The sequence below is a fragment of the Taudactylus pleione genome, unplaced genomic scaffold (genome assembly GCF_031769625.1).
Source record: "Taudactylus pleione unplaced genomic scaffold, aTauple2 ptg000112l, whole genome shotgun sequence".
NCBI lineage: Eukaryota > Metazoa > Chordata > Amphibia > Anura > Myobatrachidae > Taudactylus > Taudactylus pleione.
Window position 1 is genome coordinate 2953 of NW_028284514.1, and position 1053064 is coordinate 1056016.

Genomic DNA, 1053064 nt, shown 5'->3' on the forward strand with positions numbered 1-1053064 from the left:
TATGGGAGACTGCGCTGAGTAATGTGATATGTGACACCTGTATATCTGTGTGCTCCTGAGTCTGTATATAGGAGACTGTGCTGAGTAATGTGATATGTGACACCTGTATATCTGTGTGCTCCTGAGTCTATATATGGAGACTGTGCTGAGTAATGTGATAGGTGACACCTGTATATCTGTGTGCTCCTGAGTCTGTATACAGGAGACTACGCTGAGTAATGTGATATGTGACACCTGTATATCTGTGTGCTCCTGAGTCTGTATATAGGAGACTGCGCTGAGTAATGTGATAGGTGACACCTGTATATCTGTGTGCTCCTGAGTCTGTATATGGGAGACTGCGCTGAGTAATGTGATATGTGACACCTGTATATCTGTGTGCTCCTGAGTCTGTATATGGGAGACTGCGCTGAGTAAAGTGATATGTGACACCTGTATATCTGTCTGCTCCTGAGTCTGTATATGGAGACTGCGCTGAGTAATGTGATAGGTGACACCTGTATATCTGTGTGCTCCTGAGTCTGTATATAGGAGACTGCGCTGAGTACTGTGATATGTGACACCTGTATATCTGTGTGCTCCTGAGTCTGTATATGGGAGACTGCGCTGAGTAATGTGATATGTGACACCTGTATATCTGTGTGCTCCTGAGTCTGTATATGGGAGACTGTGCTGAGTAATGTGATATGTGACACCTGTATATCTGTGTGCTCCTGAGTCTGTATATGGGAGACTGCGCTGAGTAAAGTGATATGTGACACCTGTATATCTGTCTGCTCCTGAGTCTGTATATGGAGACTGCGCTGAGTAATGTGATAGGTGACACCTGTATATCTGTGTGCTCCTGAGTCTGTATATAGGAGACTGCGCTGAGTACTGTGATATGTGACACCTGTATATCTGTGTGCTCCTGAGTCTGTATATGGGAGACTGCGCTGAGTAATGTGATATGTGACACCTGTATATCTGTGTGCTCCTGAGTCTGTATATGGGAGACTGTGCTGAGTAATGTGATATGTGACACCTGTATATCTGTGTGCTCCTGAGTCTGTATATGGGAGACTGCGCTGAGTAATGTGATATGTGACACCTGTATATCTGTGTGCTCCTGAGTCTGTATATGGGAGACTGCGCTGAGTAATGTGATATGTGACACCTGTATATCTGTGTGCTCCTGAGTCTGTATATGGGAGACTGTGCTGAGTAATGTGATATGTGACACCTGTATATCTGTGTGCTCCTGAGTCTGTATATAGGAGACTGCGCTGAGTAATGTGATATGTGACACCCGTATATCTGTGTGCTCCTGAGTCTGTATATGGGAGACTGCGCTGAGTAATGTGATATGTGACACCTGTATATCTGTGTGCTCCTGAGTCTGTATATGGGAGACTGTGCTGGGTAATGTGATATGTGCCACCTGTTAATCTCTGTTCTCCTGAGTCTGTATATGGGAGACTGCGCTGAGTAATGTGATATGTGACACCTGTATATCTGTGTGCTCCTGAGTCTGTATATGGGAGACTGCGCTGAGTAATGTGATATGTGACACCTGTATATCTGTGTGCTCCTGAGTCTGTATATGGGAGACTGTGCTGGGTAATGTGATATGTGTGTACCCCTCAGGATAGTGAGTATCAGTGCTGTAGGAGATGGTATAAATGAAGTCTCTGCAGTTCCTCTCTCTCTGTTCCCTGTCACACAGCTGCTGTTTCGCCCCTTGTGGTATTGAGCAGAGGCTGAGCTCTGTGTGAGGGGAAGGTCAGGGGTATAGTGTAGATCTCTGTGATCACTGTACCACACGCACACTGGCTGGATAACAATACATTGTCTTTGCTTTTAGATGGCCCTTGAGGGGCACGATGATTACATCCATTGCCTGGCCCTCAGGGACCAGCAGAGTGAGTGTGTGTCCGGGAGTGAGGACGGCTCTGTCAGGCTCTGGGGTAAGTCCTGTCCTGTCTTCACCTGGGGACAGACGGACCTGTAATGTATCTCATCACCCATTAGTGTTTCCTTCCGCCAGATCTCCGGACAGGATCACAGAACCACAAGATTGAGGTGTATAAATATGAGGTAACGTCCCCCGCGCTGTCGCCTCGCACTTTTGCCCCCATGTGATCATGTCTCACTCTCCTGTATTCTTCCTAGGAATGTGCTCGGCCGCAGTATGGGAAATGGATTAGTTGCCTGGCGACAGATTCAGACTGGATGGTGAGGGGCAGAGTCTGGGGTCTTTGATAAGGGGACTGGTAATATATACTGATATCGATGGTAAAATGGCTTCCGTTTAGGTCTGCGGGGGAGGCCCGATGTTGTCTCTCTGGCACCTTCGCTCAGTCACTCCGACTACTATATTCCCAATCCAGGAGAGCCAGCAGCAAGTGATGTTCTATCAGGACTTGGTAAGTGTGAGCTCAGTCACCGTTCCTCTCACCACCCTGGGGCGCCTGGTCCTCCACTCACAATGCTCTGTCCTCAGATCCTGTGTGCAGGGCAGGCGCCTCACATCAATCACTGCCAGATAAACGGAGAGGTCCGCGCCCGCATCCCCTGCAGCCCCTGCTCCATCTACTCTCTCTGCATCAATGAGACTTCCCAGGAAAACAAGGTAGGATTTGCTTGCGTAGAGGGAGGTGACTGCAGAGCTGACGCAGTGTGATGGGCAGAGCCCTGGGTCATGGTGTGCGGGGAGAGGGCTGGGTCATGGTGTGCGGGGAGAGGGCTGGGTCATGGTGTGCTGGGAGAGCCCTGGGTCATGGTGTGCGGGGAGAGCCCTAGGTCATTGTGGTGGGCAGGGTGTTGGGTTAGCGTGATGGGGAGACTGGTGTTATGCAGGAGAGAACTGTCAGCTTGACGGGAGGGAGCTCGGTAAGTAACAGGGGAAGCTGAACCAGTGTGAGCGCAAAGCCAGCGTTAGGGGTGGGAGCGCACGGCCAGCTTGTAGGGAGAAGTGCACGGGGGGGGGGAGAGTGTACAGTCGGTGTGACCGTTGAGATCGCACAGCTAGCGTGAGGGGGAGCACTTGGCCAGCCAGCATAAGTATAATGGGGGGTATCGTACGGTCAGCGTGACGGGTAGCGTGTACTCTCAATGTGATAGGGAAAGCATGCAGTCAGCGTGATTTGAGGGAGCGCATGGCCAGCATGGTGAGGAGGAGTGCACGTTCCGCGTGAAGTGGAGAGCGCACGATCAGTAGGAGATGAATCCTTATTCTTTTTCCGCAGGTCCTCACAGCCGCCGGTAGCAGCTCCAAGATTGATGTTTACACCAATTTCAGATACAGGGCGTTCTCGCTCACATTTACCTGAGTTACCTGGCCTGGCTCCTCCCCCAGCAATGTTCCTTTTCTTACATTTATAATAAAAGTGTTGACATTCACCGTGTTGTGACTGGTGTTTGATTGTATAGAGGAGAGGACCCTCCTCACAGACACAGTACAGTGAATCTGATCTGGTGATGACATGCGGTGTAGTGATGGTTCCTGCGCAAAGTGCTCCAGTCAGAACCCATGGACTTGCATGATAGTAATGTGACGCCTGTCAGCTGAGCCCTCAATTCTGCTGCAGCATAGAATGGCATGGGTTAGTATTCCCCATGGCAGCCTCATCTGAGATACAAGGTAGAGAGAGGTTTCTGTGTAGAGAGGTAAAACGCGTCATATAGAAACCACACAGCACATGGAAGATACTGCAGCATAGAATGGCATGGGTTAGTATTCCCCATGACAGCCTCATCTGAGATACAAGGTAGAGAAATGTTTCTGTGTAGGGAGGTAAAACGTGTAATATATAGAAACCACACAGCACATGTACACATGGAAGATGCAGCATAGAATGGCATGGGTTAGTATTCCGCATGGCAGCCTCATCTGAGATAGAAGGTAGAGAGAGGTTTGTGTAGGGAGGTAAACGCGTCATATGGAAACCACACAGCACATGTACACATGGAAGATACTGCAGCATAGAATGGCATGGGTTAGTATTCCGCATGGCAGCCTCAGCTGAGATAGAAGGTAGAGAGAGGTTTGTGTAGGGAGGTAAAACGCGTCATATGGAAACCACACAGCACATGGAAGATACTGCAGCATAGAATGGCATGGGTTAGTATTTCCCATGGCAGCCTCAGCTGAGATAGAAGGTAGGGAAATGTTTCTGTGTAGGGAGGTAAAACGCATCATATGGAAACCACACAGCACATGGAAGATGCTGCAGCATAGAATGGCATGGGTTAGTATTTCCCATGGCAGCCTCAGCTGAGATAGAAGGTAGGGAAATGTTTGTGTAGGGAGGTAAAATGCGTCATATGGAAACCACACAGCACATGTACACATGGAAGATGCAGCGTAGAGTGGCATGGGTTAGTATTCCGCATGACAGCCTCATCTGAGATACAAGGTAGAGAAATGTTTCTGTGTAGGGAGGTAAAACGTGTAATATATAGAAACCACACAGCACATGTACACATGGAAGATGCTGCAGCATAGAATGGCATGGGTTAGTATTCCTGATGGCAGCCTCAGCTGAGATAGAAGGTAGAGAAATGTTTCTGTGTAGGGAGGTAAAACGCATCATATAGAAACCATACAGCACATGTACACATGGAAGATGCTGCAGCATAGAATGGCATGGGTTAGTATTCCCCATGACAGCCTCATCTGAGATAGAAGGTAGGGAAATGTTTGTGTAGGGAGGTAAAATGCATCATATGGAAACCACACAGCACATGTACACATGGAAGATACTGTAGCATAGAATGGCATGGGTTAGTATTCCTAATGGCAGTCTCATCTGAGATAGAAGGTAGGGAAATGTTTGTGTAGGGAGGTAAAACGCGTCATATAGAAATCAAACAGCACATGTACACATGGAACATACTGCAGCATAGACTTGTCCAAACCGGTGTCAGTCTATCATATGCTCTTTTATAGTGTCCCATTCAATACAATCTGTGCGTCTATAATCTACATATAATATTACCCCGTGGCAGGTAATAGGGGTGTGGTTTGCACTAGTCACTGTAATAAGTAGTGTAATAGTTACTATAGTATAATCTTCCTGTTACAGTTGTAGATATTAGGCTGTGGTGACGCCAGGCTGATGCCCTCCTTTGTCAAATGACTAATATGGGGCAGTCCTAGTGACAAATGAGGATTCTCAGTTTAGGAGGACTCGGCAATCCTGCACCCCAATATAAAGTCAGGACAGCAGCTCGGACCCCATCCTCTGCCCCAGCATTTGCCATTTACAGTTTGGGGGGGAACTAACCAGAATGTAACATTGAGCAAAACAACCTTTGTACATTATTGCAGCACGTAATGTAATTATCTGTGTAACCCAAACAGACCAGTATCTGCGATTAGCCCCTTTACTGCTGCGTATTCCCCATAGATTACAACAGGCAGGAAAACTGCAGAGTAAATATAATCCCGTCACACAGTGCTTCAGTCATGGATCAATCCCTTACCAGAGATCCCTGGAGTCTGGGCTTTGTAGACCCCCAGTAATGAGTATACAGCAGGCAGGGGACTGGGGGGGTATAGGAATAGACACTATATATACATCAGACTGGGCTTCCCCTGAGGCAGTAACTGAGAGGGGCTCGGTGTACCCCCAGTGATGTGTATACAGCAGGCTGGGGGGGATAGGAATAGACACTATATATACTGTACATCAGACTGGGCTTCCCCTGAGGCAGTAACTGAGAGGGGCTTGGTGTACCCCCAGTGATGTGTATACAGCAGGCAGGGGGACTGGGGGGATATAGACACTATATATACATCAGACTGGGCTTCCCCTGAGGCAGTCACTGAGAGGGGCTTGGTGTACCCCCAGTGATGTGTATACAGCAGGCAGGGGGACTGGGGGATATAGACACTATATATACATCAGACTAGGCTTCCCCTGAGGCAGTCACTGAGAGGGGATTGGTGTACCCCCAGTGATGTGTATACAGCAGGCAGGGGGACTGGGGGATATAGACACTATATACATCAGACTGGGCTTCCCCTGAGGCAGTCACTGAGAGGGGCTCGGTGTACCCCCAGTGATGTGTATACAGCAGGCAGGGGACAGGGGGGATATAGACACTATATATACATCAGACTGGGCTTCCCCTGAGGCAGTCACTGAGAGGGGCTCGGTGTACCCCCAGTGATGTGTATACAGCAGGCAGGGGGACTGGGGGGATATAGACACTATATATACGTCAGACTGGGCTTCACCTGGGGCAGTCACTGAGAAGGGCTCGGTGTACCCCCAGTGATGTGTATACAGCAGGCAGGGGGACTGGGGGGATATAGACACTATATATACGTCAGACTGGGCTTCACCTGGGGCAGTCACTGAGAAGGGCTCGGTGTACCCCCAGTGATGTGTATACAGCAGGCAGGGGACTGGGGGGATATAGACACTATATATACATCAGACTGGGCTTCCCCTGAGGCAGTCACTGAGAGGGGCTCGGTGTACCCCCAGTGATGTGTATACAGCAGGCAGGGGGACGGGGGATATAGACACTATATATACCTCAGACTGGGCTTCCCCTGGGGCAGTCACTGAGAGGGGCTCGGTGTACCCCCAGTGATGTGTATACAGCAGGCAGGGGGACTGGGGGGATATAGACACTATATATACATCAGACTGAGCTTTCCCTGAGGCAGTCACTGAGAGGGGCTCGGTGTACCCCCAGTGATGTGTATACAGCAGACGGGGACTGGGGGGATATAGACACTATATATACATCAGACTGGGCTTCCACTGAGGCAGTCACTGAGAGGGGCTCGGTGTACCCCCAGTGATGTGTATACAGCAGGCAGGGGCACTGGGGGGATGTAGACACTATATATACATCAGACTGGGCTTCCCCTGGGGCAGTCACTGTGAGGGGCTCGGTGTACCCCCAGTGATGTGTATACAGCAGGCAGGAGGACTGGGGGATATAGACACTATATACATCAGACTGGGCTTCCCCTGAGGCAGTCACTGAGAGGAGCTCGGTGTACCCCCAGTGATGTGTATACAGCAGGCAGGGGGACTGGGGGATATAGACACTATATACATCAGACTGGGCTTCCCCTGAGGCAGTCACTGAGAGGGGCTCGGTGTACCCCCAGTGATGTGTATACAGCAGGCAGGGGGACTGGGGGGATATAGACACTATATATACGTCAGACTGGGCTTCACCTGGGGCAGTCACTGAGAAGGGCTCGGTGTACCCCCAGTGATGTGTATACAGCAGGCAGGGGACTGGGGGGATATAGACACTATATATACATCAGACTGGGCTTCCCCTGAGGCAGTCACTGAGAGGGGCTCGGTGTACCCCCATTGATGTGTATACAGCAGGCAGGGGGACTGGGGGGATATAGACACTATATACATCAGACTGGGCTTCCCCTGAGGCAGTCACTGAGAGGGGCTCGGTGTACCCCCAGTGATGTGTATACAGCAGGCAGGGGACTGGGGGGATATAGACACTATATATACATCAGACTGGGCTTCCCCTGAGGCAGTCACTGAGAGGGGCTCGGTGTACCCCCAGTGATGTGTATACAGCAGGCAGGGGGACTGGGGGGATATAGACACTATATATACATCAGACTGGGCTTCCCCTGAGGCAGTCACTGAGATGGGCTCGGTGTACCCCCAGTGATGTGTATACAGCAGGCAGGGGACAGGGGGGATATAGACACTATATATACATCAGACTGGGCTTCCCCTGAGGCAGTCACTGAGAGGGGCTTGGTGTACCCCCATTGATGTGTATACAGCAGGCAGGGGGACTGGGGGGATATAGACACTATATATACATCAGACTGGGCTTCCCCTGAGGCAGTCACTGAGAGGGGCTTGGTGTACCCCCATTGATGTGTATACAGGAGGCAGGGGGACTGGGGGGATATAGACACTATATATACATCAGACTGGGCTTCCCCTGAGGCAGTCACTGAGAGGGGCTCGGTGTACCCCCAGTGATGTGTATACAGCAGGCAGGAGGACTGGGGGGATATAGACACTATATATACATCAGCCTGGGCTTCCCCTGAGGCAGTCACTGAGAGGGGCTCGGTGTACCCCCAGTGATGTGTATACAGCAGGCAGGGGGACTGGGGGGGATATAGACTCTATATATACATCAGACTGGGCTTCCCCTGAGGCAGTCACTGAGAGGGGCTCGGTGTACCCCCAGTGATGTGTATACAGCAGGCAGGGGACTGGGGGGATATAGACACTATATATACATCAGACTGGGCTTCCCCTGAGGCAGTCACTGAGAGGAGCTCGGTGTACCCCCAGTGATGTGTATACAGCAGACAGGGGGACTGGGGGATATAGACACTATATATACATCAGACTGGGCTTCCCCTGAGGCAGTAACTGAGAGGAGCTCGGTGTACCCCCAGTGATGTGTATACAGCAGGCAGGGGCACTGGGGGGATGTAGACACTATATATACATCAGACTGGGCTTCCCCTGGGGCAGTCACTGAGAGGGGCTCGGTGTACCCCCAGTGATGTGTATACAGCAGGCAGGGGGACTGGGGGGATATAGACACTATATATACATCAGACTGGGCTTCCCCTGGGGCAGTCACTGAGCGGAGCTCGGTGTACCCCCAGTGATGTGTATACAGCAGGCAGGGGGACTGGGGGGATATAGACACTATATATACATCAGACTGGGCTTCCCCTGAGGCAGTCACTGAGAGGGGCTTGGTGTACCCCCAGTGATGAGTATACAGCAGGCAGGGGACTGGGGGGGATATAGACTCTATATATACATCAGACTGGGCTTCCCCTGAGGCAGTCACTGAGAGGGGCTCGGTGTACCCCCAGTGATGTGTATACAGCAGGCAGGGGGACTGGGGGGATATAGACACTATATATACATCAGACTGGGCTTCCCCTGGGGCAGTCACTGAGCGGAGCTCGGTGTACCCCCAGTGATGTGTATACAGCAGGCAGGGGGACTGGGGGGATATAGACACTATATATACATCAGACTGGGCTTCCCCTGAGGCAGTCACTGAGAGGGGCTTGGTGTACCCCCAGTGATGAGTATACAGCAGGCAGGGGACTGGGGGGATATAGACACTATATATACATCAGACTGAGCTTTCCCTGAGGCAGTCACTGAGAGGGGCTCGGTGTACCCCCAGTGATGTGTATACAGCAGACAGGGGGACTGGGGGGATATAGACACTATATATACATCAGACTGGGCTTCCCCTGAGGCAGTCACTGAGAGGGGCTCGGTGTACCCCCAGTGATGTGTATACAGCAGGCAGGGGCACTGGGGGGATGTAGACACTATATATACATCAGACTGGGCTTCCCCTGGGGCAGTCACTGAGAGGGGCTCGGTGTACCCCCAGTGATGTGTATACAGCAGGCAGGAGGACAGGGGGATATAGACACTATATACATCAGACTGGGCTTCCCCTGAGGCAGTCACTGAGAGGAGCTCGGTGTACCCCCAGTGATGTGTATACAGCAGGCAGGGGGACTGGGGGATATAGACACTATATACATCAGACTGGGCTTCCCCTGAGGCAGTCACTGAGAGGGGCTCGGTGTACCCCCAGTGATGTGTATACAGCAGGCAGGGGACTGGGGGGATATAGACACTATATACATCAGACTGGGCTTCCCCTGAGGCAGTCACTGAGAGGGGCTCGGTGTACCCCCAGTGATGTGTATACAGCAGGCAGGGGACTGGGGGGATATAGACACTATATATACATCAGACTGGGCTTCCCCTGAGGCAGTCACTGAGAGGTGCTCGGTGTACCCCCAGTGATGTGTATACAGCAGGCAGGGGACAGGGGGGATATAGACACTATATATACATCAGACTGGGCTTCCCCTGAGGCAGTCACTGAGAGGGGCTTGGTGTACCCCCATTGATGTGTATACAGCAGGCAGGGGGACAGGGGGGATATAGACACTATATATACATCAGACTGGGCTTCCCCTGAGGCAGTCACTGAGAGGTGCTCGGTGTACCCCCAGTGATGTGTATACAGCAGGCAGGGGGACTGGGGGGGCTATAGACACTATATATACATCAGACTGGGCTTCCCCTGAGGCAGTCACTGAGAGGGGCTCGGTGTACCCCCAGTGATGTGTATACAGCAGGCAGGGGACAGGGGGGATATAGACACTATATATACATCAGACTGGGCTTCCCCTGAGGCAGTCACTGAGAGGGGCTTGGTGTACCCCCATTGATGTGTATACAGCATGCAGGGGGACTGGGGGGATATAGACACTATATATACATCAGACTGGGCTTCCCCTGAGGCAGTCACTGAGAGGGGCTTGGTGTACCCCCATTGATGTGTATACAGCAGGCAGGAGGACTGGGGGGATATAGACACTATATATACATCAGACTGGGCTTCCCCTGAGGCAGTCACTGAGAGGGGCTCGGTGTACCCCCAGTGATGTGTATACAGCAGGCAGGGGGACTGGGGGGATATAGACACTATATACATCAGACTGGACTTCCCCTGAGGCAGTCACTGAGAGGGGCTCAGTGTACCCCCAGTGATGTGTATACAGCAGGCAGGGGGACTGGGGGGATATAGACACTATATATACATCAGACTGGGCTTCCCCTGAGGCAGTCACTGAGAGGGGCTTGGTGTACCCCCAGTGATGTGTATACAGCAGGCAGGGGGACAGGGGGGATATAGACACTATATACATCAGACTGGGCTTCCCCTGAGGAAGTCACTGAGAGGAGCTCGGTGTACCCCCAGTGATGTGTATACAGCAGGCAGGGGGACTGGGGGGGATATAGACTCTATATATACATCAGACTGGGCTTCCCCTGAGGCAGTCACTGAGAGGGGCTCGGTGTACCCCCAGTGATGTGTATACAGCAGGCAGGGGGACTGGGGGGATATAGACACTATATATACGTCAGACTGGGCTTCCCCTGAGGCAGTCACTGAGAGGGGCTTGGTGTACCCCCAGTGATGTGTATACAGCAGGCAGGGGACTGGGGGGATATAGACACTATATATAGATCAGACTGGGCTTCCCCTGAGGCAGTCACTGAGAGGGGCTCGGTGTACCCCCAGTGATGTGTATACAGCAGGCAGGGGACAGGGGGGATATAGACACTATATATACATCAGACTGGGCTTCCCCTGAGGCAGTCACTGAGAGGGGCTCGGTGTACCCCCAGTGATGTGTATACAGCAGGCAGGGGTACTGGGGGGATATAGACACTATATATATATCAGACTGGGCTTCCCCTGAGGCAGTCACTGAGAGGGGCTTGGTGTACCCCCATTGATGTGTATACAGCAGGCAGGGGGACTGGGGGGATATAGACACTATATACATCAGACTGGGCTTCCCCTGAGGCAGTCACTGAGAGGGGCTCGGTGTACCCCCAGTGATGTGTATACAGCAGGCAGGGGGACTGGGGGATATAGACACTATATATACATCAGACTGGGCTTCCCCTGAGGCAGTCACTGAGAGGGGCACGGTGTACCCCCAGTGATGTGTATACAGCAGGCAGGGGGACTGGGGGGATATAGACACTATATATACATCAGACTGGGCTTCCCCTGAGGCAGTCACTGAGAGGGGCTTGGTGTACCCCCAGTGATGTGTATACAGCAGGCAGGGGACAAGGGGGATATAGACACTATATATACATCAGACTGGGCTTCCCCTGAGGCAGTCACTGAGAGGGGCTCTGTGTACCCCCATTGATGTGTATACAGCAGGCAGGAGGACTGGGGGGATATAGACACTATATATACATCAGACTGGGCTTCCCCTGAGGCAGTCACTGAGAGGGGCTCGGTGTACCCCCAGTGATGTGTATACAGCAGGCAGGGGACTGGGGGGATATAGACACTATATACATCAGACTGGGCTTCCCCTGAGGCAGTCACTGAGAGGGGCTCGGTGTACCCCCAGTGATGTGTATACAGCAGGCAGGGGGACTGGTGGGATATAGACACTATATATACATTAGACTGGGCTTCCCCTGAGGCAGTCACTGAGAGGGGCTAGGTGTACCCCCAGTGATGTGTATACAGCAGGCAGGGGGACTGGGGGTATATGGACACTATATATACATCAGACTGGGCTTCCCCTGAGGCAGTCACTGAGAGGGGCTCGGTGTACCCCCAGTGATGTGTATACAGCAGGCAGGAGGACTGGGGGATATAGACACTATATACATCAGACTGGGCTTCCCCTGAGGCAGTCACTGAGAGGAGCTCGGTGTACCCCCAGTGATGTGTATACAGCAGGCAGGGGGACTGGGGGATATAGACACTATATATACATCAGACTGGGCTTCCCCTGAGGCAGTCACTGAGAGGGGCTCGGTGTACCCCCAGTGATGTGTATACAGCAGGCAGGGGGACTGGGGGGATATAGACACTATATATACGTCAGACTGGGCTTCACCGGGGGCAGTCACTGAGAGGGGCTCGGTGTACCCCCAGTGATGTGTATACAGCAGGCAGGGGGACTGGGGGGATATAGACACTATATATACGTCAGACTGGGCTTCACCTGGGGCAGTCACTGAGAGGGGCTCGGTGTACCCCCAGTGATGTGTATACAGCAGGCAGGGGACTGGGGGGATATAGACACTATATATACATCAGACTGGGCTTCCCCTGAGGCAGTCACTGAGAGGGGCTCGGTGTACCCCCAGTGATGTGTATACAGCATGCAGGGGACAGGGGGGATATAGACACTATATATACATCAGACTGGGCTTCCCCTGAGGCAGTCACTGAGAGGGGCTTGGTGTACCCCCATTGATGTGTATACAGCAGGCAGGGGGACTGGGGGGATATAGACACTATATATACATCACACTGGGCTTCCCCTGAGGCAGTCACTGAGAGGGGCTCGGTGTACCCCCAGTGATGTGTATACAGCAGGCAGGGGACAGGGGGGATATAGACACTATATATACATCAGACTGGGCTTCCCCTGAGGCAGTCACTGAGAGGGGCTTGGTGTACCCCCATTGATGTGTATACAGCAGGCAGGGGGACTGGGGGGATATAGACACTATATATACATCAGACTGGGCTTCCCCTGAGGCAGTCACTGAGAAGGGCTCGGTGTACCCCCATTGATGTGTATACAGCAGGCAGGGGGACTGGGGGGATATAGACACTATATATACATCAGACTGGGCTTCCCCTGAGGCAGTCACTGAGAGGGGCTTGGTGTACCCCCATTGATGTGTATACAGCAGGCAGGGGGACTGGGGGGATATAGACACTATATATACATCAGACTGGGCTTCCCCCGAGGCAGTCACTGAGAGGGGCTCGGTGTACCCCCAGTGATGTGTATACAGCAGGCAGGGGGACTGGGGGATATAGACACTATATATACATCAGACTGGGCTTCCCCTGAGGCAGTCACTGAGAGGGGCTCGGTGTACCCCCAGTGATGTGTATACAGCAGGCAGGGGGACTGGGGGGATATAGACACTATATATACGTCAGACTGGGCTTCACCTGGGGCAGTCACTGAGAGGGGCTCGGTGTACCCCCAGTGATGTGTATACAGCAGGCAGGGGGACTGGGGGGATATAGACACTATATATACGTCAGACTGGGCTTCACCTGGGGCAGTCACTGAGAGGGGCTCGGTGTACCCCCAGTGATGTGTATACAGCAGGCAGGGGACTGGGGGGATATAGACACTATATATACATCAGACTGGGCTTCCCCTGAGGCAGTCACTGAGAGGGGCTCGGTGTACCCCCAGTGATGTGTATACAGCATGCAGGGGACAGGGGGGATATAGACACTATATATACATCAGACTGGGCTTCCCCTGAGGCAGTCACTGAGAGGGGCTTGGTGTACCCCCATTGATGTGTATACAGCAGGCAGGGGGACTGGGGGGATATAGACACTATATATACATCACACTGGGCTTCCCCTGAGGCAGTCACTGAGAGGGGCTCGGTGTACCCCCAGTGATGTGTATACAGCAGGCAGGGGACAGGGGGGATATAGACACTATATATACATCAGACTGGGCTTCCCCTGAGGCAGTCACTGAGAGGGGCTTGGTGTACCCCCATTGATGTGTATACAGCAGGCAGGGGGACTGGGGGGATATAGACACTATATATACATCAGACTGGGCTTCCCCTGAGGCAGTCACTGAGAGGGGCTTGGTGTACCCCCATTGATGTGTATACAGCAGGCAGGGGGACTGGGGGGATATAGACACTATATATACATCAGACTGAGCTTCCCCTGAGGCAGTCACTGAGAGGGGCTTGGTGTACCCCCATTGATGTGTATACAGCAGGCAGGGGGACTGGGGGGATATAGACACTATATATACATCAGACTGGGCTTCCCCTGAGGCAGTCACTGAGAGGGGCTTGGTGTACCCCCATTGATGTGTATACAGCAGGCAGGGGGACTGGGGGATATAGACTCTATATATACATCAGACTGGGCTTCCCCTGAGGCAGTCACTGAGAGGGGCTCGGTGTACCCCCAGTGATGTGTATACAGCAGGCAGGGGGACTGGGGGGATATAGACACTATATATACGTCAGACTGGTCTTCACCTGGGGCAGTCACTGAGAGGGGCTCGGTGTACCCCCAGTGATGTGTATACAGCAGGCAGGGGGACTGGGGGGATATAGACACTATATATACGTCAGACTGGGCTTCACCTGGGGCAGTCACTGAGAGGGGCTCGGTGTACCCCCAGTGATGTGTATACAGCAGGCAGGGGACTGGGGGGATATAGACACTATATATACATCAGACTGGGCTTCCCCTGAGGCAGTCACTGAGAGGGGCTCGGTGTACCCCCAGTGATGTGTATACAGCATGCAGGGGACAGGGGGGATATAGACACTATATATACATCAGACTGGGCTTCCCCTGAGGCAGTCACTGAGAGGGGCTTGGTGTACCCCCATTGATGTGTATACAGCAGGCAGGGGGACTGGGGGGATATAGACACTATATATACATCACACTGGGCTTCCCCTGAGGCAGTCACTGAGAGGGGCTCGGTGTACCCCCAGTGATGTGTATACAGCAGGCAGGGGACAGGGGGGATATAGACACTATATATACATCAGACTGGGCTTCCCCTGAGGCAGTCACTGAGAGGGGCTTGGTGTACCCCCATTGATGTGTATACAGCAGGCAGGGGGACTGGGGGGATATAGACACTATATATACATCAGACTGGGCTTCCCCTGAGGCAGTCACTGAGAGGGGCTTGGTGTACCCCCATTGATGTGTATACAGCAGGCAGGGGGACTGGGGGGATATAGACACTATATATACATCAGACTGGGCTTCCCCCGAGGCAGTCACTGAGAGGGGCTCGGTGTACCCCCAGTGATGTGTATACAGCAGGCAGGGGGACAGGGGGGATATAGACACTATATATACATCAGACTGGGCTTCCCCTGAGGCAGTCACTGAGAGGGGCTTGGTGTACCCCCATTGATGTGTATACAGCAGGCAGGGGGACTGGGGGGATATAGACACTATATATACATCAGACTGGGCTTCCCCTGAGGCAGTCACTGAGAGGGGCTTGGTGTACCCCCATTGATGTGTATACAGCAGGCAGGGGACAGGGGGGATATAGACACTATATATACATCACACTGGGCTTCCCCTGAGGCAGTCACTGAGAGGGGCTCGGTGTACCCCCAGTGATGTGTATACAGCAGGCAGGGGACAGGGGAGATATAGACACTATATATACATCAGACTGGGCTTCCCCTGAGGCAGTCACTGAGAGGGGCTTGGTGTACCCCCATTGATGTGTATACAGCAGGCAGGGGGACTGGGGGGATATAGACACTATATATACATCAGACTGGGCTTCCCCTGAGGCAGTCACTGAGAGGGGCTTGGTGTACCCCCATTGATGTGTATACAGCAGGCAGGGGGACTGGGGGGATATAGACACTATATATACATCAGACTGGGCTTCCCCTGAGGCAGTCACTGAGAGGGGCTTGGTGTACCCCCATTGATGTGTATACAGCAGACAGGGGGACTGGGGGGATATAGACACTATATATACATCAGACTGGGCTTCCCCCGAGGCAGTCACTGAGAGGGGCTCGGTGTACCCCCAGTGATGTGTATACAGCAGGCAGGGGGACAGGGGGGATATAGACACTATATATACATCAGACTGGGCTTCCCCTGAGGCAGTCACTGAGAGGGGCTTGGTGTACCCCCATTGATGTGTATACAGCAGGCAGGGGGACTGGGGGGATATAGACACTATATATACATCACACTGGGCTTCCCCTGAGGCAGTCACTGAGAGGGGCTTGGTGTACCCCCATTGATGTGTATACAGCAGGCATGGGGACTGGGGGGATATAGACACTATATATACATCAGACTGGGCTTCCCCTGAGGCAGTCACTGAGAGGGGCTCGGTGTACCCCCAGTGATGTGTATACAGCAGACAGGGGGACTGGGGGGATATAGACACTATATATACATCAGACTGGGCTTCCCCTGAGGCAGTCACTGAGAGGGGCTTGGTGTACCCCCAGTGATGATTATACAGCAGGCAGGGGGACTGGGGGGATATAGACACTATATATACATCAGACTGGGCTTCCCCTGAGGCAGTCACTGAGAGGGGCTTGGTGTACCCCCATTGATGTGTATACAGCAGGCAGGGGGACTGGGGGGATATAGACACTATATATACATCACACTGGGCTTCCCCTGAGGCAGTCACTGAGAGGGGCTTGGTGTACCCCCATTGATGTGTATACAGCAGGCATGGGGACTGGGGGGATATAGACACTATATATACATCAGACTGGGCTTCCCCTGAGGCAGTCACTGAGAGGGGCTCGGTGTACCCCCAGTGATGTGTATACAGCAGACAGGGGGACTGGGGGGATATAGACACTATATATACATCAGACTGGGCTTCCCCTGAGGCAGTCACTGAGAGGGGCTTGGTGTACCCCCAGTGATGAGTATACAGCAGGCAGGGGGACTGGGGGGATATAGACACTATATATACATCAGACTGGGCTTCCCCTGAGGCAGTCACTGAGAGGGGCTTGGTGTACCCCCAGTGATGTGTATACAGCAGGCAGGGGGACGGGGGATATAGACACTATATATACATCAGACTGGGCTTCCCCTGAGGCAGTCACTGAGAGGGGCTTGGTGTACCCCCAGTGATGTGTATACAGCAGACAGGGGGACTGGGGGGATATAGACACTATATATACATCAGACTGGGTTTCCCCTGAGGCAGTCACTGAGAGGGGCTTGGTGTACCCCCAGTGATGTGTATACAGCAGGCAGGGGGACAGGGGGGATATAGACACTATATACATCAGACTGGGCTTCCCCTGAGGCAGTCACTGAGAGGAGCTCGGTGTACCCCCAGTGATGTGTATACAGCAGGCAGGGGGACTGGGGGGGATATAGACTCTATATATACATCAGACTGGGCTTCCCCTGAGGCAGTCACTGAGAGGGGCTCGGTGTACCCCCAGTGATGTGTATACAGCAGGCAGGGGGACTGGGGGGATATAGACACTATATATACGTCAGACTGGGCTTCCCCTGAGGCAGTCACTGAGAGGGGCTCGGTGTACCCCCAGTGATGTGTATACAGCAGGCAGGGGACTGGGGGGATATAGACACTATATATAAATCAGACTGGGCTTCCCCTGAGGCAGTCACTGAGAGGGGCTCGGTGTACCCCCAGTGATGTGTATACAGCAGGCAGGGGACAGGGGGGATATAGACACTATATATACATCAGACTGGGCTTCCCCTGAGGCAGTCACTGAGAGGGGCTTGGTGTACCCCCAGTGATGTGTATACAGCAGGCAGGGGGACAGGGGGGATATAGACACTATATACATCAGACTGGGCTTCCCCTGAGGCAGTCACTGAGAGGAGCTCGGTGTACCCCCAGTGATGTGTATACAGCAGGCAGGGGGACTGGGGGGGATATAGACTCTATATATACATCAGACTGGGCTTCCCCTGAGGCAGTCACTGAGAGGGGCTCGGTGTACCCCCAGTGATGTGTATACAGCAGGCAGGGGGACTGGGGGGATATAGACACTATATATACGTCAGACTGGGCTTCCCCTGAGGCAGTCACTGAGAGGGGCTCGGTGTACCCCCAGTGATGTGTATACAGCAGGCAGGGGACTGGGGGGATATAGACACTATATATAAATCAGACTGGGCTTCCCCTGAGGCAGTCACTGAGAGGGGCTTGGTGTACCCCCAGTGATGTGTATACAGCAGGCAGGGGACAGGGGGGATATAGACACTATATATACATCAGACTGGGCTTCCCCTGAGGCAGTCACTGAGAGGGGCTTGGTGTACCCCCATTGATGTGTATACAGCAGGCATGGGGACTGGGGGGATATAGACACTATATATACATCAGACTGGGCTTCCCCTGAGGCAGTCACTGAGAGGGGCTTGGTGTACCCCCATTGATGTGTATACAGCAGGCAGGGGGACTGGGGGGATATAGACACTATATATACATCAGACTGGGCTTCCCCTGAGGCAGTCACTGAGAGGGGCTTGGTGTACCCCCATTGATGTGTATACAGCAGGCAGGGGGACTGGGGGGATATAGACACTATATATACATCAGACTGGGCTTCCCCCGAGGCAGTCACTGAGAGGGGCTCGGTGTACCCCCAGTGATGTGTATACAGCAGGCAGGGGGACAGGGGGGATATAGACACTATATATACATCAGACTGGGCTTCCCCTGAGGCAGTCACTGAGAGGGGCTTGGTGTACCCCCATTGATGTGTATACAGCAGGCAGGGGGACTGGGGGGATATAGACACTATATATAAATCAGACTGGGCTTCCCCTGAGGCAGTCACTGAGAGGGGCTTGGTGTACCCCCATTGATGTGTATACAGCAGGCAGGGGGACTGGGGGGATATAGACACTATATATACATCAGACTGGGCTTCCCCTGAGGCAGTCACTGAGAGGTGCTCGGTGTACCCCCAGTGATGTGTATACAGCAGGCAGGGGACAGGGGGGATATAGACACTATATATACATCAGACTGGGCTTCCCTTGAGGCAGTCACTGAGAGGGGCTTGGTGTACCCCCATTGATGTGTATACAGCAGGCAGGGGGACTGGGGGGATATAGACACTATATATACATCAGACTGGGCTTCCCCTGAGGCAGTCACTGAGAGGGGCTCGGTGTACCCCCAGTGATGTGTATACAGCAGGCAGGGGACAGGGGGGATATAGACACTATATATACATCAGACTGGGCTTCCCCTGAGGCAGTCACTGAGAGGGGCTTGGTGTACCCCCATTGATGTGTATACAGCAGGCAGGGGGACTGGGGGGATATAGACACTATATATACATCAGACTGGGCTTCCCCTGAGGCAGTCACTGAGAGGGGCTTGGTGTACCCCCATTGATGTGTATACAGCAGGCAGGGGGACTGGGGGGATATAGACACTATATATACATCAGACTGGGCTTCCCCTGAGGCAGTCACTGAGAGGGGCTTGGTGTACCCCCATTGATGTGTATACAGCAGGCAGGGGGACTGGGGGGATATAGACACTATATATACATCAGACTGGGCTTCCCCCGAGGCAGTCACTGAGAGGGGCTCGGTGTACCCCCAGTGATGTGTATACAGCAGGCAGGGGGACAGGGGGGATATAGACACTATATATACATCAGACTGGGCTTCCCCTGAGGCAGTCACTGAGAGGAGCTCGGTGTACCCCCAGTGATGTGTATACAGCAGGCAGGGGGACTGGGGGGGATATAGACTCTATATATACATCAGACTGGGCTTCCCCTGAGGCAGTCACTGAGAGGGGCTTGGTGTACCCCCAGTGATGTGTATACAGCAGGCAGGGGGACGGGGGATATAGACACTATATATACATCAGACTGGGCTTCCCCTGAGGCAGTCACTGAGAGGGGCTTGGTGTACCCCCAGTGATGTGTATACAGCAGGCAGGGGGACAGGGGGGATATAGACACTATATACATCAGACTGGGCTTCCCCTGAGGCAGTCACTGAGAGGAGCTCGGTGTACCCCCAGTGATGTGTATACAGCAGGCAGGGGGACTGGGGGGGATATAGACTCTATATATACATCAGACTGGGCTTCCCCTGAGGCAGTCACTGAGAGGGGCTCGGTGTACCCCCAGTGATGTGTATACAGCAGGCAGGGGGACTGGGGGGATATAGACACTATATATACGTCAGACTGGGCTTCCCCTGAGGCAGTCACTGAGAGGGGCTCGGTGTACCCCCAGTGATGTGTATACAGCAGGCAGGGGACTGGGGGGATATAGACACTATATATACATCAGACTGGGTTTCCCCTGAGGCAGTCACTGAGAGGGGCTTGGTGTACCCCCAGTGATGTGTATACAGCAGGCAGGGGGACTGGGGGGATATAGACACTATATATACATCAGACTGGGTTTCCCCTGAGGCAGTCACTGAGAGGGGCTCGGTGTACCCCCAGTGATGTGTATACAGCAGGCAGGGGGACTGGGGGGATATAGACACTATATATACATCAGACTGGGCTTCCCCTGAGGCAGTCACTGAGAGGGGCTCGGTGTACCCCCAGTGATGTGTATACAGCAGGCAGGGGGACAGGGGGGATATAGACACTATATACATCAGACTGGGCTTCCCCTGAGGCAGTCACTGAGAGGAGCTCGGTGTACCCCCAGTGATGTGTATACAGCAGGCAGGGGGACTGGGGGGGATATAGACTCTATATATACATCAGACTGGGCTTCCCCTGAGGCAGTCACTGAGAGGGGCTCGGTGTACCCCCAGTGATGTGTATACAGCAGGCAGGGGGACTGGGGGGATATAGACACTATATATACGTCAGACTGGGCTTCCCCTGAGGCAGTCACTGAGAGGGGCTCGGTGTACCCCCAGTGATGTGTATACAGCAGGCAGGGGACTGGGGGGATATAGACACTATATATAAATCAGACTGGGCTTCCCCTGAGGCAGTCACTGAGAGGGGCTCGGTGTACCCCCAGTGATGTGTATACAGCAGGCAGGGGACAGGGGGGATATAGACTCTATATATACATCAGACTGGGCTTCCCCTGAGGCAGTCACTGAGAGGGGCTCGGTGTACCCCCAGTGATGTGTATACAGCAGGCAGGGGGACTGGGGGGATATAGACACTATATATACGTCAGACTGGGCTTCCCCTGAGGCAGTCACTGAGAGGGGCTCGGTGTACCCCCAGTGATGTGTATACAGCAGGCAGGGGACTGGGGGGATATAGACACTATATATAAATCAGACTGGGCTTCCCCTGAGGCAGTCACTGAGAGGGGCTCGGTGTACCCCCAGTGATGTGTATACAGCAGGCAGGGGACTGGGGGGATATAGACACTATATATAAATCAGACTGGGCTTCCCCTGAGGCAGTCACTGAGAGGGGCTCGGTGTACCCCCAGTGATGTGTATACAGCAGGCAGGGGACAGGGGGGATATAGACTCTATATATACATCAGACTGGGCTTCCCCTGAGGCAGTCACTGAGAGGGGCTCGGTGTACCCCCAGTGATGTGTATACAGCAGGCAGGGGGACTGGGGGGATATAGACACTATATATACGTCAGACTGGGCTTCCCCTGAGGCAGTCACTGAGAGGGGCTCGGTGTACCCCCAGTGATGTGTATACAGCAGGCAGGGGACTGGGGGGATATAGACACTATATATAAATCAGACTGGGCTTCCCCTGAGGCAGTCACTGAGAGGGGCTCGGTGTACCCCCAGTGATGTGTATACAGCAGGCAGGGGACAGGGGGGATATAGACACTATATATAAATCAGACTGGGCTTCCCCTGAGGCAGTCACTGAGAGGGGCTCGGTGTACCCCCAGTGATGTGTATACAGCAGGCAGGGGGACTGGGGGGATATAGACACTATATATACGTCAGACTGGGCTTCCCCTGAGGCAGTCACTGAGAGGGGCTCGGTGTACCCCCAGTGATGTGTATACAGCAGGCAGGGGACTGGGGGGATATAGACACTATATATAAATCAGACTGGGCTTCCCCTGAGGCAGTCACTGAGAGGGGCTCGGTGTACCCCCAGTGATGTGTATACAGCAGGCAGGGGACAGGGGGGATATAGACACTATATATACATCAGACTGGGCTTCCCCTGAGGCAGTCACTGAGAGGGGCTCGGTGTACCCCCAGTGATGTGTATACAGCAGGCAGGGAAGTGGAGTATATACTATATAGATACTATATGTAATATGTAATGAGGTTGTGCCGGCTCCCTGCCCTGCAGTGTGTCAGGGATAGGCTTACTGACGGCCTGTGTATGAGGAAGGGGGGTGATTGTGTATAAGCCGTCTCCTCCTGTACTAACCACACCTGTTATTTGTGTACGTTGTGGTGTAGGGAGGTGGAGAGTGAGACACAGGGAGTAAGAGACCGCTCACCTGCAGCTCTGACGGACATGCTCTACTCTGAGAGACATCCTGACCCACCAGGTGAGAGACTCTGCTTTATAGCCACATGCTGTGTGTGTGTCTTATACTGTGACAAGTAGTGTGTGTTATACTGTGACAAGTAGTGTGTCTTATACTGTGACAAGTAGTGTGTCTTATACTGTGACAAGTAGTGTGTCTTATACTGTGACAAGTAGTGTGTGTTATACTGTGACAAGTAGTGTGTGTTACTCTGTGACAAGTAGTGTGTGTTATACTGTGACAAGTAGTGTGTCTTATACTGTGACAAGTAGTGTGTGTTATACTGTGACAAGTAGTGTGTCTTATACTGTGACAAGTAGTGTGTCTTATACTGTGACAAGTAGTGTGTCTTATACTGTGACAAGTAGTGTGTCTTATACTGTGACAAGTAGTGTGTCTTATACTGTGACAAGTAGTGTGTGTTATACTGTGACAAGTAGTGTGTGTTACTCTGTGACAAGTAGTGTGTGTTATACTGTGACAAGTAGTGTGTCTTATACTGTGACAAGTAGTGTGTGTTATACTGTGACAAGTAGTGTGTCTTATACTGTGACAAGTAGTGTGTCTTATACTGTGACAAGTAGTGTGTCTTATACTGTGACAAGTAGTGTGTCTTATACTGTGACAAGTAGTGTGTCTTATACTGTGACAAGTAGTGTGTCTTATACTGTGACAAGTAGTGTGTCTTATACTGTGACAAGTAGTGTGTGTTATACTGTGACAAGTAGTGTGTGTTACTCTGTGACAAGTAGTGTGTGTTATACTGTGACAAGTAGTGTGTGTTACTCTGTGACAAGTAGTGTGTGTTATACTGTGACAAGTAGTGTGTCTTATACTGTGACAAGTAGTGTGTGTTACTCTGTGACAATTAGTGTGTGTTATACTGTGACAAGTAGTGTGTGTTATACTGTGACAAGTAGTGTGTGTTATACTGTGACAAGTAGTGTGTGTGTCTTATACTGTGACAAGTAGTGTGTGTTATACTGTGACAAGTAGTGTGTGTTATACTGTGATAACTAGTGTGTGTGTTATACTGTGACAAGTAGTGTGTGTTATACTGTGACAAGTAGTGTGTGTTACTCTGTGACAATTAGTGTGTGTTACTCTGTGACAAGTAGTGTGTGTTATACTGTGACAAGTAGTGTGTGTGTCTTATACTGTGACAAGTAGTGTGTGTTATACTGTGACAAGTAGTGTGTGTTATACTGTGACAAGTAGTGTGTCTTATACTGTGACAAGTAGTGTGTGTTATACTGTGACAAGTAGTGTGTGTTATACTGTGACAAGTAGTGTGTGTTACTCTGTGACAAGTAGTGTGTGTTATACTGTGACAAGTAGTGTGTCTTATACTGTGACAAGTAGTGTGTCTTATACTGTGACAAGTAGTGTGTCTTATACTGTGACAAGTAGTGTGTGTGTTATACTGTGACAAGTAGTGTGTGTTATACTGTGACAAGTAGTGTGTGTGTTATACTGTGACAAGTAGTGTGTGTTATACTGTGACAAGTAGTGTGTCTTATACTGTGACAAGTAGTGTGTGTTATACTGTGACAAGTAGTGTGTGTTACTCTGTGACAAGTAGTGTGTGTTATACTGTGACAAGTAGTGTGTCTTATACTGTGACAAGTAGTGTGTGTTACACTGTGACAAGTAGTGTGTGTTATACTGTGACAAGTAGTGTGTGTTATACTGTGACAAGTAGTGTGTTACTCGGTGACAAGTAGTGTGTGTTATACTGTGACAAGTAGTGTGTCTTATACTGTGACAAGTAGTGTGTGTTACTCTGTGACAAGTAGTGTGTGTTATACTGTGACAAGTAGTGTGTGTTACTCTGTGACAAGTAGTGTGTGTCTTATACTGTGACAAGTAGTGTGTGTTACTCTGTGACAAGTAGTGTGTGTCTTATACTGTGACAAGTAGTGTGTGTTACTCTGTGACAAGTAGTGTGTGTCTTATACTGTGACAAGTAGTGTGTGTTACTCGGTGACAAGTAGTGTGTGTGTTATACTGTGACAAGTAGTGTGTGTTATACTGTGACAAGTAGTGTGTGTGTTATACTGTGACAAGTAGTGTGTGTTATACTGTGACAAGTAGTGTGTGTGTTATACTGTGACAAGTAGTGTGTGTTATACTGTGACAAGTAGTGTGTGTTACACTGTGACAAGTAGTGTGTGTTACACTGTGACAAGTAGTGTGTGTCTTATACTGTGACAAGTAGTGTGTGTTATACTGTGACAAGTAGTGTGTGTTATACTGTGACAAGTAGTGTGTGTTACACTGTGACAAGTTGTGTGTGTTATACTGTGACAAGTAGTGTGTTATACTGTGACAAGTAGTGTGTGTTACTCTGTGACAAGTAGTGTGTGTTACTCTGTGACAAGTAGTGTGTGTTACACTGTGACAAGTTGTGTGTGTTATACTGTGACAAGTAGTGTGTGTTACTCTGTGACAAGTAGTGTGTGTTATACTGTGACAAGTAGTGTGTGTTACACTGTGACAAGTAGTGTGTGTTATACTGTGACAAGTAGTGTGTCTTATACTGTGACAAGTAGTGTGTCTTATACTGTGACAAGTAGTGTGTGTTACACTGTGACAAGTTGTGTGTGTTATACTGTGACAAGTAGTGTGTTATACTGTGACAAGTAGTGTGTGTTACTCTGTGACAAGTAGTGTGTGTTATACTGTGACAAGTAGTGTGTGTTATACTGTGACAAGTAGTGTGTGTTACTCGGTGACAAGTAGTGTGTGTTACTCTGTGACAAGTAGTGTGTGTCTTATACTGTGACAAGTAGTGTGTGTCTTATACTGTGACAAGTAGTGTGTGTTACTCTGTGACAAGTAGTGTGTGTTATACTGTGACAAGTAGTGTGTGTTACTCTGTGACAAGTAGTGTGTGTCTTATACTGTGACAAGTAGTGTGTGTTACTCGGTGACAAGTAGTGTGTGTGTTATACTGTGACAAGTAGTGTGTGTTATACTGTGACAAGTAGTTTGTGTGTTATACTGTGACAAGTAGTGTGTGTTATACTGTGACAAGTAGTGTGTGTTACTCTGTGACAAGTAGTGTGTGTTATACTGTGACAAGTAGTGTGTGTTACTCTGTGACAAGTAGTGTGTGTTATACTGTGACAAGTAGTGTGTGTTACTCAGTGACAAGTAGTGTGTGTTACTCTGTGACAAGTAGTGTGTGTTACTCTGTGACAAGTAGTGTGTGTTACTCGGTGACAAGTAGTGTGTGTTACTCTGTGACAAGTAGTGTGTGTTACTCTGTGACAAGTAGTGTGTGTTACTCTGTGACAAGTAGTGTGTGTTACACTGTGACAAGTTGTGTGTGTTACTCTATGACAAGTAGTGTGTGTTATACGGTGACAAGTAGTGTGTGTTACTCTGTGACAAGTAGTGTGTGTTATACGGTGACAAGTAGTGTGTGTTACTCTGTGACAAGTAGTGTGTGTTATACGGTGACAAGTAGTGTGTGTCTTATACTGTGACAAGTAGTGTGTTTTACTCTGTGACAAGTAGTGTGTGTTATACTGTGACAAGTAGTGTGTGTTACTCTGTGACAAGTAGTGTGTGTTATACTGTGACAAGTAGTGTGTGTTATACTGTGACAAGTAGTGTGTGTTACTCGGTGACAAGTAGTGTGTGTTATACTGTGACAAGTAGTGTGTGTTATACTGTGACAAGTAGTGTGTGTGTTATACTGTGACAAGTAGTGTGTGTTATACTGTGACAAGTAGTGTGTCTTATACTGTGACAAGTAGTGTGTGTTATACTGTGACAAGTAGTGTGTGTTACTCAGTGACAACTAGTGTGTGTTACACTATGACAAGTAGTGTGTGTTACTCTATGACAAGTAGTGTGTGTTATACTGTGACAAGTAGTGTGTGTTACTCTATGACAAGTAGTGTGTGTTATACTGTGACAAGTAGTGTGTGTTACTCTATGACAAGTAGTGTGTGTTACTCTATGACAAGTTGTGTGTGTTACTGTATGACAAGTAGTGTGTGTTACTCTGTGACAAGTAGTGTGTGTTATACTGTGACAAGTAGTGTGTGTTATACTGTGACAAGTAGTGTGTGTTACTGTATGACAAGTAGTGTGTGTTATACTGTGACAAGTAGTGTGTGTTACTGTATGACAAGTAGTGTGTGTTATACTGTGACAAGTAGTGTGTGTTATACTGTGACAAGTAGTGTGTGTTACTCAGTGACAACTAGTGTGTGTTACTCTATGACAAGTAGTGTGTGTTATACTGTGACAAGTAGTGTGTGTTACTCAGTGACAACTAGTGTGTGTTATACTGTGACAAGTAGTGTGTGTTACTCAGTGACAAGTAGTGTGTGTTACTCAGTGACAAGTAGTGTGTGTTACTCTGTGACAACTAGTGTGTGTTACTCTATGACAAGTAGTGTGTGTTACTCTATGACAAGTAGTGTGTGTTATACGGTGACAAGTAGTGTGTGTTACTCTGTGACAAGTAGTGTGTGTTACACTGTGACAAGTAGTGTGTGTTATACTGTGACAAGTAGTGTGTCTTATACTGTGACAAGTAGTGTGTGTTACTGTATGACAAGTAGTGTGTGTTATACTGTGACAAGTAGTGTGTGTTACTGTATGACAAGTAGTGTGTGTTATACTGTGACAAGTAGTGTGTGTTATACTGTGACAAGTAGTGTGTGTTATACTGTGACAAGTAGTGTGTGTTACTCAGTGACAACTAGTGTGTGTTACTCTATGACAAGTAGTGTGTGTTACTCTATGACAAGTAGTGTGTGTTATACTGTGACAAGTAGTGTGTGTTATACTGTGACAAGTAGTGTGTGTTATACTGTGACAAGTAGTGTGTGTCTTATACTGTGACAAGTAGTGTGTATTATACTGTGACAAGTAGTGTGTGTTACTCAGTGACAACTAGTGTGTGTTACTCTGTGACAAGTAGTGTGTGTTATACTGTGACAAGTAGTGTGTGTTACTCAGTGACAACTAGTGTGTGTTACTCTGTGACAAGTAGTGTGTGTTATACTGTGACAAGTAGTGTGTGTTATACTGTGACAAGTAGTGTGTGTTATACTGTGACAAGTAGTGTGTGTTACACTGTGACAAGTAGTGTGTGTTATACTGTGACAAGTAGTGTGTGTTACACTGTGACAAGTAGTGTGTGTTACACTGTGACAAGTAGTGTGTGTTACACTGTGACAAGTAGTGTGTGTTATACTGTGACAAGTAGTGTGTGTTATACTGTGACAAGTAGTGTGTGTTATACTGTGACAAGTAGTGTGTGTTACTCAGTGACAACTAGTGTGTGTTACTCTGTGACAAGTAGTGTGTGTTATACTGTGACAAGTAGTGTGTGTTATACTGTGACAAGTAGTGTGTGTTATACTGTGACAAGTAGTGTGTGTTACTCTGTGACAAGTAGTGTGTGTTATACTGTGACAAGTAGTGTGTGTTATACTGTGACAAGTAGTGTGTGTTATACTGTGACAAGTAGTGTGTGTTACTGTATGACAAGTAGTGTGTGTTATACTGTGACAAGTAGTGTGTGTTATACTGTGACAAGTAGTGTGTGTTACTGTATGACAAGTAGTGTGTGTTATACTGTGACAAGTAGTGTGTGTTATACTGTGACAAGTAGTGTGTGTTATACTGTGACAAGTAGTGTGTGTTATACGGTGACAAGTAGTGTGTGTTACTCAGTGACAAGTAGTGTGTGTTACTCAGTGACAACTAGTGTGTGTTATACGGTGACAAGTAGTGTGTGTTATACGGTGACAAGTAGTGTGTGTTATACTGTGACAAATAGTGTGTCTTATACTGTGACAAGTAGTGTGTCTTATACTGTGACAAGTAGTGTGTGTTATACTGTGACAAGTAGTGTGTGTTACTCAGTGACAACTAGTGTGTGTTATACTGTGACAAGTAGTGTGTGTTATACTGTGACAAGTAGTGTGTGTTATACTGTGACAAGTTGTGTGTGTTACTCAGTGACAAGTAGTGTGTGTTACACTGTGACAAGTAGTGTGTGTTATACTGTGACAAGTAGTGTGTGTTACTCTGTGACAAGTAGTGTGTGTTATACTGTGACAAGTAGTGTGTCTTATACTGTGACAAGTAGTGTGTGTTACACTGTGACAAGTAGTGTGTGTTATACTGTGACAAGTAGTGTGTGTTATACTGTGACAAGTAGTGTGTGTTACTCTGTGACAAGTAGTGTGTGTTACTCTGTGACAAGTAGTGTGTGTTACTCTGTGACAAGTAGTGTGTGTTACTCGGTGACAAGTTGTGTGTGTTACTCAGTGACAAGTAGTGTGTGTTACTCAGTGACAACTAGTGTGTGTTATACTGTGACAAGTAGTGTGTGTTATACTGTGACAAGTAGTGTGTGTTACTCTGTGACAAGTAGTGTGTGTTATACTGTGACAAGTAGTGTGTCTTATACTGTGACAAGTAGTGTGTGTTATACTGTGACAAGTAGTGTGTGTTACTCTGTGACAAGTAGTGTGTGTTACTCTGTGACAAGTAGTGTGTGTTACTCGGTGACAAGTTGTGTGTGTTACTCGGTGACAAGTTGTGTGTGTTACTCGGTGACAAGTTGTGTGTGTTACTCAGTGACAAGTAGTGTGTGTTACTCAGTGACAACTAGTGTGTGTTATACTGTGACAAGTAGTGTGTGTTATACTGTGACAAGTAGTGTGTGTTACTCTGTGACAAGTAGTGTGTGTTATACTGTGACAAGTAGTGTGTCTTATACTGTGACAAGTAGTGTGTGTTACACTGTGACAAGTAGTGTGTGTTACACTGTGACAAGTAGTGTGTGTTATACTGTGACAAGTAGTGTGTGTTACTCTGTGACAAGTAGTGTGTGTTACTCTGTGACAAGTAGTGTGTGTTACTCGGTGACAAGTTGTGTGTGTTACTCAGTGACAAGTAGTGTGTGTTACTCAGTGACAACTAGTGTGTGTTATACTGTGACAAGTAGTGTGTGTTATACGGTGACAAGTAGTGTGTGTTACTCAATGACAAGTAGTGTGTGTTACTCTGTGACAAGTAGTGTGTGTTATACTGTGACAAGTAGTGTGTGTTACTCTGTGACAAGTAGTGTGTGTTACACTGTGACAAGTAGTGTGTGTTACTCAGTGACAACTAGTGTGTGTTATACTGTGACAACTAGTGTGTGTTATACTGTGACAAGTAGTGTGTGTTACTCTGTGACAAGTAGTGTGTGTTACTCTGTGACAAGTAGTGTGTGTTACTCTGTGACAAGTAGTGTGTGTTATACTGTGACAAGTAGTGTGTGTTACTCAGTGACAACTAGTGTGTGTTATACTGTGACAAGTAGTGTGTGTTATACTGTGACAAGTAGTGTGTGTTACTCTGTGACAAGTAGTGTGTGTTATACTGTGACAAGTAGTGTGTGTTATACTGTGACAAGTAGTGTGTGTTATACTGTGACAAGTAGTGTGTGTTATACTGTGACAAGTTGTGTGTGTTACTCAGTGACAAGTAGTGTGTGTTACACTGTGACAAGTAGTGTGTGTTACTCTGTGACAAGTAGTGTGTGTTACACTGTGACAAGTAGTGTGTCTTATACTGTGACAAGTAGTGTGTGTTACTCTGTGACAAGTAGTGTGTGTTACTCTGTGACAAGTAGTGTGTGTTACACGGTGACAAGTTGTGTGTGTTACTCAGTGACAAGTAGTGTGTGTTACTCAGTGACAACTAGTGTGTGTTATACTGTGACAACTAGTGTGTGTTATACTGTGACAAGTAGTGTGTGTTATACTGTGACAAGTAGTGTGTGTTACTCAGTGACAAGTAGTGTGTGTGTTATACTGTGACAAGTAGTGTGTGTGTTATACTGTGACAAGTAGTGTGTGTTACTCTGTGACAAGTAGTGTGTGTTACTCAGTGACAAGTAGTGTGTGTTACTCTGTGACAAGTAGTGTGTGTTACTCTGTGACAAGTAGTGTGTGTTACTCGGTGACAAGTAGTGTGTGTTACTCTGTGACAAGTAGTGTGTGTTACTCTGTGACAAGTAGTGTGTGTTACTCTGTGACAAGTAGTGTGTGTTACACTGTGACAAGTTGTGTGTGTTACTCTATGACAAGTAGTGTGTGTTATACGGTGACAAGTAGTGTGTGTTACTCTGTGACAAGTAGTGTGTGTTATACGGTGACAAGTAGTGTGTGTTACTCTGTGACAAGTAGTGTGTGTTATACGGTGACAAGTAGTGTGTGTTACTCGGTGACAAGTAGTGTGTGTTACTCGGTGACAAGTAGTGTGTGTTACTCAGTGACAAGTTGTGTGTGTTACTCTGTGACAAGTAGTGTGTGTTATACTGTGACAAGTAGTGTGTGTTACTCGGTGACAAGTAGTGTGTGTTGCTCGGTGACAAGTTGTGTGTGTTACTCTGTGACAAGTAGTGTGTGTTATACTGTGACAAGTAGTGTGTGTTACTCGGTGACAAGTAGTGTGTGTTACTCTGTGACAAGTTGTGTGTGTTACTCTATGACAAGTAGTGTGTGTTATACGGTGACAAATAGTGTGTGTTATACGGTGACAAGTAGTGTGTGTTACTCTATGACAAGTAGTGTGTGTTATACGGTGGCAAGTAGTGTGTGTTACTCGGTGACAAGTAGTGTGTGTTACTCGGTGACAAGTAGTGTGTGTTACTCTGTGACAAATAGTGTGTGTTACTCTGTGACAAGTAGTGTGTGTTACACTGTGACATGTTGTGTGTGTTACTCGGTGACAAGTAGTGTGTGTTATACTGTGACAAGTAGTGTGTGTTACTCGGTGACAAGTAATGTGTGTGTTACTCTGTGACAAGTAGTGTGTGTTACTCTGTGACAAGTAGTGTGTGTTACTCTGTGACAAGTAGTGTGTGTTACACTGTGACAAGTTGTGTGTGTTACTCTATGACAAGTAGTGTGTGTTATACGGTGACAAGTAGTGTGTGTTACTCGGTGACAAGTAGTGTGTGTTACTCTGTGACAAATAGTGTGTGTTACTCTGTGACAAGTAGTGTGTGTTACTCTATGACAAATAGTGTGTGTTACACTGTGACAAGTTGTGTGTGTTACTCTATGACAAGTAGTGTGTGTTATACGGTGACAAGTAGTGTGTGTTACTCTGTGACAAGTTGTGTGTGTTACTCTGTGACAAGTTGTGTGTGTTACTCTGTGACAAGTTGTGTGTGTTACTCTGTGACAAGTAGTGTGTGTTACTCTGTGACAAGTAGTGTGTGTTATACTGTGACAAATAGTGTGTTATACTGTGACAAGTTGTGTGTGTTATACGGTGACAAGTAGTGTGTGTTACTCTGTGACAAGTTGTGTGTGTTACTCAATGACAAGTAGTGTGTGTTACTCTGTGACAAGTAGTGTGTGTTACTCTGTGACAAGTAGTGTGTGTTACTCTGTGACAAGTAGTGTGTGTTACTCAATGACAAGTGTGTGTGTGTGTTACTTGGTGACAAGTAGTGTGTTTTACTCAATGACAAGTGTGTGTGTTACACTGTGACAAGTAGTGTGTGTTACACTGTGACAAGTAGTGTGTGTTACTCTGTGACAAGTTGTGTTTGTTACTCTGTGACAAGTAGTGTGTGTTACACTGTGACAAGTTGTGTGTGTTACTCTATGACAAGTAGTGTGTGTTATACGGTGACAAGTAGTGTGTGTTACTCTGTGACAAGTTGTGTGTGTTACACTGTGACAAGTTGTGTGTTTTACTCAATGACAAGTGTGTGTGTTACACTGTGACAAGTAGTGTGTGTTACTCTGTGACAAGTTGTGTTTGTTACTCTGTGACAAGTAGTGTGTGTTACACTGTGACAAGTTGTGTGTGTTACTCTATGACAAGTAGTGTGTGTTATACGGTGACAAGTAGTGTGTGTTACTCTGTGACAAGTTGTGTGTGTTACACTGTGACAAGTTGTGTGTGTTACTCTGTGACAAGTAGTGTGTGTTACTCTGTGACAAGTAGTGTGTGTTACTCTGTGACAAGTAGTGTGTGTTATACTGTGACAAATAGTGTGTTATACTGTGACAAGTTGTGTGTGTTATACGGTGACAAGTAGTGTGTGTTACTCTGTGACAAGTTGTGTGTGTTACTCAATGACAAGTAGTGTGTGTTACTCTGTGACAAGTAGTGTGTGTTACTCTGTGACAAGTAGTGTGTGTTACTCAATGACAAGTGTGTGTGTGTGTTACTTGGTGACAAGTAGTGTGTTTTACTCAATGACAAGTAGTGTGTGTTACTCTGTGACAAGTAGTGTGTGTTACTCAATGACAAGTGTGTGTGTGTGTTACTTGGTGACAAGTAGTGTGTTTTACTCAATGACAAGTAGTGTGTGTTACACTGTGACAAGTAGTGTGTGTTACACTATGACAAGTAGTGTGTGTTACACTATGACAAGTAGTGTGTCTTACACTGTGACAAGTAGTGTGTTACTTACCACACACACCTACTTACCACACACTCACACCTACTTACCACACACTCACACCTACTTACCACACACTCACACCTACTTACCACACACTCACACCTACTTGCCACACACTCACACCTACTTGCCACACACTCACACCTACTTACCACACACTCACACCTACTTGCCACACACTCGCACTGACTTTCCACATACTCGTACCATCTTGCCACAGACTCGCACCGACTTACACCCCACAAATGGCTTGCCAGGAAACTTCTGATGAAACTTTAGAAGAAGTTGAGGTGCATGAAAATCCGAGGCCTTAACCCAACATCGTTCTTCCGGACCGTATCCTTTCCCATCCACCAGGAATTTAACTGAACCTCGGGATATTCTGGAGTCCAAAATCTGTTCCACTTCATACTCCTCTTGGTGATCCACTGGATTCGCAGAGGGAGGATTGCAATGTCTCGAATATTGATTGATCACCAATGGTTTGAGGAGAGAGATATGAAACACGTTGGGAATCCTGAGAGTACCAGGAAGTTTTACGTGAACAGCTACTGGATTGATTACCTGAAGGATCTGGAAGGGACCAATGAATCTAGGAGCAAACTTCATGGTGTGAACTTTCAATTGCAAGTGCTTAGTGGATAACCAGAGTTTATCAACAGGGTTCAGCACAGGACCCTCCCTTCTCTTCTTGTCCGCCACCCAATTCTTTACCAACAGCTGGAAGGGATACGGACTGAAGAGCTGGCAACTCCGGTATCACAGGATGCTGCCCATGGCGCCATATAAATAAAGGATAATAATAATACTGAATGAAGAATGGAGAGTACCCCGATGCCTCATGGTACAAATTATTGTGTGCAAATTCAGCCCATGGGAAATCCAATCACCTTGATTGGCTGAGACATACATTTCTCCAGATCTTGATTTACACGCTCCGTCTGACCATTACTCTGATGGTGGTACGCAAAAACTCAGGTTGATATCAGAGCATTTACATAACGCCCTCCAGAACCTGGAAGTAAATTGCACCACACGGTCTGAGACAATGGTCTTTGGGAAATTCATGTAGCCTGAAGATTTCTTTTATAAATACATCAGACAATTTTGGAACCAACGGTAAACCTTTTAATGGGACAAAGTGACCTTGTAGAACCTACCCAGATTGTATTGAAACCCGGCAGGATGGTAGGTCAGTTACAAAGTCCATTGAAATGAGACCAAGGACGATCAGGTACCGAGTGGACATAAAGAACCCAAGGGAAGTTGAGGAGGCACCTTGTGTTGAGCACAGATGGTATAAGCTGCCACAAAGTCCTTGACATCGCGATGCACAGTCGGCCACCAATAATTCCTGAGGATCAACTCCAGAGTTTTTCCCACTCCTGCATGACCAGAGAAACGTGAAGATTGGGCCCAGCGAAGTAATTTAGTTCGGAGTTCAGGTGCTACAAATGTTTTCCCTGGCGGAATCTTGATCTTAGTAACTGCAACAAAGCACGCAGGATTCAGAATTGGCTTGTCCTCCCGTACTTCGTCTTCCTTGGCGGAATTAAATGATCGAGACAGAGCGTCTGCTGTCACATTTTTGCAACCTGGACCATAGGTAATAATCAGGTTAAAATGATCAAAAATCACTGACTAATCTGAACTGGTGATAATTCAGGCAATGAGCAGTTTTGAGATAAGTGAGGTTCTTGTGGTCTGTGTAAACCGTCAATGGAAATTTTGCCCCCTCCAGCAGATATCTCCACAGCCTTCTCACTGAATACGTCCCTGAAGGACTGGTACAGAGCGGGTAGAGCAGGGATGGAGAACCTCAGGCCCGAGGGCCACATAAGGCCTGTGGAATCATATGGTCTGGCCCTAGGAGCTTTTTCTGCTAGCCTCATCTGGCTAGCTGAGAGCCTAGAATGGCACCCTGCAGCCAGAATCTATGCAGCAGTGCCACCTGGAGCATCCTTAGGACGCTTCAGACGGTCACACTGCTGCCCTTACAGCTCCTCTGAGCATCCTGAGGATGCACCGGGCACTGCTGTAATCACTGTGACATCACACGGAGGGGCCGTGTCCTGCACTGGGCCCATGAATAATGTTATATATATCAAAATGGCCCTCGGCAGAAAATGGGTTCCCCACCCCTGGTCCGGAGGATCATCTGGAATGATGTACGTACTCTGGATGAACCGATATGGAGGTCTGATTGATGGTAAACATCTCTGATAACACTGAAACCCCCCATGACAAAATTTAGGGCTCACTCCAGTCTAATGTAGGAGCATGGTTGTGTAACCACGGAAGACCCAGGATAATTGTACTGTCAGCCGATGGAATTATGTAGAAAGAAATGAACTCTGTGAGGAGCGCCTACTTGCATGGTGATCTCTGGAGTCCTGGAGCAAATGGTGGCCATAGGAAGTTTATTCACATCTAACCCAATGACGCAGAGTGGACTTTGTAAAGGCACGCTGCTACGTTCCCTAATTCCTGGACCTTTTTACTAGTGATAACATTTCCATCGGCTCCTGAATCCAAAAAGGCCTTAGAGTCTCGGTGGGTTTTTCTAACCGCAGGATCACAGCGATCGCAAACTGTGATAAAACTTTCTCAGTTGGGGTGTGCTGGAGCGCAACTAAGCTGACCACCCCTCGATCAGTTAGGCCTTGTTGTTTCCTGGACATGTAGGACACTGAATGAGAAGATGATCAGGGTCACCACAGTACAAGCACAATTTATTCTTACATCTCCTTTCCCTCTCCGTGACTGGCAAACGTGATTTCCCAATCTGCATAGGCTCTTCCGGAGACTCTACTGGAGCAGTAAAACGAGGTGCGAGTTTGAAGCTGAAGCGCCTGGACTGCTCCCGCTCTCGAGTTCTCTCTCTGTGGCGCAGATCTATGCGGATGCATAAGGAGATTAAGTCGTCCAAGAACGTTGGCATCTCTCTGAACGCTAAGACGTCTTTAATTTGCTGGGAAAGACTCTGCATAAAGGCTGCAACTAAAGCTTCATTGTTCCATCCCAATTCAGAGGCAAAGGTTCGGAATTGCACTGCGTATTGACCTGCAGTCTGGCTGCCTTGTTTTAACTGCAGAACAGCTGATGAAGCTGACGATACCCGGCCGGGCTCATCGAAAACCCTTTTGAAAGCTTCGAAGAATTTAGAGCTGTCGTTGACCAAGGAATCATTCCTCTCCCATAGTGGGGAAGCCCAGGCAAGAGCCTGTCCGGGCAACTAGGAACATGACGTAGACCACCTTGGTTCTCTCAGACGAAAAGTTTGGATCTCGATTTAGATTGAGCACTGGTTCTGAAAACCCCGACAACTTTTGGGATCCCCTTCATATTTGGAGGGATTTGGAATCCGCAATGGTGCGGATGCCCCAGCAGCTGGTACACACACCGTAGGAGGCGATGTAGATTGTGCAGGCAGAGAACTCAGATTGCCAACCTGTTGCAGTAACGTCTGCAGGCACTGCATGATTTGAGCCTGGTCTCGTTCTTGCTTTTCCACTCGACCGATCAAATTCTCCAATAGGTCACGTGACTAGGGTTTACCAGCAGCATCCATTTATTTTTCTTGGGCCAGAGTATTCTGTCACACTCACGGGTGGATAATGGACGCAACCTGTATTTGGGGATTGGCGAGACCTATTTCTGAGAAGCGGAGTCTAATGTGCCCGTGGTGTTCACCAGGGACCCTCGCAAGAAGGTATGGACTTGGCTGCTTCCGAGACACAGGGCGCGGCCCTCAGAATAGGTTCCCCTATACAGGTGCTGGCGAAACTCTGGACGGAGCGGAGAAGACTTTCGGCGTAGTCGACAAGCTGGGTCAGAAGTACGAGAAGTACGAGACGGTACCAGGTAGCAGACGTATGCAGGTCACAGAGGATAGCCAAGGCCAGAACCAGATATCAAACGCAGTACCAGGGGTCAGACGAAATCGGAGTCACAAACAAAGCCAAGGTTAGGAACAAGTAACGAGATATACACAGGAACGCTGGAATGAGGTAATGGTGCCTATACTCTGGCACAGGAGTGCTCCCAGGAACTTCCTCATATGAATCGGAGTTCAAACAGCCCCAATCAGCATCTTCCTACGCCTGTCCCTTTAAATCTTTGACAGAGCGGCGCGCGTGTCCCTATGGGAGCCGCGGCCGCCTGCACACAGAGCCACCGGAGGACAAAGAGCAGCTGACAGCAGGCATTGGGAATCTCCCGCCCGCTGTCCTTCGCCAGCCTGGATACCAATGCCGCCAGACTCGATATGTGAGCATCGGGTTCGGCTGCACTGTGACACCCGCACCTCAATGTGTGTCCTCTCCACACCTTACTCACACCTCAATGTCTATCCTCTCCACACCTTACTCGCACCTCAATGTGTGTCCTCTCCACGCCTTACTCGCACCTCAATGTCTGTCCTCTCCACACCTTACTCACACCTCAATGTGTGTCCTCTCCACGCCTTACTCGCACCTCAATGTGTGTCCTCTCCACACCTTACTCACACCTCAATGTGTGTCCTCTCCACACCTTACTCACACCTCAATGTGTGTCCTCTCCACGCCTTACTCGCACCTCAATGTGTGTCCTCTCCACACCTTACTCGCACCTCAATGTGTGTCCTCTCCACACCTTACTCACACCTCAATGTCTGTCCTCTCCACGCCTTACTCGCACCTCAATGTGTGTCCTCTCCACGCCTTACTCGCACCTCAATGTGTGTCCTCTCCACACCTTACTCGCACCTCAATGTGTGTCCTCTCCACACCTTACTCGCACCTCAATGTGTGTCCTCTCCACGCCTCAATGTGTGTCCTCTCCACACCTTACTCGCACCTCAATGTGTGTCCTCTCCACGCCTTACTCGCACCTCAATGTGTGTCCTCTCCACACCTTACTCGTACCTCAATGTGTGTCCTCTCCACACATTACTCGCACCTCAATGTCTGTCCTCTCCACGCCTTACTCGTACCTCAGTGTGTGTCCTCTCCACGCCTTACTCGCACCTCAATGTGTGTCCTCTCCACACCTTACTCGCACCTCAATGTCTGTCCTCTCCACGCCTTACTCGTACCTCAGTGTGTGTCCTCTCCACGCCTTACTCGCACCTCAATGTGTGTCCTCTCCACACCTTACTCGCACCTCAATGTGTGTCCTCTCCACGCCTCAATGTGTGTCCTCTCCACACCTTACTCCCACCTCAATGTGTGTCCTCTCCACACCTTACTCACACCTCAATGTCTGTCCTCTCCACACCTTACTCCCACCTCAATGTGTGTCCTCTCCACACCTTACTCACACCTCAATGTCTGTCCTCTCCACACCTTACTCACACCTCAATGTGTGTCCTCTCCACACCTTACTCGCACCTCAATGGTGTGTCCTCTCCACACCTTACTCGCACCTCAATGTGTGTCCTCTCTCCACACCTTACTCGCATCTCAATGTGTGTCCTCTCCACACATTACTCGCACCTCAATGTGTGTCCTCTCCACACCTTACTCACACCTCAATGTGTGTCCTCTCCACGCCTCAATGTGTGTCCTCTCCACACCTTACTCGCACCTCAATGTGTGTCCTCTCCACGCCTTACTTGCACCTCAGTGTGTGTCCTCTCCACGCCTTACTCGCACCTCAATGTGTGTCCTCTCCACACCTTGCTCGCACCTCAATGTGTGTCCTCTCCACGCCTCCATCTAGGGTTTGGTTGGTTGTATGGAAGCCCAGTGAGGGGGGCACATTAATAGCCATTGCTGGGGTGTCACAGGGGGGATCCATGTGTATTAATGTGACGCCATGGAAAAGTGGTCTGTGACAGAGAGGTCTGAGATTGCTACGGCCATCGTTCCATGTGTAGTGCAACATATGTACATAGGGCCTGATTCAGAGTTGGGAATAGAGAGAGAGATAGCACTTAACTGTGTACCTGGACAAACCATGTTGCAATGCAAGGGGTGTAAATACATTTTTATTTTTTTTTTGCATGTAGGGTAAATACTGGCTGCTTTTGTATGTAGCCCACAAATACTGCACAGCTTTATTATTACTCTACAATTTACATGTCAGTTTGGACACCTCCCACATCTAAATCTCTCTGCACATGTTACATCTGCCTCCCCCCCCTGCAGTGCAGCATGGTGTCACCAAGATGATCAGTTGAGAGAGATATCTCACTCTATTCCCAACTCTGAATCAGGCCCTGAGTACTGTATATATCTGATAGGAGAGCGTCTGTTTATGTTTCTGATGCGCAGTGTGAGGTAGTGTTGTGTGTTGCGCAGTGTGAGGTAGTGTTGTGTGTTGCGCAGTGTGAGGTAGTGTTGTGTGTTGCGCAATGTGAGGTAGTGTTGTGTGTTGTGCAGTGTGAGGTAGTGTTGTGTGTTGCGCAGTGTGAGGTAGTGTTGTGTGTTGCGCAGTGTGAGGTAGTGTTGTGTGTTGCGCAATGTGAGGTAGTGTTGTGTGTTGCGCAATGTGAGGTAGTGTTGTGTGTTGCGCAGTGTGAGGTAGTGTTGTGTGTTGTGCAGTGTGAGGTAGTGTGTGTTGCGCAGTGTGAGGTAGTGTTGTGTGTTGCGCAGTGTGAGGTGTGTGTTGCGCAGTGTGAGGTAGTGTGTGTTGTGCAGTGTGAGGTAGTGTTGTGCAGTGTGAGGTAGTGTTGTGTGTTGCGCAGTGTGAGGTAGTGTTGTGTGTTGTGCAGTGTGAGGTAGTGTGTGTTGCGCAGTGTGAGGTAGTGTTGTGTGTTGCGCAGTGTGAGGTAGTGTGTGTTGCACAGTGTGAGGTAGTGTTGTGTGTTGCGCAGTGTGAGGTAGTGTGTGTTGCGCAATGTGAGGTAGTGTTGTGTGTTGCGCAATGTGAGGTAGTGTTGTGTGTTGCGCAGTGTGAGGTAGTGTTGTGTGTTGCGCAGTGTGAGGTAGTGTTGTGTGTTGCGCAGTGTGAGGTAGTGTTGTGTGTTGCGCAGTGTGAGGTAGTGTTGTGTGTTGTGCAGTGTGAGGTAGTGTGTGTTGCGCAGTGTGCGGTAGTGTTGTGTGTTGCGCAATGTAAGGTAGTGTTGTGTGTTGCGCAGTGTGAGGTAGTGTTGTGTGTTGCGCAGTGTGAGGTAGTGTTGTGTGTTGCGCAGTGTGAGGTAGTGTTGTGTGTTGCGCAGTGTGAGGTAGTGTTGTGTGTTGCGCAGTGTGAGGTAGTGTGTGTTGCGCAGTGTGAGGTAGTGTTGTGTGTTGTGCAGTGTGAGGTAGTGTTGTGTGTTGCGCAGTGTGAGGTAGTGTGTGTTGCGCAGTGTGAGGTAGTGTGTGTTGCGCAGTGTGAGGTAGTGTGTGTTGCGCAATGTGAGGTAGTGTGAGGTAGTGTTGTGTGTTGCGCAATGTGAGGTAGTGTTGTGTGTTGCGCAATGTAAGGTAGTGTTGTGTGTTGCGCAGTGTGAGGTAGTGTTGTGTGTTGCGCAGTGTGAGGTAGTGTTGTGTGTTGCGCAGTGTGAGGTAGTGTTGTGTGTTGCGCAGTGTGAGGTAGTGTTGTGTGTTGCGCAGTGTGAGGTAGTGTTGTGTGTTGCGCAGTGTGAGGTAGTGTGTGTTGCGCAGTGTGAGGTAGTGTTGTGTGTTGCGCAGTGTGAGGTAGTGTTGTGTGTTGTGCAGTGTGAGGTAGTGTGTGTTGCGCAGTGTGAGGTAGTGTTGTGTGTTGTTTAGTGTGAGGTAGTGTTGTGTGTTGCGCAGTGTGAGGTAGTGTGTGTTGCGCAGTGTGAGGTAGTGTTGTGTGTTGTGCAGTGTGAGGTAGTGTTGTGTGTTGCGCAGTGTGAGGTAGTGTGTGTTGCGCAGTGTGAGGTAGTGTGTGTTGCGCAGTGTGAGGTAGTGTGTGTTGCGCAGTGTGAGGTAGTGTTGTGTGTTGCGCAATGTGAGGTAGTGTGAGGTAGTGTTGTGTGTTGCGCAATGTGAGGTAGTGTTGTGTGTTGCGCAGTGTGAGGTAGTGTTGTGTGTTGCGCAGTGTGAGGTAGTGTTGTGTGTTGCGCAGTGTGAGGTAGTGTGTGTTGCGCAGTGTGAGGTAGTGTGTGTTGCGCAGTGTGAGGTAGTGTGTGTTGCGCAGTGTGAGGTAGTGTGTGTTGCGCAGTGTGAGGTAGTGTGTGTTGCGCAGTGTGAGGTAGTGTTGTGTGTTGCGCAGTGTGAGGTAGTGTTGTGTGTTGCGCAGTGTGAGGTAGTGTTGTGTGTTGCGCAGTGTGAGGTAGTGTTGTGTGTTGCACAGTGTGAGGTAGTGTTGTGTGTTGCACAGTGTGAGGTAGTGTTGTGTGTTGCGCAGTGTGAGGTAGTGTTGTGTGTTGTGCAGTGTGAGGTAGTGTTGTGTGTTGTGCAGTGTGAGGTAGTGTTGTGTGTTGTGCAGTGTGAGGTAGTGTTGTGTGTTGCGCAGTGTGAGGTAGTGTTGTGTGTTGTGCAGTGTGAGGTGGTGTTGTGTGTTGCACAGTGTGAGGTAGTGTTGTGTGTTGCGCAGTGTGAGGTAGTGTTGTGTGTTGTGCAGTGTGAGGTGGTGTTGTGTGTTGTGCAGTGTGAGGTGGTGTTGTGTGTTGTGCAGTGTGAGGTGGTGCTGTGTGTTGCACAGTGTGAGATGGTGAGACGGGTGTATTCTGCCCGATGACATATAGGCGTGTGTTACACTGTGACTATTGTATTGTGTAATCTGTAGAGTATCGTCACACTGGTTCTGCTGGTCTGACCTGTCCCAGACCGTCCTCACACCCTCAGTCCTGCACGACGAGAACTCTGTAGTCCTGGAAACTCTATCACACGCTTTACTCCAGGACACGTTTATCACATACAGTGACACAGGCTCCAGATGTCCTCACATCTCTTACTCCAGGACACGCTTATCACATACAGGGACACAGGCTCCAGATGCCCTCACATGTCTTACTCCAGGACACGCTTATCACATACAGTGACACAGGCTCCAGATGCCCTCACATGTCTTACCCCAGGACACGCTTATCACATACAGTGACACAGGCTCCAGATGTCCTCACATGTCTTACTCCAGGACACGCTTATCACATACAGTGACACAGGCTCCAGATGTCCTCACATGTCTTACTCCAGGACACGCTTATCACATACAGTGAAACATGCTCCAGATGTCCTCACATGTCTTACTCCAGGACACGCTTATCACATACAGTGACACAGGCCCCAGATGTCCTCATATGTCTTACTCCAGGACACGCTTATCACATACAGTGACACAGGCTCCAGATGTCCTCACATGTCTTACCCCAGGACACGCTTATCACATACAGTGACACAGGCTCCAGATGTCCTCACATGTCTTACTCCAGGACACGCTTATCACATACAGTGAAACATGCTCCAGAAGTCCTCACATGTCTTACTCCAGGACACGCTTATCACATACAGTGACACAGGCCCCAGATGTCCTCACATGTCTTACTCCAGGACACGCTTATCACATACAGTGACACAGTCTCCAGATGTCCTCACATGTCTTACTCCAGGACACGCTTATCACATACAGTGAAACATGCTCCAGATGTCCTCACATGTCTTACTCCAGGACACGCTTATCACATACAGTGACACAGGCCCCAGATGTCCTCACATGTCTTACTCCAGGACACGCTTATCACATACAGTGAAACAGGTTCCAGATGTCCTCACATGTCTTACTCCAGGACACGCTTATCACATACAGTGACACAGGCTCCAGATGCCCTCACATGTCTTACCCCAGGACAGGCTTATCACATACAGTGACACAGGCTCCAGATGTCCTCACATGTCTTACTCCAGGACACGCTTATCACATACAGTGACACAGGCTCCAGATGTCCTCACATGTCTTACTCCAGGACACGCTTATCACATACAGTGAAACATGCTCCAGATGTCCTCACATGTCTTACTCCAGGACACGCTTATCACATACAGTGACACAGGCCCCAGATGTCCTCATATGTCTTACTCCAGGACACGCTTATCACATACAGTGACACAGGCTCCAGATGTCCTCACATGTCTTACCCCAGGACACGCTTATCACATACAGTGACACAGGCTCCAGATGTCCTCACATGTCTTACTCCAGGACACGCTTATCACATACAGTGAAACATGCTCCAGAAGTCCTCACATGTCTTACTCCAGGACACGCTTATCACATACAGTGACACAGGCCCCAGATGTCCTCACATGTCTTACTCCAGGACACGCTTATCACATACAGTGACACAGTCTCCAGATGTCCTCACATGTCTTACTCCAGGACACGCTTATCACATACAGTGAAACATGCTCCAGATGTCCTCACATGTCTTACTCCAGGACACGCTTATCACATACAGTGACACAGGCCCCAGATGTCCTCACATGTCTTACTCCAGGACACGCTTATCACATACAGTGAAACAGGTTCCAGATGTCCTCACATGTCTTACTCCAGGACACGCTTATCACATACAGTGAAACAGGCTCCAGATGTCCTCACATGTCTTACTCCAGGACACGCTTATCAGATACAGTGACACAGGCTCCAGATGTCCTCACATGTCTAACTCCAGGATGTGTCCAGATGTTTGGAAAATATATATATATATATATATATATTATATATATATTATTATACACTGGGATTATATATACACTGGGATGTTGGGGTCACTATGGTGATGGGATTACATATTATACACTATGATGTATATATTATTATACACTGGGAGTATATATTATACACTGATGTTTGGAATACATATTATACACTATGATGGGATTATATATTATACGCTATGATGGTGGGATTATATATTATACACTATATTATATATATTATACGCTATAATGATGGGATTATATATTATACACTATGATGCTGGGATTATATATAATACACTGGGATGCTGGGATCACTATGTGATGGGATTATATATTTTACACTATGATGTTGGAATATATATATATTATACACTATGATGATGAGATTATATATTATAATATAATGATGGGATTATAATTTCATTATATTTTATATATTATAATATAATGATGGGATTAAGGCGAGCTCAAGCAGGACAGAAACCTCCCGTGGAGCAGAAGGGCAAATGATGGTATTATATATTATAATATAATGATGGGATTATATATTATACACTGTTATATATTATAATATAATGATGGATTATATATTATACACTATGATGAGATTATATATTATACACTGTAATGCTGGGATTATATATTATAATATAATGATGGGATTATATATTATAATCTAATTATATTTTATATATTATAATATAATGATGGGAACGCAGGTGAGCTCAGGGAGTACAGAAACCTCCCGTGGAGCAGAAGGGCAAATGATGGGATTATATATTATAATATAATGATGGTATTATATATTATACACTGCTTTATATTATAATATAATTATGGGATTATATATTATAATATAATGATGGTATTATATATTATACACTGCTTTATATTATAATATAATTATGGGATTATATATTATAATATAATGATGGTATTATATATTATACACTGCTTTATATTATAATATAATTATGGGATTATATATTATAATATAATGATGGTATTATATATTATACACTGCTTTATATTATAATATAATTATGGGATTATATATTATAATATAATGATGGATTGTTTGGAATATATATATATTATACACTATGATGTTTGGAATATATATTATACACTTTCATGGGATTATATAATGCTGGGATTATATATTATACACTATGATGTTTGGCATATATATTATAATATAATGATGGGATTATATATTATACACAATATATATGATGATGGTATTATATATTATACACTATATATATGATGATGGGATTATATATTATACACTATGATGATGGGATTATGTATTATACTATAATGATAGGATTATATATTATAATATAATTATGGAATTATATATTATAATATAATTATATTTTATATATTATATAATATAATGATGGGAACGCAGGTGAGCTCAGGGAGGACAGAAACCTCCCGTGGAGCAGAAGGGCAAATTATGGGATTATATATTATAATATAATAATGGGATTATATATTATACACTGATGCTGGGATTATATATTATACACTGATGATGGGATTATATATTATACATTATGATGTTTGGAATATATATTAGACACTGTTATATATTCTAATATAATGATGTGATTATATATTATAATATAATGATGGGATTATATATTATACACTATGATGTTTGGAATATATGTTATACGCTATGATGATGAGATTATATATTATACACTATGGATTAAAATATTATACCCTGTAAAACTGGGATTATATATTATACACTATGATGCTGGGATTATATATTATACACTTTTATGATGGTATATATTATACACTATGATGATGGGCCTATATATTATACACTGTAATGCTGGGATTATATATTATACACTATGATGCTTGGAATATATATTATACACTGTAATGCTGGGATTATATATTATACACTATGATGCTTGGAATATATATTATACACTAAAATGCTGGGATTATATATTATACCCTGTAAAGCTGGGATTATATATTATATACTATAATGATAGGATTATATATTATACACTATTATGATGGTATATATTATACACTATGATGATGGGCCTATATATTATACACTGTAATGCTGGGATTATATATTATACACTATGATGATGGGCCTATATATTATACACTGTAATGCTGGGATTATATATTATACACTATGATGCTTGGAATATATATTATACACTGTAATGCTGGGATTATATATTATATACTATGATGATGGGCCTATATATTATACACTATGATGATGGGCCTATATATTATACACTGTAATGCTGGGATTATATATTATACACTATGATGATGGTATTATGTATTATACTATAATGATAGGATTATATATTATACACTATTATGATGGTATATATTATACACTATGATGATGGGCCTATATATTATACACTGTAATGCTGGGATTATATATTATACACTATGATGATGGGCCTATATATTATACACTGTAATGCTGGGATTATATATTATACACTATGATGCTTGGAATATATATTATACACTGTAATGCTGGGATTATATATTATACACTATGATGATGGGCCTATATATTATACACTGTAATGCTGGGATTATATATTATATGGTATGATGATGGGATTATATATCCCACCCGGGTCCAGGATACTCCTGGACATCCCACTCTAACCCATTGTAATGGTTGTCAGCCTCCTGGTAATGGTTGTCAGCCTCCTGGTAATGGTTGTGAGCCTCCTGGTAATGGTTGTCAGCCACACGGTAATGGTTGTCAGCCACACGGTAATGGTTATACCTGTCTGACCTTACAGAGTCTCTCCTGAACTTTCCTGATCCTTCATTCCAGGCCCTGAGACACTGTGTCTTCTCCAGACGATGATTAGCTGCACATCTGGTGTAATGTGGCCCAGGCCACAGGTATTACGCAGTAAATGGTTATACTGGCAGAACTGGCTGTTCTATGTAATATATTATTACTGGTGGGTGTCTCTGTTATGGCTGCCAGGACTATGGTTCCTCTCTCCTTAGTCATGCTCTGTCTCTGGAATGTAAGGAGACTGAGAAAGTCCCAGGTGAGGTCCCGGCAGTGGCAGCAGCATCACTATAACAGCTCATTGTTGTTCTGGGCTTACTGGGAATGTTTATCCCTGACTGGGATTCCTAGAATCGCACCAACCTGCCAGGTACCCTAGCGGAGGCTGAGTAACCAGTATAACATGTAGCCAAACAATACACAACGCTACTGGGGGTGACATGTACAAAGAGAGGACGAAAAGGACTTTTATTCCCTCTGTTCTCCTCTCTAGCAGACAAGTCCCCACCGCTAGTACTGTACAGCCTGTGTTACAGCTCTCCTCACTGTACTGTAAGAACGTGTACTAACCAATCAGAGCAGCGTTCTCACACTCCGACCAATCAAAGTGAAGCCACTCTATAACTGTGAGTGCAGACCTGTCATTCACGTAGCGGCTCTGCCAGGAGCAAGCCTGCGCCATATGTGCTTATCCTCGTATATTACTTGTGGCTGAGAAGCCTGAAGGTAAAAAAGGATCCCTATGGATTTAGCACATGAATAAAGGGTTGGAGAATCTAGATTTGAAGGCTGGCCCCGGGTGCAAGGACATGCTGGTTATTGTAGTTCCGCTTAAGCAAGTATGGGTCACGCAGCCGGGTGATGGTCCACAGAGTATCCGATGCTGCGTTAGACAATGAAGCCTGGATACGTAATGCAGCAGGAGGCGTGATGCCCCCTGCAGCAGTGCCACTATAGTAATACCCCCTGAGGTAGTGCCCCTGTAGTACTGCACATATGGTAATGCCCCTTGCAGTAGTGCCCATATAGTAATGCCCCTGTAGTAGTGCCGATAAGGTAATGCCCATATAGTAATGCCTCTGTAGTAGTGTCCATATGGTAATGCCTCTGTAGTAGTGCCCATATAGTAATGCCCCTGTAGTAGTGCAGATAAGGTAATGCCCATATGGTAATGCCCCTGTAGTAGTGTCAATATGGTAATGCCTCTGTAGTAGTGTCCATATGGTAATGCCCCTGTAGTAGTGCCCATATAGTAATGCCTCTGTAGTAGTGCCCATATGGTAATGCCCCTTGTAGTAGTGCCCATATGGTAATGCCCCTTGTAGTAGTGCCCATATGGTAATGCCCCTGTAGTAGTGCCCATATAGTAATGCCCCTGTAGTAATGTCCATATGGTAATGCCTCTGTAGTAGTGCCCATATAGTAATGCCTCTGTAGTAGTGTCCATATGGTAATGCCTCTGTAGTAGTGTCCATATGGTAATGCCTCTGTAGTAGTGCCCATATAGTAATGCCTCTGTAGTAGTGTCCATATGGTAATGCCTCTGTAGTAGTGTCCATATGGTAATGCCCCTGTAGTAGTGTCCATATGGTAATGCCCCTTGTAGTAGTGCCCATATAGTAATGCCCCTGTAGTAGTGCCCATATAGTAATGCCCCTGTAGTAATGTCCCCATAGTAATGCCCCTGTAGTAATGCCCATATAGTAATGCCCCTGTAGTAGTGCTGATAAAGTAATGCCCCTGTAGTAATGTCCCCATAGTAATGCCCCTGTAGTAATGCCCATATAGTAATGCCCCTGTAGTAGTGCTGATAAAGTAATGCCCCTGTAGTAGTGCCCATATAGTAATGCCTCTGTAGTAGTGTCCATATGGTAATGCCTCTGTAGTAGTGTCCATATGGTAATGCCCCTTGCAGTAGTGCCCATATAGTAATGCCCCTGTAGTAGTGCCGATAAGGTAATGCCCCTGTAGTAGTGCTGATAAAGTAATGCCCCTGTAGTAGTGTCCATATGGTAATGCCCCTGTAGTAGTGTCCATATGGTAATGCCCCTTGTAGTAGTGCCCATATAGTAATGCCCCTGTAGTAGTGCCCATATAGTAATGCCCCTGTAGTAATGTCCCCATAGTAATGCCCCTGTAGTAATGCCCATATAGTAATGCCCCTGTAGTAGTGCTGATAAAGTAATGCCCCTGTAGTAGTGCCCATATAGTAATGCCTCTGTAGTAGTGCCCATATGGTAATGCCCCTTGTAGTAGTGCCCATATGGTAATGCCCCTTGTAGTAGTGCCCATATAGTAATGCCCCTGTAGTAGTGCCCATATAGTAATGCCCCTGTAGTAATGTCCCCATAGTAATGCCCCTGTAGTAATGCCCATATAGTAATGCCCCTGTAGTAGTGCTGATAAAGTAATGCCCCTGTAGTAGTGCCCATATAGTAATGCCTCTGTAGTAGTGTCCATATGGTAATGCCTCTGTAGTAGTGTCCATATGGTAATGCCCCTTGCAGTAGTGCCCATATAGTAATGCCCCTGTAGTAGTGCCGATAAGGTAATGCCCATATAGTAATGCCCCTGTAGTAGTGCTGATAAAGTAATGCCCCTGTAGTAGTGCCCATATAGTAATGCCTCTGTAGTAGTGCCCTTATGGTAATGCCCCTGTAGTAGTGTCCATATGGTAATGCCCCTGGAGTAGTGCCCATATAGTAATGCCTCTGTAGTAGTGTCCATATAGTAATGCCTCTGTAGTAGTGTCCATATGGTAATGCCCCTGTAGTAGTTCCCATATAGTAATGCCTCTGTAGTAGTGTCCATATGGTAATGCCCCTGTAGTAGTGCCCATATGGTAATGCCCCTGTAGTAGTTCCCATATAGTAATGTCCCCATAGTAATGCCCCTGTAGTAGTGCCGATAAAGTAATGCCCCTGTAGTAGTGCCCATATAGTAATGTCCCCATAATAATGCCCCTGTAGTAGTGCCGATAAAGTAATGCCCCTGTAGTAGTGCCCATATGGTAATGCCCCTTTAGTAGTGCCCCTGTAGTAGTGCCCATATAGTAATGCCCCTGTAGTAGTGCTGATAAAGTAATGCCCCTGTAGTAGTGCCCATATAGTAATGCCTCTGTAGTAGTGCCCATATAGTAATGCCTCTGTAGTAGTGCCCATATAGTAATGCCTCTGTAGTAGTGTCCATATAGTAATGCCTCTGTAGTAGTGCCCATATAGTAATGCCCCTGTAGTAGTGCCCATATAGTAATGCCCCTGTGGTAGTGCCCATATAGTAATGCCTCTGTAGTAGTGCCCATATGGTAATGCCCCTGTAGTAGTGCCCATATGGTAATGCCCCTTGAGATGCCACTTACACAAAAAAAAACCCCAAAATAATACTTACCTTAAACCTCGCTCCTGCGTCCATTGCCGTCCGATCCGCTCAGCTGCTCCTCAGAACTGTGGGGGAGACATTATGACGTGTCTCCCATAGTACCTATGGGGAGAGGCGGAAGCTGGCGTTCAGGAGAGAACTTCAGCCTCCGGCTAGCGCCTGCTGGAAATAAAATCTCAGCGGGCGCCCGGCTTGGAGCCTGCCTTCGGCACCGGGCTGGAGGACACTAGCGGCGGGTGCACCTCCAGCCCCTCCCCCTAGTTGCGGCCCTGGTCACCCCAATGTATGAAGGAGGGGCCGCGGCAGATATTGGAGATTTCCGACAGCAGCCGCAGGTTTCTATGGTGGATATTTGTGAGTTTAATCTGCAGCTCCCTCACAAAAGACGTCTTTCATCTCAGCTTTGTATTGTCCCTTAAATAAGAATAATTCTTCTGAACGTGTCAGGAACATGTTACAAGAGACACGTGTCCACACAGAAATTCTGTATCTGACATTCTTGTGTTCTACACCTGTACAAGCCTCGGAGACAAATGGGGGAGGGGGGGGCGCTACCTGACATGTAGAATCAAAGATGTTCCCGATAACGCCAAAGACCCCATCCCCCAATCACCCCCCCGAGTCACGAGTCATTTATTGCAGACTAAATGCTGTTGTGTTGTAAGGGGAGAACTGATAGATGTATCGCATGCCACACAGTGTGTCATATATATATATAATACTGTATAACACGCACACACACACACACACACACAAAATAATGGTTCTCAATGTTATCGGTGTTTTGCTAACTAAGGCCCTCATTCAGAGCCACTCGCTAGTGGCAGTACGCTCGTTCCGAGCGATGTTCGCACATCCGCGCATGCGTACGGTTTTTAGTACGCATGCGCGAACCAGTCAATGCGGCCGAAAATCGTTGGTACGCAATATAGCGAGGGCCTGCTATTTTGAGTGACAGAATGAGGCGTATGTGGGTGGTAACAGGGGAAGGTGCTTGAAAACGGGGAGTGGAGATCAGAACGCAGGCGTGCTTAAAGGTCAAAACGGGCGTTTTAAGGGAGTGCATAATTAACAAAGCAGCGTCATTGACCACGTCACTTGGTTTTTTTTAACTCAGAACTGCTCGCAAAATAGCGGTTGAAAACACCAACCACAAGAATAGCGAGCAGTTCATACGCTGTACGATGTACTCGATTAATCTAATAAATAGCGGACATAATGTATGGTGCGTGCGGCCAGGGGGCGTTTTTATCAAATAAACGAGCGTATGTTTTGCTCGCTCGTTCAGACTTAGAGGTGTGAACAGACTGCAATTTGCGAACGGATCATTTGAATAGCCACCCCTTGTTTTTGAACGAACGACCGCAAATAGCGAACGGCTCTGAATCAGGCCCTAAGTGAGGTGTAGAGGGCGGCTTTATGTAGTGCTGGGTGTCTGCATCTTGGGCTGCGGCAGCAGTGCGATCACATTCATTAGCATATTTTCGCAAATACCGGGTGCGTGCGAATGCAGCCTTGCGATCCATCCTGAATCAGGCCCATATATCCAAGAGCAGTGTAATCAGATATAACTATGGACAGATGTTACAGGACACACAGCGTATCTTTTATATCTATAAATATATATACACTATGTACCCCAAAGTGATTGGACCCCCCCCTTCGCAAGTGGAATGGTCCCACACACACCATTGCATACGAGTTCCAAATGGCCACTAATGTGGTTTCGACAGGAATACTTGGTAGGGAGGCCCATGCACTTGTAGTTCTACGGGAACAATGAATGTATTTATATGTGTCTGAGGGTCTCTTGCACCTAGCGTGGGACTGATACTAGTGATGGCGGCTGTGGACGGAATATCAGTGGCTGTACGGATCCTCGCATTAGCATAAGGTGGTGAATCTGGCTTCCGCAGCATCACGCAATCACCGCCACTGCGTCCCCTATATATATCTCTCCTAGACGAGGGTCAGTACACTCTGAATAGTCTGTCTAATTGTTATCTATCTCTGTCTCCCACCAGCTTTAACCATCTAATGACCTCAGGAGAGGCAGAGACCCGGGAGGGGGTCCGCTGTGGTTGGAATGGTGTTCTGTCTTCCCCCAGTATGGAGGAACATTTCTATCCATTCCTGATAGAGAGAAGAACCTCGTACTTGGGAGAGGATGAGGAGGATCAGAGGGAAGAGAACCTCAGTCTGGTCCTGGAGAGTAAGGAAAAGGACCTGCTTCTGGCAGCAGAGCTGGGAAAAGCTCTGCTGGAGAGAAATGATTATCTGGTGAGGGAAAGAGAAGCACTTGAGGAGGAACTGAGAGAGACACGAGAGGTGAGGACATGGCTAAGGGTGAACAGGAACAGCCAAATGCATGGGAGGAGATATAGATGGTGAGGATATACAGGGGTGGTCAGAATCATGAAAGCTAAGATCATAGATGGTGAGGACATGGATATGAGGAGATACGGGGTGGTCAGATACATGGGAGGATAAATCATAGATGGTGAGGACATGGATATGAGGATCTACGGGGTGGTCAGATACATGGGAGGATAGATTATAGATGGTGAGGACATGGATATGAGGATATACAGGGGCGGTCAGATATATGGGAGGATATATCATAGATGGTAAGGACATGGATATGAGGATATTTGGGGTGGTCAGATACATGGGAGGATAGATCATAGATGGTGAGGACATGGATATGAGGATATACAGGGGTGGTCAGATACATGGGAGGATAGATCATAGATGGTGAGGACATGGATATGAGGATATACAGGGGTGGTCAGATACATGGGAGGATAGATCATAGATGGTGAGGACATGGATATGAGGATATACAGGGCTGGTCAGATACATGGGAGGATAGATCATAGATGATGAGGACATGGATATGAGGATATACAGGGGTGGTCAGATACATGGGAGGATAGATCATAGATGGTGAGGACATGGATATGAGGATATACAGGGTGGTCAGATACATGGGAGGATAGATCATAGATGGTGAGGACATGGATATGAGGATATACAGGGGTGGTCAGATACATGGGAGGATAGATCATAGATGGTGAGAACACGGATATAAAGATATACAGGGGTGGTCAGATACATGGGAGGATAGATCATAGATGGTGAGGACATGGATATGAGGATATACAGGGCTGGTCAGATACATGGGAGGATAGATCATAGATGATGAGGACATGGATATGAGTATATACAGGGGTGGTCAGATACATGGGAGGATAGATCATAGATGGTGAGGACATGGATATGAGGATATACAGGGTGGTCAGATACATGGGAGGATAGATCATAGATGGTGAGGACATGGATATGAGGATATACAGGGGTGGTCAGATACATGGGAGGATAGATCATAGATGGTGAGGACACGGATATAAAGATATACAGGGCTGGTCGGATACATGGGAGGATAGATCATAGATGGTGAGGACACGGATATGAGGATATACAGGGCTGGTCAGATACATGGGAGGATAGATCATAGATGGTGAGGACACGGATATGAGGATATACAGGGGCGGTCAGATATATGGGAGGATAGATCATAGATGGTAAGGACATGGATATGAGGATATTTGGGGTGGTCAGATACATGGGAGGATAGATCATAGATGGTGAGGACATGGATATGAGGATATACAGGGGTGGTCGGATACATGGGAGGATAGATCATAGATGGTGAGGACACGGATATAAAGATATACAGGGGTGGTCAGATACATGGGAGGATAGATCATAGATGGTGAGGACATGGATATGAGGATATACAGGGCTGGTCAGATACATGGGAGGATAGATCATAGATGATGAGGACATGGATATGAGGATATACAGGGGTGGTCAGATACATGGGAGGATAGATCATAGATGGTGAGGACATGGATATGAGGATATACAGGGTGGTCAGATACATGGGAGGATAGATCATAGATGGTGAGGACATGGATATGAGGATATACAGGGGTGGTCAGATACATGGGAGGATAGATCATAGATGGTGAGGACACGGATATAAAGATATACAGGGCTGGTCGGATACATGGGAGGATAGATCATAGATGGTGAGGACACGGATATGAGGATATACAGGGCTGGTCAGATACATGGGAGGATAGATCATAGATGGTGAGGACACGGATATGAGGATATACAGGGGCGGTCAGATATATGGGAGGATAGATCATAGATGGTAAGGACATGGATATGAGGATATTTGGGGTGGTCAGATACATGGGAGGATAGATCATAGATGGTGAGGACATGGATATGAGGATATACAGGGGTGGTCAGATACATGGGAGGATAGATCATAGATGGTGAGGACATGGATATGAGGATATACAGGGGTGGTCGGATACATGGGAGGATAGATCATAGATGGTGAGGACATGGATATGAGGATATACAGGGCTGGTCAGATACATGGGAGGATAGATCATAGATGATGAGGACATGGATATGAGGATATACAGGGGTGGTCAGATACATGGGAGGATAGATCATAGATGGTGAGGACATGGATATGAGGATATACAGGGTGGTCAGATACATGGGAGGATAGATCACAGATGGTGAGGACATGGATATGAGGATATACAGGGGTGGTCAGATACATGGGAGGATAGATCATAGATGGTGAGGACACGGATATAAAGATATACAGGGCTGGTCGGATACATGGGAGGATAGATCATAGATGGTGAGGACACGGATATGAGGATATACAGGGGTGGTCAGATACATGGGAGGATAGATCATAGATGGTGAGGACATGGATATGAGGATATACAGGGCTGGTCGGATACATGGGAGGATAGATCATAGATGGTGAGGACATGGATATGAGGATATACAGGGGTGGTCAGATACATGGGAGGATAGATCATAGATGGTGAGGACACGGATATAAGGTTATACAGGGGTGGTCGGATACATGGGAGGATAGATCATAGATGGTGAGACATGGATATGAGGATATACAGGGATGGTCGGATACATGGGAGGATAGATCATAGATGGTGAGGACACGGATATAAGGTTATGCAGGGGTGGTCGGATACATGGGAGGATAGATCATAGATGGTAAGGACATGGATATGAGGATATACAGGGCTGGTCAGATACATGGGAGGATAGATCATAGATGGTGAGGACATGGATATGAGGATATACAGGGGTGGTCAGATACATGGGAGGATAGATTATAGATGGTGAGGACATGGATATGAGGATATACAGGGCTGGTCGGATACATGGGAGGATAGATCATAGATGGTGAGGACATGGATATGAGGATATACAGGGCTGGTCCGATACATGGGAGGATAGATCATAGATGGGGAGGACATGGATATGAGGATATACAGGGCTGGTCAGATACATGGGAGGATAGATCATAGATGGTGAGGACATGGATATGAGGATATACAGGGCTGGTCAGATACATGGGAGGATAGATCATAGATGGTAAGGACATGGATATGAGGATATACAGGGGTGGTCGGATACATGGGAGGATAGATCATAGATGGTGAGGACATGGATATGAGGATATACAGGGGTGGTTAGATACATGGGAGGATAGATCATAGATGGTGAGGACACGGATATAACAATATACAGGGCTGGTCGGATACATGGGAGTTAGAAAGGTATGATACACAAATCACGATCGGTCAGTGGCTTTGTTATTGCAGCACTTGGAGCAGGAGAAGCACGCCTTGCGTCTCAGAATGGAGGCACGGGAGAGCGAATGGAAAGCGCAGATTACAGACCTGGAGAGTGATCTGGCTGAGGCCAGGCATCAGATGAGACAGCTCATGTCAGAGCAAAAAGAGTGTGGACGGGAGACGGCCTGCGCCGTAAATGAACTGTCGGAACAGAACCAGCGCCTGCTGGAGCAGATAACGCAGGTGAGATGGCGTATTGTACCCTGCCCCTGCTCACAATGCTGGCCAATTACCAACCCATAATAACACATCAGGGTGAGATCTGTCCCGTATCCAGCTGCTGCTGCCTCCCCCGGATTCTGGGCCTGAACCAGGCCTGGGGTACTGCACATCTGCGTGGAAGCCACCGTGCATTGCTCTCCAGCATATATTACTGGCGTAGGCGCCTATAGGAAGCAGACGCTTCCTGACAGCCATAGTGATCCGATTACACTGTCCATAGACGCTGCCTGGGATCACCATCGCGACCATCGGTTTCCATGGTGGCAGCATCGGCCAGTCCGAGTAATCTTCAGCTATCAGTCTGCGAGGCCAGGAAACCTATGTCCACCAACGCAGACCCCGGCACCGACACTCCTGGAAAACAGGGACAACAGACCCCCGTTTCCAGGAACGCTGGCCAGGTACACCCCCTCTCTGCCCCCCAAATGCTGCAGCATGTCAGTCATGATATGATATAGATGTGTCCTCTTACATCCCTGCAGATCGCGCTACAAACGTGCACATCCCTGCAGCAGCATACGCTACAGTACGCACTGTGATCGTACCATGCAATCCTATGGAGTCGAGGGTGCAAACGCAGTGCGCGTATCCGGTCATTGAGAGCGCAGGTGTCACGATTTGCTGCGTACGCAGCAAAGATGCAAGAGGACGTACCTGTAATTCGCAAAACTGTGTGAGGCCACGCGTTATCTTCCGTACCTGAATCAGGCCCTCAATAAGGGCGTTACCCCAGCTCCTATCACACTCATCCTGTATACACAATATATATATCTATATCAGCTGTGGACAGCTCAGTGTGTTGGACTCTCATAGGCCGAGTTCTGATTTGTACCTGAAGCCTGGCTGCACTCAGTACCAGTATGTACAGAGCATAACCCCCCACAGGAAGGCACAATCCTATTAGCCGTGATCCCATAATCCTCTCACACGCAGAGGGACAGCTGGCCGGGCCGTAGTCGGCTCTGTGACACTAATCTGACCATTCCCCAACACAGTGCTGGGACGTGTTCTGTGTCTCAGGGAATCTATATAAACCCACAAAGGTAACACGAGCATTGTCCCAATAGGAAGTGGTGAATCTCCCATTAGTCATGTCAGGCAGGTGCCTAAGGGCAGCACACGTTTGGGGGGCGCCACTTTCTGGGGGGGGGGGGCTGCACTTGGATGCTGGTGTTAGTACTAATGTACCAGTAAGTACGGAATATTTCCCCTCTGCTCGGCCATACGCCATCTGCAGGTCTCCTGCGTAATAAGCATCAGTACATAATTATAGCAGACTAAACACAATGTCATAGTGCATATGGGTATTTCTATTGTCAGTCATCAGATGGGGGCTTATAAGCAAACAATGATAATAAAATAGGGCAGAAGGGCCGGCCATTAGTGACCCCTAAATCTGCCCCTGCAAATAGGCACTATATATATATATATATATATATATACACATACATACATACATAAATACATACATATTACAGCATGAGACAAAGCAGCTGTGTCCACATTCACATATATGTATTATTACTACAATATTTTAACATCGCTATGTAAAGACCATGAGAATCGCGGGATGGGTATGAAATACCGGCAGTAGGGATGTCAGCTGTCAAAATACAGACAGCGGCACCCCGATGCTCAGTATCCTGATAGGGGTACGTAAGTATGCTAACCCCCCTCTCCCCCTAACCATAACCCTCTGTTCCTGTATCCTAACCCTAACCATACCTGCCCGCACCCTGACCCTCCCCGTTAGTGTTTAAAACCAACCCTTCCCCCTTAGTGATGAAGCAAAACCGCCCCCCCCCCCCCGCGCACCCGTCCTCAGCGGTGCCTAAACCTAACCCTGCCCCCGCCGCGGCTAACACCTAACCCGACCTGCTATACTTGCCTTCGGGGTGCCGGTCGTCTGGATTCCGGCGTCGATTTCAGTGCCGTGTTCTGTCCCAGGTCGGGATTCCGGTACCAGGATTTCATCAGCAGGCATCCCGTACGTAAAGTAGGTATCATTACTACATCCCAGAATAACTAAAAAACCAACACTTAAATCTACGATATATACGCCATGTCCACAATGACCTCAACCAGAGACAGGCAGGATACAGAGGGGACCCTGCAGAGATATATCACCCAGAGACAGGCAGGATACAGGGGGGACCCTGCAGAGATATATCACCCAGAGACAGGCAGGATACAGGGGGGACCCTGCAGAGATATATCACCCAGAGACAGGCAGGATACAGGGGGGACCCTGCAGACATATATCACCCAGAGACAGGCAGGATACAGAGGGGACCATGCAGAGATATATCACCCAGAGACAGGCAGGATACAGAGGGGACCCTACAGAGATATATCACCCAGAGACAGGCAGGATACAGGGGGGACCCTGCAGAGATATATCACCCAGAGACAGGCAGGATACAGGGGGGACCCTGCAGACATATATCACCCAGAGACAGGCAGGATACAGAGGGGACCCGGGGGGACCCTGCAGAGATATATCACCCAGAGACAGGCAGGATACAGAGGGGACCCTGCAGAGATATATCACCCAGAGACAGGCAGAATACAGGGGGGACCCTGCAGAGATATATCACCCAGAGACAGGCAGGATACAGAGATATATCACCCGGAGACAGGCAGGACACAGAGGGGACCCTGCAGATATATATCACCCAGAGACAGGCAGGATACAGGAGGACCCTGCAGAGATATATCACCCAGAGACAGGCAGGATACAGAGATATATCACCCAGAGACAGGCAGGATACAGAGGGGACCCTGCAGAGATATATCACCCAGAGACAGGCAGGGTACAGAGGGGACCCTGCAGAGATATATCACCCAGAGACAGGCAGGATACAGGGGGGACCCTGCAGAGACATTTCACCCAGAGACAGGCAGGATACAGAAGGGACCCTGCAGAGATATATCACCCAGAGACAGGCAGGATACAGGGGGGACCCTGCAGAGATATATCACCCAGAGACAGGCAGGATACAGGGGGGACCCTGCAGAGATAGATCACCCAGAGACAGGCAGGATACAGAGATATATCACCCAGAGACAGGCAGGATACAGAGGGGACCCTGCAGAGATATATCACCCAGAGACAGGCAGGATACAGAGGGGACCCTGCAGAGATATATCACCCAGAGACAGGCAGGATACAGAGGGGACCCTGCAGATATATATCACCCAGAGACAGGCAGGATACAGGGGGGACCCTGCAGAGATATATCACCCAGAGACAGGCAGGATACAGGGGGGACCCTGCAGAGATATATCACCCAGAGACAGGCAGGATACAGAGGGGATCCTGCAGAGATATATGACCCAGAGACAGGCAGGATACAGAGATATATCACCCAGAGACAGGCAGGATACAGAGATATATCACCCAGAGACAGGCAGGATACAGAGATATATCACCCAGAGACAGGCAGGATACAGAGGGGACCCTGCAGAGATATATATCACCCAGAGACAGGCAGGATACAGGGGGGACCCTGCAGAGATATATCACCCAGAGACAGGCAGGATACAGAGGGGACAATGCAGAGATATATCACCCAGAGACAGGCAGGATACAGGGGGACCCTGCAGAGAGATATCACCCAGAGACAGGCAGGATACAGAGGGGACCCGGCAGAGATATATCACCCAGAGACAGGCAGGATACAGAGGGGACCCTGCAGAGATATATCACCCAGAGACAGGCAGGATACAGAGATATATCACCCAGAGACAGGCAGGATACAGAGGGGACCCTGCAGAGATATATATCACCCAGAGACAGGCAGGATACAGAGATATATCACCCAGAGACAGGCAGGATACAGGGGGGACCCTGCAGAGATATATATCACCCAGAGACAGGCAGGATACAGAGATATATCACCCAGAGACAGGCAGGATACAGAGATATATCACCCAGAGACAGGCAGGATACAGAGGGGACCCTGCAGAGATATATATCACCCAGAGACAGGCAGGATACAGAGATATATCACCCAGAGACAGGCAGGATACAGAGATATATCACCCAGAGACAGGCAGGATACAGGGGGGACCCTGCAGAGATATATCACCCAGAGACAGGCAGGATACAGAGGGGACCCTGCAGAGATATATCACCCAGAGACAGGCAGGATACAGGGGGGACCCTGCAGAGATATATCACCCAGAGACAGGCAGCATACAGGGGGGACCCTGCAGAGATATATCACCCAGAGACAGGCAGGATACAGAGATATATCACCCAGAGACAGGCAGGATACAGAGGGGACCCTGCAGAGATATATCACCCAGAGACAGGCAGGATACAGAGATATATCACCCAGAGACAGGCAGGATACAGAGATATATCACCCAGAGACAGGCAGGATACAGAGATATATCACCCAGAGACAGGCAGGATACAGAGGGGACCCTGCAGAGATATATCACCCAGAGACAGGCAGGATACAGAGGGGGACCCTGCAGAGATATATCACCCAGAGACAGGCAGGATACAGAGTGGACCCTGCAGAGATATATCACCCAGAGACAGGCAGGATACAGAGGGGACCCTGCAGAGATATATCACCCAGAGACAGGCAGGATACAGGGGGGACCCTGCAGAGACATTTCACCCAGAGACAGGCAGGATACAGAGGGGACCCTGCACAGATACATCACCCAGAGACAGGCAGGATACAGAGGGGACCCTGCAGAGATATATCACCCAGAGACAGGCAGGATACAGGGGGGACCCTGCAGAGACATTTCACCCAGAGACAGGCAGGATACAGAGGGGACCCTGCACAGATACATCACCCAGAGACAGGCAGGATACAGAGGGGACCCTGCAGAGATATATCACCCAGAGACAGGCAGGATACAGAGGGGACCCTGCAGAGATATATCACCCAGAGGCAGGCAGGATACAGAGGGGACCCTGCAGAGATATATCACCCAGAGACAGGCAGGATACAGGGGGGACCCTGCAGAGATATATCACCCAGAGACAGGCAGGATACAGGGGGGACCCTGCAGAGATATATCACCCAGAGACAGGCAGGATACAGAGGGGACCCTGCAGAGATATATCACCCAGAGACAGGCAGGATACAGAGATATATCACCCAGAGACAGGCAGGATACAGAGGGAACCCTGCAGAGATATATCACCCAGAGACAGGCAGGATACAGAGGGGACCCTGCAGAGATATATCACCCAGAGACAGGCAGGATACAGAGATATATCACCCAGAGACAGGCAGGATACAGAGATATATCACCCAGAGACAGGCAGGATACAGAGATATATCACCCAGAGACAGGCAGGATACAGAGGGGACCCTGCAGAGATATATCACCCAGAGACAGGCAGGATACAGAGGGGGACCCTGCAGAGATATATCACCCAGAGACAGGCAGGATACAGAGGGGACCCTGCAGAGATATATCACCCAGAGACAGGCAGGATACAGAGGGGACCCTGCAGAGATATATCACCCAGAGACAGGCAGGATACAGGGGGGACCCTGCAGAGACATTTCACCCAGAGACAGGCAGGATACAGAGGGGACCCTGCACAGATACATCACCCAGAGACAGGCAGGATACAGAGGGGACCCTGCAGAGATATATCACCCAGAGACAGGCAGGATACAGGGGGGACCCTGCAGAGACATTTCACCCAGAGACAGGCAGGATACAGAGGGGACCCTGCACAGATACATCACCCAGAGACAGGCAGGATACAGAGGGGACCCTGCAGAGATATATCACCCAGAGGCAGGCAGGATACAGAGGGGGACCCTGCAGAGAGATATCACCCAGAGACAGGCAGGATACAGAGATATATCACCCAGAGACAGGCAGGATACAGAGGGGACCCTGCAGAGATATATCACCCAGAGACAGGCAGGATACAGAGGGGACCCTGCAGAGATATATCACCCAGAGACAGGCAGGATACAGAGGGGACCCTGCAGAGATATATCACCCAGAGACAGGCAGGATACAGAGGGGGACCCTGCAGAGAGATATCACCCAGAGACAGGCAGGATACAGAGGGGACCCTGCAGAGATATATCACCCAGAGACAGGCAGGATACAGAGGGGACCCTGCAGAGATATATCACCCAGAGACAGGCAGGATACAGAGGGGACCCTGCAGAGATATATCACCCAGAGACAGGCAGGATACAGGGGGGACCCTGCAGAGATATATCACCCAGAGACAGGCAGGATACAGGGGGGACCCTGCAGAGATATATCACCCAGAGACAGGCAGGATACAGAGATATATCACCCAGAGACAGGCAGGATACAGGGGGGACCCTGCAGAGATATATCACCCAGAGACAGGCAGGACACAGAGGGGACCCTGCAGAGATATATCACCCAGAGACAGGCAGGATACAGAGGGGACCTTGCAGAGATACATAACCCAGAGACCGGCAGGATACAGAGGGGACCCTGCAGAGATACATAACCCAGAGACAGGCAGGATACAGAGGGAGACCCTGCAGATATATATCACCCAGAGACAGGCAGGATACAGAGGGGGACCCTGCAGATATATATCACCCAGAGACAGGCAGGATACAGAGGGGACCCTGCAGAGATATATCACCCAGAGACAGGCAGGATACAGAGGGGGACCCTGCAGAGATATATCACCCAGAGACAGGCAGGATACAGAGGGGACCCTGCAGAGATATATCACCCAGAGACAGGCAGGATACAGGGGGGACCCTGCAGAGACATTTCACCCAGAGACAGGCAGGATACAGAGGGGACCCTGCACAGAGACATCACCCAGAGACAGGCAGGATACAGAGGGGACCCTGCAGAGATATATCACCCAGAGACAGGCAGGATACAGAGGGGACCCTGCAGAGATATATCACCCAGAGACAGGCAGGATACAGAGGGGGACCCTGCAGAGATACATAACCCAGAGACAGGCATGATACAGAGGGGACCCTGCAGAGATATATCACCCAGAGACAGGCAGGATACAGAGGGGACCCTGCAGAGATATATCACCCAGAGACAGGCAGGATACAGAGGGGGACCCTGCAGAGATACATAACCCAGAGAGAGGCAGGATACAGAGGGGACCCTGCAGAGATATATCACCCAGAGACAGGCAGGATTCAGAGGGGACCCTGCAGAGATATATCACCCAGAGACAGGCAGGATACAGAGGGGACCCTGCAGAGATATATCACCCAGAGACAGGCAGGATACAGGGGGGACCCTGCAGAGATATTTCACCCAGAGACAGGCAGGATACAGAGGGGACCCTGCAGAGCTATATCACCCAGAGACAGGCAGGATACAGAGGGGACCCTGCAGAGATATATCACCCAGAGACAGGCAGGATACAGAGGGGAACCTGCAGAGATATATCACCCAGAGACAGGCAGGATACAGGGGGGACCCTGCAGAGATATATCACCCAGAGACAGGCAGGATACAGAGGGGACCCTGCAGAGATATATCACCCAGAGACAGGCAGGATACAGAGGGGACCCTGCAGAGATATATCACCCAGAGACAGGCAGGATACAGAGGGGACCCTGCAGAGATATATCACCCAGAGACAGGCAGGATACAGAGGGGACCCTGCAGATATATATCACCCAGAGACAGGCATGATACAGAGATATATCACCCAGAGACAGGCAGGATACAGAGGGGACCCTGCAGAGATATATCACCCAGAGACAGGCAGGATACAGAGGGGTCCCTGCAGAGATATATCACTCCGAGCCCCTTTATCTGTATTGTATGTCCTGATGAATGGATACAGTTCCTGAATAGCTGATACACAGTCCCATTTCTGTCTGTCTCTCCAGGCTTCTCACATGGAGCAGTCTCTCACGCTGCAGTTGCAGTCTCTGACAGAAGAGAACCGGGAACTAACATTAAATCGAGGACAATTTGCCCCCTGTCTGCAGAGTCTAAAGAGTGAGGTAAGGGGCACAGGTGTCAGCAGGTATGAAGAGAGATATCTCAAAGGCTGGAGAAAGTGAATGGTAAGGTGAGAGGTCCGGTGAGATTGCGCTATAAGGTGTGAGGTCTGATAAGTCAGAGTGCATGGTGAGGTCTGGCAGGTGAGATGTGAGGTCAGACAGGTGAGGTTGCACTATGAGGTGTGAGGTCTGACAGGTGAGAGTGCAGGGAGAGGTGTGATGTTAGACAGGTGAAAGTGCATAGTGTCAGGTAAAAGTGAGTGGTGAAGTCTGACAGGTGAGCGTGATTGATTAGGTATGAGGTCTGGCAGGTGAGAGTACAGAGTGAGGGCGGGCAGGTAGGAGTGCAGGATGAGGTAGGAGGTCACACATGTGAGGTTGCGGTATGAGGTGTGAAGTCAGGCAGGTGAGAGTAGTGTGAGGTCGGGCAGGTGGAAGCACAGGATGAGGTGTGAGGTCACACAGGTGAGGTTGTGCTATGAGGTGTGAGGTCACACAGGTGAGGTTGCGCTATGAGGTGTGAGGTCACACAGGTGAGGTTGCGCTATGAGGTGTGAGGTCACACAGGTGAGGTTGCGCTATGAGGTATGAGGTCACACAGGTGAGGTTGCGCTATGAGGTATGAGGTCACACAGGTGAGGTTGCGCTATGAGGTCACACAGGTGAGGTTGCGCTGTGAGGTCACACAGGTGAGGTTGCGCTATGAGGTATGAGGTCTGTCAAAGTGCATCCTATGAGCTCTCTTGTTTGCCCTGCAGAACGCTCTCTTGCTGGAGAAGAAGAGGGACCTGGAGTCTCAGGTTAAAAAGCTCAGAGAGGAAAGTGAGAGTGCGCACAATATGGAGTTATCTCTGAAAGAGACAGTCTTCCAGCTGGACATACAGAGACGTGAGACTGAGGCCAGGGTAAGAGAAACATGGGAAATGAGACTATGAGGCACGGTATAGACTGCCATGATGGGAATCCAGGTGCACAGTGCTCCAAGGCTGCTATTTCCGCCGTACGGATGGCGTTTTGTTCAGATCTCACCTGTGTGAGCCCGGCAGCTGCTCTTGTGGGTTGTTGAGGTTGTGAGGAATTGCTGTACATAATCTCCTTATAGAGATTCAGAATGAGCTCCTATCCTATATATCACAGAGCTACTGATTAGGTAGTATGATGAAGCAGGGGTAACCTATAGCGGGGGACACATAGAGGGGCTTATTCTGCTTCTGTGCGCACAGTGGCCATAGCTGCCAATACGATGTGGACAGCGACGCATTTCAGTCATAATGCGATGAGGACAGCGACGCATTTCAGTCATAATGCGATGAGGACAGCGACGCATTTCAGTGTGATGAGGACAGCAACGCATTTCAGTCATAATGTGATGAGGACAGCGACGCATTTCAGTCATAATGCGAAGAGGACAGCGACGCATTTCAGTCATAGTGTGATGAGGACAGCGACGCATTTCAGTCATAGTGTGATGAGGACAGCGATGCATTTCAGTCATAGTGTGATGAGGACAGTGACGCATTTCAGTCATACTGTGAGGACAGCCACGCATTTCAGTCATAGTGTAATGAGGACAGCGACACATTTCAGTCATAATGTGATGAGGACAGCGACGCATTTCAGTCATAGTGTAATGAGGACAGCGACGCATTTTAGTCATAGTGTGATGAGAACAGTGACGGATTTCAGTCATAGTGTGATGAGGACAGCGACGCATTTCAGTCATAGTGTGATGAGGACAGCGACGGATTTCAGTCATAGTGTGATGAGGACAGCGACGCATTTCAGTCATAGTGTGATGAGGACAGTGACGCATTTCAGTCATAGTGTGATGAGGAAACTGATGTATTTGAGTCATAGGGTCCTATTCATCAACACTAACAATAACGGTTTTAAAGACATTTTCCTTAATTACCATTTTTTTTTGTATTCATGAAGAGACTTAACACAGGAGATATCTCCTGGTTAAGTCCGCCTGCGTTAATTTCTACACTCCCCATACATTAGTACGGGTACATTAGTATGGGTACATTAGTACATTAGTATGGGTACATTAGTATTAGTACATTAGTATGGGTACATTAATATTAGTACATTAGTATGGGTACATTAGTATTAGTACATTGGTACATTAGTATGGGTACATTAGTATTAGTACATTAGTATGGGTACATTAGTATTAGTACATTGGTACATTAGTATGAGTACATTAGTATGGGTACATTAGTATATTAGTATGGGTACATTAGTACATTAGTATGGGTATATTAGTATGGGTACATTAGTATGGGTACATTAGTATGGGTACAGTAGTATTAGTACATTAGTATATTAGTATGGGTACATTAGTATTAGTACATTGGTACATTAGTATGGGTACATTAGTACATTAGTATGGGTACATTAGTATTAGTACATTAGTATATTAGTATGGGTACATTAGTATGGGTACATTAGTATTAGTACATTAGTATGGGTATATTAGTACATTAATATGGGTACATTAGTATATTAGTACATTGGTACTTTAGTATTAGTACATTGGTACATTAGTATGGGTACATTAGTATAGGTACATTAGCATAGGTACATTAGTATGGGTACATTAGTATTAGTACATTAGTATATTGGTACATTAGTATGGGTACATTAGTATTAGTACATTAGTATATTAGTACATTAGTATGGGTACATTAGTATAGGTACATTAGTACATTAGTATTAATACATTAGTATGGGTATATTAGTACATTAGTACATTAGTATGGGTACATTAGTATATTAGTACATTGGTACATTAGTATTAGTACATTAGTATTAGTACATTGGTACATTAGTATGGGTACATTAGTATGGGTACATTAGTATTAGTACATTAGTATATTAGTATGGGTACATTAGTATTAGTACATTAGTATGGGTATATTAGTACATTAATATGGGTACATTAGTATATTAGTACATTGGTACTTTAGTATTAGTACATTGGTACATTAGTATGGGTTCATTAGCATAGGTACATTAGTATGGGTACATTAGTATTAGTACATTGGTACATTAGTATGGGTACATTAGTATTAGTACATTAGTATGGGTACATTAGTATATTAGTACATTAGTATGGGTACATTAGTATAGGTACATTAGTACATTAGTATTAATACATTAGTATGGGTATATTAGTACATTAGTACATTAGTATGGGTACATTAGTATATTAGTACATTGGTACATTAGTATGGGTACATTAGTATTAGTACATTAGTATTAGTACATTGGTACATTAGTATGGGTACATTAGTATGGGTACATTAGTATTAGTACATTAGTATATTAGTATGGGTACATTAGTATGGGTACATTAGTATTAGTACATTAGTATGGGTATATTAGTACATTAATATGGGTACATTAGTATATTAGTACATTGGTACTTTAGTATTAGTACATTGGTACATTAGTATGGGTACATTAGTATAGGTACATTAGCATAGGTACATTAGTATGGGTACATTAGTATTAGTACATTAGTATATTGGTACATTAGTATGGGTACATTAGTATTAGTACATTAGTATGGGTACATTAGTATATTAGTACATTAGTATGGGTACATTAGTATAGGTACATTAGTACATTAGTATTAATACATTAGTATGGGTATATTAGTACATTAGTACATTAGTATGGGTACATTAGTATATTAGTACATTGGTACATTAGTATGGGTACATTAGTATTAGTACATTAGTATTAGTATGGGTACATTAGTATGGGTACATTAGTATAGGTACATTAGCATAGGTACATTAGTATGGGTACATTAGTATTAGTACATTAGTATATTGGTACATTAGTATGGGTACATTAGTATTAGTACATTAGTATGGGTACATTAGTATATTAGTACATTAGTATGGGTACATTAGTATAGGTACATTAGTACATTAGTATTAATACATTAGTATGGGTATATTAGTACATTAGTACATTAGTATGGGTACATTAGTATATTAGTACATTGGTACATTAGTATGGGTACATTAGTATTAGTACATTAGTATTAGTATGGGTACATTAGTATGGGTACATTAGTATTAGTACATTGGTACATTAGTATGGGTACATTAGTACATTAGTATTAGTACATTAGTATATTAGTATGGGTACATTAGTATTAGTACATTGGTACATTAGTATGGGTACATTAGTTTTAGTACATTAGTATGGGTATATTAGTACATTAGTATGGGTATATTAGTACATTAGTATGGGTACATTAGTACATTAGTATATTAGTACATTGGTACTTTAGTATTAGTACATTGGTACATTAGTATGGGTACATTAGTATGGGTACATTAGTATTAGTACATTAGTATATTGGTACATTAGTATGGGTACATTAGTATATTAGTACATTAGTATGGGTACATTAGTATAGGTACATTAGTATTAGTACATTAGTATGGGTACATTAGTATATTAGTACATTAGTATGGGTACATTAGTATATTGGTACATTAGTATGGGTACATTAGTACATTAGTATATTGGTACATTAGTATTAGTACATTAGTATGGGTACATTAGTATGGGTACATTAGTACATTAGTATATTGGTACATTAGTATGGGTACATTAGTATATTAGAACATTAGTATGGGTACATTAGTATATTGGTACATTAGTATATTGGTACATTAGTATTAGTACATTAGTATATTGGTACATTAGTATATTGGTACATTAGTATTAGTACATTAGTATGGGTACATTAGTATATTGGTACATTAGTATGGGTACATTAGTACATTAGTATATTGGTACATTAGTATGGGTACATTAGTATATTGGTACATTAGTATTAGTACATTAGTATGGGTACATTAGTACATTAGTATATTGGTAAATTAGTACATTAGTATATTGGTATATTAGTATGGGTACATTAGTATTAGTACATTAGTATAGGTACATTAGTGCATTAGTATATTGGTACATTAGTATGGGTACATTAGTATATTAGTACATTAGTATGGGTACATTAGTATGGGTACATTAGTATATTGGTACATTAGTATATTGGTACATTAGTATATTAGTACATTAGTATATTAGTACATTAGTATGGGTACATTAGTATGGGTACATTAGTATATTAGTATGGATACATTAGTACATTAGTATGGGTACATTAGTATATTAGTATGGATACATTAGTACATTAGTATGGGTACATTAGTACATTAGTATGGGTACATTAGTATATTAGTACATTAGTATGGATACATTAGTACATTAGTATGGGTACATTAGTACATTAGTATATTAGTACCTTAGTATGGGTACATTAGTATGGATACATTAGTACATTAGTATGGGTACATTAGTATATTAGTATGGGTACATTAGTACATTAGTATGGGTACATTAGTATATTAGTACATTAGTATGGATACATTAGTACATTAGTATGGGTACATTAGTACATTAGTATGGGTACATTAGTATATTAGTACATTAGTATGGGTACATTAGTATATTAGTACATTAGTATGGATACATTAGTACATTAGTATGGGTACATTAGTATGGATACATTAGTACATTAGTATGGGTACATTAGTATATTAGTATGGGTACATTAGTACATTAGTATGGGTACATTAGTATGGGTATATTAGTATAAGTACATTAGTATGGTTACATTAGTATAGGTACATTAGTATGGATACATTAGTATGGGTACATTAGTATTAGTACATTAGTATGGGTACATTAGTATTAGTACATTGGTACATTAGTACATTAGTATAGGTACATTAGTATGGGTACATTAGTACATTAGTATATTAGTATGGGTACATTAGTATTAGTACATTGGTACATTAGTATGGGTACATTAGTATTAGTACATTAGTACATTGGTATGTGTATATTAGTACATTAGTATGGGTACATTAGTACATTAGTATATTAGTACATTGGTACATTAGTATGGGTACATTAGTATATTAGTACATTAGTATATTAGTACATTAGTATGGTACATTAGTATGGGTACATTAGTATATTAGTATGGGTACATTAGTATGGGTACATTAATATATTAGTACATTAGTATGGGTATATTAGTACATTAGTATGGGTACATTAGTATATTAGTATGGTACATTAGTATGGGTACATTAATATATTAGTACATTAGTATGGGTATATTAGTATGGTACATTAATATATTAGTACATTAGTATGGGTATATTAGTACATTAGTATGGGTACATTAGTATTAGTACATTAGTATGGGTACATTAATATATTAGTACATTAGTATAGGTACATTAGTATATTAGTATGGGTACATTAGTATATTAGTACATTAGTATGGGTACATTAGTATGGATACATTAGTATATTAGTACATTAGTATGGGTATATTAGTATGGATACATTAGTACGGGTATATTAGTACATTAGTATGGGTACATTAGTACATTAGTATGGGCACATTAGTACATTAGTATGGGTACATTAGTATAGGTACATTAGTATGGGTACATAATACATTGGTATGGGTACATTAGTATGGGTACATTGGTACATTAGTATGGGTACAATAGTACATTAATATGGGTACATTGGTACATTAGTATGGGTACATTAGTACATTGGTACATTAGTATGGGTACATTGGTACATTAGTATGGGTACATTAGTATATTAGTACATTAGTATGGGTACATTAATATATTAGTACATTAGTATGGGTACATTAGTATGGGTACATTAGTATATTAGTACATTAGTACATTAGTATGGGTATATTAGTATGGATACATTAGTACGGGTATATTAGTACATTAGTATTAGTACATTAGTATGGGTACATTAGTATAGGTACATTTGTATGGGTACATAATACATTGGTATGGGTACATTAGTATGGGTACATTGGTACATTAGTATGGGTACAATAGTACATTAATATGGGTACATTGGTACATTAGTATGGGTACATTAGTACATTGGTACATTAGTATGAGTACATTGGTACATTAGTATATTAGTACATTAGTATGGGTACATTAATATATTAGTACATTAGTATGGGTACATTAGTATGGGTACATTAGTATAGGTACATTAGTATATTAGTATGGGTACATTAGTATATTAGTACATTAGTATGGGTACATTAGTATGGATACATTAGTATATTAGTACATTAGTACATTAGTATGGGTATATTAGTATGGATACATTAGTACGGGTATATTAGTACATTAGTATGGGTACATTAGTACATTAGTATGGGCACATTAGTACATTAGTATGGGTACATAATACATTGGTATGGGTACATTAGTATGGGTACATTGGTACATTAGTATGGGTACAATAGTACATTAATATGGGTACATTGGTACATTAGTATGGGTACATTAGTACATTGGTACATTAGTATGGGTACATTGGTACATTAGTATGGGTACATTAGTATAGGTACATTAGTACATTAGTAAGGGCACATTGGTACATTAGTATGGGTACATTAGTAAGGGCACCTTGGTACATTAGTATGGGTACATTAGTATGGGTACACTAGTACCTTAGTATGGGTACATTAGTATGGGTACATTAGTACCTCATTATGGGTACATTAGTATGGGTACATTAGTACCTTAGTATGGGTACATTAGTATGGGTACATTAGTACCTTAGTATGGGTACATTAGTAAGGGCACATTGGTACATTAGTATGGGTACATTAGTATATTAGTATAAGTACATTAGTATGGTTACATTAGTATAGGTACATTAGTATGGATACATTAGTATGGGTACATTAGTATGGATACATTAGTATGGGTACATTAGTATTAGTACATTAGTATGGGTACATTAGTATTAGTACATTGGTACATTAGTACATTAGTATGGGTACATTAGTATAGGTACATTAGTATGGGTACATTAGTACATTAGTATATTAGTATGGGTACATTAGTACATTAGTATATTAGTATGGGTACATTAGTATTAGTACATTGGTACATTAGTATTAGTACATTAGTACATTGGTATGTGTATATTAGTACATTAGTATGGGTACATTAGTACATTAGTATATTAGTACATTGGTACATTAGTATTAGTACATTGGTACATTAGTATAGGTACATTAGTATGGGTACATTAGTATAGGTACATTAGTATGGGTACATTAGTACATTAGTATGGGTACATTAGTATATTAGTACATTAGTATGGTACATTAGTATGGGTACATTAGTATATTAGTATGGGTACATTAGTATGGGTACATTAGTACATTAGTATGGGTACATTAGTATATTAGTACATTAGTATATTAGTACATTAGTATGGTACATTAGTATGGGTACATTAGTATATTAGTATAGGTACATTAATATATTAGTACATTAGTATGGGTATATTAGTACATTAGTATGGGTACATTAGTATATTAGTATGGTACATTAGTATGGGTACATTAATATATTAGTACATTAGTATGGGTATATTAGTACATTAGTATGGGTATATTAGTATGGTACATTAATATATTAGTACTTTAGTATGGGTATATTAGTACATTAGTATGGGTACATTAGTATTAGTACATTAGTATGGGTACATTAGTATATTAGTACATTAGTATGGGTACATTAATATATTAGTACATTAGTATGGGTACATTAGTATGGGTACATTAGTATGGGTACATTAGTATATTAGTATGGGTACATTAGTATATTAGTACATTAGTATGGATACATTAGTATATTAGTACATTAGTATGGGTATATTAGTATGGATACATTAGTACGGGTATATTAGTACATTAGTATGGGCACATTAGTACATTAGTATGGGTACATTAGTATAGGTACATTAGTATGGGTACATAATACATTGGTATGGGTACATTAGTATGGGTACATTGGTACATTAGTATGGGTACAATAGTACATTAATATGGGTACATTGGTACATTAGTATGGGTACATTAGTACATTGGTACATTAGTATGGGTACATTAGTATGGGTACATTGGTACATTAGTATGGGTACATTAGTACATTAGTATGGGTACATTAGTATAGGTACATTAGTACATTAGTAAGGGCACATTGGTACATTAGTATGGGTACATTAGTAAGGGCACCTTGGTACATTAGTATGGGTACATTAGTATGGGTACACTAGTACCTTAGTATGGGTACATTAGTATGGGTACATTAGTACCTCATTATGGGTACATTAGTATGGGTACATTAGTACCTTAGTATGGGTACATTAGTATGGGTACATTAGTACCTTAGTATGGGTACATTAGTAAGGGCACATTGGTACATTAGTATGGGTACATTAGTATATTAGTATGGGTACATTAGTATGGGTTCATTAGTACCTTAGTATGGGTACATTAGTATGGGTACATTAGTACCTTAGTATGGGTACATTAGTACATTAGTATGGGTACATTAGTATGGGTACATTAGTATGGGTACATTAGTATGGGTACATTAGTACATTAGTATGGGTACATTAGTACATTAGTATGGGTACATTAGTATGGGTTCATTAGTACCTTAGTATGGGTACATTAGTATGGGTACATTAGTACCTTAGTATGGGTACATTAGTATGGGTACATTAGTACATTAGTATGGGTACATTAGTACCTTAGTATGGGTACATTAGTAAGGGCACATTGGTACATTAGTATGGGTATATTAGTATGGGTACATTAGTACCTTAGTATGGGTACATTAGTACCTTAGTATGGGTACATTAGTAAGGGCACATTGGTACATTAGTATGGGTACATTAGTATGGGTACATTAGTACCTTAGTATGGGTACATTAGTACATTAGTATGGGTACATTAGTAAGGGCACATTGGTACATTAGTATGGGTACATTAGTATATTAGTACATTAGTATATTAGTACATTAGTATGGGTACATTAGTATATTAGTACATTAGTATATTAGTACATTAGTATGGGTACATTAGTACATTAGTATGGGTACATTAGTACATTAGTATGGGTACATTAGTACATTAGTATGGGTACATTAGTATGGGTACATTAGTACCTTAGTATGGGTACATTAGTATGGGTACATTAGTACCTTAGTATGGGTACATTAGTATGGGTACATTAGTACATTAGTATGGGTACATTAGTACCTTAGTATGGGTACATTAGTAAGGGCACATTGGTACATTAGTATGGGTACATTAGTATATTAGTATGGGTACATAGTACCTTAGTATGGGTACATTAGTACCTTAGTATGGGTACATTAGTAAGGGCACATTGGTACATTAGTATGGGTACATTAGTATGGGTACATTAGTAAGGGCACATTGGTACATTAGTATGGGTACATTAGTATGGGTACATTAGTAAGGGCACATTGGTACATTAGTATGGGTACATTAGTATATTAGTACATTAGTATATTAGTACATTAGTATGGGTACATTAGTATATTAGTACATTAGTATATTAGTACATTAGTATGGGTACATTAGTACATTAGTATGGGTACATTAGTACATTAGTATGGGTACATTAGTATGGGTACATTAGTACATTAGTATGGGTACATTAGTTTGGGTACATTAGTTCATTAGTATGGGTATATTAGTAAGTGTACATTGGTACATTAGTATGGGTACATTAGTATGGATACATTAGTACCTTAGTATGGGTACATTAGTATGGGTACATTAGTATGGATACATTAGTACCTTAGTATGGGTACATTAGTATGGGTACATTAGTATGGATACATTAGAACATTAGTATGGATACATTAGAACATTAGTATGGGTACATTAGTATGGGTACATTGGTACATTAGTATGGGTACATTAGTACATTAGTATGGATACATTAGTACCTTAGTATGGGGATATTAGTACATTAGTATGGGTACATTAGTACATTAGTATGGGTACATTAGTACATTAGTTTGGGTATATTAGTATGGATACATTGGTACATTAGTATGGGTACATTAGTATGGATACATTAGTACATTAGTTTGGGTACATTAGTATGGATACATTAGAACATTAGTATGGATACATTAGTACATTAGTTTGGGTATATTAGTATGGATACATTAGAACATTAGTATGGGTACATTAGTATGGATACATTAGAACATTAGTATGGGTACATTAGTATGGGTACATTGGTACATTAGTATGGGTACATTAGTACATTAGTATGGGTACATTGGTACATTAGTATGGATACATTAGTACCTTAGTACGGGTACATTAGTATGGATACATTAGAACATTAGTATGGATACATTAGAACATTAGTATGGGTACATTAGTATGGGTACATTGGTACATTAGTATGGGTACATTGGTACATTAGTATGGGTACATTAGTACATTAGTATGGGTACATTGGTACATTAGTATGGATACATTAGTACCTTAGTATGGGTACATTAGAACATTAGTATGGGGATATGGAAATTAGGCTATTCCTCAAATTCCGAAAATGATGTATTTTCGGAATTTGATGATGCTGCTCTATGCGCCACTCAGGTGGCGTATAGCGGGTGATACTTACCTTCCTTCAGCTGGGCAGGTCCTCCTCGCTTGGTCTGTCACTCCCTGGTCCCTCCTCCGGCTCTGGCTGGTGATCTGACATTGTGTTCTCCCGGCAGAACACAGTAAAGTTTAGAAAAGAAAAAGTTGTTCAAAACTTTACTGTGTTCTGCCGGGAGAACACAATGTCAGAGCAGCAGCAGGAGCTGGAGGCGGCTGCAGTGGCCAGGTAAGAGGGGGACACACACAGAATTACCGCAGCTGTAGGCAGTGCTGCGCATGCGCTGGCTTTACTGATTACAGCTGCGGTAAGGTCAGTATAGGCAGGGAAAGCATCTATTTCCCAACAAGCTGTCATCGCAAAAATATCAGCTACCGGAATAGATAGTGATGGGGAGGAGGAATGATGGATCCTCCGGTAATTAGATAGAACTCAGCCAGCTCTAACCCTAATTACCGCCAGAGAATATTTAGTAATGATGAATAGGCCCCATAGAGTGATGAGGAAAGTGACGTATTTCAGTCATAGGCGTCAATCAAATTAGGAGCGAGTTTATTGATGAAACTCTCAGATATTGCAAGAATGTGCACTATCCAGAAATGAGAGATCCCATTAAAATGACCTATTCCCGGTATTTGCGACAAGTGTGTGCGATATTTCTATAACATTCAACCTGGGGGAAGGGCATGAAAAAGTGGGGAAACCATCTTGGACGCCAATTCACTGACAACTGATCATATACAGTGTAAGGAAAGTTCTGGAGATTTTTAAATGGTGTGAAATGGCTGATGAAAAAAAAAATTATAAAAAAAACTAAATGTAATCACAAATGCATTAAATGAAAAATGACAAAAATGTAAAAAAAAAAAAAGTGATTTTGTGGTCATTTAAAATTAAAAATAATTGTTTAATTAAATGTGAGGTGCCTAAACTAACACACTATGGGCCTGATTCAGAGCCGCTCGTAAGCGGCCGCTCGTTCGCTCCGAGTGATGTTTGCACATCTGCGCATGCGTATGGGTTGTAATGCGCATGCGCGAACCAGTCAGTGCGGTCGGAAATCGTGTGCTCGCAAAATAGCGAATGCCTACTAATTTGAGTGACAGAATGAGGCGTTTGTGGGTGGTAACAGGGGAAGGTGCTTGAAAACGGGGAGTGGAGATCTGAACGCAGGCATGCCAAAAGGTCAAAACGGGCGTTTTAAGGGTGTGCATAATTACTAAAGCAGCGTCATCGGCCACGTCACTTGGTTGTCTTTTAGCCTGAACTGCTCGCATGATTGCGGTAGGAAAATGCTACCACAAGAATAGCGAACAGTTCATACGCCTTTCGATGTACTCGATTAATCTAATAAATAGCGGAGATGACATATGATGTAAGCGGCCAGGGGGCGTCTTTACAAAATAGCAAGCACATGTTTCGTTCGCTCGTTCAGACATAGAGGCGTCAACAAACCGCAAAGAGCGAGCGCTTAATTTAAATATCCGGCCCCTTTTTCAGAATGACCGTCCGCAAATAGCGTCCGGCTCTGAATCAGGCCCTGTGTTCTGACATTTTTAACTTACAATAAAGATTTTCCTTTTCACCCTCTCAAGGGGTGCGCACAAAAAGGAACTGGATTGCAACTACGTTTCGCAGTGCGAGTTCCCCGTGAGAACTGTTCGCACGAGACACCTCGCACCTATCTGGATTGCCTTTCATAGTGTCATGAGTACATCAATGCATTTCAATCAGAGGGTCTATTTATCATTAATTAATTGCAACATATTGTCCGAAAACATCAGTTTTCGGGGCATACCCGCAATATTAAGTATCACCTGAATATATTATGTAGGGGCCGCAGCAGGTATCTCTGATATCTGGTGTGGTCCCTCCATTTCCGCCAGCAGCATTATGGGGGATACGATGCTGTCAGATATATCACGTTTCGCAGTTTAAGCATTCCAGAGATTGGCTAACGCCATCTGAAGATGTCATTGTACCGCTGTAGACTATGGGCTACACTTCGCATAATTAGCCAGGAGAGGGTTTCACATTACAGCGCTGAGGTGTCTCACGTCATTACTCCGGTGAGGTGTCTCACGTCATTACTCCGGTGAGGTGTCTGAGGTCATTACTCCAGTGAGGTGTCTCACGTCATTACTCCGGTGAGGTGTCTCATGTCATTACTCCAGTGAGGTGTCTGAGGTCATTACTCCGGTGAGGTGTCTGAGGTCATTACTCCAGTGAGGTGTCTCACATCATTACTCCGGTGAGGTGTCTCACATCATTACTCCGGTGAGGTGTCAGAGGTAATTACTCCGCTGAGAAGTATCATGAATTTGCCCTCATCATCGTGTTACTTGGATGGTTATTATGTCCTATATCCAGGTGCTATCAGGCAACAAATTTCCCTGGGATCACATTGTGACAGACACTAACAGTCATCTAGAAAGTGACAGTCTGTTGGAGAGTTAGACAATCATAAAATGTCTCTCTTAGTTGCAGGAAGTACTGTTGGAAGCGCAGGGTCTGAGAGACAGTCAGCGATCGCTGCAGATACAAGTGAATGAGTTCCAGGATGAGCTGAAGATGCGAGACAGCCACACTCTACAAGACAGTCGCTACTCTCTGCATTCTGAGATGCAAGATACAATTGATGGCCGGGAAAATGAGGTGAGGAACAGTCTATCACTATACATCTGTGGAAGATGTTGTAGAAGTTTCATGTGGAGTAAAGATTTCCATGGTTCTAAAGATTTCTTTGTTAGAGAATGAGACAGTTTCCCAGAGAATGAGACTGTATCCCAGACAATGAGACCGTAACCCAGACAATGAGACCGTAACCCAGACAATGAGACCGTAACCCAGACAATGAGACCGTAACCCAGACAATGAGACCGTAACCCAGACAATGAGACCGTATCCCAGACAATGAGATCGTATCCCAGACAATGAGATCGTATCCCAGACAATGAGACCTTATCACAGACAATGAGACTGGAGTGATGTATTAGTTAGTGTTGGATAAAAGCTACAGACTGGAATAGAAACTCTATAAAGAATCATATTAAAATAATCTTTGGTACGTAAAAGGATGGACAAATCTATGTGTCACGACCAGGGTCTCTCGGCATGGTAGTCGACGGTTAATACCTGTGAGGACGCTATGGCGGGGGGCGTCTGGCGGTGGTGCCTGGCGAAGAGCATTGGCTGTGCGTGGTTCTGTGGGGGCATACTGTCATTCTGGTCTGGTTAGGCCTGGGGGTGCTTCCGTTCCGTTCTGGCATGGGCACCGCCATCTTGTCTCCGGTCAGGTGACCTAGTTGCCCTATCCTGTTGTGTCACATGCTCCTCTCTGACCATTCACGGCTGAGCACTGGGGATTTAAGGGAGTTCAGAGCTCCCTTGCATTGCCAGTGCAACGTGTATCTCAGCCTAGCTGAGAGGGAGTTCTCTGTGCTTATCCTGTTCCTGTGAATTCGCTGTCTGCCAGTCTGCCTGTCAGCTCTTAGCTTCCGCTGGACTACCCCGCTTCCTCCATCACCCTTGCCCATACCTGAGTGCCTGAGCCTGCTGACATCCTGCTCATTTGCCTTAGTTCACTACCTGCATACCTGGCTTAATATTTCCTGCATACCTGCTTGATCATTTTCAGTCTCACTACCTGCACACCTGGACAGCTCTAATTGTTTCTGCCTGGACATTAACCCATTGCTCCCACCACATAACTTTTGTGCACATTTATATATTCCTGGACTTTTATTTACTGCCATAGTTTATGTCTACTCAAGCACATATTAAAAAACCTAGTTTTTTATTCAAACCCGCTTCTGTGATCGCTCCTGCTACCACCCCGGTTCCACAAACAACCCAGAACATAACACTATGTACATATATCCCTAAAATTATTAATCCATTAATTTCCATCTCTGTATATGCCCATTATAAAATATATCTGACTAAATACAGAGGTGTCCCTACTCTCAGGCCACCAGTAGTATAATGACCCCTACTCTTAGGCCACCAGTAGTATAATGACCCCTACTCTCAGGCCACCAGTAGTATAATGACCCCTACTCTCAGGCCACCAGTAGTATAATGACCTCTGAGCTCAGACCAACAGTAGTATAATGACCCCTGAGCTCAGGCCAACAGTAGTATAATGATCCCTACTCTCAGGCCAACAGTAGTATAATGACCCCCTACTCTCAGGCCACCAGTAGTATAATGATCCCTACTCTCAGGCCAACAGTAGTATAATGATCCCTACTCTCAGGTCACCAGTAGTATAATGACCTCTGAGCTCAGGCCACCAGTAGTATAATGACCCCTACTCTCAGGGCACCAGTAGTATAATGACCCCTGATCTCAGGCCACCAGTAGTATAATCACCTTTGATCTCAGGCCACCTGTAGTATAATGACCCCTACTCTCAGGCCACCAGTAGTATAATGACCCCTGATCTCAGGCCACCAGTAGTATAATGACCCCTGAGCTCAGGCCACCAGTAGTAAAATTACCCCTACTCTCAGGACACCAGTAGTATAATGACCGCTGAGCTCAGGACACCAGTAGTATAATGACCCCTGAGCTCAGGTCACCAGTAGTATAATGACCCCATAGTCTCAGGCCACCAGTAGTATAATGACCCCTGAGCTCAGGCCACCAGTAGTATAATGACCTCTGAGCTCAGGCCTCCGGTAGTATAATGACCCCATACTCTCAGGCCACCAGTAGTATAATGTCCCCTGAGCTCAGGCCACCAGTAGTATAATGACCCCTACTCTCAGGACACCAGTAGTAGAAATACCCCTGAGCTCAGGACACCAGTAGTATAATGACCCCTGAGCTTAGGCCACCAGTAGTATAATGACCCATGATCTCAGGCCACCAGTAGTATAATGACCCCATACTCTCAGGCCACCAGTAGTATAATGACCCCTGAGTTCAGGCCACCAGTAGTATAATGACCCCATACTCTCAGGCCACCAGTAGTATAATGACCTCTGAGCTCAGACCAACAGTAGTATAATGACCCCTGTGCTCAGGCCAACAGTAGTATAATGATCCCTACTCTCAGGCCAACAGTAGTATAATGACCCCTGAGCTCAGGCTAACAGTAGTATAATGACCCCTACTCTCAGGGCACCAGTAGTATAATGACCCCTGATCTCAGGCCACCAGTAGTATAATCACCATTGATCCCAGACCACCAGTAGTATAATGACCCCTGATCTCAGGCCACCAGTAGTATAATGACCCCTGAGCTCAGGCCACCAGTAGTAAAATGACCCCTACTCTCAGGACACCAGTAGTATAATGACCACTGAGCTCAGGACACCAGTAGTATAATGACCCCTGAGCTCAGGCCACCAGTAGTATAATGACCCCTGATCTCAGGCCACCAGTAGTATAATGACCCCTGATCTCAGGCCACCAGTAGTATAATGACCCCTGATCTCAGGCCACCAGTAGTATAATGACCCCATACTCTCAGGCCACCAGTAGTATAATGACCCCTGAGCTCAGGCCACCAGTAATATAATGATCTCTGAGCTCAGGCCTCCAGTAGTATAATGACCCCATACTCTCAGGCCACCAGTAGTATAATGACCCCTGAGATCAGGCCACCAGTAGTATAATGACCCCTACTCTCAGGACACCAGTAGTATAAATACCCCTGAGCTCAGGACACCAGTAGTATAATGACCCCTGAGCTCAGGCCACCAGTAGTATAATGACCCATGATCTCAGGCCACCAGTAGTATAATGACCCCTGATCTCAGGCCACAAGTAGTATAATGACCCCATACTCTCAGGCCACCAGTAGTATAATGACCCCTACTCTCAGGCCACCAGTAGTATAATGACCCCTGAGCTCAGGCCACCAGTAGTATAATGACCCCTGAGCTCAGGCCACCAGTAGTATAATGTCCCCTGAGCTCAGGCCACCAGTAGTATAATGACCCCATACTCTCAGGCCACCAGTAGTATAATGACATCTGAGCTCAGGCCACAAGTAGTATAATGACCTCTGAGCTCAGGCCACCAGTAGTATAATGACCCCTACTCTCAATCCACCAGTAATATAATGACCCCTACTCTCAGGCCACCAGTAATATAATGACCCCTACTCCCAGGACGCCAGTAATATAATGACCCCTACCCTCAGGCCACCAGTAGTATAATGACCCCTGAGCTCAGGGCACTTGTGATAATGATCCCTAATTTCTGGCCACCAGTAGTATAATGACTCCTACTCTCAGGCCACCTGTAATATAATGACACCAATCCTCAGGCCACCAGTAGTATAATGACCCCTGAGCTCAGGCCAACAGTAGTATAATGATCCCTACTCTCAGGTCACCTGTAATATAATGATCCCTACTCTCAGGTCACCTGTAGTATAATGACCCCTACCCTCAGGCCACCAGTAGTATAATTACCCCTGAGCTCAGGCCACTTGTGGTAATGATCCCTAATCTCTCTCCACCAGTAAAATAATGACCACTAATCTCAGGCCACAAGTAATATAATGACTCCTTATCTCAGGCTAGCTGTGAGATAATGAGCCCTAATTCCAGACCACCTGTGAGATAAAACCTCAATTTCACCACCTGTGAGGTAATGACCCCATATCTCAGGACACCAGTAGTATAATGACCCCTGAGCTCAGGTCACCAGTAGTATAATGACCCCATAGTCTCAGGCCACCAGTAGTATAATGACCCCTGAGCTCAGGCCACCAGTAGTATAATGACCTCTGAGCTCAGGCCTCCGGTAGTATAATGACCCCATACTCTCAGGCCACCAGTAGTATAATGTCCCCTGAGCTCAGGCCACCAGTAGTATAATGACCCCTACTCTCAGGACACCAGTAGTAGAAATACCCCTGAGCTCAGGACACCAGTAGTATAATGACCCCTGAGCTTAGGCCACCAGTAGTATAATGACCCATGATCTCAGGCCACCAGTAGTATAATGACCCCATACTCTCAGGCCACCAGTAGTATAATGACCCCTGAGTTCAGGCCACCAGTAGTATAATGACCCCATACTCTCAGGCCACCAGTAGTATAATGACCTCTGAGCTCAGACCAACAGTAGTATAATGACCCCTGTGCTCAGGCCAACAGTAGTATAATGATCCCTACTCTCAGGCCAACAGTAGTATAATGACCCCTGAGCTCAGGCTAACAGTAGTATAATGACCCCTACTCTCAGGGCACCAGTAGTATAATGACCCCTGATCTCAGGCCACCAGTAGTATAATCACCATTGATCCCAGACCACCAGTAGTATAATGACCCCTGATCTCAGGCCACCAGTAGTATAATGACCCCTGAGCTCAGGCCACCAGTAGTAAAATGACCCCTACTCTCAGGACACCAGTAGTATAATGACCACTGAGCTCAGGACACCAGTAGTATAATGACCCCTGAGCTCAGGCCACCAGTAGTATAATGACCCCTGATCTCAGGCCACCAGTAGTATAATGACCCCTGATCTCAGGCCACCAGTAGTATAATGACCCCTGATCTCAGGCCACCAGTAGTATAATGACCCCATACTCTCAGGCCACCAGTAGTATAATGACCCCTGAGCTCAGGCCACCAGTAATATAATGATCTCTGAGCTCAGGCCTCCAGTAGTATAATGACCCCATACTCTCAGGCCACCAGTAGTATAATGACCCCTGAGATCAGGCCACCAGTAGTATAATGACCCCTACTCTCAGGACACCAGTAGTATAAATACCCCTGAGCTCAGGACACCAGTAGTATAATGACCCCTGAGCTCAGGCCACCAGTAGTATAATGACCCATGATCTCAGGCCACCAGTAGTATAATGACCCCTGATCTCAGGCCACAAGTAGTATAATGACCCCATACTCTCAGGCCACCAGTAGTATAATGACCCCTACTCTCAGGCCACCAGTAGTATAATGACCCCTGAGCTCAGGCCACCAGTAGTATAATGACCCCTGAGCTCAGGCCACCAGTAGTATAATGTCCCCTGAGCTCAGGCCACCAGTAGTATAATGACCCCATACTCTCAGGCCACCAGTAGTATAATGACATCTGAGCTCAGGCCACAAGTAGTATAATGACCTCTGAGCTCAGGCCACCAGTAGTATAATGACCCCTACTCTCAATCCACCAGTAATATAATGACCCCTACTCTCAGGCCACCAGTAATATAATGACCCCTACTCCCAGGACGCCAGTAATATAATGACCCCTACCCTCAGGCCACCAGTAGTATAATGACCCCTGAGCTCAGGGCACTTGTGATAATGATCCCTAATTTCTGGCCACCAGTAGTATAATGACTCCTACTCTCAGGCCACCTGTAATATAATGACACCAATCCTCAGGCCACCAGTAGTATAATGACCCCTGAGCTCAGGCCAACAGTAGTATAATGATCCCTACTCTCAGGTCACCTGTAATATAATGATCCCTACTCTCAGGTCACCTGTAGTATAATGACCCCTACCCTCAGGCCACCAGTAGTATAATTACCCCTGAGCTCAGGCCACTTGTGGTAATGATCCCTAATCTCTCTCCACCAGTAAAATAATGACCACTAATCTCAGGCCACAAGTAATATAATGACTCCTTATCTCAGGCTAGCTGTGAGATAATGAGCCCTAATTCCAGACCACCTGTGAGATAAAACCTCAATTTCACCACCTGTGAGGTAATGACCCCATATCTCAGGCCACCTGTAATATAATGACCCTTAATTTCAGGCTCTCTCTTTATTGACCCCTAATCTCTGGTCTCCTGTAATATAATGACCCCTAATCTCTGGTCTCCTGTAATATAATGACACTTAATCTCTGGTCTCCTGTAATATAATGACCCATAATTTCTGGTCTCCTGTAATATAATGACTCCTAATCTCTGGTCTCCTGTAATATAATGACCCATAATTTCTGGTCTCCTGTAATATAATGACCCCTAATCTCTGGTCTCCTGTAATATAATAACCCCTAATCTCTGGTCTCCTGTAATATAATGACCCCTAATCTCTGGTCTCCTGTAATATAATGAGCTCTAATCTCAGGCCACCTGTGAGATAATGACCCCTAATCTCCACAACCTGTTATATAATGACCCCTGATCTCAGGCCACCTGTTATATAATGACCCCCTGAGCTCAGGCCACCTGTTATATAATGACCCCTAATCTCCACTACCTGTTATATAATGACTCCTAATTGTATGCCACCTGTGAGATAATGACCCTTATTCTCTGGTCTCCTGTGAGATAATGATTCATATTCAGTGAGATCACCAGTGAGGAAAGTATCATGATATTGTACCTTATTTCAAGTCAAAAGTGAATGTATTAGAGATGTTCCCAAATCTCAAACCATCAATGAGGTAATGATCTGGAGATGTAACTAATCAGAGGCCACCGGTTTTTCTAATAACCAATGAGATAACAATACAGAGATGTCCCCAATATCCGGTCACCAGTGGTATAATGATCCAGAGATGTCCCTAATATCCTTTCCCCAGTGATATAATGATCCAGAGATGTCCCCGATATCCGATCACCAGTGATATAATGATAGAGATGTCCCCGATATCCGGTCACCAGTGATATAATGATACAGAGATGTCCTCCTCAATATCCGGTCACCAGCGATATAATGATCCAGAGATTTCCCAATATCCGATCAACAGCGATATAATGATCCAGAGATGTCCCTAACAGGGGCGTAACTTGAACTTTTTGGGCCCCATAGCAACATTTTTAAGGGGCCCCCCTAACTTAGATCTTACACAATAACCACAGTAGTTCCCCTAAAACATTAAATGCCCACTGTAATGGTGCCCCTTATGCAATGCCCACTGTAATGGTGCCCCTTACGCAGTGCCCCCAGTAGTGAGCCCCTTGTAATTGCCCCCAGTAGTGAGCCCCCTGTAATGCCCCCAGTAGTGAGCCCCTTGTAATTGCCCCCAGTAGTGAGCCCCCAGTAGTGAGCCCCTTGTAGCTGCCCCCAGTAGTGAGCCCCCTGTAATGCCCCCTGTAGCTGCCCCAGTAGTGACCCCCTGTAGTGAGCCCCCAGTAGCTGCCCCCAGTAGTGAGCCCCCTGTAATGCCCCCAGTAGTGAGCCCCCTGTAGTGAGCCCCCAGTAGTGAGCCCCCAGTAGAGAGCCCCCTGTAATGCCCCCAGTAGTGACCCCCTGTAGCTGCCCCCAGTAGTGAGATCCCAGTAGCTTCCCCCCACGCGCGCGGACACACACACAAAAAAAACAAACAGAAAAAAAACTTACCTTTATCCCCGCTCCTGTGAAGCCGCCGACTGCCCCGTCGCCCGCTCCTTGGCACTATGGGAGTGACGTCATGACGTCACTCCCATAGTGCACTGCGGGACCCGGAAGACGGAGGGAGCTCCGTCCTCCGGCTGCCGCCGGGGGTTTGAATAGGAGCCAGGTGCCCGCTGGTAACACAATTTCAGCGGTCGCCCGGCATATGGAAGGTGCAGGGGGTGCGATCGCTGGGCCGGCGGGCCCCTTAAACCGCCGGGCCCCATAGCAACCGCACCCCCTGCACCCTCCATAGTTAGGCCACTGGTCCCTAATATCCTTTCACCAGTGATATAATGATACAGAGATGTCCCCAATGTCCGGTCACAGTGATATAATGATACAGAGATGTCCCCAATGTCCGGTCACCAGTGATATAATGATACAGAGATGTCCCCAATGTCCGGTCACCAGTGATATAATGATACAGAGATGTCCCCCATATCCGGTCACCAGTGATGTAATGATACAGAGATGTCCCCAATATCCGGTCACCAGTGATATAATGATACAGAGATGTCCCTACTATCCTGTCACCAGTGATATAATGATACAGAGATGTCCCTAATATCCGGTCACCAGTCATATGATACAGAGATGTCCCAATATCCGGTCCCCAGTGATGTAATGATACAGAGATGTCCACAATAACCGGTCACCAGTGATATGATACAGAGATGTCCCCCATATCCGGTCCCCAGTGATATAATGATACAGAGATGTCCCCAATATCCGGTCACCAGTGATATAATGATACAGAGATGTCCCCCATATCCGGTCCCCAGTGATATAATGATACAGAGATGTCCCCGATATCCGGTCACCAGTGATATAATGATACAGAGATGTCCCCAATATCCGGTCACCAGTGATATAATGATACAGAGATGTCCCCCATATCCGGTCACCAGTGATGTAATGATACAGAGATGTCCCCAATATCCGGTCACCAGTGATATGATACAGAGATGTCCCCCATATCCGGTCCCCAGTGATATAATGATACAGAGATGTCCCCCATATCCGGTCACCAGTGATATAATGATACAGAGATGTCCCCAATATCTGGTCACCAGTCATATGATACAGAGATGTCCCCAATATCCGGTCACCAGTGATATAATGATACAGAGATGTCCCCAATATCCGGTCACCAGTGATCTAATGATACAGAGATGTCCCCCATATCCGGTCCCCAGTGATATAATGATACAGAGATGTCCTCCATGTCCGGTCACCAGTGATATAATGATACAGAGATGTCCCCAATATCCGGTCACCAGTGATATAATGATACAGAGATGTCCCCAATATCCGGTCACCAGTGATATAATGATACAGAGATGTCCCCAATATCCGGTCACCAGTGATATAATGATACAGAGATGTCCCCAATATCCGGTCACCAGTGATATAATGATACAGAGATGTCCCTAATATCCGGTCACCAGTGATATAATGATAGAGATGTCCCCAATATCCGGTCACCAATGATATGATACAGAGATGTCCCCAATATCCGGTCACCAGTGATATAATGATACAGAGATGTCCCCAATATACGGTCACCAGTGATATAATGATACAGAGATGTGCCCAATATCCGGTCACCAGCAATATAATGGTACAGAGATGTCCCCCATATCCGGTCACCAGCGATATAATGGTACAGAGATGTCCCTGATATCCGGTCACCAGTGATATAATGATACAGAGATGTCACCGATATCCGGTCACCAGTGATATAATGATACAGAGATGTCCCCCATATCCGGTCACCAGTGATATAATGGTACAGAGATGTCCCCGATATCCGGTCACCAGTGATATAATGATACAGAGATGTCACCGATATCCGGTCACCAGTGATATAATGATACAGAGATGTCCCCGATTTTCGGTCACCAGTGATATAATGATACAGAGATGTCCCCGATATCCGGTCACCAGTGATATAATGATACAGAGATGTCCCCAATATCCGGTCACCAGTGATATAATGATACAGAGATGTCCCCCATATCCGGTCACCAGTGATATAATGATACAGAGATGTCCCCGATATCCGGTCACCAGTGATATAATGATACAGAGATGTCCCCGATATCCGGCCACCAGTGATATAATGGTACAGAGATGTCCCCCATATCCGGTCACCAGTGATATAATAATACAGTGATGTCCCCAATATCCGGTCACCAGTGATATAATGATACAGAGATGTCCCCGATATCCGGTCACCAGTGATATAATGATACAGAGATGTCCCCGATATCCGGCCACCAGTGATATAATGGTACAGAGATGTCCCCCATATCCGGTCACCAGTGATATAATAATACAGTGATGTCCCCAATATCCGGTCACCAGTGATATAATGATACAGAGATGTCCCCGATATCCGGTCACCAGTGATATAATGGTACAGAGATGTCCCCCATATCCGGTCACCAGTGATATAATGATACAGTGATGTCCCCAATATCCGGTCACCAGTGATATAATGATACAGAGATGTCCCCGATATCCGGTCACCAGTGATATAATGATACAGAGATGTCCCCGATATCCGGTCACCAGTGATATAATGATACAGAGATGTCCCCGATATCCGGTCACCAGTGATATAATGATACAGAAATGTCCTAATTGAGGTTACATTGTATTGTGATCGTGATTATTCTTTCCCCTCCTTTAGGCCCCTGTATAATATCCCTACCATTACAATATAAAAATATATCTAAGTCCCTCTATGGAATAATATATCTCACTCCTTAAGTCAATTTTGTATCTCCTCTCTTAAAGGGAATATCTACCCTGTATGAATATATAGAAGAGGTTACAGGGACATAGGCCCTCATTCAGAGTCGCGATCTCTGAATGAGGGCGGCCGCTTCTTTTTTTAAGTGCGGCCTCCTGGTCGCTAGCTAAGCTGTGGGTTACCACCCACAGCTTAGCGACCGACCAGGTTGATGGTTGCGATGGACAAGACCATCGGGGCTTGCGACAAGACCCTAAGGTTGGGTCTCGGCAGCCTCAAGCCTCAGGGAGTTTCCTGCTCTGATCGAGCAGGAAGCTCCCCACTGACATCACTGCTGATGTCAGTGCAGCCGCCCACAAAACGGCAGGCGTTCGCTTGGGAACGCCTCCGTTTGTGTAGCCACCCCCCCCCCCGCCTACAAAACGGGCCAAGTTGTCGATCAACATCGACAGCCGTCCCTTTTGTAGTGAGCTCCGGAGCGAGGGAGTTTCTCTCTCGCTCCGGGGCTTGCGCACGCGTAGTGCGGCCGCTGCACGTGCGCTGGGCCTAACCATCGACCCGGTTGCGAGCGCTCAGCTCTTGCGACCGGGTCTGAATGCGGTCCAATGTGTCTTTCACAATCGTCTCACAGAACATGTCTCTTACTCACAGCAGACAGCCTCATTGGACCCCTCTATCCAGTTTGGTGAGCACCCGGCAGGTATTCCGGGCGTTGGTCACCTGTCAACGTATCTGGTCGAGAGAGAGAGGGATCTCATACAAGAAAAGGACAAGGAGGTCGGGAAACTGCAGGACCAGGTAACACCGCTAAATACAATGAGATCGATCTATCTATCTCATATCTATAGCTAATATCTATCTATCTCACATCCATCTATCTATCTATCTCATATCTATCTAGCATCTATCAATCTATATCACATCTATCTATCTATCTATCTATCTATCTATCTATCTCATATCTATCTATCTCACATCTATCTATCTCATATTTATCTATCTCATATCTATCTATCTGACATCTATCTATCTCATATCTATCTATCTCATATCTATCTATAGCTAATATCTCTCTATTTCATATCTATCTAACATCTATCTATCTATCTATCTCATATCTATCTATCTAATATCTCATATCTATCTATCTATCAGTCTAACACTTCTATTTCATACTTTGCAGAGTTTTTTCCACACCTGCCTAAAACTTTTGCACAGTACTGTATGTGACAAAAACACTGGAGAGTTTGTCAGGGGTAGATATATATGCCCCAGATTCTTAGCTTCTGTCTGGTAGACAGAAGCTGATTAGCAGCCTTGTTTGCCAGACCACCTGTGAGAGGTTAATAAAGGTTGTGTCAGTCTCTCACTGCCTGGGGAACAGGTCAGATTCCTGTGATTACTGAATGTAAGTGCTGTGCTAAAGTCTTCTGTTCTGTGAGAGGGACGTTAGGTCCTTCCACTCAGAGAGGGAACAATTTGCTTTAGTTAGAGCCGGACAGACCAGGACTTAATTTTAAGTTTTGTTTATGTTTGTGCTGTTAAATATACAAATCTATAAAACCTAAGAGGGAATAAGTACACACACAAGCATCACTACATACCCCACCCCACGTGCACATTACACTCTTTGTATCTTCTCTCCCCTCAGGTGACTCTTCAATATGTAGAGATAAACTCTCTGCGAGAGGAGCTTCAGAGGCTTCGTGACTTGTCACAGCAAAATGACCTAGACAGTGTCCTACGACAAGCTGTGTGTGACCGGGATGAGGCAATTATGAAGTAAGTCACCTGTAGACACACAGACACACTGTTATTTGCAAACTGCAAATAAAATGTCCCGCAAACTACATTTAAAAATATTCACATCCTTTTTCCTCCATAAATGGAGTTTGGGGACATTTCCAATCTCTGTCTACTATAATTCTATTTTTAGGACTGGGTGACTGCTGGACTGTGCGGTACTTAGGACTGGGTGACTGCTGGACTGTGCGGTACTTAGGACTGGCTGACTGCTGGACTGTGCGGTACTTAGGACTGGCTGACTGCTGGAATGTGCGGTACTTAGGACTGGGTGACTGCTGGAATGTGCGGTACTTGGGACTGGGTGACTGCTGGAATGTGCGGTACTTAGGACTGGCTGACTGCTGGACTGTGCGGTACTTAGGACTGGCTGACTGCTGGACTGTGCGGTACTTAGGACTGGCTGACTGCTGGAATGTGCGGTACTTAGGACTGGGTGACTGCTGGAATGTGCGGTACTTAGGACTGGCTGACTGCTGGACTGTGCGGTACTTAGGACTGGCTGACTGCTGGACTGTGCGGTACTTAGGACTGGCTGACTGCTGGACTGTGCGGTACTTAGGACTGGGTGACTGCTGGACTGTGCGGTACTTAGGACTGGCTGACTGCTGGACTGTGCGGTACTTAGGACTGGGTGACTGCTGGAATGTGCGGTACTTGGGACTGGGTGACTGCTGGAATGTGCGGTACTTAGGACTGGCTGACTGCTGGACTGTGCGGTACTTAGGACTGGCTGACTGCTGGACTGTGCGGTACTTAGGACTGGCTGACTGCTGGACTGTGACTGGTGGAATGGGCGATACTAAAGACTAGGTGACTGCTGGACTGTGTGGTACTTAGGACTGGCTGACTGCTGGACTGCGTGGTACTTAGGACTGGCTGACTGCTGGAATGTGCGGTACTTAGGACTGGCTGACTGCTGGAATGTGCGGTACTTGGGACTGGGTGACTGCTGGAATGTGCGGTACTTGGGACTGGGTGACTGCTGGACTGTGCGGTACTTAGGACTGGGTGACTGCTGGACTGTGCGGTACTTAGGACTGGGTGACTGCTGGACTGTGCGGTACTTAGGACTGGCTGACTGCTGGAATGTGCGGTACTTGGGACTGGGTGACTGCTGGAATGTGCGGTACTTGGGACTGGGTGACTGCTGGAATGTGCGGTACTTGGGACTGGGTGACTGCTGGACTGTGCGGTACTTAGGACTGGGTGACTGCTGGACTGTGCGGTACTTAGGACTGGGTGACTGCTGGACTGTGCGGTACTTAGGACTGGGTGACTGCTGGAATGTGCGATACTTAGGACTGGCTGACTGCTGGAATGTGCGGTACTTAGGACTGGGTGACTGCTGGAATGTGTGGTACTTAGGACTGGCTGACTGCTGGAATGTGCGGTACTTAGGACTGGGTGACTGCTGGAATGTGCGGTACTTAGGACTGGGTGACTGCTGGAATGTGCGGTACTTAGGACTGGGTGACTGCTGGACTGTGCGGTCCTTGGGACTGGGTGACTGCTGGACTGTGCGGTACTTAGGACTGGGTGACTGCTGGAATGTGCGTTACTTAGGACTGGGTGACTGCTGGAATGTGCCTTACTTAGGACTGGGTGACTGCTGGACTGTGCGGTACTTAGGACTGGCTGACTGCTGGAATGTGCGGTACTTAGGACTGGGTGACTGCTGGACTGTGCGGTACTTAGGACTGGCTGACTGCTGGAATGTGCGGTACTTGGGACTGGCTGACTGCTGGAATGTGCGGTACTTGGGACTGGGTGACTGCTGGACTGTGCGGTACTTAGGACTGGGTGACTGCTGGACTGTGCGGTACTTAGGACTGGGTGACTGCTGGACTGTGCGGTACTTAGGACTGGCTGACTGCTGGAATGTGCGGTACTTGGGACTGGGTGACTGCTGGAATGTGCGGTACTTGGGACTGGGTGACTGCTGGAGTGTGCGGTACTTGGGACTGGGTGACTGCTGGACTGTGCGGTACTTAGGACTGGGTGACTGCTGGACTGTGCGGTACTTAGGACTGGGTGACTGCTGGACTGTGCGGTACTTAGGACTGGGTGACTGCTGGAATGTGCGATACTTAGGACTGGCTGACTGCTGGAATGTGCGGTACTTAGGACTGGGTGACTGCTGGAATGTGTGGTACTTAGGACTGGCTGACTGCTGGAATGTGTGGTACTTAGGACTGGGTGACTGCTGGAATGTGCGGTACTTAGGACTGGGTGACTGCTGGAATGTGCGGTACTTAGGACTGGGTGACTGCTGGACTGTGCGGTCCTTGGGACTGGGTGACTGCTGGACTGTGCGGTACTTAGGACTGGGTAACTGCTGGAATGTGCGTTACTTAGGACTGGGTGACTGCTGGAATGTGCCTTACTTAGGACTGGGTGACTGCTGGACTGTGCGGTACTTAGGACTGGCTGACTGCTGGAATGTGCGGTACTTAGGACTGGGTGACTGCTGGACTGTGCGGTACTTAGGACTGGCTGACTGCTGGAATGTGCGGTACTTGGGACTGGCTGACTGCTGGACTGTGTGGTACTTGGGACTGGCTGACTGCTGGACTGTGCGGTACTTAGGACTGGCTGACTGCTGGACTGTGCGGTACTTAGGACTGGGTGACTGCTGGAATGTGCGGTACTTGGGACTGGGTGACTGCTGGAATGTGCGGTACTTAGGACTGGGTGACTGCTGGAATGTGCGGTACTTAGGACTGGGTGACTGCTGGAATGTGCGGTACTTAGGACTGGGTGACTGCTGGACTGTGACTGGTGGAATGGGCGATACTAAGGACTAGGTGACTGGTGGACTGTGTGGTACTTAGGACTGGGTGACTGCTGGAATGTGCGGTACTTAGGACTGGCTGACTGCTGGACTGCGTGGTACTTAGGACTGGCTGACTGCTGGACTGCGTGGTACTTAGGACTGGCTGACTGCTGGAATGTGGAGATCTTAGGACTCGGTGACTGGTGGAATGTGCGGTACTTGGGACTGGGTGACTGCTGGAATGTGCGGTACTTAGGACTGGCTGACTGCTGGAATGTGCGGTACTTAGGACTGGCTGACTGCTGGAATGTGCGGTACTTAGGACTGGGTGACTGCTGGAATGTGCGGTACTTAGGACTGGCTGACTGCTGGACTGTGCGGTACTTAGGACTGGCTGACTGCTGGACTGTGTGGTACTTGGGACTGGCTGACTGCTGGACTGTGCGGTACTTAGGACTGGCTGACTGCTGGACTGTGCGGTACTTAGGACTGGGTGACTGCTGGAATGTGCGGTACTTGGGACTGGGTGACTGCTGGAATGTGCGGTACTTAGGACTGGGTGACTGCTGGAATGTGCGGTACTTAGGACTGGGTGACTGCTGGAATGTGCGGTACTTAGGACTGGGTGACTGCTGGACTGTGACAGGTGGAATGGGCGATACTAAGGACTAGGTGACTGGTGGACTGTGTGGTACTTAGGACTGGGTGACTGCTGGAATGTGCGGTACTTAGGACTGGCTGACTGCTGGACTGCGTGGTACTTAGGACTGGCTGACTGCTGGACTGCGTGGTACTTAGGACTGGCTGACTGCTGGAATGTGGAGATCTTAGGACTCGGTGACTGGTGGAATGTGCGGTACTTGGGACTGGGTGACTGCTGGAATGTGCGGTACTTAGGACTGGCTGACTGCTGGAATGTGCGGTACTTAGGACTGGCTGACTGCTGGAATGTGCGGTACTTAGGACTGGGTGACTGCTGGAATGTGCGGTACTTAGGACTGGCTGACTGCTGGACTGTGCGGTACTTAGGACTGGCTGACTGCTGGACTGTGCGGTACTTAGGACTGGGTGACTGCTGGACTGTGCGGTACTTAGGACTGGCTGACTGCTGGACTGTGCGGTACTTGGGACTGGCTGACTGCTGGAATGTGCGGTACTTAGGACTGGCTGACTGCTGGAATGTGCGGTACTTAGGACTGGGTGACTGCTGGAATGTGCGGTACTTGGGACTGGCTGACTGCTGGAATGTGCGGTACTTAGGACTGGCTGATTGCTGGAATGTGCGGGACTTAGGACTGGCTGACTGCTGGAATGTGCGGTACTTAGGACTGGCTGACTGCTGGAATGTGCGGTACTTAGGACTGGCTGACTGCTGGAATGTGCGGTACTTAGGACTGGCTGACTGCTGGAATGTGCGGTACTTAGGACTGGCTGACTGCTGGAATGTGCGGTACTTAGGACTGGGTGACTGCTGGACTGTGCGGTACTTAGGACTAGGTGACTGCTGGACTGTGCGGTACTTAGGACTGGCTGACTGCTGGAATGTGCGGTACTTAGGACTGGGTGACTGCTGGAATGTGCGGTACTTAGGACTGGGTGACTGCTGGACTGTGCGGTACTTAGGACTGGCTGACTGCTGGACTGTGCGGTACTTAGGACTGGCTGACTGCTGGAATGTGCGGTACTTGGGACTGGGTGACTGCTGGAATGTGCGGTACTTAGGACTGGCTGACTGCTGGAATGTGCGGTACTTAGGACTGGCTGACTGCTGGAATGTGCGGTACTTAGGACTGGCTGACTGCTGGAATGTGCGGTACTTAGGACTGGGTGACTGCTGGAATTTGCGGTACTTAGGACTGGGTGACTGCTGGAATGTGCGGTACTTAGGACTGGGTGACTGCTGGAATGTGACTGGTGGAATGGGCGATACTAAGGACTAGGTGACTGGTGGACTGTGTGGTACTTAGGACTGGGTGACTGCTGGAATGTGCGGTACTTAGGACTGGCTGACTGCTGGACTGCGTGGTACTTAGGACTGGCTGACTGCTGGACTGCGTGGTACTTAGGACTGGCTGACTGCTGGAATGTGGAGTTCTTAGGACTCGGTGACTGGTGGAATGTGGAGTTGTTAGGAAGCAGTGACTGGTGGAATGTGGAGTTGTTAGGATGTGGTCACTGGTGGAATGTGGAGGTTTTAGGACACGGTGACTGCTGGAATGTGCGGTTCTTAGGACTGGGTGACTGCTGGAATGTGCGGTTCTTAGGACTGGCTGACTGCTGGAATGTACGGTATTTAGGACTTGGTGATTCCTGGAATGTGCGGTACTTAGGACTCGGTGATTCCAGGAATGTGCGGTACTTAGGACTGGCTGACTGGTGGATTGTGGAATTCTTAGGTCTCTGTGACTGGTGGAATGGACGGTACTTAGGACTGGGTGACTGGAGGAATGTGCATTTCTTTGGACGCAGTGACTGGTGGAATGTGGAGTAGTTAGGAAGCAGTGACTGGTGGAATGTGAAGTTGTTAGGGTAGGATGACTGGTGGAATGTGGAGTTGTTAGGGTACGATGACTGGTGGAATGTGGAGTTGTTAGGACGCGGTGACTGGTGAAATGTGTGGTACTTAGGACATGGTGACTGGTGGAATGTGGAATTCTTAGGTCTCTGTGAGTGGTGGAATGTGTGGTGCTTATGACTGGGTGACTGGATGAATGCATTTCTTTGGACGCAGTGACTGGTGGAATGTGGAGTTGTTAGGACACGGTGACTGGTGGGATGTGGAGTTGTTAGGAAGCAGTAACTGGTGGAATGTGGAGATGTTAGGAAGCAGTGACTGGTGGAATGTGGAGTTGTTAGGGCACGGTGACTGGTGGAATGTGGAGTTGTTAGGGCACGGTGACTGGTGGAATGTGGAGATGTTAGGAAGCAGTGACTGGTGGAATGTGGAGATGTTAGGACACGGTGACTGGTGGAATGTGGAGATGTTAGGACACGGTGACTGGTGGAATGTGGAGATGTTAGGAAGCAGTGACTGGTGGAATGTGGAGATGTTAGGAAGCAGTGACTGGTGGGATGTGGAGTTGTTAGGAAGCAGTGACTGGTGGAATGTGGAGTTGTTAGGACACAGTGACTGGTGGAATGTGGAGTTGTTAGGACACGGTGACTGGTGGAATGTGGAGTTGTTGGGGCACGGTGACTGGTTGAATGTGGAGTTGTTAGGACACAGTGATTGGTGCAATGTGGAGTTGTTAGAACGTGGTGACTGGTTGAACGTGGAATTCTTAGGTCTCTGTGACTGGTGGAATGTGGAGTTGTTGGGGCACGATGATTGCTGGAATTTGGCATTCTATAACACCAGATGACTTTTGGAGTGAGTTCCACAAGACTCCATGAATGGACAGGGGTCATGTCTGCCTGGATAGTTGATCGAACTCAATTAAGGAGGTTTTGATAAGCGGAGCTTTATTGATGTAAGGAGATATGATGGAGTCAGCTATACATGGAACTCGTTACCCCAGCAATAAAGCACTTATGGTGCGGAATGCTGTAGATATATTTTCTGTGTGCAGGAAAGGAGAGCTGGAGCTGGAGTTGGCAAAGTGTCGGCTGGAGAAAGATTCCATGAGTCGGCAACTACTAAGCGCGGTTGAACAAAAAGTGTTACTGAGCCAGGAGCTGGAGGCTTGGCAGGTGAGGGGACTGGGGAACGGGATCACTTGTTACTGTCTTGTACCCCAGTAGTGTCTGCGTGGCGCACTACGAGACGGGAGCATAACGCCAGTTGCGTCATCCGTTGTTGCTCTCTCCTCACAGGATGACATGCAGATTGTTATTAGTCAGCAGCTGAAGTCCCAGAGAGAGCAGGAGACCCAGAGAGACTCGGACTCCTCTCCATCCACCCCCACCAGAAGAGAGAGTGCGAGACGAGCGCGAGACTCCGGCAGTGGCCTCCTCTCATTCTTCAAGAGAATCTGACAGGACAGAAGATGAGACACAGTGAGGCCGACACAGAGGGAGTACTGCGCCACTCAGCACAGCGCATCTTGTGAGAATGTGCCCCGCACATGCCCAGGACAGAGGACACACGCCCACGCATATTTGTGCCATGCTGCCACTTACACCTGTCTGACATGGAGCAGACGGATCGGTGGCGTTCTGGTGTAGGGCAGCAAATATACCAGGCATGTACTGTACATCTCGCAGCGGAGGATGATGGTGGTGGTGACGTCACCGGCACTAGTGAACCATTGCGATTGGCTGCTTGAGAACGCTCTGCTGACACTGATTGGTGCGTTCGCCACCTGCCGTTTCTGATGAGGTGTAATTGTCACCTGATAGCGAGGGAGTTTGCTGCTCATATAATAAATGGTTTATAGTACTGTGGGCACAGTAAGGGTCTGTGAGGTGCAGACATATATATACCGCTGCTGCCGACAGGAACGCATCTGCACTTCCGCGTCTGTGTCCGTCAGCCCCCGCGTCTGTGTGCGTCAGCCCCCGCGTCTGTGTCCGTCAGCCCCCGCGTCTGTGTCCGTCAGCCCCCGCGTCTGTGTCCGTCAGCCCCCGCGTCTGTGTCCGTCAGCCCCCGCGTCTGTGTCCGTCAGTCCCCGTGTCTGTGTCCGTCAGTCCCCGCGTCTGTGTCAGTCAGTCCCCATATCTCCAGCTACTCTATCATCCTTCCATGGAAACTGAAGACAATAATTCCATGTCTCCACATACAGGTGTACTGTATATGTCACCCTACGCGTGACAGGAAAAGACGCCTCAGCTCACAGCAACACCCAATGGGTGACAGAAATACACTTCATATTCCACAGTGACACCCAATGGGTGACAGGAAGACTCTGTATCCCACAGTGACACCCAGTGGGTGATAGGAAGACTCTGTATCCCACAGTGACACCCAATGGGTGAGGCAGGTCCACACAAGACTCCCAGATCTCTCTACTCCATTAGTTAGTGGGAGAACAAATCAAACAGTCTATATTTGTCTTTTATATCCATGAGTTATAATAGCACACCCCATGTGTCATAGCCTCCCTCTGTCACCCTGCAGTGGGAGGGGCACACCCCATGTGTCATAGCCTCCCTCTGTCACCCTGCAGTGGGAGGGGCACACCCCATGTGTCATAGCCTCCCTCTGTCACCCTGCAGTGGGAGGGGCACACCCCATGTGTCATAGCCTCCCTCTGTCACCCTGCAGTGGGAGGGGCACACCCCATGTGTCATAGCCTCCCTCTGTCACCCTGCAGTGGGAGGGGCACACCCCATGTGTCATAGCCTCCCTCTGTCACCCTGCAGTGGGAGGGGCACACTCCATGTATTATAGCCTCCCTCTGTCTGTCACCCTGCAGTGGGAGGGGCACACCCCCTGTCTCATAGCCTCCCTCTGTCACCCTGTAGTGGGAGGGGCACACCCCATATGTCATAGCCTCCCTCTGTCACCCTGCAGTGGGAGGAGCACACCATGTATTATAGCCTCCCTCTGTCTGTCACCCTGCAGTGGGAGGGGCACACTCCATGTATCATAGCCTCCCTCTTCTGTCACCCTGCAGTGGGAGGGGCACACTCCATGTATCACAGCCTCCCTCTTCTGTCACCCTGCAGTGGGAGGGGCACACCCCATGTATCACAGCCTCCCTCTTCTGTCACCCTGCAGTGGGAGGAGCACACTCCATGTATCACAGCCTCCCTCTGTCACCCTGCAGTGGGAGGAGCACACTCCATGTATCACAGCCTCCCTCTGTCACCCTGCAGTGGGAGGAGCACACTCCATGTATCACAGCCTCCCTCTTCTGTCACCCTGCAGTGGGAGGGGCACACTCCATGTATCACAGCCTCCCTCTTCTGTCACCCTGCAGTGGAAGGGGCACACCCCATGTATCACAGCCTCCCTCTTCTGTCACCCTGCAGTGGGAGGAGCACACTCCATGTATCACAGCCTCCCTCTGTCACCCTGCAGTGGGAGGGGCACACTCCATGTATCACAGCCTCCCTCTTCTGTCACCCTGCAGTGGGAGGGGCACACTCCATGTATCACAGCCTCCCTCTTCTGCCACCCTGCAGTGGGAGGGGCACACCCCATGTATCACAGCCTCCCTCTTCTGTCACCCTGCAGTGGGAGGAGCACACTCCATGTATCACAGCCTCCCTCTGTCACCCTGCAGTGGAAGGAGCACACTCCATGTATCACAGCCTCCCTCTGTCACCCTGCAGTGGGAGGGGCACACCCCATGTGTCATAGCCTCCCTCTGTCACCCTGCAGTGGGAGGGGCACACCCCATATGTCATAGCCTCGCTCTGTCACCCTGCAGTGGGAGGAGCACACCATGTATTATAGCCTCCCTCTGTCTGTCACCCTGCAGTGGGAGGGGCACACTCCATGTATCATAGCCTCCCTCTTCTGTCACCCTGCAGTGGGAGGGGCACACTCCATGTATCATAGCCTCCCTCTTCTGTCACCCTGCAGTGGGAGGGGCACACTCCATGTATCACAGCCTCCCTCTTCTGTCACCCTGCAGTGGGAGGGGCACACCCCATGTATCACAGCCTCCCTCTTCTGTCACCCTGCAGTGGGAGGGGCACACTCCATGTATCACAGCCTCCCTCTGTCACCCTGCAGTGGGAGGGGCACACTCCATGTATCACAGCCTCCCTCTTCTGTCACCCTGCAGTGGGAGGGGCACACCCCATGTATCACAGCCTCCCTCTTCTGTCACCCTGCAGTGGGAGGGGCACACTCCATGTATCACAGCCTCCCTCTTCTGTCACCCTGCAGTGGGAGGGGCACACCCCATGTATCACAGCCTCCCTCTTCTGTCACCCTGCAGTGGGAGGAGCACACTCCATGTATCACAGCCTCCCTCTGTCACCCTGCAGTGGGAGGAGCACACTCCATGTATCACAGCCTCCCTCTGTCACCCTGCAGTGGGAGGAGCACACTCCATGTATCACAGCCTCCCTCTTCTGTCACCCTGCAGTGGGAGGGGCACACTCCATGTATCACAGCCTCCCTCTTCTGTCACCCTGCAGTGGGAGGGGCACACCCCATGTATCACAGCCTCCCTCTTCTGTCACCCTGCAGTGGGAGGAGCACACTCCATGTATCACAGCCTCCCTCTGTCACCCTGCAGTGGGAGGGGCACACTCCATGTATCACAGCCTCCCTCTTCTGTCACCCTGCAGTGGGAGGGGCACACTCCATGTATCACAGCCTCCCTCTTCTGTCACCCTGCAGTGGGAGGGGCACACCCCATGTATCACAGCCTCCCTCTTCTGTCACCCTGCAGTGGGAGGAGCACACTCCATGTATCACAGCCTCCCTCTGTCACCCTGCAGTGGAAGGAGCACACTCCATGTATCACAGCCTCCCTCTGTCACCCTGCAGTGGGAGGGGCACACCCCATGTGTCATAGCCTCCCTCTGTCACCCTGCAGTGGGAGGGGCACACCCCATATGTCATAGCCTCCCTCTGTCACCCTGCAGTGGGAGGAGCACACCATGTATTATAGCCTCCCTCTGTCTGTCACCCTGCAGTGGGAGGGGCACACTCCATGTATCATAGCCTCCCTCTTCTGTCACCGTGCAGTGGGAGGGGCACACTCCATGTATCATAGCCTCCCTCTTCTGTCACCCTGCAGTGGGAGGAGCACACTCCATGTATCACAGCCTCCCTCTTCTGTCACCCTGCAGTGGGAGGGGCACACCCCATGTATCACAGCCTCCCTCTTCTGTCACCCTGCAGTGGGAGGAGCACACTCCATGTATCACAGCCTCCCTCTTCTGTCACCCTGCAGTGGGAGGGGCACACTCCATGTATCACAGCCTCCCTCTTCTGTCACCCTGCAGTGGGAGGGGCACACTCCATGTATCACAGCCTCCCTCTTCTGTCACCCTGCAGTGGGAGGGGCACACCCCATGTATCACAGCCTCCCTCTTCTGTCACCCTGCAGTGGGAGGGGCACACTCCATGTATCACAGCCTCCCTCTGTCACCCTGCAGTGGAAGGAGCACACTCCATGTATCACAGCCTCCCTCTGTCACCCTGCAGTGGGAGGGGCACACCCCATGTGTCATAGCCTCCCTCTGTCACCCTGCAGTGGGAGGGGCACACCCCATATGTCATAGCCTCCCTCTGTCACCCTGCAGTGGGAGGGGCACACTCCATGTATCATAGCCTCCCTCTTCTGTCACCCTGCAGTGGGAGGGGCACACTCCATGTATCATAGCCTCCCTCTTCTGTCACCCTGCAGTGGGAGGGGCACACCATGTATCACAGCCTCCCTCTTCTGTCACCCTGCAGTGGTGGGGCACACCCCATGTATCACAGCCTCCCTCTTCTGTCACCCTGCAGTGGGAGGGGCACACTCCATGTATCACAGCCTCCCTCTGTCACCCTGCAGTGGGAGGGGCACACTCCATGTATCACAGCCTCCCTCTTCTGTCTCCCTGCAGTGGGAGGGGCACACTCCATGTATCACAGCCTCCCTCTTCTGTCACCCTGCAGTGGGAGGGGCACACTCCATGTATCACAGCCTCCCTCTTCTGTCACCCTGCAGTGGGAGGGGCACACCCCATGTATCACAGCCTCCCTCTTCTGTCACCCTGCAGTGGGAGGAGCACACTCCATGTATCACAGCCTCCCTCTGTCACCCTGCAGTGGGAGGAGCACACTCCATGTATCACAGCCTCCCTCTGTCACCCTGCAGTAGGAGGAGCACACTCCATGTATCACAGCCTCCCTCTTCTGTCACCCTGCAGTGGGAGGGGCACACTCCATGTATCACAGCCTCCCTCTTCTGTCACCCTGCAGTGGGAGGGGCACACTCCATGTATCACAGCCTCCCTCTTCTGTCACCCTGCAGTGGGAGGAGCACACCATGTATTATAGCCTCCCTCTGTCACCCTGCAGTGGGAGGGGCACACTCCATGTATCACAGCCTCCCTCTGTCACCCTGCAGTGGGAGGAGCACACCATGTATTATAGCCTCCCTCTATCTGTCACCCTGCAGTGGGAGGAGCACACCATGTATTAAAGCCTCCCTCTGTCACCCTGCAGTGGGAGGAGCACACCATGTATTAAAGCCTCCCTCTATCTGTCACCCTGCAGTGGGAGGTAAACACTCCATGTATCATAGCCTCCCTCTTTTGTCACTCTGCAGTGGGAGGAGCACACCCCATGTATCATAGCCTCCCTCTATCTGTCACCCTGCAGTGGGAGGTGCACACTCCATGTATCATAGCCTCCCTCTTTTGTCACCCTGCAGTGGGAGGAGCACACTCCATGTGTTATAGCCTCCCTCTATCTGGCACCCTGCAGTGGGAGGAGCACACTCCATGTGTCATAGCCTCCCTCTAGTGGTCACCCTGCAGTGGGAGGGGTTGGTTCTTGATCGCATATCACCCTTCTGTCCCTGTTACCCTGCAGTGGGAGGGGCAGGTTTCATACTTCATATCACCCTTCTGTCTGTCACTCTGCAGTGGGAGGGGCAGGTTCCCGGTCTCATATCATCCTTCTGTCTCTCTCACCCTACAGTGGGAGGGGCACACTCCATGTGTCATAGCCTCTGTCACCCTGAAGTGGAAGGGGCACACTCCATGTGTCATAGACCCCTCTGTCACCCTGCAGTGGGAGGGGCAGGTTCCTGGTGTGATATCACCCTTCTGTCTGTGTTACCCTGCAATGGGAGGGGCAGGTTCCTGGTGTGATATCACCCTTCTGTCTGTGTGTTACCCTGCAATGGGAGGGGCAGGTTCCTGGTGTGATATCACCCTTCTGTCTGTGTTACCCTGCAATGGGAGGGGCAGGTTCCTGGTCTGATATCACCCTTCTGTCTGTGTTACCCTGCAATGGGAGGGGCAGGTTCCTGGTCTGATATCACCCTTCTGTCTATGTTACCCTGCAGTGGGAGGGGCAGGTTTCTGGTCTCATATCACCCGGTTGTCTGTGCACCCTTCTGTCTGTGTTACCCTGCAGTGGGAGGGGCAGGTTTCTGGTCTCATATCACCCGGTTGTCTGTGTCACCCTGCAGTGGGAGGGGCAGGTTTCTGGTCTGATATCACCCTTCTGTCTGTGTTACCCTGCAGTGGGAGGGGCAGGTTTCTGGTCTCATATCACCCGGTTGTCTGTGCACCCTTCTGTCTGTGTTACCCTGCAGTGGGAGGGGCAGGTTTCTGGTCTCATATCACCCGGTTGTCTGTGTCACCCTGCAGTGGGAGGGGCAGGTTTCTGGTCTCATATCACCCGGTTGTCTGTGTCACCCTGCAGTGGGAGGGGCAGGTTTCTGGTCTCATATCACCCGGTTGTCTGTGTCACCCTGCAGTGAGAGGGGCAGGTTTCTGGTCTGATATAACCCTTCTGTCTGGGAGGGGCAGACGCCTTAGTTCTCTCCCATATACAATTATTTTGTGTACCTTTATATAATGTGTATATACTGCCTGTTATCCATTATGTATATAATATAGACCTATTTTGAAGTGTTTGTGTGTCTGTAAAGTATGTGATTGGGAGACCTGTAATGTCAGGAAATATACCAGAGATATGATCCAGGCCTGAATGTACAGGCAGCAAAATGGTAGATGTAATGGGAGAGTGTAATGGTGCATACAGTACACACGGGACGATGTACAGCGATATCGACGTACGATCTCCCTGCACCTTCCTGGATGACCGATAGTGATCCTCCAGCACACGACCAACCCCGCAACGACGGGCCAGCGAGCCTCAATCGCGGGTCCCTATGTCACCTGGTTGATATCGACCAGGTTGGCCTGCATGCACGGGCGATGGACAATATCGCTATCGTCCATACGTGTCCACGCATTGCAGGTCGTTGCGGGGTTGGAAGGGGCCAAAAATGCACAATATTAAAGTTAACTGTCGTTATCGTGCATTTTAATCTACCGTGTGTATGCACCATAACCGTGCATGGGAGGCAGATCTATAAGTAACAGTGCATGGGGGGGGCAGAATAGAACTATAGGGGGTGGCGTAACAGTGCATGCGAGGAAGAGCTATAAGTAACAGTGCATGGGGGGGCAGAATAGAACTATAGGGGTGGAGTAACAGTGCATGGGGGGCAGAACTATAAGTAACAGTGCATGGGGGGGCAGAATAGAACTATAGGGGGTGGAGTAACAGTGCATGGGGGTCAGAACTATAAGTAACAGTGCATGGGAGGGCAGAATAGAACTATAGGGGGTGGAGTAACAGTGCATGGGGGTCAGAACTATAAGTAACAGTGCATGGGGGGGCAGAATAGAACTATAGGGGGTGGAGTAACAGTGCATGGGGGTCAGAACTATAAGTAACAGTGCATGGGGGGGCAGAATAGAACTATAGGGGGTGGAGTAACAGTGCATGGGGGTCAGAACTATAAGTAACAGTGCATGGGGGGGCAGAATAGAACTATAGGGGGTGGAGTAACAGTGCATGGGGGGGGCAGAATAGAACTATAGGGGGTGGAGTAACAGTGCACGAGGGGCAGAACTATAGAGGGTGGAGACTCCCCAGCCGTGTCTTCAGCTCCAAACCCCCCTCCTTTACACTAGTCAGACAGATTTATTAAAGTATAAATCTCCTTACACTGCTGTGACACAGTCAGCATTGGCGGGACGGCGTTGGCTCCTGTCTGTGTGTACTGTGCAGGGCTGCTGCTGTGTGTACAGGGAAAGCCACAGACGGGGCTGGAGGCGGAACAGTCAGTGGTGACCGACTGCTCCACAAAGGCTTATGGTAGGAGCTGCTGCGTGGACATGCGCAGCAGCTCCCCCGTCGGCCATGTTTTTTTAAATTAGTAACATTGCCCGATCGGCAGCCAGGCCGGCTGAGCAGAGCAACAGGGTTGAATGAAGGGCTCCGGGCTGGGCCGCATAATCAACACTGTTGGGCAGCATAAAATATTTATTTGGGCCGCATGTTTGACATGCCTGATGTAAGTACTTAGCGGCTTTTATATTAGAGCAATGACAAGCCAGTTTACACAAATAAATATATATTTTTCCTTCAGCAATGCAGGGGTTAAACAGAACACAGGAAAAACAAACCGGGCTTTTCTTTTTCAGCACTGCAGTATGTGTGTCTTGCTTTGTTCAAACAACAGGTGAACTTAATTAGACAGCATGAACACTAGCTGGTGAACATACTAATCTAAACTTATATATCTTAAGCACCTTAGTAAAAAAAAACTAAGAAAAGGAAAGTAATTTTTTTTTCTCAGTATACAGTACACACAAACAGCTTTTCCTTACAGTGCACAGCAAGTTACTTACAGTGTCCTCAATATAACTGTGTTTTTTCTGGTTCACAAACCTTACTCACATATACTGATCGTTCTGCCTTGTCAGATCCTTTGCTAGGCTGGAAGCGGCTGGCATTTGCACTGCAAGACAGCAGCGCAGTTCACCATACTGGCACAACACAGGGTGTTGAAATGAGGATTCCAGACAGGCAGGTACTCGGTAAGCAGTGTCTTTAATGGCAGCAAACACTGCACTTCAGCATACATGAGCTTAGGCCTGGACACACACGGGCACATAACACAAATAAATCAACAAAGTAAAAGTCCCAGCACTCCTCATGCTTAGCAGTCAGCAGTGGCTTGTAGCCACAATTGGTCATGGTCTCCCAGCATAGCACTTGATCCCTGGCACTACAACACTATAGCCTACTAACTGGCCGCTAGTCAGCATCAGTGCTCAGAGCAGTGGGTTTGTGAGAGTTCTAAACTCTTCCTCTGCTGCTCAGTGATGAGTTTCAGCTGGGCCTGTGCAACCGTGAAAACCTGAAGTTCCCCACCTCCACTGCTAATGCAGAATGCACAGGCTTCACTCCACCAGAATGTGGGTAATTCAGGTGAGACACACCACACAGTGCATGGGGCAGAAGTATAGGGGGAAGAGTAACAATGCATGGGGGCAGAACTATAGGGGAGGAGTAACAGTGCATGGGGTAGAATAATAGGGGGAGGAGTAACAGCGCATGGGGCAGAACTATAGGGGGAGGTGTAACAATGCATGGGCGCAGAACATTAGGGGGAGGAGTAAGTGCATGAGGCAGGACTATAGGGGGTGGAGTAACAATGCATGGGTGCAGAACATTAGGGGGAGGAGTAAGTCCATGAGGCAGAACTATAGGGGGTGGAGTAATAGTGCATGGGGGCAGAACCATCGGGGGAGGAGTAGCAGTGCATGGGGGCAGAACCATCGGGGGAGGAGTAGCAGTGCATGGGGGCAGAACTATAGGGGGAGGAGTAGCAGTGCATGGGGGCAGAACTATAGGGGGAGGAGTAGCAGTGCATGGGGCAGAACTATAGGGGGGAGGAGTAGCAGTGCATGGGGGCAGAACTATAGGGGGGAGGAGTAGCAGTGCATGGGGGCAGAACTATAGGGGGGAGGAGTAGCAGTGCATGGGGGCAGAACTATAGGGGGGAGGAGTAACAATGCATGGGCATACTAAGATTTGGGAAGATGCTGGGACATCCAGGAGGAGGGGGCAGATAGACAAATAAGAGAGAAAAGGGGTATATTTGTCTGTCGCCAGCATAGAGGTGGGGGCTGAACGTGCGTAATATACTGAGAACAGGTATAATGTGAGATAAGGGGGCCAATAGCAGAGCACTGAAGGGAACTGCTAGAGGCGGGGAGGCGAGGATGTGTCAGTAATGGAGGCCTGGTTCAGAGGTGGACGCAGCGTCGAACGGCCGATGTTTTAGTCTGCGCATGCATCCTAGTTGCACTGTGCATGGTCCCGATGGTTACCGCCAGGGGATGCAGAACAAATTTGGGTGCAGAGAGAGGCAATTTCAGTGGGCGTTCCTGAGTGGTAATAGGAGGGGGCTAGGGAGACGGGCACATTGCGGCCAGCGACTCTGTCTTTTTTCCCGTTGCCCCGGCAGCCATGTTCCAACTGACATTCTGAGCTACTATAGGGCTGCTCTAATGTTAAATGGTGCCATTTGTGTCACAGCCAGTGGGCATCTCTGTACCAATCCCATCGGCTGTGGCATTAGCAGAAAGACCCAGTTGTTGCTGTATTACCATCCACCTCTAAATCTGTCCGGAAACGGTATGTCATGACGGCTATCAGGATAGCCTATGTCACAGTACCGACAGCGGCATCCCGATGGTTGGTATCCTGACCGGGATCGAGTAAGTATACCCCCCCTCCCCCTCCTAAGCCTCCCTTCTTGTAGCGTCCTTGACTACATCCCATCTGGCCCAGCGTCACTGCAGGAATAATCAGAAAGGCAGAAGCTGCACCTGGCGTGGACACTGCTGCAAAGGACAAGGGAGTGAAGGGTGCCGACGAGAAATGAGCCTCCCATGAGTAATCATTGGTCACTGTAGTTAGTCTCGATGGACTGTAGAGGGCAGAAGCCAAATTGTAGTGAGTTGGGAGGAGACAGTAGGGTCATCATTATATAAAAGACACTCAAGTAGTTTGTTTGGAAGGAAAGGTGAGAAGAGACATGGAGCTGTAGCTGGAGAGAGAAGTAGGGCCGTAAGGTGGGTTCTTCATGATCGGAGAGATGAGTGCATGCTTGACGATGGAAGGAAAGGTGCCAGCGAAGAGGTGCTGGATACTGCTAACCATTGCTTAGGTGGCATTAAAGTGTTGGGATAAGGGACAGGTTGAGGGGCAATAGAGGGCAGTATGAAAACCTTGTCATCAGTAATAGCAGAGAAAGAACTGGGGATAGGTAGATGATTGGAGAAGGTGGGTGGATCTGGCGAGAGAGAATTGAGGCAGGACTTCTGCACTGGTGCTTGGAGCTTTGTTGCTATTGGTTCTGCTGGGATTGCCAGGGCTGACGTTTGGCTCGTTGAAGACATGTGTTGGGTCGTGAGTAGCTCATCTAGGGATGAGGGTTCTAGAAAGAGATTGCAACAATAGGGCAAAACAGAGTATCAATAAGAATAAGAAGAGGTTGAAGAAGGCTGTGAAGAGGAGTGGGTGGGGACCACTCAGTTGTCGCTGTCTAAGAATAGATTTGGGTGCACAATGGGGGTGTAGGAGGCAGTGTGAGGTAGAAGCAAAGGTTAGGAGACCAGTCTGGTGGAGTATGAGAAGCTGGAGATGTGCAGAGAAGCATGAGTTCCAGAGAGTGTTCATCCGATGGTTGGGAGATGACGTCCACTGGGAGACATCGCAAGAGAAAGAAGACAGGAGGAGATGAGAGGTGGCAATAGGGGGTAATCTCCCAGAAGAGCGGATGTGACAATAAAGCAAGACATAAATCTTGTGAGGAATTTTGAAACTGGACTGCAGATGACTGCAACACGGTGGAAGAGAAGACAGTAGAGACATATGATGTAGAATTTAAAGTCGGCGAATGAGAGAGAGGGTTCAGGGAGGGGAGATGCAGAAAGTGTAACCAGGGGAAAGTAGCAAACCAACTACACCACATGGCCGGTCACATGTTCGAGGAGTAGTGTCAGAGGGGGCCAAGCTTCAGTAATGGAAAGGAGAGTCAGAGAGGGAAAGGCTGTGCACAGAAAAATTGGGAGGTGAGAGATAGAGGTGGTTAGAGTGAGGAGCCAGGTGAGGGAGACAGAGGGGGGGGGGCGAGGAGCCAGGTGAGGGTGACAGAGGGGGGGGCGAGGAGCCAGGTGAGGGTGACAGAGGGGGGGGGCGAGGAGCCAGGTGAGGGTGACAGAGGGGGGGGGGCGAGGAGCCAGGTGAGGGAGACAGAGGGGGGGGCGAGGAGCCAGGTGAGGGTGACAGAGGGGGGGGGGCGAGGAGCCAGGTGAGGGTGACAGAGGGGGGGGGCGAGGAGCCAGGTGAGGGTGACAGAGGGGGGGGGGCGAGGAGCCAGGTGAGGGTGACAGAGGGGGGGGGCGAGGAGCCAGGTGAGGGTGACAGAGGGGGGGGGCGAGGAGCCAGGTGAGGGAGACAGAGGGGGGGGGCGAGGAGCCAGGTGAGGGTGACAGAGGGGGGGGGCGAGGAGCCAGGTGAGGGTGACAGAGGGGGGGGGGGGCGAGGAGCCAGGTGAGGGTGACAGAGGGGGGGGGCGAGGAGCCAGGTGAGGGTGACAGAGGGGGGGGGGCGAGGAGCCAGGTGAGGGAGACAGAGGGGGGGGGGCGAGGAGCCAGGTGAGGGTGACAGAGGGGGGGGGCGAGGAGCCAGGTGAGGGAGACAGAGGGGGGGGGGCGAGGAGCCAGGTGAGGGTGACAGAGGGGGGGGGCGAGGAGCCAGGTGAGGGTGACAGAGGGGGGGGGCGAGGAGCCAGGTGAGGGTGACAGAGGGGGGGGGCGAGGAGCCAGGTGAGGGTGACAGAGGGGGGGGGCGAGGAGCCAGGTGAGGGTGACAGAGGGGGGGGGCGAGGAGCCAGGTGAGGGAGACAGAGGGGGGGGGCGAGGAGCCAGGTGAGGGTGACAGAGGGGGGGGGGCGAGGAGCCAGGTGAGGGAGACAGAGGGGGGGGGCGAGGAGCCAGGTGAGGGTGACAGAGGGGGGGGGCGAGGAGCCAGGTGAGGGTGACAGAGGGGGGGGGCGAGGAGCCAGGTGAGGGAGACAGAGGGGGGGGGCGAGGAGCCAGGTGAGGGTGACAGAGGGGGGGGCGAGGAGCCAGGTGAGGGTGACAGAGGGGGGGGGGGCGAGGAGCCAGGTGAGGGTGACAGAGGGGGGGGGCGAGGAGCCAGGTGAGGGTGACAGAGGGGGGGGGCGAGGAGCCAGGTGAGACATAAGGGGGGACAGGTGAGAGGCAGAGGGAGGACAGTGAGGTGAGAGACGCCGGGACATGGGCGGGGTGAGAGCTCCGGGATGAGGGAGATGATGAGCGGCCTCCGGGGAGGGGATAAGTCGCAGCTGAGAGGAAGAGGAGGAGCAGAGACTGCAGGAGAGAGAGAGAGACAGCCCGGAGCGGTGAGTAACGGGACCCTGAGAGACTGCGCTACATCCGGGTACTGGAAGTGACAGCATAGAGACAGTGAGGAGAAGGTGTGAGACAGCCGGGTGCTGGGAGTGATAGGAGAGAGACAGTGAGGAGACGGTGTGAGACTGCCGGGTGCTGGGAGTGATAGGAGAGAGACAGTGAGGAGACGGTGTGAGACTGCCGGGTGCTGGGAGTGATAGGAGAGAGACAGTGAGGAGACGGTGTGAGACAGCCGGGTGCTGGGAGTGATAGGAGAGAGACAGTGAGGAGACGGTGTGAGACAGCCGGGTGCTGGCACTGATAGGAGAGAGACAGTGAGGAGAAGGTGTGAGACAGCCGAGTGCTAGGAGTGATAGGAGAGAGACAGTGAGGAGACGGTGTGAGACAGCCGGATACTGGGAGTGATAGGAGAGAGACAGTGAGGAGACGGTGTGAGACAGCCGGGTACTGGGAGTGATAGGAGAGAGACAGTGAGGAGACGGTGTGAGACAGCCGGATACTGGGAGTGATAGGAGAGAGACAGTGAGGAGACGGTGTGAGACAGCCGGGTACTGGGAGTGATAGGAGAGAGACAGTGAGGAGACGGTGTGAGACAGCCGGGTGCTGGGAGTGATAGGAGAGAGACAGTGAGGAGACAGTGTGAGACAGCCGGGTGCTGGGAGTGATAGGAGAGAGACAGTGAGGAGACAGTGTGAGACAGCCGGGTGCTGGGAGTGATAGGAGAGAGACAGTGAGGAGACGGTGTGAGACAGCCGGGTGCTGGGAGTGATAGGAGAGAGACAGTGAGGAGACAGTGTGAGACAGCCGGGTGCTGGCACTGATAGGAGAGAGACAGTGAGGAGAAGGTGTGAGACAGCCGAGTGCTAGGAGTGATAGGAGAGAGACAGTGAGGAGACAGTGTGAGACAGCCGGATACTGGGAGTGATAGGAGAGAGACAGTGAGGAGACGGTGTGAGACAGCCGGGTGCTGGGAGTGATAGGAGAGAGACAGTGAGGAGACGGTGTGAGACTGCCGGGTGCTGGGAGTGATAGGAGAGAGACAGTGAGGAGACGGTGTGAGACAGCCGGGTGCTGGGAGTGATAGGAGAGAGACAGTGAGGAGACAGTGTGAGACAGCCGGGTGCTGGGAGTGATAGGAGAGAGACAGTGAGGAGAAGGTGTGAGACAGCCGAGTGCTAGGAGTGATAGGAGAGAGACAGTGAGGAGACAGTGAGACAGCCGGATACTGGGAGTGATAGGAGAGAGACAGTGAGGAGACGGTGTGAGACAGCCGGGTGCTGGGAGTGATAGGAGAGAGACAGTGAGGAGACGGTGTGAGACAGCCGGGTGCTGGCACTGATAGGAGAGAGACAGTGAGGAGAAGGTGTGAGACAGCCGAGTGCTAGGAGTGATAGGAGAGAGACAGTGAGGAGACGGTGTGAGACAGCCGGATACTGGGAGTGATAGGAGAGAGACAGTGAGGAGACGGTGTGAGACAGCCGGGTACTGGGAGTGATAGGAGAGAGACAGTGAGGAGACGGTGTGAGACAGCCGGATACTGGGAGTGATAGGAGAGAGACAGTGAGGAGACGGTGTGAGACAGCCGGGTACTGGGAGTGATAGGAGAGAGACAGTGAGGAGACGGTGTGAGACAGCCGGGTGCTGGGAGTGATAGGAGAGAGACAGTGAGGAGACAGTGTGAGACAGCCGGGTGCTGGGAGTGATAGGAGAGAGACAGTGAGGAGACAGTGTGAGACAGCCGGGTGCTGGGAGTGATAGGAGAGAGACAGTGAGGAGACGGTGTGAGACAGCCGGGTGCTGGGAGTGATAGGAGAGAGACAGTGAGGAGACAGTGTGAGACAGCCGGGTGCTGGCACTGATAGGAGAGAGACAGTGAGGAGAAGGTGTGAGACAGCCGAGTGCTAGGAGTGATAGGAGAGAGACAGTGAGGAGACAGTGTGAGACAGCCGGATACTGGGAGTGATAGGAGAGAGACAGTGAGGAGACGGTGTGAGACAGCCGGGTGCTGGGAGTGATAGGAGAGAGACAGTGAGGAGACGGTGTGAGACAGCCGGGTGCTGGCACTGATAGGAGAGAGACAGTGAGGAGAAGGTGTGAGACAGCCGAGTGCTAGGAGTGATAGGAGAGAGACAGTGAGGAGACGGTGTGAGACAGCCGGATACTGGGAGTGATAGGAGAGAGACAGTGAGGAGACGGTGTGAGACAGCCGGGTACTGGGAGTGATAGGAGAGAGACAGTGAGGAGACGGTGTGAGACAGCCGGATACTGGGAGTGATAGGAGAGAGACAGTGAGGAGACGGTGTGAGACAGCCGGGTACTGGGAGTGATAGGAGAGAGACAGTGAGGAGACGGTGTGAGACAGCCGGGTGCTGGGAGTGATAGGAGAGAGACAGTGAGGAGACAGTGTGAGACAGCCGGGTGCTGGGAGTGATAGGAGAGAGACAGTGAGGAGACAGTGTGAGACAGCCGGGTGCTGGGAGTGATAGGAGAGAGACAGTGAGGAGACGGTGTGAGACAGCCGGGTGCTGGGAGTGATAGGAGAGAGACAGTGAGGAGACAGTGTGAGACAGCCGGGTGCTGGCACTGATAGGAGAGAGACAGTGAGGAGAAGGTGTGAGACAGCCGAGTGCTAGGAGTGATAGGAGAGAGACAGTGAGGAGACAGTGTGAGACAGCCGGATACTGGGAGTGATAGGAGAGAGACAGTGAGGAGACGGTGTGAGACAGCCGGGTACTGGGAGTGATAGGAGAGAGACAGTGAGGAGACGGTGTGAGACAGCCGGATACTGGGAGTGATAGGAGAGAGACAGTGAGGAGACGGTGTGAGACAGCCGGGTACTGGGAGTGATAGGAGAGAGACAGTGAGGAGAAGGTGTGAGACAGCCGGGTGCTGAGAGTGATAGGAGAGAGACAGTGAGGAGACAGTGTGAGACAGCCGGGTGCTGGCACTGATAGGAGAGAGACAGTGAGGAGAAGGTGTGAGACAGCCGAGTGCTAGGAGTGATAGGAGAGAGACAGTGAGGAGACAGTGTGAGACAGCCGGATACTGGGAGTGATAGGAGAGAGACAGTGAGGAGACGGTGTGAGACAGCCGGGTGCTGGGAGTGATAGGAGAGAGACAGTGAGGAGACGGTGTGAGACAGCCGGGTGCTGGCACTGATAGGAGAGAGACAGTGAGGAGAAGGTGTGAGACAGCCGAGTGCTAGGAGTGATAGGAGAGAGACAGTGAGGAGACGGTGTGAGACAGCCGGATACTGGGAGTGATAGGAGAGAGACAGTGAGGAGACGGTGTGAGACAGCCGGGTACTGGGAGTGATAGGAGAGAGACAGTGAGGAGACGGTGTGAGACAGCCGGATACTGGGAGTGATAGGAGAGAGACAGTGAGGAGACGGTGTGAGACAGCCGGGTACTGGGAGTGATAGGAGAGAGACAGTGAGGAGACGGTGTGAGACAGCCGGGTGCTGGGAGTGATAGGAGAGAGACAGTGAGGAGACAGTGTGAGACAGCCGGGTGCTGGGAGTGATAGGAGAGAGACAGTGAGGAGACAGTGTGAGACAGCCGGGTGCTGGGAGTGATAGGAGAGAGACAGTGAGGAGACGGTGTGAGACAGCCGGGTGCTGGGAGTGATAGGAGAGAGACAGTGAGGAGACAGTGTGAGACAGCCGGGTGCTGGCACTGATAGGAGAGAGACAGTGAGGAGAAGGTGTGAGACAGCCGAGTGCTAGGAGTGATAGGAGAGAGACAGTGAGGAGACGGTGTGAGACAGCCGGATACTGGGAGTGATAGGAGAGAGACAGTGAGGAGACGGTGTGAGACAGCCGGGTACTGGGAGTGATAGGAGAGAGACAGTGAGGAGACGGTGTGAGACAGCCGGATACTGGGAGTGATAGGAGAGAGACAGTGAGGAGACGGTGTGAGACAGCCGGATACTGGGAGTGATAGGAGAGAGACAGTGAGGAGAAGGTGTGAGACAGCCGGGTGCTGAGAGTGATAGGAGAGAGACAGTGAGGAGACAGTGTGAGACAGCCGGGTGCTGGGAGTGATAGGAGAGAGACAGTGAGGAGAAGGTGTGAGACAGCGAGTGCTAGGAGTGATAGGAGAGAGACAGTGAGGAGAAGGTGTGAGACAGCCGGGTACTGGGAGTGATAGGAGAGAGACAGTGAGGAGACGGTGTGAGACAGCCGGATACTGGGAGTGATAGGAGAGAGACAGTGAGGAGACGGTGTGAGACAGCCGGGTACTGGGAGTGATAGGAGAGAGACAGTGAGGAGACGGTGTGAGACAGCCGGGTGCTGGGAGTGATAGGAGAGAGACAGTGAGGAGACAGTGTGAGACAGCCGGATACTGGGAGTGATAGGAGAGAGACAGTGAGGAGACGGTGTGAGACAGCCGGGTACTGGGAGTGATAGGAGAGAGACAGTGAGGAGACGGTGTGAGACAGCCGGGTGCTGGGAGTGATAGGAGAGAGACAGTGAGGAGACAGTGTGAGACAGCCGGGTGCTGGGAGTGATAGGAGAGAGACAGTGAGGAGACAGTGTGAGACAGCCGGGTGCTGGGAGTGATAGGAGAGAGACAGTGAGGAGACGGTGTGAGACAGCCGGGTGCTGGGAGTGATAGGAGAGAGACAGTGAGGAGACAGTGTGAGACAGCCGGGTGCTGGCACTGATAGGAGAGAGACAGTGAGGAGAAGGTGTGAGACAGCCGAGTGCTAGGAGTGATAGGAGAGAGACAGTGAGGAGACGGTGTGAGACAGCCGGATACTGGGAGTGATAGGAGAGAGACAGTGAGGAGACGGTGTGAGACAGCCGGGTACTGGGAGTGATAGGAGAGAGACAGTGAGGAGACGGTGTGAGACAGCCGGATACTGGGAGTGATAGGAGAGAGACAGTGAGGAGACGGTGTGAGACAGCCGGATACTGGGAGTGATAGGAGAGAGACAGTGAGGAGAAGGTGTGAGACAGCCGGGTGCTGAGAGTGATAGGAGAGAGACAGTGAGGAGACAGTGTGAGACAGCCGGGTGCTGGGAGTGATAGGAGAGAGACAGTGAGGAGAAGGTGTGAGACAGCGAGTGCTAGGAGTGATAGGAGAGAGACAGTGAGGAGAAGGTGTGAGACAGCCGGGTACTGGGAGTGATAGGAGAGAGACAGTGAGGAGACGGTGTGAGACAGCCGGATACTGGGAGTGATAGGAGAGAGACAGTGAGGAGACGGTGTGAGACAGCCGGGTACTGGGAGTGATAGGAGAGAGACAGTGAGGAGACGGTGTGAGACAGCCGGGTGCTGGGAGTGATAGGAGAGAGACAGTGAGGAGACAGTGTGAGACAGCCGGGTGCTGGGAGTGATAGGAGAGAGACAGTGAGGAGACAGTGTGAGACAGCCGGGTGCTGGGAGTGATAGGAGAGAGACAGTGAGGAGACGGTGTGAGACAGCCGGGTGCTGGGAGTGATAGGAGAGAGACAGTGAGGAGACAGTGTGAGACAGCCGGGTGCTGGCACTGATAGGAGAGAGACAGTGAGGAGAAGGTGTGAGACAGCCGAGTGCTAGGAGTGATAGGAGAGAGACAGTGAGGAGACGGTGTGAGACAGCCGGATACTGGGAGTGATAGGAGAGAGACAGTGAGGAGAAGGTGTGAGACAGCTGGATACTGGGAGTGATAGGAGAGAGACAGTGAGGAGACGGTGTGAGACAGCCGGATACTGGGAGTGATAGGAGAGAGACAGTGAGGAGACGGTGTGAGACAGCCGGGTGCTGGCACTGATAGGAGAGAGACAGTGAGGAGAAGGTGTGAGACAGCCGAGTGCTAGGAGTGATAGGAGAGAGACAGTGAGGAGACGGTGTGAGACAGCCGGATACTGGGAGTGATAGGAGAGAGACAGTGAGGAGACGGTGTGAGACAGCCGGGTACTGGGAGTGATAGGAGAGAGACAGTGAGGAGACGGTGTGAGACAGCCGGATACTGGGAGTGATAGGAGAGAGACAGTGAGGAGAAGGTGTGAGACAGCCGGGTGCTGAGAGTGATAGGAGAGAGACAGTGAGGAGACAGTGTGAGACAGCCGGGTGCTGGGAGTGATAGGAGAGAGACAGTGAGGAGACAGTGTGAGACAGCCGGGTGCTGGGAGTGATAGGAGAGAGACAGTGAGGAGAAGGTGTGAGACAGCCGAGTGCTAGGAGTGATAGGAGAGAGACAGTGAGGAGAAGGTGTGAGACAGCCGGGTACTGGGAGTGATAGGAGAGAGACAGTGAGGAGACGGTGTGAGACAGCCGGATACTGGGAGTGATAGGAGAGAGACAGTGAGGAGACGGTGTGAGACAGCCGGGTACTGGGAGTGATAGGAGAGAGACAGTGAGGAGACGGTGTGAGACAGCCGGGTGCTGGGAGTGATAGGAGAGAGACAGTGAGGAGACAGTGTGAGACAGCCGGGTGCTGGGAGTGATAGGAGAGAGACAGTGAGGAGACGGTGTGAGACAGCCGGGTGCTGGGAGTGATAGGAGAGAGACAGTGAGGAGACGGTGTGAGACAGCCGGGTGCTGGGAGTGATAGGAGAGAGACAGTGAGGAGACAGTGTGAGACAGCCGGGTGCTGGGAGTGATAGGAGAGAGACAGTGAGGAGAAGGTGTGAGACAGCCGGGTACTGGGAGTGATAGGAGAGAGACAGTGAGGAGAAGGTGTGAGACAGCCGGGTACTGGGAGTGATAGGAGAGAGACAGTGAGGAGAAGGTGTGAGACAGCCGGGTACTGGGAGTGATAGGAGAGAGACAGTGAGGAGACGGTGTGAGACAGCCGGATACTGGAAGTGATAGGAGAGAGACAGTGAGGAGAAGGTGTGAGACAGCCAGGTACTGGGAGTGATAGGAGAGAGACAGTGAGGAGAAGGTGTGAGACAGCCGGATACTGGAAGTGATAGGAGAGAGACAGTGAGGAGAAGGTGTGAGACAGCCGGGTGCTGGCAGTGATGGGAGAGAGACAGTGAGGAGATGGTGTGAGACAGCCGGGTGCTGGCAGTGATAGGAGAGAGACAGTGAGGAGACAGTGTGAGACAGCCGGGTGCTGGCACTGATAGGAGAGAGACAGTGAGGAGAAGGTGTGAGACAGCCGAGTGCTAGGAGTGATAGGAGAGAGACAGTGAGGAGAAGGTGTGAGACAGCTGGATACTGGGAGTGATAGGAGAGAGACAGTGAGGAGACGGTGTGAGACAGCCGGATACTGGGAGTGATAGGAGAGAGACAGTGAGGAGACGGTGTGAGACAGCCGGGTGCTGGCACTGATAGGAGAGAGACAGTGAGGAGAAGGTGTGAGACAGCCGAGTGCTAGGAGTGATAGGAGAGAGACAGTGAGGAGAAGGTGTGAGACAGCCGGGTACTGGGAGTGATAGGAGAGAGACAGTGAGGAGACGGTGTGAGACAGCCGGATACTGGGAGTGATAGGAGAGAGACAGTGAGGAGACGGTGTGAGACAGCCGGGTACTGGGAGTGATAGGAGAGAGACAGTGAGGAGACGGTGTGAGACAGCCGGATACTGGGAGTGATAGGAGAGAGACAGTGAGGAGAAGGTGTGAGACAGCCGGGTGCTGAGAGTGATAGGAGAGAGACAGTGAGGAGACAGTGTGAGACAGCCGGGTGCTGGGAGTGATAGGAGAGAGACAGTGAGGAGAAGGTGTGAGACAGCCGAGTGCTAGGAGTGATAGGAGAGAGACAGTGAGGAGAAGGTGTGAGACAGCCGGGTACTGGGAGTGATAGGAGAGAGACAGTGAGGAGACGGTGTGAGACAGCCGGATACTGGGAGTGATAGGAGAGAGACAGTGAGGAGACGGTGTGAGACAGCCGGGTACTGGGAGTGATAGGAGAGAGACAGTGAGGAGACGGTGTGAGACAGCCGGGTGCTGGGAGTGATAGGAGAGAGACAGTGAGGAGACAGTGTGAGACAGCCGGGTGCTGGGAGTGATAGGAGAGAGACAGTGAGGAGACAGTGTGAGACAGCCGGGTGCTGGGAGTGATAGGAGAGAGACAGTGAGGAGACGGTGTGAGACAGCCGGGTGCTGGGAGTGATAGGAGAGAGACAGTGAGGAGACAGTGTGAGACAGCCGGGTGCTGGGAGTGATAGGAGAGAGACAGTGAGGAGAAGGTGTGAGACAGCCGGGTACTGGGAGTGATAGGAGAGAGACAGTGAGGAGAAGGTGTGAGACAGCCGGGTACTGGGAGTGATAGGAGAGAGACAGTGAGGAGAAGGTGTGAGACAGCCGGGTACTGGGAGTGATAGGAGAGAGACAGTGAGGAGACGGTGTGAGACAGCCGGATACTGGAAGTGATAGGAGAGAGACAGTGAGGAGAAGGTGTGAGACAGCCGGGTACTGGGAGTGATAGGAGAGAGACAGTGAGGAGAAGGTGTGAGACAGCCGGGTACTGGGAGTGATAGGAGAGAGACAGTGAGGAGAAGGTGTGAGACAGCCGGGTGCTGGGAGTGATAGGAGAGAGACAGTGAGGAGAAGGTGTGAGACAGCCAGGTGCTGGGAGTGATAGGAGAGAGACAGTGAGGAGACGGTGTGAGACAGCCGGATACTGGGAGTGATAGGAGAGAGACAGTGAGGAGACGATGTGAGACTGCCGGGTGCTGGGAGTGATAGGAGAGAGACAGTGAGGAGACGGTGTGAGACAGCCTGGTGCTGGGAGTGATAGGAGAGAGACAGTGAGGAGACGGTGTGAGACAGCCGGGTGCTGGGAGTGATAGGAGAGAGACAGTGAGGAGACAGTGTGAGACAGCCGGGTGCTGGGAGTGATAGGAGAGAGACAGTGAGGAGACAGTGTGAGACAGCCGGGTGCTGGGAGTGATAGGAGAGAGACAGTGAGGAGACGGTGTGAGACAGCCGGGTGCTGGGAGTGATAGGAGAGAGACAGTGAGGAGACGGTGTGAGACAGCCGGATACTGGGAGTGATAGGAGAGAGACAGTGAGGAGACGGTGTGAGACAGCCGGGTACTGGGAGTGATAGGAGAGAGACAGTGAGGAGACGGTGTGAGACAGCCGGGTGCTGGGAGTGATAGGAGAGAGACAGTGAGGAGAAGGTGTGAGACAGCCAGGTGCTGGGAGTGATAGGAGAGAGACAGTGAGGAGATGGTGTGAGACAGCCAGGTGCTGGGAGTGATAGGAGAGAGACAGTGAGGAGATGGTGTGAGACAGCCGGGTGCTGGGAGTGATAGGAGAGAGACAGTGAGGAGACAGTGTGAGACAGCCGGGTGCTGGGAGTGATAGGAGAGAGACAGTGAGGAGACGGTGTGAGACAGCCGGGTGCTGGGAGTGATAGGAGAGAGACAGTGAGGAGACAGTGTGAGACAGCCTGGTGTTGGGAGTGATAGGAGAGAGACAGTGAGGAGATGGTGTGAGACAGCCGGGTGCTGGGAGTGATAGGAGAGAGACAGTGAGGAGACAGTGTGAGACAGCCGGGTGCTGGGAGTGATAGGAGAGAGACAGTGAGGAGACAGTGTGAGACAGCCGGGTGCTGGGAGTGATAGGAGAGAGACAGTGAGGAGACAGTGTGAGACAGCCGGGTGCTGGGAGTGATAGGAGAGAGACAGTGAGGAGAAGGTGTGAGACAGCCGGGTACTGGGAGTGATAGGAGAGAGACAGTGAGGAGACGGTGTGAGACAGCCGGATACTGGAAGTGATAGGAGAGAGACAGTGAGGAGACGGTGTGAGACAACCGGATACTGGAAGTGATAGGAGAGAGACAGTGAGGAGACGGTGTGAGACAGCCGGATACTGGGAGTGATAGGAGAGAGACAGTGAGGAGACGGTGTGAGACAGCCGGGTGCTGGGAGTGATAGGAGAGAGACAGTGAGGAGACAGTGTGAGACAGCCGGGTGCTGGGAGTGATAGGAGAGAGACAGTGAGGAGAAGGTGTGAGACAGCCGGGTACTGGGAGTGATAGGAGAGAGACAGTGAGGAGACGATGTGAGACTGCCGGGTGCTGGGAGTGATAGGAGAGAGACAGTGAGGAGACGGTGTGAGACAGCCGGGTGCTGGGAGTGATAGGAGAGAGACAGTGAGGAGACGGTGTGAGACAGCCGGGTGCTGGGAGTGATAGGAGAGAGACAGTGAGGAGACAGTGTGAGACAGCCGGGTGCTGGGAGTGATAGGAGAGAGACAGTGAGGAGAAGGTGTGAGACAGCCGGGTACTGGGAGTGATAGGAGAGAGACAGTGAGGAGAAGGTGTGAGACAGCCGGGTACTGGGAGTGATAGGAGAGAGACAGTGAGGAGAAGGTGTGAGACAGCCGGGTACTGGGAGTGATAGGAGAGAGACAGTGAGGAGACGGTGTGAGACAGCCGGATACTGGAAGTGATAGGAGAGAGACAGTGAGGAGACAGTGTGAGACAGCCGGGTACTGGGAGTGATAGGAGAGAGACAGTGAGGAGAAGGTGTGAGACAGCCGGGTACTGGGAGTGATAGGAGAGAGACAGTGAGGAGAAGGTGTGAGACAGCCGGGTGCTGGGAGTGATAGGAGAGAGACAGTGAGGAGACGGTGTGAGACAGCCGGATACTGGAAGTGATAGGAGAGAGACAGTGAGGAGAAGGTGTGAGACAGCCGGGTACTGGGAGTGATAGGAGAGAGACAGTGAGGAGAAGGTGTGAGACAGCCGGGTACTGGGAGTGATAGGAGAGAGACAGTGAGGAGAAGGTGTGAGACAGCCGGGTGCTGGGAGTGATAGGAGAGAGACAGTGAGGAGAAGGTGTGAGACAGCCAGGTGCTGGGAGTGATAGGAGAGAGACAGTGAGGAGACGGTGTGAGACAGCCGGATACTGGGAGTGATAGGAGAGAGACAGTGAGGAGACGATGTGAGACTGCCGGGTGCTGGGAGTGATAGGAGAGAGACAGTGAGGAGACGGTGTGAGACAGCCTGGTGCTGGGAGTGATAGGAGAGAGACAGTGAGGACACGGTGTGAGACAGCCGGGTGCTGGGAGTGATAGGAGAGAGACAGTGAGGAGACAGTGTGAGACAGCCGGGTGCTGGGAGTGATAGGAGAGAGACAGTGAGGAGACAGTGTGAGACAGCCGGGTGCTGGGAGTGATAGGAGAGAGACAGTGAGGAGACAGTGTGAGACAGCCGGGTGCTGGGAGTGATAGGAGAGAGACAGTGAGGAGACGGTGTGAGACAGCCGGATACTGGGAGTGATAGGAGAGAGACAGTGAGGAGACGGTGTGAGACAGCCGGGTACTGGGAGTGATAGGAGAGAGACAGTGAGGAGACGGTGTGAGACAGCCGGGTGCTGGGAGTGATAGGAGAGAGACAGTGAGGAGAAGGTGTGAGACAGCCAGGTGCTGGGAGTGATAGGAGAGAGACAGTGAGGAGATGGTGTGAGACAGCCAGGTGCTGGGAGTGATAGGAGAGAGACAGTGAGGAGATGGTGTGAGACAGCCGGGTGCTGGGAGTGATAGGAGAGAGACAGTGAGGAGACAGTGTGAGACAGCCGGGTGCTGGGAGTGATAGGAGAGAGACAGTGAGGAGACGGTGTGAGACAGCCGGGTGCTGGGAGTGATAGGAGAGAGACAGTGAGGAGACAGTGTGAGACAGCCTGGTGCTGGGAGTGATAGGAGAGAGACAGTGAGGAGACGGTGTGAGACAGCCGGGTGCTGGGAGTGATAGGAGAGAGACAGTGAGGAGACAGTGTGAGACAGCCGGGTGCTGGGAGTGATAGGAGAGAGACAGTGAGGAGACAGTGTGAGACAGCCGGGTGCTGGGAGTGATAGGAGAGAGACAGTGAGGAGACAGTGTGAGACAGCCGGGTGCTGGGAGTGATAGGAGAGAGACAGTGAGGAGAAGGTGTGAGACAGCCGGGTACTGGGAGTGATAGGAGAGAGACAGTGAGGAGAAGGTGTGAGACAGCCGGGTACTGGGAGTGATAGGAGAGAGACAGTGAGGAGACGGTGTGAGACAGCCGGATACTGGAAGTGATAGGAGAGAGACAGTGAGGAGACGGTGTGAGACAGCCGGATACTGGAAGTGATAGGAGAGAGACAGTGAGGAGACGGTGTGAGACAGCCGGATGCTGGGAGTGATAGGAGAGAGACAGTGAGGAGATGGTGTGAGACAGCCGGGTGCTGAGAGTGATAGGAGAGAGACAGTGAGGAGACAGTGTGAGACAGCCGGGTGCTGGGAGTGATAGGAGAGAGACAGTGAGGAGAAGGTGTGAGACAGCCGAGTGCTAGGAGTGATAGGAGAGAGACAGTGAGGAGAAGGTGTGAGACAGCCGGGTACTGGGAGTGATAGGAGAGAGACAGTGAGGAGACGGTGTGAGACAGCCGGATACTGGGAGTGATAGGAGAGAGACAGTGAGGAGACGGTGTGAGACAGCCGGGTACTGGGAGTGATAGGAGAGAGACAGTGAGGAGACGGTGTGAGACAGCCGGGTACTGGGAGTGATAGGAGAGAGACAGTGAGGAGACAGTGTGAGACAGCCGGGTGCTGGGAGTGATAGGAGAGAGACAGTGAGGAGACAGTGTGAGACAGCCGGGTGCTGGGAGTGATAGGAGAGAGACAGTGAGGAGACGGTGTGAGACAGCCGGGTGCTGGGAGTGATAGGAGAGAGACAGTGAGGAGACAGTGTGAGACAGCCGGGTGCTGGGAGTGATAGGAGAGAGACAGTGAGGAGAAGGTGTGAGACAGCCGGGTACTGGGAGTGATAGGAGAGAGACAGTGAGGAGAAGGTGTGAGACAGCCGGGTACTGGGAGTGATAGGAGAGAGACAGTGAGGAGAAGGTGTGAGACAGCCGGGTACTGGGAGTGATAGGAGAGAGACAGTGAGGAGAAGGTGTGAGACAGCCGGGTACTGGGAGTGATAGGAGAGAGACAGTGAGGAGACGGTGTGAGACAGCCGGATACTGGAAGTGATAGGAAAGAGACAGTGAGGAGAAGGTGTGAGACAGCCGGGTACTGGGAGTGATAGGAGAGAGACAGTGAGGAGAAGGTGTGAGACAGCCGGGTACTGGGAGTGATAGGAGAGAGACAGTGAGGAGAAGGTGTGAGACAGCCGGGTGCTGGGAGTGATAGGAGAGAGACAGTGAGGAGAAGGTGTGAGACAGCCAGGTGCTGGGAGTGATAGGAGAGAGACAGTGAGGAGACGGTGTGAGACAGCCGGATACTGGGAGTGATAGGAGAGAGACAGTGAGGAGACGATGTGAGACTGCCGGGTGCTGGGAGTGATAGGAGAGAGACAGTGAGGAGACGGTGTGAGACAGCCTGGTGCTGGGAGTGATAGGAGAGAGACAGTGAGGAGACGGTGTGAGACAGCCGGGTGCTGGGAGTGATAGGAGAGAGACAGTGAGGAGACGGTGTGAGACAGCCGGGTGCTGGGAGTGATAGGAGAGAGACAGTGAGGAGACAGTGTGAGACAGCCGGGTGCTGGGAGTGATAGGAGAGAGACAGTGAGGAGACGGTGTGAGACAGCCGGGTGCTGGCAGTGATAGGAGTGAGACAGTGAGGAGACGGTGTGAGACAGCCGTGTGCTGGCAGTGATGGGAGAGAGACAGTGAGGAGACGGTGTGAGACAGCCGGGTGCTGGCAGTGATAGGAGAGAGACAGTGAGGAGACGGTGTGAGACAGCCGGGTACTGGCAGTGACAGGAGAGAGACAGTGAGGAGACGATGTGAGACAGCCGGGTGCTGGCAGTGATAGGAGAGAGACAGTAAGGAGACGGTGTGAGACAGCCGGGTGCTGGCAGTGATAGGAGAGAGACAGTGAGGAGACGGTGTGAGACAGCCGGGTACTGGGAGTGATAGGAGAGAGACAGTGAGGAGACGGTGTGAGACAGCCGGGTACTGGGAGTGATAGGAGAGAGACAGTGAGGAGACAGTGTGAGACAGCCGGGTACTGGGAGTGATAGGAGAGAGACAGTGAGGAGACGGTGTGAGACAGCCGGGTGCTGGGAGTGATAGGAGAGAGACAGTGAGGAGACGGTGTGAGACAGCCGTGTGCTGGCAGTGATGGGAGAGAGACAGTGAGGAGACGGTGTGAGACAGCCGGGTGCTGGCAGTGATAGGAGAGAGACAGTGAGGAGACGGTGTGAGACAGCCGGGTGCTGGCAGTGATAGGAGAGAGACAGTGAGGAGACGGTGTGAGACAGCCGGGTACTGGCAGTGACAGGAGAGAGACAGTGAGGAGACGATGTGAGACAGCCGGGTGCTGGCAGTGATAGGAGAGAGACAGTAAGGAGACGGTGTGAGACAGCCGGGTGCTGGCAGTGATAGGAGAGAGACAGTGAGGAGACGGTGTGAGACAGCCTGGTACTGGGAGTGATAGGAGAGAGACAGTGAGGAGACAGTGTGAGACAGCCGTGTGCTGGCAGTGACTGGAGAGAGACAGTGAGGAGACGGTGTGAGACAGCCGGGTACTGTTAGTGATAGGAGAGAGACAGTGAGGAGACAGTGTGAGACAGCCGGGTACTCGGAGTGATAGGAGAGAGACAGTGAGGAGACGGTGTGAGACAGCCGGGTACTGGCAGTGACAGGAGAGAGGCAGTGAGGAGACGATGTGAGACAGCCGGGTGCTGGCAGTGATTGGAGAGAGACAGTGAGGAGACAGTGTGAGACAGCCGGGTACTGGGAGTGATAGGAGAGAGACAGTGAGGAGAAGGTGTGAGACAGCCGGGTGCTGGCAGTGATAGGAGAGAGACAGTGAGGAGACGATGTGAGACAGCCGGGTGCTGGCAGTGATAGGAGTGAGACAGTGAGGAGACGGTGTGAGACAGCCGTGTGCTGGCAGTGATGGGAGAGAGACAGTGAGGAGACGGTGTGAGACAGCCGGGTGCTGGCAGTGATATGAGAGAGACAGTAAGATTACGGTGTGAGACAGCCGGGTACTGGGAGTGATAGGAGAGAGACAGTGAGGAGACGGTGTGAGACAGCCGGGTACTGGCAGTGACAGGAGAGAGACAGTGAGGAGACGATGTGAGACAGCCGGGTGCTGGCAGTGATAGGAGAGAGACAGTAAGGAGACGGTGTGAGACAGCCGGGTGCTGGCAGTGATAGGAGAGAGACAGTGAGGAGACGGTGTGAGACAGCCGGGTGCTGGCAGTGATAGGAGAGAGACAGTAAGGAGACGGTGTGAGACAGCCGGGTGCTGGCAGTGATAGGAGAGAGACAGTGAGGAGACGGTATGAGACAGCCGGGTACTGGGAGTGACAGGAGAGAGACAGTGAGGAGACGATGTGAGACAGCCGGGTGCTGGCAGTGACAGGAGAGAGACAGTGAGGAGACGATGTGAGACAGCAGGGTGCTGGCAGTGACAGGAGAGAGACAGTGAGGAGACGGTGTGAGACAGCCGGGTACTGGCAGTGATAGGAGAGAGACAGTGAGGAGACGGTGTGAGACAGCCGGGTGCTGGGAGTGATAGGAGAGAGACAGTGAGGAGACGGTGTGAGACAGCCGGGTGCTGGCAGTGATAGGAGAGAGACAGTGAGGAAACGATGTGAGACAGCCGGGTGCTGGCAGTGATAGGAGAGAGACAGTGAGGAGACGGTGTGAGACAGCCGGGTACTGGGAGTGATAGGAGAGAGACAGTGAGGAGACGGTGTGAGACAGCCGGGTACTGGCAGTGACAGGAGAGAGACAGTGAGGAGACGATGTGAGACAGCCGGGTGCTGGCAGTGATAGGAGAGAGACAGTAAGGAGACGGTGTGAGACAGCCGGGTGCTGGCAGTGATAGGAGAGAGACAGTGAGGAGACGGTGTGAGACAGCCGGGTGCTGGCAGTGATAGGAGAGAGACAGTGAGGAGACGGTGTGAGACAGCCGGGTGCTGGCAGTGATATGAGAGAGACAGTAAGATTACGGTGTGAGACAGCCGGGTACTGGGAGTGATAGGAGAGAGACAGCCGGGTACTGGCAGTGACAGGAGAGAGACAGTGAGGAGACGATGTGAGACAGCCGGGTGCTGGCAGTGATAGGAGAGAGACAGTAAGGAGACGGTGTGAGACAGCCGGGTGCTGGCAGTGATAGGAGAGAGACAGTGAGGAGACGGTGTGAGACAGCCGGGTGCTGGCAGTGATAGGAGAGAGACAGTGAGGAGACGGTGTGAGACAGCCGGGTACTGGCAGTGACAGGAGAGAGACAGTGAGGAGACGATGTGAGACAGCCGGGTGCTGGCAGTGATAGGAGAGAGACAGTAAGGAGACGGTGTGAGACAGCCGGGTGCTGGCAGTGATAGGAGAGAGACAGTGAGGAGACAGTGTGAGACAGCCGGGTACTGGGAGTGATAGGAGAGAGACAGTGAGGAGACGGTGTGAGACAGCCGGGTGCTGGCAGTGATATGAGAGAGACAGTGAGATTACGGTGTGAGACAGCCGGGTGCTGGCAGTGATAGGAGAGAGACAGTGAGGAGACGATGTGAGACAGCCGGGTACTGGCAGTGACAGGAGAGAGACAGTGAGGAGACGATGTGAGACAGCCGGGTGCTGGCAGTGATAGGAGAGAGACAGTAAGGAGACGGTGTGAGACAGCCGGGTGCTGGCAGTGATAGGAGAGAGACAGTGAGGAGACGGTGTGAGACAGCCGGGTGCTGGCAGTGACAGGAGAGACAGTAAGGAGACGGTGTGAGACAGCCGGGTACTGGGAGTGACAGGAGAGAGACAGTGAGGAGACGATGTGAGACAGCCGGGTACTGGGAGTGACAGGAGAGAGACAGTGAGGAGACGGTGTGAGACAGCCGGGTACTGGGAGTGATAGGAGAGAGACAGTGAGGAGACGGTGTGAGACAGCCGGGTACTGGGAGTGATAGGAGAGAGACAGTGAGGAGACGGTGTGAGACAGCCGGGTGCTGGGAGTGATAGGAGAGAGACAGTGAGGAGACGATGTGAGACAGCCGGGTGCTGGCAGTGATAGGAGAGAGACAGTGAGGAGACGATGTGAGACAGCCGGGTGCTGGCAGTGATAGGAGAGAGACAGTGAGGAGACGGTGTGAGACAGCCGGGTGCTGGGAGAGAGACAGTGGGGAGACGGTGTGAGACAGCCGGGTGATAGGAGAGAGACAGTGAGGAGACGGTGTGAGACAGCCTGGTGCTGGGAGTGTTAGGCGAGAGACAGTGAGGAGACGGTGTGAGACAGCCGTGTGCTGGGAGTGATAGGAGAGAGACAGTGAGGAGACGGTGTGATACAGCCGGGTGCTGGCAGTGATAGGAGAGAGACAGTGAGGAGACGGTGTGAGACAGCCGGGTGCTGGCAGTGATGGGAGAGAGACGATGTGAGACAGCCGGTTGCTGGGAGTGATAGGAGAGAGACAGTAAGGAGAAGGTATGAGACAGCCGGGTGCTGGGAGTGATTGGAGAGAGACAGTGAGGAGAAGGTGTGAGACAGCCGGGTGCTGGGAGTGATAGGAGAGAGACAGTGAGGAGACGGTGTGAGACAGCCGGGTGCTGGGAGTGATAGGAGAGAGACAGTGAGGAGACGGTGTGAGACAGCCGGGTGCTGGCAGTGATAGGAGAGAGACAGTGAGGAGACGGTGTGAGACAGCCGGGTGCTGGGAGTGATAGGAGAGAGATGATGTGAGACAGCCGGGTGCTGGGAGTGATAGGAGAGAGACAGTGAGGAGAAGGTGTGTGACAGCCGGGTGATAGGAGAGAGACAGTGAGGAGACGGTGTGAGACAGCCGGGTGCTGGGAGTGATAGGAGAGAGACAGTGAGGAGACGGTGTGAGACAGCCGGGTGCTGGCAGTGATGGGATAGAGACAGTGAGGAGACGGTGTGAGACAGCCGTGTGCTGGCAGTGATGGGAGAGAGACAGTGAGGAGACGGTGTGAGACAGCCGTGTGCTGGCAGTGATAGGAGAGAGACAGTGAGGAGACGGTGTGAGACAGCCGGGTGCTGGGAGAGAGACAGTGGGGAGACGGTGTGAGACAGCCGGGTGATAGGAGAGAGACAGTGAGGAGACGGTGTGAGACAGCCTGGTGCTGGGAGTGTTAGGCGAGAGACAGTGAGGAGACGGTGTGAGACAGCCGTGTGCTGGGAGTGATAGGAGAGAGACAGTGAGGAGACGGTGTGATACAGCCGGGTGCTGGCAGTGATAGGAGAGAGACAGTGAGGAGACGGTGTGAGACAGCCGGGTGCTGGCAGTGATGGGAGAGAGACGATGTGAGACAGCCGGTTGCTGGGAGTGATAGGAGAGAGACAGTAAGGAGAAGGTATGAGACAGCCGGGTGCTGGGAGTGATAGGAGAGAGATGATGTGAGACAGCCGTGTGCTGGGAGTGATAGGAGAGAGACAGTGAGGAGAAGGTGTGAGACAGCCGGGTGATAGGAGAGAGACAGTGAGGAGACGGAGTGAGACAGCCGGGTGCTGGGAGTGATAGGAGAGAGACAGTGAGGAGACGGTGTGAGACAGCCGGGTGCTGGCAGTGATGGGATAGAGACAGTGAGGAGACGGTGTGAGACAGCCGGGTGGTGGCAGTGAAAAGAGAGAGACAGTGAGGAGACGTTGTGAGACAGCCGTGTGCTGGCAGTGATAGGAGAGAGACAGTGAGGAGATGGTGTGAGACAGCCGGGTGCTGGCAGTGATAGGAGAGAGACAGTGAGGAGACATTGTGAGACAGCCGTGTGCTGGGAGTGAAAGGAGAGAGACAGTGAGGAGACGGTGTGAGACAGCCGGGTGCTGTCAGTGATAGGAGAGAGACAGTAAGATTACGGTGTGAGACAGCCGGGTGCTGGGAGTGATAGGAGAGAGACAGTAAGGATACGGTGTGAGACACCCGGGTGCTGGGAGTGATAGGAGAGACAGTGAGGAGACGGTGTGAGACAGCCGGGTGCTGGCACTGATAGGAGAGAGACGGTGTGAGACAGCCGGTGCTGGGAGTGTTAGGAGAGAGACAGTGAGGAGACGGTATGAGACAGCCGGGTGCTGGGAGTGATAGGAGAGAGACAGTGAGGAGACGGTGTGAGACAGCCGGGTGCTGGGAGAGAGACAGTGAGGAGACGGTGTGAGACAGCCGGGTGCTGGGAGAGAGACAGTGAGGAGACGGTGTGAGACAGCCGGGTGATAGGTGAGAGACAGTGAGGAGACGGTGTGAGACAGCCTGGTGCTGGGAGTGTTAGGCGAGAGACAGTGAGGAGACGGTGTGAGACAGCCGTGTGCTGGGAGTGATAGGAGAGAGACAGTGAGGAGACGGTGTGAGACAGCCGGGTGCTGGCAGTGATGGGAGAGAGACGATGTGAGACAGCCTGGTGCTGGGAGTGATAGGAGAGAGACAGTAAGGAGAAGGTATGAGACAGCCGGGTGCTGGGAGTGATGGGAGAGAGACAGTGAGGAGACGGTGTGAGACAGCCGGGTGCTGGCAGTGATGGGATAGAGACAGTGAGGAGACGGTGTGAGACAGCCGGGTGCTGGCAGTGATAAGAGAGAGACAGTGAGGAGACGGTGTGAGACAGCCGTGTGCTGGCAGTGATAAGAGAGAGACAGTGAGGAGACGGTGTGAGACAGCCGTGTGCTGGGAGTGATAGGAGAGAGACAGAGAGGAGACGGTGTGAGACAGCCGGGTGCTGGCAGTGATAGGAGAGAGACAGTGAGGAGACTGTGTGAGACAGCCGGGTGCTGGGAGTGATAGGAGAGAGATGATGTGAGACAGCCGGGTGCTGGGAGTGATAGGAGAGAGACAGTGAGGAGAAGGTGTGAGACAGCCGAGTGATAGGAGAGAGACAGTGAGGAGACGGTGTGAGACAGCCGGGTGCTGGGAGTGATAGGAGAGAGACAGTGAGGAGACGTTGTGAGACAGCCCGGTGCTGGGAGTGATAGGAGAGAGACAGTGAGGAGATGGTGTGAGACAGCCGGGTGCTGGCAGTGATAGGAGAGAGACAGTGAGGAGACGGTGTGAGACAGCCGTGTGCTGGGAGTGATAGGAGAGAGACAGTGAGGAGACGGTGGGAGACAGCCGGGTGCTGGCAGTGATAGGAGAGAGACAGTAAGATTACGGTGTGAGACAGCCGGGTGCTGGCACTGATAGTAGAGAGACGGTGTGAGACAGCCGGGTGCTGGGAGTGATAGGAGAGAGACAGTGAGGAGACGATATGAGACAGCCGACAGCTGGGGGTGATAGGAGAGAGACAGTGAGGAGACGGTGTGAGACAGCCGGGTGCTGGGAGAGAGAGTGAGGAGACGGTGAGAGACAGCCGGGTGATAGGAGAGAGACAGTGAGGAGACTGTGTGAGACAGCCTGGTGCTGGGAGTGTTAGGCGAGAGACAGTGAGGAGACGGTGTGAGACAGCCGTGTGCTGGGAGTGATAGGAGAGAGACAGTGAGGAGACGGTGTGAGACAGCCGGGTGCTGGCAGTGATGGGAGAGAGACGATGTGAGACAGCCGGGTGCTGGGAGTGATAGGAGAGAGACAGTAAGGAGAAGGTATGAGACAGCCAGGTGCTGGGAGTGATTGGAGAGAGACAGTGAGGGCATGGTGTGAGACAGCCGGGTGCTGGCAGTGATAGGAGAGAGACAGTGAGGAGACGGTGTGAGACAGCTGTGTGCTGGGAGTGAAAGGAGAGAGACAGTGAGGAGACGGTGTGAGACAGCCGGGTGCTGGGAGAGAGACAGTGAGGAGACGGTGTGAGACAGCCGGGTGCTGGGAGAGAGACAGTGAGGAGACGGTGTGAGACAGCCGGGTGATAGGAGAGAGACAGTGAGGAGACGGTGTGAGACAGCCTGGTGCTGGGAGTGTTAGGCGAGAGACAGTGAGGAGACGGTGTGAGACAGCCGGGTGCTGGGAGTGATAGGAGAGACAGTGAGGAGACGGTGTGAGACAGCCGGGTGCTGGCAGTGATGGGAGAGAGACGATGTGAGACAGCCGGGTGCTGGCAGTGATGGGATAGAGACAGTGAGGAGAAGGTATGAGACAGCCGTGTGCTTGCAGTGATGGGAGAGAGACAGTGAGGAGACGGTGTGAGACAGCCGGGTGCTGGCAGTGATAAGAGAGAGACAGTGAGGAGACGGTGTGAGACAGCCGTGTGCTGGGAGTGATAAGAGAGAGACAGTGAGGAGACGGTGTGAGACAGCCGGGTGCTGGCAGTGATAGGAGAGAGACAGTGAGGAGACGGTGTGAGACAGCCGGGTGCTGGGAGTGATAGGAGAGAGACAATGAGGAGACGTTGTGAGACAGCCCGGTGCTGGGAGTGATAGGAGAGAGACAGTGAGGAGACGTTGTGAGACAGCCGGGTGCTGGCAGTGATGGGATAGAGACAGTGAGGAGACGGTGTGAGACAGCCGTGTGCTGGCAGTGATGGGAGAGAGACAGTGAGGAGATGGTGTGAGACAGCCGGGTGCTGGCAGTGATAGGAGAGAGACAGTGAGGAGACGGTGTGAGACAGCCGTGTGCTGGGAGTGATAGGAGAGAGACAGTGAGGAGACGTTGTGAGACAGCCCGGTGCTGGGAGTGATAGGAGAGAGATGATGTGAGACGGCCGGGTGCTGGGAGTGATAGGAGAGAGACAGTGAGGAGAAGGTGTGAGACAGCCGGGTGATAGGAGAGAGACAGTGAGGAGACGGTGTGAGACAGCCGGGTGCTGGGAGTGATAGGAGAGAGACAGTGAGGAGACTTTGTGAGACAGCCGGGTGCTGGGAGTGATAGGAGAGAGACAGTGAGGAGACGTTGTGAGACAGCCGGGTGCTGGCAGTGATGGGATAGAGACAGTGAGGAGACGGTTTGAGACAGCCGTGTGCTGGCAGTGATGGGAGAGAGACAGTGAGGAGATGGTGTGAGACAGCCGGGTGCTGGCAGTGATAGGAGAGAGACAGTGAGGAGACGGTGTGAGACAGCCGTGTGCTGGGAGTGATAGGAGAGAGACAGTGAGGAGACGGTGTGAGACAGCCGGGTGCTGGCAGTGACAGGAGAGAGACAGTAAGATTACGGTGTGAGACAGCCGGGTGCTGGGAGTGATAGGAGAGAGACAGTAAGGATACGGTGTGAGACAGCCGGGTGCTGGGAGTGATAGGAGAGACAGTGAGGAGACGGTGTGAGACAGCCGGGTGCTGGCACTGATAGGAGAGAGACGATGTGAGACAGCCGGGTGCTGGGAGTGATAGGAGAGAGACAGTGAGGAGACGGTATGAGTCTGCCGGGTGCTGGGAGTGACAGGAGAGAGACAGTGAGGAGAAGGTGTGAGACAGCTGGGGGTGATAGGAGAGAGACAGTAAGGAGACGGTGTGAGACAGCCGGGTGCTGGGAGTGATAGGAGAGAGACAGTGAGGAGATGGTGTGAGACAGCCGGGTGCTGGCAGTGATAGGAGAGAGACAGTGAGGAGACGGTGTGAGACAGCTGGGTGCTGGCAGTGATAGGAGTGAGACAGTAAGGAGACGGTGTGAGACAGCCGGGTGCTGGGAGTGATAGGAGAGAGACAGTGAGGAGACGGTGTGAGACAGCCGGGTGCTGGCAGTGATAGGAGAGAGACAGTGAGGAGACAGTGTGAGACAGCCGGGTGCTGGCAGTGATAGGAGAGAGACAGTGAAGAGACGGTGTGAGACAGCCGGTTGCTGGGAGTGATAGGAGAGAGACATTGAGGAGACGGTGTGAGACTGCCAGGTGCTGGGAGTGATAGGAGAGAGACAGTGAGGAGACGGTGTGAGGCAGCCGGGTGCTGGGAGTGACAGGAGAGAGACAGTGAGGAGACGATGTGAGACAGCCGGGTGCTGGGAGTGACAGGAGAGAGACAGTGAGGATACGGTGTGAGACAGCCGGGTGCTGGGAGTGACAGAAGAGAGACAGTAAGGAGACGGTGTGAGACAGCTGGGTGCTGGCAGTGATAGGAGAGAGACAGTGAGGAGACAGTGTGAGACAGCCGGGTGCTGGGAGTGATAGGAGAGAGATGATGTGAGACAGCCGGGTGCTGGGAGTGATGGGAGAGAGACAGTGAGGAGACGGTGTGAGACAGCCGGGTGCTGGGAGTTATAGGAGAGAGACAGTGAGGAGACGGTGTGAGACAGCTGGGTGCTGGCAGTGATGGGATAGAGACAGTGAGGAGACGGTGCGAGACAGCCGGGTGGTGGCAGTGATAAGAGAGAGACAGTGAGGAGACGGTGTGAGACAGCCGTGTGCTGGCAGTGATGGGAGAGAGACAGTGAGGAGATGGTGTGAGACAGCCGGGTGCTGGCAGTGATAGGAGAGAGACAGTGAGGAGACGGTGTGAGACAGCCGGGTGCTGGCAGTGATAGGAGAGAGACAGTAAGATTACGGTGTGAGACAGCCGGGTGCTGGGAGTGATAGGAGAGAGACAGTAAGGATACTGTGTGAGACAGCCGGGTGCTGGGATTGATAGGAGAGACAGTGAGGAGACGGTGTGAGACAGCCTGGTGCTGGCACTGATAGGAGAGAGACGGTGTGAGACAGCCGGGTGCTGGGAGTGATAGGAGAGAGACAGTGAGGAGACGGTGTGAGACAGCCGGGTGCTGGGAGTGACAGAAGAGAGACAGTAAGGAGACGGTGTGAGACAGCCGGGTGCTGGCAGTGATAGGAGAGAGACAGTAAGGAGACGGTGTGAGACAGCCAGGTGCTGGGAGTGATAGGAGAGAGACAGTGAGGAGACAGTGTGATACAGCCGGGTGCTGGGAGTGATAGGAGAGAGACAGTGAGGAGACGGTGTGAGACAGCCGGGTGCTGGCAGTGATAGGAGAGAGACAGTAAGATTACGGTGTGAGACAGCCGGGTGCTGGGAGTGATAGGAGAGAGACAGTAAGGATACTGTGTGAGACAGCCGGGTGCTGGGATTGATAGGAGAGACAGTGAGGAGACGGTGTGAGACAGCCTGGTGCTGGCACTGGTAGGAGAGAGACGGTGTGAGACAGCCGGGTGCTGGGAGTGATAGGAGAGAGACAGTGAGGAGACGGTGTGAGACAGCCGGGTGCTGGGAGTGACAGAAGAGAGACAGTAAGGAGACGGTGTGAGACAGCTGGGTGCTGGCAGTGATAGGAGAGAGACAGTAAGGAGACGGTGTGAGACAGCCAGGTGCTGGGAGTGATAGGAGAGAGACAGTGAGGAGACAGTGTGAGACAGCCGGGTGCTGGGAGTGATAGGAGAGAGATGATGTGAGACAGCCGGGTGCTGGGAGTGATAGGAGAGAGACAGTGAGGAGACGGTGTGAGACAGCCGTGTGCTGGGAGTGATAGGAGAGAGACAGTGAGGAGACGGTGTGAGACAGCTGGGTGCTGGCAGTGATGGGATAGAGACAGTGAGGAGACGGTGCGAGACAGCCGGGTGGTGGCAGTGATAAGAGAGAGACAGTGAGGAGACGGTGTGAGACAGCCGTGTGCTGGCAGTGATGGGAGAGAGACAGTGAGGAGATGGTGTGAGACAGCCGGGTGCTGGCAGTGATAGGAGAGAGACAGTGAGGAGACGGTGTGAGACAGCCGTGTGCTGGCAGTGATAGGAGAGAGACAGTGAGGAGACGGTGTGAGACAGCCGGGTGCTGGCAGTGATAGGAGAGAGACAGTAAGATTACGGTGTGAGACAGCCGGGTGCCTGGAGTGATAGGAGAGAGACAGTGAGTAGACGGTATGAGACAGCCGGGTGCTGGGAGTGATAGGAGCGAGACAGTGAGGAGAAGGTGTGAGACATCTGGGGGTGATAGGAGAGAGACAGTGAGGAGACGGTGAGAGACAGCCGGGTGCTGGGAGAGAGACAGTGAGGAGACGGTGAGAGACAGCCGGGTGATAGGAGAGAGACAGTGAGGAGACGGTGTGAGACAGCCTGGTGCTGGGAGTGTTAGGCGAGAGACAGTGAGGAGACGGTGTGAGACAGCCGTGTGCTGGGAGTGATAGGAGAGAGACAGTGAGGAGAGGGTGTGATACAGCCGGGTGCTGGCAGTGATAGGAGAGAGACAGTGAGGAGACGGTGTGAGACAGCCGGGTGCTGGCAGTGATGGGAGAGAGACGATGTGAGACAGCCGGGTGCTGGGAGTGATAGGAGAGAGACAGTAAGGAGAAGGTATGAGACAGCCGGGTGCTGGGAGTGATTGGAGAGAGACAGTGAGGAGAAGGTGTGAGACAGCCGGGTGCTGGGAGTGATAGGAGAGAGACAGTGAGGAGACGGTGTGAGACAGCCGGGTGCTGGGAGTGATAGGAGAGAGATGATGTGAGACAGCCGGGTGCTGGGAGTGATAGGAGAGAGACAGTGAGGAGAAGGTGTGAGACAGCCGGGTGATAGGAGAGAGACAGTGAGGAGACGGTGTGAGACAGCCGGGTGCTGGGAGTGATAGGAGAGAGACAGTGAGGAGACGGTGTGAGACAGCCGGGTGCTGGCAGTGATGGGATAGAGACAGTGAGGAGACGGTGTGAGACAGCCGGGTGGTGGCAGTGATAAGAGAGAGACAGTGAGGAGACGTTGTGAGACAGCCGTGTGCTGGCAGTGATGGGAGAGAGACAGTGAGGAGACGGTGTGAGACATCCGTGTGCTGGCAGTGATAGGAGAGAGACAGTGAGGAGATGGTGTGAGACAGCCGGGTGCTGGCAGTGATAGGAGAGAGACAGTGAGGAGACGGTGTGAGACAGCCGTGTGCTGGGAGTGATAGGAGAGAGACAGTGAGGAGACGGTGTGAGACAGCCTGGTGCTGGCAGTGATAGGAGAGAGACAGTAATATTACGGTGTGAGACAGCCGGGTGCTGGGAGTGATAGGAGAGAGACAGTAAGGATACGGTGTGAGACAGCCGGGTGCTGGGAGTGATAGGAGAGACAGTGAGGAGACGGTGTGAGACAGCCGGGTGCTGGCACTGATAGGAGAGAGATGGTGTGAGACAGCCGGGTGCTGGCAGTGATAGGAGAGAGACAGTGAGGAGACGATGTGAGACAGCCGGGTGCTGGGAGTGATAGGAGAGAGATGATGTGAGACAGCCGGGTGCTGGGAGTGATAGGAGAGAGACAGTGAGGAGACGGTGTGAGACAGCCGGGTGCTGGGAGTGATAGGAGAGAGACAGTGAGGAGACGGTGTGAGACAGCCGGGTGCTGGCAGTGATAGGAGAGAGACAGTGAGGAGACGGTGTGAGACAGCCGGGTGCTGGGAGTGATAGGAGAGAGATGATGTGAGACAGCCGTGTGCTGGGAGTGATAGGAGAGAGACAGTGAGGAGAAGGTGTGAGACAGCCGGGTGATAGGAGAGAGACAGTGAGGAGACGGAGTGAGACAGCCGGGTGCTGGGAGTGATAGGAGAGAGACAGTGAGGAGACGGTGTGAGACAGCCGGGTGCTGGCAGTGATGGGATAGAGACAGTGAGGAGACGGTGTGAGACAGCCGGGTGGTGGCAGTGAAAAGAGAGAGACAGTGAGGAGACGTTGTGAGACAGCCGTGTGCTGGCAGTGATGGGAGAGAGACAGTGAGGAGACGGTGTGAGACAGCCGTGTGCTGGCAGTGATAGGAGAGAGACAGTGAGGAGATGGTGTGAGACAGCCGGGTGCTGGCAGTGATAGGAGAGAGACAGTGAGGAGACATTGTGAGACAGCCGTGTGCTGGGAGTGAAAGGAGAGAGACAGTGAGGAGACGGTGTGAGACAGCCGGGTGCTGGCAGTGATAGGAGAGAGACAGTAAGATTACGGTGTGAGACAGCCGGGTGCTGGGAGTGATAGGAGAGAGACAGTAAGGATACGGTGTGAGACAGCCGGGTGCTGGGAGTGATAGGAGAGACAGTGAGGAGACGGTGTGAGTCAGCCGGGTGCTGGCACTGATAGGAGAGAGACGGTGTGAGACAGCCGGTGCTGGGAGTGATAGGAGAGAGACAGTGAGGAGACTGTATGAGACAGCCGGGTGCTGGGAGTGATAGGAGAGAGACAGTGAGGAGACGGTGTGAGACAGCCGGGTGCTGGGAGAGAGACAGTGAGGAGACGGTGTGAGACAGCCGGGTGCTGGGAGAGAGACAGTGAGGAGACGGTGTGAGACAGCCGGGTGATAGGAGAGAGACAGTGAGGAGACGGTGTGAGACAGCCTGGTGCTGGGAGTGTTAGGCGAGAGACAGTGAGGAGACGGTGTGAGACAGCCGTGTGCTGGGAGTGATAGGAGAGAGACAGTGAGGAGACGGTGTGAGACAGCCGGGTGCTGGCAGTGATGGGAGAGAGACGATGTGAGACAGCCTGGTGCTGGGAGTGATAGGAGAGAGACAGTAAGGAGAAGGTATGAGACAGCCGGGTGCTGGGAGTGATAGGAGAGAGACAGTGAGGAGACGGTGTGAGACAGCCGGGTGCTGGCAGTGATGGGATAGAGACAGTGAGGAGACATTGTGAGACAGCCGGGTGCTGGCAGTGATAAGAGAGAGACAGTGAGGAGACGGTGTGAGACAGCCGTGTGCTGGGAGTGATAGGAGAGAGACAGAGAGGAGACGGTGTGAGACAGCCGGGTGCTGGCAGTGATAGGAGAGAGACAGTGAGGAGACTGTGTGAGACAGCCGGGTGCTGGGAGTGATAGGAGAGAGATGATGTGAGACAGCCGGGTGCTGGGAGTGATAGGAGAGAGACAGTGAGGAGAAGGTGTGAGACAGCCGAGTGATAGGAGAGAGACAGTGAGGAGACGGTGTGAGACAGCCGGGTGCTGGGAGTGATAGGAGAGAGACAGTGAGGAGACGTTGTGAGACAGCCCGGTGCTGGGAGTGATAGGAGAGAGACAGTGAGGAGACGTTGTGAGACAGCCGGGTGCTGGCAGTGATGGGAGAGAGACAGTGAGGAGATGGTGTGAGACAGCCGGGTGCTGGCTGTGATAGGAGAGAGACAGTGAGGAGACGGTGTGAGACAGCCGTGTGCTGGGAGTGATAGGAGAGAGACAGTGAGGAGACGGTGGGAGACAGCCGGGTGCTGGCAGTGATAGGAGAGAGACAGTAAGATTACGGTGTGAGACAGCCGGGTGCTGGCACTGATAGGAGAGAGACGGTGTGAGACAGCCGGGTGCTGGGAGTGATAGGAGAGAGACAGTGAGGAGACGGTATGAGACAGCCGGGTGCTGGGAGTGATAGGAGCGAGACAGTGAGGAGAAGGTGTGAGACAGCTGGGGGTGATAGGAGAGAGACAGTGAGGAGACGGTGTGAGACAGCCGGGTGCTGGGAGAGAGACAGTGAGGAGACGGTGAGAGACAGCCGGGTGATAGGAGAGAGACAGTGAGGAGACTGTGTGAGACAGCCTGGTGCTGGGAGTGTTAGGAGAGAGACAGTGAGGAGACGGTGTGAGACAGCCGGGTGCTGGCAGTGATGGGAGAGAGACGATGTGAGACAGCCGGGTGCTGGGAGTGATAGGAGAGAGACAGTAAGGAGAAGGTATGAGACAGCCAGGTGCTGGGAGTGATTGGAGAGAGACAGTGAGGAGAAGGTGTGAGACAGCCGGGTGCTGGGAGTGATAGGAGAGAGACAGTGAGGAGACGGTGTGAGACAGCCGGGTGCTGGGAGTGATAGGAGAGAGACAGTGAGGAGACGGTGTGAGACAGCCGGGTGCTGACAGTGATAGGAGAGAGACAGTGAGGAGACGGTGTGAGACAGCCGGGTGCTGGGAGTGATAGGAGAGAGATGATGTGAGACAGCCGGGTGCTGGGAGTGATAGGAGAGAGACAGTGAGGAGTAGGTGTGAGACAGCCGGGTGCTGGGAGTGATAGGAGAGAGACAGTGAGGAGACGTTGTGAGACAGCCGGGTGCTGGCAGTGATGGGATAGAGACAGTGAGGAGACGGTGTGAGACAGCCGGGTGGTGGCAGTGATAAGAGAGAGACAGTGAGGAGACGTTGTGAGACAGCCGTGTGCTGGCAGTGATGGGAGAGAGACAGTGAGGAGACGGTGTGAGACAGCCGTGTGCTGGCAGTGATAGGAGAGAGACAGTGAGGAGATGGTGTGAGACAGCCGGGTGCTGGCAGTGATAGGAGAGAGACAGTGAGGAGACGGTGTGAGACAGCCGTGTGCTGGGAGTGAAAGGAGAGAGACAGTGAGGAGACGGTGTGAGACAGCCGGGTGCTGGGAGAGAGACAGTGAGGAGACGGTGTGAGACAGCCGGGTGCTGGGAGAGAGACAGTGAGGAGACGGTGTGAGACAGCCGGGTGATAGGAGAGAGACAGTGAGGAGACGGTGTGAGACAGCCTGGTGCTGGGAGTGTTAGGCGAGAGACAGTGAGGAGACGGTGTGAGACAGCCGGGTGCTGGGAGTGATAGGAGAGACAGTGAGGAGACGGTGTGAGACAGCCGGGTGCTGGCAGTGATGGGAGAGAGACGATGTGAGACAGCCGGGTGCTGGCAGTGATGGGATAGAGACAGTGAGGAGAAGGTATGAGACAGCCGGGTGGTGGCAGTGATAAGAGAGAGACAGTGAGGAGACGGTGTGAGACAGCCGTGTGCTTGCAGTGATGGGAGAGAGACAGTGAGGAGACGGTGTGAGACAGCCGGGTGCTGGCAGTGATAAGAGAGAGACAGTGAGGAGACGGTGTGAGACAGCCGTGTGCTGGGAGTGATAAGAGAGAGACAGTGAGGAGACGGTGTGAGACAGCCGGGTGCTGGGAGTGATAGGAGAGAGACAGTGAGGAGACGGTGTGAGACAGCCGGGTGCTGGGAGTGATAGGAGAGAGACAATGAGCAGACGTTGTGAGACAGCCCGGTGCTGGGAGTGATAGGAGAGAGACAGTGAGGAGACGTTGTGAGACAGCCGGGTGCTGGCAGTGATGGGATAGAGACAGTGAGGAGACGGTGTGAGACAGCCGTGTGCTGGCAGTGATGGGAGAGAGACAGTGAGGAGATGGTGTGAGACAGCCGGGTGCTGGGAGTGATAGGAGAGAGACAGTGAGGAGACGGTGTGAGACAGCCGGGTGCTGGCAGTGATAGGAGAGAGACAGTGAGGAGACGGTGTGAGACAGCCGGGTGCTGGGAGTGATAGGAGAGAGATGATGTGAGACAGCCGTGTGCTGGGAGTGATAGGAGAGGGACAGTGAGGAGAAGGTGTGAGACAGCCGGGTGATAGGAGAGAGACAGTGAGGAGACGGAGTGAGACAGCCGGGTGCTGGGAGTGATAGGAGAGAGACAGTGAGGAGACGGTGTGAGACAGCCGGGTGCTGGCAGTGATGGGATAGAGACAGTGAGGAGACGGTGTGAGACAGCCGGGTGGTGGCAGTGAAAAGAGAGAGACAGTGAGGAGACGGTGTGAGACAGCCGGGTGCTGGCAGTGATAGGAGAGAGACAGTAAGATTACGGTGTGAGACAGCCGGGTGCTGGGAGTGATAGGAGAGAGACAGTAAGGATACGGTGTGAGACAGCCGGGTGCTGGGAGTGATAGGAGAGACAGTGAGGAGACGGTGTGAGACAGCCGGGTGCTGGCACTGATAGGAGAGAGACGGTGTGAGACAGCCGGTGCTGGGAGTGATAGGAGAGAGACAGTGAGGAGACGGTATGAGACAGCCGGGTGCTGGGAGTGATAGGAGAGAGACAGTGAGGAGACGGTGTGAGACAGCCGGGTGCTGGGAGAGAGACAGTGAGGAGACGGTGTGAGACAGCCGGGTGCTGGGAGAGAGACAGTGAGGAGACGGTGTGAGACAGCCGGGTGATAGGAGAGAGACAGTGAGGAGACGGTGTGAGACAGCCTGGTGCTGGGAGTGTTAGGCGAGAGACAGTGAGGAGACGGTGTGAGACAGCCGTGTGCTGGGAGTGATAGGAGAGAGACAGTGAGGAGACGGTGTGAGACAGCCGGGTGCTGGCAGTGATGGGAGAGAGACGATGTGAGACAGCCTGGTGCTGGGAGTGATAGGAGAGAGACAGTAAGGAGAAGGTATGAGACAGCTGGGTGCTGGGAGTGATAGGAGAGAGACAGTGAGGAGACGGTGTGAGACAGCCGGGTGCTGGCAGTGATGGGATAGAGACAGTGAGGAGACGGTGTGAGACAGCCGGGTGCTGGCAGTGATAAGAGAGAGACAGTGAGGAGACGGTGTGAGACAGCCGTGTGCTGGCAGTGATAAGAGAGAGACAGTGAGGAGACGGTGTGAGACAGCCGTGTGCTGGGAGTGATAGGAGAGAGACAGAGAGGAGACGGTGTGAGACAGCCGGGTGCTGGCAGTGATAGGAGAGAGACAGTGAGGAGACTGTGTGAGACAGCCGGGTGCTGGGAGTGATAGGAGAGAGATGATGTGAGACAGCCGGGTGCTGGGAGTGATAGGAGAGAGACAGTGAGGAGAAGGTGTGAGACAGCCGAGTGATAGGAGAGAGACAGTGAGGAGACGGTGTGAGACAGCCGTGTGCTGGGAGTGATAGGAGAGAGACAGTGAGGAGACGGTGTGAGACAGCCGGGTGCTGGGAGTGATAGGAGAGAGACAGTGAGGAGACGTTGTGAGACAGCCCGGTGCTGGGAGTGATAGGAGAGAGACAGTGAGGAGACGTTGTGAGACAGCCGGGTGCTGGCAGTGATGGGATAGAGACAGTGAGGAGACGGTGTGAGACAGCCGTGTGCTGGCAGTGATGGGAGAGAGACAGTGAGGAGATGGTGTGAGACAGCCGGGTGCTGGCAGTGATAGGAGAGAGACAGTGAGGAGACGGTGTGAGACAGCCGTGTGCTGGGAGTGATAGGAGAGAGACAGTGAGGAGACGGTGGGAGACAGCCGGGTGCTGGCAGTGATAGGAGAGAGACAGTAAGATTACGGTGTGAGACAGCCGGGTGCTGGCACTGATAGGAGAGAGACGGTGTGAGACAGCCGGGTGCTGGGAGTGATAGGAGAGAGACAGTGAGGAGACGGTATGAGACAGCCGGGTGCTGGGAGTGATAGGAGCGAGACAGTGAGGAGAAGGTGTGAGACAGCTGGGGGTGATAGGAGAGAGACAGTGAGGAGACGGTGTGAGACAGCCGGGTGCTGGGAGAGAGACAGTGAGGAGACGGTGAGAGACAGCCGGGTGATAGGAGAGAGACAGTGAGGAGACTGTGTGAGACAGCCTGGTGCTGGGAGTGTTAGGCGAGAGACAGTGAGGAGACGGTGTGAGACAGCCGTGTGCTGGGAGTGATAGGAGAGAGACAGTGAGGAGACGGTGTGAGACAGCCGGGTGCTGGCAGTGATGGGAGAGAGACGATGTGAGACAGCCGGGTGCTGGGAGTGATAGGAGAGAGACAGTAAGGAGAAGGTATGAGACAGCCAGGTGCTGGGAGTGATTGGAGAGAGACAGTGAGGAGAAGGTGTGAGACAGCCGGGTGCTGGGAGTGATAGGAGAGAGACAGTGAGGAGACGGTGTGAGACAGCCGGGTGCTGGGAGTGATAGGAGAGAGACAGTGAGCAGACGGTGTGAGACAGCCGGGTGCTGACAGTGATAGGAGAGAGACAGTGAGGAGACGGTGTGAGACAGCCGGGTGCTGGGAGTGATAGGAGAGAGATGATGTGAGACAGCCGGGTGCTGGGAGTGATAGGAGAGAGACAGTGAGGAGAAGGTGTGAGACAGCCGGGTGCTGGGAGTGATAGGAGAGAGACAGTGAGCAGACGGTGTGAGACAGCCGGGTGCTGACAGTGATAGGAGAGAGACAGTGAGGAGACGGTGTGAGACAGCCGGGTGCTGGCACTGATAGGAGAGAGACGGTGTGAGACAGCCGGGTGCTGGGAGTGATAGGAGAGAGACAGTGAGGAGACGGTGTGAGACAGCCGGGTGCTGGGAGTGATAGGAGAGAGACAGTGAGCAGACGGTGTGAGACAGCCGGGTGCTGACAGTGATAGGAGAGAGACAGTGAGGAGACGGTGTGAGACAGCCGGGTGCTGGCACTGATAGGAGAGAGACGGTGTGAGACAGCCGGATGCTGGGAGTGATAGGAGAGAGACAGTGAGGATACGGTGTGAGACAGCCGGGTGCTGGGAGTGATAGGAGAGAGACAGTGAGGAGACGTTGTGAGACAGCCGGGTGCTGGCAGTGATGGGATAGAGACAGTGAGGAGACGGTGTGAGACAGCCGGGTGGTGGCAGTGATAAGAGAGAGACAGTGAGGAGACGTTGTGAGACAGCCGTGTGCTGGCAGTGATGGGAGAGAGACAGTGAGGAGACGGTGTGAGACAGCCGTGTGCTGGCAGTGATAGGAGAGAGACAGTGAGGAGATGGTGTGAGACAGCCGGGTGCTGGCAGTGATAGGAGAGAGACAGTGAGGAGACGGTGTGAGACAGCCGTGTGCTGGGAGTGAAAGGAGAGAGACAGTGAGGAGACGGTGTGAGACAGCCGGGTGCTGGGAGAGAGACAGTGAGGAGACGGTGTGAGACAGCCGGGTGCTGGGAGAGAGACAGTGAGGAGACGGTGTGAGACAGCCGGGTGATAGGAGAGAGACAGTGAGGAGACGGTGTGAGACAGCCTGGTGCTGGGAGTGTTAGGCGAGAGACAGTGAGGAGACGGTGTGAGACAGCCGGGTGCTGGGAGTGATAGGAGAGACAGTGAGGAGACGGTGTGAGACAGCCGGGTGCTGGCAGTGATGGGAGAGAGACGATGTGAGACAGCCGGGTGCTGGCAGTGATGGGATAGAGACAGTGAGGAGAAGGTATGAGACAGCCGGGTGGTGGCAGTGATAAGAGAGAGACAGTGAGGAGACGGTGTGAGACAGCCGTGTGCTTGCAGTGATGGGAGAGAGACAGTGAGGAGACGGTGTGAGACAGCCGGGTGCTGGCAGTGATAAGAGAGAGACAGTGAGGAGACGGTGTGAGACAGCCGTGTGCTGGGAGTGATAAGAGAGAGACAGTGAGGAGACGGTGTGAGACAGCCGGGTGCTGGGAGTGATAGGAGAGAGACAATGAGGAGACGTTGTGAGACAGCCCGGTGCTGGGAGTGATAGGAGAGAGACAGTGAGGAGACGTTGTGAGACAGCCGGGTGCTGGCAGTGATGGGATAGAGACAGTGAGGAGACGGTGTGAGACAGCCGTGTGCTGGCAGTGATGGGAGAGAGACAGTGAGGAGATGGTGTGAGACAGCCGGGTGCTGGCAGTGATAGGAGAGAGACAGTGAGGAGACGGTGTGAGACAGCCGTGTGCTGGGAGTGATAGGAGAGAGACAGTGAGGAGACGTTGTGAGACAGCCCGGTGCTGGGAGTGATAGGAGAGAGATGATGTGAGACGGCCGGGTGCTGGGTGTGATAGGAGAGAGACAGTGAGGAGAAGGTGTGAGACAGCCGGGTGATAGGAGAGAGACAGTGAGGAGACGGTGTGAGACAGCCGGGTGCTGGGAGTGATAGGAGAGAGACAGTGAGGAGACTTTGTGAGACAGCCGGGTGCTGGGAGTGATAGGAGAGAGACAGTGAGGAGACGTTGTGAGACAGCCGGGTGCTGGCAGTGATGGGATAGAGACAGTGAGGAGACGGTTTGAGACAGCCGTGTGCTGGCAGTGATGGGAGAGAGACAGTGAGGAGATGGTGTGAGACAGCCGGGTGCTGGCAGTGATAGGAGAGAGACAGTGAGGAGACGGTGTGAGACAGCCGTGTGCTGGGAGTGATAGGAGAGAGACAGTGAGGAGACGGTGTGAGACAGCCGGGTGCTGGCAGTGATAGGAGAGAGACAGTAAGATTACGGTGTGAGACAGCCGGGTGCTGGGAGTGATAGGAGAGAGACAGTAAGGATACGGTGTGAGACAGCCGGGTGCTGGGAGTGATAGGAGAGACAGTGAGGAGTCGGTGTGAGACAGCCGGGTGCTGGCACTGATAGGAGAGAGACGATGTGAGACAGCCGGGTGCTGGGAGTGATAGGAGAGAGACAGTGAGGAGACGGTATGAGTCTGCCGGGTGCTGGGAGTGACAGGAGAGAGACAGTGAGGAGAAGGTGTGAGACAGCTGGGGGTGATAGGAGAGAGACAGTAAGGAGACGGTGTGAGACAGCCGGGTGCTGGGAGTGATAGGAGAGAGACAGTGAGGAGATGGTGTGAGACAGCCGGGTGCTGGCAGTGATAGGAGAGAGACAGTGAGGAGACGGTGTGAGACAGCTGGGTGCTGGCAGTGATAGGAGAGAGACAGTAAGGAGACGGTGTGAGACAGCCGGGTGCTGGGAGTGATAATAGAGAGACAGTGAGGAGACAGTGTGAGACAGCCGGGTGCTGGCAGTGATAGGAGAGAGACAGTGAAGAGACGGTGTGAGACAGCCGGGTGCTGGGAGTGATAGGAGAGAGACATTGAGGAGACGGTGTGAGACTGCCAGGTGCTGGGAGTGATAGGAGAGAGACAGTGAGGAGACGGTGTGAGGCAGCCGGGTGCTGGGAGTGACAGGAGAGAGACAGTGAGGAGACGATGTGAGACAGCCGGGTGCTGGGAGTGACAGGAGAGAGACAGTGAGGATACGGTGTGAGACAGCCGGGTGCTGGGAGTGACAGAAGAGAGACAGTAAGGAGACGGTGTGAGACAGCTGGGTGCTGGCAGTGATAGGAGAGAGACAGTGAGGAGACAGTGTGAGACAGCCGGGTGCTGGGAGTGATAGGAGAGAGACAGTGAGGAGATGGTGCGAGACAGCCGGGTGGTGGCAGTGATAAGAGAGAGACAGTGAGGAGACGGTGTGAGACAGCCGTGTGCTGGCAGTGATGGGAGAGAGACAGTGAGGAGATGGTGTGAGACAGCCGGGTGCTGGCAGTGATAGGAGAGAGACAGTGAGGAGACGGTGTGAGACAGCCGGGTGCTGGCAGTGATAGGAGAGAGACAGTAAGATTACGGTGTGAGACAGCCGGGTGCTGGGAGTGATAGGAGAGAGACAGTAAGGATACTGTGTGAGACAGCCGGGTGCTGGGATTGATAGGAGAGACAGTGAGGAGACGGTGTGAGACAGCCTGGTGCTGGCACTGATAGGAGAGAGACGGTGTGAGACAGCCGGGTGCTGGGAGTGATAGGAGAGAGACAGTGAGGAGACGGTGTGAGACAGCCGGGTGCTGGGAGTGACAGAAGAGAGACAGTAAGGAGACGGTGTGAGACAGCCGGGTGCTGGCAGTGATAGGAGAGAGACAGTAAGGAGACGGTGTGAGACAGCCAGGTGCTGGGAGTGATAGGAGAGAGACAGTGAGGAGACAGTGTGAGACAGCCGGGTGCTGGGAGTGATAGGAGAGAGACAGTGAGGAGACGGTGTGAGACAGCCGGGTGCTGGCAGTGATAGGAGAGAGACAGTAAGATTACGGTGTGAGACAGCCGGGTGCTGGGAGTGATAGGAGAGAGACAGTAAGGATACTGTGTGAGACAGCCGGGTGCTGGGATTGATAGGAGAGACAGTGAGGAGACGGTGTGAGACAGCCTGGTGCTGGCACTGATAGGAGAGAGACGGTGTGAGACAGCCGGGTGCTGGGAGTGATAGGAGAGAGACAGTGAGGAGACGGTGTGAGACAGCCGTGTGCTGGGAGTGATAGGAGAGAGACAGTGAGGAGACGGTGTGAGACAGCTGGGTGCTGGCAGTGATGGGATAGAGACAGTGAGGAGACGGTGCGAGACAGCCGGGTGGTGGCAGTGATAAGAGAGAGACAGTGAGGAGACGGTGTGAGACAGCCGTGTGCTGGCAGTGATGGGAGAGAGACAGTGAGGAGATGGTGTGAGACAGCCGGGTGCTGGCAGTGATAGGAGAGAGACAGTGAGGAGACGGTGTGAGACAGCCGTGTGCTGGCAGTGATAGGAGAGAGACAGTGAGGAGACGGTGTGAGACAGCCGGGTGCTGACAGTAAGATTACGGTGTGAGACAGCCGGGTGCCTGGAGTGATAGGAGAGAGACAGTGAGTAGACGGTATGAGACAGCCGGGTGCTGGGAGTGATAGGAGCGAGACAGTGAGGAGAAGGTGTGAGACATCTGGGGGTGATAGGAGAGAGACAGTGAGGAGACGGTGTGAGACAGCCGGGTGCTGGGAGAGAGACAGTGAGGAGACGGTGAGAGACAGCCGGGTGATAGGAGAGAGACAGTGAGGAGACGGTGTGAGACAGCCTAGTGCTGGGAGTGTTAGGCGAGAGACAGTGAGGAGACGGTGTGAGACAGCCGTGTGCTGGGAGTGATAGGAGAGAGACAGTGAGGAGAGGGTGTGATACAGCCGGGTGCTGGCAGTGATAGGAGAGAGACAGTGAGGAGACGGTGTGAGACAGCCGGGTGCTGGCAGTGATGGGAGAGAGACGATGTGAGACAGCCGGGTGCTGGGAGTGATAGGAGAGAGACAGTAAGGAGAAGGTATGAGACAGCCGGGTGCTGGGAGTGATTGGAGAGAGACAGTGAGGAGAAGGTGTGAGACAGCCGGGTGCTGGGAGTGATAGGAGAGAGACAGTGAGGAGACGGTGTGAGACAGCCGGGTGCTGGGAGTGATAGGAGAGAGACAGTGAGGAGACGGTGTGAGACAGCCGGGTGCTGGCAGTGATAGGAGAGAGACAGTGAGGAGACGGTGTGAGACAGCCGGGTGCTGGGAGTGATAGGAGAGAGATGATGTGAGACAGCCGGGTGCTGGGAGTGATAGGAGAGAGACAGTGAGGAGAAGGTGTGAGACAGCCGGGTGATAGGAGAGAGACAGTGAGGAGACGGTGTGAGACAGCCGGGTGCTGGGAGTGATAGGAGAGAGACAGTGAGGAGACGGTGTGAGACAGCCGGGTGCTGGCAGTGATGGGATAGAGACAGTGAGGAGACGGTGTGAGACAGCCGGGTGGTGGCAGTGATAAGAGAGAGACAGTGAGGAGACGTTGTGAGACAGCCGTGTGCTGGCAGTGATGGGAGAGAGACAGTGAGGAGACGGTGTGAGACATCCGTGTGCTGGCAGTGATAGGAGAGAGACAGTGAGGAGATGGTGTGAGACAGCTGGGTGCTGGCAGTGATAGGAGAGAGACAGTGAGGAGACGGTGTGAGACAGCCGTGTGCTGGGAGTGATAGGAGAGAGACAGTGAGGAGACGGTGTGAGACAGCCTGGTGCTGGCAGTGATAGGAGAGAGACAGTAAGATTACGGTGTGAGACAGCCGGGTGCTGGGAGTGATAGGAGAGAGACAGTAAGGATACGGTGTGAGACAGCCGGGTGCTGGGAGTGATAGGAGAGACAGTGAGGAGACGGTGTGAGACAGCCGGGTGCTGGCACTGATAGGAGAGAGATGGTGTGAGACAGCCGGGTGCTGGCAGTGATAGGAGAGAGACAGTGAGGAGACGATGTGAGACAGCCGGGTGCTGGGAGTGATAGGAGAGAGATGATGTGAGACAGCCGGGTGCTGGGAGTGATAGGAGAGAGACAGTGAGGAGAAGGTGTGAGACAGCCTGGTGATAGGAGAGAGACAGTGAGGAGACGGTATGAGACAGCCGGGTGCTGGGAGTGATAGGAGAGAGACAGTGAGGAGAAGGTTTGAGACAGCTGGGGGTGATAGGAGAGAGACAGTGAGGAGACGGTGTGAGACAGCCGGGTGCTGGGAGAGAGACAGTGAGGAGACGGTGTGAGACAGCCGGGTGATAGGAAAGAGACAGTGAGGAGACGGTGTGAGACAGCCTGGTGCTGGGAGTGTTAGGCGAGAGACAGTGAGGAGACGGTGTGAGACAGCCGTGTGCTGGGAGTGATAGTAGAGAGACAGTGAGGAGACGGTGTGAGACAGCCGGGTGCTGGCAGTGATGGGAGAGAGACGATGTGAGACAGCCTGGTGCTGGGAGTGATAGGAGAGAGACAGTAAGGAGAAGGTATGAGACAGCCGGGTGCTGGGAGTGATAGGAGAGAGACAGTGAGGAGACGGTGTGAGACAGCCTGGTGATAGGAGAGAGACAGTGAGGAGACGGTGTGAGACAGCCGGGTGCTGGGAGTGATAGGAGAGAGACAGTGAGGAGACGTTGTGAGACAGCCGGGTGCTGGCAGTGATGGGATAGAGACAGTGAGAAGACGGTGTGAGACAGCCGGGTGGTGGCAGTGATAAGAGAGAGACAGTGAGGAGACGGTGTGAGACAGCCGTGTGCTGGCAGTGATGGGAGAGAGACAGTGAGGAGACGGTGTGAGACAGCCGTGTGCTGAGAGTGATAGGAGAGAGACAGTGAGGAGACGGTGTGAGACAGCCGGGTGCTGGCAGTGATAGGAGAGAGACAGTAAGATTACGGTGTGAGACAGCCGGGTGCTGGGAGTGATAGGAGAGAGACAGTAAGGATACGGTGTGAGACAGCCGGGTGCTGGGAGTGATAGGAGAGACAGTGAGGAGACGGTGTGAGACAGCCGGGTGCTGGCACTGATAGGAGAGAGACGATGTGAGACAGCCGGGTGCTCGGAGTGATAGGAGAGAGACAGTGAGGAGACGGTATGAGACAGCCGGGTGCTGGGAGTGATAGGAGAGAGACAGTGAGGAGAAGGTGTGAGACAGCTGGGGGTGATAGGAGAGAGACAGTGAGGAGACGGTGTGAGACAGCCGGGTGATAGGAGACAGACAGTGAGGAGATGGTGTGAGACAGCCGGGTGCTGGCAGTGATAGGAGAGAGACAGTGAGGAGACGGTGTGAGACAGCTGCGTGCTGGCAGTGATAGGAAAGAGACAGTAAGGAGACGGTGTGAGACAGCCGGGTGCTGGGAGTGATAGGAGAGAGACAGTGAGGAGACGGTGTGAGACAGCCGGGTGCTGGCAGTGATAGGAGAGAGACAGTGAGGAGACAGTGTGAGACAGCCGGGTGCTGGCAGTGATAGGAGAGAGACAGTAAGATTACGGTGTGAGACAGCCGGGTGCTGGGAGTGATGGGATAGAGACAGTGAGGAGACGGTGTGAGACAGCCGTGTGCTGGCAGTGATGGGAGAGAGACAGTGAGGAGATGGTGTGAGACAGCCGGGTGCTGGCAGTGATAGGAGAGAGACAGTGAGGAGACGGTGTGAGACAGCCGTGTGCTGGGAGTGATAGGAGAGAGACAGTGAGGAGACGGTGGGAGACAGCCGGGTGCTGGCAGTGATAGGAGAGAGACAGTAAGATTACGGTGTGAGACAGCCGGGTGCTGGCACTGATAGGAGAGAGACGGTGTGAGACAGCCGGGTGCTGGGAGTGATAGGAGAGAGACAGTGAGGAGACGGTATGAGACAGCCGGGTGCTGGGAGTGATAGGAGCGAGACAGTGAGGAGAAGGTGTGAGACAGCTGGGGGTGATAGGAGAGAGACAGTGAGGAGACGGTGTGAGACAGCCGGGTGCTGGGAGAGAGACAGTGAGGAGACGGTGAGAGACAGCCGGGTGATAGGAGAGAGACAGTGAGGAGACTGTGTGAGACAGCCTGGTGCTGGGAGTGTTAGGCGAGAGACAGTGAGGAGACGGTGTGAGACAGCCGTGTGCTGGGAGTGATAGGAGAGAGACAGTGAGGAGACGGTGTGAGACAGCCGGGTGCTGGCAGTGATGGGAGAGAGACGATGTGAGACAGCCGGGTGCTGGGAGTGATAGGAGAGAGACAGTAAGGAGAAGGTATGAGACAGCCAGGTGCTGGGAGTGATTGGAGAGAGACAGTGAGGAGAAGGTGTGAGACAGCCGGGTGCTGGGAGTGATAGGAGAGAGACAGTGAGGAGACGGTGTGAGACAGCCGGGTGCTGGGAGTGATAGGAGAGAGACAGTGAGCAGACGGTGTGAGACAGCCGGGTGCTGACAGTGATAGGAGAGAGACAGTGAGGAGACGGTGTGAGACAGCCGGGTGCTGGGAGTGATAGGAGAGAGATGATGTGAGACAGCCGGGTGCTGGGAGTGATAGGAGAGAGACAGTGAGGAGAAGGTGTGAGACAGCCGGGTGCTGGGAGTGATAGGAGAGAGACAGTGAGCAGACGGTGTGAGACAGCCGGGTGCTGACAGTGATAGGAGAGAGACAGTGAGCAGACGGTGTGAGACAGCCGGGTGCTGACAGTGATAGGAGAGAGACAGTGAGGAGACGGTGTGAGACAGCCGGGTGCTGGCACTGATAGGAGAGAGACGGTGTGAGACAGCCGGATGCTGGGAGTGATAGGAGAGAGACAGTGAGGATACGGTGTGAGACAGCCGGGTGCTGGGAGTGATAGGAGAGAGACAGTGAGGAGACGTTGTGAGACAGCCGGGTGCTGGCAGTGATGGGATAGAGACAGTGAGGAGACGGTGTGAGACAGCCGGGTGGTGGCAGTGATAAGAGAGAGACAGTGAGGAGACGTTGTGAGACAGCCGTGTGCTGGCAGTGATGGGAGAGAGACAGTGAGGAGACGGTGTGAGACAGCCGTGTGCTGGCAGTGATAGGAGAGAGACAGTGAGGAGATGGTGTGAGACAGCCGGGTGCTGGCAGTGATAGGAGAGAGACAGTGAGGAGACGGTGTGAGACAGCCGTGTGCTGGGAGTGAAAGGAGAGAGACAGTGAGGAGACGGTGTGAGACAGCCGGGTGCTGGGAGAGAGACAGTGAGGAGACGGTGTGAGACAGCCGGGTGCTGGGAGAGAGACAGTGAGGAGACGGTGTGAGACAGCCGGGTGATAGGAGAGAGACAGTGAGGAGACGGTGTGAGACAGCCTGGTGCTGGGAGTGTTAGGCGAGAGACAGTGAGGAGACGGTGTGAGACAGCCGGGTGCTGGGAGTGATAGGAGAGACAGTGAGGAGACGGTGTGAGACAGCCGGGTGCTGGCAGTGATGGGAGAGAGACGATGTGAGACAGCCGGGTGCTGGCAGTGATGGGATAGAGACAGTGAGGAGAAGGTATGAGACAGCCGGGTGGTGGCAGTGATAAGAGAGAGACAGTGAGGAGACGGTGTGAGACAGCCGTGTGCTTGCAGTGATGGGAGAGAGACAGTGAGGAGACGGTGTGAGACAGCCGGGTGCTGGCAGTGATAAGAGAGAGACAGTGAGGAGACGGTGTGAGACAGCCGTGTGCTGGGAGTGATAAGAGAGAGACAGTGAGGAGACGGTGTGAGACAGCCGGGTGCTGGGAGTGATAGGAGAGAGACAATGAGGAGACGTTGTGAGACAGCCCGGTGCTGGGAGTGATAGGAGAGAGACAGTGAGGAGACGTTGTGAGACAGCCGGGTGCTGGCAGTGATGGGATAGAGACAGTGAGGAGACGGTGTGAGACAGCCGTGTGCTGGCAGTGATGGGAGAGAGACAGTGAGGAGATGGTGTGAGACAGCCGGGTGCTGGCAGTGATAGGAGAGAGACAGTGAGGAGACGGTGTGAGACAGCCGTGTGCTGGGAGTGATAGGAGAGAGACAGTGAGGAGACGTTGTGAGACAGCCCGGTGCTGGGAGTGATAGGAGAGAGATGATGTGAGACGGCCGGGTGCTGGGTGTGATAGGAGAGAGACAGTGAGGAGAAGGTGTGAGACAGCCGGGTGATAGGAGAGAGACAGTGAGGAGACGGTGTGAGACAGCCGGGTGCTGGGAGTGATAGGAGAGAGACAGTGAGGAGACTTTGTGAGACAGCCGGGTGCTGGGAGTGATAGGAGAGAGACAGTGAGGAGACGTTGTGAGACAGCCGGGTGCTGGCAGTGATGGGATAGAGACAGTGAGGAGACGGTTTGAGACAGCCGTGTGCTGGCAGTGATGGGAGAGAGACAGTGAGGAGATGGTGTGAGACAGCCGGGTGCTGGCAGTGATAGGAGAGAGACAGTGAGGAGACGGTGTGAGACAGCCGTGTGCTGGGAGTGATAGGAGAGAGACAGTGAGGAGACGGTGTGAGACAGCCGGGTGCTGGCAGTGATAGGAGAGAGACAGTAAGATTACGGTGTGAGACAGCCGGGTGCTGGGAGTGATAGGAGAGAGACAGTAAGGATACGGTGTGAGACAGCCGGGTGCTGGGAGTGATAGGAGAGACAGTGAGGAGTCGGTGTGAGACAGCCGGGTGCTGGCACTGATAGGAGAGAGACGATGTGAGACAGCCGGGTGCTGGGAGTGATAGGAGAGAGACAGTGAGGAGACGGTATGAGTCTGCCGGGTGCTGGGAGTGACAGGAGAGAGACAGTGAGGAGAAGGTGTGAGACAGCTGGGGGTGATAGGAGAGAGACAGTAAGGAGACGGTGTGAGACAGCCGGGTGCTGGGAGTGATAGGAGAGAGACAGTGAGGAGATGGTGTGAGACAGCCGGGTGCTGGCAGTGATAGGAGAGAGACAGTGAGGAGACGGTGTGAGACAGCTGGGTGCTGGCAGTGATAGGAGAGAGACAGTAAGGAGACGGTGTGAGACAGCCGGGTGCTGGGAGTGATAGGAGAGAGACAGTGAGGAGACAGTGTGAGACAGCCGGGTGCTGGCAGTGATAGGAGAGAGACAGTGAAGAGACGGTGTGAGACAGCCGGGTGCTGGGAGTGATAGGAGAGAGACATTGAGGAGACGGTGTGAGACTGCCAGGTGCTGGGAGTGATAGGAGAGAGACAGTGAGGAGACGGTGTGAGGCAGCCGGGTGCTGGGAGTGACAGGAGAGAGACAGTGAGGAGACGATGTGAGACAGCCGGGTGCTGGGAGTGACAGGAGAGAGACAGTGAGGATACGGTGTGAGACAGCCGGGTGCTGGGAGTGACAGAAGAGAGACAGTAAGGAGACGGTGTGAGACAGCTGGGTGCTGGCAGTGATAGGAGAGAGACAGTGAGGAGACAGTGTGAGACAGCCGGGTGCTGGGAGTGATAGGAGAGAGACAGTGAGGAGATGGTGCGAGACAGCCGGGTGGTGGCAGTGATAAGAGAGAGACAGTGAGGAGACGGTGTGAGACAGCCGTGTGCTGGCAGTGATGGGAGAGAGACAGTGAGGAGATGGTGTGAGACAGCCGGGTGCTGGCAGTGATAGGAGAGAGACAGTGAGGAGACGGTGTGAGACAGCCGGGTGCTGGCAGTGATAGGAGAGAGACAGTAAGATTACGGTGTGAGACAGCCGGGTGCTGGGAGTGATAGGAGAGAGACAGTAAGGATACTGTGTGAGACAGCCGGGTGCTGGGATTGATAGGAGAGACAGTGAGGAGACGGTGTGAGACAGCCTGGTGCTGGCACTGATAGGAGAGAGACGGTGTGAGACAGCCGGGTGCTGGGAGTGATAGGAGAGAGACAGTGAGGAGACGGTGTGAGACAGCCGGGTGCTGGGAGTGACAGAAGAGAGACAGTAAGGAGACGGTGTGAGACAGCCGGGTGCTGGCAGTGATAGGAGAGAGACAGTAAGGAGACGGTGTGAGACAGCCAGGTGCTGGGAGTGATAGGAGAGAGACAGTGAGGAGACAGTGTGAGACAGCCGGGTGCTGGGAGTGATAGGAGAGAGACAGTGAGGAGACGGTGTGAGACAGCCGGGTGCTGGCAGTGATAGGAGAGAGACAGTAAGATTACGGTGTGAGACAGCCGGGTGCTGGGAGTGATAGGAGAGAGACAGTAAGGATACTGTGTGAGACAGCCGGGTGCTGGGATTGATAGGAGAGACAGTGAGGAGACGGTGTGAGACAGCCTGGTGCTGGCACTGATAGGAGAGAGACGGTGTGAGACAGCCGGGTGCTGGGAGTGATAGGAGAGAGACAGTGAGGAGACGGTGTGAGACAGCCGTGTGCTGGGAGTGATAGGAGAGAGACAGTGAGGAGACGGTGTGAGACAGCTGGGTGCTGGCAGTGATGGGATAGAGACAGTGAGGAGACGGTGCGAGACAGCCGGGTGGTGGCAGTGATAAGAGAGAGACAGTGAGGAGACGGTGTGAGACAGCCGTGTGCTGGCAGTGATGGGAGAGAGACAGTGAGGAGATGGTGTGAGACAGCCGGGTGCTGGCAGTGATAGGAGAGAGACAGTGAGGAGACGGTGTGAGACAGCCGTGTGCTGGCAGTGATAGGAGAGAGACAGTGAGGAGACGGTGTGAGACAGCCGGGTGCTGACAGTAAGATTACGGTGTGAGACAGCCGGGTGCCTGGAGTGATAGGAGAGAGACAGTGAGTAGACGGTATGAGACAGCCGGGTGCTGGGAGTGATAGGAGCGAGACAGTGAGGAGAAGGTGTGAGACATCTGGGGGTGATAGGAGAGAGACAGTGAGGAGACGGTGTGAGACAGCCGGGTGCTGGGAGAGAGACAGTGAGGAGACGGTGAGAGACAGCCGGGTGATAGGAGAGAGACAGTGAGGAGACGGTGTGAGACAGCCTAGTGCTGGGAGTGTTAGGCGAGAGACAGTGAGGAGACGGTGTGAGACAGCCGTGTGCTGGGAGTGATAGGAGAGAGACAGTGAGGAGAGGGTGTGATACAGCCGGGTGCTGGCAGTGATAGGAGAGAGACAGTGAGGAGACGGTGTGAGACAGCCGGGTGCTGGCAGTGATGGGAGAGAGACGATGTGAGACAGCCGGGTGCTGGGAGTGATAGGAGAGAGACAGTAAGGAGAAGGTATGAGACAGCCGGGTGCTGGGAGTGATTGGAGAGAGACAGTGAGGAGAAGGTGTGAGACAGCCGGGTGCTGGGAGTGATAGGAGAGAGACAGTGAGGAGACGGTGTGAGACAGCCGGGTGCTGGGAGTGATAGGAGAGAGACAGTGAGGAGACGGTGTGAGACAGCCGGGTGCTGGCAGTGATAGGAGAGAGACAGTGAGGAGACGGTGTGAGACAGCCGGGTGCTGGGAGTGATAGGAGAGAGATGATGTGAGACAGCCGGGTGCTGGGAGTGATAGGAGAGAGACAGTGAGGAGAAGGTGTGAGACAGCCGGGTGATAGGAGAGAGACAGTGAGGAGACGGTGTGAGACAGCCGGGTGCTGGGAGTGATAGGAGAGAGACAGTGAGGAGACGGTGTGAGACAGCCGGGTGCTGGCAGTGATGGGATAGAGACAGTGAGGAGACGGTGTGAGACAGCCGGGTGGTGGCAGTGATAAGAGAGAGACAGTGAGGAGACGTTGTGAGACAGCCGTGTGCTGGCAGTGATGGGAGAGAGACAGTGAGGAGACGGTGTGAGACATCCGTGTGCTGGCAGTGATAGGAGAGAGACAGTGAGGAGATGGTGTGAGACAGCTGGGTGCTGGCAGTGATAGGAGAGAGACAGTGAGGAGACGGTGTGAGACAGCCGTGTGCTGGGAGTGATAGGAGAGAGACAGTGAGGAGACGGTGTGAGACAGCCTGGTGCTGGCAGTGATAGGAGAGAGACAGTAAGATTACGGTGTGAGACAGCCGGGTGCTGGGAGTGATAGGAGAGAGACAGTAAGGATACGGTGTGAGACAGCCGGGTGCTGGGAGTGATAGGAGAGACAGTGAGGAGACGGTGTGAGACAGCCGGGTGCTGGCACTGATAGGAGAGAGATGGTGTGAGACAGCCGGGTGCTGGCAGTGATAGGAGAGAGACAGTGAGGAGACGATGTGAGACAGCCGGGTGCTGGGAGTGATAGGAGAGAGATGATGTGAGACAGCCGGGTGCTGGGAGTGATAGGAGAGAGACAGTGAGGAGAAGGTGTGAGACAGCCTGGTGATAGGAGAGAGACAGTGAGGAGACGGTATGAGACAGCCGGGTGCTGGGAGTGATAGGAGAGAGACAGTGAGGAGAAGGTTTGAGACAGCTGGGGGTGATAGGAGAGAGACAGTGAGGAGACGGTGTGAGACAGCCGGGTGCTGGGAGAGAGACAGTGAGGAGACGGTGTGAGACAGCCGGGTGATAGGAAAGAGACAGTGAGGAGACGGTGTGAGACAGCCTGGTGCTGGGAGTGTTAGGCGAGAGACAGTGAGGAGACGGTGTGAGACAGCCGTGTGCTGGGAGTGATAGTAGAGAGACAGTGAGGAGACGGTGTGAGACAGCCGGGTGCTGGCAGTGATGGGAGAGAGACGATGTGAGACAGCCTGGTGCTGGGAGTGATAGGAGAGAGACAGTAAGGAGAAGGTATGAGACAGCCGGGTGCTGGGAGTGATAGGAGAGAGACAGTGAGGAGACGGTGTGAGACAGCCTGGTGATAGGAGAGAGACAGTGAGGAGACGGTGTGAGACAGCCGGGTGCTGGGAGTGATAGGAGAGAGACAGTGAGGAGACGTTGTGAGACAGCCGGGTGCTGGCAGTGATGGGATAGAGACAGTGAGAAGACGGTGTGAGACAGCCGGGTGGTGGCAGTGATAAGAGAGAGACAGTGAGGAGACGGTGTGAGACAGCCGTGTGCTGGCAGTGATGGGAGAGAGACAGTGAGGAGACGGTGTGAGACAGCCGTGTGCTGAGAGTGATAGGAGAGAGACAGTGAGGAGACGGTGTGAGACAGCCGGGTGCTGGCAGTGATAGGAGAGAGACAGTAAGATTACGGTGTGAGACAGCCGGGTGCTGGGAGTGATAGGAGAGAGACAGTAAGGATACGGTGTGAGACAGCCGGGTGCTGGGAGTGATAGGAGAGACAGTGAGGAGACGGTGTGAGACAGCCGGGTGCTGGCACTGATAGGAGAGAGACGATGTGAGACAGCCGGGTGCTCGGAGTGATAGGAGAGAGACAGTGAGGAGACGGTATGAGACAGCCGGGTGCTGGGAGTGATAGGAGAGAGACAGTGAGGAGAAGGTGTGAGACAGCTGGGGGTGATAGGAGAGAGACAGTGAGGAGACGGTGTGAGACAGCCGGGTGATAGGAGAGAGACAGTGAGGAGATGGTGTGAGACAGCCGGGTGCTGGCAGTGATAGGAGAGAGACAGTGAGGAGATGGTGTCAGACAGCTTGGTGCTGGCAGTGATAGGAGAGAGATAGTAAGGAGACGGTGTGAGACAGCCGGGTGCTGGGAGTGATAGGAGAGAGACAGTGAGGAGACGGTGTGAGACAGCCGGGTGCTGGCAGTGATAGGAGAGAGACAGTGAGGAGACGGTGTGAGACAGCCGGGTGCTGGCAGTGATAGGAGAGAGACAGTGAGGAGACGGTGTGAGACAGCCGGGTGCTGGGAGTGATAGGAGAGAGACATTGAGGAGACGGTTTGAGACTGCCAGGTGCTGGGAGTGACAGGAGAGAGACAGTGAGGAGACGGTGTGAGACCGCCTGGTGCTGGCAGTGATAGGAGAGAGACAGTGAGGAGACGGTGTGAGACAGCCGGGTGCTGGCAGTGATAGGATAGAGACAGTGAGGAGACGGTGTGAGACAGCCGGGTGGTGGCAGTGATAAGAGAGAGACAGTGAGGAGACGTTGTGAGACAGCCGTGTGCTGGCAGTGATGGGAGAGAGACAGTGAGGAGACGGTGTGAGACAGCCGTGTGCTGGCAGTGATGGGAGAGAGACAGTGAGGAGACGGTATGAGACAGCCGTGTGCTGGGAGTGATAGGAGAGAGACAGTGAGGAGACGGTGTGAGACAGCCGGGTGCTGGCAGTGATAGGAGAGAGACAGTAATATTACGGTGTGAGACAGCCTGGTGCTGGGAGTGATAGGAGAGAGACAGTAAGGATACGGTGTGAGACAGCCGGGTGCTGGGAGTGATAGGAGAGACAGTGAGGAGACGGTGTGAGACAGCCGGGTGCTGGCACTGATAGGAGAGAGACGGTGTGAGACAGCCGGGTGCTGGGAGTGATAGGAGAGAGACAGTGAGGAGACGGTATGAGACAGCCTGGTGCTGGGAGTGATAGGAGAGAGACAGTGAGGAGAAGGTTTGAGACAGCTGGGGGTGATAGGAGAGAGACAGTGAGGAGACGGTGTGAGACACCTGGGTGCTGGGAGAGAGACAGTGAGGAGAAGGTGTGAGACAGCCGGGTGATAGGAGAGAGACAGTGAGGAGACGGTGTGAGACAGCCTGGTGCTGGGAGTGTTAGGCGAGAGACAGTGAGGAGACGGTGTGAGACAGCCGTGTGCTTGGAGTGATAGGAGAGAGACAGTGAGGAGACGGTGTGAGACAGCCGGGTGCTTGCAGTGATGGGAGAGAGACGATGTGAGACAGCCTGGTGCTGGGAGTGATAGGAGAGAGACAGTAAGGAGAAGGTATGAGACAGACGGGTGCTGGGAGTGATAGGAGAGAGACAGTGAGGAGACGGTGTGAGACAGCCGGGTGCTGGCAGTGATGGGATAGAGACAGTGAGGAGACGGTGTGAGACAGCCGGGTGCTGGCAGTGATAAGAGAGAGACAGTGAGGAGACGGTGTGAGACAGCCGTGTGCTGGCAGTGATAAGAGAGAGACAGTGAGGAGACGGTGTGAGACAGCCGTGTGCTGGGAGTGATAGGAGAGAGACAGTGAGGAGACGGTGTGAGACAGCCGGGTGCTGGCAGTGATAGGAGAGAGACAGTGAGGAGACGGTGTGAGACTGCCGGGTGCTGGGAGTGATAGGAGAGAGATGATGTGAGACAGCCGGGTGCTGGGAGTGATAGGAGAGAGACAGTGAGGAGAAGGTGTGAGACAGCCGGGTGATAGGAGAGAGACAGTGAGGAGACGTTGTGAGACAGCCGTGTGCTGGCAGTGATGGGAGAGAGACAGTGAGGAGATGGTGTGAGACAGCTGGGGGTGATAGGAGAGAGACAGTGAGGAGACGGTGTGAGACAGCCGGGTGCTGGCAGTGATAGGAGAGAGACAGTAAGATTACGGTGTGAGACAGCCGGGTGCTGGGAGTGATAGGAGAGAGACAGTAAGGATACGGTGTGAGACAGCCGGGTGCTGGGAGTGATAGGAGAGACAGTGAGGAGACGGTGTGAGACAGCCGGGTGCTGGCACTGATAGGAGAGAGACGATGTGAGACAGCCGGGTGCTCGGAGTGATAGGAGAGAGACAGTGAGGAGACGGTATGAGACAGCCGGGTGCTGGGAGTGATAGGAGAGAGACAGTGAGGAGAAGGTGTGAGACAGCTGGGGGTGATAGGAGAGAGACAGTGAGGAGACGGTGTGAGACAGCCGGGTGATAGGAGAGAGACAGTGAGGAGATGGTGTCAGACAGCTGGGTGCTGGCAGTGATAGGAGAGAGACAGTAAGGAGACGGTGTGAGACAGCCGGGTGCTGGGAGTGATAGGAGAGAGACAGTGAGGAGACGGTGTGAGACAGCCGGGTGCTGGCAGTGATAGGAGAGAGACAGTGAGGAGACGGTGTGAGACAGCCGGGTGCTGGCAGTGATAGGAGAGAGACAGTGAGGAGACGGTGTGAGACAGCCGGGTGCTGGGAGTGATAGGAGAGAGACATTGAGGAGACGGTTTGAGACTGCCAGGTGCTGGGAGTGACAGGAGAGAGACAGTGAGGAGACTATGTGAGACAGCCGGGTGCTGGGAGTGACAGGAGAGAGACAGTGAGGATATGGTGTGAGACAGCCGGGTACTGGGAGTGACAGAAGAGAGACAGTAAGGAGACGGTGTGAGACAGCCGGGTGCTGGGTGTGATAGGAGAGAGACAGTGAGGAGACAGTGTGAAACAGCCGGGTGCTGGGAGTGATAGGAGAGAGATGATGTGAGACAGCCGGGTGCTGGGAGTGATAGGAGAGAGACAGTGAGGAGAAGGTGTGAGACAGCCGGGTGATAGGAGAGAGACAGTGAGGAGACGGTGTGAGACAGGCGGGTGCTGGGAGTGATAGGAGAGAGACAGTGAGGAGACGGTGTGAGACAGCTGGGTGCTGGCAGTGATGGGATAGAGACAGTGAGGAGACGGTGTGAGACAGCCGGGTGGTGGCAGTGATAAGAGAGAGACAGTGAGGAGACGGTGTGAGACAGCCGTGTGCTGGCAGTGATGGGAGAGAGACAGTGAGGAGATGGTGTGAGACAGCCGGGTGCTGGCAGTGATAGGAGAGAGACAGTGAGGAGACGGTGTGAGACAGCCGTGTGCTGGCAGTGATAGGAGAGAGACAGTGAGGAGACGGTGTGAGACAGCCGGGTGCTGGCAGTGATAGGAGAGAGACAGTAAGATTACGGTGTGAGACAGCCGGGTGCTGGGAGTGATAGGAGAGAGACATTAAGGATACGGTGTGAGACAGCCGGGTGCTGGGAGTGATAGGAGAGACAGTGCGGAGACGGTGTGAGACAGCCGGGTGCTGGGAGTGATAGGAGAGAGACAGTGAGGAGACGGTATGAGACAGCCGGGTGCTGGGAGTGATAGGAGAGAGACAGTGAGGAGACGGTATGAGACAGCCGGGTGCTGGGAGTGATAGGAGAGAGACAGTGAGGAGAAGGTGTGAGAAAGCTGGGGGTGATAGGAGAGAGACAGTGAGGAGACGGTGTGAGACAGCCGGGTGCTGGGAGAGAGACAGTGAGGAGACGGTGTGAGACAGCCGGGTGCTGGCAGTGATAGGAGAGAGACAGTGAGGAGACGGTGTGAGACAGCCGGGTGCTGGCAGTGATGGGAGAGAGACGATGTGAGACAGCCGGGTGCTGGGAGTGATAGGAGAGAGACAGTGAGGAGAAGGTGTGAGACAGCCGGGTGCTGGGAGTGATAGGAGAGAGACAGTGAGGAGACGGTGTGAGACAGCCGGGTGCTGGGAGTGATAGGAGAGAGACAGTGAGGAGACGGTGTGAGACAGCCGGGTGCTGGCATTGATAGGAAAGAGACAGTGAGGAGACGGTGTGAGACAGCCGGGTGCTGGGAGTGATAGGAGAGAGATGATGTGAGACAGCCGGGTGCTGGGAGTGATAGGAGAGAGACAGTGAGGAGACGGTGTGAGACAGCCGGGTGCTGGGAGTGATAGGAGAGAGACAGTGAGGAGACGGTGTGAGACAGCTGGGTGCTGGCAGTGATGGGATAGAGACAGTGAGGAGACGGTGTGAAACAGCCGGGTGGTGGCAGTGATATGAGAGAGACAGTGAGGAGACGGTGTGAGACAGCCGTGTGCTGGCAGTGATGGGAGAGAGACAGTGAGGAGATGGTGTGAGACAGCCGGGTGCTGGCAGTGATAGGAGAGAGACAGTGAGGAGACGGTGTGAGACAGCCGTGTGCTGGCAGTGATAGGAGAGAGACAGTGAGGAGACGGTGTGAGACAGCCGGGTGCTGGCAGTGATAGGAGAGAGACCGTAAGATTACGGTGTGAGACAGCCGGGTGCTGGGAGTGATAGGAGAGAGACATTAAGGATACGGTGTGAGACAGCCGGGTGCTGGGAGTGATAGGAGAGACAGTGAGGAGACGGTGTGAGACAGCCGGGTGCTGGCACTGATAGGAGAGAGACAGTGTGAGACAGCCGGGTGCTGGGAGTGATAGGAGAGAGACAGTGAGGAGACGGTATGAGACAGCCGGGTGCTGGGAGTGATAGGAGAGAGACAGTGAGGAGAAGGTGTGAGACAGCTGGGGGTGATAGGAGAGAGACAGTGAGGAGACAGTGTGAGACAGCCGGGTGCTGGGAGAGAGACAGTGAGGAGACGGTGTGAGACAGCCTGGTGCTGGGAGTGTTAGGCGAGAGACAGTGAGGAGACGGTGTGAGACAGCCGTGTGCTGGGAGTGATAGGAGAGAGACAGTGAGGAGACGGTGTGAGACAGCCGGGTGCTGGCAGTGATAAGAGAGAGACAGTGAGGAGATGGTGTGAGACAGCCGGGTGCTGGCAGTGATGGGAGAGAGACGATGTGAGACAGCCGGGTGCTGGGAGTGATAGGAGAGAGACAGTAAGGAGAAGGTATGAGACAGCCGGGTGCTAGGAGTGATAGGAGAGAGACAGTGAGGAGAAGGTGTGAGACAGCCGGGTGCTGGGAGTGATAGGAGAGAGACAGTGAGGAGACGGTGTGAGACAGCCGGATGCTGGCAGTGATAGGAGAGAGACAGTGAGGAGACGGTGTGAGACAGCCGGGTGCTGGGAGTGATAGGAGAGAGATGATGTGAGACAGCCGGTTGCTGGGAGTGATAGGAGAGAGACAGTGAGGAGAAGGTGTGAGACTGCCGGGTGATAGGAGAGAGACAGTGAGGAGACGGTGTGAGACAGCCGGGTGCTGGGAGTGATAGGAGAGAGACAGTGAGGAGACGGTGTGAGACAGCCGGGTGCTGGCAGTGATGGGATAGAGACAGTGAGGAGACGGTGTGAGACAGCGGGGTGCTGGCAGTGATAAGAGAGAGACAGTGAGGAGACGGTGTGAGACAGCCGTGTGCTGGCAGTAATGGGAGAGAGACAGTGAGGAGTTGGTGTGAGACAGCCGGGTGCTGGCAGTGATAGGAGAGAGACAGTGAGGAGACGGTGTGAGACAGCCGTGTGCTGGGAGTGATAGGAGAGAGACAGTGAGGAGACGGTGTGAGACAGCCGGGTGCTGGCAGTGATAGGAGAGAGACAGTAAGATTACGGTGTGAGACAGCCGGGTGCTGGGAGTGATAGGAGAGAGACAGTAAGGATACGGTGTGAGACAGCCGGGTGCTGGGAGTGATAGGAGAGACAGTGAGGAGACGGTGTGAGACAGCCGGGTGCTGGCACTGATAGGAGAGAGACGGTGTGAGACAGCCGGGTGCTGGGAGTGATAGGAGAGAGACAGTGAGGAGACGGTATGAGACAGCCGGGTGCTGGGAGTGATAGGAGAGAGACAGTAAGGAGAAGGTGTGAGACAGCTGGGGGTGATAGGAGAGAGACAGTGAGGAGACGGTGTGAGACAGCCGGGTGATAGGAGAGAGACAGTGAGGAGATGGTGTGAGACAGCCGGGTGCAGGCAGTGATAGGAGAGAGACAGTGAGGAGACGGTGTGAGACAGCCTGGTGCTGGGAGTGTTAGGCGAGAGACAGTGAGGAGACGGTGTGAGACAGCCGTGTACTGGGAGTGATAGGAGAGAGACAGTGAGGAGACGGTGTGAGACAGCCGGGTGCTGGGAGTGATAGGAGAGAGACAGTGAGGAGACAGTGTGAGACAGCCGGGTGCTGGCAGTGATGGGAGAGAGACGATGTGAGACAGCCGGGTGCTGGGAGTTATAGAAGAGAGACAGTAAGGAGAAGGTATGAGACAGCCGGGTGCTGGGAGTGATAGGAGAGAGACAGTGAGGAGAAGGTGTGAGACAGCCGGGTGCTGGGAGTGATAGGAGAGAGACAGTGAGGAGACGGTGTGAGACAGCCGGGTGCTGGGAGTGATAGGAGAGAGATGATGTGAGACTGCCGGGTGCTGGGAATGATAGGAGAGAGACAGTGAGGAGAAGGTGTGAGACAGCCGGGTGATAGGAGAGAGACAGTAAGGAGACGGTGTGAGACAGCCGGGTGCTGGGAGTGATAGGAGAGAGACAGTGAGTAGACGGTGTGAGACAGCCGGGTGCTGGCAGTGATGGGATAGAGACAGTGAGGAGACGGTGTGAGACAGCCGTGTGCTGGCAGTGATAGGAGAGAGACATTAAGGATACGGTGTGAGACAGCCGGGTGCTGGGAGTGATAGGAGAGACAGTGAGGAGACGGTGTGAGACAGCCGGGTGCTGGCACTGATAGGAGAGAGACGGTGTGAGACAGCCGGGTGCTGGGAGTGATAGGAGAGAGACAGTGAGGAGACGGTATGAGACAGCCGGGTGCTGGGAGTGATAGGAGAGAGACAGTGAGGAGAAGGTGTGAGACAGCTGGGGGTGATAGGAGAGAGACAGTGAGGAGACGGTGTGAGACAGCCGGGTGCTGGGAGAGAGACAGTGAGGAGACGGTGTGAGACAGCCTGGTGCTGGGAGTGTTAGGCGAGAGACAGTGAGGAGACGGTGTGAGACAGCCGTGTGCTGGGAGTGATAGGAGAGAGACAGTGAGGAGACGGTGTGAGACAGCCGGGTGCTGGCAGTGATAGGAGAGAGACAGTGAGGAGATGGTGTGAGACAGCCGGGTGCTGGCAGTGATGGGAGAGAGACGATGTGAGACAGCCGGGTGCTGGGAGTGATAGGAGAGAGACAGTAAGGAGAAGGTATGAGACAGCCGGGTGCTAGGAGTGATTGGAGAGAGACAGTGAGGAGAAGGTGTGAGACAGCCGGGTGCTGGGAGTGATAGGAGAGAGACAGTGAGGAGACGGTGTGAGACAGCCGGGTGCTGGGAGTGATAGGAGAGAGACAGTGAGGAGACGGTGTGAGACAGCCAGGTGCTGGCAGTGATAGGAGAGAGACAGTGAGGAGATGGTGTGAGACAGCCGGGTGCTGGGAGTGATAGGAGAGAGATGATGTGAGACAGCCGGTTGCTGGGAGTGATAGGAGAGAGACAGTGAGGAGAAGGTGTGAGACTGCCGGGTAATAGGAGAGAGACAGTGAGGAGACGGTGTGAGACAGCCGGGTGCTGGGAGTGATAGGAGAGAGACAGTGAGGAGACGGTGTGAGACAGCCGGGTGCTGGCAGTGATGGGATAGAGACAGTGAGGAGACGGTGTGAGACAGCCGGGTGCTGGCAGTGATAAGAGAGAGACAGTGAGGAGACGGTGTGAGACAGCCGTGTGCTGGCAGTAATGGGAGAGAGACAGTGAGGAGTTGGTGTGAGACAGCCGGGTGCTGGCAGTGATAGGAGAGAGACAGTGAGGAGACGGTGTGAGACAGCCGTGTGCTGGGAGTGATAGGAGAGAGACAGTGAGGAGACGGTGTGAGACAGCCGGGTGCTGGCAGTGATAGGAGAGAGACAGTAAGATTACGGTGTGAGACAGCCGGGTGCTGGGAGTGATAGGAGAGAGACAGTAAGGATACGGTGTGAGACAGCCGGGTGCTGGGAGTGATAGGAGAGACAGTGAGGAGACGGTGTGAGACAGCCGGGTGCTGGCACTGATAGGAGAGAGACGGTGTGAGACAGCCGGGTGCTGGGAGTGATAGGAGAGAGACAGTGAGGAGACTGTATGAGACAGCCGGGTGCTGGGAGTGATAGGAGAGAGACAGTGAGGAGAAGGTGTGAGACAGCTGGGGGTGATAGGAGAGAGACAGTGAGGAGACGGTGTGAGACAGCCGGGTGATAGGAGAGAGACAGTGAGGAGATGGTGTGAGACAGCCGGGTGCTGGCAGTGATAGGAGAGAGACAGTGAGGAGACGGTGTGAGACAGCCGTGTGCTGGGAGTGATAGGAGAGAGACAGTGAGGAGACGGTGTGAGACAGCCGGGTGCTGGCAGTGATAGGAGAGAGACAGTGAGGAGACGGTGTGAGACAGCCGGGTGCTGGCAGTGATGGGAGAGAGACGATGTGAGACAGCCTGGTGCTGGGAGTGATAGGAGAGAGACAGTAAGGAGAAGGTATCAGACAGCCGGGTGCTGGGAGTGATAGGAGAGAGACAGTGAGGAGAAGGTGTGAGATAGCCGGGTGCTGGGAGTGATAGGAGAGAGACAGTGAGGAGACGGTGTGAGACAGCCGGGTGCTGGGAGTGATAGGAGAGAGACAGTGAGGAGACAGTGTGAGACAGCCGGGTGCTGGCAGTGATGGGATAGAGACAGTGAGGAGACGGTGTGAGACAGCCGGGTGCTGGCAGTGATAGGAGAGAGACAGTGAGGAGACGGTGTGAGACAGCCGGGTGCTGGCAGTGATAGGAGAGAGACAGTGAGGAGACGGTGTGAGACAGCCGTGTGCTGGCAGTGATGGGATAGAGACAGTGAGGAGACGGTGTGAGACAGCCGGGTGCTGACAGTGATAAGAGAGAGACAGTGAGGAGACGGTGTGAGACAGCCGTGTGCTGGGAGTGATAAGAGAGAGACAGTGAGGAGACGGTGTGAGACAGCCGGGTGCTGGCAGTGATAGGAGAGAGACAGTGAGGAGACGGTGTGAGACAGCCGGGTGCTGGGAGTGATAGGAGAGAGACAGTGAGGAGAAGGTGTGAGACAGCCGGGTGATAGGAGAGAGACAGTGAGGAGACGGTGTGAGACAGCCGGGTGCTGGGAGTGATAGGAGAGAGACAGTGAGGAGACGGTGTGAGACAGCCGTGTGCTGGCAGTGATGGGAGAGAGACAGTGAGGAGATGGTGTGAGACAGCCGGGTGGTGGCAGTGATAAGAGAGAGACAGTGAGGAGACGGTGTGAGACAGCCGTGTGCTGGCAGTGATGGGAGAGAGACAGTAAGGATACGGTGTGAGACAGCCGGGTGCTGGGAGTGATAGGAGAGACAGTGAGGAGACGGTGTGAGACAACCGGGTGCTGGCACTGATAGGAGAGAGACGGTGTGAGACAGCCGGGTGCTGGGAGTGATAGGAGAGAGACAGTGAGGAGACGGTATGAGACAGCCGGGTGCTGGGAGTGATAGGAGAGAGACAGTGAGGAGATGGTGTGAGACAGCCGGGTGCTGGCAGTGATGGGAGAGAGACGATGTGAGACAGCCGGGTGCTGGCACTGATAGGAGAGAGACGTTGTGAGACAGCCGGGTGCTGGGAGTGATAGGAGTGAGACAGTGAGGAGACGGTGTGAGACAGCCGTGTGCTGGCAGTGATGGGAGAGAGACAGTGAGGAGATGGTGTGAGACAGCCGGGTGCTGGCAGTGATAGGAGAGAGACAGTGAGGAGATGGTGTGAGACAGCCGTGTGCTGGCAGTGATAGGAGAGAGACAGTGAGGAGACTGTGTGAGACAGCCGGGTGCTGGCAGTGATAGGAGAGAGACAGTAAGATTACGGTGTGAGACAGCCGGGTGCTGGGAGTGATAGGAGAGAGACAGTAAGGATACGGTGTGAGACAGCCGGGTGCTGGGAGTGATAGGAGAGGCAGTGAGGAGACGGTGTGAGACAGCCGGGTGCTGGGAGTGATAGGAGAGAGACAGTGAGGAGACGGTATGAGACAGCCGGGTGCTGGGAGTGATAGGAGAGAGACAGTGTGGAGATGATGTGAGACAGCTGGGGGTGATAGGAGAGAGACAGTGAGGAGACGGTGTGAGACAGCCGGGTGATAGGAGAGAGACAGTGAGGAGATGGTGTGAGACAGCCGGGTGCTGGCAGTGATAGGAGAGAGACAGTGAGGAGACGGTGTGAGACAGCCTGGTGCTGGGAGTGTTAGGCGAGAGACAGTGAGGAGACGGTGTGAGACAGCCGTGTGCTGGGAGTGATAGGAGAGAGACGGTGAGGAGACGGTGTGAGACAGCCGGGTGCTGGGAGTGATAGGAGAGACACAGTGAGGAGAAGGTGTGAGACAGCCGGGTGCTGGGAGTGATAGGAGAGAGACAGTGAGGAGAAGGTGTGAGACAGCCGGGTGCTGGGAGTGATAGGAGAGAGACAGTGAGGAGACGGTGTGAGACAGCCGGGTGCTGGGAGTGATAGGAGAGAGATGATGTGAGACAGCCGGGTGCTGGGAATGATAGGAGAGAGACAGTGAGGAGAAGGTGTGAGACAGCCGGGTGATAGGAGAGAGACAGTAAGGAGACGGTGTGAGACAGCCGGGTGCTGGGAGTGATAGGAGAGAGACAGTGAGTAGACGGTGTGAGACAGCCGGGTGCTGGCAGTGATGGGATAGAGACAGTGAGGAGACGGTGTGAGACAGCCGTGTGCTGGCAGTGATGGGAGAGAGACAGTGAGGAGATGGTGTGAGACTGCCGGGTGCTGGCAGTGATAGGATAGAGACAGTGAGGAGACGGTGTGAGACAGCCGTGTGCTGGGAGTGATAGGAGAGAGACAGTGAGGAGAATGTGTGAGACAGCCGGGTGCTGGCAGTGATAGGAGAGAGACAGTAAGATTACGGTGTGAGACAGCCGGGTGCTGGGAGTGATAGGAGAGAGACAGTAAGGATACGGTGTGAGACAGCCGGGTGCTGGGAGTGATAGGAGATTCAGTGAGGAGACGGTGTGAGACAGCCGGGTGCTGGCACTGATAGGAGAGAGACGTTGTGAGACAGCCGGGTGCTGGGAGTGATAGGAGAGAGACAGTGAGGAGACGGTATGAGACAGCCGGGTGCTGGGAGTGATAGGAGAGAGACAGTGAGGAGAAGGTGTGAGACAGCTGGGGGTGATAGGAGAGAGACAGTGAGGATACGGTGTGAGACAGCCGGGTGGTGGGAGATAGACAGTGAGGAGACGGTGTGAGACAGCCGGGTGATAGGAGAGAGACAGTGAGGAGACGGTGTGAGACAGCCGGGTGCTGGCAGTGATAGGAGAGAGACAGTGAGGAGACGGTGTGAGACAGCCGGGTGCTGGCAGTGATGGGAGAGAGACGAGGTGAGACAGCCTGGTGCTGGGAGTGATAGGAGAGAGACAGTAAGGAGAAGGTATGAGACAGCCGGGTGCTGGGAGTGATAGGAGAGAGACAGTGAGGAGAAGGTGTGAGACAGCCGGGTGCTGGGAGTGATAGGAGAGAGACAGTGAGGAGACGGTGTGAGACAGCCGGGTGCTGGGAGTGATAGGAGAGAGACAGTGAGAAGACAGTGTGAGACAGCCGGGTGCTGGCAGTGATGGGATAGAGACAGTGAGGAGACGGTGTGAGACTGCCGGGTGCTGGCAGTGATAGGAGAGAGACAGTGAGGAGACGGTGTGAGACAGCCGGGTGCTGGCAGTGATAGGAGAGAGACAGTGAGGAGACGGTGTGAGACAGCCGTGTGCTGGCAGTGATGGGAGAGAGACAGTGAGAAGACGGTGTGAGACAGCCGGGTGCTGGCAGTGATAAGAGAGAGACAGTGAGGAGACGGTGTGAGACAGCCGGGTGCTGGCAGTGATAGGAGAGAGACAGTGAGGAGACGGTGTGAGACAGCCGTGTGCTGGCAGTGATGGGAGAGAGACAGTGAGAAGACGGTGTGAGACAGCCGGGTGCTGGCAGTGATAAGAGAGAGACAGTGAGGAGACGGTGTGAGACAGCCGTGTGCTGGAAGTGATAAGAGAGAGACAGTGAGGACACGGTGTGAGACAGCCGGGTGCTGGGAGTGATAGGAGAGAGATGATGTGAGACAGCCGGGTGCTGGGAGTGATAGGAGAGAGTCAGTGAGGAGAAGGTGTGAGACAGCCGGGTGATAGAAGAGAGAAAGTGAGGAGACTGTGTGAGACAGCCGGGTGCTGGGAGTGATCGGAGAGAGACAGTGAGGAGACGGTGTGAGACAGCCGGGTGCTGTTAGTGATGGGATAGAGACAGTGAGGAGACGGTGTGAGACAGCCGGGTGGTGGCAGTGATAAGAGAGAGACAGTGAGGAGACGGTGTGAGACAGCCGTGTGCTGGCAGTGATGGGAGAGAGACAGTGAGGAGACGGTGTGAGACAGCCGGGTGGTGGCAGTGATGGGAGAGAGACAGTGAGGAGATGGTGTGAGACAGCCGGGTGCTGGCAGTGATAGGAGAGAGACAGTGAGGAGACGGTGTGAGACAGCCGTGTGCTGGGAGTGATAGGAGAGAGACAGTGAGGAGACGGTGTGAGACAGCCGGGTGCTGGCAGTGATATGAGAGAGACAGTAAGATTACGGTGTGAGACAGCCGGGTGCTGGGAGTGATAGGAGAGAGACAGTAAGGATACGGTGTGAGACAGCCGGGTGCTGGGAGTGATAGGAGAGACAGTGAGGAGACGGTGTGAGACAGCCGGGTGCTGGCACTGATAGGAGAGAGACGGTGTGAGACAGCCGGATGCTGGGAGTGATAGGAGAGAGACAGTGAGGAGACGGTATGAGACAGCCGGGTGCTGGGAGTGATAGGAGAGAGACAGTGAGGAGAAGGTGTGAGACAGCTGGGGGTGATAGGAGAGAGACAGTGAGGAGACGGTGTGAGACAGCCGGGTGATAGGAGAGAGACAGTGAGGAGATGGTGTGAGACAGCCGGGTGCTGGCAGTGATAGGAGAGAGACAGTCAGGAGACGGTGTGAGACAGCCGGGTGCTGGCAGTGATAGGAGAGAGACAGTGAGGAGACGGTGTGAGACAGCCGGATGCTAGGAGTGATAGGAGAGAGAAATTGAGGAGACGGTGTGAGACTGCCGGGTGCTGGGAGTGATAGGAGAGAGACAGTGAGGAGACGGTGTGAGACAGCCGGGTGCTGGGAGTGACAGGAGAGAGACAGTGAGGAGACGATGTGAGACAGCCGGGTGCTGGGAGTGACAGGAGAGAGACAGTGAGGAGACGATGTGAGACAGCCGGGTGCTGGGAGTGATACGAGAGAGACAGTGAGGATACGGTGTGAGACAGCCGGGTGCTGGGAGTGACAGAAGAGAGACAGTAAGGAGACGGTGTGAGACAGCTGGGTGCTGGCAGTGATAGGAGAGAGACAGTAAGGAGACGGTGTGAGACAGTGGGTGCTGGCAATGATAGGAGAGAGACAGTGAGAAGACGGTGTGAGACAGCCGGGTGCTGGCAGTGATAGGAGAGAGACAGTGAGGAGACAGTGTGAGACAGCCGGGTGCTGGGAGTGATAGGAGAGAGATGATGTGAGACAGCCGTGTGCTGGCAGTGATGGGAGAGAGACAGTGAGGAGATGGTGTGAGACAGCCGGGTGCTGGCAGTGATAGGAGAGAGACAGTGAGGAGACGGTGTGAGACAGCAGGGTGCTGGCAGTGATAGGAGAGAGACAGTGAGGAGACGGTGTGAGACAGCCGTGTGCTGGCAGTGATGGGAGAGAGACAGTGAGAAGACGGTGTGAGACAGCCGGGTGCTGGCAGTGATAAGAGAGAGACAGTGAGGAGACGGTGTGAGACAGCCGTGTGCTGGAAGTGATAAGAGAGAGACAGTGAGGACACGGTGTGAGACAGCCGGGTGCTGGGAGTGATAGGAGAGAGATGATGTGAGACAGCCGGGTGCTGGGAGTGATAGGAGAGAGTCAGTGAGGAGAAGGTGTGAGACAGCCGGGTGATAGAAGAGAGAAAGTGAGGAGACTGTGTGAGACAGCCGGGTGCTGGGAGTGATCGGAGAGAGACAGTGAGGAGACGGTGTGAGACAGCCGGGTGCTGTTAGTGATGGGATAGAGACAGTGAGGAGACGGTGTGAGACAGCCGGGTGGTGGCAGTGATAAGAGAGAGACAGTGAGGAGACGGTGTGAGACAGCCGTGTGCTGGCAGTGATGGGAGAGAGACAGTGAGGAGACGGTGTGAGACAGCCGGGTGGTGGCAGTGATGGGAGAGAGACAGTGAGGAGATGGTGTGAGACAGCCGGGTGCTGGCAGTGATAGGAGAGAGACAGTGAGGAGACGGTGTGAGACAGCCGTGTGCTGGGAGTGATAGGAGAGAGACAGTGAGGAGACGGTGTGAGACAGCCGGGTGCTGGCAGTGATATGAGAGAGACAGTAAGATTACGGTGTGAGACAGCCGGGTGCTGGGAGTGATAGGAGAGAGACAGTAAGGATACGGTGTGAGACAGCCGGGTGCTGGGAGTGATAGGAGAGACAGTGAGGAGACGGTGTGAGACAGCCGGGTGCTGGCACTGATAGGAGAGAGACGGTGTGAGACAGCCGGATGCTGGGAGTGATAGGAGAGAGACAGTGAGGAGACGGTATGAGACAGCCGGGTGCTGGGAGTGATAGGAGAGAGACAGTGAGGAGAAGGTGTGAGACAGCTGGGGGTGATAGGAGAGAGACAGTGAGGAGACGGTGTGAGACAGCCGGGTGATAGGAGAGAGACAGTGAGGAGATGGTGTGAGACAGCCGGGTGCTGGCAGTGATAGGAGAGAGACAGTCAGGAGACGGTGTGAGACAGCCGGGTGCTGGCAGTGATAGGAGAGAGACAGTGAGGAGACGGTGTGAGACAGCCGGATGCTAGGAGTGATAGGAGAGAGAAATTGAGGAGACGGTGTGAGACTGCCGGGTGCTGGGAGTGATAGGAGAGAGACAGTGAGGAGACGGTGTGAGACAGCCGGGTGCTGGGAGTGACAGGAGAGAGACAGTGAGGAGACGATGTGAGACAGCCGGGTGCTGGGAGTGACAGGAGAGAGACAGTGAGGAGACGATGTGAGACAGCCGGGTGCTGGGAGTGATACGAGAGAGACAGTGAGGATACGGTGTGAGACAGCCGGGTGCTGGGAGTGACAGAAGAGAGACAGTAAGGAGACGGTGTGAGACAGCTGGGTGCTGGCAGTGATAGGAGAGAGACAGTAAGGAGACGGTGTGAGACAGTGGGTGCTGGCAATGATAGGAGAGAGACAGTGAGAAGACGGTGTGAGACAGCCGGGTGCTGGCAGTGATAGGAGAGAGACAGTGAGGAGACAGTGTGAGACAGCCGGGTGCTGGGAGTGATAGGAGAGAGATGATGTGAGACAGCCGTGTGCTGGCAGTGATGGGAGAGAGACAGTGAGGAGATGGTGTGAGACAGCCGGGTGCTGGCAGTGATAGGAGAGAGACAGTGAGGAGACGGTGTGAGACAGCCGGGTGCTGGCAGTGATAGGAGAGAGACAGTGAGGAGACGGTGTGAGACAGCCGTGTGCTGGGAGTGATAGGAGATAGACAGTGAGGAGACGGTGTGAGACAGCCGGGTGCTGACAGTGATAGGAGAGAGACAGTAAGATTACGGTGTGAGACAGCCGGGTGCTGGGAGTGATAGGAGAGAGACAGTAAGGATACGGTGTGAGACAGCCGGGTGCTGGGAGTGATAGGAGAGACAGTGAGGAGACGGTGTGAGACAGCCGGGTGCTGGGAGTTATAGGAGAGAGAGAGTGAGGAGACGGTATGAGACAGCCGGGTGCTGGGAGTTATAGGAGAGAGACAGTGAGGAGAAGGTGTGAGACAGCTGGGGGTGATAGGAGAGAGACAGTGAGGAGACGGTGTGAGACAGCCGAGTGCTGGGAGTTATAGGAGAGAGAGAGTGAGGAGACGGTATGAGACAGCCGGGTTCTGGGAGTGATAGGAGAGAGACAGTGAGGAGACGGTATGAGACAGCCGGGTGCTGGGAGAGAGACAGTGAGGAGACGGTGTGAGACAGCCTGGTGCTGGGAGTGTTAGGCGAGAGACAGTGAGGAGACGGTGTGAGACAGCTGGGGGTGATAGGAGAGAGACAGTGAGGAGACGGTGTGAGACAGCCGGGTGCTGGGAGAGAGACAGTGAGGAGACGGTGTGAGACAGCCGGGTGATAGGAGAGAGACAGTGAGGAGACGGTGTGAGACAGCCTGGTGCTGGGAGTGATAGGAGAGAGACAGTGAGGAGACGGTGTGAGACAGCCGGGTGCTGGCAGTGATAGGAGAGAGACAGTGAAGAGACGGTGTGAGACAGCCGGGTGCTGGCAGTGATGGGAGAGAGACGATGTGAGACAGCCGGGTGCTGGGAGTGATAGGAGAGAGACAGTAAGGAGAAGGTATGAGACAGCCGGGTGCTGGGAGTGATAGGAGAGAGACAGTGAGGAGAAGGTGTGAGACAGCCGGGTGCTGGGAGTGATAGGAGAGAGACAGTGAGGAGACCGTGTGAGACAGCCGGGTGCTGGGAGTGATAGGAGAGAGACAGTGAGGAGACGGTGTGAGTCAGCCGGGTGCTGGCAGTGATGGGATAGAGACAGTGAGGAGACGGTGTGAGACAGCCGGGTGCTGGCAGTGATAAGATAGAGACAGTGAGGAGACGGTGTGAGACAGCCGTGTGCTGGCAGTGATGGGAGAGAGACAGTGAGGAGACGGTGTGAGACAGCCGGGTGCTGGCAGTGATAAGAGAGAGACAGTGAGGAGACGGTGTGAGACAGCCGTGTGCTGGGAGTGATAGGAGAGAGACAGTGAGGAGACGGTGTGAGACAGCCGGGTGTTGGGAGTGATAGGAGAGAGATGATGTGAGACAGCCGGGTGCTTGGAGTGATAGGAGAGAGACAGTGAGGAGAAGGTGTGAGACAGCCGGGTGATAGGAGAGAGACAGTGAGGAGACGGTGTGAGACAGCCGGGTGCTGGGAGTGATAGGAGAGAGACAGTGAGGAGACGGTGTGAGACAGCCGGGTGCTGGCAGTGATGGGATAGAGACAGTGAGGAGATGGTGTGAGACAGCCGGGTGGTGGCAGTGATATGAGAGAGACAGTGAGGAGACGGTGTGAGACAGCCGTGTGCTGGCAGTGATGGGAGAGAGACAGTGAGGAGACGGTGTGAGACAGCCGGGTGGTGGCAGTGATAAGAGAGAGACAGTGAGGAGACGGTGTGAGACAGCCGTGTGCTGGCAGTGATGGGAGAGAGACAGTGAGGAGATGGTGTGAGACAGCCGGGTGCTGGCAGTGATAGGAGAGAGACAGTGAGGAGACGGTGTGAGACAGCCGTGTGCTGGGAGTGATAGGAGAGAGACAGTGAGGAGACGGTGTGAGACAGCCGGGTGCTGGCAGTGATATGAGAGAGACAGTAAGATTACGGTGTGAGACAGCCGGGTGCTGGGAGCGATAGGAGAGAGACAGTAAGGATACGGTGTGAGACAGCCGGGTGCTGGGAGTGATACGAGAGACAGTGAGGAGACGGTGTGAGACAGCCGGGTGCTGGCACTGATAGGAGAGAGACGGTGTGAGACAGCCGGATGCTGGGAGTGATAGGAGAGAGACAGTGAGGAGACGGTAAGAGACAGCCGGGTGCTGGGAGTGATAGGAGAGAGACAGTGAGGAGAAGGTGTGAGACAGCTGGGGGTGATAGGAGAGAGACAGTGAGGAGACGGTGTGAGACAGCCGGGTGATGGGAGAGAGACAGTGAGGAGATGGTGTGAGACAGCCGGGTGCTGGCAGTGATAGGAGAGAGACAGTGAGGAGACGGTGTGAGACAGCCGGGTGCTGGCAGTGATAGGAGAGAGACAGTGAGGAGACGGTGTGAGACAGCCGGATGCTGGGAGTGATAGGAGAGAGACATTGAGGAGACGGTGTGAGACTGCCGGGTGCTGGGAGTGATAGGAGAGAGACAGTGAGGAGACGGTGTGAGACAGCCGGGTGCTGGGAGTGACAGGAGAGAGACAGTGAGGAGACGATGTGAGACAGCCGGGTGCTGGGAGTGACAGGAGAGAGACAGTGAGGAGACGATGTGAGACAGCCGGGTGCTGGGAGTGATAGGAGAGAGACAGTGAGGATACGGTGTGAGACAGCCGGGTGCTGGGAGTGACAGAAGAGAGACAGTAAGGAGACGGTGTGAGACAGCTGGGTGCTGGCAGTGATTGGAGAGAGACAGTAAGGAGACGGTGTGAGACAGTTGGTGCTGGCAGTGATAGGAGAGAGACAGTGAGAAGACGGTGTGAGACAGCCGGGTGCTGGCAGTGATAGGAGAGAGACAGTGAGGAGACAGTGTGAGACAGCCGGGTGCTGGGAGTGATAGGAGAGAGATGATGTGAGACAGCCGTGTGCTGGCAGTGATGGGAGAGAGACAGTGAGGAGATGGTGTGAGACAGCCGGGTGCTGGCAGTGATAGGAGAGAGACAGTGAGGAGACGGTGTGAGACAGCCGTGTGCTGGGAGTGATAGGAGAGAGACAGTGAGGAGATGGTGTGAGACAGCCGGGTGATAGGAGAGAGAGAGTGAGGAGACGGTGTGAGACAGCCGGGTGCTGGGAGTGATAGGAGAGAGACAGTGAGGAGACGGTGTGAGACAGCCGGGTGCTGGCAGTGATGGGATAGAGACAGTGAGGAGACGGTGTGAGACAGCCGGGTGGTGGCAGTGATAAGAGAGAGACAGTGAGGAGACGGTGTGAGACAGCCGTGTGCTGGCAGTGATGGGAGAGAGACAGTGAGGAGATGGTGTGAGACAGCCGGGTGCTGGAAGTGATAGGAGAGAGACAGTGAGGAGACGGTGTGAGACAGCCGGGTGCTGGCAGTGATAGGAGAGAGACAGTGAGGAGACGGTGTGAGACAGCCGTGTGCTGGGAGTGATAGGAGAGAGACAGTGAGGAGACGGTGTGAGACAGCCGGGTGCTGGCAGTGATAGGAGAGAGACAGTAAGATTACGGTGTGAGACATCCGGGTGCTGGGAGTGATAGGAGAGACAGTGAGGAGACGGTGTGAGACAGCCGGGTGCTGGGAGTTATAGGAGAGAGAGAGTGAGGAGACGGTATGAGACAGCCGGGTGCTGGGAGTGATAGGAGAGAGACAGTGAGGAGAAGGTGTGAGACAGCTGGGGGTGATAGGAGAGAGACAGTGAGGAGACGGTGTGAGACAGCCGGGTGATAGGAGAGAGACAGTGAGGAGACTGTGTGAGACAGCCGGGTGCTGGCTGTGATAGGAGAGAGACAGTAAGATTACGGTGTGAGACAGCCGGGTGCTGGGAGTGATAGGAGAGAGACAGTAAGGATACGGTGTGAGACAGCCGGGTGCTGGGAGTGATAGGAGAGACAGTGAGGAGACGGTGTGAGACAGCCGGGTGCTGGCACTGATAGGAGAAAGACGGTGTGAGACAGCCGGGGGTGATAGGAGAGAGACAGTGAGGAGACGGTGTGAGACAGCCGGGTGCTGGGAGAGAGACAGTGAGGAGACGGTGTGAGACAGCCGGGTGATAGGAGAGAGACAGTGAGGAGACGGTGTGAGACAGCCTGGTGCTGGGAGTGATAGGAGAGAGACAGTGAGGAGACGGTGTGAGACAGCCGGGTGCTGGCAGTGATAGGAGAGAGACAGTGAAGAGACGGTGTGAGACAGCCGGGTGCTGGCAGTGATGGGAGAGAGACGATGTGAGACAGCCGGGTGCTGGGAGTGATAGGAGAGAGACAGTAAGGAGAAGGTATGAGACAGCCGGGTGCTGGGAGTGATAGGAGAGAGACAGTGAGGAGAAGGTGTGAGACAGCCGGGTGCTGGGAGTGATAGGAGAGAGACAGTGAGGAGACCGTGTGAGACAGCCGGGTGCTGGGAGTGATAGGAGAGAGACAGTGAGGAGACGGTGTGAGTCAGCCGGGTGCTGGCAGTGATGGGATAGAGACAGTGAGGAGACGGTGTGAGACAGCCGGGTGCTGGCAGTGATAAGATAGAGACAGTGAGGAGACGGTGTGAGACAGCCGTGTGCTGGCAGTGATGGGAGAGAGACAGTGAGGAGACGGTGTGAGACAGCCGGGTGCTGGCAGTGATAAGAGAGAGACAGTGAGGAGACGGTGTGAGACAGCCGTGTGCTGGGAGTGATAGGAGAGAGACAGTGAGGAGACGGTGTGAGACAGCCGGGTGTTGGGAGTGATAGGAGAGAGATGATGTGAGACAGCCGGGTGCTGGGAGTGATAGGAGAGAGACAGTGAGGAGAAGGTGTGAGACAGCCGGGTGATAGAAGAGAGACAGTGAGGAGACGGTGTGAGACAGCCGGGTGCTGGGAGTGATAGGAGAGAGACATTGAGGAGACGGTGTGAGACAGCCGGGTGCTGGCAGTGATGGGATAGAGACAGTGAGGAGACGGTGTGAGACAGCCGGGTGGTGGCAGTGATATGAGAGAGACAGTGAGGAGACGGTGTGAGACAGCCGTGTGCTGGCAGTGATGGGAGAGAGACAGTGAGGAGACGGTGTGAGACAGCCGGGTGGTGGCAGTGATAAGAGAGAGACAGTGAGGAGACGGTGTGAGACAGCCGTGTGCTGGCAGTGATGGGAGAGAGACAGTGAGGAGATGGTGTGAGACAGCCGGGTGCTGGCAGTGATAGGAGAGAGACAGTGAGGAGACGGTGTGAGACAGCCGTGTGCTGGGAGTGATAGGAGAGAGACAGTGAGGAGACGGTGTGAGACAGCCGGGTGCTGGCAGTGATATGAGAGAGACAGTAAGATTACGGTGTGAGACAGCCGGGTGCTGGGAGCGATAGGAGAGAGACAGTAAGGATACGGTGTGAGACAGCCGGGTGCTGGGAGTGATACGAGAGACAGTGAGGAGACGGTGTGAGACAGCCGGGTGCTGGCACTGATAGGAGAGAGACGGTGTGAGACAGCCGGATGCTGGGAGTGATAGGAGAGAGACAGTGAGGAGACGGTATGAGACAGCCGGGTGCTGGGAGTGATAGGAGAGAGACAGTGAGGAGAAGGTGTGAGACAGCTGGGGGTGATAGGAGAGAGACAGTGAGGAGACGGTGTGAGACAGCCGGGTGATGGGAGAGAGACAGTGAGGAGATGGTGTGAGACAGCCGGGTGCTGGCAGTGATAGGAGAGAGACAGTGAGGAGACGGTGTGAGACAGCCGGGTGCTGGCAGTGATAGGAGAGAGACAGTGAGGAGACGGTGTGAGACAGCCGGATGCTGGGAGTGATAGGAGAGAGACATTGAGGAGACGGTGTGAGACTGCCGGGTGCTGGGAGTGATAGGAGAGAGACAGTGAGGAGACGGTGTGAGACAGCCGGGTGCTGGGAGTGACAGGAGAGAGACAGTGAGGAGACGATGTGAGACAGCCGGGTGCTGGGAGTGACAGGAGAGAGACAGTGAGGAGACGATGTGAGACAGCCGGGTGCTGGGAGTGATAGGAGAGAGACAGTGAGGATACGGTGTGAGACAGCCGGGTGCTGGGAGTGACAGAAGAGAGACAGTAAGGAGACGGTGTGAGACAGCTGGGTGCTGGCAGTGATTGGAGAGAGACAGTAAGGAGACGGTGTGAGACAGTTGGTGCTGGCAGTGATAGGAGAGAGACAGTGAGAAGACGGTGTGAGACAGCCGGGTGCTGGCAGTGATAGGAGAGAGACAGTGAGGAGACAGTGTGAGACAGCCGGGTGCTGGGAGTGATAGGAGAGAGATGATGTGAGACAGCCGTGTGCTGGCAGTGATGGGAGAGAGACAGTGAGGAGATGGTGTGAGACAGCCGGGTGCTGGCAGTGATAGGAGAGAGACAGTGAGGAGACGGTGTGAGACAGCCGTGTGCTGGGAGTGATAGGAGAGAGACAGTGAGGAGATGGTGTGAGACAGCCGGGTGATAGGAGAGAGAGAGTGAGGAGACGGTGTGAGACAGCCGGGTGCTGGGAGTGATAGGAGAGAGACAGTGAGGAGACGGTGTGAGACAGCCGGGTGCTGGGAGTGATAGGAGAGAGACAGTGAGGAGACGGTGTGAGACAGCCGGGTGCTGGCAGTGATAGGAGAGAGACAGTAAGATTACGGTGTGAGACATCCGGGTGCTGGGAGTGATAGGAGAGACAGTGAGGAGACGGTGTGAGACAGCCGGGTGCTGGCACTGATAGGAGAGAGACGGTGTGAGACAGCCGGGTGCTGGGAGTTATAGGAGAGAGAGAGTGAGGAGACGGTATGAGACAGCCGGGTGCTGGGAGTGATAGGAGAGAGACAGTGAGGAGAAGGTGTGAGACAGCTGGGGGTGATAGGAGAGAGACAGTGAGGAGACGGTGTGAGACAGCCGGGTGATAGGAGAGAGACAGTGAGGAGACTGTGTGAGACAGCCGGGTGCTGGCTGTGATAGGAGAGAGACAGTAAGATTACGGTGTGAGACAGCCGGGTGCTGGGAGTGATAGGAGAGAGACGGTAAGGATACGGTGTGAGACAGCCGGGTGCTGGGAGTGATAGGAGAGACAGTGAGGAGACGGTGTGAGACAGCCGGGTGCTGGCACTGATAGGAGAAAGACGGTGTGAGACAGCCGGGTGCTGGGAGTGATAGGAGAGAGACAGTGAGGAGACGGTATGAGACAGCCGGGTGCTGGGAGAGAGACAGTGAGGAGACGGTGTGAGACAGCCTGGTGCTGGGAGTGTTAGGCGAGAGACAGTGAGGAGACGGTGTGAGACAGCTGGGGGTGATAGGAGAGAGACAGTGAGGAGACGGTGTGAGACAGCCGGGTGCTGGGAGAGAGACCGTGAGGAGACGGTGTGAGACAGCCGGGTGATAGGAGAGAGACAGTGAGGAGACGGTGTGAGACAGCCTGGTGCTGGGAGTGTTAGGCGAGAGACAGTGAGGAGACGGTGTGAGACAGCCGTGTGCTGGGAGTGATAGGAGAGAGACAGTGAGGAGACGGTGTGAGACAGCCGGGTGCTGTCAGTGATAGGAGAGAGACAGTGAGGAGACGGTGTGAGACAGCCGGGTGCTGGCAGTGATGGGAGAGAGACGATGTGAGACAGCCGGTTGCTGGGAGTGATAGGAGAGAGACAGTAAGGAGAAGGTATGAGACAGCCGGGTGTTGGGAGTGATAGGAGAGAGACAGTGAGGAGAAGGTGTGAGACAGCCGGGTGCTGGGAGTGATAGGAGAGAGACAGTGAGGAGACCGTGTGAGACAGCCGGGTGCTGGGAGTGATAGGAGAGAGACAGTGAGGAGACGGTGTGAGACAGCCGGGTGCTGGCAGTGATGGGATAGAGACAGTGAGAAGACGGTGTGAGACAGCCGGGTGCTGGCAGTGATGGGAGAGAGACAGTGAGGAGACGGTGTGAGACAGCCGGGTGCTGGCAGTGATAAGAGAGAGACAGTGAGGAGACTGTGTGAGACAGCCGTGTGCTGTGAGTGATAGGAGAGAGACAGTGAGGAGACGGTGTGAGACAGCCGGGTGTTGGGAGTGATAGGAGAGAGATGATGTGAGACAGCCGGGTGCTGGGAGTGATAGGAGAGAGACAGTGAGGACAAGGTGTGAGACAGCCGGGTGATAGGAGAGAGACAGTGAGGAGACGGTGTGAGACAGCCGGGTGCTGGCAGTGATAGGAGAGAGACAGTAAGATTACGGTGTGAGACAGCCGGGTGCTGGGAGTGATAGGAGAGAGACAGTAAGGATACGGTGTGAGACAGCCGGATGCTGGGAGTGATAGGAGAGACAGTGAGGAGACGGTGTGAGACAGCCGGGTGCTGGCACTGATAGGAGAGAGACGGCGTGAGACAGCCGGGTGCTGGGAGTGATAGGAGAGAGAGAGTGAGGAGACGGTATGAGACAGCCGGGTGCTGGGAGTGATAGGAGAGAGACAGTGAGGAGAAGGTGTGAGACAGCTGGGGGTGATAGGAGAGAGACAGTGAGGAGACGGTGTGAGACAGCCGGGTGATAGGAGAGAGACAGTGAGGAGATGGTGTGAGACAGCCGGGTGCTGGCAGTGATTGGAGAGAGACAGTAAGGAGACGGTGTGAGACAGCCGGGTGCTGGGAGTGATAGGAGAGAGACAGTGAGGAGACGGTGTGAGACAGCCGGGTGCTGGCAGTGATAGGAGAGAGACAGTGAGGAGACGGTGTGAGACAGCCGGGTGCTGGCAGTGATGGGATAGAGACAGTGAGGAGACGATGTGAGACAGCCGGGTGCTGGGAGTGACAGGAGAGAGACAGTGAGGAGACGATGTGAGACAGCCGCGTGCTGGGAGTGATAGGAGAGAGACAGTAAGGAGACGGTGAGTTAGCCGGGTGTTGGGAGTGATAGGAGAGAGACAGTGAGGAGACGGTGTGAGACAGCCGGGTGCTGGGAGTGATAGGAGAGAGACAGTAAGGAGACGGCGTGAGACATCCGAGTGCTGGGAGTGATAGGAGAGAGACAGTAAGGAGACGGTGTGAGACAGCCGGGTGCTGGGAGTGATAGGAGAGAGACAGTAAGGAGACGGTGTGAGACAGCCGGCTGCTGGCAGTGATAGGTGAGAGACAGTAAGGAGACGGTGTGAGACAGCCGGCTGCTGGCAGTGATAGGAGAGAGACGGTGTGAGACAGCCGGGTGCTGGCAGTGATAGGAGAGACAGTGAGGAGACGGTGTGAGACAGCCGGGTGCTGGCAGTGATAGGAGAGACAGTGAGGAGACGGTGTGAGACAGCCGGGTGCTGGGAGTGATAGGAGAGACAGTGAGGAGACGGTGTGAGACAGCCGGGTGCTGGCAGTGATAGGAGAGACTTTGAGGAGACGGTGTGAGACAGCTGGGTGCTGGCAGAGATAGGAGAGAGACGGTGTGAGACAGCCGGGTGCTGGGAGTGATAGAAGAGAGACAGTGAGGAGACGGTGTGAGACAGCCGGGTGCTGGGAGTGATAGGAGAGAGACAGTAAGGAGACGGCGTGAGACATCCGGGTGCTGGGAGTGACAGGAGAAAGACAGTGAGTAGACGATGTGAGACAGCCGGGTGCTGGGAGTGATAGGAGAGAGACAATGAGGAGACTGTGTGAGACAGCCTGGTGCTGGCAGTGATAGGAGGGAGACAGTAAGGAGACGGTGTGAGACAGCCGGGTGCTGGGAGTGACAGGAGAGAGACAGTGAGGAGACGATGTGAGACAGACAGCCGGGTGCTGGCAGTGATAGGAGAGAGACAGTGAGGAGACGGTGTGAGACATCCGGGTGCTGGGAGTGAAAGGAGAGAGACAGTAAGGAGACGGTGTGAGACAGCCTGGTGCTGGCAGTGATAGGAGAGAGACAGTGAGGAGACGGTGTGAGACAGCCGGTGCTGGCAGTGATAGGAGAGAGACAGTAAGGAGACGGCGTGAGACATCCGAGTGCTGGGAGTGATAGGAGAGAGACAGTAAGGAGACGGCGTGAGACATCCGAGTGCTGGGAGTGATAGGAGAGAGACGCTGTGAGACAGCCGGGTGCTGGTAGTGATAGGAGAGAGACGGTGAGATAGCCGGGTGCTGGGAGTGACAGGAGAGAGACAGTGAGGAGACAATGTGAGACAGACACCCGGGTGTTGGCAGTGATAGGAGAGAGACAGTGAGGAGACGGTGTGAGACAGCCGGGTGCTGGGAGTGATAGGAGAGAGACAATGAGGAGACGGTGTGAGACAGCCGGGTGCTGTCAGTGATAGGAGAGAGACAGTAAGGAGACGGTGTGAGACAGCCGGGTGCTGGGAGTGACAGGAGAGAAACAGTGAGGAGACGATGTGAGACAGACAGCCGGGTGCTGGCAGTGATAGGAGAGAGACAGTGACAAGACGGTGTGAGACAACCGGGTGCTGGGAGTGATAGGAGAGAGACAGTAAGGAGACGGTGTGAGACAGCCTGGTGCTGGCAGTGATAGGAGAGAGACAGTGAGGAGACGGTGTGAGACAGCCGGGTGCTGGCAGTGATAGGAGAGAGACAGTGAGGAGACGGTGTGAGACAGCCGGGTGCTGGCAGTGATAGGAGAGAGACAGTAAGGAGACGGTGTGAGACAGCCGGGTGCTGGGAGTGATAGGAGAGAGACAGTAAGGAGACGGTGAGATAGCCGGGTGCTGGGAGTGATAGGAGAGAGACAGTAAGGAGACGGCGTGAGACAACCGGGTGCTTGGAGTGATAGGAGAGAGACAGTAAGGAGACGGTGTGAGACAGCCGGGTGCTGGGAGTGACAGGAGAGAGACAGTGAGGAGACGATGTGAGACAGACAGCCGGGTGCTGGCAGTGATAGGAGAGAGACAGTGAGGAGACGGTGTGAGACAGCCGGGTGCTGGGAGTGATAGGAGAGAGACAGTAAGGAGACGGTGTGAGACAGCCGGGTGCTGGCAGTGATAGGAGAGAGACAGTAAGGAGACGGTGTGAGACAGCCGGGTGCTGGGAGTGACAGGAGAGAGACAGTGAGGAGACGATGTGAGACAGACAGCCGGGTGCTGGCAGTGATAGGAGAGAGACAGTGAGGAGACGGTGTCAGACAGCCGGGTGCTGGGAGTGAAAGGAGAGAGACAGTGAGGAGACGGTGTGAGACAGCCGGGTGCTGGCAGTGATAGGAGAGAGACAGTAAGATTACGGTGTGAGACAGCCGGGTGCTGGGAGTGATAGGAGAGAGACAGTAAGGATACGGTGTGAGACAGCCGGATGCTGGGAGTGATAGGAGAGACAGTGAGGAGACGGTGTGAGACAGCCGGGTGCTGGCACTGATAGGAGAGAGACGGTGTGAGACAGCCGGGTGCTGGGAGTGATAGGAGAGAGAGAGTGAGGAGACGGTATGAGACAGCCGGGTGCTGGGAGTGATAGGAGAGAGACAGTGAGGAGAAGGTGTGAGACAGCTGGGGGTGATAGGAGAGAGACAGTGAGGAGATGGTGTGAGACAGCCGGGTGCTGGCAGTGATTGGAGAGAGACAGTAAGGAGACGGTGTGAGACAGCCGGGTGCTGGGAGTGATAGGAGAGAGACAGTGAGGAGACGGTGTGAGACAGCCGGGTGCTGGCAGTGATAGGAGAGAGACAGTGAGGAGACGGTGTGAGACAGCCGGGTGCTGGCAGTGATAGGAGAGAGACGGTGTGAGACAGCCGGGTGCTGGGAGTGACAGGAGAGAGACAGTGAGGAGACGATGTGAGACAGCCGGGTGCTGGGAGTGACAGGAGAGAGACAGTGAGGAGACGATGTGAGACAGCCGCGTGCTGGGAGTGATAGGAGAGAGACAGTAAGGAGACGGTGAGTTAGCCGGGTGTTGGGAGTGATAGGAGAGAGACAGTGAGGAGACGGTGTGAGACAGCCGGGTGCTGGGAGTGATAGGAGAGAGACAGTAAGGAGACGGCGTGAGACAGCCGGGTGCTGGGAGTGATAGGAGAGACAGTGAGGAGACGGTGTGAGACAGCCGGGTGCTGGCAGTGATAGGAGAGACTTTGAGGAGACGGTGTGAGACAGCTGGGTGCTGGCAGAGATAGGAGAGAGACGGTGTGAGACAGCCGGGTGCTGGGAGTGATAGAAGAGAGACAGTGAGGAGACGGTGTGAGACAGCCGGGTGCTGGGAGTGATAGGAGAGAAACAGTAAGGAGACGGCGTGAGACATCCGGGTGCTGGGAGTGACAGGAGAAAGACAGTGAGTAGACGATGTGAGACAGCCGGGTGCTGGGAGTGATAGGAGAGAGACAATGAGGAGACTGTGTGAGACAGCCTGGTGCTGGCAGTGATAGGAGGGAGACAGTAAGGAGACGGTGTGAGACAGCCGGGTGCTGGGAGTGACAGGAGAGAGACAGTGAGGAGACGATGTGAGACAGACAGCCGGGTGCTGGCAGTGATAGGAGAGAGACAGTGAGGAGACGGTGTGAGACATCCGGGTGCTGGGAGTGAAAGGAGAGAGACAGTAAGGAGATGGTGTGAGACAGCCTGGTGCTGGCAGTGATAGGAGAGAGACAGTGAGGAGACGGTGTGAGACAGCCGGGTGCTGGCAGTGATAGGAGAGAGACAGTAAGGAGACGGCGTGAGACATCCGAGTGCTGGGAGTGATAGGAGAGAGACAGTAAGGAGACGGCGTGAGACATCCGAGTGCTGGGAGTGATAGGAGAGAGACAGTAAGGAGACGGTGTGAGACAGCCGGGTGCTGGGAGTGATAGGAGAGAGACAGTAAGGAGACGGTGTGAGACAGCCGGCTGCTGGTAGTGATAGGAGAGAGACGCTGTGAGACAGCCGGGTGCTGGCAGTGATAGGAGAGACAGTGAGGAGACGGTGTGAGACAGCCGGGTGCTATCAGTGATAGGAGAGACAGTGAGGAGACGGTGTGAGACAGCCGGGTGCTGGGAGTGATAGGAGAGACAGTGAGGAGACGGTGTGAGACAGCCGGGTGCTGGCAGTGATAGGAGAGACAGTGAGGAGACGGTGAGATAGCCGGGTGCTGGGAGTGACAGGAGAGAGACAGTGAGGAGACAATGTGAGACAGACACCCGGGTGCTGGCAGTGATAGGAGAGAGATAGTGAGGAGACGGTGAGACAGCCGGGTGCAGGGAGTGATAGGAGAGAGACAGTGAGGAGACGGCTTGAGACATCCGGGTGCTGGGAGTGACAGGAGAGAGACAGTGAGGAGACGATGTGAGACAGACAGCCGGGTGTTGGCAGTGATAGGAGAGAGACAGTGAGGAGACGGTGTGAGACAGCCGGGTGCTGGGAGTGATAGGAGAGAGACAATGAGGAGACGGTGTGAGACAGCCGGGTGCTGGCAGTGATAGGAGAGAGACAGTAAGGAGACGGTGTGAGACAGCCGGGTGCTGGGAGTGACAGGAGAGAGACAGTGAGGAGACGATGTGAGACAGACAGCCGGGTGCTGGCAGTGATAGGAGAGAGACAGTGACAAGACGGTGTGAGACAACCGGGTGCTGGGAGTGATAGGAGAGAGACAGTAAGGAGACGGTGTGAGACAGCCTGGTGCTGGCAGTGATAGGAGAGAGACAGTGAGGAGACGGTGTGAGACAGCCGGGTGCTGGCAGTGATAGGAGAGAGACAGTGAGGAGACGGTGTGAGACAGCCGGGTGCTGGCAGTGATAGGAGAGAGACAGTAAGGAGACGGTGTGAGACAGCCGGGTGCTGGGAGTGATAGGAGAGAGACAGTAAGGAGACGGTGAGATAGCCGGGTGCTGGGAGTGATAGGAGAGAGACAGTAAGGAGACGGCGTGAGACAGCCGGGTGCTTGGAGTGATAGGAGAGAGACAGTAAGGAGACGGTGTGAGACAGCCGGGTGCTGGGAGTGACAGGAGAGAGACAGTGAGGAGACGATGTGAGACAGACAGCCGGGTGCTGGCAGTGATAGGAGAGAGACAGTGAGGAGACGGTGTGAGACAGCCGGGTGCTGGGAGTGATAGGAGAGAGACAGTAAGGAGACGGTGTGAGCCAGCCGGGTGCTGGCAGTGATAGGAGAGAGACAGTAAGGAGACGGTGTGAGACAGCCGGGTGCTGGGAGTGACAGGAGAGAGACAGTGAGGAGACAATGTGAGACAGACTGCCGGGTGCTGGCAGTGATAGGAGAGAGACGGTGTGAGACAGCCGGGTGCTGGCAGTGATAGGAGAGAGACAGTGAGGAGACGGTGTGAGACAGCCGGGTGCTGGCAGTGATAGGAGAGAGACAGTAAGGAGACGGTGTGAGACAGCCGGGTGCTGGGAGTGATAGGAGAGAGACAGTAAGGAGACGGTGAGATAGCCGGGTACTGGGAGTGATAGGAGAGAGACAGTGAGGAGACGATGTGAGACTGACAGCCGGGTGCTGGCAGTGATAGGAGAGAGACAGTGAGGAGACAATGTGAGACAGCCGGGTGCTGGGAGTGATAGGAGAGAGACAGTAAGGAGACGGTGTGAGACAGCCGGGTGCTGGGAGTGACAGGAGAGAGACAGTGAGGAGACGGTGTGAGACAGCCGGGTGCTGGCAGTGATAGGAGAGAGACAGTGAGGAGACGGTGTGAGACAGCCGGGTGCTGGCAGTGATAGGAGAGAGACAGTGAGGAGACGGTGTGAGACAGCCGGGTGCTGGCAGTGATAGGAGAGAGACAGTAAGGAGACGGTGTGAGACAGCCGGGTGCTGGGAGTGATAGGAGAGAGACAGTAATGAGACGGTGTGAGACAGCCGGGTGCTGGGAGTGATAGGAGAGAGACAGTAAGGAGACTATGTGAGACAGCCGGGTGCTTGGAGTGATAGGAGAGAGACAGTAAGGAGACGGTGTGAGACAGCCAGGTGCTGGCAGTGATAGGAGAGAGACAGTGAGGAGACTATGGGAGACAGCCGGTTGCTGGCAGTGATAGGAGAGACAGTGAGGAGACGATGTGAGACAGCCGGGTGCTGGCAGTGATAGGAGAGAGACGGTGTGAGACAGCCTGGTGCTGGCAGTGATAGGAGAGAGACAGTAAGGAGACGGTGTGAGACAGCCGTGTTGTTGGAGTGATAGGAGAGAGACAGTAAGGAGACGGTGAGTTAGCCGGGTGTTGGGAGTGATAGGAGAGAGACAGTGAGGAGACGGTGTGAGACAGCCGGGTGCTTGGAGTGATAGGAGAGAGACAGTAAGGAGACGGTGTGAGACAGCCGGGTGCTGGGAGTGATAGGCGAGAGACAGTAAGGAGACGGCGTGAGACATCCGGGTGCTGGGAGTGATAGCAGAGAGACAGTAAGGAGACGGTGTGAGACAGCCAGGTGCTGGGAGTGATAGGAGAGAGACAGTGAGGAGACGATGTGAGACAGTCTGGTGCTGGCAGTGATAGGAGAGAGACAGTAAGGAGACGGTGTGAGACAGCCAGGTGCTGGCAGTGATAGGAGAGAGACAGTGAGGAGACTATGGGAGACAGCCGGTTGCTGGCAGTGATAGGAGAGACAGTGAGGAGACGATGTGAGACAGCCGGGTGCTGGCAGTGATAGGAGAGAGACGGTGTGAGACAGCCTGGTGCTGGCAGTGATAGGAGAGAGACAGTGAGGAGACGGTGAGTTAACCGGGTGCTGGGAGTGATAGGAGAGAGACAGTAAGGAGACGGTGAGTTAGCCGGGTGTTGGGAGTGATAGGAGAGAGACAGTGAGGAGACGGTGTGAGACAGCCGGGTGCTTGGAGTGATAGGAGAGAGACAGTAAGGAGACGGTGTGAGACAGCCGGGTGCTGGGAGTGATAGGCGAGAGACAGTAAGGAGACGGCGTGAGACATCCGGGTGCTGGGAGTGATAGCAGAGAGACAGTAAGGAGACGGTGTGAGACAGCCAGGTGCTGGGAGTGATAGGAGAGAGACAGTGAGGAGACGATGTGAGACAGACAGTCTGGTGCTGGCAGTGATAGGAGAGAGACAGTATGGAGACGGTGTGAGACAGCCGGGTGCTGGGAATGATAGGAGAGAGACAGTAAGGATACGGTGTGAGACAGCCGGGTGCTGGGAGTGATAGAAGAGAGACAGTAAGGAGACGGTGTGAGACAGCCGGGTGCTGGGAGTGATAGGAGAGAGACAGTGAGGAGACGGTGTGAGACAGCCGGGTGCTGGGAGTGATAGGAGAGAGACAGTGAGGAGACGGTGTGAGACAGCCGGGTGCTGGCAGTGATAGGAGAGAGACAGTAAGGAGACGGTGTGAGACAGCCGGGTGCTGGGAGTGACAGGAGAGAGACAGTGAGGAGACAATGTGAGACAGACTGCCGGGTGCTGGCAGTGATAGGAGAGAGACGGTGTGAGACAGCCGGGTGCTGGCGGTGATAGGAGAGAGACAGTGAGGAGACGGTGTGAGACAGCCGGGTGCTGGGAGTGATAGGAGAGAGACAGTGAGGAGACGGTGTGAGACAGCCGGGTGCTGGCAGTGATAGGAGAGAGACAGTAAGGAGACGGTGTGAGACAGCCGGGTGCTGGGAGTGACAGGAGAGAGACAGTAATGAGACGGTGTGAGACAGCCGGGTGCTGGGAGTGACAGGAGAGAGACAGTGAGGAGACTATGTGAGACAGCCGGGTGCTGGGAGTGATAGGAGAGAGACAGTAAGGAGACGGTGTGAGACAGCCAGGTGCTGGCAGTGATAGGAGAGAGACAGTGAGGAGACTATGGGAGACAGCCGGTTGCTGGCAGTGATAGGAGAGACAGTGAGGAGACGATGTGAGACAGCCGGGTGCTGGCAGTGATAGGAGAGAGACGGTGTGAGACAGCCTGGTGCTGGCAGTGATAGGAGAGAGACAGTGAGGAGACGGTGAGTTAGCCGGGTGCTGGGAGTGATAGGAGAGAGACAGTAAGGAGACGGTGAGTTAGCCGGGTGTTGGGAGTGATAGGAGAGAGACAGTGAGGAGACGGTGTGAGACAGCCGGGTGCTTGGAGTGATAGGAGAGAGACAGTAAGGAGACGGTGTGAGACAGCCGGGTGCTGGGAGTGATAGGCGAGAGACAGTAAGGAGACGGCGTGAGACATCCGGGTGCTGGGAGTGATAGCAGAGAGACAGTAAGGAGACGGTGTGAGACAGCCAGGTGCTGGGAGTGATAGGAGAGAGACAGTGAGGAGACGATGTGAGACAGACAGTCTGGTGCTGGCAGTGATAGGAGAGAGACAGTATGGAGACGGTGTGAGACAGCCGGGTGCTGGGAATGATAGGAGAGAGACAGTAAGGATACGGTGTGAGACAGCCGGGTGCTGGGAGTGATGGAAGAGAGACAGTAAGGAGACGGTGTGAGACAGCCGGGTGCTGGGAGTGATAGGAGAGAGACAGTGAGGAGACGGTGTGAGACAGCCGGGTGCTGGGAGTCATAGGAGAGAGACAGTGAGGAGACGGTGTGAGACAGCCGGGTGCTGGCAGTGATAGGAGAGAGACAGTAAGGAGACGGTGTGAGACAGCCGGGTACTGGGAGTGACAGGAGAGAGACAGTGAGGAGACGATGTGAGACAGACAGCCGGGTGCTGGCAGTGATAGGAGAGAGACAGTGAGGAGACGGTGTGAGACAGCCGGGTGCTGGGAGTGATAGGAGAGAGACAGTAAGGAGACGGTGTGAGACAGCCGGGTGCTGGCAGTGATAGAAGAGAGACAGTGAGGAGACGGTGTGAGACAGCCGGGTGCTGGGAGTGATAGGAGAGAGACAGTGAGGAGACTGTGTGAGACAGCCGGGTGCTGGCAATGATAGGAGAGAGACAGTGAGGAGACGGTGTGAGACAGCCGGGTGCTGGCAGTGATAGGAGAGAGACGGTGTGAGACAGCCGGGTGCTGGGAGTGACAGGAGAGAGACAGTGAGGAGACGATGTGAGACAGCCGGGTGCTGGGAATGACAGGAGAGAGACAGTGAGGAGACGGTGTGAGACAGCCAGGTGCTGGGAGTGATAGGAGAGAGACAGTAAGGAGACGGCGTGAGACATCCGAGTGCTGGGAGTGATAGGAGAGAGACAGTAAGGAGACGGTGTGAGACAGCCGGGTGCTGGGAGTGATAGGAGAGAGACAGTAAGGAGACGGTGTGAGACAGCCGGCTACTGGCAGTGATAGGAGAGAGACAGTAAGGAGACTGTGTGAGACAGCCGGCTGCTGGCAGTGATAGGAGAGAGACGGTGTGAGACAGCCGGGTGCTGGCAGTGATAGGAGAGACAGTGAGGAGACGGTGTGAGACAGCCGGGTGCTGGCAGTGATAGGAGAGACAGTGAGGAGACGGTGTGAGACAGCCGGGTGCTGGGAGTGATAGGAGAGACAGTGAGGAGACGGTGTGAGACAGCCGGGTGCTGGCAGTGATAGGAGAGACATTGAGGAGACGGTGTGAGACAGCAGGGTGCTGACAGAGATAGGAGAGAGACGGTGTGAGACAGCCTGGTGCTGGGAGTGATAGGAGAGAGACAGTGACGAGACGGTGTGAGACAGCCGGGTGCTGGGAGTGATAGGAGAGAGACAGTAAGGAGACGGCGTGAGACATCCGGGAGCTGGGAGTGACAGGAGAAAGACAGTGAGGAGACGGTGTGAGACAGCCGGGTGCTGGCAGTGATAGGAGAGAGACGGTGTGAGACAGCTGGGTGCTGGCAGTGATAGGAGAGAGACAGTAAGGGCACGGTGTGAGACAGCCGGGTGCTGGGAGTGACAGGAGAGAGACAGTGAGGAGACGGTGTGAGACAGCCGGGTGCTGGCAGTGATAGGAGAGAGACAGTGAGGAGACGGTGTGAGACAGCCGGGTGCTGGGAGTGATAGGAGAGAGACAGTAAGGAGACGGCGTGAGACATCCGGGTGCTGGGAGTGACAGGAGAAAGACAGTGAGGAGACGATGTGAGACAGCCGGGTGCTGGGAGTGATAGGAGAGAGACAATGAGGAGACTGTGTGAGACAGCCTGGTGCTGGCAGTGATAGGAGAGAGACAGTAAGGAGACGGTGTGAGACAGCCGGGTGCTGGGAGTGACAGGAGAGAGACAGTGAGGAGACGATGTGAGACAGACAGCCGGGTGCTGGCAGTGATAGGAGAGAGACAGTGAGGAGACGGTGTGAGACAGCCGGGTGCTGGGAGTGAAAGGAGAGAGACAGTAAGGAGACGGTGTGAGACAGCCTGGTGCTGGCAGTGATAGGAGAGAGACAGTGAGGAGACGGTGTGAGACAGCCGGGTGCTGGCAGTGATAGGAGAGAGACGGTGTGAGACAGCTGGGTGCTGGCAGTGATAGGAGAGAGACAGTAAGGGCACGGTGTGAGACAGCCGGGTGCTGGGAGTGACAGGACAGAGACAGTGAGGAGACGATGTGAGACAGACAGCCTGGTGCTGGCAGTGATAGGAGAGACAGTGAGGAGACGGTGTGAGACAGCCGGGTGCTGGCAGTGATAGGAGAGAGACAGTAAGGAGACGGTGTGAGACAGCCGGGTGCTGGGAGTGATAGGAGAGAGACAGTGAGGAGACGATGTGAGACTGACAGCCGGGTGCTGGCAGTGATAGGAGAGAGACAGTGAGGAGACAGTGTGAGACAGCCGGGTGCTGGCAGTGATAGGAGAGAGACAGTAAGGAGACGGTGTGAGACAGCCGGGTGCTGGGAGTGACAGGAGAGAGACAGTGAGGAGACGGTGTGAGACAGCCGGGTGCTGGCAGTGATAGGAGAGAGACAGTGAGGAGACGGTGTGAGACAGCCGGGTGCTGGCAGTGATAGGAGAGAGACAGTAAGGAGACGGTGTGAGACAGCCGGGTGCTGGGAGTGATAGGAGAGAGACAGTGAGGAGACGGTGTGAGACAGCCGGGTGCTGGGAGTGATAGGAGAGAGACAGTGAGGAGACGATGTGAGACAGCCGGGTGCTGGCAGTGATAGGAGAGAGACAGTGAGGAGACGGTGTGAGACAGCCGGGTGCTGGGAGTGATAGGAGAGAGACAGTGAGGAGACGGTGTGAGACAGCCGGGTGCTGGCAGTGATAGGAGAGAGACAGTAAGGAGACGGTGTGAGACAGCCGGGTGCTGGGAGTGACAGGAGAGAGACAGTAATGAGACGGTGTGAGACAGCCGGGTGCTGGGAGTGACAGGAGAGAGACAGTGAGGAGACTATGTGAGACAGCCGGGTGCTGGGAGTGATAGGAGAGAGACAGTAAGGAGACGGTGTGAGACAGCCAGGTGCTGGCAGTGATAGGAGAGAGACAGTGAGGAGACTATGGGAGACAGCCGGTTGCTGGCAGTGATAGGAGAGACAGTGAGGAGACGATGTGAGACAGCCTGGTGCTGGCAGTGATAGGAGAGAGACGGTGTGAGACAGCCGGGTGCTTGGAGTGATAGGAGAGAGACAGTAAGGAGACGGTGTGAGACAGCCGGGTGCTGGGAGTGATAGGCGAGAGACAGTAAGGAGACGGCGTGAGACATCCGGGTGCTGGGAGTGATTGCAGAGAGACAGTAAGGAGACGGTGTGAGACAGCCAGGTGCTGGGAGTGATAGGAGAGAGACAGTGAGGAGACGATGTGAGACAGACAGTCTGGTGCTGGCAGTGATAGGAGAGAGACAGTATGGAGACGGTGTGAGACAGCCGGGTGCTGGGAATGATAGGAGAGAGACAGTAAGGATACGGTGTGAGACAGCCGGGTGCTGGGAGTGATAGAAGAGAGACAGTAAGGAGACGGTGTGAGACAGCCGGGTGCTGGGAGTGATAGGAGAGAGACAGTGAGGAGACGGTGTGAGACAGCCGGGTGCTGGGAGTGATAGGAGAGAGACAGTGAGGAGACGGTGTGAGACAGCCGGGTGCTGGCAGTGATAGGAGAGAGACAGTAAGGAGACGGTGTGAGACAGCCGGGTACTGGGAGTGACAGGAGAGAGACAGTGAGGAGACGATGTGAGACAGACAGCCGGGTGCTGGCAGTGATAGGAGAGAGACAGTGAGGAGACGGTGTGAGACAGCCGGGTGCTGGGAGTGATAGGAGAGAGACAGTAAGGAGACGGTGTGAGACAGCCGGGTGCTGGCAGTGATAGAAGAGAGACAGTGAGGAGACGGTGTGAGACAGCCGGGTGCTGGGAGTGATAGGAGAGAGACAGTGAGGAGACTGTGTGAGACAGCCGGGTGCTGGCAATGATAGGAGAGAGACAGTGAGGAGACGGTGTGAGACAGCCGGGTGCTGGCAGTGATAGGAGAGAGACGGTGTGAGACAGCCGGGTGCTGGGAGTGACAGGAGAGAGACAGTGAGGAGACGATGTGAGACAGCCGGGTGCTGGGAGTGACAGGAGAGAGACAGTGAGGAGACGGCGTGAGACATCCGAGTGCTGGGAGTGATAGGAGAGAGACAGTAAGGAGACGGTGTGAGACAGCCGGGTGCTGGGAGTGATAGGAGAGAGACAGTAAGGAGACGGTGTGAGACAGCCGGCTACTGGCAGTGATAGGAGAGAGACAGTAAGGAGAGTGTGTGAGACAGCCGGCTGCTGGCAGTGATAGGAGAGAGACGGTGTGAGACAGCCGGGTGCTGGCAGTGATAGGAGAGACAGTGAGGAGACGGTGTGAGACAGCCGTGTGCTGGAAGTGATAAGAGAGGGACAGTGAGGACACGGTGTGAGACAGCCGGGTGCTGGGAGTGATAGGAGAGAGATGATGTGAGACAGCCGGGTGCTGGGAGTGATAGGAGAGAGTCAGTGAGGAGAAGGTGTGAGACAGCCGGGTGATAGAAGAGAGAAAGTGAGGAGACTGTGTGAGACAGCCGGGTGCTGGGAGTGATCGGAGAGAGACAGTGAGGAGACGGTGTGAGACAGCCGGGTGCTGTTAGTGATGGGATAGAGACAGTGAGGAGACGGTGTGAGACAGCCGGGTGGTGGCAGTGATAAGAGAGAGACAGTGAGGAGACGGTGTGAGACAGCCGTGTGCTGGCAGTGATGGGAGAGAGACAGTGAGGAGACGGTGTGAGACAGCCGGGTGCTGGCAGTGATGGGAGAGAGACAGTGAGGAGATGGTGTGAGACAGCCGGGTGCTGGCAGTGATAGGAGAGAGACAGTGAGGAGACGGTGTGAGACAGCCGTGTGCTGGGAGTGATAGGAGAGAGACAGTGAGGAGACGGTGTGAGACAGCCGGGTGCTGGCAGTGATATGAGAGAGACAGTAAGATTACGGTGTGAGACAGCCGGGTGCTGGGAGTGATAGGAGAGAGACAGTAAGGATACGGTGTGAGACAGCCGGGTGCTGGGAGTGATAGGAGAGACAGTGAGGAGACGGTGTGAGACAGCCGGGTGCTGGCACTGATAGGAGAGAGACGGTGTGAGACAGCCGGATGCTGGGAGTGATAGGAGAGAGACAGTGAGGAGACGGTATGAGACAGCCGGGTGCTGGGAGTGATAGGAGAGAGACAGTGAGGAGAAGGTGTGAGACAGCTGGGGGTGATAGGAGAGAGACAGTGAGGAGACGGTGTGAGACAGCCGGGTGATAGGAGAGAGACAGTGAGGAGATGGTGTGAGACAGCCGGGTGCTGGCAGTGATAGGAGAGAGACAGTCAGGAGACGGTGTGAGACAGCCGGGTGCTGGCAGTGATAGGAGAGAGACAGTGAGGAGACGGTGTGAGACAGCCGGATGCTAGGAGTGATAGGAGAGAGACATTGAGGAGACGGTGTGAGACTGCCGGGTGCTGGGAGTGATAGGAGAGAGACAGTGAGGAGACGGTGTGAGACAGCCGGGTGCTGGGAGTGACAGGAGAGAGACAGTGAGGAGACGATGTGAGACAGCCGGGTGCTGGGAGTGACAGGAGAGAGACAGTGAGGAGACGATGTGAGACAGCCGGGTGCTGGGAGTGATACGAGAGAGACAGTGAGGATACGGTGTGAGACAGCCGGGTGCTGGGAGTGACAGAAGAGAGACAGTAAGGAGACGGTGTGAGACAGCTGGGTGCTGGCAGTGATAGGAGAGAGACAGTAAGGAGACGGTGTGAGACAGTGGGTGCTGGCAATGATAGGAGAGAGACAGTGAGAAGACGGTGTGAGACAGCCGGGTGCTGGCAGTGATAGGAGAGAGACAGTGAGGAGACAGTGTGAGACAGCCGGGTGCTGGGAGTGATAGGAGAGAGACAGTGAGGAGACGGTGTGAGACAGTGGGTGCTGGCAATGATAGGAGAGAGACAGTGAGAAGACGGTGTGAGACAGCCGGGTGCTGGCAGTGATAGGAGAGAGACAGTGAGGAGACAGTGTGAGACAGCCGGGTGCTGGGAGTGATAGGAGAGAGATGATGTGAGACAGCCGTGTGCTGGCAGTGATGGGAGAGAGACAGTGAGGAGATGGTGTGAGACAGCCGGGTGCTGGCAGTGATAGGAGAGAGACAGTGAGGAGACGGTGTGAGACAGCCGGGTGCTGGCAGTGATAGGAGAGAGACAGTGAGGAGACGGTGTGAGACAGCCGTGTGCTGGGAGTGATAGGAGAGAGACAGTGAGGAGACGGTGTGAGACAGCCGGGTGCTGACAGTGATAGGAGAGAGACAGTAAGATTACGGTGTGAGACAGCCGGGTGCTGGGAGTGATAGGAGAGAGACAGTAAGGATACGGTGTGAGACAGCCGGGTGCTGGGAGTGATAGGAGAGACAGTGAGGAGACGGTGTGAGACAGCCGGGTGCTGGGAGTTATAGGAGAGAGAGAGTGAGGAGACGGTATGAGACAGCCGGGTGCTGGGAGTTATAGGAGAGCGACAGTGAGGAGAAGGTGTGAGACAGCTGGGGGTGATAGGAGAGAGACAGTGAGGAGACGGTGTGAGACAGCCGAGTGCTGGGAGTTATAGGAGAGAGAGAGTGAGGAGACGGTATGAGACAGCCGGGTTCTGGGAGTGATAGGAGAGAGACAGTGAGGAGACGGTATGAGACAGCCGGGTGCTGGGAGAGAGACAGTGAGGAGACGGTGTGAGACAGCCTGGTGCTGGGAGTGTTAGGTGAGAGACAGTGAGGAGACGGTGTGAGACAGCTGGGGGTGATAGGAGAGAGACAGTGAGGAGACGGTGTGAGACAGCCGGGTGCTGGGAGAGAGACAGTGAGGAGACGGTGTGAGACAGCCGGGTGATAGGAGAGAGACAGTGAGGAGACGGTGTGAGACAGCCTGGTGCTGGGAGTGATAGGAGAGAGACAGTGAGGAGACGGTGTGAGACAGCCGGGTGCTGGCAGTGATAGGAGAGAGACAGTGAAGAGACGGTGTGAGACAGCCGGGTGCTGGCAGTGATGGGAGAGAGACGATGTGAGACAGCCGGGTGCTGGGAGTGATAGGAGAGAGACAGTAAGGAGAAGGTATGAGACAGCCGGGTGCTGGGAGTGATAGGAGAGAGACAGTGAGGAGAAGGTGTGAGACAGCCGGGTGCTGGGAGTGATAGGAGAGAGACAGTGAGGAGACCGTGTGAGACAGCCGGGTGCTGGGAGTGATAGGAGAGAGACAGTGAGGAGACGGTGTGAGTCAGCCGGGTGCTGGCAGTGATGGGATAGAGACAGTGAGGAGACGGTGTGAGACAGCCGGGTGCTGGCAGTGATAAGATAGAGACAGTGAGGAGACGGTGTGAGACAGCCGTGTGCTGGCAGTGATGGGAGAGAGACAGTGAGGAGACGGTGTGAGACAGCCGGGTGCTGGCAGTGATAAGAGAGAGACAGTGAGGAGACGGTGTGAGACAGCCGTGTGCTGGGAGTGATAGGAGAGAGACAGTGAGGAGACGGTGTGAGACAGCCGGGTGTTGGGAGTGATAGGAGAGAGATGATGTGAGACAGCCGGGTGCTGGGAGTGATAGGAGAGAGACAGTGAGGAGAAGGTGTGAGACAGCCGGGTGATAGGAGAGAGACAGTGAGGAGACGGTGTGAGACAGCCGGGTGCTGGGAGTGATAGGAGAGAGACAGTGAGGAGACGGTGTGAGACAGCCGGGTGCTGGCAGTGATGGGATAGAGACAGTGAGGAGACGGTGTGAGACAGCCGGGTGGTGGCAGTGATATGAGAGAGACAGTGAGGAGACGGTGTGAGACAGCCGTGTGCTGGCAGTGATGGGAGAGAGACAGTGAGGAGATGGTGTGAGACAGCCGGGTGGTGGCAGTGATAAGAGAGAGACAGTGAGGAGACGGTGTGAGACAGCCGTGTGCTGGCAGTGATGGGAGAGAGACAGTGAGGAGATGGTGTGAGACAGCCGGGTGCTGGCAGTGATAGGAGAGAGACAGTGAGGAGACGGTGTGAGACAGCCGTGTGCTGGGAGTGATAGGAGAGAGACAGTGAGGAGACGGTGTGAGACAGCCGGGTGCTGGCAGTGATATGAGAGAGACAGTAAGATTACGGTGTGAGACAGCCGGGTGCTGGGAGCGATAGGAGAGAGACAGTAAGGATACGGTGTGAGACAGCCGGGTGCTGGGAGTGATACGAGAGACAGTGAGGAGACGGTGTGAGACAGCCGGGTGCTGGCACTGATAGGAGAGAGACGGTGTGAGACAGCCGGATGCTGGGAGTGATAGGAGAGAGACAGTGAGGAGACGGTATGAGACAGCCGGGTGCTGGGAGTGATAGGAGAGAGACAGTGAGGAGAAGGTGTGAGACAGCTGGGGGTGATAGGAGAGAGACAGTGAGGAGACGGTGTGAGACAGCCGGGTGATGGGAGAGAGACAGTGAGGAGATGGTGTGAGACAGCCGGGTGCTGGCAGTGATAGGAGAGAGACAGTGAGGAGACGGTGTGAGACAGCCGGGTGCTGGCAGTGATAGGAGAGAGACAGTGAGGAGACGGTGTGAGACAGCCGGATGCTGGGAGTGATAGGAGAGAGACATTGAGGAGACGGTGTGAGACTGCCGGGTGCTGGGAGTGATAGGAGAGAGACAGTGAGGAGACGGTGTGAGACAGCCGGGTGCTGGGAGTGACAGGAGAGAGACAGTGAGGAGACGATGTGAGACAGCCGGGTGCTGGGAGTGACAGGAGAGAGACAGTGAGGAGACGATGTGAGACAGCCGGGTGCTGGGAGTGATAGGAGAGAGACAGTGAGGATACGGTGTGAGACAGCCGGGTGCTGGGAGTGACAGAAGAGAGACAGTAAGGAGACGGTGTGAGACAGCTGGGTGCTGGCAGTGATTGGAGAGAGACAGTAAGGAGACGGTGTGAGACAGTTGGTGCTGGCAGTGATAGGAGAGAGACAGTGAGAAGACGGTGTGAGACAGCCGGGTGCTGGCAGTGATAGGAGAGAGACAGTGAGGAGACAGTGTGAGACAGCCGGGTGCTGGGAGTGATAGGAGAGAGACAGTGAGGAGATGGTGTGAGACAGCCGGGTGATAGGAGAGAGAGAGTGAGGAGACGGTGTGAGACAGCCGGGTGCTGGGAGTGATAGGAGAGAGACAGTGAGGAGACGGTGTGAGACAGCCGGGTGCTGGCAGTGATGGGATAGAGACAGTGAGGAGACGGTGTGAGACAGCCGGGTGGTGGCAGTGATAAGAGAGAGACAGTGAGGAGACGGTGTGAGACAGCCGTGTGCTGGCAGTGATGGGAGAGAGACAGTGAGGAGATGGTGTGAGACAGCCGGGTGCTGGAAGTGATAGGAGAGAGACAGTGAGGAGACGGTGTGAGACAGCCGGGTGCTGGCAGTGATAGGAGAGAGACAGTGAGGAGACGGTGTGAGACAGCCGTGTGCTGGGAGTGATAGGAGAGAGACAGTGAGGAGACGGTGTGAGACAGCCGGGTGCTGGCAGTGATAGGAGAGAGACAGTAAGATTACGGTGTGAGACATCCGGGTGCTGGGAGTGATAGGAGAGACAGTGAGGAGACGGTGTGAGACAGCCGGGTGCTGGCACTGATAGGAGAGAGACGGTGTGAGACAGCCGGGTGCTGGGAGTTATAGGAGAGAGAGAGTGAGGAGACGGTATGAGACAGCCGGGTGCTGGGAGTGATAGGAGAGAGACAGTGAGGAGAAGGTGTGAGACAGCTGGGGGTGATAGGAGAGAGACAGTGAGGAGACGGTGTGAGACAGCCGGGTGATAGGAGAGAGACAGTGAGGAGACTGTGTGAGACAGCCGGGTGCTGGCTGTGATAGGAGAGAGACAGTAAGATTACGGTGTGAGACAGCCGGGTGCTGGGAGTGATAGGAGAGAGACAGTAAGGATACGGTGTGAGACAGCCGGGTGCTGGGAGTGATAGGAGAGACAGTGAGGAGATGGTGTGAAACAGCCGGGTGCTGGCACTGATAGGAGAAAGACGGTGTGAGACAGCCGGGTGCTGGGAGTGATAGGAGAGAGACAGTGAGGAGACGGTATGAGACAGCCGGGTGCTGGGAGAGAGACAGTGAGGAGACGGTGTGAGACAGCCTGGTGCTGGGAGTGTTAGGCGAGAGACAGTGAGGAGACGGTGTGAGACAGCTGGGGGTGATAGGAGAGAGACAGTGAGGAGACGGTGTGAGACAGCCGGGTGCTGGGAGAGAGACCGTGAGGAGACGGTGTGAGACAGCCGGGTGATAGGAGAGAGACAGTGAGGAGACGGTGTGAGACAGCCTGGTGCTGGGAGTGTTAGGCGAGAGACAGTGAGGAGACGGTGTGAGACAGCCGTGTGCTGGGAGTGATAGGAGAGAGACAGTGAGGAGACGGTGTGAGACAGCCGGGTGCTGTCAGTGATAGGAGAGAGACAGTGAGGAGACGGTGTGAGACAGCCGGGTGCTGGCAGTGATGGGAGAGAGACGATGTGAGACAGCCGGTTGCTGGGAGTGATAGGAGAGAGACAGTAAGGAGAAGGTATGAGACAGCCGGGTGTTGGGAGTGATAGGAGAGAGACAGTGAGGAGAAGGTGTGAGACAGCCGGGTGCTGGGAGTGATAGGAGAGAGACAGTGAGGAGACCGTGTGAGACAGCCGGGTGCTGGGAGTGATAGGAGAGAGACAGTGAGGAGACGGTGTGAGACAGCCGGGTGCTGGCAGTGATGGGATAGAGACAGTGAGGAGACGGTGTGAGACAGCCGGGTGCTGGCAGTGATGGGAGAGAGACAGTGAGGAGACGGTGTGAGACAGCCGGGTGCTGGCAGTGATAAGAGAGAGACAGTGAGGAGACTGTGTGAGACAGCCGTGTGCTGTGAGTGATAGGAGAGAGACAGTGAGGAGACGGTGTGAGACAGCCGGGTGTTGGGAGTGATAGGAGAGAGATGATGTGAGACAGCCGGGTGCTGGCAGTGATAGGAGAGAGACAGTAAGATTACGGTGTGAGACAGCCGGGTGCTGGGAGTGATAGGAGAGAGACAGTAAGGATACGGTGTGAGACAGCCGGATGCTGGGAGTGATAGGAGAGACAGTGAGGAGACGGTGTGAGACAGCCGGGTGCTGGCACTGATAGGAGAGAGACGGTGTGAGACAGCCGGGTGCTGGGAGTGATAGGAGAGAGAGAGTGAGGAGACGGTATGAGACAGCCGGGTGCTGGGAGTGATAGGAGAGAGACAGTGAGGAGAAGGTGTGAGACAGCTGGGGGTGATAGGAGAGAGACAGTGAGGAGACGGTGTGAGACAGCCGGGTGATAGGAGAGAGACAGTGAGGAGATGGTGTGAGACAGCCGGGTGCTGGCAGTGATTGGAGAGAGACAGTAAGGAGACGGTGTGAGACAGCCGGGTGCTGGGAGTGATAGGAGAGAGACAGTGAGGAGACGGTGTGAGACAGCCGGGTGCTGGCAGTGATAGGAGAGAGACAGTGAGGAGACGGTGTGAGACAGCCGGGTGCTGGCAGTGATAGGAGAGAGACGGTGTGAGACAGCCGGGTGCTGGGAGTGACAGGAGAGAGACAGTGAGGAGACGATGTGAGACAGCCGGGTGCTGGGAGTGACAGGAGAGAGACAGTGAGGAGACGATGTGAGACAGCCGCGTGCTGGGAGTGATAGGAGAGAGACAGTAAGGAGACGGTGAGTTAGCCGGGTGTTGGGAGTGATAGGAGAGAGACAGTGAGGAGACGGTGTGAGACAGCCGGGTGCTGGGAGTGATAGGAGAGAGACAGTAAGGAGACGGCGTGAGACATCCGAGTGCTGGGAGTGATAGGAGAGAGACAGTAAGGAGACGGTGTGAGACAGCCGGGTGCTGGGAGTGATGGGAGAGAGACAGTAAGGAGACGGTGTGAGACAGCCGGCTGCTGGCAGTGATAGGTGAGAGACAGTAAGGAGACGGTGTGAGACAGCCGGCTGCTGGCAGTGATAGGAGAGAGACGGTGTGAGACAGCCGGGTGCTGGGAGTGATAGGAGAGACAGTGAGGAGACGGTGTGAGACAGCCGGGTGCTGGCAGTGATAGGAGAGACTTTGAGGAGACGGTGTGAGACAGCTGGGTGCTGGCAGAGATAGGAGAGAGACGGTGTGAGACAGCCGGGTGCTGGGAGTGATAGAAGAGAGACAGTGAGGAGACGGTGTGAGACAGCCGGGTGCTGGGAGTGATAGGAGAGAGACAGTAAGGAGACGGCGTGAGACATCCGGGTGCTGGGAGTGACAGGAGAAAGACAGTGAGTAGACGATGTGAGACAGCCGGGTGCTGGGAGTGATAGGAGAGAGACAATGAGGAGACTGTGTGAGACAGCCTGGTGCTGGCAGTGATAGGAGGGAGACAGTAAGGAGACGGTGTGAGACAGCCGGGTGCTGGGAGTGACAGGAGAGAGACAGTGAGGAGACGATGTGAGACAGACAGCCGGGTGCTGGCAGTGATAGGAGAGAGACAGTGAGGAGACGGTGTGAGACATCCGGGTGCTGGGAGTGAAAGGAGAGAGACAGTAAGGAGACGGTGTGAGACAGCCTGGTGCTGGCAGTGATAGGAGAGAGACAGTGAGGAGACGGTGTGAGACAGCCGGGTGCTGGCAGTGATAGGAGAGAGACAGTAAGGAGACGGCGTGAGACATCCGAGTGCTGGGAGTGATAGGAGAGAGACAGTAAGGAGACGGCGTGAGACATCCGAGTGCTGGGAGTGATAGGAGAGAGACAGTAAGGAGACGGTGTGAGACAGCCGGGTGCTGGGAGTGATAGGAGAGAGACAGTAAGGAGACGGTGTGAGACAGCCGGCTGCTGGTAGTGATAGGAGAGAGACGCTGTGAGACAGCCGGGTGCTGGCAGTGATAGGAGAGACAGTGAGGAGACGGTGTGAGACAGCCGGGTGCTATCAGTGATAGGAGAGACAGTGAGGAGACGGTGTGAGACAGCCGGGTGCTGGGAGTGATAGGAGAGACAGTGAGGAGACGGTGTGAGACAGCCGGGTGCTGGCAGTGATAGGAGAGACAGTGAGGAGACTATGTGAGACAGACACCCGGGTGCTGGCAGTGATAGGAGAGAGATAGTGAGGAGACGGTGAGACAGCCGGGTGCAGGGAGTGATAGGAGAGAGACAGTGAGGAGACGGCTTGAGACATCCGGGTGCTGGGAGTGACAGGAGAGAGACAGTGAGGAGACGATGTGAGACAGACAGCCGGGTGTTGGCAGTGATAGGAGAGAGACAGTGAGGAGACGGTGTGAGACAGCCGGGTGCTGGGAGTGATAGGAGAGAGACAATGAGGAGACGGTGTGAGACAGCCGGGTGCTGGCAGTGATAGGAGAGAGACCGTAAGGAGACGGTGTGAGACAGCCGGGTGCTGGGAGTGACAGGAGAGAGACAGTGAGGAGACGATGTGAGACAGACAGCCGGGTGCTGGCAGTGATAGGAGAGAGACAGTGACAAGACGGTGTGAGACAACCGGGTGCTGGGAGTGATAGGAGAGAGACAGTAAGGAGACGGTGTGAGACAGCCTGGTGCTGGCAGTGATAGGAGAGAGACAGTGAGGAGACGGTGTGAGACAGCCGGGTGCTGGCAGTGATAGGAGAGAGACAGTGAGGAGACGGTGTGAGACAGCCGGGTGCTGGCAGTGATAGGAGAGAGACAGTAAGGAGACGGTGTGAGACAGCCGGGTGCTGGGAGTGATAGGAGAGAGACAGTAAGGAGACGGTGAGATAGCCGGGTGCTGGGAGTGATAGGAGAGAGACAGTAAGGAGACGGCGTGAGACAGCCGGGTGCTTGGAGTGATAGGAGAGAGACAGTGAGGAGACGATGTGAGACAGACAGCCGGGTGCTGGCAGTGATAGGAGAGAGACAGTGAGGAGACGGTGAGACACAGCCGGGTGCTGGGAGTGATAGGAGAGAGACAGTAAGGAGACGGTGTGAGACAGCCGGGTGCTGGCAGTGATAGGAGAGAGACAGTAAGGAGACGGTGTGAGACAGCCGGGTGCTGGGAGTGACAGGAGAGAGACAGTGAGGAGACAATGTGAGACAGACTGCCGGGTGCTGGCAGTGATAGGAGAGAGACGGTGTGAGACAGCCGGGTGCTGGCAGTGATAGGAGAGAGACAGTGAGGAGACGGTGTGAGACAGCCGGGTGCTGGCAGTGATAGGAGAGAGACAGTAAGGAGACGGTGTGAGACAGCCGGGTGCTGGGAGTGATAGGAGAGAGACAGTAAGGAGACGGTGAGATAGCCGGGTACTGGGAGTGATAGGAGAGAGACAGTGAGGAGACGATGTGAGACTGACAGCCGGGTGCTGGCAGTGATAGGAGAGAGACAGTGAGGAGACAGTGTGAGACAGCCGGGTGCTGGGAGTGATAGGAGAGAGACAGTAAGGAGACGGTGTGAGACAGCCGGGTGCTGGGAGTGACAGGAGAGAGACAGTGAGGAGACGGTGTGAGACAGCCGGGTGCTGGCAGTGATAGGAGAGAGACAGTGAGGAGACGGTGTGAGACAGCCGGGTGCTGGCAGTGATAGGAGAGAGACAGTAAGGAGACGGTGTGACACAGCCGGGTGCTGGGAGTGATAGGAGAGAGACAGTGAGGAGACGGTGTGAGACAGCCGGGTGCTGGGAGTGATAGGAGAGAGACAGTGAGGAGACGGTGTGAGACAGCCGGGTGCTGGCAGTGATAGGAGAGAGACAGTGAGGAGACGGTGTGAGACAGCCGGGTGCTGGGAGTGATAGGAGAGAGACAGTGAGGAGACGGTGTGAGACAGCCGGGTGCTGGCAGTGATAGGAGAGAGACAGTAAGGAGACGGTGTGAGACAGCCGGGTGCTGGGAGTGACAGGAGAGAGACAGTAATGAGACGGTGTGAGACAGCCGGGTGCTGGGAGTGACAGGAGAGAGACAGTGAGGAGACTATGTGAGACAGCCGGGTGCTGGGAGTGATAGGAGAGAGACAGTAAGGAGACGGTGTGAGACAGCAAGGTGCTGGCAGTGATAGGAGAGAGACAGTGAGGAGACTATGGGAGACAGCCGGTTGCTGGCAGTGATAGGAGAGACAGTGAGGAGACGATGTGAGATAGCCGGGTGCTGGCAGTGATAGGAGAGAGACGGTGTGAGACAGCCGGGTGCTTGGAGTGATAGGAGAGAGACAGTAAGGAGACGGTGAGTTAGCCGGGTGTTGGGAGTGATAGGAGAGAGACAGTGAGGAGACGGTGTGAGACAGCCGGGTGCTTGGAGTGATGGGAGAGAGACAGTAAGGAGACGGTGTGAGACAGCCGGGTGCTGGGAGTGATAGGCGAGAGACAGTAAGGAGACGGCGTGAGACATCCGGGTGCTGGGAGTGATAGCAGAGAGACAGTAAGGAGACGGTGTGAGACAGCCAGGTGCTGGGAGTGATAGGAGAGAGACAGTGAGGAGACGATGTGAGACAGACAGTCTGGTGCTGGCAGTGATAGGAGAGAGACAGTAAGGAGACGGTGTGAGACAGCCAGGTGCTGGCAGTGATAGGAGAGAGACAGTGAGGAGACTATGGGAGACAGCCGGTTGCTGGCAGTGATAGGAGAGACAGTGAGGAGACGATGTGAGACAGCCGGGTGCTGGCAGTGATAGGAGAGAGACGGTGTGAGACAGCCTGGTGCTGGCAGTGATAGGAGAGAGACAGTGAGGAGACGGTGAGTTAGCCGGGTGCTGGGAGTGATAGGAGAGAGACAGTAAGGAGACGGTGAGTTAGCCGGGTGTTGGGAGTGATAGGAGAGAGACAGTGAGGAGACGGTGTGAGACAGCCGGGTGCTTGGAGTGATAGGAGAGAGACAGTAAGGAGACGGTGTGAGACAGCCGGGTGCTGGGAGTGATAGGCGAGAGACAGTAAGGAGACGGCGTGAGACATCCGGGTGCTGGGAGTGATAGCAGAGAGACAGTAAGGAGACGGTGTGAGACAGCCAGGTGCTGGGAGTGATAGGAGAGAGACAGTGAGGAGACGATGTGAGACAGACAGTCTGGTGCTGGCAGTGATAGGAGAGAGACAGTATGGAGACGGTGTGAGACAGCCGGGTGCTGGGAATGATAGGAGAGAGACAGTAAGGATACGGTGTGAGACAGCCGGGTGCTGGGAGTGATAGAAGAGAGACAGTAAGGAGACGGTGTGAGACAGCCGGGTGCTGGGAGTGATAGGAGAGAGACAGTGAGGAGACGGTGTGAGACAGCCGGGTGCTGGGAGTGATAGGAGAGAGACAGTGAGGAGACGGTGTGAGACAGCCGGGTGCTGGCAGTGATAGGAGAGAGACAGTAAGGAGACGGTGTGAGACAGCCGGGTGCTGGGAGTGACAGGAGAGAGACAGTGAGGAGACAATGTGAGACAGACTGCCGGGTGCTGGCAGTGATAGGAGAGAGACGGTGTGAGACAGCCGGGTGCTGGCAGTGATAGGAGAGAGACAGTGAGGAGACGGTGTGAGACAGCCGGGTGCTGGGAGTGATAGGAGAGAGACAGTGAGGAGACGGTGTGAGACAGCCGGGTGCTGGCAGTGATAGGAGAGAGACAGTAAGGAGACGGTGTGAGACAGCCGGGTGCTGGGAGTGACAGGAGAGAGACAGTAATGAGACGGTGTGAGACAGCCGGGTGCTGGGAGTGACAGGAGAGAGACAGTGAGGAGACTATGTGAGACAGCCGGGTGCTGGGAGTGATAGGAGAGAGACAGTAAGGAGACGGTGTGAGACAGCCAGGTGCTGGCAGTGATAGGAGAGAGACAGTGAGGAGACTATGGGAGACAGCCGGTTGCTGGCAGTGATAGGAGAGACAGTGAGGAGACGATGTGAGACAGCCGGGTGCTGGCAGTGATAGGAGAGAGACGGTGTGAGACAGCCTGGTGCTGGCAGTGATAGGAGAGAGACAGTGAGGAGACGGTGAGTTAGCCGGGTGCTGGGAGTGATAGGAGAGAGACAGTAAGGAGACGGTGAGTTAGCCGGGTGTTGGGAGTGATAGGAGAGAGACAGTGAGGAGACGGTGTGAGACAGCCGGGTGCTTGGAGTGATAGGAGAGAGACAGTAAGGAGACGGTGTGAGACAGCCGGGTGCTGGGAGTGATAGGCGAGAGACAGTAAGGAGACGGCGTGAGACATCCGGGTGCTGGGAGTGATAGCAGAGAGACAGTAAGGAGACGGTGTGAGACAGCCAGGTGCTGGGAGTGATAGGAGAGAGACAGTGAGGAGACGATGTGAGACAGACAGTCTGGTGCTGGCAGTGATAGGAGAGAGACAGTATGGAGACGGTGTGAGACAGCCGGGTGCTGGGAATGATAGGAGAGAGACAGTAAGGATACGGTGTGAGACAGCCGGGTGCTGGGAGTGATAGAAGAGAGACAGTAAGGAGACGGTGTGAGACAGCCGGGTGCTGGGAGTGATAGGAGAGAGACAGTGAGGAGACGGTGTGAGACAGCCGGGTGCTGGGAGTGATAGGAGAGAGACAGTGAGGAGACGGTGTGAGACAGCCGGGTGCTGGCAGTGATAGGAGAGAGACAGTAAGGAGACGGTGTGAGACAGCCGGGTACTGGGAGTGACAGGAGAGAGACAGTGAGGAGACGATGTGAGACAGACAGCCGGGTGCTGGCAGTGATAGGAGAGAGACAGTGAGGAGACGGTGTGAGACAGCCGGGTGCTGGGAGTGATAGGAGAGAGACAGTAAGGAGACGGTGTGAGACAGCCGGGTGCTGGCAGTGATAGAAGAGAGACAGTGAGGAGACGGTGTGAGACAGCCGGGTGCTGGGAGTGATAGGAGAGAGACAGTGAGGAGACTGTGTGAGACAGCCGGGTGCTGGCAATGATAGGAGAGAGACAGTGAGGAGACGGTGTGAGACAGCCGGGTGCTGGCAGTGATAGGAGAGAGACGGTGTGAGACAGCCGGGTGCTGGGAGTGACAGGAGAGAGACAGTGAGGAGACGATGTGAGACAGCCGGGTGCTGGGAGTGACAGGAGAGAGACAGTGAGGAGACGGTGTGAGACAGCCGGGTGCTGGGAGTGATAGGAGAGAGACAGTAAGGAGACGGCGTGAGACATCCGAGTGCTGGGAGTGATAGGAGAGAGACAGTAAGGAGACGGTGTGAGACAGCCGGGTGCTGGGAGTGATAGGAGAGAGACAGTAAGGAGACGGTGTGAGACAGCCGGCTACTGGCAGTGATAGGAGAGAGACAGTAAGGAGACTGTGTGAGACAGCCGGCTGCTGGCAGTGATAGGAGAGAGACGGTGTGAGACAGCCGGGTGCTGGCAGTGATAGGAGAGACAGTGAGGAGACGGTGTGAGACAGCCGGGTGCTGGCAGTGATAGGAGAGACAGTGAGGAGACGGTGTGAGACAGCCGGGTGCTGGCAGTGATAGGAGAGACAGTGAGGAGACGGTGTGAGACAGCCGGGTGCTGGGAGTGATAGGAGAGACAGTGAGGAGACGGTGTGAGACAGCCGGGTGCTGGCAGTGATAGGAGAGACATTGAGGAGACGGTGTGAGACAGCAGGGTGCTGGCAGAGATAGGAGAGAGACGGTGTGAGACAGCCTGGTGCTGGGAGTGATAGGAGAGAGACAGTAACGAGACGGTGTGAGACAGCCGGGTGCTGGGAGTGATAGGAGAGAGACAGTAAGGAGACGGCGTGAGACATCCGGGTGCTGGGAGTGACAGGAGAAAGACAGTGAGGAGACGGTGTGAGACAGCCGGGTGCTGGCAGTGATAGGAGAGAGACGGTGTGAGACAGCTGGGTGCTGGCAGTGATAGGAGAGAGACAGTAAGGGCACGGTGTGAGACAGCCGGGTGCTGGGAGTGACAGGAGAGAGACAGTGAGGAGACGGTGTGAGACAGCCGGGTGCTGGCAGTGATAGGAGAGAGACAGTGAGGAGACGGTGTGAGACAGCCGGGTGCTGGGAGTGATAGGAGAGAGACAGTAAGGAGACGGCGTGAGACATCCGGGTGCTGGGAGTGACAGGAGAAAGACAGTGAGGAGACGATGTGAGACAGCCGGGTGCTGGGAGTGATAGGAGAGAGACAATGAGGAGACTGTGTGAGACAGCCTGGTGCTGGCAGTGATAGGAGAGAGACAGTAAGGAGACGGTGTGAGACAGCCGGGTGCTGGGAGTGACAGGAGAGAGACAGTGAGGAGACGATGTGAGACAGACAGCCGGGTGCTGGCAGTGATAGGAGAGAGACAGTGAGGAGACGGTGTGAGACAGCCGGGTGCTGGGAGTGAAAGGAGAGAGACAGTAAGGAGACGGTGTGAGACAGCCTGGTGCTGGCAGTGATAGGAGAGAGACAGTGAGGAGACGGTGTGAGACAGCCGGGTGCTGGCAGTGATAGGAGAGAGACGGTGTGAGACAGCTGGGTGCTGGCAGTGATAGGAGAGAGACAGTAAGGGCACGGTGTGAGACAGCCGGGTGCTGGGAGTGACAGGACAGAGACAGTGAGGAGACGATGTGAGACAGACAGCCTGGTGCTGGCAGTGATAGGAGAGACAGTGAGGAGACGGTGTGAGACAGCCGGGTGCTGGCAGTGATAGGAGAGAGACAGTAAGGAGACGGTGTGAGACAGCCGGGTGCTGGGAGTGATAGGAGAGAGACAGTAAGGAGACGGTGAGATAGCCGGGTACTGGGAGTGATAGGAGAGAGACAGTGAGGAGACGATGTGAGACTGACAGCCGGGTGCTGGCAGTGATAGGAGAGAGACAGTGAGGAGACAGTGTGAGACAGCCGGGTGCTGGCAGTGATAGGAGAGAGACAGTAAGGAGACGGTGTGAGACAGCCGGGTGCTGGGAGTGACAGGAGATAGACAGTGAGGAGACGGTGTGAGACAGCCGGGTGCTGGCAGTGATAGGAGAGAGACAGTGAGGAGACGGTGTGAGACAGCCGGGTGCTGGCAGTGATAGGAGAGAGACAGTAAGGAGACGGTGTGAGACAGCCGGGTGCTGGGAGTGATAGGAGAGAGACAGTGAGGAGACGGTGTGAGACAGCCGGGTGCTGGGAGTGAAAGGAGAGAGACAGTGAGGAGACGATGTGAGACAGCCGGGTGCTGGCAGTGATAGGAGAGAGACAGTGAGGAGACGGTGTGAGACAGCCGGGTGCTGGGAGTGATAGGAGAGAGACAGTGAGGAGACGGTGTGAGACAGCCGGGTGCTGGCAGTGATAGGAGAGAGACAGTGAGGAGACGGTGTGAGACAGCCGGGTGCTGGGAATGATAGGAGAGAGACAGTAAGGATACGGTGTGAAACAGCCGGGTGCTGGGAGTGACAGGAGAGAGACAGTGAGGAGACTATGTGAGACAGCCGGGTGCTGGGAGTGATAGGAGAGAGACAGTAAGGAGACGGTGTGAGACAGCCAGGTGCTGGCAGTGATAGGAGAGAGACAGTGAGGAGACTATGGGAGACAGCCGGTTGCTGGCAGTGATAGGAGAGACAGTGAGGAGACGGTGTGAGACAGCCAGGTGCTGGGAGTGATAGGAGAGAGACAGTGAGGAGACGATGTGAGACAGACAGTCTGGTGCTGGCAGTGATAGGAGAGAGACAGTATGGAGACGGTGTGAGACAGCCGGGTGCTGGGAATGATAGGAGAGAGACAGTAAGGATACGGTGTGAGACAGCCGGGTGCTGGGAGTGACAGGAGAGAGACAGTGAGGAGACTATGTGAGACAGCCGGGTGCTGGGAGTGATAGGAGAGAGACAGTAAGGAGACGGTGTGAGACAGCCAGGTGCTGGCAGTGATAGGAGAGAGACAGTGAGGAGACTATGGGAGACAGCCGGTTGCTGGCAGTGATAGGAGAGACAGTGAGGAGACGATGTGAGACAGCCGGGTGCTGGCAGTGATAGGAGAGAGACGGTGTGAGACAGCCGGGTGCTTGGAGTGATAGGAGAGAGACAGTAAGGAGACGGTGTGAGACAGCCGGGTGCTGGGAGTGATAGGCGAGAGACAGTAAGGAGACGGCGTGAGACATCCGGGTGCTGGGAGTGATTGCAGAGAGACAGTAAGGAGACGGTGTGAGACAGCCAGGTGCTGGGAGTGATAGGAGAGAGACAGTGAGGAGACGATGTGAGACAGACAGTCTGGTGCTGGCAGTGATAGGAGAGAGACAGTATGGAGACGGTGTGAGACAGCCGGGTGCTGGGAATGATAGGAGAGAGACAGTAAGGATACGGTGTGAGACAGCCGGGTGCTGGGAGTGACAGGAGAGAGACAGTGAGGAGACTATGTGAGACAGCCGGGTGCTGGGAGTGATAGGAGAGAGACAGTAAGGAGACGGTGTGAGACAGCCAGGTGCTGGCAGTGATAGGAGAGAGACAGTGAGGAGACTATGGGAGACAGCCGGTTTCTGGCAGTGATAGGAGAGACAGTGAGGAGACGATGTGAGACAGCCGGGTGCTGGCAGTAATAGGAGAGAGACGGTGTGAGACAGCCGGGTGCTTGGAGTGATAGGAGAGAGACAGTAAGGAGACGGTGTGAGACAGCCGGGTGCTGGGAGTGATAGGCGAGAGACAGTAAGGAGACGGCGTGAGACATCCGGGTGCTGGGAGTGATTGCAGAGAGACAGTAAGGAGACGGTGTGAGACAGCCAGGTGCTGGGAGTGATAGGAGAGAGACAGTGAGGAGACGATGGACAGACAGTCTGGTGCTGGCAGTGATAGGAGAGAGACAGTATGGAGACGGTGTGAGACAGCCGGGTGCTGGGAATGATAGGAGAGAGACAGTAAGGATACGGTGTGAGACAGCCGGGTGCTGGGAGTGATAGAAGAGAGACAGTAAGGAGACGGTGTGAGACAGCCGGGTGCTGGGAGTGATAGGAGAGAGACAGTGAGGAGACGGTGTGAGACAGCCGGGTGCTGGGAGTGATAGGAGAGAGACAGTGAGGAGACGGTGTGAGACAGCCGGGTGCTGGCAGTGATAGGAGAGAGACAGTAAGGAGACGGTGTGAGACAGCCGGGTACTGGGAGTGACAGGAGAGAGACAGTGAGGAGACGATGTGAGACAGACAGCCGGGTGCTGGCAGTGATAGGAGAGAGACAGTGAGGAGACGGTGTGAGACAGCCGGGTGCTGGGAGTGATAGGAGAGAGACAGTAAGGAGACGGTGTGAGACAGCCGGGTGCTGGCAGTGATAGAAGAGAGACAGTGAGGAGACGGTGTGAGACAGCCGGGTGCTGGGAGTGATAGGAGAGAGACAGTGAGGAGACTGTGTGAGACAGCCGGGTGCTGGCAATGATAGGAGAGAGACAGTGAGGAGACGGTGTGAGACAGCCGGGTGCTGGCAGTGATAGGAGAGAGACGGTGTGAGACAGCCGGGTGCTGGGAGTGACAGGAGAGAGACAGTGAGGAGACGATGTGAGACAGCCGGGTGCTGGGAGTGACAGGAGAGAGACAGTGAGGAGACGGTGTGAGACAGCCGGGTGCTGGGAGTGATAGGAGAGAGACAGTAAGGAGACGGCGTGAGACATCCGAGTGCTGGGAGTGATAGGAGAGAGACAGTAAGGAGACGGTGTGAGACAGCCGGGTGCTGGGAGTGATAGGAGAGAGACAGTAAGGAGACGGTGTGAGACAGCCGGCTACTGGCAGTGATAGGAGAGAGACAGTAAGGAGACTGTGTGAGACAGCCGGCTGCTGGCAGTGATAGGAGAGAGACGGTGTGAGACAGCCGGGTGCTGGCAGTGATAGGAGAGACAGTGAGGAGACGGTGTGAGACAGCCGGGTGCTGGCAGTGATAGGAGAGACAGTGAGGAGACGGTGTGAGACAGCCGGGTGCTGGGAGTGATAGGAGAGACAGTGAGGAGACGGTGTGAGACAGCCGGGTGCTGGCAGTGATAGGAGAGACATTGAGGAGACGGTGTGAGACAGCCGGGTGCTGGCAGAGATAGGAGAGAGACGGTGTGAGACAGCCTGGTGCTGGGAGTGATAGGAGAGAGACAGTGAGGAGACGGTGTGAGACAGCCGGGTGCTGGGAGTGATAGGAGAGAGACAGTAAGGAGACGGCGTGAGACATCCGGGTGCTGGGAGTGACAGAACTAAGACAGTGAGGAGACGATGTGAGACAGCCGGGTCCTCGGAGTGATAGGAGAGAGACAATGAGGAGACTGTGTGAGACAGCCTGGTGCTGGCAGTGATAGGAGAGAGACAGTAAGGGCACGGTGTGAGACAGCCGGGTGCTGGCAGTGATAGGAGAGACAGTGAGGAGACGATGTGAGACAGACAGCCGGGTGCTGGCAGTGATAGGAGAGACAGTGAGGAGACGGTGTGAGACAGCCGGGTGCTGGCACTGATAGGAGAGAGACGGTGTGAGACAGCCGGGTGCTGGGAGTGATAGGAGAGAGAGAGTGAGGAGACGGTATGAGACAGCCGGGTGCTGGGAGTGATAGGAGAGAGACAGTGAGGAGAAGGTGTGAGACAGCTGGGGGTGATAGGAGAGAGACAGTGAGGAGACGGTGTGAGACAGCCGGGTGATAGGAGAGAGACAGTGAGGAGATGGTGTGAGACAGCCGGGTGCTGGCAGTGATTGGAGAGAGACAGTAAGGAGACGGTGTGAGACAGCCGGGTGCTGGCAGTGATAGGAGAGAGACAGTGAGGAGATGGTGTGAGACAGCCGGGTGCTGGCAGTGATAGGAGAGAGACGGTGTGAGACAGCCGGGTGCTGGGAGTGACAGGAGAGAGACAGTGAGGAGACGATGTGAGACAGCCGGATGCTGGGAGTGACAGGAGAGAGACAGTGAGGAGACGATGTGAGACAGCCGGGTGCTGGGAGTGATAGGAGAGAGACAGTAAGGAGACGGTGAGTTAGCCGGGTGTTGGGAGTGATAGGAGAGAGACAGTGAGGAGACGGTGTGAGACAGCCGGGTGCTGGGAGTGATAGGAGAGAGACAGTAAGGAGACGGCGTGAGACATCCGAGTGCTGGGAGTGATAGGAGAGAGACAGTAAGGAGACGGTGTGAGACAGCCGGGTGCTGGGAGTGATAGGAGAGAGACAGTAAGGAGACGGTGTGAGACAGCCGGCTGCTGGCAGTGATAGGAGAGAGACAGTAAGGAGACGGTGTGAGACAGCCGGCTGCTGGCAGTGATAGGAGAGAGACGGTGTGAGACAGCCGGGTGCTGGCAGTGATAGGAGAGACAGTGAGGAGACGGTGTGAGACAGCCGGGTGCTGGCAGTGATAGGAGAGACAGTGAGGAGACGGTGTGAGACAGCCGGGTGCTGGGAGTGATAGGAGAGACAGTGAGGAGACGGTGTGAGACAGCCGGGTGCTGGCAGTGATAGGAGAGACATTGAGGAGACGGTGTGAGACAGCAGGGTGCTGGCAGAGATAGGAGAGAGACGGTGTGAGACAGCCTGGTGCTGGGAGTGATAGGAGAGAGACAGTGAGGAGACGGTGTGAGACAGCCGGGTGCTGGGAGTGATAGGAGAGAGACAGTAAGGAGACGGCGTGAGACATCCGGGTGCTGGGAGTGACAGGAGAAAGACAGTGAGGAGACGATGTGAGACAGCCGGGTGCTGGGATTGATAGGAGAGAGACAATGAGGAGACTGTGTGAGACTGCCTGGTGCTGGCAGTGATAGGAGAGAGACAGTAAGGAGACGGTGTGAGACAGCCGGGTGCTGGGAGTGACAGGAGAGAGACAGTGAGGAGACGATGTGAGACAGACAGCCGGGTGCTGGCAGTGATAGGAGAGAGACAGTGAGGAGACGGTGTCAGACAGCCGGGTGCTGGGAGTGAAAGGAGAGAGACAGTAAGGAGACGGTGTGAGACAGCCTGGTGCTGGCAGTGATAGGAGAGAGACAGTGAGGAGACGGTGTGAGACAGCCGGGTGCTGGCAGTGATAGGAGAGAGACAGTGAGGAGACGGTGTGAGACAGCCGGGTGCTGGGAGTGATAGGAGAGAGACAGTAAGGAGACGGCGTGAGACATCCGGGTGCTGGGAGTGACAGGAGAAAGACAGTGAGGAGACGATGTGAGACAGCCGGGTGCTGGGAGTGATAGGAGAGAGACAATGAGGAGACTGTGTGAGACAGCCTGGTGCTAGCAGTGATAGGAGAGAGACAGTAAGGAGACGGTGTGAGATAGCCGGGTGCTGGGAGTGACAGGAGAGAGACGGTGAGGAGACGGTGTGAGACAGCCGGGTGCTGGGAGTGAAAGGAGAGAGACAGTAAGGAGACGGTGTGAGACAGCCTGGTGCTGGCAGTGATAGGAGAGAGACAGTGAGGAGACGGTGTGAGACAGCCGGGTGCTGGCAGTGATAGGAGAGAGACGGTGTGAGACAGCTGGGTGCTGGCAGTGATAGGAGAGAGACAGTGAGGAGACGGTGTGAGACAGCCGGGTGATAGGAGAGAGACAGTGAGGAGATGGTGTGAGACAGCCGGGTGCTGGCAGTGATTGGAGAGAGACAGTAAGGAGACGGTGTGAGACAGCCGGGTGCTGGGAGTGATAGGAGAGAGACAGTGAGGAGACGGTGTGAGACAGCCGGGTGCTGGCAGTGATAGGAGAGAGACAGTGAGGAGACGGTGTGAGACAGCCGGGTGCTGGCAGTGATAGGAGAGAGACGGTGTGAGACAGCCGGGTGCTGGGAGTGACAGGAGAGAGACAGTGAGGAGACGATGTGAGACAGCCGGGTGCTGGGAGTGATAGGAGAGAGACAGTAAGGAGACGGTGAGTTAGCCGGGTGTTGGGAGTGATAGGAGAGAGACAGTGAGGAGACGGTGTGAGACAGCCGGGTGCTGGGAGTGATAGGAGAGAGACAGTATGGAGACGGCGTGAGACACCCGAGTGCTGGGAGTGATAGGAGAGAGACAGTAAGGAGACGGTGTGAGACAGCCGGGTGCTGGGATTGATAGGAGAGAGACAGTAAGGAGACGGTGTGAGACAGCCGGCTGCTGGCAGTGATAGGAGAGAGACAGTAAGGAGACGGTGTGAGACAGCCGGCTGCTGGCAGTGATAGGAGAGAGACGGTGTGAGACAGCCGGGTGCTGGCAGTGATAGGAGAGACAGTGAGGAGACGGTGTGAGACAGCCGGGTGCTGGCAGTGATAGGAGAGACAGTGAGGAGACGGTGTGAGACAGCCGGGTGCTGGCAGTGATAGGAGAGACAGTGAGGAGACGGTGTGAGACAGCCGGGTGCTGGCAGTGATAGGAGAGACAGTAAGGAGACGGTGTGAGACAGCCGGGTGCTGGGAGTGATAGGAGAGAGACAGTAAGGAGACGGTGAGTTAGCCGGGTGTTGGGAGTGATAGGAGAGAGACAGTAAGGAGACGGTGTGAGACAGCCGGCTGCTGGCAGTGATAGGAGAGAGACGGTGTGAGACAGCCGGGTGCTGGCAGTGATAGGAGAGACAGTGAGGAGACGGTGTGAGACAGCCGGGTGCTGGCAGTGATAGGAGAGACAGTGAGGAGACGGTGTGAGACAGCCGGGTGCTGGGAGTGATAGGAGAGAGAGTGAGGAGACGGTGTGAGACAGCCGGGTGCTGGCAGTGATAGGAGAGACATTGAGGAGACGGTGTGAGACAGCAGGGTGCTGGCAGAGATAGGAGAGAGACGGTGTGAGACAGCCTGGTGCTGGGAGTGATAGGAGAGAGACAGTGAGGAGACGGTGTGAGACAGCCGGGTGCTGGGAGTGATAGGAGAGAGACAGTAAGGAGACGGCGTGAGACATCCGGGTGCTGGGAGTGACAGGAGAAGGACAGTGAGGAGACGATGTGAGACAGCCGGGTGCTGGGATTGATAGGAGAGAGACAATGAGGAGACTGTGTGAGACTGCCTGGTGCTGGCAGTGATAGGAGAGAGACAGTAAGGAGACGGTGTGAGACAGCCGGGTGCTGGGAGTGACAGGAGAGAGACAGTGAGGAGACGATGTGAGACAGACAGCCGGGTGCTGGCAGTGATAGGAGAGAGACAGTGAGGAGACGGTGTCAGACAGCCGGGTGCTGGGAGTGAAAGGAGAGAGACAGTAAGGAGACGGTGTGAGACAGCCTGGTGCTGGCAGTGATAGGAGAGAGACAGTGAGGAGACGGTGTGAGACAGCCGGGTGCTGGCAGTGATAGGAGAGAGACAGTGAGGAGACGGTGTGAGACAGCCGGGTGCTGGGAGTGATAGGAGAGAGACAGTAAGGAGACGGCGTGAGACATCCGGGTGCTGGGAGTGACAGGAGAAAGACAGTGAGGAGACGATGTGAGACAGTCGGGTGCTGGGAGTGATAGGAGAGAGACAATGAGGAGACTGTGTCAGACAGCCTGGTGCTGGCAGTGATAGGAGAGAGACAGTAAGGAGACGGTGTGAGATAGCCGGGTGCTGGGAGTGACAGGAGAGAGACGGTGAGGAGACGGTGTGAGACAGCCGGGTGCTGGGAGTGAAAGGAGAGAGACAGTAAGGAGACGGTGTGAGACAGCCTGGTGCTGGCAGTGATAGGAGAGAGACAGTGAGGAGACGGTGTGAGACAGCCGGGTGCTGGCAGTGATAGGAGAGAGACGGTGTGAGACAGCTGGGTGCTGGCAGTGATAGGAGAGAGACAGTGAGGAGACGGTGTGAGACAGCCGGGTGATAGGAGAGAGACAGTGAGGAGATGGTGTGAGACAGCCGGGTGCTGGCAGTGATTGGAGAGAGACAGTAAGGAGACGGTGTGAGACAGCCGGGTGCTGGGAGTGATAGGAGAGAGACAGTGAGGAGACGGTGTGAGACAGCCGGGTGCTGGCAGTGATAGGAGAGAGACAGTGAGGAGACGGTGTGAGACAGCCGGGTGCTGGCAGTGATAGGAGAGAGACGGTGTGAGACAGCCGGGTGCTGGGAGTGACAGGAGAGAGACAGTGAGGAGACGATGTGAGACAGCCGGGTGCTGGGAGTGATAGGAGAGAGACAGTAAGGAGACGGTGAGTTAGCCGGGTGCTGGGAGTGATAGGAGAGAGACAGTGAGGAGACGGTGTGAGACAGCCGGGTGCTGGGAGTGATAGGAGAGAGACAGTATGGAGACGGCGTGAGACATCCGAGTGCTGGGAGTGATAGGAGAGAGACAGTAAGGAGACGGCGTGAGACATCCGAGTGCTGGGAGTGATAGGAGAGAGACAGTAAGGAGACGGTGTGAGACAGCCGGGTGCTGGGATTGATAGGAGAGAGACAGTAAGGAGACGGTGTGAGACAGCCGGCTGCTGGCAGTGATAGGAGAGAGACAGTAAGGAGACGGTGTGAGACAGCCGGCTGCTGGCAGTGATAGGAGAGAGACGGTGTGAGACAGCCGGGTGCTGGCAGTGATAGGAGAGACAGTGAGGAGACGGTGTGAGAAAGCCGGGTGCTGGCAGTGATAGGAGAGACAGTGAGGAGACGGTGTGAGACAGCCGGGTGCTGGCAGTGATAGGAGAGACAGTGAGGAGACGGTGTGAGACAGCCGGGTGCTGGGAGTGATAGGAGAGACAGTGAGGAGACGGTGTGAGACAGCCGGGTGCTGGCAGTGATAGGAGAGACATTGAGGAGACGGTGTGAGACAGCCGGGTGCTGGGAGTGACAGGAGAGAGACAGTAAGGAGACGGCGTGAGACATCCAGGTGCTGGGAGTGAAAGGAGAAAGACAGTGAGGAGACGATGTGAGACAGCCGGGTGCTGGGAGTGATAGGAGAGAGACAATGAGGAGACTGTGTGAGACAGCCTGGTGCTGGCAGTGATAGGAGAGAGACAGTAAGGAGACGGTGTGAGACAGCCGGGTGCTGGGAGTGACAGGAGAGAGACAGTGAGGAGACGATGTGAGACAGACAGCCGGGTGCTGGCAGTGATAGGAGAGAGACAGTGAGGAGACGGTGTGAGACAGCCGGGTGCTGGGAGTGAAAGGAGAGAGACAGTAAGGAGACGGTGTGAGACAGCCTGGTGCTGGCAGTGATAGGAGAGAGACAGTGAGGAGACGGTGTGAGACAGCCGGGTGCTGGCAGTGATAGGAGAGAGACGGTGTGAGACAGCTGGGTGCTGGCAGTGATAGGAGAGAGACAGTAAGGGCACGGTGTGAGACAGCCGGGTGCTGGGAGTGACAGGAGAGAGACAGTGAGGAGACGATGTGAGACAGACAGCCTGGTGCTGGCAGTGATAGGAGAGACAGTGAGGAGACGGTGTGAGACTGCCGGGTGCTGGCACTGATAGGAGAGAGACGGTGTGAGACAGCCGGGTGCTGGGAGTGATAGGAGAGAGAGAGTGAGGAGACGCTATGAGACAGCCGGGTGCTGGGAGTGATAGGAGAGAGACAGTGACGAGAAGGTGTGAGACAGCTGGGGGTGATAGGAGAGAGACAGTGAGGAGACGGTGTGAGACAGCCGGGTGCTGGGAGTGATAGGAGAGAGACAGTAAGGAGACGGCTTGAGACATCCGAGTGCTGGGAGTGATAGTAGAGAGACAGTAAGGAGATGGTGTGAGACAGCCGGGTGCTGGCAGTGATTGGAGAGAGACAGTAAGGAGACGGTGTGAGACAGCCGGGTGCTGGGAGTGACAGGAGAGAGACAGTGAGGAGACGATGTGAGACAGCCGGGTGCTGGGAGTGACAGGAGAGAGACAGTGAGGAGACGATGTGAGACAGCCGGGTGCTGGGAGTGATAGGAGAGAGACAGTAAGGAGACGGTGAGTTAGCCGGGTGTTGGGAGTGATAGGAGAGAGACAGTGAGGAGACGGTGAGAGACAGCCGGGTGCTGGGAGTGATAGGAGAGAGACAGTAAAGAGACGGCGTGAGACATCCGAGTGCTGGGAGTGATAGGAGAGAGACAGTAAGGAGACGGTGTGAGACAGCCGGGTGCTGGGAGTGATAGGAGAGAGACAGTAAGGAGACGGTGTGAGACAGCCGGCTGCTGGCAGTGATAGGAGAGAGACAGTAAGGAGACGGTGTGAGACAGCCGGCTGCTGGCAGTGATAGGAGAGAGACGGTGTGAGACAGCCGGGTGCTGGCAGTGATAGGAGAGACAGTGAGGAGACGGTGTGAGACAGCCGGGTGCTGGCAGTGATAGGAGAGACAGTGAGGAGATGGTGTGAGACAGCCGGGTGCTGGGAGTGATAGGAGAGACAGTGTGAGACAGCCGGGTGCTGGCAGTGATAGGAGAGACATTGAGGAGATGGTGTGAGACAGCCGGGTGCTGGCAGAGATAGGAGAGAGACGGTGTGAGACAGCCTGGGGCTGGGAGTGATAGGAGAGAGACAGTGAGGAGACGGTGTGAGACAGCCGGGTGCTGGGAGTAATAGGAGAGAGACAGTAAGGAGACGGCGTGAGACATCCGGGTGCTGGGAGTGACAGGAGAAAGACAGTGAGGAGACGATGTGAGACAGCCGGGTGCTGGGAGTGATAGGTGAGAGACAATGAGGAGACTGTGTGAGACAGCCTGGTGCTGGCAGTGATAGGAGAGAGACAGTAAGGAGACGGTGTGAGACAGCCGGGTGCTGGGAGTGACAGGAGAGAGACAGTGAGGAGACGATGTGAGACAGACAGCCGGGTGCTGGCAGTGATAGGAGAGAGACAGTGAGGAGACGGTGTCAGACAGCCGGGTGCTGGGAGTGAAAGGAGAGAGACAGTAAGGAGACGGTGTGACACAGCCTGGTGCTGGCAGTGATAGGAGAGAGACAGTGAGGAGACGGTGTGAGACAGCCGGGTGCTGGCAGTGATAGGAGAGAGACAGTGAGGAGACGGTGTGAGACAGCCGGGTGCTGGGAGTGACAGGAGAGAGACAGTAAGGAGACGGTGAGATAGCCGGGTGCTGGGAGTGATAGGAGAGAGACAGTAAGGAGACGGCTTGAGACATCCGAGTGCTGGGAGTGATAGTAGAGAGACAGTAAGGAGACGGTGTGAGACAGCCGGGTGCTGGGAGTGATAGGAGAGAGACAGTAAGGAGACGGTGTGAGACAGCCGGCTGCTGGCAGTGATAGGAGAGAGACAGTAAGGAGACGGTGTGAGACAGCCGGCTGCTGGTAGTGATAGGAGAGAGACGGTGTGAGACAGCCGGGTGCTGGCAGTGATAGGAGAGACAGTGAGGAGACGGTGTGAGACAGCCGGGTGCTATCAGTGATAGGAGAGACAGTGAGGAGACTGTGTGAGACAGCCGGGTGCTGGGAGTGATAGGAGAGACAGTGAGGAGACGGTGTGAGACAGCCGGGTGCTGGCAGTGATAGGAGAGACAGTGAGGAGACTGTGTGAGACAGCCGGGTGCTGGCAGTGATAGGAGAGAGACAGTAAGGAGACGGTGAGATAGCCGGGTGCTGGGAGTGACAGGAGAGAGACAGTGAGGAGACAATGTGAGACAGACAGCCGGGTGCTGGCAGTGATAGGAGAGAGATAGTGAGGAAACGGTGAGACAGCCGGGTGCTGGGAGTGATAGGAGAGAGACAGTGAGGAGACGGCTTGAGACATCCGGGTGCTGGGAGTGACAGGAGCGAGACAGTGAGGAGACGATGTGAGACAGACAGCCGGGTGTTGGCAGTGATAGGAGAGAGACAGTGAGGAGACGGTGTGAGACAGCCGGGTGCTGGGAGTGATAGGAGAGAGACAATGAGGAGACGGTGTGAGACAGCCGGGTGCTGGCAGTGATAGGAGAGAGACAGTAAGGAGACGGTGTGAGACAGCCGGGTGCTAGGAGTGACAGGAGAGAGACAGTGAGGAGACGATGTGAGACAGACAGCCGGGTGCTGGCAGTGATAGGAGAGAGACAGTAAGGAGACGGTGTGAGACAGCCGGGTGCTGGGAGTGACTGGAGAGAGACAGTAAGGAGACGGTGAGATAGCCGGGTGCTGGGAGTGATAGGAGAGAGACAGTAAGGAGACGGCGTGAGACAGCCGGGTGCTGGGAGTGATAGGATAGAGACAGTAAGGAGACGGCGTGAGACATCCGGGTGCTGGGAGTGATAGGAGAGAGAAAGTAAGGAGACGGTGTGAGACAGCCGGGTGCTGGGAGTGATGGGAGAGAGACCGTAAGGAGACGGTGTGAGACAGCCGGCTGCTGGCAGTGATAGGAGAGAGACGGTGTGAGACAACCGGGTGCTGGCAGTGATAGGAGAGACAGTGAGGAGACGGTGTGAGACAGCCGGGTGCTGGCAGTGATAGGAGAGACAGTGAGGAGACGGTGTGAGACAGCCGGGTGCTGGGAGTGATAGGAGAGACAGTGAGGAGACGGTGTGAGACAGCCGGGTGCTGGCAGTGATAGGAGAGAGACAGTGAGGAGACGGTGTGAGACAGCCGGGTGCTGGGAGTGATAGGATTGAGACAGTAAGGAGACGGTGTGAGACAGCCGGCTGCTGGCAGTGATAGAAGAGAGACAGTGAGGAGACGGCGTGAGACATCCGGGTGCTGGGAGTGATAGGAGAGAGACAGTGAGGAGACGGTGTGAGACAGCCGGGTGCTGGCAGTGATATGAGCGAGACAGTGAGGAGACTGTGTGAGACAGCCGGGTGCTGGCAGTGATAGGAGAGAGACAGTGAGGAGACGGTGTGAGACAGCCGGATGCTGGGAGTGACAGGAGAGAGACAGTGAGGAGACTATGTGAGACAGCCGGGTGCTGGGAGTGATAGGAGAGAGACAGTGAGGAGACGATGTGAGACAGACAGCCGGGTGCTGGGAGTGACAGGAGAGAGACAGTAAGGAGATGGTGTGAGATAGCCGGGTGCTGGGAGTGATAGCAGAGAGACAGTGAGGAGACGGTGTGAGACAGCCGGGTGCTGGCAGTGATAGGAGAGAGACGGTGAGGAGACGGTGTGAGACAGCCGGGTGCTGGCAGTGATAGGAGAGAGACGGTGTGAGACAGCCGGGTGCTGGGAGTGACAGGAGAGAGACAGTGAGGAGACGATGTGAGACAGCCGGGTGCTGGGAGTGACAGGAGAGAGACAGTGAGGATACGATGTGAGACAGCCGGGTGCTGGGAGTGATAGGAGAGAGACAGTAAGGAGACGGTGAGTTAGCCGGGTGTTGGGAGTGATAGGAGAGAGACAGTGAGGAGACGGTGTGAGACAGCCGGGTGCTGGGAGTGATAGGAGAGAGACAGTAAGGAGACGGCGTGAGACATCCGAGTGCTGGGAGTGATAGGAGAGAGACAGTAAGGAGACGGTGTGAGACAGCCAGGTGCTGGGAGTGATAGGAGAGAGACAGTGAGGAGACGATGTGAGACAGACAGTCTGGTGCTGGCAGTGATAGGAGAGAGACAGTATGGAGACGGTGTGAGACAGCCGGGTGCTGGGAATGATAGGAGAGAGACAGTAAGGATACGGTGTGAGACAGCCGGGTGCTGGGAGTGATAGAAGAGAGACAGTAAGGAGACGGTGTGAGACAGCCGGGTGCTGGGAGTGATAGGAGAGAGACAGTGAGGAGACGGTGTGAGACAGCCGGGTGCTGGGAGTGATAGGAGAGAGACAGTGAGGAGACGGTGTGAGACAGCCGGGTGCTGGCAGTGATAGGAGAGAGACAGTAAGGAGACGGTGTGAGACAGCCGGGTACTGGGAGTGACAGGAGAGAGACAGTGAGGAGACGATGTGAGACAGACAGCCGGGTGCTGGCAGTGATAGGAGAGAGACAGTGAGGAGACGGTGTGAGACAGCCGGGTGCTGGGAGTGATAGGAGAGAGACAGTAAGGAGACGGTGTGAGACAGCCGGGTGCTGGCAGTGATAGAAGAGAGACAGTGAGGAGACGGTGTGAGACAGCCGGGTGCTGGGAGTGATAGGAGAGAGACAGTGAGGAGACTGTGTGAGACAGCCGGGTGCTGGCAATGATAGGAGAGAGACAGTGAGGAGACGGTGTGAGACAGCCGGGTGCTGGCAGTGATAGGAGAGAGACGGTGTGAGACAGCCGGGTGCTGGGAGTGACAGGAGAGAGACAGTGAGGAGACGATGTGAGACAGCCGGGTGCTGAGAGAGACAGTGAGGAGACGGTGTGAGACAGCCGGGTGCTGGGAGTGATAGGAGAGAGACAGTAAGGAGACGGCGTGAGACATCCGAGTGCTGGGAGTGATAGGAGAGAGACAGTAAGGAGACGGTGTGAGACAGCCGGGTGCTGGGAGTGATAGGAGAGAGACAGTAAGGAGACGGTGTGAGACAGCCGGCTACTGGCAGTGATAGGAGAGAGACAGTAAGGAGACTGTGTGAGACAGCCGGCTGCTGGCAGTGATAGGAGAGAGACGGTGTGAGACAGCCGGGTGCTGGCAGTGATAGGAGAGACAGTGAGGAGACGGTGTGAGACAGCCGGGTGCTGGCAGTGATAGGAGAGACAGTGAGGAGACGGTGTGAGACAGCCGGGTGCTGGGAGTGATAGGAGAGACAGTGAGGAGACGGTGTGAGACAGCCGGGTGCTGGCAGTGATAGGAGAGACATTGAGGAGACGGTGTGAGACAGCCGGGTGCTGGCAGAGATAGGAGAGAGACGGTGTGAGACAGCCTGGTGCTGGGAGTGATAGGAGAGAGACAGTGAGGAGACGGTGTGAGACAGCCGGGTGCTGGGAGTGATAGGAGAGAGACAGTAAGGAGACGGCGTGAGACATCCGGGTGCTGGGAGTGACAGGACTAAGACAGTGAGGAGACGATGTGAGACAGCCGGGTCCTCGGAGTGATAGGAGAGAGACAATGAGGAGACTGTGTGAGACAGCCTGGTGCTGGCAGTGATAGGAGAGAGACAGTAAGGGCACGGTGTGAGACAGCCGGGTGCTGGCAGTGATAGGAGAGACAGTGAGGAGACGATGTGAGACAGACAGCCGGGTGCTGGCAGTGATAGGAGAGACAGTGAGGAGACGGTGTGAGACAGCCGGGTGCTGGCACTGATAGGAGAGAGACGGTGTGAGACAGCCGGGTGCTGGGAGTGATAGGAGAGAGAGAGTGAGGAGACGGTATGAGACAGCCGGGTGCTGGGAGTGATAGGAGAGAGACAGTGAGGAGAAGGTGTGAGACAGCTGGGGGTGATAGGAGAGAGACAGTGAGGAGACGGTGTGAGACAGCCGGGTGATAGGAGAGAGACAGTGAGGAGATGGTGTGAGACAGCCGGGTGCTGGCAGTGATTGGAGAGAGACAGTAAGGAGACGGTGTGAGACAGCCGGGTGCTGGCAGTGATAGGAGAGAGACAGTGAGGAGACGGTGTGAGACAGCCGGGTGCTGGCAGTGATAGGAGAGAGACGGTGTGAGACAGCCGGGTGCTGGGAGTGACAGGAGAGAGACAGTGAGGAGACGATGTGAGACAGCCGGATGCTGGGAGTGACAGGAGAGAGACAGTGAGGAGACGATGTGAGACAGCCGGGTGCTGGGAGTGATAGGAGAGAGACAGTAAGGAGACGGTGAGTTAGCCGGGTGTTGGGAGTGATAGGAGAGAGACAGTGAGGAGACGGTGTGAGACAGCCGGGTGCTGGGAGTGATAGGAGAGAGACAGTAAGGAGACGGCGTGAGACATCCGAGTGCTGGGAGTGATAGGAGAGAGACAGTAAGGAGACGGTGTGAGACAGCCGGGTGCTGGGAGTGATAGGAGAGAGACAGTAAGGAGACGGTGTGAGACAGCCGGCTGCTGGCAGTGATAGGAGAGAGACAGTAAGGAGACGGTGTGAGACAGCCGGCTGCTGGCAGTGATAGGAGAGAGACGGTGTGAGACAGCCGGGTGCTGGCAGTGATAGGAGAGACAGTGAGGAGACTGTGTGAGACAGCCGGGTGCTGGCAGTGATAGGAGAGACAGTGAGGAGACGGTGTGAGACAGCCGGGTGCTGGGAGTGATAGGAGAGACAGTGAGGAGACGGTGTGAGACAGCCGGGTGCTGGCAGTGATAGGAGAGACATTGAGGAGACGGTGTGAGACAGCAGGGTGCTGGCAGAGATAGGAGAGAGACGGTGTGAGACAGCCTGGTGCTGGGAGTGATAGGAGAGAGACAGTGAGGAGACGGTGTGAGACAGCCGGGTGCTGGGAGTGATAGGAGAGAGACAGTAAGGAGACGGCGTGAGACATCCGGGTGCTGGGAGTGACAGGAGAAAGACAGTGAGGAGACGATGTGAGACAGCCGGGTGCTGGGATTGATAGGAGAGAGACAATGAGGAGACTGTGTGAGACTGGCTGGTGCTGGCAGTGATAGGAGAGAGACAGTAAGGAGACGGTGTGAGACAGCCGGGTGCTGGGAGTGACAGGAGAGAGACAGTGAGGAGACGATGTGAGACAGACAGCCGGGTGCTGGCAGTGATAGGAGAGAGACAGTGAGGAGACGGTGTCAGACAGCCGGGTGCTGGGAGTGAAAGGAGAGAGACAGTAAGGAGACGGTGTGAGACAGCCTGGTGCTGGCAGTGATAGGAGAGAGACAGTGAGGAGACGGTGTGAGACAGCCGGGTGCTGGGAGTGATAGGAGAGAGACAGTAAGGAGACGGCGTGAGACATCCGGGTGCTGGGAGTGACAGGAGAAAGACAGTGAGGAGACGATGTGAGACAGCCGGGTGCTGGGAGTGATAGGAGAGAGACAATGAGGAGACTGTGTGAGACAGCCTGGTGCTGGCAGTGATAGGAGAGAGACAGTAAGGAGACGGTGTGAGATAGCCGGGTGCTGGGAGTGACAGGAGAGAGACGGTGAGGAGACGGTGTGAGACAGCCGGGTGCTGGGAGTGAAAGGAGAGAGACAGTAAGGAGACGGTGTGAGACAGCCTGGTGCTGGCAGTGTTAGGAGAGAGACAGTGAGGAGACGGTGTGAGACAGCCGGGTGCTGGCAGTGATAGGAGAGAGACGGTGTGAGACAGCTGGGTGCTGGCAGTGATAGGAGAGAGACAGTGAGGAGACGGTGTGAGACAGCCGGGTGATAGGAGAGAGACAGTGAGGAGATGGTGTGAGACAGCCGGGTGCTGGCAGTGATTGGAGAGAGACAGTAAGGAGACGGTGTGAGACAGCCGGGTGCTGGGAGTGATAGGAGAGAGACAGTGAGGAGACGGTGTGAGACAGCCGGGTGCTGGCAGTGATAGGAGAGAGACAGTGAGGAGACGGTGTGAGACAGCCGGGTGCTGGCAGTGATAGGAGAGAGACGGTGTGAGACAGCCGGGTGCTGGGAGTGACAGGAGAGAGACAGTGAGGAGACGATGTGAGACAGCCGGGTGCTGGGAGTGATAGGAGAGAGACAGTAAGGAGACCGTGAGTTAGCCGGGTGTTGGGAGTGATAGGAGAGAGACAGTGAGGAGACGGTGTGAGACAGCCGGGTGCTGGGAGTGATAGGAGAGAGACAGTATGGAGACGGCGTGAGACATCCGAGTGCTGGGAGTGATAGGAGAGAGACAGTAAGGAGACGGTGTGAGACAGCCGGGTGCTGGGATTGATAGGAGAGAGACAGTAAGGAGACGGTGTGAGACAGCCGGCTGCTGGCAGTGATAGGAGAGAGACAGTAAGGAGACGGTGTGAGACAGCCGGCTGCTGGCAGTGATAGGAGAGAGACGGTGTGAGACAGCCGGGTGCTGGCAGTGATAGGAGAGACAGTGAGGAGACGGTGTGAGACAGCCGGGTGCTGGCAGTGATAGGAGAGACAGTGAGGAGACGGTGTGAGACAGCCGGGTGCTGGCAGTGATAGGAGAGACAGTGAGGAGACGGTGTGAGACAGCCGGGTGCTGGGAGTGATAGGAGAGACAGTGAGGAGACGGTGTGAGACAGCCGGGTGCTGGCAGTGATAGGAGAGACATTGAGGAGACGGTGTGAGACAGCAGGGTGCTGGCAGAGATAGGAGAGAGACGGTGTGAGACAGCCTGGTGCTGGGAGTGATAGGAGAGAGACAGTGAGGAGACGGTGTGAGACAGCCGGGTGCTGGGAGTGACAGGAGAGAGACAGTAAGGAGACGGCGTGAGACATCCGGGTGCTGGGAGTGAAAGGAGAAAGACAGTGAGGAGACGATGTGAGACAGCCGGGTGCTGGGAGTGATAGGAGAGAGACAATGAGGAGACTGTGTGAGACAGCCTGGTGCTGGCAGTGATAGGAGAGAGACAGTAAGGAGACGGTGTGAGACAGCCGGGTGCTGGGAGTGACAGGAGAGAGACAGTGAGGAGACGATGTGAGACAGACAGCCGGGTGCTGGCAGTGATAGGAGAGAGACAGTGAGGAGACGGTGTGAGACAGCCGGGTGCTGGGAGTGAAAGGAGAGAGACAGTAAGGAGACGGTGTGAGACAGCCTGGTGCTGGCAGTGATAGGAGAGAGACGGTGTGAGACAGCTGGGTGCTGGCAGTGATAGGAGAGAGACAGTAAGGGCACGGTGTGAGACAGCCGGGTGCTGGGAGTAACAGGAGAGAGACAGTGAGGAGACGATGTGAGACAGACAGCCTGGTGCTGGCAGTGATAGGAGAGACAGTGAGGAGACGGTGTGAGACTGCCGGGTGCTGGCACTGATAGGAGAGAGACGGTGTGAGACAGCCGGGTGCTGGGAGTGATAGGAGAGAGAGAGTGAGGAGACGCTATGAGACAGCCGGGTGCTGGGAGTGATAGGAGAGAGACAGTGACGAGAAGGTGTGAGACAGCTGGGGGTGATAGGAGAGAGACAGTGAGGAGACGGTGTGAGACAGCCGGGTGATAGGAGAGAGACAGTGAGGAGATGGTGTGAGACAGCCGGGTGCTGGCAGTGATTGGAGAGAGACAGTAAGGAGACGGTGTGAGACAGCCGGGTGCTGGGAGTGACAGGAGAGAGACAGTGAGGAGACGATGTGAGACAGCCGGGTGCTGGGAGTGACAGGAGAGAGACAGTGAGGAGACGATGTGAGACAGCCGGGTGCTGGGAGTGATAGGAGAGAGACAGTAAGGAGACGGTGAGTTAGCCGGGTGTTGGGAGTGATAGGAGAGAGACAGTGAGGAGACGGTGTGAGACAGCCGGGTGCTGGGAGTGATAGGAGAGAGACAGTAAGGAGACGGCGTGAGACATCCGAGTGCTGGGAGTGATAGGAGAGAGACAGTAAGGAGACGGTGTGAGACAGCCGGGTGCTGGGAGTGATAGGAGAGAGACAGTAAGGAGACTGTGTGAGACAGCCGGCTGCTGGCAGTGATAGGAGAGAGACAGTAAGGAGACGGTGTGAGACAGCCGGCTGCTGGCAGTGATAGGAGAGAGACGGTGTGAGACAGCCGGGTGCTGGCAGTGATAGGAGAGACAGTGAGGAGACGGTGTGAGACAGCCGGGTGCTGGCAGTGATAGGAGAGACAGTGAGGAGACGGTGTGAGACAGCCGGGTGCTGGGAGTGATAGGAGAGACAGTGAGGAGACGGTGTGAGACAGCGGGGTGCTGGCAGTGATAGGAGAGACATTGAGGAGATGGTGTGAGACAGCCGGGTGCTGGCAGAGATAGGAGAGAGACGGTGTGAGACAGCCTGGGGCTGGGAGTGATAGGAGAGAGACAGTGAGGAGACGGTGTGAGACAGCCGGGTGCTGGGAGTGATAGGAGAGAGACAGTAAGGAGACGGCGTGAGACATCCGGGTACTGGGAGTGACAGGAGAAAGACAGTGAGGAGACGATGTGAGACAGCCGGGTGCTGGGAGTGATAGGTGAGAGACAATGAGGAGACTGTGTGAGACAGCCTGGTGCTGGCAGTGATAGGAGAGAGACAGTAAGGAGACGGTGTGAGACAGCCGGGTGCTGGGAGTGACAGGAGAGAGACAGTGAGGAGACGATGTGAGACAGACAGCCGGGTGCTGGCAGTGATAGGAGAGAGACAGTGAGGAGACGGTGTCAGACAGCCGGGTGCTGGGAGTGAAAGGAGAGAGACAGTAAGGAGACGGTGTGAGACAGCCTGGTGCTGGCAGTGATAGGAGAGAGACAGTGAGGAGACGGTGTGAGACAGCCGGGTGCTGGCAGTGATAGGAGAGAGACAGTGAGGAGACGGTGTGAGACAGCCGGGTGCTGGGAGTGACAGGAGAGAGACAGTAAGGAGACGGTGAGATAGCCGGGTGCTGGGAGTGATAGGAGAGAGACAGTAAGGAGACGGCTTGAGACATCCGAGTGCTGGGAGTGATAGGAGAGAGACAGTAAGGAGACGGTGTGAGACAGCCGGGTGCTGGGAGTGATAGGAGAGAGACAGTAAGGAGACGGTGTGAGACAGCCGGCTGCTGGCAGTGATAGGAGAGAGACAGTAAGGAGACGGTGTGAGACAGCCGGCTGCTGGCAGTGATAGGAGAGAGACGGTGTGAGACAGCCGGGTGCTGGCAGTGATAGGAGAGACAGTGAGGAGACGGTGTGAGACAGCCGGGTGCTGGCAGTGATAGGAGAGACAGTGAGGAGACGGTGTGAGACAGCCGGGTGCTGGCAGTGATAGGAGAGACAGTGAGGAGACTGTGTGAGACAGCCGGGTGCTGGCAGTGATAGGAGAGAGACAGTAAGGAGACGGTGAGATAGCCGGGTGCTGGGAGTGACAGGAGAGAGACAGTGAGGAGACAATGTGAGACAGACAGCCTGGTGCTGGCAGTGATAGGAGAGAGATAGTGAGGAGACGGTGAGACAGCCGGGTGCTGGGAGTGATAGGAGAGAGACAGTGAGGAGACGGCTTGAGACATCCGGGTGCTGGGAGTGACAGGAGAGAGACAGTGAGGAGACGATGTGAGACAGACAGCCGGGTGTTGGCAGTGATAGGAGAGAGACAGTGAGGAGACGGTGTGAGACAGCCGGGTGCTGGCAGTGATAGGTGAGAGACAGTAAGGAGACGGTGTGAGACAGCCGGGTGCTGGGAGTGACAGGAGAGAGACAGTGAGGAGACGATGTGAGACAGACAGCCGGGTGCTGGCAGTGATAGGAGAGAGACAGTGAGGAGACGATGTGAGACAGACAGCCGGGTGCTGGGAGTGACAGGAGAGAGACAGTAAGGAGATGGTGTGAGATAGCCGGGTGCTGGGAGTGATAGCAGAGAGACAGTGAGGAGACGGTGTGAGACAGCCGGGTGCTGGCAGTGATAGGAGAGAGACGGTGAGGAGACGGTGTGAGACAGCCGGGTGCTGGCAGTGATAGGAGAGAGACGGTGTGAGACAGCCGGGTGCTGGGAGTGACAGGAGAGAGACAGTGAGGAGACGATGTGAGACAGCCGGGTGCTGGGAGTGACAGGAGAGAGACAGTGAGGATACGATGTGAGACAGCCGGGTGCTGGGAGTGATAGGAGAGAGACAGTAAGGAGACGGTGAGTTAGCCGGGTGTTGGGAGTGATAGGAGAGAGACAGTGAGGAGACGGTGTGAGACAGCCGGGTGCTGGGAGTGATAGGAGAGAGACAGTAAGGAGACGGCGTGAGACATCCGAGTGCTGGGAGTGATAGGAGAGAGACAGTAAGGAGACGGTGTGAGACAGCCAGGTGCTGGGAGTGATAGGAGAGAGACAGTGAGGAGACGATGTGAGACAGACAGTCTGGTGCTGGCAGTGATAGGAGAGAGACAGTATGGAGACGGTGTGAGACAGCCGGGTGCTGGGAATGATAGGAGAGAGACAGTAAGGATACGGTGTGAGACAGCCGGGTGCTGGGAGTGATAGAAGAGAGACAGTAAGGAGACGGTGTGAGACAGCCGGGTGCTGGGAGTGATAGGAGAGAGACAGTGAGGAGACGGTGTGAGACAGCCGGGTGCTGGGAGTGATAGGAGAGAGACAGTGAGGAGACGGTGTGAGACAGCCGGGTGCTGGCAGTGATAGGAGAGAGACAGTAAGGAGACGGTGTGAGACAGCCGGGTACTGGGAGTGACAGAAGAGAGACAGTGAGGAGACGATGTGAGACAGACAGCCGGGTGCTGGCAGTGATAGGAGAGAGACAGTGAGGAGACGGTGTGAGACAGCCGGGTGCTGGGAGTGATAGGAGAGAGACAGTAAGGAGACGGTGTGAGACAGCCGGGTGCTGGCAGTGATAGAAGAGAGACAGTGAGGAGACGGTGTGAGACAGCCGGGTGCTGGGAGTGATAGGAGAGAGACAGTGAGGAGACTGTGTGAGACAGCCGGGTGCTGGCAATGATAGGAGAGAGACAGTGAGGAGACGGTGTGAGACAGCCGGGTGCTGGCAGTGATAGGAGAGAGACGGTGTGAGACAGCCGGGTGCTGGGAGTGACAGGAGAGAGACAGTGAGGAGACGATGTGAGACAGCCGGGTGCTGAGAGAGACAGTGAGGAGACGGTGTGAGACAGCCGGGTGCTGGGAGTGATAGGAGAGAGACAGTAAGGAGACGGCGTGAGACATCCGAGTGCTGGGAGTGATAGGAGAGAGACAGTAAGGAGACGGTGTGAGACAGCCGGGTGCTGGGAGTGATAGGAGAGAGACAGTAAGGAGACGGTGTGAGACAGCCGGCTACTGGCAGTGATAGGAGAGAGACAGTAAGGAGACTGTGTGAGACAGCCGGCTGCTGGCAGTGATAGGAGAGAGACGGTGTGAGACAGCCGGGTGCTGGCAGTGATAGGAGAGACAGTGAGGAGACGGTGTGAGACAGCCGGGTGCTGGCAGTGATAGGAGAGACAGTGAGGAGACGGTGTGAGACAGCCGGGTGCTGGGAGTGATAGGAGAGACAGTGAGGAGACGGTGTGAGACAGCCGGGTGCTGGCAGTGATAGGAGAGACATTGAGGAGACGGTGTGAGACAGCCGGGTGCTGGCAGAGATAGGAGAGAGACGGTGTGAGACAGCCTGGTGCTGGGAGTGATAGGAGAGAGACAGTGAGGAGACGGTGTGAGACAGCCGGGTGCTGGGAGTGATAGGAGAGAGACAGTAAGGAGACGGCGTGAGACATCCGGGTGCTGGGAGTGACAGGACTAAGACAGTGAGGAGACGATGTGAGACAGCCGGGTCCTCGGAGTGATAGGAGAGAGACAATGAGGAGACTGTGTGAGACAGCCTGGTGCTGGCAGTGATAGGAGAGAGACAGTAAGGGCACGGTGTGAGACAGCCGGGTGCTGGCAGTGATAGGAGAGACAGTGAGGAGACGATGTGAGACAGACAGCCGGGTGCTGGCAGTGATAGGAGAGACAGTGAGGAGACGGTGTGAGACAGCCGGGTGCTGGCACTGATAGGAGAGAGACGGTGTGAGACAGCCGGGTGCTGGGAGTGATAGGAGAGAGAGAGTGAGGAGACGGTATGAGACAGCCGGGTGCTGGGAGTGATAGGAGAGAGACAGTGAGGAGAAGGTGTGAGACAGCTGGGGGTGATAGGAGAGAGACAGTGAGGAGACGGTGTGAGACAGCCGGGTGATAGGAGAGAGACAGTGAGGAGATGGTGTGAGACAGCCGGGTGCTGGCAGTGATTGGAGAGAGACAGTAAGGAGACGGTGTGAGACAGCCGGGTGCTGGCAGTGATAGGAGAGAGACAGTGAGGAGACGGTGTGAGACATCCGGGTGCTGGCAGTGATAGGAGAGAGACGGTGTGAGACAGCCGGGTGCTGGGAGTGACAGGAGAGAGACAGTGAGGAGACGATGTGAGACAGCCGGATGCTGGGAGTGACAGGAGAGAGACAGTGAGGAGACGATGTGAGACAGCCGGGTGCTGGGAGTGATAGGAGAGAGACAGTAAGGAGACGGTGAGTTAGCCGGGTGTTGGGAGTGATAGGAGAGAGACAGTGAGGAGACGGTGTGAGACAGCCGGGTGCTGGGAGTGATAGGAGAGAGACAGTAAGGAGACGGCGTGAGACATCCGAGTGCTGGGAGTGATAGGAGAGAGACAGTAAGGAGACGGTGTGAGACAGCCGGGTGCTGGGAGTGATAGGAGAGAGACAGTAAGGAGACGGTGTGAGACAGCCGGCTGCTGGCAGTGATAGGAGAGAGACAGTAAGGAGACGGTGTGAGACAGCCGGCTGCTGGCAGTGATAGGAGAGAGACGGTGTGAGACAGCCGGGTGCTGGCAGTGATAGGAGAGACAGTGAGCAGACTGTGTGAGACAGCCGGGTGCTGGCAGTGATAGGAGAGACAGTGAGGAGACGGTGTGAGACAGCCGGGTGCTGGGAGTGATAGGAGAGACAGTGAGGAGACGGTGTGAGACAGCCGGGTGCTGGCAGTGATAGGAGAGACATTGAGGAGACGGTGTGAGACAGCAGGGTGCTGGCAGAGATAGGAGAGAGACGGTGTGAGACAGCCTGGTGCTGGGAGTGATAGGAGAGAGACAGTGAGGAGACGGTGTGAGACAGCCGGGTGCTGGGAGTGATAGGAGAGAGACAGTAAGGAGACGGCGTGAGACATCCGGGTGCTGGGAGTGACAGGAGAAAGACAGTGAGGAGACGATGTGAGACAGCCGGGTGCTGGGATTGATAGGAGAGAGACAATGAGGAGACTGTGTGAGACTGGCTGGTGCTGGCAGTGATAGGAGAGAGACAGTAAGGAGACGGTGTGAGACAGCCGGGTGCTGGGAGTGACAGGAGAGAGACAGTGAGGAGACGATGTGAGACAGACAGCCGGGTGCTGGCAGTGATAGGAGAGAGACAGTGAGGAGACGGTGTCAGACAGCCGGGTGCTGGGAGTGAAAGGAGAGAGACAGTAAGGAGACGGTGTGAGACAGCCTGGTGCTGGCAGTGATAGGAGAGAGACAGTGAGGAGACGGTGTGAGACAGCCGGGTGCTGGGAGTGATAGGAGAGAGACAGTAAGGAGACGGCGTGAGACATCCGGGTGCTGGGAGTGACAGGAGAAAGACAGTGAGGAGACGATGTGAGACAGCCGGGTGCTGGGAGTGATAGGAGAGAGACAATGAGGAGACTGTGTGAGACAGCCTGGTGCTGGCAGTGATAGGAGAGAGACAGTAAGGAGACGGTGTGAGATAGCCGGGTGCTGGGAGTGACAGGAGAGAGACGGTGAGGAGACGGTGTGAGACAGCCGGGTGCTGGGAGTGAAAGGAGAGAGACAGTAAGGAGACGGTGTGAGACAGCCTGGTGCTGGCAGTGTTAGGAGAGAGACAGTGAGGAGACGGTGTGAGACAGCCGGGTGCTGGCAGTGATAGGAGAGAGACGGTGTGAGACAGCTGGGTGCTGGCAGTGATAGGAGAGAGACAGTGAGGAGACGGTGTGAGACAGCCGGGTGATAGGAGAGAGACAGTGAGGAGATGGTGTGAGACAGCCGGGTGCTGGCAGTGATTGGAGAGAGACAGTAAGGAGACGGTGTGAGACAGCCGGGTGCTGGGAGTGATAGGAGAGAGACAGTGAGGAGACGGTGTGAGACAGCCGGGTGCTGGCAGTGATAGGAGAGAGACAGTGAGGAGACGGTGTGAGACAGCCGGGTGCTGGCAGTGATAGGAGAGAGACGGTGTGAGACAGCCGGGTGCTGGGAGTGACAGGAGAGAGACAGTGAGGAGACGATGTGAGACAGCCGGGTGCTGGGAGTGATAGGAGAGAGACAGTAAGGAGACCGTGAGTTAGCCGGGTGTTGGGAGTGATAGGAGAGAGACAGTGAGGAGACGGTGTGAGACAGCCGGGTGCTGGGAGTGATAGGAGAGAGACAGTATGGAGACGGCGTGAGACATCCGAGTGCTGGGAGTGATAGGAGAGAGACAGTAAGGAGACGGTGTGAGACAGCCGGGTGCTGGGATTGATAGGAGAGAGACAGTAAGGAGACGGTGTGAGACAGCCGGCTGCTGGCAGTGATAGGAGAGAGACAGTAAGGAGACGGTGTGAGACAGCCGGCTGCTGGCAGTGATAGGAGAGAGACGGTGTGAGACAGCCGGGTGCTGGCAGTGATAGGAGAGACAGTGAGGAGACGGTGTGAGACAGCCGGGTGCTGGCAGTGATAGGAGAGACAGTGAGGAGACGGTGTGAGACAGCCGGGTGCTGGCAGTGATAGGAGAGACAGTGAGGAGACGGTGTGAGACAGCCGGGTGCTGGGAGTGATAGGAGAGACAGTGAGGAGACGGTGTGAGACAGCCGGGTGCTGGCAGTGATAGGAGAGACATTGAGGAGACGGTGTGAGACAGCAGGGTGCTGGCAGAGATAGGAGAGAGACGGTGTGAGACAGCCTGGTGCTGGGAGTGATAGGAGAGAGACAGTGAGGAGACGGTGTGAGACAGCCGGGTGCTGGGAGTGACAGGAGAGAGACAGTAAGGAGACGGCGTGAGACATCCGGGTGCTGGGAGTGAAAGGAGAAAGACAGTGAGGAGACGATGTGAGACAGCCGGGTGCTGGGAGTGATAGGAGAGAGACAATGAGGAGACTGTGTGAGACAGCCTGGTGCTGGCAGTGATAGGAGAGAGACAGTAAGGAGACGGTGTGAGACAGCCGGGTGCTGGGAGTGACAGGAGAGAGACAGTGAGGAGACGATGTGAGACAGACAGCCGGGTGCTGGCAGTGATAGGAGAGAGACAGTGAGGAGACGGTGTGAGACAGCCGGGTGCTGGGAGTGAAAGGAGAGAGACAGTAAGGAGACGGTGTGAGACAGCCTGGTGCTGGCAGTGATAGGAGAGAGACAGTGAGGAGACGGTGTGAGACAGCCGGGTGCTGGCAGTGATAGGAGAGAGACGGTGTGAGACAGCTGGGTGCTGGCAGTGATAGGAGAGAGACAGTAAGGGCACGGTGTGAGACAGCCGGGTGCTGGGAGTAACAGGAGAGAGACAGTGAGGAGACGATGTGAGACAGACAGCCTGGTGCTGGCAGTGATAGGAGAGACAGTGAGGAGACGGTGTGAGACTGCCGGGTGCTGGCACTGATAGGAGAGAGACGGTGTGAGACAGCCGGGTGCTGGGAGTGATAGGAGAGAGAGAGTGAGGAGACGCTATGAGACAGCCGGGTGCTGGGAGTGATAGGAGAGAGACAGTGACGAGAAGGTGTGAGACAGCTGGGGGTGATAGGAGAGAGACAGTGAGGAGACGGTGTGAGACAGCCGGGTGATAGGAGAGAGACAGTGAGGAGATGGTGTGAGACAGCCGGGTGCTGGCAGTGATTGGAGAGAGACAGTAAGGAGACGGTGTGAGACAGCCGGGTGCTGGGAGTGACAGGAGAGAGACAGTGAGGAGACGATGTGAGACAGCCGGGTGCTGGGAGTGACAGGAGAGAGACAGTGAGGAGACGATGTGAGACAGCCGGGTGCTGGGAGTGATAGGAGAGAGACAGTAAGGAGACGGTGAGTTAGCCGGGTGTTGGGAGTGATAGGAGAGAGACAGTGAGGAGACGGTGTGAGACAGCCGGGTGCTGGGAGTGATAGGAGAGAGACAGTAAGGAGACGGCGTGAGACATCCGAGTGCTGGGAGTGATAGGAGAGAGACAGTAAGGAGACGGTGTGAGACAGCCGGGTGCTGGGAGTGATAGGAGAGAGACAGTAAGGAGACTGTGTGAGACAGCCGGCTGCTGGCAGTGATAGGAGAGAGACAGTAAGGAGACGGTGTGAGACAGCCGGCTGCTGGCAGTGATAGGAGAGAGACGGTGTGAGACAGCCGGGTGCTGGCAGTGATAGGAGAGACAGTGAGGAGACGGTGTGAGACAGCCGGGTGCTGGCAGTGATAGGAGAGACAGTGAGGAGACGGTGTGAGACAGCCGGGTGCTGGGAGTGATAGGAGAGACAGTGAGGAGACGGTGTGAGACAGCGGGGTGCTGGCAGTGATAGGAGAGACATTGAGGAGATGGTGTGAGACAGCCGGGTGCTGGCAGAGATAGGAGAGAGACGGTGTGAGACAGCCTGGGGCTGGGAGTGATAGGAGAGAGACAGTGAGGAGACGGTGTGAGACAGCCGGGTGCTGGGAGTGATAGGAGAGAGACAGTAAGGAGACGGCGTGAGACATCCGGGTACTGGGAGTGACAGGAGAAAGACAGTGAGGAGACGATGTGAGACAGCCGGGTGCTGGGAGTGATAGGTGAGAGACAATGAGGAGACTGTGTGAGACAGCCTGGTGCTGGCAGTGATAGGAGAGAGACAGTAAGGAGACGGTGTGAGACAGCCGGGTGCTGGGAGTGACAGGAGAGAGACAGTGAGGAGACGATGTGAGACAGACAGCCGGGTGCTGGCAGTGATAGGAGAGAGACAGTGAGGAGACGGTGTCAGACAGCCGGGTGCTGGGAGTGAAAGGAGAGAGACAGTAAGGAGACGGTGTGAGACAGCCTGGTGCTGGCAGTGATAGGAGAGAGACAGTGAGGAGACGGTGTGAGACAGCCGGGTGCTGGCAGTGATAGGAGAGAGACAGTGAGGAGACGGTGTGAGACAGCCGGGTGCTGGGAGTGACAGGAGAGAGACAGTAAGGAGACGGTGAGATAGCCGGGTGCTGGGAGTGATAGGAGAGAGACAGTAAGGAGACGGCTTGAGACATCCGAGTGCTGGGAGTGATAGGAGAGAGACAGTAAGGAGACGGTGTGAGACAGCCGGGTGCTGGGAGTGATAGGAGAGAGACAGTAAGGAGACGGTGTGAGACAGCCGGCTGCTGGCAGTGATAGGAGAGAGACAGTAAGGAGACGGTGTGAGACAGCCGGCTGCTGGCAGTGATAGGAGAGAGACGGTGTGAGACAGCCGGGTGCTGGCAGTGATAGGAGAGACAGTGAGGAGACGGTGTGAGACAGCCGGGTGCTGGCAGTGATAGGAGAGACAGTGAGGAGACGGTGTGAGACAGCCGGGTGCTGGCAGTGATAGGAGAGACAGTGAGGAGACTGTGTGAGACAGCCGGGTGCTGGCAGTGATAGGAGAGAGACAGTAAGGAGACGGTGAGATAGCCGGGTGCTGGGAGTGACAGGAGAGAGACAGTGAGGAGACAATGTGAGACAGACAGCCTGGTGCTGGCAGTGATAGGAGAGAGATAGTGAGGAGACGGTGAGACAGCCGGGTGCTGGGAGTGATAGGAGAGAGACAGTGAGGAGACGGCTTGAGACATCCGGGTGCTGGGAGTGACAGGAGAGAGACAGTGAGGAGACGATGTGAGACAGACAGCCGGGTGTTGGCAGTGATAGGAGAGAGACAGTGAGGAGACGGTGTGAGACAGCCGGGTGCTGGCAGTGATAGGTGAGAGACAGTAAGGAGACGGTGTGAGACAGCCGGGTGCTGGGAGTGACAGGAGAGAGACAGTGAGGAGACGATGTGAGACAGACAGCCGGGTGCTGGCAGTGATAGGAGAGAGACAGTGAGGAGACGGTGTCAGACAGCCGGGTGCTGGGAGTGAAAGGAGAGAGACAGTAAGGAGACGGTGTGAGACAGCCTGGTGCTGGCAGTGATAGGAGAGAGACAGTGAGGAGACGGTGTGAGACAGCCGGGTGCTGGCAGTGATAGGAGAGAGACAGTGAGGATACGATGTGAGACAGCCGGGTGCTGGGAGTGATAGGAGAGAGACAGTAAGGAGACGGTGAGTTAGCCGGGTGTTGGGAGTGATAGGAGAGAGACAGTGAGGAGACGGAGTGAGACAGCCGGGTGCTGGGAGTGATAGGAGAGAGACAGTAAGGAGACGGCGTGAGACATCCGAGTGCTGGGAGTGATAGGAGAGAGACAGTAAGGAGACGGTGTGAGACAGCCGGGTGCTGGGAGTGTTAGGAGAGAGACAGTAAGGAGACGGTGTGAGACAGCCGGCTGCTGGCAGTGATAGGAGAGAGACAGTAAGGAGACGGTGTGAGACAGCCGGCTGCTGGCAGTGATAGGAGAGAGACGGTGTGAGACAGCCGGGTGCTGGCAGTGATAGGAGAGACAGTGAGGAGACGGTGTGAGACAGCCGGGTGCTGGCAGTGATAGGAGAGACAGTGAGGAGACGGTGTGAGACAGCCGGGTGCTGGTAGTGATAGGAGAGACAGTGAGGAGACGGTGTGAGACAGCCGGGTGCTGGCAGTGATAGGAGAGACATTGAGGAGACGGTGTGAGACAGCAGGGTGCTGGCAGAGATAGGAGAGAGACGGTGTGAGACAGCCTGGTGCTTGGAGTGATAGGAGAGAGACAGTGAGGAGACGGTGTGAGACAGCCGGGTGCTGGGAGTGATAGGAGAGAGACAGTAAGGAGAGGGCGTGAGACATCCGGGTGCTGGGAGTGACAGGAGAAAGACAGTGAGGAGACGATGTGAGACAGCCGGGTGCTGGGATTGATAGGAGAGAGACAATGAGGAGACTGTGTGAGACAGCCTGGTGTTGGCAGTGATAGGAGAGAGACAGTAAGGAGACGGTGTGAGACAGCCGGGTGCTGGGAGTGACAGGAGAGAGACAGTGAGGAGACGATGTGAGACAGACAGCCGGGTGCTGGCAGTGATAGGAGAGAGACAGTGAGGAGACGGTGTCAGACAGCCGGGTGCTGGGAGTGAAAGGAGAGAGACAGTAAGGAGACGGTGTGAGACAGCCTGGTGCTGGCAGTGATAGGAGAGAGACAGTGAGGAGACGGTGTGAGACAGCCGGGTGCTGGCAGTGATAGGAGAGAGACAGTGAGGAGACGGTGTGAGACAGCCGGGTGCTTTGAGTGATAGGAGAGAGACAGTAAGGAGACGGCGTGAGACATCCGGGTGCTGGGAGTGACAGGAGAAAGACAGTGAGGAGACGATGTGAGACAGCCGGGTGCTGGGAGTGATAGGAGAGAGACAATGAGGAGACTGTGTGAGACAGCCTGGTGCTGGCAGTGATAGGAGAGAGACAGTAAGGAGACGGTGTGAGACAGCCGGGTGCTGGGAGTGACAGGAGAGAGACAGTGAGGAGACGATGTGAGACAGACAGCCGGGTGCTGGCAGTGATAGGAGAGAGACAGTGAGGAGACGGTGTGAGACAGCCGGGTGCTGGGAGTGAAAGGAGAGAGACAGTAAGGAGACGGTGTGAGACAGCCTGGTGCTGGCAGTGATAGGAGAGAGACAGTGAGGAGACGGTGTGAGACAGCCGGGTGCTGGCAGTGATAGGAGAGAGACGGTGTGAGACAGCTGGGTGCTGGCAGTGATAGGAGAGAGACAGTAAGGGCACGGTGTGAGACAGCCGGGTGCTGGGAGTGACAGGAGAGAGACAGTGAGGAGACGATGTGAGACAGACAGCCTGGTGCTGGCAGTGATAGGAGAGACAGTGAGGAGACGGTGTGAGACTGCCGGGTGCTGGCACTGATAGGAGAGAGACGGTGTGAGACAGCCGGGTGCTGGGAGTGATAGGAGAGAGAGAGTGAGGAGACGCTATGAGACAGCCGGGTGCTGGGAGTGATAGGAGAGAGACAGTGACGAGAAGGTGTGAGACAGCTGGGGGTGATAGGAGAGAGACAGTGAGGAGACGGTGTGAGACAGCCGGGTGATAGGAGAGAGACAGTGAGGAGACGGTGTGAGACAGCCTGGTGCTGGCAGTGATAGGAGAGAGACAGTGAGGAGACGGTGTGAGACAGCCGGGTGCTGGCAGTGATAGGAGAGAGACAGTGAGGAGACGGTGTGAGACAGCCGGGTGCTGGGAGTGACAGGAGAGAGACAGTAAGGAGACGGTGAGATAGCCGGGTGCTGGGAGTGATAGGAGAGAGACAGTAAGGAGACGGCGTGAGACATCCGAGTGCTGGGAGTGATAGGAGAGAGACAGTAAGGAGACGGTGTGAGACAGCCGGCTGCTGGCAGTGATAGGAGAGAGACAGTAAGGAGACGGTGTGAGACAGCCGGCTGCTGGTAGTGATAGGAGAGAGACGGTGTGAGACAGCCGGGTGCTGGCAGTGATAGGAGAGACAGTGAGGAGACGGTGTGAGACAGCCGGGTGCTATCAGTGATAGGAGAGACAGTGAGGAGACTGTGTGAGACAGCCGGGTTCTGGGAGTGATAGGAGAGACAGTGAGGAGACGGTGTGAGACAGCCGGGTGCTGGCAGTGATAGGAGAGAGACAGTAAGGAGACGGTGAGATAGCCGGGTGCTGGGAGTGACAGGAGAGAGACAGTGAGGAGACAATGTGAGACAGACAGCCGGGTGCTGGAAGTGATAGGAGAGAGACAGTAAGGAGACGGTGTGAGACAGCCGGGTGCTGGGAGTGATAGGCGAGAGACAGTAAGGAGACGGCGTGAGACATCCGGGTGCTGGGAGTGATAGGAGAGAGACAGTAAGGGCATGGTGTGAGACAGCCGTGTGCTGGGAGTGATAGGAGAGAGACAGTGAGGAGACGGTGTGAGACAGCCGGGTGCTGGGAGTGATAGAAGAGAGACAGTAAGGAGACGGTGTGAGACAGCCGGGTGCTGGGAGTGATAGAAGAGAGACAGTAAGGAGACGGTGTGAGACAGCCGGGTACTGGGAGTGACAGGAGAGAGACAGTGAGGAGACGATGTGAGACAGCCGGGTGCTGGCAGTGATAGGAGAGAGACAGTAAGGATACGGTGTGAGACAGCCGGGTGCTGGGAGTGATAGGAGAGAGACAGTAAGGGCATGGTGTGAGACAGCCGTGTACTGGGAGTGATAGGAGAGAGACAGTAAGGATACGGTGTGAGACAGCCGGGTGCTGGGAGTGATAGAAGAGAGACAGTAAGGAGACGGTGTGAGACAGCCGGGTACTGGGAGTGACAGGAGAGAGACAGTGAGGAGACGATGTGAGACAGACAGCCGGGTGCTGGCAGTGATAGGAGAGAGACAGTGAGGAGACGGTGTGAGACAGCCGGGTGCTGGGAGTGATAGGAGAGAGACAGTAAGGAGACGGTGTGAGACAGCCGGGTGCTGGCAGTGATAGAAGAGAGACAGTGAGGAGACGGTGTGAGACAGCCGGGTGCTGGCAGTGATAGGAGAGAGACAGTGAGGAGATGGTGTGAGACAGCCGGGTGCTGGGAGTGACAGGAGAGAGACAGTGAGGAGACTATGTGAGACAGCCGGGTGCTGGGAGTGATAGGAGAGAGACAGTGAGGAGACGATGTGAGACAGACAGCCGGGTGCTGGGAGTGACAGGAGAGAGACAGTAAGGAGATGGTGTGAGACAGCCGGGTGCTGGGAGTGATAGCAGAGAGACAGTGAGGAGACTGTGTGAGACAGCCGGGTGCTGGCAGTGATAGGAGAGAGACGGTGTGAGACAGCTGGGTGCTGGCAGTGATAGGAGAGAGACAGTAAGGAGACGGTGTGAGACAGCCGGGTGCTGGCAGTGATAGAAGAGAGACAGTGAGGAGACGGTGTGAGACAGCCGGGTGCTGGCAGTGATAGGAGAGAGACAGTGAGGAGATGGTGTGAGACAGCCGGGTGCTGGGAGTGACAGGAGAGAGACAGTGAGGAGACGATGTGAGACAGCCGGGTGCTGGGAGTGACAGGAGAGAGACAGTGAGGAGACGATGTGAGACAGACAGCCGGGTGCTGGCAGTGATAGGAGAGAGACAGTAAGGATACGGTGTGAGACAGCCGGGTGCTGGGAGTGATAGAAGAGAGACAGTAAGGAGACGGTGTGAGACAGCCGGGTGCTGGGAGTGATAGGAGAGAGACAGTGAGGAGACGGTGTGAGACAGCCGGGTGCTGGGAGTGATAGGAGAGAGACAGTGAGGAGACGGTGTGAGACAGCCGGGTGCTGGCAGTGATAGGAGAGAGACAGTAAGGAGACGGTGTGAGACAGCCGGGTACTGGGAGTGACAGGAGAGAGACAGTGAGGAGACGATGTGAGACAGACAGCCGGGTGCTGGCAGTGATAGGAGAGAGACAGTGAGGAGACGGTGTGAGACAGCCGGGTGCTGGGAGTGATAGGAGAGAGACAGTAAGGAGACGGTGTGAGACAGCCGGGTGCTGGCAGTGATAGAAGAGAGACAGTGAGGAGACGGTGTGAGACAGCCGGGTGCTGGGAGTGATAGGAGAGAGACAGTGAGGAGACTGTGTGAGACAGCCGGGTGCTGGCAATGATAGGAGAGAGACAGTGAGGAGACGGTGTGAGACAGCCGGGTGCTGGCAGTGATAGGAGAGAGACGGTGTGAGACAGCCGGGTGCTGGGAGTGACAGGAGAGAGACAGTGAGGAGACGGTGTGAGACAGCCGGGTGCTGGGAGTGATAGGAGAGAGACAGTAAGGAGACGGCGTGAGACATCCGAGTGCTGGGAGTGATAGGAGAGAGACAGTAAGGAGACGGTGTAAGACAGCCGGGTGCTGGAAGTGATAGGAGAGAGACAGTAAGGAGACGGTGTGAGACAGCCGGCTACTGGCAGTGATAGGAGAGAGACAGTAAGGAGACTGTGTGAGACAGCCGGCTGCTGGCAGTGATAGGAGAGAGACGGTGTGAGACAGCCGGGTGCTGGCAGTGATAGGAGAGACAGTGAGGAGACGGTGTGAGACAGCCGGGTGCTGGCAGTGATAGGAGAGACAGTGAGGAGACGGTGTGAGACAGCCGGGTGCTGGGAGTGATAGGAGAGACAGTGAGGAGACGGTGTGAGACAGCCGGGTGCTGGCAGTGATAGGAGAGACATTGAGGAGACGGTGTGAGACAGCCGGGTGCTGGCAGAGATAGGAGAGAGACGGTGTGAGACAGCCTGGTGCTGGGAGTGATAGGAGAGAGACAGTGAGGAGACGGTGTGAGACAGCCGGGTGCTGGGAGTGATAGGAGAGAGACAGTAAGAAGACGGCGTGAGACATCCGGGTGCTGGGAGTGACAGGACTAAGACAGTGAGGAGACGATGTGAGACAGCCGGGTCCTCGGAGTGATAGGAGAGAGACAATGAGGAGACTGTGTGAGACAGCCTGGTGCTGGCAGTGATAGGAGAGAGACAGTAAGGGCACGGTGTGAGACAGCCGGGTGCTGGCAGTGATAGGAGAGACAGTGAGGAGACGATGTGAGACAGACAGCCGGGTGCTGGCAGTGATAGGAGAGACAGTGAGGAGACGGTGTGAGACAGCCGGGTGCTGGCACTGATAGGAGAGAGACGGTGTGAGACAGCCGGGTGCTGGGAGTGATAGGAGAGAGAGAGTGAGGAGACGGTATGAGACAGCCGGGTGCTGGGAGTGATAGGAGAGAGACAGTGAGGAGAAGGTGTGAGACAGCTGGGGGTGATAGGAGAGAGACAGTGAGGAGACGGTGTGAGACAGCCGGGTGATAGGAGCGAGACAGTGAGGAGATGGTGTGAGACAGCCGGGTGCTGGCAGTGATTGGAGAGAGACAGTAAGGAGACGGTGTGAGACAGCCGGGTGCTGGCAGTGATAGGAGAGAGACAGTGAGGAGACGGTGTGAGACAGCCGGGTGCTGGCAGTGATAGGAGAGACAGTGAGGAGACGGTGTGAGACAGCCGGGTGCTGGCAGTGATAGGAGAGACAGTGAGGAGACGGTGTGAGACAGCCGGGTGCTGGGAGTGATAGGAGAGACAGTGAGGAGACGGTGTGAGACAGCCGGGTGCTGGCAGTGATAGGAGAGACATTGAGGAGACGGTGTGAGACAGCAGGGTGCTGGCAGAGATAGGAGAGAGACGGTGTGAGACAGCCTGGTGCTGGCAGTGATAGGAGAGAGACAGTGAGGAGACGGTGTCAGACAGCCGGGTGCTGGGAGTGAAAGGAGAGAGACAGTAAGGAGACGGTGTGAGACAGCCGGGTGATAGGAGCGAGACAGTGAGGAGATGGTGTGAGACAGCCGGGTGCTGGCAGTGATTGGAGAGAGACAGTAAGGAGACGGTGTGAGACAGCCGGGTGCTGGCAGTGATAGGAGAGAGACAGTGAGGAGACGGTGTGAGACAGCCGGGTGCTGGCAGTGATAGGAGAGACAGTGAGGAGACGGTGTGAGACAGCCGGGTGCTGGCAGTGATAGGAGAGACAGTGAGGAGACGGTGTGAGACAGCCGGGTGCTGGGAGTGATAGGAGAGACAGTGAGGAGACGGTGTGAGACAGCCGGGTGCTGGCAGTGATAGGAGAGACATTGAGGAGACGGTGTGAGACAGCAGGGTGCTGGCAGAGATAGGAGAGAGACGGTGTGAGACAGCCTGGTGCTGGCAGTGATAGGAGAGAGACAGTGAGGAGACGGTGTCAGACAGCCGGGTGCTGGGAGTGAAAGGAGAGAGACAGTAAGGAGACGGTGTGAGACAGCCTGGTGCTGGCAGTGATAGGAGAGAGACAGTGAGGAGACGGTGTGAGACAGCCGGGTGCTGGCAGTGATAGGAGAGAGACAGTGAGGAGACGGTGTGAGACAGCCGGGTGCTGGGAGTGATAGGAGAGAGACAGTAAGGAGACGGCGTGAGACATCCGGGTGCTGGGAGTGACAGGAGAAAGACAGTGAGGAGACGATGTGAGACAGCCGGGTGCTGGGAGTGATAGGAGAGAGACAATGAGGAGACTGTGTGAGACAGCCTGGTGCTGGCAGTGATAGGAGAGAGACAGTAAGGAGACGGTGTGAGATAGCCGGGTGCTGGGAGTGACAGGAGAGAGACGGTGAGGAGACGGTGTGAAACAGCCGGGTGCTGGGAGTGAAAGGAGAGAGACAGTAAGGAGACGGTGTGAGACAGCCTGGTGCTGGCAGTGATAGGAGAGAGACAGTGAGGAGACGGTGTGAGACAGCCGGGTGCTGGCAGTGATAGGAGAGAGACGGTGTGAGACAGCTGGGTGCTGGCAGTGATAGGAGAGAGACAGTGAGGAGACGGTGTGAGACAGCCGGGTGATAGGAGAGAGACAGTGAGGAGATGGTGTGAGACAGCCGGGTGCTGGCAGTGATTGGAGAGAGACAGTAAGGAGACGGTGAGTTAGCCGGGTGTTGGGAGTGATAGGAGAGAGACAGTGAGGAGACGGTGTGAGACAGCCGGGTGCTGGGAGTGATAGGAGAGAGACAGTATGGAGACGGCGTGAGACATCCGAGTGCTGGGAGTGATAGGAGAGAGACAGTAAGGAGACGGCTTGAGACATCCGAGTGCTGGGAGTGATAGTAGAGAGACAGTAAGGAGACGGTGTGAGACATCCGGGTGCTGGGAGTGATAGGAGAGAGACAGTAAGGAGACGGTGTGAGACAGCCGGCTGCTGGCAGTGATAGGAGAGAGACAGTAAGGAGACGGTGTGAGACAGCCGGCTGCTGGCAGTGATAGGAGAGAGACGGTGTGAGACAGCCGGGTGCTGGCAGTGATAGGAGAGACAGTGAGGAGACGGTGTGAGACAGCCGGGTGCTGGCAGTGATAGGAGAGACAGTGAGGAGACGGTGTGAGACAGCCGGGTGCTGGCAGTGATAGGAGAGACAGTGAGGAGACGGTGTGAGACAGCCGGGTGCTGGGAGTGATAGGAGAGACAGTGAGGAGACGGTGTGAGACAGCCGGGTGCTGGCAGTGATAGGAGAGACATTGAGGAGACGGTGTGAGACAGCAGGGTGCTGGCAGAGATAGGAGAGAGACGGTGTGAGACAGCCTGGTGCTGGGAGTGATAGGAGAGAGACAGTGAGGAGACGGTGTGAGACAGCCGGGTGCTGGGAGTGACAGGAGAGAGACAGTAAGGAGACGGCGTGAGACATCCGGGTGCTGGGAGTGAAAGGAGAAAGACAGTGAGGAGACGATGTGAGACAGCCGGGTGCTGGGAGTGATAGGAGAGAGACAATGAGGAGACTGTGTGAGACAGCCTGGTGCTGGCAGTGATAGGAGAGAGACAGTAAGGAGACGGTGTGAGACAGCCGGGTGCTGGGAGTGACAGGAGAGAGACAGTGAGGAGACGATGTGAGACAGACAGCCGGGTGCTGGCAGTGATAGGAGAGAGACAGTGAGGAGACGGTGTGAGACAGCCGGGTGCTGGGAGTGAAAGGAGAGAGACAGTAAGGAGACGGTGTGAGACAGCCTGGTGCTGGCAGTGATAGGAGAGAGACAGTGAGGAGACGGTGTGAGACAGCCGGGTGCTGGCAGTGATAGGAGCGAGACGGTGTGAGACAGCTGGGTGCTGGCAGTGATAGGAGATAGACAGTAAGGGCACGGTGTGAGACAGCCGGGTGCTGGGAGTGACAGGAGAGAGACAGTGAGGAGACGATGTGAGACAGACAGCCTGGTGCTGGCAGTGATAGGAGAGACAGTGAGGAGACGGTGTGAGACTGCCGGGTGCTGGCACTGATAGGAGAGAGACGGTGTGAGACAGCCGGGTGCTGGGAGTGATAGGAGAGAGAGAGTGAGGAGACGTTATGAGACAGCCGGGTGCTGGGAGTGATAGGAGAGAGACAGTGACGAGAAGGTGTGAGACAGCTGGGGGTGATAGGAGAGAGACAGTGAGGAGACGGTGTGAGACAGCCGGGTGATAGGAGAGAGACAGTGAGGAGATGGTGTGAGACAGCCGGGTGCTGGCAGTGATTGGAGAGAGACAGTAAGGAGACGGTGTGAGACAGCCGGGTGCTGGGAGTGACAGGAGAGAGACAGTGAGGAGACGATGTGAGACAGCCGGGTGCTGGGAGTGACAGGAGAGAGACAGTGAGGAGACGATGTGAGACAGCCGGGTGCTGGGAGTGATAGGAGAGAGACAGTAAGGAGACGGTGAGTTAGCCGGGTGTTGGGAGTGATAGGAGAGAGACAGTGAGGAGACGGTGTGAGACAGCCGGGTGCTGGGAGTGATAGGAGAGAGACAGTAAGGAGACGGCGTGAGACATCCGAGTGCTGGGAGTGATAGGAGAGAGACAGTAAGGAGACGGTGTGAGACAGCCGGGTGCTGGGAGTGATAGGAGAGAGACAGTAAGGAGACTGTGTGAGACAGCCGGCTGCTGGCAGTGATAGGAGAGAGACAGTAAGGAGACGGTGTGAGACAGCCGGCTGCTGGCAGTGATAGGAGAGAGACGGTGTGAGACAGCCGGGTGCTGGCAGTGATAGGAGAGACAGTGAGGAGACGGTGTGAGACAGCCGGGTGCTGGCAGTGATAGGAGAGACAGTGAGGAGACGGTGTGAGACAGCCGGGTGCTGGGAGTGATAGGAGAGACAGTGAGGAGACGGTGTGAGACAGCCGGGTGCTGGCAGTGATAGGAGAGACATTGAGGAGATGGTGTGAGACAGCCGGGTGCTGGCAGAGATAGGAGAGAGACGGTGTGAGACAGCCTGGGGCTGGGAGTGATAGGAGAGAGACAGTGAGGAGACGGTGTGAGACAGCCGGGTGCTGGGAGTGATAGGAGAGAGACAGTAAGGAGACGGCGTGAGACATCCGGGTGCTGGGAGTGACAGGAGAAAGACAGTGAGGAGACGATGTGAGACAGCCGGGTGCTGGCAGTGATAGGAGAGAGACAGTGAGGAGACTGTGTGAGACAGCCTGGTGCTGGCAGTGATAGGAGAGAGACAGTAAGGAGACGGTGTGAGACAGCCTGGTGCTGGCAGTGATAGGAGAGAGACAGTGAGGAGACGGTGTGAGACAGCCGGGTGCTGGCAGTGATAGGAGAGAGACAGTGAGGAGACGGTGTGAGACAGCCGGGTGCTGGGAGTGATAGGAGAGAGACAGTAAGGAGACGGTGAGATAGCCGGGTGCTGGGAGTGATAGGAGAGAGACAGTAAGGAGACGGCTTGAGACATCCGAGTGCTGGGAGTGATAGTAGAGAGACAGTAAGGAGACGGTGTGAGACAGCCGGGTGCTGGGAGTGATAGGAGAGAGACAGTAAGGAGACGGTGTGAGACAGCCGGCTGCTGGCAGTGATAGGAGAGAGACAGTAAGGAGACGGTGTGAGACAGCCGGCTGCTGGTAGTGATAGGAGAGAGACGGTGTGAGACAGCCGGGTGCTGGCAGTGATAGGAGAGACAGTGAGGAGACGGTGTGAGACAGCCGGGTGCTATCAGTGATAGGAGAGACAGTGAGGAGACTGTGTGAGACAGCCGGGTGCTGGGAGTGATAGGAGAGACAGTGAGGAGACGGTGTGAGACAGCTGGGTGCTGGCAGTGATAGGTGAGACAGTGAGGAGACTGTGTGAGACAGCCGGGTGCTGGCAGTGATAGGAGAGAGACAGTAAGGAGACGGTGAGATAGCCGGGTGCTGGGAGTGACAGGAGAGAGACAGTGAGGAGACAATGTGAGACAGACAGCCTGGTGCTGGCAGTGATAGGAGAGAGATAGTGAGGAGACGGTGAGACAGCCGGGTGCTGGGAGTGATAGGAGAGAGACAGTGAGGAGACGGCTTGAGACATCCGGGTGCTGGGAGTGACAGGAGAGAGACAGTGAGGAGACGATGTGAGACAGACAGCCGGGTGTTGGCAGTGATAGGAGAGAGACAGTGAGGAGACGGTGTGAGACAGCCGGGTGCTGGGAGTGATAGGAGAGAGACAATGAGGAGACGGTGTGAGACAGCCGGGTGCTGGCAGTGATAGGAGAGAGACAGTAAGGAGACGGTGTGAGAAAGCCGGGTGCTGGGAGTGACAGGAGAGAGACAGTGAGGAGACGATGTGAGACAGACAGCCGGGTGCTGGCAGTGATAGGAAAGAGACAGTGAGGAGACGGTGTGAGACAACCGGGTGCTGGGAGTGATAGGAGAGAGACAGTAAGGAGACGGTGTGAGACAGCCTGGTGCTGGCAGTGATAGGAGAGAGACAGTGAGTAGACGGTGTGAGACAGCCGGGTGCTTGCAGTGATAGGAGAGAGACAGTGAGGAGACGGTGTGAGACAGCCGGGTGCTGGCAGTGATAGGAGAGAGACAGTAAGGAGACGGTGTGAGACAGCCGGGTGCTGGGAGTGACTGGAGAGAGACAGTAAGGAGACGGTGAGATAGCCGGGTGCTGGGAGTGATAGGAGAGAGACAGTAAGGAGACGGCGTGAGACAGCCGGGTGCTGGGAGTGATAGGATAGAGACAGTAAGGAGACGGCGTGAGACATCCGGGTGCTGGGAGTGATAGGAGAGAGAAAGTAAGGAGACGGTGTGAGACAGCCGGGTGCTGGGAGTGATGGGAGAGAGACCGTAAGGAGACGGTGTGAGACAGCCGGCTGCTGGCAGTGATAGGAGAGAGACGGTGTGAGACAACCGGGTGCTGGCAGTGATAGGAGAGACAGTGAGGAGACGGTGTGAGACAGCCGGGTGCTGGCAGTGATAGGAGAGAGACAGTGAGGAGACGGTGTGAGACAGCCGGGTGCTGGGAGTGATAGGATTGAGACAGTAAGGAGACGGTGTGAGACAGCCGGCTGCTGGCAGTGATAGAAGAGAGACAGTGAGGAGACGATGTGAGACAGACAGCCGGGTGCTGGGAGTGACAGGAGAGAGACAGTAAGGAGATGGTGTGAGACAGCCGGGTGCTGGGAGTGATAGCAGAGAGACAGTGAGGAGACGGTGTGAGACAGCCGGGTGCTGGCAGTGATAGGAGAGAGACGGTGAGGAGACGGTGTGAGACAGCCGGGTGCTGGCAGTGATAGGAGAGAGACGGTGTGAGACAGCCGGGTGCTGGGAGTGACAGGAGAGAGACAGTGAGGAGACGATGTGAGACAGCCGGGTGCTGGGAGTGACAGGAGAGAGACAGTGAGGATACGATGTGAGACAGCCGGGTGCTGGGAGTGATAGGAGAGAGACAGTAAGGAGACGGTGAGTTAGCCGGGTGTTGGGAGTGATAGGAGAGAGACAGTGAGGAGACGGTGTGAGACATCCGAGTGCTGGGAGTGATAGGAGAGAGACAGTAAGGAGACGGTGTGAGACAGCCGGGTGCTGGGAGTGTTAGGAGAGAGACAGTAAGGAGACGGTGTGAGACAGCCGGCTGCTGGCAGTGATAGGAGAGAGACAGTAAGGAGACGGTGTGAGACAGCCGGCTGCTGGCAGTGATAGGAGAGAGACGGTGTGAGACAGCCGGGTGCTGGCAGTGATAGGAGAGACAGTGAGGAGACGGTGTGAGACAGCCGGGTGCTGGCAGTGATAGGAGAGACAGTGAGGAGACGGTGTGAGACAGCCGGGTGCTGGGAGTGATAGGAGAGACAGTGAGGAGACGGTGTGAGACAGCCGGGTGCTGGCAGTGATAGGAGAGACATTGAGGAGACGGTGTGAGACAGCAGGGTGCTGGCAGAGATAGGAGAGAGATGGTGTGAGACAGCCTGGTGCTTGGAGTGATAGGAGAGAGACAGTGAGGAGACGGTGTGAGACAGCCGGGTGCTGGGAGTGATAGGAGAGAGACAGTAAGGAGAGGGCGTGAGACATCCAGGTGCTGGGAGTGACAGGAGAAAGACAGTGAGGAGACGATGTGAGACAGCCGGGTGCTGGCAGTGATAGGAGAGAGACAATGAGGAGACTGTGTGAGACAGCCTGGTGCTGGCAGTGATAGGAGAGAGACAGTAAGGAGACGGTGTGAGACAGCCGGGTGCTGGGAGTGACAGGAGAGAGACAGTGAGGAGACGATGTGAGACAGACAGCCGGGTGCTGGCAGTGATAGGAGAGAGACAGTGAGGAGACGGTGTCAGACAGCCGGGTGCTTGGAGTGAAAGGAGAGAGACAGTAAGGAGACGGTGTGAGACAGCCTGGTGCTGGCAGTGATAGGAGAGAGACAGTGAGGAGACGGTGTGAGACAGCCGGGTGCTGGCAGTGATAGGAGAGAGACAGTGAGGAGACGGTGTGAGACAGCCGGGTGCTGGGAGTGATAGGAGAGAGACAGTAAGGAGACGGCGTGAGACATCCGGGTGCTGGGAGTGACAGGAGAAAGACAGTGAGGAGACGATGTGAGACAGCCGGGTGCTGGGAGTGATAGGAGAGAGACAATGAGGAGACTGTGTGAGACAGCCTGGTGCTGGCAGTGATAGGAGAGAGACAGTAAGGAGACGGTGTGAGACAGCCGGGTGCTGGGAGTGACAGGAGAGAGACAGTGAGGAGACGATGTGAGACAGACAGCCGGGTGCTGGCAGTGATAGGAGAGAGACAGTGAGGAGACGGTGTGAGACAGCCGGGTGCTGGGAGTGAAAGGAGAGAGACAGTAAGGAGACGGTGTGAGACAGCCTGGTGCTGGCAGTGATAGGAGAGAGACAGTGAGGAGACGGTGTGAGACAGCCGGGTGCTGGCAGTGATAGGAGAGAGACGGTGTGAGACAGCTGGGTGCTGGCAGTGATAGGAGAGAGACAGTAAGGGCACGGTGTGAGACAGCCGGGTGCTGGGAGTGACAGGAGAGAGACAGTGAGGAGACGATGTGAGACAGACAGCCTGGTGCTGGCAGTGATAGGAGAGACAGTGAGGAGACGGTGTGAGACTGCCGGGTGCTGGCACTGATAGGAGAGAGACGGTGTGAGACAGCCGGGTGCTGGGAGTGATAGGAGAGAGAGAGTGAGGAGACGCTATGAGACAGCCGGGTGCTGGGAGTGATAGGAGAGAGACAGTGACGAGAAGGTGTGAGACAGCTGGGGGTGATAGGAGAGAGACAGTGAGGAGACGGTGTGAGACAGCCGGGTGATAGGAGAGAGACAGTGAGGAGACGGTGTGAGACAGCCTGGTGCTGGCAGTGATAGGAGAGAGACAGTGAGGAGACGGTGTGAGACAGCCGGGTGCTGGCAGTGATAGGAGAGAGACAGTGAGGAGACGGTGTGAGACAGCCGGGTGCTGGGAGTGACAGGAGAGAGACAGTAAGGAGACGGTGAGATAGCCGGGTGCTGGGAGTGATAGGAGAGAGACAGTAAGGAGACGGCGTGAGACATCCGAGTGCTGGGAGTGATAGGAGAGAGACAGTAAGGAGACGGTGTGAGACAGCCGGCTGCTGGCAGTGATAGGAGAGAGACAGTAAGGAGACGGTGTGAGACAGCCGGCTGCTGGTAGTGATAGGAGAGAGACGGTGTGAGACAGCCGGGTGCTGGCAGTGATAGGAGAGACAGTGAGGAGACGGTGTGAGACAGCCGGGTGCTATCAGTGATAGGAGAGACAGTGAGGAGACTGTGTGAGACAGCCGGGTTCTGGGAGTGATAGGAGAGACAGTGAGGAGACGGTGTGAGACAGCCGGGTGCTGGCAGTGATAGGAGAGACAGTGAGGAGACTGTGTGAGACAGCCGAGTGCTGGCAGTGATAGGAGAGAGACAGTAAGGAGACGGTGAGATAGCCGGGTGCTGGGAGTGACAGGAGAGAGACAGTGAGGAGACAATGTGAGACAGACAGCCGGGTGCTGGAAGTGATAGGAGAGAGACAGTAAGGAGACGGTGTGAGACAGCCGGGTGCTGAGAGTGATAGGCGAGAGACAGTAAGGAGACGGCGTGAGACATCCGGGTGCTGGGAGTGATAGGAGAGAGACAGTAAGGAGACGGTGTGAGACAGCCAGGTGCTGGGAGTGATAGGAGAGAGACAGTATGGAGACGGTGTGAGACAGCCGGGTGCTGGGAATGATAGGAGAGAGACAGTAAGGGCATGGTGTGAGACAGCCGTGTGCTGGGAGTGATAGGAGAGAGACAGTGAGGAGACGGTGTGAGACAGCCGGGTGCTGGGAGTGATAGAAGAGAGACAGTAAGGAGACGGTGTGAGACAGCCGGGTGCTGGGAGTGATAGAAGAGAGACAGTAAGGAGACGGTGTGAGACAGCCGGGTACTGGGAGTGACAGGAGAGAGACAGTGAGGAGACGATGTGAGACAGCCGGGTGCTGGCAGTGATAGGAGAGAGACAGTAAGGATACGGTGTGAGACAGCCGGGTGCTGGGAGTGATAGGAGAGAGACAGTAAGGGCATGGTGTGAGACAGCCGTGTACTGGGAGTGATAGGAGAGAGACAGTAAGGATACGGTGTGAGACAGCCGGGTGCTGGGAGTGATAGAAGAGAGACAGTAAGGAGACGGTGTGAGACAGCCGGGTACTGGGAGTGACAGGAGAGAGACAGTGAGGAGACGATGTGAGACAGACAGCCGGGTGCTGGCAGTGATAGGAGAGAGACAGTGAGGAGACGGTGTGAGACAGCCGGGTGCTGGGAGTGATAGGAGAGAGACAGTAAGGAGACGGTGTGAGACAGCCGGGTGCTGGCAGTGATAGAAGAGAGACAGTGAGGAGACGGTGTGAGACTGCCGGGTGCTGGGAGTGATAGGAGAGAGACAGTGAGGAGACGGTGTGAGACAGCCGGGTGCTGGCAGTGATTGGAGAGAGACAGTGAGGAGACGGTGTGAGACAGCCGGGTGCTGGGAGTGACAGGAGAGAGACAGTGAGGAGACTATGTGAGACAGCCGGGTGCTGGGAGTGATAGGAGAGAGACAGTGAGGAGACGATGTGAGACAGACTGCCGGGTGCTGGGAGTGACAGGAGAGAGACAGTAAGGAGATGGTGTGAGACAGCCGGGTGCTGGGAGTGATAGCAGAGAGACAGTGAGGAGACGGTGTGAGACAGCCGGGTGCTGGCAGTGATAGGAGAGAGACGGTGTGAGACAGCTGGGTGCTGGCAGTGATAGGAGAGAGACAGTAAGGGCACGGTGTGAGACAGCCGGGTGCTGGGAGTGACAGGAGAGAGACAGTGAGGAGACGATGTGAGACAGCCGGGTGCTGGGAGTGACAGGAGAGAGACAGTGAGGAGACGATGTGAGACAGACAGCCGGGTGCTGGCAGTGATAGGAGAGAGACCGTAAGGGCACGGTGTGAGACAGTAAAGGTGCGTATACACTGGGCGATTAAAGTGGACGACTGAACGATATCGTTAACGTTCAGTCTTCCACTTTATCTTCCATTTTTAACACAAAAACGATGAACGATAACGACAACGCGCGTTCCCGCGGATCGTTCGTCATCATCGTTCATCGGGTTAACATGCAGGCCAACCTGCCGATGTCGTCAGGTTGCCTTATGTTGGGGAATGGGGGAGAGAGCGCGGCGCTGAAGGATATCGTTAATGATATCGTTCAGCGTGTGTGCTCAATATCATGAACGACACCGAGCACAGCCTGCCGGGGACACACTACACGATATCGCTCAGGGAGCATATCGTGTAGCGTGTACGCACCATAAGTGTACGGTATGAGACAGGCGGGGAGTAATACAGTGTTATATGCTATGGTGTCCGACACTTGGGGCGTATTCATCCATATGATCGGGCCGGTTATACGCGGACGGCTTTTCATGTACCACGATATGGTCACACAGAGGAATTTAGCGGCGCAGAAGATATCGCTGGAGCCTGTTGCGCGCATTAGAGGCTACGCAGCCCCATACAGTAATATAGAGCGTTTCCATAGCTTGTCTGTGATAACTAACGCCATCTTCTTATGGGAAGGGCCTCTTAGATCCCTCCGCCGCCTCTGTCCCTCGCCGTGCGCATCCCTGACCTCAGGCCCCAGATGTGCCGTATTGCGGCTAGAGTGTGGATGGTAGGGGTCCTCCAGTCAGCACCGGTCCCGACATCGGAGCAAGAATGAAATCCTGATGTAGATTTCTGTCTGTCGTCTTCAGTCGCGACGAGTTAGACCCGTAACTTGTGTTGGCCATGGCAGTTTTTGCTGAATAAGCCCCTTAATGAGATACATTACACAATGGCATCAGAGCGCTCCTCGCCTCAATAACCCCCTACGTATCGCTCACAGACACAACCAGCTACATAGCCCCCTGTACAGTGTATAACTCCCCGACACCGTATCGCTCACAGACACAACCAGCTACATAGCCCCCTGTACAGTGTATAGCTCCCCGGCACCGTATCGCTCACACACAACCAGCTACATAGCCCCCTGTACAGTGTATAACTCCCCGACACCATATCGCTCACAGACACAACCAGCTACATAGCCCCCTGTACAGTGTATAGCTCCCCAGCACCGTATCGCTCACAGACACAACCAGCTACATAGCCCTGTACAGTGTATAGCTCCCCAGCAGCATATCGCTCACAGACACAACCAGCTACATAGTCCCCTGTACCAGTGTATAGCTCCCCGACACCGTATCACTCACAGACACAACCAGCTACATAGCCCTGTACCAGTGTATAACTCCCCGGCACCGTATCACTCACAGACACAACCAGCTACATAGCCCTGTACCAGTGTATAACTCCCCGGCACCGTATCGCTCACAGACACAACCAGCTACATAGCCCCCTGTACCAGTGTATAACTCCCCGGCACCGTATCGCTCACAGACACAACCAGCTACATAGCCCCCTGTACCAGTGTATAGCTCCCCAGCACCGTATCGCTCACAGACACAACCAGCTATGTAGCCCTGTAGAGTGTATAGCTCCCTGGCACTGTATCACTCACAGACACAACCAGCTACGTAGCCCTGTACCAGTGTATAACTCCCCGGCACCGTATCGCTCACAGTCACATTCAGCTACATAGCCCCCTGTACCAGTGTATAACTCCCCGGCACCGTATCGCTCACAGACACAACCAGCTACATAGCCCTGTACAGTGTATAGCTCCCTGGCACCGTATCGCTCACAGACACAACCAGCTATGTAGCCCTGTAGAGTGTATAGCTCCCTGGCACTGTATCACTCACAGACACAACCAGCTACGTAGCCCTGTACCAGTGTATAACTCCCCAGCACCGTATCGCTCACAGACACAACCAGCTACATTGCCCTGTACCTGAGTATAACTCCCCGGCACCGTATCGCTCACAGACACAACCAGCTACATAGCCCCTGTACCAGTGTATAACTCCCCGGCACCGTATTGCTCACATACACAACCAGCTACATAGCCCCCTGTACCAGTGTATAACTCCCCAGCACCGAATCGCTCACAGACACAACCAGCTACATAGCCCCCTGTACCAGTGTATAACTCCCCGGCACTGTATCGCTCACAGACACAACCAGCTACATAGCCCTGTACCAGTGTATAGCTCCCCGGCACCGTATCACTCACAGACACAACCAGGTACATAGCCCCCTGTACCAGTGTATAACTCCCCGGCACCGTATCGCTCACAGACACAACCAGCTACATAGCCCCCTGTACCAGTGTATAACTCCCCGACACCGTATCGCTCACAGACACAACCAGCTACATAGCCCTGTACCAGTGTATAACTCCCCGGCACCGTATCGCTCACAGACACAACCAGCTATATAGCCCCCTGTACCAGTGTATAGCTCCCCGGCACCGTATCGCTCACAGACACAACCAGCTACATATCCCTGTACCAGTGAATAACTCCCCGGCACCGTATCGCTCACAGACTCAACCAGCTACATAGCCCTGTACCAGTGTATAACTCCCCGGCACCGTATCGCTCACAGACACAACCAGCTATATAGCCCCCTGTACCAGTGTATAACTCCCCGGCACCGTATCGCTCACAGACTCAACCAGCTACATAGCCCCCTGTACCAGTGTATAACTCCCCGGCACCGTATCGCTCACAGACACAACCAGCTACATAGCCCCCTGTACCAGTGTATAGCTCCCTGGCACCGTATCGCTCACAGACACAACCAGCTACATATCCCTGTACCAGTGAATAACTCCCCGGCACCGTATCGCTCACAGACTCAACCAGCTACATAGCCCTGTACAGTGTATAGCTCCCCGGCACCGTATCGCTCACAGACACAACCAGCTACATAGCCCCCTGTACCAGTGTATAACTCCCCGGCACCGTATCGCTCACAGACACAACCAGCTACATAGCCCTGTACAGTATATAACTCCCCGGCACCGTATCGCTCACAGACACAACCAGCTACATAACCCTGTACCAGTGTATAACTCCTCGGCACCGTATCGCTCACAGACACAACCAGCTACATAACCCCCTGTTCCAGTGTATAACTCCCCGGCACCGTATCGCTCACAGACACAACCAGCTACATAGCCCCCTGTACAGTGTATAACTCCCCGGCACCGTATCGCTCACAGACACAACCAGCTACATAACCCTGTACCAGTGTATAACTCCTCGGCACCGTATCGCTCACAGACACAACCAGCTACATAACCCCCTGTACCAGTGTATAACTCCCCAGCACCGTATCGCTCACAGACACAACCAGCTACATAGCCCCCTGTACCAGTGTATAACTCCCCGGCACCGTATTGCTCACAGACACAACCAGCTACATAGCCCTGTACCAGTGTATAACTCCCCGGCACCGTATCGCTCACAGACACAACCAGCCACATAGCCCCCTGTACCAGTGTATAACTCCCTGGCACCGTATCGCTCACAGACACAACCAGCTACATAGCCCCCTGTACCAGTGTATAGCTCCCTGGCACCGTATCGCTCACAGACACAACCAGCTACATAGCCCTGTACCAGTGTATAACTCCCCAGCACCAGCTGCCTCAGCCTCTCCAACTTCCCTACGGCTTAATGACCTAATTTTATTCCTGCTTGGGGGTTAGTTCATTTAGCCGCAATGGGCGACGCGAGTCACTGTTGCAGCGCGTAATACGGCCAGCTACGGCAGATGACCTCGCGCCTCTATCTCGTCCTGGACTGGCATTTTTTTGTTTGCAGCCCTATAAGGCTGCAAATAGTGAGTTGGGAGATACCGTAAGTGCGTGGTATAGCGGCACTTATTTATGGGGCGAGCTCCCACCCATGCTAATGAAATTACGCCTTTATGCTAAAACACTAACCCACCCCCCCACCCCCCATCTCTGTATACACACCAGTCCCCGTCCACGTATACACTGACCCCCCCCTCTCTATACACACACCAGTCCCCTCCAAGTATACACTGACCTCCCCCCCCTCTGTATACACCCATAGTCCCCTCTTAGTATACACTGATCCACCACCCTGTGTACACGCACCAGTCGCCTCTGTGTACACATACCAGTCCCCTCTAGTTATACAGTGACCCTCCGTGTACACAGAACAGTTACCTGTTGCTGCATGTTTTGCTATATACACAGCTGGGGAAGAGGTGTACATTTGTTTTCTCTCTCTGTACAGGAAACTCTGGGATTTCCTTCCTCTGTTACTGAACGGGAAAACATCACATGCAGAAGGACTGAGCAGGGGAGAGGGAAAGTGAGAGAGTGAAACGGGTTAGAGGAATTTTAAGCCCCTTCGGGAGTAATATAAGGTGCCAACCAATACAGGTGTAGAGTCGGGGTGACAATTGTTGGCGAGCAGGGCTGACGTCCCCAGGTGGAGGGAGAGCAGGGCTGACGTCCCCAGGTGGAGGGAGAGCAGGGCTGACGTCCCCAGGTGGAGGGAGAGCAGGGCTGACGTCCCCAGGTGGAGGGAGAGCAGGGCTGACGTCCCCAGGTGGAGGGAGAGCAGGGCTGACGGCCCCAGGTGGAGGGAGAGCAGGGCTGACGGCCCCAGGTGGAGGGAGAGCAGGGGGTTACAAGACGGGGAGGAAGAAAGAGTGTGGCACCCCCAGGGGTAAGGAAAGAGAAGGGCGACAGTCTCGGGTGGATGGAGGGGTATGTGACAGTCTCGGTTGGAAGGAGAGTTTGACAGGCCAAGTGTGAGCATCAGACATTGGAAACCGTGACTGCAGCACCTCTTCCAGTTCCTGGGCGAACGCCAGCTGCTTTCTGTCATGGCTACAAAGGATTATGATCATTTATTCAAACTTCTACTTATTGGGGATTCGGGTGAGTGTAGTGAAAACTGTCCTGTACAAATCAGATCAGGCGATGAGCAAATCTGTGTCCTTCTCTCTCGGTCACCCTTGTTTCGTGCCCTCCTTTCTCTCACTGGCCTCGTGGCCTTCCTCCTTCTCGATCTAGCTCCCCCTGGCCCCACCATTTTTTTCTTGGTGACCCTAGCTCTGTGCCCACCGTTTCTCTCACTCTAGCCCTGTGCCCACCATTTCTCTCGCTCATCCCGACCCTATGGGCTCTCTCTATCTCTCTCCCTCACCGGGTGGCCTCCTTTTCGCTGTCTTCTCACTTTGGCCTTGTGGCCTCTCTCTTGCTTGCTTACTCTGTCCACGTGACCGCTCTCTCTGGTTCTGTGGCCTTCCCCTCTCTCTTGCTCACCATGGCCCCGTGCCCTCCTCTCTCTCTTTCTCGCTCACCCTAGCCTCGTGCCCTCCATTTCTCTCTCGCTCACCCTGGCCTCGTGCCCTCCATTTCTCTCATACTCGCCCTGTGCCCTCCATTTCTCTCTTGCTTAACCTGTCCCAGTGGCCTAACTTTATCTCTCTCCCTCACCCAGTGGCCTCCTTCTCTCTGTCTCGCTCACTCTGGCCCAGTGGCCTCTCTCACACTCTCTCTTGCTTACTCACCTTGTCCACATGAACTCTCTCTCTGGCCCTGTGGACACTCTCTCTCTCTCTCTCTCTCTCTCTCTCTCTCTCTGTGGCTCATCCGGGCCACCTGACTTCTCTCAGTAGCCTTCCTCTCTCTTTCCCTTGCCCCGTTGCTGCCTTCTCTCTCTGGCCCTGTAGCCTCCCTCTTTCTCGTTGACCTTCGCCATGAGACTTCTGTCTCTGTCGCCCAGTGGCCTCGCTCACCATTCCCTTCTCCCTCTTTTTCTCTTTCTCCCCCCCCTGGCCACGTGACTTCTCTCTCTGGCCCTGTGGCCACCCTCACTCTCTCTCTCTCGCACATATCGTGGCCTGTATCTCCCAGCTCATGGAATAGTGTATAGCGCACATCTCACTGGTTATGTTTCCTCCTAGGTGTGGGGAAAAGTAGTTTGTTACTGAGGTTCTCTGACAATTCGTTCTCTGGTGAGTATGACCTGTCTGATTCCTCTGCCTCTTACAAAACTCTCTATTTACTGTCTTTACTGCTCGTTACCATCTGCGTTCTGAGCCCTGACTGCCGTCCACAGGTAGTTACATAACGACGATTGGAGTTGACTTTAAGATTCGAACTCTGGTTCTGGATGGAGAACGTGTAAAGCTCCAGATTTGGGACACTGCTGGTCAGGAGAGATTCCGGACGATCACATCAACGTGAGGAGCAAATGGGAAAAATCAGTGTTAGATCGAGCTGGAGGGTGGAAGGTGCTGGTTATTGGGGGGCAGTAGCAACAGAGAGCAATCGTCATTAGTAGCAGTAATGGGAAGTGGGTAGTTATCAGTAGTATGTAAGAGGGAGGTTGAATGGAAGATAGTAATCAGCACTGTGGAGTAATATCAGAACGGGGTGTTGGGGCTAATCAAAGATCGAGTACTGATTGCAGATTAATGAGGAGCAGTATCAGAGCTGGTGGATGGAAGATAGTAATTGGGGAGTAATGAGGAGCAGTATCAGAGCTGGGGAGGATGGAAGATAGTAATTGGGGAGTAATGAGGAGCAGTATCAGGGCTGGGGAGGATGAAGAATAGTAATTGGGGAGTAATGAGGAGCAGTATCAGAGCTGGGGAGGATGGAGGATAGTAATTGGGGAGTAATGAGGAGCAGTATCAGAGCTGGGGAGGATGGAGGATAGTAATTGGGGAGTAATGAGGAGCAGTATCAGAGCTGGGGGGGAGGATGGAGGATAGTAATTAGGGAGTAATGAGGAGCAGTATCAGGGCTGGAGGTGTAGGATGGAGCATAGTAATTGGGGAGTAATGAGGAGCAGTATCAGGGCTGGAGGTGTAGGATGGAGCATAGTAATGGGGGAGTAATGAGGAGCAGTATGAGGGCTGGGGGAGGATGGAGGATAGTAATGGGGGAGTAATGAGGAGCAGTATCAGAGCTGGGGGTGTAGGATGGAGGATAGTAATGGGGGAGTAATGAGGAGCAGTATGAGGGCTGGGGGAGGATGGAGGATAGTAATGGGGGAGTAATGAGGAGCAGTATCAGAGCTGGGGAGGATGGAAGATAGTAATTGGGGAGTAATGAGGAGCAGTATCAGGGCTGGGGAGGATGCAGGATAGTAATTGGGGAGTAATGAGGAGCAGTATCAGGGCTGGGGGTATAGGATGGAAGATAGTAATTGGGGTGTAATGAGGAGCAGTATCAGGGCTGGGGGTGTAGGATGGAAGATAGTAATGGGGGAGTAATAAGGAGCAGTATCAGAGCTGGGGAGGATGGAGGATAGTAATTAGGGAGTAATGAGGAGCAGTATCAGGGCTGGGGGTATAGGATGGAAGATAGTAATTGGGGAGTAATGATGAGCAGTATCAGAGCTGGGGAGGATGGAGGATAGTAATTGGGGAGTAATGAGGAGCAGTATCAGAGCTGGGGGTGTAGAATGGAGGATAGTAATTGGGGAGTAATGAGGAGCAGTATCCGTGCTGGGGAGGATGGAGGATAGTAATTGGGGAGTAATGAGGAGCAGTATCAGAGCTGGGGAGGATGGAATATAGTAATTAGGGAGTAATGAGGAGCAGTATCAGAGCTGGGGAGGATGGAAGATAGTAATTGGGGAGTAATGAGGAGCAGTATCAGAGCTGGGGAGGATGGTGGATAGTAATTGGGGAGTAATGAGGAGCAGTATCAGAGCTGGGGAGGATGGAGGATAGTAATTGGGGAGTAATGAGGAGCAGTATCAGAGCTGGGGAGGATGGAAGATAGTAATTGGGGAGTAATGAGGAGCAGTATCAGAGCTGGGGGTGTAGGATGGAGGATAGTGATTAGGGAGTAATGAGGAGCAGTATCAGGGCTGGGGGTGTAGGATGGAAGATAGTAATTGGGGAGTAATGAGGAGCAGTATCAGAGCTGGGGAGGATGGAAGATAGTAATTGGGGAGTAAATGAGGAGCAGTATCAGGGCTGGGGGTGTAGGATGGAAGATAGTAATTGGGGAGTAATGAGGAGCAGTGTCAGAGCTGGGGAGGATGGAGGATAGTAATTGGGGAGTAATGAGTAGCAGTATCAGAGCTGGGGAGGATGGAGGATAGTAATGGGGGAGTAATGAGTAGCAGTATCAGGACTGGGGGTGTAGGATGGAGGATAGTAATTTGGGAGTAATGAGGAGCAGTATGAGGGCTGGGGGTGTAGGATGGAGGATAGTAATTTGGGAGTAATGAGGAGCAGTATGAGGGCTGGGGGTGTAGGATGGAAGATAGTAATTGGGGAGTAATGAGGAGCAGTATCAGGGCTGGGGAGGATGGAGGATAGTAATTGGGGAGTAATGAGGAGCAGTATCAGGGCTGAGGAGGATGGAGGATAGTAATTGGGGAGTAATGAGTAGCAGTATCAGAGCTGGGGAGGATGGAGGATAGTAATTGGGGAGTAATGAGGAGCAGTATCAGGGCTGAGGAGGATGGAGGATAGTAATTGGGGAGTAATGAGGAGCAGTATCAGAGCTGGGGGTGTAGGATGGAAGATAGTAATTGGTGAGTAATGAGGAGCAATATCAGGGCTGGGGGTGTAGGATGGAAGATAGTAATTGGGGAGTAATGAGGAGCAGTATCAGAGCTGGGGGTGTAGGATGGAGGATAGTAATTGGGGAGTAATGAGTAGCAGTATCAGAGCTGGGGAGGATGGAGGATAGTAATGGGGGAGTAATGAGTAGCAGTATCAGGGCTGGGGAGGATGAAGAATAGTAATTGGGGAGTAATGAGGAGCAGTATCAGAGCTGGGGAGGATGGAGGATAGTAATTGGGGAGTAATGAGGAGCAGTATCAGAGCTGGGGAGGATAGTAATTGGGGAGTAATGAGGAGCAGTATCAGAGCTGGGGGGGAGGATGGAGGATAGTAATTAGGGAGTAATGAGGAGCAGTATCAGGGCTGGAGGTGTAGGATGGAGCATAGTAATTGGGGAGTAATGAGGAGCAGTATCAGGGCTGGAGGTGTAGGATGGAGCATAGTAATGGGGGAGTAATGAGGAGCAGTATGAGGGCTGGGGGAGGATGGAGGATAGTAATGGGGGAGTAATAAGGAGCAGTATCAGAGCTGGGGGTGTAGGATGGAGGATAGTAATGGGGGAGTAATGAGGAGCAGTATGAGGGCTGGGGGAGGATGGAGGATAGTAATGGGGGAGTAATGAGGAGCAGTATCAGAGCTGGGGAGGATGGAAGATAGTAATTGGGGAGTAATGAGGAGCAGTATCAGGGCTGGGGAGGATGCAGGATAGTAATTGGGGAGTAATGAGGAGCAGTATCAGGGCTGGGGGTATAGGATGGAAGATAGTAATTGGGGTGTAATGAGGAGCAGTATCAGGGCTGGGGGTGTAGGATGGAAGATAGTAATGGGGGAGTAATAAGGAGCAGTATCAGAGCTGGGGAGGATGGAGGATAGTAATTAGGGAGTAATGAGGAGCAGTATCAGGGCTGGGGGTATAGGATGGAAGATAGTAATTGGGGAGTAATGATGAGCAGTATCAGAGCTGGGGAGGATGGAGGATAGTAATTGGGGAGTAATGAGGAGCAGTATCAGAGCTGGGGGTGTAGGATGGAGGATAGTAATTGGGGAGTAATGAGGAGCAGTATCAGAGCTGGGATTTAGGAAGGGAGATAGTAATTGGGGAGTAATGAGGAGCAGTATTCGTGCTGGGGAGGATGGAGGATAGTAATTGGGGAGTAATGAGGAGCAGTATCAGAGCTGGGGAGGATGGAATATAGTAATTAGGGAGTAATGAGGAGCAGTATCAGAGCTGGGGAGGATGGAAGATAGTAATTGGGGAGTAATGAGGAGCAGTATCAGAGCTGGGGAGGATGGTGGATAGTAATTGGGGAGTAATGAGGAGCAGTATCAGAGCTGGGGAGGATGGAGGATAGTAATTGGGGGGTAATGAGGAGCAGTATCAGAGCTGGGGAGGATGGAGGATAGTAATTGGTTAGTAATGAGGAGCAGTATCAGAGCTGGGGAGGATGGAGGATAGTAATTGGTGAGTAAATGAGGAGCAGTATCAGAGCTGGGGAGGATGGAAGATAGTAATTGGGGAGTAATGAGGAGCAGTATCAGAGCTGGGGGTGTAGGATGGAGGATAGTGATTAGGGAGTAATGAGGAGCAGTATCAGGGCTGGGGGTGTAGGATGGAAGATAGTAATTGGGGAGTAATGAGGAGCAGTATCAGAGCTGGGGAGGATGGAAGATAGTAATTGGGGAGTAAATGAGGAGCAGTATCAGGGCTGGGGGTGTAGGATGGAAGATAGTAATTGGGGAGTAATGAGGAGCAGTGTCAGAGCTGGGGAGGATGGAGGATAGTAATTGGGGAGTAATAAGTAGCAGTATCAGAGCTGGGGAGGATGGAGGATAGTAATGGGGGAGTAATGAGTAGCAGTATCAGGACTGGGGGTGTATAATGGAGGATAGTAATTTGGGAGTAATGAGGAGCAGTATGAGGGCTGGGGGTGTAGGATGGAGGATAGTAATTTGGGAGTAATGAGGAGCAGTATGAGGGCTGGGGGTGTAGGATGGAAGATAGTATTTGTGGAGTAATGAGGAGCAGTATCAGGGCTGGGGAGGATGGAGGATAGTAATTGGGGAGTAATGAGGAGCAGTATCAGGGCTGAGGAGGATGGAGGATAGTAATTGGGGAGTAATGAGTAGCAGTATCAGAGCTGGGGAGGATGGAGGATAGTAATTGGGGAGTAATGAGGAGCAGTATCAGGGCTGAGGAGGATGGAGGATAGTAATTGGGGAGTAATGAGGAGCAGTATCAGAGCTGGGGGTGTAGGATGGAAGATAGTAATTGGTGAGTAATGAGGAGCAATATCAGGGCTGGGGGTGTAGGATGGAAAATAGTAATTGGGGAGTAATGAGGAGCAGTATCAGAGCTGGGGGTGTAGGATGGAGGATAGTAATTGGGGAGTAATGAGTAGCAGTATCAGAGCTGGGGAGGATGGAGGATAGTAATGGGGGAGTAATGAGTAGCAGTATCAGGGCTGGGGGTGTAGGATGGAGGATAGTAATTTGGGAGTAATGAGGAGCAGTATGAGGGCTGGGGGTGTAGGATGGAAGACAGTAATTGGGGAATAATGAGGAGCAGTATCTGGGCTGGGGAGGATGGAGGATAGTAATTGGGGGTAACGAGGAGCAGTATCAGAGCTGGGGGGTAGGATGGAGGATAGTAATTGGGGAGTAATGAGGAGCAGTATCAGAGCTGGGGAGGATGGAGGATAGTAATTGGGGAGTAATGAGGAGCAGTATTAGAGCTGGGGAGGATGGAAGGTAGTAATTGGGGAGTAATGAGGAGCAGTATTATAGCTGGGAGGATGGAAGGTAGTAATTGGGGAGTAATGAGGAGCAGTATCAGAGCTGGGGGTGTAGGATGGAAGATAGTAATTGGGGAGTAATGAGTAGCAGTATCAGAGCTGGGGAGGATGGAGGATAGTAATGGGGGAGTAATGAGTAGCAGTATCAGGGCTGGGGGTGTAGGATGGAGGATAGTAATTTGGGAGTAATGAGGAGCAGTATGAGGGCTGGGGGTGTAGGATGGAAGATAGTAATTGGGGAGTAATGAGGAGCAGTATCAGGGCTGGGGAGGATGGAGGATAGTAATTGGGGGTAATGAGGAGCAGTATCAGAGCTGGGGGGTAGGATGGAGGATAGTAATTGGGGAGTAATGAGGAGCAGTATCAGAGCTGGGGAGGATGGAGGATAGTAATTGGGGAGTAATGAGGAGCAGTATTAGAGCTGGGGAGGATGGAAGGTAGTAATTGGGGAGTAATGAGGAGCAGTATTATAGCTGGGAGGATGGAAGGTAGTAATTGGGGAGTAATGAGGAGCAGTATCAGAGCTGGGGGTGTAGGATGGAAGATAGTAATTGGGGAGTAATGAGGTGCAGTATCAGAGCTGGGGAGGATGGAGGATAGTAATTGGGGAGTAATGAGGAGCAGTATCAGGGCTGGGGGTGTAGGATGGAAGATAGTAATTGGGGAGTAATGAGGAGCAGTATCAGAGCTGGGGAGGATGGAGGATAGTAATTGGGGAGTAATGAGGAGCAGTATCAGAGCTGGGGGGGAGGATGGAGGATAGTAATTGGGGAGTAATGAGTAGCAGTGTCAGGGCTGGGGAAGATGGAGGATAGTAATTGGCGGTTAATGAGGAGCAGTATTATAGCTGTGGGGGATAGAAGATAGTAATTGGGAAGTAATGAGTAGCAGTATCAGAGCTGGGGGTGTAGGATGGAGGATAGTAATGGGGGAGTAATGAGGAGCAGTATGAGGGCTGGGGGAGGATGGAGGATAGTAATGGGGGAGTAATGAGGAGCAGTATCAGAGCTGGGGAGGATGGAAGATAGTAATTGGGGAGTAATGAGGAGCAGTATCAGAGCTGGGGGTGTAGGATGGAGGATAGTGATTAGGGAGTAATGAGGAGCAGTATCAGAGCTGGGGGTGTAGGATGGAGGATAGTAATGGGGGAGTAATGAGGAGCAGTATGAGGGCTGGGGGAGGATGGAGGATAGTAATGGGGGAGTAATGAGGAGCAGTATCAGAGCTGGGGAGGATGGAAGATAGTAATTGGGGAATAATGAGGAGCAGTATCAGGGCTGGGGAGGATGCAGGATAGTTATTGGGGAGTAATGAGGAGCAGTATCAGAGCTGGGGAGGATGCAGGATAGTAATTGGGGAGTAATGAGGAGCAGTATCAGAGCTGGGGAGGATGGAAGGTAGTAATTGGGGAGTAATGAGGAGCAGTATTAGTACTGGGGAGGATGGAAGATGGTAATTGGGGAGCAATGAGGAGCAGTATCAGGGCTGGGGAAGATGGAGGATAGTAATTGGGGGGTAATGAGGAGCAGTATTATAGCTGGGGGGGATAGAAGATAGTAATTGGGGAGTAATGAGTAGCAGTATCAGAGCTGGGGTGGATGGAGGATAGTAATTAGGGAGTAATGAGGAGCAGTATCAGAGCTGGGGAGGATGAAGGATAGTAATTGGGGAGTAATGAGGAGCAGTATCAGAGCTGGGGAGGATGGAAGATAGTAATTGGGGAGTAATGAGGAGCAGTATCAGAGCTGGGGGTGTAGGATGGAGGATAGTGATTAGGGAGTAATGAGGAGCAGTTTCAGAGCTGGGGGTGTAGGATGGAGGATAGTAATGGGGGAGTAATGAGGAGCAGTATCAGAGCTGGGGAGGATGGAATATAGTAATTAGGGAGTAATGAGGAGCAGTATCAGAGCTGGGGAGGATGGAAGATAGTAATTGGGGAGTAATGAGGAGCAGTATCAGAGCTGGGGAGGATGGAAGGTAGTAATTGGGGAGTAATGAGGAGCAGTATCAGGGCTGGAGGTGTAGGATGGAGGATAGTAATTGGGGAGTAATGAGGAGCAGTATCAGAGCTGGGGAGGATGGAAGATAGTAATTGGGGAGTAATGAGGAGCAGTATCAGAGCTGGGGGTGTAGGATGGAGGATAGTAATAGGGAGTAATGAGGAGCAGTATCAGGGCTGGGGGTATAGGATGGAAGATAGTCATTGGGGTGTAATGAGGAGCAGTATCAGGGCTGGGGGTGTAGGATGGAAGATAGTAATGGGGGAGTAATAAGGAGCAGTATCAGAGCTGGGGAGGATGGAGGATAGTAATTAGGGAGTAATGAGGAGCAGTATCAGGGCTGGGGGTATAGGATGGAAGATAGTAATTGGGGAGTAATGATGAGCAGTATCAGAGCTGGGGAGGATGGAGGATAGTAATTGGGGAGTAATGAGGAGCAGTATCAGAGCTGGGGGTGTAGGATGGAGGATAGTAATTGGGGAGTAATAAGGAGCAGTATCAGAGCTGGGATTTAGGAAGGGAGATAGTAATTGGGGAGTAATGAGGAGCAGTATCCGTGCTGGGGAGGATGGAGGATAGTAATTGGGGAGTAATGAGGAGCAGTATCAGAGCTGGGGAGGATGGAATATAGTAATTAGGGAGTAATGAGGAGCAGTATCAGAGCTGGGGAGGATTGAAGATAGTAATTGGGGAGTAATGAGGAGCAGTATCAGGGCTGAGGAGGATGGAGGATAGTAATTGGGGAGTAATGAGTAGCAGTATCAGAGCTGGGGAGGATGGAGGATAGTAATTGGGGAGTAATGAGGAGCAGTATCAGGGCTGAGGTGGATGGAGGATAGTAATTGGGGAGTAATGAGGAGCAGTATCAGAGCTGGGGGTGTAGGATGGAAGATAGTAATTGGTGAGTAATGAGGAGCAATATCAGAGCTGGGGGTGTAGGATGGAAGATAGTAATTGGGGAGTAATGAGGAGCAGTATCAGAGCTGGGGAGGATGGAGGATAGTAATTGGGGAGTAATGAGTAGCAGTATCAGAGCTGGGGAGAATGGAGGATAGTAATGGGGGAGTAATGAGTAGCAGTATCAGGACTGGGGGTGTAGGATGGAGGATAGTAATTTGGGAGTAATGAGGAGCAGTATGAGGGCTGGGGGTGTAGGATGGAGGATAGTAATTTGGGTGTAATGAGGAGCAGTATGAGGGCTGGGGGTGTAGGATGGAAGATAGTAATTGGGGAGTAATGAGGAGCAGTATCAGGGCTGGGGAGGATGGAGGATAGTAATTGGGGAGTAATGAGGAGCAGTATCAGGGCTGAAGAGGATGGAGGATAGTAATTGGGGAGTAATGAGTAGCAGTATCAGAGCTGGGGAGGATGGAGGATAGTAATTGGGGAGTAATGAGGAGCAGTATCAGGGCTGAGGTGGATGGAGGATAGTAATTGGGGAGTAATGAGGAGCAGTATCAGAGCTGGGGGTGTAGGATGGAAGATAGTAATTGGTGAGTAATGAGGAGCAATATCAGAGCTGGGGGTGTAGGATGGAAGATAGTAATTGGGGAGTAATGAGGAGCAGTATCAGAGCTGGGGAGGATGGAGGATAGTAATGGGGGAGTAATGAGTAGCAGTATCAGGGCTGGGGGTGTAGGATGGAGGATAGTTATTTGGGAGTATCGAGGAGCAGTATCAGGGCTGGGGGTGTAGGATGGAAGATAGTTATTGGGGAGTAATGAGGAGCAGTGTCAGAGCTGGGGAGGATGGAGGATAGTAATTGGGGAGTAATGAGTAGCAGTATCAGAGCTGGGGAGGATGGAGGATAGTAATGGGGGAGTAATGAGAAGCAGTATCAGGGCTGGGGGTGTAGGATGGAGGATAGTAATTTGGGAGTAATGAGGAGCAGTATGAGGGCTGGGGGTGTAGGATGGAACATAGTAATTGGGGAGTAATGAGGAGCAGTATCAGCGCTGGGGTGGATGGAGGATAGTAATTGGGGGTAATGAGGAGCAGTATCAGAGCTGGGGAGGATGGAGGATAGTAATTGGGGAGTAATGAGGAGCAGTATCAGAGCTGGGGAGGATGGAGGATAGTAATTGGGGAGTAATGAGGAGCAGTATTAGAGCTGGGGAGGATGGAAGGTAGTAATTGGGGAGTAATGAGGAGCAGTATTATAGCTGGGAGGATGGAAGGTAGTAATTGGGGAGTAATGAGGAGCAGTATCAGAGCTGGGGGTGTAGGATGGAAGGTAGTAATTGGGGAGTAATGAGGAGCAGTATCAGTTTGGGAGGATGGAGGATAGTAATTGGGGTGTAATGAGGAGCAGTATCAGAGCTGGGGAGGAGGGAAGGTAGTAATTGGGGAGTAATCAGTAGCAGTGTTAGGGCTGGGGAGGATGTAGGATAGTAATTGGGGAGTAATGAGGAGCAGTATCAGAGTTGGGGGTGTAGGATGGAGGATAGTAATTGGGGAGTAATGAGGAGCAGTATCAGAGCTGGGGAGGATGGAGGATAATAATTGGGGAGTAATGAGGAGCAGTGTCAGGGCTGGGGAGGATGGAAGATAGTTATTGGGGAGTAATGAGGAGCAGTATCAGGGCTGGGGGTGTAGGATGGAGGATAGTAATTGGGGAGTAATGAGGAGCAGTATCAGCTGGGGAGGAGGGAAGGTAGTAATTGGGGAGTAATGAGGAGCAGTATCCGTGCTGGGGAGGATGGAGGATAGTAATTGGGGAGTAATGAGGAGCAGTATCAGAGCTGGGGAGGATGGAATATAGTAATTAGGGAGTAATGAGGAGCAGTATCAGAGCTGGGGAGGATGGAAGATAGTAATTGGGGAGTAATGAGGAGCAGTATCAGAGCTGGGGAGGATGGTGGATAGTAATTGGGGAGTAATGAGGAGCAGTATCGGAGCTGGGGAGGATGGAGGATAGTAATTGGGGGGTAATGAGGAGCAGTATCAGAGCTGGGGAGGATGGAGGATAGTAATTGGGGAGTAATGAGGAGCAGTATCAGAGCTGGGGAGGATGGAGGATAGTAATTGGAGAGTAAATGAGGAGCAGTATCAGAGCTGGGGAGGATGGAAGATAGTAATTGGGGAGTAATGAGGAGCAGTATCAGAGCTGGGGGTGTAGGATGGAGGATAGTAATTGGGGAGTAATGAGGAGCAGTATCAGAGCTGGGGAGAATGGAGGATTGTAATTGGGGAGTAATGAGGAGCAGTATCAGCTGGGGGTGTAGGATGGAGGATAGTAATTGGGGAGTAATGAGGAGCAGTATCAGGGCTGAGGGTGTAGGATGGAGGATAGTAATTGGGGAGTAATGAGGAGCAGTATCAGTGCTGGGGAGGATGGAGGATAGTAATTGGGGATTAATGAGGAGCAGTATCAGAGCTGAGGATGGAGGATAGTAATTGGGGAGTAATGAGGAGCAGTATCAGAGCTGGGGGTGTAGGATGGAGGATAGTAATTGGGGAGTAATGAGGAGCAGTATCAGAGCTGGGGGTGTAGGATGGAGGATAGTAATTGGGGAGTAATGAGGAGCAGTATCAGAGCTGAGGATGGAGGATAGTAATTGGGGAGTAATGAGTAGCAGTATCAGGGCTGAGGGTGTAGGATGGAGGATAGTAATTTGGGAGTATCGAGGAGCAGTATCAGGGCTGGGGGTGTAGGATGGAAGATAGTTATTGGGGAGTAATGAGGAGCAGTATCAGTGCTGGGGAGGATGGAGGATAGTAATTGGGGAGTAATGAGTAGCAGTATCAGAGCTGGGGAGGATGGAGGATAGTAATGGGGGAGTAATGAGTAGCAGTATCAGGGCTGGGGGTGTAGGATGGAGGATAGTAATTTGGGAGTAATGAGGAGCAGTATGAGGGCTGGGGGTGTAGGATGGAAGATAGTAATTGGGGAGTAATGAGGAGCAGTATCAGGGCTGGGGAGGATGGAGGATAGTAATTGGGGGTAATGAGGAGCAGTATCAGAGCTGGGGGGTAGGATGGAGGATAGTAATTGGGGAGTAATGAGGAGCAGTATCAGAGCTGGGGAGGATGGAGTATAGTAATTGGGGAGTAATGAGGAGCAGTATTAGAGCTGGGAGGATGGAAGGTAGTAATTGGGGAGTAATGAGGAGCAGTATCAGAGCTGGGGGTGTAGGATGGAAGATAGTAATTGGGGAGTAATGAGGAGCAGTATCAGAGCTGGGGAGGATGGAGGATAGTAATTGGGGAGTAATGAGGAGCAGTATCAGGGCTGGGGGTGTAGGATGGAAGATAGTAATTGGGGAGTAATGAGGAGCAGTATCAGAGCTGGGGAGGATGGAGGATAGTAATTGGGGAGTAATGAGGAGCAGTATCAGAGCTGGGGGGGAGGATGGAGGATAGTAATTGGGGAGTAATGAGGAGCAGTGTCAGGGCTGGGGAAGATGGAGGATAGTAATTGGCGGGTAATGAGGAGCAGTATTATAGCTGTGGGGGATAGAAGATAGTAATTGGGGAGTAATGAGTAGCAGTATCAGAGCTGGGGAGGATGGAGGATAGTAATTGGGGAGTAATGAGGAGCAGTATCAGAGCTGGGGAGGATGGAGGATAGTAATTGGGGAGTAATGAGGTGCAGTATCAGAGCTGGGGAGGATGGAAGATAGTAATGAGGAGCAGTATCAGAGCTGGGGGTGTAGGATGGAGGATAGTAATGGGGGAGTAATGAGGAGCAGTATGAGGGCTGGGGGGGAGGATGGAAGATAGTAATTGTGGAATAATGAGGAGCAGTATCAGGGCTGGGGAGGATGCAGGATAGTAATTGGGGAGTAATGAGGAGCAGTATCAGAGCTGGGGAGGATTGAGGATAGTAATTGGGGAGTAATGAGGAGTAGTATCAGAGCTGGGGAGGATGGAGGATAGTAATTGGGGAGTAATGAGGTGCAGTATCAGAGCTGGGGAGGATGGAAGATAGTAATGAGGAGCAGTATCAGAGCTGGGGGTGTAGGATGGAGGATAGTAATGGGGGAGTAATGAGGAGCAGTAAGAGGGCTGGGGGGGAGGATGGAAGATAGTAATTGGGGAGTAATGAGGAGCAGTATCAGAGCTGAGGAGGATGCAGGATAGTAATTGGGGAGTAATGAGGAGTAGTGTCAGAGCTGGGGAGGATGGAAGGTAGTAATTGGGGAATAATGAGGAGCAGTATCAGAGCTGGGGAGGATGGAAGGTAGTAATTGGTGAGTAATGAGGAGCAGTATCAGGGCTGGAGGTGTAGGATGGATGATAGTAATTGGGGGGAGTAATGAGGAGCAGTATCAGAGCTGGGGAGGATGGAAGATAGTAATTGGGGAGTAATGAGGAGCAGTATCAGAGCTGGGGTGTAGGATGGTAGATAGTAATTGGGGAGTAATGAGGAGCAGTATCAGTGCTCGGGAGGATGGAAGATGGTAATTGGGGAGCAATGAGGAGCAGTATCAGAGCTGGGGAGGATGGAGGATAGCAATTGGGGAGTAATGAGGAGCAGTGTCAGGGCTGGGGAGGATGTAGGATAGTAATTGGGGAGTAATGAGGAGCAGTGTCAGAGTTGGGGTGGATGGAGGATAGTAATTAGGAGTAATGAGGAGCAGTATCAGAGCTGGGGAGGATGGAGGATAGTAATTGGGAGTAATGAGGAGCAGTATCAGAGCTGGGGAGGATGGAAGGTAGTAATTGGGGAGTAATGAGGAGCAGTATCAGAGCTGGGGAGGATAGAGGATAGTAATTGGGGAGTAATGAGGAGCAGTGTCAGCTGGGGAGGAGGGAAGGTAGTAATTGGGTAGTAATGAGGAGCAGTATCAGTTTGGGAGGATGGAGGATAGTAATTGGGGAGTAATGAGGAGCAGTATCAGAGCTGGGGAGGAGGGAAGGTAGTAATTGGGGAGTAATCAGTAGCAGTGTTAGGGCTGGGGAGGATGTAGGATAGTAATTGGGGAGTAATGAGGAGCAGTATCAGAGCTGGGGAGGATGGAGGATAATAATTGGGGAGTAATGAGGAGCAGTGTCAGGGCTGGGAAGGATGGAAGATAGTAATTGGGGAGTAATGAGGAGCAGTATCAGGGCTGGGGGTGTAGGATGGAGGATAGTAATTGGGGAGTAATGAGGAGCAGTATCAGCTGGGGAAGGAGGGAAGGTAGTAATTGGGGAGTAATGAGGAGCAGTATCAGGGCTGGGGGTGTAGGATGGAGGATAGTAACTGGGGAGTAATGAGGAGCAGTATTAGAGCTGGGGAGGATGGAAGATAGTAATTCTGGAGTAATGAGGAGCAGTATCATAGCTGGGGATGATGGAGGATAGTAATTGGGGTGTAATGAGGAGCAGTATCGGAGCTGGGGCTTAGGAAGGGAGTTAGTAATTGGGGAGTAATGAGGAGCAGTATCAGGGCTGGGGGTGTAGGATGGAAAATAGTAAATGGGGAGTAATGAGGAGCAGTATCCGAACTGGGGTAATGTAGGAAGGGAGGTAGTAATTGGGGAGTAATGATGAGCAGTATCAGAGCTGGGGAGGATGGAGGATAGTAATTGGGGAGTAATGAGGAGCAGTATCAGAGCTGGAGGGTAGGATGGCGGATAGTAATTGGGGAGTAATGAGGAGCAGTATCAGTGCTGGGGAGGATAGTAATTGGGGAGTAATGAGGAGCAGTATCAGAGCTGTGGAGGATGGAAGATAGTAATTCGGGAGTAATGAGGAGCAGTATTCAGCGCTGGGGGAATGTAGGAAGGGAGGTAGTAATTGGGGAGTAATGAGGAGCAGTATCAGAGCTGGGGAGGATGGAGGATAGTAATTGGGGAGTAATGAGGAGCAGTATCAGGGCTGGGGTTTAGGAAGGGAGATAGTAATTGGGCAGTAATGAGGAGCAGTATCAGAGCTGGGGAGGATGGAGGATAGTAATTGGGGAGTAATGAGGAGCAGTATCAGGGCTGGGGTTTAGGAAGGGAGATAGTAATTGGGGAGTAATGAGGAGCAGTATCAGAGCTGGGGGTTTTGGAAGGGAGATAGTAATTGGGGAGTAATGAGCAGTATCAGAGCTGGGGGTTTAGGTAGGGAGATAGTAATTGGGGAGTAATGAGGAGCACTATCAGGGCTGGGGGTGTAGGATGGAAGATAGTGATTGGGGAGTAATGAGGAGCAATATCAGTGCTGGGGAGGTTAGTAATTGGGGAGTAATGAGTAGCAGTATCAGAGCTGGGGAGGATGGAGGATAGTAATTGGGGAGTAATGAAGAGCAGTATCAGTGCTGGGGAGGATAGTATTTGGGGAGTAATGAGGAGCAGTATCAGAGCTGGGGAGGATGGAAGATAGTAATTGGGGAGTAATGAGGAGCAGTATCAGAGCTGGGGAGGATGGAGGATAGTAATTGGGGAGTAATGAGGAGTAGTATCAGAGCTGGGGAGGATAGTAATTGGGGAGTAATGAGGAGCAGTATCAGAGCTGGGGAGGATGGAGGATAGTAATTGGGGAGTAATGAGGAGCAGTATCAGTGCTGGGGAGGATGGAGGATAGTAATTGGGGAGTAATGAGGAGCAGTATCAGTGCTGGGGAGGATGGAAGATAGTAATTGGGGAGTAATGAGGAGCAGTATCAGGGCAGGGGAGGATGGAGGATAGTAATTGTGGAGTAATGAGGAGCAGTATCAGTGCTGGGGAGGATGGAGGATAGTAATTGGGGAGTAATGAGGAGCAGTATCAGGGCTGGGGAGGATGGAGGATAGTAATTGTGGAGTAATGAGGAGCAGTATCAGTGCTGGGGAGGATGGAGGATAGTAATTTGGGTGTAATGAGGAGCAATATCAGTGCTGGGGAGGATGGAGGATAGTAATTGGGGAGTAATGAGGAGCAGTATCAGTGCTGGGGAGGATAGTAATTTGGGAGTAATGAGGAGCAGTATCAGTGCTGGGGAGGATAGTAATTGGGGAGTAATGAGGAGCAGTATCAGAGCTGGGGAGGATAGTAATTGGGGAGTAATGAGGAGCAGTATCAGAGCCGGGGAGGATGGAGGATAGTAATTGGGGAGTAATGAGGAGCAGTATCAGTGCTGGGGAGGATGGAGGATAGTAATTGGGGAGTAATGAGGAGCATTATCAGTGCTGGGGAGGATGGAGGATAGTAATTGGGGAGTAATGAGGAGCAGTATCAGGGCTGGGGGAGGATGGAGGATAGTAATGGGGGAGTAATGAGGAGCAGTATCAGGGCTGGGGAGGATGGAGGATAGTAATTGGGGAGTAATGAGGAGCAGTATCAGTGCTGGGGAGGATGGAGGTTAGTAATTGGGGAGTAATGAGGAGCAGTATCAGTGCTGGGGAGGATGGAGGATAGTAATTGGGGAGTAATGAGGAGCAGTATCAGAGCTGGGGGTGTAGGATGGAGGATAGTAATTGGGGAGTAATGAGGAGCAGTATCAGAGCTGAGGATGGAGGATAGTAATTGGGGAGTAATGAGGAGCAGTATCAGGGCTGGGGATGTAGGATGGAAGATAGTAATTTGGGGATAAATGAGTAGCAGTATCAGTTGTGTGTGGGATGTGGTTGATGGAAAACAGAATTTGGGGTGTAATAAGTAGCAGCAGGACCGGTAAAGGGGTGCTGGACTGGATATAGGGGATAAATAGACGCATAAGAACTGCGCTGATCACTCTGATCCTTATACTACGGTTACTGTCTTCATAGGTATTACCGGAACACTCATGGGGTCATCGTGGTTTATGATGTCACCAGCCCAGAATCCTTTATAAATGTGAAACGATGGCTGCATGAGATCACCCAGAACTGTGACTCTGTGTGTACTGTGCTCGGTGAGGATATTGCTAACTGCTGCTGGGCCTGGAATTTGGGATGGAGGGACGGGCAGGTTCCTTTGGTGTGACTGATAGAAGATTGCTCCCTATGGTACAATTTCTGGGCCCTGACCCTCACTCCATATAGAGTGGTTTCTGGTCTGTTTAGTCCCCTGTTGCACAGATCCTGGTCCCTGGCCACGCTCCATATAGATTGGTTTCTGGTCTTTTTAGCGCCCCATAACACAGTTCCTGGGCACTGGCCCTTTCACAGTCTTGTGATGCCCGGGATCTGGTCCTTGCTCGCTCTCACGCGATTCCTGGTTCTCGCTCCCTCTCACGCGATTCCTGGTCCTCGCTCCCTCTCACGCGATTCCTGGTCCTCGCTCCCTCTCACGCGATTCCTGGTCCTCGCTCCCTCTCACGCGATTCCTGGTCCTCGCTCCCTCTCACGCGATTCCTGGTCCTCGCTCCCTCTCACGCGATTCCTGGTCCTCGCTCCCTCTCACGCGATTCCTGGTCCTCGCTCCCTCTCACGCGATTCCTGGTCCTCGCTCCCTCTCACGCGATTCCTGGTCCTCGCTCCCTCTCACGCGATTCCTGGTCCTCGCTCCCTCTCACGCGATTCCTGGTCCTCGCTCCCTCTCACGCGATTCCTGGTCCTCGCTCCCTCTCACGCGATTCCTGGTCCTCGCTCCCTCTCACGCGATTCCTGGTCCTCGCTCCCTCTCACGCGATTCCTGGTCCTCGCTCCCTCTCACGCGATTCCTGGTCCTCGCTCCCTCTCACGCGATTCCTGGTCCCTTGGCCTCGCTCCCTCTCACGCGATTCCTGGTCCTCTTTCCCTGGTGTGATTCCTGCTCCCTGCTTCCTCTGGTGCGGCTCCTGTGCTCTATTCCTGCGTTGTGATATGTGATTCAGTCTGGTCTTCCCTTTTGGAGGAGTTTATTCTGACCACCCAGAGTTATCATTGTTCTCGCTACAAGATGATGCGCCAGCTAACGCCCCTCTCCTTATCCTTTATCAGTGGGTAATAAAGACGATGACCCATCTCGAAAACGTGTTGAAACTGCGGATGCTAAAAGATTCAGTGATCAGATGGGAGTCAGACTGTACGAGACGAGTGCGAAGGAGAATCGGAACGTAGAGGAGGTGAGACCATGGTTCCCTGTCACAGTGTATAATCCTGTATCTATAGGACGTACGCTCTGTGTATCACTGTATATGTACTGTATGTATGATAGCGTGTGATGGAGAATCAGAACGTAGAGGAGGTGAGACCATGGTTCCCTGTCACAGTGTGTAATCCTGTATCTATAGGACGTACGCTCTGTGTATCACTGTATATGTACTGTATGTATGATAGCGTGTGATGGAGAATCAGAACGTAGAGGAGGTGAGACCATGGTTCCCTGTCACAGTGTATAATCCTGTATCTATAGGACATACGCTCTGTGTATCACTGTATATGTACTGTATGTATGATAGTGTGTGATGGAGAATCAGAACGTAGAGGAGGTGAGACCATGGTTCCCTGTCACAGTGTATAATCCTGTATCTATAGGACGTACGCTCTGTGTATCAGTGTATATGTACTGTATGTATGATAGCGTGTGATGGAGAATCAGAACGTAGAGGAGGTGAGACCATGGTTCCCTGTCACAGTGTGTAATCCTGTATCTATAGGACGTACGCTCTGTGTATCACTGTATATGTACTGTATGTATGATAGCGTGTGATGGAGAATCAGAACGTAGAGGAGGTGAGACCATGGTTCCCTGTCACAGTGTATAATCCTGTATCTATAGGACATACGCTCTGTGTATCACTGTATATGTACTGTATGTATGATAGTGTGTGATGGAGAATCAGAACGTAGAGGAGGTGAGACCATGGTTCCCTGTCACAGTGTATAATCCTGTATCTATAGGACGTACGCTCTGTGTATCAGTGTATATGTACTGTATGTATGATAGCGTGTGATGGAGAATCAGAACGTAGAGGAGGTGAGACCATGGTTCCCTGTCACAGTGTATAATCCTGTATCTATAGGACGTACGCTCTGTGTATCACTGTATATGTACTGTATGTATGATAGCGTGTGATGGAGAATCAGAACGTAGAGGAGGTGAGACCATGGTTCCCTGTCACAGTGTATAATCCTGTATCTATAGGACGTACGCTCTGTGTATCACTGTATATGTACTGTATGTATGATAGCGTGTGATGGAGATTCAGAACGTAGAGGAGGTGAGACCATGGTTCCCTGTCACAGTGTATAATCCTGTATCTATAGGACGTACGCTCTGTGTATCACTGTATATGTACTGTATGTATGATAGCGTGTGATGGAGAATCAGAACGTAGAGGAGGTGAGACCATGGTTCCCTGTCACAGTGTATAATCCTGTATCTATAGGACGTACGCTCTGTGTATCACTGTATATGTACTGTATGTATGATAGCGTGTGATGGAGAATCAGAACGTAGAGGAGGTGAGACCATGGTTCCCTGTCACAGTGTATAATCCTGTATCTATAGGACGTACGCTCTGTGTATCACTGTATATGTACTGTATGTATGATAGCGTGTGATGGAGAATCAGAACGTAGAGGAGGTGAGACCATGGTTCCCTGTCACAGTGTATAATCCTGTATCTATAGGACATACGCTCTGTGTATCAGTGTATATGTACTGTATGTATGATAGCGTGTGATGGAGAATCAGAACGTAGAGGAGGTGAGACCATGGTTCCCTGTCACAGTGTATAATCCTGTATCTATAGGACGTACGCTCTGTGTATCACTGTATATGTACTGTATGTATGATAGCGTGTGATGGAGAATCAGAACGTAGAGGAGGTGAGACCATGGTTCCCTGTCACAGTGTATAATCCTGTATCTATAGGACGTACGCTCTGTGTATCACTGTATATGTACTGTATGTATGATAGCGTGTGATGGAGAATCAGAACGTAGAGGAGGTGAGACCATGGTTCCCTGTCACAGTGTATAATCCTGTATCTATAGGACGTACGCTCTGTGTATCAGTGTATATGTACTGTATGTATGATAGCGTGTGATGGAGAATCAGAACGTAGAGGAGGTGAGACCATGGTTCCCTGTCACAGTGTATAATCCTGTATCTATAGGACGTACGCTCTGTGTATCACTGTATATGTACTGTATGTATGATAGCGTGTGATGGAGAATCAGAACGTAGAGGAGGTGAGACCATGGTTCCCTGTCACAGTGTATAATCCTGTATCTATAGGACGTACGCTCTGTGTATCACTGTATATGTACTGTATGTATGATAGCGTGTGATGGAGAATCAGAACGTAGAGGAGGTGAGACCATGGTTCCCTGTCACAGTGTATAATCCTGTATCTATAGGACGTACGCTCTGTGTATCACTGTATATGTACTGTATGTATGATAGCGTGTGATGGAGAATCAGAACGTAGAGGAGGTGAGACCATGGTTCCCTGTCACAGTGTATAATCCTGTATCTATAGGACGTACGCTCTGTGTATCACTGTATATGTACTGTATGTATGATAGCGTGTGATGGAGAATCAGAACGTAGAGGAGGTGAGACCATGGTTCCCTGTCACAGTGTATAATCCTGTATCTATAGGACGTACGTTCTGTGTATCACTGTATATGTACTGTATGTATGATAGCGTGTGATGGAGAATCAGAACGTAGAGGAGGTGAGACCATGGTTCCCTGTCACAGTGTATAATCCTGTATCTATAGGACGTACGTTCTGTGTATCACTGTATATGTACTGTATGTATGATAGCGTGTGATGGAGAATCAGAACGTAGAGGAGGTGAGACCATGGTTCCCTGTCACAGTGTATAATCCTGTATCTATAGGACGTACGCTCTGTGTATCACTGTATATGTACTGTATGTATGATAGCGTGTGATGGAGAATCAGAACGTAGAGGAGGTGAGACCATGGTTCCCTGTCACAGTGTATAATCCTGTATCTATAGGACGTACGCTCTGTGTATCACTGTATATGTACTGTATGTATGATAGCGTGTGATGGAGATTCAGAACGTAGAGGAGGTGAGACCATGGTTCCCTGTCACAGTGTATAATCCTGTATCTATAGGACGTACGCTCTGTGTATCACTGTATATGTACTGTATGTATGATAGCGTGTGATGGAGAATCAGAACGTAGAGGAGGTGAGACCATGGTTCCCTGTCACAGTGTATAATCCTGTATCTATAGGACGTACGCTCTGTGTATCACTGTATATGTACTGTATGTATGATAGCGTGTGATGGAGAATCAGAACGTAGAGGAGGTGAGACCATGGTTCCCTGTCACAGTGTATAATCCTGTATCTATAGGACGTACGCTCTGTGTATCACTGTATATGTACTGTATGTATGATAGCGTGTGATGGAGAATCAGAACGTAGAGGAGGTGAGACCATGGTTCCCTGTCACAGTGTATAATCCTGTATCTATAGGATGTACGCTCTGTGTATCACTGTATATGTACTGTATGTATGATAGCGTGTGATGGAGAATCAGAACGTAGAGGAGGTGAGACCATGGTTCCCTGTCACAGTGTATAATCCTGTATCTATAGGACGTACGCTCTGTGTATCACTGTATATGTACTGTATGTATGATAGCGTGTGATGGAGAATCAGAACGTAGAGGAGGTGAGACCATGGTTCCCTGTCACAGTGTATAATCCTGTATCTATAGGACGTACGCTCTGTGTATCACTGTATATGTACTGTATGTATGATGGCGTGTGATGGAGAATCAGAACGTAGAGGAGGTGAGACCATGGTTCCCTGTCACAGTGTATAATCCTGTATCTATAGGACGTACGCTCTGTGTATCACTGTATATGTACTGTATGTATGATAGCGTGTGATGGAGAATCAGAACGTAGAGGAGGTGAGACCATGGTTCCCTGTCACAGTGTATAATCCTGTATCTATAGGACGTACGCTCTGTGTATCACTGTATATGTACTGTATGTATGATAGCGTGTGATGGAGAATCAGAACGTAGAGGAGGTGAGACCATGGTTCCCTGTCACAGTGTATAATCCTGTATCTATAGGACGTACGCTCTGTGTATCACTGTATATGTACTGTATGTATGATAGCGTGTGATGGAGAATCAGAACGTAGAGGAGGTGAGACCATGGTTCCCTGTCACAGTGTATAATCCTGTATCTATAGGACGTATGCTCTGTGTATCACTGTATATGTACTGTATGTATGATAGCGTGTGATGGAGAATCAGAACGTAGAGGAGGTGAGACCATGGTTCCCTGTCACAGTGTATAATCCTGTATCTATAGGACGTACGCTCTGTGTATCACTGTATATGTACTGTATGTATGATAGCGTGTGATGGAGAATCAGAACGTAGAGGAGGTGAGACCATGGTTCCCTGTCACAGTGTATAATCCTGTATCTATAGGACGTACGCTCTGTGTATCACTGTATATGTACTGTATGTATTATATGATTCTGTAGCCGCCTCACTGAGTCTCGTCTAAATCCTCCTGTCTGATCTCTGCCCCTCCCCTGCCTGTGTGTTTTGGGGATGGCGCAAGTGGGCATTTTGCCCCATGTGGGAGCCTTACCTGCTCCATGCACTGAAAGGAGTCTGGGAACAGTCCTGGGCATGGTACAGCGCTGGCTGGATAAAAATATGCATCTTACAGCATTATGTAGATCTATAGATACATTATATGGACAAAAGTATGTGACCACACCTGTTAATTATTGAATTGAGGTGTTTCAATCAGACCCGTTACCACAGCGGTATAAAATCAGGCACCTAGCCATGCAGTCTCCATTTGCAAACATTTGTGATACAAAATGGGTCGTATTGAAGAGCTCAGTGACTTCAAGCGTGGTACTGGTATAGGAAGCGTGGTACTGTGATAGAGTGCCTGGTACTGTGATAGAATGCCTGGTACTGTGATAGGAGGCGTGGTACTGTGATAGAATGCCTGGTACTGTGATAGGAGGCCTGGTACTGTGATAGGAGGCCTGGTACTGTGATAGGAGGCCTGGTACTGTGATAGGAGGCGTGGTACTGTGATAGGAGGCGTGGTACTTTGATAGGAGGCGTGGTACTGTGATAGGAAGCCTGGTACTGTGATAGGAGGCGTGGTACTGTGATAGAATGCCTGGTACTGTGATAGAATGCCTGGTACTGTGATAGAATGCCTGGTACTGTGAAAGAATGCCTGGTACTGTGAAAGAATGCCTGGTACTGTGATAGGAGGCCTGGTACTGTGATAGGAGGCCTGGTACTGTGATAGGAGGCCTGGTACTGTGATAGGAGGCCTGGTACTGTGATAGGAGGCCTGGTACTGTGATAGGAATCCTGTGATAGGATGCGTGGTACTGTGATAGAATGCCTGGTACTGTGATAGGAGGCGTGGTACTGTGATAGCATGCCTGGTACTGTGATAGGAGGCGTGGTACTGTGATAGGAGGCGTGGTACTGTGATAGGAGGCGTGGTACTGTGATAGAATGCCTGGTACTGTGATAGAATGCCTGGTACTGTGATAGAATGCCTGGTACTGTGATAGAATGCCTGGTACTGTGATAGGAGGCCTGGTACTGTGATAGGAGGCCTGGTACTGTGATAGGAGGCCTGGTACTGTGATAGGAGGCCTGGTACTGTGATAGGAGGCCTGGTACTGTGATAGGAGGCCTGGTACTGTGATTGGAGGCGTGGTACTGTGATTGGAGGCCTGGTACTGTGATTGGAGGCCTGGTACTGTGATTGGAGGCCTGGTACTGTGATTGGAGGCCTGGTACTGTGATTGGAGGCCTGGTACTGTGATAGGAGGCGTGGTACTGTGATAGGAGGCGTGGTACTGTGATAGGAGGCGTGGTACTGTGATAGGATGCCTGGTACTGTGATAGAATGCCTGGTACTGTGATAGGATGCGTGGTACTGTGATAGGAGGCGTGGTACTGTGATAGGAGGCGTGGTACTGTGATAGGAGGCGTGGTACTGTGATAGGAGGCGTGGTACTGTGATAGAATGCCTGGTACTGTGATAGGAGGCGTGGTACTGTGATAGGAAGCGTGGTACTGTGATAGGAAGCCTGTGATAGGATGTGTGGTTCTGTGATAGAATGCCTGGTACTGTGATAGGAGGCGTGGTACTGTAATAGGAGGCGTGGTACTGTAATAGGAGGCCTGGTACTGTGATAGGAGGCGTGGTACTGTGATAGGAGGCGTGGTACTCTGATAGGAGGCGTGGTACTGTGATAGGAGGCGTGGTACTGTGATAGGAGGCGTGGTACTGTGATAGGAGGCGTGGTACTCTGATAGGAGGCGTGGTACTGTGATAGGAGGCGTGGTACTGTGATAGGAGGCGTGGTACTGTGATAGGAGGCCTGGTACTGTGATAGGAGGCCTGGTACTGTGATAGGAGGCCTGGTACTGTGATAGGAGGCCTGGTACTGTGATAGGAGGCCTGGTACTGTGATAGGAGGCCTGGTACTGTGATAGGAGGCCTGGTACTGTGATAGGAAGCGTGGTACTGTGATAGGAAGCCTGTGATAGGAAGCCTGGTACTGTGATAGGAAGCCTGGTACTGTGATAGGAGGCCTGGTACTGTGATAGGAGGCCTGGTACTGTAATAGGAGTACCACGCCTCCTATCACAGTACCACGCCTCCTAACACAGTACCAGGCTTCCTATCACAGTACCAGGCTTCCTGTGATGGGAGGCCTGGGTACTGTGATGGGAGGCCTGGGTACTGTGATGGGAGGCCTGGGTACTGTGATGGGAGGCCTGGGTACTGTGATGGGAAGTGTGGTACTGTGATGGGGAGCGTGGGTACTGTGATGGGAAGTGTGGTACTGTGATGGGAGGCCTGGGTACTGTGATGGGAGGCCACCTTTGCAATAAGACAGTTCATGAAGTTTCATCCCTGCTGGATATTCCACGCTCAGCTGTAAGTGATATTATTAGAAAGTGGAAGCATTAGGAACAGCAGCAACTCAGCCACGAAGCGGAGACCACTTAAAATCACAGAGCAGGGTCAACGACTGCTAAGGCGCATGGTGCATAAAAGTCGCTAACGCTCTGATTCCATAGCTGAAGAGTTCCAAACTTCCACTGGCATTAATGTAAGCGCAAAAACTGTGCGGCGGGAGCTTAATGGAATGGGTTACCATAGCCGAGCAGCTGTATGCCAGCCTCAGGTCACCCAGTCCAATGCCCAGCGTGGGATGGCGTGGTGTAAAACACACTGACACTGGACTGCGGAGCGTGTTCTGTGGGGTGGCTAATCACATTCTCTGTTTGGCAGTCTGATGGGCGAGTCCGGGGTTTTGCGGATTCCGGGAGAGCGTTACCTGCCTGACTGCATTGTGCCATCTGTGACGTTTGGTGGAGGAGGGCTGAAGTTACATGTGTCAGGGTTTGGGCCAGGCCCCTTATCTCCAGTGAGGGGCAGTCTTAGTGCTTCAGCATACCAAGGCATTTTGGACAATGCTATGCTCCCAACTTTGCGGGAATGGAATTGGTATGATATCCCAGCAGCGGCAGCCCGACAAACCAGCAGCAGAAGCCTGACAGCGCTGGAAATCCCGATCGTGGTAAGGTAAGTATGAACTAATCTAACCTAACCCCCCTAACCCTAACCCTCCTTAGGGGTGCCTAACCCTAACCCCCCCCTTCCCCGCTGCCTAACCCTAAGTCCCCCCCCGGGTGCCCTAAACCTAACCCAACCCCCCCCCCCCTCCACCCCGCGGCTGTCCGCTCGCGGTGTCCGGCATCCCTTCGATCGGGATGCCGGGTGCCGGTCTACCGGCATCAGGAAAATGACAGGCGTCTAGATATAGACGCCGGTCATTTATCCCACACCGGGATAAAGCATTCGGGAAGCTGGCTGTCAGGATTCCGGCAGCCGGCTTTCCGATTTATATACCGCGGGAACAGTTTGGGGAAGGTCCTTTTCTCCTTCATCCACTAAGAGGACACTGGAGGCCAAAGGCAGTGGGGTATAGACGGTGGGAGCTGGCACTTTAGATTTCAAGAAGTGTGACTAGCTCCTCCCCCTCTGTACCCCCCTACAGGCCTCAGTCTAAGGCTGTGCCCCCGTGGAGCTGGGTGTGTATACACAACTCTCCTCTGGGTTTTTTAATTGAAAGAGCGCTGCTGTGTATATATATATATCTCTATCTCTGTCAGTGTATATCTATCCCCTTTCTTTACAATCTGCCCTAATACAGCTGTACTTAGGGTGGTTCTGAGACCTCACATTTATATACTTGTCAATATTTGTGAGGTTTGTCACACACTGTTGCGTGCTGCACGTTGCCATATATTAGATGGAACTGTGTGTTGCATACGCTGATAATGGGTCCCTGCAGCTAATCCTAGCGCCAGTGAGGACCAGTATAGCACTGCTTGATATTTGCACAATGATGGTTGGTCAGATATGTCTGACCAGGAGATAGAGCGTTATACTGCACCCATTATACTATCCTGCCTGTCATGTGCTGCAGGTGTCAGTGCGGAGGATTTGACTCATAAAGGGTTCTGTCTAAGGTGCCATCAGGGGCCGGGCCCCTTACAGGACCCCCTTGGGCGGTCTATTTCTCAGGACCCTGGCCTTCATTGCGCATCGCCTGGCGGCCCCCATAGTTGTAAACCCACTTGGGGCTACCTCAACATGCTACCCTTCCCTCTCAGGGTATCTCGCAGTTCTTGCGATTTACTCCTGTGACACAGACTATCGCTCCCTTCCGGGGTGTTTCACAGTACATGGAATTCCCTCAGGTACCAGAACAGTCTGTCATTTCCCTAGCAGGGATTACCACAGCAGTCACCCTGGCAGGGATTACCACAGCAGTCACCCTGGCAGGGATTACCACAGCAGCCACCCTGGCAGGGATTACCACAGCAGCCACCCTGGCAGGGATTACCACAGCAGTCACCCTGGCAGGGATTACCACAGCAGTCACCCTGGCAGGGATTACCACAGCAGTCACCCTGGCAGGGATTACCACAGCAGTCACCCTGGCAGGGATTACCACAGCAGTCACCCCGGCAGGGATTACCACAGCAGCCACCCTGGGTGGATGTCGTTTGTAGGAAACACAAGATGGCGTAATATACGCCCTGTGTTGTCTCCTCAGTCTGTATGGCTGTCTAACACAGATCGTCAGCCTAGGGGAGAACTGGATCATGTATCGGACTCCTTCACACGAGGGGGAGCCTAAATGAAGTATTGTTATCCCTGCTTTGGTGCTGGCGGTCATGTCCATCCTGGTTGTAGAGGATGTTGAACCTGCACCTAAATCACATCACCCTCAGTTTAAGCATTAAAGTGTCTGCGGCTGTTTTCCCCCTCTCTGACCAGCGGGTGGATCTCATGGCGTCTGACCAGCGGGTGGATCTCATGGCCTCTGACCAGCGGGTGGATCTCATGGCCTCTGACCAGCGGGTGGATCTCATGGCCTCTGACCAGCGGGTGGATCTCATGGCCTCTGACCAGCGGGTGGATCTCATGGCGTCTGACCAGCGGGTGGATCTCATGGCGTCTGACCAGCGGGTGGATCTCATGGCGTCTGACCAGCGGGTGGATCACATGGCGTCTGACCAGCGGGTGGATCTCATGGCGTCTGACCAGCGGGTGGATCTCATGGCGTCTGACCAGCAGGTGGATCACATGGCGGGGAGCATGTTTTTTAGTTTTATTAGACAAGTGTGGTGGCTCCCTCCTGCCTCTCTGTATCGCAGCTTCTTACTTTGACCTTTCTCACTACACCTTACTGTTGTGTGTGGGGGGTCTGTATGTATCAGGAGGCTCTAAGGCGTCTCTACGATTATTTACCTGTAAATATTGTGCAGGATAGTTTACACAGGGGCAGTCATCTAACGCCCATTTGTGTAGCATGGATGGTGTAGTGGTTGGCATTGCTGCGTCGCAGCGCTGGGGGTTCTGAAACCACTGCAGCTCTGGCTGTGTGGAGTTTGTGTGTTCTCCCTGTAATTTAACCTACGGCCACACCACCCTGAATACACCCTGGGAATACCAGGTGCCGTAGGCTTTATGCATCCTGAACAATAATCTTCAGAGATGGCAGATTCGCCGTCTTGGATGGTGCAGGTTACACTAACAAAGCAACTGAGCTATGGACAATTGGCTGACTGCCCTTACGGAGCTTATTCCGTTAGCATAACCTATGGGAGAAGCGCATCTTACCTTGGCGTCCAGTTACGTTTGGAGAAATGGAGGAGCTTCCATGTCAGGGACTCTAGGAGCAATGACCATGGCTTAAACTATGACTCTTTCCCGTACCTGATGCGATAGTGCAGAGGTTCTCAAACTCAGTCCTCAGAACCCCACACAGGTCACATTTCCCAGGTCACCCAGCAGGAGCACAGGTGTATTCATTACTCACTGACACATTTCCCAGGTTACCCAGCAGGTGCACAGGTGTATTCATTACTCACTGACACATTTCCCAGGTCACCCAGCAGGAGCACAGGTGTATTCATTACTCACTGACACATTTCCCAGGTCACCCAGCAGGTGCACAGGTGTAGTCATTACTCACTGACACATTTCCCAGGTCACCCAGCAGAAGCACAGGTGTAGTCATTACTCACTGACACATTTCCCAGGTCACCCAGCAGAAGCACAGGTGTAATCATTACTCACTGACACATTTCCCAGGTCACCCAGCAGGAGCACAGGTGTAATCATTACTCACTGACACATTTCCCAGGTCACCCAGCAGGTGCACAGGTGTAGTCATTACTCACTGATACATTTCCCAGGTCACCCAGCAGGAGCACAGGTGTAATCATTACTCACTGACACATTTCCCAGGTCACCCAGCAGGTGCACAGGTGTAGTCATTACTCACTGATACATTTCCCAGGTCACCCAGCAGGAGCACAGGTGTATTCATTACTCACTGACACATTTCCCAGGGCACCCAGCAGGTGCACAGGTGTAGTCATTACTCACTGACACATTTCCCAGGTCCCCCAGCAGGTGCACAGGTGTAGTCATTACTCACTGACACATTTCCCAGGTCACCCAGCAGGAGCACAGGTGTAGTCATTACTCACTGACACATTTCCCAGGTCCCCCAGCAGGTGCACAGGTGTAGTCATTACTCACTGACACATTTCCCAGGGCACCCAGCAGGTGCACAGGTGTAGTCATTACTCACTGACACATTTCCCAGGTCCCCCAGCAGGTGCACAGGTGTATTCATTACTCACTGACACATTTCCCAGGGCACCCAGCAGGTGCACAGGTGTAGTCATTACTCACTGATACATTTCCCAGGTCACCCAGCAGGAGCACAGGTGTAATCATTACTCACGGACACATTTTAAAAGATCCCCCAGGTGGAGCTAATTATTTCACTAGTGATTCTGAGAGGAGACCTGGAAAACATGCACTGTTTGGGGTCCTGAGGACCGAGTTTCAGAACCTGTGCGGTGGAGGCTTTATTTTCTGCACTACGCCAGGTATTGCAGTAACAGGAGGAGGACACTAGTCCTGCTCCACCGTATTTCTTTTTAAAGAAATAAAAGACAAGCGATTGCATTTCCAGTTTCAGTAAAACTGGATTTTGTTCTGATGTTAGCTTGGAAACATCCGGATAAACAAATTTCAGATGTCCCGGCGGTTATTATCTTTTTCATGCATGTAGCAGGAAAACTTATCCCACTACAGTAAGTCCATCGGTTTTCGTGGTTGTCGACGTTACCGGTTCCTGAGACCATGTCTGTTAAAGACACCGGGCTGGAGTTTGAAGTATACTGCTGAAGGCGGATGTGGAATTGAGACGGCTGTGAAATCACTTCCATTGGCGGATAGTGTATTACTTGCAGTGGATCTAGATAAATGGATTTCTCAAGGTACTGGGGGTAACTACTTTTATTTTCCGATTGCGGCTCCTCCTAGAAGTTCTATCTCAGGACCCTCGCCTTGGTCCTTTTAGTGCTCTGGGTTGTTCACGGGACCATCAACTTCCCGTGGTTCCGGAGGTCGGGGCAGAGTCGCAACAACAGCTACTCATCATGAGGTTAAGTACACTACTAAGCCTAGTGCATGCTGGGGGTCCCCAAAGTGGGAGTGCATCTGATGGTCTTCAGAGTAGCAGGGACAGAATCTGGTACGGACGCTTGGGTCTGGGTTCTCAACACTCGAGATACAAGCTTGACTTTTTAGTCTCCTCTATCTTTGTTTATTTATTAATTTTTTATATATACCACAGGTTTGCCACGACAGGAATATCGTTTTACAGTAAACTATACGCTAGCTTCTAGCCACGAGAGTGGTGGTCAAGGTTCCCAGATATCTGACCGGGGAAGAAAGCTTTACTCTAGTCACTTCGTGGTTCCGAAGCCGGACGGCTCGGTCAGACCTTCTCCGAATTTGACGAATCTCAATCCATTCCTAAGGATAGAGTTCCCTCCCTCGGGGAGTGCGGGATTAGGAACGGCGATTTCACGATATCTCTAGATTTAAAAAATCCCTATCTAGTCGACTCTGCAGGCGTTTCTGAGTTTAGTATTTCAGAACTCTCATTTCCAGAGTCAGGCTTTACCCTTCGGCTTATTATTTAGCCCCCAGGGTATTCACAAAGGTCATGGCTGTGATGAGGACTCTCCTTCGGTTACAGGGGATCACTATCATCCCTTACTTGGACGAATCTGCAGAAGGCCCATTCCAGGGTCCAATTACTGCAAAACATCACAGTGACTCATAGCCGTCTCATTCGTCATGGGTGGATTCTGAATTTTTCCCAAGTCTCATCTGCAACCAGTAGACGCTACACCTTATGTCAGCGAATGTTCCTCCCTCAAAAAGCAACTTCCATTCAGGAGATGGTGAGAACGCTCTTTCAATGTCCTCTAGTTTCGGTGCATGTTTCCATTCGCCTCCTGGGGAAGATGGTTAAGGCATTCGAGGCCTTTCCTTACGGACGATTTCACTCCTTGACGTTTCAGCTTCACCTCCTCTCTCAGTGGACAGAATCCCATCTTTTCCTTCACCAATGGGTAAGGTTAAGTTCCAGAACTCGGATATCTCTTCTCTGGAGGTTGAACTTAGTACACCTACTGGAGGGAAAAGATTAGAAGTGTGGGATTGGACTCTTCTTACCACAGAAGTGCGTCTGAGAGGATGGGGGGCTGTAATTAAGGATACAAGACCGCTGGACATCACAGGAAGCGAGTCTGCTGATTAAATATATTGGAATTGCGGTGTTCTACACTATTCAGACAGCAGATCACCTGTTGCGGGGCCGAGCAGTCAAGGTCCAGTCGGACTTTGCCACGACAATGGCATACATGAAAGACAGCACCAGAAATCAGGCGGCTATGAAAGAAGTAAGCCGGATTCACACCTGGGCGACTAAGTTCGCAATGGGAGTAGAAAATTGGTTGGCAGACTACCACAGCCGGCAGGATGCATCCAGGGGCTACATCCGCAGGTTATTCAACAGCTGGTCTAATGGTGGGGTCCATCGAGACAAAATGATCAACTGCCTCTCTACCCGGTGGTTGTGGCAGGGTACGCACTGTCAACGCCGTGGCAGTTCCAATTTGGTCTACCTGTTCCCTCCGTTTCCTCTTCTCCCTTGGATTCTACAATGTGTCAAAAGGGAGACTGCTAGGGTTCTATTGGTAGCTCAGGATTGGCCTCGCGGAGCTTGGTATTCCAACCTTCGAGTTCTGCTGATCAATGATGATGAGAGAACATCTCTTACTACAGGGTCCTTTAGTCTATCCAGACTTAAAGCGGCTACGTTTGACGTCGTGGCTGTTGAAAGGGCCATCTTAGGATGTAAAGGGATCCCATCCAGGGTGATCCCTACTATGCTTAGAGCTCAGAAGGCAGTTACTTCGAAACATTACCACTGTTTTTGGAAGATTTATGTTTCAGGGTGTCAACGTAGAGTGGTTCTCCCTACAGAATTAAATCTAGCCAGATTTCTGCTTTTCATGCAAGCTAGTTTCTCAACACGGCTGGGTTCTCTCAATGTTCAGATTTCAGCTCTGACGGTTTCCTTCCAGAAGAAGCGCGAACGTGTACAGCCTTTTCTACAAGGTGCGATTTGATTTCATCCACCCTCTGTTCCTCCTACTGCTCCATGGGACTTGGATCTAGTACTTTCCTTCTTACAGTTTCCTCTGTTCGAATCTCTGGAGTCAGTGGAGTTTAAAATCCCTTTCGTGGAAGGTAACTCTTCTTCTCGCACAGGCCTCAGCCAGAAGGGTGTCGGAAATTATCTAGGAGCTCTATCCTGTAGTCCTCCTGACTTGGTTTTTCACAAGGATAGAGCGGATATCCGTACAACAATGGACTTTCTTCCAAAGGTGGTTGCGGCTTTACCACATCAACAACTGATTGTGGTACCGGTTCTTTCACAAGATTCACCAAGATTCTAGATCCTTAGATATTAGGGCTCTTTGTATTTCTGTGGAGAGGACTGCAGCCATTTGTAAAGCAGGCACTCTATTTGTTTTGTATGATGCTATCGTCCTGGCTATGCAGCCTCCAAATAGTTGCTGGCCTGCTGGAGTTGTCTGACCTTCAGACAGGCGGATATGGCATCTAGGGAGCCTCTGTCTTTTTTATTACAGAGCATTCCTCTCGCTCAGTCGATTCCTCGTGGGCGATTGCTCGCTGAGTTTTCCATGGAGTTTCTTTGCCGAACGGCTACTTGGTCTGGCCGGCATATCTTTATTATGTTTTATAGATTTTACATGTTTGCGGCCTCTGCAGCGCAGTATGGCCGGTCTGTTTTGCAGGGTTTTCGGTGCTTTCCCGCCCGTGATGGGAGCTCTGGGACGTCCCCGCTGTCTGAAGCCTCCAGTGTCCCCTAGTGGATGAAAGATTTTGGTACTTACCGATAAATCCCTTTCTCTGATTCCATAGGGGACACTGGACGCCCACCCTGCGCTATTCCTTCCTGCCAGGGTTGGGGTCATTTTATGTTATGACTATTAGAGAACTGTTTGATGTCTCTTGTTGTCTTACTGTTATTTCAACCTTTTCTTATGTTCTGTGTACTGGCTTCACCACCTCCTCCTCTTCCATTTTGCATTTTCTCGGCTCCCCTCGGTTCCAGTTTCCTAAGACTGGTGGTTGAAGGGGGGTATAGAGGGGGAGGAGCTAGTCACACTTCTTAAAATTTAAAGTGCCAGCTCCCACTTAGCACCGTCTATACCCCACTGTCATGGAGCCTCCAGTTTCCCCTATGCTATGGAATCGGAGAAGGGGATTTATCGGTAAGTACGAAAATCCTGTTGTCTTTTCCAACATGACTGTGCCCCAGTGCACAGAGTAAGGACTATAAAGACATGGCTTGATGAGTTGGGTGTGGAAGAACGTGACTGGCCCACACAGACCACTGACCTCAACCCCATTGAGCACCTTTAGGATGTACTGGAATGGAGATTGTGAGCCAGGCCTTCTCCTCCAACATGCCGAGAGGCATTATAGTGTTATAAAGTGGCCGGGTGGAGTTATGAAGTGGGGCACGGTTATGATCGGCAGAGCTATGTATGACCGGTCAGTTTGCCTGACCGTTCCGCCAGCTGCAGCTATCGCTATCGACAGCTGCAGCCTGGTGATGTCCTATCCCCACGTCAGGGACAGCGCTGTCCCTGCTGCGGTGGCTGCCGGCTCCAGGGCTGCCCACGACACTTGCGAGATCCCGCGCATGCTCAGTAGAGCCGGGTGGGAGTGATAGACAGCACTAGACTGCTGCGCTGTGGTCTCTAGCTGTGGTCACCACTCCTCCGGTCGATGAGATGTACATACGTTAATGCTTCATGCTTCTCCTCGGTAAAGAGGCGAAGCAGGTGGTGTTATAGCGGCACAATACATACATGATACATATGATGCAACACAGACGCTAAATGAAGACAGAAATACATGTCTGGGAATCGCTACCCGTGGCGGAACGTCAACGTTTTACCAGGTGTCTCGCGCCATATGGCACAAAAAGGACGGAAGTATGAGGACAGATCTGTATATAGTGACCAGAGAGATTCCACATTAAATGTTCTGCTCTCACCAACACATACATAGATCAATTATCAATTTCTCTACAACAGGGGGAACCAGCCCTGGTCCTCCAGAGCTACCAACAGTGCAGGTTTTCCAGCTCTCCTCACAGAATCGCAAGTGAATTAATTAGCTCCACCTGTTGATCTTTTCAAATGTATCAGTGAGTAATGACTACACCTGTGCACCTGCTGGGTGACCTGGGAAATGTGTCAGTGAGTAATGAATACACCTGTGCACCTGCTGGGTGACCTGGGAAATGTGTCAGTGAGTAATGAATACACCTGTGTTCCTGCTGGGTGACCTGGGAAATGTGTCAGTGAGTAATGATTACACCTGTGCTCCTGCTGGGTGACCTGGGAAATGTGTCAGTGAGTAATGAGTACACCTGTGCACCTGCTGGGTGACCTGGGAAATGTGTCAGTGAGTAATGAATACACCTGTGCTCCTGCTCGGTGACCTGGGAAATGTGTCAGTGAGTAATGAATACACCTGTGCTCCTGCTGGGTGACCTGGGAAATGTCAGTGAGTAATGATTACACCTGTGCTCCTGCCGGGTGACCTGGGAAATGTGTCAGTGAGTAATGAATACACCTGTGCTCCTGCTGGGTGACCTGGGAAATGTGTCAGTGAGTAATGACTACACCTGTGCTCCTGCTGGGTGACCTGGGAAATGTGTCAGTGAGTAATGAATACACCTGTGCTCCTGCTGGGTGACCTGGGAAATGTGTCAGTGAGTAATGACTACACCTGTGCACCTGCTGGGTGACCTGGGAAATGTGTCAGTGAGTAATGACTACACCTGTGCTCCTGCTGGGTGACCTGGGAAATGTGTCAGTGAGTAATGACTACACCTGTGCACCTGCTGGGTGACCTGGGAAATGTGTCAGTGAGTAATGATTACACCTATGCTCCTGCTGGGTGACCTGGGAAATGTGTCAGTGAGTAATGAATACACCTGTGCTCCTGCTGGGTGACCTGGGAAATGTGTCAGTGAGTAATGATTACACCTGTGCTCCTGCTGGGTGACCTGGGAAATGTGTCAGTGAGTAATGATTACACCTGTGCACCTGCTGGGTGACCTGGGAAATGTGTCAGTGAGTAATGATTACACCTGTGCTCCTGCTGGGTGACCTGGGAAATGTGTCAGTGAGTAATGAATACACCTGTGCTCCTGCTGGGTGACCTGGGAAATGTGTCAGTGAGTAATGACTACACCTGTGCACCTGCTGGGTGACCTGGGAAATGTGTCAGTGAGTAATGATTACACCTATGCTCCTGCTGGGTGACCTGGGAAATGTGTCAGTGAGTAATGAATACACCTGTGCACCTGCTGGGTGACCTGGGAAATGTGTCAGTGAGTAATGATTACACCTGTGCTCCTGCTGGGTGACCTGGGAAATGTGTCAGTGAGTAATGATTACACCTGTGCACCTGCTGGGTGACCTGGGAAATGTGTCAGTGAGTAATGAATACACCTGTGCACCTGCTGGGTGACCTGGGAAATGTGTCAGTGAGTAATGATTACACCTGTGCTCCTGCTGGGTGACCTGGGAAATGTGTCAGTGAGTAATGACTACACCTGTGCACCTGCTGGGTGACCTGGGAAATGTGTCAGTGAGTAATGATTACACCTATGCTCCTGCTGGGTGACCTGGGAAATGTGTCAGTGAGTAATGAATACACCTGTGCTCCTGCTGGGTGACCTGGGAAATGTGTCAGTGAGTAATGAATACACCTGTGCTCCTGCTGGGTGACCTGGGAAATGTGGCAGTGAGTAATGACTACACCTGTGCACCTGCTGGGTGACCTGGGAAATGTGTCAGTGAGTAATGATTACACCTATGCTCCTGCTGGGTGACCTGGGAAATGTGTCAGTGAGTAATGAATACACCTGTGCTCCTGCTGGGTGACCTGGGAAATGTGTCAGTGAGTAATGAATACACCTGTGCTCCTGCTGGGTGACCTGGGAAATGTGTCAGTGAGTAATGATTACACCTCTGCACCTGCTGGGTGACCTGGGAAATGTGTCAGTGAGTAATGATTACACCTGTGCACCTGCTGGGTGACCTGGGAAATGTGTCAGTGAGTAATGATTACACCTGTGCTCCTGCTGGGTGACCTGGGAAATGTGTCAGTGAGTAATGAATACACCTGTGCTCCTGCTGGGTGACCTGGGAAATGTGTCAGTGAGTAATGAATACACCTGTGCTCCTGCTGGGTGACCTGGGAAATGTGTCAGTGAGTAATGAATACACCTGTGCTCCTGCTCGATGACCTGGGAAATGTGTCAGCGAGTAACGAATACACCTGTGCACCTGCTGGGTGACCTGGGAAATGTGTCAGTGAGTAATGAATACACCTGTGCTCCTGCTCGGTGACCTGGGAAATGTGTCAGTAAGTAATGAGTACACCTGTGTACCTGCTGGGCGGTCTGGAAAATGTGAACTGTTAGTAGCTCTCGAGGACCGTGGTCGGCTACCCCTGCTCTAGATCCCTATAGAGCTGCCAATGACATATAGAGGCCATCCCTTTACTATTCTGCTCTATGTGGGTACCACTGATATGATATACAGTGCATCCGGAAAGTATTCACAGCGCTTCACTTTTTCCACATTTTGTTATGTTACAGCCTTATTCCAAAATGGAATAAATTCATTTTTGTCCTCAAAATCCTACACAGAATACCCCATAATGACAACGTGTAAGAAGTTTTCTTTGAGATTTTTGCAAATTGAATAAAAAAAAATAAAACTCAGAAATCACATGTACATAAGTAGTCACAGCCTTTGCTCAATACTTTGTTGATGCACCTTTGGCAGCAATTACAGCCTCAAGTCTTTTTGAATATGATGCCACAAGCTTGGCACACCTATCTTTGGGCAGGTTCGCCCATTCCTCTTTGCAGCACCTCTCATGCTCCATCAGTTTGGATGGGAAGCGTCGGTGCACTGCCATTTTCAGATCTCTTCAGAGATGTTCTATCGGATTCAAGTCTGGGCTCTGGCTGGGCCACTGAAGGACACTCACAGAGTTGTCCTGAAGCCACTCCTCTGATATCTTGGCTGTGTGCTTAGGGTCGTTGTCCTGCTGAAAGATGAACCGTCGCCCCAGTCTGAGGTCAGGAGCGCTCTGGAGCAGGTTTTCATCCAGGATGTCTCTGTACATTGCTGCATTCATCTTTCCCTCTATCCTGACTAGTCTCTAAGTTCCTGCCACTGAAAAACATCCCCACAGCATGTGCTGCCACCACCATGCTTCACTGTAGGGATGGTATTGGCCTGGTGATGAGCGGTCCCTGGTTTCCTCCAAACAGAACGCCTGGCATTCACACCAAAGAGTTCAATTTTTGTTTCTCATGGTCTGAGAGTCCTTCAGGTGCATTTTGGCAAACTCCAGGCGGGCTGCCATGTGCTTTTTACTAAGAAGTGGCTTCCGTCTGGCCACTCTACCATACAGCCCTGATTGGTGGATTGCTGCAGAGATGGTTGTCCTTCTGGAAGGTTCTCCTCTCTCCACAGAGGAATGCTGTAGCTCTCACAGAGTGACCATTAGGTTCTTGGTCACCTCCCTGACTAGGGCCCTTCTCCCCCGAACCTTCAGTTTAGATGGCCGGCCAACTCTAGGAAGAGTCCTGGGGGTTCCGAACTTCTTCCATTTACGGATGATGGAGGCCACTGTGCTCATTGGGACCTACAAAGCAGCAGATATTTTTCTGTACCCTTCCCCAGATTTGTGTCTCGAGACAATCCTGTCTCAGAGGTCTACAGACAATTCCTTGGACTTCATGCTTGGTTTGTGCTCTGACATGCACTGTCAAGTGTGGGACCTTATATAGACAGGTGTATGCCTTTCAAAATCATGTCCAATCAACTGAATTTACCACATGTGGACTCCAATTAAGCTGTAGGAAGATCTCAAGGATGATCAATGGAAATAGGATGCACCTGAGCTCAATTTTGAGCTTCATGGCAAAGGCTGTGAATACTTCCGTACATGTGATTTCTTAGTGGTTGTGTTTTTTTTTTTTGTTATTAAATTTGTAAAAATCTCAAAAATACTTTTGACACTGTCATTATGGGGTATTGTGTGTAGAATTTTGTGGACAAAAATGAATTTATTCCATTTTAGAATGAGGCTGTAACATAGCAAAATGTGGAAAAAGTGAAGCGCTGTGAATACTTTCCGGATGCACGGTAACCTGGTTGTGCTGGCTCAGGATGGAAATTGGTCTGTGAGAAATGCGTTCCTTAGGGGTTTAAGGCCGTATAAAGGGAATGCGGGAGGTGATATGTGTAGGAATAGTTGCACTGATTTCGGAAACCCGGGGTATTGGCCATTTATTATTCCTAGGACATCAATGGGTTACTGTGGGGGGGAGTGTTCAGAGTTTGGCCACTAGATGGCAGCAATAAGCTGTGTATATGGAGTATATGGAGCTGTATACTGTCACCATCCCCTCCTGTAAGCGCTCTCTTCATGTCACACTATAGATAACTCGCTAGGAACACGGCTGATAGCGACTATTTGCTGGGTGCTTACTTGACAGTACGGTCTGCGTAGGGGTTAGCATTGCTGCCTCACAGCTCCAGGGTCATGAGTTCAGTTCCTGGTCAAGGGACTATATGTGTGGAGTTTGTATGTTTTCCCCGTGTTTGCGTTCTTCCTCCGGGTGCTCCGGTTTCCTCCGACACTACATAATCATACAGGCTGTGTATATTGGATTCTGCCGAAAACAAATGACCCCTAGTGTGTGCGTCCGTGTGGTAAGGAATAGAGTGTAAGCTCCTCTGGGGCAGGGGCTGATGGCAATGACTGGTATGTTCTCTGTAACGCGCTGCGGCATATAATAGTCACAGAGTGACCTCCCTGATATTCTGGGGTACAGTACCCTCTTGCTGCTGCCTCGGATACTCTGATTGTTCATCCCTTAGGGCTGAATGTAATGGCCGCCATTTGCGGGAGCCAGCTTTGTTTTGCCCATAAACTACAGATGTAGCTGCCGTCATCGTTGCAGCAATGCGAGCGCACAGCGTCACGCATCACGGCATAGCGCAGCTCTCGCCGGGCTGTGACTAGGCACGGCCGGCGATCTCCCCATTGAAGTCTATGGCGTGCGCTAGTAGCGTTATCCATGCCGCGATGCACTCTCATAGCGGCAGCGATGACGGCGGGTACATCTGTAAATGCCGCTTTAAATCTGCGCCGGCTCCCACAAATCATTGGCGATTTATATTTGTCTCTGAACATCCGCAGCTCTGTTCCTGCACCAAATTCCTCTCTGTTCCTGAGATCCTGACGCTGCGACATTGCTGCAATAATCCTGGTTCTCCGAGAGACGTAATATCAGACAGGGAAGGGATTGTGTGATGTGCGGAGGCGGAGGACACAGTGTCCATTATATCCCGCTACAGCGGGGGCAGGGAACGCCGATTGTTCACACATCATTCAGAGAGTAATTATGTACAATGTATGTGTGTATGTATATAGGAAGTGTATATAACCTGTATATGTGTATTATGTATCTATCTGCATCTACAAGTGTGTGTGTGTGTGTGTGTGTGTATCTATCTATACACAGCCATGGCCAAAAGCTTTGAGAATGAGTATCGGGGTTTTCACAAAGTGTTTCTGCTTCTGGTCACCATACAGTCACTGTACCCCAGGTATGTCACCGTACAGTCGCTGTACCCCAGGTATGTCACCGTACAGTCACTGTACCCCAGGTATGTCACCGTACAGTCACTGTACCCCAGGTATGTCACCGTACAGTCACTGTACCCCAGGTATGTCACTGTACCCCAGGTATGTCACCGTATAGTCACTGTACTTCAGGTATGTCACCGTATAGTCGCTGTACCCCAGGTCTGTGTATATATGTGTGTGATGTGTACGTGAAGTGACAGCAGCCACAGATGGCGCTGAGCGGTGTGAATACATAGATGTCCGTACACTGAGAGCGGGAAGTGTCCCCCGGTCGGTGACCCTGAGTGTGGAGTAATTGCTGCTTCGTTGCGTCCTCTGACTCACGTCCGTTACATGTGCTTTGCCTTCAGATGTTCCTGTCTGTTACACGTCTGGTCCTGAGGATGAAGAAGGACAACCAGGCCAAGCTGCGGCCCAGCGAGGTGGTCACCATCAGCAAGACCAAGAAGAAGCCGCACGTGAAGCGATGCTGCTGAGGCCGCGCCTGGACGAGCGGACGTGGACTGTTATGTGAGAGCGGATTGTTTGTGTCCTTCCATCGTACACAAAGTGACCACGGTGTGCGCGGGGAGCCGATCCCTACAGGATCCCTGCTGTATATACAATGTATGGGACCGTCTTCAGGCTGCAGCCAGGCCTGGTGTATTGTTATGTATATCAGGGGGGGGGGCAGTGTCTAATACAATACAGTAATAGGGAGGGGGTGCTGTGACGTTACAGGTATAGCAGAGGGGGCGTCAGTATGTGTATGATGCTAGTGATATCTGTATGAGGTCTTTACAAGCATTCTGTAGCAGAGACTGCAGTAGTGCGGGAGGTGTACTGAGTGTCCTGGGCATGGATAGTACAGGAATAGCAGAGCTGTGTGTTTGTGTGCATGGTACAGATTGTGTGGGGGTATATCAGAGCGCTGTGTGTGTGCACGGTACAGGAGTAGCAGAGGTGTGAGTGTGTGGGCAGCACAGGAGTAGCAGAGGGGTGAGTGTGGGGAAGGTACAGGAATATTAGGGGGTGAGTGTGTGGGCAGTACAGGAATATTAGGGGGTGAGTGTGTGGGCAGTACAGGAATATTAGGGGGGTGAGTGTGTGGGCAGTACAGGAGTAGCAGAGGGGTGAGTGTGTGGGCAGCACAGGAGTAGCAGAGGGGTGAGTGTGTGGGCAGCACAGGAGTAGCAGAGGGGTGAGTGTGTGGGCAGCACAGGAGTAGAAGAGGGGTGAGTGTGTGGGCAGCACAGGAGTAGAAGAGGGGTGAGTGTGTGGGCAGCACAGGAATAGCAGAGGGGTGAGTGTGTGGGCAGCACAGGAGTAGAAGAGGGGTGAGTGTGTGGGCAGCACAGGAATAGCAGAGGAGTGAGTGTGTGGGCAGTACAGGAATATTAGGGGGTGAGTGTGTGGGCAGTACAGGAATATTAGGGGGTGAGTGTGTGGGCAGTACAGGAATATTAGGGGGGTGAGTGTGTGGGCAGTACAGGAATAGCAGAGGGGTGAGTGTGTGGGCAATACAGGAATATTAGGGGGGTGAGTGTGTGGGCAGTACAGGAATAGCAGAGGGGTGAGTGTGTGGGCAATACAGGAATAGCAGAGGGGTGAGTGTGTTTAGCAATGACAGCACCTCAGACCTTATTGTGTGGGATACAGAATAGGACACTGTAGTCTCGATAATTAACCACATGTATAGTATCTTTTATTGACCGCCATCTTTAACCCAACCCAGTGCTTCACATTGACCAATCAGACGAGCCCCACTTGTTTCTCCCCTGATAGTATATTTATATATATGTATAACAATTCCCTCTGTATGGATATATAAAGCTTATTTTTGCATCTAACTGAATAATAGACAATAAAGAGACATTTTGTATGTAAGACTCCTCTTCTTGCCATCACTCCTGCGCTCCGCTGGTCTCTGGCTCGCCGGCAGTCTCTGCGTTTTCTACGCTCTCTTCTGCGCTCTCTTCCAGCATCTCCTTATACTGACGCTTGAAGAACCCAATCTGTCGGTGGGGGGAGGGAGTGTCAGTGATCACATTCAAGATATCGGTTCCCCCATTAACATAACCCATTGTCGTTCTCCCCAACACAAGGAGCACAGGAATGAATTACACAAGTAATACAAGAACTGGCGCATTTTGGAGCTTCCCAGGTGAATCTGTCAGTCTCTCATCTGCTTTCCTTATGTACAGTACGAGGGTTGTTCAAAAAGTAATGCCTAAATGCTCACAACTCAAATTTTATTATACAGATTTGAAAATTTGCAGTAAAATACTTTGAAGTCTTAGTAACAGAATGACTCTACTCAAAAAATTCACCATCTGCCCTCGAACATTTTCTCCACCTCTCAACCCAAGCTGTGAATCCACTTTGGAAAAATTCCAGTGGTTGGTGTGTGACCCAGGAACGTATGACATTTTTAACAACCTCTATGTCTTCAATATGTTGACCTCGGAGACAGTATTTAAGAGGTCCAAACAGATGAAAGTCAGAAGGGGCCAAATCAGGACTCTATGGTGGATGTGGCATTAATGCCCACCCCATTTTGGCAATGGCAGCAGATGTTGCCATCGAAGTGTGAGGTCTGGCATTGTCGTGGTGTAAGATGACATTTGACAGTGGAATTGTTGACCTTTTTTTGCGGATGGCTTCTTTCAGCTTCTTAAGTGTAATAATGTATCAATCACTGTTGATTTATTGGTTTGCTTCCAAGTAATCGATGAGCATAACACCTCGGCTATCCCAGAAGACTTTGTTTAAAGATGGCTGTGAATTAAACTTTTTTGGCCTAGGTGAACTTGGGTGTTTCCATTGCTTTGATTGGGCCTTTGTTTCTGGGTCATAAAGGAATACCCAAGTCTCATCTCCTGTAATGACATTTTCCAAAAACGTCTCAGGGTTGGCTTCAAAGTTGGTCAAAAGGTCATTGCACACTTCCACCCTCTGGGCCTTATGATCCCTGGTTAATTGCTTTGGAACCCATTTAGCACACACTTTACGATATCCCAAATCATTGATTAGTGTTTTTACAGTGCCATGGCTACATTCATGTTCATCACTGATATCTCTGATGGTCACACAATGGTCTTTCTGAATCATGGCATCGACTTCGTAGGTTTTCTGCTGTCACTGCAGTTGATGGTCTGCCACCACGAGGTTTGTCGCACATGGACGATTCTACCGATTGATAACACTTCATCCACCTTCTCACATTGCTATAGTCACTTGGACGCTCACCATACACTGTTTTCAGTCTTCTGTGGATTTCTGTAGCACTGCAGCCTTCTTTTTCCAGATATTCAATGACTGCTCTTTGTTTCATCTTGGATTCCATGGTATTTCTTGGACGACCTAAACAAAAATACATATATAGCTAGCAGACATATTAATCTACAAACTGACCGTTGCAAATAAATATTGCATATTATTTCAGAGTTATGAGCATTTAGGCATTACTTTTTGGACAACCCTCGTATGTTCCAAAACTGACGCAACCTCATAGGTGTATAGTTCTGATTATTAATGTAAATTGATATCTGATACAGAGTTATACTGGAATGCATGACAAAGAGCACACAATCTAATGTATTCCCACTATGATAGCCACACGCCGTACTTATGTCACGTTTGGATGTTGTGACATGTTCGCAATCGCTTAATGCTTCTTTGATTAGAGCTTCTCCCAGCGTTATTCCAGGGTCTGCTGTCTGCTCCTCAGCTTTACAGAACCAAACCTGGTTTATCTGCTGACTGGTTCATCGGATTTACTTGTAGACAACAATAACATTTAACCTTCAAGTTTAAATGGCAACGTTAAATGCTCTTCGCGAGACGTCAAATAATCTGGTAGAGAGGATCGTTTGATGGCTGGAGGAGGTTTTATAGTGCTAAATAGGGGGTTAGGATTGTATTCGTTCTCCATATGTTGTCAAAATGGCATAGCCATGGTGGTTGTACAGGGAGATCGGAGTCTTGTGGGAGTAGAGAGAAAACAACGGTCACTGAGTTGGGTGGGGTTGAGGGTGTGCAGGAGATGAGGGTGAGGAACCGTGTGCAGAACGGACAAGTTGCAGGAGTATGGAGAAGCAGCCATCAGACTTCGCTGTGAGTAGATCACTTGTGTAAGGGGAGAAAAAACCAGGTAGGTGGCTGCTTATAAGTCACTTCAGGGCTGGATTCTGAGTCGTGCACACAGTAGCAATGTCTACGCGAATGGCCTACAAACTCCTTCCCATGTGTAGATCCGTGCGGCCTAATGTGCACTGCTGAATGCAGATTCTCCATTATTGGGAATCTGCACATGCACAGCAGAACGAGTCCTCGTGCGCAAAGCGGCAGCAGTGATTGACAGTCTGCTGCCATTTGTGGGCGAGGAGGGGGCATCAACGACCTCTGTTTACCAAAACAGCGGTGGTAGTTCACAGACAGCGATAAATCTCAGCCTTACCCAGAGTTCTCAGTAGAAACAAGCTAGAACCAAGTGGAGTTACAGATACATGGAGTGAACTTGCGGACAGGTTGGAAGTGAGAGTGCACCCTTTTGACCTTTACCCCTAGAATTAGGGCATCGGGATTCAGTGCAATACAGTAATGGTGACTACGTATTTGGAGATCAGGGGAAAATGCTGCTATAGAGGATGATACATATAACTAGCATGACCGTGAATATCCCCAAGGAATTTAGTGTCAGCTCTTGGGTAACAGCAGTGATGTACTGCTATTTGTTATTTAAACTGATAGGAGTGTGTTGGAGGTGTTTAATAAAAAGTGGGCCTTATAGGGGTATGATCTGGTGCCCATTACTGTACCAACTGTACTGTCCATTCACCTTTTAAACTTGTGCATACAAGGTGCCCCAGGGTTAAGAATGTCAGCAAACTCGGAGATTGAGGGGAGGGGGCAGTGATGGCCTCTGTTCACCACAACAGTTGCTGCCATTGGGGTGAGGAAGAGAGGTGGGGGGGACAGGATCTCTGTTGGTTACACTGAGCTTTCCAGGCCTCTTGTCCCATCTGTGACTGCTGGATTGCATGACCCCATAGTTCCTCAGCTAGCCAAGAATCGCGCAGATGATCAGATGCTGCGTCCAAAGTCGCAGCTTGGATCATTAGTGCATGCAGGAGCCGTTACTCCTCATTACCAAATTAGCAAGGACGGAATTGCTAAGCTGCTTGTGTGCGGCTTTGCAATTCTGTCCTTTGCTGAATCAGGCCCTGAGACCCCCACTTTCAGCGCCTGTGCATGCTGTAATACCAATTAGTGCGTCCTTATATGCCGCCATCATTAGCACCATCAAAACTTGAACCAGCCTTATGGCAGCAGGTGCAGCGCCTCTATCTGCCCTTGTCTGTGTCCATGAATGCAGCTGATGTCACTGAATCGCCTGCGACACTCCCATGACACGCCCACTGAATGGCCTATTTTTGCGTGCAATCCTAGCCATCACGCCCATCACATCTCTGCCACCTTTCTGATGCCGCCTGAGTGGATAGTAACCGCGCCTTCATGCGTACGCTCTGTGCGACACATGCGCTGTCCCGGTTTGCAGAATCTTCTGCTCATGCACAGTTACAAATAACTGCTCAACTGAACAGCTGGATTGCAGGGGGCTCTGCATCAGGCCCAAGGGGTATGTGTGTAAACAGAGCGGTAGCTGAAGAAGGAGACACCTTAGCTATCTTAGGAAACAGGGTATTCCTGTAATTAGATGGTATTATTGGGCAAGCGCAGTCCACCCACCAATGGACTGATACACAAACTATCGGGTTGGCGTATGTCTGTATTGTGCCCAATGTTACATACAGTGAAAATATAAAATGTTCATTCCTAAACCTCATTCAGTAGCGCTGTCAGTGTCCTGTAAATTACTAGATACTTCCACTGACAAGTTACTGTTACCAGCAGCCATCTCTCTGGATTAAACAGTATGCTTAAAACAAATCAATATTTTAAAGACTTACAGTGCATCCGGAAAGTATTCACAAGGCTTCATTTTCTGTTACAGCCTTATTCCAAAATGGAATAAATTCATTTTTATCCTCAAAATTCTACACACAATACCCCATATTGAAAATTTGTAAAGTTTTTTTTTAGATTTTTGCAAATTTAATAAATACTAATAAAAAAAAAAACACTAAGAAATCACATGTACGGAAGTATTCACAGCCTTTGCCATGAAGCGCAAAATTGAGCTCAGGTGCATCCTGTTTCCACTGATCATCCTTGAGATGTTCCTACGGCTTAATTGGAGTCCACCTGTGGTAAAATCAGTTGATTGAACATGATTTTGAAAGGCATACACCTGTCTATATAAGGTCCCACACTTGACCAACACTTGAAAGTGCATGTCAGAGCACAAACCAAGCATGAAGTCCAAGGATTTGTCTGTAGACCGAGACAGGATTGTCACGAGGCACAAATCTGTGGAAGGGTACAGAAAAATATCTGCTGCTCTGAAGGTCCCAATGAGCACAGTGGCCTCCATCATCCATAAATGGAAGAAGTTCGGAACCACCAGGACTCTTTCTAGAGTTGGCCGGCCGTCTAAACTGAGTGATTGGGGGAGAAGGGCCCTAGTCAGGGAGGTGACCAAGAACCCGAGGGTCACTGTCAGAGCTACAGCATTCCTCTGTAGAGAGAGGAGAACCTTCCAGAAGGACAACCATCTCTGCAGCAATCCACCAATCAGGCCTGTATGGTAGAGTGGCTAGACGGAAGCCACTTCTTAGTAAAAAGCACATGGCAGCCCACCTGGAATTTGCCAAAATGCACCTGAAGGACTCTCAGACCATGAGAAACAAAACTCTCTGGTCTAATAAGACAAAGATTGAACTCTTTGGCGTGAATGCCAGGCGTTATGTTTGGAGGAAACCAGGCACCGCTCATCACCAGGCCAATATCATCCCTACAGTGAAGCATGGTGGTGGCAGCATCATGCTGTGGGGATGTTTTTCAGCGGCAGGAACTTAGAGACTAGTCAGGATAGAAGGAAAGATGAATGCAGCAATGTACAGAGACATACTGGATGAAAACCTGCTCCAGAGCGCTCTTGACCTCAGACTGGGGCGACGGTTCATCTTTCAGCAGGACAACGACCCTAAGCACACAGCCAAGATATCAAAGGAGTGGCTTCAGGACAGCTCTGTGAATGTCCTTGAGTGGCCCAGCCAGAGACCAGACTTGAATCCAATTGAACATCTCTGGAGCGATCTGAAAATGACTGTGCACCGACGCTTCCCATCCAACCTGATGGAGCTTGGGAGGTGCTGCAAAGAGGAATGGGCGAAAGTGCCCAAAGATAGGTGTGCCAAGCTTGTGAAATCATTATCAAAAAGACTTGAGGCTGTAATTGCTGCCAAAGGTGCATCAACAAAAGTATTGAGCAAAGGCTGTGACTACTTATGCACATGTGATTTCTAAAACTGCATACACACACAACGATTTTTTTAATGAACGATTTGAGTAAACTATTTGTTCCCTTGAAAAAATTTACTAAAATCGTTTACTAAAGTTGTTCATTTACTAAATGTCATGAACGATTTTTATGAACTACAAACGATTTTTGCATATTCCCTTAATGAAAATCGTTGAGTTGACAAGTCTGACTGAACGACAAATGACAAACTACAAACGTGAACGCGCATGAACGATAATCGTTCATCGTTTGACTCAGAATGTGAATGATTTTTGCCATCAATTATCGTTAAACGATAATCATTAAAAAAATCGTTGTGTGTGTATGCAGCTTCAGTTTTTATTTCTTTTTATTTTTTTTTTAATCAAATTTGCAAAAATCTCAAAAAAACTTTGTCATTATGGGGTATTCTGTGTAGAATTTTGAGGACAAAATTTAATTTATTCCATTTTGAAATAAGGCTGTAACATAACAAAATGTGGAAAAAGTGAAGCGCTCTGTGAACACTTTCCGGATGCACTGTATAAAGCCAGTTGAGAGGAGCACAGACCACGACCCCTCTTGTTGGAAGAAGCACTTTTAAAGACAGAAAGAAAATTTATTCAAATATTTTCTGTACATCAAAAATTAAACAAAAATAATAAAATTGCTTTCAGGTTGAAAGTATATTTGTGGGTTATTTTAACGAAGAAGATATCGTTAGAGAACACATGAAATGGCTTCACAGAAACCTGCCCCATTGCCTGTGTGCTCAGAGCATGTTATAACTAGTACGTGTGCTCGTATATTGTGCCAGGAAATCCGAGAGAGCCGCTTCCATTCCCAATTAGTCCAGGGCAGGGGTGGCACTGTCATGGTGTGGGGTGTTCTCAGCTGGGGCACATTAGGACCCCTGATACATCTGCCGACATCACACAACAGCGGACGCTACGTAAGCATCTGTGTGGATGTCATGCATTTACTCAGATGGTAGCAGGCTCGTAAGGTGCGTACACACTAACACACTAGACGCTAGAGGAACGACTGTATGATTACGACATTGTAATCGTACAATCGTTTATCTTCCTGTGGGATAATGTGCCTACACTGATATGGCGTTCAGTGCTGGCACGCTCCATCATCCCCGAACATGCCCAACCTGTCGTTATCAGGTTGGCCGGCATGTTCAGGCGATTATCGTTGTCGAAAACGACCAACGGGAGCGCGTATCGCTGACCGTTTTTGACATTATACTGCATGATTACTGAACGATTAATAAGCGATTGAACAATTACGATGTCGTAATCGTTCGCTCATTTTAATCGCCCAGTGTGTACGCACCTTTACAGCACCATGCAGGTCCGTAGCCACCAAATTATTGCTGGGGGAGCATTCCTCTAAATTCGGCATCATGATTTGATCTCCTGAATCGCCATCTTTGAACCCAATAGAACTGTGAAGCTGTTCAATGTGCCAGAAATAACAGTGCTCCACCCCCGGCGGCGAATATCAGGTATCGCAGCAGCAATGCTAAAATGAAAGCTACAGTAATGCTGCAGGAGGCGTATAAAGGTAAAAGACGTCCGCTGCTGACATTGCAAATCCGAGCGCCGCGTCCTAAAATCCCCATTGTGACCATCGGCCATCTGAGTAAGCCTCCGCTCATTCCCAATGACTGGTGGAACTGTTCAGCCGCGGTCAGGAAGTCTGCGTACAATCCGGCCCATAGACGGGTGTTTTCCTGGCACATGACTGGTGAAACGGCTGCCACTTACCTTGTATAAAGCAGCAGCGATCAGTCCTAACACCACCAATCCCCCAACGCTGCTTCCGATAATCACAGGGTAGTAATTATAGTCCGTGTAGATCTCCAGCACCGTTTGGGCCTGTAACATGAGCGGAATGGGGAAGGTTTACTAATACTCTATCAATGTGCAACAATCTGCTAAACATTTGTATTTCTCTACATATTTATAATGACTAAGGTTTCCCCATCCAGGGAGGACTTTCAGCTTCATCCATGATTCACCATTTCTACTACAGGGTCCATAGGGGTCCACAGGGTGACCTTGGGGGTATAGGTGATGCAGAGTCATCCAGGCACCTTACACAGTAAATTTTTCTCTCAGGATGCACTTGGGTCTCCCTCTATACCCCGGCCCCCGGCCAGAGGCACCTCCGTTTCGTTGGGTGCCCGGTCGGAGTCGGATCACAACGCGGCGGGGCTGTTAACAGCCCCTGAAGATTTTTTATTTTAAAGAAGACACTTCACTGGACAGTCCAGGGGACGTCCGCGCTGCTGCTCAGTCACCCCGCTGGCACCAAGACGCCGGTACTGATCCAGGAATCGGGGCGGGAGCTGGGGTATGTGCTAGCTAGACCCCGGAGGACTGCAGTCGGATTAACGGGGACGTCAGGTAAGCCACGGATCACCATTTTTGCAGTCCTGGGGACGGACCGGGGGATGACGGTGGTGGAGCCAGGCCATAGACACCTGCGCTTCCACTAAAGACCTGCCTGGGGGCAAGCGGGGCGCAGTGCTTGGGAAACATTGTGCTTCCAGTGCCCAAAGGGTTAATCACCGGCCAGGGGAGGCTGCCTTCCCTGTTTACAGCTGGCTCCTCCCCTCTGCACAGCGCACCTTCCACTGCGGTCTGGCTTAGCTGTAGCGGCTCCCCTCCCACAGGAACGCCTCTTCCTTGATCTCTGGTGGCCAATTTCTCCTTGGCAAGGGCACAAATCTCTGGAGCGCGGAGCCTGGCTCCCCCTACATACCTCTCCCTAGTGTGTGGTCAGTGTATATAGCACTATATCCTACCAGACACTAAGGGCCTGATTCACAGGCGATCGCTATTTGCGAGTGCTCGCTCTGAATCAGGGCGGGGAGGAATTTTTTTTTTTTCCTGTCCGCTCGCAAAGCTGTGGGTGCCCACCCACAGCTAGTGTGAGCGGGCAGGAGATGGTCACGATTATCGCGACCATCGGGCTTTCGAGGAGACCCTGTGGTAGGGTCTCAGGTCTCGCGAGTCCGAGTGGATTTCCTGCTCTAATAGAGCCGGAAGTCCGCTACTGACATCACTGGTGATGTCAGTAGGTCCGCCCGCAAACGGCAGGTGTTCCTTCGGGAAAGCCTCCGTTTGTTCAGCCACCCCCCCCCCCTCCCCGCCTACAAAACGGGGCGAGCTGTCGATCAACATAGACAGCTGCCCCGTTTTGTTGCGAGTCCCGGAGCGAGTGATTTCTCACTCGCTACGAGGCTTGCTCACGCCGCGCGTGTGCACTGGCCCACCATCGACCCGCTTGCGAGCGCTGTGCGCTCTCGAGTGGGTCTGAATCAGGCCCTAAGTCTGTGTAGTTGTTTGGTAGTGCCATTAAGTGTAGTAGTTATTATTCTGCATTGTATGTGACTGTATACTAGCGCTGTCTGAGTTTCACTTTCTTGTGTCAGCCATTTTACTTTCCCTGTGACTTTTTCTCACTGAGCCCTAACACAGGTGTTGTCACACTCTGTAGTTTCTGTGCAGGGGGTCACATACAGTATACTGGTATCCTCCTCACCATGTCTGGTAGTGAGAGTGATGGGTCACATACAGTATACTGGTATCCTCTTCACCATGTCTGGTAGTGAGAGTGGTGGGTCATATACAGTATACTGGTATCCTCTTCTCCATGTCTGGTAGTGAGAGTGATGGGTCACATACAGTATACTGGTATCCTCTTCTCCATGTCTGGTAGTGAGAGTGATGGGTCACATACAGTATACTGGTATCCTCTTCACCATGTCTGGTAGTGAGAGTGATGGGTCATATACAGTATACTGGTATCCTCCTCACCATGTCTGGTAGTGAGAGTGATGGGTCACATACAGTATACTGGTATCCTCTTCTCCATGTCTGGTAGTGAGAGTGGTGGGTCATATACAGTATACTGGTATCCTCCTCACCATGTCTGGTAGTGAGAGTGATGGGTCACATACAGTATACTGGTATCCTCTTCTCCATGTCTGGTAGTGAGAGTGATGGGTCACATACAGTATACTGGTATCCTCTTCTCCATGTCTGGTAGTGAGAGTGATGGGTCACATACAGTATACCGGTATCCTCCTCACCAGACTTTTGCCGTCGTCTCAATCTACTCTGTATGATTACGACGATATGTTATCTGATGACGGGGCGCTCCCGGATGACTCTGACTCCTAGTCCTCTGCACGTGAGGTAGAGTCAAAGTCAAAAATACATATCCCGGGTCTGATACAAGCTGTCCGGGTGGCCTTGGTTATAGAGGAGGACGAACCTCCAGCACCTAAGTCCAAACATGCATATTTCAAGGACAGAAAGGTGACCGCTGCCATATTTCCTTTGGCATGGAAAACACCTGGAAAGTGTTACCAGCCATAGAAGCATCTGTCCTACGCTTACCCTTTTGCTGAGGATTATTTTACTAAATGGGAAACTTCACCGGTGTAACACGCTTGGTTAAAAGTGCGACACTCCTTATGCCTTCCATGTCGTCCCTAAAGGATACTACGGATAGGAAGGTGGAGGTTTGCCTGAAATCCATTTATTCCCTTTCAGGTGCCGTATACAGACCGACCATGGCTATCTGCTGGGTGGCTCAGGCTATGGAATGTAGGGCTAACACCCTGGAAAAGTCCTCGTCTTCGAATGCTACTAGGGAGCAGTTGAATCTTGTGGGCAACCTCCGAGATTCAGCTACCTATATTAATGAGGCTGCCTTGGATGCCAGTTTATTGAATACCTGACGACAAGCAGCCTGACGGGACGGGCCTCCCTTTGGGGAATCCCAGGGTGGGAGGCCAACTTCTTCAGTTCGCTCAATGCTGATATCAGACTATCACAGACACCTGGCTGAGAGAAGTGGTCTCTCAGGGGTACACCATTTACTTCCACAGATGGCCTCCCAATCAGTTCTTCTTCACAGGCCTCCTGTCAAACAAGGTCAAGGCCTTGGCTATTCAAAAGTCCCTGAACAAATTCCTCAGGGTACCTCGGTTCAGGATGGAAACCCTACGCTCAATCATACTGGCTTTTTCTCAGGTTTGCTGTTTCACAACAACATTTCCAGTTTTGGGCTCTGCCGCTTGGCCTCTCTACTGCACCTCGGGTGTTACAAAAATGATGGCGGTAATGGCAGCTCATCTGCAGCTGCACGGAGTCCACCTGTTATCATACCTGGATGACCTCTTACTGTTAGCAGGGTCTCCAGAGATACTTCACACCACCTACAGCTGACAATATCTGTGCTACAGATGCACGGGTGGTTGGTCAATTGGAAGAAGTCCTCCCTGATCCCATCTCAAAGGATGCTCCATCCGGGGGCTCTGTTGGACTCACAACAGCAGAGGATTTTTCTGACAGCAGACAAGATCTCCACTTTTCAGACGCGAGTGCGCAGATGCCTCCACAGTCACCGAGTGTCCATACACTCAGCAATGCAGTTATTGGGATCCATGGTATTGTCGTTCGACATGGTGGAATATGCCCAGTTTCATTCCCTGCCTCTGCAGAAATTGATTAAGGTGGGCTGGATTTCCCCATCGGATGAGGACACAAATGATGGTGCTCTCTCCGGAGGTGCGTCTATCTCTGACTTTGTGGCTGCAGACGGTCCACCTCACCAGGGGGCGCCCCTTTTGGATTCTGGACTGGGTCCTTCTGACAACAGATGCCAGTCTCTGGGGTTGGGGCACAGTGACAGGTCCACACTCCTTTCAGGGACAGTGGACAGCAGAGGAGTCTTCTCTGCCAATCAACATATTGGAACTTCGAGCAGTCTTCAGGGCCCTGCAACAAGCCCAACTCATACTTCACGAAAAGCCCATTCAAGTTCGGTCAGACAGCGCCACAACCGTGGCTTACATAAACCATCAAGGAGGGACTCACAGTAAGGCGGCAATGACAGAGGTGTCACGCATCGGGACATGGGCGGAAGGCCATCTACCAGCCATATCGGCAGTGTTCATTCCAGGAATTCTCAATTGGGAAGCAGCCGCCACGATGTGCATCCCGGGGAATGGTCTCTTCACCAAGAAGTGTTTCAGCTCCTAGTGGACAGGTGGACCTTCTGGACGTGGATCTCATGGCCTCTCGACAAAATCACAAACTGCCACTGTATGGGTCCAGGACAAGTGATGCCAAGGCTCTCTTGGTAGACGCTCTGTCAGTCAATTGGTCCTTCCAGTTTTGCTTACCTGTTCCCTCCAATCTCCCTTCTTCCTCGAGTACTTCGGAAGTTCAAACAAGAAGGAAGCACTGTCCTGGTGGCTTGAGCATGGCCCAGACGTCACTGGTACTCAGATCTTCAGAGTCTCTCCATTGACACTCCGTTGCTGTTGCCTCAACGTCCGGACCTGTTGTCTCAATGTCCTTGCCTTTACCCGGACCTGGGTCATCTGTCTTTGATGGTGTGGCTCTTGAGGCATCCCTCCTAAGGTCCAAGGGTTTTTCCAGCTCTGTGGTTAACACTTTGCTCAGAGCACAAACACCTTCCTTTGCCAGGATTTACCACAAGGTGTGGCATACCTACTTTGAATGGCATCATCCCAGAGGTTACAGCCCCCAAGTGTTTAGGATATCCAGAGTTTTGGCTTTCCTGCAGGCAGGTTTGGACCATGGTCCCTGCCTTGCTTCCCTGAAGGTGCATGTCTCTACCCTTTCAGTGTGGTTCCAGCGAAGGATCGCTCCTCTTCCTGATATCCGCACTTTCCTACAAGGGGTTCTTTGCATTCAGCCTTCCTTTGTCCCTCCTGTGGCTCCTAGGGATTTGGCTGTTGTTCTTCAGACCCTTCAGGGCCCTCCATTTGAACCCCTGGAATCAGTGGATCTCAAATGGCTTACTCCTAGCACAATTTTTCTTCTGGCTATTGCATCTGCCAGAAGAGTGTCAGATTTGGGGGCTCTCTCTTGTCTTTCCTCATTTCTGTTTTTTTACCAGGCCAGGGCAGTGCTTTGGACTCGCCATGGTTTCCTTCCTAAGGTGGTCTCTAGTTTCCACATTAATGAGGAAATTATTGTGCTGGCCTTTAATTCCCCAGACCTCTCGGGCAGGTGAGGCCTCATTGGATGTGGCACGTGCCCTCAGGATTTATATGGACCGTACCAGATCTCTTCAGAAGTCAGACTCCATGTTTGTACTCTATAGTTTCCACAAGAAGGGTTGGCCAGCCAATAAACAAGCTTTGGCTCGATGGCTTTGCATGGTGATGTCTGAGGCTTACACTCATGAGGGCCTTCCAGTGCTGCCCTCTGTTACTGCTCATTCTACTCAGCCTGTGGGTCCTTCGTGGGCAACTCGCCATGGCGCATCAGCTGGTGAGCTTTGTAAGGTGGCCACGTGGCCTTCTGTCCAGCATTTTTTTCAGGTATTATGCTTTTAATACTTTTTGCCTCTCAGGATGCTTCCTTCAGGCGGCGGATTCTCCTCTCTGCACAGGAGTGTCCCGATCCTTGAAGGTACTGCTTTGGAACATCCCCAAGGTCACCATGTGGACCCCTATGGATCCTGTAGTAGAAAATGAGAGATATAGTAAGAACTTACATTTGTTATCTCTCTTTCTATGAAGTCCATAGGGTCCACAGGGCACCCACCCTGACGCACCTGTGCTTCAGATGCGCTTAGCTCTGGTCACCGGTTTTCCATCTCCTTCTGTGTGAGAATGTGATTCTTGAGTGTTCCAGACTTTCTTCTTCTCTCTGTTATCCTCCTCCGGCCTTTGGCTTGCTATGAAACTGAGGTGCCTCTGGCCCGGGGACGGGGTATAGAGGGAGACCCAAGTGCATCCTGGGAGAAAAATTTACTGCGTAAGGTGCCCGAATGACTCTGCATCACCTATACCCTCAAAGTTCACCCTGTGGACTTCATAGAAAGAGAGATAACAAAGGTAAGTTCTTACCATATCTCTCGTTTTACGAGGATGGGTAATCTGAGCGCATCCAAGGTCAAGCCGTGTATCTGACAAGTAAAGGAAGGAATGGAATCAGTGCATCCGAGGCCTCGCCATATATCCGATCAGCAACAGAAGGAATGGAATCAGTGCATCTGAAGCCTCGCCGTGTATCCGATCAGTAACGGAAGGAATGGAATCAGTGCATCCGAAGCCTCGCCATGTATCCAACCAGTAACGGAAGGAATGGAATCTGAGCGCTTCCGAGGCCTCACCGTGTATCCAACCATTGAATGAAGGAATGGAATCTGTGCATCCACGGCCTCGCCGTGTATCTGACCAGTAACGGAAGGAATGGAATCTGAGCACATCCAATGCCTCGTCGTGTATCCGACCATTGAATGAAGGAATGAAATATGGGTTTAGTTGAGAGGTTCTCAAACTCTGCCATTACAGTCCAGGCCAGGCTATCCATTCTTGAGTCCAGATGGGTAAATAAAATTCACTGAGGTACTTATTAATTCACCTGTGCGCAAGCATGGATGTCTTTAAAACATGGTCTGTAATGGCTGAGTTTGGGAACCTCTGGTCTAGTCCAGTGGTTCTCAAACTTTGTTCTCAGGGCCCCACACAGGTCACGTTTTCTAGGTCACCCAGCAGGTGTACAGGTGTACTCATTACTCATTGACACATTTGAAAAGATCCACAGGTGGAGCTAATTAATTTACTTGTGATTTTGTGAGGAGACCTGGAAAACATGCACTGTTTGGGGTCCTGAGGGCCGAGTTTGAGAACCTGTGGTCTAGTCCATTAGTCACCCTATTTCCAGAAGTAATGGAATCTAAATCTAATCGAGGGGTCCCCTTGTATCCAGATTTAGTTCGCAAATACCACCAACAGGCCATGTTTTCTGGATATCTTTAATCATGCACAGGTGACTTAATCTATATTCCTGGGTCAGTAATTCTCTCACCAGCTTTCACAGACAGAACTCATGAGTTAAGTTGTGCCCAGGTGGGGGAGACTCTGGCCAGCACCCATGAATTGTCCTGTTTCCAGACCGGGATTAATCTGAGAAGAGTCCATGAGGAACCCTAGTCTCAGGCAGAGGGAATGAGACTTACCCATGAAGTTGCCCTGTTATCAGATGGATGATTCTTGGGCCCTGATGAAAAACCCTGAGCTCAGGAAGGGAATGGAATATGATCCTTGCCCATGAGTTGCCCAGTGATGAATCTAGGACTAGTCCATGAGGAACCCTGGTCTCAGACAGGAATATGAGCCTCTCCCATGAGTTGCCCTGTTACCAGCCAGGGATAAATTTGAGACTAGCCCATAAGGAAAACTGGTTTCAGGAAGGGAATAGAATCTGAGTGTCACCCATTAGTTGCACTGTTACCAGTCTGGGATGAATCTGCCACTAGAATAAGAGCATGGGGATTCAGTACAGTAGAGTAATGGTGACTACATATTGTGGAGATCAGAGGGAGATGCTGCTATAGAGGATTATACAGAGTGGGCTTTATAGAGATATGTTCTGGTGCCCATTACTGTACCAACTGTACCGTGAACATAAAATAATGGTCTTCTGTCCATTTGCTTCTTAAACTTGTACATACAATGTGCCCTCTTCAACACACACACACCCCCCCCCCTCTCTCTCTCAGGGTTTGTGCACCATCCTCGGGTACCCTGAGCAGAAGATAGGTCTGCTGCCACACAATGGTGAGAACCCACAGCATGCAGATCGCAGCCCGAACCCACATCACCAACATCTGTGAATTATCTGTTGGATACCTGAGCTCGGATAAAACGCTGGTTCTGCTCCAGGATGTACCGATATGTATGAGAATCGTAGTCAATTTCTGCTGAACTCTGGAGATAAATTTTCTCATTTTCTGTCTGGAAAATAAACATCTAACATCAGTGTGTAGAACATAAATATACCACATTCATATAGACGTGTTATCTAAATACATACAGTATGTGTACCCAAAGACAAAAATATTCACAGTCACATCACACTGCAGTGTAAGGATGAATAAGATAATCTCTAGCTCTTCTGTATGGCATCACCCAGCTGCTGGGGCAATCAGTGTCGCTGAAATCACCATACAGGTGTTTGTGTTACCTGTGGTGCACGTCCCATCTGATCTACACAAAATACAGGATTGAGATTTAGGCCACCTGTGATTTAAGTTTGGTGAAATAACATGGCTCTAAGATTACACATAAAATCTGCAAGTGACACCGGTAAGACGGTCATTTACTTTTCTTTGCACAGTGAATACAACTGACTAAAGTTAGGAACACACCAAGGACCTCATTCAGAGTCTGTCGTAAGGGAAAAGGGGCCGGATATGCAAATGATGCGCTCGCAAGTTGCGTCGTTAAGATGGGATCGTTAGCTGGACAAGCGAGGGGAGGATGCGGCCGTCAGACTAAAAACACGCCCACTTCTCGATCGCAAAACACGTCATCTCCGGGCATATAAGAATTAATCGAGACCAACGGGAACCATGGAGCTGCTCGTAGAGCTTAAGGTTGACCATAGCCTCTCTTAAGCACTACGATCTAGTCAGTGTAAAAACCTCCCATGTCACATGTGCCATGACACTACTTTGTTAATTATGCACTCCCATAAAACGCCGTTCGCATAGTCAGGCACGCCTGCGTTCGGATCTCCACTCCCCCGTTCACAAGCACCTTCCCCTGTTACCACCCACAAACGCCTCATTCTGTCACTCAAACTAACGACCTGGCCGAGTTCAAGGAGAGAGAAACTTCCGATCGTAACAGCTAGTTTGCGCACGCGCATTGCGAAACTTACACATGCGCAGTTTAGCGAACATCGCTGGGTACAACCGAGTGGCCGCATACGACCGACTCTGAATGAGGTCCTAAGAACTGATTGGGACAATCAGCAGATTGTCAGCAGCTCGGTAAGAATCTCAGACTCCGTACACAGCAGCCAGGGTCAATTATTGTTCCAAAATCAGTCGTATTGGGTGATTGGATCTGACCTGCTGCATGACGTTTGTCGGAAACGAGCCGCTATCGTGCACATGTTAGTGTGTCTGACATCTCTGGCCATGGTCTGCTTCAGGACAGATAAATGTTGGGATCGGAATGGTCTTCACTAGCGTGTACACTGAAATCGGATGAAAATTGCCAAACCAGCTGGAGCGTGAGTAAAATCATTCAGGTGTGTACCTAGCTTTAGCCCAGCATCGGATGGGGGCATGATGAAGGGCACACGGGGTGGATGCAGTTATAGGAGCCCATACTAAGGAGTGTGGCCAGCCTCCAGAGGAGGTTTAGGAACCTTTACATATTTTAATATAGTAAATATTTCGAGTGAATGCGTGATAATGCCCCAGATTAATAACAGCAATATATTGTAGAAAATACAGCATAGACCTGTGCAGTGTAATTCATGTGCATAGTCTGTAATGTGATCCCTAGAGGTAGGGGTGGGCCGTGAGGTAGCTGGGCCACTGGGGGTTACCCCTGTGGGCCGGTCCGACCCTGCTTTAGCCTGTGGGAATCCAGAAAGCCTGCCCTGCCAGGTGAACTTATAACAGAGATGGGTGTCTGGCGTAGTGCAGTTCTCAGTCCTCAATGAGAAATGACTCGTTTCTCCACCCAGGAGAGCACATACAGTATATAACTGCCTGAAGCAGTTATGAGGCCAACTTTTCACATATAAACATGGTTAGCATATAGCATGTGAGTGATTACAGGAGACATTGTTAGTATATAGCATGGGAGTGATTACAGGAGACATTGTTAGCATATAGCATGGGAGTGATTACAGGAGACATTGTTAGTATATAGCATGTGAGTGATTACAGGAGACATTGTTAGTATATAGCATGTGAGTGATTACAGGATACATTGTTAGTATATAGCATGTGAGTGATTACAGGAGACATTGTTAGTATATAGCATGGGAGTGGTTACAGGAGACATTGTTAGTATATAGCATGGGAGTGATTACAGGAGACATTGTTAGTATATAGCATGTGAGTGATTACAGGATACATTGTTAGTATATAGCATGTGAGTGATTACAGGAGACATTGTTAGTATATAGCATGGGAGTGGTTACAGGAGACATTGTTAGTATATAGCATGGGAGTGATTACAGGTGACTGTTAGTATATAGCATGTGAGTGATTACAGGAGACGTTGTTAGTATATAGCATGTGACTGATTACAGGAGACGTTGTTAGTATATAGCATGTGAGTGATTACAGGAGACGTTGTTAGCATATAGCATGTGAGTGATTACAGGAGACGTTGTGAGTATATAGCATGGGAGTGATTACAGGAGACATTGTTAGTATATAGCATGGGAGTGATTACAGGTGACTGTTAGTATATAGCATGTGAGTGATTACAGGAGACGTTGTTAGTATATAGCATGTGAGTGATTACAGGAGACGTTGTTAGTATATAGCATGTGAGTGATTACAGGAGACGTTGTTAGTATATAGCATGGGAGTGATTACAGGAGACATTGTTAGCATATAGCATGTGAGTGATTACAGGAGACATTGTTAGCATATAGCATGTGAGTGATTACAGGAGACATTGTTAGTATATAGCATGGGAGTGATTACAGGAGACATTGTTAGTATATAGCATGGGAGTGATTACAGGAGACATTGTTAGTATATAGCATGGGAGTGATTACAGGAGACATTGTTAGCATATAGCATGTGAGTGATTACAGGAGACGTTGTTAGTATATAGCATGTGAGCGATTACAGGAGACATTGTTAGTATACAGCATGGAAGTGATTACAGGAGACATTGTTAGTATATAGCATGGGAGTGATTACAGGTGACTGTTAGTATATATAGCATGGGAGTGATTACAGGTGACTGATAGTATATAGCATGGGATTACAGGAGACATTGTTAGCATATAGCAGTGAGTGATTACAGGAGACATTGTTAGTATATTAGTATATAGCATGTGAGTGATTACAGGAGACATTGTTAGCATATAGCATGTGAGTGATTACAGGAGACATTGTTAGCATATAGCATGTGAGTGATTACAGGAGACATTGTTAGTATATAGCATGGGAGTGATTACAGGAGACATTGTTAGTATATAGCATGGGAGTGATTACAGAAGACATTGTTAGTATATAGCATGTAAGTGATTACAGGAGACAGTGTTAGAATATAGCATGGGAGTGAATACAGGAGACAGTGTTAGTATATAGCATGGGAGTGATTACAGGTGACTTAGTATATAGCATGGGAGTGATTACAGGAGACATTGTTAGTATATAGCATGGGAGTGATTACAGGAGACATTGTTAGTATATAGCATGTGAGTGAATACAGGAGACACTGTTAGTATATAGCATGGGAGTGATTACAGGTGACTGTTAGTATATAGCATGGGAGTGATTACAGGAGACATTGGGCCTGATTCAGAGCCGTTCGCTATTTGCGGTCGTCCGTTCAAAAACAAGGGATGGCTATTCAAATGATCCGTTCGCAAATTGCAGTCTGTTCACACCTCTAAGTCTGAACGAGCGAGCAAAACATACGCTCGGTTATTTGTTAAAAACGCCCCCTGGCCGCACGCACCATACGTCATGTCCGCTATTTATTAGATTAATCGAGTACATCGACCAGCGTATGAACTGCTCGCTATTCTTGTGGTTGGTTTTTGCTACCACAATCTTGCGAGCAGTTCTGGCTATAAAATAACCCAGTGACGTGGTCAATGACGCTGCTGTATTAATTATGCACACCCATAAAACGCCCGTTTTGACCTTTAAGCACGCCTGCGTTCGGATCTCCACTCCCCATTTTCAAGCACCTTCCCCTGTTACCACCCACATACGCCTCATTCTGTCACTCAAAATAGCAGGCATTCGCTATATTGCGAGCACATGAATTTCGGCCGCACTGACTGGTTCGCGCATGCGTATAACGATCCGTACGCATGCGCAGATGTGCGAACATCGCTCGGAACGAGCGTACTGCCGCTAGCGAGTGGCTCTGAATGAGGGCCATTGTTAGTATATAGCATGTGAGTGAATACAGGAGACACTGTTAGTATATAGCATGGGAGTGATTATAGGTGACTGTTAGTATATAGCATGGGAGTGATTACAGGAGAAATTGTTAGTATATAGCATGTGAGCGATTACAGGAGACATTGTTAGTATATAGCATGTGAGTGATTACAGGAGACATTGTTAGTATATAGCATGTAAGTGATTACAGGAGACACTGTTAGTATATAGCATGTGAGTGAATACAGTAGACATTGTTAGTATATAGCATGTGAGTGATTACAGGAGACATTGTTAGTATATAGCATGTGAGTGATTACAGGAGACATTGTTAGTATATAGCATGTGAGTGATTACAGGAGACATTGTTAGTATATAGCATGTGAGTGATTACAGGAGACATTGTTAGTATATAGCATGTGAGTGATTACAGGAGACATTGTTAGTATATAGCATGGGAGTGATTACAGTAGACACTGTTAGTATATAGCATGTGAGTGATTACAGGTGACTGTTAGTATATAGCATGTGAGTGATTACAGGAGACATTGTTAGTATATAGCATGGAGTGATTACAGGAGACATTGTTAGTATATAGCATGTAAGTGATTACAGGATACACTGTTAGTATATAGCATGTGAGTGATTACAGTAGACATTGTTAGTATATAGCATGTGAGTGATTACAGGTGACTGTTAGTATATAGCATGTGAGTGATTACAGGTGACTGTTAGTATATAGCATGGGAGTGATTACAGGCGTAGCATTACCACCTGTGTGGTCCAGGCTTTAGTCACAGAGCCGCTGATTGTGAAGGTCACCGATGTCTGATTCCCCAGATCACTGATGTTACAGACGGTCCTGAGACAGGTCCCCACCGAACAGTCCTGTGAAATTAGATAAAAGAGACAGGCAGGGGAAGGAGTGCTGAATAATGCTGAGGAGAGGGAGGACGAGACTGTTTATAAAATGGAGAGGAGGGATTGTGCAGGACAGGTAAGAAGGCTGTCACAGATCTCTGGACAGTGGCCCCATGAGGGCACATCTTACTCTCAGACATGGCACAGAATACCTGGACACCACCTACCAGAGTCTGACTTTCCTTTATGAGCTGCTGGTAACTCCTGGCCCCCGGGGTCTCACCTGTCACCTTGCAGGTAGATAGTGATGGCTGGAAAGGAGGAGAATAACGTGATAAGTGTTGATATGGAGTCCACCATGGTGTGAGCTGGATCATGGTCAGGTTTCTGCCAATAAGACACAACTCTGTGATTGGAGCATTCAGCACTTGGTCCATGTAACAAATCTCTTCTGGCATTAGTGGGACTTGTTCATTTCATGCCTATGTACTAACATGCTACAATATTGCACCAATACCTGATATAGGTGCAAATGTCACAGCTCATATGGCTGGAAGTCTGTCTATGTCCACTCGCCCCTTGTTAGGCACAATAATCCTGTTAGAGCCCTGTGCAGATGAGCCCCCTACCACACATCAGGACGACGGTGTAGATTTATTCTCATATACTGTTGCTCAAGTTGCACCAAATAGCTTATCTTGGCGCCAGGATTCGGGAAGACTCAGCAGAGCCGAGCGTCTTTCTCTCTGAAAATGGCTGTCATATTCCCATAAATAAGACTACTGGGAGCAACAAAGCTACGATGCTGGCGCACACTGATCAGTCTGATGTGTGACATTTGTACATCTGTGTGCGGCTGAGTCTGACTCTGTGAGAAGTGGCCGATGTCCGTGGCGGTGGCTTTTCCTACGCCACGTTCTGTTCTATTCATTTGCGACTTTCTACATACTTAAAACTAAGGGGTTTATGTATCAAGCAGTGAAAAGCACAGAGAAGTGGCCCATAGCAACCAATCAGCTGCTACCTATTATTTTATAGACTGTACTAGATTAAAGCTGATTGGTTGCTATGGGAAACATCTCCACTGGTCACTTCTCCACACTTTTCACTGCTTGATACATAAACTCCTGATTCCTGAGCAGTTTGTCACAGCCCAGCGCCTCCAGTACACTGTGCTCAGCTCTTCCCCATGCTAGGTCCTGGTATCCCCCATCTGTGACTATGTACATGTACTATACTGATTCCTGTACAGTTATAGTCACAGCCCAGCGCCTCCAGTACACTGTGATCAGCTCTTCCCCATGCCAGGTCCTGGTGTCCCCCATCTGTGACTATGTACATGTACTATACTGATTCCTGTACAGTTATAGTCACAGCCCAGCGCCTCCAGTACACTGTGATCAGCTCTTCCCCATGCCAGGTCCTGGTATCACCCATCTGTAACTATGTACATGTACTATACTGATTCCTGTACAGTTATAGTCACAGCCCAGCGCCTCCAGTACACTATGATCAGCTCTTACCCAGGCCAGGTCCTGGTATCCCCCATCTGTGACTATGTACATGTACTATACTGATTCCTGTGCGTTCATAGTCACAGCCCAGCGCCTCCAGTACACTGTGCTCAGCTCTTCCCCATGCCAGGTCCTGGTATCCCCCATCTGTGACTATGTACATGTACTATACTGATTCCTGTACAGTTATAGTTACAGCCCAGCGCCTCCAGTACACTGTGATCAGCTCTTCCCCATGCCAGGTCCTGGTATCCCCCATCTGTGACTATGTACATGTACTATACTGATTCCTGTACAGTTATAGTTACAGCCCAGCGCCTCCAGTACACTGTGATCAGCTCTTCCCCATGCCAGGTCCTGGTATCCCCCATCTGTGACTATGTACATGTACTATACTGATTCCTGTACAGTTATAGTTACAGCCCAGCGCCTCCAGTACACTGTGATCAGCTCTTCCCCATGCCAGGTCCTGGTGTCCCCCATCTGTGACTATGTACATGTATTATACTGATTCCTGTACAGTTATAGTCACAGCCCAGCGCCTCCAGTACACTGTGATCAGCTCTTCCCCAGGCCAGGTCCTGGTATCCCCCATCTGTAACTATGTACATGTACTATACTGATTCCTGTACAGTTATAGTCACAGCCCAGCGCCTCCAGTACACTGTGCTCAGCTCTTCCCCATGCCAGGTCCTGGTGTCCCCCATCTGTAACTATGTACATGTACTATACTGATTCCTGTACAGTTATAGTCACAGCCCAGCGCCTCCAGTACACTGTGCTCAGCTCTTCCCCATGCCAGGTCCTGGTATCCCCCATCTGTGACTATGTACATGTACTATACTGATTCCTGTACAGTTATAGTCACAGCCCAGTGCCTCCAGTACACTGTGCTCAGCTCTTCCCCAGGCCAGGTCCTGGTATCCCCCATCTGTGACTATGTACATGTATTATACTGATTCCTGTACAGTTATAGTCACAGCCCAGCGCCTCCAGTACACTGTGATCAGCTCTTCCCCAGGCCAGGTCCTGGTATCCCCCATCTGTAACTATGTACATGTACTATACTGATTCCTGTACAGTTATAGTCACAGCCCAGCGCCTCCAGTACACTGTGATCAGCTCTTCCCCATGCCAGGTCCTGGTGTCCCCCATCTGTAACTATGTACATGTACTATACTGATTCCTGTACAGTTATAGTCACAGCCCAGCGCCTCCAGTACACTGTGCTCAGCTCTTCCCCATGCCAGGTCCTGGTGTCCCCACCAAAGGACAAGGCTATCTTCTGGTCATATAATCCTGGTGAGGGGATGGAACTCTGGTACTGGGCAGACAATGTGCATGGAGAAAGGAAGCAGCAGTGGTTGGCTGGTGAGGACTATAAGTGTTGTTACAGATGCAGGTAGGTGATATTAGGTGCTTCTGTAGTACATTCTCTGTGATGAATCTGGTGTGTAGGAATTTGTGAGGACTGATAATGCTGGTAGATGGTATAAGAGATATTGGATGGTGTAGTTGGGACCAGATAATTATGAAGGGGTTGGCAGATAACAGGGACACCAGAGACTTCATTAGATACCTGTGAGCTGCTGATATTTGTCTTCTCCCAAACATCAGTGTCTCCCAGTCTAACCGGGACCAGGAAGATGACGGAGAGAGGGAGACGACGATTCCCCAGATTAATGACCTAAAGGAGGGATAGACTGTAACATTGTACTTCACACAATCATATTCCCAGTATCTACAATAAGAAAACAAATCAGAACAGTCCAGAACACTTGTGCTTGTGTCCCAGCAATGGGTCTATGTTCAGGGTCTGGTGGTAATGATAGTAATCTGTGGATCAATAGGGCAGTAATAAGCATTTGATGCGCTTCCTGCGCCGATGGTATGTATAAGCGAAGTTACGTGCATATATTGATTTGCGCACACCTCTCAAAAGCGCCGGCATCCCCTGAGATAATGAATGTATCCACCCTCGAGATAGGTCCAACTCAAAAACAGCATGTATACAAATTAGATTTGTCCCCACAGCTAACGTCATCTGAAGATGCCACTCTAGCCTGTGCTGTACACATTGCTGATTTAGCCAGTGGACGGTTCCCCGGCAATTGCAGATGTGCGCTCAGCGTGATTGTGCATGCGCAGTAGCCCCGGCAGCACTCAGAGCGTATCACAGGGATGGCTGCTTACGGAGTCCCTGTCCTTACATGTGCCGGATGTTACATTCCAGTGATATGATTGCATGTCTCAATGCGATACTGGGTGGTACTGTCATACCCGGCTCACAATGCCATCATTGGCGGTACTGTCATACCCGGCTCACAATGCCATCATGGGCGGGTACTGTCATACCCGGCTCACAATGCGATCATGGGCGGTACTGTCATACCCGACTCACAATGTCATCATGGGCGGTACTGTCATACCCGGCTCACAATGCGATCATAGGCGGTACTGTCATACCCAGCTCACAATGCGATCATGGGTGGTACTGTCATACCCGGCTCACAATGCGATCATAGGCGGTACCGTCATACCCGGCTCACAATGCGATCATGGGCGGTACCGTCATACCCGGCTCACAATGCGATCATGGGTGGTACTGTCATACCCGGGTCACAATGCCATCATGGGCGGTACTGTCATACCCGGCTCACAATGCGATCATGGGCGGGTACCGTCATACCTGGCTCACAATGCGATCATGGGCGGTACCGTCATACCCGGCTCACAATGCGATCATGGGCGGGTACTGTCATACCCGGCTCACAATGCCATCATGGGCGGTACTGTCTTACCCGGCTCACAATGCGATCATGGGTGGTACCGTCATACCCGGCTCACAATGCCATCATGGGCGGTACTGTCATACCCGGCTCACAATGCCATCATGGGCGGTACCGTCATACCCGGCTCACAATGCGATCATGGGCGGTAAGTGCATTGCCAGGTCACCTGGCAAGACTGGGAACGTGGGAGTTACCTTAGGGGCCGTTTTCCAAATGGTTTTTAGCTCAATCCTTCAGGATTTATCAAACTAATATTTTCTATTTAATAGCCTGACAGCCAATCAGGAGTGTTCTCACATCTGATTGGATGCCTGGGTAGGCATTAGGTTTCTGGAGTGTATAATAACTGATCTTGCTTTGCCAGCTCTTCGGGCCCAGTCCACCTCATCTATTGGGGTTTTTCTTATTTCCATTTGGATTACGTCAAGGAAAGATTTCATGTAGATATCAATTATGATGACAACCTAGTTCCATTTTAACAATGTGGGCAATTTATATTCCTAAATTGGCAGTATTATTTATTCCAACAATATGGCCAATATTATTATATATTCTAACAATGGGGGCAATATTACTATTCATTCTAACAATGAACACATATTATTAATCATTCTAACAATGCAGGTAATATTTATTATTTAAGGGCAATATTAATATTCCTTCTAACAATGGGTGCAATATTCATTGTATTTAAAGGGGCAATATTATTATTTATTTAACACTTGGGGCAATATTAATATTTTCTCTAACAATGGGTGCAATATTATTCATTATATTTAAAGGGCAATAATATTATTTATTTAACAATTGGGGCAATATTCATATTTTATCTAACAATGGTGCAATATTATTTATTTAAACAATGGGGCAATAATAGTATTCATATTAACAATGGTGACAATATTATTATTCATTCTAACAATGGGGCAATATTATTCATTCTAACTATAGGGACAATTTTATTACTTTATATTAATTGTGTAATATTATTATTCATACTAGCAGTGGAGCCAATATTATTCATTTTAACAATGGGATACAATTATAATTCATTCTATCAATGGGGACAATATCATTATTCATTATATTACTAGGGGCAATATTATTATTCATTAAATGATGGGCCAATATTATTATTAATTTTAACAATGGAGACAATATTATTATTCATTCTAACAATGGGGCTATATTATAATTTATTCTAACAATGGGGCAATACTATTATTCATTTTAACAATGGGGTAATATTATTAATTTTAACAATGGAGACAATATTATTATTCATTCTAACAATGGGGCAATATTATTCATTCTAACTATAGGGACAATTTTATTACTCATATTAATTGTGTAATATTATTATTCATACTAGCAGTGGAGCCAATATTATTCATTCTAGCAATGCAGCCAATATTATTCATTTTAACAATGGGATACAATTATAATTCATTCTAACAATGGGGACAATATCATTATTCATTATATTTCTAGGGGCAATATTATTATTCATTTTAACAATGGGACAATATTATAATTTATTTTAACAATAGGGCAATATTATAATTCAATCTAATAATGAGGCAATATTATTTATTCTAACAATGGGGAAATATTATTATTCATTTTAACAATGGGGACATTATTATTATTATTCATTCTAACAATGGGGCAATATTATTATTCATCCAAACAATGGGGGCAATATTATTAGTCATTATAACAATGGGGCAATATTATTCATCCTAACAATGGGGCAATAATGTTATTCATTCTAACAATGAGGGCAATATTATTAGAAATTCTAACAATGGGGACAATATTATTATTCATTCTAACAATGGGGACAATTTTATTATTCATTCTAACAAAGGGAGCAATATTATTCATTATATTACTAGGGGCAATATTATTATTCATTAAATGATGGGCCAATATTATTATTAATTTTAACAATGGAGACAATATTATTATTCATTCTAACAATGGGGCTATATTATAATTTATTCTAACAATGGGGCAATACTATTATTCATTTTAACAATGGGGCAATATTATTAATTCTAACAATGGGGACAATATTATTAATTATTCTAACAATGGGGCAATATTATTCTTAATTATAACAATGGGGTGATATTATTTACTGTAACAATGGGGGCAATATTATTATTCATTCTAACAATGGGGCAATAATATTAATCATTTTAGCACTGGGGACAATATTATTATTAATTTTAACAATGGGGCAATGTTATTAGTCATTCTAATAATGGGGCAATATTATTATTTATTCTAACAATGGGGCAATATTGTTATTCATTCTAACAATGAGGCAATATTATTATTTATTCAAAAAATGGGGCAATATTATTAATCATTATAACAATGGGGAAATATTATTATCATTCTAACAATGAGGCAATATTATTATTCATTCTAACATTGGGGACAATATTATTATTCTAACAATGGGGCAATATTATTATTTATTCTAAAAATGGGGCAATATTATTAATCATTATAACAATGGGGCAATATTATTATCATTCTAACAATGAGGCAATATTATTATTCATTCTAACATTGGGGACAATATTATTATTAATTCTAACAATGGGGTCAATATTATTCATTCTAACAATGGGGACAATATTTTTATTCATTCTAACAATGGGGCAATATTATTATTAATTCTAACAATGGGGCAATATTATTAGTTATTCTAACAATGGGGTCAATATTATTCATTCTAACAATGGGGACAATATTTTTATTCATTCTAACAATGGGGCAATATTATTATTCATTATATTAATGGAGCAATATTATAATTCATTTTAACAATGGGGTAATATTATTAGTCATTATATTAATGGTGCAATATTTCTTAGTCCAATGAATAAGGGCAACTTTCATATTTAATATGGGTACAACGCTAGTGCTCGCTGACACCCATGTGCATTCTGGTATTTGTAGTGTCACAAGTATATGATGCACTGCATTTACCAAATATTTTCTGTATAGCAATGCTTTATGTATTTATTTATTACCAGTTATTTATATAGCGCACACATATTCAGCGCTGTACATAGGATATTTGGCCATTCACATCACTCCCTGCCCCCAGTGGAGCTTAAAATCTATATTCCCTATCACATGCTAACATACATACACACTAGGGCTATTTTCTGTTAGAAGCCAATTAACCTCCCAGTATATTTTTGGCGTGTGGGAGGAAACTCGAGCACCCGGAGGAAACCCACGCAAGCACAGGGAGAATATACAAACTCCACACAGGTAGGGCCGAAGTGGGAATTGAACCCACAACCTCAGTGCTATGAGCCAGTAATGCTAACCATTACACCATCTGTGCTGCCCAATGCTTGATATGATTGTTACATTCATAACTGTATAAATGAAACAAAGTAATACTACTACACCTGCTACATTCTTACCGTATACACGTGTTCTTACCTTGTACACGTGTTCTTACCTTGTACACGTGTTCTTACCTTGTACACATGTTGCACGCTGGAGTCACTGGCGGAATAGTTATGGTATTTGCTGGACTCTTCTAGGCTGTAACAAGTACAAATAGTGACTGCTGTGTACGTGTCAGAGCGCTCTAATACATAGACAGTCTTATTACAGAGTTACAGAGCTCTATCTGTCTGTATTATATCTTTACAATATAGATCTTATTGTGCCCTAAGATGGTGCTGGATATAAAGTGAGAGATGATATAAAATGTCTCTATAGTTATTCTATTATTATCATTATCTTAGGAGACCCTTTATTCAAAGGGCTTCAATATGGACGCCACACTCCTGGACATATTTTTAAGTTCCATTTCCCGTGTATATGAAAGACACGCTATAGACGCGGGATGTCACTTCCGGTGATTCCGGAAGTCAAGACTGTACCCTCGAAACCTACCCGCTAGGACGCATTAACGGATATGATCAAGCTCCGGGTAGACGTCAGAAGTGCGCGCCGCAAGACACGTGGGTGTACGGAGAATGCGGCTGCCGGAAGTGTTCCTGTCGAGCAGGAGGACAAAAGGGAGAGGGACTTATACAGCCGGGAATCTGGATTCTTCAATACTTTTATAATATATGTAAAGGAGTTTGTATATACATACATGGTGAGATCTGGAATTTAATTGGTAATTAACTACGTGATTGGAAGGGGTACTTAAGGTACCCACTGTTAGAGTGTCCCATACACCTTGAAAAAGATCCGAATGAACGGATCTAAACGCGTTGGTTACGGGACCCTGGCTATGAAAGAGTTTCTATATTAGACTATTAAGATACATTAATCTGGTTGAAGGCGATAGTGGATTCCGGACTTCACTATCACAAGTTCACAACACATCGGGTCGTGATCTTTTATCTTAAATTTTTTATGTTTTGTCTCTTGTAATAAAATTGCTGTTCTGCTACATAGATCATCCCTTTTCTTTCTATGATGAGGATGTATGGCTGAATGATGGAAAAATGAAGGGACAATGAATGACATCTAAAAAGAAACCATTACGGGCACTGATAGCGTACACTGAATGTGAGTAAGGTACGCAGTACCATCTTGATGCTGGGTTGATTACTTATTTTGACTAGACGCATGGTTATCACATAAAGCAGGAAGATAAAGATACCTAGATATACACAGATTCACACTTAGATATTTTGCGTACCAGACTCACATAACAATGACATCCTGACCCAAAAATATAGACGAAGTTGATATATTTTATTTCTATATTGTTAAGAATTGTTTGTTATATTTTTTTTTACATATGTACCATATGGAGCCCTCTGTGAGCATTTGAAATAACAAAAAAGGACAGTGGGCGATAAAGACAATTAAGACTTCCTTCAAAAAGGATTAAGTATTGCCTCAACATTTTATATCATCTCTCACTTTCTATCCAGCGCCATCTTAGGGCACAATAAGATCTATATTGTACTGTATTTTCTGAGTTTAGTGAGACTCTCGTTTTGTGCCTATAGGGGCTGCAGGTGTTGCGCACCATATACGTGGCCTTTTTTCCTTTGTATTATATCTTTGTCTCTCTTTTATGTGTCTCTGCATCACGTCTGTCTCTCTGGGCCTTATCTGCAATAACTAGATGGGCCGATGCGCAGTGCAGGATTTCCTGTAGAGATGCCATTAAAGTGCATGAGTTTTAAAGATGGCGGCATTTTCGGAGGGTTATAAGTTTGCATTGTCCAATTGGAGGGAATGGGCAGAATATCCTTTACATTTAATAGCTCACATGACGCGCGGTCCATTTCGCATTTCTGCAATACACAATTCCATGCACAAAATAATGCATACAGATTGCGATATGTTTTGCACTTATGTTGGGTACTCCCTTAACGATGTGTACCCAGCCGGTGTCGAGCGGCGAGTTCTGGCGGGGGTGCTGGCATCAGCAAGTGCGTACACACTTAGAGATGCCAGGAGCGATGGCGCGAGAGCGGGGGCCATGCTGCAGATTGGCATCATGGCCCCCACTGACAATATCGCCTGTTGGTCCTGCATGCAGGTCTGAGGGGTGAAGTCACTGAGGAAGAAAAGATGGATTTTAAAAAATAATACACCACCACGCCATTAGTGGACAAATTGAATGTTCTATGAAAGGGGTTCCCAAACAGTTTTGTTGAGAGTCTCATATGGCGGGACTCAGTATGAAAATAATGGGGGCTGTTTAGTCGGTTCAAATCCCGATGGGAGGAGATCCCGACGCTGGCTGGTAAGTACCCTAACCCTCCCCTCTCATCCCCAAACCTCCCTTAGGGGTGCCTGACCGTAAAACTTCCGGGGTGGTGCCTAACCCTAAGTCCCCCCTGGGGGTGCCTAAACTTAACCCCCCATTCTCGCACCCTAAACCTAACCCTCCTGGGGGTGTGCCTAAACCTAACCTACCTGCCGGGGGTGCCTAACCCTAACCCTCCCCCCTAGGGTTGCCTAACCCTAACCTTCCACCCCAAAACCTAACCCTAACCCCGCTACACTCCCTAAACCTAACCCTCCCCCCGCGCGGCTAACGCTAAGGATGCCCCGGACTTACCACGTTCGGGCTGACGTCCATCGGCATTCCGGAGTTGGGATATAGATAGGCATAGGTATTTTGACGCTATCTTAAGTCCCCCGTCAGGCTTCTCCTGTCGGGATATAGACTGGCGGCATTTAGTCCGCCGGTCTATAAACTGCATCCCATATGGCGACCATGAGTATAGGTCAAATACCACTTTGCAGAAGTGACGTATTTATAAATAGGTAAGGCATTCATTCTATATATGACATAGACCTTTCAATTGTCCCTCTCACCCAACCCCTCCAAACATTTCTCACTGACGCTCCACAGGTTTCTATCTGTCCCCCCCACAGTCCTCTCTCTGTCTCCTCCACAGACCTCTATCTGTCTCCTCCACAGACCTCTCTCTGTCTCCTCCACAGCCTACTGTATATTCACTGCCATTCACTACCGTATGTGTATATATAACTCTCTCATCTGCCATCCATTACCATATGTGTATATATAATGCTCTCATCTGCCATCCACTACTGTATATATCGCACAGCAGAAGTTGAGAGGACATTCCAATTATGTCTATATTCTCAAACCTTTTTCATTCATGGTACTTTATATCAATCAGTGTCATTTTAGCGGGATTCCGTGTATTAAATGTGAGATAAGAAACTTTCTTAATTGCTTAAACTACTGTAGGACATGTATTTTGTCCACTGATTCTAATCAAACTGGTTTTTGTTGTGGTGTATTATTTTGGTGTTTTCGCTTACTTTTTATGTATTCAACTGCAAAATTTGTCTTGTTTTCCGGACTCATTCTATTCCTCCATTTTTTTTCATTCATGACCTGAATTTCTTACCAATTTGTCTCCTAACCAGTGGTGGCTCCTACTTGGATTCACCAGGGAGGGTCTGTTGTGTAAATGTGCTTGTGAATGAGATCACGATCCAGCGCATAAATCAACAAAACGTCTTCTAGGGACGGCATCGGGTGCAGCACTTAGCAGGTAGGTAGGTCTGCCGTGATAGCATGGAAGTGGCTTCCCAATGACAGTGTTTTCTGCTATCGCAGACCCAGGGGTGAATTAACACTTTCTCCCAGGTCTGTCCAGTGTGTGAGTAGCAGAAAATGCTTCTAATTGGATGATACTGCCCCCGCCAGGCAGTCACTGAATGAGGGAAGGGGAGGGGGCTTTTAGGTAAAATCCACCACTGCAGTCCTATCATTTATTCTGTCATCTCTGTCTGTCTAATGTTTCTCTTTAGTTGTCTCATTCTCTGTCTATTTAGTGTCTCTACTCACATCAGTGGGTCTGTCTCTCTTACCTGCTGACGGTCACGTAGATTGCGTACATCACTCTTACACGAGACATAGATTTCATTTGTTCAGTGGCAGTTCCTCCATTATCACTGTGGGGAGAGAGCGGAATCCTCGTGGTAAACTGCATTAGTGATCACAGGCGTGGCATGAAAGTAACACAACGCTCATAGGGGTCTATTACTAAGCCTTGGATGGAGATAAAGACCCAACCAATCAGCTCCTAACTGTCATTTTTCAAACACAGACTGTGACATGGAAGTTAGGAGCTGATTGGCTGGTACTTTATCTCCATCCAAGGTTTAGTAAATAGACCCATAGAGACAAATATTCCTTATCCACAAAAGGCAGATAAGAAGCATTTCCTCTGGCTGACAAGGATATTGCATGACTGATTGTGGTCCATGACCCACAGGTCACCAGCGCACAGGAGCCTGTATCACATGGATAAATGGCACAGGAGCCCGTATCACATGGAGAAATGGCACAGGAGCCCGTATCACATGGAGAAATGGCACAGGAGACCAGATCACATGGATAAATGGCACAGGAGCCCGTATCACATGAATAAATGGCACAGGAGACCGTATCACATGGATAAATGGCACAGGAGCCCGTATCACATGGATAAATGGCACAGGAGCCCGTATCACATGGATAAATGGCACAGGAGCCCGTATCACATGGATAAATGGCACAGGAGCCCGTATCACATGGATAAATGGCACAGGGGCCCATATCACATGGATAGATGGCACAGGAGCCCGTATCACATGGATAGATGGCACAGGAGCCCGTATCACATGGATAGATGGCACAGGAGCCCGTATCACATGGATAAATGGCACAGGAGCCCGTATCACATGGATAAATGGCACAGGAGCCCGTATCACATGGATAGACGGCACAGGAGCCCGTATCACATGGATAGACGGCACAGGAGCCCGTATCACATGGATAGACGGCACAGGAGCCCGTATCACATGGATAGACGGCACAGGAGCCCGTATCACATGGATAGACGGCACAGGAGCCCGTATCACATGGATAAACGGCACAGGAGCCCGTATCACATGGATAGATGGCACAGGAGCCCGTATTACATGGATAGATGGCACAGGAGCCCGTATCACATGGATAAATGGCACAGGAGACAATAGCACATGGATAAATGGCACAGGAGCCCGTATCACATGGATAGATGGGGTGGGAGCTGGACAAGAAATTAGGGAGATTTTCCCATAGATCAAATGTATTTTAAAAGCTGTACGAAAGAGACCGCTCCCCACAACAGGAACTGATAGCGGTCCGTCTGTCCGCAGAAAATGTCAATCGATGTGCTTTGTACGCTCTCCTCTACAACAAGCATCATCAGGAAACACATCCCGTTATATAGGTGGTTTCTCGTTATATAACCCTCATTGGCAAAATAATGAATTAAAAGTAAATAATTACACGACAAAATGAGATAAAAAAGATGAAAAACACATTATAATAAATACACTGAAGTCAGTCATAAATTAATTAACAAAATAATTAAAATACCTATAACTTCCCTGTATTATTAGATTTAATTTTGTGTGTCATTTTTCTTGCAATTAAATACTATGCAATTGATGTTTCTTCAATAAGGAGCCCTCACCCCACACCTCTCTACTGGTGTGTCCTGACCCTCTCTACTGGTGGGTCCTGACCTTCTCTACTGGTGGGTCCTGACCCTCTCTACTGGTGGGTCCTGACCCTCTCTACTGGTGTGCCCTGACCCTCTCTACTGGTGGGCCCTGACCCTCTCTACTGGTGGGCCCTGACCCTCTCTACTGGTGGGCCCTGACCCTCTCTACTGGTGGGTCCTGACCCTCTCTACTGGTGTGCCCTGACCCTCTCTACTGGTGGGCCCTGACCCTCTCTACTGGTGTGCCCTGACCCTCTCTACTGGTGGGTCCTGACCCTCTCTACTGGTGGGTCCTGACCCTCTCTACTGGTGGGTCCTGACCCTCTCTACTGGTGGGTCCTGACCCTCTCTACTGGTGGGTCCTGACCCTCTCTACTGGTGGGTCCTGACCCTCTCTACTGGTGGGCCCTGACCCTCTCTACTGGTGGGTCCTGACCCTCTCTACTGGTGGGTCCTGACCCTCTCTACTGGTGTGCCCTGACCCTCTCTACTGGTGTGCCCTGACCCTCTCTACTGGTGTGCCCTGACCCTCTCTACTGGTGTGCCCTGACCCTCTCTACTGGTGTGCCCTGACCCTCTCTACTGGTGTGCCCTGACCCTCTCTACTGGTGGGTCCTGACCCTCTCTACTGGTGGGTCCTGACCCTCTCTACTGGTGTGTCCTGACCCTCTCTACTGGTGAGTTCTGATTTCTGTACAAGAGGAGAATCCTCATAAAGCGTTGGTTGGATGACGTGCCGGCACTGTGGTAAGGAGCAGTCTCTTTTATGCTGTATACATGTAATTTATTCATTATTGATTTTGGTTTTATCTTATTCATCATTGGGAGTCTCCATTGTTCATCCCAGTGCATAGAAAAAAAGCCAGCAATCAGCGGAGTTTAGGTAGCCTGACACCCTCTCCATACACAGAAGGGTGCACATGCTGCCATATCCCGTGGGACGATTTCCTTTGTCACATCATTAATGAATCAGCTAGTGGCTGTTTTTATGGATATACTACAGAGGTGCTAGAAAGCTTGTGAGCCCTTTACAATTTTCTGAATTTCTGCATAAAATGTACCATAACCACATAAATGACAAATATTTATCCAAAACATGTCCATTAGATTGTTGATTTTTTTTTATTTATTCAGGTAAATCATATCAATTTAAAAGCTTGTTGGATAATATTTTTGCAAAAGATATGCCTAAGGCTTGACTAGCAGCCCACTGGCCATTATGGCATTACCCATTCCCCTCCCCCTGGCAATAGATCCCCTTATAGCTTTATCCTCTCCCCCAGTCACCACAGACCGCCCTGCACATATGCAGAACTTGGTGGACAGAAGCGAGGCTGTGGTCGCATGCAGGGGTGGCTCCAGAGGTGGGGCTGCAGCACAGTCCAAAATTCAAATAGGGGAGCCACACCAACTGCCACCCAAAACGCTGCCAAACATCACTGGCTGGGACTCACTGGCAGTTGGTGTGACTCCCCCATATGAATTTTGGACTGTGCTGCAGCCCCACCGCTGGTTGCATGAGAAGCCGGTCGCATCTTATGTGACTGCACCACTAAAGTGGTTAAATGTAGTCCGCTCTTCATCTAAGTCGTAAAACTAAAGAGCCGAATAAATAAACTAGCGCACTAAATGATTGTGATAATGCATTGCTTAAAATAATCCAGCATTATATTTCTGAAAACATATGTAGACCTTTAGGATCAGCAGCTGATGTGACTCCTCGTATCCCAGTGGGCAGCAGAGACTTCAATCAAATATTTTCAGTCATTGTTGAAGAGTCTGACACATGGGATTGGAGGAATTTGGGGCTATTTCTCCTTAATCCTGAGTGTGTTAGGGAACTTCAGCCGAAAGGCGACAGGACTAATCTGAGAGATGATTCTGAACGGACCAATGTATCTAGGACCCAACTTCTGTGAACGTTGGTGAATGTTGATGTTCTTAGAGGACAGCCAGACCAAATCTCCAACCTTGAACCTGCATGGCTTGCGGTGTCTATAGCGGAATAATGCTTTGAATAGACACTGACTAACCTTTTTCCAAACAGAACGGAGCCTAGAGACTGAATTTGAAAATAAAGTTCTTCCTGAATTAGTTTCAAACGAGTTAACTCTAGGATTCAATCCGGAGTTACAGAAAAAAGGAGAAATCGTGGAAGATGGATGACAAGAGTTACTGAAAGCAAATTCTGCCAATGGTAAATAAGAGACCCAGTCATTTTGATATTTGGAGACAAAACACCGGAGATATTGCTCCAAGGACTGATTGACCCGCTCCGTCTGTCCTTTAGATTGAGGGTAATATACAGAGGAAAGACTGAGACTGATGCCAAGAGAGGAAGAAAAGATTTTCCAGAAACGAGCAATAAATTGAGTTCCTCGGTCTGAAACGATGTCTACTGGAAGTCCATGAAGTCGGAAAATGTGTTGAATGAACAAAACAGATAATTATTTGGCAAAAGGCAGTTTGGAGAGTGGAATGAAATTAGCCATCTTACTGAAATGGTCAACTGTCCAAATGACTGAGCAGTGAGAAGAAGAAGGTAAATCAACAATAAAATCCATTGCATTATGAGTCTAGGGTTTGGACAGAGTTGATAGAGGAAGAAGGAGGCCAGAAGGAGCGGTGTGAGGAGATTTATTACGAGCACAAACATCACAGGCCATGACAAATTCACAAACATCCTGGAATAACGATTGCCACCATACTGAGCGGGAGTGAATTTCAGAAGTTTTAGATATGCCCAGGTTACCAATGGCTCTAGAAGAATGAAAATCCATCAGAACAGCTTTGCGGAACCTCTCAGGGACAAAGAGTAATTCCAGCGGCTTTCCAGAACGGGCTTCAGACTGACAGGAATGGAGGGCATCAGCTAAATTCCTGGTCAAGGCCAAATGAATGTGAGAAGCTGGAATGATGGTTTCTTCGGAAGGTTTGGCAGGTTGAATGGGTTGGAAGCTTCATGAAAGAGCGTCTGCCTTGAGATTCCTGGAGCCAGGTTGGAAAGAAATAATGTAGTTATAACGGGTAAAGAATAAGGCCCAACGTGCTTGTCTAGCATATAATCTCTTTGCAGTTTCAATATATGACTTCTTATGGTCGGTCAAGACTGTGACCAGATGTTTAGCTCATTCTAACCAGTGCCTCCAGTCTTCAAAAGCCCATTTGATGGCCAACAACTTTCGATTCCCGATGTCATCATTTTTCTCTGCCAGTGTAAATTTACGAGAGCAGAAGGCACATGGATGAAACTTGTTGTCCCGGGGGTCCTTTTGCGCCAGAATGGCAACAACATCAACTTCAGAGGCATCCACCTCAACAATAAACAGAAGATCCGGATCAAGATGACGGAGAACAGGAGCAGTGATAAAAGCTACCTTCAGGGAATTGAAGGCGGTTAGAGGAGAAGAAACTTGAGTATCCTCAACCCAGAGAGGCAGTTCTTGAACCTTTTGGGTTAAGGCTTGAATTTGAGCTGCAAGGACTTGAGCCGGATTTTGAGTGGGTTCCATGATAAAGTAATAGTACCTCTATGAACAGTTTCAATTAACTTATTTTTTGGGCCGGCTATAATGTTATAAATCCCTGGGGAGATTCACACAGTAGAGGTAGGAGGAACCCCAGGTGACTGGATGTTATGAATCTGGGATCAGATTAATCTCTGACAAAAGCAATAGTGCTGAGGATTATATGCAGCGATGGGGTCAACTGAAAAGGAAGTCCTTATCTGAGATCAGGCCCTCTGGCCAATTCGTAGCCTTGGAAGCTGATTGATACTTGGCAAGGTTGAGGTCTAGAGACCAAGTCACAGCCTTGAGGGCGGATATGTACTTGGCTGGCTGCAGCCTTGAGGGCTGATGTGTACTTGGCTGGTTGCAGCCTTGGGGGCTGATGTGTACTTGGCTGGTTGCAGCCTTGGGGGCTGATATAGTTAATTGAAAGTCCACACAGATGCTGAAGTGCATCAGAATGTCCTCATAGACACAGAAGTGCGGCAGAGACTGCTGCGATGTACTAGCAGATAGTCCACACATATGCTGAAGTGCGGCGGAGACTGTTGATACACACTGTACACGAAGAGCTGGACACACAGGAGCATGAACTACTCACAGGAACTGGAGCGCTATAGCCAGCATCAGAGCACAGAACCAGCGGGGGTAAAAAAAAGAAGAAGATCCAATCAGTGCAGGGCGGAGGTGACGGAGCAGTCGGGTAGGAAGACCTCGTGGAGTGGCAGCACGGCGTCCTCGTCTCCTAACAGGTGTGAGAGAGCCGCCTGGAGTACTGACATCAACCACGACGCTGCGGCGGCTTGTGACATCGACAAAAATATTCTTCCAGTAGCCTCCTGGCCCATCTAGGTGGTAGGGAATCAGCGATGATCTCTGATAGTCCTAAGGGTTCACACTTTTTCCAACAAATTTCGTGTTTGTTCATTTTCATAAATGAATTAATATATAAATATATATTTTGTATGTGATTGATTTTTTGGGTTCTAGTTAAGTTTTCTTTTATTTACTTAGATGAAAAACGGAAACGATTTATGGTCACATTTATACAGAAATTCAGAAAATTCCAGTGGGTCCACCAACGCAGTTACTTATGGCAGAAGACTGAGCAATTATACTAAATTCTCTCTTTGCCATCACTGTACACCTGGGACTGCGCCTGTAAATGAATGTAAATGGATCAGTGCGCAGTGGTCCCAGAACGTCCTTCCCATTGGACATCCCCAGCTTTAGAAGCCTAAGTTTATACATCTCACCCAGTAGTCCCAGTGGTAGGTTACCTGGTCACATTGGCGGTCATCGTTAGAGAGTCTCCCAGCTCCGCCGTCAGTGCAACATGAAAACTCACCATGAAGGTCACCTGAAGAAGACCCCAGAAGGTGAGTGTCAGCTGTGAGTGTGAGTGGAGGAGGGGCTTGTGGGCATAATTCTGAGTCGCACGCAGCTCCGTATGTGCGGCTGCATCTAGCGAATCTCTGCGTATCTCCGGGCGAGTCTCAGCCATGCAGAGCTCAGATCTTCCTCTACGTTGGTGAAATGGGCATTTCAGAGTTATTCCAGGTCTTGCATATGCCAAGGTGTCGCCTGATTCAGATGGCGCTCCTGCACCCATATGGGTGGGTAGAAGTGGCATTGCTATTGGTAATGGCTATAAGACATACCTATAGTCGCATTAGCATGTGCAATCTGTATGCGGCCAGATACAGGGGGGGGGGGGGGGGGGTGCGTGCGTCTCAGAATCAGGCCCTGTATCTGCAGCTTGGGGTGACATGGAATAGGGGACCCCATGGACGGTCAGCAGGTGACAGATTGCAGATGTTACATTACTGGGGCATTTACAGCTAGTAGGAAAAACACAGATTAATAATATTTTCAATCACATGAAGCTATTTCCGGGTCTCATTTTGGTATATGTATAGGGGCAGTGGCTGTCCGTGTGTAGGGGCGGTGGCTGTATGTGTGTAGGGGCGGTGGCTGTACTTGCGGTAGAGGTGTCTCTGGGACCATGGCATGGGCGATATATTACCAGCGACCTGCGCATGTGCGGTAGAGGTGTCTCTGGGACCATTGCACGGGCGCCATATTACCAGAGACCTGTGCATGTGCAGTAGAGGTGTCTATGGGACCATGGCACAGACGCCATATTACCAGAGACCTGCGCATGTGTGGTAGAGGTGTCTCTAGGACCATGGCACGGGCACCATATTACCAGAGACCTGCACATTTACGGTAGAGGTGTCTCTGGGACCATGGCACAGGCACCATATTACCAGAGACCTGTGCATGTGTGGTAGAGGTGTCTCTAGGACCATGGCACAGACGCCATATTACCAGCGACCTGCACATGTGCGGTAGAGGTGTCTCTGGGACCATGGCACAGGCACCATATTACCAGAGACCTGTGCATGTGCAGTAGAGGTGTCTATGGGACCATGGCACAGACGCCATATTACCAGAGACCTGCGCATGTGTGGTAGAGGTGTCTCTAGGACCATGGCACGGGCGCCATATTACCAGAGACCTGCACATGTGCAGTAGAGGTGTCTATGGGACCATGGCACAGACGCCATATTACCAGAGACCTGCGCATGTGTGGTAGAGGTGTCTCTAGGACCATGGCACGGGCACCATATTACCAGAGACCTGCACATTTACGGTAGAGGTGTCTCTGGGACCATGGCACAGGCACCATATTACCAGAGACCTGTGCATGTGTGGTAGAGGTGTCTCTGGGACCATGGCACGGGCACCATATTACCAGAGACCTGCACATGTGCGGTAGAGGTGTCTCTGGGACCATGGCTCGGGTGCCATATTACCAGAGACCTGCACATGTGCGGTAGAGGTGTCTATGGGACCATGGCACGGGCGCCATATTACCAGAGACCTGTGCATGTGTGGTAGAGGTGTCTCTGGGACCATGGCACGGGCGCCATATTACCAGAGACCTGTGCATGTGTGGTAGAGGTGTCTCTGGGACCATGACACGGGCGCCATATTACCAGAGACCTGCGGATGTGTGGTAGAGGTGTCTCTGGGACCATGGCTCGGGTGCCATATTACCAGAGACCTGCACATGTGCGGTAGAGGTGTCTCTGGGACCATGGCACGGGCGCCATATTACCAGAGACCTGCGGATGTGTGGTAGAGGTGTCTCTGGGACCATGACACGGGCGCCATATTACCAGAGACCTGCGGATGTGTGGTAGAGGTGTCTCTGGGACCATGGCACGGGCGCCATATTACCAGAGACCTGCACATGTGCAGTAGAGGTGTCTATGGGACCATGGCACAGACGCCATATTACCAGAGACCTGCGCATGTGTGGTAGAGGTGTCTCTAGGACCATGGCACGGGCACCATATTACCAGAGACCTGCACATTTACGGTAGAGGTGTCTCTGGGACCATGGCACAGGCACCATATTACCAGAGACCTGTGCATGTGTGGTAGAGGTGTCTCTGGGACCATGGCACGGGCACCATATTACCAGAGACCTGCACATGTGCGGTAGAGGTGTCTCTGGGACCATGGCTCGGGTGCCATATTAACAGAGACCTGCACATGTGCGGTAGAGGTGTCTATGGGACCATGGCATGGGCGCCATATTACCAGAGACCTGTGCATGTGTGGTAGAGGTGTCTCTGGGACCATGGCACGGGCGCCATATTACCAGAGACCTGTGCATGTGTGGTAGAGGTGTCTCTGGGACCATGACACGGGCGCCATATTACCAGAGACCTGCGGATGTGTGGTAGAGGTGTCTCTGGGACCATGGCTCGGGTGCCATATTACCAGAGACCTGCACATGTGCGGTAGAGGTGTCTCTGGGACCATGGCACGGGCGCCATATTACCAGAGACCTGCGGATGTGTGGTAGAGGTGTCTCTGGGACCATGACACGGGCGCCATATTACCAGAGACCTGCGGATGTGTGGTAGAGGTGTCTCTGGGACCATGGCACGGGTGCGATATTACCAGAGACCTGCGGATGTGCAGTAGAGGTGTCTACGGGACCATGGCGTGCAGGTGTAATAGGTATAATGCCAGAGTCTACTGTACCACAGAGGGGCGGGGGCCCATGTGCAGAATACTCTGTGCGAGCCTCCTCCTCTCTCTTATACCGCCCTGCCAGCATGTGCTATGGTCAGACTCTAAGGAATCAAGTGTGTATGTGTTTCTGCCAGAGTTTCCCAGAACAATTTGCCAGCTACGTGGCCATGAACAAGGCTGTAGACTAGGTGCTTTCACACCGGTCACAGAACTCACTGGTGATGCGCAGTATCCAGGGTAACATGTTGCACCTCTACCATTTGTCTTTTTTTACATAATGTAATGAAAGTAACATCATGTGATCCATGTAACCCATAACACGCCAGTGACATCATGTGATCCATGTAACTCATAACACGCCAGTGACATCATGTGATCCATGTAACCCATAACACGCCAGTGACGTCATGTGATCCATGTAACTCATAACACGCCAGTGACATCATGTGATCAATGTAACCCATAACACGCCAGTGACGTCATGTGATCCATGTAACTCATAACACGCCAGTGACATCATGTGATCCATGTAACTCATAACACGCCAGTGACATCATGTGATCAATGTAACCCATAACACGCCAGTGACGTCATGTGATCCATGTAACTCATAACACGCCAGTGATGTCAATCTCTAGTATATTCAGGGCGTACAATAGTCTTAGGCTGTCTCATTGATGCAAGCGTACCCGTCTCTCACAGTTCTGATTACGCTCACTAGCAGTCTCTATTTACACTCTCGGGCGGTCTCTCCTTACCGTAGTATTGGGTCTCAGTAGCGGGTTGTTCACTCCGCAGGTCACAACTCTCTGACTCTCCAGCGTTATACATAATACGGTCACTTGCTTGTTACTCTGCGAGACAGACACATAAACCAAGATTTACTCTCATCCATTCCAAGGAGAGAACCCCAACCAGCCAGCACCCTGGTACCTGAACGAGGGACACCCTCCGATAAGAGAGACCAGAGGGGAAAGGGATAAGGACACGGGTGTTGTATGAATCAGCCCCTTCATTCTTAACAGAGACTGTTACATTGACATCCAGAGACGTCCCAACCACCAGCTGTGCGAGACTGTCAGGGAGACAGAAGAGACTGTCAGGGAGACAAAAGAGACTGTCAGGGAGACAAAATAGAAGGTTGTTATTGACCCAGGGCCTGATTTGGAGAGGTGGGCGCTAATCTACTCAGCTATGATCCTGTACGCAGCCGCTGTGTGAATATACGCTAATGCTGCAGCCGCTGTCGTAATATACGCTAATGCTGCAGCTGCTGTGGGAATATACGCTAATGCTGCAGCCGCCGTGGTAATAAATGCTAATGCTGCAGGCGCTGTGGTAATATCTGCTAATACTGCAGCCGCTGTGGGAATATACGCTAATGCTACAGCCGCTGTGGTAATATCCGCTAATGCTGCAGCCGCTGTGGGAATATACGCTAATGCTGCAGCCGCTGTGGGAATATCCGCTAATGCTGCAGCCGCTGTGTGAATATACGCTAATGCTGCAGCCGCTGTGGAGCCGCTGTGGGAATATACGCTAATGCTGCAGCCACTGTGTGAATATACGCTAATGCTGCAGCCGCTGTGGGAATATACGCTAATGCTGCAGCCGCTGTGGGAATATACGCTAATGCTGCAGCCGCTGTGGGAATATACGCTAATGCTGCAGCCGCTGTGTGAATATACGCTAATGTTGCAGCCGCTGTGTGAATATACGCTAATGCTGCAGCCGCTGTGAGAATATACGCTAATGCTGCAGCCGCTGTGTGAATATACGCTAATGCTGCAGCCGCTGTGGGAATATACGCTAATGCTGCAGCCGCTGAGGGAATATACGCTAATGCTGCAGCCGCTGTGTGAATATACGCTAATGCTGCAGCCGCTGTGTGAATATACGCTAATGCTGCAGCCGCTGAGGGAATATATACGCTAATGCTGCAGCCACTGTAGGAATATACGCTAATGCTGCAGCCGCTGTGGGAATATACGCTACTGCTGCAGCCGCTGAGGGAATATACGCTAATGCTGCAGCCGCTGTGGGAATATACGCTAATGCTGCAGCCATCTGGACATGTATTGAGATGCTCACCAGCGACTTTCCAGATTCAAACAAGTGCGTGTAAACAAGCGTATTCTTCGATAATCGCCCACCTGGGTAACCCTATGATCATGCAGAATGGCTGCTAGAACGGAGACACTTACGGAAAGTTTTCTGCGTACGAGATCGCAGCAGTATGCAGAGACACTCCCCAAAAATGGCTGCAACACTCATTGCGATCAGCATCACTATAGTATCTTGGCACATGCGCAGTGCGGCCGCGATGCATGGGCTGGAGGCCGATAATCACTCAACTGTGTAAATTCCAGCATTACACCCACATCATAGGGTCTCTCCCACTCACTATTAATTCCCAGGTTCTGCCACCACTTAAGGATGATACAAGTGCTACTCAGTCCAAACAAGTAGCCTTAAGTTCCCTCTTCAATTACAATTAAGTCCTAGTTATCATTACCCAATTATTAATGTGCTGTACAGATATGTAGCGTGCATTAGGCAAATCCACAGGCAAAATGGATCTGATAAGAACCACAGAGACCAATCTTATTAAATTAAGTTTAATATGAGAAAGATACTCACAATACTTAAAATATCTGCAAAAACAATTAATAAGAATGGCATACAAATATAGTCTTAGGCAAATAATTACAAAGTTTAAGAGCTGTACATGGTAATTGATGCCTGCCTTGGCTTGTGAAGATGCTAATTGGGTTTTATGGCCCTGTGTACCAAGCATGCTGTGGCTAAGGTGGTGACACTCGCTAGGCCAACCTCATGTTGGGCAAGTCCATAATTTTATCTTTTTGTTGGATCATTTGTTGGCAGTCCTAATGGGCTATAAATAAATCTCCCAACCTCTGCATTACATGGAATCTTTTCAAATAATAGGCCAGCAGCTGGACGTTATACCTCAAGGGTCAATCGCAGGTCACCATGTTGGTAATTAAAATAAATATACTTAAACTCAAAGGGTTAGACGCTGCCTAATAGCTCGTGATCCATAACATAATCATGACAATAGTCATGAAATGTGTTCCATGATCAGCTGGAGAGAAAACAGATTGTCCCATCTTTTATAATAGGTAAAAACCACAGAAAGGAAAAAACATACTCTGAGAGACAGACGTGTTTGGGATATAAGGGCATCTATAAAGGTAATAAAGCTCAGATGGCACCATGGCACTGACAGAGAGTGGCTCTATTCCTTACCCAGCAAATGTGAGGTTCACACTGAGATCATCCACACATGTATCATCGCCTCCACAATTCTTCTCAAATAAAATCTGCAAAGAGGTAAATTTATATCACCAAGTGCTACCGAGATCTGTGTGAAGGGGGAGATCAGGTGTTGAGGGGAGGAGATCAGTGTGAGGGGAGGAGATCTGTGTGAGGGGAGGAGATCTGTGTGAGGGGAGGAGATCAGTGTGATGGGAGGAGATCAGTGTGAGGGGAGGAGATCAGTGTGAGGGGAGGAGATCTGTGTGAAGGGAGGAGATCAGTGTGCGGGGAGGTGGAGATCAGTGTGAGGGGAGGAGATCAGTGTGAGGGGAGGAGATCTGTGTGTCAGTGTGAGGGGAGGAGATCTGTGTGAAGTGAGGAGATCAGTGTGTCAGTGTGAGGGGAGGAGATCTGTGTGTCAGTGTGAGGGGAGGAGATCTGTGTGTCAGTGTGAGGGGAGGAGATCAGTGTGAGGGGAGGAGATCTGTGTGATGGGAGGAGATCAGTGTGAGGGGAGGAGATCAGTGTGAGGGGAGGAGATCTGTGTGAGGGGAGGAGATCAGTGTGAGGGGAGGAAATCTGTGTGAAGGGAGGAGATCAGTGTGAGGGGAGGAGATCTGTGTGAGGGGAGGAGATCAGTGTGAAGGGAGGAGATCAGTGTGAAGGGAGGAGATCTGTGTGAAGGGAGGAGATCAGTGTGAGGGGAGGAGATCTGTGTGAGGGGAGGAGATCAGTGTGAAGGGGGAGATCAATGTGAGGGGAGGAGATCTGTGTGAGGGGAGGAGATCTGTGTGTCTGTGTGAGGGGAGGAGATCTGTGTGTCAGTGTGAGGGGAGGAGATCAGTGTGATGGGAGGAGATCAGTGTGAAGGGGGAGATCAGTGTGAGGGGAGGAGATATGTGTGAAGGGAGGAGATCAGTGTGCGGGAGGTGGAGGAGATCAGTGTGAGGGGAGGAGATCAGTGTGAGGGGAGATCTGTGTGAGGGAGGAGATCAGTGTGAGGGGAGGAGATCAGTGTGAGGGGAGGAGATCAGTGTGAGGGGAGGAGATCTGTGTGTCAGTGTGAGGGGGGGGAGATCTGTGTGAGGGGAGGAGATCAGTGTGAGGGGAGGAGATCAGTGTGAGGGGAGGAGATCTGTGTGAGGGGAGGAGATCTGTGTGTCAGTGTGAGGGGAGGAGATCAGTGTGAGGGAAGGAGGTCAGTGTGAGGGGAGGAGATCAGTGTGAGGGGAGGAGATCAGTGTGAGGGGAGGAGATCTGTGTGTCAGTGTGAGGGGAGGAGATCTGTGTGAGGGGAGGAGATCAGTGTGAGGGGAGGAGATCAGTGTGAGGGGAGGAGATCAGTGTGAGGGGAGGAGATCTGTGTGAGGGGAGGAGATCTGTGTGTCAGTGTGAGGGGAGGAGATCAGTGTGAGGGAAGGAGGTCAGTGTGAGGGGAGGAGATCAGTGTGAGGAGAGGAGATCAGTGTGAAGGGAGGAGATCGGTGTGAGGGAGGAAATCTGTGTGAAGGGAGGAGATCAGTGTGAAGGGGGAGATCAGTGTGAGGGGAGGAGATCTGTGTGAGGGGAGGAGATCTGTGTGAAGGGAGGAGATCAGTGTGAGTGGAGGAGATCAGTGTGTCAGTGTGAGGGGAGGAGATCTGTGTGTCAGTGTGAGGGGAGGAGATCTGTGTGTCAGTGTGAGGGGAGGAGATCAGTGTGAGGGGAGGAGATCTGTGTGAGGGGAGGAGATCAGTGTGAGGGGAGATCAGTGTGAGGGGAGGAGATCTGTGTCAGTGTGAGGAGAGGAGATCTGTGTGAGGGGAGGAGATCAGTGTGAGGGGAGGAGATCTGTGTGAGGGGAGGAGATCTGTGTGAGGGGAGGAGATCTGTGTGTCAGTGTGAGGGGAGGAGATCAGTGTGAGGGGAGGAGATCTGTGTGAGGGGAGGAGATCTGTGTGTCAGTGTGAGGGGAGGAGATCTGTGTGAGGGGAGGAGATCTGTGTGTCAGTGTGAGGGGAGGAGATAAGTGTGAGGGGAGGAGATCAGTGTGAGGGGAGGAGATCTGTGTGTCAGTGTGAGGGGAGGAGATCAGTGTGAGGGGAGGAGATCTGTGTGTCAGTGTGAGGGGAGGAGATCTGTGTGAGGGGAGATCAGTGTGAGGGGAGGAGATCAGTGTGAGGGGAGGAGATCTGTGTGAGGGGAGGAGATCTGTGTGAGTGGAGGAGATCTGTGTGAGTGGAGGAGATCAGTGTGAGGGGAGGAGATCAGTGTGAGGGGAGGAGATCTGTGTGAGGGGAGGAGATCTGTGTGAGGGGAGGAGATCAGTGTGAGGGGAGGAGATCAGTGTGAGGGGAGGAGATCTGTGTGAGGGGAGGAGATCTGTGTGTCAGTGTGAGGGGAGGAGATCAGTGTGAGGGAAGGAGGTCAGTGTGAGGGGAGGAGATCTGTGTGAGGGGAGGAGATCTGTGTGTCAGTGTGAGGGGAGGAGATCAGTGTGAGGGGAGGAGATCTGTGTGTCAGTGTGAGGGGAGGAGATCAGTGTGAGGGAAGGAGGTCAGTGTGAGGGGAGGAGATCAGTGTGAGGAGAGGGGATCTGTGTGTCAGTGTGAGGGGAGGAGATCAGTGTGAGGGGAGGAGATCTGTGTGTCAGTGTGAGGGGAGCAGATCAGTGTGAGGGAAGGAGGTCAGTGTGAGGGAAGGAGATGTGTGTGAGGAGAGGATATCTGTGTGGTCAGTGTGAGGGGGAGGAGATCTGTGTGAGGGGAGGAGATCTGTGTGAGTGGAGGAGATCAGTGTGAGGGGAGGAGATCAGTGTGAGGGGAGGAGATCTGTGTGAGGGGAGGAGATCTGTGTGAGGGGAGGAGATCAGTGTGAGGGGAGGAGATCTGTGTGAGGGGAGGAGATCTGTGTGTCAGTGTGAGGGGAGGAGATCAGTGTGAGGGAAGGAGGTCAGTGTGAGGGGAGGAGATCTGTGTGAGGGGAGGAGATCTGTGTGTCAGTGTGAGGGGAGGAGATCAGTGTGAGGGGAGGAGATCTGTGTGTCAGTGTGAGGGAAGGAGGTCAGTGTGAGGGGAGGAGATCAGTGTGAGGAGAGAAGATCAGTGTGAGGGGAGGAGATCAGTGTGAAGGGAGGAGATCGGTGTGAGGGGAGGAGATCAGTGTGAAGGGAGGAGATCAGTGTGAGGGGAGGAAATCTGTGTGAAGGGAGGAGATCAGTGTGAAGGGAGGAGATAAGTGTGAAGGGAGGAGATCAGTGTGAGGGGAGGAGATCTGTGTGAGGGGAGGAGATCTGTGTGAGTGGAGGAGATCAGTGTGTCAGTGTGAGGGGAGGAGATCTGTGTGTCAGTGTGAGGGGAGGAGATCTGTGTGTCAGTGTGAGGGGAGGAGATCAGTGTGAGGGGAGGAGATCTGTGTGAGGGGAGGAGATCTGTGTGTCAGTGTGAGGGGAGGAGATCAGTGTGAGGGGAGGAGATCTGTGTGAGGGGAGGAGATCTGTGTGTCAGTGTGAGGGGAGGAGATCTGTGTGAGGGGAGGAGATCTGTGTGTCAGTGTGAGGGGAGGAGATAAGTGTGAGGGGAGGAGATCAGTGTGAGGGGAGGAGATCTGTGTGTCAGTGTGAGGGGAGGAGATCAGTGTGTCAGTGTGAGGGGAGGAGATCTGTGTGAGGGGAGATCAGTGTGAGGGGAGGAGATCAGTGTGAGGGGAGGAGTTCTGTGTGAGGGGAGGAGATCTGTGTCAGTGTGAGGGGAGGAGATCTGTGTGAGGGGAGGAGATCTGTGTGTCAGTGTGAGGGGAGGAGATCAGTGTGTCAGTGTGAGGGGAGGAGATCTGTGTGAGGGGAGATCAGTGTGAGGGGAGGAGATCAGTGTGAAGGGAGGAGATCTGTGTGAAGGGAGGAGATCAGTGTGAGGGGAGGAGATCAGTGTGAGGGGAGGAAATCTGTGTGAAGGGAGGAGATCAGTGTGAAGGGAGGAGATAAGTGTGAAGGGAGGAGATCTGTGTGAGGGGAGGAGATCTGTGTGTCAGTGTGAGGGGAGGAGATCAGTGTGAAGGGAGGAGATCAGTGTGAAGGGAGGAGATAAGTGTGAAGGGAGGAGATCAGTGTGAGGGGAGGAGATCTGTGTGAGGGGAGGAGATCTGTGTGAGGGGAGGAGATCAGTGTGAGGGGAGGAGATCAGTGTGTCAGTGTGAGGGAAGGAGATCTGTGTGTCAGTGTGAGGGGAGGAGATCTGTGTGTCAGTGTGAGGGGAGGAGATCTGTGTGAGGGGAGGAGATCAGTGTGAGGGGAGATCAGTGTGAGGGGAGGAGATCTGTGTCAGTGTGAGGGGAGGAGATCTGTGTGAGGGGAGGAGATCAGTGTGAGGGGAGGAGATCTGAGTGAGGGGAGGAGATCTGTGTGAGGGGAGGAGATCTGTGTGTCAGTGTGAGGGGAGGAGATCAGTGTGAGGGGAGGAGATCTGTGTGAGGGGAGGAGATCTGTGTGTCAGTGTGAGGGGAGGAGATCTGTGTGAGGGGAGGAGATCTGTGTGTCAGTGTGAGGGGAGGAGATCTGTGTGAGGGGAGGAGATCTGTGTGTCAGTGTGAGGGGAGGAGATCAGTGTGAGGGGAGGAGATCAGTGTGAGGGGAGGAGATCTGTGTGTCAGTGTGAGGGGAGGAGATCTGTGTGAGGGGAGATCAGTGTGAGGGGAGGAGATCAGTGTGAGGGGAGGAGATCAGTGTGAGGGGAGGAGATCTGTGTGTCAGTGTGAGGGGAGGAGTTCAGTGTGTCAGTGTGAGGGGAGGAGATCTGTGTGAGGGGAGATCAGTGTGAGGGGAGGAGATCAGTGTGAGGGGAGGAGTTCTGTGTGAGGGGAGGAGATCTGTGTCAGTGTGAGGGGAGGAGATCTGTGTGAGGGGAGGAGATCTGTGTGTCAGTGTGAGGGGAGGAGATCAGTGTGTCAGTGTGAGGGGAGGAGATCTGTGTGAGGGGAGGAGATCTGTGTGAGGGGAGGAGTTCTTTGTGAGGGGAGGAGATCAGTGTGTGGGGAGAAAATCTGTGTGAGGGGAGGAGATCAGTGTGTGGGGAGGAAATCTGTGTGAGGGGAGGAGATCTGTGTGAGGGGAGGAGATCAGTGTGAGGGGGGAGATCTGTGTGAGGGGAGGAGATCTGTGTGTCTGTGTGAGGGGAGGAGATCTGTGTGAAGGGGGAGATCTGTGTGAGGGGAGGAGATCTGTGTGAGGGGAGGAGATCTGTGTGAGGGGTGGAGATCTGTGTGTCTGTGTGAGGGGAGGAGATCTGTGTGAGGGGAGGGGAGGAGATCTGTGTGAGGGGAGGGGAGGAGATCAGTGTGAGGGGAGGAGATCTGTGTGAGGGGAGGAGATCAGTGTGAGGGGAGGAAATCTGTGTGAAGGGAGGAGATCAGTGTGAGGGGAGGAGATCTGTGTGAGAGGAGGAGATCAGTGTGAAGGGAGGAGATCTGTGTGAAGGGAGGAGATCAGTGTGAGGGGAGGAGATCTGTGTGAGGGGAGGAGATCAGTGTGAAGGGGGAGATTAATGTGAGGGGAGGAGATCTGTGTGAGGGGAGGAGATCTGTGTGTCAGTGTGAGGGGAGGAGATCTGTGTGTCAGTGTGAGGGGAGGAGATCAGTGTGATGGGAGGAGATCAGTGTGAAGGGGGAGATCAGTGTGAGGGGAGGAGATATGTGTGAAGGGAGGAGATCAGTGTGCGGGGAGGTGGAGGAGATCAGTGTGAGGGGAGGAGATCAGTGTGAGGGGAGATCTGTGTGAGGGGAGGAGATCAGTGTGAGGGGAGGAGATCAGTGTGAGGGGAGGAGATCTGTGTGTCAGTGTGAGGGGAGGAGATCTGTGTGAGGGGAGGAGATCAGTGTGAGGGGAGGAGATCAGTGTGAGGGGAGGAGATCTGTGTGAGGGGAGGAGATCTGTGTGTCAGTGTGAGGGGAGGAGATCAGTGTGAGGGAAGGAGGTCAGTGTGAGGGGAGGAGATCAGTGTGAGGGGAGGAGATCAGTGTGAGGAGAGGAGATCAGTGTGAAGGGAGGAGATTGGTGTGAGGGGAGGAGATCAGTGTGAAGGGAGGAGATCAGTGTGAGGGGAGGAAATCTGTGTGAAGGGAGGAGATCAGTGTGAAGGGGGAGATCAGTGTGAGGGGAGGAGATCTGTGTGAGGGGAGGAGATCTGTGTGAGTGGAGGAGATCAGTGTGTCAGTGTGAGGGGAGGAGATCTGTGTGTCAGTGTGAGGGGAGGAGATCTGTGTGTCAGTGTGAGGGGAGGAGATCTGTGTGAGGGGAGGAGATCTGTGTCTCAGTGTGAGGGGAGGAGATCAGTGTGAGGGGAGGAAATCTGTGTGAAGGGAGGAGATCTGTGTGTCAGTGTGAGGGGAGGAGATCTGTGTGAGGGGAGGAGATCTGTGTGTCAGTGTGAGGGGAGGAGATCTGTGTGAGGGGAGGAGATCTGTGTGTCAGTGTGAGGGGAGGAGATCTGTGTGAGGGGAGGAGATCTGTGTCTCAGTGTGAGGGGAGGAGATCAGTGTGAGGGGAGGAGGTCTGTGTGTCAGTGTGAGGGGAGGAGATCTGTGTGAAGTGAGGAGATCAGTGTGTCAGTGTGAGGGGAGGAGATCTGTGTGTCAGTGTGAGGGGAGGAGATCTGTGTGAGGGGAGGAGATCTGTGTGAGGGGAGGAGATCAGTGTGAGGGGAGGAGATCTGTGTGAGGGGAGGAGATCTGTGTGTCAGTGTGAGGGGAGGAGATCAGTGTGAGGGAAGGAGGTCAGTGTGAGGGGAGGAGATCTGTGTGAGGGGAGGAGATCTGTGTGTCAGTGTGAGGGGAGGAGATCAGTGTGAGGGGAGGAGATCTGTGTGTCAGTGTGAGGGGAGGAGATCAGTGTGAGGGAAGGAGGTCAGTGTGAGGGGAGGAGATCAGTGTGAGGAGAGAAGATCAGTGTGAGGGGAGGAGATCAGTGTGAAGGGAGGAGATCGGTGTGAGGGGAGGAGATCAGTGTGAAGGGAGGAGATCAGTGTGAGGGGAGGAAATCTGTGTGAAGGGAGGAGATCAGTGTGAAGGGAGGAGATAAGTGTGAAGGGAGGAGATCAGTGTGAGGGGAGGAGATCTGTGTGAGGGGAGGAGATCTGTGTGAGGGGAGGAGATCAGTGTGAGGGGAGGAGATCAGTGTGTCAGTGTGAGGGAAGGAGATCTGTGTGAGGGGAGGAGATCAGTGTGAAGGGGGAGATTAATGTGAGGGGAGGAGATCTGTGTGAGGGGAGGAGATCTGTGTGTCAGTGTGAGGGGAGGAGATCTGTGTGTCAGTGTGAGGGGAGGAGATCTGTGTGAGGGGAGGAGATCACTGTGAGGGGAGATCAGTGTGAGGGGAGGAGATCTGTGTCAGTGTGAGGGGAGGAGATCTGTGTGAGGGGAGGAGATCAGTGTGAGGGGAGGAGATCTGAGTGAGGGGAGGAGATCTGTGAGAGGGGAGGAGATCTGTGTGTCAGTGTGAGGGGAGGAGATCAGTGTGAGGGGAGGAGATCTGTGTGAGGGGAGGAGATCTGTGTGTCAGTGTGAGGGGAGGAGATCTGTGTGAGGGGAGGAGATCTGTGTGTCAGTGTGAGGGGAGGAGATCTGTGTGAGGGGAGGAGATCTGTGTGTCAGTGTGAGGGGAGGAGATCAGTGTGAGGGGAGGAGATCAGTGTGAGGGGAGGAGATCAGTGTGAGGGGAGGAGATCTGTGTGTCAGTGTGAGGGGAGGAGATCTGTGTGAGGGGAGATCAGTGTGAGGGGAGGAGATCAGTGTGAGGGGAGGAGATCTGTGTGTCAGTGTGAGGGGAGGAGATCAGTGTGTCAGTGTGAGGGGAGGAGATCTGTGTGAGGGGAGATCAGTGTGAGGGGAGGAGATCAGTGTGAGGGGAGGAGTTCTGTGTGAGGGGAGGAGATCTGTGTCAGTGTGAGGGGAGGAGATCTGTGTGAGGGGAGGAGATCTGTGTGTCAGTGTGAGGGGAGGAGATCAGTGTGTCAGTGTGAGGGGAGGAGATCTGTGTGAGGGGAGATCAGTGTGAGGGGAGGAGATCAGTGTGAAGGGAGGAGATCTGTGTGAAGGGAGGAGATAAGTGTGAAGGGAGGAGATCAGTGTGAAGGGGGAGATCTGTGTGAGTGGAGATCAGTGTGAGGGGAGGAGATCAGTGTGTCAGTGTGAGGGGAGGAGATCTGTGTGTCAGTGTGAGGGGAGGAGATAAGTGTGAGGGGAGGAGATCAGTGTGAGGGGAGGAGATCTGTGTGTCAGTGTGAGGGGAGGAGATCATTGTGAGGGGAGGAGATCTGTGTGAGGGGAGGAGATCAGTGTGAGGGGAGGAGATCTGTGTGAGTGGAGATCAGTGTGAGGGGAGGAGATCAGTGTGTCAGTGTGAGGGGAGGAGATCTGTGTGAGGGGAGGAGATCTGTGTGAGGGGAGGAGATGAGTGTGAGGGTAAGAGATCTGTGTGAAGGGAGGAGATCAGTGTGCGGGGAGGAAATCTGTTTGAAGGGAGGAGATCAGTGTGAGGGGAGGAAATCTGTGTGAGGGGAGGAGATCTGTGTGAAGGGGAGAGCTGTGTGAGGGGAGGAGATCTGTGTCAGTGTGAGGGGAGGAGATCTGTGTGTATGTGTGAGGGGAGGAGATCTGTGTGAGGGGAGGAGATCTGTGTGAGGGGAGGAGTTCTGTGTGAGGGGAGGAGATCAGTGTGTGGGGAGAAAATCTGTGTGAGGGGAGGAGATCAGTGTGTGGGGAGGAAATCTGTGTGAGGGGAGGAGATCTGTGTGAGGGGAGGAGATCAGTGTGAGGGGGGAGATCTGTGTGAGGGGAGGAGATCTGTGTGTCTGTGTGAGGGGAGGAGATCTGTGTGAAGGGGGAGATCTGTGTGAGGGGAGGAGATCTGTGTGAGGGGAGGAGATCTGTGTGAGGGGTGGAGATCTGTGTGTCTGTGTGAGGGGAGGAGATCTGTGTGAGGGGAGGGGAGGAGATCTGTGTGAGGGGAGGGGAGGAGATCAGTGTGAGGGGAGGAGATCTGTGTGAGGGGAGGAGATCAGTGTGAGGGGAGGAAATCTGTGTGAAGGGAGGAGATCAGTGTGAGGGGAGGAGATCTGTGTGAGAGGAGGAGATCAGTGTGAAGGGAGGAGATCTGTGTGAAGGGAGGAGATCAGTGTGAGGGGAGGAGATCTGTGTGAGGGGAGGAGATCAGTGTGAAGGGGGAGATTAATGTGAGGGGAGGAGATCTGTGTGAGGGGAGGAGATCTGTGTGTCAGTGTGAGGGGAGGAGATCTGTGTGTCAGTGTGAGGGGAGGAGATCAGTGTGATGGGAGGAGATCAGTGTGAATGGGGAGATCAGTGTGAGGGGAGGAGATATGTGTGAAGGGAGGAGATCAGTGTGAGGGGAGGAGATCAGTGTGAGGGGAGATCTGTGTGAGGGGAGGAGATCAGTGTGAGGGGAGGAGATCAGTGTGAGGGGAGGAGATCAGTGTGAGGGGAGGAGATCTGTGTGTCAGTGTGAGGGGAGGAGATCTGTGTGAGGGGAGGAGATCAGTGTGAGGGGAGGAGATCAGTGTGAGGGGAGGAGATCAGTGTGAGGGGAGGAGATCTGTGTGAGGGGAGGAGATCTGTGTGTCAGTGTGAGGGGAGGAGATCAGTGTGAGGGAAGGAGGTCAGTGTGAGGGGAGGAGATCAGTGTGAGGAGAGGAGATCAGTGTGAAGGGAGGAGATCGGTGTGAGGGGAGGAGATCAGTGTGAAGGGAGGAGATCAGTGTGAGGGGAGGAAATCTGTGTGAAGGGAGGAGATCAGTGTGAAGGGGGAGATCAGTGTGAGGGGAGGAGATCTGTGTGAGGGGAGGAGATCTGTGTGAAGGGAGGAGATCAGTGTGAGTGGAGGAGATCAGTGTGTCAGTGTGAGGGGAGGAGATCTGTGTGTCAGTGTGAGGGGAGGAGATCTGTGTGTCAGTGTGAGGGGAGGAGATCAGTGTGAGGGGAGGAGATCTGTGTGAGGGGAGGAGATCAGTGTGAGGGGAGATCAGTGTGAGGGGAGGAGATCTGTGTCAGTGTGAGGGGAGGAGATCTGTGTGAGGGGAGGAGATCTGTGTGAGGGGAGGAGATCTGTGTGAGGGGAGGAGATCTGTGTGTCAGTGTGAGGGGAGGAGATCAGTGTGAGGGGAGGAGATCTGTGTGAGGGGAGGAGATCTGTGTGTCAGTGTGAGGGGAGGAGATCTGTGTGAGGGGAGGAGATCTGTGTGTCAGTGTGAGGGGAGGAGATAAGTGTGAGGGGAGGAGATCAGTGTGAGGGGAGGAGATCTGTGTGTCAGTGTGAGGGGAGGAGATCAGTGTGAGGGGAGGAGATCTGTGTGTCAGTGTGAGGGGAGGAGATCTGTGTGAGGGGAGATCAGTGTGAGGGGAGGAGATCAGTGTGAGGGGAGGAGATCTGTGTGAGGGGAGGAGATCTGTGTGAGGGGAGGAGATCTGTGTGAGTGGAGGAGATCTGTGTGAGTGGAGGAGATCAGTGTGAGGGGAGGAGATCAGTGTGAGGGGAGGAGATCTGTGTGAGGGGAGGAGATCTGTGTGAGGGGAGGAGATCAGTGTGAGGGGAGGAGATCAGTGTGAGGGGAGGAGATCTGTGTGAGGGGAGGAGATCTGTGTGTCAGTGTGAGGGGAGGAGATCAGTGTGAGGGAAGGAGGTCAGTGTGAGGGGAGGAGATCTGTGTGAGGGGAGGAGATCTGTGTGTCAGTGTGAGGGGAGGAGATCAGTGTGAGGGGAGGAGATCTGTGTGTCAGTGTGAGGGGAGGAGATCAGTGTGAGGGAAGGAGGTCAGTGTGAGGGGAGGAGATCAGTGTGAGGAGAGGGGATCTGTGTGTCAGTGTGAGGGGAGGAGATCAGTGTGAGGGGAGGAGATCTGTGTGTCAGTGTGAGGGGAGGAGATCAGTGTGAGGGAATGAGGGGAGGAGATCAGTGTGAGGGAAGGAGATGTGTGTGAGGAGAGGATATCTGTGTGTCAGTGTGAGGGGAGGAGATCTGTGTGAGGGGAGGAGATCTGTGTGAGTGGAGGAGATCAGTGTGAGGGGAGGAGATCAGTGTGAGGGGAGGAGATCTGTGTGAGGGGAGGAGATCTGTGTGAGGGGAGGAGATCTGTGTGAGGGGAGGAGATCAGTGTGAGGGGAGGAGATCAGTGTGAGGGGAGGAGATCTGTGTGTCAGTGTGAGGGGAGGAGATCAGTGTGAGGGAAGGAGGTCAGTGTGAGGGGAGGAGATCTGTGTGAGGGGAGGAGATCTGTGTGTCAGTGTGAGGGGAGGAGATCAGTGTGAGGGGAGGAGATCTGTGTGTCAGTGTGAGGGGAGGAGATCAGTGTGAGGGAAGGAGGTCAGTGTGAGGGGAGGAGATCAGTGTGAGGAGAGAAGATCAGTGTGAGGGGAGGAGATCAGTGTGAAGGGAGGAGATCGGTGTGAGGGGAGGAGATCAGTGTGAAGGGAGGAGATCAGTGTGAGGGGAGGAAATCTGTGTGAAGGGAGGAGATCAGTGTGAAGGGAGGAGATAAGTGTGAAGGGAGGAGATCAGTGTGAGGGGAGGAGATCTGTGTGAGGGGAGGAGATCTGTGTGAGGGGAGGAGATCAGTGTGAAGGGAGGAGATCAGTGTGAAGGGGGAGATCTGTGTGAGGGGAGGAGATCTGTGTGAGGGGAGGAGATCAGTGTGAGGGGAGGAGATCAGTGTGTCAGTGTGAGGGAAGGAGATCTGTGTGTCAGTGTGAGGGGAGGAGATCTGTGTGTCAGTGTGAGGGGAGGAGATCTGTGTGAGGGGAGGAGATCAGTGTGAGGGGAGATCAGTGTGAGGGGAGGAGATCTGTGTCAGTGTGAGGGGAGGAGATTTGTGTGATGGGAGGAGATCAGTGTGAGGGGAGGAGATCTGAGTGAGGGGAGGAGATCTGTGTGAGGGGAGGAGATCTGTGTGTCAGTGTGAGGGGAGGAGATCAGTGTGAGGGGAGGAGATCTGTGTGAGGGGAGGAGATCTGTGTGTCAGTGTGAGGGGAGGAGATCTGTGTGAGGGGAGGAGATCTGTGTGTCAGTGTGAGGGGAGGAGATCTGTGTGAGGGGAGGAGATCTGTGTGTCAGTGTGAGGGGAGGAGATCAGTGTGAGGGGAGGAGATCAGTGTGAGGGGAGGAGATCTGTGTGTCAGTGTGAGGGGAGGAGATCTGTGTAGATCAGTGTGAGGAGGAGATCAGTGTGAGGGGAGGAGATCAGTGTGAGGGGAGGAGATCAGTGTGAGGGGAGGAGATCTGTGTGTCAGTGTGAGGGGAGGAGATCAGTGTGTCAGTGTGAGGGGAGGAGATCTGTGTGAGGGGAGATCAGTGTGAGGGGAGGAGATCAGTGTGAGGGGAGGAGTTCTGTGTGAGGGGAGGAGATCTGTGTCAGTGTGAGGGGAGGAGATCTGTGTGAGGGGAGGAGATCTGTGTGTCAGTGTGAGGGGAGGAGATCAGTGTGTCAGTGTGAGGGGAGGAGATCTGTGTGAGGGGAGATCAGTGTGAGGGGAGGAGATCAGTGTGAAGGGAGGAGATCAGTGTGAAGGGAGGAGATCAGTGTGAGGGGAGGAGATCATTGTGAGGGGAGGAGATCTGTGTGAGGGGAGGAGATCAGTGTGAGGGGAGGAGATCAGTGTGTCAGTGTGAGGGGAGGAGATCTGTGTGAGGGGAGGAGATGAGTGTGAGGGTAAGAGATCTGTGTGAAGGGAGGAGATCAGTGTGCGGGGAGGAAATCTGTGTGAAGGGAGGAGATCAGTGTGAGGGGAGGAAATCTGTGTGAGGGGAGGAGATCTGTGTGAAGGGGAGAGCTGTGTGAGGGGAGGAGATCTGTGTCAGTGTGAGGGGAGGAGATCTGTGTGTCTGTGTGAGGGGAGGAGATCTGTGTGAGGGGAGGAGATCTGTGTGAGGGGAGGAGTTCTGTGTGAGGGGAGGAGATCAGTGTGTGGGGAGAAAATCTGTGTGAGGGGAGGAGATCAGTGTGTGGGGAGGAAATCTGTGTGAGGGGAGGAGATCTGTGTGAGGGGAGGAGATCAGTGTGAGGGGGGAGATCTGTGTGAGGGGAGGAGATCTGTGTGTCTGTGTGAGGGGAGGAGATCTGTGTGAAGGGGGAGATCTGTGTGAGGGGAGGAGATCTGTGTGAGGGGAGGAGATCTGTGTGAGGGGTGGAGATCTGTGTGTCTGTGTGAGGGGAGGAGATCTGTGTGAGGGGAGGGGAGGAGATCTGTGTGAGGGGAGGGGAGGAGATCAGTGTGAGGGGAGGAGATCTGTGTGAGGGGAGGAGATCAGTGTGACGGGAGGAAATCTGTGTGAAGGGAGGAGATCAGTGTGAGGGGAGGAGATCTGTGTGAGAGGAGGAGATCAGTGTGAAGGGAGGAGATCTGTGTGAAGGGAGGAGATCAGTGTGAGGGGAGGAGATCTGTGTGAGGGGAGGAGATCAGTGTGAAGGGGGAGATTAATGTGAGGGGAGGAGATCTGTGTGAGGGGAGGAGATTTGTGTGTCAGTGTGAGGGGAGGAGATCAGTGTGAGGGGAGGAGATCAGAGTGAGGGGAGGAGATCAGTGTGAGGGGAGGAGATCAGTGTGAGGGGAGGAGATCAGTGTGAAGGGAGGAGATCAGTGTGAGGGGAGGAGATCAGTGTGAGGGGAGGAGATCTGTGTGTCAGTGTGAGGGGAGGAGATCAGAGTGAGGGGAGGAGATCAGTGTGAGGGGAGGAGATCTGTGTGAGGGGAGGAGATCTGTGTGAAGGGAGGAGATCAGTGTGAGGGGAGGAAATCAGTGTGAGGGGAGGAGATCAGTGTGAGGGGAGATCAGTGTGAGGGGAGGAGATCTGTGTGTCAGTGTGAGGGGAGGAGATCAGAGTGAGGGGAGGAGATCAGTGTGAGGGGAGGAGATCTGTGTGAAGGGAGGAGATCAGTGTGAAGGGAGGAGATCAGTGTGAAGGGGGAGATCAGTGTGAAGGGGGAGATCAGTGTGAGGGGAGGAGATCAGTGTGAGGGGAGGAGATCAGTGTGATGGGAGGAGATCAGTGTGAGGGGAGGAGATCTGTGTGAGGGGAGGAGATCTGTGTGAGGGGAGGAGATCAGTGTGCGGGGAGGAGATCAGTGTGAGGGGAGGAGATCTGTGTGAGGGGAGGAGATCAGTGTGAGAGGAGATCTGTGTGAGGGGAGGAGATCTGTGTGAGGGGAGGAGATCTGTGTGAGGGGAGGAAATCTGTGTGAGGGGAGGAGATCTGTGTGAGGGGAGGAGATCAGTGTGAGGGGAGGAGATCAGTGTGAGGGGAGGAGATCAGTGTGAGGGGAGGAGATCAGTATGAAGGGAGGAGATCTGTGTGAGGGGAGGAGATCTGTGTGAGGGGAGGAGATCAGTGTGAGGGGAGGAGATCAGTGTTAGGGGAGGAGATCTGTGTGAGGGGAGGAGATCTGTGTGTCAGTGTGAGGGGAGGAGATCTGTGTGAGGGGAGGAGATCTGTGTGTCAATGTGAGGGGAGGAGATCAGTGTGAGGGGAGGAGATCAGTGTGAGGGGAGGAAATCTGTGTGAAGGGAGTAGATCAGTGTGAGGGGAGGAGATCTGTGTGAGGGGAGGAGATCAGTGTGAAGGGGGAGATCAGTGTGTGGGGAGGAGATCAGTGTGACGGGAGGAGATCAGTGTGATGGGAGGAGATCAGTGTGAGGGGAGATCTGTGTGAGGGGAGGAGATCTGTGTGAGGGGAGGAGATCTGTGTGAGGGGAGGAGATCAGTGTGCGGGGAGGAGATCAGTGTGCGGGGTGGAGATCAGTGTGCGGGGAGGAAATCTGTGTGAGGGGAGGAGATAAGTGTGAGGGGAGGAGATCTGTGTGAGGGGAGGAGATCAGTGTGAGGGGAGATCTGTGTGAGGGGAGGAGATCTGTGTGAGGGGAGGAGATCTGTGTGAGGGCAGGAGATCTATGTGAGGGGAGGAGTTCTGTGTGTGGGGAGGAAATCTGTGTGAGGGGAGGAGATCTGTGTGAGGTGAGGAGATCTGTGTGAGGGGAGGAGATCAGTGTGAGGGGAGGAGATCTGTGTTAGGGGAGGAGATCAGTGTGAGGGGAGGAGATCAGTGTGAGGGGAGATCTGTGTGAGGGGAGGAGATCTGTGTGAGGGGAGTAGATCAGTGTGAGGGGAGATCTGTGTGAGGGGAGGAGATCTGTGTGAGGGGAGGAGATCAGTATGAAGGGAGGAGATCTGTGTGAGGGGAGGAGATCTGTGTGAGTGGAGGAGATCAGTGTGAGGGGAGGAGATCAGTGTGAGGGGAGGAGATCTGTGTGAGGGAAGGAGATCTGTGTGTCAGTGTGAGGGGAGGAGATCTGTGTGAGGGGAGGAGATCTGTGTGTCAGTGTGAGGGGAGGAGATCAGTGTGAGGGGAGGAGATCAGTGTGAGGGGAGGAAATCTGTGTGAAGGGAGGAGATCTGTGTGTCAGTGTGAGGGGAGGAGATCTGTGTGAGGGGAGGAGATCTGTGTGTCAGTGTGAGGGGAGGAGATCTGTGTGAGGGGAGGAGATCTGTGTCTCAGTGTGAGGGGAGGAGATCAGTGTGATGGGAGGAGATCAGTGTGAGGGGAGGAGATCTGTGTGAGGTGAGGAGATCTGTGTGAGGGGAGGAGATCAGTGTGCGGGGAGGAGATCAATGTGCGGGGTGGAGATCAGTGTGAGGGGAGGAGATCTGTGTGAGGGGAGGAGATCAGTGTGAGAGGAGATCTTTGTGAGGGGAGGAGATCTGTGTGAGGGGAGGAGATCTGTGTGAGGGGAGGAGTTCTGTGTGTGGGGAGGAAATCTGTGTGAGGGGAGGAGATCTGTGTGAGGGGAGGAGATCTGTGTGAGGGGAGGAGATCAGTGTGAGGGGAGGAGATCAGTGTGAGGGGAGATCTGTGTGAGGGGAGGAGATCTGTGTGAGGGGAGGAGATCAGTATGAAGGGAGGAGATCTGTGCGAGGGGAGGAGATCAGTGTGAGGGGAGGAGATCTGTGTGAGGGGAGGAGATCTGTGTGAGGGGAGGAGATCTGTGTGTCAGTGTGAGGGGAGGAGATCTGTGTGAGGGGAGGAGATCTGTGTCTCAGTGTGAGGGGAGGAGATCTGTGTGAGGGGAGGAGATCTGTGTGTCAGTGTGAGGGGAGGAGATCAGTGTGAGGGGAGGAGATCAGTGTGAGGGGAGGAAATCTGTGTGAAGGGAGGAGATCAGTGTGAGGGGAGGAGATCTGTGTGAGGGGAGGAGATCAGTGTGAAGGGGGAGATCAGTGTGTGGGGAGGAGATCAGTGTGAGGGGAGGAGATCAGTGTGATGGGAGGAGATCAGTGTGAGGGGAGATCTGTGTGAGGGGAGGAGATCTGTGTGAGGGGAGGAGATCTGTGAGAGGGGAGGAGATCAGTGTGCGGTCAGGAGATCAGTGTGCGGGGTGGAGATCAGTGTGCGGGGAGGAAATCTGTGTGAGGGGAGGAGATAAGTGTGAGGGGAGGAGATCTGTGTGAGGGGAGCAGATCAGTGTGAGGGGAGATCTGTGTGAGGGGAGGAGATCTGTGTGAGGGGATGAGATCTGTGTGAGGGGAGGAGTTCTGTGTGTGGGGAGGAAATCTGTGTGAGGGGAGGAGATCTGTGTGAGGGGAGGAAATCTGTGTGAGGGGAGGAGATCAGTGTGAGGGGAGGAGATCAGTGTGAGGGGAGGAGATCAGTGTGAGGGGAGGAGATCAGTGTGAGGGGAGATCTGTGTGAGGGGAGGAGATCTGTGTGAGGGGAGGAGATCAGTGTGAGGGGAGGAGATCAGTGTGAGGGGAGATCTGTGTGAGGGGAGGAGATCTGTGTGAGGGGAGGAGATCAGTGTGAAGGGAGGAGATCTGTGTGAGGGGAGGATGTGTGAGGGGAGGAGATCAGTGTGAGGGGAGGAGATCAGTGTTAGGGGAGGAGATCTGTGTGAGGGGAGGAGATCTGTGTGAGGGGAGGAGATCTGTGTGTCAGTGTGAGGGGAGGAGATCTGTGTGAGGGGAGGAGATCTGTGAGGGGAGGAGATCTGTGTGTCAGTGTGAGGGGAGGAGATCAGTGTGAGGGGAGGGAGATCAGTGTGAGGGGAGGAAAATCTGTGTGAAAGGGAGGAGATCTGTGTGTCAGTGTGAGGGGAGGAGATCTGTGTGAGGGGAGGAGAATCTGTGTGTCAGTGTGAGGGGAGGAGATCTGTGTGAGGGGAAGGAGATCTGTGTCTCAGTGTGAGGGGAGGAGATCAGTGTGAGGGGAGGAGGTCTGTGTGTCAGTGTGAGGGAGGAGATCTGTGTGAAGTGAGGAGATCAGTGTGTCAGTGTGAGGGGAGGAGATCTGTGTGTCAGTGTGAGGGGAGGAGATCTGTGTGAGGGGAGGAGATCAGTGTGAGGGGGAGGAGATCTGTGTGAGGGGAGGAGATCAGTGTGAGGGGAGGAGATCAGTGTGAGGGGAGATCTGTGTGAGGGGAGGAGATCTGTGTGAGGGGAGGAGATCAGTATGAAGGGAGGAGATCTGTGTGAGGGGAGGAGATATGTGTGAGGGAGGAGATCAGTGTTAGGAGAGGAGATCAGTGTTAGGGGAGGAGATCTGTGTGAGGGGAGGAGATCTGTGTGAGGGGAGATCTGTGTGAGGGGAGGAGATCTGTGTGAGGGGAGGAGATCAGTGTGAGGGGAGGAGATCAGTGTGAGGGGAGATCTGTGTGAGGGGAGGAGATCTGTGTGAGGGGAGGAGATCAGTATGAAGGGAGGAGATCTGTGTGAGGGGAGGAGATCTGTGTGAGGGGAGGAGATCAGTGTGAGGGGAGGAGATCAGTGTTAGGGGAGGAGATCTGTGTGAGGGGAGGAGATCTGTGTGTCAGTGTGAGGGGAGGAGATCTGTGTGAGGGGAGGAGATCTGTGTGTCAGTGTGAGGGGAGGAGATCAGTGAGGGGAGGAGATCAGTGTGAGGGGAGGAAATCTGTGTGAAGGGAGGAGATCTATGTGTCAGTGTGAGGGGAGGAGATCTGTGTGAGGGGAGGAGATCTGTGTGTCAGTGTGAGGGGAGGAGATCTGTGTGAGGGGAGGAGATCTGTGTCTCAGTGTGAGGGGAGGAGATCAGTGTGAGGGGAGGAGATCTGTGTGTCAGTGTGAGGGGAGGAGATCTGTGTGAAGTGAGGAGATCAGTGTGTCAGTGTGAGGGGAGGAGATCTGTGTGTCAGTGTGAGGGGAGGAGATCTGTGTGAGGGGAGGAGATCTGTGTGTCAGTGTGAGGGGAGGAGATCAGTGTGAGGGGAGGAGATCAGTGTGAGGGGAGGAAATCTGTGTGAAGGGAGGAGATCAGTGTGAGGGGAGGAGATCTGTGTGAGGGGAGGAGATCAGTGTGAAGGGGGAGATCAGTGTGTGGGGAGGAGATCAGTGTGAGGGGAGGAAATCAGTGTGATGGGAGGAGATCAGTGTGAGGGGAGATCTGTGTGAGGGGAGGAGATCTGTGTGAGGGGAGGAGATCAGTGTGAGGGGAGATCTGTGTGAGGGGAGGAGATCTGTGTGAGGGGAGGAGATCTGTGTGAGGGGAGGATTTCTGTGTGTGGGGAGGAAATCTGTGTGACGGGAGGAGATCTGTGTGAGGGGAGGAGATCTGTGTGAGGGGAGGAGATCAGTGTGAGGGGAGGAGATCTGTGTGAGGGGTGGAGATCAGTGTGAGGGGAGGAGATCAGTGTGAGGGGAGATCTGTGTGAGGGGAGGAGATCTGTGTGAGGGGAGGAGATCAGTGTGAGGGGAGGAGATCAGTGTGAGGGGAGATCTGTGTGAGGGGAGGAGATCTGTGTGAGGGGAGGAGATCAGTATGAAGGGAGGAGATCTGTGTGAGGGGAGGAGATATGTGTGAGGGGAGGAGATCAGTGTGAGGAGAGGAGATCAGTGTTAGGGGAGGATATCTGTGTGAGGGGAGGAGATCTGTGTGTCAGTGTGAGGGGAGGAGATCTGTGTGAGGGGAGGAGATCTGTGTGTCAGTGTGAGGGGAGGAGATCAGTGTGAGGGGAGGAGATCAGTGTGAGGGGAGGAAATCTGTGTGAAGGGAGGAGATCTGTGTGTCAGTGTGAGGGGAGGAGATCTGTGTGAGGGGAGGAGATCTGTGTGTCAGTGTGAGGGGAGGAGATCTGTGTGAGGGGAGGAGATCTGTGTCTCAGTGTGAGGGGAGGAGATCAGTGTGAGGGGAGGAGATCTGTGTGTCAGTGTGAGGGGAGGAGATCTGTGTGAAGTGAGGAGATCAGTGTGTCAGTGTGAGGGGAGGAGATCTGTGTGTCAGTGTGAGGGGAGGAGATCTGTGTGAGGGGAGGAGATCTGTGTGTCAGTGTGAGGGGAGGAGATCAGTGTGAGGGGAGGAGATCAGTGTGAGGGGAGGAAATCTGTGTGAAGGGAGGAGATCAGTGTGAGGGGAGGAGATCTGTGTGAGGGGAGGAGATCAGTGTGAAGGGGGAGATCAGTGTGTGGGGAGGAGATCAGTGTGAGGGGAGGAGATCAGTGTGATGGGAGGAGATCAGTGTGAGGGGAGATCTGTGTGAGGGGAGGAGATCTGTGTGAGGGGAGGAGATCAGTGTGAGGGGAGATCTGTGTGAGGGGAGGAGATCTGTGTGAGGGGAGGAGATCTGTGTGAGGGGAGGAGTTCTGTGTGTGGGGAGGAAATCTGTGTGACGGGAGGAGATCTGTGTGAGGGGAGGAGATCTGTGTGAGGGGAGGAGATCAGTGTGAGGGGAGGAGATCTGTGTGAGGGGAGGAGATCAGTGTGAGGGGAGATCTGTGTGAGGGGAGGAGATCTGTGTGAGGGGAGGAGATCAGTGTGAGGGGAGGAGATCAGTGTGAGGGGAGATCTGTGTGAGGGGAGGAGATCTGTGTGAGGGGAGGAGATCAGTATGAAGGGAGGAGATCTGTGTGAGGGGAGGAGATATGTGTGAGGGGAGGAGATCAGTGTGAGGGGAGGAGATCAGTGTTAGGGGAGGAGATCTGTGTGAGGGGAGGAGATCTGTGTGTCAGTGTGAGGGGAGGAGATCTGTGTGAGGGGAGGAGATCTGTGTGTCAGTGTGAGGGGAGGAGATCAGTGTGAGGGGAGGAGATCAGTGTGAGGGGAGGAAATCTGTGTGAAGGGAGGAGATCTGTGTGTCAGTGTGAGGGGAGGAGATCTGTGTGAGGGGAGGAGATGTGTGTCAGTGTGAGGGGAGGAGATCTGTGTGAGGGGAGGAGATCTGTGTCTCAGTGTGAGGGGAGGAGATCAGTGTGAGGGGAGGAGATCTGTGTGTCAGTGTGAGGGGAGGAGATCTGTGTGAAGTGAGGAGATCAGTGTGTCAGTGTGAGGGGAGGAGATCTTTGTGTCAGTGTGAGGGGAGGAGATCTGTGTGAGGGGAGGAGATCTGTGTGTCAGTGTGAGGGGAGGAGATCAGTGTGAGGGGAGGAAATCTGTGTGAAGGGAGGAGATCAGTGTGAGGGGAGGAGATCTGTGTGAGGGGAGGAGATCAGTGTGAAGGGGGAGATCAGTGTGTGGGGAGGAGATCAGTGTGAGGGGAGGAGATCAGTGTGATGGGAGGAGATCAGTGTGAGGGGAGATCTGTGTGAGGGGAGGAGATCTGTGTGAGGGGATGAGATCAGTGTGAGGGGAGATCTGTGTGAGGGGAGGAGATCTGTGTGAGGGGAGGAGATCTGTGTGAGGGGAGGAGATCTGTGTGAGGGGAGGAGTTCTGTGTGTGGGGAGGAGATCTGTGTGAGGGGAGGAGATCTGTGTGAGGGGAGGAGATCAGTGTGAGGGGAGGAGATCTGTGTGAGGGGAGGAGATCAGTGTGAGGGGAGGGGATCAGTGTGAGGGGAGATCTGTGTGAGGGGAGGAGATCTGTGTGAGGGGAGGAGATCAGTGTGAAGGGAGGAGATCTGTGTGAGGGGAGGAGATCAGTGTGAGGGGAGGAGATCAGTGTTAGGGGAGGAGATCTGTGTGAGGGGAGGAGATCTGTGTGTCAGTGTGAGGGGAGGAGATCTGTGTGAGGGGAGGAGATCTGTGTGTCAGTGTGAGGGGAGGAGATCAGTGTGAGGGGAGGAAATCTGTGTGAAGGGAGGAGATCTGTGTGTCAGTGTGAGGGGAGATCTGTGTGAGGGGAGGAGATCTGTGTGTCAGTGTGAGGGGAGGAGATCTGTGTGAGGGGAGGAGATCTGTGTCTCAGTGTGAGGGGAGGAGATCAGTGTGAGGGGAGGAGATCTGTGTGTCAGTGTGAGGGGAGGAGATCTGTGTGAAGTGAGGAGATCAGTGTGTCAGTGTGAGGGGAGGAGATCTGTGTGTCAGTGTGAGGGGGGGAGATCTGTGTGAGGGGAGGAGATCTGTGTGTCAGTGTGAGGGGAGGAGATCAGTGTGAGGGGAGGAGATCAGTGTGAGGGGAGGAAATCTGTGTGAAGGGAGGAGATCAGTGTGAGGGGAGGAGATCTGTGTGAGGGGAGGAGATCAGTGTGAAGGGGGAGATCAGTGTGTGGGGAGGAGATCAGTGTGAGGGGAGGAGATCAGTGTGATGGGAGGAGATCAGTGTGAGGGGAGATCTGTGTGAGGGGAGGAGATCTGTGTGAGGGGAGGAGATCAGTGTGAGGGGAGGAGATCTGTGTGAGGGGAGGAGATCTGTGTGAGGGGAGGAGATCAGTGTGAGGGGAGGAGATCAGTGTGAGGGGAGGAGATCAGTGTGAGGGGAGGAGATCAGTGTGAGGGGAGATCTGTGTGAGGGGAGGAGATCAGTGTGAGGGGAGGAGATCAGTGTGAGGGGAGATCTGTGTGAGGGGAGGAGATCTGTGTGAGGGGAGGAGATCAGTATGAAGGGAGGAGATCTGTGTGAGGGGAGGAGATATGTGTGAGGGGAGGAGATCTGTGTGAGGGGAGGAGATCAGTGTGAGGGGAGGAGATCAGTGTGAAGGGAGGAGATCTGTGTGAAGGGAGGAGATCTGTGTGTCAGTGTGAGGGGAGGAGATCTGTGTGAGGGGAGGAGATCTGTGTGTCAGTGTGAGGTGAGGAGATCAGTGTGAGGGGAGGAAATCTGTGTGAAGGGAGGAGATCTGTGTGTCAGTGTGAGGGGAGGAGATCTGTGTGAGGGGAGGAGATCTGTGTGTCAGTGTGAGGGGAGGAGATCAGTGTGAGGGGAGGAGATCAGTGTGAGGGGAGGAGATCAGTGTGAGGGGAGATCTGTGTGAGGGGAGGAGATCTGTGTGAGGGGAGGAGATCTGTGAGAGGGGAGGAGATCAGTGTGCGGTCAGGAGATCAGTGTGCGGGGTGGAGATCAGTGTGCGGGGAGGAAATCTGTGTGAGGGGAGGAGATAAGTGTGAGGGGAGGAGATCTGTGTGAGGGGAGCAGATCAGTGTGAGGGGAGATCTGTGTGAGGGGAGGAGATCTGTGTGAGGGGATGAGATCTGTGTGAGGGGAGGAGTTCTGTGTGTGGGGAGGAAATCTGTGTGAGGGGAGGAGATCTGTGTGAGGGGAGGAAATCTGTGTGAGGGGAGGAGATCAGTGTGAGGGGAGGAGATCAGTGTGAGGGGAGGAGATCAGTGTGAGGGGAGGAGATCAGTGTGAGGGGAGATCTGTGTGAGGGGAGGAGATCTGTGTGAGGGGAGGAGATCAGTGTGAGGGGAGGAGATCAGTGTGAGGGGAGATCTGTGTGAGGGGAGGAGATCTGTGTGAGGGGAGGAGATCAGTGTGAAGGGAGGAGATCTGTGTGAGGGGAGGAGATCTGTGTGAGGGGAGGAGATCAGTGTGAGGGGAGGAGATCAGTGTTAGGGGAGGAGATCTGTGTGAGGGGAGGAGATCTGTGTGAGGGGAGGAGATCTGTGTGTCAGTGTGAGGGGAGGAGATCTGTGTGAGGGGAGGAGATCTGTGTGAGGGGAGGAGATCTGTGTGTCAGTGTGAGGGGAGGAGATCAGTGTGAGGGGGAGGAGATCAGTGTGAGGGGAGGAAATCTGTGTGAAGGGAGGAGATCTGTGTGTCAGTGTGAGGGGAGGAGATCTGTGTGAGGGGAGGAGATCTGTGTGTCAGTGTGAGGGGAGGAGATCTGTGTGAGGGGAGGAGATCTGTGTCTCAGTGTGAGGGGAGGAGATCAGTGTGAGGGGAGGAGGTCTGTGTGTCAGTGTGAGGGGAGGAGATCTGTGTGAAGTGAGGAGATCAGTGTGTCAGTGTGAGGGGAGGAGATCTGTGTGTCAGTGTGAGGGGAGGAGATCTGTGTGAGGGGAGGAGATCAGTGTGAGGGGAGGAGATCTGTGTGAGGGGAGGAGATCAGTGTGAGGGGAGGAGATCAGTGTGAGGGGAGATCTGTGTGAGGGGAGGAGATCTGTGTGAGGGGAGGAGATCAGTATGAAGGGAGGAGATCTGTGTGAGGGGAGGAGATATGTGTGAGGGGAGGAGATCAGTGTTAGGAGAGGAGATCAGTGTTAGGGGAGGAGATCTGTGTGAGGGGAGGAGATCTGTGTGAGGGGAGATCTGTGTGAGGGGAGGAGATCTGTGTGAGGGGAGGAGATCAGTGTGAGGGGAGGAGATCAGTGTGAGGGGAGATCTGTGTGAGGGGAGGAGATCTGTGTGAGGGGAGGAGATCAGTATGAAGGGAGGAGATCTGTGTGAGGGGAGGAGATCTGTGTGAGGGGAGGAGATCAGTGTGAGGGGAGGAGATCAGTGTTAGGGGAGGAGATCTGTGTGAGGGGAGGAGATCTGTGTGTCGGTGTGAGGGGAGGAGATCTGTGTGAGGGGAGGAGATCTGTGTGTCAGTGTGAGGGGAGGAGATCAGTGAGGCGAGGAGATCAGTGTGAGGGGAGGAAATCTGTGTGAAGGGAGGAGATCTATGTGTCAGTGTGAGGGGAGGAGATCTGTGTGAGGGGAGGAGATCTGTGTGTCAGTGTGAGGGGAGGAGATCTGTGTGAGGGGAGGAGATCTGTGTCTCAGTGTGAGGGGAGGAGATCAGTGTGAGGGGAGGAGATCTGTGTGTCAGTGTGAGGGGAGGAGATCTGTGTGAAGTGAGGAGATCAGTGTGTCAGTGTGAGGGGAGGAGATCTGTGTGTCAGTGTGAGGGGAGGAGATCTGTGTGAGGGGAGGAGATCTGTGTGTCAGTGTGAGGGGAGGAGATCAGTGTGAGGGGAGGAGATCAGTGTGAGGGGAGGAAATCTGTGTGAAGGGAGGAGATCAGTGTGAGGGGAGGAGATCTGTGTGAGGGGAGGAGATCAGTGTGAAGGGGGAGATCAGTGTGTGGGGAGGAGATCAGTGTGAGGGGAGGAAATCAGTGTGATGGGAGGAGATCAGTGTGAGGGGAGATCTGTGTGAGGGGAGGAGATCTGTGTGAGGGGAGGAGATCAGTGTGAGGGGAGATCTGTGTGAGGGGAGGAGATCTGTGTGAGGGGAGGAGATCTGTGTGAGGGGAGGATTTCTGTGTGTGGGGAGGAAATCTGTGTGACGGGAGGAGATCTGTGTGAGGGGAGGAGATCTGTGTGAGGGGAGGAGATCAGTGTGAGGGGAGGAGATCTGTGTGAGGGGTGGAGATCAGTGTGAGGGGAGGAGATCAGTGTGAGGGGAGATCTGTGTGAGGGGAGGAGATCTGTGTGAGGGGAGGAGATCAGTGTGAGGGGAGGAGATCAGTGTGAGGGGAGATCTGTGTGAGGGGAGGAGATCTGTGTGAGGGGAGGAGATCAGTATGAAGGGAGGAGATCTGTGTGAGGGGAGGAGATATGTGTGAGGGGAGGAGATCAGTGTGAGGAGAGGAGATCAGTGTTAGGGGAGGATATCTGTGTGAGGGGAGGAGATCTGTGTGTCAGTGTGAGGGGAGGAGATCTGTGTGAGGGGAGGAGATCTGTGTGTCAGTGTGAGGGGAGGAGATCAGTGTGAGGGGAGGAGATCAGTGTGAGGGGAGGAAATCTGTGTGAAGGGAGGAGATCTGTGTGTCAGTGTGAGGGGAGGAGATCTGTGTGAGGGGAGGAGATCTGTGTGTCAGTGTGAGGGGAGGAGATCTGTGTGAGGGGAGGAGATCTGTGTCTCAGTGTGAGGGGAGGAGATCAGTGTGAGGGGAGGAAATCTGTGTGAAGGGAGGAGATCTGTGTGTCAGTGTGAGGGGAGGAGATCTCTGTGAGGGGAGGAGATCTGTGTGTCAGTGTGAGGGGAGGAGATCTGTGTGAGGGGAGGAGATCTGTGTCTCAGTGTGAGGGGAGGAGATCAGTGTGAGGGGAGGAGATCTGTGTGTCAGTGTGAGGGGAGGAGATCTGTGTGAAGTGAGGAGATCAGTGTGTCAGTGTGAGGGGAGGAGATCTGTGTGTCAGTGTGAGGGGAGGAGATCTGTGTGAGGGGAGGAGATCTGTGTGTCAGTGTGAGGGGAGGAGATCAGTGTGAGGGGAGGAGATCAGTGTGAGGGGAGGAAATCTGTGTGAAGGGAGGAGATCAGTGTGAGGGGAGGAGATCTGTGTGAGGGGAGGAGATCAGTGTGAAGGGGGAGATCAGTGTGTGGGGAGGAGATCAGTGTGAGGGGAGGAGATCAGTGTGATGGGAGGAGATCAGTGTGAGGGGAGATCTGTGTGAGGGGAGGAGATCTGTGTGAGGGGAGGAGATCAGTGTGAGGGGAGATCTGTGTGAGGGGAGGAGATCTGTGTGAGGGGAGGAGATCTGTGTGAGGGGAGGAGTTCTGTGTGTGGGGAGGAAATCTGTGTGACGGGAGGAGATCTGTGTGAGGGGAGGAGATCTGTGTGAGGGGAGGAGATCAGTGTGAGGGGAGGAGATCTGTGTGAGGGGAGGAGATCAGTGTGAGGGGAGATCTGTGTGAGGGGAGGAGATCTGTGTGAGGGGAGGAGATCAGTGTGAGGGGAGGAGATCAGTGTGAGGGGAGATCTGTGTGAGGGGAGGAGATCTGTGTGAGGGGAGGAGATCAGTATGAAGGGAGGAGATCTGTGTGAGGGGAGGAGATATGTGTGAGGGGAGGAGATCAGTGTGAGGGGAGGAGATCAGTGTTAGGGGAGGAGATCTGTGTGAGGGGAGGAGATCTGTGTGTCAGTGTGAGGGGAGGAGATCTGTGTGAGGGGAGGAGATCTGTGTGTCAGTGTGAGGGGAGGAGATCAGTGTGAGGGGAGGAGATCAGTGTGAGGGGAGGAAATCTGTGTGAAGGGAGGAGATCTGTGTGTCAGTGTGAGGGGAGGAGATCTGTGTGAGGGGAGGAGATGTGTGTCAGTGTGAGGGGAGGAGATCTGTGTGAGGGGAGGAGATCTGTGTCTCAGTGTGAGGGGAGGAGATCAGTGTGAGGGGAGGAGATCTGTGTGTCAGTGTGAGGGGAGGAGATCTGTGTGAAGTGAGGAGATCAGTGTGTCAGTGTGAGGGGAGGAGATCTTTGTGTCAGTGTGAGGGGAGGAGATCTGTGTGAGGGGAGGAGATCTGTGTGTCAGTGTGAGGGGAGGAGATCAGTGTGAGGGGAGGAAATCTGTGTGAAGGGAGGAGATCAGTGTGAGGGGAGGAGATCTGTGTGAGGGGAGGAGATCAGTGTGAAGGGGGAGATCAGTGTGTGGGGAGGAGATCAGTGTGAGGGGAGGAGATCAGTGTGATGGGAGGAGATCAGTGTGAGGGGAGATCTGTGTGAGGGGAGGAGATCTGTGTGAGGGGATGAGATCAGTGTGAGGGGAGATCTGTGTGAGGGGAGGAGATCTGTGTGAGGGGAGGAGATCTGTGTGAGGGGAGGAGATCTGTGTGAGGGGAGGAGTTCTGTGTGTGGGGAGGAGATCTGTGTGAGGGGAGGAGATCTGTGTGAGGGGAGGAGATCAGTGTGAGGGGAGGAGATCTGTGTGAGGGGAGGAGATCAGTGTGAGGGGAGGGGATCAGTGTGAGGGGAGATCTGTGTGAGGGGAGGAGATCTGTGTGAGGGGAGGAGATCAGTGTGAAGGGAGGAGATCTGTGTGAGGGGAGGAGATCAGTGTGAGGGGAGGAGATCAGTGTTAGGGGAGGAGATCTGTGTGAGGGGAGGAGATCTGTGTGTCAGTGTGAGGGGAGGAGATCTGTGTGAGGGGAGGAGATCTGTGTGTCAGTGTGAGGGGAGGAGATCAGTGTGAGGGGAGGAAATCTGTGTGAAGGGAGGAGATCTGTGTGTCAGTGTGAGGGGAGGAGATCTGTGTGAGGGGAGGAGATCTGTGTGTCAGTGTGAGGGGAGGAGATCTGTGTGAGGGGAGGAGATCTGTGTCTCAGTGTGAGGGGAGGAGATCAGTGTGAGGGGAGGAGATCTGTGTGTCAGTGTGAGGGGAGGAGATCTGTGTGAAGTGAGGAGATCAGTGTGTCAGTGTGAGGGGAGGAGATCTGTGTGTCAGTGTGAGGGGGGTAGATCTGTGTGAGGGGAGGAGATCTGTGTGTCAGTGTGAGGGGAGGAGATCAGTGTGAGGGGAGGAGATCAGTGTGAGGGGAGGAAATCTGTGTGAAGGGAGGAGATCAGTGTGAGGGGAGGAGATCTGTGTGAAGGGAGGAGATCAGTGTGAAGGGGGAGATCAGTGTGTGGGGAGGAGATCAGTGTGAGGGGAGGAGATCAGTGTGATGGGAGGAGATCAGTGTGAGGGGAGATCTGTGTGAGGGGAGGAGATCTGTGTGAGGGGAGGAGATCAGTGTGAGGGGAGGAGATCTGTGTGAGGGGAGGATATCTGTGTGAGGGGAGGAGATCAGTGTGAGGGGAGGAGATCAGTGTGAGGGGAGGAGATCAGTGTGAGGGGAGGAGATCAGTGTGAGGGGAGATCTGTGTGAGGGGAGGAGATCAGTGTGAGGGGAGGAGATCAGTGTGAGGGGAGATCTGTGTGAGGGGAGGAGATCTGTGTGAGGGGAGGAGATCAGTATGAAGGGAGGAGATCTGTGTGAGGGGAGGAGATATGTGTGAGGGGAGGAGATCTGTGTGAGGGGAGGAGATCAGTGTGAGGGGAGGAGATCAGTGTGAAGGGAGGAGATCTGTGTGAAGGGAGGAGATCTGTGTGTCAGTGTGAGGGGAGGAGATCTGTGTGAGGGGAGGAGATCTGTGTGTCAGTGTGAGGTGAGGAGATCAGTGTGAGGGGAGGAAATCTGTGTGAAGGGAGGAGATCTGTGTGTCAGTGTGAGGGGAGGAGATCTGTGTGAGGGGAGGAGATCTGTGTGTCAGTGTGAGGGGAGGAGATCAGTGTGAGGGGAGGAGATCAGTGTGAGGGGAGGAAGTCTGTGTGAAGGGAGGAGATCTGTGTGTCAGTGTGAGGGGAGGAGATCTGTGTGAGGGGAGGAGATCTGTGTGAAGGGGGAGATCAGTGTGAGGGGAGGAGATCAGTGTGATGGGAGGAGATCAGTGTGAGGGGAGATCTGTGTGAGGGGAGGAGATCTGTGTGAGGGGATGAGATCAGTGTGAGGGGAGATCTGTGTGAGGGGAGGAGATCTGTGTGAGGGGAGGAGATCTGTGTGAGGGGAGGAGATCTGTGTGTGGGGAGGAGATCTGTGTGTGGGGAGGAGATCTGTGTGAGGGGAGGAGATCTGTGTGAGGGGAGGAGATCAGTGTGAGGGGAGGAGATCAGTGTGAGGGGAGGAGATCAGTGTGAGGGGAGGAGATCAGTGTGAGGGGAGGAGATCTGTGTGAGGGGAGGAGATCAGTGTGAAGGGAGGAGATCTGTGTGAGGGGAGGAGATCAGTGTGAGGGGAGGAGATCAGTGTGAGGGGAGGAGATCAGTGTTAGGGGAGGAGATCTGTGTGAGGGGAGGAGATCTGTGTGAGGGGAGGAGATCTGTGTGTCAGTGTGAGGGGAGGAGATCTGTGTGAGGGGAGGAGATCTGTGTGTCAGTGTGAGGGGAGGAGATCAGTGTGAGGGGAGGAAATCTGTGTGAAGGGAGGAGATCTGTGTGTCAGTGTGAGGGGAGGAGATCTGTGTGAGGGGAGGAGATGTGTGTGTCAGTGTGAGGGGAGGAGATCTGTGTGAGGGGAGGAGATCTGTGTCTCAGTGTGAGGGGAGGAGATCAGTGTGAGGGGAGGAGATCTGTGTGTCAGTGTGAGGGGAGGAGATCTGTGTGAAGTGAGGAGATCAGTGTGTCAGTGTGAGGGGAGGAGATCTGTGTGTCAGTGTGAGGGGAGGAGATCTGTGTGAGGGGAGGAGATCTGTGTGTCAGTGTGAGGGGAGGAGATCAGTGTGAGGGGAGGAGATCAGTGTGAGGGGAGGAAATCTGTGTGAAGGGAGGAGATCAGTGTGAGGGGAGGAGATCTGTGTGAGGGGAGGAGATCAGTGTGAAGGGGGAGATCAGTGTGTGGGGAGGAGATCAGTGTGAGGGGAGGAGATCAGTGTGATGGGAGGAGATCAGTGTGAGGGGAGATCTGTGTGAGGGGAGGAGATCTGTGTGAGGGGAGGAGATCAGTGTGAGGGGAGATCTGTGTGAGGGGAGGAGATCTGTGTGAGGGGAGGAGATCTGTGTGAGGGGAGGAGTTCTGTGTGTGGGGAGGAAATCTGTGTGAGGGGAGGAGATCTGTGTGAGGGGAGGAGATCTGAGTGAGGGGAGGAGATCAGTGTGAGGGGAGGAGGTCTGTGTGAGGGGAGGAGATCAGTGTGAGGGGAGGAGATCAGTGTGAGGGGAGATCTGTGTGAGGGGAGGAGATTTGTGTGAGGGGAGGAGATCAGTGTGAGGGGAGGAGATCAGTGTGAGGGGAGATCTGTGTGAGGGGAGGAGATCTGTGTGAGGGGAGGAGATCAGTATGAAGGGAGGAGATCTGTGTGAGGGGAGGAGATATGTGTGAGGGGAGGAGATCTGTGTGAGGGGAGGAGATCAGTGTGAAGGGAGGAGATCTGTCTGAGGGGAGGAGATCTGTGTGTCAGTGTGAGGGGAGGAGATCTGTGTGATGGGAGGAGATCTGTGTGTCAGTGTGAGGGGAGGAGATCAGTGTGAGGGGAGGAAATCTGTGTGAAGGGAGGAGATCTGTGTGTCAGTGTGAGGGGAGGAGATCTGTGTGAGGGGAGGAGATCTGTGTGTCAGTGTGAGGGGAGGAGATCAGTGTGAGGGGAGGAGATCAGTGTGAGGGGAGGAAATCTGTGTGAAGGGAGGAGATCTGTGTGTCAGTGTGAGGGGAGGAGATCTGTGTGAGGGGAGGAGATCTGTGTGTCAGTGTGAGGGGAGGAGATCTGTGTGAGGGGAGGAGATCTGTGTCTCAGTGTGAGGGGAGGAGATCAGTGTGAGGGGAGGAGATCTGTGTGTCAGTGTGAGGGGAGGAGATCTGTGTGAAGTGAGGAGATCAGTGTGAGGGGAGGAGATCTGTGTGTCAGTGTGAGGGGAGGAGATCTGTGTAAGGGGAGGAGATCTGTGTGTCAGTGTGAGGGGAGGAGATCAGTGTGAGGGGAGGAAATCTGTGTGAAGGGAGGAGATCAGTGTGAGGGGAGGAGATCTGTGTGAGGGGAGGAGATCAGTGTGAAGGGGGAGATCAGTGTGTGGGGAGGAGATCAGTGTGAGGGGAGGAGATCAGTGTGATGGGAGGAGATCAGTGTGAGGGGAGATCTGTGTGAGGGGAGGAGATCTGTGTGAGGGGATGAGATCAGTGTGAGGGGAGATCTGTGTGAGGGGAGGAGATCTGTGTGAGGGGAGGAGATCTGTGTGAGGGGAGGACTTCTGTGTGTGGGGAGGAAATCTGTGTGAGGGGAGGAGATCTGTGTGAGGGGAGGAGATCTGTATGAGGGGAGGAGATCAGTGTGAGGGGAGGAGATCTGTGTGAGGGGAGGAGATCAGTGTGAGGGGAGGAGATCAGTGTGAGGGGAGATCTGTGTGAGGGGAGGAGATCTGTGTGAGGGGAGGAGATCTGTGTGAGGGGAGGAGATCTGTGTGTCAGTGTGAGGGGAGGAGATCAGTGTGAGGGGAGGAAATCTGTGTGAAGGGAGGAGATCAGTGTGAAGGGAGGAGATCTGTGTGAGGGGAGGAGATCTGTGTGAGGGGAGGAGATCAGTGTGAGGGGAGGAGATCAGTGTTAGGGGAGGAGATCTGTGTGAGGGGAGGAGATCTGTGTGAGGGGAGGAGATCTGTGTGTCAGTGTGAGGGGAGGAGATCTGTGTGAGGGGAGGAGATCAGTGTGAGGGGAGGAAATCTGTGTGAAGGGAGGAGATCTGTGTGTCAGTGTGAGGGGAGGAGATCTGTGTGAGGGGAGGAGATCTGTGTGTCAGTGTGAGGGGAGGAGATCTGTGTGAGGGGAGGAGATCTGTGTCTCAGTGTGAGGGGAGGAGATCAGTGTGAGGGGAGGAGATCTGTGTGTCAGTGTGAGGGGAGGAGATCTGTGTGAAGTGAGGAGATCAGTGTGAGGGGAGGAGATCTGTGTGTCAGTGTGAGGGGAGGAGATCTGTGTGAGGGGAGGAGATCTGTGTGTCAGTGTGAGGGGAGGAGATCAGTGTGAGGGGAGGAAATCTGTGTGAAGGGAGGAGATCAGTGTGAGGGGAGGAGATCTGTGTGAGGGGAGGAGATCAGTGTGAAGGGGGAGATCAGTGTGTGGGGAGGAGATCAGTGTGAGGGGAGGAGATCAGTGTGATGGGAGGAGATCAGTGTGAGGGGAGATCTGTGTGAGGGGAGGAGATCTGTGTGAGGGGATGAGATCAGTGTGAGGGGAGATCTGTGTGAGGGGAGGAGATCTGTGTGAGGGGAGGAGATCTGTGTGAGGGGAGGACTTCTGTGTGTGGGGAGGAAATCTGTGTGAGGGGAGGAGATCTGTATGAGGGGAGGAGATCAGTGTGAGGGGAGGAGATCTGTGTGAGGGGAGGAGATCAGTGTGAGGGGAGGAGATCAGTGTGAGGGGAGATCTGTGTGAGGGGAGGAGATCTGTGTGAGGGGAGGAGATCTGTGTGAGGGGAGGAGATCTGTGTGAGGGGAGGAGATCTGTGTGTCAGTGTGAGGGGAGGAGATCAGTGTGAGGGGAGGAAATCTGTGTGAGGAGAGAAGATCAGTGTGAGGGGAGGAGATCAGTGTGAAGGGAGGAGATCGGTGTGAGGGGAGGAGATCAGTGTGAAGGGAGGAGATCAGTGTGAGGGGAGGAAATCTGTGTGAAGGGAGGAGATCAGTGTGAAGGGAGGAGATCTGTGTGAGGGGAGGAGATCTGTGTGAGGGGAGGAGATCAGTGTTAGGGGAGGAGATCTGTGTGAGGGGAGGAGATCTGTGTGAGGGGAGGAGATCTGTGTGAGGGGAGGAGATCTGTGTCTCAGTGTGAGGGGAGGAGATCTGTGTGAGTGATAGATATATACAGGACTATTTTTCTGGTAACGGGGAGTGGAGATCAGAACGCAGGCGTGCTTAAAGGTCAAAACGGGCGTTTTAAGGGTGTTCATAATTAACAAAGCAGCGTCATTGACCACGTCAGTTGGGTCAGAACTGCTCGCATGATTGCGGTAGGAAAAACCAACCACAAGAATAGCGAGCAGTTCATACGCTGTTCGATGTACTCGATTAATCTATTAAATAGCGGACATGACGTATGATGCGAGTGGCCAGGAGGCGTATTTTTCAAAATAACGACCGCATGTTTTGTTCGCTCGTTCAGATATAGAGGCGGCAACAGACCGCAAAGAGCGAACGGTTCATTTAAATAGCCTCCCCCTTTTTCTGAACGAGCGAGCACAAATAGCGTCCGGCTCTGAATCAGGCCCTAAGTTCCTGCTTGTTCCTGCTAAAATATAGTCCTGTGTATATCTTGTATGTACAGTATTTATATATATATATATATATATATATATACACACATCAATGTGGGGCCCCAAGCCAGTATCTTTCCTAGGACCCTTTGGAGCCCTAATCCAGCTCTGCTTTGTACCTCTCTAGAGTAATTGGTTTGCGAATTCTCCATCAGGGCGACATTTCCACTTATGGAGAAATTTAGGGCGACCCGTAGCGGGTAGAGGGCGTCAGTCACACACTCCTGAGATGCAGAGAGAGAAGATGTGAGGTTAGTGATATCACCCTGTACGGTGGGTTTAGTACATACAGGACGTTACTTACTGGCAGGTGGATGGAGTGATTGTGGCACCTGTCATCATGTGTTAGGCTTGCGCTGATGGAGCGGCCAGCGTTTGGGAATAAAGCCCGAGTGTTTTTCCGCCCGGCGTCTAGCAGCAGGGTGTATATCATCTGCCCCACGTACCCACCTGGTAACATGAAACATTTGTTATACTCATATATACATTGGTGTAATGTCTGTTATTGTACATAACCTCTCACTTCCATGTACAGTAATAAGAGTGATCTATGTTTTCCATAAGTCCCTTAACATCAGCTACTGAACAAATACACAACAGGGTACATTTACTAACGGGCCATTTAGCTTTGTAGTGTGATTTGCCATCTAGTTAGCAAATCTCAAATTTATTAAAGTCAAAACTGACGCAAAACCGACCACAAATCCAACTTTAGAGCAGTTTAGAAAATCGGAGCAACTTTCGGTATTTTTACACAGATTATAGAACAAGAAATTTATTACCGATCGGTTTGTAAAGTGACCAGAAACTGACGGGAAACTGACCAATACTGACGGGAAACTGACCAATACTGACGGGAAACTGACCAATACTGACGGGAAACCCGCCCAAACAATAGCGATTATCGTCAGTCTGTGATTTACATTTGATCGAGGTAACCGGGAGTGGCAGAAAAGAATACAGACGTGTTGGAACCATTTTTGGGGCATGTCACAGTCTGCGTCCATGATCCCGTACGCAGTGATAGTGGCTCCAGCGACCGGTGTCTCAGTACACACGGCCATTCTACGCAATCACAGGGCTACTTAGAAGTCTGATTATCGAAAGATCTGCGAGCGATGCTGTGTCTTTGTACGCAGATGCTTGGATTTGCAAAGCCGCAGGAGGGCGTCTCATTATATATCCCGGCGGCTGAGACATTTACAGCTGCTGCGATGGCGTTAGCGTTCATCTCTGAATCAGGCCCATTGTTCATCAAGACGTCAGAGAGAGAGCAAAGAATGAGGCTTAATAGACGTTTATTTCCCAGGTGCGATAATGGGTCCTAACCACCTCCCCAGTAGCTAAGTACATGGGAGGAGACTCACCTAAAACTCCTCCTCTTCCATCACCTGGAGCTGGGTGTGGGCGGGGCTTGATGATGCCCCCCCCACAGCTAAGTACATGGGAGGAGAAACTCACCTAAAACTCCTCCTCTTCCATCACCTGGAGCTGGGTGTGGGCGGGGCTTGATGATGCCTCCCCGGCAGCTAAGTACATGGGAGGAGAAACTCACCTAAAACTCCTCCTCTTACATCTCCTGGGGCTGGGTGTGGGCGGGGCTTGATGATGCCTCCCCCGCAGCTAAGTACATGGGAGGAGACTCACCTAAAACTCCTCCTCTTACATCTTCTATCTCCTGGGGCTGGGTGTGGGCGGGGCTTGATGATGCCCCCCCGTAGCTAAGTACATGGGAGGAGACTCACCTAAAACTCATCCTCTTCCATCACCTAAAGCTGGGTGTGGGCGGGGCTTGATGATGCCTCCCCCACAGCTAAGTACATGGGAGGAGAAACTTACCTAAAACTCCTCCTCTTACATCTTCTATCTCCTGGCGCTGGGTGTGGGCGGGGCTTGATGATGCCATTTCGCTGTTGATATAATTAGGTCATTGAGCCCCTCCCCTTCTAGGCAAAATGCAGCACACATTGTTACCAAGGAGGAAATAGGGGACATCCATTCCCCAGACTCAGGGGTAACTCTTTAAGGTGACTTGTCGTGCTCATAGGTAATCACCAGGGGCCAGCCCTGCACCTCAGAAATCCATTTGAAGTCCAGAGATGGGGGAATATTAGCTTTAATAAACTCAAGGACCCTTTATTTGCAAGAAGGGAGTCCCCTATGATGTGGCCCCTCCGGGTTATTGTCTGGTGATCTCTCTATACTACAAACAGCAAAGTGGATAAAGAAGGGAAAATATTGGATTTATGAATTACAAAAGTTGAAATGGACATTTGGATCTAACGAAGATCTCTGCATATGTGCATTTAGGATTTCCACCCCACCTGGGATCCCTCTGTACAGTCTGGAAATCAGCAGCTCTGATTGGAGCCTATGTAATCCCTGATGGGTGGTGTATGGGGATCCCACGATGGGAGCTTGGTGATGTCACTGTGAGTGGATCGTAGCCGACTCCTCTGAGACAGGACGAGTCAGTGTGTGCAGCATAGCCAGAGGAGAGAGCTGGCGTAGATGTGAGCGCTGAGTGGTGAGGGTCTGAATTCGTGCCAAGGCCACAGCTCTTCTTCAAGATATCGGGGTGAAATAGGCAACTTATCTCCCCGGCATCCTTACCTGCCACCAGAATCTCCACCACTACGTGTGTTGACTCTGTAGGAGCATTGAGCCTCCAATATACACATACAGTAAACAGCAGTAATATACATACTCAGACTCCTTTTCCCTCACACACATCTGACATACCCTCAGAATTGGCTCCCGTCAGACCCATTCCGGGATTGCTACAGACACCAATATGGTGAGCGCTTAGTACACTCCTACCCTACAGTAACAGGTCTTCTTCAATCACATCTGAAAATTGTCAGCAGACACTTTGGAGAGTGGTGAAGCAGATAAGCCAAGGCCAGGACACGAGGGACCTCTGGCTGGTCAGGCATACATGTAAAGGAGCATCAGGGGGATCTGGGCAAATATATATGGGCATCAGGGGGCTCTGGGCATATAAAGTGAAGGGCTCTGAGTCATGTAAAATAAATAACCCTATATCCATTATAGTATACTTTATATTGTAATATAGTACATCTTCCCCCAGTAACTTATATCATACGTAACAACTCTCCTGGAATGTTTGGCATAGTCACAAAGTGTTGGTGCTCTCTTGGACTCCCAGGAGAAGGGGCCAGTCTCTTGCATGCTGTCTGTGTCCTGGTGGAAGTGTGGATCTGATGGATTATAATGCCAGGAACAGGCAAGGGGGCCAGCGATGACTCTATTGTGACACCACGGCCCCCTACACCTCCAACATCGCTGCCTTCTCTGGGACTTTGTCAAGTTGACAAGTGTGACTTATGCATACCTTCAGGGCCGGATTAAGGCTTGTGGGGGCCCCAGGGCAACTAAGTCGCGGGGGCCCCCTTCAAGCCACACAGAGCCGAGCCGAGTCCAGCCTACCTGCCACCCCGAAAGCCCCACACGGAGGCCCCCCCCTGACCACATGAAGACAGGAGCAAACACACATACACATATACAGCAGCATACCCACACTAACACATATACACACATTGACACATACATACACAGTATACACATATACACAATAACACACTCATATACACACACACTAAAGCAGTACACATACATTCTTACTATTGATGCAGCAGTTGCTGCTGTTGCAGACTGCAAACAGAGCCGGGCTTCTCCTCCAATCATTAGGCATGACCCGGCACACGTATTCCCCACTGCCCGCATTGGGGGCGGAGCCAATATGGCAAGCCTCACCCCCATATTCCCGTGAATCGCATCATACACCACGGGGGCGGGGCTTGTCATATTGGCTCCGCCCCCAATGCGGGCAGTAAGGGAGGGAATGTGTGTTGGGTCCCGGGGGTCATGCACTAATGTGAAGCCGCTGGCCCCCTCTCCCCCTTAGAAAACTGACGCAGCAGCACTGAGTGTGCTGCTGCATGCAGAAGAATAGCCGCAGCTGCAGAGCCTCCTCCCGGGAACAGGTGCTGCCGGCACCTCCACACAAATGGGAGAGGAGGAGAGGGACGCATTGCAAAAAGGCTTGTGGCAGCAGCCATACATCAGAGGGACACCCCCCAGTACAGCTCTCCCATGGGACACTGCGACCTGCAAAGGGACAGCGGGATAGTGCCGGAAATATACCACTTGAGATTGTGTCAGTGAGGACAGGGCTGCATGTGACAGGGGCAGTGACATGATGTGAGGAGGGGAATGGAGGCAGCAGGAAGTCACAGACTGAGAGTTATATAGTGGGAGGACCAGGGTCCCCAGCAGCACAGAGTATATCAGGAGATGAGTGATGTGTCAGTAAGGACAGGGCTGCATGTGACAGGGGCAGTGACATGATGTGAGGAGGGGAATGGAGGCAGCAGGAAGTCACAGACTGAGAGTTATATAGTGGAAGGAGCAGGGTCCCCAGCAGCACAGAGTATATCAGTAGATAAGTGATGTGTTTGGGGACAGGGCTGCATGTGACAGGGGCAGTGACATGATGTGAGGAGGGGAATGGGGGCAGCAGGAAGTCACAGACTGAGAGTTATATAGTGGGAGGAGCAGGGTCCCCAGCAGCACAGAGTATATCAGGAGATGAGTGATGTGTTAGTGAGGACAGGGCTGCATGTGACAGGGGCAGTGACATGATGTGAGGAGAATGGAGGCAGCAGGAAGCCACAGACTGAGAGTTATATAGTGGGAAGAGCAGGGTCCCCAGCAGCACAGAGTATATCAGGAGATGAGTGATGTGTTAGTGAGGACAGGGCTGCATGTGACAGGGGCAGTGACATGATGTGAGGAGGGGAATGGAGGAAGCAGGAAGTCACAGACTGACAGTTATATAGTGGGAGGAGCAGGGTCCCCAGCAGCACAGAGTATATCAGGAGATGAGTGATGTGTTAGTGAGGACAGGGCTGCATGTGACAGGGGCAGTGACATGATGTGAGGAGGGGAATGGAGGCAGCAGGAAGTCACAGACTGAGAGTTATATAGTGGGAGGAGCAGGGTCCCCAGCAGCACAGAGTATATCAGGAGACAAGGTGTCAGTGACTTGATGTGAGGAGGGGAATGGGGGCAGCAGGAAGTTACAGACTGTGAGATATATAGTGTGAGGAGCAGGGTCCCCCAGCAGCACAGAGTATATCAGGAGATAAGGTGTCAGTGACAGGATGTGAGGAGGGGAACAGAGGCAGCAGCAAGTCACAGATTGAGAGTTATATAGTGGGAAAAGCAGGGTCCCCAGCAGCACAGAGTATATCAGCAGATGTGTAATGTAATAGTGAGGACTGGGCTGCGTGTGACAGGGGCAGTGACATGATGTGATGAGGGGAATGGAGGCAGCAGGAAGTCACAGACTGAGAGTAATATAGTGGGAGGACTAGAGCCCCAGCAGCACAGAGTATATCAGGATATGAGCGATGTGTCAGTGAGGACAGGACTGCATGTGACAGGGGCAGGGACATGATGTGAGGAGGGGAATGGAGGCAGCAGGAAGTCACAGGCTGAGAGTTATATAGTGGGAGGAGCAGGGTGCCCAGCAGCACAGAGTATATCAGGAGATGAGTGATGTGTTAGTGAGGACAGAGCTGCATGTCATAGGGGCAGTGACATGATGTGAGGAGGGGAATTGAGGCAGCAGAAAGCCACAGACTGAGAGTTATATAGTGGGAGGAGCAGGGTGCCCAGCAGCACAGAAGCCACAGACTGAGAACTATATAGTGGATGGAGCAGAGTCTCCCAGCACCACGGTAAAATGTTGCAGATAAAACTAGTGCATGATGTCTTTGGTGAGAAGCGGCGTGAAGTTCATAATCCAACTTGTATTAACATGTGGCCACATTTTCAATACTGGCATTTGCTGGCATTATATATAATGATATGACCTTGAATGTTTTGTACCCTGTAAATGAATTGTTGTGTAATTGTCTCTGCCTTCTTAACTCTTTACTCACCTGAGACTCCTATGTTCTTCAGGTGTCTGGCAATGCACACAGTAATTGTTATCACAATCTCTGGATTATGAAGGTCGGCACATTCATAGGAATGAAGGGGAATCTCACTCGGGTCAAAACTCATAGACACTGAGACTTCCAAGACTGGACGGGACCTGTATGAGAGACAGACAGTGACATCATGCAATGACCATGGCAGAGTCAGGAAGTGATAAGCAGGATATATATGATCTGATAACTGAATGCAGCATTTGCCTTCATCACCTTGTGTTCCAGTCCACTGACAACCAATACAATGCCTGATAGGTGACACAAAGGCGACTCCGTTCATTGTGTGATCACATTCAGTGGTGCACAGGAATATGGGTAAGTAATTAATAATAAGGAAATACATTGGAGGGAGGACACTTAGAGTAGGCTATGGAGAGAGATCAGGGCCAGAGCCATGGAGGGAGATCAGATAGGGTAGTAAGGGCCAGAGCCATGAAGGAGATCAGATAGGGTAGTAAGGGCCAGAGCCATTGGAGGGAGATCAGATAGGGTAGTAAGGGCCAGAGCCATGGAGTGAGATCAGATAGGGTAGTAAGGGCCAGAGCCATGGAGTGAGATCAGATAGGATAGTAAGGGCCAGAGCCATGGAGGAGATCAGATAGGATAGTAAGGGCCAGAGCCATTGGAGGGAGATCAGATAGGGTAGTAAGGGCCAGAGCCATTGGAGAGAGATCAGACAGGGTAGTAAGGGCCAGAGCCATTGGAGGGAGATCAGATAGGGTAGTAAGGACCAGAGCCATGGAGGGAGATCAGATAGGGTAGTAAGGACCAGAGCCATGGAGGGAGATCAGATAGGGTAGTAAGCGCCAGAGCCATTGGAGGGAGATCAGCTAGGGTAGTAAGGGCCAGAGCCATGGAGGAGATCAGATAGGGTAGTAAGTGCCAGAGCCATGGAGGGAGATCAGATAGGGTAGTAAGGGCCAGAGCCATTGGAGAGAGGTCAGACAGGGTACTAAGGGCCAGAGCCATTGGAGGAAGATCAGATAGGGTAATAAGGACCAGAGCTATGGAGGGAGATCAGATAGGGTAGTAAGGGCCAGAGCCATGGAGGGAGATCAGATAGGGTAGTAAGGACCAGAGCCATTGGAGGGTGATCAGATAGGGTAGTAAGGACCAGAGCTATGGAGGGTGATCAGATAGGGTGGAAAGGACCAGAGCCATTGGAGGGAGATCAGATAGGGTAATAAGGGCCAGAGCCATTGGAGGGAGAAAGGATAGGGTAATAAGGGCCAGAGCCGTGGAGGGTGATCAGATAGGGTAGTAAGGACCAGAACCATTGGAGGGAGATCAGATAGGGTAGTAAGGAGCCATGGAGGGAGATCAGAGAGGGTAGTAAGGACCAGAGCCATGATGGAGATCAGAGAGGGTAGTAAGGACCAGAGCCATTGGAGAGAGATCAGATAGGATAGTAAGGGCCAGAGCCATTGGAGGGAGATCAGATAGGGTAGTAAGGGCCAGAGCCATGGAGGAAGATCAGATAGGGTAGTAAAGACCAGAGCCATTGGAAGGAGATCAGATAGGATAGTAAGGGCCAGAGCCATTGGAGGGAGATCAGATAGGGTACTAAGGGCCAGAGCCATGGAGGGAGATCAGATAGGGTAGTAAGAACCAGAACCATTGGAGGGAGATCAGATAGGAAAGTAAGGACCAGAGCTATGGAGGGTGATCAGATAGGGTAGTAAGGGCCAGAGCCATTGGAGGGAGATCAGATAGGGTAGTAAGGGTCAGAGCCATTGGAGAGAGATCAGATAGGATAGTAAGGGCCAGAGCCTTTGGAGGGAGATCAGATAGGGTAGTAAAGGCCAGACCCATGGAGGGAGATCAGATAGGGTAGTAAGGGCCAGAGCCATGGAGGGAGATCAGATAGGGTAGTAAGGGTCAGAGCCATGGAGGGAGATCAGATAGGGTAGTAAGGGCCAGAGCCATTGGAGGAAGATCAGATAGGGTAGTAAGGACTAGAGCCATGGAGGGAGATCAGATAGGGTAGTAAGGGCCAGAGCCATTGGAGGGAGATCAGACAGGGTAGTAAAGGCCAGAGCCATGGAGGTAGATCAGATAGGGTAGTAAGGGCCAGAGCCATTGGAGGGAGTTCAGACAGGGTAGTAAGGGCCAGAGGCATTGGAGGAAGATCAGATAGGGTAATAAAGACCAGAGCCATTGGAGGGAGATCAGACAGGGTAGTAAGGACCAGAGCTATTGGAGGAAGATCAGACAGGGTAGTAAGGACCCGAGCCATGGAGGGAGATCAGATAGGGTAGTAAGAACCAGAACCATTGGAGGGAGATCAGATAGGAAAGTATGGACCAGAGCTATGGAGGGTGATCAGATAGGGTAGTAAGAACCAGAACCATTGGAGGGAGATCAGATAGGAAAGTAAGGACCAGAGCTATGGAGGGTGATCCGATAGGGTAGTAAGGGCCTGAGCCATTGGAGGGAGATCAGATAGGGTAGTAAGGGTCAGAGCCATTGGAGAGAGATCAGATAGGATAGTAAGGGCCAGAGCCTTTGGAGGGAGATCAGATAGGGTAGTAAAGGCCAGACCCATGGAGGGAGATCAGATAGGGTAGTAAGGGCCAGAGCCATGGAGGGAGATCAGATAGGGTAGTAAGGGCCAGAGCCATGGAGGGAGATCAGATAAGGTAGTAAGGACCAGAGCCATGGAGGGAGATCAGATAGGGTAGTAAGGGCCAGAGCCATTGGAGGGAGATCAGATAGGGTAGTAAGGGCCAGAGCCATTGGAGAGAGATCAGACAGGGTAGTAAGGGCCAGAGCCATTGGAGGAAGATCAGATAGGGTAGTAAGGACTAGAGCCATGGAGGGAGATCAGATAGGGTAGTAAGGGCCAGAGCCATTGGAGGGAGATCAGATAGGGTAATTAGGGCCAGAGCCGTGGAGGGAGATCAGATAGGGTAGTAAGGACCAGAGCCATTGGAGAGAGATCAGATAGGATAGTAAGGGCCAGAGCCATGGAGGGAGATCAGATAGGGTAGTAAGGGCCAGAGCCATTGGAGGGAGATCAGATAGGGTAGTAAGGGCCAGAGCCATTGGAGAGAGATCAGATAGGGTAGTAAGGGCCAGAGCCATTGGAGGGAGTTCAGACAGGGTAGTAAGGACCAGAGCCATTGGAGGGAGATCAGATAAGGTAGTAAGGGCCAGAGCCATGGAGGGAGATCTGATAGAGTAGTGAGGGCCAGAGCCATGGAGGGAGATCAGATAGGGTAGTAAGGGCCAGAGCCATTTTAGGGAGATCAGATAGGGTTGTAAGGGTCAGAGCCATGGAGGTGTCACGGCTTGTTTATTTTATAGATCTCGCTCGGTACACCTGGGTCTAGCCGACATGCATGAGAGACGAGATGGCTTGATCAACTCTTGTTCATGAGTAACACAGGAAGCTGGTCACTAATGTCAGTGTAGGAACCACAGACTTGTGCTATGCAAGGAAGCTATTATGGAACTGTGGCGATTACCCAGCTTACTGGGCACCTCCATTGCCTAGTGACCTCAGGAGGCCAACTAAACCAGGGAAATGCTCAAGCAACAAGGGTGACCCCAGAACTCAGAGTAGCATAGTACTGGCAAATAGGAACTCAGAACAGGAATTGGAGTCTTATCTATCCAGGGGACAACTTGAGGAAGTTGAATCCCTGGCACCACTCCGACACAAGACCTGGGACTGGAATCAGTGTCGAACTCAGTAACTGCGTGTTAGGAAAGTAGTACAGCTACTGAATACCCTAATGTTCAGACTGTAAACCTCACACTGACCTACGGCTCTGGAACCAGCACCCTTCTCTGACCCAGCCCAAGACAACAGCACACAGTGCAGGGAAATCAATACCACTTAGCATAATAGTATATTATATACCTGTATAACCGCTGAGTACAGAGTAGAACAGCAAAACAAGTAACATGCAATATCCCAGCGGATATATGGCATAGACCACAGGTGAATACAGGTCACAGGTAAATAGCAGAGTGTACTTGCAGGCTGGAGTGCGATGGTAAGCTGACTTATGGGCACTGCAGGCCTAGCAGGTAACAGAGCACACTGGTGGATGGTTCCAAGGTGTTGAATAGAGGGAACGCTGTAATGCTGGCGAAGTGAAGACACAGCAGCAGGTGAGCAGCAGATCCGTGCGCAGCGTGGAAGCTGCAACGCTGACAGAACCGGAACACAGTGGCAGGTGGAATACAGGAGGCTAGCGTGGACGCTGCGGTGCTGGTAGTTGATAATATCCCAGCAATAGATGGAGAGCAGGTCTGCAGCAGAGTGGACGCAACACTCAGGAACAGGTTATAACTTAGCTGGAATAACGGAGTAGCAAGAAGTCATGGAGGACACAGTACAGGATACAGAGCACTCTTGGGGCCTTCAACTTGTCACGACCGGCTGTGTGGAATCCCCTGCTGAGGGGATGAAAGCTGAGGTCCTGGGCTGAGGAAGGATTCAGAGGTGTGGGGCCTGTATGTAAGATCTCCTCATCCACGAACACCAGACGTTGACGAGACCTGACCAATGGTGCGGAGTCTAACCAACCAGGAGGTGTTCACCAGTGACCCCCTCCAAGCGGGATATGGGTTTAGCTGCACCCAGCTGGCAGCTCGCGGTCCTTTGGTCAGGTGTCTGGTACCCACGGGAATTCCCCATGGGAATAGAGAACTTACTACGGTGGCCCTGGAGAACTACTTCTGTACAAGTAGACTTCACCAATGAGGAGATTTGCAATTTGAGCACTGAGGAAGTCCTCTGATGCACAATTGCGCCGAGAGGTGGCACTTGTAATAATACTCAAGGAAGGTAGTTTGACACAGAGTTGCGCCAAGGGTTGCTGCTGATGATACACTCCGGGGTGGTTTCCACACGCAAGATTGCGCACAAAGAGGGTACTAGATAGGTACACATGGGGAATGTTATGGGACGCACTTCTGCACAAGGAGTTGGTATTAGTCAGCACACAGGCTAGATGTTAGGACGCTCTGTTGCACAAGGAGTTGGTATTAGCCAGCACACAGGCTAGATGTTATGATGCTGTGTTGCACAAGGAGTTGGTATTAGTCAGCACACAGGCTAGATGTTATGACGCTCTGTTGCACAAGGAGTTGGTATTAGTCAGCACACAAGGATATCATGAAAAGGGAACCTGGAACGAGGTAGCAGCAGTAAACACTGGATAGCAGCAACATTGCACAGGCAACTTCCTTCCGTCCAGAGAGGCTTTATACCCTAAGGTGCAAGCAGAGGTCTATAAATGAATATAGAGGGCGCTGACAAGAGGTGCTTCTCACAGCAGCTGCAACACGGAGACAGTTAATCTCCAATAAATATGGAAAAACAAAATACAAACAGCGCTGATTGACAATAGATAAGTAACACTTTAATTAACTAAAAAAACTTAAAACACAGATGAATATAAAACCAACAAAGTCAGCATAGATGTTGAACCCTGGAGCACTAATGATGTATATTGTCCTGAAGCACTAATGATGAATGGCAGTAAATATTCCTGAAATGCTATTTGGTCAAGGCAGTCCAATTCAGCAGCACACCGGTGCTGTATTATTACCCACGAGATGAAAAGGTCCACACTGTCCTGAATTAGCGATGGTCCCACACTGAGGTTGGCCAACGCAGATGACCGGACCAGATAGTTAAACGTGGGTGATGTTAATGATATAATCCAAAATCCAAAGCGGCAGCCACCAAGTGAATAGTGCCAATGATGCCAAAAGCCAGGTGATATTGATATCAAGTCCAAGTGTCCAGGGTCAGCTGATAGTCACCTACGCGTTTCACTGCTCTAGGCAGCTTTTTCAAGGTCTATATACCCTAAGGTAGCAGATCATAAGTGGACATCGTCAGCTGACCACTACCCTGCTACCATTGGGTAGAGGGTAGTCAGGTGATGTGAACTGTCATGGCCGCGTCCTTGATGGCGACCACAGTCACCAAGGCACGACGTGGCACACGGATGTCCACATGGCACTAAGAATAATGCTCAGCGTGTTACCCGCCGCTGCACCTGGCGTCTGACCACCCGAAGGATCAGGGGAAGCCGGGCACTGCGGTGAGTAACAGCTGATCCTAGGCCGCAACCTGACAGAACTACAGTATCCAGGCTAGGAACACAGTGTTCAGGGAGTGGGTTACACACAGGAGTTAGCTGATATAGGGAGGGGTCTCTACCCATTGGCCTAGCAGAACAGGTGAGTGCATCAGGTGCAGCAGTAATCACAGGGAGATGTTCCTGTGATGTTTTGAGACAGAAATAAATGAATGTCTGGTTTTCACAGGGATGCTAAGACCCCAATGAGTGACAGGAGGGATATCAGATAGGGTAGTAAGACCCCAATGAGTGACAGGAGGGATATCAGATAGGGTAGTAAGACCCCAATGAGTGACAGGAGGGATATCAGATAGGGTAGTAAGACCCCAATGAGTGACAGGAGGGATATCAGATAGGGTAGTAAGACCCCAATGAGTGACAGGAGGGATATCAGATAGGGTAGTAAGACCCCAATGAGTGACAGGAGGGATATCAGATAGGGTAGTAAGACCCCAATGAGTGACAGGAGGGATATCAGATAGGGTAGTAAGGCCACAGAAATTAAAGGGCGGTCAAAAAGAAATAAGAAAGATATGCCATGGAGAGGAGGTCACAAAGTGGTGGGGTCTGTTTAGACCACACAGCTGATTACTGGGACCGACTCCCGGCTCTGCTCTCCCCGTTAGAGCGGAGCAGGAGGCCAGTAACCGGGGGAGACCCTGGATAACGCCACCTCCAGGTGGCGTTATTATCACAGAGCTTTCCCCGGTATTTTTTTACAATTTATTTTTAGTAACTTTGGTCGGATCACATTTCCCATTACAGTTATGGGAAATGCGATCTGCTTTACTAAAAATAAGTGATAATCAGGGGTTGGAGTAGAATTTTACGAATTCTACTCCAATTGCCCTGTAATAACTACAGGTGATACTAACATAATGTGACAAGGGTGTGACAACACAAAACCGCATTTATCACTTTATTTTAGTAAAAATAATGTTAATAAATAGAGCCCTTATCTCCAGCATTTTCTGTGCTGTGTGTCCCAGACCTGGCCTGCTCTGACCTCTGTCTCCTAAGGATCTGCCCAGGCCCCTGAATTCTGGAGCAGACAACCAGGAGCAACATCTCATACAATGCCTCCATTGGCTGGCATTCTGCTTAAATTCCTCCCGCCTGCTGGAAATCCTGGTATATCTGCGGCTTTGCTTAGTATCCGGTTGCAGCCGCTACAGTTTCTATACTAAAAATTCAAAGCCTTCCTAAAGAAGACTGTGATCATGCAGTGAGTTACTGAATCATTGCGCTATACACTGGGAGCTGTTGCTGGGGATTTTTTGCCCTAAAAAAGACAAATTGGCATTCAAGCTTTGGAGTGGACCTCTCCTCTTGCTCTGTTACATAATTGTTCAGCTTTTATAGATTGCTTTTTGTAGAGTCATTATGAGCCCGGCTGGGAGTCAATGGCTGCAAGTTTCCATCAACAGTCAAAAGTCCAATCAGTGCAGGACTTCTGAGGCTTCAGACAGATTCTCCCATATTATGTGGGCAAACTAGTGAGGTCCTGGCCTGGGGAAACAGCTGCCATGGTTCTTGCCTCAATAAAGTCAGTTCCCTCAAAACTAAACTTGTTGGGGTTAGGATTGTGCCATAGATATGGTACCAGGTATGTCTCCAGCCTGTGGTCGGGTTCACCCACTGCCTGTACCTGAGACCTAAGCCATACATGAGTCCATTAATGAGAACGTTGAAAGAATATTTACCCAGCCATACACTTATCCAGCTGAGGCTAAATTATTTGTGAAAATAAGAAAAGGATGGAGACTTCTGGAAATGTACATATTATTTATATCATATCGCTAAAATAACAAATTTAATCTTCCATTGATCTCACATATATATATATATGTGTGTGTGTGTGACACACGCAGCAAACATGCACACATAACATACACACACAACATACTTGCATACATGCACATAGCAGATTTACACACACCCTAGTTGCCAGGCTGCTGCTCGGGTGGCCGTACTGATCCTCCCTTTTCCCTGGGACTCCTATGTCTCACACACATACATCCCAAACACCCTTCCCCCTCCAGGACTTCAATGTCACACACACACACACATACATACATCACACACACACACACATACATCACACACACACACACACACACAAACACATACAACACACATACCACCTACCCGGGCCAACACTAGTAACAAGAGTGAACTGACCTGACTCTTCAGGGTTTGAGCCTCTCAGTGACTTGCCGCCTTCCCGCGCCGCGCCGCGCCCAACAGCTCCTCCATCCCTCGTCAGCACTGTGGGAGTTCTCTGGAGAGACGTCATGACTCTCCTCAAAGCCAGTGCGCCAAGCTGGAGTCGGGGGAGGCGGAGCTCGCAGAAGGGTTGTGGATAGATCCCCTTCCGTAGATGTACCTATGGAAAGGGGATCTAGCATCAACCTTCACAGTAGCCAGGACAGCCGGGTGCACCGCTGATATACAACACAGCGGGCGCCCGGCAAATACACATTGCAGCAGCTGCCGGACAGACCTCTCTCCAGAGAACTCCCACAGAGCATTTCCCCCTCTGTACGGCCACCCGGGTTACAGCCCGAGACGGAGACAAGACTGTCTCCGTCTATAAAAAAAAAAATTTGGTTGGTCAGGGGGGGTTTCTGGGTACTCGGAAACCCCCCCTGCGTGCGCTAGTGATTTATAGTAAATTGTATTTCCGGAGGGCGTACAAACTCAACGTCATCAAACCAGTGATGAATGGAAGATGGCATTCAATACCAAGGTTGGCACCATCACCAGGTATGCCTTTTAGATTTGGCAACACCACAGTTGTGTTTCAGAGACTTCACCAACAAGGTCTTCTGTATAAATTTGTTTTCATTAACTTAGACAACATTTTAAACTTTTCTCAGTATTTGTCAGATCCTAGAAACCACGCGAGTCCTCGCTTCCCTTTGAGAGAATCAGTTGTGTTCTAAAATTCAGTAATGTCACTTTGAACAATCCTCGGTTTCATTCACGGGCTATTGTACATCCGCTCTTGCACTGGCCTTCAGATGGATTTGAAGAAACTGAAAGCCTTCAAAGGTTGACCACAACCATTTGGATTAAAGTTTACTCAACATTTCCACATGTTCACCATTTATGACAGACAGTTCATTAAAAGATAAAAAGACATTCCACTCCGATTAGCAAATCTGTGTAGTCTAAAATATGGCCAGTCATAGTCATTGAATCTTTCCAACAGTTGGAAAAGCTTTTACGGTATGTTTGCGCCAATCCTCAGTTAAGGAGACTCTAATCTGCCTTTTTATCTTGAAATCGATGCTTCCGCTTTAGATTTTGGTGAGGTCCTGTTCCAACACTTAGTACCTTGTACAGTAAGTTACACCGCTGTGGGCTTTTTCTAAGAAGTTTTACACTGCAGAAATGAATTACGGGATCGTACAAAGGAAGTCTTTGCTTTTAATCTCTCAAAATACAAATTGAAACATCTCCTTGAGGTTGCTACCTGTACTGTAATAATTTTCATGGACCTCAAAATCTATTGTATTTAGAATCTACCCAATGACTTTACCCCCATCAAGCCAGATGGTCCCTCTTGTTCTCCCCACTCAACTGGTCATCACATTCCAACCAAGGACAAAGAATTCCAAGGCTGACTTTTGTCTCCAACTGCTCCTGTCCAAGTTCAAAAACAAGAGGAATACAAAGTCAAAAAGATCCTGGATCCCAATTTCTATAAAATGAACCTCTGTTTCCTTGTGGACTGCAAGAATGAGCTTGGATAAAAGCCTCTGACATTCATACTCCTTGCCTCCTCAAGCAATTCTATGTCCAATTTCCAGAAGAGCCATTTATAGAGTGTTCAGAGTCATCTCTAAGAAAGTTGTGAACGTCTATAACTTACTTAGCCCATTGGAGGCTTCCTGCCCCTAGTCATGCCTGGGCTCCTGCTTGGTATGGTGAGCTCCCTACAGCATACAGCCATCCTTCCTTGTCCAGGGTCACTTTGGGGGCTGTACAAGATCTGTAATAACTTAAACAATTATTTAGCTAACCTCTGATGTCAGAAGGGCATGAAGTCTGATCTAGACACTGCCTATGTAAGTCTCACACAGTGGCAGGATGCTGTCAGAGAGTCAGATCCCTCAGCCTTACTCCAGTGTACTCCTGTATTTATGCTGCTGACTAACCATATTCCACACCTTACTGGTTCCCTATCTACGCAATCTTTCCTGTGGGCTCCGGTTAGTGTAAGGCTGCAGTTAGGATTAGGGTTAGGCTGCGATTAAGGTTAGATTTAGGCTGTGGTTAGTGTAAGGCTGCAGTCAGGATTAAGGTTAGGTGATGGTTAGTGTAAAGCTGCAGTCAGGATTAGGGCTAGGTGATGGTTAGTGTAAGGCTGCAGTTAGGATTAGGGTTAGGTGATGGTTAGTGTAAGGCTGCAGTTAGGATTAGGGTTAGGTGATGGTTAGTGTAAGGCTGCAGTTAGGATTAGGATTAGGTGATGGTTAGTGTAAGGCTGCAGTTAGGATTAGGGTTAGGTGATGGTTAGTGTAAGGCTGCAGTTAGGATTAGAGCTAGGTGATGGTTAGTGTAAGGCTGCAGTTAGGATTAGAGCTAGGTGATGGTTAGTGTAAGGCTGTAGTTAGGATTAGGGTTAGGTGATGGTTAGTGTAAGGCTGCAGTTAGGATTAGGTGATGGTTAGTGTAAGGCTGCAGTTAGGATTAGGGCTAGGTGATGGTTAGTGTAAGGCTGCAGTTAGGATTAGAGCTAGGTGATGGTTAGTGTAAGGCTGTAGTTAGGATTAGGGTTAGGTGATGGTTAGTGTAAGGCTGTAGTTAGGATTAGAGCTAGGTGATGGTTAGTGTAAGGCTGTAGTTAGGATTAGGGTTAGGTGATGGTTAGTGTAAGGCTGCAGTTAGGATTAGGTGATGGTTAGTGTAAGGCTGCAGTTAGGATTAGGGCTAGGTGATGGTTAGTGTAAGGCTGCAGTTAGGATTAGAGCTAGGTGATGGTTAGTGTAAGGCTGCAGTTAGGATTAGGGTTAGGTGATGGTTAGTGTAAGGCTGTAGTTAGGATTAGGGCTAGGTGATGGTTAGTGTAAGGCTGCAGTTAGGATTAGGGCTAGGTGATGGTTAGTCTAAGGCTGTAGTTAGGATTAGGGTTAGGTGATGGTTAGTGTGAGGCTGCAGTTAGGATTAGGGTTAGGTGATGGTTAGAGTTAGGCTGCAGTTAGGATTAGAGTTAGGTGATGGTTAGTGTAAGGCTGCAGTTAGGATTAGGGTTAGGTGATGGTTAGTGTAAGGCTGCAGTTAGGATTAGAGTTAGGTGATGGTTAGTGTAAGGCTGCAGTTAGGATTAGGGTTAGGTGATGGTTAGTGTAAGGCTGCAGTTAGGATTAGAGTTAGGTGATGGTTAGTGTAAGGCTGCAGTTAGGATTAGGGTTAGGTGATGGTTAGTCTAAGGCTGTAGTTACGATTAGGGTTAGGTGATGGTTAGTCTAAGGCTGTAGTTAGAATTAGAGTTAGGTGATGGTTAGTGTAAGGCTGCAGTTAGGATTAGGGCTAGGTGATGGTTAGTGTAAGGCTGCAGGCAGGATTAGGGTTAGGTGACGGTTAGTGTTAGGGCTAGATGCAGAATGAATGCTAATACACTCTGTAATGTGTGTTGTTTGTGGCACACCCCGGGAAGATGGAGAAAGCAGGTGACAGTAATAATTCCTTTTTCTCACCTCAGTATAAGAACTCTCCCATCACCCCCCACAGCCAGCTCAGTGAGGTTGTCCTGTTTGTTTAAATTTCCAGTTACTGATCTTCCAAAGTACATGATATTTTCAGTGACCTGCCGGCCAGCAATGCGCTATGAAAGAGATTGAGAGGTTAGTGTGACAACCCTATATGTGCAGCACATACTGTATTGTGTGTGAGGGGGTATACACAGCATCTAAGGGGGTGCATAAGGTTATTGTGCAGTGTGTGAGGGGGTATACACAGCATCTAAGGGGGTGTATAAGGTATTGTGCAGTGTGTGAGGGGGTATACACAGCATCTAAGGGGGTGTATAAGGTATTGTGCAGTGTGTGAGGGGGTATACACAGCATCTAAGGGGGTGTATAAGGTATTGTGCAGTGTGTGAGGGGGTATACACAGCATCTAAGGGGGTGTATAAGGTATTGTGCAGTGTGCAAGGGGGTATACACAGCATCGAAGGGGGTGTATAAGGTATTGTGCAGTATGTGACGGGGTATAAACAGCATCTAAGGGGGTGTATAAGGTATTGTGCAGTGTGTGAGGGGGTATACACAGCATCTAAGGGGGTGGATAAAGTGTTTGTGCAGTGTGCAAGGGGGTATACACAGCATTTAAGGGGGTGTATAAGGTATTGTGCAGTGTGTGAGGGGGTATACACAGCATATAAGGGGGTGTATAAGGTATTGTGCAGTGTGTGAGGGGGTATACACAGCATCTAAGGGGGTGTATAAGGTATTGTGCAGTGTGTGAGGGGGTATACACAGCATCTAAGGGGGTGTATAAGGTATTGTGCAGTGTGTGAGAGGGTATACACAGCATCTAAGGGGGTGTATAAGGTATTGTGCAGTGTGTGAGGGGGTATACACAGCATCTAAGGGGGTGTATAAGGTATTGTGCAGTGTGTGAGGGGTTATACACAGCATCTAAGGGGGTGGATAAAGTGTTTGTGCAGTGTGCAAGGGGGTATACACAGCATCTAAGGGGGTGTATAAGGTATTGTGCAGTATGTGACGGGGTATAAACAGCATCTAAGGGGGTGTATAAGGTATTGTGCAGTGTGTGAGGGGGTATACACAGCATCTAAGGGGGTGTATAAATTGTTTGTGCAATACAGCACTTGCTGTCCAATGGTGCATGTACTATTCGAAAGCACCAAATTGGGAATCCTTTGTATGGTATCTCTCTCCCAAAAAAGTCAGCACTGGGTAGTGCATGGGCTTACTAGAGGCTAACGGGTGTGGATTAAGATCTACAGTAAAAAGGTTGACAGTGTCTAGGTAGACACCAACTGGTAGACAGTCAGTAGGTTGACAGGTACAAAAGGTTGACATGGTCAAAATGGTCAACTTATTTTCTAACTCTAATCTTCACTCTAACCCTCCCCTTGGAGCATAGCCCTAACTGATCCTCCTAGTGCCTAACCCTAACTGTCCCTCCTAGTGCCTAACCCTCCTAACTGTCCCTCCTAGTGCCTAACCTTAACTGTTCCTCCTAGTACCTAACCCTAACAGTCTGTCCCAGTGCCTAGCCCTAACTTACTCTCCTAGTGCCTAACCCATTCTCCTAGTGCCAAACCATAACTGTCCTTCCTAGTGCCTAACCCTAACTGTCCCTCCTAGTGACTAACCCTAACTGTCCCTCCTAGTGCCTAACCCTAACTGTCCCTCCTAGTGCTTAACCCTAACTGTCCCAACTAGTGCCTAACCCTAAGTGTCCCTCCTAGTGCCTAACCCTAACCGTCCCTCCAAGTGCCTAACCCTAACCCTCCCTCCTAGTGCCTAACCCTAACTGTCCCTCCTAGTACCTAACCCTAACTGTTCCTCCTAGTGCCTAACCCTAACTGTCCCTCCTAGTACCTAACCCTAACTGTCCCTCCTAGTGCCTAACCCTAACTGTCCCTCTTAGTGCCTAACCCTCACTGACCCTCCTAGTACCTAACCCTAACTGTGCCTCCTAGTGCCTAACCCTAACTGTCACTCCTAGTGCCTAACCTTCACTCCTATTGCCTAACCCTAACCCTCCCTCCTAGTGCCTAACCCTATCCGTCTCTCCTAGTGCCTAACCGTCCATCCTAGTGCCTAACCCTGCTAACTGTCCCTCCTAGTGCCTAACCCTAACTGTCCCTCCTAGTGCCTAACCCTATCTGTCCCTCCTAGTGCCTAACCCTAACTGTCCCTCCTAGTGCCTAACCCTAACTGTCCCTCCAAGTGCCTAACCCTAACCCTCCCTCCTAGTGCCTAACCCTAACTGTCCCTCCAAGTGCCTAACCCTAACTGTCCCTCCTAGTGCCTAACCCTAACTGTCCCTCCTAGTGCCTAACCCTAACTGTCCTTTCTAGTCCCTAACCCTAACTGTCCCTCCTAATACCTAACCCTAACTGTCCCTCCTAGTGCCTAACCCTAACTGTCCTTTCTAGTCCCTAACCCTAACTGTCCCTCCTAATACCTAACCCTAACTGTCCTTCCCAGTGCCTAACCCTATATGTCCCTCCTAGTGCCTAACCCTAACTGTCCCTCCTAATAGCTAACCCTAACTGTCCCTCCTAGTGCCTAACCCTAACTGTCCCTCCTAGTGCCTCACCCTAACTGTCCCTCCTAGTGTCTAACCCTATCTGTCCCTCCTAGTGCCTAACCCTATCTGTCCCTCCTATTGCCTAACGTCCCTCCTAGTGCCTAACCCTAACTGTCCCTCCTAGTGCCTAACCCCAACTGTCCCTCCTAGTGCCTAACCCTAACTGTCCCTCCTAGTGCCTAACCCTATCTGTCCCTCCTAGGGCCCAACCCTAACTGTCCCTCCTAGTGCCTAACCCTAACTGTCCCTCCTATTGCCTAACCTTCCCTCCTATTGCCTAACCCTAACCCTCCCTCCTAGTGCCTAACCCTATCCATCTCTCCTAGTGCCTAACCCTAACTGTCCCTCCTAGTGCCTAACCCTTACTGTCCCTTCTAGTGCCCAACCCTGCTAACTGTCCATCCTAGTGCCTAACCCTAACAGTCCCTCCTAGTGCCTAACCCTAACTGTCCCTCCTAGTGCCTAACCCTATCTGTCCCTCCTAGTGCCTAACCCTAACTGTCCATCCTAGTGCCTAACCCTAACTGTCCCTCCTAGTGCCTAACCCTAACCCTCCCTCCTAGTGCCTAACCCTAACTGTCCCTCCTAGTGCCTAACCATAATTGTCCCTCCTAGTGCCTAACCCTAACTGTCCCTCCTAGTGCCTAACCCCAACTGTCCCTCCTAGTGCCTAACCCTAACTGTCCTTCCTAGTGCCTAACCCTCCTAACTGTCATTCCCAGTGACTAACCCTATATGTCCCTCCTAGTGCCTAACCCTAACTGTCCCTCCTAATACCTAACCCTAACTGTCCCTCCTAGTGCCTAACCCTAACTCTCCCTCCTAGTGCCTAACCCTTACTGTCCCTCCTATTGCCTAACCCTTACTGTCCCTCCTAGTGCCTAACCCTAACCATCCGTTCTAGTGTCTAACCCTATCTGTCCCTCCTATTGCGTAACCCTAACTGTCCCTCCTAGTGCCTAACCCTAACTGTCCCTCCTAGTGCCTAACCCTAACTGTCCCTTCTAGTGCCTAACACTATCTGTCCCTCCTAGTGCCCAACCCTAACTGTCCCTCCTAGTGCCTAACCCTATCTGTCCCTCCTAGTGCCCAACCCTAACTGTCCCTCCTAGTACCTAACCCTAACTGTCTCTGCTAGTGCCTAACCCTAACAGACCCTCCTAGTACCTAACCCTAACTGTCCCTCCTAGTACCTAACCCTAACCGTCCCTCCTAGTGCCTAACCCTAACCGTCCCTCCTAGTGCCTAACTCTAACCCTCCATCCTAGTGCCTAACCCTAACCCTCCCACCTAGTGCCTAACCCTATCCGTCTATCCTAGTGCCTAACCCTAACTGTCCCTCCTAGTGCCTAACCCTTAATGTCCCTGCTAGTGCCTAACCCTAACCCTCCCTCCTAGCGCCTAACCCTAACTGTCCTGCCTAGTGCCTAACCCTAACTGTCCCTCCTAGTGCCTAACCCTAACTGTCCCTCCTAGTGCCTAACCCTAACCATCCCGCCTAGTGCCTAACCCTAACCGTTCCTCCTAGTGCCTAACCCTAACCCTCCATCCTAGTGCCTAACCCTAACCCTCCATCCTAGTGCCTAACCCAAACCCTCCCTCCTAGTGCCTAACCCTATCTGTCTCTCCTTGTGCCTAACCCTAACTGTCCCTCCTAGTGCCTAACCCTATCTGTCCCTCCTAGTGCCTAACCCTAACTGTTCCTCCTAGTACCTAACCCTATCTGTCCCTCCTAGTGCCTAACCCTAACTGTCCCTCCTAGTGCCTAACCCTAACTGTCCCTCCTAGTGCCTAACCCTAACTGTTCCTCCTAGTACCTAACCCTAACAGTCTGTCCCAGTGCCTAGCCCTAACTTACTCTCCTAGTGCCTAACCCTTTCTCCTAGTGCCTAACCATAACTGTCCCTCCTATTGCCTAACCCTTACTGTCCCTCCTAGTGCCTAACCCTTACTGTCCCTCCTAGTGCCTAATCCTAACCATCCGTTCTAGTGTCTAACCCTATCTGTCCCTCCTATTGCCTAACCCTAACTGTCCCTCCTAGTGCCTAACACTAACTGTCCCTCCTAGTGCCTAACCCCAACTGTCCCTCCTAGTGCCTAACCCTATCTGTCCCTCCTAGTGCCTAACTCTATCTGTCCCTCCTAGTGCCTAACCCTAACTGTCCCTCCTAGTGCCTAACCCTAACTGTCCCTCCTATTGCCTAACCCTCCCTCCTATTGCCTAACCTTAACTGTCCCTCCTAGTACCTATCCCTAACTGTCTCTCCTAGTGCCTAACCCTAACTGTCCCTCCTAGTACCTAACCCTAACTGTGCCTCCTAGTGCCTAACCCTAACTGTCACTCCTAGTGCCTAACCTTCACTCCTATTGCCTAACCCTAACCCTCCCTCCTAGTGCCTAAACCTATCCGTCTCTCCTAGTGCCTAACCGTCCATCCTAGTGCCTAACCCTGCTAACTGTCCCTCCTAGTGCCTAACCCTAACTGTCCCTCCTAGTGCCTAACCCTATCTGTCCCTCCTAGTGCCTAACCCTAACTGTCCCTCCTAGTGCCTAACCCTAACTGTCCCTCCAAGTGCCTAACCCTAACCCTCCCTCCTAGTGCCTAACCCTAACTGTCCCTCCAAGTGCCTAACCCTAACTGTCCCTCCTAGTGCCTAACCCTAACTGTCCCTCCTAGTGCCTAACCCTAACTGTCCTTTCTAGTCCCTAACCCTAACTGTCCCTCCTAATACCTAACCCTAACTGTCCCTCCTAGTGCCTAACCCTAACTGTCCTTTCTAGTCCCTAACCCTAACTGTCCCTCCTAATACCTAACCCTAACTGTCCTTCCCAGTGCCTAACCCTATATGTCCCTCCTAGTGCCTAACCCTAACTGTCCCTCCTAATAGCTAACCCTAACTGTCCCTCCTAGTGCCTAACCCTAACTGTCCCTCCTAGTGCCTCACCCTAACTGTCCCTCCTAGTGTCTAACCCTATCTGTCCCTCCTAGTGCCTAACCCTATCTGTCCCTCCTATTGCCTAACGTCCCTCCTAGTGCCTAACCCTAACTGTCCCTCCTAGTGCCTAACCCCAACTGTCCCTCCTAGTGCCTAACCCTAACTGTCCCTCCTAGTGCCTAACCCTATCTGTCCCTCCTAGGGCCCAACCCTAACAGTCCCTCCTAGTGCCTAACCCTAACTGTCCCTCCTATTGCCTAACCTTCCCTCCTATTGCCTAACCCTAACCCTCCCTCCTAGTGCCTAACCCTATCCATCTCTCCTAGTGCCTAACCCTAACTGTCCCTCCTAGTGCCTAACCCTTACTGTCCCTTCTAGTGCCCAACCCTGCTAACTGTCCATCCTAGTGCCTAACCCTAACAGTCCCTCCTAGTGCCTAACCCTAACTGTCCCTCCTAGTGCCTAACCCTATCTGTCCCTCCTAGTGCCTAACCCTAACTGTCCATCCTAGTGCCTAACCCTAACTGTCCCTCCTAGTGCCTAACCCTAACCCTCCCTCCTAGTGCCTAACCCTAACTGTCCCTCCTAGTGCCTAACCATAATTGTCCCTCCTAGTGCCTAACCCTAACTGTCCCTCCTAGTGCCTAACCCCAACTGTCCCTCCTAGTGCCTAACCCTAACTGTCCTTCCTAGTGCCTAACCCTCCTAACTGTCATTCCCAGTGACTAACCCTATATGTCCCTCCTAGTGCCTAACCCTAACTGTCCCTCCTAATACCTAACCCTAACTGTCCCTCCTAGTGCCTAACCCTAACTCTCCCTCCTAGTGCCTAACCCTTACTGTCCCTCCTATTGCCTAACCCTTACTGTCCCTCCTAGTGCCTAACCCTAACCATCCGTTCTAGTGTCTAACCCTATCTGTCCCTCCTATTGCGTAACCCTAACTGTCCCTCCTAGTGCCTAACCCTAACTGTCCCTCCTAGTGCCTAACCCTAACTGTCCCTTCTAGTGCCTAACACTATCTGTCCCTCCTAGTGCCCAACCCTAACTGTCCCTCCTAGTGCCTAACCCTATCTGTCCCTCCTAGTGCCCAACCCTAACTGTCCCTCCTAGTACCTAACCCTAACTGTCTCTGCTAGTGCCTAACCCTAACAGACCCTCCTAGTACCTAACCCTAACTGTCCCTCCTAGTACCTAACCCTAACCGTCCCTCCTAGTGCCTAACCCTAACCGTCCCTCCTAGTGCCTAACCCTAACCCTCCATCCTAGTGCCTAACCCTAACCCTCCCACCTAGTGCCTAACCCTATCCGTCTATCCTAGTGCCTAACCCTAACTGTCCCTCCTAGTGCCTAACCCTTAATGTCCCTGCTAGTGCCTAACCCTAACCCTCCCTCCTAGCGCCTAACCCTAACTGTCCTGCCTAGTGCCTAACCCTAACTGTCCCTCCTAGTGCCTAACCCTAACTGTCCCTCCTAGTGCCTAACCCTAACCATCCCGCCTAGTGCCTAACCCTCACCGTTCCTCCTAGTGCCTAACCCTAACCCTCCATCCTAGTGCCTAACCCTAACCCTCCATCCTAGTGCCTAACCCAAACCCTCCCTCCTAGTGCCTAACCCTATCTGTCTCTCCTAGTGCCTAACCCTAACTGTCCCTCCTAGTGCCTAACCCTAACTGTCCCTCCTAGTGCCTAACTCTAACTGTCCCTCCTAGTACCTAACCCTAACTGTCCCTCCTAGTGCCTAACCCTATCTGTCCCTCCTAGTGCCTAACCCTAACAGTTCCTCCTAGTACCTAACCCTATCTGTCCCTCCTAGTGCCTAACCCTAACTGTCCCTCCTAGTGCCTAACCCTAACTGTCCCTCCTAGTGCCTAACCCTAACTGTTCCTCCTAGTACCTAACCCTAACAGTCTGTCCCAGTGCCTAGCCCTAACTTACTCTCCTAGTGCCTAACCCTTTCTCCTAGTGCCTAACCATAACTGTCCCTCCAATTGCCTAACCCTTACTGTCCCTCCTAGTGCCTAACCCTTACTGTCCCTCCTAGTGCCTAATCCTAACCATCCGTTCTAGGGTCTAACCCTATCTGTCCCTCCTATTGCCTAACCCTAACTGTCCCTCCTAGTGCCTAACACTAACTGTCCCTCCTAGTGCCTAACCCCAACTGTCCCTCCTAGTGCCTAACCCTATCTGTCCCTCCTAGTGCCTAACTCTATCTGTCCCTCCTAGTGCCTAACCCTAACTGTCCCTCCTAGTGCCTAACCCAAACTGTCCCTCCTATTGCCTAACCCTCCCTCCTATTGCCTAACCCTAACTGTCCCTCCTAGTACCTATCCCTAACTGTCTCTCCTAGTGCCTAACCCTAACTGTCCCTCCTAGTACCTAACCCTAACTGTCCCTCCTAGTACCTAACCCTAACTGTCCCTCCTAGTGCCTAACCTAACCATCCCTCCTAGTGCCTAACCCTAACCCTCCTTCCTAGTGCCTAACCCTAACCCTCCCTCCTAGTGCCTAACCCTATCCGTCTCTCCTAGTGCCTAACACTAACTGTCCCTCCAAGTGCCTAACCATAACTGTCCCTCCTAGTGCCTAACCCTAACTGTCCCTCCTAGTACCTAACCCTAACTGTCCCTCCTAGTGCCTAAACCTAACCCTCGCTCCAAGTGCGTAACACTATCCATCTCTCCTAGTGCCTAACCCTAACTGTCCCTCCTAGTTCCTAACCCTAACTGTCCCTTCTACTGCCTAACCTTAACCCTCCCTCCTAGTGCCTAACCCTATCCGTCTCTCCTAGTGCCTGACCCTAACTGTCCCTCATAGTGCCTAACCCTAACTGTCCCTTCTAGTGCCCAACCCTCCTAACTGTCCCTCCTAGTGGCTAACCCTAACTGTCCCTCCTAGTGCCTAATCCTAACTGTCCCTCCTAGTGCCTAACCCTAACTGTCCCTCCTAGTGCCTAACCCTATCTGTCCCTCCTAGTGCCTAACCCTATCTGTCCCTCCTTGTGCCTAACCCTAACTGTCCCTCCTAGTACCTAACCCTAACTGTCCCTCCTAGTACCTAACCCTAACTGTCCCTCCTAGTGCCTAACCCTAACCGTCCCTCTTAGTGCCTAACCCTAACCCTCCATGCTAGTGCCTAACCCTAACCTTCCCTCATAGTGCCTAACCCTAACTGTCCCTCCTAGTGCCTAACCCTAACTGTCCCTCCTACTGCCTAACCTTAACCCTCCCTCCTAGTGCCTAACCCTATCCGTCTCTCCTAGTGCCTAACCCTAACTGTCCCTCATAGTGCGTAACCCTAACTGTCCCTTCTAGTGCCCAACCCTCCTAACTGTCCATCCTAGTGCCTAACCCTAACTGTCCCTCCTAGTGCCTAACCCTAACTGTCCCTCCTAGTGCCTAACCCTAACTGTCCCTCCTAGTGCCTAACCCTAACTGTCCCTCCTAGTGCCTAACCCTAACTGTCCCTCCTAGTGCCTAACCCTTACTGTCCCTCCTAGTGCCTAACCCTAACCCTCCTTCCTAGTGCCTAACCCTAACCCTCCTTCCTAGTGCCTAACCCTAACCCTCCCTCCTAGTGCCTAACCCTATCCGTCTCTCCTAGTGCCTAACACTAACTGTCCCTCCTAGTGCCTAACCATAACTGTCCCTCCTAGTGCCTAACCCTAACTGTCCCTCCTAGTACCTAACCCTAACTGTCCCTCCTAGTGCCTAAACCTAACCCTCGCTCCAAGTGCGTAACACTATCCATCTCTCCTAGTGCCTAACCCTAACTGTCCCTCCTAGTTCCTAACCCTAACTGTCCCTCCTACTGCCTAACCTTAACCCTCCCTCCTAGTGCCTAACCCTATCCGTCTCTCCTAGTGCCTGACCCTAACTGTCCCTCATAGTGCCTAACCCTAACTGTCCCTTCTAGTGCCCAACCCTCCTAACTGTCCCTCCTAGTGCCTAACCCTAACTGTCCCTCCTAGTGCCTAATCCTAACTGTCCCTCCTAGTGCCTAACCCTAACTGTCCCTCCTAGTGCCTAACCCTATCTGTCCCTCCTAGTGCCTAACCCTATCTGTCCCTCCTTGTGCCTAACCCTAACTGTCCCTCCTAGTACCTAACCCTAACTGTCCCTCCTAGTACCTAACCCTAACTGTCCCTCCTAGTGCCTAACCCTAACCGTCCCTCTTAGTGCCTAACCCTAACCCTCCATGCTAGTGCCTAACCCTAACCTTCCCTCATAGTGCCTAACCCTAACTGTCCCTCCTAGTGCCTAATCCTAACTGTCCCTCCTACTGCCTATCCTTAACCCTCCCTCCTAGTGCCTAACCCTATCCGTCTCTCCTAGTGCCTAACCCTAACTGTCCCTCATAGTGCGTAACCCTAACTGTCCCTTCTAGTGCCCAACCCTCCTAACTGTCCCTCCTAGTGCCTAACCCTAACTGTCCCTCCTAGTGCCTAACCCTAACTGTCCCTCCTAGTGCCTAACCCTAACTGTCCCTCCTAGTGCCTAACCCTAACTGTCCCTCCTAGTGCCTAACCCTAACTGTCCCTCCTAGTGCCTAACCCTTACTGTCCCTCCTAGTGCCTAACCCTATCTGTCCCTCCTAGTGCCTAACCCTATCTGTCCCTCCTAGTGCCTAACCCTAACTGTCCCTCCTAGTGCCTAACCCTAACTGTCCCTCCTAGTGCCTAACCCTAACTGTCCCTCCTAGTGCCTAACCCTAACTGTCCCTCCTAGTGCCTAACCCTAACTGTCCCTCCTAGTGCCTAACCCTATCTGTCCCTCCTAGTGCCTAACCCTATCTGTCCCTCCTAGTGCCTAACCCTAACTGTCCCTCCTAGTGCCTAACCCTAACTGTCCCTCCTAGTGCCTAACCCTAACTGTCCCTCCTAGTGGCTAACCCTAACTGTCCCTCATAGTGCCTAACCCTAACTGTCCCGCCTAGTGCCTAACCCTAACTGTCCCTCCTAGTGGCTAACCCTAACTGTCCCTCATAGTGCCTAACCCTAACTGTCCCTTTTAGTGCCTAACCCTAACTGTCCCTCCTAGTGCCTAACCCTAACTGTCCATCCTAGTGCCTCTGCCTACCTGTCCCGCCTAGTGCCTAACCCTAACTGTCCATCCTAGTGCCTAACCCTAACTGTCCCTCCTAGTGCCTAACTCTATCTGTCCCTCCTAGTGCCTAACCCTTAATGTCCCTGCTAGTCCCTAACCCTAACTGTCCCTCCTAGTGCCTAACCCTAACTGTCCCGCCTAGTGCCTAACCCTAACTGTCCCTCCTAGTACCTAACCCTAACTGTCCCTCCTAGTGCCTAACCCTAACTGTCCCGCCTAGTGCCTAACCCTAACCGTCCCTCCTAGTGCCTAACCCTAAACCTCCATCCTAGTGCCTAACCCTAACCCTCCATCCAAGTGCCTAACCCTAACCCTCCCTCCTAGTGCTTAAACCTATCCGTCTCTCCTAGTGCCTAACCCTAAGTGTCCCTCCTAGTGCCTAACCCTAACTGTCCCTCCTAGTGCCTAACCCTAACTGTCCCTCCTAGTGCCTAACCTTAACTGTCCATCATAATGCCTAACCCTAACTGTCCCTTCTAGTGCCTAACCCTAACTGTCCCTCCTAGTGCCTAACCCTAACTGTCCCGCCTAGTGCCTAACCCTAACTGTCCCTCCTAGTGCCTAACCCTAACTGTCCCTCCTAGTGCCTAACTCTATCTGTCCCTCCTAGTGCCTAACCCTTAATGTCCCTGCTAGTGCCTAACCCTAACCCTCCCTCCTAGTGCCTAACCCTAACTGTCCCGCCTAGTGCCTAACCCTAACTGTCCCTCCTAGTGCCTAACCCTAACTGTCCCTCCTAGTGCCTAACCCTAACTGTCCCGCCTAGTGCCTAACCCTAACCGTCCCTCCTAGTGCCTAACCCTAACCCTCCATCCTAGTGCCTAACCCAAACCCTCCCTCCTAGTGCCTAACCCTATCCGTCTCTCCTAGTGCCTAACCCTAACTGTCCCTGCTAGTGCTTAAGCCTAACTGTCCCTCCTAGTGCCTAACTCTAACTGTCCCTCCTAGTACCTAACCCTAACTGTCCCTCCTACTGCCTAACCCTAACTGTCCCTCCTAGTGCCTAACCTTAACTGTCCATCATAGTGCCTAACCCTAACTGTCCCTTCTAGTGCCTAACCCTAACTGTCCCTCCTAGTGCCTAACCCTAACTGTCCCGCCTAGTGCCTAACCCTAACTGTCCCTCCTAGTGCCTAACCCTAACTGTCCCTCCTAGTGCCTAACTCTATCTGTCCCTCCTAGTGCCTAACCCTTAATGTCCCTGCTAGTGTCTAACCCTAACCCTCCCTCCTAGTGCCTAACCCTAACTGTCCCTCCTAGTGCCTAACCCTAACTGTCCCTCCTAGTGCCTAACCCTAACTGTCCCGCCTAGTGCCTAACCCTAACCGTCCCTCCTAGTGCCTAACCCTAACCCTCCATCCTAGTGCCTAACCCAAACCCTCTCTCCTAGTGCCTAACCCTATCCGTCTCTCCTAGTGCCTAACCCTAACTGTCCCTGCTAGTGCTTAACCCTAACTGTCCCTCCTAGTGCCTAACTCTAACTGTCCCTCCTAGTACCTAACCCTAACTGTCCCTCCTACTGCCTAACCCTAACCCTCCCTCCTAGTGCCTAACCCTATCCGTCTCTCCTAGTGCCTAAACCCCAACTGTCCCTCCTAGTGCCTAACCCTAACTGTCCTTCCTAGTGCCTAACCGTCCTAACTGTCATTCCCAGTGACTAACCCTATATGTCCCTCCTAGTGCCTAACCCTAACTGTCCCTCCTAATACCTAACCCTAACTGTCCCTCCTAGTGCCTAACCCTAACTCTCCCTCCTAGTGCCTAACCCTTACTGTCCCTCCTAGTGCCTAACCCTAACTGTCCCTCCTAGTGTCTAACTCTATCTGTCCCTCCTATTGCCTAACCCTTACTGTCCCTCCTAGTGCCTAACCCTAACCATCCGTTCTAGTGTCTAACCCTATCTGTCCCTCCTATTGCGTAACCCTAACTGTCCCTCCTAGTGCCTAACCCTAACTGTCCCTCCTAGTGCCTAACCCTAACTGTCCCTCCTAGTGCCTAACACTATCTGTCCCTCCTAGTGCCCAACCCTAACTGTCCCTCCTAGTGCCTAACCCTATCTGTCCCTCCTAGTGCCCAACCCTAACTGTCCCTCCTAGTACCTAACCCTAACTGTCTCTGCTAGTGCCTAACCCTAACAGACCCTCCTAGTACCTAACCCTAACTGTCCCTCCTAGTACCTAACCCTAACCGTCCCTCCTAGTGCCTAACCCTAACCGTCCCTCCTAGTGCCTAACCCTAACCCTCCATCCTAGTGCCTAACCCTAACCCTCCCACCTAGTGCCTAACCCTATCCGTCTATCCTAGTGCCTAACCCTAACTGTCCCTCCTAGTGCCTAACCCTTAATGTCCCTGCTAGTGCCTAACCCTAACCCTCCCTCCTAGCGCCTAACCCTAACTGTCCTGCCTAGTGCCTAACCCTAACTGTCCCTCCTAGTGCCTAACCCTAACTGTCCCTCCTAGTGCCTAACCCTAACCATCCCGCCTAGTGCCTAACCCTAACCGTCCCTCCTAGTGCCTAACCCTAACCCTCCATCCTAGTGCCTAACCCTAACCCTCCATCCTAGTGCCTAACCCAAACCCTCCCTCCTAGTGCCTAACCCTATCTGTCTCTCCTAGTGCCTAACCCTAACTGTCCCTCCTAGTGCCTAACCCTAACTGTCCCTCCTAGTGCCTAACCCTATCTGTCCCTCCTAGTGCCTAACCCTAACTGTTCCTCCTAGTACCTAACCCTATCTGTCCCTCCTAGTGCCTAACCCTAACTGTCCCTCCTAGTGCCTAACCCTAACTGTCCCTCCTAGTGCCTAACCCTATCTGTTCCTCCTAGTACCTAACCCTAACAGTCTGTCCCAGTGCCTAGCCCTAACTTACTCTCCTAGTGCCTAACCCTTTCTCCTAGTGCCTAACCATAACTGTCCCTCCTATTGCCTAACCCTTACTGTCCCTCCTAGTGCCTAACCCTTACTGTCCCTCCTAGTGCCTAATCCTAACCATCCGTTCTAGTGTCTAACCCTATCTGTCCCTCCTATTGCCTAACCCTAACTGTCCCTCCTAGTGCCTAACACTAACTGTCCCTCCTAGTGCCTAACCCCAACTGTCCCTCCTAGTGCCTAACCCTATCTGTCCCTCCTAGTGCCTAACTCTATCTGTCCCTCCTAGTGCCTAACCCTAACTGTCCCTCCTAGTGCCTAACCCTAACTGTCCCTCCTATTGCCTAACCCTCCCTCCTATTGCCTAACCCTAACTGTCCCTCCTAGTACCTATCCCTAACTGTCTCTCCTAGTGCCTAACCCTAACTGTCCCTCCTAGTACCGAACCCTAACTGTCCCTCCTAGTACCTAACCCTAACTGTCCCTCCTAGTGCCTAACCCTAACCATCCCTCCTAGTGCCTAACCCTAACCCTCCTTCCTAGTGCCTAACCCTAACCCTCCCTCCTAGTGCCTAACCCTATCCGTCTCTCCTAGTGCCTAACACTAACTTTCCCTCCTAGTGCCTAACCATAACTGTCCCTCCTAGTGCCTAACCCTAACTGTCCCTCCTAGTACCTAACCCTAACTGTCCCTCCTAGTGCCTAAACCTAACCCTCGCTCCAAGTGCGTAACACTATCCATCTCTCCTAGTGCCTAACCCTAACTGTCCCTCCTAGTTCCTAACCCTAACTGTCTCTCCTACTGCCTAACCTTAACCCTCCCTCCTAGTGCCTAACCCTATCCGTCTCTCCTAGTGCCTGACCCTAACTGTCCCTCATAGTGCCTAACCCTAACTGTCCCTTCTAGTGCCCAACCCTCCTAACTGTCCCTCCTAGTGCCTAACCCTAACTGTCCCTCCTAGTGCCTAATCCTAACTGTCCCTCCTAGTGCCTAACCCTAACTGTCCCTCCTAGTGCCTAACCCTATCTGTCCCTCCTAGTGCCTAACCCTATCTGTCCCTCCTTGTGCCTAACCCTAACTGTCCCTCCTAGTACCTAACCCTAACTGTCCCTCCTAGTACCTAACCCTAACTGTCCCTCCTAGTGCCTAACGCTAACCGTCCCTCTTAGTGCCTAACCCTAACCCTCCATGCTAGTGCCTAACCCTAACCTTCCCTCATAGTGCCTAACCCTAACTGTCCCTCCTAGTGCCTAACCCTAACTGTCCCTCCTACTGCCTAACCTTAACCCTCCCTCCTAGTGCCTAACCCTATCCGTCTCTCCTAGTGCCTAACCCTAACTGTCCCTCATAGTGCCTAACCCTAACTGTCCCTTCTAGTGCCCAACCCTCCTAACTGTCCATCCTAGTGCCTAACCCTAACTGTCCCTCCTAGTGCCTAACCCTAACTGTCCCTCCTAGTGCCTAACCCTAACTGTCCCTCCTAGTGCCTAACCCTAACTGTCCCTCCTAGTGCCTAACCCTAACTGTCCCTCCTAGTGCCTAACCCTTACTGTCCCTCCTAGTGCCTAACCCTATCTGTCCCTCCTAGTGCCTAACCCTATCTGTCCCTCCTAGTGCCTAACCCTAACTGTCCCTCCTAGTGCCTAACCCTAACTGTCCCTCCTAGTGCCTAACCCTAACTGTCCCTCCTAGTGCCTAACCCTAACTGTCCCTCCTAGTGCCTAACCCTTACTGTCCCTCCTAGTGCCTAACCCTATCTGTCCCTCCTAGTGCCAAACCCTATCTGTCCCTCCTAGTGCCTAACCCTAACTGTCCCTCCTAGTGCCTAACCCTAACTGTCCCTCCTAGTGCCTAACCCTAACTGTCCCTCCTAGTGGCTAACCCTAACTGTCCCTCATAGTGCCTAACCCTAACTGTCCCGCCTAGTGCCTAACCCTAACTGTCCCTCCTAGTGCCTAACCCTAACTGTCCCTCCTAGTGGCTAACCCTAACTGTCCCTCATAGTGCCTAACCCTAACTGTCCCTTTTAGTGCCTAACCCTAACTGTCCCTCCTAGTGCCTAACCCTAACTGTCCCTCCTAGTGCCTCTGCCTACCTGTCCCGCCTAGTGCCTAACCCTAACTGTCCATCCTAGTGCCTAACCCTAACTGTCCCTCCTAGTGCCTAACTCTATCTGTCCCTCCTAGTGCCTAACCCTTAATGTCCCTGCTAGTCCCTAACCCTAACTGTCCCTCCTAGTGCCTAACCCTAACTGTCCCGCCTAGTGCCTAACCCTAACTGTCCCTCCTAGTGCCTAACCCTAACTGTCCCGCCTAGTGCCTAACCCTAACCGTCCCTCCTAGTGCCTAACCCTAAACCTCCATCCTAGTGCCTAACCCTAACCCTCCATCCAAGTGCCTAACCCTAACCCTCCCTCCTAGTGCCTAAACCTATCCGTCTCTCCTAGTGCCTAACCCTAAGTGTCCCTCCTAGTGCCTAACCCTAACTGTCCCTCCTAGTGCCTAACCCTAACTGTCCCTCCTAGTGCCTAACCTTAACTGTCCATCATAGTGCCTAACCCTAACTGTCCCTTCTAGTGCCTAACCCTAACTGTCCCTCCTAGTGCCTAACCCTAACTGTCCCGCCTAGTGCCTAACCCTAACTGTCCCTCCTAGTGCCTAACCCTAACTGTCCCTCCTAGTGCCTAACTCTATCTGTCCCTCCTAGTGCCTAACCCTTAATGTCCCTGCTAGTGCCTAACCCTAACCCTCCCTCCTAGTGCCTAACCCTAACTGTCCCGCCTAGTGCCTAACCCTAACTGTCCCTCCTAGTGCCTAACGCTAACTGTCCCTCCTAGTGCCTAACCCTAACTGTCCCGCCTAGTGCCTAACCCTAACCGTCCCTCCTAGTGCCTAACCCTAACCCTCCATCCAAGTGCCTAACCCAAACCCTCCCTCCTAGTGCCTAACCCTATCCGTCTCTCCTAGTGCCTAACCCTAACTGTCCCTGCTAGTGCTTAAGCCTAACTGTCCCTCCTAGTGCCTAACTCTAACTGTCCCTCCTAGTACCTAACCCTAACTGTCCCTCCTACTGCCTAACCCTAACTGTCCCTCCTAGTGCCTAACCTTAACTGTCCATCATAGTGCCTAACCCTAACTGTCCCTTCTAGTGCCTAACCCTAACTGTCCCTCCTAGTGCCTAACCCTAACTGTCCCGCCTAGTGCCTAACCCTAACTGTCCCTCCTAGTGCCTAACCCTAACTGTCCCTCCTAGTGCCTAACTCTATCTGTCCCTCCTAGTGCCTAACCCTTAATGTCCCTGCTAGTGCCTAACCCTAACCCTCCCTCCTAGTGCCTAACCCTAACTGTCCCGCCTAGTGCCTAACCCTAACTGTCCCTCCTAGTGCCTAACCCTAACTGTCCCTCCTAGTGCCTAACCCTAACTGTCCCGCCTAGTGCCTAACCCTAACCGTCCCTCCTAGTGCCTAACCCTAACCCTCCATCCTAGTGCCTAACCCAAACCCTCCCTCCTAGTGCCTAACCCTATCCGTCTCTCCTAGTGCCTAACCCTAACTGTCCCTGCTAGTGCTTAACCCTAACTGTCCCTCCTAGTGCCTAACTCTAACTGTCCCTCCTAGTACCTAACCCTAACTGTCCCTCCTACTGCCTAACCCTAACCCTCCCTCCTAGTGCCTAACCCTATCCGTCTCTCCTAGTGCCTAACCCCAACTGTCCCTCCTAGTGCCTAACCCTAACTGTCCTTCCTAGTGCCTAACCCTCCTAACTGTCATTCCCAGTGACTAACCCTATATGTCCCTCCTAGTGCCTAACCCTAACTGTCCCTCCTAATACCTAACCCTAACTGTCCCTCCTAGTGCCTAACCCTAACTCTCCCTCCTAGTGCCTAACCCTTACTGTCCCTCCTAGTGCCTAACCCTAACTGTCCCTCCTAGTGTCTAACTCTATCTGTCCCTCCTATTGCCTAACCCTTACTGTCCCTCCTAGTGCCTAACCCTAACCATCCGTTCTAGTGTCTAACCCTATCTGTCCCTCCTATTGCGTAACCCTAACTGTCCCTCCTAGTGCCTAACCCTAACTGTCCCTCCTAGTGCCTAACCCTAACTGTCCCTCCTAGTGCCTAACACTATCTGTCCCTCCTAGTGCCCAACCCTAACTGTCCCGCCTAGTGCCTAACCCTAACTGTCCCTCCTAGTGCCTAACACTATCTGTCCCTCCTAGTGCCTAACCCTAACTGTCCCGCCTAGTGCCTAACCCTAACTGTCCCTCCTAGTGCCTAACCCTAACTGTCCCTCCTAGTGCCTAACTCTATCTGTCCCTCCTAGTGCCTAACCCTTAATGTCCCTGCTAGTGCCTAACCCTAACCCTCCCTCCTAGTGCCTAACCCTAACTGTCCCGCCTAGTGCCTAACCCTAACTGTCCCTCCTAGTGCCTAACGCTAACTGTCCCTCCTAGTGCCTAACCCTAACTGTCCCGCCTAGTGCCTAACCCTAACCGTCCCTCCTAGTGCCTAACCCTAACCCTCCATCCAAGTGCCTAACCCAAACCCTCCCTCCTAGTGCCTAACCCTATCCGTCTCTCCTAGTGCCTAACCCTAACTGTCCCTGCTAGTGCTTAAGCCTAACTGTCCCTCCTAGTGCCTAACTCTAACTGTCCCTCCTAGTACCTAACCCTAACTGTCCCTCCTACTGCCTAACCCTAACTGTCCCTCCTAGTGCCTAACCTTAACTGTCCATCATAGTGCCTAACCCTAACTGTCCCTTCTAGTGCCTAACCCTAACTGTCCCTCCTAGTGCCTAACCCTAACTGTCCCGCCTAGTGCCTAACCCTAACTGTCCCTCCTAGTGCCTAACCCTAACTGTCCCTCCTATTGCCTAACTCTATCTGTCCCTCCTAGTGCCTAACCCTTAATGTCCCTGCTAGTGCCTAACCCTAACCCTCCCTCCTAGTGCCTAACCCTAACTGTCCCGCCTAGTGCCTAACCCTAACTGTCCCTCCTAGTGCCTAACCCTAACTGTCCCTCCTAGTGCCTAACCCTAACTGTCCCGCCTAGTGCCTAACCCTAAGCGTCCCTCCTAGTGCCTAACCCTAACCCTCCATCCTAGTGCCTAACCCAAACCCTCCCTCCTAGTGCCTAACCCTATCCGTCTCTCCTAGTGCCTAACCCTAACTGTCCCTGCTAGTGCTTAACCCTAACTGTCCCTCCTAGTGCCTAACTCTAACTGTCCCTCCTAGTACCTAACCCTAACTGTCCCTCCTACTGCCTAACCCTAACCCTCCCTCCTAGTGCCTAACCCTATCCGTCTCTCCTAGTGCCTAACCCCAACTGTCCCTCCTAGTGCCTAACCCTAACTGTCCTTCCTAGTGCCTAACCCTCCTAACTGTCATTCCCAGTGACTAACCCTATATGTCCCTCCTAGTGCCTAACCCTAACTGTCCCTCCTAATACCTAACCCTAACTGTCCCTCCTAGTGCCTAACCCTAACTCTCCCTCCTAGTGCCTAACCCTTACTGTCCCTCCTAGTGCCTAACCCTAACTGTCCCTCCTAGTGTCTAACTCTATCTGTCCCTCCTATTGCCTAACCCTTACTGTCCCTCCTAGTGCCTAACCCTAACCATCCGTTCTAGTGTCTAACCCTATCTGTCCCTCCTATTGCGTAACCCTAACTGTCCCTCCTAGTGCCTAACCCTAACTGTCCCTCCTAGTGCCTAACCCTAACTGTCCCTCCTAGTGCCTAACACTATCTGTCCCTCCTAGTGCCCAACCCTAACTGTCCCTCCTAGTGCCTAACCCTATCTGTCCCTCCTAGTGCCCAACCCTAACTGTCCCTCCTAGTACCTAACCCTAACTTTCTCTGCTAGTGCCTAACCCTAACAGACCCTCCTAGTACCTAACCCTAACTGTCCCTCCTAGTACCTAACCCTAACCGTCCCTCCTAGTGCCTAACCCTAACCGTCCCTCCTAGTGCCTAACCCTAACCCTCCATCCTAGTGCCTAACCCTAACCCTCCCACCTAGTGCCTAACCCTATCCGTCTATCCTAGTGCCTAACCCTAACTGTCCCTCCTAGTGCCTAACCCTTAATGTCCCTGCTAGTGCCTAACCCTAACCCTCCCTCCTAGCGCCTAACCCTAACTGTCCTGCCTAGTGCCTAACCCTAACTGTCCCTCCTAGTGCCTAACCCTAACTGTCCCTCCTTGTGCCTAACCCTAACCATCCCGCCTAGTGCCTAACCCTAACCGTCCCTCCTAGTTCCTAACTCTAACCCTCCATCCTAGTGCCTAACACTAACCCTCCATCCTAGTGCCTAACCCAAACCCTCCCTCCTAGTGCCTAACCCTATCTGTCTCTCCTAGTGCCTAACCCTAACTGTCCCTCCTAGTGCCTAACCCTAACTGTCCCTTGTAGTGCCTAACTCTAACTGTCCCTCCTAGTACCTAACCCTAACTGTCCCTCCTAGTGCCTAACCCTATCTGTCCCTCCTAGTGCCTAACCCTAACTGTTCCTCCTAGTACCTAACCCTATCTGTCCCTCCTAGTGCCTAACCCTAACTGTCCCTCCTAGTGCCTAACCCTAACTGTCCCTCCTAGTGCCTAACCCTAACTGTTCCTCCTAGTACCTAACCCTAACAGTCTGTCCCAGTGCCTAGCCCTAACTTACTCTCCTAGTGCCTAACCCTTTCTCCTAGTGCCTAACCATAACTGTCCCTCCTATTGCCTAACCCTTACTGTCCCTCCTAGTGCCTAACCCTTACTGTCCCTCCTAGTGCCTAATCCTAACCATCCGTTCTAGTGTCTAACCCTAACTGTCCCTCCTACTGCCTAACCCTAACCCTCCCTCCTAGTGCCTAACCCTATCCGTCTCTCCTAGTGCCTAACCCTAACTGTCCCTCCTAGTGCCTAACCCTAACTGTCCCTCCTAGTGCCTAACTCTATCTGTCCCTCCTAGTGACTAACCCTAACTGTTCCTCCTAGTGCCTAACCCTAACTGTCCCTCCTATTGCCTAACCCTCCCTCCTATTGCCTAACCCTAACTGTCCCTCCTAGTACCTATCCCTAACTGTCTCTCCTAGTGCCTAACCCTAACTGTCCCTCCTAGTACCTAACCCTAACTGTCCCTCCTAGTACCTAACCCTAACTGTCCCTCCTAGTGCCTAACCTTAACCATCCCTCCTAGTGCCTAACCCTAACCATCCTTCCTAGTGCCTAACCCTAACCCTCCCTCCTAGTGCCTAACCCTATCCGTCTCTCCTAGTGCCTAACACTAACTGTCCCTCCTAGTGCCTAACCATAACTGTCCCTCCTAGTGCCTAACCCTAACTGTCCCTCCTAGTACCTAACCCTAACTGTCCCTCCTACTGCCTAACCCTAACCCTCCCTCCTAGTGCCTAACCCTATCCGTCTCTCCTAGTGCCTAACCCTAACTGTCCCTCCTAGTGCCTAACCCTAACTGTCCCTCCTAGTGCCTAACCCTAACTGTCCCTCCTAGTGACTAACCCTAACTGTTCCTCCTAGTGCCTAACCCTAACTGTCCCTCCTATTGCCTAACCCTCCCTCCTATTGCCTAACCCTAACTGTCCCTCCTAGTACCTATCCCTAACTGTCTCTCCTAGTGCCTAACCCTAACTGTCCCTCCTAGTACCTAACCCTAACTGTCCCTCCTAGTACCTAACCCTAACTGTCCCTCCTAGTGCCTAACCTTAACCATCCCTCCTAGTGCCTAACCCTAACCATCCTTCCTAGTGCCTAACCCTAACCCTCCCTCCTAGTGCCTAACCCTATCCGTCTCTCCTAGTGCCTAACACTAACTGTCCCTCCTAGTGCCTAACCATAACTGTCCCTCCTAGTGCCTAACCCTAACTGTCCCTCCTAGTACCTAACCCTAACTGTCCCTCCTAGTGCCTAAACCTAACCCTCGCTCCAAGTGCGTAACACTATCCATCTCTCCTAGTGCCTAACCCTAACTGTCCCTCCTAGTTCCTAACCCTAACTGTCTCTCCTACTGCCTAACCTTAACCCTCCCTCCTAGTGCCTAACCCTATCCATCTCTCCTAGTGCCTGACCCTAACTGTCCCTCATAGTGCCTAACCCTAACTGTCCCTTCTAGTGCCCAACCCTCCTAACTGTCCCTCCTAGTGCCTAACCCTAACTGTCCCTCCTAGTGCCTAATCCTAACTGTCCCTCCTAGTGCCTAACCCTAACTGTCCCTCCTAGTGCCTAACCCTATCTGTCCCTCCTAGTGCCTAACCCTATCTGTCCCTCCTTGTGCCTAACCCTAACTGTCCCTCCTAGTACCTAACCCTAACTGTCCCTCCTAGTACCTAACCCTAACTGTCCCTCCTAGTGCCTAACCCTAACCGTCCCTCTTAGTGCCTAACCCTAACCCTCCATGCTAGTGCCTAACCCTAACCTTCCCTCATAGTGCCTAACCCTAACTGTCCCTCCTAGTGCCTAACCCTAACTGTCCCTCCTACTGCCTAACCTTAACCCTCCCTCCTAGTGCCTAACCCTATCCGTCTCTCCTAGTGCCTAACCCTAACTGTCCCTCATAGTGCCTAACCCTAACTGTCCCTTCTAGTGCCCAACCCTCCTAACTGTCCATCCTAGTGCCTAACCCTAACTGTCCCTCCTAGTGCCTAACCCTAACTGTCCCTCCTAGTGCCTAACCCTAACTGTCCCGCCTAGTGCCTAACCCTAACCGTCCCTCCTAGTGCCTAACCCTAACCCTCCATCCTAGTGCCTAACCCAAACCCTCCCTCCTAGTGCCTAACCCTATCCGTCTCTCCTAGTGCCTAACCCTAACTGTCGCTGCTAGTGCTTAAGCCTAACTGTCCCTCCTAGTGCCTAACTCTAACTGTCCCTCCTAGTACCTAACCCTAACTGTCCCTCCTACTGACTAACCCTAACTGTCCCTCCTAGTGCCTAACCTTAACTGTCCATCATAGTGCCTAACCCTAACTGTCCCTCCTATTGCGTAACCCTAACTGTCCCTCCTAGTGCCTAACCCTAACTGTCCCTCCTAGTGCCTAACCCTAACTGTCCCTCCTAGTGCCTAACACTATCTGTCCCTCCTAGTGCCCAACCCTAACTGTCCCTCCTAGTGCCTAACCCTATCTGTCCCTCCTAGTGCCCAACCCTAACTGTCCCTCCTAGTACCTAACCCTAACTTTCTCTGCTAGTGCCTAACCCTAACAGACCCTCCTAGTACCTAACCCTAACTGTCCCTCCTAGTACCTAACCCTAACCGTCCCTCCTAGTGCCTAACCCTAACCGTCCCTCCTAGTGCCTAACCCTAACCCTCCATCCTAGTGCCTAACCCTAACCCTCCCACCTAGTGCCTAACCCTATCCGTCTATCCTAGTGCCTAACCCTAACTGTCCCTCCTAGTGCCTAACCCTTAATGTCCCTGCTAGTGCCTAACCCTAACCCTCCCTCCTAGCGCCTAACCCTAACTGTCCTGCCTAGTGCCTAACCCTAACTGTCCCTCCTAGTGCCTAACCCTAACTGTCCCTCCTTGTGCCTAACCCTAACCATCCCGCCTAGTGCCTAACCCTAACCGTCCCTCCTAGTTCCTAACTCTAACCCTCCATCCTAGTGCCTAACACTAACCCTCCATCCTAGTGCCTAACCCAAACCCTCCCTCCTAGTGCCTAACCCTATCTGTCTCTCCTAGTGCCTAACCCTAACTGTCCCTCCTAGTGCCTAACCCTAATTGTCCCTTGTAGTGCCTAACTCTAACTGTCCCTCCTAGTACCTAACCCTAACTGTCCCTCCTAGTGCCTAACCCTATCTGTCCCTCCTAGTGCCTAACCCTAACTGTTCCTCCTAGTACCTAACCCTATCTGTCCCTCCTAGTGCCTAACCCTAACTGTCCCTCCTAGTGCCTAACCCTAACTGTCCCTCCTAGTGCCTAACCCTAACTGTTCCTCCTAGTACCTAACCCTAACAGTCTGTCCCAGTGCCTAGCCCTAACTTACTCTCCTAGTGCCTAACCCTTTCTCCTAGTGCCTAACCATAACTGTCCCTCCTATTGCCTAACCCTTACTGTCCCTCCTAGTGCCTAACCCTTACTGTCCCTCCTAGTGCCTAATCCTAACCATCCGTTCTAGTGTCTAACCCTATCTGTCCCTCCTATTGCCTAACCCTAACTGTCCCTCCTAGTGCCTAACACTAACTGTCCCTCCTAGTGCCTAACCCCAACTGTCCCTCCTAGTGCCTAACCCTATCTGTCCCTCCTAGTGCCTAACTCTATCTGTCCCTCCTAGTGCCTAACCCTAACTGTCCCTCCTAGTGCCTAACCCTAACTGTCCCTCCTATTGCCTAACCCTCCCTCCTATTGCCTAACCCTAACTGTCCCTCCTAGTACCTATCCCTAACTGTCTCTCCTAGTGCCTAACCCTAACTGTCCCTCCTAGTACCTAACCCTAACTGTCCCTCCTAGTACCTAACCCTAACTGTCCCTCCTAGTGCCTAACCTTAACCATCCCTCCTAGTGCCTAACCCTAACCATCCTTCCTAGTGCCTAACCCTAACCCTCCCTCCTAGTGCCTAACCCTATCCGTCTCTCCTAGTGCCTAACACTAACTGTCCCTCCTAGTGCCTAACCATAACTGTCCCTCCTAGAGCCTAACCCTAACTGTCCCTCCTAGTACCTAACCCTAACTGTCCCTCCTAGTGCCTAAACCTAACCCTCGCTCCAAGTGCGTAACACTATCCATCTCTCCTAGTGCCTAACCCTAACTGTCCCTCCTAGTTCCTAACCCTAACTGTCTCTCCTACTGCCTAACCTTAACCCTCCCTCCTAGTGCCTAACCCTATCCATCTCTCCTAGTGCCTGACCCTAACTGTCCCTCATAGTGCCTAACCCTAACTGTCCCTTCTAGTGCCCAACCCTCCTAACTGTCCCTCCTAGTGCCTAACCCTAACTGTCCCTCCTAGTGCCTAATCCTAACTGTCCCTCCTAGTGCCTAACCCTAACTGTCCCTCCTAGTGCCTAACCCTATCTGTCCCTCCTAGTGCCTAACCCTATCTGTCCCTCCTTGTGCCTAACCCTAACTGTCCCTCCTAGTACCTAACCCTAACTGTCCCTCCTAGTACCTAACCCTAACTGTCCCTCCTAGTGCCTAACCCTAACCGTCCCTCTTAGTGCCTAACCCTAACCCTCCATGCTAGTGCCTAACCCTAACCTTCCCTCATAGTGCCTAACCCTAACTGTCCCTCCTAGTGCCTAACCCTAACTGTCCCTCCTACTGCCTAACCTTAACCCTCCCTCCTAGTGCCTAACCCTATCCGTCTCTCCTAGTGCCTAACCCTAACTGTCCCTCATAGTGCCTAACCCTAACTGTCCCTTCTAGTGCCCAACCCTCCTAACTGTCCATCCTAGTGCCTAACCCTAACTGTCCCTCCTAGTGCCTAACCCTAACTGTCCCTCCTAGTGCCTAACCCTAACTGTCCCGCCTAGTGCCTAACCCTAACCGTCCCTCCTAGTGCCTAACCCTAACCCTCCATCCTAGTGCCTAACCCAAACCCTCCCTCCTAGTGCCTAACCCTATCCGTCTCTCCTAGTGCCTAACCCTAACTGTCGCTGCTAGTGCTTAAGCCTAACTGTCCCTCCTAGTGCCTAACTCTAACTGTCCCTCCTAGTACCTAACCCTAACTGTCCCTCCTACTGACTAACCCTAACTGTCCCTCCTAGTGCCTAACCTTAACTGTCCATCATAGTGCCTAACCCTAACTGTCCCTTCTAGTGCCTAACCCTAACTGTCCCTCCTAGTGCCTAACCCTAACTGTCCCGCCTAGTGCCTAACCCTAACTGTCCCTCCTAGTGCCTAACCCTAACTGTCCCTCCTAGTGCCTAACTCTATCTGTCCCTCCTAGTGCCTAACCCTTAATGTCCCTGCTAGTGCCTAACCCTAACCCTCCCTCCTAGTGCCTAACCCTAACTGTCCCGCCTAGTGCCTAACCCTAACTGTCCCTCCTAGTGCCTAACCCTAACTGTCCCTCCTAGTGCCTAACCCTAACTGTCCCGCCTAGTGCCTAACCCTAACCGTCCCTCCTAGTGCCTAACCCTAACCCTCCATCCTAGTGCCTAACCCAAACCCTCCCTCCTAGTGCCTAAACCAAACCCTCCCTCCTAGTGCCTAACCCTATCCGTCTCTCCTAGTGCCTAACCATAACTGTCCCTGCTAGTGCTTAACCCTAACTGTCCCTCCTAGTGCCTAACTCTAACTGTCCCTCCTAGTACCTAACCCTAACTGTCCCTCCTACTGCCTAACCCTAACCCTCCCTCCTAGTGCCTAACCCTATCTGTCTCTCCTAGTGCCTAACCCTAACTGTCCCTCCTAGTGCCTAACCCTAACTGTCCCTCCTAGTGCCTAACCCTAACTGTCCCTCCTAGTGACTAACCCTAACTGTTCCTCCTAGTGCCTAACCCTAACTGTCCCTCCTATTGCCTAACCCTCCCTCCTATTGCCTAACCCTAACTGTCCCTCCTAGTACCTATCCCTAACTGTCTCTCCTAGTGCCTAACCCTAACTGTCCCTCCTAGTACCTAACCCTAACTGTCCCTCCTAGTACCTAACCCTAACTGTCCCTCCTAGTGCCTAACCTTAACCATCCCTCCTAGTGCCTAACCCTAACCATCCTTCCTAGTGTCTAACCCTAACCCTCCCTCCTAGTGCCTAACCCTATCCGTCTCTCCTAGTGCCTAACACTAACTGTCCCTCCTAGTGCCTAACCATAACTGTCCCTCCTAGTGCCTAACCCTAACTGTCCCTCCTAGTACCTAACCCTAACTGTCCCTCCTAGTGCCTAAACCTAACCCTCGCTCCAAGTGCGTAACACTATCCATCTCTCCTAGTGCCTAACCCTAACTGTCCCTCCTAGTTCCTAACCCTAACTGTCTCTCCTACTGCCTAACCTTAACCCTCCCTCCTAGTGCCTAACCCTATCCATCTCTCCTAGTGCCTGACCCTAACTGTCCCTCATAGTGCCTAACCCTAACTGTCCCTTCTAGTGCCCAACCCTCCTAACTGTCCCTCCTAGTGCCTAACCCTAACTGTCCCTCCTAGTGCCTAATCCTAACTGTCCCTCCTAGTGCCTAACCCTAACTGTCCCTCCTAGTGCCTAACCCTATCTGTCCCTCCTAGTGCCTAACCCTATCTGTCCCTCCTTGTGCCTAACCCTAACTGTCCCTCCTAGTACCTAACCCTAACTGTCCCTCCTAGTACCTAACCCTAACTGTCCCTCCTAGTGCCTAACCCTAACCGTCCCTCTTAGTGCCTAACCCTAACCCTCCATGCTAGTGCCTAACCCTAACCTTCCCTCATAGTGCCTAACCCTAACTGTCCCTCCTAGTGCCTAACCCTAACTGTCCCTCCTACTGCCTAACCTTAACCCTCCCTCCTAGTGCCTAACCCTATCCGTCTCTCCTAGTGCCTAACCCTAACTGTCCCTCATAGTGCCTAACCCTAACTGTCCCTTCTAGTGCCCAACCCTCCTAACTGTCCATCCTAGTGCCTAACCCTAACTGTCCCTCCTAGTGCCTAACCCTAACTGTCCCTCCTAGTGCCTAACCCTAACTGTCCCGCCTAGTGCCTAACCCTAACCGTCCCTCCTAGTGCCTAACCCTAACCCTCCATCCTAGTGCCTAACCCAAACCCTCCCTCCTAGTGCCTAACCCTATCCGTCTCTCCTAGTGCCTAACCCTAACTGTCGCTGCTAGTGCTTAAGCCTAACTGTCCCTCCTAGTGCCTAACTCTAACTGTCCCTCCTAGTACCTAACCCTAACTGTCCCTCCTACTGACTAACCCTAACTGTCCCTCCTAGTGCCTAACCTTAACTGTCCATCATAGTGCCTAACCCTAACTGTCCCTTCTAGTGCCTAACCCTAACTGTCCCTCCTAGTGCCTAACCCTAACTGTCCCGCCTAGTGCCTAACCCTAACTGTCCCTCCTAGTGCCTAACCCTAACTGTCCCTCCTAGTGCCTAACTCTATCTGTCCCTCCTAGTGCCTAACCCTTAATGTCCCTGCTAGTGCCTAACCCTAACCCTCCCTCCTAGTGCCTAACCCTAACTGTCCCGCCTAGTGCCTAACCCTAACTGTCCCTCCTAGTGCCTAACCCTAACTGTCCCTCCTAGTGCCTAACCCTAACTGTCCCGCCTAGTGCCTAACCCTAACCGTCCCTCCTAGTGCCTAACCCTAACCCTCCATCCTAGTGCCTAACCCAAACCCTCCCTCCTAGTGCCTAAACCAAACCCTCCCTCCTAGTGCCTAACCCTATCCGTCTCTCCTAGTGCCTAACCATAACTGTCCCTGCTAGTGCTTAACCCTAACTGTCCCTCCTAGTGCCTAACTCTAACTGTCCCTCCTAGTACCTAACCCTAACTGTCCCTCCTACTGCCTAACCCTAACCCTCCCTCCTAGTGCCTAACCCTATCCGTCTCTCCTAGTGCCTAACCCTAACTGTCCCTCCTAGTGCCTAACCCTAACTGTCCCTCCTAGTGCCTAACCCTAACTGTCCCTCCTAGTGACTAACCCTAACTGTTCCTCCTAGTACCTAACCCTAACAGTCTGTCCCAGTGCCTAGCCCTAACTTACTCTCCTAGTGCCTAACCCTTTCTCCTAGTGCCTAACCCTAACTGTCCCTCCTATTGCCTAACCCTTACTGTCCCTCCTAGTGCCTAACCCTTACTGTCCCTCCTAGTGCCTAATCCTAACCATCCGTTCTAGTGTCTAACCCTATCTGTCCCTCCTATTGCCTAACCCTAACTGTCCCTCCTAGTGCCTAACACTAACTGTCCCTCCTAGTGCCTAACCCCAACTGTCCCTCCTAGTGCCTAACCCTATCTGTCCCTCCTAGTGCCTAACTCTATCTGTCCCTCCTAGTGCCTAACCCTAACTGTCCCTCCTAGTGCCTAACCCTAACTGTCCCTCCTATTGCCTAACCCTCCCTCCTATTGCCTAACCCTAACTGTCCCTCCTAGTGCCTAACCCTAACTGTCCCTCCTATTGCCTAACCCTCCCTCCTATTGCCTAACCCTAACTGTCCCTCCTAGTACCTATCCCTAACTGTCTCTCCTAGTGCCTAACCCTAACTGTCCCTCCTAGTACCTAACCCTAACTGTCCCTCCTAGTACCTAACCCTTACTGTCCCTCCTAGTGCCTAACCCTAACCATCCCTCCTAGTGCCTAACCCTAACCCTCCTTCCTAGTGCCTAACCCTAACCCTCCCTCCTAGTGCCTAACCCTATCCGTCTCTCCTAGTGCCTAACACTAACTGTCCCTCCTAGTGCCTAACCATAACTGTCCCTCCTAGTGCCTAACCCTAACTGTCCCTCCTAGTACCTAACCCTAACTGTCCCTCCTAGTGCCTAAACCTAACCCTCGCTCCAAGTGCGTAACACTATCCATCTCTCCTAGTGCCTAACCCTAACTGTCCCTCCTAGTTCCTAACCCTAACTGTCTCTCCTACTGCCTAACCTTAACCCTCCCTCCTAGTGCCTAACCCTATCCGTCTCTCCTAGTGCCTGACCCTAACTGTCCCTCATAGTGCCTAACCCTAACTGTCCCTTCTAGTGCCCAACCCTCCTAACTGTCCCTCCTAGTGCCTAACCCTAACTGTCCCTCCTAGTGCCTAATCCTAACTGTCCCTCCTAGTGCCTAACCCTAACTGTCCCTCCTAGTGCCTAACCCTATCTGTCCCTCCTAGTGCCTAACCCTATCTGTCCCTCCTTGTGCCTAACCCTAACTGGTTCTCCTAGTACCTAACCCTAACTGTCCCTCCTAGTACCTAACCCTAACTGTCCCTCCTAGTGCCTAACCCTAACCGTCCCTCTTAGTGCCTAACCCTAACCCTCCATGCTAGTGCCTAACCCTAACCTTCCCTCATAGTGCCTAACCCTAACTGTCCCTCCTAGTGCCTAACCCTAACTGTCCCTCCTACTGCCTAACCTTAACCCTCCCTCCTAGTGCCTAACCCTATCCGTCTCTCCTAGTGCCTAACCCTAACTGTCCCTCATAGTGCCTAACCCTAACTGTCCCTTCTAGTGCCCAACCCTCCTAACTGTCCATCCTAGTGCCTAACCCTAACTGTCCCTCCTAGTGCCTAACCCTAACTGTCCCTCCTAGTGCCTAACCCTAACTGTCCCGCCTAGTGCCTAACCCTAACCGTCCCTCCTAGTGCCTAACCCTAACCCTCCATCCTAGTGCCTAACCCAAACCCTCCCTCCTAGTGCCTAACCCTATCCGTCTCTCCTAGTGCCTAACCCTAACTGTCCCTGCTAGTGCTTAAGCCTAACTGTCCCTCCTAGTGCCTAACTCTAACTGTCCCTCCTAGTACCTAACCCTAACTGTCCCTCCTACTGACTAACCCTAACTGTCCCTCCTAGTGCCTAACCTTAACTGTCCATCATAGTGCCTAACCCTAACTGTCCCTTCTAGTGCCTAACCCTAACTGTCCCTCCTAGTGCCTAACCCTAACTGTCCCGCCTAGTGCCTAACCCTAACTGTCCCTCCTAGTGCCTAACCCTAACTGTCCCTCCTAGTGCCTAACTCTATCTGTCCCTCCTAGTGCCTAACCCTTAATGTCCCTGCTAGTGCCTAACCCTAACCCTCCCTCCTAGTGCCAAACCCTAACTGTCCCGCCTAGTGCCTAACCCTAACTGTCCCTCCTAGTGCCTAACCCTAACTGTCCCTCCTAGTGCCTAACCCTAACTGTCCCGCCTAGTGCCTAACCCTAACCGTCCCTCATAGTGCCTAACCCTAACCCTCCATCCTAGTGCCTAACCCAAACCCTCCCTCCTAGTGCCTAACCCTATCCGTCTCTCCTAGTGCCTAACCCTAACTGTCCCTGCTAGTGCTTAACCCTAACTGTCCCTCCTAGTGCCTAACTCTAACTGTCCCTCCTAGTACCTAACCCTAACTGTCCCTCCTACTGCCTAACCCTAACCCTCCCTCCTAGTGCCTAACCCTATCCGTCTCTCCTAGTGCCTAACCCTAACTGTCCCTCCTAGTGCCTAACCCTAACTGTCCCTCCTAGTGCCTAACCCTAACTGTCCCTCCTAGTGACTAACCCTAACCGTCCCTCCTAGTGCCTAAACCTAACCCTCCCTCCTAGTGCCTAACCCTATCCGTCTCTCCTAGTGCCTAACCCTAACTGTCCCTCCTAGTGCCTAACCCTAACTGTCCCTCCTAATGGCTAACCTTAACCCTCCCTCCTAGGGCCTAACCCTATCCGTCTCTCCTAGTGCCTAACCCTAACTGTCCCTCCTAGTGCCTAACCCTAACTATCCCTTCTAGTGCCCAACTCTCCTAACTGTCCCTCCTAGTGCCTAACCCTAACCCTCCCTCCTAGTGCCTAACCCTATCCTTCTCTCCTAGTGCCTAACCCTAACTGTCCCTCCTAGTGCCTAACCCTAACTGTCCCTCCTAGTGCCTAACCCTATCCGTCTCTCCTAGTGCCTAACCCTAACTGTCCCTCCTAGTGCCTATCCCTAACTGTCCCTTCTAGTGCCCAACCCTCCTAACTGTCCCTCCTAGTGCCTAACCCTAACTGTCCCTCCTAGTGCCTAACCCTAACTGTCCCTCCTAGTGCCTAACCCTATCTGTCCCTCCTAGTGCCTAACCCTATGTGTCCCTCCTAGTGCCTAACCCTATCTGTCTCTCCTAGTGCCTAACCCTATCTGTCCCTCCTAGTGCCTAACCCTAACTGTCCCTCCTAGTGCCTAACCCTAACTGTCCCTCCTAGTGCCTAACCCTAACTGTCCCTCCTAGTGCCTAACCCTAACTGTCCCTCCTAGTGCCTAACCCTAACTGTTCCTCCTAGTGCCTAACCCTAACTGTCCCGCCTAGTGCCTAACCCTAACTGTCCGTCCTAGTGCCTAACCCTAACTGTCCCTCCTAGTGCCTAACCCTAAATGTCCCTCCTAGTGCCTAACTCTATCTGTCCCTCCTAGTGCCTAACCCTTAATGTCCCTGCTAGTGCCTAACCCTAACCCTCCATCCTAATGCCTAACCCTAACTGTCCCTCCTAGTGCCTAACCCTAACTGTCCCTCCTAGTGCCTAACCCTAACTGTCCCTCCTAGTGCCTAACCCTAACTGTCCCTCATAGTGCCAAACCCTAACTGTCCCTTCTAGTGCCTAACCCTAACTGTCCTTCCTAGTGCCTAACCCTAACTGTCCCGCCTAGTGCCTAACCCTAACTGTCCCTCCTAGTGCCTAACCCTAACTGTCCCTCCTAGTGCCTAACTCTATCTGTCCCTCCTAGTGCCTAACCTTTAATGTCCTTGCTAGTGCCTAACCCTAACCCTCCCTCCTAGTGCCTAACCCTAACTGTCCCTCCCAGTGCCTAACCCTAACTGTCCCTCCTAGTACCTAACCCTAACTGTCCCTCCTAGTACCTAACCCTAAGTGTCCCTCCTAGTGCCTAACCCTAACCCTCCCTCCTAGTGCCTAACCCTATCCGTCTCTCCTAGTGCCTAACCCTAACTGTCCCTCCTAGTGCCTAACCCTAACCCTCCCTCCTAGTGCCTAACCCTATCCATCTCTCCTAGTGCCTAACCCTAACTGTCCCTCCTAGTGCCTAACCATAACTGTCCCTTCTAGTGCCCAACCCTCCTAACTGTCCCTCCTAGTGCCTAACCCTAACTGTCCCTCCTAGTGCCTAACCCTAACTGTCCCTCCTAGTGCCTAACCCTAACTGTCCCTCCTAGTGCCTAACCCTAACTGTCCCTCCTAGTGCCTAATCCTATCTGTCCCTCCTAGTGCCTAACCCTATCTGTCCCTCCTAGTGCCTAACCCTAACTGTCCCTCCTAGTGCCTAACCCTAACTGTTCCTCCTAGTACCTAACCCTAACAGTCTGTCCCAGTGCCTAGCCCTAACTTACTCTCCTAGTGGCTAACCCTTTCTCCTAGTGCCTAACCATAACTGTCCCTCCTATTGCCTAACACTTACTGTCCCTCCTAGTGCCTAACCCTTACTGTCCCTCCTAGTGCCTAATCCTAACCATCCGTTCTAGTGTCTAACCCTATCTGTCCCTCCTATTGCCTAACCCTAACTGTCCCTCCTAGTGCCTAACACTAACTGTCCCTCCTAGTGCCTAACCCTATCTGTCCCTCCTAGTGCCTAACCCTATCTGTCCCTCCTTGTGCCTAACCCTAACTGTCCCTCCTAGTACCTAACCCTAACTGTCCCTCCTAGTGCCTAACCCTAACCGTCCCTCTTAGTGCCTAACCCTAACCCTCCATGCTAGTGCCTAACCCTAACCCTAACCCTAACCCTAACTGTCCCTCCTAGTGCCTAACCCTAACTGTCTCTCCTACTGCCTAACCTTAACCCTCCCTCCTAGTGCCTAACCCTATCCGTCTCTCCTAGTGCCTAACCCTAACTGTCCCTCCTAGTGCCTAACTCTAACTGTCCCTCCTAGTACCTAACCCTAACTGTCCCTCCTACTGCCTAACCCTAACCCTCCCTCCTAGTGCCTAACCCTATCCGTCTCTCCTAGTGCCTAACCCTAACTGTCCCTCCTAGTGCCTAACCCTAACTGTCCCTCCTAGTGCCTAACCCTAACTGTCCCTCCTAGTGACTAACCCTAACTGTTCCTCCTAGTACCTAACCCTAACAGTCTGTCCCAGTGCCTAGCCCTAACTTACTCTCCTAGTGCCTAACCCTTTCTCCTAGTGCCTAACCCTAACTGTCCCTCCTATTGCCTAACCCTTACTGTCCCTCCTAGTGCCTAACCCTTACTGTCCCTCCTAGTGCCTAATCCTAACCATCCGTTCTAGTGTCTAACCCTATCTGTCCCTCCTATTGCCTAACCCTAACTGTCCCTCCTAGTGCCTAACACTAACTGTCCCTCCTAGTGCCTAACCCCAACTGTCCCTCCTAGTGCCTAACCCTATCTGTCCCTCCTAGTGCCTAACTCTATCTGTCCCTCCTAGTGCCTAACCTTAACTGTCCCTCCTAGTGCCTAACCCTAACTGTCCCTCCTATTGCCTAACCCTCCCTCCTATTGCCTAACCCTAACTGTCCCTCCTAGTGCCTAACCCTAACTGTCCCTCCTATTGCCTAACCCTCCCTCCTATTGCCTAACCCTAACTGTCCCTCCTAGTACCTATCCCTAACTGTCTCTCCTAGTGCCTAACCCTAACTGTCCCTCCTAGTACCTAACCCTAACTGTCGCTCCTAGTACCTAACCCTAACTGTCCCTCCTAGTGCCTAACCCTAACCATCCCTCCTAGTGCCTAACCCTAACCCTCCTTCCTAGTGCCTAACCCTAACCCTCCCTCCTAGTGCCTAACCCTATCCGTCTCTCCTAGTGCCTAACACTAACTGTCCCTCCTAGTGCCTAACCATAACTGTCCCTCCTAGTGCCTAACCCTAACTGTCCCTCCTAGTACCTAACCCTAACTGTCCCTCCTAGTGCCTAAACCTAACCCTCGCTCCAAGTGCGTAACACTATCCATCTCTCCTAGTGCCTAACCCTAACTGTCCCTCCTAGTTCCTAACCCTAACTGTCTCTCCTACTGCCTAACCTTAACCCTCCCTCCTAGTGCCTAACCCTATCCGTCTCTCCTAGTGCCTGACCCTAACTGTCCCTCATAGTGCCTAACCCTAACTGTCCCTTCTAGTGCCCAACCCTCCTAACTGTCCCTCCTAGTGCCTAACCCTAACTGTCCCTCCTAGTGCCTAATCCTAACTGTCCCTCCTAGTGCCTAACCCTAACTGTCCCTCCTAGTGCCTAACCCTATCTGTCCCTCCTAGTGCCTAACCCTATCTGTCCCTCCTTGTGCCTAACCCTAACTGGTTCTCCTAGTACCTAACCCTAACTGTCCCTCCTAGTACCTAACCCTAACTGTCCCTCCTAGTGCCTAACCCTAACCGTCCCTCTTAGTGCCTAACCCTAACCCTCCATGCTAGTGCCTAACCCTAACCTTCCCTCATAGTGCCTAACCCTAACTGTCCCTCCTAGTGCCTAACCCTAACTGTCCCTCCTACTGCCTAACCTTAACCCTCCCTCCTAGTGCCTAACCCTATCCGTCTCTCCTAGTGCCTAACCCTAACTGTCCCTCATAGTGCCTAACCCTAACTGTCCCTTCTAGTGCCCAACCCTCCTAACTGTCCATCCTAGTGCCTAACCCTAACTGTCCCTCCTAGTGCCTAACCCTAACTGTCCCTCCTAGTGCCTAACCCTAACTGTCCCGCCTAGTGCCTAACCCTAACCGTCCCTCCTAGTGCCTAACCCTAACCCTCCATCCTAGTGCCTAACCCAAACCCTCCCTCCTAGTGCCTAACCCTATCCGTCTCTCCTAGTGCCTAACCCTAACTGTCCCTGCTAGTGCTTAAGCCTAACTGTCCCTCCTAGTGCCTAACTCTAACTGTCCCTCCTAGTACCTAACCCTAACTGTCCCTCCTACTGACTAACCCTAACTGTCCCTCCTAGTGCCTAACCTTAACTGTCCATCATAGTGCCTAACCCTAACTGTCCCTTCTAGTGCCTAACCCTAACTGTCCCTCCTAGTGCCTAACCCTAACTGTCCCGCCTAGTGCCTAACCCTAACTGTCCCTCCTAGTGCCTAACCCTAACTGTCCCTCCTAGTGCCTAACTCTATCTGTCCCTCCTAGTGCCTAACCCTTAATGTCCCTGCTAGTGCCTAACCCTAACCCTCCCTCCTAGTGCCTAACCCTAACTGTCCCTCCTAGTGCCTAACCCTAACTGTCCCTCCTAGTGCCTAACCCTAACTGTCCCGCCTAGTGCCTAACCCTAACCGTCCCTCATAGTGCCTAACCCTAACCCTTCATCCTAGTGCCTAACCCAAACCCTCCCTCCTAGTGCCTAACCCTATCCATCTCTCCTAGTGCCTAACCCTAACTGTCCCTGCTAGTGCTTAACCCTAACTGTCCCTCCTAGTGCCTAACTCTAACTGTCCCTCCTAGTACCTAACCCTAACTGTCCCTCCTACTGCCTAACCCTAACCCTCCCTCCTAGTGCCTAACCCTATCCGTCTCTCCTAGTGCCTAACCCTAACTGTCCCTCCTAGTGCCTAACCCTAACTGTCCCTCCTAGTGCCTAACCCTAACTGTCCCTCCTAGTGACTAACCCTAACCGTCCCTCCTAGTGCCTAAACCTAACCCTCCCTCCTAGTGCCTAACCCTATCCGTCTCTCCTAGTGCCTAACCCTAACTGTCCCTCCTAGTGCCTAACCCTAACTGTCCCTCCTAGTGCCTAACCTTAACCCTCCCTCCTAGGGCCTAACCCTATCCGTCTCTCCTAGTGCCTAACCCTAACTGTCCCTCCTAGTGCCTAACCCTAACTATCCCTTCTAGTGCCCAACTCTCCTAACTGTCCCTCCTAGTGCCTAACCCTAACCCTCCCTCCTAGTGCCTAACCCTATCCTTCTCTCCTAGTGCCTAACCCTAACTGTCCCTCCTAGTGCCTAACCCTAACTGTCCCTCCTAGTGCCTAACCTTAACCCTCCCTGCTAGTGCCTAACCCTATCCGTCTCTCCTAGTGCCTAACCCTAACTGTCCCTCCTAGTGCCTATCCCTAACTGTCCCTTCTAGTGCCCAACCCTCCTAACTGTCCCTCCTAGTGCCTAACCCTAACTGTCCCTCCTAGTGCCTAACCCTAACTGTCCCTCCTAGTGCCTAACCCTATCTGTCCCTCCTAGTGCCTAACCCTATGTGTCCCTCCTAGTGCCTAACCCTATCTGTCTCTCCTAGTGCCTAACCCTATCTGTCCCTCCTAGTGCCTAACCCTAACTGTCCCTCCTAGTGCCTAACCCTAACTGTCCCTCCTAGTGCCTAACCCTAACTGTCCCTCCTAGTGCCTAACCCTAACTGTCCCTCCTAGTGCCTAACCCTAACTGTTCCTCCTAGTGCCTAACCCTAACTGTCCCGCCTAGTGCCTAACCCTAACTGTCCGTCCTAGTGCCTAACCCTAACTGTCCCTCCTAGTGCCTAACCCTAAATGTCCCTCCTAGTGCCTAACTCTATCTGTCCCTCCTAGTGCCTAACCCTTAATGTCCCTGCTAGTGCCTAACCCTAACCCTCCATCCTAATGCCTAACCCTAACTGTCCCTCCTAGTGCCTAACCCTAACTGTCCCTCCTAGTGCCTAACCCTAACTGTCCCTCCTAGTGCCTAACCCTAACTGTCCCTCATAGTGCCAAACCCTAACTGTCCCTTCTAGTGCCTAACCCTAACTGTCCTTCCTAGTGCCTAACCCTAACTGTCCCGCCTAGTGCCTAACCCTAACTGTCCCTCCTAGTGCCTAACCCTAACTGTCCCTCCTAGTGCCTAACTCTATCTGTCCCTCCTAGTGCCTAACCTTTAATGTCCTTGCTAGTGCCTAACCCTAACCCTCCCTCCTAGTGCCTAACCCTAACTGTCCCTCCTAGTGCCTAACCCTAACTGTCCCTCCTAGTACCTAACCCTAACTGTCCCTCCTAGTACCTAACCCTAAGTGTCCCTCCTAGTGCCTAACCCTAACCCTCCCTCCTAGTGCCTAACCCTATCCGTCTCTCCTAGTGCCTAACCCTAACTGTCCCTCCTAGTGCCTAACCATAACTGTCCCTTCTAGTGCCCAACCCTCCTAACTGTCCCTCATAGTGCCTAACCCTAACTGTCCCTCCTAGTGCCTAACCCTAACTGTCCCTCCTAGTGCCTAACCCTAACTGTCCCTCCTAGTGCCTAACCCTAACTGTCCCACCTAGTGCCTAATCCTATCTGTCCCTCCTAGTGCCTAACCCTATCTGTCCCTCCTAGTGCCTAACCCTAACTGTCCCTCCTAGTGCCTAACCCTAACTGTCCCTCCTAGTGCCTAACCCTAACTGTTCCTCCTAGTACCTAACCCTAACAGTCTGTCCCAGTGCCTAGCTCTAACTTACTCTCCTAGTGGCTAACCCTTTCTCCTAGTGCCTAACCATAACTGTCCCTCCTATTGCCTAACACTTACTGTCCCTCCTAGTGCCTAACCCTTACTGTCCCTCCTAGTGCCTAATCCTAACCATCCGTTCTAGTGTCTAACCCTATCTGTCCCTCCTATTGCCTAACCCTAACTGTCCCTCCTAGTGCCTAACACTAACTGTCCCTCCTAGTGCCTAACCCTATCTGTCCCTCCTAGTGCCTAACCCTATCTGTCCCTCCTTGTGCCTAACCCTAACTGTCCCTCCTAGTACCTAACCCTAACTGTCCCTCCTAGTACCTAACCCTAACTGTCCCTCCTAGTGCCTAACCCTAACCGTCCCTCTTAGTGCCTAACCCTAACCCTCCATGCTAGTGCCTAACCCTAACCCTAACCCTAACCCTAACTGTCCCTCCTAGTGCCTAACCCTAACTGTCTCTCCTACTGCCTAACCTTAACCCTCCCTCCTAGTGCCTAACCCTATCAGTCTCTCCTAGTGCCTAACCCTAACTGTCCCTCATAGTGCCTAACCCTAACTGTCCCTTCTAGTGCCCAACCCTCCTAACTGTCCCTCCTAGTGCCTAACCCTAACTGTCCCTCCTAGTGCCTAACCCTAACTGTCCCTCCTAGTGCCTAACCCTAACTGTCCCTCCTAGTGCCTAACCCTAACTGTCCCTCCTAGTGCCTAACCCTTACTGTCCCTCCTAGTGCCTAACCCTATCTGTCCCTCCTAGTGCCTAACCCTAACTGTCCCTCCTAGTGCCTAACCCTAACTGTCCCTCCTAGTGCCTAACCCTAACTGTCCCTCCTAGTGCCTAACCCTAACTGTCCCTCCTAGTGCCTAACCCTATCTGTCCCTCCTAGTGCCTAACCCTATCTGTCCCTCCTAGTGCCTAACCCTAACTGTCCCTCCTAGTGCCTAACCCTAACTGTCCCTCCTAGTGCCTTACCCTAACTGTCCCTCCTAGTGGCTAACCCTAACTGTCCCTCATAGTGCCTAACCCTAACTGTCCCTTTTAGTGCCTAACCCTAACTGTCCCTCCTAGTGCCTAACCCTAACTGTCCCTCCTAGTGCCTCTCCCTAACTGTCCCGCCTAGTGCCTAACCCTAACTGTCCATCCTAGTGCCTAACCCTAACTGTCCCTCCTAGTGCCTAACTCTATCTGTCCCTCCTAGTGCCTAACCCTTAATGTCCCTGCTAGTCCCTAACCCTAACTGTCCCTCCTAGTGACTAACCCTAACTGTCCCGCCTAGTGCCTAACCCTAACTGTCCCTCCTAGTACCTAACCCTAACTGTCCCTCCTAGTGCCTAACCCTAACCGTCCCGCCTAGTGCCTCACCCTAACCATCCCTCCTAGTGCCTAACCCTAACCCTCCATCCTAGTGCCTAACCCTAACCCTCCATCCAAGTGCCTAACCCTAACCCTCCCTCCTAGTGCCTAAACCTATCCGTCTCTCCTAGTGCCTAACCCTAAGTGTCCCTCCTAGTGCCTAACCCTAACTGTCCCTCCTAGTGCCTAACCCTAACTGTCCCTCCTAGTGCCTAACCTTAACTGTCCATCATAGTGCCTAACCCTAACTGTCCCTTCTAGTGCCTAACCCTAACTGTCCCTCCTAGTGCCTAACCCTAACTGTCCCGCCTAGTGCCTAACCCTAACTGTCCCTCCTAGTGCCTAACCCTAACTGTCCCTCCTAGTGCCTAACCCTAACTGTCCCTCCTAGTGCCTAACTCTATCTGTCCCTCCTAGTGCCTAACCCTTAATGTCCCTGCTAGTGCCTAACCCTAACCCTCCCTCCTAGTGCCTAACCCTAACTGTCCCGCCTAGTGCCTAACCCTAACTGTCCCTCCTAGTGCCTAACCCTAACTGTCCCTCCTAGTGCCTAACCCTAACTGTCCCGCCTAGTGCCTAACCCTAACCGTCCCTCCTAGTGCCTAACCCTAACCCTCCATCCTAGTGCCTAACCCTAACCCTCCATCCTAGTGCCTAACCCAAACCCTCCCTCCTAGTGCCTAACCCTATCCGTCTCTCTTAGTGCCTAACCCTAACTGTCCTTGCTAGTGCTTAACCCTTACTGTCCCTCCTAGTGCCTAACTCTAACTGTCCCTCCTAGTACCTAACCCTAACAGTCCCTCCTAGTGCCTAACCCTAACCCTCCCTCCTAGTGCCTAACCCTATCCGTCTCTCCTAGTGCCTAACCCTAACTGTCCCTCCTAGTGCCTAACTCTAACTGTCCCTCCTAGTGACTAACCCTAACTGTCCCTCCTAGTGACTAACCCTAACCGTCCTTCCTATTGCCTAAACCTAACCCTCCCTCCTAGTGCCTAACCCTATCCGTCTCTCCTAGTGCCTAACCCTGACTGTCCCTCCTAGTGCCTAACCCTAACTGTCCCTCCTAGTGCCTAACCTTAACCCTCCCTCCTAGTGCCTAACCCTATCCGTCTCTCCTAGTGCCTAACCCGAACTGTCCCTCCTAGTGCCTAACCCTAACTATCCCTTCTAGTGCCCAACTCTCCTAACTGTCCCTCCTAGTGCCTAACCCTAACCCTCCCTCCTAGTGCCTAACCCTATCCTTCTCTCCTAGTGCCTAACCCTAACTGTCCCTCCTAGTGCCTAACACTAACTGTCCCTCCTAGTGCCTAACCCTATCTGTCCCTCCTAGTGCCTAACCCTATCTGTCCCTCCTTGTGCCTAACCCTAACTGTCCCTCCTAGTACCTAACCCTAACTGTCCCTCCTAGTACCTAACCCTAACTGTCCCTCCTAGTGCCTAACCCTAACCGTCCCTCTTAGTGCCTAACCCTAACCCTCCATGCTAGTGCCTAACCCTAACCCTAACCCTAACCCTAACCCTAACTGTCCCTCCTAGTGCCTAACCCTAACTGTCTCTCCTACTGCCTAACCTTAACCCTCCCTCCTAGTGCCTAACCCTATCAGTCTCTCCTAGTGCCTAACCCTAACTGTCCCTCATAGTGCCTAACCCTAACTGTCCCTTCTAGTGCCCAACCCTCCTAACTGTCCCTCCTAGTGCCTAACCCTAACTGTCCCTCCTAGTGCCTAACCCTAACTGTCCCTCCTAGTGCCTAACCCTAACTGTCCCTCCTAGTGCCTAACCCTAACTGTCCCTCCTAGTGCCTAACCCTTACTGTCCCTCCTAGTGCCTAACCCTATCTGTCCCTCCTAGTGCCTAACCCTAACTGTCCCTCCTAGTGCCTAACCCTAACTGTCCCTCCTAGTGCCTAACCCTAACTGTCCCTCCTAGTGCCTAACCCTAACTGTCCCTCCTAGTGCCTAACCCTATCTGTCCCTCCTAGTGCCTAACCCTATCTGTCCCTCCTAGTGCCTAACCCTAACTGTCCCTCCTAGTGCCTAACCCTAACTGTCCCTCCTAGTGCCTTACCCTAACTGTCCCTCCTAGTGGCTAACCCTAACTGTCCCTCATAGTGCCTAACCCTAACTGTCCCTTTTAGTGCCTAACCCTAACTGTCCCTCCTAGTGCCTAACCCTAACTGTCCCTCCTAGTGCCTCTCCCTAACTGTCCCGCCTAGTGCCTAACCCTAACTGTCCATCCTAGTGCCTAACCCTAACTGTCCCTCCTAGTGCCTAACTCTATCTGTCCCTCCTAGTGCCTAACCCTTAATGTCCCTGCTAGTCCCTAACCCTAACTGTCCCTCCTAGTGACTAACCCTAACTGTCCCGCCTAGTGCCTAACCCTAACTGTCCCTCCTAGTACCTAACCCTAACTGTCCCTCCTAGTGCCTAACCCTAACCGTCCCGCCTAGTGCCTCACCCTAACCGTCCCTCCTAGTGCCTAACCCTAACCCTCCATCCTAGTGCCTAACCCTAACCCTCCATCCAAGTGCCTAACCCTAACCCTCCCTCCTAGTGCCTAAACCTATCCGTCTCTCCTAGTGCCTAACCCTAAGTGTCCCTCCTAGTGCCTAACCCTAACTGTCCCTCCTAGTGCCTAACCCTAACTGTCCCTCCTAGTGCCTAACCTTAACTGTCCATCATAGTGCCTAACCCTAACTGTCCCTTCTAGTGCCTAACCCTAACTGTCCCTCCTAGTGCCTAACCCTAACTGTCCCGCCTAGTGCCTAACCCTAACTGTCCCTCCTAGTGCCTAACCCTAACTGTCCCTCCTAGTGCCTAACCCTAACTGTCCCTCCTAGTGCCTAACTCTATCTGTCCCTCCTAGTGCCTAACCCTTAATGTCCCTGCTAGTGCCTAACCCTAACCCTCCCTCCTAGTGCCTAACCCTAACTGTCCCGCCTAGTGCCTAACCCTAACTGTCCCTCCTAGTGCCTAACCCTAACTGTCCCTCCTAGTGCCTAACCCTAACTGTCCCGCCTAGTGCCTAACCCTAACCGTCCCTCCTAGTGCCTAACCCTAACCCTCCATCCTAGTGCCTAACCCTAACCCTCCATCCTAGTGCCTAACCCAAACCCTCCCTCCTAGTGCCTAACCCTATCCGTCTCTCTTAGTGCCTAACCCTAACTGTCCCTCCTAGTGACTAACCCTAACTGTCCCGCCTAGTGCCTAACCCTAACTGTCCCTCCTAGTACCTAACCCTAACTGTCCCTCCTAGTGCCTAACCCTAACCGTCCCGCCTAGTGCCTCACCCTAACCGTCCCTCCTAGTGCCTAACCCTAACCCTCCATCCTAGTGCCTAACCCAAACCCTCCCTCCTAGTGCCTAACCCTATCCGTCTCTCTTAGTGCCTAACCCTAACTGTCCCTCCTAGTGACTAACCCTAACTGTCCCGCCTAGTGCCTAACCCTAACTGTCCCTCCTAGTACCTAACCCTAACTGTCCCTCCTAGTGCCTAACCCTAACCGTCCCGCCTAGTGCCTCACCCTAACCGTCCCTCCTAGTGCCTAACCCTAACCCTCCATCCTAGTGCCTAACCCTAACCCTCCATCCAAGTGCCTAACCCTAACCCTCCCTCCTAGTGCCTAAACCTATCCGTCTCTCCTAGTGCCTAACCCTAAGTGTCCCTCCTAGTGCCTAACCCTAACTGTCCCTCCTAGTGCCTAACCCTAACTGTCCCTCCTAGTGCCTAACCCTAACTGTCCCTCCTAGTGACTAACCCTAACCGTCCTTCCTATTGCCTAAACCTAACCCTCCCTCCTAGTGCCTAACCCTATCCGTCTCTCCTAGTGCCTAACCCTGACTGTCCCTCCTAGTGCCTAACCCTAACTGTCCCTCCTAGTGCCTAACCTTAACCCTCCCTCCTAGTGCCTAACCCTATCCGTCTCTCCTAGTGCCTAACCCTAACTGTCCCTCCTAGTGCCTAACCCTAACTATCCCTTCTAGTGCCCAACTCTCCTAACTGTCCCTCCTAGTGCCTAACCCTAACCCTCCCTCCTAGTGCCTAACCCTATCCTTCTCTCCTAGTGCCTAACCCTAACTGTCCCTCCTAGTGCCTAACCCTAACTGTCCCTCCTAGTGCCTAACCTTAACCCTCCCTCCTAGTGCCTAAACCTATCCATCTCTCCTAGTGCCTAACCCTAACTGTCCCTCATAGTGCATAACCCTAACTGTCCCTTCTAGTGCCCAACCCTCCTAACTGTCCCTCCTAGTGCCTAACCCTAACTGTCCCTCCTAGTGCCTAACCCTAACTGTCCCTCCTAGTGCCTAACCCTATCTGTCCCTCCTAGTGCTTAACCCTATGTGTCCCTCCTAGTGCCTAACCCTAACTGTCCCTCCTAGTGCCTAACCCTAACTGTCCCTCCTAGTGCCTAACCCTAACTGTCCCTCCTAATGCCTAACCCTAACTGTCCCTCCTAGTGCCTAACCCTAACTGTCCCTTCTAGTGCCTAAACCTATCTGTCCCTCCTAGTGCCTAACCCTAACTGTCCCGCCTAGTGCCTAACCCTATCTGTCCCTTTTAGTGCCTAACCCTAACTGTCCCTCCTAGTGCCTAACCCTAACTGTCCCTCCTAGTGCCTCTCCCTAACTGTCCCGCCTAGTGCCTAACCCTAACTGTCCATCCTAGTGCCTAACCCTAACTGTCCCTCCTAGTGCCTAACTCTATCTGTCCCTCCTAGTGCCTAACCCTTAATGTCCCTGCTAGTCCCTAACCCTAACTGTCCCTCCTAGTGACTAACCCTAACTGTCCCGCCTAGTGCCTAACCCTAACTGTCCCTCCTAGTACCTAACCCTAACCGTCCCTCCTAGTGCCTAACCCTAACCGTCCCGCCTAGTGCCTCACCCTAACCGTCCCTCCTAGTGCCTAACCCTAACCCTCCTTCCTAGTGCCTAACCCTAACCCTCCATCCAAGTGCCTAACCCTAACCCTCCCTCCTAGTGCCTAAACCTATCCATCTCTCCTAGTGCCTAACCCTAAGTGTCCCTCCTAGTGCCTAACCCTAACTGTCCCTCCTAGTGCCTAACCCTAACTGTCCCTCCTAGTGCCTAACCTTAACTGTCCATCCTAGTGCCTAACCCTAACTGTCCCTTCTAGTGCCTAACCCTAACTGTCCCTCCTAGTGCCTAACCCTAACTGTCCCGCCTAGTGCCTAACCCTAACTGTCCCTCCTAGTGCCTAACCCTAACTGTCCCTCCTAGTGCCTAACCCTAACTGTCCCTCCTAGTGCCTAACTCTATCTGTCCCTCCTAGTGCCTAACCCTTAATGTCCCTGCTAGTGCCTAACCCTCCCTCCTAGTGCCTAACCCTAACTGTCCCGCCTAGTGCCTAACCCTAACTGTCCCTCCTAGTGCCTAACCCTAACTGTCCCTCCTAGTGCCTAACCCTAACTGTCCCGCCTAGTGCCTAACCCTAACCGTCCCTCCTAGTGCCTAACCCTAACCCTCCATCCTAGTGCCTAACCCTAACCCTCCATCCTAGTGCCTAACCCAAACCCTCCCTCCTAGTGCCTAACCCTATCCGTCTCTCCTAGTGCCTAACCCTAACTGTCCCTGCTAGTGCTTAACCCTAACTGTCCCTCCTAGTGCCTAACTCTAACTGTCCCTCCTAGTACCTAACCCTAACAGTCCCTCCTAGTGCCTAACCCTAACCCTCCCTCCTAGTGCCTAACCCTATCCGTCTCTCCTAGCGCCTAACCCTAACTGTCCCTCCTAGTGCCTAACCCTAACTGTCCCTCCTAGTGCCTAACCCTAACTGTCCCTCCTAGTGACTAACCCTAACCGTCCCTCCTATTGCCTAAACCTAACCCTCCCTCCTAGAGCCTAACCCTATCCGTCTCTCCTAGTGCCTAACCCTGACTGTCCCTCCTAGTGCCTAACCCTAACTGTCCCTCCTAGTGCCTAACCTTAACCCTCCCTCCTAGTGCCTAACCTTAACCCTCCCTCCTAGTGCCTAACCCTATCCGTCTCTCCTAGTGCCTAACCCTAACTGTCCCTCCTAGTGCCTAACCCTAACTATCCCTTCTAGTGCCCAACTCTCCTAACTGTCCCTCCTAGTGCCTAACCCTAACCCTCCCTCCTAGTGCCTAACCCTATCCTTCTCTCCTAGTGCCTAACCCTAACTGTCAATCCTAGTGCCTAACCCTAACTGTCCCTCCTAGTGCCTAACCTTAACCCTCCCTCCTAGTGCCTAAACCTATCCATCTCTCCTAGTGCCTAACCCTAACTGTCCCTCCTAGTGCATAACCCTAACTGTCCCTTCTAGTGCCCAACCCTCCTAACTGTCCCTCCTAGTGCCTAACCCTAACTGTCCCTCCTAGTGCCTAACCCTAACTGTCCCTCCTAGTGCCTAACCCTATCTGTCCCTCCTAGTGCCTAACCCTATGTGTCCCTCCTAGTGCCTAACCCTAACTGTCCCTCCTAGTGCCTAACCCTAACTGTCCCTCCTAGTGCCTAACCCTAACTGTCCCTCCTAATGCCTAACCCTAACTGTCCCTCCTGGTGCCTAACCCTAACTGTCCCTTCTGGTGCCTAACCCTAACTGTCCCTCCTAGTGCCTAACCCTAACTGTCCCGCCTAGTGCCTAACCCTAACTGTCCGTCCTAGTGCCTAACCCTAACTGTCCCTCCTAGTGCCTAACCCTAACTGTCCCTCCTAGTGCCTAACTCTATCTGTCACTCCTAGTGCCTAACCCTTAATGTCCCTGCTAGTGCCTAACCCTAACCCTCCATCCTAATGCCTAACCCTAACTGTCCCTCCTAGTGCCTAACCCTAACTGTCCCTCCTAGTGCCTAACCCTAACTGTCCCTCCTAGTGCCTAACCCTAACTGTCCCGCCTAGTGCCTAACCCTAACCGTCCCTCCTAGTGCCTAACCCTAACCCTCCATCCTAGTGCCTAACCCTAACCCTCCATCCTAGTGCCTAACCCAAACCCTCCCTCCTAGTGCCTAACCCTATTCGTCTCTCCTAGTGCCTAACCCTAACTGTCCCTGCTAGTGCTTAACCCTAACTGTCCCTCCTAGTGCCTAACTCTAACTGTCCCTCCTAGTGCCTAACCCTAACAGTCCCTCCTTGTGCCTAACCCTAACCCTCCCTCCTAGTGCCTAACCCTATCCGTCTCTCCTAGTGCCTAACCCTAACTGTCCCTCCTAGTGCCTAACCCTAACTGTCCCTCCTAGTGCCTAACCATAACCGTCCCTCCTAGTGACTAACCCTAACCGTCCCTCCTATTGCCTAAACCTAACCCTCCCTCCTAGTGCCTAACCCTATCCGTCTCTCCTAGTGCCTAACCCTGACTGTCCCTCCTAGTGCCTAACCCTAACTGTCCCTCCTAGTGCCTAACCTTAAACCTCCCTCCTAGTGCCTAACCCTATCCGTCTCTCCTAGTGCCTAACCCTAACTGTCCCTCCTAGTGCCTAACCCTAACTATCCCTTCTAGTGCCCAACTCTCCTAACTGTCCCTCCTAGTGCCTAACCCTAACCCTCCCTCCTAGTGCCTAACCCTATCCTTCTCTCCTAGTGCCTAACCCTAACTGTCCCTCCTAGTGCCTAACCCTAACTGTCCCTCCTAGTGCCTAACCTTAACCCTCCCTCCTAGTGCCTAAACATATCCATCTCTCCTAGTGCCTAACCCTAACTGTCCCTCCTAGTGCATAACCCTAACTGTCCCTTCTAGTGCCCAACCCTCCTAACTGTCCCTCCTAGTGCCTAACCCTAACTGTCCCTCCTAGTGCCTAACCCTAACTGTCCCTCCTAGTGCCTAACCCTATCTGTCCCTCCTAGTGCCTAACCCTATGTGTCCCTCCTAGTGCCTAACCCTAACTGTCCCTCCTAGTGCCTAACCCTAACTGTCCCTCCTAGTGCCTAACCCTAACTGTCCCTCCTAATGCCTAACCCTAACCGTCCCTCCTAGTGCCTAACCCTAACTGTCCCTTCTAGTGCCTAACCCTAACTGTCCCTCCTAGTGCCTAACCCTAACTGTCCCGCCTAGTGCCTAACCCTAACTGTCCGTCCTAGTGCCTAACCCTAACTGTCCCTCCTAGTGCCTAACCCTAACTGTCCCTCCTAGTGCCTAACTCTATCTGTCCCTCCTAGTGCCTAACCCTTAATGTCCCTGCTAGTGCCTAACCCTAACCCTCCATCCTAATGCCTAACCCTAACTGTCCCTCCTAGTGCCTAACCCTAACTGTCCCTCCTAGTGCCTAACCCTAACTGTCCCTCCTAGTGCCTAACCCTAACTGTCCCTCATAGTGCCAAACCCTAACTGTCCCTTCTAGTGCCTAACCCTAACTGTCCTTCCTAGTGCCTAACCCTAACTGTCCCGCCTAGTGCCTAACCCTAACTGTCCCTCCTAGTGCCTAACCCTAACTGTCCCTCCTAGTGCCTAACTCTATCTGTCCCTCCTAGTGCCTAACCCTTAATGTCCCTGCTAGTGCCTAACCCTAACCCTCCCTCCTAGTGCCTAACCCTAACTGTCCCTCCTAGTGCGTAACCCTAACTGTCCCTCCTAGTACCTAACCCTAACTGTCCCTCCTAGTACCTAACCCTAACTGTCCCTCCTAGTGCCTAACCCTAACCCTCCCTCCTAGTGCCTAACCCTATCCGTCTCTCCTAGTGCCTAACCCTAACTGTCCCTCCTAGTGCCTAACCCTATCCATCTCTCCTAGTGCCTAACCCTAACTGTCCCTCCTAGTGCCTAACCATAACTGTCCCTTCTAGTGCCCAACCCTCCTAACTGTCCCTCCTAGTGCCTAACCCTAACTGTCCCTCCTAGTGCCTAACCCTAACTGTCCCTCCTAGTGCCTAACCCTAACTGTCCCTCCTAGTGCCTAACCCTAACTGTCCCTCCTAGTGCCTAATCCTATCTGTCCCTCCTAGTGCCTAACCTTATCTGTCCCTCCTAGTGCCTAACCCTAACTGTCCCTCCTAGTGCCTAACCCTAACTGTTCCTCCTAGTACCTAACCCTAACAGTCTGTCCCAGTGCCTAGCCCTAACTTACTCTCCTAGTGCCTAACCCTTTCTCCAAGTGCCTAACCATAACTGTCCCTCCTATTGCCTAACCCTTACTGTCCCTCCTAGTGCCTAACCCTTACTGTCCCTCCTAGTGCCTAATCCTAACCATCCGTTCTAGTGTCTAACCCTATCTGTCCCTCCTATTGCCTAACCCTATCTGTCCCTCCTAGTGCCTAACACTAACTGTCCCTCCTAGTGCCTAACCCCAACTGTCCCTCCTAGTGCCTAACCCTAACAGTCCCTCTTAGTGCCTAACCCTATCTGTCCCTCCTAGTGCCTAACCCTATCTGTCCCTCCTAGTGCCTAACCCTAACTGTCCCTCCTAGTGCCTAACCCTAACTGTCCCTCCTATTGCCTAACCCTCCCTCCTATTGCCTAACCCTAACTGTCCCTCCTAGTACCTATCCCTAACTGTCACTCCAAGTGCCTAACCCTAACTGTCCCTCCTAGTACCTAACCCTAACTGTCCCTCCTAGTACCTAACCCTAACTGTCCCTCCTAGTGCCTAACCCTAACCATCCCTCCTAGTGCCTAACCCTAACCCTCCTTCCTAGTGCCTAACCCTAACCCTCCCTCCTAGTGCCTAACCCTATCCGTCTCTCCTAGTGCCTAACACTAACTGTCCCTCCTAGTGCCTAACCATAACTGTCCCTCCTAGTGCCTAACCCTAACTGTCCCTCCTAGTACCTAACCCTAACTGTCCCTCCTAGTGCCTAAACCTAACCTTCGCTCCTAGTGCCTAACACTATCCATCTCTCCTAGTGCCTAACCCTAACTGTCCCTCCTAGTGCCTAACCCTAACTGTCCCTCCTACTGCCTAACCTTAACCCTCCCTCCTAGTGCCTAACCCTATCCGTCTCTCCTAGTGCCTAACCCTAACTGTCCCTCATAGTGCCTAACCCTAACTGTCCCTTCTAGTGCCCAACCCTCCTAACTGTCCCTCCTTGTGCCTAACCCTAACTGTCCCTCCTAGTACCTAACCCTAACTGTCCCTCCTAGTACCTAACCCTAACCGTCCCTCCTAGTGCCTAACCCTAACCGTCCCTCAGTACCTAACCCTAACCCTCCATGCTAGTGCCTAACCCTAACCTTCCCTCATAGTGCCTAACCCTATCCGTCTCTCCTAGTGCCTAACCCTAACTCTCCCTCCTAGGGCCTAACCCTAACTGTCCCTCCTAGTGCCTAACCCTAACTGTCCCTTCTAGTGCCCAACCCTCCTAACTGTCCCTCCTAGTGCCTAACCCTAACTGTCCCTCCTAGTGCCTAACCCTAACTGTCCCTCCTAGTGCCTAACCCTAACTGTCCCTCCTAGTGCCTAACCCTAACTGTCCCTCCTAGTGCCTAACCCTATCTGTCCCTCCAAGTGCCTAACCCTATCTGTCCCTCCTAGTGCCTAACCCTAACTGTCCCGCCTAGTGCCTAACCCTAACTGTCCCTCCTAGTGCCTAATCCTAACTGTCCCTCCTAGTGCCTAACCCTAACTGTCCCTCCTAGTGCCTAACCCTAACTGTCCCTCCTAGTGCCTAACCCTAACTGTCCCTCCTAGTGCCTCTCCCTAACTGTCCCGACTAGTGCCTAACCCTAACTGTCCCTCCTAGTGCCTAACCCTAACTGTCCCTCCTAGTGCCTAACTCTATCTGTCCCTCCTAGTGCCTAACTCTATCTGTCCCTCCTAGAGCCTAACCCTTAATGTCCCTGCTAGTCCCTAACCCTAACTGTCCCTCCTAGTGCCTAACCCTAACTGTCCCGCCTAGTGCCTAACCCTAACTGTCCCTCCTAGTGCCTAACCCTAACTGTCCCTCCTAGTGCCTAACCCTAACTGTCCCGCCTAGTGCCTAACCCTAACCGTCCCTCCTAGTGCCTAACCCTAACCCTCCATCCTAGTGCCTAACCCTAACCCTCCATCCAAGTGCCTAACCCTAACCCTCCCTCCTAGTGCCTAAACCTATCCGTCTCTCCTAGTGCCTAACCCTAACTGTCCCTCCTAGTGCCTAACCCTAACTGTCCCTCCTAGTGCCTAACCTTAACTGTCCATCATAGTGCCTAACCCTAACTATCCCTTCTAGTGCCTAACCCTAACTGTCCTTCCTAGTGCCTAACCCTAACTGTCCAGCCTAGTGCCTAACCCTAACTGTCCCTCCTAGTGCCTAACCCTAACTGTCCCTCCTAGCGCCTAACTCTATCTGTCCCTCCTAGTCCCTAACCCTTAATGTCCCTGCTAGTGCCTAACCCTAACCCTCCCTCCTAGTGCCTAACCCTAACTGTCCCGCCTAGTGCCTAACCCTAACTGTCCCTCCTAGTGCCTAACCCTAACTGTCCCTCCTAGTGCCTAACCCTAACTGTCCCGCCTAGTGCCTAACCCTAACCGTCCCTCCTAGTGCCTAACCCTAATCCTCCATCCTAGTGCCTAACCCTAACCCTCCATCCTAGTGCTTAACCCAAACCCTCCCTCCTAGTGCCTAACCCTATCCGTCTCTCCTAGTGCCTAACCCTAACTGTCCCTGCTAGTGCCTAACCCTAACTGTCCCTCCTAGTGCCTAACTCTAACTGTCCCTCCTAGTACCTAACCCTAACTGTCCCTCCTAGTGCCTAACCCTAACCCTCCCTCCTAGTGCCTAACCCTATCCGTCTCTCCTAGTGCCTAACCCTAACTGTCCCTCCTAGTGCCTAACCCTAACTGTCCCTCCTAGTGCCTAACCCTAACTGTCCCTCCTAGTGCCTAACCCTAACCGTCCCTCCTAGTGCCTAACCCTAACCCTCCCTCCTAGTGCCTAACCCTATCCGTCCCTCCTAGTGCCTAACCCTAACTGTCCCTCCTAGTGCCTAACCCTAACTGTCCCTCCTAGTGCCTAACCTTAACCCTCCCTCCTAGTGCCTAACGCTATCCGTCTCTCCTAGTGCCTAACCCTAACTGTCCCTCCTAGTCCCTAACCCTAACTATCCCTTCTAGTGCCCAACTCTCCTAACTGTCCCTCCTAGTGCCTAACCCTAACCCTCCCTCCTAGTGCCTAACCCTATCCTTCTCTCCTAGTGCCTAACCCTAACTGTCCCTCCTAGTGCCTAACCCTAACTGTCCCTCCTAGTGCCTAACCCTAACTGTCCCTCCTAGTGCCTAACCCTAACTGTCCCTCCTAGTGCCTAACCCTAACTGTCCCTCCTAGTGCCTAACCCTAACTGTCCCTTCTAGTGCCTAACCCTAACTGTCCCTCCTAGTGCCTAACCCTAACTGTCCCGCCTAGTGCCTAACCCTAACTGTCCGTCCTAGTGCCTAACCCTAACTGTCCCTCCTAGTGCCTAACTCTATCTGTCCCTCCTAGTGCCTAACCTTTAATGTCCCTGCTAGTGCCTAACCCTAACCCTCCCTCCTAATGCCTAACCCTAACTGTCCCTCCTAGTGGCTAACCCTAACTGTCCCTCCTAGTGCCTAACCCTAACTGTCCCTCCTAGTGCCTAACCCTAACTGTCCCTCATAGTGCCAAACCCTAACTGTCCCTTCTAGTGCCTAACCCTAACTGTCCCTCCTAGTGCCTAACCCTAACTGTCCCCCCTAGTGCCTAACCCTAACTGTCCCTCCTAGTGCCTAACCCTAACTGTCCCTCCTAGTGCCTAACTCTATCTGTCCCTCCTAGTGCCTAACCCTTAATGTCCCTGCTAGTGCCTAACCCTAACCCTCCCTCCTAGTGCCTAACCCTAACTGTCCTGCCTAGTGCCTAACCCTAACTGTCCCTCCTAGTGCCTAACCGTAACTGTCCTTCCTAGTGCCTAACCCTAACCCTCCCTCCTAGTGCCTAATCCTATCCGTCTCTCCTAGTGCCTAACCCTTACTGTCCCTCCTAGTGCCTAACCCTAACTGTCCCTCCTAGTGCCTAACCTTAACCCTCCCTCCTAGTGCCTAACCCTATCCGTCTCTCCTAGTGCCTAACCCTAACTGTCCCTCCTAGTGCCTAACCCTAACTGTCCCTTCTAGTGCCCAACCCTCCTAACTGTCCCTCCTAGTGCCTAACCCTAACTGTCCCTCCTAGTGCCTAACCCTAACTGTCCCTCCTAGTGCCTAACCCTAACTGTCCCTCCTAGTGCCTAACCCTATCTGTCCCTCCTAGTGCCTAACCCTAACTGTCCCTCCTAGTACCTAACCCTAACTGTCCCTCCTAGTGCCTAACCCTAACCGTCCCTCCTAGTGCCTAAACCTAACCTTCCCTCCTAGTGCCTAACCCTATCCGTCTCTCCTAGTGCCTAACCCTAACTCTCCCTCCTAGTGCCTAACCCTAACTGTCCCTCCTAGTGCCTAACCATAACTGTCCCTCCTAGTGCCTAACCCTAACTGTCCCTTCTAGTGCCAAACCCTCCTATCTGTCCCTCCTAGTGCCTAACCCTAACTGTCCCTCCTAGTGCCTAACCCTAACTGTCCCTCCTAGTGCCTAACCCTAACTGTCCCTCCTAGTGCCTAACCCTATCTGTCCCTCCTAGTGCCTAACCCTATCTGTCCCTCCTAGTGCCTAACCCTAACTGTCCCTTCTTGTGCCAAACCCTCCTAACTGTCCCTCCTAGTGCCTAACCCTAACTGTCCCTCCTAGTGCCTAACCCTATCTGTCCCTCCTAGTGCCTAACCCTATCAGTCCCTCCTAGTGCCTAACCCTAACTGTCCTTCCTAGTGCCTAACCCTAACTGTCCCTCTAAGTGACTAACCCTAACTGTCCCTTCTAGTGCCTAACCCTAACTGTCCCTTCTAGTGCCCAACCCTCCTAACTGTCCCTCCTAGTGCCTAACCCTAACTGTCCCTCCTAGTGCCTAACCCTAACTGTCCCTCCTAGTGCCTAACCCTAACTGTCCCTCCTAGTACCTAACCCTAACTGTCCCTCCTAGTACCTAACCCTAACTGTCCCTCCTAGTGCCTAACCCTAACCCTCCCTCCTAGTGCCTAACCCTATCCTTCTCTCCTAGTGCCTAACCCTAACTGTCCCTCCTAGTGCCTAACCCTAACTGTCCCTCCTAGTGCCTAACCTTAACCCTCCCTCCTAGTGCCTAACCCTATCCGTCTCTCCTAGTGCCTAACCCTAACTGTCCCTCCTACTGCCTAACCCTAACTGTCCCTTCTAGTGCCCATCCCTCCTAACTGTCCCTCCTAGTGCCTAACCCTAACTGTCCCTCCTAGTGCCTAACCCTATCTGTCCCTCCTAGTGCCTAACCCTATCTGTCCCTCCTAGTGCCTAACCCTAACTGTCCCTCCTAGTGCCTAACCCTAACTGTCCCTCCAAGTGCCTAACCCTAACTGTCCCTCCTAGTGCCTAACCCTAACTGTCCCGCCTAGTGCCTAACCCTAACTGTCCCTCCTAGTGCCTAACCCTAACTGTCCCTCCTAGTGCCTAACTCTATCTGTCACTCCTAGTGCCTAACCCTAACTGACTCTTCTTGTGCCCAACTCTCCTAACTGTCCCTCCTAGTGCCTAACCCTAAATGTCCCTCCTAGTGCCTAACCCTATCTGTCACTCCTTGTGCCTAACCCTATCTGTCCCTCCTAGTGCCTAACCCTAACTGTCCTTCCTAGTGCCTAACCCTAACTGTCCCTCCTAGTGCCTAACCCTAACTGTCCCTCCTAGTGCCTAACCCTAACTGTCCCTCTAAGTGCCTAACCCTAACTGTCCCTTCTAGTGCCTAACCCTAACTGTCCCTTCTAGTGCCCAACCCTCCTAACTGTCCCTCCTAGTGCCTAACCCTAACTGTCCCTCCTAGTGCCTAACCCTAACTGTCCCTCCTAGTGCCTAACCCTAACTGTCCCTCCTAGTACCTAACCCTAACCGTCCCTCCTAGTGCCTAACCCTAACCCTCCCTCCTAGTGCCTAACCCTATCCGTCTCTCCTAGTGCCTAACCCTAACTGTCCCTCCTAGTGCCTAACCCTAACTGTCCCTCCTAGTGCCTAACCCTAACCGTCCCTCCTAGTGCCTAACCCTAACCGTCCCTCCTAGTGCCTAACCCTAACCCTCCCTCCTAGTGCCTAACCCTAACCTTCCCTCCTAGTGCCTAACCCTAACTGTCCCTCCTAGTGCCTAACCCTAACTGTCCCTCCTAGTGCCTAACCTTAACCCTCCCTCCTAGTGCCTAACCCTATCCGTCTCTCCTAGTGCCTAACCCTAACTGTCCCTCCTAGTCCCTAACCCTAACTATCCCTTCTAGTGCCCAACTCTCCTAACTGTCCCTCCTAGTGCTTAACCCTAACCCTCCCTCCTAGTGCCTAACCCTATCCTTCTCTCCTAGTGCCTAACCCTAACTGTCCCTCCTAGTGCCTAACCCTAACTGTCCCTCCTAGTGCCTAACCTTATCCCTCCCTCCTAGTGCCTAACCCTATCCGTCTCTCCTAGTGCCTAACCCTAACTGTCCCTCCTAGTGCCTAACCCTAACTGTCCCTTCTAGTGCCCAACCCTCCTAACTGTCCCTCCTAGTGCCTAACCCTAACAGTCCCTCCTAGTGCCTAACCCTAACTGTCCCTCCTAGTGCCTAACCCTATCTGTCCCTCCTAGTGCCTAACCCTATCTGTCCCTCCTAGTGCCTAACCCTAACTGTCCCTCCTAGTGCCTAACCCTAACTGTCCCTCCTAGTGCCTAACCCTAACTGTCCCTCCTAGTGCCTAACCCTAACTGTCCCTTCTATGCCTAACCCTAACTGTCCCTCCTAGTGCCTAACCCTAACTGTCCCGCCTAGTGCCTAACCCTAACTGTCCATCCTAGTGCCTAACCCTAACTGTCCCTCCTAGTGCCTAACTCTATCTGTCCTTCCTAGTGCCTAACCTTTAATGTCCCTGCTAGTGCCTAACCCTAACCCTCCCTCCTAATGCCTAACCCTAACTGTCCCTCCTAGTGGCTAACCCTAACTGTCCCTACTAGTGCCTAACCCTAACTGTCCCTCCTAGTGCCTAACCCTAACTGTCCCTCATAGTGCCAAACCCTAACTGTCCCTTCTAGTGCCTAACCCTAACTGTCCCTCCTAGTGCCTAACCCTAACTGTCCCGCCTAGTGCCTAACCCTAACTGTCCCTCCTAGTGCCTAACCCTAACTGTCCCTCCTAGTGCCTAACTCTATCTGTCCCTCCTAGTGCCTAACCCTTAATGTCCCTGCTAGTGCCTAACCCTAACCCTCCCTCCTAGTGCCTAACCCTAACTGTCCTGCCTAGTGCCTAACCCTAACTGTCCCTCCTAGTGCCTAACCGTAACCGTCCTTCCTAGTGCCTAACCCTAACCCTCCCTCCTAGTGCCTAACCCTATCCGTCTCTCCTAGTGCCTAACCCTTACTGTCCCTCCTAGTGCCTAACCCTAACTGTCCCTCCTAGTGCCTAACCTTAACCCTCCCTCCTAGTGCCTAACCCTATCCGTCTCTCCTAGTGCCTAACCCTAACTGTCCCTCCTAGTGCCTAACCCTAACTGTCCCTTCTAGTGCCCAACCCTCCTAACTGTCCCTCCTAGTGCCTAACCCTAACTGTCCCTCCTAGTGCCTAACCCTAACTGTCCCTCCTAGTGCCTAACCCTAACTGTCCCTCCTAGTGCCTAACCCTAACTGTCCCTCCTAGTGCCTAACCCTATCTGTCCCTCCTAGTGCCTAACCCTAACTGTCCCTCCTAGTACCTAACCCTAACTGTCCCTCCTAGTGCCTAACCCTAACCGTCCCTCCTAGTGCCTAAACCTAACCTTCCCTCCTAGTGCCTAACCCTATCCGTCTCTCCTAGTGCCTAACCCTAACTCTCCCTCCTAGTGCCTAACCCTAACTGTCCCTCCTAGTGCCTAACCATAACTGTCCCTCCTAGTGCCTAACCCTAACTGTCCCTTCTAGTGCCAAACCCTCCTATCTGTCCCTCCTAGTGCCTAACCCTATCTGTCCCTCCTAGTGCCTAACCCTAACTGTCCCTTCTTGTGCCCAACCCTCCTAACTGTCCCTCCTAGTGCCTAACCCTAACTGTCCCTCCTAGTGCCTAACCCTATCTGTCCCTCCTAGTGCCTAACCCTATCAGTCCCTCCTAGTGCCTAACCCTAACTGTCCTTCCTAGTGCCTAACCCTAACTGTCCCTCTAAGTGCCTAACCCTAACTGTCCCTTCTAGTGCCTAACCCTAACTGTCCCTTCTAGTGCCCAACCCTCCTAACTGTCCCTCCTAGTGCCTAACCCTAACTGTCCCTCCTAGTGCCTAACCCTAACTGTCCCTCCTAGTACCTAACCCTAACTGTCCCTCCTAGTACCTAACCCTAACTGTCCCTCCTAGTGCCTAACCCTAACCCTCCCTCCTAGTGCCTAACCCTATCCTTCTCTCCTAGTGCCTAACCCTAACTGTCCCTCCTAGTGCCTAACCCTAACTGTCCCTCCTAGTGCCTAACCTTAACCCTCCCTCCTAGTGCCTAACCCTATCCGTCTCTCCTAGTGCCTAACCCTAACTGTCCCTCCTACTGCCTAACCCTAACTGTCCCTTCTAGTGCCCATCCCTCCTAACTGTCCCTCCTAGTGCCTATCCCTAACTGTCCCTCCTAGTGCCTAACCCTATCTGTCCCTCCTAGTGCCTAACCCTATCTGTCCCTCCTAGTGCCTAACCCTAACTGTCCCTCCTAGTGCCTAACCCTAACTGTCCCTCCAAGTGCCTAACCCTAACTGTCCCTCCTAGTGCCTAACCCTAACTGTCCCGCCTAGTGCCTAACCCTAACTGTCCCTCCTAGTGCCTAACCCTAACTGTCCCTCCTAGTGCCTAACTCTATCTGTCACTCCTAGTGCCTAACCCTAACTGTCCCTTCTTGTGCCCAACTCTCCTAACTGTCCCTCCTACTGCCTAACCCTAAATGTCCCTCCTAGTGCCTAACCCTATCTGTCACTCCTTGTGCCTAACCCTATCTGTCCCTCCTAGTGCCTAACCCTAACTGTCCTTCCTAGTGCCTAACCCTAACTGTCCCTCCTAGTGCCTAACCCTAACTGTCCCTCCTAGTGCCTAACCCTAACTGTCCCTCTAAGTGCCTAACCCTAACTGTCCCTTCTAGTGCCTAACCCTAACTGTCCCTTCTAGTGCCCAACCCTCCTAACTGTCCCTCCTAGTGCCTAACCCTAACTGTCCCTCCTAGTGCCTAACCCTAACTGTCCCTCCTAGTGCCTAACCCTAACTGTCCCTCCTAGTACCTAACCCTAACCGTCCCTCCTAGTGCCTAACCCTAACCCTCCCTCCTAGTGCCTAACCCTATCCGTCTCTCCTAGTGCCTAACCCTAACTGTCCCTCCTAGTGCCTAACCCTAACTGTCCCTCCTAGTGCCTAACCCTAACCGTCCCTCCTAGTGCCTAACCCTAACCGTCCCTCCTAGTGCCTAACCCTAACCCTCCCTCCTAGTGCCTAACCCTAACTGTCCCTCCTAGTGCCTAACCCTAACTGTCCCTCCTAGTGCCTAACCCTAAATGTCCCTCCTAGTGCCTAACCTTAACCCTCCCTCCTAGTGCCTAACCCTATCCGTCTCTCCTAGTGCCTAACCCTAACTGTCCCTCCTAGTCCCTAACCCTAACTATCCCTTCTAGTGCCCAACTCTCCTAACTGTCCCTCCTAGTGCTTAACCCTAACCCTTCCTCTTAGTGCCTAACCCTATCCTTCTCTCCTAGTGCCTAACCCTAACTGTCCCTCCTAGTGCCTAACCCTAACTGTCCCTCCTAGTGCCTAACCTTATCCCTCCCTCCTAGTGCCTAACCCTATCCGTCTCTCCTAGTGCCTAACCCTAACTGTCCCTCCTAGTGCCTAACCCTAACTATCCCTTCTAGTGCCCAACCCTCCTAACTGTCCCTCCTAGTGCCTAACCCTAACAGTCCCTCCTAGTGCCTAACCCTAACTGTCCCTCCTAGTGCCTAACCCTATCTGTCCCTCCTAGTGCCTAACCCTATCTGTCCCTCCTAGTGCCTAACACTAAATGTCCCTCCTAGTGCCTAACCCTAACTGTCCCTCCTAGTGCCTAACCCTAACTGTCCCTCCTAGTGCCTAACCCTAACTGTCCTTTCTAGTTCCTAACCCTAACTGTCCCTCCTAGTGCCTAACCCTAACTGTCCCGCCTAGTGCCTAACCCTAACTGTCCGTCCTAGTGCCTAACCCTAACTGTCCCTCCTAGTGCCTAACCCTAACTGTCCCTCTTAGTGCCTAACTCTATCTGTCCCTCCTAGTGCCTAACCCTTAATGTCCCTGCTAGTGCCTAACCCTAACCCTCCCTCCTAATGCCTAACCCTAACTGTCCCTCCTAGTGCCTAACCCTAACTGTCCCTCCTAGTGCCTAACCCTAACTGTCCCTCCTAGTGCCTAACCCTAACTGTCCCTCATAGTGCCAAACCCTAACTGTCCCTTCTAGTGCCTAACTCTATCTGTCCCTCCTAGTGCCTAACCCAAACCCTCCCTCCTAGTGCCTAACCCTATCCGTCTGTCCTAGTGCCTAACCCTAACTGTCCCTCCTAGTGCCTAACCCTAACTGTCCCTCCTAGTGCCTAACTCTAACTGTCCCTCCTTGTACCTAACCCTAACTGTCCCTCCTAGTGCCTAACCCTAACCCTCCCTCCTAGTGCCTAAACCTATCCGTCTCTCCTAGTGCCTAACCCTAACTGTCCCTCCTAGTGCCTAACCCTAACTGTCCCTCCTAGTGCCTAACCCTAACTGTCCCTCCTAGTGCCTAACCCTAACCGTCCTTCCTAGTGCCTAACCCTAACCCTCCCTCCTAGTGCCTAACCCTATCCGTCTCTCCTAGTGCCTAACCCTAACTGTCCCTCCTAGTGCCTAACCCTAACTGTCCCTCCTAGTACCTAACCCTAACTGTCCCTCCTAGTACCTAACCCTAACTGTCCCTCCTAGTGCCTAACCCTAACCCTCCCTCCTAGTGCCTAACCCTATCCGTCTCTCCTAGTGCCTAACCCTAACCCTAACTGTCCCTCCTAGTGCCTAACCCTAACCCTCACTCCTAGTGCCTAACCCTATCCATCTCTCCTAGTGCCTAACCCTAACTGTCCCTCCTAGTGCCTAACCATAACTGTTCCTTCTAGTGCCCAACCCTCCTAACTGTCCCTCCTAGTGCCTAACCCTAACTGTCCCTCCAAGTGCCTAACCCTAACTGTCCCTCCTAGTGCCAAACCCTAACTGTCCCTACTAGTGCCTAACCCTAACTGTCCCTCCTAGTGCCTAATCCTATCTGTCCCTCCTAGTGCCTAACCCTATCTGTCCCTCCTAGTGCCTAACCCTAACTGTACCTCCCAGTGCCTAACCCTAACTGTCCCTCCTAGTGCCTAACCCTAACTGTTCCTCCTAGTACCTAACCCTAACAGTCTGTCCCAGTGCCTAGCCCTAACTTACCCTCCTAGTGCCTAACCCTTTCTCCTAGTGCCTAACCATAACTGTCCCTCCTATTGCCTAACCGTTACTGTCCCTCCTAGTGCCTAACCCAAACTGTCCCTCCTAGTGCCTAATCCTAACCATCCGTTCTAGTGTCTAACCCTATCTGTCCCTCCTATTGCCTATCCCTAACTGTCCCTCCTAGTGCCTAACCCTAACTGTCCCTCCTAGTGCCTAACCCTAACTGTCCCTTCTAGTGCCCAACCCTCCTAACTGTCCCTCCTAGTGCCTAACCCTAACTGTCCCTCCTAGTGCCTAACCCTAACTGTCCCTCCTAGTGCCTAAACCTATCTGTCCCTCCTAGTGCCTAACCCAATCTGTCCCTCCTAGTGCCTAACCCTAACTGTCCCTCCTAGTGCCTAACCCTAACTGTCCCTCCTAGTGCCTAACCCTAACTGTCCCTCCTAGTGCCTAACCCTAACTGTCCCTCCTAATGCCTAACCCTAACTGTCCCTCATAGTGCCAAACCCTAACTGTCCCTTCTAGTGCCTAACCCTAACTGTCCCTCCTAGTGCCTAACCCTAACTGTCCCGCCTAGTGCCTAACCCTAACTGTCCCTCCTAGTGCCTAACCCTAACCCTCACTCCTAGTGCCTAACCCTATCCATCTCTCCTAGTGCCTAACCCTAACTGTCCCTTCTAGTTCCCAACCCTCCTAACTGTCCCTCCTAGTGCCTAACCCTAACTGTCCCTCCTAGTGCCTAACCCTAACTGTCCCTCCTAGTGCCTAACCCTAACTGTCCCTCCTAGTGCCTAACCCTATCTGTCCCTCCTAGTGCCTAACCCTAACTGTCCCTCCTAGTGCCTAACCCTAACCGTCCCTCCTAGTGCCTAAACCTAACCTTCCCTCCTAGTGCCTAACCCTATCCGTCTCTCCTAGTGCCTAACCCAAACTCTCCCTCCTAGTGCCTAACCCTAACTGTCCCTCCTAGTGCCTAACCATAACTGTCCCTCCTAGTGCCTAACCCTAACTGTCCCTTCTAGTGCCAAACCCTCCTATCTGTCCCTCCTAGTGCCTAACCCTAACTGTCCCTCCTAGTGCCTAACCCTAACTGTCCCTCCTAGTGCCTAACCCTAACTGTCCCTCCTAGTGCCTAACCCTATCTGTCCCTCCTAGTGCCTAACCCTCTCTGTCCCTCCTAGTGCCTAACCCTAACTGTCCCTTCTTGTGCCCAACCCTCCTAACTGTCCCTCCTAGTGCCTAACCCTAACTGTCCCTCCTAGTGCCTAACCCTATCTGTCCCTCCTAGTGCCTAACCCTATCAGTCCCTCCTAGTGCCTAACCCTAACTGTCCTTCCTAGTGCCTAACCCTAACTGTCCCTCTAAGTGCCTAACCCTAACTGTCCCTTCTAGTGCCTAACCCAAACTGTCCCTTCTAGTGCCCAACCCTCCTAACTGTCCCTCCTAGTGCCTAACCCTAACTGTCCCTCCTAGTGCCTAACCCTAACTGTCCCTCCTAGTACCTAACCCTAACTGTCCCTCCTAGTACCTAACCCTAACTGTCCCTCCTAGTGCCTAACCCTAACCCTCCCTCCTAGTGCCTAACCCTATCCTTCTCTCCTAGTGCCTAACCCTAACTGTCCCTCCTAGTGCCTAACCCTAACTGTCCCTCCTAGTGCCTAACCTTAACCCTCCCTCCTAGTGCCTAACCCTATCCGTCTCTCCTAGTGCCTAACCCTAACTGTCCCTCCTACTGCCTAACCCTAACTGTCCCTTCTAGTGCCCATCCCTCCTAACTGTCCCTCCTAGTGCCTAACCCTAACTGTCCCTCCTAGTGCCTAACCCTATCTGTCCCTCCTAGTGCCTAACCCTATCTGTCCCTCCTAGTGCCTAACCCTAACTGTCCCTCCTAGTGCCTAACCCTAACTGTCCCTCCTAGTGCCTAACCCTAACTGTCCCTCCTAGTGCCTAACCCTAACCGTCCTTCCTAGTGCCTAACCCTAACCCTCCCTCCTAGTGCCTAACCCTATCCGTCTCTCCTAGTGCCTAACCCTAACTGTCCCTCCTAGTGCCTAACCCTAACTGTCCCTCCTAGTACCTAACCCTAACTGTCCCTCCTAGTACCTAACCCTAACTGTCCCTCCTAGTGCCTAACCCTAACCCTCCCTCCTAGTGCCTAACCCTATCCGTCTCTCCTAGTGCCTAACCCTAACCCTAACTGTCCCTCCTAGTGCCTAACCCTAACCCTCACTCCTAGTGCCTAACCCTATCCATCTCTCCTAGTGCCTAACCCTAACTGTCCCTCCTAGTGCCTAACCATAACTGTTCCTTCTAGTGCCCAACCCTCCTAACTGTCCCTCCTAGTGCCTAACCCTAACTGTCCCTCCAAGTGCCTAACCCTAACTGTCCCTCCTAGTGCCAAACCCTAACTGTCCCTACTAGTGCCTAACCCTAACTGTCCCTCCTAGTGCCTAATCCTATCTGTCCCTCCTAGTGCCTAACCCTATCTGTCCCTCCTAGTGCCTAACCCTAACTGTACCTCCCAGTGCCTAACCCTAACTGTCCCTCCTAGTGCCTAACCCTAACTGTTCCTCCTAGTACCTAACCCTAACAGTCTGTCCCAGTGCCTAGCCCTAACTTACCCTCCTAGTGCCTAACCCTTTCTCCTAGTGCCTAACCATAACTGTCACTCCTATTGCCTAACCGTTACTGTCCCTCCTAGTGCCTAACCCAAACTGTCCCTCCTAGTGCCTAATCCTAACCATCCGTTCTAGTGTCTAACCCTATCTGTCCCTCCTATTGCCTAACCCTAACTGTCCCTCCTAGTGCCTAACCCTAACTGTCCCTCCTAGTGCCTAACCCTAACTGTCCCTTCTAGTGCCCAACCCTCCTAACTGTCCCTCCTAGTGCCTAACCCTAACTGTCCCTCCTAGTGCCTAACCCTAACTGTCCCTCCTAGTGCCTAAACCTATCTGTCCCTCCTAGTGCCTAACCCTATCTGTCCCTCCTAGTGCCTAACCCTAACTGTCCCTCCTAGTGCCTAACCCTAACTGTCCCTCCTAGTGCCTAACCCTAACTGTCCCTCCTAGTGCCTAACCCTAACTGTCCCTCCTAATGCCTAACCCTAACTGTCCCTCATAGTGCCAAACCCTAACTGTCCCTTCTAGTGCCTAACCCTAACTGTCCCTCCTAGTGCCTAACCCTAACTGTCCCGCCTAGTGCCTAACCCTAACTGTCCCTCCTAGTGCCTAACCCTAACCCTCACTCCTAGTGCCTAACCCTATCCATCTCTCCTAGTGCCTAACCCTAACTGTCCCTTCTAGTGCCCAACCCTCCTAACTGTCCCTCCTAGTGCCTAACCCTAACTGTCCCTCCTAGTGCCTAACCCTAACTGTCCCTCCTAGTGCCTAACCCTAACTGTCCCTCCTAGTGCCTAACCCTATCTGTCCCTCCTAGTGCCTAACCCTAACTGTCCCTCTTAGTGCCTAACCCTAACCGTCCCTCCTAGTGCCTAAACCTAACCTTCCCTCCTAGTGCCTAACCCTATCCGTCTCTCCTAGTGCCTAACCCAAACTCTCCCTCCTAGTGCCTAACCCTAACTGTCCCTCCTAGTGCCTAACCATAACTGTCCCTCCTAGTGCCTAACCCTAACTGTCCCTTCTAGTGCCAAACCCTCCTATCTGTCCCTCCTAGTGCCTAACCCTAACTGTCCCTCCTAGTGCCTAACCCTAACTGTCCCTCCTAGTGCCTAACCCTAACTGTCCCTCCTAGTGCCTAACCCTATCTGTCCCTCCTAGTGCCTAACCCTCTCTGTCCCTCCTAGTGCCTAACCCTAACTGTCCCTTCTTGTGCCCAACCCTCCTAACTGTCCCTCCTAGTGCCTAACCCTAACTGTCCCTCCTAGTGCCTAACCCTATCTGTCCCTCCTAGTGCCTAACCCTATCAGTCCCTCCTAGTGCCTAACCCTAACTGTCCTTCCTAGTGCCTAACCCTAACTGTCCCTCTAAGTGCCTAACCCTAACTGTCCCTTCTAGTGCCTAACCCAAACTGTCCCTTCTAGTGCCCAACCCTCCTAACTGTCCCTCCTAGTGCCTAACCCTAACTGTCCCTCCTAGTGCCTAACCCTAACTGTCCCTCCTAGTACCTAACCCTAACTGTCCCTCCTAGTACCTAACCCTAACTGTCCCTCCTAGTGCCTAACCCTAACCCTCCCTCCTAGTGCCTAACCCTATCCTTCTCTCCTAGTGCCTAACCCTAACTGTCCCTCCTAGTGCCTAACCCTAACTGTCCCTCCTAGTGCCTAACCTTAACCCTCCCTCCTAGTGCCTAACCCTATCCGTCTCTCCTAGTGCCTAACCCTAACTGTCCCTCCTACTGCCTAACCCTAACTGTCCCTTCTAGTGCCCATCCCTCCTAACTGTCCCTCCTAGTGCCTAACCCTAACTGTCCCTCCTAGTGCCTAACCCTATCTGTCCCTCCTAGTGCCTAACCCTATCTGTCCCTCCTAGTGCCTAACCCTAACTGTCCCTCCTAGTGCCTAACCCTAACTGTCCCTCCAAGTGCCTAACCCTAACTGTCCCTCCTAGTGCCTAACCCTAACTGTCCCGCCTAGTGCCTAACCCTAACTGTCCCTCCTAGTGCCTAACCCTAACTGTCCCTCCTAGTGCCTAACTCTATCTGTCACTCCTAGTGCCTAACCCTAACTGTCCCTTCTTGTGCCCAACTCTCCTAACTGTCCCTCCTAGTGCCTAACCCTAAATGTCCCTCCTAGTGCCTAACCCTATCTGTCACTCCTTGTGCCTAACCCTATCTGTCCCTCCTAGTGCCTAACCCTAACTGTCCTTCCTAGTGCCTAACCCTAACTGTCCCTCCTAGTGCCTAACCCTAACTGTCCCTCCTAGTGCCTAACCCTAACTGTCCCTCTAAGTGCCTAACCCTAACTGTCCCTTCTAGTGCCTAACCCTAACTGTCCCTTCTAGTGCCCAACCCTCCTAACTGTCCCTCCTAGTGCCTAACCCTAACTGTCCCTCCTAGTGCCTAACCCTAACTGTCCCTCCTAGTGCCTAACCCTAACTGTCCCTCCTAGTACCTAACCCTAACCGTCCCTCCTAGTGCCTAACCCTAACCCTCCCTCCTAGTGCCTAACCCTATCCGTCTCTCCTAGTGCCTAACCCTAACTGTCCCTCCTAGTGCCTAACCCTAACTGTCCCTCCTAGTGCCTAACCCTAACCGTCCCTCCTAGTGCCTAACCCTAACCGTCCCTCCTAGTGCCTAACCCTAACCCTCCCTCCTAGTGCCTAACCCTAACTGTCCCTCCTAGTGCCTAACCCTAACTGTCCCTCCTAGTGCCTAACCCTAACTGTCCCTCCTAGTGCCTAACCTTAACCCTCCCTCCTAGTGCCTAACCCTATCCGTCTCTCCTAGTGCCTAACCCTAACTGTCCCTCCTAGTCCCTAACCCTAACTATCCCTTCTAGTGCCCAACTCTCCTAACTGTCCCTCCTAGTGCTTAACCCTAACCCTCCCTCCTAGTGCCTAACCCTATCCTTCTCTCCTAGTGCCTAACCCTAACTGTCCCTCCTAGTGCCTAACCCTAACTGTCCCTCCTAGTGCCTAACCTTATCCCTCCCTCCTAGTGCCTAACCCTATCCGTCTCTCCTAGTGCCTAACCCTAACTGTCCCTCCTAGTGCCTAACCCTAACTGTCCCTTCTAGTGCCCAACCCTCCTAACTGTCCCTCCTAGTGCCTAACCCTAACAGTCCCTCCTAGTGAATAACCCTAACTGTCCCTCCTAGTGCCTAACCCTATCTGTCCCTCCTAGTGCCTAACCCTATCTGTCCCTCCTAGTGCCTAACACTAAATGTCCCTCCTAGTGCCTAACCCTAACTGTCCCTCCTAGTGCCTAACCCTAACTGTCCCTCCTAGTGCCTAACCCTAACTGTCCCTTCTAGTTCCTAACCCTAACTGTCCCTCCTAGTGCCTAACCCTAACTGTCCCGCCTAGTGCCTAACCCTAACTGTCCGTCCTAGTGCCTAACCCTAACTGTCCCTCCTAGTGCCTAACCCTAACTGTCCCTCTTAGTGCCTAACTCTATCTGTCCCTCCTAGTGCCTAACCCTTAATGTCCCTGCTAGTGCCTAACCCTAACCCTCCCTCCTAATGCCTAACCCTAACTGTCCCTCCTAGTGCCTAACCCTAACTGTCCCTCCTAGTGCCTAACCCTAACTGTCCCTCCTAGTGCCTAACCGTAACTGTCCCTCCTAGTGCCTAACCCTATCTGTCCCTCCTAGTGCCTAACCCTAACTGTCCCTCCTAGTACCTAACCCTAACTGTCCCTCCTAGTGCCTAACCCTAACCGTCCCTCCTAGTGCCTAAACCTAACCTTCCCTCCTAGTGCCTAACCCTATCCGTCTCTCCTAGTGCCTAACCCTAACTCTCCCTCCTAGTGCCTAACCCTAACTGTCCCTCCTAGTGCCTAACCCTAACTGTCCCTCCTAGTGCCTAACCCTAACTGTCCCTTCTAGTGCCAAACCCTCCTATCTGTCCCTCCTAGTGCCTAACCCTAACTGTCCCTCCTAGTGCCTAACCCTAACTGTCCCTCCTAGTGCCTAACCCTAACTGTCCCTCCCAGTGCCTAACCCTATCTGTCCCTCATAGTGCCTAACCCTATCTGTCCCTCCTAGTGCCTAACGCTAACTGTCCCTTCTTGTGCCCAACCCTCCTAACTGTCCCTCCTAGAGCCTAACCCTAACTGTCCCTCCTAGTGCCTAACCCTATCTGTCCCTCCTAGTGCCTAGCCCTATCAGTCCCTCCTACTGCCTAACCCTAACTGTCCTTCCTAGTGCCTAACCCTAACTGTCCCTCCTAGTGCCTAACCCTAACTGTCCCTCCTAGTGCCTAACCCTAACTGTCCCTCTAAGTGCATAACCCTAACTGTCCCTTCTAGTGCCTAACCCTAACTGTCCCTTCCAGTGCCCAACCCTCCTAACTGTCCCTCCTAGTGCCTAACCCTAACTGTCCCTCCTAGTGCCTAACCCTAACTGTCCCTCCTAGTACCTAACCCTAACTGTCCCTCCTAGTACCTAACCCTAACCCTCCCTCCTAGTGCCTAACCCTATCCTTCTCTCCTAGTGCCTAACCCTAACTGTCCCTCCTAGTGCCTAACCCTAACTGTCCCTCCTAGTGCCTAACCTTAACCCTCCCTCCTAGTGCCTAACCCTATCCGTCTCTCCTAGTGCCTAACCCTAACTGTCCCTCCTAGTGCCTAACCCTAACTGTCCCTTCTAGTGCCCATCCCTCCTAACTGTCCCTCCTAGTGCCTAACCCTAACTGTCCCTCCTAGTGCCTAACCCTAACTGTCCCTCCTAGTGCCTAACCCTATCTGTCCCTCCTAGTGCCTAACCCTATCTGTCCCTCCTAGTGCCTAACCCTAACTGTCCATCCTAGTGCCTAACCCTAACTGTCCCTCCAAGTGCCTAACCCTAACTGTCCCTCCTAGTGCCTAACCCTAACTGTCCCGCCTAGTGCCTAACCCTAACTGTCCCTCCTAGTGTCTAACCCTATCTGTCCCTCCTAGTGCCTAACCCTATCTGTCCCTCCTAGTGCCTAACCCTAACTGTCCCTTCTTGTGCCCAACCCTCCTAACTGTCCCTCCTAGTGCCTAACCCTAACTGTCCCTCCTAGTGCCTAACCCTATCTGTCCCTCCTAGTGCCTAACCCTATCAGTCCCTCCTAGTGCCTAACCCTAACTGTCCTTCCTAGTGCCTAACCCTCACTGTCCCTCCTAGAGCCTAACCCTAACTGTCCCTCCTAGTGCCTAACCCTAACTGTCCCTCTAAGTGCCTAACCCTAACTGTCCCTTCTAGTGCCTAACCCTAACTGTCCCTTCTAGTGCCCAACCCTCCTAACTGTCCCTCCTAGTGCCTAACCCTAACTGTCCCTCCTAGTGCCTAACCCTAACTGTCCCTCCTAGTACCTAACCCTAACTGTCCCTCCTAGTACCTAACCCTAACTGTCCCTCCTAGTGCCTAACCCTAACCCTCCCTCCTAGTGCCTAACCCTATCCTTCTCTCCTAGTGCCTAACCCTAACTGTCCCTCCTAGTGCCTAACCCTAACTGTCCCTCCTAGTGCCTAACCTTAACCCTCCCTCCTAGTGCCTAACCCTATCCGTCTCTCCTAGTGCCTAACCCTAACTGTCCCTCCTAGTGCCTAACCCTAACTGTCCCTTCTAGTGCCCATCCCTCCTAACTGTCCCTCCTAGTGCCTAACCCTAACTGTCCCTCCTAGTGCCTAACCCTAACTGTCCCTCCTTATGCCTAACCCTATCTGTCCCTCCTAGTGCCTAACCCTATCTGTCCCTCCTAGTGCCTAACCCTAACTGTCCCTCCTAGTGCCTAACCCTAACTGTCCCTCCAAGTGCCTAACCCTAACTGTCCCACCTAGTGCCTAACCGTAACTGTCCCTCCTAGTGCCTAACCCTAACTGTCCCTCCTAGTGCCCAACTCTCCTAACTGTCCCTCCTAGTGCCTAACCCTAACTGTCCCTCCTAGTGCCTAACCCTATCTGTCCCTCCTAGTGCCTAACCCTATCTGTCCCTCCAAGTGCCTAACCCTAACTGTCCTTCCTAGTGCCTAACCCTAACTGTCCCTCCTAGTGCCTAACCCTAACTGTCCCTCCTAGTGCCTAACCCTAACTGTCCCTCTAAGTTCCTAACCCTAACTGTCCCTTCTAGTGCCTAACCCTAACTGTCCCTTCTAGTGCCCAACCCTCCTAACTGTCCCTCCTAGTGCCTAACCCTAACTGTCCCTCCTAGTGCCTAACCCTAACTGTCCCTCCTAGTACCTAACCCTAACTGTACCTCCTAGTACCTAACCCTAACTGTCCCTCCTAGTACCTAACCCTAACTGTCCCTCCTAGTACCTAACCCTAACTGTCCCTTCTAGTGCCCAACCCTCCTAACTGTCCCTCCTAGTGCCTAACCCTAACTGTCCTTCCTAGTGCCTAACCCTAACTGTCCCTCCTAGTGCCTAACCCTAACTGTCCCTCCTAGTGCCTAACCCTAACTGTCCCTCTAAGTGCCTAACCCTAACTGTCCCTTCTAGTGCCTAACCCTAACTGTCCCTTCTAGTGCCCAACCCTCCTAACTGTCCCTCCTAGTGCCTAACCCTAACTGTCCCTCCTAGTGCCTAACCCTAACTGTCCCTCCTAGTGCCTAACTCTATCTGTCACTCCTAGTGCCTAACCCGTAATGTCCCTGCTAGTGCCTAACCCTAACCCTCCCTCCTAGTGCCTAACCCTAACTGTCCCGCCTAGTGCCTAACCCTAACTGTCCCTCCTAGTGCCTAACCCTAACTGTCCTTCCTAGTGCCTAACCCTAACTGTCCCGCCTAGTGCCTAACCCTAACCGTCCCTCCTAGTGCCTAACCCTCCATCCTAGTGCCTAACCCTAACCCTCCATCCTAGTGCCTAACCCAAACCCTCCCTCCTAGTGCCTAACCCTATCCATCTCTCCTAGTGCCTAACCCTAACTGTCCCACCTAGTGCCTAACCCTAACTGTCCCTCCTAGTGCCTAACTCTAACTGTCCCTCCTAGTACCTAACCCTAACCGTCCCTCCTAGTGCCTAACCCTAACCCTCCCTCCTAGTGCCTAACCCTATCCGTCTCTCCTAGTGCCTAACCCTAACTGTCCCTCCTAGTGCCTAACCCTAACTGTCCCTCCTAGTGCCTAACCCTAACTGTCCCTCCTAGTGCCTAACCCTAACCGTCCTTCCTAGTGCCTAACCCTAACCCTCCCTCCTAGTGCCTAACCCTATCCGTCTCTCCTAGTGCCTAACCCTAACTGTCCCTCCTAGTGCCTAACCCTATCTGTCCCTCCTAGTGCCTAACCCTATCTGTCCCTCCTAGTGCCTAACCCTAACTGTCCCTTCTTGTGCCCAACCCTCCTAACTGTCCCTCCTAGAGCCTAACCCTAACTGTCCCTCCTAGTGCCTAACCCTATCTGTCCCTCCTAGTGCCTAACCCTATCAGTCCCTCCTAGTGCCTAACCCTAACTGTCCTTCCTAGTGCCTAACCCTAACTGTCCCTCCTAGTGCCTAACCCTAACTGTCCCTCCTAGTGCCTAACCCTAACTGTCCCTCTAAGTGCCTAACCCTAACTGTCCCTTCTAGTGCCTAACCCTAACTGTCCCTTCTAGTGCCCAACCCTCCTAACTGTCCCTCCTAGTGCCTAACCCTAACTGTCCCTCCTAGTGCCTAACCCTAACTGTCCCTCCTAGTACCTAACCCTAACTGTCCCTCCTAGTACCTAACCCTAACCCTCCCTCCTAGTGCCTAACCCTATCCTTCTCTCCTAGTGCCTAACCCTAACTGTCCCTCCTAGTGCCTAACCCTAACTGTCCCTCCTAGTGCCTAACCTTAACCCTCCCTCCTAGTGCCTAACCCTATCCGTCTCTCCTAGTGCCTAACCCTAACTGTCCCTCCTAGTGCCTAACCCTAACTGTCCCTTCTAGTGCCCATCCCTCCTAACTGTCCCTCCTAGTGCCTAACCCTAACTGTCCCTCCTAGTGCCTAACCCTAACTGTCCCTCATAGTGCCAAACCCTAACTGTCCCTTCTAGTGCCTAACCCTAACTGTCCCTCCTAGTGCCTAACCCTAACTGTCCCGCCTAGTGCCTAACCCTAACTGTCCCTCCTAGTGCCTAACCCTAACTGTCCCTCCTAGTGCCTAACTCTATCTGTCCCTCCTAGTGCCTAACCATTAATGTCCCTGCTAGTGCCTAACCCTAACCCTCCCTCCTAGTGCCTAACCCTAACTGTCCCGCCTAGTGCCTAACCCTAACTGTCCCTCCTAGTGCCTAACCCTAACCGTCTTTCCTAGTGCCTAACCCTAACCCTCCCTCCTAGTGCCTAACCCTATCCGTCTCTCCTAGTGCCTAACCCTTACTGTCCCTCCTAGTGCCTAACCCTAACTGTCCCTCCTAGTGCCTAACCTTAACCCTCCCTCCTAGTGCCTAACCCTATCCGTCTCTCCTAGTGCCTAACCCTAACTGTCCCTCCTAGTGCCTAACCCTAACTGTCCCTTCTAGTGCCCAACCCTCCTAACTGTCCCTCCTAGTGCCTAACCCTAACTGTCCCTCCTAGTGCCTAACCCTAACTGTCCCTCCTAGTGCCTAACCGTAACTGTCCCTCCTAGTGCCTAACCCTATCTGTCCCTCCTAGTGCCTAACCCTAACTGTCCCTCCTAGTACCTAACCCTAACTGTCCCTCCTAGTGCCTAACCCTAACCGTCCCTCCTAGTGCCTAAACCTAACCTTCCCTCCTAGTGCCTAACCCTATCCGTCTCTCCTAGTGCCTAACCCTAACTCTCCCTCCTAGTGCCTAACCCTAACTGTCCCTCCTAGTGCCTAACCCTAACTGTCCCTCCTAGTGCCTAACCCTAACTGTCCCTTCTAGTGCCAAACCCTCCTATCTGTCCCTCCTAGTGCCTAACCCTAACTGTCCCTCCTAGTGCCTAACCCTAACTGTCCCTCCTAGTGCCTAACCCTAACTGTCCCTCCCAGTGCCTAACCCTATCTGTCCCTCATAGTGCCTAACCCTATCTGTCCCTCCTAGTGCCTAACCCTAACTGTCCCTTCTTGTGCCCAACCCTCCTAACTGTCCCTCCTAGAGCCTAACCCTAACTGTCCCTCCTAGTGCCTAACCCTATCTGTCCCTCCTAGTGCCTAACCCTATCAGTCCCTCCTACTGCCTAACCCTAACTGTCCTTCCTAGTGCCTAACCCTAACTGTCCCTCCTAGTGCCTAACCCTAACTGTCCCTCCTAGTGCCTAACCCTAACTGTCCCTCTAAGTGCATAACCCTAACTGTCCCTTCTAGTGCCTAACCCTAACTGTCCCTTCCAGTGCCCAACCCTCCTAACTGTCCCTCCTAGTGCCTAACCCTAACTGTCCCTCCTAGTGCCTAACCCTAACTGTCCCTCCTAGTACCTAACCCTAACTGTCCCTCCTAGTACCTAACCCTAACCCTCCCTCCTAGTGCCTAACCCTATCCTTCTCTCCTAGTGCCTAACCCTAACTGTCCCTCCTAGTGCCTAACCCTAACTGTCCCTCCTAGTGCCTAACCCTATCTGTCCCTCCTAGTGCCTAACCCTATCTGTCCCTCCTAGTGCCTAACCCTAACTGTCCCTCCAAGTGCCTAACCCTAACTGTCCCTCCTAGTGCCTAACCCTAACTGTCCCGCCTAGTGCCTAACCCTAACTGTCCCTCCTAGTGTCTAACCCTATCTGTCCCTCCTAGTGCCTAACCCTATCTGTCCCTCCTAGTGCCTAACCCTAACTGTCCCTTCTTGTGCCCAACCCTCCTAACTGTCCCTCCTAGTGCCTAACCCTAACTGTCCCTCCTAGTGCCTAACCCTATCTGTCCCTCCTAGTGCCTAACCCTATCAGTCCCTCCTAGTGCCTAACCCTAACTGTCCTTCCTAGTGCCTAACCCTCACTGTCCCTCCTAGAGCCTAACCCTAACTGTCCCTCCTAGTGCCTAACCCTAACTGTCCCTCTAAGTGCCTAACCCTAACTGTCCCTTCTAGTGCCTAACCCTAACTGTCCCTTCTAGTGCCCAACCCTCCTAACGGTCCCTCCTAGTGCCTAACCCTAACTGTCCCTCCTAGTGCCTAACCCTAACTGTCCCTCCTAGTACCTAACCCTAACTGTCCCTCCTAGTACCTAACCCTAACTGTCCCTCCTAGTGCCTAACCCTAACCCTCCCTCCTAGTGCCTAACCCTATCCTTCTCTCCTAGTGCCTAACCCTAACTGTCCCTCCTAGTGCCTAACCCTAACTGTCCCTCCTAGTGCCTAACCTTAACCCTCCCTCCTAGTGCCTAACCCTATCCGTCTCTCCTAGTGCCTAACCCTAACTGTCCCTCCTAGTGCCTAACCCTAACTGTCCCTTCTAGTGCCCATCCCTCCTAACTGTCCCTCCTAGTGCCTAACCCTAACTGTCCCTCCTAGTGCCTAACCCTAACTGTCCCTCCTTATGCCTAACCCTATCTGTCCCTCCTAGTGCCTAACCCTATCTGTCCCTCCTAGTGCCTAACCCTAACTGTCCCTCCTAGTGCCTAACCCTAACTGTCCCTCCAAGTGCCTAACCCTAACTGTCCCACCTAGTGCCTAACCCTAACTGTCCCTCCTAGTGCCTAACCCTAACTGTCCCTCCTAGTGCCCAACTCTCCTAACTGTCCCTCCTAGTGCCTAACCCTAACTGTCCCTCCTAGTGCCTAACCCTATCTGTCCCTCCTAGTGCCTAACCCTATCTGTCCCTCCAAGTGCCTAACCCTAACTGTCCTTCCTAGTGCCTAACCCTAACTGTCCCTCCTAGTGCCTAACCCTAACTGTCCCTCCTAGTGCCTAACCCTAACTGTCCCTCTAAGTTCCTAACCCTAACTGTCCCTTCTAGTGCCTAACCCTAACTGTCCCTTCTAGTGCCCAACCCTCCTAACTGTCCCTCCTAGTACCTAACCCTAACTGTCCCTCCTAGTACCTAACCCTAACTGTCCCTTCTAGTGCCCAACCCTCCTAACTGTCCCTCCTAGTGCCTAACCCTAACTGTCCTTCCTAGTGCCTAACCCTAACTGTCCCTCCTAGTGCCTAACCCTAACTGTCCCTCCTAGTGCCTAACCCTAACTGTCCCTCTAAGTGCCTAACCCTAACTGTCCCTTCTAGTGCCTAACCCTAATTGTCCCTTCTAGTGCCCAACCCTCCTAACTGTCCCTCCTAGTGCCTAACCCTAACCCTCCCTCCTAGTGCCTAACCCTAACTGTCCCGCCTAGTGCCTAACCCTAACTGTCCCTCCTAGTGCCTAACCCTAACTGTCCTTCCTAGTGCCTAACCCTAACTGTCCCGCCTAGTGCCTAACCCTAACCGTCCCTCCTAGTGCCTAACCCTAACCCTCCATCCTAGTGCCTAACCCTAACCCTCCATCCTAGTGCCTAACCCAAACCCTCCCTCCTAGTGCCTAACCCTATCCATCTCTCCTAGTGCCTAACCCTAACTGTCCCACCTAGTGCCTAACCCTAACTGTCCCTCCTAGTGCCTAACTCTAACTGTCCCTCCTAGTACCTAACCCTAACCGTCCCTCCTAGTGCCTAACCCTAACCCTCCCTCCTAGTGCCTAACCCTATCCGTCTCTCCTAGTGCCTAACCCTAACTGTCCCTCCTAGTGCCTAACCCTAACTGTCCCTCCTAGTGCCTAACCCTAACTGTCCCTCCTAGTGCCTAACCCTAACCGTCCTTCCTAGTGCCTAACCCTAACCCTCCCTCCTAGTGCCTAACCCTATCCGTCTCTCCTAGTGCCTAACCCTAACTGTCCATCCTAGTGCCTAACCCTAACAGTCCCTCCTAGTGCCTAACCTTAACCCTCCCTCCTAGTGCCTAACCCTATTCGTCTCTCCTAGTGCCTAACCCTAACTGTCCCTCCTAGTGCCTAATCCTAACTGTCCGTTCTAGTGCCCAACCCTCCTAACTGTCCCTCCTAGTGCCTAACCCTAACTGTCCCTCCTAGTGCCTAACCCTAACTGTCCCTCCTAGTGCCTAACCCAAACTGTCCCTCCTAGTGCTTAACCCTAACTGTCCCTCCTAGTGCCTAACCCTATCTGTCCCTCCTAGTGCCTAACCCTAACTGTCCCTCCTAGTACCTAACCCTAACTGTCCCTCCTAGTGCCTAACCCTAACCGTCCCTCCTAGTGCCTAACCCTAACCCTCCATGCTAGTGCCTAACCTTCCCTCCTAGTGCCTAACCCTATCCGTCTCTCCTAGTGCCTAACCCTAACTCTCCCTACTAGTGCCTAACCCTAACTGTCCCTCCTAGTGCCTAACCCTAGTGCCTAACCTAGTGCCTAACCCTATCCGTCTCTCCTAGTGCCTAACCCTAACTCTCCCTCCTAGTGCCTAACCCTAACTGTCCCTCCTAGTGCCTAACCCTAACTGTCCCTTCTAGTGCCCAACCCTCCTAACTGTCCCTCCTAGTGCCTAACCCTAACTGTCCCTCCTAGTGCCTAACCCTAACTGTCCCTCCTAGTGCCTAACCGTAACTGTCCCTCCTAGTGCCTAACCCTATCTGTCCCTCCTAGTGCCTAACCCTAACTGTCCCTCCTAGTACCTAACCCTAACTGTCCCTCCTAGTGCCTAACCCTAACCGTCCCTCCTAGTGCCTAAACCTAACCTTCCCTCCTAGTGCCTAACCCTATCCGTCTCTCCTAGTGCCTAACCCTAACTCTCCCTCCTAGTGCCTAACCCTAACTGTCCCTCCTAGTGCCTAACCCTAACTGTCCCTCCTAGTGCCTAACCCTAACTGTCCCTTCTAGTGCCAAACCCTCCTATCTGTCCCTCCTAGTGCCTAACCCTAACTGTCCCTCCTAGTGCCTAACCCTAACTGTCCCTCCTAGTGCCTAACCCTAACTGTCCCTCCCAGTGCCTAACCCTATCTGTCCCTCATAGTGCCTAACCCTATCTGTCCCTCCTAGTGCCTAACCCTAACTGTCCCTTCTTGTGCCCAACCCTCCTAACTGTCCCTCCTAGAGCCTAACCCTAACTGTCCCTCCTAGTGCCTAACCCTATCTGTCCCTCCTAGTGCCTAACCCTATCAGTCCCTCCTACTGCCTAACCCTAACTGTCCTTCCTAGTGCCTAACCCTAACTGTCCCTCCTAGTGCCTAACCCTAACTGTCCCTCCTAGTGCCTAACCCTAACTGTCCCTCTAAGTGCATAACCCTAACTGTCCCTTCTAGTGCCTAACCCTAACTGTCCCTTCCAGTGCCCAACCCTCCTAACTGTCCCTCCTAGTGCCTAACCCTAACTGTCCCTCCTAGTGCCTAACCCTAACTGTCCCTCCTAGTACCTAACCCTAACTGTCCCTCCTAGTACCTAACCCTAACCCTCCCTCCTAGTGCCTAACCCTATCCTTCTCTCCTAGTGCCTAACCCTAACTGTCCCTCCTAGTGCCTAACCCTAACTGTCCCTCCTAGTGCCTAACCTTAACCCTCCCTCCTAGTGCCTAACCCTATCCGTCTCTCCTAGTGCCTAACCCTAACTGTCCCTCCTAGTGCCTAACCCTAACTGTCCCTTCTAGTGCCCATCCCTCCTAACTGTCCCTCCTAGTGCCTAACCCTAACTGTCCCTCCTAGTGCCTAACCCTAACTGTCCCTCCTAGTGCCTAACCCTATCTGTCCCTCCTAGTGCCTAACCCTATCTGTCCCTCCTAGTGCCTAACCCTAACTGTCCATCCTAGTGCCTAACCCTAACTGTCCCTCCAAGTGCCTAACCCTAACTGTCCCTCCTAGTGCCTAACCCTAACTGTCCCGCCTAGTGCCTAACCCTAACTGTCCCTCCTAGTGTCTAACCCTATCTGTCCCTCCTAGTGCCTAACCCTATCTGTCCCTCCTAGTGCCTAACCCTAACTGTCCCTTCTTGTGCCCAACCCTCCTAACTGTCCCTCCTAGTGCCTAACCCTAACTGTCCCTCCTAGTGCCTAACCCTATCTGTCCCTCCTAGTGCCTAACCCTATCAGTCCCTCCTAGTGCCTAACCCTAACTGTCCTTCCTAGTGCCTAACCCTCACTGTCCCTCCTAGAGCCTAACCCTAACTGTCCCTCCTAGTGCCTAACCCTAACTGTCCCTCTAAGTGCCTAACCCTAACTGTCCCTTCTAGTGCCTAACCCTAACTGTCCCTTCTAGTGCCCAACCCTCCTAACTGTCCCTCCTAGTGCCTAACCCTAACTGTCCCTCCTAGTGCCTAACCCTAACTGTCCCTCCTAGTACCTAACCCTAACTGTCCCTCCTAGTACCTAACCCTAACTGTCCCTCCTAGTGCCTAACCCTAACCCTCCCTCCTAGTGCCTAACCCTATCCTTCTCTCCTAGTGCCTAACCCTAACTGTCCCTCCTAGTGCCTAACCCTAACTGTCCCTCCTAGTGCCTAACCTTAACCCTCCCTCCTAGTGCCTAACCCTATCCGTCTCTCCTAGTGCCTAACCCTAACTGTCCCTCCTAGTGCCTAACCCTAACTGTCCCTTCTAGTGCCCATCCCTCCTAACTGTCCCTCCTAGTGCCTAACCCTAACTGTCCCTCCTAGTGCCTAACCCTAACTGTCCCTCCTTATGCCTAACCCTATCTGTCCCTCCTAGTGCCTAACCCTATCTGTCCCTCCTAGTGCCTAACCCTAACTGTCCCTCCTAGTGCCTAACCCTAACTGTCCCTCCAAGTGCCTAACCCTAACTGTCCCACCTAGTGCCTAACCCTAACTGTCCCTCCTAGTGCCTAACCCTAACTGTCCCTCTTAGTGCCCAACTCTCCTAACTGTCCCTCCTAGTGCCTAACCCTAACTGTCCCTCCTAGTGCCTAACCCTATCTGTCCCTCCTAGTGCATAACCCTATCTGTCCCTCCAAGTGCCTAACCCTAACTGTCCTTCCTAGTGCCTAACCCTAACTGTCCCTCCTAGTGCCTAACCCTAACTGTCCCTCCTAGTGCCTAACCCTAACTGTCCCTCTAAGTTCCTAACCCTAACTGTCCCTTCTAGTGCCTAACCCTAACTGTCCCTTCTAGTGCCCAACCCTCCTAACTGTCCCTCCTAGTGCCTAACCCTAACTGTCCCTCCTAGTGCCTAACCCTAACTGTCCCTCCTAGTACCTAACCCTAACTGTACCTCCTAGTACCTAACCCTAACTGTTCCTCCTAGTACCTAACCCTAACTGTCCCTCCTAGTACCTAACCCTAACTGTCCCTTCTAGTGCCCAACCCTCCTAACTGTCCCTCCTAGTGCCTAACCCTAACTGTCCTTCCTAGTGCCTAACCCTAACTGACCCTCCTAGTGCCTAACCCTAACTGTCCCTCCTAGTGCCTAACCCTAACTGTCCCTCTAAGTGCCTAACCCTAACTGTCCCTTCTAGTGCCTAACCCTAACTGTCCCTTCTAGTGCCCAACCCTCCTAACTGTCCCTCCTAGTGCCTAACCCTAACTGTCCCTCCTAGTGCCTAACCCTAACTGTCCCTCCTAGTGCCTAACTCTATCTGTCACTCCTAGTGCCTAACCCGTAATGTCCCTGCTAGTGCCTAACCCTAACCCTCCCTCCTAGTGCCTAACCCTAACTGTCCCGCCTAGTGCCTAACCCTAACTGTCCCTCCTAGTGCCTAACCCTAACTGTCCTTCCTAGTGCCTAACCCTAACTGTCCCGCCTAGTGCCTAACCCTAACCGTCCCTCCTAGTGCCTAACCCTAACCCTCCATCCTAGTGCCTAACCCTAACCCTCCATCCTAGTGCCTAACCCAAAATCTCCCTCCTAGTGCCTAACCCTATCCATCTCTCCTAGTGCCTAACCCTAACTGTCCCACCTAGTGCCTAACCCTAACTGTCCCTCCTAGTGCCTAACTCTAACTGTCCCTCCTAGTACCTAACCCTAACCGTCCCTCCTAGTGCCTAACCCTAACCCTCCCTCCTAGTGCCTAACCCTATCCGTCTCTCCTAGTGCCTAACCCTAACTGTCCCTCCTAGTGCCTAACCCTAACTGTCCCTCCTAGTGCCTAACCCTAACTGTCCCTCCTAGTGCCTAACCCTAACCGTCCTTCCTAGTGCCTAACCCTAACCCTCCCTCCTAGTGCCTAACCCTATCCGTCTCTCCTAGTGCCTAACCCTAACTGTCCATCCTAGTGCCTAACCCTAACAGTCCCTCCTAGTGCCTAACCTTAACCCTCCCTCCTAGTGCCTAACCCTATTCGTCTCTCCTAGTGCCTAACCCTAACTGTCCCTCCTAGTGCCTAACCCTAACTGTCCGTTCTAGTGCCCAACCCTCCTAACTGTCCCTCCTAGTGCCTAACCCTAACTGTCCCTCCTAGTGCCTAACCCTATCTGTCCCTCCTAGTGCCTAACCCTAACTGTCCCTCCTAGTACCTAACCCTAACTGTCCCTCCTAGTGCCTAACCCTAACCGTCCCTCCTAGTGCCTAACCCTAACCCTCCATGCTAGTGCCTAACCTTCCCTCCTAGTGCCTAACCCTATCCGTCTCTCCTAGTGCCTAACCCTAACTCTCCCTACTAGTGCCTAACCCTAACTGTCCCTCCTAGTGCCTAACCCTAGTGCCTAACCTAGTGCCTAACCCTATCCGTCTCTCCTAGTGCCTAACCGAAACTCTCCCTCCTAGTGCCTAACCCTAACTGTCCCTCCTAGTGCCTAACCATAACTGTCCCTCCTAGTGCCTAACCCTAACTGTCCCTTCTAGTGCCCAACCCTCCTAACTGTCCCTCCTAGTGGCTAACCCTAACTGTCCATCCTAGTGCCTAACCCTAACTGTCCCTCCTAGTGCCTAACCCTATCTGTCCCTCCTAGTGCCTAACCCTATCTGTCCCTCCTAGTGCCTAACCCTAACTGTCCCTTCTTGTGCCCAACCCTCCTAACTGTCCCTCCTAGTGCCTAACCTTAACTGTCCCTCCTAGTGCCTAACCCTATCTGTCCCTCCTAGTGCCTAACCCTATCTGTCCCTCCTAGTGCCTAACCCTAACTGTCCTTCCTAGTGCCTAACCCTAACTGTCCCTCCTAGTGCCTAACCCTAACTGTCACTCATAGTGCCTAACCCTAACTGTCCCGTCTAGTGCCTAACCCTAACTGTCCCTCATAGTGCCTAACCCTAACTGTCCCTTCTAGTGCCTAACCCTAACTGTCCCTCCTAGTGCCTAACCCTAACCCTCCCTCCTAGTGCCTAACCCTATCCGTCTCTCCTAGTGCCTAACCCTAACTGTCCCTCCTAGTGCCTAACCCTAACTGTCCCTCCTAGTGCCTAACCCTAACTGTCCCTCCTAGTGCCTAACCCTAACTGTCCCGCCTAGTGCCTAACCCTAACTGTCCCTCCTAGTGCCTAACCCTAACTGTCCCTCCTAGTGCCTAACTCTATCTGTCACTCCTAGTGCCTAACCCGTAATGTCCCTGCTAGTGCCTAACCCTAACCCTCCCTCCTAGTGTCTAACCCTAACTGTCCCGCCTAGTGCCTAACCCTAACTGTCCCTCCTAGTGCCTAACCCTAACTGTCCTTCCTAGTGCCTAACCCTAACTGTCCCGCCTAGTGCCTAACCCTAAACGTCCCTCCTAGTGCCTAACCCTAACCCTCCATCCTAGTGCCTAACCCAAACCCTCCTTCCTAGTGCCTAACCCTATCCGTCTCTCCTAGTGCCTAACCCTAACTGTCCCTCCTAGTGCCTAACCCTAACTGTCCCTCCTAGTGCCTAACTCTAACCGTTCCTCCTAGTACCTAACCCTAACCGTCCCTCCTAGTGCCTAACCCTAACCCTCCCTCCTAGTGCCTAACCCTATCCGTCTCTCCTAGTGCCTAACCCTAACTGTCCCTCCTAGTGCCTAACCCTAACTGTCCCTCCTAGTGCCTATCCCTAACCGTCCTTCCTAGTGCCTAACCCTAACCCTCCCTCCTAGTGCCTAACCCTATCCATCTCTCCTAGTGCCTAACCCTAACTGTCCATCCTAGTGCCTAACCCTAACTGTCCCTCCTAGTGCCTAACCTTAACCCTCCCTCCTAGTGCCTAACCCTATCCGTCTCTCCTAGTGCCTAACCCTAACTGTCCCTCCTAGTGCCTAACCCTAACTGTCCCTTCTAGTGCCCAACCCTCCTAACTGTCCCTCCTAGTGCCTAACCCTAACTGTCCCTCCTAGTGCCTTACCCTAACTGTCCCTCCTAGTGCCTAACCCAAACTGTCCCTCCTAGTGCCTAACCCTAACTGTCCCTCCTAGTGCCTAACCCTATCTGTCCCTCCTAGTGCCTAACCCGAACTGTCCCTCCTAGTACGTAACCCTAACCGTCCCTCCTAGTGCCTAACCCTAACCGTCCCTCCTAGTGCCTAACCCTAACCCTCCATGCTAGTGCCTAACCTTCCCTCCTAGTGCCTAACCCTATCCGTCTCTCATAGTGCCTAACCCTAACTCTCCCTCCTAGTGCCGAACCCTAACTGTCCCTCCTAGTGCCTAACCCTAGTGCCTAACCTAGTGCCTAACCCTATCCGTCTCTCCTAGTGCCTAACCCTAACTCTCCCTCCTAGTGCCTAACCCTAACTGTCCCTCCTAGTGCCTAACCATAACTGTCCCTCCTAGTCCCTAACCCTAACTGTCCCTTCTAGTGCCCAACCCTTCTAACTGTCCCTCCTAGTGCCTAACCCTAACTGTCCATCCTAGTTGCTAACCCTAACTGTCCCTCCTAGTGCCTAACCCTATCTGTCCCTCCTAGTGCCTAACCCTATCTGTCCCTCCTAGTGCCTAACCCTATCTGTCCCTCCTAGTGCCTAACCCTAACTGTCCCTTCTTGTGCCCAACCCTCCTAACTGTCCCTCCTAGTGCCTAACCCTAACTGTCCCTCCTAGTGCCTAACCCTATCTGTCCCTCCTAGTGCCTAACCCTATCTGTCCCTCCTAGTGCCTAACCCTAACTGTCCTTCCTAGTGCCTAACCCAAACTGTCCCTCCTAGTGCCTAACCCTAACTGTCACTCATAGTGCCTAACCCTAACTGTCCCTTCTAGTGCCTAACCCTAATTGTCCCTCATAGTGCCTAACCCTAACTGTCCCTTCTAGTGCCTAACCCTAACTGTCCCTCCTAGTGCCTAACCCTAACCGTCCCTCCTAGTGCCTAACCCTAACCCTCCCTCCTAGTGCCTAACCCTATCCGTCTCTCCTAGTGCCTAACCCTAACTGTCCCTCCTAGTGCCTAACCCTAACTGTCCCTCCTAGTGCCTAACCTTAACCCTCCCTCCTAGTGCCTAACCCTATCCGTCTCTCCTAGTGCCTAACCCTATCCGTCTCTCCTAGTGCCTAACCCTAACTGTCCCTCCTAGTGCCTAACCCTTACTGTCCCTTCTAGTGCCCAACCCTCCTAACTGTCCCTCCTAGTGCCTAACCCTAACTGTCCCTCTTAGTGTCTAACCCTAACTGTCCCTCCTAGTGCCTAACCCTAACTGTCCATCCTAGTGCCTAACCCTAACTGTCCCTCCTAGTGCCTAACCCTAACTGTCCCTTCTAGTGCCTAACCCTAACTGTCCCTCCTAGTACCTAACCCTAACTGTCCCGCCTAGTGCCTAACCCTAACTGTCCCTCATAGTGCCTAACCCTAACTGTCCCTTCTAGTGCCTAACCCTAACTGTCCCTCCTAGTGCCTAACCCTAACCGTCCCTCCTAGTGCCTAACCCTAACCCTCCCTCCTAGTGCCTAACCCTATCCGTCTCTCCTAGTGCCTAACCCTAACTGTCCCTCCTAGTGCCTAACCCTAACTGTCCCTCCTAGTGCCTAACCTTAACCCTCCCTCCTAGTGCCTAACCCTATCCGTCTCTCCTAGTGCCTAACCCTAACTGTCCCTCCTAGTGCCTAACCCTTACTGTCCCTTCTAGTGCCCAACCCTCCTAACTGTCCCTCCTAGTGCCTAACCCTAACTGTCCCTCCTAGTGCCTAACCCTAACTGTCCCTCCTCGTACCTAACCCTAACTGTCCCTCCTAGTACCTAACCCTAACTGTCCCTCCTAGTGCCTAACCCAACTGTCCCTCCTAGTGCCTAACCCTATCTGTCCCTCATAGTGCCTAACCCTATCTGTCCCTCCTAGTGCCTAACCCTAACTGTCCCTCCTAGTGCCTAACCCTAACTGTCCCTCCTAGTGCCTAACCCTAACTGTCCCTCCTAGTGCCTAACCCTAACTGTCCATCCTAGTGCCTAACCCTAACTGTCCCTCCTAGTGCCTAACCCTAACTGTCCCTTCTAGTGCCTAACCATAACTGTCCCTCCTAGTACCTAACCCTAACTGTCCCGCCTAGTGCCTAACCCTAACTGTCCATCCTAGTGCCTAACCCTAACTGTCCCTTCTAGTGCCTAACCCTAACTGTCCCTCCTAGTGCCTAACCCTAACTGTCCCGCCTAGTGCCAAACCCTAACTGTCCCTCCTAGTGCCTAACCCTAACTGTCCCTCCTAGTGCCTAACCCTAACTGTCCCTCCTAGTGCCTAACCCTAACTGTCCCTCCTAGTGCCTAACCCTAACTGTCCCGCCTAGTGCCTAACCCTAACTGTTCGTCCTAGTACCTAACCCTAACTGTCCCTCTTTTAGTGCCTAACCCTAACTGTCACTCCTAGTGGCTAACTCTATCTGTCCCTCCTAGTGCCTAACCCTTAATGTCCCTGCTAATGCCTAACCCTAACCCTCCCTCCTAATGCCTAACCCTAACTGTCCCTCCTAGTGCCTAACCCTAACTGTCCCTCCTAGTGACTAACCCTAACTGTCCCTCCTAGTGCCTAACCCTAACTGTCCCTCATAGTGCCTAACCCTAACTGTCCCTTCTAGTGCCTAACCCTAACTGTCCCTCCTAGTGCCTAACCCTAACTGTCCCGCCTAGTGCCTAACCCTAACTGGCCCTCCTAGTGCCTAACCCTAACTGTCCCGCCAAGTGCCTAACCCTAACTGTCCCTCCTAGTGCCTAACCCTAACTGTCCCTCCTAGTGCCTAACCCTAACTGTCCCTCATAGTGCCTAACCCTAACTGTCCCTTCTAGTGCCTAACCCTAACTGTCCCTCCTAATGCCTAACCCTAACTGTCCCGCCTAGTGCCTAACCCTAACTGGCCCTCCTAGTGCCTAACCCTAACTGTCCCGCCAAGTGCCTAACCCTAACTGTCCCTCCTAGTGCCTAACTCTATCTGTCCCTCCTAGTGCCTAACCCATAATGTCCCTGCTAGTGCCTAACCCTAACCCTCCCTCCTAGTGCCTAACCCTAACTGTCCCTCCTAGTGCCTAACCCTAACTGTCCTTCCTAGTGCCTAACCCTTATTGTCCCTGCTAGTGCCTAACCCTAACCCTCCCTCCTAGTGCCTAACCCTAACTGTCCCGCCTAGTGCCTAACCCTAACTGTCCCTCCTAGTCCTTAACCCTAACCTTCCCTCCTAGTGCCTAACCCTAACCGTCCCGCCTAGTGCCTGACCCTAACCGTCCCTCCTAGTGCCTAACCCTAACCCTCCATCCTAGTGCCTAACCCTAACCCTCCATCCTAGTGCCTAACCCAAACCCTCCCTCCTAGTGCCTAACCCTATCCGTCTCTCCTAGTGCCTAATGCTAACTGTCCCTCCTAGTGCCTAACCCTAACTGTCCCTCCAAGTGCCTAACTCTAACTGTCCCTCCTAGTGCCTAACCCTAACCATCCCTCCTAGTGCCTAACCCTAACCCTCCCTCCTAGTGCCTAACCCTATCCGTCTCTCCTAGTGCCTAACCCTAACTGTCCCTCCTAGTGCCTAACCCTAACTGTCCCTCCTAGTGCCTAACTCTAACTGTCCCTCCTAAAGCCTAACCCTAACCGTCCCTCCTTGTGCTTTACCCTAACCCTCCCTCCTAGTGCCTAACCCTAACTGTCACTCCTAGTGCCTAACCCTAACTGTCCTCCTAGTTCCTAACCCTAACTGTCCCTCCTAGTGCCTAACCCTAACTGTCCCTCCTAGTTCCTAACCCTATCTGTCCCTCCTAGTGCCTAACCCTAACTGTCCCTCTTAGTACCTAACCCTAGCTGTCCCTCCTAGTACCCAACCCTAACCGTCCTCCTAGTGCCTAACCCTAACCGTACCTCCTAGTGCCTAACCCTAACCTTCCATCCTAGTGCCTAACCCTAACCTTCCCTCCTAGTGCCTAACCCTATCCGTCTCTCCTAGTGCCTAACCCTAACACTCCCTCCTAGTGCATAACCCAATCTGTCCCTCCTAGTGCCTAACCTTAACTGTCCCTCCTAGTACCTAATCCTAACTGTCCCTCCTAGTGCCTAACCCTAACCCTCCCTCCTAGTGCCTAACCCTATCCTTCTCTCCTAGTGCCTAACCCTAACTGTCCCTCCTAGTGCCTAACCCTAACTGTCCCTCCTAGTGCCTAACCCTATCTGTCCCTCCTAGTGCCTAACCCTAACTGTCCCTCCTAGTGCCTAACCCTAACTGTCCCTCCTAGTGCCTAACCCTAACTGTCCCTCCTAGTGCCTAACCCTAACTGTCCCTCCTAGTGCCTATCCCTAACTGTCCCTTCTAGTGCCTAATTCTAACTGTCCCTCCTAGTGCCTAACCCTAACTGTCCCGCCTAGTGCCTAACCCTAACTGTCCGTCCTAGTGAAGAACCCTAACTGTTCCTACTAGTGCCTAACCCTAACTGTCCCTCATAGTGCCTAACCCTAACTGTCTCTTCTAGTGCCTAACCCTAACTGTCCCTCCTAGTGCCTAACCCTAACTGTCCCGCCTAGTGCCTAACCCTAACTGTCCTTCCTAGTGCCTAACCCTAACTGTCCCTCCTAGTGCCTCACCCAAACTGTCCCTCATAGTGCCTAACCCTAACTGTCCCGCCTAGTGCCTAACCCTAACTGTCCGTCCTAGTGCCTAACCCTAACTGTCCCTCCTAGTGCCTAACCCTAACTGTCCCTCCTAGTGGCTAACTCTATCTGTCCCTCCTAGTGCCTAACCCTTAATGTCCCTGCTAGTGCCTAACCCTAACCCTCCCTCCTAATGCCTAACCCTAACTGTCCCTCCTAGTGCCTAACCCGAACTGTCCCTCCTAGTGCCTAACCCTAACTGTCCCTCCTAGTGCCTAACCCTAACTGTCCCTCATAGTGCCTAACCCTAACTGTCCCTTCTAGTGCCTAACCCTAACTGTCCCTCCTAATGCCTAACCCTAACTGTCCCGCCTAGTGCCAAATCCTAACTGTCCCTCCTAGAGCCTAACCCTAACTGTCCCTCCTAGTGCCTAACCCTAACTGTCCCTCCTAGTGCCTAACCCTAACTGTCCCGCCTAGTGCCTAACCCTAACTGTCCGTCCTAGTGCCTAACCCTAACTGTCCCTCCTAGTGCCTAACCCTAACTGTCCCTCCTAGTGCCTAACTCTATCTGTCCCTCCTAGTGCCTAACCCTTAATGTCCCTGTTAGTGCCTAACCCTAACCCTCCCTCCTAATGCCTAACCCTAACTGTCCGTTCTAGTGCCTAACCCTAACTGTCCCTCCTAGTGCCTAACCCTTAATGTCCCTGCTAGTGCCTAACCCTAACCCTCCCTCCTAGTGCCTAACCCTAACAGTCCCGCCTAGTGCCTAACCCTAACTGTCCGTCCTAGTGCCTAACCCTAACCGTCCCTCCTAGTGCCTAACCCTAACCGTCCCTCCTAGTGCCTAACCCTAACCGTCCCTCCTAGTGCCTAACCCTAACCCTCCATCCTAGTGCCTAACCCTAACCTTCCCTCCTAGTGCCTAACCCTATCCGTCTCTCCTAGTGCCTAACCCTAACTCTCCCTCCTAGTGCCTAACCCTATCTGTCCCTCCTAGTGCCTAACCTTAACTGTCCCTCCTAGTACCTAACCCTAACTGTCCCTCCTAGTGCCTAACCCTAACCCTCCCTCCTAGTGCCTAACCCTATCCTTCTCTCCTAGTGCCTAACCCTAACTGTCCCTCCTAGTGCCTAACCCTAACTGTCCCTCCTAGTGCCTAACCTTAACCCTCCCTCCTAGTGCCTAACCCTATCCGTCTCTCCTAGTGCCTAACCCTAACTGTCCCTCCTAGTGCCTAACCCTAACTGTCCCTTCTAGTGCCCAACCCTCCTAACTGTCCCTCCTAGTGCCTAACCCTAACTGTCCCTTCTAGTGCCTAACCCTAACTGTCCCATCTAGTGCCTAACCCTAACTGTCCCTCCTAGTGCCTAACCCTAACTGTCCCGCCTAGTGCCTAACCCTAACCCTCCCTCCTAATGCCTAACCGTAACTGTCCCGCCTAGAGCCTAACCCTAACTGTCCCTCCTAGTGCCTAACCCTAACTGTCCCGCCTAGTGCCTAACCCTAACCGTCCCGCCTAGTGCCTAACCCTAACCGTCCCTCCTAGTGCCTAACCCTAACCCTCCATCTTAGTGCCTAACCCTCACCCTCCATCCTAGTGCCTAACCCTAACCCTCCCTCCTAGTGCCTAACCCTATCCGTCTCTCCTAGTGCCTAACCCTAACTGTCCCTCCTAGTGCCTAACCCTAACTGTCCCTCCTAGTGCCTAACCCTAACCGTCCCTCCTAGTGCCTAACCCTAACCGTCCCTCCTAGTGCCTAACCCTAACCGTCCCACCTTGTGCCTAACCCTAACCGTCCCTCCTAGTGCCTAACCCTAACCCTCCACCCTAGTGCCTAACCCTAACCCTCCATCCTAGTGCCTAACCCAAACCCTCCCTCCTAGTGCCTAACCCTATCCGTCTCTCCTAGTGCCTAACCCTAACTGTCCCTCCTAGTGCCTAACCCTAACTGTCCCTCCTAGTGTCTAACTCTAACTGTCCCTCCTTGTGCCTAACCCTAACTGTCCCTCCTAGTGCCTAACCCTAACCCTCCCTCCTAGTGCCTAACCCTATCCGTCTCTCCTAGTGCCTAACCCTAACTGTCCCTCCTATTGCCTAACCCTAACTGTCCCTCCTAGTGCCTAACCCTAACTGTCCCTCCTAGTGCCTAACCCTAACCGTCCCTCCTAGTGCCTAACCCTAACCCTCACTCCTAGTGCCTAACCCTATCCGTCTCTCCTAGTGCCTAACCCTAACTGTCCCTCCTAGTGCCTAACCCTAACTGTCCCTCCTAGTGCCTAACCTTAACCCTCCCTCCTAGTGCCTAACCCTATCCGTCTCTCCTAGTGCCTAACCCTAACTGTCCCTCCTAGTGCCTAACCCTAACTGTCCCTTCTAGTGCCCAACCCTCCTAACTGTCCCTCCTAGTGCCTAACCCTAACTGTCCCTCCTAGTGCCTAACCCTAACTGTTCCTCCTAGTGCCTAACCCTAACTGTCCCTCCTAGTGCCTAACCCTAACTGTCCCTCCTAGTGCCTAACCCTAACTGTCCCTCCTAGTTCCTAACCCTATCTGTCCCTCCTAGTGCCTAACCCTAACTGTCCCTCTTAGTACCTAACCCTAGCTGTCCCTCCAAGTACCTAACCCTAACCGTCCCTCAAAGTGCCTAACCCTAACCGTCCCTCCTAGTGCCTAACCCTAACCCTCCATCCTAGTGCCTAACCCTAACCTTCCCTCCTAGTGCCTAACCCTATCCGTCTCTCCTAGTGCCTAACCCTAACACTCCCTCCTAGTGTCTAACCCTATCTGTCCCTCCTAGTGCCTAACCTTAAATGTCCCTCCTAGTACCTAACCCTAACTGTCCCTCCTAGTGCCTAACCCTAACCCTCCCTCCTAGTGCCTAACCCTATCCTTCTCTCCTAGTGCCTAACCCTAACTGTCCCTCCTAGTGCCTAACCCTAGCTGTCCCTCCTAGTGCCGAACCTTAACACTCCCTCCTAGTGCCTAACCCTATCCGTCTCTCCTAGTGCCTAACCCTAACTGTCCCTCCTAGTGCCTAACCCTAACTGTCCCTTCTAGTGCCCAACCCTCCTAACTGTCCCTCCTAGTGCCTAACCCTAACTGTCCCTTCTAGTGCCTAACCCTAACTGTCCCTTCTAGTGCCTAACCCTAACTGTCCCTCCTAGTGCCTAACCCTAACTGTCCCGCCTAGTGCCTAACCCTAACTGTCCGTCCTGGTGCCTAACCCTAACTGTCCCTCCTAGTGCCTAACCCTAACTGTCCCTCCTAGTGCCTAACTCTATCTGTCCCTCCTAGTGCCTAAACCTTAATGTCCCTGCTAGTGCCTAACCCTAACCCTCCCTCCTAATGCCTAACCCTAACTGTCCCGCCTAGTGCCTAACCCTAACTGTCCCTCCTAGTGCCTAACCCTAACTGTCCCGCCTAGTGCCTAACCCTAACTGTCCCGCCTAGTGCCTAACCCTAACCGTCCCTCCTAGTGCCTAACCCTAACCCTCCATCCTAGTGCCTAACCCTAACCCTCCATCCTAGTGCCTAACCCTCCCTCCTAGTGCCTAACCCTAACCGTCCCTCCTAGTGCCTAACCCTAACCGTCCCTCCTAGTGCCTAACCCTAACCCTCCATCATAGTGCCTAACCCTAACCCTCCATCCTAGTGCCTAACTCTAACCCTCCCTCCTAGTGCCTACCCCTAACCGTCCCTCCTAGTGCCTAACCCTAACCGTCCCTCCTAGTGCCTAACCCTAACACTCCATCCTAGTGCCTAACCCTAACCTTCCCTCCTAGTGCCTAACCCTATCCGTCTCTCCTAGTGCCTAACCCTAACTCTCCCTCCTAGTGCCTAACCCTATCTGTCCCTCCTAGTGCCTAACCTTAACTGTCCCTCCTAGTACCTAACCCTAACTGTCCCTCCTAGTGCCTAACCCTAACCCTCCCTCCTAGTGCCTAACCCTATCCTTCTCTCCTAGTGCCTAACCCTAACTGTCCCTCCTAGTGCCTAACCCTAACTGTCCCTCCTAGTGCCTAACCTTAACCCTCCCTCCTAGTGCCTAACCCTATCCGTCTCTCCTAGTGCCTAACCCTAACTGTCCCTCCTAGTGCCTAACCCTAACTGTCCCTTCTAGTGCCCAACCCTCCTAACTGTCCCTCCTAGTGCCTAACCCTAACTGTCCCTTCTAGTGCCTAACCCTAACTGTCCCTTCTAGTGCCTAACCCTAACTGTCCCTCCTAGTTGCCTAACCCTAACTGTCCCGCCTAGTGCCTAACCCTAACTGTCCGTCCTGGTGCCTAACCCTAACTGTCCCTCCTAGTGCCTAACCCTAACTGTCCATCCTAGTGCCTAACTCTATCTGTCCCTCCTAGTGCCTAACCCTTAATGTCCCTACTAGTGCCTAACCCTAACCCTCCCTCCTAATGCCTAACCCTAACTGTCCCGCCTAGAGCCTAACCCTAACTGTCCCTCCTAGTGCCTAACCCTAACTGTCCCGCCTAGTGCCTAACCCTAACTGTCCCGCCTAGTGCCTAACCCTAACCGTCCCTCCTAGTGCCTAACCCTAACCGTCCCTCCTAGTGCCTAACCCTCACCCTCCATCCTAGTGCCTAACCCTAACCCTCCCTCCTAGTGCCTAACCCTATCCGTCTCTCCTAGTGCCTAATCCTAACTGTCCCTCCTAGTGCCTAACCCTAACTGTCCCTCCTAGTGCCTAACCCTAACTGTCCCTCCTAGTACCTAACCCTAACTGTCCCTCCTAGTGCTTATCCCTAACTGTCCCTCCTAGTGCCTAACCCTATCCGTCTCTCCTAGTGCCTAACCCTAACTGTCCCTCCTAGTGCCTAACCCTAACTGTCCCTCCTAGTGCCTTACCCTAACTGTCCCTCCTAGTGCCTAACCCTAACTGTCCCTCCTAGTGCCTAAACCTAACTGTCCCTCCTAGTGCCTAACCCTATCCATCTCTCCTAGTGCCTAACCCTAACTGTCCCTCCTAGTGCCTAACCCTAACTGTCCCTCCTAGTGCCTAACCCTAACTGTCCCTTCTAGTGCCCAACCCTCCTAACTGTCTCTCCTACTGCCTAACCCTAACTGTCCCTCCTAGTGCCTAACCCTAACTGTCCCTCCTAGTGCCTAACCCTAACTGTCCTTCCTAGTGCCTAACCCTATCTATCCATCCTAGTGCCTAACCCTAACCTTCCCTCCTAGTGCCTAACCCTATCCATCTCTCCTAGTGCCTAACCCTAACACTCCCTCCTAGTGTCTAACCCTATCTGTCCCTCCTAGTGCCTAACCTTAACTGTCCCTCCTAGTACCTAACCCTAACTGTCCCTCCTAGTGCCTAACCCTAACCCTCCCTCCTAGTGCCTAGCCCTATCCTTCTCTCCTAGTGCCTAACCCTAACTGTCCCTCCTAGTGCCTAACCCTAACTGTCCCTCCTAGTGCCTAACCTTAACCCTCCCTCCTAGTGCCTAACCCTATCCGTCTCTCCTAGTGCCTTACCCTAACTGTCCCTCCTAGTGCCTAACCCTAACTGTCCCTTCTAGTGCCCAACCCTCCTAACTGTCCCTCCTAGTGCCTAACCCTAACTGTCCCTTCTAGTGCCTAACCCTAACTGTCCATCCTAGTGCCTAACCCTAACTGTCCCTCCTAGTGCCTAACCCTATCTGTCCCTCCTAGTGCCTAACCCTATCTGTCCCTCCTAGTGCCTAACCCTAACTGTCCCTTCTTGTGCCCAACCCTCCTAACTGTCCCTCCTAGTGCCTAACCCTAACTGTCCCTCCTAGTGCCTAACCCTATCTGTCCCTCCTAGTGCCTAACCCTATCTGTCCCTCCTAGTGCCTAACCCTAACTGTCCTTCCTAGTGCCTAACCCTAACTGTCCCTCCTAGTGCCTAACCCTAACTGTCACTCATAGTGCCTAACCCTAACTGTCCCGTCTAGTGCCTAACCCTAACTGTCCCTCATAGTGCCTAACCCTAACTGTCCCTTCTAGTGCCTAACCCTAACTGTCCCTCCTAGTGCCTAACCCTAACCCTCCCTCCTAGTGCCTAACCCTATCCGTCTCTCCTAGTGCCTAACCCTAACTGTCCCTCCTAGTGCCTAACCCTAACTGTCCCTCCTAGAGCCTAACCTTAACCCTCCCTCCTAGTGCCTAACCCTATCCGTCTCTCCTAGTGCCAAACCCTAACTGTCCCTTCTAGTGCCCAACCCTCCTAACTGTCCCTCCTAGTGCCTAACCCTAACTGTCCCTCCTAGTGCCTAACCCTAACTGTCCCTCCTAGTGCCTAACCCTAACTGTCCCTCCTAGTACCTAACCCTAACTGTCCCTCCTAGTGCCTAACCCTAACTGTCCCTCCTAGTGCCTAACCTTAACCCTCCCTCCTAGTGCCTAACCCTATCTGTCCCTCCTAGTGCCTAACCCTATCTGTCCCTCCTACTGCCTAACCCTAACTGTCCCTCCTAGTGCCTAACCCTAACTGTCCCTCCTAGTGTCTAACCCTAACTGTCCCTCCTAGTGCCTAACCCTAACTGTCCCTCCTAGTGCCTAATCCTAACCCTCCCTCCTAATGCCTAACCCTAACCGTCCCTCCTAGTGCCTAACCCTAACTGTCCCTCCTAGTGCCTAACCCTAACTGTCCCTCCTAGTGCCTAACCCTAACTGTCCCTCCTAGTGCCTAACCCTAACTGTCCCTCATAGTGCCTAACCCTAACTGTCCCTCCTAGTGCCTAACCCTAACTGTCCCTCCTAGTGCCTAACCCTAACTGTCCCTCCTAGTGCCTAACTCTATCTGTCCCTCCTAGTGCCTAACCCTTAATGTCCCTGCTAGTGCCTAACCCTAACCCTCCCTCCTAGTGCCTAACCCTAACTGTCCCGCCTAGTGCCTAACCCTAACTGTCCCTCCTAGTGCCTAACCCTAACCGTCCTTCCTAGTGCCTAACCCTAACCCTCCCTCCTAGTGCCTAACCCTATCCGTCTCTCCTAGTGCCTAACCCTTACTGTCCCTCCTAGTGCCTAACCCTAACAGTCCCTCCTAGTGCCTAACCTTAACCCTCCCTCCTAGTGCCTAACCCTATCCGTCTCTCCTAGTGCCTAACCCTAACTGTCCCTCCTAGTGCCTAACCATAACTGTCCCTCCTAGTGCCCAACCCTCCTATCTGTCCCTCCTAGTGCCTAACCCTAACTGTCCCTCCTAGTGCCTAACCCTAACTGTCCCTCCTAGTGCCTAACCCTAACTGTCCCTCCTAGTGCCTAACCCTATCTGTCCCTCCTAGTGCCTAACCCTGTCTGTCCCTCCTAGTGCCTAACCCTAACTGTCCCTTCTTGTGCCCAACCCTCCTAACTGTCCCTCCTAGTGCCTAACCCTAACTGTCCCTCCTAGTGCCTAACCCTATCTGTCCCTCCTAGTGCCTAACCCTATCTGTCCCTCCTAGTGCCTAACCCTAACTGTCCTTCCTAGTGCCTAACCCTAACTGTCCCTCCTAGTGCCTAACCCTAACTGTCCCTCTAAGTGCCTAACCCTAACTGTCCCTTCTAGTGCCTAACCCTAACTGTCCCTTCTAGTGCCCAACCCTCCTAACTGTCCCTCCTAGTGCCTAACCCTAACTGTCCCTCCTAGTGCCTAACCCTAACTGTCCCTCCTAGTACCTAACCCTAACTGTCCCTCCTAGTACCTAACCCTAACTGTCCCTCCTAGTGCCTAACCCTAACCCTCCCTCCTAGTGCGTAACCCTATCCTTCTCTCCTAGTGCCTAACCCTAACTGTCCCTCCTAGTGCCTAACCCTAACTGTCCCTCCTAGTGCCTAACCTTAACCCTCCCTCCTAGTGCCTAACCCTATCCGTCTCTCCTAGAGCCTAACCCTAACTGTCCCTCCTAGTGCCTAACCCTAACTGTCCCTTCTAGTGCCCATCCCTCCTAACTGTCCCTCCTAGTGCCTAACCCTAACTGTCCCTCCTAGTGCCTAACCCTAACTGTCCCTCCTAGTGCCTAATCCTATCTGTCCCTCCTAGTGCCTAACCCTATCTTTCCCTCCTAGTGCCTAACCCTAACTGTCCCTCCTAGTGCCTAACCCTAACTGTCCCTCCTAGTGCCTAACCCTAACTGTCCCTCCTAGTGCCTAACCCTAACTGTCCCGCCTAGTGCCTAACCCTAACTGTCCCTCCTAGTGCCTAACCCTAACTGTCCCTCCTAGTGCCTAACTCTATCTGTCACTCCTAGTGCCTAACCCGTAATGTCCCTGCAAGTGCCTAACCCTAACCCTCCCTCCTAGTGTCTAACCCTAACTGTCCCGCCTAGTGCCTAACCCTAACTGTCCCTCCTAGTGCCTAACCCTAACTGTCCTTCCTAGTGCCTAACCCTAACTGTCCCGCCTAGTGCCTAACCCTAAACGTCCCTCCTAGTGCCTAACCCTAACCCTCCATCCTAGTGCCTAACCCTAACCCTCCATCCTAGTGCCTAACCCAAACCCTCCTTCCTAGTGCCTAACCCTATCCGTCTCTCCTAGTGCCTAACCCTAACTGTCCCTCCTAGTGCCTAACCCTAACTGTCCCTCCTAGTGCCTAACTCTAACCGTTCCTCCTAGTACCTAACCCTAACCGTCCCTCCTAGTGCCTAACCCTAACCCTCCCTCCTAGTGCCTAACCCTATCCGTCTCTCCTAGTGCCTAACCCTAACTGTCCCTCCTAGTGCCTAACCCTAACTGTCCCTCCTAGTGCCTATCCCTAACCGTCCTTCCTAGTGCCTAACCCTAACCCTCCCTCCTAGTGCCTAACCCTATCCATCTCTCCTAGTGCCTAACCCTAACTGTCCATCCTAGTGCCTAACTGTCCCTCCTAGTGCCTAACCTTAACCCTCCCTCCTAGTGCCTAACCCTATCCGTCTCTCCTAGTGCCTAACCCTAACTGTCCCTCCTAGTGCCTAACCCTAACTGTCCCTTCTAGTGCCCAACCCTCCTAACTGTCCCTCCTAGTGCCTAACCCTAACTGTCCCTCCTAGTGCCTTACCCTAACTGTCCCTCCTAGTGCCTAACCCAAACTGTCCCTCCTAGTGCCTAACCCTAACTGTCCCTCCTAGTGCCTAACCCTATCTGTCCCTCCTAGTGCCTAACCCGAACTGTCCCTCCTAGTACGTAACCCTAACCGTCCCTCCTAGTGCCTAACCCTAACCGTCCCTCCTAGTGCCTAACCCTAACCCTCCATGCTAGTGCCTAACCTTCCCTCCTAGTGCCTAACCCTATCCGTCTCTCATAGTGCCTAAACCTAACTCTCCCTCCTAGTGCCGAACCCTAACTGTCCCTCCTAGTGCCTAACCCTAGTGCCTAACCTAGTGCCTAACCCTATCCGTCTCTCCTAGTGCCTAACCCTAACTCTCCCTCCTAGTGCCTAACCCTAACTGTCCCTCCTAGTGCCTAACCATAACTGTCCCTCCTAGTCCCTAACCCTAACTGTCCCTTCTAGTGCCCAACCCTCCTAACTGTCCCTCCTAGTGCCTAACCCTAACTGTCCATCCTAGTTGCTAACCCTAACTGTCCCTCCTAGTGCCTAACCCTATCTGTCCCTCCTAGTGCCTAACCCTATCTGTCCCTCCTAGTGCCTAACCCTATCTGTCCCTCCTAGTGCCTAACCCTAACTGTCCCTTCTTGTGCCCAACCCTCCTAACTGTCCCTCCTAGTGCCTAACCCTAACTGTCCCTCCTAGTGCCTAACCCTATCTGTCCCTCCTAGTGCCTAACCCTATCTGTCCCTCCTAGTGCCTAACCCTAACTGTCCTTCCTAGTGCCTAACCCTAACTGTCCCTCCTAGTGCCTAACCCTAACTGTCACTCATAGTGCCTAACCCTAACTGTCCCTTCTAGTGCCTAACCCTAATTGTCCCTCATAGTGCCTAACCCTAACTGTCCCTTCTAGTGCCTAACCCTAACTGTCCCTCCTAGTGCCTAACCCTAACCGTCCCTCCTAGTGCCTAACCCTAACCCTCCCTCCTAGTGCCTAACCCTATCCGTCTCTCCTAGTGCCTAACCCTAACTGTCCCTCCTAGTGCCTAACCCTAACTGTCCCTCCTAGTGCCTAACCTTAACCCTCCCTCCTAGTGCCTAACCCTATCCGTCTCTCCTAATGCCTAACCCTATCCGTCTCTCCTAGTGCCTAACCCTAACTGTCCCTCCTAGTGCCTAACCCTTACTGTCCCTTCTAGTGCCCAACCCTCCTAACTGTCCCTCCTAGTGCCTAACCCTAACTGTCCCTCCTAGTGCCTAACCCTAACTGTCCCTCCTAGTGCCTAACCCTAACTGTCCATCCTAGTGCCTAACCCTAACTGTCCCTCCTAGTGCCTAACCCTAACTGTCCCTTCTAGTGCCTAACCCTAACTGTCCCTCCTAGTACCTAACCCTAACTGTCCCGCCTAGTGCCTAACCCTAACTGTCCCTCATAGTGCCTAACCCTAACTGTCCCTTCTAGTGCCTAACCCTAACTGTCCCTCCTAGTGCCTAACCCTAACCGTCCCTCCTAGTGCCTAACCCTAACCCTCCCTCCTAGTGCCTAACCCTATCCGTCTCTCCTAGTGCCTAACCCTAACTGTCCCTCCTAGTGCCTAACCCTAACTGTCCCTCCTAGTGCCTAACCTTAACCCTCCCTCCTAGTGCCTAACCCTATCCGTCTCTCCTAGTGCCTAACCCTAACTGTCCCTCCTAGTGCCTAACCCTTACTGTCCCTTCTAGTGCCCAACCCTCCTAACTGTCCCTCCTAGTGCCTAACCCTAACTGTCCCTCCTAGTGCCTAACCCTAACTGTCCCTCCTCGTACCTAACCCTAACTGTCCCTCCTAGTACCTAACCCTAACTGTCCCTCCTAGTGCCTAACCCTAACCCTCCCTCCTAGTGCCTAACCCTATCCTTCTCTCCTAGTGCCTAACCCTAACTGTCCCTCCTAGTGCCTAACCCTAACTGTCCCTACTAGTGCCTAACCTTATCCCTCCCTCCTAGTGCCTAACCCTATCTGTCTCTCCTAGTGCCTAACCCTAACTGTCCCTCCTAGTGCCTAACCCTAACTGTCCCTTCTAGTGCCCAACCCTCCTAACTGTCCCTCCTAGTGCCTAACCCTAACTGTCCCTCCTAGTGCCTAACCCAACTGTCCCTCCTAGTGCCTAACCCTATCTGTCCCTCATAGTGCCTAACCCTATCTGTCCCTCCTAGTGCCTAACCCTAACTGTCCCTCCTAGTGCCTAACCCTAACTGTCCCTCCTAGTGCCTAACCCTAACTGTCCCTCCTAGTGCCTAACCCTAACTGTCCATCCTAGTGCCTAACCCTAACTGTCCCTCCTAGTGCCTAACCCTAACTGTCCCTTCTAGTGCCTAACCCTAACTGTCCCTCCTAGTACCTAACCCTAACTGTCCCGCCTAGTGCCTAACCCTAACTGTCCATCCTAGTGCCTAACCCTATCCGTCTCTCCTAGTGCCTAACCCTAACTGTCCCTCCTAGTGCCTAACCCTAACTGTCCCTACTAGTGCCTAACCTTATCCCTCCCTCCTAGTGCCTAACCCTATCCGTCTCTCCTAGTGCCTAACCCTAACTGTCCCTCCTAGTGCCTAACCCTAACTGTCCCTTCTAGTGCCCAACCCTCCTAACTGTCCCTCCTAGTGCCTAACCCTAACTGTCCCTCCTAGTGCCTAACCCAACTGTCCCTCCTAGTGCCTAACCCTATCTGTCCCTCATAGTGCCTAACCCTATCTGTCCCTCCTAGTGCCTAACCCTAACTGTCCCTCCTAGTGCCTAACCCTAACTGTCCCTCCTAGTGCCTAACCCTAACTGTCCCTCCTAGTGCCTAACCCTAACTGTCCATCCTAGTGCCTAACCCTAACTGTCCCTCCTAGTGCCTAACCCTAACTGTCCCTTCTAGTGCCTAACCCTAACTGTCCCTCCTAGTACCTAACCCTAACTGTCCCGCCTAGTGCCTAACCCTAACTGTCCATCCTAGTGCCTAACCCTAACTGTCCCTCCTAGTGCCTAACCCTAACTGTCCATTCTAGTGCCTAACCCTAACTGTCCCTCCTAGTGCCTAACCCTAACTGTCCCGCCTAGTGCCAAACCCTAACTGTCCCTCCTAGTGCCTAACCCTAACTGTCCCTCCTAGTGCCTAACCCTAACTGTCCCTCCTAGTGCCTAACCCTAACTGTCCCTCCTAGTGCCTAACCCTAACTGTCCCGCCTAGTGCCTAACCCTAACTGTCCGTCCTAGTACCTAACCCTAACTGTCCCTCTTTTAGTGCCTAACCCTAACTGTCACTCCTAGTGGCTAACTCTATCTGTCCCTACTAGTGCCTAACCCTTAATGTCCCTGCTAATGCCTAACCCTAACCCTCCCTCCTAATGCCTAACCCTAACTGTCCCTCCTAGTGCCTAACCCTAACTGTCCCTCCTAGTGCCTAACCCTAACTGTCCCTCCTAGTGCCTAACCCTAACTGTCCCTCATAGTGCCTAACCCTAACTGTCCCTTCTAGTGCCTAACCCTAACTGTCCCTCCTAGTGCCTAACCCTAACTGTCCCGCCTAGTGCCTAACCCTAACTGGCCCTCCTAGTGCCTAACCCTAACTGTCCCGCCAAGTGCCTAACCCTAACTGTCCCTCCTAGTGCCTAACCCTAACTGTCCCTCCTAGTGCCTAACCCTAACTGTCCCTCATAGTGCCTAACCCTAACTGTCCCTTCTAGTGCCTAACCCTAACTGTCCCTCCTAATGCCTAACCCTAACTGTCCCGCCTAGTGCCTAACCCTAACTGGCCCTCCTAGTGCCTAACCCTAACTGTCCCGCCAAGTGCCTAACCCTAACTGTCCCTCCTAGTGCCTAACTCTATCTGTCCCTCCTAGTGCCTAACCCATAATGTCCCTGCTAGTGCCTAACCCTAACCCTCCCTCCTAGTGCCTAACCCTAACTGTCCCTCCTAGTGCCTAACCCTAACTGTCCTTCCTAGTGCCTAACCCTTATTGTCCCTGCTAGTGCCTAACCCTAACCCTCCCTCCTAGTGCCTAACCCTAACTGTCCCGCCTAGTGCCTAACCCTAACTGTCCCTCCTAGTCCTTAACCCTAACCGTCCCTCCTAGTGCCTAACCCTAACCGTCCCGCCTAGTGCCTAACCCTAACCGTCCCTCCTAGTGCCTAACCCTAACCCTCCATCCTAGTGCCTAACCCTAACCCTCCATCCTAGTGCCTAACCCAAACCCTCCCTCCTAGTGCCTAACCCTATCCGTCTCTCCTAGTGCCTAATGCTAACTGTCCCTCCTAGTGCCTAACCCTAACTGTCCCTCCAAGTGCCTAACTCTAACTGTCCCTCCTAGTGCCTAACCCTAACCATCCCTCCTAGTGCCTAACCCTAACCCTCCCTCCTAGTGCCTAACCCTATCCGTCTCTCCTAGTGCCTAACCCTAACTGTCCCTCCTAGTGCCTAACCCTAACTGTCCCTCCTAGTGCCTAACCCTAACTGTCCCTCCTAAAGCCTAACCCTAACCGTCCCTCCTTGTGCTTTACCCTAACCCTCCCTCCTAGTGCCTAACCCTATCCATCTCTCCTAGTGCCTAACCCTAACTGTCCCTCCTAGTGCCTAACCTTAACCCTCCCTCCTAGTGCCTAACCCTATCCGTCTCTCCTAGTGCCTAACCCTAACTGTCCGTCCTAGTGCCTAACCCTAACTGTCCCTTCTAGTGCCCAGCCCTCCTAACTGTCCCTCCTAGTGCCTAACCCTAACTGTCCCTCCTAGTGCCTAACCCTAACTGTCACTCCTAGTGCCTAACCCTAACTGTCCCTCCTAGTTCCTAACCCTAACTGTCCCTCCTAGTGCCTAACCCTAACTGTCCCTCCTAGTTCCTAACCCTATCTGTCCCTCCTAGTGCCTAACCCTAACTGTCCCTCTTAGTACCTAACCCTAGCTGTCCCTCCTAGTACCCAACCCTAACCGTCCTCCTAGTGCCTAACCCTAACCGTCCCTCCTAGTGCCTAACCCTAACCTTCCATCCTAGTGCCTAACCCTAACCTTCCCTCCTAGTGCCTAACCCTATCCGTCTCTCCTAGTGCCTAACCCTAACACTCCCTCCTAGTGCATAACCCAATCTGTCCCTCCTAGTGCCTAACCTTAACTGTCCCTCCTAGTACCTAATCCTAACTGTCCCTCCTAGTGCCTAACCCTAACCCTCCCTCCTAGTGCCTAATCCTATCCTTCTCTCCTAGTGCCTAACCCTAACTGTCCCTCCTAGTGCCTAACCCTATCTGTCCCTCCTAGTGCCTAACCCTAACTGTCCCTCCTAGTGCCTAACCCTAACTGTCCCTCCTAGTGCCTAACCCTAACTGTCCCTCCTAGTGCCTAACCCTAACTGTCCCTCCTAGTGCCTAACCCTAACTGTCCCTTCTAGTGCCTAATTCTAACTGTCCCTCCTAGTGCCTAACCCTAACTGTCCCGCTTAGTGCCTAACCCTAACTGTCCGTCCTAGTGAATAACCCTAACTGTTCCTACTAGTGCCTAACCCTAACTGTCCCTCATAGTGCCTAACCCTAACTGTCTCTTCTAGTGCCTAACCCTAACTGTCCCTCCTAGTGCCTAACCCTAACTGTCCCGCCTAGTGCCTAACCCTAACTGTCCTTCCTAGTGCCTAACCCTAACTGTCCCTCCTAGTGCCTCACCCAAACTGTCCCTCATAGTGCCTAACCCTAACTGTCCCGCCTAGTGCCTAACCCTAACTGTCCGTCCTAGTGCCTAACCCTAACTGTCCCTCCTAGTGCCTAACCCTAACTGTCCCTCCTAGTGGCTAACTCTATCTGTCCCTCCTAGTGCCTAACCCTTAATGTCCCTGCTAGTGCCTAACCCTAACCCTCCCTCCTAATGCCTAACCCTAACTGTCCCTCCTAGTGCCTAACCCGAACTGTCCCTCCTAGTGCCTAACCCTAACTGTCCCTCCTAGTGCCTAACCCTAACTGTCCCTCATAGTGCCTAACCCTAACTGTCCCTTCTAGTGCCTAACCCTAACTGTCCCTCCTAGTGCCTAACCCTAACTGTCCCGCCTAGTGCCAAATCCTAACTGTCCCTCCTAGAGCCTAACCCTAACTGTCCCTCCTAGTGCCTAACCCTAACTGTCCCTCCTAGTGCCTAACCCTAACTGTCCCGCCTAGTGCCTAACCCTAACTGTCCGTCCTAGTGCCTAACCCTAACTGTCCCTCCTAGTGCCTAACCCTAACTGTCCCTCCTAGTGCCTAACTCTATCTGTCCCTCCTAGTGCCTAACCCTTAATGTCCCTGTTAGTGCCTAACCCTAACCCTCCCTCCTAATGCCTACCCCTAACTGTCCGTTCTAGTGCCTAACCCTAACTGTCCCTCCTAGTGCCTAACCCTTAATGTCCCTGCTAGTGCCTAACCCTAACCCTCCCTCCTAGTGCCTAACCCTAACAGTCCCGCCTAGTGCCTAACCCTAACCGTCCCTCCTAGTGCCTAACCCTAACCGTCCCTCCTAGTGCCTAACCCTAACCGTCCCTCCTAGTGCCTAAACCTAACCGTCCCTCCTAGTGCCTAACCCTAACCCTCCATCCTAGTGCCTAACCCTAACCTTCCCTCCTAGTGCCTAACCCTATCCGTCTCTCCTAGTGCCTAACCCTAACTCTCCCTCCTAGTGCCTAACCCTATCTGTCCCTCCTAGTGCCTAACCTTAACTGTCCCTCCTAGTACCTAACCCTAACTGTCCCTCCTAGTGCCTAACCCTAACCCTCCCTCCTAGTGCCTAACCCTATCCTTCTCTCCTAGTGCCTAACCCTAACTGTCCCTCCTAGTGCCTAACCCTAACTGTCCCTCCTAGTGCCTAACCTTAACCCTCCCTCCTAGTGCCTAACCCTATCCGTCTCTACTAGTGCCTAACCGTAACTGTCCCTCCTAGTGCCTTACCCTAACTGTCCCTTCTAGTGCCCAACCCTCCTATCTGTCCCTCCTAGTGCCTAACCCTAACTGTCCCTTCTAGTGCCTAACCCTAACTGTCCCATCAAGTGCCTAACCCTAACTGTCCCTCCTAGTGCCTAACCCTAACTGTCCCGCCTAGTGCCTAACCCTAACCCTCCCTCCTAATGCCTAACCGTAACTGTCCCGCCTAGAGCCTAACCCTAACTGTCCCTCCTAGTGCCTAACCCTAACTGTCCCGCCTAGTGCCTAACCCTAACCGTCCCGCCTAGTGCCTAACCCTAACCGTCCCTCCTAGTGCCTAACCCTAACCCTCCATCTTAGTGCCTAACCCTCACCCTCCATCCTAGTGCCTAACCCTAACCCTCCCTCCTAGTGCCTAACCCTATCCGTCTCTCCTAGTGCCTAACCCTAACTGTCCCTCCTAGTGCCTAACCCTAACTGTCCCTCCTAGTGCCTAACCCTAACCGTCCCTCCTAGTGCCTAACCCTAACCGTCCCTCCTAGTGCCTAACCCTAACCGTCCCGCCTTGTGCCTAACCATAACCGTCCCTCCTAGTGCCTAACCCTAACCCTCCACCCTAGTGCCTAACCCTAACCCTCCATCCTAGTGCCTAACCCAAACCCTCCCTCCTAGTGCCTAACCCTATCCGTCTCTCCTAGTGCCTAACCCTAACTGTCCCTCCTAGTGCCTAACCCTAACTGTCCCTCCTAGTGCCTAACTCTAACTGTCCCTCCTTGTGCCTAACCCTAACTGTCCCTCCTAGTGCCTAACCCTAACCCTCCCTCCTAGTGCCTAACCCTATCCGTCTCTCCTAGTGCCTAACCCTAACTGTCCCTCCTATTGCCTAACCCTAACTGTCCCTCCTAGTGCCTAACCCTAACTGTCCCTCCTAGTGCCTAACCCTAACCGTCCCTCCTAGTGCCTAACCCTAACCCTCACTCCTAGTGCCTAACCCTATCCGTCTCTCCTAGTGCCTAACCCTAACTGTCCCTCCTAGTGCCTAACCCTAACTGTCCCTCCTAGTGCCTAACCTTAACCCTCCCTCCTAGTGCCTAACCCTATCCGTCTCTCCTAGTGCCTAACCCTAACTGTCCCTCCTAGTGCCTAACCCTAACTGTCCCTTCTAGTGCCCAACCCTCCTAACTGTCCCTCCTAGTGCCTAACCCTAACTGTCCCTCCTAGTGCCTAACCCTAACTGTTCCTCCTAGTGCCTAACCCTAACTGTCCCTCCTAGTGCCTAACCCTAACTGTCCCTCCTAGTGCCTAACCCTAACTGTCCCTCCTAGTTCCTAACCCTATCTGTCCCTCCTAGTGCCTAACCCTAACTGTCCCTCTTAGTACCTAACCCTAGCTGTCCCTCCAAGTACCTAACCCTAACCGTCCCTCAAAGTGCCTAACCCTAACCGTCCCTCCTAGTGCCTAACCCTAACCCTCCATCCTAGTGCCTAACCCTAACCTTCCCTCCTAGTGCCTAACCCTATCCGTCTCTCCTAGTGCCTAACCCTAACACTCCCTCCTAGTGTCTAACCCTATCTGTCCCTCCTAGTGCCTAACCTTAACTGTCCCTCCTAGTACCTAACCCTAACTGTCCCTCCTAGTGCCTAACCCTAACCCTCCCTCCTAGTGCCTAACCCTATCCTTCTCTCCTAGTGCCTAACCCTAACTGTCCCTCCTAGTGCCTAACCCTAACTGTCCCTCCTAGTGCCGAACCTTAACACTCCCTCCTAGTGCCTAACCCTATCCGTCTCTCCTAGTGCCTAACCCTAACTGTCCCTCCTAGTGCCTAACCCTAACTGTCCCTTCTAGTGCCCAACCCTCCTAACTGTCCCTCCTAGTGCCTAACCCTAACTGTCCCTCCTAGTGCCTAACCCTAACTGTCCCTTCTAGTGCCTAACCCTAACTGTCCCTCCTAGTGCCTAACCCTAACTGTCCCGCCTAGTGCCTAACCCTAACTGTCCGTCCTGGTGCCTAACCCTAACTGTCCCTCCTAATGCCTAACCCTAACTGTCCCTCCTAGTGCCTAACTCTATCTGTCCCTCCTAATGCCTAACCCTTAATGTCCCTGCTAGTGCCTAACCCTAACCCTCCCTCCTAATGCCTAACCCTAACTGTCCCGCCTAGTGCCTAACCCTAACTGTCCCTCCTAGTGCCTAACCCTAACTGTCCCGCCTAGTGCCTAACCCTAACTGTCCTGCCTAGTGCCTAACCCTAACCGTCCCTCCTAGTGCCTAACCCTAACCCTCCATCCTAGTGCCTAACCCTAACCCTCCATCCTAGTGCCTAACCCTCCCTCCTAGTGCCTAACCCTAACCGTCCCTCCTAGTGCCTAACCCTAACCATCCCTCCTAGTGCCTAACCCTAACCCTCCATCATAGTGCCTAACCCTAACCCTCCATCCTAGCGCCTAACTCTAACCCTCCCTCCTAGTGCCTACCCCTAACCGTCCCTCCTAGTGCCTAACCCTAACCGTCCCTCCTAGTGCCTAACCCTAACACTCCATCCTAGTGCCTAACCCTAACCTTCCCTCCTAGTGCCTAACCCTATCCGTCTCTCCTAGTGCCTAACCCTAACTCTCCCTCCTAGTGCCTAACCCTATCTGTCCCTCCTAGTGCCTAACCTTAACTGTCCCTCCTAGTACCTAACCCTAACTGTCCCTCCTAGTGCCTAACCCTAACCCTCCCTCCTAGTGCCTAACCCTATCCTTCTCTCCTAGTGCCTAACCCTAACTGTCCCTCCTAGTGCCTAACCCTAACTGTCCCTCCTAGTGCCTAACCTTAACCCTCCCTCCTAGTGCCTAACCCTATCCGTCTCTCCTAGTGCCTAACCCTAACTGTCCCTCCTAGTGCCTAACCCTAACTGTCCCTTCTAGTGCCCAACCCTCCTAACTGTCCCTCCTAGTGCCTAACCCTAACTGTCCCTTCTAGTGCCTAACCCTAACTGTCCCTTCTAGTGCCTAACCCTAACTGTCCCTCCTAGTGCCTAACCCTAACTGTCCCGCCTAGTGCCTAACCCTAACTGTCCGTCCTGGTGCCTAACCCTAACTGTCCCTCCTAGTGCCTAACCCTAACTGTCCATCCTAGTGCCTAACTCTATCTGTCCCTCCTAGTGCCTAACCCTTAATGTCCCTACTAGTGCCTAACCCTAACCCTCCCTCCTAATGCCTAACCCTAACTGTCCCGCCTAGAGCCTAACCCTAACTGTCCCTCCTAGTGCCTAACCCTAACTGTCCCGCCTAGTGCCTAACCCTAACTGTCCCGCCTAGTGCCTAACCCTAACCGTCCCTCCTAGTGCCTAACCCTAACCGTCCCTCCTAGTGCCTAACCCTCACCCTCCATCCTAGTGCCTAACCCTAACCCTCCCTCCTAGTGCCTAACCCTATCCGTCTCTCCTAGTGCCTAAGCCTAACTGTCCCTCCTAGTGCCTAACCCTAACTGTCCCTCCTAGTGCCTAACCCTAACTGTCCCTCCTAGTACCTAACCCTAACTGTCCCTCCTAGTGCTTATCCCTAACTGTCCCTCCTAGTGCCTAACCCTATCCGTCTCTCCTAGTGCCTAACCCTAACTGTCCCTCCTAGTGCCTAACCCTAACTGTCCCTCCTAGTGCCTTACCCTAACTGTCCCTCCTAGTGCCTAACCCTAACTGTCCCTCCTAGTGCCTAAACCTAACTGTCCCTCCTAGTGCCTAACCCTATCCATCTCTCCTAGTGCCTAACCCTAACTGTCCCTCCTAGTGCCTAACCCTAACTGTCCCTCCTAGTGCCTAACCCTAACTGTCCCTTCTAGTGCCCAACCCTCCTAACTGTCTCTCCTACTGCCTAACCCTAACTGTCCCTCCTAGTGCCTAACCCTAACTGTCCCTCCTAGTGCCTAACCCTAACTGTCCTTCCTAGTGCCTAACCCTATCTATCCATCCTAGTGCCTAACCCTAACCTTCCCTCCTAGTGCCTAACCCTATCCATCTCTCCTAGTGCCTAACCCTAACACTCCCTCCTAGTGTCTAACCCTATCTGTCCCTCATAGTGCCTAACCTTAACTGTCCCTCCTAGTACCTAACCCTAACTGTCCCTCCTAGTGCCTAACCCTAACCCTCCCTCCTAGTGCCTAGCCCTATCCTTCTCTCCTAGTGCCTAACCCTAACTGTCCCTCCTAGTGCCTAACCCTAACTGTCCCTCCTAGTGCCTAACCTTAACCCTCCCTCCTAGTGCCTAACCCTATCCGTCTCTCCTAGTGCCTTACCCTAACTGTCCCTCCTAGTGCCTAACCCTAACTGTCCCTTCTAGTGCCCAACCCTCCTAACTGTCCCTCCTAGTGCCTAACCCTATCTGTCCCTTCTAGTGCCTAACCCTAACTGTCCCTTCTAGTGCCTAACCCTAACTGTCCCTCCTAGTGCCTAACCCTAACTGTCCCGCCTAGTGCCTAACCCTAACTGTCCGTCCTGGTGCCTAACCCTAACTGTCCCTCCTAGTGCCTAACCCTAACTGTCCCTCCTAGTGCCTAACTCTATCTGTCCCTCCTAGTGCCTAACCCTTAATGTCCCTGCTAGTGCCTAACCCTAACCCTCCCTCCTAATGCCTAACCCTAACTGTCCCGCCTAGTGCCTAACCCTAACTGTCCCTCCTAGTGCCTAACCCTAACTGTCCCGCCTAGTGCCTAACCCTAACTGTCCCGCCTAGTGCCTAACCGTCCCTCCTAGTGCCTAACCCTAACCCTCCATCCTAGTGCCTAACCCTCCATCCTAGTGCCTAACCCTCCCTCCTAGTGCCTAACCCTAACCGTCCCTCCTAGTGCCTAACCCTAACCGTCCCTCCTAGTGCCTAACCCTAACCCTCCATCATAGTGCCTAACCCTAACCCTCCATCCAAGTGCCTAACTCTAACCCTCCCTCCTAGTGCCTACCCCTAACCGTCCCTCCTAGTGCCTAACCCTAACCGTCCCTCCTAGTGCCTAACCCTAACCCTCCATCCTAGTGCCTAACCCTAACCTTCCCTCCTAGAGCCTAACCCTATCCGTCTCTCCTAGTGCCTAACCCTAACTCTCCCTCCTAGTGCCTAACCCTATCTGTCCCTCCTAGTGCCTAACCTTAACTGTCCCTCCTAGTACCTAACCCTAACTGTACCTCCTAGTGCCTAACCCTAACCCTCCCTCCTAGTGCCTAACCCTATCCTTCTCTCCTAGTGCCTAACCCTAACTGTCCCTCCTAGTGCCTAACCCTAACTGTCCCTCCTAGTGCCTAACCTTAACCCTCCCTCCTAGTGCCTAACCCTATCCGTTTCTCCTAGTGCCTAACCCTAACTGTCCCTCCTAGTGCCTAACCCTAACTGTCCCTTCTAGTGCCCAACCCTCCTAACTGTCCCTCCTAGTGCCTAACCCTAACTGTCCCTTCTAGTGCCTAACCCTAACTGTCCCTTCTAGTGCCTAACCCTAACTGTCCCTACTAGTGCCTAACCCTAACTGTCCCGCCTAGTGCCTAACCCTAACTGTCCGTCCTGGTGCCTAACCCTAACTGTCCCTCCTAGTGCCTAACCCTAACTGTCCCTCCTAGTGCCTAACTCTATCTGTCCCTCCTAGTGCCTAACCCTTAATGTCCCTACTAGTGCCTAACCCTAACCCTCCCTCCTAATGCCTAACCCTAACTGTCCCCCCTAGAGCCTAACCCTAAATGTCCCTCCTAGTGCCTAACCCTAACTGTCCCGCCTAGTGCCTAACCCTAACTGTCCCGCCTAGTGCCTAACCCTAACCATCCCTCCTAGTGCCTAACCCTAACCCTCCATCCTAGTGCCTAACCCTCACCCTCCATCCTAGTGCCTAACCCTAACCCTCTTTCCTAGTGCCTAACCCTATCCGTCTCTCCTAGTGCCTAACCCTAACTGTCCCTCCTAGTGCCTAACCCTAACTGTCCCTCCTAGTGCCTAACCCTAACTGTCCCTCCTAGTACCTAACCCTAACTGTCCCTCCTAGTGCTTAACCCTAACTGTCCCTCCTAGTGCCTAACCCTATCCGTCTCTCCTAGTGCCTAACCCTAACTGTCCCTCCTAGTGCCTAACCCTAACTGTCCCTCCTAGTGCCTTACCCTAACTGTCCCTCCTAGTGCCTAACCCTAACTGTCCCTCCTAGTGCCTAAACCTAACTGTCCCTCCTAGTGCCTAACCCTATCCATCTCTCCTAGTGCCTAACCCTAACTGTCCCTCCTACTGCCTAAACCTTACTGTCCCTCCTAGTGCCTAACCCTAACTGTCCCTCCTAGTGCCTAACCCTAACTGTCACTCCTAGTGCCTAACCCTAACTGTCCTTCCTAGTGCCTAACCCTATCTATCCCTCCTAGTGCCTAACCCTATCTGTCCCTTCTAGTGCCTAACCCTAACTGTCCCTCCTAGTGCCTAACCCTAACTGTCCCTCCTAGTGCCTAACCCTAACTGTTCCTCCTAGTACCTAACCCTAACAGTCTGTCCCAGTGCCTAGCCCTAACTTACTCTCCTAGTGCATAACCCTTTCTCCTAGTGCCTAACCATAACTGTCCCTCCTATTGCCTAACCCTTACTGTCCCTCCTAGTGCCTAACCCTTACTGTCCCTCCTAGTGCCTAATCCTAACCATCCGTTCTAATGTCTAACCCTATTTGTCCCTCCTATTGCCTAACCCTAACTGTCCCTCCTAGTGCCTAACCCTAACTGTCCCTCCTAGTGCCTAACCCCAACTGTCCCTCCTAGTGCCTAACCCTAACTGTCCCTCCTAGTGCCTAACCCTATCTGTCCCTCCTAGTGCCTAACCCTACCTGTCCCTCCTAGTGCCTAACCCTAACTGTCCCTCCTATTGCCTAACCCTCCCTCCTATTACCTAACCCTAACTGTCCCTCCTAGTACCTAACCCTAACTGTCTCTCCTAGTGCCTAACCCTAACTGTCCCTCCTAGTACCTAACCCTAACTGTCCCTCCTAGTACCTAACCCTAACTGTCCCTCCTAGTACCTAACCCTAACTGTCCCTCCTAGTGCCTAACCCTAACCGTCCCTCCTAGTGCCTAACCCTCCATCCTAGTGCCTAACCCAAACCCTCCCTCCTAGTGCCTAACCCTATCCGTCTCTCCTAGTGCCTAACCCTAACTGTCCCTCCTAGTGCCTAACCCTAACTGTCCCTCCTAGTGTCTAACCCTAACTGTCCCTCCTAGTACCTATCCCTAACTGTCCCTACTAGTGCCTAACCCTAACCCTCCCTCCTAGTGCCTTACCCTATCCGTCCCTCCTAGTGCCTAACCCTAACTGTCCCTCCTAGTGCCTAACCCTAACTGTCCCTTCTAGTGCCCAACCCTCCTAACTGTCCCTCCTAGTGCCTAACCCTAACTGTCCCTCCTAGTGCCTAACCCTAACTGTCCCTCCTAGTGCCTAACCCTATCTGTCCCTCCTAGTGCCTAACCCTATCTGTCCCTCCTAGTGCCTAACCCTATCGGTCCCTCCTAGTGCCTAACCCTAACTGTCCCTCCTAGTGCCTAACCCTAACTGTCCCTCCTAGTGCCTAACCCTAACTGTCCCTTCTAGTGCCTAACCCTAACTGTCCCTCCTAGTGCCTAACCCTAACTGTCCCGGCTAGTGCCTAACCCTAACTGTCCCTCCTAGTGCCTAACCCTAACTGTCCCTCCTAGTGCCTAACCCTAACTGTCCCTCCTAGTGCCTAACCCTATCTGTCCCTCCTAGTGCCTAACCCTAACTGTCCCTCTTAGTACCTAACCCTAGCTGTCCCTCCTAGTACCTAACCCTAACCGTCCCTCCTAGTGCCTAACCCTAACCGTCCCTCCTAGTGCCTAACCCTAACCCTCCATCCTAGTGCCTAACCCTAACCTTCGCTCCTAGTGCCTAACCCTATCCGTCTCTCCTAGTGCCTAACCCTAACACTCCCTCCTAGTGTCTAACCCTATCTGTCCCTCCTAGTGCCTAACCTTAACTGTCCCTCCTAGTACCTAACCCTAACTGTCCCTCCTAGTGCCTAACCCTAACCCTCCATCCTAGTGCCTAACCCTAACCCTCCATCCTAGTGCCTAACCCTCCCTCCTAGTGCCTAACCCTAACCGTCCCTCCTAGTGCCTAACCCTAACCGTCCCTCCTAGTGCCAAACCCTAACCCTCCATCATAGTGCCTAACCCTAACCCTCCATCCTAGTGCCTAACTCTAACCCTCCCTCCTAGTGCCTACCCCTAACCGTCCCTCCTAGTGCCTAACCCTAACCGTCCCTCCTAGTGCCTAACCCTAACCCTCCATCCTAGTGCCTAACCCTAACCTTCCCTCCTAGTGCCTAACCCTATCCGTCTCTCCTAGTGCCTAACCCTAACTCTCCCTCCTAGTGCCTAACCCTATCTGTCCCTCCTAGTGCCTAACCTTAACTGTCCCTCCTAGTACCTAACCCTAACTGTCCCTCCTAGTGCCTAACCCTAACCCTCCCTCCTAGTGCCTAACCCTATCCTTCTCTCCTAGTGCCTAACCCTAACTGTCCCTCCTAGTGCCTAACCCTAACTGTCCCTCCTAGTGCCTAACCTTAACCCTCCCTCCTAGTGCCTAACCCTATCCGTCTCTCCTAGTGCCTAACCCTAACTGTCCCTCCTAGTGCCTAACCCTAACTGTCCCTTCTAGTGCCCAACCCTCCTAACTGTCCCTCCTAGTGCCTAACCCTAACTGTCCCTTCTAGTGCCTAACCCTAACTGTCCCATCTAGTGCCTAACCCTAACTGTCCCTCCTAGTGCCTAACCCTAACTGTCCCGCCTAGTGCCTAACCCTAACTGTCCGTCCTGGTGCCTAACCCTAACTGTCCCTCCTAGTGCCTAACTCTATCTGTCCCTCCTAGTGCCTAACCCTTAATGTCCCTACTAGTGCCTAACCCTAACCCTCCCTCCTAATGCCTAACCGTAACTGTCCCGCCTAGAGCCTAACCCTAACTGTCCCTCCTAGTGCCTAACCCTAATTGTCCCGCCTAGTGCCTAACCCTAACTGTCCCGCCTAGTGCCTAACCCTAACCGTCCCTCCTAGTGCCTAACCCTAACCCTCCATCCTAGTGCCTAACCCTCACCCTCCATCCTAGTGCCTAACCCTAACCCTCCCTCCTAGTGCCTAACCCTATCCGTCTCTCCTAGTGCCTAACCCTAACTGTCCCTCCTAGTGCCTAACCCTAACTGTCCCTCCTAGTACCTAACCCTAACTGTCCCTCCTAGTGCTTAACCCTAACTGTCCCTCCTAGTGCCTAACCCTATCCGTCTCTCCTAGTGCCTAACCCTAACTGTCCCTCCTAGTGCCTAACCCTAACTGTCCCTCCTAGTGCCTTACCCTAACTGTCCCTCCTAGTGCCTAACCCTAACTGTCCCTCCTAGTGCCTAAACCTAACTGTCCCTCCTAGTGCCTAACCCTATCCATCTCTCCTAGTGCCTAACCCTAACTGTCCCTCCTAGTGCCTAACCCTAACTGTCCCTCCTAGTGCCTAACCCTAACTGTCCCTTCTAGTGCCCAACCCTCCTAACTGTCTCTCCTACTGCCTAACCCTTACTGTCCCTCCTAGTGCCTAACCCTAACTGTCCCTCCTAGTGCCTAACCCTAACTGTCCCTCCTAGTGCCTAACCCTAACTGTCCTTCCTAGTGCCTAACCCTATCTATCCCTCCTAGTGCCTAACCCTATCTGTCCCTCCTAGTGCCTAACCCTAACTGTCCCTCCTAGTGCCTAACCCTAACTGTCCCTCCTAGTGCCTAACCCTAACTGTTCCTCCTAGTACCTAACCCTAACAGTCTGTCCCAGTGCCTAGCCCTAACTTACTCTCCTAGTGCATAACCCTTTCTCCTAGTGCCTAACCATAACTGTCCCTCCTATTGCCTAACCCTTACTGTCCCTCCTAGTGCCTAACCCTTACTGTCCCTCCTAGTGCCTAATCCTAACCATCCGTTCTAATGTCTAACCCTATTTGTCCCTCCTATTGCCTAACCCTAACTGTCCCTCCTAGTGCCTAACCCTAACTGTCCCTCCTAGTGCCTAACCCCAACTGTCCCTCCTAGTGCCTAACCCTAACTGTCCCTCCTAGTGCCTAACCCTATCTGTCCCTCCTAGTGCCTAACCCTACCTGTCCCTCCTAGTGCCTAACCCTAACTGTCCCTCCTATTGCCTAACCCTCCCTCCTATTGCCTAACCCTAACTGTCCCTCCTAGTACCTAACCCTAACTGTCTCTCCTAGTGCCTAACCCTAACTGTCCCTCCTAGTACCTAACCCTAACTGTCCCTCCTAGTACCTAACCCTAACTGTCCCTCCTAGTACCTAACCCTAACTGTCCCTCCTAGTGCCTAACCCTAACCATCCCTCCTAGTGCCTAACCCTCCATCCTAGTGCCTAACCCAAACCCTCCCTCCTAGTGCCTAACCCTATCCGTCTCTCCTAGTGCCTAACCCTAACTGTCCCTCCTAGTGCCTAACCCTAACTGTCCCTCCTAGTGCCTAACCCTAACTGTCCCTCCTAGTACCTATCCCTAACTGTCCCTCCTAGTGCCTAACCCTAACCCTCCCTCCTAGTGCCTAACCCTATCCGTCCCTCCTAGTGCCTAACCCTAACTGTCCCTCCTAGTGCCTAACCCTAACTGTCCCTTCTAGTGCCCAACCCTCCTAACTGTCCCTCCTAGTGCCTAACCCTAACTGTCCCTCCTAGTGCCTAACCCTAACTGTCCCTCCTAGTGCCTAACCCTAACTGTCCCTCCTAGTGCCTAACCCTAACTGTCCCTCCTAGTGCCTAACCCTATCTGTCCCTCCTAGTGCCTAACCCTATCTGTCCCTCCTAGTGCCTAACCCTATCGGTCCCTCCTAGTGCCTAACCCTAACTGTCCCTCCTAGTGCCTAACCCTAACTGTCCCTCCTAGTGCCTAACCCTAACTGTCCCTTCTAGTGCCTAACCCTAACTGTCCCTCCTAGTGCCTAACCCTAACTGTCCCGCCTAGTGCCTAACCCTAACTGTCCCTCCTAGTGCCTAACCCTAACTGTCCCTCCTAGTGCCTAACCCTAACTGTCCCTCCTAGTGCCTAACCCTATCTGTCCCTCCTAGTGCCTAACCCTTAATGTCCCTGCTAGTGCCTAACCCTAACCCTCCCTCCTAGTGCCTTACCCTAACTGTCCCGCCTAGGGCCTAACCCTATCTGTCCCTCCTAGTGCCTAACCCTCCCTCCTAGTGCCTAACCCTAACTGTCCCTCCTCGTGCATAACCCTAACTGTCCCTCCTAGTGCCTAACCCTAACTGTCCCTCCTAGTGCCTAACCCTATCTGTCCCTCCTAGTGCCTAACCCTAACTGTCCCGCCTAGTGCCTAACCCTAACTGTCCCTCCTAGTGCCTAACCCTAACTGTCCCTCCTAGTGCCTAACCCTAACTGTCCCTCCTAGTGCCTAACCCTAACTATCCCTCTTAGTGCCTAACCCTATCTGTCCCTCCTAGTGCCTAACCCTTAGTGTCCCTCCTAGTGCCTAACTCTAACCGTAACTGTACCCCAGGGCCTAGAGTTTTTCCTGTATCATCTTGTTGTGTGTCTTGCCTTTTCCGTGTATTTTATGTGGATCTGGCCTTTTCCGTGTATTTTATGTGGATCTGGCCTTTTCTGTGTATTTTATGTGGATCTGGCCTTTTCCGTGGATTTTATGTGGATCTGGCTTTTTCTGTGTATTTTATGTGGATCTGGCATTTCTGTGTATTTTATGTGGATGTGGCCTTTTCTGTGTATTTTTGTGGATCTGGCTTTTTCTGTGTATTTTATGTGGATCTGGCCTTTTCCGTGTATTTTATGTGGATCTGGCTTTTTCCGTGTATTTTATGTGGATCTGGCTTTTTCCGTGTATTTTATGTGGATCTGGCTATTTTAATATTAATATGGATCCTGCTTTGCTTTTCTATGTATGGCTTTCCCTATATATTTTGTATGGATTCTGGTTTTCTGTGGGTGTGTGTTAATTTACAGTGGTTTACTCTCCTATATTTCTGTATTTGTATAGTTTATATATTATATGATGTTATAATAACACCCACCCTGCACAGCCCAAACTTTGTCAATTTTTTTTTTTAAATTGGCTCCTGACAAGTCCCTATAGAAACATATGGGGGCTGCATTAGCTGTCAAAAATGAGAACCGTATCAGGTATCACCGATCGATATCTACTGAGTTCCACGTACATAAATGCCAGGGATAATTAATATTTGATTATCCCGCAAACATTCATTGATAAATTGCTGGCTTAAAATATACAGTAATACAAATTTAGTTATATCTTCCCTCTTGTCATGTACTGAATTAATACGCTGGGTTACCTGAAGAGCTCAGGCTCCATAGCCAGGTATTACACAGCCATGAGCAATGTTACACTGACAAGGAGAGATGGGATCGGTATGAATGACTGCCGGACCTATGGCCGGCAGTTCAAATCCCGACGCCGGAAGATCAGCACTAGAAGATCCCGACAGGGTAAGTATTTGTACTATACCTGACCCTCTCCCCCCCTAACCCTCCCTTAGGAGTGCCTAACCCTAACCTTCCCCCCCTAGTGCCTAACCCTAACCACCCCTGTAAGTGCCTAAGCCTAACCCCCCGTCTCTGCAGCATAAACCTAACCCCCCCGGGCGATGCCTAACCTTAACCTCCCACCCGGGGGTGCCTAACCCTAACCCCCCTTCCCCTAGCCTAACCCTAACTCTCTTGGGGGGGGTGCCTAAGTCCCCTGGGAGCCACTAACCTAACCCTCCCCCCCTTGGCTGTCCTCGCCCACCGCCCGGCTTACCTTTGTTCAGTATGACAGGCGTCAGGCTCCCGGCATAGGGATAATGATAGGCGTAGGGATTTCAACTCCTATCATTAGTCCCCTGTCGGGATTGCACAGTCGGGATGCGGGCGGTCAGCATTTCGACCGCCGGCTTCCTGAGTACATACCGTTACACTGATGTGTTGTCAGGGTTTTTGATAGGCATGAGATTATATTTAGCAGGAAAACACAAATGACAAACTATTCTGGTGTATAATTTGTGGTGGTTAATGTATAACACATACTGACCACTCACCTGAATATACGAGGTGTGAAAGCCCCCGGGCTCACCTACAAAGATATATAGAGCCCCCCGGTTGTGGTCCTCACATGGGGCCCCGATGGCCAGGTCAGGAAGATCATCTCCAGTCAGGTCTGGTAGAACAGAGATGGCAGAACCAAAATGACCCTCAGACTGACTGCTGTCCCCCTGCAGGGTCTGGGGACATGAGATGGTGATGAAGACCTCATTGGAGACATGAGGACTTGTTGCCTGGAACCAAACATACTCAATAGATAAAACTTTAGACAGCTGACAAAGGGCACAGACGATTAGAGATGACATATCATGTGGCAAATCAGATGCATGAAGACTATAGGAAAAGTGTAAATATCCAAGATAATAGAAGTACTATACACAGCCTGCAGATAACACACAGAAAATGCTTAAGTGTCTTCTATAAGTGATGGGGTCATTTAACTAAACTGCCCCTCACTAGGACTTTATGGTAAACGCATACCTGTAGGTTGAAGGGAGATTTGCAGAACAAATGGTAACAAGTTTACAACTACGGTTGCAAAGAAGAAAAAAAACAACGAAACTGAGCAGATGTCAAAAGAAAATACAGTATTCTGTCCCAGGTTCTCATGGGGGACACAGTAGATGAGGAAAGGGTGTCGAGTTTGGTAACCTCTCAGGAGAGCATTATATAAGGAGGGATGGGGAAATGGAATTGTGTAACCCAAGGCCCTATCTGTGTGAACTTCCCATGTTGTGGTGGGGTGTTGAGTTTGTGAATCTCTCAGAGGGACAGTAGATGGGTGATGGGGTGTTGTGTTTGTGAATCTCTCAGAGGGACAGTAGATGGGGGATGTGGTGTTGTGTTTGTGAATCTCTCAGAGGGACAGTAGATGGGTGATGGGGTGTTGTTTGTGAATCTCTCAGAGGGACAGTAGATGGGTGATGGGGTGTTGTGTTTGTGAATCTCTCAGAGGTACAGTTGATGGGTGATGGGGTGTTGTGTTTGTGAATCTCTCAGAGGGACAGTAGATGGGTGATGGGGTGCTGTGTTTGTGAATCTCTCAGAGGGACAGTAGATGGGTGATGGGGTGTTGTGTTTGTGAATCTCTCAGAGGGACAGTAGATGGGTGATGGGGTGTTGTGTTTGTGAATCTCTCAGAGGGACAGTAGATGGGTGATGGGGTTTTGTGTTTGTGAATCTCTCAGAGGGACAGTAGATGGGTGATGGGGTGTTGTGTTTGTGAATCTCTCAGAGGGACAGTAGATGGGTGATGGGGTGTTGTGTTTGTGAATCTCTCAGAGGGACAGTAGATGGGTGATGGGGTGTTGTGTTTGTGAATCTCTCAGAGGTACAGTAGATGGGTGATGGGGTGTTGTGTTTGTGAATCTCTCAGAGGGACAGTAGATGGGTGATGGGGTGTTGTGTTTGTGAATCTCTCAGAGGGACAGTAGATGGGGGATGGGGTGTTGTGTTTGTGAATCTCTCAGAGGGACAGTAGATGGGTGATGGGGTGTTGTGTTTGTGAATCTCTTAGAGGACAGTAGATGGGTGATGGGGTGCTGTGTTTGTGAATCTCTTAGAGGACAGTAGATGGGTGATGGGGTGTTGTGTTTGTGAATCTCTCAGAGGGACAGTAGATGGGTGATGGGGTGTTGTGTTTGTGAATCTCTGAGAGGGACAGTAGATGGGTGATGGGGTGTTGTGTTTGTGACTCTCTCAGAGGGACAGTAGATGGGTGATGGGGTGTTGTGTTTGTGAATCTCTCAGAGGGACAGTAGATGGGTGATGGGGTGTTGTGTTTGTGAATCTCTCAGAGGGACAGTGGATGGGTGATGGGGTGCTGTGTTTGTGAATCTCTCAGAGGGACAGTAGATGGGTGATGGGGTGCTGTGTTTGTGAATCTCTCAGAGGGACAGTAGATGGGTGATGGGGTGTTGTGTTTGTGAATCTCTCAGAGGGACAGTAGATGGGTGATTGGGTGTTGTGTTTGTGAATCTCTCAGAGGGACAGTAGATGGGTGATGGGGTGTTGTGTTTGTGAATCTCTGAGAGGGACAGTAGATGGGTGATGGGGTGTTGTGTTTGTGAATCTCTCAGAGGGACAGTAGATGGGTGATGGGGTGTTGTTTGTGAGTCTCTCAGAGGGACAGTAGATGGGTGATGGGGTGTTGTGTTTGTGAATCTCTCAGAGGGACAGTAGATGGGTGATGGGGTGTTGTGTTTGTGAATCTCTCAGAGGGACAGTAGATGGGGGATGGGGTGTTGTGTTTGTGACTCTCTCAGAGGGACAGTAGATGGGTGATGGGGTGCTGTGTTTGTGAATCTCTCAGAGGGACAGTAGATGGGTGATGGGGTTTTGTGTTTGTGAATCTCTTAGAGGACAGTAGATGGGTGATGGGGTGCTGTGTTTGTGAATCTCTTAGAGGACAGTAGATGGGTGATGGGGTGTTGTGTTTGTGAATCTCTCAGAGGGACAGTAGATGGGTGATGGGGTGTTGTGTTTGTGAATCTCTGAGAGGGACAGTAGATGGGTGATGGGGTGTTGTGTTTGTGACTCTCTCAGAGGGACAGTAGATGGGTGATGGGGTGTTGTGTTTGTGAATCTCTCAGAGGGACAGTAGATGGGGGATGGGGTGTTGTGTTTGTAAATCTCTCAGAGGGACAGTAGATGGGTGATGGGGTGTTGTTTGTGAGTCTCTCAGAGGGACAGTTGATGGGTGATGGGGTGTTGTGTTTGTGAATCTCTCAGAGGGACAGTAGATGGGTGATGGGGTGTTGTGTTTGTGAGTCTCTCAGAGGGACAGTAGATGGGTGATGGGGTGTTGTGTTTGTGAATCTCTCAGAGGGACAGTAGATGGGTGATGGGGTGCTGTGTTTGTGAATCTCTCAGAGGGACAGTAGATGGGTGATGGGGTGTTGTGTTTGTGAATCTCTCAGAGGGACAGTAGATGGGTGATGGGGTGTTGTTTGTGAGTCTCTCAGAGGGACAGTAGATGGGTGATGGGGTGTTGTGTTTGTGAATCTCTCAGAGGTACAGTTGATGGGTGATGGGGTGTTGTGTTTGTGAATCTCTCAGAGGGACAGTAGATGAGTGATGGGGTGCTGTGTTTGTGAATCTCTCAGAGGGACAGTAGATGGGTGATGGGGTGTTGTGTTTGTGAATCTCTCAGAGGGACAGTAGATGGGTGATGGGGTGTTGTGTTTGTGAATCTCTCAGAGGGACAGTAGATGGGTGATGGGGTTTTGTGTTTGTGAATCTCTCAGAGGGACAGTAGATGGGTGATGGGGTGTTGTGTTTGTGAATCTCTCAGAGGGACAGTAGATGGGTGATGGGGTGTTGTGTTTGTGAATCTCTCAGAGGGACAGTAGATGGGTGATGGGGTGTTGTGTTTGTGAATCTCTCAGAGGTACAGTAGATGGGTGATGGGGTGTTGTGTTTGTGAATCTCTCAGAGGGACAGTAGATGGGTGATGGGGTGTTGTGTTTGTGAATCTCTCAGAGGGACAGTAGATGGGGGATGGGGTGTTGTGTTTGTGAATCTCTCAGAGGGACAGTAGATGGGTGATGGGGTGTTGTGTTTGTGAATCTCTTAGAGGACAGTAGATGGGTGATGGGGTGCTGTGTTTGTGAATCTCTTAGAGGACAGTAGATGGGTGATGGGGTGTTGTGTTTGTGAATCTCTCAGAGGGACAGTAGATGGGTGATGGGGTGTTGTGTTTGTGAATCTCTGAGAGGGACAGTAGATTGGTGATGGGGTGTTGTGTTTGTGACTCTCTCAGAGGGACAGTAGATGGGTGATGGGGTGTTGTGTTTGTGAATCTCTCAGAGGGACAGTAGATGGGTGATGGGGTGTTGTGTTTGTGAATCTCTCAGAGGTACAGTAGATGGGTGATGGGGTGCTGTGTTTGTGAATCTCTCAGAGGGACAGTAGATGGGTGATGGGGTGTTGTGTTTGTGAATCTCTGAGAGGGACAGTAGATGGGTGATGGGGTGTTGTTTGTGAGTCTCTCAGAGGGACAGTAGATGGGTGATGGGGTGTTGTGTTTGTGAATCTCTCAGAGGTACAGTTGATGGGTGATGGGGTGTTGTGTTTGTGAATCTCTCAGAGGGACAGTAGATGGGGGATGGGGTGTTGTGTTTGTGAATCTCTCAGAGGGACAGTAGATGGGTGATGGGGTGCTGTGTTTGTGAATCTCTCAGAGGGACAGTAGATGGGTGATGGGGTGTTGTGTTTGTGAATCTCTTAGAGGACAGTAGATGGGTGATGGGGTGCTGTGTTTGTGAATCTCTCAGAGGGACAGTAGATGGGTGATGGGGTGTTGTGTTTGTGAATCTCTTAGAGGACAGTAGATGGGTGATTGGGTGTTGTGTTTGTGAATCTCTCAGAGGGACAGTAGATGGGTGATGGGGTGTTGTGTTTGTGAATCTCTGAGAGGGACAGTAGATGGGTGATGGGGTGTTGTGTTTGTGACTCTCTCAGAGGGACAGTAGATGGGTGATGGGGTGTTGTGTTTGTGAATCTCTGAGAGGGACAGTAGATGGGTGATGGGGTGTTGTGTTTGTGAATCTCTCAGAGGGACAGTAGATGGGTGATGGGGTGCTGTGTTTGTGAATCTCTCAGAGGGACAGTAGATGGGCGATGGGGTTTTGTGTTTGTGAATCTCTCAGAGGGACAGTAGATGGGTGGTGGGGTGTTGTGTTTGTGAATCTCTCAGAGGGACAGTAGATGGGGGATGGGGTGTTGTGTTTGTGAATCTCTCAGAGGGACAGTAGATGGGTGATGGGGTGTTGTGTTTGTGAATCTCTCAGAGGGACAGTAGATGGTTGATGGGGTGCTGTGTTTGTGAATCTCTCAGAGGGACAGTAGATGGGTGATGGGGTGTTGTGTTTGTGAATCTCTCAGAGGGACAGTAGATGGGTGATGGGGTGTTGTGTTTGTGAATCTCTCAGAGGTACAGTTGATGGGGTATTGTGTTTGTGAATCTCTCAGAGGTACAGTTGATGGAGTGTTGTGTTTGTGAATCTCTCAGAGGTACAGTTGATGGGTGATGGAGTGTTGTGTTTGTGAATCTCTTAGAGGACAGTAGATGGGTGATTGGGTGTTGTGTTGGGCAGACTCTCAGAGGGACAGTAGATGGGTGATGGGGTGTTGTGTTTGTGAATCTCTCAGAGGGACAGTAGATGGGTGATGGGGTGTTGTATTTGTGAATCTCTCAGAGGACAGTAGATGGGTGATTGGGTGTTGTATTGGGCAGACTCTCAGAGGACAGTAGATGGGTGATGGGGTGTTGTGTTGGGGAGACTCTCAGAGGGATAGTAGATATGTGATGGAGTATTGTGTTTAGGAGACTCTCAGAAGGACAGTTGATGGGTGATGGGGTGTTGTGTTAGTGAATCTCTTAGAGGTACAGTATATGGGGGATGGGGTGTTGTGTTGGGGAGACTCTCAGAGGGACAGTAGATGGGTGATGGAGTGTTGTGTTTAGGAGACTCTCAGAGGGACAGTATATGGGGGATGGGGTGTTGTGTTGGGGAGACTCTCAGAGGGACAGTAGATATGTGATGGAGTGTTGTGTTTAGGAGATTATCATAAGGACAGAAAATGGGGGATGGGGTGTTACGTTGAGAAGACTCTCAAAGGGACAGTGCAGTAGATGGGTGATGGGCAGTTGTTGTTATTTTGGGGAGATTCTCAGATGGTACAGTAGATTTTCGATCAGTTGCTGTGTTGGGAAGACTATCAGTGAAGTAGTAGATGGTGTAAGGACATTTTGTTGGGGAGACTCTCAGAGGGATAATATTTTTGTAGTTTCTCTATGATGGGGTAATGAGAAGGGTCATTAAATCATTAAATTAACAGCTTTTCACAGTCACTATAGAAAGTTTCTTCAGTTAAGGTCTCACCTGGGTGATGGGACAAAGGTACACACATCCACCAAGACCTTCTGGCGAGTAATATGTTGGTGCCCCAACCAGAAGGAGAGGTTGGGAAGAATTCTCCTGGACTACACTCAATACAGAACCAAAATATGACCCAATCTGAAAGCACAAATTAGGCCAAAATTTCAAATGGATGGCAATTAATTGAAATGCCCTTAAGTATCCTCTCTCAATCTACTCTTTCACCTTCCTCACACTCTCCAGATGATGTCACTATTTTTGGTATTATTGATATATATTTACATGTCTCCACCTTGTCATTATTATATAGGCCTGCTAACATCATATTACCCACATTACCAGAAGTTTATATCTATAATCACCTGCTCCACCTTGTTATTATTATATGGGCATGCTATAATCACACGGCCCACATTACCAGAATAATCGATAATCACCTGCCCCACATTGTTATTATTATATGGGCATACTATAATCACACGCCCCACATTAGCAGTATAATCCATCTATAATCACCTGCCCCATCTTGTTATTATTATATGGGCAAACTATAATCACACGGCCCACATTACCAGTATAATCCATCTATAATCACCTGCCCCATCTTGTTATTATTATATGGGCATACTATAATCACACGCCCCACATTACCAGTATAATCCATCTATAATCACCCGCCCCACATTGTTATTATTATATGGGCATACTATAATCACACGCTCCACATTACCAGTATAATCCATCTATAATCACCTGCCCCTAATTGTTATTATTATATTGGCATACTATTATCACACGGCCCACATTACCAGTATAATCCATCTATAATCACCTGCCCCACATTGTTATTATTATATGGGCATACTATAATCACACGCCCCAAATTAGCAGTATAATCCATCTATAATCACCTGCCCCACATTGTTATTATTATATGGGCATACTATAATCACACGCCCCACATTAGCAGTATAATCCATCTATAATCACCTGCCCCACATTGTTATTATTATATGGGCATACTATAATCACCTGCCCCACATTAGCAGTATAATCATCTATAATCACCTGCTCCATCTTATTATTATTATTATATAGGCCTATTATAGTGATATTACCCACATTACCACTATTATATAACTATACTCTCCTGACTGAAATGTCAGTATTATTTTATATTGACAGTAATACTTCTATAGCCCCTTCCTCATGCTGTCAGTGTGACTATTCCCGCTATATTCACTTGACCCATTGGCAGTATTATTTTGCCCTTTTATATCACTGTCAGGTTACAAGACCTACAAGACATTTCCCGATGTACCGTACTGCCAGATTAACTAGTATAATAATACACCTAAACCTAATTGCAGCCTAACCATAGCCCTAACCATAACCCTAACCATAAAAGCAGGTGTCAACATTCGATTGATATTCACAATGTCAGCATTATGACCATGCTGCCATAATGAAGCCGGACCTATAGCTATAATAGTGATATTTACTGTATATGTGGTGATGTAGAAAACGATGGCCAGTTACTGTATATGTGGTGATGTAGAAAACGATGGCCAGTTACTGTATAAGTGGTGATGTAGAAAACGATGACCAGTTACTGTATAAGTGATGATGTAGAAAACGATGGCCAGTTACTGTATATGTGGTGATGTAGAAAACGATGGCCAGTTACTGTATAAGTGGTGATGCAGAAAACGATGGCCAGTTACTGTATATGTGGTGATGTAGAAAACGATGGCCAGTTACTGTATATGTGGTGATGTAGAAAACGATGGCCAGTTACTGTATAAGTGGTGATGTAGAAAACGATGGCCAGTTACTGTATAAGTGATGATGTAGAAAACGATGGCCAGTTACTGTATAAGTGATGATGTAGAAAACGATGGCCAGTTACTGTATATGTGGTGATGTAGAAAACGATGGCCAGTTACTGTATATGTGGTGATGTAGAAAACGATGGCCAGTTACTGTATAAGTGGTGATGTAGAAAACGATGGCCAGTTACTGTATATGTGATGATGTAGAAAATGATGGCCAGTTACTATATATGTGATGATGTAGAAAACGATGGCCAGTTACTGTATATGTGATGATGTAGAAAACGATGGCCAGTTATTGTATATGTGATGATGTAGAAAACGATGGCCAGTTACTGTGTAAGTGGTGATGTAGAAAACGATGGCCAGTTACTGTATATGTGATGATGTAGAAAACGATGGCCAGTTACTGTATATGTGGTGATGTAGAAAACGATGGCCAGTTACTGTATATGTGGTGATGTAGAAAATGATGGCCAGTTACTGTATATGTGGTGATGTAGAAAACGATGGCCAGTTACTGTATATGTGGTGATGTAGAAATGGATGGCCAGTTACTGCATAAGTGATGATGTAGAAAACGATGGCCAGTTACTGCATAAGTGATGATGTAGAAAACGATGGCCAGTTACTGTATATATGATGATGTAGAAAACGATGGGCAGTTACTGTATATGTGGTGATGTAGAAAACGATGGCCAGTTACTGTATATGTGGTGATGTAGAAAACGATGGCCAGTTACTGTATATGTGGTGATGTAGAAAACGATGGCCAGTTAATGTATAAGGGGTGATGTAGAAAACGATGGCCAGTTACTGTACATGTGGTGATGTAGAAAATGATGACCAGTTACTGTATATGTGGTGATGTAGGAAACGATGGCCAGTTACTGTATATGTGGTGATGTAGAAAACGATGGCCAGTTACTGTATATGTGGTGATGTAGAAAACGATGGCAAGTTACTGTGATGTAGAAAATGATGGCCAGTTACTGTATATGTGGTGATGTAGAAAACGATGGCCAGTTACTGTACATGTGGTGATGTAGAAAACGATGACCAGTTACTGTATATGTGGTGATGTAGGAAACGATGGCCAGTTACTGTATATGTGGAGATGTAGAAAACGATGACCAGTTACTGTATATGTGGTGATGTAGGAAACGATGGCCAGTTACTGTATATGTGGTGATGTAGAAAACGATGGCCAGTTACTGTATATGTGGTGATGTAGAAAACGATGGCCAGTTACTGTGATGTAGAAAACGATGGCCAGTTACTGTATATGTGGTGATGTAGAAAACGATGGCCAGTTACTGTATATGCGGTGATGTAGAAAACGATGACCAGTTACTGTATAAGTGGTGATGTAGAAAACGATGGCCAGTTACTGTGATGTAGAAAACGATGGCCAGTTACTGTATAAGTGATGATGTAGAAAACGATGGCCAGTTACTGTATATGTGGTGATGTAGAAAACGATGGCCAGTTACTGTGATGTAGAAAACGATGGCCAGTTACTGTGATGTAGAAAACGATGGCCAGTTACTGTATAAGTGGTGATGTAGAAAACGATGGCCAGTTACTGTATATGTGGTGATGTAGAAAACGATGGCCAGTTACTGTTATGTAGAAAACGATGGCCAGTTACTGTATATGTGGTGATGTAGAAAACGATGGCCAGTTACTGTATAAGTGGTGATGTAGAAAACGATGGCCAGTTACTGTACATGTGGTGATGTAGAAAACGATGACCAGTTACTGTATATGTGGTGATGTAGGAAACGATGGCCAGTTACTGTATATGTGGTGATGTAGAAAACGATAGCCAGTTACTGTATATGTGGTGATGTAGAAAACGATGGCCAGTTACTGTGATGTAGAAAACGATGGCCAGTTACTGTATATGTGGTGATGTAGAAAACGATGGCCAGTTACTGTACATGTGGTGATGTAGAAAACGATGACCAGTTACTGTATATGTGGTGATATAGGAAACGATGGCCAGTTACTGTATATGTGGAGATGTAGAAAACGATGACCAGTTACTGTATATGTGGTGATGTAGGAAACGATGGCCAGTTACTGTATATGTGGTGATGTAGAAAACGATGGCCAGTTACTGTATATGTGGTGATGTAGAAAACGATGGCCAGTTACTGTGATGTAGAAAACGATGGCCAGTTACTGTATATGTGGTGATGTAGAAAACGATGGCCAGTTACTGTATATGCGGTGATGTAGAAAACGATGACCAGTTACTGTATAAGTGGTGATGTAGAAAACGATGGCCAGTTACTGTGATGTAGAAAACGATGGCCAGTTACTGTATAAGTGATGATGTAGAAAACGATGGCCAGTTACTGTATATGTGGTGATGTAGAAAACGATGGCCAGTTACTGTGATGTAGAAAACGATGGCCAGTTACTGTGATGTAGAAAACGATGGCCAGTTACTGTATAAGTGGTGATGTAGAAAACGATGGCCAGTTACTGTATATGTGGTGATGTAGAAAATGATGGCCAGTTACTGTATAAGTGGGGATGTAGAAAACGATGGCCAGTTACTGTATATGTGGTGATGTAGAAAACGATGACCAGTTACTGTATATGTGGTGATGTAGGAAACGATGGCCAGTTACTGTATATGTGGTGATGTAGAAAACGATGACCAGTTACTGTATATGTGGTGATGTAGGAAACGATGGCCAATTACTGTATATGTGGTGATGTAGAAAACGATGGCCAGTTACTGTATATGTGGTGATGTAGAAAACGATGGCCAGTTACTGTGATGTAGAAAACGATGGCCAGTTACTGTATATGTGGTGATGTAGAAAACGATGGCCAGTTACTGTATATGCGGTGATGTAGAAAACGATGACCAGTTACTGTATAAGTGGTGATGTAGAAAACGATGGCCAGTTACTGTGATGTAGAAAACGATGGCCAGTTACTGTATAATTGATGATGTAGAAAACGATGGCCAGTTACTGTATATGTGGTGACATAGAAAACGATGGCCAGTTACTGTGATGTAGAAAACGATGGCCAGTTACTGTATAAGTGGTGATGTAGAAAACGATGGCCAGTTACTGTATATGTGATGATGTAGAAAACGATGGCCAGTTACTGTATATGTGGTGATGTAGAAAACGATGGCCAGTTACTGTATATGTGGTGATGTAGAAAACGATGGCCAGTTACTGTGATGTAGAAAACGATGGCCAGTTACTGTATATGTGGTGATGTAGAAAACGATGGCCAGTTACTGTACATGTGGTGATGTAGAAAACGATGACCAGTTACTGTATATGTGGTGATGTAGGAAACGATGGCCAGTTACTGTATATGTGGAGATGTAGAAAACGATGACCAGTTACTGTATAAGTGGTGATGTAGAAAACGATGGCCAGTTACTGTATAAGTGGTGATGTAGAAAACGATGACCAGTTACTGTATAAGTGATGATGTAGAAAACGATGGCCAGTTACTGTATATGTGGTGATGTAGAAAACGATGGCCAGTTACTGTATAAGTGGTGATGCAGAAAACGATGGCCAGTTACTGTATATGTGGTGATGTAGAAAACGATGGCCAGTTACTGTATATGTGATGATGTAGAAAACGATGGCCAGTTACTGTATAAGTGGTGATGTAGAAAACGATGGCCAGTTACTGTATAAGTGATGATGTAGAAAACGATGGCCAGTTACTGTATAAGTGATGATGTAGAAAACGATGGCCAGTTACTGTATATGTGGTGATGTAGAAAACGATGGCCAGTTACTGTATATGTGGTGATGTAGAAAACGATGGCCAGTTACTGTATAAGTGGTGATGTCGAAAACGATGGCCAGTTACTGTATATGTGATGATGTAGAAAATGATGTAGAAAACGATGGCCAGTTACTGTATATGTGATGATGTAGAAAACGATGGCCAGTTACTGTACATGTGGTGATGTAGAAAACGATGACCAGTTACTGTATATGTGGTGATGTAGGAAACGATGGCCAGTTACTGTATATGTGGTGATGTAAAAAACGATAGCCAGTTACTGTATATGTGGTGATGTAGAAAACGATGGCCAGTTACTGTGATGTGGAAAACGATGGCCAGTTACTGTATATGTGGTGATGTAGAAAACGATGGCCAGTTACTGTACATGTGGTGATGTAGAAAACGATGACCAGTTACTGTATATGTGGTGATGTAGGAAACGATGGCCAGTTACTGTATATGTGGAGATGTAGAAAACGATGACCAGTTACTGTATATGTGGTGATGTAGGAAACGATGGCCAGTTACTGTATATGTGGTGATGTAGAAAACGATGGCCAGTTACTGTATATGTGGTGATGTAGAAAACGATGGCCAGTTACTGTGATGTAGAAAACGATGGCCAGTTACTGTATATGTGGTGATGTAGAAAACGATGGCCAGTTACTGTATATGCGGTGATGTAGAAAACGATGACCAGTTACTGTATAAGTGGTGATGTAGAAAACGATGGCCAGTTACTGTGATGTAGAAAACGATGGCCAGTTACTGTATAAGTGATGATGTAGAAAACGATGGCCAGTTACTGTATATGTGGTGATGTAGAAAACGATGGCCAGTTACTGTGATGTAGAAAACGATGGCCAGTTACTGTGATGTAGAAAACGATGGCCAGTTACTGTATATGTGGTGATGTAGAAAACGATGGCCAGTTACTGTATATGTGGTGATGTAGAAAATGATGGCCAGTTACTGTATAAGTGGGGATGTAGAAAACGATGGCCAGTTACTGTATATGTGGTGATGTAGAAAACGATGACCAGTTACTGTATATGTGGTGATGTAGGAAATGATGGCCAGTTACTGTATATGTGGTGATGTAGAAAACGATGACCAGTTACTGTATATGTGGTGATGTAGAAAACGATGGCCAGTTACTGTATATGTGGTGATGTAGAAAACGATGGCCAGTTACTGTGATGTAGAAAACGATGGCCAGTTACTGTATATGTGGTGATGTAGAAAACGATGGCCAGTTACTGTATATGCGGTGATGTAGAAAACGATGACCAGTTACTGTATAAGTGGTGATGTAGAAAACGATGGCCAGTTACTGTGATGTAGAAAACGATGGCCAGTTACTGTATAATTGATGATGTAGAAAACGATGGCCAGTTACTGTATATGTGGTGACGTAGAAAACGATGGCCAGTTACTGTGATGTAGAAAACGATGGCCAGTTACTGTATAAGTGGTGATGTAGAAAACGATGGCCAGTTACTGTATATGTGATGATGTAGAAAACGATGGCCAGTTACTGTATATGTGGTGATGTAGAAAACGATGGCCAGTTACTGTATATGTGGTGATGTAGAAAACGATGGCCAGTTACTGTGATGTAGAAAACGATGGCCAGTTACTGTATATGTGGTGATGTAGAAAACGATGGCCAGTTACTGTACATGTGGTGATGTAGAAAACGATGACCAGTTACTGTATATGTGGTGATGTAGGAAACGATGGCCAGTTACTGTATATGTGGAGATGTAGAAAACGATGACCAGTTACTGTATATGTGGTGATGTAGGAAACGATGGCAAGTTACTGTATATGTGGTGATGTAGAAAACGATGGCCAGTTACTGTATATGTGGTGATGTAGAAAACGATGGCCAGTTACTGTATAAGTGGTGATGTAGAAAACGATGACCAGTTACTGTATAAGTGATGATGTAGAAAACGATGGCCAGTTACTGTATATGTGGTGATGTAGAAAACGATGGCCAGTTACTGTATAAGTGGTGATGCAGAAAACGATGGCCAGTTACTGTATATGTGGTGATGTAGAAAACGATGGCCAGTTACTGTATATGTGATGATGTAGAAAACGATGGCCAGTTACTGTATAAGTGGTGATGTAGAAAACGATGGCCAGTTACTGTATAAGTGATGATGTAGAAAACGATGGCCAGTTACTGTATAAGTGATGATGTAGAAAACGATGGCCAGTTACTGTATATGTGGTGATGTAGAAAACGATGGCCAGTTACTGTATATGTGGTGATGTAGAAAACGATGGCCAGTTACTGTATAGGTGGTGATGTAGAAAACGATGGCCAGTTACTGTATATGTGATGATGTAGAAAATGATGTAGAAAACGATGGCCAGTTACTGTATATGTGATGATGTAGAAAACGATGGCCAGTTACTGTGTAAGTGGTGATGTAGAAAACTATGGCCAGTTACTGTATATGTGATGATGTAGAAAACGATGGCCAGTTACTGTATATGTGGTGATGTAGAAAACGATGGCCAGTTATTGTATATGTGGTGATGTAGAAAACGATGGCCAGTTACTGTATATGTGGTGATGTAGAAAACGATGGCCAGTTACTGTATATGTGGTGATGTAGAAACGGATGGCCAGTTACTGCATAAGTGATGATGTAGAAAACGATGGCCAGTTACTGCATAAGTGATGATGTAGAAAACGATGGCCAGTTACTGTATATGTGATGATGTAGAAAACGATGGGCAGTTACTGTATATGTGGTGATGTAGAAAACGATGGCCAGTTACTGTATATGTGGTGATGTAGAAAACGATGGCCAGTTACTGTATAAGTGGTGATGTAGAAAACGATGGCCAGTTACTGTATAAGTGGTGATGTAGAAAACGATGGCCAGTTACTGTATAAGTGGTGATGTAGAAAACGATGGCCAGTTACTGTACATGTGGTGATGTAGAAAACAATGACCAGTTACTGTATATGTGGTGATGTAGGAAACGATGGCCAGTTACTGTATATGTGGTGATGTAGAAAACGATGGCCAGTTACTGTATATGTGGTGATGTAGAAAACGATGGCCAGTTACTGTGATGTAGAAAATGATGGCCAGTTACTGTATATGTGGTGATGTAGAAAACGATGGCCAGTTACTGTACATGTGGTGATGTAGAAAACGATGACCAGTTACTGTATATGTGGTGATGTAGGAAACGATGGCCAGTTACTGTATATGTGGAGATGTAGAAAACGATGACCAGTTACTGTATAAGTGGTGATGTAGGAAACGATGGCCAGTTACTGTATATGTGGTGATGTAGAAAACGATGGCCAGTTACTGTAAATGTGGTGATGTAGAAAACGATGGCCAGTTACTGTGATGTAGAAAACGATGGCCGGTTACTGTATATGTGGTGATGTAGAAAACGATGGCCAGTTACTGTATATGCGGTGATGTAGAAAACGATGACCAGTTACTGTATAAGTGGTGATGTAGAAAACGATGGCCAGTTACTGTGATGTAGAAAACGATGGCCAGTTACTGTATAAGTGATGATGTAGAAAACGATGGCCAGTTACTGTATATGTGGTGATGTAGAAAACGATGGCCAGTTACAGTGATGTAGAAAACGATGGCCAGTTACTGTGATGTAGAAAACGATGGCCAGTTACTGTATAAGTGGTGATGTAGAAAACGATGGCCAGTTACTGTATATGTGGTGATGTAGAAAACGATGGCCAGTTACTGTGATGTAGAAAACGATGGCCAATTACTGTATATGTGGTGATGTAGAAAACGATGGCCAGTTACTGTATAAGTGGGGATGTAGAAAACGATGGCCAGTTACTGTATATGTGGTGATGTAGAAAACGATGACCAGTTACTGTATATGTGGTGATGTAGGAAACGATGGCCAGTTACTGTATATGTGGTGATGTAGAAAACGATGACCAGTTACTGTATATGTGGTGATGTAGGAAACGATGGCCAGTTACTGTATATGTGGTGATGTAGAAAACGATGGCCAGTTACTGTATATGTGGTGATGTAGAAAACGATGGCCAGTTACTGTGATGTAGAAAACGATGGCCAGTTACTGTATATGTGGTGATGTAGAAAACGATGGCCAGTTACTGTATATGCGGTGATGTAGAAAACGATGACCAGTTACTGTATAAGTGGTGATGTAGAAAACGATGGCCAGTTACTGTGATGTAGAAAACGATGGCCAGTTACTGTATAATTGATGATGTAGAAAACGATGGCCAGTTACTGTATATGTGGTGATGTAGAAAACGATGGCCAGTTACTGTGATGTAGAAAACGATGGCCAGTTACTGTATATGTGGTGATGTAGAAAACGATGGCCAGTTACTGTACATATGATGATGTAGAAAACGATGGCCAGATACTGTATATGTGGTGATGTAGAAAACGATGGCCAGTTACTGTATATGTGGTGATGTAGAAAACGATGGCCAGTTACTGTATATGTGGTGATGTAGAAAACGATGGCCAGTTACTGTATAAGTGGTGATGTAGAAAACGATGGCCAGTTACTGTACATGTGGTGATGTAGAAAACGATGACCAGTTACTGTATATGTGGTGATGTAGGAAACGATGGCCAGTTACTGTATATGTGGTGATGTAGAAAACGATGGCCAGTTACTGTATATGTGGTGATGTAGAAAACGATGGCCAGTTACTGTGATGTAGAAAACGATGGCCAGTTACTGTATATGTGGTGATGTAGAAAACGATGGCCAGTTACTGTACATGTGGTGATGTAGAAAATGATGACCAGTTACTGTATATGTGGTGATGTAGGAAACGATGGCCAGTTACTGTATATGTGGAGATGTAGAAAACGATGACCAGTTACTGTATATGTGGTGATGTAGGAAACGATGGCCAGTTACTGTATATGTGGTGATGTAGAAAACGATGGCCAGTTACTGTATATGTGGTGATGTAGAAAACGATGGCCAGTTACTGTGATGTAGAAAACGATGGCCAGTTACTGTATATGTGGTGATGTAGAAAACGATGGCCAGTTACTGTACATGTGGTGATGTAGAAAATGATGACCAGTTACTGTATATGTGGTGATGTAGGAAACGATGGCCAGTTACTGTATATGTGGAGATGTAGAAAACGATGACCAGTTACTGTATATGTGGTGATGTAGGAAACGATGGCCAGTTACTGTATATGTGGAGATGTAGAAAACGATGACCAGTTACTGTATATGTGGTGATGTAGAAAACGATGGCCAGTTACTGTATAAGTGGTGATGTAGAAAACGATGGCCAGTTACTGTATAAGTGGTGATGTAGAAAACGATGGCCAGTTACTGTACATGTGGTGATGTAGAAAACAATGACCAGTTACTGTATATGTGGTGATGTAGGAAACGATGGCCAGTTACTGTATATGTGGTGATGTAGAAAACGATGGCCAGTTACTGTATATGTGGTGATGTAGAAAACGATGGCCAGTTACTGTGATGTAGAAAATGATGGCCAGTTACTGTATATGTGGTGATGTAGAAAACGATGGCCAGTTACTGTACATGTGGTGATGTAGAAAACGATGACCAGTTACTGTATATGTGGTGATGTAGGAAACGATGGCCAGTTACTGTATATGTGGAGATGTAGAAAACGATGACCAGTTACTGTATAAGTGGTGATGTAGGAAACGATGGCCAGTTACTGTATATGTGGTGATGTAGAAAACGATGGCCAGTTACTGTAAATGTGGTGATGTAGAAAACGATGGCCAGTTACTGTGATGTAGAAAACGATGGCCGGTTACTGTATATGTGGTGATGTAGAAAACGATGGCCAGTTACTGTATATGCGGTGATGTAGAAAACGATGACCAGTTACTGTATATGCGGTGATGTAGAAAACGATGACCAGTTACTGTATAAGTGGTGATGTAGAAAACGATGGCCAGTTACTGTATATGTGGTGATGTAGAAAACGATGGCCAGTTACTGTATATGCGGTGATGTAGAAAACGATGACCAGTTACTGTATAAGTGGTGATGTAGAAAACGATGGCCAGTTACTGTGATGTAGAAAACGATGGCCAGTTACTGTATAATTGATGATGTAGAAAACGATGGCCAGTTACTGTATATGTGGTGACATAGAAAACGATGGCCAGTTACTGTGATGTAGAAAACGATGGCCAGTTACTGTATAAGTGGTGATGTAGAAAACGATGGCCAGTTACTGTATATGTGATGATGTAGAAAACGATGGCCAGTTACTGTATATGTGGTGATGTAGAAAACGATGGCCAGTTACTGTATATGTGGTGATGTAGAAAACGATGGCCAGTTACTGTGATGTAGAAAACGATGGCCAGTTACTGTATATGTGGTGATGTAGAAAACGATGGCCAGTTACTGTACATGTGGTGATGTAGAAAACGATGACCAGTTACTGTATATGTGGTGATGTAGGAAACGATGGCCAGTTACTGTATATGTGGAGATGTAGAAAACGATGACCAGTTACTGTATAAGTGGTGATGTAGAAAACGATGGCCAGTTACTGTATAAGTGGTGATGTAGAAAACGATGACCAGTTACTGTATAAGTGATGATGTAGAAAACGATGGCCAGTTACTGTATATGTGGTGATGTAGAAAACGATGGCCAGTTACTGTATAAGTGGTGATGCAGAAAACGATGGCCAGTTACTGTATATGTGGTGATGTAGAAAACGATGGCCAGTTACTGTATATGTGATGATGTAGAAAACGATGGCCAGTTACTGTATAAGTGGTGATGTAGAAAACGATGGCCAGTTACTGTATAAGTGATGATGTAGAAAACGATGGCCAGTTACTGTATAAGTGATGATGTAGAAAACGATGGCCAGTTACTGTATATGTGGTGATGTAGAAAACGATGGCCAGTTACTGTATATGTGGTGATGTAGAAAACGATGGCCAGTTACTGTATAAGTGGTGATGTAGAAAACGATGGCCAGTTACTGTATATGTGATGATGTAGAAAATGATGTAGAAAACGATGGCCAGTTACTGTATATGTGATGATGTAGAAAACGATGGCCAGTTACTGTACATGTGGTGATGTAGAAAACGATGACCAGTTACTGTATATGTGGTGATGTAGGAAACGATGGCCAGTTACTGTATATGTGGTGATGTAGAAAACGATAGCCAGTTACTGTATATGTGGTGATGTAGAAAACGATGACCAGTTACTGTATATGTGGTGATGTAGGAAACGATGGCCAGTTACTGTATATGTGGTGATGTAGAAAACGATGACCAGTTACTGTATATGTGGTGATGTAGGAAACGATGGCCAGTTACTGTATATGTGGTGATGTAGAAAACGATGGCCAGTTACTGTATATGTGGTGATGTAGAAAACGATGGCCAGTTACTGTGATGTAGAAAACGATGGCCAGTTACTGTATATGTGGTGATGTAGAAAACGATGGCCAGTTACTGTATATGCGGTGATGTAGAAAACGATGACCAGTTACTGTATAAGTGGTGATGTAGAAAACGATGGCCAGTTACTGTGATGTAGAAAACGATGGCCAGTTACTGTATAATTGATGATGTAGAAAACGATGGCCAGTTACTGTATATGTGGTGATGTAGAAAACGATGGCCAGTTACTGTGATGTAGAAAACGATGGCCAGTTACTGTATATGTGGTGATGTAGAAAACGATGGCCAGTTACTGTACATATGATGATGTAGAAAACGATGGCCAGATACTGTATATGTGGTGATGTAGAAAACGATGGCCAGTTACTGTATATGTGGTGATGTAGAAAACGATGGCCAGTTACTGTATATGTGGTGATGTAGAAAACGATGGCCAGTTACTGTATAAGTGGTGATGTAGAAAACGATGGCCAGTTACTGTACATGTGGTGATGTAGAAAACGATGACCAGTTACTGTATATGTGGTGATGTAGGAAACGATGGCCAGTTACTGTATATGTGGTGATGTAGAAAACGATGGCCAGTTACTGTATATGTGGTGATGTAGAAAACGATGGCCAGTTACTGTGATGTAGAAAACGATGGCCAGTTACTGTATATGTGGTGATGTAGAAAACGATGGCCAGTTACTGTACATGTGGTGATGTAGAAAATGATGACCAGTTACTGTATATGTGGTGATGTAGGAAACGATGGCCAGTTACTGTATATGTGGAGATGTAGAAAACGATGACCAGTTACTGTATATGTGGTGATGTAGGAAACGATGGCCAGTTACTGTATATGTGGTGATGTAGAAAACGATGGCCAGTTACTGTATATGTGGTGATGTAGAAAACGATGGCCAGTTACTGTGATGTAGAAAACGATGGCCAGTTACTGTATATGTGGTGATGTAGAAAACGATGGCCAGTTACTGTACATGTGGTGATGTAGAAAATGATGACCAGTTACTGTATATGTGGTGATGTAGGAAACGATGGCCAGTTACTGTATATGTGGAGATGTAGAAAACGATGACCAGTTACTGTATATGTGGTGATGTAGGAAACGATGGCCAGTTACTGTATATGTGGAGATGTAGAAAACGATGACCAGTTACTGTATATGTGGTGATGTAGAAAACGATGGCCAGTTACTGTATAAGTGGTGATGTAGAAAACGATGGCCAGTTACTGTATAAGTGGTGATGTAGAAAACGATGGCCAGTTACTGTACATGTGGTGATGTAGAAAACAATGACCAGTTACTGTATATGTGGTGATGTAGGAAACGATGGCCAGTTACTGTATATGTGGTGATGTAGAAAACGATGGCCAGTTACTGTATATGTGGTGATGTAGAAAACGATGGCCAGTTACTGTGATGTAGAAAATGATGGCCAGTTACTGTATATGTGGTGATGTAGAAAACGATGGCCAGTTACTGTACATGTGGTGATGTAGAAAACGATGACCAGTTACTGTATATGTGGTGATGTAGGAAACGATGGCCAGTTACTGTATATGTGGAGATGTAGAAAACGATGACCAGTTACTGTATAAGTGGTGATGTAGGAAACGATGGCCAGTTACTGTATATGTGGTGATGTAGAAAACGATGGCCAGTTACTGTAAATGTGGTGATGTAGAAAACGATGGCCAGTTACTGTGATGTAGAAAACGATGGCCGGTTACTGTATATGTGGTGATGTAGAAAACGATGGCCAGTTACTGTATATGCGGTGATGTAGAAAACGATGACCAGTTACTGTATATGCGGTGATGTAGAAAACGATGACCAGTTACTGTATAAGTGGTGATGTAGAAAACGATGGCCAGTTACTGTATATGTGGTGATGTAGAAAACGATGGCCAGTTACTGTATATGCGGTGATGTAGAAAACGATGACCAGTTACTGTATAAGTGGTGATGTAGAAAACGATGGCCAGTTACTGTGATGTAGAAAACGATGGCCAGTTACTGTATAATTGATGATGTAGAAAACGATGGCCAGTTACTGTATATGTGGTGACATAGAAAACGATGGCCAGTTACTGTGATGTAGAAAACTATGGCCAGTTACTGTATAAGTGGTGATGTAGAAAACGATGGCCAGTTACTGTATATGTGATGATGTAGAAAACGATGGCCAGTTACTGTATGTGTGGTGATGTAGAAAACGATGGCCAGTTACTGTATATGTGGTGATGTAGAAAACGATGGCCAGTTACTGTGATGTAGAAAACGATGGCCAGTTACTGTATATGTGGTGATGTAGAAAACGATGGCCAGTTACTGTACATGTGGTGATGTAGAAAACGATGACCAGTTACTGTATATGTGGTGATGTAGGAAACGATGGCCAGTTACTGTATATGTGGAGATGTAGAAAACGATGACCAGTTACTGTATAAGTGGTGATGTAGAAAACGATGGCCAGTTACTGTATAAGTGGTGATGTAGAAAACGATGACCAGTTACTGTATAAGTGATGATGTAGAAAACGATGGCCAGTTACTGTATATGTGGTGATGTAGAAAACGATGGCCAGTTACTGTATAAGTGGTGATGCAGAAAACGATGGCCAGTTACTGTATATGTGGTGATGTAGAAAACGATGGCCAGTTACTGTATATGTGATGATGTAGAAAACGATGGCCAGTTACTGTATAAGTGGTGATGTAGAAAACGATGGCCAGTTACTGTATAAGTGATGATGTAGAAAACGATGGCCAGTTACTGTATAAGTGATGATGTAGAAAACGATGGCCAGTTACTGTATATGTGGTGATGTAGAAAACGATGGCCAGTTACTGTATATGTGGTGATGTAGAAAACGATGGCCAGTTACTGTATAAGTGGTGATGTAGAAAACGATGGCCAGTTACTGTATATGTGATGATGTAGAAAATGATGTAGAAAACGATGGCCAGTTACTGTATATGTGATGATGTAGAAAACGATGGCCAGTTACTGTACATGTGGTGATGTAGAAAACGATGACCAGTTACTGTATATGTGGTGATGTAGGAAACGATGGCCAGTTACTGTATATGTGGTGATGTAGAAAACGATAGCCAGTTACTGTATATGTGGTGATGTAGAAAACGATGGCCAGTTACTGTGATGTGGAAAACGATGGCCAGTTACTGTATATGTGGTGATGTAGAAAACGATGGCCAGTTACTGTACATGTGGTGATGTAGAAAACGATGACCAGTTACTGTATATGTGGTGATGTAGGAAACGATGGCCAGTTACTGTATATGTGGAGATGTAGAAAACGATGACCAGTTACTGTATATGTGGTGATGTAGGAAACGATGGCCAGTTACTGTATATGTGGTGATGTAGAAAACGATGGCCAGTTACTGTATATGTGGTGATGTAGAAAACGATGGCCAGTTACTGTGATGTAGAAAACGATGGCCAGTTACTGTATATGTGGTGATGTAGAAAACGATGGCCAGTTACTGTATATGCGGTGATGTAGAAAACGATGACCAGTTACTGTATAAGTGGTGATGTAGAAAACGATGGCCAGTTACTGTGATGTAGAAAACGATGGCCAGTTACTGTATAAGTGATGATGTAGAAAACGATGGCCAGTTACTGTATATGTGGTGATGTAGAAAACGATGGCCAGTTACTGTGATGTAGAAAACGATGGCCAGTTACTGTGATGTAGAAAACGATGGCCAGTTACTGTATATGTGGTGATGTAGAAAACGATGGCCAGTTACTGTATATGTGGTGATGTAGAAAATGATGGCCAGTTACTGTATAAGTGGGGATGTAGAAAACGATGGCCAGTTACTGTATATGTGGTGATGTAGAAAACGATGACCAGTTACTGTATATGTGGTGATGTAGGAAATGATGGCCAGTTACTGTATATGTGGTGATGTAGAAAACGATGACCAGTTACTGTATATGTGGTGATGTAGGAAACGATGGCCAATTACTGTATATGTGGTGATGTAGAAAACGATGGCCAGTTACTGTATATGTGGTGATGTAGAAAACGATGGCCAGTTACTGTGATGTAGAAAACGATGGCCAGTTACTGTATATGTGGTGATGTAGAAAACGATGGCCAGTTACTGTAAATGCGGTGATGTAGAAAACGATGACCAGTTACTGTATAAGTGGTGATGTAGAAAACGATGGCCAGTTACTGTGATGTAGAAAACGATGGCCAGTTACTGTATAATTGATGATGTAGAAAACGATGGCCAGTTACTGTATATGTGGTGACGTAGAAAACGATGGCCAGTTACTGTGATGTAGAAAACGATGGCCAGTTACTGTATAAGTGGTGATGTAGAAAACGATGGCCAGTTACTGTATATGTGATGATGTAGAAAACGATGGCCAGTTACTGTATATGTGGTGATGTAGAAAACGATGGCCAGTTACTGTATATGTGGTGATGTAGAAAACGATGGCCAGTTACTGTGATGTAGAAAACGATGGCCAGTTACTGTATATGTGGTGATGTAGAAAACGATGGCCAGTTACTGTACATGTGGTGATGTAGAAAACGATGACCAGTTACTGTATATGTGGTGATGTAGGAAACGATGGCCAGTTACTGTATATGTGGAGATGTAGAAAACGATGACCAGTTACTGTATATGTGGTGATGTAGGAAACGATGGCAAGTTACTGTATATGTGGTGATGTAGAAAACGATGGCCAGTTACTGTATATGTGGTGATGTAGAAAACGATGGCCAGTTACTGTATAAGTGGTGATGTAGAAAACGATGACCAGTTACTGTATAAGTGATGATGTAGAAAACGATGGCCAGTTACTGTATATGTGGTGATGTAGAAAACGATGGCCAGTTACTGTATAAGTGGTGATGCAGAAAACGATGGCCAGTTACTGTATATGTGGTGATGTAGAAAACGATGGCCAGTTACTGTATATGTGATGATGTAGAAAACGATGGCAAGTTACTGTATAAGTGGTGATGTAGAAAACGATGGCCAGTTACTGTATAAGTGATGATGTAGAAAACGATGGCCAGTTACTGTATAAGTGATGATGTAGAAAACGATGGCCAGTTACTGTATATGTGGTGATGTAGAAAACGATGGCCAGTTACTGTATATGTGGTGATGTAGAAAACGATGGCCAGTTACTGTATAGGTGGTGATGTAGAAAACGATGGCCAGTTACTGTATATGTGATGATGTAGAAAATGATGTAGAAAACGATGGCCAGTTACTGTATATGTGATGATGTAGAAAACGATGGCCAGTTACTGTGTAAGTGGTGATGTAGAAAACTATGGCCAGTTACTGTATATGTGATGATGTAGAAAACGATGGCCAGTTACTGTATATGTGGTGATGTAGAAAACGATGGCCAGTTATTGTATATGTGGTGATGTAGAAAACGATGGCCAGTTACTGTATATGTGGTGATGTAGAAAACGATGGCCAGTTACTGTATATGTGGTGATGTAGAAACGGATGGCCAGTTACTGCATAAGTGATGATGTAGAAAACGATGGCCAGTTACTGCATAAGTGATGATGTAGAAAACGATGGCCAGTTACTGTATATGTGATGATGTAGAAAACGATGGGCAGTTACTGTATATGTGGTGATGTAGAAAACGATGGCCAGTTACTGTATATGTGGTGATGTAGAAAACGATGGCCAGTTACTGTATATGTGGTGATGTAGAAAACGATGGCCAGTTACTGTATAAGTGGTGATGTAGAAAACGATGGCCAGTTACTGTATAAGTGGTGATGTAGAAAACGATGGCCAGTTACTGTACATGTGGTGATGTAGAAAACAATGACCAGTTACTGTATATGTGGTGATGTAGGAAACGATGGCCAGTTACTGTATATGTGGTGATGTAGAAAACGATGGCCAGTTACTGTATATGTGGTGATGTAGAAAACGATGGCCAGTTACTGTGATGTAGAAAATGATGGCCAGTTACTGTATATGTGGTGATGTAGAAAACGATGGCCAGTTACTGTACATGTGGTGATGTAGAAAACGATGACCAGTTACTGTATATGTGGTGATGTAGGAAACGATGGCCAGTTACTGTATATGTGGAGATGTAGAAAACGATGACCAGTTACTGTATAAGTGGTGATGTAGGAAACGATGGCCAGTTACTGTATATGTGGTGATGTAGAAAACGATGGCCAGTTACTGTAAATGTGGTGATGTAGAAAACGATGGCCAGTTACTGTGATGTAGAAAACGATGGCCGGTTACTGTATATGTGGTGATGTAGAAAACGATGGCCAGTTACTGTATATGCGGTGATGTAGAAAACGATGACCAGTTACTGTATAAGTGGTGATGTAGAAAACGATGGCCAGTTACTGTGATGTAGAAAACGATGGCCAGTTACTGTATAAGTGATGATGTAGAAAACGATGGCCAGTTACTGTATATGTGGTGATGTAGAAAACGATGGCCAGTTACAGTGATGTAGAAAACGATGGCCAGTTACTGTGATGTAGAAAACGATGGCCAGTTACTGTATAAGTGGTGATGTAGAAAACGATGGCCAGTTACTGTATATGTGGTGATGTAGAAAACGATGGCCAGTTACTGTGATGTAGAAAACGATGGCCAATTACTGTATATGTGGTGATGTAGAAAACGATGGCCAGTTACTGTATAAGTGGGGATGTAGAAAACGATGGCCAGTTACTGTATATGTGGTGATGTAGAAAACGATGACCAGTTACTGTATATGTGGTGATGTAGGAAACGATGGCCAGTTACTGTATATGTGGTGATGTAGAAAACGATGACCAGTTACTGTATATGTGGTGATGTAGGAAACGATGGCCAGTTACTGTATATGTGGTGATGTAGAAAACGATGGCCAGTCACTGTATATGTGGTGATGTAGAAAACGATGGCCAGTTACTGTGATGTAGAAAACGATGGCCAGTTACTGTATATGTGGTGATGTAGAAAACGATGGCCAGTTACTGTATATGCGGTGATGTAGAAAACGATGACCAGTTACTGTATAAGTGGTGATGTAGAAAACGATGGCCAGTTACTGTGATGTAGAAAACGATGGCCAGTTACTGTATAATTGATGATGTAGAAAACGATGGCCAGTTACTGTATATGTGGTGATGTAGAAAACGATGGCCAGTTACTGTGATGTAGAAAACGATGGCCAGTTACTGTATATGTGGTGATGTAGAAAACGATGGCCAGTTACTGTATATGTGATGATGTAGAAAACGATGGCCAGTTACTGTATATGTGGTGATGTAGAAAACAATGGCCAGTTACTGTACATATGATGATGTAGAAAACGATGGCCAGATACTGTATATGTGGTGATGTAGAAAACGATGGCCAGTTACTGTATATGTGGTGATGTAGAAAACGATGGCCAGTTACTGTATATGTGGTGATGTAGAAAACGATGGCCAGTTACTGTATAAGTGGTGATGTAGAAAACGATGGCCAGTTACTGTACATGTGGTGATGTAGAAAACGATGACCAGTTACTGTATATGTGGTGATGTAGGAAACGATGGCCAGTTACTGTATATGTGGTGATGTAGAAAACGATGGCCAGTTACTGTATATGTGGTGATGTAGAAAACGATGGCCAGTTACTGTGATGTAGAAAACGATGGCCAGTTACTGTATATGTGGTGATGTAGAAAACGATGGCCAGTTACTGTACATGTGGTGATGTAGAAAATGATGACCAGTTACTGTATATGTGGTGATGTAGGAAACGATGGCCAGTTACTGTATATGTGGAGATGTAGAAAACGATGACCAGTTACTGTATATGTGGTGATGTAGGAAACGATGGCCAGTTACTGTATATGTGGTGATGTAGAAAACGATGGCCAGTTACTGTATATGTGGTGATGTAGAAAACGATGGCCAGTTACTGTGATGTAGAAAACGATGGCCAGTTACTGTATATGTGGTGATGTAGAAAACGATGGCCAGTTACTGTACATGTGGTGATGTAGAAAATGATGACCAGTTACTGTATATGTGGTGATGTAGGAAACGATGGCCAGTTACTGTATATGTGGAGATGTAGAAAACGATGACCAGTTACTGTATATGTGGTGATGTAGGAAACGATGGCCAGTTACTGTATATGTGGAGATGTAGAAAACGATGACCAGTTACTGTATATGTGGTGATGTAGAAAACGATGGCCAGTTACTGTATAAGTGGTGATGTAGAAAACGATGGCCAGTTACTGTATAAGTGGTGATGTAGAAAACGATGGCCAGTTACTGTACATGTGGTGATGTAGAAAACAATGACCAGTTACTGTATATGTGGTGATGTAGGAAACGATGGCCAGTTACTGTATATGTGGTGATGTAGAAAACGATGGCCAGTTACTGTATATGTGGTGATGTAGAAAACGATGGCCAGTTACTGTGATGTAGAAAATGATGGCCAGTTACTGTATATGTGGTGATGTAGAAAACGATGGCCAGTTACTGTACATGTGGTGATGTAGAAAACGATGACCAGTTACTGTATATGTGGTGATGTAGGAAACGATGGCCAGTTACTGTATATGTGGAGATGTAGAAAACGATGACCAGTTACTGTATAAGTGGTGATGTAGGAAACGATGGCCAGTTACTGTATATGTGGTGATGTAGAAAACGATGGCCAGTTACTGTAAATGTGGTGATGTAGAAAACGATGGCCAGTTACTGTGATGTAGAAAACGATGGCCGGTTACTGTATATGTGGTGATGTAGAAAACGATGGCCAGTTACTGTATATGCGGTGATGTAGAAAACGATGACCAGTTACTGTATAAGTGGTGATGTAGAAAACGATGGCCAGTTACTGTGATGTAGAAAACGATGGCCAGTTACTGTATAAGTGATGATGTAGAAAACGATGGCCAGTTACTGTATATGTGGTGATGTAGAAAACGATGGCCAGTTACAGTGATGTAGAAAACGATGGCCAGTTACTGTGATGTAGAAAACGATGGCCAGTTACTGTATAAGTGGTGATGTAGAAAACGATGGCCAGTTACTGTATATGTGGTGATGTAGAAAACGATGGCCAGTTACTGTGATGTAGAAAACGATGGCCAATTACTGTATATGTGGTGATGTAGAAAACGATGGCCAGTTACTGTATAAGTGGGGATGTAGAAAACGATGGCCAGTTACTGTATATGTGGTGATGTAGAAAACGATGACCAGTTACTGTATATGTGGTGATGTAGGAAACGATGGCCAGTTACTGTATATGTGGTGATGTAGAAAACGATGACCAGTTACTGTATATGTGGTGATGTAGGAAACGATGGCCAGTTACTGTATATGTGGTGATGTAGAAAACGATGGCCAGTTACTGTATATGTGGTGATGTAGAAAACGATGGCCAGTTACTGTGATGTAGAAAACGATGGCCAGTTACTGTATATGTGGTGATGTAGAAAACGATGGCCAGTTACTGTATATGCGGTGATGTAGAAAACGATGACCAGTTACTGTATAAGTGGTGATGTAGAAATCGATGGCCAGTTACTGTGATGTAGAAAACGATGGCCAGTTACTGTATAATTGATGATGTAGAAAACGATGGCCAGTTACTGTATATGTGGTGATGTAGAAAACGATGGCCAGTTACTGTGATGTAGAAAACGATGGCCAGTTACTGTATATGTGGTGATGTAGAAAACGATGGCCAGTTACTGTATATGTGATGATGTAGAAAACGATGGCCAGTTACTGTATATGTGGTGATGTAGAAAACAATGGCCAGTTACTGTACATATGATGATGTAGAAAACGATGGCCAGATACTGTATATGTGGTGATGTAGAAAACGATGGCCAGTTACTGTATATGTGGTGATGTAGAAAACGATGGCCAGTTACTGTATATGTGATGTAGAAAACGATGGCCAGTTACTGTATAAGTGGTGATGTAGAAAACGATGGCCAGTTACTGTACATGTGGTGATGTAGAAAACGATGACCAGTTACTGTATATGTGGTGATGTAGGAAACGATGGCCAGTTACTGTATATGTGGTGATGTAGAAAACGATGGCCAGTTACTGTATATGTGGTGATGTAGAAAACGATGGCCAGTTACTGTGATGTAGAAAACGATGGCCAGTTACTGTATATGTGGTGATGTAGAAAACGATGGCCAGTTACTGTACATGTGGTGATGTAGAAAATGATGACCAGTTACTGTATATGTGGTGATGTAGGAAACGATGGCCAGTTACTGTATATGTGGAGATGTAGAAAACGATGACCAGTTACTGTATATGTGGTGATGTAGGAAACGATGGCCAGTTACTGTATATGTGGTGATGTAGAAAACGATGGCCAGTTACTGTATATGTGGTGATGTAGAAAATGATGGCGAGTTACTGTGATGTAGAAAACGATGGCCAGTTACTGTATATGTGGTGATGTAGAAAACGATGGCCAGTTACTGTATATGCGGTGATGTAGAAAACGATGACCAGTTACTGTATAAGTGGTGATGTAGAAAACGATGGCCAGTTACTGTGATGTAGAAAACGATGGCCAGTTACTGTATAAGTGATGATGTAGAAAACGATGGCCAGTTACTGTATATGTGGTGATGTAGAAAACGATGGCCAGTTACTGTGATGTAGAAAACGATGGCCAGTTACTGTGATGTAGAAAACGATGGCCAGTTACTGTATAAGTGGTGATGTAGAAAACGATGGCCAGTTATTGTATATGTGGTGATGTAGAAAATGATGGCCAGTTACTGTATAAGTGGGGATGTAGAAAACGATGGCCAGTTACTGTATATGTGGTGATGTAGAAAACGATGACCAGTTACTGTATATGTGGTGATGTAGGAAACGATGGCCAGTTACTGTATATGTGGTGATGTAGAAAACGATGACCAGTTACTGTATATGTGGTGATGTAGGAAATGATGGCCAATTACTGTATATGTGGTGATGTAGAAAACGATGGCCAGTTACTGTATATGTGGTGATGTAGAAAACGATAGCCAGTTACTGTAATGTAGAAAACGATGGCCAGTTACTGTATATGTGGTGATGTAGAAAACGATGGCCAGTTACTGTATATGCGGTGATGTAGAAACGATGACCAGTTACTGTATAAGTGGTGATGTAGAAAACGATGGCCAGTTACTGTGATGTAGAAAACGATGGCCAGTTACTGTATAATTGATGATGTAGAAAACGATGGCCAGTTACTGTATATGTGGTGACGTAGAAAACGATGGCCAGTTACTGTGATGTAGAAAACGATGGCCAGTTACTGTATAAGTGGTGATGTAGAAAACGATGGCCAGTTACTGTATATGTGATGATGTAGAAAACGATGGCCAGTTACTGTATATGTGGTGATGTAGAAAACGATGGCCAGTTACTGTGATGTAGAAAACGATGGTCAGTTACTGTATATGTGGTGATGTAGAAAACGATGGCCAGTTACTGTACATGTGGTGATGTAGAAAACGATGACCAGTTACTGTATATGTGGTGATGTAGGAAACGATGGCCAGTTACTGTATATGTGGAGATGTAGAAAACGATGACCAGTTACTGTATATGTGGTGATGTAGGAAACGATGGCAAGTTACTGTATATGTGGTGATGTAGAAAACGATGGCCAGTTACTGTATATGTGGTGATGTAGAAAACGATGGCCAGTTACTGTGATGTAGAAAACGATGGCCAGTTACTGTATATGTGGTGATGTAGAAAACGATGGCCAGTTACTGTATATGCGGTGATGTAGAAAACGATGACCAGTTACTGTATAAGTGGTGATGTAGAAAACGATGGCCAGTTACTGTGATGTAGAAAACGATGGCCAGTTACTGTATAAGTGATGATGTAGAAAACGATGGCCAGTTACTGTATATGTGGTGATGTAGAAAACGATGGCCAGTTACTGTGATGTAGAAAACGATGGCCAGTTACTGTGATGTAGAAAACGATGGCCAATTACTGTATAAGTGGTGATGTAGAAAACGATGGCCAGTTACTGTATATGTGGTGATGTAGAAAACGATGGCCAGTTACTGTGATGTAGAAAACGATGGCCAGTTACTGTATATGTGGTGATGTAGGAAACGATGGCCAGTTACTGTATATGTGGAGATGTAGAAAACGATGACCAGTTACTGTATATGTGGTGATGTAGGAAACGATGGCCAGTTACTGTATATGTGGTGATGTAGAAAACGATGGCCAGTTACTGTATATGTGGTGATGTAGAAAACGATGGCCAGTTACTGTGATGTAGAAAACGATGGCCAGTTACTGTATATGTGGTGATGTAGAAAACGATGGCCAGTTACTGTATATGCGGTGATGTAGAAAACGATGACCAGTTACTGTATAAGTGGTGATGTAGAAAACGATGGCCAGTTACTGTGATGTAGAAAACGATGGCCAGTTACTGTATAAGTGATGATGTAGAAAACGATGGCCAGTTACTGTATATGTGGTGATGTAGAAAACGATGGCCAGTTACTGTGATGTAGAAAACGATGGCCAGCTACTGTGATGTAGAAAACGATGGCCAGTTACTGTATAAGTGGTGATGTAGAAAACGATGGCCAGTTACTGTATATGTGGTGATGTAGAAAACGATGGACAGTTACTGTGATGTAGAAAACGATGGCCAGTTACTGTATATGTGGTGATGTAGAAAACGATGGCCAGTTACTGTATAAGTGGGGATGTAGAAAACGATGGCCAGTTACTGTATATGTGGTGATGTAGAAAACGATGACCAGTTACTGTATATGTGGTGATGTAGGAAACGATGGCCAGTTACTGTATATGTGGTGATGTAGAAAACGATGACCAGTTACTGTATATGTGGTGATGTAGGAAACGATGGCCAGTTACTGTATATGTGGTGATGTAGAAAACGATGGCCAGTTACTGTATATGTGGTGATGTAGAAAACGATGGCCAGTTACTGTGATGTAGAAAACGATGGCCAGTTACTGTATATGTGGTGATCTAGAAAACGATGGCCAGTTACTGTATATGCGGTGATGTAGAAAACGATGACCAGTTACTGTATAAGTGGTGATGTAGAAAACGATGGCCAGTTACTGTGATGTAGAAAACGATGGCCAGTTACTGTATAATTGATGATGTAGAAAACGATGGCCAGTTACTGTATATGTGGTGATGTAGAAAACGATGGCCAGTTACTGTGATGTAGAAAACGATGGCCAGTTACTGTATAAGTGGTGATGTAGAGAACGATGGCCAGTTACTGTATATGTGATGATGTAGAAAACGATGGCCAGTTACTGTATATGTGGTGATGTAGAAAACGATGGCCAGTTACTGTACATATGATGATGTAGAAAACGATGGCCAGTTACTGTATATGTGGTGATGTAGAAAACGATGACCAGTTACTGTATATGTGGTGATGAAGAAAACGATGGCCAGTTACTGTATATTTGGTGATGTAGAAAACGATGGCCAGTTACTGTATATGTGGTGATGTAGGAAACGATGACCAGTTACTGTATAAGTGGTGATGTAGGAAACGATGGCCAGTTACTGTATAAGTGGGGATGTAGAAAACGATGGCCAGTTACCGTATAAGTGGTGATGTAGAAAACGATGGCCAGTTACTGTATAAGTGATGATGTAGAAAACGATGACCAATTACTGTATATGTGGTGATGTAGAAAACGATGGCCAGTTACTGTATATGTGGTGATGTAGAAAACGATGGCTAGTTACTGTATAAGTGGTGATGTAGAAAACGATGACCAGTTACTGTATATGTGGTGATGTAGAAAACGATGACCAGTTACTGTATATGTGGTGATGTAGAAAACGATGGCCAGTTACTGTATAAGTGGTGATGTAGAAAACGATGACCAGTTACTGTATATGTGGTGATGTAGAAAACGATGGCCAATTACTGTATATGTGGTGATGTAGAAAACGATGGCCAGTTACTGTGATGTAGAAAACGATGGTCAGTTACTGTGATGTAGAAAACGATGGCCAGTTACTGTATAAGTGGTGATGTAGAAAACGATGGCCAGTTACTGTATATGTGGTGATGTAGAAAACGATGGCCAGTTACTGTGATGTAGAAAACGATGGCCAGTTACTGTATATGTGGTGATGTAGGAAACGATGGCCAGTTACTGTATATGTGGAGATGTAGAAAACGATGACCAGTTACTGTATATGTGGTGATGTAGGAAACGATGGCCAGTTACTGTATATGTGGTGATGTAGAAAACGATGGCCAGTTTCTGTATAAGTGGTGATGCAGAAAACGATGGCCAGTTACTGTATATGTGGTGATGTAGAAAACGATGGCCAGTTACTGTATATGTGATGATGTAGAAAACGATGGCCAGTTACTGTATAAGTGGTGATGTAGAAAACGATGGCCAGTTACTGTATAAGTGATGATGTAGAAAACGATAGCCAGTTACTGTATAAGTGATGATGTAGAAAACGATGGCCAGTTACTGTATATGTGGTGATGTAGAAAACGATGGCCAGTTACTGTATATGTGGTGATGTAGAAAACGATGGCCAGTTACTGTATAGGTGGTGATGTAGAAAACGATGGCCAGTTACTGTATATGTGATGATGTAGAAAATGATGTAGAAAACGATGGCCAGTTACTGTATATGTGATGATGTAGAAAACGATGGCCAGTTACTGTGTAAGTGGTGATGTAGAAAACTATGGCCAGTTACTGTATATGTGATGATGTAGAAAACGATGGCCAGTTACTGTATATGTGGTGATGTAGAAAACGATGGCCAGTTATTCTATATGTGGTGATGTAGAAAACGATGGCCAGTTACTGTATATGTGGTGATGTAGAAAACGATGGCCAGTTACTGTATATGTGGTGATGTAGAAACGGATGGCCAGTTACTGCATAAGTGATGATGTAGAAAACGATGGCCAGTTACTGCATAAGTGATGATGTAGAAAACGATGGCCAGTTACTGTATATGTGATGATGTAGAAAACGATGGGCAGTTACTGTATATGTGGTGATGTAGAAAACGATGGCCAGTTACTGAATATGTGGTGATGTAGAAAACGATGGCCAGTTACTGTATATGTGGTGATGTAGAAAACGATGGCCAGTTACTGTATAAGTGGTGATGTAGAAAACGATGGCCAGTTACTGTATAAGTGGTGATGTAGAAAACGATGGCCAGTTACTGTACATGTGGTGATGTAGAAAACAATGACCAGTTACTGTATATGTGGTGATGTAGGAAACGATGGCCAGTTACTGTATATGTGGTGATGTAGAAAACGATGGCCAGTTACTGTATATGTGGTGATGTAGAAAACGATGGCCAGTTACTGTGATGTAGAAAATGATGGCCAGTTACTGTATATGTGGTGATGTAGAAAACGATGGCCAGTTACTGTACATGTGGTGATGTAGAAAACGATGACCAGTTACTGTATATGTGGTGATGTAGGAAACGATGGCCAGTTACTGTATATGTGGAGATGTAGAAAACGATGACCAGTTACTGTATAAGTGGTGATGTTTGAAACGATGGCCAGTTACTGTATATGTGGTGATGTAGAAAACGATGGCCAGTTACTGTAAATGTGGTGATGTAGAAAACGATGGCCAGTTACTGTGATGTAGAAAACGATGGCCGGTTACTGTATATGTGGTGATGTAGAAAACGATGGCCAGTTACTGTATATGCGGTGATGTAGAAAACGATGACCAGTTACTGTATAAGTGGTGATGTAGAAAACGATGGCCAGTTACTGTGATGTAGAAAACGATGGCCAGTTACTGTATAAGTGATGATGTAGAAAACGATGGCCAGTTACTGTATATGTGGTGATGTAGAAAACGATGGCCAGTTACAGTGATGTAGAAAACGATGGCCAGTTACTGTGATGTAGAAAACGATGGCCAGTTACTGTATAAGTGGTGATGTAGAAAACGATGGCCAGTTACTGTATATGTGGTGATGTAGAAAACGATGGCCAGTTACTGTGATGTAGAAAACGATGGCCAATTACTGTATATGTGGTGATGTAGAAAACGATGGCCAGTTACTGTATAAGTGGGGATGTAGAAAACGATGGCCAGTTACTGTATATGTGGTGATGTAGAAAACGATGACCAGTTACTGTATATGTGGTGATGTAGGAAACGATGGCCAGTTACTGTATATGTGGTGATGTAGAAAACGATGACCAGTTACTGTATATGTGGTGATGTAGGAAACGATGGCCAGTTACTGTATATGTGGTGATGTAGAAAACGATGGCCAGTCACTGTATATGTGGTGATGTAGAAAACGATGGCCAGTTACTGTGATGTAGAAAACGATGGCCAGTTACTGTATATGTGGTGATGTAGAAAACGATGGCCAGTTACTGTATATGCGGTGATGTAGATAACGATGACCAGTTACTGTATAAGTGGTGATGTAGAAAACGATGGCCAGTTACTGTGATGTAGAAAACGATGGCCAGTTACTGTATAATTGATGATGTAGAAAACGATGGCCAGTTACTGTATATGTGGTGATGTAGAAAACGATGGCCAGTTACTGTGATGTAGAAAACGATGGCCAGTTACTGTATATGTGGTGATGTAGAAAACGATGGCCAGTTACTGTATATGTGATGATGTAGAAAACGATGGCCAGTTACTGTATATGTGGTGATGTAGAAAACAATGGCCAGTTACTGTACATATGATGATGTAGAAAACGATGGCCAGATACTGTATATGTGGTGATGTAGAAAACGATGGCCAGTTACTGTATATGTGGTGATGTAGAAAACGATGGCCAGTTACTGTATATGTGGTGATGTAGAAAACGATGGCCAGTTACTGTATAAGTGGTGATGTAGAAAACGATGGCCAGTTACTGTACATGTGGTGATGTAGAAAACGATGACCAGTTACTGTATATGTGGTGATGTAGGAAACGATGGCCAGTTACTGTATATGTGGTGATGTAGAAAACGATGGCCAGTTACTGTATATGTGGTGATGTAGAAAACGATGGCCAGTTACTGTGATGTAGAAAACGATGGCCAGTTACTGTATATGTGGTGATGTAGAAAACGATGGCCAGTTACTGTACATGTGGTGATGTAGAAAATGATGACCAGTTACTGTATATGTGGTGATGTAGGAAACGATGGCCAGTTACTGTATATGTGGAGATGTAGAAAACGATGACCAGTTACTGTATATGTGGTGATGTAGGAAACGATGGCCAGTTACTGTATATGTGGTGATGTAGAAAACGATGGCCAGTTACTGTATATGTGGTGATGTAGAAAACGATGGCCAGTTACTGTGATGTAGAAAACGATGGCCAGTTACTGTATATGTGGTGATGTAGAAAACGATGGCCAGTTACTGTACATGTGGTGATGTAGAAAATGATGACCAGTTACTGTATATGTGGTGATGTAGGAAACGATGGCCAGTTACTGTATATGTGGAGATGTAGAAAACGATGACCAGTTACTGTATATGTGGTGATGTAGGAAATGATGGCCAGTTACTGTATATGTGGAGATGTAGAAAACGATGACCAGTTACTGTATATGTGGTGATGTAGAAAACGATGGCCAGTTACTGTATAAGTGGTGATGTAGAAAACGATGGCCAGTTACTGTATAAGTGGTGATGTAGAAAACGATGGCCAGTTACTGTACAAGTGGTGATGCAGAAAACAATGACCAGTTACTGTATATGTGGTGATGTAGGAAACGATGGCCAGTTACTGTATATGTGGTGATGTAGAAAACGATGGCCAGTTACTGTATATGTGGTGATGTAGAAAACGATGGCCAGTTACTGTGATGTAGAAAATGATGGCCAGTTACTGTATATGTGGTGATGTAGAAAACGATGGCCAGTTACTGTACATGTGGTGATGTAGAAAACGATGACCAGTTACTGTATATGTGGTGATGTAGGAAACGATGGCCAGTTACTGTATATGTGGAGATGTAGAAAACGATGACCAGTTACTGTATAAGTGGTGATGTAGGAAACGATGGCCAGTTACTGTATATGTGGTGATGTAGAAAACGATGGCCAGTTACTGTAAATGTGGTGATGTAGAAAACGATGGCCAGTTACTGTGATGTAGAAAACGATGGCCGGTTACTGTATATGTGGTGATGTAGAAAACGATGGCCAGTTACTGTATATGCGGTGATGTAGAAAACGATGACCAGTTACTGTATAAGTGGTGATGTAGAAAACGATGGCCAGTTACTGTGATGTAGAAAACGATGGCCAGTTACTGTATAAGTGATGATGTAGAAAACGATGGCCAGTTACTGTATATGTGGTGATGTAGAAAACGATGGCCAGTTACAGTGATGTAGAAAACGATGGCCAGTTACTGTGATGTAGAAAACGATGGCCAGTTACTGTATAAGTGGTGATGTAGAAAACGATGGCCAGTTACTGTATATGTGGTGATGTAGAAAACGATGGCCAGTTACTGTGATGTAGAAAACGATGGCCAATTACTGTATATGTGGTGATGTAGAAAACGATGGCCAGTTACTGTATAAGTGGGGATGTAGAAAACGATGGCCAGTTACTGTATATGTGGTGATGTAGAAAACGATGACCAGTTACTGTATATGTGGTGATGTAGGAAACGATGGCCAGTTACTGTATATGTGGTGATGTAGAAAACGATGACCAGTTACTGTATATGTGGTGATGTAGGAAACGATGGCCAGTTACTGTATATGTGGTGATGTAGAAAACGATGGCCAGTTACTGTATATGTGGTGATGTAGAAAACGATGGCCAGTTACTGTGATGTAGAAAACGATGGCCAGTTACTGTATATGTGGTGATGTAGAAAACGATGGCCAGTTACTGTATATGCGGTGATGTAGAAAACGATGACCAGTTACTGTATAAGTGGTGATGTAGAAATCGATGGCCAGTTACTGTGATGTAGAAAACGATGGCCAGTTACTGTATAATTGATGATGTAGAAAACGATGGCCAGTTACTGTATATGTGGTGATGTAGAAAACGATGGCCAGTTACTGTGATGTAGAAAACGATGGCCAGTTACTGTATATGTGGTGATGTAGAAAACGATGGCCAGTTACTGTATATGTGATGATGTAGAAAACGATGGCCAGTTACTGTATATGTGGTGATGTAGAAAACAATGGCCAGTTACTGTACATATGATGATGTAGAAAACGATGGCCAGATACTGTATATGTGGTGATGTAGAAAACGATGGCCAGTTACTGTATATGTGGTGATGTAGAAAACGATGGCCAGTTACTGTATATGTGATGTAGAAAACGATGGCCAGTTACTGTATAAGTGGTGATGTAGAAAACGATGGCCAGTTACTGTACATGTGGTGATGTAGAAAACGATGACCAGTTACTGTATATGTGGTGATGTAGGAAACGATGGCCAGTTACTGTATATGTGGTGATGTAGAAAACGATGGCCAGTTACTGTATATGTGGTGATGTAGAAAACGATGGCCAGTTACTGTGATGTAGAAAACGATGGCCAGTTACTGTATATGTGGTGATGTAGAAAACGATGGCCAGTTACTGTACATGTGGTGATGTAGAAAATCATGACCAGTTACTGTATATGTGGTGATGTAGGAAACGATGGCCAGTTACTGTATATGTGGAGATGTAGAAAACGATGACCAGTTACTGTATATGTGGTGATGTAGGAAACGATGGCCAGTTACTGTATATGTGGTGATGTAGAAAACGATGGCCAGTTACTGTATATGTGGTGATGTAGAAAATGATGGCGAGTTACTGTGATGTAGAAAACGATGGCCAGTTACTGTATATGTGGTGATGTAGAAAACGATGGCCAGTTACTGTATATGCGGTGATGTAGAAAACGATGACCAGTTACTGTATAAGTGGTGATGTAGAAAACGATGGCCAGTTACTGTGATGTAGAAAACGATGGCCAGTTACTGTATAAGTGATGATGTAGAAAACGATGGCCAGTTACTGTATATGTGGTGATGTAGAAAACGATGGCCAGTTACTGTGATGTAGAAAATGATGGCCAGTTACTGTGATGTAGAAAACGATGGCCAGTTACTGTATAAGTGGTGATGTAGAAAACGATGGCCAGTTATTGTATATGTGGTGATGTAGAAAATGATGGCCAGTTACTGTATAAGTGGGGATGTAGAAAACGATGGCCAGTTACTGTATATGTGGTGATGTAGAAAACGATGACCAGTTACTGTATATGTGGTGATGTAGGAAACGATGGCCAGTTACTGTATATGTGGTGATGTAGAAAACGATGACCAGTTACTGTATATGTGGTGATGTAGGAAATGATGGCCAATTACTGTATATGTGGTGATGTAGAAAACGATGGCCAGTTACTGTATATGTGGTGATGTAGAAAACGATAGCCAGTTACTGTAATGTAGAAAACGATGGCCAGTTACTGTATATGTGGTGATGTAGAAAACGATGGCCAGTTACTGTATATGCGGTGATGTAGAAACGATGACCAGTTACTGTATAAGTGGTGATGTAGAAAACGATGGCCAGTTACTGTGATGTAGAAAACGATGGCCAGTTACTGTATAATTGATGATGTAGAAAACGATGGCCAGTTACTGTATATGTGGTGACGTAGAAAACGATGGCCAGTTACTGTGATGTAGAAAACGATGGCCAGTTACTGTATAAGTGGTGATGTAGAAAACGATGGCCAGTTACTGTATATGTGATGATGTAGAAAACGATGGCCAGTTACTGTATATGTGGTGATGTAGAAAACGATGGCCAGTTACTGTGATGTAGAAAACGATGGTCAGTTACTGTATATGTGGTGATGTAGAAAACGATGGCCAGTTACTGTACATGTGGTGATGTAGAAAACGATGACCAGTTACTGTATATGTGGTGATGTAGGAAACGATGGCCAGTTACTGTATATGTGGAGATGTAGAAAACGATGACCAGTTACTGTATATGTGGTGATGTAGGAAACGATGGCAAGTTACTGTATATGTGGTGATGTAGAAAACGATGGCCAGTTACTGTATATGTGGTGATGTAGAAAACGATGGCCAGTTACTGTGATGTAGAAAACGATGGCCAGTTACTGTATATGTGGTGATGTAGAAAACGATGGCCAGTTACTGTATATGCGGTGATGTAGAAAACGATGACCAGTTACTGTATAAGTGGTGATGTAGAAAACGATGGCCAGTTACTGTGATGTAGAAAACGATGGCCAGTTACTGTATAAGTGATGATGTAGAAAACGATGGCCAGTTACTGTATATGTGGTGATGTAGAAAACGATGGCCAGTTACTGTGATGTAGAAAACGATGGCCAGTTACTGTGATGTAGAAAACGATGGCCAGTTACTGTATAAGTGGTGATGTAGAAAACGATGGCCAGTTACTGTATATGTGGTGATGTAGAAAACGATGGCCAGTTACTGTGATGTAGAAAACGATGGCCAGTTACTGTATATGTGGTGATGTAGGAAACGATGGCCAGTTACTGTATATGTGGAGATGTAGAAAACGATGACCAGTTACTGTATATGTGGTGATGTAGGAAACGATGGCCAGTTACTGTATATGTGGTGATGTAGAAAACGATGGCCAGTTACTGTATATGTGGTGATGTAGAAAACGATGGCCAGTTACTGTGATGTAGAAAACGATGGCCAGTTACTGTATATGTGGTGATGTAGAAAACGATGGCCAGTTACTGTATATGCGGTGATGTAGAAAACGATGACCAGTTACTGTATAAGTGGTGATGTAGAAAACGATGGCCAGTTACTGTGATGTAGAAAACGATGGCCAGTTACTGTATAAGTGATGATGTAGAAAACGATGGCCAGTTACTGTATATGTGGTGATGTAGAAAACGATGGCCAGTTACTGTGATGTAGAAAACGATGGCCAGCTACTGTGATGTAGAAAACGATGGCCAGTTACTGTATAAGTGGTGATGTAGAAAACGATGGCCAGTTACTGTATATGTGGTGATGTAGAAAACGATGGACAGTTACTGTGATGTAGAAAACGATGGCCAGTTACTGTATATGTGGTGATGTAGAAAACGATGGCCAGTTACTGTATAAGTGGGGATGTAGAAAACGATGGCCAGTTACTGTATATGTGGTGATGTAGAAAACGATGACCAGTTACTGTATATGTGGTGATGTAGGAAACGATGGCCAGTTACTGTATATGTGGTGATGTAGAAAACGATGACCAGTTACTGTATATGTGGTGATGTAGGAAACGATGGCCAGTTACTGTATATGTGGTGATGTAGAAAACGATGGCCAGTTACTGTATATGTGGTGATGTAGAAAACGATGGCCAGTTACTGTGATGTAGAAAACGATGGCCAGTTACTGTATATGTGGTGATCTAGAAAACGATGGCCAGTTACTGTATATGCGGTGATGTAGAAAACGATGACCAGTTACTGTATAAGTGGTGATGTAGAAAACGATGGCCAGTTACTGTGATGTAGAAAACGATGGCCAGTTACTGTATAATTGATGATGTAGAAAACGATGGCCAGTTACTGTATATGTGGTGATGTAGAAAACGATGGCCAGTTACTGTGATGTAGAAAACGATGGCCAGTTACTGTATAAGTGGTGATGTAGAAAACGATGGCCAGTTACTGTATATGTGATGATGTAGAAAACGATGGCCAGTTACTGTATATGTGGTGATGTAGAAAACGATGGCCAGTTACTGTACATATGATGATGTAGAAAACGATGGCCAGTTACTGTATATGTGGTGATGTAGAAAACGATGACCAGTTACTGTATATGTGGTGATGAAGAAAACGATGGCCAGTTACTGTATATTTGGTGATGTAGAAAACGATGGCCAGTTACTGTATATGTGGTGATGTAGGAAACGATGACCAGTTACTGTATAAGTGGTGATGTAGGAAACGATGGCCAGTTACTGTATAAGTGGGGATGTAGAAAACGATGGCCAGTTACCGTATAAGTGGTGATGTAGAAAACGATGGCCAGTTACTGTATAAGTGATGATGTAGAAAACGATGACCAATTACTGTATATGTGGTGATGTAGAAAACGATGGCCAGTTACTGTATATGTGGTGATGTAGAAAACGATGGCTAGTTACTGTATAAGTGGTGATGTAGAAAACGATGACCAGTTACTGTATATGTGGTGATGTAGAAAACGATGACCAGTTACTGTATATGTGGTGATGTAGAAAACGATGGCCAGTTACTGTATAAGTGGTGATGTAGAAAACGATGACCAGTTACTGTATATGTGGTGATGTAGAAAACGATGGCCAATTACTGTATATGTGGTGATGTAGAAAACGATGGCCAGTTACTGTGATGTAGAAAACGATGGCCAGTTACTGTGATGTAGAAAACGATGGCCAGTTACTGTATAAGTGGTGATGTAGAAAACGATGGCCAGTTACTGTATATGTGGTGATGTAGAAAACGATGGCCAGTTACTGTGATGTAGAAAACGATGGCCAGTTACTGTATATGTGGTGATGTAGGAAACGATGGCCAGTTACTGTATATGTGGAGATGTAGAAAACGATGACCAGTTACTGTATATGTGGTGATGTAGGAAACGATGGCCAGTTACTGTATATGTGGTGATGTAGAAAACGATGGCCAGTTACTTTATATGTGGTGATGTAGAAAACGATGGCCAGTTACTGTGATGTAGAAAACGATGGCCAGTTACTGTATATGTGGTGATGTAGAAAACGATGGCCAGTTACTGTATATGCGGTGATGTAGAAAACGATGACCAGTTACTGTATAAGTGGTGATGTAGAAAACGATGGCCAGTTACTGTGATGTAGAAAACGATGGCCAGTTACTGTATAAGTGATGATGTAGAAAACGATGGCCAGTTACTGTATATGTGGTGATGTAGAAAACGATGGCCAGTTACTGTGATGTAGAAAACGATGGCCAGCTACTGTGATGTAGAAAACGATGGCCAGTTACTGTATAAGTGGTGATGTAGAAAACGATGGCCAGTTACTGTATATGTGGTGATGTAGAAAACGATGGCCAGTTACTGTGATGTAGAAAACGATGGCCAGTTACTGTATATGTGGTGATGTAGAAAACGATGGCCAGTTACTGTATAAGTGGGGATGTAGAAAACGATGGCCAGTTACTGTATATGTGGTGATGTAGAAAACGATGACCAGTTACTGTATATGTGGTGATGTAGGAAACGATGGCCAGTTACTGTATATGTGGTGATGTAGAAAACGATGACCAGTTACTGTATATGTGGTGATGTAGGAAACGATGGCCAGTTACTGTATATGTGGTGATGTAGAAAACGATGGCCAGTTACTGTATATGTGGTGATGTAGAAAACGATGGCCAGTTACTGTGATGTAGAAAACGATGGCCAGTTACTGTATATGTGGTGATCTAGAAAACGATGGCCAGTTACTGTATATGCGGTGATGTAGAAAACGATGACCAGTTACTGTATAAGTGGTGATGTAGAAAACTATGGCCAGTTACTGTGATGTAGAAAACGATGGCCAGTTACTGTATAATTGATGATGTAGAAAACGATGGCCAGTTACTGTATATGTGGTGATGTAGAAAACGATGGCCAGTTACTGTGATGTAGAAAACGATGGCCAGTTACTGTATAAGTGGTGATGTAGAAAACGATGGCCAGTTACTGTATATGTGATGATGTAGAAAACGATGGCCAGTTACTGTATATGTGGTGATGTAGAAAACGATGGCCAGTTACTGTACATATGATGATGTAGAAAACGATGACCAGTTACTGTATATGTGGTGATGTAGAAAACGATGACCAGTTACTGTATATGTGGTGATGAAGAAAACGATGGCCAGTTACTGTATATTTGGTGATGTAGAAAACGATGGCCAGTTACTGTATATGTGGTGATGTAGGAAACGATGACCAGTTACTGTATAAGTGGTGATGTAGGAAACGATGGCCAGTTGCTGTATAAGTGGGGATGTAGAAAACGATGGCCAGTTACCGTATAAGTGGTGATGTAGAAAACGATGGCCAGTTACTGTATAAGTGATGATGTAGAAAACGATGACCAATTACTGTATATGTGGTGATGTAGAAAACGATGGCCAGTTACTGTATATGTGGTGATGTAGAAAACGATGGCTAGTTACTGTATAAGTGGTGATGTAGAAAACGATGACCAGTTACTGTATATGTGGTGATGTAGAAAACGATGACCAGTTACTGTATATGTGGTGATGTAGAAAACGATGGCCAGTTACTGTATAAGTGGTGATGTAGAAAACGATGACCAGTTACTGTATATGTGGTGATGTAGAAAACGATGGCCAATTACTGTATATGTGGTGATGTAGAAAACGATGGCCAGTTACTGTATATGTGGTGATGTAGAAAACGATGGCCAGTTACTGTATATGTGGTGATGTAGAAAACGATGGCCAGTTACTGTATATGTGGTGATGTAGAAAACGATGGCCAGTTACTGTATATGTGATGATGTAGAAAACGATGGCCAGTTACTGTATAAGTGGGGATGTAGAAAACGATGGCCAGTTACTGTATATGTGGGGATGTAGAAAACGATGGTCAGTTACTGTATATGTGGGGATGGAGAAAACGATGGGCAGACACGGACTATAAGCTGCGCTGTCTTGCTGACAAAAGGGGCCGGGTATGCAAATTCCGCGATCGCACTGTCTGGTGTAAGGACGCCCTCTATGTCTTAGAGAGCGACAGCAGAGTGAGCGCACGCCGGTATAAAGACGCACACTTTTCTTTCTTAACACACGTCATCTCCAAGAAGTGTATGATTAATCAGAACCATGGAGAACCATCGGAGCTGCTCGCAGCGCTTGAAGTAGACCCTACCCCACTGCAAGCACTGCGATCACTGCAGGCTGCAATACAACCAAGTGACGTGTACAATGACGCCTCCATTCTAATTATACACACCCATAAAACTCGCTCAGATACGCCTGCGTACGCAGCACCACTCCCCCATTCACAAGCACCTTCCCCTGTTACCACCCACAAACGGCGCTATCTGTCACTCAAAGTAGCGCTTCAGTCTTTGTGTTAAGAGCACACGATTCCCGATCGCAATGACTGGTTTGCGCACGTGCACTGCGATGCATACTCATGCGCAGACGGGCGACAATCGCCCATAGCGTGCGTCTGCGGCTTAGCGTCCGGGTCTGAATCGGCCCTGAGTGCTCAGTGTTCTTCTTCCATACCATAGATCTACCTATAAATTGTGTGACCTGTGCTCGCCCTATTTCCCCATCAGTACGTTGCCGATTAGCCCGGACTCCAATCTTATAACGTCCCTCTCTCATTGTGACACCATGTAATGACATCTCCTCGCCAATGGCAGTTTCCTAGTCCCTCATTGGTTGGTTGTGCCTTAAACTAAATGGTGCTTTATAGCGAGCGGTTACATCGGCAAAGTCTGGCTGCTGCCCACATCTCGCAGGCTGTTACTATCGTGCCCCCGTCTCCTCCTTCTGTATAAGCAGCTTCTCCTTCTCTGGGGTCCCTCATCACAGGCCGTGACTATCTCTGGCTCTCCCATATAATAATCTCTCCATGCTTTATGTAAGAGCTCTGGAGATGTTGACTTCCCCTAGTGTAAATTCCCCAGTGATCTCCCCGTTTCATGTTCACCTTGTCTCCGCTGACCTCGGCCACCTGGCCCCACAGGAAGGTCTTAGGGTCTCGGCTGTAGATAAAGACGCTCCCGTGATGTTGGTACCTTGGTGCTCCAATTGCAACCAAATTTTGTCTCACTTGTTGCACAGCGTAACCTGGGGAATACAATAACTAGGCAGTAAAGGTGCAGAAATGAGATACAACCCCCCATTTATCACTGTATAATCCAGAGTCCGTCCCTCTGATACTAAGCCATGCACCTCCCACCCTGCTCCACTTCCTCCCCACACAGGGGAGACAATGTCCAGCCACAGCCCCCACAACATCTTTATGTTACTCCCACAGGACTTCCTATAGAGACACCCACCGGCTGAGGCATGAATCCGCCGCCGTGCGTATTAAGATGCACCACACCATGTACCGTCAGTCGCACCATCCGAGACTGAACCAGCCATTTAGAGCCGCAGAATCTCCATCTGAAAATGGCTGCCGGTGTCAGTGCACCTGCACCACACGCCTGTGTTTGGCGAGCCACAGCCCCTGTTACCACCCAGAAATGCCAACCGAAATTGCATGTATCGGTGTGCAATGGCAATCTGCGTCTTTGTGCGGTGGCATGCACAGTGTGACTTGGATGCGCGCACAGTGTAAAAACAATGGGGCCGTTTCAGACCCGGACGCTAAGCTGTCGCTGCCAAAAGGGGCTGGGTATGCAAATTCCGTGATCGCACTCTCTGGTGTAAGGACGCCCTCTATGTCTCATAGAGCGACTCCAGAGTGAGCGCACGCCGGTATAAAGACGCCCACTTTTCTTTCTTAACATACGTCATCTCCAGGAAGTGTGTGATTAATCGGGAACATCGAGAGCCATCGGAGCTGCTCGCAGCGCTTGAGGTAGACCCTGCCCCGCCGCAAGCACTGCGATCACTGCAAATAATTTACAGATGACAACGAAATGATTAAGACGCATATTTATTATCAGCTTTTAGACCCAATACTTATAAGTTCTTATCACATCAATATCCATGTGTTTAGCTTCACTTTAATCAGACAGTAACGGAGACACTATAAACCCCCCAGTTCACCATCAAATACTATGATATTTCTACCTCAAAGCTCACCCAGATAGGAGTCCGTCATGTCAGCCCGATTCCTTGTGGCATTTATCCAGGTGCCAGTCTGCTGCCCGGTCCTGTAATTATACGCCCCCCCTGACCAGTCGTAGGCACCAACCGCCCCGAGGATCGGCCCGTCCTGATGAAGAAACACATTATTGGAGACTCGGGAGCCTGTTCCTTGTGATCTTTGGGCCTATTTATCAACACTTTCTGCATTTCTAATTATGCTAAACAGCAGTTCAACAGGATTAGCACTAAATTAACTAAGATGTCAATTTATTAAACTTCTCCCTCCTGAAACAGCAGCTTCTGTATAATTATACTATCCCAGCAATTCACCAACAGCAGAAGCGATGTCATAAAGCGTTTAGGTAAGTACCACAATGGGGTCTGCTGTGTGCCCCAGTTTATGCCAAATTGGTCACTCTAGAAATGCAACATGTATCACCATTGTATGGTTACTATCAGCTACTTTCTGAGTGATTACACTGGATCTTCAGACTATAAGTCAGGGGCTAACGCAGATACTACCAGCATAAATGACATAATAGGAGCTCATCACCCTATATACAGTATTAAGACACTGCCTATGTGGTAAATATCAATCTCTGAAACCTAAATGTTTGACACCTGACTCCTATAGCAGATGCCGGTCTCAGATGGCATCACAGGCCCTTTCCCATGGATCGAGCTTCTAATATACCCAATTAGATCCCTCCACCACCTCCAGCAGTCACAAGGCACAAGTGTAACCTAATGCGCAGTAAGGGCAGCGCCCAGCAGGACCTGGCATTGTAAGTGTTTGTTGCCAGTGTCAGACTGGGCCAACGGGGGACTGGGTATATCCTTGGCGGGTTCACCTGCTTCCATAGGCCACCTTCCTCGCCACTCTTCCCTCACTCACAGTCAGGGTAGGCAGGGGAGGCGGAGCCAGGGCCGTGCAGTCAGGGTAGGTGGGGTCAGGGATGTGCAGTCAGGGTAAGTGCAGCCAGGGATGTGCAGTCAGGGTAGGTGGGGTCAGGGATGTGCAGTCAGGGTAAGTGGAGCCAGGGATGTGCAGTCAGGGTAGGTGGAGCCAGTGATGTGCAGTCAGGGTAGGTGGAGCCAGGGATGTGCAGTCAGGGTAGGCGGAGCCAGGGATGTGCAGTCAGGGTAGGTGGAGCCAGTGATGTGCAGTCAGGGTAGGTGGAGCCAGGGATGTGCAGTCAGGGTAGGTGGGGCCAGGGATGTGCAGTCAGTGTAGGTGGAGCCATGGATGTTCAGTCAGTGTAGGTGGGGCCAGGGATGTGCAGTCAGGGTAGGTGGGGCCAGGGATGTGCAGTCAGGGTAGGTGGGGTAGGTGGAGCCAGGGATGTGCAGTCAGGGTAGGTCAGGGTAGGTGGAGCCAGGGATGTGCAGTCAGGGTAAGTGGGGTCAGGGATGTGCAGTCAGGGTAGGTGGGGCCAGGGATGTGCAGTCAGGGTAAGTGGGGTCAGGGATGTGCAGTCAGGGTAGGTGGAGCCAGGGATGTGCAGTCAGGGTAGGTGGGGCCACGGATGTGCAGTCAGGGTAAGTGGAGCCAGGGATGTGCAGTCAGTGTAGGTGGGGCCAGAGATGTGCAGTCAGGGTAGGTGGGGCCAGGGATGTGCAGTCAGGGTAGGTGGAGCCAGGGATGTGCAGTCAGGGTAGGTCAGGGTAGGTGGAGCCAGGGATGTGCAGTCAGGGTAAGTGGGGCCAGGGATGTGCAGTCAGGGTAGGTGGGGCCAGGGATGTGCAGTCAGGGTAGGTGGGGCCAGGGATGTGCAGTCAGGGTAGGTGGAGACAGGGATGTGCAGTCAGGGTAAGTGGAGCCAGGGATGTGCAGTCAGGGTAGGTGGAGCCAGTGATGTGCAGTCAGGGTAGGTGGAGCCAAGGATGTGCAATCAGGGTAGGTGGAGTCAGGGATGTGCAGTCAGGGTAGGTGGAGCCAGGGATGTGCAGTCAGGGTAGGTGGAGCCAAGGATGTGCAATCAGGGTAGGTGGAGCCAGGGATGTGCAGTCAGGGTAAGTGGGGCCAGGGATGTGCAGTCAGGGTAAGTGGGGCCAGGGATGTGCAGTCAGGGTAGGTGGAGCCAGGGATGTGCAGTCAGGGTAGGTGGGGCCAGGGATGTGCAGTCAGGGTAAGTGGAGCCAGGGATGTGCAGTCAGTGTAGGTGGGGCCAGAGATGTGCAGTCAGGGTAGGTGGGGCCAGGGATGTGCAGTCAGGGTAGGTGGGGTAGGTGGAGCCAGGGATGTGCAGTCAGGGTAGGTCAGGGTAGGTGGAGCCAGGGATGTGCAGTCAGGGTAAGTGGGGCCAGGGATGTGCAGTCAGGGTAGGTGGGGCCAGGGATGTGCAGTCAGGGTAGGTGGGGCCAGGGATGTGCAGTCAGGGTAGGTGGAGACAGGGATGTGCAGTCAGGGTAAGTGGAGCCAGGGATGTGCAGTCAGGGTAGGTGGAGCCAGTGATGTGCAGTCAGGGTAGGTGGAGCCAAGGATGTGCAATCAGGGTAGGTGGAGTCAGGGATGCGCAGTCAGGGTAGGTGGAGCCAGTGATGTGCAGTCAGGGTAGGTGGAGCCAGGGATGTGCAGTCAGGGTAGGTGGAGCCAGGGATGTGCAGTCAGGGGAGGCGGAGCCAGGGGCGTGCAGTCAGGGTAGGCAGAGCCAGGGGCGTGCAGTCAGGGGAGGCAGAGCCAGGGGCATGCAGTCGGGGGAGGCAGAGCCAGGGGCATGCAGTCAGGGGAGGCAGAGCCAGGGGCGTGCAGTCAGGGGAGGCAGAGCCAGGAGCGTGCAGTCAGGGGAGGCAGGGCCAGGGGGGTGCAGTCAGGGGAGGCAGAGCCAGGGGCGTGCAGTCAGGGTAGGCAGAGCCAGAGGGTGCAGTCAGGGGAGGCAGAGCCAGGGTCATGCAGTCAGGGGAGGCAGAGCCAGGGGCGTGCAGAGCCTTCCCTGTCATACTGCAGAGTTTTGACTATAAAAATGATTACAGTAATACAAACAAGATATTTAAAACTTATAAATATCTTCTTTGTATTATTCTGATCAATTTTTATAGCAAAACTCACCAAAATTACAGCATTCCCAGTTAGAGATGAGGCAGTAAGAGCTCAGCTTCTCCTCTGATCGCTCAGACACTGCCACAAAGAAAAAGAGCTAATGGCGGCATGCCTCACTGTGAGGGGACATGCCTTGAGATTTGATGGACACCATTGACGATCAGGTGACCAGTCCAGGAAGTACTTAGGCATCGGAGCTCAGCAGCACTGAGTAGGGAAGTAAATCGGAATACAGTATGCAGACATAGGAAACACACAAAGGAGAAAAAGGTGAGGAGGGTCTGCTGTGGGCAACAGAACACTGTCTGGGGGCTTGTAAATCACTGTGTAACAGGATAGGAGGATTCCCAGCACACACCAGTAGCTGGCACCTGTCACTATGCAGGGACTGGCACCTTCTGTGTAAAGCTGGGTACACACTGCATGATGTGTACCCAGCACAACATTGCTCTGATACTATCCAGTGCCTCCCCAGCCATCGACCCCACCACATGTCCCTGGCTACTCTGAGGAGTTGTGTTTAGGATCCTGTTAGTATTTATGTAAACTGGCTGCTTATAGTCCACCAGAAATCACTGTACTAACCAGCTACATAAAATATACTCACCTCTAGATCACGCTTATCAAGGTAGCTCTTATTTTGATGTTCTGAAGAGTAGTTTTTATCCTGCTGCACTGAGTGCTATCAGTACAGTAGTCTCCTGCCTCCCCTGAATGTCCTCTGACCCCCAGAAAGACTTCCCATAATAGACATAATAGTCCATTTCGTGGTAAAGGGGACACACCCAAAGGCAGTGAAATAAGTTGGCCACGGGTATGAAGGAATTGGTATGTTATACCACCGGACGTCAGCCCGGCAGATGAAATACTGCCGGAAGGCTGGCAGATGGAGATTCCGACAGGGTAAGTATGAAGGCTATCCCTAACCCCCCCCTAACCCTCCCTTAGAGGTGCCTATTCCTAAGCTCCCACACTAGTGCCTAAACCTAACCTCCCCTCTCTGCATCCTAAACCTCATCCTCCCGGGGGGGGGAGGGTGTCTAACCCAAACCTCCCCCTGGGGGGTGCCTGACTTTAACTCCCCTTCCCCTAGCCTAACCGATCCCAAGAGGGTGCCTAACCCTAAGTCCCCCCTGGAGACCCTAAACCTAACCCTCCCCCACACGGCAATCTGCTCCCGATGCCCGGCTTACCTATAATTGGTATGCCGGGCGTTGGGATTTCGGCATGGGGCTAATGATAGGCGTCGGTATTTAGACACCTATCGTTAGTCCCATGCCAGGATTTCATTGTCGGGAAGCCAGCGGTTAGTATTTTGTCTGCCGGCTTCCTGACTACATACCGGTACGAAACATTTGGGGCATGCAGATGAGGATAGAGAGCCCATAGCAAAAAGCACAAAAGAGCTACTCAGAGGCACAGCACTGGAGAGGCATTCAGAGGCACAGCACTGGAGGGTAAATCAGAGGCACAGCACTGGAGGGTAAATCAGAGGCACAGCAATGGAGGGTAAATCAGAGGCACAGCACTGGAGGGTAAATCAGAGGCACAGCACTGGAGGGTAAATCAGAGGCAAAGCACTGGAGGGTAAATCAGAGGCACAGCACTGGAGGGTAAATCAGAGGCACAGCAATGGAGGGTAAATCAGAGGCACAACACTGGAGGGTAAATCAGAGGCACAGCAATGGAGGGTAAATCAGAGGCACAGCACTGGAGGGTAAATCAGAGGCAAAGCACTGGAGGGTAAATCAGAGGCAAAGCACTGGAGGGTAAATCAGAGGCACAACACTGGAGTGTAAATCAGGCACAGCACTGGAGGGTAAATCAGAGGCACAGCACTGGAGGGTAAATCAGAGGCACAGCACTGGAGGGTAAATCAGAGGCACAGCACTGGAGAGTAAATCAGAGGCACAGCACTGGAGGGTAAATCAGAGGCACAGCACTGGAGGGTAAATCAGAGGCACAGCACTGGAGGGTAAATCAGAGGCACAGCACTGGAGGGTAAATCAGAGGCACAACACTGGAGGGTAAATCAGAGGCACAGCACTGGAGGGTAAATCAGAGGCACAACACTGCAGGGGAACTTTAAGGCATAGCACTGTAGAGGCTTTCAGAGGCACATTACTGGAGAGGCATTGAGTTGCACAGTACTGCAGAGGAATAACACTGGAAAGGGACAAGAGAGGCACATGAGATTAAATGAGAGGCACAGTATAGGTACATAAGAGGCATTCAGAGACACATGAAATTAAAAAAGGATAATGAAAATCACAGCACAAGAAAGACACACTAGAGACCTCATAATATGTTGATTTTTATGGATGTTCATCTATAATATCTATGTAGCTGTGTAATATTGTGTGAGTAATGACATGTAATGGAAGGATGCTGACTGAGAGTGAACATATTCAGCACTTACCGGTGTTAAGATTGCACTAAACCCTTCCTGAGACATTTCCATCTGAAACGAACTTCTATTCAGTGACTTTGTACCTGGTAATAGGAGAAGAGAGGTCAGAGACATAGAGAGATTAGAGGAACATTAGATAGAGGATGGGGAGAGACACGAGGAAGAGGAAAAAGGTCAGACATAGAAAGATTAGACAAAGGTTAGGGGGAGGATGATTGGAGAGAGGAATCCAGAAACAGACAGATTTGAGAACGTTAGGGGCAGTGTTATGGCTTCAGTATTGTGTGTTTCATATGCATTTATTTCTGCATAAGCTCTATCTAGTGGCCATCCAAGTGTCATCTTAACCAAACAGGTCAGGCTTCTGTAGTTAGTTCCCAGTGCACCAAGGGTAGGGGATAGTGGAGGAATAAATCTTATTTTTTCTCAGCTCACAGTTCAGTTAATTTGCATGTTTATTTATTAGCAATGCATCATGTGCATATTGTAATTGTATTCTTTGTATTTACAATTTTGCCAATTTCTTCTTTTATTACAATAAACACCATTATTCAGTTTTTACATCTATATTGTATTATTAAAAATAAGGAGTGGTTATGCTGCCTGTCTAATTTAAATCGAGGAATATTATAGCAGAACAGGTAGGATTGAGAGAGAGGAGGAAGAGGAGAGAGGTCAGTGTCTGAGAGATTAGAGGAAGATTAGAAGAAGAATGGAGAGAGCAGAGGAAGAGGAGAGAAGTCAGAGACAAAAATATTACAGGAAGGATGGCTAGAGAGGAGGAAAAGGAGAGAGGTTAGAGAAAAAGAGAGATTAGAGGAATCATGGATGTCTGATTTTGTCAATCCATCTTGGGAGTTGGACCCTTGGGTCTAGTTGAAGCTAGACTGAAACAAAATGTGGATGTTTTGATTAAATACCTAATGAATCAGGACTGGAGACAGTGAAGGTCCCTAAACCAGGAAGTGGGCTGGATTGATGACCTGGAATCCAAATGCTACATGCTGGAGCAGATTGTTGAGAGCTCATCCCCAGGACCTGCACCCAATGGCTGGAACCCACTACTGGGAGCTCAGTAATGATTGGCAAATGAAGACTCAGAACGTCATAAGCTAGAACTGGAGGCAAGAACTCAAACTCAGGACTGCAAATCAGAAATGAAGACCTCAGGACTGTACTCTGAATGTGTAGAAGCACTGCCCTGGAACCTGCGTACTGGTATACTCAATTGGAAATGGAACTCACAACTCAGCAATAGCCACAGCTAACAGACACCAACAGCCAAAAACCTAATACCTGCAACCAAAGGAATGATAGCAGGAGGTCAAAATGTCTGTGGGACTGGGTAGAGGAGCTGGTGATTGATGGAGACATGAACACAGGCTGTGAACATGAGTAGATGTTAAAGCAGAGTTCTTGCTGCAGGAATGGATGCTGAATGCAACAGAGGGAATACAGGTTGTTTGCAGACTGGCAGGCTGGAGTCCCTGACTGGGTCTAACAAACAGGAGTCCCTGACTCGAGCTGTGGCACTAGAGACCCCCTTTGGGGATGTGGCACTATGGGGCAACTTGGACAGGGCAGCAGTCATTGGAGTTTGAAGCAGGAGTCCCTCATAGGAATCGGCAGACAGAGGTTCCTTCTGGGGACCAGCAGACATAAGTCCGTCTTTGGGACCAGCAGACATAGGCCCTTTTTTTGGAACCAGCAGATATAAGTCCGTGACAGTGTTTAACAGACACAGGACCCCTCCTGGATCTGGACACTCTGAACCTCTTCTTGGGGCTTGAGAGGCAAAATCCCTTGGGCTGGAAAGTCGATTTTTTAAAACTTGGGCTGGTGCTTTGACACTTGAAACTGGGACCTGCTCCACAGTACTGTATTTAGAACTTGGGGGTTTGCCCTGACACCATTTCTACGTTTATGAATGGGAAGCTTGGATGAAATGTCCTGGGCCCCTGCAGTACAGGCAGTGTTCATTGTTTCTACAATACTGGCATTTGGCTTCTGAGAGACTAGGTCAAAATCTGTTTTTGCTTTGAGCAGGAGTAGAATGCCTAGCATTCAAAGTCCCAGATTCACAAAACACTTTTCCCCCAAGGACCTTAGAAGGGATTTTGATGAGGTCTGGGAGTAGAATCAGTAATAAATAAGTTAACAGAGTTTGCAATTGGACCTGCATTCCTATGAAAATAACAAGTCTGACTGAGTCTATGGAATATGGCGACTTGGGAGCTTGGGGGTTAACTGTTGGAGAAAATTGTCTCTCTGGAGTAGGCAGATTGAGACTGGGAACTCAGAATGTTCATAGGCCAACAGGGTCATGTGAGCGCTGTAGCTGGAGCCCAATTGGAGGCCGGATCACCTGATTATTCCAATATGGATACGTCAATGTAACTGTGAGATGTGACTGCTATATGTGAGCAATTGAGGGGTACATTAGGCTAAGACCCCGAAGTACAAGAGAAACTTAAGGGGGAGGCTGCTCCTCACCTTTGGAACTCCCTCCCTCTCCCTATCAGACTCTGCACCTCTCTACCATCTTTCAAACGAGCTCTTAAGACCCACTACTTCATTAAAGCCTTCCAGCTCTCATCCTAACTTGCTGCTACATCTTCCTTCCTCCCCGCCTACCCCATCTATGTCACACCTGTTTGTCTTCCCCTCCCTTAAAGAATGTAAGCTCTTTTGAGCAGGGCCCTCTACCCTCTTGTGCTTCTCCCTACTGTAATTTACTTTATCTCTTACTCCCCACTAGGGCAACTAACACTTGGCTGCTTATGCGGGCGTTAAGGTCGCTAATATAGCAATGTTTATCCATGTCCTGTATTGTATTGTAAGTCAATGGTTAGTTTTTTGTCTATGTACTTTGTAAGGTGCTGCGGAACACTTGTGGCGCCATATAAATAAATGTTAATAATAATAAAGAAAGAAAGACTGAAGAGGAGAGAGGTCAGAGACAAAGCAAGATTAGAGGAACATTAGGGGGAGGATGGAAAGAGAGAGAAGGAAGAGGTGAGAGGTCACTGACAGAGAGATTAGAGGAAGGTTAGGAGTAAAATGGAGGGCTATAGGAGATAGATGGGGGAGGTCAGAGACAGAGAGATTAGAGGAAGGGTACGGGGAGGCTGGAGTGAGAGAGGTGGAAGAGAGGTCAGAGACAAAGATTAGAGAAAGGCTAGGAGTAAGATGGAGAGATAGAGGAGACCTATCTCCTCAATACAGTATCTACATCTTACACTTAGTCTTTCACATAGAGAGATTAGAGGAAGGTTAGGGGAAGGATGAAGAGAGAGGATGAAGAGGAGAGAGGTCATAAGGAGAGATATATTAGATGAGAAAGAGGAGAGGGGACAGGGAGAGAGAGAGAGAGATATTAGATGAGGAAGAGGAGAGGGGTCAGAGAGAGATATTAGATGAGGAAAAGGAGAGGGGCTAGAGAGAGAGAGAGAGATATTAGATGAGGAAGAGGAGAGGGGTCAGAGAGAGATAGAGATATTAGATGAGGGAGAGGAGAGGGGTCAGAGAGAGATATATTAGATGAGGGAGAGAAGAGGGTTCAGTGGGAGATATTAGATGAGGAAGAGGAGCGAGGTCAGAAGAAGAGAGATATTAGAGGCGGAAGAGGAGAGAGGTCAGAAGGAGAGAGATATTAGATGAGGAAGAGAAGAGGGGTCAGAGGGGGAGAGATATTAGATGAGGAAGAGAAGAGGGGTCAGAGGGGGAGAGATATTAGAGGAGGAAGAGGAGAGAGGTCAGAAGGAGAGAGATATTAGATGAGGAAGAGAAGAGGGGTCAGAGGGGGAGAGATATTAGATGAGGAAGAGAAGAGGGGTCAGAGGGGGAGAGATATTAGATGAGGAAGAGGAGAGAGGTCAGAAGGAGAGAGATATTAGATGAGAAAGAGGAGAGAGGTCAGAAGGAGAGAGAAATTAGATGAGGAAGAGAAGAGGGGTCAGAGGGGGAGAGATATTAGAGGAGGAAGAGGAGAGGAGTCAGAGGGAGATATATTAGATGAGGAAGAGGAGAGGGGTCAGAAGGAGAGATATTAGAGGAAGAAGAGGAAAGGGGTCAGAGGGAGAGATATATTAGAGGAGGAAGAGGAGAGGGGTCAGAGGGAGAGATATATTAGAGGAGGAAGAGGAGAGGGGTCAGAGGGAGAGATATATTAGAGGAGGAAGAGGAGAGGGGTCAGAGGGAGAGATATATTAGAGGAGGAAGAGGAGAGGGGTCAGAGGGAGAGATATATTAGAGGAGGAAGAGGAGAGGGGTCAGAGGGAGAGATATATTAGAGGAGGAAGAGGAGAGGGGTCAGAGGGAGAGAGATATTAGAGGAGGAAGAGGAGAAGAGGTCAGAGGGAGAGATATATTAGAGGAGGAAGAGGAGAGGGGTCAGAGGGAGAGAGATATTAGATGAGGAAGAGGAGAGGGGTCAGAGGGAAAGATATATTAGTTGAGGAAGAGGAGAGGGGTCAGAGGGAGAGATATTAGATAAGGAAGAGGAGAGGGGTCAGAGGGAGAGATATATTAGATGAGGAAGAGGAGAGGGGTCAGAGGGAGAGATATATTAGATGAGGAAGAGGAGAGGGGTCAGAGGGAGAGATATATTAGATGACGAAGAGGAGAGGGGCCAGAGGGAGAGAGATAGAGGAGGAAGAGGAGAGGGGTCAGAGGGAGAGAGATAGAGGAGGAAGAGGATAGGGGTCAGAGGGAGAGATATATTAAAGGAGGAAGAGGAGAGGGGTCAGAAGGAGAGATATTAGAAGAGGAGGAGGTGAGAGGTCAGGAGGAGATATTAGATGAGGAAAAGGAGAGGGGTCAGAGGGAGAGATATATTAGAGGAGGAAGAGGAGATGGGTCAGAGGGAGAGAGATAGATGAGGAAGAGGAGAGGGGTCAGAAGGAGAGATATGAGAAGAGGAAGAGGAGAGGGGTCAGAAGGAGAGATATTAGAAGAGGAAGAGGAGAGGGGTCAGAGAGAGAGATATATTAGATGAGGGAGAGGAGAGGGTTCAGTGGGAAATATTAGAGGAGGAAGAGGAGAGAGGTCAGAAGGAGAGAGATATTAGATGAGGAAGAGAAGAGGGGTCAGAGGGGGAGAGATATTAGAGGAGGAAGAGGAGAGGAGTCAGAGGGAGAGATATTAGAGGAGGAAGAGGAAAGGGGTCAGAGGGAGAGATATATTAGAGGAGAAAGAGGAGAGGGGTCAGAGGGAGAGATATATTAGAGGAGAAAGAGGAGAGGGGTCAGAGGGAGAGATATATTAGAGGAGGATGAGGAGAGGGGTCAGAGGGAGAGATATATTAGAGGAGGATGAGGAGAGGGGTCAGAGGGAGGGATATATTAGAGGAGGAAGAGGAGAGGGGTCAGAGGGAGAGATATATTAGAGGAGGAAGAGGAAAGGGGTCAGAGGGAGAGATATATTAGAGGAGGAAGTGGAGTGGGGTCAGAGGGAGAGATATATTAGAGGAGGAAGAGGAGAGGGGTCAGAGGGAGAGATATATTAGAGGAGGAAGAGGAGAAGGGTCAGAGGGAGAGATATATTAGAGGAGGAAGAGGAGAGGGGTCAGAGGGAGAGATATATTAGAGGAGTAAGAGGAGAGGGGTCAGAGGGAGAGATATATTAGAGGAGGAAGAGGAGAGGGGTCAGAGGGAGAGATATATTAGAGGAGGAAGAGGAGAGGGGTCAGAGGGAGAGATATAGGAGAGGGGTCAGAGGGAGAGATATATTAGAGGAGGATGAGGAGAGGGGTCAGAGGGAGGGATATATTAGAGGAGGAAGAGGAGAGGGGTCAGAGGGAGAGATATATTAGAAGAAGGAGAGGAGAGGGGTCAGAGGGAAAGATATATTAGTTGAGGAAGAGGAGAGGGGTCAGATGGAGAGATATTTAGATGAGGAAGAGGAGAGAGGTCAGAGGGAGAGATATATTAGATAAGGAAGAGGAGATGGGTCAGAAGGAGAGATATATTAGATGAGGAAGAGGAGAGCGGTCAGAGGGAGAGATATATTAGATGAGGAAGAGGAGAGGGGTCAGAGGGAGAGAGATAGAGGAGGAAGAGGAGAGGGGTCAGAGGGAGAGATATATTAAAGGAGGAAGAGGAGAGGGGTCAGAGGGGGAGAGATTTTAGATGAGGAAAAGGAGACGGGTCAGAGGGAGAGAGATATTAGATGAGGAAGAGGAGAGGGTCAAAAGGAGATATATTAGATGAGGAAGAGGAGAGAGGTGAGAGGGAGAGAGATATTAGATGAGGAATAGGAGAGGGGTCAGAAGGAGAGATATTAGAAGAGGAAGAGGTGAGGGGTCAGAAGGAGAGATATTAGATGAGGAAGAGGAGAGGGGTCAGAGGGAGAGATATATTAGAGGAGGAAGAGGAGATGGGTCAGAGGGAGAGATATATTAGAGGAGGAAGAGGAGATGGGTCAGAGGGAGAGAGATAGATGAGGAAGAGGAGAGGGGTCAGAGGGAGAGAGATAGAGGAGGAAGAGGAGAGGGGTCAGAAGGAGAGATATTAGAAGAGGAAGAGGTGAGGGGTCAGAAGGAGAGATATTAGAAGAGGAGAGAGGTCAGAGGGAGATAGATATTAGAGGAGGAAGAGGAGAGGGGTCAGAGGGAGAGATATTAGATGAGGAAGAGGAGAGGGGTCAGAGGGAGAGATATATTAGAGGAGCAAGAGGAGAGAGGTGAAAGGGAGAGATATATTAGAGGAGGAAGAGGAGAGGGGTCAGAGGGAGAGATATATTAGAGGAGTAAGAGGAGAGGGGTCAGAGGGAGAGATATATTAGAGGAGGAAGAGGAGAGGGGTCAGAGGGAGAGATATATTAGAGGAGGAAGAGGAGAGGGGTCAGAGGGAGAGATATAGGAGAGGGGTCAGAGGGAGAGATATATTAGAGGAGGATGAGGAGAGGGGTCAGAGGGAGGGATATATTAGAGGAGGAAGAGGAGAGGGGTCAGAGGGAGAGATATATTAGAAGAAGGAGAGGAGAGGGGTCAGAGGGAAAGATATATTAGTTGAGGAAGAGGAGAGGGGTCAGATGGAGAGATATTTAGATGAGGAAGAGGAGAGAGGTCAGAGGGAGAGATATATTAGATAAGGAAGTGGAAAGGGGTCAGAGGGAGAGATATATTAGAGGAGGAAGAGGAGAGGGGTGAGAGGGAGAGATATATTAGATGAGGAAGAGGAGAGGGGTCAGTGGGAGAGATATATTAGAGGAGGAAGAGGAGAGGAGTCAGAGGGAGATATATTAGAGGAGGAAGAGGTGAGGGGTCAGAGGGAGAGATATATTAGAGGAGGAAGAGGTGAGGGGTCAGAGGGAGAGATATATTAGAGGAGGAAGAGGAGAGGGGACAGAGGGAGAGAATTATATTAGAGGAGGAAGAGGAGAGGGCTCAGAGGGAGAGATATATTAGAGGAGGAAGAGGAGAGGGGTCAGAGGGAGATATATTAGAGGAGGAAGAGGAGAGGGGTCAGAGAGAGAGATATATTAGAGGAGGAAGAGGAGAGGGGTCAGAGAGAGAGATATATTAGAGGAGGAAGAGGAGAGGGGTCAGAGGGAGAGATATATTAGAGGAGGAAGAGGAGAGGGGTCAGAGGGAGATATATTAGAGGAGGAAGAGGAGAGGGGTCAGAGAGAGAGATATATTAGAGGAGGAAGAGGTGAGGGGTCAAAGGGAGAGATATATTAGAGGAGGAAGAGGAGAGGGGACAGAGGGAGAGAATTATATTAGAAGAGGAAGAGGAGAGGGGTCAGAGGGAGATATATTAGAGGAGGAAGAGGAGAGGGGTCAGAGAGAGAGATATATTAGAGGAGGAAGAGGAGAGGGGTCAGAGAGAGAGATATATTAGAGGAGGAAGAGGAGAGGGGTCAGAGGGAGAGATATATTAGAGGAGGAAGAGGAGAGGGGTCAGAGGGAGAGATATATTAAATGAGGAAGAGGAGAGGGGACAGAGGGAGAGAGATATATTAGAGGAGGAAGAGGAGAGGGGTCAGAGGGAGAGATATATTAGAGGAGGAAGAGGAGAGGGGTCAGAGGGAGAGATATATTAGAGGAGGAAGAGGAGAGGGGTCAGAGGTAGAGATATATTAGAGGAGGAAGAGGAGAGGGGTCAGGGGGAGAGAGATATTAGATGAGGAAGAGGAGAGGGGTCAGAGGAAGAGATTTATTAGATGAGGAAGAGGAGAGTGGTCAGAGGGAGAGAGACATTTTGCGGCGCCTACACGATACCTCCGGATACGGCGCTATATTATGATTAGCGTCATGCATCTGCAACTGCCCTATGCCAAAAGTTCTCATTACACAAATACGTACATTTATTAATACAAATAATATGAACAACCCCAATAAGCACGTTTTCACAATGTCCTCCACAAAAACGTAGACGCACAATGCATACTAGCGTCTTTAATTAATATCCATATACTTACACATTGCTCACATACACTGAAAGGGTCCCTAGCATTATGGTTAATATTAAAGGTTTTACTCGTTATCAAGTCTATTGTGAAATGCAGGTATTTGATATCTAAGGCTTAGTACAGGATAAGCAGACCATGGGCCTGATTCAGAGCCACTCGTAAGCGGCCGCTTGTTCGTTCCGAGCGATGTTTGCCCATCTGCGCATGCATACGGATCGTTATACGCATGCGCGAACCAGTCAGTGCGGCCGAAATTCATGTGCTCGCAAAATAGCGAATGCCTGATAATTTGAGTGACAGAATGAGGCGTATGTGGGAGGTAACAGGGGAAGGTGCTTGAAAACGGGGAGTGGAAATCAGAACGCAGGCGTGCTTAAAGGTCAAAACGGGCGTTTTATGGGTGTGCATATTTAAAACAGCAGCGTCATTGACCACGTCACTTGGTTATTTTATAGCCAGAACTGCTCGCAAAATTGTGGTAGCAAAAACCAACCACAAGAATAGCGAGCAGTTCATACCCTGGTCGATGTACTCGATTAATCTAATAAATAGCGGACATGACGTAGGATGCGAGCGGCCAGGGGGCGTATTTTTCAAATAAACGTCCGCATGTTTTGTTCGCTCGTTCAGACATAGAGGCGTGAACAGACCGCAAACAGCGAACGGTTCATTTGAATAGCCACCCCTTGTTTTAGAACGAACGACCGCAAACAGCGAGTGGCTCTGAATGAGGGCCCATGTTTGGTTCCATTCTAAACCACTGTTTAGATCTCAGATCTCCGATACCATCGGCAAGGAGATCGCAACATGCTACTACTACTGTTTAAACTGACCTATGAACTACATCGTAACAGAAGAACCAAGAAGAAGAACCAATGGGATTATGCCATCTCGTTTCTATTGTATTGCCCACTGGGCCTGATTCAGACCCGCTCGCAAGCGCTATGCGCTCGCAAGCGGGTCGATTGTTAGGCAGTGCGCATGCACAGCATGCGCACTGCGCGTGAGCCCCGGAGTGAGCGCAAAAAGCACTCGCTCCGGCGCTCGCATCCAAAAGGGGCGGCATCCAAAAGGGGCAGCTGATGATTTTGATCGTCGGCGCGCCCCGTTTTGGAAGGCGGGGCGGGGGGGTGGCTGGGCAAATGGAGGCGTTCCTGCAGGAATGCCTGCCGTTTGTGGGCGGCCCTACTGACATCACTCGTGATGGGGTTTGCGGCAACGAAACCCTACCGCAAGGGTCTCATCACCTGGCCGCTCGCTTAAGCTGTGGGTGGTAACTCACAGCTATGCGAGCGGCCAAGATGCCGCAACTAAAAAAAGAAGCGCCCGCCCTGATTCAGAGCGAGCGCTCGCTTTTTGCTTTCTCCTCTGAATCAGGGCCTCTGTACGGCATATATTCAGGCGCTCTATTTCCAGTAGTTAGTCATCATATTCATTCTTTTGACGGAGGCTTCACCTTTGATGCCGGAAATCTGGATCCAGAGCGCCTGCGTATGTATTGACTGTACCTTATGATTGTATAACCCTTTGCGCTAATTGTATTTTAGATAAAGGCGTGTAACTAAATGCTTTTATGTGAAAAATAACTTTTTGTGCTTTGGAACCACACTCAAAGTCTGGAAAGCGATTATTTCTTGTGTGACTTACAATGCTAAATAGCGACATTCAGGTATATAGATTATTAGGTATTCATAGGTCAGAGGGAGAGAGATATTAGAGGAGGAAGAGGAGGAAGATGAAAGTTACAGCCTGTATTTAAGATCTATAGGTTTAGTGGAATCTGCTTATCCTCGCTTACACCATTTGACTTCTATGATTTGGCTTCATTAATATCTGTGTGGACTTTCCTGGACCTTATGTCCACCTTCGCAAACCTACAGAGGTCATTCTGTTTATTAAAACTGTGGTCTCTAGTAGTCATTGTTATGTTACCTTCAATGGTGAAGATCTTCTCCTGTAGCTCCTTCTGGAAGTTGGCCAGAGCAGAGAAGTTTGTGACATTGAGGACGTGATCTTTAGGGTCTGGAGATGCGATTCCTACCAGCTCCTTTATAGCAGATTCTTTCGTGAACGCATCGCCCACCTGTAGGTCATTGGGAGAAGGTTGGTATGGTCTCTGCATTAGAACAGTACTGTTTAATGTCTCTGCATACGTCGCTATGTGCTCCCACACTTTTTTAATCAGCACTTCACCTAAATATTAAAGTCCTTATACTTATACATATCTGCAGGGTTATTTCAGAAATATATAAAAAAAAATGTTCAGACCTATTTTTGTTTTTTAATTTTTAAATCTCATTTTCCACAAAATGTTACAAATAAAGGAATAAATACAGTTAGTGTCGCATAAATCATTCTGGGTCCTCTCCCAGAACCCAGGCATCCAGTGCACATCCTGGGCTCCTGCCCAGGGCTCAGTGGATAGTACGGGGCCTGGATTACTCTAACCTGTTACTGTCATGTGATCACTTGATATTTGAAGGGAAGAAGTTGCCGGTTTTGCTTGCACCATTCTTAAGCTTCAGACACTTTAGATTAGAACATTATTTTTATTAACTGGAAATTGTGGTACATCTGCCACACAAAATCTATTAACATAACAGCTTCCAAAATGTATCATCTAAGCAATTTCCTATATACTGTACATACCCTTGCTGCTAACAATTTACTTAATAGATTAGATATTGTGTAATAGATGCAACAAAGTCTAAAAACAACATAAAAGACATACAAGTCCTAATTCTCCTATAAATGCCCAGAAATCTGCTCTGGCCTTTTCCGTGACACCGACCTGGAAATTCAGAGCAGGAGACAAATAAGAGATAAATTACTAAATGATAAATTTCGCCATGTGGAAGGAAAATATATGTGTCAAGATTTACTTAATTATAAAAGGGTGACGGATGGAGGAAGGCGAATACGAGAGGATAAGACCAGCTGATGATGAGGGTCATCCTGCCATCACACCTATCAGGTACGTCAGTGATTCCTGGGGAGGTTATGTACATTGCAGACTTATTCAACGATTTTAAGAAGACAAACTACAGTATTAGGAAATGAATCTGAATAAACATACAGTAAGTGATGATGCAAGAATCAAAAATGAAATCTGTGGCGGTAGAGCCGAATATAAACCCCCCCCACGGGGCCACAGGCATCATTCTGGTTTGGGCCCATCTCCAAATTTGTTTAAAGAAAAAATCAACTTAAAATCAAATTAGAGTAATCTGGGCCCATCAAGTGCTCAATGATCCCTGGGCAGGATCCTAGGTTGCCTATTGGATGATCTGGCTATTATCTGCTAATTATCCAGATATATAGGACCAATAGAATCTTATTGTTCATGGCTGTCAGGTGCCACCACCAAACATTGAAAATGAAACGCGTTTGATGTTATCATCTTTCAACCCAGGACTTACACTGTCCTGGGACCACCAGGACCTTGATTGCTACCCTCCAAGAGACCTTCTCATCTACCATCTTTGGTCCTAAAGGGCTACACAATTTTCATCCCTGTGGACATATTCCTTATTGAATCATCAATATTAGAGCCATAGGACAGTAACTGCACCTGTGTGTATCCACCCATTGCCAGAAAAATGTATTTGGAGCAGCATCAGATGGCTATGAACAAGGTTCTCTAACATTGATCATTACCGAGATATTTAGGAACCACTGTTGTCCAATATGCAGCCACATTACCCAACAGACATACTGTTCCCTGGGGTCCTGGAATCGTGCATTCTCTTACGTCATTCATCGGATCTCCACATGTGATAAGCTGCACGTCAGATGGGAAGATGTCATGAATGGTGGTGGTGCACATTGTGCAGTGTGTACGCTCAACCGGAAGACCACAAGATATATTGGTCCAATCTACACGATGATTGCACAGTGGGCACGATTCAGACCCGCTCGCTAGATGCGTTCGCATGCAGCCGTCAGCTGCCAAAGTATGCAAATACCGCGATTTCACGGCAAGGCATTAGCACGCCCACTATGTCTTGGCATGCGATCGTATTTAGACGCCCACCAGCCTGACGCAAGACGCCCACTTTCCCTTAGTAACACACGTCATCTCCGGGAAGTGTGTGTAACAATCGGTAACATTGAGTAACATCGGATCCATACGCAGCACTTGTGGCTGACACTACCCTACCGCAAGCACTGCGAGAGCTGCAGTGTGTAATACAGCCATGTGACGTGTACTATGACGCTGCTTCTTAATTATACACGCCCCTGAACAAGCGTTTTGACACTCAGACACGCCTGCGTTCGCAGCACCACACCCCCTGTTACCAACAACCACCCTGTCACCACCCACAAACGGCTCGTCCTGTCACTCATGCTTGCGGAGCATCTGCGTACTGGCTGCGATTGCTTCCCGATCGCAGCGACTGGTGCGCATATGTGCACTGCATCTTACATGCATGCGCAGATTGCGAATACCGGCCAGCTGCGTGCGAACGCAGCCTTGCGAACGGGTCTAAATTGGGCCCAGTGTGTACAGGAGAAAAGATTCATTGGATACAGTGCTCCAACATGATATATGGTGCCGTCATTGGGAAGATTGCACAGTGTGTACGCTCTATATCGTGTGTTCTGGGATGGAGGGAAATTGGAATGACCATCGCGTCTTTTGTACGCCGTTCTGATGTGTACGCAGCCTTGATCTACCCTCACTTAGGCTTTTATGTAATTACTTATCCGCTCATCTCTGAGATTCTTTGGCGCTAGTCGGTCACGTTTTACCCTTGGAGCTGTTTTACGAAGGGTCATGTGTAAGCTGAGTGTCATGTGACTGTACATCATTGGTTTCCTAATTCCCTCATCGTACATTCGATATATCAGTGCTTCATAGGTAAAGGGGGACAATAGTGACGTGACAACAAGTCCGCCCAAATAAGTAACCACAGAAGGAAATCTGTACTACTGTACTGTAATGTCTAAGGGGCTGATGCACATTGTGGTATAGAGTGAGATAGAGCAGGTACCTGGACAAACCATGTTGCAATGCAAGGGGTACAAATTAGGGGTGAGCGGGTTCGGATTTACTCGGTTTTACTCGGTTCTTATCACCACTTTACCGCAAATTCGGCTCGATTTTATTCGCTATCCAAAACACGTGTTCGGCGATAGCCAATAAAAAGATCAGAGTAAAACCGAGTAAAACCGAACCCGCTCACCCCTAGTACAAATACATACATTGCATGCAGGGTAAATACTGGCTGCTTCTGCATGTAGCCCACAAATGCTGGACGGCTTTATTTTTACACTGCAAATTAGATATCAGTTTGGACGCAGCTGTCCCAAATCTCTCTGCACATGTTACATCTGCCCCAATCACGCAGGTCCTATGGGTGACATCATCTTCATTGCTGCCGGCATCGGCAAGTGTGTACGCACTTGCTGATGCCAACACACCGCCGGGTCCTGTTGCTTACTATGTCTAGTGTATACCGGCCTTTGCTCTATTCCCAAAGCTGAATCAGGCCCTGAGCGCAGAAGTCTGTAGAAGACTCTATATTGGTATACACACTTAAGCCGCGGATCCACTACATGATGTTACTGAGCGATTGCACGATTACGACATCATAATCGTGCAATCGCTCAGTTATCGTGCACAAATCGGGCATGTAAATGTCGGAAATGACCAGCGATGCGCGCTCCGGCTGATCGTTTCCGACATCAATCATCTGCTGAACATGGCGGTAACGACAGATTCCCCATGTTCAGAGGTGATTGAGGTTCCTACACTGAATGACCAATTGCTCAGTGTAGGCACTGCAGGGGGAAGGGGAACGACGGTATAGTTATGATGTCATAATCGTAGTGTCGTGCCGCTATCTGCTAGTGGATACGCGGCTGTACACATACATTCAAACAAATTTTTGAAACATTTTACAATTCGTTACGGTAAAGGCTGAAACAATGGCGATATAGTTACCCCAATAGCGAAGCGCCGGACTCCTATTTCATTCGCCAAATCAATGGCTTCCTTTAATTTTGTACCGTCCCCGAAACTTTCTCCGTCCGTTATTACGATCAGGACCTTCTGCGCATGTTCACGGTTTCCTTTTTCTGCTTTAAAAAGCTGATTGCTGCCGATAATCAGAGCACAGTGAGTCCCCATCAGAAGACCCAGCTGTGTATTTTTGTACTGTACATTTATCTGATGTTAGTGTATAAAGCCAACAATCCGCCTGTCTCTCTGACATGGTCTTTAGGGTGACAATGCATTTGTACGGTATCCATAACCCTAATCTACATTTTCACTATGCCGACATTTCGTCCATGTCTGTATTTTCTAGATGGGGACATGTTTTATAATATTTTTTTTAACCATGTCGACATAATAACTGTTGACATTCTGGTACCCTGCCACGCACGTGTAAGCGGCCATGAAATCAGAGCGTTAGCTATCAGGCGCAATCACTAAGCTTTATGGAGCGTGATGCATTTGGCGATATTGCCTCCTCATAGACTTCTATGGGAACTACAGTGCCGACTGCAAATGAAGGGACCGCATCTGGCACCCTATTAATAATTCAGGGGGATACTTAAACAAATGTGGATGTACCCCAAAAATTGAGATCTTGCAGGACAGCCGTCGTGGGCCGATGTATTCCCGAGCCACGTGCAGCCGCCATGTGGGACGCCCTTGGATTTATGGTACAGCCATGTTGCTCGTTTGCTGGCACGCCCCTATGAGAGTGCGAGTCAGAGCGAGTGATGTTGCTGTTGCGCTGTGCCACCATAATGGAAGTTCCGATACCACATTGCTAACTTGTAATTGAATCGGCCTCTGAGGATCTGTGGGTCCATTGAACTGTGGGGGCTGTAGCCCAAATCCTGTTCCCTGCATCTAGTGGAAAATCCTTTCACCTGGAAATGCCCCTGTGTGACTGCAACCAATCCCTAATGGGTGACACCTGCCCCTCCCCACCACCTGTTCTCCTGAGGGAAACCTGCCCCTCCCCACCACCTGTTCTCCTGAGGGAAACCTGCCACTCCCCACCACCTGTTCTCCTGAGGGAAACCTGCCCCTCCCCACCACCTGTTCTCCTGAGGGAAACCTGCCCCTCCCCACCACCTGTTCTCCTGAGGGAAACCTGCCCCTCCCCACCACCTGTTCTCCTGAGGGAAACCTGCCCCTCCCCACCACCTGTTCTCCTGAGGGAAACCTGCCCCTCCCCACCACCTGGTTGTACTTACTAAAGTTACAGAGCTTAATATCTACTGCACTGGCTGTATAAAGCTGGGGTAACATTATCCTATTGGGTTTCTGATCTTTACACCATACAGCGCCCAATGCATAGCATGGCTGAGACAATCCAACATGGATAGCGCAATGTCGCGGAACGGAAAGATTGTACAGCTGGAATATCGCCCACTGGGATGTGGCCTCATTCACTGTGAATTCAGTATTCACATAAGATTCTGAAGCGATAACACTCAACTAGTCTTACAGGGATCTAAAGTCACCTGATGGTGTCTGGATGTCATGATCTGCTGCTGTATCTCTGTCCCACTACTGGTGCTGCTCTCTGCAGTGGTTCTACTCTGCTATGCTGCAGCCAGTCTGGTCCCATATTCTGGTATCCTGCAAGCCGGTGTTAATTATCTGATCCAGCCTCTATGGGCTGCACCTGTGACTGTCCTATTTCAACCTACTCCACATTTCCATCTGGGCCAGAACCTTGTGTCAGATTCTTGTGCTTCATCTGGTGTACGTTTGATTCTTGTTCTTTGGGCTCCTAGTCTCCCTGCAATGCCAGGACTACATCTCTCTGTCCCTCTCTCTGAGTAACAGTATTCTGGCACCAGTGCTATCTGGAAACTGTGTTTCTGTATTGCTTCACAGCATTTGCTCCAGAGCTATCCAGAAAACTTGCTCCACTATTGTCTTCACCACATTAAGCTCTAGAGGTATCCAGAAAACCTTCTCCAGTATCACTTCCAAGGATTCTGCACCAATGCTATCCAGAAAACCTGCAACAGTGTTATATGCTGGAAATCTTGGACATATCTACTACAGTTAGTTAACTTGTTATATATCTGTTCCTGTGTCTCTTACCTTGCTGTTTCCAGCATTTCACCATTATTATTATCTCCTGTTTCTGGACATATTTACAGTAGTGAGTTACTTTGGGGCCCATTTATTAAGGATCGCATTTTGCAATGCGATCAGGGCATGCAGTACCGCCCATGATCGCATTGCAAAATGCGATCATACCGACCGAATGTATGATCCGGCACATGCAGGGAGACGGGCTCCGAAAAGAGGCCGGAGCGCATTCCGGGCTACTGTGCATGCGCAGTCCCGAGGACTGCACATGAGCGGCGCCCATTGCCGGCGGAGGGATTTGGAAGATCCCTCCGCCGGCTGAAATGCGGTGAGTCCCCATAGGACACAGCGACTAACGCTATCTTCAGATAGCGTTAGCTGCTGGGGCCAATATCGGGAATGCTTCACATTCCCGATATTGATACATTTGGCAGCATCGCATCCCCCATAGAAACCTATGGGGGAGGCGTCTGCCGGCGGCAATGGAGGGATCGCAGCAGGTATAGGAGATACCTGCTGCGGTCCCTCCTTCATACATCCAGGGGATACTTAGTATTTGAGGTAAACCACCGAAAACAGGTGTTTTCGGGGAATTTACCTCAAATGCACTTTGATAAATGGGCCCCTTTGTTATACAGTATATCTGTTCTGCCATTATCCATTGCCTATTACAATTGTATTATTGCCTCAATGCCTCAGTACGTTCTCGTATTGATCTGCATGCTGAGTAATCTATTCCTAGACTATTTTCATTGTTTATTTGTGCCCTGTTTTTTCAGCTTGCTTCCTGATTAGTTTCATTTTATTTACTGCACTATTCCCTGTGTGTAAGTATACATTATTACTGCCCTATTCCCTGTGTATAAGTATACATCATTACTGCACTTTTCCCTGTGTGTAAGTATACATCATTACTGCACTTTTCCCTGTGTGTAAGTATACATCATTACTGCACTATTCCCTGTGTGTAAGTACACATCATTACTGCACTATTCCCTGTGTGTAAGTACACATCATTACTGCACTATTCCCTGTGTGTAAGTACACATCATTACTGCACTATTCCCTGTGTGTAAGTATCATCATTACTGCACTATTCCCTGTGTGTAACTATACATCATTACTGCACTATTCCCTGTGTGTAAGTATCATCATTACTGCACTGTTCCCTGTGTGTAAGTATACATCATTACTGCCCTATTCCCTGTGTGTAAGTATACATCATTACTGCACTATTCCCTGTGTGTAAGTATACATCATTACTGCACTATTCCCTGTGTGTAAGTATACATCATTATTGCACTATTCCCTGTGTGTAAGTATACATCATTACTGCACTATTCCCTGTGTGTAAGTATACATCATTACTGCACTATTCCCTGTGTGTAAGTATACATCATTACTGCACTATTCCCTGTGTGTAAGTATACATCATTACTGCACTATTCCCTGTGTGTAAGTATACATCATTACTGCACTATTCCCTGTGTGTAAGTATACATCATTACTGCCCTATTCCCTGTGTGTAAGTATACATCATTACTGCACTATTCCCTGTGTGTAAGTATACATCATTACTGCACTATTCCCTGTGTGTAAGTATACATCATTACTGCACTATTCCCTGTGTGTAAGTATACATCATTACTGCACTATTCCCTGTGTGTAAGTATACATCATTACTACTACACTATTACCTGTGTGTAAGTATACATCATTACTGCACTATTCCCTGTGTGTAAGTATCATCATTACTGCACTATTCCTTGTGTGTAAGTATCATCATTACTGCACTATTCCCTGTGTGTAATTATACATCATTACTGCACTATTCCCTGTGTGTAAGTATACATCATTACTGCACTATTCCCTGTGTGTAAGTATACATCATTACTGCACTATTCCCTGTGTGCAAGTATACATCAATCATTACTGCACTATTCCCTGTGTGTAAGTATACATTACTGCACTATTCCCTGTGTGTAAGTATACATCATTACTGCACTATTCCCTGTGTGTAAGTATACATCATTACTACACTATTCCCTATGTGCAAGTATACATCATTACTGCACTATTCCCTGTGTGTAAGTATTCATCATTACTGCACTATTCCCTGTGTGTAAGTATACATCATTACTACACTATTCCCTGTGTGTAAGTATACATCACTGCACTTTTCCCTGTGTGTAAGTATACATCATCACTGCACTATTCCCTGTGTGTAAGTATACATCAATAGTGCACTATTCCCTGTGTGTAAGTATACATCATTACTACACTATTCCCTGTGTGTAAATATACATAATGACTGCACTATTCCCTGTGTGTAAGTATCATCATTACTGCACTATTCCCTGTGTGTAAGTATATATCAATACTGCACTATTCCCTGTGTGTAAGTATACATCATTACTACACTATTCCCTGTGTGCAAGTATACATCATTACTACACTATTCCCTGTGTGCAAGTATACATCATTACTGCACTATTCCCTGTGTGTAAGTATACATCATTACTGCACTATTCCCTGTAAGTATACATCATTACTGCACTATTCCCTGTAAGTATACATCATTACTGCACTATTCCCTGTGTGCAAGTATACATCATTACTGCACTATTCCCTGTGTGTAAGTATACATCATTACTGCACTATTCCCTGTGTGTAAGTATACATCATTACTGCACTATTCCCTGTAAGTATACATCATTACTGCACTATTCCCTGTGTGTAAGTATACATCATTACTGCACTATTCCCTGTGTGTAAGTATACATCATTACTGCACTATTCCCTGTGTGTAAGTATACATCATTACTACACTATTCCCTGTGTGTAAGTATACATCATTACTACACTATTCCCTGTGTGCAAGTATACATCATTACTGCACTATTCCCTGTGTGTAAGTATACATCATTACTGCACTATTCCCTGTGTGTAAGTATACATCATTACTGCACTATTCCCTGTGTGTAAGTATACATCGTTACTGCACTATTCCCTGTGTGTAAGTATACATCGTTACTGCACTATTCCCTGTGTGTAAGTATACATCGTTACTGCACTATTCCCTGTGTGTAAGTATACATCATTACTGCACTATTCCCTGTGTGTAAGTATACATCATTACTGCCCTATTCCCTGTGTGTAAGTATACATCATTACTGCCCTATTCCCTGTGTGCAAGTATACATCATTACTGCACTATTCCCTGTGTGTAAGTATACATCAATAGTGCACTATTCCCTGTGTGTAAGTATACATCATTACTGCACTATTCCCTGTGTGTAAGTATACATCATTACTGCACTATTCCCTGTGTGTAAGTATATATCAATAGTGCACTATTCCCTGTGTGTAAGTATACATCATTACTACACTATTCCCTGTGTGCAAGTATACATCATTACTACACTATTCCCTGTGTGTAAATATACATAATGACTGCACTATTCCCTGTGTGTAAGTATCATCATTACTGCACTATTCCCTGTGTGTAAGTATATATCAATACTGCACTATTCCCTGTGTGTAAGTATACATCATTACTACACTATTCCCTGTGTGCAAGTATACATCATTACTACACTATTCCCTGTGTGCAAGTATACATCATTACTACACTATTCCCTGTGTGCAAGTATACATCATTACTACACTATTCCCTGTGTGCAAGTATACATCATTACTGCACTATTCCCTGTGTGTAAGTATACATCATTACTGCACTATTCCCTGTAAGTATACATCATTACTGCACTATTCCCTGTGTGTAAGTATACATTACTGCACTATTCCCTGTGTGTAAGTATACATCATTACTGCACTATTCCCTGTGTGTAAGTATACATCATTACTGCACTATTCCCTGTGTGTAAGTATCATCATTACTACACTATTCCCTGTGTGTAAATATACATAATTACTGCCCTATTTCCTGTGTGTAAGTATACTGTACATCATTACTGCCCTATTCCCTGTGTGTAAGTATACATCATTACTGCACTATTCCCTGTGTGTAAGTATACATCATTAGTGTTACTGTTGTTATTGGAAAGCACACACACAGGGGAATTCCCAGTCACCTGACACTTCATAAATAATACTAGGGGGTAACTCTTGATGTAGGCACATTCATTAATAGTAAATGGAAGAGGTAATGCCCCAGGTTGAATCTGCTTATTTTCAATCTCCAGAAATAGACATACGAGAGGAACACCAAAAATATAAATCTCTTCCTGGCACATAGATTATAGGGAACATACGCCTTTCTCCAGAACAACAGGAATAAGGATTATGGAACTTACATCACCTGAACGATGGCTCCACAAGTATATGTTCCTCCTTTATGGTGGGATATTTGTTTTACAAGTTGTTCAGGATTTTTCTCTTTCGAATATCTCTTAAAATCAAATTCTATATCAAATTTGTATGAAAACTGCATCAGAGCAAACTGCAGAGAGAGAGAGAGAGAGAGATTGTGTGAGAGAGATTGTGAGAGAGAGAGAGATTGTGTGAGAGAGAGAGAGAGATTGTATGAGAGAGAGTGAGTGAGAGAGAGAGAGAGAGAGAGAGAGAGAGAGATTGTGTGTGAGAGAGAGAGAGAGAGAGATTGGATGAGAGAGAGTGAGAGAGAGAGAGAGAGATTGTGTGAGAGTGAGAGAGAGATTGTGTGAGAGAGAGTAAGAGAGAGAGAGAGAGATTGTGAGAGAAAGAGATTGTATGAGAGAGAGTGAGAGAGAGATTGTATGAGTGTGAGTGAGAGAGAGAGAGATTGTATGAGAGAGAGTGAGTGAGAGAGAGATTGTGTGAGAGAGAGTGAGAGAGAGTGAGAGAGAGAGAGATTGTGTGAGAGAGAGTGAGAGAGAGAGAGAGAGAGATTGTATGAGAGTGAGAGAGAGAGAGAGAGATTGTGTGTGAGAGAGAGAGAGAGAGATTGCATGAGAGAGAGAGAGAGAGAGAGAGAGAGAGATTGTATGAGAGTGAGAGAGAGAGATTGTATGAGAGAGAGTGAGAGAGAGAGATTGTGTGTGAGAGAGAGAGAGAGATTGTGTATGAGAGAGAGAGAGAGAGATTGTATGAGAGTGAGAGAGAGAGAGAGATTGTGAGAGAGAGAGAGAGAGATTGTGAGAGAGAGAGAGAGAGATTGTGTGAGAGAGAGAGATTGTGTGAGAGAGAGAGAGAGATTGTGTGAGAGAGAGAGAGAGAGAGAGAGAGAGAGATTGTGTGAGAGAGAGAGAGATTGTGTGAGAGAGATTGTGTGAGAGAGAGAGGGTGCGGTTATTATATATAGGTGACAGAAGGACTTATACTGAATTAGGGGTAATATTAATAAGACCATATTAATGTTTAGGTCTTAATTCTCCACATACTGTATATTTTATTATAGGTTTGTCCACATGTGGACTTTGGCCCTTATTGAGAGCCGCTCGCTGCTGGCGGCTGCTCGCAGGGAATGTGGGCGTATGTTTTTTTTTTCTCTGGACGCTCACACAGCTGTGGGAGACCACCCACAGCTTGTGCGAGTGGCCAGGAGACCGTCGCGATAATCGCAACCATCGGCCTTGCGACGAGACCCTAGGGTAGAGTCTAGCTGCCGCAAGGCCGAGTGGAATTCCTGCTCTAATAGAGCAGGAATTCCACTTCTGACATCAGTAGCGATGTCAGTTAGTCCGCACTACAAACGCCAGGCGTTTGTACAGTCACCCCCCTACCCGCCCACAAAACAAGGTGAGCTGTCAATCAACATCAACAGCCTCCCCGTCTTGTTGTGAGCCCCATAGCGACTGAACTTCAGTCGCTCAGCGGTGCTCAAGCATGCGCATGCAGGATGCGGCGCATGCGCAGATCATTAACATCAGGCCGCTTGCGAGCGGATCTGAATCGGGCCCTTTATCCACAACATGTTATTATAGATATGTTTTCTGGTATTGACAGACTATTATAAAAGTAATTCACTGAGTGTGAAACCACGTGTTATGGTGCATACACACGATCAGATTTTTCCTTCAGATATGAACGATAACGATTTAAAAATCGTTCAGTCGTTCATATCTGAAGGAAAATCGTTCATATCTGACATGCCTGAACGATGGACGATCAACGATGCGCGTTCCCGTTTGTCAGATAACGATATCTGACATCTGATGTGTTTGCAGTCAGACTTGGACGATTCCATTCATTTTAATGCAGTCAAAAATCGTTCAATCGTTCAAATCGTTCAAATCGTTCAAAACTTTGGTAAAATCGTTCAAATCGTTCAAATCGTTTAATCATTCAATCGTTCATCTGACAAATCTGACAAGTCTGACAAATCTGACCGTGTGTACGCTCCATTAGTGTCCCAGCCAGGGTTACTGTGAATCACAATGGTGCAGAGACATAACGATGGCTCGCGGCATCCGATGCAGGAAATGCCTCCTCCATGTGACATCACGTGGAGGAGGCGGGGCTACGAACACAGAGAATTACAGCAATGCCCGGAGCAATCGCTGTTAGGGCAGAGAAATGCGCGTCCGAGCCATGCTAAGGACTGCTGCAGAGATTCTGGCTACAGCTATGCCGTGTTCCAGGCACACTGCTAGCCAAATAGCCAGATGAAGGGACGCCGCACTGCTCGCACACCGCTAGTTACAGCCTGCAATGGTGACTCACTTATAGTATTTGCCCTGGAATGGTGACTCACTTATAGTATGGGGCCCTGCAATGGTGACTCACTTATAGTATGTGGTCCTGGAATGGTGACTCACTTATAGTATGAGGCTATGGAATGGTGACTCTTTTATAGTATGAGGCTATGCAATGGTGACTCACTTAGAGTATGAGGCCCTGGAATGGTGACTCACTTATAGTATGAGGCTATAGAATGGTCACTCACTTATAGTATGAGGTCCTGGAATGGTGACTCACTTATAGTACGAGGCCCTGGAATGGTGACTCACTTATAGTATGAGGCCCTGCAATGGTGACTCACTTATAGTATGAGCCCTGCAATGGTGACTCACTTATAGTATGAGGCTATAGAATGGTCACTCACTTATAGTATGAGGTCCTGGAATGGTGACTCACTTATAGTATGAGCCCTGCAATGGTGACTCACTTAAAGTACGCGGCCCTGGAATGGTGACTCACTTATAGTATGCGGCCCTGCAATGGTGACTCACTTATAGTACGAGGCCCTGGAATGGTGACTCACTTATAGTATGAGCCCTGCAATGGTGACTCACTTAAAGTACGAGGCCCTGGAATGGTGACTCATTTATAGTATGCGGCCCTGCAATGGTGACTCACTTATAGTATAGGGCCCTGGAATGGTGACTCACTTATAGTATGAGGCTCTGGAATGGTGACTCACTTATAGTACGAGGTTCTGCAATGGTGACTCACTTATAGTACGGGCCCTGGAATGGTGACTCACTTATAGTATAGGGCCCTGGAATGGTGACTCACTTATAGTATGAGGCCCTGGAATGGTGACTCACTTATAGTATGAGGCTCTGGAATGGTGACTCACTTATAGTACGGGGCCCTGGAATGGTGATTCACTTATAGTATGAGGCTCTGGAATGGTGACTCACTTATAGTACGGGGCCCTGGAATGGTGACTCACTTATAGTACGAGGCTCTGCAATGGTGACTCACTTATAGTACGGGGCCCTGGAATGGTGACTCACTTATAGTATGAGGCCCTGGAATGGTGACTCACTTATAGTACGAGGCTCTGCAATGGTGACTCACTTATAGTACCGAGCCCTGGAATGGTGACTCACTTATAGTATAGGGCCCTGGAATGGTGACTCACTTATAGTATGAGGCCCTGGAATGGTGACTCACTTATAGTATGAGGCTCTGGAATGGTGACTCACTTATAGTACGGGGCCCTGGAATGGTGATTCACTTATAGTACGAGGCTCTGCAATGGTGACTCACTTATAGTATGGGGCCCTGGAATGGTGACTCGCTTATAGTATGCAGCACTGCAATGGTGACTCACTTATAGTACGGGGCCCTGGAATGGTGACTCGCTTATAGTATGCGGCACTGCAATGGTGACTCGCTTAAAGTACGCGGCCCTGGAATGGTGACTCACTTATAGTATGAGGCCTGGAATGGTGACTCACTTATAGTACGAGGCCCTGCAATGGTGACTCACTTATAGTACGTGGCCCTGCAATGGTGACTCACTTATAGTATGAGCCCTGGAATGGTGACTCGCTTATAGTATGAGGCCTGGAATGGTGACTCACTTATAGTATGAGGCTCTGGAATGGTGACTCACTTATAGTATGAGGCCCTGCAATGGTGACTCACTTATAGTACGAGGCCGGCAATGGTGACTCACTTATAGTATGAGGCCCTGCAATGGTGACTCAATTATGGTATGAGGCCCTGCAATGGTGACTCACTTATAGTACGGGGGTCTCTGCAATGGTGACTCACTTATAGTATGAGGCTCTGGAATGGTGACTCACTTATAGTATGAGGCCCTGCAATGGTGACTCACTTATAGTATGAGGCCCTGCAATGGTGACTCACTTATAGTATGAGGCCCTGCAATGGTGACTCAATTATGGTACGAGGCCCTGCAATGGTGACTCACTTATAGTACGAGGCCCTGCAATGGTGACTCACTTATAGTACGGGGCCCTGCAATGGTGACTCGCTTATAGTACGAGGCCCTGCAATGGTGACTCACTTATAGTACGAGGCCCTGGAATGGTGACTCACTTATAGTACGGGGGTCTCTGGAATGGTGACTCACTTATAGTATGAGGCTCTGGAATGGTGACTCACTTATAGTATGAGGCTCTGGAATGGTGACTCACTTATAGTACGGCCCTGCAATGGTGACTCACTTATAGTACGGGGCCCTGGAATGGTGACTCACTTATAGTATGAGGCCCTGCAATGGTGACTCACTTATAGTATGCGGCCCTGGAATGGTGACTCACTTATAGTACGGGGCCCTGCAATGGTGACTCACTTATAGTACGGGGCCCTGCAATGGTGACTCACATATAGTACGGGGCTCTGGAGCCCTGGAATGGTGACTCACATATAGTACGGGGCCCAGCAATGGTGACTCACATATAGTACGGGGCTCTGGAGCCCTGGAATGGTGACTCATTTATAGTACGGGGCCCTGCAATGGTGACTCACTTATAGTACGGGGCTCTGGAATGGTGACTCACTTATTGTATGAGGCTCTGGAATGGTGACTCACTTATAGTATGAGGCTCTGGAATGGTGACTCACTTATAGTACGCGGCCCTGCAATGGTGACTCACTTATAGTACGCGGCCCTGGAATGGTGACTCACTTATAGTACGAGGCCCTGCAATGGTGACTCACTTACAGTACGAGGCTATGGAATGGTGACTCACTTATAGTACGAGGCTCTGGAATGGTGACTCACTTATAGTATGCGGCCCTGGAATGGCGACTCACTTATAGTATGAGGCCCTGGAATGGTGACTCACTTACAGTACGAGGCCCTGCAATGGTCACTCACTTATAGTACGAGGCTCTGGAATGGTGACTCACTTATAGTATGAGGCTATAGAATGGTGACTCACTTATAGTATGAGGCCCTGGAATGGTGACTCACTTATAGTACGAGGCTATAGAATGGTGACTCACTTATAGTACGAGGCTCTGGAATGGTGACTCACTTATAGTATGAGGCTATAGAATGGTGACTCACTTATAGTATGAGGCCCTGGAATGGTGACTCACTTATAGTACGAAGCTCTGGAATGGTGACTCACTTATAGTATGAGGCCCTGCAATGGTGACTCACTTATAGTATGAGGCCCTGGAATCTTGACTCACTTATAGTATGAAGCCCTGCAATGGTGACTCACTTATAGTATGAGGCCTGGAATGGTGACTCACTTATAGTATGAGGCCCTGGAATGGTGACTCACTTATAGTATGAGGCCCTGGAATGGTGACTCACTTATAGTATGAGGTTTAGACAAAATTCCTGTTATTATATTTCTCCCCCATATATTATCATTGAATATAAAACAATTGGCTCAGAGCTTCTTCCTTTAAGTATAAAAGGTCCTATTACATTACACAGTTGATTCAGATGTATCTGTAAATCGCTTACATCTATGTAATAACCACTTTATATGTCCGTTTACTGTGGTGGTCATTGTATTATAACTGCAATACCGATTATTCCCCTGAGCATTTGCAGTCTGTCTCACCGGGAGATCCTGCGCTGTAGCAGTGTGTCTCACCGGGAGATCCTGCCCTATAGCTGTCTGTCTCACTGGGAGATCCTGCGCTATGGCAGTCTGTCTCACCGGGAGATCCTGCGCTATGGCAGTCTGTCTCACCGGGAGATCCTGCGCTATGGCAGTCTGTCTCACCGGGAGATCCTGCGCTATGGCAGTCTGTCTCACCGGGAGATCCTGCGCTATGGCAGTCTGTCTCACCGGGAGATCCTGCGCTATGGCAGTCTGTCTCACCGGGAGATCCTGCGCTATAGCAGTCTGTCTCACCGGGAGATCCTGCCCTATAGCAGTCTGTCTCACCGGGAGATCCTGCCCTATAGCAGTCTGTCTCTCCGGGAGATCCTGCGCTATAGCAGTCTTTGCAAGGACGCCCTGATAGCCGATATATCTGCAGGACGACATCTTTTCTTTCTCTTCAAGTTTCCTTCTATGTCTCTGTCTGATGGACAGACAGATGCATTTAAGGGGCGGTGCGGGGGCAGGGTCAGCCAGCATTCCCAGAAACGGGATAGCCCCTTTTTCCAGGAGTGGCAAGCCCAGGAACGGTGTCGACTGATGCAGTGTTCTGAGCTCGCAAGCTGAGGCTTACTTAGCTGGCCAGCGGCCTGGCGCTGTCCACCATCATGACCATCGACCACCGATGGTCGCAATGGTGATCCCAGCCTGTGACCTCTGTCGCAGTGCTTGGATGCAAATGCATCAGGGGTTCATACCCCTCCTGTCACACCCCTCCTGTCACACCCCACCTGTCACACCCCTCCTGCCACACCCCTCCTGTCACTCACCACCTGTCACACCCCACCTGTCACACCCCTCCTGTCACACACCACCTGTCACACACCACCTGTCACACCCCTCCTGTCACACACCACCTGTCACACCCCTCCTGCCACACCCCTCCTGCCACACCCCTCCTGTCACAACCCTCCTGTCACACCCCACCTGTCACACCCCACCTGTCACACCCCACCTGTCACACCCCTCCTGCCACACCCCTCCTGCCACACCCCTCCTGTCACTCACCACCTGTCACACACCACCTGTCACACCCCTCCTGTCACACACCACCTGTCACACCCCTCCTGTCACACCCCTCCTGTCACACCCCTCCTGCCACACACCACCTGTCACACCCCTCCTGTCACACCCCTCCTGTCACACCCCACCTGTCACACACCACCTGTCACACCCCTCCTGCCACACCCCTCCTGCCACACACCACCTGTCACACCCCTCCTGCCACACACCACCTGTCACACACCACCTGTCACACCCCTCCTGTCACACCCCACCTGTCACACCCCTCCTGTCACACCCCTCCTGTCACACACCACCTGTCACACCCCTCCTGTCACACCCCTGCTGTCACACCCCTGCTGTCACACACCACCTGTCATACCCCTCCTCTCACCCCCTTCCTGTCACACACCACCTGTCACACCCCTCCTGTCACACCCCTCCTGTCACACACCACCTGTCACACCCCTCCTGTCACACCCCTCCTGTCACACCCCTCCTGTCACATCCCTCCTGTCACACCCCTCCTGTCACACCCTTCCTGTCACACCCTTCCTGTCACACACCTTCTGTCACACACCTTCTGTCACACCCCTCCTGTCACACACCACCTGTCACACACCACCTGTCACACTTCTCCTGTCATGCACCTCCTGTCACACCCCTCCTGTCACATCCCTCCTGTCACACCCCTCCTGTCACACCCCTCCTGTCACACACCACCTGTCATACACCTCCTGTCACACCCCTCCTGTCACACCCCTCCTGTCTCACCCCTCCTGTCACATCCCTCCTGTCACACACCTCCTGTCACACCCTTCCTGTCACACCCCTCCTGTCATACACCTCCTGTCACACCCCTCCTGTCACACCCCACCTGTCACACCCCTCCTGTCACACCCTTCCTGTCACACCCCACCTGTCACACCCCACCTGTCACACCCCACCTGTCACACACCTCCTGTCACACCCCTCCTGTCACACCCCACCTGTCACACCCCACCTGTCACACCCCACCTGTCACACCCCTCCTGTCACACCCTTCCTGTCACACCCTTCCTGTCACACCCCTCCTGTCACATCCCTCCTGTCACACCCCTCCTGTCACACCCCTCCTGTCACATCCCTCCTGTCACACACCTCCTGTCACACCCTTCCTGTCACACCCCTCCTGTCACACACCTCCTGTCACACACCTCCTGTCACACCCCACCTGTCACACCCCTCCTGTCACACCCTTCCTGTCACATCCCTCCTGTCATACACCTCCTGTCACATCCCTCCTGTCACACCCCACCTGTCACACACCACCTGTCACACACCTCCTGTCACACCCCTCCTGTCACACCCCTCCTGTCACACCCCTCCTGTCACACCCTTCCTGTCACACCCCTCCTGTCACACCCCTCCTGTCACACCCCTCCTGTCACACCCCTCCTGTCATACACCTCCTGTCACACCCCTCCTGTCACATCCCTCCTGTCATACACCTCCTGTCACACCCCACCTGTCACACCCCACCTGTCACACCCCTCCTGTCACACCCTTCCTGTCACACCCCTCCTGTCACATCCCTCCTGTCACACCCCTCCTGTCACACCCCTCCTGTCACATCCCTCCTGTCACACACCTCCTGTCACACCCTTCCTGTCACACCCCTCCTGTCACACCCCTCCTGTCACACACCTCCTGTCACACCCCTCCTGTCACATCCCTCCTGTTATACACCTCTTGCTGCATTTGCATTATAGCAAGGATCACAATTGCAAAGCTGCCTGCGTGCACTGTTGAATCACCCCTATAGTGCACAGTACAGTGATGGTGCAGTGACATAGTACACAGGGTCTGATTCAGAGACGGACGCTCTGAATCAGGGCGTTTTTTTTTTTTTGGAGCAGCCTCCTGACCACTCGCTAAGCTGTGGGTTACCCACAGCTATAGCGAGCGGCCAGGTTGATGGTCACGATGGTCAAGACCATCGTGACCATCGGGCTTGCGACGAGACCCTTGTGGTAGGGTCTCGTGGCCGCAAGCCCCAGAGAGCTTCTGGCTCGAGGGGCCGCCACCAAACGGCAAGCTTTCTGTCGGGAACCCCTCTGTTTGACCTTCCACCCCCCCGGCCCGCCCACCAAACGGGGCGAGCTGTTACTCACCATCGACAGCTCGCCCTCTTTGGAGCAAGACCTGGAGCGACGGAGCACCCGTCGCTAGCCGGGTCTCGCGCATGCGTGCGACGGAGCCGGCTCCGTCGTGCGCATGCCTAATGGGCAAACATCGACCCGGTTGCGAGCGCTCAGCGCTTGCGACCGGGTCTAAATCAGGCCCACAGTACAGTGAAATAGTGATGGTGCAGTGACATAGGCCCTCATTCAGAGCCGCTCGTTAGCGGCAGTACGCTCGTTCCGAGCGATGTTTGCACATCTGCGCATGCGTACGGTTTTTAGTACGCATGCGCGAACCAGTCAGTGCGGCCGAAAATCGTTTGTACGCTATATAGCGAGTGCCTGCTATTTTGAGTGACAGAAGGAGGCGTATGTGGGTGGTAACAGGGGAAGGTGCTTGAAAATGGGGAGTGGAGATCCGAACGCAGGCGTGCTTAAAGGTCAAAACGGGCGTTTTATGGGTATGTATATTTAAAACAGCAGCGTCATTGACCACGTCACTGGGTTATTTTAGAGCCAGAACTGCTCGCAAATTTGTGGTAGCAAACACCAACCACAAGAATAGCGAGCAGTTCATACGCTGGTCGATGTACTCGATTAATCTAATAAATAGCGGACATGACGTATGGTGCGAGCGGCCAGGGGGCGTTTTTAACAAATAAACGAGCGTATGTTTTGCTCGTTCGTTCAGACTTAGAGGTGTGAACAGACTGCAATGTGCGTACGGATCATTTGAATAGCCACCCCTTGTTTTTAAACGAACGACCGCAAATAGCGAACGGCTCTGAATGAGGGCCATAGTACACAGTACAGTGATATAGTGATGGTGCAGTGACATAGTACACAGTACAGTGAAATAATGATGGTGCAGTGACATAGTACACAGTACAGTGAAATAGTGATGGTGCAGTGACATAGTACACAGTACAGTGATATAGTGATGGTGCAGTGACATAGTACACAGTACAGTGAAATAGTGATGGTGCAGTGACATAGTACACAGTACAGTGATATAGTGATGGTGCAGTGACATAGTACACAGTACAGTGAAATAGTGATGGAGCAGTGACATAGTACACAGTACAGTGAAATAGTGATGGGGCAGTGACACAGTACAGTGATATAGTGATGGTGCAGTGACATAGTACACAGTACAGTGATATAGTGATGGTGCAGTGACATAGTACACAGTACAGTGAAATAGTGATGGGACAGTGACATAGTACACAGTACAGTGATATAGTGATGGTGCAGTGACATAGTACACAGTACAGTGATGGGGCAGTGACATAGTACACAGTACAGTGATAGGGCAGTGACATAGTACACAGTACAGTGAAATAGTGATGGTGCAGTGACATAGTACACAGTACAGTGATATAGTGATGGTGCAGTGACACAGTACACAGTACAGTGATATAGTGATGGTGCAGTGACATAGTACACAGTACAGTGATATAGTGATGGTGCAGTGACATAGTACACAGTACAGTGATATAGTGATGGGGCAGTGACATAGTACCCAGTACAGTGAAATAGTGATGGTGCAGTGACATAGTACACAGTACAGTGATATAGTGATGGTACAGTGACATAGTACACAGTACAGTGACATAGTACACAGTACAGTGTTGCAGTGATGGTACAGTGACATAGTGATGGTGCAGTGATATAGTACACAATATAGTGATGATATAGTAATGGTGCAGTGAGAGAGTACACAGTACAGTGAAATAGTGATGGTGCAGTGACATAGTACACAGTACAGTGATATAGTGATGGTGCAGTTACATAGTACACAGTACAGTGAGATAATGATGGTGCAGTGACAAAGTACACAGTACAGTGAGATAGTGATGGTACAGTGACATAGTACACAGTACAGTGATATAGTGATGGTATAGTGACATAGTACACAGTACAGTTATATAGTGATGGTACAGTGACATAGTACACAGTACAGTGTTGCAGTGATGGTACAGTGACATAGTGATGGTGCAGTGATATAGTACACAATAAGGTGATGATATAGTAATGGTGCAGTGAGATAGTACACAGTACAGTGAAATAGTGATGGTGCAGTGACATAGTACACAGTACAGTGAAATAGTGAAGGTGCAGTGACATAGTACACAGTACAGAGTTGCAGTGATGGTACAGTGATATAGTGATGGTGCAGTGACAGTACACAGTACAGTGATGCAGTGATGGGGCAGTGAGATAGTACACAGTACAGTGATGCAGTGATGGTGCAGTGCCATAGTACACAGTACAGTGAAGCAGAGATGGTGTAGTGACATAGTACACAGTACAGTGATATAGTGATGGTGCAGTGACATTGTACACAGTACAGTGAAATAGTGATGGTGCAGTGACATAGTACACAGTACAGTGAAATAATGATGGTGCAGTGACATAGTACACAGTACAGTGATATAGTGATGGTACAGTGACATAGTACACAGTACAGTGACATAGTACACAGTACAGTGTTGCAGTGATGGTACAGTGACATAGTGATGGTGCAGTGATATAGTACACAATATAGTGATGATATAGTAATGGTGCAGTGAGAGTGTACACAGTACAGTGAAATAGTGATGGTGCAGTGACATAGTACACAGTACAGTGATATAGTGATGGTGCAGTGACATAGTACACAGTACAGTGAGATAATGATGGTGCAGTGACAAAGTACACAGTACAGTGATATAGTGATGGTACAGTGACATAGTACACAGTACAGTGATATAGTGATGGTATAGTGACATAGTACACAGTACAGTGATATAGTGATGGTACAGTGACATAGTACACAGTACAGTGTTGCAGTGATGGTACAGTGACATAGTGATGGTGCAGTGATATAGTACACAATATAGTGATGATATAGTAATGGTGCAGTGAGATAGTACACAGTACAGTGAAATAGTGATGGTGCAGTGAGATAGTACACAGTACAGTGATGGTACAGTGACATAGTACACAGTACAGTGAAATAGTGATGGTGCAGTGACACAGTACACAGTACAGTGATATAGTGATGGTACAGTGACATAGTACACAGTACAGTGATATAGTGATGGTACAGTGACATAGTACACAGTACAGTGATATAGTACACAGTACAGTGTGGCAGTGATGGTACAGTGACATAGTGATGGTGCAGTGATATAGTACACAATATAGTGATGATACAGTGATATAGTAAAGGTGCAGTGAGATAGTACACAGTACAGTGAAATAGTGATGGTGCTGTGACATAGTACACAGTACAGTGTTGCAGTGATGGTACAGTGATATAGTGATGGTGCAGTGACAGTACACAGTACAGTGATGCAGTGATGGGGCAGTGAGATAGTACACAGAACAGTGATGCAGTGATGGTGCAGTGCCATAGTACACAGTACAGTGAAGCAGAGATGGTGCAGTGACATAGTACACAGTGCAGTGATACAGTGATGGTGCAGTGCCATAGTACACAGTACAGAAGAAGTAGAGATGGTGCAGTGACATAGTACACAGTGCAGTGATGCAGTGATGGTGCAGTGAGATAGTACACAGTACAGTGATGCAGTGATGGTGCAGTGACATAGTACACAGTACAGTGAAGCAGAGATGGTGCAGTGACATAGTACACAGTACAGTGATGCGACTTTGAGATAGTACACAGTGCAGTGATGGTGCAGTGACATAGTACACAGTACAGTGAAATAGTGATGGTGCAGTGACATAGTACACAGTACAGTGAATCAGTGATGGTGCAGTGACATAGTACACAGTACAGTGAAATAGTGATGTTGCAGTGACATAGTACACAGTGCAGTGAAATAGTGATGGTGCAGTGACATAGTACACAGTGCAGTGAAATAGTGATGGTGCAGTGACATAGTACACAGTACAGTGATATCGTGATGGTACAGTGACTTAGTACACAGTACAGTGATATAGTGATGGTACAGTGACATAGTACACAGTACAGTGATATAGTACACAGTACAGTGTTGCAGTGATGGTACAGTGACATAGTGACGGTGCAGTGATATAGTACACAATATAGTGATGATACAGTGATATAGTAATGGTGCAGAGAGATAGTACACAGTACAGTGAAATAGTGATGGTGCAGTGACATAGTACACAGTACAGTGTTGCAGTGATGGTACAGTGATATAGTGATGGTGCAGTGACAGTACACAGTACAGTGATGCAGTGATGGGGCAGTGAGATAGTACACCGTACAGTGAAGCAGAGATGGTGCAGTGACATAGTACACAGTGCAGTGATACAGTGATGGTGCAGTGCCATAGTACACAGTACAGTGAAGCAGAGATGGTGCAGTGACATTGGGCCTGATTCAGACCCACTCGCGAGCGGCTGTCCGCTCGCAAGTGGGTCGATGGTCTGCACTGAGCATGCGCACGACGGAGGGAGCTCCGTCGTGCGCATGCGCCAGACACGACGAGCGAAGGACTTTCCTTCGCTCGTTGTGTCCGATCAAAGGGGGCGTGCTGTCAATGTTGATTGACAGCACGCCCCCTTTGGTGGGCGTGCCGGGGGCGTGCCTCCCTGACGGGGGCGTTCCCACGGGAACGCCTCCCGTCAGAAGCCGGCCCACTGACATCACTAGTGATGTCAGTGGGAGTGATTTTGGCTCTGATAGAGCCAAAATCACTCCGGAGTTTGCGGTTGAAAACCTCAACCGCAGGCTCCGGCTCGCAATTTCGATAGTCGCGATGGTCACGACCATCGCGGCCATCAAAATGCACGCTCGTATAGCCTGTGGGTGGTGACCCACAGCTATACGAGCGTCCAGGAGGACGCTCCATGAAAATGGAGCCCGGCCCTCATTCAGAGCGTGCGCTCTGCTCAGAGCGTACGGCTCTGAATGAGGGCCATAGTACACAGTGCAGTGATGCAGTGATGGTGCAGTGAGATAGTACACAGTACAGTGATGCAGTGATGGTGCAGTGACATAGTACACAGTTCAGTGAAGCAGAGATGGTGCAGTGACATAGTACACAGTACAGTGATGCAGTGATGCGGCATTGAGATAGTACACAGTGCTGTGATGGTGCAGTGAGATAGTACACAGTACAGTGAATCAGTGATGGTGCAGTGACATAGTACACAGTACAGTGATGCAGTGATGGGGCAGTGAGATAGTACACAGTGCAGTGATGGTGCAGTGACATAGTACACAGTACAGTGAAGCAGAGATGGTGCAGTGACATAGTACACAGTACAGTGATGCAGTGATGGTGCAGTGACATAGTACACAGTACAGTGAAGCAGAGATGGTGCATTGACATAGCACACAGTACAGTGATGCAGCGATGGGGCAGTGAGATAGTACACAGTACAGTGAAGCAGAGATGGTGCAGTGACATAGTACACAGTACAGTGATGCAGTGATGGGGCAGTGACATAGCACACAGTACAGTGATGCAGCGATGGGGCAGTGAGATAGTACACAGTGCAGTGATGCTGCAGTGAGATTGTACACAGTACAGTGAAGCAGAATTGGTGCAGTGACATAGTACACAGTACAGTGATGCAGTGATGGGGCAGTGAGATAGTACACAGTGCAGTGATGCTGCAGTGTGATTGTACACAGTACAGTGAAGCAGAGATGGTGCAGTGATGCAGTGATGGTGCAGTGAGATAGTACAGTGATGCAGTAATGGTGCAGTGAGATAGTACACAGTACATGGATGCAGTGATATAATAATGGTGCAGTGACATGTTACCTGTGTATCGGTGCCTTTGAACGCTGTTATAATATTGGACACAAAGTCCTGCATCAATGGGAAATCATGCTCAGAGATACTGTCAGATCCATCGATGAGGAAGACAATATCCAGACTGTGGGCACTGCACTCTGTGGAGACATAATGCAGAGAGTCGCCACATACAGTATATTAGTATGACTGCAGCGTGTAACGTATATCATTATCAGTATGACTGCAGGCAGCGTGTAACGTATATCATTATCAGTATGACTGCAGCGTGTAACGTATATCATTATCAGTATGACTGCAGGCAGCATGTAACGTATATCATTATCAGTATGACTGCAGGCAGCGTGTAACGTATATCATTATCAGTATGACTGCAGGCAGCGTGTAACGTATATAATCATTATCAGTATGACTGCAGGCAGCGTGTAACGTTTATCATTATCAGTATGACTGCAGGCAGCGTGTAACGTATATCATTATCAGTATGACTGCAGGCAGCGTGTAACGTATATCATTATCAGTATGACTGCAGGCAGCGTGTAACGTATATAATCATTATCAGTATGACTGCAGGCAGCGTGTAACGTTTATCATTATCAGTATGACTGCAGGCAGCGTGTAACGTATATCATTATCAGTATGACTGCAGGCAGCGTGTAACGTATATCATTATCAGTATGACTGCAGGCAGCGTGTAACGTATATCATTATCAGTATGACTGCAGGCAGCGTGTAACGTATATCATTATCAGTATGACTGCAGTGTGTAACGTATATCATTATCAGTATGACTGCAGGCAGCGTGTAACGTATATCATTATCAGTATGACTGCAGGCAGCGTGTAACGTATATCATTATCAGTATGACTGCAGTGTGTAACGTATATCATTATCAGTATGACTGCAGGCAGCGTGTAACGTATATCATTATCAGTATGACTGCAGGCAGCGTGTAACGTATATCATTATCAGTATGACTGCAGGCAGCGTGTAACGTATATCATTATCAGTATGACTGCAGTGTGTAACGTATATCATTATCAGTATGACTGCAGGCAGCGTGTAACGTATATCATTATCAGTATGACTGCAGGCAGCGTTTAACGTATATCATTATCAGTATGACTGCAGGCAGCGTGTAACGTATATCATTATCAGTATGACTGCAGCGTGTAACGTATATCATTATCACTATGACTGCAGGCAGCGTGTAACGTATATCATTATCAGTATGACTGCAGGCAGCGTGTAACGTATATCATTATCAGTATGACTGCAGGCAGCGTGTAACGTATATCATTATCAGTATGACTGCAGGCAGCGTGTAACGTATATCATTATCAGAATGACTGCAGGCAGCGTGTAACGTATATCATTATCAGTATGACTGCAGGCAGTGTGTAACGTATATCATTATCAGTATGACTGCAGGCAGCGTGTAACGTATATCATTATCAGTATGACTGCAGGCAGCGTGTAACGTATATCATTATCAGTATGACTGCAGTGTGTAACATATATCATTATCAGTATGACTGCAGGCAGCGTGTAACGTTTATCATTATCAGTATGACTGCAGGCAGCGTGTAACATATATCATTATCAGTATGACTGCAGCGTGTAACGTATATCATTATCAGTATGACTGCAGCATGTAACGTATATCATTATCAGTATGACTGCAGCGTGTAACGTATATCATTATAAGTAAGACTGCAGCGTGTAACGTATATCATTATCAGTATGACTGCAGCGAGTAACGTATATCATTATCAGTATGACTGCAGGCAGCGTGTAACGTATATCATTATCAGTATGACTGCAGCGTGTAACGTATATCATTATCAGTATGACTGCAGGCAGCGTGTAACGTATATCATTATCAGTATGACTGCAGCGTGTAACATATATCATTATCAGTATGACTGCAGCGTGTAACGTATATCATTATCAGTATGACTGCAGGCAGCGTATAACGTATATCATTATCAGTATGACTGCAGGCAGCGTGTAACGTATATCATTATCAGTATGACTGCAGGCAGCGTGTAACGTTTATCATTATCAGTATGACTGCAGGCAGCGTGTAACGTATATAATCATTATCAGTATGACTGCAGGCAGCGTGTAACGTTTATCATTATCAGTATGACTGCAGGCAGCGTGTAACGTATATCATTATCAGAATGACTGCAGGCAGCGTGTAACGTATATCATTATCAGTATGACTGCAGGCAGCGTGTAACGTATATCATTATCAGTATGACTGCAGGCAGCGTGTAACGTATATCATTATCAGTATGACTGCAGTGTGTAACGTATATCATTATCAGTATGACTGCAGGCAGCGTGTAACGTATATCATTATCAGTATGACTGCAGGCAGCGTGTAACGTATATCATTATCAGTATGACTGCAGTGTGTAACGTATATCATTATCAGTATGACTGCAGGCAGCGTGTAACGTATATCATTATCAGTATGACTGCAGGCAGCGTGTAACGTATATCATTATCAGTATGACTGCAGGCAGCGTGTAACGTATATCATTATCAGTATGACTGCAGTGTGTAACGTATATCATTATCAGTATGACTGCAGGCAGCGTGTAACGTATATCATTATCAGTATGACTGCAGGCAGCGTTTAACGTATATCATTATCAGTATGACTGCAGGCAGCGTGTAACGTATATCATTATCAGTATGACTGCAGCGTGTAACGTATATCATTATCACTATGACTGCAGGCAGCGTGTAACGTATATCATTATCAGTATGACTGCAGGCAGCGTGTAACGTATATCATTATCAGTATGACTGCAGCGTGTAACGTATATCATTATCAGTATGACTGCAGCGTGTAACGTATATCATTATCAGTATGACTGCAGGCAGCGTGTAACGTATATCATTATCAGTATGACTGCAGGCAGCGTGTAACGTATATCATCATTATCAGTATGACTGCAGGCAGCGTGTAACGTATATCATCATTATCAGTATGACTGCAGGCAGCGTGTAACGTATATCATTATCAGTATGACTGCAGGCAGCGTGTAACGTATATCATTATCAGTATGACTGCAGCATGTAATGTATATCATTATCAGTATGACTGCAGGCAGCGTGTAACGTATATCATTATCAGTATGACTGCAGCGTGTAACGTATATCATTATCAGTATGACTGCAGGCAGCGTGTAACGTATATCATTATCACTGCAGGCAGCGTTTAACGTATATCATTATCAGTATGACTGCAGGCAGCGTGTAACGTATATCATTATCAGTATGACTGCAGGCAGCGTGTAACGTATATCATTATCAGTATGACTGCAGCATGTAACGTATATCATTATCAGTATGACTGCAGGCAGCGTGTAACGTATATCATTATCAGTATGACTGCAGCGTGTAACGTATATCATTATCAGTATGACTGCAGGCAGCGTGTAACGTATATCATTATCAGTATCACTGCAGGCAGCGTGTAACGTATATCATTATCAGTATGACTGCAGCATGTAACGTATATCATTATCAGTATGACTGCAGCGTGTAACGTATATCATTATCAGTATGACTGCAGCGTGTAACGTATATCATTATCAGTATGACTGCAGGCAGCATGTAACGTATATCATTATCAGTATGACTGCAGCATGTAACGTATATCATTATCAGTATGACTGCAGCGTGTAACGTATATCATTATCAGTATGACTGCAGGCAGCGTGTAACATATATCATTATCACTATGACTGCAGGCAGCGTGTAACGTATATCATTATCAGTATCACTGCAGGCAGCGTGTAACGTATATCATTATCAGTATGACTGCAGCATGTAACGTATATCATTATCAGTATGACTGCAGCGTGTAACGTATATCATTATCAGTATGACTGCAGCGTGTAACGTATATCATTATCAGTATGAATGCAGGCAGCGTGTAACGTTTATCATTATCAGTATGACTGCAGCATGTAACGTATATCATTATCAGTATGACTGCAGCATGTAACGTATATCATTATCAGTATGACTGCAGGCAGCGTGTAACGTATATAATTATAAGTATGACTGCAGCGTGTAACGTATATCATTATCAGTATGACTGCAGCGTGTAACGTATATCATTATCAGTATGACTGCAGGCAGCATGTAACGTATATCATTATCAGTATGACTGCAGCATGTAACGTATATCATTATCAGTATGACTGCAGCATGTAACGTATATCATTATCAGTATGACTGCAGGCAGCGTGTAACGTATATAATTATAAGTATGACTGCAGCGTGTAACGTATATCATTATCAGTATGACTGCAGCGAGTAACGTATATCATTATCAGTATGACTGCAGCGTGTAACGTTTATCATTATCAGTATGACTGCAGGCAGCGTGTAACGTATATCATTATCAGTATGACTGCAGGCAGCGTGTAACGTATATCATTATCAGTATGACTGCAGGCAGCGTGTAACGTTTATCATTATCAGTATGACTGCAGGCAGCGTGTAACGTATATCATTATCAGTATGACTGCAGGCAGCGTGTAACGTTTATCATTATCAGTATGACTGCAGTGTGTAACGTATATCATTATCAGTATGACTGCAGGCAGCGTGTAACGTATATCATTATCAGTATGACTGCAGGCAGCGTGTAACGTATATCATTATCAGTATGACTGCAGTGTGTAACGTATATCATTATCAGTATGACTGCAGGCAGCGTGTAACGTATATCATTATCAGTATGACTGCAGGCAGCGTGTAACGTATATCATTATCAGTATGACTGCAGGCAGCGTGTAACGTATATCATTATCAGTATGACTGCAGGCAGCGTGTAACGTATATCATTATCAGTATGACTGCAGCATGTAACGTATATCATTATCAGTATGACTGCAGCGTGTAACGTATATCATTATAAGTATGACTGCAGCGTGTAACGTATATCATTATCAGTATGACTGCAGCGAGTAACGTATATCATTATCAGTATGACTGCAGGCAGCGTGTAACGTATATCATTATCAGTATGACTGCAGCGTGTAACGTATATCATTATCAGTATGACTGCAGGCAGCGTGTAACGTATATCATTATCAGTATGACTGCAGGCAGCGTGTAACGTTTATCATTATCAGTATGACTGCAGGCAGCGTGTAACGTATATCATTATCAGTATGACTGCAGCGTGTAACATATATCATTATCAGTATGACAGCAGCGTGTAACGTATATCATTATCAGTATGACTGCAGGCAGCGTATAACGTATATCATTATCAGTATGACTGCAGGCAGCGTGTAACGTATATCATTATCAGTATGACTGCAGGCAGCGTGTAACGTTTATCATTATCAGTATGACTGCAGGCAGCGTGTAACGTATATCATTATCAGTATGACTGCAGGCAGCGTGTAACGTATATCATTATCAGTATGACTGCAGGCAGCGTGTAACGTTTATCATTATCAGTATGACTGCAGGCAGCGTGTAACATATATCATTATCAGTATGACTGCAGCGTGTAACGTATATCATTATCAGTATGACTGCAGGCAGCGTATAACGTATATCATTATCAGTATGACTGCAGGCAGCGTGTAACGTATATCATTATCAGTATGACTGCAGGCAGCGTGTAACGTTTATCATTATCAGTATGACTGCAGGCAGCGTGTAACGTATATCATTATCAGTATGACTGCAGGCAGCGTGTAACGTATATCATTATCAGTATGACTGCAGCGTGTAACGTATATCATTATCAGTATGACTGCAGGCAGCGTGTAACGTATATCATTATCAGTATGACTGCAGGCAGCGTGTAACGTATATCATTATCAGTATGACTGCAGGCAGCGTGTAACGTATATCATTATCAGTATGACTGCAGGCAGCGTGTAACGTATATCATTATCAGTATGACTGCAGTGTGTAACGTATATCATTATCAGTATGACTGCAGGCAGCGTGTAACGTATATCATTATCAGTATGACTGCAGGCAGCGTGTAACGTATATCATTATCAGTATGACTGCAGTGTGTAACGTATATCATTATCAGTATGACTGCAGTGTGTAACGTATATCATTATCAGTATGACTGCAGGCAGCGTGTAACGTATATCATTATCAGTATGACTGCAGGCAGCGTGTAACGTATATCATTATCAGTATGACTGCAGGCAGCGTGTAACGTATATCATTATCAGTATGACTGCAGGCAGTGTGTAACGTATATCATTATCAGTATGACTGCAGGCAGCGTGTAACGTATATCATTATCAGTATGACTGCAGGCAGCGTTTAACGTATATCATTATCAGTATGACTGCAGGCAGCGTGTAACGTATATCATTATCAGTATGACTGCAGTGTGTAACGTATATCATTATCAGTATGACTGCAGGCAGCGTGTAACGTATATCATTATCAGTATGACTGCAGGCAGCGTGTAACGTATATCATTATCAGTATGACTGCAGTGTGTAACGTATATCATTATCAGTATGACTGCAGGCAGCGTGTAACGTATATCATTATCAGTATGACTGCAGGCAGCGTGTAACGTATATCATTATCAGTATGACTGCAGGCAGCGTGTAACGTATATCATTATCAGTATGACTGCAGTGTGTAACGTATATCATTATCAGTATGACTGCAGGCAGCGTGTAACGTATATCATTATCAGTATGACTGCAGGCAGCGTTTAACGTATATCATTATCAGTATGACTGCAGGCAGCGTGTAACGTATATCATTATCAGTATGACTGCAGCGTGTAACGTATATCATTATCACTATGACTGCAGGCAGCGTGTAACGTATATCATTATCAGTATGACTGCAGGCAGCGTGTAACGTATATCATTATCAGTATGACTGCAGCGTGTAACGTATATCATTATCAGTATGACTGCAGCGTGTAACGTATATCATTATCAGTATGACTGCAGGCAGCGTGTAACGTATATCATTATCAGTATGACTGCAGGCAGCGTGTAACGTATATCATTATCAGTATGACTGCAGGCAGCGTGTAACGTATATCATTATCAGTATGACTGCAGCATGTAATGTATATCATTATCAGTATGACTGCAGGCAGCGTGTAACGTATATCATTATCAGTATCACTGCAGGCAGCGTGTAACGTATATCATTATCAGTATGACTGCAGGCAGCGTGTAACGTATATCATTATCAGTATGACTGCAGGCAGCGTGTAACGTATATCATTATCAGTATGACTGCAGGCAGCGTGTAACGTATATCATTATCAGTATGACTGCAGCATGTAACGTATATCATTATCAGTATGACTGCAGGCAGCGTGTAACGTATATCATTATCAGTATGACTGCAGCGTGTAACGTATATCATTATCAGTATGACTGCAGGCAGCGTGTAACGTATATCATTATCAGTATCACTGCAGGCAGCGTGTAACGTATATCATTATCAGTATGACTGCAGCATGTAACGTATATCATTATCAGTATGACTGCAGCGTGTAACGTATATCATTATCAGTATGACTGCAGCGTGTAACGTATATCATTATCAGTATGACTGCAGGCAGCATGTAACGTATATCATTATCAGTATGACTGCAGCATGTAACGTATATCATTATCAGTATGACTGCAGCGTGTAACGTATATCATTATCAGTATGACTGCAGGCAGCGTGTAACATATATCATTATCACTATGACTGCAGGCAGCGTGTAACATATCATTATCACTATGACTGCAGGCAGCGTGTAACGTATATCATTATCAGTATGACTGCAGCGTGTAACGTATATCATTATCAGTATGACTGCAGCATGTAACGTATATCATTATCAGTATGACTGCAGGCAGCGTGTAACGTATATAATTATAAGTATGACTGCAGCGTGTAACGTATATCATTATCAGTATGACTGCAGCGAGTAACGTATATCATTATCAGTATGACTGCAGGCAGCGTGTAACGTATATCATTATCAGTATGACTGCAGCGTGTAATGTATATCATTATCAGTATGACTGCAGGCAGCGTGTAACGTATATCATTATCAGTATGACTGCAGCGTGTAACATATATCATTATCAGTATGACTGCAGCGTGTAACGTATATCATTATCAGTATGACTGCAGGCAGCGTATAACGTATATCATTATCAGTATGACTGCAGACAGCGTGTAACGTATATCATTATCAGTATGACTGCAGGCAGCGTGTAACGTTTATCATTATCAGTATGACTGCAGGCAGCGTGTAACGTATATCATTATCAGTATGACTGCAGGCAGCGTGTAACGTTTATCATTATCAGTATGACTGCAGGCAGCGTGTAACGTATATCATTATCAGTATGACTGCAGTGTGTAACGTATATCATTATCAGTATGACTGCAGGCAGCGTGTAACGTATATCATTATCAGTATGACTGCAGGCAGCGTGTAACGTATATCATTATCAGTATGACTGCAGGCAGCGTGTAACGTATATCATTATCAGTATGACTGCAGGCAGCGTGTAACGTATATCATTATCAGTATGACTGCAGCATGTAACGTATATCATTATCAGTATGACTGCAGCGTGTAACGTATATCATTATAAGTATGACTGCAGCGTGTAACGTATATCATTATCAGTATGACTGCAGCGAGTAACGTATATCATTATCAGTATGACTGAAGGCAGCGTGTAACGTATATCATTATCAGTATGACTGCAGCGTGTAACGTATATCATTATCAGTATGACTGCAGGCAGCGTGTAACGTATATCATTATCAGTATGACTGCAGGCAGCGTGTAACGTTTATCATTATCAGTATGACTGCAGGCAGCGTGTAACGTATATCATTATCAGTATGACTGCAGGCAGCGTGTAACGTTTATCATTATCAGTATGACTGCATGCAGCGTGTAACGTATATCATTATCAGTATGACTGCAGCGTGTAACATATATCATTATCAGTATGACAGCAGCGTGTAACGTATATCATTATCAGTATGACTGCAGGCAGCGTATAACGTATATCATTATCAGTATGACTGCAGGCAGCGTGTAACGTATATCATTATCAGTATGACTGCAGGCAGCGTGTAACGTTTATCATTATCAGTATGACTGCAGGCAGCGTGTAACGTATATCATTATCAGTATGACTGCAGGCAGCGTGTAACGTATATCATTATCAGTATGACTGCAGGCAGCGTGTAACGTTTATCATTATCAGTATGACTGCAGGCAGCGTGTAACATATATCATTATCAGTATGACTGCAGCGTGTAACGTATATCATTATCAGTATGACTGCAGGCAGCGTATAACGTATATCATTATCAGTATGACTGCAGGCAGCGTGTAACGTATATCATTATCAGTATGACTGCAGGCAGCGTGTAACGTTTATCATTATCAGTATGACTGCAGGCAGCGTGTAACGTATATCATTATCAGTATGACTGCAGGCAGCGTGTAACGTATATCATTATCAGTATGACTGCAGCGTGTAACGTATATCATTATCAGTATGACTGCAGGCAGCGTGTAACGTATATCATTATCAGTATGACTGCAGGCAGCGTGTAACGTATATCATTATCAGTATGACTGCAGGCAGCGTGTAACGTATATCATTATCAGTATGACTGCAGGCAGCGTGTAACGTATATCATTATCAGTATGACTGCAGTGTGTAACGTATATCATTATCAGTATGACTGCAGGCAGCGTGTAACGTATATCATTATCAGTATGACTGCAGGCAGCGTGTAACGTATATCATTATCAGTATGACTGCAGTGTGTAACGTATATCATTATCAGTATGACTGCAGTGTGTAACGTATATCATTATCAGTATGACTGCAGGCAGCGTGTAACGTATATCATTATCAGTATGACTGCAGGCAGCGTGTAACGTATATCATTATCAGTATGACTGCAGGCAGCGTGTAACGTATATCATTATCAGTATGACTGCAGGCAGTGTGTAACGTATATCATTATCAGTATGACTGCAGGCAGCGTGTAACGTATATCATTATCAGTATGACTGCAGGCAGCGTTTAACGTATATCATTATCAGTATGACTGCAGGCAGCGTGTAACGTATATCATTATCAGTATGACTGCAGCGTGTAACGTATATCATTATCACTATGACTGCAGGCAGCGTGTAACGTATATCATTATCAGTATGACTGCAGGCAGCGTGTAACGTATATCATTATCAGTATGACTGCAGCGTGTAACGTATATCATTATCAGTATGACTGCAGGCAGCGTGTAACGTATATCATTATCAGTATGACTGCAGGCAGCGTGTAACGTATATCATTATCAGTATGACTGCAGCGTGTAACGTATATCATTATCAGTATGACTGCAGGCAGCGTGTAACGTATATCATTATCAGTATGACTGCAGCGTGTAACATATATCATTATCAGTATGACTGCAGCGTGTAACGTATATCATTATCAGTATGACTGAAGGCAGCGTATAACGTATATCATTATCAGTATGACTGCAGGCAGCGTGTAACGTATATCATTATCAGTATGACTGCAGGCAGCGTGTAACGTTTATCATTATCAGTATGACTGCAGGCAGCGTGTAACGTATATCATTATCAGTATGACTGCAGGCAGCGTGTAACGTATATCATTATCAGTATGACTGCAGGCAGCGTGTAACGTATATCATTATCAGTATGACTGCAGGCAGCGTGTAACGTATATCATTATCAGTATGACTGCAGTGTGTAACGTATATCATGATCAGTATGACTGCAGGCAGCGTGTAACGTATATCATTATCAGTATGACTGCAGGCAGCGTGTAACGTATATCATTATCAGTATGACTGCAGTGTGTAACGTATATCATTATCAGTATGACTGCAGGCAGCGTGTAACGTATATCATTATCAGTATGACTGCAGTGTGTAACGTATATCATTATCAGTATGACTGCAGGCAGCGTGTAACGTATATCATTATCAGTATGACTGCAGGCAGCGTGTAACGTATATCATTATCAGTATTACTGCAGGCAGCGTGTAACGTATATCATTATCAGTATGACTGCAGCGTGTAACGTATATCATTATCAGTATGACTGCAGCGTGTAACGTATATCATTATCAGTATGACTGCAGCGTGTAACGTATATCATTATCAGTATGACTGCAGGCAGCGTGTAACGTATATCATTATCAGTATGACTGCAGGCAGCGTGTAACGTATATCATTATCAGTATGACTGCAGGCAGCGTGTAACGTATATCATTATCAGTATGACTGCAGTGTGTAACGTATATCATTATCAGTATGACTGCAGGCAGCGTGTAACGTATATCATTATCAGTATGACTCCAGGCAGCGTGTAACGTTTATCATTATCAGTATGACTGCAGCATGTAACGTATATCATTATCAGTATGACTGCAGGCAGCGTGTAACGTATATCATTATCAGTATGACTGCAGCGTGTAACGTTTATCATTATCAGTATGACTGCAGCGAGTAACGTATATCATTATCAGTATGACTGCAGGCAGCGTGTAACGTATATCATTATCAGTATGACTGCAGGCAGCGTGTAACGTATATCATTATCAGTATGACTGCAGCATGTAACGTATATCATTATCAGTATGACTGCAGGCAGCGTGTAACGTATATCATTATCAGTATGACTGCAGGCAGCGTGTAACATATATCATTATCAGTATGACTGCAGCGTGTAACGTATATCATTATCAGTATGACTGCAGGCAGCGTGTAACGTATATCATTATCAGTATGACTGCAGGCAGCGTGTAACGTATATCATTATCAGTATGACTGCAGCGTGTAACGTATATCATTATCAGTATGACTGCAGGCAGCGTGTAACGTATATCATTATTAGGGGTGTGCACCGGCCACTTTTCGTGTTTTGTGTTTTGGTTTTGGATCTGGATCTTTCTTCGTGTTTTGGATCTGGATTGGTTTTGCCAAAACCACCCTTCCGTGTTTTGGGTTCTGGGTTTTGTGTTTTGGATCTGTATTTTTTTGAAAAAAAGCATAAAAACAGCTAAAATCACAGAATTTGTAGGTTTTTCTGCTCCTATGCTATTATTAACCTCAATAACCTTAATTTCCACTCATTTCCAGTCTATTCTGAACACCTCACACCTCACAATAGTGTTTTTATGTCCAAAAGGTTGCACCGAGGTAGCTGGATGACTATGCTAAGCGACACGAGTGGGCGGCACAAACACGTGACCCATCTAGGAGTGACACTGCAGTGGCAGGCAGGATGGCAGTTAGAAAAACTAGGCCCCAAACTGTACATAATGCAAAGAAAAAAAGAGGTGCAAGATGGAATTGTCCTTGGGCCCTCCCACCCACCCTTATGTTGTATAAACAGGACATGCACACTTTAACAAATCAATCATTTCAGCGCCAGGGTCTGCCACACAACTGTGGCTGAAATGATTGGTTCGTTTGGGCCCCCACAAAACAAGCTGGCAATTAATGTGTCCCTGCACAAACTGGCTCTACGGAGGCAAGATGTCATCCTCATCCTCCTCATCCACCGATTCCTCACCCTCTTCAGTGTGTACATCCTCATCCTCACAAAGTATTAACTCGTCCCCACTTGAATCCACCACCACAGGTCCCTCTGTACCTTCTGGAGGCTGGTCTCCCTGGAAGAGCTGATAATTCATTTTGATGAACATCATCTTCTCCACATTCTGTGGAAGCAACCTCCTACGCCTTTCGCTGACAAGGTTCCCGGCTGCACTAAACACTCTTTCGGAGTACACACTGGAGGGGGGGCAACTCAGGTAAAATAGAGCCAGTTTGTACAGGGGCCTCCAAATTGCCTCTTTTTCCTGCCAGTACAGGTATGGACTGTCTGACATGCCTACTTGGATGCTGTCACCGATGTAATCCTCCACCATTCTGTCAATGGTGACAGTATCATATGCAGTGACAGTAGACATGTCAGAAATTGTTGCCAGGTCCTTCAGTCCGGACCAGATGTCCAAACTTGGTCCTGCCTGCCCTGCATCACCGCCAGCGGGTTGCTTAGGATACCTAAGTTTTTTCCTGGCAGCCCCAGTTGCGGGAGAAAATGAAGAAGGAGCCGTTGACGTGTCACGTTCCGCTTCAGCTGACAGTGTGTTCACCAGCAGGTCTTTGCACCTCTGCAGGCTTGTGTCGGCCGGAAAGAGAGACACCACATAGGCTTTAAACCTAGGATCGAGCACGGTGGCCAAAATGTAGTGGTCTGATTTCAACAGATTGACCACCCTGGAATCCTGGCAAAGCGAATGAAGGGCTTCATCCACAAGTCCCACATGCCGAGCGGAATCGCTCCGTCTTAGCTCCTCCTTCACTTTCTCCAGCTGCTTCTGCAAAAGCCTGATGAGGGGAATGACCTGACTCAAGCTGGCAGTGTCTGAACTGACTTCACGTGTGGCAAGTTCGAAGGGCTGAAGAACCTTGCACAACACGGAAATCATTCTCCACTGCGCTTGAGTCAGGTGCATACCCCCTCCTTTGCCTATGTCATAGGTGGATGTATAGGCTTGTATGGCCTTTTGCTGCTCCTCCATCCTCTGAAGCATATAGAGGGTTGAGTTCCACCGCGTCACAACCTCTTGCTTCAGGTGATGGCGGGGCAGGTTCAAGAGTGTTTGCTGGCGCTCCAGTCTTCGGCACGCAGTCGCTGAATGGCGAAAGTGGCCAGAAATTTTTCGGGCCACCCAAAGCGTCTCCTGCACGCCCCTGTCGCTTTTCAGAAAATTCTGCACCACCAAGTTTATTGTGTGAGCAAAACATGGGACGTGCTGGAATTTGCCCAGATGTAATGCCCGCACAATATTGGTGGCGTTGTCAGATATCACAAATCCCCAGGAGAGTCTAAGTGGGGTAAGCCACTGGGCGATGATTTCCCTCAGTTTCTCTAAGAGGTTGTCGGCGGTGTGCCTCTTACTGAAACCGGTGATACACAGCGTAGCCTGCCTTGTAACGAGCTGGCGTTTCTGAGATGCTGCTACTGGTGACGCTGCTGCTGTTGCTGCGTAAGGTGATACATCTACCCAGTGGGCTGTCACAGTCATATAGTCCTTAGTCTGCCCTGTTCCACTTGTCCACATGTCCGTGGTTAAGTGGACATTGTGTACAACGGCATTTTTCAGGACACTGAGGACACTTTTTCTGACGTTTCTGTACAGTCTCGGTATCGCCTGCCTAGTGAAGTGGAATCTAGACGGGATTTGGAACCGGGGACACACTACCTCCATCAATTGTCTAAATCCCACTGCACTAATGGCGGATACCGGACGCACGTCTAACACCAACATAGCAGTCAAGGCCTCAGTTATACGTTTTGCTTCAGGATGACTGCTGTCGTACTTCATCCTCCTCGCTAAGGACTGTTGGAGGGTCAATTGTTTAGTAAAAGTAGTGGTGTTCCTACTTCCTCTCTGGGATGATGAACGACTCCCAGCAGCAGCAGCAACAGCAGCAGCGGCAGCAGTAGGCGTAGCAATGCAGGATCCTCCGGAGGAATCCCGGATAGGAGAGTCAGTCATGCCAGTGATATGGCCTGCAGGACTACTTCCGATCCTGACTAAGGAGGAAATTGACGAGGAGGGAGTTGACGGTGTGGTTTGCAGGCGCTTGGATACAACAGGACAACGGGATTTAGGTGTCCCTGGACTGCTTACGGTCTGAGCCAAAGTTTCTGAACTTGACAGTAACTTTTTATGAACGCGCTGCAGGTGCCGTATAAGGGAGGATGTTCCTAGGTGGTTGACGTCCCTACCCCTACTTATTTCACCTTTACATATGGTACATATGGCAAGACAGTTGTTGTCCGGATTTGGATAGAAATATTGCCAGACCAAAGAGGTGGAATGTTTGGTCTTCTGCCCAGGCATGACCGTGATGGGCTTTTTCATCCCACGGACAACAACTGTCTCCCCCGGAGCCTGATTTAAACAAACCACATCACCATCAGAATCCTCCTCGCCAACTTCCTCCTCAGCGCCAGCTACACCAGTATCCTCATCCTGTTGTACTTCAACAGTGACATCTTCAATTTGCATATCAGCAAGTGGACTGTGGGTGCTCCTTTCAGCACTTGCAGGGGGCGTGCAAATGGTGGAAAGAGCCACCTCTTCCCGTCCAGTGCTGGGAAGGTCAGGCATCGCAACCACCACCACACTTGGACTCTCTTTGGGGATTTGTGATATCTTCTTAGAAAGCACAGTTCTTCGCTGTGCTTTTGCCAGCTTAACTCTTTTGATTTTTTTAGTGGGAGGAGTGCTTCCATCGTCATGTGAAGCTGAACCACTAGTCATGAACATACTAGGGATCGACCTTAGCCGTTCCTTGCCACTCCGTGTCGTAAATGGCATATTGGCAAGTTTACGTTTCTCTTCAGCTGATTTAAATGTCTTTTTCAAGGTCATTTTCCTGAACTTTGCCATTTGGGATTGTATGTGCCCTCTACTATGACATTGGGCATCGGCCTTGGCAGACGACGTTGATGGCATGTTATCGTCTATGTCATGACTAGTGGCAGCAGCTTCAGCACTAGGAGGAAGTGGTTCTTGATCTTTCTCTATTTTATTTTTATCGGAGAAAGTTTGGTCCTCCATTTATGTTATATCGATTTGATATATACGTGCGGCTAAACACAGAAAATAAATTTTTTTTTGGTTCGGACTGGAGTGTACTTTGTGGGTTACAGCACCCTTTAACGGTCAAGCCAGCCGGCCCTTTACTTATGACACAGGCGCACTCTTGGCACTACTTTGTTGATGCACGTGCGGCTACTGCGCACACAATTCACAAACACAGAAAATAATTTTTTTTTGGTTTGGACTGGAGTGTACTTTGGGGGTTACAGCACCCTTTAACGGTCAAGCCAGCCGGCCCTTTACTTATGACACAGGCGCACGCTTGGCACTACTTTGTTGATGCACGTGCGGCTACTGCGCACACAATTCACAAACACAGAAAAAAATTTTTTTTTGGTTTGGACTGGAGTGTACTTTCGGGGGTTACAGCACCCTTAACGGTCAAGCCAGCCGGCCCTTTACTTATGACACAGGCGCACGCTTGGCACTACTTTGTTGATGCACGTGCGGCTACTGCGCACACAATTCACAAACACAGAAAATAATTTTTTTTTTGGTTTGGACTGGAGTGTACTTTCGGGGGTTACAGCACCCTTAACGGTCAAGCCAGCCGGCCCTTTACTTATGACACAGGCGCACGCTTGGCACTACTTTGTTGATGCACGTGTGGCTACTGCGCACACAATTCACAAACACAGAAAATAATTTTTTTTTTGGTTTGGACTGGAGTGTACTTTCGGGGGTTACAGCACCCTTAACGGTCAAGCCAGCCGGCCCTTTACTTATGACACAGGCGCACGCTTGGCACTACTTTGTTGATGCACGTGCGGCTACTGCGCACACAATTCACAAACACAGAAAATAATTTTTTTTTTGGTTTGGACTGGAGTGTACTTTCGGGGGTTACAGCACCCTTAACGGTCAAGCCAGCCGGCCCTTTACTTATGACACAGGCGCACGCTTGGCACTACTTTGTTGATGCACGTGCGGCTACTGCGCACACAATTCACAAACACAGAAAATAATTTTTTTTTTGGTTTGGACTGGAGTGTACTTGGGGGTTACAGCACCCTTTAACGGTCAAGCCAGCCGGCCCTTTACTTATGACACAGGCGCACGCTTGGCACTACTTTGTTGATGCACGTGCGACTACTGCGCACACAATTCACAAACACAGAAAATAATATTTTTTTTGGTTTGGACTGGAGTGTACTTTCGGGGGTTACAGCACCCTTAACGGTCAAGCCAGCCGGCCCTTTACTTATGACACAGGCGCACGCTTGGCACTACTTTGTTGATGCACGTGCGGCTACTGCGCACACAATTCACAAACACAGAAAATAATTTTTTTTTTGGTTTGGACTGGAGTGTACTTTCGGGGGTTACAGCACCCTTAACGGTCAAGCCAGCCGGCCCTTTACTTATGACACAGGCGCACGCTTGGCACTACTTTGTTGATGCACGTGCGACTACTGCGCACACAATTCACAAACACAGAAAATAATATTTTTTTTGGTTTGGACTGGAGTGTACTTTCGGGGGTTACAGCACCCTTAACGGTCAAGCCAGCCGGCCCTTTACTTATGACACAGGCGCACGCTTGGCACTACTTTGTTGATGCACGTGCGGCTACTGCGCACACAATTCACAAACACAGAAAATAATTTTTTTTTTGGTTTGGACTGGAGTGTACTTTCGGGGGTTACAGCACCCTTAACGGTCAAGCCAGCCGGCCCTTTACTTATGACACAGGCGCACGCTTGGCACTACTTTGTTGATGCACGTGCGGCTACTGCGCACACAATTCACAAACACAGAAAATAATTTTTTTTTTGGTTTGGACTGGAGTGTACTTTCGGGGGTTACAGCACCCTTAACGGTCAAGCCAGCCGGCCCTTTACTTATGACACAGGCGCACGCTTGGCACTACTTTGTTGATGCACGTGCGGCTACTGCGCACACAATTCACAAACACAGAAAATATATTATTTTTTTAGCACTTGGGGGGAGCACCCCTGATGGACAGAGCACCCCCTGGACAACACTACAGCACTCCTTTAGGACTGGGACACTGCACAGGACTTTGGAGAGGACACAGCCCCTATGGAGAACTGACTGCACAACACAGTCCAGCCAGCCCCTATGGACTTTGAAGTAGTGGACACAGCCCCTATTAACAACAGCAGCACAGCACAACACAGCCAGCCCCTATGGACTTTGAAGTAGTGGACAACAGCAGCACTACACTACACTACACTACACAGCCCTAACTCCCACCCTCCCTCTTCACTGTCCACAGCCGAGTGAGAAAATGGCGCCGACGTGTGTACCTTATATAGGATCCAAAACCCGCGAGACTCGGAAGGCGGGAAGATGACGTTTTGCCTCGATTTCAGATCCGAGTCAGGCGGGAAAAGTCGAGCCTGACTCGGATCGGACTCGGATCGGGGGGGCTCGGGGGGGTTCGGATTTCAGAAATCCGAACCCGCTCACCCCTAATCATTATCAGTATGACTGCAGGCAGCGTGTAACGTATATCATTATCAGTATGACTGCAGCGAGTAACGTATATCATTATCAGTATGACTGCAGGCAGCGTGTAACGTATATCATTATCAGTATGACTGCAGGCAGCGTGTAACGTATATCATTATCAGTATGACTGCAGCGTGTAACGTATATCATTATCAGTATGACTGCAGGCAGCGTGTAACGTATATCATTATCAGTATGACTGCAGGCAGCGTGTAACGTATATCATTATCAGTATGACTGCAGGCAGCGTGTAACGTATATCATTATCAGTATGACTGCAGGCAGCGTGTAACGTATATCATTATCAGTATGACTGCAGTGTGTAACGTATATCATTATCAGTATGACTGCAGGCAGCGTGTAACGTTTATCATTATCAGTATGACTGCAGCATGTAACGTATATCATTATCAGTATGACTGCAGCATGTAACGTATATCATTATCAGTATGACTGCAGCGTGTAACGTATATCATTATAAGTATGACTGCAGCGTGTAACGTATATCATTATCAGTATGACTGCAGCATGTAACGTATATCATTATCAGTATGACTGCAGCATGTAACGTATATCATTATCAGTATGACTGCAGCGTGTAACGTATATCATTATAAGTATGACTGCAGCGTGTAACGTATATCATTATCAGTATGACTGCAGGCAGCATGTAACGTATATCATTATCAGTATGACTGCAGCGTGTAACGTATATCATTATCAGTATGACTGCAGCGTGTAACGTATATCATTATCAGTATGACTGCAGGCAGCGTGTAACGTATCTCATTATCAGTATGACTGCAGCGTGTAACGTTTATCATTATCAGTATGACTGCAGCGAGTAACGTATATCATTATCAGTATGACTGCAGGCAGCGTGTAACGTATCTCATTATCAGTATGACTGCAGCGTGTAACGTTTATCATTATCAGTATGACTGCAGCGTGTAACGTATATCATTATCAGTATGACTGCAGGCAGCGTGTAACGTATATCATTATCAGTATGACTGCAGTGTGTAACGTATATCATTATCAGTATGACTGCAGGCAGCGTGTAACGTATATCATTATCAGTATGACTGCAGGCAGCGTGTAACGTATATCATTATCAGTATGACTGCAGGCAGCGTGAAACGTATATCATTATCAGTATGACTGCAGCGTGTAACGTATATCATTATCAGTATGACTGCAGGCAGCGTGTAACGTATATCATTATCAGTATGACTGCAGCGTGTAACGTATATCATTATCAGTATGACTGCATCGTGTAACGTATATCATTATCAGTATGACTGCAGGCAGCGTGTAACGTATATCATTATCAGTATGACTGCAGGCAGCGTGTAACGTATATCATTATCAGTATGACTGCAGGCAGCGTGTAACGTATATCATTATCAGTATGACTGCAGGCAGCGTGTAAGGTATATCATTATTAGTATGACTGCAGTGTGTAACGTATATCATTATCAGTATGACTGCAGGCAGCGTGTAACGTATATCATTATCAGTATGACAGCAGGCAGCGTGTAACGTATATCATTATCAGTATGACTGCAGGCAGCGTGTAACGTATATCATTATCAGTATGACTGCAGTGTGTAACGTATATCATTATCAGTATGACTGCAGGCAGAGTGTAACGTATATCATTATCAGTATGACTGCAGGCAGCGTGTAACGTATATCATTATCAGTATGACTGCAGGCAGCGTGTAACGTATATCATCATCAGTATGACTGCAGGCAGCGTGTAACGTATATCATTATCAGTATGACTGCAGGCAGCGTGTAACGTATATCATTATCAGTATCACTGCAGGCAGCGTGTAACGTATATCATTATCAGTATGACTGCAGGCAGCGTGTAACGTATATCATTATCAGTATGACTGCAGGCAGCATGTAACGTATATCATTATCAGTATGACTGCAGCATGTAACGTATATCATTATCAGTATGACTGCAGTGTGTAACGTATATCATTATCAGTATGACTGCAGGCAGCGTGTAACATATATCATTATCACTATGACTGCAGGCAGCGTGTAACGTATATCATTATCAGTATTACTGCAGCGAGAAACGTATATCATTATCAGTATGACTGCAGCGTGTAACGTATATCATTATCAGTATGACTGCAGGCAGCGTGTAACGTATATCATTATCAGTATGACTGCAGGCAACGTGTAACGTATATCATTATCAGTATGACTGCAGGCAGCGTGTAACATATATCATTATCAGTATGACGGCAGCATGTAACGTATATCATTATCAGTATGACTGCAGGCAGCGTGTAACGTATATCATTATCAGTACGACTGCAGGCAGCGTGTAACGTATATCATTATCAGTACGACTGCAGGCAGCGTGTAACGTATATCATTATCAGTACGACTGCAGGCAGCGTGTAACGTATATCATTATCAGTATGACTGCAGGCAGCGTGTAACATATATCATTATCAGTATGACTGCAGGCAGCGTGTAACGTACATCATTATCAGAATGACTGCAGCATGTAACGTATATCATTATCAGTATGACTGCAGCGTGTAACGTATATCATTATAAGTATGACTGCAGCGTGTAACGTATATCATTATCAGTATGACTGCAGCGAGTAACGTATATTATTATCAGTATGACCGCAGGCAGCGTGTAACGTATATCATTATCAGCATGACTGCAGGCAGCGTGTAACATATATCATTATCAGTATGACTACAGGCAGCGTGTAACGTATATCATTATCAGAATGACTGCAGCGTGTAACGTTTATCATTATCAGTATGACTGCAGGCAGCGTGTAACGTTTATCATTATCAGTATGACTGCAGGCAGCGTGTAACGTATATCATTATCAGTATGACTGCAGCGTGTAACGTATATCATTATCAGTATGACTGCAGCATGTAACGTATATCATTATCAGTATGACTGCAGGCAGCGTGTAACGTATATCATTATCAGTATGACTGCAGCATGTAACGTATATCATTATCAGTATGACTGCAGGCAGCGTGTAACGTATATCATTATCAGTATGACTGCAGCGTGTAACGTATATCATTATCAGTATGACTGCAGGCAGCGTGTAACGTATATCATTATCAGTATGACTGCAGCGTGTAACATATATCATTATCAGTATGACTGCAGCGTGTAACGTATATCATTATCAGTATGACTGCAGGCAGCGTATAACGTATATCATTATCAGTATGACTGCAGGCAGCGTGTAACGTATATCATTATCAGTATGACTGCAGGCAGCGTGTAACGTTTATCATTATCAGTATGACTGCAGGCAGCGTGTAACGTATATCATTATTAGTATGACTGCAGGCAGCGTTTAACGTATATCATTATCATTATGACTGCAGCGTGTAACGTATATCATTATCAGTATCACTGCAGTGTGAAACGTATATCATTATCAGTATGACTGCAGGCAGCGTGTAACGTATATCATTATCAGTATGACTGCAGGCAGCGTGTAACGTATATCATTATCAGTAAGACTGCAGGCAGCGTGTAACGTATATCATTATCAGTATTACTGCAGGCAGCGTGTAACGTATATCATTATCAGTATGACTGCAGGCAGCGTGTAACGTATATCATTATCAGTATGACTGCAGTGTGTAACGTATATCATTATCAGTATGACTGCAGGCAGCGTGTAACGTATATCATTATCAGTATGACTGCAGCCAGCGTGTAACGTATATCATTATCAGTATGACTGCAGGCAGCGTGTAACGTATATCATTATCAGTATGGCTGCAGTGTGTAACGTATATCATTATCAGTATGACTGCAGGCAGCGTGTAACGTATATCATTATCAGTATGACTGCAGGCAGCGTGTAACGTATATCATTATCAGTATGACTGCAGCGTGTAACGTATATCATTATCACTATGACTGCAGGCAGCGTGTAACGTATATCATTATCACTATGACTGCAGGCAGCGTGTAACGTATATCATTATCAGTATGACTGCAGCGTGTAACGTATATCATTATCAGTATGACTGCAGCGTGTAACGTATATCATCAGTATGACTGCAGGCAGCGTGTAACGTATATCATTATCAGTATGACTGCAGGCAGCGTGTAACGTATATCATTATCAGTATGACTGCAGGCAGCGTGTAACGTATATCATTATCAGTATGACTACAGGCAGCGTGTAACGTATATCATTATCAGAATGACTGCAGCGTGTAACGTTTATCATTATCAGTATGACTGCAGCGTGTAACGTATATCATTATCAGTATGACTGCAGCGTGTAACGTATATCATTATCAGTATGACTGCAGGCAGCGTGTAACGTATATCATTATCAGTATGACTGCAGCGTGTAACATATATCATTATCAGTATGACTGCAGCGTGTAACGTATATCATTATCAGTATGACTGCAGGCAGCGTGTAACGTATATCATTATCAGTATGACTGCAGGCAGCGTGTAACGTATATCATTATCAGTATGACTGCAGGCAGCGTGTAACGTTTATCATTATCAGAATGACTGCAGGCAGCGTGTAACGTATATCATTATCAGTATGACTGCAGTGTGTAACGTATATCATTATCAGTATGACTGCAGGCAGCGTGTAACGTATATCATTATCAGTATGACTGCAGGCAGCGTGTAACATATATCATTATCAGTATGACTACAGGCAGCGTGTAACGTATATCATTATCAGAATGACTGCAGCGTGTAACGTTTATCATTATCAGTATGACTGCAGTGTGTAACGTATATCATTATCAGTATGATTGCAGGCAGCGTGTAACGTTTATCATTATCAGAATGACTGCAGGCAGCGTGTAACGTATATCATTATCAGTATGACTGCAGTGTGTAACGTATATCATTATCAGTATGACTGCAGGCAGCGTGTAACGTATATCATTATCAGTATGACTGCAGGCAGCGTGTAACATATATCATTATCAGTATGACTACAGGCAGCGTGTAACGTATATCATTATCAGTATGACTGCAGTGTGTAACGTATATCATTATCAGTATGACTGCAGCGTGTAACGTATATCATTATCAGTATGACTGCAGCGTGTAACGTATATCATTATCAGTATGACTGCAGGCAGCGTGTAACGTATATCATTATCAGTATGACTGCAGGCAGCGTGTAACGTATATCATTATCAGTATGACTGCAGGCAGCGTGTAACGTATATCATTATCAGTATGACTGCAGGCAGCGTGTAACGTATATCATTATCAGTATGACTGCAGGCAGCGTGTAACGTATATCATTATCAGTATGACTGCAGGCAGCGTGTAACGTATATCATTGTCAGTATGACTGCAGGCAGCGTGTAACGTATGTCATTATCAGTATGACTGCAGTGTGTAACGTATATCATTATCAGTATGACTGCAGGCAGCTTGTAACGTTTATCATTATCAGTATGACTGCAGGCAGCGTGTAACATATATCATTATCAGTATGACTGCAGCATGTAACGTATATCATTATCAGTATGACTGCAGCATGTAACGTATATCATTATAAGTATGACTGCAGCGTGTAACGTATATCATTATCAGTATGACTGCAGCGAGTAACGTATATCATTATCAGTATGACTGCAGGCAGCGTGTAACGTATATCATTATCAGTATGACTGCAGGCAGCGTGTAACGTATTTCATTATCAGTATGACTACAGGCAGCGTGTAACGTTTATCATTATCAGTATGACTGCAGGCAGCGTGTAACGTTTATCATTATCAGTATGACTGCAGCGTGTAACGTATATCATTATCAGTATGACTGCAGCGTGTAACGTATATCATTATCAGTATGACTGCAGGCAGCGTGTAACGTATATCATTATCAGTATGACTGCAGGCAGCGTGTAACGTATATCATTATCAGTATGACTGCAGTGTGTAACGTATATCATTATCAGTATGACTGCAGGCAGGGGGTAACGTTTATCATTATCAGTATGACTGCAGCGTGTAACGTATATCATTATCAGTATGACTGCAGCATGTAACGTATATCATTATCAGTATGACTGCAGCGTGTAACGTATATCATTATCAGTATGACTGCAGTGTGTAACGTATATCATTATCAGTATGACTGCAGGCAGCGTGTAACGTATATCATTATCAGTATGACTGCAGGCAGCGTGTAACGTATATCATTATCAGTATGACTGCAGGCAGCGTGTAACGTATATCATTATCAGTATGACTGCAGGCAGCGTGTAACGTATATCATTATCAGTATGACTGCAGGCAATGTGTAACGTATATCATTATCAGTATGACTGCAGCGTGTAACGTATATCATTATCAGTATGACTGCAGCGTGTAACGTATATCATTATCAGTATGACTGCAGCGTGTAACGTATATCATTATCAGTATGACTGCAGCGTGTAACGTATATCATTATCAGTATGACTGCAGCGTGTAACGTATATCATTATCAGTATGACTGCAGGCAGCGTGTAACGTATATCATTATCAGTATGACTGCAGGCAGCGTGTAACGTATATCATTATCAGTATGACTGCAGCGTGTAACGTATATCATTATCAGTATCACTGCAGCGTGTAACGTATATCATTATCAGTATCACTGCAATGTGTAACATATATCATTATCAGTATGACTGCAGGCAGCGTGTAACGTATATCATTATCAGTATGACTGCAGCGTGTAACGTATATCATTATCAGTATGACTGCAGTGTGTAACGTATATCATTATCAGTATGACTGCAGGCAGCGTGTAACGTATATCATTATCAGTATGACTGCAGGCAGCTTGTAACGTATATCATTATCAGTATGACTGCAGCGTGTAACGTTTATAATTATCAGTATGACTGCAGCGTGTAACGTATATCATTATCAGTATGACTGCAGCGTGAAACGTATATCATTATCAGTATGACTGCAGTGTGTAACGTATATCATTATCAGTATGACAGCAGGCAGCGTGTAACGTATATCATTATCAGTATGACTGCAGGCAGCGTGTAACGTATATCATTATCAGTATGACTGCAGGCAGCGTGTAACGTATTTCATTATCAGTATGACTGCAGTGTGTAACGTATATCATTATCAGTATGACTGCAGCGTGTAACGTATATCATTATCAGTATGACTGCAGCGTGTAACGTATATCATTATCAGTATGACTGCAGGCAGCGTGTAACGTATATCATTATCAGTATGACTGCAGCGTGTAACGTATATCATTATCAGTATGACTGCAGCGTGTAACGTATATCATTATCAGTATGACTGCAGGCAATGTGTAACGTATATCATTATCAGTATGACTGCAGCGTCTAACGTATATCATTATCAGTATGACTGCAGGCAGCGTGTAACGTATATCATTATCAGTATGACTGCAGGCAGCGTGTAACGTATATCATTATCAGTATGACTGCAGCGTGTAACGTATATCATTATCAGTATCACTGCAGCGTGTAACGTATATCATTATCAGTATCACTGCAATGTGTAACGTATATCATTATCAGTATCACTGCAATGTGTAACGTATATCATTATCAGTATGACTGCAGGCAGCGTGTAACGTATATCATAATCAGTATGACTGCAGGCAGCGTGTAACGTATATCATTATCAGTATGAATGCAGGCAGCTTGTAACGTATATCATTATCAGTATGACTGCAGGCAGCGTGTAACGTATATCATTATCAGTATGACTGCAGCGTGTAACGTATATCATTATCAGTATGACTGCAGGCAGCGTGTAACGTATATCATTATCAGTATGACTGCAGCGTGTAACGTATATCATTAACAGTATGACTGCAGGCAGCGTGTAACGTATATCATTATCAGTATGACTGCAGGCAGCGTGTAACGTATATCATTATCAGTATGACTGCAGCGTGTAACGTATATCATTATCAGTATGACTGCAGCGTGTAACGTATATCATTATCAGTATGACTGCAGGCAGCGTGTAACGTATATCATTATCAGTATGACTGCAGGCAGCGTGTAACGTATATCATTATCAGTATGACTGCAGACAGCGTGTAACGTATATCATTATCAGTATGACTGCAGGCAGCGTGTAAAGTATATCATTATCAGTATGACTGCAGTGTGTAACGTATATCATTATCAGTATGACTGCAGTGTGTAACGTATATCATTATCAGTATGACTGCAGGCAGCGTGTAACGTATATCATCATTATCAGTATGACTGCAGGCAGCGTGTAACGTATATCATTATCAGTATGACTGCAGGCAGCTTGTAACGTATATCATTATCAGTATGACTGCAGGCAGCGTGTAACGTATATCATTATCAGTATGACTGCAGCGTGTAACGTATATCATTATCAGTATGACTGCAGCGTGTAACGTATATCATTATCAGTATGACTGCAGGCAGCATGTAACGTATATCATTATCAGTATGACTGCAGCATGTAACGTATATCATTATCAGTATGACTGCAGCGTGTAACGTATATTATTATCAGTATGACTGCAGCGTGTAACGTATATCATTATCAGTATGACTGCAGTGTTTAACGTATATCATTATCAGTATGACTGCAGGCAGCGTGTATCGTATATCACTATCAGTATGACTGCAGCGTGTAACGTATATCATTATCAGTATGACTGCAGATAATGTGTAACGTATATCATTATCAGTATGACTGCAGCGTGTAACGTATATCATTATCAGTATGACTGCAGGCAGCGTGTAACATATATCATTATCAGTATGACTGCAGCGTGTAACGTATATCATTATCAGTATGACTGCAGGCAGCGTGTAACGTATATCATTATCAGTATGACTGCATGCAGCGTGTAACGTATATCATTATCAGTATGACTGCAGCATGTAACGTATATCATTATCAGTATGACTGCAGGCAGCGTGTAACGTATATCATTATCAGTATGACTGCAGCGTGTAACGTATATCATTATCAGTATGACTGCAGGCAGCGTGTAACGTATATCATTATCAGTATGACTGCAGGCAGCGTGTTAAATATATCATTATCAGTATGACTGCAGCATGTAACGTATATCATTATCAGTATGACTGCAGGCAGCGTGTAACGTATATCATTATCAGTATGACTGCAGGCAGCGTGTTAAATATATCATTATCAGTATGACTGCAGCATGTAACGTATATCATTATCAGTATGACTACAGGCAGTGTGTAACGTATATCATTATCAGTATGACTGCAGGCAGCGTGTAACGTATATCATTATCAGTATGACTGCAGGCAGCGTGTAACGTATATCATTATCAGTATGACTGCAGGCAGCGTGTAACGTATATCATTATCAGTATGACTGCAGTGTGTAACGTATATCATTATCAGTATGACTGCAGCATGTAACGTATATCATTATCAGTATGACTGCAGCGTGTAACGTATATCATTATCAGTATGACTGCAGCGTGTAACGTATATCATTATCAGTATGACTGCAGGCAGCGTGTAACGTATATCATTATCAGTATGACTGCAGGCAGCGTGTAACGTATATCATTATCAGTATGACTGCAGGCAGCGTGTAACGTATATCATTATCAGTATGACTGCAGCGAGTAACGTATATCATTATCAGTATGACTGCAGGCAGCGTGTAACGTATATCATTATCAGTATGACTGCAGGCAGCGTGTAACGTATATCATTATCAGTATGACTGCAGCGTGTAACGTTTATCATTATCAGTATGACTGCAGGCAGCGTGTAACGTATATCATTATCAGTATGACTGCAGCATGTAACGTATATCATTATCAGTATGACTGCAGGCAGCGTGTAACGTATATCATTATCAGTATGACTGCAGCGTGTAACGTATATCATTATCAGTATGACTGCAGCGTGTAACGTATATCATTATCAGTATCACTGCAGCGTGTAACGTATATCATTATCAGTATGACTGCAGCGTGTAACGTATATCATTATCAGTATGACTGCAGGCAATGTGTAACGTATATCATTATCAGTATGACTGCAGCGTCTAACGTATATCATTATCAGTATGACTGCAGGCAGCGTGTAACGTATATCATTATCAGTATGACTGCAGGCAGCGTGTAACGTATATCATTATCAGTATGACTGCAGCGTGTAACGTATATCATTATCAGTATCACTGCAGCGTGTAACGTATATCATTATCAGTATCACTGCAATGTGTAACGTATATCATTATCAGTATCACTGCAATGTGTAACGTATATCATTATCAGTATGACTGCAGGCAGCGTGTAACGTATATCATAATCAGTATGACTGCAGGCAGCGTGTAACGTATATCATTATCAGTATGAATGCAGGCAGCTTGTAACGTATATCATTATCAGTATGACTGCAGGCAGCGTGTAACGTATATCATTATCAGTATGACTGCAGCGTGTAACGTATATCATTATCAGTATGACTGCAGGCAGCGTGTAACGTATATCATTATCAGTATGACTGCAGCGTGTAACGTATATCATTAACAGTATGACTGCAGGCAGCGTGTAACGTATATCATTATCAGTATGACTGCAGGCAGCGTGTAACGTATATCATTATCAGTATGACTGCAGCGTGTAACGTATATCATTATCAGTATGACTGCAGCGTGTAACGTATATCATTATCAGTATGACTGCAGGCAGCGTGTAACATATATCATTATCAGTATGACTGCAGGCAGCGTGTAACGTATATCATTATCAGTATGACTGCAGACAGCGTGTAACGTATATCATTATCAGTATGACTGCAGGCAGCGTGTAAAGTATATCATTATCAGTATGACTGCAGTGTGTAACGTATATCATTATCAGTATGACTGCAGTGTGTAACGTATATCATTATCAGTATGACTGCAGGCAGCGTGTAACGTATATCATCATTATCAGTATGACTGCAGGCAGCGTGTAACGTATATCATTATCAGTATGACTGCAGGCAGCTTGTAACGTATATCATTATCAGTATGACTGCAGGCAGCGTGTAACGTATATCATTATCAGTATGACTGCAGCGTGTAACGTATATCATTATCAGTATGACTGCAGCGTGTAACGTATATCATTATCAGTATGACTGCAGGCAGCATGTAACGTATATCATTATCAGTATGACTGCAGCATGTAACGTATATCATTATCAGTATGACTGCAGCGTGTAACGTATATTATTATCAGTATGACTGCAGCGTGTAACGTATATCATTATCAGTATGACTGCAGTGTTTAACGTATATCATTATCAGTATGACTGCAGGCAGCGTGTATCGTATATCACTATCAGTATGACTGCAGCGTGTAACGTATATCATTATCAGTATGACTGCAGGTAATGTGTAACGTATATCATTATCAGTATGACTGCAGCGTGTAACGTATATCATTATCAGTATGACTGCAGGCAGCGTGTAACATATATCATTATCAGTATGACTGCAGCGTGTAACGTATATCATTATCAGTATGACTGCAGGCAGCGTGTAACGTATATCATTATCAGTATGACTGCAGGCAGCGTGTAACGTATATCATTATCAGTATGACTGCAGCATGTAACGTATATCATTATCAGTATGACTGCAGGCAGCGTGTAACGTATATCATTATCAGTATGACTGCAGCGTGTAACGTATATCATTATCAGTATGACTGCAGGCAGCGTGTAACGTATATCATTATCAGTATGACTGCAGGCAGCGTGTTAAATATATCATTATCAGTATGACTGCAGCATGTAACGTATATCATTATCAGTATGACTGCAGGCAGCGTGTAACGTATATTATTATCAGTATGACTGCAGGCAGCGTGTTAAATATATCATTATCAGTATGACTGCAGCATGTAACGTATATCATTATCAGTATGACTACAGGCAGTGTGTAACGTATATCATTATCAGTATGACTGCAGGCAGCGTGTAACGTATATCATTATCAGTATGACTGCAGGCAGCGTGTAACGTATATCATTATCAGTATGACTGCAGGCAGCGTGTAACGTATATCATTATCAGTATGACTGCAGTGTGTAACGTATATCATTATCAGTATGACTGCAGCATGTAACGTATATCATTATCAGTATGACTGCAGCGTGTAACGTATATCATTATCAGTATGACTGCAGCGTGTAACGTATATCATTATCAGTATGACTGCAGGCAGCGTGTAACGTATATCATTATCAGTATGACTGCAGGCAGCGTGTAACGTATATCATTATCAGTATGACTGCAGGCAGCGTGTAACGTATATCATTATCAGTATGACTGCAGCGAGTAACGTATATCATTATCAGTATGACTGCAGGCAGCGTGTAACGTATATCATTATCAGTATGACTGCAGGCAGCGTGTAACGTATATCATTATCAGTATGACTGCAGCGTGTAACGTTTATCATTATCAGTATGACTGCAGGCAGCGTGTAACGTATATCATTATCAGTATGACTGCAGCATGTAACGTATATCATTATCAGTATGACTGCAGGCAGCGTGTAACGTATATCATTATCAGTATGACTGCAGCGTGTAACGTATATCATTATCAGTATGACTGCAGCGTGTAACGTATATCATTATCAGTATCACTGCAATGTGTAACGTATATCATTATCAGTATCACTGCAATGTGTAACGTATATCATTATCAGTATGACTGCAGGCAGCGTGTAACGTATATCATTATTAGTATGAATGCAGTGTGTAACGTATATCATTATCAGTATGACTGCAGGCAGCGTGTAACGTATATCATTATCAGTATGACTGCAGGCAGCTTGTAACGTATATCATTATCAGTATGACTGCAGGCAGCGTGTAACGTATATCATTATCAGTATGACTGCAGCGTGTAACGTATATCATTATCAGTATGACTGCAAGCAGCGTGTAACGTATATCATTATCAGTATCACTGCAGGCAGCATGTAACGTATATCATTATCAGTATGACTGCAGGCAGCATGTAACGTATATCATTATCAGTATGACTGCAGGCAGCGTGTAACGTATATCATTATCAGTATGACTGCAGGCAGCATGTAACGTATATCATTATCAGTATGACTGCAGCATGTAACGTATATCATTATCAGTATGACTGCAGGCAGCGTGTAACATATATCATTATCAGTATGACTGCAGGCAGCGTGTAACATATATCATTATCAGTATGACTGCAGGCAGCGTGCAACGTATATCATTATCACTATGACTGCAGGCAGCGTGTAACCTATATCATTATCAGTATGACTGCAGCATGTAACGTATATCATTATCAGTATGACTGCAGCGTGTAACGTATATTATTATCAGTATGACTGCAGCGTGTAACGTATATCATTATCAGTATGACTGCAGCGTGTAATGTATATCATTATCAGTATGACTGCAGGCAGCGTGTATCGTATATCATTATCAGTATGACTGCAGCGTGTAACGTATATCATTATCAGTATGACTGCAGGCAATGTGTAACGTATATCATTATCAGTATGACTGCAGCGTGTAACGTATATCATTATCAGTATGACTGCAGGCAGCGTGTAACATATATCATTATCAGTATGACTGCAGCGTGTAACGTATATCATTATCAGTATGACTGCAGGCAGCGTGTAACGTATATCATTATCAGTATGACTGCAGGCAGCGTGTAACGTATATCATTATCAGTATGACTACAGGCAGCGTGTAACGTTTATCATTATCAGTATGACTGCAGCGTGTAACGTTTATCATCATCAGTATGACTGCAGCGTGTAACGTATATCATTATCAGTATGACTGCAGCGTGTAACGTATATCATTATCAGTATGACTGCAGTGTGTAACGTATATCATTATCAGTATGACTGCAGGCAGCGTTTAACGTATATCATTATCAGTATGACTGCAGGCAGCGTGTAACGTATATCATTATCAGTATGACTGCAGTGTGTAACGTATATCATTATCAGTATGACTGCAGGCAGCGTTTAACGTATATCATTATCAGTATGACTGCAGCGTGTAACGTATATCATTATCAGTATGACTGCAGCGTGTAACGTATATCATTATCAGTATGACTGCAGGCAATGTGTAACGTATATCATTATCAGTATGACTGCAGCGTGTAACGTATATCATTATCAGTATGACTGCAGGCAGCGTGTAACGTATATCATTATCAGTATGACTGCAGGCAGCGTGTAACGTATATCATTATCAGTATGACTGCAGCGTGTAACGTATATCATTATCAGTATCACTGCAATGTGTAACGTATATCATTATCAGTATGACTGCAGGCAGCGTGTAACGTATATCATTATCAGTATGACTGCAGTGTGTAACGTATATCATTATCAGTATGACTGCAGGCAGCGTGTAACATATATCATTATCAGTATGACTGCAGGCAGCGTGTAACGTATATCATTATCAGAATGACTGCAGCATGTAACGTATATCATTATCAGTATGACTGCAGCGTGTAACGTATATCATTATAAGTATGACTGCAGCGTGTAACGTATATCATTATCAGTATGACTGCAGCGAGTAACGTATATTATTATCAGTATGACCGCAGGCAGCGTGTAACGTATATCATTATCAGCATGACTGCAGGCAGCGTGTAACATATATCATTATCAGTATGACTACAGGCAGCGTGTAACGTATATCATTATCAGAATGACTGCAGCGTGTAACGTTTATCATTATCAGTATGACTGCAGGCAGCGTGTAACGTTTATCATTATCAGTATGACTGCAGGCAGCGTGTAACGTATATCATTATCAGTATGACTGCAGCGTGTAACGTATATCATTATCAGTATGACTGCAGCATGTAACGTATATCATTATCAGTATGACTGCAGGCAGCGTGTAACGTATATCATTATCAGTATGACTGCAGCATGTAACGTATATCATTATCAGTATGACTGCAGGCAGCGTGTAACATATATCATTATCAGTATGACTGCAGCGTGTAACGTATATCATTATCAGTATGACTGCAGGCAGCGTGTAACGTATATCATTATCAGTATGACTGCAGCGTGTAACATATATCATTATCAGTATGACTGCAGCGTGTAACGTATATCATTATCAGTATGACTGCAGGCAGCGTATAACGTATATCATTATCAGTATGACTGCAGGCAGCGTGTAACGTATATCATTATCATTATGACTGCAGCGTGTAACGTATATCATTATCAGTATCACTGCAGTGTGAAACGTATATCATTATCAGTATGACTGCAGGCAGCGTGTAACGTATATCATTATCAGTATGACTGCAGGCAGCGTGTAACGTATATCATTATCAGTAAGACTGCAGGCAGCGTGTAACGTATATCATTATCAGTATTACTGCAGGCAGCGTGTAACGTATATCATTATCAGTATGACTGCAGGCAGCGTGTAACGTATATCATTATCAGTATGACTGCAGTGTGTAACGTATATCATTATCAGTATGACTGCAGGCAGCGTGTAACGTATATCATTATCAGTATGACTGCAGGCAGCGTGTAACGTATATCATTATCAGTAAGACTGCAGGCAGCGTGTAACGTATATCATTATCAGTATTACTGCAGGCAGCGTGTAACGTATATCATTATCAGTATGACTGCAGGCAGCGTGTAACGTATATCATTATCAGTATGACTGCAGTGTGTAACGTATATCATTATCAGTATGACTGCAGCCAGCGTGTAACGTATATCATTATCAGTATGACTGCAGGCAGCGTGTAACGTATATCATTATCAGTATGGCTGCAGTGTGTAACGTATATCATTATCAGTATGACTGCAGGCAGCGTGTAACGTATATCATTATCAGTATGACTGCAGGCAGCGTTTAACGTATATCATTATCAGTATGACTGCAGGCAGCGTGTAACGTATATCATTATCAGTATGACTGCAGCGTGTAACGTATATCATTATCACTATGACTGCAGGCAGCGTGTAACGTATATCATTATCACTATGACTGCAGGCAGCGTGTAACGTATATCATTATCAGTATGACTGCAGCGTGTAACGTATATCATTATCAGTATGACTGCAGGCAGCGTGTAACGTATATCATTATCAGTATGACTGCAGGCAATGTGTAACGTATATCATTATCAGTATGACTGCAGCGTGTAACGTATATCATTATCAGTATGACTGCAGCGTGTAAAGTATATCATTATCAGTATGACTGCAGCGTGTAACGTATATCATTATCAGTATGACTGCAGGCAATGTGTAACGTATATCATTATCAGTATGACTGCAGCGTGTAACGTATATCATTATCAGTATGACTGCAGGCAGCGTGTAACGTATATCATTATCAGTATGACTGCAGGCAGCGTGTAACGTATATCATTATCAGTATGACTGCAACGTGTAACGTATATCATTATCAGTATCACTGCAGCGTGTAACGTATATCATTATCAGTATCACTGCAATGTGTAACGTATATCATTATCAGTATGACTGCAGGCAGCGTGTAACGTATATCATTATCAGTATCACTGCAGCGTGTAACATATATCATTATCAGTATGACTGCAGGCAGCGTGTAACGTATATCATTATCAGTATGACTGCAGTGTGTAACGTATATCATTATCAGTATGACTGCAGGCAGCGTGTAACGTATATCATTATCAGTATGACTGCAGGCAGCTTGTAACGTATATCATTATCAGTATGACTGCAGCGTGTAACGTTTATCATTATCAGTATGACTGCAGCGTGTAACGTATATCATTATCAGTATGACTGCAGCGTGAAACGTATATCATTATCAGTATGACTGCAGTGTGTAACGTATATCATTATCAGTATGACAGCAGGCAGCGTGTAACGTATATCATTATCAGTATGACTGCAGGCAGCGTGTAACGTATATCATTATCAGTATGACTGCAGGCAGCGTGTAACGTATATCATTATCAGTATGACTGCAGTGTGTAACGTATATCATTATCAGTATGACTGCAGCGTGTAACGTATATCATTATCAGTATGACTGCAGCGTGTAACGTATATCATTATCAGTATGACTGCAGGCAGCGTGTAACGTATATCATTATCAGTATGACTGCAGCGTGTAACGTATATCATTATCAGTATGACTGCAGGCAATGTGTAACGTATATCATTATCAGTATGACTGCAGCGTGTAACGTATATCATTATCAGTATGACTGCAGGCAGCGTGTAACGTATATCATTATCAGTATGACTGCAGCGTGTAACGTATATCATTATCAGTATCACTGCAGCGTGTAACGTATATCATTATCAGTATCACTGCAATGTGTAACGTATATCATTATCAGTATGACTGCAGGCAGCGTGTAACGTATATCATTATCAGTATGACTGCAGGCAGCGTGTAACGTATATCATTATCAGTATGAATGCAGGCAGCTTGTAACGTATATCATTATCAGTATGACTGCAGGCAGCGTGTAACGTATATCATTATCAGTATGACTGCAGCGTGTAACGTATATCATTATCAGTATGACTGCAGGCAGCGTGTAACGTATATCATTATCAGTATGACTGCAGCGTGTAATGTATATCATTAACAGTATGACTGCAGACAGCGTGTAACGTATATCATTATCAGTATGACTGCAGGCAGCGTGTAAAGTATATCATTATCAGTATGACTGCAGTGTGTAACGTATATCATTATCAGTATGACTGCAGGCAGCGTGTAACGTATATCATCATTATCAGTATGACTGCAGGCAGCGTGTAACGTATATCATTATCAGTATGACTGCAGGCAGCGTGTAACGTATATCATTATCAGTATGACTGCAGTGTGTAACGTATATCATTATCAGTATGACTGCAGGCAGCGTGTAACGTATATCATTATCAGTATGACTGCAGGCAGCTTGTAACGTATATCATTATCAGTATGACTGCAGGCAGCGTGTAACGTATATCATTATCAGTATGACTGCAGCGTGTAACGTATATCATTATCAGTATGACTGCAGGCAGCGTGTAACGTATATCATTATCAGTATCACTGCAGGCAGCATGTAACGTATATCATTATCAGTATCACTGCAGGCAGCATGTAACGTATATCATTATCAGTATGACTGCAGGCAGCGTGTAACGTATATCATTATCAGTATGACTGCAGCGTGTAACGTATATCATTATCAGTATGACTGCAGCGTGTAACGTATATCATTATCAGTATGACTGCAGGCAGCATGTAACGTATATCATTATCAGTATGACTGCAGCATGTAACGTATATCATTATCAGTATGACTGCAGCGTGTAACGTATATTATTATCAGTATGACTGCAGCGTGTAACGTATATCATTATCAGTATGACTGCAGCGTTTAACGTATATCATTATCAGTATGACTGCAGGCAGCGTGTATCGTATATCACTATCAGTATGACTGCAGCGTGTAACGTATATCATTATCAGTATGACTGCAGGTAATGTGTAACGTATATCATTATCAGTATGACTGCAGCGTGTAACGTATATCATTATCAGTATGACTGCAGGCAGCGTGTAACATATATCATTATCAGTATGACTGCAGCGTGTAACGTATATCATTATCAGTATGACTGCAGGCAGCGTGTAACGTATATCATTATCAGTATGACTGCAGGCAGCGTGTAACGTATATCATTATCAGTATGACTGCAGCATGTAACGTATATCATTATCAGTATGACTGCAGGCAGCGTGTAACGTATATCATTATCAGTATGACTGCAGCGTGTAACGTATATCATTATCAGTATGACTGCAGCGTGTAACGTATATCATTATCAGTATGACTGCAGGCAGCGTGTAACGTATATCATTATCAGTATGACTGCAGGCAGCGTGTTAAATATATCATTATCAGTATGACTGCAGCATGTAACGTATATCATTATCAGTATGACTGCAGGCAGTGTGTAACGTATATCATTATCAGTATGACTGCAGGCAGCGTGTAACGTATATCATTATCAGTATGACTGCAGGCAGCGTGTAACGTATATCATTATCAGTATGACTGCAGGCAGCGTGTAACGTATATCATTATCAGTATGACTGCAGTGTGTAACGTATATCATTATCAGTATGACTCCAGGCAGCGTGTAACGTTTATCATTATCAGTATGACTGCAGCATGTAACGTATATCATTATCAGTATGACTGCAGCGTGTAACGTATATCATTATCAGTATGACTGCAGCGTGTAACGTATATCATTATCAGTATGACTGCAGGCAGCGTGTAACGTATATCATTATCAGTATGACTGCAGGCAGCGTGTAACGTATATCATTATCAGTATGACTGCAGGCAGCGTGTAACGTATATCATTATCAGTATGACTGCAGGCAGCGTGTAACGTATATCATTATCAGTATGACTGCAGGCAGCGTGTAACGTATATCATTATCAGTATGACTGCAGGCAGCGTGTAACGTATATCATTATCAGTACGACTGCATCGTGTAACGTTTATCATTATCAGTATGACTGCAGCGTGTAACGTTTATCATTATCAGTATGACTGCAGGCAGCGTGTAACGTATATCATTATCAGTATGACTGCAGCATGTAACGTATATCATTATCAGTATGACTGCAGGCAGCGTGTAACGTATATCATTATCAGTATGACTGCAGCGTGTAACGTATATCATTATCAGTATGACTGCAGCGTGTAACGTATATCATTATCAGTATCACTGCAATGTGTAACGTATATCATTATCAGTATCACTGCAATGTGTAACGTATATCATTATCAGTATGACTGCAGGCAGCGTGTAACGTATATCATTATCAGTATGACTGCAGTGTGTAACGTATATCATTATCAGTATGACTGCAGGCAGCGTGTAACGTATATCATTATCAGTATGACTGCAGGCAGCTTGTAACGTATATCATTATCAGTATGACTGCAGGCAGCGTGTAACGTATATCATTATCAGTATGACTGCAGCGTGTAACGTATATCATTATCAGTATGACTGCAAGCAGCGTGTAACGTATATCATTATCAGTATCACTGCAGGCAGCATGTAACGTATATCATTATCAGTATGACTGCAGGCAGCATGTAACGTATATCATTATCAGTATGACTGCAGGCAGCGTGTAACGTATATCATTATCAGTATGACTGCAGGCAGCATGTAACGTATATCATTATCAGTATGACTGCAGCGTGTAACGTATATCATTATCAGTATGACTGCAGGCAGCGTGTAACATATATCATTATCACTATGACTGCAGGCAGCGTGCAACGTATATCATTATCACTATGACTGCAGGCAGCGTGTAACCTATATCATTATCAGTATGACTGCAGCATGTAACGTATATCATTATCAGTATGACTGCAGCGTGTAACGTATATCATTATCAGTATGACTGCAGGCAGCGTGTAACGTATATCATTATCAGTATGACTGCAGGCAGCGTGTATCGTATATCACTATCAGTATGACTGCAGCGTGTAACGTATATCATTATCAGTATGACTGCAGGCAATGTGTAACGTATATCATTATCAGTATGACTGCAGCGTGTAACGTATATCATTATCAGTATGACTGCAGGCAGCGTGTAACATATATCATTATCAGTATGACTGCAGCGTGTAACGTATATCATTATCAGTATGACTGCAGGCAGCGTGTAACGTATATCATTATCAGTATGACTGCAGGCAGCGTGTAACGTATATCATTATCAGTATGACTACAGGCAGCGTGTAACGTTTATCATTATCAGTATGACTGCAGCGTGTAACGTTTATCATTATCAGTATGACTGCAGCGTGTAACGTATATCATTATCAGTATGACTGCAGCGTGTAACGTATATCATTATCAGTATGACTGCAGTGTGTAACGTATATCATTATCAGTATGACTGCAGGCAGCGTGTAACGTATATCATTATCAGTATGACTGCAGGCAGCGTGTAACGTATATCATTATCAGTATGACTGCAGGCAGCGTGTAACGTATATCATTATCAGTATGACTGCAGTGTGTAACGTATATCATTATCAGTATGACTGCAGGCAGCGTTTAACGTATATCATTATCAGTATGACTGCAGCGTGTAACGTATATCATTATCAGTATGACTGCAGCGTGTAACGTATATCATTATCAGTATGACTGCAGCGTGTAACGTATATCATTATCAGTATGACTGCAGTGTGTAACGTATATCATTATCAGTATGACTGCAGGCAGCGTGTAACGTATATCATTATCAGTATGACTGCAGGCAGCTTGTAACGTATATCATTATCAGTATGACTGCAGCGTGTAACGTATATCATTATCAGTATGACTGCAGTGTGTAACGTATATCATTATCAGTATGACTGCAGGCAGCGTGTAACGTATATCATTATCAGTATGACTGCAGGCAGCGTGTAACGTATATCATTATCAGTATGACTGCAGTGTGTAACGTATATCATTATCAGTATGACTGCAGGCAGCGTGTAACGTATATCATTATCAGTATGACTGCAGGCAGCGTGTAACGTATATCATTATCAGTATGACTGCAGGCAGCGTGTAACGTATATCATTATCAGTATGACTGCAGGCAGCGTGTAACGTATATCATTATCAGTATCACTGCAGGCAGCATGTAACGTATATCATTATCAGTATCACTGCAGGCAGCATGTAACGTATATCATTATCAGTATGACTGCAGGCAGCGTGTAACGTATATCATTATCAGTATGACTGCAGCGTGTAACGTATATCATTATCAGTATGACTGCAGGCAGCATGTAACGTATATCATTATCAGTATGACTGCAGACAGCTTGTAACGTATATCATTATCAGTATGACTGCAGGCAGCGTGTAACGTATATCATTATCAGTATGACTGCAGGCAGCGTGTAACGTATATCATTATCAGTATCACTGCAGGCAGCATGTAACGTATATCATTATCAGTATCACTGCAGGCAGCATGTAACGTATATCATTATCAGTATGACTGCAGGCAGCGTGTAACGTATATCATTATCAGTATGACTGCAGCGTGTAACGTATATCATTATCAGTATGACTGCAGGCAGCATGTAACGTATATCATTATCAGTATGACTGCAGCATGTAACGTATATCATTATCAGTATGACTGCAGCGTGTAACGTATATTATTATCAGTATGACTGCAGCCAGCGTGTAACGTATATCATTATCAGTATGACTGCAGGCAGCGTGTAACGTATATCATTATCAGTATGACTGCAGCGTTTAACGTATATCATTATCAGTATGACTGCAGGCAGCGTGTATCGTATATCACTATCAGTATGACTGCAGCGTGTAACGTATATCATTATCAGTATGACTGCAGGTAATGTGTAACGTATATCATTATCAGTATGACTGCAGCGTGTAACGTATATCATTATCAGTATGACTGCAGGCAGCGTGTAACATATATCATTATCAGTATGACTGCAGCGTGTAACGTATATCATTATCAGTATGACTGCAGGCAGCGTGTAACGTATATCATTATCAGTATGACTGCAGGCAGCGTGTAACGTATATCATTATCAGTATGACTGCAGCATGTAACGTATATCATTATCAGTATGACTGCAGGCAGCGTGTAACGTATATCATTATCAGTATGACTGCAGCGTGTAACATATATCATTATCAGTATGACTGCAGGCAGCGTGTAACGTATATCATTATCAGTATGACTGCAGGCAGCGTGTAACGTATATCATTATCAGTATGACTGCAGGCAGCGTGTAAAATATATCATTATCAGTATGACTGCAACATGTAACTTATATCATTATCAGTATGACTGCAGGCAGCGTGTAACGTATATCATTATCAGTATGACTGCAGGCAGTGTGTAACGTATATCATTATCAGTATGACTGCAGGCAGCGTGTAACGCATATCATTATCAGTATGACTGCAGGCAGCGTGTAACGTATATCATTATCAGTATGACTGCAGTGTGTAACGTATATCATTATCAGTATGACTGCAGCGTGTAACGTATATCATTATCAGTATCACTGCAATGTGTAACGTATATCATTATCAGTATGACTGCAGCGTGTAACGTATATCATTATCAGTATGACTGCAGCGTGTAACGTATATCATTATCAGTATGACTGCAGGCAGCGTGTAACGTATATCATTATCAGTATGACTGCAGGCAGCGTATAACGTATATCATTATCAGTATGACTGCAGGCAGCGTGTAACGTATATCATTATCAGTATGACTGCAGCGAGTAACGTATATCATTAAATTATCAGTATGACTGCAGGCAGCATGTAACGTATATCATTATCAGTATGACTGCAGGCAGCGTGTAACGTATATCATTATCAGTATGACTGCAGGCAGCATGTAACGTATATCATTATCAGTATGACTGCATTGTGTAACGTATATCATTATCAGTATGACTGCAGGCAGCGTGAAACGTATATCATTATCAGTATGACTGCAGGCAGCGTGTAACGTATATCATTATCAGTATGACTGCAGGCAGCGTGTAACGTATATCATTATCAGTATGACTGCAGGCAGCGTGTAACGTATATCATTATCAGTATGACTGCAGGCAGCGTGTAACGTATATCATTATCAGTATGACTGCAGTGTGTAACGTATATCATTATCAGTATGACTGCAGGCAGCGTGTAACGTATATCATCATTATCAGTATGACTGCAGGCAGCGTGTAACGTATATCATTATCAGTATGACTGCAGGCAGCGTGTAACGTATATCATTATCAGTATGACTGCAGTGTGTAACGTATATCATTATCAGTATGACTGCAGCGTGTAACGTATATCATTATCAGTATGACTGCAGGCAGCGTGTAACGTATATCATTATCAGTATGACTGCAGCGTGTAACGTATATCATTATCAGTATGACAGCAGGCAGCGTGTAACGTATATCATTATCAGTATCACTGCAGGCAGCATGTAACGTATATCATTATCAGTATCACTGCAGGCAGCATGTAACGTATATCATTATCAGTATGACTGCAGGCAGCGTGTAACGTATATCATTATCAGTATGACTGCAGCGTGTAACGTATATCATTATCAGTATGACTGCAGCGTGTAACGTATATCATTATCAGTATGACTGCAGGCAGCGTGTAACGTATATCATTATCAGTATGACTGCAGCATGTAACGTATATCATTATCAGTATGACTGCAGCGTGTAACGTATATCATTATCAGTATGACTGCAGCGTGTAACGTATATCATTATCAGTATGACTGCAGGCAGCGTGTATCGTATATCACTATCAGTATGACTGAAGCGTGTAACGTATATCATTATCAGTATGACTGCAGGCAATGTGTAACGTATATCATTATCAGTATGACTGCAGCGTGTAACGTATATCATTATCAGTATGACTGCAGGCAGCGTGTAACATATATCATTATCAGTATGACTGCAGCGTGTAACGTATATCATTATCAGTATGACTGCAGGCAGCGTGTAACATATATCATTATCAGTATGACTGCAGCGTGTAACGTATATCATTATCAGTATGACTGCAGGCAGCGTGTAACGTATATCATTATCAGTATGACTGCAGGCAGCGTGTAACGTATATCATTATCAGTATGACTACAGGCAGCGTGTAACGTTTATCATTATCAGTATGACTGCAGCGTGTAACGTTTATCATTATCAGTATGACTGCAGCGTGTAACGTATATCATTATCAGTATGACTGCAGCGTGTAACGTATATCATTATCAGTATGACTGCAGTGTGTAACGTATATCATTATCAGTATGACTGCAGGCAGCGTGTAACGTATATCATTATCAGTATGACTGCAGGCAGCGTGTAACGTATATCATTATCAGTATGACTGCAGTGTGTAACGTATATCATTATCAGTATGACTGCAGGCAGCGTTTAACGTATATCATTATCAGTATGACTGCAGCGTGTAACGTATATCATTATTAGGGGTGAGCGGGTTCGGATTTCTGAAATCCGAACCCCCCCGAGCCCCCCCGATCCGAGTCCGATCCGAGTCAGGCTCGACTTTTCCCGCCTGACTCGGATCTGAAATCGAGGCAAAACGTCATCTTCCCGCCTTCCGAGTCTCGCGGGTTTTGGATCCTATATAAGGTACACACGTCGGCGCCATTTTCTCACTCGGCTGTGGACAGTGAAGAGGGAGGGTGGGAGTTAGGGCTGTGTAGTGTAGTGTAGTGTAGTGCTGCTGTTGTCCACTACTTCAAAGTCCATAGGGGCTGGCTGTGTTGTGCTGTGCTGCTGTTGTTAATAGGGGCTGTGTCCACTACTTCAAAGTCCATAGGGGCTGGCTGGACTGTGTTGTGCAGTCAGTTCTCCATAGGGGCTGTGTCCACTCCAAAGTCCTGTGCAGTGTCCCAGTCCTAAAGGAGTGCTGTAGTGTTGTCCAGGGGGTGCTCTGTCCATCAGGGGTGCTCCCCCCAAGTGCTAAAAAAATAATATATTTTCTGTGTTTGTGAATTGTGTGCGCAGTAGCCGCACGTGCATCAACAAAGTAGTGCCAAGCGTGCGCCTGTGTCATAAGTAAAGGGCCGGCTGGCTTGACCGTTAAGGGTGCTGTAACCCCCGAAAGTACACTCCAGTCCAAACCAAAAAAAAAATTATTTTCTGTGTTTGTGAATTGTGTGCGCAGTAGCCGCACGTGCATCAACAAAGTAGTGCCAAGCGTGCGCCTGTGTCATAAGTAAAGGGCCGGCTGGCTTGACCGTTAAGGGTGCTGTAACCCCCGAAAGTACACTCCAGTCCAAACCAAAAAAAAAATTATTTTCTGTGTTTGTGAATTGTGTGCGCAGTAGCCGCACGTGCATCAACAAAGTAGTGCCAAGCGTGCGCCTGTGTCATAAGTAAAGGGCCGGCTGGCTTGACCGTTAAGGGTGCTGTAACCCCCGAAAGTACACTCCAGTCCAAACCAAAAAAAATATTATTTTCTGTGTTTGTGAATTGTGTGCGCAGTAGTCGCACGTGCATCAACAAAGTAGTGCCAAGCGTGCGCCTGTGTCATAAGTAAAGGGCCGGCTGGCTTGACCGTTAAGGGTGCTGTAACCCCCGAAAGTACACTCCAGTCCAAACCAAAAAAAAAATTATTTTCTGTGTTTGTGAATTGTGTGCGCAGTAGCCGCACGTGCATCAACAAAGTAGTGCCAAGCGTGCGCCTGTGTCATAAGTAAAGGGCCGGCTGGCTTGACCGTTAAGGGTGCTGTAACCCCCGAAAGTACACTCCAGTCCAAACCAAAAAAAATATTATTTTCTGTGTTTGTGAATTGTGTGCGCAGTAGTCGCACGTGCATCAACAAAGTAGTGCCAAGCGTGCGCCTGTGTCATAAGTAAAGGGCCGGCTGGCTTGACCGTTAAAGGGTGCTGTAACCCCCAAGTACACTCCAGTCCAAACCAAAAAAAAAATTATTTTCTGTGTTTGTGAATTGTGTGCGCAGTAGCCGCACGTGCATCAACAAAGTAGTGCCAAGCGTGCGCCTGTGTCATAAGTAAAGGGCCGGCTGGCTTGACCGTTAAGGGTGCTGTAACCCCCGAAAGTACACTCCAGTCCAAACCAAAAAAAAAATTATTTTCTGTGTTTGTGAATTGTGTGCGCAGTAGCCGCACGTGCATCAACAAAGTAGTGCCAAGCGTGCGCCTGTGTCATAAGTAAAGGGCCGGCTGGCTTGACCGTTAAAGGGTGCTGTAACCCCCGAAAGTACACTCCAGTCCTAACCAAAAAAAAATTATTTTCTGTGTTTGTGAATTGTGTGCGCAGTAGCCGCACGTGCATCAACAAAGTAGTGCCAAGCGTGCGCCTGTGTCATAAGTAAAGGGCCGGCTGGCTTGACCGTTAAGGGTGCTGTAACCCCCGAAAGTACACTCCAGTCCAAACCAAAAAAAAAATTATTTTCTGTGTTTGTGAATTGTGTGCGCAGTAGCCGCACGTGCATCAACAAAGTAGTGCCAAGCGTGCGCCTGTGTCATAAGTAAAGGGCCGGCTGGCTTGACCGTTAAGGGTGCTGTAACCCCCGAAAGTACACTCCAGTCCAAACCAAAAAAAATATTATTTTCTGTGTTTGTGAATTGTGTGCGCAGTAGTCGCACGTGCATCAACAAAGTAGTGCCAAGCGTGCGCCTGTGTCATAAGTAAAGGGCCGGCTGGCTTGACCGTTAAGGGTGCTGTAACCCCCGAAAGTACACTCCAGTCCAAACCTAAAAAAAAAATATTTTCTGTGTTTGTGAATTGTGTGCGCAGTAGCCGCATGTGCATCAACAAAGTAGTGCCAAGCGTGCGCCTGTGTCATAAGTAAAGGGCCAGCTGGCTTGACCGTTAAAGGGTGCTGTAACCCCCGAAAGTACACTCCAGTCCAAACCAAAAAAAAAATTATTTTCTGTGTTTAGCCGCACGTATATATCAAATCGATATAACATAAATGGAGGACCAAACTTTCTCCGATAAAAATAAAATAGAGAAAGATCAAGAACCACTTCCTCCTAGTGCTGAAGCTGCTGCCACTAGTCATGACATAGACGATAACATGCCATCAACGTCGTCTGCCAAGGCCGATGCCCAATGTCATAGTAGAGGGCACATACAATCCCAAATGGCAAAGTTCAGGAAAATGACCTTGAAAAAGACATTTAAATCAGCTGAAGAGAAACGTAAACTTGCCAATATGCCATTTACGACACGGAGTGGCAAGGAACGGCTAAGGTCGATCCCTAGTATGTTCATGACTAGTGGTTCAGCTTCACATGACGATGGAAGCACTCCTCCCACTAAAAAAATCAAAAGAGTTAAGCTGGCAAAAGCACAGCGAAGAACTGTGCTTTCTAAGAAGATATCACAAATCCCCAAGGAGAGTCCAAGTGTGGTGGTGGTTGCGATGCCTGACCTTCCCAGCACTGGACGGGAAGAGGTGGCTCTTTCCACCATTTGCACGCCCCCTGCAAGTGCTGAAAGGAGCACCCACAGTCCACTTGCTGATATGCAAATTGAAGATGTCACTGTTGAAGTACAACAGGATGAGGATACTGGTGTAGCTGGCGCTGAGGAGGAAGTTGGCGAGGAGGATTCTGATGGTGATGTGGTTTGTTTAAATCAGGCTCCGGGGGAGACAGTTGTTGTCCGTGGGATGAAAAAGCCCATCACGGTCATGCCTGGGCAGAAGACCAAACATTCCACCTCTTTGGTCTGGCAATATTTCTATCCAAATCCGGACAACAACTGTCTTGCCATATGTACCATATGTAAAGGTGAAATAAGTAGGGGTAGGGACGTCAACCACCTAGGAACATCCTCCCTTATACGGCACCTGCAGCGCGTTCATAAAAAGTTACTGTCAAGTTCAGAAACTTTGGCTCAGACCGTAAGCAGTCCAGGGACACCTAAATCCCGTTGTCCTGTTGTATCCAAGCGCCTGCAAACCACACCGTCAACTCCCTCCTCGTCAATTTCCTCCTTAGTCAGGATCGGAAGTAGTCCTGCAGGCCATATCACTGGCATGACTGACTCTCCTATCCGGGATTCCTCCGGAGGATCCTGCATTGCTACGCCTACTGCTGCCGCTGCTGCTGTTGCTGCTGCTGCTGGGAGTCGTTCATCATCCCAGAGAGGAAGTAGGAACACCACTACTTTTACTAAACAATTGACCCTCCAACAGTCCTTAGCGAGGAGGATGAAGTACGACAGCAGTCATCCTGAAGCAAAACGTATAACTGAGGCCTTGACTGCTATGTTGGTGTTAGACGTGCGTCCGGTATCCGCCATTAGTGCAGTGGGATTTAGACAATTGATGGAGGTAGTGTGTCCCCGGTTCCAAATCCCGTCTAGATTCCACTTCACTAGGCAGGCGATACCGAGACTGTACAGAAACGTCAGAAAAAGTGTCCTCAGTGTCCTGAAAAATGCCGTTGTACACAATGTCCACTTAACCACGGACATGTGGACAAGTGGAACAGGGCAGACTAAGGACTATATGACTGTGACAGCCCACTGGGTAGATGTATCACCTTACGCAGCAACAGCAGCAGCGTCACCAGTAGCAGCATCTCAGAAACGCCAGCTCGTTACAAGGCAGGCTACGCTGTGTATCACCGGTTTCAGTAAGAGGCACACCGCCGACAACCTCTTAGAGAAACTGAGGGAAATCATCGCCCAGTGGCTTACCCCACTTAGACTCTCCTGGGGATTTGTGATATCTGACAACGCCACCAATATTGTGCGGGCATTACATCTGGGCAAATTCCAGCACGTCCCATGTTTTGCTCACACAATAAACTTGGTGGTGCAGAATTTTCTGAAAAGCGACAGGGGCGTGCAGGAGACGCTTTGGGTGGCCCGAAAAATTTCTGGCCACTTTCGCCATTCAGCGACTGCGTGCCGAAGACTGGAGCGCCAGCAAACACTCTTGAACCTGCCCCGCCATCACCTGAAGCAAGAGGTTGTGACGCGGTGGAACTCAACCCTCTATATGCTTCAGAGGATGGAGGAGCAGCAAAAGGCCATACAAGCCTATACATCCACCTATGACATAGGCAAAGGAGGGGGTATGCACCTGACTCAAGCGCAGTGGAGAATGATTTCCGTGTTGTGCAAGGTTCTTCAGCCCTTCGAACTTGCCACACGTGAAGTCAGTTCAGACACTGCCAGCTTGAGTCAGGTCATTCCCCTCATCAGGCTTTTGCAGAAGCAGCTGGAGAAAGTGAAGGAGGAGCTAAGACGGAGCGATTCCGCTCGGCATGTGGGACTTGTGGATGAAGCCCTTCATTCGCTTTGCCAGGATTCCAGGGTGGTCAATCTGTTGAAATCAGACCACTACATTTTGGCCACCGTGCTCGATCCTAGGTTTAAAGCCTATGTGGTGTCTCTCTTTCCGGCCGACACAAGCCTGCAGAGGTGCAAAGACCTGCTGGTGAACACACTGTCAGCTGAAGCGGAACGTGACACGTCAACGGCTCCTTCTTCATTTTCTCCCGCAACTGGGGCTGCCAGGAAAAAACTTAGGTATCCTAAGCAACCCGCTGGCGGTGATGCAGGGCAGGCAGGACCAAGTTTGGACATCTGGTCCGGACTGAAGGACCTGGCAACAATTTCTGACATGTCTACTGTCACTGCATATGATACTGTCACCATTGACAGAATGGTGGAGGATTACATCGGTGACAGCATCCAAGTAGGCATGTCAGACAGTCCATACCTGTACTGGCAGGAAAAAGAGGCAATTTGGAGGCCCCTGTACAAACTGGCTCTATTTTACCTGAGTTGCCCCCCCTCCAGTGTGTACTCCGAAAGAGTGTTTAGTGCAGCCGGGAACCTTGTCAGCGAAAGGCGTAGGAGGTTGCTTCCACAGAATGTGGAGAAGATGATGTTCATCAAAATGAATTATCAGCTCTTCCAGGGAGACCAGCCTCCAGAACGTACAGAGGGACCTGTGGTGGTGGATTCAAGTGGGGACGAGTTAATACTTTGTGAGGATGAGGATGTACACACTGAAGAGGGTGAGGAATCGGTGGATGAGGAGGATGAGGATGACATCTTGCCTCCGTAGAGCCAGTTTGTGCAGGGACACATTAATTGCCAGCTTGTTTTGTGGGGGCCCAAACGAACCAATCATTTCAGCCACAGTTGTGTGGCAGACCCTGGCGCTGAAATGATTGATTTGTTAAAGTGTGCATGTCCTGTTTATACAACATAAGGGTGGGTGGGAGGGCCCAAGGACAATTCCATCTTGCACCTCTTTTTTTCTTTGCATTATGTACAGTTTGGGGCCTAGTTTTTCTAACTGCCATCCTGTCTGCCACTGCAGTGTCACTCCTAGATGGGTCACGTGTTTGTGCCGCCCACTCGTGTCGCTTAGCATAGTCATCCAGCTACCTCGGTGCAACCTTTTGGACATAAAAACACTATTGTGAGGTGTGAGGTGTTCAGAATAGACTGGAAATGAGTGGAAATTAAGGTTATTGAGGTTAATAATAGCATAGGAGCAGAAAAACCTACAAATTCTGTGATTTTAGCTGTTTTTATGCTTTTTTTCAAAAAAATACAGATCCAAAACACAAAACCCAGAACCCAAAACACGGAAGGGTGGTTTTGGCAAAACCAATCCAGATCCAAAACACGAAGAAAGATCCAGATCCAAAACCAAAACACAAAACACGAAAAGTGGCCGGTGCACACCCCTAATCATTATCAGTATGACTGCAGCGTGTAACGTATATCATTATCAGTATGACTGCAGGCAATGTGTAACGTATATCATTATCAGTATGACTGCAGCGTGTAACGTATATCATTATCAGTATGACTGCAGGCAGCGTGTAACGTATATCATTATCAGTATGACTGCAGGCAGCGTGTAACGTATATCATCAGTATGACTGCAGCGTGTAACGTATATCATTATCAGTATCACTGCAGCGTGTAACGTATATCATTATCAGTATCACTGCAATGTGTAACGTATATCATTATCAGTATGACTGCAGGCAGCGTGTAACGTATATCATTATCAGTATGACTGCAGTGTGTAACGTATATCATTATCAGTATGACTGCAGGCAGCGTGTAACGTATATCATTATCAGTATGACTGCAGGCAGCTTGTAACGTATATCATTATCAGTATGACTGCAGCGTGTAACGTTTATCATTATCAGTATGACTGCAGCGTGTAACGTATATCATTATCAGTATGACTGCAGTGTGTAACGTATATCATTATCAGTATGACTGCAGGCAGCGTGTAACGTATATCATTATCAGTATGACTGCAGGCAGCGTGTAACGTATATCATTATCAGTATGACTGCAGGCAGCGTGTAACGTATATCATTATCAGTATGACTGCAGTGTGTAACGTATATCATTATCAGTATGACTGCAGGCAGCGTGTAACGTATATCATTATCAGTATGACTGCAGCGTGTAACGTATATCATTATCAGTATGACTGCAGCGTGTAACGTATATCATTTTCAGTATGACTGCAGGCAATGTGTAACGTATATCATTATCAGTATGACTGCAGCGTGTAACGTATATCATTATCAGTATGACTGCAGGCAGCGTGTAACGTATATCATTATCAGTATGACTGCAGGCAGCGTGTAACGTATATCATTATCAGTATGACTGCAGCGTGTAACGTATATCATTATCAGTATCACTGCAGCGTGTAACGTATATCATTATCAGTATCACTGCAATGTGTAACGTATATCATTATCAGTATGACTGCAGGCAGCGTGTAACGTATATCATTATCAGTATGACTGCAGTGTGTAACGTATATCATTATCAGTATGACTGCAGGCAGCGTGTAACGTATATCATTATCAGTATGACTGCAGGCAGCTTGTAACGTATATCATTATCAGTATGACTGCAGGCAGCGTGTAACGTATATCATTATCAGTATGACTGCAGCGTGTAACGTATATCATTATCAGTATGACTGCAGGCAGCGTGTAACGTATATCATTATCAGTATGACTGCAGCGTGTAACGTATATCATTATCAGTATGACTGCAGGCAGCGTGTAACGTATATCATTATCAGTATGACTGCAGGCAGCGTGTAACGTATATCATTATCAGTATGACTGCAGCGTGTAACGTATATCATTATCAGTATGACTGCAGCGTGTAACGTATATCATTATCAGTATGACTGCAGGCAGCGTGTAACGTATATCATTATCAGTATGACTGCAGGCAGCGTGTAACGTATATCATTATCAGTATGACTACAGACAGCGTGTAACGTATATCATTATCAGTATGACTGCAGGCAGCGTGTAAAGTATATCATTATCAGTATGACTGCAGTGTGTAACGTATATCATTATCAGTATGACTGCAGGCAGCGTGTAACGTATATCATCATTATCAGTATGACAGCAGGCAGCGTGTAACGTATATCATTATCAATATGACTGCAGGCAGCGTGTAACGTATATCATTATCAGTATGACTGCAGTGTGTAACGTATATCATTATCAGTATGACTGCAGGCAGCGTGTAACGTATATCATTATCAGTATGACTGCAGACAGCTTGTAACGTATATCATTATCAGTATGACTGCAGGCAGCGTGTAACGTATATCATTATCAGTATGACTGCAGGCAGCGTGTAACGTATATCATTATCAGTATCACTGCAGGCAGCATGTAACGTATATCATTATCAGTATCACTGCAGGCAGCATGTAACGTATATCATTATCAGTATGACTGCAGGCAGCGTGTAACGTATATCATTATCAGTATGACTGCAGCGTGTAACGTATATCATTATCAGTATGACTGCAGGCAGCATGTAACGTATATCATTATCAGTATGACTGCAGCATGTAACGTATATCATTATCAGTATGACTGCAGCGTGTAACGTATATTATTATCAGTATGACTGCAGCCAGCGTGTAACGTATATCATTATCAGTATGACTGCAGGCAGCGTGTAACGTATATCATTATCAGTATGACTGCAGCGTTTAACGTATATCATTATCAGTATGACTGCAGGCAGCGTGTATCGTATATCACTATCAGTATGACTGCAGCGTGTAACGTATATCATTATCAGTATGACTGCAGGTAATGTGTAACGTATATCATTATCAGTATGACTGCAGCGTGTAACGTATATCATTATCAGTATGACTGCAGGCAGCGTGTAACATATATCATTATCAGTATGACTGCAGCGTGTAACGTATATCATTATCAGTATGACTGCAGGCAGCGTGTAACGTATATCATTATCAGTATGACTGCAGCATGTAACGTATATCATTATCAGTATGACTGCAGGCAGCGTGTAACGTATATCATTATCAGTATGACTGCAGCGTGTAACATATATCATTATCAGTATGACTGCAGGCAGCGTGTAACGTATATCATTATCAGTATGACTGCAGGCAGCGTGTAACGTATATCATTATCAGTATGACTGCAGGCAGCGTGTAAAATATATCATTATCAGTATGACTGCAGCATGTAACTTATATCATTATCAGTATGACTGCAGGCAGCGTGTAACGTATATCATTATCAGTATGACTGCAGGCAGTGTGTAACGTATATCATTATCAGTATGACTGCAGGCAGCGTGTAACGCATATCATTATCAGTATGACTGCAGTGTGTAACGTATATCATTATCAGTATGACTGCAGCGTGTAACGTATATCATTATCAGTATCACTGCAATGTGTAACGTATATCATTATCAGTATGACTGCAGCGTGTAACGTATATCATTATCAGTATGACTGCAGCGTGTAACGTATATCATTATCAGTATGACTGCAGGCAGCGTGTAACGTATATCATTATCAGTATGACTGCAGGCAGCGTATAACGTATATCATTATCAGTATGACTGCAGGCAGCGTGTAACGTATATCATTATCAGTATGACTGCAGCGAGTAACGTATATCATTATCAGTATGACTGCAGGCAGCATGTAACGTATATCATTATCAGTATGACTGCAGCGTGTAACGTATATCATTATCAGTATGACTGCAGGCAGCGTGTAACGTATATCATTATCAGTATGACTGCAGGCAGCGTGTAACGTATATCATTATCAGTATGACTGCAGGCAGCGTGTAACGTATATCATTATCAGTATGACTGCAGTGTGTAACGTATATCATTATCAGTATGACTGCAGGCAGCGTGTAACGTATATCATTATCAGTATGACTGCAGGCAGCGTGTAACGTATATCATTATCAGTATGACTGCAGTGTGTAACGTATATCATTATCAGTATGACTGCAGGCAGAGTGAAACGTATATCATTATCAGTATGACTGCAGGCAGCGTGTAACGTATATCATTATCAGTATGACTGCAGGCAGCGTGTAACGTATATCATTATCAGTATGACTGCAGGCAGCGTGTAACGTATATCATTATCAGTATGACTGCAGGCAGCGTGTAACGTATATCATTATCAGTATGACTGCAGTGTGTAACGTATATCATTATCAGTATGACTGCAGGCAGCGTGTAACGTATATCATCATTATCAGTATGACTGCAGGCAGCGTGTAACGTATATCATTATCAGTATGACTGCAGGCAGCGTGTAACGTATATCATTATCAGTATGACTGCAGTGTGTAACGTATATCATTATCAGTATGACTGCAGCGTGTAACGTATATCATTATCAGTATGACTGCAGGCAGCGTGTAACGTATATCATTATCAGTATGACTGCAGCGTGTAACGTATATCATTATCAGTATGACTGCAGGCAGCGTGTAACGTATATCATTATCAGTATCACTGCAGGCAGCATGTAACGTATATCATTATCAGTATCACTGCAGGCAGCATGTAACGTATATCATTATCAGTATGACTGCAGGCAGCGTGTAACGTATATCATTATCAGTATGACTGCAGCGTGTAACGTATATCATTATCAGTATGACTGCAGCGTGTAACGTATATCATTATCAGTATGACTGCAGGCAGCATGTAACGTATATCATTATCAGTATGACTGCAGCATGTAACGTATATCATTATCAGTATGACTGCAGCGTGTAACGTATATCATTATCAGTATGACTGCAGGCAGCGTGTAACATATATCATTATCACTATGACTGCAGGCAGCGTGTAACGTATATCATTATCACTATGACTGCAGGCAGCGTGTAACGTATATCATTATCAGTATGACTGCAGCATGTAACGTATATCATTATCAGTATGACTGCAGCGTGTAACGTATATCATTATCAGTATGACTGCAGCGTGTAACGTATATCATTATCAGTATGACTGCAGGCAGCGTGTATCGTATATCACTATCAGTATGACTGCAGCGTGTAACGTATATCATTATCAGTATGACTGCAGTCAGCGTGTAACATATATCATTATCAGTATGACTGCAGCGTGTAACGTATATCATTATCAGTATGACTGCAGGCAGCGTGTAACGTATATCATTATCAGTATGACTGCAGGCATCGTGTAACATATATCATTATCAGTATGACTGCAGGCAGCATGTAACGTATATCATTATCAGTATGACTGCAGGCAGCGTGTAACGTATATCATTATCAGTATGACTGCAGCATGTAACGTATATCATTATCAGTATGACTGCAGGCAGCGTGTAACGTATATCATTATCAGTATGACTGCAGCGTGTAACGTATATCATTATCAGTATGACTGCAGGCAGCGTGTAACGTATATCATTATCAGTATGACTGCAGCGTGTAACGTATATCATTATCAGTATGACTGCAGGCAGCGTGTAAAATATATCTTTATCAGTATGACTGCAGCATGTAACATATATCATTATCAGTATGACTGCAGGCAGCGTGTAACGTATATCATTATCAGTATGACTGCAGGCAGCGTGTAACGTATATCATTATCAGTATGACTGCAGGCAGTGTGTAACGTATATCATTATCAGTATGACTGCAGGCAGCGTGTAACGTATATCATTATCAGTATGACTGCAGGCAGCGTGTAACGTATATCATTATCAGTATGACTGCAGGCAGTGTGTAACGTATATCATTATCAGTATGACTCCAGGCAGCGTGTAACGTTTATCATTATCAGTATGACTGCAGCATGTAACGTATATCATTATCAGTATGACTGCAGCGTGTAACGTATATCATTATCAGTATGACTGCAGGCAGCGTGTAACGTATATCATTATCAGTATGACTGCAGGCAGCGTGTAACGTATATCATTATCAGTATCACTGCAGTGTGTAACGTATATCATTATCAGTATGACTGCAGGCAGCGTGTAACGTATATCATTATCAGTATGACTGCAGTGTGTAACGTATATCATTATCAGTATGACTGCAGGCAGCGTGTAACGTATATCATTATCAGTATGACTGCAGGCAGCGTGTAACGTATATCATTATCAGTATGACTGCAGGCAGCGTGTAACGTATATCATTATCAGTATGACTGCAGCGTGTAACGTATATCATTATCAGTATGACTGCAGGCAGCGTGTAACGTATATCATTATCAGTATGACTGCAGCGTGTAACGTATATCATTATCAGTATGACTGCAGCGTGTAACATATATCATTATCAGTATGACTGCAGGCAGCATGTAACGTATATCATTATCAGTATGACTGCAGCATGTAACGTATATCATTATCAGTATGACTGCAGCGTGTAACGTATATCATTATCAGTATGACTGCAGGCAGCGTGTAACGTATATCATTATCAGTATGACTGCAGGCAGCGTGTAACGTATATCATTATCAGTATGACTGCAGCGTGTAACGTATATCATTATCAGTATGACTGCAGGCAGCATGTAACGTATATCATTATCAGTATGACTGCAGCATGTAACGTATATCATTATCAGTATGACTGCAGCGTGTAACGTATATTATTATCAGTATGACTGCAGCGTGTAACGTATATCATTATCAGTATGACTGCAGCGTGTAACGTATATCATTATCAGTATGACTGCAGGCAGCGTGTATCGTATATCACTATCATTATGACTGCAGGCAATGTGTAACGTATATCATTATCAGTATGACTGCAGCGTGTAACGTATATCATTATCAGTATGACTGCAGGCAGCGTGTAACATATATCATTATCAGTATGACTGCAGCGTGTAACGTATATCATTATCAGTATGACTGCAGGCAGCATGTAACGTATATCATTATCAGTATGACTGCAGGCAGCGTGTAACGTATATCATTATCAGTATGACTGCAGGCAGCGTGTAACGTATATCATTATCAGTATGACTGCAGCATGTAACGTATATCATTATCAGTATGACTGCAGGCAGCGTGTAACGTATATCATTATCAGTATGACTGCAGCGTGTAACGTATATCATTATCAGTATGACTGCAGGCAGCGTGTAACGTATATCATTATCAGTATGACTGCAGGCAGCGTGTAACGTATATCATTATCAGTATGACTGCAGGCAGCGTGTAACGTATATCATTATCAATATGACTGCAGGCAGCGTGTAACGTATATCATTATCAGTATGACTGCAGGCAGCGTGTAACGTATATCATTATCAGTATGACTGCAGGCAGCGTGTAACGTATATCATTATCAGTATGACTGCAGGCAGCGTGTAACGTATATCATTATCAGTATGACTGCAGGCAGCGTGTAACGTATATCATTATCAGTATGACTGCAGGCAGCGTGTAACGTATATCATTATCAGTATGACTGCAGCGTGTAACGTATATCATTATCAGTATGACTGCAGGCAGCGTGTAACGTATATCATTATCAGTATGACTGCAGGCAGCGTGTAACGTATATCATTATCAGTATGACTGCAGGCAGCGTGTAACGTATATCATTATCAGTATGACTGCAGCGTGTAACGTATATCATTATCAGTATGACTGCAGCGTGTAACGTATATCATTATCAGTATGACTGCAGTGTGTAACGTATATCATTATCAGTATGACTCCAGGCAGCGTGTAACGTTTATCATTATCAGTATGACTGCAGCATGTAACGTATATCATTATCAGTATGACTGCAGCGTGTAACATATATCATTATCAGTATGACTGCAGGCAGCGTGTAACGTATATCATTATCAGTATGACTGCAGGCAGCGTGTAACGTATATCATTATCAGTATGACTGCAGCGAGTAACGTATATCATTATCAGTATGACTGCAGGCAGCGTGTAACGTATATCATTATCAGTACGACTGCAGCGTGTAACGTTTATCATTATCAGTATGACTGCAGCGTGTAACGTTTATCATTATCAGTATGACTGCAGGCAGCGTGTAACGTATATCATTATCAGTATGACTGCAGGCAGCGTGTAACGTATATCATTATCAGTATGACTGCAGGCAGCGTGTAACGTATATCATTATCAGTATGACTACAGGCAGCGAGTAACGTATGTCATTATCAGTATGACTACAGGCAGCGAGTAACGTATGTCATTATCAGTATGACTGCAGGCAGCGTGTAACGTATATCATTATCAGTATGACTGCAGCGTGTAACGTTTATCATTATCAGTATGACTGCAGCGTGTAACGTATATCATTATCAGTATGACTGCAGGCAGCGTTTAACGTATATCATTATCAGTATGACTGCAGGCAGCGTTTAACGTATATCATTATCAGTATGACTGCAGGCAGCGTTTAACGTATATCATTATCAGTATGACTGCAGGCAGGGGGTAACGTTTATCATTATCAGTATGACTGCAGCGTGTAACGTATATCATTATCAGTATGACTGCAGCATGTAACGTATATCATTATCAGTATGACTGCAGCGTGTAACGTATATCATTATCAGTATGACTGCAGCGTGTAACGTATATCATTATCAGTATGACTGCAGGCAGCGTGTAACGTATATCATTATCAGGATGACTGCAGGCAGCGTGTAACGTATATCATTATCAGTATGATTGCAGCGTGTAACGTATATCATTATCAGTATGACTGCAGCGTGTAACGTATATCATTATCAGTATGACTGCAGCGTGTAACGTATATCATTATCAGTATGACTGCAGGCAGCGTATAACGTATATCATTATCAGTATGACTGCAGGTAGTGTGTAACGTATATCATTATCAGTATGACTGCAGGCAGCGTGTAACGTTTATCATTATCAGTATGACTGCAGGCAGCGTGTAACGTATATCATTATCAGTATGACTGCAGGCAGCGTGTAACGTATATCATTATCAGTATGACTGCAGGCAGCGTGTAACGTATATCATTATCAGTATGACTGCAGCGTGTAACGTATATCATTATCAGTATGACTGCAGGCAGCGTGTAACGTATATCATTATCAGTATGACTGCAGGCAGCGTGTAACGTATATCATTATCAGTATGACTGCAGTGTGTAACGTATATCATTATCAGTATGACTGCAGGCAGCGTGTAACGTATATCATTATCAGTATGACTGCAGTGTGTAACGTATATCATTATCAGTATCACTGCAATGTGTAACGTATATCATTATCAGTATCACTGCAATGTGTAACGTATATCATTATCAGTATCACTGCAATGTGTAACGTATATCATTATCAGTATGACTGCAGGCAGCGTGTAACGTATATCATTATCAGTATGACTGCAGTGTGTAACGTATATCATTATCAGTATGACTGCAGCGTGTAACGTATATCATTATCAGTATGACTGCAGGCAGCGTTTAACGTATATCATTATCAGTATGACTGCAGGCAGCGTGTAACGTATATCATTATCAGTATGACTGCAGCGTGTAACGTTTATCATTATCAGTATGACTGCAGCGTGTAAGGTATATCATTATCAGTATGACTGCAGGCAGCGTGTAACGTTTATCATTATCAGTATGACTGCAGCGTGTAACGTATATCATTATCAGTATGACTGCAGGCAGCGTTTAACGTATATCATTATCAGTATGACTGCAGCGTGTAAGGTATATCATTATCAGTATGACTACAGGCAGCGTGTAACGTATATCATTATCAGTATGACTGCAGCGTGTAACGTTTATCATTATCAGTATGACTGCAGCGTGTAACGTATATCATTATCAGTATGACTGCAGCGTGTAACGTATATCATTATCAGTATGACTGCAGGCAGCGTGTAACGTATATCATTATCAGGATGACTGCAGGCAGCGTGTAACGTATATCATTATCAGTATGATTGCAGCGTGTAACGTATATCATTATCAGTATGACTGCAGCGTGTAACGTATATCATCAGTATGACTGCAGGCAGCGTGTAACGTATATCATTATCAGTATGACTGCAGCGTGTAACGTATATCATTATCAGTATGACTGCAGGCAGAGTGTAACGTATATCATTATCAGTATGACTGCAGGCAGCGTATAACGTATATCATTATCAGTATGACTGCAGGTATCGTGTAACGTATATCATTATCAGTATGACTGCAGGCAGCGTGTAACGTTTATCATTATCAGTATGACTGCAGGCAGCGTGTAACGCTTATCATTATCAGTATGACTGCAGGCAGCGTGTAACGTATATCATTATCAGTATGACTGCAGGCAGCGTGTAACGTTTATCATTATCAGTATGACTGCAGGCAGCGTGTAACGTATATCATTATCAGTATGACTGCAGCGAGTAACGTATATCATTATCAGTATGACTGCAGGCAGCGTGTGACGTATATCATTATCAGTATGACGGCAGGCAGCGTGTAACGTATATCATTATCAGTATGACTGCAGCGTGTAACGTATATCATTATCAGTATGACTGCAGCGTGTAACGTTTATCATTATCAGTATGACTGCAGGCAGCGTGTAACGTTTATCATTATCAGTATGACTGCAGCGTGTAACGTTTATCATTATCAGTATGACTGCAGGCAGCGTATAACGTATATCATTATCAGTATGACTGCAGGCAGCGTGTAACATATATCATTATCAGTATGACTGCAGCGTGTAACGTATATCATTATCAGTATCACTGCAATGTGTAACGTATATCATTATCAGTATCACTGCAATGTGTAACGTATATCATTATCAGTATGACTGCAGGCAGCGTGTAACGTATATCATTATCAGTATGATTGCAGGCAGCGTGTAACGTATATCATTATCAGTATGACTGCAGGCAGCGTGTAACGTATATCATTATCAGTATTACTGCAGGCAGCGTGTAACGTATATCATTATCAGTATGAATGCAGGCAGCGTGTAACGTATATCATTATCAGTATGACTGCAGCGTGTAACGTATATCATTATCAGTATGACTGCAGGCAGCGTGTAACGTATATCATTATCAGTATGACTGCAGCGTGAAACGTATATCATTATCAGTATGACTGCAGGCATCGTGTAACGTATATCATTATCAGTATGACTGCAGCGTGAAACGTATATCATTATCAGTATGACTGCAGCGTGTAACGTATATCATTATCAGTATGACTGCAGGCAGCGTGTAACGTATATCATTATCAGTATGACGGCAGGCAGCGTGTAACGTATATCATTATCAGTATGACTGCAGGCAGCGTGTAACGTATATCATTATCAGTATGACTGCAGGCAGCGTGTAACGTATATCATTATCAGTATGACTGCAGGCAGCGTGTAACGTATATCATTATCAGTATGACTGCAGGCAGCGTGTAACGTATATCATTATCAGTATGACTGCAGTGTGTAACGTATATCATTATCAGTATGACTGCAGCGTGTAACGTATATCATTATCAGTATGACTGCAGGCAGCGTGTAACGTATATCATTATCAGTATGACTGCAGCATGTAACGTATATCATTATCAGTATGACTGCAGGCAGCGTGTAACGTATATCATTATCAGTATGACTGCAGCATGTAACGTATATCATTATCAGTATGACTGCAGGCAGCGTGTAACGTATATCATTATCAGTATGACTGCAGGCAGCGTGTAACGTATATCATTATCAGTATGCCTGCAGCGTGTAACGTATATCATTATCAGTATGACTGCAGGCAGCATGTAACGTATATCATTATCAGTATGACTGCAGGCAGCGTGTAACGTATATCATTATCAGTATGACTGCAGTGTGTAACGTATATCATTATCAGTATGACTGCAGGCAGCGTGTAACGTATATCATTATCAGTATGACTGCAGGCAGCGTGTAACGTATATCATTATCAGTATGACTGCAGCGTGTAACGTATATCATTATCAGTATGACTGCAGGCAGCGTGTAACGTATATCATTATCAGTATGACTGCAGGCAGCGTGTAACGTATATCATTATCAGTATGACTGCAGGCAGCGTGTAACGTATATCATTATCAGTATGACTGCAGGCAGCGTCTAACGTATATCATTATCAGTATGACTGCAGTGTGTAACGTATATCATTATCAGTATGACTGCAGGCAGCGTGTAACGTATATCATTATCAGTATGACTGCAGGCAGCGTGTAACGTATATCATTATCAGTATGACTGCAGGCAGCGTGTAACGTATATCATTATCAGTATGACTGCAGTGTGTAACGTATATCATTATCAGTATGACTGCAGGCAGCGTGTAACGTATATCATTATCAGTATGACTGCAGGCAGCGTGTAACGTATATCATTATCAGTATGACTGCAGGCAGCGTGTAACGTATATCATTATCAGTATGACTGCAGCGTGTAACGTATATCATTATCAGTATGACTGCAGCGTGTAACGTATATCATTATCAGTATGACTGCAGGCAGCATGTAACGTATATCATTATCAGTATGACTGCAGCATGTAACGTATATCATTATCAGTATGACTGCAGCGTGTAACGTATATCATTATCAGTATGACTGCAGGCAGCGTGTAACATATATCATTATCACTATGACTGCAGGCAGCGTGTAACGTATATCATTATCACTATGACTGCAGCGTGTAACGTATATCATTATCAGTATGACTGCAGCGTGTAACGTATATCATTATCAGTATGACTGCAGGCAGCATGTAACGTATATCATTATCAGTATGACTGCAGCGTGTAACGTTTATCATTATCAGTATGACTGCAGCATGTAACGTATATCATTATCAGTATGACTGCAGCGTGTAACGTATATTATTATCAGTATGACTGCAGCGTGTAACGTATATCATTATCAGTATGACTGCAGCGTGTAACGTATATCATTATCAGTATGACTGCAGGCAGCGTGTATCGTATATCACTATCAGTATGACTGCAGCGTGTAACGTATATCATTATCAGTATGACAGCAGGCAACGTGTAACGTATATCATTATCAGTATGACTGCAGCATGTAACGTATATCATTATCAGTATGACTGCAGGCAGCGTGTAACGTATATCATTATCAGTATGACTGCAGCGTGTAACGTATATCATTATCAGTATGACTGCAGGCAGCGTGTATCGTATATCACTATCAGCATGACTGCAGCGTGTAACGTATATCATTATCAGTATGACTGCAGGCAACGTGTAACGTATATCATTATCAGTATGACTGCAGCGTGTAACGTATATCATTATCAGTATGACTGCAGGCAGCGTGTAACATATATCATTATCAGTATGACTGCAGCGTGTAACATATATAATTATCAGTATGACTGCAGGCAGCGTGTAACATATATCATTATCAGTATGACTGCAGCGTGTAACGTATAACATTATCAGTATGACTGCAGGAAGCGTGTAACGTATATCATTATCAGTATGACTGCAGCATGTAACGTATATCATTATCAGTATGACTGCAGGCAGCGTGTAACATATATGATTATCAGTATGACTGCAGCATGTAACGTATATCATTATCAGTATGACTGCAGGCAGCGTGTAACGTATATCATTATCAGTATGACTGCAGGCAGCGTGTAACGTATATCATTATCAGTATGACTGCAGGCAGTGTGTAACGTATATCATTATCAGTATGACTGCAGGCAGCGTGTAACATATATCATTATCAGTATGACTGCAGGCAGCGTGTAACGTATATCATTATCAGTATGACTGCAGTGTGTAACGTATATCATTATCAGTATGACTCCAGGCAGCGTGTAACGTTTATCATTATCAGTATGACTGAAGCATGTAACGTATATCATTATCAGTATGACTGCAGCGTGTAACGTATATCATTATAAGTATGACTGCAGGCAGCGTGTAACGTATATCATTATCAGTATGACTGCAGGCAGCGTGTAACATATATCATTATCAGTATGACTGCAGGCAGCGTGTAACGTATATCATTATCAGTATGACTGCAGCGTGTAACATATATCATTATCAGTATGACTGCAGGCAGCGTGTAACGTATATCATTATCAGTATGACTGCAGGCAGCGTGTAACGTATATCATTATCAGTATGACTGCAGGCAGCGTGTAACGTATATCATTATCAGTATGACTGCAGCGAGTAACGTATATCATTATCAGTATGACTGCAGGCAGCGTGTGACGTATATCATTATCAGTATGACGGCAGGCAGCGTGTAACGTATATCATTATCAGTATGACTGCAGCGTGTAACGTATATCATTATCAGTATGACTGCAGCGTGTAACGTTTATCATTATCAGTATGACTGCAGGCAGCGTGTAACGTTTATCATTATCAGTATGACTGCAGCGTGTAACGTTTATCATTATCAGTATGACTGCAGGCAGCGTATAACGTATATCATTATCAGTATGACTGCAGGCAGCGTGTAACATATATCATTATCAGTATGACTGCAGGCAGCGTGTAACGTATATCATTATCAGTATGACTGCAGCGTGTAACGTATAACATTATCAGTATGACTGCAGGAAGCGTGTAACGTATATCATTATCAGTATGACTGCAGCATGTAACGTATATCATTATCAGTATGACTGCAGGCAGCGTGTAACATATATGATTATCAGTATGACTGCAGCATGTAACGTATATCATTATCAGTATGACTGCAGGCAGCGTGTAACGTATATCATTATCAGTATGACTGCAGGCAGCGTGTAACGTATATCATTATCAGTATGACTGCAGGCAGTGTGTAACGTATATCATTATCAGTATGACTGCAGGCAGCGTGTAACATATATCATTATCAGTATGACTGCAGGCAGCGTGTAACGTATATCATTATCAGTATGACTGCAGCGTGTAACGTATATCATTATCAGTATGACTGCAGGCAGCGTGTAACGTATATCATTATCAGTATGACTGCAGGCAGCGTGTAACGTATATCATTATCAGTATGACTGCAGGCAGCGTGTAACATATATCATTATCAGTATGACTGCAGCGAGTAACGTATATCATTATCAGTATGACTGCAGGCAGCGTGTGACGTATATCATTATCAGTATGACGGCAGGCAGCGTGTAACATATATCATTATCAGTATGACTGCAGCGTGTAACGTATATCATTATCAGTATGACTGCAGCGTGTAACGTTTATCATTATCAGTATGACTGCAGGCAGCGTGTAACGTTTATCATTATCAGTATGACTGCAGCGTGTAACGTTTATCATTATCAGTATGACTGCAGGCAGCGTATAACGTATATCATTATCAGTATGACTGCAGGCAGCGTGTAACATATATCATTATCAGTATGACTGCAGGCAGCGTGTAACGTATATCATTATCAGTATGACTGCAGGCAGCGTGTAACGTATATCATTATCAGTATGACTGCAGCGAGTAACGTATATCATTATCAGTATGACTGCAGCGTGTAACGTATATCATTATCAGTATGACTGCAGCGTGTAACGTATATCATTATCAGTATGACTGCAGCGTGTAACGTATATCATTTTCAGTATGACTGCAGGCAGCGTGTAACGTATATCATTATCAGTATGGCTGCAGCGTGTAACGTATATCATTATCAGTATGACTGCAGCGTGTAACGTATATCACTATCAGTATGACTGCAGCGTGTAACGTATATCATTATCAGTATGACTGCAGCGTGTAACGTTTATCATTATCAGTATGACTGCAGGCAGCGTGTAACGTATATCATTATCAGTATGACTGCAGCGTGTAACGTATATCATTATCAGTATGACTGCAGGCAGCGTGTAACGTATATCATTATCAGTATGACTGCAGGCAGCGTGTAACGTATATCATTATCAGTATGACTGCAGGCAGCGTGTAACATATATCATTATCAGTATGACTGCAGGCAGCATGTAACGTATATCATTATCAGTATGACTGCAGGCAGCGTGTAACGTATATCATTATCAGTATGACTGCAGCGTGTAACGTATATCATTATCATTATGACTGCAGCATGTAACGTATATCATTATCAGTATGACTGCAGCGTGTAACGTTTATCATTATCAGTATGACTGCAGCGTGTAACGTTTATCATTATCAGTATGACTGCAGCATGTAACGTATATTATTATCAGTATGACTGCAGGCAGCGTGTAACGTATATCATTATCAGTATGACTGCAGCGTGTAACGTATATCATTATCAGTATGACTGCAGGCAGCGTGTAACGTATATCATTATCAGTATGACTGCAGGCAGCGTGTAACGTATATCATTATCAGTATGACTACAGGCAGCGTGTAACGTATATCATTATCAGTATGACTGCAGGCAGCGTGTAACGTATATCATTATCAGTATGACTACAGGCAGCGTGTAACGTATATCATTATCAGTATGACTGCAGGCAGCGTGTAACGTATATCATTATCAGTATGACTGCAGCGTGTAACGTATATCATTATCAGTATGACTACAGGCAGCGTGTAACGTATATCATTATCAGAATGACTGCAGCGTGTAACGTTTATCATTATCAGTATGACTGCAGCGTGTAACGTATATCATTATCAGTATGACTGCAGGCAGCGTGTAACGTATATCATTATCAGTATGACTGCAGGCAGCGTGTAACGTATATCATTATCAGTATGACTGCAGGCAGCGTGTAACGTATATCATTATCAGTATGACTGCAGGCAGCGTGTAACGTATATCATTATCAGTATGACTGCAGGCAGCGTGTAACGTATATCATTATCAGTATGACTGCAGCGAGTAACGTATATCATTATCAGTATGACTGCAGCGTGTAACGTATATCATTATCAGTATGACTGCAGCGTGTAACGTATATCATTATCAGTATGACTGCAGGCAGCGTGTAACGTATATCATTATCAGTATGACTGCAGGCAGCGTGTAACGTATATCATTATCAGTATGACTGCAGGCAGCGTGTAACGTATATCATTATCAGTATGACTGCAGTGTGTAACGTATATCATTATCAGTATGAGTCCAGGCAGCGTGTAACGTTTATCATTATCAGTATGACTGCAGGCAGCGTGTAACGTATATCATTATCAGTATGACTGCAGCATGTAACTTATATCATTATCAGTATGACTGCAGCGTGTAACGTATATCATTATCAGTATGACAGCAGCGAGTAACGTATATCATTATCAGTATGACTGCAGGCAGCGTGTAACGTATATCATTATCAGTATGACTGCAGGCAGCGTGTAACGTATATCATTATCAGTATGACTGCAGCGTGTAACGTTTATCATTATCAGTATGACTGCAGCGTGTAACGTTTATCATTATCAGTATGACTGCAGGCAGCGTGTAACGTATATTATTATCAGTATGACTGCAGGCAGCGTGTAACGTATATCATTATCAGTATGACTGCAGGCAGCGTGTAACGTATATCATTATCAGAATGACTGCAGCGTGTAACGTTTATCATTATCAGTATGACTGCAGCGTGTAACGTATATCATTATCAGTATGACTACAGGCAGCGTGTAACGTATATCATTATCAGTATGACTGCAGGCAGCGTGTAACGTATATCATTATCAGAATGACTGCAGCGTGTAACGTATATCATTATCAGTATGACTGCAGCGTGTAACGTATATCATTATCAGTATGACTACAGGCAGCGTGTAACGTATATCATTATCAGTATGACTGCAGGCAGCGTGTAACGTATATCATTATCAGAATGACTGCAGCGTGTAACGTTTATCATTATCAGTATGACTGCAGCGTGTAACGTATATCATTATCAGTATGACTGCAGGCAGCGTGTAACGTATATCATTATCAGTATGACTGCAGGCAGCGTGTAACGTATATCATTATCAGTATGACTGCAGCGTGTAACGTATATCATTATCAGTATGACTGCAGCGTGTAACGTATATCATTATCAGTATGACTGCAGCGTGTAACGTATATCATCAGTATGACTGCAGGCAGAGTGTAACGTATATCATTATCAGTATGACTGCAGGCAGCGTATAATGTATATCATTATCAGTATGACTGCAGGTAGCGTGTAACGTATATCATTATCAGTATGACTGCAGGCAGCGTGTAACGTATATCATTATCAGTATGACTGCAGCGTGTAACGTATATCATTATCAGTATGACTGCAGGCAGCGTGTAACGTTTATCATTATCAGTATGACTGCAGGCAGCGTGTAACGTATATCATTATCAGTATGACTGCAGGCAGCGTGTAACGTATATCATTATCAGTATGACTGCAGCGTGTAACGTATATCATTATCAGTATCACTGCAATGTGTAACGTATATCATTATCAGTATGACTGCAGGCAGCGTGTAATGTATATCATTATCAGTATGACTGCAGGCAGCGTGTAACGTATATCATTATCAGTATGACTGCAGGCAGCGTGTAACGTATATCATTATCAGTATGACTGCAGGCAGCGTGTAACATATATCATTATCAGTATGACTGCAGGCATCGTGTAACATATATCATTATCAGTATGACTGCAGGCAGCGTGTAACGTATATCATTATCAGTATCACTGCAGGCAGCGTGTAACGTATATCATTATCAGTATGACTGCAGCGTGTAAAGTTTATCATTATCAGTATGACTGCAGCGTGTAACATATATCATTATCAGTATGACTGCAGGCAGCATGTAACGTATATCATTATCAGTATGACTGCAGCGTGTAACGTATATCATTATCAGTATGACTGCAGGCAGCGTGTAACGTATATCATTATCAGTATGACTGCAGGCAGCGTGTAACGTATATCATTATCAGTATGACTGCAGCGTGTAACATATATCATTATCAGTATGACTGCAGCGTGTAACGTATATCATTATCAGTATGACTGCAGGCAGCGTGTAACGTATATCATTATCAGTATGACTGCAGGCAGCGTGTAACGTTTATCATTATCAGTATGACTGCAGGCAGCGTGTAACGTATTTCATTATCAGTATGACTGCAGGCAGCGTGTAACGTTTATTATTATCAGTATGACTGCAGGCAGCATGTAACGTATATCATTATCAGTATGACTGCAGGCAGCGTGTAACGTATATCATTATCAGTATGACTGCAGGCAGCGTGTAACGTATATCATTATCAGTATGACTGCAGGCAGCGTGTAACGTATATCATTATCAGTATTACTGCAGGCAGCGTGTAACGTATATCATTATCAGTATGACTGCAAGCAGCGTGTAACGTATATCATTATCAGTATGACTGCAGTGTGTAACGTATATCATTATCAGTATGACTGCAGGCAGCGTGTAACGTATATCATTATCAGTATGACTGCAGGCAGCGTGTAACGTATATCATTATCAGTATGACTGCAACGTGTAACGTATATCATTATCAGTATGACTGCAGGCAGCGTGTAACGTATATCATTATCAGTATGACTGCAGTGTGTAACGTATATCATTATCAGTATGACTGCAGGCAGCGTGTAACGTATATCATTATCAGTATGACTGCAGGCAGCGTGTAACGTATATCATTATCAGTATGACTGCAGGCAGCGTGTAACGTATATCATTATCAGTATGACTGCAGCGTGTAACGTATATCATTATCACTATGACTGCAGGCAGCGTGTAACGTATATCATTATCAGTATGACTGCAGGCAGCGTGTAACGTATATCATTATCAGTATGACTGCAGGCAGCGTGTAACGTATATCATTATCAGTATGACTGCAGTGTGTAACGTATATCATTATCAGTATGACTGCAGGCAGCGTGTAACGTATATCATTATCAGTATGACTGCAGGCAGCATGTAACGTATATCATTATCAGTATGACTGCAGCGTGTAACGTATATCATTATCAGTATGACTGCAGGCAGCGTGTAACGTATATCATTATCAGTATGACTGCAGTGTGTAACGTATATCATTTTCAGTATGACTGCAGGCAGCGTGTAACGTATATCATTATCAGTATGACTGCAGGCAGCGTGTAACGTATATCATTATCAGTATGACTGCAGGCAGCGTGTAACGTATATCATTATCAGTATGACTGCAGCGTGTAACGTATATCATTATCAGTATGACTGCAGCGTGTAACGTATATCATTATCACTATGACTGCAGGCAGCGTGTAACGTATATCATTATCAGTATGACTGCAGGCAGCGTGTAACGTATATCATTATCAGTATGACTGCAGGCAGCGTGTAACGTATATCATTATCAGTATGACTGCAGGCAGCGTGTAACGTATATCATTATCAGTATGACTGCAGGCAGCGTGTAACGTATATCATTATCAGTATGACTGCAGTGTGTAACGTATATCATTATCAGTATGACTGCAGCGTGTAACGTATATCATTATCAGTATGACTGCAGCGTGTAATGTATATCATTATCAGTATGACTGCAGGCAGCGTGTAACGTATATCATTATCAGTATGACTGCAGGCAGCGTGTAACGTATATCATTATCAGTATGACTGCAGGCAGCGTGTAGCGTATATCATTATCAGTATGACTGCAGCGTGTAACGTATATCATTATCAGTATGACTGCAGGCAGCGTGTAACGTATATCATTATCAGTATGACTGCAGCGTGTAACGTATATTATTATCAGTATGACTGCAGCGTGTAACGTATATCATTATCAGTATGACTGCAGGCATCGTGTAACGTATATCATTATCAGTATGACTGCAGGCAGCGTGTAACGTATATCATTATCAGTATGACTGCAGGCAGCGTGTAACGTATATCATTATCAGTATGACTGCAGCGTGTAACGTATATTATTATCAGTATGACTGCAGGCAGCGTGTAACGTATATCATTATCAGTATGACTGCAGCGTGTAACGTATATCATTATCAGTATGACTGCAGCGTGTAACATATATCATTATCAGTATGACTGCAGCGTGTAACGTATATCATTATCAGTATGACTGCAGCGTGTAACGTATATCATTATCAGTATGACTGCAGGCAGCGTGTAACGTATATCACTATCAGTATGACTGCAGCGTGTAACGTATATCATTATCATTATGACTGCAGGCAGCGTGTAACGTATATCATTATCAGTATGACTGCAGCGTGTAACGTATATCATTATCAGTATGACTGCAGGCAGCGTGTAACATATATCATTATCAGTATGACTGCAGCGTGTAACGTATATCATTATCAGTATGACTGCAGGCAGCGTGTAACGTATATCACTATCAGTATGACTGCAGCGTGTAACGTATATCATTATCAGTATGACTGCAGGCAACGTGTAACGTATATCATTATCAGTATGACTGCAGCGTGTAACGTATATCATTATCAGTATGACTGCAGGCAGCGTGTAACATATATCATTATCAGTATGACTGCAGCGTGTAACGTATATCATTATCAGTATGACTGCAGGCAGCGTGTAACGTATATCATTATCAGTATGACTGCAGGCAGCGTGTAACGTATATCATTATCAGTATGACTGCAGCATGTAACGTATATCATTATCAGTGTGACTGCAGGCAGCGTGTAACGTATATCATTATCAGTATGACTGCAGGCAGCGTGTAACGTATATAATTATCAGTATGACTGCAGGCAGCGTGTAACATATATCATTATCAGTATGACTGCAGCATGTAACGTATATCATTATCAGTATGACTGCAGGCAGCGTGAAACGTATATCATTATCAGTATGACTGCATGCAGCGTGTAACGTATATCATTATCAGTATGACTGCAGGCAGCGTGTAACGTTTATCATTATCAGTATGACTGCAGGCAGTGTGTAACGTATATCATTATCAGTATGACTGCAGGCAGTGTGTAACGTATATCATTATCAGTATGACTGCAGGCAGCGTGTAACGTATATCATTATCAGTATGACTGCAGGCAGCGTGAAACGTATATCATTATCAGTATGACTGCATGCAGCGTGTAACGTATATCATTATCAGTATGACTGCAGGCAGCGTGTAACGTATATCATTATCAGTATGACTGCAGGCAGCGTGTAACGTATATCATTATCAGTATGACTGCAGGCAGCGTGAAACGTATATCATTATCAGTATGACTGCAGTGTGTAACGTATATCATTATCAGTATGACTGCAGTGTGTAACGTATATCATTATCAGTATGACTGCAGTGTGTAACGTATATCATTATCAGTATGACTGCAGTGTGTAACGTATATCATTATCAGTATGACTGCATGCAGCGTGTAACGTTTATCATTATCAGTATGACTGCAGGCAGCGTGTAACGTATATCATTATCAGTATGACTGCAGGCAGCGTGTAACGTATATCATTATCAGTATGACTGCAGTGTGTAACGTATATCATTATCAGTATGACTCCAGGCAGCGTGTAACGTATATCATTATCAGTATGACTGCAGCATGTAACGTATATCATTATCAGTATGACTGCAGGCAGCGTGTAACGTATATCATTATCAGTATGACTGCAGGCAGCGTGTAACATATATCATTATCAGTATGACTGCAGCGTGTAACGTTTATCATTATCAGTATGACTGCAGGCAGCGTGTAACGTATATCATTATCAGTATGACTGCAGCGTGTAACGTATATCATTATCACTATGACTGCAGGCAGCGTGTAACATATATCATTATCAGTATGACTGCAGCGTGTAACGTTTATCATTATCAGTATGACTGCAGGCAGCGTGTAACGTATATCATTATCAGTATGACTGCAGCGTGTAACGTATATCATTATCACTATGACTGCAGGCAGCGTGTAACGTATATCATTATCAGTATGACTGCAGGCAGGGGGTAACGTTTATCATTATCAGTATGACTGCAGCGTGTAACGTTTATCATTATCAGTATGACTGCAGCGTGTAACGTATATCATTATCAGTATGACTGCAGGCAGCGTGTAACGTATATCATTATCAGTATGACTGCAGGCAGCATGTAACGTATATCATTATCAGTATGACTGCAGGCAGCGTGTAACGTATATCATTATCAGTATGATTGCAGCGTGTAACGTATATCATTATCAGTATGATTGCAGCGTGTAATGTATATCATTATCAGTATGACTGCAGTGTGTAACGTATATCATTATCAGTATGACTGCAGGCAGCGTGTAACGTATATCATTATCAGTATGACTGCAGCGTGTAATGTATATCATTATCAGTATGACTGCAGGCAGAGTGTAACGTATATCATTATCAGTATGACTGCAGGCAGCGTGTAACGTATATCATTATCAGTATGACTGCAGGCAGCGTGTAACGTTTATCATTATCAGTATGACTGCAGGCAGCGTGTAACGTATATCTTTATCAGTATGACTGCAGGCAGCGTGTAACGTATATCATTATCAGTATGACTGCAGGCAGTGTGTAACGTTTATCATTATCAGTATGACTGCAGGCAGCGTGTAACGTATATCATTATCAGTATGACTGCAGGCAGCGTGTAACGTATATCATTATCAGTATGACTGCAGCGTGTAACGTATATCATTATCAGTATCACTGCAATGTGTAACGTATATCATTATCAGTATGACTGCAGGCAGCGTGTAACGTATATCATTATCAGTATGACTGCAGGCAGCGTGTAACCTATATCATTATCAGTATGACTGCAGGCAGCGTGTAACGTATATCATTATCAGTATGACTGCAGCGTGTAACGTATATCATTATCAGTATGACTGCAGGCAGCGTGTAATGTATATCATCATTATCAGTATGACTGCAGCATGTAACGTATATCATTATCAGTATGACTGCAGGCAGCATGTAACGTATATCATTATCAGTATGACTGCAGGCAGCGTGTAACGTATATCATTATCAGTATGACTGCAGGCAGCGTGTAACCTATATCATTATCAGTATGACTGCAGGCAGCGTGTAACGTATATCATTATCAGTATGACTGCAGCGTGTAACGTATATCATTATCAGTATGACTGCAGGCAACGTGTAACGTATATCATTATCAGTATGACTGCAGGCAGCGTGTAACGTATATCATTATCAGTATGACTGCAGGCAGCGTGTAACGTATATCATTATCAGTATGACTGCAGGCAGCGTGTAACGTATATCATTATCAGTATGACTGCAGGCAGCGTGTAACGTATATCATTATCAGTATGACTGCAGCATGTAACGTATATCATTATCAGTATGACTGCAGGCAGCGTGTAACGTATATATCATTATCAGTATGACTGCAGCATGTAACGTATATCATTATCAGTATGACTGCAGGCAGCGTGTAACGTATATCATTATCAGTATGACTGCAGGCAGCGTGTAACGTATATCATTATCAGTATGACTGCAGCGTGTAACGTATATCATTACCAGTATGACTGCAGGCAGCGTGTAACGTATATCATTATCAGAATGACTGCAGCGTGTAACGTATATCATTATCAGTAAAACTGCAGGCAGCGTGTAACGTATATCATTATCAGTATGACTGCAGCATGTAACGTATATCATTATCAGTATGACTGCAGCATGTAACGTATATCATTATCAGTATGACTGCAGCATGTAACGTATATCATTATCAGTATGACTGCAGGCAGCGTGTAACGTTTATCATTATCAGTATGACTGCAGGCAGCATGTAACGTATATCATTATCAGTATGACTGCAGGCAGCATGTAACGTATATCATTATCAGTATGACTGCAGCATGTAACGTATATCATTATCAGTATGACTGCAGGCAGCATGTAACGTATATCATTATCAGTATGACTGCAGGCAGCATGTAACGTATATCATTATCAGTATGACTGCAGGCAGCATGTAACGTATATCATTATCAGTATGACTGCAGGCAGCGTGTAACGTATATCATTATCTGTATGACTGCAGCGTGTAACGTATATCATTATCAGTATGACTGCAGCGTGTAACGTATATCATTATCAGTATGACTGCAGCGTGTAACGTATATCATTATCAGTATGACTGCAGGCAGCGTGTAACGTATATCATTATCAGTATGACTGCAGCATGTAACGTATATCATTATCAGTATGACTGCAGGCAGCATGTAACGTATATCATTATCAGTATGACTGCAGCGTGTAACGTATATCATTATCAGTATGACTGCAGCATGTAACGTATATCATTATCAGTATGACTGCAGGCAGCGTGTAACGTATATCATTATCAGTATGACTGCAGCATGTAACGTATATCATTATCAGTATGACTGCAGACAGCGTGTAACGTATATCATTATCAGTATGACTGCAGCATGTAACGTATATCATTATCAGTATGACTGCAGGCAGCGTGTAACGTATATCATTATCAGTATGACTGCAGGCATCGTGTAACGTATATCATTATCAGTATGACTGCAGGCAGCATGTAACGTATATCATTATCAGTATGACTGCAGGCAGCATGTAACGTATATCATTATCAGTATGACTGCAGGCAGCGTGTAACGTATATCATTATCAGTATGACTGCAGCGTGTAACGTATATCATTATCAGTATGACTGCAGGCAGCGTGTAACGTATATCATTATCAGTATGACTGCAGCATGTAACGTATATCATTATCAGTATGACTGCAGCATGTAACGTATATCATTATCAGTATGACTGCAGCGTGTAACGTATATCATTATCAGGATGACTGCAGCATGTAACGTATATCATTATCAGTATGACTGCAGGCAGCGTGTAACGTATATATCATTATCAGTATGACTGCAGCATGTAACGTATATCATTATCAGTATGACTGCAGGCAGCGTGTAACGTATATCATTATCAGTATGACTGCAGGCAGCATGTAACGTATATCATTATCAGTATGACTGCAGGCAGCGTGTAACGTATATCATTATCAGTATGACTGCAGGCATCGTGTAACGTATATCATTATCAGTATGACTGCAGGCAGCGTGTAACGTATATCATTATCAGTATGACTGCAGGCAGCGTGTAACGTATATCATTATCAGTATGACTGCAGGCAGCGTGTAACGTATATCATTATCAGTATGACTGCAGCGTGTAACGTATATCATTATCACTATGACTGCAGGCAGCATGTAACATATATCATTATCAGTATGACTGCAGGCAGCGTGTAACGTATATCATTATCAGTATGACTGCAGCATGTAACGTATATCATTATCAGTATGACTGCAGGCAGCATGTAACGTATATCATTATCAGTATGACTGCAGGCAGCGTGTAACGTATATCATTATCAGTATGACTGCAGCAAGTAACGTATATCATTATCAGTATGACTGCAGGCAGCGTGTAACGTATATCATTATCAGTATGACTGCAGCATGTAACGTATATCATTATCAGTATGACTGCAGGCAGCGTGTAACGTATATCATTATCAGTATGACTGCAGGCATCGTGTAACGTATATCATTATCAGTATGACTGCAGGCAGCGTGTAACGTATATCATTATCAGTATGACTGCAGGCAGCGTGTAACGTATATCATTATCAGTATGACTGCAGGCAGCGTGTAACGTATATCATTATCAGTATGACTGTAGGCAGCGTGTAACCTATATCATTATCAGTATGACTGCAGGCAGCGTGTAACGTATATCATTATCAGTATGACTGCAGCATGTAACGTATATCATTATCAGTATGACTGCAGGCAGCGTGTAACGTATATCATTATCAGTATGACTGCAGCGTGTAACGTATATCATTATCAGTATGACTGCAGGCAGCGTTTAACGTATATCATTATCAGTATGACTGCAGGCAGCGTGTAACGTATATCATTATCAGTATGACTGCAGGCAGCGTGTAATGTATATCATTATCAGTATGACTGAAGGCAGCGTGTAACGTATATCATTATCAGTATGACTGCAGGCATCGTGTAACGTATATCATTATCAGTATGACTGCAGGCAGCGTGTAACATATATCAATATCAGTATGACTGCAGGCAGCGTGTAACGTATATCATTATCAGTATGACTGCAGGCAGCGTGTAACGTATATCATTATCAGTATGACTGCAGCGTGTAACGTATATCATTATCACTATGACTGCAGGCAGCGTGTAACGTATATCATTATCAGTATGACTGCAGGCAGCGTGTAACGTATATCATTATCAGTATGACTGCAGGCAGCGTGTAACGTATATCATTATCAGTATCACTGCAGCATGAAATGTGTCCTCTATCTGATATTACTGCACATTACACTGAGCTGCCCAGTACACGTAACCCCGCAGGCAGCGTGTAACGTATATCATTATCAGTATGACTGCAGGCAGCGTGTAACGTATATCATTATCAGTATGACTGCAGGCAGCGTGTAACGTATATCATTATCAGTATGACTGCAGCATGTAACGTATATCATTATCAGTATGACTGCAGGCAGCATGTAACGTATATCATTATCAGTATGACTGCAGGCAGCGTGTAACCTATATCATTATCAGTATGACTGCAGGCAGCGTGTAACGTATATCATTATCAGTATGACTGCAGGCAGCGTGTAACGTATATCATTATCAGTATGACTGCAGGCAGCGTGTAACGTATATCATTATCAGTATGACTGCAGGCAGCGTGTAACGTATATCATTATCAGTATGACTGCAGGCAGCGTGTAACGTATATCATTATCAGTATGACTTCAGCATGTAACGTATATCATTATCAGTATGACTGCAGGCAGCGTGTAACGTATATCATTATCAGTATGACTGCAGCATGTAACGTATATCATTATCAGTATGACTGCAGGCAGCGTGTAACGTATATCATTATCAGTATGACTGCAGCATGTAACGTATATCATTATCAGTATGACTGCAGGCAGCGTGTAACGTATATCATTATCAGTATGACTGCAGCGTGTAACATATATCATTATCAGTATGACTGCAGGCAGCGTGTAACGTATATCATTATCAGTATGACTGCAGCATGTAACGTATATCATTATCAGTATGACTGCAGGCAGCGTGTAACGTATATCATTATCAGTATGACTGCAGGCAGCGTGTAACGTATATCATTATCAGTATGACTGCAGGCAGCGTGTAACGTATATCTTTATCAGTATGACTGCAGCGTGTAACGTATATCATTATCAGTATGACTGCAGGCAGCGTGTAACGTCTATCATTATCAGTATGACTGCAGGCAGCGTGTAACGTATATCATTATCAGTATGACTGCAGGCAGCGTGTAACGTATATCATTATCAGTATGACTGCAGGCAGCGTGTAACGTATATCATTATCAGTATGACTGCTGGCAGCGTGTAACGTATATCATTATCAGTATGACTGCAGCGTGTAACGTAAATCATTATCAGTATGACTGCAGGCAGCGCGTAACGTATATCATTATCAGTATGACTGCAGCATGTAACGTATATCATTATCAGTATGACTGCAGGCAGCGTGTAACGTATATCATTATCAGTATGGCTGCAGGCAGCGTGTAACGTATATCATTATCAGTATGACTGCAGGCAGCGTGTAACGTATATCATTATCAGTATGACTGCAGGCAGCGTGTAACGTATATCATTATCAGTATGACTGCAGGCAGCGTGTAACGTATATCATTATCAGTATGACTGCAGCATGTAACGTATATCATTATCAGTATGACTGCAGGCAGCGTGTAACGTATATCATTATCAGTATGACTGCAGGCAGCGTGTAACGTATATCATTATCAGTATGACTGCAGGCAGCGTGTAACGTATATCATTATCAGTATGACTGCAGGCAGCGTGTAACGTATATCATTATCAGTATGACTGCAGGCAGCGTGTAACGTATATCATTATCAGTATGACTGCTGGCAGCGTGTAACGTATATCATTATCAGTATGACTGCAGGCAGCGTGTAACCTATATCATTATCAGTATGACTGCAGGCAGCGTGTAACATATATCATTATCAGTAAGGCTGCAGGCAGCGTGTAACGTATATCATTATCAGTATGACTGCAGGCAGCGTGTAACGTATATCATTATCAGTATGACTGCAGGCAGCGTGTAACGTATATCATTATCAGTATGACTGCTGGCAGCGTGTAACGTATATCATTATCAGTATGACTGCAGGCAGCGTGTAACCTATATCATTATCAGTATGACTGCAGGCAGCGTGTAACATATATCATTATCAGTAAGGCTGCAGGCAGCGTGTAACGTATATCATTATCAGTATGACTGCAGGCAGCGTGTAATGTATATCATTATCAGTATGACTGCAGGCAGCGTGTTACGTATATCATTATCAGTATGACTGCAGGCAGCGTGTAACTTATATCATTATCAGTATGACTGCAGGCAGCGTGTAACGTATATCATTATCAGTATGACTGCAGGCAGCGTGTAACGTATATCATTATCAGTATGACTGCAGCGTGTAACGTAAATCATTATCAGTATGACTGCAGGCAGCGTGTAACGTATATCATTATCAGTATGACTGCAGGCAGCGTGTAACGTATATCATTATCAGTATGACTGCAGGCAGCGTGTAACATATATCATTATCAGTATGACTGCAGGCAGCGTGTAATGTATATCATTATCAGTATGACTGCAGGCAGCGTGTTACGTATATCATTATCAGTATGACTGCAGGCAGCGTGTAACTTATATCATTATCAGTATGACTGCAGGCAGCGTGTAACGTTTATCATTATCAGTATGACTGCAGGCAGCGTGTAACGTATATCATTATCAGTATGACTGCAGCGTGTAACGTAAATCATTATCAGTATGACTGCAGGCAGCGCGTAACGTATATCATTATCAGTATGACTGCAGCATGTAACGTATATCATTATCAGTATGACTGCAGGCAGCGTGTAACGTATATCATTATCAGTATGACTGCAGGCAGCATGTAACGTATATCATTATCAGTATGACTGCAGGCAGCGTGTATAGGCCCCCATACATCAGCAATTGGTTGCAGATTGCGGGATTGCTGATGTATGGGGGCCTTAATGTATATCAGCAGAAGCAGCAGAGGTACAGGTGTGCTCAATAAAAATATACAGCATCATCAATCTAATGATAGGATTGTGTTGCCGATGGTAACGTGCACTGGGTATGATGGTTCTGTATAAATCAATGTTAGTAAATACATATTTGTCCCTGTTTTTGTGCATATAACCCGGGACGTTGTTTCTGCGTTATCACTGCTTCGTTATATGCAGCAGCTGGTGATGGGGACGGTGCTATCTGCACATGAAGCACCAATAGACGCCCTACAGAGGACAAGGTGTAAACCATGGAGGCGTGCGAGAGCCTTCTGCGACATGTGCCCGATAAGGGCATAGGAACATTGGACTATTGCCAGTCGCCAAGCATCGTGATGACGGAAGATGAGTGGAAATGCGCTATTTTTGCTTATGGCTTTGTTAGTTGCAAATTATAAAAAATGTTCAGTTTACTCTGCATCAGAACCTCAGTGTGTCCCTGCAGGGGTACAGAGGACTAAACATCGGCACCATGCCGTGGGTGCAGCTACGCTATAATGACACTGGCCTCTATTGTATTCCAATGCAGGGGATGCAGTGTCTCCTGAGGTGGTGTACATGGGTAGTGACCTGAGGATGTGATTGTACACAGAAGGTGGTGTACATGGATGGTGACCTGAGGATGGGAAGGTACACAGGAGGTGGTGCACATGGGTGGTGACCTGAGAATGTGAAGGTAGACAGGGGGTGGTGTACATGGATGGTGACCTTAAGATGTGAAGGTACACAGGAGGTGGTGTACATGGATGGTGACCTGAGGATGGGAAGGTGCACAGGAGGTGGTGCACATGGGTGGTGACCTGAGAATGTGAAGGTAGACAGGGGGTGGTGTACATGGATGGTGACCTTAAGATGTGAAGGTACACAGGAGGTGGTGTACATGGATGGTGACCTGAGGATGGGAAGGTGCACAGGAGGTGGTGCACATGGGTGGTGACCTGAGAATGTGAAGGTGCACAGAAGGTGGTGTACATGGATGGTGACCTGAGGATGGGAAGGTACACAGGAGGTGGTGCACATGGGTGGTGACCTGAGAATGTGAAGGTAGACAGGGGGTGGTGTACATGGATGGTGACCTTAAGATGTGAAGGTACACAGGAGGTGGTGTACATGGATGGTGACCTGAGGATGGGAAGGTGCACAGGAGGTGGTGCACATGGGTGGTGACCTGAGAATGTGAAGGTGCACAGAAGGTGGTGTACATGGATGGTGACCTGAGGATGGGAAGGTACACAGGAGGTGGTGCACATGGGTGGTGACCTGAGAATGTGAAGGTAGACAGGGGGTGGTGTACATGGATGGTGACCTTAAGATGTGAAGGTACACAGGAGGTGGTGTACATGGATGGTGACCTGAGGATGTGAAGGTGCACAGGAGGTGGTGTACATGGGTGGTAATCTGAGGATGGGAAGGTGCACAGGAGGTGGTGTACATGGGTAGTGACCTGAGGATGTGATTGTACACAGGAGGTGGTGTACATGGGTGGTAATCTGAAGATGTGAAGGTGCACAGGAGGTGGTGTACATGGATGGTGACCTGAGGATGTGAAGGTGCGCAGGAGTTGGTGTACATGGATGGTAACCTGAGTATGTGAAGGTGCACAGGTGGTGGTGTACATGGGTGGTGACCTGAGGATGTGATTGTACACAGGAGGTGGTGCACATGGGTGGTGACCTGAGGAAGTGAAGGTACATAAGAGGTGGTGTACATGGATGGTAACCTGAGGATGTGAAGGTGCACAGGAGGTGGTGTACATGGGTGGAGAATTGAGGATGTGAAGGTGTACAGGAGGTGGTGTGCATAGGTGTTGACCTGAGAATGTGAAGGTAGACAGGGGGTGGTGTACAAGGATGGTGACCTTAAGATGTGAAGGTACACAGGAGGTGGTGTACATGGATGGTGACCTGAGGATGTGAAGGTGCACAGGAGGTGGTGTACATGGGTGGTAATCTGAAGATGTGAAGGTGCACAGGGGGTGGTGTACATGGATGGTGACCTGAGGATGTGAATGTGCACAGGAGTTGGTGTACATGGGTGGAGAATTGAGGATGTGAAGGTGCACAGGAGGTGGTGTACATGGATGGTGACCTGAGGATGTGATTGTACACAGGAGGTGGTGTACATGGGTGTTGACCTGAGAATGTGACGGTAAACAGGAGGTGGTGTATATGGATGGTGACCTTAGGATGCGATTGTACACAGGAGGTGGTGTACATGGATGGTGACCTGAGGATGTGAAGGTGCATAAGAGGTGGTGTACATGGATGCTGACCTTAAGATGTGAAGGTACACAGGAGGTGGTGTACATGGATGGTGACCTGAGGATGTGAAGGTGCACAGGAGGTGGTGTACATGGATGTTGACCTGAGGATGTGAAGGTGCATAAGAGGTGGTGTACATGGATGGTGACCTGAGGATGTGAAGGTGCACAGGAGATGGTGTACATGGGTGGTAACCTGAAGATGTGAAGGTGCACAGGAGGTGGTGTACATGGATGGTGACCTGAGGATGTGATTGCACACAGGAGGTGGTGTACATGGGTGGTAACCTGAAGATGGGAAGGTGCACAGGAGGTGGTGTACATGGATGATGACATGAGGATGTGAAGGTGCACAAGAGGTGGTGTACATGGATGGTGACCTGAGAATGTGAAGGTGCACAGGAGGTGGTGTACATGATTAGTGACCTGAGGATGTGATTGTACACAGGAGGTGGTGTACATGGGTGGAGAATTGAGGATGTGAAGGTACACAGGAGGTGGTGTACATGGGTGTTGACCTGAGAATGTGACGGTAGACAGGAGATGGTGTACATGGATGGTGACCTCCGGATGTGATTGTACACAGGAGATGGTGTACATGGATGGTGACCTGAGAATGTGAAGGTGCACAGGAGGTGGTGTACATGGATGGTAACCTGAGGATGGGAAGGTGCACAGGAGGTGGTGTACATGGATGGTAACCTGAGTATGTGAAAGTGCACAGGAGGTGGCGTACATGGGTGGTGACCTGAGGATGTGATTGTACACAGGAGGTGGTGCACATGGATGGTGACCTGAGGATGTGAAGGTACATAAGAGGTGGTGTACATGGATGGTAACCTGAAGATGTGAAGGTGCACAGGAGGTTGTGTACATGGGTGGAGAATTGAGGATGTGAAGGTGTACAGGAGTTGGTGTGGTGGTGTACATGGATGGTGACCTGAGGATGTGAAGCTGCACAGGAGGTGGTGTACATGGGTGGTAATCTGAAGATGTGAAGGTGCACAGGAGGTGGTGTACATGGATGGTGACCTGAGGATGTGAAGGTGCACAGGAGTTGGTGTACATGAGTGGTAACCTGAAGATGTGAAGGTGCACAAGAGGTGGTGTACATGGATGGTGACCTGAGGATGTGATTGTATACAGGAGGTGGTGTACATGGGTGGAGAATTGAGGATGTGAAGGTGTACAGGAGTTGGTGTACATGGGTGTTTACCTGAGAATGTGATGGTAAACAGGAGGTGGTGTATATGGATGGTGACCTTAGGATGCGATTGTACACAGGAGGTGGTGTACATGGATGGTGACCTTAAGATGTGAAAGTACACAGGAGGTGGTGTACATGGATGGTGACCTGAGGATGTGAAGGTACACAGGAGGTGGTGTACATTGATGGTGACCTGAGGATGTGAAGGTGCACAGGAAGTGGTGTACATGGATGGTGACCTGAGGATGTGATTGCACACAGGAGGTGGTGTACATGGGTGGTAATCTGAAGATGTGAAGGTGCACAGGAGGTGGTGTACATGGATGGTGACCTGAGGATGTGAAGGTGCACAGGAGATGGTGTACATGGGTGGTAACCTGAAGATGTGAAGGTGCACAGGAGGTGGTGTACATGGATGGTGACCTGAGGATGTGATTGCACACAGGAGGTGGTGTACATGGGTGGTAACCTGAAGATGGGAAGGTGCACAGGACGTGGTGTACATGGATGGTGACCTGAGGATGTGAAGGTGCACAGGAGGTGGTGTACATGGATGGTGACCTGAGAATATGAAGGTGCACAGGAGGTGGTGTACATGGATGGTGACCTGAGGAGGTGATTGTACACAGGAGGTGGTGTGCATGGGTGGAGAATTGAGGATGTGAAGGTACACAGGAGGTGGTGTACATGGGTGTTGACCTGAGAATGTGACGGTAGACAGGAGATGGTGTACATGGATGGTGACCTCAGGATGTGATTGTACACAGGAGATGGTGTACATGGATGGTGACCTGAGAGTGAGAAGGTGCACAGGAGGTGGTGTACATGGATGGTAACCTGAGGATGGGAAGGTGCACAGGAGGTGGTGTACATGGATGGTAACCTGAGTATGTGAAGGTGCACAGGAGGTGGTGTACATGGGTGGTGACCTGAGGATGTGATTGTACACAGGAGGTGGTGCACATGGGTGGTGAACTGAGGATGTGAAGGTACATAAGAGGTGGTGTATATGGATGGTGTCCTGAGGATGCGATTGTACACAGGAGGTGGTGTACATGGATGGTGACCTGAGGATGTGAAGGTGCACAGGAGGTGGTGTACATGGATGTTGATCTGAGGATGTGAAGGTGCATAAGAGGTGGTGTACATGGATGGTGACCTTAAGATGTGAAGGTTCACAGGAGGTGGTGTACATGGATGGTGACCTGAGGATGTGAAGGTGCACAGGAGGTGGTGTACATGGGTGGTAATCTGAAGATGTGAAGGTGCACACGAGGTGGTGTACATGGATGGTGACCTGAGGATGTGAAGGTGCACAGGAGATGGTGTACATGGGTGGTAACCTGAAGATGTGAAGGTGCACAGGAGGTGGTGTACATGGATGGTGACCTGAGGATGTGATTGCACACAGGAGGTGTTGTACATGGGTGGTAACCTGAAGATGTGAAGGTGCACAGGAGGTGGTGTACATGGGTGGTAACCTGAAAATGTGAAGGTGCACAGGAGGTGGTGTACATGGATGGTGACCTGAGAATGTGAAGGTGCACAGGAGGTGGTGTACATGGGTGGTGACCTGAGGATGTGATTGTACACAGGAGGTGGTGTACATGGGTGGTAACCTGAAAATGTGAAGGTGCACAGGAGGTGGTGTACATTGGTGGTGAATTGAGGATGTGAAGGTGCACAGGAGGTGGTGTGAATGGGTGTTGACCTGAGAATGTGACGGTTAACAGGAGGTGGTGTGCATGGGTGTTGACCTGAGAATGTGACGGTAAACAGGAGGTGGTGTACATGGGTGGTGAATTGAGGATGTGAAGGTGCACAGGAGGTGGTGTGCATGGGTGTTGACCTGAGAATGTGATGGTAAACAGGAGGTGGTGGGCATGGATGGTGATCTGAGAATGTGAAGGTAGACAGGAGGTGGTGTACATGGATGGTGACCTGAGGATGTGAAGGTACACAGGAGGTGGTGTACATGGATGGTGACCTGAGGATCTGAAGGTACACAGTGGGTGGTGTACATGGGTGGTGACCTGAGGATGTGAAGGTGCACAGGAGGTGGTGTATGACAGCATTTATGCAGTAATAAGTGATAAGCAGAAGTGTATGAGGTAGCTCAGCTATAGAGACCTGTAGGTGTGAGGGTGACAGCATGGTAACTAGCTGTATGTAGTAATAAGTGATTAGCAGAAGTGTATGGGGGGAGCTCAGAGATAGAGACCTGTAGGTGTGAGGATGACAGCATGGTAACTAGCTGTATGCAGTAATAAGTGATAAGCAGAAGTGTATGGGGGAGCTCAGAGATAGAGACCTGTAGGTGTGAGGGTGACAGCATGGTAACTAGCTGTATACAGTAATAAGTGATAAGCAGAAGTGTATGGGGGAGCTCAGAGATAGAGACCTGTAGGTGTGAGGATGACAGCATGGTAACTAGCTGTATGCAGTAATAATTGATAAGCAGAAGTGTATGGGGTAGCTCAGAGATAGAGACCTGTAGGTGTGAGGATGACAGCATGGTAACTAGCTGTATGCAGTAATAAGTGATAAGCAGAAGTGTATGAGGGAGCTCAGAGATAGAGACCTATAGGTGTGAGGGTGACAGCATGGTAACTAGCTGTATACAGTAATAAGTGATAAGCAGAAGTGTATGGGGGAGCTCAGAGATAGAGACCTGTAGGTGTGAGGGTGACAGCATGGTAACTAGCTATTTGCAGTAATAAGTGATAAACAGAAGTGTATGGGGGAGCTCAGAGATAGAGACCTTTAGGTGTGAGGGTGACAGTATGGTAACTAGCTGTATGCAGTAATAAGTGATAAGCAGAAGTGTATGGGGGTAGCTCAGAGATAGAGATCTGTAGGTGTGAGGGTGACAGCATGGTAACTAGCTGTATGCAGTAATAAGTGATAAGCAGAAGTGTATGGGGGAGCTCAGATATAGAGATCTGTAGATGTAAGGGTGACAGCATGGTAACTAGCTGTATGCAGTAATAAGTGATAAGCAGAAGTGTATGGGGGTAGCTCAGAGATAGAGACCTGTAGGTGTGAGGGTGACAGCATGGTAACTAGCTGTATGCAGTAATAAGTGATAAGCAGAAGTGTATGGGGGAGCTCAGATATAGAGACCTGTAGGTGTGAGGGTGACAGCATGGTAACTAGCTGTATGTAGTAATAAGTGATAAGCAGAAGTGTATGGGGGGAGCTCAGAGATAGAGATCTGTAGGTGTGAGGGTGACAGCATGGTAACTAGCTGTATGTAGTAATAAGTGATAAGCAGAAGTGTATGGGGGGAGCTCAGAGACAGAGATCTGTAGGTGTGAGGGTGACAGCATGGTAACTAGCTGTATGCAGTAATAAGTGATAAGCAGAAGTATATGGGGGGAGCTCAGAGATAGAGACCTGTAGGTGTGAGGGTGACAGCATGGTAACTAGCTGTATGCAGTAATAAGTGATAAGCAGAAATGTATGGGGGAGGTCAGATATAGAGACCTGTAGGTGTGAGGGTGACAGCATGGTAACTAGCTGTATGCAGTAATAAGTGATAAGCAGAAGTATATGGGGGGAGCTCAGAGATAGAGACCTGTAGGTGTGAGGGTGACAGCATGGTAACTAGCTATGTGCAGTGATAAGTGATAAGCAGAAATGTATGGGTGAGGTCAGAAATAGAGACCTGTAGGTGTGAGGGTGACAGCATGTTAACTAGCTGTATACAGTAATAAGTGATAAGCAGAAGTGTATGGGGGAGCTCAGAGATAGAGACCTGTAGGTGTGAGGGTGACAGCATGTTAACTAGCTGTATACAGTAATAAGTGATAAGCAGAAGTGTATGGGGGAGCTCAGAGATAGAGACCTGTAGGTGTGAGGGTGACAGCATGGTAACTAGCTATATGCAGTAATACGTGATAAGCAGAAGTGTATGGGGGAGCTCAGAGATAGAGACCTGTAGGTGTGAGGGTGACAGCATGGTAACTAGCTGTATGCAGTAATAAGTGATAAGCAGAAGTGTATGAGGGAGCTCAGAGATAGAGACCTGTAGGTGTGAGGGTGACAGCATGGTAACTAGCTGTATGTAGTAATAAGTGATAAGCAGAAGTGTATGGGGGAGCTCAGAGATAGAGACCTTTAGGTGTGAGGGTGACAGCATGTTAACTAGCTGTATACAGTAATAAGTGATAAGCAGAAGTGTATGGGGGAGCTCAGAGATAGAGACCTGTAGGTGTGAGGGTGACAGCATGGTAACTAGCTGTATGTAGTAATAAGTGATAAGCAGAAGTGTATGGGGGAGCTCAGAGATAGAGACCTGTAGGGGTGCGGGTGACGGCATGGTAACTAGCTGTATGTAGTAATAAGTGATAAGCAGAAGTGTATGGGGGAGCTCAGAGATAGAGACCTGTAGTTGTGAGGGTGACAGTATGGTAACTAGCTGTATGCAGTTATAAGTGATAAGCAGAAGTGTATGGGGGTAGCTCATAGATAGAGATCTGTAGGTGTGAGGGTGACAGCATGGTAACTAGCTGTATGCAGTAATAAGTGATAAGCAGAAGTGTATGGGGGAGCTCAGATATAGAGATCTGTAGGTGTGACGGTGACAGTATGGTAACTAGCTGTATACAGTAATAAGTGATCAGCAGAAGTGTATGGGGGGAGCTCAGAGATAAAGACCTGTAGGTGTGAGGGTGACAGCATGGTATCTAGCTGTATGCAATAATAAGTGATAAGCAGAAGTGTATGGGGGGAGCTCAGAGATAGAGATCTGTAGGTGTGAGGGTGACAGCATGGTAACTAGCTATATGCAGTAAAAAGTGATAGGGAGACGTGTATGGGGCAGCTGAGAGATAGAGACCTGTAGGTGTGAGGGTGACAGCATGGTAACTAGCTGTATGCAGTAATAAGTGATAAGCAGAAGTGTGTGAGGGAGCTCAGAGATAGAGATCTGTAGGTGTGAGGGTGACAGCATGGTAACTAGCTATATGCAGTAAAAAGTGATAGGGAGACGTGTATGGGGCAGCTGAGAGATAGAGACCTGTAGGTGTGAGGGTGACAGCATGGTAACTAGCTGTATGCAGTAATAAGTGATAAGCAGAAGTGTATGAGGGAGCTCAGAGATAGAGACCTGTAGGTGTGAGGGTGACAGCATGTTAACTAGCTGTATACTGTAATAAGTGATAAGCAGAAGTGTATGGGGGAGCTCAGAGATAGAGACCTGTAGGTGTGAGGGTGACAGCATGGTAACTAGCTGTATGTAGTAATAAGTGATAAGCAGAAGTGTATGGGGGAGCTCAGAGATAGAGACCTGTAGGGGTGCGGGTGACGGCATGGTAACTAGCTGTATGCAGTAATAAGTGATAAGCAGAAGTGTATGGGGGAGCTCAGAGATAGAGACCTGTAGTTGTGAGGGTGACAGTATGGTAACTAGCTGTATGCAGCAATAAGTGATAAGCAGAAGTGTATGGGGGTAGCTCATAGATAGAGATCTGTAGGTGTGAGGGTGACTGCATGGTAACTAGCTGTATGCAGTAATAAGTGATAAGCAGAAGTGTATGGGGGAGCTCAGATATAGAGATCTGTAGTTGTGATGGTGACAGTATGGTAACTAGCTGTATACAGTAATAAGTGATCAGCAGAAGTGTATGGGGGGAGCACAGAGATAGAGACCTGTAGGTGTGAGGGTGACAGCATGGTAACTAGCTGTATACAGTAATAAGTGATAAACAGAAGTGTATGGGGGGAGCTCAGAGATAAAGACCTGTAGGTGTGAGGGTGACAGCATGGTATCTAGCTGTATGCAATAATAAGTGATAAGCAGAAGTGTATGGGGGGAGCTCAGAGATAGAGATCTGTAGGTGTGAGGGTGACAGCATGGTAACTAGCTATATGCAGTAAAAAGTGATAGGGAGACGTGTATGGGGCAGCTGAGAGATAGAGACCTGTAGGTCTGAGGGTGACAGCATGGTAACTAGCTGTATGCAGTAATAAGTGATAAGCAGAAGTGTATGGGGGAGCTCAGAGATAGAGACCTGTAGGTGTGAGGGTGACAGCATGGTAACTAGCTATATGAAGTGATAAGCAGAAGTGTATGGGGGGAGGTCAGAGATAGAGACCTGTAGGAGTGAGGGTGACAGCATGGTATCTAGCTGTATACAGTAATAAGTGATAAGCAGAAGTGTATGGGGGGAGCTCAGAGATAGAGACCTGTAGGTGTGAGGGTGACAGCATGGTAACTAGCTGTATTCAGTAATAAGTGATAAGCTGAAATGTATGGGGGGAGCTCAGACATAGAGACCTGTAGGTGTAAGGATGACTGCATGGTAACTAGCTGTGTGCAGTAATAAGTGATCAGCAGAAGTGTACGGGGGAGCTCAGAGATAGAGACCTGTAGGTTTGAGGGTGACAGTATGGTAACTAGCTGTATGCAGTAATAAGTGATAGGCAGAAGTGTATGGGGGATGTCAGAGATAAGAGTCCTGTAGTTGTGAGGGTGACAGCATGGTAACTAGCTGTATGCAGTAATAAGTGATAAGCAGAAGTGTATGGGGGTAGCTCAGAGATAGAGATCTGTAGGTGTGAGGGTGACAGCATGGTAACTAGCTGTATGCAGTAATAAGTGATAAGCAGAAGTGTATGGGGGAGCTCAGATATAGAGATCTGTAGGTGTGAGGGTGACAGTATGGTAACTAGCTGTATGCAGTAATAAGTGATAAGCAGAAGTGTATGGGGGTAGCTCAGAGATAGAGACCTGTAGGTGTGAGGGTGACAGCATGGTATCTAGCTGTATGCAGTAATAAGTGATAAGCAGAAGTGTATGGGGGAGCTCAGAGATATAGACCTGTAGGTGTGAGGGTGACAGCATGGTAACTAGCTGTATGCAGTAATAAGTGATAAGCAGAAGTGTATGGGGGAGCTCAGAGATATAGACCTGTAGGTGTGAGCGTGACAGCATGGTAACTAGCTGTATGCAGTAATAAGTGATAAGTAGAAGTGTATGGGGGAGCTCAGAGATAGAGACCTGTAGGTGTGAGGGTGACAGCATGGTAACTAGCTGTATGTAGTAATAAGTGATAAGCAGAAGTGTATGGGGCAGCTCAGAGATAGAGACCTGTAGGTGTGAGGGTGACAGCATGGTAACTAGCTGTATGCAGTAATAAGTGATAAGCAGAAGTGTATGGGGGAGCTCAGAGATAGAGACATGTAGGTGTGAGGGTGACAGCATGGTAACTAGCTGTGTGCAGTAATAAGTGATAAGCAGAAGTGTATGGGGGAGCTCAGAGATAGAGACCTGTAGGTGTGAGGGTGACAGCATGGTAACTAGCTGTATGCAGTAATAAGTGATCAGCAGAAGTGTATGGGGGGAGCACAGAGATAGAGACCTGTAGGTGTGAGGGTGACAGCATGGTAACTAGCTGTATGCAGTAATAAGTGATAAGCAGAAGTGTATGGGGGAGCTCAGAGATATAGACCTGTAGGTGTGAGTGTGACAGCATGGTAACTAGCTGTATGCAGTAATAAGTGATAAGTAGAAGTGTATGGGGGAGCTCAGAGATAGAGACCTGTAGGTGTGAGGGTGACAGCATGGTAACTAGCTGTATGTAGTAATAAGTGATAAGCAGAAGTGTATGGGGCAGCTCAGAGATAGAGACCTGTAGGTGTGAGGGTGACAGCATGGTAACTAGCTGTAAGCAGTAATAAGTGATAAGCAGATGTGTATGGGGGAGCTCAGAGATAGAGACATGTAGGTGTGAGGGTGACAGCATGGTAACTAGCTGTGTGCAGTAATAAGTGATAAGCAGAAGTGTATGGGGGAGCTCAGAGATAGAGACCTGTAGGTGTGAGGGTGACAGCATGGTAACTAGCTGTATGCAGTAATAAGTGATCAGCAGAAGTGTATGGGGGGAGCACAGAGATAGAGACCTGTAGGTGTGAGGGTGACAGCATGGTAACTAGCTGTATACAGTAATAAGTGATAAGCAGAAGTGTATGGGGGGAGCTCAGAGATAAAGACCTGTAGGTGTGAGGTTGACAGTATGGTATCTAGCTGTATGCAATAATAAGTGATAAGCAGAAGTGTATGGGGGGAGCTCAGAGATAGAGATCTGTAGGTGTGAGGGTGACAGCATGGTAACTAGCTGTATGCAGTAATAAGTGATCAGCAGCAGTGTATGGGGGGAGCTCAGAGATAGAGACATGTAGGTGTGAGGGTGACAGCATGGTAACTAGCTGTATGCAGTAATAAGTGATAAGCAGAAGTGTATGGGGGAGGTCAGAGATAGAGACCTGTAGGTGTGAGGGTGACAGCATGGTAACTAGCTGTATGCAGTAATAAGTGATAAGCAGAAGTGTATGGGGGAGCTCAGAGATAGAGACCTGTAGGTGTGAGGGTGACAGCAAGGTAACTAGCTGTATGCTGTAATAAGTGATAAGCAGAAGTGTATGGGGGAGCTCAGATATAGAGATCTGTAGGCGTGAGGGTGACAGAATGGTAACTAGCTGTATGCAGTAATAAGTGATAAGCAGAAGTGTATGGGGGTAGCTCAGAGATAGAGACCTGTAGGTGTGAGGGTGACAGCATGGTAACTAGCTGTATGCAGTAATAAGTGATAAGCAGAAGTGTATGGGGGAGCTCAGAGATATAGACCTGTAGGTGTGAGGGTGACAGCATGGTAACTAGCTATATGCAGTAATAAGTGATAAGCAGAAGTGTATGGGGGATGTCAGAGATAGAGTCCTGTAGGTGTGAGGGTGACAGCATGGTAACTAGCTGTATGCAGTAATATGTGATAAGCAGAAGTGTATGGGGGGATCTCAGAGATAGAGACCTGTAGGTGTGAGGGTGACAGCATGGTAACTAGCTGTATGCAGTAATAAGTGATAAGCAGAAGAGTATGGGGTGAGCTCAGAGATAGAGACCTGTAGGTGTGAGGGTGACAGCATGGTAACTAGCTATATGCAGTAATAAGTGATAAGCAGAAGTGTATGGGGGAGCTCAGAGATATAGACCTGTAGGTGTGAGGGTGACAGCATGGTAACAAGCTGTATGCAGTAATAAGTGATAAGTAGAAGTGTATGGGGGAGCTCAGAGATATAGACCTGTAGGTGTGAGGGTGACAGCATGGTAACTAGCTGTATGCAGTAATAAGTGATAAGCAGAAGTGTATGGGGGAGGTCAGAGATAGAGACCTGTAGGTGTGAGGGTGACAGCATGGTATCTAGCTGTATACAGTAATAAGTTATTAGCAGAAGTGTATGGGGGGAGCTCAGAGATAGAGACCTGTAGGTGTGAGGGTGACAGCATGGTAACTAGCTGTATGCAGTAATAAGTGATAAGCAGAAGTGTATGGGGGGAGCTCAGACATAGAAACCTGTAGATGTAAGGGTGACAGCATGGTAACTAGATGTATGCAGTAATAAGTGATAAGCAGAAGTATATGGGGGGAGGTCAGAGATAGAGACCTGTAGGTGTGAGGGTGACAGCATGGTAACTAGCTGTGTGCAGTAATAAGTGATAAGCAGAAGAGTATGGGGGGCTCAGAGATATAGGCCTTGTAGGTGTGAGGGTGACAGCATGGCAACTAGCTGTGTGCAGTAATAAGTGATAAGCAGAAGTGTATGAGGGAGCTCAGAGATAGAGACCTGTAGGTGTGAGGGTGACAGCATGGTAACTAGCTGTATGCAGTAATAAGTGATCAGCAAAAATGTATGGGGGGAGCTCAGAGATAGAGACATAAAGGTGTGAGGGTGACAGCATGGTAACTAGCTGTATGCAGTAATAAGTGATAAGCAGAAGTGTATGGGGGAGGTCAGAGATAGAGACCTGTAAGTGTGAGGGTGACAGCATGGTAACTAGCTGTATGCAGTAATAAGTGATAAGCAGAAGTGTATGGGGGAGCTCAGAGATAGAGACCTGTAGGTGTGAGGGTGACATCATGGTAACTAGGTGTATGCAGTAATAAGTGATAAGCAGAAGTGTATGGGGGAGCTCAGAGATAGAGACCTGTAGGTGTGAGGGTGACAGCATGGTAACTAGCTGTATGCAGTAATAAGTGATAAGCAGAAGTGTATGGGGGTAGCTCAGAGATAGAGACCTGTAGGTGTGAGGGTGACAGCATGGTAACTAGCTGTATGCAGTAATAAGTGATAAGCAGAAGTGTATGGGGGAGGTCAGAGATAGAGACCTGTAGGTGTGAGGGTGACAGCATGGTAACTTGCTGTATGCAGTAATAAGTGATAAGCAGAATTGTATGGGGGAGCTCAGAGATAGAGACCTGTAGGTGTGAGGGTGACAGCATGGTAACTAGCTGTATGCAGTAATAAGTGATAAGCAGAAGTGTATGGGGAGGTCAGATATAGAGACCTGTAGGTGTGAGGGTGACAGCATGGTAACTAGCTGTATGCAGTAATAAGTGATAAGCAGAAGTGTATGGGGAGCTCAGATATAGACATCTGTAGGTGTGAGGGTGACAGCATGGTAACTAGCTGTATGCAGTAATAAGTGATAAGCAGAAGTGTATGGGGAGCTCAGATATAGACATCTGTAGGTGTGAGGGTGACAGCATGGTAACTAGCTGTATGCAGTAATAAGTGATAAGCAGAAGTGTATGGGGCAGCTCAGAGATATAGACCTGTAGGTGTGAGGGTGACAGCATGGTAACTAGCTGTATGCAGTAATAAGTGATAAGCAGAAGTGTATGGGAGTAGCTCAGAGATAGAGACCTGTAGGTGTGAGGGTGACAGCATGGTAACTAGCTGTATGCAGTAATAAGTGATAAGTAGAAGTGTATGGGGGGAGCTCAGACATAGAGACCTGTAGGTGTGAGGGTGACAGCATGGTAACTAGCTGTATGCAGTGATAAGTGATAAGCAGAAGTGTATGGGGGGAGCTCAGAGATAGAGATCTGTAGGTGTGAGGGTGACAGCATGGTAACTAGCTGTATGCAGTAATAAGTGATAAGCAGAAGTGTATGGGGGCAGCTCAGACATAGAGACCTATAGGTGTGAGGGTGACAGCATGGTAACTAGCTGTATGCAGTAATAAGTGATAAGCAGAAGTGTATGGGGGAGGTCAGAGATTGAGACCTGTAGGTGTGAGGGTGACAGCATGGTAACTAGCTGTATGCAGTAATAAGTGATAAGCAGAAGTGTATGGGGGCAGCTCAGACATAGAGATCTGTAGGTGTGAGGGTGACAGCATGGTAACTAGCTGTATGCAGTAATAAGTGATAAGCAGAAGTGTATGGGGGCAGCTCAGACATAGAGATCTGTAGGTGCGAGGGTGACAGCATGGTAACTAGCTGTATGCAGTAATAAGTGATAAGCAGAAGTGTATGGGGGAGGTCAGAGATAGAGACCTGTAGGTGTGAGGGTGACAGCATGGTAACTAGCTGTATGCAGTAATAAGTGATCAGCAGAAGTGTATGGGGGAGGTCAGAGATAGAGACCTGTAGGTGTGAGGGTGACAGCATGGTAACTAGCTGTGTGCAGTAAAAAGTGATAAGCAGAAGTGTATGGAGGAGCTCAGAGATAGAGACCTGTAGGTGTGAGGGTGACAGCATGGTAACTAACTGTGTGCAGTAATAAGTGATAAGCCGAAGTGTATGGGGGGAGCTCAGAGACAGAGACCTGTAGGTGTGAGGGTGACAGCATGGTAACTAGCTGTATGCAGTAATAAGTGATAAGCAGAAGTGTATGGGGCAGCTCAGAGACAGAGACCTGTAGGTGTGAGGGTGACAGCATGGTAACTAGCTGTATGCAGTAATAAGTGATAAGCTGAAGTGTATGGGGGGAGCTCAGAGATAGAGACATGTAGTTGTGAGGGTGACAGCATGGTAACTAGGTGTATGCAGTAATAAGTGATAAGCAGAAGTGTATGGGGGAGGTCAGAGATAGAGACCTGTAGGTGTGAGGGTGACAGCATGGTAACTAGCTGTATGCAGTAATAAGTGATAAGCAGAAGTGTATGGGGGAGGTCAGAGATAGAGACCTGTAGGTGTGAGGGTGACAGCATGGTAACTAGCTGTATGCAGTAATAAGTGATCAGCAGAAGTGTATGGGGGAGGTCAGAGATAGAGACCTGTAGGTGTGAGGGTGACAGCATGGTAACTAGCTGTATGCAGTAATAAGTGATCAGCAGAAGTGTATGGGGGAGCTCAGAGATAGAGATCTGTTGGTGTGAGGGTGACAGCATGGTAACTAGCTGTATGCAGTAATAAGTGATAAGCAGAAGTGTATGGGGGGAGTTCAGACATAGAGACCTGTAGGTGTGAGGGTGACAGCATGGTAACTAGCTGTGTGCAGTAATAAGTGATAAGCAGAAGTGTATGGGGGGCTCAGAGATATAGGCCTTGTAGGTGTGAGGGTGACAGCATGGTAACTAGCTGTATGCAGTAATAAGTGATAAGCAGAAGTGTATGGGGGAGGTCAGAGATAGAGACCTGTAGGTGTGAGGGTGACAGCATGGTAACTAGCTGTGTGCAGTAATAAGTGATAAGCAGAAGTGTATGAGGGAGCTCAGAGATAGAGACCTGTAGGTGTGAGGGTGACAGCATGGTAACTAGCTGTATGCAGTAATAAGTGATCAGCAGAACTGTATGGGGGGAGCTCAGAGATAGAGACCTGTAGGTGTGAGGGTGACAGCATGGTAACTAGCTGTATGCAGTAATAAGTGATAAGCAGAAGTGTATGGGGGAGGTCAGAGATAGAGACCTGTAGGTGTGAGGGTGACAGCATGGTAACTAGCTGTATGCAGTAATAAGTGATAAGCAGAAGTGTATGGGGGAGCTCAGAGATAGAGACCTGTAGGTGTGAGGGTGACAGCATGGTAACTAGCTGTATGCAGTAATAAGTGATAAGCAGAAGTGTATGGGGGGAGCTCAGACATAGAGACCTGTAGGTGTAAGGATGACAGCATGGTAACTAGCTGTATGCAGTAATAAGTGATAAGCAGAAGTGTATGGGGGGAGCTCAGACATAGAGACCTGTAGATGTAAGGGTGACAGCATGGTAACTAGCTGTATGCAGTAATAAGTGATAAGCAGAAGTGTATGGTGGGAGGTCAGAGATAGAGACCTGTAGGTGTGAGGGTGACAGCATGGTAACTAGCTGTGTGCAGTAATAAGTGATAAGCAGAAGTGTATGGGGGGCTCAGAGATATAGACCTGTAGGTGTGAGGGTGACAGCATGGTAACTAGCTGTATGCAGTAATAAGTGATCAGCAGAAGTGAATGGGGGGAGCTCAGAGATAGAGACCTGTAGGTGTGAGGGTGACAGCATGGTAACTAGCTGTATGTAGTAATAAGTGATAAGCAGAAGTGTATGGGGGAGCTCAGAGATAGAGACCTGTAGGGGTGCGGGTGACGGCATGATAACTAGCTGTATGCAGTAATAAGTGATAAGCAGAAGTGTATGGGGGAGCTCAGAGATAGAGACCTGTAGGTGTGAGGGTGACAGCATGGTAACTAGCTATTTGCAGTAATAAGTGATAAACAGAAGTGTATGGGGGAGCTCAGAGATAGAGACCTGTAGGTGTGAGGGTGACAGTATGGTAACTAGCTGTATGCAGTAATAAGTGATAGGCAGAAGTGTATGGGGGATGTCAGAGATAAGAGTCCAGTAGGTGTGAGGGTGACAGCATGGTAACTTGCTGTATGCAGTAATAAGTGATAAGCAGAAGTGTATGGGGGTAGCTCAGAGATAGAGATCTGTAGGTGTGAGGGTGACAGCATGGTAACTAGCTGTATGCTGTAATAAGTGATAAGCAGAAGTGTATGGGGGAGCTCAGAGATATAGACCTGTAGGTGTGAGGGTGACAGCATGGTAACAAGCTGTATGCAGTAATAAGTGATAAGTAGAAGTGTATGGGGGAGCTCAGAGATATAGACCTGTGGGTGTGAGCGTGACAGCATGGTAACTAGCTGTTTGCAGTAATAAGTGATAAGTAGAAGAGTATGGGGTGAGCTCAGAGATAGAGACCTGTAGGTGTGAGGGTGACAGCATGGTAACTAGCTATATGCAGTAATAAGTGATAAGCAGAAGTGTATGGGGGATGTCAGAGATAGAGTCCTGTAGGTGTGAGGGTGACAGCATGGTAACTAGCTGTATGCAGTAATAAGTGATAAGCACAAGTGTATGGGGGGATCTCAGAGATAGAGACCTGTAGGTGTGAGGGTGACAGCATGGTAACTAGCTGTATGCAGTAATAAGTGATAAGCAGAAGAGTATGGGGTGAGCTCAGAGATAGAGACCTGTAGGTGTGAGGGTGACAGCATGGTAACTAGCTATATGCAGTAATAAGTGATAAGCAGAAGTGTATGGGGGAGCTCAGAGATATAGACCAATAGGTGTGAGGGTGACAGCATGGTAAAAAGCTGTATGCAGTAATAAGTGATAAGTAGAAGTGTATGGGGGAGCTCAGAGATATAGACCTGTAGGTGTGAGGGTGACAGCATGGTAACTAGCTGTATGCAGTAATAAGTGATAAGCAGAAGTGTATGGGGGTGGTCAGAGATAGAGACCAGTAGGTGTGAGGGTGACAGCATGGTATCTAGCTGTATACAGTAATAAGTGATTAGCAGAAGTGTATGGGGGGAGCTCAGAGATAGAGACCTGTAGGTGTGAGGGTGACAGCATGGTAACTAGCTGTATGCAGTAATAAGTGATAAGCAGAAGTGTATGGGGGGAGCTCAGACATAGAAACCTGTAGATGTAAGGGTGACAGCATGGTAACTAGATGTATGCAGTAATAAGTGATAAGCAGAAGTGTATGGGGGGAGGTCAGAGATAGAGACCTGTAGGTGTGAGGGTGACAGCATGGTAACTAGCTGTGTGCAGTAATAAGTGATAAGCAGAAGTGTATGGGGGGCTCAGAGATATAGGCCTTGTAGGTGTGAGGGTGACAGCATGGTAACTAGCTGTATGCAGTAATAAGTGATAAGCAGAAGTGTATGGGGGAGGTCAGAGATAGAGACCTGTAGGTGTGAGGGTGACAGCATGGTAACTAGCTGTGTGCAGTAATAAGTGATAAGCAGAAGTGTATGGGGGAGCTCAGAGATAGAGACCTGTAGGTGTGAGGGTGACAGCATGGTAACTAGGTGTATGCAGTAATAAGTGATAAGCAGAAGTGTATGGGGGAGCTCAGATATAGAGACCTGTAGGTGTGAGGGTGACAGCATGGTAACTAGCTGTATGCAGTAATAAGTGATAAGCAGAAGTGTATGGGGGTAGCTCAGAGATAGAGACCTGTAGGTGTGAGGGTGACAGCATGGTAACTAGCTGTATGCAGTAATAAGTGATAAGCAGAAGTGTATGGGGGAGGTCAGAGATAGAGACCTGTAGGTGTGAGGGTGACAGCATGGTAACTAGCTGTATGCAGTAATAAGTGATAAGCAGAAGTGTATGGGGGAGCTCAGAGATAGAGACCTGTAGGTGTGAGGGTGACAGCATGGTAACTAGCTGTATGCAGTAATAAGTGATAAGCAGAAGTGTATGGGGAGGTCAGATATAGAGACCTGTAGGTGTGAGGGTGACAGCATGGTAACTAGCTGTATGCAGTAATAAGTGATAAGCAGAAGTGTATGGGGAGCTCAGATATAGACATCTGTAGGTGTGAGGGTGACAGCATGGTAACTAGCTGTATGCAGTAATAAGTGATAAGCAGAAGTGTATGGGGAGCTCAGATATAGACATCTGTAGGTGTGAGGGTGACAGCATGGTAACTAGCTGTATGCAGTAATAAGTGATAAGCAGAAGTGTATGGGGCAGCTCAGAGATATAGACCTGTAGGTGTGAGGGTGACAGCATGGTAACTAGCTGTATGCAGTAATAAGTGATAAGCAGAAGTGTATGAGAGTAGCTCAGAGATAGAGACCTGTAGGTGTGAGGGTGACAGCATGGTAACTAGCTGTATGCAGTAATAAGTGATAAGTAGAAGTGTATGGGGGGAGCTCAGACATAGAGACCTGTAGGTGTGAGGGTGACAGCATGGTAACTAGCTGTATGCAGTAATAAGTGATAAGCAGAAGTGTATGGGGGAGCTCAGAGATATAGACCTGTAGGTGTGAGGGTGACAGCATGGTAAAAAGCTGTATGCAGTAATAAGTGATAAGTAGAAGTGTATGGGGGAGCTCAGAGATATAGACCTGTAGGTGTGAGGGTGACAGCATGGTAACTAGCTGTATGCAGTAATAAGTGATAAGCAGAAGTGTATGGGGGTGGTCAGAGATAGAGACCAGTAGGTGTGAGGGTGACAGCATGGTATCTAGCTGTATACAGTAATAAGTGATTAGCAGAAGTGTATGGGGGGAGCTCAGAGATAGAGACCTGTAGGTGTGAGGGTGACAGCATGGTAACTAGCTGTATGCAGTAATAAGTGATAAGCAGAAGTGTATGGGGGGAGCTCAGACATAGAAACCTGTAGATGTAAGGGTGACAGCATGGTAACTAGATGTATGCAGTAATAAGTGATAAGCAGAAGTGTATGGGGGGAGGTCAGAGATAGAGACCTGTAGGTGTGAGGGTGACAGCATGGTAACTAGCTGTGTGCAGTAATAAGTGATAAGCAGAAGTGTATGGGGGGCTCAGAGATATAGGCCTTGTAGGTGTGAGGGTGACAGCATGGTAACTAGCTGTATGCAGTAATAAGTGATAAGCAGAAGTGTATGGGGGAGGTCAGAGATAGAGACCTGTAGGTGTGAGGGTGACAGCATGGTAACTAGCTGTGTGCAGTAATAAGTGATAAGCAGAAGTGTATGGGGGAGCTCAGAGATAGAGACCTGTAGGTGTGAGGGTGACAGCATGGTAACTAGGTGTATGCAGTAATAAGTGATAAGCAGAAGTGTATGGGGGAGCTCAGATATAGAGACCTGTAGGTGTGAGGGTGACAGCATGGTAACTAGCTGTATGCAGTAATAAGTGATAAGCAGAAGTGTATGGGGGTAGCTCAGAGATAGAGACCTGTAGGTGTGAGGGTGACAGCATGGTAACTAGCTGTATGCAGTAATAAGTGATAAGCAGAAGTGTATGGGGGAGGTCAGAGATAGAGACCTGTAGGTGTGAGGGTGACAGCATGGTAACTAGCTGTATGCAGTAATAAGTGATAAGCAGAAGTGTATGGGGGAGCTCAGAGATAGAGACCTGTAGGTGTGAGGGTGACAGCATGGTAACTAGCTGTATGCAGTAATAAGTGATAAGCAGAAGTGTATGGGGAGGTCAGATATAGAGACCTGTAGGTGTGAGGGTGACAGCATGGTAACTAGCTGTATGCAGTAATAAGTGATAAGCAGAAGTGTATGGGGAGCTCAGATATAGACATCTGTAGGTGTGAGGGTGACAGCATGGTAACTAGCTGTATGCAGTAATAAGTGATAAGCAGAAGTGTATGGGGAGCTCAGATATAGACATCTGTAGGTGTGAGGGTGACAGCATGGTAACTAGCTGTATGCAGTAATAAGTGATAAGCAGAAGTGTATGGGGCAGCTCAAAGATATAGACCTGTAGGTGTGAGGGTGACAGCATGGTAACTAGCTGTATGCAGTAATAAGTGATAAGCAGAAGTGTATGAGAGTAGCTCAGAGATAGAGACCTGTAGGTGTGAGGGTGACAGCATGGTAACTAGCTGTATGCAGTAATAAGTGATAAGTAGAAGTGTATGGGGGGAGCTCAGACATAGAGACCTGTAGGTGTGAGGGTGACAGCATGGTAACTAGCTGTATGCAGTAATAAGTGATAAGCAGAAGTGTATGGGGCAGCTCAGAGATAGAGACCTGTAGGTGTGAGGGTGACAGCATGGTAACTAGCTATATGCAGTGATAAGTGATAAGCAGAAGTGTATGGGGGGAGGTCAGAGATAGAGACCTGTAGGTGTGAGGGTGACAGCATGGTAACTAGCTGTGTGCAGTAATAAGTGATAAGCAGAAGTGTATGGGGGAGCTCAGAGATAGAGACCTGTAGGTGTGAGGGTGACAGCATGGTAACTAGCTGTATGCAGTAATAAGTGATCAGCAGAAGTGTATGGGGGAGCTCAGAGATAGAGACCTGTAGGTGTGAGGGTGACAGCATGGTAACTAGCTGTATGCAGTAATAAGTGATAAGCAGAAGTGTATGGGGGTGGTCAGAGATAGAGACCAGTAGGTGTGAGGGTGACAGCATGGTATCTAGCTGTATACAGTAATAAGTGATTAGCAGAAGTGTATGGGGGGAGCTCAGAGATAGAGACCTGTAGGTGTGAGGGTGACAGCATGGTAACTAGCTGTATGCAGTAATAAGTGATAAGCAGAAGTGTATGGGGGGAGCTCAGACATAGAAACCTGTAGATGTAAGGGTGACAGCATGGTAACTAGATGTATGCAGTAATAAGTGATAAGCAGAAGTGTATGGGGGGAGGTCAGAGATAGAGACCTGTAGGTGTGAGGGTGACAGCATGGTAACTAGCTGTGTGCAGTAATAAGTGATAAGCAGAAGTGTATGGGGGGCTCAGAGATATAGGCCTTGTAGGTGTGAGGGTGACAGCATGGTAACTAGCTGTATGCAGTAATAAGTGATAAGCAGAAGTGTATGGGGGAGGTCAGAGATAGAGACCTGTAGGTGTGAGGGTGACAGCATGGTAACTAGCTGTGTGCAGTAATAAGTGATAAGCAGAAGTGTATGGGGGAGCTCAGAGATAGAGACCTGTAGGTGTGAGGGTGACAGCATGGTAACTAGGTGTATGCAGTAATAAGTGATAAGCAGAAGTGTATGGGGGAGCTCAGATATAGAGACCTGTAGGTGTGAGGGTGACAGCATGGTAACTAGCTGTATGCAGTAATAAGTGATAAGCAGAAGTGTATGGGGGTAGCTCAGAGATAGAGACCTGTAGGTGTGAGGGTGACAGCATGGTAACTAGCTGTATGCAGTAATAAGTGATAAGCAGAAGTGTATGGGGGAGGTCAGAGATAGAGACCTGTAGGTGTGAGGGTGACAGCATGGTAACTAGCTGTATGCAGTAATAAGTGATAAGCAGAAGTGTATGGGGGAGCTCAGAGATAGAGACCTGTAGGTGTGAGGGTGACAGCATGGTAACTAGCTGTATGCAGTAATAAGTGATAAGCAGAAGTGTATGGGGAGGTCAGATATAGAGACCTGTAGGTGTGAGGGTGACAGCATGGTAACTAGCTGTATGCAGTAATAAGTGATAAGCAGAAGTGTATGGGGAGCTCAGATATAGACATCTGTAGGTGTGAGGGTGACAGCATGGTAACTAGCTGTATGCAGTAATAAGTGATAAGCAGAAGTGTATGGGGAGCTCAGATATAGACATCTGTAGGTGTGAGGGTGACAGCATGGTAACTAGCTGTATGCAGTAATAAGTGATAAGCAGAAGTGTATGGGGCAGCTCAAAGATATAGACCTGTAGGTGTGAGGGTGACAGCATGGTAACTAGCTGTATGCAGTAATAAGTGATAAGCAGAAGTGTATGGGGAGCTCAGATATAGACATCTGTAGGTGTGAGGGTGACAGCATGGTAACTAGCTGTATGCAGTAATAAGTGATAAGCAGAAGTGTATGGGGAGCTCAGATATAGACATCTGTAGGTGTGAGGGTGACAGCATGGTAACTAGCTGTATGCAGTAATAAGTGATAAGCAGAAGTGTATGGGGCAGCTCAGAGATATAGACCTGTAGGTGTGAGGGTGACAGCATGGTAACTAGCTGTATGCAGTAATAAGTGATAAGCAGAAGTGTATGAGAGTAGCTCAGAGATAGAGACCTGTAGGTGTGAGGGTGACAGCATGGTAACTAGCTGTATGCAGTAATAAGTGATAAGTAGAAGTGTATGGGGGGAGCTCAGACATAGAGACCTGTAGGTGTGAGGGTGACAGCATGGTAACTAGCTGTATGCAGTAATAAGTGATAAGCAGAAGTGTATGGGGGAGCTCAGAGATATAGACCTGTAGGTGTGAGGGTGACAGCATGGTAAAAAGCTGTATGCAGTAATAAGTGATAAGTAGAAGTGTATGGGGGAGCTCAGAGATATAGACCTGTAGGTGTGAGGGTGACAGCATGGTAACTAGCTGTATGCAGTAATAAGTGATAAGCAGAAGTGTATGGGGGTGGTCAGAGATAGAGACCAGTAGGTGTGAGGGTGACAGCATGGTATCTAGCTGTATACAGTAATAAGTGATTAGCAGAAGTGTATGGGGGGAGCTCAGAGATAGAGACCTGTAGGTGTGAGGGTGACAGCATGGTAACTAGCTGTATGCAGTAATAAGTGATAAGCAGAAGTGTATGGGGGGAGCTCAGACATAGAAACCTGTAGATGTAAGGGTGACAGCATGGTAACTAGATGTATGCAGTAATAAGTGATAAGCAGAAGTGTATGGGGGGAGGTCAGAGATAGAGACCTGTAGGTGTGAGGGTGACAGCATGGTAACTAGCTGTGTGCAGTAATAAGTGATAAGCAGAAGTGTATGGGGGGCTCAGAGATATAGGCCTTGTAGGTGTGAGGGTGACAGCATGGTAACTAGCTGTATGCAGTAATAAGTGATAAGCAGAAGTGTATGGGGGAGGTCAGAGATAGAGACCTGTAGGTGTGAGGGTGACAGCATGGTAACTAGCTGTGTGCAGTAATAAGTGATAAGCAGAAGTGTATGGGGGAGCTCAGAGATAGAGACCTGTAGGTGTGAGGGTGACAGCATGGTAACTAGGTGTATGCAGTAATAAGTGATAAGCAGAAGTGTATGGGGGAGCTCAGATATAGAGACCTGTAGGTGTGAGGGTGACAGCATGGTAACTAGCTGTATGCAGTAATAAGTGATAAGCAGAAGTGTATGGGGGTAGCTCAGAGATAGAGACCTGTAGGTGTGAGGGTGACAGCATGGTAACTAGCTGTATGCAGTAATAAGTGATAAGCAGAAGTGTATGGGGGAGGTCAGAGATAGAGACCTGTAGGTGTGAGGGTGACAGCATGGTAACTAGCTGTATGCAGTAATAAGTGATAAGCAGAAGTGTATGGGGGAGCTCAGAGATAGAGACCTGTAGGTGTGAGGGTGACAGCATGGTAACTAGCTGTATGCAGTAATAAGTGATAAGCAGAAGTGTATGGGGAGGTCAGATATAGAGACCTGTAGGTGTGAGGGTGACAGCATGGTAACTAGCTGTATGCAGTAATAAGTGATAAGCAGAAGTGTATGGGGAGCTCAGATATAGACATCTGTAGGTGTGAGGGTGACAGCATGGTAACTAGCTGTATGCAGTAATAAGTGATAAGCAGAAGTGTATGGGGAGCTCAGATATAGACATCTGTAGGTGTGAGGGTGACAGCATGGTAACTAGCTATATGCAGTAATAAGTGATAAGCAGAAGTGTATGGGGCAGCTCAAAGATATAGACCTGTAGGTGTGAGGGTGACAGCATGGTAACTAGCTGTATGCAGTAATAAGTGATAAGCAGAAGTGTATGAGAGTAGCTCAGAGATAGAGACCTGTAGGTGTGAGGGTGACAGCATGGTAACTAGCTGTATGCAGTAATAAGTGATAAGTAGAAGTGTATGGGGGGAGCTCAGACATAGAGACCTGTAGGTGTGAGGGTGACAGCATGGTAACTAGCTGTATGCAGTAATAAGTGATAAGCAGAAGTGTATGGGGCAGCTCAGAGATAGAGACCTGTAGGTGTGAGTGTGACAGCATGGTAACTAGCTATATGCAGTGATAAGTGATAAGCAGAAGTGTATGGGGGGAGGTCAGAGATAGAGACCTGTAGGTGTGAGGGTGACAGCATGGTAACTAGCTGTGTGCAGTAATAAGTGATAAGCAGAAGTGTATGGGGGAGCTCAGAGATAGAGACCTGTAGGTGTGAGGGTGACAGCATGGTAACTAGCTGTATGCAGTAATAAGTGATCAGCAGAAGTGTATGGGGGAGCTCAGAGATAGAGACCTGTAGGTGTGAGGGTGACAGCATGGTAACTAGCTGTATGCAGTAATAAGTGATAAGCAGAAGTGTATGGGGGTGGTCAGAGATAGAGACCAGTAGGTGTGAGGGTGACAGCATGGTATCTAGCTGTATACAGTAATAAGTGATTAGCAGAAGTGTATGGGGGGAGCTCAGAGATAGAGACCTGTAGGTGTGAGGGTGACAGCATGGTAACTAGCTGTATGCAGTAATAAGTGATAAGCAGAAGTGTATGGGGGGAGCTCAGACATAGAAACCTGTAGATGTAAGGGTGACAGCATGGTAACTAGATGTATGCAGTAATAAGTGATAAGCAGAAGTGTATGGGGGGAGGTCAGAGATAGAGACCTGTAGGTGTGAGGGTGACAGCATGGTAACTAGCTGTGTGCAGTAATAAGTGATAAGCAGAAGTGTATGGGGGGCTCAGAGATATAGGCCTTGTAGGTGTGAGGGTGACAGCATGGTAACTAGCTGTATGCAGTAATAAGTGATAAGCAGAAGTGTATGGGGGAGGTCAGAGATAGAGACCTGTAGGTGTGAGGGTGACAGCATGGTAACTAGCTGTGTGCAGTAATAAGTGATAAGCAGAAGTGTATGGGGGAGCTCAGAGATAGAGACCTGTAGGTGTGAGGGTGACAGCATGGTAACTAGGTGTATGCAGTAATAAGTGATAAGCAGAAGTGTATGGGGGAGCTCAGATATAGAGACCTGTAGGTGTGAGGGTGACAGCATGGTAACTAGCTGTATGCAGTAATAAGTGATAAGCAGAAGTGTATGGGGGTAGCTCAGAGATAGAGACCTGTAGGTGTGAGGGTGACAGCATGGTAACTAGCTGTATGCAGTAATAAGTGATAAGCAGAAGTGTATGGGGGAGGTCAGAGATAGAGACCTGTAGGTGTGAGGGTGACAGCATGGTAACTAGCTGTATGCAGTAATAAGTGATAAGCAGAAGTGTATGGGGGAGCTCAGAGATAGAGACCTGTAGGTGTGAGGGTGACAGCATGGTAACTAGCTGTATGCAGTAATAAGTGATAAGCAGAAGTGTATGGGGAGGTCAGATATAGAGACCTGTAGGTGTGAGGGTGACAGCATGGTAACTAGCTGTATGCAGTAATAAGTGATAAGCAGAAGTGTATGGGGAGCTCAGATATAGACATCTGTAGGTGTGAGGGTGACAGCATGGTAACTAGCTGTATGCAGTAATAAGTGATAAGCAGAAGTGTATGGGGAGCTCAGATATAGACATCTGTAGGTGTGAGGGTGACAGCATGGTAACTAGCTGTATGCAGTAATAAGTGATAAGCAGAAGTGTATGGGGCAGCTCAAAGATATAGACCTGTAGGTGTGAGGGTGACAGCATGGTAACTAGCTGTATGCAGTAATAAGTGATAAGCAGAAGTGTATGAGAGTAGCTCAGAGATAGAGACCTGTAGGTGTGAGGGTGACAGCATGGTAACTAGCTGTATGCAGTAATAAGTGATAAGTAGAAGTGTATGGGGGGAGCTCAGACATAGAGACCTGTAGGTGTGAGGGTGACAGCATGGTAACTAGCTGTATGCAGTAATAAGTGATAAGCAGAAGTGTATGGGGCAGCTCAGAGATAGAGACCTGTAGGTGTGAGGGTGACAGCATGGTAACTAGCTATATGCAGTGATAAGTGATAAGCAGAAGTGTATGGGGGGAGGTCAGAGATAGAGACCTGTAGGTGTGAGGGTGACAGCATGGTAACTAGCTGTATGCAGTAATAAGTGATAAGCAGAAGTGTATGGGGGAGCTCAGAGATAGAGACCTGTAGGTGTGAGGGTGACAGCATGGTAACTAGCTGTATGCAGTAATAAGTGATCAGCAGAAGTGTATGGGGGAGCTCAGAGATAGAGACCTGTAGGTGTGAGGGTGACAGCATGGTAACTAGCTGTATGCAGTAATAAGTGATAAGCAGAAGTGTATGGTGGAGCTCAGACATAGAGACCTGTAGGTGTAAGGGTGACAGCATGGTAACTAGCTGTATGCAGTAATAAGTGATAAGCAGAAGTGTATGGGGGGAGCTCAGACATAGAGACCTGTAGATGTAAGGGTGACAGCATGGTAACTAGCTGTATGCAGTGATAAGTGGTAAGCAGAAGTGTATGGGGGGAGCTCAGAGATAGAGACCTGTAGGTGTGAGGGAGACAGCATGGTAACTAGCTGTATGCAGTAATAAGTGATAAGCAGAAGGGTATGGGGGGAGCTCAGAGATAGAGACCTGTAGGTGTGAGGGTGACAGCATGGTAACTAGCTATATGCAGTGATAAGTGATAAGCAGAAGTGTATGGGGGGAGCTCAGAGATAGAGACCTGTAGGTGTGAGGGTGACAGCATGGTAACTAGCTGTATACAGTAATAAGTGATAAGCAGAAGTGTATGGGGGGAGCTCAGAGATAGAGATCTGTAGGTGTGAGGGTGACAGCATGGTAACTAGCTGTATGCAGTAATAAGTGATAAGCAGAAGTGTATGGGGGCAGCTCAGACATAGAGACCTGTAGGTGTGAGGGTGACAGCATGGTAACTAGCTGTATGCAGTAATAAGTGATAAGCACAAGTGTATGGGGGAGGTCAGAGATAGAGACCTGTAGGTGTGAGGGTGACAGCATGGTAACTAGCTGTATGCAGTAATAAGTGATAAGCAGAAGTGTATGGGGGCAGCTCAGACATAGAGACCTGTAGGTGTGAGGGTGACAGCATGGTAACTAGCTGTATGCAGTAATAAGTGATAAGCAGAAGTGTATGGGGGCAGCTCAGACATAGAGATCTGTAGGTGTGAGGGTGACAGCATGGTAACTAGCTGTATGCAGTAATAAGTGATAAGCAGAAGTGTATGGGGGAGGTCAGAGATAGAGACCTGTAGGTGTGAGGGTGACAGCATGGTAACTAGCTGTGTGCAGTAATAAGTGATCAGCAGAAGTGTATGGGGGAGGTCAGAGATAGAGACCTGTAGGTGTGAGGGTGACAGCATGGTAACTAGCTGTGTGCAGTAATAAGTGATCAGCAGAAGTGTATGGAGGAGCTCAGAGATAGAGACCTGTAGGTGTGAGGGTGACAGCATGGTAACTAGCTGTATGCAGTAATAAGTGATCAGCAGAAGTGTATGGGGGGAGCTCAGAGATAGAGACCTGTAGGTGTGAGGGTGACAGCATGGTAACTAGCTGTATGCAGTAATAAGTGATAAGCAGAAGTGTATGGGGGAGGTCAGAGATAGAGACCTGTAGGTGTGAGGGTGACAGCATGGTAACTAGCTGTATGCAGTAATAAGTGATGAGCAGAAGTGTATGGGGGAGCTCAGAGATAGAGACCTGTAGGTGTGAGGGTGACAGCATGGTAACTAGCTGTATGCAGTAATAAGTGATAAGCAGAAGTGTATGGGGGTAGCTCAGAGATAGAGACCTGTAGGTGTGAGGGTGACAGCATGGTAACTAGCTGTATGCAGAAATAAGTGATAAGCAGAAGTGTATGGGGGAGGTCAGAGATAGAGACCTGTAGGTGTGAGGGTGACAGCATGGTAACTAGCTGTATGCACTAATAAGTGATAAGCAGAAGTGTATGGGGGAGCTCAGAGATAGAGACCTGTAGGTGTGAGGGTGACAGCATGGTAACTAGCTGTATGCAGTAATAAGTGATAAGCAGAAGTGTATGGGGAGGTCAGATATAGAGACCTGTAGGTGTGAGGGTGACAGCATGGTAACTAGCTGTATGCAGTAATAAGTGATAAGCAGAAGTGTAAGGGGAGCTCAGATATAGACATCTGTAGGTGTGAGGGTGACAGCATGGTAACTAGCTGTATGCAGTAATAAGTGATAAGCAGAAATGTATGGGGCAGCTCAGAGATATAGACCTGTAGGTGTGAGGGTGACAGCATGGTAACTAGCTGTATGCAGTAATAAGTGATAAGCAGAAGTGTATGGGAGTAGCTCAGAGATAGAGACCTGTAGGTGTGAGGGTGACAGCATGGTAACTAGCTGTATGCAGTAATACGTGATAAGTAGAAGTGTATGGGGGGAGCTCAGAGATAGAGACCTGTAGGTGTGAGGGTGACAGCATGGTAACTAGCTGTATGCAGTAATAAGTGATAAGCAGAAGTGTATGGGGCAGCTCAGAGATAAAGACCTGTAGGTGTGAGGGTGACAGCATGGTAACTAGCTATATGCATTGATAAGTGATAAGCAGAAGTGTATGGGGGGAGGTCAGAGATAGAGACCTGTAGGTGTGAGGGTGACAGCATGGTAACTAGCTGTATGCAGTAATAAGTGATAAGCAGAAGTGTATGGGGGAGGTCAGAGATAGAGACCTGTAGGTGTGAGGGTGACAGCATGGTAACTAGCTGTATGCAGTAATAAGTGATAAGCAGAAGTGTATGGGGGAGGTCAGAGATAGAGACCTGTAGGTGTGAGGGTGACAGCATGGTAACTAGCTGTATGCAGTAATAAGTGATCAGCAGAAGTGTATGGGGGAGCTCAGAGATAGAGATCTGTTGGTCTGAGGGTGACAGCATGGTAACTAGCTGTATGCAGTAATAAGTGATAAGCAGAAGTGTATGGGGGGAGCTCAGTCATAGAGACCTGTAGGTGTAAGGGTGACAGCATGGTAACTAGCTGTATGCAGTAATAAGTGATAAGCAGAAGTGTATGGGGGGAGCTCAGACATAGAGACCTGTAGGTGTAAGGGTGACAGCATGGTAACTAGCTGTATGCAGTAGTAAGTGATAAGCAGAAGTGTATGGGGAGCTCAGAGACAGAGACCTGTAGGTGTGAGGGTGACAGCATGGTAACTAGCTGTGTGCAGTAATAAGTGGTAAGCAGAAGTGTATGGGGGGAGCTCAGAGATAGAGACCTGTAGGTGTGAGGGTAACAGCATGGTAACTAGCTATATGCAGTGATAAGTGATAAGCAGAAGTGTATGGGGGGAGCTCAGAGATAGAGACCTGTAGGTGTGAGGGTGACAGCATGGTAACTAGCTGTATGCAGTAATAAGTGATAAGCAGAAGTGTATGGGGGGAGCTCAGACATAGAGATCTGTAGGTGTAAGGGTGACAGCATGGTAACTAGCTGTATGCAGTAATAAGTGATAAGCAGAAGTGTATGGGGGGAGCTCAGAGATAGAGACCTGTAGGTGTGAGGGTGACAGCAGGGTAACTAGCTGTATGCAGTAATAAGTGATAAGCAGAAGTGTATTGGGGCAGCTCAGACATAGAGACCTGTAGGTGTGAGGGTGACAGCATGGTAACTAGCTGTATGCAGTAATAAGTGATAAGCAGAAGTGTATGGGGGCAGCTCAGACATAGAGATCTGTAGGTGTGAGGGTGACAGCATGGTAACTAGCTGTATGCAGTAATAAGTGATAAGCAGAAGTGTATGGGGGAGGTCAGAGATAGAGACCTGTAGGTGTGAGGGTGACAGCATGGTAACTAGCTGTGTGCAGTAATAAGTGATCAGCAGAAGTGTATGGGGGAGGTCAGAGATAGAGACCTGTAGGTGTGAGGGTGACAGCATGGTAACTAGCTGTGTGCAGTAATAAGTGATAAGCAGAAGTGTATGGAAGAGCTCAGAGATAGAGACCTGTAGGTGTGAGGGTGACAGCATGGTAACTAGCTGTATGCAGTAATAAGTGATCAGCAGAAGTGTATGGGGGGAGCTCAGAGATAGAGACATGTAGGTGTGAGGGTGACAGCATGGTAACTAGCTGTATGCAGTAATAAGTGATAAGCAGAAGTGTATGGGGGAGGTCAGAGATAGAGACCTGTAGGTGTGAGGGTGACAGCATGGTAACTAGCTGTATGCAGTAATAAGTGATAAGCAGAAGTGTATGGGGGAGCTCAGAGATAGAGACCTGTAGGTGTGAGGGTGACAGCATGGTAACTAGCTGTATGCAGTAATAAGTGATAAGCAGAAGTGTATGGGGGTAGCTCAGAGATAGAGACCTGTAGATGTGAGGGTGACAGCATGGTAACTAGCTGTATGCAGAAATAAGTGATAAGCAGATGTGTATGGGGGAGGTCAGAGATAGAGACCTGTAGGTGTGAGGGTGACAGCATGGTAACTAGCTGTATGCAGTAATAAGTGATAAGCATAAGTGTATGGGGGAGCTCAGAGATAGAGACCTGTAGGTGTGAGGGTGACAGCATGGTAACTAGCTGTATGCAGTAATAAGTGATAAGCAGAAGTGTATGGGGAGGTCAGATATAGAGACCTGTAGGTGTGAGGGTGACAGCATGGTAACTAGCTGTATGCAGTAATAAGTGATAAGCAGAAGTGTAAGGGGAGCTCTGATATAGACATCTGTAGGTTTGAGGGTGACAGCATGGTAACTAGCTGTATGCAGTAATAAGTGATAAGCAGAAATGTATGGGGCAGCTCAGAGATATAGACCTGTAGGTGTGAGGGTGACAGCATGGTAACTAGCTGTATGCAGTAATAAGTGATAAGCAGAAGTGTATGGGAGTAGCTCAGAGATAGAGACCTGTAGGTGTGAGGGTGACAGCATGGTAACTAGCTGTATGCAGTAATAAGTGATAAGCAGAAGTGTATGGGGCAGCTCAGAGATAAAGACCTGTAGGTGTGAGGGTGACAGCATGGTAACTAGCTATATGCATTGATAAGTGATAAGCAGAAGTGTATGGGGGAAGGTCAGAGATAGAGACCTGTAGGTGTGAGGGTGACAGCATGGTAACTAGCTGTATGCAGTAATAAGTGATAAGCAGAAGTGTATGGGGGAGGTCAGAGATAGAGACCTGTAGGTGTGAGGGTGACAGCATGGTAACTAGCTGTATGCAGTAATAAGTGATAAGCAGAAGTGTATGGGGGAGGTCAGAGATAGAGACCTGTAGGTGTGAGGGTGACAGCATGGTAACTAGCTGTATGCAGTAATAAGTGATCAGCAGAAGTGTATGGGGGAGCTCAGAGATAGAGATCTGTTGGTCTGAGGGTGACAGCATGGTAACTAGCTGTATGCAGTAATAAGTGATAAGCAGAAGTGTATGGGGGGAGCTCAGTCATAGAGACCTGTAGGTGTAAGGGTGACAGCATGGTAACTAGCTGTATGCAGTAATAAGTGATAAGCAGAAGTGTATGGGGGGAGCTCAGACATAGAGACCTGTAGATGTAAGGGTGACAGCATGGTAACTAGCTGTATGCAGTAATAAGTGATAAGCAGAAGTGTATGGGGAGCTCAGAGACAGAGACCTGTAGGTGTGAGGGTGACAGCATGGTAACTAGCTGTGTGCAGTAATAAGTGGTAAGCAGAAGTGTATGGGGGGAGCTCAGAGATAGAGACCTGTAGGTGTGAGGGTAACAGCATGGTAACTAGCTATATGCAGTGATAAGTGATAAGCAGTAGTGTATGGGGGGAGCTCAGAGATAGAGACCTGTAGGTGTGAGGGTGACAGCATGGTAACTAGCTGTATGCAGTAATAAGTGATAAGCAGAAGTGTATGGGGGGAGCTCAGACATAGAGATCTGTAGGTGTAAGGGTGACAGCATGGTAACTAGCTGTATGCAGTAATAAGTGATAAGCAGAAGTGTATGGGGGGAGCTCAGAGATAGAGACCTGTAGGTGTGAGGGTGACAGCAGGGTAACTAGCTCTATGCAGTAATAAGTGATAAGCAGAAGTGTATTGGGGCAGCTCAGACATAGAGACCTGTAGGTGTGAGGGTGACAGCATGGTAACTAGCTGTATGCAGTAATAAGTGATCAGCAGAAGTGTATAGGGGAGGTCAGAGATAGAGACCTATAGGTGTGAAGGTGACAGCATGGTAACTAGCTGCATGCAGTAATAAGTGATAAGCAGAAGTGTATGGAGGAGCTCAGAGATAGAGACCTGTAGGTGTGAGGGTGACAGCATGGTAACTAGCTGTATGCAGTAATAAGTGATAAGCAGAAGTGTATGGGGGGAGCTCAGAGATAGAGACCTGTAGGTGTGAGGGTGACAGCATGGTAACTAGCTGTATGCAGTAATAAGTGATAAGCAGAAGTGTATGGGGGGAGATCAGAGATAGAGACCTGTAGGTGTGAGGGTGACAGCATGGTAACTAGCTATATGCAGTGATAAGTGATAAGCAGAAGTGTATGGGGGGAGCTCAGAGATAGAGATCTGTAGGTGTGAGGGTGACAGCATGGTAACTAGCTGTATGCAGTAATAAGTGATAAGCAGAAGTGTATGGGGGCAGCTCAGACATAGAGACCTGTAGGTGTGAGGGTGACAGCATGGTAACTAGCTGTATGCAGTAATAAGTGATAAGCAGAAGTGTATGGGGGAGGTCAGAGATAGAGACCTGTAGGTGTGAGGGTGACAGCATGGTAACTAGCTGTATGCAGTAATAAATGATAAGCAGAAGTGTATGGGGCAGCTCAGACATAGAGATCTGTAGGTGTGAGGGTGACAGCATGGTAACTAGCTGTATGCAGTAATAAGTGATAAGCAGAAGTGTATGGGGGAGGTCAGAGATAGAGACCTGTAGGTGTGAGGGTGACAGCATGGTAACTAGCTGTATGCAGTAATAAGTGATAAGCAGAAGTGTATGGGGGAGCTCAGAGATAGAGACCTATAGGTGTGAAGGTGACAGCATGGTAACTAGCTGCATGCAGTAATAAGTGATAAGCAGAAGTGTATGGAGGAGCTCAGAGATAAAGACCTGTAGGTGTGAAGGTGACAGCATGGTAACTAGCTGTATGCAGTAATAAGTGATAAGCAGAAGTGTATGGGGGAGGTCAGATATAGAGACCTGTAGGTGTGAGGGTGACAGCATGGTAACTAGCTGTATACAGTAATAAGTGATAAGCAGAAGTGTATGGGGGAGCTCAGAGATAGAGACCTGTAGGTGTGAAGGTGACAGCATGGTAACTAGCTGTATGCAGTAATAAGTGATAAGCAGAAGTGTATGGGGGGGATGTCAGAGATAGAGACCTGTAGGTGTGAAGGTGACAGAATGGTAACTAGCTGTATGCAGTAATAAGTGATATGCAAAAGGGTATGGGGGTAGCTCAGAGATAGAGACCTGTAGGTGTGAAGGTGACAGCATGGTAACTAGCTGTATACAGTAAAAAGTGATAAGCAGAAGTGTATGGGGGAGCTCAGAGATAGAGACCTGTAGGTGTGAAGGTGACAGCATGGTAACTAGCTGTATGCAGTAATAAGTGATAAGCAGAAGTGTATGGGGGGAGCTCAGAGATAGAGACCTGTAGGTGTGAGGGTGACAGCATGGTAACTAGCTGTATGCAGTAATAAGTGATAAGCAGAAGTGTATGGAGGAGCTCAGAGATAGAGACCTGTAGGTGTGAGGGTGACAGCATGGTAACTAGCTGTATGCAGTAATAAGTGATAAGCAGAAGTGTATGGGGGAGGTCAGAAATAGAGACCTGTAGGTGTGAGGGTGACAGCATGGTAACTAGATGTATGCAGTAATAAGTGATCAGCAGAAGTGTATGGGGGGAGTTCACTGATAGAGACCTGTAGGTGTGAGGGTGACAGCATGGTAACTAGCTGTATGCAGTAATAAGTGATCAGAAGAAGTGTATGGGGGAGCTCAGATATAGAGACCTGTAGGTGTGAGGGTGAGAGCATGGTAACTAGCTGTATGCAGTAATAAGTGATAAGCAGAAGTGTATGGGGGGAGCTCAGACATAGAGACCTGTAGGTGTGAGGGTGACAGCATGGTAACTAGCTGTATGCAGTAATAAGTGATCAGCAGAAGTGTATGGGGGGAGCTCAGAGATAGAGACCTGTAGGTGTTAGGGTGACAGCATGGTAACTAGCTGTATGCAGTAATAAGTGATTAGCAGAAGTGTATGGGGGAGCACAGATATAGAGACCTGTAGGTGTGAAGGTGATAGCATGGTAACTAGCTGTATACAGTAATAAGTGATAAGCAGAAGTGTATGGGGGAGCTCCGATATAGAGACCTGTAGGTGTGAGGGTGACAGCATGGTAACTAGCTGTATGCAGTAATAAGTGATAAGCAGAAGTGTATGGGGGGGATGTCAGAGATAGAGACCTGTAGGTGTGAAGGTGACAGCATGGTAACTAGCTGTATGCAGTAATAAGTGGTAAGCAGAAGTGTATGGGGGGAGCTCAGAGATAGAGACCTGTAGGTGTGAGGGAGACAGCATGGTAACTAGCTGTATGCAGTAATAAGTGATAAGCAGAAGGGTATGGGGGGAGCTCAGACATAGAGACCTGTAGGTGTGAGGGTGACAGCATGGTAACTAGCTGTATGCAGTAATAAGTGATAAGCAGAAGTGTATGGGGGCAGCTCAGACATAGAGATCTGTAGGTGTGAGGGTGACAGCATGGTAACTAGCTGTATGCAGTAATAAGTGATAAGCAGAAGTGTATGGGGGAGGTCAGAGATAGAGACCTGTAGGTGTGAGGGTGACAGCATGGTAACTAGCTGTGTGCAGTAATAAGTGATCAGCAGAAGTGTATGGGGGAGGTCAGAGATAGAGACCTGTAGGTGTGAGGGTGACAGCATGGTAACTAGCTGTGTGCAGTAATAAGTGATAAGCAGAAGTGTATGGAAGAGCTCAGAGATAGAGACCTGTAGGTGTGAGGGTGACAGCATGGTAACTAGCTGTATGCAGTAATAAGTGATCAGCAGAAGTGTATGGGGGGAGCTCAGAGATAGAGACATGTAGGTGTGAGGGTGACAGCATGGTAACTAGCTGTATGCAGTAATAAGTGATAAGCAGAAGTGTATGGGGGAGGTCAGAGATAGAGACCTGTAGGTGTGAGGGTGACAGCATGGTAACTAGCTGTATGCAGTAATAAGTGATAAGCAGAAGTGTATGGGGGAGCTCAGAGATAGAGACCTGTAGGTGTGAGGGTGACAGCATGGTAACTAGCTGTATGCAGTAATAAGTGATAAGCAGAAGTGTATGGGGGTAGCTCAGAGATAGAGACCTGTAGATGTGAGGGTGACAGCATGGTAACTAGCTGTATGCAGAAATAAGTGATAAGCAGATGTGTATGGGGGAGGTCAGAGATAGAGACCTGTAGGTGTGAGGGTGACAGCATGGTAACTAGCTGTATGCAGTAATAAGTGATAAGCAGAAGTGTATGGGGGAGCTCAGAGATAGAGACCTGTAGGTGTGAGGGTGACAGCATGGTAACTAGCTGTATGCAGTAATAAGTGATAAGCAGAAGTGTATGGGGAGGTCAGATATAGAGACCTGTAGGTGTGAGGGTGACAGCATGGTAACTAGCTGTATGCAGTAATAAGTGATAAGCAGAAGTGTAAGGGGAGCTCAGATATAGACATCTGTAGGTGTGAGGGTGACAGCATGGTAACTAGCTGTATGCAGTAATAAGTGATAAGCAGAAATGTATGGGGCAGCTCAGAGATATAGACCTGTAGGTGTGAGGGTGACAGCATGGTAACTAGCTGTATGCAGTAATAAGTGATAAGCAGAAGTGTATGGGAGTAGCTCAGAGATAGAGACCTGTAGGTGTGAGGGTGACAGCATGGTAACTAGCTGTATGCAGTAATACGTGATAAGTAGAAGTGTATGGGGGGAGCTCAGAGATAGAGACCTGTAGGTGTGAGGGTGACAGCATGGTAACTAGCTGTATGCAGTAATAAGTGATAAGCAGAAGTGTATGGGGCAGCTCAGAGATAAAGACCTGTAGGTGTGAGGGTGACAGCATGGTAACTAGCTATATGCATTGATAAGTGATAAGCAGAAGTGTATGGGGGGAGGTCAGAGATAGAGACCTGTAGGTGTGAGGGTGACAGCATGGTAACTAGCTGTATGCAGTAATAAGTGATAAGCAGAAGTGTATGGGGGAGGTCAGAGATAGAGACCTGTAGGTGTGAGGGTGACAGCATGGTAACTAGCTGTATGCAGTAATAAGTGATAAGCAGAAGTGTATGGGGGAGGTCAGAGATAGAGACCTGTAGGTGTGAGGGTGACAGCATGGTAACTAGCTGTATGCAGTAATAAGTGATCAGCAGAAGTGTATGGGGGAGCTCAGAGATAGAGATCTGTTGGTCTGAGGGTGACAGCATGGTAACTAGCTGTATGCAGTAATAAGTGATAAGCAGAAGTGTATGGGGGGAGCTCAGTCATAGAGACCTGTAGGTGTAAGGGTGACAGCATGGTAACTAGCTGTATGCAGTAATAAGTGATAAGCAGAAGTGTATGGGGGGAGCTCAGACATAGAGACCTGTAGATGTAAGGGTGACAGCATGGTAACTAGCTGTATGCAGTAATAAGTGATAAGCAGAAGTGTATGGGGAGCTCAGAGACAGAGACCTGTAGGTGTGAGGGTGACAGCATGGTAACTAGCTGTGTGCAGTAATAAGTGGTAAGCAGAAGTGTATGGGGGGAGCTCAGAGATAGAGACCTGTAGGTGTGAGGGTAACAGCATGGTAACTAGCTATATGCAGTGATAAGTGATAAGCAGTAGTGTATGGGGGGAGCTCAGAGATAGAGACCTGTAGGTGTGAGGGTGACAGCATGGTAACTAGCTGTATGCAGTAATAAGTGATAAGCAGAAGTGTATGGGGGGAGCTCAGACATAGAGATCTGTAGGTGTAAGGGTGACAGCATGGTAACTAGCTGTATGCAGTAATAAGTGATAAGCAGAAGTGTATGGGGGGAGCTCAGAGATAGAGACCTGTAGGTGTGAGGGTGACAGCAGGGTAACTAGCTCTATGCAGTAATAAGTGATAAGCAGAAGTGTATTGGGGCAGCTCAGACATATAGACCTGTAGGTGTGAGGGTGACAGCATGGTAACTAGCTGTATGCAGTAATAAGTGATCAGCAGAAGTGTATAGGGGAGGTCAGAGATAGAGACCTATAGGTGTGAAGGTGACAGCATGGTAACTAGCTGCATGCAGTAATAAGTGATAAGCAGAAGTGTATGGAGGAGCTCAGAGATAGAGACCTGTAGGTGTGAGGGTGACAGCATGGTAACTAGCTGTATGCAGTAATAAGTGATAAGCAGAAGTGTATGGGGGGAGCTCAGAGATAGAGACCTGTAGGTGTGAGGGTGACAGCATGGTAACTAGCTGTATGCAGCAATAAGTGATAAGCAGAAGTGTATGGGGGGAGATCAGAGATAGAGACCTGTAGGTGTGAGGGTGACAGCATGGTAACTAGCTATATGCAGTGATAAGTGATAAGCAGAAGTGTATGGGGGGAGCTCAGAGATAGAGATCTGTAGGTGTGAGGGTGACAGCATGGTAACTAGCTGTATGCAGTAATAAGTGATAAGCAGAAGTGTATGGGGGCAGCTCAGACATAGAGACCTGTAGGTGTGAGGGTGACAGCATGGTAACTAGCTGTATGCAGTAATAAGTGATAAGCAGAAGTGTATGGGGGAGGTCAGAGATAGAGACCTGTAGGTGTGAGGGTGACAGCATGGTAACTAGCTGTATGCAGTAATAAATGATAAGCAGAAGTGTATGGGGCAGCTCAGACATAGAGATCTGTAGGTGTGAGGGTGACAGCATGGTAACTAGCTGTATGCAGTAATAAGTGATAAGCAGAAGTGTATGGGGGAGGTCAGAGATAGAGACCTGTAGGTGTGAGGGTGACAGCATGGTAACTAGCTGTATGCAGTAATAAGTGATAAGCAGAAGTGTATGGGGGAGCTCAGAGATAGAGACCTATAGGTGTGAAGGTGACAGCATGGTAACTAGCTGCATGCAGTAATAAGTGATAAGCAGAAGTGTATGGAGGAGCTCAGAGATAAAGACCTGTAGGTGTGAAGGTGACAGCATGGTAACTAGCTGTATGCAGTAATAAGTGATAAGCAGAAGTGTATGGGGGAGGTCAGATATAGAGACCTGTAGGTGTGAGGGTGACAGCATGGTAACTAGCTGTATACAGTAATAAGTGATAAGCAGAAGTGTATGGGGGAGCTCAGAGATAGAGACCTGTAGGTGTGAAGGTGACAGCATGGTAACTAGCTGTATGCAGTAATAAGTGATAAGCAGAAGTGTATGGGGGGGATGTCAGAGATAGAGACCTGTAGGTGTGAAGGTGACAGAATGGTAACTAGCTGTATGCAGTAATAAGTGATATGCAAAAGGGTATGGGGGTAGCTCAGAGATAGAGACCTGTAGGTGTGAAGGTGACAGCATGGTAACTAGCTGTATACAGTAAAAAGTGATAAGCAGAAGTGTATGGGGGAGCTCAGAGATAGAGACCTGTAGGTGTGAAGGTGACAGCATGGTAACTAGCTGTATGCAGTAATAAGTGATAAGCAGAAGTGTATGGGGGGAGCTCAGAGATAGAGACCTGTAGGTGTGAGGGTGACAGCATGGTAACTAGCTGTATGCAGTAATAAGTGATAAGCAGAAGTGTATGGAGGAGCTCAGAGATAGAGACCTGTAGGTGTGAGGGTGACAGCATGGTAACTAGCTGTATGCAGTAATAAGTGATAAGCAGAAGTGTATGGGGGAGGTCAGAAATAGAGACCTGTAGGTGTGAGGGTGACAGCATGGTAACTAGATGTATGCAGTAATAAGTGATCAGCAGAAGTGTATGGGGGGAGTTCACTGATAGAGACCTGTAGGTGTGAGGGTGACAGCATGGTAACTAGCTGTATGCAGTAATAAGTGATCAGAAGAAGTGTATGGGGGAGCTCAGATATAGAGACCTGTAGGTGTGAGGGTGAGAGCATGGTAACTAGCTGTATGCAGTAATAAGTGATAAGCAGAAGTGTATGGGGGGAGCTCAGACATAGAGACCTGTAGGTGTGAGGGTGACAGCATGGTAACTAGCTGTATGCAGTAATAAGTGATCAGCAGAAGTGTATGGGGGGAGCTCAGAGATAGAGACCTGTAGGTGTTAGGGTGACAGCATGGTAACTAGCTGTATGCAGTAATAAGTGATTAGCAGAAGTGTATGGGGGAGCACAGATATAGAGACCTGTAGGTGTGAAGGTGATAGCATGGTAACTAGCTGTATACAGTAATAAGTGATAAGCAGAAGTGTATGGGGGAGCTCCGATATAGAGACCTGTAGGTGTGAGGGTGACAGCATGGTAACTAGCTGTATGCAGTAATAAGTGATAAGCAGAAGTGTATGGGGGGGATGTCAGAGATAGAGACCTGTAGGTGTGAAGGTGACAGCATGGTAACTAGCTGTATGCAGTAATAAGTGGTAAGCAGAAGTGTATGGGGGGAGCTCAGAGATAGAGACCTGTAGGTGTGAGGGAGACAGCATGGTAACTAGCTGTATGCAGTAATAAGTGATAAGCAGAAGGGTATGGGGGGAGCTCAGAGATAGAGACCTGTAGGTGTGAGGGTGACAGCATGGTAATTAGCTATATGCAGTGATAAGTGATAAGCAGAAGTGTTTGGGGGGAGCTCAGAGATAGAGACCTGTAGGTGTGAGGGTAACAGCATGGTAACTAGCTGTATGCAGTAATAAGTGATAAGCAGAAGTGTATGGGGGGAGCTCAGAGATAGAGATCTGTAGGTGTGAGGGTGACAGCATGGTAACTAGCTGTATGCAGTAATAAGTGATAAGCAGAAGTGTATGGGGGCAGCTCAGACATAGAGACCTGTAGGTGTGAGGGTGACAGCATGGTAACTAGCTGTATGCAGTAATAAGTGATAAGCAGAAGTGTATGGGGGAGGTCAGAGATAGAGACCTGTAGGTGTGAGGGTGACAGCATGGTAACTAGCTGTATGCAGTAATAAGTGATAAGCAGACGTGTATGGGGGCAGCTCAGACATAGAGATCTGTAGGTGTGAGGGTGACAGCATGGTAACTAGCTGTATGCAGTAATAAGTGATAAGCAGAAGTGTATGGGGGCAGCTCAGACATAGAGATCTGTAGGTGTGAGGGTGACAACATGGTAACTAGCTGTATGCAGTAATAAGTGATAAGCAGAAGTGTATGGGGGAGGTCAGAGATAGAGACCTGTAGGTGTGAGGGTGACAGCATGGTAACTAGCTGTATGCAGTAATAAGTGATTAGCAGAAGTGTATGGGGGAGCACAGATATAGAGACCTGTAGGTGTGAAGGTGATAGCATGGTAACTAGCTGTATACAGTAATAAGTGATAAGCAGAAGTGTATGGGGGAGCTCCGATATAGAGACCTGTAGGTGTGAGGGTGACAGCATGGTAACTAGCTGTATGCAGTAATAAGTGATAAGCAGAAGTGTATGGGGGGGATGTCAGAGATAGAGACCTGTAGGTGTGAAGGTGACAGCATGGTAACTAGCTGTATGCAGTAATAAGTGGTAAGCAGAAGTGTATGGGGGGAGCTCAGAGATAGAGACCTGTAGGTGTGAGGGAGACAGCATGGTAACTAGCTGTATGCAGTAATAAGTGACAAGCAGAAGGGTATGGGGGCAGCTCAGACATAGAGACCTGTAGGTGTGAGGGTGACAGCATGGTAACTAGCTGTATGCAGTAATAAGTGATAAGCAGAAGTGTATGGGGGAGGTCAGAGATAGAGACCTGTAGGTGTGAGGGTGACAGCATGGTAACTAGCTGTATGCAGTAATAAGTGATAAGCAGAAGTGTATGGGGGCAGCTCAGACATATAGATCTGTAGGTGTGAGGGTGACAACATGGTAACTAGCTGTATGCAGTAATAAGTGATAAGCAGAAGTGTATGGGGGAGGTCAGAGATAGAGACCTGTAGGTGTGAGGGTGACAGCATGGTAACTAGCTGTGTGCAGTAATAAGTGATCAGCAGAAGTGTATGGGGGAGGTCAGAGATAGAGACCTGTAGGTGTGAGGGTGACAGCATGGTAACTAGCTGTGTGCAGTAATAAGTGATAAGCAGAAGTGTATGGAGGAGCTCAGAGATAGAGACCTGTAGGTGTGAGGGTGACAGCATGGTAACTAGCTGTATGCAGTAATAAGTGATCAGCAGAAGTGTATGGGGGGAGCTCAGAGATAGAGACATGTAGGTGTGAGGGTGACAGCATGGTAACTAGCTGTATGCAGGAATAAGTGATAAGCAGAAGTGTATGGGGGAGCACAGATATAGAGACCTGTAGGTGTGAAGGTGATAGCATGGTAACTAGCTGTATACAGTAATAAGTGATAAGCAGAAGTGTATGGGGGAGCTCCGATATAGAGACCTGTAGGTGTGAGGGTGACAGCATGGTAACTAGCTGTATGCAGTAATAAGTGATAAGCAGAAGTGTATGGGGGGGATGTCAGAGATAGAGACCTGCAGGTGTGAAGGTGACAGCATGGTAACTAGCTGTATGCAGTAATAAGTGATAAGCAGAAGTGTATGGGGGTAGCTCAGAGATAGAGACCTGTAGGTGTGAAGGTGACAGCATGGTAACTAGCTGTATACAGTAATAAGTGATAAGCAGAAGTGTATGGGGGAGCTCAAAGATAGAGACCTGTAGGTGTGAAGGTGACAGCATGGTAACTAGCTGTATGCAGTAATAAGTGATCAGCAGAAGTGTATGGGGGAGCTCAGAGATAGAGACCTGTAGGTGTGAGGGTGACAGCATGGTAACTAGATGTATGCAGTAATAAGTGATAAGCAGAAGTGTATGGTGGAGCTCAGACATAGAGACCTGTAGGTGTAAGGGTGACAGCATGGTAACTAGCTGTATGCAGTAATAAGTGATAAGCAGAAGTGTATGGGGGGAGCTCAGACATAGAGACCTGTAGATGTAAGGGTGACAGCATGGTAACTAGCTGTATGCAGTAATAAGTGGTAAGCAGAAGTGTATGGGGGGAGCTCAGAGATAGAGACCTGTAGGTGTGAGGGAGACAGCATGGTAACTAGCTGTATGCAGTAATAAGTGATAAGCAGAAGTGTATGGGGGAGCTCAGAGATAGAGACCTGTAGGTGTGAAGGTGACAGCATGGTAACTAGCTGTATGCAGTAATAAGTGATAAGCAGAAGTGTATGGGGGGGATGTCAGAGATAGAGACCTGTAGGTGTGAAGGTGACAGAATGGTAACTAGCTGTATGCAGTAATAAGTGATATGCAAAAGGGTATGGGGGTAGCTCAGAGATAGAGACCTGTAGGTGTGAAGGTGACAGCATGGTAACTAGCTGTATACAGTAAAAAGTGATAAGCAGAAGTGTATGGGGGAGCTCAGAGATAGAGACCTGTAGGTGTGAAGGTGACAGCATGGTAACTAGCTGTATGCAGTAATAAGTGATAAGCAGAAGTGTATGGGGGGAGTTCACTGATAGAGACCTGTAGGTGTGAGGGTGACAGCATGGTAACTAGCTGTATGCAGTAATAAGTGATCAGCAGAAGTGTATGGGGGAGCTCAGATATAGAGACCTGTAGGTGTGAGGGTGAGAGCATGGTAACTAGCTGTATGCAGTAATAAGTGATAAGCAGAAGTGTATGGGGGGAGCTCAGACATAGAGACCTGTAGGTGTGAGGGTGACAGCATGGTAACTAGCTGTATGCAGTAATAAGTGATCAGCAGAAGTGTATGGGGGGAGCTCAGAGATAGAGACCTGTAGGTGTTAGGGTGACAGCATGGTAACTAGCTGTATGCAGTAATAAGTGATTAGCAGAAGTGTATGGGGGAGCACAGATATAGAGACCTGTAGGTGTGAAGGTGATAGCATGGTAACTAGCTGTATACAGTAATAAGTGATAAGCAGAAGTGTATGGGGGAGCTCCGATATAGAGACCTGTAGGTGTGAGGATGACAGCATGGTAACTAGCTGTATGCAGTAATAAGTGATAAGCAGAAGTGTATGGGGGGGATGTCAGAGATAGAGACCTGTAGGTGTGAAGGTGACAGCATGGTAACTAGCTGTATGCAGTAATAAGTGGTAAGCAGAAGTGTATGGGGGCAGCTCAGACATAGAGATCTGTAGGTGTGAGGGTGACAACATGGTAACTAGCTGTATGCAGTAATAAGTGATAAGCAGAAGTGTATGGGGGAGGTCAGAGATAGAGACCTGTAGGTGTGAGGGTGACAGCATGGTAACTAGCTGTATGCAGTAATAAGTGATTAGCAGAAGTGTATGGGGGAGCACAGATATAGAGACCTGTAGGTGTGAAGGTGATAGCATGGTAACTAGCTGTATACAGTAATAAGTGATAAGCAGAAGTGTATGGGGGAGCTCCGATATAGAGACCTGTAGGTGTGAGGGTGACAGCATGGTAACTAGCTGTATGCAGTAATAAGTGATAAGCAGAAGTGTATGGGGGGGATGTCAGAGATAGAGACCTGTAGGTGTGAAGGTGACAGCATGGTAACTAGCTGTATGCAGTAATAAGTGGTAAGCAGAAGTGTATGGGGGGAGCTCAGAGATAGAGACCTGTAGGTGTGAGGGAGACAGCATGGTAACTAGCTGTATGCAGTAATAAGTGACAAGCAGAAGGGTATGGGGGGAGCTCAGAGATAGAGACCTGTAGGTGTGAGGGTGACAGCATGGTAACTAGCTATATGCAGTGATAAGTGATAAGCAGAAGTGTTTGGGGGGAGCTCAGAGATAGAGACCTGTAGGTGTGAGGGTAACAGCATGGTAACTAGCTGTATGCAGTAATAAGTGATAAGCAGAAGTGTATGGGGGGAGCTCAGAGATAGAGATCTGTAGGTGTGAGGGTGACAGCATGGTAACTAGCTGTATGCAGTAATAAGTGATAAGCAGAAGTGTATGGGGGCAGCTCAGACATAGAGACCTGTAGGTGTGAGGGTGACAGCATGGTAACTAGCTGTATGCAGTAATAAGTGATAAGCAGAAGTGTATGGGGGAGGTCAGAGATAGAGACCTGTAGGTGTGAGGGTGACAGCATGGTAACTAGCTGTATGCAGTAATAAGTGATAAGCAGAAGTGTATGGGGGCAGCTCAGACATAGACATCTGTAGGTGTGAGGGTGACAACATGGTAACTAGCTGTATGCAGTAATAAGTGATAAGCAGAAGTGTATGGGGGAGGTCAGAGATAGAGACCTGTAGGTGTGAGGGTGACAGCATGGTAACTAGCTGTGTGCAGTAATAAGTGATCAGCAGAAGTGTATGGGGGAGGTCAGAGATAGAGACCTGTAGGTGTGAGGGTGACAGCATGGTAACTAGCTGTGTGCAGTAATAAGTGATAAGCAGAAGTGTATGGAGGAGCTCAGAGATAGAGACCTGTAGGTGTGAGGGTGACAGCATGGTAACTAGCTGTATGCAGTAATAAGTGATCAGCAGAAGTGTATGGGGGGAGCTCAGAGATAGAGACATGTAGGTGTGAGGGTGACAGCATGGTAACTAGCTGTATGCAGTAATAAGTGATAAGCAGAAGTGTATGGGGGAGCACAGATATAGAGACCTGTAGGTGTGAAGGTGATAGCATGGTAACTAGCTGTATACAGTAATAAGTGATAAGCAGAAGTGTATGGGGGAGCTCCGATATAGAGACCTGTAGGTGTGAGGGTGACAGCATGGTAACTAGCTGTATGCAGTAATAAGTGATAAGCAGAAGTGTATGGGGGGGATGTCAGAGATAGAGACCTGCAGGTGTGAAGGTGACAGCATGGTAACTAGCTGTATGCAGTAATAAGTGATAAGCAGAAGTGTATGGGGGTAGCTCAGAGATAGAGACCTGTAGGTGTGAAGGTGACAGCATGGTAACTAGCTGTATACAGTAATAAGTGATAAGCAGAAGTGTATGGGGGAGCTCAAAGATAGAGACCTGTAGGTGTGAAGGTGACAGCATGGTAACTAGCTGTATGCAGTAATAAGTGATCAGCAGAAGTGTATGGGGGAGCTCAGAGATAGAGACCTGTAGGTGTGAGGGTGACAGCATGGTAACTAGATGTATGCAGTAATAAGTGATAAGCAGAAGTGTATGGTGGAGCTCAGACATAGAGACCTGTAGGTGTAAGGGTGACAGCATGGTAACTAGCTGTATGCAGTAATAAGTGATAAGCAGAAGTGTATGGGGGGAGCTCAGACATAGAGACCTGTAGATGTAAGGGTGACAGCATGGTAACTAGCTGTATGCAGTAATAAGTGGTAAGCAGAAGTGTATGGGGGGAGCTCAGAGATAGAGACCTGTAGGTGTGAGGGAGACAGCATGGTAACTAGCTGTATGCAGTAATAAGTGATAAGCAGAAGGGTATGGGGGGAGCTCAGAGATAGAGACCTGTAGGTGTGAGGGTGACAGCATGGTAACTAGCTATATGAAGTGATAAGTGATAAGCAGAAGTGTATGGGGGGAGCTCAGAGATAGAGACCTGTAGGTGTGAGGGTGACAGCATGGTAACTAGCTGTATGCAGTAATAAGTGATAAGCAGAAGTGTATGGGGGCAGCTCAGACATAGAGACCTGTAGGTGTGAGGGTGACAGCATGGTAACTAGCTGTATGCAGTAATAAGTGATAAGCAGAAGTGTATGGGGGAGGTCAGAGATAGAGACCTGTAGGTGTGAGGGTGACAGCATGGTAACTAGCTGTATGCAGTAATAAGTGATAAGCAGAAGTGTATGGGGGCAGCTCAGACATAGAGATCTGTAGGTGTGAGGGTGACAGCATGGTAACTAGCTGTATGCAGTAATAAGTGATCAGCAGAAGTGTATGGGGGAGGTCAGAGATAGAGACCTGTAGGTGTGAGGGTGACAGCATGGTAACTAGCTGTATGCAGTAATAAGTGATAAGCAGAAGTGTATGGGGGAGCTCAGAGATAGAGACCTGTAGGTGTGAGGGTGACAGCATGGTAACTAGCTGTATGCAGTAATAAGTGATAAGCAGAAATGTATGGGGCAGCTCAGAGATATAGACCTGTAGGTGTGAGGGTGACAGCATGGTAACTAGCTGTATGCAGTAATAAGTGATAAGCAGAAGTGTATGGGAGTAGCTCAGAGATAGAGACCTGTAGGTGTGAGGGTGACAGCATGGTAACTAGCTGTATGCAGTAATAAGTGATAAGTAGAAGTGTATGGGGGGAGCTCAGAGATAGAGACCTGTAGGTGTGAGGGTGACAGCATGGTAACTAGCTGTATGCAGTAATAAGTGATAAGCAGAAGTGTATGGGGCAGCTCAGAGATAGAGACCTGTAGGTGTGAGGGTGACAGCATGGTAACTAGCTATATGCATTGATAAGTGATAAGCAGAAGTGTATGGGGGGAGGTCAGAGATAGAGACCTGTAGGTGTGAGGGTGACAGCATGGTAACTAGCTGTATGCAGTAATAAGTGATAAGCAGAAGTGTATGGGGGAGGTCAGAGATAGAGACCTGTAGGTGTGAGGGTGACAGCATGGTAACTAGCTGTATGCAGTAATAAGTGATAAACAGAAGTGTATGGGGGAGCTCAGAGATAGAGACCTGTAGGTGTGAGGGTGACAGCATGGTAACTAGCTGTATGCAGTAATAAGTGATCAGCAGAAGTGTATGGGGGAGCTCAGCGATAGAGATCTGTTGGTCTGAGGGTGACAGCATGGTAACTAGCTGTATGCAGTAATAAGTGATCAGCAGAAGTGTATGGGGGGAGCTCAGACATAGAGACCTGTAGGTGTAAGGGTGACAGCATGGTAACTAGCTGTATGCAGTAATAAGTGATAAGCAGAAGTGTATGGGGGGAGCTTAGACATAGAGACCTGTAGATGTAAGGGTGACAGCATGGTAACTAGCTGTATGCAGTAATAAGTGATAAGCAGAAGTGTATGGGGGCAGCTCAGACATAGAGATCTGTAGGTGTGAGGGTGACAGCATGGTAACTAGCTGTATGCAGTAATAAGTGATAAGTAGAAGTGTATGGGGGAGGTCAGAGATAGAGACCTGTAGGTGTGAGGGTGACAGCATGGTAACTAGCTGTATGCAGTAATAAATGATAAGCAGAAGTGTATGGGGCAGCTCAGACATAGAGATCTGTAGGTGTGAGGGTGACAGCATGGTAACTAGCTGTATGCAGTAATAAGTGATAAGCAGAAGTGTATGGGGGAGGTCAGAGATAGAGACCTGTAGGTGTGAGGGTGACAGCATGGTAACTAGCTGTATGCAGTAATAAGTGATAAGCAGAAGTGTATGGGGGAGCTCAGAGATAGAGACCTATAGGTGTGAAGGTGACAGCATGGTAACTAGCTGCATGCAGTAATAAGTGATAAGCAGAAGTGTATGGAGGAGCTCAGAGATAAAGACCTGTAGGTGTGAGGGTGACAGCATGGTAACTAGCTGCGTGCAGTAATAAGTGATAAGCAGAAGTGTATGGGGGAGCTCAGAGATAGAGACCTGTAGGTGTGAGGGTGACAGCATGGTAACTAGCTGTATGCAGTAATAAGTGATAAGCAGAAGTGTATGGGGCAGCTCAGAGATAGAAACCTGTAGGTGTAAGGGTGACAGCATGGTAACTAGCTGTATGCAGTAATAAGTGATAAGCAGAAGTGTATGGGGGAGGTCAGAGATAGAGACCTGTAGGTGTGAGGGTGACAGCATGGTAGCTAGCTGTATGCAGTAATAAGTGATAAGCAGAAGTGTATGGGGGAGCTCAGAGATAGAGACCTGTAGGTGTGAAGGTGACAGCATGGTAACTAGCTGTATACAGTAATAAGTGATAAGCAGAAGTGTATGGGGGAGCTCAGATATAGAGACCTGTAGGTGTGAGGGTGACAGCATGGTAACTAGCTGTATGCAGTAATAAGTGATAAGCAGAAGTGTATGGGGGAGCTCAGAGATAGAGACCTGTAGGTGTGAAGGTGACAGCATGGTAACTAGCTGTATGCAGTAATAAGTGATAAGCAGAAGTGTATGGGGGAGGTCAGATATAGAGACCTGTAGGTGTGAGGGTGACAGCATGGTAACTAGCTGTATGCAGTAATAAGTGATAAGCAGAAGTGTATGGGGCAGCTCAGAGATAGAAACCTGTAGGTGTAAGGGTGACAGCATGGTAACTAGCTGTATGCAGTAATAAGTGATAAGCAGAAGGGTATGGGGGGAGCTCAGAGATAGAGACCTGTAGGTGTGAGGGTGACAGCATGGTAACTAGCTATATGCAGTGATAAGTGATAAGCAGAAGTGTTTGGGGGGAGCTCAGAGATAGAGACCTGTAGGTGTGAGGGTAACAGCATGGTAACTAGCTGTATGCAGTAATAAGTGATAAGCAGAAGTGTATGGGGGGAGCTCAGAGATAGAGATCTGTAGGTGTGAGGGTGACAGCATGGTAACTAGCTGTATGCAGTAATAAGTGATAAGCAGAAGTGTATGGGGGCAGCTCAGACATAGAGACCTGTAGGTGTGAGGGTGACAGCATGGTAACTAGCTATATGAAGTGATAAGTGATAAGCAGAAGTGTATGGAGGAGCTCAGAGATAGAGACCTGTAGGTGTGAGGGTGACAGCATGGTAACTAGCTGTATGCAGTAATAAGTGATCAGCAGAAGTGTATGGGGGGAGCTCAGAGATAGAGACATGTAGGTGTGAGGGTGACAGCATGGTAACTAGCTGTATGCAGTAATAAGTGATAAGCAGAAGTGTATGGGGGAGCACAGATATAGAGACCTGTAGGTGTGAAGGTGATAGCATGGTAACTAGCTGTATACAGTAATAAGTGATAAGCAGAAGTGTATGGGGGAGCTCCGATATAGAGACCTGTAGGTGTGAGGGTGACAGCATGGTAACTAGCTGTATGCAGTAATAAGTGATAAGCAGAAGTGTATGGGGGGGATGTCAGAGATAGAGACCTGCAGGTGTGAAGGTGACAGCATGGTAACTAGCTGTATGCAGTAATAAGTGATAAGCAGAAGTGTATGGGGGTAGCTCAGAGATAGAGACCTGTAGGTGTGAAGGTGACAGCATGGTAACTAGCTGTATACAGTAATAAGTGATAAGCAGAAGTGTATGGGGGAGCTCAAAGATAGAGACCTGTAGGTGTGAAGGTGACAGCATGGTAACTAGCTGTATGCAGTAATAAGTGATCAGCAGAAGTGTATGGGGGAGCTCAGAGATAGAGACCTGTAGGTGTGAGGGTGACAGCATGGTAACTAGATGTATGCAGTAATAAGTGATAAGCAGAAGTGTATGGTGGAGCTCAGACATAGAGACCTGTAGGTGTAAGGGTGACAGCATGGTAACTAGCTGTATGCAGTAATAAGTGATAAGCAGAAGTGTATGGGGGGAGCTCAGACATAGAGACCTGTAGATGTAAGGGTGACAGCATGGTAACTAGCTGTATGCAGTAATAAGTGGTAAGCAGAAGTGTATGGGGGGAGCTCAGAGATAGAGACCTGTAGGTGTGAGGGAGACAGCATGGTAACTAGCTGTATGCAGTAATAAGTGATAAGCAGAAGGGTATGGGGGGAGCTCAGAGATAGAGACCTGTAGGTGTGAGGGTGACAGCATGGTAACTAGCTATATGAAGTGATAAGTGATAAGCAGAAGTGTATGGGGGGAGCTCAGACATAGAGATCTGTAGGTGTGAGGGTGACAGCATGGTAACTAGCTGTATGCAGTAATAAGTGATAAGCAGAAGTGTATGGGGGAGGTCAGAGATAGAGACCTGTAGGTGTGAGGGTGACAGCATGGTAACTAGCTGTGTGCAGTAATAAGTGATAAGCAGAAGTGTATGGGGGAGGTCAGAGATAGAGACCTGTAGGTGTGAGGGTGACAGCATGGTAACTAGCTGTGTGCAGTAATAAGTGATCAGCAGAAGTGTATGGGGGAGGTCAGAGATAGAGACCTGTAGGTGTGAGGGTGACAGCATGGTAACTAGCTGTGTGCAGTAATAAGTGATAAGCAGAAGTGTATGGAGGAGCTCAGAGATAGAGACCTGTAGGTGTGAGGGTGACAGCATGGTAACTAGCTGTATGTAGTAATAAGTGATCAGCAGAAGTGTATGGGGGGAGCTCAGAGATAGAGACATGTAGGTGTGAGGGTGACAGCATGGTAACTAGCTGTATGCAGTAATAAGTGATAAGCAGAAGTGTATGGAGGAGCTCAGAGATAGAGACCTGTAGGTGTGAGTGTGACAGCATGGTAACTAGCTGTATGCAGTAATAAGTGATAAGCAGAAGTGTATGGGGGAGCTCAGAGATAGAGACCTGTAGGTGTGAGGGTGACAGCATGGTAACTAGCTGTATGCAGTAATAAGTGATAAGCAGAAGTGTATGGGGGTAGCTCAGAGATAGAGACCTGTAGGTGTGAGGGTGACAGCATGGTAACTAGCTGTATGCAGAAATAAGTGATAAGCAGAAGTGTATGGGGGAGGTCAGAGATAGAGACCTGTAGGTGTGAGGGTGACAGCATGGTAACTAGCTGTATGCAGTAATAAGTGATAAGCAGAAGTGTATGGGGGAGCTCAGAGATAGAGACCTATAGGTGTGAAGGTGACAGCATGGTAACTAGCTGCATGCAGTAATAAGTGATAAGCAGAAGTGTATGGAGGAGCTCAGAGATAAAGACCTGTAGGTGTGAGGGTGACAGCATGGTAACTAGCTGCGTGCAGTAATAAGTGATAAGCAGAAGTGTATGGGGGAGCTCAGAGATAGAGACCTGTAGGTGTGAGGGTGACAGCATGGTAACTAGCTGTATGCAGTAATAAGTGATAAGCAGAAGTGTATGGGGCAGCTCAGAGATAGAAACCTGTAGGTGTAAGGGTGACAGCATGGTAACTAGCTGTATGCAGTAATAAGTGATAAGCAGAAGTGTATGGGGGAGGTCAGAGATAGAGACCTGTAGGTGTGAGGGTGACAGCATGGTAGCTAGCTGTATGCAGTAATAAGTGATAAGCAGAAGTGTATGGGGGAGCTCAGAGATAGAGACCTGTAGGTGTGAAGGTGACAGCATGGTAACTAGCTGTATACAGTAATAAGTGATAAGCAGAAGTGTATGGGGGAGCTCAGATATAGAGACCTGTAGGTGTGAGGGTGACAGCATGGTAACTAGCTGTATGCAGTAATAAGTGATAAGCAGAAGTGTATGGGGGAGCTCAGAGATAGAGACCTGTAGGTGTGAAGGTGACAGCATGGTAACTAGCTGTATGCAGTAATAAGTGATAAGCAGAAGTGTATGGGGGAGGTCAGATATAGAGACCTGTAGGTGTGAGGGTGACAGCATGGTAACTAGCTGTATGCAGTAATAAGTGATAAGCAGAAGTGTATGGGGCAGCTCAGAGATAGAAACCTGTAGGTGTAAGGGTGACAGCATGGTAACTAGCTGTATGCAGTAATAAGTGATAAGCAGAAGGGTATGGGGGGAGCTCAGAGATAGAGACCTGTAGGTGTGAGGGTGACAGCATGGTAACTAGCTATATGCAGTGATAAGTGATAAGCAGAAGTGTTTGGGGGGAGCTCAGAGATAGAGACCTGTAGGTGTGAGGGTAACAGCATGGTAACTAGCTGTATGCAGTAATAAGTGATAAGCAGAAGTGTATGGGGGGAGCTCAGAGATAGAGATCTGTAGGTGTGAGGGTGACAGCATGGTAACTAGCTGTATGCAGTAATAAGTGATAAGCAGAAGTGTATGGGGGCAGCTCAGACATAGAGACCTGTAGGTGTGAGGGTGACAGCATGGTAACTAGCTATATGAAGTGATAAGTGATAAGCAGAAGTGTATGGAGGAGCTCAGAGATAGAGACCTGTAGGTGTGAGGGTGACAGCATGGTAACTAGCTGTATGCAGTAATAAGTGATCAGCAGAAGTGTATGGGGGGAGCTCAGAGATAGAGACATGTAGGTGTGAGGGTGACAGCATGGTAACTAGCTGTATGCAGTAATAAGTGATAAGCAGAAGTGTATGGGGGAGCACAGATATAGAGACCTGTAGGTGTGAAGGTGATAGCATGGTAACTAGCTGTATACAGTAATAAGTGATAAGCAGAAGTGTATGGGGGAGCTCCGATATAGAGACCTGTAGGTGTGAGGGTGACAGCATGGTAACTAGCTGTATGCAGTAATAAGTGATAAGCAGAAGTGTATGGGGGGGATGTCAGAGATAGAGACCTGCAGGTGTGAAGGTGACAGCATGGTAACTAGCTGTATGCAGTAATAAGTGATAAGCAGAAGTGTATGGGGGTAGCTCAGAGATAGAGACCTGTAGGTGTGAAGGTGACAGCATGGTAACTAGCTGTATACAGTAATAAGTGATAAGCAGAAGTGTATGGGGGAGCTCAAAGATAGAGACCTGTAGGTGTGAAGGTGACAGCATGGTAACTAGCTGTATGCAGTAATAAGTGATCAGCAGAAGTGTATGGGGGAGCTCAGAGATAGAGACCTGTAGGTGTGAGGGTGACAGCATGGTAACTAGATGTATGCAGTAATAAGTGATAAGCAGAAGTGTATGGTGGAGCTCAGACATAGAGACCTGTAGGTGTAAGGGTGACAGCATGGTAACTAGCTGTATGCAGTAATAAGTGATAAGCAGAAGTGTATGGGGGGAGCTCAGACATAGAGACCTGTAGATGTAAGGGTGACAGCATGGTAACTAGCTGTATGCAGTAATAAGTGGTAAGCAGAAGTGTATGGGGGGAGCTCAGAGATAGAGACCTGTAGGTGTGAGGGAGACAGCATGGTAACTAGCTGTATGCAGTAATAAGTGATAAGCAGAAGGGTATGGGGGGAGCTCAGAGATAGAGACCTGTAGGTGTGAGGGTGACAGCATGGTAACTAGCTATATGAAGTGATAAGTGATAAGCAGAAGTGTATGGGGGGAGCTCAGACATAGAGATCTGTAGGTGTGAGGGTGACAGCATGGTAACTAGCTGTATGCAGTAATAAGTGATAAGCAGAAGTGTATGGGGGAGGTCAGAGATAGAGACCTGTAGGTGTGAGGGTGACAGCATGGTAACTAGCTGTGTGCAGTAATAAGTGATAAGCAGAAGTGTATGGGGGAGGTCAGAGATAGAGACCTGTAGGTGTGAGGGTGACAGCATGGTAACTAGCTGTGTGCAGTAATAAGTGATCAGCAGAAGTGTATGGGGGAGGTCAGAGATAGAGACCTGTAGGTGTGAGGGTGACAGCATGGTAACTAGCTGTGTGCAGTAATAAGTGATAAGCAGAAGTGTATGGAGGAGCTCAGAGATAGAGACCTGTAGGTGTGAGGGTGACAGCATGGTAACTAGCTGTATGTAGTAATAAGTGATCAGCAGAAGTGTATGGGGGGAGCTCAGAGATAGAGACATGTAGGTGTGAGGGTGACAGCATGGTAACTAGCTGTATGCAGTAATAAGTGATAAGCAGAAGTGTATGGAGGAGCTCAGAGATAGAGACCTGTAGGTGTGAGTGTGACAGCATGGTAACTAGCTGTATGCAGTAATAAGTGATAAGCAGAAGTGTATGGGGGAGCTCAGAGATAGAGACCTGTAGGTGTGAGGGTGACAGCATGGTAACTAGCTGTATGCAGTAATAAGTGATAAGCAGAAGTGTATGGGGGTAGCTCAGAGATAGAGACCTGTAGGTGTGAGGGTGACAGCATGGTAACTAGCTGTATGCAGAAATAAGTGATAAGCAGAAGTGTATGGGGGAGGTCAGAGATAGAGACCTGTAGGTGTGAGGGTGACAGCATGGTAACTAGCTGTATGCAGTAATAAGTGATAAGCAGAAGTGTATGGGGGAGCTCAGAGATAGAGACCTGTAGGTGTGAGGGTGACAGCATGGTAACTAGCTGTATGCAGTAATAAGTGATAAGCAGAAATGTATGGGGCAGCTCAGAGATAGAGACCTGTAGGAGTGAGGGTGACAGCATGGTAACTAGCTGTATGCAGTAATAAGTGATAAGCAGAAGTGTATGGGAGTAGCTCAGAGATAGAGACCTGTAGGTGTGAGGGTGACAGCATGGTAACTAGCTGTATGCAGTAATAAGTGATAAGTAGAAGTGTATGGGGGGAGCTCAGAGATAGAGACCTGTAGGTGTGAGGGTGACAGCATGGTAACTAGCTGTATGCAGTAATAAGTGATAAGCAGAAGTGTATGGGGCAGCTCAGAGATAGAGACCTGTAGGTGTGAGGGTGACAGCATGGTAACTAGCTATATGCATTGATAAGTGATAAGCAGAAGTGTATGGGGGGAGGTCAGAGATAGAGACCTGTAGGTGTGAGGGTGACAGCATGGTAACTAGCTGTATGCAGTAATAAGTGATAAGCAGAAGTGTATGGGGGAGGTCAGAGATAGAGACCTGTAGGTGTGAGGGTGACAGCATGGTAACTAGCTGTATGCAGTAATAAGTGATAAACAGAAGTGTATGGGGGAGCTCAGAGATAGAGACCTGTAGGTGTGAGGGTGACAGCATGGTAACTAGCTGTATGCAGTAATAAGTGATCAGCAGAAGTGTATGGGGGAGCTCAGCGATAGAGATCTGTTGGTCTGAGGGTGACAGCATGGTAACTAGCTGTATGCAGTAATAAGTGATAAGCAGAAGTGTATGGGGGGAGCTCAGACATAGAGACCTGTAGGTGTAAGGGTGACAGCATGGTAACTAGCTGTATGCAGTAATAAGTGATAAGCAGAAGTGTATGGGGGGAGCTTAGACATAGAGACCTGTAGATGTAAGGGTGACAGCATGGTAACTAGCTGTATGCAGTAATAAGTGATAAGCAGAAGTGTATGGGGAGCTCAGAGGCAGAGACCTGTAGGTGTGAGGGTAACAGCATGGTAACTAGCTATATGCAGTGATAAGTGATAAGCAGAAGTGTATGGGGGGAGCTCAGAGATAGAGACCTGTAGGTGTGAGGGTGACAGCATGGTAACTAGCTGTATGCAGTAATAAGTGATAAGCAGAAGTGTATGGGGGGAGCTCAGACATAGAGATCTGTAGGTGTAAGGGTGACAGCATGGTAACTAGCTGTATGCAGTAATAAGTGATAAGCAGAAGTGTATGGGGGGAGCTCAGAGATAGAGACCTGTAGGTTTGAGGGTGACAGCAGGGTAACTAGCTCTATGCAGTAATAAGTGATAAGCAGAAGTGTATGGGGGCAGCTCAGACATAGAGACCTGTAGGTGTGAGGGTGACAGCATGGTAACTAGCTGTATGCAGTAATAAGTGATCAGCAGAAGTGTATGGGGGAGGTCAGAGATAGAGACCTATAGGTGTGAAGGTGACAGCATGGTAACTAGCTGCATGCAGTAATAAGTGATAAGCAGAAGTGTAAGGAGGAGCTCAGAGATAGAGACCTGTAGGTGTAAGGGTGACAGCATGGTAACTAGCTGTATGCAGTAATAAGTGATAAGCAGAAGTGTATGGGGGAGGTCAGAGATAGAGACCTGTAGGTGTGAGGGTGACAGCATGGTAGCTAGCTGTATGCAGTAATAAGTGATAAGCAGAAGTGTATGGGGGAGCTCAGAGATAGAGACCTGTAGGTGTGAAGGTGACAGCATGGTAACTAGCTGTATACAGTAATAAGTGATAAGCAGAAGTGTATGGGGGAGCTCAGATATAGAGACCTGTAGGTGTGAGGGTGACAGCATGGTAACTAGCTGTATGCAGTAATAAGTTATAAGCAGAAGTGTATGGGGGAGCTCAGAGATAGAGACCTGTAGGTGTGAAGGTGACAGCATGGTAACTAGCTGTATACAGTAATAAGTGATAAGCAGAAGTGTATGGGGGAGGTCAGATATAGAGACCTGTAGGTGTGAGGGTGACAGCATGGTAACTAGCTGTATACAGTAATAAGTGATAAGCAGAAGTGTATGGGGGAGCTCAGAGATAGAGACCTGTAGGTGTGAAGGTGACAGCATGGTAACTAGCTGTATGCAGTAATAAGTGATAAGCAGAAGTGTATGGGGGGAGCTCAGACATAGAGATCTGTAGGTGTAAGGGTGACAGCATGGTAACTAGCTGTATGCAGTAATAAGTGATAAGCAGAAGTGTATGGGGGGAGCTCAGAGATAGAGACCTGTAGGTGTGAGGGTGACAGCAGGGTAACTAGCTGTATGCAGTAATAAGTGATAAGCAGAAGTGTATGGGGGAGCTCAGACATAGAGACCTGTAGGTGTGAGGGTGACAGCATGGTAACTAGCTGTATGCAGTAATAAGTGATAAGCAGAAGAGTATGGGGTGAGCTCAGAGATAGAGACCTGTAGGTGTGAGGGTGACAGCATGGTAACTAGCTGTATGCAGTAATAAGTGATAAGCAGAAGTGTATGGGGGAGGTCAGAGATAGAGACCTGTAGGTGTGAGGGTGACAGCATGGTAACTAGCTGTATGCAGTAATAAGTGATAAGCAGAAGTGTATGGGGGAGGTCAGAGATAGAGACCTGTAGGTGTGAGGGTGACAGCATGGTAACTAGCTGTGTGCAGTAATAAGTGATAAGCAGAAGTGTATGGGGGGAGCTCAGAGATAGAGACCTGTAGGTGTGAGGGTGACAGCATGGTAACTAGCTGTGTGCAGTAATAAGTGATCAGCAGAAGTGTATGGGGGGAACTCAGAGATAGAGACCTGTAGGTGTGAGGGTGACAGCATGGTAACTAGCTGTATGCAGTAATAAGTGATAAGCAGAAGTGTATGGGGGAGCTCAGAGAGAGACCTGTAGGTGTGAGGGTGACAGCATGGTAACTAGCTGCATACAATACATAGATGTTGTGGGTTAGGGGTTGATGTTAGGAACAACGGGAGGGGGTTAGGGTCAGGCACCAGGAAGGGACGGTAGGGTAGGGAGAGGGGGAGGGTTAGCATACCGGCCAAGAAGTGTCGATATGCTATCTCTGTCGGCAACGGGATTCTGATCACTGGGGTCCTGAGTGCTCCGTCATCCCGTACCCATCCCGTTATGCCAGGATAGTGGACAAGAAGAGAACTGACACTGCACAGGGTACATGATATATGGGAAATCTATCACATATCACAAATAAATTGTGATACATCTTTCCCTTACTCACTGGCATACCAGCTTTTTAGATCTATGGTACTGTATGTAGAATTACTCACCCACCAAGAGAGCTATTCCTATATATGACTGTCATGGTGATGTATAGACATCTGGGTGTACCTTTGGGTACAAAGAAACTTGCTGGCATTGCCTAGTGGGCACAAACTCTAGGAAGTTACCCTGTAGCATATTGCAGCCCCTTAGATGCCTATGGGGTAACAGCGAGTATCTCCGATATGTGCTGCAATCTCAGTAATAGATAGAAAAATACATATGTACAGTATTGTGGGAAAGAGCAGCGTTAGGGGGATTTAGCGCATTGTTGTGTAGATACATCGCGCCCGTAGGTTCTGCCTACCTGGAAGTGAGCTGGGCAGTGTTCTCACCACTTGGAAGTCATTGGTCAGCTGGTAACAGCGTCCATTTACGTAGATGTTTCCCCTACAGCGTCTCTGTAGGGTTGGACCACATGCCTGGAAAAGGGACAATCTGTGGTTACATACAAACTCCATCTGTGATTAAATGGGTTCAGAGACAGGTATGGATGGGATAATGGAAGCCTGGCGCAGATGACATCTTTATATCACAGTATTTCCTATACACAGCCATGCACTGATATCATGATGTCTATGGAGGGTATGGAAATGTAATACCGGCTGTCGGGGTGCCTCCTGGCTGAATACCGACAGCGGCATCCCGATGTATCCTGACAGGGGCTGGGTAAATATACTTACCCTCCCCCATTCCCGCCTAACCCTCCCTTCTTGTAGCCTAACCCTCCCCATTAGTGCCTAAACCTAAACAACCCCTCTAGTGGTGGCTAACCCTAATCCTCCTCCCAACCTCCCACCAGTGGTGGCTAACCCTAATCCTCCTCCCAACCTCCCACCAGTGGTGGCTAACCCTAATCCTCCTCCCAACCTCCCACCAGTGGTGGCTAACCCTAATCCTCCTCCCAACCTCCCACCAGTGGTGGCTAACCCTAATCCTCCTCCCAACCTCCCACCAGTGGTGGCTAACCCTAATCCTCCTCCCAACCTCCCACCAGTGGTGGCTAACCCTAATCCTCCTCCCAACTTCCCACCAGTGGTGGCTAACCCTAACCCTCCCTCCAATCTCCCACCAGTGGTGACAAACCCTAACCCTCCCCCCAATCTCCCCCCAGTGGTGGCTAACCCTAATACTCCTCCTTAAGTGTGCCTAACCCCAACCTCCCCCCCAAACCTAACCCTCTACGCTCCCTAAACCTAGCTCCCCACACGCCTGCCCGCGGGTAATGCTAAGGGTGCCCCCGGACTTACCTCATTAGGGCTGGTGTTCTTCGGTGCTCCGGCATCGGGATTAAGATAGGCATCGGTATTTTGATGTCAGTATCGCATCGCGGCCGCCGGTCTCATAACTACAACCCCTAAGGAGGACCAGATGCCTCTGCCGGGGTTTAAATCTGCACCATACTGAACACAAGCTAGATTCAGTTCTTCTCAGGAATGTAAAATAGCCCTTCTTACAATGAGGCAGAATGACTACTTCCCAGCAACAAAGAGAACTTCATCGTTAAGGACATTATACTGTAGACCTTATACTGTTTGAACTGTTCCTGACCATAGACTACGCATGGAGGAAAGATAGATCTTGCACCTGACTTCTGAATTTGAATTTTACTTTTAGTCCTGTAAATCCACATTGAGTGGAGTCCGTGTCGCCTTGTGTGACTTACTAGTAACTGAGATGGGTTCTCTTGGACAGCTAGAGACATTCCGAGAGAAATATTGATGTCATCATTAGATCCTGCAATACAAAAATATGTCAATATAAACACACATATATTTTCAAGACCTCTGCAATTCACCCTGTCATGCTGTCACTCACCTTCTGGGCCACATACTGACTGATAGCCGCCCATTATTGCCTAATCAATACTTGGAGTTTGTCAGAATCTGTGGGTTTTTTGTTTGTCCACCCGCCTCTTGAGGATTGACCACAAGTTCTCAATGGGATTAAGGTCTGGGGAGTTTCTTGGCCATGGACCCAAAATTTCGATGTTTTGTTCCCTGAGCCACATAGTTATCACTTTTGCCTTATGGCAAGGTGCTCCATCATGCTGGAAAAGGCATTGTTCCTCACCAAACTGTTCTTGGATGGTTGGGAGAAGATGTTCTTGGAAGATGTTTTGGTACCATTCTTTATTCATGGCTGTGTTCTTAGGCAAAATTGTGAGTGATCCCACTCCCTTGGCTGAGAAGCAACCTCACACATGAATGGTCTCAGGATGCTTTACTATTGGCATGACACAGGACGAAGACTTTTGGAGGATGGCCTGGTGTCAAGAAAGGCAGCACAGAAGTCACTTCTCTCCAGGAAAAACATCAGGGACAAGCTGATATTCCCGGAAAGGTACATGAATTGGACTGCTGAGTACTAGGGTAAAGTTATGTTCTTTGATGAATCCCCTTTCAGATTGTTTGGGGCATCTGGAAAAACGCTTGTCCGGAGGAGGAAAGGTGAGCGCTACCATCAATCCTGGGGGACACTACACTCCCAACATGACCTGACCACTGGCCATGAGTATAATACATCAATTACACACTATACAGACATAGGACACTACACCCCAACATGACCTGACCACTGTACATGACCATAATATACAGTCAGGTGCATAAATATTGAGACATTGACAGAATTTTCATATTTTGGCCTTTATTCACCACCACAATGGCTTTGAAATGAAACAAACAAGATGTGCTTTACCTGCAGACTTTCAGATTTAATTTGAGGGTAATTACATCCAAATCAGGTGAACGGTGTAGGAATTACAACGGTTTCTATATGTGCCTCACACTTTTTATTTGTTTACAGACAGAAGCATGTGTGGCTTCTATATCGATGATCGTTTATCGTTCATCTCGTACACACTGGACGATATTGTCAATGACATTGAGCAAATTGGGCTGCAGGTACTGACGACAAAAGATATCGTCAACGTCCCACGGGAAAACGCATCTGTGGTCATTTACCGCATACACACTGGATGAAATCGGCCGTGATGAACGATATAGTTATCATTCATATCGGCTGACCAATCGTCTAGTGTGTACGAGGCTCAAGTTTGTTGGCTTATGTATTTTTTATTTTTTTTGCCAAGACCAGGGATGCCTACTTTGGACCTAAGAGGATGCAATCCACGCATTAGCAGCTCCATCATTTTGTGAGTGACAGCAATCTCCTGCAGTTAACCACAGGGTGTGATGGCATACCATATCTGTATTGCGCAAAGAACACGTCCATTAAGGCATCAGCCTTAATGATCGGAATTTCATTGGTTTTTTGAGTTTGAGTGGCAGAAATTCAATAGGTTTTGTGAAATTTCAGATCATGTCTAATGAAGCCTTAATGGGACATGTGAAAACCATAAGGGTTTTTTTATCTATGGAATATATATGTAATATAGGGATGGCCTTCGTCCATCAATGGTTAACAAGCATTGTTGGTTCACCACCAATGGTTTTGCCATCAATGGCTGAGATATAATGGGTCTCTGTCATCGATGGCATAGAGCCAAGAGATGGGTTTCTCCATGTGCTGGGACACAGAGCCTAGCTCTACCCCCTGACATGACCCACAAAGACTCGCTCCTCTTTCCTCACTTGGCCCGCTGCGCAGCAAAAATTAAAGCGGAGATGACCATTGGTGGATGTAACCGGTGACAGTTCTCAGCTGATAGTAGCATTGGTGGTTGAATTCAATGGTATAAACTATCGATTGCAGCCATCAATGACCATCCCTAATTCACAGAGCTGCTGGGACATCTTCCCCTGCAGCCTCCTGGATCACAGTAAGATCAGGAGATGCACGGGCAGCTGAGGGACACAGCAGGTTAAATGCTATAATGGATCTACAAAGAGCTAAAACTCAGTAACAGGATAACTGTTTCCCAAGGAAGCAGATTATCCCTGGGAGAAAGCCTACTGGAAGCAAGTCTTGGAGGGAGAAGAAGTAATAACATCCCCCCTCAGACTTCTAGGCACTGTAACAGGTGATCGCATGCATAGCAGAGGAGCTATGGTTGTCACCCATCTGGGATTCCTCCAGATAGTAAAGAAACAAGATCTGTCCGGAGGGTGGTTAATCTTGGAAGCTAGTGTTTAGAATCTCTTGGGGGGAGGTCACCTTCACTGTACTAATTACACTGGCTGGATGGGAAAGGACGGAACAGTCACTTCAGAAACTCAGGACCATTCCACTGTGTGACGTATTAGGGCTGGATTTGCTGTGAAATACGGGCTCATCGTCGAATAAGCTGTGGGCTTGCTGCGACTGGCGTGCTGCTTACCCAATGAGAGAGCTCTGAGGACATGAGGATGCCCTGGGCTACCATAAAAGGGCCTTAGGGGCTCTGAGGTAAATATAGGGGCATGTGGGTGTTATGAAGCATTCAAAGGGGCATGTTGGGACTCTAAGTTATATATAGGGGCAAATAATGGGTTCTGGAAGAAAATAAAATGGTTGTAACCGTTGTGCAGTTTGGCGACTCACCAGGCCATGCTTCTTTCCAATGTAGCACCAATGTAGCACCAATGTAGCACCAAATGCCTGTCTGTTGTGCGTGTGTCCTATTGATGAAGTGAAAGTTAATAAGAGGGCGGTGCGGGCAGTCACCAGTGCTGGGTGACATGGGAGGGGGAGAACTGTGAGCTCTCTTCTTAGTGTGAGGAAATCTCTCTATTACTTATGGCTCTTCTATACTTTTTGGATGTGCAGGTGCTTACATGTAAAAGATACAGGGCCTCATTCAGAGCCGGACGCTCTGACAGAGCGCTCGCTCTGAATCAGGGCCCTCCTTTTTTTGTGAGCGGCCTCCTGGCCGCTCGCATAGCTGTGGGTGACCACCCACAGCTATAGCGAGCGGCCAGGAAGATGGTCCCGCAAGCCCCAGAGTGCATTTGGCTCTAACAGAGCCAAATGCACTCTCACTGACATCACTTGTGATGTCAGTGGGGCTGGCCCCAGACAGTAGGCGTTCCCATGGGAACGCCTCCATCTGGGCAGCCACACCCCCGCCCCGCCCACCAGAGGTGGCGTGCTGTCACTCAACATCGACAGCACGCCCCCTTTGGTACGAGACCCGGAGCGACGGTTTGCTCATTGCTATCCGGGTCTCGCGCATGCGCATGACGGAGGCGGCTCCATCGTGCACATGCGCACTGGGCGACCATCGACCCGTTTGCGAGCGCATAGCTAATGGGGCTGATCATGGTACTGACACGTACTGATAGTCTACAGAGATTGTGACTTTAATGGCAGAGAAATAGAAATGATTACCACTGATCGTGATTGGAGCGCAGCTTCCGGTCCCAGGATCACAGCGATATATCTGGCCCGTTTTATTGGCCGCCACGTGTTGGAGGGGAGCGCTGACAATCACCCTGTAATGAGACATGGTTAGTCAATATTAGGGAGGATCCTGGATAGCTAGGGGAAATCCTGGACTCCTGGGACGAAGGCATTGCGCTCCCGGCTGAGAAGTCATGATGCGTATTATCCACCAATAAGCACGGAGGTAAGAATGCAAGTCAGCCGCAGTTACCTCACATTGCCGCATGCAGAGTAGTATGTATCTATGTGACTGTGCCGCCATTACGTGTACGCATATTCTCATAGCCGCCATCACTATCGGAGCGCACTTGCACCAGCACGAACCCTGGTAAATAAGAACAGACTTATCTCTGCATAGTGCGCAGTTCCATCTACGCATCATCGGAATGCCCTCACCAATCAGTAAATGCCCTGTTACACCCAGTTACGTCCCTTCACCCTCATGTGAAGATGTGACGGTGATTACACAGGTTCTGTTGCTGGTTATAACCGGGTGAGATAGAGACTTCGGGCTCCATTTACTAACGAGTTTGAGCTGTTCAAACTCGTTACTGAAGCAATTTAACAGTTGTTGAAATTCATTAGAGGATGGAATGATGTTGTTTAAAATCACGCCATTTACTAGCGCATTAGCCATGACGTTAGATGGAAGCCTTCATTTAGTAACGAGCGGTAAATCTAACTTAACATTCGTATACAAGGAACGGCTGGGCCAGAGGAACACAAGGGGCGGCTGGGCCAGAGGAACACAAGGGACGGCTGGGCCAGAGGAACACAAGGGGCGGCTGGGCAAGAGGAACACAATGGCGGCTGGGCCAGAGGAAGACAAGGGGCGGCTGGGCCAGAGGAACACAAGGGGCGGCTGGGCCAGAGGAACACAAGGAATGGCTGGGCCAGAGGAAAACAAGGGGCGGCTGGGCCAGAGGCACACAAGGGACGGCTGGGCCAGAGGAACACAAGGAACGGCTGGGCCAGAGGAACACAATTGCGGCCGGGCCAGAGGAACACAATGGCGGCTGGGCCAGAGGCACACAAGGGGTGGCTAGGCCAGAGGAACACAAGAGGCTGCTGGGCCAGAGGAACACAAGGGGCGGCTGGGCCAGAGGCACACAAGGGGCGGCTGGGCCAGAGACACACAAGGGGCGGCTGGGCCAGAGGCACACAAGGGGCGGCTGGGCCAGAGGCACACAAGGAGCGGCTGGGCCAGAGGAACACAAGGAACGGCTGGGCCAGAGGAACACAAGGGGCGGCTGGGCCAGAGGAACACAAGGGGCGGCTGGGCCAGATGAACACAATGGCGGCTGGGCCAGAGCAACACAAGGGGCGGCTGGGCCAGAGGAATACAGTGGAGAGGGGGCAGGGGCACACAAGGGCGGCTGTGGCAGGGGCACACAAGGGCGGCTGTGGCAGGGGTACACAAGGGGTAGAGGGGTGAGATACTGTGTAGCCATCACTATCACCAGGGCTCGGCAGCTGTGACATCAGATTGGCTGCCAGTCATTACATTGTGCCGGCTGCAGGGAGCTCTCAGCTGACTTTATACATAGTTGTGTTGCGCTGTCTCAGGACCTCCCATACTCACCACAGCTCCGCATGGCTGCCGCACTGTAACGATAGGCACCGGATCTGATTCTTGCTAGGCTGCCTGTCACAAATCTCTACTTCATGCTGCCGGGATAGCGAGGACGTCCTCCGACGCACATGTGCATGACAACTTATTTGAAAAAAATAATAAATTCGACTGCGATATATATAAAATAGCGCTGAGAAGGACTTTCCTCATTAGCGCTGGCACCGGCATACACTGCGTTATCTATATATATATATATATATATATATATATATATATATACATATATATATATAATAGTGCAGAGAAGGACTTTCCTCATTAGTGCTGGCACCGGCATACACTGCGTTATCTATATATTAACAATATTAGAAATGAACCTCTATATACCCCTGCCTATACCTTCTGAAAACCTTCCTATAAACCTCTAAACACAATGCTAATTGCGTACGCAGTATGACCGCAAATAAAGACAGGAGTGGAATCTATGGTTCCAACGCACAAGTATTATTCAGGTAAAAGTACAGTCAGTTACACGCAATCTATACATACATAATTTAGGCGTAAAAAGGAAATAATACAGACCCAAGTACAGTATACATACGCTTGCGCCTCCGGACCCAGAGATAGACCTCAGACTAGAGACCCCTAGTACATACAACCTTCAGCATGAACTGGCAAACCAGTATTTGGACACATATATTTATTCCCCCCCAGACTAAAGCAGGACAAAGGGAAAACTTCCTGCTGATCTCATTGGTTCCCAGAGGAGAAGCATATGTTACGGCACATTTAACAGGTTGTTTCAAATAGACTTTCCCTGCCTCCGACAACAGGAGTCTTTCTAGTAACGCCTCCTGTAACATTCCATCAGCTAAACATTTTGTTGCTTGTAAGTTCTGCGATCCGTAACTTGAGTTTGCATGATGCGATCTCTCCACCGATAACACCGGGATGCTGTAAAAAGCGTACGCATCAGAACGAAACCAAACACACCTTGCTTATCATGTATAATTCCTTAGTTATCAAAAACCTCTATTTCTTAGCATTTAAACTAACTTAACCAACTTGAATCATACAATTTGATGCTAATGGAACCTTGTGTGCGAATATGTAGTGTGTGGGTATTCGGGGTTTGGTATAAGGACGCTAGTTATTAATGGGTGAGATTTAAGTGCATAATCTCTCATACACGAAGTGAACATCCAGCAGTGTGGATGGCTGAGGGTTGTAGTTCTAAATGCCCTCTGTCAGCAGGCCCCCACCTGTTGTGTGTTCAAAGGAAAACAAAACCTCTTTTGTTCTCACAGAATCTTGTGTGAAATGCAAATGTATTACCACCTCAAGCTGTGGAGTTTGGGGCCATCCTGTCTAGGATTCAGACAAATCCAATTGTGTAGATCAATGCCTGGATTATATTACAATTGCCACAACTATACTTTATCTGCATCCAGGGATTCCCAATTTGTATGTAAAAATACCCATTGTCTATTCTTATTTACTTTTACTCAGAAAGCTTGTTTTTCCAGTTGCCCTTGGTAGGTTAACAAAAACATTGCCATCTGTTCTTAGCTCCTGAGTTATAACTTGAATTGACGCTGACCACAAAATGGTGTCTTGCGATCTCATTTCCAAAATGGAGTCTTGTGGCCATTCGCAAGATGGCGTCGCCGCGATTAAATTTTAAACTGAACTTGTCTCAGCCAATTATTCAGCTTCGACAGTCCACCCTTTGATAGCAAACAACATGCTATCACAATCTGCTATTAGAATTTAATTTAGGCTTACATTTACATATTATTTGGTGTTATTATGGGATGGCACAAGGTTGTTCTTAATCCATCAATAATGTGTCTCTAGGCGGGGGCATAAAACTACTATTATACGCACACCGCGGATCTTGGGAGATCATGTGACAGATGTGGGAATGCACCAGTCTTATAACAGCAGTTTTGAAGGGGAATTTGAGACTTTACATTGTCTGGGTGTTCTATAAATAACATTTCAATAATATCTTCTATGCATGTCTAAATATTATACATTTAAATGATGGTACTTCCTAGCTCAGGGTTGTAGTGCAGGTCTGTATCTACCTCGGTATACATATTATCATTTCTGACCACCATCATAGTTTCATTCCTTCGTTTCACTCTGTTTTCACATTTTCCACACTTCAACACAATAGGAACACACCGGACGCATATGCCAATTACTATGATGACAATCAGTATAAGGATCAAGAATTTGCCTACGCTGGCGACCACTTCCTGGACCCACTCTCCTAGACCCGAGAATCATTTCACTGGGTTCAGCCATGACACCCATCCTTCTATCTTTCCCCCTGCTTCAGCCACTGATGCGTTATGGTTCTTACGAAATTCCCACTTTAGCTGCAGAATCTCATCCATCTTCTGGTCTATCACCTCCTTAGGGTCGCTGGTATCATTGGTGACATAAGTGCAACATTTTACTCCAAATTGGGTGGCTAACATTACGCAATACCCTCCAGTAACAGCGGTTAAATAATTCAACACTAGCCTGTGTTGCACTAGTTCTTTCTTGTACGCTTGCAATTCTCTCCCCGTGTACCTGAATGTGTCATCATACATCTCAGTGATATTATCTATTTATTTAGCAAGTTATTGGATATATCTAAAATTTTATGTACCCCTAGCAATTCTGGTGGGATCCAGGGCGACTAAAACTTGGAAGCCAGTTGTCTCACTGATTAACTGAGCGGCTTTATGCATATCACCAGGTATCATATTTCTCTTGCCTCTGTGTTCATATTGTGTGTGAAGATATGGTGACGGTGTGTTTTTATGTATTCCCAACATTTCAACATGTGTGAGGGTCATAACTTCTGGGACTACTCTTCCCAGATAACACAAACCTTCGGAACTCGGGGAGAGCCATTTATACGCTTTTCTTCCACATATAAAATATACATTATCAGGGAGAATATAAGGAATGGTATGCATCATTATCATTAAACACATTTCTCTTGCAAACAATCCTATCTCAGGCTCTTCCATCTGGTATATGCAAGTTTCTGGTTGTATTATTTTAGCACAATAACCATCTGGTACTTTACCAATAATTTCTTTGGTGGAACTCAATGTATACCGGTACCTAAAATATTTCCCACTTGATTTAATTGAGCGTAGCAGATCATAGTTTATGGACTCATTATCAGCTCTTTGTGAGAAGGTCATCGTCTGATTATTCCCCGTCACTTCCCAACCTCCGGGTTTATTGGGGTTGAGTATTTTTTCGGAATGACAGCTCTCTTAACAATAACAGTACTAAGATTGGTCAGACGCTCCCCTGATTGGCATTGCACTCCTCCTCCTGACTCCACTCCATCAGCTCCGCCATAAGCTCACATCTCCTTTATCGGTCCCCCATCACAGACACCGAGCATCCCCAAACAGATCATCATGACAAAAAAATAAAAAATAAAACTCTGGAAAGAAAAAGAACTAGGATGACCACAGCAGACCACTCCATTGCTGGAAGCACTGATCTACACATTTCTTTAGCTCAGATATCTCACCGTCACCTTTTTAATCCATCCGGTACAAGCTCGCAATCGACAGGTCCACGTTATCGGCCTTGTCTCTGCCTTGTATCTCCACCGGTTGGTTAACCTCCTTATAGTGAGTGGAATGGACCCACGTATCTTCCCCGGCCACCCTTTGAGGATGCTGTATCGTCAGATACGGACCTTTCCACCGATCAGTCAAACAACCTGAGCTAAAAAAAATTTGGATCATAACAAATTCTTCCAGATTTGACATCATGACAGTTTGCATTAGACATGTTAGTTAATAACACTTTCAATTTCGGTTATTCTCATTAATCTTCGTGAGACCCTGCACAGTAACCTCATTATCATATTTTCACATGAGGCTGCCTGTTTGGACAGTATCTCAAAGGGGGCCAAATAAAGGAAAAGACAATCTGGGATAATCTCAGTGTTGTTACCCATCATCTTACACATGTTCTTGGAAACATCACCTATAAAATAAGTCCCCCTATCATTTTTAATAATTCTAGGGATATAGTATCTGCATACAGGTTCCTGCAATTAAATCTTGTTATCAATAGCTACTGCTCTAAATAATGCCTGTGCCACTGGGTTGGATAGTATTCCGAGTAGTCGACCTCAGCCTGGCATGGCTGCCGTTTATCCTTAGCAACCTTGTGTCCTATGAGTGGGAGATAAAGCACAACAGTTTAATATAATTTAAACATGACCCAAAATACAACAATAAATCATCCACATTTTACATTAGAACAGATCCATTGATAGGTTGAAAAGATTATAAACAGTCATATAAGGCCTGGGAGAAGATACTGGGGTTACCTATGAACCCATGGGAAACTCGTGTTCCAGTGTGGTGTTCTTCACTTTGCAGTACTTACTTATGTGTCCCACTTGGTGACAGTTAAAACATAATTTTGAACGGGGTGGATGAAAAGATTGTTGTGGGATTTGAGCAAGAGGGACAGATGGTGGGTATGGGTAAGGATAGGGAGGGTAAGGATGTGAAGGATAAGGGTATCGTGGGAGGTATGAAGTTTGTGGTTAGTATGAGGCCTGTGGTTGTGTATGATATGTGGGGTAAGGATGTGTTTGCTGTGGTGTAGGATTGGTGAGGACGTGTAATTGTTCAGGTGCAGGTGTGTCGGTTGGCTGTGATGTTATTGTCATTCCTTCCAGAGCTTGTATACTGACAGCCATTAATTTTTCGCTCTGGGTCTCCCTCTTTTTTGAGATGTTTTTGTCATGTTCTATGTCAGACTTTATGAGGTTATCTATTGTAAGTCCCCGCCAGCCAGGCTGTGAGGTCTGAACCCGAGTTTTTAAATTCTCTTTTAACCCATCCATTAATATCGTGACTATCATTCCCCTGTGGTGAATGCTATCTTTAATCTCTTCTATCCCAGTGTACTGGGTGATAGCCTGCAGAGCCCGGTCGCAATATTCTTCTGCAGTTTCACTCTCTTTTTGTTTGATTGTGACACCCAATTGGTCACAATGCGGGAAATGTTACCTTGGTTTACTTGGTCTGTTAAGGGAACGTCGCCATCCAATACACAATCCGTGATAAATTTTGTCACGTCGGTATTGCGTGGTAGACAGGCCCTTAACACTACAAGCCAATCTTTATTAGTGGGCTCATGAGAACTACCCAAATTTCTCAAAAATCTTTGAGATTTGGCTAATTCCTTTTTTGGATCAGGGAAATCATTTATGATGGAATTTAGTTCTGCCCTTGTCCATGGACAATGCATTACTACTTTCCTCATGGGCACTACACCGTTTGCATCCGCATTTCCATTCGGAACAGTTATTGTCCGAATGGGATGCAGACCGGCAGCGTTGCTACCTCTGACCTGATTACCTGGCTGGGGGTTTAATCTGCTGCTGCTACGTATGGTATTAACAACTTCCTCTACGGGTGCAGAGTGTGTTAGCACTTCCCTTGCTGTTACCGATGGAGATGGCGGCACCACCCGTGATTGTGGTGATGCAGCATCTATCATTTGCACAGCATGGGAAATGGCAGACATTACAATAGGCTCATCTTCTTCATCATGAACATTTTCTTTATGGTTACTTAAGAGGGGTTACAAATTACTTGTTACATTTTTATTGGTATTTTTGGTAACTGTACTTGCACCTCCATCCACATAAGGTGGGGGAGGTGAGCATGAACTGCTGGCAATACTCTCCATGACGCTACTTTGCCGCACGTGCGCGCCAATTTGTGGCTCGCCCGTATTGCAACTCAGCGTCGTGGATGTATTTTCTGGCAATGCGTTCGCAATGCTAGTTTGCGTCGTTTGCACATTTTTAAGCCAAGCATCCCCTTCATGCTGCCATAGTTTTAAACATTCAAAATACTTAATCTTTTTCTCTCGGGATCGCACCATACTGATGTGATCCTGGACATTATCTAACACATTTTTATCAAAACTACCAATTCTGGGAAACGGTCAAACACTCTTTCTCGTTTAATTAAACCATATATCACAATACCTTATTGCATAAGTACCGTACTTAGTATGCATAATACGACGGGCCGACCCGATCGGCGCTTCCATTAGCAGCACATCATTGCCTAACATCTCTACTGTTTGCATGGCTCCCATTCTGAGACAACTCCTACGCTTTTCAATAAAAATTTAAGCTGGTAAAAGACAATCAAGATACTTTCACTTACCTGTGAACGATTTAAGTCGGCGGCGCCCACACACCTGGATAAGATTTCGTATGGCAACTTCCACACCTAGATAAGTTTTGAAACAGGCAACTTCCAGACCCGAATAAGCTTTAGTAAGGTAACTTCCAAACCTATGAGAGTTTATATGTCGGCCACTCTCACGCACCTCTATACAACAGACAACATGTACACCTGCTACTGTGTTTAGAACGGTAAAGCTGCTTACCGAGCGACTAGGCTAACCCTTGCACCTAGCCCTTAAGGATCATACGGTACCCTTAACTTTAGGGAATAAATTACCCCTACCAACAATACACACACTGTTACACACTTTTTCTCTGCACAGAAAATAAACGTTAACCCAGATATTGGTAGATAGAAAAAAAATGTAAACCTCAATGGCTTTGTTCAAACACGTGGCAGCAGAACCGGAAGTGCGTATACACTATTGTGCGAACGGCCGCATACACAATTATGTGACTACCACACAACCGTATAATGACTTTTTTAACTGTGTATGCAAAAATGCGTTTTAGCCGCGTACGCAATACTGCGGCACCCCTCTAAACACAAGGTTCTATCAACAGAGAAAAACAAACTTTTTCCTCTCTTGTCCCTGGATTCTAGTCAGCTTCCTTAATTCACACGGAGACGGATAGCGATCTTTCAGCACAAAGCGGTTGCAGGCAAACCCTGCATGTGGCCACTCCACCCTTTGCTGAAATATATCGATGACCGTATGTACCGTGTGAGCAGGTGACTCCTTCACGAGCCCCCAACTAACAATATTAGAAATGAACCTCTATATACCCCTGCCTATACCTTCTGAAAACCTTCCTATAAACCTCTAAACACAACGCTAATTGCGTACGCAGTATGACCGCAAATAAAGACAGGAGTGGAATCTGTGGTTCCAACGCACAAGTATTATTCAGGTAAAAGTACAGTCAGTTACACGCAATCTATACATACATAATTTAGGCGTAAAAAGGAAATAATACAGACCCAAGTACAGTATATATACGCTTGCACCTCCGGACCCAGAGATAGACCTCAGACTAGAGACCCCTAGTACATACAACCTTCAGCATGGACTCCTAAACCAGTATTTGGACACATGTATTTATTCCCCCCCAGACTGAAACAGGACAAAGGGAAAACTTCCTGCTGATCTCATTGGTTCCCAGAGGAGAAGCATATGTTACGGCACATTTAACAGGTTGTTTCAAGTAGACTTTCACTGCCTCTAACAACAGGGGTCTTTCTAGTAACGCCTCCTGTAACATTCCATCAGCTAAACATTTTGTTGCTTGTAAGTTCTACGATCCGTAACTTGAGTTTGCATGATGCGATGTCTTCACCGATAACACCGGGATGCTGTAAAAAGCGTACGCATCAGAACGAAACCAAACACACATTGCTTATGTATAATACCTTAGTTATCAAAAACCTCTATTTCTTAGCATTTAAACTAACTTAACCAACTTGAATCATACAATTTGATGCTAATGGAACCTTGTGTGGGTATTCGGGGTTTGGTATAAGGACGCTAGTTATTAATGGGTGAGATTTAAGTGCATAATCTCTCATACACGAAGTGAACATCCAGCAGTGTGGATGGCTGAGGGTTGTAGTTCTAAATGCCCTCTGTCAGCAGGCCCCCACCTGTTGTGTGTTCAAAGGAAAACAAAACCTCTTTTGTTCTCACAGACTCTTGTGTGAAATGCAAATGTATTACCACCTCAAGCTGTGGAGTTTGGGGCCATCCTGTCTAGGATTCAGACAAATCCAATTGTGTAGATCAATGCCTGGATTATATTACAATTGCCACAACTATACTTTATCTGCATCCAGGGGTTCCCAATTTGTATGTAAAAATACCCATTGTCTATTCTTATTTACTTTTACTCAGAAAGCTGGTTTTTCCCGTTGCCCTTGGTAGGTTAACAAAAACATTGCCATCTGTTCTTAGCTCCTGAGTTATAACTTGAATTGACGCTGACCACAAAATGGTGTCTTGCGATCTCATTTCCAAAATGGAGTCTTGCGGCCAGTCGCAAGATGGCGTCGCCGCGATTACATTTTAAACTGAACTTGTCTCAGCCAATTATTCAGCTTCGACAGTATATATATATATATATAATAGTGCTGAGAAGGACTTCCCTCATTAGCGCTGGCACCGGCATACACTGCGTCTTACTAAATACTCAACAAAAATGGAAAAATAATGCAGTGAACAATAAAGAAAAATATCCTGCAAGTGCAACTCGTTAGTAAATGGAGCCCTAGGGGTATAGTTACTACAATGAGAGTTGTTAGGAGTGTAGATGTTGCCCATAGCAACCAATCAGAATCTATTTATTTATCTAGCACCTTCTAGAAGATAATAGCTAGAATCTGATTGGTTGCTATGGGCAACAAATACACTCCTAACAACTCTCACTCTAGTAACTATACCCCTTACTGTCAGCCACAGAGTCTGTGTCCTGAATGAAATGGATGATATGACAAGCCTATGTATTATGTATGTATGTATGTATTATGTATTATGAATGTATTATGTATGTATGCATTATGTATGCATTATGTATTATGTATGTATGTATGTGTTATGTATTATGTATGTATTATGTATGTATGTATTATGTATTATGAATGTATTATGTATGTATGCATTATGTATGCATTATGTATTATGTATGTATGTATCATGTATGTATGTATTATGTATGCATGTATTATGTATGAATTATGTATGAATTATGTATGTATTATGTATGTATGATGTATGAATTACGTATTATGTATGTATTATGTATGAATTATGTATGTATGTATTATGTATGTATGTATTATGTATGAATTATGTATGTATTATGTATGTATGTATTATGTATGAATTATGTATGTATTATGTATGTATGTATGTATTATGTATGAATTATGTATGTATGTAAGTATTATGTATGTATGTATTATGTATGTATGTATTATGTATGTATTTTGTATGTATGTATTTATTATATATGTATGTATTATGTATGTATGTATTATGTATGTATTATATATGTATGTATGTATTATGTATGAATTATGTATTATGTATGAATTATGTATGTATTATGTATGTAGTACGTATGTAGTATGTATGTATTATGAATGTATGTATGTAAGTATTATGTATGAATTATGTATGTACGTATTATGTATGAATTATGTATGTATTATGTATGTATGTATTATGAATGTATTATGTATGTATGTATTATGTATGACCCGTACCTGCCCTGGTGCCTTTTATTTTTATAAATCTACAGCAAATGGCAACCTATGTTTATAATAAAGAGTCCCCTTAGTGTCTGAGAATCACCCATAGTACAGAGGACAGGGCATCCACTACTTCTCACCAATTATCCAGCTGTGCCACCTGGTATCCGAAGCTGCGATCACTGTTCCGGAAGATGACTGGATGCTCAGTGTCCACGAAGGAGGCGCCAGCAGCAGAGGACAGGACTGTAACCAAGGAGAGACATTATAGACATGACATAGACACCACTGAAGCCAGGACACACAATGTATACACATGGCTGGTGTACAGGCGTCAGCAGCAGAGGACAGGACTGTAACCAAGGAGAGACATTATAGACATGACATAGACAGCACTGAAGCCAGAACACACAATGTATACACATGGCTGGTGTACAGGTGCCAGCAGCAGAGGACAGGACTGTAACCAAGGAGAGACATTATAGACATGACATAGACACCACTGATGCCAGGACACACAATGTATACACATGGCAGGAGTACAGGCACCAGCAGCAGAGGACAGGACTGTAACCAAGGAGAGACATTATAGACATGACATAGACAGCACTGAAACCAGGACACACAATGTATACACATGGCTGGTGTACAGGTGCCAGCAGCAGAGGACAGGACTGTAACCAAGGAGAGACATTATAGACATGACATAGACAGCACTGAAGCCAGGACACACAATGTATACACATGGCTGGTGTACAGGTGCCAGCAGCAGAGTACAGGACTGTAACCAAGGAGAGACATTATAGACATGACATAGACAGCACTGAAGCCAGGACACACAATGTATACACATGGCTCGTGTACAGTCGCCAGCAGCAGAGGACAGGACTGTAACCAAGGAGAGACATTATAGACATGACATAGACAGCACTGAAGCCAGGACACACAATGTATACACATGGCTGGTGTACAGGCGCCAGCAGCAGAGGACAGGACTGTAACCAAGGAGAGACATTATAGACATGACATACTGTAGACAGCACTGAAGCCAGGACACACAATGTATACACATGGCTGGTGTACAGGCGCCAGCAGCAGAGGACAGGACTGTCACCAAGGAGAGGCAGATTGTAGTGTGATATTATCGACTGAATTCGCATTGCGAATTCAGGCAATATCACAGGGATTTACTACAAATCCCTTGCAGGGACAGGGGGCCTGATTCAGAGCCGCTCGCTATTTGCGGTCGTTCGTTTTATAAAAAGGGGTGGCTATTCAAATGAACCGTTCGCACTTTGCGGTCTGTTCACGCCTCTAAGTCTGAACGAGCGTGCAAAACTTGCGGTTGTAATTTTGAAAAATACGCCCCCTTGCCGCTCGCACCATACGTCATGTCCGCTATTTATTAGATTAATCGAGTACATCGTACAGCGTATGAACTGCTCGCTATTCTTGTGGTTGGTTTTTTCAACCACTATTTTGCGAGCAGTTCTGAGTTAAAAAAAAACAAGTGACGTGGTCAATGACGCTGCTGTATTAATTATGCACTCCCTTAAAACGCCCGTTTTGACCTTTAAGCACACCTGCGTTCTGAATTCCACTCCCCGTTTTCAAGCACCTTCCCCTGTTACCACCCACATACGCCTCCTCCTGTCACTCAAAGTAGCAGGCATTCGCTATATAGCGAACTAACGATTTTCGGCCGCACTGACTGGTTCGCGCATGCGTATTACAATCCGTACGCATGCGCAGTTGTGCGAACATCGGTCAGAACGAACGAGCGCCCGCTTACGAGCGGCTCTGAATCAGGCCCCGAGCTTGCGATAAAGCTCTGCCCCTGCGAATCCCCTCCGCACACTAAAAAATAACGTGACAAAGTGCCGACGCATGCGCCGACCGACCGTCGCTGCTTCCCCCCGGCGCTAAGCCCCGCCCCCGCGATTGCGGACTCCCCTCAACCACCCCCGTTGCGAACCCCCCTCCCTCAATAGCACTTACCTGCAGTCATCGGTGCTCCAGTGATGTCTTCCATGCCTCCGGTCAGCTGACATCCCATACTGCACTGGGACACAGTCACCTGATGACCGGGCCCCAGTCCACCATGGGAGATCAGCTGACCGGAGGGAGAACATCACCGGAGCCCCGACCACCGGTCCCGGGAGTCAGGTAAGTACAATTTTTTTTGTAGCAGAGATCAGCTTGCGGTCTATTTAGACCACACAGCTGATCACTGGTACCGGCTCCGGGCACTGCTCTCCCCGTTACAGCAGAGTAGGAGCCCCGGTTATCACAGGGCCTCCCGAGGTATTTGTTTCACTATTTATTTTTAGTAACTACCAGGCAGATCACATTTCACACTACAGTTATGGGAAATGCGATCTGATTACTAAAAATAAGTGATACTTAGGGGTTGGAGTATAATTTTACGAATTCTAATCCAATTGCCCTGTAGTAACTATAGGTGATACTAACATAGGGGCCTATTCATTAAACGTAAAAATTCAATGGAGATAATTAGCTTTAGAGCTCTCATGGAGTTCTAGCTAATTATAGGTGGAATTCATCATTCCACCTCTCCATAAGTATCTATTCCGGTACCTGTCATTGTTGCGATGACAGCTTTTTGGGAAATAGATACTTTCCCTGCGTACACTACCTTATCGCATCTGGAAACAGTGCTGCACATGCGCTGTTACATCTGTAAAACCAGCGCATGCGCAGCACTGCCTACAGATGCGTTAAGTTTCGTACCCCCCTCCATCCCCCCCCTCCCCCCTCCGCTCACCTTCCCCCCCCCCCCCGACTTACCTGTCCGCGCAGCAGCCTCCGGCTCCGTCCTGCTGCGCTGTCATGTGGTTTCCCAGCAGACCACATTACAGATTAGAAAAAAAAATAATTTTTTTTTTCTTTTTCTAAACTTTCTTGTGCTCTGCTGGGGAGCACACATGACAGACCAGCCTCCGGAGCCTGAGGACGGAGCAGAGCGCCGGAGGGACTCGTCGGGGGACCTGCACATGCTGATACAGGTAAGTTTCACCTGCTATTCGCCACCTCACAGTGGCGAATAGTAACTGCATCAAATTCCGAAAATTTATAATTTTCGGAATTTGATGAATACCCCCATACTAATGTACTAATGTACTAATACTAATGTACTAATGTATGGGGAGTGTGGAAATTAATGCAGGGGAACTTACAAGGAGATATCTGTGATATCTCCTGTGCTAAGTGGCTACATGAATACCAAAATAACGTTATTTAAGGAAAATGTCCTTAAAAACTTTATTTTAGTGTTGATGAATAGGCCCCATAGTGTGAAAAGGGTGTGAAAACACAAAACACCCTTTTTCACTTTATTTTAGTAAAAATAATGATAATAAATAGAGCCGTGTTTAACAAACATAGGGGTCTATTTACTAAGCCTTGGATGGAGATATAGTGAATAGACATAAGGTACCAGCCAATCAGCTCCTAACTGCCATGTAACAAGCTGCTTTTGAAAAATCACAGTTAGGAGCCGATTGTCTGGTACTTTTTCTCCGTGCACTTACTCTCCATCCAAGGCTTAGTAAATAGACCCCATAGTACTATAGAGCAGTGTGATACTGAGCTAGTAAACATGTGATAATAGCAGGAAGCTCACATGAATCAATGAGACACTATACAGAAAATAAACCAAACCAGGTATCATACAATATCACAATAAAAAAATATTAGTATATAAATAACGTATATGGAAAAGGGCCCTGGACTGCACACCCTGAATATATATTTTATATATATATATATATATATATATATATATCTATATATATATATATATATAATGGGAAGTGCTACCTGCTGAGACTAATGTTGCAGCCACTTTTAGCACCTTTATTGTTTGTTTATTATATACTGTATGTAACATTTTCACACCTCTATTTTTCACCTCACTTCTAATATGCAGTAACTGCTCCTATCTAACACTCTTTTACACTTCACCTTTCTAACTAATGTGATGCCCTGGGGCGGCTCAGCTGGGCTGGTTTGGGGGTGTCCTGCGCTCTGGACCCCAGTATGTTAGGGACCTACCCTAAGAGGTTACCTGGGCGCGGTGGGTAGGCCCATAACCTTGGCCATGATTATGTATTGCTAAATGTATTATATATGTCATTAGTAATGTTGGAGTTGTGCACTTGTAACTTTTCCTCTTGTATACAAATAACACAAAGAAACTACACACCAGGCACCAATTAAAAATACATATATAACATATGTATACTGCCTTAGAAGAAGTACTGATGGTTAACCATGGCTGCTGTAATGGGAATCAGCCCCTAAGGCAGACGTTCTCAAACACAGTCCTCAAGGCTCCCCAACAGCGCAGGTGTTAGAGATAGCCATGGTTGAGCACAGGTGGTTAAATGAAATTGACGGAGGTAGTAATTCAAGGGGTCTCATTTATCAACGAGTTTTATCATTCACAACAAGTGACAAAACTCGCTGTGTATGATACATGGAGATCCAGCCAATCAGCTCCCAACTGTCACTTTTCTAACTGATAACAGTTGGGAGCTGATTGGCTGGAGCACCAGACATCATATGCAGCCAGTTTTATCATTCGTTGTGATAAAACTCGCAGATAAATCAGTCACCTGTGATCAAGCATGGATAATTGGATACAGTATCCTTAAAATATGGTGCCTCAAGGACCAAGTTTGGGAGCCTCTGCCCTAAGGGAATGTGACACAATGGGCTTTATTTCCGAAGCAGCGGGTTGCAGGAGAAAATGTATATTGGTGCCACAGTCAGTGTAAGGGCGCCAGGTGGGGAGCACTGATGTGTAACCAGGGCAGCAGGGATTGGTAGCCCTCCACGCTTTACACTGACTGCGGCTCACTTTTACATTCTTACCTGCATCCCGCCAGGGAGCAGCAGGTTACAAAAGCCGCTGCTTGGTAAATGAAGCCAATATGTCCCAAGTGTTAGTAACCCCGGTAATCCCGACCAATATGATGATACAGGAACAGTGATGCCCCAGTGTGAGGTGAATGCAGCAGACGCTTCAGACTTAAGCTGGGTACACACTTTACAATGTACTGTACAATATATCATTCCGAAGCGGATCAGAAGGTTATATCGTACACATCGTATAGTGTACTCTCCTGATACATCGTTCATCGCATTGTCTCCTCTGCTGTTCTGCACAGCAGATGGAACATTGTGGTTACAGTACATGCAGCATGCATTGATACATCGCCGGATCATGCAGTGTGTACAGCTCGCACAATGTATCAGTACATCATACCATCGCTGGGTCGCACTATCGTATGTACACAGCTTCTGAATGCTCACACACTGGGCCTGATTCAGACCCGGTCGTGAGCGCTGAGCGCTCGCAACTGGGTCGATGTTTGCCCACTGGGCATGCACACGACGGAGCCGGCTCCATCGTGCGCATGCGCGAGACCCGGCTAGTGACGGGTGCTCCGTTGCTCCGGGTCTCGCACCAAAGGGGGCGAGCTGTTGATGGTGATTGACAGCTCGCCCCATTTGGTAGGCGGGCAGAGGGGGTGGCTGCCCAAACGGAGGCGTAGTTGGAAATGGGCTGGCAGTTGGCCCTTTTCTAGGCAATGAGTTGTTAATGATGGGCTGGCAGTTGGCTCTTATCTAGGCAATGAGTAGTTGGTGATGGGCTTGCAGTTGGCTCTTATCTAGGCAATGAGTAGTTGGTGATGGGCTGGCAGTTGGCTCTTATCTAGGTAATGAGTAGTTGGAGATGGGCTGGCAATTGGCCCTTATCTAGGCAATGAGTTGTTAATGATGGGCTGGCAGTTGGCTTTTATCTAGGCAATGAGTAGTTGGTGATGGGCTGGCAGTTGGCCCTCATCTAGGCAATGAGTAGTTAGTGAAGGGCTGGTAGTTGACCCTTATCTAGGCAATGAGTAGTTGGTGATAAGCTGGCAGTTGGCTCTTATCTAGGCACTGAGTAGTTGGTGATATGCTGGCAGTTGTTTCTTATGTAGGCAATGAGTAGTAGGTGATGGACTGGCAGTTGGTCCTTGTCTAGGCAATGAGTAGTTGGTGATGGCCTGGAAGTTGGCTCTTATCTAGGCAATGAGTAGTTGGTGATAAGCTGGCAGTTGGCTCTTATCTAGGCACTGAGTAGTTGGTGATGGGTTATGAGTTGGCTCTTATCTAGGCAATGAGTAGTTGGTTATGGACTGGAAGTTGGCTCTTATCTAGGCTATGAGTAGTTGGTGATAAGCTGGCAGTTGGCTCTTATCTAGGCAATGAGTAGTTGGTGATATGCTGGCAGTTGTTTCTTATGTAGGCAATGAGTAGTAGGTGATGGACTGGCAGTTGGTCCTTGTCTAGGCAAAGAGTAATTGGTGATGGCCTGGAAGTTGGCTCTTATCTAGGCAATGAGTAGTTGGTGATAAGCTGGCAGTTGGCTCTTATCTAGGCACTGAGTAGTTGGTGATGGGTTATTAGTTGGCTCTTATCTAGGCAATGAGTAGTTGGCGATAAGTTGGCAGTTGGCTCTTATCTAGGCAATGAGTAGTTGGTGATACGCTGGCAGTTGTCTCTTATCTAGGCCATGAGTAGTTGGCGATGGGCTAGCAGTTGGCCCTTAACTAGGCAATGAGTAGTTGGTGATGGGCTGGAAGTTGGCTCTTATGTAGGCAATGAGTAGTAGGTGATGGGCTGGCAGTTGGCTCTTAAGTAGGCAATGAGTAGTTGGTGATGGGCTGGCAGTTGGTTCTTATGTAGGCAATGAGTAGTAGGTGATGGGCTGGCAGTTTTTCCTTGTCTAGGCAATGAGTAGTTGGTGATGGCCTGGAAGTTGGCTCTTATCTAGGCAATGAGTAGTTGGTGATAAGCTGGCAGTTGGCTCTTATCTAGGCACTGAGTAGTTGGTGATGGGTTATTAGTTGGCTCTTATCTAGGCAATGAGTAGTTGGTTATGGACTGGAAGTTGGCTCTTATCTAGGCAATGAGTAGTTGGCGATAAGTTGGCAGTTGGCTCTTATCTAGGCAATGAGTAGTTGGTGATACGCTGGCAGTTGTCTCTTATCTAGGCCATGAGTAGTTGGCGATGGGCTAGCAGTTGGCCCTTAAGTAGGCCATGAGTAGTTGGTTATGGACTGGCAGTTGGCTCTTATCTAGGCAATGAGTAGTTGGTGATGGGCTAGAAGTTGGCTCTTATCTAGGCAATGAGTAGTTGGTGATATGCTGGCAGTTGTTTCTTATGTAGGCAATGAGTAGTAGGTGATGGGCTGGCAGTTGGTCCTTGTCTAGGCAATGAGTAGTTGGTGATGGCCTGGAAGTTGGCTCCTATCTAGGCAATGAGTAGTTGGTGATAAGCTGGCAGTTGGCTCTTATCTAGGCACTGAGTAGTTGGTGATGGGTTATTAGTTGGCTCTTATCTAGGCAATGAGTAGTTGGTCATGGACTGGAAGTTGGCTCTTATCTAGGCAATGAGTAGTTGGTGATAAGTTGGCAGTTGGCTCTTATCTAGGCAATGAGTAGTTGGTGATACGCTGGCAGTTGTCTCTTATCTAGGCCATGAGTAGTTGGCGATGGGCTAGCAGTTGGCCCTTAACTAGGCAATGAGTAGTTGGTGATGGGCTGGAAGTTGGCTCTTATGTAGGCAATGAGTAGTAGGTGATGGGCTGGTAGTTGGCTCTTAAGTAGGCAATGAGTAGTTGGTGATGGGCTGGCAGTTGGTTCTTATGTAGGCAATGAGTAGTAGGTGATGGTCTGGCAGTTGGTCCTTGTCTAGGCAATGAGTAGTTGGTGATGACCTGGAAGTTGGCTCTTATCTAGGCAATGAGTAGTTGGTGATAAGCTGGCAGTTGGCTCTTATCTAGGCAATGAGTAGTTGGTGATATGCTGGCAGTTGTCTCTTATCTAGGCCATGAGTAGTTGGCGATGGCTGGCAGTTGGCTCTTATCTAGGCAATGAGTAGTTGGTGATGGGCTGGCAGTTGACCCTTATCTAGGCAATGAGTTGTTAATGATGGGCTGGCAGTTGGCTCTTATCTAGGCAATGAGTAGTTGGAGATGGGCTGGCAGTTGGCCCTTATCTAGATAATGAGTAGTTGGTGATAAGCTGGCAGTTGGTTCTTATCTAGGTAATGAGTAGTTGGAGATGGGCTGGCAGTTGGCCCTTATCTAGGCAATGAGTTGTTAATGATGGGCTGGCAGTTGGCTCTTATGTAGGCAATGAGTAGTAGGTGATGGGCTGGCAGTTGGTCCTTGTCTAGGCAATGAGTAGTTGGTGTTGGCCTGGAAGTTGGCTCTTATCTAGGCAATGAGTAGTTGGTGATAAGCTGGCAGTTGGCTCTTATCTAGGCAATGAGTAGTTAGTGAAGGGCTGGTAGTTGGCCCTTATCTAGGCAATGAGTAGTTAGTGATGGGTTATTAGTTGGCTCTTATCTAGGCAATGAGTAGTTGGTTATGGACTGGCAGTTGGCTCTTATCTAGGCAATGAGTAGTTGGTGATAAGCTGGCAGTTTGCTCTTATCTAGGCAATGAGTAGTTGGTGAAATGCTGGCAGTTGTTTCTTATGTAGGCAATGAGTAGTAGGTGATGGGCTGGCAGTTGGTCCTTGTCTAGGCAATGAGTAGTTGGTGATGGTTTATTACTTGGCTCTTATCTAGGCAATGAGTAGTTGGTTATGGACTGGCAGTTGGCTCTTATCTAGGCAATGAGTAGTTGGTGATAAGTTGGCAGTTGGCTCTTATCTAGGCAATGAGTTGTTGGTGATACGCTGGCAGTTGTCTCTTATCTAGGCAATGAGTAGGTGGCAATGGGCTAGCAGTTGGCCCTTATCTAGGCAATGAGTAGTTGGTGATGGGCTGGAAGTTGGCTCTTATGTAGGCAATGAGTAGTTGGTGATGGGCTGGCAGTTGGTTCTTATGTAGGCAATGAGTAGTAGGTGATGGGCTGGCATTTGGTCCTTGTCTAGGCAATGAGTAGTTGGTGATAAGCTGGCAGTTGGCTCTTATCTAGGCACTGAGTAGTTGGTGATGGGTTATTATTTGGCTCTTATCTAGGCACTGAGTAGTTGGTGATGGGTTATTAGTTGGCCCTTATCTAGGCAATGAGTAGTTGGTGATAAGTTGGCAGTTGGCTCTTATCTAGGCAATGAGTAGTTGGTGATACGCTGGCAGTTGTCTCTTATCTAGGTCATGAGTAGTTGGCGATGGGCTGGCAGTTGGCCCTTATTTAGGAAATGAGTAGTTGGTGATGGGCTGGCAGTTTGCCCTTAATTAGGCAATGAGTAATTGGTGATGGGCTGGCAGTTGGCCCTTATTTAGGCAATAAGTAGTGGGTGATAGGCTGGCAGTTGAACACCATCTAAACCTTTTATTGTATTATTTGGGCATGATGTTCTGATCATGTAATACACTGTAGAAATAATACACCCCATACTAAGTAATATAAGGAATAATACACCCCATACTGTACATGTAATATAAGGAATAATACACCCCATACTGTACATGTAATATAAGGAAAAATACCTCCCATACTGTACATGTAGTATACAGAATAATACATGTAATATAAGGAATAATACACCCCATACTGTACATATAATATAAGGAATAATACACCCCACACTGTACATATAATATAAGGAATAATACACCCCATACTGTACATGCAATATAAGAAATGATACACCCTATACTGTACATGTAATATAAGGAATAATATAATACATTCTGTATATGTAATATAAGGATTATTATAATACATACTGTACATGTAATATAATACATACTGTACATGTAAGGAATACATTCCATGTAATATATAAGGAATACATACTGTACATGAAATATAAGGAATATTCCATAGACAAAATACCTTAGGTTTCACATGTCCCATTAAGGCATGATCAGAAATTTCACAAAACCTATTGAATTTCTGCCACTCAAACGTAAAAAAGCAATGAAATTACGATCATTAAGGCTGATGCTTTAATGGACGTGTTCCTTGCGTAATACAGATATGGTATGCCATCACACCATGTGGTTAACTGCAGATTCAGCACTCTCAAAGAGTGAGATTGCTGTCACTCACAAAATGGTGGAGCTGCTAATTCAGAGAATTGTGTGCTCATTGGAGTACACCCATGCAGTCCCTCACCCAGGTTCTAATGCCTGCACCACTGCCGCCCGCACTGCCACCTGCACCGCCGCCGCTAATGCCCGCTATTGTCCCCGGGTCCCGGCCGGTGCTGACGCCCCTACCCCCCCATCTCCCCAGGTCCCGGCTGCAGCTAATGCCTGCTTAATTCCCCCGAGCTCATTGCCGCTACCGCTCACAGAGGACAGCCATCTTAGTGCACCTGAGTGAAGCCACAGTGAGTACACCTGCTAGAGGCTGCGCATCGAATTGAAACTTCCTATCTGTATAATGGCGGATTCGTGAGGTAATAGTTTAAAAACTTTAACTTTCTCAATTACCTGAACCCCAAAAGGCCCTATTCTGGAACAATAGCCACCTAATAAAACAAACCCCAAGTCTGAATTCGCCCCCTACCCTGAATTATGCCTTCCCTAAAATCCCCCATAGAGAACAGCAGAAAAGTGGTCCTGAGAATGTCAGAAAAAACTGTCAGATGGAAATTTAGATTACTCCCAATTCCTCACTTTTTATGTTTTTGGCCTGAAATTTGGAATGCAGCACCGAGTGCCAGTTCTACCTTCCCATGTCAAATTTCAGCTTGGTACTACCTATAGCTTTTGAGGTGTAGCCACTTAAACACCATGCCCCCCCCATGGAATTCTCTATGGAGATTTTCCTTTTTTTTTTACTTAATATAAGGGCACGACTGTGTCCTTATAATTATAATATATACTGCACATGTAATATAAGGAATACATTCCATTCTGTACATGTCATAAGGAATATTATAATTCATACTGTACATGTAATATAAGGAATAATTCACCACATACTGTAAAATGATTCTGGATATTAGAAGTCATTGTGGAGCTCTCTATGACACAATCAACCTGTAGAATTTGGAGGCATTACAACAAGTCACTTACCCCGTCCCAGCATCAGGAGGTACAGAGGGGCATCCATTGGAATCTCCAACCCCTGCGTTAGTGCAGAGTGTAAGCTCTGTGGGTGACTGCTGGAGTAAGAGTTATATGTGACACATTCCTGTGAAGTGGATGGGTTATGTCTCCAGGTCTTCTGTAGCCTGTACTGTACTCTGTGATTGGGAATCTCCAGCCACTGCGTTAGTGCAGAGTGTAAGCTCTGTGGGTTATTGATGGGGTCTGAGTAATGTGTGACACGTTCCTGTGAAGTGGATGGGTTATGTCTCCTGGTCCCCTGTAGCCTGTTCTGTACTCTGTGATTGGGACTCACGCACCGCACTAACCGCCTCTCTATCCCACTTCTGCATTTCCTCCCCACGTTTTCTGTGCACAGAGGAGAAATGAGTAACAGGCTCTGTACATGTGTAGTGTATGGGCTGTGGTGTCTCAAATGATGAAGTTATTTTGGGGGTGGCATAGCCTAAGGTTTGCACCATTTAAATCCATAATCACATTGTTATATTCAGAGGCGGCTCCAGTCTTTATACTTAAGGTTGGCTGCAGGTTCCTAGCTACTGCTGGTCGCACAGGGTACTGTACACCACACACAATCTACTATAAATCACCTTCAGTTACGGCATAGAGCGACACCCCATAACACGCCCATAGGACAGTGCTCCTCTGTACATCGGAATAGCCATCACCCAGGAATGGCCCAATACATAGCCAACATATGTCTGAGTCAGAGTCCTTCAATGGCTGCTGCGCCTTTGTGCGCACACTGTGGGACACATGAGCAGCGATATTTTGCAGCAACTTAGGCGAATGCACTGATAAGTGCGGCGCTGAGCATCCTCAAGATGCCCGATAGGCTGCATAAACCATGCAGGCAGCCCGTCCGGTCTCCATAGGAGGCTCTGCGGGTGCTGCAGCCGCAGTGCTGGGTGCAGGGCGCCGTTACACAATACTTACATACTTTTTATTTTTCCTCCCTGGGAGAAGCCTGGGAAGGAGAAGCAGGTGGGCGATGATGGGGGCGGGGGCCGGTTGTTTTGCATCATCAAGACCTACCCCTCGCTGCAATTTACCGCCAATACACCATCTTTAACTAGGGGGCGATGCAAAGTGCCACGATTCTTATAGAATGGTGTAATTAAGGCCTTCCCCCCCTACCCGCCCAACCCCCAGGAAAATTCTCCCGATTCTGCCATCTTCACCTCGAAGAGGGCGTAATGCGGGAGAGGTGTCTCTTTTCCAGGGGTGTAGGGGGTTACCCGAAAAATCAGAAGCCTCCGGCTGGTTCCGTGAGACTAAGCAAGTATGTATCACAGGCACCCTGCCAGCCAGGAGAAAGTGCCATTGGGTGGTGATGGCCTCTGCGCTCTGTGTGACAGCACCGGTCGCCCATAGCTGGTTAGGGTCCTGTTATTTGCAGTTCACTTGATTATCGGACCCTATGGCTGCATAGAATGCCCACAGGAACACGCCTCCTTGTGAGTCACCACCCGTCGTCGCCACCCACTAGCGGTCCTCACCTGTCAGTCACTTTGCAAATAAATCTTCACTAAAAGACAACATGAAGTAAACTGGACACATGCGCAGAGCACCGGAAATCACTCAGCTACACAAACATCAGCATTATGTGAGACCCCTGCACCTGTTCATTGCCTAGTTCAGGGGTGGCCAACCAGTCAGAGGCAAAGAGTCCAAAAATATCTGTAGGTATGTCAAAGAGCCGAGATTATGCACACGCCAAGGAACACATGCAAAAAAGGGAGGACGCAGTCACAGATGCCGGAATCTACCTACGTGATACAGACAGTCGCAACAGGGTAAGAGCTGTGGATTTTTTTGTTAATACTTTTGACATGTGGGAGTGACCCTTGGAGTGGGAGGGAGTGTGGGGGAAAGTGGCTTGACTGGAGTGGCCTGGGGAGAGAGAGGGGGAAGGCGTGGCACATGAGGGTCTGCTGGAGTGACATATGATGTGCTGGAGTGACACTTGAGGGTCTGCTGAAGTGACACATGGGGGATTTCGGATGTTACACATGGAGGGGCTGCTGTTGAGACACATGATGGGTTACTGGAGTGATAAATGGGGTACTGCAGAAGTGACACATGAGGGGGACTGGAGTGAGGGGTTGGATTGTATTATGTGAATCTTTTTTTTTTTTTTTTTACAATGTATTTTTTGTGAATGTGGCTCTTTCAGTGTATGATGTTTATAGGCGCATGTAAAAGCTCATGCACACAATCACCATGGAGGTAACTATTAAAGGTAAAGGAAAAACCAGAACAATATAAAAAACATTGAAAAAAACAGATCCACATAAAATACATTGAAAAAAAAAAAACAGATTCACATAATACAATTCAACACCCCCTTGGTGTCACTCCAGTCCCTCCATGTGTCACTCCAGCCCCCCATATGTCACTCCAGCAGACTCTCATGGGTCACAACAGCAGACCCTCTTGTGCACTAAAAAGATATGACTGCATGTTGAGACCGTAATTCATATATTTACACTGTACTAAATGAGTTAAAAAAATGCTGGTTCACATATGTACTGTATACTCTTTTGGACTGAGAGAGCTACCCATTCATGTATGATGTCCACCCCTCATAGGAGGAATTTGGAACCGGCTGCCCACTCTGGAATGTGTGGACTGATGGGCACGCGGCAAGGGACAGATCATGCAGCCGCTGTATAGGGGGAGAGAAAGCCCATAGTGGGCTAAGTAATGAAGGGGGCAGAGCGGCGCGTACGGTTGGTGGGAAGCGGACCCCACGCGATCGCTGAATATAAAAGAGACTCTCGCGGGGGCTGTTGGGTAGTGCTGCCTGAGGTGAAGAATACGGGACTTACCGGAGCACTGCCGGGGGAAAGCCACTGCCGGTACCGGTGCGGGCGATGAGGATCATCGCTGCCAGGAGATCCGGGTGCGGAGCAGCTAATGAACTGCAAGGACACTGACGGGTAAAAGCAGCTTCAACAGGGGCCGCCCCCAAGACTTCCCCCTCTTGGTGACTGACAGCCGGACAGGAGTGTGCCGAGAGCTGAGGCGTGGCTTCACAGGATGGAGGCGGATCAGTGAGTAACTAATCCAGCCCCTGCTACTGTATCTCACATCCATCTGAGAGCCAGCTCCCGGAGGCAAGATAAATGTTGGTACCCCCCAAATTAAAATTTACCACCACCCCCAGCACCTATGCCAGCCCCAGCTGCAACCGCCCCCCCTATGCAGTTCCTTTTATACAGTGCCCTCTGTAGAGGTCCCCCTATGTGGTGCCCGCCTATGTAGTTCCCCCCAGTAATGGTCCCCCTATGCAGTGCCCTCAGTAGTAAGGGCCCTATGCAGTGCTCCCAGTAGTAAGGGCCCTATGCAGTGCCCCCAGTAGTAAGGGCCCTATGCAGTGCCCCAGTCAGTAGTAATGTCCCTTGAAGTGCCCCCAGTAGTAAGGACCCTGTAGTGCCCCCAGTAGTAAGGGCCCCAGTAGTGCCCCCATATGATGCCCCCAGTAGTAAGGACACTGTAGTGCCCCCATATGATGCCCCCAGTAGTAAGGCCCCTGTAGTGCCCCATATGATGCCCCCAGTAGTAAGGCCACTATAGTGCCCCCATATGATGCCCCCAGTAGTAAGGCCACTGTAGTGCCCCCATATGATGCCCCCAGTAGTAAGGCCACTGTAGTGCCCCCATATGATGCCCTCAGTAGTAAGGCCCCTGTAGTGCCCCCATATGATGCCCCCAGTAGTAAGGCCCCTGTAGTGCTCCCATATGATGCCCCTCATAGTAAGGCCCCTGTAATGACCCCTGTAGTGCCCCCATATGATGCCCTCAGTAGTAAGGCCACTGTAGTGCCCCCATATGATGCCCTCAGTAGTAAGGCCCCTGTAGTGCTCCCATATGATGCCCCCAGTAATAAGGCCCCTGTAGTGCCCCCATATGATGCCCTCAGTAGTAAGGCCCCTGTAGTGCCCCCATATGATGCCCTCAGTAGTAAGGCTCCTGTAGTGCCCCCATATGATGCCCCCAGTAGTAAGGCCACTGTAGTGCCCCCATATGATGCCCTCAGTAGTAAGGCCCCTGTAGTGCCCCCATATGATGCCCTCAGTAGTAAGGCTACAGTAGTGCCCCCATATGATGCCCCTCATAGTAAGGCCCCTGTAATGACCCCTGTAATGCCCCCATATGATGGCCTCAGTAGTAAGGCCCCTGTAGTGCCCCCATATGATGCCCTCATAGTAAGGCCACTGTAGTGCCCCCATATGATGCCCCTCATAGTAAGGCCCCTGTAATGACCCCTGTAATGCCCCCATATGATGCCCCCAGTAGTAAGGCCACTGTAGTGCCCCCATATGATGCCCTCAGTAGTAAGGCCACTGTAGTGCCCCCATATGATGCCCCCAGTAGTAAGGCCCCTGTAGTGACTCATATGATGCCCCCAGTAGTAAGGCCACTGTAGTGCTCCCATATAATGCCCCCAGTAGTAAGGCCACTGTAGTGCCCTCATATGATGCCCTCAGTAGTAAGGCCCCTGTAGTGCCCCATATGATGCCCCCAGTAGTAAGGCCCCTGTAGTGCCCCATATGATGCCCCCAGTAGTAAGGCCACTGTAGTGCTCCCATATGATGCCCCCAGTAGTAAGGCCACTGTAGTGCCCCCATATGATGCCCTCAGTAGTAAGGCCCCTGTAGTGCCCCCATATGATGCCCTCAGTAGTAAGGCCCCTGTAGTGCTCCCATATGATGCCCCCAGTAGTAAGGCCCCTGTAGTGCCCCCATATGATGCCCTCAGTAGTAAGGCCCCTGTAGTGCTCCCATATGATGCCCCCAGTAGTAAGGCCCCTGTAGTGCCCCCATATGATGCCCTCAGTAGTAAGGCCCCTGTAGTGCCCCCATATGATGCCCTCAGTAGTAAGGCCCCTGTAGTGCCCCCATATGATGCCCTCAGTAGTAAGGCCCCTGTAGTGCTCCCATATGATGCCCCCAGTAGTAAGGCCACTGTAGTGCCCCATATGATGCCCCCAGTAGTAAGGCCACTATAGTGCCCCCATATGATGCCCCCAGTAGTAAGGCCACTGTAGTGCCCCCATATGATGCCCCCAGTAGTAAGGCCACTGTAGTGCCCCCATATGATGCACTCAGTAGTAAGGCCCCTGTAGTGCCCCCATATGATGCCCCCAGTAGTAAGGCCCCTGTAGTGCTCCCATATGATGCCCCTCATAGTAAGGCCCCTGTAATGACCCCTGTAGTGCCCCCATATGATGCCCACAGTAGTAAGGCCCCTGTAGTGTCCCATATGATGCCCCCAGTAGTAAGGCCACTGTAGTGCCCCCATATGATGCCCCAGTAGTAAGGCCACTGTAGTGCCCCCATATGATGCCCTCAGTAGTAAGGCCCCTGTAGTGCCCCATATGATGCCCTCAGTAGTAAGGCCCCTGTAGTGCTCCCATATGATGCCCCCAGTAGTAAGGCCCCTGTAGTGCCCCCATATGATGCCCTCAGTAGTAAGGCCCCTGTAGTGCTCCCATATGATGCCCCCAGTAATAAGGCCCCTGTAGTGCCCCCATATGATGCCCTCAGTAGTAAGGCCCCGGTAGTGCCCCCATATGATGCCCTCAGTAGTAAGGCCCCTGTAGTGCCCCCATATGATGCCCCCAGTAGTAAGGCCACTGTAGTGCCCCCATATGATGCCCTCAGTAGTAAGGCCCCTGTAGTGCCCCCATATGATGCCCTCAGTAGTAAGGCCACAGTAGTGCCCCCATATGATGCCCCTCATAGTAAGGCCCCTGTAATGACCCCTGTAATGCCCCCATATGATGGCCTCAGTAGTAAGGCCCCTGTAGTGCCCCATATCATGCCCTCATAGTAAGGCCACTGTAGTGCCCCCATATGATGCCCCTCATAGTAAGGCCCCTGTAATGACCCCTGTAATGCCCCCATATGATGCCCCCAGTAGTAAGGCCACTGTAGTGCCCCCATATGATGCCCTCAGTAGTAAGGCCCCTGTAGTGCCCCATATGATGCCCTCAGTAGTAAGGCCCCTGTAGTGCCCCCATATGATGCCCTCAGTAGTAAGGCCCCTGTAGTGCTCCCATATGATGCCCCCAGTAGTAAGGCCCCTGTAGTGCCCCCATATGATGCCCTCAGTAGTAAGGCCCCAGTAGTGCTCCCATATGATGCCCCCAGTAGTAAGGCCCCTGTAGTGCCCCCATATGATGCCCTCAGTAGTAAGGCCCCTGTAGTGCCCCCATATGATGCCCTCAGTAGTAAGGCCCCTGTAGTGCCCCCATATGATGCCCTCAGTAGTAAGGCCCCTGTAGTGCCCCCATATGATGCCCCCAGTAGTAAGGCCACTGTAGTGCCCCCATATGATGCCCTCAGTAGTAAGGCCCCTGTAGTGCCCCCATATGATGCCCTCAGTAGTAAGGCCACAGTAGTGCCCCCATATGATGCCCCTCATAGTAAGGCCCCTGTAATGACCCCTGTAATGCCCCCATATGATGCCCTCAGTAGTAAGGCCCCTGTAGTGCCCCCATATGATGCCCCTCACAGTAAGGCCCCTGTAATGACCCCTGTAATGCCCCCATATGATGCCCTCAGTAGTAAGGCCCCTGTAGTGCCCCCGTATGATGCCCCTCATAGTAAGGCCCCTGTAATGACCCCTGTAATGCCCCCATATGACGCCCTCAGTAGTAAGGCCCCTGTAGTGCTCCCATATGATGCCCCCAGTAGTAAGGCCCCTGTAGTGCCCCCATATGATTCCCTCAGTAGTAAGGCCCCTGTAGTGCCCCCATATGATGCCCTCAGTAGTAAGGCCCCTGTAGTGCCCCCATATGATGCCCCCAGTAGTAAGGCCCCTGTAGTGCCCCATATGATGCCCCCAGTAGTAAGGCCACTGTAGTGCTCCCATATGATGCCCCCAGTAGTAAGGCCACTGTAGTGCCCCCATATGATGCCCCTCATAGTAAGGCCCCTGTAATGACCCCTGTAATGCCCCCATATGATGCCCTCAGTAGTAAGGCCACAGTATTGCCCCCATATGATGCCCCTCATAGTAAGGCCCCTGTAATGACCCCTGTAATGCCCCCATATGATGCCCTCAGTAGTAAGCCCCCCTCACACACACATATACAAAAAAAAACCAATACTTACCTTAAACCCCGCTCCAGTGCATGTTGCCTTCCGTCCCCGGCGCCCACTCCTCGGAACTATGGGAGTGACATCATGATGTCACTCCCATAGTGCACTGCGGGACACGGAAGCCGGAGCTCCTCCTCAGCAGTGCCTGGAACGGCCGGGTGATAATAGAGCCAGGTGCCCCCTTCAGGGCTGGCGCCCGGTTGGAAGTTGACTCTATTGTTTCCGGGAGTTCCGCTGCTCATTGGGCCGGATTCAGAGCCGGACGCTCTGACCAGAGCGCTCGCTCTGAATCAGGACCCTCCTACCTATTCTTGGAGCCACCCACAGCTATAGCGAGCATCCATGATGATCGTCGTGATGGTCAAGACCATCGCGACCATCGGGCTTGCGACGAGACCCTGCGGTAGGGTCTCGCTGCCGCAAGCCCTGGAGTGATTTTGGCTCTATCAGATCACTAGTGATGTCAGTGGGGCCGGATCCAGACGATAGGCGTTCCCATGGGAACGCCTCCGTCTGGCAGCCACGCCCACCAAAGGGGGCGTGCTGTCACTCACCATCGACAGCACACCCCCTTTGGTGCGAGACCCCGAGCGACGGCTTCCTCGTCGCTCGCCGGGTCTCGCGCATGCGCACGACGGAGCTCCCTCCGTCGTGCGCATGCGCATTTGGGTACCATCGACCCGCTTGCGAGCGTCCTGCGCTCGCGAGCAGGTCTGAATGAGACCCATTGTGCAGTAAGCAGGCAAAATGAACAGAGCACAACAGCAGCGCAGTATATGTGAGGAGTCAGCTTGAATATAAATACATCAGCAGATTGCAATATACCTCTGCAGGTGATGTCAACTTCAGAGCATAAGCTTATATTGTATCCACTTACAGAGGACAAGAGTGTACATAGACAGCAGCGTATTTCTCCACCTACTGCCTGTGTCCCTGCCAAATACCCTGTTGATCTATTAGAGTGGTCTCAGTATAGTGTCATATACAGTATGAAAGAACCAGGATAAGTGTAGCCAGGAGAGGTTGCTAAAATTAACTCTAATTGTGGGGCCTATTCATCAACACTAAAATAACGTTTTTAAGGACATTTTCCTTAAATAACGTTATTTTAGTATTCATGAAGCCACTTAGCACAGGAGATAACACTGATATCTCCTTGCTAAGTCCCCCTGCGTTAATTTCCCCACTCCCCATACATTAGTACATTAGTATGGGTACATTAGTACATTAGTATGGGGATATGGACATTATGGTATTCATCAAATTCCGAAAATTATGTATTTTCAGAATTTTTTTGTAGTTAATATTCGCCACTGTGAGGTGGCGAATAGCAGGTAACACCTGCTTACAGCTGGACAGGTCCCCCGACGTCTCCCTCCGGCGCTCTGGTGCGTCTTCTGGCTCCGTCTGCTATGCGGTCATGTGGTCTACCAGCAGAACACAATAAAGTTTAGAAAAAAAAAATATATATATATTTTTTTCTAAACAGTACTGTGTGCTGCTGGGAGACCACATGACCGCATAGCAGACGGAGCCGGAGGCTGCTGCGCGGGCAGGTAAGTGCTGAACGGGGGGGAGGTGAGCGGGCAGGTAAGTGCTGGACGGGGGGGAGGTGAGCGGAGGGGGGAGGGGGGGGCAGGTGAGCGGAGGGGGGGGACACAAACTTACCGCTTGTGTAGGCAGTGCTGCGCATATGCCGGTTTTACAGATTTAACAGCGTATGCGCAGCACTGATTACAGCTGCGGTAAGTTAGTGTAGAGAGGGATAACTATCTATTTCCTGATAAGCTGTCATCGCAAAAATGACAGGTACCGGTATAGATAGTTATAGGGAGGAGGAATGATGAATCCTCCGGTAATTAGGAAGAACTCCATGCCAGTTCTAAACCTAATTACCTCCAGTGAAATTTTAGTTATGATGAATAGGCCCCTGAGCCTCCTCAGATAACAACCAGCTGCTTCTAGAGAAATACTGTAGGGTTGTATTAAACATAGTGCCCAGGTCATCTATCAACATTTATTCTACACGAGGTGGCAGAGAGGATCGCAATGTGAATATTCACATCTCCTATAAATAAACTTGAACTGTGTAGAAAGCGGCAGCGCAGGATTTTGCATAGAGGACACTTTGTCTTATCCTCCACACATTAACCTTCAGCCCGAGCAACTGTTTTGCAAATACTAACTACTAAAGAGATCACCTCTTGCATGCAGGGGTAGGACAAAAGACTGTAAGATAATACATTGGTTTATTGCATCAAACCCTCAACAACCTTGTATAGCTTACATAATTAAACTATTAAATAATGACACAGACAACAAGAGTTTGGCTAAAAGGTCACAGCTTTTATTTATAATTAATTAACCTAACCAGGGTGGCAAAGAGACGCTGTAGGCTCAGTTCTAGCTTTCACCTCACTCAAATACTTGGGGAACAACTGACACGTCCCCTCTCAAGACGCACTAACGATGTGAGGGTCCCACTTCCCTCCTGGGCCAATCCGAGGCGCTTACGCACTGAAAAGCACCCGGGTCCCCCTGCATGGGGAAGGACAAATTCGCCAGGTTCATCGAGGGCAAGTGCCCCCACAACGTATCTTACGCCACATAAAGCCACTGAGCTGCAGTGTACTCCTGCCAAAGCCAGGAAAGGAAAGCCAAAGGAAACTGGCCCACCACCCAAAACGACCGAGCACCATAAACACAAATCCTAATTACCACAAAGACCCAGGCCAATTGAGACGCCTTCCGACCAGACGTAAACTTCCAAGTTGGATTTCCAACGAAAAGCTATGACACAGAACCAAGCTACCCTGCGACACAGCATCTGGTACTGACACATACACACTAGACTCGCCTTGACCAACACCATATTTACGCGCCACTATCAAAGTCACACAGAACGAGGCACAATTTTGACCATATACTCCTCCAATCCGCCTAATTCCAATAACATTCTCACCAAGAACAATCAACTCCACACCTTTCAAATGTACCACATCACTGCTCTCGACAGGCAACCCCACTCGTAAAGCACACCCAATGTGACCACCAAGGAACAAGCACGAAACTTGAAACTAAACCACGCACACTCTTCTTCAACCTGACACCCAGAAAACAACAGAACTGCCTCGTGACCAAACCATGTCGCTCCAGCCCAAAATTATAAGAGTGGCCTACAAGCCCAACATGCTGTCAACTGCAGCAATTCCAGTGATAAACAACCTTCCGTATCATGAGTACCTCACCAAACCCAACCATCCTGACACAACTTTCAGAAGAACACATAGCAACTACCTAGCAGGGATGCATTAGAGGGGAAACAGATAACCTGAGTGAAGAGGAAAAACTAAAAAACCTACACGTGAACCAAACTGGGTCAGATCAAGGCTCCCGGGAGGAAAAATTTAAAAATCCCTTCACAAACCCCCAATTGTTGAACGCCAGACATTCCACGATTGGCTGGTAAACAACATTTCAGGTTGATGCCAGGTGCACAACTACTTCTTGCCCTAACGTATAAGTCTCCTAGACAGCTGACTTACAACGCCCTAAATATCTGCATGTACCTGGGGGATGTCCCCTTAATGCTGCGCCAAATAAATGCCCCAATTTGAAAGAAATGAGTACTAAAAACTGAAGCCTACGACCTCATCCTACTAAACCCGTCCAAATCATAGCAAATTAAAATTTGTAAAGCAGGATAAGGTTGGGATGTAAAAACCCAGTGCACCCCACCAGCAAGTCTATCTACATAAAGCACCGAAGGACGTACCGGGCAAAGAACCTCAGGATGTTGAGAATAGAAAACTAACTACTTTTTACGGGAGACACACACAGATAGAGTAAATTGTATAGGTGATATCATATGAATGCGTGCATACCGAAGGCCCCCATACCTGCTCTACCCTGTATAATACATGACAGTATCCTGTTACCCCGTGATCCAAAGACAAAATATTTAAAACAAAAAACCCTGACAAAGAAGATGCCTTATTGACAACCATAAACTCTCTTCACCTAAAAACGTCCTAAAATTTGCTGCCAAAAAGGAACAAATTAAAAGAGGCCTAAATCTCGCCAGAAACACCTGACCCCTAACACGAGCAACACTTTTAAAACTGCATGTCAATAGGCCACCGGTGGATGTCGTGAACGGGGAACCTCTTCATACAACTTGTAATAGTTAACAACCATAAATTGATTGGATTGGGTCATGACTACTTCCAATCTCACAATAGAATGAGATCCCCGTTGGCGCCGCCACCCGATGGTCCTTGAACCTACCCTGCAAATTAATGGTTCCAAACAAAGGAGCAAAGCAAATATTCGAAGACTTACCCTACGTAGACGTCTGATCTCTATAAGCTCGTCAAGCCTGCCCGGCAGACAATTATTTTGCAATGTCATTGCGACGAGAGGCCGCAGCGCCAACTGTTAAATCTAAAACTTCAACACCGAAACGCACCAAACAAAATGACACAGCGATGCAAACTAAAACTGACGGCTGGCCATGGTTGTTGGTAGCATGAACTAAACCCAATTTTGTCACCAGAAATTAACAAGACAACTACTCCGTCGCGCGGACCAGAGAACATGGCCACGACAATGGGGAACAGTTCCAAACAGCAACAAATAACTCCTTATATCCACCTCGCAAGGCCAAATCCAAGAATCCTCGCAGAAAAAAAACATCAAAATTAGTAGCCAAAAACCCGGACGAGCCAGCCGCACTGGTGAGCAGCTACCTCGATAATTCACCCTGAAGCCAAGGCAAATGTGGTTGCCATTAAATTGAACCAGAAACCCGTCCCAACTACGGAGTGCCTCATTGCCATCCGCTTACAAACAGACATGAAGATAAGCTGGCTCTCCCCGGAATTGGCTCCTTCCCTGTCCTAGATACAGTACCAATCGAACCATGGAAAGCTATAGAAAACTAAATTAACTTATTCAATAAACTAACAAACTATGCTCACTACAGATTGTGCCAACCGATAAACCACCTGCAATCTGACCATCCAACTGAACAAACTAGCCACTAACAAACGACCTACTGTTATCTCGACCAAATAGATCCCTAACCATAAACCGGAAAATACAACCTATCAACATGTCATATGAAACTGGAACCCCCGAAATCCGTAAAGGTGCCTGAGCAGAAAAGAGGAGGTTCGAACCGACGTCATTCCTTCCTGAACCCATGAAGAGAAAGCCAACCAGACAATGCGCTATACCAACCCGTCCAATTGCTGGCATGAGCACACCCTTGTCTAAGAATCTGTATAACTCAAAACAGGCATAGGAAACCACAGCCCAAGTATAACATTATTATTCCCAAAACCTGAAAACCACTGAAAAACACCCTGAAATGGCACGGCCTTGTATTGCAGACCACAAACTAAAAGCCCACCCAAAATCAAATGTGACCATCAAGGCACCGTAACCCCAACTGACTACTACGACTAAAATTCGACAAAATGGAGAAACTATTCTGAAGGACCTTATGGAGATGGCATAATTAACTGAACCATAATGCCTAGGAGAAATGCTCCACTAACCGGAAACTAAATGTCGAAAACACCTCACCGGAGAGGTACAGAGATCCTGCAAGGGGCACGAGGAAAATAAACCTTCATCCACCCCGCAACATCTCCGCTCCCACTTGTTATGACGCAGGAGGAGGAGACGACAGAAGGTGAGGGAGGAGGCAACTGGTGGGCGCCGCGGCGGTGGGAAAATTCGCTGATGACCGGGGAATTGATATGACGGGGCTGCAGTTTGAAGACCACGCAGCCCCGGGGAAACTGGAGCATGTAAGTGAGGAGGGGGTGATATACCTTGAAGGGGAAACCAACTGATAAAACAAACGGCAGGAAGGGTGGCCAGGATGGGGGAGATGAAAGGGAATACACAGAGGGTGAATTACAAAGGAGAAGAAATTAAGGACATGGTTAAAAGTGAATCAAAATTTACAGCCTCTCTGAAAATGAAAAATACTCAGCCTGGTAGTGTCTCAAAGATCCATCACCAAAGAGGCTGTCATCATGCAAACGAGCCAATATATACTGATAAACCGACCACTCCCTCAATCCATGTCATTGGCTCTACCAAACATCTGACCAGCCAGCACTATAATCTGCCCAGCAACAAGGCTGTCATACACAGCCATACAGCACCATCTGACCAGCCAGCACTATAATCTGCCCAGCAACAGGGCTGTCATACACAGCCATACAGCACCATCTGACCAGCCAGCACTATAATCTGCCCAGCAACAGGGCTGTCATACACAGCCATACAGCACCATCTGACCAGCCAGCACTATAATCTGCCCAGCAACAAGGCTGTCATACACAGCCATACAGCACCATCTGACCAGCCAGCACTATAAACTGCCCAGCAACAAGGCTGTCATACACAGCCATACAGCACCATCTGACCAGCCAGCACTATAATCTGCCCAGCAACAAGGCTGTCATACACAGCCATACAGCACCATCTGACCAGCCAGCACTATAATCTGCCCAGCAACAAGGCTGTCATACACAGCCATACAGCACCATCAGACCAGCCAGCACTATAATCTGCCCAGCAACAAGGCTGTCATACACAGCCATACAGCACCATCTGACCAGCCAGCACTATAATCTGCCCAGCAACAAGGCTGTCATACATAGCCATACAGCACCATCTGACCAGCCAGCACTATAATCTGCCCAGCAACAAGGCTGTCATACACAGCCATACAGCACCATCTGACCAGCCAGCACTATAATCTGCCCAGCAACAAGGCTGTCATAAACACATACAGCACCATCTGACCAGCCAGCACTATAATCTGCCCAGCAACAAGGCTGTCATACACAGCCATACAGCACCATCTGACCAGCCAGCACTATAATCTGCCCAGCAACAAGGCTGTCATACACAGCCATACAGCACCATCTGACCAGCCAGCACTATAATCTGCCCAGCAACAAGGCTGTCATACACAGCCATACAGCACCATCTGACCAGCCAGCACTATAAACTGCCCAGCAACAAGGCTGTCATACACAGCCATACAGCACCATCTGACCAGCCAGCACTATAATCCGCCCAGCAACAAGGCTGTCATACATAGCCATACAGCACCATCTGACCAGCCAGCACTATAAACTGCCCAGCAACAAGGCTGTCATACACAGTGTGCTGGGGGGCAAATCCCTTTTTTCTGTAGTTCAGTGTAAACCCCGCCCTTTACAAGCACCTGTGGTATGTTATTTAGCTGATTTCAGCAACTACCATATTTTTTGTTTATAGTTCTGTGTATGATACGTGGCTGAGTCCATATAGACCTGTAGGTGTAATACACAGCTGGGTCTCCTGATATAGTTATGTATAGGACACGTTGTTTAGTCCATATAGACCTGTAGGTGTAATACACAGCTGGGTCTCCTGATATAGTTATGTGTATGACACGTGCTGAGTCCATATAGACCTCTAGGTGTAATACACAGCTTTGTCTCCTTATATAGTTATGTTTTGACACGTGGCTGAGTCCATATAGACCAGTAGTGTAATACACAACTGGGTCTCCTGATATAATAATGTGTGACCAGTAGTGTAATACAGAGCTGGTCTCCTGATATAATATGTGTGACCAGTAGTGTAATACACAGCCGGTCTCCTGATATAATAATATGTGTGACCAGTAGTGTAATACAGAGCTGGTCTCCTGCTATAATAATATGTGTGACCAGTAGTGTAATGCACAGCCGGTCTCCTGATATAATAATTAGGGGTGAGCGGGTTCGGATTTCTGAAATCCGAACCCCCCCGAGCCCCCCGATCCGAGTCCGATCCGAATCAGGCTCGACTTTTCCCGCCTGACTCGGATCTGAAATCGAGGCAAAACGTCATCATCCCGCCTTCCGAGTCTCGTGGGTTTTGGATCCTATATAAGGTACCCACGTCAGCGCCATTTTCTCACTCGGCTGTGGACAGTGAAGAGGGAGGGTGGGAGTTAGGGCTGTGTAGTGTAGTGTAGTGTAGTGCTGCTGTTGTCCACTACTTCAAAGTCCATAGGGGCTGGCTGTGTTGTGCTGTGCTGCTGTTGTTAATAGGTGCTGTTGTCCACTACTTCAAAGTCCATAGGGGCTGGCTGGACTGTGTTGTGCAGTCAGTTCTCCATAGGGGCTGTGTCCACTCCAAAGTCCTGTGCAGTGTCCCAGTCCTAAAGGGGTGCTGTAGTGTTGTCCAGGGGGTGCTCTGTCCATCAAGGGTGCTCCCCCCAAGTGCTAAAAAAATAATATATTTTCTGTGTTTGTGAATTGTGTGCGCAGTAGCCGCACGTGCATCAACAAAGTAGTGCCAAGCGTGCGCCTGTGTCATAAGTAAAGGGCCGGCTGGCTTGACCGTTAAGGGTGCTGTAACCCCCGAAAGTACACTCCAGTCCAAACCAAAAAAAAAATTATTTTCTGTGTTTGTGAATTGTGTGCGCAGTAGCCGCACGTGCATCAACAAAGTAGTGCCAAGCGTGCGCCTGTGTCATAAGTAAAGGGCCGGCTGGCTTGACCGTTAAGGGTACTGTAACCCCCGAAAGTACACTCCAGTCCAAACCAAAAAAAAAATTATTTTCTGTGTTTGTGAATTGTGTGCGCAGTAGCCGCACGTGCATCAACAAAGTAGTGCCAAATGTGCGCCTGTGTCATAAGTAAAGGGCCGGCTGGCTTGACCTTTAAAGGGTGCTGTAACCCCCGAAAGTACAGTCCAGTCCAAACCCCAAAAAAATTATTTTCTGTGTTTGTGAATTGTGTGGGCTGTAGCCGCACTTGAATCCTCAAAGCAGCAGCGACAAGCGTGCGTCTGTCTGTTAAAGGATTACATCGGTGACAGCATCCAAGTAGGCATGTCAGACAGTCCGTACCTGTACTGGCAGGAAAAATAAGCAATTTGGAGGTCCCTGTACAAACTGGCTCTATTTTACCTGAGTTGCCCCCCCTCCAGTGTGTACTCCGAAAGAGTGTTTAGTGCAGCCGGGAACCTTGTCAGCGAAAGGCGTAGGAGGTTGCTTCCACAAAATGTGGAGAAGATGATGTTCATAAAATGAATTATCAACTCTTCCAGGGAGACCAGCCTCCAGAACGTACAGAGGGACCTGTGGTTCCAGCAGGGACGAATTAATACTCTGTGAGGATGAGGATGTACACACTGAAGAGGGTGAGGAATCGGTGGATGAGGAGGAGGAGGATGACATCTTGCCTCCGTAGAGCCAGTTTGTGCAGGGACAGATAAATTGCCAGCTTGTTTTGTGGGGGCCCAAACGAACCAATCATTTCAGCCACAGTTGTGTGGCAGACCCTGGCGCTGAAATGATTGGTTTGTTAAAGTGTGCATGTCCTGTTTATACAACATAAGGGTGGGTGGGAGGGCCCAAGGACAATTCCATCTTGCACCTCTTTTTTTTCTTTGCATTATGTACAGTTTGGGGCCTAGTTTTTCAATGCCATCCTGTCTGCCACTGCAGTTTCACGCCTAGATGGGTCACGTGTTTGTGCCGCCCACTCGTGTCGCTTAGCATAGTCATCCAGCTACCTCGGTGCAACCTTTTGGACATAAAAACACTATTGTGAGGTGTGAGGTATTCAGAACAGACTGGAAATGAGTGGAAATTAAGGTTATTGAGGTTAATAATAGCATAGGAGCAGAAAAACCTACAAATTCTGTGATTTTAGCTGTTTTTATGCTTTTTTTCAAAAAAATACAGATCCAAAACACAAAACCCAGAACCCAAAACACGGAAGGGTGGTTTTGGCAAAACCAATCCAGATCCAAAACACGAAGAAAGATCCAGATCCAAAACCAAAACACAAAACACGAAAAGTGGCCGGTGCACACCCCTAATAATAATGTGTGACCAGTAGTGTAATACACAGCCGGTCTCCTGATATAATAATGTGTGACCTGTAGTGTAATACACAGCCGGTCTCCTGATATAATAATATGTGTGACCAGTAGTGTAATACACAGCCGGTCTCCTGCTATAATAATATGTGTGACCAGTAGTGTAATACACAGCCGGTCTCCTGATGTAATAATGTGTGACCAGTAGTGTAATACACAGCCGGTCTCCTGATGTAATAATGTGTGACCTGTAGTGTAATACACAGCCGGTCTCCTGATATAATAATGTGTGACCTGTAGTGTAATACACAGCCGGTCTCCTGATGTAATAATGTGTGACCTGTAGTGTAATACACAGCCGGTCTCCTGATGTAATAATGTGTGACCTGTAGTGTAATACACAGCCGGTCTCCTGATGTAATAATGTGTGACCCTGTAGTGTAATACACAGCCGGTCTCCTGATGTAATAATGTGTGACCTGTAGTGTAATACACAGCCGGTCTCCTGATGTAATAATGTGTGACCAGTAGTGTAATACACAGCCGGTCTCCTGATGTAATAATGTGTGACCTGTAGTGTAATACACAGCCGGTCTCCTGATGTAATAATGTGTGACCTGTAGTGTAATACACAGCCGGTCTCCTGATGTAATAATGTGTGACCTGTAGTGTAATACACAGCCGGTCTCCTGATGTAATAATGTGTGACCTGTAGTGTAATACACAGCCGGTCTCCTGATGTAATAATGTGTGACCCTGTAGTGTAATACACAGCCGGTCTCCTGATGTAATAATGTGTGACCTGTAGTGTAATACACAGCCGGTCTCCTGATGTAATAATGTGTGACCTGTAGTGTAATACACAGCCGGTCTCCTGATGTAATAATGTGTGACCTGTAGTGTAATACACAGCCGGTCTCCTGATGTAATAATGTGTGACCTGTAGTGTAATACACAGCCGGTCTCCTGATATAATAATGTGTGACCTGTAGTGTAATACACAGCCGGTCTCCTGATATAATAATATGTGTGACCAGTAGTGTAATACACAGCCGGTCTCCTGCTATAATAATATGTGTGACCAGTAGTGTAATACACAGCCGGTCTCCTGATATAATAATGTGTGACCAGTAGTGTAATACACAGCCGGTCTCCTGATATAATAATGTGTGTGACCAGTAGTGTAATACAGAGCTGGTCTCCTGATATAATATGTGTGACCAGTAGTGTAATACACAGCCGGTCTCCTGATATAATAATGTGTGACCTGTAGTGTAATACACAGCTGGTCTCCTGATGTAATAATGTGTGACCTGTAGTGTAATACACAGCCGGTCTCCTGATGTAATAATGTGTGACCTGTAGTGTAATACACAGCCGGTCTCCTGATGTAATAATGTGTGACCTGTAGTGTAATACACAGCCGGTCTCCTGATGTAATAATGTGTGACCTGTAGTGTAATACAGAGCTGGTCTCCTGATATAGTAATGTGTGTGGGGCATATGTAATACCTTATAGACCAGTAGTGTAATACACAGCCGGTCTCCTGATATAATAATGTGTGACCTGTAGTGTAATACACAGCCGGTCTCCTGATATAATAATGTGTGACCTGTAGTGTAATACACAGCCGGTCTCCTGATATAATAATGTGTGACCAGTAGCGTAATACAGAGACGGTGTCCTGATATAATAATGTGTGACCAGTAGTGTAATACACAGCCGGTCTCCAGATGTAATAATGTGTGACCAGTAGCGTAATATAGAGACGGTGTCCTGATGTAATAATGTGTGACCTGTAGAGTAATACACAGCCGGTCTCCTGATGTAATAATGTGTTGACCTGTAGTGTAATACACAGCCGGTCTCCTGATATAATAATGTGTGACCTGTAGTGTAATACACAGCCGGTCTCCTGATATAATAATGTGTGACCTGTAGTGTAATACACAGCCTGTCTCCTGATATAATAATGTGTGACCAGTAGTGTAATACACAGCCGGTCTCCTGATATAATAATATGTGTGACCTGTAGTGTAATACACAGCCTGTCTCCTGATATAATAATGTGTGACCAGTAGTGTAATACACAGCCGGTCTCCTGATATAATAATATGTGTGACCAGTAGCGTAATACAGAGACGGTGTCCTGATATAATAATGTGTGACCTGTAGTGTAATACACAGCCGGTCTCCTGATATAATAATGTGTGTGACCAGTAGTGTAATACAGAGCTGGTCTCCTGATATAAAATGTGTGACCAGTAGTGAAATACACAGCCGGTCTCCTGATATAATAATGTGTGACCTGTAGTGTAATACACAGCCGGTCTCCTGATATAATAATGTGTGACCAGTAGCGTAATACACAGCCGGTCTCCTGATGTAATAATGTGTGACCAGCAGTGTAATACACAGCCGGTCTCCTGATATAATAATGTGTGACCTGTAGCGTAATACACAGCCGGTCTCCTGATATAATAATGTGTGACCTGTAGTGTAATACACAGCCGGTCTCCTGATATAGTAATGTGTGACCTGTAGTGTAATACACTGTAGACTTCATGGCTGTTCTGCCCGTGGGAATCTGGTGACTTTTATAGAAACAGGAAACCTGACGCTTCCTTCCTGTGGTTTTAGTTTAGCTTAATATATGACTTTTGTTGAACTAAAAATTTGGGACCTGAAAATAGATTTCACCCCTTTTTTGCTGTGTTCACACCTCCATGCCGCTGTGGCTTTATGTGAGGAACCTGCTTTAGATTTAACGATTTAATTTTTTCTGTAGAACTGTTAGAAATGATTCTCCATTCTCAGAGAACTGGCACCAATACCAGCGGTGTTACTAGGTGTTACATCCTCACACTGTTTATAACATCAGCGTATCTCCCATGTACATGCCATGCACTGGGCACAGGGGGGCAGCGTGCACCTGCTGCCTTATCACCGAGGGGCCTATTCATTAAACCAAAAGTATCTTTTTTCAAGTATTTTTACACATACTTATGTTATGTGTTGTATTCATTAAAAGACTTAACGCAGGAGATATCACAAATATCTCCTTGTTAAGTCAGTCTCCGTTAATTTCCACACTCCCCATAGAGTGTGTGAGTGTATATGTGAGAGTGTATGTATTTGTCAGAGTGTACAGTATGTGTGAAAGTGTACAGTATGTGTATGTATGAGTGTACAGTATATGTGAGTGTGTGTGAGTGTGTATGTGTGTATGTGTGTGAGTGTATATGTAAGTATGTGAGTTTGAGTGTGTATGTGTGAGTGTACAGTATGTGTGAGTGTATGTGTGAGTGTGTGTGAGTGTACAGTATGTGTGAGTGTACAGTATGTGTGAGAGTGTACAGTATATGTGAGAGTGTGTGTGAGTGTACAGTATGTGTGAGTGTATTTGTCAGTGTACAGTATGTGTGAGTGTGTATGTGTGAGAGTGTACAGTATGTGTATGTATGAGTGTACAGTATATGTGAGTGTGTGTGAGTGTGTGTGTGTATGTGTGTGAGTGTATATGTAAGTATGTGAGTTTGTGTGAGTGTGTATGTGTGAGTGTACAGTATGTGTGAGTGTGTGTGTGTGTACAGTATGTGTGAGTGTACAGTGTGTATGTGTGAGTGTATTTGTCAGAGTGTACAGTGTGTGTATGTGTGAGTATGTGTGAGAGTGTGAGTGTACAGTATGTGTGAGAGTATATGTGTGAGTGTACAGTATGTGTGAGAGTGTATGTGTGAGTGTACAGTATGTGTGAGTATGTGTGAGAGTATATGTGTGAGTGTACAGTATGTGTGAGTGTATGTGTGAGTGTACAGTATGTGTGAGAGTGTGTGAGTGTACAGTATGTGTGAGTGTGAGAGTGTATGTGTGAGTGTACAGTATGTGTGAGTGTATGTGTGAGTGTACAGTATGTGTGAGTGTATGTGTGAGTGTACAGTATGTGTGAGTGTACAGTATGTGTGAGTGTACAGTATGTGTGAGAGTGTGTGAGAGTATATGTGTGAGTGTACAGTATGTGTGAGAGTATATGTGTGAGTGTACAGTATGTGTGAGTGTGAGAGTGTATGTGTGAGACTGTATGTGTGAGTGTACAGTATGTGTGAGTGTATGTGTGAGTGTACAGTATGTGTGAGAATGTATGTGTGAGAGTATGTGTGAGTGTACAGTATGTGAGTGAGAGTGTGTGTACAGTATGTGTGAGAGTATATGTGTGAGTGTACAGTATGTGTGAGTGTATATGTGTGAGTGTACAGTATGTGTGAGTGTATGTGTGAGTGTACAGTATGTGTGAGAGTATGTGTGAGTGTACAGTATGTGTGAGAGTATGTGTGAGAATGTATGTGTGAGAATGTATGTGTGAGAGTATGTGTGAGTGTACAGTATGTGAGTGAGAGTGTGTGTGTACAGTATGTGTGAGAGTATATGTGTGAGTGTACAGTATGTGTGAGTGTATGTGTGAGTGTACAGTATGTGTGAGAGTATGTGTTAGTGTATGTGTGAGTGTACAGTATGTGTGAGAGTGTGTTAGTGTATGTGTGAGTGTACAGTATGTGTGAGAGTATGTGTGAGTGTACAGTATGTGTGAGAGTGTATGTGTGAGTGTACAGTATGTGTGAGAGTATATGTGTGAGTGTACTGTATTTGGAAGAGTATATGTGTGAGTGTACAGTATGTGTGAGAGTATATGTGTGAGTATATAGTATGTGTGAGAGTATATGTGTGAGTGTACAGTATGTGTGAGTGTACAGTATGTGTGAGAGTATATTTGTGAGTGTACAGTATGTGTGAGAGTGTGTGAGAGTACAGTATGTGTGAGAGTATATGTGTGAGTGTACAGTATGTGTGAGAGTATATGTGTGAGTGTACAGTATGTGTGAGTGTACAGTGTGTATGTGTGAGTGTATTTGTCAGAGTGTACAGTGTGTGTATGTGTGAGTATGTGTGAGAGTGTGAGTGTACAGTATGTGTGAGAGTATATGTGTGAGTGTACAGTATGTGTGAGAGTGTATGTGTGAGTGTACAGTATGTGTGAGTATGTGTGAGAGTATATGTGTGAGTGTACAGTATGTGTGAGTGTATGTGTGAGTGTACAGTATGTGTGAGAGTGTGTGAGTGTACAGTATGTGTGAGAGTATATGTGTGAGTGTACAGTATGTGTGAGTGTGAGAGTGTGTGTGAGTGTACAGTATGTGTGAGTGTATGTGTGAGTGTACAGTATGTGTGAGTGTATGTGTGAGTGTACAGTATGTGTGAGTGTACAGTATGTGTGAGTGTACAGTATGTGTGAGAGTGTGTGAGAGTATATGTGTGAGTGTACAGTATGTGTGAGAGTATATGTGTGAGTGTACAGTATGTGTGAGTGTGAGAGTGTATGTGTGAGACTGTATGTGTGAGTGTACAGTATGTGTGAGTGTATGTGTGAGTGTACAGTATGTGTGAGTGTATGTGTGAGTGTACAGTATGTGTGAGAATGTATGTGTGAGAGTATGTGTGAGTGTACAGTATGTGAGTGAGAGTGTGTGTGTACAGTATGTGTGAGAGTATATGTGTGAGTGTACAGTATGTGTGAGTGTATATGTGTGAGTGTACAGTATGTGTGAGTGTATGTGTGAGTGTACAGTATGTGTGAGAGTATGTGTGAGTGTACAGTATGTGTGAGAGTATGTGTGAGAATGTATGTGTGAGTGTATGTGTGAGAATGTATGTGTGAGAGTATGTGTGAGTGTACAGTATGTGAGTGAGAGTGTGTGTGTACAGTATGTGTGAGAGTATATGTGTGAGTGTACAGTATGTGTGAGTGTATGTGTGAGTGTACAGTATGTGTGAGAGTATGTGTTAGTGTATGTGTGAGTGTACAGTATGTGTGAGAGTGTGTTAGTGTATGTGTGAGTGTACAGTATGTGTGAGAGTATGTGTGAGTGTACAGTATGTGTGAGAGTGTATGTGTGAGTGTACAGTATGTGTGAGAGTATATGTGTGAGTGTACTGTATTTGGAAGAGTATATGTGTGAGTGTACAGTATGTGTGAGAGTATATGTGTGAGTATATAGTATGTGTGAGAGTATATGTGTGAGTGTACAGTATGTGTGAGTGTACAGTATGTGTGAGAGTATATTTGTGAGTGTACAGTATGTGTGAGAGTGTGTGAGAGTACAGTATGTGTGAGAGTATATGTGTGAGTATATAATATGTGTGAGAGTATATGTGTGAGTGTACAGTATGTGTGAGTGTGTATGTGTGAGTGTACAGTATGTGTGAGTATGTGTGAGTGTACAGTATGTGTGAGAGTATATGTGTGAGTGTACAGTATGTGTGAGAGTATATGTGTGAGTGTACAGTATGTGTGAGAGTATGTGTGAGTGTACAGTATGTGTGAGTATGTGTGAGTGTACAGTATGTGTGAGATTATATGTGTGAGTATATAGTATGTGTGAGAGTATATGTGTGAGTGTACAGTATGTGTGAGTGTGTATGTGTGAGTGTACAGTATGTGTGAGTGTACAGTATGTGTGAGAGTATATGTGTGAGTATATAGTATGTGTGAGAGTATATGTGTGAGTGTACAGTATGTGTGAGTGTGTATGTGTGAGTGTACAGTATGTGTGAGTATGTGTGAGTGTACAGTATGTGTGAGAGTATATGTGTGAGTGTACAGTATGTGTGAGTGTATATGTGTGAGTGTACAGTATGTGTGAGTGTGTGTGAGTGTACAGTATGTGTGAGAGTATATGTGTGAGTGTACAGTATGTGTGAGAGTATATGTGTGAGTGTACAGTATGTGTGAGTGTGTATGTGTGAGTGTACAGTATGTGTGAGTGTGTGTGAGTGTACAGTATGTGTGAGTGTGTGCACTATCAGTGTGTATTTAAATCAAACCTATAGCAATAGTGAATCAAAATTTTTGCTACCAAAACAAATGTTTTTCTTGTCCTCATTATGCGCGGTTGGGTGTCAGTGTGTCTGGTCCTGACGTTACCCCAGCGCATGTACTACTGGTACAGATCTGGGCTTATTACTATCATTGACGCAATTGTCATTATCATTGCTCTCATCATTGGACGTCTGGCCAGGTCTGTACAGTACATGAATAAATGTAACATGAATATGAATTATTTGCAGACCATATAATACAATTACACGCAGGGCAGTAACTATGGTAGTGCGACCAGTGCCATGGCACAGGGCACCGCAGGGCAGGGGGCGCAATTTGGGCCTGTCAGTTTTCCTGTTTATTATCATTCTCATCTTCTTTTATCCCCAGCATATCCTATCTCTTCCCCTGCCCTTCCCCATGAGGCCATGGCCCTTTTTCGGGTGCGTTATGTCCCTATTTGAAGTATAGGGGGGCTCCAATGCTCTCTCTGGCACAGGGAGTCTAGTTACGGCTCTGGTTACACGCATGTAGATGTCAGCAACACAATCATTCTTTTCCCGTGGTAAGAACTGAAATCACAAACTCACATTACAGCGCAGCGCGTCCATCACACGGGGCCTGATTTAGGTGTGGGCGCAATATTTACGTAGCTGAGTGATTACAGCGCAGGCGTCTTGGCCGCACGCAGTGAGGACAGTCAGGGACTGTTTGGGGCCGGTAATGGGAAGTGATGGGAGGGGGCAACCAGGTTGGACAAGCAGGGGGTGTGCCGCGGGTCTGCGTGACCATAGAGTTACTCGGGCGGCCATTCTGCGTGACCATAGAGTTACTCGGGCAGCCGTTCTGCGTGACCATAGAGTTACTCGGGCGGCCATTCTGCGTGACCACAGAGTTACTCGGGCGGCCATTCTGCGTGACCACAGAGTTACTCGGGTGGCCATTCTGCGTGACCACAGAGTTACTCAGGCGGCCATTCTGCGTGACCACAGAGTTACTCAGGCGGCTGATTAGAGAATGATCTGTGATGGCGGCTACATATTTGTACACACTAACTAGGATCTGCGACGGCTTCGGTGGGCATCTCAAAACATCCCCTGGTGGCTACAACATTATCATATCTTTGTAAACCATCCTGCACCCGGGACCGCCGATACGATCGCATTACCGTACATACCTGACGCCGGCCCCAGGTCCCTCTCATTATTTATCACAGACAGAAAGTGTTCTGTGCGGCTCGTACATTGTACCCTGTTATTACACATACAGTATAACTGTTATCATGAAGAATTTAAAAACAAGTAGGGGAATACATAGGGACATAATGTTGGATTACAGCCATTCTTAAGAACACACACACATATATATATATATATTAGGGGTGTGCACCGGCCACTTTTCGTGTTTTGTGTTTTGGTTTTGGATCTGGATCTTTCTTCGTGTTTTGGATCTGGATTGGTTTTGCCAAAACCACCCTTCCGTGTTTTGGGTTCTGGGTTTTGTGTTTTGGATCTGTATTTTTTTGAAAAAAAGCATAAAAACAGCTAAAATCACAGAATTTGTAGGTTTTTCTGCTCCTATGCTATTATTAACCTCAATAACCTTAATTTTCACTCATTTCCAGTCTATTCTGAACACCTCACACCTCACAATAGTGTTTTTATGTCCAAAAGGTTGCACCGAGGTAGCTGGATGACTATGCTAAGAGACACGAGTGGGCGGCACAAACACGTGACCCATCTAGGCGTGACACTGCAGTGGCAGACAGGATGGCAGTTAGAAAAACTAGGCCCCAAACTGTACATAATGCAAAGAAAAAAAAGAGGTGCAAGATGGAATTGTCCTTGGGCCCTCCCACCCACCCTTATGTTGTATAAACAGGACATGCACACTTTAACAAATCAATCATTTCAGCGCCAGGGTCCGCCACATGACTGTGGCTGAAATGATTGGTTCGTTTGGGCCCCCACAAAACAAGCTGGCAATTAATGTGTCCCTGCACAAACTGGCTCTACGGAGGCAAGATGTCATCCTCATCCTCCTCATCCACCGATTCCTCACCCTCTTCAGTGTGTACATCCTCATCCTCACAGAGTATTAATTCGTCCCTGCTGGAACCACAGGTCCCTCTGTACGTTCTGGAGGCTGGTCTCCCTGGAAGAGTTGATCATTCATTTTATGAACATCATCTTCTCCACATTTTGTGGAAGCAACCTCCTACGCCTTTCGCTGACAAGGTTCCCGGCTGCACTAAACACTCTTTCGGAGTACACACTGGAGGGGGGGCAACTCAGGTAAAATAGAGCCAGTTTGTACAGGGACCTCCAAATTGCTTCTTTTTCCTGCCAGTACAGGTACGGACTGTCTGACATGCCTACTTGGATGCTGTCACCGATGTAATCCTTTAACAGACAGACGCACGCTTGTCGCTGCTGCTTTGAGGATTCAAGTGCGGCTACAGCCCACACAATTCACAAAGACAGAAAAAAAAAAGAATATTTTTATTGTTTGTGGAGCACACTTTGAGGGTTACACCACCCTTTAACAGACAGACGCACGCTTGTCGCTGCTGCTTTGAGGATGCAAGTGCGGCTACAGCCCACACAATTCACAAAGACAGAAAAAAGAAGAATATTTTAATTGTTTGTGTAGAACACTTTGAGGTGTCACCACCCTTTAACAGACAGACGCACGCTTGTCGCTGCTGCTTTAAGGATGCAGGTGCGGCTACAGCCCACACATTTCACAAAGACCGAAAAAAAAAGAACAATATTTTAATTGTTTGTGTAGAACACTTTGAGGTGTCACCACCCTTTAACAGACAGACGCACGCTTGTCGCTGCTGCTTTAAGGATGCAGGTGCGGCTACAGCCCACACAATTCACATAGACAGAAAAAAAAAGAACAATATTTTAATTGTTTGTGTAGCACACTTTGAGGGTGTCACCACCCTTTAACAGACAGACGCACGCTTGTCGCTGCTGCTTTGAGGATGCAGGTGGAATCTAGACGGGATTTGGAACCGAGGACACACTACCTCCATCAATTGTCTAAATCCCACTGCACTAATGTCGGATACCGGACGCACGTCTAACACCAACATAGCAGTCAAGGCCTCAGTTATACGTTTTGCTTCAGGATGACTGCTGTCGTACTTCATCCTCATCGCTAGGGACTGTTGGAGGGTCAATTGTTTAGTAAAAGTAGTGATGTTCCTACTTCCTCTCTGGGATGATGAACAACTCCCAGCAGCAGCAACAGCACTAGGAGGAAGAGGTTCTTGATCTTTCCCTATTTTATTTTTATCAGAGAAAGTTTGGTCCTCCATTTATGTTATATTGATATATATACGTGCGGCTAAAGCGCACACAAACACTGAAAATATTATTTTATTTTTGCTGGAGAGTAGTGCACTTTGTGGGTTACACCACCCTTTAAGAAATGAGCCAGCCGGCTCTTTACTTATGGGACACAGGCGCACGCTTGGCGCTGCTCCTTTGTTGATGCACGTGCAGCCACAGTGCACACAATTCACAAACACAGAAAATAATTATTTTTTTGGTTTGGACTGGAGTGTACTTTCGGGGGTTACAGCACCCTTAACGGTCAAGCCAGCCGGCCCTTTACTTATGACACAGGCGCACGCTTGGCACTACTTTGTTGATGCACGTGCGGCTACTGCGCACACAATTCACAAACACAGAAAATAATTTTTTTTTGGTTTGGACTGGAGTGTACTTTCGGGGGTTACAGCACCCTTTAACGGTCAAGCCAGCCGGCCCTTTACTTATGACACAGGCGCACGCTTGGCACTACTTTGTTGATGCACGTGCGGCTACTGCGCACACAATTCACAAACACAGAAAATATATTATTTTTTTAGCACTTGGGGGGAGCACCCCTGATGGACAGAGCACCCCCTGGACAACACTACAGCACTCCTTTAGGACTGGGACACTGCACAGGACTTTGGAGTGGACACAGCCCCTATGGAGAACTGACTGCACAACACAGTCCAGCCAGCCCCTATGGACTTTGAAGTAGTGGACACAGCCCCTATTAACAACAGCAGCACAGCACAACACAGCCAGCCCCTATGGACTTTGAAGTAGTGGACAACAGCAGCACTACACTACACTACACTACTACGACGCGGGTACCTTATATAGGATCCAAAACCCGCGAGACTCGGAAGGCGGGATGATGACGTTTTGCCTCGATTTCAGATCCGAGTCAGGCGGGAAAAGTCGAGCCTGACTCGGATCGGACTCGGATCGGGGGGGCTCGGGGGGGTTCGGATTTCAGAAATCCGAACCTGCTCACCCCTAATATATATATATATATATATTGTTTATGTTACCTTTAACAGGTGTTGTTCCATAATAAGTAATATTCTCCAAACCAGTATACTTAAGAATTTGTCATTTTATTAATTAATTAAATAATTAGATCAAGCCCTTAACTGGGACATATTCTCCCAGGGTTATAATGCAGGAATAACAACGATTGACATTGTCACACAATACTTATACATTATTACAATATTCTGATTATACGCCCCTTTCATACACCCACTAACATTATCAGATAGACAAAGCTTATTCTTGCTAACTCCTCCTTAGGAATCAGACTCGAAACTGAATTCCTTTTGAGTGATACTCATGGAGTATTACATCCCATATTTAGTCTGAATAGTTTCCCCAGCACAAGGACACATATATGGGCATGATCTCGTTCACTTTGTTAGATAAACAGTTTCCCTCGGGTGCGGCCTTAAAGACATCACACTAGTTTCCATTTAAATCTGAGTTTGGACAGAGAAACAAAATGGAAGTACCAATGCCCTGTTAAATCTCATGTACTGCTTCATTATACAGCATAAAGCATATGTAAATATGGAATTATGTAAATTAGTCTTCGACAATATATATATATGTATATATATATATATATATATAAATATATATATATATATATATATAATTTCCAGTTGTATTTGGAATCACAGTTCTGATTTTTGGGCAAAAAAAACAAATCACATAGTAATTAGAGGCGTAATAATGGTCTCAGTACCCTGATACTGTATCTTGGACATAATCACATTAATTGGTTTAGGTTGGTACTGAGACTATTGTGTTGGTAGGTACCAAGATCTTTGCAGGCACAGGAGGAAAGACAAAAGGTGTATATAGTATATAACACAGACACATTTCCTGAGTTGCAAAACACACATTTGTCTCAAGGCTCCAAACCATACTTTCCAACTCTCCCTGTTGGGGAAACTCCCTGACACAGCAGCCGTCTCCCTGACACAGCAGTAATCTCCCCGTTTCCCTGACACAGCAGCCGTCTCCCTGACACAGCAGTAATCTCCCCGTCTCCCTGACACAGCAGTAATCTCCCCGTCTCCCTGACACAGCAGTAATCTCCCCGTCTCCCTGACACAGCAGTAATCTCCCCGTCTCCCTGACACAGCAGTAATCTCCCCGTCTCCCTGACACAGCAGCCGTCTCCCTGACACAGCAGTAATCTCCCCGTCTCCCTGACACAGCAGCCGTCTCCCTGACACAGCAGTAATCTCCCCGTCTCCCTGACACAGCAGTAATCTCCCCGTCTCCCTGACACAGCAGTAATCTCCCCATCTCCCTGACACAGCAGCCGTCTCCCTGACACAGCAGCCGTCTCCCCGAGTCCCGGACATAGCAGTTATCTCCCTGTCTCCCTGAAGAGCCCAGTAATCTCCCTGATTGCACCTTACCCCTATTATGTAGCTGTTATATCAAAAAGAAAACAGAGATATTTACATTCAAATTTGATCATTAGGGGTAAATTTTACTAAGAATCTGGATTGAACCGATTTTTAAAGTCATTCATCTCGACATAACTCGCCTGAACTCGGGTGATTTTTTTCACTTTTTTTTACATTTACCAACAGGCGATTTGTTGAAAAAAACGAGTTTGCCGATGGTGATGTAGATCGAAATTATCAGGTGATTATAAAGCAAGCTCGAGTTAGTTATATCACCCGAGATTACAGTGATTTCTCTCAGCACCACACTCCCTAGCAAGCAGCCTGCACATGCTGTATCGGTGAGATATATGTAAGCTGCTTGTGTTGTGCCTGTAATAAATGGGTTCATTGTAACAAACAAATGACGTGAGGTCCCCCCCCAAAACACTAACCAGCCCCAGATTTGCTAGCCAGTCCTGGTTCTTAACATTTCAGGGAAAAATGTGTGGGATCCCCTGTAATGCAAGAACCAGCACCAGGCAGCAGGGACAGAGCTGGTTTTAGATATATGGAGAAAAACTAGGCGTGAGGATCCTCGTATATTTAAAACCAGTCCTGGACCCTTTCTAATGGGGGACTGATGCCACAGCCAGGGGTGCCCTTTCACCGTGCCCCCCAGCCGCAGCATCAGCCCTGACCACTAGTCAGCCCAGGCCAGGGATCCCTGGGGAGTTGGGGACCCCTCCAATAAAGGGGTCACTCTCTCCATGGCACCCCTGGCCTAGGCTGATAGCCCGGGGCTATCCTCGCCATCCCTGGGTGGTGGGTTGATAGTGTTAGGTGTAGTGTCAAAATTTGAATTTTCATCATTGTCTTTACAGTGGAACTACAGGTTCCAGCAAGCCTCCCCAGCATGCTGGTACTTGGAGAACCACAAGCACCAACATGCGGGGCATTAAGGGCCCACTGGTACCTGTGGTTCACTTGTAAAGAAATGGTTAATAAAACACACAAAGCACCATGAAAATAAAGCTTTAATGCATCCATAAACACACTTACACATACTCACCTGTTTCCAGATGTTCCCGTCCCCAGGACAACGTAAAGTATCCAAACGAATTACCTGTTAAAAAAGATCCAATACTCCCCTTTATGTCCCCCGATGTTCTCCGCAGAAATCCAATACGGGTTCCGCATACACTGTAACAACATGTTTCTACATACTGTTACACTGCGCTAATGACAGCTCGTGGGAATGAGTAGACATCAGTCCCGGGCTGCCAGCCAATCAGCGGCAGCCAACATTAGCGGCCGCTCATTGGCTGGGACCCACGTGGAGGAGCTGCTCATTGGCTAAGTCCACGTGGGTCCCAGTCAATGAGCGGCCACTGATTGGCTGACGTCCCGGCAATAATGAGAGCTCAAGCCCTGAGTTCTCATTATTGTTACTGTAGCAATATGCTGATGCGTGTTGATACAGAGTATCTGGGCCCCTCTGGATTACTGTGGAGAACATTGTGGGACAAAAGGTGAGAATTGGAGCTTTTTTTACAGGTACTTCCATTGGATACTGTACGTTGACAAGAGGACGTGAACATCTGGGACCAGGTGAGTATTTATGTGTATGTATGTAATTACATTTTATTTTACACATTTCTTTACAGGTGAACTACATGTACCATTGAGCCCTTAATGCCCCGCATGCAGGTACTTGTGGTTCTCCAAGTACCAGCATGTGGGGGAGGCTTGCTGGGACCTGTAGTTCCACTGTATAGACAATGTGAAATATTAAAATTTTTACACAATACACAGACACTATCAACCTGCCACCCACCGCCCAGGGGTGGCGGGGATAGCCCCGGGCTTTCAGCCTAGGCCAGGGGTGCCCTGGAGAGGGTGACCCCTTTATTGGGGGGGTCACCAACTCCCCAGGGATCCCTGGCCTGAGCTGACTAACAGTCAGGGCTAATGCTGCGGCTTGGGGGCCCGGTGAAAGGGCACCCCTGGCTGTGGCATCAGTCCCCCGTTAGAAAGGGTCCGGGGCTGGTTTTAAATATACGGGGAACCTCACGCCAATTTTTTTCTCCATATATTTAAAACCAGCTCTGTCCCTGCTGCCTGGTGCTGGTTCTTACATTACAGGGAATCCCTACACAATTTTTTCCCTGTAATTTTAAGAACCAGGACTAGCTGCCAAGTCCGGGGCTGGTTAGTGTTTTGGGGGGGGACCTCACATCATTTTTTTTTTTAAATTAACCCTATTTTAACCATTTACAGAAATAAACATACACAAATCACAATGATATGTGTATGTTTCTGATCATCTCGCAGCTCAGGGGGTTGAGAGTTTGAAAAGTGATTTTGACAGAGAGTTTGCTCCTATCTCACCCGAGCTTGTCATCCCGATTCTTGGTAAATTTGAGAGATGTATGTTGTAGGTGAAAAGTACTTCCGATTTGGCCCGATGGTGATAAGATTAGAGATTGCTATCTCAGCCGAGTTTTACAAGGGAGATGAGAGAAATCTCTCTCTAACTCACCCGACTTTGCCTTTAGTAAATTTGCAAGCAGGGAAAAAAATCAATAAATCACCCGAGATGGTCATCTCCACCTATCTCTATTCTTAGTAAATATACCCCTTAGTATCATTTCCCTGCATTCGGTATAAGGCACAATGATCCCTATGGCTACATGTATTAGTATTATTTCCCTGCATTGGGTATTAGGCACAGTGATCCCTATGGCTATATGTATCAGGGTGCTTTCATCAACATATAGATCTTACCAAGTGTTTTGGGCTCATTTACATTTGGATGTAAGTCAGGTCTAAGACACGCCCCTCAGAGGTAGCAGGACACGCCCACTTTACCGCTGCGCTCATAGGTGCTGCTTTCACAATCTCCCTGACATGCTTTTTCAAATGTAGGCAAGTACGGTCCAAGCAGTTGCAACCCCCCCCCCCCATCTGTAGCATTCCACGTAGAGAATCATTCTATCAGCACCTTGGTATTCCAAAAATATAATGCTCAAAGTGAAGGTTTAGCAGCAATGGACCATAACACATGACCCCATAATGTGGTGCAGAATGAAACCCACTTTTGCCCTCATAAAGGTCCCTCACCCTCTAAGCAACGTACAGTGCAGCGCAATCATTCTTGCTGCGGTCAGAAGCGAAGTCTTAACCACGCGCTGTAAAAGCATCTGTCGTATTTCTCAACCAAACCACAAAGCCATTTCTACGAGGCGCACGACTGTATATTGCACAGACGGCTTATATTGCTATGCATGTGTAACTTGTATGCACCCCGAGGCACCCTGGCTCTATAATATCAGGTACCCTGGCTCTATAATATCAGTCACTCCGGCTCTATAATATCAGGCACCCCGGGCTCTATAATATCAGGCACCCCGGGCTCTATAATATCAGGCACCCCGGGCTCTATAATATCAGGCACCCCGGGCTCTATAATATCAGGCACCCCGGGCTCTATAATATCAGTCACTCCGGCTCTATAATATCAGTCACTCCGGCTCTATAATATCAGTCACTCCGGCTCTATAATATCAGTCACTCCGGCTCTATAATATCAGTCACTCCGGCTCTATAATATCAGGCACCCCGGGCTCTATAATATCAGGCACCCCGGGCTCTATAATATCAGGCACCCCCGCTCTATAATATCAGGCACCCCCGCTCTATAATATCAGGCACCCCGGGCTCTATAATATCATTCACTCCGGCTCTATAATATCAGGCACCCCGGGCTCTGCAAAATCAGGCACCCCGGCTCTATAATATCAGGCACTCCAGCTCTATAATATCAGGCACCCCGGGCTCTATAATATCTGTCACTCTGGCTCTATAATATCAGAATATAGAGGACCTGGTCCTGAGCCGCACACAATAGTGGCAATGGTGCGACCAATGGTGGGGTATGAGGATGCACCAATCTGTATTACAGCGTGAATGGGTGCTGACAGAGCGCGTCTCAGTCCTTGTACATCCATCCACATGGATGTACACAAGGGAAAGACTTTGTAGCACCATTTGTGGTCTGCTGTGTTGCGCACTTCTGCAACCACCCCTGCATCAGGCCAGTATGGGGCCTACTCATCATCGGAGGCTGTATGGCCCCCGATGACGAAGTATTGAACTCGCTGCGAGGGAAACTTTGCACCGGAGCAATTCATCATTGATCCGGTGCGGGGACACCTGCACCGAAAATCACCTGTCCCCTGGGTTAGTAGTTGATGTAGCTGCGTCACTTACCTCCTCCTGTTGTCCTGGTCCTTTTCCGACCACTGATGATGAATAGCCCTGGAACTAAAACATCGGAAACTAGCGTTTCCGCATGATTACCTGGCCATTTAGTGATGAATAGGCCCCGCTATATCACACATGTATAAAACGAATCACACAAACACTTAGGCCATCTCAGGACAAGCCAGTTTAGCAGACACTGGGCACAATGTCAGATAATGTATTTATTATGGCATATCCAAGGGTTTAACAAGCTCAATAGAGTTACTACAATGGATTATCTGAGTGTGTTACATTATATGTTAGTAACTTACACAGCATAGGAAAGATGTCTCTTCCCCACAATAATCAGCATATATCTCCCAGATAGAATAATACTGTAAGGTGATCGCCGGCCTCGGTATTACAGAGCCACAACATTACTGCTCCACACAGCAATCATGTTCCCTTCCCAAAAGTTCCACTTTCAAAATGACGGCATAGATATCCCTCTATCTGGTTGAAAATGTCCCTTTGTAATTACTGACGTGTTTCATGTTTGTCAGCTTGGACATTATTAAGGCCTGCTCCTCCTCAGCTTGTCCATAGTGGTTGGTTGCAATATTTGTTCCTCCAAAGTCATCTTCTCCACGTTAGCAGCGAGTAATGAGGTGATTATAGAACTGTGACTACATGACCACTTGCAAATGACTCTCGTTTTGCTGTATGTGCAGCTAAACTTATTGTCTGCTGCACTGTATACACTACTTACTCACAGCTATATAATCTATATAACGGCCTGCTATGGAGTTACTCCCCATATAGACTATGGGCCTGATTCAGAGCCGGACGCTCGTTCTCAAAAAGGGGCCGGATATTTAAATTGAGCGCTCGCTCTTTGCGGTGTGTGGACGCCTCTATGTCTGAGCGAGCGTCCGAAACATGCGCTCGCTATTTTGTAAAGACGCCCCTTTGCCGTTCGCATCACACGTCATCTCCGGTATTTATTAGATTAATCGGGAACATCGAAAGGCGTATAAACTGCTCGCAGTGCTTGTGGTAGGATTTTCTTCCCGCTATCACTGCGAGCAGTTCAGGCTAAAAGACAACCTAGTGACGTGGTCGATGACGCTGCTTTGTTAATTATGCACTCCCATTAAACGCCGTTTTGAGCGTTTGGCACGCCTGCGTTCGGATCTCCACTCCCCCGTTTTCAAGCACCTTCCCCTGTTACCACCCACAAACGCCTCATTCTGTCAGTCAAATTAGCAGCCCCTCGTTGTTGTATGAGCGCACGATTTCCGACCGCAATGACTGGTTTGCGCATGCGCAATATGACCCATACGCATGCGCAGTTGTGCGAATATCGCTCAGAGCAAACGAGTGGCCGCTTACGAGCGGCTCTGAATCAGGCCCTATATCTGCTATTTCCATTACAAGCTTTGGGCTTACTGTACCTTCACCTATAAATAATATACAGAAGTGCGGTTTGAAATGCAGTCAAAAATTAACACACCTGAATTTAGGGGGTTCCGAGTTGAACAGAGGGCCTAATTCAGACCTGAGTGCTCGCAAGCGGGTCGATGTTGGCCAGGTGCGCATGCACATGACTGATGCGGCTCCGTCGTGCGCATGCGCGAGACCCGGATAGCGACGGCCAAGCCGTCGATGGTGAGTGACAGCACGCCCCCATTGGTGGGCGTGCCGGGGGCGTTGCTGCCCAGACGGAGGCGTTCCCATGTGAACGCCTACCGTTTGGGGCCGGCCCCACTGACATCACAAGTGATGTCAGTGGGTGTGCTCTCAGCTCTGATAGAGCCGAAAGCACTCCAGGGCTTGCGGCAATGAGACCCTACCACAAGGGTCTAGTCGCAAGCGGCCCAGGAGGCCGCTCTAAAATTAGGAAGGACGGCCCTGATTCAGAGCGAGCGCTCTTGTCAGAGCGTCCGGCTCTGAATCAGGGCCAGAGTCCCAGTTTGAATCACTTTCGGGGTTCTGGGTGTGACTGATTCGGGGCTGGAGTCCGCTGTAGGTTAACATGTAGGAATGGAACCGCACATAGACAAGTCCAAAATACATGATTTTAGCTCTTTTTTTTTTTCTTTAACAACTATTAAGCAATTCAAAACCAAAATCAAATCAGAACCAAAACATTTGAGGATGGTTTAGCCAAACTTAAAATGATAACATTAGTGGTTGTTTATGCTAAAACCAAATTGGGAGTCTGCACACATCTTCTGTAATATAATATCCATAGTATTCCTGATTGCAGGGTAAATTGTCTTCACATGTAAACATAGGGGCAGCTGGAAGGCAGGGGGGGACACGGGAAGCTGGGGTACTAGAGGTGGTACTGCCTCATCTAGTCACACATACTATGGGGGGTTCAATGCCTCTGCCATATACGATGACTGAATTCTCCATACTAGACAATGTGATTCGGCAAAAAGCTGGATAGAGAAGTAGCCTCTCACATTACTACACCTTACACCACCTTCTTCTAAGTCAGACGTACAAACGGAGGAACCATACTATGATTAATCCTTACACACAAACCCCGGCATCATTTTCAGGTTGTCGTTTTTTACACTTTTTAATCAAGTTTCCAAACATAGTTTACAGCAATTATACAACAAGAAATTAAAAAATATAAATTGGAGAAAATACTTTTAAAATGAATGCAAATGAGCTAATATAATATCTTACTAACAGTGTATTCAGACTAGTGCACACACTAATAACAGTGTATTCAGACTAGTGCACACACTAATAACAGTGTATTCAGACTAGTGCACACACTAATAACAGTGTATTCAGACTAGTGCACACACTAATAACAGTGTATTCAGACTAGTGCACACATTAATAACAGTGTATTCAGACTAGTGCACACACTAATAACAGTGGTATCTGTATATTATATACGTACACTACTGACATTGAGCTTGTACAGCCTGGGGAGAATATATATACTAGGCCCAACAGGCTACAAGAACAAGGTGACAGAGTAATTGGAAGATTATTTGGGTGTCAGGGGTCTTTGCCTGCTTATACACACTCTTTTGGAGACATAGGGGTCTATTTACTAAGTCTTGGATGTAGATATAGTGAATGGAGATAAGGTACCAGCCAATCACCTCGTAACCACCATGTAACAGGCTGTGTTTAAAAAATGTAAGTTAGGAGCTGATTGACTGGTACCTTATTTCTATCCAGGGTATCTCCATCCAAAGCTTAGTAAATAGATCCCATAGGCTCAATGTTTAGCACTAGCCATCTGCCTGCCATTCTGCCATCTTTACCCTGTCTTGCGATATCCATACAGACTGCGGGCAGAGGATAGCGAATGAATGGACCAATACCATAACCGAGTAGGTGGGCAACAGCTATGGGGTAGTTGTTCTACATGCCCCCCCCCACTCATTGTATATAACATTTTGTAGCCTGCACAGAAATAAGAAGCTTTTTGGAGATAAATGATAATGTACAACTGTATAATACAGCCTGGTCCTCACTCCGGGGCTCCATTGCTTTGTGGTTCCGGAGCCGCCTCATTTCCTGCGCTCCCCTCTCCAGGATTCTCCAGCATCTCTTTGTACTGACGCTTGAAGAATCCAAGCTGTATAGGGAGAGAAACAATGTACAGTAACACAGACAGTACAGAGACATCAATCTGTATAGGGAGAGACACAATGTACAGTAACACAGACAGTACAGAGACATCAATCTGTATAGGGAGAGACACAATGTACAGTAACACAGACAGTACAGAGACATCAATCTGTATAGGGTGAGAAACAATGTACAGTAACACAGACAGAACAGAGACATCAATCTGTATAGGGAGAGACACAATGTACAGTAACACAGACAGAACAGAGACATCAATCTGTATAGGGAGAGACACAATGTACAGTAACACAGACAGAACAGAGACATCAATCTGTATAGGGAGAGAAACAATGTACAGTAACAGACAGTACAGAGACATCAATCTGTATAGGGAGAGACACAATGTACAGTAACACAGACAGTACAGAGACATCAATCTGTATAGGGAGAGAAAAAATGTACAGTAACACAGACAGAACAGAGACATCAATCTGTATAGGGAGAGAAACAATGTACAGTAACACAGACAGTACAGAGACATCAATCTGTATAGGGAGAGAAACAATGTACAGTAACACAGACAGTACAGAGACATCAATCTGTATTGGGAGAGAAACAATGTACAGTAACACAGACATAACAGAGACATCAATCTGTATAGGGAGAGAAACAATGTACAGTAACAGACAGAACAGAGACATCAATCTGTATAGGGAGAGACACAATGTACAGTAACACAGACAGAACAGAGACATCAATCTGTATAGGGAGAGACACAATGTACAGTAACACAGACAGAACAGAGACATCAATCTGTATAGGGAGAGAAACAATGTACAGTAACACAGACAGTACAGAGACATCAATCTGTTTAGGGAGAGACACAATGTACAGTGTGTCATCTACAGGGGCAACCTGGTAACATCTGTCATTGTGTCATCTACAGGGGCAACCTGGTAACATCTGTCATTGTGTCATCTACAGGGGCAACCTATTAACGTCTGTCAGTGTGTCATCTACAGGGGCAACCTATTAACGTCTGTCATCTACAGGGGCAACCTATTAACGTCTGTCAGTGTGTCATCCACAGGGGCAAACTGGTAACATCTGTCAGTGTGTCATCCACAGGGGCAACCTGGTAACATCTGTCAGTGTGTCAACTACAGGGGCAACCTGGTAACGTCTGTCAGTGTGTCATCTACAGGGGCAACCTGGTAATGTCTGTCAGTGTGTCATCTACAGGGGCAACCTGGTAACGTCTGTCATTGTGTCATCTACAGGGGCAGCCTGGTAACATCCGTCAGTGTGTCATCTACAGGGGCAAACTGGTAACACCTGGCAGTGTGTCATCTACAGGGGCAGCCTGGTAACGTCTGTCATTGTGTCATCTACAGGGGCAGCCTGGTAACATCCGTCAGTGTGTCATCTACAGGGGCAACCTGGTAACATCTGTCAGTGTGTCATCTACAGGGGCAACCTGGTAACATCTGTCATTGTGTCATCTACAGGGGCAACCTATTAACATCTGTCAGTGTGTCATCTACAGGGGCAACCTATTAACGTCTGTCAGTGTGTCATCTACAAGGGCAGCCTGGTAACGTCTGTCAGTGTGTCATCTACAGGGGCAAACTGGTAACGTCTGTCATTGTGTCATCTACAGGGGCAGCCTGGTAACATCCGTCATTGTGTCATCTACAGGGGCAACCTGGTAACGTCTGTCAGTGTGTCATCTACAGGGGCAACCTGGTAACATCTGTCAGTGTGTCATCTACAGGGGCAACCTGGTAACGTCTGTCAGTGTGTCATCTACAGGGGCAACATGGTAACGTCTGTCAGTGTGTCATCTACAGGGGCAACCTGGTAACATCCGTCATTGTGTCATCTACAGGGGCAACCTGGTAACATCTGTCAGTGTGTCATCTACAGGGGCAACCTGGTAACGTCTGTCAGTGTGTCATCTACAGGGGCAACCTGGTAACATCTGTCAGTGTGTCATCTACAGGGGCAACCTGGTAACGTCTGTCATTGTGTCATCTACAGGGGCAGCCTGGTAACATCTGTCATTGTGTCATCTACAGGGGCAAACTGGTAACATCCGTCATTATGTCATCTACAGGGGCAACCTGGTAACATCCGTCATTGTGTCATCTACAGGGGCAACCTGGTAACATCCGTCATTGTGTCATCTACAGGGGCAAACTGGTAACATCCGTCATTGTGTCATCTACAGGGGCAAACTGGTAACATCTGGCAGTGTGTCATCTACAGGGGCAGCCTGGTAACGTCTGTCAGTGTGTCATCTACAGGGGCAACCTGGTAACATCTGTCAGTGTGTCATCTACAGGGGCAAACTGGTAACATCTGTCAGTGTGTCATCCACAGGGGCAACCTGGTAACATCTGTCAGTGTGTCATCTACAGGGGCAACCTGGTAACATCTGTCAGTGTGTCATCTACAGGGGCAACCTATTAACGTCTGGCAGTGTGTCATCTACAGGGGCAGCCTGGTAACATCTGTCAGTGTGTCATCTACAGGGGCAACCTGGTAACATCTGTCAGTGTGTCATCTACAGGGGCAACCTGGTAACATCTGTCAGCTGTCAGATCCCCACATTGTAAAAATACTTTTCCTACCGGTAATGGTGGGTAACAATTTTCTCTTAACAAAAATATAATAATTGGACTCCATCAGAGTGTAATTGTCTTGTTTCCTATCGGATTACACATACACTGGCCTGGTTTAGGGTTACTAGCAGTTCCGTCTGTGTATAGACCTTGCATAGTTTGCAGACTGTGCGTGTGTAAGGGCCACATTAGCTACTTAGGGAACCGGCAGGTGATTCCGAGTCCTATGGATCTCAGGTCACATCTCCACTTGGGTTACTGGGCAATAACGGGACACCCACATGTATAGTAGTGTTCCATGGGTGTAGCTGACGGAAATGCAGACTACGCTGAGAGAGTGTAGGCACAGCCTGTAATTTAGTTTTTTAGATCCTTGATGCCACCAATGATACATAGGGCCTGATGATTATTCTGTATTTAGGAGAGATGAGTGGGACAGTTACTAAGTACATTGTAGAGGAGAGCGGTGACCATTCCTAGTTACTTCTATAGACATTTTACTATGTGTGATTTACCCTGGTCCAACATCTCGCAGCAACACTCACCTTATATAGCCCGGCCGCTATCAGCGCCAATAGCACCAGGCCCCCGACGCTGCTGCCGATTATTATAGGGAAGTAATTATACGCAACATAGACTTCCAGCACTGTCTGAGCCTGTAAGAGATAACACAATGAGGTACTGAAAATAGAGGGACTCACCATGGAGCACAGAAAGAGGGACTGGATTATGTAACGAGGAGAGAAAGGACAGGATGACGGATATGGAGGGGGATCACAAATGAGTACATACAAGAAGATAAATACACAAATACTCAGCACAGAAGATCCTATCACAGGGCCTGATTCAGAGACGCTCGCAAGCGGCCGCTCATTCGCTCCGAGCGATGTTCGCACATCTGCGCATGCGTACGGGTTGTAATGCGCATGCGCCAACCAGTCAGTGCGGTCGGAAATCGTGTGCTCGCAAAATAGCGAATGCCTGCTAATTTGAGTGACAGGATGAGGCGTTTGTGGGTGGTAACAGGGGAAGGTGCTTGAAAACGGGGAGTGGAGAACCGAACGCAGGGGCGTGCCAAACGGTCAAAACGGGCATTTTAAGGGTGTGCATAATTAACAAAGCAGCGTCATCGACCACGTCACTTGGTTGTCTTTTAGCCAGAACTGCTCGCATGATTGCGGTAGGAAAATGCTACCACAAGAATAGCGAGCAGTTCATACGCCTTTCGATGTACTCGATTCATCTAATAAATAGCGGAGATGATGTATGATGCGAGCGGCCAAGGGGCGTCTTTACAAAATAGTGAGCGCATGTTTCGTTCGCTCGCTCAGACATAGAGGCGTCAACAGACCGCAAAGAGCGAGCGCTCAATTTAAATAGCCAGCCCCTTTTTCTGAACGAGCGTCCGCAAATAGCGTCTGGCTCTGAATCAGGCCCAGTGTTCTAAGACTCCATGGCCTATTTACTATCAAGCAGTGATAACCATGAATTTTTATAATTACAGCAATAATAAAAATAAAATATTGGTGCAATTCACATACTGATCTAGGACAGGAATACAGAAGGACTAATGGACACATAGATCTGGCTGATATCTGAGCAAAGATGGGAACTATGCCCGGGAGGTGGAGGAGGATCCCCACAGGATGATCTAGGACAGGAATACAGAAGGACTAATGGACACATGATCTGGCTGATTCCTGAGCACAGATGGGAACTATGCCCGGGAGGTGGAGGAGGATCCCCACAGGCTGATCTAGGACAGGAATACAGAAGGACTAATGGACATATGGATCTGGCTGATATCTTAGCACAGAGGGGAACTATGCCTGGGAGGTGGAGGAGGATCCCCACAGGCTGATCTAGGACAGGAATACAGAAGGACTAATGGACACATGGATCTGGCTGATACCTGAGCACAGAGGGAAACTATGCCCGGGAGGTGGAGGAGGATCCCCACAGGCTGATCTAGGACAGGAATACAGAAGGACTAATGGACATATGGATCTGGCTGATATCTTAGCACAGAGGGGAACTATGCCCGGGAGGTGGAGGAGGATCCCCACAGGCTGATCTAGGACAGGAATACAGAAGGACTAATGGACACATGGATCTGGCTGATACCTGAGCACAGAGGGGAACTATGCCTGGGAGGTGGAGGAGGATCCCCACAGGCTGATCTAGGACAGGAGTACAGAAGGACTAATGGACACATGGATCTGGCTGATACCTGAGCACAGAGGGAAACTATGCCCGGGAGGTGGAGGAGGATCCCCAAAGGCTGATCTAGGACAGGAATACAGAAGGACTAATGGACATATGGATCTGGCTGATATCTTAGCACAGAGTGGAACTATGCCCGGGAGGTGGAGGAGGATCCCCACAGGCTGATCTAGGACAGGAATACAGAAGGACTAATGGACACATGGATCTGGCTGATACCTGAGCACAGAGGGAAACTATGCCCGGGAGGTGGAGGAGGATCCCCACAGGCTGATCTAGGACAGGAATACAGAAGGACTAATGGACATATGGATCTGGCTGATATCTTAGCACAGAGGGGAACTATGCCCGGGAGGTGGAGGAGGATCCCCACAGGCTGATCTAGGACAGGAATACAGAAGGACTAATGGACACATGGATCTGGCTGATACCTGAGCACAGAGGGGAACTATGCCTGGGAGGTGGAGGAGGATCCCCACAGGCTGATCTAGGACAGGAGTACAGAAGGACTAATGGACACATGGATCTGGCTGATACCTGAGCACAGAGGGAAACTATGCCCGGGAGGTGGAGGAGGATCCCCAAAGGCTGATCTAGGACAGGAATACAGAAGGACTAATGGACATATGGATCTGGCTGATATCTTAGCACAGAGGGGAACTATGCCCGGGAGGTGGAGGAGGATCCCCACAGGCTGATCTAGGACAGGAATACAGGAGGACTAATGGACACATGGATCTGGCTGATACCTGAGCACAGAGGGGAACTATGTCTGGGAGGTGGAGGAGGATTCCCACAGGCTGAGCTAGGACAGGAATACAGAAGGACTAATGGACATATGGATCTGGCTGATATCTTAGCACAGAGGGGAACTATGCCCGGGAGGTGGAGGAGGATCCCCACAGGCTGATCTAGGACAGGAATACAGAAGGACTAATGGACATATGGATCTGGCTGATATCTTAGCACAGAGGGGAACTATGCCCGGGAGGTGGAGGAGGATCCCCACAGGCTGATCTAGGACAGGAATACAGAAGGACTAATGGACACATGGATCTGACTGATACTGTACCTGGGCTCTGATGAAACGCTGGTTTTGATGATACGTGTTGGAATCATATACAATTTCTGCAGAACTCTGGAGGGAAATCTTCTGCTGTTCTGTCTGACACCAGAGATATAAAGATCTTATGTCAGCATATAACATGGATATACAGTACATGACTCGAACATACACAGTTCTTTATATATCTCTTAGAAAGTATTTATTTCCTTGAGCAGCCCCTTTTCGCCCCGCCAGGTCTCAGAAGACTTTGCTAGAGCCAGATGTCTTTTCACATTTTGTTTGCCGAAATGACAACTGTGTTGCAATGCGATGCGACTAGGGCGCACCAGGAGATTGTGCTGACTCATTTCATATGCAAGACTTGTATATAGGATGGATGTAGGAGAACACATCTGTACAGTATCACTGTAGAATGTGTTGGTGAATGTAGATGTCACACATAGATACAATATATGTCAGTGTTACCACCTGTGTGGTCCAGGCTTTCGTCACGGAGCCGCTGATTGTGAAGGTCACCGATGTCTGTATCCCCAGATCACTGATGTTACAGATGGTTCTGAGACAGGTCCCCACCGAACAGTTCTGAGGAATGAGATGTAAAGAGACAGACGGGGATTAGAGTGAGGGATCTGATCATATAGGTGAGATGAAAGACAGCTCAGGGGAGCCACCAAGAAGGAAGACCATGCAGATAAAGTATTGTAACACTGAGATCTCAGAGAGAGGAAACATATTACCCAGTGTCTTGTTTGGTGCTTTGCAAAGTGCTTCACATGGCCTTTGGGTTTCTCCTGCCACCCACAGGATGTACTATATTCGGACCCGACCGTTCCTCAGTACAAGTCCCCAGAAGTGACTATGGGGGCCTATTCATCAACACTAAAATAACGTTTTTAAGGACATTTTCCTTAAATAACGTTATTTTGGTATTCATGAACAGACTTAACACAGGAGATATCACAGATATCTCCTTGCTAAGTTCCCCTGCGTTAATATCCATACTCCCCATACATTAGTATGGGGATATTAGTACATTAGTACATTAGTATGGGGACATTAGTACATTAGTACATTAGTATGGGGATGTGGAAATTATGGTATTCATCAAATTCCGAAAATTATCAATTTTCGGAATTTGATGCAGTTACTATTCGCCACTGTGAGGTGGCGAATAGCAGGTGAAACTTACCTGTATCAGCGGCGTGTGCAGGTCCCCCGACGAGTCCCTCCGGCGCTCTGCTCCGTCCTCCGGCTCCGTCCTGCTGGTCTGTCATGTGTGCTCCCCAGCAGAGCACAAGAAAGTTTAGAAAAAGAAAATTTTTTTTTTTTTTTCTAATCTGTCATGTGGTCTGCTGGGAAACCACATGACAGACCAGCAGGATGGAGCCGGAGGCTGCTGCGCGGACAGGTAAGTCGGGGGGGGGGGGGAAGGTGAGCGGAGGGGGGAGGGGGGCGGGGGGGGATCGGGGGGAGTACGAAACTTAACGCATCTGTAGCCAGTGCTGCGCATGCGCTGGTTTTACAGATGTAACAGCGCATGCGCAGCACTGTTTCCAGATGCGATAAGGTAGTGTAGGCAGGAAAAGTATCTATTTCCCGAAAAGCTGTCATCGCAAAAAAGACAGCTTTTCGGAATAGATACTTATGGAGAGGTGGAATGATGAATTCCTTCTATAATTAGCTAGAACTCCATGAGAGTTCTAAACCTAATTATCTCTAGAGAATTTTTATGTTTAATGAATAGGCCCCTATGTCTGGCTATGATCCTACTGAGGAGCCTCATTTGATAACTGGTTCCCGTGCCAATCAGCACCCTTAGCTGTCTGTAGAAGACTCTGCAGTTTGCACAATGTAAATAGTGTTGAAAAAGCTCCAAGATAGGAGTGAAACACATTGAAAGGGTCATAAATCCAGCTCCTGCTACAATTGTATGGACTAAGGGCCCTGATTCAACAAGGATCGCAATTACAAAGCTGCACGCAGGCTATAGATATATGATGTATACACGCAGGCTATAGATACATGACGTATACATGCAGGCTATAGATATATGATGTATGCACGCAGGCTATAGATATATGATGTATACATGCAGGCTATAGATATATGATGTATACATGCAGGCTATAGATTTATGATGTATATACGCAGGCTATAGATATATTATTTATACACGCAGGCTATAGGTATATGATGTATAAATGCAGGCTATAGATATATGATGTATAAATACAGGCTATAGATATATGATGTATGCACGCAGGCTATAGATATAAGATGTATGCATGCAGGCTATAGATATATGATGTATATACGCAGGCTATAGATATATTATTTATACATGCAGGCTATAGGTATATGATGTATAAATGCAGGCTATAGATTATATGATGTATAAATGCAGGCTATAGATATATGATGTATACACGCAGGCTATAGATATATGATGTATGCATGCAGGCTATAGATATATTATTTATACACGCAGGCTATAGATATATGATGTATACATGCAGGCTATAGATATATGATGTATACACGCAGGCTATAGATATATGATGTATACACGCAGGCTATAGGTATATGATGTATAAATGTAGGCTATAGATATATGATGTAAGCACGCAGGCTATAGATATATGATGTATGCACGCAGGCTATAGATATACAGTATGATGTGTGCACGCAGGCTATAGATATACAGTATGATGTATGCACACAGGCTATAGATATATGATGTATACATGCAGGCTATAGATATATGATTTATGCACGCAGGCTATAGATATAAGATGTATGCATGCAGGCTATAGATATATGATGTATATACGCAGGCTATAGATATATTATTTATACACGCAGGCTATAGGTATATGATGTATAAATGCAGGCTATAGATTATATGATGTATAAATGCAGGCTATAGATATATGATGTATACACGCAGGCTATAGATATATGATGTATACATGCAGGCTATAGATATATGATGTATGCATGCAGGCTATAGATATATTATTTATACACGCAGGCTATAGATATATGATGTATACATGCAGGCTATAGATATATGATGTATACACGCAGGCTATAGATATATGATGTATACACGCAGGCTATAGATATATGATGTATACACGCAGGCTATAGGTATATGATGTATAAATGTAGGCTATAGATATATGATGTAAGCACGCAGGCTATAGATATATGATGTATAAATGTAGGCTATAGATATATGATGTATGCACGCAGGCTATAGATATACAGTATGATGTGTGCACGCAGGCTATAGATATACAGTATGATGTATGCACACAGGCTATAGATATATGATGTATACACGCAGGCTATAGATATATGATTTATGCACGCAGGCTATAGATATATGATGTATACACGCAGGCTATAGATATATGATGTATACACGCAGGCTATAGATATATGATTTATGCATGCAAACTATAGATGTATGATAATACTTCATTTATTTTAAAACTTGCAACATATATATATATATATATATATTATATTTATGTATTTTAATATAAATAATATAATATACATAATAACAGCAAAAACTTAGTTACTCATAATATTACCACATATTATGTCCCCTCCAAACAAATATCACCTAACTTAACCATGTATCATCTAACCCCTAAAAAGAAAAACTAAGCAAGGATTTTTTATACACATCACCTATTCTAAATCACACAACTAACTAACAAACTTAACTCTACCCACCACCATTACCTGACACCTCCAGGCAGATGTATGCAAAACCTTCCCATAAAAAATAATAACAACAAAATCTATGGGGCATGTAAGAAGAAGCAGACTCCCAACTGGACAAAAAGAGGCTACCCACCACGCACTCAAGGGGGATTCAACTGACCCCACCGACTGAACCAGCTGACAGCGTCTCGCCTCCCCCTATCCAGATCCATCTTCCTCTTCACCTCTTGTAGAATAGAACCCACCACCACTTCACAGAGGAGGACCTTTCTCCATATGGAGACATGACACCATGCATTCCATGTGTGGTACCCAACTGCTAAACTAACTAAAAAAATTGTGGTCAAATCAAATCCACCGTACCTTCTGACTACCCCATAAGTCCACTCAGGGTAACTAAGACACGAAAGGCACGGGATTCCAATGGCCCTAGATACCTCCTCATAAAATTTTACATTAAAGAGGCACTCAAGCAGGAAGTGGTCCATTGTCTCCTCCACCCCTGGACATTCCTCCCATGGGCAACCACATTCACTGGCATACCTCCACTTGAGGTTCCCTCCAACATAAAGCTTTCCATGAAAAGAGAGCCAGGCAATATCTTTCAAATTTGGCGGTATCCTCTCTGAATTTAACAGAGCTAACCCTTCCGAAGCGGCATTACCCGGGCAGTCCCTCAGTGACAGCGGGACATGAAAGTGAGTCTGTAAAATTCTGCTCCCCAACTCCCTCCTGGAACAGTTTTTGACTTCACTCACTCCCACACATATCGCTTTATCACCTTCAAGCTCTGGATGACATAGATCGGGAGGTAACCATGCCGAATCTGAAAACTTTTCACTTGGCCACCATCTATCCATAGAGAGAGGAAGGGAGACACCCATGGTCTGAATCCCTCTACCCACTGAGGGGGAGTATCCAAAAACATACTCCCAATGTTAAATTTTATAAAGGCTGTCACAAAAAAAGATCACAGGGTTTACCATATCTAAACCCCCTTCTTTCCTCGGTTTGTAGGTAATACTTCTCTTAACTATGTTGGTCCTATGCCCCCACAACAGGAGTTCAATCTAGCCCACATAGATTGAGGCAGAAAGCACACGTAACTTACATACAAGAAAATAGGGACCAGGTAAGTTTTGCACAGGTCAACCTTTTCCCTAAAAGAAAACTTACATCTTTTCCAACACTCTACTTTCTTGGTAGCATCTTCCAGCCTTTTAACCCAATTTAGAGAGGCATAATCACCATGATCAAATTTGATGCCTAGGATTTTAATCTGATCACTGACCTGGGGGAAGCTGTCTGTAAGAGAAAATTCATCACCTTCCTCCCCGATCTAAAAAACTTTGCACTTTTCCCGATTTACCCTGGAGCACGAGGCTTCAGAATACTCACAGATAAGATGCTCCATGTCACAGGCCTCTGCTTGAGAAGACAGAACCACTGTGACATCATCTGCATAGGCTACTTCCCTCAAGGGACACTCCGGACTCAGCTGCACCCCTCCTACAGTTCAGCTCTCTACCCTTCTGACAAAGTGATCAATTGCAAAAACATTTAAAGGGGGCTCAGGAGGCAACCCTGATGAACCCCAGAGCATACCTCAAAGGCAGGACCCACCCAACTGTTCACAAGTGGGAAACTTTTAGCCAGTCGATATAAAGTCTGCAACCAATAATTAACCACCTGCCCTGGAAGACCATACCATTCCAGCAGAGCCCAAACGTACTTGTGGTTTACCCGGTCAAAAGTCTTAGACTGATCCAATGCCAGTAGATACTTTCCCCACTTCTCAGCCCTGCACTGCTCAATGGCCTCCCGGACACCAAGGGCAGCACTAAATGTGCTTCGACGCTTCACAGTACAGTGCTGAGAAGATGAAAGTAGTAGCTCAGAAAATTCTGAAAGCCTATTAAATAATATTTTTTCCAAAATCTTTCTGTCTGTATCAAGAAGGGCTATGGGGAGCCAATTCTCAATACGAGATGGGTCTTTTCCTTTGGATAACAAAATAAGTGCAGATAACCTCATGGATGGAGGGAGAAATCCCTCATCCAGACTCACATTAAATACTTCCACTAGGCGGGAATTAGGAGGTCTAAAATGGTCTTATAAAACTCAGATGTTAAACTATCTGGTCCTTGTGATTTTTTGGGGTTCAACCCCATTATCGCTTTCCTAACCTCCTCTGACGTTATATCACAAGCCAAAGAGTCAAGAGAAGTACCCTGAGGATTCAGACCAAGAGTCCCCCTCAGAAATGTCTCCATCCTCTCTCTAATAAGTGGCTGCTCAGACAACAGATCGGAGTAACAGGACACCACTACGTCCAGAATGCCTTCTTTATCCTTACGAAGAGCACCCTGTTCCTCAACCAGTCCTCTGACATGCTTGGCATCAACTGACACTTTGCAGCTCTGGTAAGGATCTGGTGAGTGGTACGAACCATAATACCTTTCCAAAACCAAAGAAGCCAATCGGTTATATTGAAATTCTCTCATCTGAGCCTTCACTCGGGAGATTTCCCCACAATCTCCCTCCTCAGAAATCAAGAAATCTAATTTTCTTCTTAGACTATGGTAGACATTTTTCTTTATTAAATTTCTCTTGTCTACAAGACCACGGAAAAACTTAGATTCTCTTTTTTATTACCTCCCATCACTCCAACCTACTCCAACCAGCATCCAGAAGTGTCTCCTGAGATTGAAAGAAGACCCTAAAGGACTGCCTAACTCCCTCTTCTTCCAGAAGCTCCGAGTTCAAACGCCAAAGACCCCACCCTGTCTGAGGGGTTTCTGAGGTATTCAAAGTTACTGAGAGAAAACCGTGATCGGAGAATTCCACCAACCTCACCCCTAGGGATGAAATCTTAGAAGTCTCCTTAACAAAAAACCTATCTATCCTAGATCTATGGCTACCACTAAAAAAAGTGAAACCCGTGAGGTCTGGGGAGTGACAAATATGCACATCCACCAGACCCGCCTGTCTAGCCATACTAACTAAAACTTTAGAGTCATAGCCCAGAGGTCTCCTTGAGCCCCCTCTGTCTTTTGGCCTAATTATGGTATTAAAATCACCACCAAAGATAACCTGCTGGGCCGTAAAAAGATAAGGTTTTATCGCCATGAAGAGACATTTCCTCTCCCACTGTGACTGAGGACCATAAATATTGATTAACCTAAGACCCTGTCCCTTCATGTTAACATCCAAAATCATACATCTGTCTGTCTGCAATTCTATAATCTTGTGTATAGTTACCATGCCAGTAAAAAGTACTGCCACCCCACCATACGGCTCGGCCGCAAGAGACCAGTAAGAAGGACCCCTCCTCCACTCGCACTTTGCTTTGTGAAGGAGATCCAATTTACCAATCCTAGTCTCTTCCAAAAACAAAAAATCAACCTCAACCGTGTTGAAAAAATCAAAAGCCATCATACGAGCACGTTCGGAAACTACAGAAGCCACATTAATCGTGGCGCATCATATATAGTGAGGATCCATATTTATAAATTATAAAAGAAACACGACCTTGCTTACTTTTACTTCTCCACGTGAAACCTCTAACCAAGAAAAACACAATCAAGAAAACTTAACCCTGCATACCAGCCACCACTGGCCCAGCAACTTCCACACCCAAAGACGAGGGTACCTCCTGCATACCCCATCCTCCATCCCCTTGAGACAACTTCCCCCCACCATCAGAAGGCCCTAAAACTGGGGGATTTGACTCAAGATTTATACATACAACCACACCATCCGCCACCTGAATAGATTCCACTATTGATCCCAAAGAGGAATCAATCACCTCCTCCTCCATATCTAATCCCTGAGTCTCCTCTATACCATTCGCCACATCCTCCACCACCCTATCAATTTTTGAAACATCTTCCATTAACTCTGTTCCAACCGGGTCCAATATCAAACCATCCTGATCCTCCTCTGGTGATAACTCCTGTTCAGGCCCTGTTCTCTTTTTCCCCTTCCTGTCATCACCACACTTTCCTTCTCCTTGTTTTGCCATCCTCCTCACTTTCCTTCCACTATCCCCAGATACCAAGAAGAACTCACCTCCCTCCCTTACCACCTCACCTTCCTCATCATAAGTCAAAACATCAAACTTGTTTGATAACACTATTGGCATATCCACACCTTTCCTCTTCTTCATCCTCCCACCTTTGTCTTTTTGGAAAGGCTCTTCCTCACCTCCTCCCTTCTCACCTCCTCCACTTTCCTGCTTTGTTCTTCCCTTACCTCTTCTACCACCTTATTCCTTTCGGTTTCTTTATCCATCCTTCCCCCTCTTTCTTGCTGAGGCTGCCTGGACTCTGAATTGTGGCTTGCATTTGGAAACCTACTATAGGGGTGCCCCTCTTCCCCACATAGGTTATATTTTACGACATGACAATATTTGGAAACGTGACCAATTTTCCCACAAAGAGAACATTTAATGACTGTACAGTCACCACTCAGATGCTTAAAATCTCCACATTTAAAGCATGTCCTCGGCATTGAACCCTATCTCGCCCTATGTAGGCAGCCGAGGGGACATACACAAACCTGGCATCTGAGTGGCGCAACTTGATCAATACCTCCCAAGCCCTTCCCGACACACCCATTATATGACCGGCCTTCACCATATGCGACTGCACATCACAGAATCTGGACACCAAAACTGTATATTCTCCGGTGGTAACGGCTCGTTCCTAACTAATACTGTGGCCTTCACTCTATCTTGCTTTGTTACTAAGTTTGCAACAAAATTACTGTATGGTTTTGAGCCTCTATACGCCTGCCACTTCACCCAGAAGGCCTGCAGTCCAAAATATGTCAAGAAACGTAGATCATACTCCACAGACCTTGCTGGGTGAATGCAGGCGTACAGATCGCTCGCAGAGAACCCAAAATCAAATAATAACTTAAAAAAATTCTCATTATTTGGTGCTTGCATAAGATATCGTCTTTGACATAGATTTGTACATACAGTCCACACTTCTCCCAGCTCTTTCAGCTCTTGCCTCCATGTCTTTGACAATCATCTCAGCCTCTGTTTTTGTCCTTATAGACTCTGCCATTTTATCACCATATACAGTTTCAATGATCAGTCTTTCCTCAGACGATACCATACCCTTGTTTAATATTGGCATACCCTGCGCCATATGCTCCGACCCAACCGAAGCAACAACTTCGCCCTGCGCTTTGCAGGACCGGACCCCTAGATTTACCACGGGTGCAACGGGCCTGACCCTGGGGCCCCCCTCCATGCTTTTCTCGTCAAGTGCTACTGCCAGCACTATTTCCGAGTCAGTAATATCTTCCTGCGCCCTGTAAACAGCCCCCGCTGCTCCCCCTATCAAAATACCGGTTTCCACTGCGGGTGGCCCTGACTCACGTGGGACAACCGGCACAGCAGATGGAGCACCAACACCTACCACGTTCCCAGGCCCTCGTGAATCATCACTTACCCGTCATTGCGGTTTGCTCTGGAGAACTGCATCTCCTGCCCTCGTATCCATCCGCACCACCTGGGTCTCCATTTTCCTCCTGGCAGACATCTCGCACTCCGACTTCGCCATATCCGCCACCATCTCTATACTTGATCCCACTTTTCCGTCTGATTCACTCGCTTGATGTCCAGCAGAACCATTTATACTTGTAACTGCCACTGTCTGTGGTTCCGAAAACCCAGCAGCCTCTGCCTCTTTCTTTTCTTTATTCTTTTAATAAAGGCCAAATTCTTCTTAACCTTGTCCAGTGCAGTAGTTATTGTGCGAACTTCATCTTCTACCCCTGGAAGCTCCCATTTATAGCAGGTATTCCTTTATTTTACTTAATAATGCAGTCTTGAATTAAGGCCCTGATTCAGAGACGCTCGCTATTTGCGAGTGCTCGCTCTGAATCAGGGCGGGCTGTTATTTTTTAACCCCGGCCTCCAGTCCACTCGCTAAGCTGTGGGTGACCACCCACAGTGTTAGCGGGCGGCCTGGCGATGGTCGTGATTATCGTGACCATCGGGCTTGCGAGGAGACCCTTGTGGTAGGGTCTCGTCCACCGCAAACCCCAGTGAGCAGTTTCCTGCTCTAATAGAGCAGGAAGTTCACTGCTGACATCACGTGTGATGTCAGTAGGGCCGCCCACAAATGCCAGGTGTTCCTAAGTTAACGCCTCCGTTTGTGCAGCCATGAATGCACGCAGGCTATAGATATATGATGTATGCACGCAGGCTATAGATATATGATGTATGCACACAGGCTATAGATATATGATGTATACACGCAGGCTATAAATATATGACGTATATACGCAGGCTATAGATATAGGATGTATGCATGCAGGCTATAGATATATGATGTATACACACAGGCTATAGGTGTATGATTAATACATGCAGGATATAGATATATCATGTATACATGCAGGCTATACATATATGATGTTAGCACGCAGGCTATAGATATATGATCTATGCATGCAGGGCTATAGATACATGATATATACACGCAGGCTATAAATATATGATGTATGCACGCAGGCTACAGATATATGATTTATGCATGCACGCAGCTTTGCAATTCTGATCCTTGCAATAATGCAAATGCAGCAGGGGGTCTATGACACCCCCCGCTGCATTTTCGATCCCAGCACTGTGACAGAGGTAGCAGGCTGGCATCACCATCGCGACCATCGGTGGTCGACGGTCGCGATGGTGAACGACGCCAGGCGGCCGGTCAGCTGAGTAAGCCTCAGCTTACTCAGACTGGCCGGCTTGTGAGCCCAGCAAACTATGTACGTCCACGCAGTTCCTGGGCTGGCCACTCCCAGAAAATGGGATAAAAAAAGCCCCGTTTCCGGGAATGCTGGCTGCCCCCATGCCCCCACACCGCCCCTTAAATGCTTCTGCCTGTCAATCGCGCAGAGGCATTCAAGGGCTAGCGTGCGTCTTAGCAGGGCCCATTCTGCAGACTTGCTGAATGGATCCTGTGCATGCGCAGATTCCCGATAATCGGAAATCTGCGTTCAGCAGCTGAATCTGGCCCTAAATTCGATATATGTTGCTCACCATTACCACAGCGTCTGATTTTACCCACCACTATTGTGAATATAGAGCCGTTTCAATGTCAGCGGCACTAAGGGGAGGAGAAGCCTGCAACGGTGTGGTGTATACGACCAGGATAACAGAAGCACGAGTTTAACAGCGGACTGCGGCTATTGCTGAACACAGATAACCGGTTTCTGTTACCGCCACACCCCAGCTACAAACTAAAAGGCTCCCCTGCAACCAGCGATGCGCCGAGGTCCCATTATGAGAGTGGAGAATCGGCGCACCACAAGTAACACCCTACCGCTGGCTTAATATGAGGCTAATTGCTGTGTTGGGCAAGCCCGGGGTACGATTCACCATTAAGGTGAAAATTCAGTCGGGAGGATGGACCCTACAACATACAATGCATTATTGGTGACCATAAAGTGTATCATCCATTGTAAGGAACGCACAGTAAGCAGACACGATGCACTTTTTTCTGAGTCAGTATTGATTGAACTTTGCTGTTTTGAATTATTGCTACAGATCCACAAGATCCGATACATTTTATATATTTTTATATGATATTTATTGAGTTTGTTTTAATAAATGTGTATATGAGATTTAGAGAAGCCTATTTATTTTATACCCCTTTTACACCAGAGCAATACCTAGGTTTTTGCTGGGTCTACCCGGGTCTCAGCTCAGTGTAAAAGGGTCCCTGAAAAATGACCTGGGTCAAGTGACCCAACAATCCAACCCAGGTAGCTACCAGGGTCAGACCCAGGATGGACCTGGGTAATGGTGCAGTGTAAATAGCGCAACCCAAGTTCCCGACCTGGGTCATGCCTAAAATGAGCTGATTGGTGGTTGTGGAGCAGTCACCTCCCACTTTTTATGACCTCACAAGTTTAGCAGGGCAGACCCAGGATCAGTGTGAACGGGGCTAACCTGAGAATAACCCAGATCGATGCTGCTGTATGAACAATGTCTGACCTGAGTTGGAACCATGGGCCTGATTCAGACACGGTCGCAAGCGCTGAGCGCTCGCAGCCGGGTCGCTTGTGGCCAGTGGGCATACGCACGACGGAGCCGGATCCGTCGTGGGCATGCGCGAGACCCGGATAGCAACGGGCACTCCGTCGCTCCAGGTCTCGCAACAAAGGGGGCGAGCTGTCGATGGTGAGTGACAGCTCGCCCCCTTTGGTAGGCGGGCCGGGGGCATGGCCGGCCAAACGGAGGCGTTCCCGAAGGAACGCCTACCATTTGGGGGATGCCCCACTGACATCACAAGTGATGTCAGTGGGAGAGCTTCCGGCTCAATTTGAGCCGAAAGCTCTCTGGGGCTTGCGGACACGAGACCCTACCACAAGGGTCTTGACGTAAGCCCATCATCATGGCCGCTCGCTATAGCTGTGGGTGGTCACCCACAGCTATGCAAGCGGCCTGGAGGCCACTCCAAATAAAAAAAAACGCCCTGATTCAGATCGAGCGCTCTGTCAGAGCGTCCGGCTCTGAATCAGGCCCCATGTCTAAAAACCCAGGTCGGACCCGAGCTTTTGGTGGAAAAGAGATATTATTTGGATCAATCAAGTATGAAGATTTAAAATGACATTCAGTATCAGCATTAGTGCAGACTCTCCTTCATCTGTGTATCAGGTGGTTGATTGTAATTGACAGATAAAACTGGCAGATTGTCAGCTCTTCAGACCTGATTGTAAGACAAGAGTACAGGAGCTGATGCTTACCAGAATTGGACTAGTTTTCAAGAGCGCCTGGTAGTTCGCTGCTCCGGCTGTCTCGTCCATCGCGGCGCACTTGGTGATCTGCGGCTGGAACCAGATGGAAAAACATTAATGGTAATTATTACTGAATCATCTGCATTCGTCTGTACCCAAGTTATACTATGTATGATGGGTGGTTTATGAGCATCAGGTTTGCTGAAGAGGACACTATTATCATATATACGATAATAGACAGCAGGTACAGGTAGGAGGTATCAGAGATATGTGGATGTGGTAAGGAGTGATAGATGCTGCCAGATACATGACATAGGTGATACTACTGGGACTAGTAGTGGGAGCTGGAGGAGACAGCAGTTACAGGTAGGAGGTATCAGAGATATGTGGGTGTGGTAATGAGTGATAGATGCTGCCAGATACATGACATAGGTGATACTGCTGGGACTAGTAGTGGGAGCTGGGGGAGACAGCAGGTACAGGTAGGAGGTATCAGAGATATGTGGGTGTGGTAAGGAGTGATAGATGAAGGTGCTGCCAGATACATGACATAGGTGATACTGCTGGGACCAGCAGGTACAGGTAGGAGGTATCAGAGATATGTGGGTGTGGTAATGAGTGATAGATGCTGCCAGATACATGACATAGGTGATACTGCTGGGACTAGTAGTGGGAGCTGGGGGAGACAGCAGGTACAGTAGGAGGTATCAGAGATATGTGGGTTGGTAATGAGCGATAGATGAAGGTGCTGCCAGATACATGACATAGGTGATACTGCTGGGACTAGTAGTGGGAGTTGGGGGAGACAGCAGGTACAAGTAGGAGGTATCAGAGATATGTGGGTGTGGTAATGAGTGATAGATGAAGGTGCTGCCAGATACATGACATAGGTGATACTGCTGGGACTAGTAGTGGGAGCTGGGGGAGACAGCAGGTACAGGTAGGAGGTATCAGAGATATGTGGGTGTGGTAATGAGTGATAGATGCTGCCAGATACATGACATAGGTGATACTGCTGGGACTAGTAGTGAGAGCTGGGGGAGACAGCAGGTACAGGTAGGAGGTATCAGAGATATGTGGGTGTGGTAATGAGTGATAGATGCTGCCAGATACATGACATAGGTGATACTGCTGGGACTAGTAGTGAGAGCTGGGGGAGACAGCAGGTACAGGTAGGAGGTATCAGAGATATGTGGGTGTGGTAATGAGCGATAGATGAAAGTGCTGTCATATATAAGGACATGTACAGTAGATACTGCACTAGATACCTGTGAGCTGGTGATATTTGTCCCCTCCCAGACAGGAGAGTCCCCCAGTCTAATCGGGACCAGGAATATGATGGAGAGAGGCAGCCGGCGATCCCCCAGATTATTGACCTGTGGATGGGAAAGTAATATGGAAAGTCTGACATAGAAATGTGTTTTTATAGTTGTTAATATACAGTATATTTAGGGGTGAGCGGGTTCGGTTCTACACGGTTCCGTTCGGATTTAAAAAACGAATCTTATTGGCTATCCAAAACTCGTGACAGCTGATAGCCAATAAGATTAGTTTTTTAAATCCGAACGGAACAGAGTAGAACCGAACCCGCTCACCCCTAATCAATATGCACACACATCAGACACACATATACTGTAGATCAGGGGGCGTTTTAAGGGAGGAGGGGGCCCATGTGCAGTGTTAGCCCCCTCCTCTCTCATGCAGTGCCGCAGCGGATGACGCAGCAGTAGATTCTGGCTTAGTGCCAGAATCTACTGCGCATGCGTGGGTCTCCGGGAACATGTCCGCCGCCATTTTCTCTGTGTGTATTGCAATGAGCACACAGTTCTGTGAATTAGCAGCTCCACCATTATGCGAGTGACAGCTATCTCACTCTGTTAGAGTACTGAATCTGCAGTTAACCACAGGGTGTGATGGCACCATATCTGTATTGTGTGAGTGACAGCAATCTCACTCTGTGAGAGTACTGAATCAGCAGTTAACCACAGGGTGTCATGGCATACCATATCTGTATTACGCTAGGAACACATCCATTAAGGGGTCAGCCTTAATGATCGGAATTTTATTGCTTTTTTTAAGTTTGAATGGCAGAAATTCAGTAGGTTTTGTGAAATTTCAGATCATGTCTGAGAAGCCTTAATGGGACATGTGACACCGTAAGATTTTTTGTATATATATATATATATATATATATATATATATCCATATGTGTCTTCCCTGCCCATTTATATCTCTATGGCCTTTTCCCTTGAATGTAACTTGTTACCTTGAACATGGCACAAATAAAGTAGTGTATCGCCGTTTTCTGCTGAAATTATTCTGATATTAATGATTTGCCCCTGACTTTAAAGATGTACATAATACACACATGTTATTACCTAGTACATGTATGTTCTTACCTTGTACACATGTTGCACGCTGGAGTCACTGGAGGAATAATTATGGTATTTGCTGGATTCTTCTAGGCTGTAACAAGTACAAATAGTGAGTGCTGTGTACATGTCATAGCTCTAATACAGAGAGAGGACAGTCTTATTCCATGTGTCTCATCACTTCTGTATATCTCTATACCCCCTCATTCCTCTCTGTATGTGACTGTACATGTCATAGCTCTAATACAGAGAGAGGACAGTCTTATTCCATATGTCTCATCACTTCTGTATATCTCTATACCTCCCTCATTCCTCTCTGTATGTGACTGTACAAGTCATAGCTCTAAGACAGAGAGAGGACAGTCTTATTCCATGTGTCTCATCACTTCTGTATATCTCTATACCTCATTCCTCTCTGTATGTATCTGCCATTGCTTCCTTATGACTATTTTTCCTCCACCCCATCCAACTGGTCCTTTCTCCTTCCCTTCCTATCTCTGTCTGCGTTGAAGACTGTGCCCTTCTCTCATCCTATCCTCCCTCCATCTACCATCCTATATTCTATTCCCTATCTTCTCCTCTAATCTCTCCCTCCTGATTCCTGCTCCCACAGCAGCTACCTCCTCACCTCCTCACCTTCTCCTCTGACACCATCACCTTGTTCTTCATTCTCTCTCTCCTCTCTCCTTCCTTGGCCAAACCTCTTCCTATCCTCCCTCCATCTACCGTCCTCTATTCCCTATCTTCTCCTGTAATCTCTCCCTCCTAATTCCTGCTCACACAGCAGCTACCTCCTCTCCTTCTCATCTGACACCATCACCTTGTTCTTCATTCTCTGTTTCCTCTCTCCTGTCTTGGCCAAACCTCTTTCAACTCCCTCCAAGACTAATACCACTTTCTATGTCACAGTCTACAAAAATGCCAAGGTCACCAGTGACCTGTACTCACTGCCAAATCCAGGGTTCTTGGTTCTATTAATTCTGTTTGACCTCACTGGGATATTTGATACCATTAATCAAACTCCTGTAAATCCTCCGTATCATCAGCCCATTTCACACAGCTCTGTTGTGGTTCATCTCTTAGTTGTACATCTGATCCCTTCACTTTTCCTTCTACACTTCATCCCTGAGGGAGCTGACCAAATCCTTCGATAACACCTGTATGCTGAAGACAACCCCAAATTGACCTCCCATTCAATGACGTAACCCTTTCTGTCCTCTCACCACATCACCATTTTTCTAACAGCCATCTCCTGGTGTATGACACCACACTATCTTAAATTTAATATCTCTAAGATGAAAGTCATTATATTTCCAAAGACCAAGGTCCTTACTCATCCATACCTCTCCTTTTCTTGTGATAGCATCTCACTGTACTCCATCCCCCCCAATTCTGCAGATTGGGTTTCATTCTAGGCTTTCTTTCCCCATCCCTATCCTAATCTTGCCACTTCCACCATAGCCATTTTTCAAGGATCAGATCCATTTTCACCCCGGAATCTAACTAAAGCTCACTGTCATGCCCTTATTTCTTGTTGATATTACTGCAACCTTTATACAGCCTACCAATATCAACCTGGCAACACTTCACAGTCTATCATCAACACCACTGTCCTAATTTTTCTCATCAGTCCACCTTTGTTTCACCCCTTTTACAGTAATGTAATAGGCTTCCTGACCCATTCAGAACCAAGTTACATCTCCAGCCTCCTTGCCATACACTTCCTCCCACCCACTTCACACTTCCAATGACAGCTGCCTCACCTTCTCCCTATTCACCGCTTCCCACTCCCATCTCCAGCCTCCTTTCCATACACTTCCTCCCACCCACTTCATGCTTCCAATGACTGCTGCCTCACCTCCTCCCTTATCACTGCTTCCCACTCCCATCTCCAGCCTCCTTCCCATACACTTCCTCCCACCCACTTCACACCTCCAATGACTGCTGCCTCACCTCCTCCCTGATCACTGCTTCCCACTCCCATCTCCAGCCTCCTTCCCATACACTTCCTCCACCCACTGCACACTTCCAATGACTGCTGCTTCACCTCCTCCGTGATCACCGCTTCCCACTCCCATCTCCAGCCTCCTACCCATACACTTCCTACCACCCACTTCATACTTCCAATGACTGCTGCCTCACCTCCTCCCTGATCACCGCTTCCCGCTCCCCCATCTCTAGCCTCTTTCCCATACACTTCCTCCCACCCACTTCATACTTCCAATGACTGCTGCCTCACCTCCTCCCTGATCACCGCTTCCCACTCCCATCTCCAGCCTCCTTCCCATACACTTCCTCCCACCCACTTCATACTTCCAATGACTGCTGCCTCACCTCCTCCCTGATCACCGCTTCCCACTCCCATCTCCAGCCTTCTTCCCATACACACCCTCCCACCCACTTTACACTTCCAATGACTGCTGCCTCACCTCCTCCCTGATCACCGCTTCCCATCTCCAGCCTCCTTCCCATACACTTCCTCCCACCCACTTCATGCTTCCAATGACTGCTGCCTCACCTCCTCCCTGATCACCACTTCCCACTCCGTTCCCATACACTTCCTCCCACCCACTTCACACTTCCAATGACTGCTGCCTCACCTCCTACCTGATCACCGCTTCCCACTCCAATCTCCAGCCTCCTTCCAATACACTTCCTCCCACCCACTTCACAATTCCAATGACTGCTGCCTCACCTCCTCCCTGATCACCAATTCCCACTCCCATCTCCAGCCTCCATCCCATACACTTCCTCCCACCCACTTCATACTTCCAATGACTGCTGCCTCACCTCCTCCCTGATCACCACTTCCCACTCCCATCTCCAGCCTCCATCCCATACACTTCCTCCCACCCTCTTCACACTTCCAATGACTGCTGCCTCACCTCCTCCCTGATCACCACTTCCCACTCCGTTCCCATACACTTCCTCCCACCCAGTTCACACTTCCAATGACCGCTGCCTCTCCTCCTCCCTGATCACCGCTTCCCACTCCCATCTCCAGCCTCCTTCCCATACACTTCCTCCCACCCACTTCACACTTCCAATGACTGCTGCCACACCTTCTCCCTAATCACTGCTTCCCACTCCCATCTCCAGCCTCTTCTCCATACACTTCCTCTCATCCACTTTATACTTCCAAAGACTGCTGCCTCACCTCCTCCCTGATCACCGCTTCCCACTCCCATCTCCAGCCTCCTTCCCCATACACTTCCTCCCACCCACTTCATACTTCCAATGACTGCTGCCTCACCTCCACCCTGATCACCGCTTCCCATCTCCAGCCTCCTTCCCATACACTTCCTCCCACCCACTTCATGCTTCCAATGACTGCTGCCTCACCTCCTACCTGATCACCGCTTCCCACTCCCATCTCCAGCCTCCTTCCAATACACTTCCTCCCACCCACTTCACAATTCCAATGACTGCTGCCTCACCTCCTCCCTGATCACCAATTCCCACTCCCATCTCCAGCCTCCATCCCATACACTTCCTCCCACCCACTTCATACTTCCAATGACTGCTGCCTCACCTCCTCCCTGATCACCACTTCCCACTCCCATCTCCAGCCTCCATCCCATACACTTCCTCCCACCCTCTTCACACTTCCAATGACTGCTGCCTCACCTCCTCCCTGATCACCACTTCCCACTCCGTTCCCATACACTTCCTCCCACCCACTTCACACTTCCAATGACCGCTGCCTCTCCTCCTCCCTGATCACCGATTCCCACTCCCATCTACAGCCTCCTTCCCATACACTTCCTCCCACCCACTTCACACTTCCAATGACTGCTGCCACACCTTCTCCCTAATCACTGCTTCCCACTCCCATCTCCAGCCTCTTCTCCATACACTTCCTCTCATCCACTTTATACTTCCAATGACAGCTGCCTCACCTCCTCCCTGATCACTGCTTCCCACTCCCATCTCCAGCCTCCTTCCCATATACTTCCTCCCACCCACTTCATGCTTCCAATGACTGCTGCCTCACCTCCTCTCTGATCACCGCTTCCCACTCCCATCTCCAACCTCTTCTCCATACACTTCCTCCCACCCACTTCACACTTCCAATGACTGCTGCCTCCCTGATCACGGCTTCCCATTCCCATCTCCAGCCTCCTTCCCATACACTCCCTCCCACCCACTTTACACTTCCAATGACTGCTGCCTCACCTCCTCCCTGATTATCCGTTTCCTAGTCCCATCTCCAGCCTCCTTCCCATACACTTCCTCCCACCCACTTCACACTTCCAATGACTGCTGCCTCACCTCCTCCCTGATCACCGCTTCCCACTCCCATCTCCAGCCTCCTTCCCATACACTTCTTCCCACCCACTTCACACTTCCAATGACTGCTGCCTCACCTCCTCCCTGATCACTGCTTCCCACTCCCATCTCCAGCCTCCTTCCCATACACTTCCTCCCACCCACCCACTTCACACTTCCAATGACTGCTGCCTCCCTGATCATCGCTTCCCACTCCCATCTCCAGCCTCCTTTCCATACACTCCCTCCCACCCACTTCACACTTCTAATGACTGCTGCCTCACCCCCTCCCTGACCACCGCTTCCCACTCCCATCTCCAGCCTCCTTCCCATACACTTCCTCCCACACACTTCCAATGACTGCTGCCTCACCTCCTCCCTGACCACCGCTTCCCACTCCCATCTCCAGCCTCATTCTCATAGACTTCCTCCCACCCACTTCATGCTTCCAATGACTGCTGCCTCAACTCCTCCCTAATAACCGCTTCCCACTCCCATCTCCAGCCTCCTTTCCATACACTTCCTCCCACCCACTTCACACTTCCAATGACTGCTGCCTCACCTTCTCCCTATTCACCGCTTCCCACTCCCATCTCCAGCCTCCTTTCCATACACATCCTCCCACCCACTTCATTCTTCCAATGACTGCTGCCTCACCTCCTCCCTGATCACTGCTTCCCACTCCCATCTCCAGCCTCCTTCCCATACACTTCCTCCCACCCACTTCACACCTCCAATGACTGCTGCCTCACCTCCTCCCTGATCACTGCTTCCCACTCCCATCTCCAGCCTCCTACCCATACACTTCCTACCACCCACTTCATACTTCCAATGACTGCTGCCTCACCTCCTCCCTGATCACCGCTTCCTGCTCCCCCATCTCTAGCTTCTTTCCCATACACTTCCTCCCACCCACTTCATACTTCCAATGACTGCTGCCTCACCTCCTCCCTGATCACCGCTTCCCACTCCCATCTCCAGCCTCCTTCCCATACACTTCCTCCCACCCACTTCACACTTCCAATGACTGCTGCCTCACCGCCTCCCTGATCACCGCTTCCCACTCCCATCTCCAGCCTCCTTCCCATACACTTCCTCCCACCCACTTCATACTTCCAATGACTGCTGCCTCACCTCCTCCCTGATCACCGCTTCCCACTCCCATCTCCAGCCTCCTTCCCATACACTTCCTCCCACCCACTTCATACTTCCAATGACTGCTGCCACACCTCCTCCCTGATAACCGCTTCCCATCTCCAGCCTCCTTCCCATACACTTCCTCCCACCCACTTCATGCTTCCAATGACTGCTGCCTCGCCTCCTACCTGATCACTGCTTCCCACTCCCATCTCCAGCCTCCTTCCAATACACTTCCTCCCACCCACTTCCCAATTGCAATGACTGCTGCCTCACCTCCTGCCTGATCACCAATTCCCACTCCCATCTCCAGCCTCCATCCCATACACTTCCTCCCACCCACTTCATACTTCCAATGACTGCTGTCTCACCTCCTCCCTGATCACCACTTCCCACTCCCATCTCCAGCCTCCATCCCATACACTTCCTCCCACCCACTTCACACTTCCAATGACTGCTGCCTCACCTCCTCCCTGATCACCACTTCCCACTCCGTTCCCATACACTCCCACCCACTTCACACTTCCAATGACCGCTGCCTCTCCTCCTCCTTGATCACCGCTTCCCACTCCCATCTCCAGCCTCCTTCCCATACACTTCCTCCCACCCACTTCACACTTCCAATGACTGCTGCCACACCTTCTCCCTAATCACTGCTTCCCACTCCCATCTCCAGCCTCTTCTCCATACACTTCCTCTCATCCACTTTATACTTCCAATGACAGCTGCCTCACCTCCTACCTGGTCACCGCTTCCCACTCCCATCCCCAGCCTCCTTCCCATACACTTCCTCACATCCACTTTATACTTCCAATGACTGCTGCCTCACCTCCTCCCTGATCACCACTTCCCACTCCCTTCCCATACACTTCCTCACACCCACTTCACACTTCCAATGACTGCTGCCTCATCTCCTCCCTGATCACCGCTTCCCATTCCCATCCCCAGCCATCTTCCAATACACTTCCACCCACCCACTTCACCCTTCCAATGACTGCTGCCTCACCTCCTCCCTGATCACCGCTTCCCACTCCCATCTCCAGCCTCCTACCCATACACTTCCTATCACCCACTTCATACTTCCAATGACTGCTGCCTCACCTCCTCCCTGATCACCGCTTCCTGATCCCCCATCTCTAGCCTCTTTCCCATACACTTCCTCCCACCCACTTCATACTTCCAATGCCTGCTGCCTCACCTCCTCCCTGATAACAGCTTCCCACTCCCATCTCCAGAATCCTTCCCATACAATTCCTCCCACCCACTTCACGCTTCCAATGACTGCTGCCTTACCTCCTCCCTGATCACAGCTTCCCACTCCCATCCCCAGCCTCTTCTCCATACACTTCCTCCCACCCACTTCACACTTCCAATGACTGCTGCCTCACCTCCTCCCTGATCACCGCTTCCCACTCCCATCTCCAGCCTCCTTCCCATACACTTCCTCCCACCCACTTCACACCTGCAATGACTGCTGCCTCACCTCCTCCCTGATCACTGCTTCCCACTCCCATCTCCAGCCTCCTACCCATACACTTCCTACCACCCACTTCATACTTCCAATGACTGCTGCCTCACCTCCTCCCTGATCACCGCTTCCTGCTCCCCCATCTCTAGCCTCTTTCCCATACACTTCCTCCCACCCACTTCATACTTCCAATGACTGCTGCCTCACCTACTCCCTGATCACAGCTTCCCACTCCCATCTCCAGCCTCCTTCACATACACTTCCTCCCACCCACTTCACGCTTTCAATGACTGCTGCCTTACCTCCTCCCTGATCACAGCTTCCCACTCCCATCCCCAGCCTCTTCTCCATACACTTCCTCCCACCCACTTCACACTTCCAATGACTGCTGCCTCACCTCCTCCCTGATCACCGCTTCCCACTCCCATCTGCAGCCTCCTTCCCATACACATCCTCCCACCCACTTCACACTTCCAATGACTGCTGCCTCACCGCCTCCCTGATCACCGCTTCCCACTCCCATCTCCAGCCTCCTTCCCATACACTTCCTCCCACCCACTTCATACTTCCAATGACTGCTGCCTCACCTCCTCCCTGATCACCGCTTCCCACTCCCATCTCCAGCCTCCTTCCCATACACTTCCTCCCACCCACTTCATACTTCCAATGACTGCTGCCACACCTCCTCCCTGATAACCGCTTCCCATCTCCAGCCTCCTTCCCATACACTTCCTCCTACCCACTTCATGCTTCCAATGACTGCTGCCTCACCTCCTACCTGATCACTGCTTCCCACTCCCATCTCCAGCCTCCTTCCAATACACTTCCTCCCACCCACTTCCCAATTGCAATGACTGCTGCCTCACCTCCTCCCTGATCACCACTTCCCACTCCCATCTCCAGCCTCCATCCCATACACTTCCTCCCACCCACTTCACACTTCCAATGACTGCTGCCTCACCTCCTCCCTGATCACCACTTCCCACTCCGTTCCCATACACTTCCTCCCACCCACTTCACACTTCCAATGACCGCTGCCTCTCCTCCTCCCTGATCACCGCTTCCCACTCCCATCTCCAGCCTCCTTCCCATACACTTCCTCCCACCCACTTCACACTTCCAATGACTGCTGCCACACCTTCTCCCTAATCACTGCTTCCCACTCCCATCTCCAGCCTCTTCTCCATACACTTCCTCTCATCCACTTTATACTTCCAATGACAGCTGCCTCACCTCCTACCTGGTCACCGCTTCCCACTCCCATCCCCAGCCTCCTTCCCATACACTTCCTCACATCCACTTTATACTTCCAATGACTGCTGCCTCACCTCCTTCCTGATCACCACTTCCCACTCCCTTCCCATACACTTCCTCACACCCACTTCACACTTCCAATGACTGCTGCCTCATCTCCTCCCTGATCACCGCTTCCCATTCCCATCCCCAGCCTTCTTCCAATACACTTCCTCCCACCCACTTCACACTTCCAATGACTGCTGCCTCACCTCCTCCCTGATCACCGCTTCCCACTCCCATCTCCAGCCTCCTACCCATACACTTCCTATCACCCACTTCATACTTCCAATGACTGCTGCCTCACCTCCTCCCTGATCACCGCTTCCTGATCCCCCATCTCTAGCCTCTTTCCCATACACTTCCTCCCACCCACTTCACGCTTCCAATGACTGCTGCCTCACCTCCTCCCTGATCACCGCTTCCCACTCCCATCTCCAGCCTCCTACCCATACACTTCCTATCACCCACTTCATACTTCCAATGCCTGCTGCCTCACCTCCTCCCTGATCACAGCTTCCCACTCCCATCTCCAGAATCCTTCCCATACAATTCCTCCCACCCACTTCACGCTTCCAATGACTGCTGCCTTACCTCCTCCCTGATCACAGCTTCCCACTCCCATCCCCAGCCTCTTCTCCATACACTTCCTCCCACCCACTTCACACTTCCAATGACTGCTGCCTCACCTCCTCCCTGATCACCGCTTCCCACTCCCATCTCCAGCCTCCTTCCCATACACTTCCTCCCACCCACTTCACACTTCCAATGACTGCTGCCTCACCGCCTCCCTGATCACCGCTTCCCACTCCCATCTCCTGCCTCCTTCCCATACACTTCCTCCCACCCAATTCATACTTCCAATGACTGCTGCCTCACCTCCTCCCTGATCACCGCTTTCCACTCCCATCTCCAGCCTCCTTCCCATACACTTCCTCCCACCCACTTCATACTTCCAATGACTGCTGCCTCACCTCCTCCCTGATCACCGCTTCCCATCTCCAGCCTCCTTCCCATACACTTCCTCCCACCCACTTCATGCTTCCAATGACTGCTGCCTCACCTCCTACCTGATCACTGCTTCCCACACCCATCTCCAGCCTCCTTCCAATACACTTCCTCCCACCCACTTCACAATTGCAATGACTGCTGCCTCACCTCCTCCCTGATCACCAATTCCCACTCCCATCTCCAGCCTCCATCCCATACACTTCCTCCCACCCACTTCATACTTCCAATGACTGCTGCCTCACCTCCTCCCTGATCACCACTTCCCACTCCCATCTCCAGCCTCCATCCCATACACTTCCTCCCACCCACTTCACACTTCCAATGACTGCTGCCTCACCTCCTCCCTGATCACCACTTCCCACTCTGTTCCCATACACTTCCTCCCACCCACTTCACACTTCCAATGACCGCTGCCTCTCCTCCTCCCTGATCACCGCTTCCCACTCCCATCTCCAGCCTCCTTCCCATACACTTCCTCCCACCTTCACACTTCCAATGACTGCTGCCACACCTTCTCCCTAATCACTGCTTCCCACTCCCATCTCCAGCCTCTTCTCCATGCACTTCCTCTCATCCACTTTATACTTCCAATGACTGCTGCCTCACCTCCTTCCTGATCACCACTTCCCACTCCCTTCCCATACACTTCCTCACACCCACTTCACACTTCCAATGACTGCTGCCTCATCTCCTCCCTGATCACCGCTTCCCATTCCCATCCCCAGCCTTCTTCCAATACACTTCCTCCCACCCACTTCACACTTCCAATGACTGCTGCCTCACCTCCTCCCTGATCACCGCTTCCCACTCCCATCTCCAGCCTCCTTCCCATACACTTCCTCCCACCCACTTCACACTTCCAATGACTGCTGCCTCACCTCCTCCCTGATCACCGCTTCCCACTCCCATCTCCAGCCTCCTTCCCATACACTTCCTCCCACCCACTTCACACCTCCAATGACTGCTGCCTCACCTCCTCCCTGATCACTGCTTCCCACTCCCATCTCCAGCCTCCTTCCCATACACTTCCTCCACCCACTGCACACTTCCAATGACTGCTGCCTCACCTCCTCTGTGATCACCGCTTCCCACTCCCATCTCCAGCCTCCTACCCATACACTTCCTACCACCCACTTCATACTTCCAATGACTGCTGCCTCACCTCCTCCCTGATCACCGCTTCCTGCTCCCCCATCTCTAGCCTCTTTCCCATACACTTCCTCCAACCCACTTCATACTTCCAATGACTGCTGCCTCACCTCCTCCCTGATCACAGCTTCCCACTCCCATCTCCAGCCTCCTTCCCATACACTTCCTCCCACCCACTTCACGCTTCCAATGACTGCTGCCTTACCTCCTCCCTGATCACAGCTTCCCACTCCCATCCCCAGCCTCATCTCCATACACTTCCTCCCACCCACTTCACACTTCCAATGACTGCTGCCTCACCTCCTCCCGGTTCACCGCTTCCGACTCCCATTTCCAGCCTCTTTCCCATACACTTCCTCCCACCCACTTCACACTTCCAATGACTGCTGCCTCACCGCCTCCCTGATCACCGCTTCCCACTCCCATCTCCAGCCTCCTTCCCATACACTTCCTCCCACCCACTTTATACTTCCAATGACTGCTGCCTCACCTCCTCCCTGATCACCGCTTCCCACTCCCATCTCCAGCCTCCTTCCCATACACTTCCTCCCACCCACTTCATACTTCCAATGACTGCTGCCTCACCTCCACCCTGATCACCGCTTCCCATCTCCAGCCTCCTTCCCATACACTTCCTCCCACCCACTTCATGCTTCCAATGACTGCTGCCTCACCTCCTACCTGATCACCGCTTCCCACTCCCATCTCCAGCCTCCTTCCAATACACTTCCTCCCACCCACTTCACAATTCCAATGACTGCTGCCTCACCTCCTCCCTGATCACCAATTCCCACTCCCATCTCCAGCCTCCATCCCATACACTTCCTCCCACCCACTTCATACTTCCAATGACTGCTGCCTCACCTCCTCCCTGATCACCACTTCCCACTCCCATCTCCTGCCTCCATCCCATACACTTCCTCCCACCCTCTTCACACTTCCAATGACTGCTGCCTCACCTCCTCCCTGATCACCACTTCCCACTCCGTTCCCATACACTTCCTCCAACCCACTTCACACTTCCAATGACCGCTGCCTCTCCTCCTCCCTGATCACCGCTTCCCACTCCCATCTCCAGCCTCCTTCCCATACACTTCCTCCCACCCACTTCACACTTCCAATGACTGCTGCCACACCTTCTCCCTAATCACTGCTTCCCACTCCCATCTCCAGCCTCTTCTCCATACACTTCCTCTCATCCACTTTATACTTCCAATGACAGCTGCCTCACCTCCTCCCTGATCACCGCTTCCCACTCCCATCTCCAGCCTCCTTCCCATATACTTCCTCGCACCCACTTCATGCTTCCAATGACTGCTGCCTCACCTCCTCTCTGATCACCGCTTCCCACTCCCATCTCCAACCTCTTCTCCATACACTTCCTCCCACCCACTTCACACTTCCAATGACTGCTGCCTCCCTGATCACGGCTTCCCATTCCCATCTCCAGCCTCCTTCCCATACACTCCCTCCCACCCACTTTACACTTCCAATGACTGCTGCCTCACCTCCTCCCTGATTATCCGTTTCCTAGTCCCATCTCCAGCCTCCTTCCCATACACTTCCTCCCACCCACTTCACACTTCCAATGACTGCTGCCTCACCTCCTCCCTGATCACCGCTTCCCACTCCCATCTCCAGCCTCCTTCCCATACACTTCCTCCCACCCACTTCACACTTCCAATGACTGCTGCCTCACCTCCTCCCTGATCACCGCTTCCCACTCCCATCTCCTTCCCATACACTTCCTCCCACCCACCCACTTCACACTTCCAATGACTGCTGCCTCCCTGATCATCGCTTCCCACTCCCATCTCCAGCCTCCTTTCCATACACTCCCTCCCACCCACTTCACACTTCTAATGACTGCTGCCTCACCCCCTCCCTGACCACCGCTTCCCACTCCCATCTCCAGCCTCCTTCCCATACACTTCCTCCCACACACTTCCAATGACTGCTGCCTCACGTCCTCCCTGACCACCACTTCCCACTCCCATCTCCAGCCTCATTCTCATAGACTTCCTCCCACCCACTTCATGCTTCCAATGACTGCTGCCTCAACTCCTCCCTAATAACCGCTTCCCACTCCCATCTCCAGCCTCCTTTCCATACACTTCCTCCCACCCACTTCACACTTCCAATGACTGCTGCCTCACCTTCTCCCTATTCACCGCTTCCCACTCCCATCTCCAGCCTCCTTTCCATACACATCCTCCCACCCACTTCATTCTTCCAATGACTGCTGCCTCACCTCCTCCCTGATCACTGCTTCCCACTCCCATCTCCAGCCTCCTTCCCATACACTTCCTCCCACCCACTTCACACCTCCAATGACTGCTGCCTCACCTCCTCCCTGATCACTGCTTCCCACTCCCATCTCCAGCCTCCTACCCATACACTTCCTACCACCCACTTCATACTTCCAATGACTGCTGCCTCACCTCCTCCCTGATCACCGCTTCCTGCTCCCCCATCTCTAGCTTCTTTCCCATACACTTCCTCCCACCCACTTCATACTTCCAATGACTGCTGCCTCACCTCCTCCCTGATCACAGCTTCCCACTCCCATCTCCAGCCTCCTTCCCATACACTTCCTCCCACCCACTTCACGCTTCCAATGACTGCTGCCTTACCTCCTCCCTGATCACAGCTTCCCACTCCCATCCCCAGCCTCTTCTCCATACACTTCCTCCCACCCACTTCACACTTCCAATGACTGCTGCCTCACCTCCTCCCTGATCACCGCTTCCCACTCCCATCTCCAGCCTCCTTCCCATACACTTCCTCCCACCCACTTCACACTTCCAATGACTGCTGCCTCACCGCCTCCCTGATCACCGCTTCCCACTCCCATCTCCAGCCTCCTTCCCATACACTTCCTCCCACCCACTTCATACTTCCAATGACTGCTGCCTCACCTCCTCCCTGATCACCGCTTCCCACTCCCATCTCCAGCCTCCTTCCCATACACTTCCTCCCACCCACTTCATACTTCCAATGACTGCTGCCACACCTCCTCCCTGATAACCGCTTCCCATCTCCAGCCTCCTTCCCATACACTTCCTCCCACCCACTTCATGCTTCCAATGACTGCTGCCTCGCCTCCTACCTGATCACTGCTTCCCACTCCCATCTCCAGCCTCCTTCCAATACACTTCCTCCCACCCACTTCCCAATTGCAATGACTGCTGCCTCACCTCCTCCCTGATCACCAATTCCCACTCCCATCTCCAGCCTCCATCCCATACACTTCCTCCCACCCACTTCATACTTCCAATGACTGCTGCCTCACCTCCTCCCTGATCACCACTTCCCACTCCCATCTCCAGCCTCCATCCCATACACTTCCTCCCACCCACTTCACACTTCCAATGACTGCTGCCTCACCTCCTCCCTGATCACCACTTCCCACTCCGTTCCCATACACTCCCACCCACTTCACACTTCCAATGACCGCTGCCTCTCCTCCTCCCTGATCACCGCTTCCCACTCCCATCTCCAGCCTCCTTCCCATACACTTCCTCCCACCCACTTCACACTTCCAATGACTGCTGCCACACCTTCTCCCTAATCACTGCTTCCCACTCCCATCTCCAGCCTCTTCTCCATACACTTCCTCTCATCCACTTTATACTTCCAATGACAGCTGCCTCACCTCCTACCTGGTCACCGCTTCCCACTCCCATCCCCAGCCTCCTTCCCATACACTTCCTCCCACCCACTTCACACTTCCAATGACTGCTGCCACACCTTCTCCCTAATCACTGCTTCCCACTCCCATCTCCAGCCTCTTCTCCATACACTTCCTCCCACCCACTTCACACTTCCAATGACTGCTGCCTCACCTCCTCCCTGATCACCGCTTCCCACTCCCATCTCCAGCCTCCTTCCCATACACTTCCTCCCACCCACTTCACACTTCCAATGACTGCTGCCTCACCGCCTCCCTGATCACCGCTTCCCACTCCCATCTCCAGCCTCCTTCCCATACACTTCCTCCCACCCACTTCATACTTCCAATGACTGCTGCCTCACCTCCTCCCTGATCACCGCTTCCCACTCCCATCTCCAGCCTCCTTCCCATACACTTCCTCCCACCCACTTCATACTTCCAATGACTGCTGCCACACCTCCTCCCTGATAACCGCTTCCCATCTCCAGCCTCCTTCCCATACACTTCCTCCCACCCACTTCATGCTTCCAATGACTGCTGCCTCGCCTCCTACCTGATCACTGCTTCCCACTCCCATCTCCAGCCTCCTTCCAATACACTTCCTCCCACCCACTTCCCAATTGCAATGACTGCTGCCTCACCTCCTCCCTGATCACCAATTCCCACTCCCATCTCCAGCCTCCATCCCATACACTTCCTCCCACCCACTTCATACTTCCAATGACTGCTGTCTCACCTCCTCCCTGATCACCACTTCCCACTCCCATCTCCAGCCTCCATCCCATACACTTCCTCCCACCCACTTCACACTTCCAATGACTGCTGCCTCACCTCCTCCCTGATCACCACTTCCCACTCCGTTCCCATACACTCCCACCCACTTCACACTTCCAATGACCGCTGCCTCTCCTCCTCCTTGATCACCGCTTCCCACTCCCATCTCCAGCCTCCTTCCCATACACTTCCTCCCACCCACTTCACACTTCCAATGACTGCTGCCACACCTTCTCCCTAATCACTGCTTCCCACTCCCATCTCCAGCCTCTTCTCCATACACTTCCTCTCATCCACTTTATACTTCCAATGACAGCTGCCTCACCTCCTACCTGGTCACCGCTTCCCACTCCCATCCCCAGCCTCCTTCCCATACACTTCCTCACATCCACTTTATACTTCCAATGACTGCTGCCTCACCTCCTCCCTGATCACCACTTCCCACTCCCTTCCCATACACTTCCTCACACCCACTTCACACTTCCAATGACTGCTGCCTCATCTCCTCCCTGATCACCGCTTCCCATTCCCATCCCCAGCCATCTTCCAATACACTTCCACCCACCCACTTCACCCTTCCAATGACTGCTGCCTCACCTCCTCCCTGATCACCGCTTCCCACTCCCATCTCCAGCCTCCTACCCATACACTTCCTATCACCCACTTCATACTTCCAATGACTGCTGCCTCACCTCCTCCCTGATCACCGCTTCCTGATCCCCCATCTCTAGCCTCTTTCCCATACACTTCCTCCCTCCCACTTCATACTTCCAATGCCTGCTGCCTCACCTCCTCCCTGATAACAGCTTCCCACTCCCATCTCCAGAATCCTTCCCATACAATTCCTCCCACCCACTTCACGCTTCCAATGACTGCTGCCTTACCTCCTCCCTGATCACAGCTTCCCACTCCCATCCCCAGCCTCTTCTCCATACACTTCCTCCCACCCACTTCACACTTCCAATGACTGCTGCCTCACCTCCTCCCTGATCACCGCTTCCCACTCCCATCTCCAGCCTCCTTCCCATACACTTCCTCCCACCCACTTCACACCTCCAATGACTGCTGCCTCACCTCCTCCCTGATCACTGCTTCCCACTCCCATCTCCAGCCTCCTACCCATACACTTCCTACCACCCACTTCATACTTCCAATGACTGCTGCCTCACCTCCTCCCTGATCACCGCTTCCTGCTCCCCCATCTCTAGCCTCTTTCCCATACACTTCCTCCCACCCACTTCATACTTCCAATGACTGCTGCCTCACCTCCTCCCTGATCACCGCTTCCCACTCCCATCTCCAGCCTCCTTCCCATACACTTCCTCCCACCCACTTCATACTTCCAATGACTGCTGCCTCACCTCCTCCCTGATCACCGCTTCCCATCTCCAGCCTCCTTCCCATACACTTCCTCTCATCCACTTCATACTTCCAATGACTGCTGCCTCACCTCCTTCCTGATCACCACTTCCCACTCCCTTCCCATACACTTCCTCCCACCCACTTCACACTTCCAATGACTGCTGCCTCACCTCCTCCCTGATCACCGCTTCCCACTCCCATCTCCAGCCTCCTTTCCATACACTTCCTCCCACCCACTTCACACTTCCAATGACTGCTGCCTCACCTTCTCCCTATTCACCGCTTCCCACTCCCATCTCCAGCCTCCTTTCCATACACATCCTCCCACCCACTTCATTCTTCCAATGACTGCTGCCTCACCTCCTCCCTGATCACTGCTTCCCACTCCCATCTCCAGCCTCCTTCCCATACACTTCCTCCAACCCACTTCATACTTCCAATGACTGCTGCCTCACCTCCTCCCTGATCACAGCTTCCCACTCCCATCTCCAGCCTCCTTCCCATACACTTCCTCCCACCCACTTCACGCTTCCAATGACTGCTGCCTTACCTCCTCCCTGATCACAGCTTCCCACTCCCATCCCCAGCCTCATCTCCATACACTTCCTCCCACCCACTTCACACTTCCAATGACTGCTGCCTCACCTCCTCCCGGTTCACCGCTTCCGACTCCCATTTCCAGCCTCTTTCCCATACACTTCCTCCCACCCACTTCACGCTTCCAATGACTGCTGCCTCACCGCCTCCCTGATCACCGCTTCCCACTCCCATCTCCAGCCTCCTTCCCATACACTTCCTCCGACCCACTTTATACTTCCAATGACTGCTGCCTCACCTCCTCCCTGATCACCGCTTCCCACTCCCATCTCCAGCCTCCTTCCCATACACTTCCTCCCACCCACTTCATACTTCCAATGACTGCTGCCTCACCTCCACCCTGATCACCGCTTCCCATCTCCAGCCTCCTTCCCATACACTTCCTCCCACCCACTTCATGCTTCCAATGTCTGCTGCCTCACCTCCTACCTGATCACCGCTTCCCACTCCCATCTCCAGCCTCCTTCCAATACACTTCCTCCCACCCACTTCACAATTCCAATGACTGCTGCCTCACCTCCTCCCTGATCACCAATTCCCACTCCCATCTCCAGCCTCCATCCCATACACTTCCTCCCACCCACTTCATACTTCCAATGACTGCTGCCTCACCTCCTCCCTGATCACCACTTCCCACTCCCATCTCCAGCCTCCATCCCATACACTTCCTCCCACCCTCTTCACACTTCCAATGACTGCTGCCTCACCTCCTCCCTGATCACCACTTCCCACTCCGTTCCCATACACTTCCTCCAACCCACTTCACACTTCCAATGACCGCTGCCTCTCCTCCTCCCTGATCACCGCTTCCCACTCCCATCTCCAGCCTCCTTCCCATACACTTCCTCCCACCCACTTCACACTTCCAATGACTGCTGCCACACCTTCTCCCTAATCACTGCTTCCCACTCCCATCTCCAGCCTCTTCTCCATACACTTCCTCTCATCCACTTTATACTTCCAATGACAGCTGCCTCACCTCCTCCCTGATCACCGCTTCCCACTCCCATCTCCAGCCTCCTTCCCATATACTTCCTCGCACCCACTTCATGCTTCCAATGACTGCTGCCTCACCTCCTCTCTGATCACCGCTTCCCACTCCCATCTCCAACCTCTTCTCCATACACTTCCTCCCACCCACTTCACACTTCCAATGACTGCTGCCTCCCTGATCACGGCTTCCCATTCCCATCTCCAGCCTCCTTCCCATACACTCCCTCCCACCCACTTTACACTTCCAATGACTGCTGCCTCACCTCCTCCCTGATTATCCGTTTCCTAGTCCCATCTCCAGCCTCCTTCCCATACACTTCCTCCCACCCACTTCACACTTCCAATGACTGCTGCCTCACCTCCTCCCTGATCACCGCTTCCCACTCCCATCTCCAGCCTCCTTCCCATACACTTCCTCCCACCCACTTCACACTTCCAATGACTGCTGCCTCACCTCCTCCCTGATCACCGCTTCCCACTCCCATCTCCAGCCTCCTTCCCATACACTTCCTCCCACCCACCCACTTCACACTTCCAATGACTGCTGCCTCCCTGATCATCGCTTCCCACTCCCATCTCCAGCCTCCTTTCCATACACTCCCTCCCACCCACTTCACACTTCTAATGACTGCTGCCTCACCCCCTCCCTGACCACCGCTTCCCACTCCCATCTCCAGCCTCCTTCCCATACACTTCCTCCCACACACTTCCAATGACTGCTGCCTCACCTCCTCCCTGACCACCACTTCCCACTCCCATCTCCAGCCTCATTCTCATAGACTTCCTCCCACACACTTCATGCTTCCAATGACTGCTGCCTCAACTCCTCCCTAATAACCGCTTCCCACTCCCATCTCCAGCCTCCTTTCCATACACTTCCTCCCACCCACTTCACACTTCCAATGACTGCTGCCTCACCTTCTCCCTATTCACCGCTTCCCACTCCCATCTCCAGCCTCCTTTCCATACACATCCTCCCACCCACTTCATTCTTCCAATGACTGCTGCCTCACCTCCTCCCTGATCACTGCTTCCCACTCCCATCTCCAGCCTCCTTCCCATACACTTCCTCCCACCCACTTCACACCTCCAATGACTGCTGCCTCACCTCCTCCCTGATCACTGCTTCCCACTCCCATCTCCAGCCTCCTACCCATACACTTCCTACCACCCACTTCATACTTCCAATGACTGCTGCCTCACCTCCTCCCTGATCACCGCTTCCTGCTCCCCCATCTCTAGCTTCTTTCCCATACACTTCCTCCCACCCACTTCATACTTCCAATGACTGCTGCCTCACCTCCTCCCTGATCACAGCTTCCCACTCCCATCTCCAGCCTCCTTCCCATACACTTCCTCCCACCCACTTCACGCTTCCAATGACTGCTGCCTTACCTCCTCCCTGATCACAGCTTCCCACTCCCATCCCCAGCCTCTTCTCCATACACTTCCTCCCACCCACTTCACACTTCCAATGACTGCTGCCTCACCTCCTCCCTGATCACCGCTTCCCACTCCCATCTCCAGCCTCCTTCCCATACACTTCCTCCCACCCACTTCACACTTCCAATGACTGCTGCCTCACCGCCTCCCTGATCACCGCTTCCCACTCCCATCTCCAGCCTCCTTCCCATACACTTCCTCCCACCCACTTCATACTTCCAATGACTGCTGCCTCACCTCCTCCCTGATCACCGCTTCCCACTCCCATCTCCAGCCTCCTTCCCATACACTTCCTCCCACCCACTTCATACTTCCAATGACTGCTGCCACACCTCCTCCCTGATAACCGCTTCCCATCTCCAGCCTCCTTCCCATACACTTCCTCCCACCCACTTCATGCTTCCAATGACTGCTGCCTCGCCTCCTACCTGATCACTGCTTCCCACTCCCATCTCCAGCCTCCTTCCAATACACTTCCTCCCACCCACTTCCCAATTGCAATGACTGCTGCCTCACCTCCTCCCTGATCACCAATTCCCACTCCCATCTCCAGCCTCCATCCCATACACTTCCTCCCACCCACTTCATACTTCCAATGACTGCTGCCTCACCTCCTCCCTGATCACCACTTCCCACTCCCATCTCCAGCCTCCATCCCATACACTTCCTCCCACCCACTTCACACTTCCAATGACTGCTGCCTCACCTCCTCCCTGATCACCACTTCCCACTCCGTTCCCATACACTCCCACCCACTTCACACTTCCAATGACCGCTGCCTCTCCTCCTCCCTGATCACCGCTTCCCACTCCCATCTCCAGCCTCCTTCCCATACACTTCCTCCCACCCACTTCACACTTCCAATGACTGCTGCCACACCTTCTCCCTAATCACTGCTTCCCACTCCCATCTCCAGCCTCTTCTCCATACACTTCCTCTCATCCACTTTATACTTCCAATGACAGCTGCCTCACCTCCTACCTGGTCACCGCTTCCCACTCCCATCCCCAGCCTCCTTCCCATACACTTCCTCACATCCACTTTATACTTCCAATGACTGCTGCCTCACCTCCTCCCTGATCACCACTTCCCACTCCCTTCCCATACACTTCCTCACACCCACTTCACACTTCCAATGACTGCTGCCTCATCTCCTCCCTGATCACCGCTTCCCATTCCCATCCCCAGCCTTCTTCCAATACACTTCCACCCACCCACTTCATACTTCCAATGCCTGCTGCCTCACCTCCTCCCTGATAACAGCTTCCCACTCCCATCTCCAGAATCCTTCCCATACAATTCCTCCCACCCACTTCACGCTTCCAATGACTGCTGCCTCACCTCCTCCCTGATCACAGCTTCCCACTCCCATCCCCAGCCTCTTCTCCATACACTTCCTCCCACCCACTTCACACTTCCAATGACTGCTGCCTCACCTCCTCCCTGATCACCGCTTCCCACTCCCATCTCCAGCCTCCTTCCCATACACTTCCTCCCACCCACTTCACACCTCCAATGACTGCTGCCTCACCTCCTCCCTGATCACTGCTTCCCACTCCCATCTCCAGCCTCCTACCCATACACTTCCTACCACCCACTTCATACTTCCAATGACTGCTGCCTCACCTCCTCCCTGATCACCGCTTCCTGCTCCCCCATCTCTAGCCTCTTTCCCATACACTTCCTCCCACCCACTTCATACTTCCAATGACTGCTGCCTCACCTCCTCCCTGATCACAGCTTCCCACTCCCATCTCCAGCCTCCTTCACATACACTTCCTCCCACCCACTTCACGCTTTCAATGACTGCTGCCTTACCTCCTCCCTGATCACAGCTTCCCACTCCCATCCCCAGCCTCTTCTCCATACACTTCCTCCCACCCACTTCACACTTCCAATGACTGCTGCCTCACCTCCTACCTGATCACTGCTTCCCACTCCCATCCCCAGCCTCTTCTCCATACACTTCCTCCCACCCACTTCACACTTCCAATGACTGCTGCCACACCTCCTCCCTGATAACTGCTTCCCATCTCCAGCCTCCTTCCCATACACTTCCTCCTACCCACTTCATGCTTCCAATGACTGCTGCCTCACCTCCTACCTGATCACTGCTTCCCACTCCCATCTCCAGCCTCCTTCCAATACACTTCCTCCCACCCACTTCCCAATTGCAATGACTGCTGCCTCACCTCCTCCCTGATCACCAATTCCCACTCCCATCTCCAGCCTCCATCCCATACACTTCCTCCCACCCACTTCATACTTCCAATGACTGCTGCCTCACCTCCTCCCTGATCACCACTTCCCACTCCCATCTCCAGCCTCCATCCCATACACTTACTCCCACCCACTTCACACTTCCAATGACTGCTGCCTCACCTCCTCCCTGATCACCACTTCCCACTCCGTTCCCATACACTTCCTCCCACCCACTTCACACTTCCAATGATCGCTGCCTCTCCTCCTCCCTGATCACCGCTTCCCACTCCCATCTCCAGCCTCCTTCCCATACACTTCCTCCCACCCACTTCACACTTCCAATGACTGCTGCCACACCTTCTCCCTAATCACTGCTTCCCACTCCCATCTCCAGCCTCTTCTCCATACACTTCCTCTCATCCACTTTATACTTCCAATGACAGCTGCCTCACCTCCTACCTGGTCACCGCTTCCCACTCCCATCCCCAGCCTCCTTCCCATACACTTCCTCACATCCACTTTATACTTCCAATGACTGCTGCCTCACCTCCTCCCTGATCACCACTTCCCACTCCCTTCCCATACACTTCCTCACACCCACTTCACACTTCCAATGACTGCTGCCTCATCTCCTCCCTGATCACCGCTTCCCATTCCCATCCCCAGCCATCTTCCAATACACTTCCTCCCACCCACTTCACACTTCAAATGACTGCTGCCTCACCTCCTCCCTGATCACCGCTTCCCACTCCCATCTCCAGCCTCCTACCCATACACTTCCTATCACCCACTTCATACTTCCAATGACTGCTGCCTCACCTCCTCCCTGATCACCGCTTCCTGATCCCCCATCTCTAGCCTCTTTCCCATACACTTCCTCCCACCCACTTCATACTTCCAATGCCTGCTGCCTCACCTCCTCCCTGATCACAGCTTCCCACTCCCATCTCCAGAATCCTTCCCATACAATTCCTCCCACCCACTTCACGCTTCCAATGACTGCTGCCTTACCTCCTCCCTGATCACAGCTTCCCACTCCCATCCCCAGCCTCTTCTCCATACACTTCCTCTCACCCACTTCACACTTCCAATGACTGCTGCCTCACCTCCTCCCTGATCACCGCTTCCCACTCCCATCTCCAGCCTCCTTCCCATACACTTCCTCCCACCCACTTCACACTTCCAATGACTGCTGCCTCACCGCCTCCCTGATCACCGCTTCCCACTCCCATCTCCTGCCTCCTTCCCATACACTTCCTCCCACCCACTTCATACTTCCAATGACTGCTGCCTCACCTCCTCCCTGATCACCGCTTCCCACTCCCATCTCCAGCCTCCTTCCCATACACTTCCTCCCACCCACTTCATACTTCCAATGACTGCTGCCTCACCTCCTCCCTGATCACCGCTTCCCATCTCCAGCCTCCTTCCCATACACTTCCTCCCACCCACTTCATGCTTCCAATGACTGCTGCCTCACCTCCTACCTGATCACTGCTTCCCACACCCATCTCCAGCCTCCTTCCAATACACTTCCTCCCACCCACTTCTCAATTGCAATGACTGCTGCCTCACCTCCTCCCTGATCACCAATTCCCACTCCCATCTCCAGCCTCCATCCCATACACTTCCTCCCACCCACTTCATACTTCCAATGACTGCTGCCTCACCTCCTCCCTGATCACCACTTCCCACTCCCATCTCCAGCCTCCATCCCATACACTTCCTCCCACCCACTTCACACTTCCAATGACTGCTGCCTCACCTCCTCCCTGATCACCACTTCCCACTCTGTTCCCATACACTTCCTCCCACCCACTTCACACTTCCAATGACCGCTGCCTCTCCTCCTCCCTGATCACCACTTCCCACTCCCATCTCCAGCCTCCATCCCATACACTTCCTCCCACCCACTTCACACTTCCAATGACTGCTGCCTCACCTCCTCCCTGATCACCACTTCCCACTCTGTTCCCATACACTTCCTCCCACCCACTTCACACTTCCAATGACCGCTGCCTCTCCTCCTCCCTGATCACCGCTTCCCACTCCCATCTCCAGCCTCCTTCCCATACACTTCCTCCCACCCACTTCACACTTCCAATGACTGCTGCCACACCTTCTCCCTAATCACTGCTTCCCACTCCCATCTCCAGCCTCTTCTCCATACACTTCCTCTCATCCACTTTATACTTCCAATGACAGCTGCCTCACCTCCTCCCTGATCACCGCTTCCCACTCCCATCCCCAGCCTCCTTCCCATACACTTCCTCACATCCACTTTATACTTCCAATGACTGCTGCCTCACCTCCTTCCTGATCACCACTTCCCACTCCCTTCCCATACACTTCCTCACACCCACTTCACACTTCCAATGACTGCTGCCTCATCTCCTCCCTGATCACCGCTTCCCATTCCCATCCCCAGCCTTCTTCCAATACACTTCCTCCCACCCACCCACTTCACACTTCCAATGACTGCTGCCTCCCTGATCATCGCTTCCCACTCCCATCTCCAGCCTCCTTTCCATACACTCCCTCCCACCCACTTCACACTTCCAATGACTTCTGCCTCACCCGCTCCCTGATCACCACTTCCCACTCCCATCTCCAGCCTCCTTCCCATACACTTCCTCCCACACACTTCGAATGACTGCTGCCTCACCTCCTCCCTGACCACCGCTTCCCACTTCCATCTCCAGCCTCATTTTCATAGACTTCCTCCCACCCACTTCATGCTTCCAATGACTGCTGCCTCAACTCCTCCCTAATAACCGCTTCCCACTCCCATCTCCAGCCTCCTTTCCATACACTTCCTCCCACCCACTTCACGTTTCCAATGACTGCAGCCTCACCTCCTCCCTGATCACCGCTTCCCACTCCCATCTCCAGCCTCTTCTCCATACACTTCCTCTCACCCATTTCACACTTCCAATGACTGCTGCCTCACCTCCTTCCTGATCACCGCTTCCCACTCCCATCTCCAGCCTCCTTCCCATACACTTCCTCCCACCCACTTCATGCTTCCAATGACTGCTGCCTCACCTCCTCCCTGATCACCGCTTCCCACTCCCATCTCCAGCCTCCTTCCAATACACTTCCTCCCACCCACTTCACGCTTCCAATGACTGCTGCCTCACCTCCTCCCTGATCACCGCTTCCCACTCCCATCTCCAGCCTCCTTCCCATACACTTCCTTCCACACACTTCACGCTTCACGCTTCCAATGACTGCTGCCTCACCTCCTCCCTGATCACCGCTTCCCACTCCCATCTCCAGCCTCCTTCCCATACACTTCCTCCCACCCACTTCACACTTCCAATGACTGCTGCCTCACCTCCTCCCTGATCACCGCTTCCCACTCCCATCTCCAGCCTCCTTCCCATACACTTCCTCCCACCCACTTCACACTTTCAATGACTGCTGCCTCACCTCCTCCCTGATCACTGCTTCCCACTCCCATCTCCAGCCTCCTTCCCATACACTTCCTCTCACCCACTTCACACTTCCAATGACTGCTGCCTCCCTGATCATCGCTTCCCACTCCCATCTCCAGCCTCCTTCCCATACACTTCCTCCCACCCACTTCACACTTCCAATGACTGCTGCCTCACCACCTTCCTGATCACCGCTTCGCACTCCCATCTCCAGCCTCTTCTCCATACACTTCCTCTCACCCACTTCACACTTCCAATGACTGCTGCCTCACCTCCTTCCTGATCACCGCTTCCCACTTCATCTCCAGCCTCCTTCCCATACACTTCCTCCCACCCACTTCAAGCTTCCAATTACTGCTGCCTCACCTCCTCCCTGATCACCGCTTCCCACTCCCATCTCCAGCCTCCTTCCCATACACTTCCTCCAACCCACTTCACGCTTCCAATGACTGCTGCCTCAACTCCTCCCTGATCACCGCTTCCCACTCCCATCTCCAGCCTCCTTCCCATACACTTCCTCCCACTCACTTCATGCTTCCAATGACTGCTGCCTCACCTCCTCCCTGATCACCACTTCCCACTCCCATCTCCAGCCTCCTTCCCATACACTTCCTCCCACACACTTCACGCTTCCAATGACTGCTGCCTCACCTCCTCCCTGATCACTGCTTCCCACACCCATCTCCAGCGTCCTTCCCATACACTTCCTCCCACACACTTCACACTTCCAATGACTGCTGCCTCACCCCCTCCCTGATCACCGCTTCCCACTCCCATCTCCAGCCTCCTTCCCATACACTTCCTCCCACACACTTCACACTTCCAATGACTGCTACCTCACCCCCTCCCTGATCACCGCTTCCCACTCCCATCTCCAGCCTCCTTTCCATACACTTCCTACCACCCACTTCACACTTCCAATGACTGCTGCCTCACCTCCTCCCTGATCACCGCTTCCCACTCCCATCTCCAGCCTCCTTCCCATACACTTCCTCCCTCACACTTCCAATGACTGCTGCCTCACCTCCTCCCTGATCACCGCTTCCCACTCCCATCTCCAGCCTCCTTCCCATACACTTCCTCCCACCCACTTCACACTTCCAATGACTGCTGCCTCACCTCCTTCCTGATCACCGCTTCCCACTCCCATCTCCAGCCTCCTTCCCATACACTTCCTCCCTCACACTTCCAATGACTGCTGCCTCACCTCCTCCCTGATCACCGCTTCCCACTCCTATCTCCAGCCTCCTTCCCATACACTTCCTCCCACCCACTTCACTCTTCCAATGACTGCTGCCTCACCTCCTCCCTGATCACCGCTTCCCACTCCCATCTGCAGCATTTATTTTATGCTGTTCCCATCCCCTGGAATGACCTCCAGTGCCCAAGTAGACTTACACCCAGCCTTCGAGCCTTTTAGTATGTCGTTATGACTGATCTCTTCATTCAAACATACTAGTCCTCCTATTCATTCTCCCGCCTCTGATGTCCCCAATCTTTGCACATCTCCTGCTTATATCCAACCATATCACGTCCCTTTCCCTTATTATTTTTTTCTGTGTAATTTTGTCATTTGTAGTTTCTGTCCCATTTCTCATTAGTTCTGTGTCTTACATTGGCAGACATTAATTCATACTTTGGTGACTGTGGATATTTGATCCCAATACTGAGAATCCCAGTCAGATAATTATGGAGCACCCCAGCTATGCCCCAACCCTTGGACATTTTGTGCTTGTCCACTTTAGAACGTTATCCTGTCACTCAGCGCTGGGCAGACAGCCAGAACCCACCAGGAGTGGTCACCTTCTAACCTTACTGTCTCTTCCTTCTCTCATCAATGCTCATGGGATATTTATCAGGGATTGCTTAATATTTAAGTGTCTCTAATGACTCTCTCACTCACCTGCTGATGGTCACATAGATTGCATACAGCACCCTTATTTGAGATGAAGACCTCATTAGATCACTCATAACCCCCTGATTATCACTATGGGGAGACAAAAAATAGTTATCACACTTCTAACATTATGCACAATACTAGGCGCAGTGATTTGGGCCCTTCCACATGGGCGCTTTCACTATTTGTTGTTCTGGTGGAGCAGCATTCATCACACGTGTGAGCTAGGCCTTATACATGTGTATTATTTGGTCACCTGGTCACATTGGCCGTCAAAGTTAGACTGTCTCCTAAATTGGCTCTTGTTGCCACATGAAAGCTGACCATGAAGATCACCTGGAAGAGACCAGAGAAAGTGGGTGTTAGGGTAATCTGTGAAGGGAGAAGAAACATTGTATACAGTAAGTGTGACAAGGATTGGGGCGTTAGTGACATCTGTGAGGGGAGAAGATACATTGTATACAGTACGTGTGACAAGGATTGGGGCGTTAGTGACATCTGTGAGCGGAGAAGATACATTATATACAGTACGTGTGACAAGAATTGGGGCGTTAGTGACATCTGTGAGAGGAGAAGATACATTGTATACAGTACGTGTGACAAGGATTGGGGAGTTAGTGACATCTGTGAGGGGAGAAGATACATTGTATACAGTACGTGTGACAAGGATTGGGGCGTTAGTGACATCTGTGAGGGGAGAAGATACATTGTATACAGTACGTGTGACAAGGATTGGGGCATTAGTGACATCTGTGAGGGGAGAAGATACATTGTATACAGTACATGTGACAAGGATTGGGGTGTTTGTGACATCTGTGAGAGGAGAAAATACATTATATACAGTACGTGTGACAAGGATTGGGGCGTTAGTGACATCTGTGAGGGGAGAAGATACATTGTATACAGTACGTGTGACAAGGATTGGGGCGTTAGTGACATCTGTGAGGGGAGAAGATGCATTGTATACAGTACGTGTGACAAGGATTGGGGCGTCAGATGGTGCAGTGTCTTTATTATAAGTGGAGGGCGGAGTAGGGGAGGCGGAGTCTCTGAGAACCTCCCCAGCATCAGCAAAGCAATGAAACATCATTTATGACCAGGGTGAGATGGCGTACAGCTCCCGAATTACATCACAAGCTGGCTTTTACACTGCAGCTTGTGTGGGAAAGGGATCTTTTCAGACCCCTTTCAGCTGTCTCCCCACTGCCCCCAACTCAGGGGCCAGAGTCTGCAGCCCACTTTGCACAACTCCTGCCAGCAGTCCGCAGCCTCCATCCTGCAACATGTATATGACGCTGGGCAAAGAGAGATGGGGGGGGTCCATGGGCGGGTTGCTGGGGACAGAGGATGCGGGTGGCACATTGGATGGAATGAGTAGCTGGGGGAACCACCCAAAGCACACCCCATTATCTAACCAAACCATACCCCATGATCCAGCCAATGCCCCATGAGCCACCAAAACCACACGCTATGATCTACCCAAACCACACCCCATAATCCACCCAAACCACATCCCATGATCCATCAAAACCACACCCCATGGTTCCCCCAAACCACACTCCATCCATATATGTCCAGTTTTCTGTCCTCTTCTATCTAAGTTAGACCCCTAGAAAGTCCATGATTCGGGAATGTTTGGGAGATGTGGTGACTATTTCTGAATCCATAACAATGTTTCTATCAGTCTCAGGATGTCTATCTAGTGAAAGAGCTTTGGTCTACTTTTTGCTCTTATTTGGCACACTAATACAGCCCTGATCATGCTCTCTAGCAGTCTCTATTTGCACTCTCAGCTGGTCTCTCCTTACCGTAGTGTTGGGTCTCAGTAGCGGGTTGTTCACTCCACAGGTCAAAACTCTCTGACTCTCCAGCGTTGAACATGAAATGGTCACTTGCTTGTTACTCTGCAAGACAGAAACATAAACCAAGATTTAGACTTCTTCAACTCACAGAGATTACCCAGACAAGAGAGCACCCCAGTACCTGAACGAGGGACACCCTCCGATAAGACAGATCAGAGGGAAAAGGGATAAGGACACGGGTGTTGTATGAATCATCCCCTTCATTCTTCACAGAGACCGTTACATTGACATCCAGAGATGTCCCAACCACCAGCTGTGTGATACTGTCAGGGAGACAAAAGAGACGGTCAACGACTGTATGAAAACACATTAGAGGTCACTTAGGGATTGGTGAGAGCAGATATGCCATCATCCAAGATATAGCACCTTTTGATCAGTACACCCGCCATTATTACTATTGTTTATTTATATAGCGCCACAAGTGTTCCACAGCACCTTACAAAGTATATAACCAAAAAAGTGATACAGTGCAATACAATACAATGCAGGACAAGGATGATATACATTGATACATTGGTGGCCATAACACCCAAAAAGCAACAGAGCATAAGCAACCAAGTGCTAGTTGTCCTAGTTGTGGGTAAGAAGTAGTTGAAATAGAGTAAGGAGAAGCACAAGAGGGTAGAGGGCCCTGCTCGCAAGAGCTTTCATTCTCAAGGGGAGGGGCAGACATACAGGCATGATACAGATGGGGAAGACAGGGAGGAGGGAGCATGTAGCAAGTTAGGATGAGAGCTGGAAAGCATTAATGAAGTAGTGGGTCTTGAAAGCCCGTTTGAAGGATTGCAGAGGTGTCTGATGGGGAGAGGGAGAGAGTTCCAAAGATGGGGAGCAGCACGGGCAAGGTCTTGGAGGCAGGAGTGGGAGAAAGTAATCAGTTGGTAAGAGAGGTGGAATGCATTTGTTGAACGAAGAGGGCGGACAGGAGAGTGAAGGGAGATGAGGTCAGATGTAAATGGGATAGGAGTGTGTGAGGGCTTTGTAAGCGAGTGTGAGAACCTTGAATTGGGTTCTGAAGGGGAAGGGGAGCCAGTGGAGGGCTTGTAAGAGAGGGGCGGCAGATGTAGAGAGTATGGAGAGAAAGATGAGTCGAGCGGCAGTATTGAGGACAGACTGGAGAGGAGAGAGATGGGAGATGGGGAGGCCAGATAGGAGGAGGTTACAGTAATCCAGTCTGGAGATGACCAGTGAGTGTATTAGGGTCTTAGTAGCATCCTGGGTGAGAAAGGGTCTGATCCTGGAAATAATTTTGAGCTGGAAATGACAGGACTGTGAGAGGTTCTGGATATGTGGTTTGAAAGAGAGAGATGAGCCCAGGGTAACTCCAAGACAGCGCACTTTGGGGCTAGAGGAGATAGTTGTGCCATCAATTGATAAATAAATAGTGGGAAGTGAGGTCATGTGGGAGGGTGAGAAGATGATCATCTCAGTCTTAGACATATTAAGCTTAAGAAATCGCTGGGACATTCAGGAAGAGATAGCAGAGAGATGGTTGGAGATACGAGTGAGGAGAGAGGGAGAGATTTCAGGGGAGGAAAGGTAGATCTGAGTATCATCAGCATAGAGATGATAATGGAGGTCAAAACAGCTGATGTATTCACCTAGAGAGGACGTATAGCGGGAGAAAAGGAGTGGTCCAAGAACAGAACCTTGGGGAACACCTGCTGTGAGAGAATGTGGGGGAGAAGATAAGCCATGAGAGGTGACAGAGAAGGATCAGTCAGAGAGGTAGGAGGACAGCCAGGAGAGAGCAGTGTCACGTAGACCAAGGCAGTGAAGGATTTGCAGCAGGAGAGGGTGGTCCACAGTGTCAAAAGCAGCAGAAAGGTCAAGGAGAATGAGTAGAGAGTAGTGGCCCATGGATTTGGCAACAAGGAGGTCATTGCTGACTTTAGTGAGGGCAGTTTCAGTGGAGTGGAGAGAACGGAAGCCAGACTGAAAGGGGTCAAGGAGGGAGTGGGAGGAAAGAAAGGTGGTAAGGTGGTTGTAGACAATCTGCTCAAGGAGTTTGGATGCAAAAGGGAGGAGAGAGATGGGACGGTAGTTTGCGAGAGTGTTAGGATCAAGGGTAGGTTTTTTGAGAATGGGGGAGACAAGGGCATGTTTGAATGAAGAAGGGACAGTGCCAGAAGAGAGGGAGAGATTGAGGAGGTGGGCAAGATGAGAACAGGCACAAGGAGAGAGATAGCAGAGGAGACGTGAAGGGATAGGGTCAAGGGGGGAAGTGGAAGGGGGGGAGGACCGGATGAGGGCCATGACTTCCTCTCCAGATACAGGGGAGAAGGATGTCAGTGTAAGTAAAATGGAAGGGGACAGATGACCCAGAAAAGGAGGAGGTGGAGAGCTGGGGGACTTGTGGGAAATGATATCGTGACGTATGGAATAAATTTTATATGTAATGTAGGTAGCAAAGTCAAGGGCAGAGAGCAAGGAGGGGAGACGAGGAGGGGGTGGGCAGAGGAGGGAGTTGAAGGTGGTGAAGAGACGCTGGGGATTTAAGGACTGAGAGGAGATGAGGTGCTTGAAATATGACTGTTTAGAGAGGGAGAGCGCAGCACTATAGGATGTGAGCATAAATTTGAAATGGAGAAAATCTGCCTTAAAGAGTGATATTCTCCACTGTCACTCGGCGCTTCGTGAACACTTTTGCAGATATTTGGTGCATTTGGAATGCCAGGGTTGAGGTGTGGATCTGCGAGGGTGAGTAGAGATGACGGAGCAACAGAGTCAAGAGCAGAAGTAAGGGAGGCGTTGTATAGGGAAGTGGCTTGTTCAGGGCAGGAGAGAGAGAGGATAGGGGAGAGAAGTGAGTCAAGTAGGGAAGAAAAGGATACAGTGTCGATAGCCTCAATGTTACGCCTACTGATAGTGGCCTTAGGAGTAGAGGAGGGGAAGGAGAGAGGGATAGGTTAAAAGAGAGAAGGTGATGATCAGAGAGGGGGAATGGGGAATTGGAATAATCAGAAATATCACAACGGTGCGTAAAGACCAGGTCAAGTGAGTGCCCACTCACATGGGAGGGTGAGGAGGTCCATTGGGCGAGACCAAATGAGGATGTGAGGGTAAGGAGTTTGGAAGCAGAGGATTCAGTGGGGATATCAATAGGAATATTGAAGTCACCTAGGATAATAGAGGGAAGGTCTTAGGAGAGAAAGTGAGGGAGCCAGGAAGCAAAGTTGTCAAGGAATTTGGAGGGAGGGCAAGGGGGACGGTAAATGACAGCTTCTCTTAGGTGTACTGGCCATATTGTCCATGCATAGAACAGTTAGTTTTGGCCAATGGTAGCACCTGGCAATCACACAGAGACAATTTTATTGTTTAAATGTACCCCCCACCTAGCAAATTTGGTAAGTGCTGCAGCTTGCAACTGCTACTGCTACTCACTGGTAGGATGGAGCAGAGCGGGGCGTCGTACAGCTCATCAGCCGGATAGTGTAGTAAAATGCAGGTAATGGTGCTGGATCACTCTAGAAAAGCTCTTGGAGCAGGTAAATCAGAGGTCTCACTGGATCGAAGTGGTACCTAGATGTGTTTCACTGCATTGCTCTTACACAGTGACAAGATGGCGCTGCGTATGTATAATACCCACCTATACGAGGTATTATGTCTGACACTGACACTTCCCACTATAATGACAGAACTATTGATTAAGGGCCTCGTGTATCAATGAGTTTTATCATTCACAACAAGTGATAGAACTGGCTGCGTATGATAAATGATGCTCCAGCCGATCAGCACCCAACTGTCACTTTTCAAACAGATGACAGTTGGGAGGTGATTATCATACGCAGCCAGTTTTATCGCTTATTGTGAATGATACAACTCATTGATAAATGAGGCCCTAAGTGAGGGGATAGAGACTAAAGGAAGCTGCTCCAAGACGCTCGCTAATGGCCCCTAGGTGCAGAATAACAAGTCAGTGAATCAGCAGCTAAGGAGTGACTAGTGAGCAGCCTCAGCATAAGTGACCGTGGCAGGAAATACCTGCGGGCTGTGGTACAGTTAGTTCTGTGTGTAGCAGTAGACAGGCCGTGCTGAGCTCCAGTATTACCTCAGGAGAGGGAGACGTTAGCCCCTTTCACACTGCCAACCCACGTCGCACCCGGGAAATGAGTCCATCCCGGGTGAGACCACTTTCACTGGCAGCCTGACCTGGCTTATTGCTAAGTTGATGACGTCACCACCATCACATGCCGACAGCTTTGACAGGAATACTTAGCGGCATATTCAAGTGTGTGCGAGAATAGCAAAAATCCTGCACCTGTGAGTTATTTCCTGCGGGTGCGATATTTTTGCTATTCAATTAGGTGCGTTTTCTTTTTTTAAAGCCGGGAGGTTTTCTTCCTCGCGCCTCCAGAGCAAGTGTGATTTTTCCTAAAATCGTTGAATTTAGGAAAAGTCAGTGGAACTTTCTCTGGGACCCCGGCCGTACCCCCCTTAGGACTAATTAAGCAATTGGAAGTTCCCATTTAGCTAAATTAGTCAGTAATTACTCACCATCCGAAGTGCTGTCTTCTTCATCCAGTGTCGGAACCCGGACAACTCCAGCAGCAGCGTGAGTATGTCACTGTGTGTGAGTGTGTGAGTGAGTATGAGTGAACGTGTGTGCATGTGAGTGTCTGTTTGACCCCCGGTGTGTGTGTATCCCCCCCAATGTATGTGTGGCCCCCCGGATATGGGCACTGGGAGAACTACATCTCCCAGCAGACCTTGCCCTTCCCACCAACTCCTGGAGCCTCCCAGCAGCCCCCGGGACTCCCAGAAGCCCCCTCTCCATTAAGAAGATAGAGGGGAGGCCACCGGGAGTGGCGAGGCCAACAGAGACCCCCGGCCAGGTAAGTGAAAAATTCTTTTTTTTTTCTTTTCGCGGCGCAGGGTTTTCAGAGCAGAAAATCCCGCAACCCCTTTTTTTAATTGGATACCATGGATATTGGGAGCGTGCATACATGCGGTAATCCAAAATTGGGCGTGAGGGGCGCGAGGTATTTTACCTCACTAAACCTCGCTCCCAATTGAATATGCCCATTAGAGTTGATTTTCTAATTACCTAATTCACCAGCCAGTTCAACTTTTGTGTCTTTATTTTCTAATGTGCACCGTCAAACGCCTGGCCAGTCAGGAGTTCCAGGTGTGGCCTGGGTATAGAGTATAACTAGTCTCTGTGGTTATTTAATGTGTGCATGTGAAGGCTCTAATACACCATACTGCTGATATCATTGTATTTCTGGGGTGTTATTAGTAGCAAAGTGTAGAGTTTGTGTAAAGAAATAGGATATAGGAAACATTGTTGCCATTTCTTAAAACATACATAATCATAAGTTAGTGTTGCACTCTCATTGAAAGTCTTCCCATATCAGTTAGACTAGATATTTAATTGATCATTTTAATTCACAATTCCTGAAACGTATACAGTCTGTGACGCATGTACTGTATATCCGATTTGCTTTAGTTTGTTGTGGCATATGAAGTGTTACTTTAAGACATATTCGGGTTAAGAAATAAGAGGTAAACCCCCACCGTCGAGGAGTTCCTGTTTCCTAAAGCTATTGTGACTTTACACTACGTCACATACTGTGTTGAGGTTGGGGATCACCTCTCTGCTAGCGTAAGAAAGAAGAAGGAGCAGGAACAACTTAACATTGAAAAATTCCACACTACAGATCCTAACCACACTTAGGTGTTACAAATGCGCAGTACCACTTTCAGTGGCCATCTTGGTTAGGGAATAAGGTCTCCCCATGGGAGTCAGCGTAATAGCGCACTCCATTATCAACAGGATTATCTGGAATCTAATTTTGTTTTATAAAATAAACCTAACCCGTGCAATAGAAACCCTTTCTGTGTAATACTATCCAAAAAAGCAAAGTGCAATAGTACTGTGTTTCCTCCTTCTTGGAAGAGATCATTAAATGGTTACTCAGAGAAAAGCACAAGACCCTCCGATCACATATTACATCATACCAAGCTGCAATACAGCCACCGATGCAGGTCAGTAAAATAAATGTACAAGGATAACTAAACAATGAAGAATAAGCAGCTATTAGGCATCGCATACTTTGTGCGGTGACAGCTAATCTTCCTGATTATGTTTTATAGGTCCCATAGAGGCTCGCTTATTAATCAATTCTGCACAAACAATATGCAGAAAATACTCCAATAGTTTAAGGGCAGAATGAAGTATCCCTAGAATGTACCGATACAGAGAGCAGGAAATAAAGAGATATGTTCTGTCCTACATCCATCACATCAGCCATCTCCACAGTCTTCTATGGGAACAGTATTTAACAAGATCTGCAATGTAAGGGTTAACTCCATCCTCAGATACCAACAATGGAGCTGTCCTGCTGGGATGGGAACTCTCTCCTCAGATACCAACAATGGAGCTGTCCTGCTGGGATGGGAACTCTCTCCTCAGATACCAACAATGGAGCTGTCCTGCTGGGATGGGAACTCTCTCCTCAGATACCAACAATGGAGCTGTCCTGCTGGAATGAGAACTCTCTCCTCAGATACCAACAATGGAGCTGTCCTGCTGGGATGGGAACTCTCTCCTCAGATACCAACAATGGAGCTGTCCTGCTGGGATGGGAACTCTCTCCTCAGATACTAACAATGGAGCTGTCCTGCTGGGATGGGAAGTCTCTCCTCAGATACCAACAATGGAGCTGTCCTGCTGGGATGGGAACTCTCTCCTCAGATGCTAACAATGGAGCTGTCCTGCTGGGATGGGAACTCTCTCCTCAGATACCAACAATGGAGCTGTCCTGCTGGGATGGGAACTCTCTCCTCAGATACTAACAATGGAGCTGTCCTGCTGGGATGGGAACTCTCTCCTCAGATACCAACAATGGAGCTGTCCTGCTGGAAGGGGAACTCTCTCCTCAGATACCAACAATGGAGCTGTCCTGCTGGAAGGGGAACTCTCTCCACAGATACCAACAATGGAGCTGTCCTGCTGGAATGGGAACTCTGGGCCTGATTCAGAGCTGCTCGTAAGCGGCCGCTCGTTCGCTCCGAGCAATGTTTGCCCAACTGCGCATGTGTACGGATCGTTATACGCATGCGCGAACCAGTCATTGCGGTCGAAATTCATGTGCTCGCAAAATAGCGAATGCCTGATAATTTGAGTGACAGGAGGAGGCGTATGTGGGTGGTAACGGGGGAAGGTGTTTGAAAACGGGGAGTGGAGATCCGAACGCAGGCGTGCTTAAAGGTCAAAACGGGCGTTTTATGGGTGTGCATAATTAAAAAAGTAGCGTCATTGACCACGTCACTGGGTTATTTTATAGCCAGAACTGCTCGCAAAATTGTGGTAGCAAAAACCAACCACAAGAATAGTGAGCAGTTCATACCCTGGTCGATGTACTCGATTAATCTAATAAATAGCGGACATGACGTAGGATGCGAGCGGCCAGGGGGCGTATTTTTACAAAAAACGACCGCAAGTTTTGTTCGCTCGTTCAGACCTAGAGGCGTGAACAGACCGCAATGAGCGAACGGTTCATTTGAATAGCCACCCCTTTTTTTTAAATGAACGACCGCAAATAGCGAGCGGCTCTGAATCAGGCCCTCTATCCTCAGAGGCTAACAATGGAGCTGTCCTGCTGGAATGGGAACTCACTCCTCAGATACTAACAATGGAGCTGTCCTGCTGGGATGGGAACTCTCTCCTCAGATACCAACAATGGAGCTGTCCTGCTGGAATGGGAACTCTCTCCTCAGATACCAACAATGGAGCTGTCCTGCTGGGATGGGAACTCTCTCCTCAGATACCAACAATGGAGCTGCCCTGCTGGGATGGGAACTCTCTCCTCAGATACCAACAATGGAGCTGCCCTGCTGGAATGGGAAATCTCTCCTCAGCTACCAACAATGGAGCTGTCCTGCTGGGATGGGAAGTCTCTCCTCAGATACCAAGAATGGAGCTGTCCTGCTGGGATGGGAAGTCTCTCCTCAGATACCAACAATGGAGCTGGCCTGCTGGAAGGGGAACTCTCTCCTCAGATACCAAGAATGGAGCTGTCCTGCTGGGATGGGAACTCTCTCCTCAGATACCAACAATGGAGCTGTCCTGCTGGGATGGGAACTCTCTCCACAGATACCAACAATGGAGCTGTCCTACTGGAATGGGAAATCCATCCTCAGATACAGTACCAACAATGGAGCTGTCCTGCTGGAATGGGAACTCTCTCCTCAGATACCAACAATGGAGCTGTCCTGCTGGGATGGGAACTCTCTCCTCAGATACCAACAATGGAGCTGTCCTGCTGGGATGGGAACTCTCTCCTCAGATACCAACAATCGAGCTGTCCTGCTGGAATGGGAACTCTCTCCTCAGATACCAACAATGGAGCTGCCCTGCTGGAATGGGAAATCTCTCCTCAGCTACCAACAATGGAGCTGTCCTGCTGGGATGGGAAGTCTCTCCTCAGATACCAAGAATGGAGCTGTCCTGCTGGGATGGGAAGTCTCTCCTCAGATACCAAGAATGGAGCTGTCCTGCTGGGATGGGAAGTCTCTCCTCAGATACCAAGAATGGAGCTGTCCTGCTGGGATGGGAACTCTCTCCTCAGATACCAACAATGGATCTGTCCTGCTGGGATGGGAACTCTCTCCACAGATACCAACAATGGAGCTGTCCTACTGGAATGGGAAATCCATCCTCAGATACAGTACCAACAATGGAGCTGTCCTACTGGAATGGGAAATCCATCCTCAGATACAGTACCAACAATGGAGCTGTCCTGCTGGAATGGGAACTCTCTCCGGTGGGCTGAAGGAGGACCCAGCTTTTTTGCATTGTGCAAACACAACTGGTAAACCACACATGCGCAAGTTCCGCAAGGGGAAGGGATGGGGTTGGCTTGGGATGCCGGGATGCCGACGCTCTGAATACCGGTGCCAAAATCCCGACAGGTTGGAATCCCGGCACCAGTATCCTGACCGTCGGCATCCCTAAGGTAAATATCGGGGTGTTAGGGGGAGGTTAGGGTTAGGCATTAGGGTTAGGCACCGGTTAGAGAATGTTAGGATTAGGGTGCGGGGAGGGGGAGGTTAGATTTAGGCACTAGGGGGAGGCTAGGTTTAGCCACCGGGGGGTGTTAGGGTTAGGGTGCGGGGAGTGGAGTTTAGGTTTAGGCACTAGGGGGAGGTTAGGGTTAGGCACTGGGGAGGGAGTGTTAGGATTAGGGTGCGGGGAGGGGGAGGTTAGATTTATGCACATGGGGGGAGGTTAGGTTTAGGCACCGGGGAAAGGGTGTTAGATTTAGGGTGCGGGGAGTGGAAGTTAGCTTTAGGCACTAGGGGGGAGGTTAGGGTTAGGCACCGGGGAAGGGGTGTTAGGGTAGAAGTTAGGAAAATACTTTCCGTGACTTCCTATGGGTGTTGGGAATCTGGCTGTTGGGATGTTGCTGTCAGTATTCTGACCAGCGGCATCCCGACAGCTGGGATTTCATACCCAACCCCAAGGGGGATAGTGGATGCAAGTGAAATGATAGAGATGTAGAGAGTTTACATACCCAGCGAATGAGAGATTCACACTCAGATTATCTTCACACAGACCGTCATCGCCACAATTCTTCTCAAATGAAATCTGCAGTGACAAATAATGTTACTTAGCGCGTGACCTGGAGGATAAACCCTGACATATCCCGGTCTCTGTCACTGAGCGCGTGACCTGGAGAACAGACACTGACGTATCCCGGTCTCTATCACTAACTGTGTGACCTGGAGGACAGACACTGACGTATCCCGGTCTCTGTCACTGAGCGTGTGACCTGGAGGACAGACACTGAGGTATCGCGTGTGACCTGGAGGACAGACACTGACATATCCCAGTCACTGTCACTGAGTGTGTGACCTGGAGGACAGACACTGAGGTATCGCATGTGACCTGGAGGACAGACACTGATGTATCCCGATCTCTGTCACTAAGCGTGTGACCTGGAGGACAGACACTGACATATCCCGATCACTGTCACTTGAGCGTGTGACCTGGAGGACAGACACTGACGTATCCCGGTCACTGTCACTGAGCGTGTGACCTGGAGGACAGACACTGACTTATCCCGGTCTCTGTCACTGAGCGCGTGACCTGGAGGACAGACACTGACGTATCCCGGTCACTGTCACTGAGCGTGTGACCTGGAGGACAGACACTGACGTATCCCGGTCACTGTCACTGAGCGTGTGACCTGGAGGACAGACACTGACGTATCCCGGTCACTGTCACGGAGCGTGTGACCTGGAGGACAGACACTGACTAATCCCGGTCACTGTCACTTGAGCGTGTGACCTGGAGGACAGACACTGACGTATCCCGGTCTCTGTCACTGAGCGTGTGACCTGGAGGATAAACCCTGACGAATCCCGGTCTCTGTCACTGAGCGTGTGACCTGGAGGACAGACACTGACGTAACCCGGTCACTGTCACTGAGCGTGTGACCTGGAGGACAGACACTGACGTATCCCGGTCACTGTCACTGAGCGTGTGACCTGGAGGACAGACACTGATGTATCCCGGTCACTGTCACTGAGCGTGTGACCTGGAGGACACTGACGTATCCCGGTCACTGAGCATGTGACCTGGAGGACAGACACTGACGTATCCCGGTCACTGAGCATGTGACCTGGAGGACAGACACTGACGTATCCCGGTCACTGAGCATGTGACCTGGAGGACAGACACTGACGTATCCCGGTCACTGAGCGTGTGACCTGGAGGACAGACACTGATGTATCCCGGTCACTGAGCATGTGACCTGGAGGACAGACACTGACGTATCCCGGTCACTGAGCATGTGACCTGGAGGACAGACACTGACGTATCCCGGTCACTGAGCGTGTGACCTGGAGGACAGACACTGATGTATCCCGGTCACTGTCACTGAGCGTGTGACCTGGAGGACAGACACTGACGTATCCCGGTCACTGAGCATGTGACCTGGAGGACAGACACTGACGTATCCCGGTCACTGAGCATGTGACCTGGAGGACAGACACTGACGTATCCCGGTCACTGAGCATGTGACCTGGAGGACAGACACTGACGTATCCCGGTCACTGTCACTGAGCGCGTGACCTGGAGGACAGGCACTGACGTATCCTGGTCTCTGTCACTGAGCGCGTGACCTGGAGCACAGACACTGACGTATCCCGGTTTCTGTCACTAATTCAGCATTACATACCTCCAATGATTGGTTGACATTTGAGTCCTCGCTTAGGACCGGGGTTCCCATCATGGAGTAATTGAGGGCGATGCGTAGAGGCGTGAGAGAATCATCCACACACTCCTGAGATATGGAATTAGAAATATGTTGGTTACCAGCAGAGAACATTCTCATTATGTGAATGGTAGAAAAGACAATTTCAATCCAATCCTATTTAAAAACAGTGACCAGATAGTGAACACCGTCAGCAGCATAGAACGTAAAATGGCAGCAGCACAGGAGGTAGAACAGCAGCAGCATAGAATGGAGAACGGCATCCTCACCCTCAGTGGCGTAACTATAAATTTTGCTCCCCCATGCCAAAAAACTTTCAGACGTCCCCCCCCGCCCAAAAAACAAACACACCCAAAGACGACGTTTAAGGTGTGTGGTATTATGTTCATGATACAGTAATGTACCTTACACATTAATACACACTAAGTAATGCCACTTATAACACATTATGCCACACCGAAATGCTTCTTACAACACATTATGCCACACAGCAATGCACCTTACACATGCCACACAATAATGCCACGTAGAACACATGACACGCAGTAATGCCCTTATAACAAAGTATGCCATGCCGTAATGCCCCTATTTCACATTATGCCACACTGTAATGCCACATAACACATTAAGCCACACAGTAATGCCCCTTATACATTATGCCCCTTATAACATATAATGCCACACAGTAATGCCCCTAATAGCACATTGTGCACACAGTAATGCCCATTACACATTATGCCACACAGTAATGCCCATTACATCCCACCCTGACAGATCTACTTCTTCAACCCTCCTCAACGCTCCTGCCAGTCTGTCACCTCAGCTCAAGACAGGTTGTACAGTTTTTCTGTCCATGTAGATCCAGATTATTGGGAGCATAGTTTATAACCTATTAAGTTAGTGCCCCTTATACAGTGCCCCCTGTAGTTGTGCCCGTATGCAATGCCCCCTGTACTAGTGCCCTCTATGCAATGCCCCCTGTAGTAGTGCCCATTATCCACGGCCCCCTGTAGTTGTGCCCCTTCAAGTAGTGCCCCTGAAGTTGTGCCCCTTCAAGTAGTGCCCCTGTAGCTGTGCCCCTTCAAGTAGTGCCTCTGTAGTTGTGTCCCTTCAAGTAATGCCCCCTGTAGTTGTGCCCATATGCAGTGCCCCCCTTTAGCTGTGCCCATATGCAATGCCCCCTGTAGTTGTGCCCCTTAAAGTTTTTTGCCTCTGTAGTTGTGTCCCTTCAAGTAGTGCCCTCTGTAATTGTGCCCTTCATGTAGTGCCCCTGTAGCTGTGCCACTTCCAGTAGTGCCCCTTCAAGTAGTGCCCCCTGTAGTTGTGCCCCTTCAAATAGTGCCCCTGTAGTTGTGCCCCACAAGGTAGTGCCTCTGTAGTTGTGCCCATATACAGTGCCCCCTGTAGCTGTGCCCCTTCTAGTGCCCCTTCAAACAGTGCCCCCTGCAATTGTGCCAGTATGCAGAGCCCCTGTAGCTGTGCCCATAAGCAGTGCCCCCTGTAGTTGTGCCCCTTCAAGTAGTGCTCCTTTAAGTAGTGCCCTCTGTAATTGTGCCCCTTAAGTAGTGCCCCCGTAGCTGTGCCCCTTCAAGTAGTGACCCTGTAGTTGTGCCCCTTCAAGTAGTGCCCATATGCAGTGCCCCCTGTAGCTGTGCCCCTGTAGTTGTGCCCCTTCAAATAGTGCCTCTGTAGTTTGTAGTTGTGCCCCTTCAAGTAGTGCCCCTTGGTTCCTAACATCGTGGGTGACGTCATGATGTCACCCGCACACTGCATTACTGGGAACGCTGGCCTCTGAAGTAATCAGAAGATTCCTTAGCCTCCGATCACTTCAGAGGCCAGCGATCACAGTTACAGTGGTGAAGCTATGGCCCCCAAGCCATCGCGGGGGAAGTAATTACACCAATGCTCACCCGCCCCTCCCGCAGCCTAACCCTCCCCTCCTTTAGCCTAACCCTCCCCTCCCCTCCCATAGCCTAACCCTCCCCTCCCATAGCCTAACCCTCCTCTCCCGCAGCCTAACCCTCCCCTCCTGTAGACTAACCCTCCCCTCCTGTAGCCTAAGCCTCCCCTCCTGTAGCCTAACCCTCCCCTCCTGTAGCCTAACCCTCCCCTCCCGCAGCCTAACCCTCCCCTCCCGCAGCCTAACCCTCCCCTCCAGCAGCCTAACCCTCCCCTCTCGCAGCCTAACCCTCCCCTCTCGCAGCCTAACCCTCCCCTCCCATAGCCTAACCCTCCCCTCCCATAGCCTAACCCTCCCTCCCATAGCCTAACCCTCCCCTCCCGCAGCCTAACCCTCTCCTCCTTCAGCCTAACCCTCCCCTCCCGTAGCCTAACCCTCCCCTCCCGCAGCCTAACTCTCCCCTCCCGCAGCCTAACCCTCCCCTCCCGCAGCCTAACCCTCCCCTCCCGCAGCCTAACCCTCCCCTCCCGCAGCCTAACCCTCCCCTCCCGCAGCCTAACCCTCCCCTCTCGCAGCCTAACCCTCCCCTCCTGCAGCCTAACCCTCCTGTCCCGTAACCTAACCCTCCCCTCTCGCAGCCTAACCCTCCCCTCCTGCAGCCTAACCCTCCCCTCCAGCAGCCTAACCCTTCTCTCCCGCAGCCTAACCCTTCTCTCCCGCAGCCTAACTATCCCCTCCTGCAGCCTAACTATCCCCTCCTGCAGCCTAACCCTCCCCTCCTGTAGCCTTACCCTCCTCTCCCTCAGCCTAACCCTACCCTCCCACAGCCTTACCCTCCTCTCCCGCAGCCTAACCCTCACCTCCCGCAGCCTAACCATCACCTCCCGCAGCCTAACCCTCCTCTCCCGTAGCCTAACCCTCCTCTCCCGTAGCCTAACCCTCCTCTCCCGTAGCCTAACCCTCACCTCCCGCAGCCTAACCCTCCTCTCCCGTAGCCTAACCCTTCCCTGCCGTAGCCTAACCCTCCTCTCCCGTAGCCTAACCCTCCTCTCCCGTAGCCTAACCCTCACCTCCCGCAGCCTAACCCTCCTCTCCCGTAGCCTAACCCTTCCCTGCCGTAGCCTAACCCTCCTCTCCCGTAGCCTAACCCTTCCCTCCCGCAGCCTAACCCTCCTCTCCCGTAGCCTAACCCTCACCTCCCGCAGCCTAACCCTTCCCTCCCGTAGCCTAACCCTCCCCTCCCGTAGCCTAACCCTCCTCTCCCGTAGCCTAACCCTTCCCTCCCGCAGCCTAACCCTCCTCTCCCGTAGCCTAACCCTTCCCTCCCGTAGCCTAACCCTCCCCTCCCATAGCCTAACCCTTCCCTCTCGTAGCCTAACCCTTCCCTCCCGCATCCTAACCCTCCCCTCCCGTAGCCTAACCCTCCCCTCCCGTAGCCTAACCCTCCCCTCCCGTAGCCTAACCCTTCCCTCCCGCAGCCTAACCCTTCCCTCCCGCAGCCTAACCCTCCCCTCCTGTAGCTTAACCCTCCCCTCCAGCAGCCTAACCTAAATGTCGACTTTATGAGATCATTAACATTTAAAAATTTTGCCATACTTGTAGACATTGTGGTGCTGACCTACTGTAATGATCAAGGCCTCATTCAGCGAGGAACGCAAGTGAGAGAACGCACGCACTCGGCTGATGGTTTTGCACTGCGCATGCATTGCACTGCCTGTGCTCGAACTAGCCAATGAGATCAGGGTAGGGTACGCAGACTACACGCACCGTGTGCGCAGACCCCTCCGATATTGATTGACAGGAAGTGCCGCTTGTGGGTGGTGACGGGGGTGGTGGTTGTGTGAACGCAGGCGTGCCTGTGCATTGGGACGCCGTTATAGGGGGGTGCATAATGAAGGCAGTGCGGCGGCATACGCAGCTACTTGTCTCAAAAGCAGACCGCATCCTGCGTGAGGACGAGTCAACCCGTACTATGCAAATGTATCACATCCACTTCCATGTTACCGATGTTTCCGCTATCTTGCGGACTAGTCAGGCTGTGAGTAAAGGGGGTGGTCGGCTTAGTATGGGGCTGGGTGCCTGCATGTAGTGCTGTCGTTGCCGTGTGTATGCATTGATTAGCATATTCTCGCAGCGGCCGGGTGCGTGCGTTCTCTCACTTGTGTTCCTTGCTGAATCAGGCCTTAAATCCCAGGAAATAACCTTTTCCTACGTCCAGTGTTAGTCTTATAAGGCAATGTTCCCAACCCCAGTACTCAGGGGCCCCTAGCAGGGCATGTTTTACAGATCTCCTTAGAAAAACAAGTGAGATAATTAGCACCACATGTAGATCTTTTAAAATGTGTCAGCCAGTAATAAGTACACATGTGCACCTTGAAGGAGATATGGAAAACATGCACTGTTAGGGGTCCATGAGGACTGGAGTTGGGAAACACCGTTATATGGTATAATATCCAGGCTGCAATGTAATCCATACTCACCGGGAGGCGAATCCTGTGTTCGGTACAGCGCTGGTTCTCTGTCAGCTGCACAGATGTGGTCACAGTACGGGGGTTAGATATTGGGGTACCTGAGAAGAGAGCGCGAGTCACAGTGCGCCCCGCATCCAGCAGGAGGGTGTACTGTACTTGGGCGGAGGTTCCAGCTATAATTCAAGGAGACAGTCAGTGACGAGAGGGTAAATATGACATTTCACTGTAGCCAGCTATGATACAATCACACACACATTACTGTACATACACTGCACACATATCAGCTTAGTGCTCAGTACATGACAGATAGAGAAGCCCCACCTCTGATTATACACCCTGAGATTGTTACACACACACACATTACATACACTGCACACCTCTGATTATACACCCTGAGATTGTTACACACACACATTACATACACTGCACACATATCAGCTTAGTGCTCAGTACATGACAGATAGAGAAGCCCCACCTCTGATTATACACACTGACATTGTTACACACACACATTACATACACTGCACACATATCAGCTTAGTGCTCAGTACATGACAGATAGAGAAGCCCCACCTCTGATTATAGACCCTGAGATTGTTACACACATACACACATTACATACACTGCACACATATCAGCTTAGTGCTCAGTACATGACAGATAGAGAAGCCCCACCTCTGATTATACACCCTGAGATTGTTACACACACACACACATTACATACACTGCACACCTCTGATTATACACACTGAGATTGTTACACACACACACACACACACACTACATACACTGCACACATATCAGCTTAGTGCTCAGTCCATGACAGATAGAGAAGCCCCACCTCTGATTATACACCCTGAGATTGTTACACACACACATTACATACACTGCTCACATATCAGCTTAGTGCTCAGTACATGACAGATAGAGAAGCCCCACCTCTGATTATACACCCTGAGATTGTTACACACACACATTACATACACTGCACACATATCAGCTTAGTGCTCAGTACATGACAGATAGAGAAGCCCCACCTCTGATTATACACCCTGAGATTGTTACACACACACACACACACACACACACACACACACACACACACACACACACACATACACACACACACACACACACACACATTACATACACTGCACACATATCAGCTTAGTGCTCAGTCCATGACAGATAGAGAAGCCCCACCTCTGATTATACACCCTGAGATTGTTACACACACACACACATTACATACACTGCACACCTCTGATTATACACACTGAGATTGTTACACACACACACACACACACTACATACACTGCACACATATCAGCTTAGTGCTCAGTCCATGACAGATAGAGAAGCCCCACCTCTGATTATACACCCTGAGATTGTTACACACACACATTACATACACTGCTCACATATCAGCTTAGTGCTCAGTACATGACAGATAGAGAAGCCCCACCTCTGATTATACACCCTGAGATTGTTACACACACACACATTACATACACTGCACACATATCAGCTTAGTGCTCAGTACATGACAGATAGAGAAGCCCCACCTCTGATTATACACCCTGAGATTGTTACACACACACACACACACACACACACACACACACACACACACACAATACATACACTGCACACATATCAGCTTAGTGCTCAGTACATGACAGATAGAGAAGCCCCACCTCTGATTATACACCCTGAGATTGTTACACACACACACACACACACACACACACACACATTACATACACTGCACACCTCTGATTATACACCCTGAGATTGTTACACACACACATTACATACACTGCACACACATCAGCTTAGTGCTCAGTACATGACAGATAGAGAAGCCCCATCTCTGATTATACACCCTGAGATTGTTACACACACACACATTACATACACTGCACACATATCAGCTTAGTGCTCAGTACATGACAGATAGAGAAGCCCCACCTCTGATTATATACCCTGAGATTGTTACACACACACATTACATACACTGCACACATATCAGCTTAGTGCTCAGTACATGACAGATATAGAAGCCCCACCTCTGATTATACACCCTGAGATTGTTACACACACACACACACACACACACACTGCACACATATCAGCTTAGTGCTCAGTACATGACAGATAGAGAAGCCCCACCTCTGATTATACACCCTGAGATTGTTACACACACACACACACACACACACACTACATACACTGCACACATATCAGCTTAGTGCTAAGTACATGACAGATAGAGAAGCCCCACCTCTGATTATACACCCTGAGATTGTTACACACACACATTACATACACTGCACACATATCAGCTTAGTGCTCAGTACATGACACATAGAGAAGCCCCACCTCTGATTATAGACCCTGCCCTCACAGCCTGTGGGTGCCGTCTTCACCCGTGGGTCGCAGTGTCCCGTGGGTGGAGAAATGTGCGGTGACCCGGTCACCGCTGGAGAATAGACGCCGGGTGCATGCGCTCGGCATCTATTTTCCCTGTCTGCAGCACTTGGGGGCTGCCCGGCGGGTCCGTAAATGCCGGGCACGTTCCCAAGAGTGACGAAAAGGGGACACATCTTATAGACACGCCTTCTTTTCAATGGCCACACCCCCTTTTCGGGCGCGCGCACACAAATGTGCCCTCTCTGGCTCCGGCCCCTGCCTGCCGCTGGAGCTAGAGTGAACACTAAATGCCCAATAGGAACGTAAGTTGCATATACACATTAATGTTTATTCTGCTCTCACAACCAGAGTTCTTTTATTTTACAAATAAAAAGAAGTGAAACAATTAATAGAACTATTTGTTTCCTTATTAGTTATCACAAACTTCTGAATTAGCCTCTTAAAGAGTTGAGTATAAAATACAGGCTTGTTTCTAAAATGAATCAAACATTTCCTGCTCCTTCTAAGTACAGTAGCTGACCTTGAGGAATATTGTTTTTCAAAGTCTTCAAATGATTGATATAATCACTGAAATAGCTGTTATAGAAACACTACTTAAATAAAAACATTGTAACAATCTTCTCACCACTGACCAAGAGTGTGATATGTAGTCATTTGTGATTGGTTCGATGCTTGCAAATATAAAGTGATTGTCACATATATGATTAAAAAGAGAGGGAAGGAAAACCCCACTTTCAAAATTAAAAATAGATCATCAATATATCTTCCATTGAGCACTATATTTGCTCCCAATAGACTGATCCAAATATGTTTTCAGATCATACAAAACCATTTATAAAATGGCAAAACTTGGAGTGAATCAGGTGCCCATGGCAGTACCAAGTATCTGCAGATATCATTCCACTTGTTTAAATAGCTATATATTTAATTTTCTATTTATACTGCCATCATTATATAGTTATGAGCTAATCTACATCTAATGTCACCCCACAATTATCATTGTTTCATTTTCATCTAATCCACCATCTGGCATCTATTATCTTTGGTGTAATAGGAAGGATAATGCCCACTGAGAAGAACTCCAGTAACTCTATTAGCTTAAAGGCAATGACAGCTTGCACATGATCAATGTGGTTTCTGCACTGGCCTACAGTACAATGGCCACAATCTTGTGTTGGCTGACTGTAAGGAGCATCTGGAAGGAATGACTTGGCTATACCAGGTTCCAGAAGGCATGAAAGTGGAGCTTGCATTGAATGCAATGGAAGGAGACACCTGATGACTTTGTTCAGTCTTGCAGGTGTTATGAGCCACCAGCGCGTCTCATCATTTCAGTGAGTTCCGGCTGTTGCTGGGCAACCAGGATGCCATGTCACACTGCCGCATGGGCCACCGGTTGCTGAGTGGCTGAGATGCTGGGTGGCCATGGGGCACTCTGGGTCTGAAATAACTTGACAGCCAGGGCCTGGCTGTAAGTGCCTTTGTGCTGCTGCTATTGATTATCATTAGAGGGGCTGGTTCTCCCCTCAGCTGGCGATTGGTTCATACTCTTGTTATTACCCAGGCAGTGCTGCACTTCCATGGTGATGATAGCTTATACCTCAGTGCTGCTGCCTGGTCCCTTCAATGTGTATCATTTCTGGTCTCCTGCTCTGCATATGCCCAGATGTGTCTATTTTCAGTTTACTATGATCTTGTGGAACTTTAGTTATTGTTTCTACCAGCTGCAAGTACTACCAAACCTACACAGTGAATGCAATCTCTGCAAGTTACATGTACCTATGCTCACACAGTGCACTTAATCCTGGCTGTTATGTTTCTGCAAATACAAATATCTGCCTTGCACAAGTGTATATATATTCATGCTGTTTATCTCTGCAAGCAGTGAATACTTTTCTGCAAATTACCAACTTTGAGTTATAGTACCTCTGCCATTCAATTTATATATTGTGTTGGATTATGTGCTGCTGCAAGCCATTCAATATATATACTGTATTGGATTCTGTGTTGCTGACCCTTTAATGTATCTGTATCTACTCCAGCCAAAATCCTGCGGTCACCCTTGTATTGTATCAACCCCTACTGCCTGAGCTTAAGACCTGGTGCCTGCCTAAGTACCGGTAAGTATATTCAACTCTATGGGAACAACAGGTTGTTGTTATAGGCAGAACATCTCAGTAGGAGGCTCTAGGGATCTTATACATATGCAGGTGTGTGTCATAACAGTAGGTGAGAGGGATAAGCTGAAGATATTCACAGTGTTGTGGGGTGGCTATGGGGATACCTCCTCTGTCACTGTATTACATTGGATTATTTTTCCTAAGTACAGAGAGAGGATGTAACCTTCCCACAATACACTAATGATGTACAAGAAATGATGCTGGAATTGCAGAGGAGAGAATGTCATAGTATGGGTGCCATGCCTAAACTGGACAAACTCCTGTAGGACCAGTTTGCCATGGGCCTGTAGAGCCATGTTGATGCCATGACTAGAGATTTATCTTCCCAGTCTTTGCCAAGTCTGCAGGTCACAGCTCTTTTTCTGTCCCTGGAGGTGATGGTGTGGGAGTGGAACAATAGTAAAGTACTGTACAGAAGTGAAGTACAGAAGCATAGCGAGAAAATTTGAGGTCAGGGTCACAAGCTAGTAGCAGAATGGTGAGACATCTGGGGTCTGGGGCACAGACAGAGATTCACCATTAGGAGAAAGCTGGGTCTGGTACATGGAAGGAAAATCACAACCAGATCTGTAGCAGGTAAAGCATCTTGATACTGTGCAGTGATAGGAGTCAGCATTAATGAGGCTGTAGGTGTGAATTTGGTGCCAATAAGTGAGAAGGAAGCAAGGCAGCTTGCTGTGCCAGAGATGTGCTGTAAGATGGTATTAGTGCTGACTTGTGACAAAGTCAGAAGATGTCGTGATGAGGAGAGGCAAGCTGAGGACCAGAGACAGGAGAGGGTATGCAGTGTTAGAAGGTAACAGAGCTATATGATGACCCCCACGGTAGCGAGTGTCAACTAAGATAAGTGCCTATGGGCTCTCTCCAATTATCTTCAATCCTCTTCCTAAACCAACAGGGATTTGGGCTTGTGTACTTGTGGGTGCCAAGCCCATTCTGCTCCATAACTTTGGCATTAGGTAATTTAGGAGTCATTTGACTTCAGGAAAACAATGTAGGGAAATCTCAGGTTCTCATTGAGAACGAACTAGAAAAGTCCCAACTAACTAAAGCCATTAGGAGTGTTACTGCCCTGCTCTCCTTGTCATTGCTGTGTTGTCATTTGTGATCACCTCACCCATGCACCATTATGTAGTTACATCCACTCAACCCAGGGAAAAGATGCTCCCCATGATTAGTTTCCAGGCCTGTGTGACCGCTGTTTGAGAGGGGCTGTATTGACCACTTCCATTCTCCGCCCTGCCTGTTACAGAGTCTGTTGCACCTAAACGTGAGGGAAGTCCCCACATGGGACCCCCTGAGGTAAGTGACCAACTGGTGTTTCTCTGAGCTTACATGTTATCTCCACAGCACTCTCCCAATCTAACTCTCTCACATCTCCCGTCTATTAAATACCACATAGATCCTTCCATTATTCCTTTATTAAACATATCTTCTACCCTTCTCGGCCCGAGTCCATACTATTGATTAGCCATTATTCTTCTAGCAAAAACCAGGGAAAGGGAATGGGGGAGGTTACTCAAGATAAAAAACCACAGTATAGTATCGGCCCTAATGCTGCTGCTAGTCACATGCCACAGGGGTAGTGGTGAGTAGTGAGAAGCACGGAATCGTACACTCTGGTATGAAGGAAGTGAAGTTATGGCTTCACTGTGACCTGTACAGGGTGAGTTATGCTCTGTTTGCCCATGGGGGTAGTGCAGGGCCAATCACCTACACATGTGAATGGGTTAACACGTACGCCTGAAAGTAAGAATAGAGCGGTACCTGTATACCCAAGTGAGAGTCGGCAAGTGGTAGGCTGAATCTGCCTAATCGGGAGTCTTCAATGTGTTGTGCTGTGTAATCCCGCCTGTACACAGCGGGAATGCACCGATCCAAGACACGCGTTTCACGAGCTGCTTCCTGACTGAGGAATTCTTACTTTCTTACTCACATGTGTAGGTGATTGGCCCTGCACTACCCCCATGGGCAAACAGAGCATAACTCACCCTGTACAGGTCACAGTGAAGCCATAACTTCACTTCCTTCATACCAGAGTGTACGATTCCGTGCTTCTCACTACTCACCACTACCCCTGTGGCATGTGACTAGCAGCAGCATTAGGGCCGATACTATACTGTGGTTTTTTATCTTGAGTCACGTTAATTATCTACTTAATGATTGTTTTTTCTTATGGGCACTCTCATTATAGCCTGATCTGGATAGGTTCCTGCACTATCTTCACACCAGGTTCCTTTTTCACATCAGGCCTAACAGCAGATGCCCAATACACTTATTCACACCCTTGGGTGAGCCTGACAGCACGCTCACATGCCATTCACTGTGATTCATAATGACAAGCAGCAGCTGCTGTCTTGACACCATTTATAGGGAGTAATCTTATCTATATCCTCCTTATACCTCTCATATATCTATTTGCAGCGGTATCTGCAAGCACTATATATATATATACGGCAAGTGGTGTATGTACAGGCATATAATTTGTTTGTTTTTTCATCTATACACGTCTAATATGTCTGACAGACTTACTAATTTTAGTCTGTCCACTTTGTAAATATGTACATTGGGAGTTCTCTACAGATATCTGTGTGATATACATCTCTCTAATTTTGAGATCTACTATAAAAACTGTTTGTTGATGCTGTAACAGGTTATATAACCCATATAACCTACTCTATTTGTAAATTACTACACCATAATTATTATCTAATTCAGTCATTGGACTGACTTTTAGGTGGGTTAATTTAGAGATTTTATTACAGGATTATACCAGCAATCCTTTTTCTCCTGATATCACCCCGCTGATGAATATTTCACTTTGCTTTCTATATATAAACGTTAATCTTCATGTTCCGTTTTGTCTCGTCCCTGAATGTCTTTGTAATACTTTAATTGAGGATCTGTACTGTAATATGGCAGATATTTTAATGCAAATCTATTAAATGCTATTTATTAATTACTAATCTACTACAATTTAAGAGTGACCCCCAACCAGAGAGTTCTTTCTCTCTCCCTGTTTCTTCCTTTATTCTTCTACTCTATACCCATCTCCTCGCTTACCTTTAGCATTGGTGCTCCTCAGTTTTCTGGAGAAACACACAGTAATAGTTGTTGCTGGGTCTTTTCTGTCTGACACAGAACAGTCATAGGTGGAAAGCAGAATTTCACGGGGATTAGATCTCATAGATACTGAGACAGCCAGGACCGGGCGAGAGCTGAGGGAAAGGCAACGTGTCAGAGTGAGCATCGGGGAAATTTGGCATCATACAGAGAAAGAGCTACATAACATAAGCAGAAGACAAAGTACACGTATAGGATCTCTAGTGACGTCACACAATGTGTCATTATAGGACTATGAGTGATGTCACATAATGAGTCATTATAGGACTATGAGTGATGTCACATAATGAGTCATAAAACCATGAGTGATGTCACACAGTGCATCATTATAGGACCATGAGTGATGTCACACAGTGCGTCATAATAGGACCATGAGTGATGTCACACAATGTGTCATTATAGGACCATGAGTGATGTCACACAGTGCGTCATAATAGGACCATGAGTGATGTCACACAATGAGTCATTAATGGACCCTGAGTGATGTCACACAATGACTCATAGGACCATGAGTGATGTCACACAGTGCATCATTATAGGACCCTGAGTGATGTCACACAATGTGTCATTATAGGACCCTGAGTGATGTCACACAATGTGTCATTATAGGACCCTGAGTGATGTCACACAATGTGTCATTATAGGACTATGAGTGATGTCACACAATGAGTCATAAAACCATGAGTGATGTCACACAGTGCATCATTATAGGACCATGAGTGATGTCACACAGTGCGTCATTATAGGACCATGAGTGATGTCACACAGTGCATCATTATAGGACCATGAGTGATGTCATACAATGAGTCATTATAGGACCATGAGTGATGTCACACAGTGTGTCATTATAGGACCATGAATGATGTCACACAATGAGTCACTAATTGACCATGAGTGACATCACACAATGAATTTGTAGCACCCAGAGTGACATCATACACTGAGTCAATAGTTAAAGTATATAATATAAAATATCTGCAATAAGTATATTTTATTCCAATAAAGACAGGACAGAATCAGTATGAGGGTAAGAAGTAATACAACAATACAGTATATAATAATAATAATAATAATAATAATAATAATAATAATAATACAGTAATCAGAGGAGAATATATATGGTAGATAACTAACATTAGTGCAACAGGGGATAATGGAGAGAACAAAGATCATATGGAAATTTAGGATAACACAGCAGAAGCAGCAAATTCTCACCTTAATATAAGGACATTGCCGTCACTCCCTACGGTAAGGTCTGGTAGCCCATCTCCAGTCATGTCCAGATTCCCAGCCACCGACTTTCCAAAAAACATCATGCCGCCTCTAAGCGTCCTTCCTGCAATGCGCTGGGGAAGGTGAATATAGGATGGATAGAGGAAGTCAGATCATAGTGACAGACGAGAGAGTGTGATACAGATGTTATGTAAAGTTTATAAAGAACAAGAATGAAACACTTTGCGCTTAGTACATTGTGTAGTGGGGCTTGTAGTGATAATGGTCCGGGGTCTACAAGATGTCCAGTCAGCCAGCAACAGTCCCTCCTGCAACCACCCCGGAGCACGGCTTCTCCTAATATACTGCTTGGTTTGGAATTATTTATGGCGTGTGAAAGGACACCGGGACTGTGCTTATTATATGTAGCGTGTTTGTAAGCTTTGTAATACATTGGGCATTGTGAGCTAACAATTGTTCATTTCTGCCAAAGTACAATAGGAATGTAGGTAAAATGTGACCACTGAAGAGTACAGGACAAAACCCCATGTCCACTTGTCAGAGCTGGTAAAAAAAGAAGTAATTTTAAGCAGTGGAAATACCCATATGCACCTTCCACAAGAACGCGCCCTCTACACCCTGTCATCTCAACTCAATCTCACCCGCTCGTTGCTCTGCAATGAAACGCATCAGCTATAAGCTCTGCAATGAAACACATCAGCTATAAGCTCTGCAATGAACACCCATTTTCCTTCCTTAATGATTGCTCTGAAGGCCTTTGCGTTATGGTACAAATCTTGTCGCACTTGCACTTAATGAGAAACTTTGAGTATAAATGAGATGCACATTATACATGTTACAGAAGTTTTGTTCTAGTTGCGAGTTTGCTGCCTGCATTATTTCAGCTCTTAATGATCGATATTCGCAGCTTTTATGTATGTAAATTATTCAGGAACTGCACATATTTGAGATAAAATTGTGATTGTGGAGGAAGTCACTCCACTGAGGGAGAAGGAGACACTGGTAGCTCTTTCTTATAAACTAACTTGTTTCCTTTGTGTGAAACCTTTACTACAGTATTTAGATAGAGCGGTAAAGCTAGATGAAGATGATTCTGATGGTTGTTCACATGGCTGAGGTCCAGCTAGATGGAGAAAAGTCTGACAGATATTCTTATGGCTGAGGTCCAGCTAGATGGAGAAAAGTCTGACAGATATTCTTATGGCTGAGGTCCAGCTAGATGGAGATGAGGTTGACAGATATTCTCATGGCTGAGGACCAGCTAGATGGAGATGAAGTTGACAGATATTCTCATGGCTGAGGTCCAGCTAGATGGAGACAAGTCTGCTAGTGGTTCTCATGGCTGAGGTCCATCTAGATGGAGATGAAGTTGACAGATATTCTCATGGCTGAGGTCCAGCTAGATGGAGACAAGTCTGCTAGTGGTTCTCATGGCTGAGATCCATCTAGATGCAGATGAGTCTAAAAGATATTATCATGGCTGAGATCCAGCTAGATGGAGATGAGTCCAAATGATTCGATCGATGTTCTCATGGCTGAGATAGAGCTAGATAAAGACAAGCCTGACATATATTCTTATGGCTGAGGTCCAGCTAGGACGGGATGCATTTAAGCAATTTTGCTGTAAAATCTAAAACAAAATTGTAGTTTTCTGAGGTTTTACTCCCCATCGGGGTAAAGTGTCATGCGCTTGTGAAAACTGGCTGCGGTACATGCACAAGACACAGAAGTGATAGACTGCCAGCAATGTTGCCTTGGAAGGGCACATTGCTGGACCTCACGGGATGAGCAATTAATGTTGAATGCCAGTGGCATATTTGTTAGTATCGCTGTGATACTCAACATAACCTGCTGCTGGTGTTAAGGTACATTGTTAAATGGGGCTCTAGATTCTGAATTTATCAACAATTCTGAATTTATCAACAATTTTATATAGCGAACTACAAAAATATAATAAATTATATGATGAGTTGAGCTGTTCTGACAGTTTTGGTATTAATGAAAGTTTTATTTTGTTTGTGCAGGAATTTTGTGAAATGTATAAATCTTGCACAGTTTACATTTTTTACTTTTGGTTTTGAATTTTATTTCAGATGTCTATTAGGACATTAACTGGTGAATGTACCATCAGTGCAGTCACCTGTATATATAAAGTCCTGAAGCCCCCAGCCTGGCCCGTGAAGATGTACAGAGCCCCCCGGTTGTTGTCCTCACAGGGGGCACCGATGGCCAGGTCAGTAAGATTATCTCCAGTCAGGTCTGGTAGAAGAGAGATAGCAGAACCAAAATGACCCTCAGACTGGCTGCTGTCTCCCTGCAGGGTCCGGGGACAAGAGATGGTGACGTGGGTCTTACCGGGATCCGTGACCTGGGAGCAAAGACACTGTGAGATGAGATTCATATTCTGCTAATTACACTCAAGTCAGTAGAAGTGTACATAACATGTGGACAAGAACCTAAGTTTTAAAATGTAATTGGCAATTGCAGATAAACAAGATAAGAGTCTTCATTATAAAATGAGTCTCTATTAATTATTCTCCTTTTAGTAAAACTTAGGATAAATATCAAAACATGAGGTAAATCAATGGGATAAAAAATAAAGAACAAGACTAAATTCAGTTGGAGAACCCCATTAATAATACATAATACACATTAAAAAAACATAAATCAATCACAACACATTTGTTCAGTTTACTATTTTGTATTTGTAAATTGTTTTGTCATCCCCACTTTTCCTACAAAAACTCCCCAGCCTCACCACCCTCTCCAGCCTCACCACCCACTCCAGGCTCAGTACCCTCTCCAGCCACACCATCCTCTCCAGCTTCAGCACCCTTTCCAGCATCACCACTCTCTACAGCATTACCACCTTCTCCAGCATCAACACCCCCTCAAGTTTCAGCACTAGTTCCAACCAACCGACACTCTCCAGTCTCAGCACCCCCTCCAGCATCAATACCATCTCCAGTCTCAGCAGTCAGTCCAGCCAACCAACACTCTCCAGCCTCAGCACCCCCTCCAGGCTCAGCACCCCCTCCAGCCTCAATACTATCTCAAGTCTCAGCAGTCACTCCAGCCAACCAACACTCTTCAGTCTCAGCACCCCCTCCAGCCTCAATACCATCTCCAGTCTCAGCAGTCACTCCAGCCAACTGACACTCTCCAGTCTCAGCACCCCCTCCAGCCTCAATACCATCTAGAGTCTCAGCAGTCACTCCAGCCAACTGACACTCTCCAGTCTCAGCACCCCCTCCAGCCTCAATACCATTTCCAGTCTCAACTCTCACTCCAGCAAACTGACATTCTCCAGGCTCAGCACCCCCTCTAGCATCACCACCCTCTCCTGTCTCAGAATTCACTCCAGCCAACCAACACTCTCCAGCCTCAGCACCCCCTCCAGCCTCAGCACCCACTCCAGCATCACCACCCTCTCCAGCCAACCAACACTCTCCAGCCTCAGCACCCCCTCCAGCCTCAGCACCCACTCCAGCATCACCACCCTCTCCAGCCAACCAACACTCTCCAGTCTCAGCTCCCCCTTCAACCTCAGAACCAGCTCCAGCCTCAACACCCACCCATGCTCTCTCACCCTCTCTAGCCTCAACACCCACTCAAGCAAACTGACATTCTCCATGCTCAGCACCCCCTCTTGCCTCAGCACCCACTAAAGCCTGAGCACCTTCTCCAGCAAAATCACCCTCCCCAGCCTTTCCACCTAATTCAGGATCTTCTCCAGGAGCACAGGTGTTTTAATCACTGGTTAGACTAATTTGATATGCTTCCTGTGTAGCAAGGAGAATATTCAGAAAACATGCACTGTTGGAGGTCCCAGAACAGGTGGTAGAACCGATGTACTGTGACTTATCTCTATACCCTGATTTTATGGTAGCAGATGCTATATACATTATCTCTGATCTATATACTCTTCTCATCATCTGATCTCACTGTCCCCAGTAACAAACACTGTATTAAATTTATGTATGGAGGACTCACCTTGTCAGGAATGGGACACAGGTACACACGGCCACCTGGGGTGTTTGGAGAGTAATATGTTGGGGCCCCAACCACAAGGAGAAACTTGTTAGAATTCACACGGACCACGCTCAGCACAGAACCAAAGTACGACCCAATCTGGAAGGACAAAGTGCATCATAAAAGTAAGAGAATTACTTACTCCGTGGAAACGCTCTTGGTTTGTGCACTGGGTGGGATTGGGGCTCTTGTGAAGCCCTACAACACCTGCAAGATGGAGGATGGGGGATACAGTGGACTGGTTGTAGGACTCACACTATAACTCATTTGTGGTCTAGGGAAATAGACTCAGCATGTTACAGGGGGCAATGCTCGCTGGACGCACAGCTATTAGGTATTATATGGGTTCTGGAGCTGTTGAGGAGACATTTCCAGGTCATGCTTGCCGCCAACAGAATAGTGCTTGGGAAATGGTCCATTGTGGATTTTTCAAGGCTTTATCGGACACTGGGGTTTGTCCTAAATGTAATACACCGGACACTTCATTTATGTACTGCGTGTGGGAGCGCACCCTCATATCTCATTTTGGGTGAATAGTTAACCACTTTTCCTAGACCTACAGCATCTTATCCATTTAAAGCTCATTGGCCAAGTTTGGGGATGGTTCCTGTAAGCATTAAGCTGTTTAGAGAGTAAAAATACTTTTAATGAAAGTTTCAGTGGTGGCTTCAGAGAGGGATCTTCCTACCTTGTCTTTGTTTCTGGCTAAGTTATTTTACACTTACCGTATGGATTGGCTGGAGTCTACTCTGAATCCCACTTCCACGTTGGGAAGGTTATATCACTTCGCTGCCCTTAGATCTCATTATACAGATTGACAGATGCTTTGGTGCCTCTCAGGAGTATGAGACTAGACAGCTGATGGTGGATCCTCCCATTACACTAGTAGCCACTGATAATTAATGGATGCCTAGATTTATTATATTCTCGTATGGTCAGACTCCGGGGAATGCAGACCAGGCCAGGTATAAGAAATAAGGATGGGATTTCTCATTTACTATTTTCTTTTATACAACTTAACACTTTTTGTAATCTCCTCAGAGGACAGTCCAACGTTCTTTCAAATATGATTACGTGCTGGATGGTCTCCTGAACCGCCTTCTCCATATGACATGTATGCTCTGATCTTCCGGTCATCCAATTTACACTTTTAACATTATGTATATGATTTTACTTTATTCTATTATTTATTGGAGAAAAGGCAGAATATACAGTAGTGTGATGGAGAGTGACATTGTGTTTGTGGAGGAGAACCGCATTACAGTATGTTACTACCTACTAGAGGGCACTTACTTGTATAATGCTGTCATTATCAGCGCCAGCCTGACGTGTGATAATACCACTATGAGTAAAAGTTGTGCAAGGTTTTATAATTGTTGTGATCTAGAGGGTAATCAGGTAGACAATTGTGAGGAACTTCCAGTAACGATCGGGCAGAAAGTCCCGCAACAGTCTTGAGGACTGGAATACTTGGCGAGAGACGGCTTTAGAGCTGAGTAGCAGCCTTGAGGGCTGGTATGCTTGGCAAGATGACACTGGGATGCACTAAATGAAGCCGGGATGACACTAGCAGTGGTACGCAAGATTGCGTATCCTGGACATTGAGGTGCGCCTAGTGCCGCATGGATGACACAAGCAGCAGGACATGAGATGATGCACTCTGGACCCAGAAGTGCGATCCGTGCCGCCTGGGTGACCCAAACGGCAAGAAGCTGGTATGCGGACCGTGCTGCCTGGGTGAAACAAACGGCAGGTAGCTGGTATGCAGAATGTGCCGCCTAGATGACACAAATGGCAGGAAGCTAAGGCAAACAGGACTACTGGAGCTTGACTGGAATACTCGGGAGACTGACCACATCCGGAAACACGTGAACGCTATTGCCAGCATGGAGTGAAGGGCTGGCTGAAATTTAACAAATAGAGGGCCCAATCAGAGCAAGCCTTCCTAATAATAGACTAGTGTGCACCTGGGTTGTGCACAGACAGGACAATCAATTAGTGTGCAGCTGATACTGCACACAGACAGGCAGTAATTAGTGCAGTGTCTCAGTAGCAACTAAGACTGGAAACTGCAAACAATATGATTTGCTAACTGCAGATCCTAACAATAATATTTATAAGAAAACTGTGCAATTTTCTCCATTGTAAGATAGCTCCAACTCACCTGGTCGCCCTGAGCCGTGGCCTTCTGGTACCATTGTGAGGACCTCATGTCCATTCTGAAGATCAGGACCTTCCCAGTATGTTGGTATCTTGGGGCACCGAGGGCTATCAGGTCACTTTTCACTTGCTGCACAGAGTAACCTGGAGATGTTCGACACACATGCAGTTACACCAATGCATGACTCCAGTGTTCTCAGTTGGGTGTGGGGTCATTGGTGGTCCCTAACTACACTCAGCTCCTACGAGCTGGTTCTCTGGGTGTGTTATCATGATAAGATTACAGGACCACTTATGAGCCATAGAGGTAAATACTTCTAGCTGGAGATGCCCCCTCCCTCCTAACCTAGCAGAGGGCAGAAAGCAGGGGGGTGTCTACCATCAGCCATGTGGTCACCTTACAGTAAAGAGAAGGTCTATCCTAACCAGTGGAGGATCCAAAGGTGGGGCTGCAGCGCAGTCCAAAATTCAAACAGGGGAGCTACACCAACTGCCACTCCAAATGCTACTAAGCTTCTCTGGCCAGGACTATGTGGCAGTTGGTGTAGCTCCCCTATTTGAATTTTGGACTGTGCTGCAGCCCCACTGATCCCAACCAGGTTCTGTGGATATACTGTATGTCCTCACACCGAGGTAATTTGTCTCCAATCTTTGCTCAGTAACAGGCCTAGAGCACTGGCTGCCTACCTCAACATCACTGGACTCTATGGTCATGATACTGAGCTGGACAGATACTTGAAGGTAGATGTACTAAGCCTGTGTGGTCCATTCCTCATGTTAGTTATTATATTTTCGGAGCTTGATGAATTTAGGTGCCCATGCTGGTGTATGGGGACAGCGGGGCAGATCAGGGCTGATAGGTAACCAGGCGATATCCGTGATATCTCCTATATAATGAATGGACCTCTTGGAGAGAGGAACGCAGATCCTTCTTCTGGTGAATGCACAGTACAGCCCCATTTGGGAGGGTGAAGTAGTCTACTCTCAAATTTTGGTTTGGCGCCTTGAAACGCTGCTTGACGTTCCATTATACCCACGTTATCTAATATAATCCATCGTATTCCCTTGTTCCCACCTGTTTGTTTGTTTATCTGCACCTAGGTGAGCCAGGCATATCTTTCTATGGTGGGTCATGGTGGCTGATGGTCACCATCATCCACAGCTGCAGAGAGGAGACCTGTCCACCATTATTCTATTTCCCCTGGCACATCACATTAGTGTCATACTCAGTCCTGCTTTATGCCACAATATGTGCTCTCACCCAGGTAGGAGTCCCTCATGTCAATCTTGTCCCTTGTAGCATTTGTCCAGGTACCAGTCAGCTGCCCGTTCCTGTAATTATATGCCCCCCCTGACCAGTCGTATGCGCCAACTGTCCCGAGGATCATACCGTCCTGCGGAGGAGAAAACATGAACAATGTAGGGAGAGCTGCAACTATTTATGTAGAGAGATATTATAATACACAAACATCAATATGTAACCATCCAACCAGTACATGCACATACAGGCTGAGTGCCATGATCTGTGTCCTGTCATCTCTGACATATCTCACATACAGGCTGAGTGCCATGAACCATGTCCAGTCATCTGTGACATATCGCACATACATGCTGAGTGCCAGGATCTGTGTCCTGTCATCTGTGACATATCTCACATACAGGCTGAGTGCCAGGATCTGTGTCCTGTCATCTGTGACATATCTCACATACAGGCTGAGTGCCAGGATCCGTGTCCTGTCATCTGTGACATATCGCACATACAGGCTGAGTGCCATGATCCGTGTCCTGTCATCTGTGACATATCTCACATACAGGCTGAGTGCCAGGATCCGTGTCCTGTCATCTGTGACATATCGCACATACAGGCTGAGTGCCATGATCCGTGTCCTGTCATCTGTGACATATCTCACATACAGGCTGAGTGCCAGGATCCGTGTCCTGTCATCTGTGACATATCGCACATACATGCTGAGTGCCAGGATCCGTGTCCTGTCTTCTGTGACATATCTCACATACAGGCTGAGTGCCAGGATCCGTGTCCTGTCATCTGTGACATATCGCACATACAAGCTGAGTGCCATGATCTGTGTCCTGTCATCTGTGACATATCTCACATACAGGCTGAGTGCCATGATCTGTGTCCTGTCATCTGTGACATATTTCACATACAGGCTGAGTGCCAGGATCCGTGTCCTGTGATCTGTGACATATGTTACATACAGGATGAGTGCCAGGATCCGTGTCCTGTGACATATGTTACATACAGGATGAGTGCCATGATCCGTGTCCTGTCATCTGTGACATATTTAACATACAGGCTGAGTGTCAAGATCCGTTGCCTTTCATATGTGTCTGTGACATGGCAGGATGTGTGATCAGGTTACTGTGGTGTAGTATGTACATGTGCTGTACTCAGTGCCATACGCCCATTAGTGTCTGTGACATGGCAGGATGTGTGATCAGGTTACTGTGGTGTAGTATGTACATGTGCTGTACTCAGTGCCATACGCCCATTAGTGTCTGTGACATGGCAGGATGTGTGATCAGGTTACTGTGGTGTAGTATGTACATGTGCTGTACTCAGTGCCATACGCCCATTAGTGTCTGTGACATGGCAGGATGTGTGATCAGGTTACTGTGGTGTAGTATGTACATGTGCTGTACTCAGTGCCATACGCCCATTAGTGTCTGTGACATGGCAGGATGTGTGATCAGGTTACTGTGGTGTAGTATGTACATGTGCTGTACTCAGTGCCATACGCCCATTAGTGTCTGTGACATGGCAGGATGTGTGATCAGGTTACTGTGGTGTAGTATGTACATGTGCTGTACTCAGTGCCATACGCCCATTAGTGTCTGTGACATGGCAGGATGTGTGATCAGGTTACTGTGGTGTAGTATGTACATGTGCTGTACTCAGTGCCATACGCCCATTAGTGTCTGTGACATGGCAGGATGTGTGATCAGGTTACTGTGGTGTAGTATGTACATGTGCTGTACTCAGTGCCATATGCCCATTAGTGTCTGTGACATGGCAGGATGTGTGATCAGGTTACTGTGGTGTAGTATGTACATGTGCTGTACTCAGTGCCATACGCCCATTAGTGTCTGTGACATGGCAGGATGTGTGATCAGGTTACTGTGGTGTAGTATGTACATGTGCTGTACTCAGTGCCATACGCCCATTAGTGTCTGTGACATGGGAGGATGTGTGATCAGGTTACTGTGGTGTAGTATGTACATGTGCTGTACTCAGTGCCATATGCCCATTAGTGTCTGTGACATGGCAGGATGTGTGATCAGGTTACTGTGGTGTAGTATGTACATGTGCTGTACTCAGTGCCATACGCCCATTAGTGTCTGTGACATGGCAGGATGTGTGATCAGGTTACTGTGGTGTAGTATGTACACATGTGCTGTACTCAGTGCCATACGCCCATTAGTGTCTGTGACATGGCAGGATGTGTGATCAGGTTACTGTGGTGTAGTATGTACATGTGCTGTACTCAGTGCCATACGCCCATTAGTGTCTGTGACATGGCAGGATGTGTGATCAGGTTACTGTGGTGTAGTATGTACATGTGCTGTACTCAGTGCCATACGCCCATTAGTGTCTGTGACATGGCAGGATGTGTGATCAGGTTACTGTGGTGTAGTATGTACATGTGCTGTACTCAGTGCCATACGCCCATTAGTGTCTGTGACATGGCAGGATGTGTGATCAGGTTACTGTGGTGTAGTATGTACATGTGCTGTACTCAGTGCCATACGCCCATTAGTGTCTGTGACATGGCAGGATGTGTGATCAGGTTACTGTGGTGTAGTATGTACATGTGCTGTACTCAGTGCCATACGCCCATTAGTGTCTGTGACATGGCAGGATGTGTGATCAGGTTACTGTGGTGTAGTATGTACACATGTGATTTACGATCATCTCTCTGTTTTGGCAACTAGGATTCTCCCAGTGGGGCGATTTGTATCACAGGGGTCTAGTTACTAAGCAGTGTTAGGAGACAGAGTGAAAAGTGATAAGGTACCAGCCAATCAGCTCCCAACTGTCATTTTTCTAACACAGCCTGTGACATGACAGTTGGAAGCTGATTGGCTGGTACCTTATCACTTTTCACTCTGTCTCAGAACACTTTTTAGTAACTAGACCCCTGTGTAACTGATGTACAATGAAGGAAGGGATGACCTAACACCCTGACATCCTGCACACAGGGTACAGAGGACATCTGCTGTCCTACACGCAGTTCTAGAAGAGCAGAAATATGGAGTAATAGACTTCTAGTCATAGACTAATGCAGACATATAGACTAATGTAGACATATAGGGTAATGTAGACATATAGGGTAATGTAGACATATAGACTAATGTAGACATATAGACTAATGTAGACATATAGGGTAATGCAGACATATACCGGTGTTAGGGCTCCGCTGATTCCCTCCTGAGACATCTCAAACTCAAATGAACTTTCAGACTTTAACTGTGTCCCTGAGAGAGAGAGAGAGAGAGAGAGAGAGAGAGAGAGAGAGAGAGAGAGAGAAAATAATGAGTGACAAAAGTACAATCAGGGGCACCCTGGACTCTGGCGCTGGCAAGCGTGCAGCTGCTGTGTGCAACTCGGACGCTAACCTGGGTAAAAAAAAAAGGTAAAAAACGGGCAAATAATATCAGTGAGCCGCACCTTGCAATCTGCCATCTAGCGTTGTGCTTAATCTGCGACTTTATTCCAATAACAGCCAGTACACTGTGAGCGACTTTATACTAATAACAGCCAGTACACTGTGAGCCACTTTATACTAATAACAGCCGGTACACTGTGAGCCACTTTATACTAATAACAGCCGGTACACTGTGAGCGACTTTATACTAATAACAGCCGGTACACTGTGAGCCACTTTATACTAATAACAGCCGGTACACTGTGAGCCACTTTATACTAATAACAGCCGGTACACTGTGAGCCACTTTATACTAATAACAGCCGGTACACTGTGAGCCACTTTATACTAATAACAGCCGGTACACTGTGAGCGACTTTATACTAATAACAGCCAGTACACTGTGAGCGACTATATACTAATAACAGCCAGTACACTGTGAGCGACTTTATACTAATAACAGCCAGTACACTGTGAGCCACTTTATACTAATAACAGCCGGTACACTGTGAGCGACTATATACTAATAACAGCCAGTACACTGTGAGCGACTTTATACAAATAACAGCCAGTACACTGTGAGCGACTTTATACAAATAACAGCCAGTACACTGTGAGCGACTTTATACTAATAACAGCCAGTACACTGTGAGCGACTTTATACTAATAACAGCCAGTACACTGTGAGCCACTTTATACTAATAACAGCCAGTACACTGTGAGCGAGTTTATACTAATAACAGCCGGTACACTGTGAGCGAGTTTATACTAATAACAGCCGGTACACTGTGAGCGACTTTATACTAATAACAGCCAGTACACTGTGAGCGACTTTATACTAATAACAGCCGGTACACTGTGAGCCACTTTATACTAATAACAGCCGGTACACTGTGAGCCACTTTATACTAATAACAGCCGGTACACTGTGAGCCACTTTATACTAATAACAGCCGGTACACTGTGAGCCACTTTATACTAATAACAGCCAGTACACTGTGAGCGACTTTATACTAATAACAGCCGGTACACTGTGAGCCACTTTATACTAATAACAGCCGGTACACTGTGAGCGACTTTATACTAATAACAGCCAGTACACTGTGAGCGACTATATACTAATAACAGCCAGTACACTGTGAGCGACTTTATACTAATAACAGCCAGTACACTGTGAGCCACTTTATACTAATAACAGCCGGTACACTGTGAGCGACTATATACTAATAACAGCCAGTACACTGTGAGCGACTTTATACAAATAACAGCCAGTACACTGTGAGCGACTTTATACAAATAACAGCCAGTACACTGTGAGCGACTTTATACTAATAACAGCCAGTACACTGTGAGCCACTTTATACTAATAACAGCCAGTACACTGTGAGCGAGTTTATACTAATAACAGCCGGTACACTGTGAGCGAGTTTATACTAATAACAGCCGGTACACTGTGAGCGACTTTATACTAATAACAGCCAGTACACTGTGAGCGACTTTATACTAATAACAGCCGGTACACTGTGAGCCACTTTATACTAATAACAGCCGGTACACTGTGAGCCACTTTATACTAATAACAGCCGGTACACTGTGAGCCACTTTATACTAATAACAGCCGGTACACTGTGAGCCACTTTATACTAATAACAGCCAGTACACTGTGAGCGACTTTATACTAATAACAGCCGGTACACTGTGAGCCACTTTATACTAATAACAGCCAGTACACTGTGAGCCACTTTATACTAATAACAGCCAGTACACTGTGAGCCACTTTATACTAATAACAGCCGGTACACTGTGAGCGACTTTATTCTAATAACAGCCGGTACACTGTGAGCGACTTTATACTAATAACAGCCAGTACACTGTGAGCCACTTTATACTAATAACAGCCGGTACACTGTGAGCCACTTTATACTAATAACAGCCGGTACACTGTGAGCCACTTTATACTAATAACGGTCGGTACACTGTGAGCCACTTTATACTAATAACAGCCGGTACACTGTGAGCCACTTTATACTAATAACGGTCGGTACACTGTGAGCCACTTTATACTAATAACAGCCAGTACAATGTGAGCGACTTTATACTAATAACAGCCAGTACACTGTGAGCGACTTTATACTAATAACAGCCAGTACACTGTGAGCCACTTTATACTAATAACAGCCAGTACACTGTGAGCGAGTTTATACTAATAACAGCCGGTACACTGTGAGCGAGTTTATACTAATAACAGCCGGTACACTGTGAGCGACTTTATACTAATAACAGCCAGTACACTGTGAGCGACTTTATACTAATAACAGCCGGTACACTGTGAGCCACTTTATACTAATAACAGCCGGTACACTGTGAGCCACTTTATACTAATAACAGCCGGTACACTGTGAGCCACTTTATACTAATAACAGCCGGTACACTGTGAGCCACTTTATACTAATAACAGCCAGTACACTGTGAGCGACTTTATACTAATAACAGCCGGTACACTGTGAGCCACTTTATACTAATAACAGCCAGTACACTGTGAGCCACTTTATACTAATAACAGCCAGTACACTGTGAGCCACTTTATACTAATAACAGCCGGTACACTGTGAGCGACTTTATTCTAATAACAGCCGGTACACTGTGAGCGACTTTATACTAATAACAGCCAGTACACTGTGAGCCACTTTATACTAATAACAGCCGGTACACTGTGAGCCACTTTATACTAATAACAGCCGGTACACTGTGAGCCACTTTATACTAATAACGGTCGGTACACTGTGAGCCACTTTATACTAATAACAGCCGGTACACTGTGAGCCACTTTATACTAATAACGGTCGGTACACTGTGAGCCACTTTATACTAATAACAGCCAGTACAATGTGAGCGACTTTATACTAATAACAGCCAGTACACTGTGAGCGACTTTATACTAATAACAGCCAGTACACTGTGAGCGACTTTAGTTGCAGCTACGATGTGACACAGAAGGTAAATTAAAATATAGGTAAGAAAGTCCAAGAATCGCTACCAGGGGGGGGGAGCATCTAAGCCACATCATGTGTTTCACATCATATGGCACAAAACGGATGGGTGAGCGAGGGCACATCTGTATGTGGAGAATGAAAGTAAGTAATAGGGGTGTACAGTCATTTTACCTTCAATAGCAAAGATCTTGTCCTGCAGGGTGTTCTGGATATTACTGAGAGCTGAGAAGTTGGTGACTCGTAGGATTCGGTCATCAGATGACGCAATAGTCTGTAACTCTTGGCGAGCCTCCGGAATCGTGAAGGCATTTCCCACCTGTTATCCAATCAAAGAACGAGGATTAACCCCTGCACCCTATGACACGTGTCCTACAGACACTGGTATCTGTGATGTCACTTATTACGTGGCTTCGTGTCTTCCTATTTACCCCAATGGCAAAGCGCACGACCCCTCGTCTATCTGCTTCAGCAACTGATTCTGTAAGTGTCCTGTTGTCCCCGTATGTCTGTCCATCAGTTATGACAATAAGAAGTTTCTGGGCTCTGTTGCGTGATCCAGATTCGGGCACAAAGAGCTTCTGTCTGGGGAGGAAATGTAATAAAATATTTTATTTTTAATGTATAACTTCATGAAGAATCGGACGGTTTATATAATAGGGCAGCTCCAAGTGTGTCTGAGAACGGAAGTAATGTATTATCCCTCACTATAGGCACACAATGCCCTCATTCAGCGGTGCACGCTAGCGGTGATCGGGAATCTGCGCAGGTACAGTGGGTCTGCGATCCCGCACACAGACTGGTTGCAGACAGTCGTTAATTGACAATCTGCTGCCGTTTGTGGGTGGCGATGGCCTCCGTATCCCGAAACAGAGGCATGTCACCGCCGTTGAGGGGAGGGAAGAGGCCAGGATCTCCGACGGCTGACATCTTCCTCTCATCTGCGGCGATCAGTTGCGTGACCCCATGGGTCACCTTAGCCGGCCGATGTTCTGCAGATTATCCGATGCTGCATTGGACGACGCAGCTCGGATAAGTAATGCAGCGGGAGGCGTGATACCTCATCACCAGACGGAGTTGCTAAATTGCTTGCGAGCAGCTTTGTAATTCCATCCGAACCTGAATAAGGGCCAATGGCGGCAGCTTCAGAAAAGACCCAAAAGATGAGGAGTGGGAACATCCAAGCCTGGGTACAGGAGAAAGAGAAGTAGAACACTATAGCGCACCATCTCCCCCTTCTGTTGTCACTGCTGTCTGTCTCCCCCTACCCTTTAGAATGAAAGCTCTCACGAGCAGGGCCCTCTATCCTCCTATGCTTCTCCTTCCCTTACTATTATGTACGGCACAATGTCTGTCAGGGAGATGTACAAAGCCTGGGCGCGGGTGCAGGAAGGGTGGAAATGTGGTCAGACCCGGGAAATGCAGGTGTGACAGCATTTAGCATAAGCACTGAGCCTTGGAATGTGATGCACTCCAGGGGGCTTGGTTGCTTTGGGTAATGCCATCTCCCTGATGGCGTTACCCTATAAAAGCCTATGAGCTTCTATTGGGAGAGTGCTGATAGAGGGATCCAATTGGATTGTTCCCAGCACCCCCCGTGGCTTGCGCAGAAGGATGCCGGAGGGGCTTCTGGGTCATGGACTCAGACGTCCCCCCATCACAAAGGGCTGCTCTTACAGAGAGAAAACCATCGGGAAGCCTCGTGCCCTCTGAGTGAGATACAGTAAAGTGGAGATGTTACAACATACAATGTAGTGAAATCTCCGCACTTCCTGGCCTTAGTATAATATGATAAAATCTAATTAATACTATACCTGCTGCAAGTAATTGGGGTCTAGTTAGGACCCTGAATATAATCTCACAGGAATAAAATCTAAGAACGGTAATTACAGCGCTTGGTATTATATAATTTTTTTGTTTAATCATTTTTTTCAGTAAATCACAGTCTGCTCTCTATTAATAAACAGGGGGCTTGTATAATTATACCAATGGCTTTAATTAAAAACATAAACGCATATGAAAAACAAATTCACAGATATAGCAGCAATGTTCATATGTGACAGTAATGTCCTTATAAAGGAATACACATGGGTTGGGTATGGTAGCCCGGCTGTCACAATGCCACTGTTCAGAATACCGACACCCAGAGGACGCTAAACCTAAACAGCCTAAATCTAACACTCCCTCCCCGGAGCCTAACCCTAACACTCCCTCCCCGGAGCCTAAACCTAACACTCCCTCCCCGGAGCCTAACCCTAACACTCCCTCCCCGGAGCCTAACCCTAACACTCCCTCGCCGGAGCCTAAACCTAACACTCCCTCGCCGGAGCCTAACCCTAACACTCCCTCGCCGGAGCCTAAACCTAACACTCCCTCCCCGGAGCCTAAACCTAACACTCCCTCCCCGGAGCCTAACCCTAACAACTCCCTCCCCGGAGCCTAAACCTAACACTCCCTCCCCGGAGCCTAACCCTAACACTCCCTCCCCGGAGCCTAACCCTAACCCTCCCCAGTGCCTAACATAACCCCACTAGCTAACGCTACCCTCCCCCTAACACCCAGATACTTACCTTCAGGATGCCGACGGTCAGGATACTGGTGCCGTGATTCCGACCTGTCTGTATTTCAGCGCCGGTATTAAGACAGTCAGCATCCCACGCGCCAGACTACATCCCATACACATACAGTATACAGAGTTATATAAAAACAGCAGAAAGCGCTTTGATATCTGTTGCTATTTCCACTAGTTGGAATCCAGGTCTCACAATAGAATTCCGTGTTATTATCAGCAAGTTTGTAATTTTGTTATTAATTGTCCGGTTATAACCTACAATATTAATCTAATAGATTATAGGAGATTGCCAGGACAGTACATTGCAATACTGGGACGCCACTATCTAAATAAGTGCTTGCTAACAGCTGCTAATGAAACACCCAGCAGGCCTGCCTATGCTCTGTGAGGATCCTGGAATGGGAACATATGTGTTACATGCTCACTAACCAGACAATTAATAACAAAACTGCAGACTTGCAGATTACTAAAGCTCATCCGGTGGTTCTCACCATTGACTTTAATGGTGGGAGCCGTTCATTGGCTGAGAGAGGCGGGGGTTGACCTCTCTCAGCCAATGAGCACTCAGACACAGCACTACAAAGGGAAAAGCCATGTCTGAGCCTGTCATTCGGGAGGTACCATCCTTCAAGGATGGTACCTAGGGCCCCATTTACAAATGAAATATAACCCCTTTAGTGCTCGCTAAAGGGGTTATACCATCTTGCTGTATTTAGTAAACAGCGGTAATCTTAGATTACCGCTGTTTGTACAGCATCGCTCTCGCCATCTAAAAGATGGCGTGAGCGATGCGGGCCCCATTGCCGGCAATGGAGACCTGGCGGTGCCTTTCCGGCTTCAACGAAGCCTTCCAGGCACTGCCGGGTCTCCCTGTCATGCACATGCGCAGACAGACCGTCGCGCATGCGCATGACCCTGGAGCCCCGTCGCTGGCAGCGTTAGGCTGCCAGCAGCCCAGCAGAGGACCTCGTCGAGGACGAGGATTCCGCTGGACTTCGCGGGACCTCGCCGGAAGGATCAGTATTACTAAATACCAGTGGAATTTTCCTTTGTATTGATAATATCACAGTGATACTAAACGCAAATTCCCCGTCTCACTGACGCGTCTCACTGACGCGTCTCACTGACGTATATCACTGATGCGTCTCACTGATCTCACTGATGTGTGCCTCACTGATGCGTCTCACTGATGCGTCTCACTGATGTGTGTCTCACTGACATGTATCACTGACGTGTCTCACTGACGTGTCTCACTGATGTGTGTCTCACTGATGTATTATCTCACTGATGTATTATCTCACTGATGTATTATCTCACTGACGTATCTCACTGATGTGTGTCTCACTGACGTGTCTCACTGACGTGTCTCACTGACGTGTCTCACTGACGTGTCTCACTGACGTGTCTCACTGACGTGTCTCACTGACGTATCTTACTGATGTGTCTCACTGATATGTGTCTCACTGATATGTGTCTCACTGATATGTGTCTCACTGATATGTGCAGGCTGCCAGCTCGGGAGAGTTAGGCAGAGAGACCACACTACAATCTCAGGTAAGTAATCTCATCTTCACTTGCAACTCGGGGGAGAAATCTCAATCTTCTTCACCATCGGCCATCTCACTCTCAGCTAAACTCATCAGATTCCCATCACGTACATGCTGTAACATTGCTATGTATTATAATTATATAATAACACTTTCTGCTCTTCCGTCTATGGTCATATGACCATTTCTACTACAGCAGCCAGGGGCCGGAATCCCGTTCCCCAGCGCAGCCTCTGGGGAAGTCGGTACATACTTACATCACAAGTTGGATTGCAGTCGCAGTTCTGGTTAATTGTTGCATCTGTATAATATTACTTGTCAGGCGTCTGGGGTCTCTCTCAGCAGAAAAACGATTAAAATCGAAATGTATCCTGAATCTGCTGGAGTACTGCATGAGCGCAAACTGGGGAGAGAGACGCCATTAAAGAGACATTAGCAATAGATTCCCAACACTCTATCATGTGTGTAACACTACATTGCTGGACTGTGCTTACACTGTACGGATATGAGAAGGCAGCAGTGGGCGTCCCTATGCTGGGCTGTGCTTACACTGTATGGATATGAGGAGGCAGCAGTGGGCATCCCTATGCTGGGCTGTGCTTACACTGTACGGATATGAGGAGGCAGCAGTGGGTGTCCCTATGATGGGCTGTGCTTACACTGTACGGATATGAGGAGGCAGAAGTGGGTGTCCCTATGCTGGGCTGTGCTTACACTGTACGGATATGAGGAGGCAGAAGTGGGTGTCCCTATGCTGGGCTGTGCTTACACTGTACAGATATGAGGAGGCAACAGTGGGCGTCCCTATGCTGGGCTGTGCTTACACTGTACGGATATGAGGAGGCAGCAGTGGGTGTCCCTATGATGGGCTGTGCTTACACTGTACAGATATGAGAAGGCAGCAGTGGCATCCCTATGCTGGGCTGTGATTACACTGTACAGATATGAGGAGGCAGCAGTGGGCGTCCCTATGCTGGGCTGTGCTTACACTGTATGGATATGAGGAGGCAGCAGTGGGGTGTCCCTATGCTGGGCTATGCTTACACTGTGCGGATATGAGGAGGCAGCAGTGGGTGTCCCTATGCTGGGCTGTGATTACACTGTACGGATATGAGGAGGCAGCAGGGAGCGTCCCTATGCTGGGCTGTGCTTACACTGTATGGATATGAGGAGGCAGCAGTGGGCATCCCTATGCTGGGTTGTGATTACACTGTACAGATATGAAGAGGCAGCAGTGGGTGTCCCTATGCTGGGCTGTTATTACACTGTACGGATATGAGAAGGCAGCAGTGGCGTCCCTATGCTGGGCTGTGCTTACACTGGATGGATATGAGAAGGAAGCAGTGGGTGTCCCTATGCTGGGCTGTGCTTACACTGTATGGATATGAGGAGGCAGCAGTGGGGTGTCCCTATGCTGGGCTGTGATTACACTGTACAGATATGAGGAGGCAGCAGTGGGTGTCCCTACGCTGGGCTGTGATTACACTGTATGTATATGAGAAGGCAGCAGTGGGTGTCCCTATGCTGGGCTGTGCTTACACTGTGCGGATATGAGGAGGCAGCAGTGGGTGTCCCTATGCTGGGCTGTGATTACACTGTACGGATATGAGGAGGCAGCAGGGGGCGTCACTATGCTGGGCTGTGCTTACACTGTATGGATATGAGGAGGCAGCAGTGGGTGTCCCTAAGCTGGGCTGTGCTTACACTGGATGGATATGAGGAGGCAGCAGTGGGTGTCCCTATGCTGGGCTGTGCTTACACTGTACAGATATGAGGAGGCAGCAGTGGGCGTCCCTATGCTGGGCTGTGATTACACTGTACAGATATGAGAAGGCAGCAGTGGTGTCCCTATGCTGGGCTGTGCTTACACTGGATGGATATGAGAAGGAAGCAGTGGGTGTCCCTATGCTGGGCTGTGCTTACACTGTATGGATATGAAGAGGCAGCAGTGGGTGTCCCTATGCTGGGCTGTTATTACACTGTACGGATATGAGAAGGCAGCAGTGGTGTCCCTATGCTGGGCTGTGCTTACACTGGATGGATATGAGAAGGAAGCAGTGGGTGTCCCTATGCTGGGCTGTGCTTACACTGTATGGATATGAGGAGGCAGCAGTGGGCGTCCCTATGCTGGGCTGTGCTTACACTGTGCGGATATGAGGAGGCAGCAGTGGGTGTCCCTATGCTGGGCTGTTATTACACTGTACGGATATGAGAAGGCAGCAGTGGCGTCCCTATGCTGGGCTGTGCTTACGCTGTATGGATATGAGAAGGCAGCAGTGGGTGTCCCTATGCTGGGCTGTGCTTACACTGTACGGATATGAGGAGGCAGCAGTGGGCGTCCCTATGCTGGGCTGTGCTTACACTGTACGGATATGAGAAGGAAGCAGTGGGTGTCCCTATGCTGGGCTGTGCTTACACTGTATGGATATGAGGAGGCAGCAGTGGGGTGTCCCTATGCTGGGCTATTCTTACACTGTGCGGATATGAGGAGGCAGCAGTGGGTGTCCCTATGCTGGGCTGTGATTACACTGTACGGATATGAGGAGGCAGCAGGGGGCGTCACTATGCTGGGCTGTGCTTACACTGTATGGATATGAGGAGGCAGCAGTGGGTGTCCCTATGCTGGGCTGTGCTTACACTGGATGGATATGAGGAGGCAGCAGTGGGTGTCCCTATGCTGGGCTGTGCTTACACTGTACAGATATGAGGAGGCAGCAGTGGGCGTCCCTATGCTGGGCTGTGATTACACTGTACGGATATGAGAAGGCAGCAGTGGGTGTCCCTATGCTGGGCTGTTATTACACTGTACGGATATGAGAAGGCAGCAGTGGCGTCCCTATGCTGGGCTGTGCTTACACTGGATGGATATGAGAAGGAAGCAGTGGGTGTCCCTATGCTGGGCTGTGCTTACACTGTATGGATATGAGGAGGCAGCAGTGGGCGTCCCTATGCTGGGCTGTGCTTACACTGTGCGGATATGAGGAGGCAGCAGTGGGTGTCCCTATGCTGGGCTGTTATTACACTGTACGGATATGAGAAGGCAGCAGTGGCGTCCCTATGCTGGGCTGAGCTTACGCTGTATGGATATGAGAAGGCAGCAGTGGGTGTCCCTATGCTGGGCTGTGCTTACACTGTACGGATATGAGGAGGCAGCAGTGGGTGTCCCTAGGCTGGGCTGTGCTTACACTGTACGGATATGAAGAGGCAGCAGTGGTGTCCCTATGATGGGCTGTGATTACGCTGTATGGATATGAGAAGGCAGCAGTGGGTGTCCCTATGCTGGGCTGTGCTTACACTGTACGGATATGAGGAGGCAGCAGTGGGTGTCCCTATGCTGGGCTGTGCTTACACTGTACGGATATGAGGAGGCAGCAGTGGTGTCCCTATGATGGGCTGTGATTACACTGTACGGATATGAGGAGGCAGCAGTGGGCGTCCCTATGCTGGGCTGTACTTACACTGTGCGGATATGAGAAGGAAGCAGTGGGTGTCCCTATGCTGGGCTATGCTTACACTGTGCGGATATGAGGAGGCAGCAGTGGGTGTCCCTATGCTGGGCTGTGCTTACACTGTATGGATATGAGGAGGCAGCAGTGGGCGTCCCTATGCTGGGCTGTGCTTACACTGGATGGATATGAGGAGGCAGCAGTGGGTGTCCCTATGCTGGGCTGTGCTTACACTGTATGGATATGAGGAGGCAGCAGTGGGCGTCCCTATGCTGGGCTGTGCTTACACTGTACGGATATGAGGAGGCAGCAGTGGGTGTCCCTATGCTGGGCTGTGCTTACACTGTACGGATATGAGGAGGCAGCAGTGGGTGTCCCTATGCTGGGCTGTGCTTACACTGTACGGATATGAGGAGGCAGCAGTGGGCGTCCCTATGCTGGGCTGTGATTACACTGTACAGATATGAGGAGGCAGCAGTGGGTGTCCCTATGCTGGGCTGTGATAACACTGTACGGATATGAGGAGGCAGCAGTGGGCGTCCCTATGCTGGGCTGTGATTACACTGTACGGATATGAGGAGGCAGCAGTGGGCGTCCCTATGCTGGGCTGTGCTTACACTGTATACAGATATGAGAAGGCAGCAGTGGGTGTCCCTATGCTGGGCTGTGCTTACCCTGTACGGATATGAGGAGGCAGCAGTGGGCGTCCTTATGCTGGGCTGTACTTACACTGTACAGATATGAGGAGGCAGCAGTGGGTGTCCCTATACTGGGCTGTGCTTATACTGTATGGATATGAGGAGGCAGCAGTGGTGTCCCTATGCTGGGCTGTACTTACACTGTACGGATATGAGGAGGCAGCAGTGGTGTCCCTATGATGGGCTGTGATCACACTGTACAGATATGAGGAGGCAGCAGTGGGTGTCCCTATGCTGGGCTGTGATTACACTGTACGGATATGAGGAGGCAGCAGTGGGTGTCCCTATGCTGGGCTGTGATAACACTGTACGGATATGAGGAGGCAGCAGTGGGTGTCCCTATGCTGGGCTGTGCTTACACTGTATGGATATGAGGAGGCAGCAGTGGTGTCCCTATGCTGGGCTGTGCTTACACTGTATGGATATGAGGAGGCAGCAGTGGGTGTCCCTATGCTGGGCTGTGATTACACTGTACAGATATGAGGAGGCAGCAGTGGGCGTCCCTATGCTGGACTGTGATTACACTGTACGGATATGAGGAGGCAGCAGTGGGCGTCCCTATGCTGGGCTGTGATTACACTGTACAGATATGAGGAGGCAGCAGTGGGCGTCCCTATGCTGGACTGTGATTACACTGTACGGATATGAGGAGGCAGCAGTGGGTGTCCCTATGCTGGGCTGTGATTACACTGTACGGATATGAGGAGGCAGCAGTGGGCGTCCCTATGCTGGGCTGTGCTTACACTGTACGGATATGAGGAGGCAGCAGTGGGTGTCCCTATGCTGGGCTGTGCTTACACTGTACAGATATGAGGAGGCAGCAGTGGGTGTCCCTATGCTGGGCTGTGCTTACCCTGTACGGATATGAGGAGGCAGCAGTGGGCGTCCTTATGCTGGGCTGTACTTACACTGTACAGATATGAGGAGGCAGCAGTGGGTGTCCCTATACTGGGCTGTGCTTACACTGTACGGATATGAGGAGGCAGCAGTGGGCGTCCCTATGCTGGGCTGTGATTACACTGTACAGATATGAGGAGGCAGCAGTGGGTGTCCCTATGCTGGGCTGTGATAACACTGTACGGATATGAGGAGGCAGCAGTGGGCGTCCCTATGCTGGGCTGTGATTACACTGTACGGATATGAGGAGGCAGCAGTGGGCGTCCCTATGCTGGGCTGTGCTTACACTGTATACAGATATGAGAAGGCAGCAGTGGGTGTCCCTATGCTGGGCTGTGCTTACCCTGTACGGATATGAGGAGGCAGCAGTGGGCGTCCTTATGCTGGGCTGTACTTACACTGTACAGATATGAGGAGGCAGCAGTGGGTGTCCCTATACTGGGCTGTGCTTATACTGTATGGATATGAGGAGGCAGCAGTGGTGTCCCTATGCTGGGCTGTACTTACACTGTACGGATATGAGGAGGCAGCAGTGGTGTCCCTATGATGGGCTGTGATCACACTGTACAGATATGAGGAGGCAGCAGTGGGTGTCCCTATGCTGGGCTGTGATTACACTGTACGGATATGAGGAGGCAGCAGTGGGTGTCCCTATGCTGGGCTGTGATAACACTGTACGGATATGAGGAGGCAGCAGTGGGTGTCCCTATGCTGGGCTGTGCTTACACTGTATGGATATGAGGAGGCAGCAGTGGTGTCCCTATGCTGGGCTGTGCTTACACTGTATGGATATGAGGAGGCAGCAGTGGGTGTCCCTATGCTGGGCTGTGATTACACTGTACAGATATGAGGAGGCAGCAGTGGGCGTCCCTATGCTGGACTGTGATTACACTGTACGGATATGAGGAGGCAGCAGTGGGCGTCCCTATGCTGGGCTGTGATTACACTGTACAGATATGAGGAGGCAGCAGTGGGCGTCCCTATGCTGGACTGTGATTACACTGTACGGATATGAGGAGGCAGCAGTGGGTGTCCCTATGCTGGGCTGTGATTACACTGTACGGATATGAGGAGGCAGCAGTGGGCGTCCCTATGCTGGGCTGTGCTTACACTGTACGGATATGAGGAGGCAGCAGTGGGTGTCCCTATGCTGGGCTGTGCTTACACTGTACAGATATGAGGAGGCAGCAGTGGGTGTCCCTATGCTGGGCTGTGCATACACTGTACGGATATGAGAAGGCAGCAGTGCGCTTCCCTATGCTGGGCTGTGATTACACTGTACAGATATGAGAAGGCAGCAGTGGGCGTCCCTATGCTGGGCTGTGCTTACACTGTATGTATATGAGGAGGCAGCAGTGGGCTTTTAGTATTTAATGTTTATAATACTTAAAAATAGATGTTTGCTCTCTATTAATGAACAGGAGGCTTATTTTCGTTTCCCCAATAAAGGGTTATTTATTAAGACATAAATACCTACTACTTGGGGTATATTTACTAAAGTAAGAGTTTTTAGAAGTGATGTTGCCCATAGCAACAAATCAGATTATACTTTACATTTAACTAGCACCTTCTAAAAGATAATAGACAATCTGATTGGTTGCTATGGGCAACATCTCTTTCAAAAGCTCACTTCTAAAATCTCTCACTTTGTAAATTTATATCAGTCTTGGGAAAGTTCCAGCTCTCTACTTAAAAGCGTCGGCGTCATGACCCTGTTGATATCCTTGGCGATTGCCGCAGCTCCGTATACTGTGCAGGCTGTGATTACTCCAGTTCTGTTTGTCGAGCAGCTGTGAACAGACCGCAGCCGCCGCACACTGCCGCCATCATCATTCCTACCTCCAGGCGAGAGGAGCACCCAGTACACGGACGCCTGCATGGCCACGCAATTATAGGGGCAGACTGCTACCATGCAGCTGAGTGCTATGGGACACCGGTATATACAGAGGGCCTGATTCAGAGCCGGACGCTCTGACATAACGCTCGCTCTGAATCAGGGCCGTCCCTCCTACATAATATTGGAGCAGCCTCCTGGCCGCTCTCATAGCTGTGGGTGACCACCCACAGCTTACGCGAGCGGCCAAAAAGATGGTCGCAATGGTCAAGACCATCGCGACCATCGGGCTTGCGACGAGACCTTTCTGGTAGGGTCTCGTTGCCGCAAGCCCTGGAGTGCTTTTGGCTCTATCAGAGCTGAGAGCACACCCACTGACATCACTAGTGATGTCAGTGGGGCCGGCCCCAGATGATAGGTGTTCCCATGGGAACGCCACCGTCTGGGCAGCAACGCCCTCGGCACACCCACCAAAGGGGGCGTGCTGTCAATCAACATCGACAGCACGCCCCCTTTGGTGCGAGACCCATAGCGACGGCTTGGCCGTTGCTATTCGGGTGTCCCGCATGCGCACTAGGGCACCATCGACTCTCGCAAGCGGGTGCCCTAGTGCGAAAATCAGGCCCTGAGTGAGGTAATTTGGGGCATTAGATGTTACTCCAGAGAACTAGAAGTGTATTACTGGGGGCCAGTATTCACTAACAACTGCTGAGTAATGATCGGCTTGTTGCTTTACTTGGTGAGAACTTTAGACTGGCAACAAAATGTCTCCTGCATATTAATTAGATAACTAGTAACAATTGCTGACTTACTTACAGCAACCGAGTAACTTTATGTATGGCTTGGATTCATAGTACAGCCAAGGATAGTACATAGTATATTATCTTTTGAAGTTTATGCGTTCTATATAGAATATATGTGCACATTGTGAAAAACGTTGACTTACATGTGAATTTTTATGTAGATTTGTGATTTTAGTGTTTATGTCTTAATAAATAACCATTTATTGGTGAAACAAAAATAAGCCTCCTATTTATTAATAGAGAGCAAACATCTATTTTTAAGTATTATAAATACCAGGTGCAGTAATTACTATGTTCTACCTATCACGTTTGGCCCAATATCTAATATTACAGTAACAATTGGAAATTGCTATGTCAGTACTTACTAAAGGAAAACTTTACTTTCTTCCCTTACCATATATGACTGGTTATCAACATTAATACAAAAAGATCGCACTTAGGGCCTGATTCAGAGCCGCTCGCGAGCGCTGAGCGCTCGCAAGAGGGTCGATGTTGGCCCACTGCGCATGCACACGACGGACCAGGCTCCGTCGTGCGCATGCACGAGACCCCGATAGCGACGGGCAAGCCGTCGCTACGGGTCTTGCTATAAAGGGGGTGTGCTGTCGATGGTGAGGGACAGCACGCCCCCTTTAGTGGGCGTGCCAGGGGCGTGGCTGCCCAGATGGAGGTGTTCCCATGGGAATGCCTACCGTCTGGGGCCGGCCCCACTGACATCACTAGTGATGTCAGTGGGAGTGCTCTCGGCTCTGTTAGAGCCAAAATCACTCCAGGGCTTGCGGCAACGAGACCCTACCACAAGGGTCTCATCGCAAGCCCGATGGTCACAATAGTCTTGACCATCGCGTCCATCTTCCTGTCCACTCGCTATAGCTGTGGGTGGTCACCCTCAGCTGTACGAGCGGCCAGGAGGCCGCTCTATAATTAAGGACGGCCCTGATTCAGAGCGAGCGTTATGTCAGAGCGTCCGGCTCAGAGCGAGCGTTATGTCAGAGCGTCCGGCTCAGAGCGAGCGTTATGTCAGAGCGTCCGGCTCAGAGCGAGCGTTATGTCAGAGCGTCCGGCTCAGAGCGAGCGTTATGTCAGAGCGTCCGGCTCAGAGCGAGCGTTATGTCAGAGCGTCCGGCTCAGAGCGAGCGTTATGTCAGAGCGTCCGGCTCTGAATCAGGCCCTCAGTCACTACATTCACATTACTGTGGTCACAGCTAATAAAAACAGCTTATATCACCATATTTACTGAGAATTCCTTACTAAGGGGCTGATTCAGACCAGGGCGCAAGGCTGCGTTCGCACGCAGCCTGACGATGATTGCATTCTGCGCATGCATATGCATCACAGTGGGCGTTCGCAAACTGGCCACTGCGATTGGGAATCGACCACAGCGAGCACGCAGACCCTTCATACAGTGATTGACAGAACCTGACCGATTGAGGGTGGTGACGGGGGTGGCACAGAAACGCAGGCGTGCCTGCGTGTTTAGACGCCGTTTCAGGGGCGTGCATAATTAGGCCCCAGCGACAGCATACGCATCCTAACGTCTAGTTACACACACAAACAGTAGCAATGTCTGCGCTTGGGTCAGGTCACCACAACTTGTGCGTGTGGCTCCGATGGTTCTCGAGGTTACCTATATTTTCTCTGTCTTGCGAGAACGTGAAGGGAAGTAGGCGGCATTATGTAGTGTTGGGTATCTTCTTATTGTGCCGCGGTTAAATTGCGTATGCCGTCATTAGCATATTTTGGCCTCGACAGGCTGCGTATGAATGCAGCCTTGTGACCGGGTCTGAATCAGGCCCAAAGGCCACTTTCTACCATTGCAGATGACGTTGGTGCACTTTATGGGACAACGTGGCCATAGTGACTAGTTACAAGTCTAGTATTTAGGTGAGAGATCGATTATAAACACTGTCTTAGGTCTGAAACTTTCCCTTGGCGCAGCCAGCCTGGGGGTATTTAGGGAGGTTGGAGTTTGGGACAAATACTGCAGGTTGGGATAGATTTGAGGGATAATTCCAGGTCTCCTAGTAGCTTTCCTATAAGAATGTTCCTGTTATGTACAGTATATGGTGTACGGGCTGATGATTACACCTAACACTGACTGGCACCTTATTAACAACAAAGGTAGAGATCCTGGATATTACACAAGTGAGGACGGAGGTGTATAGAAATTCCAAGAACTGAATCCATCAGTTCCTCGTGTGACTTGTGCCAGGTCTACAAATAAAACACATACTGTACTATACACATCTGTTCTATCACTGAGGGGCCTATTCATCATCACCTAATGCCCCATTATACATACTGGTTTCCACATCTTTTATGTAATGGGACAATTCATAAGGGGCCCTAGTATTCAGCAAACTACAAAAACTGAATATGTGCTTGTAAGAACCAACGCCATCTTTCGCTGTGCGCATACACGACCTCAGGTGTTAGGGGATCATGGAGAGAGCTACTATCAGAGCAGCTGTCCTCACACCGGAGCAATTAATTGTACATACAGTAAGTACCCATTGCCGTATCTCGCGGTGAGCTGGATGGCCTCTGATCATGAATGGGCCCCTTAAAGTAGATACACCCGAGGTGGTCACCACAGTGTCTTTACATTGCTAGATGTGTACGGACTCAGATGCGGATGAGCCCCCCCTCATCAGTAACACTTATAGAAACACACACTGGAGCAACGTGAGAAATGCCGTCACACCCCAAAAATGTGGGTCTGTCCGCATTTCTCATATGCACTAATGGATGCGGCGGGTAACGCCTATAGAAGCCTATGAGCTTCTCTCCGCAGAGTGCTGTGAGGGGGATCCAATCAGATCCTTACCAGCAGCGGGAAGTCTCTCATTCACAAAGGAGAGCCGTCCTTAGCGATTCTCTTCATGCATACTGGCGTAATTAACGCTGGCATGGATGCGAAGGCTGGCGGGATGCATCATATCCTTAATGCCAATCATCTTACATCCTACCCAGTAACTTTATCTGATGCATAAATGACCTATAAGCCTGATTCGCAATTGTACGGAACGCCGATGTTATCGCAAATGGAGCAAACGTTTGGCTTTTGTGCATACATCAAGGTACATTAGCGTAGTCGCCAGCTGTGGTCTTTACTCACGGTGTGATTGGCAGTCAGGGTGCGTTTGCATACCTCACAATTTTTAAGTATTGTAAAGGAGGACAGTCCACACGCCCTATAATGACAGAGGGTATTTCCCCATCCATCTCCAAATAAGCAACAACATCCTACAAGTATAACACATGAAAGAGGATACTGTGTATATAATTAGATTTGTCTGGTTGGCTTAACTTGGTAACAATAATGTCCTGGGTAATACGTCACTGCCTGCAATGTACAGCACAGGTTACCTGGACAATACGTCACTGCCTGCAATGTACAGCACAGGTTACCTGGAGAATCGTCACTGCCTGCAATGTACAGCACAGGTTACCTGGACAATACGTCACTGCCTGCAATGTACAGCACAGGTTACCTGGACAATACGTCACTGCCTGCAATGTACAGCACAGGTTACCTGGGCAATACGTCACTGCCTGCAATGTACAGCACAGGTTACCTGGGCAATACGTCACTGCCTGCAATGTACAGCACAGGTTACCTGGGCAATACGTCACTGCCTGCAATGTACAGCACAGGTTACCTGGGCAATACGTCACTGCCTGCAATGTACAGCACAGGTTACCTGGGCAATACGTCACTGCCTGCAATGTACAGCACAGGTTACCTGGGCAATACGTCACTGCCTGCAATGTACAGCACAGGTTACCTGGACAATACGTCACTGCCTGCAATGTACAGCACAGGTTACCTGGACAATACGTCACTGCCTGCAATGTACAGCACAGGTTACCTGGGTAATACGTTACTGCCTGCAATGTACAGCACAGGTTACCTGGACAATACGTCACTGCCTGCAATGTACAGCACAGGTTACCTGGACAATAAGTCACTGCCTGCAATGTACAGCACAGGTTACCTGGACAATACGTCACTGCCTGCAATGTACAGCACAGGTTACCTGGACAATAAGTCACTGCCTGCACTGTACAGCACAGGTTACCTGGGTAATACGTCACTGCCTGCAATGTACAGCACAGGTTACCTGGGCAATACGTCACTGCCTGCAATGTACAGCACAGGTTACCTGGACAATACGTCACTGCCTGCAATGTACAGCACAGGTTGCCTGGACAATACGTCACTGCCTGCAATGTACAGCACAGGTTACCTGGACAATACGTCACTGCCTGCAATGTACAGCACAGGTTACCTGGGTAATACGTTACTGCCTGCAATGTACAGCACAGGTTACCTGGATAATACGTTACTGCCTGCAATGTACAGCACAGGTTACCTGGGCAATAAGTCACTGCCTGCAATGTACAGCACAGGTTACCTGGGCAATAAGTCACTGCCTGCAATGTACAGCACAGGTTACCTGGGCAATAAGTCACTGCCTGCAATGTACAGCACAGGTTACCTGGACAATAAGTCACTGCCTGCAATGTACAGCACAGGTTACCTGGACAATACGTCACTGCCTGCAATGTACAGCACAGGTTACCTGGACAATACGTCACTGCCTGCAATGTACAGCACAGGTTACCTGGACAATACGTCACTGCCTGCAATGTACAGCACAGGTTACCTGGACAATACGTCACTGCCTGCAATGTACAGCACAGGTTACCTGGACAATACATCACTGCCTGCAATGTACAGCACAGGTTACCTGGACATTACGTCACTGCCTGCAATGTACAGCACAGGTTACCTGGACAATACATCACTGCCTGCAATGTACAGCACAGGTTACCTAGGCATACGTCACTGCCTGCAATGTACAGCACAGGTTACCTGGACAATACATCACTGCCTGCAATGTACAGCACAGGTTACCTAGGCATACGTCACTGCCTGCAATGTACAGCACAGGTTACCTGGGCATCCGTCTGATTGAAAGACGACATCACTGTGGACACAAATGTTAACATTCTGGTGAAGTCATCTGACTCGACACTGCCCGATCCGTCAATGAGAAACACGATGTCCAGGCTTAAGACGCTGCACTCTGCGGAGAGATCAGAGAAGGCCTCAGATACAGATCATTAGTTATGTTATTACATATACATATAAATAAGTCACTGGGATATAAAGTTGAGCTCTTCAATTTCCACATTCTAATTTTATTTGTAATTACCTTAAAAGATTTCCAAAGTTAATACACTACATTGACAGGGCCGCAACTAGGAGGGGGCTGGAGGTGCACGTGCACCGGGTGAGCCGTTGTACCTGGTGCCAGTGACCTCCAGCCCGGCGCTGCAGAGAGGCTCCAAGCCGGACGTCCGCTGGTAATATTTATTACCAGCGGGCGCCCGGCTCCTTCTCTGCAGCGACGCGGTGTAGCCGGAGCCGGAGGCTGGAGTTCTCTCCCAAACTCCAGCTTCCGGCTCTCCCCGCGGGCACTATGGGGGAGACGTCATGACATCTCCCCCATAGTTCCAAGGAGCAGCCGGCGGACCGGACGCGACGCTGGATGCAGGAGCGGGGTTCAAGGTAAGTATTTTTTTTTTTTAAGAAGCTGCACTACAGGAGCATTATTATGGGGGCAGGGGCATTACCACAGGGGCATTACTATGGGGGCATAGGCAATAAGGGGCATTACTAATGGGGCATGAGCACTACAGGGGCATTACTATTGGGGCATGGGCACTACAGGGGCATTACCACAGGGGCATTACTGTGGGGGCATGAGCACTACAGGGGCATTACTGTAAGGGCACTACAGGGATATTACTATGGGGGCATGGGCAATACAGGGGCATTACTATGAGAGCATGGGCACTACAGGGGCATTACTATGAAAGCATGGGCACTACAGGGGCATTAATATGGGAGCATGGGCACTACAGGGGCATTACTGCATGGTGGGCACTACAGGGGCATTACTATGGGGGTATTAACATATGGGCATTACTATGGGGGCATTACAATATGGGCACTACTGCAGGGGGAATTACATGGGGGGCGCCAAATTACTGTCTTGCCCCTGGTGACAAAAATCCTAGTTTCGGCCCTGACATTGATATAACACGTAGTATATATATTAGAAAAGTAATATATACATTGTAATACAGGTTGTATAAATGAGGACAAAAGACAGGCAGGTACCCGGTAAAGCAGTGTCTTTAATAGCATCAGACACCGCACTTCAGCATACGTGAACTTAGGCCTAGACCAGTGATTTCCAACCTCGGTCCTCAAGGCAGACTAACAGTCCTGTTCTTAGTTATGTCCATGCTTCAGCAGAGATTATTAAATCAAAATAACTGAGGTACTAATTAAGGTCACCTGTGCTAAAGTTTGGCTATCCTTAAAACCTGAACTGTTAGTGTGCCTTGAGGACCGTGGTTGGGAACCCCTGGCCTAGACAGTAGACACACACACAGGCATATAACAGAAAATAAGCAACTGAACATAAAAGGTCCCAGCATTCCTCATGCTTAGCAGTGACTTGCAGCCACAATTGGCCATGGTCTCCCAGTATAGCCCTTGGTCCCTGAGACTACAGCACTCTGTCCTACTAACTGGCCGCTAGTCAGCATCAGTGCCCAGAGCATCAGGTTGCTGACTTCCTGCTATATATGGAAGCAGTCGTGGTGATAATTTGGTAACAATTAAACATCCAAGTCAATACATATAATTCAAGACCTAAAAGGTTTTTTATTAAGAAAGATAAATAAATCACACACAGAATGTCTACCATGTGTTACAATAAAAAAATAGAACAAAGCCTATTATCCTTAATATAAAACAATTATAGCAACCTGCAATAGTAACATAGCAATGCAAGTAATATGTTAGTTGTAAAACCCCTTCTGTTTAGAAGGGTAAATATGACAGGATATCCAGAAATAATGGACAAAAACGGACTCCAGCATGTGGTGAAGAAAAGTAGCTGGGAGGGGGGAGAACAATGGGGGAAAGTTTTAGCCACCCCAGAATCTCCCTGATAATTGCGCTCAACCTCAGTGAAGCAGGGAGTAATTTATTTGGTGGACACAGAGTTATTGAGCAATAGTAGGGGTGATAAGTACCTCGATAAGTCCTGTCTGCTCCGTCAGAAACTGCGGACTAAGTAATAAAGGATTCCTCCGTGTGAGATCTTATGCTCCAGCAAGAGTGATGAACAACTCCCAGGTATTTCTCAAGGTGTGCCTTCTGCTCCCGTTGTATTAGGGCATTACCATCAGGTAAGGAAGCAGTCTCCGTCCTCCGTCTGCGTCCTCTCTGCTTGCGCCGGCTCAAATGAATGTGCAGGCACGGGCGTATAGGGTAGTCACCTGATGTCTGTAAAGCGGCTGACTTGCGGAGGTTCAAATCTAGGAGGGAGCTAGTTGCCGTGAAGATGTAGCGGTATAAGCTGGATCCTGGCAGTCCCAAGGGGTACAATCAGTACAAGCAGTGCTGACTTCCTGCTGGCTCTGGGAGACCTGGAAAACCCGGAGTTCTATATCTCCACTGTGAGCTGTGCAGCCAAGAAAACCCAGAGTTCCAAACTACTATTGAAGCTGCAGAATGTGCCGATCTTGTTTTCCTCTCCTCACCTTGAAGGGAGCTGATCCCACCATACTGTGGGCAATTCAGGTGATAGACAACCCCTCTCACCACAATATTATATATATACACACTATATGGACAAAGTATTTGTCCGCCTGACCATTACACCAACAGGGACTGTAATGACTTTGTGTCCAATACATATACTGTAATATGGAGCTGGTCCCCCTCTTGCAGCTATAACAGCTTCTAATCTTCTTGGAAGTCCTTCCTCAAGATGTTGGAGGGTTTCTGTGGGACTTTGTGCCCAGTCATTCTGTAGAGCATTTATGAGGTCAGACACTGATGTTGGAGGAGAAGGTCTGGCTCACAATCTCCATTCCAGTTCATCCCAAAGGTGCTCGATGGGGTTGAGGACAGGGCTCTGGGCCTGATTCAGACCCGGTTGCAAGTGCTGAGCACTCACAACTGGGTTGATGGTGGCCCAGAGAGCATGCGAACGACACGGATCCTCCGTCGTGTGCATGCGCAAGACCTGGATAGCGACGGGCAATCCGTCGCTCCGGGTCTCGCACCAAAGGGTGCGTGCTGTCGATGTTGAGTGACAGTACGCCCCCTTTGGTGGGCGGGCGGGGGGTGGCTGCCCAGACGGAGGCGTTCCCTTGGGAACGCCTACCATTTGGGGGCGGCTCCACTGATATCACCAAGCAGAGCCGAAAGCTCTCTGGGGCTTGCGGCCATGAGACCCTACCACAAGGGTCTTGTCGCAAGCCCGATGGTCACGATGGTCTTGACCATCGCTACCATCATCCTGGCCGCTCACATTAGCTGTGGGCGGCAACCCACAGCAATGCGAGTGGCCAGGAGGCCACTCCATAAAAATAAAAAAAAGACGCCCTGATTCAGAGCGAGCGCTCTGTCAGAGCTTCCGGCTCTGAATCAGGGCCTCTGTGCGGACCAGTCAAGTTCCCTAACAACAACCTCTTCAAACCATGGGCCTGATTCAGATCCGCTCGTGAGCGCATAGTGCTCGCAAGTGGGCCGTTTGTCGGGAAGTGCGCACACGCGGCTTGAGCGAGCCCCGTAGCAAGTGAGATTTTCACTCACTGCTGGACACTACAAGACGGGGCGGCTGTTGATTGTGATTGACAGAATGTAAGCTCTCATGAGCAGGGCCCTCTTCCCTCATGTGCTTCTCTTTACATGTTCTTCTACTCCTTACTCCCCATAGGGCACCGAACACGTGACTGCCAACTCCCAGCAGCTTATTGTGAGTGCTTTAATCACTATTTCAGCAATGTATATAAGTCGTGTCCTTTTCCTGCACTGCAATGTACTGTAAGTTACTTGTTTCTTGTTCACCTATTAGTTCTATGTACTATGTAAGGCGCTGCGGAACACTTGTGGCGCCATATAAACAAAGGATAATAATAATAATAATAATTGACAGCTTGCCCCGTTTTGTAGGTGTGCAGGGGGGGTGGCTTGACAAACGAAGGCGTTCTTGAAGGAACGCCTGCCGTTTGTGGGCGGCCATATTGACATCACCAGTGATGTCAGTAGTGGACTTCCTGCTCTTATAGAGCAGGAAGTCCATTGGGGCTTGCGGTAGATGAGACCCTACCACAAGGATCTCGTCGCAAGCCCGTTGGTTGCGATAATCATGACCATCGCCAGGCCACCTGCTAAAGCTGTGGTGGTCAACCCCAGCTTAGTGAGCGGCCTGGAGACCGGTGAAAAAAAAAAAGGTCCGCCCTGATTGAGAGCGAGCGGGTCTGAATGAGGGCCCATGTCTTTATAGTCCTTGCTTTGTGCACTGGGGCACAGTAATGTTGGAATAGAAAAGGGTCTTCCCCCAATCTGTTGCCACAAAGTTGGAAGCATAGCATTGTCCAAAATGACTTGGTATGCTAAAGCATTAAGATTGTCCTACACTGGAGATAAGGGGCCTTGTCCAAACCCTGAAATAGCCCAGTACCATCATACCTCCTCCTGGCATCCACCAAACTCAGACTCACCCATCTGACAGCCAAACAGAGAAGCGTGAGTGGTTACTCCACAGAACACATTTCCACTGCTCCGCAGTCCAGTGTCAGTGTGCTTTACACACCTCCATCCGTCGCTGGGCATTGGACTTGGTGATGTGAGGCTGGCATGCAGCTGCTCAGCCATGGTAACCCATTCCATTAAGCTCCCGCCGCCAAGTTTTTGCGCTTACAATAATGCCAGTGGCAGTTTGGAACTCTTCAGCTATGGAATCAGCAGAACCCCTGTGCAGACCACATGTGCACAGAACCGTTCCTGTCCAAGTTTCTCTATACCGGTCACACCCCCAGCAGTGGATCACAATAGGCCCTTCATACATATCATCTCCAGGCACATGCCGGTCCAAAATATAAATCCAAGAAAATGGGCAGTCACCGTTAGTAGAAAAAGTTTTTTTTTAATTACTCACAGACATGAAGTCGACGTTTCGACAGTAGATTGCATACTTAGAAGCCAGAGAAACCCAATGGCTGCTAAGTACTGTATGTAATCTACTGTCTTGACAAAGGTTAATTCTGTCCGAAACATCGACTTCATGTATTAATGTCTGTGAGTAATTAAAAAAAAAAAAAATTCTACCAACAGTGAGTGCCCATTTTCTTGGATATACGTAATATATATATTTTTTCTTCTTTACATAAAATGAATACATAGATACCAAATACATTTTACATTTTAAATATACACACACTATAGAGTGTAAGTCTGTACATTATACTGTTACGATTGGGTGGTAGTCAAGTCTGGTGTCAGCCTTGAGGGCTGGTATGTATTTGACTAGTCATGGCCAAGGACAGAAGGTGTGGTGCAGCCTTGAGGGCTGGTATGTATTTGACTAGTCATGGCCAAGGACAGAAGGTGTGGTGCAGCCTTGAGGGCTGACTTGCCTTTGCTAGTTGTGACCTGGGGCCCCAGGGTAAGGTGCAGCCTTTGGGCTGATGAGTCTTTGATGGAGTGTGCACAAAGACGTAGAGCTGCTACCAATGTCGCCGGATTGACATAGGCCACAGTGCGCCGGATTGCGCACTTGGGGATGATGAGCTGCGGCCAATGTCGCAGGGTTGGCACTGGCAATGGTGCGGTGGATTGTGCACTCTCGATGCAGGAAGACAGCTGGAAGCCGCTGAATGTAGACAGGCGCTTCTGGAGGAGGAAGCGCACCGTGCCGCCTAGATGACACAAACAGCACGAGCAGGTGGAATGCAGACCGAGCCGCCTGGATGGAACAAACGGCAGCGGACTCGACTGATCTAAAGGAGACTGGAATAACCGGAAACACAAGAAACTATCACCGGCACGGAGTGAAGGGCTGGCTGGAATTTAACAGAAACAGGGCCCAACCAGAGCAAGCCTCCCTTAATGACAGACTAGTGTGCACCTGGGCTGTGCACAGACAGGAGAATCAATTAGTGTGCACCTGATACTGAACACAGACAGGCAGTAATTAGTGCAGTGCCTCAGTAGCAACTAAGGCTGGAAACTGCAAACAACATGATCTGCTTAACTGCAGATCCTAACATATACTAGGGGTGTGCACCGGCCACTTTTCGTGTTTTGGTTTTGGATCTGGATCTTTCTTCGTGTTTTGGATCTGGATTGGTTTTGCCAAAACCACCCTTCCGTGTTTTGGGTTCTGGGTTTTGTGTTTTGGATCTGTATTTTTTTGAAAAAAAGCATAAAAACAGCTAAAATCACAGAATTTGTAGGTTTTTCTGCTCCTATGCTATTATTAACCTCAATAACCTTAATTTCCACTCATTTCCAGTCTATTCTGAACACCTCACACCTCACAATAGTGTTTTTATGTCCAAAAGGTTGCACCGAGGTAGCTGGATGACTATGCTAAGCGACACGAGTGGGCGGCACAAACACGTGACCCATCTAGGAGTGACACTGCAGTGGCAGGCAGGATGGCAGTTAGAAAAACTAGGCCCCAAACTGTACATAATGCAAAGAAAAAAAGAGGTGCAAGATGGAATTGTCCTTGGGCCCTCCCACCCACCCTTATGTTGTATAAACAGGACATGCACACTTTAACAAATCAATCATTTCAGCGCCAGGGTCTGCCACACAACTGTGGCTGAAATGATTGGTTCGTTTGGGCCCCCACAAAACAAGCTGGCAATTAATGTGTCCCTGCACAAACTGGCTCTACGGAGGCAAGATGTCATCCTCATCCTCCTCATCCACCGATTCCTCACCCTCTTCAGTGTGTACATCCTCATCCTCACAAAGTATTAACTCGTCCCCACTTGAATCCACCACCACAGGTCCCTCTGTACCTTCTGGAGGCTGGTCTCCCTGGAAGAGCTGATAATTCATTTTGATGAACATCATCTTCTCCACATTCTGTGGAAGCAACCTCCTACGCCTTTCGCTGACAAGGTTCCCGGCTGCACTAAACACTCTTTCGGAGTACACACTGGAGGGGGGGCAACTCAGGTAAAATAGAGCCAGTTTGTACAGGGGCCTCCAAATTGCCTCTTTTTCCTGCCAGTACAGGTATGGACTGTCTGACATGCCTACTTGGATGCTGTCACCGATGTAATCCTCCACCATTCTGTCAATGGTGACAGTATCATATGCAGTGACAGTAGACATGTCAGAAATTGTTGCCAGGTCCTTCAGTCCGGACCAGATGTCCAAACTTGGTCCTGCCTGCCCTGCATCACCGCCAGCGGGTTGCTTAGGATACCTAAGTTTTTTCCTGGCAGCCCCAGTTGCGGGAGAAAATGAAGAAGGAGCCGTTGACGTGTCACGTTCCGCTTCAGCTGACAGTGTGTTCACCAGCAGGTCTTTGCACCTCTGCAGGCTTGTGTCGGCCGGAAAGAGAGACACCACATAGGCTTTAAACCTAGGATCGAGCACGGTGGCCAAAATGTAGTGGTCTGATTTCAACAGATTGACCACCCTGGAATCCTGGCAAAGCGAATGAAGGGCTTCATCCACAAGTCCCACATGCCGAGCGGAATCGCTCCGTCTTAGCTCCTCCTTCACTTTCTCCAGCTGCTTCTGCAAAAGCCTGATGAGGGGAATGACCTGACTCAAGCTGGCAGTGTCTGAACTGACTTCACGTGTGGCAAGTTCGAAGGGCTGAAGAACCTTGCACAACACGGAAATCATTCTCCACTGCGCTTGAGTCAGGTGCATACCCCCTCCTTTGCCTATGTCATAGGTGGATGTATAGGCTTGTATGGCCTTTTGCTGCTCCTCCATCCTCTGAAGCATATAGAGGGTTGAGTTCCACCGCGTCACAACCTCTTGCTTCAGGTGATGGCGGGGCAGGTTCAAGAGTGTTTGCTGGCGCTCCAGTCTTCGGCACGCAGTCGCTGAATGGCGAAAGTGGCCAGAAATTTTTCGGGCCACCCAAAGCGTCTCCTGCACGCCCCTGTCGCTTTTCAGAAAATTCTGCACCACCAAGTTTATTGTGTGAGCAAAACATGGGACGTGCTGGAATTTGCCCAGATGTAATGCCCGCACAATATTGGTGGCGTTGTCAGATATCACAAATCCCCAGGAGAGTCTAAGTGGGGTAAGCCACTGGGCGATGATTTCCCTCAGTTTCTCTAAGAGGTTGTCGGCGGTGTGCCTCTTACTGAAACCGGTGATACACAGCGTAGCCTGCCTTGTAACGAGCTGGCGTTTCTGAGATGCTGCTACTGGTGACGCTGCTGCTGTTGCTGCGTAAGGTGATACATCTACCCAGTGGGCTGTCACAGTCATATAGTCCTTAGTCTGCCCTGTTCCACTTGTCCACATGTCCGTGGTTAAGTGGACATTGTGTACAACGGCATTTTTCAGGACACTGAGGACACTTTTTCTGACGTTTCTGTACAGTCTCGGTATCGCCTGCCTAGTGAAGTGGAATCTAGACGGGATTTGGAACCGGGGACACACTACCTCCATCAATTGTCTAAATCCCACTGCACTAATGGCGGATACCGGACGCACGTCTAACACCAACATAGCAGTCAAGGCCTCAGTTATACGTTTTGCTTCAGGATGACTGCTGTCGTACTTCATCCTCCTCGCTAAGGACTGTTGGAGGGTCAATTGTTTAGTAAAAGTAGTGGTGTTCCTACTTCCTCTCTGGGATGATGAACGACTCCCAGCAGCAGCAGCAACAGCAGCAGCGGCAGCAGTAGGCGTAGCAATGCAGGATCCTCCGGAGGAATCCCGGATAGGAGAGTCAGTCATGCCAGTGATATGGCCTGCAGGACTACTTCCGATCCTGACTAAGGAGGAAATTGACGAGGAGGGAGTTGACGGTGTGGTTTGCAGGCGCTTGGATACAACAGGACAACGGGATTTAGGTGTCCCTGGACTGCTTACGGTCTGAGCCAAAGTTTCTGAACTTGACAGTAACTTTTTATGAACGCGCTGCAGGTGCCGTATAAGGGAGGATGTTCCTAGGTGGTTGACGTCCCTACCCCTACTTATTTCACCTTTACATATGGTACATATGGCAAGACAGTTGTTGTCCGGATTTGGATAGAAATATTGCCAGACCAAAGAGGTGGAATGTTTGGTCTTCTGCCCAGGCATGACCGTGATGGGCTTTTTCATCCCACGGACAACAACTGTCTCCCCCGGAGCCTGATTTAAACAAACCACATCACCATCAGAATCCTCCTCGCCAACTTCCTCCTCAGCGCCAGCTACACCAGTATCCTCATCCTGTTGTACTTCAACAGTGACATCTTCAATTTGCATATCAGCAAGTGGACTGTGGGTGCTCCTTTCAGCACTTGCAGGGGGCGTGCAAATGGTGGAAAGAGCCACCTCTTCCCGTCCAGTGCTGGGAAGGTCAGGCATCGCAACCACCACCACACTTGGACTCTCCTTGGGGATTTGTGATATCTTCTTAGAAAGCACAGTTCTTCGCTGTGCTTTTGCCAGCTTAACTCTTTTGATTTTTTTAGTGGGAGGAGTGCTTCCATCGTCATGTGAAGCTGAACCACTAGTCATGAACATACTAGGGATCGACCTTAGCCGTTCCTTGCCACTCCGTGTCGTAAATGGCATATTGGCAAGTTTACGTTTCTCTTCAGCTGATTTAAATGTCTTTTTCAAGGTCATTTTCCTGAACTTTGCCATTTGGGATTGTATGTGCCCTCTACTATGACATTGGGCATCGGCCTTGGCAGACGACGTTGATGGCATGTTATCGTCTATGTCATGACTAGTGGCAGCAGCTTCAGCACTAGGAGGAAGTGGTTCTTGATCTTTCTCTATTTTATTTTTATCGGAGAAAGTTTGGTCCTCCATTTATGTTATATCGATTTGATATATACGTGCGGCTAAACACAGAAAATAAATTTTTTTTTGGTTCGGACTGGAGTGTACTTTGTGGGTTACAGCACCCTTTAACGGTCAAGCCAGCCGGCCCTTTACTTATGACACAGGCGCACTCTTGGCACTACTTTGTTGATGCACGTGCGGCTACTGCGCACACAATTCACAAACACAGAAAATAATTTTTTTTTGGTTTGGACTGGAGTGTACTTTGGGGGTTACAGCACCCTTTAACGGTCAAGCCAGCCGGCCCTTTACTTATGACACAGGCGCACGCTTGGCACTACTTTGTTGATGCACGTGCGGCTACTGCGCACACAATTCACAAACACAGAAAATAATTTTTTTTTGGTTTGGACTGGAGTGTACTTTCGGGGGTTACAGCACCCTTTAACGGTCAAGCCAGCCGGCCCTTTACTTATGACACAGGCGCACGCTTGGCACTACTTTGTTGATGCACGTGCGGCTACTGCGCACACAATTCACAAACACAGAAAATAATTTTTTTTTAGGTTTGGACTGGAGTGTACTTTCGGGGGTTAGAGCACCCTTAACGGTCAAGCCAGCCGGCCCTTTACTTATGACACAGGCGCACGCTTGGCACTACTTTGTTGATGCACGTGCGGCTACTGCGCACACAATTCACAAACACAGAAAATAATTTTTTTTTTGGTTTGGACTGGAGTGTACTTTCGGGGGTTACAGCACCCTTAACGGTCAAGCCAGCCGGCCCTTTACTTATGACACAGGCGCACGCTTGGCACTACTTTGTTGATGCACGTGCGGCTACTGCGCACACAATTCACAAACACAGAAAATAATTTTTTTTTTGGTTTGGACTGGAGTGTACTTTCGGGGGTTACAGCACCCTTAACGGTCAAGCCAGCCGGCCCTTTACTTATGACACAGGCGAACGCTTGACACTACTTTGTTGATGCACGTGCGGCTACTGCGCACACAATTCACAAACACAGAAAATAATTTTTTTTTGGTTTGGACTGGAGTGTACTTTCAGGGGTTACAGCACCCTTTAACGGTCAAGCCAGCCGGCCCTTTACTTATGACACAGGCGCACGCTTGGCACTACTTTGTTGATGCACGTGCGGCTACTGCGCACACAATTCACAAACACAGAAAATAATTTTTTTTTGGTTTGGACTGGAGTGTACTTTCGGGGGTTACAGCACCCTTTAACGGTCAAGCCAGCCGGCCCTTTACTTATGACACAGGGGCACTCTTGGCACTACTTTGTTGATGCACGTGCGGCTACTGCGCACACAATTCACAAACACAGAAAATAATTTTTTTTTAGGTTTGGACTGGAGTGTACTTTCGGGGGTTACAGCACCCTTAACGGTCAAGCCAGCCGGCCCTTTACTTATGACACAGGCGCACGCTTGGCACTACTTTGTTGATGCACGTGCGGCTACTGCGCACACAATTCACAAACACAGAAAATAATTTTTTTTTGGTTTGGACTGGAGTGTACTTTCGGGGGTTACAGCACCCTTTAACGGTCAAGCCAGCCGGCCCTTTACTTATGACACAGGCGCACGCTTGGCACTACTTTGTTGATGCACGTGCGGCTACTGCGCACACAATTCACAAACACAGAAAATAATTTTTTTTTAGGTTTGGACTGGAGTGTACTTTCGGGGGTTACAGCACCCTTAACGGTCAAGCCAGCCGGCCCTTTACTTATGACACAGGCGCACGCTTGGCACTACTTTGTTGATGCACGTGCGGCTACTGCGCACACAATTCACAAACACAGAAAATAATTTTTTTTTTGGTTTGGACTGGAGTGTACTTTCGGGGGTTACAGCACCCTTAACGGTCAAGCCAGCCGGCCCTTTACTTATGACACAGGCGCACGCTTGGCACTACTTTGTTGATGCACGTGCGGCTACTGCGCACACAATTCACAAACACAGAAAATATATTATTTTTTTAGCACTTGGGGGGAGCACCCCTGATGGACAGAGCACCCCCTGGACAACACTACAGCACCCCTTTAGGACTGGGACACTGCACAGGACTTTGGAACTGACTGCACAACACAGTCCAGCCAGCCCCTATGGACTTTGAAGTAGTGGACACAGCCCCTATTAACAACAGCAGCACAGCACAACACAGCCAGCCCCTATGGACTTTGAAGTAGTGGACAACAGCAGCACTACACTACACTACACTACACAGCACTAACTCCCACCCTCCCTCTTCACTGTCCACAGCCGAGTGAGAAAATGGCGCCGACGCGGGTACCTTATATAGGATCCAAAACCCGCGAGACTCGGAAGGCGGGATGATGACATTTTGCCTCGATGTCAGATCCGAGTCAGGCGGGAAAAGTCGAGCCTGACTCGGATCGGACTCGGATCGGGGGGGCTCGGGGGGGTTCGGATTTCAGAAATCCGAACCCGCTCACCCCTAACATATACATAATCTAAAAGCATAATATAAAATAGTAGATATATAAAACAACAAGAAATACGCAGGGGCATTCTATGTTTTTGATCTAGACCATAGGTTGCTCAATCATCATAACTCTTATATGTACCTAGATGAAAGTCAGCCCTCTCTGTGGGTATAATGGAATACAGATACTATGACATACTGTAAGGTGTAGCTATCCTTTACATATGTACGTAGATGGGTGTAGTGATCATGGAGGTACGGATGGGGATGTTATGGGTAAGCAGGACAAAGGAAAGACACCATATATATATATAATAGATCATTAGAGCAGTCGGTACCTGGTAGAGAAGCCGGTACGGTATCTTGTCTTCTTAGGTTTCGGTCTAGCCGGTAGCAGCGCCCATTTACATAGATGTTCTGCCCACATGTCCTCTGCAGGGTCGGGCCACATGCCTGGGAAAGAGAATACATACATATCATGGGTCCATCCATCACTCTGACATCACTCACACATTCCAATAGTAACCAAGGAAAGATGACATCACACTCACACAAATGAAAGATGACATCACACTCACAGCAAGAACAAGGCAGCAACTACAATATACTAAACAATACAGGAGACACATCTAAATGTACTCAAGTAACAGAAAGGCAAGAATGGACACTCCTGACCTAAATACAAACATATGGAGCGATACACCTCCCCTACTCCCACCTATACTACTCACACTGGTACATCCTCACACCTCCCCTACTCCTACCTATACTACTCACACTGGTACACCCTCACACCTCCCCTACTCCTACCTATACTACTCACACTGGTACACCCTCACACCTCCCCTACTCCTACCCATACTACTAACACTGGTACACCCTCAAACCTACCCTACTCCTACCTCTGCTACTCACACTGGTACACCCTCACACCTCCCCTACTCCTACCTATACTACTCACACTGGTACACCCTCACACCTCCCCTACTCCTACCCATACTACTAACACTGGTACACCCTCACACCTCCCCTACTCCTACCTATACTACTCACACTGGTACACCCTCACACCTCCCCTACTCCTACCTATACTAATCACACAGGTACACCCTCACACCTCCCCTACTCCTACCTATACTACTAACACTGGTACACCCTCACACCTCCCCTACTCCTACCCATACTACTAACACTGGTACACCCTCACACCTACCCTACTCCTACCTCTGCTACTCACACTGGTACACAGTCACACCTCCCCTACTCCTACCTATACTACTCACACTGGTACACCCTCACACCTCCCCTACTCCTACCCATACTACTAACACTGGTACACCCTCACACCTCCCCTACTCCCACCTATACTACTCACACTGGTACATCCTCACACCTACCCTACTCCCACCTATACTACTCACACTGGTACACCCTCACACCTACCCTACTCCTACCTATACTAGTCACACTGGTACACCCTCACACCTATCCTACTCCTACCTATACTACTCTCACTGGTACACCCTCACACCTCTCCTACTCCCACCTATACTACTCACACTGGTACACCCTCACACCTACCCTACTCCTACCTATACTAGTCACACTGGTACACCCTCACACCTATCCTACTCCTACCTATACTACTCTCACTGGTACACCCTCACACCTCCCCTACTCCTACCTATACTAGTCACACTGGTACACCCTCACACCTATCCTACTCCTACCTATACTACTCTCACTGGTACACCCTCACACCTCCCCTAATCCCTCCTATACTACTCACACTGGTACACCCTCACACCTCCCCTACTCCTACCTATACTAGTCACACTGGTACACCCTCACACCTATCCTACTCCTACCTATACTACTCTCACTGGTACACCCTCACACCTACCCTACTCCTACCTATACTACTCACACTGGTACACCCTCACACCTACCCTACTCCCTCCTATACTACTCACACTGGTACACCCTCACACCTCCCCTACCCCTACCTATACTAGTCATACTGGTACACCCTCACACCTACCCTACTCCCACCTATACTACTCACACTGGTACATCCTCACACCTCCCCTACTCCTACCTATACTACTCACACTGGTATACCCTCACACCTACCCTTCTCCCTCCTATACTACTCACACTGGTACACCCTCACACCTACCCTACTCCCTCCTATACTACTCTCACTGGTACACCCTCACACCTCCCCTACTCCCACCTATACTACTCACACTGGTACACCCTCACACCTACCCTACTCCTATCTATCCTACTCACACTGGTACACCCTCACACCTCCCCTACTCCTACCTATACTACTCACACTGGTACACCCTCACACCTACCCTACTCCCACCTATACTAATCACACTGGTACACCCTCACACCTCCCCTACTCCTACCTATACTAGTCACACTGGTACACCCTCACACCTCCCCTACTCCCACCTATACTAATCACACTGGTACACCCTCACACCTCCCCTACTCCTACCTATACTACTCACACTGGTATACCCTCACACCTACCCTTCTCCCTCCTATACTACTCACACTGGTACACCCTCACACCTACCCTACTCCCTCCTATACTACTCACACTGGTACACCCTCACACCTCCCCTACTCCCACCTATACTACTCACACTGGTACACCCTCACACCTACCCTACTCCTACCTATACTACTCACACTGGTACACCCTCACACCTACCCTACTCCCACCTATACTAATCACACTGGTACACCCTCACACCTCCCCTACTCCTACCTATACTACTCACACAGGTACACCCTCACACCTCCCCTACTCCTACCTATACTAATCACACTGGTACACCCTCACACCTACCCTACTCCCACCTATACTAATCACACTGGTACACCCTCACACCTCCCCTACTCCTACCTATACTAATCACACTGGTACACCCTCACACCTACCCTACTCCCACCTATACTAATCACACTGGTACACCCTCACACCTCCCCTACTCCTACCTATACTACTCACACAGGTACACCCTCACACCTCCCCTACTCCTACCTATACTAATCACACTGGTACACCCTCACACCTACCCTACTCCCACCTATACTAATCACACTGGTACACCCTCACACCTCCCCTACTCCTACCTATACTAATCACACTGGTACACCCTCACACCTCCCCTACTCCTACCTATACTACTCACACAGGTACACCCTCACACCTCCCCTACTCCCACCTATACTAATCACACTGGTACACCCTCACACCTACCCTACTCCCACCTATACTAATCACACTGGTACACCCTCACACCTACCCTACTCCCACCTATGCTAATCACACTGGTACACCCTCACACCTCCCCTACTCCTACCTATACTAATCACACTGGTACACCCTCACACCTCCCCTACTCCTACCTATACTACTCACACAGGTACACCCTCACACCTCCCCTACTCCTACCTATACTACTAACACTGGTACACCCTCACACCTCCCCTACTCCTACCTATACTACTCACACTGGTACACCCTCACACCTACCCTACTCTTATCTATCCTACTCACACTGGTACACCCTCACACCTCCCCTACTCCTACCTATACTAATCACACTGGTACACCCTCACACCTACCCTACTCCCACCTATACTACTCACACTGGTACACCCTCACACCTACCCTACTCCCACCTATGCTAATCACACTGGTACACCCTCACACCTCCCCTACTCCTACCTATACTAATCACACTGGTACACCCTCACACCTCCCCTACTCCTACCTATACTACTCACACTGGTACACCCTCACACCTCCCCTACTCCTACCTATACTACTCACACAGGTACACCCTCACACCTCCCCTACTCCTACCTATACTACTAACACTGGTACACCCTCACACCTCCCCTACTCCTACCTATACTACTCACACTGGTACACCCTCACACCTCCCCTACTCCCACCTATCCTGGGGGTGGAGACTCTGCAGTGTGTGCTGTCTGTGCTGTGAGGAGGTTGTGTGGAGGAGAGCTCTAGCTGCTGCAGGTGTGTCCCGTGTCTGCAGGGAGACTCCCTGCTGGCTTCCCCAGGGGGATGGATCCTCCTGGGGGAGAGTGCTCCCGACGTTCAGCCCGTGGCTCGGGCTCTAAAGCAAAAGCCAAAGCAAAGACTCCTGGTGTCCGGATAACTAGTGCGGCAGGCCAGTCCGGATCATCAGGAAGCAGCATGAGTGACAGTGGAGGCAATATCATCAGCCCGGCTTCTGTGCAGTTGGAACCACAGCTTGTTCCCCCTATGTCTGAGGGTGCTCCCCGGTGTGATGGAACAAAGGGTCGAGCAGTGCTGGAAGCTACCTACCCTGTCGGTGTGGGCCCAGTGAAGAAACTGGAGCCACAGTCGGATTCCCACAAACTCTCCCTGGGTGCTCCCCTGTGTGATGTAACACAGGGTGGAGTGACAGCAGCTACTGTCTGCCCAGGGGGTAGTGAAGTATGTGGGGGGGTGAAGCCCCTTGATGCCTTGGAGAATGTTCCTGGATCCCCTGGTGATACTGGGGATGAAGAGGAAGATGAGGAGGAGGAGGAATCATTTGATAGCTTCTCTATTGAGGAATTACAAAGAGAGGCAAAGCGTATACAGACCAGAATTAATGATAAGAAGAAAAAAAGAAATACCTGCTATAAATGGGAAAAACCAGTGTTAAAAGAAGTGATTGAAACCCTTTCTGTGACTCTGGGAAGGGTTAAAAGTAAACTGCAAGAAAAGCGCTTGGAAAAAAAAGGAAAAGCAGATGCAAGCAGCAGTGAAAGGGTTACCAGTTCATGCAAAGGTCCAATCAGGGCCGACACCCATGGAGACAGGTGTTATCAGTGTACCTGGTGATTGCAGCAGCAGCACCCCACAGCCTGTCTGTGCAACTGAAAACCTACCAGCTGATGTCCAGGCAGAGTGTATGCAGCCGGAGGCAGCAGCAGTAACGGAGTCTAATACAGCTGAAGATGCAGTAAATATGGAGGATAAAGTTATGTCAGAGGTGTCTGGTGCTGTGATTGCTGATTCCCAGGAGAAGTCCGTGGCAGGGGACACAGTGGAGATGTCTTGCGAGCCTGAGGTGGAGGATGTTGCGGAAAAGGGCGCTTTCGGTGAGCCGGCTGTCCTGCAGGTGAGTAACAGTGTGCCGGGTGCTGGGGGTAAGGCAGGTAAGAAGTGGCCGGTGATGGCTGAGCCTGACAGTGCCCGGCATGAACTATTTCCACCTGTAGTGATGGCAGATGGCGGAGCCAGGAACACAGAGGGCGCGGTGTTCCCGGCTCAAATGGAGGTTGTTATGGCGGAATTAAGGCTTGAGGAAGCTTTACAGAAAAGTGGCACTGAGGGGGGATCTCCGGGTGAATCTGCAGTGGCAGGTGAATTACCTGTTGCTGGGGAGGCTCTGGGGATTGTACCCGGAGACGTGCAGGGCGAGAAGGTTATAGGTACAAGGAGGTTGCCGCATGGTACTGGTTTAGGAGGGCGCATAAAGGAAAGACAATTTGCACAAGGAATGCCTGCATTAGAAAAGACTGGGCTGCCGGAGGAGCAGATTAAAGTAATAGAAACTGTTTATGGAGATAAGATGCTTGTACCAGCCAGGGCTGCAGAGGCAGCTAAAATAATTTGTGATGATGTAAGAAGGAGAGAGGGTGGGGGGAGTGTGGTAACAAACGTATCGGACAAACAGACTGTTCCTGGAAGTATATCGTATGCTAAAATGGTGACAAGATCTAATGCTTTCAATATGAATGTGAATAATGCTGGTCCACAAATGCCGGGTGCAGCAGGCCAGGTTGGAAAAAGGAGAAATTTAATCCAGTTCCGGTGGGCAGGAGAGGGGGAAGTTCCTACAAAGGAGACTTTCTTAAAAATGATTTTTGGTCTGGGGTTTAAACCCTCAGATTTATATGCTTGCATACACCCGGTCACATCTGCAGAATTTGATTTGAGTTTTTTATCCTACCAGGGACTACAAGTGTTCTGGACAAAGTGGCAGGCATGTAAAATGTCAAAACCATATGATATGTACAGAGTAAATTTGGTTACAAAGCATGATAAAGTGAAGGTGCATATTCTAGTGAGGAATGAGTCCATTCCTGTCCAAGATATTGCGTACTGGTTGTCCAGATATTGTGATATACAGTCTGACCTAAGCAAATCTGGATATACAATGGGGGTATGGGGGGGAGCTTGGGAGGCCCTGGTAAAGCTGCGTCATTCTGACAGAGGATTCATCCATGTACCATCCACTGCATACATTGGCAGGGATCGAGTACAATGCTTCTACCAGGGTCAACCAAGAACCTGCTTTAAGTGCGGGGATTTTAGGCATCTGAGCAGCGAATGTAACGTGATAAAATGTTCATTGTGTAATAAGATCGGCCATGTATCCAGAGAATGTGGGGTGGTCAAATGTAATTTATGCGGTGAAGAAGGCCACCCGTATAGCAGATGTCCTCGGGCCAGCCATAATGTGGGCAGGAGGTTAGGCCAGAACCAAGAAGGGAAGAGGAGGTGGTGAGACAAAAAGAACCACTAGGTGTAGATGAACATGTAAAGCAGGTGCAAGGGAAACAGGTAGAGGAGGCACCTTTTCAGGAGGTAAGGAGAGGAAATAAGAAAAAGAGGAAAGGTGAAGATGTGCAAGTTGTGCTAAGCAACAAATTTGATGTATTTTCCTCTGATGAGGAGGAAGTAATGAGGAGTGGGGGTGAATTGATTTTGGTAACAGGGAAGGATAAGAAGCAAGCAAGGAAAGTGACAAAGAAAGTTAATAAAATTGAAGGGGGGGAGGAAAGGAATAAAAGGAGGAGAAAGAGATCAGATCAGGAGGAAGGTGATGGGGAGGGATTAGAGTGTGACCCTGCTGGAACTCAGCTGGAAGAGGAAAATATGTGCAGTTTAGGGAGTGTGGTAGAGGAAGTGACGGTGATAGAGGAGACCCAGGGTATGGAGGAGGATAGGGTGGCTCAAGGTGTGTCCCAAGGCTCCTGTGTAGGGCCGAGTCAGGTACAGGTACCTGGTACTGAGCATCAGGTTATCAAGTTTGTACCCAAACCTCCTGTTCCTGGGCCTTCTCGTACGGGGGAGAAGGTCCCTGTAGATTGTCAGGGAGTAAGGGAGGAACGGGTAGTGACAGTTGTCGCTATGGAAGAGAAGGCTGGCCCGAGTAGGGTTAGCTTGTAGTTTTGTGGTGGATTTGGTGCTGGGAATTGTGCAAGGTAAAAGTAAGCAAGGTCTTGCATTTAATAATCTATACATCATGGATCCCCAACCCATACGATGTGCCACGATTAATGTGGCTTCCGTAGTTTCTGAACGTGCTCGTGTAATGGCCTTTGATTTTTTCAACACGGTTGAGGTTGATTTTTTGTTTTTGCAGGAGACTAGGATTAGTAAGTTGGATCTCCTCCACAAAGCGAAGCGTGAGTGGAGGAGGGGTCCTTCTTACTGGTCTCTTGCGGCCGAGCCGTACGGTGGGGTGGCAGTGCTTTTTACTGACATGGTAACTGTGTACAAGGTTATAGAGTTGCAAGCAGGTAGATGTATGATTTTGGATATCAACATGAAGGGACAGGACCTTAGGTTAATCAATATTTATGGTCCTCAGTCACAGTGGGATAGGAAATGTCTCTTCATGGAGATAAAACCTTTTCTTTTAACGGCCCAGCAAGTTATCTTTGGTGGTGATTTTAATACCATAATTAGGCCAAAAGATAGGGGAGGCTCAAAGAAAACTCTGGGCTATGACTCCAATTTTTTAGTTAGCATGATTAGACAGGCGGGTCTGGTAGATGTGCATATTCGGCATTTCTCAGACCTCACAGGTTTCACTTTTTTAGTGGTAGTCATAGATCTAGAATAGATAGGTTTTTTGTTAAGGAATCTTCAAAGACCTCATCTTTAGGGGTGAGGTTAGTGGAGTTTTCCGATCACGCTTTTCTCTCAGTGACTTTGAATGCCTCAGAAACCCCTCAGAAAGGGCGGGGCCTGTGGCGATTGAACTCAGAGCTTCTGGAAGAAGAGAGCGTTAGACAATCCTTTAGGGTCTTCTTTCAATCTCAGGAGACACTTTTGGAGGCGGGTTGGAGTAGATCTGAGTGGTGGGAGGTGATTAAAAAGAGAATCCGGAAGTTTTTCCGTGGGTCTATTGCCAAAAAAAACTTGTTAAGACGTAACATCTACCATAGCCTGAGAAAGAAATTGGATCTCTTGATCTCTGAGGAGGGAGATAGTGGGAAATCTCCCGGGTGAAGGCTCGGATGAAGGAGTTTCAGTACAACTGACTGGCATCCTTAGTTCTGGAGAGGGATTATGGAACATACCACTCGCCAGATCCCTACCAGAGCTGTAGGAGGTCAGTTGATGCCAAAGAGATCAGGGGACTGAAGGATGGACAGGGTGTTCTTCATATTGATAAGAAGGGCATTCTGGAAGTGATTGAGTCCTATTATTCAGATCTTTTATCTGAGCATTCACTCATCAGGGAGAGGATGGAGGAATTTCTGAGGAGGACACCAGGTTTGGGTTCTCAGGTTGTTTCTTCTGAATCTTTGGAGAGTGATATAACGGCAGAGGAAGTTAAGATAGCGATAGAGGGGTTAAACTCCAAAAAATCTCCAGGACCGGATGGTTTAACATCTGAATTCTATAAGATCTTTTCAGACCTCTTAATTCCTCGCCTTGTGGAAGTATTTAATGAGAGCCTGGATGAGGGAGTCCTCCCTCCTTCCATGAGGTTATCTGCCCTTATACTACTGTCTAAAGGAAAGGATCCATCCCGTATTGAGAACTGGCGCCCCATAGCCCTTCTTAATACAGACAGGAAGATTTTGGCAAAGGTACTGTTCAATAGGCTATCAGAATTTTCTGAGCTGTTGCTTTCCCCCTCTCAGCACTGTACGGTGAAGGGCCGTAGCACCTTTAGTGCTGTCCTAGGTGTCCGGGAGGTCATTGAGCGGTGCAGGGCTGAGAAGTGTGGAAAGTATTTACTGGCATTGGATCAATCTAAGGCTTTTGATCGGGTAAACCATGAGTACCTTTGGGCCCTACTGAAAAGGTATGGTCTTCCAGAGCGGGTGGTGAATTGGCTGCAGGCTATTTATCGTCAGGCCGAGAGCTTCCCACTTGTAAATGGTTGGGTGGGTCCCACTTTTGGAGTAGGCTCTGGTGTTCGTCAGGGATGCCCCCTGAGCCCCCTCCTATATGTTTTTGCGATTGACCCCTTCGTCAGAAGGGTAGAGAGCGGAACTGTGGGTGGGGTGCAGCTGAGCCCAGAGTTTCCGCTAAAGGTGGTGGCCTACGCAGATGATGTCACGGTGGTTCTCTCCTCATGGATAGAGGCCCGTGATGTGGAACATCTTATCTGTGAATACTCTGAAGCCTCGTGCTCCAGGGTAAACCATGAAAAGTGTGAAGTTTTCTGGATGGGGGAGGAGGGTGATGAATTTTGCCTTCCGGACAGCTTCCCTCGGGCCAGTCAGCAGATTAGAATTCTAGGCATAACATTTGACCATGGTGACTATGCCTCCCTAAATTGGGATAAGAAGCTGGAAGATGCTACTAAGAAGGTAGAGAGCTGGAAGAGATGGAAGTTATCTCTGAGGGAAAGGGTTGACTTGTGTAAGACTTACTTGATTCCGATTTTTTTATATGTCAGTTATGTGTGTTTTTTGCCTCAATCTATGTGGTCCAGATTGAATTCCTTGTTTTTCCTTCTTTTGTGGGGAAACGGGGTCAATATTGTCAGGAGAAACATCACCTACAGACCGAGGAAAGACGGGGGTTTAAATATGGTAAACCCCGTTGTCTTTTTTGTAACAGCCTTTTTAAAATTTAATCTTGGGAGTTTGATTTTAGATGCTCCCCCTCGGTGGGTAGAGGGATTTAGATTCTGTATGTTCCCCTTCCTCAGGTTGTGGCTAGAGGGTGGCCAGGTGAAAAGCTTTCGGATTCGGTGTGGTTACCTCCCGATCTACGTCATCCAGAGTTTGAAGGTGATGAGGCGTTTTGGCATGGTGGTGAGTGAAGTCAAAAACTTCTCTAGAAGGGAGTTGGAGAGAAGAATTTTGCAGACTCACTTCCATGACCAGCTGTCCCTGAGGGACTGTCCGAGTGATGTCGCTTCGGCCGGGTTAGCTCTGTTAAATTCACAGAGGATACCGCAGAAGTTTAGAGACATTGCTTGGCTCTCTTTTCACGGAAGACTTTTTGTTGGGGAGAATCTCAGGTGGAAGAGTGTCAATGATCGTGGTTGCCCACGGGAGGAGTGTCCAGGGGTGGTGGAGACGATGGACCACTTTCTGCTTGAGTGTCCCTTTAATGTAAAGGTTTATGAGGAGGTGTCAAAAGCCATTGGTATTCCGTGCCTTTCGGGGCTTAGTTACCCTGAGTGGGTTTATGGGGTAGTCAGAAGATATGGTGGATTTAATTTAGTCACGATTTATTTAGTTAGTTTAGCAGTTAGATTTCACACATGGAGCGCACGGTGTCAGGTGTCCATAAGGAAAAAGGTCCTCCCCTATAGGAATGTGGTGGGTTTGATTCTTCAAGAGGTGAGAAGGATGATGGATCTGGATAGGGAGGGGTTGGATGCTGTCGGCTGGTCTCGTCGGTGGGGCCAGTTGAAACCCCCTTGAGTGGGTGGCAAACAGTCTCTCTGAATTCCAGCTTTGGGTTTTCTTTTCTCTTTTTTCACTCCCTTGTAGATGGTTTTTTTGAAGTATTTTGTTTTATTTATGGAAAGGTTTGCATACATCTGCCTGTAGGTGTTGGTGATGGGTAATATAGTTTAGGGTTTGAGGTATGATTTAGATAGTTTCCTTTTACTTGAGGTGGTTTCTAAATCCTTGCTTAGTTTTCCCTTGCAGGTGGTGGATTGTATATAGGTAGTAGGGTAGATAAGTGTTTGTATTAGTATAGGAAAGTATAATATGAAGTAATATTATGTATTTTTTTTGCTTTTTTTATTAAGTTTTTGATTTTATGTAATTATATTTATATTTTATGTATTTATTATTATTATTATACTTGTTGCAAGTTTTAATAAAACGAAGCATGACCTATACTACTCACACTGGTACACCCTCACACCTACTACTCCCACCTATACTACTCACACTTATACTCCCTCACACCTACCCTACTCCCTCCTATACTACTCACACTGGTACACCCTCACACCTACACTACTACCACCTATACTACTCACACTGGTACACCCTCACACCTACCCTACTCCCACCTATACTACTCACACTGGTACACCCTCACACCTCCCCTACTCCTACCTATACTAGTCACACTGGTACACCCTCACACCTCCCCTACTCCTACCTATACTACTCACACTGGTACACCATCACACCTACTCTACTCCCACCTACACTACTCACACTGGTACACCCTCACACCTCCCCTACTCCCACCTATACTACTCACACTGGTACACCCTCACACCTACCCTACTCACACTGGTACACCCTCACACCTCCCCTACTCCTACCTATACTACTCACACTGGTACACCATCACACCTACTCTACTCCCACCTACACTACTCACACTGGTACACCCTCACACCTCCCCTACTCCTACCTATACTACTCACACTGGTACACCATCACACCTCCCCTACTCCCACCTATACTACTCACACTGGTACACCCTCACACCTACTCTACTCCCACCGGTACACCCTCACACCTACTACTCCCACCTATACTACTCACACTGGTACACCCTCACACCTCCCCTACTCCCACCTATACTACTCACACTGGTACATCCTCACACCTCCCCTACTCCTACCTATACTACTCACACTGGTACACCCTCACACCTACCCTACTCACACTGGTACACCCTCACACCTCCCCTACTCCTACCTATACTACTCACACTGGTACACCATCACACCTACTCTACTCCCACCTACACTACTCACACTGGTACACCCTCACACCTACCCTACTCCTACCTATACCACTAACACTGGTACACCCTCACAACTACCCTACTTCTACCTCCCCTGGAGCGGATACTCTGCAGTGTGTGCTGCCTGAGCTGTGAGGACATTGACCCTCATTCAGAGTCGATCACAAGAAGTGATCGCTCACTCTGAATGAGGGCGGGCACTTCTTGTTTTGAAGTGCTGCCTCCAGGTCACAAGCCAAGCTGTGGGTTACCACCCACAGCTTAGCTTGCGATCAGGGTGATGGTCGCGATGGTCATCACCATCGCGACCATTGGGGCTTACGACCAGACCCTAAGGTTTGGTCTGGGCACTCATAAGCCCCAGGGAACTCCCTGCTCTGTTTGAGCAGGCAGTTCTCCACTGACATCATCAATGATGTCAGTGGGGCCGCCCCCAACTGGCAAGCATTCCGACTGGTACGCCTCCGTTTGGCCGGGCACGCCAGCAAACGGGGCAAGCTGTCACTCAACATCGACAGCTCGACCTGCCAGCTATGAGACCCCTAGCGGGAGCGCCCGTCGCTAGCCGGGTCTCGCGCATGCGCATGACTAAGCCGGCTCCTTCGTGCACATGCTCTGCGGGGACCATCGACCCGGTTGCGAGCGCATCGGCGCTTGCGACCGGGTCTGAATGAGACCCATTGTGTGGAGGAGAGCTCTAGCTGCTGCAGGTGTGTCCCGTGTCTGCAGGCTTCCCCCGGGGGATGGATCATCCTGGGGGAGAGTTCCCGTGACTCAGGCTCTAAAGCAACAGCCAAAGCAAAGACTCATGGTGTCCGGATAACTAGTGCGGCAGGCCAGTCCGGATCATCAGGAAGCAGCATGAGTGACAGTGGAGGCAATATCATCAGCCCGGCTTCTGTGCAGTTGGAACCACAGCTTGTTCCCCCTATGTCTGGGGGTGCTCCCCGGTGTGATGGAACAAAGGGTCGAGCAGTGCTGGAAGCTACCTACCCTGTCGGTGTGGGCCCAGTGAAGAAACTGGAGCCACAGTCGGATTCCCACAAACTCTCCCTGGGTGCTGTATGATGTAACACAGGGTGGAGTGACAGCAGCTACTGTCTGCCCAGGGAGCAGTCAAGTGTGGGGGAAAATGAAGCCCCTAGATGCTTTGGAAAATGTTCATGGATCCTCTGATGATACTGGTGAGGAAGATGAGGAGGAGGAGGAATCATTTGATAGCTTCTCTGTGGAGAAAAAGAAGTCAAGCGTATACAGGCCAGAATTAATGATAAGAAAAAAAAAGAAATACTTGCTATAAATGGGAGAAACCAGTGTTAAAAGAAGTAATTGAAACCCTCTCTGTGACTCGGGGAATGGTTACAAGTAAAGTACAAGATAAGTGTTTGGAAAGAATGGAAAAGCAGATGCAAGCAGCAGTGAAAGGGTTACCAGATCATGCCAAGATCCAGCTAAAGCCGATGCCTATGGAGACAGGTGTTACAAGTATACCTAGTGATCACAGCAGGACCCCACAGCCTGTTTATGCACCTGAAATCTAAAGAAACCCAACAGCTGATGTCCAGGTAACTGGTGAGATGCTGGACAAAGCAATTTAACAGATGTCAGAGGTGCCGGTCACATCAGAAGCTGAAGGTAATGAGGTACTTGTTACTGCACTGGCTCAGGGTGACACTGATCCCTGTATAATACAGGCAGCTGTGGATGAACTGACAGAGGAGGATAAAATAATAAAATTCCAGCTACAAATGCAACTAATAAAAGCACAATTAGCAATATCTGAGAATGAAGAAAGGATAAAGCTTAAATGGGAAAATGTGAACAGTAAATGAGTCAGTGGAGACTGGTATGAACAATGCACAAAATGTTTCTAATACTGACAATGTGACAATGCAGCTTGCACAAGGTATGCCTGTGTTAAGGGGGGTATCCACTAGACGATTAAGTTGAACGATTGAACGATAATGATAAAATCGTTCGATAATCGTTCGATAATCGTTCGAACATCGTTTGAACATCGTTTGCAAATCGTGCAGTAATTGTTTCTAACGATGTACGATGCGCGCTCCCGCTGGTCGTTTGATCGTCCCCTCCATCGACTGAACATGCAGGTCAATTTCACTTGATTGCTTACAAATCGTTTACACATCGTTCACGCTGAACGATCAAACGATGAACCACTATCTGCCCACTATAGCTGAAAGCTCTCAATCACAGATTAAAACAACATTAGTTTATTGTTAGATCTTTTGCAAATCGTTCAGAGTGGAAGATCACATTTCAAGGGAAACTTCAAGGGAAAATCGTTAAGAGGTTGGACAGGGATAAAATCGTCTAGTGGATGCCCCCCATTAGATAGGAGTACCTTCTCTGATGCGGCAAAGGAAGTGATTGTCTGTCTGTGTATGGGCAGATAGATGCCAGGTTAGTTCTGCAGCTGAATTAATCAGTAATGAAGAGATGAGAAGGGACATATAATATCACTGTGTCTAATTCTGTACATAAAACTACAAATGATAATGTGCAAACTGTCTTATGCTAATATGGTGGCAGCTCCACGTGTGACGAGGAATGTTCCCCTGATAACAGCTGGGCCTGGTCAGGTCAGTAACAGGAGAAACCTCTTACAGTTTATATGGGCAGGGACAGGCGAGGTTCCAATGAAATAAATTTCTTTAGAAATGATATGTAGCCTTGGTTTCCGTGCCTCAGACCTGTATGCCTGCATCCATCCTATAAAGACACCTGACTTTGGTGTAAGCTTCTTCTCCTACCAGGGCCTACAGGATTTTTGGGCTAAGTGGCCGGCATGCAGGTCCTCAGGACCATATAGTAGCTATAAAGCAAACCTAGTTACTAAACAGGACAAAGTTAAACTAACACTCTTGGTGAGGAATTAATAAATACCTGCCCAGGACATTCTGTTCTGAATATCCAAACTTTGTACTGTTCAGTCCAATCTAATTAAGGTTGGGATTACAATGGGAGTCTGGGGAGGTGCTTGGTCGGCCATGGTACAGCTAAAGAGTACGGAGACAGTTTTTTTCCATGTGCCTTCTGTGGCTTATATCGGCCGTGATCGCGTCCAGTGTTGTTACCCTGGTAACGCACCTGCTTTAGATGTGGAGACTTTTACCACATGAGTAGCGACTGTAATGTCACCAAATGTACATTATGTGGGAATATGGGACATGTGTCTAGAGATTGTAATGATGTCAAATGCAATTTATGTGGGGGGAGGGAGGTCACCCCTATAGCAGGTGCCCCTGGGCAAGTCACAGCATAGAGAGTTAGAGACAACAGAGGGAGGAGACCACTAGGAAGGAGAAGGAGGTCCTAGGGACAGAAATGATCTTTGTGGGAGTAATAACCAGGGCTGCTAAGGAAGTGGGTAAGGAAGTTAATTTGCAAAAGGTGAGAAAAGGGAAATAAAAGAGGAAGGGGGATGGTAAGCAATTACTAATCACTAATAGGTTTGATGCCGTCTCCACTGAGGAGGAAGAAGAAGAAGGGAGGTGGTAAGAAATGGTGGAGAGTTACAATTTATCCCCAAAGTTAGTAAGCAGAAGGCAAAGCAGGGAAACAAACATCTGTAGGTGACAAAGGTAAAAAAAGTTAACCGGTAGAAGAACGGGATGAGAGTGGGGAAAGTGGCGCAAAAGAGGGATTAGACTGGGACCCATTAGGCACAGAAGAGGAGGTGACTAGAGATTTAAGGGTAGAAAGCAGGGATCACCCTTTTGTCAAAATGGTAGTAGAGGAAACACCACACGTAGAGGTGGAGGAAGAGATTGATATAAACTCCTCAGGTTCAATAATCAACCCAAGTGGGGTACCTGCAGGATTGCTTCCCAGGTCCGAGCACAAACTACCAGATACTGGATCCTCAAAAAGTAAGGGTGACCTGTCCCAAGTGTCAGGCAAAGGTGATGGCATACAGGGTGTCATTGGAGAGAAGGAAACCTAACTCAAAGATAAGGAGTCTAGAAGATCTAGGTCTTCCAATAGGGGGTCATGGATGGATGTAAAGGAAAGTGAGCAAGGTTTTCCTTCTGTGGCTTCCATAACTTCCGAACATACACGTTTTATGGCCGTTGATTTTTTCAATACAATTGAGATTGATATTTTGTTTTTGCAAGAGACTAGAATAGGTACAGTAGGATGGACATCCTCCACAGGGCAAAGAGCGAGTGGAAGCAGGGCCGCAACTAGGGGGGGGGGGGCTAGAGGTACACGTGCCATCCAAAAATGGCCGCCGCCAAGGAGGAGACAGGTGCTAGAGGTCCTGCTGGACCTCTAGTGTCTGTTAGGCCAGCGCAATGCACATAGCGTTCCCAGAAGTACCAGGAACGATGGCGGTGCCGGGAGAAGATGCCGAAAGCTGCATCTTCTTCCATGTAACCCACTGTCAACGAGCATGTAACCCCGTGGAAACGAGCATGGAACACCTGGTAATGAGCATAAAACCCCTGAAAACAAGCAGGTAATTTTAAAGTAATTAGAAGTCTTACTGTGGGGCATAAAATGGTGTCGGGGGCAAGTATGTAGGGTGTAGTAGGTATTACCGCTGGACGCAGCGCCGGCGGTACAAATCCCGGTGGCAGCCTGCCAAGGGTGAAAATCCCGATCGTCCCTAAGGTAAGTATCGCTAACCTAATTTCCCCCCCCAACCCTAACCCTCCCTTAGGGGTGCCTAACCCTAACCCCCCTTTCCCCGCAACCTAAACCTAACTCCCCCTTCCCCGCAGCCTACACCTAAGTCTCCCAGGAGGGTGCCTAACCCTAACCTCCCACCGGGGGTGCCTGACCCTAAACCCCCTTCCCCTATCCTAAACCTAACCCTCCCGGGGGGATGCCTCACACTAAGTTTGTTCGGTATGCCAGGCATCTGTCTTCCGGTGTCTGGTTAATGATAGGCGTAAAGTTTTCGACGCCTGTCAGTAGTACCACACCGGGATTAGAAAGTCTGGAAGCCGGCGGTCAGCATTTAGACCGTCGGCTTCCAAACTACATCCCAATATGTAAGTGGCACTTTGGTAATGGGCATTACAGTGTGTTGTATAATATGTAATGGGCATTATGGTGTGTGGAATAATGTAAGTCACTATACTAGGTACGTTTGACTAGTGCACTGCCTTATGGAGGATTAAGGACAAAATCCAGGTACAGGAATGGAGGGGGCACAAAATTACTGCCTTGCATCGGATGACAGATATCCTAGTTTCGGCACTGGTGGAGGCATGGGCCTTCCTACTGGTCTCTTGCATCCAAGCTGTACGGTGGGGTGGCAGTACTTTTTACTGATATGGTAACTGTGCACAGGGTTATAGAATTACAGGCAGGTAGCTGTTAATCAGTCTCAGGTCATGTCACCTATGGGCCGCAGTCATCCTGGGACAGGAAATGTCTCTTTGGGGAGATAAAACATTTCCTTTTTACGGCCCAGCAGATTGTCTTTGGAGGTGATTTTAACACTGTTATTAGGCCAAAAGATAGGGGAGGTTCAAAGACAGCCCTGGGTCCTGATTCTAATTTTATTAGTATGGTTAGACAGGCAGGTCTGGTGGATGTATAGGGGGAGGGGCCCTAGATTGCACACCCTAAGCACAATGTGAGGTGCTACCTGCTGGGACTTGTAGTGCTGCAAGCAGAAATAGATAAATGCAAGTGCACACTCTACCTATGCTGAACCTAATAACAATACTGCTACATTGCATAAGAGGTTCTTGGCAAAATAATGGCCATAATTATGGGCCTGCCCACCGCGTCCAGGTGACCTCTATCAGGCAGGTCCCTAACACTCCTGTGGAACAAATACAGGGCACGGGACCCCCCAGGCCAACCCAGCAGAACCGCCCCATGGCATCACACTAGTGTGAGATTTAAAGTGAGGGTTAAGGAATAATAAATAAGAAAGCCTATGTGTTAAATCCTACATAAGTAAGAGGTGACAATAAACAGTGTGTAAAGTGCTACATATATAAAAAACAAACTAAAGAAGTGAAAAAGTGTACATTATGATGCCATGAAGCAGTCCAGCCATACCAGCCCAGAAAGCCCCGCACCCCAATACCAGCCCAGAGAGCCCCGCACCCCAATACCAGCCCAGAGAGCCCCGCACCCCAATACCAGCCCAGAGAGCCCCGCACCCCAATACCAGCCCAGAGAGCCCCGCACCCCAATACCAGCCCAGAGAGCCCCGTACCCCAATACCAGGCCAGAGAGCCCCGCACCCCAATACCAGGCCAGAGAGCCCCGCACCCCAATACCAGCCCAGAAAGCCCCGCACCCCAATATCAGCCCAGAGAGCCCCGCACCCCAATACCAGCCCAGAGAGCCCCGCACCCCAATACCAGCCCAGAGAGCCCCGTACCCCAATGCCAGCCCAGAGAGCCTTATGTAGGACTTATCACATAGGCTTTCATTATTCTTTAACCCTCTCTTTAAATCTCGCACTATTTTGATGCCATGGGGCGGTTCTGCGATATCTCCTGAATTACCAAATTGATGAATGGCCCGGACACTTCATTTCTATAATTGCAGATGAAAATGTTCTTTTTCTTTTGCTTTTGTAGAAATTAAGTGATGATGACTAGAGACCTTAGTGTCCAAAATCTGTCCACAGCACTCCATGAATGGGAGAGGATGTAGGGTTATTACCAGTATCTGAGATGAGCCTTCATCAGTGGTCAGAGTGAGTCCCAGCGACATATTAGTATTATCCTCAGAATCTGCAAAACAAACACATATAAGATACACACAGACACCAGTACACACGTGATATTATGTCTTGTGAGAACATTACATGTGATCTATCACAGGCAGCGGTGTAGAAGTTGGCGGAGCGGGTAAAGCTTGTGCCCCGGGCACCTGCTCTGGCCAGGGGAGCCGTCCATGATACATTTTTTTATGGCCACCACTGAGTCCAGTGTCTGATTCAGGGTCAGGGAGAAGGGGGAGTGATAGCCCCAAATAACACCCCTCATAATAACACACAGCTCCCTGCCGAGCTCACAACACTGCAAAGTACTACAGCAAGTTCCCAGTCACCACTGCAGAGTCACACAGACAAGGATGTGCTCACATCTGGCCACCCAGGGAGACGGAGGACACTATGGATCGGGACAAGCGGGTTAAGTTTCATTACCAAAAAAAGAAAAAGTGTCTGCGCTATTATCAACACTCATAAGCGGTTACTTTATAATTTATTATACAAACATAAAAATGGACTGCAGTTCAAACATTAGAACATAGTTAATAACGTATTAAAATACACAGAGTAACAATATGTATCGCTATTAAATTGCTTCCACAAAATGCATCACCTCATATCCAGTATACCATAACACAGAGGTTCTCAGGACCCCAAACAGTGCATGTTTTCCAGGTCTCCTCACAGAATCACAAGTGAAATAATTAGCTCCACCTGTGAATATTTTAAAATATCCAGCCCATATATTAGTTGTAATATGCACCAGACCAAGGACAAATGTTGTAGATAAACGGCACTGGGTATCCCAACTAGATGTTCGAAAAGAACTATCCTGAACCGGTATTACAGGAGACCTTGAATTCTGTATCATGTATTAATAGGATGGAATTATTAAATCCCTCAACTAAATGGAATCTATAGACCATAAAGATAAATCTAATATTTTTGTCTCTAGATATAATAGTTGTGCATGGCGAATCAAAAACAACTTGAATAAGAACTTTAGGATACTACAGATGGGTCCACTCTTGAAGCCTGAACTGGAGTCAGGTCCAACTGTAATGTAAATAACATATTGGCCCCTAGTTTCTTCAGGAATAAACAAAAGAAATAAAGTTGTGTAATTGTTAACATTTCTGTTTTACCTCCAAAGATGTCCGGGTGCTTTATATGTGGTCACACTCTTTGTGTCACATGTGGTTTTATTGGTTTTTTATACCACCAAAGACATGGAGAGAAAATTTCCAGTAAGAGTGTTTATAAATTGTAATAGTACATAGATCATTTACTTGCTTGCGTGACCTGTAAACTGAAGTATATTGGGCAGATGACTAGTTCTCTTGGGATTAGATTTTATGAAAACGGAAAGAATACCTTAATGGGTATGAAAAGGAGAGTGTTTATAGACACTGGTCCATTCTACAAACCCAATGGGCTTAAAATTTGTGGGTATAGAATCTTTTGCCCCTACTCCAAGAGGGGGGGACAGGTACCGAAGTCTTTGCATCCGTGAAGCCTTTTGGATACACACATTACATACAATGTTTCCAGAGGGTTTAAATTAAACAATTGAAATGGATTTTTAAATAAAGGATCAAAAAGGTTAATTAAAGTGGTATAAATACTTCACAACCTTTTGTATATTTTGGATGAAGGTTACGATTTAGTCTGATAAGTAAGGAGTAAAATGGACATCTAAATGTGTATTGTAAAGTTTGAATTGTGGAATTAATATGGGATTTCTTTGTCTCTATATCCATCATAATGTTGGACATACAGTATGGGAGACTGAGATGTGTGGGTCCTTTAAAATTCCCAAAAGCTGATTATTTTTTTATATTTTTCTATAGTAATTGATGCAATAGAACTGAGGCTGAGAATAAGCCCATCGGCTATATGCAGTATAAATCACAATCCATCTGGGGAGAGATATCCTGTTGCCTTTTGAACAAAACCCTGTGAGACGGGAGAAATGTGTCAAAGGCAGTGGCGTAACTAGGGCAGGGTCGCCGGGGCTTGTGGCCTGGGCATCGTGGGACAGGTGGCGCAAGGGGGGGGGGCTGGCCTTGGTACAGGCCCGCCCTAGTTACTCAGTGTAAGGCAGACTGCAGTGAGTATGGTGCACACTACACAGTTACACACACATCGGCGCAGGGTAGTTCACTCGTACTATCTGGCAGCAGTGTGTGTGTTTCAGCAGCCAATGAGAGTCAGACAGACTCTCTTTGGCTGCTGCGCCCACTGCCAGAGCTGAGCTCCACCTTCCGTCTCCTGCAGTGGGTGATGGGAGTGACGTCATGAAGTCTCTCCCATAGTACCGAGCGGGAGGACGGAGGAGCAGGAGCGGGGATTCAGGTAAGTTAGTGAGTGTTTGTGTCTGTCTGTCTGTTATGCACTACTGGCTGGGAGCACTACGGAAGGCACTGTATACGGGGGCACAGCATAGGGGGATCACTACTGGGGGCACTGCATAGGGGGGACTTTGTAAGGGGCACTGCATAGGGGGACACAGTATAAGGAGGCACTGTATAAAGGGCACTACTACATGGGGCACTGCTACTGGGGACATTGCATAAGGGGCACTACTACTCGGGGCATTGAGGTGCATATGTAATGGAAAGGAATGTTTCCAGAGTGACGAGAAAGGGGTGTGTCATGTTGCCATGCCCGATTTTTCAGTGACCACACCCCTTGTGGCATGTGACCACGCACATTTTTTTTGCACATGCACATAGCGTGGGGGGTGGGGCTCCATTTTTAATTTTGCCCTGGGCGCCATATACCCTAGTTACACCACTGGTCAAGGGTACCTACTGTACATATTGTGGACTGTAAGATACTTGATACTGGACTTTATCTGGCTGTGGACGCCAATGGTAATTATCAATATCAAGACCGCATAGTACACACAGCGACCACTATTTGTGGCTAAAAGAGATCTGTGACCATCGCTTTCTATCTGCACATGCAACCTCTGAGGGCGGATAACAGCCGGACTCAGCGCTCTGGGAGTTGCAGCATAATTACACACCCACCTGATCGGGGCCGAGTGGGGGAGACACCGGTGTGTGTGTGATGCAGAGTGGGGGAGACACTGGGGTGTGTGCTGCCGAGTGGGGGAGACACTGGGGTGTGTGCGCTGCCGAGTGGGGGAGACACTGGGGTGTGTGCGCTGCCGAGTGGGGGAGACACTGGGGTGTGTGCGCTGCCGAGTGGGGGAGACACTGGGGTGTGTGCGCTGCCGAGTGGGGGAGACACCAGTGTGTGCGCTGCCGAGTGGGGGAGACACCGGTGTGTGTGCTGCCGAGTGGGGGAGACACCGGTGTGTGCGCTGCCGAGTGGGGGAGACAACGGGGTGTGTGTGCTGCCGAGTGGGGGAGACACCGGGGTGTGTGCGCTGCCGAGTGGGGGAGACACCGGGGTGTGTGTGCTGCCGAGTGGGGGAGACACCGGGGTGTGTGTGCTGCCGAGTGGGGGAGACACCAGGGTGTGCTGCCGAGTGGAGAGGTATAGGAGCATAATCGGTCATAGAGGAAACGTGCTGCTGGTATCTATAGCCTTCTGGCCGTTTATCTACAACATTTGTCCTTGGTCTGGTGACTATTACTTCTCTCATTTTACCACTAATATACGGGCTGGAAGTCCTATCTTTATCTCTATGAGCATTGCTAATTCCGGGTTTAATTATATAAACGTGGACAGCTTGTAAAAGAAGACATTTAACACCATGATTATTTTACATATATATCAGGACTTTAAAAGGGTCATTACATTATGGTATACCATAGATCAGGTGATGCAAGTTGTGAAGGCAATTTAATAGCGATACATATGGTTACTCTGCGTATTTTAATACGTTATTAAGTATGTTCTAATGTTTGAACTGCAGTTCATTATAATGTTTGTATAATAAATTGATTATTAAGTAACAACTTTTGGGAATATGAGTGTTGATACTAGCGCAGACACTTTTTAGTTCCTCTATTTGAGGGTATACACAGAACCCCTCATGTGTCAGCTGTAAGCATTTATACTAGACAGCATTTGTATATTAGCACACCAATGTTTGTTTCAAAGTTTCATTACCCACCTATCAGGCCTGGATCTGGGCTATTTATGTTGTCAGGTTATAGACCGGACTATAATCAATCAACAGTTTCATTTATGTTTATTACTTTATTTGTTATATATGTTGGAGGGAGGGAAAATGATCAGCTCAGTCTTAGACATATTAAGTTTAAGAAATTGCTGGGACATCCAAGAAGAGACAGCAGAGACACAGTTGGAGATACGAGTGAGGGGAGAGGAAGAGTGGTCAAGGAAGTAGGAGTAGATTTGAGTATCATCAGCATAGAGATGATAATGGAGGTCAAAAGAGTTGATGAGTTCACCTAGTGAGGACATATAGAGTGAGCATAGGAGAGGTCCCAGAACAGAACTTTGGGGAACACCTACTGTAAGAGGCTGTGGGGGGGGGAGAGGAGTCATGAAAGGTGACAGAGAAGGATCGGTCAGAGAGATAGGAAGACAGCCAGGAGGGGACAGTGTCACGTAGACCAAGGGAGTGAAGGGTTTGCAGCAGGAAAGGGTGGTCCACAGTGTCAAAAGTGGCAAAGAGGTCAAGGAGAATGAGCAGAAAGTAGTGGCCCTTGGTTTTAGCAACAAGGAGGGCATTGCTGACTTTTATGAGGGCAGTTTCAGTGGAGTGGAGAGAATGGAAGCCAGAGAGAAAAGGGTCAAGGAGGGAGTGGGAAGAAAGAAAGGTGGTAAGGCGGTTGTAAACAACATGCTCAAGGAGCCTGGAGGCAAAAGGGAGGAGAGAGATGGGACAGTAGTTGGAGAGAATGTTAGGATCAAGGGTAGGTTTTTTAAGAATGGGGAGACAAGAGCATGTTTGAATGTAGAAGGGACAGTGCCTGATGAGAAGGAGAAGAACAGGTGGGCAAGATGGTAGCAAGCAGAAGGAGAGAGGTAGCAGTGGAGACATGAAAAGATGGGGTCAAGGGGGAAGGTGGAAGGGGGGGGGGAGGACCAGATGAGGGCCATGACTTCCTCTTCAGATACAGGGGAGAAGGATGTCAGATTTGGTAATATGGATGGGGAGGGGTGATCTGGGAAAGGAGGAGGTGGAAAGCTGGGGGACTGGTGGGATATGATGTCCTGATGTATGGAAACATTTTAGATGTAAAGTAGGTGGCAGAGGGGAGGCAAGGAGGGAGTGAGCAGAGGAGGGAGTTGAAGGTGGTGAAGATTTGGGGATTTGAGGACTGGGAGGAGATGAGGTTCTTGAAATATAACTATTCAGAGAGGGAAAGGGCAGCACTTTAGGATGAAAGCATAAATTTGAAATGGAGAAAATCTGCCTTAGAGAGTGATCTTCTCCACTGTTGCTCATTGGTTTGTATCTAGTGCATTTGGAATGCCAGGGTTGAGGTGTGGATCTGCGAGGGTGAGTAGTGATCACTGGTGCAACAGAGTCCAGAGCAGAAGTAAGGGAAGCATTGTATAGGAAAGCGGCTTGTTCAGGGCAGGAGAGAGACAGGATAGGGGAGATAAGTGAGTCAAGCAGGGAATAAAAATAAATGGTGTCAATAGCCTCAATGTTACGCTTAGTGATGGTGGCCTTAGAAGATAGAGGAGGGGTAGGAGAGAGGGATAGGTTAAAAGAGAGGTGGTGATGGTCAGAGATCAGGAATGGGGAATTGGAGTAATCAGAAATATCACAATGGTGGGTGAAGACCAGGTCAAGCAAATGCCCACTCACATGGGAGGGTAAGGAAGTCCAAGTAAAGATGTGAGGAGTTTGGAGGCAGAGGATTCTGTGGGCATATCAATTGGAATATTGAAGTCACCTAAGATAATGGAGGGAAGGTCAGAGGAGTGAAAGTTTTCAAGGAATTTGGAGGGAGGGACAGTAAATGACAACTGCTCTCAGGTGTACTGGCTGGAAGAGGCGTATAGCATGAACCTCAAATGTAGAGAAAGTAAGGGATGGTTCCAGGGGGTAGGAGTAACCTGGGGATAGAAGGACTCTTACACCACCACCATGGTGACCCCCAGGCTGAGGGATGTGAGCGAAGGTAAGGCCCCAGAGGAGAGAACAACAGGGGAAGTGGTGTAAGAGGGTGAAATCCAGGTTTGAATAATGGCTAGGAGATGCAAGTTTTTGGAGATGAAAAGGTCATGGGTGGGAACTAATTTATTACAGACTGATCTGGCATTCCAGAAGGCACAGGATAGAGGGATAGTGTTTGTGGGGGAAATGTGAATGAGATTATCAAGTTTGCTATAACGAGAAGGTGAGATTAATTTGAGTGACATAGATGAATGTAGTGGAGAGATTGTGCGGGCACCAGTACTAGGAGGGAAACCTGTAGGCAGTGGACAGGGAGGTAGTTTAATGAGATGTGGATGGAGGTGGGGTGGGGTGACATGGTTTGGAGGAGGGATTAGCAGTGGGCTGGTAGGACCCAGGAGGGGTAGAATAGAATGAAAGTTGAGTAATGGGAGAGAGGGAGGAAGGCATACAGAGGAGGGGAGATAAGGGAAGGAGGAGGAGACAAGGAGAAATTGATAAAGGTGGAAGAAAGGGGCAGAGCAGAGGATTAGGTAGACACTGAGTGGAGGGGGAAGTAGAAGAACACATGGTCATGGTGTGGATGAGTTGAATAGGGGGAGAAAAACTAGATGTAGGAATAAAGTATGAATGTGAGAGAGAGAGAGTGCAGGAGATTTGCAGAACAAGTAATAGTACAGTGGAGGAAAAGGTGCCTACACAATTACCAAACTTTATTACTGAGCTGAGGAAAAGTGGAGATTTAATGGGGAATAAATTGAATTTTAACGTAAACTGTATTAGAAAACAGATGACAGGCTAGGCAATGAACTACAATAGGAAGACATTGGGCCTGATTCAGAGCCGTTCGCTAGTCCAGAAAATAGGGGTGGCTATTCAAATGAACCGTTCGCTGTTTGCGGTCTGTTCACGCCTCTAGGTCTGAACGAGCAAACAAAACTAGCGGTCGTTTTTTGGATAACTACGCCCCCTGGCCGCTCGCATCCTACGTCATGTCCGCTAATTATTAGATTAATCGAGTACATAGAACAGGTTATGAGCTGCTCGCTATTCTTGTGGTTGGTTTTTGCTGCCACAATTTTGCGAGCAGTTCTGGCTAAAAAAAAACCCAGTGACGTGGTCAATGACGCTGCTGTATTAATTATGCACACCCATAAAACGCCCGTTTTGACCTTTAAGCACGCCTGCGATCGAATCTCCACTCCCCGTTTTCAAGCACCTTCCCCTGTTACCACCCACATACGCCTCATTCTGTCAATCAAAATAGCAGGCATTCGCTATTTTGCGAGCACATGAATTTCGGCCGCACTGACTGGTTCGCGCATGCGTATAACGATCCGTACGCATGCGCAGTTGGGCAAACATCGCTCGGAGCGAACGAGCTGCCGCTTACGAGTGGCTCTGAATCAGGCCCATTATTTCTAAAGGTGCATAAACACACAATGATTTTTTGAACAATTATTGTTACTGATATCGTTTATCGTTCAATCACTGAAAAACTCGAGTAAAAACGATGAACGATTATCATTCATGCGGGTTCACGTTTGTAGTTTAGTCAGACTGACCAACTCAACGATTTTCAGTAAGGGAATATGCAAAAATCGTTCATTACATTTAGTTAATGAACGATTTTAGTAACCGATTTTCGTTAATTTTTCGCTTGAAAAATTAATGAAAATCATTTACTAAAATCGTTCATTAACTAAATCGTGTGTGTATGCACCTTTCGAAATAAACTGAAATTGGCACAGAATACAGAATGCTATGAGGTGATTGTGAAGCCAGAGAGTCAGCACCAATATGAGCAATATGATTGCTCGCAATCGGGTTGATAGTGGGCCAGTGCGCATGCGCACGACGGAGCCGGCTCAGTCATGCGCGAGAGCCGGATAGCGACGGGCACTCCATCGCTCCGAGTCTCGCAACAAAGAGGGCGAGCTGTCGATGTTGAGTGAGAGCTCGCCCCCTTTGGTGGGCGGGCCAGGGGAGTGGCTGCCCAAATGGAGGCGTTCCCATGTGAACGCCTCCATTTGGGGGCGGCCCCACTAACATCAGGAGTGATGTCGGTGGGAGAGATCTCGGCTCTGTCACAGCGTCCGGCTCAGAATCAGGGCCAGAGTCCAGTGATGAATATCCTGGTTATGCAGACAGCAGGTACTTGTAGTGAAGAGTTTGTGAACTTACATTTCTTGATTATACTTTCTCCAAATGTTATTTAACCTTGTTTCTTAATCCATGTATATATTGTAACAAGATGCTATTTACAAAACTAATAACTGAGGCAACAGTGCCCCTTACTGTATATTAGTATTTGTGTATATTTCTAAAGATGACCTTTATATCTGTAAAATTGCTTATTCAGTTTTTCTTTCAGAGAGCAGACTGTAATTTGTCAGTGTAGAATTAGCCTTATTCCTGGAACAACACTTAGAGCAGAAGTACTAGGACGTTCTGAAAGTAACCCAACCACTTTTCCTACATGCCAAGAGCCACATTGCTGGTACACTGAGACGTACTTTCCTTCCATGCTGAGGACCACCGTACCTCCACACTGACAAGCACTCTCCCTCCATGCTGAGGGTCACTGTACCTCCAAACTGAGAAGCACTCTCCCTCCATGCTGAGGGTCACTGTACCTCCAAACTGAGCAGCACTCTCCCTCCATGCTGAGGGTCACTGTACCTCCAAACTGAGAAGCCCTCTCCCTCCATGCTGAGGGTCACTGTACCTCCAAACTGAGAAGCACTCTCCCTCCATGCTGAGGGTCACTGTACCTCCAAAGTGAGAAGCACTTTCCCTCCATGCTGAGGGCCGCTGTACCTCCACATTGAGTAGCTCTCTCCCTCCATGTTGAGGGCTGCTGTACCACCACACTGAGAAGCACTCTCCCTCCATGCTGAGGGCTCCTGTACCATCACACTGAGAAGCACTCTCCCTCCATGCTGAGGGCCACTGTACCATCACACTGAGAAGCTCTCTCCCTCCATGCTGAGGGCCACTGTACCTCCAAAGTGAGAAGCACTTTCCCTCCATGCTGAGGGCCACTGTACCTCCACACTGAGAAGCACTCTCCCTCCATGCTGAGGGCTGCTGTACTACCACACTGAGAAGCTCTCTCCCTCCATGCTGAGGGCTGCTGTACTACCACACTGAGAAGCTCTCTCCCTCCATGCTGAGGGCTGCTGTAAAAGCACACTGAGAAGCTCTCTCCCTCCATGCTGAGGCTGCAGTACCGCCACACTGAGAAGCTCTCTCCCTCCATGCTGAGGGCTGCTGTACCACCACACTTAGAAGCTCTCTCCCTCCATGCTGATGGCCACTGTACCACCACACTGAGAAGCACTCTCCCTCCATTCTGAGGGCTGCTGTACCACCACACTGAGGAGCGTTCTCTCTCCATGCTGAGGGCCGCTGTACCACCACACTGAGAAGCACTCTCCCTCCATGCTTAGGGCCGCTGTACCACCACACTGAGAATCTCTCTCCCTCCATGCTGAGGACCACTGTACCTCCACACTGAGAAGCACTCTTCCTCCACGCTGAACCATTTGCTGGGCCTATGATAGTCACCTGTTGGATTCTAGAAAATAATCTATGACATTTACACCATTGTACGAAGTGGGTATAAGAGTTTGCTGCCACCTAGAGGTTACCTTATAGTCTGATGGCTTATGAGAATGTGAACAGTCCAAGAAAACATGTAGATTATTACCGGTGATTGTGATAGGAGTACAGCCATTGGTCCCAGGATCACAGCGATATAACTGTCCCGTTTTATTAGTCGACACTTTATGGAGGGGAGCACTGACAATTACCCTGTAATGAGACACAAATACTGTAGGACAACGTCTTAGTGCTGAGGTTATGAAGCCTGCATAATCCACCCTATAGGGGAGGGGAACAATCATCCTCTCTCACCATTTATCCAGCTGTGCAACCTGGTATCCAAAGCTACGATCACTGTTCTGGAAGATGATCGGCTTCTCAGTGTCCACAAAGAAGGCGCCAGCATAGGACAGGACTGTAACAAAGAAACCACATCCAGATTACTCTTCAAAGTGTCTACCCAGACCTCACTAATACTCAGCCAGTCATCCCCTGTGCTCCTCTATTGTCCTTTTAATGTATCAAGTCATCATCCCATATGTTACCTCAGATCTTCTCCCCAGCTTACACTCTCTCTAATGTAATGTCCTCTAACCCTTCTGTATCTGTGACCTCACTCATACTCAGCCAGTCATCCCCTGTGCTCCTCTATTGTCCTTCTAATGTATCATATCATCATCTCATGTTACCTCAGATCTTCTCCCCAGCTTACACTCTCTCTAATGTAATGTCCTCTAACCCTCCTGTATCTGTGACCTCACTCATACTCAGCCAGTCATCCCCTGTGCTCCTCTATTGTCCTTCTAATGTATCCTATCATCATCCAATATACAGTGTATAGATATGCACTAAATAGGTCAACATGCAAATGGTTGAAAAGCTCAAAATGCTGACACACAGAAAAGCTTGACACTTGGTTTTTCATCATTTTTCAGGTAGGTTAGGGTTATACTGCGGAAGGGGATGGTTAGGGTTAGAATGAGTGTTAGGGTTATGCTGCGGAAGGGGATGGTTAGGGGTAGAATGAGTGTTAGGGTTATGCTGCGGAAGGGGACGGTTAGGGTTAGAATGAGTGTTAGGGTTATGCTGCGGAAGGGGACGGTTAGGGTTAGAATGAGTGTTAGGGTTAGGCTGCGGAAGGGGATGGTTAGGGTTAGAATGAGTGTTAGGGTTATGCTGTGGAAGGGGATGGTTAGGGTTAGAATGAGTGTTAGGGTTATGCTGCGGAAGGGGATGGTTAGGGTTAGAATGAGTGTTAGGGTTAGGCTGCGGAAGGGGATGGTCAGGGTTAGAATGAGTGTTAGGGTTAGGCTGCAGAAGGGGATGGTCAGGGTTAGAATGAGTGTTAGGGTTAGGCTGCGGAAGGGGATGGTCAGGGTTAGAATCAGTGTTAGGGTTAGGCTGCGGAAGGGGATGGTTAGGGTTAGAATCAGTGTTAGGGTTAGGCTGCGGAAGGGGATGGTTAGGGTTAGAATCAGTGTTAGGGTTAGGCTGCGGAAGGGGATGGTTAGGGTTAGAATGAGTGTTAGGGTTAGGCTGCGGAAGGGGATGGTTAGGGTTAGAATCAGTGTTAGGGTTAGGCTGCGGAAGGGGATGGTCAGGGTTAGAATCAGTGTTAGGGTTAGGCTGCGGAAGGGGATGGTTAGGGTTAGAATCAGTGTTAGGGTTATGCTGCGGAAGGGGATGGTTAGGGTTAGAATGAGTGTTAGGGTTAGGCTGCGGAGGTGGATGGTTAGGGTTAGAATCAGTGTTAGGGTTAGGCTGCGGAAGGGGATGGTTAGGGTTAGACACTAGAAGTAGGGTTAGGCACTACTTGGAGGGTTAAGGTGAGGTTTATGGTTAAAATAACAATTAAACCATGTGTCAACCTTTTCTATGTCGACCTGTTCACCCTGTTGAAAATGTTATCATGTTGACCTTGTCAACCATTTAACAGTCATCCTTTTGACCATGTCATCATTTGTTTGTTGACTTTCTGGTGTCGACCTATTTACTGTCTATTAATATTCTGTAGATCTTTCAATGCACACCCAAAGTAACAGATCCTCATTCACATACAATCACACATATAGAACCATGTATCCTCTCACACTGACTTATACACAGTATACTTTGTAGCTAGCATGTTTATTATTATAATAAATCAGTTTCCCATAAATAGATCCAATTTCATATTGATTAATTGTTGCTGGTAATTAGTACAGAGAAAGACAGAAGTGTTAGGACCGCTGAGTGATGTAACTTATAACAGTACTGGTGATGTGCATAGAAGCTGGGATGTGTCTGCAGACAATACACAGTGTAAGTGTGACGGGAAACATTGGGGAAACACTGGTAACAGCTCATCTAAGGACGCTGGTCATTTATAGAAATAGATAACGTGTGCTGCAGCGATAATCAGGCACACACAGACACACACACACACACATACACACACAGACAGACAGACAGACACACACAGATACACACACCGGGCTGGAGGAGATATCGAGGACAGGCTGAGGACGCAGCAGCTTTGTGGGCAGCATGGCATCTGCAGTCAGAGTATACAGTGTGGCATAAGTAAACCACCAGAGTCCAGGGGAAGGTTCAGAGTTCCTGGGAGCAAGCTTGGGACTAGCAGGACTGCAGCAATAACACACTGAGGGGTCTCTATCAGGCAGAATATGCAGGAAACCACCCATTTCAGTTTTTTACACTTTTTCTAAAGTCTGAGTGGAAAAGTCTCATCGTGATGAGGGGCAGAAGATGCCTCACCGACAGTAGCAGAACCACCACTCAGAAATAAAGGCCAAGGCCTGAGCATGTCCTTGCCACTGCGTGTGGTAAATGGTACAGTATGTTCCCAATTTTCTTTTTTTCTGCACTAACCTTTCCCTTTAATAGAGGTGTTATTGTCTTTACTCATGTAAAATCAATTTTTTTTTTACATTTCAGTTGCCCTGATTTTTTAACCCTCTACACCCTTGAGCATTGGTTTTAGATGACAGTGAGGGACTAGTATCATCATCATGACTGGATGCAGAAACTTCAATGCTAGCAATTTCTTGCTCTTCTGCTCGTGCTATTGATGAACACACTCAAGTTCTACAAAAACGACTAACTATTGCTTAATAGTATTATTTATCAACTAATCACCATTCACTGCAGAAAGTACTTGCGTGTTATGGACACACTGTAGGCTACGGCCCATGGATTTACCCACTTGGTAATAGTGGGGTAAGGCCTGCAGAGTCACAGTACTTGGTAATAGTGGGGTAACGCCTGCAGAGTCACAGTACTTGGTAATAGTGGGGTACGGCCTGCAGAGTCACAGTACTTGTCTCCTGGCCTCTCCTATCTCTTCCCTGGCCCTTCCCCATGAGGCCATGGCCCACTCTCAGGTGCACTATATTATGTCCCTATTTATCCCCAGCATCTCCTGGCCTCCCCTATCTCTTCCCTGGCCCTTCCCCATGAGGCCATGGCCCACTCTCAGGTGCACTATATTATGTCCCTATTTATCCCCAGCATCTCCTGGCCTCCCCTATCTCTTCCCTGGCCCTTCCCCATGAGGCCATGGCCCTCTCTCAGGTGCACTATATTATGTCGCTATTTATCCCCAGCATCTCCTGGCCTCCCCTATCTCTTCCCTGGCCCTTCCCCATGAGGCCATGGCCCTCTCTCAGGTGCACTATATTATGTCCCTATTTATCCCCAGCATCTCCTGGCCTCCCCTATCTCTTCCCTGGCCCTTCCCCATGAGGCCATGGCCCTCTCTCAGGTGCGCTATATTATGTCCCAATTTATCCCCAGCATCTCCTGGCCTCCCCTATCTCTTCCCTGGCCCTTCCCCATGAGGCCATGGCCCTCTCTCAGGTGCGCTATATTATGTCCCTATTTATCCCCAGCATCTCCTGGCCTCCCCTATCTCTTCCCTGGCCCTTCCCCATGAGGCCATGGCCCTCTCTCAGGTGTGCTATATTATGTCCCTATTTATCCCCAGCATCTCCTGGCCTCCCCTATCTCTTCCCTGGCCCTTCCCCATGAGGCCATGGCCCTCTCTCAGGTGCACTATATTATGTCCCTATTTATCCCCAGCATCTCCTGGCCTCTCCTATCTCTTCCCTGGCCGTTCCCCATGAGGCCATGGCCCTCTCTCAGGTGCACTATATTATGTCCCTATTTCATCCCCAGCATCTCCTGGCCTCCCCTATCTCTTCCCTGGCCCTTCCCCATGAGGCCATGGCCCTCTCTCAGGTGCACTATATTATGTCCCTATTTATCCCCAGCATCTCCTGGCCTCTCCTATCTCTTCCCTGGCCGTTCCCCATGAGGCCATGGCCCTCTCTCAGGTGCACTATATTATGTCCCTATTTATCCCCAGCATCTCCTGGCCTCTCCTATCTCTTCCCTGGCCGTTCCCCATGAGGCCATGGCCCTCTCTCAGGTGCACTATATTATGTCGCTATTTATCCCCTGCATTTCCTGGCCTCCCCTATCTCTTCCCTGGCCCTTCCCCATGAGGCCATGGCCCTCTCTCAGGTGCACTATATTATGTCGCTATTTATCCCCAGCATCTCCTGGCCTCCCCTATCTCTTCCCTGGCCCTTCCCCATGAGGCCATGGCCCTCTCTCAGGTGCACTATATTATGTCGCTATTTATCCCCAGCATCTCCTGGCCTCCCCTATCTCTTCCCTGGCCCTTCCCCATGAGGCCATGGCCCACTCTCAGGTGCACTATAATATGTTGCTATTTATCCCCAGCATCTCCTGGCCTCCCCTATCTCTTCCCTGGCCCTTCCCCATGAGGCCATGGCCCTCTCTCAGGTGCGCTATATTATGTCCCTATTTATCCCCAGCATCTCCTGGCCTCCCCTATCTCTTCCCTGGCCCTTCCCCATGAGGGCATGGCCCTCTCTCAGGTGCGCTATATTATGTCCCTATTTATCCCCAGCATCTCCTGGCCTCCGCTATCTCTTCCCTGGCCCTTCCCCATGAGGCCATGGCCCTCTCTCAGGTGCGCTATATTATGTCCCAATTTATCCCCAGCATCTCCTGGCCTCCCCTATCTCTTCCCTGGCCCTTCCCCATGAGGCCATGGCCCTCTCTCAGGTGCGCTATATTATGTCCCTATTTATCCCCAGCATCTCCTGGCCTCCCCTATCTCTTCCCTGGCCCTTCCCCATGAGGCCATGGCCCTCTCTCAGGTGTGCTATATTATGTCCCTATTTATCCCCAGCATCTCCTGGCCTCCCCTATCTCTTCCCTGGCCCTTCCCCATGAGGCCATGGCCCTCTCTCAGGTGCACTATAATATGTCCCTATTTATCCCCAGCATCTCCTGGCCTCTCCTATCTCTTCCCTGGCCGTTCCCCATGAGGCCATGGCCCTCTCTCAGGTGCACTATATTATGTCGCTATTTATCCCCAGCATTTCCTGGCCTCCCCTATCTCTTCCCTGGCCCTTCCCCATGAGGCCATGGCCCTCTCTCAGGTGCACTATATTATGTCGCTATTTATCCCCAGCATCTCCTGGCCTCCCCTATCTCTTCCCTGGCCCTTCCCCATGAGGCCATGGCCCTCTCTCAGGTGCACTATATTATGTCGCTATTTATCCCCAGCATCTCCTGGCCTCCCCTATCTCTTCCCTGGCCCTTCCCCATGAGGCAATGGCCCTCTCTCAGGTGCGCTATATTATGTCCCTATTTATCCCCAGCATCTCCTGGCCTCCCCTATCTCTTCCCTGGCCCTTCCCCATGAGGCCATGGCCCTCTCTCAGGTGCACTATATTATGTCCCTATTTATCCCCAGCATCTCCTGGCCTCCCCTATCTCTTCCCTGGCCCTTCCCCATGAGGCCATGACCCTCTCTCAGGTGCACTATATTATGTCCCTATTTATCCCCAGCATCTCCTGGCCTCCCCTATCTCTTCCCTGGCCCTTCCCCATGAGGCCATGGCCCTCTCTCAGGTGCACTATATTATGTCCCTATTTCATCCCCAGCATCTCCTGGCCTCCCCTATCTCTTCCCTGGCCCTTCCCCATGAGGCCATGGTCCTCTCTCAGGTGCACTATATTATGTCCCTATTTATCCCCAGCATCTCCTGGCCTCCCCTATCTTTTCCCTGGCCCTTCCCCATGAGGCCATGGCCCTCTCTCAGGTGCACTATATTATGTCCCTATTTATCCCCAGCATCTCCTTGCCTCCCCTATCTCTTCCCTGGCCCTTCCCCATGAGGCCATGGCCCTCTCTCAGGTGCACTATATTATGTCCCTATGTATCCCCAGCATCTCCTGGCCTCCCCTATCTCTTTCCTGGCCCTTCCCCATGAGGCCATGGCCCTCTCTCAGGTGCACTATATTATGTCCCTATGTATCCCCAGCATCTCCTGGCCTCCCCTATCTCTTTCCTGGCCCTTCCCCATGAGGCCATGGCCCTCTCTCAGGTGCACTATATTATGTCCCTATGTATCCCCAGCATCTCCTGGCCTCCCCTATCTCTTTCCTGGCCCTTCCCCATGAGGCCATGGCCCTCTCTCAGGTGCACTATATTATGTCCCTATTTATCCCCAGCATCTCCTGGTCTCCCCTATCTCTTCCCCATGAGGCCATAGGTGTACTATCTTATGTCCCTATTTAAAAAATGGGAGGGGGGGTACCATTGTTCTCTGGCACAGGGCACCAAAAAGTCTCATTACGGCTCTGCCCTGTTGTAATGTGTGTAAATAGTGCCGAAAAAAAGAGAAATGTACAGATGTAGGTTAAGCCCCTGGTCTGGATGTGTGCCCTTAGGCAGTGAATATACAGTGAGAAGGTGTCGGATGAACAGCTAAATACTAATTGGATAAAAGAACCGTCACTTCTGCTGTCTGTATCAGAGATAACTGGCGTTCTCCCTGATACTGCAGAGTATTGCAGGGTGCTCTCGCCGGACCAGATGATAGTGACTAGCGAGAAGGGAGAGCAAGGGAAGAACTACCTGTGTATAGCAGAGCCTGCATGTATAGCGAGATACCGCCGGCTTCAAAAATAGTAAGGTCTGCGGGCCTGATTCAGAGACGAACGCTCTTTAAGAGCGTTCACTCTGAATCAGGGCTTTTTTTTGTTGCGGCCTCCTGGCCGCTCGCTAAGCTGTGGGTGACCACCCACAGCTTTTGCGGGCGGCCAGGATGGTCACGATGGTCGCGACCATCAGGCCTTGCGACGAGAGCCTTGTGGTAGGGTCTCGTCCGTCGCAAGTCTCAGAGAGCTTCCTGCTCTAACAGAGCAGGAAGCTCTCCACTGACATCACTGGTGATGTCAGTGGTGCCTCCCACAAATGGCAGGCGTTCCTTCGGGAACGCCTCCGTTTAAGTAGCCATCCCCCCTCCCCGCCTACAAAACGGGGTGAGCTGTCGATCAACATCGACAGCCACCCCTTTTGTAGTGAGTCCCAGAGCGAGAGACTTTCTCTCTCACTCCAGGGCTTGCGCGCGTGTGAAGTACCCCACCATCGACCCGCTTGCGAGCGCTATGCGCTCGCGAGTGGGTCTGAATCAGGCCCTGAGTTCCCATTGGCGCCAATGGGAACTGCTGTGAACGCGCGTTTCACCCTACGTCAGCGGGATTGTTCACCAGTATCAGCCTGACCTGCTAGCAAGCTGAGAGATCATCCAATGGAAGTATACGCCTCAGTGACGGGCATGTGTGAGTGGCCAATAGACAGTCACATACAGTATAATTACAAATAAAAGGTCATTAGTCCAAGCTGTCAGCACAATAGTAATTAGTAAGAATTGCCGCTGTAATAATAATGTATGAAAGCACAAGTCATTAAGCATATAAGAGTTAGTATAGACACAACAATATGGAGAAAATGGTTAATAAATAAGTCGTTCTATGATTGGTAAAGACATCTAGAAAAAAGGGAAAGAAATCAAGTATGTGAATATTAATATTAAAATTATGTATGTGAGTACTGAGAGAGGAAGAGAACGTAATTACTATGGGGTAGTACATGGTAACCTAAAGCAATGTTAACGTGGACGAAGAGCCTGATTCAGACCCGGTCGCTAGGCTGCGTTAGCGCGCAGCTGGCCGATGTGTACAAGATGCAGTGCGTGAACTAGTCCATGCGATCGAGAAGTGTTAGCACCCTGTACACAGACACACCACAAGCATTATTGATAGGACGTGCCATTTGTGGGTCATGATGGGGTGGTCGATGGTACCCGGGTGTGGTGGTGCGAACGCAGGCGTGTGTGCTTGGAACGCCATTTCACGGGCGTGCACAATTAAGACGCAGCGTCAGCATACACGTCACATAGCTGAATTACATACAGCAGCACTCGCAGTGCTTGCAGTAGGATATGGTCAGCCACAAGTGCTGCGTACGGGTCCGGTCAGCCGATGTTACCGATTGTTTAATACACTTCCTGGAGATGACGTGTGTTACTAAGGGTAAGTGGGCGTCTAAATACATACCGCGATCGCACGGCAAAATAGAGTGGGCGTGCTAATATCTTGCGAATGATAGCGTCATTCGCAAATTTTGGCTACTGATGGCGGCTGCGTACGAACGCATCCTAGCGACCGGGTCTGAATCAGGCCCTAAGATCAAGACTATATGCAAGGGGAAGTATTGTAATCTATGGCACCGGTAGTAATTAAACGTCTAGGTATCATATATAGTATATATTTAATTGTGTATATCTTAGACAAAAAAGAATAAAGCAGCATGAAAAATACATAAAATTATAGAATGAAGGTTTAAAAGCAGGGAATAAAATAAATGATTAATCTGAGAAAATTAAGACGACTCCAATTCAGAGATTATAAATGATAGGTCATAATGACACATACAAATATAAAATGAAACAATAAAAGAAAAACTAGTGAAATATATATAATTAAATATAATCAAAAATTACTGTGACAATAATGAAAGCATAAAGAAAATTACATGTGCACCTAAGAAAATTAGTATAAAAATATATCGGATAAACTAAGCCAGAAAAAAATATTAGAATTAAAAGAAAAAATGTATAGCGAAAATGGGGGAGGGGCTACAATGTCGGTCAGGATATACACTAATGGCTATAGTGATAATGGGAAAGTGAGGCCGGAAGGATGGATAATATCCAATGGTAGTGATAAGTAGGTGGTGCACGTGTGAGAAGCCTCCTACAGAAAAACCGCAGGAGGTGATGGGATGTAATATACAGAAATGTAAATGTACAATATGACAAGACGGGGGATAGAGGAACGTCTCACATTACTATAGTACAAGTGTAAGAGAATAAATACAGCCATGTAAGTGTACAATATGACAAGACGGGGGATAGAGGAACGTCTCACATTACTATAGTACAAGCGTAAGAGAATAAATACAGACATGTAAGTGTACAATATGACAAGACGGGGGATAGAGGAACGTCTCACATTACTATAGTACAAGCGTAAGAGAATAAATACAGACATGTAAGTGTACAATATGACAAGACGGGGGATAGAGGAACGTCTCACATTACTATAGTACAAGCGTAAGAGAATAAATACAGACATGTAAGTGTACAATATGACAAGACGGGGGATAGAGGAACGTCTCACATTACTATAGTACAAGTGTAAGAGAATAAATACAGACATGTTAGTGTACAATATGACAAGACGGGGGATAGAGGAACGTCTCACATTACTATAGTACAAGCGTAAGAGAATAAATACAGAAATGTAAGTGTACAATATGACAAGACGGGGGATAGAGGAACGTCTCACATTACTATAGTACAAGTGTAAGAGAATAAATACAGACATGTTAGTGTACAATATGACAAGACGGGGGATAGAGGAACGTCTCACATTACTATAGTACAAGCGTAAGAGAATAAATACAGACATGTTAGTGTACAATATGACAAGACGGGGGATAGAGGAACGTCTCACATTACTATAGTACAAGCGTAAGAGAATAAATACAGACATGTAAGCGTACAATATGACAAGACGGGGGATAGAGGAACGTCTCACATTACTATAGTACAAGTGTAAGAGAATAAATACAGACATGTAAGTGTACAATATGACAAGACGGGGGATAGAGGAACGTCTCACATTACTATAGTACAAGCGTAAGAGAATAAATACAGACATGTAAGCGTACAATATGACAAGACGGGGGATAGAGGAACGTCTCACATTACTATAGTACAAGCGTAAGAGAATAAATACAGAAATGTAAGCGTACAATATGACAAGACGGGGGATAGAGGAACGTCTCACATTACTATAGTACAAGTGTAAGAGAATAAATACAGACATGTAAGCGTACAATATGACAAGACGGGGGATAGAGGAACGTCTCACATTACTATAGTACAAGTGTAAGAGAATAAATACAGACATGTAAGCGTACAATATGACAAGACGGGGGATAGAGGAACGTCTCACATTACTATAGTACAAGCGTAAGAGAATAAATACAGACATGTAAGTGTACAATATGACAAGACGGGGGATAGAGGAACGTCTCACATTACTATAGTACAAGCGTAAGAGAATAAATACAGACATGTAAGTGTACAATATGACAAGACGGGGGATAGAGGAACGTCTGACATTACTATAGTACAAGCGTAAGAGAATAAATACAGACATGTAAGTGTACAATATGACAAGACGGGGGATAGAGGAACGTCTCACATTACTATAGTACAAGCGTAAGAGAATAAATACAGACATGTAAGTGTACAATATGACAAGACGGGGGATAGAGGAACGTCTCACATTACTATAGTACAAGTGTAAGAGAATAAATCCAGACATGTAAGTGTACAATATGACAAGACGGGGGATAGAGGAACGTCTCACATTACTATAGTACAAGTGTAAGAGAATAAATACAGACATGTAAGTGTACAATATGACAAGACGGGGGATAGAGGAACGTCTCACATTACTATAGTACAAGCGTAAGAGAATAAATACAGACATGTAAGTGTACAATATGACAAGACGGGGGATAGAGGAACGTCTGACATTACTATAGTACAAGCGTAAGAGAATAAATACAGACATGTAAGCGTACAATATGACAAGACGGGGGATAGAGGAACGTCTCACATTACTATAGTACAAGCGTAAGAGAATAAATACAGACATGTAAGTGTACAATATGACAAGACGGGGGATAGAGGAACGTCTCACATTACTATAGTACAAGTGTAAGAGAATAAATACAGACAATGTAAGTGTACAATATGACAAGACGGGGGATAGAGGAACGTCTCACATTACTATAGTACAAGTGTAAGAGAATAAATACAGACAATGTAAGTGTACAATATGACAAGACGGGGGATGGAGGAACGTCTCACATTACAATAGTACGAGTGTAAAATAATAAATACAGGAGATATAAAGGTGATAAGACAATGGGGAGTAATGAGATCTAAATATAGGAGAAGAAGAAAATATCATAAGGTATATAAGGCTGAAAAGTGAATAAAGTCCACCCAGTAAAAATAATATTCTGGGAAAACCTTGAAGGGGAGGACAAAGAGAAGGAATCTTTCATTTGACCAGTACGGCTTGTCCTCATATTATATGGATGCTGGGTACAATGGTATTTTCTAGGCCAATAACTATTTTTTTTTAATGTCCTGGTACAGGCGAGGAATTGCTATTCTTGGAAAATGGAATTGAGATGAAATATATAGCGGGGATACAGGACCTCAATTAACTGTGTAAAACCAGATGCACTGATGGAGGATATTGCAGGCAGATAGCAATGCTATCATAGCTTCCGTGATCAGTTTGGCAACTAGCTGGCTGCTTCCTCTTTTACAGGATTGTTTCAAAGTCAGTTGTTTGAAACGGCTAGTCTTCTTGGTATTCTTCTGGCATATTCTGTAGACTCTACAGTATTTGGCAGTCACTGGTGCTCTCTGCAGTGTATACTGCAGAGAGCACCAGTGACCGCCATATACTGCAGAGAGCACCAGTGACCGCCATATGCTGCAGAGAGCACCAGTGACCGCCATATGCTGCAGAGAGCACCAGTGACCGCCATATACTGCAGAGAGCACCAGTGACCGCCATACGCTGCAGAGAGCACCAGTGACCGCCATACGCTGCAGAGAGCACCAGTGACCGCCATACGCTGCAGAGAGCACCAGTGACCGCCATACGCTGCAGAGAGCACCATTGACCGCCATACGCTGCAGAGAGCACCAGTGACCGCCATACGCTGCAGAGAGCACCAGTGACCGCCATACGCTGCAGAGAGCACCAGTGACCGCCATAGGCTGCAGAGAGCACCAGTTACCGCCATATACTGCAGAGAGCACCAGTGACCGGCATATACTGCAGAGAGCACCAGTGACCGCCATATGCTGCAGAGAGCACCAGTGACTGCCTTATAGTGCAGAGAGCACCAGTGACTGCCATATGCTGCAGAGAGCACCAGTGACTGCCATACGCTGCAAAGAGCACCAGTGACCGCCATATGCTGCAGAGAGCACCAGTGACTGCCATATACTGCAGAGTACCAGTGACTGTAATAGAATTGCTTGCCTGCAGCTTTGCAATTCCATCCACTTCTGAATAAAGCCCACTAAGATGTCTTTCCCTTCACTTTGGTGTACTTCTATGTATGTAGTGCAAGGTAGCACTTGTTGTGTGCTGCATTTAGGTGCAATTTAATCTAGACAAAATACAATATAGGAGATATCACTTTTATTCCAAAAGCAGAAGATAATGCATCATCATTAATTAGAGATGTGATTCATTCACAGTAATACTATTTCTGTTTTATATGGAATGACACAAGTCATGATGCCGCCCACGTGACATTCCACCTACCCAGTCCCAGGAATGATGACATCTCTGCCACCCATGAGGTCCGTACAGTCACAGCTGCTGTCAGCACAGACCAGAGGGAGAGAATGACTGAATGCTGGTGGGTGACTCCAATCAGCAGAAAACAGACCACCATCTTGAAGACCTGTGACCTGCCCCTCACCATAATGCCCCAAACTAGGGGACTGCCCCTCACCATAATGCCCCAAACTAGGGGACTGCCCCTCACCCTAATGCCCCAAACCAGGGGACTGCCCCTCACCATAATGCCCCAAACCAGGGGACTGCCCCTCACCATAATGCCCCAGACCAGGGGAATGCCCCTCACCATAATGCCCCAAACTAGGGGACTGCCCTCACCATAATGCTCCAAACTAGGGGACTGCCCCTCACCATAATGCCCCAAACCAGGGGATGGCTACAATGCAGCTCAGGTGGTTGCCTGGAGCTGATAACACCCATGCACCAATACTGATTATACAGATTATTACCACAGTGATGTTCAGTAATTCCTTTTATATGGCTGATGCTTGGAAATCTCAATTGTTTTGACAATATGCTCAAATTCCGGAGCTTAGTATATTTGACCAAAAAGCAGCCCCCCATATAGACCCCTATGGCGGCTGCTTTTGTATTAAAAAATGCTGGACTGCATCAGATATATTCAATATCGGGGGGGATTATTTGTGAGGGTACCTCCCTCACGAAAATTTATGTTTTCGGGGGATATTCTGCAAACAATAATTGACATATAGGCCCCTCACATGCACAGCAACACGTATCTCCTCTAATTATACCCGTATTCCTCACAGAGAAATACCGCATGGGGAATGGGTATGATATCCCGGCGGCCGCATGGCCGGAAGTTCGAATCCTAGCAGAGCCCAGCAGCAGAAGCCCAACAGCGCTGGAAATCCTGATTGTCCTAAGGTAAGTATCTACTAACCTAACCTAACCCTCCTTAGGGGTGCCTAACCCTATCCTCCCCCCCTGTGCCTAACCCTAATCCCCCCCTGCAAGTGCCTAACCCTATCCTCCCGTCCTGTGCCTAACCCTATCCTCCCCCCCGCTGCCTAACCCTAAGTCCCCCCCGGGGGTGCCTAACCCTCCCTCCCCCTAGCCTAACCCTCCTTAGGGGTGCCTAACCCTATCCTCCCCCCCCTGTGCCTAACCCTAATCCCCCCCTGTAAATGCCTAACCCTATCTTCCCGCCCTGTGCCTAACCCTATCCTCCCCCCCCCCCCGCTGCCTAACCCTAAGTCCCCCCCGGGGGTGCCTAACCCTCCCTCCCCCTAGCCTAACCCTAACCCTCCTTAGGGTTGCCTAACCCTATCCCCCCCCCCTGTGCCTAACCCTAACCCCCCCCTTCCCTGCTGCCTAACCCTAAGTCCCCCCCGGGGGTGCCTAACCCTCCCTCCCCCTAGCCTAACCCTAACCCTCCCAGGGGGGGTGCCTAAACCTAAGTCCCCCCCGGGTGCCCTAAACCTAAGTCTCCCCCCCGCAGCTGTCCGCTGTCCCTTCAATCGGGATGCTGGGTGCCTGTCTCCTGGCGTCGGGGAAATGACAAGCGTCTATATATAGATGCCTGGCATTTCACCCTCGCCGGGATATGATAGTCGGGAAGCCGGCTGCCGGTTTTCAGGCAGCCGGCTTCCCGATTGTATACCCCGCATGGCAGTACACGGCCTCAGCTATAGCGCACCGCTTCTTTGGAAGAGTCCCAGCTACAGTATTTGGGGGTGATGGGGCTCATTCAGAGATGTGTGCTAACCCGATGGCCATGTGCAGTACAGGTCCTGCCGCTTCTGGGCGGGGAGGGGGTCGGCGACGGCCTCCATTTCCCCAATCTGAGGCGTGGCACCGATGATGGGAGGGAGGGAAGAGGCCAGGAACAACTAACGGAGGTCTCCTGGCCTCTTATCAGCTACTTCATCACAGTGACCCCATGGTTACTCAGCTGGCAGAGGATCATGTAGAGGTTCAGATGCTGCGTCCATGGACACAGCTTGGGACAGTAACGCATGCTGGAGGCTGCATTACCTTATTACAGCTGTCATGTTACCATGGCGACAGTAATAGCGTGGGACCTGGAATCACACCCGGTCACCCACAGCTATAGGTGGATTTAACATTAAAGGTCAAATTTATTCAACATCAGAATATTAATAATTAATCATATTAATTTTGGGTTATCTAATTAGATAATTAGATGTTGCCAATTGAAATTGATTGTGAGCTGAAAGTTAGTAGTTAGTCTGGTGGCGGACAACATAGAACGGACCCTCCCACAGACGCACGCAGACCAAACAACTCTCCAGCATAAAGCACGCCCGGACGGGCTGCGTCATTTCCCGGAAGGGACGGGTTTGGCCTATCACTGATCAAGGAGAGCGCACGCATCTAATCTGTATAACTAGAAGCACATTACCGTTCTTTCTGCCAAAGCGAGGCAACTCAAAGCCGCTGCCCGCTACCAAACAAACTAAACCCAACTCCACCATCACCTTAAACAAAGCCTCCACCAACATAAACAAATCGACCTCCGACAGATGTGTGATACTCAAGTAAGCAGGATCGTTGCACACAGAAAATATTACAATATCTAATAACCTTCACCACAATAATGTTTTATACAATTTATTTAACTGGAAACATTACTGGGAAGACTTGTTTTGCTTTGTAATATTACACTTATGTGGATGTATTATCCCTATAATAAAACTTCTATAGCAAAACAAATTTCTTATACTTACAACCAATATAAAGCATTACTCAAAAACAGATCACAGTGTCAACAATAATTTACATAGAACAAAGCAATTAATATATTAAGTTTAACCTTGGGGCCCCATAAAGTGAGATAAATCAGTTCAGTATGATGGCGCTCGGTGGTGCACTCGCCAGAACGTATTTCCTCCTTCTAGACTCGGTATCAGAGTTATGGAGCCAGAGACTTATATATCTTATACAGCACATACTGTGTTTGCTAAACGGCTGAAGTAAGGACTAAAGTGTCTTCATTTTGTATAGAAATAGTCACAACACACTGATGTCATCTCAGTTGTTACTTTGTAAACATCCAGCATTAGCAACAAAGTGTCATCAGTACTGTGCTCCAGGGAGTCTCTGATAATATTATTACTGGGAAGTGTCATTAGTACTGTGCTCCAGGAAGTCTCTGAGAGTATTATTACTGGGAAGTGTCATTAGTACTGTGCTCCAGGAAGTCTCTGAGAGTATTATTACTGGGAAGTGTCATTAGTACTGTGCTCCAGGAAGTCTCTGAGAGTATTATTACTGGGAAGTGTCATTAGTACTGTGCTCCAGGAAGTCTCTGAGAGTATTATTACTGGGAAGTGTCATTAGTACTGTGCTCCAGGGAGTCTCTGAGAGTATTATTACTGGGAAGTGTCATTAGTACTGTGCTCCAGGGAGTCTCTGAGAGTATTATTACTGGGAAGTGTCATTAGTACTGTGCTCCAGGGAGTCTCTGAGAGTATTATTACTGGGAAGTGTCATTAGTACTGTGCTTCAGGAAGTCTCTGAGAGTATTATTACTGGGAAGTGTCATTAGTACTGTGCTCCAGGGAGTCTCTGAGAGTATTATTACTGGGAAGTGTCATTAGTACTGTGCTCCAGGGAGTCTCTGAGAGTATTATTACTGGGAAGTGTCATTAGTACTGTGCTCCAGGGAGTCTCTGAGAGTATTATTACTGGGAAGTGTCATTAGTACTGTGCTCCAGGGAGTCTCTGAGAGTATTATTACTGGGAAGTGTCATTAGTACTGTGCTCCAGGAAGTATCTGAGAGTATTATTACTGGGAAGTGTCATTAGTACTGTGCTCCAGGAAGTCTCTGAGAGTATTATTACTGGGAAGTGTCATCAGTACTGTGCTCCAGGGAGTCTCTGAGAGTATTATTACCTGGAAGTGTCATCAGTACTGTGCTCCAGGGAGTCTCTGAGAGTATTATTACTGGGAAGTGTCATTAGTACTGTGCTCCAGGGAGTCTCTGAGAGTATTATTACTGGGAAGTGTCATTAGTACTGTGCTCCAGGGAGTCTCTGAGAGTATTATTACTGGGAAGTATCATTAGTACTGTGCTCCAGGGAGTCTCTGAGAGTATTATTACTGGGAAGTGTCATTAGTACTGTGCTCCAGGGAGTCTCTGAGAGTATTATTACTGGGAAGTGTCATTAGTACTGTGCTCCAGGGAGTCTCTGAGAGTATTATTACTGGGAAGTGTCATTAGTGCTGTGCTCCAGGAAGTCTCTGAGAGTATTATGACTGGGAAGTGTCATCAGTACTGTGCTCCAGGAAGTCTCTGAGAGTATTATGACTGGGAAGTGTCATCAGTACTGTGCTCCAGGAAGTCTCTGAGAGTATTATGACTGGGAAGTGTCATTAGTGCTGTGCTCCAGGGAGTCTCTGAGAGTATTATTACTGGGAAGTGTCATTAGTGCTGTGCTCCAGGGAGTCTCTGAGAGTATTATGACTGGGAAGTGTCATTAGTACTGTGCTCCAGGAAGTCTCTGAGAGTATTATTACTGGGAAGTGTCATTAGTACTGTGCTCCAGGGAGTCTCTGAGAGTATTATTACTGGGAAGTGTCATTAGTACTGTGCTCCAGGGAGTCTCTGAGAGTATTATTACTGGGAAGTGTCATTAGTACTGTGCTCCAGGGAGTCTCAGAGTATTATTACTGGGAAGTGTCATTAGTACTGTGCTCCAGGAAGTCTCTGAGAGTATTATTACTGGGAAGTGTCATTAGTACTGTGCTCCAGGGAGTCTCTGAGAGTATTATTACTGGGAAGAGTCATTAGTACTGTGCTCCAGGGAGTCTCTGAGAGTATTATTACTGGGAAGTGTCATTAGTACTGTGCTCCAGGAAGTCTCTGAGAGTATTATTACTGGGAAGTGTCATTAGTACTGTGCTCCAGGGAGTCTCTGAGAGTATTATTACTGGGAAGTGTCATTAGTACTGTGCTCCAGGGAGTCTCTGAGAGTATTATTACTGGGAAGTGTCATTAGTACTGTGCTCCAGGGAGTCTCTGAGAGTATTATTACTGGGAAGTGTCATTAGTACTGTGCTCCAGGGAGTCTCTGAGAGTATTATTACTGGGAAGTGTCATTAGTGCTGTGCTCCAGGAAGTCTCTGAGAGTATTATTACTGGGAAGTGTCATCAGTGCTGTGCTCCAGGAAGTCTCTGAGAGTATTATTACTGGGAAGTGTCATCAGTACTGTGCTCCAGGAAGTCTCTGAGAGTATTATGACTGGGAAGTGTCATTAGTGCTGTGCTCCAGGGAGTCTCTGAGAGTATTATTACTGGGAAGTGTCATTAGTGCTGTGCTCCAGGGAGTCTCTGAGAGTATTATGACTGGGAAGTGTCATTAGTACTGTGCTCCAGGAAGTCTCTGAGAGTATTATGACTGGGAAGTGTCATCAGTGCTGTGCTCCAGGAAGTCTCTGAGAGTATTATTACTGGGAAGTGTCATCAGTGCTGTGCTCCAGGAAGTCTCTGAGAGTATTATGACTGGGAAGTGTCATCAGTACTGTGCTCCAGGAAGTCTCTGAGAGTATTATGACTGGGAAGTGTCATTAGTACTGTGCTCCAGGGAGTCTCTGAGAGTATTATTACTGGGAAGTGTCATTAGTGCTGTGCTCCAGGGAGTCTCTGAGAGTATTATGACTGGGAAGTGTCATTAGTACTGTGCTCCAGGAAGTCTCTGAGAGTATTATTACTGGGAAGTGTCATTAGTACTGTGCTCCAGGGAGTCTCTGAGAGTATTATTACTGGGAAGTGTCATTAGTACTGTGCTCCAGGGAGTCTCAGAGTATTATTACTGGGAAGTGTCATTAGTACTGTGCTCCAGGAAGTCTCTGAGAGTATTATTACTGGGAAGTGTCATTAGTACTGTGCTCCAGGGAGTCTCTGAGAGTATTATTACTGGGAAGTGTCATTAGTACTGTGCTCCAGGGAGTCTCTGAGAGTATTATTACTGGGAAGTGTCATTAGTACTGTGCTCCAGGAAGTCTCTGAGAGTATTATTACTGGGAAGTGTCATCAGTACTGTGCTCCAGGGAGTCTCTGAGAGTATTATTACTGGGAAGTGTCATCAGTACTGCGCTCCAGGAAGTCTCTGAGAGTATTATTACTGGGAAGTGTCATTAGTACTGTGCTCCAGGGAGTCTCTGAGAGTATTATTACTGGGAAGTGTCATTAGTACTGTGCTCCAGGGAGTCTCTGAGAGTATTATTACTGGGAAGTGTCATTAGTACTGTGCTCCAGGGAGTCTCTGAGAGTATTATTACTGGGAAGTGTCATTAGTACTGTGCTCCAGGGAGTCTCTGAGAGTATTATTACTGGGAAGTGTCATTAGTACTGTGCTCCAGGGAGTCTCTGAGAGAATTATTACTGGGAAGTGTCATTAGTACTGTGCTCCAGGGAGTCTCTGAGAGAATTATTACTGGGAAGTGTCATTAGTACTGTGCTCCAGGGAGTCTCTGAGAGTATTATTACTGGGAAGTGTCATTAGTACTGTGCTCCAGGGAGTCTCAGAGTATTATTACTGGGAAGTGTCATTAGTACTGTGCTCCAGGGAGTCTCTGAGAGTATTATGACTGGGAAGTGTCATTAGTACTGTGCTCCAGGGAGTCTCTGAGAGTATTATTACTGGGAAGTGTCATTAGTGCTGTGCTCCAGGGAGTCTCTGAGAGTATTATTACTGGGAAGTGTCATTAGTACTGTGCTCCATGTCTCTGAGAGTATTATTACTGGGAAGTTTGATGGCTCAAAACATGTTAATAAGGTTCTGGTGCTGTTCCTTGGTCAGGGCTGAACACTATATCCTCTATGTCAGTGTTGGCTAACCTTGACACTCCAGCTGTTGTGGAACTATATATCCCAGCATGCCCTGCCACAGTTTTAGCATGCCCTAATAGCAAAACTGTAGCAGTGCATGCTGGGTTATGTAGTTCCATAACAGCTGGAGTGTCAAGGTTAGCCAACACTGCTCTATGTACTGACTGGGTACACTGCCCAGTCCTGGCTCCTCCTATAAGGCGGAGCTATTAGCTTTGTGCGATCAGCTGACTCTCTATAGTCTTTTCTGACCCTCTCAGAGGAACTGGCTGTTACATTATGGCAGTAACTCCTCACTCTGTGCTATTAACAACATTGTTATGGGAAGCGGCAAATAGTTGGGACTATGCTTTGTTCAGCTAGAGGGTTACACTGTCTCTAGCGTTGTCCCTCTCTAATATGGACTTGGGCTGTGTGTGGATAGTAATGCAGGACTACCGACCTGTCCCATACACTAACGCTGGCTCCAGCTGATAAAGAGGACATCTTGTCAGCCCTCAGTTATCTGTAGCCATTGCTCTCCCCAATGATTGGATACCTTCTTCTGCAGCCCACCCAGTGCCTGTCATAGGAGAAGCCCCACAGTCACTGGGAAATACCTCTGGGAATCCGGTGACACACACGCAACGCGCAGCTCCGCTCCCACTGGCAGTGACCTCACCACAGCGCAGCCGCCAACTGCCGTATTTCTCTAGTTCAAATCCTTCAGCCCGCCACAGTACTCACTGGTCCCATAACGTCCACCACCGCTGAGGGGGCAGTGCAAAAAGTCCCTGAACCTTAATGAAACCAGTTAAATCATGCCCTATATTAGACAGTGGCAGGAGTCACATTAATACTTTACATTTTCATAGGGACACATCAGCGTGGGTAGGAACACAGGGTATTGGTGGGGTGCCACAGATGGTCCCTGTCAGACCAACAAATGTTGGTCTATGAATCTGAGTGCACTCTGAAACCACACTCCACCATTAACTCCACTTGAGTGCACGATCACACCATAGGCTGACCAAACAGTCGCACCGTAGATATACTATACATAGACATCCTTTTAATACTCGCCACCCTGACAAATGATCCCCTTCAGACCAACAAATGCACATCATGAATCTGAGTGCACTCTGTACCACAACTACGCCATCATCTCCTCTTAAGTGCACGATCAAAAAACCATAGGCCGACCAAACAGTTGCACCTTAGAAAGACGCTCCATCATTCACGCCTCAGCATTCCTCTAAAAACCCAACCACTTAACACCATAGGCCGAAACAAAAAAGAGCTTAAGCCATGCACAGTGGACGACTTAGCGGCCCAATAAAAGGAATGACTTGTTGATAATCCAGACTGGCCGGTCATCGTAAAACCAGTAATAAAATAACTTAGTTATTTTAGAAAGGTATTGAGAACACAACACTGGAACCAAACCACGCACACCTGCAAACCGCAGACAGGACAACATAAAACAACAATAACGATGTTAGTGACAAACACAAGCTGCCAACCAGGCTGGAGGTAACAACAAAACCTACTAGGATCTTTTATACTTATATGGGGAATATTTGTTGCCTCCGTACGAAAAATAAAAATCCCTCCAAACCATTGAAAGTGAGTAGTCTAAACCCCTGGTTAGCATGCCGAATACCGCTAGCAAGCACCCTACCCGTACGCACCACCGACGGAATGCTCCTGAGTTCCACCTACCCAGAGAATGAATCTCTGATGTTGAAACACCGGAAGCGGCAGCAGACGTAGCAGACCCCGTTCTGAATGAATGAGCGCCATATTCACGCTAAGGTAGACCGAGATCCGCCATACACCACTGCAAAAACTGACCAAATTGGTATTTACCAACTGAAGCACCCATCCTGATGCACCACCACACTTCTCCACACACTGAGCGCAGCCGCAAATATTCACGCGCTAAACAAGACACCGGGCAAAGCTCGCCAGCGACCCCACCAATCTGGTAAGTGTTAGAGCGACGCATCCTGCGTAGTGATGGGAAATCTAGTTCATTTTGATGATTAGGTCATTATGATCTAGTTCACTCTAAAGAGTAGTTCAACAATTCATTTCATTTAGGACACGCGTCACTGGCTCTGATACACTGCTAATAGACGTGATAGGAAACGGAACGACTATTACACATATAGTACAACATTGCTACTAGGTGAGTCCTGTTCATATGATCAGATATGTTTAATATGTCTGATCTTGTATTATTTAAAAGCAATCACCTATACAGCAAAGTAATAGTGACATGTTTAGCTCTGCAATGTAAATTATTGTTGAGAAAGACCCAAATTAAGACTATTGTGACGTTCCCTTTTTCATGCTTTGGAAAACACAGTAATTGGGAAGAAAAAACAGTTATAGGAAAAACCCCATACCGTTACCCCATCTTATACCGTTACCCCATCTTTTATTTACTTGCATCCATTAATGTCACTGGATGCACACCTGGGCTAGATTAAAAATGGGTGTATGGGACTACAGCTCCAGGCCTGCACATAAACGTAAGCCCATCATTATAACATTATGATGCACAGTTTGTTATAAATCATAATAGTATAATTATTATTATTTATCATCATTAGTATTATTATTAGTATTCTAATTGCATTTCTGTTTTCCTCTCTAAATTAACCATTTTTCTATTTTACATTATTTAGTGACATATGGGTGTGATAGTGTAGGGGTTGTCTATGCCAGCTTCTGTCAATTATCTCACACTGTCTATACAATGATGGAAGCCGATTGGTTTCTATGGGCAACCTTCCCCTTTGATCTTTCTTTAAGTTTTGATACATCTCCCCCTATGTCTTGTAGAATAAACAAAACTACAGCATATAGCATGCAGCACTCAGCACCGTGTCTTTAGCTGATGGGGAATCCCACGTGTTGTAACTCATGATGAACTGATCATTGCCAGAGCTGAGAACTGATTGAACTAGTTCATTTGACCTGATCATTTGTGAACTCCTCTTAACTAAACCTGCGCAGCAGAGGTTCCCCGCCGCACAATACGTCCAGACAAAGCAGCGCAGATGCCGAAGCGCGTGCGGTGCCAACAACTCACTAACCCGAAATGCGTCATTGCAAATGCCAATTTGAGAAAATTAAATTCAAATTGCTATAAGCACACACCTTCGACTGCCGTCAATAGATCAAGATCTAATCGGCTATCATTTCCACCCAGCTAAAAGGTACCCATTTAGGCAACGCAACCAATCTATTCAGCAAACCACCGCGTCATCAATCTGGTCAGCAGAGGTCACAGCCGCAGCAACACCTGCAGAGGAGGGAGACGGGAGAACAGGCACAAATCCATAGCCACATTCACAGGCGTAGAATGAGAAACCAAAAAGCGCAGCACCAGGACTTAACACCCATAGCAAATGTTAAACGCGCAAAAAAGTGATGGCAAAGTTTTCTGCAAGTGTGGAGATGACTGCGCTGACACTGGGGAGGCCGACGAGGACTGCACTGCCAACAAAAGTGCCAAAGTCACTAATACCAGTACATTAGCTTCCACTGCAGGATCCGTGTTTGCCGCAGGTAGGGAAGGCTGCGAACTGGGAGGGGCAAACATAGGCGCAGAACCTGTGAATAAGGGGTTGGAGTAAGGTAATGGATAACATTAGAGGCCCCTCTGCCTGAAGACCATAGCATCCTTGGGCATGCACATTAATACTAAGGGCCTGATTCAGACCCACTCGCGAGCGGCTGTCCACTCGCAAGTGGGTCGATGTTCTGCACTGAGCATGCGCACGACGGAGGGAGCTCCGTCGTGCGCATGCGCCAGACGCGATGAGCGAAGGATTTTCCTTCGCTCGTAGTGTCTCTTCAAAGGGGGCGTGCTGTCGATGTTGACTGACAGCACGCCCCCTTTGGTGGGCGTGCCGGAGGCGTGCCTCCCTGACAGGGGCGTTCCCACGGGAATGCCTCCCGTCAGAAGCCGGCCCACTGACATCACTAGCGATGTCAGTGGGAGTGATTTTGGCTCTGATAGAGCCAAAATCACTCCAAGCCTTGTGGTTGAAAAACTCAACCACAGGCTTTTGTATGCAGTTTCGATGGTCGCGATGGTCACGACCATCGCGGCCATCAAACTGCACGCTCGTATAGGCTGTGGGTGGTGACCCACAGCTATACTAGCATCCAGGAGGACGCTCCATAGTTATGGAGGACGGCCCTCATTCAGAGCGTGCGCTCTGCTCAGAGCGTACGGCTCTGAATGAGGGCCTAAGTACCCAGCAATTGTCTTACTTGCGCAGCCAGCAGTATGGAGTATCCTCCACCCATTTTGGGGCTGAGGTAATTAAACACTATAAAGAAGTGGCCGGATGGTAATGTACCAAGTATTAATACTAACATAATTTGTAGTGACAATATCATCAACCTACACACAACCAACTTCTACATCTGTATGCTAACCAGCTGTGACTGACTATTATTACTAACCCTTACATCTGCACGCTAACCGGCTGTGACTATTACTAACCCTTACATCTGTATGCTAACCAGCTGTGACTGACTATTATTACTAACCCTTACATCTGCACGCTAACCGGCTGTGACTGACTATTATTACTATCCCTTACATCTGCACGCTAACCGGCTGTGACTATTACTAACCCTTACATCTGTATGCTAACCGGCTGTGACTGACTATTATTACTAAACCTTACATCTGTATGCTAACCAGTTGTGACTGACTATTATTACTAACCCTTACATCTGTATGCTAACCAGCTGTACTGACTATTATTACTAACCCTTACATCTGTATGCTAACCAGCTGTGACTGACTATTATTACTAACCCTTACATCTGTATGCTAACCAGCTGTGACTGACTATTATTACTAAGCCTTACATCTGTATGCTAATTGGCTGTGAATGAATATTATTACTAACCTGTACATCTGTATGCTAAACGGCTGTGACTGAATATTATTACTAACCCTTACATCTGTATGCTAACCGGCTGTGACTGACTATTATTACTAACCCTTACATCTGTATGCTAACAGGCTGTGACTATTATTACTAACCCTTACATCTGTATGCTAACCGGCTGTGACTATTATTACTATCCCTTACATCTGTATGCTAATTGGCTGTGACTGAATATTATTACTAACCTGTACATCTGTATGCTAAACGGCTGTGACTATTATTACTAACCCTTACATCTGTATGCTAACCAGCTGTGACTGACTATTATTACTAACCCTTACATCTGCACACTAACCGGCTGTGACTTATTACTAACCCTTACATCTGCATGCTAACTGGCTGTGACTATTATTACTAACCCTTACATCTGCACGCTAAGCGGCTGTGACTAATATTACCAACCCTCACATCTGTATGCTAACCGGCTGTGACTGTTATTACTATCCTCTACATCTGTATGCTAACTATCTGTGACTGAGTATTATTACTAACCCTTACATCTGCACACTAACCGGCTGTGACTATTATTACTAACCTCTACATCTGTATGCTAACCGGCTGTGACTGACTATTATTACTAACCCTTACATCTGTATGCTAACCAGCTGTGACTGACAATTATTACTAACCCTTACATCTGTATGCTAACCGGCTGTGACTATTATTACTATCCCTTACATCTGTATGCTAATTGGCTGTGACTGAATATTATTACTAACCTGTACATCTGTATGCTAAACGGCTGTGACTATTATTACTAACCATTACATCTGTATGCTAACCGGCTGTGACTGACTGTTATTACTAACCCTTACATCTGTATGCTAACTGGCTGTGACTGACTATTATTACTAACCCTTACATCTGCACACTAACCGGCTGTGACTATTATTACTAAACCTTACATCTGTATGCTAACTAGCTGTGACTGACTATTATTACTAACCCTTACATCTGCACACTAACCGGCTGTGACTTATTACTAACCCTTACATCTGTATGCTAACCGACTGTGACTGACTATTATTACTAACCCTTACATCTGTATGCTAACCGGCTGTGACTATTATTACTAACCCTTACATCTGCACGCTAACCGGCTGTGACTATTATTACTAACCCTTACATCTAGATGCTAACCATCTGTGACTGAGAATTATTACTAACCCTTACATCTGTATGCTAACCAGCTGTACTGACTATTATTACTAACCCTTACATCTGTATGCTAACCGGCTGTGACTATTATTACTAACCCTTACATCTGTATGCTAACCAGCTGTACTGACTATTATTACTAACCCTTACATCTGTATGCTAACCGGCTGTGACTATTATTACTAACCCTTACATCTGTATGCTAACCAGCTGTGACTGACTATTATTACTAACCCTTACATCTGTATGCTAATTGGCTGTGACTGAATATTATTACTAACCTGTACATCTGTATGCTAACTGGCTGTGACTGAATATTATTACTAACCCTGACATCTGTATGCTAACCGGCTGTGACTGACTATTATTACTAACCCTTACATCTGCACAATAACCGGCTGTGACTGACTATTATTACTAACCCTTACATCTGCACGCTAAGCGGCTGTGACTATTATTACTAACCCTTACATCTGCACACTAACCGGCTGTGACTTATTACTAACCCTTACATCTGTATGCTAACCGGCTGTGACTATTATTACTAACCCTTACATCTGTATGCTAACCGGCTGTGACTGACTATTATTACTAACCCTTACATCTGCACACTAACCGGCTGTGACTTATTACTAACCCTTACATCTGTATGCTAACCGGCTGTGACTGACTATTATTACTAACCCTTACATCTGTATGCTAACAGGCTGTGACTATCATTACTAACCCTTACATCTGCACGCTAACCGGCTGTGACTATTATTACTAACCCTTACATCTAGATGCTAACCGGCTGTGACTGAGTATTATTACTAACCCTTACATCTGTATGCTAACCGGCTGTGACTGAATATTATTACTAACCCTTACATCTGCACACTAACCAGCTGTGACTGACTATTATTACTAACCCTTACATCTGTATGCTAACCGGCTGTGACTATTATTACTATCCCTTACATCTGTATGCTAATTGGCTGTGACTGAATATTATTACTAACCTGTACATCTGTATGCTAAACGGCTGTGACTATTATTACTAACCCTTACATCTGTATGCTAACCGGCTGTGACTGACTATTATTACTAACCCTTACATCTGCACACTAACCGGCTGTGACTATTATTACTAACCCTTACATCTGCACGCTAAGCGGCTGTGACTAATATTACCAACCCTCACATCTGTATGCTAACCGGCTGTGACTGTTATTACTATCCTCTACATCTGTATGCTAACTATCTGTGACTGAGTATTATTACTAACCCTTACATCTGCACACTAACCGGCTGTGACTATTATTACTAACCTCTACATCTGTATGCTAACCGGCTGTGACTGACTATTATTACTAACCCTTACATCTGTATGCTAACCAGCTGTGACTGACAATTATTACTAACCCTTACATCTGTATGCTAACCGGCTGTGACTATTATTACTATCCCTTACATCTGTATGCTAATTGGCTGTGACTGAATATTATTACTAACCTGTACATCTGTATGCTAAACGGCTGTGACTATTATTACTAACCATTACATCTGTATGCTAACCGGCTGTGACTATTATTACTAACCCTTACATCTGTATGCTAACCGGCTGTGACTATTATTACTAACCCTTACATCTGCACGCTAACCGGCTGTGACTATTATTACTAACCCTTACATCTAGATGCTAACCATCTGTGACTGAGTATTATTACTAACCCTTACATCTGTATGCTAACCAGCTGTACTGACTATTATTACTAACCCTTACATCTGTATGCTAACCGGCTGTGACTATTATTACTAACCCTTACATCTGTATGCTAACCAGCTGTACTGACTATTATTACTAACCCTTACATCTGTATGCTAACCGGCTGTGACTATTATTACTAACCCTTACATCTGTATGCTAACCAGCTGTGACTGACTATTATTACTAACCCTTACATCTGCACACTAACCGGCTGTGACTTATTACTAACCCTTACATCTGTATGCTAATCGACTGTGACTGACTATTATTACTAACCCTTACATCTGTATGCTAACCGGCTGTGACTATTATTACTAACCCTTACATCTGCACGCTAACCATCTGTGACTATTATTACTAACCCTTATATCTGTATGCTAACCAGCTGTGACTATTATTACTAACCCTTACATCTAGATGCTAACCATCTGTGACTGAGTATTATTACTAACCCTTACATCTGTATGCTAACCAGCTGTACTGACTATTATTACTAACCCTTACATCTGTATGCTAACCGGCTGTGACTATTATTACTAACCCTTACATCTGTATGCTAACCAGCTGTACTGACTATTATTACTAACCCTTACATCTGTATGCTAACCGGCTGTGACTATTATTACTAACCCTTACATCTGTATGCTAATTGGCTGTGACTGAATATTATTACTAACCTGTACATCTGTATGCTAACTGGCTGTGACTGAATATTATTACTAACCCTGACATCTGTATGCTAACCGGCTGTGACTGACTATTATTACTAACCCTTACATCTGCACAATAACCGGCTGTGACTGACTATTATTACTAACCCTTACATCTGCACGCTAAGCGGCTGTGACTATTATTACTAACCCTTACATCTGCACACTAACCGGCTGTGATTTATTACTAACCCTTACATCTGTATGCTAACCGGCTGTGACTATTATTACTAACCCTTACATCTGTATGCTAACCGGCTGTGACTGACTATTATTACTAACCCTTACATCTGCACACTAACCGGCTGTGACTTATTACTAACCCTTACATCTGTATGCTAACCGGCTGTGACTGACTATTATTACTAACCCTTACATCTGTATGCTAACAGGCTGTGACTATCATTACTAACCCTTACATCTGCACGCTAACCGGCTGTGACTATTATTACTAACCCTTACATCTAGATGCTAACCGGCTGTGACTGAGTATTATTACTAACCCTTACATCTGTATGCTAACCGGCTGTGACTGAATATTATTACTAACCCTTACATCTGCACACTAACCAGCTGTGACTGACTATTATTACTAACCCTTACATCTGTATGCTAACCGGCTGTGACTATTATTACTATCCCTTACATCTGTATGCTAATTGGCTGTGACTGAATATTATTACTAACCTGTACATCTGTATGCTAAACGGCTGTGACTATTATTACTAACCCTTACATCTGTATGCTAACCGGCTGTGACTGACTATTATTACTAACCCTTACATCTGCACACTAACCGGCTGTGACTTATTACTAACCCTTACATCTGCATGCTAACTGGCTGTGACTATTATTACTAACCCTTACATCTGCACGCTAACCGGCTGTGACTATTATTACTAACCCTTACATCTGCACGCTAAGCGGCTGTGACTAATATTACCAACCCTCACATCTGTATGCTAACCGGCTGTGACTGTTATTACTATCCTCTACATCTGTATGCTAACTATCTGTGACTGAGTATTATTACTAACCCTTACATCTGCACACTAACCGGCTGTGACTATTATTACTAACCTCTACATCTGTATGCTAACCGGCTGTGACTGACTATTATTACTAACCCTTACATCTGTATGCTAACCAGCTGTGACTGACAATTATTACTAACCCTTACATCTGTATGCTAACCGGCTGTGACTATTATTACTATCCCTTACATCTGTATGCTAATTGGCTGTGACTGAATATTATTACTAACCTGTACATCTGTATGCTAAACGGCTGTGACTATTATTACTAACCATTACATCTGTATGCTAACCGGCTGTGACTGACTGTTATTACTAACCCTTACATCTGTATGCTAACTGGCTGTGACTGACTATTATTACTAACCATTACATCTGTATGCTAACCGGCTGTGACTATTATTACTAAACCTTACATCTGTATGCTAACTAGCTGTGACTGACTATTATTACTAACCCTTACATCTGCACACTAACCGGCTGTGACTTATTACTAACCCTTACATCTGTATGCTAACCGACTGTGACTATCATTACTAACCCTTACATCTGCACGCTAGCCGGCTGTGACTATTATTACTAACCCTTACATCTAGATGCTAACCATCTGTGACTGAGTATTATTACTAACCCTTACATCTGTATGCTAACCGGCTGTGACTGAATATTATTACTAACCCTTACATCTGCACACTAACCGGCTGTGACTGACTATTATTACTAACCCTTACATCTGTATGCTAACCGGCTGTGACTGACTATTATTACTAACCCTTACATCTGTATGCTAACCGGCTGTGACTGAATATTATTACTAAACCTTGCATCTGCACGCTAACCGGCTGTGACTGACTATTATTACTATCCCTTACATCTGCACACTAACCGGCTGTGACTATTATTACTAAACCTTACATCTGCACGCTAACCGGCTGTGACTATTATTACTAAACCTTACATCTGCACGCTAACCGGCTGTGACTGACTATTATTACTAACCCTTACATCTGCACACTAACCGGCTGTGACTGACTATTATTACAAGCCCTTACATCTGCACACTAACCGGCTGTGACTATTATTACTATCCATTACATCTGTATGCTAACCGGCTGTGACTATTATTACTAACCCTTACATCTGTATGCTAACCGGCTGTGACTGACTGTTATTACTAACCCTTACATCTGTATGCTAACTGGCTGTGACTGACTATTATTACTAACCATTACATCTGTATGCTAACCGGCTGTGACTATTATTACTAAACCTTACATCTGTATGCTAACTAGCTGTGACTGACTATTATTACTAACCCTTACATCTGTATGCTAACCGGCTGTGACTATTATTACTAACCCTTACATCTGCACGCTAACCGGCTGTGACTGAATATTATTACTAACCCTTACATCTGCACACTAACCGGCTGTGACTGACTATTATTACTAACCCTTACATCTGTATGCTAACCGGCTGTGACTGACTATTATTACTAACCCTTACATCTGTATGCTAACCGGCTGTGACTGAATATTATTACTAAACCTTGCATCTGCACGCTAACCGGCTGTGACTGACTATTATTACTATCCCTTACATCTGCACACTAACCGGCTGTGACTATTATTACTAAACCTTACATCTGCACGCTAACCGGCTCTGACTATTATTACTAAACCTTACATCTGCACGCTAACCGGCTGTGACTGACTATTATTACTAACCCTTACATCTGCACACTAACCGGCTGTGACTGACTATTATTACAAGCCCTTACATCTGCACACTAACCGGCTGTGACTATTATTACTATCCATTACATCTGTATGCTAACCGGCTGTGACTATTATTACTAACCCTTACATCTGTATGCTAACCGGCTGTGACTGACTGTTATTACTAACCCTTACATCTGTATGCTAACTGGCTGTGACTGACTATTATTACTAACCATTACATCTGTATGCTAACCGGCTGTGACTATTATTACTAAACCTTACATCTGTATGCTAACTAGCTGTGACTGACTATTATTACTAACCCTTACATCTGTATGCTAACCGGCTGTGACTATTATTACTAACCCTTACATCTGCACGCTAACCGGCTGTGACTGAATATTATTACTAACCCTTACATCTGCACACTAACCGGCTGTGACTGACTATTATTACTAACCCTTACATCTGTATGCTAACCGGCTGTGACTGACTATTATTACTAACCCTTACATCTGTATGCTAACCGGCTGTGACTGAATATTATTACTAAACCTTGCATCTGCACGCTAACCGGCTGTGACTGACTATTATTACTATCCCTTACATCTGCACACTAACCGGCTGTGACTATTATTACTAAACCTTACATCTGCACGCTAACCGGCTGTGACTATTATTACTAAACCTTACATCTGCACGCTAACCGGCTGTGACTGACTATTATTACTAACCCTTACATCTGCACACTAACCGGCTGTGACTGACTATTATTACAAGCCCTTACATCTGCACACTAACCGGCTGTGACTATTATTACTATCCATTACATCTGTATGCTAACCGGCTGTGACTATTATTACTAACCCTTACATCTGTATGCTAACCGGCTGTGACTGACTGTTATTACTAACCCTTACATCTGTATGCTAACTGGCTGTGACTGACTATTATTACTAACCATTACATCTGTATGCTAACCGGCTGTGACTATTATTACTAAACCTTACATCTGTATGCAAACTAGCTGTGACTGACTATTATTACTAACCCTTACATCTGTATGCTAACCGGCTGTGACTATTATTACTAACCCTTACATCTGCACGCTAACCGGCTGTGACTGACTATTATTACTAACCCTTACATCTGTATGCTAACCGGCTGTGACTGAATATTATTACTAACCCTTACATCTGCACGCTAAGCGGCTGTGACTATTATTACCAACCCTTACATCTGTATGCTAACCGGCTGTGACTGACTATTATTACTAACCCTTACATCTGTATGCTAACTGGCTGTGACTGACTATTATTACTAACCATTACATCTGTATGCTAACCGGCTGTGACTATTATTACTAACCCTTACATCTGTATGCTAACCGGCTGTGACTGACTGTTATTACTAACCCTTACATCTGTATGCTAACTGGCTGTGACTGACTATTATTACTAACCATTACATCTGTATGCTAACCGGCTGTGACTATTATTACTAACCCTTACATCTGTATGCTAACCGGCTGTGACTGACTGTTATTACTAACCCTTACATCTGTATGCTAACTGGCTGTGACTGACTATTATTACTAACCATTACATCTGTATGCTAACCGGCTGTGACTATTATTACTAAACCTTACATCTGTATGCTAACTAGCTGTGACTGACTATTATTACTAACCCTTACATCTGTATGCTAACCGGCTGTGACTATTATTACTAACCCTTACATCTGCACGCTAACCGGCTGTGACTGACTATTATTACTAACCCTTACATCTGTATGCTAACCGGCTGTGACTGAATATTATTACTAACCCTTACATCTGCACGCTAAGCGGCTGTGACTATTATTACCAACCCTTACATCTGTATGCTAACCGGCTGTGAATGAGTATTATTACTAACCCTCACATCTGTATGCTAACCGGCTGTGACTGACTATTATTACTAACCCTTACATCTGTATGCTAACCGGCTGTGACTGAATATTATTACTAAACCTTGCATCTGCACGCTAACCGGCTGTGACTGACTATTATTACTATCCCTTACATCTGCACACTAACCGGCTGTGACTATTATTACTAAACCTTACATCTGCACGCTAACCGGCTGTGACTATTATTACTAAACCTTACATCTGCACGCTAACCGGCTGTGACTGACTATTATTACTAACCCTTACATCTGTATGCTAACCGGCTGTGACTGAATATTATTACTAACCCTTACATCTGCACGCTAAGCGGCTGTGACTATTATTACCAACCCTTACATCTGTATGCTAACCGGCTGTGACTGACTATTATTACTAACCCTTACATCTGTATGCTAACTGGCTGTGACTGACTATTATTACTAACCATTACATCTGTATGCTAACCGGCTGTGACTATTATTACTAACCCTTACATCTGTATGCTAACCGGCTGTGACTGACTGTTATTACTAACCCTTACATCTGTATGCTAACTGGCTGTGACTGACTATTATTACTAACCATTACATCTGTATGCTAACCGGCTGTGACTATTATTACTAACCCTTACATCTGTATGCTAACCGGCTGTGACTGACTGTTATTACTAACCCTTACATCTGTATGCTAACTGGCTGTGACTGACTATTATTACTAACCATTACATCTGTATGCTAACCGGCTGTGACTATTATTACTAAACCTTACATCTGTATGCTAACTAGCTGTGACTGACTATTATTACTAACCCTTACATCTGTATGCTAACCGGCTGTGACTATTATTACTAACCCTTACATCTGCACGCTAACCGGCTGTGACTGACTATTATTACTAACCCTTACATCTGTATGCTAACCGGCTGTGACTGAATATTATTACTAACCCTTACATCTGCACGCTAAGCGGCTGTGACTATTATTACCAACCCTTACATCTGTATGCTAACCGGCTGTGAATGAGTATTATTACTAACCCTCACATCTGTATGCTAACCGGCTGTGACTGACTATTATTACTAACCCTTACATCTGTATGCTAACCGGCTGTGACTGAATATTATTACTAAACCTTGCATCTGCACGCTAACCGGCTGTGACTGACTATTATTACTATCCCTTACATCTGCACACTAACCGGCTGTGACTATTATTACTAAACCTTACATCTGCACGCTAACCGGCTGTGACTGACTATTATTACTAACCCTTACATCTGCACACTAACCGGCTGTGACTGACTGTTATTACTAACCCTTACATCTGCACACTAACCGGCTGTGACTGACTATTATTACAAGCCCTTACATCTGCACACTAACCGGCTGTGACTATTATTACTATCCTCTACATCTGTATGCTAACTATCTGTGACTGAGTATTATTACTAACCCTTACATCTGCACACTAACCGGCTGTGACTATTATTACTAACCTCTACATCTGTATGCTAAGTGGCTGTGACTGACTATTATTACTAACCCTTACATCAGTTAGCTAACCGCTGTGACTTGTGGCAATAGGTCCTATGAATTAGTTTCCATCTGTGTAGTTTGAATAAATTCAGTTTTTAATTGTGAAATGTGCAATAAATTATAATATTACTCAAACCAGCAGCTGGTCTCAAGGGCTCTTATTTTCTATATTAGTGAGGTAATGGAACTTGTTGCATCACCTAGCGAACGCGGCCGGGGAAAACACATGTGAATTGCGTAAGCGTGGCCCGCCGCACATGTTGTGCTAACGGCGGGGTGTAGGTGTGAACCCAGCGTTAAGTGACCCCCACCAGTGTCAAACGAAGGGTCTCCCAATGCTTGATGTTAGAGTGAGTGTAGCCAGTCGCTGAAGAGAGTAATTAGCACTTAACCAGCTTTAATATGTGTCATACAAAATATTGTCCATTAATCCCAGCATATAGAGGACCAGTGGTCACTATAAGCCACTAGAGTCGGCAGTAGGGCCATCCTGCCTGAGCTAAATGTCCATATGTCAGACGTGGGCACCATTCCAGATCATTGGAGCAGTCTGGGGAAACAGCAGAAGGACCGAGCACTGCCCTATACATCGCTGGACATAGTGGGCTCTATTACAGCACATCTCTAACAGTGCATGTTTTCCAGATCTCCCAGCTGTTGCACAGTATATTTATTACTGGCTGATACATAGTAAAAGAAGGTGTTCAATTATTTTATGTGTGACACTAATAAGAACATGCAATTGGGATGGGGAGGGGTCTCACGGCAGACGGAAACCCCCGCGCTTGCTTATGCCCACTAAAAAACAGCTCTACCCCCCCCCTCCCGACACCACTGCACTGTAAAGCAGTGTCTGTGATGGGCATCATGTAACCCTGTGCATCAGCCATTCACGCTGCCCCTGACCTACAGGTCCAGCCTGGAGCCCAACAAGGGGCCTTCAATGCCGCACTACTCATCTTCCCAGGCCTAGCGTAACACCGGGGACAGCAGCGACCAGAGACCCCGCACGAGTTCTGCACTAGCGGCGGGGACAAGCGAAAGCACCGCTGACCCCGCCGCTGTCATGTGGGAGTCCTCCAAGGACGCGCCTGCAGCAGCTGCGTGGGCCGCGTCCCTCAAGATCAGGCAGTGCGAGGGAGCTCATTGCCGCAGCACAAAACTGCCGGGAGCCTGGGCTGCTAACACAGCCTCCGGCACAGCTACCAGGAGCGGTAACCCGCAGCGCGTCACGTGGTCGCCAGCCGCGCAGGTCACAGCAGGCTTCGCTTCGGCTAAGGCACCCTATAGGCTAACACTAATGCCTGACGCCAACATCATAATTCTTAAAGGTATACTGCTACCACAACCACGGGGTTTACACTGGCTCAGTCACATTGCACCTGCCTTACGCTGTCCTTCTACTTAATGTGAGGCTCAGACATGTAGCTAAATTACACAACAGCAACGATAGATAGATTTGTAATAAGTAAAGAGCTGAGAACGGGGGTCCCAATATATTCACAAAAAGACATGAGATCCCCTGCACTCACCTAATACATTATTACTGCTATTATGCAGTAGTGACCCCTAACAGGCAATGTTACAGGTTACCCTGACTAACCCACGCTACAGTATCCCCATCTGGCCAGCCCTGCTCTCAGCATAGACATACGGGTGCACCTTATCTGGCCAGCCCTGCTCTCAGCACAGACATAGGGTGCACATTATCTGGCCAGCCCTGCTCTCAGCACAGACATAGGGTGCACATTATCTGGCCAGCCCTGCTCTCAGCAAAGACATATGGGTGCAATCTGGCCAGCCCTGCTCTCAGCACAAAGTTAGGGTGCACCTTATCTGGCCAGCCCTGCTCTCAGCACAGACATACGGGTGCACATTATCTGGCCAGCCCTGCTCTCAGCACAGACATACGGGTGCACCTTATCCAAGCTTGCCTACCCTCCCGATTTGGCCGGGAGCCTCCCAATTTTTGGGTGCCGCTCCCGGCCCCCCGGAAAGGAAGGCAAGCCTCCCGGAAGCCTCCGACCCTCCCGTCCTCCCCCTTGAAAAGATTAGAAACCCACACAGCGGGGGAGCCGGTGACGTGATTCGCATCATCGCGGCCCCGCCCCCTGATCACACTGCCGAAAATAACGGCATTATGAAGAGGTGGCGGAGCCATGATGACTCGATCGTGCAGCTCGGCCCCCGGCTCCACCCCTAATGTACCACCAACTGGCTGGCCCGCCCCGGCTCCACCCCCAAAGACCGCTCCCACCCCCCCCACCATTTGCCGACAATCAGCTCCCTCCTGGAAGGCTGGAGCTGATTGTCGGCAAGTATGACCTTATCTGGCCAGCCCTGCTCTCAGCACAGACATACGGGTGCACCTTATCTGGCCAGCCCTGCTCTCAGCATAGACATAGGGTGCACCTAATCTGGCCAGCCCTGCTCTCAGCATAGACATAAGGTGCACCTTATCTGGCCAGCCCTGCTCTCAGCACAGACATAGGGTGCACCTTATCTGGCCAGCCCTGCTCTCAGCACAGACATAGGGTGCACCTTATCTGGCCAGCCCTGGTCTCAGCATAGACATAGGGTGCACCTTATCTGGCCAGCCCTGCTCTCAGCATAGACATAAGGTGCACCCTATCTGGCCAGCCCTGCTCTCAGCATAGACATAGGGTGCACCTTATCTGGCCAGCCCTGCTCTCAGCATAGACATACGGGTGCACCTTATCTGGCCAGCCCTGCTCTCAGCATAGACATACGGGTGCACCTTATCTGGCCAGCCCTGCTCTCAGCACAGACATACCGGTGCACCTTGTCTCAGGTGATCCCCCAGGTGTGTAATAGCAGCTATTATATAAGTAATCTCTGAGCAAGGATGCTACAACATCATGGTTCTTTGTTTCACTTTAGATTTGATTCACATCAGATCTAGATCCGTATTTTACTTCCCCACTGGCTCATTCAGCCCCTGTGTAGTCATTTTGAGAATGCAAACTCCTCTCTGTGTCATAGGTTTTGTTTCCAGTCTATTGACTTGGAATGTGATCTATATTATATATTATTGCTTTGCGTTCCGGAGTTTGGAAAATCTGACAGCATCTCGTCCCCCATAGAATAATATGAGGTTTGCGGCAGCTGTCGGAAATGAATATCTGCTACGGTAATATACATTAAGGGGATGCTTAATATTTGCCGGTATCCCCCCGAAAATACATGCATACCTCTACGTGTGCTAAATGATATAATGTCTACGTGATTGTTAGAGCACCTATATATAAGCGGGATACTCCTGTGGGTCAGAGGCAATTTAACCGCACTAAAAAGGAAAGACGGCTATCTCGCCACTGTCCTACCTATCACCCTGCTGTAATGAGCGGCGTAACCCGTTATACTAAGCTACATTCGCCTGGGTGCATCAAAGAGTTAATCCATTTTACTAATTTACATTGGAGTCTGAATTTAGTGTCACATAATTTACATATGGTACTAATTGAATCTGTGATACATACTACAACAGATACATAATATGGGTTGTAGTTAAAATACAGACAGCCGGGACGCCGTGTGTTGAAATTCCGGCGTCAGAATTCCGACCCGGGATTTAACATAGCAGGCGACACCAGCCCACAGACTGACAAAGGAATCCCAACAGCCCCCATCCCAATCAAAGGTAAGCTAGGGTGCCCTTAGCTGTTATCCACGGGGGGCGGGTAATTAGCTTTAGGCACCACGGGTGAGGGGTGGGGGGGGGCTAGATTCAGGCTTTGGGGAGAGGTTAGACACCACTGAGTGGGGGGGGGGGGTTAGGAGGGTTAGAATTAGGGTGCAAGAAGGGAGGGTTAGGGAGAGAAGGGGGGAGGGTTAGTATACTTACCCGGCCCCTGTAGGGATTCCCAGCATCGGGATTTCATACCCAAACCACATATTATATGTATCTGTATTTCTGATATATGGGCCTTGATCACAATATGAACCAATAGAGGTTAAGACTGTTGGGTAACTACAATTTACCATGTCTTTATATATTGCACTAACATAAGGGCTGCAGCGAAGTTAGAACCAGACTTACAATAGTGCCTATAGAAGCTATATCACAGATAATTAAGGGTGATACTATGGGCCCCATTTACCAACAAAACATAACCCATTTAGCACTCACTAGAGGGGTTATGTCCTCCTTTCAATATTTATGGGACAGCAGTAAACTTGGTTTGTCATTGTACCACATACACGATCTATAGATGTGAGAGCGATGTGCGTTACCCATTGCCGGGGACCCAGCATCAGTGAAGCCTTCCAGGCATGGCCGGCTCCCCGCTGAGTGAAAGTGCCATGCGCATGTACAGACTGGCCGTCGCAAATGCATATGACGTAACAGCCTGTGCTGACTTCACCGGAGGGGTAAATAATGTTAAATACCTCACTCCCCGCAGCGCCAGCAACAGCCGGAGCTCAGTCTTCTGGCGCCCCCCATGGGCACTATGGGAGAGATGTCATGGTATCAAAGCATCAACGCAGGGGAGAAGGTACCATATTATGGTTATTATTTTAAAATAATCTTTAAATAGATATAATGATGGTACTGTAAAATGTCATGTGTTAATTATAATTTATGCAAAAGATTCATATTCAATCCTCTCATTCAACCCCTGTGGACCCAAAATGCAAATCTTACCAATATGTTGTTCACCCATACACGTACCGATATGTTGTACACCCATACACGTACCGATATGTTGTACACACATACACGTACCGATATGTTGTACACCCATACACGTACCGATATGTTGCACACCCATACACGTACCGATATGTTGCACACCCATACACGTACCGATATGTTGTACACCCATACACGTACCGATATGTTGTACACCCATACACGTACCGATATGTTGTACACCCATACACGTACCGATATGTTGTACACCCATACACGTACCGATATGTTGTACACCCATACACGTACCGATATGTTGTACACCCATACACGTACCGATATGTTGTACACCCATACACGTACAGATATGTTGTACACCCATACACGTACAGATATGTTGTACACCCATACATGTACCGATATATTGTACACCCATACTGATATGTTGTACACCCATACATGTACCGATATGTTGTACACCCATACATGTAATGATATGTTGTACACCCATACACGTACCGATATGTTGTACACCCATACACGTACAGATATGTTGTACACCCATACATGTACTGATATGTTGTACACCCATACTGATATGTTGTACACCCATACTGATATGTTGTACACCCATACTGATATGTTGTACACCCATACATGTACCGATATGTTGTACACCCATACACGTAATGATATGTTGTACACCCATACACGTACCGATATGTTGTACACCCATACTGATATGTTGTACACCCATACACGTACCGATATGTTGTACACCCATACTGATATGTTGTACACCCATACTGATATGTTGTACACCCATACTGATATGTTGTACACCCATACATGTAATGATATGTTGTACACCCATACATGTAATGATATGTTGTACACCCATACATGTAATGATATGTTGTACACCCATACACGTACCGATATGTTGTACACCCATACACGTACCGATATGTTGTACACCCATACACGTACCGATATGTTGTACACCCATACACGTACCGATATGTTGTACACCCATACACGTACCGATATGTTGTACACCCATACACGTAATGATATGTTGTACACCCATACATGTAATACTCACTGGACCACGATTATGCACCTCAGAAAAGTGACGTGACACACTATGCAACTTATACCCCTTTAAGATGTTAAGGCGATGTTCTCTAAACCTATTTTTTAAAGGGTGAGCGGTTCTACCCACATACTGCAGGCTGCACGGGCACTGCAGCGCGTAGGGACAAAATGCCGACAAACTAAAGGTCGACATGTACAAATGGTAGATACAAAAATGGTCGACACATAATTGTTTTTGTTTTTAGCTTTAATCTTTAACCTAACTCTCCCTCCTGGTGCCTAACCCTAGCCGTCGGGGTAGGTGCCTGACCCTAACTATCCCTTCTAATGCCTAACCATAACCCTCCGGTAAGTGCTGAACCCTAACCCTCCCTCCTGGTGCTAACCCTAACCGTCGGGGTAAGTGCCGAACCCTAAAAAACAAAAACAAATCATGTGTCAAGCATTTTTGTGCAGACCAATTTCATGTTGACCTTTAACCCTATCGATCATTTGTACATGTCGACCTTTTGTCCCAGTCGACCTTTTGACTGTCTAACATTTGGCGTCTACCTACACATTGTCTAATTGCTGTCTATCTACAGTCCGGAACCCGGTTTACAGACATATTCCAAATATCAAGATTTCTAACATATCATTATACGACACAAAGCATTCAGCATGCAGGGAAGGGATAATGCTATTTATTGCTATGCAATCAATATTCTTTCACTTTATCCTACTTACGCACATTTATCACTGATTAATATCTCATTTACTATATTTCACTGAATTTATGAGACACATATATATTCATTAGTAATTTATTAAAAACAGACATTTTAATTAGTACATAACCCCAAGGCAATTCTTACCCTGTCTTGTGTCTGTGTGACCTCTGTACGCCACGCAGAGAATCTGCCCGCTACAGGTAATGTGCGACAGCCGCCATGACCCGTTCCGGCAGCATCCGCGCGTAATTGAATCTGCCCATGAACATTCTCCACCACTTCTCTGCTGATAATTGTCCCAGTCCGGCTCTGGACCAGCTCGTTGGATGTGAGTACCACCTGCTTCATGTAATGAGACTGTTACATGTGCCGCTGCTGCCCTCTGCCTGATTGGCTCTCAGTCACTATCCTAACTACCTGGTCTCTGGCTGCTACACGCAGTTACTCACTTGCTGGTAGTCCTGTTACCTGACCTCAGCCTGACGGACCAATCACAGGAGACCTCTCCCTTCATTAGGGATTCCGGTCAGTTCCTGCCGGCCGGTGATATTGCTAATGCTGGGCATACACTATACATTTATTTGTCACATATCTGGTTGGAATGAAAACCTGGTAATGTATGGGAGCAAATGACAGTGGATCATATGGTCTTAAATACTGGAAAGAGGACAAAAAACAATTATTCAAATTGGTTGAATTCCTGAGCTTTAACCAATTGTCTGAACAACCGTTTTTATCTATTAATACTATTATCCAGTGTTTGTGAGCAAATGATGATGTCATTTACTCCCATACATTACCAGGTTTTCATCCCAACCAGCCAGATTGGACAGATAATTGTATAGTGTACAGGTTCTCAAACTCGGTCCTCAGGACCCCAAACAGTGCATGTTTTCCAGGTCTCCTGACATAATCACAATTTAAATAATTAGCTTCACCTGGGTGGATCTTTTAAAATGTGTCAGTGAGTAACACCTGTGTACCTGCTGGGTGACCTGCAAAACATGAACTGTGCGGTGTCCTGAGGACCGAGTTTGAGAAGCACTGGTATAGTGTATGCCCAGCATTAGTTTCCGCGCCTAGTGGATGATCACGTACCTGCTGCATGCTGTACAGTTCTTTGCTCCTGAACCCTTGTTCCTGTATCCTGCCATTGTATACTTTTGCTCCCAGACTAAGGGCCTGATTCAGAGCCGGACGCTCTGACCAGAGCGCTCGCTCTGAATCAGGGCCCTCCTATGTGAAAATGGAGCGGCCTTATGGACGCTCGCATAGCTGTGGGTTACGATGGTCAAGACCATCGCAACCATCAGGCTTGCGACGAGACCCTGCGGTAGGGTCTCGCTGCCGCAAGCCCTGGAGTGATTTTGGCTCTATCAGAGCCAAAATCACTCCCACTGACATCACTAGTGATGTCAGTGGGGCCGGCTTCAGATGGTAGGCGTTCCCATGGGAACGCCTCCGTCTGGCAGCCACGCCCCCGGCACGCCCACCAAAGGGGGCGTGCTGTCAATCAACATCGACAGCACGCCCCCTTTGGTGCGAGACCCCGAGCGACGGAGAGCCCGTCGCTGTCCGGGTCTCGCGCATGCGCACGACGGAGCTCCCTCCGTCGTGCGCATGCGCAGTGGGGTAACATCGACCCGCTTGCGTTATTCACACCTGCATTCTGAGTAGCTGGCCTGTCACAATCAAGTTCATATACAGCATTGCAGGTACAACATTATTCCTACCTGTATACTGAGTAGCTGGCCTGCTACAACCAACTTCATGTACAACGTTATTCACACCTACATATACATATACAGCATTGCAGGTACAATGTTATTCCTACCTGTATCCTGAGTAGCTGGCCTGCCACAACCAAGTTCATATACAGCATTGCAGGTACAATGTTATTCCTACCTGTATCCTGAGTAGCTGGCCTGCCACAACCTAGTTCATATACAGCATTTCAGGTACAATGTTATTCCTACCTGTATCCTGAGTAGCTGGCCTGCCACAAAAAAGCCCAAATCCAGCATTGCTGCTTTGGCTTTGTTCCAGCCTGCTACAATCCCGATCTGCACCCTGTTTCTGGGCATGGCCACCTGTGCCAGTTAAGTACTAGACTTCTGATCTCCCAGCTAGTTCCCAGCAGCAGACTCTAGCACACACCTGCATCAACCCCTACCTTGCCTGCTGCCATTACTCCAGGTAAAACTTTCTGTGTGCTTACTGGGTACATCCATAACATAGACCTGCTGGCAATCTCGCTGCCATACATGAAAAGCAAACTAGACCGAGTATTCTCAGGGTTATGGGTCTGAATCTGGGTGTATGAACCATTTGCCGCAGTCGCACCTGCAACTTTATCTAATACTAGTACTGGCCCTTCTCTGGTGTACAGTCATGTGTCTGACTGTGCAAGGACTGTATTAGCCCTTCCCTGGTGTACAGCCATGCGTCTGACTGTGCAAGGACTGTATTAGCCCTTCCCTGGTGTACAGCCATGCGTCTGACTGTGCAAGGACTGTATTAGCCCTTCCCTGGTGTACAGCCATGCGTCTGACTGTGCAAGGACTGTATTAGCCCTTCCCTGGTGTACAGCCATGCGTCTGACTGTGCAAGGACTGTATTAGCCCTTCCCTGGTGTACAGCCATGCGTCTGACTGTGCAAGGACTGTATTAGCCCTTCCCTGGTGTACAGCCGTGCGTCTGACTGTGCAAGGACTGTATTAGCCCTTCCCTGGTGTACAGCCATGCGTCTGACTGTGCAAGGACTGTATTAGCCCTTCCCTGGTGTACAGCCGTGCGTCTGACTGTGCAAAGACTATTAGCCCTTCCCTGGTGTACAGCCGTGTGTCTGACTGTGCAAGGACTGTATTAGCCCTTCCCTGGTGTACAGCCGTGCGTCTGACTGTGCAAAGACTATTAGCCCTTCCCTGGTGTACAGCCGTGCGTCTGACTGTGCAAAGACTGTATCAGCCCTTCCCTGGTGTACAGCTGTGTGTCTGGGTGTGCAAGGACTGTATTGGCCCTTCCCTGGTGTACAACCATGCATCTGACTGTGCAAGGACTGTATTGGCCCTTCCCTGGTGCACAGCTGTGTGTCTGACTGTGCAAAGACTATTAGCCCTTCCCTGGTGTACAGCCATGCGTCTGACTGTGCAAGGACTGTATTAGCCCTTCCCTGGTGTACAGCCATGCGTCTGACTGTGCAAGGACTGTATTAGCCCTTCCCTGGTGTACAGCCATGCGTCTGACTGTGCAAGGACTGTATTAGCCCTTCCCTGGTGTACAGCCATGCGTCTGACTGTGCAAGGACTGTATTAGCCCTTCCCTGGTGTACAGCCATGCGTCTGACTGTGCAAGGACTGTATTAGCCCTTCCCTGGTGTACAGCCGTGCGTCTGACTGTGCAAGGACTGTATTAGCCCTTCCCTGGTGTACAGCCATGCGTCTGACTGTGCAAGGACTGTATTAGCCCTTCCCTGGTGTACAGCCGTGCGTCTGACTGTGCAAAGACTATTAGCCCTTCCCTGGTGTACAGCCGTGTGTCTGACTGTGCAAGGACTGTATTAGCCCTTCCCTGGTGTACAGCCGTGCGTCTGACTGTGCAAAGACTATTAGCCCTTCCCTGGTGTACAGCCGTGCGTCTGACTGTGCAAAGACTGTATCAGCCCTTCCCTGGTGTACAGCTGTGTGTCTGGGTGTGCAAGGACTGTATTGGCCCTTCCCTGGTGTACAACCATGCATCTGACTGTGCAAGGACTGTATTGGCCCTTCCCTGGTGCACAGCTGTGTGTCTGACTGTGCAAAGACTATTAGCCCTTCCCTGGTGTACAGCCATGCGTCTGACTGTGCAAAGACTGTATCAGCCCTTCCCTGGTGTACAGCTGTGTGTCTGGGTGTGCAAGGACTGTATTGGCCCTTCTCTGGTGTACAACCATGCATCTGACTGTGCAAGGACTGTATTGGCCCTTCCCTGGTGTACAACCATGCATCTGACTGTGCAAGGACTGTATTAGCCCTTCCCTGGTGTACAGCTGTGTGTCTGGGTGTGTAAGGACTGTATTAGCCCTTCCCCGGTGTACAGCTGTGTGTCTGACTGTGCAAGGACGATTGGTGTACAGCAGACCCATGCTAGGCACAGATTCACCATCACACTATGGCCACCTATGTGAGTGGTTAAGCATTTGAGTTTGCAACCATTTACGCAACATGCTCATAATTGGCCATACAGCAGTGCTCCTGGATAGCCCCCTCCCAGGCACAGCCCAGACATTTCACACCCTGTGTGTCTCAATCAGTAATGCGACTGTGTACGCACACAATGTGGGGCGCGTGCGCAGTGCGACTTTTCATCTAGTTAGTTGCATCCACAACGACCATTTACATGAATGTGGGCAATGCGCGTGACTGCGAATCGTACTCCCACATTGTGTATGTAGCTGAATACTGCCCACGTTCAGAGACAGCAGCTGCTGGTAAAATTAGAGAAGTCCCATTAATCACCCTCACATTGTACAAGACTCCGGCATCACATCACTGCACATTTCAGTCTATGCCCATTGTTCCTCTTTTTTTTAATACATCCTCCAAATAACGTCTATATTCCCACTCTCTCCCAGAGACGCGGTAATTTGTAAGTCAGCAGGAAGTGTTGTTGGTGTAACGTGTTGTGACAGGATGATGGGCGGCCGATGTGAAGACGGGGTTACATCACATCTGTGCTAGAAGAAAACGTTGGTGTCACTTACTATAGGACAGGTTCCTGGGGTTATTCATATGTTACTGGGGAACTCGTCCGTTACCACCCAGGATTATATCCATCACCATCTATTGGACCATGTCTAATTACACCCCCTCTCACAGTCCACACAACCTCATACTATAAGCTCTATTTATTAACATTATTTTTACTAAAATAAAGTGAAAAATGCTGTTTTGTGTTGTCACACCCTTTTCACATTATGTTAGTATCACCTATAGTTATTACAGGGCAATTGGAGTAGAATTAGTAAAATTCTACTCCAACCCCTGATTATCACTTATTTTTAGTAAAGCAGATCGCATTTCCTATAACTGTAATGGGAAATGTGATCCAACCATAGTTACTAAAATAAATTGTAAAAAAATACCGGGGGAAGCCCTGTGATAATAACGCCACCTGGAGGTGGCGATATCCAGGGTCTCCCCCGGTTACCAGGCTCCCACTCTGCTCTAACGGGGAGAGCAGAGGGGAGAGCAGAGGCGGGAGCCGGTACCAGTAATCAGCTGTGTGGTCTAAGCAGACCGCAAGCTGATTGCTGTAAAAAAAAAAAAAAAAAATGAAACATTTTTTTTTTTTTTTACTTACCTGAATCCAGGGACCGGTGATCGGGCCTCCGGTGATGGCTCCTCTCCGGTCAGCTGGTCTCCCACAGTGCACTGCTGCCCGGTCATCAGGTGATCAGGCCCCAGTGCAGTATGGGAGATCACCTGATCGGGAAGCCCGGAGAAGATCACCGGTGGCCAGGAGGATGCAGGTAAGTGTAATGAAGGGAGGGGGGGGTCGCAGGGGTCCGCGATCGCAGGGGTCGGGGCTTAGCGTCGGTGGGGGGTAGCAGCGACGGTGGGTCGGCGCATGCGCGGGCTCTTAGTCGCGGTATTTTCGGAAAAAAGTGCGGATGGGATCCGCAGGGACAGAGCTTTATCGCAAGCTCTGCCCTGCAAGGGATTTATAGTAAATCCCTGTGATATTGCCTGAATTCGCAATGCGAATTCACTCGGTAATATCACACTACAATCCGCATTCAATATGCGGATTGAAGTAAATAGAGCTCAGTGTCTTTCTCTCTCATCCTCCTGACATTTGCCCGACATTCCTGTGTGAGTGGATTATACAGCCCACCAAGTAACTCTGCATTCTGGCCGGACCAAAATGCAATATATAGCACCTATCCTTGTGTATCAATGTCTATTTCCCTATAGATTGTAAGCTTGCGAGCAGGGCCTTCCTACCTCTATGTCTCTCAGTTATTACCCAGTGTTGTTATATTAATGTTTCCAATTGTAAAGCGCTACGGAATATGCTGCGCTATATAAGAGACTGTTAATAAATAAATAAATTATATCAGCTCAAAGCCAAACACTGAATGTAATCTCTGAGATAAGGAAGAATTACACAACTCACACTATGCATGTTACATTACCTCAGGGGCTTCCTCATAAGTGACTGCCAAGGCTTGTGGTAAGAATAGGGATATATATATAGTTATATACACACACACACTTTATGACATTACATTTGATATACAGGTGTCACATATCACATTACTCAGCGCAGTCTCCTATATACAGACTCAGGAGCACACAGATATACAGGTGTCACATATCACATTACTCAGCGCAGTCTCCTATATACAGACTCAGGAGCACACAGATATACAGGTGTCACATATCACATTACTCAGCGCAGTCTCCCATATACAGACTCAGGAGCACACAGATATACAGGTGTCACATATCACATTACTCAGCGCAGTCTCCCATATACAGACTCAGGAGCACACAGATATACAGGTGTCACACATCACATTACTCAGCGCAGTCTCCCATATGCAGACTCAGGAGCACACAGATATACAGGTGTCACATATCACATTACTCAGCACAGTCTCCATATACAGACTCAGGAGCACACAGATATACAGGTGTCACATATCACATTACTCAGCGCAGTCTCCCATATACAGACTCAGGAGCACACAGATATACAGGTGTCACATATCACATTACTCAGCGCAGTCTCCCATATACAGACTCAGGAGCACACAGATATACAGGTGTCACATATCACATTACTCAGCGCAGTCTCCTATATACAAACTCAGGAGCACACAGATATACAGGTGTCACATATCACATTACTCAGCACAGTCTCCTATATACAGACTCAGGAGCACACAGATATACAGGTGTCACATATCACTTTACTCAGCACAGTCTCCTATATACAGACTCAGGAGCACACAGATATACAGGTGTCACATCACATTACTCAGCACAGTCTCCTATATACAGACTCAGGAGCACACAGATATACAGGTGTCACATATCACATTGCTCAGCGCTGTCTCCTATATAAAAACTCAGGAGCGCACAGATATACAGGTGTCACATATCACATCACTCAGTGCAGTGTCCCATATACAAACTCAGGAGCACACAGATATACAGGTGTCACAATACACATTACTCAGCGCAGTCTCCCATATACAGACTCAGGAGCACACAGATATACAGGTGTCACATATCCCATTACTCAGCGCAGTCTCCCATATACAGACTCAGGAGCACACAGATATACAGGTTACACATCACATTACTCAGCACAGTCTGCCATATACAGACTCAGGAGCACACAGATATACAGGTGTCACATATCACATTACTCAGCGCAGTCTCCTATATACAGACTCAGGAGCACACAGATATACAGGTGTCACATATCACATTACTCAGCGCAGTCTCCCACATACAGACTCAGGAGCACACAGATATACAGGTGTCACATATCACATTACTCAGCGCAGTCTCCTATATACAGACTCAGGAGCACACAGATATACAGGTGTCACATATCACATTACTCAGCGCAGTCTCCCATATACAGACTCAGGAGCACACAGATATACAGGTGTCACATATCACATTACTCAGCGCAGTCTCCTATATAAAAACTCAGGAGCGCACAGATATACAGGTGTCACATATCACATCACTCAGTGCAGTGTCCCATATACAAACTCAGGAGCACACAGATATACAGGTGTCACATATCACAGTACTCAGCGCAGTCTCCTATATACAGACTCAGGAGCACACAGATATACAGGTGTCACATATCACATTACTCAGCGCAGTCTCCTATATACAGACTCAGGAGCGCACAGATATACAGGTGTCACATATCACATTACTCAGCGCAGTCTCCTATATACAGACTCAGGAGCACACAGATATACAGGTGTCACATATCACATTACTCAGCGCAGTCTCCCATATACAGACTCAGGAGCACACAGAAATACAGGTGTCACATATCACATTACTCAGCGCTGTCTCCTATATAAAAACTCAGGAGCGCACAGATATACAGGTGTCACATATCACATCACTCAGTGCAGTGTCCCATATACAAACTCAGGAGCACACAGATATACAGGTGTCACATATCACAGTACTCAGCGCAGTCTCCTATATACAGACTCAGGAGCACACAGATATACAGGTGTCACATATCACATTACTCAGCGCAGTCTCCCATATACAGACTCAGGAGCACACAGATATACAGGTGTCACATATCACATTACTCAGCGCAGTCTCCCATATACAGACTCAGGAGCACACAGATATACAGGTGTCACACATCACATTACTCAGCGCAGTCTCCCATATGCAGACTCAGGAGCACACAGATATACAGGTGTCACATATCACATTACTCAGCACAGTCTCCATATACAGACTCAGGAGCACACAGATATACAGGTGTCACATATCACATTACTCAGCGCAGTCTCCCATATACAGACTCAGGAGCACACAGATATACAGGTGTCACATATCACATTACTCAGCGCAGTCTCCCATATACAGACTCAGGAGCACACAGATATACAGGTGTCACATATCACATTACTCAGCGCAGTCTCCTATATACAAACTCAGGAGCACACAGATATACAGGTGTCACATATCACATTACTCAGCACAGTCTCCTATATACAGACTCAGGAGCACACAGATATACAGGTGTCACATATCACTTTACTCAGCACAGTCTCCTATATACAGACTCAGGAGCACACAGATATACAGGTGTCACATCACATTACTCAGCACAGTCTCCTATATACAGACTCAGGAGCACACAGATATACAGGTGTCACATATCACATTGCTCAGCGCTGTCTCCTATATAAAAACTCAGGAGCGCTCAGATATACAGGTGTCACATATCACATCACTCAGTGCAGTGTCCCATATACAAACTCAGGAGCACACAGATATACAGGTGTCACAATACACATTACTCAGCGCAGTCTCCCATATACAGACTCAGGAGCACACAGATATACAGGTGTCACATATCCCATTACTCAGCGCAGTCTCCCATATACAGACTCAGGAGCACACAGATATACAGGTTACACATCACATTACTCAGCACAGTCTGCCATATACAGACTCAGGAGCACACAGATATACAGGTGTCACATATCACATTACTCAGCGCAGTCTCCTATATACAGACTCAGGAGCACACAGATATACAGGTGTCACATATCACATTACTCAGCGCAGTCTCCCACATACAGACTCAGGAGCACACAGATATACAGGTGTCACATATCACATTACTCAGCGCAGTCTCCTATATACAGACTCAGGAGCACACAGATATACAGGTGTCACATATCACATTACTCAGCGCAGTCTCCCATATACAGACTCAGGAGCACACAGATATACAGGTGTCACATATCACATTACTCAGCGCAGTCTCCTATATAAAAACTCAGGAGCGCACAGATATACAGGTGTCACATATCACATCACTCAGTGCAGTGTCCCATATACAAACTCAGGAGCACACAGATATACAGGTGTCACATATCACAGTACTCAGCGCAGTCTCCTATATACAGACTCAGGAGCACACAGATATACAGGTGTCACATATCACATTACTCAGCGCAGTCTCCTATATACAGACTCAGGAGCGCACAGATATACAGGTGTCACATATCACATTACTCAGCGCAGTCTCCTATATACAGACTCAGGAGCACACAGATATACAGGTGTCACATATCACATTACTCAGCGCAGTCTCCCATATACAGACTCAGGAGCACACAGAAATACAGGTGTCACATATCACATTACTCAGCGCTGTCTCCTATATAAAAACTCAGGAGCGCACAGATATACAGGTGTCACATATCACATCACTCAGTGCAGTGTCCCATATACAAACTCAGGAGCACACAGATATACAGGTGTCACATATCACAGTACTCAGCGCAGTCTCCTATATACAGACTCAGGAGCACACAGATATACAGGTGTCACATATCACATTACTCAGCGCAGTCTCCCATATACAGACTCAGGAGCACACAGATATACAGGAGTCACATATCACATTACTCAGCACAGTCTCTCATATACAGACTCAGGAGCACACAGATATACAGGTGTCACATATCACATTACTCAGCACAGTCTCCTATATACAGACTCAGGAGCACACAGATATACAGGTGTCACATATCACATTACTCAGCGCAGTCTCCCATATACAGACTCGGGAGCACACAGATATACAGGTGTCACATATCACATTACTCAGCACAGTCTCCTATATACAGACTCAGGAGCACACAGATATACAGGTGTCACATATCACATTACTCAGCGCAGTCTCCTATATACAGATATACAGGTGTCACATATCACATTACTCAGCGCAGTCTCCTATATACAGACTCAGGAGCACACAGATATACAGGTGTCACATATCACATTACTCAGCACAGTCTCCTATATACAGACTCAGGAGCACACAGATATACAGGTGTCACATATCACATTACTCAGCGCAGTCTCCCATATACAGACTCAGGAGCACACAGATATACAGGTGTCACATATCACATTACTCAGCACAGTCTCCCATATACAGACTCAGGAGCACACAGATATACAGGTGTCACATATCACATTACTCAGCGCAGTCTCCTATATACAGACTCAGGAGCACACAGATATACAGGTGTCACATATCACATTACTCAGCGCAGTCTCCCATATACAGACTCAGGAGCACACAGATATACAGGTGTCACATATCACATTACTCAGCACAGTCTCCTATATACAGACTCAGGAGCACACAGATATACAGGTGTCACATATCACATTACTCAGCGCAGTCTCCCATATACAGACTCAGGAGCACACAGATATACAGGTGTCACATATCACATTACTCAGCACAGTCTCCCATATACAGACTCAGGAGCACACAGATATACAGGTGTCACATATCACATTACTCAGCGCAGTCTCCCATATACAGACTCGGGAGCACACAGATATACAGGTGTCACATATCACATTACTCAGCACAGTCTCCTATATACAGACTCAGGAGCACACAGATATACAGGTGTCACATATCACATTACTCAGCGCAGTCTCCCATATACAGACTCAGGAGCACACAGATATACAGGTGTCACATATCACATTACTCAGCACAGTCTCCTATATACAGACTCAGGAGCACACAGATATACAGGTGTCACATATCACATTACTCAGCGCAGTCTCCTATATACAGACTCAGGAGCACACAGATATACAGGTGTCACATATCACATTACTCAGCGCAGTCTCCCATATACAGACTCAGGAGCACACAGATATACAGGTGTCACATATCACATTACTCAGCGCAGTCTCCCATATACAGACTCAGGAGCACACAGATATACAGGTGTCACATATCACATTACTCAGCACAGTCTCCTATATACAGACTCAGGAGCACACAGATATACAGGTGTCACATATCACATTACTCAGCGCAGTCTCCCATATACAGACTCAGGAGCACACAGATATACAGGTGTCACATATCACATTACTCAGCACAGTCTCCTATATACAGACTCAGGAGCACACAGATATACAGGTGTCACACATCACATTACTCAGCGCAGTCTCCCATATACAGACTCGGGAGCACACAGATATACAGGTGTCACATATCACATTACTCAGCACAGTCTCCTATATACAGACTCAGGAGCACACAGATATACAGGTGTCACATATCACATTACTCAGCGCAGTCTCCCATATACAGACTCAGGAGCACACAGATATACAGGTGTCACATATCACATTACTCAGCACAGTCTCCTATATACAGACTCAGGAGCACACAGATATACAGGTGTCACATATCACATTACTCAGCGCAGTCTCCCATATACAGACTCAGGAGCACACAGATATACAGGTATCACATATCACATTACTCAGCACAGTCTCCTATATACAGACTCAGGAGCACACAGATATACAGGTGTCACATATCACATTACTCAGCGCAGTCTCCCATATACAGTCTCAGGAGCACACAGATATACAGGTATCACATATCACATTACTCAGCGCAGTCTCCCATATACAGACTCAGGAGCACACAGATATACAGGTGTCACATATCACATTACTCAGCGCAGTCTCCCATATACAGACTCAGGAGCACACAGATATACAGGTGTCACATATCACATTACTCAGCGCAGTCTCCCATATACAGACTCAGGAGCACACAGATATACAGGTGTCACATATCACATTACTCAGCGCAGTCTCCCATATACAGACTCAGGAGCACACAGATATACAGGTGTCACATATCACATTACTCAGCGCAGTCTCCCATATACAGACTCAGGAGCACACAGATATACAGGTGTCACATATCACATTACTCAGCACAGTCTCCTATATACAGACTCAGGAGCACACAGATATACAGGTGTCACATATCACATTACTCAGCACAGTCTCCTATATACAGACTCAGGAGCACACAGATATACAGGTGTCACATATCACATTACTCAGCGCAGTCTCCCATATACAGACTCAGGAGCACACAGATATACAGGTGTCACATATCACATTACTCAGCGCAGTCTCCATATACAGACTCAGGAGCACACAGATATACAGGTATCACATATCACAATATACAGGCCAGTTCAGGTAGCACGACAGATATACAGGTGTCACATATCACATTACTCAGCGCAGTCCTCCAAGCACGCAAGTTGACAGACGACAGGAGCACACAGATATACAAGGTGTCACATATCACATACTCAGCGCAGTCTCCCATATACAGACTCAGGAGCACACAGATATACAGGTGTCACAATATCACATTACTCAGCGCAGTCTCCCATATACAGACTCAGGAGCACACAGATATACAGGTGTCACATATCACATTACTCAGCGCAGTCTCCCATATACAGACTCAGGAGCACACAGATATACAGGTGTCACATATCACATTACTCAGCGCAGTCTCCCATATTACAGACTCAGGAGCACACAGATATACAGGTGTCACATATCACATTACTCAGCGCAGTCTCCCATATACAGACTCAGGAGCACACAGATATACAGGTGTCACATATCACATTACTCAGCGCAGTCTCCATATACAGACTCAGGAGCACACAGATATACAGGTATCACATATCACATTACTCAGCGCAGTCTCCCATATACAGACTCAGGAGCACACAGATATACAGGTGTCACATATCAACATTTACTCAGCAGTCTCCTATATACAGACTCAGGAGCACACAGATATACAGGTGTCACATATCACATTACTCAGCGCAGTCTCCCATATACAGACTCAGGAGCACACAGATATACAGGTGTCACATATCACATTACTCAGCGCAGTCTCCTATATACAGACTCAGGAGCACACAGATATACAGGTGTCACATATCACATTACTCAGCGCAGTCTCCCATATACAGACTCAGGAGCACACAGATATACAGGTGTCACATATCACATTACTCAGCACAGTCTCCTATATACAGACTCAGGAGCACACAGATATACAGGTGTCACATATCACATTGCTCAGCGCTGTCTCCTATATAAAAACTCAGGAGCGCACAGATATACAGGTGTCACATATCACATCACTCAGTGCAGTGTCCCATATACAAACTCAGGAGCACACAGATATACAGGTGTCACAATAGCACATTACTCAGCGCAGTCTCCCATATACAGACTCAGGAGCACACAGATATACAGGTGTCACATATCCCATTACTCAGCGCAGTCTCCCATATACAGACTCAGGAGCACACAGATATACAGGTTACACATCACATTACTCAGCACAGTCTGCCATATACAGACTCAGGAGCACACAGATATACAGGTGTCACATATCACATTACTCAGCGCAGTCTCCTATATACAGACTCAGGAGCACACAGATATACAGGTGTCACATATCACATTACTCAGCGCAGTCTCCCACATACAGACTCAGGAGCACACAGATATACAGGTGTCACATATCACATTACTCAGCGCAGTCTCCTATATACAGACTCAGGAGCACACAGATATACAGGTGTCACATATCACATTACTCAGCGCAGTCTCCATATACAGACTCAGGAGCACACAGATATACAGGTGTCACATATCACATTACTCAGCGCAGTCTCCTATATAAAAACTCAGGAGCGCACAGATATACAGGTGTCACATATCACATCACTCAGTGCAGTGTCCCATATACAAACTCAGGAGCACACAGATATACAGGTGTCACATATCACAGTACTCAGCGCAGTCTCCTATATACAGACTCAGGAGCACACAGATATACAGGTGTCACATATCACATTACTCAGCGCAGTCTCCTATATACAGACTCAGGAGCGCACAGATATACAGGTGTCACATATCACATTACTCAGCGCAGTCTCCTATATACAGACTCAGGAGCACACAGATATACAGGTGTCACATATCACATTACTCAGCGCAGTCTCCCATATACAGACTCAGGAGCACACAGAAATACAGGTGTCACATATCACATTACTCAGCGCTGTCTCCTATATAAAAACTCAGGAGCGCACAGATATACAGGTGTCACATATCACATCACTCAGTGCAGTGTCCCATATACAAACTCAGGAGCACACAGATATACAGGTGTCACATATCACAGTACTCAGCGCAGTCTCCTATATACAGACTCAGGAGCACACAGATATACAGGTGTCACATATCACATTACTCAGCGCAGTCTCCCATATACAGACTCAGGAGCACACAGATATACAGGAGTCACATATCACATTACTCAGCACAGTCTCTCATATACAGACTCAGGAGCACACAGATATACAGGTGTCACATATCACATTACTCAGCACAGTCTCCTATATACAGACTACTCAGGAGCACACAGATATACAGGTGTCACATATCACATTACTCAGCGCAGTCTCCCATATACAGACTCGGGAGCACACAGATATACAGGTGTCACATATCACATTACTCAGCACAGTCTCCTATATACAGACTCAGGAGCACACAGATATACAGGTGTCACATATCACATTACTCAGCGCAGTCTCCTATATACAGATATACAGGTGTCACATATCACATTACTCAGCGCAGTCTCCTATATACAGACTCAGGAGCACACAGATATACAGGTGTCACATATCACATTACTCAGCACAGTCTCCTATATACAGACTCAGGAGCACACAGATATACAGGTGTCACATATCACATTACTCAGCGCAGTCTCCCCATATACAGACTCAGGAGCACACAGATATACAGGTGTCACATATCACATTACTCAGCACAGTCTCCCATATACAGACTCAGGAGCACACAGATATACAGGTGTCACATATCACATTACTCAGCGCAGTCTCCTATATACAGACTCAGGAGCACACAGATATACAGGTGTCACATATCACATTACTCAGCGCAGTCTCCCATATACAGACTCAGGAGCACACAGATATACAGGTGTCACATATCACATTACTCAGCACAGTCTCCTATATACAGACTCAGGAGCACACAGATATACAGGTGTCACATATCACATTACTCAGCGCAGTCTCCCATATACAGACTCAGGAGCACACAGATATACAGGTGTCACATATCACATTACTCAGCACAGTCTCCCATATACAGACTCAGGAGCACACAGATATACAGGTGTCACATATCACATTACTCAGCGCAGTCTCCCATATACAGACTCGGGAGCACACAGATATACAGGTGTCCACATATCACATTACTCAGCACAGTCTCCTATATACAGACTCAGGAGCACACAGATATACAGGTGTCACATATCACATTACTCAGCGCAGTCTCCCATATACAGACTCAGGAGCACACAGATATACAGGTGTCACATATCACATTACTCAGCACAGTCTCCTATATACAGACTCAGGAGCACACAGATATACAGGTGTCACATATCACATTACTCAGCGCAGTCTCCTATATACAGACTCAGGAGCACACAGATATACAGGTGTCACATATCACATTACTCAGCGCAGTCTCCCATATACAGACTCAGGAGCACACAGATATACAGGTGTCACATATCACATTACTCAGCGCAGTCTCCCATATACAGACTCAGGAGCACACAGATATACAGGTGTCACATATCACATTACTCAGCACAGTCTCCTATATACAGACTCAGGAGCACACAGATATACAGGTGTCACATATCACATTACTCAGCGCAGTCTCCCATATACAGACTCAGGAGCACACAGATATACAGGTGTCACATATCACATTACTCAGCACAGTCTCCTATATACAGACTCAGGAGCACACAGATATACAGGTGTCACATATCACATTACTCAGCGCAGTCTCCCATATACAGACTCGGGAGCACACAGATATACAGGTGTCACATATCACATTACTCAGCACAGTCTCCTATATACAGACTCAGGAGCACACAGATATACAGGTGTCACATATCACATTACTCAGCGCAGTCTCCCATATACAGACTCAGGAGCACACAGATATACAGGTGTCACATATCACATTACTCAGCACAGTCTCCTATATACAGACTCAGGAGCACACAGATATACAGGTGTCACATATCACATTACTCAGCGCAGTCTCCATATACAGACTCAGGAGCACACAGATATACAGGTATCACATATCACATTACTCAGCACAGTCTCCTATATACAGACTCAGGAGCACACAGATATACAGGTGTCACATATCACATTACTCAGCGCAGTCTCCCATATACAGTCTCAGGAGCACACAGATATACAGGTATCACATATCACATTACTCAGCGCAGTCTCCCATATACAGACTCAGGAGCACACAGATATACAGGTGTCACATATCACATTACTCAGCGCAGTCTCCCATATACAGACTCAGGAGCACACAGATATACAGGTGTCACATATCACATTACTCAGCGCAGTCTCCCATATACAGACTCAGGAGCACACAGATATACAGGTGTCACATATCACATTACTCAGCGCAGTCTCCCATATACAGACTCAGGAGCACACAGATATACAGGTGTCACATATCACATTACTCAGCGCAGTCTCCCATATACAGACTCAGGAGCACACAGATATACAGGTGTCACATATCACATTACTCAGCACAGTCTCCTATATACAGACTCAGGAGCACACAGATATACAGGTGTCACATATCACATTACTCAGCACAGTCTCCTATATACAGACTCAGGAGCACACAGATATACAGGTGTCACATATCACATTACTCAGCGCAGTCTCCCATATACAGACTCAGGAGCACACAGATATACAGGTGTCACATATCACATTACTCAGCGCAGTCTCCATATACAGACTCAGGAGCACACAGATATACAGGTATCACATATCACATTACTCAGCGCAGTCTCCCATATACAGACTCAGGAGCACACAGATATACAGGTGTCACATATCACATTACTCAGCGCAGTCTCCCATATACAGACTCAGGAGCACACAGATATACAGGTGTCACATATCACATTACTCAGCGCAGTCTCCCATATACAGACTCAGGAGCACACAGATATACAGGTGTCAAATATCACATTACTCAGCGCAGTCTCCCATATACAGACTCAGGAGCACACAGATATACAGGTGTCACATATCACATTACTCAGCGCAGTCTCCCATATACAGACTCAGGAGCACACAGATATACAGGTGTCACATATCAACATTACTCAGCACAGTCTCCTATATACAGACTCAGGAGCACACAGATATACAGGTGTCACATATCACATTACTCAGCGCAGTCTCCCATATACAGACTCAGGAGCACACAGATATACAGGTGTCACATATCACATTACTCAGCGCAGTCTCCATATACAGACTCAGGAGCACACAGATATACAGGTATCACATATCACATTACTCAGCGCAGTCTCCCATATACAGACTCAGGAGCACACAGATATACAGGTGTCACATATCACATTACTCAGCACAGTCTCCTATATACAGACTCAGGAGCACACAGATATACAGGTGTCACATATCACATTACTCAGCGCAGTCTCCCATATACAGACTCAGGAGCACACAGATATACAGGTGTCACATATCACATTACTCAGCGCAGTCTCCATATACAGACTCAGGAGCACACAGATATACAGGTATCACATATCACATTACTCAGCGCAGTCTCCCATATACAGACTCAGGAGCACACAGATATACAGGTGTCACATATCACATTACTCAGCGCAGTCTCCCATATACAGACTCAGGAGCACTCAGATATACAGGTGTCACATATCACATTACTCAGCGCAGTCTCCCATATACAGACTCAGGAGCACACAGATATACAGGTGTCACATATCACATTACTCAGCACAGTCTCCATATACAGACTCAGGAGCACACAGATATACAGGTATCACATATCACATTACTCAGCGCAGTCTCCTATATACAGACTCAGGAGCACACAGATATACAGGTGTCACATATCACATTACTCAGCACAGTCTCCCATATACAGACTCAGGAGCACACAGATATACAGGTGTCACATATCACATTACTCAGCGCAGTCTCCTATATACAGACTCAGGAGCACACAGATATACAGGTGTCACATATCACGATGTACTCAGCGCAGTCTCCCATATACAGACTCAGGAGCACACAGATATACAGGTGTCACATATCACATTACTCCAGCACAGTCTCCATATACAGGCTCAGGAGCACACAGATATACAGGTGTCACATATCACATTACTCAGCACAGTCTCCTATATACAAACTCAGGAGCACACAGATATACAGGTGTCACATATGACATTACTCAGCGCAGTCTCCCATATACAGACTCAGGAGCACACAGATATACAGGTGTCACATATCACATTACTCAGCGCAGTCTCCTATATACAGACTCAGGAGCACACAGATATACAGGTGTCACATATCACATTACTCAGCGCAGTCTCCTATATACAGACTCAGGAGCACACAGATATACAGGTGTCACATATCACATTACTCAGCGCAGTCTCCATATACAGACTCAGGAGCACACAGATATACAGGTATCACATATCACATTACTCAGCACAGTCTCCTATATACAGACTCAGGAGCACACAGATATACAGGTGTCACATATCACATTACTCAGCGCAGTCTCCCATATACAGTCTCAGGAGCACACAGATATACAGGTATCACATATCACATTACTCAGCGCAGTCTCCCATATACAGACTCAGGAGCACACAGATATACAGGTGTCACATATCACATTACTCAGCGCAGTCTCCCATATACAGACTCAGGAGCACACAGATATACAGGTGTCACATATCACATTACTCAGCGCAGTCTCCCATATACAGACTCAGGAGCACACAGATATACAGGTGTCACATATCACATTACTCAGCGCAGTCTCCATATACAGACTCAGGAGCACACAGATATACAGGTGTCACATATCACATTACTCAGCGCAGTCTCCATATACAGACTCAGGAGCACACAGATATACAGGTGTCACATATCACATTACTCAGCACAGTCTCCTATATACAGACTCAGGAGCACACAGATATACAGGTGTCACATATCACATTACTCAGCACAGTCTCCTATATACAGACTCAGGAGCACACAGATATACAGGTGTCACATATCACATTACTCAGCGCAGTCTCCCATATACAGACTCAGGAGCACACAGATATACAGGTGTCACATATCACATTACTCAGCGCAGTCTCCATATACAGACTCAGGAGCACACAGATATACAGGTGTCACATATCACATTACTCAGCGCAGTCTCCCATATACAGACTCAGGAGCACACAGATATACAGGTGTCACATATCACATTACTCAGCGCAGTCTCCCATATACAGACTCAGGAGCACACAGATATACAGGTGTCAAATATCACATTACTCAGCGCAGTCTCCCATATACAGACTCAGGAGCACACAGATATACAGGTGTCACATATCACATTACTCAGCGCAGTCTCCCATATACAGACTCAGGAGCACACAGATATACAGGTGTCACATATCACATTACTCAGCACAGTCTCCTATATACAGACTCAGGAGCACACAGATATACAGGGTGTCACATATCACATTACTCAGCGCAGTCTCCATATACAGACTCAGAAGCACACAGATATACAGGTGTCACATATCACATTACTCAGCGCAGTCTCCATATACAGACTCAGGAGCACACAGATATACAGGTATCACATATCACATTACTCAGCGCAGTCTCCCATATACAGACTCAGGAGCACACAGATATACAGGTGTCACATATCACATTACTCAGCACAGTCTCCTATATACAGACTCAGGAGCACACAGATATACAGGTGTCACATATCACATTACTCAGCGCAGTCTCCCATATACAGACTCAGGAGCACACAGATATACAGGTGTCACATATCACATTACTCAGCGCAGTCTCCATATACAGACTCAGGAGCACACAGATATACAGGTATCACATATCACATTACTCAGCGCAGTCTCCCATATACAGACTCAGGAGCACACAGATATACAGGTGTCACATATCACATTACTCAGCGCAGTCTCCCATATACAGACTCAGGAGCACACAGATATACAGGTGTCACATATCACATTACTCAGCGCAGTCTCCCATATACAGACTCAGGAGCACACAGATATACAGGTGTCACATATCACATTACTCAGCACAGTCTCCCATATACAGACTCAGGAGCACACAGATATACAGGTATCACATATCACATTACTCAGCGCAGTCTCCTATATACAGACTCAGGAGCACACAGATATACAGGTGTCACATATCACATTACTCAGCACAGTCTCCCATATACAGACTCAGGAGCACACAGATATACAGGTGTCACATATCACATTACTCAGCGCAGTCTCCTATATACAGACTCAGGAGCACACAGATATACAGGTGTCACATATCACATTACTCAGCGCAGTCTCCCATATACAGACTCAGGAGCACACAGATATACAGGTGTCACATATCACATTACTCCACACAGTCTCCATATACAGGCTCAGGAGCACACAGATATACAGGTGTCACATATCACATTACTCAGCACAGTCTCCTATATACAAACTCAGGAGCACACAGATATACAGGTGTCACATATGACATTACTCAGCGCAGTCTCCCATATACAGACTCAGGAGCACACAGATATACAGGTGTCACATATCACATTACTCAGCGCAGTCTCCTATATACAGACTCAGGAGCACACAGATATACAGGTGTCACATATCACATTACTCAGCGCAGTCTCCTATATACAGACTCAGGAGCACACAGATATACAGGTGTCACATATCACATTACTCAGCGCAGTCTCCATATACAGACTCAGGAGCACACAGATATACAGGTATCACATGTCACATTACTCAGCGCAGTCTCCCATATACAGACTCAGGAGCACACAGATATACAGGTGTCACATATCACATTACTCAGCGCAGTCTCCCATATACAGACTCAGGAGCACACAGATATACAGGTGTCACATATCACATTACTCAGCGCAGTCTCCCATATACAGACTCAGGAGCACACAGATATACAGGTGTCACATATCACATTACTCAGCGCAGTCTCCCATATACAGACTAAGGAGCACACAGATATACAGGTGTCACATTACTCAGCGCTGTCTCCTATATACAGACTCAGGAGCACCCAGATATACAGGTGTCACATATCACATTACTCAGCGCAGTCTCCCATATACAGACTAAGGAGCACACAGATATACAGGTGTCACATATCACATTACTCAGCGCAGTCTCCCATATACAGACTCAGGAGCACACAGACATACAGGTGTCACATATCACATTACTCAGCGCAGTCTCCTATATACAGACTCAGGAGCACACAGATATACAGGTGTCACATATCACATTACTCAGCGCAGTCTCCTATATACAGACTCAGGAGCACACAGATATACAGGTGTCACATATCACATTACTCAGCGCAGTCTCCTATATACAGACTCAGGAGCACACAGATATACAGGTGTCACATATCACATTACTCAGCGCAGTCTCCCATATACAGACTCAGGAGCACACAGATATACAGGTGTCACATATCACATTACTCAGCGCAGTCTCCTATATACAGACTCAGGAGCACACAGATATACAGGTGTCACATATCACATTACTCAGCGCAGTCTCCTATATACAGACTCAGGAGCACACAGATATACAGGTGTCACATATCATATTACTCAGCGCAGTCTCCATATACAGACTCAGGAGCACACAGATATACAGGTGTCACATATCACATTACTCAGCGCAGTCTCCCATATACAGACTCAGGAGCACACAGATATAAAGGTGTCACATATCACATTACTCAGCGCAGTCTCCCATATACAGACTCAGGAGCACACAGATATACAGGTGTCACATATCACATTACTCAGCGCAGTCTCCCATATACAGACTCAGGAGCACAGATATACAGGTTACACATGACATTACTCAGCGCAGTCTCCCATATACAGACTCAGGAGCACACAGATATACAGGTGTCACATATCACATTACTCAGCGCAGTCTCCCATATTCAGACTCAGGAGCACACAGATATACAGGTGTCACCAATCACATTACTCAGCGCAGTCTCCTATATACAGACTCAGGAGCACAAAGATATACAGGTGTCACATTACTCAGCACAGTCTCCTATATACAGACTCAGGAGCACACAGATATACAGGTGTCACATTACTCAGCGCAGTCTCCCATATACAGACTCAGGAGCACACAGATATACAGGTGTCACATATCACATTACTCACAGCAGTCTCCTATATACAGACTCAGGAGCACACAGATATACAGGTGTCACATATCACATTACTCAGCGCAGTCTCCTATATACAGGACTCAGGAGTACACAGATATACAGGTGTCACCAATCACATTACTCAGCGCAGTCTCCTATATACAGACTCAGGAGCACACAGATATACAGGTGTCACATATCACATTACTCAGCGCAGTCTCCTATATACAGACTCAGGAGCACACAGATATACAGGTGTCACATTACTCAGCACAGTCTCCCATATACAGACTCAGGAGCACACAGATATACAGGTGTCACATATCACATTACTCAGCGCAGTCTCCCATATACAGACTCAGGAGCACACAGATATACAGGTGTCACATTACTCAGCACAGTCTCCTATATACAGACTCAGGAGCACACAGATATACAGGTGTCACATATCACATTACTCAGCGCAGTCTCCTATATACAGACTCAGGAGCACACAGATATACAGGTGTCACATTACTCAGCGCAGTCTCCCATATACAGACTCAGGAGCACACAGATATACAGGTGTCACATATCACATTACTCAGCGCAGTCTCCCATATACAGACTCAGGAGCACACAGATATACAGGTGTCACATATCACATTACTCAGCGCAGTCTCCCATATACAGACTCAGGAGCACACAGATATACAGGTGTCACCAATCACATTACTCAGCGCAGTCTCCCATATACAGACTCAGGAGCACACAGATATACAGGTGTCACATATCACATTACTCAGCGCAGTCTCCTATATACAGGACTCAGGAGTACACAGATATACAGGTGTCACCAATCACATTACTCACCGCAGTCTCCTATATACAGACTCAGGAGCACACAGATATACAGGTGTCACATATCACATTACTCAGCGCAGTCTCCTATATACAGACTCAGGAGCACACAGATATACAGGTGTCACATTACTCAGCGCAGTCTCCCATATACAGACTCAGGAGCACACAGATATACAGGTGTCACATATCACATTACTCAGCGCAGTCTCCCATATACAGACTCAGGAGCACACAGATATACAGGTGTCACATTACTCAGCACAGTCTCCTATATACAGACTCAGGAGCACACAGATATAGAGGTGTCACATTACTCAGCGCAGTCTCCCATATACAGACTCAGGAGCACACAGATATACAGGTGTCACATATCACATTACTCAGCGCAGTCTCCCATATACAGACTCAGGAGCACACAGATATACAGGTGTCACATTACTCAGCACAGTCTCCTATATACAGACTCAGGAGCACACAGATATACAGGTGTCACATTACTCAGCGCAGTCTCCCATATACAGACTCAGGAGCACACAGATATACAGGTGTCACATATCACATTACTCAGCGCAGTCTCCCATATACAGACTCAGGAGCACACAGATATACAGGTGTCACATATCACATTACTCAGCGCAGTCTCCCATATACAGACTCAGGAGCACACAGATATACAGGTGTCACATATCACATTACTCAGCGCAGTCTCCCATATACAGACTCAGGAGCACACAGATATACAGGTGTCACATATCACATTACACAGCACAGTCTCCTATATACAGACTCAGGAGCACACAGATATACAGGTGTCACCAATCACATTACTCAGCGCAGTCTCCCATATACAGACTCAGGAGCACACAGATATACAGGTGTCACATATCACATTACTCAGCGCTGTCTCCTATATACAGACTCAGGAGCACACAGATATACAGGTGTCACATATCACATTACTCAGCGCAGTCTCCCATATACAGACTCAGGAGCACACAGATATACAGGTGTCACATATCACATTACTCAGCGCAGTCTCCCATATACAGACTCAGGAGCACACAGATATACAGGTGTCACATTACTCAGCACAGTCTCCTATATACAGACTCAGGAGCACACAGATATACAGGTGTCACATTACTCAGCGCAGTCTCCCATATACAGACTCAGGAGCACACAGATATACAGGTGTCACATATCACATTACTCAGCGCAGTCTCCCATATAGACTGAGGAGCACACAAATATACAGGTGTCACATATCACATTACTCAGCGCAGTCTCCCATATACAGACTCAGGAGCACACAGATATACAGGTGTCACATATCACATTACTCAGCGCAGTCTCCTATATACAGACTCAGGAGCACACAGATATACAGGTGTCACACATCATATTACTCAGCGCAGTCTCCTATATACAGACTCAGGAGCACACAGATATACAGGTGTCACATATCACATTACTCAGCGCAGTCTCCCATATACAGACTCAGGAGCACACAGATATACAGGTGTCACATATCACATTACTCAGCGCAGTCTCCTATATACAGACTCAGGAGCACACAAATATACAGGTGTCACATATCACATTACTCAGCGTAGTCTCCCATATACAGACTCAGGAGCACACAGATATACAGGTGTCACCTATCACATTACTCAGCACAGTCTCCCATATACAGACTCAGGAGCACACAGATATAAAGGTGTCACATATCACATTACTCAGCACAGTCTCCTATATACAGACTCAGGAGTACACAGATACACAGGTGTCACATATCATTACTCAGCGCAGTCTCCCATATACAGACTCAGGAGCACACAGATATACAGGTGTCACACATCACATTACTCAGCACAGTCTCCTATATACAGACTCAGGAGCACACAGATATACAGGTGTCACATATCACATTACTCAGCGCAGTCTCCCATATACAGACTCAGGAGCACACAGATATACAGGTGTAACATATCACATTACTCAGCACAGTCTCCTATATACAGACTCAGGAGCACACAGATATACAGGTGTCACATATCACATTACTCAGCGCAGTCTCCCATATACAGACTCAAGAGCACACAGATATACAGGTGTCACATATCACATTACTCAGCGCAGTCTCCATATACAGACTCAGGAGCACACAGATATACAGGTATCACATATCACATTACTCAGCGCAGTCTCCCATATACAGACTCAGGAGCACACAGATATACAGGTGTCACATATCACATTACTCAGCGCAGTCTCCCATATACAGATTCAGGAGCACACAGATATACAGGTGTCACATATCACATTACTCAGCGCAGTCTCCCATATACAGACTCAGGAGCACACAGATATACAGGTGTCACATATCACATTACTCAGCGCAGTCTCCCATATACAGACTCAGGAGCACACAGATATACAGGTATCACATATCACATTACTCAGCGCAGTCTCCTATATACAGACTCAGGAGCACACAGATATACAGGTGTCACATATCACATTACTCAGCGCAGTCTCCCATATACAGACTCAGGAGCACACAGATATACAGGTGTCACATATCACATTACTCAGCGCAGTCTCCTATATACAGACTCAGGAGCACACAGATATACAGGTGTCACATATCACATTACTCAGCGCAGTCTCCCATATACAGACTCAGGAGCACACAGATATACAGGTGTCACATATCACATTACTCCACACAGTCTCCATATACAGGCTCAGGAGCACACAGATATACAGGTGTCACATATCACATTACTCAGCACAGTCTCCTATATACAAACTTAGGAGCACACAGATATACAGGTGTCACATATGACATTACTCAGCGCAGTCTCCCATATACAGACTCAGGAGCACACAGATATACAGGTGTCACATATCACATTACTCAGCGCAGTCTCCTATATACAGACTCAGGAGCACACAGATATACAGGTGTCACATATCACATTACTCAGCGCAGTCTCCTATATACAGACTCAGGAGCACACAGATATACAGGTGTCACATATCACATTACTCAGCGCAGTCTCCATATACAGACTCAGGAGCACACAGATATACAGGTATCACATGTCACATTACTCAGCGCAGTCTCCCATATACAGACTCAGGAGCACACAGATATACAGGTGTCACATATCACATTACTCAGCGCAGTCTCCCATATACAGACTCAGGAGCACACAGATATACAGGTGTCACATATCACATTACTCAGCGCAGTCTCCCATATACAGACTCAGGAGCACACAGATATACAGGTGTCACATATCACATTACTCAGCACAGTCTCCCATATACAGACTCAGGAGCACACAGATATACAGGTATCACATATCACATTACTCAGCGCAGTCTCCTATATACAGACTCAGGAGCACACAGATATACAGGTGTCACATATCACATTACTCAGCGCAGTCTCCCATATACAGACTCAGGAGCACACAGATATACAGGTGTCACATATCACATTACTCAGCGCAGTCTCCTATATACAGACTCAGGAGCACACAGATATACAGGTGTCACATATCACATTACTCAGCGCAGTCTCCTATATACAGACTCAGGAGCACACAGATATACAGGTGTCACATATCACATTACTCAGCGCAGTCTCCCATATACAGACTCAGGAGCACACAGATATACAGTGTCACATTACTCAGCGCTGTCTCCTATATACAGACTCAGGAGCACCCAGATATACAGGTGTCACATATCACATTACTCAGCGCAGTCTCCCATATACAGACTAAGGAGCACACAGATATACAGGTGTCACATATCACATTACTCAGCGCAGTCTCCCATATACAGACTCAGGAGCACACAGACATACAGGTGTCACATATCACATTACTCAGCGCAGTCTCCTATATACAGACTCAGGAGCACACAGATATACAGGTGTCACATATCACATTACTCAGCGCAGTCTCCTATATACAGACTCAGGAGCACACAGATATACAGGTGTCACATATCACATTACTCAGCGCAGTCTCCTATATACAGACTCAGGAGCACACAGATATACAGGTGTCACATATCACATTACTCAGCGCAGTCTCCTATATACAGACTCAGGAGCACACAGATATACAGGTGTCACATATCACATTACTCAGCGCAGTCTCCCATATACAGACTCAGGAGCACACAGATATACAGGTGTCACATATCACATTACTCAGCGCAGTCTCCTATATACAGACTCAGGAGCACACAGATATACAGGTGTCACATATCACATTACTCAGCGCAGTCTCCTATATACAGACTCAGGAGCACACAGATATACAGGTGTCACATATCATATTACTCAGCGCAGTCTCCATATACAGACTCAGGAGCACACAGATATACAGGTGTCACATATCACATTACTCAGCGCAGTCTCCCATATACAGACTCAGGAGCACACAGATATAAAGGTGTCACATATCACATTACTCAGCGCAGTCTCCCATATACAGACTCAGGAGCACACAGATATACAGGTGTCACATATCACATTACTCAGCGCAGTCTCCCATATACAGACTCAGGAGCACAGATATACAGGTTACACATGACATTACTCAGCGCAGTCTCCCATATACAGACTCAGGAGCACACAGATATACAGGTGTCACATATCACATTACTCAGCGCAGTCTCCCATATTCAGACTCAGGAGCACACAGATATACAGGTGTCACCAATCACATTACTCAGCGCAGTCTCCTATATACAGACTCAGGAGCACAAAGATATACAGGTGTCACATTACTCAGCACAGTCTCCTATATACAGACTCAGGAGCACACAGATATACAGGTGTCACATTACTCAGCGCAGTCTCCCATATACAGACTCAGGAGCACACAGATATACAGGTGTCACATATCACATTACTCACAGCAGTCTCCTATATACAGACTCAGGAGCACACAGATATACAGGTGTCACATATCACATTACTCAGCGCAGTCTCCTATATACAGGACTCAGGAGTACACAGATATACAGGTGTCACCAATCACATTACTCAGCGCAGTCTCCTATATACAGACTCAGGAGCACACAGATATACAGGTGTCACATATCACATTACTCAGCGCAGTCTCCTATATACAGACTCAGGAGCACACAGATATACAGGTGTCACATTACTCAGCACAGTCTCCCATATACAGACTCAGGAGCACACAGATATACAGGTGTCACATATCACATTACTCAGCGCAGTCTCCCATATACAGACTCAGGAGCACACAGATATACAGGTGTCACATTACTCAGCACAGTCTCCTATATACAGACTCAGGAGCACACAGATATACAGGTGTCACATATCACATTACTCAGCGCAGTCTCCCATATACAGACTCAGGAGCACACAGATATACAGGTGTCACATTACTCAGCGCAGTCTCCCATATACAGACTCAGGAGCACACAGATATACAGGTGTCACATATCACATTACTCAGCGCAGTCTCCCATATACAGACTCAGGAGCACACAGATATACAGGTGTCACATTACTCAGCACAGTCTCCTATATACAGACTCAGGAGCACACAGATATACAGGTGTCACATTACTCAGCGCAGTCTCCCATATACAGACTCAGGAGCACACAGATATACAGGTGTCACATATCACATTACTCAGCGCAGTCTCCCATATACAGACTCAGGAGCACACAGATATACAGGTGTCACATATCACATTACTCAGCGCAGTCTCCCATATACAGACTCAGGAGCACACAGATATACAGGTGTCACATATCACATTACTCAGCGCAGTCTCCCATATACAGACTCAGGAGCACACAGATATACAGGTGTCACATATCACATTACACAGCACAGTCTCCTATATACAGACTCAGGAGCACACAGATATACAGGTGTCACCAATCACATTACTCAGCGCAGTCTCCCATATACAGACTCAGGAGCACACAGATATACAGGTGTCACATATCACATTACTCAGCGCAGTCTCCTATATACAGGACTCAGGAGTACACAGATATACAGGTGTCACCAATCACATTACTCAGCGCAGTCTCCTATATACAGACTCAGGAGCACACAGATATACAGGTGTCACATATCACATTACTCAGCGCAGTCTCCTATATACAGACTCAGGAGCACACAGATATACAGGTGTCACATTACTCAGCGCAGTCTCCCATATACAGACTCAGGAGCACACAGATATACAGGTGTCACATATCACATTACTCAGCGCAGTCTCCCATATACAGACTCAGGAGCACACAGATATACAGGTGTCACATTACTCAGCACAGTCTCCTATATACAGACTCAGGAGCACACAGATATAGAGGTGTCACATTACTCAGCGCAGTCTCCCATATACAGACTCAGGAGCACACAGATATACAGGTGTCACATATCACATTACTCAGCGCAGTCTCCCATATACAGACTCAGGAGCACACAGATATACAGGTGTCACATTACTCAGCACAGTCTCCTATATACAGACTCAGGAGCACACAGATATACAGGTGTCACATTACTCAGCGCAGTCTCCCATATACAGACTCAGGAGCACACAGATATACAGGTGTCACATATCACATTACTCAGCGCAGTCTCCCATATACAGACTCAGGAGCACACAGATATACAGGTGTCACATATCACATTACTCAGCGCAGTCTCCCATATACAGACTCAGGAGCACACAGATATACAGGTGTCACATATCACATTACTCAGCGCAGTCTCCCATATACAGACTCAGGAGCACACAGATATACAGGTGTCACATATCACATTACACAGCACAGTCTCCTATATACAGACTCAGGAGCACACAGATATACAGGTGTCACCAATCACATTACTCAGCGCAGTCTCCCATATACAGACTCAGGAGCACACAGATATACAGGTGTCACATATCACATTACTCAGCGCTGTCTCCTATATACAGACTCAGGAGCACACAGATATACAGGTGTCACATATCACATTACTCAGCGCAGTCTCCCATATACAGACTCAGGAGCACACAGATATACAGGTGTCACATATCACATTACTCAGCGCAGTCTCCCATATACAGACTCAGGAGCACACAGATATACAGGTGTCACATTACTCAGCACAGTCTCCTATATACAGACTCAGGAGCACACAGATATACAGGTGTCACATTACTCAGCGCAGTCTCCCATATACAGACTCAGGAGCACACAGATATACAGGTGTCACATATCACATTACTCAGCGCAGTCTCCCATATAGACTGAGGAGCACACAAATATACAGGTGTCACATATCACATTACTCAGCGCAGTCTCCCATATACAGACTCAGGAGCACACAGATATACAGGTGTCACATATCACATTACTCAGCGCAGTCTCCTATATACAGACTCAGGAGCACACAGATATACAGGTGTCACACATCATATTACTCAGCGCAGTCTCCTATATACAGACTCAGGAGCACACAGATATACAGGTGTCACATATCACATTACTCAGCGCAGTCTCCCATATACAGACTCAGGAGCACACAGATATACAGGTGTCACATATCACATTACTCAGCGCAGTCTCCTATATACAGACTCAGGAGCACACAAATATACAGGTGTCACATATCACATTACTCAGCGTAGTCTCCATATACAGACTCAGGAGCACACAGATATACAGGTGTCACCTATCACATTACTCAGCACAGTCTCCCATATACAGACTCAGGAGCACACAGATATAAAGGTGTCACATATCACATTACTCAGCACAGTCTCCTATATACAGACTCAGGAGTACACAGATACACAGGTGTCACATATCATTACTCAGCGCAGTCTCCCATATACAGACTCAGGAGCACACAGATATACAGGTGTCACACATCACATTACTCAGCACAGTCTCCTATATACAGACTCAGGAGCACACAGATATACAGGTGTCACATATCACATTACTCAGCGCAGTCTCCCATATACAGACTCAGGAGCACACAGATATACAGGTGTCACATATCACATTACTCCACACAGTCTCCATATACAGGCTCAGGAGCACACAGATATACAGGTGTCACATATCACATTACTCAGCGCAGTCTCCCATATACAGACTCAGGAGCACACAGATATACAGGTGTCACAAATCACATTACTCAGCACAGTCTCCCATATACAGACTCAGGAGCAAACAGATATACAGGTGTCACATATCACATTACTCAGCGCAGTCTCCCATATACAGACTCAGGAGCACACAGATATACAGGTGTCACATCACATTACTCAGCGCAGCCTCCCATATACAGACTCAGGAGCACACAGATATACAGGTGTCACATATCACATTACTCAGCGCAGTCTCCCATATACAGACTCAGGAGCACACAGATATACAGGTGTCACATATGACATTACTCAGCGCAGTCTCCCATATACAGACTCAGGAGCACACAGATATACAGGTGTCACATATCACATTACTCAGCGCAGTCTCCCATATACAGACTCAGGAGCACACAGATATACAGGTGTCACATATCACATTACTCAGCGCAATCTCCCATATACAGACTCAGGAGCACACAGATATACAGGTGTCACATATCAAATTACTCAGCGCAGTCTCCTATATACAGACTCAGGAGCACACATATATACAGGTGTCACATATCACATTACTCAGCGCAGTCTCCCATATACAGACTCAGGAGCACACAGATATACAGGTGTCACATATCACATTACTCAGCGCAGTCTCCTATATACAGACTCAGGAGCACACAGATATACAGGTGTCACATATCACATTACTCAGCGCAGTCTCCCATATACAGACTCAGGAGCACACAGATATACAGGTGTCACATTACTCAGCACAGTCTCCTATATAGAGACTCAGGAGCACACAGATATACAGGTGTCACATTACTCAGCGCAGTCTCCCATATACAGACTCAGGAGCACACAGATATACAGGTGTCACATATCACATTACTCAGCGCAGTCTCCCATATACAGACTCAGGAGCACACAGATATACAGGTGTCACATATCACATTACTCAGCGCAGTCTCCCATATACAGACTCAGGAGCACACAGATATACAGGTGTCACATTACTCAGCACAGTCTCCTATATACAGACTCAGGAGCACACAGATATACAGGTGTCACATTACTCAGCGCAGTCTCCCATATACAGACTCAGGAGCACACAGATATACAGGTGTCACATATCACATTACTCAGCGCAGTCTCCCATATACAGACTCAGGAGCACACAGATATACAGGTGTCACATTACTCAGCACAGTCTCCCATATACAGACTCAGGAGCACACAGATATACAGGTGTCACATATCACATTACTCAGCACAGTCTCCCATATACAGACTCAGGAGCACACAGATATACAGGTGTCACATATCACATTACTCAGCACAGTCTCCCATATACAGACTCAGGAGCACACAGATATACAGGTTTCACATATCACATTACTCAGCGCAGTCTCCCATATACAGACTCAGGAGCACACAGATATAAAGGTGTCATATATCACATTACTCAGCGCAGTCTCCCATATACAGACTCAGGAGCACACAGATATACAGGTGTCACATATCACATTACTCAGCGCAGTCTCCCATATACAGACTCAGGAGCACAGATATACAGGTTACACATGACATTACTCAGCGCAGTCTCCCATATACAGACTCAGGAGCACACAGATATACAGGTGTCACATTACTCAGCGCAGTCTCCCATATACAGACTCAGGAGCACACAGATATACAGGTGTCACATATCACATTACTCAGCACAGTCTCCCATATACAGACTCAGGAGCACACAGATATACAGGTGTCACATATCACATTACTCAGCGCAGTCTCCCATATACAGACTCAGGAGCACACAGATATACAGGTGTCACATTACTCAGCACAGTCTCCTATATACAGACTCAGGAGCACACAGATATACAGGTGTCACATTACTCAGCGCAGTCTCCCATATACAGACTCAGGAGCACACAGATATACAGGTGTCACATATCACATTACTCAGCGCAGTCTCCCATATACAGACTCAGGAGCACACAGATATACAAATCACATTACTCAGCGCAGTCTCCTATATACAGACTCAGGAGCACACAGATATACAGGTGTCACATATCACATTACTCAGCGCAGTCTCCTATATACAGACTCAGGAGCACACAGATATACAGGTGTCACATTACTCAGCGCAGTCTCCCATATACAGACTCAGGAGCACACAGATATACAGGTGTCACATATCACATTACTCAGCGCAGTCTCCCATATACAGACTCAGGAGCACACAGATATACAGGTGTCACATTACTCAGCACAGTCTCATATATACAGACTCAGGAGCACACAGATATACAGGTGTCACATTACTCAGCGCAGTCTCCCATATACAGACTCAGGAGCACACAGATATACAGGTGTCACATATCACATTACTCAGCGCAGTCTCCCATATACAGACTCAGGAGCACACAGATATACAGGTGTCACATTACTCAGCACAGTCTCCTATATACAGACTCAGGAGCACACAGATATACAGGTGTCACATTACTCAGCGCAGTCTCCCATATACAGACTCAGGAGCACACAGATATACAGGTGTCACATATCACATTACTCAGCGCAGTCTCCCATATACAGACTCAGGAGCACACAGATATACAGGTGTCACATATCACATTACTCAGCGCAGTCTCCTATATACAGACTCAGGAGCACACAGATATACAGGTGTCACCAATCACATTACTCAGCGCAGTCTCCCATATACAGACTCAGGAGCACACAGATATACCGGTGTCACATATCACATTACTCAGCGCAGTCTCCCATATAGACTCAGGAGCACACAGATATACAGGTGTCACCAATCACATTACTCAGCGCTGTCTCCTATATACAGACTCAGGAGCACACAGATATACAGGTGTCACATATCACATTACTCAGCGCAGTCTCCCATATACAGACTCAGGAGCACACAGCTATACAGGTGTCACATATCACATTACTCAGCGCAGTCTCCCATATACAGACTCAGGAGCACACAGATATACAGGTGTCACATTACTCAGCGCAGTCTCCCATATACAGACTCAGGAGCACACAGATATACCGGTGTCACATATCACATTACTCAGCGCAGTCTCCCATATAGACTCAGGAGCACACAAATATACAGGTGTCACATATCACATTACTCAGCGCAGTCTCCCATATACAGACTCAGGAGCACACAGATATACAGGTGTCACATATCACATTACTCAGCGCAGTCTCCTATATACAGACTCAGGAGCACACAGATATACAGGTGTCACCAATCACATTACTCAGCGCAGTCTCCCATATACAGACTCAGGAGCACACAGATATACAGGTGTCACATTACTCAGCGCAGTCTCCCATATACAGACTCAGGAGCACACAGATATACAGGTGTCACATATCACATTACTCAGCGCAGTCTCCTATATACAGACTCAGGAGCACACAGATATACAGGTGTCACATATCACATTACTCAGCGCAGTCTCCCATATACAGACTCAGGAGCACACAGATATACAGGTGTCACATATCACATTACTCAGCGCAGTCTCCTATATACAGACTCAGGAGCACACAGATATACAGGTGTCACATATCACATTACTCAGCGTAGTCTCCCATATACAGACTCAGGAGCACACAGATATACAGGTGTCACCTATCACATTACTCAGCACAGTCTCCCATATACAGACTCAGGAGCACACAGATATAAAGGTGTCACATATCACATTACTCAGCACAGTCTCCTATATACAGACTCAGGAGTACACAGATATACAGGTGTCACATATCATTACTCAGCGCAGTCTCCCATATACAGACTCAGGAGCACACAGATATACAGGTGTCACACATCACATTACTCAGCACAGTCTCCTATATACAGACTCAGGAGCACACAGATATACAGGTGTCACATATCACATTACTCAGCGCAGTCTCCCATATACAGACTCAGGAGCACACAGATATACAGGTGTCACATATCACATTACTCAGCACAGTCTCCCATATACAGACTCAGGAGCACACAGATATACAGGTGTCACATATCACATTACTCAGCGCAGTCTCCCATATACAGACTCAGGAGCACACAGATATACAGGTGTCACATATCACATTACTCAGCGCAGTCTCCTATATACAGACTCAGGAGCACACAGATATACAGATGTCACATCACATTACTCAGCGCAGCCTCCCATATACAGACTCAGGAGCACACAGATATACAGGTGTCACATATCACATTACTCAGCGCAGTCTCCCATATACAGACTCAGGAGCACACAGATATACAGGTGTCACATATCACATTACTCAGCGCAGTCTCCCATATACAGACTCAGGAGCACACAGATATACAGGTGTCACATATCACATTACTCAGCGCAGTCTCCCATATACAGACTCAGGAGCACACAGATATACAGGTGTCACATATCACATTACTCAGCGCAATCTCCTATATACAGACTCAGGAGTACACAGATATACAGGAGTCACATATCACATTACTCAGCGCAGTCTCCTATATCCAGACTCAGGAGCACACAGATATACAGGTGTCACATATCACATTACTCAGCGCAGTCTCCCATATACAGACTCAGGAGCACACAGATATACAGGTGTCACATATCACATTACTCAGCGCAGTCTCCCATATACAGACTCAGGAGCACACAGATATACAGGTGTCACCTATCACATTACTCAGCGCAGTCTCCCATATACAGACTCAGGAGCACACAGATATACAGGTGTCACATATCACATTACTCAGCGCAGTCTCCCATATACAGACTCAGGAGCACACAGATATACAGGTGTCACATATCACATTACTCAGCGCAGTCTCCCATATACAGACTCAGGAGCACACAGATATACAGGTGTCACATATCACATTACTCAGCGCAGTCTCCCATATACAGACTCAGGAGCACACAGATATACAGGTGTCACATATCACATTACTCAGCGCAATCTCCCATATACAGACTCAGGAGCACACATATATACAGGTGTCACATATCACATTACTCAGCGCAGTCTCCCATATACAGACTCAGGAGCACACAGATATACAGGTGTCACATATCACATTACTCAGCACAGTCTCCCATATACAGACTCAGGAGCACACAGATATACAGGTGTCACATATCACATTACTCAGCACAGTCTCCCATATACAGACTCAGGAGCACACAGATATACAGGTGTCACATATCACATTACTCAGCACAGTCTCCCATATACAGACTCAGGAGCACACAGATATACAGGTGTCACATATCACATTACTCAGCGCAGTCTCCTATATACAGACTCAGGAGCACACAGATATACAGGTGTCACATATCACATTACTCAGCGCAGTCTCCATATACAGACTCAGGAGCACACAGATATACAGGTGTCACCTATCACATTACTCAGCACAGTCTCCTATATACAGACTCAGGAGTACACAGATATACAGGAGTCACATATCACATTACTCAGCGCAGTCTCCTATATCCAGACTCAGGAGCACACAGATATACAGGTGTCACATATCACATTACTCAGCGCAGTCTCCCATATACAGACTCAGGAGCACACAGATATACAGGTGTCACATATCACATTACTCAGCGCAGTCTCCCATATACAGACTCAGGAGCACACAGATATACAGGTGTCACCTATCACATTACTCAGCGCAGTCTCCCATATACAGACTCAGGAGCACACAGATATACAGGTGTCACCTATCACATTACTCAGCGCAGTCTCCCATATACAGACTCAGGAGCACACAGATATACAGGTGTCACATATCACATTACTCAGCGCAGTCTCATATATCCAGACTCAGGAGCACACAGATATACAGGTGTCACATATCACATTACTCAGCGCAGTCTCCTATACCCAGACTCAGGAGCACACAGATATACAGGTGTCACATATCACATTACTCAGCACAGTCTCCTATACACAGATATACAGGTGTCACATATCACATTACTCAGCGCAGTCTCCCATATACAGACTCAGGAGCACAGAGATATACAGGTGTCACATATCACATTACTCAGCGCAGTCTCCTATATACAGATATACAGGTGTCACATATCACATTACTCAGCGCAGTCACCCATATACAGACTCAGGAGCACACAGATATACAGGTGTCACATATCACATTACTCAGCACAGTCTCCCATATACAGACTCAGGAGCACAGAGATATACAGGTGTCACATATCACATTACTCAGCGCAGTCTAAAAATATGCCCGACATTAGTAAAGTTGCGCAGCACCTGTCAGCTCCCTAACGCCAGGTAAGTCGCACTGCATTGTGTATTGAAGCTATATGTATGAGGACACATCTGTAGTGGCCTCTCCCTTTATGTCTCCTATACATACATTGCCCCTATATAAGAACAGCCCCTATACATCACGGCACTCACCCATACAGAGGAGGATGACAGCCATCAGACAGCTATGGGTACAACGTCTCATCTACAGGGACAGCTAAGAATTGTAACCTCTGATATATGTCCTGTAATACTCACCCTCCCACCCCCCTGAGGTGACCAACACAACCTCATTCACCAAACTTCCTCAATGTACAGAGTAAAGTGACAGTTTCCTATAGTGGTTATTACTGTACAGAGCATCAACTGTGATATCCCAGCTCAGACATGGGATAAAGAGCCATGAAATATATGTAATATTACTCTCACGGTCACCTTACTGCACACAGACAGGAACCCCTACAGACCCCATTGCCAGACATCTCATAGTTCTGCTGGTAAACTTATCATTTCCATGTCGGATTGGGAACAACAGTTTCTTCCAGGTTATTTACTTCATTTCAATCTGCAGTTATAATATCCTATTTACTTTTTGCTAAATTATTCAATAATAATATAATTTCTGAGGCATTCTGTTCCCTGTGACAAAGCCCCCACCCTTCCTGTACATAGTGCTATCCCTTAGCACGCTTGAATGATGTCATAACATTGTAAAAACTGAAATGTAGGTAGGGGGGAGAGCAACACCCATTTTTAGTCCTGTTACATTAAGGAAGCAGCACTTGCTGTATTTGTTCTGTTTTTCTAGAGTGTCTACACTTATAAATAGAGCTGGCAGACGCTACTATCTCATGACTCAAAGATAATGGTCACAGCCTGTACTACACTGTCTCACCCACCAGAGAGAATCACAGTTACCACCATAACATACAGTGGGCCTGACTCAGACCCGCTCGCAAGCACTTGAGCGCTCGCGAGCGGGTCGATGGTGTGCTCTGTGCACGCGCAGCGGCCGCTCTGCGTGTTCGCAAGCCCCGGAGCGAGAGAGAAAATCTCTCGCTCCGTGGCTCACTCCAAAAGGGGCGGCTGACGATGTTGATCGACAGCCCGCCCCGTTTTGTAGGCATGGCCGGGGGGGGGGTGGCTTCACAAATGGAGGCGTTCCCAAGCGAACGCCTGCCATTTGTGGGTGACCCCACTGACATCACCAGTGATGTCAGTGAGAGAGCTTCCGGCTCTATTAGGGCCAGAAGCTCTCGGGGCTTGCGGCCACGAGACCCTACCACAAGGGTCTCATCACAAGCCCGATGGTCGCGATGGTCTTGACCATCGCGACCATCATCTGGCCGCTCGCAATAGCTGTGGGTAGTCACCCACAGCTGTGCGAGCGGCCAGGATCTCTGAATCAGGGCCAGAGTCCATAACAGTGATCACTATACTATACAGAGAGCATCACAGTCATCTCCATAAAATGCAGATAATATAACAGTTGTAGCAGTGTCAGGGGAACAGGTATCATCTCCTGGGGTACATGTTAGGATGCAGCAGCTGAGAGATCACAGAGAAGTCCATTTGTTTGGTGCAACTGACCTCAACCAGCTTTATTGTGAAAAAACAGAAATAAACATAAAACTAAATTCCTTTCCGTCCGGCGCTAACTATACAGAAAATTCTCCTAACTCACTAAAAAAAACAACACGAGTTTTACCAGGCGCAGCTCACAGGTTTCTCTCACAGACTCCATAGTCTCTCCTCTTCCCCAGGTAGTGTAAGAGATTAATGATAACAGCCTTTTCACACACACCAACAGCTGACAACACTAATTAGCCTTCTATGAGGCACAGCCCAAAGACCCAAACCGGGCCTAAATGGATGGAGAACCCGCCCTCTCTTCTCACATCCAACCCCAGGACCCTAATCTGGTTCTTACCAAAAGCTTCAAAAAACTCTCAGCAGAACCAACACAATACTCCTGAGGTTTTAAAACACATAGGTTAGAAACCTAGGGGAGTATGCCTGCCTTCCACCACTATTCTAGTGATCTTGTCACACAATGAACACCAATCAATACAAACATCACAGTGACAACTATATAATATAGACATCACAGTGACAACTATATAATACAGACATCACAGTGACAACTATGTAATACAGACATCACAGTGACAGCTATATAATACAGACATCACAGTGACGACTATATAATACAGACATCACAATGACAACTATATAATACAGACATCACAGTGACAGCTATATAATAAAGAGAGCATCTGTGACAGGTAAATATAATACAGAGAACATCACAGTGATGGCCATGTAACACAGAGAGCATCAGTGACAGCCATATAGTGTATAGACTAGCAGTGAATAACATACAGTAAAGAGTGCAAATCCCTACAGTGTAGGCGTGTCACGGAGACACAGATAGTGCTGTTGTGAATTGAGTAGCTTGCAATAGAGTTGACGGCACACAACAGTGCTTGTTCCTTGATGGTGACCGGGTGGTGGCCTGAAGTGTTTGCAAAAATAGGCCATCTCATACTCATATTATGGGAGCGTCACAGTTGCAGTTCCATATGCAGATCCACAGCGGCCATGTTCAGATGGATTTATGTAGGAATCACTGACCAGCCCATAGGTTGTCACAAGTGCCGATGGTGCACTGATGATGCATGCTATGGTGCACTGATGATGCATGTGATGGTGCACTAATGATGCATGCGATGGCGCACTGATGATGCATGCTATGGTGCACTGATGATGCATGCTTTGGTGCACTGATGATGCATGTGATGGTGCACTAATGATGCTTGCGATGGCGCACTGATGATGCATACCATGGTGCACTGATGATGCATGTGATGGTGCACTGATGATGCATGCGATGGTGCACTGATGATGCATACCATGGCGCACTGATGATGCATGTGATGGTGCACTAATGATGCATGCGATGGCGCACTGATGATGCATACCATGGCGCACTGATGATGCATGTGATGGTGCACTAATGATGCATGTGATGGTGCACTGATGATGCATACCATGGTGCACTGATGATGAATGTGATGGTGTACTGATGATGCATACGAAGGTGCACTGATGATGCATGCGATGGTGCACTGATGATGAATGTGATGGTGTACTGATGATGCATGCTATGGTGCAATGATGATGCATGCTATGGTGCACTGATGATACATGCTATGGTGCACTGATGATGCATACGATGGTGCACTGATGATGCATACGATGGTGCACTGATGATGCATGCGATGGTGCACTGATGATGCATACGATGGTGCACTGATGATGCATGCGATGGTGCACTGATGATGCATGCGATGGTGCACTGATGATGCATGCTATGGTGCACTGATGATGCATGCTATGGTGCAATGATGATGCATGCTATGGTGCACTGATGATGCATGCGATGGTGCACTGATGGTGGAGTGTTTACAGCTGCCAGCAGAGTTGCACTGTTCATGGGTGTGTGTCTCAGTACTTGCACAGTCCCTTGCCCACTGGCACACAAGGGGAAGGCTGACACTAGCATTGTTATATTATCACAGCTGGGAATCCAGAAAAAATTCCTCCCAGATACAGAAATATACATTTTAGTCAGAAACAGATAAAATATTTTTAGGCTTTGATCTCTGCACATACTACAGTCACAGCTGGTGTCCAGACTGCTGAGTGCTTGTCCCTGCAGTGTTCAGTGCCAGCGGCACATCTCCAAGTAATCAATATGTGAGCATACACAAAAGACTATGGGTCTCATTCAGACCCGCTCGCGAGCGCAGGACGCTCACAAGCGGGTTGATGGTACCCAAATGCGCATGCGCATGATGGAGGGAGCTCCGTCGTATGCATGCACGAGACCCGGCGAGCGACGGGGTAGCCGTCGCTCGGGGTCTCGCACCAAAGGGGGCGTGCTGTCGATGGTGAGTGACAGCACGTCCCCTTTGGTCTGCGTGCTGGGGGCGTGGCTGCCAGACGGAGGCGTTCCCATGGGAACGCCTACCGTCTGGGTCCGGCCCCACTGACATGTCAGTGGGAGTGGTTTTGGCTCTGATAGAGCCAAAATCACTCCAGGGCTTGCGGCAGCGAGACCCTACCGCAGGGTCTCGTCGCAAGCCCGATGGTCGCGATGGTCTTAACCATCGCGACCATCATCATGGACGCTCGCATAAGCTGTGGGTGGTAACCCACAGCTATGCGAGCGTCCAAGAGGCCGCTCCAAGTTTAGGTAGGAGGGTCCTGATTCAGAGCGAGCGCTCTGGTCTGAGCTTCCTGCTCTGAATCAGGCCCTCTGTTTACCCATCCTCTCCAGGTAATTGCATTTTCCTGCTGACAGGATAACATAGTTATTATTATACATACTAATGAACTACTGTATACCAGGCCACCTTAGGCTTCCTGAGTGTAATATAAACTCCTACTAATTTGTCTGGGACACAATGATCACCTAACAATAAAAAGACCAGAACTCACAATAAATCCTAATATACCCATAATCTCTACATTTCCCCCCCTTAAGAGAAGATGATGGGAGTGACCTTCTAGGTCATTCCACAAGAATCTCCCTAGCAGCTCCCTGGCAATATAATCCATCAGCATCTCCATGTTCATTGATCTTTTAATGCAGGATAGTGAATTCATATTCCTGGAATACTCAACAATTTTCCATTGACGCCAGTCATCCTGTGTAACCAGCTAAGGGTGGCCAGTTCCTACAGTAAACAGTCGTCCTAATGGTGCGTACACACTGGCCGATATTACTGAGCAATTGCACGATTATGACATCATAATCGTGCAATCGCTCAGTAATCGTGCACTATAATGTCGGAAACCGACCATCGATGCGCGCTCCCGCTGGTCATTCCCAACATTGTCCATCGCCTGAACATGCAGGCCAATCTGCCCGATAACGACAGATTGGAAGGAATGATGGAGTGACTGATCGTTCAGTGTAGGCACTACAGGGGATCAGGAACGACTGTACGATTATGATGTCGCTATAGTACTGTCTTTCCTAAGGTGCGTACACATTGGGCGATTAAGAGTTATGGCTACAATTTCTGTAAGGCCCACACAATTCCTTCTCTACTGTGGTATAAGCAACTTCTCCTGAGAAAAGCTTCTTGCTCAAATAAAGAACTGGGTGTTCCCCCCCCCCCCCCTTTCGTTCATGTGGCTGAGACAGCGCCCAGGCCATAGGCACTGCCATCTGTCTGCACCGTAAATTTCCTTCTAAAATCTGGGGCTTGCAGAACTACAGGGCTGGCCATGGACCTCTCACAGTCTGTGGTACAGTTCACTATTTGAGGCAGTCTCTTCTTGGTCAGGTCCATCAGAGTCTTTGCGAGAGTACTATAGTGAGGTACAAAATTCCTATAGTACCTTGCTATGCCTAAGAACGACATCACCTGTTTCATGGTTTTTGGGGTAGGCCAGGTGAAAATTGCCTCTCTCTTGGCTGGTTTGGGGTCCCCACCCACTCTGCGTCCCAGGTATTGCACTTCAGCCGTGACTGCAGTATCTGATACTTTCCCGGCTTAATGGTCAGAACGTCTGCTTGAATCCCCCATAGCACCTGAGTCAGGTGACCTTCGTGTTCCTTATAGGTCTGGCTAAACCCTGCAATGTTATCCAGATAGGCTACAGCAAATTCTTTCATTCATTTGAGGAGTGTTCCTAATAAATGCTAAAAAGTGGCAAAGGACCTTGTACTCAATAGTCCAAAAGAGGTGGTAAAAGCAAAACTCTCCTGCGCTTCTATGGAGCTTCATGAGGATGAAGATTACAGGTGAGGCACTGTGAGATTCCTGGATCACACCCAGTGCTAACATCCCGTCTAGCTCTCGTTTACAATTTGCCTTGACTTAAAGAGAAACACTACAAGGAGGCTGCCTAATGGGAGAATGTTCACATGGTGACCAGCTAGGGAAGTCTTCCCAGGGTTTCCTATAAAGGAGGTTAGAAAGGGGCAAAGCTTTTGCGCAGTTGTTCTCCGTGCTGATTAGGAAGCTGGGATCCAAATTCAGCATCTTCTATGGATCCTGTCTCCCTTGCTGTACCGGCTATGGGCCTGACCTAGAGTTGAACACAAACCTGATGGTTTACGTACACATTTTAACCCAGAGTCTGTACACAAATTCATGCCATGGCACAATTCAGCATTAACATGTACGACCTGTGATGAGTCCGATGGTTTCCCGAATACAGAGGCCACAAAAGCAAAATTAGCTGAAACATACGGTGACATTATCAGTCCAAGGTCCATTCCCAATAAAACATTCATGGGAATATGGGCCTAATTTAGACCTGCTCGCGAGTGCTGAGCGCTCGCAAGTGGGTCGATGTTGCCCAAGTGCGCATGCGCACGACGGAGGCTGCTCCGTCGTGCGCATGCGCGAGACCTGGATAGTGACGGGGAAGCCGTCGCTCCAGGTCTCGCACCAAAGGGGGCGTGCTGTCGATGGTGAGTGATAGCATGCCCCCTTTGGTGGGCGTGCCGGGGGCATGGATGGTCAGACGGAAGCGTTCCCATGGGAACGCCTACCGTCTGGGTCCGGCCCCACTGACATCACTAATGATGTCAGTGGGAGTGTTTTTGGCTCTGATAGAGCCAAAAGCACTCCGGGCTTGCGGCAGACGAGACCCTACCACAAGGGTCTCGTCGCAAGCCCGATGGTCACGATGATCTTGACCATCGCGACCATCTTTTTGGACGCTCGCATAAGCTGTGGGTGGTCACCCACAGCTATGTGAGTGGCCAGGAGGCCGCTCCAATTTCAGCTAGGACGGCCCTGATTCAGAGCGAGCGCTCTTGTCAGAGCGTCCAGCTCTGAATCAGGCCCTATGTTCTGATACTCCCTCTTACCACTTCCAGTCCTCCAGTCCAAAAAAAAAAGACTCTGGCCATAGCCATCACTGACTCCTGTAACAGTGTCTTTTCTGTGCTGAAGTTCTGACAATCTACAAGTTCTAGTTGCTCAAGTATCTCTCAGTCCTATATTGGGAAGCTTGTTGGTCCCACATATACATATTGGCAGATGGGACAACAGGTTTGGGCAGAGCCGTAACTAGATTTTTTGGTGCCCTGTGCCAGAAAGAGCATTGGTGCCCCCCCCCCCCCCAATTTTTTAAATAGGGAAAATAAGATAGTGCACCTGAAAAAGGGCCATGGCCTCATGGGGAAGGGCCAGGGAAGAGATAGGGGAGACCAGGAGATGCTGGGGATAAATAAGGACATAATATAGGGCACCTGAGAGAGGGCCATGGCCTCATGGGGAAGGGCCAGGGAAGAGATAGGGGAGGCCAGGAGATTCTGGGGATAAATAGGGACATAATATAGCGCACCTGAGAGAGGGCCATGGCCTCATGGGGAAGGGCCAGGGAAGAGATAGGTGAGGCCAGGTGATGCTGGGGATAAAAAGGGACATAAAATAGCGTACCTGAGGGCCATGGCCTCATGGGGAAGGGCCAGAGAAGAGATAGGAGAGGCCAGGAGATGCTGGGGATAAAAGAAGAGGAAGCTACAAGTGAGAATGATAATAAACAGGAAAAGTGACATGCCCAAACAGCGCCCCCTGCCCTGCGGTGCCCTGTGCCATGGCACTGGTCACACCACCCTGGTTACGGCCCTGGGTTTGGGTGCAGGGTCTGTTTTGTCCAGACTAACGATACTGAATTTGAACCTCTATACGCTCCTACCTATACCTTCTAAAGCCTGCCTATAAACCTCTAAGATTGACGCTTATTTGCATACGCAGTCATACAGTAATTAAAAACCTTAGACCTGGGACATGTGTTTCCAAAGCACAAAGTATTATTCAAGTAAAAAGTACAGTCAGTTACACGCTATGATCTAAGTACAATTTAGCGCAAAGAATTATACAGACCCAAGTACAGTTATCCATACGCATGCGCTCTGGACCAGATCCCGGCATTCAGAAAGAAAAGCTCCGTCAATCAGCATTCAGCAAGAAGACTCCAGACTGGGGTCACAACACACACATTTATACTCTCACAGAAACAGACAACACAATAGAAAGGCTTGTTGCTAATACCATTGGTTCCCAAGGAGGATGCATCTGTTGCAGAGCATTTAACAGGTTGATTCAAATAGACACAGTCCAGCCTCCGACAACTGGTTGTCTCTGGTTTCCTGCCTCATGCAAACATTCACAAAAATACATTTTGCTGCTTTAAATTTCTTCGGTCCATAAGTTGAGAATGCATGTTGCGATCTTCACACCGATGATACCGGAATGCTGTTGAAAGAGTGCAGATCAGTATAATACCAAACATGGCTTACTTATCATGTATTAAATCTTAGCTACCAAATAACCTTTATTTCACAGCAATTATAATAAATGAACAAACTTGAATCTTATACTTTAACGCTTATGGAATCTTTTATGTGAATATATAATGTGTAAGTATTTGGGGTTTTATATAAAGACGCTAGTTAACTTGGGGCAGATGCGTGCGCATGAAGCTAATAAACAGCGTTTTCATACAGGATCTTATGCATTCGCTAATATGCGACTAGTTAACAGTTAGTTAGCTAGTTAACGCAAATGTGCGTATTTGTGTGTGAAAGAGAAATGGTGAAAGATGCAATCGCATGGTGCTAATAGTAACATCGCCATATGTACTTAAGTGTGAGTTTATCTAAAATTGCGCATGGGCGGCCATTCGCAAAATGGCGTCTTGCGGCCAGTCGCAAGAGAGCATCGTTACGATCTAATTTTAAGCTGATCTCGTCTTAGCCAATTATCCAGCTTCAACAGTCCACCCTTTGATAGCAAACAACATGCTATCACAATATGATTTTAAAATTTAATTTAGGCTTACAGTTATATATTATTTAGTGTTATTATGAGATGGCACAAGGTGGTTCTTAATCCATCAATAATGTGTCTCTGAGTGGGGACATAAAACTACTATTATACGCACACCGCGGATCTTGGAAGATCATGGGGGTGATGTGGGGATGCATCAATCCTATAAAGGCAGTCTTGAAGGGGAATTGAGACTTTACATTATCTGAGGTGTTTTAAAAGTAACATTTCAATAATACATTCTATGCATGTCTAAATATAATACATTAAATGATGGTATTTCCTAGTTCAGGGTTGTAATGCAGTTCTATGTTTACCTCGGTATTCATATTGTCATTACTGACCACCATCATAATTTCATTCTTTCATTTTACTCTATTTTTACATTTTTCACACTTCAACACAATAGGAAAACACCGGACACATATGCCAATTATTATGATGACAATCAGTATAAGGATCAAGAATTTGCCTATGCTGGCGATTACTTCCTGGACCCATTCTCCTAGACCTGAGAACCATTTCACTGGGTTCAACCATGAGACCCATCCTTCTATCTTCTCCCCTACTACAGCCACTGAAGCATTATGGTTCTTACGAAACTCCCATTTTAGCTTCAGAATTTCATCCATCTTCCGGTCAATCACCTCCTTGGGGTCGCTGGTATCATTGGTGACATAGGTGCAACATTTTACCCCAAATTGGGTGGCCAAAGTTATGCAATGCCCTCCAGTAACAGCAGTTAAATAATTTAACACTAGCCTGTGTTGCACCAGATCTTTCTTGTACGCTTGCAATTCTCTCCTTGTATACCTGAATATGTCTTCATACATCTCGGTGATATTATCTATTAATTTAGCAAGTTCCTGAATATATCTAAAATTTAATGTACCCCGAGTGATCCTGGTGGGATCCAGTGTGACTAAAACTTGGAAGCCAGTTGTCTCACTAATTAACTGAGTGGCTTTATGCACATCACCAGGTATCATATTTCGTTTGCCTCTGTGTTCATATTGCGTGTGAAGGTATGGTGATGGTGTGTTTTTATGGATACCAAGCATTTCAAAATGTGTGAGGCTCATAACTTCTGGGACTACTCTTCCCAGGTAACACAAACCTTCGGAACTCGGGGAGAGCCACTTATACGCCTTTCTTCCACATATAAAATACACATTTTCGGGGAGAACATAAGGAATGGTATGCATCATTATCATTAAACACATTTCACTTGCAAACAATCCTATCTCAGGCTCTTCCATCTAGTATATGCAAGTTTCTGGTTGTATTATTTTAGCACAATAACCATCTGGTACCTTACCAATACTTTCTTTGGTGGAACTCAATGTATACCGGTACCTAAAATGTTTCCCACTAGATTTAATTGAACGTAACAGATCATGATTTACGGACTCATTATCAGCTCTCTGTGAAAAGGTCATCGTCTGATTATTCCCCGTCACTTCCCAACTCCCGGGTTTATTGGGGTTGGTTATGTTCAAACACAAAAGTGATCTATCTACTTGGAATTGATAGAGTTTAAAATTAGGTGGTTTGGATGAGAGGAATTTTCCATCCAATGTTTTCCCTTTTTGCAATTCTAAAAATTCCGTGATATTCAGCGGAAATGGTACCAACCCTACATTATGCTGTCCCTGTGGCACATGTGAACACACCCATCAATCAGTTTGATTTAATACTTTGCCTACCATGCTATGATAATCCTCTAAAGGATACCCACCCCAGTACGGGTTATATTTAGGTTGGCACCGTTGAATACTGTTCTCATCAACTAGGGACCCACAAAGCTAACAAATACAGGAATCTTCAGATGATAAACTTCCACACCGTCCCCGAGTATCCGGAATAACAGCTCTCTTAACAATAACAGTACTAAGATTGGTCAGACACTCCCCTGACTGACATTGCACTCCTCCTGACCACTCCATCAGCACTGCCATCAGCTCCCATCTCCTCAATCGGTCCCCCATCACAGAAACCGGATATCCCAGAACCAACCAGAACGGTGAACACTCTAAAAGAGAATATGAAAATGAACACAGCAGGCCCGTCCATTGCCACAACAAGACCTGCAGATTTCTTTTAGTTCAGGTATCTCACTACGACCTTTTCAATCCTCCCGGAACAAGCTCACGATTGACAGGTCCACGCTATCAGCCTTGTCTCCGACTTGTTTCTCCACCAGTTGATTGACCTTTTTGCAGTGAGTGAAATGGACCCAGGTATCTCTCTCAGCCACCTTCAATGATGTAGTACTTGTCAGCAGCACCTGGTATAGACCTTCCCACCGATAAGTCAAACAACCTGAACGCAAGAAATTTCTGATCATAACATATTCTCCTGGTTCAACATCATGACAGTTAGTTTCAGGCAAATCATTGGACAACAATTTCAGTTTCTGCTGCTGTTGTTTTAACTGCTTACTCATTAATATAAGATATCTTACAGTTACCTCGTTGTTACCTTTCAAGTCTTCCTGTGGACTTATAATCAAATGAGGTTGTCTACCGAACAGTGGGGGTCATTCAGACCCACTCGCGAGCGGCAGTACGCTCGCAAGTGGGTCGATGTTCCCCACTGCGCATGCGCACGACGGAGGGAGCTCCGTCGTGCGCATGCGCAAGACCCGGCGAGCGAAGGACATTCCTTCGCTCGGAGTGTCTCATCAAAGGGGGCGTGCTGTCGATGGTGACTGACAGCACGCCCCCTTTGGTGGGCGTGCTGGGGGCGTGCCTGCCAGACGGAGGCGTTCCCAAGAGAACGCCTACCGTCTGAAGCTGGCCCCACTGACATCACTAGTGATGTCAGTGGGAGTGATTTTGGCTCTGATAGAGCCAAAATCACTCCTTGACTTGCGGTTGGGAAACCCAACCGCAGGCTTTCACTCGCAGTTCCGATGGTCGCGATGGTCAAGACCATCGCGACCATATTTTTGCACGCTCATATAAGCTGTGGGTGGTGACCCACAGCTATACGAGCGTCCAGGAGGATGCTCCATTTTAATGGAGGTGGGCCCTGATTCAGAGCGAGCGCTCTGGTCAGAGCGTCCGGCTCTGAATCAGGGCCAGTATTTCAAATGGGGACAGATTTAGAGGGGGTCTAGGAGTGGTCCTTATATTATGCAGGACCAACGGTAATGCTTCTGGCCATCCTAGTCCAGTCTCTGCCATGATTTTACTTAACTTATTTTTAATAGTCCCGTTCATCCTCTCTACCTTGGCACTGGCTTGCGGTCGGTAGGGGGTGTGAAGTCGGCTATTAATACCCATCAGCTTACACATATTTTGAAAAACATCACCTGTGAAATGAGTACCCCTGTCACTCTCGATGATTTTAGGGATACCGTACCTGCATACAAATTCCTGAACTATTTTCTTGGCAGTAAACGCAGCAGTATTAGTGGCCGCTGGGTAGGCCTCAACCCAATTAAAAAATACGTCAGTGTACACTAATACATACTTGAGATTCCTGCAGGGTGGTAATTGGATGAAATCAATTTGTATCACCTGGAAAGGTCCATCAGTCGGTGGAATGTGAGATGGTTCGGTAGGGATTGCTTTACCTATGTTCTTCCTCAAACAGTTCAGACAGGACATTGCTCTCTTTTCTGCTTGTGAAGAAAAACCTCTCACCAATTTACACATACCTTGCTTTCCCAGATGAGTCAGACTGTGTGCTGCCTCAGCCAGGCTGGGGTAATATGCCTTGGGGGCTACTGGCTTACCTTGTCCATCCCTTCAGAGCCCGGAGGACTCTTGCCCACATCTCTTGGACTTCCAGATGGACTTTTCCTGGATTGAACACAAATTTTGCATCTCAATTAATTTCAGCATATCAATTGTTTGAAAAGACATAAGTTGTTCAGTTGGAGAAAACATTTTTAACCCTGCTGCCCATTTTGCAGCTTCATCGGCTCTGTTGTTGCCCAGTGACACCGGATCATCCTCACATGTATGGGCTTTACACTTAATTACTGCCACCGCTTTGGGCAGTTGGATTGCTTTTAAAAGATGTTTTATGTGTCGGGAATGTGCAACTGGTGTGCCTGCTGCTGTCATAAAATTTTTCAAACGCCATAGAGCCCCGAAATCGTGCACCACCCCGAACGCGTACCTCGAGTCAGTGTAAATGTTAGCAGATTTACCTGCTGCCAGTTCACATGCTCTTGTTAGTGCTACTAACTCTGCCACCTGGGCTGAGTGAGGAGGACCAAGAGGTTCAGCTTCTGTGATGTCTGTGTCATTTACAACAGCATAACCTGTACATAATTCACCTGTGTCTGTTTGTCTATGACAACTCCCATCCGTATAAAATGTCACATCTACATTCTCTAAAGGTTTGTCACGTATGTCAGGTCTAGCAGTAAAGGTCTGATTCAGATATTCCATACAATCATGTGCATCATTATGTCCGCTGAACTCACCTCCCACCAGCAACTTGTCTCCTTCCACCCTTTGTATATTATGTTGTACATATGGTAAATATGTTGCTGGATTCAGCATGCTGCAATGTTTAACAGTGATGTTTGCAGGTGCAATTAGAGCTAGTTCCCATTTGGTAAACCTAGCTGAAGAAACATGTCTGGTTTGGGCAGAGTTCAGCAGAGCAGATACAGCGTGGGGAGTGTAGACAATCATATCATGACCCAATACTACGTCCTCACTTTTACTCACCAATAGAGCTGTTGCTGCTACACTTTTTAAACAGGTGGGGAGTGATCTTGCCACAGTGTACAATTGGGCACTGTAGTATGCTACGGGCCTACTGGCATCACCATGTTTTTGTGTGAGGACACCTGCAGCACAACCATCGGCTACCCTCTCTTAAGCTCTACGATCAAGTTAGTGTACAAACCTCCCATGTCACATGTGCCATGACACTACTTTGTTAATTATGCACTCCCATTAAACGCCGTTCGCATAATTAGGCACGCCTGCGTTCGGATCTCCACTCCCCCGTTTTCAAGCACCTTCCCCTGTTACCACCCACAAACGGTTCAATCTGTCACTCAAACTAACGACCTGGCTATGTTCAAGGAGAGAGAAATTTCTGATCGTAACAGCTAGTTTGCGCACGCGCACCGCGAACTTTACGCATGCGCAGTTTAGCGAACATCGGCTGTGTACGACCGTGTGGCCGCAACGACCGACTGTGAATGAGGTCCTAAGTCCTATAAAGGCAAGGCCAAAATAGAAAAACCTGGGATCCACATTCTACAGTATCCACACATTCCCAAGAAGGTACGAATTTGCTGCTGGTTCTGCGGCAGTGTCATGTTCTGTATGGCCTGTATTCTGTCATTTGTGAGATGTCATAACCCCCGAGTTAGTTGTCCCAAATATTTTACTCTGGATTGGCACGGCTGTAGTTTGCCTTAGCAACTTTGTGTCCTGTATGCGAGAGATGAAGCAACAAAAGTTTAGTATCATTCAAACATGACATAAACGAATCAGAACATAGCAATAAATCATCCACATATTGAATTAGAACAGACCCATTTGCAGGTTGGAAAGATTGTAAACAGTCGTGCAAAACCTGGGAGAAGATACTGGGGCTGTCTATGAAACCTTGGGGCAACCGTGTCCATGTGTATTGTACACCTCTGTATGTGAATGCGAATAAATACTGACAGTCAGGGTGGAGAGGCACAGAGAAGAAAGCAGAACAGAGGTCAATGACAGTGAAATGGGTTGCATTTGGAGGGATCTGCATAAGAATGTCAGCTCTACGGGGAACTACGGGGAATTGGCTCTCTACTACCTTATTAACACCTCTAAGGTCTTGTACCAGCCTATAACCCCTCCCACCACTCTTCTTCACCGGAAAGATGGGACTGTTGGCTACACTAGCTGTACGAATTAAAATTCCCTGTTGTAATAATCACTCAATTATTGGAAAAACCCCTAATTCTACCTCCTGTTTGAGTGGGTACTGGTGAATTTTTGGAACTTGCCTACCACCTTTTAAATTTACCATTACGGGGCTTACGTTTGCCATTAATCCAGTGTCCTGTCCATCCTTAGTCCAAAGGGAATCTGGAATTTGGGACAACATTTGATCTACCTGAGATGGATTTTCATTTAAACTGGTAGAGTGATACATTATCCTTTAGGGAGTGTCCAACATATCCCGCACCTCGTGCGCAACTCTCTCTGGGATATCTAGAAATACACCATCAGGGGTGCAATATATGACACATCCCAACTTACATAACAATTCTCTACCCAGCAGGTTAGTAGGAGCCGCAGCAGCCAGGAGAAAAGAATGCCTGGTATGCAGCGGCCCGATAGTAACCTCTGTGGATTTTGTTAAAGGATAATGTTGCACTTTACCCGTTACACCCATTATTGGTACTGTCTCGTTGGTCACCTGTAAATTAATGGGAGATTTTATCACTGACCTGGTCGCCCCTGTGTCTACAAGAAAAGGATATTTAGTACCAGCTACATCAACCATCATGACCGGTTCTTCCCTAGTACTTCCCGTTAACCTGACTATCTGTAGACTACAGGTATGACCTGACCCCTAGCGTTGGCTTCCATTCTCCAATAAAGCTTTAACAGCTACAATTGGAGCTGGTGCCTGTTGGACATTTGCTGGTCTCTGTGCATATCCCTTATGGGGATATCCAGGTACTCTGTGAATTGGGGGTCCTACCCTTTTTTTCCGGACAGTTTCTATTTAAATGTCCTGTTTGTTTACAATTAAAACATGCTCGGGGATCGGATGAAAACACTGGTTGTTGTGAGGTTTGAGCTGGGGGGGAAAGGTGCTGGATATGGGTAGGGAGGATAAGGGTATTGTGGGGGGTATGAAGTTTGTGGATAGTATGGGACCTGTGGTTGTGTTGGATAGAGCTGTGTTTGCTGTTGCGTGGGATTAGTGAGGGCATATAACTGTTCAGGTGTGAGTGTGTGTGTGGGTGCAAGTGTGTCTGCTGGCTGTGATGTTACCGTCATTCCTTCCAGAGCTTGGATACTGACAGCCATTCACATAAGGTGGAGGTGGTGCGCGTGAACTGCTGGCAATACCTTCCGCAATGCTACCTTGCCGCACGTGCGGGCCATTTTGTGGCTCGCACGCATTGCAATTTAGCGCCGCGGGTGTATTTTCTGGCAATGCGCTCACAACGCTAGTTTGCATCACTTGCACATTTTTAAGCCACGCATCCCCTTCATGCTGCCACAATTTTAAACATTCATAATATTTTACCTTTTTCTCTCGGGAGCGCATCTGACTGATGTGATCCCGGACATTATCCAATACATCCTTATCAAAACTAACAATTCTGGGAAACGGTCTAACACTCTTCATCGTATTTGTAAACCATACGTCACAATACCGTATTGCATAAGTACCGTACTTAGTATGCATAATACGACGGGCCGATCCAATCGGCGCTTCCATTAGCAGCACATCATTGTCTAACATTTCTATTGTTTGCGTGGCTCCCTTCTTGGGACAACTCCTGCGTTTTTCAATAAAGATTTAAACTGGTGAAAGACAATCAAGATACTTTCACCTGCGGATGCCTTTGATAAAGGGTGTATCCACGAACCCTATGAAGGACCTCTAGGTGCCCTCACTCACCTATGGAAGGAAGATGCTCCCATACAATAAATCCCTTTTTGACTACATTTCAACTGCTAGGGGGCAGCAAAGTACCCTTTGTGTTCAGTTGATTTCGTCCACCCTCTCACCAGCTCACATTCACAATCTAACCAAGACTATGCGGTTTAATTATAATGTTCAAATAAGCCTAACAGATCACACACATTGATTACTGAACACTATAATCACGCTGGGAGCCGAACCCTAACAAGAATACATACACCTGCTCTGTGTAAAGTAAACGGTAAGCTGCTACCGAGTTACTAGGCCGTTTGTTACGCCTAGCACTTAAGGGTCCTACGATACCCTTAACATTTAGGTCCCGAGTTACGCCCTAAACGAACACTCACAGTTACACACTTTTTTCCTGTGCAGAAAAATACACGTTAACCCAGTTATTGGAAGTGATTGAAAAGAATGTAAACCTCAATGGCTTTGTTTAAACGTGGCAGCACAACCGAAAGTACGTATACGCTATTGTGCGACTAGTCGCATACACAATAATGCGACTACCACACAACCGTATGACTTAACCTTTAGCTGCATACGCAAAAGTGCATCTTTATTACGCGCGCAAAAATGCGACTCAGCCGCGTGCGCAATACTGCGGCGCCCCTTTAAACGTAAGGTTCTATCAACAAAGGAAAACAAACTTTTTCCTCTCTTGTCCCTGGATTCTAGTCAGCGTCCCTTGCTCACACGACAACGGGTAGCGATCTCTCAGCACCGAGCGGTTGCAGGTAAACCCTGCATGTGGCCACTCCACCCTTTGGTGAGATATCGATAACCGTATGTGCCGTGTGAATAGGTAAGTGACCTCACACTATGAGCCCCCAACTAACGATACTGAATTTGAACCTCTATACGCTCCTACCTATACCTTCTAAAGCCTGCCTATAAACCTATAAACCTCTAGGATTGACGCTTATTTGCGTACGCAGTCATACAGTAAATAAAAACCTTAGACCTGGAACATGTTTCCAAAGCACAAAGTATTATTCAAGTAAAAAGTACAGTCAGTTACACGCTATGATCTAAGTACAATTTAGCGCAAAGAATTATACAGACCCAAGTACAGTTATCCATATGCATGCGCTTTGGACCAGATCCCGGCATTCAGCAAGAAACCTCCGTCAATCAGCATTCAGCAAGAAGACTCCAGACTGGGGTCACAACACACACATTTATACTCTCACAGAATCAGACAACACAATAGAAAGGCTTGTTGCTGATGCCATTGGTTCCCAAGGAGGATGCATCTGTTACAGAGCATTTAACAGGTTGATTCAAATAGACACAGTCCAGCCTCCGACAACTGGTTGTCTCTGGTTTCCTGCCTCATGCAAACCTTCACAAAAATACATTTTGCTGCTTTAAATCTCTTCGGTCCATAAGTTGAGAATGCATGTTGCGATCTTCACACCGATGATACCGGAATGCTGTTGAAAGAGTGCAGATCAGTATAATACCAAACATGGCTTACTTATCATGTATTAAACCTTAGCTACCAAATAACCTTTATTTCACAGCAATTATAATAAATGAACAAACTTGAATCTTATACTTTAACGCTTATGGAATCTTTTATGTGAATATATAATGTGTGAGTATTTGGGGTTTGATATAAAGACGCTAGTTAACTTGGGGCAGATGCGTGCGCATGAAGCTAATAAACAGCGTTTTCATACAGGATCTTATGCATTCGCTAATATCTGACTAGTTAACAGCGCAAATGTGTGAATGAGAAATGGTGAAAGATGCAATCGCATGGTGCTAATAGTAACATCGCCATATGTACTTAAGTGTGAGTTTATCTAAAATGGCGCTTGGGCGGCCATTCGCAAAATGGCGTCTTGCGATCTCATTTTCTAAAATGGCGTCTTGCGGCCAGTCGCAAGATGGCATCGTTACGATCTAATTTTAAGCTGATCTCGTCTCAGCCAATTATCCAGCTTCGACAAGACATTTACAGATCTTGTGACCCACCTTGTGGCACACAATACTCTTTGCACGGGCAACTGAAGGTCTCCCAGAGGAACGGATGGATGGCTGATGTATAATCTTCCTCCGCAGGCTTATCTCCTCTCCTATTGGCAGCCCCAGCTTTACTATCCCCTGGTGCACTATGTACAGCTGTGGCCACTGTCACACCACAACAGAGCAAACATGCAGAAACTGGTCTTTCAATAGTGTCATTCACAACCTCATATGTACTTACAGTCATTGCAGCCACTGCTATAGTGTGGAGTACAAATTCTGCCCGTTAGTATCGCCGTCATTAGCTCCACTGTGTACTGTACTCTGTGCAAACCCCCAAATCCTCTACAATACATCTCTGGGATTAGGTTAAAGTTCATCACAAAATCCTGCTTTATAGCCTCATATTCCCCATCCCTCTCCTGGGGAAGTGCTGCAAAAACCCCCAGTGCCCCCCTGCGTATAAAAGTTGAGTCGAAAAGCCGTTTTCGCATGTTTTTGGCGGAAATTTTCGCTGATTATGTCATTTCGCCAGGTGGAAAAGTATCGCCGTATTCAATTTGAAAGATTTGCCTAGGAAGAAAGTCAATGCAATGTAGTAGGCGAAAAAAAAAAAGTTTCACCTATGAATAGCAGGCGGAAAAAAAGTGCAGAATTGGGGTTTTGGGGTGCAATGTTGTGGGAACCCCCATGCAGCCTTCAGACAGTCCCCCAAAGGTAACAATTAAAAAAAAAAAAAAACACTTAAGAACACCCCAAAAAATCACTTTGAATTTGGGGTAAAAAAAAAAATGTTGGGGGACAAAGTTTAAAACTAGAGTACTTGACTCTGGGGGGGTGCCCAAGTATGCCTCAGGTGTTTTTTTCATTGCAGGGGCTTGCGGGAGGTGGATTTTTCAAATTTTTTTTAAACAACTTTAAAATATGCTGACCCCCATTTTCAAGTACCCCAAATTAGCTGGGATAACTTATTTCTGCAAAAAAACCTTCAGAGTACTATTCTGCGCCACGTATAGAAAAACGCTATTTAGCAGCTATTAAGTCCGTTTAAAAATACCAAATACTTGTCAGCAAGTCAAATCGGGGGGTACCATAGGGAACCCCCATGTCAGAGCATCTTATGAGGGGTGTCAGGCTGATTTCTCCCAATCTGACAGTACTTTCTGCTAGTTCAGGTTCTGCCGGGTCCTGTTTTCACGTACTTTCAAATTGAATACGGGGATACGCGGGCACGCGCGTGATACTTTTCCGCCTGCAAAACACGCGATGTAGGCGAAAAGTCTGGGAGGCGGAAAAGTATCACGTGTCCGCTCAAATTGAATACGGCTCATAGTAGGGAAATCCTGATGATGAGGTTTATCGGTTACCTCCCTGGGTCACTATGCGATAAGGAATAACTCGTCCTTTGGAGCTGGGCCATTTGTAGCTGACACTAACAGCTCGGTGTTCTGCAGACTCCCTCTCTCCTTGGCGCTCTGCAGACTCCCTCTCTCTTTGGCGGTCTGCAGACTCCCTCTCTCCTTGGCGCTCGGCAGACTCCCTCTCTCCTTGGCGCTCGGCAGACTCCCTCTCTCCTTGGCGCTCGGCAGACTCCCTCTCTCCTTGGCGCTCGGCAGACTCCCTCTCTCCTTGGCGCTCGGCAGACTCCCTCTCTCCTTGGCGCTCGGCAGACTCCCTCTCTCCTTGGCGCTCGGCAGACTCCCTCTCTCCTTGGCGCTCGGCAGACTCCCTCTCTCCTTGGCGCTCGGCAGACTCCCTCTCTCCTTGGCGCTCGGCAGACTCCCTCTCTCCTTGGCGGTCGGCAGACTCCCTCTCTCCTTGGCGGTCGGCAGACTCCCCCTCTCCTTGGGGGTCGGCAGACTCCCTCTCTCCTTGGCGGTCGGCAGACTCCCTCTCTCCTTGGCGGTCTGCAGACTCCCTCTCTGCTTGTTCTCTCTCCTTGGTTGTTACGTTCTGGGTTATTTGTGGACCCGGGGTGGTAGCAGGAGCGATCACAGAAGCAGATTTGTAAGTAAAACTAGGATTTTTAATAAGTGCTCGAGTGGACATATAATGTGGCAGTAAATAAAAGTCCAGGAAAATATAAATGTGCACAAGAGTTCTGTGGTGGGAGCAAAAGGGTTAATGTCCAGGTAGAAACAATTAGAGCAGTCCAGGTGTGCAGGTAGTGAAACTGAAAATAAACAAGCCAGGTTTGCAGATAGAGAACAGAAAATAAACAAGCCAGGTTTGCAAGTAGTGAACTGAAGCGCAGGATGTCAGCAGGCTCAGGCACTCAGGTATGGGCAAGGGTGATGGAGGTAGCGGGGTAGTCCAGTGGGAACTAGGAGCTGACAGGCAGACTGGCAGACAGCGGATTCACAGGAACAGGAAAGCACAGAGAACTCCCTCTCAGCTAGGCTGAGATACACGTTGCACTGGCAAAGAAGGAAGGCACTGACCCTCCCTAAATACCCCATGCCGTGCTGTTACTGGCCGGAGGGAACATGTGACTCACCAGGATTGGCCAGCCGCATCACATGGCCAGAAGGCAAGATGGCAGCGCCCATGCCAAACGGAATGGAGACGCCGCCAGGCCTTACCAGCGCAGAGTGACAACAGGCCCGCACAACAACGCGTGCAGCCAAAGCCCCCCGCCAGACACCAGCTCCACCAGACAGCCCGCGCCACAATGACCTCACAGGTAACACTCGCCTAGCGCCATGCTGAAATACCCTGGCCATGACAGTACCCCCCCCTTTTGGGGTGGCCTCAGGACACTCACCAGGCTTCTCCGGATGGGCAGAATGGAATCTCCTGATGAGCGTGGGAGCGTGGACATCACGAGCATCGGTCCAGCAACGTTCCTCTGGACCGTAACCTTTCCAGTCCAGCAAATACTGTAGATGACCTCTGCATAGACGAGAGTCCAAGATCTGGGCGACCTCAAACTCAACTCCTCTCTCCGTCTGGACTCGAGGAGAAGCAGGTAGAGCACTATGGAATTTATTCAGGACCAGGGGCTTCAATAAGGAAATATGGAAGGAATTAGGGATTTTTAGGTATGGGGGTAACTGTAGACGATAGGCCACTGGATTAATGACTTCTGTTATGGAGAAGGGACCGATGAAGCGTGGTGCAAATTTCATAGAAGGAACCCTCAGACGAAGATTCCGGGTGGATAACCCGACCTGGCTTCCAACTTGCATGCGTGGAACTATTCTACGCTTCTTATCGGCCTGGGTCTTATAGCGAGAGGATGCCTTCAACAAATCAGACCGTACTTGAGTCCAGATGGCAGCAAAATTCCGCACCGTGTCCTCTACGGCCGGAACATCGAAAACAGGCAGGCTTCGGAATTCGGGAACACGAGGATGAAGGCCATATACAACCTGAAATGGCGTTTGGTTAGTTGACGAGTGGTAGGAAGCATTATGTGCAAACTCAGCCCACGGCAGCAAGGCAGCCCAATTGTCCTGGGAAGATGACATAAAAATTCTTAAGAAAGTCTCTAGATCTTGATTAACTCTCTCGGTGGAGCCGTTGCTTTGCGGATGGTAGGCGTGGGAAAGTTTAACTTCACTTGAAGAACAGAACACAAAGCCCTCCAGAATTTTGCAGTAAACTGCACACCACGGTCAGAGACAATTTCAGCAGGAAGGCCGTGTAGACGAAATATGTGTTGGACAAACAACTGTGCCAGGTCAGGGGCAGAAGGTAACTTCAACGGTATATAGTGGACCATCTTAGAAAATCGGTCTATTACAACCCAGATAGTGTTGAAACCTTGAGAGACTGGCAGGTCTGTGACGAAATCCATGGAGAGATGCGTCCATGGACGTGATGGAGTAGTTAATGGAAGCAATTCCCGAGCTGGAGCTTGTCGTGATGATTTATGCTGGGCACAGGAGGAGCAGGAAGAGATAAACTCCATTATGTCTGCCTTCATAGAAGGCCACCAATAGTGTCTTTTCAGGAACTCCAAGGTCTTCCGAGTACCTGAGTGCCCTGCGAAGCGAGAGGAATGTGCCCAAGTGAGAAGCTGCTTCCTTAATTCCGGGGCCACAAATGATTTTCCCGTAGGAGGCTGAACTTGTAATGCGGCGAAAACTCTTGATTCCAAGACAGGGGTATTGCTTTGATTTTCAGATTGATCATCACAGAGGAGAGATCTCAATAGGGCATCAGCCTTCTGATTAAGTGCTCCAGACCGAAAGGTCAGGGTGAACTGAAACCTGGCAAAGAATATTGCCCAGCGGGCCAAACGAGGACTCACACATTGGAGGTTTTTGAGAAATAGGAGATTTCTATGGTCCGTAAATACAGTAAATGGAAACTTGGCGCCTTCTAGCAAATATCTCCATTCTTTCAACGCCAACTTTACAGCTAGTAGTTCTTGCTCACCTATGGTGTAGTTCCTTTCGGCAGGAGAGAATTTTTTAGAAAAGAACCCACACGGATGGACTCGGTTGTCCTCATAACGTTGAGACAAGACTGCTCCCACAGCTTCAGATGATGCATCTACTTCCAACAAAAAAGGCCTGTCCAGATCTGGTTGTCGAAGGACTGGTGCTGAGATGAAGGCCTGTTTTAGAAGATGAAAGGCAGACTCTGCCTCAGGTGACCATTGGGCAGGATTAGCACCTTTGCGGGTCAAGGCTGTAATGGGAGCCAGCAGTGTAGAAAATCCCTTAATGAAGCGTCTATAATAATTGGCGAAGCCCAACAATCTCTGGATGGCCTTCAGTGTCTGAGGTCGGGTCCAATCCAGAATTGCTTGTACCTTCTTGGGGTCCATTTCTAAACTGGAGCCAGATATTACATAGCCGAGAAAAGGTACACTGGGCACTCCAAAGACGCACTTCTCCAGTTTGCAGTAAAGGTGGTTTTCTCTCAAACGGGTCAGGACCTCCTTAACATGTTCTTGATGTTTAGCCACAGAGGGTGAAAAAATCAGTATGTCATCCAGATAGACAACAACTGAAACATATAACAGATCCCGGAAAATCTCATTAACGAAACTTTGAAAGACAGCAGGGGCGTTACATAATCCAAAAGGCATTACTAAATACTCGAAATGTCCATCTCTGGTATTAAAAGCGGTCTTCCATTCATCGCCAGCTCGGATACGAATGAGGTTGTAGGCCCCTCTTAGATCTAATTTAGAAAAAATGACAGAGCCCTTGACCCTATCAAACAACTCAGTAATCAGGGGAAGAGGGTATCGATTTTTTACAGTAATGTCATTAAGGCCTCGATAATCGATACATGGTCTTAGACCACCGTCCTTCTTGCCAACGAAGAAAAACCCAGCTCCGGCAGGTGAAGTAGAGGGGCGGATGAACCCCTTTGCCAGGTTGTCCCGGATGTACTCGGTCATGGCTTGAGTCTCAGGCAAGGACAGCGGATAGGTACGACCACGAGGTGGCATCTTATCAGGTATCAATTCAATTGGACAGTCCCATTCCCTATGAGGGGGTAAGATATTTGCTTGTTGTTCAGAAAAAACGTCGGCAAACATCTGATATTCCTTGGGAATGGCAGAAGACACTAATGAAACTGTCTTTCTCACAGGTCGAATTTTTGGAAGACAGGATTTCTGACAGTCCATACCCCATGACAGAATCTGCATAGAACTAGAATCAATCCTGGGATTAGGTTTACGTAACCAGGGTAGACCAAGAACAATTTCTTGAGAGGCCTCTGATATCACCAGGAATTTTAAGGACTCAGAATGAAGTGCCCCAATTCGGACCAATACAGGTTGAGTCTCTTTGGTGACTATCCCGTTAGTCAGAGGGCGTCCGTCTATCGAGGTCAGAGAGATAGCATGGTTGAGAGTCAAACAAGGTATCTGAAATTTATCAATAAAACTAGACGTTATGAAATTTCCGGCTGCTCCTGAGTTGATTAGAGCAGTAGCAAAGACAGGTTTGGGTTTAAGATCCAAGGCTAGGGTAATCGTGAAATCTCTAATTTTTGGAGACGGGTTCATAACTCCTAACTTGATGTCTCCAGGGTCAGTTAGGATTTGGCATTTCCCGGTTTACGGGGACAGGAGATCAGCAGGTGACCAGACTCTCCGCAGTACAGACAGAGGTTCTTTTGCATTCTTCTCTGCCGTTCTTCTTTGGAGAGGTGTGTATGATTCACCTGCATAGGCTCCTCTTCAGTGGGAGAAGGAATGGGACGGGTAGAAATGGAGGGGGTAAATGACCTTTGCCGGTCAGTTCTGTTTTTTTCAGCCTGACGTTCCCTGAAGCGTAGGTCAACTTTGATACACAATGAAATCATGCCGTTCAGATTAGTAGGAAGCTCTCGAGTGACTAGATCATCCTTTAGTCGGTCTGACAACCCATGCCAGAAGGCCGAGGTGAGGGCTTCCTCATTCCATTTGAGCTCTGATGCTAAAATTTCAAATTGCACGGCATATTGACTGACAGGACGGACCCCTTGCCTCAGTGTCATGATGTTTGATGATGCTGATACAGTACGCCCAGGTTCATCGAAAATCCTCCTGAAGGATGACACAAAGCCTGCGTAATTATCCAGCAGCGGATCTGAGCGCTCCCAGAGTGGGGAAGCCCATTCCAAGGCCTGGCCGGATAACAGAGAGACTATATAAGCCACTTTAGTTCTTGCAGTTGGAAAGTTGTCAGGCTGCAGGGTAAAATGTATGTCACACTGATTTAGGAATCCTCGGCAGAGTTTAGGATTGCCGTCAAATTTATTTGGTAAAGGAAGACGTAAGCGGGGAGATGATCTGCCTCCTGTATTCCCAGACGCTGATGCGGATGTAGTTGCTGGTACTTCAGGGGTAGAAAAGGAAGTTTGCAAACTATCCTGTAGCTTGGACATCTCTTGCAGAAATTTAGCCATCTGATGCTGCATGTTTTCCAGATTTTCTAATCGACCAGAAATGCACCTGAACAAATCCACTCCTGACTCCTGATCCGTGGCCGGCTCCATGTGGCCAGTGCAAACTGTTACGTTCTGGGTTATTTGTGGACCCGGGGTGGTAGCAGGAGCGATCACAGAAGCAGATTTGTAAGTAAAACTAGGATTTTTAATAAGTGCTCGAGTGGACATATAATGTGGCAGTAAATAAAAGTCCAGGAAAATATAAATGTGCACAAGAGTTCTGTGGTGGGAGCAAAAGGGTTAATGTCCAGGTAGAAACAATTAAAGCAGTCCAGGTGTGCAGGTAGTGAAACTGAAAATAAACAAGCCAGGTTTGCAGATAGAGAACAGAAAATAAACAAGCCAGGTTTGCAGGTAGTGAACTGAACCGCAGGATGTCAGCAGGCTCAGGCACTCAGGTATGGGCAAGGGTGATGGAGGTAGCGGGGTAGTCCAGTGGGAACTAGGAGCTGACAGGCAGACTGGCAGACAGCGGATTCACAGGAACAGGAAAGCACAGAGAACTCCCTCTCAGCTAGGCTGAGATACACGTTGCACTGGCAAAGAAGGAAGGCACTGACCCTCCCTAAATACCCCATGCCGTGCTGTTACTGGCCGGAGGGAACATGTGACTCACCAGGATTGGCCAGCCGCATCATATGGCCAGAAGGCAAGATGGCAGCGCCCATGCCAAACGGAATGGAGACGCCGCCAGGCCTTACCAGCGCAGAGTGACAACAGGCCCGCACAACAACGCGTGCAGCCAAAGCCCCCCGCCAGACACCAGCTCCGCCACCAGACAGCCCGCGCCACAATGACCTCACAGGTAACACTCGCCTAGCGCCATGCTGAAATACCCTGGCCATGACATTGGTGTTCTGCAGTCTTCCTCTCTCCTTGGTGTTCTGCAGTCTTCCTCTCTCCTTGGCGTTCTGCAGACTCCCTCTCTCCTTAGCATTCTGCAGACTCCCTCTCTCCTTAGCGTTCTGCAGTCTTCCTCTCTCCTTGGCGTTCTGCAGTTTTCCTCTCTCCTTGGTGTTCTGCAGTCTTCCTCTCTCCTTGGCGTTCTGCAGTCTTCCTCTCTCCTTGGCGTTCTGCAGTCTTCCTCTCTCCTTAGCATTCTGCAGACTCCCTCTCTGCTTGTTCTCTCTCCTTGGTGTTCTGCAGTCTTCCTCTCTCCTTGGTGTTCTGCAGACTCCCTCTCTCCTTGGCGTTCTGCAGTCTTCCTCTCTCCTTGGCGTTCTGCAGACTCCCTCTCTCCTTGGTGTTCTGCAGTCTTCCTCTCTCCTTGGTGTTCTGCAGTCTTCCTCTCTCCTTGGTGTTCTGCAGTCTTCCTCTCTCCTTGGTGTTCTGCAGTCTTCCTCTCTCCTTGGTGTTCTGCAGTCTCCCTCTCTCCTTGGTGTTCTGCAGACTCCCTCTCTCCTTGGTGTTCTGCAGTCTTCCTCTCTCCTTGGCGTTCTGCAGTCTTCCTCTCTCCTTGGCGTTCTGCAGTCTTCGTCTCTCCTTGGCGTTCTGCAGTCTTCCTCTCTCCTTGGCGTTCTGCAGTCTTCCTCTCTCCTTGGTGTTCTGCAGACTCCCTCTCTCCTTGGCGTTCTGCAGTCTTCCTCTCTCCTTGGCGTTCTGCAGACTCCCTCTCTCCTTGGTGTTCTGCAGTCTTCCTCTCTCCTTAGCATTCTGCAGACTCCCTCTCTCCTTGGCGTTCTGCAGTCTTCCTCTCTCCTTTGCGTTCTGCAGTCTTCCTCTCTCCTTGGCGTTCTGCAGTCTTCCTCTCTCCTTGGTGTTCTGCAGACTCCCTCTCTCCTTGGCGTTCTGCAGTCTTCCTCTCTCCTTGGCATTCTGCAGACTCCCTCTCTCCTTGGTGTTCTGCAGTCTTCCTCTCTCCTTAGCATTCTGCAGACTCCCTCTCTCCTTGGTGTTCTGCAGTCTTCCTCTCTCCTTGGTGTTCTGCAGTCTTCCTCTCTCCTTAGCATTCTGCAGACTCCCTCTCTGCTTGTTCTCTCTCCTTTCATGCTCGGCTATCTGCCATTGATTTCCTATTGAACTGTTTTATTGTATCATTATTAAATTCAGTTTGTTATTTGGCCTAGATCATCCTACTGGTATTCATTTCACCCTCAGCCCTATTGGCACCACACCTTTTCACTTTGCATATTTCATTATTGGGGTTAGGGATACCCCTAGTTAGTGATCACCAGCTGCTTTATGGGAGTGCGCTTAGCGACCTACCACTTTTGTTCACTGTACTAGATTGGCTAAGAGTCAGACACTCTCAGCCAATCAGCGCTTCAGCAATGTGAGTTCCACATGGGAACGGTATATCGGGAATAGAGCTGTACATAGTATAGAGCATGACCGTTTTGGCTCAGGTTTTTTGTGAAATAATTTTTCACCTGTGATTTGCAATCAATTTGGGCTTTAGTAAATCTCTAATTTGCCAAATCATGGTTATATTGCAGAAAAACATAAAATCAACCCTTCAATATCTTCTATCCCACTAGCTTCAAACCAATTACTTCAGATGCCTCAATAGGTACCCTTGAGTTTGCACTTTGACTATGGTCAGAGGCAGTAATTTAATTCACCCAGACTGATAATACACTCGCGTCAGTACTGCGATCATGCAGGTACCCACGTCCTGGAATAGCGAGGGCAGAGTCAACTGTAATACTGGTACTGAAT

General features: G+C 48.9%; 5 protein-coding genes across 9 annotated transcripts; 3 read left to right on the top strand and 2 right to left on the bottom strand.

Moving 5' to 3' along the window:
• Positions 1-1843: 1843 nt before the first annotated feature.
• On the top strand, positions 1844-3381 carry LOC148525135 (THO complex subunit 6 homolog; the record flags this gene model as incomplete). Its single annotated transcript, XM_088471175.1, has 6 exons — positions 1844-1946; positions 2027-2076; positions 2152-2214; positions 2295-2405; positions 2483-2611; positions 3228-3381. Coding segments are annotated over 6 exons (540 nt in total), but the record flags the coding sequence as incomplete, so codon positions are not given.
• Positions 3382-22507: 19126 nt separating this feature from the next.
• BICDL2 (BICD family like cargo adaptor 2) lies at positions 22508-98703 on the top strand. 3 transcript variants are annotated; one of them, XM_088471176.1, is made up of 10 exons: positions 22508-22571; positions 51807-52110; positions 55512-55727; positions 63623-63739; positions 64498-64644; positions 77833-78006; positions 89070-89216; positions 90070-90200; positions 96567-96687; positions 96811-98703. In XM_088471176.1, the coding sequence occupies exons 2-10, from the start codon at positions 51820-51822 to the stop codon at positions 96970-96972; spliced, it is 1506 nt and encodes a 501-aa protein (XP_088327302.1). In that variant the 5' UTR covers positions 22508-22571; positions 51807-51819; the 3' UTR covers positions 96973-98703. The 3 variants fall into 3 exon arrangements, with proteins under 3 accessions (XP_088327302.1, XP_088327305.1, XP_088327304.1); XM_088471179.1 differs by having other exon boundaries at positions 89073-89216; XM_088471178.1 differs by lacking the exon at positions 22508-22571 and having other exon boundaries at positions 50926-52110.
• An 11070-nt stretch (positions 98704-109773) lies between these two features.
• On the top strand, positions 109774-301518 carry LOC148525137 (ras-related protein Rab-35-like). Of its 2 annotated transcripts, none has more exons than XM_088471172.1 (7): positions 109774-109859; positions 259012-259664; positions 260696-260746; positions 260851-260974; positions 276769-276893; positions 277903-278027; positions 300008-301518. In XM_088471172.1, exons 2-7 carry the CDS (start codon positions 259610-259612, stop codon positions 300131-300133), a joined length of 606 nt encoding a protein of 201 aa, XP_088327298.1. In that variant the 5' UTR covers positions 109774-109859; positions 259012-259609; the 3' UTR covers positions 300134-301518. The 2 variants fall into 2 exon arrangements, with proteins under 2 accessions (XP_088327298.1, XP_088327299.1); XM_088471173.1 differs by lacking the exon at positions 109774-109859 and adding an exon at positions 109869-109934.
• Positions 301519-301540: 22 nt separating this feature from the next.
• Positions 301541-737166, bottom strand: LOC148525138 (integrin alpha-X-like). Its single transcript, XM_088471180.1, has 27 exons — positions 737096-737166; positions 735737-735851; positions 597833-597963; positions 582967-583112; positions 576530-576683; positions 572515-572665; positions 562177-562250; positions 556712-556844; positions 555606-555745; positions 515722-515856; positions 509833-510069; positions 396464-396591; positions 384604-384758; positions 378939-379084; positions 378754-378858; positions 346020-346093; positions 343683-343824; positions 343508-343603; positions 339977-340056; positions 333524-333607; positions 329671-329737; positions 324946-325053; positions 322080-322163; positions 321766-321879; positions 316742-316846; positions 308817-308927; positions 301541-301651 (listed from the first exon to the last, which is right to left on the bottom strand). Exons 1-27 carry the CDS (start codon positions 737132-737134, stop codon positions 301541-301543), a joined length of 3165 nt encoding a protein of 1054 aa, XP_088327306.1. The 5' UTR covers positions 737135-737166.
• A 62811-nt stretch (positions 737167-799977) lies between these two features.
• LOC148525139 (integrin alpha-M-like) lies at positions 799978-1025243 on the bottom strand. 2 transcript variants are annotated; one of them, XM_088471181.1, is made up of 30 exons: positions 1025193-1025243; positions 945962-946064; positions 945756-945859; positions 935916-935986; positions 917605-917719; positions 904888-905018; positions 892505-892650; positions 888560-888713; positions 888303-888447; positions 884895-884968; positions 881733-881865; positions 880476-880615; positions 878273-878410; positions 876420-876647; positions 874262-874392; positions 872987-873141; positions 865320-865483; positions 860904-861008; positions 859236-859309; positions 849839-849980; positions 849664-849759; positions 848112-848191; positions 847862-847945; positions 821178-821244; positions 820047-820154; positions 818788-818871; positions 806749-806862; positions 806287-806379; positions 803537-803647; positions 799978-800374 (listed from the first exon to the last, which is right to left on the bottom strand). In XM_088471181.1, the coding sequence occupies exons 1-30, from the start codon at positions 1025215-1025217 to the stop codon at positions 800267-800269; spliced, it is 3423 nt and encodes a 1140-aa protein (XP_088327307.1). In that variant the 5' UTR covers positions 1025218-1025243; the 3' UTR covers positions 799978-800266. The 2 variants fall into 2 exon arrangements, with proteins under 2 accessions (XP_088327307.1, XP_088327308.1); XM_088471182.1 differs by lacking the exon at positions 1025193-1025243 and adding an exon at positions 986729-986972.
• Between the last annotated feature and the right edge of the window lie 27821 nt (positions 1025244-1053064).

Bases quoted from the DNA above. Each gene is read 5' to 3' on its own strand.
- LOC148525138 (XM_088471180.1), bottom strand. From the start codon at position 737,134: ATGTCTCTAGCTGTCCAAGAGAACCCATCTCAGTTACTA. The intron at 384,759-396,463 runs GTGAGAAAAAGG...TCTCTCATACAG, and splicing joins GGGAGAGTTCTTATACTGAG to GTCCCGTCCAGTCTTGGAAG. The intron at 321,880-322,079 runs GTAGGTGGTGTC...CTAATTTCACAG, and splicing joins TAAAGGAAAGTCAGACTCTG to GACTGTTCGGTGGGGACCTG.
- BICDL2 (XM_088471176.1), top strand. From the start codon at position 51,820: ATGACCTCAGGAGAGGCAGAGACCCGGGAGGGGGTCCGCTGTGGTTGG. The intron at 64,645-77,832 runs GTAAGAGAAACA...TGTCTCTCTTAG, and splicing joins GACGTGAGACTGAGGCCAGG to TTGCAGGAAGTACTGTTGGA. The intron at 96,688-96,810 runs GTGAGGGGACTG...CTCTCCTCACAG, and splicing joins AGGAGCTGGAGGCTTGGCAG to GATGACATGCAGATTGTTAT.
- LOC148525139 (XM_088471181.1), bottom strand. From the start codon at position 1,025,217: ATGGCTGTCATCCTCCTCTGTATGG. The intron at 849,760-849,838 runs GTACTGGGGTGC...TCTGTCTTGCAG, and splicing joins GGAGGGTGTCCCTCGTTCAG to AGTAACAAGCAAGTGACCAT. The intron at 818,872-820,046 runs GTATCTAGTGCA...ATCTGGTTCCAG, and splicing joins CAAATATCACCAGCTCACAG to CCGCAGATCACCAAGTGCGC.
- LOC148525137 (XM_088471172.1), top strand. From the start codon at position 259,610: ATGGCTACAAAGGATTATGATCATTTATTCAAACTTCTACTTATTGGG. The intron at 260,747-260,850 runs GTGAGTATGACC...TGCCGTCCACAG, and splicing joins CTCTGACAATTCGTTCTCTG to GTAGTTACATAACGACGATT. The intron at 260,975-276,768 runs GTGAGGAGCAAA...CTGTCTTCATAG, and splicing joins TTCCGGACGATCACATCAAC to GTATTACCGGAACACTCATG.